The sequence below is a fragment of the Loxodonta africana genome, chromosome 3 (assembly GCF_030014295.1).
Source record: "Loxodonta africana isolate mLoxAfr1 chromosome 3, mLoxAfr1.hap2, whole genome shotgun sequence".
Lineage (NCBI taxonomy): Eukaryota > Metazoa > Chordata > Mammalia > Proboscidea > Elephantidae > Loxodonta > Loxodonta africana.
Genome location: NC_087344.1, coordinates 98,467,378 through 99,620,810, shown reverse-complemented (window position 1 = coordinate 99,620,810; position 1,153,433 = coordinate 98,467,378). Strand labels below are relative to the sequence as shown.

The 1,153,433-nt window shown below is 40.4% G+C and overlaps 7 protein-coding genes across 23 annotated transcripts; 5 read left to right on the top strand and 2 right to left on the bottom strand.

The window, feature by feature from the left end:
* The first annotated feature begins 21,815 nt into the window (after positions 1-21,815).
* LOC100658115 (cytochrome P450 2J2-like) lies at positions 21,816-63,678 on the top strand. The gene is made up of 9 exons (XM_003411152.4): positions 21,816-22,087; positions 28,425-28,587; positions 33,494-33,643; positions 34,013-34,173; positions 41,166-41,342; positions 43,781-43,922; positions 45,397-45,584; positions 50,140-50,278; positions 63,177-63,678. The coding sequence occupies exons 1-9, from the start codon at positions 21,878-21,880 to the stop codon at positions 63,353-63,355; spliced, it is 1,509 nt and encodes a 502-aa protein (XP_003411200.2). The 5' UTR covers positions 21,816-21,877; the 3' UTR covers positions 63,356-63,678.
* Positions 63,679-99,178: 35,500 nt separating this feature from the next.
* On the top strand, positions 99,179-142,374 carry LOC100658399 (cytochrome P450 2J2-like). Its single transcript, XM_003411153.4, has 9 exons — positions 99,179-99,452; positions 104,763-104,925; positions 123,375-123,524; positions 123,944-124,104; positions 127,855-128,031; positions 130,413-130,554; positions 132,045-132,232; positions 137,115-137,253; positions 141,820-142,374. The coding sequence occupies exons 1-9, from the start codon at positions 99,240-99,242 to the stop codon at positions 141,996-141,998; spliced, it is 1,512 nt and encodes a 503-aa protein (XP_003411201.2). The 5' UTR covers positions 99,179-99,239; the 3' UTR covers positions 141,999-142,374.
* Positions 142,375-191,586: 49,212 nt separating this feature from the next.
* Positions 191,587-233,456, top strand: LOC135230734 (cytochrome P450 2J2-like). The gene is made up of 9 exons (XM_064282050.1): positions 191,587-191,860; positions 198,220-198,382; positions 203,284-203,433; positions 203,803-203,963; positions 210,944-211,120; positions 213,559-213,700; positions 215,175-215,362; positions 219,918-220,056; positions 232,955-233,456. Exons 1-9 carry the CDS (start codon positions 191,651-191,653, stop codon positions 233,131-233,133), a joined length of 1,509 nt encoding a protein of 502 aa, XP_064138120.1. The 5' UTR covers positions 191,587-191,650; the 3' UTR covers positions 233,134-233,456.
* A 35,560-nt stretch (positions 233,457-269,016) lies between these two features.
* LOC135230735 (cytochrome P450 2J2-like) lies at positions 269,017-312,178 on the top strand. Of its 2 annotated transcripts, XM_064282051.1 has the most exons (9): positions 269,017-269,301; positions 274,613-274,775; positions 293,220-293,369; positions 293,789-293,949; positions 297,701-297,877; positions 300,263-300,404; positions 301,895-302,082; positions 306,967-307,105; positions 311,660-312,178. In XM_064282051.1, exons 1-9 carry the CDS (start codon positions 269,089-269,091, stop codon positions 311,836-311,838), a joined length of 1,512 nt encoding a protein of 503 aa, XP_064138121.1. In that variant the 5' UTR covers positions 269,017-269,088; the 3' UTR covers positions 311,839-312,178. The 2 variants fall into 2 exon arrangements, with proteins under 2 accessions (XP_064138121.1, XP_064138122.1); XM_064282052.1 differs by lacking the exon at positions 306,967-307,105.
* Positions 312,179-359,654: 47,476 nt separating this feature from the next.
* LOC100670142 (cytochrome P450 2J2-like) lies at positions 359,655-428,500 on the top strand. Of its 3 annotated transcripts, none has more exons than XM_064282048.1 (9): positions 359,655-359,941; positions 366,037-366,199; positions 370,035-370,184; positions 370,532-370,692; positions 380,239-380,415; positions 382,868-383,009; positions 384,430-384,617; positions 389,428-389,566; positions 425,440-428,500. In XM_064282048.1, exons 1-9 carry the CDS (start codon positions 359,732-359,734, stop codon positions 425,493-425,495), a joined length of 1,386 nt encoding a protein of 461 aa, XP_064138118.1. In that variant the 5' UTR covers positions 359,655-359,731; the 3' UTR covers positions 425,496-428,500. The 3 variants fall into 3 exon arrangements, with proteins under 3 accessions (XP_064138118.1, XP_003411099.1, XP_010589528.1); XM_003411051.4 differs by lacking the exon at positions 425,440-428,500 and adding an exon at positions 398,188-402,863; XM_010591226.3 differs by lacking the exons at positions 389,428-389,566; positions 425,440-428,500 and adding an exon at positions 398,188-402,872.
* On the bottom strand, positions 415,241-496,350 carry HOOK1 (hook microtubule tethering protein 1). 3 transcript variants are annotated; one of them, XM_064282047.1, is made up of 23 exons: positions 496,161-496,337; positions 487,208-487,404; positions 477,569-477,654; positions 471,281-471,353; positions 468,176-468,226; positions 466,468-466,600; positions 462,666-462,733; positions 461,263-461,325; positions 459,107-459,190; positions 456,702-456,868; positions 448,403-448,543; positions 447,093-447,294; positions 446,100-446,210; positions 443,186-443,273; positions 443,037-443,097; positions 436,893-437,033; positions 433,729-433,822; positions 431,960-431,994; positions 431,350-431,432; positions 430,621-430,721; positions 427,047-427,148; positions 424,415-424,483; positions 415,241-422,688 (listed from the first exon to the last, which is right to left on the bottom strand). In XM_064282047.1, exons 3-23 carry the CDS (start codon positions 477,589-477,591, stop codon positions 422,518-422,520), a joined length of 2,061 nt encoding a protein of 686 aa, XP_064138117.1. In that variant the 5' UTR covers positions 477,592-477,654; positions 487,208-487,404; positions 496,161-496,337; the 3' UTR covers positions 415,241-422,517. The 3 variants fall into 3 exon arrangements, with proteins under 3 accessions (XP_064138117.1, XP_010589529.2, XP_023405302.1); XM_010591227.3 differs by lacking the exon at positions 487,208-487,404 and having other exon boundaries at positions 496,161-496,350; XM_023549534.2 differs by lacking the exons at positions 477,569-477,654; positions 487,208-487,404 and having other exon boundaries at positions 496,161-496,335.
* A 53,422-nt stretch (positions 496,351-549,772) lies between these two features.
* On the bottom strand, positions 549,773-1,116,089 carry FGGY (FGGY carbohydrate kinase domain containing). Of its 12 annotated transcripts, XM_010591228.3 has the most exons (17): positions 1,115,983-1,116,083; positions 1,114,954-1,115,060; positions 1,091,402-1,091,616; positions 1,069,978-1,070,089; positions 1,032,365-1,032,516; positions 996,242-996,330; positions 890,764-890,879; positions 825,168-825,296; positions 788,011-788,114; positions 730,354-730,461; positions 714,975-715,036; positions 695,437-695,584; positions 675,058-675,132; positions 668,213-668,333; positions 660,174-660,268; positions 564,231-564,292; positions 549,803-558,290 (listed from the first exon to the last, which is right to left on the bottom strand). In XM_010591228.3, exons 3-17 carry the CDS (start codon positions 1,091,600-1,091,602, stop codon positions 558,209-558,211), a joined length of 1,656 nt encoding a protein of 551 aa, XP_010589530.1. In that variant the 5' UTR covers positions 1,091,603-1,091,616; positions 1,114,954-1,115,060; positions 1,115,983-1,116,083; the 3' UTR covers positions 549,803-558,208. The 12 variants fall into 12 exon arrangements, with proteins under 12 accessions (XP_023405308.1, XP_064138116.1, XP_023405304.1 ...); XM_023549536.2 differs by lacking the exon at positions 1,091,402-1,091,616 and having other exon boundaries at positions 549,797-558,290; XM_064282042.1 differs by lacking the exon at positions 825,168-825,296 and having other exon boundaries at positions 549,798-558,290.
* Positions 1,116,090-1,153,433: the final 37,344 nt, after the last annotated feature.

Genomic DNA, 1,153,433 nt, shown 5'->3' with positions numbered 1-1,153,433 from the left:
GAGAACGGGAACCAGACAAGGATGCCCTTTATCCCCGCTCTTATTCAACATCATGTTGGAAGTCTTAGCCAGGGCAATTACGCTAGACAAAGAAATAAAAGGTATCCGGATTGGCAAGGAAGAAGTAAAGTTATCACTATTTGCAGATGACATGATTATATACACAGAAAACCCTAAGGAATCCTCCAGAAAACTACTGAAACTAATAGAAGAGTTCGGCAGAGTCTCAGGTTATAAAATAAACATACACTTGGATTCCTCTACATCAACAAAAAGAACACCGAAGAGGAAATAACCAACTCAATACGATTCACAGTAGCCCCCAAGAAGATAAGATACTTAGGAATAAATCTTACCAAGGATGTAAAAGACCTATACAAAGAAAACTACAAAGCTCTACTACAAGAAATTCAAAAGGACATACTTAAGTGGAAAAACATACCTTGCTCATGGATAGGAAGACTTAACATAGTAAAAATGTCTATCCTACCAAAAGCCATCTATACATTTAACGCACTTCCGATCCAAATTCCAATGTCATATTTTAAGGGGATAGAGAAACAAATCACCAATTTCATATGGAGGGGAAAGAAGCCCCGGATAAGCAAAGCACTACTGAAAAAGAAGAAGAAAGTGGGAGGCCTCACCTTACCTGACTTCAGAACCTATTATACAGCCACAGTAGTCAAAACAGCCTGGTATTGGTACAACAACAGACACACAGACCAATGGAACAGAACTGAGAACCCAGACGTAGATCCATCCACGTATGAGCAGCTGATATTTGACAAAGGACCAGTGTCAATTAACTGGGGAAAAGATAGCCTTTTTAACAAATGGTGCTGGCATAACTGGATATCCATTTGCAAAAAAATGAAACAGGACCCATACCTCACACCATGCACAAAAACTAACTCCAAGTGGATCAAAGACCTAAACATAAAGACTAAAACGATAAAAATCATGGAAGAAAAAATTGAGACAACCCTAGGAGCCCTAATACAAGGTATAAACAGAATACAAAACATTACCAAAAATGATGAAGAGAAACCAGATAACTGGGAGCTCCTAAAAATCAAACACCTATGCTCATCTAAAGACTTCACCAAAAGAGTAAAAAGACCACCTAGAGATTGGGAAAGAATTTTCAGCTATGACATCTCCGACCAGCGCCTGATCTCTAAAATCTACATGATTCTGTCAAAACTCAACCACAAAAAGACAAACAACCCAATCAAGAAGTGGGCAAAGGAGATGAACACACATTTCTCTAAAGAAGATATTCAGGCAGCCAACAGATACATGAGAAAATGCTCTCGATCATTAGCCATTAGAGAAATGGAAATTAAAACTACGATGAGATTCCATCTCACACCAGCAAGGCTGGCATTACCAAAAAACACAAAATAATAAATGTTGGAGAGGCTGCAGAGAGATTGGAACTCTCGTACACTGCTGGTGGGAATGTAAAATGGTACAACCACTTTGGAAATCTATCTGGCGTTATCTTAAACAGTTAGAAATAGAACTACCATACAACCCAGAAATCCCACTCCTCGGAATATACCCTAGAGATACAAGAGCCTTCATACAAACAGATATATGCACACCCATGTTTATTGCAGCTCTGTTTACAATAGCAAAAAGTTGGAAGCAACGAAGGTGCCCATCAACGGATGAATGGGTAAATAAATTGTGGTATATTCACACAATGGAATACTACGCATCGACAAAGAACAGTGACGAATCTCTGAAACATTTCATAACATGGAGGAACCTGGAAGGCATTATGCTGAGCGAAATGAGTCAGAGGCAAAAGGACAAATATTGTATAAGACCACTATTATAAGATCTTGAGAAATAGTAAACCTGAGAAGAACGCATACTTTTGTGGTTACGAGGCGGGGAGGGAGGGAGGGTGGGAGAGGGTTTTTTATTGATTAATCAGTAGATAAGAACTGCTTTAGGTGAAGGGAAAGACAACACTCAATACATGGAAGGTCAGCTCAATTGGACTGGACCAAAAGCAAAGAAGTTTCCGGGATAAAATGAATGCTTCAAAGCTCAGCGGAGCAAGCGCGGGGGTCTGGGGAACATGGTTTGCGGGGACTTCTAAGTCAATTGGCAAAATAATTCTATTATGAAATCATTCTGCATCCCACTTTGAAATGTGGCGTCTGGGGTCTTAAATGCTAACAAGCGGCCATCTAAGATGCAACAATTGGTCTCAACCCACCTGGAGCAAAGGAAAATGAAGAACACCAAGCCCACACGACAACTAAGAGCCCAAGAGACAGAAAGGGCCACATGAACCAGAGACCTACATCATCCTGAGACCAGAAGAACTAGGTGGTGCCCGGCCACAATCGATGACTGCCCTGACAGGGAGCACAGCAGAGGACCCCTGAGGGAGCAGGGGATCAGTGGGATGCAGACCCCAAATTCTCATAAAAAGACCAAACTTAATGGTCTGACTGAGACTGGAGGAATCCCGGCGGCCATGCTCTCCAGACCTTCTGTTGACACAGGACAGGAACCATCCCCGAAGACAACTCATCAGAAATGAAAGGGACTGGTTAGCGGGTGGGAGAGAGACGCTGATGAAGAGTGAGCTAATTATATCAGGTGGACACTTGAGATTGTGTTGGCAACTCTTGTCTGGAGGGGGGATGGGAGGATAGAGAGAGAGGGAAGCCGGCAAAATTGTCAAGAAAGGAGAGACTGAAAGGGCTGACTCAAGACGGGGAGAGTAAGTGGGAGTAGGGAGTGAGATGTATGTAAACTTATATGTGACAGACTGATTGGATTTGTAAACGTTCACTTGAAGCTTAATAAAAGTTATTAAAAAAAAAAAATTCTAGCCAATAGAATCCAACAACACATCAAAAAAATAATTCACCCTGATCAAGTGGGATTTATACCAGGTATGCAAGGCTGGTTTAATATCAGAAAAACCATTAATGTAATCCATCACATAAATAAAACAAAAGATAAAAACCACACGATCTTATCAATAGATGCAGAAAAGGCATTTGACAAAGTTCAACACCCATTTATGATAAAAACTCTTACCAAAATAGGAATAGAAGGAAAATTCCTCAACATAATAAAGGGCATCTATGCAAAGCCAACAGCCAATATCACTCTAAATGGAGAGAACCTGAAAGCATTTCCCTTGAGAACGGGAACCAGACAAGGATGCCCTTTATCACCGCTCTTATTCAACATCATACTTGAAGTCCTAGCCAGGGCAATTAGGCTAGACAAAGAAATAAAGGGTATCCAGATTGGTAAGGAGGAAGTAAAGCTATCACTAATTGCAGATGACATGATCGTATACATGGAAAACCCTAAGGAATCCTCCAGAAAACTACTGAAACTAATAGAAGAGTTTGGAAATGTCTCAGGATATAAAATAAACATACAAAAATCACTTGGATTCCTCTACATCAACAAAAAGAACACCGAAGAGGAAATAACCAAATCAATACCATTCACAGTAGCCCCCAAGAAGATAAGATACTTAGGAATAAATCTTACCAAGGATGTAAAAGACCTATACAAAGAAAACTATAAAACTCTGCTACAAGAAATTCAAAAGGACATACTTAAGTGGAAGAACACACCCTGCTTATGGATAGGAAGACTTAACATAGTAAAAATGTCTATTCTACCAAAAGCCTTCCACGCACTTCCAATCCAAATACCAATGTCATACTTTAAGGGGATAGAGAAACAAATCACTAATTTCATATGGAAGGGAAAGAACCCCCGGATAAGCAAAGCATTACTGAAAAAGAAGAAGAAAGTGGGAGGTCTCACTCTACCTGATTTCAGAACCTATTATACAGCTACAGTAGTCAAAACAGCCTGGTACTGGTACAACAACAGGCACATAGACCAATGGAACAGAATTGAGAACCCAGATATAAATTCATCCACGTATGAGCAGCTGATATTTGACAAAGGACCAGTGTCAGTCAATTGGGGAAATGATAGTCTTTTTAACAAATGGTGCTGGCATAACTGGATATCCATTTGCAAAAGAATGAAACAGGACCCATACCTCACACCATGCACAAAAACTAACTCCAAGTGGATCAAAGACCTAAACATAAAGGCTAAAACGATAAAGATCATGGAAGAAAAAATAGGATCAACCCTAGGAGCCCTAATACAGGGCATAAACAGAATACAAAACATTACCAAAAATGATGAAGAGAAACCAGATAACTGGGAGCTCCTAAAAATCAAACACCTATGCTCATCTAAAGACTTCACCAAAAGAGTAAAAAGACCACCTGCAGACTGGGAAAGAATATTCAGCTATGACATCTCCGACCAGCGCCTGATCTCTAAAATCAACATGATTCTGTCAAAACTCAACCACAAAAAGACAAACAACCCAACCAAGAAGTGGGCAAAGGAGATGAACACACATTTCACTAAAGAAGATATTCAGGCAGCCAACAGATACATGAGAAAATGCTCCCAATCATTAGCCATTAGAGAAATGCAAATTAAAACTACGATGAGATTCCATCTCACACCAACTAGACTGGCATTAATCCAAAAAACACAAAATAATAAATGTTGGAGAGGCTGCGGAGAGATTGGAACTCTCATACACTGCTGGTGGGAATGGAAAATGGTACAACCACTTTGGAAATCCATCTGACATTATCTTAAACAGTTAGAAATAGAACTACCATACAACCCAGAAATCCCACTCCTAGGAATATACCCTAGAGATACAAGAGCCTTCACACAAACAGATATATGCACACCCATGTTTATTGCAGCTCTGTTTACAATAGCAAAAAGCTGGAAGCAAACAAGATGTCCGTCAACAGATGAATGGGTAAATAAATTGTGGTATATTCACACAATGGAATACTACGCATCGATAAAGAACAGTGACGAATCTCTGAAACATTTCATAACATGGAGGAATCTGGAAGGCATTATGCTGAGCGAAATGAGTCAGTTGCAAAAGGACAAATATTGTATAAGACCACTATTATAAGATCTTGAGAAATAGAAAAAACGGAGAAGAACACATACTTTTGTGGTTACAAAGGGGGGAGGGAGGGAGGGAGGGAGAGGGCTTTTTATTGATCAATCTGTAGATAAGAACTGCTTTGGGTGAAGGGAAAGACAACACTCAATACCAGGAAGGTCAGCCTAATTGGACTGGACTAAAAGCAAAGAGGTTTCCAGGATAAAACGAAAGCTTCAAAGGTCAGTGGAGCAGGGGCTGGGGTCTGGGGAACTTGGTTTGAGGGGACTTCTAAGTCAATGGGCAAAATAATTCTATTATGAAAACATTCTGCATCCCACTTTGAATTGTGGCGCCTGGGGTCCTAAATGCCAACAAGCGGCCATCTAAGATACATCAATTGGTCTCAACCCACCTGGAGCAAAGGCAAAGGAAGAACACCAAGGTCACACGACAACTACGAACCCAAGAGACTGAAAGGGCCACATGAACCAGAGACCTACATTATCCTGAGACCAGAAGAACTAGCTGCTGCCCGGCCACAATCTATGTCTGCCCTGTCAGGGAACACAACAGACAACTCCTGAGGGAGCAGGAGACCAATGGGATATAGACCCCAAATTCTCATGAAAAGAACATACCTAATGGTATGATTGAGACTAGAGGAATCCCAGAGACAATGCTCCCCAGAACGTCTGATGACACAGGACAGGAACCATCCCCGAAGACAAATCATCAGGCATGAAAAGGACTGGTCAGTGAGGGGAAGAGAGATGCCGATGAAGAGAGAGCTAATTAAATCAGGTGGACACTGGAGAGTGTGTTGGCAACTCTTGACGGGAGGGGGGATGGAAAGATAGAGAGAGAGGGAAGATGGCAAAATTGGCACGAAACGAGAGACTGTAAGGGCTGACTCAATAGGGGGAGAGCAAGTGGGAGAAGGGAGTAAGATGTATGTAAACCTACACGTGACAGACTGATTGGAATGGTAAATGTTCACTTGAAGCTTAATAAAAATTAATTAAAAAAAAAAAAAAAAAAACCTAAGGGGAAGGACACTCTCAGCATGTCTCAACCTGAAAGAACTGAAGGAAAAATTCAAGCCTCAAGTTGCACTTTTGAAGGATTCAACTGGGAAAATATTAAAGTAGGAAGCATCAAAAGAAGATGGAAGGAATACAGTCATTGTACCAAAAAGAATTGGCCGATGTTGAACTGTTTCAGGAGGTAGTATATAATCCAGAACCAATAGTATTAAATGAAGAAATCCAAGCTGCACTGAAGACCCTAGTGAAAACAAGGTTCTAGGAATTGATGGAATACCAATTGAGATGTTTCAAAATTCAGATACAGTACTGGGGGTGCTCACTCATCTATGTTAAGAAATTTGGAAGACAGCTACCTGGCCGACTGACTGGAATAGGTCCATATTTGTGGCCATTTCAAAGAAAGGTGATACAACAGAATCTGGAAATTGTTGAACAATATCATTATTATCGCATACAAGTAAAATTTTGCTGAAGATCATTAAAAAGTGGTTGAAGCAGTACATCCACAGGAAACTACCAGAAATTCAAGCTGGATTCAGAAATGGACATGGAACAAGGGATATCATAGCTGATATCAGATGGATCCTGGCTTAAAGCAGAGAATACCATAAAGATGTTTATTTGTGTTTTATAGACTATGCAAAGGCATTTGACTGTGTGGATCATAACAAATTATGGATAACATTGCAAAGAATGAGAATTTCAAACACTTAACTGCTCACGTAGAACCTGTACATAGATCAAGAGGCAGTCATTTAAACAAAACAAGGCAATACTGTGTGGTTTAAAATCAGGAAAATTGTACGTCAGGGTTGTATCCCTTCACCATACTTATTCAATCTGTACGCTAAGCAAATAACCCTAGATGCTGAACTATACAAAGAAGACGGCATCAGAATCAGAAGAAGCCTCATTAATAACCTTCCATATGCAGACTGCAAAACCCTGCTTGCTGAAAGCAAAGATGACTTGAAGCACTTACTGATGAAGAAAAAAACTATATATAGCCTTTGGTATGAATTTCACCTCAACATAAAGAAAACAAAAATTCTCACAATTGGAACAGTAAGCAACATCATGATAATTCATAAAGGGAAGGCAAATCCATATCCAGAGTTAAGTGTCTATTCCAGTAAGAACAAAACACAGCCCTTTCCATGATGGAAGTGTTCCAATGTAACTAATCTGCTACCAGGTTACTGGCTGATCACCTTGAAGAATGGTGCCATTATCGGGGGGTCTCAGACTTGGTCTCTACTGCTGGCAGATTGGGCACTCAGCAGTGGCTGTAGCCAAGTCAGCCTTGGTGAGTGTGGAAATCCATGTTGCTAAGCCCATGCATAACCTCTATCCCTGCCACCAGGGCCACTTTGTTCATGAGCCCATTGCGCTATGATGGGAGTGGCTATGGAAAGAGGATGACAGTTGCCAAAAGACGTGTTATCCTATCCACTTGACTGTTAATTCCTCCTTTGCCAAGGTCAGCTCTTGGTGAGCATTCACATGAGGCACAAATATCTTCACTTCTTTGGCCCATTCGGAGAGATATGTCTACATACTTCTTCCTCATAGCTCCTTGTCACTAATTTTCTAATTATGCTCCTTCCAAGTCCCTAATCATCCAGCCAAACAATTGGCCACAGCCTATCAATCAGTATCCAGTCACACATCTGGCCATTTCTCCTTCCAAGCAAAGTGAGAAAGTAGGTGTGCTGCGTGAAGTTCTGCCCACTGGAAGAATTTCCCTTCACCGCTGTCCTTCAGAGAGGTCCCAGAAAGGGGTTGTAGTGCTGTCACTGTTCACTTTTGAGTGGTGCCTACATATTGGGCAGAACAATTAGTAAACCAGGCACAATTTTTCTTTTTCTCAGTTAACCGACCATAAGAAACTCTCCATGAGACCACAGGTGCATATTGGGAGAGGGTGGGTAATGTGACAGCAGTGCAGATCATGGGCATTTGGGCCACTTCCTAATGCAAATTACTTTTACCTTCAGGTCTTGTTCGGGCCTGATCTTGAATATGCCACTTCCATTAATGATGGAGTGCTACTGTGCACATCTAACTTTATGACTCTGTGGGCCAGACAACCCTCAGTTCATGTAGTTCATGTTGGGCAGCTCAGGCTACATGGTGATTCATCGGCTCATGGTTAAGTGTTCAGTCTCTACTAAGGCCCAATAACAAGCCAAAAACTGTTTCTTAAAAGGAGAGTAATAATCTGCAGAAAACAGGGCTTTGCTCCAAAATTCTAAGGTTCGGTGCTGTGATTCACCAGTAGGCAACTGCCAAAGTCTCCAAACAGCATCTCTATCTGCCACTGATACACCAACCACCATTGGATCAGATGGGTCACATGGCCCAAATGGCAGAGTGGCTTGAACAGCAGCCTGAACCTGTTGCAAAGCCTTCTCTTGTTCTGGGCACCACTGAAAACTAGCAGCTTTTCAAGTCACTTGGAAAATAATGAAGGATATACTGCCTCCAGAATCCAAAGAGGCTCACCAGGCATTGGGCCTCCTTTCTAGTAGCAGGAAGGGCCAGATGCAACAACTTATCCTTCAATTTAGAAGAAATATCTCGGCATGCCCTATACCACTGGGGCCCTCGAAATTTCACTGAGGCGAAAGGCACCTGAATTTTTGTTGGGTTAATTTCCCTCCCTTTAGTACTTAAATGTCTCACCAATAAGTCTAGAGTCATTGACATTCTTCCTTACTAGGTCCAATAAGCATAATATCATGAATATAATGGACCGGCATGACATTTTGTGGAAGGGAAAAGTGATCAAGATCCCTTCTGACTAAAGCATGACACAGGGCAAGGGAGTTGACATATTTCTGTGATAGAACAATGAAGGTATATTGCTGGACTTGCCAGCTGAAGGAAAGCTACTTCTGGTGGTACTTTCAAACAAGTATGGAGAAAAAGGCATTAGCTAGATCAGTAACTGCACACCAGGTACCAGGAGATGTATTAGTTTGTTTAAGCAATGAAACCACACCTGGAACACCAGCTGCAATTAGAGTCACCACCTGGTTAAGTTTTCAATAATCCACTGTCATTCTCCAAGATCCATCTATTTTTTACATAGGCCAAATAGACGAGTTGAATTGGGATATGGTGGGAATTACCACCCCTGCATACTTCAAGGCCTTGATGGTGCCAGTAATCTCTGCAATCCCTTCGGGAATGTAGTATTGCTTTTGGTTTACTATTTTCCTAGGTAGGGGCAGTTCTAATGCCTTCCACTTAGCCTTTTCTACCACAAGAGCCTTTAACACATGTGTCAGAGACCCAGTGTGGGGGTTCTGCCGGTTGCCTAGCATGTCTATTTCAGTTATGCATTATGGAGCCAGAGAAATTACTACACATTAGGTTTGGCAACCCACTGTGATGTACATGACCTAAAACTCCATTAATATCCTTACCTCCATATGCCCCCACCCTGATTGGTGGGTTACTGTGACATTTTGGTTCTTCTGGAGTGGCGTCAGTTCAGAGGCAATAACCAGTAGTCCCCAAATAGTCTGATTATTTCCTTTTCCCCAATGAACAGTCACTCTCGTAAAAGACTGTAGACCCCTTTGGGGAAGGCTGGGAGAAAGAGTAAGAATATAAACTTTTGAAAATGCAGTATTTTACTTCCTCAAAGGAATCCAGCCTCCTTCAAGAAGTTGTGGTTCTGTAAGTGGCTCAAGTCTTGGAATTGATTGAGGGGCCATGACTCTATATTCTGGCAATTTGAGTTAGACTGCTGTTCACTTGACCTGGAATTCTTCCACTTGTACAGGTAAAGTAAATATTTAGTAGATTTTTCATTTATTTCACTGCTAAGGACACCATGATTCAGTAGCAAATGGGTCAGACTATTCCAATTACTGCTTTGACTCTGTTGTCCGTTATAGTAACCATGCCCACCTTGTCTTTGTTGAGTGAGTTCCACCACTTGGCCTGTACCACCACAGGGTCCAATCAGCCCCATTGTAGTCAGGTGTCTTAACTCAGTAAGGGTAGTTCCCACTGTGAAATCTGACTTACATGAAATAACAGTCACAGCAGCCTTTAAGGATGGTGGGCCTCCCTCCTCAAATTTGTTCCTTACTGTTGTGGTAAAAGATATGTCCTCTGGACACTCCATGTGTGCATCTATGGGTCTAACCTGATGAATGAATTCTAACATACCAATTTACCTAAGCCTTCGGGTGCCTTCTTTTATAGTATGACAAGGCGGGTCAGGTACTTCGACTTAATTTAGTAGAGATGTTTGTCTTAGTCATCTAGTGCTGCTATAAATAGCACAAGTGGATGGCTTTAACAAAGAGAAATTTATTTTCTCACAGTCTAGTATGCTAGGAGTTCAAATTCAGGCCATCAGCTCCAGGGGAAGGCTTTCTCTCTCTTTTGGCTCTGGAGGAAGGTCCTTCTCGTCAGTCTTCCCCTGGGTGAGAAGCTCCTCAGGCACAGAAACCCAGGTCCAAAGGACACTCTCTGCTCTCAGTGCTGCTTTCTTGGTGATATGAAGTCCCCATGTCTCTCTGCTAGCTTCTTTCTTTTATACCTCAAAAGAGAATGGCTTAAGACACTAATCCTGTAGATCTCATCAATATAACTGCCGCTAATCCATCTCATTACATCCTAGCAATAGGATTTTCAACACATAGGAAAATCATATCAGATGACAAAAAGGTAGATGATCATACAATACTTGAAATCATGACCTGGTCAGGTTGGCAGATATTTTGGGGGGACACAATTCAATCTGTGACATTCCACCCTTTGGCCCCCCAAAATTCATGTCCTTGCTACATGTAAAACATATTCACCCCATCAGATCATAGCAAAAGTTTTAAATCAACTCCAAGTCCAAAATCCAAAAATTTCTCTTCATCTGTGAAATCTAGAATGCGGGTTATCTGCTTTCAAAGTACAGTGGTGCAACAGCCACAACGTAAATAGCTCCATTACAATGGGAGAAATTGGAGGGAAAGAAGGTATAACAGGCACCAAGCAAGTCAGCAGAACACATTATATTAGCCCTCAAGGCTTTGCAAATAATCCTCTGTTCTCTGAGAGAATTTACACAATGGTCCTGCCCTCCAGACTCTAGGTATTGGCCACACCTCCGGCTTCTGAGTGGAAGTCCCTTGGCCCTGGGCTTCAGCTCTGCCTTCCAGGCCCACTGGGATGGCAACTCTGCTCCCTCGGCTTTAGACACACCCTTCTCCTAATCCATCTTCTAATCCACTCTGCCAGGAGGCCTCCTGCATCAAGGCATTCAACTCTCTCAATCCGTGGGTGGACTCCAGTGGCCTGGCGCTGGTCTCCTGAGTCTGCTGCTACCGGTTTTCTGCTGTGAGTCCTCTGCTGCTACTTCTCACCATCTGCACTGTCTCCAGTGTTAACAGTTCTGCTCATTTCCTTCTGAGTCCTCTATCTATCCGCAGTTTCAAAACCACTTCCATATTTTAGGTATCTATTAGAGAAGCACCCCACTGCCAGTACCAAAATCTGTCCTGGTTATCTAGTGCTGCTATAGCATTAATACCACAAGTGGATAGCTTTAACAAAGGGAAATTTATTCTCTCACAGTCTGGTGGCTAGAAGGTCAAATTCAGGGCATCAGCTCCAGGAGAAGGCTCTCTCTCTCTGTTGGCTCTGGAGAAAGGTCCTTGTCATCAGTCTTCCCCTGGTCAAGGAGCTCCTCAGGCACAGGTCTGAAGGACACGCTCTGCTCTCAGTGCTACTTTCTTGGTGATATAAGGTCCTTATGTCTCTCTGCTCACTTCTATCTTCTATATCTCAAAAGAGATTGGCTTAAGACACTGTCTAATCTTGTATCTCATCAATATAACTTGCACTAATCCATCTCATTACTTCGTAGTGATACGATTTACAACACACAGGGAAATCATATCAGATGATAAAATGGTAGACAATCATACAATACTGAGAATCATGACCCAGCCATGTTGACAGATATTTTGGAGGGACACAATTCAATCCATGACAACCACCACGTAATCCATGCTTCAGTGAACCAACCAAATAAACTATTAGATCCTTTCTTAACCTCTCGAACTGAAACACTGAATGAAGAATCTGTGCTTAGTTGTCCCATATCGATAAACTCCAACTGATGCAATTTTATTTTCCTTGCACCATTACCCTACACCCTTAATAGCCATTCTCACACACATTCACCAGGTTTCTGTTTGTACATATTGGAAAAGTCAAGCAATTCTTTTGGAGTGTAGGCTATCTCCTCCTTGTTCACACTTTTTACTTCACCTTTTGAGTCTCGTTGGGACTTATCCCTATTTTATAGGTATAGAAGCAAAAATGGGTGGTGGGGATGGGTTCTGAGAACATTCAACAATGTCGTTTAAGGCATCTGCCTCAGACAATGTCCCAGGCAATGATTCAGACGCCTCTTCAGGGGATGACTCAGACAAATGTTCTTCAGGCACAGCTGGGTTATTCTAATAATATGGGAGTAGAGGGGCTCTTCAGATGGCAGTGAGAGGGCTGGTTCTGTTGGCAGGAGCGATTCAACAAAATTATCAGCTCATTGTCTCCAGCTTCCTGATTATCTGCCCATATGTCCCCATACCAAGTTTCTGTATCCCATTTCTTCCCAATCAATGTCCTCACTTTAAATTCAGACCATTGAAGGTTGGAAATTCAATTAGCCTCGTAATTCAGCCACTCTTACAGTAAGACTCTGGGTTTGGTTTTCAGCAACATCAGCTCCGTTACTAGAAGAAATAAGGCTTTCTTTCACAGCACAAGTGGCAAATTTGAGCTCATTTATGTAGCAGCACTTGAGCTTTGACTCTGAAGCCTTGAGCTTATCTCTTTCTTTTATCACTTTGTCTAGAGAAAGTAGGACCAACCAAACAGCTTCCTTGTACTTCTTTTTTGGAGGGTGATGGCTAAGGTTGTGTTTCAACTTTGCTGGACCATGATTCTCAGTGGTTTGGGAGTCGTATGTTGTTGTCATCACTCCTATGATGAGATTTAATATAACATGATCACCTCCATAATGGGATTTGCTATGAGTAGCCAATCAGTTGAAAGGGAGTTTCCTTGGTCCTGTGGCCTGCATCGAATGTAAGTGAACATTCTGGCAAGGCTGAGTGATTTTGCTCATTCTGGATCCTGTAGCTGGCTCCTGTTCATCTGACCTCTAGTTCTGAGGACTTCAGCTAGCAGCTTACTTGTGGTTTTGCCTGCTGATCTTGGGATTCATTGATCTTTGCAGCCTATGAGCAAGAGCCCTGCTCTCTGACCTGCCAATCTATTGGGTTTGCCAGCCCCTGAAGCTACACAAATCAGGAGAAGCCTCTATCTCAACCCACGGACTTTGGACATTCCAGCCTCTACAACTGTGTGAGCCATTTCCTTGATATAAATCTCTATATACATACTTATATGCTTTACTGGTTTTGCTTCTCTAGAGAACCCAGCCTAAGACACTGATAAATTGCAGAAAAGTATCAAACATGCAATCACCCAGAGCCTCACCTCTCACCAATATTTGAACTATTGGTTGTGATATTTTGAATATTTCTATTGCCACATCACACCATGGATTAGCAGTGCCCTCTTTGCTACTGGAAGCAGAGTTACCAATATCTTTAAGACTAATCAAACTTGATAACCATAACCAATTCAGAAAACTTATCCTTACAATTGTGTTTCTCTAGAACCACTCTCTACTAAATGTCTTAGGCTGGGTTCTTTAGAGAAGCAAAACCAGAGAGAGCAAGAGAGAAATTTATGTATACAATTCACTGCTTCCCCAGTATTGTGTAGTGTCTTGCCTTTCACCAAAGCTTCCACTTACCCATTGTCTATTAAGTGTTTTCCCATCCCCACCTCTCCCCCTCCCCGTCATAACCATCAAAGATTGTTTCTTTTTTTATGTAAACCTTTTCATGAGTTTTTACAATAGTGGCCTCATACAATATTTGTACTTTCTGATTGACTTATTTCACTCATCATAGTGCTCTCCAGATTCACCCATGTTAGGAGATGATTCACAGATTCATCCTTGTTCTTTATTGTTGCATAATACTCCATTGTGTGTATGTACCACAGTTTGTTTATCCATTCATCTGTTGATGGGCATCCAGGTTGTTTCCATATTTTTGCTGTTGTGAACAATGCTGCAATGAACATGGCTGTGCATATGTCTATTCTTGTGATGACTCTTATTTCTCTAGGATATCTTCCTAGGAGTGGGATTGGTGGAGCATATGGTATTTCCATTTCTAGCTTCCTAAGGAAGTGCCATATCACATTCCAAAATGTTTGTATCATTTTGCATTCCTACCAGCAGTGAATAAGAGTTCTGATCTCCTCACAGCCTCTCCAACATCTGTTATTTCCTGTTTTATTGACTCGTGCCACTAATGCCGAGGTGAGATGGTATCTCATTGTGGTTTTAACTTGCATTTCTCTAATGGCTAGAGATCGTGAGCATTTCCTCATGTGTCTGTTGGCCACTTGAATATCTTCTTTGGTGAAGTGTCTGTTCATTTCCTTCGCCCATTTTTAATTGGATTATTTGTCTTTTTGCTGTAGAGGTGTTCGATTTTCTTGTAGATTTTAGAGATTAGACCTTTGTCTGATTTGTAATAGCCAAATTTTTTTCCCAGTCTGTAGGTTCTCTTTTTACTCTTTTGGTGAAATCTTTTGATGAGCGTGTTTAATTTTTAGGAGATCCCAGTTATCTAGCTTATCCTGTGGAGGTTGTGTGTTGTTTGTTGTGGTTTATATCCTGTTAATGCCGTGTATTAGGGCCTCTAACACTGATCCTATTTTTTCTTCTATGAACTTCATAGTTTTTGGCTTTATATTTAGGTCCTTGATCCAGTTTGAGTTCGCTTTTGTATATAGTGTGAGGTATGGGCCCTGTTTCATTTTTTTGCAGATGGACATCCAGTTTTGTCAGCTGCATTTGTTAAAAAGATTGTCTTTTCCCCTGTTGGACTTTGGGCCCTTGTCAAAGATCAGGTGACCATAGGTGGATGGATTTACATCTGGGTTTTCAATTCCGTTGCATTGGTCAATGCATCTGTCATAGTACAAGTACCAAGCTGTTTTGACTACTGTAGCTGTATAGTAGGTTCTGCGGTTAGGTAGTGAGAGTCTTCCTATCTTCAATAGTGCTTTACTTATCAGGGCTTCTTCCCTTTGCATATAAAGTTAGTGATAAATTTTTCTATCTCTTTAAAGAATGTTGTTGGTATTTAGAATGGGATTACATGGTATTTGTAAATTGCTTTGGGTAGACTCACAATGTTGAGTCTACCTATCCATGATCATGGCATGTTTTTCCATTTATGTAGATCTCTTCTGGTTTCTTGCAGTAGTGTTTTGTAGTTTTCTTTGTATATGTCTTTTAAATCCCTATTTAGAGTTATTCCCAAGGATTTTACTTTTTTAGGGGCTATTATAAATGGTATTGTGTTCCTGATTTTCTTTTCATCATTCTGTTTATTGTTGTATAGGAATCCAACTGATTTTTGTATGTTTATCTTGTATTCTGCTAATCTGCTGAATCTTTCTATTAGTTCCAGTAGTTTCCTTGTGGAGTCTTTCAGGTTTTCTATGTATAGTATCATATCATCCATAAATAGGGAGAATTTGACTTCTTCATTACCAATTTGGATGTCCTTTATTTCTGTTTCTTGCGTTATTGCTCTTGCTAGGACTTCCAACACAATGTTAAAGAGGACTGGTGATAAAGAGCATCCTTGTCTTGTTCCTGTTCTCAAGGGGAATGTTTTCAGCCTTTCTCCATTAAGAATGATGTTGGCTGTTGGCTTTGGATATATGTCCTCTATTATGTTGAGGAATTTTCCTTCTATTCTTATTTTATTGAAAGTTTTCTTCAGGAATGGGTGTTGGACTTTGTTGAATACCTTTTCTGCATTGATTGAGATGGTCACATGATTCTTTTCTTTCCTTTTATTTATGTGCTGGATTACATTGATTGATTTTCTAATGTTGAACTATCCTTCCATACCTAGTATGAATCCTACTTGGTTGTGGTGGATTATTTTTTTTTATATGATTCTGAATACTATTGGCTATAATTCTGTCGAGAATTTTTGCGTCTATATTCATAAGAGACATTGGTCTGTAATTTTCTTTTTTGTGGTGTCTAAATTTTTTTTTTTTGCCTGGTTTCAGTATCAGGATTATGCTGGCTTCATAGAATGAATTGGAAGTATCCCTTCCTTTTCTACATTCTGAAATAGTTTGAGTAGTACTGGTGTAAGCTTTTCTCTAAATGTTTGGTAGAACTCTCCAGTAAATCCATCTGAAACAGGGCTTTTTTTGTTGTTGTTGGGAGTTTTTTTTTTTTTTTTTAATATTTTATTACCTTTACAACCTCTTCCCTTGTTACGGGTCTGTTAAGATTTTCAACATCTTTTTGTTTTAATTTGGGTAGGGAGTGTGTTTGTAGAAATTTGTCCATTTCCTCTACAGAAAACATCCAACTTTTCATTAGCAACCAAGCACAGTAACTGTTTTCACCACCCACAGACTACATTTTCTCTAGACATAAAATCACAGCACCTTTCTTGGCAAATGAATTTCCTTTCCAGCAATCTTATCTAATTTCTCTTTGAATTCCTCTAGCGACAAAAAGTATTAGTGTCCATTGCTGTTTTTATCTATCTCCTTCTATGTTATATTAGAAATGAAAAAAACATAAACAAAAAACACATCCTTGAATCAAAAGACTTGTATTCTGATTTTTGACTGAGACAATTATTCTGCCTTTGTGGGCTTTGGCATGACACTTCATCCCTCTGAATGTAATGGGCCATCTGTAAAATAGGAATTACAATATCACCTCACAGAGAGGGTTGTGAAAACTAAACCGAATTCAGGTAAAAGTTTTAAAACCTCTGGCACTTACTAGGTTTTCAGTAAATGGGGAAATTTTAATCATTCTGATCAGTATCTTGGACACATTCCTGTTGATGTTTTTAACTACAATTATTTGAACACCTACTATGTGAAAGATATTACAGGTATTTTCTCTAATTCACAGAACAACACTTTCAGATAAGCGTAAGTAACTCTAAGTCGTAGAGGAGAAAATTTTGCACAGCATATATTAGAACTGCCCAAGTTATCAAAGCTAGTAAGTGGTGCATCTAGGGTTAATTTACAAGTTTTCTGATTCTAAATTCCACACTTGTTTCATGCATTTATGTACTTATCCATTCTTTCAAAATACATGCAGCAAGGATCTATTTTGTGACATATACTGTGACAACTAAAGAGGATAAATAGAAATAAAATATTTATTTTCTGAAGAGAAAGAGTAGATGAGTAAATAGATTACTGCTATTAACTTCTGGTCAACATGAAGAGAGACTTCTTTTTTTCCTGGTCTAAACACAGAGATTCTGGATAAAATATAATGATAAGTGTTTTAGTACGTAACAGAGTGTGAAAACAAAGAAGGTAAAACTCAAGTACCAAAAGAGAAAACTCAAAGTCACAGTGGCAAGCAGTGAATAAAGATGGAGGTATAAAAACAAAACGTTCACCAGTCAGATTGGAATTTTAGTTCCCGTGCATGGGATGACTGGAATGAGGCCAGAGACCCTGTGTGTTAGGGAAGCTGGAATTAAACAAAGCAGATTTGGGAAAGGCTGTTCCAGGCTTCAAATAGGAAATAGAAAATTATGCCTTCTGTCTTGGAAAACAACACTGTGAAGGGGATATTTTTCTTAGGTCATAGGTGAATGGAAATAAGGAAGAAAGGAAGAGGGAGAGAAGGAGAGACAGGAGGGAGGGAGGAAGGAAGGCAGGGTGGGAGTGAAGAAGAAAAAAATGAGAAAACAGAATCCCATATCCATACAACCTGTTATTATGAAGGTGTGTATTTGCATTAAACCAGATGTTCCCAGAAATCTAAGCTGAGACATTGACATAAAATTGGTTTGTCACACATGAAAACAAAAGGCCCCAGAAGAGTCCAGTTCAAACAGTTCCATATTCACAGCTAGAACACACAGAATTGCCAGAGAAAACAACTGCTAAAGGTGAGTTTGCAAAAAAAATTAAAAAAAAAAAAAAAGACTCCTAGAACTAATAAGTAAGTTTAGCAAAGTCACAGGGTATGTGCTCAATATTTAAAAAATCAATCATGTTTCTATATACTAGCAATGAGCAATTGGAAATTGAAATGAAAAACCAACAATTTAAAAATGAGTGAAACTTCTGCTTTATCCGGAACTATTTTTTTAAAGGCTATATACAATATGATTCTATTTATGGGACATTCTACAAAAGGAAGAATTATAATAACAGAAATCAGATAAGTGTTTTCTATGGTTTGGGTATGAAGCAGTCAACTAATAGGTTTTTGTCAAGCAGACTAAAAAATTGAAGTCAGCTCAGCCAGACACAGGGTGGAAGAATAGAAGAGTTTGTTCACAGTTTGCAAACTGGGAGTGAGGCAGGATCTCATGACCTAAGGCTGCCAGCTCTATGAATCAGGGCAGATTTCCTCCTTTATATAAAAAATAATAATAATAATAAAAATTAAAAATTTATTTTATTTTTTTTTATAGACAGTGACATATATATCCACGAACATTGAGGGGAGGATCTTCAGTCTTGTGATGCGTGTGCAGTCTGCATAATTTTAGTGAATGAGTTTTTGGACATGGTTCCAAGAATATCGTGCACAGCCTTAAAAAAAAATGGCGACTGCTCACTATCGCCACCCCAGGAAAGTCCTATAGCAGATAGATTCAGAGTCAGTGCACCTGCGTCTTAGCCGTCTGTCAGGAGAAGAGAAGAAACCTGGGGATTTGACTAATCATCATGAAGTGCTGTAATTTGTAACAAAATGTAGCAAGAGAAAACAGAGTAGACTTTTCTGAAATACAACTATTATGGAATGGTTAATAACCCTTAATAACGCTTTTATGACTGCCTGTTTTAGGTAGGTGCAGGAGATTGAATACAAAGGGTATGAAGGAACTTTGGGGATGTTAGAAAATATTTTATATCCTTATTTTGATAGTGATTAGACAAAGATATATGTTTGTCAGAGTTCTTAAAACTATATTCCTATAATGAGTGAATTATACTGTATGAAATTTATATATCAATTAACTCAACCTAAAAAAACAGAAAACAAACTGGGAAGAGTATTTGCAATTCGTATCACAAAGAACTTCTCTGATATCTAAAGTGGTCTTAGAAATGTATAAGGAAAAGATCAACAGTTTAATAAAAATGGAAATATAATAATAGAAAATTATTAAATACCTCTTTGTTCCAGGCAATTATTATATATGTGTACACACACACACAAGGTTGTTGTGAGAAGTGAATTAAAAAAAAAAAAAACTGATGGGTCAAGCAGAGGAAAAACTAGGAAGCATTCAGCAGACATGAATGGCAAAAAGAGAACTGCATTCAACAAATAGGGGGTAAAATTTATTGTTAAGGGCATACGAATATTTACAAAAAAATAACTGCATATAACTGAACAAAATACTTGAATCCAAAATACGTAAAAAACTCCCACAGACCAATATGAAAAATGTAAATGGAATCCTATAGAATGTATTATTTTGTTTTGTTTCTTTTATTCAATGTTATTTTTGTAAGCTTCATCTATGTTACTACAGGTACTCTTGTTTATTCATTTTTATAGCTTTATAGCATATTGTGACTCTACAACAACTGATTTATCCTTTCACCTCCTGATGGAAATTTGGATTGCTTTCACTTTGGGGCAATACAAAAAAATGCCCAGTGAACATTCTTGAGCACATATGTTGGTGTACAGATGTTAGGAGTAGAACTGCTGGGTAATAAATTGTATTTTCAAAATTGTATAAAATACCACATAACCTTTAGCAATAACTCCCATCTCCCCTCCTCCCCAACATCCATTCTAATCCTAGGCAATCACTAATGTAATTTCTATATTGGCAGATTTGCTTATTCCACATATTTCATATCAATGGAATCACACAATGTACAGCTTTTTGTTTCTGGCTTTTCACTTAGCATAATATCTTCAAGGTTCACCCATGTCGTGGGATTTATCAGTCTATCATTTCATTTTATTGGTACGCATTCATCGCACAAATGTTAACCACCTGCTGTAGACTAGGGTCAACACTGGAAGCTTTGACGTAATGCTTTTTAATCTTCAAAATGCTTTTCAGATACAGGAACTCGTTTAACCTGTAACAACCCGTGAGGTGTCTCAGACTGGTGGATTCATTTATTCCCCACTTATTGAGCCCTGGTGGCACAGTGGGTAAAGCGTTCGACTGCTAACCAAAAGGTCCATGGTTTGAAACCACCAGCACCTCCTCTGGAGAAAGATGTTGCAGTCTGCTTTGGTGAAGATTTACAGCCTTAGAAACCCTTTGAGGTCGCAGTGAGTCAGAATCAACTCGATGGCATAGGGTTTTTGGTTTTACTGATGTACTTAACCCTCACAACTGGAATAAGCAACACCATGACACAGGGAAAATGCTGAAGTTGTCAAGGATTTCATTTTACTTGGGTCCACAATCAATGTCCATGGAAATAGCAGTCAAGAAATCAAACGATGTATAGCAATGGACAGATCTGCTTCAAAGGGCCTGTTTAAAGTGTCAAAAAGCAAAGATGTCACTTTGAGGACTAATGTGCGCCTGACCCAAGCCATGGTATTTTCAGTCGCCTTATATGCACTCAAAAGCTGGACAATGAAATATAGGAAGATCAAAGAAGAATCAACACCTTTGGCAAAGAATATCGAATATATTGTGCACTGCCAGGAGAACGAACAAATCTGTCTTGGAAGAAGTACAGCCAGAATGCCAGTTAGAAGGCAGAATGGCAAGATTTCTTCTTATGTACTTTGGACATGTTATAGAAGGGACCAGTCCAGGGAGAAGGACATCATGATTGGTAAAGTAGAGAGTCATCCAAAAAGAGGAAGACCCTCAATGAGATGGATGGACCCAGTGGCTGCAACGATGGGCTCAAACATAGCAAAGATTGTGAGAATGGCACAGGGTTGGGCAGTGTTTCAGTTCTGTTGTGCATAAGGTCGCTATGAGTCAGAACGGTCCCCACATCATCTAAGAACGTTTTCTGTGTCTCAGTTTCCTCAGCTGCAAAACTAGGCTAACGAGATCATCCCCCGCGTCATTTTGTCAGGCTGAGGTAACATATAAAGAGGCAAGTATGGTGCCTAGCATTCCTAAGAGCTCAAGCAATTTTAGACGCTGCTGTTATTATTACTGTTGAACCAGCACAATTCCAATCATTGGATGAACTGATGACAAATAAGGAGCTGAAGTGCCTGTGGCGCTCCCTGAGATGTGTTAAAACCGTAAACCCAAGAGTCCCAAAGATTTCAGAGAAAGGTGAGCTTTCTAAATAGAAAGAAAAGGAAAATGCTCATAGCCTGGCCTTGTCCAAGGTCGTCTCCAAGGACTAGGTGCCAGTTTTTAGGGGAATCCAGCGCCTAGCCACTGCCCTGCTCCGTCCGCAACTTGCGTCTAGGAGGATGTAAGGCTGGGAGGGGGCGGGGCAGAATGAGGGCCGAGGCGGGGTTGGCCACAGGGAGGGGCGGGGGCGGGGCGGTGAGGGTGCGGGTGCGGGGCAGGGGGCAGGATGCGGGGCGGGGGCGGGGGCGGTAGGGGCGGTAGGGGCGGGGGCGGGGGCGGAGCGTGGCGGTGCTGGGAGGGGGCGTGGCGGTGCTGGGAGCCGGGAGTCTGAGCGGGGTCTGTCGCCTGCTCAGACTGCAGAAGAGCAGAGGGGCGACTGAGCCATGCTCGCGCTGTTGGGCTCCCTGGCGAGCGCCCTCTGGGCAGGGTTCCATCTCCGGCCTCTCCTGCTGGGTGTCGTCGTCTTTCTGTTCTTTGTTGGTTTCCTCAAAAGGAGGCGCCCAAAAAATTACCCGCCGAGACCCCGGAGCCTGCCTTTCTTGGGCAACTTCTTTCTACTGGGCTTTGAAAAGCCGCACCTGGTGCTTCAGAAGGTAGGAGCGGGAGAGGGGTCCTGGTCCCTACCCTGACCCGAAGGGCAAGGGGCACTCCGGGAAGTGGAGGGAGCGGGGGTTTGGATGACTCTGCCGCTAATTCTGGTAATTTGAGTTATACCGCCTTTGAGCCTTGTTTTCCTCACCAGTCAGCTGGCATTATTCTACCTGCCCTTTATAAAATGAGTGGAAAAAAAAAAAAAAACCGACCCGTTGCCATGGATTCGATTGCGACTCATAGCGACCCCATAGGACAGAGAAGGACTGCCCCATAGAGTTTCGAAGGAACACCTGGTGGATTTGAATTGCCGACCTTTTGATTAGCAGCTGTCATTAAATGTTTCATGTATAATTAGTGTATCATTAAATGTGTGCTATGAGTTGGAATCGACTCGACGGCACTGGATTTGGTTTTTGGTTTTGGTAGGCATGTTATGTTCCTTAACTCATTTAAATGTGTATTATCTTGTTAAATATTGCAACACCCTATTTATAATATGCTTGTCTTGTCACCTTTAATATTATTATACTTGAAAAGTACTGTCCTTTCCTTCTTGAAGGCTCCATTTCCTGTATGTAAAATGGTGATACTACTGATAATCCTCACTGCTTTTCAGCTGGACCACTGTTACCACCACATGAATTGAGCCCCTCTTCTTCAGCCTCCTTCCCCAGCAATCCCTCTTACTAAAGTAATAATCTAAAAATATCATTCCCTTAAGTTTTTTCACCTTCCCAGAGTTCAAACTCCTTATCAAGGCACTCAGGTCCCTTCTTGATCCATCCTTATTCCACCTCCTTATTCTCACCTTCCAAGGGGGCTGTCTAACTCTGAATTCCTCAACATTCCCTCAAACAAAGAACACTCTATCAAGAATCCTCAGCTGGTATGTCCTCAGCATAGTTACCTGGCTGAGAGACACTATGATAAAAAAAATAAAAACCAAAAAAACCCAGTGCCGTCAAGTCGATTCCGACTTATAATGACCCTATAGGACAGGTTAGAACTGCCCCATAGAGTTTCCAAGGAGCACCTGGCAGATTCGAACTGCTGACCCTTTGGTTAGCAGCCGTAGCACTTAACCACTACACCACCAGGGTTTCCATGATAGGTGGTTATAAACAATAAATAAGACAATTAATGACCTACATTAACATCACCTATAGTACGTAGTCAGGTGTTAGTTTCCCTTTCCCTAGAAATGCATGGAGTCCTGTAAACATATGTCTTATCACTCAAGCACACATGTACCCTTGTTTTAGAAGGGTGTTGTTTCGTTTCCAAGGGTTTGGAAATTTTCCTGTTATCTTTCTGTTAATGATTTCCAGTGTGAGAACTATGTGGTGTCCACAACAAATTAGTCTCTTGTAGACAGCATATGGTTGGATTATCTTTTTAAATTCATTCTGCCAATCTCTGACTTTTAATTGGTATATTTAGACCATTTATATGTAACATAATATTAATATGGTAGGATTTAAGTCCCCCATTCTATTATTCTTTTATTATTTGTGTTCTTCTGTTACTCTTTTCCTGACACCCTAAGGGTTATTTGCACATTTGTTTCTTAAGAATTCCATTTTGATTTGCCTTTACTGTTTTCGAGTGTATTTCTTTGTATAGTATTTTTAGTGGTTGCGTAACAGATTACAATATACATGTGTAGTGTATTGTACTTCGCTAGTGTCAACATTTTACCACTTCAAGCGGAATATTTATCCTTTACTCCTTTCCTTTACGGTATAGAGCCCTGGTGGCACAGTGGTTAAGAGCTTGGTGGCTAACCAAGAGGTTGGCAGTTCAAATCCATCAGCTGTTCCTTGGAAACCATATGCGGCAATTCTACTCTGTCCTATAGGGTCACTACGAGTCGGAATGAACTCAACAGCAAGAGGTTTTGTTGTTGTTGTTGTTGTTTTTATGAAACAATTGGTTTAAATATTCTGCATACATTGAAAACCACATCAGACACTATTATAATTTTTGCTTCTGAGGTAGTTGTTCAGACAGAACAAGGGGATAGTGAGTGGTTTAAAATTAGGAAAGGTGTGCATCAGGGTTGAATCCTTTCACCACACCTATTCAGTCTGTGTGCTGAGCAAATAATCCGACAATCTGGACTATATGAAGAGGAATGGAGCATTAGGATTGGAGAAAGACTCACAACATACATTATGCAGATGACACAACCTTGCTTGCTGAAAGTGAAGAACACTTGAAGCACTTACTGATGAAGATCAGAGACCACAGCCTTCAGTACGGATTGCACCTCAACTTAAAAAAAACAAAAATCCTCACAACTGGACCGATAAGCCACAGCATGATAAACAGAGAAAAGATTGAAGTTGTCAAGGATTTCATTTTACTTGGATCCACAATCAAAGCCCATGGAAGCGGTGGTCAAAAAAACAAAAGATGCATTGCATTGGGCAAATCTGCTACAAAGGACCTCTTTCAAGTGTTGAAAAGCAAGGATGTCACCTTGAGGACTAAGGTGCCCCTAACCCAAGCCGTGGTATTTTCAATCGCATCATATGCATGTGAAAGCCGGTCAATGAATAAGGAAGACTGAAGAATAGACGCCTTTGGAATGTGGTGTTGGCGAAGAATAATGAATATACCATGGACTGTCAAAAGAATGAACAGATCTGTCTTGGAAGAAGTACAACCAGAAGCCTCTTTAGAAGCAAGGATGATGAGACTGCGTCTTACATACTTTGGACATGTTGTCAGGAGGGAGCAGTCCCTGGAGAAGAACGTCATGCTTGGTAAAGGACAAGGTCAGTGGAAAAGAGGAAGACCCTCAACGAGATGGATTGACTCAGTGGCCGCAACAGTGGGCTCAAGCATAACAAGGATTATAAGGATGTTGCAGGACCAGGCAGTGTTTCGTCCTGTGGTACGTAGGGTGTCTATGAGTTGAAACCAACTTGAAGGCATCTAAAAACAACAACTGACAAACATAATTTTGAAAAGTCAAGTGGAGAAGAATATCCTATTGTGTATACCTATTTCTTTACCTTTTCTGTTGTTCTTTCTTCATTCCTGATGTTCCAAGTTTTCTGCCATTATAATCTCCTTTCTCTATGAAGAGCTTTCTTGGTTTTTTTTAGAATAGGTTTTCTGGCAAAAAATCCTTTTAGATTTCCATCCTCTGAAATACATTTTTTTTCCCCTTCAAATATAGGATTCAGGGCTGACAGCTACGTTTTTTCAATACTTAAAAATGTTGTATCACTTCTTTCTGGCCTCCATGTTTTCTGATGAGAAATTTTTTGTCATTCAAATTGTTCTCCTTAGGCAATGAGCTGTTTCTCTCTGGATGCTTTTAATTTGACTTTAGTTTTCAAAAGTTTGGTTATGATGTTTCTTGGTGTGTATATCTTTACATTTATACAGTTTTGAGTAGATTCCTTTGAATTTATCCTGTTTGGTTTTACTTACGTGGTTCTGAATGTGTAAGTGTAGGTCTTTAGACAAACTTGGGGATTTTTCAACCATTATTTCTTCAAATATTTTTCCACCCCAGATTTTCTTCCCTTTCCTTCTTGGATTTTTGGACTCTGATGGCACTAATGTTACAAGATAGTGTATGACGAAATAGCAGGTGTAAACCAGTAATCAAATGAGATATCAGGAGATAAGATCACTACCAGTGGAAAACCCTGGAGATAACCTCTAGTAGAATGTGAGAATTAGTCGGGCTGAACTTTAAAGAAGTGTTTGGCATGTGGCAAAGTGGACTGATCTGAGTAGGAGATTTTAAATGAGGGAAGAATGGCATGAGCTAAAACATAGTGAGAGGACAATGAAGAAACTGGCCTATTTGTATGGGATCTTTTCTTTTATTGCAGCTTCAAAAACTTTCTCTAAGGTGGCTATATGACATTGTAATTGCATATATTTGAGAGAATGAACGTATCAAACTAAAGTGGAAGAAGGACAGATAAGTTGGATAAATGATCAGTTAGGATGTATATCCAGCTGCTGTAGCAAAGGAACCCCAAAATACAGTTGCATAATTAACACTGAAATTTATTTCTCTCTCACAAAAGAGTTCAGAAGTAGGTGGGCAGTTCAAAATAGGGAGGCTGCTCTGTATTATAAGATCATCCAAAAACGTGGGTTCCTTCTATGTATTACTCTGTTCCTCCATCAACACCATCATGTCTGACCCCTTTATGTACTTAACTTTCTCCCATCAAATAATTCTTTGTACAGAATAGTAATAAAAACTGGGTATTTATCTGTATCCTCCATTAGATTGTGAGCTTCTTGAAGTTAAAGACTTGTCGCATTTCCAACACCCGGCCTTGACCTACCACATAGTTGGGGTTCCTTAACTAATCTTAGCTCATTTGTCCCTGAAGTTTTTAGCTGTTCTATAAACACTCTTATTGAATGTTCTAAATTAGTAAAGAAATCCTTTTGCAAGGCCCAAGAAGTTGATCCAGGCATCCAGCAAGATGAACTCAAAAGCCTGCTTGATTTATATCTTGTATATCACTGCCATTTCTAAGGAGCAAAGGCATGTACTTTGGAGGCAGACCAACTTGTGATTGAATTTTGGCACTGTCCCTACTAGCAAGATAGGGTGTGCAATGCTAAAGATGAATGAGGATTGTTAGAGGAAGCTGGGTCAAAGGAGCAATAGAAGAATTGAATCCTGGCTTCGTCTTTAATGTGGAAGCGGGATGGTAGGATGAGACCTATTTCATTGTATTTGCCCTGATGGGGATGGTATAGGTCCAGGGCTCTAAGGATGACATGGGGAAGTGTAAGTGTATGAGGACTGGGGAGGAAGGACCAGAGCTACCTGGAGGGAATGGAGCCTTTCTGTTTGAAACCCCTACCTGCAGCTAGACACACCCAGGCAGACAAGAAGCAGAGGCTCTCTCTGCTTGGATAGAGTCATGTCTTACATAGACAGAATTTAGAAAGTCTTTGATTAATGACTATTCGCTGTCACTCAGCCCACACTTGCACACACCTGTATACTTGTGCATACTTAGGAACACACCCAAACACTCTTCCATTCACTCTCACTTTCTCCCCATTGCTCTCTCCCTCTTTCACTCTCACTAAACTCTAAGGTTCTGGAGCCATATCAGGCTCATTTCTTTGCCCCCGTATCTTAAATAATGCATGGCCAATTCCCTCCACTACTCATTAGCTTTGTCACCTTGGCTAAGCTGTCTCATTATTCCTTTTCTGAAAGATGAGAAAACCATTACTACAGTAGGGTGCTTGCGAGCTTAAGTCAGAGAAAAGTTGAAAGGTACTTCAATAGGATGGATAGTATGTGGCTATCTTTGAGCCTGAGGAGTGCCTTCCTCGCACACATCCCTGTGCTCTCCTCCTCTCTCTTGCGACACTTGTGCATCCACATCCACTGCACACAGAGCCCATTCAGTCCTCAGAGACTTGCCGAGTGGTGGGGTGACGGGCGCCAGAAAACAAAGTGCATTTCTTATTGCTACTCTCAGTTTTCCTCACAGAATCTTTGAAGGATGAATAGTTCCCCCCTCCTTTATACTTGGAGAGCTGAGGCTCAAAAAGGTGAAGCAACTTGCCCAACAATCCACAGCTAGAGAACTGCAGGGCCAGATTCCCATATAACTCCGGAGCTGGAATGCTTTTCTCCATACCTGGTCCCAGCCCTTGAGACTGGGCCTTATAACGCAGTTTATGATAGCCCTTAACTTTCCGTTATCTAGTACATGTCAAGGAACAGGACATTGTCTTCTGGTGAAACAGACATTCTGATTTACTAAAAATTCATGCTCACCACACCAGACTTAGGATAACCATAACTCAGCCTTCTTTTATGGGGTCAGTGTGCTGGAGCCTTGTTTATTTATTCACAGTTATACCCTCAGGGCCTTGTTCTAGGAACACGTAGTGAGTGCTCACTCAGATCAAGCTTGTTGAATATATTACTAAATGTTTCTGAAAGAACTTCCCAATCATTTAGTGAACTGAATTTCAGTCTAGTTGAGAGGAGAAGGAGAAAAAGAGACAGAGAGCAATACTCCCATCAGACCACCAGTCAAAGTAGAAGTGGTCGTAGTGATCAATCTTTGAAGTCCACATTTTCTGGAGGGTGAACCTAAGGCACATAGAGGTAAAAGGATTTGCTGCATAGCAACAGAAAATCTGTGGCACACTGCAGAATGAATATTTCTACTCTGTCTGAGTCACTTGGCCCCACATGCACACCCACACCCACACACACAAACCTACCTTCAGTGCACGATCTTGTAACTACATACCCACTCCCTTCATTCCTACATACACAGACATGTGCATATTCAACTGTGACTAGCTATTTTTCAGTTTGTGAAGAAATATGGGAACCTGTTAAGCCTGGAGTTTGGGGACATACATGCTGTTATTGTATCCGGATTGCCCTTAATCAAAGAAGTCCTTGCCAACCAGGACCAAAACTTTGTGAGCCGGCCCAAGACTCCTATCCGAGAGCGTGTCTTTAAGAATCATGGTAAGTTTCTTGACTAATGTAAGATATGTGTATTTGATGTTGTTATAGGCTGTCAAAGGTGTCTTCGTGAGTATAATTCTTTGACATTCCCAGAGATCAGGCCCAGTATAAAATTCCTGCCGTGAAAGGAAGCGGGATGTCCTTGTTCCTCAATTTAAAGCACCCACTCTGAGCATTTGGCAGTCTTAATGTCAGGGATTTGGGAGAAGCTGCACCTCCTACAGAAACTCACCCTGGATGTTTTGGTAATCAAGTAAGCACATCGCTCCATGAAAGCACAGGAAGAGGCCACACGTTCTCTGGTTCTGCTTCCGTTCCAAACTTCTTCCCTTCGGAAAACGGGTGTGGATCTGCTGCTGCCTTCTGCTGCTCATCTGCTTCCTTCTTCTTGCCTCTACTTCCTTAGGCTTCATCATTAAGGTGGTGACAGGGTGTCTCAAGTCTTCTAGTCTATCATAAGCCAAGACACGTTAGAACAGGTTGGCATGAATATTTTAAATTATTATTAAATAAATTTAAACATTTAAAAATTAAAATGAAAAGCTCAAATCTATTAGTTTTTCAAAGCACCGTTTTTTTTTTTCAGGTGCCTCCCAATCCCTCCTTGAAATATTTCATCCATTCACTCTACATCCATTCAGTGTATTTATTAATTACCTGCCATGTGAAGCGCTATGCTAGGCACAAGGGATATTACAGTGAATAAAAAAAAAAATAGACAAAATCCCTGTTCTTATGTAATTTACATTCTACTCAGGGAGAGACACAGTACCAATTAGTTCTAATTTAAAGCTTAAAGTGTTGTGAAGATAAGGGCAGAGTGTACTTATCTAATCTAGTACAGGGATTCAGGGTAAGCTAACCTATGGAAATGACAATTTAATAAGGTGAAGAGAGAGGAGAAGAAATCAGCAGAGGGAATAGCCTATGAAAAGCCCTGAGGTGGGGAGAAGGACAGTGAACTTCAGGAATTGAAAGGTGGCCAATGTGGTGAGAGCACAGAGATTAGTTGGAGATAATGTCATAAAATGAAGCTGTTGAGCTTGCCCAGGAATCTTTCATGGAAGTTCTTGTTAAGGATTTCGGTTTTTATTCTGATAAAAATGGAAGCTTTTGAATGATTTTTAGTAGAGAAGGGAATTATCATGTATACACTGTATTTGTGTGTGTGTGTGTGTGTGTGTGTGTGTGCTTTAAGTGAAAGATCACAGTTCAAGTTAGTTTTTCATAAAAAAATATTATACACACATTGTTATGTGACCCTAATTGCTCTCCCTATCACCTGACAGCACACTCCTTTCCCCCCTGTATTTCTTGTGGCCATTCAACCAGCTCATGTCCCTTTTTGCCTTCTCATCTCACCTCCAGACAGGAGCTACCCATCTAGTCTCATGTATCTACTTGAGCTAAGCATGCTCTTCATAAGTATCATTTTATGTCTTACAGGCCGTTCTGATCTTTCTGGCTTAGGAAATAATTTTAGTTTGGGGCTAATAGAGAACCAAAAGGTCAGCAGTTCAAATCCGCCAGGCGCTCCTTGGAAACTCTATGGGCCAGTTCTACTCTGTCCTATAGGGTCGCTATGAGTCAGAATCGACTCGACGGCACTGGTTTTTTTTTTTTTTTTTAGAGAGTCCAGGGGCCATGTATTCTGGGACCCTCCAGTCTCAGTCAGACCATTAAGTCTGATGTTTTTACTAGAATTTGAGTTCTGCACCACACTTTTTTCCTGCTCCATCAGGGACTCTCTGTTGTGTTCTCTGTCAGGGCAGTCATTGGTGGTAGCTGGGCACTATCTAGTTCTTCTGGTCGCAGGCTGATGGAGTCTCTGGTTTATGTGACCCTTTCTGCCTCTTGGGCTCATATTTTCCTTGTGTCTTTGGTGTTCTTCATTCTCCTTTGCTCCAATTGGGTTGAGATCAATTGACACATTTTAGATGGCCACTTGCTAGCTTTTAAGACCCCAGACACCACTCACCAAAGTGGAATGCAGAACGTTTTCTTAACACACTTTGTTATGCCAGTTGACCTAGATGTCTGCTGAAACCATGGTCCCCAGACCCTGCCTTTGCCATGGTCCCCAGACCCTGGAAATGTTTGCTTGTATTCAGGAAACTTCTTAGCTTCTGGTTTAGTACAATTGTGCTGACTTTCCCTGTATTGTGTGTTGTCCTTCCCTTCACCTAAGATAATTCTTTTCTACTATCTAGTTAGTGAATACCCCTTTCTCTCCCTCCCCACCCTCGTAATACAGTGCATATTTTTAATGGTCATTTAAGCATCAGAGTAGAGAAATGAATGAAAGTAACAAGAGTAGATGGAGGGAGATGCATTTAAGAATTTATTGTAGCATTCTAGGTTAGAGGCAGTGCTACCTTGGACTAAGAAAGTGGCAAGAAATGACAGTAGGTCAGACCAGAATGGTGGCAGTGAATGTGGATGTGTTCAAGACATTGAGGAGGTAAATCCAATAAGATATGATGACCTAAATATTGAGAGTTTGAAGGGAAAAGGTGTTGAGGTGAATGCCCAACTGGGTAGGTGATGGAAAAAGGGAAGTCTTGGAGGAAGACAAGGTATTTGATTTGGTTTGGATTGGTGAGAGATTGTTAGAGAAAAATCATGAATTCTGTCTTAGATATGCTGATTTAAAATGCCTTTAAGTTGGCAAAGTCAAGCAGGCAGTTGTATTTATGAGTCTGGAGCCCAGGGACAGAAATAGGTGGTCACTGTCTAATTATGTTATTTAGAATTTTAGGAGTTGGTGAGATTTCCCAGAAATGGAATGTAAACTGAGAAGAGGTTTTAGACCTTATCTTAAAGAGCTCCATCACTTCAAAATTTGTTAAAAGATGAGCTAGCAAAAGATAACGGAAGTTACTGTCAGAGAATTAAGAGGAAAATGTGGAGAGTGTTGTGTCCGAAGAACCATTGGAAGAGAATTTCAGAAAGAAGTGTTTAATGCTGTTGAAAGATCAATGAAGATAAAGTTGAAAATATCATTGGATTTGACAACAGAGCAGGGCCATTTCGTTGGATGAAGAAGATGGCAGAAGCCAAAGCCAGATGTTAAAAGGAGTTGAGGAGTGCTCTCGAAGTGAAAAAATGGAAAGGAAAGTAGCATTCCTTGTCTGTGATACAAAACAAATGGCAATCTGTTGAAAACACTGCCTTAGCCATTTAGTGCTGCTATAACAGAAATATCACTAGTGGATGGCTTTAACAAAGAGAAATTAATTCTCTCACAGTCTAGAAGGCTGTAAGTCCAAATTCAGGGCATCAGCTCCAGGTGAAGGCTTTCTCTCTCTGTCAGCTCTGGAGGACTGTCATTAATCTTCCTCTGGATGAGGAGCTTCTCACCACTGGGATCCCAGGACCAAAGGATATGCTGTTCTCCTGGCTCTTGTTTCTTGGTGTTATGAGGCCCACCTGTCTCTCCGCTCACTTCTGTTTTATATATCTCAAAAGAGATTAGCTTAAAACACAATCTAATCTTGTGATTTCCTCACTGACATTACTGCGCTAATCCCACCTCATCAGCATCGTGCTGTTGTTGTTACCTGCCACCGAGTTGGTTCTGACTCATAGCGACCCTGTGCACAACAGAACGAAACACTGCCTGGTGCTGCACCATCCTTACAGTCTTTGTTATGCTTGAGCTCATTGTTGCAGCCACTGTATCAATCCACCTCATTGAGGGTCTTCCTTTTTTCCACTGACCCTGTACTTTGCCAAGCGTGATGTCCTTCTCCAGGGACTGATCCCTCCTGACAACATGTCCAAAGTATGTAAGACGCAGTCTCACCATCCTTGCTTCTAAGGAGCATTCCGGTTGTATTTCTTCCAAGACAGAGTTGTTCATTCTTTTGGCAGTCCACGGTATATCCAATATTCTTTGCCAACACCACAATTCATAGGCATCAGTTCTTCTTTGGTCTTCGTTATTCATTGTCCAGCTTTCACATGTGTAAGACGTGTTTGAAAATACCATGGCTTGGTCCAGGCACACCTTAGTCTTCAAGGTAACATCTTTGCTTTTCAACACTTTCAAGAGCTCCTTTGGAGCAGATTTAGCCAATGCAAATCCATCTTTCAATTTCTTGACTGCTGCTTCCATGAGTGTAAATTGTGGATCCAAGCAAAATGAAACCCTTGATGACTTCAGTCATCAACATCATGAAGAATTTACAATACACAGGAAAATCACATCGGATGACAAAATGGTGGAGAATCACAATACTGGGAATCATGACCTAGCCATATTGACAGATATTTTGGGGGGACAAATTTCAGTCCATAACAAACACAGATTTCTTTTCCCCCTTTGCTTGTGCTGTTCTTTCTGCATGGAATGCTTCTACTTACTTTCTGGAGTCATTCCTTCATCCTTTAAGGCCTAGCTTCGATAGAACCTCTCCTATAAAACCTTTCTTGCCTCCTTAAAAATATGAACTTTGTCTTATTCATGAGTGGATTCCTAGTATTTAACAAAACATAAGCTTTTAAATATACTGATGTGACTAATAATCAAAGCATGGAGCTTTTAGTCAGGTAAAACTGAATGTGAATGACTGTTCAGCTGCTTAGTAACTGTGTGACCTGGCAAAGTTTACTTTATCCTCAGGTTTTTCATTAGTAAACTGGTGATAATAATTATTCCTACTCCATACAGTTTCTATGTGTACTAAGTTACTTAATGCATGAGAAAACACTTTGTAAAGTGCCTGGTATAGCAAGTGTTCAGTAAATGTTAGCCATTAGATCCATTGCTTTGGGATTATTTCTGTGGATAGGTTTCAAGTGCTTAATGCCCTTTTCCTTCCCTCCATCTCACATCCCCATATCATTTGCTAGATGTGCACATTATAGAATCAGAATAGCATAATATTGGTTTTCTTTTTCCCAGGATTGATCATGTCCAATGGCCAGGAATGGAAGGAGCAAAGAAGGTTTGCTCTGATGACACTAAGGAATTTTGGCTTAGGAAAGAAAAGATTAGAAGAACGCATTCAGGAGGAAGCCCACCACCTCGTCGAGGCAATAGAAGAGGAGAAAGGTGAGGGTTTCACAGGACAGGTGCAGGAGACTGTGGCTCATTCATTCATTGAACAGATATTTATTAAGTGCCTAGGTTTCTCTCCTGTGGCACTAAAAGCTGTAACAGTGAACAACTAACCGTGGACCCTATGCCCATAGAATTCATTACAAGAAGCCGGGCATTAAAGACATAACTGAATTTAAACCCTGGGCATAATTTTGACTCCGCAAGCATTGCCTGAGTGCTTGCTATGTGTCATATCCTGTGCAGGGTGCTGTGGCCAGAGTTTCATATGTGATATGTCATATGTCCTATAGAGTAGACTTTCCTTAGAAAGCGGAAACAAATCAATCAAAAGGATCCATCTCTTCCTTCCTCTGCCTCTAGGACAGCCTTTTGACCCTCACTTCAAGATCAACAATGCAGTTTCCAATATCATTTGCTCCATTACCTTTGGCGAACGTTTTGAGTACCAGGATGGTCAGTTTCAGGAGCTGCTGAAGTTGCTGGATGAAGTCACATATCTGGAAACTACAAAGTGTTGCCAGGTAAGCTGTTCTCTTTCCACATCTTGGTTAAGAATATTGGGCTGGTGTCAGACACACATGGGTTCTTCCTTTTTTATTTATTTATTTTTTAGTTAAAATATAACCTTTTTAATTGACTTCAACAAAAATTTATTTGAAATCAATCTGTCAACTTTATTGTTTTTAATAATATTAAACATTTATACAAACACCACTTCTACCATTGCTGTAATGTACAAAATTTCATAATGCGTGTACCTATGCACCTACATTATTCTTTTTAAAGAGAACAACACTATTGCATTGCCTTTGTGTCCCTGTTCTCTATGTCCCTCTTTATCCCATCCATCCTCCTTCCTCCTCAGAGGTGTCTGGCTTCTTGCTCAGCAGACAGTTTTCTGATCAATCTGTGTTGATTGCTCTTTTTTAATCGATTTACATTCCATTGTATGAATACGTCACTGTTTGTTAATCTATTTTCTATTAATAAACCTTTGAATCGTTTCCAGTCTTTGCATGCTGTGAAGAAAGCTACCATGAACATTCTTGAGCAAGTTTTTTTGTGGATATATCCACACATTTTTTCTTTGCGGACATACCCACTCATTTCCTTTGCATATGTCCCTGGAAGTAAAAGATGTCTAAAGGTTTCCAGTGGAGCCGTACATAGTATTTACACACCCACCAACACTTGCTGTCATGGTCTTTTAATTTCTTTCGGTGTTGCCCTTTGGGGTCCAAACCTAATACGCTTCCTTGGTGGACCCTAAACTCTGGTTTTTGCCCCTCTAGGCCTGTGTGTCTATCAAAAACTCTGCTCAGTTTCTTGGTTTCTCAGCAACTTCTGTGCATTTGGAAGACAATTCTGGGGCGGGGAGAGGGGTGGAATTGATCACAAATGTTGAGCCTCTCTGGCTTTTCTTCTCCCTAGACTTTATCCTTGAAATTCCTCACTACTTTGGGGTATGTGAGTGTTTGAATCTTATCTTGGTGTTCTCAGTAGGAGGGTTAGCCTAAATTAGCCAGTCTGCCATTACCAAAATTGAAATAACCTCATTAAAAAAAAAAAAAACTTTTTGAAAATTACAAACATATATGAAAGTAGAGAGAATACTGAATCACTATATACCCATCAGTGAGCTCCAACAATTATCAACACATGGCAAATATCATTTATCTGCACCCACATCCTACTCTTGTGCCCCACTCCTGGATTATTTTGGAACAAATTACAGACCTCAGTTATTCAATCCATAAATATTTCAGTACATTTTTCTGAAAGGACCTATTTTAATTAAAAAAAATTACTACACCTGAAAAATATTAACAATACTTTAATGTCATCAAATATCTAGCCAGTGTCCAGATTTCTCCACATCTTCTAAAATTTTTTTAACTTTTTTTTTTTTGTATTGTGCTTTAGGTGAAAGTTTACCGTTTAAGTTAATTTTGCATACAAAACTTTTTACACATATTATTATGTGGCCCTAGTTGCAATCCCTGCAATGTGACAGCACTCCCCTTTTCACTCCAGGTTTCCCATATCCATTCAACCAGCTCCTATCCCTTTCTGCCTTCTCATCCCACCTCTGGATAGGAGCTACCCATTTAGTCTCATGTATCTATCTACTTGATTTATGAAGCACACTCTTCACGAGTATTATTCTATGTTTTATAGTCCAGTCTAATCTTTGTCTGAAGAATTGGCTTCAGAAACGGTTTTAGTTCTGGGTTAACAGAAAATCGGGGGCCATGTCTTCTGGGTTACTCTAGTCTCAGTTAGACCATTGAGTCTGGTCTTTTTACATGAATTTGAGTTCTGCATCACACTTTTCTCCTACTCCAGCAGGGACTCTCTGTTGTGTTCCCTGTCAGTGTGTTCATTGGTGGTAGCCCGGCACCATGTAGTTCCTCTGTTCTCGGGCTAATGTAGTCTCTTGTTGATGTGGCCCTTTTCCCTCTTGGGCTAATATTTTCCTTGTGTCTTTGGTGTTCTTCATTCTCCTTTGCTCCAGGTGGGTTGAGACCAATTGATGCATGTTAGATGGCCGCTCCCTAGCTTTAAGACCCCAGGCGCCACTCACCAAAGTAGGATGCAAAACATTTTCTTAATAAACTTTGTTATGCCAGTTGACCTACATGTCCCCTCAAACCATGGTCCCAGACCTGCTGCTCCCCTGGTACTCTGTCCCTTTAGGTGTTTGGTGGTGTTCAGAGAAACTTCTTAGCTTTTGGTTTAGTTCAGGTGTGCTGACTTAGCCTATATTTTGTGTTGTCCTTCCCTTCATCTAAGATAATTCTTGTCTATTATCTTGTTGTTGTTGTTAAGTGACATTGAGTCTGTTCTGACTCCTAACGACCCTACGCACAACGGAACAAAACACTGCCCCGTCCTGCACCATTCTTACAATCTAGTTAGTGAATTTCCCTCTTCCTCCCTCCTCACCCTGGTAACCATCAAAGAATGTTTTCTTCTGTGTTTAACCTTTTCTTAATTCTTATAATAGTGGTTTCATACAATATTTGTCCTTTTGCGACTGACTAATTTCACTCAGCATTATGCCTTCCAGATTCATCCAGGTTGTGAGATGTTTTGCAGATTCATCATTGTTCTTTATTGTTGTGTAGCATTCCATTGTGTGAATATACCATAATTTGTTTATCCATTTGTCCGTTGATGGGCATCTGTGTTGTTTACATCTTTTTGCTATTGTAAATACTGCTGCAGTGAACATGGGTTTGCATATATCTATTCGTGTGACAGCCCTTGTTTCTCTACAATACATTCCAAGTAGTTGGATTGCAGAGTTGTATGGTACTTCTATTTCTAGCTTTTTAAGGAAGGGCCAAATTGATTTCCAAAGTGGTTGTACCATTTTACATGCCCACCAGCAGTGTATAAGTGTTCCAGTCTCTCCACAATCTCTCCAGCATTTATTATTTTGTGTTTTTTGGAATAATGCCAGCCTTGTTGGGGTGAGATGGTATGTCAATGTAGTTTTGATTTGCATTTCTCTAATGGTTACTGATGATGGGTATTTCTTCCTGTATGTGTTAGCTGCCTAAGTGTCTTCTTTGGTGAAGTACCTCTTCATATCCTTTGCCCATTTTTTAATTGAATTATTTCTGTTTTTGTTGCTGAAGTTTTGCCGTATCTTGTAGATTTTAGAGATTAGATCCTGATGGAATACGTCGTAACCAAAAATTTTTTCCCAGACTGTACGTTGCCTTTTTACTCTTTTGGTGAAGTTTTTTGATGAGCATAAGTGTTTGATTTTTAGGAGCTCCCAGTTACCTAGTTTCTTTTCTGGTATTTGTGCATTGTTAGTAATGTTTTGTATTCTGTTTATGCCATGTATAAGTGCTCCTAGCACTGTCTCTTTTTTTTTTCTTCCATGATCTTTATCGTTTTAGATTTTATATTTGGGTCTTTGACCCATTTTGAGTTAGTTTTTGTGCATGGTGTGAGGTATGGGTCTTGTTTCATTTTTTTTGCAGATGGATATCCAGTTATGTCAGCACCATTTGTTAAAGAAACTGTCTTTTTGCCATTTTATGGACTTTGGGCCTTTGTCAAATATCAGCTTCTCATAGGTGAATGAATTTACATCTGGAGTCTCAGTTCTTTTCCATTGATCTATATATCTGTTGTTGTACCAGTACTATGGTGTTTTGACTACCGTGGCAGTATAATAGGTTCTGAAATTAGGTGGCATGAAAAAAGAGCTGCATATCTGGTATGAATCCCACTTGGCCATGGTGAACTATTTTTTGATATCTTGTTGAATTCTGTTGGCTCAAATTTTTTTTGAGGACTATTGCATCTGTGTTCATGAGGGATATTGGTCTGTAGTTTTCTTTTTTGTGGTGTCTTTACCTGGTTTTGGTATCAGGTTTATACTCACTTCACAGAATGAGTTCAGGAGTTTTCCATCCTTTTCTATGTTTTGAAATGGCTTTAGTATTACTGGTGTTTTCTTCCCTGAAAGTTTGGTAGGGTTCTCCAGTGAAGCCGACAGGGCCAGGGTATTTTGTGTTGGGGGTGTTTTAATTACGTCTTCAATGTCTTCTATTTGTATAGGTCTATTTAATTGTTCTACTTCTGTTTCTGTTAGTTTAGGTAGGTAGTGTGTTTCTAGAAATTTGTCTATTTCATCTAGGTTTTCAAATTTGTTCAAGTACAGTTTTTCATAGTATTCTGTTATGATTCTTTTAATTTCAGTTGGATCTGTTGTGATATCACCCATCTCGTTTCTTATTTGCTGTATTTGCCTCCTCTCCCATTTTTCTTTTGTCACCGTGGCCAATGGTTTATTGATTTTGTTGCTCTTTTCAAAGAATCAGCTTTTGGTTTTGTTAACTCTTTCAATTGTTTTTCTATTCTCTATTTCATTTATTTCTGCTCTAATTTTGTTTTTTCCTTTCTTCTGGTTCCCATGGGCTTCTTTTGCTGCTCTCTTTCAATTTTTTGAGTTGTAGGGTTAATGTATTGATTTTAGCCCTTTCTTCTTTTTGGAAAAATGTGTCCATTTATTGCTATAAATTGACCTCTAAGCACGGCTTTTGCTGTGCCACAAAGGTTCTAGTGTGTTTTCATTCTCACTTAATTCTGTGAATTTCCTTATTCCGTCCTTAATTTATTCTATAACCCAGGAGTTGTTGATCAAGGCATTGTTCAGTTTCCTTCTATTTTGAATTTTTTTTTTTTCTTGCTTTTCTGTTATTGATTTCTGCTTTCATGCCTTTATGGTCAGAAAAGATGCTTTGTGATATTTTGATGTTTTGGATTCTGGTAAGGCTTTCTTTGTGGCCTAATATGTGGTCTATTCTGGAGAATACTCTACGTGTACTGAGAAAGAAAGCATACTTGGCTGCTGTTTGGTGGAGTGTTCTGTATATGTCCATGAGATCAGGTTGGTTGATTGTGGCATTTAGGTCTTCCATGTCTTTATTGAGCTTCTTTCTGGATGTTCTGTTCTTTACTGAAAGTGGTGTGTTGAAGTCTCTTACTATTATTGTGGAGCTAGCTGTCTGTGTCCCTTTTCCATGCTGTTAGAGTTTGTTTTATGTATTTTGGAGCCCTAGTGTTGGGTGGGTAAATATTTATTATGGGTTATATCCTTGTGGTATATTGACCATTTAATCATTGTATAGTGTCCTTCCTTATCCTTTGTGGTGGATTTTGCTTTAAAGTCTGTTTTGTCTGAGATTTATATTGGCACTCCTGCTCTTTTTTGATTGTTGTATGTTTGATACATTTTTTCTATCCTTTGAGTTTTAGTTTGTGTCTTTGAGTCTAAGGTGTGTCTCTTGTAGGTGGCATATAGATAGATCATGTTTTTTTATCCATTCTGCCACACTCTGTCTCTTTATAGGTGCATTTAGTTCATTTACATTCAGCGTAATTGTTGATAGGTTTGAGCTTAGTGCTGTCATTTTGATGTATTTTTTTTTGTGTGTGTGTGTGTGTGTCATTGACAGTTTCTTAGTTCCACTTAATTTTCTGTGCTAAGTCTTTTGATCTTTTCATTGTTGTTGACCCTGGTGGCGTAGTGGTTAAGCACTACAGCTGTTAACCAAAGGGTCGGCAGTTCGAATCTGCCAGGCACTCCTTGGAAACTCTATGGGGCAGTTTTACTCTGTCCTATAGGGTCACTATGAGTCGGAATCAACTCGATGGCACTGGGTTTGGTTTTGGTAAGTCTATGTTTTACTTGTTTTTTCTTTATTTTGATGTCTAGGATTGTTAGTTCTTTGTGGTTACCTTAATATTGGCCCCAAATTTCCTAAGTTTAAACCAATCTTTTATTTTTGATATTGCCTTGACTTCCTCTCCATATGAAAGTTCTATGACTACATTATTTAATCCCTCTTTTTTGTTTTAATGTTGTTGTATTTTACATATTGATGTCTGTTTCCCTATTGTCAGTGTTCTAGCTTTGATTTATTTTTGTAACTTCCCTTTCTGGGTTGATATCTGATCATTCTGTCCTGTGTGCTAGTCTTGGGTTGTTATCTGATATTGTTGATTTTCTAACTGGAGGACTCCCTTTAGTATTTCTTGTAATTTGGGTGTGATTTTTAAAAATTCCCTAACTTCTGTTTATCTGGAAATGCCCTAATTTTGCCATCATATTTGAGAGACAGTTTTGCTGGATATATAATTCTTGGTTGGCAATTATTTTCATTCAGGGCTTTATATATGTCATCCCATTGCCTTCTTTCCTTCGTGGTTTCTGCTGCATAGTCAGAGCTTAGTCTTATTGACTCCCCTCTGTAGATGACTTTTTATTTATCTCAAGCTGCTCTTAAAATTCTCTCTTTATCTTTGATTTTGGAAAGTTTGATTGTAATATATCTTGGTGACTTTATTTTGGGACTACCCTGTGTCAGGTTTGGTGAGCTTCTTGGATAAATACCTTTTCATCTTTCATGATATCAGGGAGGCTTTCTGCCAAAAAATCTTCAACAATTCTCTCTGTACTTTCTGTTATCCCCTCTATTCGGATACTCCAATCACATGTAGGCTATTCCTCTTGATAGAGTCCCATTTAATATGGCACTTAATATGTTCTTCTGTCTCTGTGTTTTATATACTTTCATAATTAATTGTAGAGAATTGACCAGAATCGGGTTTGCTTTTAGAAAGACTACCTTTTTAGGAGGTACATAATGGGAAATAGACTGAGACTGGGGCTAATGGTAGAATCAGGAAAACTGCTGGAGGCTATCAGAGCATACGAGTGAGATATGATTGTGGTCTGCACTAGGTGGATTGGACTGTGGCAGCCATTGGGGTGATGAAATGTGGTCTGAGGCTGGATGTATTTTGGAAAAAGAACTGAAATACCTTTCTAGAAGGGTGAAAGAGAAAGAAGATTCAAGGATGACTCCAAAGTTTAAGTGTAAGCAAATAAAAGAGAGAGAGATGAAAAGAGAAGATTGATTCTGTGGTCTTAAAATGTGGAAAAGTAGTATGTTGTCTCCATGATTGTTTTGTTTTTATCAATTAGCTCTACAATATCTTTCCCTGTGTAATGAAATTCCTTCCTGGCCTTCACCAAACACTCTTTAGCGACTGGGAGAAATTGAAAATATTTGTTTCTAGTATGATTGAAAAACACAAGAGAGATTGGAATCCTGACAAACCGAGAGACTTTATTGATGCTTACCTCAAGGAGATGACAAAGGTGAGACAATCAAAGCTGTTTTCTATGTTTTGTTCTTTAAGAGCAAAAAAAAAAAAACAACAAGTGGGGTGTATTCTCTTCCTATATTTTCTGTAATAAATTATGTGTTGTAATACATTATCATAAATTACGTGACTTAAATCAACATAAATATATTCTCTTACAGCTCTGGAGGTCAGAAGTTTAAAATCAGTTTAACTGGGAAGAAGTTCGGGCATCAATTGTGCTGGCTCCTGTATGCTCTCAAGAGTTTTGTTTCCTTGCCTTTTCTAGCTTTTAGAGGCTGCCTGCATTCCTTGCATCATTTTCCTTCTTCCATCTTCAAAGCCAGCAGCACAACATCTTCCCTCTTCTCTGACCGCTGCTTCATTCTGTCCTTGTATATTCTCTTTGACCTTCTTGCCTCACTCTTATAATGCCCTTCATGAAAACATGGGATCCATCTGGATAATCTAGTATAATACCCTCATCTCAAAATCCTGAACTTAACCACATCTGCAAAGTCTTTTTTCTATAAACCAAAACCTGTTGCCTTCAAGTTGATTCCAACTCAGAATAATACTGCCCTGTAGGGGTTCCAAGGTTGTAAATCTTTACGGAAGCAGACTGCCCCATCTCTCTCCTGTGGAGTTACTAGTGGGTTTGAACCGAACTTTGAACTAAACTTGGTTAGCAGCCAAGTACTTAACACCATTGTTCCCCCAGGGCTCCTTCCCTTTCCTATATATAAGGCATCATGTTCACAAGTTCTAGGGTTTAGGACAAGAACATCTTTGAAAGTCACTACTCGGCCTACCATAGAGGGAAAAAATGGGTGCTCTTTCAGAGTGTAGAAGTAGCATTAACTCAGGATTGATGAGACAATTGGAAATAAGGATGGGGGTTTAATGGCATTTGGCTTGAGGTCCTGGGAATACCCACATACTGCCTTCTTATCCCCCATGCCTACCCTTTACCCTTATCTGAAGGAGCTGTACCCAAATGGGAAAATAGAAATTGATCACAAAAGCACCGTTTTGGTATTAGATAGGTCTGTGCCCAGTTACCTGAGGAGCCTTGGTGGCACAGTGGTTAAGTGCTCAGCTGCTAACCAAAAGGCCAGCCGTTAGACCCCAGCAGCTGCTCATTGGAGAAAGATGTGGCAATCAGATTCTGTAAATATTATACCCTTGGAAACCCTATGGGGCGGTTCTACCCTGTCCTGTTGGGTCACTATGAGTTGGAATTGACTGGATGACAATGGTTTTATTTTTGGCTTAGAGCCCTGTTGGTATAGTGATTAAGAGCTTGTCTGCTGACCAAAGAAAGGGTCGGCACTTTGAAACCACCACATACTGTTTATAAACCCTGTAAGGCAATTCTATTCTGTCCTATAGGGCCACTATCAGTAAGAATGGATAGCAAGAGATGTGGTTTTATGGGGCCCAGTTATCTACTCCTATCTTCAGCCCCCATATCAGAGCACAAATCAAGCTGATTTGGATGTCAGAGTTTAGCCTCAGGGCCTAGGCGGGGCTTTGTCTTCCAACCACACCTATGTCATCTACTTTCCAACATTATAGAAAAGAAGCAGGAAGAAAGCCAGATTGAATGTGTGGCCTTTGACACAGTGACCCCTCCACTTAATATACATCACTGAATCAGTGCCTTGACTTTTGACTCTTCAGATTAATGGTTCTTCCTCCTGGAGTAGGCAGATTGGTGGATTTCTTTCCACCTCCTCCCTTATTTCACCTTGTTGGCATAGCATTAATAGAAGCATTGTTTTCTCCTCAAAGGAAAAGACTGTACTTGTTATGTGGTGTTCTGGTATGGGACCATACATTAAGAGAAAAGCTGACAAATTGAAGGATCCAGAGGAAGATGATAATGTCAGAGGAACAGGTGATGGAATTAGGGAGGTTAATCTGGAAAGGAAAAGGGGCATGGGGAGATATGAGAATTGTTGCATGAAAGAGGAATGGAGTTTATTTTTTCTGATAACAGTAAAACACTTGTTGATTATTTGCTGTGTGCCTGTTGTAATTCAGGCAGCTCATCATGTGATCTTAAGAGGCTATTTCACAGTGCAGGAAGCCAAAGCACAGAGAGATTAAGTAACTCACCGTAAGTCATACAGCTAGTGAGTATGTGGCTGATATTGGAACTCAAGTCTGTCTTTTTCACAGTGCATTCTCTTTTCTTCTTCCCAAATTATAGGTGTAAGAAAAATGATTGTTTTGATTTTCATCTGCTCAAGTGCTAGAAGCCCTAGGTAGCCTCCAGCACTTGGGGCAGGATGATGCTAATGATATTGCTATAATACCCTATGCCTTCTGAGGAAACCAAAGGGAAAGTTATTTCTCCTAGGGACCTTTCTTTCCAAATTCCTTCCCTAGGCTGATGCACCTGTGTTTTGTGGCAACTATGAGCAAATTAATAAACATTTTTCTTTCTAGCACACAGACAATGCTATTTCGAGTTTCCATGAAGAAAACCTTGTCTGCAGCACACTGGACCTCTTCTTTGCTGGAACAGAGACAACTTCCACAACTCTGCGCTGGGCTCTGCTTTACCTGGCCATCTACCCAGAAATCCAAGGTGAACATTCATGTGCCTGGACCAGGACACAAGAATGCCTCCTGAAACATGCTTCCCTAGGGTTGGGACCAGAAGATAGCATGGTAGGAGAAGATAGGTGGAACAGTCAGGAGCTTGACTCAGGATCTAGCGTGATCTTTTTTTTTTTTTTTCCTGTCAGGAACTGTGGTGGGTCCTGGTAATGCAAATATAGCGGTCCCTTTGCTGGAGAAACTGAGGATCTAGTGGGGAAAACAGTGGAGTCAGTTGACACTGTGTTAAATTTCACAAAAGAGTGACATTCTTGTATGAATATCTGGTCTTTTAAGTAATAACCTGCCATCGCCCTCTGAATAATGTCTAGACTCCCGAGAAAGACGGGGAATTCTATGGCCAGATAAATTTAGGGAATGTCTTAAAATCTTCTCAGAGTTTCTACTGCCAGCTTTAACCCCACACACTCTGCATGCTGGCCTCAGTAAATCACTTGTCAGTTGTCCATTGCCCTGTTGTTATTATGTCTCTGTTCATTCACATGTGTTGTTCTCTATACCAAGAATGCACTTCCCCAGTTTTCCTAAATGGCAAACCTCAAACTCTTCTTGAAGAATTTGATCAGCTACTACGTCCCTTATGATGTGTTCCTACTCTTTGATGAAATTACTAGCATTTTCTTTCTTTAGAGACAAAGGGAACACACAGTTCTTCTTTTAAGGCCATGTTTGAAGTGTTTAACATCACTTCTACACACATTCTCTTGACCAGAACTTAGCCACACACATGATCACAAAGCTGCAAGGGAGTCTGGGAAATGTAGTCGTTAGCTGAGCAGCCAGGTAAAATCTTTATTAATATAGAAAAAGAGGAGAACAGATATTGGGGGACAGCTGGCAGTTTCTGTCATTTATTGGGCTCTCACCTAAATCAGTTCATGCAATTCTCAAAATATCCTTAGGATGAATGTAGATTTATCCCCACTAATTTATCCCCTCAGATGAGGAAACTGAGGCTCAGAGAGTTTTATTAACTTGCAGCATTAATTTAGTAGAGCAAGAGTATGATCCAGGGCCTAGTTTCCACTCTTACATATCTCCTTGAGAAACTACAGTCTATGGAGCCTACGTTATTCTTAATAGCCACAACAATGAACTCAAACATACCAACAATCATGAAGATGACTCAAGACTTGGCAATGTTTCCTTCTTTTGTACATAAAGTTCCCATGAGTCAGAGACAACTCAGTGGCAACGGATAACAATAACAACAACACTATAATTTTACCCATTTTGACCCTGGTTATTCCATTCCTAAGCCTAAGGTGAAAAAATTATGGAGTTGAAATTTTTCTTAAATATACCCTTTCAAGGATTAAGAACCACTTGTTTATAACTTGATCACTAATTGAAATACAACAGGAGAGACCTTGGAGGCCACCCATGCATCTCTGGAAGAAGGCATAAAAGTTTAAAAAATAATAGAACCTTCTGTTTTCCAGAGAAAGTACAAGCTGAGACTGACAGAGTAATTGGCCAGTCACGGCAGCCCAGCTTGAATGACCGAGAGCACATGCCCTACACCAATGCCGTCATCCATGAGGTGCAGAGAATGGGCAACATCCTCCCCGTGAACGTGCCCAGGGAAGTGACATTTGATACCACTATGGCTGGATACCAGCTGCCAAAGGTAACCAGGGACTTTCAGCCTCAGGTCTTCAAGTCCGTCTTTTTAGACAGTAGGAATCTGAATTTGAAAACTGACACATATTCCTGTCCTAAGCAATCACTCAAATAGGGAGAGAGATATATCATACCTGATATAATACTATTTGTTTTCCTCCAAGTATGGGCTTAAGAACATTTGTACCCCTAGGTTAATAGGTATTGGGGGAAAGATGGGGAATTCTATGACCAAATAAATTTAGGGAAAGACTTAAAAACTTCTCAGAGTTTTTACCATACTAATTTGCATTGGTGGGCTGTGTTGGCTCAGTGGTAAAATTCTCACCTTCCATGCGGGAGACCCGGGTTCAATTTCTGGCCAGCACACCTCAGTGCAGTTCAAAACCACCAGTGGATCCTTGGAGAAAGATGTGGCAGTCTGCTTCCATGAAGATTTACAGCCTTGGAAACCCTATGGCATCACTATGAGTCAGAATGGACTGGATGGCAGTAGGTTTGTGGGCACCTCATCACAGTCACTCCCTGTCTGGCAGTGGAGGTTTAAGTGTTGCTATGATGCTATACAGCTTCCAGCAGAGCTTCCAGACTAGGATGATGTACTAGGAAGAAAGGCCTGGTGATCTACTTCTGAAAATTAGCCAGTGAAAACCCTATGGATCACAACAGTGTGATCCTGTTGTTTGTGGGTCGCCATGAGTTGGAGGCAACTTGTTGGCAGCTAAGAACAACAGCGTGCATTGTGAATATTGGTGAGGATACAGCAGGCAGCAGTTCTGTCATACATTGTCACAGAAGCTTTTTCTTTCTCTTGGTACGACATCTCGAAGAACTAGACACTTGCCCCATGTAATCCTGGGGCTATAGAATGTTAAAATGTGAAGGTGCCCCTGGAGGCGTAGTGGTTAAGACCTATGGCTTCTAACCAAAAGGTTCGCAGTTCAAATCCACCAGGCGCTCCTTGGAAATGCTATGGGGCAGTTCTACTCTGTCCTATAGGGTCGCTATGAGTTGCAATCGACTTGATGGCAACAGATTTGGGTTTGTTTGTTTCTTTGTTTGTCTTTGAGTCAATATCATATTAATGCTGGTGTTTCTAACATAATATCCCCACAAGTATTTCTCCAGTTTTCACTCACAGCTCCAGTGATAAGGAACTTCCTGTCACAAAAGCGAAACCAACCAGGTGTGTGCAACATTAATTATTAGGTTGAGAAAGGAGCCAGCATTTATAAAGCAGTGATTGTGTGCTGTGGGCTTTCGAGGTTCTTTCAAAATGTCTCACTCAGTCCTCAGAATAACTCTTTTTTTATATCCATCTTTGAGGAGCCCTGGTGGCACCGTGGTTAAGACCTTACCTGCTGACCAAAAAGTCGACAGTTGAAATCTACCAGCCGCTGCTTGGAAACCCTATGGAGCAGTTCTACTCTGTCTTATAGGGTAACTATCAGTCGGAATAGGCTTGACAGCAACAGGTTTTGGTACACCCATCTTTTAGACTGGGAGATTGAGGCTCAGAGAAAGTCAGTACCCTGCCTAAAATCTCTCAGCTGCTAAGTGACAAAGTTGGGACCCAGAATCAGATCTATTCTGCTTCCAAGGCTTCTCATGTTTTTTGTGCTGCACCACGTTCCCTCCACAAGGGTTGCTTTATTTTGACTTTAAAATTAGAGTCTCCCTGTAATTTTTTTCAATCATTGCCGTTGTTAGTTGCCTTAGAGTCAGCCCTAGACTCATGGCTGCGCCATGCACAACAGAACAAAAAGCTGCTCAGTCCTTGCACCCTCGTGGTTAGTTGCAGAATGGATTGTTGTGATCCACAGAGTTTTCAATGGCTGATTTTTGGAAGTAGCATCCTATTAAATTCCCCAGTCCTCACAAAGGAATTCTGATCCCACTCTCCCCATCACTCAAGATCTCTGCAGACAGCTCTCCTGTACCCTATAACATCCTCTCTAGAGAGTGTACATTCTTGCATCTCTTCCCCTGTTTTCTTACTACCTGGGTCAGCCTCTGGGGATCCATTCCAGTTTGTCTACATTCCTGTGAGTATGTTGTACCCAGGAACAATCTCAAGAGGCACAAACAGAGGAGCTTTGCTTACCCTTGGTCACACCTTGGTCACCTCTTGGTTATTCCTTGGTTACCTCTTGGACACTGTCACTGCAGAGCCAGGAAAAGCAACTGTGCATGCACTGAGTTCCTTATTGATTGGTCGTCTTGTGGTGAAGGTTGAAGTCTAAATTCTAAGTGCTGCTTGCATTTTTCTAGCAAACTTATCAAATGCCAAGGAACCAACCCAGCTCAACAGACCCTTTCTACTACTGATTTGTAAAGTCAACTTCAGTAACCAGCCTGGGAACTAGGAGACCTAACTGACTGTCTAATATGGAGACTGAGAGCCAGGGCATCAGACAGACTTAGTTCAAATCACAGCTCTGCCTTCTCTTACTGTGCAACCATGGGCACGTTATTTACCCTGTTAGAGCTTTAATTCTTCACCTGTGAAGTGCATGTAAAACCTCTCTGGCACGATCCATCTAGAGGGAAACTGAGGTCATTTATGTAGAGCACTTTACCTACTGTTTGTTTTAGAAAGTGCCCAAAATAGTAATTATTCTTTATTAACTCCACAAATATTCATTAAGCACCTAATGTGCTCAGGTCTGAAGAAACACCCCTGAGCAAGAAAACAATCATACAAATGATTAGGCTAGATAATTCCAAACCCTGAATAAAGTACATTGTGCTATAAAATGCAGGTTAGCTTCATCTTGGATTATGAGTGGGAGTGGTCAGAGAAGGCTTCCAAAAGGAAGCGATGTTTGGACCAAGGATTAAAGAATGCTTAAGGGTAGCTTGGTGACAAAGTGGGGCAAAAGAGCATTCCAGGCAGTGGGGGAAAAAAGCCTTGAAATGAGGGAAAACATTGCATGTTTGAGAATCTGGAAGAAGACCTCTATAGTGGGAATGAGGCAGGAGGAGGAAGGTGGCCCAGACAAGGTCAGATGATGGGTCTGTCTTAGGCTGGATTCTCTAGAGAAGCAAAACCAGTAATGCATAAAAATATATACAGAGAGATTTATATCAAGGAAGCAGATCACAGGATTGTAGGGGCTGGAACATCCCAACTTCTTGGATCCGGATAGAGTCCTTTCCCAGTTCACAGAGGCACAGAAGCTGCTGAACTCAAGATGACCAGGTTGGAAAGCAGGATTCCCGCTCACAGGCTATGATGGTCAAGGAATCCCCAAGGTTAGCAGGCAAGACTACAGATTATATCATGGGGGTGATTGCATATCAAATTTCTACAGGGAAGTAATCACAACATCACATAACTTCCAAAACACTGAGAATCATGGCCCCGCCAAGTTGACATACAATCTTAACCATCACAGGGTCTTTAACGTAAGAGTACTGGGAAGTTACTGAAGGGTTTCAGGTTCAGGGTAGCAGTGGGTGGGTGAGTGTGGTTTGGTTTAATCATTTTCAATGCTCACTCTGCTTTCAGGATGCAGAGTAGATTAAAAGGGGCAAGAGAGGGAATGGAACATCCTTGTTAGCTGCTGTAGAGTCGGCCCTCAACTCATGGAGACTCCATGTGCTATAGGATAGGACTGTCATGATCCATAGGGTTTTCATTGACTGATTTTTGGAAGTAGATCACCAGGCCTTTGTTCATAGTTTGTCTTAGTCTGGAAGCTCTGCTAAAACCTGTTTAGCATCATAACAACACGTAAATTACCACTGACAGGTGGCTGTGCTTGAGGTGAATTGGCCGGGAATCAAACCTGGTCTCCTGCATGGAAGGTGAGAATTCTACCTCCGAACCACAACTGCCCTCAGGATATAGATAGAAGGCTATTATAGGAGTATAAGCAAGCAAAGTGGTAGCCTGGGGAGTGAACATGGAGTCAAGGTGATAGAACGAAAGAAATTCAGGAAGTAAAATCAGCAATTCTTGCTGATGGATTGGATGAAGGCAGAGTGAGGGGAAAGGATGCATGAAGGACATCTGGGTTTCTTGCTTGTGTAACTGGATGAAGATGGGTGCCTTTCAACTGGGCTCCCTGATTCTAGTGTTAAACCTACTGGGAGAGTGGGTGCCGTGTGGTAGACATTGGAAGGAAGAAAATGGGAGAAACAGAAGGCTGAGACATCCTTTACCTTTGTGGAGCTGCCACAGTTATCCCCTCACTGAGCAGCTGGATTGATTTTGGTACAATGCTGTCTGACCAGCTGCTGCATTATTTTCTTCCTGCTGTATACATACACCCTCTGAAATCCAACACTGACCTGTCCCTTTAGAGAAGATACATTCCACAGTGAATAGTAGCCAAACTTCCCTGGTAAAATTCCCAGCAGGCAGTTCCAATCCATCACTGTGAAGTGTCCCATGGCAAAGGACAGAGTTCTGGAGGGTTGGGCTCAGGAGATTGTGGGCTTGGGAGGGTAGGGGAGTTCAGGGTGTAGTCAAGGTGTAGAAGCCTGAGGACTAACACCATCTGTGTAGGTGTGTTGTGTGACTGAAGCCTTGCCTGAGTCTTTGCTGCCTTCTCTAGGGGACCATGATCCTGACTAATCTGACTGCACTGCACAGGGACCCTGCAGAATGGGCCACCCCCGAAACATTCAATCCGGAGCATTTTCTGGAGAATGGACAGTTTAAGAAAAGGGAAGACTTTCTGCCTTTCTCAATAGGTGAGTTGTAATAAATAATGTGAAGATCCAAAGTCCCCTTTCAGTCTTCCCCGGTCTCCTCCCACTAGTCTTTTGCTTTAGCTGCAATGTCTCCAGATGGCCTTGCCCAGTGTGATTCCATCCTGCCCTTGGTTACAGCCCCAGGATTCCAGGGCTGGGCATTGCTTTAAACTGCCCCTTACCTGCAGAGTCTTCCTTTGCCTCTGATGGAGATTTCAATCTCACTTTGTTCTGCTCCCTCGAGTACTAGGGATAGAGAAACCTAGACCCTGCTTCTTGCTCAAAAAGAAAGTTGGACATCTGCCATCTTTACAGAGTTTTAAAATGTCCCAAGTTCTTTTTAAGGACTGCCAGCTACATGCAGAAATAGAGTTGATTTATAATGAGGAAAAGGGGAGGGGGCAAAGGCAGGGGTCTACTTACCATCAGAGGTGTCAGGCAGTGACTATGAATGTCATGGACTTAACTAAATCAGGATCTACTCCGTAGACACTCCCTGAAGAGGTTCTTTTGCCTTTTTAAATTTTAATTACCTTTTTGAAATCAAGTGAATACATGCACATGGTACACACACTGAAAGGTACAAAAGAGGTTGCAGTGAAAACCGTCATATTTCCAGGCCAGTTCTGAAAGGGTTTTTTTTTTATTATTATTTCTTTTTTGCTTAACTCATAACAATGTAAAATGAACAACAAAAATTCTTAGCATATTCCAGGTATTGAGATAGATATGTCAGGTGCATTATTTCAAGTAATTCCCCAGTGCCTTAGTTCTGTAAGTGCTTGCTGGGAATCTATTATGTGTCAAGCATTCAGCCCTGAGGCTGTAACAGTGAAAAATACAGAAAAAATAAGCCTGCTGCCATAGAACATATAGTCTAGTATAGCCTTATGAAATTCAAATCGCTATCTCCACAAACTGAGGCTTAAAGGGATTAAGGATGGCAACTAAAGTCATAAAATTCACACTTGGCAGTGCCAGGACTTGATGCCAACCATGTTTGTGGAACACCAGAACCTGTGCTGTTTATAGCATATCTCCTAACAATCACCAAATTCCACACAGAATTCATACTAGAGACGGCATGATAGTTTGCTTATCCTTAACAGAAAATAAAATAGACACTGATTTTCTGAAACAGCATTATTTTGCTGATGGCACTAAAGCTCGAAGAGAAAGGTAAGAGCTGGAATTTCAACCCGAGTTGATGGGATTCCAAAGCTCAAGCTTTCCCACTGCGCTGCATTGCCTTAAGTGTATCTGGGCTAATTGTAATTACATCCTCTTTGTCTTTCTTCATCTGCTTCTCTGTCACCTTTGTTCACATTGGACCAGTCACTTCCTAATTATGAAAGCTAATGCTTAGGAATATCTTCCAGTCGTCCTGTCAGCAATAGCTTCAGGTTTTATGTTATGTACAAACTTTCAGCCGTATACTTCAATTATTATAATTATTCTTGTTCCTTGGATCTTGTACCAGATCCATCTGGTGCTGAAATACTAGAAATGTGGCCCTCTGTGTATTCCACAAAAATGCCTTCGCCTAATGCTTGCTGTAACGTTGACTTAAGAGATGTTCATGGCTTTAAGAGGAAGAGGGATTCTTCTAGGCTTACTCTCCTTCATATGGCAGAAGCTTTTCCTTGCAGTTGTTTCATATCTCCTCTGCTAAAAAAATTCTCCCATCTTCCTTAGCTGGATCATTAAAAGCTTGACACACACTGTGTTGCTGGGACTTTGCTGCTGAGAATTGTATCATACCCTCGTAATTATGGATTTCATTTACAAGGAAATTATCTCATTTAATCCTTTCAGTAACCCAGTTATTAATAATTAGAAAGGAAGTGGATTGATATCTCTTTTCCTAATATAAGGAAATTGAGAATAAGAGAGCTTTTTTTTTTTTTAAGATCCTATGACCATTGAATTGGCAGAATAGACCTAAGAATCAAGTTCTTATACTTTGAATTTAATGCTGTCTCCAGTACAGCTGGAATGTAATTCACCTTTCCACTTAAAGGCTCCTCTATTTTAAATTTGTAAAGTTCATACCATATGTTTTAGTATGTATATTGCTGCATAACAAAGGGGCCAAAACTCAGTGGCTTCAAACAACAAGCATTCATTATTGCATGCAAGTCTACGGGTCAACTGTGAGGCTCTGCTGATCTTGGTTGGGCTGTCTTACTGGTTTTGGAGCTCACCTGGCTGAAGACTGATCTAGGATGACCTCAGCTGGGACAACGGGGTTCTTTTCCATGTTCTCTCTCATTCTCCAGCAAGCTAGCCTAGATATGTTCACACTGGGGCAGTAAGATCTCCACGTAGAGAATGGAAGCACACAAGGCCTTTTGAGGTCTAGGCTTGAAACTGGCATATTGCACTGCATTCTGTTGGCCTATGCAAGTCATAAGGCCAGCCTCAACTCAAGGCAAGGTGTCTTAGTTTCTTAGTGCTGCTGTAACATAAATACCAATACAGAAATTTATTTTCTCACAATTCTGGGGGCTAGAAGTGTGATTGCAGGGCACTGGCTGTAGGGGAAGTTCTTGCTTTGTCAGCTCTGAGGGAAGATCCTTGGCTAAACTTTGTCTCTGAGATTTCTTGTTTCCTTGGTGATCTTCACTTTAGCATCTGTCATCCCCTGTTTATGCTTGGTTGTTTCTATGTCCACGGTGCTCCTTATAACTCAGAAGTGATTAGGTTTAGGACACACCCTACACTAATACGGCCTCATTAGCATAACAAAGAAAACCCTATTCCCAAAGGGTGTTATATCCACAGGTATTAAAAAAAAACCCAACCCATTGCCATCCAGTCACTTCCAACTCATGGACATTCCACATGTTTCAGAGTAAGACTGCACTCCATAGGCTTTCAATGGCTGTAATCTTACAGAAGTAGATTCTAGGACTTTCTTCTGCAGTGCCACTGGGTGGACTGCAACTGCCAACCTCTCAGATAGTAGCAGAATGCAAACTGTTTGTACCACCCAGGGACCATCTCTACAGGCATGAGGGTTATGATTTCAATACACATTTTAATGGGACACAGTGCAGTCTGTAATGAGGGGGAAATGACTACAGTTTTTGATGAGAGGAGCTACGAAGTCACAGTACAAAGGACGTGGGTACAGGGGTGGGCAAAATTGGAGTCTTTTTTTTACAATTAATTGGTTTCACCAATGTATGACTGAGAAGAATGAAATTCAGAGAAGGCAAATGATTGTCCTGAGGACTCCCATAAAAAAGTATAACAGAATGACGACCAGGTAAGTGAAACAGGAAATAGAAAACTGAAAAATCCAGTGGATTAACAAAATGTCAACACAACTGGCTATAATTTCCAGTGCACTTCCAACATTGGCAGACAGTTGCTTTTCCTCACTCTTGTTCTAGCTTTTTCTAAAGACAGCTTCCCTGCAGGCATGAGGCATTGACAGCTGCTGTTTTGGGTCCCTTCTCTTGGAAAAGATGACCGGGTGTGGGATTACCACATGTGCATAATCAGGGCAGATTACAGAGCTGTTATCACAAATTCAGATTTTCTTTTCCTCATGTAAGTCCTCCCCATTTGATCCAACAAAACCTCAGGCAGCTTCATGAGAGGCAAGATCTGGTTTCTCATTTCTCAAATAAAATTATTAGTTCATAAGAGGAAGGTTAGAAAGATCTTTGCTAAAAACTGAGGTCAGCTCTCTCGTTTTACTAATGAGGTAACTGACTTTGTTGGGTAGTGATAGCCAGTTAGTGGAAGCACCAGGGAGAAGGTCCAAGGTTCCTTGAATCTATACCAAAGGTTTGTAATCAAATAATCCTCATGTTCATGCTTAAAAAAAAAAAAAAAATCAGACCTGCTGTCTCATTGAGATCCTTGCTGAGCTACATAAAATAGAAGAGAGACTATTTCACTTACTTGACGAGCGGTGAAAGTGTAGTGCCCTGAGAATGAATAGTTTACTCATATTCACAGTTGGTTACTGATGGAACCAGTATTTTAATATGTGTTTTGTCACAATATGTGGATTCTTCTAGGTTCTCTTTTGTCACAATATGTGGATTCTTCTAGAAGAATCTTGAGCATTTACAATACATTGATTCAGCACCATTTTAACAAATTTGCTAATCATTCTTTTTGTGATGGGTAAAGAGATAAAGATGATGGGAACAGAGATGAGTTGGATACACACTTGGGAGAAATAAAAAAAGAGTGTAATGATGACATAATTTTGAGCACATTTACAAATAGTTTTGCATATATCATCTAATTTTATTTCCTCAACAGGCCTTTATAGCAGAGGACAAAATAGAGACATACAATAAAGTCGTTCCAAGAATATTTAATTACACAGGAAAATAGAGTAGCAAAAGCAGTGTATAGAATTAACTAAACCCAAACCAAATCCATTGCTGTCGAGTTGGTTCTGACCCATAGTGACCCTACAGGAGAGCAGAACTGTCCCAAAGTGTTTCAAAGGCTGTAATCTTTAGGGGAACAGACTGCCAGGTCTTTCTCTCATGGAGCCTCTGGCTGGTAGTAACAGCCGACCTTTCAGTTAGCAGCCGAGCAATTAACCACTGCACCACCAGGGCTCCTCATAGAAGTAACTACAGAGCATAAAACTAGTTTTGTAAGTGAGACCAGTTTTCTGTAGGCAAAACCTTATAAGGACTATGAGGAAATATTGTCAAAATGTTAACAAAAGTTTTGTCTGGATTATGGGATTACAAACGTCTTTTACAACACCTTTTATTTTCTTCTTTATACTTGTCTTTTTCCGCCTTTTTTTTTTTTATATATAACAGTGAATATGTATTACTAAGAGAGGAAATAAGCTATTAAAAACATCTACCAGAGAGGTGGTGGTAGTGGCTGTCAGGGACTGTTGTAGCACAGGTGGGGTGAGGAGGGAATTCACACAGGGAGGGGCAGTAGGAGTTTAGAGCAGGTGTCGGAGCCTGGGCAAGATGAGGAGGGTCTGCACAGGGTGACCATGGCAGTGATGGGAGATTAGCTATATACTGGGGAGACTGACTTTCTAAGCAAATATGTTAAGTTATGTTAAGTGTAATGGGAGGGAGATGTGGATATGGAAGGGGAGAAAATAGAATGAACTCTGTTGTGTTGGATTGGAATCAGAGGTTACTGATGTGACTCAGGTTTTATATAGATAGATGATGATGATGGTGATGATGGATGGATGGATGAATGGATCATGGATGGATTGATGGATGTAGCTATGGTTGTTCATACATATATTTGTATGTGTGCTCACATTATAAAAAAAATATGCATACATATATATATTCCCCATTTGTGTCCATTGAGACGACCTGGGCATAATAAGACCCTGATATCAGTGAGCACACCTAAAGTCCAGATCTTAGTTTTTAGTTATCGTTATCCACTGGAAGGAACCAGGGCTTTGGAAAAATGACTGCTTACAGAGACTAGGAAAGGAAAATGTAAGATGAGCCTAGAACATTTTATTGTGGGGAAAAATAAGGAAACGACTGGCTTGAATTGGCATCCAGTGACCAAACCTGGAGTATCCTGAGCATCAAAATAAATAGTGATACTATTGAAGAAGAAAAATAAAGTAGGAGGATTCACACCACCTGACCTCAGAACCTACTATACAGCTATGGTAGTCACAACAGCCTGGTACTGGTACAATGACAGATACATTGACCAATGGAACAGAACAGAGAACCCAGATGTAAATCCAGCCACTTATGGTCACTTGATCTTGAACAAGGGCCCAAATCCATCAAATTGGGAAAAGACAGTGTTTTTAAATAAATGGTGCTGGCAAAACCGGATGTCCATCTGCAAAAAAATGAAACGGGACCCATACCTCAAATCATATACAAAAAGTAACTCAAAGTGGATCACAGACCTAAATATAAAGCCAAAAACCATGAAGTTCATAGAAGAAAAAACAGGATCAACACTAGAGGCCCTAATACACAGCATTAACAGGATACAAATCACAATCAACAACACACAAGCTCCAGAGGATAAGCTAGATAACTGGGATCTTCTAAAAATTAAACACTTATGCTCATCAAAGGACTTCACCAAAAGAGTAAAAACACCTACAGACTGGGAAAAAGATATTGGCTATCTTATTACAAATCAGACAAAGGACTAATCTCTAAAATCTACAAGAAAATCCAACACCTCTACAACAAAAAGACAAACAATCCAATTAAAAAATAGGCAAAAGAAATGAACGGACACTTCACTTCACCAAAGAACAGACAAATGAGGAAATACTCACGATCTCTAGCCATCAGAGCAGTGCAGATCAAAACCACAATGAGATACCATCTCACTCCGGCATTACTGGCATGAATCAATAAAACAGAAAATAACAGATGTTGGAGAGGATGCGGGGTGATCCGAACTTTTATGCACTCCTGGTGGGAATGCAAAATGATACAACCTTTTTGGAAAACAATATGGTGCTCCCTTAGAAAGCCAGAAATAGAAATACCATTTGATCCAGCAATCCCACTCCTAGGAATATATCCTAGAGAAATAAGAGTCATCACATAAATAGATATATGTACACCTATGTTCATTGCAACATAGTTCACAATAGCAAAAAGATGGAAACAACCTAGATGCCTATCAACAGATGAATGGATAAACTGTGGTACATACACACAATGGGGTATTATGCAATGCTAAAGAAAAACGAATCTGTGAATATCTAATCACATGGATGCTTCTGGAGGAGATTATGCTGAACGAATAAGTCAGTCACAAAAGGACAAATATTGTATGAGACCACTATTGTAAAAACTCATGAAAATGTTTACATACAAAAAGAAAAAATATTTGATGGTTATGAGGGAAGGTAAGGGTGGGAATGGAAAAACACTTCATAGACAAGTGGTAATTTTGGTGAAGGGTAAGACAGTACACAATACTGGGGAAGCCAGCACAACCTGTACAAGGCAAGGCCACAGTAGCTTCATAGACACATGGACCTGAGGGACCAAATTGCTGGGCTGAGGGCTGTGGGGACCATGGTCTCAGGGAACCTCTAGCTCAATTGGCATACAGGGTTTATAGAGTATGTTCTACATTCTACTTTGGTGAGTAGTGTCTGGGGTCTTAAAAGCCTGTGAGTGACCATCTAGAATATTCCACTGGTCTCAACCCTTCGGGAGCGAGGAAGAATGAAGAAAACCAGACATAAGGGAAAGAATAGTCCAGATAACTAATGGACCACATCTACCGTGGCCTCCACCAGACTGAGTCCAGTAAAACTAGATGGTACCTGGCTACCACCACTGACTGCTCTGACAGGGATCACAACAGAGAGTCCTAGACAGAGCCGGGGAATAATGTAGAACAAAATTCCAACTCAAAAAGAAAGACCAGACTTGCTGGCCTGACAGAGACTGGAGAAACCCTGAGAGTATGACCCCCGGACACCCTCTCAGCTCAGTAATGAGGCCACTCCTGAGGTTCACCCTTCAGCCAAAGATTGAACTGTCCCATGGAAAAAAACAAGACTAAAAGAGGCATGCCAGCCCTGGGGAAGGGACTGGAAGGTAGGAGGGAATAGGACAGGTAGTAATAGGGAACCCAGGGTTGAGAAGGGAGAGTGTTGACATGTCGTGGGGTTGTTAACCAATATCATACAACAATCTGTGCACTATTTGATGAGAAACTAGTTTGTTCTGTAAACCTTCATCTAAAGTTCAATAAGAAAAAAATAAATAGTGATAGTAACAGATTATAACTCTTTGACTAAAAATAAGAATCTTTGAATCCATGCTCTTATAAATAAATAAATACGAATGAGATCAAGGGTTTCCTTATACTAGAATGGCAACTAATAAATGCGGAAGGAATGATGGAATTAGAAAACCACCATCTGGCAACCATCACAGTAATAAGTAATTGGGCCAGAAAACACAAATGGATGCTAAAAATAGTGGAGGAAAGTTCTAGTGAGTAATGTTTTATTTGCAGAGTCTCAAAATATGTATTAATTACAAAAGGGAAAAGAATAATCTTATAAGGGAGAACCTGTGATCAAAGTTATCACCACCTGATAAAATGCAACAAACGGTAAGAACATAACATCACTTTGGTGATATTCCTACCAAAAATACATAACCAACAACCTGAATCTAATCATGAGGAAACGTGAGAGACATTTTACAACATGTCTGTAAAAAGGTGACTATTCAAAGGCATTCAAATATGTGGATCATAATAAAAAATTTTGGATAACATTGCGAAGAATGGGAATTCCAGAACACTTAACTGTGCTCATGGGAAACCTGTAAATAGATCAAGAGGTAGTTATTAGGACAGAACAAGAGGATACTGAGTGGTTTAAAGTCAGGAAAGGTTTGCATCAGGGTTGTATCCTTTCAACGATACCTATTCAGTCTCTATGCTGAGCAAATTGTCCGAGAAGCTGGACTATATAAAGAGGAATGGGGCTTCAGGATTGGAGGAAGGCTAGCAATCTGTTTTGTACAAATGACACAGAGTTGCTTGCTGAAAATGAAGAGGACTTGAAGCACTTAACAATGAAGATCAAAGACCACAGCCTTCAGTATGCATTACACCTCAATATAAACAAAAATCCTCCCTAGACCAATTAGCTACATGATGATAAATGGAGAAAAGATTGAAGTTTTCAAGGATTTCATTTTATTTGGATCCACAATCAACACCCATGGAAGCAGCAGTCAAAAAATCAAAAGACGCATTGCATTGGGCAAATCTGCTGCAAAGGACCTCTTTAAAGCGTTGAAAAGCAAAGATGTCACCTTGAAGACTACGGTGCACCTGACCTAAGCCATGGTATTTTCAATGTCATCATATGTATGTGAAAGCTGGACAATGAACAAGGAAGACCAAAGAAGAATTGATGTCTTTAAATTGTGATCTTGGCAAAGAATATTGAATATACCACAGACTTTTTTTCCAAAAGAACGAACAAATCTGTCTTGGAAGAAGTACAACCAGAATGCACCTTAAAAGCAAGGATGGTGAGACTGAGTCTTACATACTTCGGACATATTGTCAGGAGGGATCAGTCCCTGGAGAAGGACATTGTGCTTAATAAAGTACAGGATCAGCGGAAAAGAGGAAGATCCCCAAGGAGATGGATTGACACAGTGGCTGCAACAATGGGCTCAAGCGTAACAAGGATTGTGAAGATGGAGCAGGACCGGGCAGTGTTTTGTTCTGTGGTACACAGGCTTGCTATGAGTCAGAACTAACTCGACGGCACCTAACAACAACAATAACAACTGTAAAAGGGAACTCTGGTGGCGCAATGGATAAGCACTTTGCTGCTAACCCAAAGGTTGGCGGTTCAAATCCACCCAGCCACTCCACAGGAGAAAAACATGGAGATCTGCTCCCATAAAGATTACAGCCACGAAAACCCCATGAGGGAGTTCTACTCTGTCACCTGAAGTTACTATGAATCGGAATCAACTTGATGGTACCCAACAACAATCTTCAAAAATGTATAAGTCCCAAAAAACACAAAATAATAAATGTTGGAGAGGCTACAGAGAGATTGGAACTCTTATACACTGCTGGTGGGAATGTAAAATGGTACAACCACTTTGGAAATCTATCTGGCGTTTTCTTAAAAAGTTAGAAATAGAACTACCATACAACCCAGAAATCCCGCTCCTCGGAGTATGCCCTAGAGAAATAAGAGCCTTTACACGAACAGATATATGCACACCCATGTTTATTGCAGCTCTGTTTACAATAGCAAAAAGATGGAAGCAACCAAGGTGTCCATCAACGGATGAATGGTTAAATAAATTATGGTATATTCGCACAATGGAATACTACGCATCGATAAAGAACAGTGACGAATCAGTGAAACATTTCATAACATGGAGGAACCTGGAAGGCATTATGCTGAGTGAAATTAGTCAGAGGCAAAAGGTCAAATATTGTATAAGACCACTATTATAAGATCTTGAGAAATAGTATAAACTGAGAAGAACACATTCTTTTGTGGTTACAAGAGGGGGGAGGGAGGGAGGGTGGGAGAGGGTTATTTATTGATTAGTTAGTAGATAAGAACTACTTTAGGTGAAGGGAAGGACAATACTCAATACAGGGAAGGTCAGCTCAACTGGGCTGGACCAAAAGCAAAGAAGTTTCTGGGATAAAATGAATGCTTCGAAGGTCAGCGGAGCAAGGGCAGGGGGTTTGGGGACTATGGCTTAAGGGGACTTCTAAGTCAACTGGCAAAATAAATTCTATTATGAAAACATTCTGCATCCCACTTTGAAGTGTGGCGTCTGGGGTCTTAAATGCTAACAAGCGGCCATCTAAGATGCATCAATTGGTCTCAACCCACCTGGATCAAAGGAGAATGAAGAACACCAAGGTCACATGGTAACTATGAGCCCAAGAGACAGAAAGGGCCACATAACCAAGAGACTTATCTCATCCTGAGACCAGAAGAACTAGATGGTGCCCAGCCACAACTGATGACTGCCCTGACAGGGAGCACAACAGAGAACCCCTGAGGGAGCAGGAGAACAGTGGGATGCAGACCCCAAATTCTCATAAAAAGACAAGACTTAATGGTCTGACTGAGACTAGAAGAATCCCGGCGGTCACGGTCCCCAAACCTTCTGTTGGCCCAGGACAGGAACCACTCCTGAAGACAACTCATCAGACATGGAAGGGACTGGACAATGGGTTGGAGAGAAATGCTGATGAAGAGTGAGCTACTTGTATCAGGTGGACACTTGAGACTGTGTTGGCATCTCCTGTCTGGAGGGGAGATGGGAGGGTAGAGAGGGTTAGAAACTGGCAAAAGGGTCACGAAAGGAGAGACTGGAAGGAGGGAGCGGGCTGACTCATTGGAGAGTAAATGGGAGTATGTTGTAAGGTGTATATAAGCTTATATGTGACAGACTGACTTGATTTGTAAACTTTCACTTAAAGCACAATAAAAATTATTTTTAAAAAATGTGTAAGTCATGAAAGTTAAGGGGAAACTGAAGAATTATTCTAGACTGAAGAAGATTAAAGAGACATAACAGCTAAATGCAATGTGTGATTCTGAACTGGATCCTTCTGTAATAAAGGATTGTTATTAGGACAGATGGCAAATCTTGCATGGGATCTGAGGAAAAGATGGTGGTAATGCATCAATATTAATTTTCTGACTTCGATGGCATGTTGTGGTTATGTTAGAGAATGCCTTGTTTGTAGGAAATGCACACTAAATATTTCACAGATGACGTAGTCAACTTAATTTCAGATAATTCAGCGGAAACAAGTCCTTTGTATTGTTCTTGCAAATTTTCTGTACATTTGAGAGTATTTCAAAATAAAAGGCACATTATGGAAAGTAAAGAATTGTAATGTACAGGAAGCCATTTAGGTGATGCTACCACCTAAAAAGTTTTATTTAAAAGTAATCTTTTAAATTGCATTCTTCTCTGCATTGAAAATTAAATATACTTTTGATGGAACTATGAGAAACAAGTCAGTCATACTGACTTTCTAGATCAAATTAATGATAAGCTATTTTACACTTAGAATATTTATTATTACCAAAGTGTCATTTTAAAGTAAATATTTTGCTCTATAAATAAGTAAATGATCTGGTCTATTTGGATTCAGCTTCCAGTCTATACAATCTGTAAAATAAAGTTCTCATTGTAAGCACACACACACACACACATTTTCTCTAAATGCCTAGAGAGATTACTTAATTTACCCCAAATCATATGGCTAGGAAGTGGGAGGAGTGGACTTGCATCCCCACCCTTCTGCTTCCAGTTTTCTACTCTTGTATCAGGAAGTGGGAGGTGGACAGGGTGGTGCCACCTGTGAACTATGGAGAGAAGGATCAACTCCACATTAGAAGCAGAGGCCCTTATTTGGGAAGGACCTCTGAGTGTGAGGACTGCTGTGAGAGTCAGGGAGGCTGTTCCGGTGGAGAGGACCATCCATATCAATAAGGTCCCCAGTAATTAAGAAGAAAACTGTGATATAGGGGAAAGATGCTGTATTCATTTTTTAGGACTGATTTGACAAAGTATCATAAACATAAAAAGTGTGGCACAAAACAAAAAAAAAATTTTCTCACATTTCTGGAAGCCAGAAGTCCGAACTCAGGGTTTAGGCAAGGTTATTTCATTCTGGAGGGCTCTGAGGGAGAGTCTGTTCCATGCTTCTCTCCCAGCTTGTGTTAATTTTCTGTGATCCTTGGCACTTCACTGTCTGTCTCCATCGTCACGTGGCGTTTTTCCTTGTGTGTTTGTCTTATAAGGACACCAGTCATGTTGGATTGAGGGCCCACTTTACTCCAGTATGACCTCATCTTAACTAATTACGTCTGCAATGACCATATTAAAAAAAGAGCTCACATTCTGAGTTTCTGGGGAGGGCATAAATATGGGGGACACTATCCTACCGAGTAGGGATGCTTCACACTTTGGAACTGCTGCTCTGATGGTCACTTGTTTGTATCTTTAAGCGTTTCCTTCAGGGACTGAAAATTTTAATGCAGAATTTTTTATTGTTTTTTGTCTGCTTTTGTTATTGTTGTTAATCTTCGAAAGGCTTTAGGCTAGACATCCACTTTCTAGATCAACCCAGGCCTCCTTGTTCAACACCCTGCACCTTCACTCCTGTGCTTCACCTACCTGATCCTTGAAGGCATTTGAGTTTATGACCTGGACTGACTTTCTGTGCCTCAGCTTACCCAGTGGTTGTCAGACTTAAATGAGTCGCTGTAAATAAAGCCTTGTGATCTAGCAGGTCCTCCTTCTGCTCAGGTTTGAGAGGATGGGGAGAGGATTTCAGCCCCTGCCTGGTACCTCCTCCACCAGGGAAGAGAATTCAATTTTATGTCTTTGCCTTTCAGGAAAGCGGGTTTGCATTGGAGAACAGTTGGCCAGGTCTGAGCTGTTTATTTTCATCACTTCCCTTGTACAAAAATTTACCTTCAGGCCCCCAGCCAACGAAAAGTTGAGCCTGAAGTTCAGAATCGGGATCACCATTTCCCCTGTCAGCCACCGCCTCTGTGCTGTTCCCCGAGTGTGATGCTGCTGGGAAAGGAGCAGGAGAAAAAGCCAGAAGAAACATGGAATGTGTTCTGAAGACCCTAGTGCCTGCTCAGAAGTGAGAGAACAGAGCAGAAGTGGCTCTGAGGAAAGATTGCAGGAATTGGACTCAGAGGAAACTGAATCCAGATCCAGCTCTGCCATCCCCTCTGATGTCGCCTCAGGCAGATCATCTACATTCTGAAGGATTTGCCTTTTCACCCAGAAAATGAAAAGGGGATAATGACTCCTCCCCTAAAAAGAGTTGCTGTAAGCATCAAAGGAAGTGATGGATGTAAATAAAGTGGTTTGTAAACCACAAAAGTATGTCAGAAAAGTTATAGCTGTGGTCTGCTTCTCTCTTCCTTAGACATGTGTTAGCTTCTGGCTTGTTGATAAAGCTCAGTTCATTGAGAAGAGTTAGAAGTTGGACCCTGGGCTGACCAAAATGGGTAGCCATAAAGGCTCTACATTCAGTAGCCCTCTATGGCATACACTTTTACCCTCATACACGGAGTCACCATGAGTTGGAATCGACTTAGCAACGGGTTTTGGTTTTTACTGATGTGTGCTTTATCTCATGTAGTCCTCAGAATGACCCTTGGGGAAGCCAGCAATACTTCTTATTCCTGATTTACAGTCAGGGTAAGCACATGTTGCTGACTCAGTTTTTATGGTTTACGTAAGGAAATGCTCCCTTGGCCTTGAACTCAGGCCAAGTAGGGTATGACTACAGTTAACCCAACCTGGGGAACAGGTTTGGGGACTAATTGTGCGTATAGTTCCTGTCTTTAACTCATTGTCATAGTGTCGATTCCAGCTTATAGAAGCCCCATAGGACTAAGTAGAACTGTCCCATAGGGTTTCCGAGGAGCCCTGGTGGCTCAGTGGTTAAAGCACATAGCTGCCAACCAAAAGGTCTGAACCCATCAACCACCTGCAGGAGAAAGACCTGGCAATCTGCTTCTGTAAAGATTAAAAAATCCTGTGGAGCAGTTCTACTCTGTCTTTTTGGGTTGTTATGAGTCGGAATTGACTCAATGGCAATGGGTATAGTATGGTAATCTTTACAGAAGCAGATTGCAACATCTCTTCCCTGTGGAGCTGGTCAGTTCAAAATGCTGACCTTTGAGTTATCAGCCACAAGCTTAACCACTGCACCACCAGGGATCCTTCTGTCTTTCAGGGTAGCTGAAATCACTCAACCTTGTTCCCTTAAGCCTTCCATCAGGTATTTGTTGTCATGCCATTTCATACTGTGATTTAACTATGGAGTGGGTGTGCATCTTTTCTTGAAACTAGATTGTAAGCTTTGGATAGCAAGTATTACCAGCTTAAACTTACCTAAAGGAGCCCCGGTAGTGCAGTGGTTAAAGCACATGGGTGCTACCCAAAAGGCCAGTGGTTTGAATCTACCCACCCCTCCAGGGGAGAAAACTATGGTAGTCTGCCTCCATAAAGATTTACAGCCTTGGAATCCCTATTGGGAGTTTCTCCTCTGTCCTGTAGGGTTGCTATGGATCAGAAATGACTCGATGGCAACGGGTTTGGTTTTTTGGTTTTAGCCCCTAGTTGAGTGTATCATAGCAGGGAACCAGAAGTTCCAGAATCCCATTCAACCCCTCTGTGTGTGGTCACTGAAGTGAGACAATGGCTATAAGATAGAAGGCCAGGGAGCCCTAATATTCCATGGAGTTTTGACCTTAACCCAAATGCAAACAAACAAACACAAATGAACAGAAAAACCTGGTAAACTGGACTAACCATACACTCAGATGACATATGAGAATGTATTTTTTTCCATGATGATTAGACCTGAGTGATTTAAATAGATCAGGACAACAACAACAACAACAAAAAAGAAAAACCCACATGGCCATGGGACTTCCCTGTTGTTTGCAATTCAGAGAAAAGCCACTTCACCTGACACCATGAGAAATGGACACAGAGAAAAGGAATGACAGCATGTTTAAAGAACAGAAATTTATGGCTTCACAATCCTAGAAGCCAGAAGTCCAAATCAGGGTCTCAGCTGTGCTGATTCCTTGTGGGGACTTTGGGACAGGAACAGTCCCCTGGCACTCCGCTAGCATCTGGTGGCTGCCGGAAATCCTTGGTGTACTTCTGCTTGTAGATGTACCTTCACATGTCATCTGTCTTTCCCCTGTGTGTGAGACTCTGTTTCAGTGTCTGTCCTTCTCTTACAAAATGTCACTCAGAAGGGATTAGGACTAGGACTCACCCTACTCCTGTATGACTTCTTTATGATTTCGACATCGGCAAGGAAAAACCCTATTTCCCCAGACAAGGTCACATTCACAGCACAAATGCAGTGGTTAGGACCTAAACATATCTCTTTGGGAGACACAAGTCAATCCACAATAGTCTACCAATGTGTGGAAGGGGGCTTTGGTCCTTCTTGCCTGGCAGAAGAAAGAATGGGAGGTGAGAGCCTCACCCATGTGTACTTATTCAGCCGCTGGAAAGTTGCACCTCTAGACAACAGCCCAAAGGAGACCCTAGAATAAAACCAGTCAAATCAGGCCTTGAACTTCCTCAACATCTGGGACCTGGACTTCCGTTTCTTTTTTATTCTCAATCAGATCACCCAAGTAGAAGAAAAATTTGCCACCTCTGACTCACTGGGACATTGTTCAAAATAATTTATGTGCTTCACTTTGCTCATCTGTAAAAAGGACTTTATTGAAGTCATCTCTGAGTTCAATTCCTGCTATAAATTTTCTATGATTCTAGACGCCCAGGAACTTGTCCACTACCTGTGGGATAAGTGTAAAACCACTGGGACTTATCTAATGGGTGGAACTGGACCCAGGGTCATGTAGGGTGTGACCACAATTAACCAGAGTCCTGGGGAACAGATGATTGTGAGTAACTGCATTTTCAGGTTGCATAAGATGCCTCTTTTGTCAAAGCACATTTGAAGAGGCTCTTAAAATATGAGCTATTTTCTTGTCCAAGCACTACACAAAGATTTTGTTGGACACACTTTTGTATCTCTCTTGTTCCCCCCATCTATTTTGGAAGCCCCAGGTCCCTTACTCCTTCTTTTTTATCTTCCATCGTATAGTGCCTGGCACATAGTGTACAAGCTCGACATCTTCTGTGGCACCCTAGGGCAGCAGAGATTTTATAGAAAGGCATGCCAAGGTGTGAATCTTCTCTCCACAACCGTCCTGCAGACACAGGTGCACGCACAGCCAAGGGTACGTGTAAAATAAGGTTGGAAGTCAGGGGCCTTACAAGAAGAAAAATTGTAGGGAGTGCACGATGCCCTGGATTCTTCTGGAAGTATGCTTCCCTGGGGCATAAAATTTACAAGACAGGGAAGCAAAGGCTGGCCAGATGACTAAGTAATGAGAACTGCTTCCTGGCTGAGGAGTGAGAAACACATTGCTCTGCCTCTGGTGTCAAGTTGTTCTTCCTTTGAGCTGACTCAAGCCTGCTGAGCAAGCATTTTAAGTTTCCAAAGTGGAGTGGGGTGGGGTGAAGTGTCCGGGGACATCCCAGGTTTGTCTCCCCTCAACCTCTTTCTGTGATCTCAAGGAAGACATTTCAATCTGCAAGCCCCTGTTTTCCTTTTCTAAAGCATGAGCATCAGAGTAGAAATCTTGCTGTGTGGTGGTGAGGATAAACCCAAAACACGAACTACTACCCTCTGTGTGTAACAGTTGATCACAGGGGACTCTGAAGGGTGCAAGCTGAAAGTAGCCTTATCCTTCCTCCTCCTCCAAACACACTGTGGGCTTCTTGCATGCCTGCCTTCCTCCCTCCCTCTTTCCCTTCCCCTTCCTCCCTCTCTCTTTCCCTTCCCCTTCCTTCCTTCCTCCTTCCCTCCCTATCTCCCTATCTCCCTCCCTCCCTCTCTCACTTCCTTCCTCCCTCCCTCTTTCCATTCTCTCCTCCTTCCTCCCTCCCTCCTTCCCTCCCTCTTTCCCTCCCTCCCTTTCTTCCTCCTTTCCTTCACCCCTGAATTAAATTTTGAGCAGGGCCCATCACTCTTCTGGCCACTCTTAGATAACAAACGTTCCTCTTACTACATTCAGCCCCAGGAAGAGTCATTTTGGTCAGTAGAGTTTGCAGCTCAGTAAGAATACTATCTACCTAACTCCATACTCAGGTGATTTAGCTCTTCCTGCTTAGTTCAGCTTTAAAACTGGAAGCTTGCCTGGCTGGGTGGGTGGGGGAGGGGCACAGCCTCCTCTTCTTTCCACACCATGTGTCCCACTGTCATCTCCTTCCACACACACTCAAGGTTCCTCTTGGCTTGCATGGAAGGAGGGCAGAAAGTGTGCCATCAATGGGGTCCAGTCCCAGGCCTGATCCTTGCTCTCCTAAGGCCTCTTTCACCAGGGCCCTCCATCGGCAGCACCCATGACAGGTACAGAGCTTGCCCTTTAGCTCAGCTCCCATCTGCCAGCTCAGATCCTCTTTAGGCCACATTATCCCTCCAGGCAGTCCTCTTGTTGGAATTTGGGATCACCCCAAGCTCACTGATTTTACAGGCACCACATAGAGTCCCACATCATGCGTGGCAGTTCAGTTCCTTCCCCAGAAAGCCGTCTCTTCTAGGCCTCCACAATTGTCCCTGCACAGCCTCTCGGCTATAGGAGGTTCCAAGCCTCATTTTTACACTCATTCTTGGTACTCCAGAAACTCTTCAAGGCACAGGGAAAACTCTCTTGGCTTGAAGCCTCTCACCTGGTGAGTGGAAACCATGTTCTTCCCCTTCTTCATGTTCGTGGGGCTGGGTGAGTGGGTGGGAGGTAAGGAGGACCCTCCTCACCACAATCTCCCCTAACAACACTTTTAACAACTCACCACAGAAGTCCCCTCTCTCCCTTTACCCTTAATCCTCACATCTTACACCCTCCAGAGAAGTAATGGGTTATAAAACCCATACCAAACTCATAGCCATCGAGTCGGTTCCAACTCATAGTGACCCTACAGGACAGAGCAGACCTGCCCCATAGGGTTTCCATGGCTGTAAATCTTTACTAGAGCAGACCGCCACGTTTTTCTCCTATGGAGTGGCTAGTGCATTCAAATCACCAATCTTTCAGTTAGCAGCTGAGTGCTTAACCACTGCATCAACAGGGCTCCTCAATGGGTTATAAGGGTCCCCAAAATACCTTTCAGATGCCCCCTTGGCAAGTCCCACATAGGATTTCAAATATTTTACTTTAGAACTATGGCGTCAACCAGCGTTTGACATGTATTATCTGACTTGTAGATATTGGGACTCCAGCTGAAACTGAAAGAAACCAATTTTCACATTTTTATTATTTACTATTATAAATACCCAGCGCACGGTAAGACCCTAATAAATGTTATTTTTATGTGATGAAAGAAGGAAAGTTAATGACCCATAGGACACTTGAGGACCTTGTTGTGTGCCACTGTGAAGAGACAGGACAGGACTGTAAATGTAGCAGACCTGGGCTAAAGCTTGACTGAGCTGTGGCATATCTTATGAAGGATTCTTTGCCTTGTTTTGATTTTTACTCTGTCCCGTATGAGCTTGTTTTTCTGTCATTAAGTCCCTGAAAGAAGAATTCAAAATGTATTTGTATTATTCTGATTAGCTTTGGCTGTATGGTAGCATCACATTGTATGGCTAATATGTTAATATTGTCTTATTTGGTAAAATTGCATTGCCTGCTCCAATACCCGCATACTCTTTTGGTGTCTTCAAAAATGTGAAAACCAACCAAACAAACAAACAAAAAACCTTAGGTGTAGTTTCTCCTACTTGGAAAGAATAAATGGTGTGCTTTGGAACCAAGCCTCACGTTAATAGTATTTTCAAGTCAATTCAACAAATATGTACTGAATGTGTACCATATGCCAGATATACAATAATTAATAAGGAGAGGTATGAGGCCATCCTGTCCTAGAGCATATGGTCTAGTGATGATGGAAGTGGGGAATTATAAACATAGAAATAAACGCATGTACAACAGTGGTCCCCACTAGGGAATGGACACGAAAATCCAAAGCAAATTTCCTCAAGTATATACAACAACATAACATTTTTAATCACTGCATTAACAATCTTCAGAAGAGGGATATGTGTTGATATCCCTCCAGGTTGACTCCACACCCGGCCTCATCACTGTCTAGAATCAGTGCAATGCATTATGCCCTGAATTCTTTCCATGTTTCCTTCTTTTGGGGGGGGAGGGGAGAGGAAGGGGTGGAAAGAGTCTTAGAATGTCTTTATTTTTGAAGAATAATTTCACCAGGTGTAGAATTATAGATAAATAAGTTTTTATTTATTTATTTTTAGCACTCTGATGATACTATTGTATCTTTTTCTGGTTTATGTTTTTCTGAGTCCACAATAATTCATGTTTTTGTTCCCCTATTCATTATGAGTGTTTTTTTCCTCTGGCTGTTTGTAAGATTTTTTTTTAATCGTTAATTTTCAGAAATTTGATTATAATGTGCCTGGGTATAGGCTTCTGTTTCTTGGATCTGTGGGTTTAATTTGGAAAAATTTTGGCCATTATTTCTTCAAATATTTTTATTGAGCCTGCCCCAACCTCCATATTTCTGGGATTTCAATCAATATGTTAGACCACCTGATATTGACCCACTGGTCACTGAGGTTCTGCTATTTTTTTTTTAGCCTTTTCCACTTTTTTCTTCAGTTTGTATAGTTTCTATCAACTTGTCTTCAGGCTCACTTTTTTTTTTCTTCTGCTACACCATCTAATCTGCCATTAAGCCTGTCCATTTTTATTACATGCATTGTATTTTTCCATTCTAGAAGTACCAATTTTTAAACTTTTTTAAAGTTTATCTTTCTCTTATTTTCATGTTTTCCTTTAAATCCTTAGATATATTTATAATATCCATTTTAAAGGTCTTATCTAATAATTCATCATTTCTGCATCTTTTTCTATTGCCTGATTTTTCTCCTGATTATGGGTCACATAGTCCTACTTTTTTACATGTCTAGTATTGTGGATTGACTATGTAAATTTTATATCATTGAGTGTCTGCATTGTTGTCTTCCTTTAAAGCCTGTTTTTATTGCTAAAATACACACAACATAAAAACATGTTCACACTCACGATGTTGTGCAACCATCACCACTATTTGTTTCCAAAACTCTTTCATCACTCTAACTGAAAATTTTCTACCCATTCAGCATTAACTGCAGTTTCCCTGCCCCCAGCCTATGGTAATCACCAACCTACTTTCTGTCTTTGTGCATTTGCCTATTTTAGATATTTTATATAAGGGGAATCATGTAACATTTTGCCCTCTTCTGTCTGGCTCATTTCATTTAGCATAAGGTTTTCAAGGCTCATCCATGCTGAAGCGTGTGTTAGAACTTCATTCCTTTTTATGGCAGAATAATATACCATTGTATGTCTATATCATGTTTTGTTTATCCATTCATCTGTTAGATTGTTTCCACTTTTGAGTATTGCAAATAATGCTACAATGGACATTGGGGTACAGTATCTGTCAGAGTTCCTGCTTCTTAACTATTTTCGGTATATACCCAAGAGTGGAATTGCTGGGTCATGTGATAATTTTAGTTTAACTTTTTGAGGAACTGTCAAACTGTATTTCACAGCAGCTGTATCATTTTGCATTCCCACCAGCAATGAATAAGGGTTCCAGTTTCTCCCCATCTTCACCAACACTTGTTATTTTCCATATTTTTTTATAATAACCATCCTAATGGGTATAAAGTGGTATCTCATTGTGGTTTTGATTTGCATTTCCCTAATGATTAATTATTTGAGCATCTTTTCATATGCTCATTGGCCATTTGTATATCTTCTTTGGAGAAATATCCAAATTCTTTGCCTATTTTTGCCTGGGGTTGTCATTTTATGTTGAGTTGTAGGAGCTCTTAATGTATTTAGATATTAAACCCTTATCAGATATATTATTTCCAAATATTTTCTACCACTCTGTACGTTATCTTTTCGCTTTTTGGATGATGTCTTTTGATGCAGAAAAGCTTTTTTTTAATGAAGTCCAATTTATCTGTTTTATTTTTAGTAGCTCATTGCTTTTGAAGCTCCAGTTGTATTTAAAACTTCATTCTCAAATACAAAGTCCTAAAAATTTACTGCTGTGTTTTCTTCTAAGAGTTTTATAGTTTTAGTTGTTATATTTAGGTAATTAGTCCATTTCGAGTTAATGTTTTGTGTATGGTATGAGGTGGGGTTGAGTTTTATGTTGACAGGCAGTTAATTTACCTATAGAACAGTTTGATTCTTTTAAGACCTGTTTTAAAGCTTTGGTGGGGTAGATCTACAGTATCTTTTATTTTAGGTCTTTCAGGAGTCACCTTTCTGGAATCTCTACTGGTCACCTGAAGTGTTTGGCATGGTCTCTCCACTCTGGTTGGTCAGAACTCAAATATTTCCAAATCTATGCAAGTTATGGTAGTTGTTAACCCTGATAGTTGCTTTAGCCCTGGTAGTTCTTCTTTTTCAGCCTCATGTTACCGCATGCTACACATTAACAGGTTAGTATTTAGCTGATCTCTCTGAAGATTTATGGGGCTGTTTCTTGATGTAGCTTTCTCTTTTCTGTTCTTTGCACTGAAAATTCAACCCACCTTAATATCCATAAACTCCAATCTCTATTTTCCCAACACACCAAGCTACCATATTGTGCTTGATACCCCCTTCCTGTTTGGGGGCCCAGTAAATGACTCCAGGCACAAAGCCAGAGATAACTGCAGTGCTCACCTCATTTGTTCCTTTCTCTTTGTGCTCAAAAGACTGATTCTACACTGACAGTTTTCCAATATTTGGCCACTTATGTTTATTTACTTTTTCCACTATTCTGATTGTTTATGCTGGAACGACTAGTAAAGTACTAGTTAATCTGTCATAGCATGAAACAGAAGTCTTATCACCCCGTTGTATTTTTTATGGAACATTATCTGAATGTCTAGGTGGTACAAATGTGCTTGGCTGCTAACCCAAAGATTGGAAGTTTGAGTCTTCCCAGAGGCTCCTCAGAATAAAGGCCTGCTAATCTACTTCCAAAAAAACAGCCACTGAAAATCCTCTGGAGTACTGCTCTACTGTGATACACATGGGGTTCTCATGAGTTGAAGTTGACAGCGAATTGTTAAAACTATCTGAAATGACTTTCTTTTCTAGTGCATATGGAACATCCTCTAGAATAGACCACATATTAGGTCATAAAGCAAGCCTTAGCAGAATACAAAATGTTGAAATATTATAAAGCAACTTCTCTGACCATAAGGCCATAAATGTAGAAAACAATGACAGAAAAAGCATGGAAAGGAAATCAAATACTTGGAAACTGAACATATACCCTGCTCAAAAAAAAAAAAAAAAAAAAAAAAAAAACTGGGTTATAGAAGACTCTAAGGATAGAACAAAGAAATTCATAGAATCCAATGAGAATGACAACAATTCCTATCAGAGCCTTTGAGACACAGCAAAAGCAGTGCTCAGAGGTCAATTTATATCAATAAATGCAAAGATACAAAAAGAAGAAAGGGCCAAAATCAAAGAACTATCCCTACAACTTGAATAAATAGAAAGAGAGCAACAAAAGAAACCCTCAGGCACCAGAAGAATACAAATAATAAAAATTAGAGCAGAAGTAAATGAATTAGAGAACAGAAAAACAATTGAAAAAGTAAACAAGACCAAAAGCTGATTCTTTGAAAAAATTAACAAAACCGATAAACCATTGGCCAAACTAACAAAAGAAAAACAAGAGAGGAAGCAAGCAACCCAAATAAGAAATGCGATGGGCGATATCACAACAGACCCAACTGAAATTAAGAGAATCATATTAGATTGCTATGAAAAATTGTACTCTAACTGATTTGACAACCTAGAAGAAACAGATGAATTCCTAGAAACATATTACTACCTACACTAACACAGAGGTAGAACAACTAAATAGGCCCACAACAAAAGGAGAGATTGAAAAGGTACTCAAAAAACTCCCAATAAAAAAATAATAATAACAAAAAGCCCGGGTCCTTATGGCTTCACTGCACCAAACTTTCAGAGAAGAGTTAACACCAATACTACTAATGGTAGTTCAGAGCATAGAAAAGGAGGGAATACTCCCAAACTTGTTCTATGAAAACAGCATATCCCTGATACCAAAACCAGGTAAAGACACCACAAAAAAAGAAAATGACAGACCTATATCCCTCATGAAATTAGATGCAAAAATCCTCAACAAAATTCTAGCCAATAGAATTCAACAACATATCAAAAAAATAATTCACCTTGACCAAGTGGGATTTATACAAGGTATGCAGGGATGGTTCAACATTAGAAAAACAATTAATGGAATCCAGCATATAAATAAAACAAAAGACAATAACCACATGATTTTATCAATTGATGCAGAAAATGCATTTGACAAAGTTCAACACCCATTCATGATAAAAATTCTCAGCAAAATAGGAATAGAAGAAAAATCCCTCAGTTTAATAAAGGGCATTTATACAAAGCCAACAGCCAACATCATCCTTAAATAGAGTCTGAAAGTATTCCGTTTGAGAACAGGAACCAGACAAGGATGCCCTTTATCACTACTCTTATTCAACATTGTGCTGGAGGTCCTAGCCAGAGCAATTAGGCTAGATAAAGAAATAAAGGTGATCCAGATTGGTAAGGAAGAAGTAAAAGTATTTCTGTTTACAGATGAAATGATCTTATACACAGAAAACCCTAAGGAATCCTCAAGGAAGCTACTGAAACTAATAGAAGATTTCAGCAGAGTATCAGGATACAAGATAACATACAAAAATTGGTTGGATTCTTCTACACCAACAAAAAGAACATCAAGGAGGAAATCACCAAATCAATACCATTTAATCAGTACCAACAAGATAAAATACTTAGGAATAAATCTTACCAGAGATGTAAAAGACCTATACAAAGAAAACTACAAGACACTACTGCCAGAAACAAAAAAAGACCTACATAAGTGGAAAAACATATCTTGCTCATGGATAGGAAGACTTAACATTGTAAAAATGTCTATTCCACCAAAACCCATCTATAGACACAAGGCAATTCCAATCCAAATTCTGACGACATTTTGTAATGAGATGGAAAAACAAATCACTAACTTCACATGGAAGGGAAAGAGGTCCCGGGTAAGAAAAACAAGGTGGGAGGCCTCACTCTACCTAATTTTAGAACCTATATACTGCCACAGTATTCAAAACAGCCTGGTACTGGTACAACAACAGATACATAGACCAATGGAACACAATTGAGAATCCAGACATAAATCCATCCATATATGAGCAGCTGATATTTGACAAAGGCTGTTAAATGGGGAAAATGATATTTGACAAAGGCTGTTTTATAAATGGTGCTGGCGTAACTGTATATCCATCTACAAAAAAAATGAAACAAGACCCATACCTCACTCCATGCACTAAAGCGAACTGAAAATGGATCAAAGACCGAAATGTAAAATTGAAAACGATAAAGATCATGGAAGAAAAAATAGGGACAATGCTAGGGACCCTAATACATAGTATACAAACCATAACTAACAATGCACAAACACCAGAAGAGAAACTAGATAACTGGGAGCTCCTGAAAATCAAACACTTATGCTCATCAAAAGACTTCACCAAAAGAGTAAAAAAAGAACTTGCAGACTGGGAAAAAAAACTGGCTATGATATATGCAACAAAGGTCTAATCTCTAAAATCTGTAGGAAAATCCAATAGCTCTACAACAAAAAGACAAATAACTCACTTAAAAAATGAGCGAAGGATATTGTCTTAGTCATCTAGGACAATCTGCTATAACAGAAATACCACAAGTGGATGGCTTTAACAAAGAGAAGTTTATTCTCTCACAGTTTAGGAGTTTAGAAGTCCAAATTCACAGTGCCAGCTCCAGGGGAAAGCTTTTTCTCTGTTGGCTCTGGGGGAAGGTCCTTGTCATCAATCTTCCCCTGTCCTAGGAGCTTCGCAGTGCAGGGGCCCCAGTGCGGTCCCGTCCTGGTTCTGCAGCCTTGGTGGTATGAGGTCCCCATGTTTCTCTGCTGGCTTCTCTCTTTTATATCTCAAAAGAGATTGGCTTAAGACACAACTTAATATTGTAGATTGAGTCCTGCCTCATTAACATAACTACCTCTGATCCTGTCTCATTTACCTCACCGAGGTAGGATTTACAATGCATAGGAAAATTACATCAGATGACAAAATGGGAAACAAACATACAGCACGGAGAACCATAGCCCAGCCAAGTTGACAGACATTTTTTGGAGGTATAATTCAATTCGCAACAGATACAAATAGGCACTTCACCGAAGAAAACATTCAGGCGGCTAACAGACACATGAGGGAATGCTCACCATCACTACCATTAGAGAAATGCAAATCAAAGCTCAGTGAGATACCATCTCACTGCGACATTACAGGCACGATTCAAAAAAACAGAAAATAACAAATGTTGGAGAGCTTGTGGGGAGACTGAAAATATTATGCACTGCTGGTGGGAATGTAAAATGGTACAACCATTTTGGAAAACAATATGGCACTTCCTTAAAAAGCTAGAAATAAAAATACCATACCATCCAGCAATAACACTCCTAGGAATATATCCTAGAGAAATATGAGCTGTCACACGGATAGACGTATGCACATTCATGTTCATTGCAGCACTATTCACAATAGCAAAAAGGTGGAAATAACCCAAGTACTCATCAACAGATGAATGTATAAACAAATTATGGTACATATACGCAATGTAATAAAACCCACTGCCGTCGAGTTGATTCCAACTCACAGCTACCCTATAGGACAGAGTAGAACTGCCCCACTGAGTTTCCAAGGAGCGCCTGGCAGATTTGAACTGCTGACCTCTTGGTTAGCAGCTGTAGCACTTAACCACTACGCCACCAGGGTTTCCACACAATGTAATACCATGCAAAAATAAAGAACAATGATGAATCTGTGAAACATTTCACAATGTGGATGAATCTGGAGGGCATTATGCTGAGTGAAATATGTCAATCATAAAAGGACAACTATTGTATAAGATCACTATTATAAGAACTCAAGAAAAAGTTTACACATAGAAAAAAGCATTCTTTGATGTTTTTGAGGGTGGGCAGGGAGGGGAAGAAGAAATCACTAACTAGATAGTAGACAAGCGTCAACTTCAGTGAAGAGAAGGACACAGGCACTATAGGGGAAGTCAGCTCAACTGGACCAAAGCAAATGCATAGAATTTTCCTAGACACACCCAAACACTTTGAGGGACTGATTAGCTGGGTGTGAGGCCTGGGGACCACAGTCTCGGAAGACATCTAGGTCAATGTGGATAACAAAGTTTATAAAGAAAATGTTCTACATCACACTTGGGTGAGTTGTGTCTGGAGTCTTAAAAGCCTGGGAGCAGCCATCAATGATACATCTATTGGTCCCATCCCACCTGGAGCAAAGAAGAATGAAGAAAACCAAAGACATAAGGAAAATATTAGCCCAAAGGACTAAAGAACCACATTAACCAAAGACTCCATCAGCCTGAGACCAGAAGAACTAAATGGTGCCTGGCTAACGCAACCAACTGCCTTGACAGGGTTCACAACAGAGAGTCCAGACAGAGCAGGAGAAAAATGTAGAACAGAATTCAAAATCAAGTAACAACACCAGATTTACTGGTCTAACAGACACTGGAAGAACCCCTGAAACTATGGCCCCCAGACGCTCTGCTAATCCAGACCTGAAACCATTCCCGAAGGCCACTTTTCAGGCAGAGATTAGAAAGGCCTATAAAACAAAAAAGAACACATATGAGGAACGTGCTTCTTAGTTCAATCAAATATGTGAGACCAAATGGATAGCTCCTGTCCAAAAGCAGTTTGAGAAGGCAGGAAGGGACAGGAACTGGACAAATAAACATAGGAAACCAAGATGGAAAAGGGGAATGTGCTGTCACATCGTGGAGATTACAACCAATGTCACAAAACAACGTGTGTATCAATTTCTGAATGAGAAAATAGCTTGAACTGTAAACTTTCACCTAAAGCACAATTGAAAAAAAAAAAGGTTGGAGTGATGTAGAGTTTAGTATCTGGCCTAAGGGTAAATAAACATGGGAAAGTTCCTTCTGAGGTTCAAGTTTAGCAAGAGAAGTGGACAGTCCAAACAAATCCAGAAAAATATGTTCTAAGGCTCAATTTATCAAGGAACAGATAGCTTTAACAAGTCCAGGGAAATATATTCCATGATTTTCAGATTTAATTGAGATGCGAGACCAAGAGCTTGTAAAAGAGTTGCAGAAGGGGTTTTAAGTCTCTTCTGTGCCTTGTGAGTATCATATAAGTATTATATGAGAATGAGGTTGTGATTCCAGAATCTCCTTTTTCTCATCTAAGCATCCTGAGGACTTAAAATCTCTTTTGTATTGCAAAAGAAATTGGGTTTAAGACACAACTTAATCTTGTAGAGCTGCCCCATAGAGTTTCTAAGGAGCAGTTGGTGAATTCTAACTGCCAACCTTTTGGTTACCAGTCAAGTTCTTAACCACTGCACCACCAGGGCTCCATGACCAACGTAAGTGCCCATAAAACTTTTGCTAACCACTGGAGCAAAAGGCCAGGCACACTTTCAGACTCTCCCTCCTGCTCACAGTTGTGAAAGTCTTTCTCTGTCTTTTTCCACTTTGCTGATCTTTATTTTAGGACTCTCGTTGACTCCTGCTCTATTCAGCTTCTAAGTGTTGGAACCTCCAAGACTCTCTTCTGGGACCTCTTCACTCCTCTTCACATATTTTGCTAGGTGACATCCTCCAGTTCTATGACTTTAAATTTTTCTTCCCAAACACCAGACATGAACATTCAGTTGTCTACTTGACAAGTTCACTTGGATATCCAATAAGAATATCAGATTTATCATGGCCAAAATAGAGTTCATTATTTTCACACCCAAACCTGTTCTTCCTTCATTTATCCCAGATGCAAGAAATAGCATCACTACCCAAAATCTAAACATTAACCTGGATTTCCTTAGTTGTAAATGTTAGGCATTTTAATCTTTCTATGACTCAGTTTCTTTATCTGTAAAATGAGATTCAGGCTAGTACCTTCTTCATAGCGTGGTTATGAGGCTTAAGTGAGCCACATGGTGCCCAGCGCACACCAAATGCTAAGAACATATCATTATCCTCACTATTCCTGATGACCTTTCCATCAACAAGCAAGTCCTAATTAATTCTACCTCCAAACCACATCCTGAATCCCATCTGCTTCTCTTCATCTCCTCTGCTATCACCAAGTCTAAACAATTATCATCTACAAGCCTGTTTACTATTGTTAAAAATAATCAAAAGTCAACAAATTTGAGCATAAGGTTTATACTGAGAAATTATTCTATATGCATATAGGAAGATCATTCTGATTTCAGAAAAAGCAAATGGCTGGAAGAAGCTAGGTACAATGTGACTTATAAAGAGAAGAGGAGGGAGCCTTACACAAGATAAACTGTTGGCTAATTTTAACACGATAGACTGAACCTTGCCCTCCCCTCTTTATGGATATCAGGTCACAAGATGAACTCTAGCTCTCCACCCAACCATATCTTTTGAAATTCAAATTTAGTAAGCCTGGTTTTGATCAGGAAAGAAAAGATTAACAATTTTGAGTGAAAGAAAAACTAATGGCAGGATTAATTTTTTGTCAGGAATTTCTTTGCAGTAAATATTTGGTTTTGTAAGAAACATTAAAATCAAAATAAGATGTCAGTTATTAATTTTTCTCTTTGACACTATAATAACCCTTTAACTAGTCTCCCAACTTCATTTCTTACCCTTACAATTCATTGTCTTCAAGGAAGACAGACTAATATGAAAATTGAAAATCGAATCATGTCACTCCTTGACTGAAGAAATCCTGAGGCTTCTAATCAAACTTATAATAAAGTTGAAATTCTTTATCTTGTCTTACGAACTAGTGCCTCACATTATCTCTATCCTCCTCTCTCTCAAACATTTCCTGCCCCTCTATCTCCTTCACTCACTCTGCTTTATCCATCTGACCTTCTCTTTGTGCCATGAATAGGCCAAGACTCTTCTCATCTTCGGGGCTTTACACTGTCTCGTCTGTCTACATGGAATTCTTCCCCACCCTCCACCCCACTCCCTAACCAGACTAACATTTCTGGCTCTTATCTCATTAGATATCAGCTTGTATGTTCCCTACTCAGAGAGATCTTCCTAGACCATCTAACCTTACGAAGCCACCAGTCACTTTCTTTCACATCACACTATTTGATTTCTCTGAATTTTGTTCCTTATTTTTTATTTGTTGATTTATTCTCAGCTACCTCCAACCCGAACATAAATTCCATGAGAGCTGGGGGCTCATCTCTTTGTCTTTTTTCCCGCTGTATCTCCAGCACCTGCAATAGAGCTTGGCCCATCGTAGGTACTTAATTATTGGTTGTTGGACAACAAATAAATAAAATTCCTTATCAGCTACAGTGTATGCACATGTTATCTCACCAATTATATTGAGTTAGGCAGGTCCAAAGGGCCTTAGAATATGTCCAGCGCTTATGGGTTATAACAAGACTTTGATCAGCAGCCATTTCATCAGGTTTAACCTTTAAGCCTAACTACTAAGCTTTTTCTGGATCAACATAAGGGCAAGCAGACATATCTAACACTGGTACTGATCCTCTAATTACACATACCTACGTGCTTGTTTTTCTACATTATCACTAGTCAAAAAAACAGAAAATACCAAATGTTGGAGAGTTGTGGGGAGATTGGAACTCTTAAGCACTGCTGGCGGGAATGTAAAATGGTACAGCCACTATGAAAAAAACGATATGTCACCTGGTTAAAAAGCTAGAAATAGAAATACCATGTAATCCAGCAATCTCACTCCTAGGAATATATCTTAGAGAAATAAGAGCTATCACACTAATATACATATGCACATCCATGTTCATTGCAGCATTATTCACAAAAGGAAAAACATGGAAACGACCTAAGTGTCCATTAACAGATGAATGAATAAACAAATTATGGCACATACACACAACGGAATACCATGCAACGATAAAATAACAATGATGAATCCCCCAAACATCTCACAACATGAATGAAGCTGGAGGATATTATGCTGAGTGAAATAAGTCTGTCACAAAAGGACAAATATTGTATGAGACCACTATTATAAAAAGCCAAGAAAAGGTTTACACACAGAAAAAAATCAATGCTTACAAGGAAGGGAAATTGATAACTAGAGAGTAGACAACTGTTAACTTTGGTGAAGGGAAAGACAACACTCAATACAGGGAATGTCAGTACAACCTGACCAAGGCAAAGTCATAGACGCTTCCTAGATATATGCAAACACCTTAAGGGACCTAGTTACTGGGGCCGAGGGCTGGAAATGATGATCTCAGGGGACATTCAGGTCAATTGGCATAACACGGTTCATAAAGAAAATGCTCTACATCCTACTTTGATGAGTAGCATCTGGGAATTAAAAGCTCGCAAGTGGCCATCTAAGGTACATATATTGGTCCCATACCATATGGAAAAAGGAGAGCAAAGAAAACCAAAGACACGAGGAAAATATTAGTCTAAAGGACTGATGGATGAAATGAACCACAACCTCTACCTGCTCTGACAGGGATCACAATAGAGGGTCCTGGACAGAATGGGAGAAAAATCTAGAACAATATTCAAATTCACAAAAAGACACCAGACTTGCTGCTCTGACAGGGACTAGAGGAACACCCAAGACTATGGCCCCTGGATACTTTGCTAACTCAGACCTGAAGCCACTGCCAAAGTCCACCTATCAGCCAAAGACTAGACAGGCCTGTGAAACAAACAATAACACATGTGAGGAATATGCTTCTTAGCTCAGTCAAGGATAGGAGATCAAATGTGCAACACCTGCCTAAAAGCAAAGCCAAGAAGGCAGGAAGAAACAGAAAAACTGGACGAATGGACACAGGTACTTGAGGTGGAAGGGTAATGGTGCTGACACATTATGGGGATTGCTACCAATGTCCCAAAACAATTTGTGTATAAATTTTTGAATGAGAAACTGATTTGCACTGTAAACTTTCATCTAAAGCACGATAAAATTAAAAAGTATATATATTTACTAACTGATACGGCTCTGGCACTGACAAATTAGAAAGGCCATCATCCATAGGGGTCCTGGAGGTCCCTCTCTTGCCAAATTATGCCACATTAGTTAATGGATCTAGGGAAGATTCAGAGAATTATTGAAGTATTTTAACAATTGGTTTTGTCCCCAGTGCATACCATTTGAACACCACTCTGTTGGTTTTGAAGGACAGCCATGTGACATAAATGATAGCAACAGAATCCCATTAACTGGACAAATATATCAAATGATTCCTTCAATTTTCAGCCTTCAGTACTATCACCTTCATACCCTTGAAGATACTATCAGTATATCAGTGGCTGTGTAAAAAGAGGATTGATCAGTTTGAACATCAAGCTCTCAGGCATTCCTGTTTGCTTTATAGGACTGAAGTCATCTAAGGAAAACAATCTACCACTGGTCTGTCAGTTTGTCATACTGTGGTGGATTGCATGTTACTGTGATGCCAGAAGCTATGTCATTGGTATTTCAAATACCAGCAGGGTCACCCATGGTGGAGAGGTTTCAGTGGAGCTTCCAGACTAAGACAGACTAGGAAGAAGGACCTGGCAGCCTATTCTTGAAAAAATTGGCCAGTGAAAACCTTATGAGTAGCAGCAGAACATTGTCTGATATAGTGCTGGAAGACAAACCTCCTAGGTTGGAAGGCATTCAAAGATGACTGGGGAAGAGCTGCCTCCTCAAAGTAGAGTCCCACTTGATAACGTGGATGGGGCAAAGCTTTGGGGACCTTCATTTTCTGATGTGGAATGACTCAAAATGAGAAGAAACAGCTGCAAATGTCCATTAACAATCAGAACATGAAATAAACGAGGTATGAATCTAAGAAAACTGGAAGTCATCAGAAATGAAATGGAAGGCATAAAGATTGATATCCTAGGTATCAGTGAGCTGAAATGGACTGGGATTGGCCATTTTGAATCAGACAATTATACAGTTGGCTATACCAGGAATGATAACTTGAAGAGGAATGGAGTTGCAGTCATCGTCAAAAAGAGCATTTTCAGATCTATCCTGAGGTACAACTCTATCAATGATAGGATAATATCCATATAATTACAAGGAAGACCAGATAATATGACTATTATTCAAATTTATACACCAACCACGAATGCCAAAGATGAAGAAATTGAAGAATTTAACCAACTTCTGCAGTCTGAAACTGATCAAACATGCAATTAAGATGCATTGAAAATTATTGGTGATTAAAACTGGTAAGTTGGAAACAAAGAAACAGAACTGGTAGTTGAAAAATATGGCCTTGGTGATAGAAACGACACTGGAGATCACATGATAGAATTTTGCAAGACCAATGACTTCTTAATTGCAAATACCTTCTTTCAACAACATAAACAGTGACCACACACCTGGACCTCACCAGATGAAATACACAGAAATCAAATTGACTACATCTGTGGAAAGAGACATGGGGAGACCCAATCTCATCTATCAGAACAAGGCCAAGGTCTGACTGTGGAACAGACTATCAATTGGTCATATGCAACTTCAATTTGAAGCTGAAGAAAATTAAAACATGTCCAAGAGCCAAAATACAACCTTGAGTATATCCCACCTGAATTTAGAGACCATCTAAAGAAAAGATTTGACATGTTTGAACACTAAAGACAGAAGTTCAGACAAGTTGTGAAATGACAGCAAGGACATCATACATGAAGACAGCAAAAGGTCATTAAAAAGACGGAAAAGAAAGAAAAGACCAAAATGGATGTCAGAAGAGGTTCTGAAATTTGCTCTTGAAAGTAAAGCAGCTAAAATGAATTGAAAAACTGATGAAGTAAAGAGCTGAACAGATTATTTCAATGCGCAGCATGGGAAAACATAGTAAAGTATTAAAATGGAATGTGCAAAGACGTGGAGTTAGAACACCAAAGGGGAAGAACACTCTCAGCGTGTCTCAACCTGAACTGAAAAAAAAAGCCAAGCCTCAAGTTGCAATATTGAAGGATTCTATGGGGAATCAACCTTGGTTGCTGAAAATGAAGAGGACTTGAAGCACTCACTAATGAAGGTCAAAGACCACAGCCTTCAGTATGGATTGCACCTCAACATAAAGAAAACAAAAATCCTCACAACTGGACCAATGAGCAACATCATGATAAACGGAGAAAAGATTGAAGTTGTCAAGGATTTCATTTTACTTGGATCCACAATCAACAGCCATGGAAGCAGCAGCCAAGAAATCAAATGACCCATTGCATTGGGTAAAGCTGCTGCAAAGGACCTCTTCAAAGTGCTGAAAAGCAAAGATGTCACCTTGAAGACTAAGGTGCACCTGACCCAAGCCATGGTATTTTCAATCACGTCATATGCATGTGAAAGCTGGACAATGAATAAGGAAGACGGAAGAAGAATTCATGCCTTTGAAATGTGGTGTTGGTGAAGAATATTGTTAATACACCATGGACTGCCAAAAAAATGAACAAATCTGTCTTGGAAGAAGTACAACTAGAATGCTCCTTAGAAGCAAGGATGGTGAGACTGCGTCTTACATACTTTGGACATGTTGTCAGGAGGGATCAGTCCCTGGAGAAGGACATCATGCTTGGAAAAGTTCAGGGTCAGCAGAAGACGAAGATCCTCAATGAGGTGGATTGACACAGTAGCTGCAACAATGAGCTCAAGCATAACAAGGACTGTAAGGATGGTGCAGGACCGGGCAGTGTTTTGTTCTGTTGTGCATAGGGTTGCTATGAGTCAGAACCGACTTGACAGCACCTAACAACAACAAGAACATGGGGAAAATATTGAAGAAAGCAGGAAGCATCAAAAGAAGATAGAAGGCATTTAGTCATTGTACCAAAAGAATTGGTTGATGTTCTACCGTTTCAGGAGGTAGTATATAATCAAGAACAGATGATATAGAAGGAAGAAGTCCAAGCTGCACTGAAGGCACTAGTGAAAACAAGGCTCTAGGAACTGATGGAATACCAGTTGCAATGTTTCAAAATACGGATGCAGCACTGGTGGTGCTCACTCATCAATGTCAAGAAATTTCGAAGACAGCTACCTGGCCAACTGACTGGAAGAGATCTTTATTTGTAACCATTTCAAAGAAAGGTGATACAACAGAATCCAAAAATTGTCGAACAATATCATTAATATTACACACAAGTAAAATTTTGCTGAGGATCATTCAAAAGCGGTTGCATCAGTACATCCACAGGAAACTGCCAGAAATTCAAGCTGGATTCAGAAGAGGACATGGAACAAAGGATATCATTGCTGACGTCAGATGGATCTTGGCTGAAAGCAGAGAATACCATAAAGAGGTTTATCTGTGTTTTATTGACTATGCCAAGCGATTTGACTGTGTGTATCATACCAAATTATGGATAACATTGCAAAGACTAGGAATTCCGGAACACTTAACTGTGCTCACATAGAACCTGTACATAGATCAAGAGCCAGTCTTTCAAACAAAACGAGAGAATACTGTGTGGTTTAAAATCAGGAGAAGTGTGTGTCACGGTTCTATCCTTTCACCATACTTATTCAATCAGTATGCTGAGAAAATTACCCTAGATGCTGGGCTATACGAAGAAAAGCATGGCATCAGAACTGGACGAAGACTCATTAACAACCTTGCATGTGCAGATGACATAACCTTGCTTGCTGAAAGCAAAGAGGACTTGAAACACTTACTGATGAAGAACAAAGACTACAGCGTTCTGTATGAATTTCACCTCAACATAAAGAAAACAAAAATTCTTAAGATTGGAACAACGAGCAACATCATGATAATTCATATAGCCCAGCATCTATGATTATTTGCTCAGTGTACAGATTTAATAAGTATGGTGAAAGAATACAACCCTGAAAACACCTTTCCTAATTTTAAACCACACAGTATTCCCTTGTTCTGTTTGAACGACTGCCTCATGATCTATGTATTCTGTGGATCCAAGTAAAAAATATTGACGTTGTCAAGGATTTTCTTCTACTTGGCTCCACAATCAATGCCCATAGAAACAGTAGTCAAGAAATCAAAGTACATATTATATTGGGCAAATCATCTGCAAAAGATCTCTTTAAAATGTTAAAAAGCAAGGATGTCACTTCAAAGAGTTAGGTAAATCTGATCCAAGCCATGGTATTTTCAATCACCTCATACGCATGTCAAAGTTGGACAATGAATAAGGAAGGCTAAAGAAGAATTGATGCCTTTGAATGATACTGTTGGCCAAGAAAGTTGAATATAGTATGGACTGCCAGAAGAATGAACAAATCTATCTTAGAAGAAGTATAGCCAGAATGCTCTTTAGAAGGGAGGAGGATGAGACTTTGTCTCAAGTACTTTGGACATATCAGGAGGGACCAGTCCCTGGAGAAAGACATCATGCTTGGCAGAAAGTCAGCTAAAAAGAGGAAGACCCTCAATGAGACAGATTGACACAGTGGCTGCAACAATGGTCTCAAACATAGCAATGATTGTGAGGATAGTGCAGGACCAGACAGTGTTCCCTACTGTTGTACATAGGGTCTCTAAGTCACAACTGACTCCATGGCACCTAACAACAACAACAACAACAACAAAGGAAAGCAATGGGCTCCCTTATACTTCTTAAAAACTGAAGTTCCCGCTTCTCCCACTCACATTTCTCAGAAGTCACTTAGGCGTTCATCTGCTTGGCAGCAAAGAAGCTGCCCTCTTTTATTTACCAATGCCCCCCTTCCTGCCACAATAGTCTTCCCCAGATGGGGCATTCCGGAAGAACAGAACTCTCCAGAAATGGGGGGAAGGTTCCACAGAAAAGGCCCTGGCAGTGCTAAGTCAGATGAATTCATCACTTGGATAGGGACCAGCTACTGAAACATAGGAGATTAGGAGAAGCTGTGTACTGAATAGTTCACCAAACCAAAAAAAATTTTAAATTTTCAAGCAGTGGAGAAGAATGCTAGTTGAAAGAATAAAACCAATCGTTAATTATGTATACATCCGTAACTGGCAAGTCAACTCCACCAAAGTAATCCAAGTTATAAAACTTTACCTGCTTGGGAAAAAAAAGGAAAATGTCTGCTAATCAGAGCTTGGTTTTCATTTCTCTAAGTGGTCTTTTAGTGAAAGTACAAGGGTAACTACTAAAGATCCTTTGGAAGACTGCTTTCATGAATGAGAAACATTTTTAATGACTTTGAAATGTTATATCCAGTTGCTTTAAGCATGCTTAAAAATAGATGGTTATCACTAAAAAAACTAGGGAAGATATTTTTTGTAAATGATTTTTCTACACCGATGTGCTTCTGCACCAACATAGTAATAAAATTTCCATCAGAAAATAATGACGACATAACAAACAGCATTGCGGCATGATTGGCACTAATGAGAAAAATGACAAATCCAGGCTGAACTTCTGTTTGTGAGAAGTTGACAGCTGGGGCTGTCTCAGGGCAAGAGTGAGGTGGATATATATGCTGCAGTGGGTGTCAGCAGGAATGAATATACAAAGACTAACACTGAATGGTCCATGGGTAGTGTAAATCGTTTTTACTAACCAAAAACTTGTCAGTTCAAACCCACCCAGAGGCACCTCACAAGAAAGGCTTGGTAATCTTTTTCCAAAATGTCATACCCAAGATTGCTGGCTGGGGACCATGGTCTCGGGGGAAATCCAGCTCAACTGGCATAACATAGTTTATAAAGAAAATGTTCTACATCGTAATTTGGTGAGTAGCGTCTGGGATCCTAAAAGCTTGTGAGCAGCCATCTAAGATACTCCACTGTTCACACCCTGTCTGGAGAAAAGGAGAATGAAAAAAACCAAAGACACAAGGGAAAGATTAGTCCAAAGGACTAATGGACCACAACAACCACAACCTCCACCAGACTGAGTCCAGCACAACTGGATGGTGCCCAGCCACCAACACCAACCACTCTGACAAGGATCGTAGTAGAAAGTCCCAGACAGAGCTAGAGCAAAATGTAAAACAAAATTCTAACTCACAAAAAAAAGACCAAACTTACTGGACTGATGGAGACTGGAAAGACCTTGAGAGTATGGTCCCCGGACACCTTTTTAACTCACTACTGAAGTGACTCCTGAGTTTTACTCTTCAGCCAAAGATTAGACAAGCCCATGAAACAAACAATAATACAGGTAGTTCGACCACGTGTATGAGATTAAATGGGCACACTAGCCCAGGGGCAAGGATGAAAAGACAGGAGGGTACAGGAAACCTAGATGAATGGAAATGGGGAAACTGTTGACACTTTGCATGGTTGGCAACTAATGTCGCAAAACAGTATGTGTATTAATTATTTAATGAGAAAATAATTTGCTCTATAAACCTTCATTTAAAGCATAATTTAAAAAAAAAAAGTCACAGCCATGGGAATCCAATGAAGTGCAGTTTTACCCTGCAACAGATGGGATCGTTACGAGTCAGAATTGACTGAACAGCAACAGCAGCTGGAACTGGCACCGGCACTATAATCCTAGATGGGGCACGCCCATTCTTTTGGGCACAGAACCTAGACTGTGAGCTCCATGAGGACAGGGACTGATCTTTTTTGCTCACTGTTGTGTCTCCTTTGCTGGCACAGTGCCTGCCACACTGGAGGCATACAATATCTGATGATTGAACCTCTACTATAGCAGCCAGCTAACCAAATATTCATGAAGGTTAGATACCTCTCTGTTCACTCATGTGCCTCATTGCAAATAAGTTACAAAGCTCTGCTCCCTCTGTGCCTTCCTGAAGGGGCCCAGTATTCACCGGTTTTCAAAGAGTGGATGATACAGAGGAAGGCAATATAAGGGTGACTTAGTGAGTAAGGTCAAAGAAGTACCACCCATGTTTACAAACGCTTGCCCTAATTAGTACAAAATAATCCACCTCTGTTTTACCTTCCTGATAGTAAGCCACACCCTACCTCCCCACCAGTATACTTTGCATATATTGAAATGTTAAATTAAAAAATCAAAGACAGTGTAGGAATTATTTAACTTCAAAAGAAGACAAGAAGGTAACATTTTTAAAAATAAAGCAATGTGTCTCCAGGAAGGAAAAAGAACATGGAAGCAGGGCTTCAAACCCATTCAGTTCAATCCCCTGTTGATAGTTTGCATCAGACACACTGAATCAGAATCTACATTTTAACAAGATATAGATTCTAATTCAGTATACCTGGGGTGGAAATGCAAATCTTAGCAGGGGTCTAACCAAATGCCCTGGATTGAATTATGTCCCCCAAAAATATGTGTATCAATTTGGCTAGGCCATGATTCCCAGTATTGTGTGATTGCCCACCATTTTTTCATCTGATGTGATTTTCCTATGTGCTATAAATCCTGCCTCTATGATGTTTTTTTTTTTCTATGATGTTAATGAGGGGAGATACGCAGCAATTATGTTAATAAGGTAGGACTCAATCTACAAGATTGGATTATGTCTTGAGCCATTTTCTTTTGGGATATAAAAGAGAGAAGAGAGCAGGGAAACAGGGGGACCTTGCACCACCAAGAAAGCAGCCCTGGGAGAACAGTGAGTTCTTTAGACATGAGGTTCCTGCACAGAGAAGCTCCTATTCCAGGGAAAGATTGATAACAAGGACCTTCCTCCAGAGCCAACATAGAGAGAAAGGCCAAGTTGCATTCTTAATTCTAGTTCAATTGAATCAATTTTTGTCTCCTGATGGGAGCATTCCTCCCTTTGCAACTAAGATCTCTAGACCCACAGGATAGGGTTGTGGGGACAGGAAGCAAAAATCTTGCTAGTGGGTCAACAGAGGTAATAGTGAGTTGTGCCATTCCCATTTCCACCCCTTGATTCCTGGCCCCGTGAATCCTGGCTATGGGAGAAAAAGCACCATGTATTTGATGATGGTTTAGTGCACATAAAGCCTCCTGGAGAAGATTGCCACCTGCTGCATGTTACTGCCACCTAGCTGGCACCATAATTGTGTCTTTAGAAGGCCAATCCATCATTCTATTAAGCCAGCTGCTTCAGGATGATGGGGAACATGGTAAGACCAGTGAATTCCATGAGCATGAGCTAATTGCCATACTTCATTTGCTCTGAAGTGAGTCCCTTGATCTGAGGTAATGCTGAGTGAGATACCGTGATGGCAGATAAGGCATTCTGTGAGTCCACAGAGGGTAGTTTTTGCAGAAGTATTGCATGCAGGGAAGGCAAATCCATATCCAGAGTAAGTGTCTATTCCAATGAGAACAAAACACTGCCCTTTCTGTGACGGAAGTGGTCCTGTGTAATTAACCTGCTACCAGGTTACTGGCTGATCACATTGAGGAATAGTGCCATGTTGGGGTCTCAGACTTGGTCTCTGCTGCTGGCAGATTGAACACTCAGCAGTGGCTGTAGCCAAGTCAGCCTTGGTGAGTGTGGAAGTCCATGCTGCTGAACTCATGCATACCCTCCACTCCTGCCACTAGGGCCACTTTGTTCATGAGCCCATTGGGCAATGATGGGAGTGGCTATGGAAAGAGAATGACGGTTTCCACAAAATGTGTTATTAGCCCATTCACTTTATTGTTAAAATCCTCCTTTGCTGAGGTCACCATTTTGTGAGCACTCACATGAGACATAAATATCTTCACTTCTTTGGCCCATTCAGAGGTATGTCCACATACCTCTTCCCATTCCCCCTTGTCACCAATTATCCAATTATGTTCCTTCCAAGTCCCTGACTATCCAGCCAAACAATTGGCCACAGCCTATGAATCAGTATACAGTCATACATCTAGCCATTCCTCCTTCCAACCAAAGTGAGAAACTAGGTGCACTGGTTGAAATTCTGCCCATTGAGAGAATTTCTCTTCCCCACTGTTCTTCAGGGAGGTTCCAGAAAGGCGTTGTAGTGCTGTCACTGTCCACTTTTGAGTGGTGCCTGCATTTTGCACAGAACCATTAGTAAACCAGGCAGAATTTTTCTTTCTCAGTCAACTAACCATAGGAAACTCTCCACGAGACCATAGGTTCAGCCTGGGAGAGGGCGGATAACGTGACAAGAGTGCAGATCCTGGGGATTTGGGCCACTTCCTCATACAACTTACTGTACCTTCAGGTCCTGCTCAGGCCTGATCTTGAATATACCACTTCCATTTAATGGTGGAGTCCTACTGTGCACGTCTAAATTTATGACTCTGTCGGCCAGACAACACTTAGTTCATGATGGGGAGCTCAGGCTACATAATGACTTTTTGACCCATGGTTAACCATTCAGTTTCCACGAAGGCCCAGGAACAAGCCAAAAGCTGTTTCTCAAAAGGTGAGTAGTTATCTGCAGAGGACAGGGCTTTGCTCCAAAAATCTAAGGGTGAGTGCTGTGATTCACCAATAGGCGACTGCCAAAGTCTCCAAACATTATCTCTATCTGCCACTGATATGACAAGCACCATTGGATCATATAGCCCAAGTGGCAGAGCAGCTTGAACAATAGCCTGAACCTGTTGCAAAGCCTTCTCTTATTCTGGCTCCCACTCAAAACTAGCAGCTTTTTAAGTCACTTGGTAAATAATGAGGGATATGCTACCTCCAGAAGCCAAAGTGGCTCACCAGTAATTGTGCCTTCTCTTTAGAAGTAGGAGGGGCCAGATGCAACAGCTGATTCTTCACTTTAGAAAAAGCATCTTGACATGCCCTACACCATTGGGGCCCTAGAAATTTCGCTGAGGTGGAAGGCACCTGAATTTTTGTCAGATTAATTTTGCTCCATTTGGCACTCAAATATCTCACCAATAGGTTTAGAGACAATGACATTCTTCCTTACTTAGTCCAATCAGCGTAATATCATCAATGTAATGGACCAGGATGAAAACTTGTGGAAGGGAAAAGTGATCAAGATCCTTTCTGACTAAATTGTGACATAGGGCAAGAGAAATGACATATCCTTGTGGAAGCACAATGAAGGTATATTGTTGGCTTTGCCAGCTGAAGGAAAGCTGCTTCTAGTGGTCCTTTGAAACAAGTATGGAGAAAACAGAATTAGCCAGATCAGTAAATGCATACCAGGTACCAGGAGATTTATGAATTTGTTCAAACAATGAAATCACATCTGGAACAGAAGCTGCAATTGGAGTCACCACCTGGTTAAGTTTTCAAGAATCCATTGTCATTCTCCAAGATCCATCTATTTTTTTACAGAGGTCAAATAGGCAATTTGAATGGGGATGTGGTGGGAATCACCACTCCTGCATCCTTCAAAGCCTTGATGGTGGCAGCAATTTCTGCAGCCCCTCCAGGAATTCAATATTGCCTTTGGTTTACTATTTTCCTAGGTAGAGACAGTGCTAATGGCTCGCACTTAGCCTTTTCTAAGGTAAGAGCCCTTAATCCATGTGTCAGGGACCCTATGTGGGGGTTTTGCTGTTGCCAAGTATGTCTATTCCAATTATGCATTATGGAACTGGAGAAATCACTACAGATTAGGTTGGGGGACCCACTGTAATGGACATGAGCTAATACTCCATTAATAGTCTTACCTCTCTATGCCCCCTCTCTGATTGCTAGGCTAAAGTGACATTTGTGTCTCCTGGAGTTAGTGTCAGTTCTGAGCCAATATCTAGTAATCCCCCAAAATTCTGATTATTTTCTTTTCCCCAACAAACTGTCACTCTCATAAAAGACTGTAGAACCATTTGGGGAAGGCTGGGAGAAAGAGTATAAATTTTTGCAAGTGCAGTAGAGTAGTTTCTCAAAGGAGCCCAGCCTCCCATTCATTCAAGAAGTTGTGGTTCTGTAAAGTGGCTCAAATCTTGGAATTCATTGAGGGGCCATGACTCTATATTCTGGCCATTTGAGCTAGACTGCTGTTCACTTGACTTAGAATTCTTCCACTTGTACAGGTAAAGTAAATATTGTAGATTTTCCATTTATTTCACTCCTAAGGACACCATGATTCAGTAGTCAATGAGTCAGAGTATTCTGATTACTGCTTTGATTCTGTTGTCCATTACAGTAACCATGCTCACCTTGTCTTTGTTGATTGTGTGCCACCACCACAGGGTCCAAACAGCCTCATTGTAGTTAGTTGTCTTAATTCAGTTAGGGCAGATCCCACTGTGAAATCTGACTTACATGAAATAACAGTCACAGTAGTCTTTAAGGATACTGAGGCTCCCTTCACAAATTTGTTCCTCACTGTTGTGGTAAAAGGTGTGTCCTCTGGGCACTCCATGTGTGGGTCTTTGGGTCTAACCTGATAAATTAATTCTAACATACCAATTTCCCTAAGCCTTTGGATACCTTCTTCTATAGTATAACAAGGCGGGTCTGGTACTTCAAGTCGATTTAGTGTACATGACTGTCTTACTCATCTAGCACTGCTGTTACAGAAATACCACAAGTTGCTTGCTTTAACAAAGAGAAATTAATTTTCTCACAGCCTAATAGGCTAGAATTTCAAATTCAGGGAGTCAGCTCCAAGCGAAGGCTTTCTCTCTCTGTCAGCTCTGGAGGAAGGTCAGTCTTATCTGCCTTCCCCTGGACGAGAAGCTCCTCAGGTGCAAAGACCCCAGGTCCGAAGGACGCACTCTACTGAAACAAGAAAGTGCTGCTTTCTTGTTGATACGAGGTCGCCATGTCTCTATGCTCACTTCTCTCTTTTATATGTCTAAAGAGATTGGCTTGAGACACTCTCTAATCTTGTAGATAGCATCAATATAACTGATACTAATCCATTTCATTACATCCTAGTGATAGAATTTACAACACATAGGGAAAATCACATCAGTGACAAAATGGTAGACAATCATACAATATTGGAAATCAGGATCTAGCCAGGTTGGTAGATATTTTGGGGGGGGGGACACAATTCAATCCATGACATTCTACCCTTTGGCCACCCAAAATTCATGTCCTTGCCACATGTAAAACATATTCAACCCATCACGTCATGGCAAAAACTTTAAATCAAATCCAAGCCCAAATCCAAAAATTCCTCTTGATCTGTGAAATCTAGGTTATCTGCTTCCAAAATACAATGGTGCAACAGCCACAAGGTAAATATTTCCATTACAAACGAGAGGAATTGAAGGGAAAGAAGTCATAGCAAGCACAAAGCAACTTAGCAGAACACATTACATTAGCACTCAAGGCTTTGCAAATAATCCTCTGTTCTCTGAGAGAATTTACCCAATGGCCCAACCCTCCAGACTCTAGGTATTGGCCACACTGTCCGGATTCTGAGTGGAGGGCCCTTGGTCCTGTGCTTCAGCTCTAGCTTCTAGGCCCACTTGGACAGCAACTCTGCTCCCTCAGCTTTAGACACACCATTCTTCTGGTCCATCTGAGTGGTGACGCCACCCTTAAAAACTCCAGAGGCCATGGCTCCACCCTTTGAAATCCCAGAGGCAGTGGCCATACGTTTTGACACTGAGGCAGCTCAGCTTCCTCTGTTCCTTGTCTCTTCAACTTCCGCTTCTTGGATTCCTGGCATCTCAGCTCCTCTGGCCTCACGCCTGCATCTGCCCTGCTGGGGCAACTGTTTCAAAGCTCTGTAGCTCAACTAATAAATGCTTGGAGGCACCCCACTCTGCCAGAAATCCTCCTGCCCCAAGGCATTCAGTGTTCTCAACCAGTGGGTCGGCTCTAACACAGTCTGGCACTGGTCTTCAGGTTTTGCTGCTCCCAGTCCTCTGCTGCTGATTCTCACCATCTGCACCATCTTCAGTGTTAACAGTTCTCCTCACTTCCTTCTGAGTCTTCTATCCATTCACAGTTTCAAAACTACTTCCATATTTTACATATCTGTTAGAGCAGCACACCACTCCCAGTACCAAATTCTGTCTTGGTTATCTAGTGCTGCTATAGCATAAATACCACAAGTGGATGCCTTTAACAAAGGGAAATGTATTCTCTCACAGTCTTGTAGGCTAGAAGTTCAAATTCATGGCATCAGCTCCAAGGGAAGGCTTTCTCGCTCTGTTGGTTCTGAAAGAGAGTCCTTGTCATCAGTCTTCCCCCAGTTGAGGAGCTCCTCAGGCACAGAATATCTGGGCCTAAAAGACATGCTTTGCTCTTGGTGCTGCTTTCTTGGTGATATGAGGTCCCCACGTTTCCCTGCTTGCTTCTTTTATATCTCAAAAGAGGTTGGCTTAAGAAGAAATTGGCTTAAGACACTATCTAATCTTGTAGATCTCATCAATATAACTGCCACTAATCCATCTCATTACATGATAGTGATACAATTTACAAGACATAGGGCAATCACATCAGCTGATAAAATGGTAGACGTACTATACTGGGAATCATGACCTAGCCAAGTTGACAGATATTTTGGGGGGACACAATTCAGTCCCTGACAACCACCATGTAATCCATGCTTCAGTGAACCAACCAAATAAAATATTAGACCCTTTCTTAACCTCTCAAGCTGAAATATTGAATGAAGAATATCTGCTTAGAGGGCCATAGCAATAAACTCAGACTGATGCCATTTTATGTTTCTTGCACCTTTATCCCACACCCTTAATAGCCATTCTCACACACATTCCTCAGGTTTCTGTTTGTAAATATTGGAAAAGTCAAGCAGTTCTTTTGGAGTGTAGTGTACCTCCTCCTGGTTGACACTTCGTACTTCACGTTTTGGGTTTCGTTGAGACTTAATTCTAGTTATAGGTCTAGGAGCAAAAATGGGTGGTGGGTATGTGTTCTGAAAATGTTCAGCAATGCCTTGTAAGGCGTCTGCCTCAGGCAACGCCTCAGGCAGTGACTCAGACACCTCCTCAGGGGATTACTCAGACAAGTGTTCTTCAGACATAGCTGGGTTAATTTTATAAGATGGGATTGGAGGAGCTCTTCAGATGGCAGCGAGAGGGCTGGTTCTGTTGACAGGAGCAAGTCAACAAAATTAGGTGCCCACTGTCCCCAGCTTCATGATTATTTGCCCATAAGTCCCCATACCAAGTTTCTGGTTCCCATTTCTTCCAAATCAATGCTCTCACTTTAACTTCAAATACCATTCAAGGTTTCAAATTCAATTAGCATCGTCATTCAGCCACTCTTACAATAAGACTCTGGGTTTGGTTTTCAGCAATATCAGCTCTGTTACTACAGGATTTAAGGCTTTCTTTCAGAGCTCCAGCAGCTATTTTGAGGTCCTTTATGTGGCACTTGAGCTGTGACTCTGAAGCCTTGAGCTCATCTCCTTCTTTCATCATTTCGTCTAGAGAAAGTAGGACCAACCAACCAGCTTCCGTATATTTCTCATTCTGACGTGATTGTTATGGTTGTGTGTCAGCTTGGCTGGGCCATGATTCTTGGTGCTTTGGAAGTCATATGATGTTGTGATCACTTCTATGGTGACATTTGATATAACGTGTTCATGTCCATGACGGGATCTGCTATGAGTAACCAATCAGTTGAAAGGGAGTTTCCTTGGTCATGTGGCCTACATCCAATATAAGGGAACATTCTGGCAAGGCTCAGGGCTTTTGCTCGTTCTGGATCCTGCAGTTGGCTCCTGTTCATCTGACCTCCAGTTCTTGGAACTTGAGCTAGCATCTTACTTGTGGTTTTGCCTGCCCATCTTAGGATTCATTGGTATCAGAAATCAGATCAGTGTTTTCTATGGCTGATACAAATTGCAAATACTATTCCCAGTTGATTTTTTGCCTCTTTTATGTCAAGTTAATTGAAGTATAATTTTCATACAGCAAAATTCACTCGTTATAGGAATACAGTTTTAAGAAGTCTGACAGCATATATCTTTGTCTAATCTCTATCAAAACACAAATATAGACTACTTTCTGATCCTCCAAAGTTCCTTTCTGCTCTTTGTAATCAATCTCCTGCACCTACCCAGGCCATAGAAAACACTGATCTGATTTCTGTTATTATAATTCTTCCTTTTGTAGGATGTCCCATAAATAGAATCATATTGTACATAGCCTTTAAAAAATAGTTGTTGATAAAGCAGAAGCTTCACTCTTTCATTTTTAAATTGATTGGTTTTCATTTCAATTTCCAATTGCTCGTTGCTCGTGTATAGAAATACAATTGATTTTTAAAATATTGGGCACATATCCTGTGACTTTGCTAAACTTATTAGTTCTAGCAGTCTTTTTATTTATTTAATTTTTATTGCAATGAACTTCCTTCCCTGATATCTAAAGTGGTCCTAGAAATGTATAAGGAAAAAAACAACAGTTTAACAAAAAAAGGAAAAAAAAATAATAAATTCTTACATAGCTCTTACTATGTTCCAAGCAATTATATACATGTGTTGTTGCAAGGTTGATGTAAGAAGTGAATAAAAAAAAAAGATAGATAAAGCAGAGGAAAAATTAGGAAGTAGTCAGAAGACATGAATGGCAAAAAGAAAGAACTCTGCATTCAACAAAAAGGGGGTAAAATTTATTGTTAAGGACATCTGAACTATTTACAAAAAAATGACTGCATATAACTGAACAAAATACTTGAGGCCAAAATATATAAAGAAATCCCACAGATCAATATGAAAAATGTAAATGGAATCCTATAGAATGTGTTATTTTGTCTTGTTTCTTTTATTCAATGTTATTTTTATAAGATTCATCCATGTTACTACATGTAGATCTTGTTTATTCATTTTTATGGCTTCATGGCATATTGTGACTTCACAAAAACTAATTTATCCATTCTAGTGTTGATGGAAATTTGGGTTGCTTTCATTTTGGGGCTGTACAAAAAACATTGCCCAGTGAACATTCTTGAACATGTATGTTGGTGCACATATGCTCAAAGTTATATTAGGAGTAGAACTGCTGGGTAATAAATTGTGAGTATTTTCAAAATTTTATAAAATACCACATAACCTTTAGCAATAACTCCCATTCCCATCCCTCACTCCACCCCCAACATTTACTCTAACCCTAGGCAATCACTGAACTAATTTCTGTATCTACAGGTTTGCTTATTCAGGACATTTCATATCAACAGAATCATATGATACATGTTTTTTTTCTTTCTTTTTTGGTCGTTTCTGGCTTGTCACTTAGCATAATATCTTCAAGGTTCATCCATGTTGTGGGATTTATCAGTCCATCATTTCATTTTATTGTTATACATTCCTTCAACAAATGTTAAGGACCTATTGTAGACTAGGGTCAACACTAGAAACTTTGATATAATGCTTTTTAATCTTTAAAACACTTTTCAGTTACAGGACCTCACTTAACCTGTAACAACCCTGTGAGGTGTCTCAGACTGGTAGATTGATTTATTCCCCACTTATTGAGCCCTGGCGGCACAGTGGTTAAAGAGTTCAACTGCTAACCAAAAGATCAGCGATTTGAAACCATCGGCATCTCCTCTGGAGAAAGATGTTGCACTCTGCTTCCGTGAAGATTTACAGCCTTAGAAACCTTGTGACGTCACTATGAGTCAGAATCAACGGGATGGCAGTGGGTTTTTGGTTTTACTGAGTACTTAATCCTCAGAAGTGGAACAATAGAACTGGAACAATAAGCAATACCATGACACGGGGAAAATACTGAAGTTGTCAAGGATTTCATTTTACTTGGATCCACAAACAACGCCTGTTGAAGCAGCAGGCAAGAGATCTAACGATGTATTTCAATTGACAGATCTGCTGTAAAAGGCCTGTTCAAAAGTGTTAAAAAAGCAAAGATGTCACTTTGAGGACTAATGTGCACCTGACCCAAGCCATGGTATTTCCAATTGTCTCTTATGCACTCAAAAGCTGGACAATGAAATATAGGAAGATCAAAGAAGAATCAACACCTTCGAATTATGGTGTTGGTGAACAGTATTGAACGAGTATGGACGACCAGAAGAACGAGAAAATCTGTCTTGGAAGAAGTACAGCCAGACAGCCACTTATAAAGGAGAATGGCAAGATTTCTTCTTATTTATTTTGGACATGTTATAGGAGGGACCAGTCCCTGGAGAAGGACATCATGATTGGTAAAGTATAAGGTTATCCAAAAGGAGGAAGATCCTCAATGAGATAGTTTGGCACAGTGGCTGCAAAATTAGGCTCAGATATAGCACAGATTGTGAGCATGGCACAGGACTGGGCAGTGTTTCAGCCTGTTGTACATAGGGTCGCTGTGAGTCAGAACGGACTCCATGCCACCCAACAAAAACTTTTTCTGTGTCTCAGCTCCATCACCTGCAAAACTAGGCTAACAAGATCATCTCCAGCATCACTTTGTCAGGCTGAGGTAACTTAAGTAAAGAGGCGAATTTGGTGCCTGGCATATATTAAGAGCTCAAGCACTGTTAGGTACTTCTGTTATTATTACTGTTGAACTGGCAGGATTCCAATCATTGGGTGAACAATGATTGATAAACAAGGAGCTGAAGTGCCTGTGGCACTCCCTGAGATGTGTTAAAACCGTAAACCCAAGAGTCCCAAAGAGTTCAGAGAAAGGTTAGCTTTCTAAATAGAGAGAAAAGGAAAATGCTCATAGCCTGGCCTTTTCTGAGGTTGTCTCCCAAGACTACTTACGTGGCAGTTCTTCAGGAAATCCAGCGCCTGGCCCCTGCCCTGCTCCGCCCGCTAAGTGGCATCTAGGGGGCGGTACGACCGGGAGGGGCGGGGCGCGGCGGAAAGGAGTCGGGGGTTGGTGGGACGATTGGGGGGGCGGGACGGTGCTGGGAGGGGGCGGGGCAGAATGAGGGCCGAGGCGGGGTTGGCCACAGGGCGGGGCGGTGCTGGGAGCCCGGAATCTGAGCGGGGTCTGTCTACTGCTCAGACTGCAGAAGAGCAGAGGGGCGACTGAGCCATGCTCCTGGCGTTGGGCTCCCTGGCGAACGCCCTCTGGGCAGGGTTCCATCTCCGGCCTCTCCTGCTGGGTGTCGTCGTCTTTCTGTTCTTCGTTAATTTCTTCAAAAGGAGGCGCCCAAAAAATTACCCGCCGGGACCCTGGAGCCTGCCTTTCTTGGGAAACTTCTTTGTACTGGGCTTTGAAAAGCCTCCTCACGTGGTGCTTCAGAAGGTAGGAGCGGGAGAGGGGTCTTGGTCCTGGTCCTAGTCCTGCCCCGAAGGGCAAGGGGCATTCCGGGAACTAGGGGGAGCCGGGGCTTGGGTGGCTCTGCCGCTAATTCTGGTAATTTGAGTTATCCCCGCTTTGAGCCCCGTTTTCCTCACCAGTCAACTGGCATTATTCTACCGGCCCTTTATAAAATGAGTGAGAAAAAACCCAACCCATTGCCATAGAGCCATTTGCGACTCATAGCGACCCCACAGGACAGAGGAAAACTGCCCCATAGAGTTTCCAGGGAACACCTGGTGGATTTGAACTGCTGGCCTTTTGATTAGCAGCTGTCATTAAATGTTTCATGTATAATTAGTGTATCATTAAACGTGTGCTAGGCATGTTATGTGCCTTAACTCATTTAAATGTGTGTTATCTTGTTAAATATTGCAACACCCTTTTTTATAATATGGTTTCTTTTCACCATTAATATTATTATCCTTGAAAAATGCTGTACTTCTTGAAGGCTCCATTTCCTGTATGTAAAATGGTGATACTACTGATAATCCTCACTGCTTTTCAGCTGGACCACTGTTACCACTACATGAATTGAGCCCCTCTTCTTCAGCCTCCTTACCCACTAATCCCTCTTACTAAAATAATAATCTAAAAATATCACTCCCTTGCTTAAGTTTTTTCTGCTTCCCAGAGTTCAAACTCCTTATCAAGGCACTCAGGTCCCTTCTTGACCCATCCTTATTCCACCTCCTTATTCTCACCTCCCAAGGGGGCTATGTAACTCTGAATTCCTCAACGTTCCCTAAAACGTAGAGCACTCTGTCAAGAATCCTCAGCTGGTATGTCCTCAGCATAGTTACCTGGCTGAGAGACACTATGACAGGTGTTTATGAAGATTAAATAATGACCGACATTAACATGACCTGTAGTAGGTGCTCAAGTATTAGCTTCCCTTTCTCTAGAAAAGACTGGAGTCCCATAAACACAGGTCTTACTACTCAAGTACACATATACCCTTGCTTTAGAGGTATGTTGTTTCATTTCCAAGGGTTTGGAAATTTTCCTTTTATCTTTCTATTAATGATTTCCAGTGGTTAGTGTGAGAACTATGTGCTGTCCACAAGAAATTAGTTTCTTGTAGACAGCGTATAGTTGGATTATCTTTTTAAATTCATTCTGCCAATCTGTGTCTTTTAATTGGTATATTTAGGTGATTTATACACAATGTAATATTAATATGGTAGGATTTAAGTCTCCCTTTCTATTATTCTTTTATTTATGTTCCTCTTTTACTCTTTTCATGGCAACCTAAGGTTTATGTTGTGGAGCCCTGGCAGCACAGTGGTTAAGACCTTGTCCACTAACCAAGAGACTGGCAGTTCGAATCCATCAGCTGCTCCTTGGAAACCCTATGAGGCAGTTCTACTCTGTCCTATAGGGTCACTATGAGTCAGAATCAACTCAGTGACAAGTTTTGTTGTTGTTTTTTTAATGATACAATTGTCCTAAATATTACTTCTGCATACATTGAAAACCACATCAGACACTGTTATAATTTTAGTTTCTGAGGCAGTTGTTTGGACAGAATAAGGGGATAGTGAGTGTTTCAAAATCAGGAAAAGTGTGCATCAGGGTTGAATCCTTTCACCATACCTATTCAGTCTGTATGCTGAGCAAATACTCCAACAGGCTGGACTATATGAAGAGGAATGGAGCATCAGGATTGGAGAAAGACTCACTAACAAATTGCATTATGCAGATGACACAACTTTGCTAGCTGAAAGTGAAGAAGACTTGAAGCACTCACTGATGAAGATCAAAGGCCACAGCCTTCAGTATGGATTACACCTCAATATAAGGAAAACAAAAATCCTCACAACTGGACCAATAAGCCACATCATGATAAACAGAGAAAAGATTGAAGTTGTCAAGAATTTCATTTTACTTGGATCCACAATCAACACTCATGGAAGCAGCAGTCAAGAAATCAAAAGATGCATTGCATTGGGCAAATCTGCTGCAAAGGACCTCTTTAAAGTGTAGAAAAGCAAGGATGTCACTTTGAGGACTAAGGTGCTCCTGACCCAAGCCATGGTATTTCAATTGCATCATATGCATGTGAAAGCTGCTCAGTGAATAAGGAAGACTGAAGAAGAATTGATGCCTTTGAATTGTGGTGTTGGCAAAGAACAATGAATATATCATGGACTGCCAAAAGAATGAACAAATCTGTCTTGGAAGAAGTACAACCAGAACGCTCTTTAGAAGCAAAGATGGCAAGACTGCATCTTACCTACTTTGGACATGTTGTCAGGAGGGATCAGTCCCTGGAGAAGGACATCATGCTTGGTAAAGTAGAATCAGTGGAAAAGAGGAAGACCGTCAACGAGATGGATTGACACAGTGGCTGCAACAACGGGGTCAAGCATGACAAGGACTATAAGGGTGGTGCAGGACTGGGCAAGTTTTCGTCCTGTGATACGTAGGGTCGCTATGAGTCAGAACCAACTCGAAGACACCTAACAACAACAACACCTGTCAAGCATAATTTTAAAAACTCAGGAGAAGAAGAATTGCCTTTTGGTTTACCTATTTCTTTACCTTTTCTGTTGTTCTTTCTTCATTCCTGATGTCCCAAGCTTTATGCCATTATGATCTCCTTTCTCTATGAAGAGCTTTCTTGAGATTTTTTTTTTTTTTTTTTAAGAATAGGCTTTCTGACAACAAATTCTTTTAGGTTTCCATCATCTGAAATATATTCTTTTCACCTTCATTTCTGAAATATGTTTTCACTAAATATAGGGTTCTGGGCTGACAACTCCGTTTTTCAACACTTGAAAATGTTGTACCACTTTCATCTGGCCTCCATGTTTTCTGATGAGAAATTTTTTCCCATTCGAATTGTTCTCCTTAGGTAACGAGCTGTTTCTCTCTGTATGCTTTCAAGAACTTTAATTTGTCTTTAGTTTTCAAAAGTTTGGTTATGATGTTTCTTGGTGTGTGTGTCTTTACATTTATCCTGTTTTGAATAGATTTCTTTGGATTTATCCTGTTTGTGTTCACTTACGTAGTTCTGAATGTGTAGATTTAGGTCTTTAGCCAAATCTGGGGACTTTTCAACCATTATTTCTTCAAATATTTTTCCACCCCAGATTTTTTTCCCTTTTCTTCTTGTGTTCTTGGATTCTGGTGGCACTAATGTTACAAGATAGTATATGATGAAATATTTGGTGTAAACTCTTAGTAATCAAATGAGATATCAGGAGATAATATCACTACCAATGGAAAACCCTGGAGATAACCTCTAGTAGAAAGTGAGACTAAGTCGGGCTGAAGTTTAAAGAAATGTTTGGCATATGGCAAAGTGGACTGATGGGAACAGAAGATTTTAAATGAGGGAAGAATGGCATGAGCTAAAACATAGTGAGAGGACAATGAAGAAACTGGCCTATCTGTATGGGATCTTTTCTTTTTTTCCTGCTTCAAAAATTTTGTCTAAGGTGGCTATCAAAAAAGCCGTATGACATTAAAATTGCATGTATTTGAGACAACGATCATATCAAACTAAAGTGGAAGAAGGACAGATAAGTTGGATAAATGATCAGTTAGGATGTATATCCAGTTGCTGTTGTAAAGTAGCCCCAATATACAGTTGCATAATTAACACCGAAATTTATTTTTCCTTCACAAAAGAGTTCAGAAGTAGGTGGGCAGTTCAAAATAGGGAGGCTGCTCTGTATCATAAGATCATCCAAAAACTTGGGTTCCTTCTCTCTGTTACTTTTTTCTCCCATTGACACCATCATATCTTATCCCTTTATGTACTTAACTTTCTTCCATCAAATAATTTTTTGTACAGAATAGTAATAGGAACTGGGTATTTATCTGTACTTTCCGTTAGATTGCGAGCTTCTTCAAGTTAAAGACTTGTCGCATTTCCAGCACCTGATCTTGACCTACCACATAGTTGGGGCACCTTATCTAATCTTAGCTCATTTGTCCCTGAAGTTTTTTGCTGTTCTGTAAACACTCTTATTGAATGTTCTAAATTAGTAAAGAAATCCTTTTTGCAAGGCCTCAGAAGTTCATCCAGGCATCCAGCAAGATGAACTCCAAAGTCTGCTTAATGTATACCTTATATATCAGTGCCATTTCTTAGGAGCAAAGGCATGTACTTTGGAGGCAGACCAACTTGTGATTGAAACTTGGCACTACCCCTACTAGCAAGATAGGGCGTGCTATGCTAGAGATGAATGAAGATTGATAGGGGAAGCTGGGCCAAAGGAGGGATGGAAGAATTGAATCCTGGCTTGGCCCTTAATGTGGGAGCAGGGTGGTACTATGAGACTGATTTCATTGTATTTGCCCTGATGGGTATGGCATAGGTCCAGGGCTCTAAGGATGACATGGGGAAGCATATGAGGATTAGGGAGGAAGGACCAGAGCTACCTGGAGGGAATGGAGCCCTTCTGTTTGAAACCCCTACCTGCAGCTAGACACACCCAGGCAGACAAGAAGCAGAGGCTGTCTCTACTCGGATAGTCATCTTTAGAAAGACCATTTGCTGATTTAGAATGATCATTAGCTATTACCTAGCCCACACTTGCACACACCTGTACACTTGTGCGTACTTAAGAACACACTTAAACACTCTTCCATTCACTCTCACTTTCTCTCTCCTGCTCTCTCATTCTTTCACTGTCACTAAACTCTAAGATTCTGGAGCCACCTCAGGTTTATTTCTTTGTCCCCATATCTTATATAATGCATGGCCAAACCCCTCCTCCATAACTCAGCCTTCTTTTATGGAGTCAGTGTGCTGAAACCTTGTTTATTTATTCATAGTTTCACCCACAGTGCCTTGTTCTGGGAACATGTAGTGAGTGCTCACTCAGTTCATGCTTATTGAATATATTACTAGATGTTTCTGAAAGAACTTCTCAATCAAGCAGTGAGTTGAATTTCAGTCTAGTTGAGAGGAAAAGGAAAAAAGGAGACAGACAGTAACTCTTGCATCAGACCACAAGTCAAGGTAGAACTGGTCACAGTAATCAATCTTTGAAGTCCACATTTTCTGGAGTGTGAAGCTAAGGCACACAAAGGTAAAAGGGTTTGCTGCATGGCAACAGAAATCTGTGGCACACTGGAGAATGAGTATTCCTGCTCTGTCTGAGTCACTTGGCCCCGCACGCACACACACACACACACACACACACAAACCTGCCCTCAGTGCAAGCCCTTGGAACTACACACCCATTCCCTTCATCCTTACATACACAGACATATGCATATTCAACTGTGACTACTTTTCAGCTTGTGAAGAAATATGGGAACCTGTTAAGCCTGGAGTTTGGGACCTTGCATACTGTTACTGTATCTGGATTGCCCTTAATCAAAGAAGTCCTTGCCAACCAGGACCAAAACTTTCTGGGCCGCCCCAAGAGTGCTATCCGAGAGCGTGTCTTTAAGAAACATGGTAAGTTTCTTGACTAATGTAAGATGTGTGTGTTTGATGTTGTTATAGGCTGTCAAAGGTGTGTGTCTTCGTGAGTATAATTCTTTGACATTCCCAGAGATCAGGCCCAGTATAAAATTCCTGCCATGAAAGGAAGCTGGATGTCCTTGTTCCTCAATTTAAAGCACCCACTCTGAGCATTTGGCAGTCTTAATGTCAGGGATTTGGGAGAAGCTGCACCTCCTACAGAAACTCACCCTGGATGTTTTGATAATCAAGTAAGCACACCGCTCCGTGAAAGCACGGGAAGAGGCCACACGTTCTCTGGTTCTGCTTCCGTTCCAAACTTCTTCCCTTCGGAAAACGGGTGTGGATCTGCTGCTGCCTTCTGCTGCTCATCTGCGTCCTTCTTCTTGCCTCTACTTCCTTAGGCTTCATCATTAAGGTGGTGACAGACAGGGAATCTCAGTTTTCTAATCTATATCAACCCAAGACTCGTTAAGACAGGCTGGCATGAATATTTTAAATTATTATTAAATAAACGTAAACATTTAAAAATTAAAATGAGAAACTCAAATCTATTGCTTTATCAAAGCACCATTTTTTTCAGGTGCTTCCCAATCCCTCTTTGAACTATTTCATCCTTTCACTCTACATGATTCAGTGTATTTATTAATTACCTGCCATGTGAAGCACTCTGCTAGGCACAAGGGCTATAACAGTGAGTAGAACAGACAAAATCCCTGTCCTTATGTAATTTACGTTCTACTCAGGGAGAAACACAGTACCAATTAGTTCTAATTTAAAGCTTAAAGTGTTGTAAAGATAAGGGCAGAGCGCACGTTTTAGGAGTATCTAATCAGGGTAAGCTAACCTAAGGAAATGACAATTTAATAAGGTGGAGAGGGGAGAAGAAATCAGGCAGAGGGAATAGCCTATGAAAAGCCCTGAGGTGGGGAGAAGGACAGTGAACTTCAGGAATTGAAAGGTGGCCAGTGTGGTGAGAGCACAGAGATTAGATGGAGATAATGGCATACAATGAAGCTGCTGAGCTTGAGCAGGAATTGTCCAGGCGAGTTCTTGTTAAGAATTGTAGTTTGTATTCTAATAACAGTGGAAGCTATTAAAATGACCTTTAGTAGAGAAAGGAATCACAATGTATACACTGTATTTGTGTGTGTGTGCTTTTAGTGAAAGTTCACAGTTCAAGTTAGTTTTTCATATAAAAATATTATACACACATTGTTATGTGACCGTAATTGCTCTCCCTATCATGTGACAGCATACTCCTCCTTGTCCCCCTGTGTTTCTTGTGTCCATTCAATCAGCTCCTGTCCCTTTCTGCCATTTCATCTCACCTCCGGACAGGATCTACCCATTTAGTCTCATGTATCTACTTGGAAACCCTGGCTGCTAACCAAATGGTCAACAGTTCAAGTCCGCCAGGTGCTCTTTGGAAACCCTGTGGGGCATTGCATAGGGTCGCTATGAGTCGAAAACGACTCGATAGCAGTTTTTTGTTTTTTTTTTTTAATCTACTTGAGCTAAGAAGTATGCTCTTCACAAGTATCATTTGATATCTTACAGGCCAGCCTAATCTTTGTCTAAAGAGCTGAATTCGGAAATGATTTTAGTTTTGGGCTAATAGAAAGTCCGGGGGCTGTTTCTTCTGTGGACCCTCCAGTCTCAGTCAGACCATTAAGTCTGGTGTTTTTACTAGAATTTGAGTTCTGTACCACCTTTTCTTTTGCTCCGTCGGGGACTCTCTGTTGTGTTCCCCATCAGGGAGGTCATTGGTGGTAGCCAGGCACCATCTAGTTCTTTTGGCCTCAGGCCAATGGAGTCTCTGATTTATGTAGCCCTTATTGCCTCTTAGGCTCATATTTTCCTTTCTGTTCTTCATTCTCCTTTGTTCCAGGTGGGTTGGGATCAATTGACGCATCTTAGACAGCCACTTGCTAGTTTTTAAGACCCTAGACACCACTCAACAAAGTGGGACACAGAATGTTTTCTTTTTTAATTAAACATTTGTTTTTTCAGATAATTGTAAATTCACGTGTAGTTGAAAGAAATAATACAGAGAGATTCCCACATATCCTTTACCCAGTTTCCCCCAATGGTAACATCTGGCAAAACTATAGTACGCTATCACAACCAGGACATTGACATTGATATAATGAAGACACAAGAACATTTCCATCACCATAAGGATTTTTCATGTTGCGTTTACCCCTATTTTCCTAAATTTAAACCTAAGATTTATTTCTTTGTATTGCCGTATCTTCCTCTCCGTATGGAAGGTCCATGATTACATTTCTTAGTCCCTCTTTATTATTTTAATGTTGTCTTCTTTTATATAATAACATTGCAATTACCCTGTATTGAGCTTTTTTTAAAGTAATTTTTATTGTGCTTTAAGTGAAAGTTTACAAATCAAGTCAGTCTCTCACACAAAAACCCATGTACACCTTCCTACACACTCCCAATTACTCTCGCCCTAATGAGACAGCCCGCTGTCTCCCTCCACCCTCTCTTTTCGTGTCCATTACGCCAGCTTCTAACCCCCTCCACCCTCTCATCTCCCCTCCAGGCAGGAGATGCCAACATAGTCTCAAGTGTCCACCTGATCCAAGAAGCCCACTCCTCACCAGGATCTCTTTCCAACCCATTGTCTACTCCAATCCCTGTCTGAAGAGTTGGCTTCAGGAATGATTCCTGTCCTGAGGCAACAGAAGGTCTGGGGGCCATGACCACAGGGGTTCTTCTAGTCTCAGTCAGACCATTAAGTGTTGTCTTTTTATGAGAATTTGGGGTCTGCATCCCACTGCTCTCCTGCTCCCTCAAGGGTTCTCTGTTGTGCTCCCTGTCAGGGCAGTCATCGGTTGTAGCTGGGCACCATCTAGTTCTTCTGGTCTCAGGATGATGTAGTCTCTGGTTCATGTGGCCCTTTCTGTCTCTTGGGCTCCTAATCACCTTGTGTCCTTGTTGTTCTTCATTCTCCTTTGATCCAGGTGGATTGAGACCAGTTGATGCATCTTAGATGGCTGCTGGCTGACGTTTAAGACCCCAGACGCCACTCTTCAAAGTGGAATGCAGAGTGTTTTCTCAATAGATTTTATTATGCCAATTGACTTAGATGTCCCCTGAAACCATGGTCCCCAGACCCCTGCCCCTGTTACGCGGGCCTTCGAAGCTTTCATTTCATTCAGGAAACTTCTTTGCTTTTGGTTTAGTCCAATTGTGCTGACCTCCCCTGTGTTGTGTGCTGTCTTTCCCTTCATCCAAAGTAGTTCTTATCTACTACGTAATTAGTGAATGCCTCTCTCCCACCCTATCTCCCTCCCCCCTCTTGTAACCACAAGAGAATGTTTTCTTCTCAGTTTAAAGTGTTTCTCAAGCTCTTATAATGGTGGTCTTATACGATATTTGTCCTTTTGCAACTGACTAATTTCACTAAGCATAATGCCTTCCAGGTTCCTCCATGTTATGAAATGTTTCACAGATTCCTCACTGTTCATTGATGCGTAGTATTCCATTGTGTGAATATACCATAATTTATTTATCCATTCATCCATTGATGGGCACCTTGGTTGCTTCCAGCTTTTTGCTATTGTAAACAGTACTGCAATAAACGTGGGAGTGCATATATCTGTTGGTGTAAGGCTCTTATTTCTCTAGGATGTATTCCAAGGAGTGGGATTGCTGGATTGTATGGTAGTTCTATTTCTAGCTTTTTAAGGAAGCGCCACACTGATTTCCAAAGTGGTAGTACCATTTGACATTCCCACCAGCAGTGTGTAAGTGTTCCAGTCTCTCCACAGCCTCTCCAGCATTTATTATTTTGTGTGTTTTGGATTAATGCTAGCCTTGTTGGAGTGAGATGAAATCTCATTGTAGTTTCGATCTGCATTTCTCTAATGGCTACTGATCGTGAACATTTCCTCATATATCTGTTAGCTACCTGAATGTCTCCTTTCGTGAAGTGTCTATTCATATCTTTTGCCCATTTTTTAATTGGGTTATTTACCTTTTTGCAGTTGAGTTTTTGCAGTATCATGTAGATTTTAGAGATCAGATGCTGATCAGAAATGGCATAGCTAAAAACTTCTTCCCTGTCTGTAGGTAGTCTTTTTACTCTTTTGGTGAAGTCTTTGGATGAGCATAGGTGTTTGATTTTTAGGAGCTCCCAGTTATCTAGTTTTTCTTCTACATTCTTTATAATGATTTGTATATAGTTTATGTCGTGTATTAGGGCTCCTAACATTGTCCCTATTTTTTCTTCCATGATCTTTATCATTTTAGATTTTATATTTAGGTCTTTGATCCATTTTGAGTTAGTTTTTGTGCATGGAGTGAGGTATGACTCTTGTTTCATTTTTTGCAGATGGATATCCAGTTATCCCAGCACCATTTGTTAAAAAGACTTTTTCCCGCATTTAACTGTTTTGGGGTCTTTGTCAAATATCAACTGCTCATATGTGGATGGATTTGTGTCTGGATTCTCGATTCTGTTCCACTGGTCTATGTATCTGTTGTTGTACCAGTACCCGGCTGTTTTGACTACTGTGGCAGTATAATAGGTTCTAAAATCAGGCAAAGTAAGGCCTCCCACTTTGTTCTTCTTTTTCAGTAATGCCTTATTTATCCAGGGCCTCTTTCCCTTCCATATGAAGTTGGTGATTTGTGTCTCCATCTCCTTAAAGAATGTCGTTGCGATTTGGATCAGAATTACATTAAATGTATAGATTGCTTTTGGTAGAATAGACATTTTTATAATGTTAAGTCTTCCTATCCACGAGCAAGGTATGGTCTTCCACTTATGTAAGTCTCTTTTGGTTTCTTGCACAAGTGTACTGTAGTTTTCTTTGTATAAGTCTTTTACATCTCTGGTAAGATTTTTTCCTAAGTATTTTATCTTCTTGGGGGCTACAGTAAATGGCATTGATTTGGTAATTTCTTCTTCGATGTTCTTTTTGTTGGTGTAGAGGAATCCAACTGATTTTTCTCTGTTTTTCTTATATCCCTATACTCTGCTGAACTCTTCTATTAGTTTCAGTAGTTTTCTGGAGGATTCCTTAGGGTTTTCTGTGTAGAAGATCATGTCATCTGCAAATAGAGATACTTTGACTTCTTCCTTGCCAGTCTGGATCCCCTTTGTTTCTTTATCTAGCCTAATTGCTTTGGCTAGGACTTTCAGCACAATGTTGAATAAGAGTGGTGATAAAGGGCATCCTTGTCTGGTTCCCCATCTCAGTGGGAATGTTTTCAGGCTCTCTCCATTTAGGGTGATGTTGGCTGTTGACTTTGTATAAATGCCCTTTATTATGTTGAGGAATTTTCCTTCTATTTCTATTTTGCTGAGAGTTTTTATCATGAATGAGCGTTGAACTTTGTCAAATGCCTTTTCTGCATCATTTGATAAAATCATGTGATTCTTCTCTTTTGATTTATTTATGTGGTGGATTACATTAATTGTTTTTCTAATGTTGAACCATGCCTCCATAAAAACCACGGTGATACCTGGTATGAATCCCACTTGGTCATGGTGAATCATTTTTTTGATATGCTGTTGAATTCTATTGGCTAGAATTTTGTTGAGGATTTTTGCATCTACATTTATGAGGGATATAGGTCTATAATTTTCTTTTCTTGTGGTGTCTTTACCTGGTTTTGGTATCAGGGATATGGTGGCTTCATAGAATGAGTTTGGTAGTATTCCGTCCATTTCTATGCTCTGAAATACCTTTAGTAGTAGTGGTGTTAACGCTTCTCTGAAAGTTTGGTAGAACTCTGCAGTGAAGCCGTCTAGACCAGGGCTTTTTTTTCTTGGGAGTTTTTTGATTCCCTTTTCAATCTCTTCTTTTGTTATGGGTCTACTTAGTTGTTCTACCTCTGTTTCTGTTAGTTTAGGTAGGTAGTGTGTTTCTACGAATTCATCCATTTCTTCTAGGTTTTAAGATTTGTTAGAGTATAATTTTTCATAGTAGTCTGATATGCTTCTTTTAATTGCAGTTGAGTCTGTTGTAATATTGCCCTTCTTATTTCTTATTCAGGTTATTTGCTTCCTCTCCTGTTTTTCTGTTGCCAGTTCGGCCAGTGGTTTATCAATTTTGTTGATTTCTTCAAAAAAACAGCTTTTGGTCTTGTTAATTCTTTCAATTGTTTTTCTGTTTTCTATTTCATTTAGTTCTGCTGTAATTTTTATTATTCATTTTCTTCTGGTGCCTGTGGGTTTCTTTTTTTGCTCTCTTTCTGTTTGTTCAAGTTGTAGGGATCATTCTTTGATTTTGGCCCTTTCTTCTTTTTGGATGTGTGCATTTATTCATATAAATTGGCCTCTGAGCACCACTTTTACTGTGTCCCAAAGGTTTTGATAGGAACTGTTTTCGTTCTCATTGGATTCTCTGAATTTCTTTATTCCATCCTCAATGTCTTCTATAATCCAGTCTTTTTTGAGCAGGGTATTGTTCAGTTTCCAAGTGTTTGATTTCTTTTCTCTGCTTTTCCTGTTATTGATTTGCACTTTTATGGCCTTACGATCAGAGAAGATGCTTTGTAATATTTCAATGTTTTGAATTCTGCTAAGGCTTGCTTTATGACCTAATATGTGACCTATTCTAGAGAATGTTCCATGTGCACTAGAAAAGAAAATAGAGTTGGTTGCTGTTGGGTGGAGTGTTCTGTATATGTCTACAAGGTCAAGTTGGTTGATTGTGACATTTAGATCTTCTGTGTCTTTATTGAGCTTCTTTCTGGATGTCCTGTCCTTCACTGAAAGTGGTGTGTTGAAGTCTCCTACTATTATCGTGGAGCTATCTATCTCACTTTTCAATGTTGATAGAGTTTGTTTTATGTATCTTGCAGACCTGTCATTGGGTGCATAAATATTTAATATGGTTATATCTTCTTGGTGTATTGTCCCTTTAATCATTATATAGTGTCCTTCCTTATCATTTCTGATGGATTTAACTTTAAAGGCTATTTTGTCAGAAATTAATACTGCCACTCCTGCTCTTTTTTGATTGTTGTTTGCTTGATATATTTCTTTCCATCCTTTGAGTTTTAGTTTGTTTGTGTCTCTAAGTCTAAGGTGTGTCTCCTGTAGGCAGCATATAGACAGATCTTGTTTTTTAATCCATTCTGCCCCTCTCTGTCTCTTTATTGGTGCATTTAGTCCATTTACAGTCAGGGTTATTATGGACAGGTATGAATTTAGTGCTATCATTTTGATGTATTTTTGTGTGTGTTGACAGTTTCTTTTTCCCACTTGATTTTATGTGCTAAGTAGATTTTCTTTATATATTGCCCTTTCCTCATATTTGTTGTTGATTTTGTTTCTGCTGAGTCTGTATTTTTCCCTTGTATTTTATTTTGATGAGTAGGATAGTTCGTCTCCTTTGTGGTCACATTATTATTTACCCCTATTGTTCTAAATTTAACAGTAACTTTTATTTCTTTGTATCGCTGTATCTTCCTCTCCACATGGAAGGTGTATAATTACATTTCTTATTCCCTCTTTATTATTTTTATGTTGTCTTCTCTTATATGATAACATCGCTGTTACCCTCTTTTGGGCTTTTTATATATATATATAATCTTGCTTTGTTTTGCGGGGGATTTCCCTGTCTGGGTTGACTTCTGGTTGCTCTGCCCAGTGTTCTTGTCTTGGGTTGATACCTAATATTATTGATTTTCGAACCAAAGAACTCCCTTTAGTATTTCTTGCAGTTTTGGTTTGGTTTTTACAAAATCCCTCAACTTGTGCTTATCTGGAAATGTCTTAATTTCACCTTCATATTTAAGAGACACTTTTGATGGATATATGATTCTTGGCAGGCCATTTTTTTCCTTCACTTTTTTAAATATGTCATCGCATTGCCTTCTTGCCTGCATGGTTTCTGCCAAGTAGTCCGAACTTATTCTTATTGGCTATCCTTTGTAGGTGACTTTTCCTTTATCCCTCGCTGCTCTTATAATTCTCTCTTTGTCTTTGGTTTTGGCAAGTTAGTTTATAACATGTCTTGGTGACTTTCTTTTAACATCTAGCTTATGTGGAGTTTGATGAGCATCTTGCATACATATCTTCTCATCTTTCACCACATTAGGGAATTTTTCTGCAAACAAATCTTCAGCAATTTTCTCTGTATTTTCTGTTATCCCTCCCTGTTCTGGTATTGCAATCACTCATAGATTATTTCTCTTGATAGAGTCCCACATGATTCTTAAGGTTTCTTCAATTTTTTAAATTCTTTTATCTGATTTTTCTTCAAATATATTAGTGCCAAATGATTTATCTTTGAGTTCAGAAATTCTAGCTTCTGCTTGCTCAGTTCTGTTCCTCTGACTTTCTATTATTTAATTCTGTAATTTTATTGTTAATCTTCTGAATTTCTGATTGCTGTCTGTCTATGGATTTTTCCACCTTATTAAACTTTTCATTATGTTCCTGAATAATCTTTCTAATTTCTTCAGTTGCTTTATCTGTGTGTTCCTTGGCTTGTTCTGCATATTGCTTCATTTCCTTCCTGATGTCTTGAAGGGTTCTGTGTATTATACTTTTGTATTCTGCATCTGGTAATTCCAGGAATGCACTTTCATCTAGAAGATCCCTGGATTCTTTGTTTTGAGAGTCTGTTGAGGTGATAATGGTCTGTTTCTTTATGTGACTTGATATTGACTGTTGTCTCCGAGCCATCTATAAGTTATTCTATTATTGTCTTAGTTTATGTTTATTTACTGTATCATAGCTTCTTGCTTTGTTTTCTTTTGGTATGTCAAAATGGATTGCTTGAGTGAGCTAGCTTGATTATTTTTGCCTTTGGAGCTCTGACGTCCTGTCCCCAGATAGCTAGAGCTATTATCAGGTATATCAGTCTAGAAGTCCATTCATTTTTCTTGTAGGAATTCAGCTCAGGTATCCACCTCTCCACCGCACAGCTGAAATGTGTGGAGTCTGCCAACAAGGGCCTGTTCTCCTGAAATAGAACCACACAGGTCCATGCAGAGGGGAAAGGTAGCTGATCATTAAGGGTGTGGTACAGGCCCTCTCCTACACTCTTAGAGGGACAGGGGTGATTGGTGTAGGTACTGGTATCTGGCTGCAGCAGGGGGTCACAGTCTGAACAAGGCAGGGGGCTGAGAACTGACCCCCGAGTGTCTCTGAGGAAAGCATGTCCCTGTTCCCTAGAGTGTACAGGTGGGTGGGTTCTACAGATGGACCATGGGCACCCAGTGTCTTTGGTTATAAGGTCTGGGAGGTACCAGTTATCCTTGGATCCCTTTCGCTGGTGGCTAGGTGACCTGAGTGGAGCTACCAGTCCTTAGGCCCCTGATGTGGGTAGGTGAGGACCCTGTTTAATAGGCAAAACAATGTCAAACATCAAACACCCACCTCTCCACCACACAGCTGAAATGGTTGGAGTGTGCCAGCAAGGGCCTATTCTCCTGCAATAGGCCCACACAGGTCCATGCAGAGGGGAAAGGTACTCAAAGTCCATGGACCGTTTATGCCTGGACAGAAGCCGCTTCTGTCCTGAGCTCCCCCCGTTAGTGGAGCTGGCAAATTATCTTTTTCCCCAAATGCAAATTTTTTCCTTCTCCAAGGCCGGAAGGATGGCTCTAGGTGCTCAAGAGTGCTATCTCAGGCCCAGGGAATTCAGCCGCTGAAGCCAGCTTGAGGGTGGGAGGGCGCAGTAAAATATACACAAGTACTTAACTTTTGCTGAAAGTGCCGTTCTTCTGTGGTTCTGGAGTTGTGAATAGGCTGTGTGGCTGGCTGCTTCTCCCTGAGGAAACTGCAGCCAAATGCTAGTACCAGCCCACCGCTGCCCCTCTGGGAAAGGTGCCTGTGGGTTCCCTGCGATTCAGGTCTGGTAACTCCTCTCTGCTTCTGAACCATCTCTTCCTCCCCCTGCCCCTCTGTTCATTTTCTAAGCTTGCCTTTGATGCTCAGGGCTCCTAGCTTGTCATAAATATACTAGTTTCACTTGTTTTTTTGGGTCTCTGTTGTAAAGAGGGCTGGCCGGAAGCATCTGTCTATTTCACCATCTTGGCTCCACCTCCCAGAATGTTTTAATACACTTTGTTATGCCAGTTGACCTAGGTGTCCCCTGAAACCATGGTCCCTAGAACCCTGCCTCTGCTACTCTGTCCCTTGAGGTGTTTGGGTATATTCAGGAAACTTCTTTGCTTTTGGTTTAGTCCAGTTGTGCTGACTTCCCCAGTATTGTGTGTTGTCCTTACCTTCACCTAAGATAATTCTTTTTTACTATCTAGTTAGTGAATACCCCTCTTCCTCCCTCCCCACCTCGAAATACGCTGTATATTTTTATTGCTCATCTAGGCAGCAGAGTAGAGAATGGAATAAAAGGAGCAAGAGTACATGCAGGAAGATACATTTAAGAGTTTATTGTTGCAAGAGGAGAAGCCAAGATGGATGAATAGATAGATGATTCTGGCAAGCCCTCTTTACAACTAAGACCCCCCAAAAATAAGTGAAACAAGTATATTTATGACAAGCTAGGAGCCCTGAACATCAAAGGCAAGCTTAGAAAATGCACTCAGGGGCAGGGGGAGGAAGAGATAGTTCAGAAGCGGAGAGGAATTACTGGACCTGAATCAGCGGAGCCCTCAGGCACCATTCCCAGGAGTGGCGGCGTCAGGCTGGTACTAGTGTTCGGCCACAGTTTCCTCAGGGAGAAGCAACCAGACACATAGCCTACTCACACCTCCGGAACCAGAGAAGAATGGTGTTCTCAGCAATCCCTAAGTACTTGTGTATATATTACCGTGCACTGCTCCCCGCCCCCACTCCCAAGCTGGCTCCAGGGGCTGACTTCCCTGGACCTGAGATAGGCACTGTTCAGCATCTAGAGCCATCCTCCCAGTCTTGGAGAAGAAATAAATTTGCAATTAAGGGAAAATATTATTTGACAGCTCCGCTAACCAGGGGAGCTCAGGACAAAAGCAACTTCTGTCCAGGCATAAATGGTCCGTGGACTTTGAGTACCTTTCCCCTCTGCATGGACCTGTGTGGGCCTATTGCAGGAGAATAGGCCCTTGTTGGCCGACTCCAACTGTTTCAACTATGTGTGCAGAGAGGTGGGTGTTTGATGTTTGACATTGCTTTGCCTATAAAACAGGGTCCTCACCTACCCACATCAGGAGCCTAAGGACTGGTAGCTCCACTCAGGTCACCCAGTCACCTGTGACAGGGGTCCAAGGATAACTGTTATGTTAAAGAAGACAACATAAAAATAATAAAGAGGGATGAAGGGATGTAGTCATAGAGCTTTCATATGGAGAGGAAGATACGGCAATACAAAGAAATAAAAGTTAGTTTAAATTTATAAAAGTAGGGGTAAAAAATAATCTAACCAGAAAGGAGAAAAACTATCCTAAATATCAAAATAAAGTACAAGAAAAAAAAATAGAGACTCAGCAGAAAGAAAATCAAGAACAACGAACATAAGGAAAGAACGATATACGAAGATAATCTACTCAGCACATAAAATCAAGTGGGAAAAAGAAACTGTCAACAACACACAAAAAAAGACATCAAAATGATAGCACTAAATTCATACCTATCCATAATTATGCTGAATGTAAATGGACCAAATGGACCAATAAAGAGACAGAGAGTGGCAGAATGGATTAAAAAACAAGATCTGTCTGTATGCTGCCTACAGGAGACACACCTTAGACTTAGAGACACAAATGAACTAACACTCAAAGGATGGAAAAATATATATCAAGCAAACAACAATCAAAAAAGAGCAGGAGTGGCAATATTAATTTCTGACAAAATAGACTTTAAGGTTAAATCCATCAGAAAGGATAAGGAAGGACACTATATAATGATTAAAGGGACAATACACCAAGAAGATATAACCATATTAAATATTTATGCACCCAATGACAGGTCTGCAAGATACATAAAACAAACTCTATCAACATTGAAAAGTGAGATAGATAGCTCCACAATAATAGTAGGAGACTTCAACACACCACTTTCAGTGAAGGACAGGACATCCAGAAAGAAGCTCAATAAAAACACGGAAGATCTAAATGTCACAATCAACCAACTTGACCTCGTACATATATACAGAACACTCCACCCAACAGCAACCAACTCTACTTTCTTTTCTAGTGCACATGGAACATTCTCTAGAATAGGTCACATATTAGGTCATAAAGCAAGCCTTAGCAGAATTCAAAACATTGAAATATTACAAAGCATCTTCTCTGATCGTAAGGCCATAAAAGTGCAAATCAATAACAGGAAAAGCAGAGAAAAGAAATCAAACACTTGGAAACTGAACAATACCCTGCTCAAAAAAGACTGGATTATAGAAGACATTGAGGATGGAATAAAGAAATTCAGAGAATCCAATGAGAACGAAAACAGTTCCTATCAAAACCTTTGGGACACAGTAAAAGTGGTGCTCAGAGGCCAATTTTATATCAATAAATGCACACATCCAAAAAGAAGAAAGGGCCAAAATCAAAGAATCATCCCTACAACTTGAACAAACAGAGAGCAACAAAAGAAACCCTCAGGCACCAGAAGAATACAAATAATAAAAATTACAGCAGAACCAAATGAAATAGAAAACAGAAAAACAATTGAAAGAATTAACAAAACCAAAAGCTCGTTCTTTGAAAAAATCAACAAAATGGATAAACCATTGTCCAAACTGATAGAAGAAAAACAGGAGAGGAAGTAAATAACACAAATAAGAAATGAGATGGGCAATATTACAACAGACCCAATTGAAATTAAGAGTCGTATCAGATTACTATGAAAAATTATACTCTAACAAATCTTAAAACCTAGAAGAAATGGATGAATTCCTAGAAACACACTACCTACCTAACACAAACAGAGGTAGAAAAACTAAATAAACCCATAACAAAAGAAGAGATTGAAAAGGTAATCAAAAAACTCCCGAAAACAAAAAAGCACTGGCCCAGAGTGCTTCACTGCAGAGTTCTACCAAACTTCAGAGAGGAATAAACACCACTACTACTACTAATGGTATTTCAGAGCATAGAAAAGGAGGGAATACTCCCAAATTCATTCTGTGAAGCCAGCATATCCCAGATACCAAAACCAGGCAAAGACACTACAATAAAAGAAAATGACAGATCTATATCCCTCCTGAACTTAGATGCAAAAATCCTCAACAAAATTCTAGCCAACAGAATTCAACAACATATCAAAAAAATAATTCACCATGACCGAATGGGATTCATAACAGATATGCAGGGATGCTTCAACATTAGAAAAACAATTAATGTAATCCATCGTATAAATAAAACAAAAGACAATGATCACATGATTTTATCAATTGATGCAGAAAAGGCATTTGACAAAGTTCAACACCTATTCATGATATAACCTGTCAGCAAAATAGGAATAGAAGAAAAATTCCTCAACATAATAAAGGGCATTTATACAAAGCCAATAGCCAACATCATCCTAAATGGAGAGAGCCTGAAAGCATTCCCCTTGAGACCGGGGACCAGACAAGGATGTGCTTTATCACCACTCCTATTCAACATTGTGCTGGAGGTCCTAGCCAGAGCAATTAGGCTAGATAAAGAAATAAAGGGGATCCAGACTGGCAAGGAAGAAGTCAAAGGATCTCTATTTCCAGACGGCATGACCTTATACACAGAAAACCCTAAGGAATCCTCCAGAAAACTACTGAAACTAATAGAAGAGTTCAGCAGAGAATCAGGATACAAGATAAACGTACAAAAATCAGTTGGATTCCTCTATACCAACAAAAAGAACATCAAAGAGGAAATCACCAAATCAGTACCATTTGCAATAGCACCCAAGAAGATAAATTACTTAGGAATAAATCTTACCAGAGATGTGAAAGACTTATACAAAGAAAGCTACAAAATACTTCTGCAGGAAACCAAAGAAGACCGACATGATTGGAAACACATACCTTGCTCATGGATAGGAAGACTTAACATTATAAAAATGTCTATTCTACCAAAAGCGATCTGTACATTTAATGCAATTTGGATCCAAATTCCAATGACACTTTTTAATGAGATGGAGAAACAAATCACCAACTTCATATGGAAGGGAAAGAGGCCCCAGATAAGTAAAGCATTACCGAGAAAGAAGAACAAAGTGGAAGGCCTTACTCTAACTGATTTTAGAACCTATTATACCGCCACAGTGGTCAAAACAGCCCCCGGTACTGGTACAACAGCAGATACATAGACCAATACAACAGAATTGAGAATCCCGACATAAATCCATCCACATATGAGCAGCTGATATTTGACAAAGGCTCCAAAGCAGTTAATAGGGAAAAGACAGTCTTTTCAACAAATGGTGCTGGCATAACTGGATATCCATCTGCAAAAAAATGAAACAAGACCCATCCCTCACTCCATGCACAAAAATGAGCTCAAAATGGATCAAAGACCTAAATATAAAATCTAAAGCGATAAAGATCATGGAACAAAATGTAGGGACAACGTTAGGAGCCCTTGTACATGGCATAAACAGTATACAAAACGTTACTAACAATGCACAAGAAAAACTAGATAACTGGGAGCTCCTAAAAGTCAAACACTTATGCTCATCCAAAGACTTCACCAAAACAGTAAAAAGATTACCTACAGACTGGGAAAAAGTTTTTAGCTGTGACATTTCCGATCAGCACCTGATCTCTAAAATCTACATGGTACTGCAAAAACTCAACTACAAAAAGACAAATAACCCAATTAAAAAATGGGCAAAATATATGAACAGACACTTCACTAAAGAACACATTCAGGGAGCTAACAGATACATGAGGAAATGCTCACCATCATTAGCCATTAGAGAAATGCAAATCAAAAGTACAATGAGATTTCATCTCACTCCAGCAAGACTGGCGTTAATGCAAAAAACACAAAATAATAAACGTTGGAGAGGCTGTGGAGAGATTGGAACACTTCTACACCGCTGGTGGGAATGTCAAATTGGTACAACCACTTTGGAAATCAATTTGGCGCTTCCTTAAAAAGCTAGAAATAGGACTACCGTACGATCCAGAAATCCTACCCCTTGGAATATATCCTAGAGAAATAAGAGCCTTTACACGAACAGATATATGCACACACATGTTCACTGCAGCACTGTTTAGAATAGCAAAAAGATGGAAGCAACCAAGGTGCCCGTCAATGGATGAATGGATAAATAAATTATGGTATATTCACACAATGGAATACTACACATCGGTAAAGAATAGAGATGAATCAGTGAAACGTTTCATAACCTGGAGGAATCCGGAAGGCATTATGCTGAGTGAAATTAGTCAGTTGTAAAAGGACAAATGTTGTATAATACCTCTATTATAAGAACTGGAAAAATAGTTTAAACGGAGAAGAAAATATTCTTTGATGGTTACGAGAAGGTGGAGGGAGGGAGGTTGGGAGAGGGGTACTCACTAATTAAATAGTAGATGAGAACAACATTTTATTTTTAATTAAAGTTAAAAATAAAATGTTGTTCTCATTTAGGTGACAGGAGAGAAAACACACAATACAGGCCAGGTCAGCACAACTGGACTAAAACAAAAGCAAAGAAGTTTCCTGAATTAACTGAATACTTCAAAGCCCAGCATAGCAGGGGCCGGGGTTCTGGACCAGGGTTTCAGGGGACATCTAAGTCAACTGGCATAATAAATTCTATTAAGAAAACATTCTGCATCCCACTTTGGCAAGTGGCATCTGGGGTCTTAAACACTAGCAAGCGGCCATCTAAGATGCATCAATTTGTCTCAATCCACCTGGATCAAAGGGGAATGAAGAACACCGAGGATACAAGGTAATTACAAGCCCAAGAGACAGAAAGGGCCACATAAACCAGAGGCTGCATCAGCCTGAGACCAGAACTAGATGGTGACTGGCTACAACTGATGACTGCCCTGACAGGGAACACAACAGAGAACCCCTGAGGGAGCAGTAGAGCAATGGGATGCAGGCCCCAAATTCTCATAAAAAGGTCTGACTGAGATTAGAAGGACCCTGGGGATCATGGCCCCCAGATCTTCTGTTGGCCCAGGACAGGAACCATTCATGAAGCCAACTCTTCAGACAGGGATTGGACTGGACAATGGGTTGGAGAGGGATGCTGGTGAGGAGTGAGCTTCTTGGATCAGGTGGACACTTGAGACTATGTTGGCATCTCCTGCCTGGAGGGGAGATGAGAGGGTAGAGGGGGATAGAAGCTGGCAAAATGGACATGAAAAGAGAGAGTGGAGAGAGGGAGAGGGTTGTCTCATTAGGGGAAGAGCAATTGGGAGTATGTAGCAAGATGTATGTAAGTTTTTATGTGAAAGACTGACTTGATTTGTAAACTTTCACTTAAAGAACAATATAATTAAAAAAAAAAAAGAGTTTATTGTTGCATTCTAGGTTAGAGACAGTGCTACCTTGGACTAGGGAAGTGGCAAGAAATGACAGTGGGTCAGACCAGACTGGTGGCAATGAATGTGGACAAGTTCAAGATATTCAGGAGGGAAATCCAATAAGATATGTTGAGAGGTTGAAGGGAAAAAGAGGTGTTGAGGTAGATGCCCAATTGGGTAGGTGATGGAAAAAGGGAAGTCTTAGAGGAGGACAAGGTACTCCATTTGGTTTAGATTGGTGAGAGGTTGTACAGAGAAAATCATGAATTCAGTCTTAGATATGCTGATGTAAATATGCCTTTAAGATGCCAAGGAAACCCTGGTGGCATAGTGGTTAAGTTCTACGGCTGCAAACCAAAGGGTCGCCAGTTTTGAATCCACCAGGTGCTCCTTGGAAACTCTATGGGGCAGTTCTACTCTGTCCTATAGGGTCACTATGAGTCAGAATCGGCTTGATGGCACTGGGTTTTAAGATGGCAAAGTCAAGTAGGCAGTTCTATTTATGACTCTGGAGCCCAGGGACAGAAATAGGTGGTCACTGTCTAATTACTTTCTTTAGAATTTTAGGAGTTGATGAGATTTCCCAGAAATGGAATGTAGAGTGAGAAGAGAAGAGGTTTTAGACCTTTTCTTAAAGAACTCCATCACTTCAAAATTTGTTAAAAGATGAGGCAGCAAAAGATAAGGGAAATTACTGTCAGAGAATTAAGAGGAAAATCTGGAGAGTGTTGTGTCTGAAGAACCACTGGAAGAGAGTTTAAGAAAGAAGTTTCTAATGCTGCTGAAAGATCAAGGAAGATGAAGTTGAAAGTATCATTGGATTTGACAACAGAGGAGGGCCACTTCATTGGATGAAGAAGATGGCAGAGGCCAAAGCCAGATATTAGAAGGAGTTGAGGAGTGCTCTGGAAGTGAAGAAATGGAAAGGAGTGTAGTACTCATTGCTTGTGATACAAAACAAATGGCCATCTGTTGAAAACACTGTCTTAGACATCTAGTGCTGCTATAACAAAAATACCACTAGTGGATGGCTTTAACAAAGAGAAATTTGTCCCCTCACTGTCTAGTGGGCTATAAGTCCTAAATCAGGGTATCAGCTCCAGGGGAAGGCTTTCTCTCTCTGTCAGCTCTGACAGAACCAAAGGAGGCGGTATTCTCCTGACTCTTGATTCTTGGTGGTATGAGGCCCCCCGTCTCTCTTCGCACTTCTGTGTTCCGTATCTCAAAAGAAATTAGCTTAAAGCACAGTCTGATCTTGTGATTGCCTCATTGACGTAACAGTGCTAATTGCACCCCACCAAACTCATAGAGAGTTTACAACACATAGAAAAATCACATCAGATGACAAAATAGTGGACAATCACACAATACTGGGGACCATGGCCTAGCCAAATGGACAGATTTTTTGGGGACACACATATCAGTCCATAACAAACACAGATCTTTTTCCCCTTTGCTTATGCTGTTCTTTTTTCTGCATGGAATGCTTCTACTTGCTTTCTTGAGTCATCCCTTCATCCTTTAAGGCCTAGCTTCGATAGAAGCTCTGCTATAAAACCTTTCTGCCTCCTTACGAATATGAACTTTCTCTTATTCATGAGTGGATTCCCAGTAGTGAACAAAACATAAGTTTTTAAATATACTGATGTGACTAATAATCAAAGCATGGATTTTTTAATCAGGTAAACCTGAATGTGAATGCCTGTTCAGCTGCTTCATAACTGTGTGACCTGGCAAAGTTTACCTTATTCTCGGTGCCTCAGTTTTCTCGTCAGTAAAATGGAGATAATAATTATTCCTACTCCATACAGTTTCTATGTGTACTAAGTTATTTAATTCATGAAAAAACACTTAGTGGGGTGCCTGGTATAGCAAGCATTCAGTAAATGTTAGCCATTAGATCCATTGCTTTGGGATTATTTCTGTGAATAGCTTTCAAGTGCTTTAATGCCCTTTTCCTTCCCTCCATCTCACATCCCCATATCATTTGCCAGATGTGCACATTATAGAATCAGAATAGCATAATATTGGTTTTCTTTTTCCCAGGACTGTTCATGTCCAATGGCCAGGAGTGGAAGGAGCAAAGAAGGTTTGCTCTGAGGACACTAAGGGATTTGGGTTTAGGAAAGACAAGATTAGAAGAACGCATTCAGGAGGAAGCCCACCACCTCATCGAGGCAATAGAAGAGGAGAAAGGTAAGAGTTTCATAGGACAGGTACAGAAGTCTGGCTCATTCATTCATTGAGAAGATACTTATTAAGTGCCTAGGTTTCTTTCCTGTGCCTAGCACCGTGCCAGACACTAAAGTGAACAACTGATCATGAACCCTGCCCTCATGGAATTCATTACAAGAAGCCGGGCATTAAACACATAAGTGAATTTAAACCCTGGCCACAATTTTAACTCCACAAGCATTGCCTGATTACTTGCTATGCGTCACACCCTTGCAGGGTGCTGTGGCCAGAGTTTCATATGTGATATGTCATACAGAGTAGACTTTCCTTAGAGCGGTGGCCAGAGTTTCATATGTGGTATGTCACATAGAGTAGACTTTCCTTAGAAAGCAGAAACAAATCAACCGAAAGGATCCATCTCTTCCTTCCTCTGCCTCTAGGACAGCCTTTTGACCCTCACTTCAAGATCAACAAAGCAGCTTCCAATATCATTTGCTCCATTACCTTTGGCGAACGTTTTGAGTACCAGGATGGTGAGTTTCAGGAGCTGCTGAAGTTGCTGGATGAAGTCCCATCTCTGGAAACTTCGAAGTGGAGCCTGGTAAGCTGTGTCTTGTTTTCTTTGTAGAGGTTTTTTACTTCTCTGGTAAGATTTATTCCTAAGTATTTTATATTCTTGGGGGCTATTGTAAATGGTATTGATTTAATGATTTCCTCTTCGTTGTTCTGTTTGTTGGTGTAGAGGAATCTAACTGATTTTTGTATGTTTATCTTGTATCCTGATATTTTGCTGAAATCTTCTATTAGTTCCAGTAGATTTCTTGTAGATTTTTTGGGGTGTTCTGTGTATAACATCATATCATCTGCAAATGGAGATATTTTACTTCTTCTTTACTAATGTGGATGTCCTTTATTTCTTTTTCTAGCCTAAATGCTCTGGCTAGGACCTCCAGCACAATGTTGAATAAGAGTGGTGATAAAGGGCATCTTTGTCCGGTTCCCATTCTCAAGGGGAATGCCTTCAGACTCCCTCCATTTAGGATGCTGTTGGCTGTTGGCTTTGTGTAAATGCCCTTTATTATGTTGCAGAATTTCCCTTCTATTCCTATTTTGTAGAGAGTTTTTATCATGAATGGGAGTTGGACTATGTCAAATTCCTTTTCTCATCAATTGAAAAGATCATGTGTTTCTTATGTTTTGTTTTTTTTTTAATGTGATAGATTACATTGATTGTTTTTCTAACGTTGAACCATCCCTGCATACCTGGTATGAATCCCACTTGGTCATGGTGAATTATTTTTTGATATGTTGTTGAATTCTGTTGGCTAGAATTTCGTTGAGGATTATTTCATCTGTTTTCAGGAGGGATTGGTCTGTAGTATTCTTTTTTGTGGTGTCTTTACCTGGTTTTGGTATTAGGATTATACTGGCTTTATAGAATGAGTTCAGGAGTATCCATCCTTTTCTATGTTCTGAAATGCCTTTAGTAGTACTGGTGTTTTCTTCTCTGAAAGTTTGGTAGAACTGTGCAGTGAAGCCGACAGGGTCAGGGCATTTTTGTGTTGAGAGTTTTTTAATTACACTTTCAGTCTCTTTTTTTTTAATAGGTCTATTTAATTGTTCTACCTCTGTTTGAGTTAGTTTAGGCAGGTAGTATGTTTCAATAAATTTGTCTATTTCCTGTAAGTTCTCAAATTTGTAGGAGTACAGTTTTTCATAGTATTCTGTTATGATTCTTTAATTTCAGTTGGATCTGTTGTGATATCACCCATCACATTTCTTACTTGCTTCTTCTCCCATTTTTCTTTTTTCTGTTTGGCCGATGGTTTGTTGATTTTGTTGATCTTTTCAAGGAACCAGCTTTTGGTCTTGCTCTTTGAAGTGTTTTTCTGAATTTCATCTATTTCTGCTCTAATTTTGTTATTTTCTTTCTTCTGATTCCCGTGGACTTCTTTTGTTGCCTTCTTTCTATTTGAATTGTAGACTTAATGTATTGATTTTGGCACTTTTTTTTTTTGGATGTGTGCATTTATTGGTGTAAATTGACCTCTGAGCACTGCTTTTGCTGTGTCACAAAGGTTCTGGTAGGATATGTTTTCATTCTCATTTGATTTTGTGAATTTCTTCATTCCATCCTTAATTTCTTCTATAACCCAGCAGTTGTTGGGCAAAGTATTGCTCAGTGTCCTTGTATTTGATTTTTTTCCTTGCTTTTCTGTTATTGATTTCTACTTTTATGGCTTTATGGTCAAAAAAGATGCTTTGTGATATTTCGATATTTTGGATTCTTTTAAGGCTTGTTTTGTGGCCTAATATGTGGTCTCTTCTGAGAATGTTCCACGTGCATCAGAAAAGAAAGTATACTTGGCTGCTGTTGGGTGGAGTGTTCTGTATATCTCCATGAGATCAAGTTGTTTGATTGTGGCATTTAAACCTTCCATGTCCTTATTGAGCTTCTTTCTGGATGTTCCGTCCTTTATTGAAAGTGGTGTGTTGAAGTCTCCTGCTATTATTGTGGAGCTGTCTGTGTCTCTTTTCCATGCTGTTAGAGTTTGTTTTATGTATTTTGGAGCCCTGGTGTTGGGTGGGTAGATATTTATTATGGTTATGTCCGCCTGGTATATGGACTCTTTCATCATTATATAGTGTCTTTCCATACCCTTTGTGGTGGATTTTGCTTTAAAGTCTATTTTGTCAGACATTTAAATTGCCACTCCTGCTCTTTTTTGATTGTTGTTTGCTTGATATTTTTTACATCCTTTGAGTTTTACTTTGTTTGTGACTTTGAGTCTAAGGTGTTTCTCTTGTACACAGCATATAGATAGATCGTGTTTTTTTATCCATTCTGTCACACTCTGTCTCTTTATGGGTGCATTTAATTCATTTACATTCAGCATTATTATTGATAGGTATAAGTTTAGTGCCGACATTTTGATGTGTTTTTTTGAGTGTCGTTCACAGTTTGTTCAACTTAATTTTCTGTGCTAAGTCATTTTTCTTATGTATTTTCTTGTCATCGTTGTTGATTTTGTACTTGCTCAGTCTACTTTTTTTTTTATTTTAATGTGTAGGATTGTTCGTTCTTTATGGTTACCTTAATATTTACCCCTAATTTTCTAAGTTTAAGCGAATATTTTATTTCTTGACATCGAATTGACTTTCTCTCCATATGAAAGTTCTATGAATACATTATTTAGTCCCTCTTTTTTTGTTTTAATGTTGTCATTTTTTACATATGGACTTCTCTGTTTCCCTATAGTTGGTGTTTTAGTTTTGATTTATTTTCGCAACTTCCCTTTCTGGGTTGATATCTGATCATTCTATCCTGTGTTCTAGACTTGGGTTGTTATCTGATATTATTGATTTTCTAACTGGAGGACTCCGTTTAGTTTCTCTTCTAGTTTTGGTTTAGTTTTTAAAAATTCTCTTAACTTCTGTTTATTTGGAAATTCCCTAATTTCACCATCATATTTGAGAGACAGTTTTGCTGGATATATAACTCTTTGTTGGCAATTATTTTCATTCAAGGCTTTATATATGTCATCCCATTACCTTCTTTCCTGCATTGTTTCTGCTAAATAGTTGGACCTTAGTCTTATTGACTCTCCTTTACAGATGACTTTTCGTTTATCCCTAGACACTCATAAAATTCTCTCTTTATCTTTGGTTTTGGCAAGTTTGATTGTAATATATCTTGGTGACTTTCTTTGGAGACCAGCCTGTGTCAGGTTTTGGTGAGCTTCTTGGATAAATATTTTCTCATCTTTCGTGATATCAGGGAAGTTTTCTGCCAAAAAATCTTCAACAATTCTCTCTGTATTTTTTGTTATCCCCCCCGTTCTGGTACTCCAATCACTTGTAAGTTATTCCTCTAGATAAAGTCCCATTTAACATGGCATTTAATACATTCTTCTATCTCTGTGTTTCATATACTTTCGTAATTAATCATAGAGAATTGATCAGAATCAGTTTTGCTTTTAGAAAGACTACCTTTTTAGGAGGTACATAATGGGAAATAGACTGAGTCTGGGGATAATGGTGGAATCAGGAAACCGCTGGAGGCTATCAGAGCATCCAGGTGAGATATGTTGGTGGTCTTCACTAGGTGGTTTGGACTGTGGCAGCCATTGTGGTGGTGAAAAGTGATCTAAGGCTGGATGTATTTTGGAAAAAGAACTGAAATTCCTTTCTAGAAGGGTGGGAGAGAAAGAAGAGTCAAGGATGACTCTGAAGTTTCAGTGTAAGCAAATAAAAGAGAGAAAGAGAGATGAAAAGAGGAATTGATTCCGTGATCTTAAAATGTGGAAAAGTAGTATGTTGTCTCCATGATTGTTTTGTTTTTATAAATTAGCTCTGCGTTACCTTTCCTTGGATAATGAAATTCCTTCCTGGACTTCACCAAACACTCTTTAGCGACTGGGAGAAATTGAAAATATTTGTTTCCCGTATGATTGAAAACCACAAAAGAGATTGGAATCCTGACAAACCAAGAGACTTTATTGATGCTTACCTCAAGGAAATGACAAAGGTGAGACAATCAAAGCTGTTTCTTATGTTTTGTTCTTTAAGAGCAAATGGGCTGTATTATCTTCCTATATTTTCTGTAATAAATTATGTGATGTAATACTTTCTCATGAACTTAGTGGCTTTAAACAACATAAATATATTCTCTTAAAGCTTTAGGTGTCAGAAGTTTCAAATGAGTTTAACTGGGAAAAAGTCCAGGCATCAGTAATGCTGGCTTCTGTAGGCTCTGAGGAGTTTTGTTTCCTTCCTTTTTCCAGCTTTTAGAGGCTGCCTGCATTCCTTGGCTCATTTGCCTTCTTCCACCTTCAAAGCCAGCAGCATAGCATCTTCTCTCTTCTCTGACCACTGCTTCTTTCTGTCCTTGTATATTCTCTTTGACCTTCTTTCCTCACTCTTATGATGCCCTTCATGATAACATTGGACCTATCTGTATAATCTAGTGTAACACCCTCATCTCAAGATCCTGAACGTAATCACATCTGCAAAGTGTTTTTTCCATAAACCAAAACCTGTTGCCTTCAACATGATTCCAACTCGGAGTAAAACTGCCCCACAGGGGTTCCAAGGTTGTAAATCTTTATGGAAGCAGACTGCCACATCTTTCTTCTGTGGATCCACTGCTGGGTTTGAGCCAGTCTTTCAGTTAGCAGCTCAGTACTTAAAACCATTGTTTCCCCAGGGCTTTTTCCCTTTCCTGTATAAGGCATCGTATTCACAAGTTCTAGGGTTTAGGGTGAGGACATCTTTGAACGTCATTACTTGGCCTACTAATGAGGGAAAAAGTGGGTGCTGTTTCGGAGTGCAGAAGTAACATTAACTCAGGACTGATGAGACAGAAATAAAGAGAGGAGTTTAATGCTATTTGGCTTGAGGCCCTGGAAATACCCAAATACTGTCTTCTCATCCCCCATGCCTACAATCGGCTCTTATCTAAGGAGCTGTACAGAAAAGGGAAAATAGAAATTGAGCACAAAAGCACTGTTTTAGTATTAGATAGGTCTGTGCCCAGTTACCCCAAGAGCTCTGGTGGCACAGCTGCTAACCAAAAGGCCAGTGGTTCGAACCCAGCAGCCGCTCCTTGGGAGAAAGATGTGGCAATCTGGTTCTGTAAAGATTGCACCCTTGGATACCCTATGGGGCAGTTCAACTCTGTCCTATGAGGTCACTATGAGTTGGAATTGACTCAAAGGCAAGGGTTTTTTTTGTTTGTTTAGAGCCCTGGTGGCATAGTCATTAAGACCTTAGCTACTAACCAAAGACTCGGCAACTTGAAACCACCAACTGCTCTTTGGAAACCCCATGAGGCAACTCTATTCTGTCCTATAGGGTCACAATCAGTTGGCATGGACAGCAAGACATATGGTTTTATGGGGCCCAGTTATCTACCCCTATCCTCAGCCTCCATGTCAGAGCACAAGTCAAGCTGAATTGGATGTCAGAGTTTAGCCTCAGGGCCTAGGTGGGGCTTTTTCTTCCACCCCCCTCATGTCATCTACTTTCCAACATTATAGAAAAGAAGCAGGAAGAAAGCCAGATTGAATGTTTGACCTTCAACACAGTGATCCCTCCACTTAACATACGTCACTGAATCAGTGTCTTGACTTTAGACTCTTCAGATTAATGGTTCTTCCTCCTGGAGTAGGCAGATGGGTGGATTTGTTTCCACCTCCTCCCTTATTTCACCTTGTCGGCATAGCATTAGTAGAAGCATTGTTTTCTCCTCAAAGGGAGAGACTGTTCTTGCTCTTTGGCATTCCAGTATGGGACCATGCATTAAGAGGAATGTAGACAAATTGAAGGATCCAGAGGAAGATGATAATGTCAGAGGAACAGGTGATGGAATTAGGGAGGTTGATCTGGAAAGGAAAAGGGGCATGGGGAGATATGAGAATTGTTGCATGAAAGGGGAATTGAGTGTATTTTTTCTGTAACAGTAAAACACTTGCTGATTATTTGCTGTGTGCCTGTTGCATCTCAGGCAGCTCATCATGTGATCTTAAGAGGCTATTTTACAGTACAGAAAACTGAAGCACAGAGAGATTAAGTAATTTGCCCCAGGTCATACACCTAGCGAGGATGCGGCTGATATTGGAACTCAAGTCTTTTTCACAGTGTATTCCCTTTCCTTTTTCCCTAGGTATAGGTGTAAGAAAATGATTGTTTTGATTTTCATCTTCTTAAGTGTTCGAATCCCTAGATACCCTCCAGCACTTGGGTCTGGATGATGCTAATGATATTGCTATAGTATCTTATGCTTTCTGAGGAAGCCAAAGGGAAAGTCATTTCTCCTAGGGACCTTTCTTTCCAGAGTCCTTCCCTAGGATGATAACCCCGTGTTTAGTGTCAGCTATGAACAAAGTAATAAACATTTTTTCTTTCTAGCATACAGGCAATGCTACTTCGAGTTTCCAGGAAGAAAACCTTATCTACAGCACGCTGGACCTCTTGTTTGCTGGAACAGATACAACTTCCACAACTCTGCGCTGGGCTTTGCTTTACCTGACCATCTACCCAGAAATCCAAGGTGAACATTTGTGTGCCTGGACGAGGCCAGAAGAATGCCTCCTGGAACATACTGCCCCAGGGTTGGGACCAGAAGATAGCATGGTATAATGAAAAGATAGGTGGAACAGTCATGAACTAGACTCAAGACCTAGCACATTCTTTTTCTGTCAGAGATAGTGATGGGTCTTGGTAATGCAAATATAACAGGGTCCCTTTGCTCGAGAAGTTGAGGATCTGTGGGGAAAACAGTGAAGTCAATTGACACTGGGTTAAATTTCATAAAAGAGTGACATTCGTGTGTGAAAATCTGGTCTTTCAGGTAATGACTTGCCATTGCCCTCTGAATAATGTCCACACTCTTCAGAAAGATAGAGAATTCTATCGCCAAATAAATTTAAAATTTAGGGAAAGGCTTAAAAACTTCTCAGAGTTTTTACTGCCAGCATCAGCCCCACCCACTCTGCGTGTTGCCCTCACTAAATCACATGTCAGTTGTCCATTGTGCTGTTCTTATTATGCCTCTGTTTATTCACACGTGCTGTTCTCTCTACCAAGAATGCACTTCTCCAATTTCCCTAAATGGTAAATTTCAAGCTCTTCTTGAAGAATCTGATCAGACACTACCTCCTCTATGATGTGTTCCTACTCTTTGATGAAATTACTAGCATTTTCTTTCTTTAGAGACAAAGGGAACACACACCTCTTTCTTTAAGGGCATGTTTGAAGTGTTAAACATCACTTCTATACACATTCTTTGGACCAGAACTTAGTCACATGATCACAGACTTGCAAGGAAGTCTGGGAAAGGTAGTCTTTAGCTGAGAAACCCAGTAAAATCTTTATTAGTATAGAAAAAGAGGAGAACAAATATTTGGGGACAGCTAGCAGTTTCTGTCATTTATTGTGTTCTCACCTAACTCAGTTCATGCAATCCTCAAAATATCCTTAAGATGAATGTAGATTTATCTCCACTAATTTATCCCCCCAGATGAGGAAACTGAAGCTCAGAGAGTTTAATTAACTTGCAGCATTAATTTAGTAGAGCAAGAGTTTGATCCAGATTTGTCTTACACCAGGGCCTAGTTTCCACTCTTACATATCTCCTTGAAAAACTACAGTCTCTGGAGCCTACGTTATTCTTAATAGCCACAACAATGAACTCAAACATACCAACAATCATGAAGATCATTCAGAACCTGGCAATGTTTTCTTCTTTTACATGTAAAGTTCCCACGAGTCAGAGCCAACTCAATGACACTAATAACAAAAACAACTACACTATAATCTTAACCATTTTGACCCTGGTTATTCCATTCCTTACCCTAACTAGACACAAAAAAATTATGGAGTTGAAATTTTCCTAAATAAGCACTTTCAAGGATTAATAACCATTTGTTTATAACCTGATCACTAATTGAAATACAACAGGTAAGACCTTGGAGGCCACCCCTGCATCTCTGGAAGAAAGCATAGAAGTTTAAAAAAATAATAGAACCTTCTGTTTTCCAGAGAAAGTACAAGCTGAGATCGACAGAGTAGTTGGCCAGTCACGGCAGCCCAGCCTGAACGACCGAGAGCACATGCCCTATACCAATGCCGTCATCCATGAGGTGCAGAGAATGGGCAACATCCTCCCCTTGAATGTGCCCAGGGAAGTGACATTTGATACCACTTTGGCTGGATACCACCTGCCAAAGGTAACCAGGGCCTCTCAACCTCAGGCCTTCAAATCTGTCTTTTTAGACAGTAGGAATCTGAATTTGAAAACTGACATGTATTCGTATCGTAATCAGTCACTCAAATGGGGAGAGAGATATATTAAACCTGATATAATCCAAGTATGGGCTTTAGAACATTAGTACGCCTAGGTTAATAGGTATTGGGGGAAAGACGGGGAATTCTATGATCATATAAATTTAGGGAAAGACTTAAAAAACTCAGAGTTTTTACTATACTAATTTGCATAGGAGGGCAGTGTTGGTTCAGTGGTAAAATTCTCACCTCCCATGCAGAAGACCTGGGTTCAATTTCTGGCCAGTACATCGAAACCACCAGTGGCTCCTTGAAGAAAGATGTGGCAGTCTGCTTCCATAAAGATTCACAGCCTTGGAAACCCTATGGGATCGCTATGAGTCAGGATGGACTCGATGGCAGTAGGTTTGTGGGCACCTCATCGCAGCCACTCCGTGCCTGGCAGTGGAGGTTTAAGTGTTGCTATGATGCTATACAGCTTCCAGCAGAGCTTCCAGGCTAGGAAGATGGACTACAGAGAAAGGCCTGGTGATCTGCTTCTGAAAATCAGCCAGTGAAAACACTATGGATCACAACAGTCTGATCCCGTTGTCTGTGGGTCGCCATGAGTTGGGGCAACTCGATGGCAGCTGACAACAGCATGCATTATGAATATTGGTGAGGATACAGCAGGCAGCAGTTCTGTCATACATTGTCACAGAACCTTTTCCTCTTTCTTAGTAGAACATATTGAAGGACTAGGCACTTGCCGCATGTAATCCTGGGGCTACAAAATGTGAAAATGTGAAGGGACCCCTGGAGGCGTAGTGGTTAAGAGCTATGGCTGCTAACCAAATGGTTGACAGTTCGAACCCACCGGGCACTCCTTAAAAACCCTATGGGGCAGTTCTACTCTATCCTGTAGGGTTGCCATGAATTGGAATTGACTTGATGTCAACAGGTTTGGTGTTGGGTTTTTTTTTTTTTCTGAGTGAACATCACATTAACGCTGGTGTTTCTAACATACTGTCCCCACAAGCATTTCTCCAGCTTTCACTTACACCCCCAGTGATAAGGAACTTACTTTCACAAAAGGGAAACCAACCCAGCTATGTGCAACATTAATTACTGGAGTAAGAAAGGAGCCAGCATTTATCAAGCAGTGATTGATTGTGTGCGTGGGCTTTAGAGGTTCTTTCAAAATGTCTCACTCAGCCCTCAGAATAACTCTTTTTTATATCCATCTTTGAGGAGCCCTGGTGGCACAGTGGTTAAGATCTCGCCTGCTGACCAAAAGGTTGACAGTTCAAATCCACCAGTCACTACTTGGAAACCCTATGGGGCAGTTGTACTCTGTCCTACAGGGTCACTATCAGTCGGAATGGACTTGACGGCAACGGGTTTTGGAATACCCCTCTTTTAGACTGGGAGATTGAGGCTCAGAGGAATGAAGTACCCTGCCTAAAGTGTCTCAGCTGCTAAACGACAAAGTTGGGATCCAGAATCAGATCTGTTCTGCTTCCGAGGCTTTTCGTCTTTTTTGTGCTGTTCCATGTTGCCTTCACAAGAGTTGCTTTACTTTGAGTTTAAAATTAGAATCTCCCTGTAATTTTCCTCAATTGTTGCTCATGGCACAACTAGACTAATGGTGATGCCATGCATAAGAGAACAAAACGCTGCCCAGTTTTACACATCCTCACGATTAGTTGCAGATCTGACTGTTGTGACCCATAGGATTTTCAGTGGCTGATTTTTGGAAGTATTTTCCTGTTAAATGCCCCAGTCCTCACAAAGGAACCCTGATCCCACTCTCCCCACCACTCAAGATCTCTGCAGACAGCCCTCCTGTAACCTATAACATCCTCTCTAGAGACTGTACATTCTCACATCTCTTCCCTTGTTTCCTCACCACCTGGGTCAGCCTCTGGGGATCCATTCTAGTTTGTCTACATTTCTCTGAGTATGTCGTACCCAGGAACAATCTCAAGAGGCAGAAACAGAGGTGCTTTTCTTACCCTTGGTCAGCTCTTGGCTGTTCTTGGTCATACCTTGGACACTGTCACTACAGAGCCAGGAAATGCAACTGTGCATGCACTGAGTTCCTTATCGATTAGTTGTCTTGTGGTGAAGGTTGAAGTCTAAATTCTAAGTGCTGCTTGCATTTTTCTAGCAAACTCATCGAACACCAAGCAACCAGCCCAGCTAGACAAACCCCTTCTGCTACTGATTATTAAAGTCAACTTCAGTAAGCAGCCTGGGAACTAGGAGATCTAGTTGACTGTCTAATGTAGAGACTGAGAGCCAGGGCATCAGATGGACTTGGTTCAAATCACAGCTCTGCCTTTTCTAACTCTGCAACCATGGGCACATTATTTAACCTCTTGGAGTTTTAATTTCTTTGTCTGTAAAGTGCATATAAAACCTCTCTGACAGGATCCAGTACAGCATTTTGCCTGCTGTTTGTTGTAGACAGTTCCCAAAATAGTACTTGTTCTTTATTGACTCAACAAATATTCATTAATCACTGAATGTGCTTAGGTCTGGAAGAACATCCCTGAGCAAGAAAACAACCATACAAATGATAAGGTTAGATAATTCCAAACCCTGAATAAAGTACAGGGTGCTATAAAATGCAAATTAGCTGGATCACAGAGTATGAGCAGGAGTGGTCAGAGAAGGCTTCCAAAAGGAAGTGATGTTTGGACCGAGGATTAAAGAATGATTAAGGGTAGCTTGGTGACAAAGTGGGGCAAAAGAGCGTCCCAGGAAGTGGGGGAAAAAAGCCTTGTAATGAGGGGAAACATGGCATAGTTTGAGAATCTGAAAGAAGACCTCTGTAGCGGGAATGAGGCAGGAGGAGGAGGGTGGCCCAGACAACGTCAGATGATGGATCTGCCTTAGGCTGAGCTCTCTAGAGAAGCAAAACCAGATCACGTGATTGTAGGGTTTTGGAACGTTCCGGTTCCTTGGATCAGATAGAGTCTTTTCCCAATTCATGGAGCCACAGGACTGCTGAACCCAAGATGAGCAGGTCAGAGAGCAGGGCTTCTGGTCCCAGGCTGTGACAGTTGAGGAATCTCCAAGGTCGGCAGGGAAGACTGCAAGGTTTTTACTAAGTCCTTTAGCTGCAGGGGCTGGTGAACCCAAGACAGGCAGGTCAGGGAACAGGATTCTTGCTTGCAGGCCATGAAGATCAGCGAATTCCAAATGGACAGGTAAGCTGCTAGCTCAGGACCCAAGAACCAGAGGTCAGACAAGAGACAGCTGCTGGATCCAGAATAAGCCAACAACTTTTGCAAGGCGAGCAGGAAGGAAGTAGGTGGTGGAAGACGGAGAGATGAAGGCTGAGGAGGTGGTGAGCTGCCACAGGCCCCAAGCCCACCAGTACCACTGAGCAGATTCCACCATGGGGTGATCACGTATAAGATTTGACAGGGAAGTGATCACAACCTTATACAACTGCCAAAACACTGAGAATCATGGCCCAGCAAAGTTGACATACAATCTTAACCATCACAGGGCCTTTGAACCTAAGAGTGATAGGAAGTTCCTGAAGGGTTTCAGGTTCTGGGTAGCAGTGGGTGGGTGGGTGTGGTTTGCTTTAATCATTTTCAATAGTCACTCTGCTTTCAGGATGCAGAGTAGATTAAAAAGAGCAAGAAAGGGCATGGGACATACTTGTTAGCTGCCTTAGAGTCGGCCTTCAACTCATGGAGACTCCATGCACTATAGGATAGGATTGTTGTGATCCATAGGGTTTTCACTGGCTGATTTTTGGAAGTAGATCACCAGACATTTGTTCATAGTCTGTCCCAGTCTGAAAGCTCTGCTAAAACCTGTTTAGCATCACAAACCCCCAAAAAACCAAACCCAGTGCCATCAAGTCGATTCCGACTCATAGCGACCCTATAGGACAGAGTTGGACTGCCCGGTAGAGTTTCCAAGGAGTGCCTGGTGGATTTGAACTGCCAACCCTTTGGTCAGCAGCCCTAGCATTTAACCACTATGCCACCGGGGTAAATCACCACTGACAGGTGGCTGTGCTTGAGGTGCATTGGCCAGGAATCAAAACCCTGGTCTCCTGCATGGAAGGTGAGAATTCTACCTCTGAACCACCACTGCCATCGGGAAATAGTTAGGAGGCTATTACAGGAGTGTAAGAAGCAAAGTGGTAGCCTGCGGAGTGAACATGGAATCAAGGTGAGAGAATGAAGAGAAATTCAGGAAGTAAAATCAGTGATTCTTGCTGATGGATTGGATGAAGGCAGAGTGAGGGGAAAGGATGCATTAAAGACAACACTTGGGTTTCTTGCTTGTGTAACTGGATGAAGATGGGTGCCTTTTACAAGGCTACCTGATTCTAGTATTAAACCTACTGGGAGAGGAGGTGCCATGTACTAGACATTGGAGGGAAGAAAATGGGAGAAACAGAGATGGCTGAGACATCCTTTACCTTTGTGGAGCTGCCACAGTTATCCCCTCACTGAGCAGCTGGATTGATTTTCGTACAGTGCTGTCTGGCCAGCTGCTCCATTATTTTCTTCCTCCTGTATACACATCCCTTCCCAAGTCCTACACTGGCCTGTCCCTTTAGAGAAGATACATTCCACAGTGAATAGCAGCCAAACTTCCCTGGTAAAATTCCCAGTAGGCAGTTCCGATCCATTGCTGTGAAGCGTCCCATGGCAAACAGCAGAGTCCTGGGGGGTTGGACTCAGGAGATGATGGGCTTGGGAGGATAGGGGAGTTCAGGGTGTAGTCAAGGTATAGGAGCCTGAGGACTAACACCCTCTGTGTAGGTGTGTTGTGTGAGTGAAGCCTTGCTTGAGTCTTTGCTGCCTTCTCTAGGGAACCATGATCCTGACCAATGTGACCGGGCTTCACAGGGACCCTGCAGAGTGGGCCACCCCTGAAACATTCAATCCGGAGCATTTTCTGGAGAATGGACGGTTTAAGAAAAGGGAAGCCTTTCTGCCTTTCTCAATGGGTGAGTTGTAATAAATAGTGTGAAGATCCAAAGTCCCTCTTTCAGCCTTCCCCAGTCTTCTCCCACCAGTCTTTTCCTTCAGCTGGAATGTCTCCACATGGCCCTGCCCAGTGTGGTTCCATCTTGCCCTTGGTTACAGCCCCAGGATTCCGGGGCTGGGCATTGCTTTAAGCTGCCCCTTACCTGCTAAGCCCTCCGTTGCCTCTGATGGAGATTTCTGCCTCACTTTGTTCTCCTTCCTAGAGTACCAGGGATAGTGAAACCTAGACCCTACCTCTTGCTCAAAAAGAAAGTTGGAAATCTGCCATCTTTACAGAGTTTTAAATCGTCCCAAATTCTTTTTAAGGACTGCCCCCTTATGCAGAAATAGAGCTGGTTTATAATGAGGAGATGGGGAGGGGTAAAGGCAGGGATCAGGCAGTGACTGTGAATGTCGTGGACTTAACTAAATCAGGATCTACTCTGTAAACACTCCCTGAAGAGGTTCTTTTGCTTTTTTAAATTTTAGTTACCTTTTTGAAATCAAGTGACTATATGTGCATGGTACACACACTGAAAGGTACAAAAGAGGTTGCAGTGAAAACCATCATATTTCCAGGTCAGCTCTGAAAGGGTTTTTTGTTTCTTTTTTTTTTGCTTAACTCATAACAATGTAAAATGAACAACAAAAATTCTTAGCATATTCCAGGCATTGAGTTAGATATGTCACATGCATTATTTCAAGTAATTTCCCAGTGCCTTAGTTCTGTAAGTGCTTACTGAGAATCTATTATGTGTCAAGCATTCAGCCCTGAGGCTACAACAGTGAATAATACAGAAAAAATAAGCCTGCTGCCATAGAACATATGGTCTAATATAGCCTTATGAAGTTCTAATTGCTATCTCTGCTATAGAGATAAGGAAATTGAGGCTTACAAGGTTTAAGTATGGCAACTAAAGTCATAAAACTTACACTTGGCAGTGCCAGGACTTGATGCCAACCAGATCTGTGGAACGCCAAAGCCTGTGGTCTTTATAGCATATCTCCTAACAATCACCAAATTCCACACAGAATTCATACTAGAGACGGCATAATAGTTTGCTTATCCTTAACTGAAAATAAAATAGACACTGATTTTCTGAAACTGCAATATTTTGCCGATGGCACTAAAGCTTGAAGAGAAAGGTAAGGGCCGGAATTAGAACCTGAGTTGACGGGACTCCAAAGCTCAAGCTTCCCCGCTGTGCTGCATTGCCTTAAGTGTGTCCGGGCTAATTGTAATTACATCCTGTTTGTCTTTCTTCATCTGGTTGTCTGTCACCTTTGTTCACATTGGACAAGTCACTTCCTTTTAATGAAAGCTAATACTTAGGAATATTTTCCAGTCATCCTGTCAGCAACATCTCCCCATTTTGTGTTACAGCACAGACTTCCAGCCATATAATTCAATTATTATAATTATTCTTGTTCCTTGGATCTTGCACCAGATCCATGTGGTGCTGAAATACTAGAAATGTGGCCCTCTGTGTATCCCACAAAAACGCCTTCACCTAATGCTTGTTGTAACTTTGATGAGAGAAGACTTAATAGATGTTCATGGCTTTAAGAGGAAGAAGGGTCCGTTTAGGCTGAGCAATGGCTGGGTAATTTTCCTTCATGTGGCAGAAGCTTTTCCTTGCAGTTGTGTCATACCTCCTCTGCTAAAAAATTCTCCCATCTTCGTTAGCCGGATCTTTAAAAGCTCGGCACACACTGCCTTGCTAGCACTTTGTTGTCAAGAATTGTATCATACCCTCTTAATTATGGGTTTCATTTACAAGGACATTATCTCATTTAATCCTTCCAGTAATCCTGTTATTAATAACTAGAAAGGAAGTGGATTGATATCTTTTTTTAATATGAGAAAATTGAGAATAAGAGAATTGTTTTTTTATCTGAGATCATGTGCCCAAGGCATTGGCAGAACAGACCTAAGAACCAAGTTCTTATACTTCTAATTTAATGCTGTCTCCAGTACAGCTAGAATGTAATTCACCTTTCAACTTAAAGTCTCCTCTGCTGTAAGTTCATTAAGATGATGCCATATGTTTCAGTAAGTATATTGCTGCATAACAAACAGCCCAAAACTCAGTGGCTTAAAACAAGAAACATGCGTTATTGCTCACAAGTCTACAGGTCAACTGTGAAGCTGTGCTGATTTTGACTGGGCAAGACTGTGTCTTACATATTTTGGACACATCATTAGGAGGGATCAGTCGCTGGAGAAGGACATCATGCTTGGTAAAGTAGCGAGTCAGCGGAAAAGAGGAAGACCCTCAAGGAGATGGATTGACACAGTGGCTACAACGATGGGCTTAAGCATAACAAGGATTGTTAAGGGTGAGGCAGACTGGGCAGTGTCTCATTCTGTAGTATGCAGGGTCGCTATGAGTCAGAACCGACTCAACAGCACCTAACAACAACAACTGTAAAAGGGAGCTCTGGTGGCGCAATGGCTAAGCACTCAGCTGCTAACCCAAAGATTGGCAGTTCAAATCCATCCAGCTACTCCACAGGAGAAAGACATGGAGATCTGCTCCCATAAAGATTACAGCCAAGAAAACCCCATGAGGCAGTTCTACTCTATCACATGAGGTTACTATGAATTGGAATCAAGTTGATGGCACCCAACAACAATCTTCAAAAATGTATACATCATGAAAGTTAAGGAGAGCCTGAAGAATTATTCTAGACTGAAGGAGATTAAGGAAGCATAACAGCTAAATGCAACATGTGATTCTGAACAGGATCCTTCTATAATAAAGGATTATTATTAGGACAGAATGGCAAATCTTGAATGGGATCTGAGGATAAGATGGTGGTAATGCATCGATATTAATTTTCTGACTTCGATGGCGTATTGTGGTTATGTTAGAGAATGCCTCGTTTGTAGGAAACACACACTAAAGATTTCACAGATGATGTAGTCAACTTTCAGATAATTAGGAGAAAAAGTTCTTTATATTGTTCTTGCAAGTTTTCTGTACATTTGCAAGTATTCCAAAATAAAAGGCACATTACGGAAAGTAAAGAATTGTAATGTACAGGAAGCCATTTTGGTGATGCTACCACCCAAAAAGTTTTATTTAAAAGTAATCTTTTAAATTGCATTCTTCTCTGTTTTGAAAATTAAGTATTCTTTTGATGGAACTATGAGAAACAAGTCAGTCATACTGATTTTCCAGATCAATTTAATGATAACCTATTTTACACTTAGAATGTTTATTATTATGAAAGTGACATTTTAAAATAACTAATTTGTTCTATGAATTAGTAAATGACCTGGTCTGTTTAGATTCCACTTGCAGTCTACACGACCTATAATATAAATTTCTCATTGTAAGTGTACATTCCCTAAATGCCTAGAGAGATCATTTAATCTACCCCAAATCGTATGGCTAGGAAGTGGGAGGAGTTGACTTGCATTTCCACCCTTCTGCTTCCAGTTTTCTACTCTTGTATGAAAAAGTGGGAGGTGGCCAGGGCAGTGCCACCTGTGAACTGTGGAGAGAAGGATCAACTCCACATTAGAAGCAGAGGCCCTTGTTTGGGAAGGACCTCTGCGTGTAAGGAGGACCACTGTGAGAGTTAGGGAGGCTATCCCAATGGAGAGGACCATCCACGTCAATGAGGTCCCCAGAAATTAAGGAGAAAGCTGTGATACGGGGAAAAGATTCTGTATTCATTTTCTAGGACTGATTTGACAAAGTATCGCAAACAGTGTGGCATAAAACAACAAAAATTTGTTCTCTCACATTTCTGGAAGCTGGAAATCCAAAAACAAGGTGTAGGCAACGTTACTTCCTTCTGGAGGGCTCTGAGGGAGAGTCTGTTCTATGCTTCTCTCCCAGCTTGCGGTAATTTTCTGCGATCCTTGGCACTTAAGTGTCTGTCTGCATCATCAAGTGGCATTTTTCCTTATGTGTGTGTCTTCTAAGGACACCAGTCCTGTTGGATTGAGGGCCCCCCTACTCCAATATGACCTCATCTTAACTAATTACATCTGCAATGACCCTATTAATAAAAGAGCTCACAATCTGAGTTTCTGGGGAGGGCATAAATATGCGGGGACACTATCCTACCCAGTAGAGATGCTTCACACTTTGGAACTGCTACTCTGACATTCACTTGTTTGTATCTTTGACAGTTTCCTTCAGGGACAGAAAATTTTAGTGCAGAGTTTTTTATTGTTTTGTTGTCTCTTTTTGTTTTATTGTTGTTAATTTTGGGTGCCTTTTTTTTTTTAGGCTAGATATCCACTTTCTAGATCAAACCAGGCCTCCTTATTCAACACTGCACCTTCACTCCTGTGCTTCCCCTACCTGACCCTTGAAGGCATTTGAGTTTATGATCTGGACTGAATTTATGTGCCTCAGTTTACCCAGGTGGTTGTCAGACTTAAATGAGCTGCTGTAAATAAAGCCTTGGGGACTCTAGCAGGTCCTCCCTCTGCTCAGGTTTGGCAGGATGGGGGAGAGGATTTCAGTCCCTGCCAGGCACCTCCTCCACCAGGGAAGAAAATTCAACTTTATGTCTTTGCCTTTCAGGAAAGCGGGCTTGCATTGGAGAACCGTTGGCCAGGTCCGAGCTGTTTATTTTCATCACTTCCCTTGTACAAAAATTTACCTTCAGGCCCCCAGCCAACGAAAAGTTGAGCCTAAAGTTCAGAATGGGCGTCACCATTTCCCCTGTCAGCCACCGCCTCTGTGCTGTTCCCCGAGCGTGATGCTGCTGGGAAAGGAGCAGGAGAAAAAGCCAGAAGAAACATGGAATGTGTTCTGAAGACCCTAGTGCCTGCTCAGAAGTGAGAGAACAGAACAGAAGTGGCTCTGAGGAAAGATTGCAGGAATTGGACTCAGAGGAAACTGAATCCAGATCCCGCTCTGCCGTCCCCTCTGATGTCGCCTCAGGCAGATCGTCTACATTCTGAAGGATTTGCCTTTTCACCCAGAAAATGAAAGGGGGATAATGACTCCTCCCCTAAAAAGAGTTGCTCTAAGCATCAAAGGAAGTAATGGATGTAAATAAAGTGGTTTGTAAACCATAAAAGTATGTCAGAAAAGTTATAGCTGTGGTCTGCTTCCCTCTTCCTTAGACATGTGTTAGCTTCTGGCTTGTTGATAAAACTCAGTTCATTGAGAAGAGTTAGAAGTTGGACCCTGGGACAACCAAAGAGGGTAGCCATAAAGGCTCCATATTCAGTAGTCTTGTGTGTGCTTTGAGTCCCTGGGTAGCGCAAATGGTTAACACACTCAGCTACTCACCAAAAGGTTAGAGGTTCAAGACATAAGTCCAGCCAGGAGCACCTTGGAAGTAAAGCCCTAGTGATCTATTTCCAAAAAAAAAAAATCAGCCATTGAAAGCCCTATGGAGCACACTTCTATGCCACACAAATGGAATCGCTATGAGTTAGAATCAACTTGGCAACTGGTTTTCAAAGTGGAGTGGGGTAGGGTGAAGTGTCCAGGGACATCCAGCTTTGTCTCCCCTCAACCTCTTACTGTGATCTCAAGGAAGACATTTAAATCTGCAAGCCCCCGTTTTCCTTTTCTAAGGCATGACCATGACAGCAGAAATCTTGCTGTGTGGTGGTGAGGATGAAACCCAAAACATGAACTACTACCCTCTGTGTAACAGTTGGATTGATGGCATGGGACTCAGAAGGGTGCAAGCTGAAAGTAGCTTTATCCCTCCTCCTCCTCCAAACACACTCTGTGGCCTCCTTCCCTCCCTGCCTCTCTCCCTCTCTCTCTCCCTCCCTCCCTTCCTCCCTTCCTTCACTCCTAAATTAAATTTTGAGCAGGGCTCATCACTCTTCTGGCCATTCTTAAATAAAAAACATTCCTCGTACTACATTCAGTCCTAAGAAGATACATTTTGGTCAGTAGAGTTTGCAGCTCATAAGTGTACTATCTACCTAACACCATACTCAGGTGATTTAGCTCTTCCTGCTCAGTGGTTAAATGCTACAGCTGCTAACCAAGAGGTTGGCAGTTCAAATCCGCCAGGCGCTCCTTGGAAACTCTGTGGGGCAGTTCTACGCTGTCCTATAGGGTCGCTATGAGTCGGAATCAACTCGACTGCACTGGGTTTGGCTCAGTTCAGCTTTAAAACTGGAAGGTTGCCTGGCAGGGTAGGTGGGGGAGGGGCACAGCCGCCTCTTCTTTCCAAGCATGTGTCTCCCTGTCATCTCCTTCCACACACACTCAAGGTTCCTCTTGGCTTGCAAGGAAGGAGGGCAGAAAGTCTGCCATCAATGGGGTCCAGTCCCAGGCCTGACCCTTGCTCTCCTAAGGCCTCTTTCACCAGGGCCCTCCATCTGCAGCACCCATGACAGGTATAGAGTTTGCCCTTTAGCTCAGCTCCCATCTGCCAACTCAGATCCTCTTTAGGCGACATTATCCCTCCAGGCAGTCCTCTTGTTGGAATTAGGGATCACCACAAGCTATCTGCTTCCATGGCCCCACATAGAGACCCACATTATGCATAGCAGTTTGGTTCCTTCACAGTTGTCCCTAAACAGCCTCTCGGCTATAGAAGGTTCCAAGCCTCAGTGTTACACTCATTCTTGGTACTCCAGAAACTCTTCAAGGCACAGGGAAACACCTCTTGGCTTGAAGCCTCTCACCTGGTGAGGGGAAGCCATGCTCTTCCCCTTGTTCATGTTCATGGGGCTGGGTGGGTGGGTGGGTGGGAGGAAAGAGGGCCCTCACCACAATCTCCCCTACACAACACTTTAACAACTCACCACAGAAGTCTCCTTTCTCCCTTTTCCCTTAATCCACCACCTATTATATCCTCTAGAGAAGTAATGGGTTATAAAACCCATACCAAACCCATTGCTGTTGAGACAATTCCAATTCATAGCAACCCTAAAGGACAGAGTAGAACTGCCCCATAGTGTTTCTATGGCTATAAATCTTTATGGAAGCAGACTGCCACACTTTTCTCCCACCAAGTGGCTAGTGGGTTTGAACCACCGACCTTTCAATTAGCAGCTGAACGCTTAAACACTGCATCACCAGGGATCCTTAATGGGTTATAAGGGCCCCCAAAATAGCTTTCAGATGCCCCTGTGGCAAGTCCTAAGTAGGATTTCAAGTATATTACTTTCGAACTGTGGGGTTAACCAGCACTTGATATGGATTATTTGACTTACAGAAATTGAGACTTCAGCTGAAACTAAAAGGAAGAAATCGATTTTCATATCCTGTTACAAATACCCAGCACACAATAAGACCCTAATAAATGTTATCTTTATGTGATGAAAGAAGGAATACTTAATGACCATAGGACACTTGAGGACCTTGCTGTGTGCCATCGTGAAGAGACAGGACAAGATTGTAGCAGAAATTGGCCTAAAGCTTGACTGAGCTGTGACATACCTTATGAACGATTCTTTGCCTTGTTTTGATTTTTACTCTATCACATATGACCTTGTTTTTCTATCACTAAGTCTCTGAAAGAAGAGTTCAAAATATATTTGTCAAGAGGATACTCCTCTGTTTTATTCTGATTAGCTTTGGATGTGTGGTAGCATCACACTGTACGGCTAATATGTTAATATTTTCTTATTTGGTAAAATTGCATTGTCTCCTCCAATACCCATGTACTATGGTGATGTCTTCCAAAATGTGGAAAACAAACAAACAAACAAACAAACAAACCCTTAGGAATAGTTTCTTCTACTTAGAAAGAATAGATGGTGTGCTTTGGAACCAAACCACGTGTTAATAGTGTTTTCAAGTCAATTTAACAAATAGGTACTGAATGCATACCATATGCCGGATATACAATAATTTATAAGGAGAGGTATGAGGCCAACCCTTCCTAGAACTTATGGTCTAGTGATGATGGAAGTGGGGAATTATAAACACATAAATAAGCACGTGTACAACAGTGGTCCCGACTAGGGAACGGACACCAAAATCCAAAGCGAATGTCTTCAAACATATACAGCGTCATAGCATTTTTCATCATTTTCATCACTGCACCAACAATCTTAAGCAGAGGGATATGTGTTGATATCCCTACAGGTTAACACCACACCCCACCACATCACTGTCAAGAATTAGTGCAGTACATTATACCCTGAATTCTTTCCATGTTTTCTTCTTTTTGGGGGGAAGAGGGGTGGAAGGAGTCTCAGAACGACTTTATTTTTGAAGAATAATTTCAACAGATATAAAATTTTATACTAATAGGCTTTTTTTTTTTTTAGCACTTTGATGATACTATTCCATCTTTTTCTGGTTTATATTGTATTCTGGTTAAAAAGTCCGCAATGATTCATTTTTTTGTTCCCCTATTCATTTTGAGTCTTTTTTCCCTCTGGCTGCTTTTAAGATTGTTTTATCACTAATTTTCTGGAATTTGATTATAATGTGCCTGGGTATAGTCTTCTGTTTCTTGGACCTGTGGGCTTAATTTGGAAAAATTTTGGCCGTTATTTCTTCAAATATTTTTACTGAACTACTCCCCTCCCCCACCAAACCTCCATATTTCTGGGATTTCAATCAATGTGTTAGAGCACTTGATACTGACCCACTGATCACTGAAGTTCTGCTAATTTTTTTAAGGCTTTTTCCTCTGTTTTCTGCAGTTTGTATAGTTTTTATTAACTTGTCTTCAGGTTCACTTTTTCTTTTTCTACATTATCTAATCTGCCATTAAGCTCATCCATTTTTTTTTTATTACATGTATTTTTCTACTCTAATTGCACCAACTAGTTCGTTTTTAAAGTTCATATTTCTCTTATTTTCATGTTTTCCTTTAAATTCTTAGATATGTTTATAACACCCAATTTAAAGATCTTGTATGATAATTCATCATTTCTACATCTTTTTCTATTGCCTGATTTTTCTTCTGATGATGGGTCACATAGTCCTACTTCTTTACAGGTCTATGAATTCTGGATTGACTATATAAATTTTACATTGTTGAGTGTCTACATTGTTGTCTTCCTTTAAAGCCTATTTTTATTGATAAAAATATACACAACATAAAAGCATTTTCACACCCACAATGTTATGCAACCATCACCACCATTTGTTTCCAAAACTCTTTCATCATCCTCAATGAAAACTTTGTACCCATTAAGCATTAACTGCATTTTCCCTGCCCCCAGCCTGTAGTAATCACCAATCTACTTTCTGTCTTTATGCATTTGCCTATTTTATATATTTTATGTAATTGGAATCATATAACATTTTGCCCTCTTGTGTCAGGTTCATTTCATTTAGCATAAGGTTTTCAAGGCTCATCCATGTTGAAGCATGTGTTAGAACTTCATTCCTTTTTATGGCAGAATAATATACCATTGTACATGTATACCACATTTTGTTTATCCATTCATCTGTTGATAGATACTTGGATTGTTTCCACCTTTTGGCTATTGCAAATAATGTTAAAATGGACATTGGTGTACAAGTATCTGTTAGAGTCCCTGCTTTTGAGTCTTTTGGGTATGTATATACCCAGGAGTGGAATTGCTGGGTCATGTGATAACTCTATGTTTAACTTTTTGATGAACTGCCAAACTGTTTTTTATAGCAGCTGTACTATTTTACATTCTCACCAGCAATGAACAACGGTTGGAGTTTCTTCCAATCTTCACCAACACTTGTGGTTTTCCATATTTTTGATAATAACCATCCTAGTGGGTTTGAAGTGGTATCTCATTGTGGTTTTGATTTGCATTTCCCTAATGACTAATTATGTTGAGCATCTTTTCATATGCTTACTGGCCATTTGTATGTCTTCTCTGGAGAAATATCCAAATTCTTTGCCCAACTTTTCATGGGGTTGTCACTTTGTTGTTGAGTTGCAGGAGTTCTTAATATATTTAGATATTAAATCCTTATCAGATATATTATTTCCAAATATTTTCTACCACTCTGTAGGTTATCTTTTCACTTTCTTATGTCTTTTGATGCACAAAAGTTTTTTTTTTAATCCAATTTATCTGTTCTGTTTTTTGTAGCTCCTGCTTTTTGTGTTGTATCTAAAACTTCATTGTCAAACACAAAACCAAAAACCAAACCCAGTGCCGTCAAGTCGATTCCGACTCATAGTGACCCTATAGGACAGGGTAGAACTTCCCCCTAGAATTTCCAAGGAGCTCCTGGCAGATTTGAACTGCCGACCCTTTGGTTAGCAGCCATAGCAGTTAACCACTACGCCACAAAGGTGTCAAATACAAGATCCTGAAAATTTACCCCTATGTTTTCTTCTAAGATTTTATAGTTTTAGCTGTTATATTTGGGTCATTGATCCATTTTGAGCTAATGTTTTGTACACAGTATGAGGTGGGGTTGAGTTTTATGTGGACAGGCAGTTGATTTACCTACAGAACAATTTGATTCTTTTGAGGCCTGTTTTAAAGCTTTGGTAGGGTAGATCTACAGTATCTTTTTTCAGTCCTTCCAGAGTCAACCTTCTGGAGTCTCTACTGATCACCTGAACTGTTCGGGGTGGTCTCTCTTCTGTGGTTGGTCAGAACTCGAATATTTCCAAAACTATGTAAACTATGGTAGCTGTTAATCCTGAAAGTTGCTTTAGCCCTGGTAGCTCTTCTTCTCTCAGCCTTGAGTTATCACACACTACATATTAACAGCTTAGTATTTAGCGGATCTCTCTGAAGATATGGAACTGTTTCTTTATATAGCTTTCCCTTTTCTGTTTCTTTGCACTGAAAATTCTACCCACCTTAGTCTCCCTAAACTCCAGTCTCTATTTTCCCAACACACCAAAGCTATAATGTTGTGCTTGGTACCTCCTTCTTTTTATGGAGTACAGTAAATGCCTCCAGGCATAAAGCCAGAGATATTGCAGAACTCACCTCATTTGTTCCTTTCTCTTGGACTGATCCTGCACTGATAGTTTTCCAATATTTGACAAGTTATGTTTATTTACTTTTTCCACTATTCTGATTGTTTATAGTGGAAGGACTAGTAAAGTACTAGTTAATCTGTCATAGCATGAAACAGAAGCCTTATCACCCCATTGTATTTTTTTATGGAACTTAAGGCTATCTGAATGTCTAGGTGGTAAAAACGTGCTTGGCTGCTAACCAAAAGACTGGAAGATTGAGTCCTGCCAGAGGCTCCTCAGAAGAAAGGCCTGCTGATCTAGTTCCAAAAACTCAGGAATTGAAACCCCTAGGGAGCACTGCTCTACACGGGGTTTTCATGAGTTGGAGTCGACAGCAAATTGTTAAAACTAACTGAAGTAGTAGCTAAAAATGGCCACAGCTATCCCCTTCCCTGTTCCACATCCATTTTAGTGTGAATTTACAGCTCCACCCATCAAGAGATGGAATCATTTTACCTTTCCCTTTCATTTGGACTGGTAACCTATTTTGACCAATAAAATGTGGAGGAAGTGGCTTTGCTAAACTACAAGAGACTTTGTATGCTTCTTTTTGGGAACTTTGCTACCACCATGCAAACACACATGTGCTAACCTGCTGGATGATGAGAGACACATGGCTTGGTCACTCTGTCGTGTTGCCCTTTCAGCTAGCCATTCACAGAGCTGGGCACAAGGCCATCTGAGAACAGCTGGACCCAAGTGTATAGAGAAGCTCAGTGCAGATGCATGAGTGAGCCCAGGTGAGACAAGAACTGCCCAGCTGAGCCCAGCCAAAATCACTAACCTGTAGAGTTGTTAGTTAAATGGTCATTGTTTTAAATCACTAAGTTTTAAGCCCAATGTTACACAGCAATAGTTAACTAACACAGTCCTTGAAGGCAGGAACAGTATCTGTCTTATTCACTACTGCATCCACAGTATCAAGAACAGTGCCTGGAATATTGCAGGGCTCAAAAAATAGTGAGTTAATGAACAAAATAAAATAGAATCAATGTGAGCTGATGCTAGATTGGACTTGTTACCAGAAATCAGATCTCTGCTACTACTACTCTGTCTTAGTCACCTCACCCCAATGATCTATTTCCTAGTCCTGATGTTGATGTCTACTTTAATTCTTTAGGAACATACCAAACTCAAACCAAACCCATTGCCATCGAGTTGATTCCAACTTGTAGCTACCATACAGGACAGAGTAGAACTGCCCCATAGGGTTTCTAAGGAGCAGCTGGTGGATTCTAACTGCCAAACTTTTAGTTAGCAGTTGTAGTTCTTAACTACTGTGCCACCAGGGCTCCTTAGGAACATAGTGGAGGAGTGTAGGATTGTTGTTAGCACACTGCTTCATTTCCAGTTCCCAGCTGACTAACTGGAATGGGGCACCCCTCCCATTTCCCTATATTTCTTTCTCAGGAATAGGGTGATGTCCCTGGAAGGCTGTTTTGTACTTTCTGCACCACACCGTGTTTTGTGCATTCACCATTAGCTATTTGTTCTGCTCTGAGAAGCTAAGATCTTCTCCTTCTTTGGAAACAGCAAAGAATTTAAAGTAAGCAAGAAGAAAGGGTCAACTGCAAAGGGTTATTTGCGAGGGGTGGCACAGAATCGTTGATGATGCCAGCTTCAAAAATCAGGATGAGAACAGTGGTTTCTCTCTGCCCAAATACATCAAGGGTCCACAGATATCACAGGGCTCTGATGCATACGGAACTACACTAAAAGATCCAGCGGGTGGGGTGGGGAGTTAGATGAACAGGAGACCAGGGCTTTGTGCTTGTTGGTAAAGCTCAGTTCTTTGAGAAGAGTTAGAAGTTGGACCCTGGGACAACCAAAGAGGGTAGCCATACAGGCTCTACATTCAGTAGCCCTGTGTGTGCTTTGAGTCCCTGGGTGGTGCAAATGGTTAACACACTCAGCTACTCACCAAAAGGTTAGAGATTCAAGACATGAGTCCAGCCAGGAGCACCTTGGAAGTAAAGCCCTAGTGATCTATTTCCAAAAAAAAATCAGCCATTGAAAGCCCTATGGAGCATACTTCTACTCTCACACACACGGAGCCGCCATGAGTTAGAATCAACTTGGCAACTGGTTTTCAAAGTGCAGTGGGGTAGGGTGAAGTGTCCAGGGACATCCAGCTTTGTCTCCCCTCAACCTTTTACTGTGATCTCAAGGAAGACATTTAAATCTGCAAGCCCCTGTTTTCCTTTTCTAAAGCAAGAGCATGACAGTAGAAATTTTCCTGTGTGGTGGTGAGGATGAAACCCAAAACATAAACTACTACCCTCCATGTAACAGTTGGATTGATGGCATGGGACTCAGAAGAGTGCAAGCTAAAAGTGGCTTTATCCCTCCTCCTCCTCCAAACACGCTCTGTGGCCTCCCTCCCTCCCTCCCTCCCTCCCTGCCTCCTTTTCTCCCTTCACCTTCCTCCCTGTCTCCCTCCCTCCCTCCCTCCTTTCTTCCTTCCCTCTTTCTTTTCCCTTCCCTCCCTCCCTTCCTTCCTACTTTCACCCCTAAATTAAATTTTGAGCAGGGCCCATCACTGTTCTGGCCACTCTTAGATAACAAATATTCCTCATACTACATTCAGTCCTAAGAAGATACATTTTGGTCAGTAGAGTTTGCAACTCATAAGTATACTATCTACCTAACTCCATACTAGGGTTATTTAGCTCCTCCTGCTCAGTTCAGGAAACCCTGGTGTTGTAGTGGTTAAGTGCTACAGCTGCTTAACAAAGGGTAAGCAGTTCAAATCTGCCAGGTGCTCCTTGGAAACCCTGTGGGGCAGTTCTACTCTGTCGTATAGGGTCTCTATGAGTCGGAATTGACTCGATGGCACTGGGTTTGGTTTTCAGTTTTGCTCAGTTCAGTTTAAAACTGGAAGGTTGCCTGGGAAGGTGGGTGGGGGAGGAGCACAGCCACCTCTTCTGTCCAAACTACATGCCCCCTGTCATCTCCTTCCACACACACTCAAGGTTCCTCTTGGCTTGCAAGGAAGGAGGGCAGAAAGTCTGCCAATAATGGGGTCCAGTCCCAGGCCTGATCCTTGCTCTCCTAAGGCCTGTTTCACCAGGGCCCTCTGTCTGCAGCACCCATGACAGGTACAGAGCTTGCCCTTTAGCTCAGCTCCCATCTGCCAGCTCAAATCCTCTTTAGGTGACATTATCCCTCCAGGCAGTCCTCTTGTTGGAATTTGAGATCACCCCAAGCTGGCTGATTCTACTGAGCCCACATAGAGTCCCACATCACGCATGGCAGTTCAATTCCTTCCACAGAAAGCTATCTCTTCTAGGCCTCCACAGTTGACCCCACACAGCCTCTAGGCTATAGGAGGCTCCAAGCCTCAGTGTTACACTCTTCCTTGGTACTCCAGGAACTCTTCAAGGCGTAGGGAAACACAACACTTTAACAACTCACCACAGAAGTCCCCTCTCTCCCTTTTCCCTTAATCCTCACCTATTATACCCTCTAGAGAAGTAATGGGTTATAAAACCCATACCAAAGCCATTGCTGTTGAGTTGATTCCAATTCATGGCAGCCCTAAAGGACAGAGTAGAACTGTCCCATAGGGTTTCCATGGCTGTAAGTCTTTATGGAAGCAGGCTGTCAGGTTTTTCTCCCGCCAAGTGGCTAGTAGGTTTGAACCAGTAACCTTTCAATTAGCAGCTGAGTGCTTAACTACTGCATCACCAGGACTCCTCAATGGGTTACAAGGGTCCCCAAAATAGCTTTCCTATGCTCCTGTGGCAAGTCCTACACAGGATTTCAAGTATCTTCCTTTGGAACTATGGGGTTAGCCAGCACTTGATATGGTTTATTTGACTTGCAGAAATTGGGACTTTTAACCTGAAACTGAAGGGAAGAAACCAATTTTCACATCATGTGATACCCAACACACAATAAGACCCTAATAAATGTTATTTTTATGTCATGAAAGAAGGAATAGTTAATGACCATAGGACACTTGAGGACCTTGCTGTGTGCCACTGTGCAAAGACATGACAGGATTGTACATTTAACAGACACTGGGCTAAAGCTTGACTGAATTGTGACATACTATATAAAGGATCCTTTACCTTGTTTTGATTTTTACTCTGTCACATATGAGCTTGTTTTTCTGTCATTACATTTCTGAAAGAAGAGTTCGGAATGTATTTGTCAAGAAGATACTCCTCTGTTTCATTCTGATTAGCTTTGGATGTATGGCAGCATCACACTGTATTGCTAAAATGTTAAAATTTTCTTGTTTGGTAAAATTGCTTTCTCTCCTCAACTACCCACATACTCTTGTTGTGTCTTCCAAAATATGGAAAAAACAAAGAAACAAACTAAACCCCTTAGGAATAGTTTCTTCTACTTAGAAAGAATAGATGGTGTGTGCTTTAGAACCAAACCTCATGTTAATATTATTTTCAAGTCAATTCAACAAATATGTATTGAATGCATACCATAGGCTAGATATACAATAATTAATAAGGAGAGGTATGAGGCCATCCCTTCCTGGAACTTATGGTCTAGTGATGATGGAAGTGTGGCATTATAAACATATAAATAAGCACATGTACCACGGTGGTCCCCACTAGGGAATGGACACCAAAATCCAAAGCAATTTTGCTCAAGCATATACAGTGTCATAACATTTTTCATCACTTTCTTCACTGCATTAACAATCTCCAGAGGAGGGATATGTGTTGACAAAGTCCCCCAGGTTGACCCCACACCCCACCTCATCACCATCAAGAATCAGTGCAGTACATTATGCCCCGAATTCTCTCCATGTTTTCTTTTTCGTCTTTTTTTTGGGGGGGGGGGCAGTGGGGGAGGTTGCAAAAAGTCTCAGAATGTCTTTATTTTGCCTTTATTTTTGAAGTATAGTTTCACCAGGTATATAATTCTATAGAGTTGTTTTTTTTTTTTAGCACTTTGATCATGATATTCCATCTTTTTCTGATTTACATTGTTTCTGAATAAAAGTCTGCAAAAATTCATGTTTGTGTTCCCCTATTCATTATGAGTCTTTTTTCCCCCTGGTTGTTTGTAAGATTGTTTTATCATTAATTTTCAGAAAGTTGATTATAGCTGGGTGTAGCCTTCTGTTTCTTGGATCTGTGGGCTTAATTTTGGGAAAATTTTGGCCATTATTTCTTCAAATATTTTTACTGAGCCAACATCCCCCCCCCCCCAACTTCCATATTTCTGGGATTTCAATCAATACGTTAAACCACTTGATATTTACCCACTGGTCACATTGGTTCTGCTAGTTTTTTTTAACCTTTTTCCTCTCTTTTCTTCAGTTTGTATAGTTTGTATTAACTTGTCTTCAGGTTCACTTTTTTTCTTCTTTGACAGTATCTAATCTGCCATTAAGCTCATCCATTTTTTTTTATTGCATGTATTGTACTTTTCCGGGAAACCCTGGTGGCATAGTGGTTAAGTGCTACTGCTGCTAACCAAAGGGTCGGCAGTTCGAATTCGCCAGGTGCCCCTTGGAAACTCTATGGGGCAGTTCTACTCTGTCCTGTAGGGTCGCTATGAGTCAACTCAACAGCACTGGGTTTGGTTTGGGTTGGATTGTACTTTTCCACTCTAGGAGTACCAGCTAGTTCTTATTTAAAGTTTATATTTCTCTTATTTTCATGTTTTCCTTTAAATCCTTAGATAGGTTTATAATATCCATTTTAAAGTCTTATCTGATAATTCATCATTTTTGTCATTCTGCATCTTTTTCTATTGCCTGATTTTTCTCCTGATTATGAGTCACATAGTCCTACTTCTTTACATGTCTATAAATTATGGATTGACTATGTAAATTTTACATTGTTGACTGTCTGCATTGCTGTCCTCCTTTGAAGCCTGTTTTTATGATAAAAACATTTTCACGTTCACAATGTTGTGCAACCATCACCATTACTTGTTTCCAAAACTCTTTCATCACCCTAAATGAAAATTTTATACCCATTAAGCATTAACTGCATTTTCCCTGCCCCCAGCCTATGGTAATCACCAATCTACTGTCTCTCTTTATGCATTTGTCTATTTTAGATATTTTATATAAGTGGAACCATATAATAGTTTGCCCTCTTGTGTCAGGCTCATTTCATTTAGCATAAAGTTTTCAAGGGTTATCCATGTTGAAGCAGGTGTTAGAACTTCATGCCTTTTTATGACAGAATAACATACCATTGTACATCTATACCACATTTTGTTTATCCATTCATCTGTTGATAGATACTTGGATTATTTCTACCTTTTGCCTATTGCAAATAATGCTGCAGTGAACATTGTTGTACAAGTATCTGTTAGAGTCCCTCCTTTCAAGTCTTTTGGGTATATATATACCCAGGAGGGGAATTGCTGGATCATATTTTTGTTTTATGATAATTCTATGTTTCACTTTTTGAGGAACTGCCAAGCTGTTTTTCACAGCAGCTGTACTGTTTTACATTCCCACCAGCAATGAACAATGGTCCCAGTGTGTCCACATTTCACCAACACTTGTTATTTTCCATTTTTTTTTGATAATAACCATCCTGCTAGGTATGATGTGGTATCTCATTGTGGCTTTGATTTGCATTTCCCTAATGACTTTTTTTTTTTAATGACTAGTTATGTTCAGCATCTTTTCATACACTCACTGGCCATTTGTATATCTTCTTTGGAGAAATATCCAAATTCCTTGCCCAGTTTTTCATGGGGTTCTCATTTTTTTGTTGAGTTGTAGGATTTCTTAATATATTTAGATATTAAACCCTTATTAGATGCATTATTTCCAAATATTTTCTACCACTCTGTAGGTTATTTTTTCACTTTTTTCCTGATGTCTTTTGATGCACACTTTTTTTTTTTTTAGTGAAGTTAAATCTGCCTGTCTTGGTTTTTGTAGTTCATGTTTTGGTGTTTCATCTAAAACTTCATTGTCAAACACAAGGTCCTGAAAATTTACCCCTATGTTTTCTTCTAAGATTTAGTAGTTTTAGCTGTTATATATAAGTCATTGATCCATTTTGAGTTAATATTTTATATACAGTGTGAGATGCGGTTGAGTTTTATGTTGACAGGCAGTTAATTTACCTATAGAAGAGTTTGATTATTTTAAGGCTTGTCTTAAAGCTTTGGTTGAGTGGGTCTAGAGTATCTTTTATTTCAGGTCTTTCAAGAGTCACCTTTCTGGAGTCTACTAGTCACCTGAATTGTTTGGCATGGTCTCTCCAGTCTGGTTGGTCAGAACGCAAATATTTCCAAGTCTATGCAAGCTATGGTAGCTGTTAACCCTGATAGTTGCTTTAGCCCTGGTAGTTGCTCTTTTCTCAGCCTCTTGTTATCATATGCTGCACATGAAAACCTTACTATTTAGTTGATCTCTCTGAATTTTTATGGAGCTGTTTCTTCATATAGCTTTCTCTCTTCTGTTCCTTTGCACTGAAAATTTTATCCACCTTAGTCTCCCTAAACTGCAGTCTCTATTTTCCCAACACATCAAAGCCACGGTGTTGTGCTTGGTACCTCTTTCTTGTTATGGAGTCCAGTAAATGCCTCCAGGCAGAAAGCCAGAGATATTGCAGAACTCACCTCATTTGTTCCTTTCTCTTTGTACTCACAGGACTGTGATCCTGCAGTGATAGTTTTCCAGTATTTGAAAACTTATGTTTATTTACTTTTTCCACTATTCTGATTCTTTATGCTGGAAGGAGTAGTTAAGGACTAGTTAATCTGTCACAGCATGAAACAGAAGTCTTATCACCCAGTTGTATTTTTTATGGGACTTATTTGAATCTCTAAGTGGTACAAATGTGCTTGGCTGCTGACGCAAAGATCTGAAGTTTGAGTCTTCCCAGAGGGTTCTCAGAAGAAAGGCTGGCTGATATACTTCCGAAAAATCAGCCATTGAAAACTCTATGGAGGATTGCTCTACTCTGACACACATGGGGTTGTCATGTGTTGGAGTCAGCAGAAATTGTTAAAATTATCTGAAATAGTGGTCAAAAATGGACACAATTATCGGCTTCTCTGTGCCACACCCATTCTAATGTGAATTTACAACTCCACCCATCAAGAGATGGAATCTATTTACCTTTCCCTTTAATTTGGCCTGGTTACCTGTTTTGACCAATAGAATGTGGAGGAAGTGACTTTGCTAAATCTCAAGGGATTTCGTATGCTTCTTCTTCTCTTTGGGAACTTTGCTACTACCATGTAAACATGCACATGCTAACCTGCTGGATGATGAGAAATATCTTGCTTAGTAACTCTTTCACATTGCCCTATCAGCTAGCCATTCACAGAGCTGTTCACAAGGCCATCTGAGAACAGCTTCACCCAAATGTACAGAGCAACTCAGTGCAGATGCATGAGTGAGCGCAGCTGAGTCGAGAAGACCTGCCCAGCTGAGCCCAGCCAAATTCACTAAACTGTAGAGTTGTTAAGTGGTCATTGTTTTTAAACCACTAAGTTAAGTTAAGGCCAATGTTACACAGCAATAGTTAACTAATGCAGTAGTTAACTAATAATTAACTTGAGGGCAGGAACAGTACCTGTCTTATTCACTACTGCATTCATAGTATCAAGAACAGTGCCTGGAATATTGTAGGGCTCAAAAAATAGTTAATGAACAAAATAAAGTAGAATCAATGTGAGCTGATGCTAGATTGGACTTGTCACCAGAAATCAGATCTCTGCTACTACTACACTGTCCTAGTCACCTCATCCCAATGATCTATTTCCTAGTCCTGATGTCAATGTCTATTTTAGGAACATACCAAACCCAAACCAAATCCATTACCGTCGAGTCGATACGACTCATAGCAACCCTATAGGACAGAGTAGAACCGACCTGTAGGATTTCCAAGGAATGGCTGGTGGATCCTAACTGCCTAACTTTTTGTTAGTAGCTGTAGCTCTTAACCACTGTGCCACCAGGGCTCCTTAGGAACATAGTGGAGGACTGAAGGATTGTTCTTAGCATGCTGCTTCATTTCCAGTTCCCAGCTGACTTTCTGGATTGGGGCCGCCCCTCCCATTTCCCTATGTTTGTTTCTCAGGAATAGGCTGATGTCCCTTGAAGGCTGTTTTGTACTTTCTGCACCACACTGTGTTTTTGAACAAATACAGAAGTATTTTGTTCTGCTCTGAAAATATAAGAGTATTCTGTCTTCTTTGGAAACAGCAGAATATTTAAACTAAGGAAGAATAAAGGATCCACTGCAAAGGGTTATTTGCAAGGGCTGGCGCTGAATCGTTGAGGATGCTATCCCTAACAATCAGGGTCAGAACACTGGCTTCTCTTTGCCCAAATACATCAAGGGTCCACAGATATCACAGGGCTCTGATGCATACAGAACTACACTAAAAGATCCAGGGGATAGGGTGTGGAGTTAGATGAACTGGAGGCCAGGGCTTTGGTGCTAGGCTGGCATGAATTGAATTCCTGGCTTTACCATTTATTAAGTTTTGCTTATGAGTAGATTATATGATTGGACAAAAGATCCACTATCATTTCCTGGGGTACTTTTCTTTGTGGTGCTCCTCTCTGTGGGAGGCTTATACATCACCTTGTTGATGCAGGAATGGCCATGTGATTTTCTTTGGCTAATAAAATAAGAGTTACAGTTCCATGAGCACTAAAGAACCTAATTAGTGGTTCAGCATTTTTTCTATTACCCTCTGACATGAGATTAGCAATGTATCAAAAAAGGGCCTTCCAGTCTGCCCATGTCTTGGGTTACAAACATATGAAACAGAGCCATAGCAAAACGTTGGCGGTACGAATCCACCAGCATCTCCTTGTAAACCTTATGGGGCTGCTTTACTCTGTCCTAAAATGTCACTATGAGTCAGAATCAACTTGACAGCAAGAGGTTTCATTTGTTTTGGAGACTGATCATGAGAAAGTAGTGATGGAGAAACAGGAGTAGAATGTTGGTGAGGCCAAACATTGCCCGTCACTGCAACCAAGAACTGTGCCTGCTCCAAGTACCCCCATGCAGCTCTGCCAGCCTAGGACTATTGTGGAGAGCCTGCACCACCCACTCAGTGACCAACAACCCAGACATATGTATGTGTCCTGAATAACCACACCCCTGCAAGAACAGTGAACAGACTCCTGGGCGCACACACGTAGTAGCTGCTCTGACCACCTGAAACAGGACATGAGAGCTTCAATGATACCAACAACCAAAGTAGGTCACATGCCCAATTGACTTGGGCATATCAAAACAAAATGAAAATACAGGATCCAGTAAACAAAAATACAATAAGTATAATAATGTTTTGAAGCCTCAGAGGCAACGGTCAATATCAAATAATGCAAAGAAGCAGGACAAGATAGCTTCAGCAAGTGACCAAAATAAAGAACCAGAAAACATTCCAGAAGAATATGAGGCAATGAAACTACCTGAGAAAGAATTTAAAAGACTAATATACAAAACTCTCCAGAAGATCAGGCAAAACTCAGACCAAGCCAAGGAACACACAGACAAAGCAATGGAGGAATTCAGGAAAACAGTACAAGAAAAAAACATAAGAATAAACAGGCTGGTAGAAACCCTACAGAGACAGCAACCAGAAAGGTTAACAATAAAAATTCACAACTAGACAACTCAGTAGAAGGTCTTAGGAGCAAAATTGAGAAAACAGAAGTCAGAATTAGTGAGATTGAAGATAAATCCCTTGACAACAGTTTGTTTGAGGAAAAATTAGAAAAAAAATGAATAAAGCCTAAAAATTATATGGGATACTATCTAGAGGAAAAACCTACACATGACGGGACTATGAGAACAGGGGGATAACAGAAAATGCAAAGAGAGTTGTTGAAGATTTACTGACAGAAAACTTCCCTAATACCGTGAAAGACGAGAATATATCTGTCCAAGATGCTCAGTGAACTCTCTGAAGAGTAGACCCCAAAAGAAAGTCACCAAGATGTATGATAATCAAACTTGCCCAAATCAAAGACGAGGAAAGAATCTTGAGGTCAGCTAGGGATAAACAAAATGCCATCTACAAAGGAGAACCAATAAGACTAAACTCTACTATTTAGCAGAAATTATGCAGGCAAGAAGGCAATGGGATGACATATATATATATATAACCTTGAAGGAATTGTATATCCAAAAAAATTGTCTCCCAAATGTAATAGTGAAATTAGGTCATTTCCAGGTAAACAGAAATTAAGGGAATTTGTGAAAACCAGACCAAAATTACAATAAATATTAAACAGAGCCCTCTGGTTAGAGAACCAACAATATCAGGCAACAATCCAAGACTAGGACAAAGGACAGATGAAAGAGTTATCAATCCAGGTAGGGAATTCACAAAAACAAATCAAAAACTAAAAGACTGAAAGTAGGGAACCAGAGACTTCAATATGTAAACAATGACAATCTCAATACAAAAAAGAGGGAATAAACAGTGTAAACACAGAACTTTCATATGGAGAGGAAGTTAAGGTGATATCAAGAAATAAAAGACTGGTTTAAACTTAGAAAAATAAAGATGAATTTCAAAATAACTACAAAAGAAGCTAACAAACCTACACATCAAAATAAAAAAGAAAAAATCATAAAGACTCAGCAAACACAAAATCAGCAATAATGAAAGAGATGAAAAGAAAATACGTGAACAAAAAGAACTCAGCACAGAAAATTAAGTGGAACAAAGAAATTATAAACACCACAAAATAAAAAATACATCAAAATGAAAGCAGTAAACTCATATCTATCAATAATTACACTGAATGTAAATGGCCTAAATGCAACACTAAAAAGACAGAGAGTGACAGAATGGATAGAAAAACATGATCCATCCATATGCTGTCTACAAGAGACACACCTTAGATACAAAGACATAAACAAACTAAAACTCAATGGATGGGAAAAATATAGCAAGCAAACAACAACCAAAAAAGATCAGAAGTGGCAATATTAATCTCTGAAAAAACAGACTTTAATGCAAAAATCCACTATAAAGGATAAAGAAGGACACTATATAATGATTAAAGGGTCAATAAACCAGGAAGACAATTATAATAAATATATGTGCACCCAATGACACGGCTTCAAAATACATGAAACAAACTCTAACAGCATTGAAAAGAAAAATAGACAACTCCAAAATAGTAGTAGGAGACTTTGACACATCAGATTCAGTGAAGGACAGAACATCTAGAAAGAAACTCAGTAAAGATATGGAAGATCTTAATGCCACAATCAACCAACTTCACCTCATAGACATATACAGAACACTCCACCAAACAGCAGCCAAGTATACATTCTTTTCCAGCACACATGGAACACTCTCCAGAATAGACCACATATTAGGCCACAAACCAACTCTCAACAAAATCCCAAACATTGAGATAATACAAAGCATCTTCTGTAATCATAACGCTATAAAAGTAAAAATCTATCAGAAACAGAAACAAACAAATCTAATACATGTAAACTGAACAAAACCTTGCTTAAAAACAACTGGGTTATAGAAGAAATCAAGAACGGAATAAAGAAATACATAAAATCAAATGAGAATGAAAACATATCTTACCAAAACCTTTGGAACACAGCAAAAGCAGTGCTTAGAGGTCACTTTAAAACAATAAATGCACACATCAATAAAAAAGAAAGGATCAAAATCAAAACATTACCCCTGCAACTCAACTAGAAAGAGAGCAGCAAAAGAAGCCCTTGGGCACCTGAAGAAAGGAAATGATAAAGATTAGAGCAGGAATAGATGAAATAAAGAAAACAAAAACAATTGAAAGACTCAACAAGACCAAAAGTCATTTTTTGGAAAAGATCAACGAAATCAACAAACCATTGGCTACACAGACAAAAGAAAAACAGGAGAGGAAGCAAATAACCCAAATAAGAAATGAGATGGGTGACATTACAACAGGCTCAGCTGAAATAAAAAGGATCATAACAGAATACTATGAAAAATTCTACTCCAACAAATTTGAAAACCTAGAGGAAATGGGCAAATTCCTAGAAACATACCACCCACCTAAACTAACACAAACCAAGGTAGAAAAAGTAAACAAATTCATAACGAAGAAGAGTTTGAAGAAGTAATAAAAAAAAAAAAAAAAAAAAAACCCAGAAAGGCCATGGCCTGGAAGTTTTCACTGGGGAATTCTATCAAACTTTCAGAGGAGAGCTAACACCAGTTCTACTAAAGCTGTTTCAGAGCATAGAAAAAGAAGAAATACTCCTGAACTCATTCTAGGAAGCCAGCATAACCCTGAAACCAAAACCAGGCAAAGACACCACAAAAAGGGAAAACTCCAGGCAAATATCTCTCATAAACATAGATGCAAAAATCCTTAACAAAATCCTAGCCAATAGAATTCAACAGCATATCAAAAAAAAAAAATACACCATGAGCAAGTGGGACTCAAATCAGGTATGCAAGGGTGGCTCAACATTAGAAAATCAGCCAATGCAATCTATCACATAAAAAAAAAAAAAAAATGACCTTTTCAATTGATGCAGAAAAGGCGTTTTACAAATCCACCACCCATTCCTGATAAAAAACTCTCAGCAAAATAGGAATAGAAGAGAAATTCCTAGACATAACAAAGGACATTTATACAAAGCCAAAAGCCAGGATCGGTCTAAATGGAGAGAGACTGAAAGCATTCTGCATGAGAATGATAACCAGACAAGGATGCCCTTTATCACCACTCTTATTCAACATTGTGCAGGAGGTCCTAGCCGGAGCAAAAAGGCAAGAAAAAGAAACAAACTGCATCAAAATTGGTAAGGAAGAGGTAGAATTACCACTATTCACCAATGATATGATCTTGTACAAAGAAAACCCCAAAGAATCCACAAGAAAACTGTGGAACTAACAGAAGATTTCAGCGAAGTATCAGGATATAAGATACACATACAAAAATCAGTAGGATTGCTCTACACCAACAAAGAGAACTTCAAAAAGGAAATCACCAAATCAATACCCCCAAGAAGATAAAGTACTTAGGAATAAATCTAACCAGGGACATAAAAGACCTATACAAAGAAAACTACAAAACACTGACACAAGAAAACAAAAGAGACCAACATAAGTGGAAAAACCTACCATGCTCATGGATAGGAAGCCTCAGCATTGTGAGAATATCAGTTCTACCCAAAACAATCTACAAATACAATACAATCCTGATTCAAATTCCAATAGCAGTTTTTTTAACAAGATGGAGAAAAAATCACCAACTTTATATGGAACAGGAAGAGGCCCAGGGTAAGTAAAGATTACTGAAGAAAAAGAACAAAGTGGGAAACCACACACTACCTGATTTTAGAACCTATTATACTGCCACAGTAGTCAAAAGAGCCTGGTACTGATACAACAACAGACACAAATCAATGGAACAGAATTGAGGACCCAGATGTATATCCGTCCACCTGTGAGCAGCTGATATTTGGCAAAGGCCTGAAGTTCATTAAAGGGGGAAAAGACATTCTCTTTAACAAATGATGCAGGCATAACTGCATGTCTATCCATAAAAATAAAATGAAATAAGTCCCATACCTCACATCATACAAAAAAACTAACTGAAAATGGATCAAAGATCTAAATATAACATCTAAAAAAATAAAGATCATGGAAGAAAAAATCGGACAATGCTAGGGGCCCTAATATATGGCATAAATAGTATATAAACCATAACTAATGATGCATAAACACCAGAAGAGAAACTAGATAACTGGGAGCTCCTAAAAATTAAACACTTATGCTCATCAAAAGACTTCACCAAAAGAGTAAAAAAAGAACTTACAGACTGGGAAAAAAAACTGGCTATGATATATGCAACAAAGGTCTAATCTTTAAAATCTGTAGGAAAATCCAATAGCTCTACAACAAAAAGACAAATAACTCACTTAAAAAATGAGCAAAGGATATTGTCTTAGTCATCTAGGACAATCTGCTATAACAGAAATACCACAAGTGGATGGCTTTAACAAAGAGAAATTTATTCTCTCACAGTTTAGAAGTCTAGAAGTCCAAATTCACAGTGCCAGCTCCAGGGGAAAGCTTTTTCTCTGTTGGCTCAGGGTGAAGTTTCTTGTCATCAATCTTTCCCCATCCTAGGAGCTTCTCTGCAGGGCCCTCCCCTCGGCGTTCCCCTCCTGGTTCTGCATCCTTGTTAGTATGAGGTCCCCATGTGTCTCTGCTGGCTTCTCTCTTTTATATCTCAAAAGAGATTGGCTTAAAACACAACTTAATCTTGTGGATTGAGTCCTGCCTCATTAACATAACGACCTCTAATCCCGGCTCATTAACATCATAGAGGTAGGATTTACAACACATGGAAATATCACATCAGGTGACAAAATGACAATCGTCACACAGCACTGAGAACCACGGCTTAGCCAAGTTGACAGACAGTTTTTAGAGATACAATGCAAACCACAACAGATATGAACAGACACTTCATGGAAGAAGACATTCAGGCAGCTAACAGACACATGAGGAAATGCTCACCATCACTAGCCATTAGAGAAATGCAAGTCAAGACTACAATGAGATACCATCTCACTGCAACATTACTGGCAGGAATAAAAAAAATACAGGAAATAACAAATGTCGGAGAGTTTGTGGGGAGATTGAAAATATTACGCACTTCTGGTGGGAATGTAAAATGGTACAACCAGTTTGAAAAACAATAAGCACTTCCTTAAAAAGCAAGAAATAGAAATACCATAGCATCCAGCAACCCCACCCCTAGGAATATATCCTAGAGAATTAAGAGCTGTCACACGAACAGACATATGCACATCTATGTCCATTGTAGCACTATTTGCAATAGCAAAAAGGTGGAAACAACCTAAATGCCTATCAACAGATGAATGGATAAACAAATCATGGTACGTACACACAATGGAATACTATGCAACAATAAAGAACAATGATGAATCGGTGAAATGTTACACAACATGGATGAATTTGGAAGGCATTATGCTGAGTGAAATAAGTCAATCACAAGGGGACAAACATTGTATGAGATTACTATTACAAGAACTCAAGAAAAGGTTTACACATAGAAAAAAGCACTCTTTGATGGTTACAGGAGTGGGCAGGAAGGGGGAGAGGAAATCACTAACTAGACAGTAGACAAGTGTCAATGTCAGTGAAAGTAAGGACACACACACAGTAGGGGAAGTCAGCTCAACTGGACCAAAGCAAAAGCATAGAAGTTTCCTAGATACATCCAAACACTTTGAGGGGCCAAGTAGCTGGGGCTGAGGCCTAGTGACCACAGTCTCAGGGGACCTCTAGGTCAATTTGGATAACAAAGTTTATAAAGAAAATGTTCTACATCCCACTTTGGTGAGTAGTGTCTGGGCTCTTAAAAGCCTGGGAGTAGCCATCTAAGAAATATCTGTTGGTCTCATCCCACCCAGAGCAAGGGATAATGAAGAAAAAGACAGACACAGGAAAATATATTAGCCCAAAGGACTAAAGGACCACATTAACCAGAGACTCCATCAGTCTGAGACCAGAAGAACTAGATGGTGCCTGGCTACCACCACCCACCACCCTGACAGGGCTCACAACAGACAGTCTGGACAGACCAGAAGAAAAATGTACAGAAGAAATCAAATTCATGTAAAAAGACCAGACTTACTGGTCTGACAGGGATAGGAGGAACCCCCAAAACTGTGGTCCCCAGGTGCTCTGCCAATCCAGAACTGAAACTATTCATGAAAGCTGCTTTTCAGACAAAGATTAGACAGGCCTATAAAACAAAAAATAACACGTGTGAGCAATGTGTTTCTTAGTTCAATCAAACATATGAGACCAAATGGGCAGCTCCTGTCCAAAAGCAAGACAAGAAGGCAGGAATGGACAGGAACTGGACAAATGGACACAGGGAACCCAGGATGAAAAGGGGGAGTGTGTTGTCACATTGTAGGGATTGCAACCTATGTCACAAAACAATATGTATAGATTTTTGCATGAGAAATTAACTTTCACCTAAGGCACAATTAAAAAAAAGAAAAAGGAAAAAAAAAAAGGTTGGAGTGAGGCAGAGATTAGTAGCTGGCCTAAGGGTAAATAAATCTGGGAGAGTACCTTCTGAGGCTCAAGTTTAGCAAGAGAAGCACACAGTCCAGACAAATCCAGGAAAATGTGTTCTAAGACTCAATTTATCAAGGAACCGATATAGCTTTAACAAGTCCAGGGGAATATATTCTGTGATTTTCAGGTTTAATTGAGAAGTGAGACCAAGAGCTTGCAACAGAGTGCAGAAGAGATTTTAAGTCTCTTCTATGCCTTGTGAGTGTCATATTAAGTATCATATGTGTATCAGTTTCTGATTTCAAAATCTCCTTTTCTCCATCTACCATCGTGAGGATTTCAAATCTCTTTTATATCTCGAAAAAAATTGGCTTAAGACACAACTTAATCTTGTAGAACTGCCCCAAAGGGTTTCCAAGGAGCAGTTGGTGAATTCCAACTGCCACCCTTTTGGTTAGCAGTCAAGTTCTTAACCACTGCACCACCAGGGCTCCGTGACCAACCTAAGTGCCCATAAAACCTCTGCTAACCACCAAAGGAAAGGTCCAGGCATACTTTCAGACTCTCCCTCCTGCTCACAGTTATAAAAGGCGTTCTCTGTCTTTCTCCACTTTGCTGATCTTTATTTTAGGACTCTTGTTGACTCCTGCTCTATTCAGCTTCTAAGTGTTGGAATCCCCAACACTCTCTCCTGGGACCTCTTCACTCCTCTTCACATATCTTCCTAGGTGACATCCTCTAGTTCTGTGACTTTAAATTCTTCTTCCCAAACACCAGACATGAACATTCAGTTGTCTACTTGACAAGGCCACTTGGGCATCCAATTTAATATGGCCAAAATAGAATTATTTTCACACCCAAACCTGTTCTTCCTTTATTTATCCCAGACTCAGGAAATAGCATCACTACCCAAAATCTAAACATTAACCTAGGTTTACTCAGTTGTAAATATTAGACACCTTATCTTTTATGACTCAGTTTCTTTATTTGTAAAATGAGATTCAGGCTAATACCTACTTCCTAATGTGGTTATGAGGCTTAAGTGAGCCACATGGTGCCCAGCACACAGCAAATGCCAAGAACATATTATCATTATCCTCTCTATTCCTGATGAACTTTCCATCAACAAGCAAGTCCTATTTGATTCTACCTCCAAAAACACATCCTGAATCCCATCTGCTTCTCTTCGTCTCCTCCACTATCACCAAGTATAAACAATTATCACCTACAAGCCTGTTTACTATTGTTAAAAATAATCAAAACTCAATCAAATTTGAACATAAGGTTTATACTGAGCAGTTATTCTATATGCATATAGGGAGATCATTCTCATTCCAGAAGAAGCAAATAGCTCAAAGAAGCTAGGTACACTGAGGGTTCTAAAGAGAGGAGGAGGGAGCAATATAGAAGATGAAACATTGGCTAATTTTAACAAGATCAATTCAACCCTACCCTCCCCCTTTATTGATATCAGGTCACAAGATGGCCTCTGGCTCTCTGCCTAGCCATATCTTTTGAAATTCAAATTTGATTAGTTTGTTTTTGAACAGGAAAGAAAAGATTAACAACTTTGGGTGAAGGAAAAACTGATGGCAGGATTAATTTTTTGTCAGGAATTTCTCTACAGTAAATATTTGGTTTCATGGGTAAGAAAACATTAAAATCAAAGTAAGGCGTCTGTTATTAATTTTTCTATTTGATACTATAACGACCCTTTAACCAGTCTCCCTACTTCATCTCTTACCCCTACAATTCATTATCTTTAAGGAAGAAACAGACTAATATTAAAACTGAAAATCAAATCATGTCACTCCTCGAGTAAAGAAATCCAATGGCTTCTAATCAAACTTATAAATAAGTCGAAATTCTTTACCTTGTCTTACAAACTAGTGCCTCACATGAGCTCTCTCCTCCTCTGTCTCAAACATTACGTGCCCTTCTCTCTCCTTCACCCACTCTGCTTTATCCACCTGACTTTCTCTTTGTGCTTTGAATAGGCCAAGATTCTTCTCATCTTAGAGCCTTTACAATGTCTCGTCTGACTACATGGAGTTCCTCCCCACCCTCCACCCCACTCCCTAACCATACTAACATTTCTGACACCTTCTTAGCATTCAGATATCAGCTTGTATGTTCCCTGCTCAGAGAGACTTTCATAGACCATCAAATATTAAGAAGCAACAAGTCACTTTCACATCACTCTATTTCTCTGAATTTTATTTTATTTTTTTAAATTTGTTTGTTTATTATCAGCTACCTCCAACCTGAACATAAGTTCCAAGCAAGCTGGGGCCTCAACTGTCTGTCTCTTTTCCCCCTGTATCTTCAGCGCCTGTAATAGAGCTTTGTCCATCATAGGTGCTCAGTTATTGGTTGTTGAACAACAAATAAGTAAAGCTCCTAATCAGCTGCAGTGTATGCACATGTTATCTCACCAATTACGTTGAGTTAGGCAGGTCCAAAGGGCTTTAGAACATGTCCAGCGCTTATGGGTTATAACAAGACTTTGATCACCAGCCACTTCATCAGGCTTAACCTTTAAATCTAACTACTACCATTTTTCTGGATCAACGTAAGGGCAAACAGACATATCTAACACTGATACTGATGCTGTAATTACACGTACCTACATGCTTGTTTTTCTATATTATCACTAGTCAAAAAAACAGAAAATACCAAATGTTGGAGAGGTTTCTGAGAGACTGGAACTCTTATGCACTGCTGGCTGGAATATAAACTGGTACAGCCACTATGAAAAATTATATGTCACCTCCTTAAAAAGCTAGAAATAGAAATATCATATAATGCAGCAATCCCACTCCTAGGAATATATCTTCGAGAAATAAGAGCCATCACACTAATAGACATATGTACATCCATGTTCATTGCAGCATTATTCACAATAGCAAAAAATGGAAGCAACCTAAGTACCCATTAACAGATAAATGAATAAACAAATTACGGCACATACACACAAGGAAATACCATGCAACAATAAAGAACAATGATGAATCCCCCAAACATCTCACAACATGAATGAATCTGGAGGACATTATGCTGAGTGAAATAAGTCCGTCACAAAAGGACAAATATTATATGAGACCACTGTGTATTACAAACAGAAAATTAAAAAATTGATGGTTACAAGGGAGGAAAAGTTTGGGGAGGGAAAATTGATAACTATAGAGTAGAAAGGTGTTAACTTTGGTGAAAGGAAAGGCACCACACGATGTAGGGAAAGTCAGCAAAACCTGACCACGACAAAGTCATAGAAGCCTCCTAGACATGCCCAAACACCTTGAGGGACCAGTCACTGGGGCTGAGGGCTGGAAACCATGACCCTGGGGGACATCTAGGTCAATCGGCATAACCTGGGTCATAAAGAAAATGTTCTACATGTTCTACATCCTACTTTGATGAGTAGCATCTGGGGTATGAAAAGCTTGGAAGTGGCCATCTAAGATACATCTATTGGTCCCATCCTGTATGGAACAAAGGAGAACAAAGAAAACCAAAGACATGAGGAAAATATTAGTCCAGAGGGATAAAGAACAACATGAACCACAACCTCTACCAGCCTGAGCCCAGAAGAACTAGAGGGTGCCTGGCTATCACCACTGACTGCTCTGACAGGGATCACAATAGAGAGTCCCGGACAGAGTGGGAGAAAAATGTACAACAAAATTCAAGTTCTCAAAAAGACACCAGACTTACTGTTCTGACAGGGACTAGAGGGACCCCGGAGACTATGGCCCCTGGATACTTTGCTAACTCAGACCTGAAGCCACTCCCAAAGTCCACCTTTCAGACAAAGATTAGACAGGCCTATAAAACAAACAATAACACACGTGAGGAACATGCTTCTTAGTTCACTCAAGCATACAAGATCGAATGGGCAATGCTTGCCCAAAAGCAAACCCAAGAAGGCAGGGAGAAACAGAAAAAATGGACAAATGGACACAGGGTACTTGAGGTGGAAGGGTAATCGTGCTGACACATTGTGGGGATTGCTACCAATGTCCCAAAACAATCTGTATAAATTTTTGAACGAGAAACTATAAACTTTCATCTAAAGCACGATAAAACTAAAAAGTACATATATTTACTAACAGATATGGCTCTGGCACTGAAAAATTGGAAAGGTTGTCATCCATAAGGGTCCTGGAGGTGCCTCTCTTGCCAAATTGTACCACATTAGTTAATGGATCCAGGGAAGAATCAGAATTATTGAAGTATTTTAAGAATTGGTTTCATCCCCAGTGCATACCATTTGAACACCACTCTGCTGATTTGGAAGGTCAGCCATGTAACATAAATGATAGCAACAGAGTCCCATAAACTGGACAAATACATCAAATGACTCATTGAATTTTTAGCACTCAGTACTATCACCTTCATACCCTTGAAGATACTATCAGTGTATCAGAGGCTGTGTAAAAAGAGGATTGATCAGTTTAAACATCAAGCTTTCAGGCATCCCTCTTTGCTTTATAGGATTGAATTCATCTAAGGAAAGCAATCTACCATTCGTCTGTCAGTTTGTCATACTGTGGTGGATTGCATGTCACTATGATGCCAGAAGCTATGCCATCGGTATTTCAAATGCCAGTAAGGTCACCCATGGTGGACAGGTTTCAGAGGAGTTTCCCAAACAAGACAGACTAGGAAGAAGGACTGGCAGTCTATTTTTGAAAAAAACTGGCCAGTGAAAACCTTATGAGTAGCAGCAGAGCATTGTCTGACATAGTGCTAGAAGATGAGCCTCTCAGGTTGGAAGGCATTCAAAGATGACTGGGGAAGAGCTATCTCCTCAAAGGAGAGTCAAACTTGATAATGCGGATGGGGCAAAGCTTTGGGGACCTTCATTTGCTTATGTGGAATGACTTAAAATGAGAAGAAACAGCTGCAAACATCCATTAATAATCAGAACAAGAAATGTATGAAGTGTGAATCTAGGAGATTGGAACTCGTCAGAAATGAAATGGAAGGCGTAAAGATTGATATCCTAGGTATTAGTGAGCTGAAATGAACTGGGATTGGCTGTTTTGAACCAGACAATCATATAGTTGGCTATACCAGAATGACAACTTGAAGAGGAATGGAGTTGCATTCATTGTCAAAAACAGCATTTTAAGATGTATCCGAAGTACAACACTATCAGTGATAGGATAATATCCATATAATTACAAGGAAAACCAGATAATATAACTATTATTCAAATTTATCCAACGACTAATGCCAATGATGACAAAATTAAAGAATTTTACCAATTTCTGCAGTCTGAAATTGATCAAACATGCAATCAAGCTGCAATGATAATTACTGGTGATTGCAAGCCAAAAGTTGGAAATAAACAAGAAGGATTGGTAGTTGAAAAATATGGCCTTGGTGATAGAAACGATGCTGGAGATCACATGATAGAATTTTTCAAGACTAATGACTTCCTCATTGCAAAAACCTTCTTTCAACAACATAAATGGTGACTGTACATGCGGACCTCACTGGATGGAATACACAGGAATCAAATTGACTACATTTGTGGAAAGAGACATGGAAAGACCCATTATCATCTTTCAGAACAAGGCCAATGGCTGACTGTGGAACAGACTATCAATTGCTCATATGTAAGTTCAAGAGAACCAAAATACAACCTTGAGTATATCCTACCTGAATTTAGAGACCATCTCAAAAATAGATTTGACATATTTGAACATTAATGACTGAAGACCAGAGGAGTTTTGAAATTACATCAAGGACATCACACATGAAGAAAGCAAAAGCTCATTAAAAAGACAGGAAAGAAAGAAAAGACCAAAATAGATGTCAGAAGAGACTCTGAAATTTGCTCTTGAATGTAGAGCATCTAAAACAAATTGAAGAAACGATGAAGTAAAAGAGCCGAACAGACTATTTCAGTGGAAAGCTTGGGAAGACATAGTAAAGTATTATAATGGAATGTGCAAAGACCTGGAGTTAGAAAACCTAAGGGGGCACCGGAGAGAGAAGACCCCGAGAGGAAATGACTGGTCTCCGAGCAGGGAAAGCAGTGTCCTAGCCGGGAAGCCGTCCCGCCCGGACTTTGGCGGACGGGGGCGGAGTGTGAACGCGGCGTTCAGCTCTATATTCTGTGGTGCTACACTCCCAGCTCTCTGATCCCTCCCCCACCCTCCCCAAGCGGCTCCATTAACATCCGAATACCCGGAGCCAGAGGGAGAATTCAGATAGGGATCTGACGGCATTTTTTTTTTTAGCTGATTACCTGGAAAATCTAGTTTCCCAGTGATGGCTCGGAGACAGCAGTCCATATCAAACCACATAAAGAAACAGACCATGACAGCTTCTACAACACCCCAAACAAAAGAATCAAAATCCTTCCCAAATGAAGATACAATCCTGGAATTATCAGATACAGAATATAAAAAATTAATTTACAGAATGCTTAAAGATATCACAAATGAAATTAGGATAAATGCAGAAAAAGCCAAGGAACACACTGATAAAACTGTTGAAGAACTCAAAAAGATTATTCAAGAACATAGTGGAAAAATTAATAAGTTGCAAGAATCCATAGAGAGACAGCATGTAGAAATCCAAAAGATTAACAATAAAATTACAGAATTTGACAATGCAATAGAAAGTCAGAGGAGCAGACTCAAGCAATTAGAATGTAGACTGGGACTACTGGAGGACCAGGGAATCAACACCAACATAGCTGAAAAAAAATCAGATAAAAGAATTAAAAAAAATGAAGAAACCCTAAGAATCATGTGGGACTCTATCAAGAAGGATAACTTGCGAGTGATTGGAGTCCCAGAACAGGGTGGGGGGACAGAAAACACAGAGAAAATAGTTGAACAACTCCTGACAGAAAACTTCCCTGACATCATGAAAGACGAAAGGATATCTATCCAAGATGATCATCGAACCCCATTTAAGATTGATCCAAAAAGAAAAACACCAAGGCATATTATCATCAAACTTCCCAAAACCAAAGACAAACAGAAAATTTTAAAAGCAGCCAGGGAGAAAAGAAAGGTATCCTTCAAGGGAGAATCAATAAGAATAAGTTCAGACTACTCAGCAGAAACCATGCAGGCAAGAAGGGAATGGGACGACGTATACAGAGCACTGAAGGAGAAAAACTGCCAACCAAGGATCGTATATCCAGCAAAACTCTCTCTGAAATATGAAGGAGAAATTAAGATATTTACAGATAAACACAAGTTTAGAGAATTTGCAAAAACTAAACCAAGACTGCAAGAAGTGCTAAAGGAGATTGTTTGGCCTGATGACCAATAATATCAGGTACCAGCACAATACAAGGTCACAAAACAGAACGTCCTGATATCAACGCAACTCAAATAGGGAAAGCACAAAAACAAACAAATTAAGACTAATTCTAAAAAATAAATAAATAAACAAAATGATACACATAACAGGAAATCATGGAAATCAATAGATAAACGATCACAATAATCAAAAAGAGGGACTAAATATAGGAGGCATTGAACTGCCAGATGGAGAGGGATACAGGGCGATATAGAAGGATACAAGTTAGGTTTTTACTTAGAAAAATAGGGATAAATAATAAGGTAACCACAAAAAGGAATATCAATTCCATAACTCAAGAAAAAAGCCAAGAAAAACGTAACGACTCAACAAACACAAAGTTAAACATTATAAAAATGAGGATCTCACAAGCTACTAAGAAAAACATCTCAGCACAAAAAAGCATGTGGAAAAATGAAATGGCCAACAACACACATGAAAAGGCATCAAAATGACAGCACTAAAAACTTATTTATCTATAATTACACTGAATGTAAATGGACTAAATGCACCAATAAAGAGACAGAGAGTCACAGACTGGATAAAGAAACACGATCCATATATATGCTGCCTACAAGAGACACACCTTAGACTTAGAGACACAAACAAACTAAAACTCAAAGGATGGAAAAAAATATATCAAGCAAACAATAAGCAAAAAAGAAGAGGAGTAGCAATATTAATTTCTGACAAAATAGACTTTAAACTTAAATCCGCCACAAAAGATAAAGAAGGACACTATATAATGATAAAAGAGACAATTGATCAGAAGACATAACCATATTAAATATTTATGCACCCAACGACAGGGCTGCAAGATACATAAATCAAATTTTAACAGAATTGAAAAGCGAGATAGACACCTCCACATTTATAGTAGGAGATTTCAACACACCACTTTCGGAGAAGGACAGGACATCCAGTAAGAAGCTCAATAGAGACATGGAAGACCTACTTACAACAATCAACCAACTTGACCTCATTGACTTATACAGAACTCTCCACCCAACTGCTCCAAAATATACTTTTTTTTTCTAGTGCACATGGAACATTCTCTAGAATAGACCACATATTAGGTCATAAAACAAATCTTTGCAGAATCCAAAACATCGAAATATTACAAAGCATCTTCTCAGACCACAAGGCAATGAAGCTAGAAATCAATAACAGAAAAACTAGGGAAAAGAAAACAAATACTTGGAAAATGAACAATACCCTCCTGAAAAAAGACTGGGTTATTGGAGACATCAAGGAGGGAATAAGGAAATTCTTAGAAAGCAACGAGAATGAAAATACTTCCTATCAAAACCTCTGGGACACAGCAAAAGCAGTGCTCAGAGGCCAATTTATATCGATAAATGCACACATACAAAAAGAAGAAAGAGCCAAAATCAGAGAACTGTTCCTACAACTTGAACAAATAGAAAGTGAGCAACAAAAGAATCCATCAGGCACCAGAAGAAAACAAATAATAAAAATTAGAGCTGAACTAAATGAATTAGAGAACAGAAAAACAATTGAAAGAATTAACAAAGCCAAAACCTGGTTCTTTGAAAAAATTAACAAAATTGATAAACCATTGGCTAGACTGACTAAAGAAAAACAGGAAAGGAAACAAATAACCCGAATAAGAAACGAGAAGGACCACATCACAACAGAACCAAATGAAATTAAAAGAATCATTTCAGATTACTATGTAAAATTGTACTCTAACAAATTTGAAAACCTAGAAGAAATGGATAAATTCTTGGAACAATACTACCTACCTAAACTAACACATTCAGAAGTAGAACAACTAAATAGACCCATAACAAAAAAAAGAGATTGAAACGGTAATCAAAAAACTTCCAACAAAAAAAAGTCCTGGCCCAGACGGCTACACTGCAGAGTTCTACCAAACCTTCAGAGAAGACTGAACACCATTACTATTGAAGGTATTTCAAAGCATAGAAAAAGACGGAATACTACCCAATTCATTCTATGAAGCTACCATCTCCCTGATACCAAAACCAGGTAAAGACATTACAAAAAAAGAAAATTTTAGACATATATCCCTCATGAACATAGATGCAAAATCCTCAACAAAATTCTAGCCAATAGAATCCAACAACACATCAAAAAAATAATTCACCCTGATCAAGTGGGATTTATACCAGGTATGCAAGGCTGGTTTAATATCAGAAAAACCATTAATGTAATCCATCACATAAATAAAACAAAAGATAAAAACCACACGATCTTATCAATAGATGCAGACAAGGCATTTGACAAAGTTCAACACCCATTTATGATAAAAAAACTCTTACCAAAATAGGAATAGAAGGAAAATTCCTCAACATAATAAAGGGCATCTATGCAAAGCCAACAGCCAATATCACTCTAAATGGAGAGAACCTGAAAGCATTTCCCTTGAGAACGGGAACCAGACAAGGATGCCCTTTATCACCGCTCTTATTCAACATCATACTTGAAGTCCTAGCCAGGGCAATTAGGCTAGACAAAGAAATAAAGGGTATCCAGATTGGTAAGGAGGAAGTAAAGCTATCACTAATTGCAGATGACATGATCGTATACATGGAAAACCCTAAGGAATCCTCCAGAAAACTACTGAAACTAATAGAAGAGTTTGGAAATGTCTCAGGATATAAAATAAACGTACAAAAATCACTTGGATTCCTCTACATCAACAAAAAGAATACCGAAGAGGAAATAACCAAATCAATACCATTCACAATAGCCCCCAAGAAGATAAAATACTTAGGAATAAATCTTACCAAGGATGTAAAAGACCTATACAAAGAAAACTATAAAACTCTGCTACAAGAAATTGAAAAGGACATACTTAAGTGGAAGAACATACCCTGCTCATGGATAGGAAGACTTAACATAGTAAAAATGTCTATTCTACCAAAAGCCATCTATACATATAACGCACTGCCAATCCAAATACCAAAGTCATACTTTAAGGGGATAGAGAAACAAATCACCAATTTCATATGGAAGGGAAAGAACCCCCGGATAAGCAAAGCATTACTGAAAAAGAAGAAGAAAGTGGGAGGCCTCACTCTACCTGATTTCAGAACCTATTATACAGCTACAGTAGTCAAAACAGCCTGGTACTGGTACAACAACAGGCACATAGACCAATGGAACAGAATTGAGAACCCAGATATAAATCCATCCACGTATGAGCAGCTGATATTTGACAAAGGACCAGTGTCAGTCAATTGGGGAAATGATAGCCTTTTTAACAAATGGTGCTGGCATACCTGGATATCCATTCGCAAAAGAATGAAACAGGACCCATACTTCACACCATGCACAAAAACTAACTCCAAGTGGATCAAAGACCTAAACATAAAGGCTAAAATGATAAAGATCATGGAAGAAAAAATAGGATCAACCCTAGGAGCCCTAATACAGGGCATAAACAGAATACAAAACATTACCAAAAGTGATGAAGAGAAACCAGATAACTGGGAGCTCCTAAAAATCAAACACCTATGCTCATCTAAAGACTTCACCAAAAGAGTAAAAAGACCACCTGCAGACTGGGAAAGAATATTCAGCTATGACATCTCAGACCAGCGCCTGATCTCTAAAATCTACATGATTCTGTCAAAACTCAACTACAAAAAGACAAACAACCCAATCAAGAAGTGGGCAAAGGAGATGAACACACATTTCACTAAAGAAGATATTCAGGCAGCTAACAGATACATGAGAAAATGCTCCCGATCATTAGCCATTAGAGAAATGCAAATTAAAACTACGATGAGATTCCATCTCACACCAACTAGACTGGCATTAATCCAAAAAACACAAAATAATAAATGTTGGAGAGGCTGCGGAGAGATTGGAACTCTCATACACTGCTGGTGGGATTGTAAAATGGTACAACCACTTTGGAAATCCATCTGGCGTTATCTTAAACAGTTAGAAATAGAACTACCATACAACCCAGAAATCCCACTCCTTGGAATATACCCTAGAGATACAAGAGCCTTCACACAAACAGATATATGCACACCCATGTTTATTGCAGCTCTGTTTACAATAGCAAAACGCTGGAAGCAACCAAGATGTCCGTCAACGGATGAATGGGTAAATAAATTGTGGTATATTCACACAATGGAATACTATGCATCGATAAAGAACAGGGACGAATCTCTGAAACATTTCATAACATGGAGGAATCTGGAAGGCATTATGCTGAGCGAAATGAGTCAGTTGCAAAAGGACAAATATTGTATAAGACCACTATTATAAGATCTTGAGAAATAGAAAAAACGGCGAAGAACACATACTTTTGTGGTTACAAAGAGGGGAGGGAGGGAGGGAGGGAGAGGGCTTTTTATTGATCAAGCTGTAGATAAGAACTGCTTTGGGTGAAGGGAAAGACAATACTCAATACCAGGAAGGTCAGCCTAATTGGACTGGACTAAAAGCAAAGAGGTTTCCAGGATAAAATGAAAGCTTCAAAGGTCAGTGGAGCAGGGGCTGGGGTCTGGGGAACTTGGTTTGAGGGGACTTCTAAGTCAATGGGCAAAATAATTTTATTATGAAAACATTCTGCATCCCACTTTGAATTGTGGCACCTGGGGTCCTAAATGCCAACAAGCGGCCATCTAAGATACATCAATTGGTCTCAACCCACCTGGAGCAAAGGCAAAGGAAGAACACCAAGGTCACACGACAACTAAGAACCCAAGAGACAGAAAGGGCCACATGAACCAGAGACCTACATTATCCTGAGACCAGAGGAACTAGTTGGTGCCCGGCCACAATCGATGTCTGCCCTGTCAGGGAACACAACAGACAACTCCTGAGGGAGCAGGAGACCAATTGGATATAGACCCCAAATTCTCATGAAAAGAACATACCTAATGGTATGATGGAGACTAGAGGAATCCCAGAGACAATGCTCCCCAGAACTTCTGATGACACAGGACAGGAGCCATCCCCGAAGACAAATCATCAGGCATGAAAAGGACTGGTCAGTGGGGGGGAGAGAGATGCCGATGAAGAGAGAGCTAATTAAATCAGGTGGACACTGGAGAGTGTGTTGGCAACTCTTGACTGGAGCGGGGATGGAAAGATAGAGAGAGAGGGAAGATGGCAAAATTGGCACGAAACGAGAGACTGTAAGGGCTGACTCAATAGGGGGAGAGCAAGTGGGAGAAGGGAGTAAGATGTATGTAAACCTACACGTGACAGACTGATTAGAATGGTAAATGTTCACTTGAAGCTTAATAAAAATTAATTAAAAAAAAACCTAAGGGGAAGGATACTCTCAGCATGTCTCAACCTGAAAGAACTGAAGGAAAAATTCAAGCCTCAAGTTGCACTTTTGAAGGATTCAACTGGGAAAATATTAAAGTAGGAAGCATCAAAAGAAGATGGAAGGAATACAGTCATTGTACCAAAAAGAATTGGCCGATGTTGAACTGTTTCAGGAGGTAGTATATAATCCAGAACCAATAGTATTAAATGAAGAAATCCAAGCTGCACTGAAGACCCTAGTGAAAACAAGGTTCTAGGAATTGATGGAATACAAACTGAGATGTTTCAAAATTCAGATACAGTACTGGGGGTGCTCACTCATCTATGTTAAGAAATTTGGAAGACAGCTACCTGGTCGACTGACTGGAATAGGTCCATATTTGTGGCCATTTCAAAGAAAGGTGATACAACAGAATCTGGAAATTGTTGAACAATATCATTATTATCGCACACAAGTAAAATTTTGCTGAAGATCATTAAAAAGTGGTTGAAGCAGTACATCCACAGGAAACTACCAGAAATTCAAGCTGGATTCAGAAATGGACATGGAACAAGGGATATCATAGCTGATATCAGATGGATCCTGGCTTAAAGCAGAGAATACCATAAAGATGTTTATTTGTGTTTTATAGACTATGCAAAGGCATTTGACTGTGTGGATCATAACAAATTATGGATAACATTGCAAAGAATGAGAATTTCAAACATTTAACTGCTCACGTAGAACCTGTACACAGATCAAGAGGCAGTCATTTAAACAAAACAAGGCAATACTGTGTGGTTTAAAATCAGGAAAATTGTACGTCAGGGTTGTATCCCTTCACCATACTTATTCACTCTGTACGCTAAGCAAATAACCCTAGATGCTGAACTATACGAAGAAGACGGCATCAGAATCAGAAGAAGCCTCATTAATAACCTTCCATATGCAGACTGCAAAACCCTGCTTGCTGAAAGCAAAGATGACTTGAAGCACTTACTGATGAAGAAAAAAACTATATATAGCCTTTGGTATGAATTTCACCTCAACATAAAGAAAACAAAAATTCTCACAATTGGAACAGTAAGCAACATCATGATAATTCATAAAGGGAAGGCAAATCCATATCCAGAGTTAAGTGTCTATTCCAGTAAGAACGAAACACAGCCCTTTCCATGACAGAAGTGTTCGAACGTAACTAATCTGCTACCAGGTTACTGGCTGATCACCTTGAAGAATGGTGCCATTATCGGGGGGTCTCAGACTTGGTCTCTACTGCTGGCAGATTGGGCACTCAGCAGTGGCTGTAGCCAAGTCAGCCTTGGTGAGTGTGGAAATCCATGTTGCTAAGCCCATGCATAACCTCCATCCCTGCCACCAGGGCCACTTTGTTCATGAGCCCATTGCACTATGATGGGAGTGGCTATGGAAAGAGGATGACAGTTGCCAAAAGACGTGTTATCCTATCCATTTGACTGTTAATTCCTCCTTTGCCAAGGTCAGCTCTTGGTGAGCATTCACACGAGGCACAAATATCTTCACTTCTTTGGCCCATTCGAGGAGATATGTCCACATACTTCTTCCTCATAGCTCCTTGTCACTAATTTTCTAATTATGCTCCTTCCAAGTCCCTAATCATCCAGCCAAACAATTGGCCACAGCCTATCAATCAGTATCCAGTCACACATCTGGCCATTTCTCCTTCCAAGCAAAGTGAGAAAGTAGGTGCGCTGCTTGAAGTTCTGCCCACTGGAAGAATTTCCCTTCACCGCTGTCCTTCAGAGAGCTCCCAGAAAGGGGTTGTAGTGCTGTCACTGTTCACTTTTGAGTGGTGCCTGCATATTGGGCAGAACAATTAGTAAACCAGGCACAATTTTTCTTTTTCTCAGTTAACCGACCATAAGAAACTCTCCATGAGACCACAGGTGCAGATTGGGAGAGGGTGGGTAATGTGACAGCAGTGCAGATCATGGGCATTTGGGCCACTTCCTAATGCAAATTACTTTTACCTTCAGGTCTTGTTCAGCCCTGATCTTGAATATGCCACTTCCATTAATGATGGAGTGCTACTGTGCACATCTAACTTTATGACTCTGTGGGCCAGACAACCCTCAGTTCATGTAGTTCATGTTGGGCAGCTCAGGCTACATGGTGATTCATCGGCTCATGGTTAAGTGTTCAGTCTCTACTAAGGCCCAATAACAAGCCAAAAGCTGTTTCTTAAAAGGAGAGTAATAATCTGCAGAGAACAGGGCTTTGCTCCAAAATTCTATTGCTGTGATTCACCAATAAGCAACTGCCAAAGTCTCCAAACAGCATCTCTATCTGTCACTGATACACCAACTACCATTGGATCAGATGGGTCACATGGCCCAAATGGCAGAGTGGCTTGAACAGCAGCCTGAACCTGTTGCAAAGCCTTCTCTTGTTCTGGGCACCACTGAAAACTAGCAGCTTTTCAAGTCACATGGAAAATAATGAAGGATATACTGCCTCCAGAATCCAAAGAGGCTCACCAGGCATTGGGCCTCCTTTCTAGTATAGCAGGAAGGGCCAGATGCAACAACTTATCCTTCAATTTAGAAGAAATATCTCGGCATGCCCTATACCACTGGGGGCCTCGAAATTTCACTGAGGCGAAAGGCACTTGAATTTTTGTTGGGTTAATTTCCCTCCCTTTGGTACTTAAATGTCTCACCAATAAGTCTAGAGTCATTGACATTCTTCCTTACTAGGTCCAATAAGCATAATATCATGAATATAATGGACCGGCGTGACATCTTGTGGAAGAGAAAAGTGATCAAGATCCCTTCTGACTAAAGCATGACACAGGGCAAGGGAGTTGACATATTTCTGTGACAGAACAATGAAGGTATATTGCTGGACTTGCCAGCTGAAGGAAAGCTACTTCTGGTGGTACTTTGAAACAAGTATGGAGAAAAAGGCATTAGCTAGATCAGTAACTGCACACCAGGTACCAGGAGATGTATTAGTTTGTTCAAGCAAAGAAACCACATCTGGGACACCAGCTGCAATTAGAGTCACCACCTGGTTAAGTTTTCAATAATCCACTGTCATTCTCTGAGATCCATCTATTTTTTACATAGGCCAAATAGACGAGTTGAATTGGGATATGGTGGGAATTACCACCCCTGCATCCTTCAAGGCCTTGATGGTGCCAGTAATCTCTGCAATCCCTTCGGGAATGTAGTATTGCTTTTGGTTTACTATTTTCCTAGGTAGGGGCAGTTCTAATGCCTTCCACTTAGCCTTTTCTACCACAAGAGCCTTTAACACATGTGTCAGAGACCCAGTGTGGGGGTTCTGCCGGTTGCCTAGCATGTCTATTTCAGTTATGCACTGTCTCCAGTGTTAACAGTTCTGCTCATTTCCTTCTGAGTCCTCTATCCATCCGCAGTTTCAAAACCACTTCCATATTTTAGGTATCTGTTAGAGAAGCACCCCACTGCCAGTACCAAAATCTGTCTTGGTTATCTAGTGCTGCTATAGCATTAATACCACAAGTGGATAGCTTTAACAAAGGGAAATTTATTCTCTCACAGTCTGGTGGCTAGAAGGTCAAATTCAGGGCACCAACTGCAGGAGAAATCTCTCTCTCTTTTGGCTCTGGAGAAAGGTCCTTGTCATCAGTCTTCCCCTGGTCAAGGAGCTCCTCAGGCACAGGTCTGAAAGAATGCTCTGCTCTCAGTGCTACTTTCTTGGTGATACAGGTCCTTATGTCTCTCTGCTCACTTTTATCTTCCATATCTCAAAAGAGATTGGCTTAAGACACTATCTAATCTTGTATCTCACCAATATAACTGGCACTAATCCATCTCATTACATCGTAGTGATACGATTTACAACACACAGGGAAATCATATCAGATGATAAAATGGTAGACAATCATACAATACTGGGAATCATGACCCAGCCATGTTGACAGATATTTTGGAGGGACACAATTCAATCCATGACAACCACCATGTAATCCATGCTTCAGTGAACCAACCAAATAAACTATTAGATCCTTTCTTAACCTCTCGAGCTGAAACACTGAATGAAGAATCTGTGCTTAGTTGTCGCATATCGATAAACTCCAACTGATGCAATTTTATTTTCCTTGCACCATTACCCTACACCCTTAATAGCCATTCTCACACACATTCACCAGGTTTCTGTTTGTACATATTGGAAAAGTCAAGCAATTATTTTGGAGTGTAGGCTATTTTCTCCTGGTTCACACTTTTTACTTCACCTTTTGGGTCTCGTTGGGACTTATCCCTAGCTATAGGTCTTTTTTTTTTTTTTTTTTTATAGGTCTAGAAGCAAAAATGGGTGGTGGGGATGGGTTTTGAGAACATTCAACAATGTCGTTTAAGGCATCTGCCTCAGACAATGTCCCAGGCAATGACTCAGATGCCTCTTCAGGGGATGACTCAGACAAATGTTCTTCAGACACAGCTGGGTTATTCTAATAATATGGGAGTAGAGGGGCTCTTCAGATGGCAGTGAGAGGGCTGGTTCTGTTGGCAGGAGCGATTCAACAAAATTATCAGCTCATTGTCTCCAGCTTCCTGATTATCTGCCCATATGTCCCCATACCAAGTTTCTGTATCCCATTTCTTCCCAATCAATGCTCTCACTTTAAATTCAGACACCATTGAAGGTTGGAAATTCAATTAGCCTCGTAATTCAGCCACTCTTACAGTAAGACTCTGGGTTTGGTTTTCAGCGACATCAGCTCCGTTACTAGAAGAAATAAGGCTTTCTTTCACAGCACAAGTGGCAAATTTGAGCTCACTTATGTAGCAGCACTTGAGCTTTGACTCTGAAGCCTTGAGCTTATCTCTTTCTTTTATCACTTTGTCTAGAGAAAGTAGGACCAACCAAACAGCTTCTTTGTACTTCTTTTTTGGAGGGTGATGGCTAAGGTTGTGTTTCAACTTTGCTGGACCATGATTCTCAGTGGTTTGGGAGTTGTATGTTGTTGTCACCACTCCTATGATGAGATTTAATATAACATGATCACCTCCATAATGGGATTTGCTATGAGTAGCCAATCAGTTGAAAGGGAGTTTCCTTGGTCCTGTGGCCTGCATCGAATGTAAGTGAACATTCTGGCAAGGCTGAGTGATTTTGCTCATTCTGGATCCTGTAGCTGGCTCCTGTTCATCCAACCTCTAGTTCTGAGGACTTCAGCTAGCAGCTTACCTGTGGTTTTGCCTGCTGATCTTGGGATTCATTGATCATTGCAGCCTATGAGCAAGAGCCCTGCTCTCTGACCTGCCAATCTATTGGGTTTGCCAGCCCCTGAAGCTACACAAATCAGGAGAAGCCTCTATCCCAACCCACGGACTTTGGACATTCCAGCCTCTACAACTGTGTGAGCCATTTCCTTGATATAAATCTCTATATACATACTTATATGCTTTACTGGTTTTGCTTCTCTAGAGAACCCAGCCTAAGACACTGATAAATTGCAGAAAAGTATCAAACATGCAATCACCCAGAGCCTCACCTCTCACCAATATTTGAACTATTGGTGGTGATATTTTGAATATTTCTGTTGCCACATCACACCATGGATTAGCAGTGCCCTCTTTGCTACTGGAAGCAGAGTTACCAATATCTTTAAGACTAATCAAACTTGATAACCATAACCAATTCAGAAAACTTATCCTTACAATTGTGTTTCTCTAGAACCACTCTCAGTACTAAATGTCTTAGGCTGGGTTCTTTAGAGAAGCAAAACCTGAGAGAGCAAGAGAGAAATTTATGTATACAATTCACTGGCTTCCCCAGTATTGTGTAGTGTCTTGCCTTTCGCCAAAGCTTCCACTTTTTCCATTGTCTATTAAGTGTTTTCCCATCCCCACCTCTCCCCCTCCCCGTCATAACCATCAAAGATTGTTTCTTTTTTTATGTAAACCTTTTCATGAGTTTTTACAATAGTGGCCTCATGCAATATTTGTCCTTTCTGATTGACTTATTTCACTCATCATAATGCTCTCCAGATTCACCCATGTTAGGAGATGATTCACAGATTCATCCTTGTTCTTTATCGTTGCATAATACTGCATTGTGTGTATGTACCACAGTTTGTTTATCCATTCATCTGTTGATGGGCATCCAGGTTGTTTCCATATTTTTGCTGTTGTGAACAATGCTGCAATGAACATGGCTGTGCATATGTCTATTCTTGTGATGACTCTTATTTCTCTAGGATATATTCCTAGGAGTGGGATTGCTGGATCATATGGTATTTCCATTTCTAGCTTCCTAAGGAAGTGCCATATCACATTCCAAAATGTTTGTATCATTTTGCATTCCTACCAGCAGTGAATAAGAGTTCTGATTTCCTCACGGCCTCTCCAACATCTGTTATTTCCTGTTCTGTTGATTCGTGCCACTAATGCCGAGGTGAGATGGTATCTCATTGTGGTTTTAACTTGCATTTCTCTAATGGCTAGAGATCGTGAGCATTTCCTCATGTGTCTGTTGGCCACTTGAATATCTTCTTTGGTGAAGTGTCTGTTCATTTCCTTTGCCCATTTTTAATTGGATTATTTGTCTTTTTGCTGTAGAGGAGTTCGATTTTCTTGTAGATTTTAGAGATTAGACCTTTGTCTGATCTGTAATAGCCAAAATTTTTTTCCCAGTCTGTAGGTTCTCTTTTTACTCTTTTGGTGAAATCTTTTGATGAGCGTGTTTAATTTTTAGGAGATCCCAGTTATCTAGCTTATCCTGTGGAGGTTGTGTGTTGTTTGTTGTGGTTTATATCCTGTTAATGCCGTGTATTAGGGCCTCTAACACTGATCCTATTTTTTCTTCTATGAACTTCATAGTTTTTGGCTTTATATTTAGGTCCTTGATCCAGTTTGAGTTAGCTTTTGTATATAGTGTGAGATATGGGCCCTGTTTTATTTTTTTGCAGATGGACATCCAGTTTTGTCAGCTGCATTTGTTAAAAAGATTGTCTTTTCCCCATTTGTTGGACTTTGGACCCTTGCAAAGATCAGGTGACCATAGGTGGATGGATTTACATCTGGGTTTTCAATTCCGTTGCATTGGTCAGTGCCTCTGTCATAGTACAAGTACCAAGCTGTTTTGACTACTATAGCTGTATAGTAGGTTCTGAGGTTAGGTAGTGAGAGTCTTCCTATCTTCAATAGTGCTTTACTTATCAGGGCTTCTTCCCTTTGCATATAAAGTTAGTGATAAATTTTTCTATCTCTTTAAAGAATGTTGTTGGTATTTAGAATGGGATTACATGGTATTTGTAAATTGCTTTGGGTAGACTCACAATGTTGAGTCTACCTATCCATGATCATGGCATGTTTTTCCATTTATGTAGATCTCTTCTGGTTTCTTGCAGTAGTGTTTTGTAGTTTTCTTTGTATATGTCTTTTAAATCTCTATTTAGAGTTAGTCCCAAGGATTTTACTTTTTTAGGGGCTATTATAAATGGTATTGTGTTCCTGATTTTCTTTTCATCATTCTGTTTATTGTTGTATAGGAATCCAACTGATTTTTGTATGTTTATCTTGTATTCTGCTATTCTGCTGAATCTTTCTATTAGTTCCAGTAGTTTCCTTGTGGAGTCTTTCGGGTTTTCTATGTATAGTATCATATCATCCATAAATAGGGAGAATTTGACTTCTTCATTACCAATTTGGATGTCCTTTATTTCTGTTTCTTGTGTTATTGCTCTTGCTAGGACTTCCAACACAATGTTAAAGAGGACTGGTGATAAAGAGCATCCTTGTCTTGTTCCTGTTCTCAAGGGGAATGTTTTCAGCCTTTCTCCATTGAGAATGATGTTGGCTGTTGGCTTTGGATATATGTCCTCTATTATGTTGAGGAATTTTCTTCTATTCTTATTTTATTGAAAGTTTTCATCGGGAATGGGTGTTGGACTTTGTTGAATACCTTTTCTGCATTGATTGAGATGGTCACATGATTCTTTTCTTTCCTTTTATTTATGTGCTGGATTACATTGTTTGATTTTCTAATGTTGAACTATCCTTGCATACCTGGTATGAATCCTACTTGGTTGTGGTGGATTATTTTTTTTATATGATTCTGAATACTATTGGCTATAGTTCTGTTGAGAATTTTTGCATCTATATTCATAAGAGATATTGGTCTGTAATTTTCTTTTTTGTGGTATCTAAATTTTTTTTTTTTTTTTTTGGCCTGGATTCAGTATCAGGATTATGCTGGCTTCACAGAATGAATTTGGAAGTATCCCTTCCTTTTCTACATTCTGAAATACTTTGAGTAGTACTGGTGTAAGCTTTTCTCTAAATGTTTGGTAGAACTCTCCAGTAAATCCATCTGAAACAGGGCTTTTTTTGTTGTTGTTGGGATTTTTTTTTTTTTTAATATTTTATTACCTTTACAACCTCTTCCCTTGTTATGGGTCTGTTAAGATTTTCGACATCTTTTTGTTTTAATTTGGGTAGGGAGTGTGTTTGTAGAAATTTGTCCATTTCCTCTACAGAAAACATCCAACTTTTCATTAGCAACCAAGCACAGTAACTGTTTTCACCACCCACAGAATATATTTTCTCTAGACATAAAATTATAGCACCTTTCTTGACAAATGAATTTCCTTTCCAGCAATCTTATCTAATTTCTCTTTGAATTCCTCTAGCGACAAAAAGTGTTAGTGTCCATTGTTGTTTTTATCTATCTCCTTTTTTTTTCTATGTTATATTAGAAATGAAAAAACATAAACAAAAAACAGATCCTTGAATCAAAAGACTTGTATTCTGATTTTTGACTGAGACAATTATTCTGCCTTTGTGGGCTTTGGCATGACACTTCATCCCTCTGAATGTAATGGGCCATCTGTAAAATAGGAATTACAATACCACCTCACAGAGAGGGTTGTGAAAACTAAACCGAATTCAGGTAAAAGTTTTGAAACCTCTGGCACTTACTAGGTTTTCAGTAAATGTGTGAAATTTTAATCATTCTGATCAATATCTTGGACACTTTCCTGTTGATGTTTTTAACTACAATTATTTGAACACCTACTATGTGAAAGATATTACAGGTATTTTCTCTAATTCACAGAACAACACTTTCAGATAAGCGTAAGTATCTCTAAGTCGTAGAGGAGAAAATTTTGCACAGCATATATTAGAACTGCCCAAGTTATCAAAGCTAGTAAGTGGTGCATCTAGGGTTAATTTACAAGTTTTCTGATTCTAAATTCCACACTTGTTTCACGCATTTATTTACTTATCCATTCTTTCAAAATACATGCAGCAAGAATCTATTTTGTGACATATACTGTGACAACTAAAGAGGATAAATAGAAATAAAATATTTATTTTCTGAAGAGGAAGAGTAGATGAGTAAATAGATTACTGCTATTAACTTCTGGTCAACATGAAGAGAGCCTTCTTTTTTTCCTGGTCTAAACACAGAGATTCTGGATAAAATATAATGATAAGTGTTGTAGTACGTAACAGAGTGTGAAAACAAAGAAGGAAAAACTCAAGCACCAAAAGAGAAAACTCAAAGTCACAGTGGCAAGCAGTAAATAGAGATGGAGGTATAAAAACAAAACGTTCACCAGTCAGATTGGAATTTTAGTTCCCATGCATGGGATGACTGGAATGAGGCCAGAGACCCTGTGTGTTAGGGAAGCTGGAATTAAACAAAGCAGATTTGGGAAAGGCTGTTCCACGCTTCAAATAGGGAATAGAAAATTATGCCTTCTGTCTTGGAAAACAACACTGTGAAGGGGATATTTTTCTTAGGTCATAGGTGAATGGAAATAAGGAAGAAAGGAAGAGGGAGAGACAGGAGAGACAGGAGGGAGGGAGGAAGGAAGGCAGGGTGGGAGTGAAGAAGAAAAAAATGAGAAAACAGAATCCCATATCCATTCAACCTGTTATTATGAAGGTGTGTATTTGCATTAAACCAGATGTTCCCAGAAATCTAAGCTGAGACATTGACATAAAATTGGTTTGTCACACATGAAAACAAAAGGCCCCAGAAGAGTCCAGTTCAAACAGTTCCATATTCACAGCTAGAACACACAGAATTGCCAGAGAAAACAACCGCTAAAGGTGAGTTTGCAATAAAAATTAAAAAAAAAAAAAAAATAGACTCCTAGAACTAATAAGTAAGTTTAGCAAAGTCACAGGGTATGTGCTCAATATTTAAAAAATCAGTCATGTTTCTATATACTAGCAATGAGCAATTGGAAATTGAAATGAAAAACCAACAATTTAAAAATGAGTGAAACTTCTGCTTTATCCAGAACGATTTTTTTTAAAGGCTATATACAATATGATTCTATTTATGGGACATTCTACAAAAGGAAGAATTATAATAACAGAAATCAGATAAGTGTTTTCTATGGTTTGGGTATGAAGCAGTCAACTAATAGTTTTTTGTCAAGCAGGCTAAAAAATTGAAGTCAGCTCAGCCAGACACAGGGTGGAAGAATAGAAGAGTTTGTTCACAGTTTGTAAACTGGGAGTGAGGCAGGATCTCATGACCTAAGGCTGACAGCTCTATGAATCAGGGCAGATTTCCTCCTTTTATATGAAAAATAATAATAAAAATTAAAAATTTATTTTATTTTTTTTTATAGACAGTGACATATATATCCATGAACATTGAGGGGAGGATCTTCAGTCTTGTGATGCGTGTGCAGTCTGCATAATTTTAGTGAATGAGTTTTTGGACATGGTTCCAGTAATATCGTGCACAGCCTTAAAAAAAAAATGGCGACTGCTCACTATCGCCACCCCAGCAAAGTCCTATAGCAGATAGATTCAGAGTCAGTGCACCTGCGTCTAAGCCTTCTGTCAGGAGAAGAGAAGAAACCTGGGGATTTGACCAATCATCATGAAGTGCTGTAATTTGTAACAAAATGTAGCAAGAGAAAACAGAGTAGACTTTTCTGAAATACAACTATTATGGGGTGGTTAATAACCCTTAATAACGCTTTTATGACTGCCTGTTTTAGGTAGGTGCAGGAGATTGAATACAAAGGGTGTGAAGGAACTTTGGGGAGGTTAGAAAATATTTTATATCCTTATTTTGATAGTGATTAGACAAAGATATATGTTTGTCCGAGTTCTTAAAACTATATTCCTATAATGAGTGAATTATACTGTATGAAATTTATATATCAATTAACTCCACCTAAAAAAACAAAAAACAAACTGGGAAGAGTATTTGCAATTCGTATCACAAAGAACTTCTCTGATATCTAAAGTGGTCTTAGAAATGTATAAGGAAAAGATCAACAATTTAATAAAAATGGAAAATATAATAATAGAAAATTATTAAATACCTCTTTGTTCCAGGCAATTATTATATATGTGTACACACACACACAAGGTTGTTGTGAGAAGTGAATTTAAAAAAAAAAAAACTGATGGGTCAAGCAGAGGAAAAACTAGGAAGCATTCAGCAGACATGAATGGCAAAAAGAGAACTGCATTCAACAAATAGGGGGTAAAATTTATTGTTAAGGACATACGAATATTTACAAAAAAATAACTGCATATAACTGAACAAAATACTTGAATCCAAAATACGTAAAAAACTCCCACAGACCAATATGAAAAACGTAAATGGAATCCTATAGAATGTATTATTTTGTTTTGTTTCCTTTATTCAATGTTATTTTTGTAAGCTTCATCTATGTTACTACAGGTACTCTTGTTTATTCATTTTTATAGCTTTATAGCATATTGTGACTCTACAACAACTGATTTATCCATTCACCTCCTGATGGAAATTTGGATTGCTTTCACTTTGGGGCAATACAAAAAAATGCCCAGTGAACATTCTTGAGCACATACGTTGGTGTACAGATGTTAGGAGTAGAACTGCTGGGTAATAAATTGTATTTTCAAAATTGTATAAAATACCACATAACCTTTAGCAATAACTCCCATCTCCCCTCCTCCCCAACATCCATTCTAATCCTAGGCAATCACTAATGTAATTTCTATATTGGCAGATTTGCTTATTCCACATATTTCATATCAATGGAATCACACAATGTACAGCTTTTTGTTTCTGGCTTTTCACTTAGCATAATATCTTCAAGGTTCATCCATGTCGTGGGATTTATCAGTCTATCATTTCATTTTATTGGTATGCATTCATCGCACAAATGTTAACCACCGGCTGTAGACTAGGGTCAACACTGGAAGCTTTGACGTAATGCTTTTTAATCTTCAAAATGCTTTTCAGATACAGGAACTCGTTTAACCTGTAACAACCCGTGAGGTGTCTCAGACTGGTGGATTCATTTATTCCCCACTTATTGAGCCCTGGTGGCACAGTGGGTAAAGCGTTCGACTGCTAACCAAAAGGTCCATGGTTTGAAACCACCAGCATCTCCTCTGGAGAAAGATGTTGCAGTCTGCTTCGGTGAAGATTTACAGCCTTAGAAACCCTTTGAGGTCGCAGTGAGTCAGAATCAACTCGATGGCATAGGGTTTTTGGTTTTACTGATGTACTTAACCCTCACAACTGGAATAAGCAGCACCATGACACAGGGAAAATGCTGAAGTTGTCAAGGATTTCATTTTACTTGGGTCCACAATCAATGCCCATGGAAATAGCAGTCAAGAAATCAAACGATGTATAGCAATGGACAGATCTGCTTCAAAGGACCTGTTTAAAGTGTCAAAAAGCAAAGATGTCACTTTGAGGACTAATGTGCGCCTGACCCAAGCCATGGTATTTTCAGTCGCCTTATATGCACTCAAAAGCTGGACAATGAAATATAGGAAGATCAAAGAAGAATCAACACCTTTGGCAAAGAATATCGAATATATTGTGGACTGCCAGGAGAACGAACAAGTCTGTCTTGGAAGAAGTACAGCCAGAATGCCAGTTAGAAGGCAGAATGGCAAGATTTCTTCTTATGTACTTTGGACATGTTATAGAAGGGACCAGTCCAGGGAGAAGGACATCATGATTGGTAAAGTAGAGAGTCATCCAAAAAGAGGAAGACCCTCAATGAGATGGATGGACCCAGTGGCTGCAACGACGGGCTCAAACATAGCAAAGATTGTGAGAATGGCACAGGGTTGGGCAGTGTTTCAGTTCTGTTGTGCATAAGGTCGCTATGAGTCAGAACGGTCCCCACATCATCTAAGAACGTTTTCTGTGTCTCAGTTTCCTCAGCTGCAAAACTAGGCTAACGAGATCATCCCCCGCGTCATTTTGTCAGGCTGAGGTAACATATAAAGAGGCAAGTATGGTGCCTAGCATTCCTAAGAGCTCAAGCAATTTTAGACGCTGCTGTTATTATTACTGTTGAACCAGCACAATTCCAATCATTGGATGAACTGATGACAAATAAGGAGCTGAAGTGCCTGTGGCGCTCCCTGAGATGTGTTAAAACCGTAAACCCAAGAGTCCCAAAGTGTTCAGAGAAAGGTGAGCTTTCTAAATAGAAAGAAAAGGAAAATGCTCATAGCCTGGCCTTGTCCAAGGTCGTCTCCAAGGACTAGGTGCCAGTTTTTAGGGGAATCCAGCGCCTAGCCACTGCCCTGCTCCGTCCGCAACTTGCGTCTAGGAGGATGTAAGGCTGGGAGGGGCGGGGTGCGACGGAAAGGGGTTGGTGGGACGATTGGGGGGCGGGACGGTGCTGGGAGGGGGCGGGGCAGAATGAGGGCCGAGGCGGGGTTGGCCACAGGGAGGGGCGGGGGCGGGGCGGTGAGGGTGCGGGTGCGGGGCAGGGGGCAGGATGCGGGGCGAGGGCGGGGGCGGTAGGGGCGGTAGGGGCGGGAGCGGGGGCGGAGCGTGGCGGTGCTGGGAGGGGGCGTGGCGGTGCTGGGAGCCGGGAGTCTGAGCGGGGTCTGTCGCCTGCTCAGACTGCAGAAGAGCAGAGGGGCGACTGAGCCATGCTCGCGCTGTTGGGCTCCCTGGCGAGCGCCCTCTGGGCAGGGTTCCATCTCCGGCCTCTCCTGCTGGGTGTCGTCGTCTTTCTGTTCTTTGTTGGTTTCCTCAAAAGGAGGCGCCCAAAAAATTACCCGCCGAGACCCCGGAGCCTGCCTTTCTTGGGCAACTTCTTTCTACTGGGCTTTGAAAAGCCGCACCTGGTGCTTCAGAAGGTAGGAGCGGGAGAGGGGTCCTGGTCCCTACCCTGACCCGAAGGGCAAGGGGCACTCCGGGAAGTGGAGGGAGCGGGGGTTTGGATGACTCTGCCGCTAATTCTGGTAATTTGAGTTATCCCGCCTTTGAGCCTTGTTTTCCTCACCAGTCAGCTGGCATTATTCTACCTGCCCTTTATAAAATGAGTGGAAAAAAAAAAAAAAACCGACCCGTTGCCATGGATTCGATTGCGACTCATAGCGACCCCATAGGACAGAGAAGGACTGCCCCATAGAGTTTCGAAGGAACACCTGGTGGATTTGAATTGCCGACCTTTTGATTAGCAGCTGTCATTAAATGTTTCATGTATAATTAGTGTATCATTAAATGTGTGCTATGAGTTGGAATCGACTCGACGGCACTGGATTTGGTTTTTGGTTTTGGTAGGCATGTTATGTTCCTTAACTCATTTAAATGTGTATTATCTTGTTAAATATTGCAACACCCTATTTATAATATGCTTGTCTTGTCACCTTTAATATTATTATACTTGAAAAGTACTGTCCTTTCCTTCTTGAAGGCTCCATTTCCTGTATGTAAAATGGTGATACTACTGATAATCCTCACTGCTTTTCAGCTGGACCACTGTTACCACCACATGAATTGAGCCCCTCTTCTTCAGCCTCCTTCCCCAGCAATCCCTCTTACTAAAGTAATAATCTAAAAATATCATTCCCTTAAGTTTTTTCACCTTCCCAGAGTTCAAACTCCTTATCAAGGCACTCAGGTCCCTTCTTGACCCATCCTTATTCCACCTCCTTATTCTCACCTTCCAAGGGGGCTGTCTAACTCTGAATTCCTCAACATTCCCTCAAACAAAGAACACTCTATCAAGAATCCTCAGCTGGTATGTCCTCAGCATAGTTACCTGGCTGAGAGACACTATGATAAAAAAAATAAAAACCAAAAAAACCCAGTGCCGTCAAGTCGATTCCGACTTATAATGACCCTATAGGACAGGTTAGAACTGCCCCATAGAGTTTCCAAGGAGCACCTGGCAGATGCGAACTGCTGACCCTTTGGTTAGCAGCCGTAGCACTTAACCACTACACCACCAGGGTTTCCATGATAGGTGGTTATAAACAATAAATAAGACAATTAATGACCTACATTAACATCACCTATAGTACGTAGTCAGGTGTTAGTTTCCCTTTCCCTAGAAATGCATGGAGTCCTGTAAACATATGTCTTATCACTCAAGCACACATGTACCCTTGTTTTAGAAGGGTGTTGTTTCGTTTCCAAGGGTTTGGAAATTTTCCTGTTATCTTTCTGTTAATGATTTCCAGTGTGAGAACTATGTGGTGTCCACAACAAATTAGTCTCTTGTAGACAGCATATGGTTGGATTATCTTTTTAAATTCATTCTGCCAATCTCTGACTTTTAATTGGTATATTTAGACCATTTATATGTAACATAATATTAATATGGTAGGATTTAAGTCCCCCATTCTATTATTCTTTTATTATTTGTGTTCTTCTGTTACTCTTTTCCTGACACCCTAAGGGTTATTTGCACATTTGTTTCTTAAGAATTCCATTTTGATTTGCCTTTACTGTTTTCAAGTGTATTTCTTTGTATAGTATTTTTAGTGGTTGCGTAACAGATTACAATATACATGTGTAGTGTATTGTACTTCGCTAGTGTCAACATTTTACCACTTCAAGCGGAATATTTATCCTTTACTCCTTTCCTTTACGGTATAGAGCCCTGGTGGCACAGTGGTTAAGAGCTTGGTGGCTAACCAAGAGGTTGGCAGTTCAAATCCATCAGCTGTTCCTTGGAAACCATATGCGGCAATTCTACTCTGTCCTATAGGGTCACTACGAGTCGGAATGAACTCAACAGCAAGAGGTTTTGTTGTTGTTGTTGTTGTTTTTATGAAACAATTGGTTTAAATATTCTGCATACATTGAAAACCACATCAGACACTATTATAATTTTTGCTTCTGAGGTAGTTGTTCAGACAGAACAAGGGGATAGTGAGTGGTTTAAAATTAGGAAAGGTGTGCATCAGGGTTGAATCCTTTCACCACACCTATTCAGTCTGTGTGCTGAGCAAATAATCCGACAATCTGGACTATATGAAGAGGAATGGAGCATTAGGATTGGAGAAAGACTCACAACATACATTATGCAGATGACACAACCTTGCTTGCTGAAAGTGAAGAACACTTGAAGCACTTACTGATGAAGATCAGAGACCACAGCCTTCAGTACGGATTGCACCTCAACTTAAAAAAAACAAAAATCCTCACAACTGGACCGATAAGCCACAGCATGATAAACAGAGAAAAGATTGAAGTTGTCAAGGATTTCATTTTACTTGGATCCACAATCAAAGCCCATGGAAGCGGTGGTCAAAAAAACAGAAGATGCCTTGCATTGGGCAAATCTGCTACAAAGGACCTCTTTCAAGTGTTGAAAAGCAAGGATGTCACCTTGAGGACTAAGGTGCCCCTAACCCAAGCCATGGTATTTTCAATCGCATCATATGCATGTGAAAGCCGGTCAATGAATAAGGAAGACTGAAGAATAGACGCCTTTGGAATGTGGTGTTGGCGAAGAATAATGAATATACCATGGACTGTCAAAAGAATGAACAGATCTGTCTTGGAAGAAGTACAACCAGAAGCCTCTTTAGAAGCAAGGATGATGAGACTGCGTCTTACATACTTTGGACATGTTGTCAGGAGGGAGCAGTCCCTGGAGAAGAACGTCATGCTTGGTAAAGGACAAGGTCAGTGGAAAAGAGGAAGACCCTCAACGAGATGGATTGACTCAGTGGCCGCAACAGTGGGCTCAAGCATAACAAGGATTATAAGGATGTTGCAGGACCAGGCAGTGTTTCGTCCTGTGGTACGTAGGGTGTCTATGAGTTGAAACCAACTTGAAGGCATCTAAAAACAACAACTGACAAACATAATTTTGAAAAGTCAAGTGGAGAAGAATATCATATTGTGTATACCTATTTCTTTACCTTTTCTGTTGTTCTTTCTTCATTCCTGATGTTCCAAGTTTTCTGCCATTATAATCTCCTTTCTCTATGAAGAGCTTTCTTGGTTTTTTTTAGAATAGGTTTTCTGGCAAAAAATCCTTTTAGATTTCCATCCTCTGAAATACATTTTTTTTCCCCTTCATTTCTGAAATATGTTTTCACTAAATATAGGATTCAGGGCTGACAGCTACGTTTTTTCAATACTTAAAAATGTTGTATCACTTCTTTCTGGCCTCCATGTTTTCTGATGAGAAATTTTTTGTCATTCAAATTGTTCTCCTTAGGCAATGAGCTGTTTCTCTCTGGATGCTTTTAATTTGACTTTAGTTTTCAAAAGTTTGGTTATGATGTTTCTTGGTGTGTATATCTTTACATTTATACAGTTTTGAGTAGATTCCTTTGAATTTATCCTGTTTGGTTTTACTTACGTGGTTCTGAATGTGTAAGTGTAGGTCTTTAGACAAACTTGGGGATTTTTCAACCATTATTTCTTCAAATATTTTTCCACCCCAGATTTTCTTCCCTTTCCTTCTTGGATTTTTGGACTCTGGTGGCACTAATGTTACAAGATAGTGTATGACGAAATAGCAGGTGTAAACCAGTAATCAAATGAGATATCAGGAGATAAGATCACTACCAGTGGAAAACCCTGGAGATAACCTCTAGTAGAATGTGAGAATTAGTCGGGCTGAACTTTAAAGAAGTGTTTGGCATGTGGCAAAGTGGACTGATCTGAGTAGGAGATTTTAAATGAGGGAAGAATGGCATGAGCTAAAACATAGTGAGAGGACAATGAAGAAACTGGCCTATTTGTATGGGATCTTTTCTTTTATTGCAGCTTCAAAAACTTTCTCTAAGGTGGCTATATGACATTGTAATTGCATATATTTGAGAGAATGAACGTATCAAACTAAAGTGGAAGAAGGACAGATAAGTTGGATAAATGATCAGTTAGGATGTATATCCAGCTGCTGTAGCAAAGGAACCCCAAAATACAGTTGCATAATTAACACTGAAATTTATTTCTCTCTCACAAAAGAGTTCAGAAGTAGGTGGGCAGTTCAAAATAGGGAGGCTGCTCTGTATTATAAGATCATCCAAAAACGTGGGTTCCTTCTATGTATTACTCTGTTCCTCCATCAACACCATCATGTCTGACCCCTTTATGTACTTAACTTTCTCCCATCAAATAATTCTTTGTGCAGAATAGTAATAAAAACTGGGTATTTATCTGTATCCTCCATTAGATTGTGAGCTTCTTGAAGTTAAAGACTTGTCGCATTTCCAACACCCGGCCTTGACCTACCACATAGTTGGGGTTCCTTAACTAATCTTAGCTCATTTGTCCCTGAAGTTTTTAGCTGTTCTATAAACACTCTTATTGAATGTTCTAAATTAGTAAAGAAATCCTTTTGCAAGGCCCAAGAAGTTGATCCAGGCATCCAGCAAGATGAACTCAAAAGCCTGCTTGATTTATATCTTATATATCACTGCCATTTCTAAGGAGCAGAGGCATGTACTTTGGAGGCAGACCAACTTGTGATTGAATTTTGGCACTGTCCCTACTAGCAAGATAGGGTGTGCAATGCTAAAGATGAATGAGGATTGTTAGAGGAAGCTGGGTCAAAGGAGCAATAGAAGAATTGAATCCTGGCTTCGTCTTTAATGTGGAAGCGGGATGGTAGGATGAGACCTATTTCATTGTATTTGCCCTGATGGGGATGGTATAGGTCCAGGGCTCTAAGGATGACATGGGGAAGTGTAAGTGTATGAGGACTGGGGAGGAAGGACCAGAGCTACCTGGAGGGAATGGAGCCTTTCTGTTTGAAACCCCTACCTGCAGCTAGACACACCCAGGCAGACAAGAAGCAGAGGCTCTCTCTACTTGGATAGAGTCATGTCTTACATAGACAGAATTTAGAAAGTCTTTGATTAATGACTATTCGCTGTCACTCAGCCCACACTTGCACACACCTGTATACTTGTGCATACTTAGGAACACACCCAAACACTCTTCCATTCACTCTCACTTTCTCCCCATTGCCCTCTCCCTCTTTCACTCTCACTAAACTCTAAGGTTCTGGAGCCATATCAGGCTCATTTCTTTGCCCCCGTATCTTAAATAATGCATGGCCAATTCCCTCCACTACTCATTAGCTTTGTCACCTTGGCTAAGCTGTCTCATTATTCCTTTTCTGAAAGATGAGAAAACCATTACTACAGTAGGGTGCTTGCGAGCTTAAGTCAGAGAAAAGTTGAAAGGTACTTCAATAGGATGGATAGTGTGTGGCTATCTTTGAGCCTGAGGAGTGCCTTCCTCGCACACATCCCTGTGCTCTCCTCCTCTCTCTTGCGACACTTGTGCATCCACATCCACTGCACACAGAGCCCATTCAGTCCTCAGAGACTTGCCGAGTGGTGGGGTGACGGGCGCCAGAAAACAAAGTGCATTTCTTATTGCTACTCTCAGTTTTCCTCACAGAATCTTTGAAGGATGAATAGTTCCCCCCTCCTTTATACTTGGAGAGCTGAGGCTCAAAAAGGTGAAGCAACTTGCCCAACAATCCACAGCTAGAGAACTGCAGGGCCAGATTCCCATATAACTCCGGAGCTGGAATGCTTTTCTCCATACCTGGTCCCAGCCCTTGAGACTGGGCCTTATGACGCAGTTTATGATAGCCCTTAACTTTCCGTTATCTAGTACATGTCAAGGAACAGGACATTGTCTTCTGGTGAAACAGACATTCTGATTTACTAAAAATTCATGCTCACCACACCAGACTTAGGATAACCATAACTCAGCCTTCTTTTATGGGGTCAGTGTGCTGGAGCCTTGTTTATTTATTCACAGTTATACCCTCAGGGCCTTGTTCTAGGAACACGTAGTGAGTGCTCACTCAGATCAAGCTTGTTGAATATATTACTAAATGTTTCTGAAAGAACTTCCCAATCATTTAGTGAACTGAATTTCAGTCTAGTTGAGAGGAGAAGGAGAAAAAGAGACAGAGAGCAATACTCCCATCAGACCACCAGTCAAAGTAGAAGTGGTCGTAGTGATCAATCTTTGAAGTCCACATTTTCTGGAGGGTGAACCTAAGGCACATAGAGGTAAAAGGATTTGCTGCATAGCAACAGAAAATCTGTGGCACACTGCAGAATGAATATTTCTACTCTGTCTGAGTCACTTGGCCCCACATGCACACCCACACCCACACACACAAACCTACCTTCAGTGCACGATCTTGTAACTACATACCCACTCCCTTCATTCCTACATACACAGACATGTGCATATTCAACTGTGACTAGCTATTTTTCAGTTTGTGAAGAAATATGGGAACCTGTTAAGCCTGGAGTTTGGGGACATACATGCTGTTATTGTATCCGGATTGCCCTTAATCAAAGAAGTCCTTGCCAACCAGGACCAAAACTTTGTGAGCCGGCCCAAGACTCCTATCCGAGAGCGTGTCTTTAAGAATCATGGTAAGTTTCTTGACTAATGTAAGATATGTGTATTTGATGTTGTTATAGGCTGTCAAAGGTGTCTTCGTGAGTATAATTCTTTGACATTCCCAGAGATCAGGCCCAGTATAAAATTCCTGCCATGAAAGGAAGCGGGATGTCCTTGTTCCTCAATTTAAAGCACCCACTCTGAGCATTTGGCAGTCTTAATGTCAGGGATTTGGGAGAAGCTGCACCTCCTACAGAAACTCACCCTGGATGTTTTGGTAATCAAGTAAGCACATCGCTCCATGAAAGCACAGGAAGAGGCCACACGTTCTCTGGTTCTGCTTCCGTTCCAAACTTCTTCCCTTCGGAAAACGGGTGTGGATCTGCTGCTGCCTTCTGCTGCTCATCTGCTTCCTTCTTCTTGCCTCTACTTCCTTAGGCTTCATCATTAAGGTGGTGACAGGGTGTCTCAAGTCTTCTAGTCTATCATAAGCCAAGACACGTTAGAACAGGTTGGCATGAATATTTTAAATTATTATTAAATAAATTTAAACATTTAAAAATTAAAATGAAAAGCTCAAATCTATTAGTTTTTCAAAGCACCGTTTTTTTTTTTCAGGTGCCTCCCAATCCCTCCTTGAAATATTTCATCCATTCACTCTACATCCATTCAGTGTATTTATTAATTACCTGCCATGTGAAGCGCTGTGCTAGGCACAAGGGATATTACAGTGAATAAAAAAAAAAAAATAGACAAAATCCCTGTTCTTATGTAATTTACATTCTACTCAGGGAGAGACACAGTACCAATTAGTTCTAATTTAAAGCTTAAAGTGTTGTGAAGATAAGGGCAGAGTGTACTTATCTAATCTAGTACAGGGATTCAGGGTAAGCTAACCTATGGAAATGACAATTTAATAAGGTGAAGAGAGAGGAGAAGAAATCAGCAGAGGGAATAGCTTATGAAAAGCCCTGAGGTGGGGAGAAGGACAGTGAACTTCAGGAATTGAAAGGTGGCCAATGTGGTGAGAGCACAGAGATTAGTTGGAGATAATGTCATAAAATGAAGCTGTTGAGCTTGCCCAGGAATCTTTCATGGAAGCTCTTGTTAAGGATTTTGGTTTTTATTCTGATAAAAATGGAAGCTTTTGAATGATTTTTAGTAGAGAAGGGAATTATCATGTATACACTGTATTTGTGTGTGTGTGTGTGTGTGTGCTTTAAGTGAAAGATCACAGTTCAAGTTAGTTTTTCATAAAAAAATATTATACACACATTGTTATGTGACCCTAATTGCTCTCCCTATCACCTGACAGCACACTCCTTTCCCCCCTGTATTTCTTGTGGCCATTCAACCAGCTCATGTCCCTTTTTGCCTTCTCATCTCACCTCCAGACAGGAGCTACCCATCTAGTCTCATGTATCTACTTGAGCTAAGCATGCTCTTCATAAGTATCATTTTATGTCTTACAGGCCGTTCTGATCTTTCTGGCTTAGGAAATAATTTTAGTTTTGGGCTAATAGAGAACCAAAAGGTCAGCAGTTCAAATCCGCCAGGCGCTCCTTGGAAACTCTATGGGCCAGTTCTACTCTGTCCTATAGGGTCGCTATGAGTCAGAATCGACTCGACGGCACTGGTTTTTTTTTTTTTTTTTTAGAGAGTCCGGGGGCCATGTATTCTGGGACCCTCCAGTCTCAGTCAGACCATTAAATCTGATGTTTTTACTAGAATTTGAGTTCTGCACCACACTTTTTTCCTGCTCCATCAGGGACTCTGTGTTGTGTTCTCTGTCAGGGCAGTCATTGGTGGTAGCTGGGCACTATCTAGTTCTTCTGGTCGCAGGCTGATGGAGTCTCTGGTTTATGTGACCCTTTCTGCCTCTTGGGCTCATATTTTCCTTGTGTCTTTGGTGTTCTTCATTCTCCTTTGCTCCAATTGGGTTGAGATCAATTGACACATTTTAGATGGCCACTTGCTAGCTTTTAAGACCCCAGACACCACTCACCAAAGTGGAATGCAGAACGTTTTCTTAACACACTTTGTTATGCCAGTTGACCTAGATGTCTGCTGAAACCATGGTCCCCAGACCCTGCCTTTGCCATGGTCCCCAGACCCTGGAAATGTTTGCTTGTATTCAGGAAACTTCTTAGCTTCTGGTTTAGTACAATTGTGCTGACTTTCCCTGTATTGTGTGTTGTCCTTCCCTTCACCTAAGATAATTCTTTTCTACTATCTAGTTAGTGAATACCCCTTTCTCTCCCTCCCCACCCTCGTAATACAGTGCATATTTTTAATGGTCATTTAAGCATCAGAGTAGAGAAATGAATGAAAGTAACAAGAGTAGATGGAGGGAGATGCATTTAAGAATTTATTGTAGCATTCTAGGTTAGAGGCAGTGCTACCTTGGACTAAGAAAGTGGCAAGAAATGACAGTAGGTCAGACCAGAATGGTGGCAGTGAATGTGGATGTGTTCAAGACATTGAGGAGGTAAATCCAATAAGATATGATGACCTAAATATTGAGAGTTTGAAGGGAAAAGGTGTTGAGGTGAATGCCCAACTGGGTAGGTGATGGAAAAAGGGAAGTCTTGGAGGGGGACAAGGTATTTGATTTGGTTTGGATTGGTGAGAGATTGTTAGAGAAAAATCATGAATTCTGTCTTAGATATGCTGATTTAAAATGCCTTTAAGTTGGCAAAGTCAAGCAGGTAGTTGTATTTATGAGTCTGGAGCCCAGGGACAGAAATAGGTGGTCACTGTCTAATTATGTTATTTAGAATTTTAGGAGTTGGTGAGATTTCCCAGAAATGGAATGTAGAGTGAGAAGAGGTTTTAGACCTTATCTTAAAGAGCTCCATCACTTCAAAATTTGTTAAAAGATGAGCTAGCAAAAGATAACGGAAGTTACTGTCAGAGAATTAAGAGGAAAATGTGGAGAGTGTTGTGTCCGAAGAACCATTGGAAGAGAATTTCAGAAAGAAGTGTTTAATGCTGTTGAAAGATCAATGAAGATAAAGTTGAAAATATCATTGGATTTGACAACAGAGCAGGGCCATTTCGTTGGATGAAGAAGATGGCAGAAGCCAAAGCCAGATGTTAAAAGGAGTTGAGGAGTGCTCTCGAAGTGAAAAAATGGAAAGGAAAGTAGCATTCCTTGTCTGTGATACAAAACAAATGGCAATCTGTTGAAAACACTGCCTTAGCCATTTAGTGCTGCTATAACAGAAATATCACTAGTGGATGGCTTTAACAAAGAGAAATTAATTCTCTCACAGTCTAGAAGGCTATAAGTCCAAATTCAGGGCATCAGCTCCAGGTGAAGGCTTTCTCTCTCTGTCAGCTCTGGAGGACTGTCATTAATCTTCCTCTGGATGAGGAGCTTCTCACCACTGGGATCCCAGGACCAAAGGATATGCTTTTCTCCTGGCTCTTGTTTCTTGGTGTTATGAGGCCCACCTGTCTCTCCGCTCACTTCTGTTTTATATATCTCAAAAGAGATTAGCTTAAAACACAATCTAATCTTGTGATTTCCTCACTGACATTACTGCGCTAATCCCACCTCATCAGCATCGTGCTGTTGTTGTTACCTGCCACCGAGTTGGTTCTGACTCATAGCGACCCTGTGCACAACAGAACGAAACACTGCCTGGTGCTGCACCATCCTTACAGTCTTTGTTATGCTTGAGCTCATTGTTGCAGCCACTGTATCAATCCACCTCATTGAGGGTCTTCCTTTTTTCCACTGACCCTGTACTTTGCCAAGCGTGATGTCCTTCTCCAGGGACTGATCCCTCCTGACAACATGTCCAAAGTATGTAAGACGCAGTCTCACCATCCTTGCTTCTAAGGAGCATTCCGGTTGTATTTCTTCCAAGACAGAGTTGTTCATTCTTTTGGCAGTCCACGGTATATCCAATATTCTTTGCCAATACCACAATTCATAGGCATCAGTTCTTCTTTGGTCTTCGTTATTCATTGTCCAGCTTTCACATGTGTAAGACGTGTTTGAAAATACCATGGCTTGGGCCAGGCACACCTTAGTCTTCAAGGTGACATCTTTGCTTTTCAACACTTTCAAGAGCTCCTTTGGAGCAGATTTAGCCAATGCAAATCCATCTTTCAATTTCTTGACTGCTGCTTCCATGAGTGTAAATTGTGGATCCAAGCAAAATGAAACCCTTGATGACTTCAGTCATCAACATCATGAAGAATTTACAATACACAGGAAAATCACATCGGATGACAAAATGGTGGAGAATCACAATACTGGGAATCATGACCTAGCCATATTGACAGATATTTTGGGGGGACAAATTTCAGTCCATAACAAACACAGATTTCTTTTCCCCCTTTGCTTGTGCTGTTCTTTCTGCATGGAATGCTTCTACTTACTTTCTGGAGTCATTCCTTCATCCTTTAAGGCCTAGCTTCGATAGAACCTCTCCTATAAAACCTTTCTTGCCTCCTTAAAAATATGAACTTTGTCTTATTCATGAGTGGATTCCTAGTATTTAACAAAACATAAGCTTTTAAATATACTGATGTGACTAATAATCAAAGCATGGAGCTTTTAGTCAGGTAAAACTGAATGTGAATGACTGTTCAGCTGCTTAGTAACTGTGTGACCTGGCAAAGTTTACTTTATCCTCAGGTTTTTCATTAGTAAACTGGTGATAATAATTATTCCTACTCCATACAGTTTCTATGTGTACTAAGTTACTTAATGCATGAGAAAACACTTTGTAAAGTGCCTGGTATAGCAAGTGTTCAGTAAATGTTAGCCATTAGATCCATTGCTTTGGGATTATTTCTGTGGATAGGTTTCAAGTGCTTAATGCCCTTTTCCTTCCCTCCATCTCACATCCCCATATCATTTGCTAGATGTGCACATTATAGAATCAGAATAGCATAATATTGGTTTTCTTTTTCCCAGGATTGATCATGTCCAATGGCCAGGAATGGAAGGAGCAAAGAAGGTTTGCTCTGATGACACTAAGGAATTTTGGCTTAGGAAAGAAAAGATTAGAAGAACGCATTCAGGAGGAAGCCCACCACCTCGTCGAGGCAATAGAAGAGGAGAAAGGTGAGGGTTTCACAGGACAGGTGCAGGAGACTGTGGCTCATTCATTCATTGAACAGATACTTATTAAGTGCCTAGGTTTCTCTCCTGTGGCACTAAAAGCTGTAACAGTGAACAACTAACCGTGGACCCTATGCCCATAGAATTCATTACAAGAAGCCGGGCATTAAAGACATAACTGAATTTAAACCCTGGGCATAATTTTGACTCCGCAAGCATTGCCTGAGTGCTTGCTATGTGTCATATCCTGTGCAGGGTGCTGTGGCCAGAGTTTCATATGTGATATGTCATATGTCCTATAGAGTAGACTTTCCTTAGAAAGCGGAAACAAATCAATCAAAAGGATCCATCTCTTCCTTCCTCTGCCTCTAGGACAGCCTTTTGACCCTCACTTCAAGATCAACAATGCAGTTTCCAATATCATTTGCTCCATTACCTTTGGCGAACGTTTTGAGTACCAGGATGGTCAGTTTCAGGAGCTGCTGAAGTTGCTGGATGAAGTCACATATCTGGAAACTACAAAGTGTTGCCAGGTAAGCTGTTCTCTTTCCACATCTTGGTTAAGAATATTGGGCTGGTGTCAGACACACATGGGTTCTTCCTTTTTTATTTATTTATTTTTTAGTTAAAATATAACCTTTTTAATTGACTTCAACAAAAATTTATTTGAAATCAATCTGTCAACTTTATTGTTTTTAATAATATTAAACATTTATACAAACACCACTTCTACCATTGCTGTAATGTACAAAATTTCATACTGCGTGTACCTATGCACCTACATTATTCTTTTTAAAGAGAACAACACTATTGCATTGCCTTTGTGTCCCTGTTCTCTATGTCCCTCTTTATCCCATCCATCCTCCTTCCTCCTCAGAGGTGTCTGGCTTCTTGCTCAGCAGACAGTTTTCTGATCAATCTGTGTTGATTGCTCTTTTTTAATCGATTTACATTCCATTGTATGAATACGTCACTGTTTGTTAATCTATTTTCTATTAATAAACCTTTGAATCGTTTCCAGTCTTTGCATGCTGTGAAGAAAGCTACCATGAACATTCTTGAGCAAGTTTTTTTGTGGATATATCCACACATTTTTTCTTTGCGGACATACCCACTCATTTCCTTTGCATATGTCCCTGGAAGTAAAAGATGTCTAAAGGTTTCCAGTGGAGCCGTACATAGTATTTACACACCCACCAACACTTGCTGTCATGGTCTTTTAATTTCTTTCGGTGTTGCCCTTTGGGGTCCAAACCTAATACCCTTCCTTGGTGGACCCTAAACTCTGGTTTTTGCCCCTCTAGGCCTGTGTGTCTATCAAAAACTCTGCTCAGTTTCTTGGTTTCTCAGCAACTTCTGTGCATTTGGAAGACAATTCTGGGGCGGGGAGAGGGGTGGAATTGATCACAAATGTTGAGCCTCTCTGGCTTTTCTTCTCCCTAGACTTTATCCTTGAAATTCCTCACTACTTTGGGGTATGTGAGTGTTTGAATCTTATCTTGGTGTTCTCAGTAGGAGGGTTAGCCTAAATTAGCCAGTCTGCCATTACCAAAATTGAAAAATAACCTCATTAAAAAAAAAAAAAACTTTTTGAAAATTACAAACATATATGAAAGTAGAGAGAATACTGAATCACTATATACCCATCAGTGAGCTCCAACAATTATCAACACATGGCAAATATCATTTATCTGCACCCACATCCTACTCTTGTGCCCCACTCCTGGATTATTTTGGAACAAATTACAGACCTCAGTTATTCAATCCATAAATATTTCAGTACATTTTTCTGAAAGGACCTATTTTAATTAAAAAAAATTACTACACCTGAAAAATATTAACAATACTTTAATGTCATCAAATATCTAGCCAGTGTCCAGATTTCTCCACATCTTCTAAAATTTTTTTAACTTTTTTTTTTTTGTATTGTGCTTTAGGTGAAAGTTTACCGTTTAAGTTAGTTTTGCATACAAAACTTCTTACACATATTATTATGTGACCCTAGTTGCAATCCCTGCAATGTGACAGCACTCCCCTTTTCACTCCAGGTTTCCCATATCCATTAAACCAGCTCCTATCCCTTTCTGCCTTCTCATCGCACCTCTGGATAGGAGCTACCCATTTAGTCTCATGTATCTATCTACTTGATTTATGAAGCACACTCTTCACGAGTATTATTCTGTGTTTTATAGTCCAGTCTAATCTTTGTCTGAAGAATTGGCTTCAGAAACGGTTTTAGTTCTGGGTTAACAGAAAATCGGGGGCCATGTCTTCTGGGTTACTCTAGTCTCAGTTAGACCATTGAGTCTGGTCTTTTTACATGAATTTGAGTTCTGCATCACACTTTTCTCCTACTCCAGCAGGGACTCTCTGTTGTGTTCCCTGTCAGTGTGTTCATTGGTGGTAGCCCGGCACCATGTAGTTCCTCTGTTCTCGGGCTAATGTAGTCTCTTGTTGATGTGGCCCTTTTCCCTCTTGGGCTAATATTTTCCTTGTGTCTTTGGTGTTCTTCATTCTCCTTTGCTCCAGGTGGGTTGAGACCAATTGATGCATCTTAGATGGCCGCTCCCTAGCTTTAAGACCCCAGGCGCCACTCACCAAAGTAGGATGCAAAACATTTTCTTAATAAACTTTGTTATGCCAGTTGACCTACATGTCCCCTCAAACCATGGTCCCAGACCTGCTGCTCCCCTGGTACTCTGTCCCTTTAGGTGTTTGGTGGTGTTCAGAGAAACTTCTTAGCTTTTGGTTTAGTTCAGGTGTGCTGACTTAGCCTATATTTTGTGTTGTCCTTCCCTTCATCTAAGATAATTCTTGTCTATTATCTTGTTGTTGTTGTTAAGTGACATTGAGTCTGTTCTGACTCCTAACGACCCTACGCACAACGGAACAAAACACTGCCCCGTCCTGCACCATTCTTACAATCTAGTTAGTGAATTTCCCTCTTCCTCCCTCCTCACCCTGGTAACCATCAAAGAATGTTTTCTTCTGTGTTTAACCTTTTCTTAATTCTTATAATAGTGGTTTCATACAATATTTGTCCTTTTGCGACTGACTAATTTCACTCAGCATTATGCCTTCCAGATTCATCCAGGTTGTGAGATGTTTTGCAGATTCATCATTGTTCTTTATTGTTGTGTAGCATTCCATTGTGTGAATATACCATAATTTGTTTATCCATTTGTCCGTTGATGGGCATCTGTGTTGTTTACATCTTTTTGCTATTGTAAATACTGCTGCAGTGAACATGGGTTTGCATATATCTATTCGTGTGACAGCCCTTGTTTCTCTACAATACATTCCAAGGAGTTGTATGGTACTTCTATTTCTAGCTTTTTAAGGAAGGGCCAAATTGATTTCCAAAGTGGTTGTACCATTTTACATGCCCACCAGCAGTGTATAAGTGTTCCAGTCTCTCCACAATCTCTCCAGCATTTATTATTTTGTGTTTTTTGGAATAATGCCAGCCTTGTTGGGGTGAGATGGTATGTCAATGTAGTTTTGATTTGCATTTCTCTAATGGTTACTGATGATGGGTATTTCTTCCTGTATGTGTTAGCTGCCTAAATGTCTTCTTTGGTGAAGTACCTCTTCATATCCTTTGCCCATTTTTTAATTGAATTATTTCTGTTTTTGTTGCTGAAGTTTTGCCGTATCTTGTAGATTTTAGAGATTAGATCCTGATGGAATACGTCGTAACCAAAAATTTTTTCCCAGACTGTACGTTGCCTTTTTACTCTTTTGGTGAAGTTTTTTGATGAGCATAAGTGTTTGATTTTTAGGAGCTCCCAGTTACCTAGTTTCTTTTCTGGTATTTGTGCATTGTTTGTAATGTTTTGTATTCTGTTTATGCCATGTATAAGTGCTCCTAGCACTGTCTCTTTTTTTTTTCTTCCATGATCTTTATCGTTTTAGATTTTATATTTGGGTCTTTGACCCATTTTGAGTTAGTTTTTGTGCATGGTGTGAGGTATGGGTCTTGTTTCATTTTTTTTGCAGATGGATATCCAGTTATGTCAGCACCATTTGTTAAAGAAACTGTCTTTTTGCCATTTTATGGACTTTGGGCCTTTGTCAAATATCAGCTTCTCATAGGTGAATGAATTTACATCTGGAGTCTCAGTTCTTTTCCATTGATCTATATATCTGTTGTTGTACCAGTACTATGGTGTTTTGACTACCGTGGCAGTATAATAGGTTCTGAAATTAGGTGGCATGAAAAAAGAGCTGCATATCTGGTATGAATCCCACTTGGCCATGGTGAACTATTTTTTGATATCTTGTTGAATTCTGTTGGCTCAAATTTTTTTTGAGGACTATTGCATCTGTGTTCATGAGGGATATTGGTCTGTAGTTTTCTTTTTTGTGGTGTCTTTACCTGGTTTTGGTATCAGGTTTATACTCACTTCACAGAATGAGTTCAGGAGTTTTCCATCCTTTTCTATGTTTTGAAATGGCTTTAGTATTACTGGTGTTTTCTTCCCTGAAAGTTTGGTAGGGTTCTCCAGTGAAGCCGACAGGGCCAGGGTATTTTGTGTTGGGGGTGTTTTAATTACGTCTTCAATGTCTTCTATTTGTATAGGTCTATTTAATTGTTCTACTTCTGTTTCTGTTAGTTTAGGTAGGTAGTGTGTTTCTAGAAATTTGTCTATTTCATCTAGGTTTTCAAATTTGTTCAAGTACAGTTTTTCATAGTATTCTGTTATGATTCTTTTAATTTCAGTTGGATCTGTTGTGATATCACCCATCTCGTTTCTTATTTGCTGTATTTGCCTCCTCTCCCATTTTTCTTTTGTCACCGTGGCCAATGGTTTATTGATTTTGTTGCTCTTTTCAAAGAATCAGCTTTTGGTTTTGTTAACTCTTTCAATTGTTTTTCTATTCTCTATTTCATTTATTTCTGCTCTAATTTTGTTTTTTCCTTTCTTCTGGTTCCCATGGGCTTCTTTTGCTGCTCTCTTTCAATTTTTTGAGTTGTAGGGTTAATGTATTGATTTTAGCCCTTTCTTCTTTTTGGAAAAATGTGTCCATTTATTGCTATAAATTGACCTCTAAGCACGGCTTTTGCTGTGCCACAAAGGTTCTAGTGTGTTTTCATTCTCACTTAATTCTGTGAATTTCCTTATTCCGTCCTTAATTTATTCTATAACCCAGGAGTTGTTGATCAAGGCATTGTTCAGTTTCCTTCTATTTTGAATTTTTTTTTTTTCTTGCTTTTCTGTTATTGATTTCTGCTTTCATGCCTTTATGGTCAGAAAAGATGCTTTGTGATATTTTGATGTTTTGGATTCTGGTAAGGCTTTCTTTGTGGCCTAATATGTGGTCTATTCTGGAGAATACTCTACGTGTATTGAGAAAGAAAGCATACTTGGCTGCTGTTTGCTGGAGTGTTCTGTATATGTCCATGAGATCAGGTTGGTTGATTGTGGCATTTAGGTCTTCCATGTCTTTATTGAGCTTCTTTCTGGATGTTCTGTTCTTTACTGAAAGTGGTGTGTTGAAGTCTCTTACTATTATTGTGGAGCTAGCTGTCTGTGTCCCTTTTCCATGCTGTTAGAGTTTGTTTTATGTATTTTGGAGCCCTAGTGTTGGGTGGGTAAATATTTATTATGGGTTATATCCTTGTGGTATATTGACCATTTAATCATTGTATAGTGTCCTTCCTTATCCTTTGTGGTGGATTTTGCTTTAAAGTCTGTTTTGTCTGAGATTTATATTGGCACTCCTGCTCTTTTTTGATTGTTGTATGTTTGATACATTTTTTCTATCCTTTGAGTTTTAGTTTGTGTCTTTGAGTCTAAGGTGTGTCTCTTGTAGGTGGCATATAGATAGATCATGTTTTTTTATCCATTCTGCCACACTCTGTCTCTTTATAGGTGCATTTAGTTCATTTACATTCAGCGTAATTGTTGATAGGTTTGAGCTTAGTGCTGTCATTTTGATGTATTTTTTTTTGTGTGTGTGTGTGTGTGTCATTGACAGTTTCTTAGTTCCACTTAATTTTCTGTGCTAAGTCTTTTGATCTTTTCATTGTTGTTGACCCTGGTGGCATAGTGGTTAAGCACTACAGCTGTTAACCAAAGGGTCGGCAGTTCGAATCTGCCAGGCACTCCTTGGAAACTCTATGGGGCAGTTTTACTCTGTCCTATAGGGTCACTATGAGTCGGAATCAACTCGATGGCACTGGGTTTGGTTTTGGTAAGTCTATGTTTTACTTGTTTTTTCTTTATTTTGATGTCTAGGATTGTTAGTTCTTTGTGGTTACCTTAATATTGGCCCCAAATTTCCTAAGTTTAAACCAATCTTTTATTTTTGATATTGCCTTGACTTCCTCTCCATATGAAAGTTCTATGACTACATTATTTAATCCCTCTTTTTTGTTTTAATGTTGTTGTATTTTACATATTGATGTCTGTTTCCCTATTGTCAGTGTTCTAGCTTTGATTTATTTTTGTAACTTCCCTTTCTGGGTTGATATCTGATCATTCTGTCCTGTGTGCTAGTCTTGGGTTGTTATCTGATATTGTTGATTTTCTAACTGGAGGACTCCCTTTAGTATTTCTTGTAATTTGGGTGTGATTTTTAAAAATTCCCTAACTTCTGTTTATCTGGAAATGCCCTAATTTTGCCATCATATTTGAGAGACAGTTTTGCTGGATATATAATTCTTGGTTGGCAATTATTTTCATTCAGGGCTTTATATATGTCATCCCATTGCCTTCTTTCCTTCGTGGTTTCTGCTGCATAGTCAGAGCTTAGTCTTATTGACTCCCCTCTGTAGATGACTTTTTATTTATCTCAAGCTGCTCTTAAAATTCTCTCTTTATCTTTGATTTTGGAAAGTTTGATTGTAATATATCTTGGTGACTTTATTTTGGGACTACCCTGTGTCAGGTTTGGTGAGCTTCTTGGATAAATACCTTTTCATCTTTCATGATATCAGGGAGGCTTTCTGCCAAAAATCTTCAACAATTCTCTCTGTACTTTCTGTTATCCCCTCTATTCGGATACTCCAATCACATGTAGGCTATTCCTCTTGATAGAGTCCCATTTAATATGGCACTTAATATGTTCTTCTGTCTCTGTGTTTTATATACTTTCATAATTAATTGTAGAGAATTGACCAGAATCGGGTTTGCTTTTAGAAAGACTACCTTTTTAGGAGGTACATAATGGGAAATAGACTGAGACTGGGGCTAATGGTAGAATCAGGAAAACTGCTGGAGGCTATCAGAGCATACGAGTGAGATATGATTGTGGTCTGCACTAGGTGGATTGGACTGTGGCAGCCATTGGGGTGATGAAATGTGGTCTGAGGCTGGATGTATTTTGGAAAAAGAACTGAAATACCTTTCTAGAAGGGTGAAAGAGAAAGAAGATTCAAGGATGACTCCAAAGTTTAAGTGTAAGCAAATAAAAGAGAGAGAGATGAAAAGAGAAGATTGATTCTGTGGTCTTAAAATGTGGAAAAGTAGTATGTTGTCTCCATGATTGTTTTGTTTTTATCAATTAGCTCTACAATATCTTTCCCTGTGTAATGAAATTCCTTCCTGGCCTTCACCAAACACTCTTTAGCGACTGGGAGAAATTGAAAATATTTGTTTCTAGTATGATTGAAAAACACAAGAGAGATTGGAATCCTGACAAACCGAGAGACTTTATTGATGCTTACCTCAAGGAGATGACAAAGGTGAGACAATCAAAGCTGTTTTCTATGTTTTGTTCTTTAAGAGCAAAAAAAAAAAAACAACAAGTGGGGTGTATTCTCTTCCTATATTTTCTGTAATAAATTATGTGTTGTAATACATTATCATAAATTACGTGACTTAAATCAACATAAATATATTCTCTTACAGCTCTGGAGGTCAGAAGTTTAAAATCAGTTTAACTGGGAAGAAGTTCGGGCATCAATTGTGCTGGCTCCTGTATGCTCTCAAGAGTTTTGTTTCCTTGCCTTTTCTAGCTTTTAGAGGCTGCCTGCATTCCTTGCATCATTTTCCTTCTTCCATCTTCAAAGCCAGCAGCACAACATCTTCCCTCTTCTCTGACCGCTGCTTCATTCTGTCCTTGTATATTCTCTTTGACCTTCTTGCCTCACTCTTATAATGCCCTTCATGAAAACATGGGATCCATCTGGATAATCTAGTATAATACCCTCATCTCAAAATCCTGAACTTAACCACATCTGCAAAGTCTTTTTTCTATAAACCAAAACCTGTTGCCTTCAAGTTGATTCCAACTCAGAATAATACTGCCCTGTAGGGGTTCCAAGGTTGTAAATCTTTACGGAAGCAGACTGCCCCATCTCTCTCCTGTGGAGTTACTAGTGGGTTTGAACCGAACTTTGAACTAAACTTGGTTAGCAGCCAAGTACTTAACACCATTGTTCCCCCAGGGCTCCTTCCCTTTCCTATATATAAGGCATCATGTTCACAAGTTCTAGGGTTTAGGACAAGAACATCTTTGAAAGTCACTACTCGGCCTACCATAGAGGGAAAAAATGGGTGCTCTTTCAGAGTGTAGAAGTAGCATTAACTCAGGATTGATGAGACAATTGGAAATAAGGATGGGGGTTTAATGGCATTTGGCTTGAGGTCCTGGGAATACCCACATACTGCCTTCTTATCCCCCATGCCTACCCTTTACCCTTATCTGAAGGAGCTGTACCCAAATGGGAAAATAGAAATTGATCACAAAAGCACCGTTTTGGTATTAGATAGGTCTGTGCCCAGTTACCTGAGGAGCCTTGGTGGCACAGTGGTTAAGTGCTCAGCTGCTAACCAAAAGGCCAGCCGTTAGACCCCAGCAGCTGCTCATTGGAGAAAGATGTGGCAATCAGATTCTGTAAATATTATACCCTTGGAAACCCTATGGGGCGGTTCTACCCTGTCCTGTTGGGTCACTATGAGTTGGAATTGACTGGATGACAATGGTTTTATTTTTGGCTTAGAGCCCTGTTGGTATAGTGATTAAGAGCTTGTCTGCTGACCAAAGAAAGGGTCGGCACTTTGAAACCACCACATACTGTTTATAAACCCTGTAAGGCAATTCTATTCTGTCCTATAGGGCCACTATCAGTAAGAATGGATAGCAAGAGATGTGGTTTTATGGGGCCCAGTTATCTACTCCTATCTTCAGCCCCCATATCAGAGCACAAATCAAGCTGATTTGGATGTCAGAGTTTAGCCTCAGGGCCTAGGCGGGGCTTTGTCTTCCAACCACACCTATGTCATCTACTTTCCAACATTATAGAAAAGAAGCAGGAAGAAAGCCAGATTGAATGTGTGGCCTTTGACACAGTGACCCCTCCACTTAATATACATCACTGAATCAGTGCCTTGACTTTTGACTCTTCAGATTAATGGTTCTTCCTCCTGGAGTAGGCAGATTGGTGGATTTCTTTCCACCTCCTCCCTTATTTCACCTTGTTGGCATAGCATTAATAGAAGCATTGTTTTCTCCTCAAAGGAGAAGACTGTACTTGTTATGTGGTGTTCTGGTATGGGACCATACATTAAGAGAAAAGCTGACAAATTGAAGGATCCAGAGGAAGATGATAATGTCAGAGGAACAGGTGATGGAATTAGGGAGGTTAATCTGGAAAGGAAAAGGGGCATGGGGAGATATGAGAATTGTTGCATGAAAGAGGAATGGAGTTTATTTTTTCTGATAACAGTAAAACACTTGTTGATTATTTGCTGTGTGCCTGTTGTAATTCAGGCAGCTCATCATGTGATCTTAAGAGGCTATTTCACAGTGCAGGAAGCCAAAGCACAGAGAGATTAAGTAACTCACCGTAAGTCATACAGCTAGTGAGTATGTGGCTGATATTGGAACTCAAGTCTGTCTTTTTCACAGTGCATTCTCTTTTCTTCTTCCCAAATTATAGGTGTAAGAAAAATGATTGTTTTGATTTTCATCTGCTCAAGTGCTAGAAGCCCTAGGTAGCCTCCAGCACTTGGGGCAGGATGATGCTAATGATATTGCTATAATACCCTATGCCTTCTGAGGAAACCAAAGGGAAAGTTATTTCTCCTAGGGACCTTTCTTTCCAAATTCCTTCCCTAGGCTGATGCACCTGTGTTTTGTGGCAACTATGAGCAAATTAATAAACATTTTTCTTTCTAGCACACAGACAATGCTATTTCGAGTTTCCATGAAGAAAACCTTGTCTGCAGCACACTGGACCTCTTCTTTGCTGGAACAGAGACAACTTCCACAACTCTGCGCTGGGCTCTGCTTTACCTGGCCATCTACCCAGAAATCCAAGGTGAACATTCATGTGCCTGGACCAGGACACAAGAATGCCTCCTGGAACATGCTTCCCTAGGGTTGGGACCAGAAGATAGCATGGTAGGAGAAGATAGGTGGAACAGTCAGGAGCTTGACTCAGGATCTAGCGTGATCTTTTTTTTTTTTTTTCCTGTCAGGAACTGTGGTGGGTCCTGGTAATGCAAATATAGCGGTCCCTTTGCTGGAGAAACTGAGGATCTAGTGGGGAAAACAGTGGAGTCAGTTGACACTGTGTTAAATTTCACAAAAGAGTGACATTCTTGTATGAATATCTGGTCTTTTAAGTAATAACCTGCCATCGCCCTCTGAATAATGTCTAGACTCCCGAGAAAGACGGGGAATTCTATGGCCAGATAAATTTAGGGAATGTCTTAAAATCTTCTCAGAGTTTCTACTGCCAGCTTTAACCCCACACACTCTGCATGCTGGCCTCAGTAAATCACTTGTCAGTTGTCCATTGCCCTGTTGTTATTATGTCTCTGTTCATTCACATGAGTTGTTCTCTATACCAAGAATGCACTTCCCCAGTTTTCCTAAATGGCAAACCTCAAACTCTTCTTGAAGAATTTGATCAGCTACTACGTCCCTTATGATGTGTTCCTACTCTTTGATGAAATTACTAGCATTTTCTTTCTTTAGAGACAAAGGGAACACACAGTTCTTCTTTTAAGGCCATGTTTGAAGTGTTTAACATCACTTCTACACACATTCTCTTGACCAGAACTTAGCCACACACATGATCACAAAGCTGCAAGGGAGTCTGGGAAATGTAGTCGTTAGCTGAGCAGCCAGGTAAAATCTTTATTAATATAGAAAAAGAGGAGAACAGATATTGGGGGACAGCTGGCAGTTTCTGTCATTTATTGGGCTCTCACCTAAATCAGTTCATGCAATTCTCAAAATATCCTTAGGATGAATGTAGATTTATCCCCACTAATTTATCCCCTCAGATGAGGAAACTGAGGCTCAGAGAGTTTTATTAACTTGCAGCATTAATTTAGTAGAGCAAGAGTATGATCCAGGGCCTAGTTTCCACTCTTACATATCTCCTTGAGAAACTACAGTCTATGGAGCCTACGTTATTCTTAATAGCCACAACAATGAACTCAAACATACCAACAATCATGAAGATGACTCAAGACTTGGCAATGTTTCCTTCTTTTGTACATAAAGTTCCCATGAGTCAGAGACAACTCAGTGGCAACGGATAACAATAACAACAACACTATAATTTTACCCATTTTGACCCTGGTTATTCCATTCCTAAGCCTAAGGTGAAAAAATTATGGAGTTGAAATTTTTCTTAAATATACCCTTTCAAGGATTAAGAACCACTTGTTTATAACTTGATCACTAATTGAAATACAACAGGAGAGACCTTGGAGGCCACCCATGCATCTCTGGAAGAAGGCATAAAAGTTTAAAAAATAATAGAACCTTCTGTTTTCCAGAGAAAGTACAAGCTGAGACTGACAGAGTAATTGGCCAGTCACGGCAGCCCAGCTTGAATGACCGAGAGCACATGCCCTACACCAATGCCGTCATCCATGAGGTGCAGAGAATGGGCAACATCCTCCCCGTGAACGTGCCCAGGGAAGTGACATTTGATACCACTATGGCTGGATACCAGCTGCCAAAGGTAACCAGGGACTTTCAGCCTCAGGTCTTCAAGTCCGTCTTTTTAGACAGTAGGAATCTGAATTTGAAAACTGACACATATTCCTGTCCTAAGCAATCACTCAAATAGGGAGAGAGATATATCATACCTGATATAATACTATTTGTTTTCCTCCAAGTATGGGCTTAAGAACATTTGTACCCCTAGGTTAATAGGTATTGGGGGAAAGATGGGGAATTCTATGACCAAATAAATTTAGGGAAAGACTTAAAAACTTCTCAGAGTTTTTACCATACTAATTTGCATTGGTGGGCTGTGTTGGCTCAGTGGTAAAATTCTCACCTTCCATGCGGGAGACCCGGGTTCAATTTCTGGCCAGCACACCTCAGTGCAGTTCAAAACCACCAGTGGATCCTTGGAGAAAGATGTGGCAGTCTGGTTCCATGAAGATTTACAGCCTTGGAAACCCTATGACATCACTATGAGTCAGAATGGACTGGATGGCAGTAGGTTTGTGGGCACCTCATCACAGTCACTCCCTGTCTGGCAGTGGAGGTTTAAGTGTTGCTATGATGCTATACAGCTTCCAGCAGAGCTTCCAGACTAGGATGATGTACTAGGAAGAAAGGCCTGGTGATCTACTTCTGAAAATTAGCCAGTGAAAACCCTATGGATCACAACAGTGTGATCCTGTTGTTTGTGGGTCGCCATGAGTTGGAGGCAACTTGTTGGCAGCTAAGAACAACAGCGTGCATTGTGAATATTGGTGAGGATACAGCAGGCAGCAGTTCTGTCATACATTGTCACAGAAGCTTTTTCTTTCTCTTGGTACGACATCTCGAAGAACTAGACACTTGCCCCATGTAATCCTGGGGCTATAGAATGTTAAAATGTGAAGGTGCCCCTGGAGGCGTAGTGGTTAAGACCTATGGCTTCTAACCAAAAGGTTCGCAGTTCAAATCCACCAGGCGCTCCTTGGAAATGCTATGGGGCAGTTCTACTCTGTCCTATAGGGTCGCTATGAGTTGCAATCGACTTGATGGCAACAGATTTGGGTTTGTTTGTTTCTTTGTTTGTCTTTGAGTCAATATCATATTAATGCTGGTGTTTCTAACATAATATCCCCACAAGTATTTCTCCAGTTTTCACTCACAGCTCCAGTGATAAGGAACTTCCTGTCACAAAAGCGAAACCAACCAGGTGTGTGCAACATTAATTATTAGGTTGAGAAAGGAGCCAGCATTTATAAAGCAGTGATTGTGTGCTGTGGGCTTTCGAGGTTCTTTCAAAATGTCTCACTCAGTCCTCAGAATAACTCTTTTTTTATATCCATCTTTGAGGAGCCCTGGTGGCACCGTGGTTAAGACCTTACCTGCTGACCAAAAAGTCGACAGTTGAAATCTACCAGCCGCTGCTTGGAAACCCTATGGAGCAGTTCTACTCTGTCTTATAGGGTAACTATCAGTCGGAATAGGCTTGACAGCAACAGGTTTTGGTACACCCATCTTTTAGACTGGGAGATTGAGGCTCAGAGAAAGTCAGTACCCTGCCTAAAATCTCTCAGCTGCTAAGTGACAAAGTTGGGACCCAGAATCAGATCTATTCTGCTTCCAAGGCTTCTCATGTTTTTTGTGCTGCACCACGTTCCCTCCACAAGGGTTGCTTTATTTTGACTTTAAAATTAGAGTCTCCCTGTAATTTTTTTCAATCATTGCCGTTGTTAGTTGCCTTAGAGTCAGCCCTAGACTCATGGCTGCGCCATGCACAACAGAACAAAAAGCTGCTCAGTCCTTGCACCCTCGTGGTTAGTTGCAGAATGGATTGTTGTGATCCACAGAGTTTTCAATGGCTGATTTTTGGAAGTAGCATCCTATTAAATTCCCCAGTCCTCACAAAGGAATTCTGATCCCACTCTCCCCATCACTCAAGATCTCTGCAGACAGCTCTCCTGTACCCTATAACATCCTCTCTAGAGAGTGTACATTCTTGCATCTCTTCCCCTGTTTTCTTACTACCTGGGTCAGCCTCTGGGGATCCATTCCAGTTTGTCTACATTCCTGTGAGTATGTTGTACCCAGGAACAATCTCAAGAGGCACAAACAGAGGAGCTTTGCTTACCCTTGGTCACACCTTGGTCACCTCTTGGTTATTCCTTGGTTACCTCTTGGACACTGTCACTGCAGAGCCAGGAAAAGCAACTGTGCATGCACTGAGTTCCTTATTGATTGGTCGTCTTGTGGTGAAGGTTGAAGTCTAAATTCTAAGTGCTGCTTGCATTTTTCTAGCAAACTTATCAAATGCCAAGGAACCAACCCAGCTCAACAGACCCTTTCTACTACTGATTTGTAAAGTCAACTTCAGTAACCAGCCTGGGAACTAGGAGACCTAACTGACTGTCTAATATAGAGACTGAGAGCCAGGGCATCAGACAGACTTAGTTCAAATCACAGCTCTGCCTTCTCTTACTGTGCAACCATGGGCACGTTATTTACCCTGTTAGAGCTTTAATTCTTCACCTGTGAAGTGCATGTAAAACCTCTCTGGCACGATCCATCTAGAGGGAAACTGAGGTCATTTATGTAGAGCACTTTACCTACTGTTTGTTTTAGAAAGTGCCCAAAATAGTAATTATTCTTTATTAACTCCACAAATATTCATTAAGCACCTAATGTGCTCAGGTCTGAAGAAACACCCCTGAGCAAGAAAACAATCATACAAATGATTAGGCTAGATAATTCCAAACCCTGAATAAAGTACATTGTGCTATAAAATGCAGGTTAGCTTCATCTTGGAGTATGAGTGGGAGTGGTCAGAGAAGGCTTCCAAAAGGAAGCGATGTTTGGACCAAGGATTAAAGAATGCTTAAGGGTAGCTTGGTGACAAAGTGGGGCAAAAGAGCATTCCAGGCAGTGGGGGAAAAAAGCCTTGAAATGAGGGAAAACATTGCATGTTTGAGAATCTGGAAGAAGACCTCTATAGTGGGAATGAGGCAGGAGGAGGAAGGTGGCCCAGACAAGGTCAGATGATGGGTCTGTCTTAGGCTGGATTCTCTAGAGAAGCAAAACCAGTAATGCATAAAAATATATACAGAGAGATTTATATCAAGGAAGCAGATCACAGGATTGTAGGGGCTGGAACATCCCAACTTCTTGGATCCGGATAGAGTCCTTTCCCAGTTCACAGAGGCACAGAAGCTGCTGAACTCAAGATGACCAGGTTGGAAAGCAGGATTCCCGCTCACAGGCTATGATGGTCAAGGAATCCCCAAGGTTAGCAGGCAAGACTACAGATTATATCATGGGGGTGATTGCATATCAAATTTCTACAGGGAAGTAATCACAACATCACATAACTTCCAAAACACTGAGAATCATGGCCCCGCCAAGTTGACATACAATCTTAACCATCACAGGGTCTTTAACGTAAGAGTACTGGGAAGTTACTGAAGGGTTTCAGGTTCAGGGTAGCAGTGGGTGGGTGAGTGTGGTTTGGTTTAATCATTTTCAATGCTCACTCTGCTTTCAGGATGCAGAGTAGATTAAAAGGGGCAAGAGAGGGAATGGAACATCCTTGTTAGCTGCTGTAGAGTCGGCCCTCAACTCATGGAGACTCCATGTGCTATAGGATAGGACTGTCATGATCCATAGGGTTTTCATTGACTGATTTTTGGAAGTAGATCACCAGGCCTTTGTTCATAGTTTGTCTTAGTCTGGAAGCTCTGCTAAAACCTGTTTAGCATCATAACAACACGTAAATTACCACTGACAGGTGGCTGTGCTTGAGGTGAATTGGCCGGGAATCAAACCTGGTCTCCTGCATGGAAGGTGAGAATTCTACCTCCGAACCACAACTGCCCTCAGGATATAGATAGAAGGCTATTATAGGAGTATAAGCAAGCAAAGTGGTAGCCTGGGGAGTGAACATGGAGTCAAGGTGATAGAACGAAAGAAATTCAGGAAGTAAAATCAGCAATTCTTGCTGATGGATTGGATGAAGGCAGAGTGAGGGGAAAGGATGCATGAAGGACATCTGGGTTTCTTGCTTGTGTAACTGGATGAAGATGGGTGCCTTTCAACTGGGCTCCCTGATTCTAGTGTTAAACCTACTGGGAGAGTGGGTGCCGTGTGGTAGACATTGGAAGGAAGAAAATGGGAGAAACAGAAGGCTGAGACATCCTTTACCTTTGTGGAGCTGCCACAGTTATCCCCTCACTGAGCAGCTGGATTGATTTTGGTACAATGCTGTCTGACCAGCTGCTGCATTATTTTCTTCCTGCTGTATACATACACCCTCTGAAATCCAACACTGACCTGTCCCTTTAGAGAAGATACATTCCACAGTGAATAGTAGCCAAACTTCCCTGGTAAAATTCCCAGCAGGCAGTTCCAATCCATCACTGTGAAGTGTCCCATGGCAAAGGACAGAGTTCTGGAGGGTTGGGCTCAGGAGATTGTGGGCTTGGGAGGGTAGGGGAGTTCAGGGTGTAGTCAAGGTGTAGAAGCCTGAGGACTAACACCATCTGTGTAGGTGTGTTGTGTGACTGAAGCCTTGCCTGAGTCTTTGCTGCCTTCTCTAGGGGACCATGATCCTGACTAATCTGACTGCACTGCACAGGGACCCTGCAGAATGGGCCACCCCCGAAACATTCAATCCGGAGCATTTTCTGGAGAATGGACAGTTTAAGAAAAGGGAAGACTTTCTGCCTTTCTCAATAGGTGAGTTGTAATAAATAATGTGAAGATCCAAAGTCCCCTTTCAGTCTTCCCCGGTCTCCTCCCACTAGTCTTTTGCTTTAGCTGCAATGTCTCCAGATGGCCTTGCCCAGTGTGATTCCATCCTGCCCTTGGTTACAGCCCCAGGATTCCAGGGCTGGGCATTGCTTTAAACTGCCCCTTACCTGCAGAGTCTTCCTTTGCCTCTGATGGAGATTTCAATCTCACTTTGTTCTGCTCCCTCGAGTACTAGGGATAGAGAAACCTAGACCCTGCTTCTTGCTCAAAAAGAAAGTTGGACATCTGCCATCTTTACAGAGTTTTAAAATGTCCCAAGTTCTTTTTAAGGACTGCCAGCTACATGCAGAAATAGAGTTGATTTATAATGAGGAAAAGGGGAGGGGGCAAAGGCAGGGGTCTACTTACCATCAGAGGTGTCAGGCAGTGACTATGAATGTCATGGACTTAACTAAATCAGGATCTACTCCGTAGACACTCCCTGAAGAGGTTCTTTTGCCTTTTTAAATTTTAATTACCTTTTTGAAATCAAGTGAATACATGCACATGGTACACACACTGAAAGGTACAAAAGAGGTTGCAGTGAAAACCGTCATATTTCCAGGCCAGTTCTGAAAGGGTTTTTTTTTATTATTATTTCTTTTTTGCTTAACTCATAACAATGTAAAATGAACAACAAAAATTCTTAGCATATTCCAGGTATTGAGATAGATATGTCAGGTGCATTATTTCAAGTAATTCCCCAGTGCCTTAGTTCTGTAAGTGCTTGCTGGGAATCTATTATGTGTCAAGCATTCAGCCCTGAGGCTGTAACAGTGAAAAATACAGAAAAAATAAGCCTGCTGCCATAGAACATATAGTCTAGTATAGCCTTATGAAATTCAAATTGCTATCTCCACAAACTGAGGCTTAAAGGGATTAAGGATGGCAACTAAAGTCATAAAATTCACACTTGGCAGTGCCAGGACTTGATGCCAACCATGTTTGTGGAACACCAGAACCTGTGCTGTTTATAGCATATCTCCTAACAATCACCAAATTCCACACAGAATTCATACTAGAGACGGCATGATAGTTTGCTTATCCTTAACTGAAAATAAAATAGACACTGATTTTCTGAAACAGCATTATTTTGCTGATGGCACTAAAGCTCGAAGAGAAAGGTAAGAGCTGGAATTTCAACCCGAGTTGATGGGATTCCAAAGCTCAAGCTTTCCCACTGCGCTGCATTGCCTTAAGTGTATCTGGGCTAATTGTAATTACATCCTCTTTGTCTTTCTTCATCTGCTTCTCTGTCACCTTTGTTCACATTGGACCAGTCACTTCCTAATTATGAAAGCTAATGCTTAGGAATATCTTCCAGTCGTCCTGTCAGCAATAGCTTCAGGTTTTATGTTATGTACAAACTTTCAGCCGTATACTTCAATTATTATAATTATTCTTGTTCCTTGGATCTTGTACCAGATCCATCTGGTGCTGAAATACTAGAAATGTGGCCCTCTGTGTATTCCACAAAAATGCCTTCGCCTAATGCTTGCTGTAACGTTGACTTAAGAGATGTTCATGGCTTTAAGAGGAAGAGGGATTCTTCTAGGCTTACTCTCCTTCATATGGCAGAAGCTTTTCCTTGCAGTTGTTTCATATCTCCTCTGCTAAAAAAATTCTCCCATCTTCCTTAGCTGGATCATTAAAAGCTTGACACACACTGTGTTGCTGGGACTTTGCTGCTGAGAATTGTATCATACCCTCGTAATTATGGATTTCATTTACAAGGAAATTATCTCATTTAATCCTTTCAGTAACCCAGTTATTAATAATTAGAAAGGAAGTGGATTGATATCTCTTTTCCTAATATAAGGAAATTGAGAATAAGAGAGCTTTTTTTTTTTTAAGATCCTATGACCATTGAATTGGCAGAATAGACCTAAGAATCAAGTTCTTATACTTTGAATTTAATGCTGTCTCCAGTACAGCTGGAATGTAATTCACCTTTCCACTTAAAGGCTCCTCTATTTTAAATTTGTAAAGTTCATACCATATGTTTTAGTATGTATATTGCTGCATAACAAAGGGGCCAAAACTCAGTGGCTTCAAACAACAAGCATTCATTATTGCATGCAAGTCTACGGGTCAACTGTGAGGCTCTGCTGATCTTGGTTGGGCTGTCTTACTGGTTTTGGAGCTCACCTGGCTGAAGACTGATCTAGGATGACCTCAGCTGGGACAACGGGGTTCTTTTCCATGTTCTCTCTCATTCTCCAGCAAGCTAGCCTAGATATGTTCACACTGGGGCAGTAAGATCTCCACGTAGAGAATGGAAGCACACAAGGCCTTTTGAGGTCTAGGCTTGAAACTGGCATATTGCACTGCATTCTGTTGGCCTATGCAAGTCATAAGGCCAGCCTCAACTCAAGGCAAGGTGTCTTAGTTTCTTAGTGCTGCTGTAACATAAATACCAATACAGAAATTTATTTTCTCACAATTCTGGGGGCTAGAAGTGTGATTGCAGGGCACTGGCTGTAGGGGAAGTTCTTGCTTTGTCAGCTCTGAGGGAAGATCCTTGGCTAAACTTTGTCTCTGAGATTTCTTGTTTCCTTGGTGATCTTCACTTTAGCATCTGTCATCCCCTGTTTATGCTTGGTTGTTTCTATGTCCACGGTGCTCCTTATAACTCAGAAGTGATTAGGTTTAGGACACACCCTACACTAATACGGCCTCATTAGCATAACAAAGAAAACCCTATTCCCAAAGGGTGTTATATCCACAGGTATTAAAAAAAAACCCAACCCATTGCCATCCAGTCACTTCCAACTCATGGACATTCCACATGTTTCAGAGTAAGACTGCACTCCATAGGCTTTCAATGGCTGTAATCTTACAGAAGTAGATTCTAGGACTTTCTTCTGCAGTGCCACTGGGTGGACTGCAACTGCCAACCTCTCAGATAGTAGCAGAATGCAAACTGTTTGTACCACCCAGGGACCATCTCTACAGGCATGAGGGTTATGATTTCAATACACATTTTAATGGGACACAGTGCAGTCTGTAATGAGGGGGAAATGACTACAGTTTTTGATGAGAGGAGCTACGAAGTCACAGTACAAAGGACGTGGGTACAGGGGTGGGCAAAATTGGAGTCTTTTTTTTACAATTAATTGGTTTCACCAATGTATGACTGAGAAGAATGAAATTCAGAGAAGGCAAATGATTGTCCTGAGGACTCCCATAAAAAAGTATAACAGAATGACGACCAGGTAAGTGAAACAGGAAATAGAAAACTGAAAAATCCAGTGGATTAACAAAATGTCAACACAACTGGCTATAATTTCCAGTGCACTTCCAACATTGGCAGACAGTTGCTTTTCCTCACTCTTGTTCTAGCTTTTTCTAAAGACAGCTTCCCTGCAGGCATGAGGCATTGACAGCTGCTGTTTTGGGTCCCTTCTCTTGGAAAAGATGACCGGGTGTGGGATTACCACATGTGCATAATCAGGGCAGATTACAGAGCTGTTATCACAAATTCAGATTTTCTTTTCCTCATGTAAGTCCTCCCCATTTGATCCAACAAAACCTCAGGCAGCTTCATGAGAGGCAAGATCTGGTTTCTCATTTCTCAAATAAAATTATTAGTTCATAAGAGGAAGGTTAGAAAGATCTTTGCTAAAAACTGAGGTCAGCTCTCTCGTTTTACTAATGAGGTAACTGACTTTGTTGGGTAGTGATAGCCAGTTAGTGGAAGCACCAGGGAGAAGGTCCAAGGTTCCTTGAATCTATACCAAAGGTTTGTAATCAAATAATCCTCATGTTCATGCTTAAAAAAAAAAAAAAAATCAGACCTGCTGTCTCATTGAGATCCTTGCTGAGCTACATAAAATAGAAGAGAGACTATTTCACTTACTTGACGAGCGGTGAAAGTGTAGTGCCCTGAGAATGAATAGTTTACTCATATTCACAGTTGGTTACTGATGGAACCAGTATTTTAATATGTGTTTTGTCACAATATGTGGATTCTTCTAGGTTCTCTTTTGTCACAATATGTGGATTCTTCTAGAAGAATCTTGAGCATTTACAATACATTGATTCAGCACCATTTTAACAAATTTGCTAATCATTCTTTTTGTGATGGGTAAAGAGATAAAGATGATGGGAACAGAGATGAGTTGGATACACACTTGGGAGAAATAAAAAAAGAGTGTAATGATGACATAATTTTGAGCACATTTACAAATAGTTTTGCATATATCATCTAATTTTATTTCCTCAACAGGCCTTTATAGCAGAGGACAAAATAGAGACATACAATAAAGTCGTTCCAAGAATATTTAATTACACAGGAAAATAGAGTAGCAAAAGCAGTGTATAGAATTAACTAAACCCAAACCAAATCCATTGCTGTCGAGTTGGTTCTGACCCATAGTGACCCTACAGGAGAGCAGAACTGTCCCAAAGTGTTTCAAAGGCTGTAATCTTTAGGGGAACAGACTGCCAGGTCTTTCTCTCATGGAGCCTCTGGCTGGTAGTAACAGCCGACCTTTCAGTTAGCAGCCGAGCAATTAACCACTGCACCACCAGGGCTCCTCATAGAAGTAACTACAGAGCATAAAACTAGTTTTGTAAGTGAGACCAGTTTTCTGTAGGCAAAACCTTATAAGGACTATGAGGAAATATTGTCAAAATGTTAACAAAAGTTTTGTCTGGATTATGGGATTACAAACGTCTTTTACAACACCTTTTATTTTCTTCTTTATACTTGTCTTTTTCCGCCTTTTTTTTTTTTATATATAACAGTGAATATGTATTACTAAGAGAGGAAATAAGCTATTAAAAACATCTACCAGAGAGGTGGTGGTAGTGGCTGTCAGGGACTGTTGTAGCACAGGTGGGGTGAGGAGGGAATTCACACAGGGAGGGGCAGTAGGAGTTTAGAGCAGGTGTCGGAGCCTGGGCAAGATGAGGAGGGTCTGCACAGGGTGACCATGGCAGTGATGGGAGATTAGCTATATACTGGGGAGACTGACTTTCTAAGCAAATATGTTAAGTTATGTTAAGTGTAATGGGAGGGAGATGTGGATATGGAAGGGGAGAAAATAGAATGAACTCTGTTGTGTTGGATTGGAATCAGAGGTTACTGATGTGACTCAGGTTTTATATAGATAGATGATGATGATGGTGATGATGGATGGATGGATGAATGGATCATGGATGGATTGATGGATGTAGCTATGGTTGTTCATACATATATTTGTATGTGTGCTCACATTATAAAAAAAATATGCATACATATATATATTCCCCATTTGTGTCCATTGAGACGACCTGGGCATAATAAGACCCTGATATCAGTGAGCACACCTAAAGTCCAGATCTTAGTTTTTAGTTATCGTTATCCACTGGAAGGAACCAGGGCTTTGGAAAAATGACTGCTTACAGAGACTAGGAAAGGAAAATGTAAGATGAGCCTAGAACATTTTATTGTGGGGAAAAATAAGGAAACGACTGGCTTGAATTGGCATCCAGTGACCAAACCTGGAGTATCCTGAGCATCAAAATAAATAGTGATACTATTGAAGAAGAAAAATAAAGTAGGAGGATTCACACCACCTGACCTCAGAACCTACTATACAGCTATGGTAGTCACAACAGCCTGGTACTGGTACAATGACAGATACATTGACCAATGGAACAGAACAGAGAACCCAGATGTAAATCCAGCCACTTATGGTCACTTGATCTTGAACAAGGGCCCAAATCCATCAAATTGGGAAAAGACAGTGTTTTTAAATAAATGGTGCTGGCAAAACCGGATGTCCATCTGCAAAAAAATGAAACGGGACCCATACCTCAAATCATATACAAAAAGTAACTCAAAGTGGATCACAGACCTAAATATAAAGCCAAAAACCATGAAGTTCATAGAAGAAAAAACAGGATCAACACTAGAGGCCCTAATACACAGCATTAACAGGATACAAATCACAATCAACAACACACAAGCTCCAGAGGATAAGCTAGATAACTGGGATCTTCTAAAAATTAAACACTTATGCTCATCAAAGGACTTCACCAAAAGAGTAAAAACACCTACAGACTGGGAAAAAGATATTGGCTATCTTATTACAAATCAGACAAAGGACTAATCTCTAAAATCTACAAGAAAATCCAACACCTCTACAACAAAAAGACAAACAATCCAATTAAAAAATAGGCAAAAGAAATGAACGGACACTTCACTTCACCAAAGAACAGACAAATGAGGAAATACTCACGATCTCTAGCCATCAGAGCAGTGCAGATCAAAACCACAATGAGATACCATCTCACTCCGGCATTACTGGCATGAATCAATAAAACAGAAAATAACAGATGTTGGAGAGGATGCGGGGTGATCCGAACTTTTATGCACTCCTGGTGGGAATGCAAAATGATACAACCTTTTTGGAAAACAATATGGTGCTCCCTTAGAAAGCCAGAAATAGAAATACCATTTGATCCAGCAATCCCACTCCTAGGAATATATCCTAGAGAAATAAGAGTCATCACATAAATAGATATATGTACACCTATGTTCATTGCAACATAGTTCACAATAGCAAAAAGATGGAAACAACCTAGATGCCTATCAACAGATGAATGGATAAACTGTGGTACATACACACAATGGGGTATTATGCAATGCTAAAGAAAAACGAATCTGTGAATATCTAATCACATGGATGCTTCTGGAGGAGATTATGCTGAACGAATAAGTCAGTCACAAAAGGACAAATATTGTATGAGACCACTATTGTAAAAACTCATGAAAATGTTTACATACAAAAAGAAAAAATATTTGATGGTTATGAGGGAAGGTAAGGGTGGGAATGGAAAAACACTTCATAGACAAGTGGTAATTTTGGTGAAGGGTAAGACAGTACACAATACTGGGGAAGCCAGCACAACCTGTACAAGGCAAGGCCACAGTAGCTTCATAGACACATGGACCTGAGGGACCAAATTGCTGGGCTGAGGGCTGTGGGGACCATGGTCTCAGGGAACCTCTAGCTCAATTGGCATACAGGGTTTATAGAGTATGTTCTACATTCTACTTTGGTGAGTAGTGTCTGGGGTCTTAAAAGCCTGTGAGTGACCATCTAGAATATTCCACTGGTCTCAACCCTTCGGGAGCGAGGAAGAATGAAGAAAACCAGACATAAGGGAAAGAATAGTCCAGATAACTAATGGACCACATCTACCGTGGCCTCCACCAGACTGAGTCCAGTAAAACTAGATGGTACCTGGCTACCACCACTGACTGCTCTGACAGGGATCACAACAGAGAGTCCTAGACAGAGCCGGGGAATAATGTAGAACAAAATTCCAACTCAAAAAGAAAGACCAGACTTGCTGGCCTGACAGAGACTGGAGAAACCCTGAGAGTATGACCCCCGGACACCCTCTCAGCTCAGTAATGAGGCCACTCCTGAGGTTCACCCTTCAGCCAAAGATTGAACTGTCCCATGGAAAAAAACAAGACTAAAAGAGGCATGCCAGCCCTGGGGAAGGGACTGGAAGGTAGGAGGGAATAGGACAGGTAGTAATAGGGAACCCAGGGTTGAGAAGGGAGAGTGTTGACATGTCGTGGGGTTGTTAACCAATATCATACAACAATCTGTGCACTATTTGATGAGAAACTAGTTTGTTCTGTAAACCTTCATCTAAAGTTCAATAAGAAAAAAATAAATAGTGATAGTAACAGATTATAACTCTTTGACTAAAAATAAGAATCTTTGAATCCATGCTCTTATAAATAAATAAATACGAATGAGATCAAGGGTTTCCTTATACTAGAATGGCAACTAATAAATGCGGAAGGAATGATGGAATTAGAAAACCACCATCTGGCAACCATCACAGTAATAAGTAATTGGGCCAGAAAACACAAATGGATGCTAAAAATAGTGGAGGAAAGTTCTAGTGAGTAATGTTTTATTTGCAGAGTCTCAAAATATGTATTAATTACAAAAGGGAAAAGAATAATCTTATAAGGGAGAACCTGTGATCAAAGTTATCACCACCTGATAAAATGCAACAAACGGTAAGAACATAACATCACTTTGGTGATATTCCTACCAAAAATACATAACCAACAACCTGAATCTAATCATGAGGAAACGTGAGAGACATTTTACAACATGTCTGTAAAAAGGTGACTATTCAAAGGCATTCAAATATGTGGATCATAATAAAAAATTTTGGATAACATTGCGAAGAATGGGAATTCCAGAACACTTAACTGTGCTCATGGGAAACCTGTAAATAGATCAAGAGGTAGTTATTAGGACAGAACAAGAGGATACTGAGTGGTTTAAAGTCAGGAAAGGTTTGCATCAGGGTTGTATCCTTTCAACGATACCTATTCAGTCTCTATGCTGAGCAAATTGTCCGAGAAGCTGGACTATATAAAGAGGAATGGGGCTTCAGGATTGGAGGAAGGCTAGCAATCTGTTTTGTACAAATGACACAGAGTTGCTTGCTGAAAATGAAGAGGACTTGAAGCACTTAACAATGAAGATCAAAGACCACAGCCTTCAGTATGCATTACACCTCAATATAAACAAAAATCCTCCCTAGACCAATTAGCTACATGATGATAAATGGAGAAAAGATTGAAGTTTTCAAGGATTTCATTTTATTTGGATCCACAATCAACACCCATGGAAGCAGCAGTCAAAAAATCAAAAGACGCATTGCATTGGGCAAATCTGCTGCAAAGGACCTCTTTAAAGCGTTGAAAAGCAAAGATGTCACCTTGAAGACTACGGTGCACCTGACCTAAGCCATGGTATTTTCAATGTCATCATATGTATGTGAAAGCTGGACAATGAACAAGGAAGACCAAAGAAGAATTGATGTCTTTAAATTGTGATCTTGGCAAAGAATATTGAATATACCACAGACTTTTTTTCCAAAAGAACGAACAAATCTGTCTTGGAAGAAGTACAACCAGAATGCACCTTAAAAGCAAGGATGGTGAGACTGAGTCTTACATACTTCGGACATATTGTCAGGAGGGATCAGTCCCTGGAGAAGGACATTGTGCTTAATAAAGTACAGGATCAGCGGAAAAGAGGAAGATCCCCAAGGAGATGGATTGACACAGTGGCTGCAACAATGGGCTCAAGCGTAACAAGGATTGTGAAGATGGAGCAGGACCGGGCAGTGTTTTGTTCTGTGGTACACAGGCTTGCTATGAGTCAGAACTAACTCGACGGCACCTAACAACAACAATAACAACTGTAAAAGGGAACTCTGGTGGCGCAATGGATAAGCACTTTGCTGCTAACCCAAAGGTTGGCGGTTCAAATCCACCCAGCCACTCCACAGGAGAAAAACATGGAGATCTGCTCCCATAAAGATTACAGCCACGAAAACCCCATGAGGGAGTTCTACTCTGTCACCTGAAGTTACTATGAATCGGAATCAACTTGATGGTACCCAACAACAATCTTCAAAAATGTATAAGTCCCAAAAAACACAAAATAATAAATGTTGGAGAGGCTACAGAGAGATTGGAACTCTTATACACTGCTGGTGGGAATGTAAAATGGTACAACCACTTTGGAAATCTATCTGGCGTTTTCTTAAAAAGTTAGAAATAGAACTACCATACAACCCAGAAATCCCGCTCCTCGGAGTATGCCCTAGAGAAATAAGAGCCTTTACACGAACAGATATATGCACACCCATGTTTATTGCAGCTCTGTTTACAATAGCAAAAAGATGGAAGCAACCAAGGTGTCCATCAACGGATGAATGGTTAAATAAATTATGGTATATTCGCACAATGGAATACTACGCATCGATAAAGAACAGTGACGAATCAGTGAAACATTTCATAACATGGAGGAACCTGGAAGGCATTATGCTGAGTGAAATTAGTCAGAGGCAAAAGGTCAAATATTGTATAAGACCACTATTATAAGATCTTGAGAAATAGTATAAACTGAGAAGAACACATTCTTTTGTGGTTACAAGAGGGGGGAGGGAGGGAGGGTGGGAGAGGGTTATTTATTGATTAGTTAGTAGATAAGAACTACTTTAGGTGAAGGGAAGGACAATACTCAATACAGGGAAGGTCAGCTCAACTGGGCTGGACCAAAAGCAAAGAAGTTTCTGGGATAAAATGAATGCTTCGAAGGTCAGCGGAGCAAGGGCAGGGGGTTTGGGGACTATGGCTTAAGGGGACTTCTAAGTCAACTGGCAAAATAAATTCTATTATGAAAACATTCTGCATCCCACTTTGAAGTGTGGCGTCTGGGGTCTTAAATGCTAACAAGCGGCCATCTAAGATGCATCAATTGGTCTCAACCCACCTGGATCAAAGGAGAATGAAGAACACCAAGGTCACATGGTAACTATGAGCCCAAGAGACAGAAAGGGCCACATAACCAAGAGACTTATCTCATCCTGAGACCAGAAGAACTAGATGGTGCCCAGCCACAACTGATGACTGCCCTGACAGGGAGCACAACAGAGAACCCCTGAGGGAGCAGGAGAACAGTGGGATGCAGACCCCAAATTCTCATAAAAAGACAAGACTTAATGGTCTGACTGAGACTAGAAGAATCCCGGCGGTCACGGTCCCCAAACCTTCTGTTGGCCCAGGACAGGAACCACTCCTGAAGACAACTCATCAGACATGGAAGGGACTGGACAATGGGTTGGAGAGAAATGCTGATGAAGAGTGAGCTACTTGTATCAGGTGGACACTTGAGACTGTGTTGGCATCTCCTGTCTGGAGGGGAGATGGGAGGGTAGAGAGGGTTAGAAACTGGCAAAAGGGTCACGAAAGGAGAGACTGGAAGGAGGGAGCGGGCTGACTCATTGGAGAGTAAATGGGAGTATGTTGTAAGGTGTATATAAGCTTATATGTGACAGACTGACTTGATTTGTAAACTTTCACTTAAAGCACAATAAAAATTATTTTTAAAAAATGTGTAAGTCATGAAAGTTAAGGGGAAACTGAAGAATTATTCTAGACTGAAGAAGATTAAAGAGACATAACAGCTAAATGCAATGTGTGATTCTGAACTGGATCCTTCTGTAATAAAGGATTGTTATTAGGACAGATGGCAAATCTTGCATGGGATCTGAGGAAAAGATGGTGGTAATGCATCAATATTAATTTTCTGACTTCGATGGCATGTTGTGGTTATGTTAGAGAATGCCTTGTTTGTAGGAAATGCACACTAAATATTTCACAGATGACGTAGTCAACTTAATTTCAGATAATTCAGCGGAAACAAGTCCTTTGTATTGTTCTTGCAAATTTTCTGTACATTTGAGAGTATTTCAAAATAAAAGGCACATTATGGAAAGTAAAGAATTGTAATGTACAGGAAGCCATTTAGGTGATGCTACCACCTAAAAAGTTTTATTTAAAAGTAATCTTTTAAATTGCATTCTTCTCTGCATTGAAAATTAAATATACTTTTGATGGAACTATGAGAAACAAGTCAGTCATACTGACTTTCTAGATCAAATTAATGATAAGCTATTTTACACTTAGAATATTTATTATTACCAAAGTGTCATTTTAAAGTAAATATTTTGCTCTATAAATAAGTAAATGATCTGGTCTATTTGGATTCAGCTTCCAGTCTATACAATCTGTAAAATAAAGTTCTCATTGTAAGCACACACACACACACACACATTTTCTCTAAATGCCTAGAGAGATTACTTAATTTACCCCAAATCATATGGCTAGGAAGTGGGAGGAGTGGACTTGCATCCCCACCCTTCTGCTTCCAGTTTTCTACTCTTGTATCAGGAAGTGGGAGGTGGACAGGGTGGTGCCACCTGTGAACTATGGAGAGAAGGATCAACTCCACATTAGAAGCAGAGGCCCTTATTTGGGAAGGACCTCTGAGTGTGAGGACTGCTGTGAGAGTCAGGGAGGCTGTTCCGGTGGAGAGGACCATCCATATCAATAAGGTCCCCAGTAATTAAGAAGAAAACTGTGATATAGGGGAAAGATGCTGTATTCATTTTTTAGGACTGATTTGACAAAGTATCATAAACATAAAAAGTGTGGCACAAAACAAAAAAAAAATTTTCTCACATTTCTGGAAGCCAGAAGTCCGAACTCAGGGTTTAGGCAAGGTTATTTCATTCTGGAGGGCTCTGAGGGAGAGTCTGTTCCATGCTTCTCTCCCAGCTTGTGTTAATTTTCTGTGATCCTTGGCACTTCACTGTCTGTCTCCATCGTCACGTGGCGTTTTTCCTTGTGTGTTTGTCTTATAAGGACACCAGTCATGTTGGATTGAGGGCCCACTTTACTCCAGTATGACCTCATCTTAACTAATTACGTCTGCAATGACCATATTAAAAAAAGAGCTCACATTCTGAGTTTCTGGGGAGGGCATAAATATGGGGGACACTATCCTACCGAGTAGGGATGCTTCACACTTTGGAACTGCTGCTCTGATGGTCACTTGTTTGTATCTTTAAGCGTTTCCTTCAGGGACTGAAAATTTTAATGCAGAATTTTTTATTGTTTTTTGTCTGCTTTTGTTATTGTTGTTAATCTTCGAAAGGCTTTAGGCTAGACATCCACTTTCTAGATCAACCCAGGCCTCCTTGTTCAACACCCTGCACCTTCACTCCTGTGCTTCACCTACCTGATCCTTGAAGGCATTTGAGTTTATGACCTGGACTGACTTTCTGTGCCTCAGCTTACCCAGTGGTTGTCAGACTTAAATGAGTCGCTGTAAATAAAGCCTTGTGATCTAGCAGGTCCTCCTTCTGCTCAGGTTTGAGAGGATGGGGAGAGGATTTCAGCCCCTGCCTGGTACCTCCTCCACCAGGGAAGAGAATTCAATTTTATGTCTTTGCCTTTCAGGAAAGCGGGTTTGCATTGGAGAACAGTTGGCCAGGTCTGAGCTGTTTATTTTCATCACTTCACTTGTACAAAAATTTACCTTCAGGCCCCCAGCCAACGAAAAGTTGAGCCTGAAGTTCAGAATCGGGATCACCATTTCCCCTGTCAGCCACCGCCTCTGTGCTGTTCCCCGAGTGTGATGCTGCTGGGAAAGGAGCAGGAGAAAAAGCCAGAAGAAACATGGAATGTGTTCTGAAGACCCTAGTGCCTGCTCAGAAGTGAGAGAACAGAGCAGAAGTGGCTCTGAGGAAAGATTGCAGGAATTGGACTCAGAGGAAACTGAATCCAGATCCAGCTCTGCCATCCCCTCTGATGTCGCCTCAGGCAGATCATCTACATTCTGAAGGATTTGCCTTTTCACCCAGAAAATGAAAAGGGGATAATGACTCCTCCCCTAAAAAGAGTTGCTGTAAGCATCAAAGGAAGTGATGGATGTAAATAAAGTGGTTTGTAAACCACAAAAGTATGTCAGAAAAGTTATAGCTGTGGTCTGCTTCTCTCTTCCTTAGACATGTGTTAGCTTCTGGCTTGTTGATAAAGCTCAGTTCATTGAGAAGAGTTAGAAGTTGGACCCTGGGCTGACCAAAATGGGTAGCCATAAAGGCTCTACATTCAGTAGCCCTCTATGGCATACACTTTTACCCTCATACACGGAGTCACCATGAGTTGGAATCGACTTAGCAACGGGTTTTGGTTTTTACTGATGTGTGCTTTATCTCATGTAGTCCTCAGAATGACCCTTGGGGAAGCCAGCAATACTTCTTATTCCTGATTTACAGTCAGGGTAAGCACATGTTGCTGACTCAGTTTTTATGGTTTACGTAAGGAAATGCTCCCTTGGCCTTGAACTCAGGCCAAGTAGGGTATGACTACAGTTAACCCAACCTGGGGAACAGGTTTGGGGACTAATTGTGCGTATAGTTCCTGTCTTTAACTCATTGTCATAGTGTCGATTCCAGCTTATAGAAGCCCCATAGGACTAAGTAGAACTGTCCCATAGGGTTTCCGAGGAGCCCTGGTGGCTCAGTGGTTAAAGCACATAGCTGCCAACCAAAAGGTCTGAACCCATCAACCACCTGCAGGAGAAAGACCTGGCAATCTGCTTCTGTAAAGATTAAAAAATCCTGTGGAGCAGTTCTACTCTGTCTTTTTGGGTTGTTATGAGTCGGAATTGACTCAATGGCAATGGGTATAGTATGGTAATCTTTACAGAAGCAGATTGCAACATCTCTTCCCTGTGGAGCTGGTCAGTTCAAAATGCTGACCTTTGAGTTATCAGCCACAAGCTTAACCACTGCACCACCAGGGATCCTTCTGTCTTTCAGGGTAGCTGAAATCACTCAACCTTGTTCCCTTAAGCCTTCCATCAGGTATTTGTTGTCATGCCATTTCATACTGTGATTTAACTATGGAGTGGGTGTGCATCTTTTCTTGAAACTAGATTGTAAGCTTTGGATAGCAAGTATTACCAGCTTAAACTTACCTAAAGGAGCCCCGGTAGTGCAGTGGTTAAAGCACATGGGTGCTACCCAAAAGGCCAGTGGTTTGAATCTACCCACCCCTCCAGGGGAGAAAACTATGGTAGTCTGCCTCCATAAAGATTTACAGCCTTGGAATCCCTATTGGGAGTTTCTCCTCTGTCCTGTAGGGTTGCTATGGATCAGAAATGACTCGATGGCAACGGGTTTGGTTTTTTGGTTTTAGCCCCTAGTTGAGTGTATCATAGCAGGGAACCAGAAGTTCCAGAATCCCATTCAACCCCTCTGTGTGTGGTCACTGAAGTGAGACAATGGCTATAAGATAGAAGGCCAGGGAGCCCTAATATTCCATGGAGTTTTGACCTTAACCCAAATGCAAACAAACAAACACAAATGAACAGAAAAACCTGGTAAACTGGACTAACCATACACTCAGATGACATATGAGAATGTATTTTTTTCCATGATGATTAGACCTGAGTGATTTAAATAGATCAGGACAACAACAACAACAACAAAAAAGAAAAACCCACATGGCCATGGGACTTCCCTGTTGTTTGCAATTCAGAGAAAAGCCACTTCACCTGACACCATGAGAAATGGACACAGAGAAAAGGAATGACAGCATGTTTAAAGAACAGAAATTTATGGCTTCACAATCCTAGAAGCCAGAAGTCCAAATCAGGGTCTCAGCTGTGCTGATTCCTTGTGGGGACTTTGGGACAGGAACAGTCCCCTGGCACTCCGCTAGCATCTGGTGGCTGCCGGAAATCCTTGGTGTACTTCTGCTTGTAGATGTACCTTCACATGTCATCTGTCTTTCCCCTGTGTGTGAGACTCTGTTTCAGTGTCTGTCCTTCTCTTACAAAATGTCACTCAGAAGGGATTAGGACTAGGACTCACCCTACTCCTGTATGACTTCTTTATGATTTCGACATCGGCAAGGAAAAACCCTATTTCCCCAGACAAGGTCACATTCACAGCACAAATGCAGTGGTTAGGACCTAAACATATCTCTTTGGGAGACACAAGTCAATCCACAATAGTCTACCAATGTGTGGAAGGGGGCTTTGGTCCTTCTTGCCTGGCAGAAGAAAGAATGGGAGGTGAGAGCCTCACCCATGTGTACTTATTCAGCCGCTGGAAAGTTGCACCTCTAGACAACAGCCCAAAGGAGACCCTAGAATAAAACCAGTCAAATCAGGCCTTGAACTTCCTCAACATCTGGGACCTGGACTTCCGTTTCTTTTTTATTCTCAATCAGATCACCCAAGTAGAAGAAAAATTTGCCACCTCTGACTCACTGGGACATTGTTCAAAATAATTTATGTGCTTCACTTTGCTCATCTGTAAAAAGGACTTTATTGAAGTCATCTCTGAGTTCAATTCCTGCTATAAATTTTCTATGATTCTAGACGCCCAGGAACTTGTCCACTACCTGTGGGATAAGTGTAAAACCACTGGGACTTATCTAATGGGTGGAACTGGACCCAGGGTCATGTAGGGTGTGACCACAATTAACCAGAGTCCTGGGGAACAGATGATTGTGAGTAACTGCATTTTCAGGTTGCATAAGATGCCTCTTTTGTCAAAGCACATTTGAAGAGGCTCTTAAAATATGAGCTATTTTCTTGTCCAAGCACTACACAAAGATTTTGTTGGACACACTTTTGTATCTCTCTTGTTCCCCCCATCTATTTTGGAAGCCCCAGGTCCCTTACTCCTTCTTTTTTATCTTCCATCGTATAGTGCCTGGCACATAGTGTACAAGCTCGACATCTTCTGTGGCACCCTAGGGCAGCAGAGATTTTCTAGAAAGGCATGCCAAGGTGTGAATCTTCTCTCCACAACCGTCCTGCAGACACAGGTGCACGCACAGCCAAGGGTACGTGTAAAATAAGGTTGGAAGTCAGGGGCCTTACAAGAAGAAAAATTGTAGGGAGTGCACGATGCCCTGGATTCTTCTGGAAGTATGCTTCCCTGGGGCATAAAATTTACAAGACAGGGAAGCAAAGGCTGGCCAGATGACTAAGTAATGAGAACTGCTTCCTGGCTGAGGAGTGAGAAACACATTGCTCTGCCTCTGGTGTCAAGTTGTTCTTCCTTTGAGCTGACTCAAGCCTGCTGAGCAAGCATTTTAAGTTTCCAAAGTGGAGTGGGGTGGGGTGAAGTGTCCGGGGACATCCCAGGTTTGTCTCCCCTCAACCTCTTTCTGTGATCTCAAGGAAGACATTTCAATCTGCAAGCCCCTGTTTTCCTTTTCTAAAGCATGAGCATCAGAGTAGAAATCTTGCTGTGTGGTGGTGAGGATAAACCCAAAACACGAACTACTACCCTCTGTGTGTAACAGTTGATCACAGGGGACTCTGAAGGGTGCAAGCTGAAAGTAGCCTTATCCTTCCTCCTCCTCCAAACACACTGTGGGCTTCTTGCATGCCTGCCTTCCTCCCTCCCTCTTTCCCTTCCCCTTCCTCCCTCTCTCTTTCCCTTCCCCTTCCTTCCTTCCTCCTTCCCTCCCTATCTCCCTATCTCCCTCCCTCCCTCTCTCACTTCCTTCCTCCCTCCCTCTTTCCATTCTCTCCTCCTTCCTCCCTCCCTCCTTCCCTCCCTCTTTCCCTCCCTCCCTTTCTTCCTCCTTTCCTTCACCCCTGAATTAAATTTTGAGCAGGGCCCATCACTCTTCTGGCCACTCTTAGATAACAAATGTTCCTCTTACTACATTCAGCCCCAGGAAGAGTCATTTTGGTCAGTAGAGTTTGCAGCTCAGTAAGAATACTATCTACCTAACTCCATACTCAGGTGATTTAGCTCTTCCTGCTTAGTTCAGCTTTAAAACTGGAAGCTTGCCTGGCTGGGTGGGTGGGGGAGGGGCACAGCCTCCTCTTCTTTCCACACCATGTGTCCCACTGTCATCTCCTTCCACACACACTCAAGGTTCCTCTTGGCTTGCATGGAAGGAGGGCAGAAAGTGTGCCATCAATGGGGTCCAGTCCCAGGCCTGATCCTTGCTCTCCTAAGGCCTCTTTCACCAGGGCCCTCCATCGGCAGCACCCATGACAGGTACAGAGCTTGCCCTTTAGCTCAGCTCCCATCTGCCAGCTCAGATCCTCTTTAGGCCACATTATCCCTCCAGGCAGTCCTCTTGTTGGAATTTGGGATCACCCCAAGCTCACTGATTTTACAGGCACCACATAGAGTCCCACATCATGCGTGGCAGTTCAGTTCCTTCCCCAGAAAGCCGTCTCTTCTAGGCCTCCACAATTGTCCCTGCACAGCCTCTCGGCTATAGGAGGTTCCAAGCCTCATTTTTACACTCATTCTTGGTACTCCAGAAACTCTTCAAGGCACAGGGAAAACTCTCTTGCCTTGAAGCCTCTCACCTGGTGAGTGGAAACCATGTTCTTCCCCTTCTTCATGTTCGTGGGGCTGGGTGAGTGGGTGGGAGGTAAGGAGGACCCTCCTCACCACAATCTCCCCTAACAACACTTTTAACAACTCACCACAGAAGTCCCCTCTCTCCCTTTACCCTTAATCCTCACATCTTACACCCTCCAGAGAAGTAATGGGTTATAAAACCCATACCAAACTCATAGCCATCGAGTCGGTTCCAACTCATAGTGACCCTACAGGACAGAGCAGACCTGCCCCATAGGGTTTCCATGGCTGTAAATCTTTACTAGAGCAGACCGCCACGTTTTTCTCCTATGGAGTGGCTAGTGCATTCAAATCACCAATCTTTCAGTTAGCAGCTGAGTGCTTAACCACTGCATCAACAGGGCTCCTCAATGGGTTATAAGGGTCCCCAAAATACCTTTCAGATGCCCCCTTGGCAAGTCCCACATAGGATTTCAAATATTTTACTTTAGAACTATGGCGTCAACCAGCGTTTGACATGTATTATCTGACTTGTAGATATTGGGACTCCAGCTGAAACTGAAAGAAACCAATTTTCACATTTTTATTATTTACTATTATAAATACCCAGCGCACGGTAAGACCCTAATAAATGTTATTTTTATGTGATGAAAGAAGGAAAGTTAATGACCCATAGGACACTTGAGGACCTTGTTGTGTGCCACTGTGAAGAGACAGGACAGGACTGTAAATGTAGCAGACCTGGGCTAAAGCTTGACTGAGCTGTGGCATATCTTATGAAGGATTCTTTGCCTTGTTTTGATTTTTACTCTGTCCCGTATGAGCTTGTTTTTCTGTCATTAAGTCCCTGAAAGAAGAATTCAAAATGTATTTGTATTATTCTGATTAGCTTTGGCTGTATGGTAGCATCACATTGTATGGCTAATATGTTAATATTGTCTTATTTGGTAAAATTGCATTGCCTGCTCCAATACCCGCATACTCTTTTGGTGTCTTCAAAAATGTGAAAACCAACCAAACAAACAAACAAAAAACCTTAGGTGTAGTTTCTCCTACTTGGAAAGAATAAATGGTGTGCTTTGGAACCAAGCCTCACGTTAATAGTATTTTCAAGTCAATTCAACAAATATGTACTGAATGTGTACCATATGCCAGATATACAATAATTAATAAGGAGAGGTATGAGGCCATCCTGTCCTAGAGCATATGGTCTAGTGATGATGGAAGTGGGGAATTATAAACATAGAAATAAACGCATGTACAACAGTGGTCCCCACTAGGGAATGGACACGAAAATCCAAAGCAAATTTCCTCAAGTATATACAACAACATAACATTTTTAATCACTGCATTAACAATCTTCAGAAGAGGGATATGTGTTGATATCCCTCCAGGTTGACTCCACACCCGGCCTCATCATTGTCTAGAATCAGTGCAATGCATTATGCCCTGAATTCTTTCCATGTTTCCTTCTTTTGGGGGGGGAGGGGAGAGGAAGGGGTGGAAAGAGTCTTAGAATGTCTTTATTTTTGAAGAATAATTTCACCAGGTATAGAATTATAGATAAATAAGTTTTTATTTATTTATTTTTAGCACTCTGATGATACTATTGTATCTTTTTCTGGTTTATGTTTTTCTGAGTCCACAATAATTCATGTTTTTGTTCCCCTATTCATTATGAGTGTTTTTTTCCTCTGGCTGTTTGTAAGATTTTTTTTTAATCGTTAATTTTCAGAAATTTGATTATAATGTGCCTGGGTATAGGCTTCTGTTTCTTGGATCTGTGGGTTTAATTTGGAAAAATTTTGGCCATTATTTCTTCAAATATTTTTATTGAGCCTGCCCCAACCTCCATATTTCTGGGATTTCAATCAATATGTTAGACCACCTGATATTGACCCACTGGTCACTGAGGTTCTGCTATTTTTTTTTTAGCCTTTTCCACTTTTTTCTTCAGTTTGTATAGTTTCTATCAACTTGTCTTCAGGCTCACTTTTTTTTTTCTTCTGCTACACCATCTAATCTGCCATTAAGCCTGTCCATTTTTATTACATGCATTGTATTTTTCCATTCTAGAAGTACCAATTTTTAAACTTTTTTAAAGTTTATCTTTCTCTTATTTTCATGTTTTCCTTTAAATCCTTAGATATATTTATAATATCCATTTTAAAGGTCTTATCTAATAATTCATCATTTCTGCATCTTTTTCTATTGCCTGATTTTTCTCCTGATTATGGGTCACATAGTCCTACTTTTTTACATGTCTAGTATTGTGGATTGACTATGTAAATTTTATATCATTGAGTGTCTGCATTGTTGTCTTCCTTTAAAGCCTGTTTTTATTGCTAAAATACACACAACATAAAAACATGTTCACACTCACGATGTTGTGCAACCATCACCACTATTTGTTTCCAAAACTCTTTCATCACTCTAACTGAAAATTTTCTACCCATTCAGCATTAACTGCAGTTTCCCTGCCCCCAGCCTATGGTAATCACCAACCTACTTTCTGTCTTTGTGCATTTGCCTATTTTAGATATTTTATATAAGGGGAATCATGTAACATTTTGCCCTCTTCTGTCTGGCTCATTTCATTTAGCATAAGGTTTTCAAGGCTCATCCATGCTGAAGCGTGTGTTAGAACTTCATTCCTTTTTATGGCAGAATAATATACCATTGTATGTCTATATCATGTTTTGTTTATCCATTCATCTGTTGGATTGTTTCCACTTTTGAGTATTGCAAATAATGCTACAATGGACATTGGGGTACAGTATCTGTCAGAGTTCCTGCTTCTTAACTATTTTCGGTATATACCCAAGAGTGGAATTGCTGGGTCATGTGATAATTTTAGTTTAACTTTTTGAGGAACTGTCAAACTGTATTTCACAGCAGCTGTATCATTTTGCATTCCCACCAGCAATGAATAAGGGTTCCAGTTTCTCCCCATCTTCACCAACACTTGTTATTTTCCATATTTTTTTATAATAACCATCCTAATGGGTATAAAGTGGTATCTCATTGTGGTTTTGATTTGCATTTCCCTAATGATTAATTATTTGAGCATCTTTTCATATGCTCATTGGCCATTTGTATATCTTCTTTGGAGAAATATCCAAATTCTTTGCCTATTTTTGCCTGGGGTTGTCATTTTATGTTGAGTTGTAGGAGCTCTTAATGTATTTAGATATTAAACCCTTATCAGATATATTATTTCCAAATATTTTCTACCACTCTGTACGTTATCTTTTCGCTTTTTGGATGATGTCTTTTGATGCAGAAAAGCTTTTTTTTAATGAAGTCCAATTTATCTGTTTTATTTTTAGTAGCTCATTGCTTTTGAAGCTCCAGTTGTATTTAAAACTTCATTCTCAAATACAAAGTCCTAAAAATTTACTGCTGTGTTTTCTTCTAAGAGTTTTATAGTTTTAGTTGTTATATTTAGGTAATTAGTCCATTTCGAGTTAATGTTTTGTGTATGGTATGAGGTGGGGTTGAGTTTTATGTTGACAGGCAGTTAATTTACCTATAGAACAGTTTGATTCTTTTAAGACCTGTTTTAAAGCTTTGGTGGGGTAGATCTACAGTATCTTTTATTTTAGGTCTTTCAGGAGTCACCTTTCTGGAATCTCTACTGGTCACCTGAAGTGTTTGGCATGGTCTCTCCACTCTGGTTGGTCAGAACTCAAATATTTCCAAATCTATGCAAGTTATGGTAGTTGTTAACCCTGATAGTTGCTTTAGCCCTGGTAGTTCTTCTTTTTCAGCCTCATGTTACCGCATGCTACACATTAACAGGTTAGTATTTAGCTGATCTCTCTGAAGATTTATGGGGCTGTTTCTTGATGTAGCTTTCTCTTTTCTGTTCTTTGCACTGAAAATTCAACCCACCTTAATATCCATAAACTCCAATCTCTATTTTCCCAACACACCAAGCTACCATATTGTGCTTGATACCCCCTTCCTGTTTGGGGGCCCAGTAAATGACTCCAGGCACAAAGCCAGAGATAACTGCAGTGCTCACCTCATTTGTTCCTTTCTCTTTGTGCTCAAAAGACTGATTCTACACTGACAGTTTTCCAATATTTGGCCACTTATGTTTATTTACTTTTTCCACTATTCTGATTGTTTATGCTGGAACGACTAGTAAAGTACTAGTTAATCTGTCATAGCATGAAACAGAAGTCTTATCACCCCGTTGTATTTTTTATGGAACATTATCTGAATGTCTAGGTGGTACAAATGTGCTTGGCTGCTAACCCAAAGATTGGAAGTTTCAGACTTCCCAGAGGCTCCTCAGAATAAAGGCCTGCTAATCTACTTCCAAAAAAACAGCCACTGAAAATCCTCTGGAGTACTGCTCTACTGTGATACACATGGGGTTCTCATGAGTTGAAGTTGACAGCGAATTGTTAAAACTATCTGAAATGACTTTCTTTTCTAGTGCATATGGAACATCCTCTAGAATAGACCACATATTAGGTCATAAAGCAAGCCTTAGCAGAATACAAAATGTTGAAATATTATAAAGCAACTTCTCTGACCATAAGGCCATAAATGTAGAAAACAATGACAGAAAAAGCATGGAAAGGAAATCAAATACTTGGAAACTGAACATATACCCTGCTCAAAAAAAAAAAAAAAAAAAAAAAAAAACTGGGTTATAGAAGACTCTAAGGATAGAACAAAGAAATTCATAGAATCCAATGAGAATGACAACAATTCCTATCAGAGCCTTTGAGACACAGCAAAAGCAGTGCTCAGAGGTCAATTTATATCAATAAATGCAAAGATACAAAAAGAAGAAAGGGCCAAAATCAAAGAACTATCCCTACAACTTGAATAAATAGAAAGAGAGCAACAAAAGAAACCCTCAGGCACCAGAAGAATACAAATAATAAAAATTAGAGCAGAAGTAAATGAATTAGAGAACAGAAAAACAATTGAAAAAGTAAACAAGACCAAAAGCTGATTCTTTGAAAAAATTAACAAAACCGATAAACCATTGGCCAAACTAACAAAAGAAAAACAAGAGAGGAAGCAAGCAACCCAAATAAGAAATGCGATGGGCGATATCACAACAGACCCAACTGAAATTAAGAGAATCATATTAGATTGCTATGAAAAATTGTACTCTAACTGATTTGACAACCTAGAAGAAACAGATGAATTCCTAGAAACATATTACTACCTACACTAACACAGAGGTAGAACAACTAAATAGGCCCACAACAAAAGGAGAGATTGAAAAGGTACTCAAAAAACTCCCAATAAAAAAATAATAATAACAAAAAGCCCGGGTCCTTATGGCTTCACTGCACCAAACTTTCAGAGAAGAGTTAACACCAATACTACTAATGGTATTTCAGAGCATAGAAAAGGAGGGAATACTCCCAAACTTGTTCTATGAAAACAGCATATCCCTGATACCAAAACCAGGTAAAGACACCACAAAAAAAGAAAATGACAGACCTATATCCCTCATGAAATTAGATGCAAAAATCCTCAACAAAATTCTAGCCAATAGAATTCAACAACATATCAAAAAAATAATTCACCTTGACCAAGTGGGATTTATACAAGGTATGCAGGGATGGTTCAACATTAGAAAAACAATTAATGGAATCCAGCATATAAATAAAACAAAAGACAATAACCACATGATTTTATCAATTGATGCAGAAAATGCATTTGACAAAGTTCAACACCCATTCATGATAAAAATTCTCAGCAAAATAGGAATAGAAGAAAAATCCCTCAGTTTAATAAAGGGCATTTATACAAAGCCAACAGCCAACATCATCCTTAAATAGAGTCTGAAAGTATTCCGTTTGAGAACAGGAACCAGACAAGGATGCCCTTTATCACTACTCTTATTCAACATTGTGCTGGAGGTCCTAGCCAGAGCAATTAGGCTAGATAAAGAAATAAAGGTGATCCAGATTGGTAAGGAAGAAGTAAAAGTATTTCTGTTTACAGATGAAATGATCTTATACACAGAAAACCCTAAGGAATCCTCAAGGAAGCTACTGAAACTAATAGAAGATTTCAGCAGAGTATCAGGATACAAGATAACATACAAAAATTGGTTGGATTCTTCTACACCAACAAAAAGAACATCAAGGAGGAAATCACCAAATCAATACCATTTAATCAGTACCAACAAGATAAAATACTTAGGAATAAATCTTACCAGAGATGTAAAAGACCTATACAAAGAAAACTACAAGACACTACTGCCAGAAACAAAAAAAGACCTACATAAGTGGAAAAACATATCTTGCTCATGGATAGGAAGACTTAACATTGTAAAAATGTCTATTCCACCAAAACCCATCTATAGACACAAGGCAATTCCAATCCAAATTCTGACGACATTTTGTAATGAGATGGAAAAACAAATCACTAACTTCACATGGAAGGGAAAGAGGTCCCGGGTAAGAAAAACAAGGTGGGAGGCCTCACTCTACCTAATTTTAGAACCTATATACTGCCACAGTATTCAAAACAGCCTGGTACTGGTACAACAACAGATACATAGACCAATGGAACACAATTGAGAATCCAGACATAAATCCATCCATATATGAGCAGCTGATATTTGACAAAGGCTGTTAAATGGGGAAAATGATATTTGACAAAGGCTGTTTTATAAATGGTGCTGGCGTAACTGTATATCCATCTACAAAAAAAATGAAACAAGACCCATACCTCACTCCATGCACTAAAGCGAACTGAAAATGGATCAAAGACCGAAATGTAAAATTGAAAACGATAAAGATCATGGAAGAAAAAATAGGGACAATGCTAGGGACCCTAATACATAGTATACAAACCATAACTAACAATGCACAAACACCAGAAGAGAAACTAGATAACTGGGAGCTCCTGAAACTCAAACACTTATGCTCATCAAAAGACTTCACCAAAAGAGTAAAAAAAGAACTTGCAGACTGGGAAAAAAAACTGGCTATGATATATGCAACAAAGGTCTAATCTCTAAAATCTGTAGGAAAATCCAATAGCTCTACAACAAAAAGACAAATAACTCACTTAAAAAATGAGCGAAGGATATTGTCTTAGTCATCTAGGACAATCTGCTATAACAGAAATACCACAAGTGGATGGCTTTAACAAAGAGAAGTTTATTCTCTCACAGTTTAGGAGTTTAGAAGTCCAAATTCACAGTGCCAGCTCCAGGGGAAAGCTTTTTCTCTGTTGGCTCTGGGGGAAGGTCCTTGTCATCAATCTTCCCCTGTCCTAGGAGCTTCGCAGTGCAGGGGCCCCAGTGCGGTCCCGTCCTGGTTCTGCAGCCTTGGTGGTATGAGGTCCCCATGTTTCTCTGCTGGCTTCTCTCTTTTATATCTCAAAAGAGATTGGCTTAAGACACAACTTAATATTGTAGATTGAGTCCTGCCTCATTAACATAACTACCTCTGATCCTGTCTCATTTACCTCACCGAGGTAGGATTTACAATGCATAGGAAAATTACATCAGATGACAAAATGGGAAACAAACATACAGCACGGAGAACCATAGCCCAGCCAAGTTGACAGACATTTTTTGAAGGTATAATTCAATTCGCAACAGATACAAATAGGCACTTCACCGAAGAAAACATTCAGGCGGCTAACAGACACATGAGGGAATGCTCACCATCACTACCATTAGAGAAATGCAAATCAAAGCTCAGTGAGATACCATCTCACTGCGACATTACAGGCACGATTCAAAAAAACAGAAAATAACAAATGTTGGAGAGCTTGTGGGGAGACTGAAAATATTATGCACTGCTGGTGGGAATGTAAAATGGTACAACCATTTTGGAAAACAATATGGCACTTCCTTAAAAAGCTAGAAATAAAAATACCATACCATCCAGCAATAACACTCCTAGGAATATATCCTAGAGAAATATGAGCTGTCACACGGATAGACGTATGCACATTCATGTTCATTGCAGCACTATTCACAATAGCAAAAAGGTGGAAATAACCCAAGTACTCATCAACAGATGAATGTATAAACAAATTATGGTACATATACGCAATGTAATAAAACCCACTGCCGTCGAGTTGATTCCAACTCACAGCTACCCTATAGGACAGAGTAGAACTGCCCCACTGAGTTTCCAAGGAGCGCCTGGCAGATTTGAACTGCTGACCTCTTGGTTAGCAGCTGTAGCACTTAACCACTACGCCACCAGGGTTTCCACACAATGTAATACCATGCAAAAATAAAGAACAATGATGAATCTGTGAAACATTTCACAATGTGGATGAATCTGGAGGGCATTATGCTGAGTGAAATATGTCAATCATAAAAGGACAACTATTGTATAAGATCACTATTATAAGAACTCAAGAAAAAGTTTACACATAGAAAAAAGCATTCTTTGATGTTTTTGAGGGTGGGCAGGGAGGGGAAGAAGAAATCACTAACTAGATAGTAGACAAGCGTCAACTTCAGTGAAGAGAAGGACACAGGCACTATAGGGGAAGTCAGCTCAACTGGACCAAAGCAAATGCATAGAATTTTCCTAGACACACCCAAACACTTTGAGGGACTGATTAGCTGGGTGTGAGGCCTGGGGACCACAGTCTCGGAAGACATCTAGGTCAATGTGGATAACAAAGTTTATAAAGAAAATGTTCTACATCACACTTGGGTGAGTTGTGTCTGGAGTCTTAAAAGCCTGGGAGCAGCCATCAATGATACATCTATTGGTCCCATCCCACCTGGAGCAAAGAAGAATGAAGAAAACCAAAGACATAAGGAAAATATTAGCCCAAAGGACTAAAGAACCACATTAACCAAAGACTCCATCAGCCTGAGACCAGAAGAACTAAATGGTGCCTGGCTAACGCAACCAACTGCCTTGACAGGGTTCACAACAGAGAGTCCAGACAGAGCAGGAGAAAAATGTAGAACAGAATTCAAAATCAAGTAACAACACCAGATTTACTGGTCTAACAGACACTGGAAGAACCCCTGAAACTATGGCCCCCAGACGCTCTGCTAATCCAGACCTGAAACCATTCCCGAAGGCCACTTTTCAGGCAGAGATTAGAAAGGCCTATAAAACAAAAAAGAACACATATGAGGAACGTGCTTCTTAGTTCAATCAAATATGTGAGACCAAATGCATAGCTCCTGTCCAAAAGCAGTTTGAGAAGGCAGGAAGGGACAGGAACTGGACAAATAAACATAGGAAACCAAGATGGAAAAGGGGAATGTGCTGTCACATCGTGGAGATTACAACCAATGTCACAAAACAACGTGTGTATCAATTTCTGAATGAGAAAATAGCTTGAACTGTAAACTTTCACCTAAAGCACAATTGAAAAAAAAAAAGGTTGGAGTGATGTAGAGTTTAGTATCTGGCCTAAGGGTAAATAAACATGGGAAAGTTCCTTCTGAGGTTCAAGTTTAGCAAGAGAAGTGGACAGTCCAAACAAATCCAGAAAAATATGTTCTAAGGCTCAATTTATCAAGGAACAGATAGCTTTAACAAGTCCAGGGAAATATATTCCATGATTTTCAGATTTAATTGAGATGCGAGACCAAGAGCTTGTAAAAGAGTTGCAGAAGGGGTTTTAAGTCTCTTCTGTGCCTTGTGAGTATCATATAAGTATTATATGAGAATGAGGTTGTGATTCCAGAATCTCCTTTTTCTCATCTAAGCATCCTGAGGACTTAAAATCTCTTTTGTATTGCAAAAGAAATTGGGTTTAAGACACAACTTAATCTTGTAGAGCTGCCCCATAGAGTTTCTAAGGAGCAGTTGGTGAATTCTAACTGCCAACCTTTTGGTTACCAGTCAAGTTCTTAACCACTGCACCACCAGGGCTCCATGACCAACGTAAGTGCCCATAAAACTTTTGCTAACCACTGGAGCAAAAGGCCAGGCACACTTTCAGACTCTCCCTCCTGCTCACAGTTGTGAAAGTCTTTCTCTGTCTTTTTCCACTTTGCTGATCTTTATTTTAGGACTCTCGTTGACTCCTGCTCTATTCAGCTTCTAAGTGTTGGAACCTCCAAGACTCTCTTCTGGGACCTCTTCACTCCTCTTCACATATTTTGCTAGGTGACATCCTCCAGTTCTATGACTTTAAATTTTTCTTCCCAAACACCAGACATGAACATTCAGTTGTCTACTTGACAAGTTCACTTGGATATCCAATAAGAATATCAGATTTATCATGGCCAAAATAGAGTTCATTATTTTCACACCCAAACCTGTTCTTCCTTCATTTATCCCAGATGCAAGAAATAGCATCACTACCCAAAATCTAAACATTAACCTGGATTTCCTTAGTTGTAAATGTTAGGCATTTTAATCTTTCTATGACTCAGTTTCTTTATCTGTAAAATGAGATTCAGGCTAGTACCTTCTTCATAGCGTGGTTATGAGGCTTAAGTGAGCCACATGGTGCCCAGCGCACACCAAATGCTAAGAACATATCATTATCCTCACTATTCCTGATGACCTTTCCATCAACAAGCAAGTCCTAATTAATTCTACCTCCAAACCACATCCTGAATCCCATCTGCTTCTCTTCATCTCCTCTGCTATCACCAAGTCTAAACAATTATCATCTACAAGCCTGTTTACTATTGTTAAAAATAATCAAAAGTCAACAAATTTGAGCATAAGGTTTATACTGAGAAATTATTCTATATGCATATAGGAAGATCATTCTGATTTCAGAAAAAGCAAATGGCTGGAAGAAGCTAGGTACAATGTGACTTATAAAGAGAAGAGGAGGGAGCCTTACACAAGATAAACTGTTGGCTAATTTTAACACGATAGACTGAACCTTGCCCTCCCCTCTTTATGGATATCAGGTCACAAGATGAACTCTAGCTCTCCACCCAACCATATCTTTTGAAATTCAAATTTAGTAAGCCTGGTTTTGATCAGGAAAGAAAAGATTAACAATTTTGAGTGAAAGAAAAACTAATGGCAGGATTAATTTTTTGTCAGGAATTTCTTTGCAGTAAATATTTGGTTTTGTAAGAAACATTAAAATCAAAATAAGATGTCAGTTATTAATTTTTCTCTTTGACACTATAATAACCCTTTAACTAGTCTCCCAACTTCATTTCTTACCCTTACAATTCATTGTCTTCAAGGAAGACAGACTAATATGAAAATTGAAAATCGAATCATGTCACTCCTTGACTGAAGAAATCCTGAGGCTTCTAATCAAACTTATAATAAAGTTGAAATTCTTTATCTTGTCTTACGAACTAGTGCCTCACATTATCTCTATCCTCCTCTCTCTCAAACATTTCCTGCCCCTCTATCTCCTTCACTCACTCTGCTTTATCCATCTGACCTTCTCTTTGTGCCATGAATAGGCCAAGACTCTTCTCATCTTCGGGGCTTTACACTGTCTCGTCTGTCTACATGGAATTCTTCCCCACCCTCCACCCCACTCCCTAACCAGACTAACATTTCTGGCTCTTATCTCATTAGATATCAGCTTGTATGTTCCCTACTCAGAGAGATCTTCCTAGACCATCTAACCTTACGAAGCCACCAGTCACTTTCTTTCACATCACACTATTTGATTTCTCTGAATTTTGTTCCTTATTTTTTATTTGTTGATTTATTCTCAGCTACCTCCAACCCGAACATAAATTCCATGAGAGCTGGGGGCTCATCTCTTTGTCTTTTTTCCCGCTGTATCTCCAGCACCTGCAATAGAGCTTGGCCCATCGTAGGTACTTAATTATTGGTTGTTGGACAACAAATAAATAAAATTCCTTATCAGCTACAGTGTATGCACATGTTATCTCACCAATTATATTGAGTTAGGCAGGTCCAAAGGGCCTTAGAATATGTCCAGCGCTTATGGGTTATAACAAGACTTTGATCAGCAGCCATTTCATCAGGTTTAACCTTTAAGCCTAACTACTAAGCTTTTTCTGGATCAACATAAGGGCAAGCAGACATATCTAACACTGGTACTGATCCTCTAATTACACATACCTACGTGCTTGTTTTTCTACATTATCACTAGTCAAAAAAACAGAAAATACCAAATGTTGGAGAGTTGTGGGGAGATTGGAACTCTTAAGCACTGCTGGCGGGAATGTAAAATGGTACAGCCACTATGAAAAAAACGATATGTCACCTGGTTAAAAAGCTAGAAATAGAAATACCATGTAATCCAGCAATCTCACTCCTAGGAATATATCTTAGAGAAATAAGAGCTATCACACTAATATACATATGCACATCCATGTTCATTGCAGCATTATTCACAAAAGGAAAAACATGGAAACGACCTAAGTGTCCATTAACAGATGAATGAATAAACAAATTATGGCACATACACACAACGGAATACCATGCAACGATAAAATAACAATGATGAATCCCCCAAACATCTCACAACATGAATGAAGCTGGAGGATATTATGCTGAGTGAAATAAGTCTGTCACAAAAGGACAAATATTGTATGAGACCACTATTATAAAAAGCCAAGAAAAGGTTTACACACAGAAAAAAATCAATGCTTACAAGGAAGGGAAATTGATAACTAGAGAGTAGACAACTGTTAACTTTGGTGAAGGGAAAGACAACACTCAATACAGGGAATGTCAGTACAACCTGACCAAGGCAAAGTCATAGACGCTTCCTAGATATATGCAAACACCTTAAGGGACCTAGTTACTGGGGCCGAGGGCTGGAAATGATGATCTCAGGGGACATTCAGGTCAATTGGCATAACACGGTTCATAAAGAAAATGCTCTACATCCTACTTTGATGAGTAGCATCTGGGAATTAAAAGCTCGCAAGTGGCCATCTAAGGTACATATATTGGTCCCATACCATATGGAAAAAGGAGAGCAAAGAAAACCAAAGACACGAGGAAAATATTAGTCTAAAGGACTGATGGATGAAATGAACCACAACCTCTACCTGCTCTGACAGGGATCACAATAGAGGGTCCTGGACAGAATGGGAGAAAAATCTAGAACAATATTCAAATTCACAAAAAGACACCAGACTTGCTGCTCTGACAGGGACTAGAGGAACACCCAAGACTATGGCCCCTGGATACTTTGCTAACTCAGACCTGAAGCCACTGCCAAAGTCCACCTATCAGCCAAAGACTAGACAGGCCTGTGAAACAAACAATAACACATGTGAGGAATATGCTTCTTAGCTCAGTCAAGGATAGGAGATCAAATGTGCAACACCTGCCTAAAAGCAAAGCCAAGAAGGCAGGAAGAAACAGAAAAACTGGACGAATGGACACAGGTACTTGAGGTGGAAGGGTAATGGTGCTGACACATTATGGGGATTGCTACCAATGTCCCAAAACAATTTGTGTATAAATTTTTGAATGAGAAACTGATTTGCACTGTAAACTTTCATCTAAAGCACGATAAAATTAAAAAGTATATATATTTACTAACTGATACGGCTCTGGCACTGACAAATTAGAAAGGCCATCATCCATAGGGGTCCTGGAGGTCCCTCTCTTGCCAAATTATGCCACATTAGTTAATGGATCTAGGGAAGATTCAGAGAATTATTGAAGTATTTTAAGAATTGGTTTTGTCCCCAGTGCATACCATTTGAACACCACTCTGTTGGTTTTGAAGGACAGCCATGTGACATAAATGATAGCAACAGAATCCCATTAACTGGACAAATATATCAAATGATTCCTTCAATTTTCAGCCTTCAGTACTATCACCTTCATACCCTTGAAGATACTATCAGTATATCAGTGGCTGTGTAAAAAGAGGATTGATCAGTTTGAACATCAAGCTCTCAGGCATTCCTGTTTGCTTTATAGGACTGAAGTCATCTAAGGAAAACAATCTACCACTGGTCTGTCAGTTTGTCATACTGTGGTGGATTGCATGTTACTGTGATGCCAGAAGCTATGTCATTGGTATTTCAAATACCAGCAGGGTCACCCATGGTGGAGAGGTTTCAGTGGAGCTTCCAGACTAAGACAGACTAGGAAGAAGGACCTGGCAGCCTATTCTTGAAAAAATTGGCCAGTGAAAACCTTATGAGTAGCAGCAGAACATTGTCTGATATAGTGCTGGAAGACAAACCTCCTAGGTTGGAAGGCATTCAAAGATGACTGGGGAAGAGCTGCCTCCTCAAAGTAGAGTCCCACTTGATAACGTGGATGGGGCAAAGCTTTGGGGACCTTCATTTTCTGATGTGGAATGACTCAAAATGAGAAGAAACAGCTGCAAATGTCCATTAACAATCAGAACATGAAATAAACGAGGTATGAATCTAAGAAAACTGGAAGTCATCAGAAATGAAATGGAAGGCATAAAGATTGATATCCTAGGTATCAGTGAGCTGAAATGGACTGGGATTGGCCATTTTGAATCAGACAATTATACAGTTGGCTATACCAGGAATGATAACTTGAAGAGGAATGGAGTTGCAGTCATCGTCAAAAAGAGCATTTTCAGATCTATCCTGAGGTACAACTCTATCAATGATAGGATAATATCCATATAATTACAAGGAAGACCAGATAATATGACTATTATTCAAATTTATACACCAACCACGAATGCCAAAGATGAAGAAATTGAAGAATTTAACCAACTTCTGCAGTCTGAAACTGATCAAACATGCAATTAAGATGCATTGAAAATTATTGGTGATTAAAACTGGTAAGTTGGAAACAAAGAAACAGAACTGGTAGTTGAAAAATATGGCCTTGGTGATAGAAACGACACTGGAGATCACATGATAGAATTTTGCAAGACCAATGACTTCTTAATTGCAAATACCTTCTTTCAACAACATAAACAGTGACCACACACCTGGACCTCACCAGATGAAATACACAGAAATCAAATTGACTACATCTGTGGAAAGAGACATGGGGAGACCCAATCTCATCTATCAGAACAAGGCCAAGGTCTGACTGTGGAACAGACTATCAATTGGTCATATGCAACTTCAATTTGAAGCTGAAGAAAATTAAAACATGTCCAAGAGCCAAAATACAACCTTGAGTATATCCCACCTGAATTTAGAGACCATCTAAAGAAAAGATTTGACATGTTTGAACACTAAAGACAGAAGTTCAGACAAGTTGTGAAATGACAGCAAGGACATCATACATGAAGACAGCAAAAGGTCATTAAAAAGACGGAAAAGAAAGAAAAGACCAAAATGGATGTCAGAAGAGGTTCTGAAATTTGCTCTTGAAAGTAAAGCAGCTAAAATGAATTGAAAAACTGATGAAGTAAAGAGCTGAACAGATTATTTCAATGCGCAGCATGGGAAAACATAGTAAAGTATTAAAATGGAATGTGCAAAGACGTGGAGTTAGAACACCAAAGGGGAAGAACACTCTCAGCGTGTCTCAACCTGAACTGAAAAAAAAAGCCAAGCCTCAAGTTGCAATATTGAAGGATTCTATGGGGAATCAACCTTGGTTGCTGAAAATGAAGAGGACTTGAAGCACTCACTAATGAAGGTCAAAGACCACAGCCTTCAGTATGGATTGCACCTCAACATAAAGAAAACAAAAATCCTCACAACTGGACCAATGAGCAACATCATGATAAACGGAGAAAAGATTGAAGTTGTCAAGGATTTCATTTTACTTGGATCCACAATCAACAGCCATGGAAGCAGCAGCCAAGAAATCAAATGACCCATTGCATTGGGTAAAGCTGCTGCAAAGGACCTCTTCAAAGTGCTGAAAAGCAAAGATGTCACCTTGAAGACTAAGGTGCACCTGACCCAAGCCATGGTATTTTCAATCACGTCATATGCATGTGAAAGCTGGACAATGAATAAGGAAGACGGAAGAAGAATTCATGCCTTTGAAATGTGGTGTTGGTGAAGAATATTGTTAATACACCATGGACTGCCAAAAAAATGAACAAATCTGTCTTGGAAGAAGTACAACTAGAATGCTCCTTAGAAGCAAGGATGGTGAGACTGCGTCTTACATACTTTGGACATGTTGTCAGGAGGGATCAGTCCCTGGAGAAGGACATCATGCTTGGAAAAGTTCAGGGTCAGCAGAAGACGAAGATCCTCAATGAGGTGGATTGACACAGTAGCTGCAACAATGAGCTCAAGCATAACAAGGACTGTAAGGATGGTGCAGGACCGGGCAGTGTTTTGTTCTGTTGTGCATAGGGTTGCTATGAGTCAGAACCGACTTGACAGCACCTAACAACAACAAGAACATGGGGAAAATATTGAAGAAAGCAGGAAGCATCAAAAGAAGATAGAAGGCATTTAGTCATTGTACCAAAAGAATTGGTTGATGTTCTACCGTTTCAGGAGGTAGTATATAATCAAGAACAGATGATATAGAAGGAAGAAGTCCAAGCTGCACTGAAGGCACTAGTGAAAACAAGGCTCTAGGAACTGATGGAATACCAGTTGCAATGTTTCAAAATACGGATGCAGCACTGGTGGTGCTCACTCATCAATGTCAAGAAATTTCGAAGACAGCTACCTGGCCAACTGACTGGAAGAGATCTTTATTTGTAACCATTTCAAAGAAAGGTGATACAACAGAATCCAAAAATTGTCGAACAATATCATTAATATTACACACAAGTAAAATTTTGCTGAGGATCATTCAAAAGCGGTTGCATCAGTACATCCACAGGAAACTGCCAGAAATTCAAGCTGGATTCAGAAGAGGACATGGAACAAAGGATATCATTGCTGACGTCAGATGGATCTTGGCTGAAAGCAGAGAATACCATAAAGAGGTTTATCTGTGTTTTATTGACTATGCCAAGCGATTTGACTGTGTGTATCATACCAAATTATGGATAACATTGCAAAGACTAGGAATTCCGGAACACTTAACTGTGCTCACATAGAACCTGTACATAGATCAAGAGCCAGTCTTTCAAACAAAACGAGAGAATACTGTGTGGTTTAAAATCAGGAGAAGTGTGTGTCACGGTTCTATCCTTTCACCATACTTATTCAATCAGTATGCTGAGAAAATTACCCTAGATGCTGGGCTATACGAAGAAAAGCATGGCATCAGAACTGGACGAAGACTCATTAACAACCTTGCATGTGCAGATGACATAACCTTGCTTGCTGAAAGCAAAGAGGACTTGAAACACTTACTGATGAAGAACAAAGACTACAGCGTTCTGTATGAATTTCACCTCAACATAAAGAAAACAAAAATTCTTAAGATTGGAACAACGAGCAACATCATGATAATTCATATAGCCCAGCATCTATGATTATTTGCTCAGTGTACAGATTTAATAAGTATGGTGAAAGAATACAACCCTGAAAACACCTTTCCTAATTTTAAACCACACAGTATTCCCTTGTTCTGTTTGAACGACTGCCTCATGATCTATGTATTCTGTGGATCCAAGTAAAAAATATTGACGTTGTCAAGGATTTTCTTCTACTTGGCTCCACAATCAATGCCCATAGAAACAGTAGTCAAGAAATCAAAGTACATATTATATTGGGCAAATCATCTGCAAAAGATCTCTTTAAAATGTTAAAAAGCAAGGATGTCACTTCAAAGAGTTAGGTAAATCTGATCCAAGCCATGGTATTTTCAATCACCTCATACGCATGTCAAAGTTGGACAATGAATAAGGAAGGCTAAAGAAGAATTGATGCCTTTGAATGATACTGTTGGCCAAGAAAGTTGAATATAGTATGGACTGCCAGAAGAATGAACAAATCTATCTTAGAAGAAGTATAGCCAGAATGCTCTTTAGAAGGGAGGAGGATGAGACTTTGTCTCAAGTACTTTGGACATATCAGGAGGGACCAGTCCCTGGAGAAAGACATCATGCTTGGCAGAAAGTCAGCTAAAAAGAGGAAGACCCTCAATGAGACAGATTGACACAGTGGCTGCAACAATGGTCTCAAACATAGCAATGATTGTGAGGATAGTGCAGGACCAGACAGTGTTCCCTACTGTTGTACATAGGGTCTCTAAGTCACAACTGACTCCATGGCACCTAACAACAACAACAACAACAACAAAGGAAAGCAATGGGCTCCCTTATACTTCTTAAAAACTGAAGTTCCCGCTTCTCCCACTCACATTTCTCAGAAGTCACTTAGGCGTTCATCTGCTTGGCAGCAAAGAAGCTGCCCTCTTTTATTTACCAATGCCCCCCTTCCTGCCACAATAGTCTTCCCCAGATGGGGCATTCCGGAAGAACAGAACTCTCCAGAAATGGGGGGAAGGTTCCACAGAAAAGGCCCTGGCAGTGCTAAGTCAGATGAATTCATCACTTGGATAGGGACCAGCTACTGAAACATAGGAGATTAGGAGAAGCTGTGTACTGAATAGTTCACCAAACCAAAAAAAATTTTAAATTTTCAAGCAGTGGAGAAGAATGCTAGTTGAAAGAATAAAACCAATCGTTAATTATGTATACATCCGTAACTGGCAAGTCAACTCCACCAAAGTAATCCAAGTTATAAAACTTTACCTGCTTGGGAAAAAAAAGGAAAATGTCTGCTAATCAGAGCTTGGTTTTCATTTCTCTAAGTGGTCTTTTAGTGAAAGTACAAGGGTAACTACTAAAGATCCTTTGGAAGACTGCTTTCATGAATGAGAAACATTTTTAATGACTTTGAAATGTTATATCCAGTTGCTTTAAGCATGCTTAAAAATAGATGGTTATCACTAAAAAAACTAGGGAAGATATTTTTTGTAAATGATTTTTCTACACAGATGTGCTTCTGCACCAACATAGTAATAAAATTTCCATCAGAAAATAATGACGACATAACAAACAGCATTGCGGCATGATTGGCACTAATGAGAAAAATGACAAATCCAGGCTGAACTTCTGTTTGTGAGAAGTTGACAGCTGGGGCTGTCTCAGGGCAAGAGTGAGGTGGATATATATGCTGCAGTGGGTGTCAGCAGGAATGAATATACAAAGACTAACACTGAATGGTCCATGGGTAGTGTAAATCGTTTTTACTAACCAAAAACTTGTCAGTTCAAACCCACCCAGAGGCACCTCACAAGAAAGGCTTGGTAATCTTTTTCCAAAATGTCATACCCAAGATTGCTGGCTGGGGACCATGGTCTCGGGGGAAATCTAGCTCAACTGGCATAACATAGTTTATAAAGAAAATGTTCTACATCGTAATTTGGTGAGTAGCGTCTGGGATCCTAAAAGCTTGTGAGCAGCCATCTAAGATACTCCACTGTTCACACCCTGTCTGGAGAAAAGGAGAATGAAAAAAACCAAAGACACAAGGGAAAGATTAGTCCAAAGGACTAATGGACCACAACAACCACAACCTCCACCAGACTGAGTCCAGCACAACTGGATGGTGCCCAGCCACCAACACCAACCACTCTGACAAGGATCGTAGTAGAAAGTCCCAGACAGAGCTAGAGCAAAATGTAAAACAAAATTCTAACTCACAAAAAAAAGACCAAACTTACTGGACTGATGGAGACTGGAAAGACCTTGAGAGTATGGTCCCCGGACACCTTTTTAACTCACTACTGAAGTGACTCCTGAGTTTTACTCTTCAGCCAAAGATTAGACAAGCCCATGAAACAAACAATAATACAGGTAGTTCGACCACGTGTATGAGATTAAATGGGCACACTAGCCCAGGGGCAAGGATGAAAAGACAGGAGGGTACAGGAAACCTAGATGAATGGAAATGGGGAAACTGTTGACACTTTGCATGGTTGGCAACTAATGTCGCAAAACAGTATGTGTATTAATTATTTAATGAGAAAATAATTTGCTCTATAAACCTTCATTTAAAGCATAATTTAAAAAAAAAAAGTCACAGCCATGGGAATCCAATGAAGTGCAGTTTTACCCTGCAACAGATGGGATCGTTACGAGTCAGAATTGACTGAACAGCAACAGCAGCTGGAACTGGCACCGGCACTATAATCCTAGATGGGGCACGCCCATTCTTTTGGGCACAGAACCTAGACTGTGAGCTCCATGAGGACAGGGACTGATCTTTTTTGCTCACTGTTGTGTCTCCTTTGCTGGCACAGTGCCTGCCACACTGGAGGCATACAATATCTGATGATTGAACCTCTACTATAGCAGCCAGCTAACCAAATATTCATGAAGGTTAGATACCTCTCTGTTCACTCATGTGCCTCATTGCAAATAAGTTACAAAGCTCTGCTCCCTCTGTGCCTTCCTGAAGGGGCCCAGTATTCACCGGTTTTCAAAGAGTGGATGATACAGAGGAAGGCAATATAAGGGTGACTTAGTGAGTAAGGTCAAAGAAGTACCACCCATGTTTACAAACGCTTGCCCTAATTAGTACAAAATAATCCACCTCTGTTTTACCTTCCTGATAGTAAGCCACACCCTACCTCCCCACCAGTATACTTTGCATATATTGAAATGTTAAATTAAAAAATCAAAGACAGTGTAGGAATTATTTAACTTCAAAAGAAGACAAGAAGGTAACATTTTTAAAAATAAAGCAATGTGTCTCCAGGAAGGAAAAAGAACATGGAAGCAGGGCTTCAAACCCATTCAGTTCAATCCCCTGTTGATAGTTTGCATCAGACACACTGAATCAGAATCTACATTTTAACAAGATATAGATTCTAATTCAGTATACCTGGGGTGGAAATGCAAATCTTAGCAGGGGTCTAACCAAATGCCCTGGATTGAATTATGTCCCCCAAAAATATGTGTATCAATTTGGCTAGGCCATGATTCCCAGTATTGTGTGATTGCCCACCATTTTTTCATCTGATGTGATTTTCCTATGTGCTATAAATCCTGCCTCTATGATGTTTTTTTTTTTTCTATGATGTTAATGAGGGGAGATACGCAGCAATTATGTTAATAAGGTAGGACTCAATCTACAAGATTGGATTATGTCTTGAGCCATTTTCTTTTGGGATATAAAAGAGAGAAGAGAGCAGGGAAACAGGGGGACCTTGCACCACCAAGAAAGCAGCCCTGGGAGAACAGTGAGTTCTTTAGACATGAGGTTCCTGCACAGAGAAGCTCCTATTCCAGGGAAAGATTGATAACAAGGACCTTCCTCCAGAGCCAACATAGAGAGAAAGGCCAAGTTGCATTCTTAATTCTAGTTCAATTGAATCAATTTTTGTCTCCTGATGGGAGCATTCCTCCCTTTGCAACTAAGATCTCTAGACCCACAGGATAGGGTTGTGGGGACAGGAAGCAAAAATCTTGCTAGTGGGTCAACAGAGGTAATAGTGAGTTGTGCCATTCCCATTTCCACCCCTTGATTCCTGGCCCCGTGAATCCTGGCTATGGGAGAAAAAGCACCATGTATTTGATGATGGTTTAGTGCACATAAAGCCTCCTGGAGAAGATTGCCACCTGCTGCATGTTACTGCCACCTAGCTGGCACCATAATTGTGTCTTTAGAAGGCCAATCCATCATTCTATTAAGCCAGCTGCTTCAGGATGATGGGGAACATGGTAAGACCAGTGAATTCCATGAGCATGAGCTAATTGCCATACTTCATTTGCTCTGAAGTGAGTCCCTTGATCTGAGGTAATGCTGAGTGAGATACCGTGATGGCAGATAAGGCATTCTGTGAGTCCACAGAGGGTAGTTTTTGCAGAAGTATTGCATGCAGGGAAGGCAAATCCATATCCAGAGTAAGTGTCTATTCCAATGAGAACAAAACACTGCCCTTTCTGTGACGGAAGTGGTCCTGTGTAATTAACCTGCTACCAGGTTACTGGCTGATCACATTGAGGAATAGTGCCATGTTGGGGTCTCAGACTTGGTCTCTGCTGCTGGCAGATTGAACACTCAGCAGTGGCTGTAGCCAAGTCAGCCTTGGTGAGTGTGGAAGTCCATGCTGCTGAACTCATGCATACCCTCCACTCCTGCCACTAGGGCCACTTTGTTCATGAGCCCATTGGGCAATGATGGGAGTGGCTATGGAAAGAGAATGACGGTTTCCACAAAATGTGTTATTAGCCCATTCACTTTATTGTTAAAATCCTCCTTTGCTGAGGTCACCATTTTGTGAGCACTCACATGAGACATAAATATCTTCACTTCTTTGGCCCATTCAGAGGTATGTCCACATACCTCTTCCCATTCCCCCTTGTCACCAATTATCCAATTATGTTCCTTCCAAGTCCCTGACTATCCAGCCAAACAATTGGCCACAGCCTATGAATCAGTATACAGTCATACATCTAGCCATTCCTCCTTCCAACCAAAGTGAGAAACTAGGTGCACTGGTTGAAATTCTGCCCATTGAGAGAATTTCTCTTCCCCACTGTTCTTCAGGGAGGTTCCAGAAAGGCGTTGTAGTGCTGTCACTGTCCACTTTTGAGTGGTGCCTGCATTTTGCACAGAACCATTAGTAAACCAGGCAGAATTTTTCTTTCTCAGTCAACTAACCATAGGAAACTCTCCACGAGACCATAGGTTCAGCCTGGGAGAGGGCGGATAACGTGACAAGAGTGCAGATCCTGGGGATTTGGGCCACTTCCTCATACAACTTACTGTACCTTCAGGTCCTGCTCAGGCCTGATCTTGAATATACCACTTCCATTTAATGGTGGAGTCCTACTGTGCACGTCTAAATTTATGACTCTGTCGGCCAGACAACACTTAGTTCATGATGGGGAGCTCAGGCTACATAATGACTTTTTGACCCATGGTTAACCATTCAGTTTCCACGAAGGCCCAGGAACAAGCCAAAAGCTGTTTCTCAAAAGGTGAGTAGTTATCTGCAGAGGACAGGGCTTTGCTCCAAAAATCTAAGGGTGAGTGCTGTGATTCACCAATAGGCGACTGCCAAAGTCTCCAAACATTATCTCTATCTGCCACTGATATGACAAGCACCATTGGATCATATAGCCCAAGTGGCAGAGCAGCTTGAACAACAGCCTGAACCTGTTGCAAAGCCTTCTCTTATTCTGGCTCCCACTCAAAACTAGCAGCTTTTTAAGTCACTTGGTAAATAATGAGGGATATGCTACCTCCAGAAGCCAAAGTGGCTCACCAGTAATTGTGCCTTCTCTTTAGAAGTAGGAGGGGCCAGATGCAACAGCTGATTCTTCACTTTAGAAAAAGCATCTTGACATGCCCTACACCATTGGGGCCCTAGAAATTTCGCTGAGGTGGAAGGCACCTGAATTTTTGTCAGATTAATTTTGCTCCATTTGGCACTCAAATATCTCACCAATAGGTTTAGAGACAATGACATTCTTCCTTACTTAGTCCAATCAGCGTAATATCATCAATGTAATGGACCAGGATGAAAACTTGTGGAAGGGAAAAGTGATCAAGATCCTTTCTGACTAAATTGTGACATAGGGCAAGAGAAATGACATATCCTTGTGGAAGCACAATGAAGGTATATTGTTGGCTTTGCCAGCTGAAGGAAAGCTGCTTCTAGTGGTCCTTTGAAACAAGTATGGAGAAAACAGAATTAGCCAGATCAGTAAATGCGTACCAGGTACCAGGAGATTTATGAATTTGTTCAAACAATGAAATCACATCTGGAACAGAAGCTGCAATTGGAGTCACCACCTGGTTAAGTTTTCAAGAATCCATTGTCATTCTCCAAGATCCATCTATTTTTTTACAGAGGTCAAATAGGCAATTTGAATGGGGATGTGGTGGGAATCACCACTCCTGCATCCTTCAAAGCCTTGATGGTGGCAGCAATTTCTGCAGCCCCTCCAGGAATTCAATATTGCCTTTGGTTTACTATTTTCCTAGGTAGAGACAGTGCTAATGGCTCGCACTTAGCCTTTTCTAAGGTAAGAGCCCTTAATCCATGTGTCAGGGACCCTATGTGGGGGTTTTGCTGTTGCCAAGTATGTCTATTCCAATTATGCATTATGGAACTGGAGAAATCACTACAGATTAGGTTGGGGGACCCACTGTAATGGACATGAGCTAATACTCCATTAATAGTCTTACCTCTCTATGCCCCCTCTCTGATTGCTAGGCTAAAGTGACATTTGTGTCTCCTGGAGTTAGTGTCAGTTCTGAGCCAATATCTAGTAATCCCCCAAAATTCTGATTATTTTCTTTTCCCCAACAAACTGTCACTCTCATAAAAGACTGTAGAACCATTTGGGGAAGGCTGGGAGAAAGAGTATAAATTTTTGCAAGTGCAGTAGAGTAGTTTCTCAAAGGAGCCCAGCCTCCCATTCATTCAAGAAGTTGTGGTTCTGTAAAGTGGCTCAAATCTTGGAATTCATTGAGGGGCCATGACTCTATATTCTGGCCATTTGAGCTAGACTGCTGTTCACTTGACTTAGAATTCTTCCACTTGTACAGGTAAACTAAATATTGTAGATTTTCCATTTATTTCACTCCTAAGGACACCATGATTCAGTAGTCAATGAGTCAGAGTATTCTGATTACTGCTTTGATTCTGTTCTCCATTACAGTAACCATGCTCACCTTGTCTTTGTTGATTGTGTGCCACCACCACAGGGTCCAAACAGCCTCATTGTAGTTAGTGGTCTTAATTCAGTTAGGGCAGATCCCACTGTGAAATCTGACTTACATGAAATAACAGTCACAGTAGTCTTTAAGGATACTGAGGCTCCCTTCACAAATTTGTTCCTCACTGTTGTGGTAAAAGGTGTGTCCTCTGGGCACTCCATGTGTGGGTCTTTGGGTCTAACCTGATAAATTAATTCTAACATACCAATTTCCCTAAGCCTTTGGATACCTTCTTCTATAGTATAACAAGGCGGGTCTGGTACTTCAAGTCGATTTAGTGTACATGACTGTCTTACTCATCTAGCACTGCTGTTACAGAAATACCACAAGTTGCTTGCTTTAACAAAGAGAAATTAATTTTCTCACAGCCTAATAGGCTAGAATTTCAAATTCAGGGAGTCAGCTCCAAGCGAAGGCTTTCTCTCTCTGTCAGCTCTGGAGGAAGGTCAGTCTTATCTGCCTTCCCCTGGACGAGAAGCTCCTCAGGTGCAAAGACCCCAGGTCCGAAGGACGCACTCTACTGAAACAAGAAAGTGCTGCTTTCTTGTTGATACGAGGTCGCCATGTCTCTATGCTCACTTCTCTCTTTTATATGTCTAAAGAGATTGGCTTGAGACACTCTCTAATCTTGTAGATAGCATCAATATAACTGATACTAATCCATTTCATTACATCCTAGTGATAGAATTTACAACACATAGGGAAAATCACATCAGTGACAAAATGGTAGACAATCATACAATATTGGAAATCAGGATCTAGCCAGGTTGGTAGATATTTTGGGGGGGGGGACACAATTCAATCCATGACATTCTACCCTTTGGCCACCCAAAATTCATGTCCTTGCCACATGTAAAACATATTCAACCCATCACGTCATGGCAAAAACTTTAAATCAAATCCAAGCCCAAATCCAAAAATTCCTCTTGATCTGTGAAATCTAGGTTATCTGCTTCCAAAATACAATGGTGCAACAGCCACAAGGTAAATATTTCCATTACAAACGAGAGGAATTGAAGGGAAAGAAGTCATAGCAAGCACAAAGCAACTTAGCAGAACACATTACATTAGCACTCAAGGCTTTGCAAATAATCCTCTGTTCTCTGAGAGAATTTACCCAATGGCCCAACCCTCCAGACTCTAGGTATTGGCCACACTGTCCGGATTCTGAGTGGAGGGCCCTTGGTCCTGTGCTTCAGGTCTAGCTTCTAGGCCCACTTGGACAGCAACTCTGCTCCCTCAGCTTTAGACACACCATTCTTCTGGTCCATCTGAGTGGTGACGCCACCCTTAAAAACTCCAGAGGCCATGGCTCCACCCTTTGAAATCCCAGAGGCAGTGGCCATACGTTTTGACACTGAGGCAGCTCAGCTTCCTCTGTTCCTTGTCTCTTCAACTTCCGCTTCTTGGATTCCTGGCATCTCAGCTCCTCTGGCCTCACGCCTGCATCTGCCCTGCTGGGGCAACTGTTTCAAAGCTCTGTAGCTCAACTAATAAATGCTTGGAGGCACCCCACTCTGCCAGAAATCCTCCTGCCCCAAGGCATTCAGTGTTCTCAACCAGTGGGTCGGCTCTAACACAGTCTGGCACTGGTCTTCAGGTTTTGCTGCTCCCAGTCCTCTGCTGCTGATTCTCACCATCTGCACCATCTTCAGTGTTAACAGTTCTCCTCACTTCCTTCTGAGTCTTCTATCCATTCACAGTTTCAAAACTACTTCCATATTTTACATATCTGTTAGAGCAGCACACCACTCCCAGTACCAAATTCTGTCTTGGTTATCTAGTGCTGCTATAGCATAAATACCACAAGTGGATGCCTTTAACAAAGGGAAATGTATTCTCTCACAGTCTTGTAGGCTAGAAGTTCAAATTCATGGCATCAGCTCCAAGGGAAGGCTTTCTCGCTCTGTTGGTTCTGAAAGAGAGTCCTTGTCATCAGTCTTCCCCCAGTTGAGGAGCTCCTCAGGCACAGAATATCTGGGCCTAAAAGACATGCTTTGCTCTTGGTGCTGCTTTCTTGGTGATATGAGGTCCCCACGTTTCCCTGCTTGCTTCTTTTATATCTCAAAAGAGGTTGGCTTAAGAAGAAATTGGCTTAAGACACTATCTAATCTTGTAGATCTCATCAATATAACTGCCACTAATCCATCTCATTACATGATAGTGATACAATTTACAAGACATAGGGCAATCACATCAGCTGATAAAATGGTAGACGTACTATACTGGGAATCATGACCTAGCCAAGTTGACAGATATTTTGGGGGGACACAATTCAGTCCCTGACAACCACCATGTAATCCATGCTTCAGTGAACCAACCAAATAAAATATTAGACCCTTTCTTAACCTCTCAAGCTGAAATATTGAATGAAGAATATCTGCTTAGAGGGCCATAGCAATAAACTCAGACTGATGCCATTTTATGTTTCTTGCACCTTTATCCCACACCCTTAATAGCCATTCTCACACACATTCCTCAGGTTTCTGTTTGTAAATATTGGAAAAGTCAAGCAGTTCTTTTGGAGTGTAGTGTACCTCCTCCTGGTTGACACTTCGTACTTCACGTTTTGGGTTTCGTTGAGACTTAATTCTAGTTATAGGTCTAGGAGCAAAAATGGGTGGTGGGTATGTGTTCTGAAAATGTTCAGCAATGCCTTGTAAGGCGTCTGCCTCAGGCAACGCCTCAGGCAGTGACTCAGACACCTCCTCAGGGGATTACTCAGACAAGTGTTCTTCAGACATAGCTGGGTTAATTTTATAAGATGGGATTGGAGGAGCTCTTCAGATGGCAGCGAGAGGGCTGGTTCTGTTGACAGGAGCAAGTCAACAAAATTAGGTGCCCACTGTCCCCAGCTTCATGATTATTTGCCCATAAGTCCCCATACCAAGTTTCTGGTTCCCATTTCTTCCAAATCAATGCTCTCACTTTAACTTCAAATACCATTCAAGGTTTCAAATTCAATTAGCATCGTCATTCAGCCACTCTTACAATAAGACTCTGGGTTTGGTTTTCAGCAATATCAGCTCTGTTACTACAGGATTTAAGGCTTTCTTTCAGAGCTCCAGCAGCTATTTTGAGGTCCTTTATGTGGCACTTGAGCTGTGACTCTGAAGCCTTGAGCTCATCTCCTTCTTTCATCATTTCGTCTAGAGAAAGTAGGACCAACCAACCAGCTTCCGTATATTTCTCATTCTGACGTGATTGTTATGGTTGTGTGTCAGCTTGGCTGGGCCATGATTCTTGGTGCTTTGGAAGTCATATGATGTTGTGATCACTTCTATGGTGACATTTGATATAACGTGTTCATGTCCATGACGGGATCTGCTATGAGTAACCAATCAGTTGAAAGGGAGTTTCCTTGGTCATGTGGCCTACATCCAATATAAGGGAACATTCTGGCAAGGCTCAGGGCTTTTGCTCGTTCTGGATCCTGCAGTTGGCTCCTGTTCATCTGACCTCCAGTTCTTGGAACTTGAGCTAGCATCTTACTTGTGGTTTTGCCTGCCCATCTTAGGATTCATTGGTATCAGAAATCAGATCAGTGTTTTCTATGGCTGATACAAATTGCAAATACTATTCCCAGTTGATTTTTTGCCTCTTTTATGTCAAGTTAATTGAAGTATAATTTTCATACAGCAAAATTCACTCGTTATAGGAATACAGTTTTAAGAAGTCTGACAGCATATATCTTTGTCTAATCTCTATCAAAACACAAATATAGACTACTTTCTGATCCTCCAAAGTTCCTTTCTGCTCTTTGTAATCAATCTCCTGCACCTACCCAGGCCATAGAAAACACTGATCTGATTTCTGTTATTATAATTCTTCCTTTTGTAGGATGTCCCATAAATAGAATCATATTGTACATAGCCTTTAAAAAATAGTTGTTGATAAAGCAGAAGCTTCACTCTTTCATTTTTAAATTGATTGGTTTTCATTTCAATTTCCAATTGCTCGTTGCTCGTGTATAGAAATACAATTGATTTTTAAAATATTGGGCACATATCCTGTGACTTTGCTAAACTTATTAGTTCTAGCAGTCTTTTTATTTATTTAATTTTTATTGCAATGAACTTCCTTCCCTGATATCTAAAGTGGTCCTAGAAATGTATAAGGAAAAAAACAACAGTTTAACAAAAAAAGGAAAAAAAAATAATAAATTCTTACATAGCTCTTACTATGTTCCAAGCAATTATATACATGTGTTGTTGCAAGGTTGATGTAAGAAGTGAATAAAAAAAAAAGATAGATAAAGCAGAGGAAAAATTAGGAAGTAGTCAGAAGACATGAATGGCAAAAAGAAAGAACTCTGCATTCAACAAAAAGGGGGTAAAATTTATTGTTAAGGACATCTGAACTATTTACAAAAAAATGACTGCATATAACTGAACAAAATACTTGAGGCCAAAATATATAAAGAAATCCCACAGATCAATATGAAAAATGTAAATGGAATCCTATAGAATGTGTTATTTTGTCTTGTTTCTTTTATTCAATGTTATTTTTATAAGATTCATCCATGTTACTACATGTAGATCTTGTTTATTCATTTTTATGGCTTCATGGCATATTGTGACTTCACAAAAACTAATTTATCCATTCTAGTGTTGATGGAAATTTGGGTTGCTTTCATTTTGGGGCTGTACAAAAAACATTGCCCAGTGAACATTCTTGAACATGTATGTTGGTGCACATATGCTCAAAGTTATATTAGGAGTAGAACTGCTGGGTAATAAATTGTGAGTATTTTCAAAATTTTATAAAATACCACATAACCTTTAGCAATAACTCCCATTCCCATCCCTCACTCCACCCCCAACATTTACTCTAACCCTAGGCAATCACTGAACTAATTTCTGTATCTACAGGTTTGCTTATTCAGGACATTTCATATCAACAGAATCATATGATACATGTTTTTTTTCTTTCTTTTTTGGTCGTTTCTGGCTTGTCACTTAGCATAATATCTTCAAGGTTCATCCATGTTGTGGGATTTATCAGTCCATCATTTCATTTTATTGTTATACATTCCTTCAACAAATGTTAAGGACCTATTGTAGACTAGGGTCAACACTAGAAACTTTGATATAATGCTTTTTAATCTTTAAAACACTTTTCAGTTACAGGACCTCACTTAACCTGTAACAACCCTGTGAGGTGTCTCAGACTGGTAGATTGATTTATTCCCCACTTATTGAGCCCTGGCGGCACAGTGGTTAAAGAGTTCAACTGCTAACCAAAAGATCAGCGATTTGAAACCATCGGCATCTCCTCTGGAGAAAGATGTTGCACTCTGCTTCCGTGAAGATTTACAGCCTTAGAAACCTTGTGACGTCACTATGAGTCAGAATCAACGGGATGGCAGTGGGTTTTTGGTTTTACTGAGTACTTAATCCTCAGAAGTGGAACAATAGAACTGGAACAATAAGCAATACCATGACACGGGGAAAATACTGAAGTTGTCAAGGATTTCATTTTACTTGGATCCACAAACAACGCCTGTTGAAGCAGCAGGCAAGAGATCTAACGATGTATTTCAATTGACAGATCTGCTGTAAAAGGCCTGTTCAAAAGTGTTAAAAAAGCAAAGATGTCACTTTGAGGACTAATGTGCACCTGACCCAAGCCATGGTATTTCCAATTGTCTCTTATGCACTCAAAAGCTGGACAATGAAATATAGGAAGATCAAAGAAGAATCAACACCTTCGAATTATGGTGTTGGTGAACAGTATTGAACGAGTATGGACGACCAGAAGAACGAGAAAATCTGTCTTGGAAGAAGTACAGCCAGACAGCCACTTATAAAGGAGAATGGCAAGATTTCTTCTTATTTATTTTGGACATGTTATAGGAGGGACCAGTCCCTGGAGAAGGACATCATGATTGGTAAAGTATAAGGTTATCCAAAAGGAGGAAGATCCTCAATGAGATAGTTTGGCACAGTGGCTGCAAAATTAGGCTCAGATATAGCACAGATTGTGAGCATGGCACAGGACTGGGCAGTGTTTCAGCCTGTTGTACATAGGGTCGCTGTGAGTCAGAACGGACTCCATGCCACCCAACAAAAACTTTTTCTGTGTCTCAGCTCCATCACCTGCAAAACTAGGCTAACAAGATCATCTCCAGCATCACTTTGTCAGGCTGAGGTAACTTAAGTAAAGAGGCGAATTTGGTGCCTGGCATATATTAAGAGCTCAAGCACTGTTAGGTACTTCTGTTATTATTACTGTTGAACTGGCAGGATTCCAATCATTGGGTGAACAATGATTGATAAACAAGGAGCTGAAGTGCCTGTGGCACTCCCTGAGATGTGTTAAAACCGTAAACCCAAGAGTCCCAAAGAGTTCAGAGAAAGGTTAGCTTTCTAAATAGAGAGAAAAGGAAAATGCTCATAGCCTGGCCTTTTCTGAGGTTGTCTCCCAAGACTACTTACGTGGCAGTTCTTCAGGAAATCCAGCGCCTGGCCCCTGCCCTGCTCCGCCCGCTAAGTGGCATCTAGGGGGCGGTACGACCGGGAGGGGCGGGGCGCGGCGGAAAGGAGTCGGGGGTTGGTGGGACGATTGGGGGGGCGGGACGGTGCTGGGAGGGGGCGGGGCAGAATGAGGGCCGAGGCGGGGTTGGCCACAGGGCGGAGCGGGGGCGGGGCGGTGCTGGGACGGGGCGGGGCAGAATGAGGGCCGAGGCGGGGTTGGCCACAGGGCGGGGCGGTGCTGGGAGCCCGGAATCTGAGCGGGGCCTGTCTACTGCTCAGACTGCAGAAGAGCAGAGGGGCGACTGAGCCATGCTCCTGGCGTTGGGCTCCCTGGCGAACGCCCTCTGGGCAGGGTTCCATCTCCGGCCTCTCCTGCTGGGTGTCGTCGTCTTTCTGTTCTTCGTTAATTTCTTCAAAAGGAGGCGCCCAAAAAATTACCCGCCGGGACCCTGGAGCCTGCCTTTCTTGGGAAACTTCTTTGTACTGGGCTTTGAAAAGCCTCCTCACGTGGTGCTTCAGAAGGTAGGAGCGGGAGAGGGGTCTTGGTCCTGGTCCTAGTCCTGCCCCGAAGGGCAAGGGGCATTCCGGGAACTAGGGGGAGCCGGGGCTTGGGTGGCTCTGCCGCTAATTCTGGTAATTTGAGTTATCCCCGCTTTGAGCCCCGTTTTCCTCACCAGTCAACTGGCATTATTCTACCGGCCCTTTATAAAATGAGTGAGAAAAAACCCAACCCATTGCCATAGAGCCATTTGCGACTCATAGCGACCCCACAGGACAGAGGAAAACTGCCCCATAGAGTTTCCAGGGAACACCTGGTGGATTTGAACTGCTGGCCTTTTGATTAGCAGCTGTCATTAAATGTTTCATGTATAATTAGTGTATCATTAAACGTGTGCTAGGCATGTTATGTGCCTTAACTCATTTAAATGTGTGTTATCTTGTTAAATATTGCAACACCCTTTTTTATAATATGGTTTCTTTTCACCATTAATATTATTATCCTTGAAAAATGCTGTACTTCTTGAAGGCTCCATTTCCTGTATGTAAAATGGTGATACTACTGATAATCCTCACTGCTTTTCAGCTGGACCACTGTTACCACTACATGAATTGAGCCCCTCTTCTTCAGCCTCCTTACCCACTAATCCCTCTTACTAAAATAATAATCTAAAAATATCACTCCCTTGCTTAAGTTTTTTCTGCTTCCCAGAGTTCAAACTCCTTATCAAGGCACTCAGGTCCCTTCTTGACCCATCCTTATTCCACCTCCTTATTCTCACCTCCCAAGGGGGCTATGTAACTCTGAATTCCTCAACGTTCCCTAAAACGTAGAGCACTCTGTCAAGAATCCTCAGCTGGTATGTCCTCAGCATAGTTACCTGGCTGAGAGACACTATGACAGGTGTTTATGAAGATTAAATAATGACCGACATTAACATGACCTGTAGTAGGTGCTCAAGTATTAGCTTCCCTTTCTCTAGAAAAGACTGGAGTCCCATAAACACAGGTCTTACTACTCAAGTACACATATACCCTTGCTTTAGAGGTATGTTGTTTCATTTCCAAGGGTTTGGAAATTTTCCTTTTATCTTTCTATTAATGATTTCCAGTGGTTAGTGTGAGAACTATGTGCTGTCCACAAGAAATTAGTTTCTTGTAGACAGCGTATAGTTGGATTATCTTTTTAAATTCATTCTGCCAATCTGTGTCTTTTAATTGGTATATTTAGGTGATTTATACACAACGTAATATTAATATGGTAGGATTTAAGTCTCCCTTTCTATTATTCTTTTATTTATGTTCCTCTTTTACTCTTTTCATGGCAACCTAAGGTTTATGTTGTGGAGCCCTGGCAGCACAGTGGTTAAGACCTTGTCCACTAACCAAGAGACTGGCAGTTCGAATCCATCAGCTGCTCCTTGGAAACCCTATGAGGCAGTTCTACTCTGTCCTATAGGGTCACTATGAGTCAGAATCAACTCAGTGACAAGTTTTGTTGTTGTTTTTTTAATGATACAATTGTCCTAAATATTACTTCTGCATACATTGAAAACCACATCAGACACTGTTATAATTTTAGTTTCTGAGGCAGTTGTTTGGACAGAATAAGGGGATAGTGAGTGTTTCAAAATCAGGAAAAGTGTGCATCAGGGTTGAATCCTTTCACCATACCTATTCAGTCTGTATGCTGAGCAAATACTCCAACAGGCTGGACTATATGAAGAGGAATGGAGCATCAGGATTGGAGAAAGACTCACTAACAAATTGCATTATGCAGATGACACAACTTTGCTAGCTGAAAGTGAAGAAGACTTGAAGCACTCACTGATGAAGATCAAAGGCCACAGCCTTCAGTATGGATTACACCTCAATATAAGGAAAACAAAAATCCTCACAACTGGACCAATAAGCCACATCATGATAAATAGAGAAAAGATTGAAGTTGTCAAGAATTTCATTTTACTTGGATCCACAATCAACACTCATGGAAGCAGCAGTCAAGAAATCAAAAGATGCATTGCATTGGGCAAATCTGCTGCAAAGGACCTCTTTAAAGTGTAGAAAAGCAAGGATGTCACTTTGAGGACTAAGGTGCTCCTGACCCAAGCCATGGTATTTCAATTGCATCATATGCATGTGAAAGCTGCTCAGTGAATAAGGAAGACTGAAGAAGAATTGATGCCTTTGAATTGTGGTGTTGGCAAAGAACAATGAATATATCATGGACTGCCAAAAGAATGAACAAATCTGTCTTGGAAGAAGTACAACCAGAACGCTCTTTAGAAGCAAAGATGGCAAGACTGCATCTTACCTACTTTGGACATGTTGTCAGGAGGGATCAGTCCCTGGAGAAGGACATCATGCTTGGTAAAGTAGAATCAGTGGAAAAGAGGAAGACCGTCAACGAGATGGATTGACACAGTGGCTGCAACAACGGGGTCAAGCATGACAAGGACTATAAGGGTGGTGCAGGACTGGGCAAGTTTTCGTCCTGTGATACGTAGGGTCGCTATGAGTCAGAACCAACTCGAAGACACCTAACAACAACAACACCTGTCAAGCATAATTTTAAAAACTCAGGAGAAGAAGAATTGCCTTTTGGTTTACCTATTTCTTTACCTTTTCTGTTGTTCTTTCTTCATTCCTGATGTCCCAAGCTTTATGCCATTATGATCTCCTTTCTCTATGAAGAGCTTTCTTGAGATTTTTTTTTTTTTTTTTTTAAGAATAGGCTTTCTGACAACAAATTCTTTTAGGTTTCCATCATCTGAAATATATTCTTTTCACCTTCATTTCTGAAATATGTTTTCACTAAATATAGGGTTCTGGGCTGACAACTCCGTTTTTCAACACTTGAAAATGTTGTACCACTTTCATCTGGCCTCCATGTTTTCTGATGAGAAATTTTTTCCCATTCGAATTGTTCTCCTTAGGTAACGAGCTGTTTCTCTCTGTATGCTTTCAAGAACTTTAATTTGTCTTTAGTTTTCAAAAGTTTGGTTATGATGTTTCTTGGTGTGTGTGTCTTTACATTTATCCTGTTTTGAATAGATTTCTTTGGATTTATCCTGTTTGTGTTCACTTACGTAGTTCTGAATGTGTAGATTTAGGTCTTTAGCCAAATCTGGGGACTTTTCAACCATTATTTCTTCAAATATTTTTCCACCCCAGATTTTTTTCCCTTTTCTTCTTGTGTTCTTGGATTCTGGTGGCACTAATGTTACAAGATAGTATATGATGAAATATTTGGTGTAAACTCTTAGTAATCAAATGAGATATCAGGAGATAATATCACTACCAATGGAAAACCCTGGAGATAACCTCTAGTAGAAAGTGAGACTAAGTCGGGCTGAAGTTTAAAGAAATGTTTGGCATATGGCAAAGTGGACTGATGGGAACAGAAGATTTTAAATGAGGGAAGAATGGCATGAGCTAAAACATAGTGAGAGGACAATGAAGAAACTGGCCTATCTGTATGGGATCTTTTCTTTTTTTCCTGCTTCAAAAATTTTGTCTAAGGTGGCTATCAAAAAAGCCGTATGACATTAAAATTGCATGTATTTGAGACAACGATCATATCAAACTAAAGTGGAAGAAGGACAGATAAGTTGGATAAATGATCAGTTAGGATGTATATCCAGTTGCTGTTGTAAAGTAGCCCCAATATACAGTTGCATAATTAACACCGAAATTTATTTTTCCTTCACAAAAGAGTTCAGAAGTAGGTGGGCAGTTCAAAATAGGGAGGCTGCTCTGTATCATAAGATCATCCAAAAACTTGGGTTCCTTCTCTCTGTTACTTTTTTCTCCCATTGACACCATCATATCTTATCCCTTTATGTACTTAACTTTCTTCCATCAAATAATTTTTTGTACAGAATAGTAATAGGAACTGGGTATTTATCTGTACTTTCCGTTAGATTGCGAGCTTCTTCAAGTTAAAGACTTGTCGCATTTCCAGCACCTGATCTTGACCTACCACATAGTTGGGGCACCTTATCTAATCTTAGCTCATTTGTCCCTGAAGTTTTTTGCTGTTCTGTAAACACTCTTATTGAATGTTCTAAATTAGTAAAGAAATCCTTTTTGCAAGGCCTCAGAAGTTCATCCAGGCATCCAGCAAGATGAACTCCAAAGTCTGCTTAATGTATACCTTATATATCAGTGCCATTTCTTAGGAGCAAAGGCATGTACTTTGGAGGCAGACCAACTTGTGATTGAAACTTGGCACTACCCCTACTAGCAAGATAGGGCGTGCTATGCTAGAGATGAATGAAGATTGATAGGGGAAGCTGGGCCAAAGGAGGGATGGAAGAATTGAATCCTGGCTTGGCCCTTAATGTGGGAGCAGGGTGGTACTATGAGACTGATTTCATTGTATTTGCCCTGATGGGGATGGTATAGGTCCAGGGCTCTAAGGATGACATGGGGAAGCATATGAGGATTAGGGAGGAAGGACCAGAGCTACCTGGAGGGAATGGAGCCCTTCTGTTTGAAACCCCTACCTGCAGCTAGACACACCCAGGCAGACAAGAAGCAGAGGCTGTCTCTACTCGGATAGTCATCTTTAGAAAGACCATTTGCTGATTTAGAATGATCATTAGCTATTACCTAGCCCACACTTGCACACACCTGTACACTTGTGCGTACTTAAGAACACACTTAAACACTCTTTCATTCACTCTCACTTTCTCTCTCCTGCTCTCTCATTCTTTCACTGTCACTAAACTCTAAGATTCTGGAGCCACCTCAGGTTTATTTCTTTGTCCCCATATCTTATATAATGCATGGCCAAACCCCTCCTCCATAACTCAGCCTTCTTTTATGGAGTCAGTGTGCTGAAACCTTGTTTATTTATTCATAGTTTCACCCACAGTGCCTTGTTCTGGGAACATGTAGTGAGTGCTCACTCAGTTCATGCTTATTGAATATATTACTAGATGTTTCTGAAAGAACTTCTCAATCAAGCAGTGAGTTGAATTTCAGTCTAGTTGAGAGGAAAAGGAAAAAAGGAGACAGACAGTAACTCTTGCATCAGACCACAAGTCAAGGTAGAACTGGTCACAGTAATCAATCTTTGAAGTCCACATTTTCTGGAGTGTGAAGCTAAGGCACACAAAGGTAAAAGGGTTTGCTGCATGGCAACAGAAATCTGTGGCACACTGGAGAATGAGTATTCCTGCTCTGTCTGAGTCACTTGGCCCCGCACGCACACACACACACACACACACACACAAACCTGCCCTCAGTGCAAGCCCTTGGAACTACACACCCATTCCCTTCATCCTTACATACACAGACATATGCATATTCAACTGTGACTACTTTTCAGCTTGTGAAGAAATATGGGAACCTGTTAAGCCTGGAGTTTGGGACCTTGCATACTGTTACTGTATCTGGATTGCCCTTAATCAAAGAAGTCCTTGCCAACCAGGACCAAAACTTTCTGGGCCGCCCCAAGAGTGCTATCCGAGAGCGTGTCTTTAAGAAACATGGTAAGTTTCTTGACTAATGTAAGATGTGTGTGTTTGATGTTGTTATAGGCTGTCAAAGGTGTGTGTCTTCGTGAGTATAATTCTTTGACATTCCCAGAGATCAGGCCCAGTATAAAATTCCTGCCATGAAAGGAAGCTGGATGTCCTTGTTCCTCAATTTAAAGCACCCACTCTGAGCATTTGGCAGTCTTAATGTCAGGGATTTGGGAGAAGCTGCACCTCCTACAGAAACTCACCCTGGATGTTTTGATAATCAAGTAAGCACACCGCTCCGTGAAAGCACGGGAAGAGGCCACACGTTCTCTGGTTCTGCTTCCGTTCCAAACTTCTTCCCTTCGGAAAACGGGTGTGGATCTGCTGCTGCCTTCTGCTGCTCATCTGCGTCCTTCTTCTTGCCTCTACTTCCTTAGGCTTCATCATTAAGGTGGTGACAGACAGGGAATCTCAGTTTTCTAATCTATATCAACCCAAGACTCGTTAAGACAGGCTGGCATGAATATTTTAAATTATTATTAAATAAACGTAAACATTTAAAAATTAAAATGAGAAACTCAAATCTATTGCTTTATCAAAGCACCATTTTTTTCAGGTGCTTCCCAATCCCTCTTTGAACTATTTCATCCTTTCACTCTACATGATTCAGTGTATTTATTAATTACCTGCCATGTGAAGCACTCTGCTAGGCACAAGGGCTATAACAGTGAGTAGAACAGACAAAATCCCTGTCCTTATGTAATTTACGTTCTACTCAGGGAGAAACACAGTACCAATTAGTTCTAATTTAAAGCTTAAAGTGTTGTAAAGATAAGGGCAGAGCGCACGTTTTAGGAGTATCTAATCAGGGTAAGCTAACCTAAGGAAATGACAATTTAATAAGGTGGAGAGGGGAGAAGAAATCAGGCAGAGGGAATAGCCTATGAAAAGCCCTGAGGTGGGGAGAAGGACAGTGAACTTCAGGAATTGAAAGGTGGCCAGTGTGGTGAGAGCACAGAGATTAGATGGAGATAATGGCATACAATGAAGCTGCTGAGCTTGAGCAGGAATTGTCCAGGCGAGTTCTTGTTAAGAATTGTAGTTTGTATTCTAATAACAGTGGAAGCTATTAAAATGACCTTTAGTAGAGAAAGGAATCACAATGTATACACTGTATTTGTGTGTGTGTGCTTTTAGTGAAAGTTCACAGTTCAAGTTAGTTTTTCATATAAAAATATTATACACACATTGTTATGTGACCGTAATTGCTCTCCCTATCATGTGACAGCATACTCCTCCTTGTCCCCCTGTGTTTCTTGTGTCCATTCAATCAGCTCCTGTCCCTTTCTGCCATTTCATCTCACCTCCGGACAGGATCTACCCATTTAGTCTCATGTATCTACTTGGAAACCCTGGCTGCTAACCAAATGGTCAACAGTTCAAGTCCGCCAGGTGCTCTTTGGAAACCCTGTGGGGCATTGCATAGGGTCGCTATGAGTCGAAAACGACTCGATAGCAGTTTTTTGTTTTTTTTTTTAATCTACTTGAGCTAAGAAGTATGCTCTTCACAAGTATCATTTGATATCTTACAGGCCAGCCTAATCTTTGTCTAAAGAGCTGAATTCGGAAATGATTTTAGTTTTGGGCTAATAGAAAGTCCGGGGGCTGTTTCTTCTGTGGACCCTCCAGTCTCAGTCAGACCATTAAGTCTGGTGTTTTTACTAGAATTTGAGTTCTGTACCACCTTTTCTTTTGCTCCGTCGGGGACTCTCTGTTGTGTTCCCCATCAGGGAGGTCATTGGTGGTAGCCAGGCACCATCTAGTTCTTTTGGCCTCAGGCCAATGGAGTCTCTGATTTATGTAGCCCTTATTGCCTCTTAGGCTCATATTTTCCTTTCTGTTCTTCATTCTCCTTTGTTCCAGGTGGGTTGGGATCAATTGACGCATCTTAGACAGCCACTTGCTAGTTTTTAAGACCCTAGACACCACTCAACAAAGTGGGACACAGAATGTTTTCTTTTTTAATTAAACATTTGTTTTTTCAGATAATTGTAAATTCACGTGTAGTTGAAAGAAATAATACAGAGAGATTCCCACATATCCTTTACCCAGTTTCCCCCAATGGTAACATCTGGCAAAACTATAGTACGCTATCACAACCGGGACATTGACATTGATATAATGAAGACACAAGAACATTTCCATCACCATAAGGATTTTTCATGTTGCGTTTACCCCTATTTTCCTAAATTTAAACCTAAGATTTATTTCTTTGTATTGCCGTATCTTCCTCTCCGTATGGAAGGTCCATGATTACATTTCTTAGTCCCTCTTTATTATTTTAATGTTGTCTTCTTTTATATAACATTGCAATTACCCTGTTTTGAGCTTTTTTTAAAGTAATTTTTATTGTGCTTTAAGTGAAAGTTTACAAATCAAGTCAGTCTCTCACACAAAAACCCATGTACACCTTCCTACACACTCCCAATTACTCTCGCCCTAATGAGACAGCCCGCTGTCTCCCTCCACCCTCTCTTTTCGTGTCCATTACGCCAGCTTCTAACCCCCTCCACCCTCTCATCTCCCCTCCAGGCAGGAGATGCCAACATAGTCTCAAGTGTCCACCTGATCCAAGAAGCCCACTCCTCACCAGGATCTCTTTCCAACCCATTGTCTACTCCAATCCCTGTCTGAAGAGTTGGCTTCAGGAATGGTTCCTGTCCTGGGGCAACAGAAGGTCTGGGGGCCATGACCACAGGGGTTCTTCTAGTCTCAGTCAGACCATTAAGTGTTGTCTTTTTATGAGAATTTGGGGTCTGCATCCCACTGCTCTCCTGCTCCCTCAAGGGTTCTCTGTTGTGCTCCCTGTCAGGGCAGTCATCGGTTGTAGCTGGGCACCATCTAGTTCTTCTGGTCTCAGGATGATGTAGTCTCTGGTTCATGTGGCCCTTTCTGTCTCTTGGGCTCCTAATCACCTTGTGTCCTTGTTGTTCTTCATTCTCCTTTGATCCAGGTGGATTGAGACCAGTTGATGCATCTTAGATGGCTGCTGGCTGACGTTTAAGACCCCAGACGCCACTCTTCAAAGTGGAATGCAGAGTGTTTTCTCAATAGATTTTATTATGCCAATTGACTTAGATGTCCCCTGAAACCATGGTCCCCAGACCCCTGCCCCTGTTACGCGGGCCTTCGAAGCTTTCATTTCATTCAGGAAACTTCTTTGCTTTTGGTTTAGTCCAATTGTGCTGACCTCCCCTGTGTTGTGTGCTGTCTTTCCCTTCATCCAAAGTAGTTCTTATCTACTACGTAATTAGTGAATGCCTCTCTCCCACCCTATCTCCCTCCCCCCTCTTGTAACCACAAGAGAATGTTTTCTTCTCAGTTTAAAGTGTTTCTCAAGCTCTTATAATGGTGGTCTTATACGATATTTGTCCTTTTGCAACTGACTAATTTCACTAAGCATAATGCCTTCCAGGTTCCTCCATGTTATGAAATGTTTCACAGATTCCTCACTGTTCATTGATGCGTAGTATTCCATTGTGTGAATATACCATAATTTATTTATCCATTCATCCATTGATGGGCACCTTGGTTGCTTCCAGCTTTTTGCTATTGTAAACAGTACTGCAATAAACGTGGGAGTGCATATATCTGTTGGTGTAAGGCTCTTATTTCTCTAGGATGTATTCCAAGGAGTGGGATTGCTGGATTGTATGGTAGTTCTATTTCTAGCTTTTTAAGGAAGCGCCACACTGATTTCCAAAGTGGTAGTACCATTTGACATTCCCACCAGCAGTGTGTAAGTGTTCCAGTCTCTCCACAGCCTCTCCAGCATTTATTATTTTGTGTGTTTTGGATTAATGCTAGCCTTGTTGGAGTGAGATGAAATCTCATTGTAGTTTCGATCTGCATTTCTCTAATGGCTACTGATCGTGAACATTTCCTCATATATCTGTTAGCTACCTGAATGTCTCCTTTCGTGAAGTGTCTATTCATATCTTTTGCCCATTTTTTAATTGGGTTATTTACCTTTTTGCAGTTGAGTTTTTGCAGTATCATGTAGATTTTAGAGATCAGATGCTGATCAGAAATGGCATAGCTAAAAACTTCTTCCCTGTCTGTAGGTAGTCTTTTTACTCTTTTGGTGAAGTCTTTGGATGAGCATAGGTGTTTGATTTTTAGGAGCTCCCAGTTATCTAGTTTTTCTTCTACATTCTTTATAATGATTTGTATATAGTTTATGTCGTGTATTAGGGCTCCTAACATTGTCCCTATTTTTTCTTCCATGATCTTTATCATTTTAGATTTTATATTTAGGTCTTTGATCCATTTTGAGTTAGTTTTTGTGCATGGAGTGAGGTATGACTCTTGTTTCATTTTTTGCAGATGGATATCCAGTTATCCCAGCACCATTTGTTAAAAAGACTTTTTCCCGCATTTAACTGTTTTGGGGTCTTTGTCAAATATCAACTGCTCATATGTGGATGGATTTGTGTCTGGATTCTCGATTCTGTTCCACTGGTCTATGTATCTGTTGTTGTACCAGTACCCGGCTGTTTTGACTACTGTGGCAGTATAATAGGTTCTAAAATCAGGCAAAGTAAGGCCTCCCACTTTGTTCTTCTTTTTCAGTAATGCCTTATTTATCCAGGGCCTCTTTCCCTTCCATATGAAGTTGGTGATTTGTGTCTCCATCTCCTTAAAGAATGTCGTTGCGATTTGGATCAGAATTACATTAAATGTATAGATTGCTTTTGGTAGAATAGACATTTTTATAATGTTAAGTCTTCCTATCCACGAGCAAGGTATGGTCTTCCACTTATGTAAGTCTCTTTTGGTTTCTTGCACAAGTGTACTGTAGTTTTCTTTGTATAAGTCTTTTACATCTCTGGTAAGATTTTTTCCTAAGTATTTTATCTTCTTGGGGGCTACAGTAAATGGCATTGATTTGGTAATTTCTTCTTCGATGTTCTTTTTGTTGGTGTAGAGGAATCCAACTGATTTTTCTCTGTTTTTCTTATATCCCTATACTCTGCTGAACTCTTCTATTAGTTTCAGTAGTTTTCTGGAGGATTCCTTAGGGTTTTCTGTGTAGAAGATCATGTCATCTGCAAATAGAGATACTTTGACTTCTTCCTTGCCAGTCTGGATCCCCTTTGTTTCTTTATCTAGCCTAATTGCTTTGGCTAGGACTTTCAGCACAATGTTGAATAAGAGTGGTGATAAAGGGCATCCTTGTCTGGTTCCCCATCTCAGTGGGAATGTTTTCAGGCTCTCTCCATTTAGGGTGATGTTGGCTGTTGACTTTGTATAAATGCCCTTTATTATGTTGAGGAATTTTCCTTCTATTTCTATTTTGCTGAGAGTTTTTATCATGAATGAGCGTTGAACTTTGTCAAATGCCTTTTCTGCATCATTTGATAAAATCATGTGATTCTTCTCTTTTGATTTATTTATGTGGTGGATTACATTAATTGTTTTTCTAATGTTGAACCATGCCTCCATAAAAACCACGGTGATACCTGGTATGAATCCCACTTGGTCATGGTGAATCATTTTTTTGATATGCTGTTGAATTCTATTGGCTAGAATTTTGTTGAGGATTTTAGCATCTACATTTATGAGGGATATAGGTCTATAATTTTCTTTTCTTGTGGTGTCTTTACCTGGTTTTGGTATCAGGGATATGGTGGCTTCATAGAATGAGTTTGGTAGTATTCCGTCCATTTCTATGCTCTGAAATACCTTTAGTAGTAGTGGTGTTAACGCTTCTCTGAAAGTTTGGTAGAACTCTGCAGTGAAGCCGTCTAGACCAGGGCTTTTTTTTCTTGGGAGTTTTTTGATTCCCTTTTCAATCTCTTCTTTTGTTATGGGTCTACTTAGTTGTTCTACCTCTGTTTCTGTTAGTTTAGGTAGGTAGTGTGTTTCTACGAATTCATCCATTTCTTCTAGGTTTTAAGATTTGTTAGAGTATAATTTTTCATAGTAGTCTGATATGCTTCTTTTAATTGCAGTTGAGTCTGTTGTAATATTGCCCTTCTTATTTCTTATTCAGGTTATTTGCTTCCTCTCCTGTTTTTCTGTTGCCAGTTCGGCCAGTGGTTTATCAATTTTGTTGATTTCTTCAAAAAAACAGCTTTTGGTCTTGTTAATTCTTTCAATTGTTTTTCTGTTTTCTATTTCATTTAGTTCTGCTGTAATTTTTATTATTCATTTTCTTCTGGTGCCTGTGGGTTTCTTTTTTTGCTCTCTTTCTGTTTGTTCAAGTTGTAGGGATCATTCTTTGATTTTGGCCCTTTCTTCTTTTTGGATGTGTGCATTTATTCATATAAATTGGCCTCTGAGCACCACTTTTACTGTGTCCCAAAGGTTTTGATAGGAACTGTTTTCGTTCTCATTGGATTCTCTGAATTTCTTTATTCCATCCTCAATGTCTTCTATAATCCAGTCTTTTTTGAGCAGGGTATTGTTCAGTTTCCAAGTGTTTGATTTCTTTTCTCTGCTTTTCCTGTTATTGATTTGCACTTTTATGGCCTTACGATCAGAGAAGATGCTTTGTAATATTTCAATGTTTTGAATTCTGCTAAGGCTTGCTTTATGACCTAATATGTGACCTATTCTAGAGAATGTTCCATGTGCACTAGAAAAGAAAATAGAGTTGGTTGCTGTTGGGTGGAGTGTTCTGTATATGTCTACAAGGTCAAGTTGGTTGATTGTGACATTTAGATCTTCTGTGTCTTTATTGAGCTTCTTTCTGGATGTCCTGTCCTTCACTGAAAGTGGTGTGTTGAAGTCTCCTACTATTATCGTGGAGCTATCTATCTCACTTTTCAATGTTGATAGAGTTTGTTTTATGTATCTTGCAGACCTGTCATTGGGTGCATAAATATTTAATATGGTTATATCTTCTTGGTGTATTGTCCCTTTAATCATTATATAGTGTCCTTCCTTATCATTTCTGATGGATTTAACTTTAAAGGCTATTTTGTCAGAAATTAATACTGCCACTCCTGCTCTTTTTTGATTGTTGTTTGCTTGATATATTTCTTTCCATCCTTTGAGTTTTAGTTTGTTTGTGTCTCTAAGTCTAAGGTGTGTCTCCTGTAGGCAGCATATAGACAGATCTTGTTTTTTAATCCATTCTGCCCCTCTCTGTCTCTTTATTGGTGCATTTAGTCCATTTACAGTCAGGGTTATTATGGACAGGTATGAATTTAGTGCTATCATTTTGATGTATTTTTGTGTGTGTTGACAGTTTCTTTTTCCCACTTGATTTTATGTGCTAAGTAGATTTTCTTTATATATTGCCCTTTCCTCATATTTGTTGTTGATTTTGTTTCTGCTGAGTCTGTATTTTTCCCTTGTATTTTATTTTGATGAGTAGGATAGTTCGTCTCCTTTGTGGTCACATTATTATTTACCCCTATTGTTCTAAATTTAACAGTAACTTTTATTTCTTTGTATCGCTGTATCTTCCTCTCCACATGGAAGGTGTATAATTACATTTCTTATTCCCTCTTTATTATTTTTATGTTGTCTTCTCTTATATGATAACATCGCTGTTACCCTCTTTTGGGCTTTTTATATATATATATAATCTTGCTTTGTTTTGCGGGGGATTTCCCTGTCTGGGTTGACTTCTGGTTGCTCTGCCCAGTGTTCTTGTCTTGGGTTGATACCTAATATTATTGATTTTCGAACCAAAGAACTCCCTTTAGTATTTCTTGCAGTTTTGGTTTGGTTTTTACAAAATCCCTCAACTTGTGCTTATCTGGAAATGTCTTAATTTCACCTTCATATTTAAGAGACACTTTTGATGGATATATGATTCTTGGCAGGCCATTTTTTTCCTTCACTTTTTTAAATATGTCATCGCATTGCCTTCTTGCCTGCATGGTTTCTGCCAAGTAGTCCGAACTTATTCTTATTGGCTATCCTTTGTAGGTGACTTTTCCTTTATCCCTCGCTGCTCTTATAATTCTCTCTTTGTCTTTGGTTTTGGCAAGTTAGTTTATAACATGTCTTGGTGACTTTCTTTTAACATCTAGCTTATGTGGAGTTTGATGAGCATCTTGCATACATATCTTCTCATCTTTCACCACATTAGGGAATTTTTCTGCAAACAAATCTTCAACAATTTTCTCTGTATTTTCTGTTATCCCTCCCTGTTCTGGTATTGCAATCACTCATAGATTATTTCTCTTGATAGAGTCCCACATGATTCTTAAGGTTTCTTCAATTTTTTAAATTCTTTTATCTGATTTTTCTTCAAATATATTAGTGCCAAATGATTTATCTTTGAGTTCAGAAATTCTAGCTTCTGCTTGCTCAGTTCTGTTCCTCTGACTTTCTATTATTTAATTCTGTAATTTTATTGTTAATCTTCTGAATTTCTGATTGCTGTCTGTCTATGGATTTTTCCACCTTATTAAACTTTTCATTATGTTCCTGAATAATCTTTCTAATTTCTTCAGTTGCTTTATCTGTGTGTTCCTTGGCTTGTTCTGCATATTGCTTCATTTCCTTCCTGATGTCTTGAAGGGTTCTGTGTATTATACTTTTGTATTCTGCATCTGGTAATTCCAGGAATGCACTTTCATCTAGAAGATCCCTGGATTCTTTGTTTTGAGAGTCTGTTGAGGTGATAATGGTCTGTTTCTTTATGTGACTTGATATTGACTGTTGTCTCCGAGCCATCTATAAGTTATTCTATTATTGTCTTAGTTTATGTTTATTTACTGTATCATAGCTTCTTGCTTTGTTTTCTTTTGGTATGTCAAAATGGATTGCTTGAGTGAGCTAGCTTGATTATTTTTGCCTTTGGAGCTCTGACGTCCTGTCCCCAGATAGCTAGAGCTATTATCAGGTATATCAGTCTAGAAGTCCATTCATTTTTCTTGTAGGAATTCAGCTCAGGTATCCACCTCTCCACCGCACAGCTGAAATGTGTGGAGTCTGCCAACAAGGGCCTGTTCTCCTGAAATAGAACCACACAGGTCCATGCAGAGGGGAAAGGTAGCTGATCATTAAGGGTGTGGTACAGGCCCTCTCCTACACTCTTAGAGGGACAGGGGTGATTGGTGTAGGTACTGGTATCTGGCTGCAGCAGGGGGTCACAGTCTGAACAAGGCAGGGGGCTGAGAACTGACCCCCGAGTGTCTCTGAGGAAAGCATGTCCCTGTTCCCTAGAGTGTACAGGTGGGTGGGTTCTACAGATGGACCATGGGCACCCAGTGTCTTTGGTTATAAGGTCTGGGAGGTACCAGTTATCCTTGGACCCCTTTCGCTGGTGGCTAGGTGACCTGAGTGGAGCTACCAGTCCTTAGGCCCCTGATGTGGGTAGGTGAGGACCCTGTTTAATAGGCAAAACAATGTCAAACATCAAACACCCACCTCTCCACCACACAGCTGAAATGGTTGGAGTGTGCCAGCAAGGGCCTATTCTCCTGCAATAGGCCCACACAGGTCCATGCAGAGGGGAAAGGTACTGAAAGTCCATGGACCGTTTATGCCTGGACAGAAGCCGCTTCTGTCCTGAGCTCCCCCCGTTAGTGGAGCTGGCAAATTATCTTTTTCCCCAAATGCAAATTTTTTCCTTCTCCAAGGCCGGAAGGATGGCTCTAGGTGCTCAAGAGTGCTATCTCAGGCCCCGGGAATTCAGCCGCTGAAGCCAGCTTGAGGGTGGGAGGGCGCAGTAAAATATACACAAGTACTTAACTTTTGCTGAAAGTGCCGTTCTTCTGTGGTTCTGGAGTTGTGAATAGGCTGTGTGGCTGGCTGCTTCTCCCTGAGGAAACTGCAGCCAAATGCTAGTACCAGCCCACCGCTGCCCCTCTGGGAAAGGTGCCTGTGGGTTCCCTGCGATTCAGGTCTGGTAACTCCTCTCTGCTTCTGAACCATCTCTTCCTCCCCCTGCCCCTCTGTTCATTTTCTAAGCTTGCCTTTGATGCTCAGGGCTCCTAGCTTGTCATAAATATACTAGTTTCACTTGTTTTTTGGGGTCTCTGTTGTAAAGAGGGCTGGCCGGAAGCATCTGTCTATTTCACCATCTTGGCTCCACCTCCCAGAATGTTTTAATACACTTTGTTATGCCAGTTGACCTAGGTGTCCCCTGAAACCATGGTCCCTAGAACCCTGCCTCTGCTACTCTGTCCCTTGAGGTGTTTGGGTATATTCAGGAAACTTCTTTGCTTTTGGTTTAGTCCAGTTGTGCTGACTTCCCCAGTATTGTGTGTTGTCCTTACCTTCACCTAAGATAATTCTTTTTTACTATCTAGTTAGTGAATACCCCTCTTCCTCCCTCCCCACCTCGAAATACGCTGTATATTTTTATTGCTCATCTAGGCAGCAGAGTAGAGAATGGAATAAAAGGAGCAAGAGTACATGCAGGAAGATACATTTAAGAGTTTATTGTTGCAAGAGGAGAAGCCAAGATGGATGAATAGATAGATGATTCTGGCAAGCCCTCTTTACAACTAAGACCCCCCAAAAATAAGTGAAACAAGTATATTTATGACAAGCTAGGAGCCCTGAACATCAAAGGCAAGCTTAGAAAATGCACTCAGGGGCAGGGGGAGGAAGAGATAGTTCAGAAGCGGAGAGGAATTACTGGACCTGAATCAGCGGAGCCCTCAGGCACCATTCCCAGGAGTGGCGGCGTCAGGCTGGTACTAGTGTTCGGCCACAGTTTCCTCAGGGAGAAGCAACCAGACACATAGCCTACTCACACCTCCGGAACCAGAGAAGAACGGTGTTCTCAGCAATCCCTAAGTACTTGTGTATATATTACCGTGCACTGCTCCCCGCCCCCACTCCCAAGCTGGCTCCAGGGGCTGACTTCCCTGGACCTGAGATAGGCACTGTTCAGCATCTAGAGCCATCCTCCCAGTCTTGGAGAAGAAATAAATTTGCAATTAAGGGAAAATATTATTTGACAGCTCCACTAACCAGGGGAGCTCAGGACAAAAGCAACTTCTGTCCAGGCATAAATGGTCCGTGGACTTTGAGTACCTTTCCCCTCTGCATGGACCTGTGTGGGCCTATTGCAGGAGAATAGGCCCTTGTTGGCCGACTCCAACTGTTTCAACTATGTGTGCAGAGAGGTGGGTGTTTGATGTTTGACATTGCTTTGCCTATAAAACAGGGTCCTCACCTACCCACATCAGGAGCCTAAGGACTGGTAGCTCCACTCAGGTCACCCAGTCACCTGTGACAGGGGTCCAAGGATAACTGTTATGTTAAAGAAGACAACATAAAAATAATAAAGAGGGATGAAGGGATGTAGTCATAGAGCTTTCATATGGAGAGGAAGATACGGCAATACAAAGAAATAAAAGTTAGTTTAAATTTATAAAAGTAGGGGTAAAAAATAATCTAACCAGAAAGGAGAAAAACTATCCTAAATATCAAAATAAAGTACAAGAAAAAAAAATAGAGACTCAGCAGAAAGAAAATCAAGAACAACGAACATAAGGAAAGAACGATATACGAAGATAATCTACTCAGCACATAAAATCAAGTGGGAAAAAGAAACTGTCAACAACACACAAAAAAAGACATCAAAATGATAGCACTAAATTCATACCTATCCATAATTATGCTGAATGTAAATGGACCAAATGGACCAATAAAGAGACAGAGAGTGGCAGAATGGATTAAAAAACAAGATCTGTCTGTATGCTGCCTACAGGAGACACACCTTAGACTTAGAGACACAAATGAACTAACACTCAAAGGATGGAAAAATATATATCAAGCAAACAACAATCAAAAAAGAGCAGGAGTGGCAATATTAATTTCTGACAAAATAGACTTTAAGGTTAAATCCATCAGAAAGGATAAGGAAGGACACTATATAATGATTAAAGGGACAATACACCAAGAAGATATAACCATATTAAATATTTATGCACCCAATGACAGGTCTGCAAGATACATAAAACAAACTCTATCAACATTGAAAAGTGAGATAGATAGCTCCACAATAATAGTAGGAGACTTCAACACACCACTTTCAGTGAAGGACAGGACATCCAGAAAGAAGCTCAATAAAAACACGGAAGATCTAAATGTCACAATCAACCAACTTGACCTCGTACATATATACAGAACACTCCACCCAACAGCAACCAACTCTACTTTCTTTTCTAGTGCACATGGAACATTCTCTAGAATAGGTCACATATTAGGTCATAAAGCAAGCCTTAGCAGAATTCAAAACATTGAAATATTACAAAGCATCTTCTCTGATTGTAAGGCCATAAAAGTGCAAATCAATAACAGGAAAAGCAGAGAAAAGAAATCAAACACTTGCAAACTGAACAATACCCTGCTCGAAAAAGACTGGATTATAGAAGACATTGAGGATGGAATAAAGAAATTCAGAGAATCCAATGAGAACGAAAACAGTTCCTATCAAAACCTTTGGGACACAGTAAAAGTGGTGCTCAGAGGCCAATTTATATGAATAAATGCACACATCCAAAAAGAAGAAAGGGCCAAAATCAAAGAATCATCCCTACAACTTGAACAAACAGAGAGCAACAAAAGAAACCCTCAGGCACCAGAAGAATACAAATAATAAAAATTACAGCAGAACCAAATGAAATAGAAAACAGAAAAACAATTGAAAGAATTAACAAAACCAAAAGCTCGTTCTTTGAAAAAATCAACAAAATGGATAAACCATTGTCCAAACTGATAGAAGAAAAACAGGAGAGGAAGTAAATAACACAAATAAGAAATGAGATGGGCAATATTACAACAGACCCAATTGAAATTAAGAGTCGTATCAGATTACTATGAAAAATTATACTCTAACAAATCTTAAAACCTAGAAGAAATGGATGAATTCCTAGAAACACACTACCTACCTAACACAAACAGAGGTAGAAAAACTAAATAAACCCATAACAAAAGAATAGATTGAAAAGGTAATCAAAAAACTCCCGAAAACAAAAAAGCACTGGCCCAGAGTGCTTCACTGCAGAGTTCTACCAAACTTCAGAGAGGAATAAACACCACTACTACTACTAATGGTATTTCAGAGCATAGAAAAGGAGGGAATACTCCCAAACTCATTCTGTGAAGCCAGCATATCCCAGATACCAAAACCAGGCAAAGACACTACAATAAAAGAAAATGACAGATCTATATCCCTCCTGAACTTAGATGCAAAAATCCTCAACAAAATTCTAGCCAACAGAATTCAACAACATATCAAAAAAATAATTCACCATGACCGAATGGGATTCATAACAGATATGCAGGGATGCTTCAACATTAGAAAAACAATTAATGTAATCCATCGTATAAATAAAACAAAAGACAATGATCACATGATTTTATCAATTGATGCAGAAAAGGCATTTGACAAAGTTCAACACCTATTCATGATATAACCTGTCAGCAAAATAGGAATAGAAGAAAAATTCCTCAACATAATAAAGGGCATTTATACAAAGCCAATAGCCAACATCATCCTAAATGCAGAGAGCCTGAAAGCATTCCCCTTGAGACCAGGGACCAGACAAGGATGTGCTTTATCACCACTCCTATTCAACATTGTGCTGGAGGTCCTAGCCAGAGCAATTAGGCTAGATAAAGAAATAAAGGGGATCCAGACTGGCAAGGAAGAAGTCAAAGGATCTCTATTTCCAGACGGCATGACCTTATACACAGAAAACCCTAAGGAATCCTCAAGAAAACTACTGAAACTAATAGAAGAGTTCAGCAGAGAATCAGGATACAAGATAAACATACAAAAATCAGTTGGATTCCTCTATACCAACAAAAAGAACATCAAAGAGGAAATCACCAAATCAGTACCATTTGCAATAGCACCCAAGAAGATAAATTACTTAGGAATAAATCTTACCAGAGATGTGAAAGACTTATACAAAGAAAGCTACAAAATACTTCTGCAGGAAACCAAAGAAGACCGACATGATTGGAAACACATACCTTGCTCATGGATAGGAAGACTTAACATTATAAAAATGTCTATTCTACCAAAAGCGATCTGTACATTTAATGCAATTTGGATCCAAATTCCAATGACACTTTTTAATGAGATGGAGAAACAAATCACCAACTTCATATGGAAGGGAAAGAGGCCCCAGATAAGTAAAGCATTACCGAGAAAGAAGAACAAAGTGGAAGGCCTTACTCTAACTGATTTTAGAACCTATTATACCGCCACAGTGGTCAAAACAGCCCCCGGTACTGGTACAACAGCAGATACATAGACCAATACAACAGAATTGAGAATCCCGACATAAATCCATCCACATATGAGCAGCTGATATTTGACAAAGGCTCCAAAGCAGTTAATAGGGAAAAGACAGTCTTTTCAACAAATGGTGCTGGCATAACTGGATATCCATCTGCAAAAAAATGAAACAAGACCCATCCCTCACTCCATGCACAAAAATGAGCTCAAAATGGATCAAAGACCTAAATATAAAATCTAAAGCGATGAAGATCATGGAACAAAATGTAGGGACAACGTTAGGAGCCCTTGTACATGGCATAAACAGTATACAAAACGTTACTAACAATGCACAAGAAAAACTAGATAACTGGGAGCTCCTAAAAGTCAAACACTTATGCTCATCCAAAGACTTCACCAAAACAGTAAAAAGATTACCTACAGACTGGGAAAAAGTTTTTAGCTGTGACATTTCCGATCAGCACCTGATCTCTAAAATCTACATGGTACTGCAAAAACTCAACTACAAAAAGACAAATAACCCAATTAAAAAATGGGCAAAATATATGAACAGACACTTCACTAAAGAACACATTCAGGGAGCTAACAGATACATGAGGAAATGCTCACCATCATTAGCCATTAGAGAAATGCAAATCAAAAGTACAATGAGATTTCATCTCACTCCAGCAAGACTGGCGTTAATGCAAAAAACACAAAATAATAAACGTTGGAGAGGCTGTGGAGAGATTGGAACACTTCTACACCGCTGGTGGGAATGTCAAATTGGTACAACCACTTTGGAAATCAATTTGGCGCTTCCTTAAAAAGCTAGAAATAGGACTACCGTACGATCCAGAAATCCTACCCCTTGGAATATATCCTAGAGAAATAAGAGCCTTTACACGAACAGATATATGCACACACATGTTCACTGCAGCACTGTTTAGAATAGCAAAAAGATGGAAGCAACCAAGGTGCCCGTCAATGGATGAATGGATAAATAAATTATGGTATATTCACACAATGGAATACTACACATCGGTAAAGAATAGAGATGAATCAGTGAAACGTTTCATAACCTGGAGGAATCCGGAAGGCATTATGCTGAGTGAAATTAGTCAGTTGTAAAAGGACAAATGTTGTATAATACCTCTATTATAAGAACTGGAAAAATAGTTTAAACGGAGAAGAAAATATTCTTTGATGGTTACGAGAAGGTGGAGGGAGGGAGGTTGGGAGAGGGGTACTCACTAATTAAATAGTAGATGAGAACAACATTTTATTTTTAATTAAAGTTAAAAATAAAATGTTGTTCTCATTTAGGTGACAGGAGAGAAAACACACAATACAGGCCAGGTCAGCACAACTGGACTAAAACAAAAGCAAAGAAGTTTCCTGAATTAACTGAATACTTCAAAGCCCAGCATAGCAGGGGCCGGGGTTCTGGACCAGGGTTTCAGGGGACATCTAAGTCAACTGGCATAATAAATTCTATTAAGAAAACATTCTGCATCCCACTTTGGCAAGTGGCATCTGGGGTCTTAAACACTAGCAAGCGGCCATCTAAGATGCATCAATTTGTCTCAATCCACCTGGATCAAAGGGGAATGAAGAACACCGAGGATACAAGGTAATTACAAGCCCAAGAGACAGAAAGGGCCACATAAACCAGAGGCTGCATCAGCCTGAGACCAGAACTAGATGGTGACTGGCTACAACTGATGACTGCCCTGACAGGGAACACAACAGAGAACCCCTGAGGGAGCAGTAGAGCAATGGGATGCAGGCCCCAAATTCTCATAAAAAGGTCTGACTGAGATTAGAAGGACCCCGGGGATCATGGCCCCCAGATCTTCTGTTGGCCCAGGACAGGAACCATTCATGAAGCCAACTCTTCAGACAGGGATTGGACTGGACAATGGGTTGGAGAGGGATGCTGGTGAGGAGTGAGCTTCTTGGATCAGGTGGACACTTGAGACTATGTTGGCATCTCCTGCCTGGAGGGGAGATGAGAGGGTAGAGGGGGATAGAAGCTGGCAAAATGGACATGAAAAGAGAGAGTGGAGAGAGGGAGAGGGTTGTCTCATTAGGGGAAGAGCAATTGGGAGTATGTAGCAAGATGTATGTAAGTTTTTATGTGAAAGACTGACTTGATTTGTAAACTTTCACTTAAAGAACAATATAATTAAAAAAAAAAAAGAGTTTATTGTTGCATTCTAGGTTAGAGACAGTGCTACCTTGGACTAGGGAAGTGGCAAGAAATGACAGTGGGTCAGACCAGACTGGTGGCAATGAATGTGGACAAGTTCAAGATATTCAGGAGGGAAATCCAATAAGATATGTTGAGAGGTTGAAGGGAAAAAGAGGTGTTGAGGTAGATGCCCAATTGGGTAGGTGATGGAAAAAGGGAAGTCTTAGAGGAGGACAAGGTACTCCATTTGGTTTAGATTGGTGAGAGGTTGTACAGAGAAAATCATGAATTCAGTCTTAGATATGCTGATGTAAATATGCCTTTAAGATGCCAAGGAAACCCTGGTGGCATAGTGGTTAAGTTCTACGGCTGCAAACCAAAGGGTCGCCAGTTTTGAATCCACCAGGTGCTCCTTGGAAACTCTATGGGGCAGTTCTACTCTGTCCTATAGGGTCACTATGAGTCAGAATCGGCTTGATGGCACTGGGTTTTAAGATGGCAAAGTCAAGTAGGCAGTTCTATTTATGACTCTGGAGCCCAGGGACAGAAATAGGTGGTCACTGTCTAATTACTTTCTTTAGAATTTTAGGAGTTGATGAGATTTCCCAGAAATGGAATGTAGAGTGAGAAGAGAAGAGGTTTTAGACCTTTTCTTAAAGAACTCCATCACTTCAAAATTTGTTAAAAGATGAGGCAGCAAAAGATAAGGGAAATTACTGTCAGAGAATTAAGAGGAAAATCTGGAGAGTGTTGTGTCTGAAGAACCACTGGAAGAGAGTTTAAGAAAGAAGTTTCTAATGCTGCTGAAAGATCAAGGAAGATGAAGTTGAAAGTATCATTGGATTTGACAACAGAGGAGGGCCACTTCATTGGATGAAGAAGATGGCAGAGGCCAAAGCCAGATATTAGAAGGAGTTGAGGAGTGCTCTGGAAGTGAAGAAATGGAAAGGAGTGTAGTACTCATTGCTTGTGATACAAAACAAATGGCCATCTGTTGAAAACACTGTCTTAGACATCTAGTGCTGCTATAACAAAAATACCACTAGTGGATGGCTTTAACAAAGAGAAATTTGTCCCCTCACTGTCTAGTGGGCTATAAGTCCTAAATCAGGGTATCAGCTCCAGGGGAAGGCTTTCTCTCTCTGTCAGCTCTGACAGAACCAAAGGAGGCGGTATTCTCCTGACTCTTGATTCTTGGTGGTATGAGGCCCCCCGTCTCTCTTCGCACTTCTGTGTTCCGTATCTCAAAAGAAATTAGCTTAAAGCACAGTCTGATCTTGTGATTGCCTCATTGACGTAACAGTGCTAATTGCACCCCACCAAACTCATAGAGAGTTTACAACACATAGAAAAATCACATCAGATGACAAAATAGTGGACAATCACACAATACTGGGGACCATGGCCTAGCCAAATGGACAGATTTTTTGGGGACACACATATCAGTCCATAACAAACACAGATCTTTTTCCCCTTTGCTTATGCTGTTCTTTTTTCTGCATGGAATGCTTCTACTTGCTTTCTTGAGTCATCCCTTCATCCTTTAAGGCCTAGCTTCGATAGAAGCTCTGCTATAAAACCTTTCTGCCTCCTTACGAATATGAACTTTCTCTTATTCATGAGTGGATTCCCAGTAGTGAACAAAACATAAGTTTTTAAATATACTGATGTGACTAATAATCAAAGCATGGATTTTTTAATCAGGTAAACCTGAATGTGAATGCCTGTTCAGCTGCTTCATAACTGTGTGACCTGGCAAAGTTTACCTTATTCTCGGTGCCTCAGTTTTCTCGTCAGTAAAATGGAGATAATAATTATTCCTACTCCATACAGTTTCTATGTGTACTAAGTTATTTAATTCATGAAAAAACACTTAGTGAGGTGCCTGGTATAGCAAGCATTCAGTAAATGTTAGCCATTAGATCCATTGCTTTGGGATTATTTCTGTGAATAGCTTTCAAGTGCTTTAATGCCCTTTTCCTTCCCTCCATCTCACATCCCCATATCATTTGCCAGATGTGCACATTATAGAATCAGAATAGCATAATATTGGTTTTCTTTTTCCCAGGACTGTTCATGTCCAATGGCCAGGAGTGGAAGGAGCAAAGAAGGTTTGCTCTGAGGACACTAAGGGATTTGGGTTTAGGAAAGACAAGATTAGAAGAACGCATTCAGGAGGAAGCCCACCACCTCATCGAGGCAATAGAAGAGGAGAAAGGTAAGAGTTTCATAGGACAGGTACAGAAGTCTGGCTCATTCATTCATTGAGAAGATACTTATTAAGTGCCTAGGTTTCTTTCCTGTGCCTAGCACCGTGCCAGACACTAAAGTGAACAACTGATCATGAACCCTGCCCTCATGGAATTCATTACAAGAAGCCGGGCATTAAACACATAAGTGAATTTAAACCCTGGCCACAATTTTAACTCCACAAGCATTGCCTGATTACTTGCTATGCGTCACACCCTTGCAGGGTGCTGTGGCCAGAGTTTCATATGTGATATGTCATACAGAGTAGACTTTCCTTAGAGCGGTGGCCAGAGTTTCATATGTGGTATGTCACATAGAGTAGACTTTCCTTAGAAAGCAGAAACAAATCAACCGAAAGGATCCATCTCTTCCTTCCTCTGCCTCTAGGACAGCCTTTTGACCCTCACTTCAAGATCAACAAAGCAGCTTCCAATATCATTTGCTCCATTACCTTTGGCGAACGTTTTGAGTACCAGGATGGTGAGTTTCAGGAGCTGCTGAAGTTGCTGGATGAAGTCCCATCTCTGGAAACTTCGAAGTGGAGCCTGGTAAGCTGTGTCTTGTTTTCTTTGTAGAGGTTTTTTACTTCTCTGGTAAGATTTATTCCTAAGTATTTTATATTCTTGGGGGCTATTGTAAATGGTATTGATTTAATGATTTCCTCTTCGTTGTTCTGTTTGTTGGTGTAGAGGAATCTAACTGATTTTTGTATGTTTATCTTGTATCCTGATATTTTGCTGAAATCTTCTATTAGTTCCAGTAGATTTCTTGTAGATTTTTTGGGGTGTTCTGTGTATAACATCATATCATCTGCAAATGGAGATATTTTACTTCTTCTTTACTAATGTGGATGTCCTTTATTTCTTTTTCTAGCCTAAATGCTCTGGCTAGGACCTCCAGCACAATGTTGAATAAGAGTGGTGATAAAGGGCATCTTTGTCCGGTTCCCATTCTCAAGGGGAATGCCTTCAGACTCCCTCCATTTAGGATGCTGTTGGCTGTTGGCTTTGTGTAAATGCCCTTTATTATGTTGCAGAATTTCCCTTCTATTCCTATTTTGTAGAGAGTTTTTATCATGAATGGGAGTTGGACTATGTCAAATTCCTTTTCTCATCAATTGAAAAGATCATGTGTTTCTTATGTTTTGTTTTTTTTTTTAATGTGATAGATTACATTGATTGTTTTTCTAACGTTGAACCATCCCTGCATACCTGGTATGAATCCCACTTGGTCATGGTGAATTATTTTTTGATATGTTGTTGAATTCTGTTGGCTAGAATTTCGTTGAGGATTATTTCATCTGTTTTCAGGAGGGATTGGTCTGTAGTATTCTTTTTTGTGGTGTCTTTACCTGGTTTTGGTATTAGGATTATACTGGCTTTATAGAATGAGTTCAGGAGTATCCATCCTTTTCTATGTTCTGAAATGCCTTTAGTAGTACTGGTGTTTTCTTCTCTGAAAGTTTGGTAGAACTGTGCAGTGAAGCCGACAGGGTCAGGGCATTTTTGTGTTGAGAGTTTTTTAATTACACTTTCAGTCTCTCTTTTTTTAATAGGTCTATTTAATTGTTCTACCTCTGTTTGAGTTAGTTTAGGCAGGTAGTATGTTTCAATAAATTTGTCTATTTCCTGTAAGTTCTCAAATTTGTAGGAGTACAGTTTTTCATAGTATTCTGTTATGATTCTTTAATTTCAGTTGGATCTGTTGTGATATCACCCATCACATTTCTTACTTGCTTCTTCTCCCATTTTTCTTTTTTCTGTTTGGCCGATGGTTTGTTGATTTTGTTGATCTTTTCAAGGAACCAGCTTTTGGTCTTGCTCTTTCAAGTGTTTTTCTGAATTTCATCTATTTCTGCTCTAATTTTGTTGTTTTCTTTCTTCTGATTCCCGTGGACTTCTTTTGTTGCCTTCTTTCTATTTGAATTGTAGACTTAATGTATTGATTTTGGCACTTTTTTTTTTTGGATGTGTGCATTTATTGGTGTAAATTGACCTCTGAGCACTGCTTTTGCTGTGTCACAAAGGTTCTGGTAGGATATGTTTTCATTCTCATTTGATTTTGTGAATTTCTTCATTCCATCCTTAGTTTCTTCTATAACCCAGCAGTTGTTAGGCAAAGTATTGCTCAGTGTCCTTGTATTTGATTTTTTTCCTTGCTTTTCTGTTATTGATTTCTACTTTTATGGCTTTATGGTCAAAAAAGATGCTTTGTGATATTTCGATATTTTGGATTCTTTTAAGGCTTGCTTTGTGGCCTAATATGTGGTCTCTTCTGAGAATGTTCCACGTGCATCAGAAAAGAAAGTATACTTGGCTGCTGTTGGGTGGAGTGTTCTGTATATCTCCATAAGATCAAGTTGTTTGATTGTGGCATTTAAACCTTCCATGTCCTTATTGAGCTTCTTTCTGGATGTTCCGTCCTTTATTGAAAGTGGTGTGTTGAAGTCTCCTGCTATTATTGTGGAGCTGTCTGTGTCTCTTTTCCATGCTGTTAGAGTTTGTTTTATGTATTTTGGAGCCCTGGTGTTGGGTGGGTAGATATTTATTATGGTTATGTCCGCCTGGTATATGGACTCTTTCATCATTATATAGTGTCTTTCCATACCCTTTGTGGTGGATTTTGCTTTAAAGTCTATTTTGTCAGACATTTAAATTGCCACTCCTGCTCTTTTTTGATTGTTGTTTGCTTGATATTTTTTACATCCTTTGAGTTTTACTTTGTTTGTGACTTTGAGTCTAAGGTGTTTCTCTTGTACACAGCATATAGATAGATCGTGTTTTTTTATCCATTCTGTCACACTCTGTCTCTTTATGGGTGCATTTAATTCATTTACATTCAGCATTATTATTGATAGGTATAAGTTTAGTGCCAACATTTTGATGTGTTTTTTTGAGTGTCGTTCACAGTTTGTTCAACTTAATTTTCTGTGCTAAGTCATTTTTCTTATGTATTTTCTTGTCATCGTTGTTGATTTTGTACTTGCTCAGTCTACTTTTTTTTTTATTTTAATGTGTAGGATTGTTCGTTCTTTATGGTTACCTTAATATTTACCCCTAATTTTCTAAGTTTAAGCGAATATTTTATTTCTTGACATCGAATTGACTTTCTCTCCATATGAAAGTTCTATGAATACATTATTTAGTCCCTCTTTTTTTGTTTTAATGTTGTCATTTTTTACATATGGACTTCTCTGTTTCCCTATAGTCGGTGTTTTAGTTTTGATTTATTTTCGCAACTTCCCTTTCTGGGTTGATATCTGATCATTCTATCCTGTGTTCTAGACTTGGGTTGTTATCTGATATTATTGATTTTCTAACTGGAGGACTCCGTTTAGTTTCTCTTCTAGTTTGGGTTTAGTTTTTAAAAATTCCCTTAACTTCTGTTTATTTGGAAATTCCCTAATTTCACCATCATATTTGAGAGACAGTTTTGCTGGATATATAACTCTTTGTTGGCAATTATTTTCATTCAAGGCTTTATATATGTCATCCCATTACCTTCTTTCCTGCATTGTTTCTGCTAAATAGTTGGACCTTAGTCTTATTGACTCTCCTTTACAGATGACTTTTCGTTTATCCCTAGACACTCTTAAAATTCTCTCTTTATCTTTGATTTTGGCAAGTTTGATTGTAATATATCTTGGTGACTTTCTTTGGGGACCAGCCTGTGTCAGGTTTTGGTGAGCTTCTTGGATAAATATTTTCTCATCTTTTGTGATATCAGGGAAGTTTTCTGCCAAAAAATCTTCAACAATTCTCTCTGTATTTTTTGTTATCCCCCCCGTTCTGGTACTCCAATCACTTGTAAGTTATTCCTCTAGATAAAGTCCCATTTAACATGGCATTTAATACATTCTTCTATCTCTGTGTTTCATATACTTTCATAATTAATCATAGAGAATTGATCAGAATCAGTTTTGCTTTTAGAAAGACTACCTTTTTAGGAGGTACATAATGGGAAATAGACTGAGTCTGGGGATAATGGTGGAATCAGGAAACCGCTGGAGGCTATCAGAGCATCCAGGTGAGATATGTTGGTGGTCTTCACTAGGTGGTTTGGACTGTGGCAGCCATTGTGGTGGTGAAAAGTGATCTAAGGCTGGATGTATTTTGGAAAAAGAACTGAAATTCCTTTCTAGAAGGGTGGGAGAGAAAGAAGAGTCAGGGATGACTCTGAAGTTTCAGTGTAAGCAAATAAAAGAGAGAAAGAGAGATGAAAAGAGGAATTGATTCCGCGGTCTTAAAATGTGGAAAAGTAGTATGTTGTCTCCATGATTGTTTTGTTTTTATAAATTAGCTCTGCGTTACCTTTCCTTGGATAATGAAATTCCTTCCTGGACTTCACCAAACACTCTTTAGCGACTGGGAGAAATTGAAAATATTTGTTTCCCGTATGATTGAAAACCACAAAAGAGATTGGAATCCTGACAAACCAAGAGACTTTATTGATGCTTACCTCAAGGAAATGACAAAGGTGAGACAATCAAAGCTGTTTCTTATGTTTTGTTCTTTAAGAGCAAATGGGCTGTATTATCTTCCTATATTTTCTGTAATAAATTATGTGATGTAATACTTTCTCATGAACTTAGTGGCTTTAAACAACATAAATATATTCTCTTAAAGCTTTAGATGTCAGAAGTTTCAAATGAGTTTAACTGGGAAAAAGTCCAGGCATCAGTAATGCTGGCTTCTGTAGGCTCTGAGGAGTTTTGTTTCCTTGCTTTTTCCAGCTTTTAGAGGCTGCCTGCATTCCTTGGCTCATTTGCCTTCTTCTACCTTCAAAGCCAGCAGCATAGCATCTTCTCTCTTCTCTGACCACTGCTTCTTTCTGTCCTTGTATATTCTCTTTGACCTTCTTTCCTCACTCTTATGATGCCCTTCATGATAACATTGGACCTATCTGGATAATCTAGTGTAATACCCTCATCTCAAGATCCTGAACGTAATCACATCTGCAGAGTGTTTTTTCTATAAACCAAAACCTGTTGCCTTCAACATGATTCCAACTCGGAGTAAAACTGCCCCACAGGGGTTCCAAGGTTGTAAATCTTTATGGAAGCAGACTGCCACATCTTTCTTCTGTGGATCCACTGCTGGGTTTGAGCCAGTCTTTCAGTTAGCAGCTCAGTACTTAAAACCATTGTTTCCCCAGGGCTTTTTCCCTTTCCTGTATAAGGCATCGTATTCACAAGTTCTAGGGTTTAGGGTGAGGACATCTTTGACCGTCATTACTTGGCCTACTAATGAGGGAAAAAGTGGGTGCTGTTTCGGAGTGCAGAAGTAACATTAACTCAGGACTGATGAGACAGTTAGAAATAAAGAGAGGAGTTTAATGCTATTTGGCTTGAGGCCCTGGAAATACCCAAATACTGTCTTCTCATCCCCCATGCCTACCATCGGCTCTTATCTAAGGAGCTGTACAGAAAAGGGAAAATAGAAATTGAGCACAAAAGCACTGTTTTAGTATTAGATAGGTCTGTGCCCAGTTACCCCAAGAGCTCTGGTGGCACAGCTGCTAACCAAAAGGCCAGTGGTTCGAACCCAGCAGCCGTTCCTTGGGAGAAAGATGTGGCAATCTGGTTCTGTAAAGATTGCACCCTTGGATACCCTATGGGGCAGTTCAACTCTGTCCTATGAGGTCACTATGAGTTGGAATTGACTCAAAGGCAAGGGTTTTTTTTGTTTGTTTAGAGCCCTGGTGGCATAGTCATTAAGACCTTAGCTACTAACCAAAGACTCGGCAATTTGAAACCACCAACTGCTCTTTGGAAACCCCATGAGGCAACTCTATTCTGTCCTATAGGGTCACAATCAGTTGGCATGGACAGCAAGACATATGGTTTTATGGGGCCCAGTTATCTACCCCTATCCTCAGCCTCCATGTCAGAGCACAAGTCAAGCTGAATTGGATGTCAGAGTTTAGCCTCAGGGCCTAGGTGGGGCTTTTTCTTCCACCCCCCCCATGTCATCTACTTTCCAACATTATAGAAAAGAAGCAGGAAGAAAGCCAGACTGAATGTTTGACCTTCAACACAGTGATCCCTCCACTTAACATACGTCACTGAATCAGTGTCTTGACTTTAGACTCTTCAGATTAATGGTTCTTCCTCCTGGAGTAGGCAGATGGGTGGATTTGTTTCCACCTCCTCCCTTATTTCACCTTGTCGGCATAGCATTAGTAGAAGCATTGTTTTCTCCTCAAAGGGAGAGACTGTTCTTGCTCTTTGGCATTCCAGTATGGGACCATGCATTAAGAGGAATGTAGACAAATTGAAGGATCCAGAGGAAGATGATAATGTCAGAGGAACAGGTGATGGAATTAGGGAGGTTGATCTGGAAAGGAAAAGGGGCATGGGGAGATATGAGAATTGTTGCATGAAAGGGGAACTGAGTGTATTTTTTCTGTAACAGTAAAACACTTGCTGACTATTTACTGTGTGCCTGTTGCATCTCAGGCAGCTCATCATGTGATCTTAAGAGGCTATTTTACAGTACAGAAAACTGAAGCACAGAGAGATTAAGTAATTTGCCCCAGGTCATACACCTAGCGAGGATGTGGCTGATATTGGAACTCAAGTCTTTTTCACAGTGTATTCCCTTTCCTTTTTCCCTAGGTATAGGTGTAAGAAAACGATTGTTTTGATTTTCATCTTCTTAAGTGTTCAAATCCCTAGATACCCTCCAGCACTTGGGTCTGGATGATGCTAATGATATTGCTATAGTATCTTATGCTTTCTGAGGAAGCCAAAGGGAAAGTCATTTCTCCTAGGGACCTTTCTTTCCAGAGTCCTTCCCTAGGATGATAACCCCGTGTTTAGTGTCAGCTATGAACAAATTAATAAACATTTTTTCTTTCTAGCATACAGGCAATGCTACTTCGAGTTTCCAGGAAGAAAACCTTATCTACAGCACGCTGGACCTCTTGTTTGCTGGAACAGATACAACTTCCACAACTCTGCGCTGGGCTTTGCTTTACCTGACCATCTACCCAGAAATCCAAGGTGAACATTTGTGTGCCTGGACGAGGCCAGAAGAATGCCTCCTGGAACATACTGCCCCAGGGTTGGGACCAGAAGATAGCATGGTATAATGAAAAGATAGGTGGAACAGTCATGAACTAGACTCAAGACCTAGCACATTCTTTGTCTGTCAGGGATAGTGATGGGTCTTGGTAATGCAAATATAACAGGGTCCCTTTGCTCGAGAAGTTGAGGATCTGTGGGGAAAACAGTGAAGTCAATTGACACTGGGTTAAATTTCATAAAAGAGTGACATTCGTGTGTGAAAATCTGGTCTTTTAGGTAATGACTTGCCATTGCCCTCTGAATAATGTCCACACTCTTCAGAAAGATAGAGAATTCTATCGCCAAATAAATTTAAAATTTAGGGAAAGGCTTAAAAACTTCTCAGAGTTTTTACTGCCAGCATCAGCCCCACTCACTCTGCGTGTTGCCCTCACTAAATCACATGTCAGTTGTCCATTGCGCTGTTCTTATTATGCCTCTGTTTATTCACACGTGCTGTTCTCTCTACCAAGAATGCACTTCTCCAATTTCCCTAAATGGTAAATTTCAAGCTCTTCTTGAAGAATCTGATCAGACACTACCTCCTCTATGATGTGTTCCTACTCTTTGATGAAATTACTAGCATTTTCTTTCTTTAGAGACAAAGGGAACACACACCTCTTTCTTTAAGGGCATGTTTGAAGTGTTAAACATCACTTCTATACACATTCTTTGGACCAGAACTTAGTCACATGATCACAGACTTGCAAGGAAGTCTGGGAAAGGTAGTCTTTAGCTGAGAAACCCAGTAAAATCTTTATTAGTATAGAAAAAGAGGAGAACAAATATTTGGGGACAGCTAGCAGTTTCTGTCATTTATTGTGTTCTCACCTAACTCAGTTCATGCAATCCTCAAAATATCCTTAAGATGAATGTAGATTTATCTCCACTAATTTATCCCCCCAGATGAGGAAACTGAAGCTCAGAGAGTTTAATTAACTTGCAGCATTAATTTAGTAGAGCAAGAGTTTGATCCAGGTTTGTCTTACACCAGGGCCTAGTTTCCACTCTTACATATCTCCTTGAAAAACTACAGTCTCTGGAGCCTACGTTATTCTTAATAGCCACAACAATGAACTCAAACATACCAACAATCATGAAGATCATTCAGAACCTGGCAATGTTTTCTTCTTTTACATGTAAAGTTCCCACGAGTCAGAGCCAACTCAATGACACTAATAACAAAAACAACTACACTATAATCTTAACCATTTTGACCCTGGTTATTCCATTCCTTACCCTAACTAGACACAAAAAAATTATGGAGTTGAAATTTTCCTAAATAAGCCCTTTCAAGGATTAATAACCATTTGTTTATAACCTGATCACTAATTGAAATACAACAGGTAAGACCTTGGAGGCCACCCCTGCATCTCTGGAAGAAAGCATAGAAGTTTAAAAAAATAACAGAACCTTCTGTTTTCCAGAGAAAGTACAAGCTGAGATCGACAGAGTAGTTGGCCAGTCACGGCAGCCCAGCCTGAACGACCGAGAGCACATGCCCTACACCAATGCCGTCATCCATGAGGTGCAGAGAATGGGCAACATCCTCCCCTTGAATGTGCCCAGGGAAGTGACATTTGATACCACTTTGGCTGGATACCACCTGCCAAAGGTAACCAGGACCTCTCAGCCTCAGGCCTTCAAATCTGTCTTTTTAGACAGTAGGAATCTGAATTTGAAAACTGACATGTATTCGTATCGTAATCAGTCACTCAAATGGGGAGAGAGATATATTAAACCTGATATAATCCAAGTATGGGCTTTAGAACATTAGTACGCCTAGGTTAATAGGTATTGGGGGAAAGACGGGGAATTCTATGATCATATAAATTTAGGGAAAGACTTAAAAAACTCAGAGTTTTTACTATACTAATTTGCATAGGAGGGCAGTGTTGGTTCAGTGGTAAAATTCTCACCTCCCATGCAGAAGACCCGGGTTCAATTTCTGGCCAGTACATCGAAACCACCAGTGGCTCCTTGAAGAAAGATGTGGCAGTCTGCTTCCATAAAGATTCACAGCCTTGGAAACCCTATGGGATCGCTATGAGTCAGGATGGACTCGATGGCAGTAGGTTTGTAGGCACCTCATCGCAGCCACTCCGTGCCTGGCAGTGGAGGTTTAAGTGTTGCTATGATGCTATACAGCTTCCAGCAGAGCTTCCAGGCTAGGAAGATGGACTACAGAGAAAGGCCTGGTGATCTGCTTCTGAAAATCAGCCAGTGAAAACACTATGGATCACAACAGTCTGATCCCGTTGTCTGTGGGTCGCCATGAGTTGGGGCAACTCGATGGCAGCTGACAACAGCATGCATTATGAATATTGGTGAGGATACAGCAGGCAGCAGTTCTGTCATACATTGTCACAGAATCTTTTCCTCTTTCTTAGTAGAACATATTGAAGGACTAGGCACTTGGCGCATGTAATCCTGGGGCTACAAAATGTGAAAATGTGAAGGGACCCCTGGAGGCGTAGTGGTTAAGAGCTATGGCTGCTAACCAAATGGTTGACAGTTCGAACCCACCAGGCACTCCTTAAAAACCCTATGGGGCAGTTCTACTCTATCCTGTAGGGTTGCCCTGAATTGGAATTGACTTGATGTCAACAGGTTTGGTGTTGGGGTTTTTTTTTTTTTTCTGAGTGAACATCACATTAACGCTGGTGTTTCTAACATACTGTCCCCACAAGCATTTCTCCAGCTTTCACTTACACCCCCAGTGATAAGGAACTTACTTTCACAAAAGGGAAACCAACCCAGCTATGTGCAACATTAATTACTGGAGTAAGAAAGGAGCCAGCATTTATCAAGCAGTGATTGATTGTGTGCGTGGGCTTTAGAGGTTCTTTCAAAATGTCTCACTCAGCCCTCAGAATAACTCTTTTTTATATCCATCTTTGAGGAGCCCTGGTGGCACAGTGGTTAAGATCTCGCCTGCTGACCAAAAGGTTGACAGTTCAAATCCACCAGTCACTACTTGGAAACCCTATGGGGCAGTTGTACTCTGTCCTATAGGGTCACTATCAGTCGGAATGGACTTGACGGCAACGGGTTTTGGAATACCCCTCTTTTAGACTGGGAGATTGAGGCTCAGAGGAATGAAGTACCCTGCCTAAAGTGTCTCAGCTGCTAAACGACAAAGTTGGGATCCAGAATCAGATCTGTTCTGCTTCCGAGGCTTTTCGTCTTTTTTGTGCTGTTCCCTGTTGCCTTCACAAGAGTTGCTTTACTTTGAGTTTAAAATTAGAATCTCCCTGTAATTTTCCTCAATTGTTGCTCATGGCACAACTAGACTAATGGTGATGCCATGCATAAGAGAACAAAACGCTGCCCAGTTTTACACATCCTCACGATTAGTTGCAGATCTGACTGTTGTGACCCATAGGATTTTCAGTGGCTGATTTTTGGAAGTATTTTCCTGTTAAATGCCCCAGTCCTCACAAAGGAACCCTGATCCCACTCTCCCCACCACTCAAGATCTCTGCAGACAGCCCTCCTGTAACCTATAACATCCTCTCTAGAGACTGTACATTCTCACATCTCTTCCCTTGTTTCCTCACCACCTGGGTCAGCCTCTGGGGATCCATTCTAGTTTGTCTACATTTCTCTGAGTATGTCGTACCCAGGAACAATCTCAAGAGGCAGAAACAGAGGTGCTTTTCTTACCCTTGGTCAGCTCTTGGCTGTTCTTGGTCATACCTTGGGCACTGTCACTACAGAGCCAGGAAATGCAACTGTGCATGCACTGAGTTCCTTATCGATTAGTTGTCTTGTGGTGAAGGTTGAAGTCTAAATTCTAAGTGCTGCTTGCATTTTTCTAGCAAACTCATCGAACACCAAGCAACCAACCCAGCTAGACAAACCCCTTCTGCTACTGATTATTAAAGTCAACTTCAGTAAGCAGCCTGGGAACTAGGAGATCTAGTTGACTGTCTAATGTAGAGACTGAGAGCCAGGGCATCAGATGGACTTGGTTCAAATCACAGCTCTGCCTTTTCTAACTCTGCAACCATGGGCACATTATTTAACCTCTTGGAGTTTTAATTTCTTTGTCTGTAAAGTGCATATAAAACCTCTCTGACAGGATCCAGTACAGCATTTTGCCTGCTGTTTGTTGTAGACAGTTCCCAAAATAGTACTTGTTCTTTATTGACTCAACAAATATTCATTAATCACTGAATGTGCTTAGGTCAGGAAGAACACCCCTGAGCAAGAAAACAACCATACAAATGATAAGGTTAGATAATTCCAAACCCTGAATAAAGTACAGGGTGCTATAAAATGCAAATTAGCTGGATCACAGAGTATGAGCAGGAGTGGTCAGAGAAGGCTTCCAAAAGGAAGTGATATTTGGACCGAGGATTAAAGAATGATTAAGGGTAGCTTGGTGACAAAGTGGGGCAAAAGAGCGTCCCAGGAAGTGGGGGAAAAAAGCCTTGTAATGAGGGGAAACATGGCATAGTTTGAGAATCTGAAAGAAGACCTCTGTAGCGGGAATGAGGCAGGAGGAGGAGGGTGGCCCAGACAACGTCAGATGATGGATCTGCCTTAGGCTGAGCTCTCTAGAGAAGCAAAACCAGATCACGTGATTGTAGGGTTTTGGAACGTTCCAGTTCCTTGGATCAGATAGAGTCTTTTCCCAATTCATGGAGCCACAGGACTGCTGAACCCAAGATGAGCAGGTCAGAGAGCAGGGCTTCTGGTCCCAGGCTGTGACAGTTGAGGAATCTCCAAGGTCGGCAGGGAAGACTGCAAGGTTTTTACTAAGTCCCTTAGCTGCAGGGGCTGGTGAACCCAAGACAGGCAGGTCAGGGAACAGGACTCTTGCTTGCAGGCCATGAAGATCAGCGAATTCCAAATGGACAGGTAAGCTGCTAGCTCAGGACCCAAGAACCAGAGGTCAGACAAGAGACAGCTGCTGGATCCAGAATAAGCCAACAACTTTTGCAAGGCGAGCAGGAAGGAAGTAGGTGGTGGAAGACGGAGAGATGAAGGCTGAGGAGGTGGTGAGCTGCCACAGGCCCCAAGCCCACCAGTACCACTGAGCAGATTCCACCATGGGGTGATCACATATAAGATTTGACAGGGAAGTGATCACAACCTTATACAACTGCCAAAACACTGAGAATCATGGCCCAGCAAAGTTGACATACAATCTTAACCATCACAGGGCCTTTGAACCTAAGAGTGATAGGAAGTTCCTGAAGGGTTTCAGGTTCTGGGTAGCAGTGGATGGGTGGGTGTGGTTTGCTTTAATCATTTTCAATAGTCACTCTGCTTTCAGGATGCAGAGTAGATTAAAAAGAGCAAGAGAGGGCATGGGACATACTTGTTAGCTGCCTTAGAGTCGGCCTTCAACTCATGGAGACTCCATGCACTATAGGATAGGATTGTTGTGATCCATAGGGTTTTCACTGGCTGATTTTTGGAAGTAGATCACCAGACATTTGCTCATAGTCTGTCCCAGTCTGAAAGCTCTGCTAAAACCTGTTTAGCATCACAAACCCCCAAAAAACCAAACCCAGTGCCATCAAGTCGATTCCAACTCATAGCGACCCTATAGGACAGAGTTGGACTGCCCGGTAGAGTTTCCAAGGAGTGCCTGGTGGATTTGAACTGCCAACCCTTTGGTCAGCAGCCCTAGCACTTAACCACTATGCCACCGGGGTAAATCACCACTGACAGGTGGCTGTGCTTGAGGTGCATTGGCCAGGAATCAAAACCCTGGTCTCCTGCATGGAAGGTGAGAATTCTACCTCTGAACCACCACTGCCATCGGGAAATAGTTAGGAGGCTATTACAGGAGTGTAAGAAGCAAAGTGGTAGCCTGTGGAGTGAACATGGAATCAAGGTGAGAGAATGAAGAGAAATTCAGGAAGTAAAATCAGTGATTCTTGCTGATGGATTGGATGAAGGCAGAGTGAGGGGAAAGGATGCATTAAAGACAACACTTGGGTTTCTTGCTTGTGTAACTGGATGAAGATGGGTGCCTTTTACAGGGCTACCTGATTCTAGTATTAAACCTACTGGGAGAGGAGGTGCCATGTACTAGACATTGGAGGGAAGAAAATGGGAGAAACAGAGATGGCTGAGACATCCTTTACCTTTGTGGAGCTGCCACAGTTATCCCCTCACTGAGCAGCTGGATTGATTTTCGTACAGTGCTGTCTGGCCAGCTGCTCCATTATTTTCTTCCTCCTGTATACACATCCCTTCCCAAGTCCTACACTGGCCTGTCCCTTTAGAGAAGATACATTCCACAGTGAATAGCAGCCAAACTTCCCTGGTAAAATTCCCAGTAGGCAGTTCCGATCCATTGCTGTGAAGCGTCCCATGGCAAACAGCAGAGTCCTGGGGGGTTGGACTCAGGAGATGATGGGCTTGGGAGGATAGGGGAGTTCAGGGTGTAGTCAAGGTATAGGAGCCTAAGGACTAACACCCTCTGTGTAGGTGTGTTGTGTGAGTGAAGCCTTGCTTGAGTCTTTGCTGCCTTCTCTAGGGAACCATGATCCTGACCAATGTGACCGGGCTTCACAGGGACCCTGCAGAGTGGGCCACCCCTGAAACATTCAATCCGGAGCATTTTCTGGAGAATGGACAGTTTAAGAAAAGGGAAGCCTTTCTGCCTTTCTCAATGGGTGAGTTGTAATAAATAGTGTGAAGATCCAAAGTCCCTCTTTCAGCCTTCCCCAGTCTTCTCCCACCAGTCTTTTCCTTCAGCTGGAATGTCTCCACATGGCCCTGCCCAGTGTGGTTCCATCTTGCCCTTGGTTACAGCCCCAGGATTCCGGGGCTGGGCATTGCTTTAAGCTGCCCCTTACCTGCTAAGCCCTCCGTTGTCTCTGATGGGGATTTCTGCCTCACTTTGTTCTCCTTCCTAGAGTACCAGGGATAGTGAAACCTAGACCCTACCTCTTGCTCAAAAAGAAAGTTGGAAATCTGCCATCTTTACAGAGTTTTAAATCGTCCCAAATTCTTTTTAAGGACTGCCCCCTTATGCAGAAATAGAGCTGGTTTATAATGAGATGGGGAGGGGTAAAGGCAGGGATCAGGCAGTGACTGTGAATGTCGTGGACTTAACTAAATCAGGATCTACTCTGTAAACACTCCCTGAAGAGGTTCTTTTGCTTTTTTAAATTTTAGTTACCTTTTTGAAATCAAGTGACTATATGTGCATGGTACACTCACTGAAAGGTACAAAAGAGGTTGCAGTGAAAACCATCATATTTCCAGGTCAGCTCTGCAAGGGTTTTTTGTTTCTTTTTTTTTTGCTTAACTCATAACAATGTAAAATGAACAACAAAAATTCTTAGCATATTCCAGGCATTGAGTTAGATATGTCACATGCATTATTTCAAGTAATTTCCCAGTGCCTTAGTTCTGTAAGTGCTTACTGAGAATCTATTATGTGTCAAGCATTCAGCCCTGAGGCTACAACAGTGAATAATACAGAAAAAAATAAGCCTGCTGCCAAAGAACATATGTTCTAATATAGCCTTATGAAGTTCTAATTGCTATCTCTGCTATAGAGATAAGGAAATTGAGGCTTACAAGGTTTAAGTATGGCAACTAAAGTCATAAAACTTACACTTGGCAGTGCCAGGACTTGATGCCAACCAGATCTGTGGAACGCCAAAGCCTGTGGTCTTTATAGCATATCTCCTAACAATCACCAAATTCCACACAGAATTCATACTAGAGATGGCATAATAGTTTGCTTATCCTTAACTGAAAATAAAATAGACACTGATTTTCTGAAACTGCAATATTTTGCCGATGGCACTAAAGCTTGAAGAGAAAGGTAAGGGCCGGAATTAGAACCTGAGTTGACGGGACTCCAAAGCTCAAGCTTCCCGCTGTGCTGCATTGCCTCAAGTGTGTCCGGGCTAATTGTAATTACATCCTCTTTGTCTTTCTTCATCTGGTTGTCTGTCACCTTTGTTCACATTGGACAAGTCACTTCCTTTTAATGAAAGCTAATACTTAGGAATATTTTCCAGTCATCCTGTCAGCAACATCTCCCCATTTTGTGTTACAGCACAGACTTCCAGCCGTATAATTCAATTATTATAATTATTCTTGTTCCTTGGATCTTGCACCAGATCCATGTGGTGTTGAAATACTAGAAATGTGGCCCTCTGTGTATCCCACAAAAACGCCTTCACCTAATGCTTGTTGTAACTTTGATGAGAGAAGACTTAATAGATGTTCATGGCTTTAAGAGGAAGAAGGGTCCGTTTAGGCTGAGCAATGGCTGGGTAACTTTCCTTCATGTGGCAGAAGCTTTTCCTTGCAGTTGTTTCATACCTCCTCTGCTAAAAAATTCTCCCATCTTCGTTAGCCGGATCTTTAAAAGCTCGGCACACACTACCTTGCTAGCACTTTGTTGTCAAGAATTGTATCATACCCTCTTAATTATGGGTTTCATTTACAAGGACATTATCTCATTTAATCCTTCCAGTAATCCTGTTATTAATAACTAGAAAGGAAGTGGATTGATATCTTTTTTTAATATGAGGAAATTGAGAATAAGAGAATTGTTTTTTTATCTGAGATCATGTGCCCAAGGCATTGGCAGAACAGACCTAAGAACCAAGTTCTTATACTTCTAATTTAATGCTGTCTCCAGTACAGCTAGAATGTAATTCACCTTTCAACTTAAAGTCTCCTCTGCTGTAAGTTCATTAAGATGATGCCATATGTTTCAGTAAGTATATTGCTGCATAACAAACAACCCAAAACTCAGTGGCTTAAAACAAGAAACATGCGTTATTGCTCACAAGTCTACAGGTCAACTGTGAAGCTGTGCTGATTTTGACTGGGCAAGACTGTGTCTTACATATTTTGGACACGTCATTAGGAGGGATCAGTCCCTGGAGAAGGACGTCATGCTTGGTAAAGTAGCGGGTCAGCGGAAAAGAAGAAGACCCTCAAGGAGATGGATTGACACAGTGGCTGCAACGATGGGCTTAAGCATAACAAGGATTGTTAAGGGTGAGGCAGACTGGGCAGTGTCTCATTCTGTGGTATGCAGGGTCGCTATGAGTCAGAACCGACTCAACAGCACCTAACAACAACAACTGTAAAAGGGAGCTCTGGTGGCGCAATGGCTAAGCACTCAGCTGCTAACCCAAAGATTGGCAGTTCAAATCCATCCAGCTACTCCACAGGAGAAAGACATGGAGATCTGCTCCCATAAAGATTACAGCCAAGAAAACCCCATGAGGCAGTTCTACTCTATCACATGAGGTTACTATGAATTGGAATCAAGTTGATGGCACCCAACAACAATCTTCAAAAATGTATACATCATGAAAGTTAAGGAGAGCCTGAAGAATTATTCTAGACTGAAGGAGATTAAGGAAGCGTAACAGCTAAATGCAACATGTGATTCTGAACAGGATCCTTCTATAATAAAGGATTATTATTAGGACAGATGGCAAATCTTGAATGGGATCTGAGGATAAGATGGTGGTAATGCATCGATATTAATTTTCTGACTTCGATGGCGTATTGTTGTTACGTTAGAGAATGCCTTGTTTGTAGGAAACACACACTAAAGATTTCACAGATGATGTAGTCAACTTTCAGATAATTAGGAGAAAAAGTTCTTTGTATTGTTCTTGCAAGTTTTCTGTACATTTGCAAGTATTCCAAAATAAAAGGCACATTACGGAAAGTAAAGAATTGTAATGTACAGGAAGCCATTTTGGTGATGCTACCACCCAAAAAGTTTTATTTAAAAGTAATCTTTTAAATTGCATTCTTCTCTGTTTTGAAAATTAAGTATTCTTTTGATGGAACTATGAGAAACAAGTCAGTCATACTGATTTTCCAGATCAATTTAATGATAACCTATTTTACACTTAGAATGTTTATTATTATGAAAGTGACATTTTAAAATAACTAATTTGTTCTATGAATTAGTAAATGACCTGGTCTGTTTAGATTCCACTTGCAGTCTACACAACCTATAATATAAATTTCTCATTGTAAGTGTACATTCCCTAAATGCCTAGAGAGATTATTTAATCTACCCCAAATCGTATGGCTAGGAAGTGGGAGGAGTTGACTTGCATTTCCACCCTTCTGCTTCCAGTTTTCTACTCTTGTATGAAAAAGTGGGAGGTGGCCAGGGCAGTGCCACCTGTGAACTGTGGAGAGAAGGATCAACTCCACAGTAGAAGCAGAGGCCCTTGTTTGGGAAGGACCTCTGCGTTTAAGGAGGACCACTGTGAGAGTCAGAGAGGCTATCCCAATGGAGAGGACCATCCACGTCAATGAGGTCCCCAGAAATTAAGGAGAAAGCTGTGATACGGGGAAAAGATTCTGTATTCATTTTCTAGGACTGATTTGACAAAGTATCGCAAACAGTGTGGCATAAAACAACAAAAATTTGTTCTCTCACATTCCTGGAAGCTGGAAATCCAAAAACAAGGTGTAGGCAAGGTTACTTCGTTCTGGAGGGCTCTGAGGGAGAGTCTGTTCTATGCTTCTCTCCCAGCTTGCGGTAATTTTCTGCGATCCTTGGCACTTAAGTGTCTGCATCATCAAGTGGCATTTTTCCTTATGTGTGTGTCTTCTAAGGACACCAGTCCTGTTGGATTGAGGGCCCCCCTACTCCAATATGACCTCATCTTAACTAATTACATCTGCAATGACCCTATTAATAAAAGAGCTCACAATCTGAGTTTCTGGGGAGGGCATAAATATGGGGGGACACTATCCTACCCAGTAGAGATGCTTCACACTTTGGAACTGCTACTCTGACATTCACTTGTTTGTATCTTTGACAGTTTCCTTCAGGGACAGAAAATTTTAGTGCAGAGTTTTTTATTGTTTTGTTGTCTCTTTTTGTTTTATTGTTGTTAATTTTGGGTGCCTTTTTTTTTAGGCTAGATATCCACTTTCTAGATCAAACCAGGCCTCCTTATTCAACACTGCACCTTCACTCCTGTGCTTCCCCTACCTGACCCTTGAAGGCATTTGAGTTTATGATCTGGACTGAATTTCTGTGCCTCAGTTTACCCAGGTTGTTGTCAGACTTAAATGAGCTGCTGTAAATAAAGCCCTGGGGACTAGCAGGTCCTCCCTCTGCTCAGGTTTGGCAGGATGGGGGAGAGGATTTCAGTCCCTGCCAGACACCTCCTCCACCAGGGAAGAAAATTCAATTTCATGTCTTTGCCTTTCAGGAAAGCGGGCTTGCATTGGAGAACCGTTGGCCAGGTCTGAGCTGTTTATTTTCCTCACTTCCCTTGTACAAAAATTTACCTTCAGGCCCCCAGCCAACGAAAAGTTGAGCCTAAAGTTCAGAATGGGCGTCACCATTTCCCCTGTCAGCCACCGCCTCTGTGCTGTTCCCCGAGCGTGATGCTGCTGGGAAAGGAGCAGGAGAAAAAGCCAGAAGAAACATGGAATGTGTTCTGAAGACCCTAGTGCCTGCTCAGAAGTGAGAGAACAGAGCAGAAGTGGCTCTGAGGAAAGATTGCAGGAATTGGACTCAGAGGAAACTGAGTCCAGATCCAGCTCTGCCATCCCCTCTGATGTCGCCTCAGGCAGATCATCTACATTCTGAAGGATTTGCCTTTTCACCCAGAAAATGAAAAGGGGATAATGACTCCTCCCCTAAAAAGAGTTGCTGTAAGCATCAAAGGAAGTGATGGATGTAAATAAAGTGGTTTGTAAACCATAAAAGTATGTCAGAAAAGTGATAGCTGTGGTCTGCTTCTCTCTTCCTTAGACATGTGTTAGCTTCTGGCTTGTTGATAAAGCTCAGTTTATTGAGAAGAGTTAGAAGTTGGACCCTGGGACAACCAAAGAGGCTAGCCATAAAGGCACTATGTTCGGCAGCCTTCTGTGGAATACACTTTAACTCTCACAGACATGGAGTCGCCATGAGTTGGAATCGACTTGGGAACCGGTTTTGGTTTTTGCTGGTTTGTGCTTTATCTCATGTGTCTCAGAATGACCTTTGGGGAAGTCAGCAAAGCTGATAGTTGTCATTCCTGATTTATAGTCAGGGAAAGCACATGTTGTTGACGCAGTTGTTATTGCATAAGGAAATGCTACCTTGGCCTTGAACTCAGGCCAAGTAGGGTGTGACTACAATTAACCAAACCTGGGGAACAGGTTTGGGGAACAATGATGCAAATAGTTCCCTTCTTTAACCCATTGCCGAGTTGATCCCACTCATAAGGACCCCGTAGAACAGAGTACAACTGCCCCACATGGTTTCCAAGAAGCCCTGGTGGCACAATGGTTAAAGCACATGGCTGCTAACCGAAAGGTCTGAACCCACCAACCAGCTGCAGGAGAAAGCCCTGGCAATCTGCTTCTGTAAAGATTACAGCCTTGGAAATCCTGTGGAGCAGTTCTACTCTGTCTTTTTAGGTTGTTATGAGTCAGAATTGACTCAATGGCAATGGGTACAGTACGGTAATCTTTACAGAAGCAGACTGCAACATCTCTTCCCAGTGGAACTGGTGAGTTCAAAATGCTGACCTTTGAGTTATCGGCCACGAGCTTAACCACTGCACCACCAGGGATCCTTCTGTCTTTTAGGGTAGCTGAAATCACTCAACCTTGTTCCCTTAAGCCTTCCATCAAGTATTTGTTCTCATGCCGTTTCATGTTATGATTTACCTATGGAATGGATGTGCATCTTTTCTTGAAACTAGATGGTAAGCTTTGGATGGCAAGTATTACCAGCCTAAACTTACCTAAAGGAGCCCTGATACCACAGTAGTTAAAGCATATGGATGCTAACCAAAAGGCCGGCAGTTTGAATCCACCAGCCCCTCCATGGGAGAAAAATGTGTTAGCCTGCTTCTGTAAAGATTTATAGCCTTGGAAACCCTACCGGGAGCTCTACTGTGTCCCGTAGGGTCGCTATGGATCAGAATTGACTCGATGGCAACGGGTTTGGTTTTTTTGTTTTGTGCCCTGTTTGAGTATATCATAGCAGGGAACCAGAAGTGCCAGAATCCCATTCAACCCCTCTGTGTTTGGTCACTGAAGTGAGACAATGGCCATAAAATAGAAGGCCAGAGAACCCTGATATTCCATGGAGTTTTGACCCTAACCCCAATGCAAACAAACAAACACAAATAAACAGAAAAACCTGGTAAACTGGACTAAACCGTGTAAACTCAGATGACACATGAAAATATGTTGGTTTTTTTTTTTTCCGATGGTGATTAGACCTGAGTGATTTAAATAACTCAGAACAACAAACCATATGGCCGTGGGACTTCCTTTTGTCTGGGATTCACAGAAAAGCCACTTCAACTGACACCATGAGAAATGGGAACAGAGAAAAGGAATGAGAGGGTGTTTGGCCCTATTTAGTTTAAAACTAGACTGGGAGAGCCAAGAGGAGTGTGTCTGGGAGAAATGGTTGAATTTCCGTCTTAGTTTCCTCAAGGTGCAATAACAAATAACCACAAAGTGGGTGGCTTTAAAGAACAGAAATTTATTAGCTCACAATACTGGAAGCTAGAAGACCAAATCAAGGTCTCAGCTGTGTTGATTCCTTGTGGGGACTATGGGACAGGAACAGTCCCCTGGCACTCTGCTACCATCTGGTGGCTGCCGGCAATCCTTGGTATACCTTTGCTTGTAGATGTATCTGCACATGTCATCTGTCTCTCCCCTCTGTGTGTGAGACCTGTTTCAGTGTCTGTCCTTCTCTTACAAAATGTCACTCAGAAGGGATTAGGACTAGGACTCACCCTACTCCTGTATGACTTTGTTAATTTAACTGAAAACATCTGCAAAGAAAAACCCTATTTCCCCAGACAAGGTCACATTCACAGCACAGATGCAGTGGTTAGGACCTAAACATATCTCTTGGGGGGACACAAGTCACTTCACAACAGTCTCCTAATATGTGGGAGGAGGCTTTGGTCCTTCTTCCCTGGCAGAAGAAAGAATGGGAGGTGAGAGCCCCACCCATGTGTACTTAGTTTGTCAGCTGCTGGAAAGTTGCACCTCTAGACAACAGCCCAAAGGAGACCCTAGAATAAAACCAATCAAATCAGGCCTTGAACTTCCCCAACACCTGGGACCTTGTCTTCCATTTCTTTTTTATTCCCAATCAGATCACTCAAGTAGAAGAAAAAGGGGCCACCACTGACTGACTAGGACATTGATCAAAATAATTTATGGGCTTCACTTTGCTCATCTGTAAAAAGAAGGACTTTATTGAAGTCATCTCTGAGTTCAATTCCTGCTATAAATTTTCTATGATTCTAGATGCACAGGAGCTTATCCACTACCTGTGGGATAAATGTAAACCACTGGGACTCATCTTATGTAATGGGTGGAACTGGACCCAGGGTCATGTAGGGTGTGACCACAATTAACCGGAATCCTGGGGAACAGATGATTGTAACTGCATTTTCTGGTTGCATAAGATACCTCTTTTTTCAAAGCATGTTGAAGAGACTTAAAATATCAGCTATTTTCCTGTCCAAGTGTGATACGAAGGTTTTGTTACACACACTTTTGTATCTCTCTTATTCCCGCATCTATTTTGGAAGCTCCAGGGTCTCTTACCCTCTTCTTTTTTATCTTCTATCACGCAGCCCCTGGCACACGGTGTACAAATATAACATCTTATGGAAAGGCATGCCAAGGTGTGAATCTTCTCTCCACCACCATCCTGCAGAGACACAGGTGCACACACAGCCAAGTGTATGTGTAAAGTAAGGTCGGAGGTCAGGGGCCTTACAAGAAGAGAAGTAGCAGGTAGCACACAATGCTCTGAATTCTTCTGGAAGTTTGCTTCCCTGGGGCATAAGATTTACAAGACTGGGAAGCAACGGCTGGCGAGATGACTAAGTAAGGAGAACCACTTCCTGGTTGAGGAGTGAGAAACATGGAGCTCTGCCTCTGCTGTCAAGTTGTTCTTCCTTCGAGTGGACTCAAACCTGCTGAGCCAGCTTTTTGTTAAGTTTCCAAAGTGGAGTGGGGTGGGGTGAAGTGTCCAGGGACATCCCAGGTTGGTCTCCCCTCAACCTCTTTCTGTGATCTCAAGGAAGACATTTCAATCTGCAAGCCCCTGTTTTCCTTTTCTAAAGCATGAGCATCAGAGTAGAAATCTTCCTGTGTGGTGGTGAGGATAAACCCAACTACCCTCCATAACAGTTGGGTTGATGGCATGGGCCTCAGAAGGATGGCAGCTGAAAGTAGCTTTATCCCTCCTCTTTCTCCAAACACACTCTGTGACCTCCCTGCATGCCTTCCTCCCTCCTTCCCTCCTTTCCTTCAACTTCCTCCCTGCCTCCTTCCCTCCCTCTTTCTTCTTTCTTCCTTCCTTCCTCCCTTCTTTCCTACCTCCCTCCCTCTTTCCCTTCTACTTCCATCCATCCTTCTTTCCTTCCTTCCTTCCTCCCTCTCACCCTTCACCTTCCTCCCTGCCTTCCTCCCTCCCTCCTTCTTTCTTTTCCCCTTCCTTCCTCCTTCTTTACTTTCCCCTTCCTCCCTCCTTCTTTCCTTTTGGCTTCTTCCCTCCCTCCCTCCCTCTCTCCCTTCTTTCTTCCTCCCTCCCTTCCTTCTTTGCTTCACCACTGAATTAAATTTTGAGCAAGGCCCATCACTCTTCTGGTGACTCTTAGATAACAAACATTCCTCTTCCTACATTCAGTCGTAAGAAGAGTCATTTTGGCCAGTACAGTTTCCAGCTCAGTATGTATACTATCTACCTAACTCCATACTCATGTGATTTAGTCCCTCCTGCTCAGTTGAGCTTTAAAATTGGAAGCTTGCCTGGCAGGGTGGCTGCGGGGAGAGGCACAGCCACCTCTTCTTGCCACACCATTTGTCCCCTCATCATCTCCTTCCACACACAGACAAGGATCTTCGTGGCTTGCAAAGAAGGAGGGCAGAAAGTCTGCCATAGATGAGGTCAAGTCCCAGGCCTGATCCTTGCTCCCCTAAGGCCTCTTTCACCAGGGCCCTCCATCTGCAGCACCCATGACAGGTACGGAGCTTGCCCTTTAGCTAAGCTCCCATCTGCCAGCTCAGATCCTCTTCAGGCCACATTATCCCTCTAGGCAGTCCTCTTGTTGGAATTTGATATCACTCCAAGCTGGCTGCTTCCATGGACCCACATAGAGCCCCACATCACGCGTGGCAGTTCAGTTCCTTCCCCAGAAAGCTGTCTCTCCTAGGCCTCTACAGTTGGCCCTACAGAGCCCCTCGGCTATAGGAGGTTCCAAGCTTCGGTGTTACACTCATTCTTGGAGCTCCAGAAACTCTTCAAGGCACAGGGAAACCCCCCTTGGCTTGAAGTCTCTCACCTGGTGAGGGGAAACCATGGTCTTCCCCCTTGTTCATGTTCATAGTGCTGGGTAAGTGGGTGGGAGGAAACGAGGGCCCTCCTCACCACAATCTCCCCTACACAACACTCATCACAGAAGTCCCCTCTCTCCCTTTTCCCTTAATTCTCACCTATTATACCCTCCAGAGACATAATAGGTTATAAAACCCATACCAAATCCATTGCTGTCGAGATGATTCTAATTCATAGCAACCCTAAAGGAGAGAGTAGAACTGCCCCATACAGTCTCCATGGCTGTAAATCTTCATGGAAGCAGACTGCCACGTTTTTCTCCCACAGAGTGGCTAGTGAGTTTGAACCCACTTTCAATTAGCAGCTGAGTGCTTAACCACTGCATCAACAGGGCTCCTCAATGGATTATAAGGGTCCCCAAAATAGCTTTCAGATGCCCCTGTGACAAGTCCTACATAGGATTTCAAGTATCTTACTTTACAACTATGGGGTTAACCAGCACTGGGTATGTGTCATTTGATTTGCAGAAATTGGGACTTCAGCTGAAACTAAAAGGAAGAAACCGATTTTCACATCCTGTTACAAATACCCAGCACACAATAAGACCCTAATAAATATTATTTTTATGTGATGAAAGAAGGAATAGTTCGTGACCACAGGACACTTGAGGACCTTGCTGTGTGCCACTGTGAAGAGACAGGACAGGACTGTACATGTAGCAAACACTGGGTTAAAGCTTGACTGAGCGGTGGCATACCTTATGAAGGACTCTTTGCCTTGTTTTGATTTTTACTCTATCATGTATGAGCTTGTTTTTCTGCATTAAGTCTCTGAAAGAAGAGTTCAAAATACATTTGTAAAGAGGATACTCCTCTGTTTTATTTTGATTAGCTTTGGATGTATGACAGCATCACTCTGTATGGCTAATATGTTAATATTTTCTTATCTGGTAAAATTGCCTTGTCTGCTCCAATACCCACATATTCTTGTGGTGTCTTCCAAAATCTGGAAAAAAACAAAGAAACAAAAAAAGTCTTAGTAATAGTTTCTCCTACTTAGAAGGAATAGATGGTGTGCTTTGTAATTAAACCTCACTTTAATAGTATTTTCAACCCAATTCAGCAAATATGTACTGAGTGCATACCATATGCCAGATATACAATAATTAATAAGGGCAGAAATGAGGCCATCCCTTCCTAGAGCATATGGTCTAGTGATGATAAAAAAAAGTGGGGAATTATAAACATAGAAATAAACGCATGCACAACAGCGGTCCCCACTAGGGAACGGACACCAAAATCCAAAGCAAATTTCTTCAAACACATACAGTGTCATAGCATTTTTCATCATTTTCATCACTGCATTAACAGTCTTCAGAGGAGGGACATGTGTTGCCATCTCTCCAGGTTAACCCCACACCCCACCGCATCACTGTTGAGAATCAGTGTAGTACATGATGCCTCGAATTCTTTCCGCGTTTTCTAATTTTCTTTTTGGGGGGGTGGAAACCGTCTTAGAATGATTTTATTTTGCTTTTATTTTTGAGGAATAATTTCACCAGACATAGAATTCTATATTAATAGGTTTTTTTGTTGTTGTTGTTGTTTTTTAGCACTTTAATGATGCTATTCCATCTTTTTCTGGTTTACATTGATTCTGATTAAAGTCCATAATGATTCATGGTTTTGTTCCTGTGTTCATTATGAGTCTTTTTCTGCTCTGTCTGTAAGATTGTTGTATCATTAATTTTCAAAAATTTGATTATAATGTACCTAGGTGTGGCTTTCTGTTTCTTGGATCTGTGGGCTTAGTTTGGAAAAATTTTAGCCACTATTTCTTCAAATATTTTTACTGAGCTCCCTTTCCCCCCACAAATTGCCATATTTCTGGGATTTTGTTCAATATGTTAAGCCACTCAATATTGACCCACTGGTCACTAAGATTCTGCTGTTTTTCTTTCTTTTTTTTTTTTTTTTGGCCTTTTTCGTCTGTTTTCTTCAGTTTGTGTAGTTTCTATTAACTTGTCTTCAGGTTCACTTTTTTTCTTCTTCTACAGTATCCAATCTGCCATGAAGCCCATCCATTTTATATTTTATTACATGTATTTTTCCACTTTAGATGTACTAATTGATTCTTTTTTAAAGTTCATATTTCTCTTATTTACATAGTTTCCTTTAAAACCTTAGCTATATTTATAATATCCGTTTTAACGACTCTGATAATTCATCATTTCTGCATCTTTTCCTATTGCCTGATTTTTCTCCTGATGATGGGTCACATAGTCCTACTTATTTACATGTCTATAAATTCTGGATTGACTATATAAATTTTACATTGCTGAGTGTCTGCATTGTTGTCTTCCTTTGAAGCCTGTTTTTATTGATAAAATCTACACAACATAAAAACATTTTCACACTCACAGTGTTGTGCAACCCTCACCACTATTTGTTTCCAAAACTCCTTCATCACCCTAAATGAAAATTTTGTACCCATTAAGCATTAACCGCATTTTCCCTGCCCCAGCCTATGGTAATCACCAATCTACTTTCTGTCTTTAAGCATTTGCCTATCTTAGATATTTTTATATAATTGGAATCATATAACATTTTGCCCTCTTGCGTCTGGCTCATTTCACTTAGCATAATGTTGTCAAGGCTCATCCATGTTAAAGTATGTGTTAGAACTTCATTCCTTTTTATGGCAGAATAATATACCATTGTATGTCTATATCACGTTTTGTTTATCCATTCATCTGTTGATAGATACTTGGATTGTTTCCACTTTTGGCTATTGCAAATAGTGCTACAGTGTACATTGGGGTACAAGTATCTGTTAGAGTCCCTGCTTTCAAGTCTTTTGGGTATATACCCAGGAGTGGGAACACTGGGTCACTTGATAAGTCCAGTTTAACATTTTGAGGAACTGCCAAACTGTTTATCACAGCAGCTGTACCATTTTACATTCCCACCAGCAGTGAACAACGGTCACAGTTTCTCCCCATATTCACCAACACTTGTTATTTTCCATATTTTTGATAATAACCATCCTAGTGGGTGTGAAGTTGTATATGATTGTGGTTTTGATTTGCATTTCTCTAATGACTAATTATGTTGAGCATCTTTTCATATGCTCATTGGTCATTTGTATGTTGTCTTTGGGGAAATATCCAAATTCTTTGCCCATTTTTTCATGGGGTTGTCATTTTGTTGTTGAATTATAGGAGTTCTTAAAATATTTAGATATTAAGTCCTTATCAGGTACGTTATTTCCAAATATTTTCTACCACTCTTTAGGTTATCTTTTCACTTTTTTGATGATGGCTTTTGATGCACAAAAGTTTTTTTTTTTTTTTAATGAAGTCCAATTTATCTGTTTTGTTTTTTGTAGCTCATGCTTTTCATGCTGTATCTAAAACTTCATTATCAAATACAAGGCTCTGAAAATTTACTCCTATGTTTTCTTCTAAGATTTTAGAATTTTAGCTGTTATATTTAGGTCATTGATCCATTTTGAGTTAGTTTTGTATACGGGGTTGAGTTTTATGTTGATAGGCCGTTAATTTACCTATAGAACAGTATGAAAATTTTAAGGCTTGTTTTAAAGCTTTGGTTGAGTGGATCTACAGTATTTTTTATTTTAGGTCTTTCAAGAGTCACTCTTGTGGAGTCTACTGGTCACCTGAAGTGTTTGGTATGGTCTCTCCACTCTGGTTGGTCGGAACTCAAATATTTCCAAATCTATGCAAGGTATGGTAGATGCTAATTCTGACAAATGCTTTAGTCCTGGTAGTTGTTCTTTTCTCAGCCTCCTGTTATCACATGCTACACATGAACAGCTTCGTATTTAGCTGATCTCTCTGAAGATTTATGGAGTTGTTTCTTGATATAGTGTTCTCTTTTCTATTCTTTGCAGTGAAAATTCCACCCAACTTCAAAACACAAACACTCCAATCTCTATTTTCCCAACACACCAAAGCTACCATGTTGTGCTTGTTACCTCCTTCTTGTTAAGGAGTCCAATAAATGCCTCCACGCAGAAAGCAGGGATATTGCAGAGCTCGCCTCATTTGTTACTTTCTCTTGGTACTCACAGGACTGTAATCCTGTATTGACAGCTTTCCAATATTTGAAAACTTATGCTTATTTACTGTCTACTATTCTGATTGTTTATGGTGGAAGGAGTAGTAAAGTACTAGTTAATTTGTCATAGCATGAAACAGAAATCTTATCACCCTGTTGTATTTTTTAATGGAACTTAAGACTATCTGAATCTCGAGGTGTTACCAACGTGCTTGGCTGCAAACCAAAACATTGGGAGTTTGAATTTTCCCAGAGACTCTTCAGAAGAAATGCCTGCTGATCTACTTCCAAAAAATCAGCCATTGAAACCCCTATGGAGCATTGCTCTACTCTAACACACATGGGGTTGTCAAGAGTTAAGGTCGACAGAAAATTGTTAAAACTATTTGAGATAGTGACAAAAAATGGACACAATTATCCCCCACCCTATCCCACACCCATTCTAATGTGAATTTACCACTTCACACATCGAGAGATGGAACCTATTTACCTTCCCTTTAATTTGGCCTTGTGACCTGTTTTGACAAATTGAATGTGGAGGAAGTGACTTTGCTAAATCTCAAGACACTTTGCTTCTGCTTCTGCTTCTCTTTGGAAACTTTGTTACCACCATGTAAACACACACGTGCTAACCTGCTTCATGATGAGAAACACATGGTTTAGTCGCACTGTCACATTGCCCTATCGGCTAGCCATTCACAGAGCTTTTCACAAGGCCATCTGAGAACAGTTGGCCCCAAGTGTATAGAGCAGCTCAGTGCAGATGCGTGAGTGAACCCAGCTGAGACGAGAAGAACTGCCCAGCCAAAATCACTAACCTATAGATTTGTTAGTTAAATGGTCATTGTTTTAAACCACTAAGTTTTAAGGCCAATGTTACACAGCAGTGGTTAACTAATGTGGTCCTTGAGGGCAGAACAATAACTCTTTTATTCACTACTGCATCCACAGTATCAAGAACAGTGCCTGGAATATTGTAGGGCACAAAAAATACTGAGTTAATGAACCAAATGAAGTAGAATCAATGTGAGCTGGTGCTAGATTGGACTTGTCACCAGAAATCAGATCTCTGCTACTACTTCTCTGTCCTAATCACCTCACCCCATTGATCTATTTCCTAGTCCTGATGTTGATGTCTATTTGAATCCTTTAAGAACATGCCAAACCCAAACCAAATCCATTACTCTCGAGTCAGTTCTGACTCATAGCAGCCCTATAGGACAGAGTAGAACTGCCCCATGGGGTTTCAAGGTGCGGCTGGTAGATTTGAACTACAGAAGTTTTGGTTAGCAGCTGTAGCTCTTAACCACTGTGACACCAGGTCTTCTTAGGAACACAGTGGAGGAGTGAAAGATTGTTCTTAGTATGCTGCTTCATTTCCAGTTCCCAGCTGACTTTCTGGGTTGGGGCCACCCCTCCCATTTCCCTATGTTTGTCTCTCAAGAATAGCCTGATATCCCAGGAAGGCTTTTTTGTACATTCTGGTCCACTCTGTGTTTTTGTGCTTTCACCACGAGCTATTTGTTCTGCTCCGAAAAGCTAAGATCTTTCCCGTTTTCTTTGGAAACAGCAGAAAATGTAAACTAAGCAGGAATAAAGAGTCAACTGCAAACGGTTATTTGCAGGGATTGGCACTGAATCGGTGATGATGCCATCCTAACAATCAGGGTCAGAACACTGGCTTCTCTTTGCCCAAATACATTAAGGGTCCACAGATATCACTGGGCTCTGGTGCACACAGAACTACACTAAAAGATCCAGGGGGTCGGGTGTGGAGTTCAATGAACTGGAGGCCAAGTCTTCCATGCTAGGCTGGCTTGAATTGAACCCCTATATTTATCGTTTATTAAGTTTTGCTTATGAATAGTTTACTTACTTTCCTGAACTCATTTCCTAATCAACAAAACAAACAAAAAAACCTGCTGTAATAGATCATACGATTGGACAAAAGATCCACCCTCATTCCCTGGGGTGCTTTCCATTGTGGTGCTCATCCGTGTGGGAGGATTATATATCACCACCATGCTGGTGCAGGAAATGGCCGTGTGATTTTCTTTGGCTAATAAAATGAGAGTTACAGTTCCATGAGCACTAAAGAGTCTGATTAGTGGTTCAACATTTTCCTTTCACCTTCTGCCAGGATGTCAGCAATGTACGAGAAGGGCTTTCCTGTCTGCCCATGTCTTGGGTGACAAACACATGAACCAGAGCCATAGCAAAGGGTTGGCGGTTCGAATTCACTAGCTGCTTCTCGGAAACCTTATGGGGCAGCTCTACTCTGTCCTAAAAGGTCATTATGAATCAGAATCTGCTTGACAGCAAAAGGTTTGGTTTGGTTTGGTTTGGAGGTTGTTCATGAGAAAAAAATGATAGAGAAACAGGAACAGAGTGTTGGGGAGGTCAAACATTGCCCCCCACTGCAACTAAGACCTGTTCCTACTCTGAACACCCCATGCAGCTCTGCCAGCCTAGGATTGTAAGGAAGAGTCTGCACTACACACTCGGTGACCAACAACCCAGACACCTGTATGTGCCCTGAATAACTGCACCCCACAAGAACAGTGAACACACTGCTGGGCTCACACACCTAGTAGCTGCTCTGACCACGTGAGACAGGACATGACAGCTTCAATGATACCAACAACCAAAATAGGTCATGCGCCTAGTTGACTTGGGCATATCAAAACAAAATAAAAATAAAGGATACAGTAAACAAAAATATAATAAATAAATATAATAACGTTTTGGTGCCTCAGAGACAACAACCAATAACAAATCACATAAAGAAGCAGAACAAGATGGCTTCAGCAAGTGACCAAAATAAAGAACCAGAAAACCTTCCAGAAGAAGATGAGGCAATGGAATTACCTGAGAAACAATTTAAAAGACTAATATACAAAACTCTCCAAAAGATCAAGAAGGAGGTCAAGCAAAACTCAGACCAAGCCAAGGAACACACAAAGAAATACAGGAATGCAGGAAAACAATACAAGAACAAAATGTAAGATTAAACAGGCTGTTAGAAACCTTACAGGGACAACAACTAGAAACCTAGAAGATTTACAATAAAAATTCAGAATTAGACATCTCAATAGAGGGTCATAGGAGCAAAATTGAGAAAACGGAACTCAGAACTAGTGAAATTGAAGACAATTCCCTTGATAACAATTTGTTTGAGGGAAAATTAGAAAAAAAGATTAAAAAAAAAAAACAAGAAAGCCTAACAATTAAGTGGGATACTATCATAAGGAAAAACCTACACATGATCAGAATATCAAAACAGGGGTATAACAGAAAACACAAAGAGAATTGATGCTGAGAGAAAATTTGCCTAATATTATGAAAGATGAGAATATATCTATCCAAGAAGCTCAAAGAATTCTCTAAGGGTAGACTCCCAAAGAAAGCCACCAGGATATATCGTAATCAAATGTGCCAGAATCAAAGACAAGGAAAGAATCTTGAGAGCAGCTACAGCTAAACGAAACGTCACCTACAAAGGAGAACCAATAAGTTCTGACTACTCAGCATAAATTATGCAGGCAAGAAGGAAATGGGATGACATATACATAAAACCTTGGAGGAATTATATATCCAACAAAATTGTCTCTCAAATATGATGGTGAAATTAGTCTGTTTCCAGATAAACAGAAATTAAGGGAATTTGTGAAAAAAAAAAAAGATCAAAAATACAAGAAATATTAAATAGAGTCCTCTGGTTAGAGAGCCAACAACATCAGGCAACAACCCAAGACTAGGACAAAGGACAGATCAAGGAGTTATCAACCCAGATAGAGAATTCACAAAAACAAATCAAAACTAAAAGACTGAAAATAGGGAACAAGAGACATCAATATGTAAACAATGACAACCTCAATACAAAAAAGAAAATAAATAGTGTAATCACAGAACTTCCATATGGAGAGGAAGTTAAGGTGATATGAAGAAATAAAAGACCAGTTTAAACTTTAAAAATAAAGGCAAATTTCAAGGTAACCACAAGGGAAGCTAACAAACCTACACATCAAAATAAAAAAGAAGAAAATCATAAAGACTCAGCAAACACAAAATCAGCAATAACGAAAGGGATGAAAAAAATAACATAAACAAAAAGAACTCAGCATAGAAAATTAAGTGGAACAAAGGAACTGTAAACACCACAAAATAAAAAATACATCAAAATGAGAGCAGTAAACTCATATCTGTCAATAATTACACTGAATATAAATGGCCTAAATGCACCATTAAAGAAACAAAGAGTGACAGATTGGATTGAAAAACATGATCCATCCATATGCTTCCTACAAGCAACACACCTTAGATACAAAGACATAAACTAAAACTCAATGGATGGAAAAAAATACAGCAAGCAAACAACAACCAAAAATAGCGGGAGTGGCAATATTAATCTCTGATAAAAAAGACTTTAAAGCAAAATCCACCACAGAGGATAAAGAAGGACACTATATAATGATTAAAGGGCCAATAAACCAGGAAGACACAATGATAATAAATATATATGCACCCAATGACAGGGCTACAAAATACATAAAACAAACTCTAACAACATTGAAAAAAAAAAATGGACAGCTCCACAGTAGTGGTAGGAGACTTCAACACATCACTTTTGGTGAAGGACAGAACATCTGGAAAGAAACTCAGTAAAGATACAGAAGATCTTAGTGCCATAATCAGCCAAATTTACCTCATAGACATACATGGAACACTCCATGAAACAGCAGCTAAGTACATATTCTTTTCCAATGCACATGGAACACTGTCCAGAATAGACCACATCTTAGCACTAAGCAACTCTCAAGAAAATCCCAAACACTGAGATAAAACAAAGCAACTTCTCTAATCATAATGCCATAAAAGTAGAAATCAATAATAGAAGCAGAAAACAAAAATCAGATACACGGAAACTGAATAAAACCTTGCTTAAAAACAACTGGGTTATAGAAGAAATCAAGAATGGAATAAAGACATACATAAAATTAAATGAGAATGAAAACATATCTTACCAAAACCTTTGGAACACAGCAAAAGCAGTGTTTAGAGGTCAGTTTATAGCAATAAATGCACACATCAACAAGGAAGAAAGTGTTAAAATCAAAACATTAACCCTGCAACTCAAGTAGAAAGAGAGTAGCAAAAGAAGCCCTCGGGCACCTGAAAAAAGGAAATAATTAAGATTAGAGCAGGAGTAGGTGAAATAAAGAATACAAAAACAATTGAAAGAAACATCAAGACCAAAAGTCATTTTTTTTTAAAGAGATGGGTGACATCACAACACACTCAACTGAAATAAAAAGGATCATAATAGAATGCAATGAGAAATTCTACTCCAACAAATTTGAAAACCTAGAGGAAATGGGCAAATTTCTAGAAACACACTACCCACCTAAACTAACACAAACTGTGGTAGAAAAAGTAAGCAAACTCGTAACAAAAGAAGAGATTGAAGAAGTTATTAAAAGAAAAGCCATGGCCTGGATGTTTTCACGAAGGAGTCTACCAAATTTGCAGAGAGGAGCTAACAGAAATACTACTAAAGCTATTTCAGAGCATAGAAAGGGAAGGAATATTCCCAAACATATTCTATGAAGGCAGCATAATGCTGATACCAAGCCAGAAAACGACACCACAAAAAAGAAAACTACAGACCAATATCCCTCACAAACATAGACACAAAAATCCACAACAAAATTCTAGCCAATAGAATCCAAAAACATAAAAAAAAAAAAAAAATTGTGACCAAGTGGAATTCATACCAGGAATGTAGGGATGGCTCAACATTAGAAAATCAACCAATGCAATCCACCACATAAATAAAACAAAAGAAAAAAACCACATGACCTTTTGAATTGATGCAGAAAGGGCATTTGACAAATTCAACACCCATTCCTGAGAAAAACTCTCTGTAAAATAGGAATAGAAAAGAAATTCCTTGCATAATAAAGGACTTTTATACAAAGCCAAAAGCCAATTCTATCTAAATGGAGAGAGACTGGAAGCACTCTTCTTGAGAATGGGAACCAGACAAGAATGCCCTTTATCACCACTCTTACTCTACATTGTGCTGGAGGTCCTAGGCAGAGCAATAAGGCAAGAAAAAGAAGCAAAGTGCATCCAAATTGGTAAGGAAGAGGTAAAATTATCCCTATTCACAGATGATATGATCTTATACAATGAAAACCCCAAGGAATCCACAAGAAAACTATTGGAACTAATAGAAGATTTCAGCAAAGTATTAGGATACAAGCTAAATATACAAAAAATTAGTAGGATTTCTCTACACTAACAAAGAGAACTTCAAAAAGGAAATCACCAAATTAATACCATTTACAATACCCCAAAAAAGATAAAATACTTAGGAATAAATCTAACCAGGGACATAAAAGACCTATACAAAGAAAACTACAAAACACTACTGCAAGAAACCAAAAGAGACCTACATAAGTGGAAAAACATATACCATGCTCATGAATAGGAAGACTCAATATTGTGAGCATATCAGTTGTACCCAAAACGATCTACAAATACAATACAATCCTGATTCAAATTTCAATAGCATTTTTTAACAAGGTGGAGAAACTTCATATGGAGAGAGAAGAGGCCCAGGATAAGTAAAGATTACTGAAGAACAAGAATAAAGTGGGAGGCCACACACTATCTGATTTTAGAAACTATTATACTATCACAGTAGTCAAAACAGCCTGGTACTGATACAACAGACACATAGACCAATGGAACAGAATTGAGAATCCATAAATCCATCCACGTATGAGCAGCTGATATTTGACAAAGCCCAAAGTTCGTTAAATGGGGTAAAGACATTCTCTTTAACAAATGATGCAGGTATAACTGCATGCCTATCTGTTAAAATAAAAAAAAATGAAATAGGGCCCATACCTCACATCATACAAAAAAAATAACTGAAAATGGATCAAAGATATAAATATAAAATCTAAAGCAATAGAGAACATGAAAGAAAAAATGGGGACAAGGCTAGGGGCCCTAATACATGGCATAAATAGTATACAAACACCAGAAGAGAAACTAGATAACGGGGAACCCGGAAAATCAAACACTTGGGCTCATCAAAAGACTTCACCAAAAGAGTAAAAAGAGAACCTAGAGACTGGGGGGAAAAGAAATTGGTTATGACGTATCTGACAAAGGTCTAATCCCTAAAATCTATAGAAAATTCAATAGCTCTACAACAACGACAACAAAATAACTCAATTAAAAAATGGGCAAAGGATATTGTCTTAGTTATCTAGTGCTGCTGTAACAGAAATACCACAAGTGGATGGCTTTAACAAAAAGAAATTTATTCTCTCACAGTTTAGGAGTCTAGAAGTCCAAATTCACAGCGCCAACTCCAGGGGAAAGCTTTTTCTCTGTTGGCTCTGGGAGAAGTTCCTTGTCATCAGTCTTCCCTCTCCTAGGAGCTTCTCAGTGCAGGGACCTCAGCGCACCCCACTCCTGAGTTCTGCATCGTTGGTATGAGGTCCCCATGTCTCTCTGCTGGCTTCTCTCTTTTATATCTCAAAAGAGATTGGTTTAAGATACAACTTAATCTTGCAGATTGAGTCCTGCCTCCTTAACATAACTGCCTCTTATCCTGCCTCATTAACACCATAGAGGTAGGATTTAGAACACATAGGAAAATCATATCAGATGACAGAATGGCAAACAATCACACAACACTGAGAACAATGGCACAGCCAATTTGACAGACATTTTTTGGAGGTACAATTCAATTCAAAACATATATGAACAGACACTTCACTGAAGAAGAATACTCAGGCAGCTAACAGACATATGAGGAAATTCTTGCCATCTCCAGCCATTAGAGAAATGCAAATCAAAACTCAGTGAGATATCAACTCACTCCAACATTACTGGCAAGAATCAAAAAAACAGAAAACAACAAATTTTAGAGAGGTTGTGGGGAGACTGAAAATATGCACTGCTGGTGGGAATGTAAAGTGGTAAAACCACTTTGGAAAACAATATGGCACCTCCTTAAAAAGCTACAAATAGAAATACCATACCATCCAGCAATCCCACCCCTAGGAATATATCCTAGAGAAATAAGAGCTGTCACACGAATAGACATATGCACACCCATGTTCATTGCAGCACTATTCTCAATAGCAAAAAGATGGAAACAATCTAAATGCCCATCAACAGATGAATGGATAAACGAATCATGGTACATACACAAATGGAATACTATGCAACAATAAAGAACATTCACAACATGGATGCACCTGGAGGGCATTATGCTGAGTGAAATAAGTCAATCACAAAAGGACAAATATTGTATGAGACCACTGTTATAAAAACCCAAGAAAAGGATTAAACAGAGAAAAAGGCAATCTTTGATGGTTATGAGGTTGGGCAGAGAGGGGTAGAGGAAATCACTAACTAGATAGTAACCAAGTGTCAACTTCAGTGAAGAGAAGGACACAGGCACTATAGGGGAAGTCAGCTCAACTGGACCAAAGCAAATGCATAGAATTTTCCTAGACACATCCAAACACTTTGAGGGACTGATTAGCTGGGTGTGAGGCCTGGGGACCACAGTCTCAGAGGACTTCTAGGTCAATGTGGATAACAAAGTTTATAAAGAATATGTTCTACATCCACTTTGGTGAGTAGCATCTGGGGTCTTAAAAGCCTGAAAGTAGCCATCGAAGATACATCTATTGGTTCCATCCCATCTGAAGCTAAGGAGAAAAAAGAAAACCAAAGACACAAGGAAAATCTTAGCCCAAAGGACTAAAGTCACACATTAACCTGAGGCTCCATCAGCCTGAGACCAGAAGAATTAGATGGTGACTGGCTACCACCACCATCCGCCCTGACAGGATTCACAACAGAGAGTCCAGACAGAGCAGGAGAAAAATATGGAACAGAATTCAAATTCATGTAAAAAGATCAGATTTACTTTTCTGACAGAGACTGAAGGAACCCCTGAAACTATGGCCCTGAGACGCTCTGCTAATCCAGAACTGAAACCATTCCTGAAGGCCACTTTTCAGACAAAGATTAGACAGGCCTATAAAACAAAAGATAACACATTTGAGGAACATGCTTCTTAGTTCAATTAAATGTACGAGACCAAATAAATGGGCAGCTCCTGTCCAAAAGCAGGAGAGGAAGGGACAGGAACTGGACAAATAGACACGAGAAACCCGGGACGAAAAGGGGAGTGCGCATTCGCATTGAGGGAATTGAAACCAATGTCACAAAACGACATGTGTATAAATTTTTCAAAGAAAAATTAACTTGAGCTGTAAACTTTCACCTAAAGCACAACTTAAAAAAAAAAAGAAGGTTGGAGAGAGGCAGAGATTAGTAGCCGGCCTAAGGGTAAATAAATCTGGGAATGTAACTTCTGAGGTTCAAGTTTTGCAAAAGAAGCAGACACTCCAAACAAATCCAGGAAAATATATTCTAAGACTCCATTTATCAAGGAACAGATAGCTTTAACAAGTCCAGGGAAATATATTCCATGATTTTCAGATTTAATCAAGACGTGAGACCAAGAGCTTGCAAAAGAGTTGTAGAAGAGCTTGTAAGTCTCTACTACACCTTGTGAGTATCATATAAGTATCATATGAGAATGAGTTTGTGATTCCAGAATCTCCTTTTTTCCATCTGTGCATCGTGAGGACTTAAAATCTCTTTTACATCTCAAAAGAGATTGGCTTAAGACACAACTTAACCTTGTACAACTGCCCCAAAGGTTTTCCAAGGAGCAGTTGGTGGATTCCAACTGCCACCCTTTTGGTCAGCAGTCAAGTTCTTAACCACTGCACCACCAGGGCTCCGTGACCAACCTAAGTTCCCATAAAACCTCTGCTAACCACCAAAGGAAAGGGCCAGGCATACTTTCAGACTCTCCCTCCTGCTCACAGTTATGAAAGTCTTTCTCCGTCTTTCCCCACTTTGCTGATCTTTATTTTAGGACTCTTGTTGACTCCTGCTCTATTCAACTTCAAAGACTTGGAATCCCCAAGACTCTCTCCTGGGACCTCTTCACTCCTCTTCACATATCTTCCTAGGTGACATCCTCTAGTTCCATGACTTTAAATTCTTCTTGCCAAACACCAGACCTGAACATTCAATTGTCTACTTGAAAAGTTTGCTTGGGTATCCAATAACTACATCAAATTTAATATGGCTAAAATAGAATTCTTTATTTTCACACCCAAACCCCTTCTTCTTTCACTTATCCCAGACTCAAGAAGTAGCATCACTACCCAAAATCTAAACATTAACCTAGGTTTACTGAGTTGTAAATTTTAGACACTTTATCTTTCAATAACTCAGTTTCTTTATTTGTAAAATGAGATTCAGGCTAATACCTACTTTGTAGTGTGGTTCTGAGGCTTAAATGAGCCACATGGTACCCAGCACATAGCAAATGCTAAGAACGTATTATCATTATCATCACTATTCTTGATGACCTTTCTATCAACAAGCAAGCCCTATTTAATTCTACCTCCAAAAACACATCTTGAATCCCATCTTCTCCTCTACGTCTCCTCTACTGTCACCAGTCTAAACAACGAATATCTATAAGCCTGCTTACTATTGTTAAAAATGACCAAAACTCAACAAAATTTGAACATAAGGTTTATACTGAGCAGTTATTCTATATGCATATATGGAGGTCATTCTGATTCCAGAAAAAGCAAATGGCTGGAAGAAGCTAGGTAAAATGTGGCTTATAAAGAGAAGAGGCGGGAGCAATACCAAGATGAACCATTGGCTAATTTTAACAGGATCGACTGAACCCTATCCTACCCCTTTATTGCTATCAGGTCACAAGATGGCCTCTGGTCTCCACTCAGCCATATCTTTTGAAATTCAAATTCAGTAAGCCTGAAATTCAAATTCATTTAAGCCTGGTTTTGAACAAGAAAGAAAAGATTAACAACCTTTCATGAAAGAAAAACCAATGGCAGGATTAATTTCTTCTAAAGAATTTCTTTACAGTAAATATTTGGTTTCATGGGTAAGAAAACATTAAAATCAAAGTAAGATGTCTATTATTAATTTTTCTCTTTGACACTATAATGACCCTTTAACCAGTCTCCCTACTTCATTTCTTATGCTTACAATTCATTATCTTTAAGGAAGACAGACTAATATTAAAATTGAAAATCGAATCATGTCACTCCTTGACTAAAGAAATCCAGAGGCTTCTAATCAAACTTATAATAAAGTTGAAATTCTTTATCTTGTCTTACAAACTAGTGCCTCACATGATCTCTATCCTTCTCTCTCTCGAACATTTCCTGCCCCTCTATCTCCTTCATCCACTCTGCTTTATCCACCTGACCTTCTCTTTGTGCCATGAATAGGCCAAGATTCTTCTCATCTTCGGGGCTTTACACTGTCTCATCTATCTACATGGAATTCTTCCCTACCCTCTACCCCACTCCCTAACCATACTAACATTGCTGGCTCCTATCTCATTAGATATTAGCTTGTATGTTTTCTACTCAGAGAGACCTTCCTGGACCATCTAACCTTAGGAAGCTACCAGTCACTTTCTTTCACATCGCACTATTTTATTTCTCTGAATTTTGTTGCTTATTTTTTATTTGTTGATTTATTATCAAGAAAAAAAAAAAAAAACCTCCAACCTGAACATAAATTCCATGAGAGCTGGGGGCTCATCTCTGTCTTTTTTCCCATGGTATCTCCAGCACCAGCAAAAGAGCTTGACCCATTGTAGGTACTTAATTATTGGTTGTTGGACAACAAATAAATAAAATTCCTTATCAGCTACAGTATATGCACATGTTATCTCACCAATTATATTGCGTTAAAAAAAAAGCGTTAGGCAGGTCCAAAAGGCCTTAGAATATGTCCAGCACTTACGGGTTATAACAAGACTTTGATCAGCAGCCATTTCGTCAGGCTTAACCTTTAAGCCTAACTACTAAGCTTTTTCTGGATCAACATAAGGGAAAACAGACATATCTAACACTGATACTGATCCTGTAATTACACATACCTACGTGCTTGTTTTTCTACATTATCACTAGTCAAAAAAACAGAAAATACCAAATGTTGGAGAGTTGCGGGGAGATTGGAACTCTTAAGCACTGCTGACGGGAATGTAAAATGGTACAGCCACTATGAAAAATGATATGTCATCTCATTAAAAAGCTAGAAATAGAAATACCATATAATCCAGCAATCTCAATACCTAGGAATATGTCTCAGAGAAGTAAGAGCCATCACACTAATAGACATATGCACATCCATGTTCATTGCATCATTATTCACAAAAGGAAAAACATGGAAATGACCTAAGCGTCCATTAACAGATGAATGAATAAACAACTTATGGCACATACACACAACGGAATACCATGCAATGATAAAAAAACAATGATGAATCCCCCAAACATCTCACGACATGAATGATGCTGGGGGATATTATGCTGAGTGAAATAAGTCTGTCACAAAAGGACAAATATTGTATGAGGCTACTATTATAAAAAGCCAAGAAAAGGTTTACATGCAGAAAAAAAATGATGGTTACCAGGAAGGAAAAGATTGGGGAGGGGAAATTGATAACTAGAGAGTAGACAAGTGTTAACTTTGATGAAGGGAAAGGCAACCCTCAATACAGGGAATGTCAGTACAACTTGACCAAGGCAAAGTCATAGACACTTTCTAGATATATCCAAACACCTTAAGGGACCTAGTTACTGGGGCTGAGAGCTGAAAATGATGATGAGTAGCATCTGGGAAATTAAAAGCTTGCAAGTGGCCATCTAAGATACATATATTGGTCCCATCCCATATGGAAAAAGGAGAACAAAGAAAACCAAAGACATGGGGAAAATATTGGTCTAAAGGACTAATGGATGAAATGAACCACAACCTCTACCAGCCTGAGCCCAGAAGAACCAGATGGTGCCTGGCTACCACTATCCACTGCTCTGACAGGGATAACAATAGAGGGTCTCGGACAGAGTGGGAGAAAAATGTACAACAAAATTCAAATTCACAAAAAGACACCAGACTTACTGCTCTTACAGGGACTAGAGGAACCCCCGAGACTATGGCCCCTGGATACTTTGCTAACTCAGACCTGAAGCCACTCTCAAAGTCTACCTTTCAGACAAAGGTTAGACAGGCGTATAAAACAAACAGTAACACAGGTCAGGAACATGCTTCATAGTTCAATCAAGCATACAAGATCAAATGGGCAATACCTGCCCAAAAGCAAAGCCAAGAAGGCAGGGAGAAACAGAAAATCTGGGCAAATGGACACAGAGTACTTGAGGTAGAAGGAGAATGGTGCTGACACATTGTGGGGATTGCTACCAATGTCACAAAACAATTTGTGTATAAATTTCTGAACAGGAAACTAATTTGCACAGTAAACTTTCATCTCAAGCATGATAAAATTAAAAAGTATGTATATTTACTAACTGATACAGCTCTGGCACTGAAAAATTAGAAAGGTCATCATCCATAGGGGTCCTGGAGGTCCCTCTCTTGCCTAATTACACCACATTAGTTAATGGATCTAGGGAAGATTCAGAGGATTGTTGAAGTATTTAACAATTGGCTTAATCCCCAGTGCATACACTTTGAACAGCACTCTGTTGGTTTGGAAGGACAGCCATGTACCATAAATGGTAGCAACAGAGTCCCATAAACTGGACAAATATATCAAATGACGCATTGAATTTTCAGTGCTCAGTACTATCACCTTTATACCCTTGAAGATACTATCAGTGTGTCAGAGGCTGTGTAAAAAGAGGATTGATCAGTTTGAACATCAAGCTCTCAGGCATCCCTCTTTGCTTTATAGGATTGAAGTCATCTAAGGAAAGCAATCTACCACTTGTCTGTCAGTTTGTCATACCCTACATTCTGGGCTATACAAAGAAGAACACGGCATCAGAATTGGAGGAAGACTCATTAATAACTTTCCATATGCAGATGACATAACCTTGCTTGCTGAAAGCAAAGAGGACTTGAAGCACTTACTGATGAAGAGCAAAGACTACAGCGTTTGATGTGAATATCAGTTCAACATAAAGAAAACAAAAAATCTCACAATTGGAACAACAAGCAACATCATGATAATTCATATAGCCCAGCATCTAGGGTTATTTGCTCAGCATACAGATTGAATAAGTATGGTGAAAGGATATAACCCTGACAAACACTTTTCCTAATTTTAAACCACACAGTATTCCCTTGTTCTGTTTTAATGACTGCCTCTTGACCCATGTATTATGGATCCAAGTAGAAAATATTGACATTGTCAAGGATTTTATTCTACCTGGATCTGTAATCAATACCCATAGAAGCAGCAGTCAAGAAATCAAACTACATATTGCATTGGGCAAATCTTCTGCAAACGATCTCTTTAAAATGTTAAAAAGCAAGGATGTCACTTCAAGGAGTAAGGTGAACCTGACCCAAGCCATAGTATTTTCTATCACCTCATATGCATGCGAAAGCTGGACAATGAGTAAGGAAGGCTACAGAAGAACTGATGCCTTTGAATTATAGTGTTGGCCAAGAAAGTTGACTATAGTATGGACTGCCAGAAGAATCAGAAAATCTGTCTTAGAAGAACTACAGCCAGAGTGCTCGTTGGAAGGGAGGAGGATGAGACTTGGTCTCAAGTGCTTTGAACATATTATCAGGAGAGACCAGTCCCTGCAGAAGGACATCATACTTGGTAGAGAGTCAGCTAAAAAAGAGGAAGACCCTCAACGAGACACATTGACACAGTGGCTGTAACAATGGACTCAAACATAGCAATGATTGTGAGGATGGTGCAGGGCCAGACAGTGTTCCCTACTGTTGTACATAAGGTCCCTGAGTCACAACCGACTCGATGGCACCTAACAATAACAACAACAAAGGAAAGCAAAGAGCTCACGTACGCTTCTTAAAAACTGCACATCCCACTTCTCTCGCTCACATTTCTCAGATGTCACTTAGGCATTCATCTGCTTGACAGCAAAGAATCTGTCCTATCTTATTTACCACTGTCCGCCTTCCTGCCGAGATAATCTTTCCCAGATAAGGGCATTCCGGAAGAACAGAACTCTCCCGAAATGGGTGGAAAGTCCCACAGAAAAGGCCCTGGCAGTGCTAAGTCAAATGAATTCATCATTTGGATAGGGCCCAGCAATTGACACAGATAGGAGATTAGGAGATTAGGAGATGATGTGTACTGGGTAGTTCACCAAACTAAAAAAAAATTTTAAATTTTCAGGTGGTGGAGAAGAATGCTAGTTGAAAGAATAAAAACAATCATTAATTTTCCACACAAAGAATCTGTTAACAGTAATTGGCAAGTCAACTCCACCAAAATAATCAACATTATAAAACTTCACTTGCTTGGCAGAAAAAAAAAAAAAAAAACAGGAAAATGCCTGCCAATCCCAGCTTGGTTTTTATTTCTCTAAATGGTCTTTTAGTGAATGTACAAGGGTAACTACTAAGGATCCTTCGGAAAACTGCTATCGTGAATGAATGAGAAACATTTTTAATGACTTTGAAATGTTATATCCAGTTGCTTTAAGCATGCTTAAAAAATAGATGGTTATCACTGAAAAAAAACTAGGTAAGATTTTTTTTGTTGATGATTTTCTACGCAGATGTATGTCTGTACCACCGTAGTATTAAAATTTCCATCAGAAAATAGTGACAATAGAACAAACAGCATTGCAGCATAATTGGCACTAATGAGGATAATGGCAAATCCAGACTGAACTTCCACTAGTGAGAAGTTGACAGCTGGAGCTATCTCAGGGCAAGAGTTAGGAGGATATATACACTGCAGTGGGTGTCAACAGGAATGAATATGCAAAGACTAATACTGAATGGTCCCTGGGTAGTGTAAATGGTTAAGTACACAGCTACTAACCAAAAACTTGTCAGTTCAAACCTACCCAGAGGCACCTCAGAAGAAAGGCTTGGCAATCTGCTTCCAAAATGTTGCACCCGAGACTGATGGCTGGGGACCATGATCTCAGGGGACATCTAGCTCAAATGGCATAACATAATTTATAAAGAAGATGTTCTACATCGTAATTTGGTGAGTAACGTCTGGGATCTTAAAAGCTTGTGAGAAGGAATCTAAGACACTCCACTGGTCACACCCCATCTGGAGCAAGGGAGAGTGAAGAAAACCAAACAAACAAGGGAAAGATTAGTCCAAATGGACCACGACTATCACAACCTCCACCAGACTGAGTCCAACACAACTAGTCCAGCTACCACTGTGACAAGGATCACAGTAGAGGGTCCCAGACAGAGCTGGAGAAAAATGTAAAACAAAATTCTAACTCACAAGAAAAAAGACCAAACTTAATGGACTGATGGAGACTGGGGAAACCCTAAGAGTAACACCCTGGGACACCCTTTTAACTCATACTGAAGTCACTCCTGAGGTTTACCTTTCAGCCAAAGATTATACAAGCCCACAAAACAAACAATAGTACACATAGTTCAACCATGTATAAGAGACTAAATGGACACACCAGCCCAGGGGTATGAGAAGACAGGACGGGACAGGAAAACTAGATGAATGGAAATGGGGAACCCAAGGTTGAGAAGGGGAGAGTGTTGACACATTGCGTGGTTGGCAACCAATGTCAGAAAACAACATGTGTGTTAATTAATTAACGAGAAACTAATTTCCTCTGTAAGCCTTCAAATAAAGCACAACTTAAAAAAAGTCACAGCCATGAAAACCCAGTGAAGTGCAGTTTTACTCTGCAACACGTGGGATCATTATGAGTCAGAATTGACTAAACCGCAACTGGCACTGGCACTGGCACTGGCACTGTAATCCCAGATGGGGCACTCGAGGTCTTTTGGGCACAGAGCCTAGACTGTGAGCTCCACGAGGACAGGGACTGATCTTTTTTGCTCACTGTTGTGTCTCCTTTGCTAGCACAGTTCTAGTGTTGGAGGCATACGGTATCTGTTGATTGAACCTCTGCTATAGCAGCCAGCTAACCAAATATTCATGAAGGTGAGATACCTCTCTGTATCATTCATGTGCCTCATTGCAAGTAAGCTACAAAGCTCTGCTCCCTCTTTGGCTTCCTGAAGAGGCCCAGTACTCATTGGCTTTCCAAAAGTGGACAGTACAGAGGAAGGCAATGTAAGGCTGACTGAGTGAGTAACGTCAAAGAAGTACCACCCATGTTTACAAACCCTTGCCCCGATTAGGGAAAAAAAAAAACGCACCTGCCATTTACCTTCCCGATAGTAAGCTACGCCCTATCTCTCTACCAGTATACTTTGCATATATTGACGTGTTAAATCAAAAAATCAAAGACAGTGTAGGAATTATTTACTCTCAAAAGAAGACAAGAAGGTAACACTTTTGAAAATAAAGCAATGTGTCTCCAGGAAGGAAAAAGAACATGGAAGCAGGACTTCAAACCCGTTCTGTTCAATCCCCTGTTGAGAATTTGCATTTCCACATCAGCTATACTGAATCGGAATCTACATTTTAACAAGATACAGATTCTGATCCAGTATATCTCGGGCAGAAGTGCAGATCTCAGCAGGGGGTCTAACCGAATGTTATGGATTGAATTGTGTCCCCCCAAAATATGTATATCAATTTGGTTAGGCCATGATTCCCAATATTTTGTGAATATCCACCACTTTGTCATCTGATGTGATTTTCCTATGTGCTATAAATCCTGCCTCTATGATGTTTATGAGGGGAGATAGGTGGCAATTATGTTAAAAAAGTAGGACTCAACCTACAAGATTGGATTATGTCCTGAGCCATTTTCTTTGGGCTATAAAAGAGAGAAGCCAACAGGGAGACAGGGGAACCTCATACCACCAAGAGAGCAGTCCTCAGAGCAGAGTGCTCTCTTTGGACCTGAGGTTCCTCCGTGGAGAAGCTTTTAGTCCAGGGGAAGATTGATAACAAGGACCTTCCTCCAGAGCCAACACAGAGAAAAAGGCTAAGTAGCATTCTTAATTCCAGTTCAATGGAATCAGTGTTGTGTTTCCAGGTGGGAGCATTCCTCCCTTTGCAACTAAGATCTCTAGACCCACAGAGCACAGGGTCAAGGGGACAGGAAGCAAAAATTTTGCTAGTGGGTCAATAGAGGTACTAGTGAGTGGTGCCATTCCCATTTCCAACCCTTGATTCCTGGAGCCATGAATCTGGCTATGGGAGAAACAGCACCATATATTCGATGATGGATTAGTGCACATACAGCCTCCTGGAGAAGATTGCCACCTTCTGCAAGTCATTGCCACCCAACTGGCACCATAATTGTGTCTTTAGAAGGCCATTCCATCGTTCTAATAAGCCAGCTGTTTCAGGATGATGGGGAACATGGTAAGGCCAGTGAATTCCATGAGCATGAGCTAATTGCCATACTTCATTTGCTGTGAAGTCGGTCCTTGATCTGAGCTAATGGTGTGTGAGATACTATGACGGCAGATAAGGCATTCTGTGAGTCCACAGAGGGTAGTTTTGACAGAAGCATTGCATGCAGGGAAAGGAAATCCATATCCAGAGCATCTATTCCAGTGAGAACAAAACACTGTCCTTTCCATGATAGAAGTGGCCCAGTGTAATTAACCTACTACCAGGTTACTGGCTGATCACCTTGAGGAATGGTGCCATGTTGGGGTCTCCGACTTGGTCTCTGCTGCTGGCAGATTGGGTACTCAGCAGTGGCTGTAGCAAAGTCAGCCTTCATGAGTGTGGAAGTCCATAATGCTAAGCCCATGCATACCCTCCACCCCTGCTACTAGGGCCACTTTGTTCATGAGCCCATTGGGCAATGATGGGAGTGGCTATGGAAAAAGAATGACAGTTTCCAAAACATGTGTTACCCTATCCACTTGATTGTTAAAATCTTCCTCTGCCAAAATCACCCTTTGGTGGGCATTCACATGAGACATAAATATCTTCACTTCTTTGGCCCGTTCAGAGGTATGTCCACACACCTCTTCCCATACCCACTTGTCACCAATTTTCCAATTATATTTCTTCCAAGTCCCTGACTATCCAGCCAAACAATTGGCCACAGCCTACGAATCAGTATACAGTCACACCTGTAGCCATTTCTTCTTCCAAGCAAAGTGAAAAACTAGGTTCACTGCTTGAATTCTGCCCACTGGGAGAGTTTCCCTTCACCACTGTCCTTCAGGGAGGTCCCAGAAAGGGGTTGTAGTGCTGTCACTGTCCACTTTTGAGTGGTGCCTGCGTATTGCACAATTTTCTCTTTCTCAGTCAACTGACCATAGGAAACTCTCCAGGAGACCATAGGTTCAGACTGGGAGAGGGTGGGTAATGTGACAGAAGTGCAAATCATGGGCATTTGGGCCACTTCCTCATACAATTTACTGTACCTTCAGGTCCTGCGCAGGCCTGATCTTGAATATACCAATTCCATTTAATGATGGAGTGCTACCGTGCACATCTAACTTTATGAGTCCATGGGCCAGACAACACTCAGTTCATGATGGGTAGCTCAAGCTACATGGTAACTTCTTGGCCCATGGTTAAACATTCACTCTCTACTAAGGCCCAGTAACAAGCCAAAAGCTGTTTCCCAAAAGGAGAGTAATTATGGGCAGAGGACAGGGCTTCGCTCCAAAATCCTAAGAGACAGCCTGTGATTCACCAATAGGGGACTGCCAAAGTCTCCAAACAGCATCTCTATATGCCACTGATACATCAAGCACCATTGAATCAGATGGATCATATGGCCCAAATGGAAGAGCGGCTTGAACAGCAGCCTGAAGCTGTTGCAAAGCTTTCTCTTGTTTTGGGTCCCACTCAAAACAAGCAGCTTTTCAAGTCACTTGATAAATAATGAGGAATATGCTGCCTGCAGAATCCAAAGAGGCTCAGCAGGCATTGGGCCTCCTTTTTAGTAGCAGGAAGTGCCAGATGTAACAACATATCCTTCGCTTTAGAAGAAATGTCTCGCCATGCCCTACAGCACTGGAGAAATCTCATTGAGGTGAAAGGTACCTGAATTTTTGTTGGGTTAATTTCCCTCTGTTTAGCGCTACAATGTCTCACTAATAAGTTTAGAGTCATTGACATTCATACTTTCTAGGTCCAATCAGCATAGTATCATCAATATAATGGACCAGCGTGACAACTTGTGGAAGGGAAAAGTGATCAAGATACCTTCTGACTAAATTATGACATAGGGCAAGAGAGTTGATATATCCTTGTGGTAGAAAAATGAAGGTATATTGTTGGTTTTGCCAGCTGAAGGAAAGCTGCTTCTAGTGGTCCTTTGAAACAAATACGGAGAAAACAGCATTAGCCAGATCAATGCATACCAGGCACCAGGAGATTTATTAATTTGTTGCAACAATGAAACCACATCTAGAACAGTAGCTGCAATTGGATCCACCACCTGGTTGTTTTCAATAATCCATTGTCATTCTCCAAGATCCATCTATTTTTTTACAGAGGCCAAATAGGCAAGTTGAATGGGGATGTGGTGGCAATTACCACTCCTGCATCCTTCAGTGCCTTGATGGTGGTGGTAATTTCTGCAGTCCCACCAAGAATGCAGTATTGCTTTTGTTTTACTGTTTTCCTAGGTAGGGGCAGTTCTAATGCCTTCCACTTAGCCTTTTCTACAGTAAGAGCCCTTAATCCATGAGGCAGGGACTCAGTGTGAGGGTTCTCCCAGTAGCCAATCATGTCTATTCCAATTATACATTATGGAACTGGAGATATCACTACAGGTTGGATTTGGGGACCCACTGAGACAGACATGAGCTAAGGCTCCATTATAACCTTACCTCCATATGCCCCCACTCTGACTATAGGCTATAGTGATATTTTGGGTCTCCTGGAGTTAATGTCAATTCTTAGCCAATATCTAGTAATCCGTAAAAATTCTGATTATTTCCTTTTCCCCAGTAAACAGTTACTCTTGTAAAAGACTGTAGACCCCTTTGGGGAAGACTAGAAGAGAGAATAAGAGTATAAGTTTTTGGAAATGCAGTGGACTACTTCCTCAATGGAACTCAGCCTCCTGTTCATTCAAGAAGTTGTGGTTCTGTAAAGTGGTTCAAGTCTTGGAATTGATTGAGGGGCTGTGACTCTCTATTCTGGCAACTTGCGTTAGACTGATGTTCTCTTGATCTAGAACTCTTCCACTCATACAGATAAAGTAAATACTTAGTAGATTTTCCATTTATTTTACCCCTAAGGACACTATGATTCAGTAGTTAATGAGTCAAAGTATTCTGATTACTGCTTTGATCCGTTACAGTAACCATGCTCACCTTGTCTTTGTTGATTGTGTGGCACCACTGGGTCCCTACCACCACAGGGTCCAAACAGCCCTATTGTAGTTGTCTTAACTCAGTTAGGGCAGATCCCACTGTCAAATCTGACTTACATGAAATAATAGTCACAGTAGTCTTTAAGAATACTGGGGCTCCCTTCACAAATTTGTTCTTCACTATTGTGGTAAAAGGTGTGTTCTCTGGGCACTCCACCTGTGGGCCTTTGGGTCAAACCTCATAAATCAATTCTAACACACCAATTTTCCTAAGCCTTTGGATATCTTCTTCTATAGTATAACAAGGCAGGCCTGATACTTCAGCTTAATTTAGTGTAGCTGTCTTAGTCATCTAGCACTGCTGTAACAGAAATACCACAAGTTGCTGGCTTTAACAAAGAGATATTTACTTTCTCACAGTCTAGTAGGCTAGAAGTTCAAATTCAGGAATCAGCTCCAGAGGAAGGCTTTCTCTCTCAGTTGGTTCTGGAGGAAGGTCCTTGTCATCAGTCTTCACCCAGCCAAGAAGCTCCTCAGGCACAGGAAACGTGGGCCAAAGGAACATGCTGTGCTCTTGGTGCTGCTTTCTTAGTGATATGAGGTTCCCATGTTTCTCTGCTCACTTCTCTCTTTTATATCCCAAAAGAGATTGACTTAAGAAGAAATTGACTTAAGATACTATCTAATCTTGTAGATCTTATCAATATAACTGCCACTAATCCATCTCATTACATCATAGTGATATGATTTACAACCTAAAGGGAAATCACGTCAGATGATAAAATGGTAGACAATCATACAATACTGGGAATCATGACCTAGCCAAGTTGACAGATATTTTGGGGGGACACAATTCAATCCATGACAACCACCACGTAATCCGTGCTTCAGTGAACCAACCAAATAAACAATTAGATCCTTTCTTAACCTCTCGAGCTGAAATATTGAATGAAGAATTTCTGCTTAGAGGGCCATATCTATAAACTCAGACTGATGCCATTTTATGTTCCTTGCACCATTATCCCTCACCTTTAATAGCCATTCTCACACACATTCCCCAGGTTTCTGTTTGTACATATTGGAAAAGTCAAGCAATGTTTTTGGAGTGTAGCATACCTCCTTCTGGTTCACACTTTGTACTTCACCTTTTGGGCCTCGCTGGAACTTAACTCTAGTTATATGTCTAGAAGCAAAAATGGGCGGTGGGGATGTGTTCTGAGAATATTCAACAATATCTTGTAAGGCATCTGCCTCAGGCAATGACTCAGATGCCTCCTCAGGGGATGACTCAGACAAAGGTTCTTCAGACACAGCTGGGTTTACCTCATAAGATGGAAGTGGAGGGGCTCTTCAGATGGCACTGAGAGCGGTGGTTCTGTTAACAGGAGCGATTCAACAAAATTAGGTGCTCATTGTCCCCAGCTTCCTGATAATCTGCCCATATGTCCCCATACCAAGTTTCTGCTTCCCGTTTCTTCCCAATCAATGCTCTCACTTTAACTTCAGACACCATTCAAGGCTGCAAATTCAATTAGCATCGTCATTCAGCCACTCTTACAGTAAGATCCTGAGTTCAGTTTTCAGCAATATCAGCTCTGTTACTACAAGAAATAAGGTCTTTCTTTCCAAGCACAAGTGGCAATTTCAAGGTCATTTATGCGACACTTGAGCTGTGACTCTGAAGCCTTGAGCTCATCTCTTTCTTTCACCACTTTGTGTAGAGAAAGTAGGACCAAACATCCAGCTTCCTTATACTTCTCATTCTGACTGTGATGGTTATGGTTGTGTGTCAGCTTGGCTGGTTCATGATTCTCAGTGGTTTGGCAGTCGTGTGACGTTGTGATCACTTCTACGATGAGATTTGATGTAACGTGGTCACCTCCATGATGGGATCTGCTGTGACTAGCCAATCAGTTGAAAGGGAGTTTCCTTGGTCCTGTGGCCTGCATCCAATATAAGTGAACATTCTGGCAAGACTCATGGTTTTTGCTCATTCTGGATCCTGCAGTTGGTTCCTGTTCATCTGAACTCCAGTTCTTGGGACTTGGGACTTGAGCTAACAGCTTATCTGTGGTTTTGTCTGATCATCTTAGGATTCATCTATCTCTGCAGCTTGTGAGCAAGAGCCAATCTTTGGGTGTCAGCCCCTACAACTACATGAATCAGGAGAAGCCTCTATCCCCACCCAAGGACTTGGGACATTCCCGCCCCTACAACTGCGTGAGCCATTTCCTTGATATAAATCTCTCTCCATATATATAATTGTATGCTTTACTGGTTTTGCTTCTCCAGAGAACCCAGCCCAAGACACTGACAAAATTGTAGAAGAGTATCAAACATACAATCACCCAGAGCCTCGCCTGTCACCAATATTTGAACTACTGGTGGTGATATTTTGCATATTTCTGTTGCCACCTCACACCATTAATTAGCAGTGCCCTCTTTACCAATGGAAGCAGAGTCATCAATATCTTCAAGTCTAACCAAACTTGATAACCATAACCAATTTAGAGAATTCATCCTTACAATTGTGTTTCTCTAGAACTACTCTCAGTAGTAAATTTCTTAGGGTGGGTTTTCTAGAGAAGCAAAACCAGTGAATTGTATACATAAATCTCCCTCTCTGTCTCCTGTCTCTCTCTGAGAAAGAGAGAGAGAGATTTATCTCAGAGAAATGGCTCACACAGTTGTAAAGGCTGGCAAGTCCCTAATCCATGGACCGGGCATGAGACTGGGGGTTCTTCTGACTCACATATCTGCAGGAGCTGAGGAACCAAATATCAGCAGATCAGACTGCAGGCTTCTGGCTCACAGGCTTCAGAGGTCAACAAACCCCAAGGTCAGCAGGTAAGCTGCTTGCTGAATTCCCACAACCAGAGGTTAGATGATGATGAGCTGCATGCAGGATCCAGAGTGAGAGCCTTGCTGGATTATCCATTTATATACTGGAGGCAGGGTACATTCTGAAAGAAACTCTCTTTCAACTGATTGGCTCCTTACAACAGATCTCATCATAGAGTTGATTGTATCATTACAAAATGGCCAAATTTCATTGTTACCCCCAAATTACTGAGAATCATGGCCTAGCCAAGCTGACATACAACCTAAGCCATCACACCAGGTCTTTTTTCCAAAGTGCCTCTGAGTGGACTCAAACCTCCAACTTTTTTTTTTTTTTTTTAATAATTTTTATTGTGCTTTAAGTGAAAGTTTACAAATCAAGTCAGTCTCTCACACAAAAACCCATATACACCTTGCTACACACTCCCAATTACTCTCTCCCTAATGAGACAGCCGCTCTCTCCCTCCACTCTCTCTTTTCATGTCATTTTCACCAGCTTCTAACCTCCTCCACCCTCTCATCTCCCCTCCAGGCAGGAGATGCCAACATCGTCTCAAGTGTCCACCTGATCCAAGAAGCTCACTCCTCACCAGTATCCCTCTCCAACCCATTGTCCAGTCCAATCCATGTCTGAAAATTTGGCTTCAGGAATGGTTTCTGTCCTGGGCCAACAGAAGGTCTGGGGGCCATGACCCCAGGGTCCTTCTAGTCTCAGCCAGACCATTAAGTCTGGTCTTTTTATGAGAATTTGGGGTCTGCATCCCACTGCTCTCCTGCTCCCTCAGGGATTCTCTGTTGTGTTCCCTGTCAGGGCAGTCATCAGTTGTAGCCAGGCACCATCTAGTTCTGGTCTCAGGATGATGTAGTTGCTGGTTTATGTGGCCCTTTCTGTCTCTTGGGCTAGTAATCGCCTTGTGTCCTTGATGTTCTTCACTCTCCTTTGATCCAGGTGGGTTGAGACCAATTGATGCATCATAGATAGCTGCTTGCTAGCATTTAAGACCCCAGACGCCACTCTTCAAAGTGGAATGCAGAATGTTTTCTTAATAGATTTTATTATGCCAATTGACTTAGATGTCCCCTGAAACCATGGTCCCCAGACCCCTGCCCCTGCTATGCTGGCCTTTGAAGCTTTCAGTTTATCCAGGAAACTTCTTTGCTTTTGGTTTAGTCCAATTGTGCTGACCTCCCCTGTGTTGTGTGCTGTCTTTCCTTTTATCCAAAGTAGTTCTTATCTACTACCTAATTAGTGAATGCCTCTCTCCCACCCTCCCTCCCTCCCTCCCCCCCTCGTAACCACAAAAGAATGTTTTCTTCTCTGTTTAAACTATTTCTTAAGTTCTTATAATAGTGGTCTTATACAATATTTGTCCTTTTGCAACTGACTAATTTCACTCAGCATAATGCCTTCCAGGTTCCTCCATGTTATGAAATGTTTCACAGATTCCTCACTGTTCTTTACCGATGCATAGTATTCCATTGTGTGAATATACCATAATTTATTTATCCATTCATCCATTGATGGGCACCTTGGTTGCTTCCAGCTTTTTGCTATTGCAAACAGTGCTGCAGTTAACATGGGTGTGCATATATCTGTTCGTGTAAAGGCTCTTATTTCTCTAGGATATATTCTAAGGAGTGGGATTGCTAGATCCTATGGTAGCTCTATTTCTAGCTTTTTAAGGAAAAGCCAAATCGATTTCCAAAGTGATTGTACCATTTTACATTCCCACCACCAGTGTATAAGAGTTCCAATTTCTCCGCAGCCTCTCCAACATTTATTATTTTGTGTTTTTTGGATTAATGCCAGCCTTGTTGGAGACGAAATCTCATTGTAGTTTTGACGTGCATTTCTCTAATGGCTAATGATCGTGAGCATTTCCTCATATATCTGTTAGCTACCTGAATGTCTTCTTTAGTGAAGTGTCTATTCATATCTTTTGCCCATTTTTTAATTGGGTTATTTGTCTTTTTGCAGTTGAGTTTTTGCAGTATCATGTAGATTTTAGAGATCAGATGCTGATCAGAAATGGCATAGCTAAAAGCTTTTTCCCAGTCTGTAAACAGTCTTTTTACTCTTTTGGTGAAGTCTTTGGATGAGCATAGGTGTTTGATTTTTAGGAGCTCCCAGTTATCTAGTTTTTCTTCTACATTCTTTATGCCATGTATTAGGGCTTCTCACGTTGCCCCTATTTGTTCTTCCATGATCTTTATCGTTTTAGGTTTTATATTTAGGTCTTTGATCCATTTTGACTTAGTTTTTGTGCATGGAGTGAGGTATGGGTCTTGTTTCATTTTTTTTGCGGATGGATATCCAGTTATGCCAGCACCATTTGTTAAAAAGACTGTCTTTTCCCCATTTAACTGTTTTGGGGCCTTTGTCAAATATCAACTGCTCATATGTGAATGGATTTATGTCTCTATTCTCAGTTCTATTCCATTGGTCTATGAATCTGTTGTTGTACCTGTACCAGGCTGTTTTGACTATTGTGGCGGTATAACAAGTTCTAAAATCAGGTAAAGTAAGGCCTCCCACTTTGTTCTTCTTTTTCAGTAATGCCTTATTTATCTGTGGCCTCTTTCCCTTCCATATGAAATTGGTGATTTATTTCTCCATCTCATTAAAAAATGTCCTTGGGATTTTGATCGGAATTGCATTAAATGTATAGATTGATTTTGATAGAATAGACATTTTTATAATGTTAAGTCTTCCTATCCACGAGCAAGGTATGTTCTTCCACTTATGTAAGTCTCTTTTGGTTTCTTGCACAAGTGTACCGTAGTTTTCTTTGTATAAGTGTTTTACATCTCTGGTAAGATTTATTCCTAAGTATTTTATCTTCTTGGGGGCTACAGCAAATGGCATTGATTTGGTGATATCCTCTTCGATGTTCTTTTTGTTGGTGTAGAGGAATCCAACTCATTTTTGTATGTTTATCTTGTATCCCGATACTCTGCTGAACTCTTCTATTAGTTTCAGTAGTTTTCTGGAGGATTCCTTAGGATTTTCTGTGTACAAGATCATGTCATCTGCAAATAGAGATACTTTGACTTCTTCTTTGACAATCTGGATGCCCTTTGTTTCTTTATCTAGCCTAATTGCTCTGGCTAGGACTTTCAGCACAATGTTGAATAAGAGTGGTGATAAAGGGCATCCTTGTCTGGTTCCCCATCTCAGTGGGAATGTTTTCAGGCTCTCTCCATTTAGGGTGATGTTGGCTGTTGACTTTGTATAAATGCCCTTTATTATGTTGAGGAATATTCCTTCTATTCCTACTTTGCTGAGAGTTTTTATCATGAATGAGTGTTAAACTTTGTCAGATGCCTTTTCTGCATCAATTGATAAAATCATGTGATTCTTGTCTTTTGTTTTATTTATGTGGTGGATTACATTAATTGTTTTTCTAATGTTGAACCATCCCTGCATACATGGTATGAATCTCACTTGGTTATGGTGAACTATTTTTCTGATATGTTGTTGAATTCTATTGGCTAGAATTTTGTTGAGGATTTTTGCATCTACATTCACGAGGGATATAGGTCTATAATTTTCTTTTCTTGTGGTGTCTTTACCTGGTTTTGGTATCAGGGATATGGTGGCTTCATGGAATGACTTTGGTAGTTTCCATCCTTTTCTATCCACTGAAATACCTTCAGTAGCAGTGGTGGTAACTCTTCTCTGAAAGTTTGGTAGAACTCTGCAGTGAAGCCATCTAGACCAGGACTTTTTTTTGTTGGGAGTGTTTTGATTACCTTTTCAATCCCTTCTTTTGTTATGGGTCTATTTAGTTGTTCTACCTCTGTTTGTGTTAGTTTAGGTAGGTAGTGTGTTTTCCAGGAATTCATCCATTTCTTCTAGGTTTTCAAATTTGTTTGAGGATAATTTTTCATAGTAATGTGATATTATTCTTTTAATTTCAGTTGGGTCTGTTGTAATATCACCCATCTCATTTCTTGTTCGGGGTATTTGCTTCCTCTCCTGTTTTTCTTTTGTCAGTTTGACCAGTGGTTTATCAATTTTGTTGATTTTTTCAAAAAAACAGCTTTTGGTCTTGTTAATTCTTTCAATTGTTTTTCTGTTTTCTATTTCATTTAGCTCTGCTGTAATTTTTATTATTTGTATTCTTCTGGTGCCTGTGGGTTTCTTTTGTTGCTCTCTTTCTATTTGTTCAAGTTGTAGGGATCATTCTTTGATTTTGGCCCTTTCTTCTTTTTTGGATGTGTGCATTTATTGATGTAAATTGGCCTCTGAGCACCGCTTTTGCTGTGTCCCAAAGGTTCTGATAGGAAGTGTTTTCATTCTCATTGGATTCTCTGAATTTCTTTATTCCATCCTTAATGTCTTCTATAATCCAGTCTTTTTTGAGCAGGGTATTGTTCAGTTTCCAAGTGTTTGATTTCTTTTCTCTGCTTTTCCTGTTATTGATTTGCACTTTTATGGCCTTACGGTCAGAGAAGATGTTTTGTAATATTTCAATGTTTTGAATTCTGCTTAGGCTTGCTTTATGACCTAATATGTGACCTATTCTAGAGAATGTTCCATGTGCACTAGAAAAGAAAGTATAGTTGGTTGCTGTTGGGTGGAGTGTTCTGTGTATGTGTATGAGGTCAAGTTGGTAGATTGTGGCATTTAGATCTTCCGTGTCTTTATTGAGCTTCTTTCTGGATGTCCTGTCCTTCACTGAAAGTGGTGTGTTGAAGTCTCCTACTATTATTGTGGAGCTGTCTAGCTCACTTTTTAATGTTGATAGAGTTTGTTTTATGTATCTTGCAGCCCTGTTATTGGGTGCATAAATATTTAATATGTTTATACCTTCTTGGTGTATTGTCCCTTTAATCATTATCCTTTCTGATGGATTTAACTTTAAAGTCTATTTTGTCAGAAAGTAATATTGCCACTCCTGCTCTTTTTTGAGTGTTGTTTGCTTGATATATTTTTTCAGTTTTAGTTTGTTTGTATCCCTAAATCTAAGGTGTGTCTCTTGTAGGCAGCATATAGATGGATCTTGTTTTTTAACCCATTCTGCCACTCTGTCTCTCTTTATTGGTGCATTTAGTCCATTTACATTCAGTGTAATTATGGAGAGGTATGAATTTTTTTTTTGTAATTAATTTAGTGCTATCATTTTGATGTCTTTTTTGTGTGTTGACAGTTTCTTTTCCCCACTTGATTTTATGTGCTGAGTAGATTTTCCTTATATATTGTCCTTTCCTCATATTTGTTGCTGTTGATTTTGTTTCTGCTGAGTCTGTATTTTTCCCTTGTATTTTATTTTGATGAGTAGGATAGTTTGTCTCCTTTGTGGTTGCCTTTTTATTTACCCCTATTTTTCTAAATTTAAAACTAACTTTTATTTCTTTTTATGACTGTATCGTCCTCTCCATATGGAAGGTATATGATTGCATTTCTTAGTCCCTCTCTATTATTATTATGTTGCCTTCTTTTATATAATAACATCGCTGTTACCCTGTGTTGGGCTTTTTTTTTTTTTTTAATTTTGCTTCGTGTTTTGGGATTTCCCTGTCTGGGTTGACTTCTGGTTGCTCTGCCCAGTGTTCTTGTCTTGGGTAGATGTCGGATATTATTGATTTTCTAACCAAAGAACTCCCTTTAGGATTTCTTGCAGTTTTGGTTTGGTTTTTACAAAATCCTTCAACTTGTGCTTATCTGGAAATGTCTTAATTTCACCTTCATATTTAAGAGACAGTTTTGATGGATATATGATTCTTGGCAGGCCATTTTTTTCCTTCACTTTTTTAAATATGTCATCCCATTGCCTTCTTGCCTGCATAGTTTCTGCCCAGTAGTCTGAGCTTATTCTTATTGGCTCTCCTTTGTAGGTGACTTTTCCTTTATCCCTCGCTGCTCTTATAATTCTCTCTTTATCTTTGGTTCTGGCAAGTTTGATTATAATATGTCTTGGTGACTTTCTTTTAAGATCTACCTTATGTGGAGTTTGATGAGCATCTTGGATAGATATTTTCTCATCTTTCGCAATATCAGGGAAGTTTTCTGCCAACAAATCTTCAACAATTTTCTCTGTATTTTCTGTTATCCCTCCCTTTTCTGGTACTCCAATCACTCGGGTTATTTCTCTTGGTAGAGTCCCACATGATTCTTAAGGTTTCTTCAATTCTTTAAATTCTTTTATCTGATTTTCCTTCAAATATATTAGTGCCAAATGATTTATCTTTGAGTTCAGAAATTCTAGCTTCTACTTGCTCAATTCTGCTCCTCTGGCTTTCTATTATCTAATACTGTAATTTTATTATTAATCTTCTGAATTTCTGATTGCTGTCTGCCTATGCATTTTTCCAGCTTATTAAACTTTTCATTATGTTCCTGAATAATCTTTCTAATTTCTTCAGTTGCTTTATCCGTGTGTTCCTTGGCTTGTTTTGCATATTGCCTCATTTCCTTCCTGATGTCTTGAAGGCTTCCGTACATTAAACTTTTGTACTCTGCATCTGGTAATTCCAGGGATGCACTTTCATCTAAAAGATCCCTGGATTCTTTGTTTTGAGAGTCTGTTGAGGTGATCATGGCCTGTTTCTTTATGTGACTTGATATTGACTGTTTTCTCCGAGCCATCTATAAGTTATTGTATTAGTTTATGCTTGCTTACTGTGTCATAGCTTCTTTGTTTTGTTTTGGTATACCCCTATGGGTTGCTTGAGTGAGCCAGCTTGATTATTTTTGCCTTTGGAGCTCTGGTGTCCTGTCCCTAGCTAGCTACAGCTGTTATCAGGTATATCAGTCTAAGATCCATTCAGTTTTCTTGTATGAACTCAGCTTAGGTTTCTAGGTAGCTGATATCAAGTGTGTGGTACAGGCTCTGTCCTACAGTCTTAGAGGGGCAGGGGTGATTGGCATATATACTGGTATCTGACTGTAGCAGGGGGCCACACTCTGAACAAGGCAGGGGGCTTAGAACCGACCCCCAAGTGTCTCTGAGGAAAATGCGTCTCTGTTCCCTAGAGCGTGCTGGTGGGTGGGTTCTGCAGAGGGACCATGGGCACCCAACGTTTTTGGTTGTAAGGACTGGGAGGTACCAGTTATCTTTGGACCCCTGTCATGGGTGGCTGGGTGACCTGAGTGGAGCTACCAGTCCTTAGGTCCCTGTTGTGGGTAGGTGAGGACCTTGTTTAATAGGCAAAGCAATGTCAAACATCAAACCCCCACCTCTGCCCCATACAGCTGAAATGGTTGGAGTTTGCCAACACAGGCCTATGCTCCCAAAATAGGCCCACACAGGTCCATGCAGAAGGGAAAGGTGCACAAGGTCCACAGACCATTTATGCCTGGACAGGAGCTGCTTCTGTCCTAAGCTCCGCCGGTCAATGGAGCTAGCAAATTATCTTTTCCCCCCGGTTGCAAATTTTTTCCTTCCCCAAGGCGAGGAGGATGGCTCTAGCTGCTCACCAGGGTCTATCTCAGGCCCAGGGATTCAGCCACTGAAGCTGGCTTGGGGTGGGGGGGTAAGGTAAATTATAGACAAGTACTTAGCTTTTGCTGAGAACACCGTTCTCCTCAGGTTCCAGAGGTGTGAGTAGGCTCTGTGGCTGGCTGCTTCTCCCTGAGGACACTGCGGCCGAAGGCTAGGACCAGCCCGCTGCTGCTGGTGCAGCCGCTCCAGGAATGGTGCCTGAGGGCGCCCTGTGATTCAGGTCCGGTAACTGCTTTCCGCTTCTGAATGGCCTCTTCCTCCCCCTGCCCCTCAGTTCCTTGTGTAAGCTTGCCTTTGATGCTCAGGGCTCCCAGCTTGTCACAAATATAGTCGTTTCACTTGTTTTTTTGGGTCTTTGTTGTAAAGAGGGCTCGTTGGAAGCATTCGTCTATACCGCCATCTTGGCTCCTCCTCCTTTTTTTTTTTAATTGTAGTTTAGATGAAGGTTTACAGAACGTACTAACGTACTAACTTCTCATCAAACAGTTAGTACTCACATTGTTCTGTTACATTGGATAACAACCACACGGCATGTCCACACTCTCCCTTCTCAACCCTTGTTTCCCTATTACCAGCTTTCATGTTCCCTCCTGCCTTGATGTTCCTGCCCCAGGGCTAGTGAGCCCCTTTAGCCCTTTTTTTTTTTTTCCTATTGCTGTGTTCAATTTTTGGTTGAAGGATGAACCTCAGGAGTGTCCTCATTACTGAGCTGAAAGGATGTCCGGCGGCCATACTCTCAGGGTTTCTCCAGTCTCTGTCAGGCCAGCAAGCCTGGTCTTTCTTTCTGTGTTAGAATTTTATTCTATATTTTTCTCCAGCTCTCTCCAAGACCCTCTATTATGATCCCTGTCAGAGCAGTCAGTGGTGGTAGCTGGGCTTCATCTAGTTGCTCTGGACTCAGTCTGATGGAGGCCTTGGTAGATGTGGTCCATTAGTCCTTTGGACTACTCTTTCCCTTGTATCTTTAGTTTTCTTCATTCTTCCTTGCTCCCAAAGGGTGAGCTCAGTGTAGTATTCTAGATGGCTGCTCACAGGCTTTGAATATCCCAGACACCACTCACCAAAATAGAATGTAGAACATATTATTTAGAAACTCTGTTATGCCAATTCAGCGTCTCTCCATTAAGAAGGATGTTGGCTGTTGGTTTTGTGTATGTGCCCTTTATTATGTTGAGAAATTTTCCTTCTATACCTCTTTTATTCAGAGTTTTTATCAGGAACGGGTGTTGGACTTTGTCAGATGCCTTTTCTGCATCAATTGAGATGATCATATGATTCTTTTCTTTCCTTTTATTTATGTGGTGGATTATGTTGATTGATTTTCAAATGTTGAACCATCTTTGCACACCTGGTGTGAATCCTACTTGGTCTTGATTTTTTTTTTTTTTTAACATGATTCTGAGTACTATTGTGTAGAATTTGTTGAGAATTTTTACATCTATATTCAGACAGATATTAGTCTGTAATTTTCTTTTTTGTGGTGTCTTTGCCTGGTTTTGGTATCAGGGTTATGTGGGCTTCATAGAATGAGTTCGAAAGTATGGCTTCCTTTTCTGTGTTCTAAAATAGTTTGAGTAGTACTGGTGTAAGCTCTTCTCTGAATGGTTGCTAGAATTTTCCAGTAAGTCTATCTGGACCAGGGTTTTTTTGGGGGAGGGGTCTTTTTTTTATTACCTTTTCAATCTCTTGTTATGGGTCTGTTCAGATTTTCAACATCATTTTGTGTTAATTTGGGTAGGAAGTGTGTTTCTAGAAATTTGTCCATTTCCTCTAGGTAAAATCTTCAAGTTTTCAGTTAGGAGCCAAGCATATTAACTGTCTGCACCACCCACAGACTACATTTTCTCTAGAGGCCCCCCAAAATCATAGAATCTCTGGGTTAAAGAAATGTATAGTGCTTCTATTCCAGCATATCTCTTGATGCATGAATTTCCTCTCCAGCAATCTTATTCTAACTTCTCTTTGAATGCCGCTAGTGACAAAGAGTTTTTAGTATTGTAGTCCATTGCTGTTATAAACTATCTCCTTCTAAGTTATACTAGAAATGAAAAAACAAAAGCAAAAAAACAGACCCTTGAATCAAAAGACTTGGGTTCTGATTTTGACTGTGACAATTGTTTTGTCTTTGTGGGCTTTGGTAGGAAACTTCGCCCCTCTGAATGTAATAGGTGAATAGGAATGAAGATACCAAAAAAAAAAAAAAAAAAAACCCAGTGCCGTTGTGTCGATTCCAACTCATAACAACCCTATAGGACAGAGCAGAACTGCCCCATAGAGTTTCCAAGGAGCACCTGGTAGATTTGAACTGCCGGCCCTTTGGTTAGCAGCTGTGGCACTTAACCACTATGCCACCAGGGTATCCAGGAATGTAAAATAGGAATTACAATATCATCTCACAGAGAGGATTATGGGAATTAAATCAAATTCAGGCAAAAGTTTTGAAACCCCTGGAATCTACCAGGTTTTCAGTAGAAGTGTGAAATCTTAATCATTCTGATTAGTATCTTGGACACATTGCAGTTGACGTTTTTAACTACAATTATTTGAACACCTGCTGTGGGAAAGATATATTACAGGCATTTTCTCTAATTCTCAGAACAACCCTTTCAGATAAGCATGATTATCTCCAAGTCATAGAGGAGAAAATTATTGCACAGGATATATTAGAACTGCCCAAGTTATCAAAGCTAGTAAGTTGTGAATCCAGGTTAATTTTAGGGTTTTCTAATTCTAAATCCTGTGCTTATTTCATGTATTTATGTGTTTATCCATTCTTTCAAAATACATGCAACAAGGATCTATTTTGTGACAGATACTCTGACAATTAAGGAGGATAAATAGAAATAAAATATTTATTTTCTAAGGAGGAGGAATAGATGAGTAAATAGATAACTGCTATCAACTTCTGGTCAACATGAAGAGAGACTTCCTTTTTTCCTGGTCTAACAACAGAGATTCTGGATAAAATATAATGAAAAATGTTTTTGTACATAAAAGAGTGAAACTAAAGTACCAAAAGAGAAAAGTGAAGTCAGGGTGACAAGCGGTAACTAAAGATGGAGCTATAAAAACAAAATGTTCACGGGTCAGACTGGAATTTTGGTTCCCCTGCGTGGGATGACTGGAATGAGGCCGGAGACCTGGTGTGTTAAGGAAGCTGGAATTACACAAAGCAAAGAGTTGGGAAAGGCTGTTCCAGCTGTCAAATAGGAACTAGACAATTGTGTCCACTGTGTTGGAAAACAGTGAAGGGGATAGTTTCCTTAGGCCATCCCACCCGGTGCCGTCAAGTCGATTCCGACTCATAGCCACCTTATAAGACAGAGGAAAGTGCCCCACACAGGTTCCAAGGAGCGCCTGGCAGATTTGAACTGCCGGCCCTTTGGTTAGCAGCCTTAGCACTTAACCACTACACGACCAGGGTTTCCTCTTAGGTCATCCAAAAAAAAAAAAACAAAAAACAAAAAAACCCCAAACCCACTGCCCTCAAGGCGATTCTGACTCATAGCGAGCCTATAGGACAGGTTAGAACTGCCCGATAGAGTTTCCAAGGAGCGCCTGGCTGATTTGAACTGCCGACTATGCCGCCAGGGTTTCCATAGGTGAATGGAAATAAGAAACAAAGGAAGAGAGAAAGAGAGGAGAGAAAGGAGTGAGGGAGGAAGGAAGGGAGAGAGGGAGAAAGTTAGGGAGGGAGTGTAGAAGAAAAAAAAAAAAAGTGAGAAAACAGAATCCCAAGTCCATACATCATGTTATCATGAAGCTATATATTTGCTTTAAGCAAATGTTCCCAGAAGTCTAAGCTGAGACATGAACATAAACTTGGTTTGTCGCATATGAAAACAAAAGGCCCCAGAAAAGCCCATTTCAAACAGTTCCATATTCACAACTAAAACAGACAGAATTGCCAGAGAAAACAACTGCTGAAGGTGAGTTTAGGAAACCCTGGTGATGTAGCGGTTAAGTGCTATGGGTGCTAACCAAGAGGTCAGCAGTTCAAATCCGCCAGGCGCTCCTTAGAAACTCCATGGGGCAGTTCTACTCTGTTCTATAGGGTCGCTAGGATTCGGAATGGATTCGACGGCAGTGGGCTCCGGTTTCTTTTCCTTTTTTTTTTTTTTTTGGTTAAAGGTGAGTTTGCAATAAAAATTAAATAAATAAGAAGACTACTAGAACTAATAAGTAAGTTTAACAAAGTCACAGAATATGTGCTTAATATTTAAAAAATCAATTATATTTCTATACACGAGCAATTGGAAATTGAAGTGAAAACCAAACAACTTAAAAATGAAAGACTGAGGCTTCTGCTTTATCTGGAACTATTTTTTAAAGGCTATGCAGGATATGATTCTATTTATGGGACATCCTACAAAAGGAAGACTTATAATAACAGAAATCAGATCAGTGTTTTCTATGGACTGGGTAGGTGCAGAAGATTGAACACAAGGTAGAAAATAGTCCATATTCGTGTTTTCCTAGAGATTAGACAAAGATACATGTTTGTCAGAATTCTTAAAAATATATTCCTATAATGAGTGAATTTTACTATATGAAAATTACACCTCAATTAACTTGACATAAAAGAGGCAAAAAACAAACTGGGAATAGTATTTGCAATTCGTATCACAATGAACTTCCTTCCCTGATGTCTAAAGTGGTCCTAGAAATATACAAGGAAAAAAGCAACAATTTAATAACAGTGGAAAAAACAATAAAATTCTTATATAGTTCTTACTATGTTCCAAGCAATTATATATTATATATATGTGTATACCCACATACAAGGTTGTTGTGAGAAGTGAATGAAAAAAAGAAAAAAACTGATAGATCAAGCAGAGGAAAAATTAGGAAGTATTCAGAAGACATGAATGGCAAGAAGAAAGAACTGCATTCAACAAATAGGGGTAAAATTTATTGTTAAGGACATATGAACTATTTATGAAAAATGACTGCATATAACTGAACACAATACTTGAATCCAAAATAAAGAACTCCCACAGATCAATATGAAAAATGTAAATGGAATCCTGTAGAATGTAATATTTTGTCTTGTTCTTTTTATTCAATGTTATTTTCAGAAGATTCATCCACTTCACTTAACGAAGCTCTTGTTTATTCACTTTTACAGCTTTATAGCATATTATGACTCTGCAGCAACTGATCTGTCTCTTCCACTGCTGAAGGAAATCTGGGTTGCTTTCACTTCGGGGCTGTACAAAAAAATGCCCAGTGAACATTCTTGAACATGTATGTGGGTGCACATATGCTCAAAGTGATGTAGGAGTAGAACTGCTGGGTAATAAATTGTATTCTCAAAATTTTATAAAATACCACATAATGGTTAGCAATAACTCCCATTCCCACCCCTCCCCCCACCCCCAACATTTACTCTAACCCTAGGCGATCACTGATCTAATTTCTGTATCTATAGATTTGCTTATTCAGGACATTTCATATCAACGGAATCATACAATGTATGTTTTGTTTTGTTTTTTGTCGTTGTTTCTGGCTTGTCACTTAGCATAATGTCTTTAAGGGTCATCCATGTTGTGGGATTTATCACTCTGTCATTTCATTTTATTGTTACACATTCCTTCAACAAATGTTAACCACCTACTGTAGACTAGGGTCAATACTGGAAATTTTGATATAATGCTTTTTAATCTTTAAAACACTTTTCAGTTACAAGATCTCACTTAACCTGTAACAACCCTGTGAGGTGTCTCAGACTGGTGGATTCATTTATTCCCCACTTATTGAGCCCTGGCGGCACAATAAAGAGTTAAACTGGTTAAAGAGTTCAACTGCTAACCAAAAGATCAGTGATTTGAAACCATCAGCCTCTCCTCTGGAGAAAGATGTTGCACTCTGCTTCCGTGAAGATTTACAGCCTTAGAAACCCTATGAGGTTGCTATGAATCAGAGCTGACTGGATAGCAGAGGGTTTTTGGTTGTCCTGAGTGCTTAATTCTCAGGAAGCAACACCATGACAAACCGAGGAAATGTTGACTTGTCAAGGATTTCATTTTACCTGGATCCACAATCAACACCCATGGAAGCAGCAGTCAAGAAATCAAACGAAGTATTTCAATGGACAAATACGATGCAAAAGGCCTGTTTAAAGTGTTAAAAAGCAAAGACGTCACTGAGGCCTAATATGCACCTGACCCAAGCCATGGTATTTTTAATCTCCTCATATGCACATGAAAGCTGAACAATGAACATAGGAAGATCAGAGAAGAATCAACACCTTCGAATTACCGCGTTGGTGAAGATTATTGAATATACCACGGACTGCCAGAAGAAGTAACAAATCTGTTTTGGAAAAAGTACAGCCAGACTGCCAGTTAGAAGGGAGAATGGCAAGACTTCTTATGTACTTTGGACATGTTATCAGGAGGGACCAGTCCCTGGAGAAGGGACATCATGCTTGGTAAAGTAGAGGGGCAGTAAAAAAGAGGAAGACCCTCAATGATATGCATTGACACAATGGGCTCAAACATAGTAAAGATTTTGAGCATGGCACAGGACTGGGCAGTGTTTCAGTCTGTTGTGCATAGAGTCTCTATGAGTCAGAACGACTCCATGCCCCCTAACAACTTTTTCTTTGTCTCAATTTCCTCAACTGCAAAACTAGGCTAACAAGATCATCTCCAGCATCACTTTGTCAGGCTGAGGTAACTTATGTAAAGAGGCGAGTGTGGTGCCTGGCGAATATTAAGAGCGCAGGCACTGTTAGGCGCTTCTGTTATTATTACTGTTGAACTGGCAGGATTCCAATCACTGGGTGAACAATGATTGATAAACAAGGAGCTGAAGTGCCTGTGGCGCTCCCTGAGATGTGTTAAAACCGTAAACCCAAGAGTTCCAAAGAGTTCAGAGAAAGGTGAGCTTTCTAAATAGGGAGAAAAGGAAAATGCTCATAGCCTGGCCTTTTCCAAGACCGTCTCCAGGGGCTAGGTGCCAGTTCTTAGTGGCCACTGCCCTGCTCCGCCCGCAAATGGCATCTAGGGGGCGGTACGGCTGGGAGGGCCGGGGCGGGGCGGAAAGGGCCTGGGGGTGGTGGGACGATTGGGGGGCGGGACGGTGCTGGGAGGGGGCGGGGCAGAATGAGGGCCGAGGCGGGGTTGGCCACAGGGAGGGGCGGGGGGCGGGGCGGTAGGGGCGGGGGGCGGTAGGGGCGGTGCTGGGAGGGGGCGGGGCGGTGCTGGGAGCCGGGCGTCTGAGCGGGGTCTGTCGCCTGCTCAGAGTGCAGAAGAGCAGAGGGGCGACTGAGCCATGCTCGCGCTGTTGGGCTCCCTGGCGAGCGCCCTCTGGGTAGAGTTCCATCTCCGGTCTCTTCTGCTTGGTGTCGTCGTCTTTCTGTTCTTTGTTGACTTCCGCAAAAGGAGGCGTCCAAAAAATTACCCGCCGGGACCCTGGAGCCTGCCTTTTCTCGGAAACTTCTTTGTACTGGGCTTTGAAGAGTCGCACCTGGTGCTTCAGAAGGTAGGAGCGGGAGAGGGGTCCTTGTCCCTGTCTTGACCCGCAGGGCAAGAGGCATTCCTTGGGGGGAGCGGGGGTTTGGATGACTCTGCCGCTAATTCTGGTAATTTGAGTTATCCCGCCTTTGAGCCTTGTTTTCCTCACCAGTCACCTGGCATTATATTACTTGCCGTTTATAAAATGAGTGAGAAAAAAATGACCCTTTGCCATCGAGTCAATTGCAACTCATAGAGACCCTATATAGGACAGAGTAGAACTGCCCCATAGAGTTTCGAAGGAACACCTGGTGGATTTGAACAGCTGGCCTTTTGGTTAGTAGCTGTCATTAAATGCTTCATATATAATTAGTGTATCATTAAATGTGTGCTAGGCATATATATATATATATTTAGACATATTATGTGCCTCAAATCATTTAAATGTGGGTTGTCTTGTTAAATATTGCAACACCCTTTTTATAATATGGTTGTCTTTTCACCATCAATATTATTATCTTTGAAAAATGTACTTTCCTTCTTGAAGGCTCCACTTCCTATATGTAAAATGGTGATACTACTGATAATCCTCACTGCTTTTCAGCTGGACCACTGTTAACACTACATGAATTGAGCCCCTCTTCTTCAGCCTCCTTACCTAGCAATCCCTCTTACTAAAGTAATAATCTAAAAATATCATCCCCTTGCTTAAGTTTTTTCAGCTTCACAGAGTTCAGACTCTTTATCAAGGCAGTCAGGTCCCTCCTAAACCCATCCTTATCCCACCTCCCAATGGGGCTATCTAACTGGCCACTCTGAATTCCTCAATATTCCCTCAAACGTAGAACGCTCTATCTAGAATCTTCAGCTGGTATGTCCTCAGCATAGTTACCCGGCTGAGAAACACTATGATAGGTGGTTATTAAGATTATATAAGACAGGTAATGACCGATATTAACATGACCTGTAGTAGGTGCTCAAGTATTAGTTTCCCTTTCCCTAGAAATGCCTGGAGTCCTGTAAACATATGTCTTATTACTCAAGTACACAGGTACCCTTGTTTTAGAAGTATGTTGTTTCATTTCCAAGGGTTTGGAAATTTTCCTGTTATTTTTCTGGTAGTGATTTCCAGTGTGAGAACTATGTACTGTCCACAAGAAATTAGTTTATTGCAGATGGCATATAGTTGGATTAGCTTTTTAAATTTGTTCTGCCAATCTCTGTCTCTTCTTGGTATATTTAGACCATTTATATGTAACATAATATTAATATGGTAAGATTTAAGTCTCCCATTCTATTCTTTCATTATTTGTGTTCCTCTGTTACTCTTTTCCTGACAACCTAAGGGTTATTTGTAGACTTTTTTCTTAAGAATTCCATTTTGATTTATCTTTAGTGTTTTTGAGGGTTTCCTTTGTATAGTATTTTGAGTGGTTGCGTATGTAGCTTATTGTACTTTGCCAGTGTCAACATTTTACCACTTCGAGTGGAATATTCATCTTTCCTTTATAGTATGGAGCCCTGGTGGCACAGTCGCTAAGAGCTTGGCTACTAACAAAATGGTTGGCAGTTCAAATCCATCAGCTGTTCCATGGAAACCTTATGGGGCAGTTCTACTCTGTCCTATAGGGTCACTATGAGTTGGAATCAACTCAATTACAACAGATTTTTTTTTTGTTTTTTTTTTTATAATGATACAATTATCTTAAATATTACTTCTGCCTACATTAAAAACCACATGAGACACTATTATAATTTTTGTTTCTGAGGCAGTTGTTCAGACAGAACAAGACAATAGTGAGTGGTTTAAAATCAGGAAAGGTGTGCATCAGGTTTGAATCCTTTCACCATACATACTCAGTCTGTATGCTGAGCAAATAATCCGACAAGCTGGACTATATGAAGAGGAACGGAGCATCAGGATTGGAGAAAGGCTCACTAACAAATTGCATTATGCAGATGACACAACCTCTCTCGGTGAAAGTGAAGTAGACCTGAAACACCTACTGATGAAGATCAAAGACCATAGCCTTCAGTATGGATTACACCTCAACATAAAGAGAACAAAAATCCTCACAACTGGACCAATAAGCCACATCATGATAAACAGAGAAAAGATTGAAGTTGTCAAGGATTTCATTTTACTTGGACTCTCAATCAACACCCATGGAAGCAGCAGCCAAAAAATGAAAAGACACATTGCATTGGGCAAATCTGCTGCAAAGGACTTCTTTAAAGTGTTGAGAAGCAAAGATGTCACCTGGAGGAATAAGGTGCGCCTGACCCAAGCCATGGTATTTTCAATTGCATCATATGCATGTGAAAGCTGGATAGTGAATAAGGAAGACCAAAGAATTGACACCTTTGAATTGTGGTGTTGGCGAAGAATAATAGACATACCATGGACTGCCAAAGGAATGAACAAATCTGTCTTGGAAGAAGGCTCTTTAGAAGTAAAGATGGCGAGACTGCATCTTACATACTTTGGACATGTTGTCAGGAGGGATCAGTCCCTGGAGAAGGACATCATGCTTGGTAAAGTACAGGGTCAGCGGAAAACAGGAAGACCCTCAATGAGATGGCTTGACACAGTGGCTGCAACTATTGGCTCAGGCATAACAAGGACTATAAGGATGGTGCAGGAGAGGCAGTGTTTCGTCCTGTGGTACCTAGGGTGGCTATGCGTGAGAGCCAGCTCAAAGGCATCTAACAACAATAACTGTCAGACATAATTAAAAAAAAAACTCAAGAGCAAAGGAATAGTCTATTGTATTTCCCTATTTCTTTACCTTTTCTGTTCTTCATTCCTGATGTTCCAAGCTTTCTGACATTATAATCTCCTTTCTCTATGAAGAGCTTTCTTGAGTTTTTTTTTTTTTTTTTTTAAGTTTTCTGGCAACAAGTTCTTTTAGGTTTCCATCATCTGAAATATACTTTTTTCACCTTCATTTCTGAAATATGTTTTCACTAAATATAGGATTCAGGGCTGACAGCTCCATTTTTCAACACATAAAAATGTACCACTTCCCTCTGGCCTCCATGTTTTCTGATGAGAAAATTTTTCTCATTCAAAATTGTTGTTCTCCATAGGTAACGAGCTGTTTCTCTCTGGATGCTTTCAAGAATTTTAATTTGTCGTTAGTTTTCAAAAGTTTGGTTATTATGTTTCTTGGTGTGTAATCTTTACATTTATCCTGTTTTGAATAGATTTCTTTGGATTTATCCCATTTGGGTTCGCTTACATAGTTCTCAATGTGTAGATTTAGGTCTTTAGCCAAATGTGGGAACTTTTCAACCATTATTTCTTAAAATATTTTTCTACCCCAGATTTTTTTCCTTTCCTTCTTGTGTTCTTGGACTCTGGTGGCACTAATGTTACAAGATAGTGAATGACAAAATATCTGGTGTAAATGCCTAGTAATCAAATGAGATATCAGGAGATAAGATCACTACCAATGGAAAACCCCGGAGATAAGCTCTAGTAGAATATGAAAATAAGTCGGGCTGAAGTTTAAAGAAACGTTTGGCATGTGCCAAAGTGGACTGATGGGAACAGGAGATTCTAAATGAGGGAAGAATGGCATGAGCTAAAACATAGTGAGAGGACAATAAAGAAATTGGCCTATTTGTATGGGATCTTTTCTTTTTTTCCTGCTTCAAAAACTTTCTCTAAGGTGGCTATATGACATTATAATTGCATGTATTTGAGAGAATGATCTTATCAAACTAAAGTGGAAGAAGGACAGATAAGTTGGATAAATGATCAGTTAGGATGTATATCCAGTTGCTGTAGCAAAGGGACCCCCAAACAGTTGCATAATTAACATTGAAATTTATTTCTCTCTCACAAATGAGTTCAGAACTAGGTGGGCAGTTCAGGATAGGGAGGCTGCTCTGTGGCATAAGATCGTCCAAAAACATGGGTTCCTTTTATTACTCTGTTCCACCATCAACACCATCATGTTTGATCCCTTTATGTACTTAACTTTCTCCCATCAAATAATTCTTTGTACAGAATGGTAATAAGAACTGGCTATTTATCCGTACCCTCCACTGGATTGTAAGCTTCTTGAAGTTAAAGACTTGTCGCATTTCCAGTACCTGGTCTTTACCTACCGCAAAGTTCTGGTTCCTTAACTAATCTTAGCTCATTTGTCCCTGATGTTTTTAGCTGTTCTATGAACACTCTTATTGAATGTTCTAAATTAGTAAAGAAATCCTTTTTGCAAAGCCTAAGAAGTTCATCCAGGCATCCAGCCAAATGAACTCAAAAATCTGCTTGATGTATACCTTATATATCAGTGCCATTTCTTAGGAGCAAAGGCATGTACTTTGGAGGCAGACCAACTTGTGACTGAATCTTGGCACTGTCCCTACTAGCAAGATAGGGCGTACTATGCTCGAGATGAATGAAGATTGATATAGGAAGCTGGGCCAAAGGAGCGATGGAAGAATTGAATCCTGGCTTGGCCCTTAATGTGGGAGCAGGATGGTAGCTCGTAACCGATTTCATTGTATTTGCTCTTCTGTGAATGATATAGGTCCAGGGCTTCAAGGATGACGTGGTGAGGTGTAAGTATATGAGGGTTAGGGAGGAAGGACCAGAGCTACCTGGAGGGAATGGAGCCCTTCTGTTTGAAACCCCTACCTGCAGCTAGACACACCCAGGCAGACAAGAAGCAGAGGCTGTCTCTACTTGAATAGAGTCATGTCTTACATAGATTTAGAAAGACTTTGATTAATGACCATTCGCTGTTACGTAGCCCACACTTGCACACACCTGTACACTTGTGCATACTTAGGAACACACCCAAACACTCTTCCATTCACTCTCACTTTCTCTCTCGCTCTTTCACTGTCACTAAACTCTAAGGTTCTGGAGGCATCTCAGGTGCATTTCCTTGTCCCCATATCTTATATAATGCATGGCCAATTCCCTCTATCACTCATAGCTTTGTTGCCTTGGCTAAGCTGCCTCATTATTTCTTTCCTGAAAAATGTGAAAACAATTACTACCGTAGGGTAGTTGCAAGATTAAATGAGAGAAAAGGTGAAAGGTGCTTTAATACAGTGGGCAGTATGTGGCTATCTTTGAGCCTGAGGAGTGCCTTCCTCGCACACATCCCTGTGCTCTCCTCCTGTCTCTTGCAATGAGTCTGCATCCACATCCACTGCACACAGAGCCCGTTCAGTCCTCAGAGACTTGCCGAGTGGTGGGGTGACAGATACCAGAAAACAAAGTGCATTTCTTATTGCTACTCTCAGTTTTCCTCACAGAATCTTTGAAGGATGAATAGTTCCCCCCTCCTTTATAGTCAGAGAGCTGAGGCTTAAAAAGGTGAAGCAACTTGCCCAACAGCCCACAGCTAGTGAACCACAGAGTCAGATTCCCATATAACTCTGGAGCTAGAATGTTTTTCTCCATACCTGGCCCCAGCCCTTAAGACTGGGCCTTATGACGGCCTTTAAGATAGCCCTTAACTTTCCGTTATCTAGTACATGTCAAGGAATGGGACATTGTCTTCTGGTGAAACAGACATTCTGATTTACTAAAAATTCATGTTCACTACACCAGACAGAGTAAAAAAATAACTCAGCCTTCTTTTATGGGGTCAGTGTGCTGGAGCCTTGTTTATTTATTCACAGTTATACCCTCAGGGCCTTGTTCTAGGAACACGTAGTGAGTGCTCACTCAGATCAAGCTTGTTGAATATATTACTAAATGTTTCTGAAAGAACTTCCCAATCATTTAGTGGACTGAATTTCAGTCTAGTTGAGAGGAGAAGGAGAAAAAGAGACAGAGAGCAATACTCCCATCAGACCACCAGTCAAAGTAGAAGTGGTCGTAGTAATCAATCTTTGAAGTCCACATTTTCTGGAGTGTGAAGCTAAGGCACAGAGAGGTAAAAGGGTTTGCTGCATAGCAACAGAAAATCTGTGGCACACTGCAGAACGAGTATTTCTGCTCTGTATGAATCACTTGGACCCACACTTGTGCGCACACACACACATGCACACACACACACAAACCTACCTTCAGTGCAATCCTTTGTAATTACACACCCACTTCCTTCATTCCTACATACACAGACATGCGTGTATTCAACTGTGACTGTTTTTCAGTTTGTGAAGAAATATGGGAACCTGTTAAGCCTGGAGTTTGGGGACTTGCATGCTGTTACTGTATCCGGATTGCCCTTAATCAAAGAAGTCCTTGCCAACCAAGACCAAAACTTTGTGAACCGCCCCAAGACTCCTATCCGAGAGCGTGTCTTTAAGAATCATGGTAAGTTTCTTGACTAGTGTAAGATATGTGTGTTTGATGTTACAGGCTGTTAAAGGTGTCTTTGTGAGTATAATTCTTTGTCATTCCCAGAGACCAGGCCCAGTATAAAATTCCTGCATGAAAGGAGGCTGGATGTCCATGTTCCTCAATTTATAGTACCCACTCTGAGGATTTGGCACTGTCAGTGTTAATGTCAGGGATTTGAGAGAAGCTGCACCTCCTGCAGAAACTCACTCTGGGTGTTTTTTTTTTTTTTTTTTTTTAATTGTGCTTTAAGTGAAATTTTATGAATCAAGTCAGTCTCTCATAGAAAAATTTATATACACCTTGCTATATGCTTCTAATTGTTCTCCCTCTAAGAAGAGAACACACTCCTTCCCTCCACTCTCTCTTTCATGTGCATTCCACCAGCTTCTGAACCCCTCTGCCCCCTCATCTCCCCTCCAGTTAGGAGATGCCAACATAGTCTCATGTGTCTACTTGATCCAAGAAGCTCATTCTTCACCAGCATCATTTTCTATTCCATTGTCCAGTCTAATCCCTGTCTGAAAAGTTGGCTTTGGGAATGGTTCCTCTCTTGGGCTAACAGAAGGCCTGGGGACCATGACCACCGGGGCCCTTCTAGTCTCAGTCAGACCATTAAGTCTGGTCTTTTTACGAGAATTTGGGCTCTGCATCCCACTGTTCTCCTGCTCCCGCAGGGGTTCTTTGTTCTGTTCTCTGTCAGGGCAGTCATTGGTTGTAGCCTGGCACCATCTAGTTCTTCTGGTCTCAGGCTGATGTAATCTCTGGTTTATGTGGCCTTGTCTGCCTACTAGGCTCCTATTTTCCTTGTGTCTTTGGTGATCTTCATTCTCCTTTGCTCCACATGGGCTGGGATCAATTGATGCACCTTAGATGGCCACTTACTAGCTTTTAAGACCCCAGATACAACTCACCAAAGTGGGATGCAGAATGTTTTCTTAATACACTTTGTTATGCCAGTTGACCTAGATGGCCCCTGAAACCATGGTCCCTACACCCGCACCTCTGCTATTCTGTCCCTCAAAGTGGTTGCATTCAGGAAACTTCTTAGCTTTTGATTTATTCCAGTTGTGCTGACTTCCCCTGTATTGTGTGTTGTCCTTCCCTTCACCTAATTCTTGTCTACTATCTAGTTAGTGAATACCCTTCTCCCTCCCTCCCTACCCTCGTGTATTTTTAATGATCATTTAAGCAGCAGAGTAGAGAATGGAACGAAAGTATCAAGAGTAGATGCAGGGAAATTCATTTAAGAGTTTATTGTAGCATTCTAGGTTAGAGACAGTGCTACCTTGGACTAGGGAAGTAGCAAGAAATGACAGGAGGTCAGACCAGAATGGTGGCACTGATTGTGGGTGAGTTTAAGGTATTGAAGAGGTAAGTCCAATAAGATATGATGAGCTAAATGTTGAGAGGTTGAAGGGAAAGGGAGGTGTTGAGGTAGATGCCCAACTGCATAGGTGATGGAAAAAGGGAAGTCCTGGAGGAGGACAAGGTATTTGGTTTGGTTTGGATGGGTGAGAGGTTGTATAGAGAAAATCATGAATTCAGTCTTAGATATGCTGATTTAAAAAAAATGCCTTTAAGTTGGCAAACTCAAGGAGGCAGTTGTATTCATGAGTCTGGAGACCAGAGACAGAAATAGGTGATCACTGTCTAATTATGTTCTTTAGAATTTTAGGAGCTGATGAGATTTCCCAGAAATGGAATGTAGAGTGAGAAGAGAAGAGGTTTTAGACTTTATCTTAAAAAACTCATCACTTCAAAATTTGTTAAAAGATCAGCCAGCAAAAGATAATGGAAGTTACTGTCAGAGAATTAAGAGGAAAATCTGGAGAGTGTCATTTCCTAAGAACCACTGGAAGAGAATTTAAGAAACAAGTGTGTAATGTTGCTGAAAGAACAAGGAAGACGAAGTTGACATTATCATTGGATTTGACAACAGAGGAGGGCCACTTCATTGAATGAAGAAGATGGCAGAGGCCAAAGCCAGATATTAAAAGGAGTTGAGGAGTGCTCTGGAAGTGAAGAAATGGAAAGGCGTGTAGCATTCATTGCTTGTGATACAAAACAAATGGCAATCTGTTGAAAACACTGTCTTAGTCATCTAGTGCTGCTATAACAGAAATACTACTAGTGGGTGGCTTTAACAAAGAGAAATTTATTCTCTCACAGTCTAATAGGCTATAAGTCCTATTTCAGGGCATTGGATCCAGGGGAAGGCTTTCTCTCTCTTTTAGCTCTGGAGGACTGTCATCTATCTTCCTCTGGTTGAGGAGCTTCTCAGCACAGGGACACCAGGGCCAAAGGATGAGTTATTCTCCTGGCTCTTGTTTCTTGGTGGTATGAGGCTCACCAATCTCTTTGCTCACTTCTGCCTTTTTTATGTCAAAAGAAATTAGCTTAAAACACAATCTAGTCTTGTGATTGCCTCATTGACATAATTGTGCTAATCCCATCTCATCAACGTCACGCTGTTGTTGTTGTAGTTGTTAAGTGCTGTCGAGTTGGTTCCGACTCATAGCAACCCTATGCGCAACAGAACAAAACATTGCCCGGTCCTGCGCCATCCTTACAATCCTTGTTATGCTTGAGCTCATTGTTGCAGCCACTGTGTCAATCTACCTCATTGAGGGTCTTCCTCTTTTCCCCTGACCCTGTATTTTGCCAAGCGTGATGTCCTTCTCCAGGGATTGATCCCTCCTGAAAACATGTCCAAAGTATATAAGAAGCAGTCTCACCATCCTTGCTTCTAAGGAGCATTCTGGTTCTTCTTCCAAGACAGATTTGTTCATTCTTTCGGCAGTCCATGGTATATTCAGTATTCTTTGCCAACACCACAGTTCAAAAGCATCAATTTTCGTCTTCCTTATTCATTGTCCAGCTTTCAGGTGCATGTGATGCGATTGAAAATACCATGGATTGGGTCAGGCGTGCCTTAGCCTTCAAGGTGACATCTTTGCTTTTCAACACTTTGAAGAGGTCCTTTGCAGCAAATTTACCCAGTGCAATGCGCCTTTTGATTTCTTGACTGCTGCTTCTCTGGGTGTTGATTGTGGATCCAAGTAAAATGAAATCGTTAACAACTTCAATTATCAACATCACAGAGATAGAATTTACAACACACAGAAAAATCACATCAGATGACAAAATGGTGGACAATCACACAATACTGGAAATCATGGTTTAGAGAAATTTGCAGATATTTTGGGGGGACACATTTCAATCCATAACAAATAGATTCCTTTTCCCCCTTTGCTTGTGCTGTTCTTCTTTTTGCATGGAATGCTTCTACTTGCTTTCTTGAGTCATTCCTTCATCCTTTAAGATCTAGCTTAGATAGAACCTCTCCGATAAAACCTTTCTTGCCTCCTTAAAAATATGAACTTTGTCTTTTTCATGAGTGGTTTCCTAGTATTTAACAAAACATAAGCTCTTAAATATACTGATGTGCCTAATAATCAAAGCATGAAGCTTTTAATCAGATAATCCTCAATGTGAATGCCTGTTCAGCTGCTTAGTAGCTGTGTGACCTGACAAAGTTTACTTTATCCTCTGTGCCTCAGTTTTCTCATCAGTAAAATGGAGATGATAATTTTTCCTATGCCATACAGTTTCTATGCGTAAAGTGACTGGTACATCAAGCATTCAGTAAATGTTAGCCATTAGATCCATTGCTTTGGGATTATTTCTGTGAATAGCTTTCAAGTGCTTAATATCTTTTTCCTTCCCTCCATCTCACATCCCCATATTATTTGCCAGGTGTGCACATTATAGAATCAGACTAGCATAATATTGGCTTTCTTTTTCCCAGGATTGATCATGTCCAATGGCCAGGAGTGGAAGGAGCAAAGAAGGTTTGCCTTGACGACACTAAGGAATTTTGGCTTAGGAAAGAAAAGATTAGAAGAACGCATTCAGGAGGAAGCCCACCACCTCATCGAAGCAATAGAAGAGGAGAAAGGTGAGGGTTTCACAGGACAGGTGCAGGAGTCTGTGGCTCACTCATTCATTGAGCAGATACTTATTAAGTGCCTAGGTTTCTCTCCTGTGGCACTAAAAGCTGTAACAGTGAACAACTGAGCATGGACCCTATGCTCATGGAATTCGTTACAAGAAGACAGGCATTAAACACATTACTGAATTTAAACCCTGGCCATAATTTTGACTCCACAAGCATTGATTGTCAGATCCTGTGCAGGGTGCTGGGGGCAGAGTTTCATATGTGGTATGTCCTATAGAGTAGACTTTCCTTAGAAAGCAGAAACAAATCAATCAAAAGGATCCATCTCTTCCTTCCTCTGCCTCTAGGACAGCCTTTTGACCCTCACTTCAAGATCAACAATGCAGTTTCCAATATTATTTGCTCCATTACCTTTGGCGAACGTTTTGAGTACCAGGATGGTCAGTTTCAGGAGCTGCTGAAGTTGCTGGATGAAGTCACATGTCTGGAAACTACAAAGTGGTGCCAAGTAAGCTGTTCTTTGTCCACATCTTGGTTAAGAATACTGGGCTGGTGTCAGACACACATGGGTTCTTCCTTTTTTATTTATTTATTTTTTAGTTAAACTATAACATTTTTAATTGACTTCAACAAAAATTTATTTGAAATCAATCTGTCAACTTTACTGTTTTTAATAATATTAAAAATTTGTACAAAGACCATTTCTTACATTGATGTAAGGTATGAAATTAAATAATGTGTGTGCCTATGTACCTATGTTATTCTTTTTAAAGAGAACAACACTATTGCATTGCCTTTCAGTCCCTCTTCTCTATGTCCCGCTTTAATCCCATCCATTCTCCTTCTTCCTCAGAAGTACTCTTCTGGGTCTGGCTTCTTGCTCAGCAGACAGTTTTCTGATCTATCTGTGTAGATTGCTCTTTTTTAATGTTGATTTACATCCCATTGTATGAATATGTCACTGTTTCTTAATCTATGTTCTATTAATAAACCTTTGAATTGTTTCCAGTCTTTGCACGCTATGAAGATAGCTACCATGAACATTCTTGAACAAGAGTTTTTGTGGACATAGTCACTCATTTCTTTTGCATATGTCCCTAGAAGTAAAAGATGTCAAAAGTTTCTAGAGTGGCTGTACATACTATTTACACACCTACCAACACTTGCTCTCATCAGTCTTTTAATTTCATAAGCTGTTGCCCTTTGGGGTTCAAACCTCATACCCTTCCTTGGTAGGCCCTAAACTTTGATTTTTGTCCCTCTAGGTCTGTGTGTCTATCAAAAACTCTGCTCAGTTTTTTGGTTTCTCAGCAACTTATAGGATTTGGAAGACACTGCTGGGGGAGAATTGATCACAAATGTTGAGTCTCTCAGGGTTTTCTTCTTCGCCTAGACTTTATGCCTGAAATTCCTCACTACGTTAGGGTGTGTATGTGTTTGAATCTTATCTTGGTGTTCTCAGTAGGAGGGTTAGCCTAAATTACCCAGTCTTCCATTACCAAAATTTAAAAATTGCCTCAATAAATAAAAAAAGAAAACTTTTTGAAAATTCCAAAGATATATGAAAGTAGATAGAATAATGAATCACTATATACCCACCAGTCAGCTCCGACAATTATTAACACGTGGAAAATATCGCTTATCTGTACCCACATCTTACTATTGTGCCCCACTCCTGGATTATTTTGGAACTAGTTACAGACCTCGATTATTCAGTACATTTTCCTGAAAAGACCTATTTGAATAATAAAAAAAATTAATACCCCTGAAAAATATTAACAATTCTTTAATGTCATCAGGTATCTAGGCAGTGTCCAGATTTCCTCACATGTCTTATAAATATTTTTTTTAACTTTTTTTTTTTTAATTGGGCTTTAGGTGAAAGTTTACAGTTCAAGTGCATCCTGTTATGTGACCTTAGTTGCAATCCCTGTAATGTGACAGCATACCCCCCCATTTTCACCCTGGGTTTCCTGTGTCCATTCAAGCAGCTCCTATCCCTTTCTGCCTTCTCATCCCACCTCTGGACAGGAGCTGCCCATTTGGTCTCATGTATCTACTTGACTTAAGAAGCACACTCTTCTCAAGTATTATTCTATGTCTTATAGTCCAGTCTAATATTTGTCTGAAGAGTTGGCTTCAGGAACGGTTTTAGTTCTGGGTTAACAGAAAGTCGGGGGGCCATGTCTTCTGGGTTCCTCTAGTCTCAGTCAGACCATTGATTCTGGTCTTTTTACATGAATTTGAGTTCTGCAACACACTTTTCTCCTGCTCCTTCAGAGACGCTCCGTTGTGTTCCCTGTCAGGGTGGTCATTGATGGTAGCCGGGCAACATCTAGTTCTTCTGGTCTCAGGCTAATGTAGTCTCTGGTTGATGTGGCCCTTTTGCCTCTTGGGCTACTATTTTCCTTTTGTCTTTGGTGTTCTTCATTCTCCTTTGCTCCAGGTGGGTTGAGACCAATTGATGCATCTTAGATGGCCGCTCACTAGCTTTAAGGCCCCAGATGCCGCTCACCAAAGTAGGATGCAGAACATTTTCTTAATAAACTTTGTTATGCCAGTTGACCTAGATGTCCCCTCAACCCATGGTCCTGAGACTGACTCCCCTGGTACTCTGTCCCTTGAAGTGTTTGGTGGTGTTCAGGAAACTTCTTAGCTTTTGGTTTAGTCCAGTTGTGCTGACTTCCCTGTATTGTGTGTTGTCCTTCCCTTCACCTAGGATAATTCTTGTGTACAATCGTGTTCTTGTTGTTAGGTGCCGTCAAGTCAGTTCCGAATCATAGCAACCCTATGCACAACAGAAGGAAAAACTACCTGGTCCTGCACCATCCTTACAATCTAGTTAGTGAATTTCCCTCTCCCTCCCTCTCCACCCTCATAACCATCAAAAAATGTTTTCTTCTGAGTTTAAACCTTTTCTTAAGTTCTTATAATAGTGGTCTTATACAGTATTTGTTCTTTTGTGACTAATTTCACTCAGCATTATGCCTTCCAGATTCATCCAAGTTGTGAGATGTTTCACAGATTCATCGTTGTTCTTTATCATTGCATAGCATTCCATTGTGTGAATAGACCATAATTTGTTTATCCATTCGTCTCTTGATGGGCACCTGGGCTTTTTTAATCTTTTTGCTATTGTAAATAGTGCTGCAGTGAACATGGGTTTGCATACATCTATTTGTGTGACAGCTCTTGTTTCTCTACGATATATTCCAAGGAGTCAGATTGAAGGATCATAAGGTACTTCTATTTCTAGCTTTTTAAGGAAGGGCCAAATCGATTTCCAAAGTGGTTGTACCATTTTACATTCCCACCAGCAGTGTATAAGTGTTCCAGTCTCTCCACAACCTCTTCAACATTTATTATTTTGTGTTTTTTGGATTAATGTCAGCGGGGTATCTCATTGTAGTTTTGATTTGCATTTCTCTAATAGCTACTGATAGTGAGCATTTTCTCACTTATCTGTTAGCTGCCTAAATGTCTTCTTTGGTGAAGTGCACGTTCATATCCTTTGCCCATTTTTTAATTATTTGTCTTTTTGTTGCTGAAGTTTTGCAGTGTCTTGTGGATTTTAGAGATTTGATCCTGACTGAATATGTCGTAGCCAAAAAGTTTCTTCCAGACCGTACATTGTCCTTTTATTCTTGTGGTGAAGTTTCTCGATGAGCATAGGGTTTCATTTTTAGGAGCTCCCAGTTATCTAGTTTCTCTTCTGGTGTTTGTGCATTGTTAATAATGTTTCATATTCTGTTTATGCCATGTATAAGGGCTCCTAGCATTGTCCCTTTTTTTTTTTTCTTCCGTGATCTTTATCTTTTTAGATTTTATATTTGGGTCTTTGATCCATTTTGAGTTAGTTTCTGTGCATGGTGTGAGGTATGGGTCTTGTTTCATTTTTTTGCTGATGGATATCCAGTTATGCCAGCACCATTTGTTAAAGAAACTCTCTTTTCCCCATTTAATGGACTTTGGACCTTTTTCAAATACGAGCTTTTCGTAGGTGAATGAATTTACATCTGGATTCTCAGTTCTTTTCCATTGGTCTGTGTATCTGTTGTTGTATAGATTCTAAAATCAGGTAGCATGAGGCCTCCCAATTTGCTCTTCTTCAGTAATGCTTTACTTATCCAGGCCTCATCCCTTTCCATGTGAAGTTGGTGATTTGTTTCTCCATCTCATTAAAAAATGCCATTGGAATTTGGATTGGGATTGCATTGTATCTGTAGATCACTTTGAGTAGAATTGACATTTTCACAATGTTGAGTCTTCCTGTCCATGAGCAAGGTGTGCTTTTCCATTTATGTAGGTCTTTTTTGGTTTTTTGCAGTAGTGTCTTGTAGTTTTCTTTGTATAGATCTTTTACGTCTCTGGTAAGATTTATTCCTAAGTATTTTATATTCTTGGGGGCTATTGTAAATTGTATTGATTTGGTGATTTCCTCTTTGACATTTTCTTTGTTGGTGTAAAGGAATTCAACTGATTTTTGTATGTTTATCTTGTATCCTGATATTTTGCTGAAATCTTCTATTAGTCCCAGTAGTTTTTTTTTTTTTGTAGATTCTTTGAGGTTTTCTGTGTATAAAATCATATTATCTGAAAACACAGATACTTTTACTTCTTCCTTACCAATGTGGATACCCTTTATTTGTTTTTCTAGCCTAATTGCTCTGGCTAGGACCTCCAGCACAATGTTGAATCAAAGTGGTGATAAAGGGCATCCTTGTCTGGCTCCTGTTCTCAATGGCAATGCTTTCAGACGCCTTCCATTTAGGATGATGTTGGCTCTTGGCATTGTATAAATGCCCTTTATTATGTTGAGGAATTTCCCTTCTACTCCTATTTTGTAGAGAGTTTTTATCATGCATGGGTGTTGGACTATGTTAAATGCCTTTTCAGCATCAATTGAAAAGATCTTGTGTTTCTTTCTTTTTTTTTTTAATGTGATAGATTATATTGATTGTTTTTCTAATGTTGAACCATCCTTGCATACCTGGTATGAATCCCACTTGGTCATGGTGAATTATTTTTCGATATCTTGTTGAATTCTGTTTTTGTGGATTATTGTGTCTGTGTTCATGGGATATTGGTCTGTAGTTTTCTTTTTTGTGGTGTGTTGAGGATTATATTTGATACGTTGTTGAGGATTATGCATCTGTGTTCATGAGGGATATTGGTCTGTGGTTTTCTTTTTTGTGGTGTCTTTACCTGGTTTTGGTATCAGGGTTATGCTGGCTTCATAGAATGAGTTCAGGAATATTCCATCCTTTTCTATGTTCTGAAATGCCTTTAGTAGTACTGGTGTTTTCTTCTCTGGAAGTTTGGTAGAATTCTCCAGTGAAGCCAACAGGGCCAGGGCATTTTTGTGTTGGGAGTTTTTTTAATTACGTCTTCTTTTTGTATGGGTCTATTTACTTGTTCTACCTCTGTTTTTGTTAGTTTAGGTGGGTAATGTGTTTCTAGAAATTTGTCCATTTCCTCTAGGTTTTGAAATTTGTTGGCGTACAGTTTTTCATAATATTCGGCTATGATTCTTTTAATTTCAGTTGGATCTTTTGTGATATTACCCATCTCATTTCTTATTTGTTTTATTTGCTTCCTCTCCCATTTTTCTTTTGTCAGTTTGGCCAGTGGTTTATTGATTTTGTTGATCATTTCGTGAACATCAGCTTTTGGTTTTGTTAACTCTTTCAACTGTTTTTCTATTCTCTGTTTCATTTATTTCTGCTCTAATTTTGTTATTTCCTTTCTTCTGGTTCCCATGGGCTTCTTTTGCTGCTCTCTTTTTATTTGTTTGAGTGGTAGGGTTAATGTATTGATTTTAGCTCTTTCTTCTTTTTGGATGTGTACATTTATTGCTCTAAATTGACCTCTGAGCACTGCTTTTGCTGTGTCACAAAGGTTCTGGTAGGATGTGTTTTCATTCTCATTTGATTCTGTGTATTTCTTTATTCTGTCCTTAATTTTTTCTATAACCCAGTAGTTGTTGAGCAAGTTGTTGTTCAGTTTCCTTGTATTTGATTTTTTTTTCCTTCCTTTTCTTTTATTGATTTCTACTTTTACGGCTTTATGGTCAGAAAAGATGCTTTGTGATATTTCAATGTTTTGGATTCTGTTAAGGCTTGCTTTGTGGCCTAATATGTGGTCTATTCTGGAGAACGTTCCATGTGCATTGGAAAAGAAAGTATACTTGGCTGCTGTTTGGTGGAATGTTCTGTGTATGTCCATGAGATCAAGTTGGTTGATTGTGGCATTTAGATCTTCCATGACTTTATTGAGCAACTTTATGGATATTCTGTCCTTCACGGAAAGTGGTGTGTTGAAATCTCCTTCTATTATTGCAGAGCTGTCTGTGTCTCTTTTCCATGCTGTTAGAGTTTGTGTTATGTACTGTGGAACCCTGGTGTTGGGTGGGTAAATATTTATTACGGTTATGTCTTCCTGGTATATTGATCCTTTAATCATTATATAGTGTCCTTCCTTATCCTTTGTGGTAGATTTTACTTTAAAGTCTATTTTGTCAGAGATTAATATTGCCACTCCTGATCTTTTTTTTTCATAATTTTTATTGTGCTTTAAGTGAAAGTTTACAAATCAAGTCAGTCTCTCACATATACACTTATATACACCTTACTACATACTCCCACTTACTCTCTCCCTAATGAGTCAGCCCACTCCCTCCTTCCAGTCTCTCCTTTCATGACCATTTTGCCAGTTTCTAACCCCCCTACTCTCCCATCTCCCCTCCAGACAGGAGATGCCAACACAGTCTCAAGTGTCCACCTGAATCAAGTACCTGACTACTCATCAGCATCTCTCTCCAACCTATTGTCCAGTCCAATCCATGTCTTTTGAATTGGCTTTGGGAATGGTTCCTGTCCTGGGCCAACAGGAGGTTTGGGAACCATGACCACCAGGATTCTTCTAGTCTTAGTCAGACCATTAAGTCTGGTCTTTTTATGAGAATTTGGGGTCTGCATCCCACTGTTCTCCTGCTCCCTCAGGGGTTCTCTGTTGTGCTCCCTGTCAGGGCAGTCATCGGTTGTGGTCAGACACCATCTGGTTCTTCGGGTCTTAGGATGATATAGTCTCTAGTTCATGTGGCCCTTTCTGTCCCTTGGGCTAATAATTACCTTGTGACCTTGGTGTTCTTCATTCTGCTTTGATCCGGGTGGGTTGAGACTCAATGATGCTTCTTAGATGGCTGCTTGCTATTGTTTATGACCCCAGACGGTACACTTCAAAGTGGGATACAGAATGTTTTCTTAATAGAATTTATTTTGCCAGTTGACTTAGATGTCCCCTGAAGCCATAGTCCCCAGCACTCCTGATCTTTTTTGATTGTTGTTTGCTTGATATATTTTTGTCCATTCTTTGAGTTTTAGTTTGTGTCTTCGAGTCTAAGGTGTGTCTATTGTAGGCAGCATATAGATAGATGGTGTTTTTCTTTACCCATTCTGCCACACTCTGTCTCTTTATTGGTGCATTTAGTTCATTTACATTCAGCGTTATTATTGATAGGTATGAGTTTACTGCTGTCATTTTGATGTATTTTTTTGTGTGTCGCTGAGTTTCTTTGTTCACTTAATTTTCTGTGCTAAGTCATTTTTCTTATGTATATTCTTAACATCTTTTTTTTTTTAATTTTTATTAAGCTTCAAGTGAACATTTACCATTCCAATCAGTCTGTCACATGTAGGTTTACATACATCTTACTCCCTTCTCCCACTTGCTCTCCCCCTATTGAGTCAGCCCTTATAGTCTCTCGTTTCGTGCCAATTTTGCCATCTTCCCTCTCTCTCTATCTTCCCATCCCCCCTCCAGTCAAGAGTTGCCAACACACTCTCCAGTGTCCACCTGATTTAATTAGCTCACTCTTCATCAGCATCTCTCTCCCCCCCACTGACCAGTCCTTTTCATGCCTGATGATTTGTCTTCGGGGATGGTTCCTGTCCTGTGCCATCAGAAGTTCTGGGGAGCATTGTCTGTGGGATTCCTCTAGTCGCAGTCATACCATTAGGTATGGTCTTTTCATGAGAATTTGGGGTCTGTATCCCATTGGTCTCCTGCTCCCTCAGGAGTAGTCTGTTGTGCTCCCTGACAGGGCAGACATCGATTGTGGCTGGGCACCAACTAGTTCTTCTGGTCTCAGGATAATGTAGGTCTCTGATTCATGTGGCCCTTTCTGTCTCTTGGGTTCTTGGTTGTCGTGTGACCTTGGTGTTCTTCCTTTGCCTTTGCTCCAGGTGGGTTGAGACCAATTGATGTATCTTAGATGGCCGCTTGTTGGCATTTAGGACCCCAGGCGCCACAATTCAAAGTGGGATGCAGAGTGTTTTCATAATAGAATTATTTTGCCCATTGACTTAGAAGTCCCCTCAAACCAAGTTCCCCAGACCCCAGCCCCTGCTCTGCTGACCTTTGAAGCTTTCATTTTATCCTGGAAACCTCTTTGCTTTTAATCCAGTCCAATTAGGCTGACCTTCCTTGTATTGAGTGTTGTCTTTCCCTTCACCCAAAGCAGTTCTTATCTACAGATTGATCAATAAAAAGCCCTCTCCCTCCCTCCCTCCCTTCCTCCCCCCTTTGTAACCACATAAGTATGTGTTCCTCTCCGTTTTTTCTATTTCTCAAGATCTTATAATAGTGGTCTTATACAATATTTGTCCTTTTGCAACTGACTCATTTCGCTCAGCATAATGCCTTCCAGATTCCTCCACTTAACATCTTTTTTATTGTTGCTGATTTTGTATTTGCTGAGTCTGTGTTTTTCTTTTGTTTTTATTTTGATGTTTAGGATTGTCACTTCTTTGTCGTTACCGTAATATTTACCTCTAATTTTCTACGTTTAAACCAATCTTTTATTTCTTGATGTTGACTTGACTTCCTCTCTATATGGAAGTTCTATGACTACACTACTTAGTCCCTCTTTTTTGTTTTAACGTTGTCATCTTTTACATATTGGCATCTCTCTTTCCCTATTGTCAATGTCTTAGGTTTGATTTGTTTTTATGACTTCCTTTCTGGGTTGATATCTGATCATTCTGTGCTGTGTTCTAGTCTTGAGTTGTCATCTGATATTGATTTTCTAACTGGAGGACTCCCTTTAGTATTTCTTGTAATTTTGGTTTGCTTTTTAAAAATTCCCTTAACTTATGTTTATCTGGAAATGCCCTAATTATGCCATCGTATTTGAGGGACAGTTTTGGTGGGTATATAATCTTGGTTGGCAATTTTTTTCATTCAAGCCCTTATATATATATCATCCGATTGCCTTCTTGCCTGCATAGTTTCTGCTCAATAGTCAGAGTTTTGCCTTATTGACTCTCCTTTGTAGATGACTTTTTATCTCTAGCCGCTCTTAAAATTCTCTCTTTAACTTTGATTTGGCAAGGTTGATTGTAAGATGTCTTGGTGACTTTCTTTTGGGACTACCCTGTTTCAGGTTCGGAGAGCTTCTTGAATAAATAGCTTTTCATCTTTCACAATATTAGGGAAGTTTTCTGCCAACAAATCTTTAACAATTCTCTCTTATCCCCCCCTTTTCTGGTACTCCAATCACTTGTAGGTTATTCCTCTTGACAGAGTACCATTTAATATGGCATTTAATATGTTCTTCTATTTCTGTGTTTTATATACTTTCTTAATTAATTGAAGAGAATTGATCAGAATCAGGTTTGCTTTTAGAAAGAGTACCTATTTAGGAGGTACCTAATGGGAAATAGACTGAGACAGGGACTAATGGTGGAATCAGGAAAACTGCTGGAAGCTGTCAGAGCATCCAGGTGAGATATGTTGGTGGTCTGCACTAGGTGGTTTGGACTGTAGCAGCCATTGTGGTGGTGAAAAGTGGTGTAAGGCTGGACGTATTTTGGAAAAAGAGCTGAAATGCCTTTCTAGAAGGTTGAGAGAGAAAGCAGAGTCAAGGATGACTCTGAGGTATAAGTGTAAGCAAATAAAAGAGAGAGAGAGATGAAAAGAGAAGACTGATTCTGTGGTCTTAAAATGTGGAAAAGTAGTATGTTATCTCCATGATTGTCTTGTTTTTATCAATTAGCTCTACGATGTCTTTCCCTGGATAATGAAATTCCTTCCTGGACTTCACCAAAAACTCTTCAGCGACTGGGAGAAATTGAAAATATTTGTTTCTCGTATGATTGAAAAACACAAGAGAGATTGGAATCCTGATGAACCGAGAGACTTTATTGATTCTTACCTCAGGGAAATGACAAAGGTGAGGAGATAAAGCTGTTTCCTATATTTTGTTTTTTAAGAGAAAATGGGGTGTATTATCTTCCTATATTTTCTGTAATAAATTATGTGCTGCAATATGTTATCATAAATTTAGTGGCTTAAAACAATATAAATATATTCCCTTAAACCTCTGGAAGTCAGAAGTTTAAAATCAGTTTAACTGGAAAAAAGTCCAGGCATCAGTAGTGCTGGCTTCTTCTGTAGGCTCTGAGGAATTTTGTTTCCTTGCCTCTTCCAGGTTTTAGAGGCTGCCTGCATTCCTTGGCTCATTTACCTTCTTCCATCTTCAAAGCCAGCAGCATAGCATCTTCTCTCTTCTGTGAGCACTGCTTCTCTCTGTCCTTGTATATTCTCTCTGACCTCCTTGCCTTGCTCTTACAATGCCCTTCATGATAACATTGGACCCGTCTGGATAATCTAGTATAATACCCTCATCTCAAGATCCTGAACTTAATCACATCTGTAAAGTTCTTTATCTATAAACCAAAACCTGTTGCCTTCAAGTCGATTCCAACTCAGAATAAAACTGCCCTGTAGGGGTTCCAGGGTTGTAAATCTTTACAGAAGCAGACTGCCCCATCTTTCTCCTGTGGAGCGGCTGGTGGGTTTGAATTAAACTTTCAGTTACCAGCCGAGTACTTAACACCACTGTTACCCTGGGGTTCCTTCCCTTTCCTATATAAAGCATCATATTCACAAGTTCTAGGGTTTAGGGCAAAGACATCTTTGAGTCATTACTCGGCCTACCATAAAGGGAAGAGATGGGTGCTATTTCAGAGTGCAGAAGTAGCGTTAACTCAGGATTGATGAGACAATTGGAAATAAAGATGGGGGTTTAATGGCATTTGGCTTGAGGCCCTGGGAATACCCACATACTGCCTTCTCATCCCCAATGCCTACCCTCTACCCTTATCTGAAGGAGCTGTACCCAAAAGGGAAAACAGAAATTGGGCACAAAAGCACTGTTTTAGTATTAGATAGGTCTGTATTGGGTCGCTATGAGTCAGAATCGACTTGATGGCAGTGGGTTTGGTTTGGTGGCCAGTTACCTGAGGAGCCGTGGTGGGCACAGTGGTTAAGCATTCAGCTGCTAACCAAAAGGCCAGTGGTTCAAAATCAGCAGCCGCTTCTTGGCAGAAAGATGTAGCAATCTGATTCTGTAAAGATTACACCCTTGGAAACTCTATGGGGCAGTTCTACACTGTCCTATGGGGTCACTATAAGTGAGAATCGACTCAATGGCAACGGCTTTGCTTTTGGTTTATGCCCTGGTGGCATAGTCATTAAGAGCTTGGCTGTTTAACCAAAGGGTAGGGAATTTGAAACCACCAGCCTCTTTTTGGAAACCCTGTGAGGCAATTCTATTCTGTCCTATAGGGTCACTGTCAGTTGGCATGGACAGCAAGACATATGGTTTTATGGGACCCAGTTATCTACTCCTATTCTGAGCCCCCATGTCAGAGCACAAGTCAAGCTGAATTGGATGTCAGAGTTTAGCCTCAGGGCCTAGGTGGGGCTTTTTCTTCCACCCACCCCCTATGTCATCTACTTTCCAACATTATAGAAAAGAAGCAGGAAGAAAGCCAGATTGAATGTGTGGCCTTCGACACAGTGACCCCTCCACTTAATATACATCACTGAATCAGTGTCTTGACTTTTGACTCTTCAGATTAATGGTTCTTCCTCCTGGAGTAGGCAGATTGGTGGATTTCTTTCTACCTCCTCCCTTATTTTACCTTGTTGGCATAGCATTAATAGAAGCATTGTTTTCTCCTCAAAGGAAGAGACTACTTGCTATGTGGTGTTCTGGTATGGGACCACGCATTAAGAGAAATGTTTACAAATTGAAGAATCCAGAGGACGATGATAATGTCAGAGGAACAGGTGAAGGAATTAGAGAGGTTAATCTGGAAAGGAAAAGGGGCATGGGGAGATATGAGAATTGTTGCACGAAAGGGGAATTGAGTTTATTTTTCTTACAACAGTAAAACACTTGTTGATTATTTGCTGTGTGCCTGTTGTAATTCAGGCAGCTCATCATGTGATCTTAAGAGGTTATTCTACAGTACAGGAAACTGAAGTACAGAGAGATTAAGTAACTCACCCGAGGTCATACACCTAGCTAGGATGTGGCTGATATTGGAACTCAAGTCTTTTTCACACTCTGTTCTCTTTCCTTCTTCCCCAGTTACTGGTGTTAGAAAATGATTGTTTTGTTTTTCATCTCTCAAGTGCTCGAATCCTTAGGTAGCCTGCAGCCCTTGGGGCAGGATGATGCTAACGATATTGCTATGATACCTTGTGCCTTCTGAGGAAGCCAAAGGGAAAGTCATTTCTCCTAGGGGCCTTTCTTTCCAAATTCCTTCTCTAGGATAATAACCCCATGTTTAGTGTCAACTATGAACAAATTAATAAGCATTTCTTCTTTCTAGCATACAGGCAATGCTACTTCGAGTTTCCATGAAGAAAATCTTGTCTGCAGCACGCTGGACCTTTTCTTTGCTGGAACAGAGACAACTTCCACAACGCTGCGCTGGGCTCTGCTTTACCTGGCCATCTACCCAGAAATCCAAGGTGAACATTTGTGTGCCTGGACCAGACAGACAAATGCCTCCTCGAACATACTGCCCCAGGGTTGGGACCAGAAGATAGCATGGTAGAATGAAAAGACAGGTGGAATAGTCATGAGCTTGACTCAAGACCTTGCACATTCTTTAATTTTTCTGTCAAGGATTTTGATGGGTCCTGGCAACACAAATATTACAGGGTCCCTTTGCTCGAGAAGCTGAGAACCTTGTGGGGAAAACAGTAAGTCAATTGACACTGTGTTAAATTTCACAAAAGAGTGACATTCTTTTAAGTAATGACTTGCCATTGCCCTCTGAATAATGTCCAGACTCCTCAGAAAGATGGGGAATTCTATGGCCAAAGAAATATAGGGAAAGTCTTAAAAACGTCTCAGAGTTTTTACTGCCAGCATCAGCCCCACCAGCTCTGCATTCTGGCTTCACTAAATCACGTGTCAGTTGTCCATTGCACTGTTCTTATTATGCCTGTGTTCATTCACCTGTACTGTTCTCTCTTAAGAATGCACTTCCCCAATTTCCCTAAATGGCAAACTTCAAGCTCTTCTTGAAGAATCTGATCAGATACTACGTCCCTTATGATGTGTTCCTACTCTTTCAAGAAATTACTAGCATTTTCTTTCTTTAGAGACAAAGGGAACACACACCTCTTCCTTTAAGGACATGTTTAAAGTGTTAAACATCACTTCTACACACATTCCCTTGACCAGTAGTTAGGCATATGATCACAGAGTTGCAAGGGAGTTTTTAGCTGAGTAACCAGGTAGAATCTTTATTACTATAGAAAAAGAGAAGAACGGATATTGGGGGCAGCTGGCAGTTTCTGTCGTTTATTGGGTTCTCACTTAAATCAGTTCATGCAAAGCTGAAAACATCCTTAAGATGAATGTAGACTTACCCACACTAATTTATCCCATCAGATGATTAAACTGAGGCTCAGAGAGTTTAAAAGTTTGATCCAGATTTGTCTTACACCAGGGCCCAGTTTCCACTCTTATATATCTCCTTGAGAAACTACAGTCTATGGCGCCTACATTAATCTTAATAGCCACAACAATGAACTCAAACATAACAGCAATTGTGAAGATGACTCAGGACCTGGCAATGTTCCCTGCTTTTATACATAAAGTTCCCATGAGTTAGAGCCAACTCAATGGCAACTAATAACAATAACAACAACACTATAATCTTAGCCATTTTGACCCTGGTTGTTCCATTCCTTAGCCTAACTAGGCTCAAAAAATTATGGAGTTGAAATTTTTCTAAATAAGCCCTTTAAAGGATTAAGAACCATTTGTTTATAACCTGATCACTAATTGAAATACAATAGGTGAGACCTTGGAGGCCACCCTACATCTCTGGAAGAAAGCATAAAAGTTTAAAAAAGAATAGAACCTTCTGTTTTCCAGAGAAAGTACAAGCTGAGATCGACAGAGTAGTTGGCCAGTCACGGCAGCCCAGCCTGAACGACCGAGAGCACATGCCCTACACCAATGCCGTCATCCATGAGGTGCAGAGAATGGGCAACATCATCCCCTTGAACGTGCCCAGGGAAGTGATGTTTGATACCACTGTGGCTGGATACCAGCTGCCAAAGGTAACCAGGGACTCTTAGCCTCAGGTCTTCACGTCCCTCTTTTTAGACAGTAAGAATCTGAATTTGAAAACTGATGCGTATTCATATCCTAAGCAATCACTCAAATGGGGAGAGAGATATACCTGATATAATACTATTTTTTTCCTCCAAGTATGGGCTTTAGAACATTAGGTTAATAGACATTGGAGCAGAGATGGGGATTTCTATGGCCAGATAAATTCAGGGAAAGACTTAAAAACTTCTCAGAGTTTTTACTATACTAATTTGCATTGGAGGACAGTGTTGGTTCAGTGGTAAAATTCTCACCTCCCATGCAGGAGACCCGGGTTGAATTTCTAGCTAGTGCACCTCAGTGCAGTTCGAAACCACCAGTGGCTCCTTGAAGAAAAATGTGGCAGTCTGCTTCCATGAAGATTTACAGCCTTGGAAACCCTATGGGATTGCTATGAGTCAGGATGGACTCGATGGCAGTAGGTTTGGGGGCACCTCATCGCAGCCACTCTGTGCCTGGCAATGGAGGTTTAAGTGTTGCTATGATGCTATACAGCTTCCAGCAGAGCTTCCAGACTAGGAAGATGGACTAGGAAGAAAGGCCTGGTAATCTAGTTTTGAAAATCAGGCAGTAAAAATGCTACAGATCACAACAGTCTAATCCCAGTGTCTGTGGGTCGCCATGAGTTGGGGGCAACTCAGTGGCAGCTAACAAAAACAGCGCGCATTGTGAATATTCGTGGGGATACATCACGCAGCAGTTCTGCCATACGTTGCCACATAAACTTTTTGTTTCTCTTGGTAGAACATCTCAAAAGTAGGCCCTTGCCACATGTAATCCTGGGGCTATGGAATGTAAAGATGTGAAGGGACACTTGGAGGCGTAGTGGTTCAGGGCTATATCTGCTAACCAAAAGTTGGCAGTTCAAATCCACCAGGCACTCCTTGGAAACTCTGTGGGGCAGTTCTACTCTGTCCTATAGGGTCACTATGAGTTGAAGTCACCTTGATGGCAAGAGGTTTGGGTTTTTTTTTGTGTGTGTGTGTTAACATTACATTAATGCTGGTGTTTCTAACAGAATCCCCACAAGCATTTCTTGAGCTTTCACTGACAACCCCAGTGATAAGGAACTTACTGTCACAAAAGGGAAGCTAACACAGGTGTGTGTTATTAGAGTGAGAAAGGAGCCAGCATTTATCAAGCAGTGATTGATTGTGTGCTGTGGGCTTTGAGGTTCTTTCAAAATGTCTTACTCAGTCCTCAGAATAACTCTTTTTTATATCCATCTTTGAGGAGCCCTGGTTGTGCATTGGTTAAGACCTCGCCTGCTGACCAAAAGGCTGACAGTTCAAATCCACCAGTCACTGCTTGGAAACCCTATGGGGCAGTTCTGCTCTGTCCTATAGAGTCGCTATCAGTTGGAATGGACTTGACGGCAATGGGTTTTGGAATACCCATCTTTTAGATTGGGAGATTGAGGCTCAGAGGAATGAAGTACCCTGTCTAAAGTGTCTTAGCTGCTAAACGACAAAGTTGGGATCCAGATCTGTTCTGCTTCCAAGGCTTGTCGTGTTTTTTGTGCTGCACCACGTTCCCTCCACAAGAGTTGCTTTATCTTGGCTTTAAAAACACAGTCTCCCTATAATTTTCCTCCATCGTTGCTGTTGTTAGTTGCCTTTGAGTCAGCCCTAGATTCATGGCGATGGCATGCACAAGAGAACAAAACTTTGCCCAGTTTTTTGCACCCTCATGATTAGTTGCAGATTGGACTGTTGTGATCCACAGAGTTTTCATTGGCTGATTTTTGGAAGTAGATTCCTGTGAAATTCCCCAGTCTTCACAAAGGAATTCTGATCCCACTCTCCCCACCACTCAAGATCTCTGCAGACAGCCCTCCTGTAACCTATAACATCCTCTCTAGAGACTGTACATTCTTGCATCTCTTCCCTTGTTTCCTCACCACCTGTGTCAGCCTCTGGAGAGTCATTCCAGTTTGTCTACATTTCTCTGAGTATGTCGTACCCAGGAACAATCTCAAGAGGCACAAACAGAGGAGCTTTGCTTACCCTTGGCCACACCCTGTCACCTCGTGGTTGTTCCTTGGTCACACCTTGGACACTGTCACTGCAGAACCAGAAAAAGCAGCTGTGCATGCACTGAGTTCCTTATTGATTGGTCGTCTTGTGGTGAAGGTTGAAGTCTAAATTCTAAGTGCTGTTTGCATTTTTCTAGCAAACTCACTGATCTCCAAAAAGCCAACCCAGCTCAACAGACCCCTACCACTACTGATTCTTAAAGTCAACTGCAGGAACCAGCCTGGGAACTAGGAGATCTAGCTGACTGTATAATATAGAGACTGAGAGCCAGGGCATCAGATGGACTTGGTTCAAATCACAGCTCTGCCTTCTCTTACTTTACCGCCCTGGGCACGTTATTTAACCTCTTGGAGCTTTAATTTCTTTATCTGTAAAGTGCATATAAAACCTCTCTGGCAGGATCCATCTAGAGGTAAACTGAGGTCATTCATGTGGAACACTTTACCTATTGTTTGTTGTAGAGAGTGCCCAAAATAGTAATTATTCTTTATTAACTCAACAAATATTCACTAATCACTGAATGTGCTTAGGTCTGGAGGAACACCCCTGAGCAAGAAAACAATCATACAAATGGTTAGGCTAGATAATTCCAAACCCTGAATAAAGAACAGGGTGGTATAAACTGCAAATTAGCTGGAGCATGTAGTGTGAGTGGGCGTGGTCAGAAAAGGGTTCCAAAAGGAAGCAATGTTTGGACCAAGGATTAAAGAATGATTAAGGGTAGCTTGGTGACAAAGTGGGGCAAAAGAGCATTCCAGGCAGTGGGAGAAAAAAGCCTTGAAATGAGGGGAAACATGGCATATTTGAGAATCTGAAAGAAGACCTCTGTAGTGGGAGCGAGGCAGGAGGAGGAGGGTAGCCCAGACAAGGTTAGATGATGGGTCTGTCTTAGGCAGGGTTCTCCAGAGGAGCAAAAACAGTAATGCGTATAAATATATAGAGAGAGATTTATATCAAGGAAAAGCTCATGCGAATCTAGGGGTTGGTATATCCCAAGTCCTTGGATCAGGATAGAGTCCTTTCCCAATTCACAGAGCCACAGAAGCTGGTGAACCCAAGATGAGCAGATCGGATAGCAGGGTTCCCGCTCACAGGCTGTGACGGTCGAGGAATCCCCAAGGTCGGCAGGGAAGACTGCAAGGTTTTTCCTGAGTCCCTTAGCTGTAGGGGCTGGTGAACCCAAGACAGGCAGGTCAGGGAGCAGGACTCTTGCTTGAAGGCCATGAACATCAGTGAATATCAAGTTGGACAGCTAAGCTGCTAGCTCAGGTCCCAAGAACCAGAGGTCAGACAAGAGACAGCTGCTGGATCCAGAGTAAGCCAACAACCTTTGCAAGGCGAGCAGGAAGGAAGTAGGTGGGGGGGACAGAGAGACGAAGGCTGAGGAGGTGGTGAGCTGCCACAGGCCCACGCCCGCTGGTACCACTCAGCAGATTCCATCACGGAGGTGATCACATATCACATATCAACAGGGAAGTGATCACAACATTATACGACTGCCAAAACACTGAGAATCATGTCCTAGCCAAGTTGACATACAATCTTAACCATCACAGGGTCTTTAACCTAAGAGTGATGGGAAGGTACTGAAGTGTTTCAGGTTCTGGGTGGCAGTGGGTGGGTGGGTGTGGTTTGGTTTAATCATTTTCAGTGCTCCCTCTGCTTTCAGGATGCAGAGTAGATTAAATGGGGCAAGACAGGGTGTGGGACATACTTCTTAGCTGCCTTAGAGTTGGCACTCGACTCATGAAGACTCTGTGTGCTATAGGATAGGACTGTTGTGATCCATAGGGTTTCTATTGGCTGATTTTTGGAAGTAGATCACCAGGCCTTTGTTCATAGTCTGTCTTAGTCTGAAAGCTCTGCTAAAACCTGTTTAGCATCATAACAACACGTAAATCACCACTGACAGGTGGCTGTGCTTGAGGTGCATTGGCCAGGAATCAAACCCCGGTCTCCTGCATGGAAGGTGAGAACTCTGCCTCCGAACCACCACTGCCCTCAGGACACAGTTAGGAGGCTATTATAGGAGTGTAAGAAGCAAAGTGGTAGCCTGGGCAGTGAACGTGGAATCAAGGTGAGAGAATGAAGAGAAATTCAGGAAGTAAAATGAGTGATTCTTGCTCATGGATTAGATGAAGGCAGAGTGAGGGGAAAGGATGCACTAAGGACAACTCTTGGTTTCTTGCTTGTGTAACTGGATGAAGATGGGTGCTTTTTACAGGGCTACCTGATTCTAGTATTAAACCTACTGGGAGAGGGGGTGCCATGTACTAGACATTGGAGGGAAGAAAATGGGAGAAACAGAGATGGCTGAGACATCCTTTACCTTCGTGGAGCTGCCACAGTTTTCCCCTCACTGAGCAGCTGGATTGATTTTGGTACAGCGCTGTCTGGCCAGCTGCTCCATTATTTTTTTCCTGCTATATACACGTCCCTCCCAAGTCCTACACTGATGTATCCCTTGAGAAAAGATACATTCCACAGTCAATATTAGCCAAACTTCCCTGGTAAAATTCCCAGTAGGCGGTTCCGATCCATCACTGTGAAGTATCCCATGGCAAACAGCAGGGTCCTGGGGGGTTGGACTCAGGAGATGGTGAGCTTGGGATGATAGGGAGTTCAGGGTGTAGTCAAGGTGTAGGAGCCTGAGGACTAACACCATCTGTGTAGGTGTGTTGTGTGAGTGAAGCCTTGCCTGAGTCTTTGCTGCCTTCTCTAGGGAACCATGATCCTGACTAATCTGACTGCACTACACAGGGACCCTGCAGAGTGGGCCACCCCTGAAACATTCAATCCGGAGCATTTTCTGGAGAATGGACAGTTTAAGAAAAGGGAAGCCTTTCTGCCTTTCTCGATAGGTGAGTTGTAATAAATAGTGTGAAGATCCAAAGTCCCTCTTTCAGCCTTCCCCAGTCCCCTCCCACTAGTCTTTTGCTTTAGCTGGAATGTCTCCACATGGCCCTGCCCAGTGTGATTCCATCTTGTCCTTGGTTGCAGCCCCAAGATTCCAGGGCTGGGCATTGCTTTAAGCTGCCCCTTACCTGCTGAGCCCTCTCTTGCCTCTGATGGAGATTTCAGCCTCACTTTTTTCTGCTCCCTAGAGTACTAGGGATAGACAAACCTAGACCCTGCCTCTTGCTCGAAAAGAAAGCTAGACATGTGCCATCTTTACAGAATTTTAAAATGTCCTAAGTTCTTTTAAAGGACTGCCCCCTAATGCAGACATAGAGCTGGTTTATAATGAGGAGATGAGGAGGAGTAAAGGCAGGGATCTACTTACCATCAGAGGTATCAGGCAGTGACTGTGAATGTCATGGACTTAACTAAATCAGGATCTACTCTGTAAACACTCCCTGAAGCGGTTCTTTTGCCTTTTAAATTTGAATTACCTTTTTAAAATCAAGTGAATACATGTGCATGGTACATACACTGAAAGGTACAAACCGTCATATTTCCAGGCCAGTTCTGAAAGGGTTTTTTGTTTGTCTGTTTTTTATTTTTTGCTTAACTCATAACAATGTAAAATGAACAGCAGAATTTCTTAGCATATTCCAGGTATTGAGATAGCTATATCAGGTGCATTATTTCAAGTGATTTCCCAGTGCCTTAGTTCCATAAGTGCTTACTGAGAATCTATTATGTGTCAAGCATTCAGCCCTGAGGCTACAACAGTGAATAATACAGGAAAAAATAAGCCTGCTGCCATAGAACATATGAAGTTCAAATTGCTATCTCTACTATACAGATAAGGAAACTGAGGTTTACAGGGATTAAGTATGGCAACTAAAGCCATAAAACACAGTTGGCGGCACCAGGACCTGTCGCCAACCAGATTTGTCAAACTCAAAAACTTCTGCTTTTTATAGCGTATCTCCTAACAATCACCAGATTCCACACAAAATTCATACTAGAGACTGCATGACAGTTTGCTGATCCTTAAAATAAAATAGACTCTGATTTTCTGAAACTGCAATATTTTGCTGATGGACTAAAGCTCGAAGAGAAAGGTAAGAGCTGGAATTAGAACCCGAGTTGGTGGGACTCCAAAGCTCAAGAGTTCCCACTGTGCTGCATTGCCTTAAGTGTATCTGGGCTAACTGTAATTACATCCTCTTTGTCTTTCTTCATCTGGTTCTCTGTCACCTTTGTTCACATTGGACAAGTCACTTCCTGATAATGAAAGCTGATGCTTATGAATATCTTCCATTCATCCTGTCAGCAACATCTTCCTGTTTTGTGTTACAGCACAGACTTCCAGCCGTATAATTCAATTATTATAATTATTCTTGTTCCTTGGATCTTGTACCAGATCCATGTGGTGCTGAAATACTAGAAATGTGCCCTCTGTGTATCCCACAAAAATGCCTTCACCCAATGCTTGCTGTAACTTTGATGAGAGAAGACTTAATAGATGTTCATGGCTTTAAGAGGAAGAAGGATCCGTCTAGGCTGAGCAATGGCTCGATAACTTTCCTTCATGTGGCAGAAGCTTTTCCTTGCAGTTGTTTCATATCTCCTCTGCTAAAAAATTCTCCCATCTTCATTAGCTGGATCATTAAAAGCTCGACACACACTGCCTTGCTAAAACTTTGCTGTTGAGAATTTTACCCTCTTAAATTATGGATTTCATTTACAAGGAAGTTACCTCATTTAATCCTTCCAGGAACCCAGGTATTAATAATTAGAAAGAAAGTGGATTGGTAGCTCTTTTCTTCATACAAGGAAATAAAGAATAAGAGAGTTGTTTTTTTTTTTTTGTCCAAGATCATGTCCCCAAGGGATTGGCAGAACAGGACCTAAGACTCAAGTTCTTACACTTCTAATTTAATGCTGTCTCCAGTACAGCTAGAATGTAATTCACCTTTCCGCTTAAAGGTCCCTCTACTTTAAGCTCATTAAGTTCATACTATATGTTTTAGTAAGTACATTGCTTCATAACAAACACCCCAAAACTCAGCGACTTACAACAAGCAGCATGCATTATTGCTTGCAACTCTACAGGTCAACTGTGAAGCTCTGCTGATCTTGGTTGGGCTGTCTTACATGTTTGGGAGGTCAGCTGGCTGAAGACTGATCTAGGATGGCCTCAGCTGGGACAGGGGGGTTCTTTGCCATGCTCTCTGTCATCCCCCAGCAAGCTAGCCTAGACTTGTTCACACTGGGGCAATAAGATCCCAAGATAGAGAATGGAACCACACAAGGCCTCTTAGGGTCTAGGCTTGAAACTGGCACACCATCACTTGCACTGCATGCTGCTGGTCTATGCAAGTCTTAAGGCCAACCCCAACTCAAGGCGAGGTGCCTTAGTTTCCTAGTGCTGCTGTAACATAAATACCAAAACAGAAATTTATTTCCTCACAGTTCTGGAGGCTAGAAGTCTGAATGCAGGGCACTGGCTTTAGGGGAAGTTCTTGCTCTGTCAACTTTGAGGGAAGATCCTTGTCTCAACTTTGTCTCTGACATTCCTTGGTTCCTTGGTGATCTTTACTTTAGCATCTGTCTCCCCCTGTTTATGCTTGCTTGTTTCTGTGTCCATGCTGCTCCTTATAACTCAGAAGTGATTAGGTTTAGGACATATCCTCCACTAATATAGCATCATTTTTAGCATAACAAAGAAAACTGTATTCCTAATGGGTGTTATATCCATAAAAAAGTATTAAAAAAAACCCCAACCCATTGCCATCCAGTCAGTTCCAACTCATGGCTATCCCACATGTTTCAGAGTAGAGCTGTACTCCATAGGTTTTCAATGGCTGTAATCCTACAGAAGTAGATTGCCAGGCCTTTCTTCTGCAGTGCCACTGGGCAGATTCCAACTGCCAACCTTTCAGATAGTAGCAGAATGCAAACTGTTTTACCACCCAGGGACCATCTCCACAGGCATGAGGATTATGATTCCAATACGTATTTTAATGGGACACACTTCAATCTATAAAAAGAGGGGAAAATGAGTACAATTTTTGATGGGAAGAGCTATGAAGTCACACTACAAAGGACATGGGTACAGGTGGAGAAACTTGGAGTCTTTTTTTTTTTCAATTAATTGGTCTCATCAATGTCTGACTGAGATGAATGAAATTCAGAGAAGGCAAATGATTGTCCTGAGGACTGCCATAAAAAGTATAGCAGAATGACAACCAGGAAATAGAAACCTGAAAAATCTAGTCAGTGAACAAAATGTCAACACAACTGGCTATTTTTTTTCCAGCACACTTCCAGCATTGGCAGACGGTTGCTTTGACTCACCCTTGTTCTAGCTTTTTCTAAAGACAGCCTCCCTGAAGGCATGAGGCATTGACAGTTCCTGCCCTTCTCTTGGAAAAGATGACCAGGTGTGGAATTACCATACGTGCATAATCAGGGCGAATTACAGAGCTGATACTACAAATTCAGATTTTCATTTCCCCATGAAAGCCCTCCCTATTTGATCCAATAAAACCTCAGCAGCTTCATGAAAGCCAAGATCTGGTTTCTCATTTCTCAAATAAAAAGAGATAAGGTTGGAAAGATCTTTGCCAAAAACCTAGGTCAGCTCTGTTTTACTAATGAGGTAAATGACCTGGTTGGGTAGTGATAGCCAGTTAGTGGAAGCACCAGGGAGAAGGTCCAAGGTTCCTTGAATCTAAGCCAAAGCTTTGAAATCAAATAATCCTCATGTTCATGCTTAAAAAAAAAAAAAAAGTACCTGCTGTTTCATTGAGATCCTTGCTGAGCTACGTAAAATAGTTAGGAGGGAGATTATTTCACTCGTTTGACAAGTGCTAAAGTGTAGCACCATGGGAATGCACGGTTACTGACGTCTACACAGCTGGTTACTGATGGAACCGGTACTCTAACCCTAGTTCCTGACTCTCTAGGCTCAGTTTTGTCACAACATGTGGATTCTTCTAGACACATCTCAACATTTACAATACATTGATTCAGCACCATTTTAACAAATTTGCTAATCATTCTATTTGTGATGGGTAAAGAGATAAAGGTGAGGGGAACAGAGATGAATTAGGTACACACTTGGGAGAAACAAAAACAAAAGAATATGTTAATGACATAATTGTGAGCACATTTACGAATACTTTTGCATATATTCTTTAATTTTATTTCCTCAACAGGGCTTTATAGCCGAGAACAAAATGGAGACATACAGTAAAGTTGTTCCAAGAATAATTACACAGGAAAATACAGAGTAGCAAAAGCAGTGTATAGAACTAACTAAACCCAAACCAAACCCATTGCTGTTGAGTTGATTTTGACCCATAGCGACCCTATAGGAAGAGTAGAACTGTCCCAAAGGGTTTCCAAGGCTGTAATCTTTACGGGAGCAGACTGCCACGTCTTTCTCTCGTGGAGCCTCTGGTTGGTTCAAACAGCCAACCTTTCGGTTAGCAGCCAAGTGCTTAACCACTGCGCCACCGGGGCTCCTCATAGAATTAACTACAGAGCATAAAACTAGTTTTGTAAGCAAAACCAGTTTGGTGCAGTTGAAACCCTCCAGGGAATATGAGGAAATATGTCAAAATATTAACAAAAATTTTGTCTGAATTATGGGATTACAAACGTCTTATACGTTTCATTTTCTTCTTTAACAGTAGTTTTTTTTTATGTATTACCAAGAGAGGAAATAAGCTATTAAAAACATATAAGAGAGGTGGTGGTAGTGCTGGCAGGGACTGTCATACCACAGGCGGGGTGAGGAGGGAATTCACACAGGGAAGAGGCAGCAGGAGTTCAGAGCAGGTGTCAGAGCCCGAGTGAGATGAGGAGGGATCTGCACAGGGTGACCATGGCAGTGATGGGAGACTAGATATATACAGTGGAGATTGACCCAATACGTAAATATGTTGAGAATAATGGGAGGGAGATACAGATATGGAAGGGCAGAAAATAGAATGAACTCTGTTGTGTTGGATTGGAATCAGAAGTTACTGATAGGACTTGGATTTTATACAGATGGATGATGATGATGATGGATGGATATAGATGCGGGTGTTCATACAAATATTTGTATGTGTGTTCACATTATATGTGTATGTATATATATTCCCCGTTTGTGTCCACTGAGACAACCTGGGCACAATAAGACCCTGATATCAGTGAGCACGCCTAATGTCCAGATCTTAGTTTCTAGTTCTCATTATCCACTAGAAGGAACCAGAGCTTTTGGAAAAATGACTGATTCCAGGGACGAGGAAAGGAAAATGTAAGATTGAGCCTAGAACATTTTGTTGTGGCAGAAAGTAAGGAAACAACTGGCTTGAATTGGCATGGGGTGACGAACCTGGAATAAAGGATATGAGGAATGAGGATAAAAACAAAGTGATAATAACAGATTATAACCCTTTGACTAAAAATAGGAATCTGTGAATCCCTGCTGAAATAAAAACGATGAGATCAAGCATTTCCTTATATTAGCATGCCAACTAATAAATGTGGAAGGGATGATGCAATTAGAAAATCACCATCTGGCAACCATCAGAGTAATAAGTAATTCAGTCAGGAAAAACAAATGGATGCTAAAACTAGTGGCTGAAAGGTCAATGAGTAATGTTTTATTTACACAGTCTCAAAATAGGTATTAATTACAAAAGGAAAAAGAAGAATTTTATAAGGGAGAACCTGTGATCAAAGTTGACATCACCGAAAATGGAACAAATCTAAATCATTACCACCTGATAAGATGCAACGATAAGAACAGAACATCACTTGGTCATATTCCTACCAAAAATGCATAACCAACAACCTGAATCTAATCATGAGAAAATGTGAGAGATGTTTTTACAACATGTCTGTAAAAAGGAGCTCTGGTGGCGCAACGGCCAAGTGCTCGGCTGCTAACAGAAGGGGTGGCAGTTCAAATTTACCCAGCCACTCCACAGGAAAAAGACATGGCAATCTGCTCCCATAAAGATTACAGCTAAGAAAACCCCACGAGGCAGTTCTACTCTGTCACATGAGGTCACTATGAGTCGGAATTAACTAGACAGCACTCAACAACAATCTTCAAAAGTGTAAATGTCATGAAAGTTAAGGGGACTGAAGAATTATTCTATACTGAAGGAGAATTAAGAAGACATAACAGGTAAATGCAACATGTGATTCTAAACTGGATCCTTCTATAATAAAGGATTGTTTTTAGGACAGATGGCAAATCTTGAATGGGATCTGAGGATAAGGTGGTGGTAATGCATCAATATTAATTTTCTCACTTTGATGGCATAATATTGTGGTTATGTTAGAGAATCCCTTGTTTGTAGGAAATGCATACTAAAGATTTCACAGATATGTAGTCAACTTGTTGTTGTTGGGTGCTATCGAGTCAGTTCCGACTCATAGCGACCCTATGCACAACAGAACAAAACACTGCCCGGTCCTGCACCATCCTTACAATTGTTGTTATGCTTGAGCTCATTGTTGCAGCCACTGGGTCAATCCACCTCGTTGAGGGCCTTCCTCTTTTCCGCTGACCCTGTACTCTGCCAAGCATGATGTCCTTCCCCAGGGACTGATCCCTCCTGACAACATGTCCAAAGTTTGTAAGACACAGTCTCGCCATCCTTGCCCCTAAGGAGCACTCTGGCCGCACTTCTTCCAAAACAGATTTGTTCATTCTTTTGGCAGTCCATGGTATATTCAATATTCTTCGCCAACACCACAATTCAAAGGTGTCAGCTTACTTTCAGATAATTCAGGAGAAACAAGTTCTTTGTGTTGTTCTTGCAAGTTTTCTGTACATTTGAAATTATTTCAAAATAAAAGGCACATTATGGAAAGTAAAGAATTGTAATGTACAGGAAGCCATTTAGGTGCTGCTACCACCCAAAAAGTTTTACTTAAAAGCAGACTTTTAAATCGCATTCTTCTCTGTTTTGAAAATTAAATGTACTTCTGATGGGACTATGAAAAACAAATCAGTCATACTAATTTTCCAAATCAATATAATGATAAGCTATTTTACAGTTAGAATGTTTATTATTATCAAAGTGATATTTTAAAATATTTATTTTGCTGTATAAATTAATGAGTGATCTGGTCTATTTGGATTCAGTTTGCAGTCTACACAGTATGTAAAATAAAGTTCTTATTGTAAGTGCACACACAGACACACACATTTTCCCTAAATGCCTAGAGAGATTACTTACCCCCCCCCCAAAAAAAACCAAACCCACTGCCTTTGAGTTGATTCTGACTCACAGCGACCCTATAGAACAGAGTAGAACTGCCCCATAGAGTTTCCAAGGAGTGCCTGGTGGATCCGAACTGCCGACCTCTTGGTTAGCAGCTGTAGCACTTAACCACTATGCCACCAGGGTTTCCAAGAAATTACTTAATGTACCCCAAATCATATGACTGGGAAGTGGGAGGAGCTGAATTGGATCGTCATCCTTCTGCTTCCAGTTTTCTACTCTTGTATTAGGAAGTGGGAGGTGGCCAGGGTGGTGCCAGGTGTGAACAGTGGAGAGAAGGATCAGCCTTGGGATCCACATTAGAAGCAAAGGCCCTTATTTGGGAAGAACCTCTGTGTGTAAGGAGAACTGCTGTGAGAGTCAGGGAGGCTGTTCCAGTGGAGAGGACCATCCATGTCAATGAGGTCCCCAGTAATTAAGCAGGAAACTGTGATCTAGGGGAAAGATGCTGTATTCATTTTCTAGGACTGATTTGACAAAGTATCATAAAACAACAAAAATTTATTCTCTCACATTTCTGGAAGATAGAAGTCCGAAATCAAGGTGTAGGCAAGGTTATTTCCTTCTGGAGGGCTCTGAGGGAGAGTCTGGTCCATGCTTCTCTCCCAGCTTGTGGTAATTTTCTGCTATCCTTGGCACTTAAGTGTCTGTCTCCATCATCACATGGCATTTTTCCTTGTGCGTGTGTATCTTATAAGGATACCAGTCATGTCGGATTGAGTGCCCGCTTTACTCCAGTATGACCTCATCTTAACTAATTACGTCTGCAATGACCATATTAAAAAAAGAGCTCACATTCTGAGTTTCTAGGGAGGGCAAAAATATGGGGGACACTATCCTACCCAGTAGAGATGCGTCACACTTTAGGACTACTGCTCTGACGGTCACTTGTTTGAATCTTTGACAGTTTCCTTCAGGGACTGAAAATTTTAACGCAGAGTTTTTTATTGTTTCGTTGTCTGCTTTTGTTAGTGTTGTTAATTTTTGAACGCCTTTAGGCTAGATATCCACTTTCTAGATCAACCCAGGCCTCCTTGTTCTACACCCTGCACCTTCACTCCTGTGCTTCCCTTACCTGACCCTTGAGGGCATTCGAGTTTATGATCTGGACTGAATTTCTGTGCCTCAGTTTACCCAGGTGGTTGTCAGACTTAAATGAGCCACTGTAAATAAAGCCCTGGGGACTAGCAGGTCCTCCCTCTGCTCAGGTTTGGTAGGATGGGGGAGAAGATTTCAGTCCCTGCCTGGCATCTCCTTCACCAGGGAAGAGAATTCAACTTTATGTCTTTGCCTTTCAGGAAAGCGGGTTTGCCTTGGAGAACAGTTGGCCAGGTCTGAGCTGTTTATTTTCATCACTTCCCTTGTACAAAAATTTACCTTCAGGCCCCCAGCCAACGAAAAGTTGAGCCTGAAGTTCAGAATGGGCCTCACCATTTCCCCTGTCAGCCACCGCCTCTGTGCTGTTCCCCGAGCGTGATGCTGCTGGGAAAGGAGCAGGAGAAAAAGCCAGAAGAAACATGGAATGTGTTCTGAAGACCCTAGTGCCTGCTCAGAAGTGAGAGAACAGAGCAGAAGTGGCTCTGAGGAAAGATTGCGGGAATTGGACTCAGAGGAAACTGAGTCCAGATCCCGCTCTGCCGTCCCCTCTGATGTCGCCTCAGGCAGATCGTCTACATTCTGAAGGATTTGCCTTTTCACCCAGAAAATGAAAGGGGGATAATGACTCCTCCCCTAAAAAGAGTTGCTCTAAGCATGAAAGGAAGTAATGGATGTAAATAAAGTGGTTTGTAAACCACAAAAGTATGTCAGAAAAGTTATAGCTGTGGTCTGCTTCCCTCTTCCTTAGACATATGTTAGCTTCTGGCTTGTTGATAAAGCTCAGTTTGTTGAGAAGAGTTAGAAGTTGGACCCTGGGACAACCAAAGAGGCTAGCAATAAAGGCACTATGTTCGGCAGCCTTCTGTGGAATACACTTTAACTCTCACAGACATGGAGTCGCCATGAGTTGGAATCGACTTGGGAACCGGTTTTGGTTTTTACTGGTTTGTGCTTTATCTCATGTGTCTCAGAATGACCTTTGGGGAAGTCAGCAAAGCTGATAGTTGTCATTCCTGATTTATAGTCAGGGAAAGCACATGTTGTTGATGCAGTTGTTACTGCATAAGGAAATGCTACCTTGGCCTTGAACTCAAGCAAAGTAGGGTATGACTACAGTTAACCCAACCTGGGGAACAGGTTTGGGGAACAATGGTGCACATAGTTCCCGTCTTTAACCCATTGTCTAGAGTTGATTCCAACTTACAGTGACCCAAAGGACAGAGCAGAAGTATAGGGTTTCCAAGGAGCCCTAGTGGCGGGATGGTCAAAGCACACGGCTGCTAACCGAAAGGTCCAAATCCACCAACCAGCTGCAGGAGAAAGACCTGGCAATCTGCTTCTGTAAAGATTACAGCCTTGGAAATCCTGTGGAGCAGTTCTACTCTGTCTTTTTGGGTTGTTATGAGTCAGAATTGACTCAATGGCAATGGATATAGTACGGTAATCTTTACAGAAGCAGACTGCAACATCTCTTCCCTGTGGAACTGGTGAGTTCAAAATGCTGACCTTTGAGTTATCAGCCACAAGCTTAACCACTGCACCACCAGGGATCCTTCTGTCTTTCAGGGTAGCTGAAATCACTCAACCTTGTTCCCTTAAGCCTTCCATCAGGTATTTGTTCTCATGCCATTTCATGTTGTGATTTAACTATGGAATGGATGTGCATCTTTTCTTGAAACTAGATGGTAAGCTTGGGATGGCAAGTGTTACCAGCCTAAACTTACCTAAAGGAGCCCTGGTACCGCAGTAGTCAAAGCATATGGATGCTAACCAAAAGGCAGGCAGTTAGAATCCACCAGCCCCTCCCTGGGAGAAAAATGTGTTAGCCTGCTTCTGTAAAGATTTATAGCCCTGGAAACCCTACTGGGAGCTCTACTGTGTCCCGTAGTTGCTATGGATCAGAATTGACTCAATGGCCACGGGTTTGGTTTTTTGCCCTAGTTAAGTATATCCTAGCAGAGAACCAGAAGTGCCAGAATCCCATTCAACCCCTCTGTGTGTGGTCACTGAAGTGAGACAATGGCCATAAAATAGAAGGCCAGAGAACCCTGATAATCCGTGGACTTTTGACCTTAACCCCAATGCAAAAACAAACACAAATGAACAGAAAAACCTGGTAAACTGGACTAAACCATACAAACTCAGATGACATATGAGAATATGCTTTTTTCCCATGGTAATTAGATCTGAGTGATTTAATTAGCTCAGAATGAAAAAAAACAAAAAACACAGGGCTATGGGACCTCCTGTTTGTTGGGATTCAGAGAAAAGCCACTTCAACTGACACAATGAGAAATGGAAACAGAGGAAAGGAATGAGTGCGTGTTTAAAGAACAGAAATTTATTGTCTCACAATTCTGGAAGCTAGAAGTCCAAATCAGGGTCTCAAATGTGTTGATTCCTTGTGGGGACTTTGTGACAGGAACAGTCCCCTGGCACTCCCCTAGCATCTGCTGGCTGCAGGCAATCCTTGGTATACTTTGCATGTAGGTGTATCTTCACATGTCATCTGCCTTTCGCCTGTGTGTGAGACTCTGTTTCACTGTCTGTCCTTCTCTTACAAAATGTCACTCAGAAGGGATTAGGACTAGGACTCACCCTACTCCTGTATGACTTCGTTAATATAACTAATGACATTTGCAAAGAAAAACACTATTTCCCCAAACAAGGTCACATTCACAGCACAAATGCAGTGGTTAGGACCTAAACATATCTGTTGGGGGACACAAGTCCATCCACAGCAGTCTCCTAAAGACTGTTGTGTGGGAAAGGCTTTGGTCCTTCTCGCCTGGCAGAAGAAAGAATGGGAGGTGAGAGATGTAACCATGTGTACTTAGTTTGTCAGCCGCTGGAAAGTTGCACTTCTAGACAACAGCCCAAAGGAGATCCTAGAATAAAACCGATCAAATTAGGCCTCAAACTTCCCCAACACCTGGGACCTGGTCTTCCATTTCTTTTTTATTCCCAATCAGATCACCCAAGTAGAAGAAAAAGTTGCCACCTCTGACTCACTGTGACATTGATGAAAATAATTTGTGTTTCAGTTTATCTGTAAAATGAAGGACTTTATTGAAGTCATCTCTGAGTTCCATTCCTGCTATAAACTTTCTGTGATTCTAGACAGGCAGGAACTTGTCCACTACCTGTAGGATAAATGTAAAACCACTGGGCCTCATCTAATGGTGGAACTGGAGCCAGGGTCACGTAGGGTGTGACCACAATTAACCAGAATCCTGGGGAACAGATGATTGTAACTGCATTTTCTGGTTGCATAAGATGCCTCTTTTGTCAAAGCACGTTGAAGAGGCTCTTAAAATACGAGCTGTTTTCCTGGCCAAGCATTATACGAAGGTTTTGTTACACACACTTTTGTCTCTCTCTTATTCCTCCATCTATTTTGGAAGCCCCAGGTCCCTTACTCCTTCTTTTTTATCTTCCATCGCACAGTGTACAAACATGACATCTGTGGCACCCTAGAGGAGCAGAGATTTTCTGAAAACCCATGCCAAGGTGTGAATCTTCTCTCCCCCACCGTCCTGCAGACACAGGTGCACGCACAGCCAAGTGTACGTGTAGAATAAGGTCGGAGGTCAGGGGCTTTACAAGAAAAGTAGCAGGGAGCACACAATGCCCTGAGCTCCTCTGGACACATGCTTCTGTGGTACATAAGATTTACAAGGCAGGGAAGCAAGGGCTGGCAAGAAGACTAAGTAAGGAGAACTGCTCCCTGGATAAGGAGTGAGAAACACCGAGCTCTGCCTCTGCTGTCAAGTTGTTCTTCCTTCGAGTGGACTCAAACCTGCTGAGCCAGCTTTTTGTTAAGTTTCCAAAGTGGAGTGGGGTGGGGTGAATTGTCCAGGGACATCCCAGGTTTGTCTCCCCTCAACCTCTTTCTGTGATCTCAAGGAAGTCGTTTAAATCTGCAAGCCCCTGTTTTCCTTTTCTAAAGCATGAGCATCAGAGTAGAAATCTTCCTGTGTGGTGGTGAGGATAAACCCGAAACACGAACTACTACCCTGTGTCTAACAGTTGGATTGATGGCATGGGACTCAAAAAGATGCAAGCTGGAAGTAGGTTTATCCCTCCTCCTCCAAACGTACTCTGTGGCCTACCTGCCTGCCTGCCTTTTTCCTCCCTCCCCTCCTTCCATCCTCTCTTCCTCTCTCCTTTCCTTCCTTCACCCCTGAATTAAATTTTGAGCAGGGCCCATCACTCTTCTGGCCACCTTTAGATAACAAACATTCCTCTTACTACATTCAGTCCCAAGAAGAGTCATTTTGGTAAGTACAGTTTGCAGCTCAATATGTATACCATCTACCTAACTCCATACTCGTGATTTAGCTCTTCCTGCTCAGTTCAGCTTTAAAATTGGAAGCTTGCTTGGCAGGGTGGGTCAGGCAGAGGCACAGCCACCTCTTCTTTCCATACCATGTGTCCCCCTGTCATCTCCTTCCACACACACACACAAGGTTCCTCTTGGCTTGCAAGGAAGGAGGGCAGAAAGTCTGCCATCTATGGGGTCCAGTCCCAGGCCTGATCCTTGCTCTCCTAAGGCCTCTGTCACCAGGGCCCTATGTCTGCAGCACCCATGACAGGTACAGAGCTTGCCCTTTAGCTGCCAGCTCAGATCCTCTTTAGGCCACATTATCCCTCCGGGCAGTCCTCTTGTTGGAATTTGATATCATCCCAAGCTGGCGGCTTCCATGGTCCCACATGGAGTCCCACATCATGCATGGCAGCTCAGTTCCTTCTCCAGAAAGCCATCTCTTCTAGGCTTCCACAGTTGTCCCTACACAGCCTCTGGGCTAAGGGAGCTCCAAGCCTCAGTGTGACACTCATTCTTCGCACCCCAGAAACTCTTCAAGGCACAGGGAAACCCCTCTTGGCTTGCAGCCTCTCACCTGGTGAGAGGAAACCATGGTCTTCCCCTTGCTCATGTTCATGGGGCTGGGTGGGTGGGTGGGACGAAAGGAGGGCCCTCCTCCCCACAATCTCCCGTACGCAACACTTTAACAACTCACCACAGAAGTCCCTTCTCTCCCTTTTCCCTTAATTCTCACATATTATACTCTCTAGAGAAGTAATGGGTTATATAACCCGTACCAAATCCATTGCCATGGAGTCGATTCCAATTCATAGTGACCCTAGAAGACAGAGCAGAACTGCCCCATAGGGTTTCCGTGGCTGTAAATCTTTATGGAAGCAGACTGCCACGTTTTTCTCCTTTGGAGTGGCTAGTGGGTTCGAATCACTGATCTTTCAGTTAGCAGCTGAGCATTTAACCACTGTATCATCAGGGCTCAATAGGTTATAAAAGGTCCCCAAAATAGCTTTTAGATGCCCCTATGAAAAGTCTTACATAGGATATCAAGTATCTTACTTTCAAACTATGGGGTCAACTAGCATATGACATGTATTATTTGACTTGGAGAAATTGGGACTCCAGCTGAAACTGAAAGGAAGAAACCGATTTTCACATCCCATTACAAATACGCAGCACACAATAAGACCCTAATAAATGTTATTTTTATGTCATGAAAGAAGGAATAGTTAATGACCATAGGACACTTCAGGACCCTGCTTTGTGCCACTGTGAAGAGTGAGATCGGACAGGACTGTACACGTAGCAGACACTGGGCTAAAGTTTGACTGACCTGTGACATACTTCATGAAGGATTCTTTGCCTTGTTTTGATTTTAACTCTATCACATGAGCTTGTTTTTCTGCCATTAAGTCTCTGAAAGAAGAGTTCAAAACATATTTGTAAAGAGGATACTCCTCTGTTTTATTCTGATTAGCTCTGGATGTATGACAGCATCACTCTGTATGGCTAATATGTTAATATTTTCTTATTTGGTAAAATCGCCTTGTCTGCTGCAATACCTGACATAGTCCTGTGGTGTCTTCCAAAATGTGAAAAAAACAAAGAAAGAAAGAAACAAAAAAAGCCTTAGGAATATTTTCTCCTACTTGGAAAGACTAGATGGTGTGCTTTGGAACCAAACCTCATGTAAATAGTATTTTCAACCCAATTCAACAAATATGTACTGAGTGCATACCATATGCCAGATATTCAATAATTAATAAGGAGAGGTATGAGGCCATCCCTTCCTAGAGCTTATGGTCTAGTGATGATGGAAGCGGGGAATTGTAAACACATAAATAAACACATGTACAACAGTGGTCCCCACTAGGGAATGGACACGAAAATCCCAAGTAAATTTGCTCAAGCATATACAGTGTCATAACATTTTTCATCACTTTCATCACTGCATTAACAATCTTCAGAGGAGGGCTATGTGTTGATAAAGTCCCCCAGGTTGACCCCACACCCCACTTCATCACTGTCGAGAATCAGTGCAGTACGTTATGCTCTGAATTCTTTCCATGTTGTCTTTTGGGGGCGGGGGTGGAAAGAGTCTCAGAATGTCTTTATTTTGCCTTTATTTTTGACGAATAATTTCACCAGATGCAGAAGTCTAGATTAATAGGTTTTTATTTATTTATTTATTTATTTATTTTAGCACTTTCATGATGCTATTCCATCTTTTTCTGGTTAAATTGTTTCTGATTAAAAGTCCACAATAATTCATGTTTTTATTACCCTATTCATTATAAGTCTTTTTTTTCCTCTGGTTTAAGATTTTTTATTTTCAGAAATTTGCTTATAATGTCCCTGGGTATAGCTTCATGTTTATTGGATCTGTGGGCTTAATTTGGAAAAACTTTGGCCATTATTTTTTCAAATATTTTTAGTGAGCCACCTCCCGCCCCAAACCTCCATATTTCTGGGATTTCAATCAATATGTTCGGCCACTTGATATTGACCAACTGGTTGTTGAGGTTCTGCTAATTTTTTTTTAGCCTTTTTCCTCTCTTCTGTTTGTATAATAAAAAAAAAAAAAAAAATTTTTTTTTTTTTTTGTATAGTTTCTAATAATTTGTCTTCAGGTTCACTTTTTCTTCTTCTGTAGTATCTAATCTGCCATTAAGCCCATCCTTTTTTTAAAAATTAATATTACATGATTTGTCCACTCTAGATGTACCGGTTGGTTCTTTTTTAAAGTTGATATTTCTCTTATTTTCATGTTTTCCTTTAAATTCTTAGATATGTTTATCATATCCATTTTAAAGGTCTTATCTGATAATTCATCATTTCTGTCATTTCTGCATCTTTTTGTATCACCTGATTTTTCTCCTGATGATGGGTCACATTGTCTTACTTCTTTACATGTCTAATAATTATGGATTGACTATGTAAATTTTACATTGTTGAATGTCTGCACTGCTGTCTTCAAGACTGTTTTCTGTCAATAAAATACACACAACATAAAAATATTTTCACACTCACAATGTGCAGCCATCACCACTACTTGTTTCCAAAACTCTTTCATCACTGTAAATGAAAATTTTGTACCCATTAAGCATTAACTGCATTTTCCCTGCCCCCAGCCTATGGTAATCACCAACCTACTTTCTGCTTTATGCATTTGCCTATTTTAGATATTTTATATAAGTGGAATCATGTAACATTTTGCCCTCTTGTGTCTGGCTCATTTCATTTAGCATAATTGTGTTAGAACTTCATTCCTTTTTATGGCAGAATAATATACCATTGTACATGTATACCACATTTTGTTTATCCATTCATCTGTTGATAGATACTTGTTCCACCTTTTGGCTATTGCAAATAATGCTACAGCGGACACCGGTGTACAAGTATCTGTTAGAGTCCCTGCTTTTAAGTCTTTTAGGTTTATACCCAGGAGTGGAATTGCTGGGTCACATGATAATTCTATGTTTAACTTTTTGAGGAACTGCCAAACTTTTTCATAGCAGCTGTGTATCATTTTACATTCCCACCAGCAATGAACAAGGGTTCCAGAGTCTCCCCATCTTCACCAACACTTGTTATTTTTCCTTTTTTTGATAATAACCATCCTTGTGGGTGTGAAGTGCTATCTTATTGTAGTTTTGATTTGCGTTTCCCTAAGGACTAATTATGTTGAGCATCTCTTCATATGTTCATTGGCCATTTGTACAACTTCTTTGGAGAAATATCCAAATTCTTTGCCCATTTTTTCATGGGGTTGTCATTTTGTTGTTGAGTTGTTGGAGTTCTTAATATATTTAGATATTAAACCCTTATCAGATATATTATTTCCAAATACTGTCTACCACCCTGTATGTTATCTTTTCACTTTTTTGATGATATCTTTTGGTGAATAAATTTTTTTTTTAATGAAGTCCAATTTATCTGTTTTGTTTGTATCTAAAACTTCACTGTCAAATACAAGGTCCTGAAAATCTACCCCTATGTTTTCTTCTAAGTGTTGTATAGTTTTAGCTATTATATTTAGGTCATTGGTCCATTTCAAGTTATGGTTTTGAATATGGTGTAAAGTGGGTTGAATTTTATGTTGACAGGCAGCTGATTTATCTATAGAACAGTTCGATTCTTTTAAGGCTTGTTTTAAAGCTTTGATAAGGTAAATCTACAGATATTCCATATTAGGTCTTTCAAGAGTCACATTTCTGGCATCTCTACTGGTCGCCTGAAGTGTTTGGCATGGTCTCTCCACTCTGGTTGTTCAGAACTCAAATATTTCCAAATCTATGCAAGCTATGGTAGGTGTTAATTCTGACAGTTGCTTTAGCCCTGGTAGTTCTTTTCTTAGCCTCATATTATCACATGCTACACACGAACGGTTTAGTATTTAGCTGATCTCTCTGAAGATTTATGGAGCTGTTTCTGGATATAGCTTTCTCTTTTCTGTTTCTCTGCACTGAAAATTCAACCCACGTTAATATCCATAAACTCAAGTCTCTATTTTCCCAACACACCAAGCTACCATGTTGTGCTTGGTACCTCCTTCTTATTACGGAGTCCAGCAAATGCCTCCAGGCAGAAAGCCAGAGATATTGCAAAGCTCACCTCATTTGCTCCTCTCTCTTGGTACTCACAGGATTGTGATCCTGCACTGAGTTTTCCAATATTTGACAACTTATGTTTATTTTTCCCACTATTCTGATTGTTTATGGTGGAACGACTAGTAAAGTGCTAGTTCATAGCATGAAACAGAAGTCTTATCACCCCGTTGTATTTTTTATGGAACTTAAGACTAACTGAATCTCTAGGTGGTACAAATGTGCTTGGCAGCTAACCAAAAGATTGGAAGTTTGAGTCCTCCCAGAGGCTCCTCTGAAGAGAAGCCTGCTGATCTACTTCCAAAAAACCAGCCATTGAAAACCCTATGGAGCACTGCTTTACTCTGACATGCATGGGGTTGTCGTCAGTTGGAGTTGACAGCAAATTGTTAAAACTATCTGAAATAGCAGCCAAAAATGGACACAATTATCACCCTCCCTGTTCCACACTTGTTCTAATGTGAATTTACAGCTCTATATCCATCAAGAGATGGAATCTACTTACCTTTCCCTTTAATTTGGCCTGGTGACCTGTTTTGACAAATTGAATGTGGAGGAAGTGACTTTGCTAAATCTCAGGAGACCTTGTATGCTTCTGCTTCTCTTTGGGAGCTTTGCTACCACCATGTAAACACACACATGCTAACCTGCTCGACGATGAGAAACCCATGGCTTAGTCACTCTGTCACATTGCCCTATCAGCTAGCCATTCACAGAGCTGTGCACAAGACCATTTGAGAATAGCTGGACCCACGTGTATAGAGCAGCTCAATGTAGATGCATGAGTAAGCCCAGTTGAGACAAGAAGAGCTGCCCCACTGAGCCCAGCCAAAATCACTAACCTGTAGATTTGTTAAATGATCATTGTTTTAAACTACTAAGTTTTAAGGCCAATGTTACGCAGCAATAGTTAACTAATGCAGTCCTTGAAGGCAGGAACTGTATCTCTCTTATTCACTACTGCATCCACAGTATCAAGAACAGTGCTGGGAATATTGTAGGGCTCAAAAAATAGTGAGTTAATGAACAAAATAAAATAGAATCAATGTGAGCTGATGCTAGATTGGACTTGTCACCAGGAATCAGATCTCTGCTACTACTCCTCTGCTGTAGTCACCTCACCTCAGTAATGTATTTCCTGGTCCTGATGTTGATGTCTATTTTAATCCTTTAGGAACATACCAAACCCACTGCCATCAAGTTGATTCCAACTCACAGCAAAACTACAGAACAGAGTAGAATTGCCTCATAGGGTTTCCAAGGAGCATCTGGTGGATTTGAACTGCAGAACTTTTGGTTAGCAGTTGTAGCTCTTAACCACTGTGCCACCAGGGCTCCTTAGAAACATAGTGGAGGAGTGAAGGATTGTTCTTAGCATGCTGCTTCATTTCCAGTTCCCAGCTGACTTTCTGGGTTGGGGCCACCCCTCCCATTTTCCTGTTTGTTTCTCAAGTATAGGCTGATGTCCCTGGAAGGCTGTTTTGTACTTTCTGGACCACATTTTGTTTTTGTGCATTCACCATGAGCTGTTTGTTCTGCTCTGAAAAGCTAAGACCTTTCCCATCGTCTTTGGAAACAGCTAAGAATTTAAACTAAGCAAGAATAAAGGGTCGACTGTAAAGGGTTATTTGCGGCGGATGGCACTGAATCGTTGATCATGCCAGCTCTAACAATCAGGGTCAGAACAGTGGCTTCTCTTTGCCTAAACACATTGAGGGTCCACAGATATCACAGGGCTCTGATGCACACAGACCTACATTAAATGATCCAGGGGGTAGGGTGGGGAGTTAGATGAACTGGTAGCCAGGGCTTTGGCACTAGGCTGGCCTGAATTGAATCCCTGGCTATACCATTTATTAAGTTTTGCTTATGAATAGGTTACTTTACTTTCCCAAACCCATTTTCTAATCAACAAAACAGAAAAATAAAATACCTGCTGTGACAGACTGTATGGTTGGACAGAAGATCTGCTATCATTCCCTGGGGTACTTTTCCTTGTGGTGCTCCTCCCTTTGGGAGGATTATACATCACCACCTTGTTGATGCAGCAATGGCCATGTGATTTTCTTTGGCTAATGAAATGAGAATTACAGTTCCATGGGCACTTAAGAGCCTGATTAGTGGTTCAACATTTTCCTTCTACCCTCTGCCATGAGATCAGCAATGTACCAGATAAGGGCCTTCCTGTCAGCCCATGTCTGGGGTGACAAACACATGAAACAGAGCGATAGCTGTCTCAAGATGGACGTATGATGTGAGAAATAAGCCTGTTTTGTTGTTAGCCACTAAGATTTTTGGGTTGTTACTGCTGCATAACTTAGCCTAAGCTGTCTAATACACCAACATTATAGGTTGTTGTTGTGAGGATCAAATAAATACAAAATCAATATATAAAAACATACATAAATATACATGAGGTAAATTAACATATTACCTGAAGTACAACTAATTCTAATAAACTGCAGTAGTAATTGGTGTTATGATCATTAAAGTTATTTTGGTCAAAGTTGCCAGTTAACGCTGTTATGCCTTTGAAGAACTTATTTCTATACCTTTTTTTCCAGGCAATTTGATCGTTTTCTCACTGGGTTCACAGAATCATATATTCTTCTCCTTGTTGACTACAGAATGATCACAAATTCTTTAGCAGAGCCATCACACTGTCAAACCCCAGGAATGACCATGGACCATGTGGAGCCAGCACAGCTAGCTGGGGTAGTTGTGCTCCTCAGCTGGGCATATGATAATTTCTGTGATCTGAAACCTGCTAATCTCTTTAATCACAACTCTTAGCGCTTTTGCCAAACTACTAAACTCCTATCAGCTTCCTGGACATGGCAGGTCCTTTATCACATCATGTCTTTGTATAAGCTATGTCCCCTGCCAGAAATGTCTATCTGGCAGACTCTTATCTTGTAAGACCCAGCTTAAATAACTTCCTTATGATGTTTTCCTTGACTCTCTCAGTTCCTCCCTTCTTCATTCCCTGAGAATGTTACTCAAAAGTTTTAATGGCCTACTTCCATGTAATCTTCCAATTATACTGAACTTTTCAGAGATGACTGTGCCTTGCTAACATAGGGTTAGTCCTAACAATATTTGAGGCACTGGAGATGTTCAGCAAACATTTACTGAAAAAGCAGCCAAGTGATTCAGGCAGAGCAGAAATATTCATTCTGCAGGGTGCCACAGACTTTCTGTTGCTATGGAGCAAGCCCTTTTACCACTATATGCCTTAATTTCAAACCCTGGAAAATAGGGACTTTGTACATTGATTACTAGGGTTACTGCTACTTTCAAAAATCTCATTTGTGGAGAGAAGCACTTCAGAAATGGCAGATCTCCAAATATCTCCTCCGTAAAAGTATTAAAAACACTGAAAAAATTTGTCAAGATCAACTTTTCCAGAATTCTAGAAATTAATGAAAGGATGGCAACAATCTGAGCATTTATTTAACAAAAAAAATACAAATAAATAAATAGCAACATCAAAAAAATCAGCAGCTGAATTTCAAAAAGAACGAAAGAACTTTGTGGCATTTTAACTTGCCCTATTCCTGTCCTTTTATCCCCAAGTCTTCAATATCCTTGAAAAGCAATATCCTCACAACTACTGGTAGCTGTGAAAACCAATAGGCAAGCAGCACTGAAATGGGTAGCATAGGTTTACCAATAACCAAACCCATTGCCATCGATTCTGACTCACAGTGACCCAGTAGAACAAAGTAGAACTGTGCCATACAGTTTCTAAGGAGCAGCTGGTGGATTTCAACTGTAGTGGTCAGAGGTGGCAGTATCAGTACTAACAAGAATATGAAAAGGAAAAACTGAGGAAGGACTAGAGCTTTGAAATCCTGGGTATCTAGAAGTCCACACCCATGAGAGGGCTGTGCTTATGCCCAGGAAAAATCTGAGAAGCCTCTAATCTCTCACCTCTGATTGACCTTGAGGCTCTGTGCAAACAGGAAGTGATTGGTAAGTTAGAGTTGTAAACTACCTGCTGAAGTGTTAAAGGTGTGCCCCAAGACATACACAGAGCCCTTTGGCAACGGTTAGGAGACTTATTGGTTCAAAGCATTTAAGAAAACCTTTGTCCAGTCATTAGTTGGACACTATGCCAATGGATAACTGAATGGCTGCACATGATACAAAATACTGATTTTACAGAATTAGTGAAAGAAATTCACTAAAAGAGAATAAGCACAACAATCAGTAACAATAACAAACCATGGTTGTTGATGGTGGGGGGGGGGATTTGATTTTCAGAGTTGCCATATTATATTATTTAAAGTATCCATTTTTCAAGAAAAAATTACGGATCATGCAAAGAAACAGGACAGTATGGCCTATACAGGGGAAAAAAGCAGTCAACAGAAACTGTCATGAGAGGACCCAGTTGATGGCCACACTGGATAAGAACTTTTAATCAACATTCATAAACACATTTCAAGAAATAACAATAAAAAAAAGTCTAAAGACTTAATGTAATGGTAAGTATGAGAACGATTTCTCATCAAATATAAAATTATAAAAAATCATCGATTAGATATTCTGGAGTTGAAAAGTACAATAACTGAAATAAAAAATTCACTTGAGTGCCTCAGCACCAGATTTGAGCTGGCAGAAGAAGGAATCAGTGAACTTGAAGTTAAGTCAACTGAGATGATCTAGCCTGAGGGAAAACAGGAAAGGAAAAGTACAGAGCCTCAGAGACCTGTGCAACACCCTTAGACATAACAATAGATGCATAATGGGAGTGCCAGAGGAGAGGATAGAGAGAAAGGAGAATATTTGAAGAAAAATGGCCAAAAACTTCCCACATTTGATTAAAAAAAATTAATCTACAAATATGAGAAGCTCAACAAACTCAAAGTACGATCAATTTGAAGAGATCCAATTAACTGAGAAAAAGATACATCATAGTCAAACTGTCAAAAGCCAAAGCCAATGAGAGAATCATGAAAGCAGCAAGAGAAAAATCATTCATCATGCACAAGGAATCATCAATAAAATCATCAGCTGACTACTCACCTGACACCAAAGATTCCAGAAGGAAGTGGAACAACACATTCAAAGTACTAAGAGACTGTGAACAGCAAAGCTATCCTACAAAAGCAAAGAATAAGTTAAGAAATTACCAGATAAACCAAGCTGAGGGTTTTTCTTTCTTTTTTTTTTTCTGTAGCTTATCTGCCCTATAAAAAACAAAAAACAACTGAAGGGTGTACTTCAGGCTGAAATGAAAGGACACTAGATACTAAACAAGATACTCCCAAATAACCAATGGGTCAAAGAAGAAATCACAAGGGAAATTAGAAAATATATTGAGATAAATGAAAACAAAAACACAATATATCAAAACTTAGGGGATGCAGCAAAAGCAGTGTTTAGAGAGAAATTTGTGCCTGTAAATGCCTGTATTAAAGAAGGAAGATCTCAAATCAATGCCCTAATCTGCTACATTTAGAAAATAGAAAAAAGAAGTGCTAATTAACCCAAAGTAAGCAGAAGTAAAAGAATAATAAAGATTAGAGTGGAAGTAAATACAATAGAGAATAGAAAAACAGAAAATCAACAAAACCAAAAGTTGCTTCTTTAAGAAAACAGAAAACTACTCTAAACATAGAGAGAGGAAGGGTGCAAATTACTGAAATTAGGATTAAAAGAGGAAGCATCACTGCTGATCTTTTGAAATAAAAAGAATTATAAGAGAATATTATGAATAATGATAAACCAATATGCTAGGTAACCTAGATGAAATAGACAAATTCCTAAAAGAATTACAAACTACTGACACTGACTCGAAAAGAAATAGAAAACCTCAATACACCTATAATAACTAAAGAGATTGAATTAATATTCAAAACTTCCCAGAAGGAAAAGCTAGGCCAAGATGACTTAACTGATGAATTCTACCAAATTAATAATTCTTCATAAATTCTTCCAAAAAACAGGAGGGAACACTTCCCAACTCTTTCTATGAGGCCAGTATTACCCTGATGCAATAATCAAAGATACCACAAGAAACAAAATCCCTTATGAATACAGAAAAAATCCCTCAGTAAAATACTAGCAAATCAAATACAGCGGCATTGAAAAAGGATTATATACTATGTCCAAGTGGAATTTATCCTATGACTGCTAAGTTGGTTTAAAATCCAAAAATCAATGTAAATACCCCATATTAATAGTATAAAGGAAGAACATCACACAACTATCTCAATAGATGCAGAAAAAGCATTTGACAAAACAAACACTCAAAGACTAGGAAAAGAAGTAAAATTCCTAATAAAGGGCATCTATGAAAAACCCACAGCTAAAATCATACTTAACGGTTAAAAATAATTGAAAGCTTCCCCTCTAAGATCAGGGACAAGATGTCCACTCTCACTATTTCTATTCCACATTATACTGGAGGTTTTATTGAGGGCAATTAGACAAGATAAAGAAATAAAAGGCATTCATATTTGAAAGGAAGAAATAAAACTGTGTATTTGCAGATGATGAAATCTTAAGGAATCCACTAAAATACTATAAGAATAAACAAGTTTAGCAATGTTGCAGGATACAAGATCAACATACAAAAATTAATTTCTGTATACCGGACAATTAATTTTATGATAGAATCAAAAAGAGAAATATACTTAGGAATACATTAAACAAGAGTTCTCACAACTGGACCAATAAGCAACGTGATGATAAATTGAGAAAAGGTAGAAATTGTCAAGGTTTTAATTTTACTTGGATCCACAATCAACAGCCATGGAAGCAGCAGTCAAAAAATCAAAAGACACTGCATCGGGCAAATCTGCTGCAAAGGACCTCTTTAAAGTGTTGAAAATCAAAGATGTCACCTTGAAGACTAAGGTGCACCTGATTCAAGCCATGATATTTCAATCACATCATATGCATGCGAAAACTGGACAATGAAAAAGGAAGACCTAAGAAGAATTGACTCATTTGAATTGTGGTGTTGGCAAAGAATACTGGATATACCATGGACTGCCAAAAGGACAAATAAATCTGTCTTGGAAGAAGTACAACTGGAATGCTCCTTAGAAGCAAGGATGGTGAGACTGTGTCTTACATAACTTTGGACATGTTTTCAGGGGGGATCAGTCCCTGGAGGAGGACATCGTGCTTGGTAAAGTACAGGGTCAGCAGAATAGAGGAAGGCCCTCAACAAGATGGATTGACACAGTGGCTGCAACAATGGGCTCAAGCATAATGATGACTGTGAGCATGGTGCAGGACCAGGCAGTGTTTTGTTCTGTGGTACACAGGGTCGCTATGCGTTGGAACCAACTCGACAACACCTAACAACGACAACCCATTAAACAAAAGAACTATAAGCCTTGTACACGGAAAATTACAAAACATCGTTGAAAGAAATTAAAGACCTAAAGAAATGGAAAGGTATCTGTGATGATTAAGGTAGTGTGTCAACTAGGCTAGGCTATGATTCTCAGTGGTTTGGCAGTTACAATGTAGTTTGGCAGCTATGTAATGATGTAATCACCTCCATGATGAGATCTGATATAATGTAATCACCTCCACGATGAGATCTGCTATGAGTAGTCGGTCAGTTGAAAGGGAGTTTCCATGGGGGTGTGGCCTGCATCGAATATATGTGGACTTTCTGGCAAAGCTTGCTTGCTTTTGCTCATTCTGGATCTTGCAGGGAAACCCTGGTGGCGTAGTAGATAAGAGCTACAGCTGCTAACCAAAAGGCCAGCAGTTTGAATCCGCCAGGTGCTCCTTGGAACACTATAGGGCAGTTCTACTCTGCCCTATAGGGTTGCTATGAGTCGGAATCGACTCGACAGAGATTTGACTCAATGGCAATGGGTTTGGTTTTTTTTTTTTTTTTTTTGGATCTTGCAGCTAGCTCCTCTTTCTGTCCTCTGTTTCTTGGGACTTGAGCTAGCAGCTTACCTGCTGATCTTGGGATTCATCAGCCTCTGCAGCCTGGGAGCCAGCAGCCTGCCGTCTTACCTGAAGATTGGCCTCCACAGTTGTGAACCAGAGGCCCGTTGTCTGACCTGCTGATTTTGGATTTGCCAGCCCCTGCAGCTACATGAGTCAGAAGCCTCCAGCCTGACCCAAGGACTTGGGACTCTGCAGCCCCTAAAACCACATGAGCCATTTCCTTGATATAAATCTCTCTATGAGTTTCTAACCCAGCCTAAGACACCATCCTATGTTCATCAATCAGAAGATCTCAAAAGACCATTATTCTATGAATAGAACTTTTTGAATGACTTTTTGTACAATAAATGGTATTAAGATGGTAATGATCTCAAAACTGATCTGCAGATCAATTTTGATAGATAAAACACCAGTTAGCTTTTTGCAGAAATTGTCAAGCTGGTCCTAGAATTCGCTTGCAAATGCAAGGGATCCTAGAACACCTGAAACAATCTAGAAAAAGAACAAACTTGGAGGATTTTTGGTGAATTCACACTGCCCAATTAAAAAACTTCTATAAAGCTACAGTAATCAAGAGGATGTGGTACTGGTATAAGGACAGACATACAGATCAATGGAATAGAATTGAGAGTTCAGAAATAAATTCTAACATTTATGGTCAGGTGATTTTCAACAAGGGCCAAGACCATTCAATAGGGAAAGAATAGTCTTTTCAACAAATTGTACTGGGATAACTGGATATGCATGTGTAATAGAATGTAGTTGAACCCCTACCTCACATCTTATACAACAATTTACTCAAGATAGACCACAGATTAAGTGTAAGTGCTAAAATTATATAACTCCTAGAATAAAACATAGTGAAGATTCCTGATTTGAAAGAAAAAACTGATAAATGGTAGTTCATCAAAATTAAAAATTTTTATGCTGTAAATAACGCCATCAAGAAAATGAGAACGGAGTCTGCACGATGGGAGAAAATTATTTGCAAACCATTTATCTGACAGGGGACTTGTATTCATGATCTATAAAGAACTCTTACAATTCAACAATACAAAGTCAGATACCTCAATTTAAAAATAGGCCATTTATTTGAATAGACATTTCTTCAAAGAAGATATATGAATGGCCAATAAGCATGAAAAGATGGTCGACCTCATTAATCATTACCAAAAAACCAAACACACTGTCACTGATTCCAACTCCTGCGACCCTGTAGAGTATATCTGCCCCATAGGGTTTCCAAAACTGTAAATCTTTACAGAAGCAGACTGCCACATCTTTCTCCCATGAAGTGGCCAGTGGGTTCGAACTGCTGACCTTTCGGTCAGCAGCCGAGTGCTTTAACCACTGCACCACCAGAGCTCTTTATCATTAATTAGGGAAATAAAAGTTAAATCCACAAAGAGACATCACTTCACACCCACTAGGATAAGTAAAAGGAGCCCTGGAGGTGCAAAGGTTACGTGCTAGGCAAAGACCTGGCGTTCTGCTCTCATAAAGATCACAGCCTGAGAAAGCCTATGGGGCGGTTCTGACTCATACAGTTGCTGTCAGAATCGACTCGATGGCATACAACAACAACAGGATAGGTAAAATAATAAAGACAGAAGATAACAAGTGTTGAGGAAGTGGAAAAACTGGAACTTTTACACATTGCTGGTAGACTGTGAAATGTTGCTGCTGCTTTGCAAGACAGTTTGGCAGTTCCTCAAAATGTTAAACATAGAGTTATAACATGCCCCAGGAATTTCACTTGTAGGTAATTATCCAAGAGAATCGAAAACATGTCTGTATGAAAACTTGTACGTGAATGCTCATAGCAGCATTATTCATAACAGCCAAAAAATGGAAAAACCCCAAATGTCCATCACCTGATGAATACAAAAGATGTGGTATATCCATAAAATGGAATATTATTTTATAACAAGAAATGAAGTACTGATATATGCTACAACTTGGATGAACCTTAAAAACATCATGCTAAGAAGGCAGTCACAAAAGATCACCTATTGTGTAACTCCATATATATGAAATGTCCAGAATAAGCAGATTTATAGATACATAACACAGACTAGTGGTTGCCAAGGGTCGGTCAGCAGGGGTGGGGAGATGGTGGTGGGGAAGAGAGAACAGGGAGTAACTGCTAATGGGTACTGGTAATGCAATAGTTACACAATTCTGAATATACTGAACATCTCTGAATTGTACACTCTAAAAAGGATGAATTGTATGGCACATGAGTATCTCAAAAAACTGTCATAAAAATAATCTGATTTGTAGTAAAGCTGAAAAAGATACTTAGGGATATATCCAGGTGAGCTGTGGGCCTGACATGAAAACCCAGCTCTAATTCCTTGCCTATTCAGATGTTCTTTCTACTATCCACCACTGCTCCCTCCCCTCCAAAAAAAAAAAAAGCTCTTCAGAATAACTCCAGACTGGATTTCTAAAGAAAACTTTCTGTCCATTATCACCAAACCTACTCCAATGCAGCATGTAGCTGCTGACTGTGTAAAAGTGCTATGCAAGAAACAGATGAACCAGATATCGCCTCTGACCTCAAGAAACTCAGTCTTTGGGGCAGACACAAACAAGGTAGACCACATTAATTACACTAAGACAAAGGTTTGAAAAGTTTTAGAAAATTGGACCTCTGGTCTTGAGAAATCATAAAAGGGCTTTACTGGAACAGGGGGATGTTTCTGGTAAGGAAAAGGGCAAGAGGTCTACACTGCAGATTTTACTACTTGAGTAGCAAGTTGCTGCAGTTTGAGAAGACAAGGATGGAGCTGCTTCACCTTCAAAGCCAGAACCAGCCTCAGAGTCCAAATGCAGCCCTATCCCTGTGTTCCAGTGTGATGTCTGAAAGCTTAATTCTGCTACATTTCTGTGATCCCAAATCCCCTGGAACTTCAGAGAGAGATGAGAAATGCGTACATTCAACTTAGATATCTAGAACAGAGCTGCCCAATAGAATTTTCTGTGTTGATAGAAATGTTCTATGTCTGCATTGTCCAATATTGTAGCCCTTAAGGACATATGACTTTTGAGCATCTGAAATGTGGCCAGTGTGACAGAAGAACATTTAAACTTATTAAAATTTATATTTCCATTTCCAATGTGGCTAGTGGCTACCGTACTGGTCACTTACTACAGGTTTAGAACCCTGATCATTCTTCATGAATCTGTCACAAAATAGTGTGCTGTTAGTTGGGCCAGCATTTATTGTACACAAAGTCACTCAAAAAGTTATATTCATAGAATCATGGTCTTTTGGGATCATGGAGACCTGCCTAAAGTGAAACAGGACTTTACTTTTGTCTCCATCATTGCAGACATGGTACATTGACTTTATCCATTCATGTGATTATTAAACAAATGTGAACCATCCATTAACAGCAACAGAATTAAGAACTTTTCTAAGACAGTATAGGACATAGTACATACCTACACTTTTCTATAGATCGATTTCACAACTCATTTTTGACAAACTTGTAAAATTGAGAAATAAGGATGTTGGAACAAAGAAACCCCCAAATACAGTAGTTTTTAAAAAGGGCAGCTTAAACAAGAGCCATCTGGGCAGGACGTCCACAGCTGATATGGCTAAATGATAGTTTCAGAAACTCAAGTTCCTTCTACCTTGTTGTTCCACTGTGCTTCAGGGTGTGACCCCTCAGCCACACGGTTGAGCGGTTGAAGACATCCTCTGGACCAGCTCTAGAGCTGCAGGGAGGGGACACAGACTATGGAAAGCATGCCTAGTCTTTTAATATGCACCCATCACTATCACAAATCTTGCTTGCCAGAACTCAGTCAAATGGCCGCATGTATTTAAAGAGTCTAGGGAGAAGTTTTTTTGTTTTGTTTTAATTCCCCCTATCTCTTTCTTTCTATTTTCTGGATGGTTATGTAACACACTAAAATTTGGGGTTCTATTATTAAATGAACAGGAGAATGGATATTGAGGGTAAGTATCTATCTCTGCCAGAGAAAAATGTTCTGGGTTCCATGTTAATGCAGGATGTCTCCCTTATAGTGGTGAAACTGGAGGACATGAAAAAAAATCACTTTTACACATATTTTCATTGACCAAAAGTTTTAAAAGGACAAACAAAATTAGAAGAATAAAATTAATGCAATGTACCTTTTCTTTAACAATTCAAATATTTAAGTCCTTTATTTAAAGCAGTAAATAATGTACATTTGTATGCAATAAAACCCCATCATAACCCTCAGACCACAGAAGCAGAAAGTTTATTTACTTAAGACATGTAACAACTATTATATTATCAATCATTTATTTAAAATAATATCCTAAGTACTTACAAAAATAAATCAAGTATTGCTTCAATTTTTCAAGTGTGAAAGTCTTTACCATAGAAAATAGAAAGTACCTTTTATAAACTAACCATTACATTTAAACTCAAGTTTAATAACACATACTATTTTTTTATGATTGTGCTTTCTGAATTTCCAAACTGCTTTTCAATGTACAGTTTCACAATAGGAATGTATGCATACAATCATATACACACATTTTTTACATAGGAATGTTTCTCATTAAATACACATATAGAGAACCTAACACAGTACTGTGGCCCGAATGCCATCCCGTAGGACAGATGTGCCTCTAAACAGAAATAGGCGTAAATGTGAAAGTATTATCTAGCATTCAAATTAGCACTCATTATCAAAAATGATGCCATCTTAATGAGGGATACTCAGTTTAATGTTTCTAGACACAAGTCATAAATTCTTAATCTACACCAAATCATTAGTTTGACAACCTTATTCACTGGAAAAATAGAATCAACTTCAAATATTTCTCAATACATTTAATGAATCACAGAATAAATATCACTGTTATATGTATACACACTTTTTATGTTAAAAAGAGAGAAATGAATATAAATCTTAGCGCTAATGCTCAAAACTAAAGATAATTTCCAAATTGGTCTATGGTAATTTATTTTATAATCACTGAGTCACTCAATTCCTTATCAGATAGGTAAATGCTGACTTTTTCTTCCACAGTATATGCACTCGAGCCTCCCTTACAACACAGACGTGTATAAATCACAGTTCATGATGAAATATTCATAATGCTTCACCACCCACAGGGCGTCAATCTCACTACACTAACCAGATGTGGAAAAGAATCTCACTTCTGATCAGTTCCTGAATTTCTGTATGATTCATTACAATAATATAGAACTTTGAATTACATTAGTCTTGTATAAATACTTATATATGAAACATTTTAAATTCTACTTATCAACTAGAAAAATGAAAAATCAGAAAATTTGTCTTACCTCTACTAAGCAAGAGGAATCTAGCCTCAGGTTCTTATTCAGAATTTGCATGAATTATTTAGAAATTCCAAGTATAATAATCAAAAATTTATTATAAGCAATTGAACTGTGAAAATATTAATTTATTGAAATTGATGTTTTACAATAAATTCCATTAAAAGTGAGCTTGAAGAGTTGTAAAATCTCTAGTATAAGCAAGTAGTAAACACCAAACAGGCAGATTTTTTGTTGACAAAAATACACTGAAATACCATTAATATTTAGAAAATTGTAAATAGCATGCTAAAATGTTTTCAAATGCTTATTTCATGTCACTAAAAGTCACAGGCAACCAGAGACTATAAGAGCATATGAAAATGCAAACCAACATATAACTGCACTGATAAAATACATCAAAATCTAAGAGGTAGTCAACAGAAGTAACCCTGATAAAACAAAATATCCTGTCAGATGCTACCTAGTATCAGAAATTCTTGTATTTTCAGTGATTAAAAATCATTGAGAGAGAATCCAGAATCTTGCTATCTAAATAAATAATACTGTGAATGGAACAAGACTCATGTTTTAAAAGAATGGCTAAAAATAAACATCTACACCAGGGGTCTATGGCCAACAGGCCAAATCTGGCCTGCCATCTGTTTTTGTTGTTGTTTTTAAAAAATAAAGTTTTATTGGAATACAGCTATACTCATTTGTTTACATACTGTCTGTATCTGCTGTCACACTATAATGGCAGAGCTGATCTGAGACAGAGATCGTATGGCCCACAAAGCCTAAAATATTTACTATCTGACCCTTTATAGACAGCCTACCAACCCCGAGTCTAGACACAGTCCTGATAGGTAAGTAGTTGCTGAACAGCCCTGAAAATATCTGACTATGGACATCACAACATAAGATATCCAACTGCAGGGAATGTAGGATGCTAGTTATATCACAACTACTTTTTATATCTGCAATAGTTCTAATATTTTTCTTCTTTTTATTTTTGTGTTCTAACACCAAAGAACATTTTTCTAAGTTATTATAAGATTTAGAGCAGCACTGTCCAAAAGAACTTTTTGCAATGATAGAAATGTTCTGTATCTGCACTGCCAAATACAGCAGTCACTAAGTACATGTAGCTATTTTGAAATGTGACTACTGAGAATTTGAACTGTGGTTTCTTTACCAAGGAAATGAATTTTTTAATTTTAATTGAAATTGCTTCAGGTGGTTTACAGCTATCATTTTGAAAAGCACAGATTTAGCACAACTAAGTTAAAATTCCAAAGTGGTGACTTTTAAAAATGATGACCAAAATAAATTAGAGAGTAATACCTTGCAAACAAGAGCTTTTGGTAGAGCAAACTCAGCTCAAGATAGATTCCTTAGTTAGTAAACAAAATCAAACTGATTTCAAGTTGTTTCATCACTGCATTCTCTTTAATGAAGAGACAAATCATTACGCAATGTTTGTCTTTCCTTTTAGCAGAATCCCTGAAAATCTGCAATGCTGAAAAGTAATCATTGAAACTGTTCACTAATACATTAAAAGTATGTGGACATTTCACACAAAGTGTATTTTTTAGCTTGATGTCTCTCAGAAATCACCTTTTGAAAAGGTCAGTTTGTTTCTTCTATATCCTTAACATTTCAACCAAGCTGTAGATAAGCCCTTGTTTATAGTAGGTACATATAAGAACCGTGACCTCTTCTGAATCTGCAAAATTTCCAATTACAGTACTCACTTTTACTATGGTAAAGTCATTTCAAAAGTCAAATCTTCCAAAAGTTCTATCATCAACCCGTTGCTGTCAAGTTGCTTCCAGTTCATAGCAACCTTACAGAGACCCTACCACCAACAACATGATGCAATATACTTATTCAATGACAGCATTAGAAGGATAGAAGTAAAAACTTGCATATGTCAAGTCAAACAAATCACCCTTGTATAGCTCTCTATGTGCCTACCTCAAGACTATTTATATATGGACCAAAAAAGTAATAATAATAAAAACATGTTTTTATTAAGTTATGTATCCCTGATTATATATTGCAAATTAACCAACTTAATGGAACAACAGAAAACGTTAAACTAAAATATACAAAATCTATTTGAAAGTATAATATTCTCAAAAGAAAAATGTGTTTAAGGTCTGTGTCTAATTACATTTTGTAATTATTCAAATGTGCTCCCCAAGAGAGAGAACTAATTCTACAGTTTGTTTTCAAAGTCAGCTGGCAAAATTAATTTCATGCATTTTGATTTTAAAACACCTGATATTCAGCATTATAAATTTTCTTTTCAACCTGGTAGTTAGCTGAAAGGTATAAAATATTTTAAGGGCACTTCTGTTTGTTTTCCTTTGTAGTTTAATCAGATGTTGTGGCGGGAACTTTAACAGAGAGATTTCTTCTGGTGTTGGTAATGTGTCGCTGCTGTGCTAAGAAAGACCGTGCAGGGGTACAGGGACCAGAGTCTTTGCAAGCACCACTGCCACTCACAAGTCTAGATTCCATTCCCAGTTTCTGGAATGCTAGACTCTGGGGGGGAAAAAAAAATAACATGACTAAAGATTCACATAGCCTTTACAGAGTTTGCAAAGCGCTTTTCATATATACAGTCACTTAATCATCAAAACAATACTGTAACGCTGGTAGTTTCCACATTTTTATAGAAAAAAAATAAGGGCTGAAAAGCAAATTAATCTGTATACAGTAATGCTAAGGAGAAAACAAAGGAATAAAACCTAGTTTCTCTATTTTAATCCACTAAACCTGAAATCATTAAAAAAGAGTAGCTTAAAATAACGTGCTAGGATTAAGCTTAGTTTTAAGAACAGGAAAGCTTCCAAAGCAAATTGTTCTGTTTGTGCCATCACTCCACCAGCTCCGACAAGACCCAACACAACAGAAAAGCCTAGGTTAGGGGCTCTCGATGCGTGGTCCCTGATTTAATATCAGCATCACTGGGAATTTGTTAAAAATACAAATTCTTGGACTCTACTGAATCGGAAGCTCTACAGGTGAAGTCCAGCAATATGTGTTTTAACTAGCCTTCTGATGCATCCTAAAGTTTGAGAACCACTGGCAATGTCCAAATTTACATATTGATACATGACAAATTACTGTGGTTGCAGCTATTGAGCTTCTTAAAGGGAAGTCCTTACTTCTCTCTCACTAGATCACATAATAACACAATTTTACTGAACTTAGTATCATTAGAACTAGTTCAGTGCATGGAAAACAGTAGATGCTCAACAAATACATGTTGAAAAAATGAATAAATACATTATTTGACTCATTCACTGATTTATGTATCAATAGGCCATAAAGGAACAAAGAAAATAATATACATTTCCTGATCTTAGATTTGAATGACTAACTCAAGGGAAGGTTCTGGAAACATCTCACACAGAGGAATTTCCTTCTAGGTCCTGCTAAATTAAACCCAGATTTTAACAAACAGAGATAGGAGGAAAAATATGGGGAGAACGGCACAGACAAAAAGCGTGGTGGCATGAAAGAACAAGACATGTTTGAGGAAGGGCAACTAGTTCTATGAAAGTAAACCATAGGGTTCATGTGGGGAGTCTGGAAAATGATAATCCCTCATTAAATAAGCAGCAGCTGAAAGAGGTAGCTGATTAGAATAACCCTAAAGAATCACATACATTATGAAATGCTACTCTTGAAAACATCTCACTGATATAAAAGATGACAAAAAAAATGCATTTCGAATTATTTTGTACTATTTTTTCCTTGGTAGGTAGGACAGATAGACAATAAAAAAAAATAGCGAAGTGTACTTCCTGGATAAAAAAGAATACAGACATAGTAAAGGACACACTGAGGGGCTTTAGAAGATATTAAAATAAATTCTGAGTATCAGAAGCACTTGATTGTGCATTACACAGCACCCACATTTCTTCAGAAACCTTTTATGGAGCACAAATTAAATGTTTCAGTTCAAATAAGCATATGAATTGTTATACCTTACATTTCACGACCATCAGCTAAAGACGGTAACACATTAATAAGCTGTAAAATTTAGTAGATTATGATCAACATTTAAAAAAGATAGGAAGATACAACAGAAAATATCTGCATGCAGTATACACAGTCAGGGTAACTTTTGTCTGTTATATACATAAACATGTATGTGTACTTATTAATGATATAAAATGTATTTCTTTTTCTGCGATTCTTGGTCAAAAACATTTGATAAAACTGTTCTAGACATCTAATCATTGGCTGAATTTCAACTCACCTTATTATACCACGCAGACACAATGAGTTTTTCTTCATAATCACGGAATTTTGCTACTTTACATTCACTCTAGAAAAAGAAATGAGGACTGTTAAAAATTGCAGAAATCATCCCAAACTATTACAATCTGAATCATTTCTTCAACATGCTCGTTACTGACAGAATCTGAAGAATGAATTTGTGAGACACAATAATAGTCAAAATGTCAACTGAATCATGCAGAAATGCACGCAGCAAGACCTTTAGGGAAGAAAAGGATTTGTGACTGGCAGAACAAAGTCATTTTCAAAATAAAATGAGTGATTCTTCTGCTATAGTCCCTTATGTCTAGAGATAAAGATAACACCTAGCTCAGGTAACAGACAGTGCAGCTGCATCTATGGAGAGCTCAAGGCTTAGGAGAAAGGCGACACCGTAAAAAATAACCAGGAAAATCCTTTAAAATCCCTCATAAAAGTTGGCACAAATTTTCATCTCTCAAGTCATGGTGGTAACCCTATTTATCTGTCACCATAGAGTCTGACATCTATTTCTTGACTACTTTAATACAGATAATTTTCTAACTTGGTTGATCACCAGATACAGACGGTTTATATTAAAAAATATATTGTCTTGAAACATGAATTTTTCACGCAGGGCAAGATGTTCATGATACGAAAAGCATACAGGATCCAAGCCCAGATGAGGGAGGTCAGAGCCCTTCTCCTAGCTCACACCCACTCCAGACACAGACTCCCCAGAGAGGGATGGCAGACAAAATGACCTCTGCTATGGACATTATTTTTCTCCTTTTTTCTTTGTGCAAGTGTGTAGAGATGAATTCACATAACCGAAAGCCCACATGCTGTGACTTAACTGAGGTTTTTTCCTCAGAGCCCTATAGTTAATGCACCATTTGGTTGACATACTTGCACTGCAAACATCAACGAGAGTGTGTATTCTCATGATGGCTTTCACTGGGAAGTAAACGATCAGAGAAATTTAGATTTCAGAGATTATCCAGTCTAAGTCACATTATTTTACAGGTAAGAAGACTGAAGTACAAGAGGAAGAACTGAAGAAGTTACCAACAAAACTGTAACCCTGGCCTCCTGATGTATGTAATACTTAACGCTGGATATATAGACATAGGAAACCCTGGTAGCGTAGTGGTTAAATGGTATGGCTGCTAACCAAAGGGTCGGCCATTCAAATCCACCAGGTGCTGCCCTGAAACTCTATTTGGCAGTTCTACTCTGTCCTGTAGGGTTGCTATCAGTCATAATCGACTGGACAGCAATGGGTTTGGTTTGGTTTTTGGTTTATACAGAGGCAGATAAGACAAACCTTTGCCCTCAAGACACTCTGCCAAGTGCCAACAAGAAAAACAAGGCTATTCTGGGATAAATTAATGAGTTCAAAGTACATGAAATCACATGGACAGATAACGAAGTCTGCCTAAGGAATGCAGGGAAAGTTTTAGAGGAAGTGATGTTTGAGTTGGATCTTGAAGAACTAATAGTATTTCTTCAGAGAGATTTCCCTATCTGATGCTTTTTATAATATATGACATGGCTTGGACAAGCACAAGTTTTTATAGCAAGTACACATCAGGTTGGTATGTACTCTGGATATAGGGAAGAGAGGGTGTTCAACTTTTTAAACAAAAATATTTCTACCACAGTTCCTATCTACTGGCTCAGAAATTATGTGTATGTGTATGTGTGTGTGTGCGTGCACAATTTCTATATATAAACAACAGTAAGAGAATATAATGTGTTTCTCTGAAATATAAAATTCCTAGTTAATCTAAAATGAAAACAACTATAAATTATAAGAATTTCAAGGCCGGTATTTAGAATTCAACATGGCTCTGCAATCATGTATATGCTATTATGAAGAAGTTTATACTGTCTTTAAAAATAACATAAAATATCACCACAGTATTAAAAACAGTAATTTTATGAAATATTTTATAAATTAAATGATTATAAATTAAACTAGAATATTCCCAATTATAAAATCTAAAAAATATACAATTATACAATTCCATATTGACATACTTGGTTGTTGCTGATGTAACTAGCATAAAAATAACTTTAAAAATTAAAGGTTCAGCTAATTAATGAGAGCATGCCATTACTACCACAACTTTGCAAGACTAATAATCAAGATTACCTGTTTAGTTCAAGGGCTTACTAGGATCTAGAAAGTACTTCCTCTACCAGTAATTCCAACTGATAAGCTTGTTTAAAGATCAGGTCAGGAAGAAGGAGAAGATGAAGCTGGTTAACTGAGTGAACACAGTACCATTTTTAAAAGGTTAGATCAGCTTCTTTCTTTTTTAAATTCCTGAATGAAAATCACATCGACCGAATTTTAAAAGGAGCATTTGGGCAGCGATCTACTAAAAAGTCAGGTATATGCATATGCTGGGCTGTTATAGGGGACAGCCATACAATGCAGCATATAAACAGGGTAAATAAACTGTATAGAGACCAACATTGAGAGCTAGTGAGATTCTTTGTAATAAACATACGAAGTGCTAAAACCTATTTCTAACTTCTTGTGAAACCTGATAATTAATGGCAAATACAAGATATTACAAGATAACAGTTAATTACCAGGAGATGTGTAAATATGGAAATTTTACCTCCAGGATCTCAATTCTTCTTTCTTTCTCTGACAACTGTTTTCTAAGTAGCATTATTTCAGCTGATGCTGGATTTAATTTGGGATCTAAAGTTTTTATTACCTGTTTAAAGAAAAAAGGAAACAATATTTTATGTTCACTTTATCTTATCAAGTATTAAAATATAACAATATATTCTATAAAGTCTGTGTAAGTAAAACGGAATTTGTCCGGAAAGCGATCTAGGAGCTAACTATAGCTTGCTGTACAATCTGATTTGAATAACAAAAATAACTTACTCTATAGATGAAAAAGCAAAAATTCAGTACAAAATAGAAAGGTCCTTATCTCAAAATCAAGTTTCCCTTCCTCAAGGCTCAGTACTAAGGGATAGTTTTTTAGCCTTTTCAAACTTTCTGAGCACTGAGGTCTTGAAATAATTTCTTTCCACATTTATTTGACTTGAGTGTTTAAAAAAAATAAAGTGAATTTAGTAACAACAGGGGACTTGCTGATTTTACAAAATAAAGGTAAGGAACAAAAATGAAATTCTTTACAATCTTTCTCAATATCACTTGTTAAATGTGTAATTTATTAGGTAAGAACAATACAATAGGTGATAAAATCAACATAATAGATGGTAGATGTTGGTGATTTGTCTGTAAACCCTAAGGTCCTCAATCACATTTATGTAAATCACTAAAAGTTGGGTAAAACAGATGTTTGATCAGAACACAGTTAAGAAACTCAACCTAACTATGAAGTCAGCAGTCTGTTCGGAAACCAACTTGGAAATGTCAGGTACAAATTACAAGCAAAAACTACAAACTGTCCTGCCTGTGAGAGGCCATCTAAGATGCTCCACTGGTTCCACGCCGTCTGGAGCAAGGGAAAATAAAGAAAACCAAAGACACAAGGGTAAGATTAGTCCAAAGGACTAACGGACCACAACTACCACAGCTTCCACCAGACTTAGTCCAATACAACTAGATGGTGTCTAGCTACCACCACTCGCTGCCCTGGCAGGGATCACAATAGAGGGAACTGGACAGAGCTGGAAAAAAATGTAGAACAAAACTCTAACTCACACACACACAAAAAAAAAACAGAGTTACTGGCCTGACAGAGACTGGAGAAACCCTGAGAGTATGGCCCCCCAGCACCCTTTTAGTTCAGTAGTGAAGTCACTCCTGAGGTGCACACTTCAGCCAACAATTAGACAGGCCCATAAAACAAAATGAGATTAAAGGGGCACACCAGCCCAGGGGCAAGGACTAGAAGGCAGGAGGGGGCAGGAAAGCTGGCAGTAGGGGACCCAAGGTCAAGACGGGAGAGTGCTGACATGTGGTAGGGTTGTTAACCAGTGTCATAAACCGATATGTGTACTAACTGTTCATTGAGAAGAAAGTTTGTTCTGTAAACCTTCATCTAAGGTACAACGAAAAAAAAAAAAAAAAAACTACACTGTCCTAAAATAGACACCGTGATAATAATTATATGTCTACTAAAAAAGGTTTAAAATTATTTAATGAGATATAAAAATGTCATCTATATTTGTATAGGTAATGGAAAAAGTCTAAAAGACAATATACTTAAATATTACTGTGGCTTATTTATTCATTCAAAAACAATTTACTGAGTACCTATATGTGGCAGATACCACCAAGATGGAGCACAATGGGAATGCAGCAGTTTGCCAGAGACAATGTGCCAGCCCTCACAGGGCTCACATTATAAAAGAACACATTAAAGAGCTTCAACCATAATTAAATTACAATGTTTTCACCTCTAAGTAATGACTGTATGGTTATGATTTTTTATATTATGTGAATTTTCGGCTATGGATGTACATTACTACTTTAACCAGTCTTTCCTCCCTCACCCCTCAAATAACACTCAGGGGTAAAAAAGACGTCACGCTTACCAAAACAAGTAACTTTTTTAAATGATACTACTCATTGATGACAAAAGTATGGTATTCATTGTCCCTGCTTTGTCTGGATAGTTACAATCCTTTAGAATGTAATTTAGAAATACCTATCAAGAATCTCATTAAAGTATTCTTATCCTTTGACTCAATAATTTCATTTCTAGGATATAAGGTTAAGATAATAAACCAAAATAAGAGGAAAACTTTCTGTATAAATATGTTGCCTATTGCTTTATTTCTAGTAGCAAATAAAAGAAAAATAAACAAAAACAATTTCCAACAATAGAATGATGATTAAATAAACCATGGTATATCCCACACAATGAAATATTATGTAGCCATTACTTTACTTTTGCAAAGTAGGTTCCATAGGGTAGTATATATCTTGTTCACTGCTGTTTCCACTAACACAACAGGACTCAACAAATATTAATTAAATTACATTTATATGACAGAAGGAAATGCTTAATATTTTAAGCTAAAAAATAGAAATGTTATCAACAACGATGTGAAAAATACGCATTAAAAAAATGCAGTTACAAAAATATACCAAAATGTTAACACAGTTGTCTCTGGGAACTTTTCTATATTTTCTTCTATAAACATTTATACTTTTGTAACTGAGAGAAACTAAATTGCAGCAAAGACTGCCTGGATGTTTGCCAAGCCTACTTCCCTTTCCTTCAAGAAGCATAGCTAGCTAGTGTATGTAGCTGCCTCTCTGGAGCTGGGTATGGCCATGTGCCTGAGTTCTAACCACTGAAATGAGAGTGATTTACAATATTTTCAGGCCTAAAGCATTACACACAACTCATACAATCTACGCTGTCTTCCCTCACACACTAGTTGGACAACGTCAAGAACATGGAAACCCTGTGTTGAAGAAGGCAGAGCCTCTGTCAGCTTGGGGCTCTGACTGCATGGAGCAGAAACTCCTTTCCACCAATCATTGAACTTCATGTGATAGAGAAGTAAGCTTATATTTTGTTAAGCCTTAAGAGCCTGGGGTTTATCTGTTGCTGCAAATACTGTTTATACCTTAATTGATATATATATAGAGAGAGAACTTAAATATAAGAAAGGAAGATAGATAAATTAACAATATTTTAAAATTTCCACATAAAATTTCTTTGTTGTATTCAGTAAATAGAAAATAGTACATTAACATTCTCTGAAATAGAATACTAATAATTAGGAAAATATATATAGTAATTTATGGAAATTATTTTATCAGAATAGTATTTATAGGAATTTAAAATAAAAGTACAAAATAAAAAGGATTTGGTCTGGTGAATATTAGAATAAATTGTGTTTAACTGTCTAATCTAGATTAAAATTAAACAAACTAAATTGTCACAAAAGGCAAAATGTTCACTTTAACAGCTAAAGATTCCATACATTATAGTAGTGATTTTTCTCTAAAGAAGTCATTACAGTCAACATGTAAACTGTCCCTATGGGCCACATGTCTACCTGGCACTGATCAGTGAGACTGAGAAAGTATGAGCTGAGGTAGACACACACCAGGAATCTGACAGGCAAGGAGAGGCAGTCAGAAGTAAAGCCACTTGATGTAGACACAGGAAAAGCAATACAACCAGGAGCACAAGGTTCAATTAGAACATGGGCCACAAAGACTTGAGTTCTGAAAGCTAAACTACTCACATTTCTTGCTTTCTCCAAGTACATTTTATATCTTTCCTCCATTGCTTTCATATCTTCATCTTTCTTCTGAAGAGCAGCTTCAAGTTCACTGATCTTTTGTACTGTTAATGAAAATTAAACATAAGTAATTACTTCCTATCTAAAACAGTTCATCATCACACAAAAAATTATATTTATCATATTTACTTTTCTAAAGACTGGCAAGGGAACTTAAGAAATTTTCCATTTCTTCTTTTCAGTGAACTCTCATCTAAAACTTGTACAACCTTGATCATTTCTTATTAATTTGTTACTCACAAAAATGCCTACAATTTGCTTGATCTAGCCATTTTTCTCCTTTCTATTAAGTATTCCGATGAGCAAATACACCTTACAATATGGGCATAATCACAATAAGGGTAAATAAAGCATTACTTCTATATAATGCTTTGAACTTCACTGTTATCTAATTTTAAATCATTGCTTTATTTACATTTCATTTTATTAATCCTACTATGTTTTATAATGTTTGATACTCCTATATATCAATTAGTTCATTTCACCAATTTACACTTTTTGTTTCAAGATTATATCATTTATTAATGACTTCACTAGAAATCTCATTGTCTTTATTTTCAATATATATACATACCTATGCATTGTCCAAAAATTCATATAAAGTTCTTGCATCCTTCAACTAAACAGCAAATCCTTACATATCACCTGATTCAGATTTTTACAAATACCTACCATTCTGGTTTACATCTGGCTGAAGATCTTCAATGAGCTCTTGTTTCTTCTGTAATTCTTCATGGACCTCTGTTAGTTTTTCCCTAAGTAGTAGAAACAATGTGGAGCTTTGGAGTCAAACACATCCCAGAATGAAAACTGGTCTCTATCACATAACACTTGTGGACTGTGGGCAAGGCACTTTCCCACCCTTAGCTTCCTCATCTGTGAAATGGGAATGATACCTGTCTAACTCCAGGCATTGTTGCGAGGATGTAAACTGCCTGGCACATGGTGGGTGCTAAAAACGTTAAATTCTTTCCCCCTTGCGGCTCTCACTTCCAAAAATGTAAAAGGAAATATTTTACAGGTTTAGCATCTAATATTTTTACATAATAGAGCTGTCATAGTTGTCTGCTTACTAAACTCTTCAAATGGCAATACTAAAAGAATAGTTTGGGATTGTTGGAAGCAGTCTAAATCTTTTATCATGTTTTTCTTTTTATTCATTGATGGCAGTGGAGAACATCAGGGTATTTGCTTGTACAAACAAAATCAGAAAAGGATATTAACTCTACAAGTGTTTACACTTTCCCTTTCATATTTGAAATGAAATATCAGCTTTACTTACATATGAGCTTCCAACTTCTGCTTTAGTTTGCTGGACTATAAAATTAAAAAAAGTTGCTTTAAAAGTTTATCTTGACAAAGTTTTCCAGACAGCAAAAAAAATTTTACCTCCTTTTGAAGGTGTCGTGTTTAACAATATAAATGTTTTAAAAAGTCTGTACTTCTAATAACATACTTATGAAAATGTGACATTTTAGGTATATTTTACTTCAAAGCAAAAAGGAAAAAGAATAGGAAATGAAATAGGGAAGAGAAATGAATAACAGGAAAAAAATGCTTTGTATTTCTAAATTTAAAAAAATGAAATTTGTACTTGAAGAAGAACAGCAAGTACAAGCTTAATATGATATATTGAAGAGTATCAAACATTTAGATATCTAAAGAATTATTCATTTAAAATACATATTTTAAGGTTTTAGGCCTTTAACAAAGAACAGACTTAAAGAATTGAAATAATTAAACATTGATATCATTAAAATGAAAACATTTTAATATTAACACCAAAGTTATATCCTTATAAAAGCAACACTTTACTGTTAATGAGGCAATTGGATTTTGTTAAAAAACAAAAATTTAGAAAATATAAGTTCCTCTTCAAAAAAATTTAAATTATAATAGTAGTTCTGAATCTACTGAATAGCTGAAAGGTTTAAAATGTGCAATCTGAAATACGATTTGGGCACCAATAAATTATAAAAAAAAAAGATCAAGAAGTTTAAACCCTTTATAATACTTTCATCCAAAATTTAGTCCCCAAAATAGATTCCATTTTAAAAGTATTCTCTAATATGGCTTAAAAAAAACTTGTACAATACTGTATATATGCACATATGAGATGCCACCATGCATGAGACCATTTCCATTTTCCAAGCCCCCAGGGAAAAACGAGAAAATCATATAAAGGATACAAAAGACAGAAGGGAAATGCTAGTCTTTCAATCTTCCTTTTCATTTCTTTACTTAGTCTGCATAGTTTCCTCCCCCATCAATATGGGAATACTTACTAACATTCTCTCTAATCTCAATCATTATCTATCTAACACACATCTAGCCCTATCATTTTTGTTGTTGTTTTGAATGAAATACACACCTTCCTCAATCATTGCTTCTTTTCTTCTACATATACCAAGATCAAGCTATAAAGAAACTACTAAGTATATTCAGAGTTGGGCTAAGTTTGATCTCTTTTAAGTCCCCTTATCTCTGCCCCCTCACAATATCAGCCATCAAAAGCCATTAGACGATGGCAAGACCTTGAGTTGGTATGGAAGGAGGGAGGAAATGGGGGCGGCAGGGGTGAAGTCTCTAAGATTGTACTAAGGTTTCTGTCCTGCGGTGGCCAGTATAACCCATGTTTTGAATGCTCTTTTGGTAGAAATCAGTTTGTCTTTTCTAATTTCCTATTAGAAATTTTCTTCAATTGTGACTGTTGACAATGCTCATTTGGGTTTTTTCTCAGTCCAGCCCTGTTAGAATCTAAGCAGAACTGCAAAGACCTCAATTGTAGCATGTTCTCAATCAGGAATTACCATGAACTTAGATGTAGCTGTTGAAGTAAGGCAGACAGAAATCCCCTTATGGTATATATGATCAACTTATAGACTGCAAGGTGGCAAAATCACTGCATCTATTCTGTGGATATATACGGTATTTAATGGTACCCTCAGTGATAAGGGTGGTACACTCAAATACTAGATTAATTTGGGCATCAGGACCTGCTATTACAGCATCTATACACAGTAAAGTTATTATAATTTCTAAGTTACTTACACTTTCACCTTCAGGCTTGGAGCCTTGTTCCTGTAAAGATTTCTGGAGGTCTTCAATCTGCTGCTGCAATTCTCGGATTCGTTCTTGGCTCAGCCTATTGTAAGATGAGTCATATGTATTCATTTTTATTAAAAGTCAAAATAGTCGCTGTTGTTAGTTGTTTTCAAGTTGGTTTCGACTCATAGCAACCCTATGTACAACAAAACGAAACACTGCCTGGTCCTGTGCCATCTTCACAATTGTTGCTTTGTTTAAGCCCATTATTGCAGCCACTGTGTCAATGAATAAGAAGACCAAAGAAGAATTGATGCCTTTGAATTATGGTGTTGGAGAAGAATACTGAACATATCACGGACTGCCAGAAGAACGAACAAGTCTGTCTTGGAAGCAGTACAGCCAGAGTGCTCCTTGGATGTGAGGATGGTGAGACTTCGTCTAATGTACTTTGGATATGTAATAAGGAGGGACGAGTCCCTAGAGAAGGACATCATGCTTGATAAAGAAGGGGGTCAATGAAAGAGGAAGACCCTCAATGTGCTGGACTGACACAGTGGCTACAACAAAGTAGTTAAGGATCTACAATTTAAAGGTACATTCATGAAATTTAATTCATAAAACAGACATTTAATAGCAATAAGAAATGTTGAATAATTATCTGTAGTTAGGTGCAATATCTAGTATAATAAGTTACTTCCAAGGAAATACTTAAAAAAAAAAAATTTTTATCCTTAAAACATATATACCCAAATTAAAAAATTTAGGTACTTAATGTATCAGGGGCAAAACCGTAAAATTTTCTGCACTGTACTCCCTGATTAAAAAAAAAAATTAGAAATCTAGCTTAATTTTCCTAGAGTTCTATAATAAATAAGAACAAGTTTTCCTTTTTCTGTTTCAGATTTCAACATGTATTAGGAGAAGGGGAAGGTCACCATTTTCCCAACACTTCCTTGTGACCTTTTTTTTTTTTTTAAAGAGATTGACACTAGCAACTAGTGCAGATTTTAACTTGGCAAAATTGCATTCTTTAAAATCCTGCTTAAAAGTTGTCTCCACTGGAAGTTACCAGCAAGAGTTAGTATCTCTCACATCCAAATTCCCTGAGGGATCGAACTGCTGGGCTGAGGGCTGTGGGGAACATGTCTCGGGAAACATCTAGCTCGACTGGCATAACATCCTTTATAAAGAATATGTTCTACATTCTACTTTGTTGAGTAGCGTTTGGGGTCTTAAAAGCCTGTGAGCGGCCATCTAAGATACTCCACTGGTCTCACCCCCTCAGTAGCAAGGAAGAATGAAGAAAACTAAACATACAAGGTAAAGGTTAGCTCAAAGGACTGATGGACCACATCTTCTACCACGACCTCCACCAGACTGAGTCCAGTACAGCTAGATGGTGCCTGGCTACGACTACCTTACTGTTCTGACAGGGATCACAATACAGGGCCCTGGACAGAGCTGGAAAAATGTAGAACAAAATTGTAACTCACAAAAAAAGACCAGAATTACAGGCCTGACAGAGACTGGAGAAACCCTGAGAGTATGGCCCCTGGACACCCTTTTAGTTAAGTAATGAAGTCACTCCCGAGGTTCACCCCTCAGCCAAAAATTAGACAGGCCCATACAAAAAGAGACTAAAGGGGCACAAGAGCCCAGGGGCAAGGACTAGAAGGCAGGAAGGGATAGGAAAGCTGGTAATAGGGAACCCAAGGTCAAGAAGGGAGAATGTTGACATGTCATGGGGTCGTTAACCAATGTCATAAACCAATATGTATACTAACTGTTTAATGAGAAAATAGTTTTTTTCTGTAAACCTTCATCTAAAGTACAATAAAAAAAGTATGTCTGTCTCTATGTAAGACACATATATCTGCCCATCATAATATTCCTATTGTAGTCGTCACATATGTAATAATTATGTATTCACATGTCTGTCTTCCTATTATTAATTCCCTAAAAATTGAAACTTAGTATCTCCAGTGCTAGCAATTGGTATAAAATTGTATTGGATTGTAATATTTAATGATCTCATCAGAAAGTTACAATGTTATTCTTCTTTTAACTGTAGCTGATTTAACAGGATGTATACAAGTCTGGAAACCCTGGTGTCATAGTAGTTAAGTGCTACAGTTGCTAATCAGAAGGTCGGCAGTTTGAATCCACCGGGTGCTCCTTGGAAACTCTATGGGGCAGTTCTACTCTGTCTTTAGGGTCACTGTGAGTAGGAATCAACTTGATAGCAATGGGTTTGGTTTTTTTTTTTTTTTAATGTAAGTTTGAGAGAGAAAAGGTTCAAGTGTCTCAGACTTCTGAGGTCTCTAAGGCTCAACAAAGGCTGGACAAAGCAATCCAAATATACTTGGTAACAAGAGCGCTATTTATAAGAGGCAGGTTAACATAATGGTTAACAGCAGAGACTCAGGAGCCAGGCTGACAGTGTTCAAATGTAGGATCTATGATTGACTAGCTCTGTAACCTTGGTAAGTTACTTAACCTCTGCTTCCTTACACTTAAAGAGAAAATACAAATAATACATAAAAAAGTGGCTAGAAAAGTGCCTGGCATATAAGGCTACATAAATTTTGTCTATTTTTATTATTATTACAGTTTTGAGTCCCTCATTGGTACTAGATAAGTACCAGCTGCTTTAAGCAGAAGTTCTATAATCTTCATAACAACTTGCAAATAAATATCACTCCCAATTTATAGGTGAGAATACCAAGTGTGAACGGGTTTAAGTAACTTGCCCAGGACAAAACTATTAATAAGCTAAAGTAGAGGCAGAATTCAAATTTGACTTCAAAATCTACATCCCGTTGATTTTAGCCTATTGCATCAGACCACCGTAAAGAGCCAGACTGTCATTTATGCATATGTTAAGTTTTCTGTCAACTGCGAAGACATCTATATGAACAGCTTGGATGACCAAGCCTGCTAAAATTAATGGGTTGCCCATGAGTCCATTAGTTTTATAATGAAATGGATGAGTCACTTGACTTGTTTTATGGGTGAAGTTTATAGTAGTAAGACTACAAACAAAAAATTCAGAATTCTAGAAAACCCCAACTAATTTAACTACAATACTATTTTCCACTTCTGTGAACCAAGATTTATAGTTAGTTAATAAAATTATCATGGTATTATATTATAAAGAAGCATATCACCTTTGATCGGTTTCCAGTTCATTCATTTTACGGTGCTTCTGCTCCAGCTGCTCCTGAAGTTCTTCAATACGTTCATTCTCAGTCCCTTCCTGTTGTAAGCGAAGCATCTTATTTTCATGCTGCAGTCGAATAAATACTTCCCTGATGTTGAAAAGCAAAATTTGTGTTTTAATTTTTAAAAAGTAATAGTCTTCACATTCTTAGTTTTTTTAAAGAGGAAATTCTTGTCCACTCAAGCTGCAATTTTAAAATACTACCAAAGTTCTCGAAAATTATTGTTTTTGAAAAATGTACATTGCAAGACTGCCTCAAAAAACAAGTAGTAAACTTTTTGAGGTACAGGTATATACAGGATTGCATTTCATTAAATATTTATTATGCAAATTCCAAAGGGATAATGTGAATTACTTTACTTCCATAATTTAGAAACTATCCACCAAAGGCAACATAAAGCATATTCTTAGAAAACATAAAATAAAAATCAATAGATTTAAGAAGATTATAGTTTGTCTAAAACTTTTAATACACTTTTATGATGGTAAGAAGACAGCACCTAAATTTTTACTTTTGGGGAAAAATTATTAAAGGTTTACATGCATACTTTTTTTTTTAAATGTAAATAGGAATGATATTAAATAAGAAGTAATACTCTTCAGCCTGCTGCCCTTGCAAATTCCATTCCTCAAAGCCAACTGATTTCAATTTATGCCAGTTTTTGTTCATCTGAATCCTAGCGCCATTAACTCTAAAATACAGGCTCATATTTTTTACATTATCACTCTTAAAATGATGATTGACTTCCCTGTTAAGAAAAGTAACTAATCTCTTTACACAATACCATGTTTATTAGTTATATCGCTTTTCACCTTCTAATACTTTCATAATATATTTAAACCTTTTTTTTTTTTAAAAAAAAACCTAACCTGTTGCCATTGAGTCAGTTCCGACTTACAGCGACCCTATCAGACAGAGTAGAACTGCCCCATAGGGTTTCCAGGGAGCAGCTGATAGATTCAAACTGCCAACTTTTTGGTTAGCAGCCTGAGCCTTTAACCACTGTGCCACCAGGGCCTCATAATTATAGCTAAAGCATCTTTGCATAAACCTCAGAAGTTTTTTTTTTTTTTTTTTTTTCCTATCCTGTAGTACATGACTTCACCTCCTAGCAAAAAAGTGACAAGGTTACTTACAGGTACATGTAAAATAGACTGGAAGGACTTTCCAAAACAACTAGATATTAATAACTAAAAAATGCATGTCCAGGAACCTTAGGGTCAAATATTTAATTCTGGTGATGATCCAGTTTCTCCAAAATTAATTTAGTTAAAAAATATTAGAAAATAAAATATAGAATTCAATTTTGAAAACTGATGTATAAAGAGTAAACGACTTTTTACTAAATGGTGCTGGAACAACAAGATTTCCACATGCACAACAGTGAAGCTGAACCCTATGTCACACCATATATAAAAATTAACTCATAATGGATCACAGACTAAATATAAGAGCTATGAAACTCCTAAATCTTTGTGACCTTAAGTTAGGCAATGGTTTCCATAGAAAAGACACCAAAAGCACAAGCAACAAAAGAAAAACTCAGGTAACTTCGGCTTCATAAAAGCAAAAAACTATTGTATTACAAGTAATACCATTAAGAAAGTGAAAAGACAACCTACAGAATTGGGAGAAAATATCTACAAATCACGTATCTGACAAGAGACTTATATCCAGGATATATAAAGGATTCTTAAAACTCAATAATAAAAAGACAAATGACATAAATAAAAAATGAGTAAAATATTTGAATAGACATTTCTCCAAAGAAAATACACAAATGGTCATTAAGCACATAAAGATAGTCAACATCACTGTCGTTAGAGAAATGTAAATCAAAGCCACAATGAAATACCACTTCACACTCACTATGACAAAATACAGCTACATAAAAAAAGAACAGATATTAACAAGTACTGGCAAGAACATGAAAAAACTGGAATCCTCAAACATTGCTGGTAAGAATGAAAAATTGTTTAATTTCTTTAGAAAAGAGTATGGCAGTTCTTCAAAATATCAAATACAGTTACCATATAACCCAGTACCTCTACTCGTAGGTATAAACTGAAGAGCTGTATCTGCAGAAAAATTTGTACATGAACACACATAGCAGCACTATTCATAACAAAAAGGTGGGAACAACCCAAATATCAATCAACTAATGAATGAAAAAACAAGATAAGACATTATTCATACGTTTGTTGTTGGTATTAGGTGCAGCTGAATCAGCTCTGACTCATATCAACCCTAAGTACTACACAACAAAATAATGCCCGGTCCCGTGCCATCCTCACAACCGTTGCCATGTTTGAGTCCATCGCTGCAGTGACTATGTTAATGATCTCACTGAGAGCCTCCCTGTTTTTTCACTGACCTTCTATTTTACCAAGCATGATGTCCCTCTCCAGAGACTGGTCCCTCCTGATAACATGTCCAAAGTATGTGCCATGAAGTCTCACAATCCTCGCTTCTAATGTACTTCTAAGATTTGTTTGTGCTTCTGGCAGTCCATTGTATATTCAATACCCTTCGTTAACACTATAATTCAAATGCATGAAGTCTTCGGTCTACCTTATTTATTGTCCAGTTTCCACATACATATATGACGATTGAAAATACCCCAGTCTGGGTCAGGTGCACCTTAGTCCTCAAAGTGACATCTGTGTCAATGCAATGCATCCTTTGATTTCTTGACTGTTGCTTCCATGGGTGTTGATTGTGAATCCAAGTAAAACGAAACCCTTGACAACTTCAATCTTTTCTCCACTTATCATGATGTTGTTTATTGGTCCAGTTATGAGGGTTTTTGTTTTATGTTGAGGTATAATCCCTACTGAAGGCTACAGTCTTTGATCTTCGTAAGTAAGCACTTCAAGTTCTCTGTGCTTTCAGCAAGCCAGGTTGTGTCATTTGCATATCACATGTTGTTAATGAGTCTTCCACCAATCCTGATGCAACATTCCTCTTCGTATAGTCTGGCTTCTTGGAGAACTTGTTCAGCATACAGACCAATTAAGTATGGTGAAAGGATATGATCCTGACACATACTTCTCCTGATTTTAAACCACACAGTATCCCCTTTGTTCTGTTCAAACGACTGCCTCTTGATCTATATACAGGTTTCACATGAGCACAATTAAGTGTTCTGGAATTCTCATTTTTCATAATGTTATCCATAATCTATTACGATCCACAAAGTCAAATACCTTTGCATAGTAAAACATCTTTATGGTATTCTCTGCTTTAAGCCAAGATCCATGACATCAACGATGATATCCCTCATTCCTCACTGTCTTCTGAATCTGGCAGTTCCCTGTTGATATAGTTAGTGTTGCAACCATTTTTTAGTCATCTTCAACAAAATTTTATTCACGTGTGATAACGACACTGTTTGATAATTCTGTTAGATCACCTTTCTTTGGAATGGGCACAAATATGGATCTCTTCCAGTCAGTTAGTCTTCCAAATTTCTTGGCATAGATGAGTGAGCACTTACAGCATTGTATTCATTTGTTGAAACATCTCAACAGGTATTCCATCAATTCCTGTAGTCTTGTTTTTCACCAATGCTTTTAGTGCAACCTGGACTTCTTTTAATACCATCAGATTATATGCTACCTCCTGAAACGCATGAACACCAACCAATTCTTTTTGGCACAGTAACCCTGTATATTCCTTCCATCTTCTAATGCTTCCTGAGTCATTCAATATTTTCCATGTAGAATCCTTCAGTATTAGAACTCCAGGATTGAATTTTTTGTTCAGTTCTTTCAGCTTGAGAAGTGCTGAGTGTGTTCTTCCTTCCTGGTTTTCTAACTCCAGGTCTTCCACATGTCCTTCTAATACTTTGTCTTCCTGAGCTGCCCTTTGGAATCTCCTATTCAGCTCTTATACTTCATTGTTCTTTCCACTCACTTTAGCTACTCTACATTCAAGTGCAACTTTCAGAGTATCTTCTGACATCCATTTTGGTCTCTTTTTTCTTTCCTGTCTGTCTAATAACCTTTTGCTTTCTTCAAGTATGATGTCCTTGGTATCATCCCACAACTCATCTGGTCTTTGGTCATTAGTGTTCAGTGTGTCAAATCTATTCTTGAGATGGTCTCTAAATTCAGATGGGATATACTCAAGGTTGTACTGTGGCTCTCAAGGACTTACTTTAATTTTATTCAGCTTCAACTTGAACTTGCATTTAAGCAATTGATGGTCTGTTCCTCAGTTGGCCCTTGGCCTTGTTCTATTATTGAGCTTCTCCATCATCTCTTTCCACAGATGTAGTTGATTTGATTTCTGTATATTCCATCCAGCAAGGTCCATGTGTATAGTCGCTATTTATGTTACTGAAAAAAGATATTTCCAATGAATAGGTTGCTGGTCTTGAAAATTCTATCACGTGATCTCTAGCATCATTTCTATCACCACGGCCATGCTTTCCAACTACCCATCCTTCTTCGTTTCCAACTTTCACATTCAAATCACCAGCAATTATCAATGCATCTTGTTTCCATGTTTGATCAATTTCAGACTGCAAAAATTGGTAGAAATCAATTTCTTCATCTTTGGTTTTAATGGTTTTTTGGGTGAATTTGAATAATAGTCATGTGAACTGGTCTTCCTGTAGGCGTATGGATATTATTCTATCACTGACAGAGTTGTACTTCAGGATAGATCTTGAAATGTTCTTTTTGACAATGAACATGATGCCAATTTTGCTTTAATTTGTCATTCCTGGCATAGGACAACATGACTGTCAGATTCAATATGGCCAATACCAGTCCATTTCAGCTCACTAATGCCTGGGTTATCAATGTTTATGCGTCCCATATCATTTTTGACAACTTCGATTTTCCCAGGTTCATACTCTGTGCATTCCATGTTCCGATTATTAATGGATGTTTGCAGCTGTTTCTTCTCATTTTCAATCGTGCCACATCAGCTAATGGAGGTTCTGAAAGCTTTACCCCATCCACGTCACTTAAGTAGACTCTACTGGGCAGCTCTTCCCCAGTCCTCTTTTGAGTGCCTTCCAACCTGAGGGGCTCATCTTCTGGCACTACATCAGACAGCGTACTACTGCTATTCATAAGGTTTTCACTGGCCAATTTTTTTAAGAAGTAGATCGCCAGGTCCTTGTTCCAAATTAAAAAAAAAACCACTGCCGTCGAGTCAATTCTGACTCATAGCGACCACACACAAATTACATACAGAATATAATTCAGCAATTAAAAAGAATTAAGTACACATTATGGTTAAATCTTGAAAAAAACACGCCAAATGAAAAGAATCCAGTCACAAAAGACCACATAATGTATGATTTCATTTTTATGAAATGTCCAGAACAGGGAAATCTATAGAGACAGAAAGATTATTGGTTGCTTGATGCTGATGTGAGGTAAAGGTAGGATTGGGAAATGACTGCTAATGGGTATGAGGTTTCTTTTTGGGGTGATGAAAATGTTCTAAAATTAGATAGTAGCAATAGTTGCACAATTCTGTGAATATACTAAAACTCACTGAATTGTGTGTTTTAAATGAGTGAATCATACTGTACACGAATTATGTCTCAATGAAGCTGTTTGAACAAAGAGTGAATAAAATTTTAATTTAAATAAGTGAACGTGCCTCCCCAAAATGAAAAGAAAACCATAAAAATGCAAGGTTGGTCAAATGGCTAGAAGTAAACACAGCAATGAAAGACCAAGATAAAACCGGGGTCAAGAGAAACCTCTAAAATTTTTATTTTATTTAATTTCTGTTTAATTCTCCTCCCATTATTGACAGTATCTTTCACCCATGTGGATTTGAATGCTGCGTACTGAAAGGGCTTTCCATAGAGTTCAAAAATAGGAAAATAAATAATTTCAACACAATGAAGGTCATGCTATGAAAACCAGGATATGTTATTCAGATAGTTTGTAGAATTTTCACATCAGATAAATTTTAAAATTGTTGAGGCAGCAACAACAATCTGACATAGGAAGTATAAGACAATTTTTATAATTCATAAAGTTTTAAAAGTTCAGAAATGTATAAAAAATCACATCTGTAATATTTCAAAATACAGATTATCAATTAATAAAAAAAAATTACCTATATTCCACAGGCATAATTTCAGCAGCAAGAGTCTCATAATTTTTTGTGGCAGATGTATCTAAACAAGAAAAACCAGATTAGTATTTCATTTCATTTCTACTATTAAGAAAATTAAAAAAAAAGACTTCTAATCTAACAGAATTCACCTGTTTGGTTTAGGTGATCCTGTTGCACTTTTGAACATCGGAGCTCCTCATTTGTTTCTTTTAGAGTATCACGCTGTTCTATTAGTCTCTAAAAAAGAATTGCGGATGTCAGCAAAATATTTAATTCTGCCCATAAGTAATATACTTTATACTTACAGTAATTTATCATAAGATATTTTATAATTGTGGTTTAATTTAAAATGGAAATGTTTTTGTTTTAGTGCTAAGAGGCCAATTTTCTCTTGCATAAGTCACATAAATAACCTTTATACAACACATGACAGGCAATTTCTCTGTTAGATAGTTTAACTTTGAGCCAAATGAATACAATTATGTAACCAAAAAAAAACAAGCCCATGGCTACTGAGTTGATTTTGACTCACAGAGCACAAATTTGCAATTGTAGGGTAATGAAATCAGCATGGACTTTGGAGGCAAACTGGACTCTGGTTTAAATTAGTTTCACCACTCCCTAGGCACATTATCTGAGCTATATTATCTGGGCAAGTTACTTAACTCTTTGGCTTTGTATTCACATCTTCAAAATGGAATGCTGTTGTTAGGTTGAGTTGGTTCCAACTCATAACGACCCTATGTACAACAGAACAAAACACCACGGTCTGTGCCATTCTCACTTCTAAGGAGCATTCTGGGTGTACTTCTTCCAAAATAGATTTGTTCGTTCCTCTGGCAGTCCATGGTATATTCAATACTCTTCACCAACACCATAATTCAAAGGCATCAATTCTTTTTCAGTCTTCCTTATTCACTGTCCAGCTATTGCATGCATGAGGCAATTGAAAATACCCTGGTTTGGGTCTGGCATACCTTTGTCCTCAAAGTGACATCTTTGCTTTTTAACATTTTAAAGAGGTCTTTTGCAGCCAATATGCCCAATGCAACGCATCATTTGATTTCTTGACTGCGGCTTCCATGGGACTTGATTGTGGACCCAAGTAAAATGAAATTCTTGACAACTTCAGTATTTTCTCCATTTATCATGATGTTGCTAAACCTTACCTCGTACCATACACAAAAAGTAAAAATGGATCACAGACTAAATGTAAGAACTAAAACTATAATACTTTGAGAAGAAAACATATGAGTATGTCTTGGTGACCCTGGGTTAGACAATGGTTTCTCAGAAATGTCACCAAAAGCATAGGCAACAAAATTATAAAAGAAAAAAAAAATAGGTAACTTGGATTTAGTCAAAATGAAAAACTTTTGTGCCACAAATAATACCAGCAAGAAAATGAGAAGACAACCCACAAAACGGGAGAAAATATTTCCAAGTCATATATCTGACAAGAGATTTGTATCCACAATATATAAAGACAACTCAATAATTAAAAGACAAATAACTAATTAAAAAAATGGGCAGAGTTTAAATAGACATTTCTCCAAAGAAGATTTACAAATGGCCAAAACACGTAAGATGATGCTCAGCATCAGTCATTAGGGAAATATAAATTAAAAAAACAAAAAAACAATGAGGGTACACTTCACATCCACTAAAAAAAACAAAAAACAAAACCGATTGCTGTCACGTCAATTCCGACTCACAGCGACCCTATAGGACAGAGTGGAACTGCCCCACAGGGTTTCCAAGGAGCGCCTGGTGGATTCGAACTGCCAACCTTTTGGTTAGCAGCCGTAGCACTTAACCACTATGCCACAAGGGTTTCCTCACATCCACTAGACAGCTAAAAAAACAAACAAATAGCTAAAAAAAGAGAAAAAACCTAAACAAACAACAACAGAAAATAAGCGTTGGCAGGAAGACGGAGAAATTAGAACCCTCAGAAATTGCTGAAGAAGGTGAAAGATGGCTCATCTCCTTTTAGAAAACAGTCTGGCAGTTAATTAAAAGGTTAAACATAGTTACCACACGACCTGGCAATATAAAAAAAAAAAAAAAAGCCAGTTGCCAATGAGTCAATTCCAGTGTTTGGTGACCCCATGTGTTTCAGGGTAGAACTGCACTTCATACGGCTTTCAGTGGCTGTGATCTTTTGGAAGTAGATTGCCAAGTCTTTCTGCCAAGATGCCTCTGAGTGGGTATGAATTGCCAACCTTTTGGTGAGTAGCCAAGTGTTTACACCCAGGAACTCCCTGGCAATACAACTCCCAGGTATATACTGAAGGGAAATAAAAACTTATGTTCACACAGAAGTGTGTACATGAATGTTCCTAACACCCTTATTGATAATAGTCAAAAAGTGAAAACATCCCAAATGTCCATGAACTGACGAATGGATAACAAAGTGTGCTATATCCATAAAGCAGAATTTTCAACAATAAAAAAAGAATTGAGTAACGACATGTTACAACATAGATGAACCTTAAAAACACTACACTATGTGAAAGAAGACAGTCACAAAAAACACAAAGTGTATGATTACATATTCTGGACAAAAATGGGCACATCTATAGCAACAGAAAGTAGACTAATAATTGCTACAGTTGGTGGGGATGACAGTGGCTGCTAATGCATATGGGGTTTCTTACTGGAGTGATGAGAGTGTTCTAACATTACTGTGGTGATGACGTACACTTTGTGAATATACTAAACACTACTGAACTGAATACTTTAAATGGGTGAAATTTATGGTAGTAAATTATATCTTAATTAAGCTGTATGGCCCTTGCTCTCAAAAAACTGAGAGGCTCTTCGTTAGGAAAACATGCGCCAAGACATATGACCTTGGATCTGGGTCTTCATCTTCCCTTGTGAAGGAAGCTGGCAAAACTGTATGAAGAAATGATAGTCACTTTTATAAGACTTTATTTTACACCAACAATTCAATTTAGGGAAAGACAGAGGGAGTGACTGATATCACTTCCATTCAAAGAATACCAAAAGCAGTTTAAAAGAAGAAAGATATTCCTTAACAATTATATTCATGTTTACCTCTTTTTCCTTAATTAAAGCTTCATGTTTTTCTTCAAGTCGCTTCATTTCAAATGCTAGCGTGTCTGCCCTTTTGGATTCCGAGGAAAGTTTAGTGTGAAGATCCTGAACCTTTTGTCAGAAATAAGAGTAAAATTCGGCAAAATAACAGTATAACAGTATACACAGGTAGTCCCTGACTTACGCAGGGGTTCCATTCTAACACACCTTAGTAAGTCGGTTCTGATGCAAGTTAAATGCCTCCTTTTTTTAGTTTTCGTTATTACCGCCTGTTATTATTATTATCTTTATAAATCTGATCTTTGTCTTTGGTGGTTGGAAATATTACATATAAACTTATAGATAAAATTGTATGTAGTACATATTACTAATGATAATAAGATAAAAAAATAAACAGACTTTCATAAATATGGTTTGTCATAACTTGAATACATCCATAAGCCGGGACTACCTGCAATATTCATATCTAACTTTTCAGAGTTGAATAAATGAGAAAACTAAGTTGGAAATAAGATATTTATGCTAAGATTATAGTTAAATTCTAAATATTTGTGGAAAGTAGCATATAAATAAGAAAAATTAGCATAAATTTTAAAGTACTCAAATGATACTTTAGTAAAAAATATCAGCTTTCTACTCTAAAATTTCTCTAGGTTGTTTGCTAAATAGCAAAACAACATTTTAGTGTACGGCTCTATTTTTTATGCATTTACCACTGGTTACCAGAAATGCTAATAAACAACACGGTGTCCAAAAAAAACAAAAAACAAAACACACACACACAAGCTCAGAATGCAATAAAAAGCTAAAAGACTGACATAATTCAAACTCAATTATTAACCTATGAATTAAAATTACAAATAAATTTTTAATAACATTAAGTTCACAGCTGTCTATATATAATGCTTTTACAGCTCTGTATCATCCTTAAAAGATCAAATAGGATAACGAAGTTGAGATCTTTCAATTTTATCGATTAAAATTTTTTCTTACCTGCCTCTTATATGTTTCTAATTGTGTACGTGCTGCATTTGCCTTCTTTAATTCTTCTTCTAAGCTGACTGTATTATGCATATACATCATGTTTGTTTCTTGTAAAGTTTTCACCTGCTTGCGAAGGTCATTCAGATCTTGTAGTTTCTGACGATATATTTCAACTGTTGACTCCAGTTTATTTGCTTTATCAGAGGTAGCCCTATAATAATGAAAACCAAACATTACTATGTAACAACTAATAAACAGACCTAACAATTTATTCAGGCTGTAAAATGAGTCTTCCAAATAAACTATCAACTGGCTATAGCAAAAGAAAGAAAGAAAGAGACAGAGAACCGGAAGCTCCAAACTGAGTAAAAACTTTGGAAAATGACTCAGGCCTAAAAACAGTCTAAAGTTCAATCTTTTTGCTGTAAAGACATCAAAAAAAAAAAAAAAAAAAAAAGCTCCAAATTTGACATGCTAAATTATTAAACTGTTTTATTTACTAGTATATTGTGTAAGAAAAGAATGGACAACTGAAATGTGTCTGAATTCCCCCGTAGCTTATGGGCCCAACCTTGCTTTGTGCATGTCATTTAGTGTAGCTTTATTCTAGGTATTTGATATACTTAGGAAGTTGACTCAACTTATAAATATGATTGTCTAGAAAAATACTTCCCTTAAGAGTTGCGGTTATCCTACCAATGGAGCTGGGGTGGGCGGGGTGGGGGGGGGGAACCCAAACAAAGAAACAAACCAAATCACATGCAGGTACAAATGGTTAGAAAGATTTTCTTCCCCAAATGGCATTGAAACTGCAAACAAAACCTACTAATTAATAAAAATTAATAGAAAATGTGAAGATCATGTGGATAATCTGTTTGCTTGAGTGACATTTCACAGAATTGACAATTCTCCCTGAAATAAATATTAGGATTCCTATCTACAGTTATCTATATTTTGTCAAATGCCAAAATATGAATTGTAAGAACACATTTTACATAATACTTTCACAAAATATACTAATGACTACAGTGATGTCAAGGTAAATATATCTAAAAGTAACTCAGTTACAAAAGTGTAAGAAAAAGGTATTTGGGTTTGTGGGTTCTAATAAGAAAATGTCTAAAGAATAGAATCTTATCATTAAACTTCAATTACTATAAGCAAGCATAAAAGAAGTAAAAACTAGGAGTTCAGATCAAAACTGATCAAGCTTGATACACCAGTGATAACTCTAAGAATCTCTAATTAAAAATATGGAATACCCAAATTTACTAAGTAATAACTTAGAAGTGATATAATTATATTTAGACATGCCATACCTAAGAACATCTATTTCATCTTTCAGGGCTCGTGTTTCTTCAGCAAGACAAGTCAATTCATCATTCCTGTGTTGAAATTCAATTAGTTGCTTTTCAAGCTCTTCACAGTGAACACGGTAATCATCTTTTGCAGCTTCAAGCCTTACATAAAGAAACCAAACAAGTATTTACAACGTAATTTACATCATTTTTTCCCCATCTGAAACATGCGTTTACTAAATAACACACACTTTTAAAATGTTACTTAAAATTCTACATTCAAAAGAGGAAAGACTAAAGAAATAGGCTTTTGGGTTTTTGGTTCTGAAATAGACTTGAGAAGTAAACTTAATGTTCTGAATTTTCATCTTCTGGAACACTGTGCTTAGTTTTATCTCAACTTCTAACACATCTTAATTTCCAGTTATGAAGATAAAATGCATAAGCTATATAATGAAAACTACTCAAACATATACACAGCATGTAAAATGGTGAAATGTTAATGCTAAGTAGACTGTGATAAATTAAGAATGAATACTTCAAACCCTATAGCAACAAAAAAAATTAATAAAATCAAATATTAAAAAGGTATTTGATTAACCCAAAAGAAAGGAGGAAAAGAAGAACAAAGGAACACATGAGCCAAATGAAAAACAGCAAAATAAACCTAAATACAACCATAACAATAATTACATAAAATGAAAACTGACTAAAGATTGCAATAGGCAGATATTATAAGACTGTATAAAAAGCAAAGCTCAAATATACAGATACTTCAATTTATAAAAGTCTCAATTCATCAAAAAGACATATCATAAATGTGTATACACATAGTAACAGTTTCAAAATATATGAAGCAAAAATTGATAGAACCAAAGGAAGAAATATATAAATTCTAATCACTGTTAAGATTTTAATACCAGTCTCTCAATACTGATGGAACTAAGGAGCAATGGGAACCCTGGTGGTGTAGGAGTTAAGTGTTTCAGCTATTAACCCAAAGGTGGGCAGTTCGAATTCACCAGGTGCTCCTTGGAAACCCTATGGGGGCAGTTCTATAGGGTCACTGTGATTCGGAATCTACTCAACAGCAATGGGTTTGGTATTTTTTGTTTTTAAGGAGCAATTGTTCATGCTCGGCTGCTAACCAAAAGGTTGGCAGTTTGGACCCACCCAGCAGCTCCATGGGAGAAAGACCTGATTACAGCTCAGATTACAGCCCAGAAAACCCTACGGGTCAGTTCTGCTCTGCCACATGGGGTTGCTATGAGTAAAAAACAATTCGAAGGCAACTAAATACAACAGCAAAATAGAAAAGAGATATGAACAACACTATTAACTAACTGGATACAATTGATATTTATAAACACTTCAGCCAACAATTATAAAATACGCATTCTTTACAGGTGCACATGGAACATTCGTCATAATAAAATACATGATGAGTAATAAAATAAGGATGCTTTGAAAAAGATTGATAAAAATAATAAACCTCTAGGAAGAGTGGAGCCCTGGTGACGTAGTGGTCAAGATCTCGGCTGCTAATCAAAAGGTCAGCAGTTCAAATCCAATAGCCACTCCTTAGAAGCCCTTCGGGGCAGTTCTACTCTGTCCTATTGGTGTCACTATGAGTCGGAATCAACTCGACGGCAACAGGTTTTGGTTTCTAGGAAGAGTAACCACCACGTGCCTGTGAATTTGTTATACTATGGTGGCTTCTGTGTTGCTATGATACTGGAAAACAAGTCCATAAGAGCCAAAACGTGACCTTCAGTACATCTCATCCGGAAGCCCTGATGGCGTAGTCGTTAAGAGCTATGGCTGCTAACCAAAAGCTTGGCAGCTCAAATCCACTAGGCACCCCTTGGAAACTCTCTGGGGCACTTCTACTCTGTCCTATATGGTCGCGATGAGCCGGAATCAACTCGACAGCAATGGAATATCCCACCAGAATTTTAAGACCGTCTCAAGAATAGCTTCAACGTATTGAACATTAATGACTACGACCAGACAAGTCATGGGAAGACATCAAGGACACTATATTTGAAGAATGCAAAAGGTCATTAAAAACGACAGGAAAGAAAGAAAAGACCTAACTGGATGTCAGCAGAGACTCTGTAACTTGCTCTTCAACATAAGAGTAGCTAAAGCAAATGGAAGAAATGATGAAGCAAAAGAGCTAAACAAAAGATTTCAAAGGGCAGCTTGAGAAGTAAAATATTATAATGAATGTGTACAGACCTGGAATTAGAAAACCAAAAAGGAAAAACATGCTCAGCACTTCTCAAGCTGAAAGAACTGAAGAAAAAATTCAAGCTTCAAGTTGCAATTTTGGATTCTACAGGCAAAATTTTGAATGACGCAGGAAGCACCAAAAGCAGACGGAAGGAATACACAGAGTCACTGTACCAAAAAGAACTGGTGAACGTTCAATTACTTCAGGGGCATGCATATGACCAAGAACCAATGGTACTGAAGAAAGAAGTCCAGCTGCACTGGAGGCACTGATGAAAAACAAGGCTCCAGGAACTGACGTAACACCAATCGAGATGTTTCAACAAATGGATGCAGCACTGGATGTGCTCACCTGTCTATGCCAAGAAATTTGGAAGGCAGCTACCTGGCCAACTGACTGGAAGAGATCCATATCTGTGCCCATTCCAAAGAAAGGTGATACAATAGAATGTGGACGTTATCAAATGATATTATTATCATGCCAAGTAAAATTTTGTTGAAGATCATTCCAAAGCAGTTGCAGCAGTATATCAACAGGAAACTGCCAGAAATTGAAGCTGGATTCAGAAGAAGATGTGGAACAAGGGGTATCGTTGATATCAGATGGATCTTGGCTGAAAACAGAGAATACGAGAAGGATCTTTACCTGTGCTTTACTGGCTATGCAAAGGCATTTGACCATATGGATCAGAAAAAATGATGGATAACATTGAGAATGAGAATTCCAGAACACTTAATTGTACTCATGTGGAACTGTGCACAGACCAAGAGGCAGTCATTCAAACAGAGCATGGGGATACTGCATGGTTTAATATCAAGAAAAGTATGCATCAGGATTGTATTCTTTCATCATACTTATTCAATCTGTATGCTGAGCAAATAATCAGAGAAGCTGGACTATGTGAAGAAGAATATGGCATCAGGACTGGTGGAATACTCATTAATAACCTGTAATCTGCAGATGATACAACTTTGCATCCTGAAAGTGAAGAGGGACTTGAAGCACTTACCAATCAAGATCAAAGACTCCAACCTTCAGTATGGGTTACACCTCAACATAAAGAAAACAAAAATTCTCACAACTGGAACAATAAGTAACATCATGATAAATGGAAAAAATACTGACGTTGTCAAGGATATCATTTTACTTGGATCCACAATCAACGCCCACGGAAGCAGCAGTCAGGAAATCAAACGATGTATTGCATAGGCAAATCTGCTGCAAAAGACCTCTTTAAAGTGTTAAAAAGTAAAGATGCCACTTTGAGGACTAACGTGTGCCTGACACAAGCCATGATGTTTTCATTGCCTCATATGCATACGAAAGCTGGACAATGAATAAGGAAGACTGAAGAAGAACTGACACTTTTGAATTGTGGTGTTGGTGAAGAATATTGAATACACCATGGACTGCCAGAAGAACAAACAAGTCTCTCTTGGAAGAAGTACAGATACAGTGCTCCTTGGAAGCGAGGATGGTGAGACTTTGTCTCATGTACTTTGGACATGCTATCAGGAGGGACCAGTCCCTGAAGACAGGCATCATGCTTGGTAAAGTAGAGAGTCAGTGAAAAAGAGGAGGACCCTCGATGAGATGGACTGACAGTAGCTGCAACAATGGGCTCAAACACAGCAAAGATTGTGAGGATGGCAAAGGACCTGGCAGTGTTTTGTTCTGTTGTACACAGGGTCACTATGAGTTGGAACTGAATGGCACCAACCAACAATGACAACAAAGAAGAGTAATCAATAAAAATGATAGAAACATAAATTACCAATATCAGAAATGAAAGAGGGGATATCACTGCAGTTCCTACCGTAATTAAAAGGATGATAAAAGACTATTATGGACAATCTTATGTGAATAAATTAAACAACTTAGATGAAATGGACATACATCTTAAAAACTCTACTTATCAAACAGACACAAGATGAAAAACAGAAATTGAAATGTCCTATGGCTACTAAAGAAATTAAACTTGTTGTCAAAGCCCTTTCACAAAGAAAACTATAGGTTCAGATTGTTTTATTGATAAATACTATTAAGCATTTAAGAAACAATATTCTTATACAAACTTTATCAGGAAACAAAGGAAGAGGAAATGCTCCACAATTTATTCTACGAGACTAGCATAACCCTAACAAAACCTGAAAAGGAAAAAAAATACCAACGATTATCTATTATGAAAAACAGTCATAAAAATACTTTCGATATATTACCAAACCAAATCCAGCCATGTATAAATGGGATAATAAAATATGGCCAAAGGCGGTTTATCCCCAGTATATATGGTTGTTTAATATTAAAAAATAAACCAATCATATGAAAACAAAAATGAAAATCACATGGTCATTTCAGAACCCAGACAAATCATTTGACAAAAATCAACACCAATTCATCACAAAAACTCTTAACATATAAGAAGTGAAGGTGAACTTACTGTATCTGATAAAGAGTACACACATAAAAAAACCTATAGCTGGCATCATATTTTACGGTACTTAATAGAACATTTTTCCCCTAAGACTGAGAACAAAGCAAGGATGTCTGCTCTTGCAAGAAGGCAAGAAAAATAAAAGGTGGAAATAATAAATGAATTAAAACTCTTTTATTAGATGAGTTAGATTATATTAGATTATAGATTTCATAGCATTTTCTAGGCAAACAAACAGAATAAGTGAATTAAGAAATTTTGCAAGATTTAAGTTTGAGGATGCAAGATGCAAGACACAAGTTTCAATATACAAAAATAAACTGTGTATCTGTATTTTAGCAGCAAACCTTTGGATAATAGTTTAATCATATAAAACATTAACCAATGACACACAAGAAGAATTCTACCCTGAAACAATACACCGCTGAGAGAAATTAAAGACTTAAGCAAATGAGAAGACCATACTCATAGACAGGAAAACTCGGTAACTTTAAGACATCAATTACGCAAAATCCAAATAATACCAATAGTTATATTTACAGAAATTAATTAGCTTCCTCTCATTTTTATGTGGGAACTCAAAGGATTTAGAATAGCCAGAACAAATTTTGAAAAGAACACAGTTGGAATACCTGATTTCGAAAGACTTATATTAAAGCTATAGTAATCAAGATAGTGTCTTACTTCCATGAAGACAGACAAGTTGATCAATGGAACAGAATTGAGAGTCCAGAAAGAGACCCAGATTCTATGGTCATATTGTTTGTGACAAAGGCATCAAACCAATTCAAGGGGAGCAAAATAAAGACTTTTCAATAGGTGGTGTTAAATGCCTAGACACTTATTCAAAAAAAAAAAATAATAATAATGCTTGACTCTCACAACTCACACCACTTTAAGTTAATCTGAGGTAGGCTGCAGACCTAAATGTAAAAAATAAAACTATGAAGGTTCTAGAAGAAAATATGAGTAAGTATCTCCACGACCTATGAGTAGGTAAAGATTTCCTGGACAGTACACAAAAAGCACTAACCTTAAAAACGCTAATAAATTAGACTTCATCTAAATTAAAAACTTTTACTCTTAGAAAAACACCTTTAGAAATGAAAATACAAGACACACAAAGGGAGAAATATTTACTGTACATACACCTGACAAAGGACTTATATTCAGAATATACATATTTAAGTATTCCTACAACTCAGTAATAAAAAGACAAACAACCCAATTCAACAGTGTAAAGAGCCACTTCACAAATTAAGACATATAAATGGCCAATAAGCACATGAAGAGGAGCTCAACACATCATTAATCATCAGAAAAATGCAAATTAAAGGTATAATTACCCAAAACCCATTAAATATCAACTAGAATGGCTAAAATTAAAAAGACTGATAAGAACAAATTCTGGTATGGAGGCAGAGTAAGTAGAACCCTCAAACACTGGGGGATGTAAAATGGGAATGTAAAATGGTATGACCACTTTGAAAAATGGTTTCTCAGTATCTTTTAAAGTTAAACATAGACCTACTGTACACAATACCAGCATATGTATTTGACCAGAAGAAATGAAAAAATATATTCAGAAATATTTCAATGTTCATTCCAGCTTTATTTATATTAGCCCAAAAACATAAACCCAAATGCCCATCTAAAGGAAAATGTATAAACAAAATGTAGTATAATATGGAATAACTCCATATGATGAAATACTACTCAGCAATAAAAAAGAATGAGTTATTGATACTTTTTAACAATATGGATGAATCTCACAAACATGCTCAGCAAAGTCAGTCACCAAAGAGTTCATTCTGCACAACTGAATTTATATCAAGTTTTAGATCAAACTAATTTACGGTGAAAATATATCAAAGAGTAATTAGCCTCTAAATGGAAGAGACTGACTGGGAAGGAGCATGTGGGAATTTGCTATATGATGGATATGATCTATACTGATAAGTGTGTAAGTTACACAGATGTATGTATTGGTCAAAACTCGACAAATTATACTCAGTATTTATGCAGTTCACTATATGTAAATGTTACCTTGTAAAAAAAATGGTAAACATACTGAACTCTAGTAAAACTATAGTTTAACGGGTTAATAGCAATAATGGGTTAGCAATTCTGAAACTACTTTCAGTGTGTTTTGGGCTTGAGCAAAAGAGTAAATATACTGAGGGAAATGAGTGCCAGGTTCTCACTGCTGGAGAAGGGAGTTACAATATGGAAATGGAGAAGAGGATTAAACCCTGAGGTGCTGAACTAAAATTTAAAGGGTCCATGTAAACTCATTATTCATATTCATAATTAAATACAAAAATAATTATAGATATATGCACATGAGTTTGTGAATATGGGCAAGTGTGAACATGTGCGGGTATGAACCTGTGCAAGTTTATTTCCTAGCTCTGTCCTCCAAAGTGGTCTAGAAGCAATGATACAAAAAGTTCAGCTGCAAGCACAAATCTTTGTTTCCACATAATATCCTCCACTAAAAGGAACCAGGCAATCTTGGAGAAATACCTGATTTCAGAGCTGGAAAAGGATGAGATGAGTTTGGAACATTTCTTTGTGCCAAAAAGTAAAAAGAGCACTCAAAAAACGACAGCAACATGTTGAAGTGACACAGCGACCAATTAGAAGGCCTCCACTGGCCAAATCTGGGATAATTTGAGCATCGAAACAAATAAATAGTAACAAATTTATATTCTATTAATAAGAATCCATTACCAAATGCAACGTAAGTTCCTGGACTGGACCATAAACCAGGAAAAAAATGTATAAAGGACACTGAGACAATTGATGGAATTTAAATATAGTCTGTGGATTAGATAATTATCAACGATCAATTCCCTAATTTTGATCACTATACTGTGGTATGTAAGAGAAGGTCCTTACTAGGAAAAACACAATAAAGTATAGAGGGGTAAAGGTGCATGTCTCCAAATTAGCCTCAAATCGTTCAGAAAAAAGATAGGCATAACCTAATATGAATATATACATAAAGTGAATGATAAAGCAAATGGGGAAAACATAAAGTAACTGTTAAAAAAAAAAAATCTGTGAAAAGGGTATAAAGGAGTTCCTTGCACAATTCTTACAACTTTTTTTCGAAGTCTGAAACCGTATAAACAGAAAGAAACAAAAAAATACATAAAGTGCAATTAGAGTGCCTGTCCTCAAACACTTCATGCAAGGATCAGTGGTAAGCACACAAGGGACAATCAATGTTAAGAACGGCACATTATTTTCAAAGAATATTAAAAAGTGAAAAGCATCTCTTTCACTTAGCATTGATATTTTTCCATTTATTTTCCGGTTCCCTCTCCTATATAAGAAACTCCCCATCCTCCCCAAGCTTCAGCAATCACTCCCTTTTTATGAATGCCGGCTGTACTTGCTTATAATCCTTGGGCTGTATCACATGCTATCTTGAATTGTTTTGTTTTTACATATGTGTTACATTCACCTAACTGAATTATAAGCTTTGTGAGGGCAAGAACCATTTCGTATACCATTTGGCATCTTTGGTAGCTTAATCACATGCTTAACAATGCTCAATAATTACTTGTTGATCTTATTATGATTTTTTAGCTACCTCTTTAATAGACAGAACTCTATAGAATGACTTCTACTGAAAATGCTACCTGAAGTTTTCTTCCTGTAACTGTTCTAGTTGTAGCTGTGCATGAAAATACTTTTTTGCAACCATTGTATTTGGGTCATCAAAAGATCCATCCAACTGGTCAAGTTTTTCATTCATCATCTCATTCTCAGATACTAGCGAATTCTTTTCATCCTGAAGTGCAGTCACCTAAAGAACAAATAAGTATCAATAGCAAAAAAGCTCTTAAGAGTCTAATTCTCACTAAGTCATTAAACAGCTTGGTCAATCAGACTTGATGATTTCTAAAGATACTGCTAATTCTGGAATTCTGAGTCTGCAGGGTTTGTATCAAACAAAAATAAAATCAATACATATAAGAACAAAACAGAGTAAGAACATCTTCAAAATGTTAGGTCTGTCTTGGTTTTAGGAAGAAAGTATTTCTAAGCTTCTTATATTTGAATACCAATGAACTTCAAAGATTTCATTTTTTGCCCTTTTATGTATAAACTTCCTAATTTTCAGGATGTTGTCCTATAGCAGGAGCCCTGGTGGCGCAGTGGTTAAGAGCTTGGCTGCTAACCAAAAGGCTGGCAGTTTGAATTCACCAGCTGCTCCCTGAAAACCCTTCGCAGCAGATCTTCTCTGTCCCATAGGGTCGCTATGAGTCAGAATTGACTCAACGGCAATGGGTTTGGTTATATAATCCCACAGGGTTTCAAAAGAGCACCTGGTGAATTCAAATTGTCAACCTTTCGGTTAGCAGCCTAACACTTAGCCACTATGCCACCAGGACTCCTTGCAAAACATGCACACATATACCTAAAGTTATCATTTCAGGTTCATAGTAGAAAATTAACAGTCATACACACATATTCAGGGAACAATCCCATTTGGTGAATTAATAACAAAAAGCTATACTGTATTCATTTGCACACTGAGTCCGTTTGCTTATTATTTTAAAATGGGCAGAAATGTGTAACTTTAGAGCCATATCAAATGTCAATACCTGACAGATTTCTTTTACTTACACTTTTAAAACAAGCATGATTCCCTTGGCTCTGTTTCTCTTCCATTTAAAAGTATCCTTAAAATTTTACAGCTAAGGCTGTGACCTTTCATGATACCAGAAATTTACATATGATTTTAACATGAATTAGCCTGATTAAAAAAGATCATTACATTTGATACATTACTGGAAAAGTTTGCTATTTATATTTTCAACAGGTGTAATTAGGTCATTCCAGTTAAGAAATACATATTGACAAAGTGAGCTAATAGCAGGAAATTAAAATCAAGTGACTGCCTTAATTAAACTACATTCAAGTTACAAACACTGCCCTCAAAGTGAGGAATACAAAGGCTGGGGATCCTGGCCCTAAGTAGATGGGAGGAAACAACTTTCTGTTCCTAAATTCAAGGCTTACGTCATTCTCCTCACACAAGCAGGTTAGTGACTACTACCTGCCATGTACAATCCTAAGTGTACAATCCTTGCGTTTTAGAAGCACTGACTACTCAGCCGTATTATTCTAGATATTTACATTTACATCATCCAGCAAGAACACTGCTACCACAATCCTAGTTCCTTGTCCTCATACTTTCAGAAAGTCAACTATTTATTTAGTTCATTATTTGAAAAAAAGCAATTTACATACAGCATATAATGAAGGTACATTTAACCTCTTTTATACTTTTTTCAAGGTTTATTGTATAACTTTATATTTGTATTTCCATGTAACATAACAACAATAGATGCAAACCCATTCACAACGCTTTGCTATATATTAACTCATGCAATCCTCACAACCACTCAGAGAGACGTATGCTATCATCACTCCATTTCTCAAAACAAAAAACTGAAGTAAATTTACTGAAGAAAATTTTCCTGAGAGCATACAGCCAGCTGGTAACAAGGCCTGGTTCTTAATATAGGTACCCTGGTCAACAGTCCATCATTTAACCACTAACTGCAGTCTCTTGTGCCAAGTTTGTTTGCTTCTATGTGTATATGAACAGGTATGAATATATAATGTAATGTAACATAATATACATACACACAGAATGCACGTACATTTATTGGGTGTCAGGCACTTCTAAATGCTTTCATAAATTACCTCATTTAATATTCACAAACACCCTAAGAAGTAATTTCCCCATTTTACAAAAGAGAAAATTTCATCTAGTAGTTGACATTCTACAATTAGAATGATTTTCTCATTTTTTTTTTTGAGGGGCAGGAAATAGGCTTGCAATTTTCAACTCTCGGAAAAAAATAATTATGAAACTCATGCTTGAATATTCAAGCCTGTAACAAATCTTTTTAATGGTCCCTTCATGGAATGAAACCAGCTTCTAAAACACTACATCAAGTAGTTAATTCAAATAAAAAACTTTTGTAAATGTAAAAACATGTTTCATTCAGACTAGGTTTCTTTTCCATACCTGCATATCTAGTTCTTGGCATCTTTGCCTTAGCTCTTCTTTTTCTGCTACTGCTTCCTGAAGTTCTTCCAAGGCCCTTTTAAGCTGAAATATAAAATGTCCCAATTCTTAGTAAATCATGTTTTGACACAAATAGAAAAATATACTTTTCTCACAACACATATATACACTGATACTGAAAATGAATTTTAAGTTTATCTATTAACAAATAGACTTAATTTGTTGTCTTTGTGTTACACAGCTTCATCAACATTTATGGGTAAGGTACCACAGAAAAAAATTTATGTAAATCCTTGTGAAATATTTAATCAAAAAAGTTGTAGAGGTAGCATTGTTTAGCTTCATCAGAGAAAAAAAAATGAGAAAGAACACAGCATGTTTTAACTTAATTTTTTTTTCTATTTTGTGGTGGTTGTTGAGGATATACACAATAAAATATATACCAATTCAGCTGTTTCTACCTGAACAATTCAGTGACATTGATTACACTCTTTGCGGCATGTAACCATTTTCACCCTCCTTTTCTGAGAAAAAAAAAAAAAATCCCCCACTAACAAAAACTTACTGCCCCCTAAGGTTCATATCTGATCTTTCAAGTTGCTGTTGTCATTTTGATACCATGTAGACAGTTCTTAAAAGAGCACTGTGCTCAAGGCAGACATTCTTTACTAATTAAGCTAAATTATTGTTTGGTTTTAAGAAAACTTCAAGGGATATTTTTGGTTTAAGTTTAAAGATTATCTCAGGGCAACAGTTTCAGGGGTTCATCCATCCTCCATGGCTTCAGAAAGTCTAGAGTCTACGAGAATTTGAAATTCTATTCTACATTTTCCCCCTTTTGATCAGGATTCTTCTGGAAAATCTTTGATCAAAATGTTCAGTTATGGTAGCCAGGTACCATTCAGTTTCTTCTGGTCCCATGTTAAAAAAGGTAGTTGTTCATGGAGGCACTTAGCCACACATTCCACATCCTCCTCCTATTCCTGACTCTTCTCCTTCCTTTGTTGTTCCAGGAAAATACAGACCAATTATCGTGCCTTGGATGGCCACGTGCAAGCTTTTAAGACCCCCGGCACTAAGGAAAAAACTACGAGGCAGAAAAAAAGCACCAAACATGTTATTAGGCCAATTAACTGGGATGTTCTATTAAACCATGACCCTAAACCTCTAAACCAAGGAACCAAATCCCATGAGGCATTTGGTTGTACATAAGCAGCCTCAGCAACTACTTTTGTTGTTGTTGTTGTAAATATATCTATCACACAATTTTTGCCAATTCAACTTTTTACAGGTATAGCTATTTACAGCAATTACAATAATCGGCTACGCAACCCTACCCTTAATTAAAGCAATTTTTTTTAACTTGAAATGTTTTTTTAGATAACTGGTGACACTCCTGGAGAAACAGGTGTCCCAAAATATTTATAATAGGTAAAGTACTTGAGGCATTTACCTCTCCTCTTACCCTTTCTCCTACACCCCAGGGTGAGTTATACAAAAAGAATGCTTTTTCCCCCATGTAAAACAATAACATAATATAACCAAGGAAGGAGTCTTGAATACAGGGTCTTCGAGCTGTTTCTTCAACATCAAGAGAAATGATAGCTATGGTGACAAAAATTATATTATCTTCCTGGATAAACTAAAATTTAACTTAAGTTTTTGTTTCTTTTTTTAATTGTCAACTTTTTAATTACATAATCACATGTTGTTGTTCACAGATGCCATCGAGTCAGTTCCGACTCATAGCGACCCTATGTACAACAGAACAAAACACTACCGGGTCCTGTGCCATCCGCACAATCGTCGCTACGTTTGAGCTCAGTGTTGCAGCTAATGTGTCAATCCATCTCATTGAGGGTCTTCCTCTTTGTTGCTGACCACATACAGGCCAAATACGTATTACAAGTGATAGAAGGTTCAATCACACTCAGCTCTTCCACCATGAACACAAAATCTCTGGGGACCAATACCACTTGCATTTCATGAAGGAAGGCATTATAATATTCAACTTGGATGACAGAACAGAATAAACAATTTAAATTTCATGGAAGAAAATGTTTCTTCATGATCATCTATGTAAACCCTATGATAATAATTGGCAAAGGAAATATATTACTGTTTTCAACATTTTCTTGACATAATGAAATATTCACCTGTTGCTCTAATTCCCCAACAGCATCATTTGTAGAAGAGCTCAATATTTCTTTACTCATCAACTAGGAAAATAAAAGAGTAAAATTAAATATAAATAATGTAATTTTTATGCAATAAACATATATTTACTTGAATGGGCTATGAAATCATCTATATTTAGTTTTTCCATGCTTTAACTTGATAAGTCTTAGAACACAATTCAAATAAATATTTTATCAGAAGTTTGTTAAATAAATAATACAATGTTCAAACTTTGTATTGGTGAAGACGTTATAAGTAAAGAATGCTTTAAATATGTAAATTAGAAATACTTTTTGTACTGAAAATTATAATCCAAGTTCTAAAAAATAAATTACTAAACAAAACTGAATGCTTCAAATTAAAAAAAGTGACTGTCTCACACAACACGTAAATTAATACTTTTAAATCACAGCCTTAAAATGACTGACATGACAAAATTCCTAGTTTGAGAAGTCACTTTAAAAGTAGGAGTTATAATTACATGGTTAAAAAAAAAAAAGATCCTGTTAAATAATCTTTTTTTTTTACATACGAACTGAACCAGAAACCAAACCCCTTGCCTTTGAGTCTATTCCAACTCACAGCAACCCTACAGGACAGAGTGGAACTGCTCCACAGGGTTTACAAGGAGCGCCTGGTGGATTCAAACTATCTTTTGGTTAGTAGGCGAGCTCTTAACTGCTGTGCCACCAGGCCTCCATTTTTTTGCATATGAAAGGCTGATTTATTTATGTGTGATACTTTCAATCCAAACCAACAATGCAAACTGAAAACATACAGGCTGCTGAAGTCCTGTTTGTCTCCCTCTAAGCCATAAGCCCCTTCCAAACTGTTTCTCATTAATCCTTCACAAAACTTCAGCTCAGCCTTTTAGCCTGATTTTAAGAATCAACCCTCTGAATCACAAACTCTAAATTCTTCTCACTTAACTAGGAAAAGTAGATTGGCTTCAATCCAGGTTACCTGGCTCTAAAACCTAAAAACCCCTGTATCTGCTCACAGGTCTAACATCCTGAAAATGCATTTGATATACATAAGCTTTGAAATCTCAGAAAAGGTTGCTCTAACTGAAAGAAAAACAAGAAGAAATGTAACCTTCCATCTGAGCAGAGGCTGTTTATCCTGCTTAGTTGAAGTTACTTTAAGAAACTTAACAATATTAGTTTATCCACTCGCTTTTAAAATGTAAAGATATTAAAACTGAGTTTGAAGGGGTTTTAAGATATTTTGAGAAAACACCCTTGCTAAAGGTAAGTGAACCTGCTGCAAAGGGCAAGTTTATACAAACAGAAAAAAAATACACATTCATTTAAAATCTGTGAAAAGTTTTTTATAAATTGGTTTAGACTTTTCATGCATATATGAACATGATATAACTTACCTCTTGGATAGCGGTCATGACCACATGCTGAACAGACTCTTCCAATGTCATTATATTTTTAATATGTTCTATGATTAAAAAAAAATAAGATATGAAAAAAATCTACTCATTACCCATAGTACCTTTGCCATCCAATTAACAGAATTTAAAAATTCATCTACCCCAGATAATCCTTTATGCAAATACATTATTTTTCCACTAACACAAAAATATCTACTTAAATAAGCAGTGTACAAAATACTCATATAAACATTTAAAATTTTTTTTTTTTTTTAAAGAACCTCTAATTTTCTTACAAGGAAGGAGAAATAGCAATTAATCTTAAAACAGTTATGAATTTCTTCCCTTTTGTTAAATATTCAATATTACTGGGTGAATTCACAAGTATTAAAGTGAACTCCTAAAGTCTTAGGCCCAGAAAGTTACATTTTACCACTTACTTCTAGAAAGTTCAAAGAAGGGAATTACATGGCCTCCTGTAAACATCTGTTCAACATTTACTAAGTCTCACTGCAAGGAGATCCTTCCAGCATACCACAAACACGTATGCATTAAGTTACAGTGACTCAGTCCCAAGAAGAAATGAGGAATCAAGAGAAAGAGTCCTTCATAGATTTGAATTTAAATCCACGTCATCTGTTTGTTTTCTAGATAAACAAATTTCCAAAAATCTTAAGGGCTTATCATTTTCCAATACTTTATTATTTTAATGATTCTTCTACGAAACTTGTAAAAGCTCTCTAAGTCCTCCGTTTAGCTGTGAAGCCAAGAACTGAAGAAAGATTCTGATAGATTCTGGTGTGCACCTGACGACTAGGTGCCATGAAAAAGAACAAAGAACTAGACAAAAAAAAAACCAAACCAAACCCAGTGCCATCGAGTCGATTCCGACTCATAGCGACCCTATAGGACAGAGTAGAACCTCCCCATGGAGTTTCCAAGGAGCACCTGGCGGATCTGAACTGCTGACCCTTTGGTTCGCAGCCGTAGCACTTAACCACTACGCCACCAGGGTTTCCAGACCTAGACAAGACACTGGCAATTAAATCGTTTAACTATTTTCTGGGTAATAAAACAGTTTCAAGTCTGCTGAAACCTTCCTAAAAATAATCATTTTCCCCACCAAGATAAACAGAGTACTGTTAACCAAACCAGTTCATTCTTTCAAGACTGAAATTGTTGTACTTTGATTCATTTTGAAAAATCAAGTATTACTTAAAAATACAAAGGTGTGAAAGCTCTATTATATCCTGGACTTGTTTTGTTTTTAAATTTTAACTCGATAAATTAAATTTAAAATAATTTATTTTCATTTATCTGCTCTCTCCTAAAAATTAAGAGGCTACACAATACCTCCAAAAATAAACCCAATCATATAACCTTGTTTTTTTTAATAATATAAGTGAAAGTTCCCTATATTTACTACTTGTTAAACTTTTACTTATATATCCAGAAACTGAATTTCCTTTTAAAAAATATGACAACAAAATTGATAATATTTAAAATTGAATTATAAAGATATTACATATCTAAACTTGTAGGATGCAACAAAAGCATCACTTTAAGGGAAAATTACAATTTAAAATGTCACAGTAGAAAAAAAGAAAGGCTAAACATTAATGAAGTGTATGTCCAAATTAAGATGATAGAATAAGAACTCATTAATTCACAAGAAATAGAAAGAATGAGGTAAAGAGTTGAAACAGATATTAAATACTGGGGAGAAAAAAAAAAAGACTCAAACTCAAAAGATGGTCCTATGAAAAATACCCACCACGTTTCTATCAGTTTGTAGTACTGTGGTGGCTTGTGTGTTACTATGATACTGGAAGCTCTGCCTCCAGTATTTCAAATACCAACAGGGTCACCCTTGGTGACAGACTTCAGTGGAGCTTCCAGACTAAGACAGGCTAGGAAGAAGAACCTGTCAGTCCACTTCTGGAAAAACTGGCTAGTAAAAACCTTATGTACAGCCGCGGAATATTGTATGATACGGTGCTAGCAGATGAGCCCCTCAGGTTGGAAGACACTCAAAATACAGCTGGGTAAAAGCTTCCTCTTTAAAGGAGAGTCGACTAAATGATGTGGCTGGAGTCAAGCTTTTGGGACCTTTATTTGCTGATGTGGCACAACTCAAAAGAGAAGAAACAGCTGCAAATATCCATTAATAATCAGAACATGGAATGTACGAAGCATGAATTTAGGCAAATTTGCAGACATCAAAAATGAAATGGAATGCATAAACATGAATATCCTAGGCATTAGTGAGCTAAAATGCACTGGTATCGCCCATTTTGAATCAGATAATCATATGGTCTACTATGCCAGGAATGACCAATTAAAGAGGAATGGCATCGTGTTCACCGTCAAAAAGAACATTTCAAGATCTATCCTGAAGTACGATGCCGTCAGTGATAGGATAATATCCATACACCTACAAGGAAGACCAGTTAATATGATTATTATTCAAATTTACCCACTAACCATGAAGGCCAAAGACGAAGAAACTGAAGATTTTTACCAACTTCTGCAGTCTGCAATTGATCAAACATGCAATCAAGATACACTGATATTTATTGGAGATTGGAATTTGACACTTGGAAAATACCACTTTAAGGTATGCCTGACCCAAGTCAGGGTGTTTTCAATCACCTCGTATGCATGTGAAAGCTGGACAATGAATAAGGAAGACTGAAGAAGGATTGATGCCTTTGAATTATAGTGTTGGCAAAGAATATTTAAGATACCATGGACTGCCAGAAGAAGAACAAATCTGTCTTAGAAGTACAGCCAGAATGCTCATTAGAAGCAAGGATGGCGAAAGTTAGTCTCATATTTTTTGGACATGTTATCAGAAGGGACCAGTCCCTGGAGAAGGACATCACTCTTGGGAAAGTAGGGGTCATCAAAAAAGAGGAAGACTGTCAGCAAGATGGACTGACACAGTGGCTGCAACAATGGGCTTAAACTTATCCTGCAAAATAATAATGATAGAAATCGACTTATAGCAGATATTCTAATACCCAGCCCTTTTCTTTTTAATTGATAAACTACAACCGATTTCAAATATTTTATTTTTTCCTCTCTGAATCTGTTCTTACTGAATTTACCCTGTTTCATATACATTAATTAGATAATGTTGAACGTGTTTTTTAAGGTGCTAAATAAAACTAATTTTGCAAATTTAAGCACCAAACATTCTGTTATAAAGGTGACATATTAAGACCAAGTTTGGATAAATCATGAATCTAACAGCACCACCCAGACTGATGTAAACCCCTGAGGGAAGCAGATGGAGGTCTGTTCAGTTCATTATTTCTTTATATATAACCAAAATAATCTTTTTGTACCTAGCAAGGTATGTTTGGCTGGACCAATATAATGAAACAATTCCATCTGTATCATTAGTCTGGTTATCTGGAGGACAAATCTGACATTCTTCTGAAAAAAGTAGAGTATCATCTGAAGAAACCTGGGTTATAATTTAGAAGCTGCATATTTATTTTTGAAAAACTGAAAAAATTGAAGACTCTACCTCAAAAGTAAAATAATTAAATCAGTGAGTAAAATACACTGAGCATCCACTATGTCCCAAGCACTAAATATATTAAAGTGAGTTATAAAGTAAAATGCATGTAAATTAGCCACTGAACAAGAAACTTAGAATCTAGATACAAATGGGACACTGAAGATATGAGGTGTTTTTAAGGGCAGAGCCAGGCTAGAATTCAGCTGTAATAGAAAATTTTTTCTTCTTGTATAAGGTTGTTTCTAGAATCTCAAATGACTGAAAGCCACTTACCTTGCTTCTTTTCACAGTTGACTGCACAACCTAAAATAAGCTGGAGCAATCTCCCAAGTTCTACAGAATCTGAACATTCAGTTATCTGGTTTAAATCAGGGATAAGTTCTTCAGAAATATGCTGCCCCAAAAACTGCAATATCAAACAATAAAGAAGGATCACTCGTTTATGTAGGTCACAAAGAAATAATTACAGTCCTGCGTCACTTAACGTCTGTGAAATAGGACATTACGTGATGTGGATGTTCTGCAAACACCATATCACACACAGGCGGTCCCTGAGTTATGACCATTTGACTTACACACAACCTGTAGTTATGAATTAACCCCCATAAAGCCTATTACATATTAAAAATTCAAGGTACATACAATGGTTCCTAATAACAAACGGGTGCCGCATTGCAATGCGCATCAAAACATTATCATTACTATATTAAAGATGTTTTAGTGTATCTGTGTTTCTGCAGTATTTCTTATGCTTAGAAAGGTAAACTATATATAACTTTACGGGGACCTCAGACGTATATGCGCTTGGATGCTGCCCAAATGGATGTTATACGGCAAATGACTGTACACTGAATTATCATGAGGGAAATAAACTATAAACAGGTTCAAGAAAAAGACTCAAATAAACTAACAAATGATAAATCCATGATTACTGATTAAAACCAGTTAGCAATCTTCTGTAAACCTCCCAAAATTTTGAGTAAACAAGTAAAACAGTTTTAAACCAAACATTGTTTGATGCCACTGTCAAAGAGAATTATTTAATTGAAGGAAGCAGCTTCTTGAGTCTGATCCACTAGGACAAACTTTAAGATTATTCATTGAATAAAGTTTTATGTTAAGTCAAAGGACAGATACAGTATCTTGAAATATTATCAACTACTACAGCACTACAATATAATTTGTCACACTTTTACAAATGAAAAATCTAATGCATTAATCCTTCTTGGTCTCATATTCTTATTTTTAACTTCTTAAAAAGTTTTGTTGGCATTTAAAAAAGCTTCAAAATGCATTTTATACATTAATGAATTAAAAATTTTCAGAGTTCCCTAAAAATTTTTTGGAATAAATTACAGGGTTATTCTGTCACAACTTCAAAAAATAGAAATAAGAAGTATTTAACAGAAAAACCAAACCAGAAAGGTTTCAATCATTAGGCAATAAGCTGCCTGATAGTTTTCTTGTATCAAATAACTCTTCTGGACTACTTTTCATGTTGCCGAATAAGAAAAAACAAACTACCTGAGTAATGTACTATCTAATGTGACTTTAAATACTACTTTCATTTAGCTTTTTAAACTCACTTGCACAAGCAAAATCTCACAATATATCTTTTCTGCCGTTTACATGGGAAACATATCAAAATAAGAGAATGATTTAAATAAAAAATTGCTTCAATTTAACTATAAAGTCTACTTCATAGTATTATATAAAATAAAATCATATAAAAATGAAGATAAATCCTATTTGAGAAAATAATTTTAAGAATATGTGTGTATATATAAACTTACATATATATATGCAATGTTAGTTTACAAATCAATATATTTAAAAAACTTGAGTATTCTAAAAATGGCAACAATACATTCAAATTATGATGTTGTAAAATGTTATAAACAAAAAGCCAAGTCAATTTTCAGTGCCAGTATAATTACTATAAAACATTCTGTATTTAGACAAAGTCATATGCTTTTCATACCTCATGATAATAACTCATAATTCCTTGAAGGACCTTCTTTAAATTACTGGCCTAATGGGAAAAAAAGAATAAAAACCAAATCCTTATTTGCTATTAATAATGAAAGAAAATTTATGCCAAAGTAAAATATAATAAACAAATTTCCCTGATAAAAAACGAAATAAAAACTTGATATTAGAATTTTACAAATACAAGTACATGATATTTTTTAAACATCAGAGATTTAATCAGAGATGGACTAAAAAGAAAAAAGTCTTCACGCTTACATATTTTAACTAGGGTGCTTCTATTTAAAGTGAAACCCACTACCCACTGCCGTCGAGTTGATTCTGACTCATAGCGACCCTACAGGACAGAGTAGAACTGCCCCATAGTTTCCAAGGAGCACCTGGCGGATTCGAACTGCTGACCTCTTGGGTAGCAGCCGTAGCACTTAACCACTAAGCCACCAGGGTTTCCTATTTAAAGTGAATCACGATGAATTCAAGTGTCCACTTTAAAGATTTAGTTATGAAAATGTCTATCTCCAGTCATGGGCAACTAATATGGTCTAGACTCATTCTCCTGTCATAACTAACTAGAAAAGAGAACAAAATACAAGAAACAACTGTTTTCAAACTTCAGTCAACAAGAAATATAGAATTCTACTTTCAGAGAAAGGGGAAAAAAAAAAAAAAAGACAGGCCCTATGCTAGTCCCAGCTTTCTGTTTGGAGGCAGTTTTCAGACTGTGGAATAGGGAGGTTGAAACTAAGCAAAGCCTGATGTTCTTGTTGAGGACACAGATATCAAAAGCTTAGGGAGGCCAAGGAAGCTAGAATTTTCAGGAGAGACATGTGAGGAGATGAGAGCTGCAGAGAGAAAGAATTCAAGGTATCTGCATAAGGGTTCTTTTGACTCTTTGGCTAAATATCAATTTGCATGCACATGGGCTAAACTCAAGATTGAACAAAAAAATAATTTACAAGGAAAGAAAATTCCTGAGAACTGTAAGCTGAACAATTCTTAAAGATTACACAGGGTCAGGAACTGCTGACATTCCCACCAGGCAGAATGAAGAGACTATGATGTCTACACAAAGCATTCACTAGAGACTCCAGAAAGGTCACAAAGTAGTGGTGGGTCTCGTCTACTGTTAGAGGAAAGAGTACTCTAGATTTGCTTCAAAAAAGCTTAAAACAAGGTTTGAAATATCGGACTGATTCACAAGTATCTTAACCACCTACAAGAACAAAGTCCACGCTCTTTAAAGAAATATAAAAAATCTAGCACTCAACAACAAAATTCACAATGTCTAGAATCCAATAAAAATAACTACACATATGGAAAATGTAGATCATACGAGGAGAAAAATTAGTCGATAGAAACAGGCCCAGAAATGAGATTTAAGAACTGGAAGATGACGATGTTAAAAATGCTAGTTTAAAATTGTTAAAGGGCTTAAAGGAAAATATTAACATAAAGACAATTGCATTAAAAAAAAAAAAAAAAGCCAAATAAAAGTTCTAGAGGTAAAAATACAATATCTGAAATAAAAATTTCACTAGATGGGACTAACAGCAGATAACACACTGCAGAAGGGTTAAAAAAAAAAAAAAAAAGCCTAAATTAAAGACGTAGCAACAAAAACTACACAAAATCAAGCAAGGACATGGAAGAAACCAAAAAAATTACCATGTGACACCAGCTCTGGGAGAAAAGGGGATGGGGACCAAAAAGTATTCGAAGACAAATCCAAAAATGTATCAAATTTGACAAAAACTATAAACTCACAATATCAATAAACTCAACAAACAAGTAGAATAATCATGACAAAACCCATACAAAAGCACTTAATAAAGTGCTGAAAATAGGCAATAAAGTGAAAATATTAAAAATAGAGGGAAAAAAGCATCTTATATAAAAGGGAACAAACATAAGAACTATTACAGACTTCTCATTAGAAATTCTGCAAACCAGAATACAATGGAATGACATCTTTAAAGAACTGAAAGATAAAAATTATCAACCTAGAATTCTATATCCAGCGTGCATACCTTTAAAAAATGAAGGCAAAATAAACACTTTCTGCAGAGAAAAAAAAAAAAAAAAAAAGCTGACAATATTCATTGCCAGCAAATGTGCACTATAGAAAATGTTAAAGAAAGTTCTTCAGGCAGAAGGAAGGTGATGCCAGATGGAAATCTGGATCAACACAAAGGAATGAGCAGCTCAGACAATGTCACATATGTGGATAAATATAAGACATTTTTAATCTCTTGAAAAGAGTACTCATGGCTTAAATTTAAGAATATATCACGAGGGTTATAAAACACATAGAAGTAAAATTTATACCAAGTATTGTCTGGGTTATAGTACAAGTAACAGCAGAAAAAAAGAAGAATTCCATTGTAAGTTATTACATTATATATGCAGTGATATATTTTTAAAAGTTGACTGGGATAAGCTATAAAGATGCATACAGTAACCCCCTAAAACAACCACTAAATAATAAAACAAAGGGAAGCTAATAAGCCAATCAATAGTATTTTATTATAAAAAACTATTTATAAAATAAAATACTAAATATATTAAATCCAAAAGAAGGCAGGAAAAAAGGAACAAAGAAGAGAGGTGACAAAATAATTGCAGGATAGTTGATTTAAACCTACCACACTGACTAGATATGCCTAAACATTATAGAGACTGTCACACTGAATAAGAAAACAAGACCCAACTATTAGATATCTACATAAAACACTTTCAATATAAAGGCACAGATGGATTAAAATAGAAAAGATACACTATGCAAACAATAGTCATAATAAAGCTGGAAAAGCTATATTAATATCAGACAAAGTAGGCTTCAGAAAAAGGAATATTAGCAGGGATAAAGAGGCATTTTATAATGGACTCACTTATCTAGAAGACATAAAAAATCTGGCGTGTATAAACCTAATAATAGAGACTCAAAATACACAAGGTAAAAATTAACAGAATTGAAAGGGGGAAATCAAGAAATTCACAATCAGCTGTAGATATTTAAGGACATCACTTTCCATAACTGATAGAAAATCAATAGATATAAAAGATCGAAGCAAGTGCTTCTCCCACTCATTCTGCATACCTTTATTCTCCAGTTGTCACCAACATCCTCTTTAATTCGGCTTAACCAAGATTCATTGAACCAAGCTACATCACTAAAACAAAAACACAAATGCTAAACATTAAAATGTTTTTATTCTACAAAAACATTTAAAAATACCCAGTGAATAAACAAAGAAAGTTAGTTTATGCCTTAAAGTCTGCCCTTAAATTAATAAGTAAATATTATTTAAATGAACCTACTGTTTTTTGTAATTCTTAAAGATTTCTTTTGTAATTTCTCATATTAAATTAAGTCATTAACATCTTCAATTTAACATATTTACTAGATATCCCCTGCTAGTCACTCTGCTAGCAGGAAGATGTCAAAGTCTCAACCCTGAAGGGAAAATAAAAGAGAAAAGCAAGCAGGAAGATGCCAAAGTCCCAACCCTGAAGGGAAAATAAAAAAGAAAAGCAATATCTTACTAAGTGTCTACCATTCATCAAGCACTGTGCTTGACATTTTTTCAGAATACTTCATTTAAATCTCACAGTAACTTGGCAAAGGACCTACCATTATCCCCAGTCTTACTCTTCAGGAAACTGAGAATGAAAGGGGTTAAGTAATTTGTTCCAAGAGACACTTAAAAAGAAAAAAAAAAACAAAAAACCCTGTTGCCTTCTAGCCAATTCCAAGTCAGAGCGACCCCCTACAGCACAAAGTAGAACTGCCCCATAAGTCTTCCAAAGAGTGGCTTGTAGATTCAAACCACCAACTTTTTGGTTAGCAGGCGAGCTCTTAACCACTGCACCACCAGAGGTCCCAAGTGACGCTAGTACATGGCAAAGCACAAAATAAATCTTTTGATTGTAATCGAATAAAATGAGTTTAACTGAAAAATCTGTAAGTACGAGTTTACCTTTAATGAGAAATAAGCTTCTATATTATTGTTGAAAGCTAAGACAAAGAATTGCTATATCAGATTTTTGTATATTTAATAAGTTTTTGAAAAACATTAAGTTTTAAAACATTATTTGACTATATACAGTGGACCCAAGCCATGGTGTTTTCAATCACCTTATACACATGTGAAAGCTGGACAATGAATAAGGAAGACCAAAGAATCGATGCCTTTGAATTGTGGTGTTGGCAACAATATTGAAGATATGATGGTCTGCCAAAAGAACAAACAAATCCGTCTTGGAAGAAGTACAGTCAGAATGCTCCTCAGAAACAAGGACGGTGAGACTTCCTCTCACATACTTTAGGCATGTTATCAGGAGGGACCAGTCCCTGGAAATGGACATGTTTGGGAAAGTAGAGGGTCAGCAAAAAAGAGGAAGACCCTCAACGAGATGAACTGACACAGTGGCTGCAACACTGGGTTCAAACACAGCAATCAGTGATTGTAAGGATGGTGCAGGACCAGGCAGTGTTTCAATCTGTTGTGCATTGGGTCTCTATGAGTCACAACTGACTCAACGCACCTAACAATATATTAATAAAATTATATTCTTTAAACAAACATTTGGATTTTTGCTAAGTAAAGAATTAAGGAAGATTAATATAAAGATGAATAATTTACCACTCTGAATCAAGAAGATTAATATAAAGATGAGTAATTTACTACTCTGACTATAAGAAAAAGAGCTTTTATAAAGGGGAAAAGTCAGGAGCACAAATAAACACACTCAAAGGAGAAGGTAATAAACGTTCTAAGGTTTAAACAAGTTTTCTACAAAATAGGGCTTGGAAGAGGTTGGAAAGGTCTCGCCTGAATTCTTACTTTATAGGTAAACCAATTAAAGTGAGGGAAAAAATTTAAAGTAATTATTTTCTTTAAAGTTGTATCTTGAATTTAAAAATGCAAAGCTGAAATAAGGACACAATGCCTAGTCTCATGAGCTTTTCAGAAATCATTTGGCCTCAGATACTCCTAACACAGAAGACAGTACTGCTGGCTGAAGACATCAAAAATGGCTTCAACATGTTCATCTACTTAAAATTTGTGACTACTTTCTTTTGAGCATACTAATATTAATTTTGCTCAACTTTTCACAGATGCTAAGGTTGTAATTACAAAAACAATTTAGCTAAGTGTATAAATGATGCATTGCTAACCAGATATTTACCTGAAACAAAAAACCAAGTCACTAAATTAGTGAGTAAAAAGTGTCAAAGTAAATTTACTTTCTGTTTATATCACAGTAAGTAATAAAAAGTCTAAGACAAAGGAGGTATGTCTTCTAATGGACACTAAAACGTAGAACTATACTATTCTTAGCTATAATGAATTAAGTATATGATTCTAAGCTATATTTAGAAAATGGACCTGCAGATAACCTACTTTGTCCAAGATAATTCCTCCTTTTGTCTTCCATTCCTCCTTGTCTTCCTTTCCATCCCAAATCAACTTTAGCCCTGAGAAATACTTCCTAAGACTTCTCCATAAAAACATAATTCCTGCTTTCTTTCTTATAAAGTAATTAACTTTCCCTCAACAATTACAATGGCAACCAATATATCCCACTGTTAAACTTGATATTCAACCTCAGAATTCTTTGGACATATTATTTTCCTTTATGCACTGCCATATCAGTACACCTTAACTAGACTCTTAACTTGAAACAATTATCTCCCTTTGCTTATATTTCCCAGAACCTTAATGAAACTCTAGGGCATCAAATAAGAACGGGACATGGAACTAATGAAGCAAAATACGGTCCAATTATTTCCTAATAAAGCTAAGTAAGAATCACTACATGGTTTTTTTTTTTTTTAAAATCCACCTATGGCATTTGTCTTCTGCCATTTTACCAACAAAATTCCATTAGTAATTAATACCTACTAGTTCTTTTTTTAGTTACTATAGGGAGCCCTGGTGGTGCAGTGGTTAAGCACTCAGCTACTAATTGAAAGACAGGTGGTTCAAACCACCAGTCACTCTTCAGGAGAAAGATGTGTGGCAGACTATTTCTGTAAAGATTTACAGCCTTGGAAACCTTATGGGGGCAGTTCTAATCTGTCCTATAGGGTCACTGTAAGTCGGAATCATCTCAGCAGCAATCAGTTTAGATTTTTTGGTTTTGGTTACTATAGGGTCACTATAAGTCAAAATCAACTCAAAAACAATGGGTTTGCGTTTTGGTGGTTACTATAAACAGAGCTGTGTTGCTTCAATGGGCACCCTGAGACTATTCTTCTTGAACAATCGAAAGGTCTTCTGTGCTCAACACAAACTATGCTCTATACTTTGGATATGCATATCTGCCCTTTCAATTTTATTAAAAATCCAAAATGATAACCTATCAGGAGAGGTTCAAGACACTAGATTTCAGTTACTATAGCTGATTGGGAACACTGACTTTAGAGTCAGGCTAAACTGGTTCAAATCCTCTCTTCGCTATTTACTCAGTATTTGACTTCCCAAAAGCCATTTCACCTCTCTAACCCTCAGTTTCTTCATCTATAAATTGAGGAGAAAAATATTATCTACCTCAAAAAGTAATAAATACTAAATGAAATAACGTATATATGGGACATACAACAATGTCTTGTATTTAGTAAGTGCTCAAATATTGGCTATTTATTATTTTAAATGGCCAAACATCTGCTGAACCAACACACAAACTAATGAACGAATAAACGCACAATGCATAGGGTGTCTCTTAATATTCTACATTTTCTGTCTTCTTCCTCTTGTGAAAACATCTAGTAAGAATAATAAACAGAGAGGTTATCTGGTGCTAAAAGTAAACAAAACTACCCGTTTCCTTTGGGGGGACATATATTATTTATAATTGTAGTTATAGTTTTTCCCCTTAGATTAAAATAATAACAAATGCTAATAAACAAGGTTTAAAGCCTGCATTTTCCTCAACAAAAAGAAAAATAGTTTTTAAAAATAAAGATATTTCTCTTCCCAAACTGTTTTCCAAAATCAATAATGATCTTATCCAGAAGTCTTAGTAGAGTACTCAACTTTCAAATCACCAATTCCCAACCTTTGAGTATGAAGACCCTCTCAAGCTTCAAAATAACATTTGATTCTACATAATAATTACATTTTCAGAACCCAACGATTAAGAAAACAATGACAAAAAGCTACTACAAATTCAAGCACAGTTTAAAAATGGTTTTTAAGTAACAACTATATACATTGGAAGAACAGAAGTACATAGTATGTATTCAGGCCCTGTAAAACCCTAACAATAATTCCATGATTCCCCATGTCAGAGACATGGAGTTTGGGAATTCCTTTAAAGCATATCTGCCTCAAGTAAATGAGGAAAGATTTAAACTTTACTACTTTCTTAAAAAGGAAAATTTCCCTTCTTTCTTTCAATAACAACTTAGATATGGTTTGATATGAGTCACGATAGCCACCAATGCAATATGTAATAAATTGTAACACATGCTAAAGTGCTTTGAAATAGTCAAAAGAATATGGTAAAATATGCCATTTTAACAGGAATGTAATACACTGACCCAACTAGGGTAATGTATATACTGTAAATCTCACTTTCCAGGACCCAGACCTTCTGAAAAACTTTCCAGAACTGGAAGGGATTTAAAAAAGGAAGAAGCAAAAAAAAAAAAAAAAGTGGTTCTTGAACAATAAGGAGGCTTAGATATCTAAGGACATGCAAAAACAGACAAATGAAGCAAAAAAAAGGAAATTTAGGAATAATTTTAGGTGATTGGTCATTTGTTTTAGAAAAAAAGAGAACTTCGCGATTGGATGGCTACCTTATTTTTCCTGAAGGAAAGCTATCAGAAGACAATGTTGAAACAGACTGTGGAAAAATGAGTTGATGATAAAAGACACATAAAATTTACTTGACCTTACTCTAAACATCAGACACAGTGCTTTAGTATAGCAGATCAAAGAGCAATTACGCACCACATCATGGTAACAACAGGGTTCTTCTACTATGTTGTGGCATAAAGCTACTAACGCCCACCACGATGCATACAAATGACATCTTTGGATGGCATTGTTAGAATGAGTGAATGCATACCACCCTTACATCCAGACTAACCACAATGCAGTTATATCCACACCAATACCTACAACATATCACAGTGAGAAAAAGACAGGTGTATATTCTGAAGACAAAAAACAGTGACGACTTTCCCAGATCATCAAGACAGAACCACGTTCATAATGCTTGGCTGTGATCAATTAAGTACTTTTGAAACCAATCAGGGTATAAAGAAATATTTAAGAAAACAGGACAATAAGACATACTTTAGAATGATTACCAAAAAAAGGTAGCATTTAAGTTGGTCTCTTGAAGTGTTAATTTTGAGTTAACCATAAAATGTCTATTCAAATTAGATCATTTTAAAGATTCCAAGTAATTAAGATTTGATATTTTATATTATTTTTCTAAGAGTGGTAATGAATTTTTGCTAACCCATCTACATGGTTTTCACTGTGAATCACATCAAGCTTTTACAGGATGACAGCCACAGTTAAATAAACAATCTCTGACTACAGAACTGTGAAGCAGAGATAGGATTATGTTCTCCTTGCAAATATATTATCAGGAAAGTAAGCTAATATAAAATTATGACTATTAAGTAATAAATTATGACACAGAACTGGTCCAGGTTTTCCCTTTAAGGACAAAGAACACAGCTCAATATTGTAGATTTAAAATCCTAATCCTTGCACAATATTTGGCAAATATTAGAAAATAATGGATTTAGGAACATTTGACATTATATAAAACAGATCTAGCCCAAGAGAATCATTTATTAGGTAAGGTTCCTCAGCATCTGTGACTTTAAATTTCACTCATGCCTCATTTCATTATTGGTGAACTCATATAATTATTACTACTAATTAAGAAATAAGTTTTAAAATGTAACTCTAATATTTTTTCCAAATCCAGTATTTTATGAGTTTATGCTTCAATAACCTCTAATATAACAATCTCCATGCACTGATACCTTGAAATGACAATAGTATAACTGATGGAAATATTATAAGCAATTATATCAATCTTTTAATCTATTTCTTTTTACAGTTTCCATATATTATAAACCAGACTAGAACATGTTTAACATAAAATCACAAATAAATGTGAATTCTGACTGCTCGTTTAAGTAAGATGTAGCTCTATAAGCAGGAAAGGAATAATGATGTGGTAAACTTTTTTGTTCTTGACATCCAAGAATGCCTTGATACATATGCCTGCCATCACTGAGACAGGATAAAGTTTCAACAACCTTTAGAATACAAGTCTATGTTTTCCTCCTTCTAGACTTTGATATTGGGCCTTACAGTTCTTTTCAGAAAGCATGAGGACCACTACTCACATCTGATGAAGAACTTGTGCCATGGCAACTCCATTAGTCAGTTGTTTGACATCTTGACAAGGTGCAGTGGTATTGAACGTCTGCAGCTGAAATGACACAAAGCAAATGACCTCACTGCTACTTTATATCTAAGGGGTCCAGGTACCATTAGTCCCTACCCAGAATACTGAAAGGGAAAAAACAGCTAAAAATTGCCAACTTTGTTTAAATGCAGACCCTGTCAAACAAATGAAACTACAGCAGTGCTTTTCTGTGGGTATGTAATATTTTTTAAATAAACATAACATTTCACAAAATCTTGCCTAAGATATTATTTAGATAGATGCACAGGTAAGAAGTAATTTATAATCTCTGAACAATACAAAGCCCCATGCAGAACTCATAAGAGAGTAGTAGTCCACACTTTGCCTATTTTTAGGAGAATAACATCAGAAAAAGAACTTTAAGGTAACCCAATATTTGCAAGTTAAAATTTCATTCATATCACTGTATAGGAAACCAAAGGTTAGAAAAGTCAAGACTAAAAACTATTTACAGTTTATTGATAAGCTATGAAATAAGAGGACTTCTGCCTGCTATCCAACAGTGATCCTCAGGAAATGAACAATCAAGGGCCCACCATGTAAAACAGCTTCTATCCAGTTTAGCTTAAGGTATTACTGATGACTTTTAAAACTCTGTTAGGCATTCATGCACATATTAAAAAGGGAAGCGGGACAGTGATCTCTCATAAGTAAAAATGCAAGAACAAGACAGAAAAGAAAGTTTAAAGTGATTTACAAGAGAACTAAAGTAGTACGCTTTTTACAAATCTAAAATTGATCCATCAGGGTCTTAAACTAAATAAACTATGATTCGCTTTTCCTACATATGCTCATTTTCAGTATTTAGTTATAAATCCTTTAGTTAGCACTTAATCAACTGCCTTAATCTGATAAAATCTCTCCCACCTTAATTCCCCCTTAATGCTTGTGTGCATGTTGAGATTTTAAAATCTGGCTTCCACTGTCCTAATACAACATGGAAGAATAACACAGACAAGCTAAAAGTAGCCACGGTTACCTTCAAAGTACACACAGATACTTTACTGAGCTCCTACTCTACAGACACTGTGATATAGGATGAGATTACAAAGGAAAATTACCAGGTTTCTACCCTCAAGGAACTTTGACTAAGGGTTAAAGAGAGGAGAAAAAAACACGAATCATTTCTAGACAGTAGTAAGTTCAATGATTACACTATGTACAAAATGTTCTGAAAAATAGGATCGTCGGCTAATCTAATTAGGGCTTTGTTTTTAGGAAAGACTTCTTGGAGATGATTTCTGAATGGAAGATCTTGAGGGATGAATAGTTTATTTTTCTAAATGAAGAACAGGAAGGAAGTTTCAGGAAGTAGGAACATGATAAAGGCACCGATCCTGAAAAGAGATGGCATTTTTAGGGAACATGTAGTTTGGTATTAAAAGATTTGCAGTGCAAAGAGGGACAGGGAAGGAATGGTAGGCCAGGTGATTGAAAAGACAGGCAGAAGTAAGGACTCTGAAGGGCCATTACAAGAAGCTTGGACTAATTTTATACTTAATGGAATCATCTACATAATGGGAAACAGAATAGTTTCTACCCCACAGGACGGTCATGAGAATTAAATTAGCAATCATAACGTACTTAGAACAGTGCCTGGTATGTGGGATGAGCTCAAAAACCGTTAGCACATTATTTAGGAGCAAGAGTCTAGGAACAATATGTCTCATAATCTCCAGACATTAAGTCAGAAAATCTCAGATGATTCTTATGCACATCAATTTTTGAGAGCCATTGCTATGGGTGATGAAGACTCACCGAAGGGTAATAAGGAGAAGAGTGACATCTTCGGTATATTTTGGATGGCAGCAATAGCAATGCAGAGACTGGTAGTTTTACACTCAAGTCAGAAAGACCAGTTAGAAGGGCTCCTGCAATGGTCCTATTGATAAAAATGGACAGCTGAGAGGGATGACAGCTGAACTAGGGTAATACTGACTGAGAAGACAGGATGATTTCACGGAATATTTAAAATCCATCAAATAAGAATGATTTTGCAATTGGAAGAATGTACAGGGAAAAGAATCCCTAGGTTTTAGGGCATCTTTAAAAGAAAGTTATTATATACTTTAAGGTAAACTGTTACTTCAGCTTTTCAACCTTATCTACTTGTATTTTATATTATTAACATTTTAAAAAATTAATATGGTTGACGATTTAAAGAGGACAACTTCAGAGAGGGAGGATATTATGCAAAATAGTAAAAAAAAATGTAAAAGCAAGATATATGCTAAGTAGTTGCCCTGCTGTCCACCATGCTCAGATTAAGATCGATTTCTCTTCCTTTCAGCCACAGAAACTGAAGTGTCTCTTGGCAGTTCTTAAACTAGTCGCAAAATAAATTAGATAAGAGACAAAACAATTTCATTTGGCTAATGTCAAAGGCTTCATAGCCCAAAATAGGGAATAAATGAAAAAGCTCAGTAGGGGTCAGTGAAGCGCAAGCAGAGGGACAAAAGAAAATGTATTACTTCACACTACTCTCCACAGAGGTGGCAAAAGCCTTCTTAGTGAATGACCCAAAAAAGACAGACGGGGCTCCTAAAGGTGCCCATTACTAAATACAATGTCCCAGCAGACAATCATCTTACCTTCTTCTCTTTTTTCAGTAAATAATCAGAAATGAGGAAACGCATTCCCGAGCTGCTTCAATATAAAAATCACAGGAGTGATATCCAACAAAAAATTCAACAATGGGTCAACTCTGTTCCCGTACTCTCACCCTCTAGCTCCGTATTTCAGAGAGGAAGCCATGGTTTTGAGTTTAAAGGTCTTCATAAAAAAGATTCAGCCTTTAATATTTTCATTAATTTGGCCATGTGTTTGGTATTAGTCTTTCCTTCACCCACCTAGAACCAAAGGAATCATTAAAAATAATCTGGTCCAACTCTCTAATTTTACTGAGGGAAATAAACTCCAAAGGTATTAAATAAATTTCCAAATGTCACAGAGTCAAGAGGCAGAATGTAATTTATCTGCCACAAATACTTCTTCAAGCTCTCATCCTCTTCCTCTACTACATAAATGATGTCCAAATTTATCAGTCAGCCCTGCATTTTCCCCTAAGCAGCAGTACACCATTTCTAAGAACTAATTATTGTAAGAATAAACCAAAAACCAAACCCGTTGCCTTGAAGTTGAATCGATTCCAAGTCATAGTGATCCTATAGGACAGAGTAGAACTGCCCCATAGGGTTTTCAAGGGTGGTGGATTCAAACCGCTGACCTTTTAGATAGCAGCCAAATGGCTTAACCACTGGTGCCGCCAGGGCTCCATTTTAAGAATATGAGTTTTAAATATTAAAATACAACCTTTTTAAAAACTGAATTTATTTTCTTTCTCCCAAAGAGGCATCACTTTACCTAACCAGTATTTCTTGCTGACTTCTCTAATTTGGTTAATGGTGATGCCATTCTCTACCTACTGCTGAAAGAACAGTTACTCTCAACTGCTTTCTCACCTCTATGATTTGTCCGGTATCATTTCAAAACCAAACCCATTGCTATTGAGTTGATTCCAACTCATAGCAACCCTACAGATACTACAGGACAGAGTAGAACTACTCCAATAGGGTTTCCGAGGCTATAATCTTCACGGAAGCAAATTGTCACATCTTTCTTCGATGGAGTGACTGGTAGGTTCAAACAACCAACCTGTCGGTTAGCAGCTAAGAGCTGTAACCACTGTGTCACCAGGGCTCCTTTCAACATCATTACTCATTAGCAAAATGCAAAGTAAGAACCACAATGAGATACCACTACTCAACCAGCAGAAAAGCTAAAATTAAAAAGACTGACCAGGACTTTCTTGAAGATCCTCTCATCGTCCCACAGGATCACCAAGGAAAACCACCAGAAATTGGTAGACTACTTTAACTCTGAAAAGAGTAGGAAGGTTGCAGCAGCTAAGTGAATCAAGAAAAAAGTGACTTTTAAACAGTAGGAAAACTTTAGTTTTCTACTGCCTGCATCCTTCCCCCTCCCATCATGGTGGCTTGGCCATCTTAAGGCAGCGGTGGACTATGCTCTCAGTGAGGGGATCAGATCTCTTGCTCTGGAGCACCCAGTGCAGAATGTAACAGCAGATTAGTGTGTGTGTGTGTACGTGTGTGCGCGTGCGGGTGCGGGTGTGCACGCACACCCACCCTCCCGTGTTCTGATCTGTCTGGGGGGCTGCCTGAAGTACTGAAGTGAGGTGCTCCTCTTGGTTTGGCCTGCCCTCGAGCTCATGCAGGCTTGGGTGGGAGGACAGTGCTAGAAGGGTGTGATCACTCATAGCCACCTGGAGCAAACAGTGCCATTGGAGTATACAACTGACACCTAATGGCTGGAGAAGGAGTTGAAATCAGAGTTTCCTTCAAAGAAATTAGGGCTTTCAAAAGCACCATGTATAGCAGGAAATGAGAAAATCACATGTGTGTTCAAACAAAATGCAAGCATAGAATATATCTAAGAAGACCCTGTTCTTTCACCTCAGGCTGATCCCTAAGCAAAACCTGCCGGCATAAGTGATGAACGAGGACCCAGGCACAGAGCCAACCGACAAATACCAGGTGTTTTTGCTTTTCTTTTCTCCCTGGAGTACAACAAAATCTCTTCCAAAACACTAGCTGGCCATGGACTGGGGAGTAGAGCCCTCCGTGAACATGCATGAACACAAGGGAAGTCTTTGGAAAAATAGCTGGCCGGGGGGGCGGGGGGGACACTGAGCAGACAGATCACTACAGCCTTCAGCAATTAAAAAAAAAAATTCAACCTCTGGGGAAGGGGAAGAATCCCAGCTTCGGAGCTAAAATTATAATTCACAAGTTCCAGATTCAATAAAAATCACAAGTCAAACAAAGAAACATGAAATGGCCACGTACAGTGGATCTTCAGTAAGAGTAAGCACTCATTTCTCCTCAAGAACTACGGTGGCCGGAAGGCAGTGGGATGACAAACTTACAGTGCTTAAAGAAAAGAACTGTTAATGAGGAATTCTATATCCAACAAAACTGTCCTTCAAAAGTAGTGGTCAGTTTAGCTTAACTAGGAAAACAGTCTGCCTTGAGCATTATACTCTTTTAAGGACTATCTATATGGAATCAAATTGACAACAGCAACTTGAAAAATTAGATAAGAACCTTAGAGGGCACTGAATTTATGTTAATGGGTGAGGACAACTCAGAAAAGAAAGGTGAGAAAGGTTGCACAACTCAAAGAATGTAATCAATGTCATGTACACGTAGAAACTGTTGAACTGGTGTTATGTTTTGCTGTGTATATTCTCAACAACAACAAAATAAATAAATTTTTAAAAAAGGAAAAAAAAGATGAAGGTAAAACCAAGATAATCCCAGATAAATAAAAGCTGAGGAAGTTGTTATGACTAGGTCTGCCTGATCAGTAATGCTAAAGGGACTTCTTCAGACTGAAATGAATGCACACTAGACAGTAACTCAGTCATATGAAGAAAAACAGCTCTCCAGCAAAGGTAACTACATGGACAGATATCAGGGCAGTACTACAGTGTTTTGGTTTGTAACTCTAATTGTTACGTCCTACATGATTTAAAATGGCAAGCACACAAAAAATAATTTATGAGATAAACAATAAAAAAAGGGGCAAGGAATGCTATAGGAATAGAGTCGTATGTTACTGAAGTTAAGTTGGTATCAATTCAAACTAGGCTGTCATAAATTTAGGATGTTAAATGTAATTCTACATAGAAAATATCTAAAAAAAATAGACAAAAGTAAAGGAGAAGGGACTCAAAAGGGCTCACTACAAAAAATAACACAAAAGAGGGCAGTATTGGAAGAAACGAGGGACAAAAAGTATAAGACACACAAAAAACAGCAAAATGACATAAGTGCTTTCTTATGGGTAATTACTTTAAATAAAAATGGATTAAACTGTCCAAAAGGCAGAGGTTGACGGAATGGATAAAAATAAACATTATCCACCTATATGCCATCTACAAGAGATATATCTTATACTCAAAGTAGTAGAAAGTGAAAGGATGGGGGAAAAAAATCTATGCAAATAGCAGTGGCTATATTGTTGTTCTTGTTCTCGTTAGGTGCCCTCAAGTCGGTTCCGACTCATAATGACACTATGCACAAGAGAACACTGCCCGGTCCTGCGCCATCCTTACAATCGCTGTTATGCTTGAGACCATTGTTACAGACACTGTGTCAATCCACCTCGTTGAGGGTCTTCCTCTTTTCCGCTGACCCTGTACTTTGCCAAGCATGATGTCCTTCTCCAGGGACTGATCCCTCCTGACAACGTGTACAAAGTATGTAAGACGCAGTCTCGTCATCCTTGCCTCTAAGGAGCATTATGGCCACACTTTTTCAAAGATAGATTTGTTCATTCTTTTGGCAGCCCATTGTATACTCAATATTCTTCGCCAACACCACAATTCAAAGGCGTCAACTCTTCTTCAGTCCTCCTTATTCACTGTCCAGTTTTCAAACACACATGATGCGACTGAAAATACCATGGCTTGGGTCAGGTGCACCTTAGTCTTCAGGGTGACATCTTTACTCTTCTATACTTTGAAGAGGTCCTTTGCAGCAGATTTACCCAATGCAATGCGTCTTTTGATTTCTTGACTGCTACTTCCATGGCTGTTGATTGTGGATCCAAGTAAAATGAAATCCTTGACAACTCCAATCTTTTCTCCGTTTATCATGATGTTGCTTATTGGTCCAGTTGTGAGGATTTCTGTTTTCTTTATGCTCAGCTGCAATCCATACTGAAGGCTGTGGTCTTTGATCTTCATTAGTAAATGCTTCAAGTCCTCTTCACTTTGAGCAAGGAAGGTTGTGTCATCTGCATAACGCAGGTTGTTAATGACTCTTCCTCCAATCCTAATGCCCCGTTCTTCTTCATATAGTCCAGCTTCTACGATTATTTGTTCAGCATACAGATGAAATAGGTAAGGTGAAAGAATACAACCCTGACACACACCTTTCCTGACTTTAAACCAATCAGTATCCCCTTGTTCTGTCCAAACAACTGCTTCTTGATTTGTGTAAAGTTCCTCATGAGTACAATTAAGTGTTCTGGAATTCCCATTCTTCCCAACGTTATCCATAGTTAGTTATGATCCACACAGTCAAATGCCTTTGCATAGTCAATAAAACAAAGGTAAACATCCTTCTGGTATTCTCTGCTTTCAGCCAGGATCCATCTGACATCAGCAATATATCCCTGGTTCCACATCCTCTTCTGAAACCGGCCTGAATTTCTGGCAGCTCCCTGTCGATATCCTGGGGCAGCCGTTTTTAAATAATCTTCAGCAAAATTTTGCTTGTATGTGATATTAATGATATTGTTCTATAATTTCGACATTCGGTTGGGTCACCTTTCTTGGGAATAGGCATAAATATGGACCTCTTCCAGTCAGTTGGCCAGGAAGCTGTCCTCCATATTTCTTGGCATAGACGAGTTAGCACCTCCAGCGCTGCATCTGTTTGTTGAAACATCTCAATTGATACTCCATCAATTCCTGGAGCCTTGTTTTTTGCCAATGCCTTCAGATCAGCTTGGACTTCTTCCTTCAGTACCATCGGTTCCTGATCATATGCCACCTCTTGAAATGGCTGAATATCAACTAATTCTTTTTGGTATAATGAGTCTGTGTATTCCTTTCATCTTCTTTTGATGCTTCCTGCGTATTTAATATTTTCCCCATGGAATCCTTCACTACTGCAACTTGAGGCTTGAATTTTTTCTTCAGTTCTTTCAGCTTGAGAAACGCCGAGCATGTTCTTCCCTTTTGGTTTTTGATCTCCAGCTCTTTGCACATGTCATTATAATACTTTACTTTGTCTTCTCGAGAGGCCCTTTGAAATCTTCTGTTCAGTTCTTTTACTTCTTCAATTCTTCCTTTTGCTTTAACTGCTCGACGATCAAGAGCAAGTTTCAGAGTCTCCTCTGACATCCACCTTGGTCTTTTCCTTTCCTGTCTTTTCAGTGACCACTTCCTTTCTTCATGTATGATGTCCTCAACGTCATCCCACAACTCATCTGGTCTTCAATCACCAGTGTTCAATGCGTCAAATCTATTCTTGAGATGGTCTCTAAATTCAGGTGGGATATACTCAAGGTCATATTTTGGCTCTCGTGGACTTGCTCTGATTTTCTTCGGTTTCAGCTTGAATTTGCATATGAGCAATCAATGATCTGTTCCACAGCCGGCCCCTGGCCTTGTTCTGACTGATGATATTGAGCTTTTCCATTGTCTCCTTCCACAGATGTAGTCAATTTGATTTCTGTGTGTTCCATCTGGCGAGGTCCATGTGTATAGTCACCGTTTGTTGGTGAAAGAAGGTATTTGCAATGAAGAAGTCGTTGGTCTTGCAAAATTCTATCATTCGATCTCCGGCATTGTTTCTATTACCAAGGGCATATTTTCCTACTACCGATCCTTCTTCGTTTCCAACTTTCGCATTCCAATCGCCAGTAATTATCAATGCATCCTGACTGCATGTTCGATCAATTTCAGACTATATTAGTATCAGACAAAACAGATGTTAAGTCAAAAGAGAGATACAGTGGCTCTGTTAATATCAAACAAGACTTTAAGTTAAAATCTGTTACAAGAGACAAAGAAGGGCATAATATAATGATAAAAGGGGCAATTCACCTAAAAGTTATAACAATTTTATATATACGTATATACACACACACATACATGTTGTTGTTATTGTTGTTGTTAGGGGCCATCAAGTCGGTTCCAACTCAGTGACCCCATGTCATGCTGTTGTACACAGGGCCACTATGAGTTCAAACCGATTTGACTGCATCTAAAAAAAAATACTTATATATATTTGGTCCCCAAAATATATGAAGCAAACACTGACAGAATTAAAAGGAAAAATAGACAGTTCTACAATAATAGTTGAAGACTTCAATACACCACTTTCAAAAATGGATAGCACATCTAGACCGAAGATCAATCAGGACACAGGATTTGAAAAACACTGTAAACTAACTAGATCTAACAGACATATACAGAATACTCCATTTTACAACATCACAATACAAAATCATCTCTAGTGCACAGGGATCATTCTCCAGGATAGACCATAAGCTAGATTACAAAACAAGTCCCAACAAATTTAAAGAGACTGAAATCATACAAAGTATATTCTATGACCATAATAGAATAAAACTAGAAATCAATAACCAAAGTAAAATTGGAAATTACACAAATATGTGGAAATTAAACAACACACTATTAAATGACCAATAGGTCAAAGAAGATATCAAATCCATTTCAGAAAACTGGCAGTATTTACTAAAGCTAAACATACATAGAACAATCCAATGACTTAATAATATGCTTAGGTTGATAACACCAAGATAAACAAATGCATATGACCCACAAAGACATGTACAAGAACGTTCACAGAAGCTTCAATCATAGCAGCCAAAAGCTATCAATAATATAGTAGCCCGATAAAATTAACTAATATAATAGCCAAACATCTACCAATAGAAAAATGGATAAATTGTGGTATTTTCATACAACGGAGATGAAGGGAAATACTGAAGGTTGTACTTTGGCTCTTGTGGACTTGTTTTAATTTCCTTCAGCTTCAACTTGAACTTGCATATGAGCAATTGATGGTCTGTTTCACAGTTGGCCCCTGGTCTTATTCTGACTGACGATATCGAGCTTCTCCATCATCTCCACAGATGTAGTCGCTTTGATTCCTGTGTTTTCTATTCGGCGAGGTCCACATGTACAGTTGTCATCTGTTCATTAAAAAACAAGTATTCCCAATAAATAAATCATTGGTCTTGCAAAATTCTATAAAGTGATCACCAGTGTTATTTCATCGGCAAGGTTGTAGTTTCCAATTACTGATCCTTCTTCTTTGTTTCCAACTTTTTGTATTCTAATCACCAGTAACTATCGGTGCCTCTTGATAGCATTTTGATCAATTTCAGACTGCAGAAGTTGGTAAATATCTTCAACTTGTTTATGTTTGTCACTAGTGGTTGCTGTATAAATTAGAATAAAATTTGCAGGTGAATGGATATTACTCTATCACTGAAAACACTGTACTTCAGAACAGACCTTGAAGTGCTCTTTTTGACAATGAATGTAACACGGTTTCTCTTAAATCTGTTATTCAGGGCATAGCAGACCATGTGACCATCAGGTTTAAAATGGCCAATACCAGTCCATTTCATCTCACTAATGCCTAAGATATCAGATCTTCAGATAGATGACACAACCTTGCTTGCTGAAAGTAAAGAGGACTTGAAGCACTTACTGATGAAGATCAAACACGACAGCCTTCAGTATGGATTACACCTTAACGTAAAGAAAACAAAAATCCTTGCAACTGGAAGAAATACAAGAATGTTCCTTAAAAGCCAGGATGGCAAGACTTCATCTTACCTACTTTGGACATGTTATCAGGAGGGACCAGTCCCTGGAGAAAGACATCATGCTTGGTAAAGCAGAGGGTCAGTGAAAAAGAGGAAGGCCCTCAATGAGATGGACTGCCATAGCGGCTGCACCAATGGGCTCAAACATAGCAACAACTGTGAGGATGGCACAGGATTGGGCAGTGTTTCATTCTGTTGTACAGAGGGTCGCTATGAGTCAGAACCAAGTCGACGGCACCTAACAACAACAAACACATACAATGGAATAATACTACACAGCAGTTAAAAAAAAGAATGAACAAACTACTGATATACTCAAAAACACAGATAAATCTCACACACATGCTGAGTAAAATACCTAAGCTACACACAGGTGTACATGGCTTCATTTATGGGAATTTCAAGAAGAAGCTGAATTAATCGCTGGTGATAGAAGTCAGAATAGTTGTCACATCATAATAGGAAGGAGCTTAAAGGAATGCTAGAAATGCTCCATCTGATCTGGGTGGAGGTTACGTGAGCATAAACATACTAAAAAGTCACTGAGCTGTACATTTAAGATTAGGACATGTTATATATTTACTGTTTGTATGTTACATTTCATTAAAAAAAAAAGAAAACAAAAGAACCTCTAAGCTTTTTCTATGTATTCCTCCATGCATGTATTAGTCAATCTTTATTGTGTATCTAATGCAAGTTACATCCTGTAAGAGGTACTAAGGCTACAAAGATGAAGAGACAATTTAAAATTTAATTGGAAAGCAGAAGTGCAAACAGAACAGAAAAAATACAGTGGAACATAGGGAAGATGATGACTCACTCTGCCTAGGGAAGTAAGGCAAGGCTCCACAATCAAGGAATCACATGGACAGAGGATGTGTAGGAGTTTGTTAGTCAAATGGGCAGATGGCATTCCAGATGTCTGGGAACAGCATGTGTGATGGTATACAGGTGTTAACGCATCTGATCATATTCCTGGAACTACAGAAGGGTTAATGTTGACCTGGTATAAAAACCAGTGAATAAGTGTGAGAGTTTATAAGCTTATGCTTATTAATGAGGGTAGGGTGTCACTGGAGAAACAGAAGATGTAAATGAGGCAGGAGTTAAAATCATGGAAAAACATTTGGAAAACCACCAAATATTTGCACATACGGGGAGTAACATGATTGGATTTTCATTTTACTAAGATCGTCATGGCTGCAGTGTGAAGAATACATTAACATGAGTGAAGAACAGAGCTAGGGAGTCCAGTAAGGCTACTGTATCTACTGCAACAGTCCATGAAAGTGATTAAGAAGGCCTGAAGTAGGTCAACAGCAACGAGAAGAGAGAAGCAGGGACCAATATGAGAGAGGTTTAAGAGGTACAATCAATAAGAGTAATTTACTATACATAAAGTGCAAACAGGAAAAACTGAACTAAGAATATGAACAGAATTCACCAAAAAGGAAATACAATCATTCTACTAAAGGTTCATGCATATGGTAAATACTTATTGATTTTCTCCTCAAACCTGCTCCTCTTCCAAGATTTCCAAACTCAGTACCTTATGCTGTAAATCTAGGCATCGTCCAAGATACATTCCTCTCACCTCACCTTCAGTCAATCACCAAGTCCTTCAGACTTTATCTCTAAGTATCTCTTTAATTCATCTTCTTTTACCATTTCCAGTAACACCAAATCTAATCAATTCTCATTGGACTACTGCCACAGCCTCCTAACCTCTTGGTTTCTACCTTTGCCCTCTTCCACCTATTCTTCACATTACAGAGTGATCTTTAAAAACATACTTGTATTACTATGCGATTTTCTTTCAAAAGGAAGTTAAAAACTCTTTGATGGATTCCCAATTCTATTGTAATTATGTTCAAAGTACTTAAAATGGTTTGCAAGGTCCTTCAGTATACAGCTGCTTCCAACCTCAACTGTCTTATCTTGCAATGTATTCCCTCCTTGCTCAATATACTTCTGCCAGACAGGCCTGCCTTTAGTTCCTCAAACTCCCTAAACTCCTTTTCCACCTCTTGTATTCACACATATTATTCTCTCAATGTGGAACACTGTAACCTTTAACCTTTTTGTTCAAAAAACGGCTTTATTGAGATATAATTCATATACCATGTAATTCACTCATTGAAAGTGTACAATTAAATGGTTTCTAGTATATTCACAGGCATGTTTAACCATCATCAGTCAATTTTAGAACATTTCAGTCATCAAAACAAATTAAAAAAAAAAAAAATCCATACACTTTAGCTATCATCCATCTATTCTCCATTCTCCTCACCTCATCCTAATTTCATATGAGTGGAATCATATAATATGTAGTCTTTTGTGACTGGCTTCTTTCACTTAGCATAATGCTTTTGAGGTACATTCATGTTGCATCAGGTATCAGTACTGCATTCCTTTTTATGACAGAATAATATTCCATTGTTTGGATATGGCATGTTTTGTTTATTCATTCATCAGCTGGTGGACATTTGGGTTATTTCTACCTGTTGGCTATTAAAATGCTGTTGCAATTAACATTTGTATGGACATATGTTTTCATATTTATTGGGTATATATCCAGGAGTGGAATTGCTAGGAAATACGGTAACTTTTCATTTATTCCTTGCCTAAAAAAAAAAATTAGTTTTTTGTCATACTCATTTTTCAGGTCCAGCAAGTGTTATTTCAGGTCTACCTATCATAGCTTCTCTTGTTGCTGTCAGGAGCCATCAAGGAATTTTCACTTCATAGTGACCCAATGTGACAGGGTAGAACTGCCCCCATAAGGTCTTCTCGGCTGTAATTTTTATGGAAGCAGATTGCTATGTGGCTGGGTGAGTTTGAATCACCAACCTTTCAGATAACTGTGTGCGTTACCAGGGCTCCATATAGCTTCTCTTAGCACCCTGTAATTTTCCTGGACCAATGATACTAACATAGAAGTCCAAGATGCACTAAAGGCATTGGCAAAAAACAAAGCTCCAGGAATTGATGGAATGCCAATTGAGATGTCTGAACAAATGGATGCAACCCTGGAACCACTCACTCAACTATGCCAAGAAATTTGGAAGACAGCTATTTGTCCGACCAACTGGAAGAGATCCATATTCGTGTCTATCCCAAAGAAAGGTGATCCAACAGAATGTAGAAATTGTCAAACAGTATCATTAATATCACATGCAAGTAAAACTATCCTGAAGGTAATTCAAAAATGGTTGCAGTAGTATATGGGCAGGAACTGCCAGAAATTCAAGCTAGATTCAGAAGAAGATGTGGAATGAGGGATATCATTGCTGATGTCAGATGGATCTTGGCTGAAAGCAGAGAATACCAGAAAGAGGTTACCTGTGTTTTATTAACTATGCAAAAGCATTCAACTGTGTGGATCATAACAAATTATGGGCAACACTGTGAATTCTGCTCATGCAGAACCTGTACATACAGCAAGAGGCAGCTGTTTGAACAAGGGGATGCTGCATAGTTTAAAATCAGGAAAGATGCATGTCAGAGTTGTGTCCTCTCACCATATTTACTCAATCTGCTGAGCAAATAATTTCAGGAGATGGACTATATGAAGAAGAAAGGGGCATCAGGATTGGAGGAAGACTCATTAACAACCTTCATTATGCAGATGACACAATCCTGCTTGTTGAAAGTGAAGAGGACTTAAACTACTTACTGATAAAGATCAAAGACTATAGCCCTCATTATGCAATACACCATAACATAAAGAAAACAAAAATCCCCACAACTGGACCAATAAGCAACATCAAGATGAAGGCAGAAAGACTGAAATTGTCACGGATTTCATTCTATTTGGATCCACAGTCAATGCATATGGAAGCAGAGGTCAAGGAATCAAACTATGTATTGCACTGGGCAAATCTGCTGCAAAAGAACCTCTTTGAAGTGTTAAAAAGCAAAGATGTCACCTTGAGGACTAAGGTGTGCCATACTTTGGACATGTTATCAGGAGGGATCAGTCCCTGGAGAAGGACTTCATGCTTGGTAAAGTAGAGGAACAGTGAAAAAGAGGAAGACCCTTAACGAAATGGATTGACACAGTGGCTGTAACAATGGACTCAAAGCATAAAAAAGATTGTGAGGATGGTGCAGGACTGGGCAGTGTTTCACTCTGTTGTACACAGGGTCGCTAACAACAATAACAAAGATATACAAGAAACTATTACAAAGACTGACTCATGAAAGTGGAACTGGATTGGGGGCCCATTTTCACTGTTTAATTTATAAATGTCTGACTATTCAAATTCCAAATGTATGAGCAAAGATGACTCCAGGTTGCTGAGAAGATGGTGTCAGTCAGTAAAATAGTAAAAACAGGAAGGGGCATTCAATTTTTTTAAAGGGAGGATGGGAGGGGAGAATGATGAATTTTGTTTTGAAAATGTTGAATTTGTGATGTCTATGGGAATTTTTTTTTTTTTTTAGTGCTAATGATTAATATGCCAGTAAGTAGTTCTATATCTTAAGAAGATATTTAGAGCTAGAAATATATGTTAGAAAGCTGTAAATCATAAGCCTAGACAGAATGAGAATCTGTAGAAAAGCGGGCCAATTCATTAATTTATGTATTCATTCATTCACTCAAGTATTTATCAAGCACCTACTATGTGCCAGACACAGCTTTTATTTTTGGGGATAGAAGCGAAAGCAAGTCAGACAAGGGTTCTGACCAGGGAGCAAATATGAATTCAGAAAGTGTTAACTGTTATAGAGGAAACAGAAAGAGATTAATATGTTAGACTGGGATAAGGGTAGGGGATACTACTTCAGTAATGGCAGTCATAGAAAGTACCACCGAAATATGACATGTGACCCAAGACCTGAGTAGTGAGAAGGAGCCAGTCACCGGAAGAACTAGAAGGAGAATCTTTTAGGTAATAGAAATAAAAATTTTTAAAAAAGGTCCTGATGTATTTAAAAAAAAAAAAAAACTGGCTTCCTGAAAAAAAATAGAAAGTCCATGCAGTATACTGGGGATGAGGGAGTGCGGTTTGAGGTGAGTTTGGAGAAGTGAGGGAACATTAATAATGCAGTGGCTGGCAAAGGCCAAAAAAAAAGGCAAAGCTGACTAACAATCAACCAGCAAGGTAAACAAAAGCCACAAGACAGGTGCCCAAGAAACGAAGGCAGACCATTTCAAGAAGGTACCATAAAGACAATATTGTGCTTATCAGACTTGGGAAACTGGTAACTGAGTGAAAGCCTTAGAGAAAAAAGATCAACTGCAGTGGGTTGAGGAGTGAATGGCAGTTAAGGAAGTATAAAAGGAGAGCACACAAACACACACACAAAAAAATGTCAAGAAATTCGTGAAAGAGGAAATAAACGGTGGTTTTAATAGGGACTTCTGGCTCTTTGTTCTTTCATTTAAGATGGGTAAGATTTGAGCATGTTTATATATTGTTGTTGTTAAGAGGTAGCCCTGGTGGTACAGTGGTTAAGTGCTCAGCTACTAACTGTAAGGTAAGTGGTTCAAAACCATCAACCCTTTGGTCTGCTTCCATAAAGACTTACAGCCTAGGAGACCCTATTTGGCAGTTTTACTCTACAGGGTTGCTATGAGTTGGAATCGACTTGATGGCAATGGGTTTGGTTTTCTGGGGGGTTGTAGTTAGTTGTCATCGAACTGATTCCAACTCATGGTAACCTCACATGTGCACAGTAGATGCTCAATCAGATTTTCAAGGCTGTGACCTTTTGGAAGCAGACTGCCAGGCCTGCCTTCCAAGGCACCTCTGGATAGGTTCCAACCACTTAGTAGTCAAGCTCTTAACCCTCTGCACCAGCCAGGGACCCCAAACATTTATTTGTAGAGAGGAGGAACAACTTGTAAATACAGAAAGGGGATAAATGATGGAGCAAAGTTCTAAAGGGCGTGAAGGGGATGGGGTCTAAAGTCAGAGCCAGAAATGAGGAGGAGGAGGTGGTCATTTGCCTAAAGGGGAAATGAGCTGAGGTCTCAAAGATAGTACTAATAGAGGTGTGCTAAGAGAAGCCCAAGCCCAGTGCTGTCAAGAAGAACTGTCCAGGTATCTTAATCACAGAGGTGTGCAAAGCGATAACAATGGGATTTGGCTGTAGCAGCACCTGCAGAAGCAACAGTCTTAATGGTCATTCAATTTTCTCCACAGTGCTCAGCGGCCTGAGAGAGGACTAGGGAGCAAACAACCAGGTGTATTCTGTCACCTATGATTCCTTATCATTTGGTTTATGAAATTTTTGTCAATTTTTAATGAATTCTGCTTTCATTGTAATTATACATTTTTCCACCTTCCATTCTGATTAAAACAGAAAGCCCTATGATTCTTATACATCTTTGTCTTCCTCAGTGCCTAGCACAAAGTAGACTCAATAAACCTTAGTTTAAAGAAAAAAGTTACATAATATTTTAAAACATTGCAATATAATTCAAGAAAATCATGTGCTTCTCCATTAGTTCCCATGTAAGCCTATGACATCATAAAGTTTACTACTTCAGTCAGATGAAGCTTAGAGCAACAATGTAACAGATTAGATACACCCTTTAATTAGTCATTAATTTTAACAAAACAGATCCTTAAAAGTAATGTTGCCTTGTTTCATGACAGTCTTAAATACAGCATCTAAACTCCAATACTAATTTTAAATGAGAATACAAATAACAGCTATTTGTTTTTAACTCAGAAAACTTAGATGTTTATGTTCCACTTAAAACAAAGCTATTTACCACCAAAGTGTAAGCACTGCTTTAAATTACTATTATTTTCAAGAGACTTCACACACTTCCATGAACTGTCTCAATTTCTCATTCTTCTGAATTACACACACTAGGAGATGATCAGCAAATCTCATTAGCTAATTACCAACTCCTGATCCAGTCTGTTTACATTCTATTTTGCACACACTCCCCTACACACAACTAAACAACTGGTCTGGGGATGGGCACCACCAGTACCCTGTGGGCCATGGAGCACCATCCTTGCCCAACATGGGTTAGGAACCACACCTGAATGCCAGCTCTCTGATTCCTATGTGGGAAACTCGAAGAGGTGAGACATCATTTTGCTTACTGCTAATACTGAAGAATCTGGGGACACGTTCTGCCTGTCTAAACCCAATACAAATTAATAGAAATCCTGAAATGTAAACGAAAATGCCAATTCCTTTCCTTTAAAGAAAATGCTGTCCGTTTAGAGCGGGAGGCTAACCAGACAGAAAAAAGGGAAAACGAGTCCCCACTCCCAATACATCTTTTTCTCCACGAAGGAAATACATGGAAATGTATCTTCTAAGTGGTTTCTACAAGATCGGACATCCAGGGGTACTGGAGGAGCACCGATCTGCAACCTAAAAAACCAGCTACCCTCCTGACCACCTGTGCCCAAGCAGACCAAGGAGTTTGGAGGTTGGGGGGCGGAGGGCGGCCGTTTGGGGTAGGGTCTTCACTCCCAAGAGACACAAAAGCCCCTTATAGGATGGCTATTCAGCAGATGGAAGGCAAGAGAGTCGATGAACCTGAAAGTCTCGGATTTGGGCGCGGGTTAACAACAACAACAAAAATCCGCTGCCGTCGAGTTGATTCCGATTCCGACTCATACCGACCCTATAGGACCGGGCGGGACTGCCCCATGGGGTTTCCAAGGCTGCACTCTTTACGGAAGCAGATTGCCACATCTTTCTCCTGCGGGGCGGCTAGTGGGTTCGAACCGCCGACCTTCCGTAAGTAGCTGAGCGCTTACCCGCTGTGCCACAGGTAGGGGCAGAAATGAGGCTCTGGAAGGAAAGGGAATGAGCGACTGGCTCCTGCCACAGCTGTCAGGGGCATGATCCAGTTCGGATGCTCTGGTTAAGACCCACGCCTCCTCCGCCATCCCCCTCTCCTGCCCCGGGGCTTCCTTTACATCCACCCTCCCAAAACCGCTCCCCCCCACAGACCCTGCCCGGCGACCCGCAGGTGTCACCCTCGCGGTCAAGGACGACAAACGGCGCGGAGGTCAGGGCGGCTGGCGCCCAGCGCAGGGGGACCCTGCGACTCCTCTGTCTCACCTGGGGAGAACGAGGCGCCCCGGGCCGCCCGCCCCGGGCCTCGTGTCTCCGCGCCTCCTCACACTCACCCAGATCATGAGGCTGTCGCAGAGTGGCAGCCCGGGCTGCGGAAGCGGCTGCGTCTCTTCCATGGCCAGGGCCGCCGTCGACTACGCTGCTGACGCCGATACCTTCCACTTCCCCGCGCTCCGCTAGGAGCCGGCGTCGACGACCTGCTCAACCGCCCGGGAAGCTGGCGAGCGAGGCCCAGCGCCGGCGCCGCTCACGCGCAAAACCTCGCGCTGCCGACGTCGCGGCGTAGCCCCCTCCTCGCCACCGCCCCCACCTCCTCGGCCTTCGCCCCTTCCCCCGCCCGCCGCGCCGTGCCGCACCTGAGCCCCGCCCCCGTCCCACCCCTTCCCCAGCCCCGCCCACCGCGCCCGGCCGCACTGAGTGACCAGTACGCCTACCAGTCACAAAGAAGGTAGCCGGGAGTGGCGGGACGGGGCGGCCAGGGGGAGGGGAGAGCGGGACTAGGTTGCGCAGGACGGATTGTTGATTGGACGCGCCCTGGGGCTCCGACCAATGAACGTGAGACAAGCCTGAGACTCCGGGATGGAGCGGGACCTGGTGGGAAGAGGTTTGTGACCTGGCAGGTGCCGTAAGGGCTGGGGAAGAAGGTTGAGCTCGGGGAGTGGAGCGCGCGTGCGCGGCGGGGCGATTGGCGCGGTTAAAGCTTGCGTAGGTACCTGCGCAGCTCCTGGAGGCAGAAGGAGCAGAAGGAGCAGCGTGGCCGCCAGCGGACGCGGGCTACCGGCAGGGTGCAGGCATCTTCCCGCTTCATGCTTCTTCCCTAGCCCTTGCAGTTCCTCCCGGCTGCGCCTGTGGAGATCCGCACTCTGCTGCCTGTAGGGTCTTCAGAAACAGCACGTGTACGTGAATAAAAACCACTCGTTGGACATTATCCACGTGTACTTACCGCGAAGTCTGACGAGAAAAGGGAAGCTGATTTTCTCCTGGGCTCTCATTGAAAAAGGGATATTTTACATTTTCAGAGGTGGCCAAGAAATGTTTCCTAAGATTAAAAAAAAAAAAATTCTGTTTACATCATACAGATGCGCATGGGATCACAGAATCATGGGCATCTTTAAAAATGAGGTAAAAGGGAAGCCCGTTTTCAGGTACAAAATTAAAAAATGAAATGGTCTTTCAGTTTTTGAAAATCATGGAAGATATCGATATATTCACAATGCTTCCCATTTTCCTTTGGGAGTTGAAAACCTATCTTTCCTGAGAATATGGGGGGGGGAGGGGCTGGTGATAGAAATTTGGAAGCTCTCCAAGGTACTGATAGATGGCGAGGTTATTGAAATGGGCTAGAATTATTATTCTTGCTTTTGATGTCCATTACTTCACTTATTCATAAACTCGTTAATTCATGCTCTATCTAAGAATGCACGCTTATAACTGATGTTTGACTGAAATTAAAAGCCCCCAAATATAAACCAGGCTCTTTCTAAAAATAAGGTACGTCTGTTTGCTACCAGCTCCCTTAACACTAGTCCATAACTTTTTTACTTTATGGGGATTCACTTTATATTTCTGGACACTGAGAGTGTTGGTAATGTGACTGAATGAAAAGTACAGGATTTAAGAATTGAAAATCAGGTCTGAATATTGGCTTTATTCCCCACTAGCAGTTGACCTCAGCTCTCTCTTATACCTAAAAAAAAACGAAAAAAAACACACCCCTAAAATAATGCTAATGGAACTGCTTGACTTGTCTGCCTCACAGGGGCGGTAATGATAATGGATGCTGAAAGGTTTTATGAATTGTAAACTCCTTTACAAATATGAGCTACTGTAATCATATATACTTAGAAGCATATGAAAACAACTTTTATCACCAAAAGCCACAGGTGATTAAACTCTAAGTAATGCCTAAGAGAATATTTGATAACAGGAAAGTGGTCACAATGTGTAACATTAAATACAAATTTAGATATAAAAATACAAGCCATATGACCTCAACACTGTAAAAATTATTTTATGTATTTTAATATATGTACATCAAGAAGACTGAAAACAATATCCATCAAACTTCTGTGGTTATTTCAATATATGGATTATGAGTGATTGTTATTTTCTATAAGCTTTTTTTGTATTTGTATTTTTTCTGCAATTAGCTTATATTACTTTATAATCAATATAAATATTGGATACATCATGAGCTATCATTTTCTACCTATTAAATTGGCATTAATTTTTAAAAGTGGGCATTCATGAATCCTTGGGTGGTGCAGACAGTTAAGTGCTAGATTACTAGCCAAAAGGTCGGTAGTTCAAACCTACCCAGAATTGCCTCGGAAGAAAAGCCTAAGGATCTGCTTCTGAAAAGTCACAGCCTTGAAAACCCTATGGAGCAGTTCTGCACACATGGGCTGTCCATGAGTCAGAATTAACTGCATGGCAACCATTAAGGACAACATCATGTTTGGGGAGTTGAATGAAACTGAACTTTCAAATACTAGTGGTAATTTTATAAATTGGCATAATCTTTTGGAAATTTATTTGGCAATATATATCAAGAGCCTTTAAAATATTCAAAGCCTTTAAGCCAATAATTCCCTTCCAGAATCTATTTTAAGAAAATAAATCAAATGCCAACAAAGTTATTGATTACACTGCTATTTATCAAGCCGGGGCAGGGGCGGGGGGGGGGGAGAAAGACATGGCCATTAAATGTCTAAAAGAGGAATAATTAAATACATTATGATATACCCATACAATTAAATATAACCATTAAAATATTTTCAGAGAAGTTTAAAGACTCAGGAAAAGGCTTACAAAAGACCAAAGAAAAAATAAGGATACAAATCTGTGCATACAGTATGGATCTCTACATATATAATAGTATATGTGTGTGTGTATATATAAATATGTATTTATGTATTGATTCCTATTTCTGTGTGCATATATGTGTGGTTAATATATATACATGCACTGAGGAGAGAGATTGAAGGAAATAAATGTTAACAGTGGTTGATAATGTCTAGATATTGGGATATTAGGTGAGTTTGACCTTCTTTATACTTTACAGTAATTGTGAAACTTTCTACAGTCATTTTATTATCAGAAAAAACCAAAGACTGAAAATTCTTTTAATTGTGAATACAGTAGAATCTCAACTGTGGAAGAATATATATAAATATACACACACACACATATCTATGATAAACAGAGATCGAAAAGAGAATTGGGGATAATTAAGCACAAACTTCAGTGTTACAGAGACTTGCTACGACTTATTGCCTGGGTGGTGGGCAAGTCACTTAACGTTATTAAGCCTCAGTTTCAGTCTCAGTAAACTAAGATAATGCTAGTATATTTCTGTATTGGAAGCCCTGGTGACATAGTGGTTAAGTGGTACAGCTGTATTGGTTAGAGGTCCCTGGGTGGTGCAAGTAATTTATGCTTAACTAACTACTAACCTAAAAAGGTTGGTAGTTCAAACCCATCCAGCACCACCACAGAAGAAAGACCTGGTGATCTGCTTCTGTAAACATTACAGCCAGGAAAACCCAATGGAGCAGTGGGGTCAGCATGAGTTGGAATCGACTCAAAGGCAACAAGTTTGTTTTTGTTTGTTTGGTTATATATAGTGGTGATAAGTAGGAGAAACCAAACTTGGATAACTTAATAATAAAAAAAAATGTTGTTGGAAAAATATAGGAAAACTCACAGATCGAGAAGGAAGGCTGAGGAACCAGGCGTATGAAAAGGCAGGACCCAGAGCAGCATTTTGGCTCAAGATCACAATAACTGTGGGGCACCTTCTCAGGGCATAAACACCTAGAGAAGTATGGTAAAATGGTTGCTCAGTCTTTGGGAGTCATTCTGTCTTGGGATATGTGTCCAACCCTTTGCCAGAAGAGGATAGCGCACCTAGACTGGCTGGCCCACAGTGACTGCAGACCCAAGAGGAAATCATGAATGAGGTGGTTATCAGTAGAAGGGAAGGGGAATGAGTGCCTGCAGACAAAAATACAAACTGTTCCCCCCACATGACCTCATAGGATTGTTGTGAGGATCAAATGCATGTAAGATGCACGTAAATCCTAGCTCATAAAATAATTTTTTTTTTAACAGTAGGCACTAAATAACTTTTGGCTGTTACATACTCTGAACGAGTATGTCTTGGGGTGTGAGCGTATGCACTCTAAAAGGAGGTGAAAGAAAATGCGCTAGTTATTAGTAAAGGTCACTTAAATGGTGATTATTTTTAATTTTTAGAAGTTTTCCAATTTCACCAAAATGGTCAAATACTACCTTTTTAATTAAAACAAACCCAAATTTATTTTCAAAAAGAAAGATGCAATCAGGATGAGATTTTTACATTCTGAGTTGGGCTGTAAGAAGATGGATAGATAAAAGGAGAGAATCCCTGATTGCAAAAACCAAACCAAACCTACTGTCATCAAGTCAGTTCCAACTTAGAGTAACCTATAAGACAGAGTAGAACTACCCCCATAGGATTTCCAAGGCAGTAAATCTTTACAGAATCAGACTGCCACATCTTTCTCCTGTGGAGCAACTGGTGGGTTCGCACCACCAACCTTTCAGTTAGCTGCCGACTGCTTTAACCACTGTGCCATCTGGGCTCCGATCCCTTATTAGCCCCCAAAATCACTGCGGTGAAGTTGGTTCCAACTCATAGCGACCCCATAGAGTTTCCAAAGCTGTGATCTCTACAGTAGCGGACTGTCACATCTTTCGCCTGCAGAACCACGGTGGTTTCGAACCGCCAAGTTTCAGTTAGCAGTCCATCGCTTTAACCACTGTACCACCAGGGCTCCAATCCCTGATTAAAACCAAATCAAACCCATTGCCATTGAGTTGATTCCAACTCACAGCGACCCTACAGGACAGAGTAGACTGCCCTTAGAGTTTCCAAGGAGTGGCTGGTAGATTTGAACTGCCGACCTTTCGGTTAGCAGACAAACTCTATTAGGCACCTTAAATAGAACTGAAGTAGGCTGTACTTGTAAAGAGAAAATCTGTGCCTTGCACACACAGTTGAAGGAATGAAGAAATGGAGGATTCTAAGACTTTCCCTGCAGATTTCTAGATGCCCTTGGATGCTGAGAGTACATACCAGCTAGAAGTGTATGTACAGAAGATACACAGAGAGAGCAGCCATACTAACGGAGCGACCCTACCAGCAACAAACAGTACAAAGCATTCACTCCTGGAGCAAGCTTTATTAGACACACCTAGAGAATCCTGACAGCATTGCTTAGGCAGAGCTGTACCTTCCACAGTCCCCAAAACAGAATTCTTCTGGCTGTTTTAGGAATGAAGGAAGGAAGAAGGGACAAGGAAAGGAAGAGAGAGGAAGAAGTGCAACATAGGTTAGATTTCAGCAACAGAGAGAGGGAGGAAGCCATAGGGGTTAACTTGGTTCTCTAGACTGCAGTCCATAATATCCAAAGAACTATGGCAAACTCAGGCTACATTTGAGCCAGCATCAATGTCCACAGGTGGTTGAATGCAGTAGCCGACATTTCTAGACTGTGACAATTTTCAGAATCTGGGAGATACTTTGGAATACTAATGCCCCAGTCCTGGGGAAGAAAATTTAAAGCTCTAGGTAGTAGAGTCCTGGGAAAAAAAGTGGTGACAAAAACTGACACTTTACGTCTTCTAGGGGCCTGTAATCACAGTGAGCCCAAGTTTCCGGAGCTCACTTGAGCTCCATCAAATACCAAGTTTAGGGAAGCAAAACCAACCCCAGACACAACCCATGGGTGAGCTTTAGCTTCTGTTAGAGACAATCTTGGACAGAAATTCCTGGGAACTAAGTGGCTCTAAACTCTCAGTTGAGGAGGCTGGGAAGCAGGGACTAACTTCACTCCCACAGATGATTTCAGCTGGGGTGGCTAGTGATTGGAGAAAGAGGATCCAGAATGTGGACTACTTCCCACTGTGGATAAAAGGAGATATTCATCCCTACTTCACAATGAACAGTAACTGACGCATTATGAAACTCATGCTCATTTAGAGACTTCCCTGACACTGGGAATTTTGCTCTTCCAGCTTTTATAGACTCACGTTTCAGAGATACCGCTTACAGAAGCTACCTCTTAATGCATTTTAGTTCAACATTTGCAAGAAGATGTTAGCACCTACCTGTTGAGCTGCCCTAAGAGAGGTAATTCTAAGATTTCAATGGAGAAGTTCAGGCCAAATTAGGAGTGAAGGCATCTCTGCCACTGGAGACTGTAAATCTAAAGAGCAAGGGATTTTAAAATTCTACCACAAGTGGAGAAAAAAATCATTACTTCACAGATTTTTGTTGTAGTAGCAAGTCACAAGGTGGGTTTCCCAGGAAGCAAACTCTGAGACTGAGATTAGCACGCAGAAGTGCTCTTGAGAATAACAGCTGTGGAAGGGAAATAAGGGAAAGAAGCAGAAGTGGACAAAAGGAGCAAGCAGGTGTAATGCAGTCCTAGTGAAAGTCTCAACTATCCCCTGGGGAGCTCTGAAGCTGGAGTGGTCCTTCTGGTTGTCTTGAGATGGGATGAAAGGGGTCTGGACTTTATACTTCTGTGTTGACCAGTCATTAGAAACAGGCAGCCCTGAAAGCGTGACAGTTGAGGCAATTCACGATTATAGCTGGTGCACAAGGGCTGTCTGCTGGCCACACCCCAGATGCCGGGGATCCAGGCATCATATCACAGTATCTTCTACACAGCAGTAGCAGCCATAGTCATTTGAGTGATGCTTGGGGTCCCATCACTTAGAAAAGTGAACCACAGTGTCAGAAGGAGCATGAGCAGGTAACCACAAAATTAACCATAAATTCAAGATTTGACAACTTCCAGTCTTGAAGTTCTAAATAGTAAAATGTCATAACAGCAAAGTTATATGGTGATAGAGGAAGAATGTTGGTATCTGTGATTTTTGGATTGAGAAGGCTTGAAAGTGTGATGGACTTTAGTCACAGTTATAATGTCACGTAAAGGCTAATTAGGAGCTCTGGTAGCAGAAGGGAGTCCTGGTGGCTCAGTGGTTAAGAGCTCAGCTGCCAACCAAAAGGTGAACAGTTTGATACCAGCCACTCCGTGGAAGAGCTACAGGGAAGTTCTGCTTTGTCCTATAGTTGGAATAGAATCAACAGCAACAGGTTGGGTTTTTTTTTTTTTTTTTTTTGGTAGCACAAGGCTAAGCACTCAACTGCTAACCGAAAGGCTGGCAGTTTGAACCTACTCAGCAGCTCCGCAGGAGAAAGACCAGGCAATCTGCTTCCATAAAGATTGTAGCTTACAAAACCCTATGGGACAGTTCTACTCTGTCCCATAGGGTCTCTATGAATGAAAATCGACTCAACAGCACCTACAACAGCAACAAAAGATAGATATCAAATAATTAAATGAATGTCGCCATGGAAGATTTAAGACTAGAATGCCTGGAGAAACAAAAGTTATAAAAAGATAAATTACTGCACAGGGTAATATTATCAATTATATTTTAAATGAGGGGAAAGGGTACTTAGTTTGCCATTTATTGAATGAAAATAAATTTCTTAAGCATATTTAATTTCACCCCAAATCTCTAAACCAAATATAATTGGACTTAATTATTTTATCTTGTCATAAATAACTCATGAGAAATAAAATTTTATATGACAAGGTATAGATACCATTTTTTAAAAAACTTGAAAACAATAGGGAACAAAAATAGACATTTGGCAAAAGGTACTGACAATGTGACAAATCTAAGAATACCATTTAAACACATAAATTCTATAGTTTATCTCAGTTTATCTAAGTAAATATAAGACATGTCATCATTTTACACTCTAGTAGAAAAGATGATCCATGCCTCCCATTCAGTTGTGACCTATTTTATATGTACAAAAATCCTTCTAACCCGTGTAAGCAGGTTTTAAAAATAAAGGCTGAACAGTGACACATAGTGGCTAATCATTTAATCTACAGATGTTTGTCTCTAAAAGAAAAAAAAAATCTAATTTTACAGCATAATTACCCAGGGTACCTTTCATTGTTTACAGGGGTGTATTTTGTATTTTCAAAAGCAAAGTTCCTTAATTTACATTACGTATATGGATAAAACCACATTCACTTTCTAATGAGGATGGGGATCATTGTGTTAAAAATACTGCTTGTATTTTATTATAGCTTGAGAAAACCGTATCTGAAACTATTGTGGCTAAATATGGTGCCTTGACACCTCCACATGCGTAACAGTTGAAAATACATTAAAATGATATTGCATAAGCAGATCCAACATCTAGCTCACTTTTCTCCATAGGTTAGATATTATGACTTATATCAAACATACATTAAAATACCAAGAGGATAGAGGAAAGGGATTTTTCAGATCATTTATGTCGGACAGTAAGGACAGAAGAAGAGGGTGGCTACTTAACCATGAGCAATAACAAATTGGGCTGTACGAACAAAGGTTGTTAGCTGCCATTGAATACAATGGAACAAAATGTTGTCAGGTCCTTTGCCATCTTCGCAATCGTTAGTATGCTTGAGTGCACTGTTGCAGCCACTGTGCATTTTGAGTGCCTTCCAACGTAGGGGGCTCATCTTATAGCACTATATCAGAGAATATTTTGTTGTGATTCGTAGGGTTATCATCGACTAATTTTCGAAAGTAGATCGCCAGGTCTTTCATCCTGGTCTGTCTTAGTCTAGAAACTCTGCTGAAACCTATCAACCATGGGCGACCCTGCTTGCGTTTGAAATACCAATAGCATAGCTTCCAGCATCATAGTAACATGTGGGCCACCACAGTAGAACAGACTGACAGGTGGGTGGTAGAAGAACAACGGAGGAGTGTAGAAATGCCAGGAAAGATGTATGAAGGGTATATTAATACGAGCAGTTGTGGGAAACACCTTAAAATCCAGTATAGTTAATGAAAGTTTTGAAATTAGTTAGCCAGATAAACAAATGCTTCCTGATGTTATTTGGAAATATTTCTCAGAGGTCCTAAAAACAAAACAATAAAGAAAAACAAAACAAAACTGATCAGGGTTTAACCTTATACAGAAAAGAGAGAAGCTACATGTTTCTTTCAAGTAGGGGACTTGACATTAGAAAAATGTTTTGTATGAATGTGATTGGTGGCCAAGACGATATCCAATCTTGAAGCTATAAGCAAGAATGACCATAATAGCTAAAATATCTGAAGTACCTACTAGGTGCCATGTACTACTCTCGGTGCTTTCCATGTGTTAATTCATTTTCCTCAATAACCTGATGAGGTCTGTAATATTTTTAATCATTATTGTACAGATGGGGAAACTGATACACAAAGAAGTACGCAAGTTCATAGAACTAACAAGTAGCTTACTTCAAAGAACACTCTTCCAGATGTGAGGAGGAGACTCTGCCTAGGGGAGCTCAGAGCTGATTTTGTTTATTTATTTATTTTATTGTGCTTTAAGTGAAAGTTTACAAACCAAGTCAGTCTCTCGTACAAAAACTTATATACACCTTGCTATATACTCCTAGCTGCTCTCCCTCTAATGAGACAGCACACTCCTTCCCTCCACTGTCTGTTTTTGTGCCCATTTGACCAGCTTCTGACCCCCTCTGCCCTCTCATCTCCCCTCCAGGGAGGAGATGCCAACATAGTCTCATGTGTCTACTTGATCCAAGATGCTCACTCACCAGTATCATTTTCTATCCCATAGTCCACTCCAATCCCTATCTGAAGAGTTGGCTTTAGGAATGGTTCCTGTCTTGGAGTAACAGAAGTTCTGGGGACCATGACCTCTGGGGTCCTTCTAGTCTCAGTCAGACCATTAAGTCTGGTGTTTTTATAAGAATTCGGGGTCTGTATCCCACCACTCTCCTGCTCCCTCACGGGTTCTCTGTCGTGTTGCCTGTGAGGACAGTCATTGGTTGTAGCTGGGCACCATCTAGCTCTTCTGGTCTCAGGCTGATGTAGTCTCCGGTTTATGTGGCCCTTTCTGTCTCTTGGGCTTGTAATTACCTTGTATCTTTGGTATTCTTCATTCTCCTTTGCTCCAGGTGGGTTGAGACCAATTGTTTCATCTTAGATGGCCACTTGCTAGCGTTTAAGATCCCAGATGCCACTCTCCGAAGTGGGATGCAGAATGTTTTCTTAATAGATTTTAGTATGCCAATTGACTTAGATGTTCCCTGAAACCATGGTCCCCACCTCCCCCCACCCCCAGTTACGCTGATCTTTGAGGGATTAAGTTTATTCCAGAAGCTTCATTGCTTTTGGTTTAGTCCAGTTGTGCTGACCTCTCCTGTATTGTATGTTGTCTTTCCCTTTACCTAAAATAGTTTTATCTACTATCTAATTAGTGAAAACCCCTCTCCCTCCCTCCCTCCCTGCTCTCTTAACCATCAAAGAATATTTTCTTCTCTGTTTAAACTATTTTCCAAGTTCTTTTAATAGTGGTCTCATACAGTATTTGTCCTTTTGCAACTTACTAATTTCACTCAGCATAATGCCTTCCAGATTCCTCCATGCTATGAAGTGTTTCACGGATTCATCATGGTTCTTTATCGATGCGTAGTATTCCATTGTGTGAATATACCATAATTTATTTATTCATTCATCCGTTGATGGGCACCTTGGTTGGTTCCATCTTTTTTCTATTGTAGACAGTGCTGCAGTGAACATGAGTGTGCATATATCTCTTCGTGTAAAGGCTCAGAGCTGATTTTTAAAGATAATCATTGCAAAATAAAATATAGCATATGCAATCCTTCTTCAGTCATTCTGATCTGTATTTCAACTTGTTACTGAAATATTTCTTCAGGCAATCAGCATTCTTTTTGTCCAACAGTGTGAGGTAAGCAAAACCATCATGTCTAAGTGAATGAAATTAATTACTACCTATTAGAGAATCTGCTGACTGAAGGTTTCTGGCTACAGTAGATGACTCAGGGACCTTGAAGGTATTAAACTTCTGACATTTTTTTTCTGAAGATGAGCTTGAACTAATACTTCTGTCCAATTTTTCTTATAAACATGATCTTCCTGAAGAATAATTTTTTTAAAAAAAACCACACCCCTTGCCACTGAATTGATCCCAACTTATGAAGAATAATTACATAGGATTAAATAACTGGCCTACTTTTGGGGCTGTATTTCTTTCTTACGTACAAAGTTCTTTATTTTTATGTTACTGTTGCCTGATTCATATTCTCTAGCTCATTCATGCTCTCTCTGTATATGTATCAAGAATAACAAAAATCATAACCCTTGAACCTTAAATACTTCAGCACACATTTTCTAAGTATAAGGAAATTTTCCAACTTAACCCCATAGGAGTATCCCTGGAAATTTAACATTGATGCAATATTATTTAATATCCTTATTTAAATCCTCAATTGTCCCCAATTATTATTTTCTATTTCTTTTACAGGATCCAAAATCTAATGTCAAAATCTAGGCCTGCTTTAATGTAGTCACTTCCTTAGCCTGTGTGTATATGTGTGTGTGTGTGTGTGTGATCTTTCATGACAGTGACATTTTTGAAGAGTCCAGGTGTTTTACAGACTGTCTCTCAATTTGGATTTGTCTGTTTGTTCATGACTGGATCTGGGTTAACCATTTTTGGCAGGAAAACTGCAGACATGATACTGTAAGCTCAGTGCATCACATCAGTGGGAACGCGGTACTGTTTGTCCAGTTATTGGGGATGTTAAATTTTATCATTTCCTCAGGATGGGGCCTGCCAGATTTCGCCATTGTTAAAGGTGTTTTTTTCCATCTCAGTTACTAAGGAACATGACACTGTGTGAAAATGCTGTTCCCCAAAAGCTTTTCACTGTCAACTTTTAACATCCATTGGTAATTATTGCCTGAATCAATTATTACTATAAAAAAAAAAACAAAACACAAACCTGTTGCTGGCAAGTCGATTCTGACTTATAGTGACCCTGCAGAACAGAATGGAACTGCCACATAGGCTGTGATGTTTAAGATTGTGTGTCAACTTGCCTGGGCCATCATTCTCAGGGTTTATATGTGATCACTCCCATGATAGGATCTGCTGTGAGTAGCCAAACAGCTGAAAGGGAGTTTCCTTGGGGGTGTGGCCTCCATCCAAATATAAGCAGACATTCTGGCATTTTGCTTGCTCTGGATCTTGCCTCTACCTCCTGTTTTGTCTGACCTTCGGTTCTTGGGACTTGAGCTATCAGCTTATCTGCTGATCCTGGAATTAGTTGATCTTCACAGCCTGTGAGTGGAGCCCTGCTCTCTGACGTGCTGATCTTGGGTTTGCCAGCCCCTGCGGCTATGGGATAAGACTCTATCCTACTCCACGAATTTAGGACGTTCCAGCTTATACAATTATGTGAGCTGTTTCTTTGATATAAATCTCTCTATATATTTATATGCTTTGCTGGTTTTGCTTCTCTAGAGTACCCAGCCTAAGACATGGGGTTTCCAAGGAGTGACTGGCAGATTCAAATTGCTGACCTTTTGGTTAGCAGCGGAGATCTTAACTACTGTGCCACCAGAGCTCCAAATTAAATTACTGTAGTGGTTATAAAATGATAACTTTCTATTTTTATTATTCCTTTCACATCTATTAGGTAGCATTATTTTGGAAAAAATAGTTTTTCCTCTTTTCTCCACAGCCACCTTTAAAATTTTTAAATGTAGCTATGGACTCAAAAATTTTATTTTTATTTACTGTATTTGTCTTAGTCATCTAGTGCTGCCATAACAGGAATGCCACAAGTAGATGGCTTTAACAAAGAGAAATTTATTTTCTCACAGTCTAGTAGGTTACAAGTCTAAATTCAGGGTGTAGGCTCCAGGGGAAGGCTTTCTTTCTCTGTCAGCTCTGGAGAAAGGTACTTGTCCTCAATCTTCCCCTGGTCGAGGAGCTTCTCAGGAGCAGGGATCCCAGGTCCAAAGGATGTGCTGTGCTCCTAGTGCTGCTTTCTTGGTGGTATGAGGTCCCCACTCTCTGCTTGCTTCCTTTTCCTTTTATCTCTTGAGAGATAAAAGGTGGTGTAGGCCACATCCCAGGGAAGCTCCCTTTAGGTTGGATCAGGGAGGTGACCTGGGTAAGGGTGGTGTAACAATCCCACCCTAATCCTCTTAACATAAAATTACAATCACAAAATGGAGGACAACATAGAATACTGGGAATCATGGCCTAACCTAGTTGATACACACATTTTTGGGAGGAAACAGTTCAATCCATGACAGTATTATCATCCATTCCTGTCACTGTTCATTTTAATCATCAAAATTGTTCCAAATTTGGCTAGTAGGAGCCACTTCAGTTTGGCTTCTATGTCCTTTTGACATGCCCCCACCATTTTTTTTTTTTTTTAGCTTTTCTATCCTTTCTGGCATAACAAGATATTCCAGACTCACTCTGTACTTTCCCTACCCCTATCCTGGTATCAGCCATTTCTCTAAGGAGCCCTGGTTCCACGTTGTGGGAAATGGTGTTTAGTAAGTCTGGACTTCTGTGAGCAAAGACTCCATTTTATAGTCTCATTCCTTGCATGTTAGATTTTACTTCCTCATTAAAATAGAAACATCCCGATAAAAACTAAAGCATTGAACCTGATAGTCATTTACACTTTAGAGTGAAAATATCAGCCCATTTCTTGAATAAGAGATAAGAAGGTGAAATAATGAGGACATTGAACACCTGGGGAAGCAGAGCAGTGAGACATAGCCAATGAAGGAAATAGGAAAGCTAACATCAATGTTCTCTCTTCCACATTTTTTTTTACATGATTTAAATAAATCCTCACAGCAACCCACATTTTTCAGATGAACAGGTCACTTGTTCAGAATGTACAGTTTATATGGCAGTGATTCAGAACAAAACCTCCTATTTATCTAACTTCTAAATCCTCATCTGTGCCTTCTATTACCCCTTAGCTGTTCTCAAGTCAAGTAAGTAGGTCTGCTGGCCGCAGAAGACAAGTTCCACCTGCTTCCAGTTTTGAGCAGGGCAAACTCTTGCCATTCCCTCTTTTACTTGAAGTTGCTAATTGAGAATTGTGTACACAGCTGCCCTCATAAGCACTGTCTTTTGGTTGAGAATAAGGTCCAAATTCATTCTCTCTACTGCTCAGGAAGTCTGTGAGAAACAATTTCTTATTTCATTTACTTTCGGTATTGACTTAGAACAGATAAGCATCTCAAACTAAGTGTTGTCTTCGATTATTCATTGCAAGTACTGCCTGTTGACAAAAGTTAGTACTAGTGTGGGAAAGTTTGTTTCAGGCTTTTAAGAGGTAACTGAAGCAAGCTGCCTGAGAAACAATGTTGGGTACAAAGCCCAGCAGAACAAGGTTTTTTGCTCTCTTTGTTGTTGATTTTGTTCAACGTCCTGAACTCCCTTGATTCTCAGTATTTTCACTGTAAATGGAGATAAAATAGTTTGCCTGCTTGAAGAAAGTAGACCGGACATCTATTATGCCATCAATATTGCTTTAAGCAACTTCTGTATAGGTAGAACGAGCACCTGGTGGATTCAAACTGCCAGCTTTGGTTTGTATAGTTAGGGGAGCACTTGTGGTGGAGTGGGTAAGAGTTTGGCTGGCAACCAAAAGGTCAACACTTCCTACCAGCTGCTCCTTAGAAACCCTATGGGACGGTTCTACTCTGTCCTATAGGGTCACTATGAGTCAGAATTGACTTGATGGCAACGGATTTGATTTGATTTTTTTATATATATATATAGGTAAAGGAGCCCTGGTGGCACAGTGGTTAAGAGTGGTTAAGAGCTTGGCTGCTAAACAAAAGGTTGGCAGTTTGAATCCACCAGCTGCTTGTTGGAAGCCTTATGGGGCAGTTCTACTCTGTCCTGTAGGATTGCTATGAGTCAGAATTGGCTCGATAGCAACAGGTTGGGTTGTTGTCATTGTTGTTTTATAGGCAGAATGAGGGCTGTGGTGGTTATCAGTAGAATTCTTGTCTTCCACGTAGGAGACCCAGGTTTGATGCCCAGCCAGTGACCCTCCCGCACAGCCACCACTCATTTGTCCGTGAAGACTTGCATGTTGCTGTGAGGCTGAATATGTTTCAGAGAACCTTCCAGACTAATACAGACTAGGAAGAGAGATGATCTACTTGTGAAAATTAACCGATGAAACCCTTTGGATCACAATGGTCCAATCCCACTGTGCATAGGGTGGCTGTGAGTCAGGGGCAGACTGAAGAGCAGCTAACAGCAACAACAACAACAACATATACATAGATTATTTCCTTTGATAATAGACATGTAGAGAAATATAAGGTATAGCCACCTAACCCCCATTATGCTTACTACCTACTTGAGGATGCAGGACTTGAATGTAAAAAGGGAAAAAATAATAATACAAGGATGTATGTGCAAAGCACCATGGAAGCATCAAAGGCAAGAGAACAGATAGATCACCAAGGACAATATAAGCTTCCCAATTTAAAATAATAATAAAATATATTTTTTTTCTTTTTCCTACCAATGTTCTGAGAAAGAAAAGAAAGAAAAAGGAAGGAGGAGGGTGAAAAGGGAGGGAAGAAATGCAGAGAGAAGATAAAGGTAACTATATAGGTAAATATAAAAGTATTAATGTGTTTTTGGTTTGTAACTCCTTTTTTTCTCATATTATTTAAAATGCATCTGCGTAAAACAGTAATTATAAGTTTATGTTGGTGGGCACACAGTTTATAAAGATGTAATTTGTGACAATAAAAAATATCAAGGGGAGATGGAACTATATAAGAGCAAAGTTTCTGTATACTATCAAAACTAGAGTTGGTATTAATTCAAACTAGATTGGCATAAATGGATGATGTTAATTTTAATCCTCAGGGAAACCACCAGGGAAATAACAAATATATATATATTTAAAGAAATGAAGAAAGAATCAAAATAGAACACTAGAAAATATATATTCAACACACAAAAAAAGGCAGTAACGAAGAAACTGCGGAAGAAAAATTACATAGGCCTGTGATGGTTAATTTTATGTGTCAGCTTGGCTAGGCTGTGGTGCCCAGTTGTTTGGTTAAACACTGGTCTAGATGTTTTTATGAGGTATTTACATGTGATTAAATCAGTTATCCTTAAGTAAATCAGAGTACCCCCCCATAATATGGGTGGGCCTCAGCCAATCAGTTGAAGGCCTTAGCAGCAAAAAAGGAAGTTTCTTGAGGGAGTATTCTGCCTCCTGACTATGAGTAGATATCTTACCAGAGTTTCCTCTCTCCCTTTTCTCCTGGCCTACCAATTCTGGAACACAAGACTGCCTAAATTTTTCAGTCTGTTGCCTGACCTATACATTTTGGACTTGCTAGCCCCACAATCATGTGAGCCAATCTCTTACAGGGAGGGAGAGAGATCTTACTGGTTATGTTTTTCTAGGGAATCCTGACTAAGACAAGCCTATATATAAAACAAATGGAAAAATGGGGGAAGAAAATCCTTCCTTAGCAGCAATTAAATTAAATGTAAATGAGCTGAAAACTCTGATCAAAAGACTGAGATTGACAGAACAAATAAAAAAAAATGATTCAAATATATGCTGTCTGAGGAGCCCTGGTGGCACGACGGTTAAGCACTTGGCTCTAACAGAAAGGTTGGTGGTTCAAACCACCCATCAGCTATGTGGGAGAAAGACCTGGAGATCTGCTTCCATAAAGATTACAGCATAGAAAATCCTACAGGGAAGTTTTACTCTGTCACATGGGGTTGCTGTGAGTTGAAATCAATTTGATGACACCTAACAACAATATGTTGTCTACAAGATACTCACTTTAGATCCAAAGACACAAAGAGGTTGAGAATGAACAGATGGGAAAAAAATATTTTATGCAAACAGTATAATTAAAAGAGAGCTGAAGCTGACGACAAAATAGACTTTAAGGCAAAAGTTGTTACAAGAGACAGAGAAGGAAATTATATTTGATAAAAGGGTCAATCCTTAAGAAATACAATAATTATAAATATGTATGAACCTAAAAACAGAGCCCCAAAATATATGAAGTAAAAACTGACAGAATTGAAGAAAGAAATACTTCAGTAATAATAGCTGGGGGCTTTAACATCCTACTTTCAATAATGGATATGACAACTAGAGAGAGGATTGATAAGGAAATGGAAGATTTCAACAATATTATGCACTAATTGACCTAAAAGACATATATATATAGCCTCCACCAAACAAAAGCAGAACTCATTATTTTTAAGTGCACATGCAACATTCTCCAGGATAGACCAACAGTTATGCCACAAAATAAGCCTCAATAAAATTTTAAATGACCAAAGTTATACAAAACATCTTTTCTGACTACAATGGAATGACATAAGAAATCAATAACAGGAGGAAATCTGGAAAATTCACAAACCTGTGGAAGTTAAACTACACATTCTTAAACAACTAGTAAGTCAAGAAATAAAAAGAAAATTAGAAAATATTTTGAGATGACTAAAAATAAAAACAAAACATATGAGACACAGTGATGTCAGTGTTCAGTGGGAACAATATAGTTGTAAATATCTATATTTAAAAAAAGATCTCAAATCAATAACCTACCCTTCCACTTTAAGGAATTAGGAAAAAAAGAAAAAAGAGCAAACTAAACCCAAAGTAAGCGGAAGGAAGTTTTTTTTTAATGTAGGGATAAATAAAACTGAATATAAAAACAGTTTCCATTGCCTTCAAGTCGATTCTGACTCTTAGTGACCCTTATTAAAACGATAGCATCAGCAAAATGAAAAGTTGGTCCTTTGAAAAGATCAACAAAATTGCCAAATCTTTAGCTAAAATGACAAAGAAATAAAGTGAGAGAACTCAAATTACTAAAATCAGGAATGAAAGTGGGGCCATTATTAATAACCTTCCGGAAATAAAGAAGATTTTAAGAAATCTATATATATGTATAAAAAGTCAACACGTTAGATAAACTAGATGCAATGGACAAGTTCCTAGAAACACACTACCAAAACTGACTCAAGAAGAAATAGAAAACCCAAATAGACTTATAACAAACAAAGAGATCAAATCCATAATCAGAAAGCCTCCAACAAAGAAAAGCTGAGGACCAAATACCTGCACTGGTGACTTCTACTAAACCTTTAAAGAAGAATGGTTATCCTAAGGTTAAGTAATACCAAAGCCAGACAAAGAAATAACAAGAAAAGGAAAACACAGATCAATATCCTTTATAAATACAGATGCACAAATTCTCAAAATAATACTAAGAAACTGAACCCAGTAGCATATAAAAAAATATATACACTGTGACCGAGTGGAATATATCACAGGAATGCAAGGGTGGTTCAACATATGAAAATCAATCCATGAATCCATCTTATTAATAGATAGAGGGAAAACCCTACATGTTCACAATTGATGCAGAAAAAGCCTTTGACAAAATCTAACACCTTTTCATGATGAAAACACTCAACAAACTAGGAATCGAAAAGAACTTCTTTAATCCAGTATAGGTCATCTATGAAAAACCCATAGCTAACATCTTACCTAGTCATGAAATATTGAAAGCTTTCCCGCTAAGATCAGGAATAAGACAAAGACAGATGTATGTCCTTACCATTTATTTTCAACATTGTACAGGAAGTTCTATCCAGGGCAATTAGGAAGGAAAAAAAAAAAACAAAAAAGACAAGCATGCAAATTGGAAAAGCAGAAGTAACATTATCTCCATTAACAGATGACATGATCTTATATAAACCGAAAAACCAAACCCACTGCCGTCAAGTCAATTCCAACTCATAGCGACCCTATAGGACAGAGTAGAACTGCCTGATAGAGTTTCCAATGAGCGCCTGGTGGATTCGAACTGCCAACCTCTTGGTTAGCAGCCATAGCACTTAACCACTACACCACCAGGGTTTCCATGACCTTATATATAAAGCAAAAAAGCCAAACCTGTTCCTGTTGAGTGGATTCGGACTCATAGAGACCCTATAGGACAGACTAAAACTGCCCCATAGGGTTTGCAAGGAGCAACTGGTGGATTCGAACTGCTGATCTTTTGATTAGCAGCCATAGCTCACTGTACCTCTTAACCACTGTGCCACCAGGGCTCCAATCTTACATATAGAAAACCATAAAAAATCTACACCCCACAAAAGATGATTAGCATTAATAAACGAGTTTAGCAAAGTTGTGGGACAGAATATCAGTAAACAAAAAGCAGCTATATTTCTATTAACTACCAATTAGCAATCCAAAAATGAAATAAAGAAAACAATTGTATTTGCAATTGAATGAAAAAGAATAAAATTCTTAGAAATAAATTTAACCAAGCAGGCATAAGACTTGTGCACTGAAAACTACAAAACATTGTTGAAAGAAATTAAAGAAGACCTTAATAAATTTAAATTCATCACATGTCCATTGATTGAAAGACTTGATATTGTTAAAATGGCAATACTCTCCAAGTGATCTAGAAATTCAATGCAATCCTTATGAAATCTCTAATTGCCTTTTTTGCAGTAATGAAGAATTTATCCTAAAATTTATATGTAATTGCAAGGAACTCAAATAGCTGAAACAAAAGAACAAATTTAGAGGACTCACACTTTCTGATTATAAAAGCTACAGTAATCAAAACAGTGTGGTACTGGCATACAGTGGAACATATAGCCCCGTGGAATAAAATTGAAGGAAATAAACCCATGCATCTATGGTCAATTCATTTTTGACAAGGAGGCCAAGATCATTCAATGGGGATGGAATAGTCTTTTCAACTAATTTAATTATTGCTGGGACAATTGGATCTCCATATGCAAAAGAATGAATTTGGGCCCCTACCTCAAATTATATACAAAAATTAATTCAAAATGGACCAAAGACCTTAATGTAAGGGCTAAAACTATAAAACTCTTAGAAGAAAAGGAGATTAACAGACACTTCATCAAAGAGGACATTCAAGCAGCCAACAAACACATGAAAAGGTGCTTGCAATCATGAGCCGTTAAACCCATTGCCGTCGAGTTGATTTCGACTCATAGCAACCCTATAGGACAGAGTAGAACTGCCCTGTAGAGTTTCCAAGGAGTGCTTGGTAGATCTGAACTGCTGACCCTTTGGTTAGCAGCCATAGCACTTAACCACTATGCCACCAGGGTTTCCCATGAGCCATTAGAAAGATGCAAATCAAAGCTACAATGAGATACCATTTCAACCCTGCAAAAATGGCACGGATAAAAAAGGAAAACAACAAATGTTGGTGAGGTTGCAGGGAAATTGGAACGCTTATCCACTGTTGGCAGAATTGTAAAATGGTACAATCACTATGGAAAATGATATGATACTTCAATTCCACTTCTAGGTATACCCCTAGAGATCTAATAGCAGTGACATGAATAGACATATGCACACCTGTGTTCATTGCAGCATTATTCACAATAGCAAAAAGATGGAAACAACCTAAATGCTCATCGACAGATGAATGGATAAACAAAATGTGGTACATACATACAATGGAATACTATGCAGCCATAAAGAATAATGACGAGTCCCCAGAATGAAATGTCTAGAGGACATTTTGCTGAAAGAAATGTCAATCACAAAAGGACAAATATTGTATGATCACACTTTTTTAATGTGACAAGAATAGATATATAAACAGAGATCATTGGTGGTTACTATAGTCTTGTGGGAAAATTCAGTTAATTGGCACAATATAGTTCATGAAGTGTATGTTCTACATCTCAATGTGGTGAGTAGTGTCTGGAGTCTTAAAAGCTTGCACGTGGCATCCAAGATACAACTGCTGATCTCTATTCATCTGGAACGAAAGAGAAAAAAGGAAACCAAAAATTCAGGAAAGAAAATAATCTACAGGACTCATAGCTGACAGGCCTCATCTACCCTGAGACCAGAAGATCCAGATGAAGCCCAGCTACCACCACTAACTGTTTGATCAGGGCCACATTAGACGGATACTTATAGAATGAGAGAAAAATGTGGAACAGAACTCAAATTCTTAAAAAGTCCAGACTTACTGGACCAGTTGAGACTGGAGGACTCCCCGAGACTATTGCCCTTAGATAAGCTTCCAACCTTAAACCATAATTATTCCTTGAGGTCACCTGTTATCTAAATAACAGATTGGATCATGAAATAAAGAACATCACCCAAGGGTAATGAGCTTCTTCTAAAAAAAAAGTATAGGAGATCAAATGGTAAAAATTACTCCAAAGCAAAGATAAGAAGGTAGTGGGGCAGGGAAACTAGAGTACTGGAAATGGTACAACCAAAATGGAATGAAGGAGAATAATGACACATTATGAAAAGTGTAACCAATATCACTGAATAACTTTTGTAGAAATTGTTAAATGGTAACCTAATTTGCTGTGTAAACTCTCACCTTAAACACAATAAAATATCTAAAAAATAAATAAATAAAACTCTTAGAAGAAAATATACATAAAAAAAAAAAACATTGCCGTTGAGTCGATTCCCACTCATAGTGACCCTATAGGACAGAGTAGAACTGCCCCATAGGGTTTCCAAGGAGCAAGCTGGTGGATTCGAACTGCCAACTTTTTGATTAGCACCTGGGCTCTTAACCACTGTGCCACCCAGGCTCCACTCCATTGTACAGACATACTAAAAACATAGGGGTAAATAATCATGACCTTGGAGTAAGCAATGGTTTCTTAAATATGATATCAAAAGTATGAGCAGCAAAAGAAAAAAATAGATAAGTTGGATTTTATCAAAATTAAAAACTTTTTTTTTTGGCAACAAAAGACACTATCAAGAAAGTGAGAAGATGACCCACAGAATGGGAAAAAATATTTACAAAGCATAGAAATGATAGGGGCCTAGTATTTAGAACCTATAAAGAACACTTACAACTCAATAACAAAAAAAGACAACCCAATTAAAAAATGTGCAAAGGACTTGAATAGACATTTCTCCAGAGAAGATATACAAATGGCCAATGAACATATGCAAAGATGCTCAATATCATTAGTCATTTGAGAAATGTAAATCAAAACCACAATGATATACTATTTTGCACCCACTAGGTGGTTGTAATAAAGAAAAATAAGTGTACATGAGATGTTGGAAAAATGGAACCCTCATCTACTGCTGGTTGGAATGTAAAATGGTGTAGGTACTTTGAAAGATAGTTTGGTAATTCCTCAAAAATTTCAACATAGAATTACCGTGTATCTTACTTAGTCATCTAGTGCTGCTATCACAGAAACACCACAAGTGGATAGCTTTAACAAAGAGAAATTTATTCTCTCACAGTCTAGTAGGCTACAAGTCCAAATTCAGGGCATCAGCTCCAGGGGAGAGCTTTCTCTCTCTCTCGGCTTTGGAGGAAGGTCCTTGTCCTCAATCTTCCTCTGGTCAAGGAGCATCCCCGCACAGGGATCCCAGGTTCAAAGGACGTGCTCTACTCCCAGCATTGCTTTCTTGGTGGTATGAGGTCCCCCTGTCTCTCTGGTTGCTTCTCTCTCTTTTATCTCAAGAGAGTGCCTCAAGACACAATCCAATCTTGTAGACTGAGTCCTGCCTCACTAACACAACTGCCACCCATCCTCCCTCATTAACATCATAGAGGCAGGATTTACAACACTTAGAAAAATCACACAATACCGGAAACATGGCCCAGCCACACTGATACACACATTTTTGTGGGGACATAATTCAATCCATGACACCATGTGATTTAGAAAACCACTTTTAGGTATATACTCAGGAGAATTGAAAACATACGTTTAAACAAACACTTGTACACAAATGTTCATAGCAGCATTATTCATAATAGCTAAAAATGCCCATCAACTAATAAATGGTAAACAAAACATGGTATATACATATAATGGAATATTATTCAGCCATGAAAAGGGATGACGTACTGAGGCATGCTGCAATATGACTGATCATTGAAAACATTATACTAAACAAAAGAACCCAGGCACAAAAGAGCACATATTATATGATTCCATTTATATGAAATGTCTAGAACAGGCAAATCCACAGAGACAGAAAGCAGATTTGGGATTGCCAGGGACTACGGGGTGGCAGGAGAGTTTGGAGTGACTGCTTAATGGGTAAGAGATTTCTTTGTACGGTGATGAAAATATTCTGGAATTAGTTAGATGTAAAGATGGATGTACAACACTATGAATATACTAAAAGCCACTGCATTGTATGCTTTAAAATGGTTAAAAGGTTGAATTTTATGTTATGTGAATTTTGCCTCAATTAAAAAAATATATATATATTTATATATGGGAAGGGAAGGGAAGGGAAGCATTTAATGATTCTTATTTTAGGCCCATAATTATACTGGGCATTTTCCTTCTGTTATTGAACCAGGTGGACATTTGTCCACAAACAGGTCATAATTTAATTGAAGAGAATTTCCAACCTGGAATTAAGACTGAATTTTTTCCTCTCTGAAGCCTTCCCTGAACTTGCCCAGACAGAACAGCTACCTTTTCCACAGTGATTCTGTACTTTTTCCAGGCTTCTGTTATTGTATGTATTATGCTTTGTGTTGTTTCATTCCATTTCCTTTCATTTTACATTGTGACATTTTTGATGTCTTTCTCTCATTAACTTATGAGCTCCTCAAGACAGGGACTTGCATTGTGTTTGCATTTCTGGAGCCTGATATATCACTCAGCACATAGTATGTGCTCAGTAAACGTGTTCACCGGCCAGCTGGAATGACATACTTGGTTCCTGTATGTATACTACATTAATAGCTCCTAAAATCACCATGTCTTTTTGACTTGCCTGTGCAATGCTAAGCACTGTATTCATTATCCACAATGAAACTAGGTCACATCTGGAACACACAGGAAACGTTATAAGAAAAGTTCTGTCTGAAATACAAAACCCTTAAGTTTATATCACATATAATCAAGCTGATCCTGCCAAAAAAAAATTGTGACTAAAACTTCATTATTTCATTTTTGGTCTTTGTTCTTTTACTTCACTTAAGTTTAGAGCAATGGAACAATTTACACAAGTTGAAAAATCAAAGCAGGATGACAATGGCAAAAAAAGAAACAAAACAGCTTATTTTAGGAGTCTTTTCCTTTTTGAATTTTCCCCTAGGCTGTGGTTATCTTATACAAGGCTTGTCTGTTTGGTTATAGGAACAACTTATACAGATAGAAAGGATCTAAGACATCTCTTCTGTCCTATAAAAACTTGGAGGAAAAAAATGTCTCTCATAAAGGGGATTTGAGGGAGAGGGCCTCTCCTGACAGCAGTAACAGCTAGAATAATAGAGAAGCATATGAAATTATCTGACTTTGGTAGTTTCTAGGACCGACAACAGAATTTGTTGGATACCCAGGAACCTTTGGTTCTGGCCTGTGGTAGGTAGTATAAATAACACACTTCGTGGCCACTAGCTACTTTATGTTTGTTTGTTTGTTTAAGTCGTTCTTTTTTTTGTTTGTTTTTTAATTGTGGTGAAAATATACATAACAAAATACATGCCAACTCAACAATTTCTACATGTACAGTTTAGTGACATTGATTATATTCTTCAAGTTGTACAAACATTCTCACTTCCCTTTACCAAATCATTCTACCACTACTATTAAAACCTAAATAACATTTTCCATATCACATAAATTGTTTTTTTTCTTTTTTGTTTGTTTTTTTCTGTTCGGGATAAACCAGCTCATTAAACCGAATTCTCTCTCTGTCTCCTGTTAGTATTGAATATTGGATAAAGGGGTTCTTTTGAAAAGGATATGAGTCTGGTGTCTTCATCTCCTTGTGAAATCTGTTCCCTTTTACCCTGTCTCGTACCCCTTTCTTCAGGTTTACCAGTATTTATTGAATATTTACAATAAAAGTTCCTGGTCTGTGCTTGGCCTGTACTTGTTGTTAGGTGTCATCGAGTTGGCTTCAGCTCATAGTGACCTATATATAACAGAACAAAATATTGTCTGGTCCTGCACCACCCTCACAATTATTGCTATGTTTGAGGCTGTAGCAGGGGCTCAAAAAAGGAGCTCTATCCCCTCCTCTTTCCATCTAGTTAAAAATACATATTGTGTCAGTCAGGACCCTGACCAGAAACGGAATGCACACGCATATTGTATTTTGATGAGGATTTAATGACAGGACTGCTTAATAAAGTATGAATGACATTAGGGAAAGCAACAAGTGATGGGGAGGAGTCCAGGGATAGTAACATCTAGAAGCCGTCACTACCCTTAGGCCTAAAGCATCATGGGGATGCAACAGTGTTCTTGGAACTTGTTGAACATTGGAGCCAGGGAAGACAGCTGCCTATCAGGAGCTGAAGTCAGAAAGTGAGCAGCTATTGTCAGACCCTTGGCATCAAGGGAGGAGGGGAAGGGTACGTTTTGTTAGCTGAACCCAACTCAAAGCCAGAGGACAAAGGGATCCTGGGTGGTAGAATGTACAGGGTCTGCCTCCCAGGGAATGGAGTAGGGCATAGAAGTGAGGAGAATGGATCTAGGTAGCCAAAGAGAAAATAAACAGCACACTCACATCATCACTAAGTTCCAGAAAATTCAGGAAGCAGAATTATTATCCACGTTTTACAAATAAAGACATTGCGGTAGTGAAAGGTTAAGGAACTTGTCGAAAGTCATGTGGCTAGTAAATGGCAGGCTTAGGATTTAAATTCTTGTCTTTGAGGTCTAGTTCTATTCTTTTATACCAAAATGTCTGTCTTACATCTTAACTATATGATCTTCCTTACATTTTAGACAGTGTGAATCGAGTATGTGGTTATGCCTTCTGTTTTTGTCTATTAAGAAGCTCAGAGTCAAATGTTAAACCGCTTTTGTTAAGTGTACAGGATTTTATGGCCTGCATTTCTTAATATTTGATCTTTTTCTAACCTCTTTAAATGATTAATTTTTTTAAATTGACAATTCAACTTTATCGTCCATTATAAATGTGAACAGGTTCAAGGAGGTATAGTTTACCTCAAACTGCATTTCTTGCAAAACTAGTTTCATATGAATTTTGCTTTTTTTTAAAATTGTGACTTAGGTGAAAGTTTACAAAGCAAATTATTTTCTCATTAAACAATTAATACACAAATTGTTTGGTGACACTGGTTGCCAATCCCATGATGTGTCAACACTCTCCACTTCTCCACCCCAGGCTCCCTGTTTCCATTTGGTCTTTTCTATTGCCCTAATTTCTTTGTCTTTATATGTATTTTTTCCTCATGCCTATTTTGAAAAGGTGAAGGATAAACAATTGAATAAATGAGTAACTGCTTAATCTTTGACTTGCGTTCAATAGCCTTTTCCCTAACACAGAGCTGTGACTGTCAAACACACAGCCTAGGGGCTGCTCCCTTCCCCTAATTCCCAAACACACACATCCCTGATCTTTGCTTCAGAGCTGGCTTTGCCATCACAGTCTTTTTCAAAAGAGTAACCCAGCAGCCACTACCAATCAATTAGCACTAGCAGGGGAACTGAAACCTATTTGCTATCCTTGGTGTAATATGGCTAGTAAATTAACTGATGATACCACAGGATCTTTAATATGGAAATGCCCTACGGAGAGAGCAGCTTCCACTTTTAATAGAGGACATCCTAAAAGCCTTTTACTCAGGCACATTGTGTGTGATGAGCATCATTATACTCTAACTGCTTCCCCATATCTCAAGTACTTTAGTAAAAGGCAAAATGAGCAATATCTGAAAGCACTCTCTTTCTGAACAATTAATCATTCTTCACCAGATTCAAACTTTTGGCATTATTCCAGTGATGTCTCCATGGTTGTTAAGAAAGAATGTGCTGTGCTGTTTGGTTTTATCATACTAGATAAAGGCCTATTTGGCCTTGTTAATACAGTCAGCTCACAAAGAGAGAGCCATAGAATCTCAATTCCATTACCTAACATCTTGAAGCAGCACTAAACACTGTTCAGGATAGTGGAATTCATTTAAGCAAGCCAGACTTGGATTTGATTCAAGACCATTTAGTGAAAGCTCCCAAAGGACTGCTGTCAGAAAGCCTTGCCCATAAGACTATATGATGGCATGATTACTGTAATAGTCAAAATATTACCCATAACAGCAGTTTCTTATAGTTCCATAATTATTTGCAGAGTGTAATATGTTTTTTAATATGTTTTTACATATATTATCTCATAACCCCAAAATAAAGCTTTAACAAGTCTTTTAAGTATGTGTATCTTCCAATGTGTGTATCAGTATATACTTAAAACAAGAGTTTGATTCCGTGGAGGGGATATTCTAAACCGGCTGGTTGGCATCAGGATGTTTTATAACCAAATTGTTCACCTTCTACTCTGCTGTGTAATGCTCAGATTCATTGGCCTGCGAGCCCTGACAATGGAGAATGACTGTTTTTTCCTCAAGCTGACAGTCTGGGACCTTTTCTTTCTCCCCCAAGTCAAATTCGTCAGACTCTGACACTGACCTAGATATGGCTATGTGTAGTGGATTGAATTTTGTCCCCCCAAAATATGAGTCAACTTGGCTAGGCTGTGATTCCCAGTATTGTGTGGTCGTCCTCCATTTTTTGTGATCTGATGTAATTATCCTCCATTTTGTGATGTGCTGTAAATCCTAACCTCTATGTTAATGAGGCAGGATCAGTGTGGGGTATATGTTGAGTTACAGCCTTATAAGAGGGTATGTCTCTAGTAACACCCTTAATCAAGTCATACTGTTACTAAAGTCATAGCCTTACTTAAGTCAAACACGCTTGCTTGAGTTACACCTTTTATCTTACGAGATAAAAGGAAAGAGAAGCAAGCAGAGTATGGAGGGACCTCACTACCACCAAGACAGAAGAGTCAGGAGTAGATCATGTCCTTTGGACCCGGTATCCTTGTGCTGAGAACCTCCTAGGACCAGGAGAAGATTGATGCTAAGACACATGGCCCACAGATGTTGAAAGGAGACAAGGACATTCTCCTAGAGCCAGCAGAGGGAGAAAGCCTTCCCCTAGAATTGGCCCCCGGAATTCGGACTTCTAGCCTCCTAAACTGTGAGGGAATAAATTTCTGTTTGTTAAAGCCATCCACGTGTGGTATTTCTGTTATAGCAGCACTACATAACTAAGATGCCATGTCTCCTACAGACACATTCTATTCTTTGACACTTTTGAGAATTAAAACTAAGGAGAGTTACTATGCTTAGAATTCTGACCCCTTCCAATCTAGAGTCTTCCTTGCTGTTGTTTTTTTCCATGTCCTTTGCATTCCAATTGCTTCAAAGATTAACTGAACATTCCGAAGATGTTTTATATTAAAAAAAAATTGCTTTTCCATATATCAACACATTATATTTCCACATCATCCTGTATAGTAGATATCATGATTCATATATTACCATGAAGATATTAATGTTCCTGGCTCTCAGAACTAGACAGGCTCTTGAGATGAGCTGATGCAGTGGTGCCATTGTCATTGAAGTCCATCATTTATTGTTGATTTAAAATATCATTTAGTGGATTATTGTTCATCTATGTGTGTGCAACCCTATACCAGACATTGTAAGCAATACAACAATACACAGAATACCTCAGTACTTGTCTTCTCTACTCCAGCAATGACTTAAAGACACCCTACTCTTTCCAACCTCCAGGACTTTGAGTTGCTGTTTTCTCTGCCTAAAAGACTCTTCCTCACTTTGCTAAATTCTTCCTCACTTCTCTAAACTCCGTGAAGGTACGACCAGGCCTGTACTCACTACTGTATTCCTTATCACTAGCACATTGTATGTACACAGTAAATGCTCACTATCTATTGAATGATTGAACTTAGCATATTATCTTATCCTCTCTTGCTGCTCTTTATTACAGCTCACATTTCTCTTGCACTTGGCGTTCTTACTGCTGCTTCTGCTTCTAAGTCTGAAATAAACTCCTGCAAAATAGGTAATACAGAAGATCTCAAAAGGTTTTCTTTATCACAATGGACTGAAACCGCCTGGGCTCCCTGTTAGTCGACAATAGGAAGAGTCAGTCAGAGACAATACTGGGGACTAAATATAAACCTTGCTAGAGTTCACCAATTAAAAAACAACCACTTCCTGACTTTTATAAGTAGAAAGAGTAGAATCAGAAATTATATCCTGTTTGCAAGTCCAGAGTTTCAGCTATATTATTTATCATTAACATTCAGCATGTAACATCTACAACAGTGTTATGATTAAATTATTGCCTACAAAATGAATAAAACATCAAGATAGAGATTTCATAAGAGGAAATACTATAGTTCCATTATACTCTGATGTTATATAAAAATAGCACATGAAGGAAAACATTTGTACATTTTTAAACCTATAAAATACTGTAATCATCATTTTCTATTCAGCATTTATCTGTTCATTTCTAGCATGAGCACAGTTCCTGACACATTGTGTATAATCAAATATTTTGAAATTAATGAAAACATATGCTATGACTGATATTGGTAAAAACTTTAAGGTTTATAAAGCGAACGGTTTTCTAGCCGCTATTTCATTTGAAGCTCATGACAACCCATTGAGCTGGGCAGAGGGGAGATTACCAACTGTACCTTATAAATGAATAAAGAGTGACCCAGAGGGTTCAGTTGATTTGTCCAAATTTGCACTCAGCTAGCATGTGGCAGAGCTGCCATTCGAACCCCAGTCTTTTGCCTCCAAGTTCTGCTGTCTTCACTTTAAAACTTAAATTTCTGCATAGTGTAAAGACTGAGGATTCCTTAACATTTTAATGACACTCAAAACATTTGTAAAATATCGAAATGAAATTGTCTAACTTTTAAAGCTAGAGAATCCCAAACCTAAATAGACATAGATACCATTAAAACAAATTTAGAATCTGAAAATAATTGAATTAGTCTTAGGTTTAAAATGAGAGGAAACCACAGGGTGTGTAAAACACAAACAAACATGCTGTTAGCAAACTGCCAGCATCTCTCCGTACGAATGAGTGAATAATTAACACATGAGGAAAGGAGAAATAAACTATAATTAAGCCATGGGTGTAATAGTGTTCCTCCAGGGATAATTATTTGTCTTCATTCCCTTCTAAGAGTACTACTCTACAGATGATATAGTACCTTCTCTTCATTTTTTAAGAAGCCCTGCTGGCACAACGGTTTAGCGCTTAGCTGCTAATCAAAAAGTCTGCTGTTTGAACCCACCTAGCTGCTTAACCCTGGTGGCGTAATAGTTAAGTGCTACGGCTGCTAACCAAAAGGTCGTCAGTTTGAATCCACCAGGAGCTCCTTGGAAACTCTATGGGGCAGTTCTACTCTGTCCTATAGGGTCCCTATGAGTTGGAGTCAACTCCACAGCAGTGGGTTTGGTTTTGGTTTTTTGGTAGCTGCTCCATGGGAGAAAAGACTTGGTGATCTGCTCCTGTAAAGATTACAGCCTAGGAAACCCTACGGGGCAGTTTTGCTCTGTCATCTAGGGTCGCTATGAGTCAGAATCGACTCAACAGCACCCAATAACAATAACATTTTCATTCCTGTAGTTATATTTGATCCACGCTTTTGTTTAATTCATGCTTTCAATGAACAAATTGTTTTTATAATGTGTTTTACACTTAGCGAAACTTTTGATTTTTGCATTGCCTCATTATTGAACACAAACAATTGACCATTGTTTATTCATTTGGTGCAACAACCAATAAAAAAGCTCTGTAGTAATTAGAGCCCTTCAGAAAACAGAACCCCCTCAGGAGCTCCATGTCATTGGAATCCCCTAGGCTGAGGCTGTTAGTGGTGCTGAAGAGTGTCCTGCAGCGGGTGGTATGGTGGACTTCTTTCTTTCTTGTTGATTTAAAAAAAAAAAAAAAAAGTCGTACTTGTCCTAATTTCAAAAATAGTCTTGAATTGGCTTACGTTAAAAGCATGGTATAATAAAATAATCATAGCATACTCTAAAGCCAAGTAAGGAGTAAAGGGAAAAGAGAGAACTATTATATCAAGAATTTACAACTGAGAAAAACAGTCGTGTGGAAACAAAATGTGGTCCTGAGCATCTTATCAACTGAAGAAAACAGGGAAACATCATTCCTAACATTTACTAGAGACTGGAGCACTACGAGGTATTGCATATGAGGCTATTCTGGAGAAGACTTTGAGTGAAATAAGTCATTTATGAATAATGTAAATGATAGCAAGCTTTACAGTCAAAGTATAGAAGTATTCCTCGTATAACTGCATTTTATAGATTTGGTCTTGGTGAAATCCAAGGGCCAGAAAGATAAGACTGTGGTGTGGCCCAGATGATGTGGTCAAGTGTATAGCTTTCTGAGGATTGTGCCAGCTGAAAAAGCTTATAGGCGGTGGGGTGGGGGAGATGAGGAAATTGGGAGATTCCCACTTGACGGCCCTGCATTCCTATGTGAAGTAGGATGTACCCCCTTCCTTCATTTAGAATGCTTCCATGGTATCCCATTGTGCTCATGACAAAATCCAAAATACTTACCATGGCCTTTAAGGCCCTGCATAATCTCCCTCTACCCACTTTTCCAGAGCCCTTGTGGCACAGTGGTTTAAGAGGTCAGGCTGCTAACCAAAAGGTTGGAAGTTCAAATCCACCAGTTACTTCGTGGAAACCCTATGGAGCCGTTCTACTCTGTCCTATAGGGATGCTATGAATTGGAATTGACTTGACTGCAACAGGTTTGCTTTTTTCTTTTTTTTTGCCCACTTCTCCAGCCTTATCTGCAGTCACAGTTTTCCTGCATCACTCTGCTCTAGTCACAATGGACCTATCCCAATCCCTCAAATGCACCAAGTTCTTCCTACTCAGTGCTTCTTCAGATGCTGCTCTTTCTAACTGAAATGCTCTCTCCTTTCCCTTTCACCTGGCTAACTACTATTCACTTAATAGATTTCAGCCTAAGTACTCCTTCTGCTGAGAAGACCACTACGACCACCACCTCACCCTGTTATTTATATTAAACCACACCTGTAATTCTTTTAGATAGAATCTTTCTTCTTCAAAGCATTTATAGCAATCTAGCAGAGCTTTTATTTATTTAAAATCTTTTTATGTGACTATACATAGTTAGTATACATACATACATTTCCTAACTCTGTCCGTCGAGAGTGTTTAAAAAGCACTTACAGCTTGCCGATCCTGGTTTCTTATGCCATTCTCCAATACAAGGAATCAGGACTTCTTGGAGAAACGGTTGATTCTAGGGCTAGGGAGGAAATATACAAGGTGAGCCTGAAGTATATCATAGTGCCAGAAAGAAAGGAAATGCTAAAAAAAAAAAAAAAGAAGCGCACACTAGTCAGCCTGAAAGCAGCAGTCAGGAAATCAAACTATGGATTGCATTGGGAAAATCTGCTGCAAAAGACCCCTTTAAAGTGTTAAAAAACAAAGATGTCACCTTAAGGACTAAGGTGCACCTGACCCAAGCCATGATGTTTTCAATGGCCTCATATGCGTGTGAAAACTGGATGATGAATAAGGAAGAACAAAGAACTGACACCTTTGTATTGTGGCATTGGTGAAGAAAATTGAATACACAATGGACTGCCAGAAGGATGAACAAATTTGTCTTAGAAGTACAACCCGAATGCTCTTTAGAAGCAAGGATGCAAGACTTCGTCTCATGTACTTTAGACGTATTAGCAGGAGGGAATCAGTCCTTGGAGAACATCATGTGTGGTAAAGTAGAGGGTGGGCAAAAAAGAGGAAGACCCTCAACGAGATGGATTGACACAGTGGCCGTAACAATGGGCTCAAGCTTAACAACAATTGTGAGGATGCCGCAGGACCAGGCAGTATTTTTTCTGTTATACATGAGGCGATTATGAGTCGGAATCTACTCAATGGCACCTAACAACAGTCAACCTGAAAGAGCTCCCAAAGGCCAAAGCTGGAGTAATTTAAGCAACAAAATAAATAACAATATTAGATTATTACCCAAAGAATAAAATAAACACTCATGAATCCATACTATTATACATAAATGATTGAAAAATAAATGGAGGAAAAGGGACAAATGTTTATCATAGAAAATTTTTAAAAGATAAATGTAGTCACTCCCCCTCTCCAGGAGGTACAGCTTAATATCAAATGCAAGTAAAATTTTTCTGAAGATCATTCAAAAGTGGCTGCAGCAGTACATCGATAGTGAACTGCCAAAAATTCAAGCCAGATTCAGAAGAGGACGTGGAATGACGGATATCATTGTTGATGTCAGGCGGATCTTGGCTGAAAGCAGAGAACACCAGAAGGATGTTTACCTGTGTTTTATTGACTACACAAAGGCATTGAACTGTGTGAATCATAACAAATTATGGATAACATTTGGAAGAATGGAAATTCCAGAAGACTTGATTGTACTCATGAGGAACCTGTACATAGATCAAGAGGCAGTTGTTCAAACAGAACAAGGGGATACTGCATGGTTTAAAGTCAGGAAATGTGTGCATCAGGGTTGTATCCTTTGACTATACCTTTCGATTTGTATGCTGAGCAAATAATATGAGAAGCTGGACTATGTGAAGAAGAACGGGGCATCGGGATTGGAGGAAGACTCATTAACAGTCTACCTTATGCAGATGACACAACCTTGCTTGCTGAAAGTGAAGAGGAGTTAAAACACTTACTGATGAAGATCAAAGACCACAGCCTTCACTATGGATTACACTTGAAGGTAAAGAAAACAAAAGTCCTCACAACTGGACCAGTAAGCAACATCATGAAAAATGGAGAAAAGATTGAAGTTGTCCAAGATTTCATTTTACTTGGATCCACAATCAACACCCATGGAAGCAGCAGTCAAGAAATCAAAGGATGTATTACATTGGGTAAATCTGCTACAAAAGACCTCTTTAAAGTGTTCAAAAGCAAAGATGGCACCTTGAAGACTAAGGTGTGCCTAACCCAAGCCATGGTGTTTTCAATCGTCTCACATACATGTGAAAGCTGGATGATGAATAACAAAGATCTAAGAAGAACTGGTGTCCTTGAATTGTGGTGTTGACCAAGAATACTGAATATACCATGGACTGACAAAAGAACAAACAAATCTGTTTTGGAATAAGTACAATCAGAAGGCTTCTTAGAAGCAAAGACGGGGAGGCTGTGTCTCACATACTTTGGTCATATTATCAGGAAGGATCAGTCCCTGGAGAAAGACATCATGCTTGGTAAAGTAGAGGGTGGGCAAGAAAGAAAAAGAGCCTCAATGAGATGGATTGACAGTGGCTGCAACAGTGGGCTCAAGCATAACAATGATTGTGGGGATGGCGCAGGACAAGGCAGTGTTTCGTTCTCTTGTACATAGGGTAGCTATGAGTTGGAATTGACTTGCTGGCACCTAAAAACAACAACAAGGAGACATGATGACTAAATGCAATGTGGTATACTCATCCTGGATTTGATCCTGGCACAGAAAAACATTAGCGGAGAAACTGGTGAAATTCTATTAATATCCGTAGTTCAGTTAATAGTATTGTGCCAATATTAATTTCTTTTTTTAACTTTTTATTCTTTTTGTTGTGATGAATGTGTGTATATATATATATATATATATATATATATATACATTAAAACATCTGCCATCTCAACATATTTGCCAATATTAATTTTTTAGTATTGATTGATACTCTGTGGTTCTGTCAGGTGTTATATTAGGTGAAGCAAGGTGAGCAATTTGAAGGGCATATGGGAACTCTTTACACTGTTTACAATTCTTCTATAAAACTAAAATTGTTTCAAAATGAAAAGTTAAAAATATCCCACTAAGCCAAAAATCCATTAGAAGGATCACCTCTGTGGTGGTCAGTATTGTATGTTCATTCCTAGAATAGTGATGTATATGGCTAAGACTTTGGATTCTGGATCCTAATTGCATGTTTGATTTCTGGTTCTGCGCTTATAAGCTACGTTACTAGAAATTTTCTTAAGCATTCCATGTCTCAGTCATCTTATCTAAAAAAAAAAAGGGGGGGGGCATAAAGTTGTTTAAGAATCAGAAGTGTTAATATGTGTAAAACAGACCAGTGCAGGGTTAGTTATTACTGGTACAATTCCCACTTTATGTATCAGTGTTGAATGAGTGAATGAATGATGCAAGATTTTTTGCAATGAGTGAGTTAGGATTCAATTAAAGTCAGAAAGAGAGTATTTGGAGAAGAAGTTCACAGTACAGAGTAGTATGTTTACTATGGGATGGGGACTCCATAAGGCAGTAGATGGATTGCTATAAGGATAGCAGAAGTATAAGGATAAATTGTGAGGGATGAAGCAAGGAGCAATACTGTAATGGAAGTATGTATAAGAGCCTTGTATTTTGGCTAGTACTGAAGGTTGACAAAGAGGAGCTGTTAGTCATTCCAGGGCATATTACCTTCAGATCCATTCTTCACCTTTTCCTGCTCGGCTCTGTATTTGCAGGGGGCTGAACCCTGCAGCCTACACCTCAACCTCCCGCTTCAGCTGGTTTCCGGTGGGAGGCATTGACAGAAGATTGGAGGGTAGTAGGCAGGGAGAAGCCAAAGCATTTCTTCCCTTCCTCTCTGTATTGGGCAGTGACTCCAGCAACAGCTATATCCCCTCCATGAACAGTCCTGCCAGGGCCCCAGATTTGCCCAGAGGTCAGTAATGCCACTTCTTCCTCTGTCCCTCTAGACTAAGGTCTTAATGGTTTCCTTCTGTTATTATTCTCTGGGTTACCTCACTGTCCCGTTTGGTTCTCAGTCTCTCCATTACCTATGTAACCTATTCTCAGTGTTGAAATTCCCGTGTTGTGAATACTCAGGTGGCTACTGTTTCCTTGTTAGATTCTGGGAGAAACAAAAGGCATGATGGAATTCCCTATTTTCCATACTGATTGGAACTCTTGGGGAAAGGTTTTCCAGTGCTACCACAGACAGAGACACTGGCTGTTTTCCTGAGTGTCATATGGTAAATATGCCATAAACTTTCCTGGGCTTCTGGGTATTGCAAAGGTTAGAAGGAGTAGGTGGTAGTGCGAGTCTGTTTAGGTTTATATCATGCATCACTGCCTTCTAGAGAGTTCCAGATAGATCTGAAACTGGTGGGACAGAAACATGTAATGGGAAGAGGAGGTTTCAGAATCTCAGTGACACAACAGCCAGACCCAATGTTGGGCCCACCAGGGGCTATGTGGGCCAAAGAGCACCTCCTGCCTCAGAAGTATACCAGAGTATTGGGCCCACAACAGGGGTATCCATGCTACTCTAGTCCCTTTAAACAAACTTGGCTCATTTATATTAGGACCTGATGCAAAAAGATGCTACTATCATCACTGTTTTTTCTCTGCCATTTATTTAGATCACCGCTCACTTGAGTCCTTGCACTCTGCCTTCCTCACTTGAGCTCTGCTATAGATTCAATTATATCCCCTAAAAATGACTGTTGTAAATCCTAACCTCTATGCTTGTGGTTATAATCACATTTAGGAATGGGTTGTCTTTTTTATGTTAATGAGGCAGGATTAGTGTAGGATGTATCTTGAATCAATTTATTTTGAGGTAGAAAAGAGGCTAAACAAGTGAGCAGAACAGAGATGGAGGAAGAGAGAGGCTAAGCCACTTAAAGATCCTCCAGGAGCAGAAGCTCAAAGAGACAAGGAACTTCCTTCAGAGCCGACGGAGAGAGAAAGCCTTCTCTTAAAGCCAGCACCCTGAATTCAGACTTCTAGCCTCTTAGACAGTGAGAAAATAAATTTCTGTTTGTTAAAGCCACCCATTTGTGGTATTTCTGTTATAGCAGCACTGGATAACTAAGACAAAATTTGGTACTCAGATGTGGGAGTGCTGCTCTAACAAATGCCTACAGTGTGGAACTGGTTTGGGAATTGGGTAATGGGTGAAGTTAGAAGAGTTTTAAGGGACCTAATAATAAATTGGAGCCCTGGTGGCATAGTGGTTAAGAGTGCAGCTAACCAAAAGGTCAGCTGTTCAATTCTACAAGCTGTTCCTTGGAAACCTTATGGGGCAGTTCTACTCTGTCCTATAGGGTTGCTATGAGTCAGAACTAAACTGACGGCACCGAATAACAACAGTAAATTGGATAATGAGTAAAGTTGGAAGAGTTTAAAGGGACCTAAAAGTAAAAGCCGAGATTGCCTTGAAGAGATTGTTAGTAGAATTTTGGACATTAAAGGCAATTCTGATGAGGGCTCAGAAGAAAGTTAGGAGAGCTCTAGAGAAAGCCTTGATTGTTTTAGAGAATACATATGGTGCCAGCAAAAGACTGTTGCTAGAAATGTGGACATTAAATGTGCTGCTGGTGAGGCTTTAAAAGAAAATGATGAACACGTGATTGGACAATGGAAGAAGGGTGATGTTTTTTATGCAGTGGCAAAGAACTTGTCTGAATTATGTTAAAATGTTTGGAGGAAGCTAAAACTTTTATGTGATGCTTATCTGGCCTGGCTATCTAGCTGATTAGATTTCTAAGAAAGATCTTAAAGGGGCTTCTTAGTTCAATCGAGTATGTAAGACCTAATGGGCAACACCTGTCCAAAAGCAAAGACAGGAAGGCAGGAAGGGACAGAAAAACTGGATGAATGGACATTGAGAACCCAGGGTGGAGAGTGAAAGAGGGAGAGTGCTGACACATTGCAGGGATTGCAACTAATGTCATAAAACAATTTGTGTATAAAATTTTGATTGAAAAACTAATTTGTGCTGTAAACTTTCACCTAACACACACACACACACACAAAATTTACTGTGCAAAATGAAAACAGAACTTAAAGATATGGAAAATTCTATTGTACAAACTGACGTGTATCCTAGCATGTTTACCAAGGACATGGCTACACAATCTTTTGTTAAAGAGATTAAGTCTGTGACTGATGTGTCTAATTAACTACCACAGCAGAAAACCCATCAGCTTAGTCTGAATGCAACAGAGAAAAAATGAAAGGAAAGAACAGTGTCTGTCTTTTGGAATTGTACAGGCAGAAAACAGGTGAAAGGAGCTACATCTGTTGTCCTCCAAGAGAAGATAAAAACATCCCTGGAGCAGCTTGGAAATAAGCAGAACTGTTGGAAGGAGCACAGGAAGCAGGGCCTTTTCGGTTTCAATGGGTGGGGCCAGGGTCTACTGGATCTCAAAGGGTGGGGCCACAGCCTCCTAGGTTTCAAAGAGTCAGATCTTTGCCAAATCAGTTCTGGAGTGTGGGGCTGCCATCAAGGTGTGCCGGGGAGTGGGGCTACCATGCCCAAGGAACAGAAGAACAGGGCCTGCCAGGGCCAAGGGGCTGGGTTTGCCACTCAGATAGACCAGGAGAATGGGATCACTCAAAGCTGATGGAACAAAGTTGCCATTATTCCAGTGGGCCTGGAAGGCAGAGCTGAAGCCCAGGGCCAAGGGGCCTCCACCAGAATCTAGAGAGTATGGCCAACACCCAGAGTCTGGAGAGCAGGGCTATTGCTCAGATGGCTCAGAGAAGAGATGATTATTTTCAAGCCTTTAGAGCTCCTGTAAATTGTTCCACTGGGCTTTGGACTTGCTTGGTGTGTGTTATTCCTTCTTTCCCTCTAATTCCTCCCATTTGTAAAGGAAATGTCTACCTTATGTCTGTTCTACCATTGTTCTTTGGAAGCAGATAACTTGTATTCTAGATTTCACAGGTTCACAGATGAAGAGGAATTTTTCCCCAGGATGGAATATACTTGAAGTCTCATCTACATTTGATTTAGATGCTTCATAAGATGAGATTTTGGACTTGGAGTTGATTTAAGACTATTGGAATGATGCGATAGGGTAAATGTATTTTGCATGTGGCAAGGACATGAATTTTGGGGAGTCAAAGGGTGGAATGTTATGAGTTGAATTATTTCTCCCAAAAATATGTGTTGTAAATTCTAACCTCTATGCTTGTGGTTGTGGTTATAATCGCATTTAGGAATGGGCCGACTTTGTTATGTTAATGAGGTAGGATTAGCATAGGGTGTATCTTAAGTCAATCTCTTTTGACATACAGATAGTCCCCAGGTTATAAACTTTTTTTTTTTTTAATTTTTATTAAGCTTCAAGTGAACATTTACCATTCCAATCAGTTTGTCACATGTAGGTTTACATACATCTTACTCCCCTCTCCCACTTGCTCTCCCGCTATTGAGTCAGCCCTTACAGTCTCTCGTTTCGTGCCAATTTTGCCATCTTCCCTCTCTCTCTATCTTCCCATCCCCCCTCCAGTCAAGAGTTGCCTACACACTCTCCCGTGTCCACCTGATTTAATTAGCTCACTCTTCATCAGCATCTCTCTCCCCCCCACTGACCAGTCCTTTTCATGCCTGATGATTTGTCTTTGGGGATGGTTCCTGTCCTGTGCCATCAGAAGTTCTGGGGAGCATTGTCTCTGGGATTCCTCTAGTCGCAATCATACCATTAGGTATGGTCTTTTAGTGAGAATTTGGGGTCTGTATCCCATTGGTCTCCTGCTCCCTCAGGAGTTGTCTGTTGTGCTCCCTGACAGGACAGACATCGATTGTGGCCGGGCACCAACTAGTTCTTCTGGTCTCAGGATAATGTAGGTCTCTGGTTCATGTGGCCCTTTCTGTCTCTTGGGTTCTTAGTTGTCGTGTGACCTTGGTGTTCTTCCTTTGCCTTTAAAACTTTTGATTTATGTACAATTCTTAGTTTTGAACCAAGCCCAGTAAAGTCTATTACCTTAAAAATTTGAGGTAAACACAATGGTTCATAATAACAGACGGGTGCTACTTTGCGATGCACATCAAAACATTGTTATTATTACATTAATAGGTTAAAGATGTTTTGGTGTATCTGGAAGTGTTTCTTTAATGGTTTTATGCATAGAAAAGCACACTATATACTGAGACAAACATTTGACTAACTGACATTAGATACAAACCATACCTAACTTTTCCAATTTATGTACAAATTCAACCTGAAGACAGATTTAGGAACAGAACTCATTTGCAATCCAGGGACTGCCTGTATAAAAGAGATTAAACAAATGAGCAGAAGCAGAGATGAAGGAAGAGAGATGCCAAGCCACAGGAAGATCTCCCAGGAGCAGAAGCTCAAAGAGACAGGGACCTGCCTCCAGAGTCATCAGTGAGAGAAAGCCTTTCCCTACAGCTGGCACCCTGAATTCAGACTTTTAGCCTCCTAAACTCTGACAGAATAAATTTCTGTTTGTGAAAGCCACCCATTTGTGGTATTTATGTTATAGCACTACTAGATAACTAAGACAGGCTTGATACCTCACAAACATTGCTCACTGGCCCCTCGGAATACCAACCTGTCTTGTCCTGCTGCTCTGCCCTTGGCCTTGGCATTGCTTCCAGGACATTATTCTTGCATTTGTCTTTCAGCTTCTCACAACTCCACACAGTGATGAGGGTCTCCATTCCCATATTCTCACTTAAGACTTAGCAAGTGCCCTCCATTTATCTTATTTTGCCCTCACAAGCAGGAGACCAACATGAAAGATGGAGTGGGAGTGTTGATGAGATGGGCAACAATAGTCGTGCTAGATCAAGGAAAGAGGGACCAGATGCATAAAGGATAGCCAGAAAGCTGTTAGATATGATTAGAACCTAGACTCAGAGTGGAAGGATAATCCAAGAGACTTCTTTTAAAAGGAGATAGCAATAGTAATAACATGTAATTATAAAGACACACATTATAGTTTACGGAGTACCTAATTCATTCCTTTCATCTCCGTTCAGATGGTTACATAAGCACTTTTGCCAGCGTGAGGAACAGCTGTAGCAACAAGGAATGTTTTTTTGTTTTGTTTCTCTTTTTGTGACGGGGGAAGGAAGAGGTTTCCACCACATTCTTGGACCTGAACAGTTGAAATTTTCTCATTCTTATGTGAAGGACTTTGCAAAAGCAGTTTTAGGACAAGTCAGCTGGTTCTTCCTTTCTGTCATATTGAATCTGCCGAGCAATTTCTATATAAAGCCTAGATTCTCTACTGCTGAAAGAAGTATTTTATGGCAATCAAACACAGAAGAAAGGCCAGCGATCTGCTTCCGAAAATCAGCCATTGAAAATTCTCTGGAGTATAGTTCTACTTACGGGGTCGACATGAGTTGGAATCAACTTGATAACAATTGGTTTTTTTGTTTTTATTTTTTATGGCTAGCAAATATTGCTCACTGCTCTTAAAATGTATACCTTATTTTAAAATGCTAAGAATTAAATAATGATTCTGAACAACCCACTTTCCTATGAAACACTCTCAAGTAAGTCACAATCATCTTTGCTTTTTTAAACTCGCCTGCAAAAATAAATCTGGGATTGTTCGCTTCCCCAGATGTACTACTTTGATGAAGAGTATTGAAAATATTCGTCACCACAGGCTGTTACTAAGCAGTTATCTGCTCAACCTAGACAGCAGCTTATTTTTAGCTAAGAACCAGGGGAAGAAAATGTATCCAAAGTGTGACATAGCAAGCAATCTGGGTTTTGCATTCATACGGACCTAGTTTGAACCTGAATTCACTATTTGCTGGCTCTGTAAATGGTGATTTAACTTCTTTGTGCTTTTGCTTATTCATCTATTAAAATGAGAATAATAGTATCTCCCTTATAGTGTTTTTAGTGGATTAAATAAGTAATTTATCAGACTTGTCTGGCATTTAGTGTTTTGTGATTGTTGGTGATGGTATGGTATTTTTAGGTGTATTTCTAGAAGAATAGTCTCTCCTTGGTCAGTTCCTCTCATTGCTGCTCCACAGTGTCCCCTCTCAAAGACAGCATGAGGCTAGAGCCATAGTTGGAGTCACTGGGTGGCGCAAACTGTTAAGTGCTAGACTATTAACCAAAAGGTTGGCAGATTGAACCCATCCAAAGATACCTTAGAAGAAAGGCCTAGTGATCTGCTTCCAAACAGTCACAGCCGTGAAATCCCTATGAAGCACAGTTCTACTCTGCAATATGTGAGGTCACCATGAATTGAAATCAACTTGACAGCAACTGGTTTGGGTTTTTTCTTTTTTGGCTTTGGAGCCTGTCTTAGTTATCTAGTGCTGCTGTAACAGAAATACCACAAATAGGCTTTAACAAATAAACATTTATTCTCTCACAGTCCAGTAGACTAGATGTCTGGATGCAGGTTGCCAGCTCCAGGGGAAGCCTTTCTTTCTCTGTCAGCTCTAGTGGAAGGTCCTTGTCATCAATTTTCCCTTGTGTAGGATCTTCTGAGCACAGGGACCCCAGGTCCAAAGGATGCACTCTGCTCCTTGCACTACTTTCTTGGTGGTATGAGGTCCCCAGGTCTCTCTGCTTGCCTGTCTCTTTTATATCTCAAAAGAGATTGGCTTAAGACATAATCCAGTCTTGTAGCTTGAGTCCTGCCTCATTAACATAAGTGCCCCTAACCCTGCCTCATTAACATCATAGAAGTAAAATTTATAACACATAGGAAAATCACATCAGATGACAAAATGGTGGACAATCACACAATACTGGGAATCATGGCCTAGCCAAGTTGACACACATTTTGGGGACACAGTTCAATCCATATTCTACCCTTTGGCCTCCCCTGCCCAAATTCAGGTCCTTGCTACATGTAAAACACACCCCAACATATCATAGCAAAAGTTTTAAATCAACTCGACGTCCAAAATCCAAAAATTTCTCTTCATCTGAAATCAAGAAAGTACGAGTTATCTGCTTCCAAAGTAGAATGGTGGAACAGGCAAAAACTAGACATTTCCATCACTATTGGGAGAAATTGGACGGAAAGAAGGGCCTTCCATGCCCAGCAGAAACTCTGCTCCCTTGGATTTGGGCAGCCCCATTCTCCTAGTCCATTTGAGTGGCAACTCTACCCCCTCAGCCCTGGCAGACCCCATTTTTCTGCCCCTTGGACATGGCAGCCCTGCCCCCTCAGCTTTGGGCAGCAGATGTGGCCCCATCCTACTGGCACTCATGGAAGGCAGCCCACACTCCAGAAGCAAGTTGGTGAAGATGTGACTCTTTGAAACCTAGAAGGCCATGGCTCCACCTTTTCAGACTCCAGAGGTTGTGGCCCTACCCTTTCAGACTGAGGAAGCTCTGTTTCCTGTGTTCCTTGTCTCTTCAGCTCCTGCTTCCTGGTTCCTTGGCCTTTTGTCTTCTCAGGCCTCGCCGCCCTCATCTGCCCTCCTAGGGCAAGTGTTCCAAAGCTCTTTAGCGCCACCAATAAGTGCCTAGAGGTACCCCACTCTGCTAGTAAATTTCAGTCGGAAGGCACTTAGCTCTCTTGCTCCATACATAGGTCAGTAAACCTAACCCCACCAATACATACCCAGAAGCCCCCCACTCTGCCAGGAAGCCTCCTGTGCAAAGAACTCGGCTCTCTCGCTCCGTGGGTCAGCACCAGTGCTGTCTCTGCTCTTTCTCTGCTGCTCCTTCTCATCATCTGCACTGTCTCATGTTATACCTCTCCTCACTTCCTTCTGACCCCTCACCAGAATTGTGCTTGATGTCCATAATTCCACCCACAGCCTCTTCAAGGCAATCTAGGCTTTTGCTATTATGTACTTTAAAACTCTTCCAGCTTATACCCATTCACAGTTTCAAAACAGCTTCCACATTTTAAGCATCTGTTAGAGCAGCACTCCACTCTCCTGGTACCAAATTTGGTCTTAGTTATTTAGTGTTCTACAACAGAAATACCAGAAGTGGATAGCTTTAACAAAGAGAAGTATGTTCTCTCACAGCCTATTAGGCTAGAAGTCCAAATTCAGGGTGCCAGCTTCAGGGGAAGACTTTCTTTCTCTGTCAGCTCTGGAGGAAGGTCCTTGTCATCAATCTTCCCCCGGTCTAGGAGCTTCTCAGTGCAGGGGCCCCGAGTTCAAAAGATATGCTCCTCTCCTCTTTCTTCGTTCTTGGTTGCATGAGGTCTCCTTGTCTCTCTGCTCACTTCTCTCTTTTATATCTTAAAAGAGATTGACTCAAGATACAACCTAATCTTGTAGATTGAGTCCTGCCTCATTAACATAACTGCCCCTAATCCTGCCTCATTAACATCATAGAGGCAGGATTTATAACACATAGGAAAATCATGTCAGATGACAATACTGTCTGTCACATTTTGGGTGACACAATTCAATCCATAACAGAGCAATAATTAGATTGCAATGGTTCTTAATGACAGCTACACATTATAATTGCCTGGAGAGAGTTCCAAACATGCCATAATGCCAGCCCATATACCTGAAAAACTCAATCAGAATCTCTGGAGGTAGAGCCCAAGCTTAGGTAGTTGGAAAAACTCACCAGGTGATTCTAATGTGCAGCTAGGGTTGAGAATCACTGGGTTAGAGAGTCTATGGATCTGACCTTAGACGGCAACTTTTACAACCCTACAGTTCCTCCAAGTTTAAGGAGACTTCTTTTTATTCTTTCTTCCTGTTAAGGAACAAAAATATTCATTTCTCTAAAAGAGTAAATTATATTATGTTGTTGCCCCAGATTCAGGCCCAGGGTAAGAGGATTTGGCTGAATACATTTTCAGAAATATGATTTGACCAGTACATTGCAGTGTAATCTAGTTGGTAAATCAAATGTTGCTCTCATTAAGTGTAAGGTAATAGTTATTCTTATTATTGCTCTTATTGAGTGTAAGGTATTGGCTAAGACCTGTCTGTCAGTTTGTGGTGGCTTGTGTATTGCTATGATGCTGGAAGCTATGTCACTGGTATTGTATTGAACATAATGTCACCATGAGTTAGGGCTGACTGACTGGCAACTAACAACAAGGGTTAAGAACTTAAGCAGGCATCCTACTTTGGAGAGTGGCATCTGGGGTCTTAAATGCTAGCAAGCAGCCATTTAAGATGCATCAATTGGTCTCAACCCACCTGGAGAATGAAGAATACCAAGGACACAAGGTAATTATGAGCCAAAGAGAAAGAAAGGGCCACATAAACCAGAGACTACATCAGCCTGAGACCAGAAGAGCTAGATGGTGCCTGGCTACAACCAATGACTGCCCTGACAGGGAACACAACAGAGAACCCCTGTGAGAGCAGGAGAGCAGTGGGATGCAGACCCCAAATTCTCATAAAAAGGCCAGACTTAATGGTCTGACTGAGACTAGAAGGACCCCGTTAGTCATGGCCCCCAGACCTTCTTTTGGCCCAGGACAGGAACCATGCCCAAAGCCAACTCTTCAGACAGGGATTGGACTGGACAATGGATTGGAGAGGGATGCTGGTGAGGAGTGAGCTTCTTGGATCAGGTGGACACTTGAGACTATGTTGGCATCTCCTCCCTGGAGGGGAGATGAGAGGGTAGAGGGGGTTAGAAGCTGGCAAAATGGACATGAAAAGAGAGAGTGGAGGGAGGGAGCGGGCTGTTTCATTAAAAAAAAAAGGGGGGGGGGAGAGTAATTGGGAGTATGTAGCAAGGTGTATATAAGTTTTTGTATGAGAGACTGACTTGATTTGTAAACTTTCACTTAAAGCACAATGAAAATTAAAAAAAAAAAAAAAGACCTTAAGCAGGGTTCTTGTGTGATCCTTGCTTCATTTTTCTCACCTATAAAATTGTTGCTGTTGCTGTGTGTCATCACACTGATTTTGACCTATAAAATAGAGATGTTAATTGTTCTGACCACTTAAGGTCGCTGTGAAAATTAAGGAGGATGTGTACTTACCTACTATTATAAGCACTTATTCTTATTGATACATGGACTGTCATTCTTGAAAATGAGAGTTGTGACTAAGTTATGGTATGAGAAACAATAATTTTTAACACACTGAGTTAAATTTTCTTACAAGTGCAAAAGGATTATGGGAGCCCGAAATAATAAGGAAAGATTTAGAAGTGCAACACATTGTTATCTCATTCTATAATTACAGTCATACAGGTCTTTTTAACCACTTCCTGTCCAACTCAATCACCTTTAAAACAAAGTCAACATTGTATTTATTTCCTGTAGATTTTATTTGCTTCCAGAAATTTCCTTGTAAGTCCCTATACCAAAAAGAGCAGGTGATATCAAGGCCAAATACGTGTTCCTGGTATAAATAGTAGGAAGTCTATGAAGTGTTTGTTGTAAGAAGAGTAGGATTAAAACATATGCTGGAATACATATAAGCACAATATGTTCTCCAGCTCTATATAACTAACACCTGTGTAGGACAGCTAAGCCATATGTTTTAGAAATTATACTTTAACAAAACTGCTATGTAGATGTAAAAAATATGAAAGTACACAGTTGCACAAAAAAATAAAAACACTCTTGTTGTTACCATGAACTCAATTTTATGGATGGTTTCTTCAAGTCTTTTTTAAATTAGAACAAGTTTTCATCTTACAGAATATGCTGAAACTTCTTCCAAGTCCATTAAAGTATAATAAGCTAAAAATCTTAGAAGTATATTGTCAATGGAAATACTAAATTCAAAAAGATCACAAAGAAATGCAAGACTGTATTATTAGTTGCTATTCCTTTCATAGTTTGACCTATGTGCTGCCAGAATTACAATTTAATTTAACTGAAAGGACATTTTGATTTAATTGAACGACTTCTAACAAGGTATTTCTATTTTAGTTAATATTTAATGATTAGTTTAGAGATAATTAGCAACATCTATGTGTGAGATAATAACTGATATAGTAAAGTATTAAAAAAAAAACATTTTGTTCTCATGTTGGTGCAATGGTTAAGCTCTGGGCTGCTAACCAAATGGTTTGAACTCATCCAGTGGCCCCAGGGTAGAAAGACCTGGTGATTTGCTCCTGCAAAGATTACAGCCTAGAAAACGCCGTGGGACAGTTTTACTACGCCCCATGGTTTCTCTATGAGTCAAAATCAACTCAATGGCACCTAACACCAACAAATTTGGTAAAACAATCAAATTTAATCTATAATAGCCATTAAGTTGCTGAATACAGCCCAAATTCACAGATAACTTGAAAGAAAACATCTATACAATTCATGCCAACACATCACAAATTCCCAATTAGGGCCCAAATTACTATGGTGGTTTTATACAAGTCCAATAAAATGTTCTGAACAAAATGTTTTCTGGTGGAATAAGTTTGGAAAATGCTTCAAAACTTATCTTTCTCTAGGAGATTCACAATGCATATAAGCATTTTAAAAGACTATCCTAAGATATTGCACAGTAACAAAACCTGTTTAACTCAGTGTTTCTCAAATGTGCTTGAACACAGACCTTTTTTCAATTAAAACTTATTATTCTGTAAGACACTGTTGGATGCCTACACAACAGCCATTCTGTCCTTTTGTTACATAGCCAAGATTTCATTGGAACAGCAATATACCCAGTCCTAGGGAATGTACCATGAGTTCTCTAAGCCAGTCTTAGCAACCCAATTCTCATTTGTCAGGGATTGGCCCAGTGGCAGACCTGTGAGGCAGAATCTGGCCAATAAGACATAAGGAGAAGTCTGCTGGGAGGCTATTCCTTGATAAAAAAACAAAACAAAACCTGCTGCCGTCCAGTCGATTCCAGCTAATAGCGACCTACAGGGCAGAGTAGAACTGCCCCCATAGTTTCCAAGGGGCACCTGATAGATTTGAACTGCTGATGTTGGTTGGCAGATGTAGCTCTTAACCACTATATTTTTGGATGCTGTTACGTGAAAGTAAGATTTCTGTAGAGGTGGTAGCCACCGTATAATCAGAAAATGACAAATCAGAGATCCAAAGCCAACAGACTGAGGCTAGGGGAATGGAAAGATGAAAAGGGCTTCGATCTTTAATACAATTCTTGAATCCACAGTTCAAGTCGATAACTACCTATCTTTGTTACAGAAATAACAAATATCATTCAAGTCACCGTTAGACGGATTACAATTACCCAAAAACCCAGTGCCGTCGGCAGTTTGAATCCACCAGGCGCGCCTTGGAAACTCTACGGGGCAGTTCTACTCTGTCCTATAGGGTCGCTATGAGTCGGATTACAATTACTTGCGGCTGAACACCATCCTGGAGCCCTGGTGGCGTGCTGGTTAAGACCTTGGCTGCTAACCAAAACAGGTTGGCAGCTCCTCCTTGGAAACTCTGTGAGGCACTATTCTGTCCTATAGGGTTGCCGTAAGTCGGAATCAACTCGATGGTAACAGGTTTTTTTTAAACACCATTCCATTTGATAAACATACTTTTAGGAGACGCTTGCCTCAAGAAAGACTGAGCCAGTTGTTCCGATCATGGCAGACTTAGCCTCAATATGGATCAGTGTGGGTCTAATAGTATTTTATGAGGCATATCAGCTAGAAAGTATAAATTATGCTGAGGTGAGAAACAACCTTAAAATCTCCATGTTTTCAACAACAAAGGTTTCTCATTCATGCTATGTTCACTGTTGGTGGGTTGGAGGCTCTGCTCTGAGTCTTTTCATTCTGGAGCCCAGGCTGCGGGAGAACTATCTGGAACAAGGGTGGTTGATGTGTAGGAGAAAAGAAAGCTCGAGTGAGTCTTGCACCGACAATCAAAGACTTGGTCCAGTAACAACACACATCATTTCTCACAGCTCATTAGACTGCACTGGTCACAAGACCCCACTTAACCACATGGGGCAGGAAATGAAATATCATGTGCAATAGAACAGGAAATACTCAGAGAATATCCTCAATAGTTACTGAAGACAGTATAGCAAAAGAAGTTTCTAGTCAGAAAGATGCTGGAAGTCCTGCGGATTCTCTCTGAGAGGCCCATCTGGGCTAAAGCAGGTCCAGGTTGGGGACTGCAGAATTGCAGGGAACTGCATTTGCCCCCTGCAGGAGAGAGCTGATTAGAGCTATATATAATGTATACCTAAAATTCAAGGCGGGACTCTGGCCCCAGCAGGGAAACTGAAGGACCAATCAGACACTCCCTCCCAGTTTCTGTTTGCTAAGTGTAGGTAGATAAACCTTCCCTATGTTTTAACTTAAGGAGCCCATAGTTAAGCGCTCAGCTGCTAACCAAAAAGTCAGCAGTACGAACCTACCAGATGCTCCGCAGCGAGCTGCTCTGGTTCAAGGCTACAGTCTAGGAATTCCTATGGGGCAGTTCTACTCTATCCTATAGGGGTCACTATGAATCAGAATCAACTTGATGGCACACAACAGCAAAAACATGGTTTAACTTGAGATATGGGTTGCTGAGCGTAGGTAGAGTGGAAGAGATATGTAAGCCAGAGTAGCTGGAAGAAAAATTTAACCTATGGTTGAAGGACAGCCAGGTTCTACCCAGGGAAAAAAAGTCATATTTGAATGCAGTTGTGAGGCCAGAAATGAAAGAATAAGTAAATGAGGCCTGAGCCCAAAAGGATCACAAGTAGAAAGAAATGTGTTTATGTATGTATATAATGTGTAAACGTGTATGTTATGAAATCTGTATGTAATTTGACAAATGGCTTAGGGCTAATGCAGTGAACCCTGTGAGAAGACTCAAAATTTTTCTTTATTTGTGCTTAGCATAAGGATAGTGTAACCAGACTAGATAAACATGTTTGTATTTTAAGGGAAAAGCCTGTGGTTTTTTGAGGCTCACTCCTGGCATCCTGAAAACTTGGTTAAGGGCCAAAAAGACCAAACCAAACCTGTTTCCATCGAGTCAATTCAGATTCATAGTGACCCTATAGGACATAGTAGAACTGCCCCATAGAGTTTCCAAGGAGTGCCTGGTGGATTTAAACTGCTGACCTTTTGGTTAGTAGCCATAACTCTTAACCACTGTTCCTGATTAAGGGCAGAAAGACTAATTCCAGATGCCCTGGCTGGAGAAGGGTTGGGGCTGGTCTGAATTCAAGTGTACTGCCTACCTTACTTAGCCTTTGGTACCCGCAGCCTAGCAGAGCTGAGAAAGGCAAGTCCCCTAATTTGAAAAGAGCCTCCCCAGACAGACCTAGGTGGCTGGCATCCTTTGACCACTTGCAGCACCCATCAACAGGGGAGCTCACCGGGCACCTAGAGCTAGGTTTGGTGGTTGTTAGTTCTTTTTCTATGTACAGGCCCTGTCTCCTCAACCTGATGCTGGCCCCTTTATGCATCCACAGGGCTACTTCTGAAAAATTAGCCTTTGAAAACCCTACGGAGCACGGTTTTACTTGACATGGTAGATGTGTAATACTAGTTGATTATTGTTGGTGGAACATAATATAAACTGGATATAAAGTCATCGAACTTGATTGGAAGCAATTGCCCAGAAATTCTATATGTAATATTGCACAGTATGGAATCACTTTACTAAAAAAAAAAAGCAATTTGGCCTTTGGTGCTGGTTCCAAAGCCCCACCCAGCAACTGATGAGACTGGCTGGGAGGGCTCCACCCTGTAGTTGACCTTTACAAAGATTGGCTGCCTGCCCCCTCCTGAGTGATTGACAAAAGCCCTAAGCACAGAGGCTCAGATGGGGCTCCTTGATTGAGGAGAGCCAGGAGAGGAGTGTCCTGGGTCCTACGGGGGCCTGTGCTATGACTCTCCCAGACTGAGTAAACCTGTGACAGTGATTGAGGCAGCAGCTGTGGTGGTATCAGAAGAAGCAGAGACAACAAGCAGACCCAGAGGGTGGTGGCAGAGTGTAAAGGCCTGGGAAGCTGAGAGGAGTGACCAATAGCCGAGCCTGCCAAGTGACAGTGACATCGTTGAGTTTCCCATGTGAAGTTTTCCGATGGGTGAGAATAAACATTGGTTTTTGGGAAGGGTAAGTGGCTTCCCTTTGGAGACGTAAGTGTGTCTCCTTTAGACATTGATCCTGTGCTGGCACCACTCCCAAACCTTGCCCTTTGCATATCTCCGTTTCTGTTTATATCCTCCTCTGTTATTGAAGTTGTTATTGCAGTTATATTGTTTCCATGAGTTCCCTATAACTATTCCAATGAATTATGGCACCCAGTAGAGAAAGAGTGCTGTGGGGAGAACAGCTGCTGTCAGGGTTGACATTTCAGTTGGTGCCCAAAAAAGTTCTCCCATTTACAAATACATATAAAGTAGTGACCCTATAGGACAGAATAGAACTGCCCCATAGAGTTTCCAAGGAGTGCCTGGCAGATTTGAACTGCCAACCTCTTGGTTAGCAGCCATAAAACTTAACTACTGTGCCACCAGGGTTTCTGCATATAAAGTACATTATATAATATAAATATGGGTTGGTTGCAGAGGATTGATACCTGTTGCACTTCTGTTTTGTGCTGGGCACGGTGCCAAGTACTTCACACATCATCCCATTTAATCATTACATCAGCCTTGAGGTGTAGATTTTCTTACTCCCACGTTATAAATAAGAAATGAAGACTAGGAGGTTAACTGACTTGTGTGAGTGTTCACACAGCACATAGATTAGTAGGTACTGAAGCTGTGATTTGAAAACAGGACTCAGTAACTACATGGCCCAGGGCTGTCTCACTTTACCACTCGGCTTGACAACAGAAATAACGCAGTATTTGGATCAACTAATGAGCATCAGTAGAGGTCTCCTAGATATTTATATTGTTGTTGTTGTTAGGTGCTGTGCAGTAGGTTCTGACTCATAGCGACTCTGTGTACAACAGAACGAAACACTGCCCAATCCTGAGCTATCCTCACAATCATTGTTATGCTTGAGCCCATTGTTACAGCCACTGTGTCAATCCATCTCACTGAGGGTCTTCCTCTTCTTTGTTGACCCTCTACTTTACCAAGCATGATGTCCTTCTCCAAAGACTGAGCCCTCCTGGTAACATGTCCAAAGTTTATGAGATGTAGTCTCGCCATCCTGGCTTCTAAGGATCATTCTGGCATGTTATACTATATCATGTTAAAGAGGAGAACCATGGAGGAGAGAGCAATTGCCAAAGTAATGAATCATCCTCTGTTTTATAAATAAGCTAAATGAATTTATTTAGGAAGAGGCAGCGGAGCCATTCTGCCTCCACATTCCAGCTGCTTGATCTTACACCAATCATTTAAACTCTTGAAGCTGTGGTTTTTGTTTTTGTAAAATGGGATCCCACTGCTTATCAGGCCTACCTTGCCAATTTATTGTGTGGATTAGCTGAGATAATGTATGTGCAATCGGTATGTAAAGAAATATTTAAATGTAAGGCATCTTTACTGATTTTGCCTAAATACCAGACATTAATAAATAAAATGTTTCGCATTTCAAACATGAATTAAAATTGTACAGTAGGGAGCCAAGTTTACCCTAGATTTTAATATGGAAACACTTGTAATCAAGGCTTGAGGCATGACTTAAGCAAATAAAAACTAGGTCTTTACACAATTTTTGCTACATATGGTTTTAAAGATTCCCAAACCCGAAAAATCAAACCCATTTCTGTTGAGTTGATTCTGACTCACAGCAACCTTATAGGACACAGTAGAACTGCCCCATGGGATTTCTAAGGAGCTGCTGGTGCATCCGAACTGCCAATGTATTGGTTAGCAGCCAAGCTCTTAACCACTGTGCCACCCTTTACCCCCACCCAAAAAAAAAAAAAAAAAACACCAAACCCATTGCCATCAAGTTGATTCCAACTCTATAGGAACTACCCCAGAGAGTTTCCAAGGAGCAGCTGGTGGATTTGAACTGCTGACCTTTTGGTTAGCAGCCATAACTCTTAACCACTATGCCACCAGGATTTCCCTTAACCACTGTGCCACCAGAGCTCCTTAAATGTCCCCAGGTGGCACAAATGGTTTGCTCTCAACTACTAACCTAATGGTTGGCAGTTCAAACCCACCCAGCAGTGCCCCAGAAGAAAGGCCTAGCAATCTGCTTCTGTAAAGATTACAGCCAAGAAAACCCTATGGGGCAGTTTTACTCTTTAAATGTGGGGTTGCCATGAGTTGGAATGGACTTGATGATGACAAGTTTGGTTTTTTTGTTTGTTTATATAATTTTAAATTATTTTCTATGCATAATGGAAATTGACTATAAAATTAATGGATAAGTTAATGTTAAATTAAGAAGTCTGATTTTTAGTAGAAGTTTTTGCTTTTATTTTTGTATTACAAATTTGATGCAATTGTCAAATATTCAGAAGTACAGGAGAAATATCCTTTTTTAAAATGTTCTTTTTCTTTTTAAGTTTTCCCTCTAGAAATCAGAAAAGAAGAAAAAAACTTTTTATATTCAAGGCCTCCTCTTATTACTGTCAACAGCAGTTAAATGTATTTATGGAAACATAAGACAGAATGAACAAATCCGTCTTGGAAGAAGTACAACCAGAATGCTCCTTAGAAGCAAGGATGGCAAGACTGTGCCTTACATACTTTGGACATGTTGTCAGGAGGGATCAGTCCCTGGAGAAGGACATCATGCTTGGCAAAGTACAGGGTCAGTGGAAAGGAGGAAGACCCTCAACAAGGTAGATTGACACAGTGTCTGCAACAATGAGCTCAAGCATAACAATGATCTTAAGGATGGCAAAGGACTGGGCAGTGTTTTGTTCTGTTGTGCATAGGGTCGCTATGAGTCAGAAGTGACTTGACGGCACCTAACAAGACAGCATGAAGATTTTTCTGTAATTCATCAGAAGTCCCATCTTACATCACACACCTCCGCTGTCATTAGTTTCTTGTTGAGTGACAATGTCCTTCATTTTAAATCCTTTGATGGTAAGTATCTGTATGCCTTTGAAATCTGAATGCATGTGTACAGCAGCCCTGGTGAACAATGGCATTTCTGGAGTATGAGGCGACTGGTTTCCCATAAGATATCATGCAGGAAATGGTCTGTAAAAACACTTGAAAAATTGCAAAAGGTTTCTGAGCTTGAGCTACAACCCAAAATGAAAGTGTGTGGGTATGTGTGTGTGTGCAGTAAAAAACTGAAAGTTGTTGAGTACAGGCATGATTCTTTTAACCTTTTATGACCAAGGCACATTTTTTAAAGTTTTTGATACTCTCTTAAATTAAAGCAGAGTTCCTGGGTGCTGTAAATGGTTAACGTGCTAGGCTGCAAACTGAAAGGTTGAAGGTTCGAGTCCAACCAGACGTGCCTTAGAAGAAAAGACTGGCCATCTGCTTCCAAAAGGTCACAGCCTTAAAACCCTGGAGAGTGGTTCTACTCTGACACATGTAGGGTTGCCATGAGTCAGAACTGACTTGATGGCAACTGGTTTTGGCTTAAATTAAGGCACGTTAACACACATCATAGGTTATTTGACCTGGAAGTGAGAGGCCTTTGAGTTATTTTTAGTTCAACCAGTCTTCTTTTTGCAGAAAAATGTCATGTGTTCCTGGATCCATTCATTTACTCACTTACTGAACAACCTTTATGTGCCAGGGACTGTTTAGGTACAAACACAAGGCCCTAGAACAGTCTGTGCCCTCCAAGAGCTCACAGGTAAATAACCCTTAACAACTGATTATCCCTTGCACCAATGTTAAAACCCACACATTCTAGTTCATTACCCTCACCTGCTGATTTGGTACCTCCAAACCTGGGATTTTCCAGGGCCATCTTACAGCATTTTTACTGCTTGCTCAGAATTTCTGCTCCCTTATTCTTCAACTCCCCAGTTCAACTGGCAACAATGTCTGGATATAAAGACCAATTGCCCGGTCTGGGCCTCCCTTCTCGATGCCTCATCCAGACCCCAGCACACTCTAGCATGTGGTTTACTGTTGCTCTACACTGTGTCATGCCACTCACATTTGTCTTCTCCACCTCCTTCCCCTGGCTTTTGTTCTCTTTGGCTTTTTGAAAGCCAGATTTATGTTCTTCACATATGGAAAATATTTTTGGTCACAATTAAAATTCTGTAATGTGCATCTTGGCAAAATGATTTGCTAAGTGAGACTGCCCTCTTTTCAACACTTTAAAGTGTTGAAAAGCAAAGATGTCACCTTGAAGACTAAGGTGAGCCTGACCCAAGCCATGGTATTTTTAATCGTATCATCTGTATGCGAAAGCTGAACCATGAATAAGGAAACTGAATAAGAACTGATGCCTTTGAATTGCAGTACTGGTGAAGAATATTGAATATACCACGGACTGCTTAAAGAACGAACAAATCTGTCTTGGAAGAAGTACAACCAGGACGCTCCTTAGAAGCAAGGATGGCAAGACTGAGTCTTACATACGTTGGACATGTTGTCAGGAGGGATCGGTCCCTGGAGAAGGACATCATGCTTGGTACAGCAGAGGGTCAGTGAAAAAGAGGAAGACCCTCAATGAGGTGGGTTGACACAGCAGCTGCAACAATGGGCTCAAGCACAACAACCGTTTTGAGTACCGCGCAGGACCCGGCAGTGTTTTGTTCTATAGTATATAAGGTCACTTTGAGTTGGAACCTACTCAACGGCACCTAACAACAACAACAACAAGTGAGGCTGGCTTCAACTTGAAAAAAAAAAACCCTTCAGTAGGCAGAAAAGACAAAACAAAAATCCCACAAACCACTCTGCTCATACCGAACTTCTCATTCAGAAAAACTAAATATACTTACACTTTACACGTGTGCATTAAATGAAAACCCCTTTCTCATGTAAGAAGGACTGTATTAGTCATTGCAATTTTTATTATCAAGCTACACATGGTTACAGAAATCCACATAGACATTTATATTCCCTTGAAACACTGACTTTATAGTAGGAACCAGAATCATTTTCTTAGGAATTAACACTCTAGCCATGTAGTACTAAGAGAACATTGTAGAAATATTTGTGGGGTGCCTACTACCTACAAGGCATTGTGCTAGGGGCTTTACATAGACAGTTCTTCCATTGAATCTTTACAACCAAAGCTAGGAGGTAGGTAGCAGGTGAACCCACTGACAGAGGGGCAGCCTGAGGCTTAGAAGTTAGGCATCTTGCCCAAGATCTCCCAGTCCTTCCCATTCTATCAGGCTGCTTCTCACTGTTGAGCGGGATGTCAAAGGAATCCTAGGGTTCCCCATTCCTTGCCTCACCTGTGGGTGGTTTCCTTTTTCTATAAAGCTGTAAGAAACCATGATCAGGTTTGGCTTGGATATGAGTTGCTGAGGGGATGACCAGCACCCAGGGCTGGTCGCCCACAGCATTTTTTTTTTTTGTCTCGCCAAGACCTTTTAATTTCTTTATGAAAAATAAGATGACATCAAAGAACAAACTGTGGAAATGACAAAGTAGAAGTATGAACCGATTTCAGCTTTCTCAGAGAGCGCAGGGTGCTGAGAATAGTTTTAATTTTCCACCTGCCTCCTTGGGACCCAGCTAGCCTGAATGGGTATGAAATGGCACTTTCTCCTTGGCTCAGCCTGGCTGGGGGGCAACCCTAGGTGCCCAGCTCCTCACCATTGCTGCCGCCTTCTCAGTTCTACATCTCGTTCTGCCGAAGCCCCTGGTTCTCAGTCCGGAGCCTCTCCACTTCAGCAGCTTGCTCCACCACCTGGCAAAATGGCTGCTGCTGGTTGGTGTACCGTTGCATCTGCTGTAACCTCTGTGTCTCCTCTCTGTTGCAACAACAGCTGCCTCTGCCGATCCAGATAGTCTTGTACCAGCTCCTGCTTGCTACGGCCCTGCAGGGTCTCAGTGTGGTAGCGCTCATAGGCCTTGGAGAAGTCCCTCTGCAGGAACTCACTGTGAGCCTGGCCTGGTCCATCGCTGTTGCCTGCCTCACTTTCCCTGCTGCAGCCTGGGTGTAATGAAAGAGCAGGTGATGGGGATGGTATTCCTCTCCAGCTGTTACAGGGGGACAGCACCCAAAACTTTGCACGCAGACAGATCTGAACTTGAATCCTGTTTCTATCACTACCTGAGTGACTCTGGGTGAGCTGTTTTATCTTTTCTGAGCCTCAGCTTTCTCAGCTGAAATGTGAGCTAATGCTGCCTAGTTCACAGTGCTGTAGTAAGGATTGGAGAGAGCATACAGGAAGGACCTGGCAAATAGTTGGTAACTATTCTTTCTCCTACCTCTGCCTTTCCTAGTCATGCAAAGCTATTGGATTCATGACTGCTTTGCACAAGCAGGCTGAAACCTGTCTTAGTTTCTGAATAAGTACTGATCAGTGTTAACAGCAAATGCCTGGTTAATCTTGGTCTTGATATCCTGCTGTACTGACTCCTGCTCTGGAGTGCTGACTCCAACTCCCCAAACCTCTCTCATCCCCAGCCAGTCCCTGGCTGGGGTCTAGTTATGAATGACCCGGGCTTCCTCCTGCTGCGAGGCCTGCTGGATTGGACATCCACATCCACCTTCACCTTGGACCCCACTCAAGAGCTCCATATCATTTGAATACTGTAGAATACTGTTGTAGAGCTGGCCTTTGTAATGAGGAGCTGTCATTCTGCTCAGTAGTTACCATTGTTTTTATCTGAGCATCCGCTAGGTGTTAGGCAAGACAGGTATGTGTGGTCCAGGCAAATGAGCAAAGTACTTTACATGTATTATCTCATTTAATCCTCATTATAATCCTGAAGATATACTATTAATATCTTCATTTAAAAAATGAAGGCTTAGGGAGGTTAAGGACCCTTCTCCAAGTCACACAGATAATAAAAGGTAAAGCCAGGCCTAGAGCCAAGCCTGAGCTCATATCCATCACACCGTACTGCTTTTCAGCCCAAATGTCAACTCTCTACCCCTCCTTCCTTTTCTGATAGGTATACTGCATGACGGCAGATGCTGTCCTTTTTTGCAGCACTTCTTACAATGTACTGTGAGAGATTTATCATCTTCATTCTCCATTAGACTGTGAGCTCCCTGAGGGCAGGGGCCATGTTTTATTTATTGCTATACCCCAGTGCTTAGTATAATTCCTAGCACTGAATTAAATACTCCAAAAGATGTCTGTTGACTGAATTGTATTGGCTTTTTTACTTTTCTACTTGCTGACTTGAAATGTTCTTTTTGAAGATGAATGCAACACCATTCTTCTTCAAGGCGTCATTCCCAGCATAGTAGACCATAAGATTGTCCAGTTCAAAATGGCTAAGACCAGTCCATTTCAGCTCACTAATGCCTAGGATATCTATGTTTATCCATTCCCTTTCATTTTTCATGATTTCCAATTTTCCTAGATTCAAACTTCATACATCCCAGGTTCCTATTATTAATGGATGTTTGCAGCTGTTTCTTCTCATTTCGAGTTGTGCCACATCAACAGATGAGGGTCTCAAAAGCTTTACTCCATCCATGCCATTAAGGCTGACTCTACTTTGAGGAGGGAGCTCTTCCCCAGTCATATTTTGAGTGCCTTCCAACCTGAGGGGCTCATCTTCCACACTGTATCAGGCAATGTTCCACTGCTATTCACAAAGTTTTCACTGGTAAATTCTTTTCAGAAGTAAGCCACCAGGTCCTTCTTTCTGGTCTGCCTTAGTCTGGAAGCTTAGTTAAAACCTCTCCACCATGGGTGACCCTGCTGGTATTTGAATACTGGTGGCATAGCTTCCAGTATCACAGCAACATGCAAGCCCCCACAGTATGACAAATTGACAGACGTGTGAGGGAGCGAATATTTATCTCAGGAATATATAAAAGATTCTGTCTTAATTTGCTAGCTTTAAGTATTAAGAAAAAGTAACCTTTAACAATTTGACAAACAAAAAAGAGTATCTCATTTTAGTTTAATTTTCATCTTTGCTTAGTAAGAAGGTTACATCTTTTCCAATGAGTTCATTTTTCCATTTGTATTTCCCCTTTTGTGAATTTCTTCTTTTTTCAACAACCGAAATGGCAACTATATACGTGAACCTCTCTGGAAGGAATACACAGGAATGAAATCGACTACATCTGTGGAAAGAGACAATGGAAAAATTCAATATCTTCAGTCAGAACAAGGCCAGAGGTCAAACGCGGAACAGACCATCAATTTCTCATATGTAAGTTCAAGTTGAAGCTGAAGAAAATTAGAACAAGTCTACAAGAGCCAAATCCCACCTAAATTTAGAGACCATCTCAAGAATAGATTTGACGCACTGGATACTAATGACCGAAGACCAGATGAGTTGTGGAATGGTATCAAGGACATCATAGAGAAAGCAAGAGGTCATTAAAAAGGCAGGAAAGGAAGAAAAGACCCAAATGGATGTCAGAGAGACTCTGAAACTTGCACTTGAACATTGAGTAGCTAAAGCAAATGGGAGAAATGATGAAGTAAAAGAACTGAACAGAAGACTTCAAAGGGCAGATTGAGAAGACAAAGTAAAGTGTTATAATGACATGTGCAAAGACCTAGAGTTAGAAAACCAAAAGGGAAGAATGCACTTGACATTTCTCAAGCTGAAAGAACTGAAGAAAAAATTCAAGCCTTGAGTTGTAATACTGAAGGATTCTATGAGGAAACTATTAAATGACACAGGAGGTATCAAAAGAAGATGGAAAGAGTCACTATACCAAGAAGAATTGGTCAGTGTTTAACCATTTCAGGAGGTAGCATATGATCAGGAAGTGATGGTTCTGAAGGAAGAGGTCCAAGCTGCACTGAAAGTACTGGTGAAAAACAAGGCTCCAGGAATTGACAGGATACCAATTGAGATATTTCAACAAATGGATGCAGTAGTGGAAGTGCTCACTAGTCTATGTCCAGAAATATGGAAGGGAGCTACTTGGCCAACCAACTGGAAGAGATCCATATTAATGCCTATTTCCAAGAAAGGTGATCCAAGTGAATGTGGAAATTATTAAACAAGATCACTAATATCACATGCTAGCAAAATTTTGCTGAAGATCATTCAAAAACAGCTGCAGCAGTACATCCACAGGGAACTGCCAGAAATTCAATCCGGATTCCAGAGGATGTAGAACCAGGGATATCATTGCTGATGTCTGATGAATCTTGGCTGAAAGCAGAGAATACCAGAAAGATGTTTACCTGTATTTTATTGACTATGCAAAGGCATTCGACTGTGTGGATATCATAACAAATTATGATAAACATTGAGAAGAATTGGAATTCCAGAACACTTAATTGTGCTCATGACGAACCTGTACATGGATCAAGAGGCAGTCGTTTGAATAGATCAAGGGGTTTACTTCATGGTGTAAAGTCAGGAAAGGTGTACATCAGGGTTATATCCTTTCATCATACTTACTCAATCTGTATGTTGTGCAAATAATCCAAGAAGCTGGACTATATGAAGAAGAACAGGGCATTAGGATTGGAGGAAGGCTCATTAAGAACCTGCGTTACGCAGATGACACAACCTTGCTTGCTGAATGTGAAGAGGACTTGAAACACTGAGGAAGATCAAAGGTCACAGCCTTGAGTACGGATTACACCTCAACATAAAGAAAACAAAAATCCTCACAACTTGACCAGTAAGCAACATCATGATAATGAAGAAAAGACTGAAGTTGTCCAAGATTTCATTTTACTTGGATTCACAGTCAACACTCATGGAAGCCACAGTCAAGAAATCTAATGATGTGTTGCATTGGGCAAATCTGCTGCAACAGATCTCTTTAAAGTGTTAAAAAGCAAAGATGTCACCTTGAAGACTAAGGTGTGCCTGACCCAAGCCATGGTGTTTTCAATTGCCTCATATGCATGCAACAGCTGGACAATGAATAAGGAAGACCGAAGAAGAATCGATGCCTTCAAATTACGGTGTTGGTGAAGAATGTTGAATGTACCATGGACTGCCAAAAGAATGAACAAATATGTCTTGGAAGAAATACAGCCAGAATGCCCCTTAGAAACAGGGATGGGGAGACTACGTCTCACATACTTTGCATATATTATCAGTTTCTGGAGAAGGACATCATACTTGGTAAAGTAAGAAAGTCAGCAAAAAAGAGGAAGATCCTTAACGAGATGGACTGACACAGTGGCTGCAACAATGGGCTCAAGCATAATGACTGTGAGGAAGGTGCAGGACCGAATAGTGTTTCATTCTGTCGTAAGCAGGGTTGCTATAAGCTGGAACCAACTCGATGGGACCTATCAACAACAAGTTGCTGACTTATGCTGCAAAGTCCTAGCATGCCTCTATACAAACTTGTCTGAGCTATGACCGCTCTAAAATCAACATTAGCAGCTACTGCTGGGTCTAAAATTGTGGATGAATGTGTGGGTGTGGGTGTGGTATCAACTAATGCAATTATAGTTTTTCAAACCACTTGTCTGCATCAAAAGCTTTTAGCCATCATGTTTCTTTAGTTTCCTTTAATCTGGAAACTTTCTGCAGTCTTTCTTGTCTATAGGACACAGACATTTTTGAAGAATATAGGCTATTAAAAAACAGCATGCTCCCCATTTTGGATTTGTCTGATGTTTCCTTATTAGATTCTGGTTATTCATTCCCAGTCAGAATCCTACATGTGATGCTATGCCCTTCCCAGACTGTAACATCTAGTAGAGGCACTATATGTCCATCTAGCCATGTCCATCTGCCCATATGAAGTTAATTTTGGTCACCAAATCAAGATGTTGTCCTATTTCTTCCCTGTATAGTTAACATTTTTGTCCTCTTGTAACCAATAAGCAATCTGTGGGGGGGATACCTTTAGGCCATGCTTATATCCTGTTCCTCATCTAAATTCTCCTTGGATCCACTGATGATTTCTGCCTGTGCCTATCTTTCATATGATGGCTGCAAGAAGATGATTCTGCGCTGCACACGACACCTGATCTTGGACTGGATCTTGTACTGGAGGGAAAAACTGCCATAAAGGACTGAGTTAATTGACAAAATTGGAATATGAATGGCAGACTACAGTGCCATATAAAAGTTAAATCTACTGAAACTTACTCTCAAATGGCTCAGAAGAAATTTGTGTGTGTGTGCATGTGTGTGTGTCGAGAGAGAGAATATACAAATGAAAAAGCAAATGGGGTAAAATGTTAAAAGGTCATACATGGGTAAAAGGTGGGTACATGGGTGCTCTCTGTGTTATTCCTATTCTTGTTACTTTTCTGTTGACATTATTTTCAAATGAAATGCTAATAATAAGTGTTTAGCCATCTATAGAATAAACATTAGATGTTCTACCTAAAGCAATGTAAGTCATTTTATGGCTGACATTGAATCAATTAACAAGTTTCTCCTGGATTGGATGATCCTTGAGGTCTAGTCCCAAATGAGATCCTGTGACTCTGTGTGAAACTTCTGACCATATGATGCTGCCTGTGTGGAAGCTGCTAAGTGTGTAACAGTGGTATTTTCAAACGGAAGACTGTAGTTCTGGCTGGACATGTCTCAATTTCTTTATTTAAAGACAATGCAGAATAGATGAAATGAGACCTAAAAAGTCTTGTATATAGGATGAAATGATCCAGGTCCCTGATGCAATGATGCAGAACCTGCTGGCATCGGTACCCATGGGCCCTGTTCAGTTTCCCTTCATGATTGCTGCATACTCCTTCTGGTGCTCAACTAACTTCAGGAACACTTGATACTTCTTGTCGTAATATCTGTGGGAGAAAAAGTGAACATGTTGAATGATGTCAAGGCAAAACTGTTATGTGGCTTCCCCTAACATTTAGAAGGACAGGAGTATGTGTTGTGTGTTTGCTAACACCTCCTCTGTTGTGAATGCTTAGAACATCCTAAGCAACAGATCAGCATGCTTTCTCCCATTATCTCTCACCTACATGAGGTATTGTTATCTTCATTTTAGAGGTAAGGCCATTTGCTCAGAGAGTCATATTTAATACAGTACAACTAAAATAGGTAGAGTCAGAATTCAAACTCTGGTCTGTCTGGCTTTGAAGACTCCACTGTAATATACCGAAAGGCCCTGGCTTAAGTCAGCCCCTTTCACATTCCGGCTTCAAGAAATATTTCAAACATAACTAGCCCCAGGTTTGATGACTGGTGTAAAACCACAGCCTGATTATAGATGAGGCTGAATAGTTTAATCACCTTTTTGCCACTGCTACACCTAGGTTTCCTTTGTAGATTACTTAGCCCAGGAGCAAAAGCCCATGAAAATGTGACTAAGTGCAGCTGTGCCTGCACTTCAGGCCTCTCATAACGGACCTTGCTTTCCCTGTACGCCCAAGCTGACTCTTCAGGTGAGCCTGCCAGAACTGGTGTTGGCCTTGCTTTCCCTGTACGCCCAAGCTGACTCTTCAGGTGAGCCTGCCAGAACTGGTGTTGGCCTTGCTTTCCCTGTACGCCCAAGCTGACTCTTCAGGTTTAGAAGGGATGAAAGCAGTTAAGACAACTCACAGTTGAAGACTTGCAACCTTGTCTTTATACCTTTTGGCTGGGGGGAGCTGACAAGGGGTGAAAGCTGATGAAGCCAGTTTAGCATTTCTTGATAGATTCTGAGGTGCTCTAAAGAAGTCCTCATGGGGGAGCTTTTGTGTAAGTTTGTGAATTGGGGGAGGGGCTGGAAGAACAATCCTGGATACACATGGGGGTTTCTACTTGTAATATGCAGAGCTAATGAGATTAGTAGGAGGATCCCAACGTTTCTAACTTAAGCATTCTGATAACTTGAGATGATGGGGTAAACATAGGGATAAGATATAGACTCTGAAGCCTCGGTTTGAAACTCGGTTTTGCTAACTACTAGCTGTGTGACCTTGGGTATGTTTGACTTTATCTGTGCCTAAATTCCCTCATCTTTAAACTGAGATAATAACAGGATCTACCCATATGAACCACCACCCACATGTCAGTTTTTTGTACTGTGGTGGCTTGCATGTTGCCATGATTTTGGAAGCTATGCTACCAGTATGGGTAAGCAGGGTCACCCATGGTGAACAGGTTTCAGCAGAGCTTCCAGACTAAGACTAGGAAGAAAGGCCTGGCAATCTACTTCCCAAAATTAGCCAATGAAAACCTTATGGATCACATCAGAACACTGTCTGACTTGCTCGCTTGGGACATGTCACCAGGAAGGATCAATCTCTAGAGAAGGACATCATGTTTGCTGAAGTAGTGGGCTAATGAAGGTGTGGGAAACCCTCAGTGAGATGGATTGGCACAGTAGCCACAAAGGTGGATGCAAACATGCTGATTTTTGTGAGGCTGATATAGGATTGGGCAACGTTTTGTTTTGTTACACATAAGGTCACCATTCCAAACCAAACCCGTTGCCATTGATTCGATTCCTGTGCACTGGTTGAGCTTGGCTGCTAACCAAAAGGTCGGCAGTTCAAATCCACCAGCCACCCCTTGGAAACCCTATGGGGCAGTTCTACTCTGTCTCATAGGGTTGCTGTGAATCGGAAGGTCACCAATAGTCAGAGTCAACTCAATGGCAACTAACAACAATAACCTCAGTGGAGCTGTTGTGTGAATTAAATGATATGAATGCCAATTACTACTTTTGTAATAATTCATGTTCCAAAACTTTCAGAAATCTAACTACATGTGTTGTTAGGAGCTGTTGAGTTGGTTCGGACTCATAGTGACCCTACGTACAACAGAATGAAACACTGCCTGGTCCTGTGCCATCCTCACAATTGTTGCTATTTGAACCCATTGTTGTAGCCACTGTGCCAATCCAGCTCACTGAGGGGCTTCCTCTTTTTTGCTGGCCCTCTACTTGCCCAACCATGATATCCTTCTGCAGTGACTGTTCCCTCATGGTAACATGTCCAAAGTACGTGAGACAAAGTCTCGCCATCCTCGGTTTCAAGGAGCACTCTGGCTGTACTTCTGCCAAGACAGACTTGTTCGTTCTTCTGGCAGTCCATGGTACACTAGATATTCTTCACCAACACCATAAATTCAAAGGCATCAATTCTTCTTCAGTCTTCCTTATTCATTGCCCAGCTTTCACATGCATGCATATGAGGCGACTGAAAATACCATGGCTTGGGTCAGGCACACCGCAGTCCTCAGAGTGATATCTTTGCTTTTCAGCACTTTAAAGAGGTCTTTTGCAGCAGATTTGCCCAATGCAATACGTCATTTGATTTCTCGACTGCTGCTTCCATGAGTGTTGACTGTGGATCCAAGTAAAATAAAATCCTTGGCAACTTCAGTGTTTTCTGTTTATCATGATATTGCTTATTGGTCCAGCTGTGAGGATTTTTGTTTTCTTTATATTAAGATGTAATCCATACGTGAGGGCTGTCGTCTTTGATCTTCATCTGTAAGTGCTTTAAGTCCTCTTAGCTTCCAGCAAGCAAGGCTGTATTATCTACGTATCCCAAGTTGTTAATGACTCTTTCTCCAATCCTGATGCTACATTCTTCTTCAGTGTTCAGCTTCTCTGATGATATGCTCAGCACGAGCCTCCAAATTTATCAATCATAGAATGATTTTAGGGACAGAATTTTCTACTTCTAATAACACTCTGGAAATCCTGGTGGCGTAGTGGTTAAGTGCTACGGCTGCTAACCAAGAGGTTGGCAGTTCAAATCCTCCAGGCGCTCCTTGGAAACTCTATGGGGCAGTTCTACTCTGTCCTATAGGGTTGCTATGAGTCAGAATCTCGACTCGATGGCAGTGGGTTTGGTTTTGGTTTTGGAATAACCCTCTATGACCCTGTAATGTTAAGCAGTTCTTTCATTATATGCAATGGGTCTCCTCATTTTGGAATCTCAAAACTGCCAAAAGAAAGCTAGGCTCAGTCTCCCTTCTTCTAGACTTAAAGACTTCCAATTTTAATACTGACAATGTTGCAGCAAGTTTGTTCACTGATCTTATTCTTGGTATAGTGGGAAAACCATTGGCTTTGCAGGCAGAGAGACCAAGGTGACTTTTGGCAACTTGTTTAGATGGTCTCAGCCTCAGTTTCCTTGTCGTTAGAGGATTATAACAGAATCGTTGTCATAGAGTGCTGGGAATTTTTGACAAGAAAATGAACATGACATACTCCGTGAGCTGTCAAGTGCTTACAAATGTGCACTAATGTACCCTTGTATTCCCCTGGAGTGCCAAGAGATGAGTGGACTATGTTTTTCCTTTTTTTACACACAGGGATCTGAGAGCAAAGGTAGTTTTAACTGACTGCTCTAAGGTCACGTATTAATTCAGTCCGGACATGGGGATGACACCTAGGGTTCTCCTAGAAGCTTATTCAAGCACAATCACTAGATTATGTTCTCTGTGATACTGGCTTTTTAAATCCTCGGAATCCCTTCTCTTCTAAATTCCCCCTGCACTTAGTAAGTCGCTTCTGTCTGGCAACAGGAAAAAAACAGTTGCTGTCCAGGCAATTCCAACTCATGGCGACCCCATGTGTGACAGAGCAGAACTGTGCTCTAGGGGATTTCAGTGGCTGATTTTTTGGAAGTAGATCACCCGGGCTTTCTTCCTAGGAACTCTGAGTGGACTTGACCTTCCAACCTTTTGGTTAGCAGCAAACCTAAGGAAATATCCCATACAGGTAATAATGCAATTTGAGGCAATGAGGAGATGTGAGAACTGCTTGGAAGACTGGCTCCTGCTCTACTTGCAGATCTTCGAGCCAGTCTGCAGATGGTGCTAGAGCACCGTGTGTGCCTACTCCTCGGAAAGGACCACTCCCATCCTACAGCACGAATCCAAGGATTGTTTTCAAAAGGAACCCTTGGTGTTTATTGCAAGAACTTAAATACAGACTTCCCTCAAAAGTCTTGGGAGGCGCAGGTCAGAGATGGAAAAGCATAAGCTGTTTTTAATTTCAAGAAACGAGAGATACTTCAGATGCCCTTGGGAACGGAAAGGGGCAGCAGCCCACAGCTCCCGCTGCCATCCCTTCGGAATATTAGTCTCTCAATGCTCCACAAAAGGGCCTGCACTTCTGACCTCAGCGGGCGAATGGCCTAACTCTATCTAGAGATAAAGAAGAAAATGAAAAGAAATTGGATTTCTTTCTCTGTGGGCATTTCCAGCATTGTCAAATACTCATCTGAAGCAGTACTGACCATGCTTTGGTGAGATGTGCCCTGTTGAAACCTCCCACTCATGTGAGTCTGTTTCTAGGCACCTTTGGCCAGTCTATTCCATGAGATGGATTTTCCTATTTTGGAACTCAATGGGCACTTGAAGAGTTTGAGATGAGGCAGTTGCTCCTGGTTGGAAGTTCTTACTGGGAACATTAGGAAGGTGTGGACGGAGCAGTGTTCGTCTCTCTAATCCAGGGCCTGACACAGTGTCAGACACATAATAGATACTTCAACTGGGGGCTCGACTGACCTAGCTCTTCAGACAGCTTTTGTTAAGTATGGGGGACATACAAACTTCACTGTCTTTAATTCTAGCAACGACAGATGGATGCTGATGGTTCCTTGTGTTTCCTAAGTGTGAAAGCAAAACCACAGTGGTTCTTTTTGAAAAAAGTTTTCTTGGAATTTGGATTTATGTCTTAATCTCAAAAACTTTCCTAAAATTATAAAAGCACTTGCACAACTGCCCCTTCACCTTCAAACTTACTAGCAGTTAGGCCTTTTTTTAATCCAACCTGGATTATTATACAAAGCCTTCTATCTGGTCTCTCTACTGACACAAGGGTCTTACTAACAGCTGTGTTCGACCAAGTCTCACCACGGCTTCAAATCCAGTATCTTTGTTTTGCTGGTAAGATGATGTTCAATATCTTTAGCATGGTCTCAAAGTCCTTTATGAAGGGCCCACCTCCCTCCAACCTTCCCAGTTGTACTTCTTGCCACTTTTCATCTCATCCTTTGTGTTTCAAAATTATGAGTTGCTTATAGTTACCTTAACATACCACACTGTTTCCCACCTTTATGACTTTGCATATGTTATTCCCTCTGCCTAGAATGTCTTTCCCACCTTGGCCTGCCTGGAAATTTCTTTTAAGCATTTAAAGTCAGCTTAGACTTAACCTCCTCTCAAAAGCTTTCCCTTACCTCTACATCCTGTTCTTCTCTGTGCCATTTTGTCACCTGGTACATAGTTCTAGTAGAACTTACCCCTTTGTTCTGAAATGATCTACGTGCACAAATAAGACTACCTTATTACCCTCTAAATCCTGCCTAGAGCCGAGCATATGACTCGAACACAGTAAGAGCTCCATAAGTTAATGTTTTGTTGAGTTGGGGTTTAAACACTGATCAAGGTCAAGTTGTAGCCCTCAATGCCAAGTGATACAAAGGGTATATGACTGGACAAATACTACTGTGTAATTTGATGGAAGAGATCCCCATTTTAGAACAGACTAGATTTACTGCTAATGACCTAGTGAAAATAACACTGGTCAGAGAGTTCAGAAGCTTGTGTTTGACTCCCCCTGCCCCCTCCCCACTCTGGCCCCACCTAGATTTGTAAATCTGTTAATCCTGGACAAGTGACTTTGCCTCTCTGGGACTTAGTTTTCTCAACTATTAAATGAAAGGCTTGGATTAGACGACCTCCAAGGTTTATTCCAGTTCTACAGGTACATGTGTTTGTATGTTCTCGTTCCTTAGCACTGTTCATGCTAAAAAAAAAAAAAAAGGTAAACTTACCTTTTATCCTCATGCCTGGGGAACACAACTTTCCCAACTTTGCTCATTCTTGCCATTGCCTCCTTTAAGGAGCAAACAGAACACAGAGAGTTGAGATGGAAGGCCAAAACCATACTGAAGCTAGCCACAAGCAAGAACATTCCAATTAGAATTCACTTCCCCATAACACATGGTCCATACTTTTTTCAAGTTATTTTCTCTGGTAATAAGGATGAAACCCAATGAACACTTGAGGTTACATTTATGACCACACAGCCTGGGCTTAATTAGTAGTTGTGTATTGAGGCCTCCAGGGTATAAACAACTCAGAAGGCAAAGCACTTCTGTGATGTCCCACAGGAGGAGTGGGAGGGAACTATTTCCCCTCCTCACTGCTAGGACGTGAGGGCATAGGAAGGCAACATAATCAGCCACTGAGCTCATTGTCTACTAACCCACCTAAAGCTTAAGATAAAATAATTGAGTGGAACCCACACTGTACTTGTACTTCAGGATAAAATATTTAAGACCACTTCATTTCACATTCAGCTGTTTTCTCAGCAGTCTCTGAAGCTGGAAGTCCAGACATGAGACCTCTGGGCTGAATCTAATTTACTTGAGTTCTGGAATGTGACTTCAGGACATTCTTGTCTTTATAACAGGGCTCTTGGACAGATGAAACGTAGCAGTGTCTACGTGGACATGGTCTGGTGTGTACAGCATCAAGATCAGCCATGGATTGCGTTGTTCCCATTATATGAATGGAAGGGTTAGGTTTCCTTAGACAATCTCCTGGGGCTGTTAAAGCCATGAGAAAGTTAGGGTGAATGGAGTGAACCCAAACTTTGGGGTCTGAAAGACGTGACTAGGGAGGATTACAAGCAATAGCATGAGAGAGCTCCTCAGAATAGGCCCTGTTTTAGAAACAGTTATTGAATTCTTATTGTTGAGGACAGAATCATTCTGGGGTCGTTTTATGTACAACTTCTTATTCCACACATTTACTAATCACTCACTATGTACTAGACATTTTGCTAGGGATACAGATTTGCATGAGAAACACTCTTTGTCTTGGAGCAATTCACATAACAGATGGGGGAAAAAAACGTAATAGCTGACCACCACATAGAATGTGATAAGCATATGTGTATCTTCAAAAGATATCCCTGTCGTCCTGGCTAGCCTTGCCACTTTACTGTGCTTTATATATATTTTTTGCATTAATTTTCACTAATTACATTCTGATACACCACACATCTTTTGGTTTATATGCTCATTATCAGCCCTCTCCACCCTCTAACCAACCAGAATGTAAGCTACATGCGGGCAAGAACTTTGTCTATATACTGTTGAGTCTTACATCTAGAATATTCATAAAACATATTGAGCACCTTTGAGGTATCAAGCACAGCACTCAGTATATATACATATTACAGAGATGAAGAATGCTCCTTTCATTATGGAGCTCACAACAGAGTGGAAGTGATGTGGACCATTATCAACATATGTTGTTGCTGTTAGTTATGAGTCAGTTATGGTTCTGACTCATGACGACCCCATGTACAACAGAACAAAATGTTGCCTGGTCCTGCACCATCTTCATGATAGTTGATATGCTCAAGTCCATTGTTACAGTCACTGTGTATTTCGAGTGCCTTCCAACCTAGTGGGCTCATCTTCCAATACTATATCAGACAGTATTCTGCTATGATCCAAAGGGTTTTCACTGACTGAGTTTTGGAAGTAGACCGCCAAGCCTTTTTTCCTAGTCTGTCTTAGTGTTAGAGGACTCTGGAAGCTGAAGACACCTAATTAATTAGTACTCCACCAGGTATCAGTCTACTCCCAGTCACCTCCCCACCATGTCACTCACTTCCTCTAAGTTGTTTTTCAGACCCTCTGGAGAGCCCTGGAAGAGTCCAGATCTAACTGGTTCAGAGTAGCCCGACATGCACAGAGCAGACCATGATGACCGACAAATGACCCTGGGCTGCCACACATGCTCAATAACACAAGAGAAACATGTCTGGGAACCAAAAGACTCATGCCAAAGAACCAAAATCACTGGAAATGTATCATCGACAATAGTTGAGCCCATTTCAGAAGTGTTTGGCCCATCGGCTACTTCTGTGCCAAGTCTTAGCCCTGCCTTGTAATAAATACTCAGTAGAGACTATGAATAGGTAAAACCTCTGATCCTGCCTACCTTTTCCCTCCACCCCTAAATGAATAAGTATAAATTGTACATTGCTTGTGCAGATCAGAGAACTCAATCTGAGGCCAATACCTCTGAGTTCTTGCTTGCTAGCCTGCAAAATAAACTCTTTCTTCCTCTCAAAACCAGTGTCTGAGAGTTTGGCTTCTTGCCCGCCAGGCATGGACCCATTGGTCCAGTTTCATTAGTTTAGAAGTCCCACTGAAACTTGTCTACCATGAGTGACCCCGATGGTATCTCAAATACCAGTGGTGTAGCTTCCAGAATTGCAACAACATGCAAACCACCACGGTATGACAAACTGGCAGATGAGTGGTGGCATCAAAATATAGTGTGATAAATACTATGTTAGAGGCAAACATAAACTTCTTTTCAATAGTTATTCACAGGTTAGGAAACTGGATAGTTTTTTCATCTGCTAATCAGTTATGCAAATTTTTACTCCTGTTAGGCTGCTCTACTGACTCTTCCCCGAAAGATGGCGTGGACGTTTTGAATGGGTTATATGGTTTCCTGGCCCTCAATGGATTTGAAAGTGCTGACTGAAAGATTAGAGATGCTGAGAGTTGCAAACACACTGACTGAAGAAAGAAATGGCAGCTTTACGTAGGGAGGAGATTTAAAAAACAATGAAAAAAAATCAAAATAAAAGGAAACTATGGAGAAAAGACAGGAACTCAAAAAGGGCAGTCTGGGGCCATTTTGTGAAGGGGCCAACAGCAAAACACATCTTAGGTTGCTGCTGTTTGACTTAACAGGAAGATTTTAAGAGTTCTGCTCCCCACCACAGGTGTGGCACATTTTCTTCACAGACTAAGTTCTGATTCCCTTAAAGCAAGCCTGTGTCTTGCTGAGATGGTCTCAGCAATTCCAACACCAACTCTGATACTTATTCTCTTGTTTGGTTCTTGCCTCGTCCTTCAGTCAGCCTGCTTGGCTATGCTTCTAGCAAGGACCTTGCCTCTAGCATGTCATTCTGTCTGTGAATCTTTACAATGCCATCAGGGAATACCCCTCCTGGTTATGCTTAGGCCCAAGATGTGGGAGAACATTCCAGGATGGCTGTCACGGGTGGGATCCAGGCAAGGGCGGATTACCCAATAAGCAGGGTAAGCACGTGCTTATGGCATCAACAAAACAGGAGCATCAATTGTCCAAAGCAAAGACCCAAAACAAAGATGTCAAGTAGACAGGACACAAGGGAAAGTGAGCGCCACAGGGGAAGGGAACTGGCAGAGAGTACTAAACGAAGCTGACACCAGCTCCAGTGTGTGAGCCTGTGCCAGCTGGTCACGAGGGCACCCACTCACGAGGCTGTTTAAGCTATGAGGCCCCTACCACTTCAATACCTTTACTGGCATCTGTCCCCTATGATCCTCTCCCATGTAGTTGAAATTCCTTATCTCAGTGAGTTTTTTGGGAGTACGCTATTTCTGTCTAATGAACAAGAGGAGGGAGTGGACTGTCCAGTCTAATTCTTGCTACATTCACCCAATATGCCACTGGATCCAACATGAGTGGTTTCTGTGCAAGGACGGATTACATTAATAGATAACAGATCTTTGATCCATTTTGAGACAACCGTCTTATACATTCATGTCCGCTGATGCAGCAACTCCAACCAGGAAGGCCAGCAATGTTCTTTGTCATGATACAAACACAAAGGTAAGCTCTTGTGCATGTCCTGGTAAACAACCAATTGCAGTCCCAGATGATGTGCAAAAGCGAGGGAATTCGAATAAGTCAATCAATGCAATGAATTCAATTACCTTACTTTTTAACTGTACAGCATTTACGTACAGAGTTATGGCCTAAGTTTTGTAAACAATAATATTTATAGCTTCAATTTTAAAATATGTTTGGCACACACATGGACCCAATCTAGCATACATTTAATATAATAATAACATGGGTAATAATTTAATATAATACTAACATAGCAAATATCCAAAAATACCAGAAATATTTATATTTATCTAACACAAAAAGTTTTAACTGATGTATCAAGTGAGCTTTGTTTTTTATTGTCTGTTGTATGGGACTCAGTGCTTGATAGTACTCTATATATGCTAATAAATGAGGTATTAGACACATTAAGAGGATGTAAAATTCAATATTTATTGTGTAAACTATGTTTCTGTTTTGCGATAATGAGTATGCTTCTAAATTCCTCTTCCAAAAAAAGCAACAGAGGACATTTATCAGAACATTACATTTATATTTTATCAGAATCTTTACATACCTCTTTGTAAGGAAATTGAACAATTCCTCAAGGAAATGGATGTTTAGATAATAAAAATTATATAAATGTATTTTATTTTTCATTTCCCTTAAGACTTTAAGAAATTGATTGATATTGTCATGACTCGAAAAACAAACTTGTTTGTCAAGAAGTGGTGCTATTGTTACATCAGCATCTCTGAAATATGGGAGTTGAACAATTCCACAAAAAAAGAAAATGTACACTTTATAAATTTTGTGTACGATAACAACTATATTTTCCTTTTCATTTTGGACTGATCAGGTATAACTTCACGTTCAGTGCTCTTTTGTCAACCACATAAGAGCATGTCCGTGACACCATAATCACGTGACTTGTGACATATCTGGTCCTGCCCTGCGCAAAGCGAATCAAAACGCATATTCGGACTGAGCATACCCTTGTATTTGTACCGTGCTCTCTGTGACTGCTGTCGCCCCCAGTGGGTATCAGCAATAGCCCAAAGAACTGTGGAGATGCAATATCAAAGTATGGAAAGTGAGTGCAGAAGTTTTTAACTATTATTTCAAGACAAAAAATACTTGTGGAGATCTGCAAAGGGCCTGTCAACAAACATCGTACGACAAACAAATGAAATTATTTCTGACACCTTATAAGTACTATTTCTTTTGAGTATCTCAGACTTGAAGAACAAAATTACATGTTCCAAATCAATTTTTTACTTACTAATGTTCAAATATGAATTTTTGCGTTAATGTCCAAATTCAAATGTAAATTTTATTTTATAAAATTTACTTGTTTAGAAATTGTATTTATTTTGAATTATTCAAATTTATTTGCTATGTTCCAAATTCTGCATCCATTCCTTGCTGTAGTAAAAAAAATTAATAAAGGTATAGAAAGTGAAATTATTTTAGAACCTGAAATTGTTGCATTTGCGGCCCCCATAAATAACAGAAATACAGATCCTGCTTTGTGGAATAATTTTTCTTCTAAAGATGTAATTTATTGGGTCAAAAAAAGGCCAAGTGATTGTCAACATGACATGGGACCATTTGAAAAATTTGTGTCGAAAATTTCTGAGTGGTAAACAAGGTTCTGTAGCAAGAGTCTATTTCTAGGGCGCAGAGCTAATTATAAGGTGAAAATTATAAGATGGAATGGCTACTGTATTCACCATCAGTCAGCCCTGTATATTGTTTTGTTGGCAAACTATTCAGTCGAAAATCATTTAATTCTTGATTTTCTATGAATAGATCTAGTGACTGGAGCAACTTGAATATGACTGATAAACATGAAAACAGTCCAATTCACAGGTACTGTATGTTGTCATATTTAAACTGAAGACACGGTCTTGGCTTAGCTCATAAACTGGAAACACAAATTAATGAAGAACATAAGTATTGGAAAGCTGTTTTGCAACACATTGTTGCTGTCATTATTAACAACCACGGAATGTGGACTATCTTTTTGAGGAAGAAATGAAGTGTTTGGGTGCCCCCAAAATGGAAATTTTTTGTGTTTACTTGAACTTATTGCTCAGTTTGATCCATTTTTAGCAGGTCACATCTCAAAACATGGTAATACAGGAAAGGGCAACTCATCATATACGTCTCAAACAACATGTGAAGAATTAATAAACTTAGTAAGTGATAAAGTTTGATCAACTATTTTCAGTGAAATAAGCATAGCTTGATATTTCAGTTCATCTGCAGATTGGCCTCCTGATCTTTCTCATAGAGATCAACTAAGTAATTGTTTTAAGATACGGATCTCCAACAGATGGAAAACTTGTCGAGTGGTTTATCACATTTATTAGCTTAAAAAGTCATACCAGTGAAGAAATTGCAAATGAACTACTTCACTATTTATAGGAAGTTTCCAAAATTGATTTTTCTTAGTGCAGAGACCAATCCTATGACGATGCTGGCAACATGTCAGAGTGTTATAAAGGCATGCAACAGAAAATTTTAGAACATAATGAATATGCCATTTTCAAACCATATGCTACAGCACATTGACTTAATCTAGTAGGATGTATTGCAGTATCACAGTAGGCTGTTGTCCAGAAGCAGCTGATTTTTTTCTACTGCTCAGTTACTGTACACATTTTTTGTCATCTCTACTCACCGATGGGCAGTTTTTAAAATAGATTTAGGCAATGATTATTAAAATGTCTTTCTAATACACATTGGGAAGCACATGCTGTAGCAACGAGTGCAATCCTAGAATTGTACACTCAAATTCTAGATGCCTTAGAAAATATTGCTAAAGACCAGACACAAAAAGGAGATACCAAAGAAGAAGCTGAAAACATCATCAACAAAATACAAACACTAGCATCTGTATTTATGTTGGTTATGTGGAATAATATATTTCAGCATTTCATTGGATGAGTCAAACCCTCCTAGATTCAGAAGTAAATTTAAGACATGCACAGATCTCTATCAGTCATTAACAGAGTATGTACATACTTTAAGAGAAAATTTTGAAAAATTTGAAAACACAACAAAACAAATACTGCCAAATACTGATTATCAAGCAGTTCACTACTGCAGAACCATTAGAAAGAAACAAGTAAGTGATGGAAGTGGTCTGTAAGTATTGAGTGCCAGAGATCAATTTTGTGTAACCACATACTACACCATCGACACACACTTAAATCTTGCATGAAAAGAGGGGCAAAAGTGTATGAAGTTCTTTCAAATAGATTTTCCTTCTTAAACAATGTGGATACACCTCATGAAGAAAGCATGAAGGCATCCAAAAAATCAGTGCAGGCTTATCCCAGTGATTTAAATACAAACCTTTACAGAGAAGTATGACAATTTCATTCTTACGTGAGAAATAGGTTTACAAATTCAGGAGAGACAAATTTACTCATGCAGGCATGTATGATTCCATAATAGAAGATAAAATACAATGAGTATTTCCCAATTGTTTATGAATATTCCTAACTTTAATGATCACAAATTGCACAACAGAACACTCATTTTCATCCCTAAAGAGACTCTAAAACCCTTAGCGTACAACAGTGATTCAAGAAAGACTTGATTCATTATCCTTATTGTGTATGGAAGTTTCGGCAGCTTAATTGTGATGAAATCACTGAAAAATTTGTAAGAGCAAGGAATGGAAAGAAATGTTTTTAATTACAACATGTTAGAGATTAAAGATCTATTAAAAAACACAGCAATTTGTTTTCTGATCATTTAAATTTTCTTTTGACATATCTCATTTGTTCACTTATAAATACAGTATTTATTGCAAGACAAGCATCAAAATTGAAGTACGCGTTGCTTAAAGCAAAATTAGTGAAAGTCAATTTTTCTTTGTGAGAGATCCACAGAATATTACATTGATTGTTGAAACAACTCAGTTCACTGACTCATTTTCTTTGTTGTAGAATATTCTTCTTGTAAAAAATGTGGTATATAGTAAAACTCTTAGTATCCTGAATCTACTAAAAATTTTATAATCCATTTCATGTCATTCTGCTAAAATGAGATGCCACTTTTTCATTCAATTGCTAATATTATAGTCATATTTAAAAAGAAGTTACAGCATGGATAGCTTAAGACACACGCATACACGCACACACATATATACATATATACACATATATATTGTTGTTGTTGTTGTTGTTAGGTGCCGTCGAGTTGGTTATGACTCATAGCAACCCTATGTACAACAGAATGAAACATTGTCCACTCCTGCCCCATGCTCACAATTGTTAAATTTGAGCCCATTGTTGCAGCTACTGTGTCAGCCCATCTCATTGAGGGTCTTCTGTCTTTTTCGCCGACCCCGTATTTTACCAAGCATGATGTCCTTCTCCAGGGACTGATCCCTCCTGACAACATGTCCAAAGTATGTAAGACACAGTCTTGCCATCCTTGCTTCCAAGGAGCCTTCTGATTTGACTTCTTCCAAGATAGATTTTTACATTCTTTTGGCAGTCCACAGTATAGTCAATATTCTCGCCAACGCCACAATTCAAAGTCATCAATTCTTCTTCTGTCTTCCTTATTCATTGCCCAGTTTTCACATGCATATGATGTGAATAAAAATACCATGGCTTGGGTTAGGTGCACCTTAGTCTTCAAGGTGATGATATCTTTGCTCTTTAACACTTTAAAGAGGTCTTTTGTAGCAGATTTTCCCAAGGCAATGCATCTTTTCATTTCTTGACTGCTGCTTCCATGGCTCTTGATTGTGGATCCAAGTAAAATGAAATCCTTGACAACTTCAATCTTTTCTCCATTTATCATGATGTTGCTTATTGGTCCAGCTGTGAGGATTTTTGTTTTCTTTATGTTGAGCTGTAATCCATACTGAAGTCTCTGGTCTTTGATCTTCATCAGTGAGTGTTTCAAGTTCTCTTCACTTTCAGCAAGCAAGGTTGTGTCATCTGCATATCATAGGCTGTTAATGAGTCTTCCTCAAATCCTGATGCCCTTTTTTCTTCGTATAGTCCAGCTTCTTATTTGCTCAGCATACAGATTGATTGGTATGGCGAAAGGATACAACCCTGAAGCATACCTTTCCTGACTTTAAACCGTGCAGTATCCCTTGTTCTGTTTGAACAACTGCCTCTTGATCTATGTACAGATTCCTCATAAGCACAATTAAGTGTTTGGGAATTCCCATTCTTTGCAATGTTATCAATAATTTGTTATGATCCTTTGCATAGTCAATAAAACACAGGTAAACGTCTTTCTGGTATTCTCTGCTTTCAGCCAGGATCCGTCTGACATCAGCAATGATATCCCTGGTTCCATGTTCTCTTCTGAATCCAGCCTGAATTTCTGGCAGTTCCCTTTTGATATGCTGCTGCAGCTGTTTTTGAATGATCTCAGCAAAATTTTGCTTGTGTGTGATATTAATGATATTGTTCGATAACTTCTGCATTTGGTTGGATCACCTTTCTTGGGAATAGGCATAAATATGGATCTCTCTCAATCGTTTGGCCAGGTAGCTGTCTTCCAAATTGTCTGAAATTGATCAAACAGGCAATCAGGATGCATTGATAATTACAGGTGATTGGAATGCAAAAGGTGGAAATAAAGACAAAGGATCGGTAGTTGGAATATATAGCCTTGGTGATAGAAACGATGCTGGAGATCGCATGATAGAATTTTGCAAGACCAACAACTTCTTCATTGCAAATATCTTTTTTCACCAACATAAATGGCAACTATACATATGGACCTCGCCAGATGGAATACACAGGGATCAAATTGACTACATCTGTGGAAAGAGATGATGGAAAAAGCCCAATACCATCAGTCAGAACAAGGCCAGCGGCCGACTGTGGAACAGACCATCAACTGCTCATGTGCAAGTTCGAGTTGAAACTGAAGACAATTAGAACAAGTCCGCGAGAGCCAAAGTATGACCTTGAGTATGTCCCACCTGAATTTAGAGACCATCTCCAGAATAGATTTGATTCACTGAACACATATGCATATAACTCACATATCCCATTCGAATGCATGATTAAGTAGAGTGGGGGCACCACGGATTATCAATGCTTAGGGCCCTCACATGCCTTAATCTGGCCCGGGATCCAGGACACTTGTATTAGAGAAGGTGTTCCATAAATGCTACTTCCCTTCCCACCTTAACAGATAGATGTGGACAAAAGGCAGAGATCAGGGAGTTATTTCTTCCATTCTTCACATTACCTTGGGCATGTTTTTACAATAAATTATTGAGAAACAAACACAAGCCATAGAGATTTCAAAGGCTTAAGAAGAAGCTATTTTGTTTCTTACAAACTACAGACAAAGTTAAACTTAAGTATCAATTTTTCTGACTCATCCCCACTGCCTGCCTCCTACCTAGAGTGAGTTATCTGCTCCCACAGCAACTTGTTCTTCCATCTATCATAGCATTTATGACGTGGCACTGCAATTTTTGTTAACACATCAGCCTCCCCAACTAGACTGTGAGCTCCTTAAGGCAGGAATTGTTGTAATTATTTCCACTGCCAAACTCAGCATCTGGTATATCGCATGCGCTCAGGAAATGTCTACTGAATGAATGAATTTAAGGATAATGCATGTGACAGAATTTTAAAATGCAAGTTTTGGCTGAGATCTAAAGATGACAGATATAAGATACCAACGTGATCCAAAAGCAGACCACTCTGAAGAATTTGTAAAAAACAAAACAAAAAAAGGTGGTTGAAGATCAATTAATCAACTCTTAAACCTTTCATCCACATCTAAGGGATGGATTTTAGAAGAGAGCTGTTGATTTATTGTATACCATGCCTCTCATCCCAGGGGAAGGGGTGAGGGGAGAGGGAGGTTCCCCCTTCACAAGCCAACAGAATAGGGCTTGACTGAGACCAACAGAGAGCTGGATGCATGTCCCTGAGGTTGTGGGACACAGTGGTCTGTGTGTGACTCCTGTCTGGAAGAGACAGGCTAGCTGGCAGCTTCAGTGTAAAAGGGAAGGAAAGGCTACATTGTCAGGACTCTGTTAGGCTCCAAAGGTATTCCTTCCCTCTGGACAGTATGTGGTCCACATGGGTTGTATAAGATTCTGTCCAAAACTGCTGCCTAATGAGGCAGAGGGAGTCTGCATAAAGAAGCTGAAGGTGAGCTACTGGATTTCTAAGGAATTAATGGAAGAGTGCTGGACTGCTAGCTGAAAGGTTGGCAGTTTGAATCCACCCAGAAGTGCCTTGGAAAACCCTATGGAGCAGCTCTACTCTGCACACATGGGGTTTCCATGATTCAGAATTGACTTGATGGCAACTAACAACAACAACAAGCAATCTACTAGAATAGAGAGAACTATTAACAAGGACAAGGATATCAGGGGTGGATTAACCAGTAAGCAAGATATGCATGGGCTAATTGTGTTTACTTAGTAATCTGTAGTGCACAATTTCAGATAGGTTTTGCACAAAAACAGATAAAATGACATACTGCAGATTAGTAAGTAAGCACAAGTAGCCCGTGTGTACCTTGCTTAATTGGGTAATTCGTCCCTTCAGGATATGCAGGTGGGGGGTTTCGGGGGGGGGGTCCCTGAAAAATCACTGGTGGATCCTCATAAGACCAAGACCTAGCTATAAATTCCTATTCACCTGATAAGGCATGATGCTCGTTTATGACAGTGCTGACCCCTTCTCCTTCCAATCACCCTAGAGGAGGGAAAAGAAAAAGCTAAAAAGTTGAAGAGGCTGTGAAGGAGAAGAAAGAAGAATCTGATCATAGCCACATCTTCTCATTTTTGGTAGGCCCCAGCTGGAGGGTAGGGGAGAAGTCTCACCTTTGGGTGAAAACTGACAAGTGATGATTATTATGGATTCCTTAATATTCTAATGCCTGCATTTTGGCTGTGTTTCCTAACTTAATGGCACCATAAAACTTGTATTATCAAAGAGACTTTGTCCTTAGCTAAGAAAAGAATGGACCTACCTAAATTTTTTACTAGGGCAGGGGAAAACTAGCTCCACTGCACAAATGTAAAAAAGAGCTGAGAGTACAAATAAAGTTGTTTTTTGTTCTACCCCAAGAATTGTCAACGAGTTGACTCTGATGCATGGTGACCCCATGTGTGTCAGAGTAGAACTGTGCTCCACAGGGTTTTCAGTGGCTGATTTTTTCTTCTTTTTCCTGGAGTAGATCATCAGGCCAAACTTCTGGTCAGCAACCAAGCACTTAACCATTTGCACCAGCCAGGGATGCTGTGTTTGTTCTAAGCACCAGTCAAGTATGCATGATAAAGAGTGGATGGAAATTCCATTGAAATGGTAACAGGTAAGAATGTGGGAAAGAATTGTTCCTCTTGTCATTTTTTTTTTTTGTATTTTCTAAATTTTGTGCAGTGGCATATATTAATTTTATATACTTGTAAAGAAAATAAAAATGTACTGTATTCTTAAAGAAAAAAAAGTCACAGTCAAAATGCTATGTGCCCACTCTCCTGTCCCCTAGAAGGCAGGGCTCCTGGTGACACATGTGAAGAATGCCCAGAGAGCTGTGCTATCATCAGAAATAGCACTGCTGTGTTTCCCAATTTCTCCAAATAATTAGCACCAAACTGAAACCTCATGAATCCAATGACTGCAGTAAATCTGGAAATTACTGCAGCCAAACAATATGAATTAATTATGGAAATGCTGACACGTGCTAAATATAGTCATCCCACAATATATTTCTGTTCAAAAGGGTGTATTTGAAATTGGTCTCCAAAACTCATACTTTTTGTCAGCAGGCAGGAGCCGGACAATCTTAGTTTGCAGCACGCTACCCTCTTTGTTTGCTAGTCTAGACAGTACAATGAATAGAGTGACTTTTCTTTTTCCTTTTTGCCCACACAATGAAAGCTTTTTTAAAACAAAATATTTTGTAAAATAGCATTTTAATCACTTCTTTTCTTTCTCTCTATAAGGCAGAGCTATAAATAAACCATGAAAGTTCACATTTGATCATCACTTCTGAAAGTAAGTGAAGGGTCCAGCAGGAAAAAATAGGGGCCCTGTGCCATGGCTGTGAAAGGCGTCATTCATGGGGTCTGACCCCTCACTGCCGTGTCACGGCTGAGATACTAGTCAGCACACTGCTGACCACTTCTCTCTAGCAGCCTTGGCAATTGCCCGGCCTGTGTGGGCAGGGGAAACACCCAGTTCTCATGTGCTATGGCCTGGCTTGGGAGCTTTGTACAAAAGGGCTTTAGGCTACACTGGGGTGTGTTACCCAGAGAAATTAGGTTAAAGAAAGAAAGGGGCCTCTTCAGGCTGTCATGGAGAAAATCTGAATTCTGTGAGTGGCAGACACACTGATGTTGGCAATTTGGGGAGCGGGGCACCTGGTACCTATCCCCTACACCGATGAAAAGGAACTATGGCCTTAAGACTTTGCAGGGAAGGCTGCCAGGTGGTCTGAGGAAGGGCTGGTTTAATTCTGCCTCAGAATACTCGCCTTCCGTGAGGGAGACGTGGGTTCGATTCCTGTCTAAGGCACCTCATGTGTAGTCACCACCCATCTGTCAGTGAAGGCTTGCTGTGGCTATGATACCAAACAGGTTTCAGCAGAGCTTCCAGGCTAAGATGGACTAGGAAGAAAGGCCTAGTGATCTAGTTATGAAAAACAGCCAAAGAAAATCCCACGGATCACAATGGTCCGATCTGCAACTGATCATAGAGATGGTGCAGGATCGGTCAGCATTTCACTTTGTTGTGCATAAGGTTACCATGAGTTGAGGGCCGACTCGATGGCAGCTAACAACAACAAGAGCCAGGAAGTCTAGAACTCGGCAGCAAAGGACACCCACTGCAAACTTGGCAGTGTCTAGAGTCATGATCTACAGGAGAAAAAAATCCAGGCCTGGTGTAGTGAACTCCTGGGAGGCAGAAACCACATCACATTAGGTATAATGCCCGGCATAGTCCTAGCACGTAGTAGGTGTCTGGGTAATGTTTGCTGAGTTACTAAATGAAAAAGTGGTGCCTTTCATAACAGAGGCAAAGTAAGATCATCTAAGCCAGTGTTTCTCAAGTGGCATATACACACTTCAGGAACCCCTCGAAATGAATCATTGAGATTCTGGAAGAAAGCATCGGAAGTGCCAATTATATAATTTTTAGTCTAAACAAATTAAGCTTTACCAGCATTTAAAATGCAGGTTATCACTACAGCCTCAGTGGGTCTACCTGTCACGAGAGGAGCAGGGGAAGTCTACAACACCGAGGGGATGGCAGCAAAGGACTGGCTTATATGTCCCCAGCTTCCAGGGATTTGATGCCTGCTGTCATTTACATGACCCAGGTTAGTGGATATATAGATTTAGATAATTTTATTTAAACTAACCCTCACAAAAAAGGCAAGCTAAAAAAAACAAAAATAAAAAAAAAAACTACTTTCGTCAAGTCAGTTCCAAATCATAGTGTCCATATAGGACAGAGTAGAACTGACCCACAGGATTTCCAAGGTAATCTGCCATTGGCGTAGTGGTTAAGTGCTACAGCTGCTAACCAAGAGGTTGGCAGTTCAAATCCACCAGGCGCTCCTTGGAAACTCTATGGGGCAGTTCTACTCTGTCCTGTAGGGTTGCTATGAGTTGGAATCGACTCGATGGCATTGGGGTTTAATCTTTACAGAAGCAGACTGCCACATCTTTCTCCTGCAGAGTGGTTAGTGGGTTCAAGCCACCGACCTTTCGGTTAGCAGCCAAGTGCTTTAATCACTGTGCCACCAGGGCTCCCTACAAAATAGTCAAGGGGCTTAAAAAGATTAAATCAGTGGATTAAAGGTAACGGTGATAATTCAGATTCGAGTAAACAAGAAAATGGCGACATTTTACTCAGTACTACCTCTTCATATTACGAGGTCAAAACAAGGAAGACCTAGTCAGATAAGACAAGAGTTAGGGGAAAATCAAAACCATGAAGACTGTTTGATATGGATATAAGGGCACACACAAAATCATTAGAAATATCACCAAAAATCATTTAAAAATTTTTTATCAAGAATGCACCCAGCCAGGGATGTATATTGTGCAATGTCAGTGTGAAGCCATCATTATAGGCAGACACATTTTAAATATTTTTTTTTCAGCTGTATTTCACCTGTTTTTGGTGCTGGTTGCCATCGAGTTGATTCCAACTCATGGCGACTCCATGTGTGCAGAGTAGAATTGCTCCACAGGGTTTTCAAGGCTGTGACCTTTCAAAAGCAGGTTGCCAGGACTGTTTCCCAATATACCTCTGCGTTGGAACCTTTTGGACAGTAGTCAGGTGCTTAACCCTTTGTGCCACCCAGGGACTCCTGTTTTATAACGTACACATCTCTTAGCAAAAAAGAACATGTCTATGCTTTCTCATAAGTAAATCCCATACATTGAGGATGCCTGCTCCAAAGTTTTTTACTGACGGAGTATAAAATAAAAAACACCCGTTGCTGTCAGGTCGATTCTGATGCATAGCAACCCTATAGGACAGAGTAGAACTGCCCCATGGGGTTTCCAAGGAGCGCCTGGTGAATTCGAACTGCTGACCTTTTGCTTAGCAGCCATAGCTCTTAAACACTATGCCACCAGGGTTTCCTGATGGAGTGTAGGAACCAAAAAATGTGTTCACCAATTTATAGCTGACTATCATTGACACTAGGAGCGCTGGTGGCGAAGCGGTTAAGAGCTCAGCTACTAACCAAAAGGTCGGCAGTTTGAATCCACCAGCCACTCCTTGGAAACCCCATGGGGCAGTTCTACTCTGTCCTATAGGGTCGCTATGAGTCGGAATCAACTCGACAACAATGGGTTTGGTTTTTAGGGTTTTTTTAAATCATTGATACTACTATTACTGGTTTAAACCAACATTTACCAGGTATTCACTGTGCCATACCTTGTGCTAGTTGCTTTACGTACACTACCTTTTTCATTCTCAAAATGACTTACTGACACAGATGTTATCACATATCCCCATTTTAGGAATAAAGGAACTGAACACAGAGAGCATAAGTAAAGCCAGTGAGTAGTAAAGCCAGAATACAACCACCCCAGTTCTGACTCCAGGCCAGTGTTCAGCTCTCCACTCACACCAGATGGTTCCGTCCTCCCTGTAATGCAAACAGCCTGATCCTCGAGTTTCCTAGGCTTGAGTTCAAATCCTACTTTTGTTGCCTACTAGCTATGTGATCTTGACTGTGTATGTGTGTGTGTATGCGGGTGTGTGTGAGACACAACAGTACACTACACTGTACCTTTTTTCAGAGATGCTGACACATTGCTCTGCAATAAATGAATCTCCCTTCTTGAGGAACTGTGACTCCTTTTACTGGAACAACAAGTTCACATCCTAACGTGTGGGCTGAGGCACATGACCTCTCCAAGGAAAAACAGAAAATATATCAATGTGATTTTCTTGGAATTAGCAAAGACATGGCTAGTTGTTCTGTTATTTATTTATTTTTCTTTTTGGCACAGTCATCTTTTGCCTGCACCTGGTATTCTGTGTAACCCTGGTGCCTTGGAGACAATAATGCTCACAGAGAAGAGGGAAGGGATGTAAGAAAGGAAAGGGTCGGAGAAGTCTTCATCCTTAATCATGACAGGAGGACTGGCACTGCCTTTGTAACTTTAGATACAGTGTATGTATATCTTTGTTTAGGGTGTTGATTCCGTGGTTTTACACATTTACCCAGACCCATGGAACTCTACACTTAAGATCAGAGTATTTCGGTTTATGTACCACAATTAAAAATATATATATATATAAGCAAAAGAAAACATATATGTGTATCTGTATGCATCGGCATATATATATTTAATTTTAAACTATAAAAACACCTGCTAAATGGAAATGAAAATTTCTAGATGCCCAGCTTTTCAATGTAAAATTCTAAAATACATCTCAAATTGGTCTCTTGGTCACAAACAGGGAGGTGGAGTCTCTCTCATTCTGTAGGAATTAGAGACTTTAGTAGAAAGATATTGGGCTTTAGAGTTAAATAGGCTTGGGGTGTCATCTGAGCTCTGCTACTTAGCAGATGTGTGTACTACGTCCCAGTTTCTCATCTATCAAGTGGGAGTAATACTATCTCCCAATGGTGTTGTGGAAAACTCCTGTAGCCCTCTCTCAGACCACCTTCTCCTAACTGGTCTTCTGACTTTCACTTTGGTTCCCCTAGGAGCAGTCACTGTAATTTTTAGAAAGAGAGAAAATACAGTGTTATGATTACGATGGTAACATTTTGGAACCAGACTCCCTGACTTTGAAGTTGGGCTTCATTACTTAGTAGCTGTGTGACTACTGATTTCACTTCTTATTGAACTTCTTAAGGGCTGTCTCCTTGTCTGTAAAATGGTGACAGTAGTAGTATGCCTTCATAGGATTGCTGTGAAGAACAAGTGACTTAATTCCTATCAAGCACTTAGAATAGTGATAGCACATAGTCAGTGCTCAGTAATCCTTACAGATTTATTATCCCACTACAGTGCAAGCTCCCAGTAGCTAGGAGTTTTTCTCTGATTCATTCACTGTACTACGAACTGTGCCTGGCCAGAATAGACAATCCATAAATATTTTTGAATGAATCAATCAATGAATAAGGCAAATTCGATTATGTCTATTTCCCGCTCCAAAACTGCAATGGATTCCCACTGCCTCTTGAATGAAATCCGTGTTTTATCAACAAAATTAAACCAAACCGTCTAGTTGATTCCGACTCATAACGACCCTATACGACAGAGTAGAACTGCCCCATAGGGTTCCAAGGCTGTAAATATTTATGGAAGCAGACTGCCACATCTTCCTCCTGTGAAGCAGATGGTGCGTTCGAGCCACTGGCCTTTGGTTTAGCAGCTGAGAATTTAATCACTGTACCACCAGGGCTCCTTTCCCCATATTTTATAGGATGGCCTATAACTTCAAGATTAAACTTGTGGCTAATCACCAGCCTGGTCTTATACACTGCTGACTGTGCTCATCCTGCTTGAAGCTCACTGGCCCATCTTGCATGTCAAGCTTGCTTCCGCCCAGGGACTTGCTGCCTCTCTCAGGAATGCTCTTTTCCTGGATCTTTGTGTTTCTGGCTTCTTCATATTATCTAGGTCCTTTATTCAAACATACTCTCCAGGAAGTCCTTGGCTCTTTTTGCTGAAGCACTCCACTTCTCCCAAACACTGTGTATCACATCATCTCATTTTCTTGTCTTCATAACCCTTCATAGCACTTAGTGTTTTCGTTGTTGTGTGCTGTGGAGTCAATTTCTATATGACAAAGCAGAACTGCCCCATAGGGTTTCCTAGGCTGTAATCTTTATGGGAACAGATTGCCAGATCTTTCCTCCCGCAGAGTGACTGGTGGGTTCAAACTGCAAACCTTTCAGTTAGCAGGTTGAGCACCAGCAGACTCCTACAGCACTTAGTATCATCTGAAATTATATTGTTAATTTATTTGCATTCTTATTTATTGACTATCTCCTCTTTCGTCACCTTCAACTCTGCCTCTGCCCACTAGCAATCGAAGCTCCATGAGAGCAAGATACTCAACTGCCTTATTCATTGACATATTCCCAGCTTCTAGCAGAGCACTAGTAAACGTTAGCTGAAAGTGTAAACTTACTGAATGCGCGATCACAGCCTCGAAAACCCTATGCAGCAGTGCTACTCTGCACACGTGGGGTCACTATGAGTCGTAACTGACTCGATGGCAACTAAAAACAACAACTACAACATATATATTGTATATATGTATATATATAAATGTATGTATGTATACATATAGAGAGAGATGTGTGTTTCAGGTTGGTGGAGTGGTTGGGCTAAGGAAAATGTTTGATGCCAATATTCTCATGGTAACCCATTACTATTTCCAGACAAATCTTTATCTGCATGTAAAAAAATCCCTGCTTATCTGAGGTTTATACCATCTAGTGATATAGACACAATCATACACATCTCCACTTCTGTTACCCAGCAGCCTCTTGTTCAATTCCCTATGTTAAATGAGACTAAGGCTCTTAGATGATAGTCTTCCTTCCCACCTAAAGATTTGTCATTAGCATGGGAGACTTCAGTGTCTGTTTATAAGACCCATCCAATGCTTCAACCTTATGGTTTCAAAATGTTTCTAAGTCTAGGGATCCTCAACTCCACTTTAATACTTACTCCCAAAGCCACACTCTAAAACTTATCATTCACTGAGACTGCTATACTTATGTCTACTCCAACATTCTAACAGACACTTTCTGACCTCAACTGCCCATCTAGTCTAATTCTCTCACTCTATCACTCCCACCAAATATCTTCCTCCATTCATGGAAACTTCTAGAACTTCAATTCCTTCTTTCTGTTTCAATCCATATACGTCTTCTGGATCTGCTTTCTCCCATGTCTAGCTTAGAGTCTACCATGTATTAAATGAAACATTTTGACAAAAAGAATCATTACCAATACTCTCTTAGATGTCAAATTCAATGGGCACCTCCAATCTGCAGAAACCATTCAGGCAGCGGATGCTTCATTTTTGGCTATAAGGGAGAAACTGTACTTAGGATGGAGCAGGCCAATGGGAGATCCTGACTAGAGAAACGAGAATATCCTTAAAGCTCCAAATATATGTCCATACCAGGAGGACCCTTTGGCCAACAGATCAGGAACAATAATCAGTGGCACAGAACCAAAAACTTTAAATAGCATTAACATGCTCTTGTTGTTGTTGTTAGGTGCCGTCGAGTCGGTTCCGACTCATAGCGAACCTATGCACGACAGAACGAAACACTGCCCAGTCCTGAGCCATCCTTACAATTGTTATGCTTGAGCCCATTGTTGCAGCCACTGTATCAATCCACCTTGTTGAGAGTCTTCCTCTTTTCCGCTGACCCTGTACTCTGCCAAGCATGATGTCCTTCTCCAGGGACTGATCCCTCCTGACAACGTGTACAAAGTATGTAAGATGCAGTCTCGCCATCCTTGCCTCTAAGGAGCATTCTGGCCACACTTCTTCTAAGACTGATTTGTTCATCCTTTTGGCAGTCCATGGTATATTCAATGTTTTTCGCCAATACCACAATTCAAAGGCGTCAACTCTTCTTCGGTCTTTCTTATTCATTGTCCAGCTTTCACATGCATAAGATGTGATTGAAAATACCATGGCTTGGGTCAGGTGCGCCCTAGTCTTCAGGGTGACATCTTTGCTCTTCAACACTTCGAAGAGGCCCGTTGCAGCAGATTTACCCAACGCAACGTGTCTTTTGATTTCTTGACTGCCGCTTCCGTGGCTGTTGATTGTGGATCCAAGTAAAATGAAATCCTTGACGAATTCAACCTTTTCTCCATTTATCACGATGTTGCTCATTGGTCCAGTTGTGAGGATTTTTGTTTTCTTCATGTTGAGGTGCAGTCCGTACTGAAGGCTTTGTCTTTGATTTTCATTAGTAAGTGCTTCAAGTCCTCTTCACTTTCAGCAAGCAAGGTTGTGTCATCTGCATAATGCAGATTGTTAATGAGTCTTCCTCCAATCTGATGCCCCATTCTTCTTCATATAGTCCAGCTTCTCGTATTATTTGTTCAGCATACAGATTAAATAGGTATAGCGAAAGAATACAACCCTGACGCACACCTTTCCTTACTTTAAACCGATCAGTATCCCCTTGTTCTGTCCAAACAACTGCCTCTTGATCTATGTAAAGGGTTCCTCATGAGCACAATTAAGCGTTCTGGAATTCCCATTCTTCGCAATGTTATCCATAGTTTGTTATGATCCATACAGTTGAATGCCCTTGCATAGTCCATAAAACACAGGTAAACATCCTTCTGGTATTCTCTGCTTTTAGCCAGGATCCATCTGACATCAGCCATGATATCCCTGGTTCCACGTCCTCTTCTGAACCGGCCTGAGTTTCTGGCAGTTTCCTGTTGACATACTGCTGCAGCCGTTTTTGAATGATCTTCAGCAAAATTTTGCTTATATGTGATATTAACGATATTGTTCTACAATTTCCACATTTGGTTGGGTCATCTTTCTCGGGAATAGGCATAAATATGGATCTCTTCCAGTCAGTTGGCCAGGAAGCTGTCTTCCATATTTCTTGGCACAGACGAGTGAGCACCTCCAGTGCTGCATCTGTTTGTTGAAATAGCTCAAATGATATTCCATCAATTCCTGGAGCCTTGTTTTTCACCAATGCCTTCAGAGAAGCTTGGACTTCTTTCTTCAGTACTATCGGTTCCTGATCATATGCCACCTCCTGAAATGGTTGAGCATCAACTAATTCTTTTTGGTATAATGACTCCGTGTATTCCTTCCATCTTCTTTTGATGCTTCCTGCGTCGTTTAATATTTTCGCCACGGAATCCTTCACTATTGCAACTCGAGGCTTGAATTTTTTCTTCAGTTCTTTCAGCTTGAGAAACACTGAGCATGTTCTTCCCTTTCGGTTTTCCATCTCCAGCTCTTTGTACATGTCATTATAATACTTTACTTTGTCTTCTCGAGAGGCCCTTTGAAATCTTCTATTCAGGTCTTTTACTTCATCAGTTCTTCCTTTTGCTTTAGCTGCTCGATGCTCAAGAGCAAGTTTCAGAGTCTCCTCTGACATCCATCTTGGTCTTTTCTTTCTTTCCTGTCTTTTCAGTGACCTCTTGCTTTCTTCATGGATGATGTCTTTGATGTCACTCCACAACTCATCTGGTCTTCGGTCACTAGTGTTCAATGCGTCAAATCTGTTCTTGAGATGGTCTCTAAATTCAGGTGGTATATACTCAAGGTCATATTTTGGCTCTCATGGACTTGCTCTGATTTTCTTCAGTTTCAGCTTGAATTTGCATATGAGCAACTGATGGTCTGTTCCACAGTTGGCCCCTGGCTTTGTTCTGACTGATGATATTGATCTTTTCCATCACCTCTTTCTACAGATGTAGTCAATTTGACTTCTGTGTGTTCCATCTGGCGAGGTCCATGTGTACAGTCACCATTTATGTTGGTGAAAGAAGGTATTTGCAATGAAGAAGTCGTTGGTCTTGCAAAATTCTGTCATTCGATCTCTGGCATTGTTTCTATCACCAAGGCCATATTTTCCAACTTCTGATCCTTCTTTGTTTCCAACTTTCGCATTCCAATTGCCAGTAATTATCAATGCATCTTGATTCCATGTTCGATCAATTTCAGACTGCAGGAGCTGATAAAAATCTTCTATTTCTTCATCCTTGGCCCTAGTGGTTGGTGCATAAATTTGAATAATAGTCATATTAACTGGTCTTCCTTGTAGCCGTATGGATATTATCCTGTTACTGACAGTATTGTACTTCAGGATAGATCTTGAAATGTTCTTTTTGACGATGAATGCAACACCATTCCTCTTTGAGTTGTCATTCCCAGCATAGTAGACTATATGATTCAAAATGGCCAATACCAGTCCATTTCAGCTCACTAATGCCTAGGATATCAATGTTTATGCATTCCATTTCATTTTTGACGATTTCCAATTTTCCTAGATTCATACTTTGTACATTCCAGGTTTCGATTATTAATGGATGTTTGCAGCTATGTCTTCTCATTTTGAGTTGTGCCACATCAGCAAATGAAGGTCCCGAAAGCTTGACTCCATCCACATCATTAAGGTGAACTCTACTTTGAGGAGGCAGCTCTTCCCCAGTCATCTTTTGAGTGCCTTCCAACCTGGGGGCCTCATCTTCCAGCACTATGTCAAACAGTGTTTTACGGCTATTCATGAGGTTTTCACTGGCTGATGCTTTTCAGAAGTAGACTGTAGGGTCCTTCTTCCTAGTCTGTCTTAGTCTGGAAGCTCAGCTGAAACCTGTCCTCCATGGGTGACCCGGCTGGTATCTGAATACCGGTGGCATAGCTTCCAGCATCACAGCAACATGCAAGCCCCCACAATACGACAAACTGACAGACACGTGGGGGACCATTAACATAGTGAACAATTATTGAGCTGCAAAGTATGTTAGTCACTGGGTCAATTTTTCTGCATTTAGGCAGGTGAACAGCCAAACTACCTGAGACACAGGATATCTATCCCCCCATAGATCCATTCACACTCTCCTAGGTCAGAACCATGTTGGAAGTGGGGCTTAGACACACTGGTCTAGCCTGTTGCAGCTGCCTGAGACTAGTTTATATTACTGAAGTTCCCCTGGGTAAGCCAGAAGTCAATCCAACCCAACTTCAGGAAGGAAAAGACAAGCAGAGAGCTTGAATGTGAAGCCAGCAGTTGGGGAGGCCAAGGGTGGCACCAAAGCAACAAAGTAAGAGAAGGCCTGGAAAGAAACTAGGAGGGCAGTATAGTAGGAAAGAAACAGAGGTCAGACAGTGAGAGGTAAAGGTGTGGAATGGAAGTCCAGGATAAATCACTGTGGGGTCCTTTTAAATTGTTTTATAATCTTCCCTGTGTTTCCAAAGGACCCAGTTCCCATGTACCTTGGCACTTAGCACACAGTATGGTAAATGCTGATTTACTTATCTGTCTCCCCCACTAGATTGTGAGGTCTAAGAGGGGAGAGTCCATTAATATTTGCCTGCATTCCTAGAAGTGATATAATGCGACTCCTCAATAAATGCATGATGAGAAAATGAATGAATGCATACATGGGTTAATGAGTTAATGAATGCATCTGGGTGGGATACAGGATATAGTCAGTCTTCCCCTTAGAATGGGGCTCCATTCCAATGACTCCATCGTAAGTTGGTTCTAACATAAGTTGAATACCTCATTTTTTTTTTTTTTAGTTTTCATTATTATGGCCTTTTATTACCAGTATCTTTATAAATCCAATCTTTATTTGTCTTTGGAGTTGGCATGAGAAAGATAACATCAGCAAATTACACACTGCAACATTGTATGTAGCACATACTACTAATAGTAAGATGTACAAAGGAACCCAAATGCAGGTTAAGTGTGGTTTGTTGTGACTCAAATACATTATAAGTCGGAAACAACCTGTATATATAAAGGGCAACTTCAGCATTTTCCTCAGTTATACTTCTTGGTATATCCTAAACATTCAGTGAACATATTCTTCATTTTCAGATGTGGAGCAATTCACGTCACAGACTCTGGGTGTAGACTGCCTAGATTGGGACCTAGGCTCTTCCACTGGTTAACTGAATAGTTTGCCAATTAACTAACCTCTTTGTGCCTCAGTTTATTCATCTGTAAAATACAGATGGTAGAAGTGATTCCTCATAAAGTTATTACGATAAAAGAGAAAATGCATGTAAACCACTTAAATTAGTGCCTGGAACATAGGAATAGCTCAAAAAATGTTTTATTTTTATAATAATTATTATATGCACCTCCAATCCAGCACTACCCAGGATCTTCTAATGTTCTCTTAAGTGAGCCTATTTAAAGACGGCACTTCCTAATCTCCTGCTACATGTGACATGCTGCCTGGGCTGTGTTTGTTGTTTGTTGCTGTCCGGTTGCTCTGACTCATGTGATCTTGTTTAATAGAACAAAATATTGCCTGGTCCTGTGCCATCCTCACGATCATTGGTATGTATGAGCCCTTGTTGAATCACAACAGAATATTGCTGCCTAGAAGGATGATAAACAGCATGGTAGGAAGGGGCCATTCAACACTGAATACCAGGTGATGCCTCTGGTTAATGAGGGGAAAGAAGATGGACAATGAACAGAATGGGGGTTTAGAAATAGAGACTTTGTTTTTGGACTTCCAGGACTTTTACATAAAACAAACTGAGAAAACAACAACTATATCAGCTATATTTATGAATATGAGCCTGCTCTGGCTTTCACAAGACATAGGAGATTCAGTCTCCTTCCCTCTGTTACTATATTATAGACAGGCACAGGACGCACTATGAACAGGACTGATATGGAAATCAGGAGGCCCCAGTCCTGTGTTCATCTTAGTTGAGCTCTGTGACTCTGAATAAATTGCTTCCCTTCTTAGGATCCCAGTTTCCTCAAAATGGGAAGTATGAGCCAGATAATGTTGGCTTTATTGTTCAATAAATGTGTGTCCGGCATTGTTCTAGACATCATGGATACGTTAGTGACTAAGACAGCTCCGATCCTGGCCCTCATGGAACTTAGAGGCTATTGGAGAAATACAGGTGCTATCTATGGGACAGCGTAAGAGGAAGACCAAAACTTAGGGGGAGAGGTGCTTAGGTAACAACCTAAAGGCTGACAAGGAGTTGGCCAGATAAATAAATTTGATGAAGAGGGTGCCAGACTAAAGTAAATGCATATTTGAAGGTTCCAAATTAAAACAATATGGCACATTCAAAGCACTAAAAGAAGTCCAAGGTGGCTGAAATAGATAGAATGAAAAGAAAGAGTTATAAGAGATGAAGCTACAAATGAAGGGAGGAGTCAGATTTTGGACAGCTTTGTAAATCATGTTAAAGCTTTGGACATTATGCCAAAGACAAAGGAAAGCCATTGGGGAGTTTTAAGCAAGAGTGTTATGTGGTCATATTTATACTTGCAAATGGTCACTTTGGCTGATGTGTACAGAATGAATAAGAGAATGGTAAAAGTGGAGGCAAGGAACCATCGAAAAACCACTTGTAGCAGTCTAGGTGAGAAATGATAGTGGCTGGGACAAAGGTAGTGACTGGAATTGAAGCAGAGTAGAAGAATTCAAGAGACAAGAATTATAATTTAGAAAGATATTATAAGAGAATGATGTAGAGGTGAAAGAGAGGGTGGTGCAGAATGGCCTTGAAGTTCTGGCAGGAGTGATTGAGTAGATGACGGTGCCAGTTAACAGACAGTGCCATGTAGTGAGATGATGCCAGCTTTGCAGACAAGAGTGGAGATGATGAGTTAAGATTTTAAAATTTCTGAACTGAGATCCATAGGAGACCTCTAAGTGGAGATGTTATATAGACAGTTGTACAGCTGTTGGCATATTCATAGCAAATAAATACTTGGAAGTGAATTAGATGGACAGAATCCTCTGGAAGATCAACAAATAATGTTGGATAGAGGAAAGAGGAAAGGAACTGGAAAGAAGCACTCAAAGCAGTGAGAGAAAAATCAAAAAAGTATGGTGTCAATGGAAGAGAATTTCAGTGAAGGGAATGCCCCACATTGCCAAATGTAACCAAGAGTAAAGCCCTCTATGCTCAGCAATGACCTGAGTTAGCATGAATGACCGAGCCTAGCATGGTTTTGGTGGAATTTTGGGGGTGGAAGGCAGATCAGTTCAGTTAAGGAGTGAGTGTGTGTGGGAGGAGGGTGAGAAAATCATGACAGATGCCTTTTAAAATATTTTTGACTGCGAGAGGGGATAACCGAAGGGGGTGATAGTGTAGAAAAAAGGTTTTATTTTAAAGATGAGAGAGTTTTATAGCAGCACTGTCCAAGAGAAATCATGTGAATAACATGGGTAATTTATAATTTTCTAGTACCCACTTTAAAAAAGTAAAAACTCTCCAGTGACTTCAATCTTTTATCTTTTTTTTAATCCATCATACTCAAATATCATCATTTTAACAAGTAATCAAACCAAAAATTAATACCTCCCAGACATAAACAAATACTTTGCAGGAGTGGTTTACTGGGCTTGAAGGTTTAGGACTATGTTCTTGTGGAACATCTTGCTCAAGTGGCACAACATGGCATATTAAGCTTATGTTCTATATCCTAGTTTGGTAAGTAGTGTCTGAGATCTTAAAAGCCTGCGAGTGGCCATTTAACTATCGGTCTCTGCTTCTCTGGAGCAAATGAGAAATAAGAAAACCAAAAACTTGAAGAAGCAACCAGCCTGTAGGACCAATCACCTACATGAACCACAGCCTCGCCAATCCAGAGACCAGAAGAACTAAATGGCACCTGGCCACCGCTACTGACTGTTCTGACTAGGGCCATGATAGATAGTCCCCGATAGAATGGGAGAAAAATATAGAATGAAACTCAAAATCTTTTTTAAAAAGTCCAGACCTACTGGACCAGCAGAGACCTGGGGAACCCCCAGGACCATCACTCTGAGATACCCTTTAAAAATGGAACTGAAACTACTCCCAGAGGTCACCTTTCAACTAGATAACAGATTGGCTCATAAAATAAACAGTAGCACCCATGAGTATTGTGTTTCTTTTGATGATTATTTTATATAAAACTTTAATATAAAATAATCATCTATTTGAGAGCAAGACAAAGATGAGAAGGCTGGTGGGGGCAGGGAGGTGTATGACAGGAAAGCAAGAATAATGGAAACGGTACAACCAGAACAGAAATAAAGAGAATGTGGACACAATGTGGAAAATGTAACCAATGTCCCTGAATAATATGTGTGGGATTGGGGCTTGGGAAGATAAGAACAATGAGAAAAACAATAACATGGTCGTAGCCAATCTTCACTGCTATGCAGAAAGAAGATAAAATGATAGGTCACAAGAGAAAAAACAGCGGAGAAAAAAAAAAACAGTGTTTTAATACACTTTGCCATTTAATGTTCTCTTTTTTTTTTATAGCCCTTGAAGATAGTTGTTAATCCCATTTTAGAATTAAGAAATCTGAAACTCAAAGCAGTAATGTAGCTTGTCCAAGATAGCAAGTTTAGTGAGTGGTAGAGGAGACAGGTCTCTCTCTCTCAGAAATATTTTCTATCCTACCATCATTCCACCTTCAAGCAAATCAATGATTTGATTGAAGCAGGGGTGAGGGCATATTTTAATGTTTAGACAAGCTTTTAGCTAGAACTTAAGCATTATTGGAATTTTCTAGCTCAAATATATAAACTCATACATGCTTTTGGGCATTTTTATTATGGATGTTTGTCTCAAACGTACAGGTAAGATGTGAATAAGGAAAGTGAAAGGGTATGTCTTGTGAAATAAAAGAGGAGCCAAGTTCCTCAGGCACCATCATGGATTGAATTGTGTCCCCCAAAAATATATGTATTAATTTGGCTAGACCACGATTCTCAGTATTGTGTGGCTGTCCTCCACTTTGTGATTGATGTGATTTTCCTTTGTGTTATAAATCCTACTCTATGATGTTAATGAGATGGGATAGGTGGCAGTTATGTTAATGAGGCAGGACTCAAGCTACAAGACTGGATTGTGTCTTAGGACAATCTCTTTTGAAATATAAAAGAGAAAAGCAAGCAGAGAGATAGGGACCTCATACCGCCAAGGAAGCAGCGCTGGGAGCAGAGCGCATCATTTGAGCTGGAGGCTCCTGCACTGAGAAGCTGCCAGACCAAGGGGAAGATTGATGGCAAGACCTTCCTCCAGAGCTGACAGAGAAAGACTTCCCCTGGAGCTGATGCATTAAATTTGGACTTGTAGCCTACTAGACTGGGAGAAAATTAATTTTTCTTTGTTAAAAGCACCCACAGCAGCATTAGATGACTAAGACCGGCACTGTTACTGATTGAATTGTGTCCCCCAAAACACCTGTGGTTATAATTCCATTTGAGAATGGGTTTTCTTTGTTATGTTAATGAGGCAGTATTAGTGTAGGATGTGTTTTAAGTCAATCTCTTCTGAGATATAAAAGAGATTAAGCAAGCAAGCAAGTAAGCACAAATGGAAGGGAAGATACGCGCCACGTGATTGCCAAGAAACCCAGGAATAAAAACTAAAAAGGGACAAGGATAATCCCTCAAAACACACAGAAAGAGCCTTCCCCTAGAGCCAGTGCTCTGAATTTGGACTTCCAGACTCCTAAACTATGAGAAAATATATTTCTGTACGTTAAAACCATCCACTTGTCATGTTTCTGTTACAACAACACTAGGTAACTAGGACATGTTCTGTTCCCCCTTCCATGGCTGTTCTGGTCTCCCCTCAAGGCAGTACCTAAGCCATGTCACCTTCTTAATTAGGTCTAGTAAGTTGGGCAGGAAGGGAAGAGAGGGTGCTATACCACTTCCCTGTGTATCTGATACATAGGTACAACCGTGGGTATTCCCTGGAATTTGGCACATGCTGAAGGTCCCTGGTGGTGCAAGTGGTTTGCAAATGCCCGCCAACCTAAAGGTCAGCTGTTGAACTACTCAGTGGCACTGCAGAAGAAAGGCCTGAAAATCTGCCTCCATAAAGATTACAGCCAAGGAAACATCACACAGTTCTACTCTGTGATAGTTCTATTCTGTAACACATGGGGTCACCATGAGCTGGAATTGACTTGATGGCAATGGTTTTTTTGGCACATGGTGAATGCTCAGGATTATGGGGTGAAGTGGATCTCTGCAGGACTGTCTTCTGTGTAAAATATTACCTGGTCTGAAAATGGGATAAAAGCTTGGAAATCACAGCTATTGCTGTAAAGCTAGGCACTGGAAATAGGTTGGGATTTCTCTGGCGTGGCCTTGGGGCATAATCTCTCTTGACCCATTTATGAAATTTCCTCATTTATAACTTGGTCAATACCCAGTGGGTAGTTGTGAGAATTAAATGAGACAAAGGATGTAAGACTCCTGGCACACGGCTGGTGCTCAGCAAAAGTCCATTTCTCCACTTCCCTTTTCCTCTCTGGTCTACTTTAACTATGTCTTTCATTTCCCAGAATTACTACTTTCTTCTCATTTTTTATCTACAGAAAATAGGAGTGGTTTTCCTACAGCAGCTTCCCAATCATGATTACTGCAGATTACTTTTTTTTTTTCTTCCCCTTTTTGGTCACTTTTGGGCTTTGGTTTGGGCCTTGGTGACCCCAGGTGGCCATCCTGGGGAAACCACGACATTTTGGATTATGGCTTTTTCCCTGTCTTTGAATAAAGATGGAAACCTTTCTTTACCTTTCGTTCCAACTCTTGTTTGCCATCTGGTGCATGGTTTGGCTACATCTGTGTTTACTTAATGACTTTAGGTGAAGGCTGAGTTTACACACGGGAAGGAGAAGGCTTTGCTGATTTCTTCCATATGTTCATTTATTCATATATTATGAGTTTTGTAATCTCACCAGCATAGATCCCCTCAGACAATCCTCACACTGTTCCTTGAAGACCCGCTCCATTGTGTTTTCAGCTGCGAGTTTCTATGAGAATATTTTTTCAATGCTTATTACCTCTAGCGTGGCTTTTTGATGGGTACAAAATTAATGTTCTGTAAGGTTCTTCTTTTTGAACAGAGGGGGCCTGTTTGATATGGGTGATACTGTCGAAAGAGTCAGGAGACCTGGGTTCTCAGTCGACCTCTCTGTTTGTAAATGGAATTAGACAACTTCTGTAAACACTCTGGTCCTCAGTTTTCTCTTTGCAAATCAAAAGGTTGAATTAGGTATGCTCTGGCATTCTAAGAGTCTAATAGTACCAAGCTTTTCTTCTGGTACTGAGTTTTTGGTCTTTATGGTTTAGTACATGAAGTCTCTATTTCCAGCTGAGCAGAGATGTGCATAGGAAAAAAAAAAAATCCAAGAGGGAACTCCGTCTTCAGCATAATGATGAAAGATGAGCCCTATTTCTTGCTTTTAAAAAAAGTCACCTTGATTTCTTTTCCTACAGTGGACTTGGGACTCAGCTTTGTGCCATATCATGAGCTCTGGAGACGGACAGACCTGAATTTGAAACCTGCTAAATGAATAATTTCTTTCATTAGAATCAGGACAAAGCTGCTTCCTATGAGGCTGAGTTTTAAGATGTCCCCAACGTCCAACTTTTCCAAACTGCTGTCCCACTCCATCATCTCTAACATCAACTACTCCTCTTCTTATCAGTACTCTCCCTCCAGTCTTTGGGTTCAGTTTGCTGTAACATCTCACAGAACTGGACTATATGTCCTACAGTGTCGCTATGAGTCAGAATCGACTCGATGGCACTGGGTATATGAATAAGAATGGGGCATCAGGATTGGAGGCAGACTTATTAACAACTTGCGTTATGCAGATGACACAACCTTTCTCGCTGAAAGTGAAGAGGAAACACTGGTGAAGATCAAAGACCACAGCCTTCAGTATGGACTACGTGTCAACATAAGGAAAACAAAAATCCTCACAACTGGACCAATAAGCAACATCATGATAAATGGAGAAAAGATTGAAGTTGTCAAGGATTTCATTTTACTTGGATCCATAATCAACAGCCATGGAAGCAGCAGTCAAGAAATCGAAAGATGCATTGCATTGGGCAAATCTGTTACATAGGACCTCTTTTGAAGTGTTGAAAAGCAAAGATATTACCTTGAAGACTAAGGTGCACCTGACCCAATCCATGGTATTTTCAATCACATCATATGCATGTGAAAGATGGACAATGAATAAGGAAGACCAAAGAAGAATGGACGCCTTTGAATTGTGGTGAAAAATATTGAATATACCATAGACTGCCAAAAGAACGAACAAATCTGTCTCAGAAGAAGTACAACTAGAATGCTCCTTAGAAGCATGGATGGTGACACTGTGTCTCACATACTTTGGACGTGTTGTCAGGAGGGATTAGTCCTTGGAGAAGGACATCATACTTGGTAAAGTACAGGGTCAGCGAAAAAGAGGAAGACCCTCAATGAGATGGACTGACACAGTGGCAACAACAATGGGCTCTAAGGATGGTGCATGTCCAGGCGGTGTTTCGTTCTGTGGTACATAGGGTCACTATGAGTCAGAACCAACACAATGGCACCTAATAACAACAACAACAGGGTACAATTCAGGATCAGGAATGACTCAGAAGTGACAGGAACAACTCAGGATACAGTTCCTGATCAGGACAGCTTCCTCAAGCCCTGTGCCGCTGGGTGCTGCTCTGGGCCTTGTAGGGCAAGTGTTACAGCTCTTAGCTCTGTGAATTGGCAAGCCCCACTGCAGCTGTCTCACTTTAGCCTCCTGGTTCCTTCCATCTCACACCACTGTTGCTGTGCCACTGTCTCTCTCGCTGTCTTTCATGTTATGGCTCCTCCCTCTCTCTCTCTCCCTTTAAGCCTAGTGCGATGGCAGAACTGACCAATCCCCTTGTTAGGGTTCTATATACTTTATTTGCATGGTCCCACCCCCAAAAGGCTTCCATGCAACTTATCTGCATTAGCAGAAAGCTGTCCAATCCCCTTGGTGGGCCACAAGCACCTTATTTGCATAGTCCCACCCAATTATAGTGTGGGAATCACAAAGACTATGGCTAGAAGGGCCATGTTAAGTAATTCACTGCACCACACCTTCCTCTTATCTTACTGACCTTTGATGCTGTTCAGGTTTCTTAATTTTGCTAAGTTTTGTCTTCCTTATCTGCAAAACAGGAGTAATATCTGCCATGTAGGGGTGTGAAAGAGAAGTAATAATTAATTCCTAGCATGATATTTTTCATGAAGTAAATATTCCCAAATGCTAGTTATCCTTTCTCTTTTCCCCTCTTGGGGGTAGGAGAATAGCCCCCCCCCCTTTTTTTTTGTGTGTGTTAGGCACTATGCACAGTGGGTTCGGCAGTGAGAATGTCAGGGTGCCGAGAATACCTCAGATGAGGAAACTGACAAGGTCCAGAGATCACAAAACCACCTGACGTCAAAGCTAGGGCCACACCTTGTGACTCCTGACTCTTAGGTGGTAGATCTTACCCATGAGCTGAAGAGGGGTCAGGAAAAAGTGGAGGGGTGGGTGGCATCTGGGTGATGTAAACAGCTAATGTGCTAACTGAAAGGTTGATGGTTTGAGTTCACCCAGAGGCATCTTGGACGAAAGCCCTGATCGTCTGCTTCTGAAAAATCAGCCACTGAAAACCCTATCTGGAACACATGGGGTCGCCATGGGTCAGAATCTGCTAGATGGCAACTGACTTTTTGGGTGGGATTCACTGGGACCAGATGTTGGCTAAGAGAGGAAGGTGGTCTAAACCTTACCCTGTTGTTCTTAGCTGCTGTCAAGTCAGCCCTCAACTCATGGTGATTCCACGTCAATGGAACAAAATGCAGACTAGTCTCTTGCCATCCCCATAATCAGTTGAGAATCAAACTGTTGTAATCCACAGGTTTTTCATTGGCTGATTTTCAGAAGTAGATCACCAGCCTTTCTTCCTAGTCCGTAATTAGTCTTACCGTATTTTTACACAAAAATAACGCACGTCTTCTAAGTTTGTTTGCTAACCATGCCCTCCCCTATGAGGTATTTTTGTAAGTGCCACTATGCCAATTTTTTTTTACATGTTGCTGTAAAAAAATTAGCATAGCGTGGTTACAAAAATACCCCATGGGAGGGTGTGATTGGCAAACAAATGTAAAAAACACACATTATTTGCATAAAAATGGAGTACTTTAAAAGCAATATCACAGTGCTTGCTGCTCAGACATTTCCACTGAAGATTCTTCCAGTTTCCATACGGTGGCAAGGAGAAGATAAAGGGAACGCTGTACATATTTATGTATATACACACACCCTCTCTTCACTTATTGACATGGTTAGGTTTCAAAGGCCATATTGATGTGTGGAAATCAGCACTACGTGAAAATGGAGGATGACTACATCATTATAATACTGCAAATTACATCATTACATAACTGCCAAACCTCTGAGAATCATGGCCCAGCCAAGCTGACACATACCAAAGAGTGCCTAGTAGATTTGAACTCCTGACCTTTTTGGTTAGCAGCTGTAGCTCTCAACCACAACGCATGACACCACCAGGGTGTGTGAAAAAATATATATATATATGTATATATATACATACATAAACACATACGTGTGTGTGTATATATATATATATAAAATATATATATACATATATATAAAACTAAACCTTTGCCATTGAGTCGATTCTGACTCATAGTGACCCTATAGGACAGAGTAGAACTGCCCCATAAGGTTTTAAGGTGCGGCTGGTGAATTCAAACTGCTGACCTTTTGATTATAAGCCAAGGTCTTAATCACTGCACCACCAGAGCTCCATATATATGCCTTTACAGGTGAAATTGTGCACTACAGATTGGTGAATAAGCATGAGTAAGCCCGTGAGTACCCTGCTTATTGGGTTATCTATCCCTGATGATCCACGGTAACCCCATGCACAATGGAGCAAAATGCTGCCCAGTCCTGTGCCATCCATCCCCATGATCGGTTGCAGGTGATCCATAGGGTTTTCACTGGCTGATTTTTAGAAGTAGATAAGTAACTATCAACTCCTAGCATGGTATTTTGCATAAAGTAAGTGCTTGCAAATGGTTACTCTTTCTCCTTTCCCTCTCTTGGTCTCATTCATTGGTTGAGCTCCTTTTCTGTGCCAGACACTGTGTATACTGAAAGTGCACATAACATACTTGAGGAGTGAAAAGGCCAGTGTGGATGGAGTGGAGACAGTGGAGGGACATGTGGAATGAGACAGAGCTGAGTGGCAGGCAGGGCTGTACCATACGTGACCTTTTAGTCTTCTTTTCCCCAGCACCGGGAAGCTAGAGGTGCCACCGCCTCGTTGCTCTGCCGCGTGGACATAGGGCAAGGGCAAGAACGCAGAGGTCCAGGGGAAGATACTGTGGTGCTGGCAGACAAGGGAGACGTGGGCAGATATGAGAGGTGCTCAGGAGGCTGATGATGGATGGGCTTTGGTGATGGACTGGATGTGGGTGTTAGGGAGAATGAGCTGTCAGAAATAACTACGTAACTCTTAGATTTCTGGGCTTAGGCATCTGCTCCACTTAGAAAGAGGCAGAGTGAGGATTCCTAGTTGGGGCTGTTTGCACAGAGCCCTCTTCTTAGGTCTGAAAAGGCTTAATTCAGGTCATCGGTAACCGAGCTGGCAGAACCTCAGCCTTCCCTCCTCCTGTTCAGAGGACAATAGCAACAAGAGAACATCAAGAGAAATAATGTTGCAAAAGCTCCTCACAGACCAGGCCAAAGCTTACATCAAGGAGTCATGTGGGCTTTAAGCGCCATTATTCAGTAAGAAATGGATTTGTCCTTGTAAGTGCTACAAGATCTGGCACTTAACACCTGAGATGTGAAGGCACTTTTTTTTTTTTTTCTCCTTCTTTTTAAAGTGGCAGAAGCTCTGGACAACCTGGGAATTTAAACGCAATCTCATATACCTCAAACAGCCAATGTCATAGTACCTGAGGATCAGACTTTCCCACTAAGGAGTCTCCCAGTCTCCCAGTTTCCTTAGGGTGGCAAGAAGATGGGGAGAGCATGCATGTGTGTGCGCGTGCGTGCGTGTGTGTGTGTGTATGAAACTAGTTGCTACTGAGTTGATTCTGACTCATGGTGACCCCATGTGTGTGAGAACAGAACCATACCCCATAGGATTTTCAGTGGCTAATTTTTTGGAAACAGATCACCAGGCCTTTCTTCTGAGGTGCCTCTGGGCAGACTCAAACCTCTAAACTTTTGGTTAGCAGCCAAATGCATTAACTGTTTGTACCACCCAGGGACTCCATATTTGTCTGTGCTTGTTTTCAGTTAATAGTCACAATAGGATAGCAGCACTCATGTAGTACTTGCCATGTACCAGGTACTATTCTAAGTACTTTCTGTGTTCCAGCTCACTAAGTACTTAGAACAACCCATCATCTCTATGTAACTGATAAGGAAAATGAAGCACAGAAAGGCTGAGTAACTTGCCCAATATCACTCAGCTAGTAAATGGAAGATACAAAATTCAAACTCAGGCAGTATGGTTCCAGAATCCATTCACCAAACTCAGTGGTATACCAAGGGCGGGGTGGTGGGAGCCACTCACCTAGGGTGTGGGCAATAAGGGTTACACTGTCTGTGGAGAATTAAAAAATAATAATACAAGCAAATGAAAAAGCAGTCTGGTTTTTATTATCACACGCATTGGCAATATGTTAGTGACAAAATACTTTCCTCCAGGGCAAACCTTTCCCACCCACTGTATCTCCTATCCCTCCTTCGCTTGGGTGGCTTAACTGTCATGTTAGTCTGCCTTTCCCACACTAGAAGGTGTTGTCGTTAGGTGCCATCAAGTCGATTTCAACTCATAGCAACCCCATGTGACATAGGAGAACTGCCCTATAGGGTTTGGCAGGTCTTTCTACTATGGAATCGTTGAGTGGGTTATAACTGCCAACTTTTCAGCTAGCAGCTGAGCACTCAACCAGGACCCCTGTGCTAGAAGCGTATATAAACCTCTTTTCAATAGTTATTAAACCCAGTGGGACAGAGCTGTAGTAATCATGGGGGTGGGGAGTGGGCATTCAGGGACTCAAGGACCCTGTGATGGGTTCTGGAACGCTTCCTCAATTCACAATGGAAACCCACTGCATGAGTTTTAGGAGATGAGATTTGCATTTCATGTGCCCTTTCTAGCTCCAATGGGAGAAGAGCCCAGAGCAGGAGACCAGTGGGCAGAACACTGTAATAGTCTAGGTGGGTGTTTCAATGACTTACACAAAACAACCAACTAAATAACTAACCAACTTTGTAAACATCTTAATTCCTTCCCTCCCTTCACTTCCCCTCTTTCCCTCTCTGGCCATTGCTCTCTCCGTTCTCTTTTTTTTCATGAGAAGAGGGAGGATCTGTGACAGGAACTCCCTCAGTTTGCGGGGCAGGGGCCAGACTCTTGTACTCCTTGATGGCCCAGGCGCCTCCCTGCCTCCCCCTCTCAGGATCATCCTTTTCTGTCTCTGAATTTGGAGAGAGATCAGCTGTTGGTTTCCAGAACAACTCCCAGCTGTTCTCCCAACTTTTCTCAAGTGTTTCTTTAGTGTCAATGCCTCTAATTAGTTAAAATAGGAAGGGGGTGGTAAACAGAGGAGCAAAAGAAAAGCCTAATTTTAGCTGTAGCCAAAAGGACTTTCCCCTAAATACACTGTGATCTCAAAATACTTAGCTAAGCGCATATGTACACCGCAGGGAGATTTAAAGAGCCACAGAAGTAAAATTCAAAGGCCGAATGGGGCAGCCCCTGCCTGCTTACAAGTAAATTGAAGAGGAAAGGAATGAAAGTATACTGAATCCCTCCTCTGTGCCAGGTGCTTCGCGTGCAGACACTCAGCCATTAATTAAATCCTCACAGCAACATGAAGATGTAGGAACTAGTATAACTCTTGTTTTACAGATGAGAAAAATGGGGCTCAGTGAAGTCGAAGTTATTTTGTCCAGGATGCACAGCTAACTGGACAGCCAGGATTTAAACTTGGGTCTCTCTGACTTCAGCAAGAAGAAAAGGTCCCTGAGTGGCACAGTTTGTGTTCAACTACTAACGTAAAGGTTGGCAGTGGTTCCATGGGAGAAAGACCTGGGAATCTGAAAGATTACACCCAAGAAAACCCTATGGAGTGGTTCTACTCTGTAACACATGGGGTTGCCCTGAGTCGCAATTGACTTGACAGCAGTGGGTTTGGTTTGGTTTAGCAAGAGGAAAATGGGGTCTTAACCCTAAGAAAGATGGAGTATTGGGTAAACAGCTTAAGCAAAGCTTGAGGCCGGGGGATCAGAGCAAAAACCCAGAGGATCCTGGCTCTCAAAACGCTAGAGGCATCATTGTAAGAACTGGCCCAAATCACTCAGTGCCTCTTCTTTTCTGAAATCCCTCCCAGCCCTCACAAGATGTGCTGGAGGGAAGGCCAGCCTGTCACTAACAATTTACAGGTAGATAAATCATTTAGCAAATGCCTCACCCCTCGCCCCAGCAAGACAGACACTGCTTTCTGCAATCAAATAAGATGCACTATTTGGCAGAGGAATCTGAACTGGTTAATCCCCCTGCCCCCAGCCTTTGCAAGAATATGGTTGAATCTGGGCTCCTTCAGAAAATGGGCCACCTGGTAGGACTCATCACGTCAACTTCCTTCATCTCAACTCCAGCTTAAAAGGCCTCTTCACCGGGAAGCTTCCCAGTGAGGTTTTCCAAGCACATCTGGAGACTTTCCACAATAGGCCTTTGAAGCGGCCTGAAGTATTCCGGGAAAGTTGGCCTCGCTGGGCTGAGGTTTCAAGAGCAGAAGCCCACATTTATTTTTCTTTCCCGCCTTCTTTGACAAAACTCCTACCAGTGGTTTGTGGGCATTTGCAAAGCAGCCCTGATTTTTAGTTCACTACTTCTAGGGTTGGAGTCTTAAAAAAAAAAACCAATAAGAGCAAATTCAAAAGGAGCATTGGTATTGTAAAGATCCGTTTATGTGTGTGTTCAGCTCCCCCACCAGACTCTGAGCAGCGCCTTAGTCATCTTGGTAGCAAAAGGAAAATGAACTTTGGACTCAAACAGATCTGCTCCATCACTCACCATTGGTGGCATTTTGTCAAGTCACTTGAACTTTCTGGAGCTTTGGTTTCTTGAACTGTGAAATGCATTAACAGTGCCTGCTTTGTAGAGAGTAACAGGTGTTTGAGTGGTGCAAATGTTTTGTGCCTGACTACTAACCTGAAGGTTAGAGGTTCAAACCCACCCAGTTGCACCCCAGAAGAAAGGCCTGGTGACCTGCCTCCATAAAGATAATCGCCAAGAAAACTCTATGGAGCAGTTCTATATATAACACACGGGGTTTCCATCAGTCAGAATCAACTTGACAGCAACTTTTTTTTTTTTTTGTAGGGAATAGTAAACATTACATGAGGTTAAGTAGTGACTTTGCACATTTTCTGACATGGGCTTATCAGGTCTAGGTGCCTTTAATAGGGCTCTCCCCTCTGGCAGGATCAGTCTCCCTGATATAGGCTAATGGCTACTCATTCTTTATAGCTGAACTCAAGAAATGGTTTTCTCCTCTAGCAATGCTTTGCCTCCCTCCTGCTCAGGCCAGTTTAGGTATGTGTTCTCTATGCTTCACCACCTCCTTATCCCTTTATCCATAATTTATTGTTATTTCCATTTGAAGTGTGTATCTATCATGCCCCACCCACCACTGCAACAACTATAGACATACGGTGTCTTTATCATTGTTGTATCTCCAGACCAGGCACAGTGCCTAATATATCAATAAGCTCAAAAATATCTACTGATTATTTATCAAATATTTATTGAACACCTACTGAAGAGACAGCATTGAGTAAATCTGACACAGAACCTACCTTCATGAGGTTTACATCCTCATAGGAGAAACAGAAAATACATTTTAGAAAACAGAAATACTTCTAGTTTCAACTCTAACATGTAACAATCTTGGGAGTCATTATTCCCATACTTATAACAAGAAAAAGCTGAACAAAGTGCAAATTAGCAGCCTTTCTTGGATCTATCAGAGAATTGAGGTTACAGGGCAAACTGTCACCTGAAATCTAGAGAGACTGGCAAATCCAGAGAGTCACAACTGAGATCTCTTTACCAGGAACAGAGGCTGCTGGACGTATAAGCTGGTAAGCACACTTAAATGGGAATTTTGACACTAAAATGTTTAAAGTGCTGGCAGCTGTGCATGACTAGTGTGAAAGTGAGAAACTTCTGGGGGTACAGTCATAGGGAGCCCCCACAATTTTATGAGTTTTAACTCCAGTAACCCCACCACATTCTCTCATGAAGAGCCAAGAAAGATCTAATGGCTCTGGTAGAGGGAAGGGAAGGGTACACTGTGAAACATGCCAGAGAGTTCCCTATAACAAAGACCTACTCTTAAGGGGAAAAATCTTTATTAGAGCTTTATGCCACCTGGGAAAGGGCGTGTCTGACTGTAGCCCCTTCTAGTCTTCCTGTCTTAACTCATCTGGGTGGGGGGAGGTGGCATGTAAAAAGCTAAGAAATACTTGTGAAAGTCACAGCCCAGAGAAAACCACTAAAATACTGAGATTTAATCATAATATTACAGAATGCTTCCCGTTTCCCACATCTTACAACAACACCAACAGGGCTCCAGTATAATAATAGTGGGTTACAGCTGAAAGAGCTGCAAGATGCAGATTTCTATCTGATGAGGAGTTTATAGGGAAACCCACAGACAACAGGGAAGACAAAAAAAAGGACCCTAAAAGAATTTGAAGCCACTGGCACCCACAGCTAGAGCAAACATTAAACACAGCCTATTTCTTAACATAATATCTGACACTAAATGCCTATTTACCTCAGTTCCTATAACATGATATGCCCAGGTTTCAAAAAAAAAATTATAAGGCATGCTAAAAGACAAGCAAAAACATAGTTTGACAAGAGAAAGCAAGCAACAAACCCAGAACCACATGTGGAAGAGGTTTTGGAATTATCAGATCAGGAATTTGCGCAGTAGTTAAGAGCCAATGAGAAGGGCAGTTCACATCCACCAGCCGCTCCTTGGAAGCTTATGGGGTAGTTATACTGTATCCTTTAGGGTTGCCATGAGTCAGAATTGACTCTACAGCAAAGGGTTTGGTGTGGTTTCTATGGTTAATATGTGAGCCCTGGTAATGCAGTGGTTAAGGGCTCGGTTGCTAACCAAAAGGACGGCAGTTCAAATCCACCAGCCGCTTCTTGGAAACCCTATGGGGCAGTTCTCCTCTGTCCTATAGGGTCACTAGGAGTTGGAATAGACTTGAAGGCAACGGGTTTGGTTTTTTGGGTTTTTTTTTTTGGATGGTTAGTATGAACCCTGGTGGCACAGTGACTTATCTCTTGACTGCTAACTGAAAGATTGGCAGTTTGAATCCACCATCTGCTCAGTGGGAGAAGATGTGGCAGTCAGCTTCCATAAAGATTACAGTCTTGGAAACCCTAAAGGGCAATTCCTCTCTGTCCTATAAGGTTGCTATAAGTCAGAGAATTGACTTGACAGCAATAGGTTTGGTTTGGTATGGTTGACATGCTAAGCACTCTGATGGAAAAAGCAAATGACAGCAACAACAGATGGGTATAAGCAAAGAGATATAAACTCTAAAAAAGAATCAAAGGGAAATGCTAGAAAGAAAAAATATGCTTAACAGAAAAATGAAAGGAAGAGCTTCAGAGAAGGAATGAATGAAGGTAAGTTAAAATCTTTATCTTATATTGATCTGTAAGATTTTTTTGTTTGTTTAAAGTAATAATACAATGTATTGGGTGAATACAGCATATGGATAAGTGAAATTAATGATAGCAGTGTGATAAGTGATAGAAGGGAAGAATTGAGAGTATTCCGTTATAAGGTACCTATACAACACATAAGTGATAGTGTTATCTGAAGTTGTACTTAGATTAAAAACGTATCCTGCAAATTCTAGGACAATCACTAAAAAAAATTTTAAAAGATGTATAATTGATATGCTAAGAAAGGTGTTAAAATGGGGTCATATAAAATGCTTAGTGAAAACCAGAGAAGACAGAGGGAGGAAAGAAAAGAAAAAGTATAACAAATAGAAAACAGTTATAAACTTGGTATATATTAATATACTGTAACAATGATCACTTTGAATGTGAATGCTCCAGATATACCAATTAAAAGACAGAGATTATCATATGTAATATATACCCCTTGCCATCGAGTCAATTCCAACTCATAGCGACCCTATAGGACACAGTAGAACTGCCCCGTAGGGTTTCCAAGTAGTGGCTGGTAGATTTGAACTGCCAATCTTTTGGTTAGCAGCCGAGCTCAGACCCAATTATATATTGTCTACAAGAAGAATGCTTTAAATATAAAGACTCAGATAGGATAAATGTAAAGGGACAAAGAAACATATACCATGCTAACTTTAAATGAAAGAAAGCTGTGGTAGCTTTAAGTTGGAGAACTCACACTACCTGATTTCAAAACCTACTATAAAGCTATGATAATTAAAACAGTGTGGTATTGGTGAAAGAATATACAAAGAGATCAATGGAATGGATGAGAGATCCCAGAAGTACATACAGACACAAATATTGTCGACTGGTCTTTGACAAAAGAGCAAAGGCAATTCAATAGAGAAAGAAGAGTCCCTTCAATAAACTGTGGTGGGACATACGGCTGTCCTTCCACAAAAAATTGAATCTAGGCATAGACCTTATACTTTTCACAAAAATTAACTCAAAATGGATCATATACCTAAATATAAAATGCTATAACTATCAAATTTCTGGAAGAAAAATGAAGAGAAAGTCTAGGTAACCTCGGGTTTGGCAATAAGATTTTAGATATAACAATAAAATCATGATCTGTGACAATAAATTGGAAAGTTGGACTTTATTAAAATTAATGAAGTTGTGGTCTGCAAAAGACAGTGCTAAGAGAATCAAAAACGAGGCACGGAATGAGAGAAAATATTTGTAAACAACATATCTGGTAAAGGACTTGTGTCTAAAGTATATAAAAAAGACACCCTCTTAAAATACAACAATAAGAAAACAAGCAACCCAATTAAAAATGGGCAAAAATATGAACAGGAATTGACTAAGGAAGTTATAGAGATGGCAAATAAGCATGTGAAAAGATACCCAATATCATTTGTCATTAGGGAATTGCAAGTTAAGGCAACAATGAGATATCACTACATACCTATTAGAATGGCTCACATCCAGGAAAAAAAAAAAAAATTAAAAGGAAAAATGACAATGCCAAAGGGTGATGAGGATGTGGAGCGACATGGACTTTCATGCTTTGCTGGTGAAAATGCAAAATTGTACAGCCACTTTGGAAAACAGTTTGGCCGTTCCTCAGCAAGCTAAATATAGTCTTAACATACAGTCAGCAGTTGTACCCCTAGGTATATACCCAACTTAATTTGGAAACTATGTCTACACAAAAACCTGCACATGAATGTTTCTATCATCTTTATTCATAATTGCCCCAAATTGGAAGCAACCAAGATGTATTTCAATATAAAAATGGGTAAACAAACTTTGGTACAGCTATGCAATGAAACAGTATTTAGCAATAAAAAGAAGTAAGTTATCAGGTCACAAAAAGGCATGGATATATCTTAAATGACTATTACTAAGTGAAATAAGAAAGTGTGAAAAGGCTATATACTATATGGTTCCATTTATGAGACATTTTGGAAGAGGCACAACTATAAAGGGAATAAAAAGATCAGTGGTTACCAGGGGCTCAAGGAAAGAGGAGGGAGGGTTGAACAGGCTTAGAACACAGGGCGGTGAAACCATTTTGTATGAAACTGTGTTATTGTTGTGTGCCATCGAGTCAATTCAACTGCCCCATAGTTTCCTAGGCTGTAATCTTTACGGGAGCAGATATCAGGTCTTTTCTCTCGTGGAGCTGCTGGTGGGTTTAAACCACAGACCTTTTTCAGTTAGAAGCCAAGAGCTTTAACCATTGCACCACCAGGGCTCTTATAGTTATGGATACAGTATATATTTGTCAAAATCCATTGAAGTTTACAGCACAAAGAATAAGCCTTAATATACACAAATAAAAAAAATCATGTAGGAGGGCGGTAAAGGAATCCAGGATGGCATGCAGAGTGTGACAAAACAATCTAAATATATTACAAATGTATGAAACAACCTTACTGAAGGTGATGGCAAAAGAGGTACTACTGACCTAGGTAGCTTTGGAAATGAGTGGAGTCTGTAAAAATAAAGGCAAAAGAAACTGTTCATAAGAACTGCACCCTAGTTGATAAACCTGTATCCCATGGGATATGAATTAGCTATTATCATAATTATCATTTGAATACTGCTATACAAGTATATTGGAATCGAACAATTAAGAAAATGAATGGCAGATGGTGAGAGTTAGGTTTCTCACTATTGGAGTGGGTGTTTTCAGAAAAGGAAGGGAAGGAGGTTAGAATGATCCATATGGCAATAGATTACCATTGAAGACCTAAGTATAAATTAATGTTTAGCTTAATATAGACACAGATGGCTATATGTAAAAATATTTATAGATATATGTCATGCATAGCTTAGTATACACATAAATTTCCTTGCTCTGTCAGCAGAGAGGACCTAGAAACAATGACAACCCAGTAGCAATCAGCACATCTAGTGCTCAAATCTTGGTTTCTAATTCCATTCAGTAAAAAAAACCAGCATGTCTTGGACAAATGGCTAATTCTAGGACTGGGGCAGGAAATATACAAGATGAGCCTGGAAGGACAAAACAAAACAATTACGGGGTTATGCCAAAGGAACACAGGAGCCAACTGAGGAAGCTCCCGTGGACTAAAACTGGAACAAGTAAGCACCAAAATAGAGAAAGTAGTATTGTATTATAACACAAAGTATAATATAGATATCAATGAGTTCATACTTTTATAAATAAATGATTGAATAAAGAAATGGACAAAAGGAGAGAATTCTCTCATGCAGAAGAGTTCCAGACAAATTATGTAGATATTCTGCTCTCAAAAAGGTAGAGCGTAACTTTCTATTCCTTAAGTTTGGGCTGCACATACTGACTCCAAAGAATATAGTATGGAAATGGTTACAGTAGAGAAACCTGGAAAATACTATCTCACCCAGGTGATTAAGGTCAACACCAACAGTAGTAAGTCATGTGACAGTATCCCTGATATGACACGATGAGAATTGATACTTTATCTCTGTGGCCTTCTTCCCCCAAACTCATAACTGCAGTCTAATAATGAGAAAAAATCAGACAAACCCTAACTGAAGAATACTTTCCAAAATACCTTACAAGTGCTTCTCAGAACTGTCAAGGTTATCAAAAACCAGAGGAGCCTAATGATAACTAAAAGTAATGTGGTCTCTGGGATGGCATCTTAGACCAGAAAAAAGTCATTAGGTAAAAATTAAGGAAATCTGAGTAGTATATGGACTTCAGTTAGTAACAATGTATCAATAACCAGCTCAGTTGCCCTGGAGTTAATTACAACTCATGGCGACCCCACCTGTGTCAGAGTAGAACTGTGCTCCCTGGGGTTTTCAATGGCTGATTTTTCAGAAGCAGATTGCCAGGCCTTTCTTCCAAGGTGCCTCTGGGTGGACTGGAACTTCCAACCTTTCAGTTAGGAGCCAAGTGTGTTAACCGTTTATACCACTCAGGGACTCCATTTTAACAAATGTATGATACTAATATAAGATGTCAACAATAGGGGAAACTGGATGTGGGGTTTATGAGAACACTGTACTATTTTCACAATTTTTTCTATAAATCTAAGACTGTCCTAAAAAATAAAGTTTATTAAAATAATATGTACATATATACACATATATTATGTCAACTGGTGATAAGTACTAGGGAAAAAATGATTAAATAGGATAAGGTGGATGGAGATTGATAGAACTAAAGCAGGAAGTTTGTATGGGGTGGCCAGGAATGACATCTCTCTAATAAAATGATATGAGCAGAGATCTGAAGGAAATGGAAGGAGAAAACCATAGAAATATCAGTGAGGAGAGTGCTCCATGCAGAGGGAACTGCAAGTGTAAAAGCCCTGAGATGGGAACATGCCTAGTATGTGGAAAGACAGCAAAGAGGTCACGGCAGCTGGAACAGCCTGGGCAAGGTGGAGAAGGGCGAGAGATGAAGTCACGAAGGGAGTGGGTGCCAGGCCAGACAGGCCTTGAAGGCTGCAATAAACAAAAAAGCCCCAAACCTGTTGCCTTTAAGTTGATTCTGACTCATAGCGACCCTGTAGGACAGAGCAGAACTGCCCTGTAGTGTTTCCAAGGAACAGCTGGTGCATTCAAACTGCCAACCTTTTGGTTAGCAGCTGTAGTTCGCCATAGCTCTTAACCACTGCATCACCAGGGCTCCAATAAGGACTAAGTAAATGAATGAATATATAAAATAAATAGAACTTCTTCATCTTGAAGTTTTTCTAGGTACTCCAGACTTTTTTTTTTTTTTAAGGTGAAGAGTCATTCTTCATAATACACCATCCTCTTTCAACCATGTGGAAATCTCCTATCGTGACAACAACAAGATCTCTTAGATTGCAATTGTTCCAGCAGGACCCTCGTGACCTGTGGAAACAGTCAAGGCATGTCTTCTCCTTTCTGAAACAAAATTTGAGACTGTTTCTAGACAGGCAAAGTGAAACGAAGGCTTGAGGCCAATTTTTCACATAATTCAATTAAAAAAAAAAAAAAAACCTTACATATGTCTGAAATCTTTAGATAATGGAAAGAAAAGTAGATTTTCCTCTCTTCATTATTAAAGTAATGGGCTCAAGTTTTCATTTCATTTTGTACATGTAGGCACAACCCAGAGTCTGTAATTAGTTTTAAACCACCAAAGTAGAAACAGAATAAAACCTCAACTAGCTGAAGGACTTTTTTTTTTTTTCCTTGACATACTTGGCCTTTGATGGCTAGAGGCATAAGGCATGAATCCAAAAGCAAGCTCATGACTGGGTCTTGTGTAAAAGACAAAACAGCTTGTACTGTATGCTTTGGGTGAGTCCAGTATCAGCCCCCTTCCTGTCTTTTTCTCCATCTCTATTCCAGCCCCACCTAATGAGAGAAGGCAGATGGCTAAATCCCCAGGTGTCAAAGAAGAGCCTACCAGGCTTATCACTTACATGCCAAGATAGGCACAAGAACTCTGACTTCTTACAGAGATTTGTACCAACAAGGATGAAGTCAAAACAACATTCCTGTGGACTTCCCTTTACAAAAAGTTACACGAACAAAGACATTCTACTGCATAAGTATGAGAGTCAAATGTGGGTTTTTCAACAGTGGGGACTTCAAGTCAGAATACCTGGTGTTGCACTCTTTGGTCCTGTCCTTGGGGAGCTGGTTATAGTTAACCTCTCTAAGTCTCGGATTCCTCACCTGTGAAATGGTAATATCTGCCTGCAAGGCCTTTGACAAGATTAGATAAAATGCTAGAACAGTGGCTGGCCTAAAGTAAGTGATTAAGAGGCACTTGGTTCTTCTATAACCATACTTACACCTCCCATCCCCACGTGTCTGTCAGTTTGTCCTACTGTGGTGGATTATATGCTGCTGTGATGCTGGAAGCTATGCCACTGGTATTGCAAATACCAGCAGGGTCACCTATGGTGGACAGGTTTCAGCTATGAGTCAGAACCAACTCAACGGCACTAAAAACAACCAAACATACATGCCATATTTGCACCTGGCATGGATCTTGCCTGTAGCAGCCTCTCAATACATGTTTGTTGAACAAATAACTTTCTGAATTTCAGAATTCAGAAAGTTATTTATTCAACAAACATGTATTGAAAGGCTATTATGGTAAGAGTATGAATGATATTAAATATCATGATATTTAATATGATGCTGGTAATAACTATCATCTGTTGAGCACTTACCATACACGAGGTAGTGTGACATATACTCCACATACATCATATCATTGAATTCTCACAACTACCTAGTGAGGCAGTTGCTTCATATTGCAAATGAGGAACCAAAATTGAGAGAGTTTAAGAAAATTGCCCAGATGACAATGCTAGCAAGTGTCAGAACTGGATTTTGAACCTACATCCTCTGATTCCAGAGGCCATGCTCTTAACTGCTGTTATACAGTGTTTAAAAGCATGTGGGCGGGGGCGGGGGGAAGCCCTTTGACTTGTTTTGTTAAGAAAGACTAAACTTGAGTGAAAAGGTCTTCTTGCTGCTCCTAGAATAGCATCATCCAGTCGGACTGGCAACTGCCAGGCCAGGAACAGGTGGGACCAGTAGAGATGCCAGGGACACACCCTTGAGAAGATGGTCAAACAAGCTGTCCAGTCCTGTCCTGAGAAGCCAGTACAAATCTAATGGGGATGCCACTCAAGTAGACTGACAGGAGTAGAGGATCCTGGGGCTGAGCTAGGGTATCACCTTGAGTAGAAGAGGTAAAAGTGTCCCAGCGGCAAAATTAAATTGTTCAGAGAACAGAATCCAGAGAGTGGTACTGGGTACCAGTTCTATGTGGGCAGGAGGCCAGAGCCGGGGCACTGTATGAGCCAGGGAGCCAGGCCAGGGGATGAGGGTTACGCGAGGAGGTATGCAGTGAAAAACCCCGGCTATGCAAGGAGCCTTCTAATGGCTGGTCCCTGGACCTCTGGAATAGAGGTGGGAGTGTCAATGTACAGGTAAAGGGGTGGGATTGGAAAATTTAAAATCCAGAATACTCTACCCGGGTAAACTCAAAGAACGGGCAGGTGACACACTTACAAAGATAAGATCATCTTATCAACATCTCTAGAGTTGGCAGAGGGCAAATAGCTAAAAAGTGGGCATGCTGGCTGTACCACTGTGGTAGTGAACTGGCCCCACATGCTTCTATCTGGAGCAAGTTATGTTCAACCAATGCTTACTGAGTGCCACCCCCACCCCATGCCAGGCCCTGTGGCAACTGCAGGGAGCAGAGGTGGGGAACTGGTTGGTTTCTCTCTTGGAGGAGGTCACAGTCTAGAGGCAGGACTAGACTTTACTACTACATCTATGAGCCTGGCCGATCTACTCCCTTCATTTTACTAGAGAATCAGAGAAGCCTCAAATTAGCAATAATGATGTGCTTTAGTAAAGGAGTTATATAAAAGTTATAAAGGGGTTTATGGTTGTAAAATGCTTTCGCACCAAAAACAGGCTGAATGATCTGGTAGAGAGAGTACCAGGTTCAGATTCAGAAAGACCTGGCTTCTGATGCCAGCATGGTAATTTACTCAGCAGTCTGACAGTGAGTCAGGTTCCTTATCCTTTTAGAGCCTCACTGTCATCATCAGTAACACTAGGCTCATAATATCTACACTGTCTTCCTCTGTGAGCCAGCATGCACAGTGGTGAGGAACATGGACTCAGGGGCCAGACTGGGTTCAAAGCTTTATTTCTCTGTTGACCAGCTGTGTAACCACAGCCATGTTACTTAACCTCTCTGTGCCTCAGTCTCCCCATCTATACAAAGGGGATTATAATACCATCTCTCTCATGGTGTTTCTATGAAGATTAAATAAGTTAATATACATGTAAAGTAATTAGAACAGAATATAGAAAGTGCTGGCACATAGGACTATTTAAGTATGACCTATGGTTCTTATTAGTACCACTCCCAGAGCTGGTGGGAAGATACAATGAGATGCCCTATAACTCATCCAGCTTCCCAGCAAGTAATTCGTCCTTTTCCCCTTCCTCTTCATATAGTACATTTTTAGCAGTGGAATCGGGACATGAGCCTACATCTTCAGACTCCAAAATCTATGTCCACCAACCATGGCTGTCTACATAGGAAGATCTAGGCAGTGCTGGTCATGGCTCTCTGACTCCATATACATGTGCCTTCTCTTCTTAGCATGGAACTGTCATCTCAAACCCATGCTTCAGCTGCTCATCCCAAGATTGCCTCATGGCCACATATTGCACTTTTGGTTTCATATTTCTTCCTCCTTCCTTTCTTTTCCAGCTCCCATCCAGGCTGACTTTGTTGGCAGAATAGTTTTTTTCACTATGGTATCCTCTGCTCAAAAGCACTCCATAGCTCCCTACTACTTGTGGTGGGAGACTGATTCACGTGGTGGAGAGCCTAGAATTCATGGTGCTCCCCACCACAGTGTATGAGCAATTTATAACAAATAATGGCACTAGAACAAGCAGGCACAGTTTTACGGGCAGAACCTATAATTATATTATATGGGCACAGTATAAAACCCCGAGCACAAGCACATGTATCCATAGAAGAAAAGTAACAATAGATAGCCCTGAACTGCTTAACTAAGCATTGTGGAATAGTTCTGTTTTTCCCATTAATATATGATTGCCATTCTCTAAGCCTCGATTTTCTTAACTGTAAAATGGGATAAAACCTACATCATAGAGCAGTTGGGAGGGTTAAAGGAAAGGAGAGGGCACACGTAAAGGGTCTGGGCCAGCAATCCTGCACCTAGTTAAAACCCACCGAGTTAGGTGTTATAATAATCAGCACAGTAATTATTCTAAAACTCAGACACCTCTTCCTGGCCTTCGGTGTCCTGCACAATCTGTCCCAGTCCTATTTACCCATTCTGATTTCCCACCATTCCCAGGGATTTGCTGGCCTGTTCCTCTGAGAACTCCCACTTCCATTTCAGGGCTCCTGCTCTGGGGTTCCTGTCCACACTCTTCCTGTGACCAATTCCGAGCTTCTCCTTTATGAATTCTGCCCCAGGTTAAAGGCCCAGTTCACATCTGACTGCCCCCAGGAGATCTTCCACGGCCTCCACGTCTACTCTCTTGTCCCAGCTCTCTGCACTCACACCCACTTACAGTCTGTACAAAGCAGCTTAACTTTAAATACCTGCTGTTGTTGTTCCAGTATTTTGGTTTTTTTCTCCCCAATTAGATTGTAAGCCTTTCTAGAGTGACCACTGAACTTTTTTTATGTTAGTTTTCAGTATAAAATACCTGTTTAAAAAGGCCCTTGTAATGTTACTTCTGAGGGTCCTCAAACAGATTTCTGGGATCCCAGAGGTCAGGAGTAGTTTCTTCATCTTTAAAATGAAGATATTAATACCTATCTCATAGAGCTGTTTGATGGACAGAGATAATGGATATAAAATTGCCCAGCAATCTGCTGAATTGCTAATATAATCTGGCACAAGGGAATGAAAAGGTGATTGGAGTGGATAGGAGCCTGGTAAAGGAGGCAGAAGGAATATACTAAACCTCTTGCCATGGAGTTGATTCTGACTCATAGTGACCCTGTAGGACAGAGTAGAACTGCCCCATACAGTATCGAGGGGGCGCCTGGTGGATTCGAACTGCTGACCTTTTGGTTAGCAGCTGTAGCTCTTAACCACTATGCCACCAGGGTTGCCAGAAGGAATGTGGGGGAATGTAAGTGACTGCTGATGGTACCGATTTACAAGTGTCTCCTGTGTGCCAGATATGGTGTTAGGCATATCATGTAGATTATATATAGGATACTGGTGAAGAGGATACGTTCTGGAGCCAGGCTACTGAGTTCAAATTCTGGCCCTACCAGTTATCAGATGTGTGACCTCAGATAAGTTACTTAAAATGACTATGGCTTATTTTCTTCATTTTTAAATTGGGATAATATAAAGCAGGGTGTGGGGAACTTTTTCCGTAACAAGCTAGATAGTAAACAGTTTAGGCTTTGTAGTCCATACAGTGTCTGTTACAACTATTCACCTCTGCGGTTGTAGCACAAAAGCAGCCATAGACAATACATAAGCAAATAAGTGTATCTGTGTTCCAGTAAAACGTTATTTACAAAAACAGGGGGTGGGCCATATTTGGCCCAAAGGTAATAGATTGCCAACCCCTAATATAGAGTCTACTTTATAAGGTCAATAGAGGACTGAAGAGTTAATATATTTGATGCCCCTAGAACTGTGCCCTGCACACAGTAATTTCTCAACAAATGTTAGCTGCTGTTATTAAAAGAAATCCATGGACAAGGTGTTAGCTTGCTGTTTTACAGAGAAGAAAGCTAAAGTTCAGAGACAAGTGAATGAGTTCTCCAAGGTCTTACATCTTCTAAAAGTGGCAGAGTCAGATTTGCAGCACAGGGTTGTCTGACTCCAAAGTGCACGGTTTTTCCACTACAATTTTTGTCAACATCAACATTCTCATTAGAACCAAAGACCTTAGTTCATGGACCTAAGGGGAACCTTGCTCTGATTCTATATCACCAAGTATTTTGAGACTTAACTCAAACACTGGCTACACATCAAATGATTAAATGAGGCTGGGTATCCAAACAAGCATTGTGGGAAAGCCTCATCACTGTTTCCTTTGAACTCCAGTTCCAATCAGTGGGGAACAGGTGCAGAAGCCACGTTAGCCACCCTCCTGGAGCGCTCACACAGTCGCAGCCTCCCTTGGCCTCAGCATCGGTCTCCTCTGACACCGGTGGATCAGCTGCCTTTGGGGAGCCCTAATTAACTGCACAAATAGGGCAGTCTTCCCAAATCCCACATTAGTTCTGCTGTGGAATGCCAGAACTTTTCTACCATGGAAAAATGCTTCATGCCCTGACTCTTAACAAGCCCAGCCAGTTCAAATGCATTTCTGGGGGGAACAAGAATCCCAAGCTGTTATGTGAGAAGGCAAGGAAAGAAAGGGCTTTTCTTGAAAGGGGGAAACAAAGGGCATCCAGAAATGTCACCAAAATGCCCTGCAAAGTCTCAAGCTTGCCCCAAGTTGTTCTTTGTTCTGAAGGCCTTGAGAGTGTGATTTATGTAACTCTTTCTTCAGGTCAACAACAGGGTTCTAAACCCGAGAATCTGAAGCTGGCATCAGCAAAGATTTCTTTCCATATATCAAAAGCATACAACAGGAAAAGATTCCATAAGAAATGTTGCAGATTTTGTTTGAAAGCTGCCCACCTATCTGATTTGTTGATTTTCTCTCTTCCCCCCTCCTTGTCTCCTCTTACCCCAAAGTCCAGTCTAAAAACAGTCCATTCCAGGGAAAAGCTCTGATTTTGTAGCTGAGAAGACATGTAATAGTTGGTTTTGTGCATGTGGATTTAACGGTAATCAGCTGTCTGTTTTATGTTTAATTCCGTATCTGCTAGGGTAAAACCATTTAGGCTACAATCCACACAAGGCACCACATGTCTATATATTCCCAGAGTTCAGTGGACCATTGTGTTGATGTATGTTCCCTCATCAAAGGATAGAAACTGGCTTGGCCTTCAACTTGATGCTCCCACAAGACAACACAATGGTGGAAACCATGGGCTGGGAGCAACAGAGATATACCCACCCCTGGGTCTTTGAAGCTTAGGATTTAGAGTGGATTCTACGGGCTCCAGGCTGACACCAACCCAGTCCTCTGGCAAGAAAGACACAATACTTCGGTTAGCCACAATGGACTTCCTGCCCAGGAAAACAACAGCCTGGGTGGGGCTTGCTGCCTCAGGAGAATGAACAGGCTTTTAACTAGGGTGACCATATAGTTTATTAGGAGTTCCTAGATGGTGGGAACAGTTAATACACTTGGCTGCTAACCAAAAACTTGGTGGTTTGAGTCTACCTAGAGGTGCCTCAGAAGAAAGGTGTGGCAATCTACTTCCAAAAAATAAGCCATTGAGAACCCTGTGGAACACAGTTCTACTCTGACACATGTGGGATACCTATGAGTTGGAATCAACTCAACGACAAGTGGACTTTTTTATAGTTTATTATCTATATAAACTCATCTTTGAGTCTTACGTATTTTTAAGAAGGAAATTACACTAGACAACAGACATAAGCTGGACTATCCTAGATGCACTGTTACCCTTCCACTAATCCACTTTGCTTCCAAAGAAATGTCAATAGTTGGGAAATTTTGGAGAAATGACTGTCATCAGCTCCTGATCTCCATAGGATGGTAGGAAACTCTGGAATTTTAGGCTCTGAATTTTTATTGTGATGCCCTTTTTCTATGTTGCTTCTCCAGACAGACTTTACCAGACCCTTTAGACTTCCCAAAAGCAGCAATGTACCTGGCAAGTACTGAAGGTCACAACAATTACTAGCTGCATGCAGGCTGGAAGCCTTTCTGATGCTGATGGCTGGAGAGGAGGCTCCATCCCCAAAAGTAGGAAGGGAGGCCATCTTCTTGGAAGGCCTAGCTCAGCTGTTCCCAAACTTTGGATCAATAAAATGTCCAAAAAAATTTGAGGACTGGCAAAGAGTTGTCAGCTTTTTATTTTGCTGTATCAGGACTTTTAAGAAAACAATTTGTTGGGTGCCCTCAAGTCATTTCCAACTCAGAGTGACCTCATGTGACAAAGTAGAACTGCCTCATAGGGTTTCTAGGCTGTAATCTTTACAGGAGCAGATCGCCAGGTCTTTCTCCCAAGGAGATGCTGGCTGAGTTTGAACCATTAAACTTTGGGTTAGCAGCTGTCTTATTTATCTAGTGCTGCTATATCAGAAATACCACAAGTTGATGCCTTTAACAAAGAGAAATTTATTCTCTCACAGTCTAGGAAATTAGAAGTCAAAATTCAGGGCACCAGGTCCAGGGGAGGGCTCTCTCTCTTTGTTGGCTCTGGGGGAAGGTTCTTGTCTCCATCTTCCCCTGGTCTAGGAGGTTCTCAGCATAGGGACTCTGGGTCCAAAGGATACACTATGCTCCCAGGCTTCTTTCTTGGTGGTATGAGATCCCCCTGTCTCTCTGCTCACTTCTCTCTTTTATATCTCAAAAGAGATTGACTTAAGACATAACCTAATCTTGTAGATGGATTCCTGCCTCATTAACACAACTGCAGATAATCCTGCCTCATTAACGTCATAGAGGTAGGATTTACAACACATAGGAAAATCATATCAGAAGACAAAATGGTGGACAATCACACAATACTGGGAATCACAGCCTAGTCAAATTGACACATATTTTTGGAGTATGCAATTCAATCCATAACAGCAGCCAAGCACTTAATCATTGCACCACCAGGGTTCCTTAAGAAAACAACTACCCATCATTTATTCTGACCATTATTTCAAAACAGAAAGATTTTAACACCAAACAAACAAAAAGTGCCTAGGACATGATCTCAGATTAAAAGGAAATCATTTAAATAGTCTACATTTAGCTTTGTAAAAACTCAGTGCGCTGTTCTTATCTTATCCCATGAAATGAAAAAAAAAAAAAAACTAGTGAAAACTTTGTTAAGGAACTGCAGTTAGGACTTGCTTCATGGAAAGGACCGAAGCATAGGGTTTAATGCTCTACAGTTGCTTTCCTGAAATTCTTAATAATTTTATCTTTGAATTTGTGTTTGTACGTGAAGACTGATGGGACAATAGTGCATGTGCCTGGGGCCTCCCGCTGCCTCTCTAGGACTGGTCTTGGCTGTCTGCTTCCTGCCTCCGGGACTTCACTGTTAACCATGCACCCTGGGAGTGATGATGGAGTTACATGGAGGGTCAGGACATTTTGCCCTTCCCCCGCCCCTGACAGGGGTGAGTACAGCTGCAGGGAGGGTCAAGCCAGGGAATAAGCCCATGGTATCTCTGGGTGGGGCAAGGCAACAGCACCCCCCTCTACCTTCTCACAGTGACACCGAGTGTTGGGTGGGTAATTGTTGGGTAGTCTCCATGTGGAAGTTGCAAACTCTTGGGGGCTGCCCTCAGCTCAGAGTTGGGGTGGTCGGCCTATGGGAGGGGAGACTTCCAGGGACCCACATTTTCATTTTGCACTGGGTCCTGTAGCCAGTCCTGACTGCAGTGTACCTTTGGTGACTTTTGAGAACTACTGGCCTAGCTGATAGGTCTGCCCCTAAATATCTACAATCCTCTCATATTTAAGTCAATTCTATGAGTAATGGCTATGATTCCCAGACAGCACTGGTCTGTGGGGCGCCATTTTATCTTGGCCTAGACTGGCTGGCTAGATGCCACCCTTATCATTCCTTCACTTGTGGGTAGCCCGTCACCATTTAGAAAGCATTTTTCCACTGCATGTGTGTGTGTCTCTGTGTGTGCACATATATATTAATCTCACTTTCTCTATTTGGTGAACCTGAAAGAGTTTACCTTTTGGATTATCACACAAATCAAGGTTCAATTTTCAACTCTCTCAGTTGGTAGCTGTGAGGCCTTGGACAAATGATTTATGTTCCAGATTTCTAATTTCTCATTTGTAAAATAAGGATAATAATATCTACCTACCTCATATAAGCTAATATAAAGATTTAGTGTGGTGATATATCCAAATTTATTCATCCACACTCATTGATATATACACATTATTGATCAGGTGATCAATAAATAGTTATCCCTTTCCTTTTTGTCACCTGCATCATAGAGATGAGGAACAATGCTTGGGTACTAGGCAATGATTTATCTGAAGAAGTACATGCAATGGGGGCTGAGCCAGGCATACTCCTGGTCTAGGATCCTTTCCATTGTTCAAGAGTCAGCATTGCTGCAGTAGGAAAAAACCCTGGAATAGGTGACCAACAGTAACTCTGGAAATCAGAGAATCTGCTTCTCAAGGAATGAGAATTGAGGACACAGGACTGGTTAGTTTTGATAGGTAAAAAAACATGAAGTGGGGCAAAAAATGTAAAGGGGAAAGGTAGAAAACATCAAGGACAAACACGACCTCCTTCATATTTCTAATACATTCCAGTGCTGCTCTTTAGAGAGGTTAACAGACTTTTTATCAATGCATTGGACATGTTCGGGGGCAGAATTAAGACATATTTTGACTACCAACCAGGAGGCCTGGATTCCAGTCTCAGATTTCTCTATAAAACCTTGGAAAAATCACCTCCCACTCAAGAACCAAATCTTTTTATGGAACCATCTTTTAATGAATTAGACTGGAGAACTTGTTAAAGTCCCTTCCAAATTTGGTAACTTTTTTTTTTTTAATTAATTAGAGAAAGTATAACCATAAAAATATATTCTGTAGCAAGCTGGGACACATCTATTCAACTAGCATGGGGCCCTTCAAAGCAGAGGCTTTAAAAAGCCATGCCCTTCCTCCAGTGATGCCGACACCTTGGGCAAGACCAGCTGTTGAGATCCCACCACAGCTGATCATTTGATGGTTCCTGCATATCTATTCAAACCCAAGGCATCGCATTTGGATGGGCTATGACTGGACTTCATGAACAGTCAGAGATTCACCCATTTTCATACGGAGTGTTTAAACATTCATCCCCAAACAGAAGGAGCACAGTACGCTGTTGTGACGGGAATTCTGTGGGGTACTATTTATGGCTGTGTTTTGGTTTACCCTCAGTACACAGGGTACGGTGAAAATGACCTCAGCTGAAAATACGCTCTTGTCTTTCAGGGCAAAATTTCTAAATTTTTACATGAAGTCTGTCAGCCCCAGGCCCATTGCCCCTGTCTTTGCCTCCTCTAGTCTCCCAGAGAAACACATTCGTCCATCCCTCCCCCTCCCCCTCCAGCCTGGCCTCTGAGTCATTCCAAGCAGAGACAGGATATATATCATTAGCATAGTATTAGGGATTTGGAGTCATACAGAACTGGGCTTAAATCCCAGTTCTTCCACTTCTTAGTTCTGTGACCCTGGACAAGTCACTTTAACCTTTCTGACTCTCAGCTACTCTTTATTAAAAATGGAAAATAATAATACCTACCAACAGAACTGTTTTAAGAATTAAAATGAGATAAATGGCTGCGGATAAATTCTGATGGAAAGCCTTAATTGTGGCTTTTCCCTCTGCATGTATTATTTTGGCTTGATCCATAGAAACCAGGCTTCTGCCTCAGTTTCCCTTCCTTAGCCTCAATCTTTCCTATCTTGTGCTCCAGACCCACCTGAATGGGTTGGGCTGGGGGCTCTGGTTGTGCTGCCATTCCTTTTGCCCAGGCCTTGAGCCTTCCACCGGACCCTAACTGCAGACAAGTGTCTTCCTACGGAAGGAAAGGAGATATGGGTAATAATAAAAATGATAGCTATTTTTATTAAGCACTTACTATACAACCAACTTATTATCATTTCCTTTTAAGAACAAGCCTAGTGGTAGCACCATTATCAATCCAATTTTAAAGATCAGGAAGCTGAATATTAGAGAGTTTAGGACTAAGATCACAGGGCTAGGAGTGGAGGCTGAATTCTAACCCAATATGTTTGACTCCAGAGCCTTCTCTTTGAATCACCAACGTCCTTGCTTTTGAAAATTTCTTGCATTTTCATTCCTGTCTTTTTTGACAATTGTCAGCACAGTAGCCACACTTTACTATAACCACTTGCATACATTATTTCATTGGACTTCCACAGTAATGCTCTGAAGTGTATATTTTCATACCCATTTTACAAATGAGAGGGCTGAGCTCAAAAAAACTTGCTATCCAAAGTCAATCGGTTGGGAAGGGAGCCAGAATTCAAATACTGTATATGATTTCTTGGTAGTCCCTTGAATTTGCATATATACTTGCATATATGCCATGTACTTTATAAACATTAAGCCATGTAACAACTCTGTGAGGTAGGTGATATTAGTATCCTCATTTTATAGGCAGGGAAACTGAGGCGGAGAGAAATTAAGAAGTTTTCTCCAGTCAACTAAAGAGTGGCAGGGCTGGGTTGTATGCCCAGGCAGTCTGGCTTGAAACTCTGGGTGCTCAACCACTAGCACTGTGCTGCTTTAAGAAGTGAAAGATGCCAGTCGAGGTGTGGGGAAGAGCAGATGATTTCAAAGGCAGGAGGAAATATCACTGTATAGAAAGGAGGTTCGGAAAGTCCAGGAACTACAAAAGCTCTGGAAGAGGGTTCTCTACACCCACGTGGATGGGAGCAGTCCCCCAGAGTCCTGGCCTCTCTCCTTCAAAAGACCACCCTGGAGATTTTTCCAGCATTGAGCAAGGGTGTAGGTGTTTTGTTTCTTTTAAGCCCAACTGAGACGTATCATTAGGAAATTGTCTCAGACTCTTGAGCAAGCTCTCCCTCCACTTTTTGGCTACAGAATTCTCAGAAGAGATAAAAGTCAACGGTTTAAAATGGCCAATTGCATATAAATGGCCAGAGAAAAGAGGCTTTTTATCAGGGAAGGCAGGAAACAAATATGTATTGAGTAGCTACCATGTGCCAAAACATGGGAGATGTTAAACCTCACAATCACAATCACAATTTTGAAGTTGTGATTAGGCCCATTTTACAGAGAAATATAAACTAAGACTTAGAGCCGCAAATTGATGTCAAGGTCAAGTGGCAAGTAAAGGACCCTGGATATGATCCAAAGCCCACATGACTTGCAGCCTCATGCTCTTACCTAGCTCCCTGCTGCCTCTCATTTGCCTGTGACTGATCCAGATAAATTTTTAGAATTTTCCCATAATTAACGGTGAACTTGCACAAACACAGACAGCATTCTGCCAGCCTGGGATGTTTTGGTCTAAGCTTTGCCCCTGGAGTAAGACACTTCACCTTCCTGGTCCTTATTTTACTCTTGCATATATAAAGATCTGAAATGTTTTTTAGTCTGAAACACAGCTTCAAGAGGAAAAACAGTTTACAGGGACAGTTTCTAAGATATTTTGAAGTCATGTAGAAGAAATTCAATGGATCGGATTATATGAAAATTTAAAACTTCTGTATAAGGCATCATAAGCTAAGGTAGATGACAAGGACCATATTGTAATATAAGTAAATCTTCAGTCTGTATGACAAAGGATTAATATTCGAGTATATAAAGAACTCCTCCAAACCAGTGGAGAAAAGATGAACACCAGTAGGAACATTAAAACAGGATATCAATACGCCATTAATAGAAGACAGAGAGCAAGTAGCCAGTGGCTATAAAGAAAATGTTTTCTCTTACTAGTAACGGTAAGGGCAAAGGAAAAGAACAATGAGCAGTCATTTTCTGCCCAACAAATTGATAAAAATGCTAAAAGATTGACAATATCCACTGTTGGCACAGACACAGGGACACCATTGGCAGGAATACAAATTGTGACAATCTTTTTTTTTTTTTAATTAATTTTTATTAAGCTTCAAGTGAACATTTACCATTCCAATCAGTCTGTCACATGTAGGTTTACATACATCTTACTCCCTTCTCCCACTTGATCTCCCCCTATTAAGTCAGCCCTTTCAGTCTCTCGTTTCGTGCCAATTTTGCCATCTTCCCTCTCTCTCTATCTTCCCATCCCCCCTCCAGTCAAGAGTTGCCAACACACTCTCCAGTGCCCACCTAATTTAATTGGCTCACTCTTCATCAGCATCTCTCTCCCCACCGCTGACCAGTCCTTTTCCAAATTGTGACAATCTTGATGGACATTTTGACCACAGCTAACAGAATTTTAAAGTGCACAAATTCTTCCACTAGAAATTCTACTTTTCTGTATCTCTCCAAGAGAAAACATCATACTTGCATATAAAGAAACATACCAAGGATGATCCTTGACCATTTTTTTATAATAGCTAAACACTAGATATTACCTAAAAGTTTATCATTAAAACCAAAAAACCAAACCCATTGCCGTCCAGTCAATTTCGACTCACAGCGACCATATAGGACAGGGTAGAATTGCCCCATAGGGTTTCCAAGGAGTAGCTGGTGGATTCAAACTGCCAGTCTTTTGGTTAGCAGCTGAGCTATTAACCGCTGTGCCATCAGGGCTCCAGATATCTATCAATAGGACATGGTTTAAATGATTTTTATATGTGCAGGCACTGGAATTACTATCAGAATGTGCAGACATGGAGCTGTTTCAAAATATCTTGTTAAATGACCAAAAAAAAAAAAAAGTTGCAGAAGAATATATACACTACGATCTCACATGTTCCTGAGAAATGAGGATGGAGAGACATTGGCTTCCTTATTTCGGATATAACATCAGGAAATAAATACCAATCTCTAAAAAAGGACATCATGTTTGGTAAAGTGGAGAGGGTAAGCAAAAACGAGGGAAACCCTCAATGAGATGGGTTGACACAATAGCCAAAAAATGGACTCAAACATACCAACTATCCTGCCAGTGGCACAGGATCGGGCAAGGTTTCATTCTGTTACACACAAGGTTGCCATGAGTCAGAGCTGACTCAACCGCAACTAACAGAACAATAACAACATGCGTTAAAAAGGTTAGAAGAAGAAGATACAGAAAATGTGTAAGAGCGATTACCTCTGGGGTCAGGAGAGGTTTGTACCTTTTACTCTATTCCTCTATATTGCTTAAGATGATACAACCTAAGTGTATTCCTATCCTTTTTCGATTATCTACAGAGGAGCAAGTCTGCCATAGAGACAGAGCCACAGGCCTTGTGCTCTGGGTTATTCACTGTTCACCTAGCATTGAGAAATACCCTGACCTCAGGCCAAGGCTCCCTCTTCTGCTGATGGGAATGGTAAGTGGTTTGCCTGGAAGCCGTTTTTACCTCATTCTCTGTCCTCTCCACAGGTGCTCACATATCTGGACTTGCACACACGTACGCACATTCCTGTGTCATGTACATACTCAGAGTAATTACTGTGTGGGCTAGTTGATGGCCCGAGAACTTTTGAATTGCGGACCAAAGCAATTCTTGTCATCTTGATAAAACACGTAGACGATCACAACTCAAGACAACTACAACAAAAATAACAAATGCCACGCCCCATAAGCACAAGCCTTGATTTAAATCATGGGGTTCAATGGGCACACACTGGATGTGAAGCTCCTTAAATAATGGCTCTGCTAGCCTAAAACATATCAGATGTTCTTTTAGCCTTAGCTCGCCCAAGACATAAACTATGTGTTCAGGGGAAAGCAAAGTCAAATGACTCATGACAGAGTTTGTTTTTAGTATGAATTATTTTTTCTGGCTCCTTGCTTTTAAAGACGGATCCTTTTCAGATGGGCTGAAGCAAGGGCTGCTGGGAGCTGGGATCATGAGGCTCACCTTCCCCCTCTTTCTGAAAGCCTGAAGCAGATGCCCTGGGAGGGAGAGTTCATTTCCCATTATGATCTCTCCCATCATGCACTGCTGCTTCTCTTATTTATTTTTTTTCCTTTCAAAGCAGCATAATTACAGCCTTGTGGTAGCTGTGTGAAGTGGTGGACAGAGCACTGGATTTGGAGCCTAAAAGACCTGAGTTCCAATTTCAACAGTCATTTACTAATTGTGTGATTCTGGGAATGCCACTTGACTTCACTGGGCTGCAGTTTCCTTGAGTGTGAAATGAGAATAATAATAAGCATCACACTGGCCTGTGGTGGGGATTCAGTGAGCTGTCACAGAGAAAGCACTCGGTCAATGGCACTGGACTGAACTTCCTCAGGATGGAGATGGTGGCCTATTCATCTCTGTATCCTTAGTGCTTGCCTGATAGTGGGGCAGAAAATATTTGAGGAAGGAAGGCAGCAATGGAGGGTGTCAGGAATAATCATGACAAACAATAACAAACATTCTTTGTATTTACCATACGCACCAGGCACTGTTCTAATTGCTTTATGTGGATTATCTCATTACTCATCACAAATAACCCTCTGAAGGAGAAACAAATGTTGTCTACATTTTACAGTTGAAGAAACTGAGGCACAGAGAGGTTAAGAAACCTGCCCAAGGCCATATGGATGGGTCATGAAGTGGCTGGGATTTGAATGCACGTGGTATGGCTTTAGAATAGGAGGAGGAGAAGGAACACTGGCAAACCGCATGCTCCCTATGTGGAACCTAAAGAAAGGCTACATCAGGAAGAGCCAATCTACTGAATTACAGACACCAGGAGAAGGATAAGGACATCAGAAGTGTGGTCATCCCTGGCCCTGCGGTGAGACAGGTGGAGGACAACCAGAACCCGCCCAGGAGTATGGTGGATTAGGACAGTTATTTAGGGTGCTTTGGGCTCAGAGAGTGGGCTCAGAGAGGCTCCATGAATCTGAAGGGGTATCCCCAGGACAGGGCTGCTGGCCTGGGAGGACAAGGGAGCTGCTCAGCTGGTATGCATATACATTTGATACTTCTCCCTCCTCAGCAGGTAGAACTAAAATGAACCCAGGATTCCAGAGCTGGCAGGGGCCTTGGAAACTGCCAGGCACCATTCTGCTTTACAGGTTAGAGGACAGTAACTTCCTTGATGCCATACCACAAGTTAGTGGCAGAGCAAAGACTAGAATCTAGGTCCTGCTTCCTAAACTAGCTCTCTGCCTCTAGCTTCTAGACCACACTAACAGCCCCTCTCTCTTCCATGTACAGCATTAAGGTTATGATTTCTTTTTTCATTCATTCATTCACCACATAGTTCCCATCCAATCAACATTCAGGAAAGATAAGAATGCTGGCCATTGGGTTTGGGGTATGTCCAGTCCTGTCGGTAAAGCCATCCCTAGAGTAAGGACTTAGCTTGATCTCCCATTAAGTAACAGAATAATCTACTTAGCAAGCAACTTTGATGATAATGGAGCTCCCCATAAGTCTGCCTCCAGACAAATGAAGAGCAGAGCTTGGAACAGCGATTTCTCTGGATGAATTAACAATATGTCTTTTGGCTTACTACCTCCATCTCATGAGCTGCCTTTGCAACACGTGTGTGAACAAAATTGTTAATTCACTTATTCATTCATTCATCATTTATTCACATTTCTTCATCAAAAACACAACTGAATTCTCCTCTGGGCTCATGAATCCTTTGTTCCCCAGATCTAAAACTCTTCCCCCATCTCAGCTCCTCAATACACCACATACACACACACTTTAGAAAGTTTCTTCTGACTCCCCAAGTCTAGGTGAGGTGCCTCACCTACCACAGCACTTAGCATACTCTGTTCTAACTGTATGTTTACTGTACTTCTCTTCTGCAATATTGTGAGAAAGTTGAGAACAAGGACTGAGTCTTGTTTAGAGTTGTCTCTGTGGACAAGGAGATAGACTAGCTTAAGTGGCTGGCACATAGATGGCACTCAAGAAATATTTGCTGAGTATATGAATGCCAGAAAGGAAAGTGATTGTAGCATGATAACCACATAGGCTCTGCTCTTAATGAGCTTCCGATCTAGCGCAGAGGCAGACGCACAAAGGAGGGTCATGATACATGGAGAAGTACTATATCCCAGGTCTGTCCTGTGCTATGGGGGCACTGAAGAATTAATGACAAACTGTGCTCAGAGGGCTGGGATTTCAATGCTGCCTTAGGTTCATCTTAATCTGACTTGATCAGGATCGAAATATGTGGGAATGTGGGTATGTATGCAAAATACACAGGATGTAACCTTTCTCAGGCCAGTTCTCCCACTGGATGACACCTGAGGATCTCTGCAGTTCCAAACTGTTCCTCTGAATTCAGTGAGACCAGGGTCTGAGACAGAGAGCAGCATCTGAAGAAATCCACATCAGAGAATTCCTCTTACTCAACATACTCCAGCCTCCCTATTTATGTATTCTTTTTTTTTTTTTTTGCTTTTCCTTAGACACATTCAGTTCACTTAGTTCAATTACACCTCAGGGCCTTTGCTTTTGATGTCCTCTCTGTCATGTGGGCCTCATCTTAAATATTATTATTATGATTAAATGAGTTAATTAATAAAAAGGGATTAGAAAAGTACTTTGCATACAGAAAGCATCAATAAATGTTGCCTATCAACACCTATTCTAAAAATGATAAGAAAGCCCTATGGATTACAAAGGTCTGATCCCATTGTACATAGGGTTGTCATGAGTAGAGGTGGAGTCGACGGCAACTAACAACAGCAACATCACTGTCATTTGGTCCCTAGGTAGTGCAAAAAGTTTGTGATCCACTGCTAACCAAAAGGTTGGTGGTTTGAACTCACCCAGTGGTGCCTCAAAAGAAAGCCCTGGCAATCTGCTTCCCTAAAGATTACAGACAAAAAAACCCTATGGAGCAGTTCCACCCTGTAACACATGAGGTCGCCCTATGCTGGAATCAACTCCACGGCAAACGGTTTTTTTGTTTGTTTTTGTTAAACTTCATCATCATCATCGTAGTCATTGTCATCATCACCATCATTACAAAGAGAGATGACAGGAAGGTAGTGCCTGTCTGTAAGGATTACATGCATTGCTGTGTACTATATTAACTCATTCTTTTGGCGTAGTGGTTAAGAGCTACAGTTGCTAACCAAAAGGTCCGCCGTTCAAATCCACCAGGCACTCCTTGGAAACTCCATGGGGCAGTTCTACTTTGTCCTGTAGGGTCGCTATAAGTTGGAATTGACTCGACGGCAATGGGTTTGGTCTTTGTTTTTTTTTTTTAAATGAAGCTTAGAATTGCTACAATGTACAAAGTCAAACGTGTCCCCTATTTTGAATTTAATATAGTACAAAAACCGTTTTATAAGAATTGCTTATCAGTGTTTATATAATCAAAGAACTTAAATGTATTTTTAATTTAAAAATTCATGGTTATTTTAATCAAGAATTTAAAAGTTTTAGGACACGTAAACATGAAGAACCACGTAAGAGCTCCAAGAAAATGGAAGAAATGCTGATGACATTAGTGGAGAGAATAAATAGGCTAAAAGTCTGGGGGGTAAAAACCTTATAAAGACTAATATGGAGAGAGAACACTGAAGAAAGAAAACAGAACAGCTGAAGATGTGAGAAGAAATTACCACACTGCAGCAAATCGAAGCGCCACATGCAATAATCATTTAGCGGCAATCAAGAAATGCCTATCACGAAGGTGAGAATACCAACCAAACTGCTGCAAGTAAGAGCAATAGTCAGACACACTTGAGAAATACAATGATGTTTTATTAATAACTATTTAACCAATGTCATAGAACAAAGTGTGTACTGTTTGATAAGAAACTAGTTTGTTCTGTAAACCTTCACGTAGAACAAAGTGTGTACTGTTTGATAAGAAACTAGTTTGTTCTGTAAACCTTCACGTAAAGTACAATAAAAAAAGGAAAAAGATAACTAAGTCTGCTAGAACAGTGTACCAAAACCAAACCAAAACCATGGCCATCGACTCGATTCTGATTCATAGCAACCCTATAAGACAGAGTAGAACTGCCCCAGAGGGTTTTGAAGGAGCGGCTGATGGATTCCAACTGTTGACCTTTTGGCTAGAACAGTGTATGGTACTGTAAATTCGGCTAGTTCTTTATACAAGACTCCTTTGAACTGACTCCTTCTCACTTTTTTGTCTCCAGATCAGAAGCCGGCTGGACAAACTGGCAACCTATCTCACCCCGGCTGCCACGTGCCTTCTCTCTCCTTCAATCCCAGTAACCCAGGAGCACGTTGTCATTCCATCTCAAAGAGCAGAGGGATTGATTTCAAAAAAGATAAGAGAATCAATCCCACCTCAGGACATTTTAGCAGCCTATGCAATGTTCCGTGCAGCCCCTAAGTGTCACTATTGCAAAACTAACAGACGCTTGAACCGCCAAAAAAAAAAAAAAAAAGAAGAAATAATCAGTACAGTACATTTAGTGCAAAACAGTAAAAGCAATAGTAGCTGAAAAGCCAGACACCATTTATTACAGAAGCTACAAACAAGTTCGTATCTCTAAGACCATTATTAATTTCCTCTTTAATTCAAGGGCTCACCCCAAGAAAGAGAGACATCCCATTTTTCAGCCAGAAAAAAATCTCAGGGTTGTTTTCTCTCTGAAACATTTATATTTAGGGGCTCAGCTGAAACTCACATGATGATAAAAGTTTGTGGTAGAAATTGTTTTATAATCAAGATTGGCTTGATAGCACAAAAGAACTTGTTTTCAGAGTAAATATGAGACAGTGAATGAAGGCTGGCTGGGAAAAAATGTAACTATGTTAGTTTGATACTCAACCAAAAGCTATAATCTTACTAAATATATTTAAATATGGTTTTCATTTAGATTTGGCAGCTTGATTAATGGGGATATATTAAATAATACCTGGCTGCTAAGAGTATATTTAGGAATCAGTGCCACACAAAACATACAGCACGTACAATTCAGTTTCATTATTATTTAAGGCTTCTCTGTTCTCTTGGCTGTGGGCACACACATATTAAAAATTAAGTACACACACTCAGTGTATGCTCAGCCCTTTTAAAAGGCTTTCTCTTTAAACAGAAACATGTAATGGAAAATGAACTCAACTCTGGAGAAAGGTAATGGATTCATTCCTTTGGGGGCAGCTGTCCTGTTTATCAAAAGAAAGGAGAGAGGAGGGTCAGAAGCAGGGGGAAAAAAAAAATTCCCAAGCGGTGAGCAAAGAGAGATGCCCAACTTTAGAGAGGAGTGGAAATCAGCCTGTACACCCAGGCTTAGCTCTTTGCCAGAGCTGAGAGGTCTAATGAATGGTACCTTTTACCAGGAGGCCATGGGGGTGTCAGGAGGGGGAAGAGAATATCTTAAGATATGTGGGAATGCAGGAATGGATTAGTGGCCAAACAACTGCAGACAGATGCTAACTGTTTCCCACACATTAAAGAAACACTTTGTTTTCTTTTTCTTTTGAGCACCTATAGTTTTCTGGGCATAATGCTATATGAAACTGGGGGCTCAGAGTAGCTGGGGAGATAAATGATGATGTCACCAATGAATCGATTATGACTCACGGCGACCCCACATGCGCGGAGTAGAACTGCTCCGTAGAGTTTTCAAAGCTGTGACCTTTCGGAAACAGATCGCCAAGCCTCTCTTCTGAGCCACCTCTGGGTGGGTTTGAACCACCAACCTTTCAATTAATAGTCCAGCACTTAACTGTACCACCCAAGGGCTTCATCAGATAATGATGATGCAATGAGCCAAGTGCCATCATAGAGTTCTACTCAATGTTCCTGATGAAAAAATCACATATCTGGTCTCATTTTCCTCCTAAACCAACTATCTTCCTGTAGGAAGGGAGAAATATTTTACTCAGAAATTTTACTTTTCAAAAGGGACTTTAAAGCACCTTTCTGTACTTTTATGCTATGGTAACAGAGGAGCAGCTGGAATTTGACTACCAATGTGGCAGGATCATTGCTCACTGGACAGAAGGAGAAATCTTGTTTTCACTTCATCATTATTCCTGTCTCTCCCTCCAGCTGATCTCTCACACCCTACATAGATGGTATCTGGTCAGGGCTGCTTCCTATTCAATTCTTCAAGAGAGGAGAGGTTTGAGGGCTTCCTCCTTTCAAATCTATGACATTTGTCCACTCTGAGGTGTCTTGTTCTTTCTGCCTGAGGATTAATAAGGAGCCTCATTGGTACTGGAGAGGACTGAAAGCTCGTTTATCGAGCAGCTTCTGCATGTCAGGGCTAGCGCAGGTCCTTTTCACATGACATTACATCATTGAATGACCCAGTAAGGTAGGTAATGTAGTAAATATATGTATTTTTGAATTTGAGAAACTTAGTTTAAATTCAGAAAAGTATAGAAAATAATTTCTCACCATGAGAAGAAAAAAAAAAACTGACCTTTTTTTTATTATAGGTATTATTCTATCCATTTAAAGACGACAGAACTAAGGCTCAGAGAATCTAATTACATCTATAATCAAATATTTAGCACTGTATTTTTATGCAAATAATTTGTATATTATGTATTTTTTTTTTTACCAACCTTTCAAAACCCCTCCCCCTATTTTCGTGAGCACCCTATGCTGTGTGTTATATGGGTGGATGCATTATTTGTGAAAATATGGTAAGTTACAGAGGTAAGGCTATATTTCAAGGTTGCTTGACTTGAAAACCCACTTTTTAAACCTCCAACTCCATTGTTCCTATGGCTGACTGAAGACTTGGAGTGAGGGCAATAAAGGATATTGGGGGTGGGTGGTGGGCACAGCATTGATTATATTTATCTTCTATGTCACTTACTTCAAAACACTGGAAGAAGAGGATCTGACTTCTACCAGACTCAGATACTGCTTCGCATTGGTGCTGTCATCCACAACTGGGCTATCCATTTTCCCCACTAAAGCATTAAGCACGCCAGTTTTCACGGAGATGATGGTTACAATCAGAGGATCCAGGGAACAGGCAATGTTGTATTAGGACACAACAAGGAAAGCCTCCAATGGTCATTTATAATGCTCTCTTGCCTGACACAGTATATAAAGTATGACCTGCAACACTTTTAGATTTGTGGAAGTGAAAGTCCTTTTGTGGTACATCCCTGCTATTTTTCTGGAAAGCAGGAAGTCTGAAGGAAACAATTTTTTTTCTTTTTTTAAAGTAAAATTTTACATCTGTATGTTTTATATAAATTTTCATCCTGCTTTGGCCAGCAATGAGCTCTCTGGCCATGAAATTCTTCTGGCCACTTCCCCTCTCTGGGTCTCGACTTCCTCATCTGTAAAAAGAGGGATTGGAGAGGATGGTCTCTGAGGGCCCTTTCAGTTTTCAGATTCTGATTCCTGTTTTTCAAAACACAATGCTGATACTGTCTACTCTATTGGGTAGGCATCGTTCATTACTGACACTCATCAGATCATTTTTGTAAGCCACTAGTCAGCTCTGAATCCCTATACTCGCTACACTTTTCCCAAGGGATAGATGAAGGAAGGAAGGGTGCAGTGTGAGATAGGCAAACGGGCAGTTCCATGTCCTGAAAACAGTACTGAACTGGGAGTCTGAAGCTATAACGTTTTCTCCTGGTGAATCAGGAAGAAAGGAAGCATTTAATGAGGACTTCTATGTATCAAGAGTCCCTGGGTGGTACAAATTATTAATACACACGGCTGCTGACTGAAAGGTTGGAAGTTTGAGTCCACCCACACAGAAGTAGCTTGGAGGCAAGGCCTGGTAATCTACTTCTGAAAAATCACCCATTGAAAATCCTACAGAGCACAGCTCTACTCTGCCATACGCGAGGTCACCATGAGTCAACTTGATGGCAACTGGTTCCATGTACCGAGCACTTTCATATGTATTATTATTTCACAAATTTTAGTAATTCATATAGCATCTTTGCAAGTGTTTCCATACCCAAGTACTACCTACAGTATTTAATATTTATGAAATTTTTTTCTACATTGATTCTGAGTTAACTCCTTTTTCTTTCCTTTTTTAAAAATAGTCTTGTTCAGGCTGGCATTAATCCAAAAAACACAAAATAATAAATGTTGGAGAGGCTGTGGAGAGATTGGAACTCTTATACACTGCTGGTGGGAATGTAAAATGGTACAACCACTTTGGAAATCTATCTGGCTTGTCTTAAACAGTTACAAATAGAACTACCATACAACCCAGAAATCCTACTCCTCGGAATGTATCCTAGAGAAACAAGAGCCTTCACACAAACAGAGATATGCACACCCATGTTTACTGCAGCTCTGTTTACAATAGCAAAAAGCTGGAAGCAACCAAGGTGTCCATCAACGGATGAATGGGTAAATAAATTGTGGTATATTCACACAATGGAATACTACGCATCGATAAGGAACAGTGACGAATCTGTGAAATATTTCATAACATGGAGGAACCTGGAAGGCATTACGCTGAGTGAAATTAGTCAGAGGCAAAAGGACAAATATTGTATAAGACCACTATTATAAGATCTTGAGAAATAGTATAAACTGAGAAGAACACATACTTTTGTGGTTACGAGGCGGGGGAAGGAGGGAGGGTGGGAGATGGTTTTTTACTGATTGATTAGTAGATAAGAACTGCTTTAGGTGAAGGGAAGGACAATACTCAATACATGGAGGGTCAGCTGAACTGGACTGGACCAAAAGCAAAGAAGTTTCCGGGATAAACTGAATGCCTCAAAGGTCAGCGGAGCAATGGAGGGGGTTTGGGGACCATGGTTTAAGGGGACTTCTAAGTCGATTGGCAAAATAATTCTATTATGAAAACATTCTGCATCCCACTTGGAAATGTGGCGTCTGGGGTCTTAAATGCTAACAAGCGGCCAACTAAGATGCATCAATTGGTCTCAACCCACCTGGAGCAAAGGAAAATGAAGAACACCAAGGTCACACGATAACTAAGAGCCCAAGAGACAGAAAGGGCCACATGAACCAGAGACCTACATCATCCTGAGACCAGAAGAACTAGTTGGTGCCCGGCCACAATCGATGACTGCCCTGACAGGGAGCACAACAGAGAAACCCTGAGGGAGCAGGAGATCAGTGGGATGCACACCTCAAATTCTCATAAAAAGACCAGACTTAATGGTCTGACTGAGACTAGAGGAATCCCGGCGGTCATGGTCCCCGAACCTTCTGTTGGCACAGGACAGGAACCATTCCCAAAGGCAACTCATCAGACATGGAAGGGACTGGACAGTGGGTAGGAGAGAGATGCTGATGAAGAGTGAGCTAATTATATCAGGTGGACACTTGAGACTGTGTTGGCATCTCCTGTCTGGAGGGGGGATGGGAGGATAGAGAGAGTTGGAAGCTGGCAAAATTGTCACGGAAGGAGAGATTGGAAGGGCTGACTCATTAGGGGTAGAGCAAGTGAGAGTACGGAGTAAGGTGTATATAAACTTATATGTGACAGTCTGACTTGATCTGTAAACGTTCACTTGAAGCTCAATAGAAGTTAATAAAAAAAACAAAACAAAACAAGACTAAAGTGGCACACCAGCCCAGGGGCAAGGACTAGAAGGCAGGAGGGAACAGGAAAGCTGGTAGAAGGGAAGCCAAGGTTGAGAAGGGAGAGTGTTGACATGTCATGGGGTGGTTAACCAATGCCATAAAACAATATGTACTAACTGTTTAATGAGAAACTAGTTTGTTCTGTAAATATTTAAAGTACAAGTAAAAAAATGTTAAAAAAAAATAGTTTTGTTCTAAGCAAAAATGTCTTTAAAAACCCAGGTTTGTTCACATATTTTTTCTAGTACACAGTAAGCAAATATGTAACTAATAGAAAAGGTCTGTCCACATACCAGCTAAAATCGTCCTGGGTACCACTGGTGGTATATGTGTGTATTTTGCAAGGTGCCGTATTATCTCTCTTTATCTCCATTTACAGCCGCTAGACACTGGAGCCCGTGGTGGTTAGTAACTCATCCAAGTTCACATTAAGGACCAGCAGACCCCAAAGTAATGTACTGGTTTATATTCCTGATTTCTTTGGAAGCCTTATTCCTCTAGTTTTTTTAGATAGGATAAGGTCTACAAAGTTGTGTAAGCAGCATTCCCAAGATTTTTGCATGTCATGGACGGTAACACTTCAAAAATTATTTTGGAGACTAACATACGACTAGTAAGTTTTTATTTTGCCAAAAAAGAACTCAAAATAAAAGTTTCCTCTTTTAAGATAATAATGATAATACTAAAATGCGCATTTTACACCAAACAATTTGAAAGGATACTTCTCAGACAGCGTAATTTAAAAGGAAACAAATTAGTGTTTGGAAGAATTCACAACATTCTGCTTACTTTTTTATATTTCTCAGTCCTTGAAAACTCTGTCATGGACCAGCTCCTACCCAGGCTAAGCATTTGTGGACCACAGTATAATGGGAGATGATTTTGGAATCAGACAGATCTGAGTTGAAATACTGGTTTTGCACTAGGTACATGCGTGGCTTTGGGAAAGCCACTTAACTTCTCTGAGCTTCAGTTTCTGATCTGTTAACTGAGTATACAATGCATGTTCTGAAGATTAAGTGCAGTAAGTGTGTAAAATGCCTAGTACAGCACCTGACCTATAGTAGGAGCTCATTAAATGGTAGTGGCACAGTGGTTAAGAACTCAGCTGCTAACCAAAAGATCGGCAGTTTGAATCCACCAGCCACTCCTTGGAAATCCTATGGGGCAGTTCTACTCTGTCCAGTAGGGTTGCTATGAGTCAGAATGGGCTCGACGGCAATAGGTTACCTGTAATTTTTACCACTCTCTGTTGTATCTACCTAGGAAGGTTGCTATGAGGATGCAACAGCAATGCATGGGAAAGTGCATTATCAACTCCAATGTGTTACACACATGAAACTCTTGCTTTGGTTCTCACCCTAGGAAACTCTCCTTGCCTCACCAATTTGGGTGAGAAGCGCCTGTCCCCACTACCATAGCATCCCATGCTCTTTCTCCTTTACACCTGTCACATTGTACTGAAATTGCCAATCACTCCTCCTTTCCCTAACAGCCCCACACGACCTCCCTAAAGGTGGCAAATGTACCATTCTTACTTGTCACTGCTCCTCTACCATCTGAAACATACCCAAAAAAAACCAAACCCAGTGCCATCGAGTCGATTCCAACTCATAGCGACTCTACATAGTTGCTGCCAAATACAGAACCAGTGCCCTTTTAGTATTTTAAATGGGCACAAGAATTTATGGGGGGATTAGTGGGAGTTTTCAAACCTATACTTGTGGTCTTATGCTTGATGGTCTCGACCATGGGTTTATTGCAGCATTTCCCAATGTTTGGTCCTAAAAACTTAAGCAAAATAAGATGCTCTATGAAAAACTAATTCTTTGGTCAAGGACATTTGGGAAACACTTTATATTCTGCATGCACCCTCACCCCAGGGGAGCTTCATAATGCATATATTTACATATTAAAGTCTTAAGAGAAGTCTTGCTATAAAAATTATCATTTTCCAAACTAATTCTTTCTAGGAATACCTTTTAATACGTCAGGGAATACTCTGGGAAATTCTGGACTATAGAAAAACTTGTACTCTGAGCAAATTTTTCTCATGGTTTATGTCCATTTATCTTTCCTGGTTCTCCTTCCCCCTCTTAAACCACATAAGCCAGAACAGGAGAGACATACAGACTGGGTTTGACAAAAAGGCAGAATCTGCAACATAGATAATAGAACATTTGAGAAAACTGATAGACAGTTAAGTTAGAATATGAATACGCTGACCAGTTCAGGGGCTGACCACAGTGTTTTGACAGTGACTGCGAACATATGAACATACTCACCTGTATCACACCTCACAGCTTTAGCATTTCAATTGCTCTTCCTTCTCTCCCCATCCCACTCCCCTCCTCCTCTCACTCCTCCTCTTCTTCTTCTTCTCTTTACCATCATCATCATCACCACCACCACCACCACCACAGTTAATATTTATAGCACATTGTATGTGTCAGGCATTGTTCTAAATGTTTTTCCTGTGTTAACTCATTTAATCTCCAACACAGCTTCAAGAAGGAGGTGCTAGTATCATCTCCATTTTACAGGGGGTGGGGGTGGGGGTGGGAGTTGAAGTGCAGAGAGGTTAAGCAATTGGCCCAAGTTTCGTAAGAGGGGTAGAACATTTTACAGATTATACATTGAGAAATTTTACTGTTTAAGAAATTGAGGCCCTGAGGGTTTCTTTGCCCTCTTCAGATGAAGCAGTCGGATTCTAATGTACGCTCGTTACACCACATTAGGTTGCCTACTGGTGTCCATAATATTTTCTATTGGTGAGTTATTTTACAGTTTACTGAGAACTTTCACATCCTTTATTCTATTTAAGTCTAGTATTACTAGTAATGGAGTCCTGGTGGCCTAGTGGTTAAGAGCCTGGCTGCTAACCAACGGGTCAGCAGTTTGAATCTACCAGGTGCTCCTCGGAAACCATATGGGGCAGTTCTACTCTGTCCAATAGGCTTGCTATGAGTCAGAATCGATCTGATGGCAATGGTTTTTTTTTTTTTATTACTATTATTACTAGTAAAAACAATAATGATATGCGACACTGATGATCCAGTGGTAGAATTCTTGCCTTCTGTTTTTTTATGTGGGAGACTTAAGGTTTGATTCCCCACCAATGCACCTAACACAAGGAGCCCTGGTGGCACTCGGCTGCTAACTGAAAGGTTGGTGGCTCGAACCCACCTTGCAGCTCTGCAAGAGGAAGACCTAGCAATATGCTCCCATAAAGATTACAGCCTAGAAGACCCTATGTAGCAGTTTTACTGTCATATGGGATTGTTATTAGTTGAAAATTGACTAAACAGCACCTAACAACAACAGTATCTCACACGCAGCCACCACCCATCCATCAGTGGAGGCTTGCATATTGCTATATGCTGAACAAGTTTCAGTAGAACTTCCCGACAAAGATGGACTAGGAAGAAAGGCCTGGTGATCTACATCTGAAAATCAACCAATGAAAACCTTATGGATCACAATGGTCTAATCTGTAAAGGATCAGGGGGATGTCACAGGACAGGCAGTCTTTTATTCTTTTGTGCATGGGGTTGCCATGAGTTGGGCCTGACTGACTGGATGGCAGCTTACAATAATAATAATGATGATGAAATTAACAATAACTATTTCCCATGTTTGATGAACTGACTTGCTAAAGGCCACAGAGCTTAGGAAGGTGAGATTTGGGCTCATACTCAAGTCTCCTGATGCCAAGTCCAGGGTGAGTTCTACCTTCAAAAGATGGGTCTCTCCAACATGACCGTAGCATGATTAGCCCAACTGTGGCAGAGAACAGAGGTTTTACAGCACCAGTCCAACAGCCAACTGGGCGTAGCTTTTAAAGTGACTCAACATCTGCCATTAATTATAGTTCCTGTTGCCATGGTGATGGTTTATTATTTCTAGGCTGATAAGATGGCCAACTCAAGAATACTATCTTTTTTCTTTTCCCTCCTACTCTCCAGCAAAGCTTTTTCTCTTTTTCTCCTCTCACCCAGCAGTGTCAATCTTTTGCCACATGGTATGATGCAGTGTTTCTCAAACTGGAGCCCCTTTTGGGCCCCGGCTGTTAATCTTTGGAGTTCATGAGAATTTCTTTTCCTTTTGTTCAGAGCAGAGGTTCTGACTCAGACCAACCTAGGATCAAATTTCATCTCTGACATTTACCAGCTCTGTGATCATGAACAAGTTAATTTTCTTCCCTCATTTTTTTTTTTTTTCCATCTGGAATAAGGAATAAGGATGTCTAAATGACGGTTATTTTGAGAATTTGATATAACAAATGTGAAGACGCTAGCACAAACCTTGGAATATAGTAGGTACTCAAGAAATGGTAGAAATTGTGGTAATTAAAATAATAGTAATGATTATTATTACCAAGAGATGAGATGAGACAGACATTGAAGGTTTGGAGTTGTAGATATTTTACTTTCATTCGTTCATCAACCATTCTAATTTGTTCTTCCATTAAATCTGTTCTACTCCTTTATAGCACTTAACCCAGTACATATCATATAAATATTTGTATTTATTCATTAACTGTCTCTTTTACTCAGTTATAACCATGATAAGGGTTGGGATCATGGTTATTTTGTTTATCACTGTATATATGGGGATACTTGTTGAGTGAATAAACAAATATTTACCAAGCATCTACTACGTGTCAGGCTCTGTGTTAGACACTGCTGTTGTTAGCTGACACTGAGTCAACTCTGAACTCATGGTGACCCCATGGACTATCCTCATCATCAGCTGTGGCTTGAACTGTTGTGATCTATAGGATTTTCACTGACTGATTTTGGAAGTAAATTGCCAAGCTTTTCTTCTTGGTCCATCTTAGTCTGGAAGCTCCATTGAAGCCTGTTTAGCATCATAACAATATTCACGCCTCCAGTGACGGACAGGCGGTGGCTGCATAGGAGATACACCAGCTGGGAATTGAACCTGGATCTCCCACATGGAAGGTGAGAATTCTACCACTGAACTAGAGATATGGAATAACTAAAGCAAGATTCCTATTCTTAAGGCGCTCACATAAGTGATCTGTGAAAATTAACAAAAATATAAAGGAAACGGGGCATTCAACTTTGACCCTGAAAGTTTTTTTTTTTTTTTTAATAATAAATCCTATTAATATAATAGAACAAAATCTTCACTCATCTTCTAGCACACAGGACTGGTGTGGGTGGTGGTGTGGATGTCTCAAAGCTCTAAGTGCCAAGTAGGACTCAAAATGGTGGTGTTAAGCCCCAAAAGTAACCAGAAATTCCTTCTGAAACATACAGTTAAAAAAGAAAAAAAAAAGAAACAAGGAAGACAAAGGAAGGAAAAGCCTTTCAGAGAGCTCTCTCATTGCCTCCTCTGGTAACAGTCTGATCCTCTGTGCTAGCGAAGCAAGAGGTTAGATTCCCCAGACAGAAAATCAGTCTCTAAGAGTCTGTGGATAGAGTTTCTCCATCACCAGTGCCACGACACACAGGCTGTCTTTAGCCAAGGAGGATGAGGCCTAGAGGCTTTAACTTCCCATCCCACTGTACGTTATCAAGCCAAGGTGCCACCACCTCCTGTCCACCACAGTCTAACACAGTCTAACAGTCACACAGGGCCAGAGGTCCCATGGTAAATGCCCTCTAACCTGCCTTTCTCATAGGCTAGGATCTCCCCACTGTGAAGTTATTTTATTATTGTATTATTATTATTAGTTTAATATCATTTTGGATTATCTCCTCTGAAACAATCTAGTCCAGTGCTTCTTCATTATGTTCAGCAGAGACCCTCGACGGCTGCCATGCAGTACAGAAAGGGAGGGTGTGGCAGGCTAAGAGAAGACTCAGTTCACCTTCCATTTATCCTATACTTTGGGGTCCCGAAGTTTTCACTGCTTTAAATTTTTTGAAAATTGTTGTGCCTGATCCTTTCAGTTTAAAGCTGAGGACGCCAAAGGGGTTCAAAGAGGTAAGCCTCTTGCCCTGGGTCCCATGCTGAGTTATTCAATAATGGGACAGATTCTAAAGATGGGGAAGCTTATATTTGAAAAATCAGAGCAACTGAGACTCATAGGAGCAGTTTGCAGCCAGTGCTAGCATGAACGGGAAAGTCATTTCTGGAGACATTGATAATAACTAGGTGATACTAGGTCAGATTTTACCAGCTAAAGACTCCAAACCCATTCATAGTAGCACCACTGCTTTAGGTGGCTGGCTCTCTATGTAACTAGAAGTGGATACCTTCCTAGCCAGCTCCAAGGAGATTACAAATTATCTGTAAAATTTCATTTCCTGTTTGGTACAGCACATTCATCCAGCACCTACTAGGCTAGGCTCTGGCTATATAAGATGGTAGGACTTGGACCCTTACCTGAAAGTTCGCACTCTACGGGGGAAAGCCAATATTGACACATTTAAGGGCAGTGCTGGAGATAAGCATAGAGGGGGTGGGCCTTACCAAGAGGAGTTTCCCAAGAAACTTTACAGAGATGGTTTTCAATATTATCACAGTGAGTAGACTATTGTTGTTAGGTACCTTCGAGTCAATTCTGACTCATGGTGACCCCATGTGTTAAAGAGTAGAACTGCTCCATAAGGTTTTTCTTGGCTATAATCTTAATAGAAGCAGATTACCAGGACTTTTCTCCAGGGTACCACTGGGTGGATTTGAACTGCCCACCTTCAGGTTAGCAGTTGAGCAGAAACACTTTGCACCCCCTAGAGACCTCAGTGAGCAGATTATAGAGTCAGAATGACTGAGTTCATAGTTTAGCTTCACTTCTTACTAGCTATGTTATCTTGACAAAGTACTTCACCTCTTTTGTGATTCAGGTTCCTAGTCTACAAAGTGGAACCAACATCGGCACCTCATGGGACTGCTATGAGGATGAAGGGCACTAATACACAAAATGCACTTAAACGGTGGCTGGTGTGTGCTAAATGAATCCTCTCCCTTATCACTTTTAGAAGCCCCTTTAGGGGTGCCAGCTTCCCACCACACCACAATGCATTGGAAACTCACTAAAGCCTGCTTTTCCCTAGTAGCACTTGCTCGAATCTCCATTTTAGGATTGTCTATAAATTCTCCTCTAGCATCTGCAGTGGTTAGTCAGCTTACTGAGATGAAGACAACTGCTGTAGTCCAATTATTCAAACCAGTCTGGTCTGTCAAGATCCCTCCTCATCAGAGATGCTGACAGGTGAAACTGACACGGCCAACTTGGTAGGAATTTCATTCCCATCAACTTCATCCAACACACAGGGTCCTCTGCCAAGATGTCAACCGACAGGGTGGGTGGGGGAAGGGTTTGGGAGGGGGGAGTGTGTAGCTTTTGAGCTGGTTTCAGATGGGTTGCTTCCTTCCCATGTCTTAGTGACACTGTCTCAGAAGGTGCCTTCTCCATCCTGAAATTCTCAAACATGATATTTTACACCTTATACACAAATGTCCTCTTGTGAAACAGGATAGCTTTCTAGAGGCATTTAAAGAGTGTTCCTTTTCCACCTCAGGGACTCTTCAAAATGGTGAGAGATGAGTAATAAATCTTTGTTATTATTCCCAGGCTGAATTAATTTACATGGTATTTTTCTTACCCAAAAACAGTATCATCATGTATGAAGAACTTAATGCTTTTTTTTTAACGAAACTATCAACCTATGCCTGTATATATGTGTGTATGTGTGTGTGTGTATATGTATAAACAATAGAGTCAAGGGATGCTACACAAAAGGATGTTCCCAAGACGCCCAAATTCCTAATCCATTTGCTTGTCGTTAACAATCCCTACCCCCAATCAACTGCGACCTTACATATCCAACTGTCTTTTTTGCTGTACCTGAACTGTGATCCTTCCCATCTGTTCTTCGCTCTCACTAGCATCTCCGTCCAAGAAGCCCTCTTCCTGCTACGTCTCTGTCTGTCCTAACTTCACATCTCCACTCGAGCCCATTTCCAGTCCCACTTCTTACACAAAGCCACACTTCTCTTTCCTGCTTGTAGCCATTATTGGAGCCTAGATTATATAATGACATTCTCTGGTTTCAGGTCGCTTCGCTTCAATCCTCCAACCGAACTGTCAGCTCTTTGAAGGTGGGGAACCTGGCCTTGCTTTTTCTCATTTTTTTTTTTTTTTTTGATTTCTAGAAACACTTGACCCTACACTATAACCCAGTACTTGGATATCACCTGTAGAAAGTGCATGTGCTTGGGGGCTTGAAAATAAATGTCCACTGTGACCTTGGGTAAGTTGTTTGAATTTTCTGAGTTTGTTTGCTCATTTGTAAAAACAAAAACAGTAAGCTTTCCACAAAAACCTGTTGTGAGAACTAGATGAGAAAGGTAAGTGCCTGATACTGAATACTATTTCTGTACAGAAATTTCTAAAAGAAGACCAGTGCAATATGAGTTATGTATACAGTTTTTTTTTACTCTATGCTTTGAAACTGTAAGAAAGCTTGGAAAACTTTGAGAAGCAGCTATAAGCCAGTAATAAACATGTGTTCTGAGACAGGACACTCTGAGTTAGACTTAAGTTAAACTCTTACCATCACCACTTCATAGCTGTGTGACATGCCTTCTCTGAGCCTGCATTTCCTCATTTGGGGAATAAGAGTAATCACACACCTACAACAGTGACTCTTCTAGAATAGTGAATGGCCCACAGCACAAGCTCAAGAAAGAGGAGTTCCTGTTCCTCGTGACTATACATTACCTTATGGTATATCTGGCTGTGACTTGTAATTAAGCCTTGTCTCCACAGAGAGGTAGTAAGCTGCTTGAGGCTCTTGGCCTCAATGCCTAAGTCGGAGTTAAGTACCAAAGCAGGATTCATTAAAGATACCCAGGTCAGTTTCTTTTCTTTTGGGCTTCACTTAGTCAAAGTGAACTGCTCTCTGTGATAACCAGCTACCCTTTCTCCAGTTGGCCTAGCCCATTCCACTAGAGAGAGAGGAGGGGAAGTGGTAAGGCTGACTTCTCATTTAATATTTAAAAGCAACTATATAAGTCACAGTCCAGTCAGAGTCCTAGAAACTACTCTAGATCTTTCAAAAAAAAAGAATTTAAAACAAGAAATGGGTTGACATAGGTATCATAAAGGAGGCTATGTCATAGGTATCATCTGTCATAGATATAGATAGAATAAACTAAGAAGCCAAACAGATAATGTTGAGGTGGCCCAGAGATTAGCAACAGCAGAAAGTTGCTCCCTTTCTTAGGGCTTCAGAGACAATGGGAGGCAGTGGTGTGACCAGAGCCAGGGGCCAGGGATATCAGGCTGAGGTTAAAGTCAAAAGGGCTGAGCGGCCAGAGTTGGGACCTGAAAGAGAGGCTGGAAGCTAGAACCATACACAAGATACAGCAGCTGCTGTCATGAAATGGACAACTGATCTGACTTCTCTTCCTCCAGTTTTCTATCAGTATCTCCCACTGGTCAAACCTGCCCACAAGCCAGCTACAAGGGAGCCTAGGAAATATAAACAGAACAGAGCAGAGGAGGGATGAACAAGGTATCTGATGGCAAACAGGCAAATGACTAGCCCAGCGATCTTTCAATAATATATGTAAAGCTCTAGTATACTCTGTGATTTATAGATTGGCTAAGAATATTGACATTGTTCTTGTTAGCTGCCTTCGAGTTTGCTCTGACTCATGGTGACCCTATGTACAACATAATGAAATGTTGCCTGTTTCTGTGCATCTTTGTGATTGTTGGCATGTGTGAGCCCATTGTGGTTACTGTGTAGTGTCTTCCAACCCAGGTGGCTCATCTTGCAGCACTATATCTGGAAATATTCTGTTGTGATCCAAAAAGTTTTCACTGGCTAATTTTTGGAAGTAGATTGCTGAGCCTTTCTACCTAGTCTGGCTTAGTCTGGGAACTCCAGTGAAAATTGTTCACCATGGGTGACCCTGCTGGTACTTGAAATACTGATGGCATATCTTCCAGCATCATAACAACACACAAGCCACCACAGTGTGACAAAATGGCAGACAGGTGGTAGAATAATGATGCTAGTTATCATTGTAAATATGACTAAGTTTGTATACGTTCCACTGAAAGCTGATTAATATCAGTAACTACGCTAATTACTTTATGCATATTTTCTCATTTAATCTTCACAAAAATTTTATGAGATAGGTACTCTTAATAGTTTTATTTTTTAAAATTATAAACCAGGCTGGGAGAGGTGAAGGGATTGTCCTAATGTACTTCTAGAGAATTTGAACTCAGGATTTGAACTTAAATTTGTGTGCTATCAGAGCCTGTGCTCTTAGCTACGGCCCTATAATAGGTTTATTAGTTATAATATGAATCATATTGCTAATAGTAACAGGAAGGGTGCTGGAGAAGCTGAACGTGAAACTCCTCATAATCACTGGGAGAATATTTTGAAGACCAGCATTTCCAGGGCTAAAAGCCTAGAACACTCTGTGAGCACTGAATTTGCCCTTAACAAAAGTAGAGATTAAAAAAAAAAAAAAAGAGTATAGCATACCATCTATAAGTGAAAATATTTCACAGGGAGCAGGTTGTCCAAATGGGGTTGTGGGGGGCCTACAACACTTAATGCAGTTTATAAAAGTCCACAGTGTTCTCTCTTGAAGGCAGCAGGGTATTTTTGCTAAGAGGATGCCAACTTCAGTGGCCTCTGTGGGCTTGCTGTTTACTGATATTTGATATGCTTCAACAGCTGCTGCCCTTCTTGATTGATGGGTGCTTCATTTTAGCACTTCCTTGACGCCAGGCTGGTAAAAACTTCAGTGCTGAGGTCCTCTAAGACGCTCCTAGGTCAGTAATGCAGTTTTGTTTGCCAAGTGGGCTGAGGGAAGGAATATGCAGGGAAGAGAGGGTAAGGGACATGCTATTCATCCACCAAACTGGGAATTCTCAGTTCTACCCCTGGATCCTGCTACATCTCCAGAACCTGGCCTATGCTTAACCTGAAGTCTACTTTCAATGTCATGCCCTGGGCTCTCAACAAGGTGAGATGAGCATTGTTCTGTCTGCCTCCTCTGAAAAGTACTGTAGAAGGATTTCTAGGTTAGTTTTCTAAGGAATGACAATTTTGGAATTTAGTACTAGGAAAAATGTGGTCTCTTGAAGAACTGGTATGATTTCTTTGCTCTGTGGATACTATATGTCTTGACCTATTTCCCAGTTTTGTCCTGGCTGCCTGGAAACTCAGTCAAAGCACAGTAATTCCCTTAGTCCAGACCAGAGGCCCATAGGCCAAAACTGTTCCATCAATTTGTTTTGGCTTGGCACTCACCAGGGATTAAAAAAAAAAAAACACTCTTTAATTTCAGTGTCTTTAGTCAGAGTATACATTCTCCAACCTGGTACAGAATCAAATCATTCAGCTCGTCCTTTGCTGGTATCTTCCCATGCTTACATGGCCTGTCTGGCTCCTGAAGGCATTTGAGTTTGAGGACCCCTGGTCGAAGTCGTTGGTATATTCTTCTCTTTCTACGTAGTTTCTGACTTCTGAGTTTTATTTTGGTAGCCTGCTTAGTCATTCATCATAAGCTTCCTGAAATCCTTTATGGAAGTAGAATATGAGTAATAAACAAACAGTTTTTTTCCCTTAGCAAAACTGCCAAGTCAGCGTCAGCAGCTACATTTCCACTGCTCCCAAGGGCTAATGAATCCTGGTGAGTCACTCGCCTACCCCACCTGTCTGGCTGTTAAATGGTTTCCAAGGCCACAGGCTTAGCCCTATCCTCCCTCAAGCAAGAGAAAGAACTTCTTCCTCAGTAGTGAGTGAGGACCTGGACATCATCAAGTGGCTTTTGCCCATTTCTAGCATGTGACATGTAAATCTAGCTCCTGGTGTCCTCCTAAGCACTGGGCCAGGGGGATACACAGAGGGTGGATCTGGAGTCAGGCTGTCTGAGTTTAAACCCCCACCCCTACACTTAACCATCCATGTGACCTTAGGCAAGCTTATCAATGTCTCAGGTGCCTCAATTTACTGCTTTATAAAATGGGACAATACCACCTAACTTCTAAGGGTTGTTGTCAGCATTATTAACTTGCACAAAAGGGAATGCAAGTAGTAGTTTCCCATGTGCCAGACATTGTGCTAAGTGTGCTTTCATTTACTGAATCTTTGCAGCAACTCAGTGGGGTCAATTAATATAGAAACTGAGGCTCAGAGAAATTAAGTAACTTGCCCAGGTGCATTTACATAGCAAGCAAGCCAAGGAGATGGTATTGCTCTGGGGTGTGGCAAGATGATTTAGAGGGGTACTTTCTCTATTCAAGGAGCCCCTTCTTCTGCCCCATTCCATTTGTCCTGACCCTGCCCACAAAGGACTCAGCTCACTCCCTTTTCTATCCCCACACACTTGGCAGGCAGTTTGCACTAGTACATGGCCGAGGCTCTGGCAGTTATGACAATATTTACTATGTTGAGCTGGAAATGGGGAGAGATGTGTGCAGGGGTATGGCACATGTCCCTTTCTCTGCTTTCAGGGGAGGCACTCTACTGCAAAGATTAAGAGCACAGGCCTGGGGTCACATGGACCCCTGAATTCTAGCTCCAACAAGAACTAAACCTCCAAGGCCCAGCTCAAACATTGCTTCCTCGGAAAAACTTCCCAAACTTCAAGAGAGTGGAAGGCACTCCTTCCTTGGTGTTCCATTAACCCATTGTATAGTAATTGTAATTAAAAAAACAAAACAAAAAACCCCAAAATACCCATAGTTAATTCTGACTCATAGTGACACTATAGGACTGAGTAGAAGTGCCCCGTGAAGTTTCGAAGGAGCAGCTGGTAGATTCAAACTGCTGACTTTTTGGTTGGCGGCTAAGCTCTTAAGCGCTGTGTCACTAGGGCTCCAAAAAAAATAAAAATAAGAGCCAACATAAATAAACATTAGTTTGCTTTTTGTGTACTAACATGTTTACTCTTCATAACATGAGTTGTGAGATTATATGTCTATAATGTAGATACTATTATCTTTTACAGATGAGGGCCCTGAGGCACACTGAAACTAAGTCACCAAGGGCACTTAGTTGGTAAGCGGCAGAGCCAAGACTTGAATGCAAGCAGGATCCCATGCGCTTTGCCATTATACTTTAGTACTACTATTTCATAACTGTATTTTTCTGTGTCTACCTTCCCCCACTAGACTGGAAACTCCTTGAGTGCTAAGTCTGTGTCTAATTCTTCTTTGTCCTGCCACCATCCAGGACCGTCCCTGGTAAATGGTAGGCTCCTGGTAATGAGCCCTGGCTGAATGAATGAAACAGGGAGACTCATCACCTACTTTGAATCAAGGTCCACACACATGCCTCCTCCAGACCTAGCGCACTGTCATCTGTCAGCCCAGCAATCACAGCCCACACTATCTCCAGCAATGGAGGGGAAAGAAAACGCATCCTGGCGTCACAGGAAGGACCTGAATAAAAGGTGCATTAATGGGGGCAAAACAAGCCAGTGGAGTGATTAATTTGGCTTCCCCTTCAATATTATGTTTACACAAGTTGATTATATAGCACTTAATTACTAATTTGCCCTACTTAAAAACAAGAGTGCTTTCAATTTTTAATGAGATCAGGGAAGAAGATGCCTTTACTCAGTAAGGAACAGCTATTTTATTTCCTTCTCTTGTTTTGCCCAGCCAATTAATAACGTTTCTAAGGAAATGCATCCTTCTCATGAATTCTTTCTCCCCCCTTCTTCCCGACCTCCCAGGTTTAAAAAGAGATGGAAATAGACAAGAGCCACTTAGAAACAAACAAACATACTGACCTGGCTGGCCGCTCTGGGAAAGGCATTAAAGTGGAGGAACAAGGGTCTTATAAGTGGTGCCATCCGAGTTTTTGGAGTAGGGGTGTGTCTGTTCTTGGGTGTCATGACTGGGATGTTACCCAAACAAAGACCACAGCCATGGGACTCCAAATAAGGCAACTCTCCCCTACAACCCCTTTTGTTTCCTGGTGTTAATGTCAGATGATTTTAAGCATGGTCTTGGAGCAGCCTAGAGACATAGGAAGAACATGAACTTTGGAGTCAGATAGATCTAGGTTTGGGGGCTGACTGTGCCACTTGCTAGCTGTTAGACCATGGGCATGTTGCTTAAACTCTCTGAGCCTCAGTTTCCCATCTGTTAAGGTGAGGTTTATAACCTAACTAACAGGAATTAAATAGCATTTGGAGTTCCACAGCACAGTGCCTAGCTCAGGGTAAAAACAAACAAACAAAAAAAAAGCTCAGAGTAGGTGTGAAAACATATTTCCTTCTCTTTAGCAGAAGGTATGGCAAGAATATGAAAGCAGGGATAAAGGAGTCCCTTTTGGGGGACCACAAGTATGCTTATGATTATCTGTAGAGCTATGGAGTCTAGATCAGGGTGACTAAGAAGGCCCCTCTGTGTCTGTAATGAGATAAGGAGCTTGCACCAGAATGTAAAACAGCACATCGATTCCTTCATTGAGAACATCTTGCTATGAAGAGAATGTCAACTGAACAAAACAGTACACCAGTGGCACAGTTGATTTACATTCTAGTACAAGTTCCTTTTCTCATTGCAGACCTGTAACAAACCACCCACAGACTGGCTGCTGGTCCAGAGACTGGCTGCCGGTCCACAGACCTAGATGATTCGCCAGCCTAGGCGTCTTCCATCTATTCCTAAATATCCACTCCCCGCTCTTCTCTGTACCTAGCAAGGCTGGCTTATATGGACTACATCAATAAGCTTTCCTGCCTCTGACTTTGAGTCCAACAGGGAGCTCATCAAGAGATGAGAGTGAGGAAGAAGAATGGGTCAATTACCCAGTTCTTGCCTTACAGGGTCACTGGCAAGCCACTTGCCTCAGAGGTTCTCACACAGCTCTCTCTTCTCGGTTCCAGTAACTACACCCTCCTCTCACCTCTTCAGGTCTAGAGGTGGTGATTATGCCCAGCTGGTACGTACCCCAGTGTACTACACTCATCCTGCTGATTTCTCTATGCCCTGCTCACAATTTTGTAAATAGTCCTTTTGTTAAATTCTCCTAAAATTATCCTAATTTGAGGGTGCTCTCTGTTTACCTGTGCTTCAGGGTCCTCGTCTATAGAACAGAGACTAACACCTACTGGGTTGCTGCAAAAATTCTATGAATGACAACAGATGGCTAGTGACAGACCCTGTTCCTAGATAACCCCATAAGGAACAGGAGAGTCAAATCTTATAGTGAAAGAATATCCTAAAGGTATAGTTGTAATTTTGAACTAATGTTTTGAAATGTACATTCATGGGGCCATTCTGCAGACTGGATGGAAACAAGGTTTAAAATTAATCAGAACAGGAATTTGGGAGTTTTTTATTTTGGAATTGGGGCAGTTCTTAAAAAAATAAGAATGTACTGTTAACCAGGTGTGACAATAAGTATAATGAATGTTAGGGCCAACACCACATTCTTAATTTAATCCTTCTTTAAACTATTAATTACCATTCCAAGGTTTTCTGTTGACTTTCTATGAGGCATTGAAATATGGGACAGGATACTCAGAAAATTCAATCAGAAATCCAAATCTATTTAATTAGAAACCAGAATCTTATACCTCCAGAAACACATGCCTGAGCAAAAAAGGGCAAGAGGCTACCACAAAAAGTTGGTAATATCAGGACCATATGTGAAATGAATAGTATTATAAGATGCCTGGGGATAAAAGATAAACAGAACTAAAATTCACAGAAAGAGAGATTTTAAGAAGACTCCTTGTACACAAGAAATGTGAACTTTGAATTTTCATACACTGTCAGTGAAGTATAAATTGTTGGCATGTATCAAAAGTTTTAAAGTTGAGCAAACCTTTTGAACCAACAATTATACCTCTTTGATTGATTTTATGGAAATTAAGTGGTGTGTGAAAATTCAGCTACAGACATTTTAACTGCAGCATTTTTTAAAACAATATAGACATTCTAAAATACTCAACGCCCATGTGCCTGTCAGTTTGTCGTACTGTGGGGGCTTGCATGTTGCTGTGATGCTGGAAGCTATGCCGCCGGTATTCAGATACCAGCAGGGTCACCCGTGGAGGACAGGTTTCAGCTGAGCTTCCAGGCTAAGACAGGCTAGGAAGAAGGACCCAGCAGTCTACTTCTGAAAAGCATCAGCCAGTGAAAACCTCATGAATAGCAGCGGAACACTGTCTGATACAGTGCTGCAAGATGAGCCCCCCAGGTTGGAAGGCACTCAAAAGATGACTGGGGAAAAGCTGCCTCCTCAAAGTAGAGTCCACCTTAACGATGTGGATGGAGTCAAGCTTTCGGGACCTTCATTTGCTGATGTGGCACGACTCAAAATGAGAAGAAATAGCTGCAAACATCCATTAATAATCAGAACCTGGCATGTACGAAGTATGAATCTAGGAAAATTGGAAATCGTCAAAAATGAAATGGAATGCATAAACATCGATATCCTAGGCGTTAGTGAGCTGAAATGGACCGATATTGGCCGTTTTGAATCAGACAATCATATACTCTACTATGCTGGGAATGACAACTCAAAGAGGAATGGTGTTGCGTTCATCCTAAAAAAGAACGTTTCAAGATCTATTCTGAAGTACAACGCTGTCAGTGATAGGATAGTATCCATTCGCCTACAAGGAAGACCAGTTAATATGACTATTATTCAAATTTATTCACCAACCACTAAGGCCAAATATGAAGAAATAGAAGATTTTTATCAGCTGCTGCAGTGTGAAATTGATAGAACATGCAATCAATATGCATTGTTAATCACTGGCAACTGGAATGCGAAAGTTGGAAACAAAGAAGAAGGATCAGTAGTTGGAACATATGGTCTTGGTGACAGAAACAATGCCTGAGATTGAATGATAGAATTTTGCAAGACCAATGACTTCTTCATTGCAAATACCTTCTTTCACCAACATAAATGGTGACTATACACATGGACCTCGCCAGATGGAACACACAGAAATCAAATTGACTATATCTGTGGAAAGAGACGATGGAAAAGTTCAATATCATCAGTCAGAACAAGGCCCGGGGCCGACTATGGAACAGGCCATCAATTGCTCATATGCAATTTCAAGCCGAAACTGAAGAAAATCAGAGCAAGTCCACGAGAGCCAAAATATGACCTTGAGTATATCCCACCTGAATTTAGAGACCATCTTAAGGATAGATTTCATGCACTGAACCCTAGTGACCGAAGACCAGATGAGTTGTGGAGTGACATCAAAGACATCATCCATGAAGAAAGCAAGAGGGCACTGAAAGGACAGGAAAGAAAGACCAAGATGGATGTTAGAGGGGACTCTGAAACTTGCTCACAAATGTTGAGAAGCTAAAAGCAAAAGGAAGAAATGATGAAGTAAAAGAACTGAACAGAAGGTTTCAAGGGCGGCTCGAGAAGACAAAGTAAAGTATTATAATGACATGTGCAAAGAGCTGGAGATAGAAAACCAAAAGAGAAGCACACGCTTGGCGTTTCTCAAGCTGAAAGAACTGAAGAAAAAATTCAAGCCTTGAGTTGCAATAGTGAAGGATTCTATGGGGAAAATATTAAACAACGCAGGAAGCATCAAAAGAAGATTGAAGGAATACACAGAGTCATTATACCAAAAAGAATTAGCCAATGTTCAACCATTTCAAGAGGTAGCATATGATTGGGAACCGATGGTAGTGAAGGAAGAAGTCCAAGCTGCACTGAAGGCACTGGTGAAAAACAAGGCTCCAGAAAATGACAGAATATCAAGTGAGATGTTTCAACAAATGGATGCAGCACTGGAGGTGCTCACTAGTCTATGCCAAGAAATATGGAAGACAGCTTCCTGGCCAACTGACTGAAGATCATTCAAAAACAGCTGCAGCAGTGTATCGACAGGGAACTGCCAGAAATTCAGGCTGGTTTCAGAAGAGGACGTGGAACCAGGGATATCATTGCTGATGTCAGATGGATCCTGGCTGAAAGCAGAGAATACCAGAAGGATGTTTACCTGTGTTGTATTGACTATGCAAAGGCATTTGACTGTGTGGATCATAACAAATTATGGCTAACATTGTGAAGAATGGAAATTCCAGAATACTTAATTGTGCTCATGAGGAACCTTTACATAGATCAAGAGGCAGTTGTTCGGACAGAACAAGGGGATACTGCATGGTTAAAAGTCAAGAAAGATGTAGGTCAGCGTTGTATCCTTTCACCATACCTATCCAATCTGTATGCTGAGCAAATAATCTGAGAAGCTGGACTATATGAAGAAGAACAGGGCATCAGGGTTGGAGTAAGGCTCATTAACAACCTGCATTATGCAGATGACATAACCTTGCTTGCTGAAAGTGAAGAGGACTTGAAGCACTTACTAATGTAGATCAAAGACCACAGCCTTCAGTACGGACTGCACCTCAACATAAAGAAAACAAAAATCCTCACAACTGGACCAATGAGCAATATCACAATAAATGGAGAAAAGATTGAAGTTGTCAAGGATTTCATTTTACTTGGGTCCACAATCCACAGTCATGGAAGCAGCAGCCAAGAAATCAAATGACACATTCTATTGAGTAAATCTGCTGCAAAGAACCTCTTTAAAGTGTTGAAAAGCAAAGGTGTCACACTGAAGACTAAGGTGTGCCTAACCCAAGTCATGGTATCTTCAATCACATCATATGCATGTGAAAGCTGGATAACAAATAAGGAAGACTGAAGAAGAACTGACGCCTTTAAAACTGTGATGTTTTCAAAGAATAATGAATATACCGTGGACTGCCCAAAGAATGAACAAATGTCTTGGAGGAAGCACAACCAGAATGTTCCTTAGAAGCAAGGATGGCGAGACTGTGTCTTACATACTTTGGACATGTTGTCAGGAGAGTTCAGTCCCTGGAGAAGAACATCATGCTTGGCAAAGTACCAGGTCAGTGGAAAAGAGGAAGATCCTCAGTGAGGTGGATTGACACAGTGGCTTTAACGATAAGCCCAAGCATAACAACGAGTGTAAGGATGGAGCAGGACCAGGCAGTGTCCGTTCTGTTGTGCATAACATCACTACAAGTTGGAACTGACTTGATGGCACCTGACAACAACAACAACAAAATATTCAAGATTAGGGGACTTATGAAATAAGTCATCGAGTACTCTGTTGTCGTTAGTTGCTGTCAAATGGATTCCAACTCATGACAACTCCTTATGAGCTGCGTGGAACTGCTACATAGGGTTTTCAAGGCTGCTATCTTTCAGAAGCAGGTTGCCAGGCCTGTCTTCTGAGGTGCCTCTGGGTGGGTTCAAACTGCCGACCTTTGGGCTAGTAGTTGAAAGCTTAACCATTTGCACCTTCTAGAAACTCCTATGGAGTGCTCTATAGTGTAGAAAATTATGCAGCATGCAAAAATAAGTAAGGATATTTAATACAGATTTTTGGGTGGGAAAACAGTAAACATCGTATAAATTCGTTTTTAATTTTAAACGTATAAAATAATTTTAAAATACAGAAAAAAAGACTAAAAGTATAGAAACCAGAATATTAAACAGTAGTATTTTAGGGTAGTAAGATTAGTGTTTTCATATTCTTTTAGCTTAACTGCATTTCCTTATGTTTTTACAATGACCGTGAATTATTAACTGTATTCCAGAAAAAGAAAAAAATAAATAAATAAAAAGAGAAATTAAGATTGAGTGTCCCGAGAAACAGAATGGGTTTCCTATTTCTGAACATCCGTTATATATTCAGTCTTTCCAAACCTCCAAAAATTAAAGTCATGATAACCAGCTTTACTTTGCAAATTGTAAAACTGGTATTTATGGTGACAGAATGCAAAATCAAACGAAAAATCATAGAATGTTGGCTCTTATGAAATAAAATGGGAAACATACTTCATTTTATACCAAATCTCAGGCTTTGAAGCTTATAGTAGGTGATGAATATAACTGGTTCTAAATGAAGCACATTCTGTAAAAAAAAAGAAAATAGGAAGCAAGGTTTGGGCTAAGCATGAGGATGTCTGCAAGGACCGACCTGAGGGTAGCCCACTGCAGTCAGCATGGATGGTTTATCTTGTGGGCACACATTACCCACGGGTGAGTAATCATGTCTTTCAACTGGCCACTTACATTTATTGCTCTGAAAGACACAGGTATCTGTCTGGAACTTGACAAGGAGAGTTGTTGGGGGAGCCAACAAAGTCAGCAGTTAACAGGGGCAACAATGCTCACACAGTGGGAAGAAGAAAGGTTTTTGATTAATTGGTTGATTCCAAGGCCTTGTTTTCTTTACACTGGCATTCCCCTTAAAACGATTGTGGAATTCATTTTGATCTCTTGTCAGTGCCTCTTTTTGCTGGTTTTTGCTTCTGATGCCTTGCCCACTTTCTTGGTGGCGGGGGTGGGGCAAGATCGATAGCAGTGTTAAAATTAAAACTTGTTTTTTATAAAGAGTCCAGAAAAAAAAATAAATAAAACTGCCTCTTAAGAAATGACAGAAAGCTAATGGCATCGGCATGGGGCCTGAGGAAGCAGAAATTGGAAAGCTTTTTTGTATTTCCACCACTTTGTTGTTTGATTTTCTCTTATAATGTCTTGAGGCTGGTTTCTTGTTTTAATTCTCCTTCACATTTCTTAAAGCCTCTCTACTGTCTGTGCTTAGAAAACATAGTAAAAACCAACTGCTGTGGAGTCAATTCTGACTCATGGTGACCCCATGTGTGTCAGAGCAGAACTGCTCCATAGGATTTTCAGTGGTTGATATTTTTGTAAGTAGATTGCCAGAACTTTCTTTTGAGGCTCTTCTGGGTAGACTCAAACCTCCAACCTTTCAGTTAGCAGCTGAGTACAAAAACCACTTGTACCACGCAGGGATTCCTAAAAGACATAAGCAGGTTGCTATTTCTTTGTTCTTCCCCCCGTTTGATAACTTTGCAGGGCCCAGAAGTTTACAAAAAATTTTAGAGGATGTTCCCAACTTCTAGTTATAATTATTTGCTTTCCTGGATACTCAAGAGAGAATCATTTTGGAGTTTACTGACAACCAAGGGGTGATGCGAGGGCTGTCCAGGAATGGGGGAGTGGTCAGTAGAAAGGTCACTGAGGCCAAGCCTACATGGAGTCCACCAACTTACAAATAAAAGGAGGTAGAAAGACTCCTTTCCTTCCCCAAATGCATCCCCTCCCATCTACTCAATAGATAAACTTTTACCTTGAGAGCAGCATCTCTATGGTTTAATTCCATTTTATTCATCAAACATTATTTGGGCCCTACAACGTATTACAGATATAAAGACGATTATGATGTGGTAATTGTCCTCAAGGTGCTCATACTGTAGAGGAGACAGTTTTGAAAACTACGAAAATGAGAATACTCTATCTGGAGAGGGATAACTCTAAGCTATCATCAGTCATTATATCCTTTAGTGTAGATAGCTGTATAAGTACCCTGGATGAGATCCTAGTTTGAAAAGGGAATAGGAAGAAGGCTTTAGAAGTCTAAAGGAAGGGAGGGGAGGAGAAAAAAGGTGGAGAGATGGACAGAGGGAGAGTATGAAGTAAGGCTATAAATGGATAAAAGAGGACGTAGCAGCTAGGGTTTGCCAGCATGTTTCAAAATTTGAAATAGCAATGGCCGTTATACTCAGCTGATCTCTCCCATTAGTTGTTGGTGTTCTTAGCTGGTGTGGAGTCAGCCTCCTACTCATGTCGACCCCATGCACACTGGAAAGAAACACTGTCCAGTCCTGGGCCATTAATGTCTACCAGGAGACTGCATCAACTGTCCTGTCCTACACTTAAAAAAATTACAAGTTTGTAAATGCAATCCACAGCTGTAAGTACTTCTGATTCGGTTGTGTCATCAAAGAAAGTTACAGGATTCTACCCCTGGCTGAAGTCTTCCACTCATGGGTCTAGGAAGTTGGGAAGCCCTGTCTCCAGAGGACTGCGAATCTCTTTGTTAGGTCTGCAGCTGGGGTCCATGGATAGCCATGCCTCCTCTGGACTCTCCTGGCCTCTCCTTCATCTGAGGAGATGACTTGGCTGGGTCTGCCAAAGTCTGCCCACCTAGATAAGAAGTGAAATCCTTCACCCAACCACCAGATGTAAGGTCTGTGAGAAGACAAAGCATCTGGCCTGCTGGAATCATTGAGGTACTAGCAGGAATTGGACAGCTTTCTTAAAGGAAGGAGTGGCAGTCACTGTGCAGACCAGCCTAGGATCTTTGAAGTTCAAAGAAAAAGCTGTGTGTTGAAGTTCAGGTTGAAATATGTGAATCACAGGGAGGAAGCAATTCTGCCTCATCTCAATCTGCCAGAAGAGCTGGTCCCCAGACCTGGGGCACACAGGTTGGCTCCCCTTCTTTGGAGAGGGGACAATGGGGCCTAACCTCACACATTTTATTTCCAAAGCAGTTCCAAACATAATCCTAAGGATGTTGATATACCAGGGTCTTATGGAGGTCAATGAAGTTTTCAAAGGCTCTTCATTTCAACAGTGCCGTGAGTGGCTATTATTCTAATTAAAAAAAAAAAAAAAAAACCTAAAGAAACAAAACAGACTGAAACAAGCAGCGGAGAGGGAAGGTGGCATTCTCTGAGGATACAGACAAGCACTCAGAGAGGTCATGACTACCTGGATTCCCTCAGGCAAAGGATGACAGATAAGACCTCAGGCCTCTCTCAGCCTGCGGTTCTCTTTATTAGATTACCAAATGAAACCAGTTGCCATTCAGTCAATCCAAATAATGGCAGCCCCACGCACGCAGAGTACAGCTGTGCATAGGGTTTTCAAGGGTGTCACCTTTCGGAAGCAGATCACCAGGCCTGTCTTCTGAGGAGTCTCTGGGTGGGTTAGAACTGCCAATCTTTCTGTTAGTAGTTGAGTGCTTAACCATTTGCACCACCCAGAGACTCCTACCAGATTATACTGTCTCCTAAAAACAATCAGAAAAGACATATCCTTCCTTAGGTTGAAGAGGAGGCATGAGTTTGTCTTTAAGATGCTGTGAACCTTGATTCTGCTCAAATCTCCAATTCCAGCATCTGATCTACCAAATCTTAGATTCCATTCCAGAAGATTAATTGAAAATCTCATGTAGCAATGATGTCAGTGTGGACTTAAGCCCAGTTTCCATTAAGAGAGGATGTGAGTGGAATCTCCTTGGAGGTAGAAAGCCAGCTTTGTAAGATATCAATGAAGTGCTATAAATCATGATATGGTTGTCCTACAACTGTCTGTTTCACTGCAAACCATTACCTGATTTGTGACTGATGGCATTTCCTTTCAGAAAATATACCTTTGGACATTTAAGAAGCCAAAAAATATTTTTAGAGAGAGGGGAAGGAAAAAAAAAAATCAAATGAATTAAAAAAATTAATGAGACTCAGCATAGGATACGGCCCAGAGAGACTTCCATTTCAATTCTAGCTCTGCTACTTACTATGTAAAAAAAAAAAATTTTTTTTTTTTTTACTATGTAGCCCTTGGCAAATTACTTAAACATCTCTGAACCTTGGTTTTCTTGTATATAATATGAAGATAAAAATATCTATCCCACAGGGAGATTGTCAAGATTAAATGAGGTAGCATATTCAGGGTCTCAGTAAGCATCCCTGCTGTTTTATTTTAGCTATTCTAATTCATCCCAGGAAGGGCCAGACTTCTAGTTGCCAGAACATTGTTGCAAGTTGAGATATTGAAATAGTAATTGATAGTCATTGACATTTCAACAATAAAGGAACATCTCCATGTGATGTTTCTAAGAGTACTAGAATGTCCAGAAAGAGCTGAGAATTCATCTATACCATCTACATGTAAAACTTCAGTTAAAAGCCATAGCATTCATGAGTAAATTCGATTCCTTGGAAGAGATATTTCACATGCATCAGTTCTAGAGGCAGTTCGAATCTGCCAGGTGCTCCTTGGAAACTCTACAGGGCAGTTCTACTCTGTCCTATAGGGTTGCTATGAGTCGGAATCGACTCGACGGCAGTGGGTTTGGTTTTTTTGGTTTTAGGCAGCATGGTCTGGTGCAAAAAAGCACAGATTTTAGAATCAGATTTTTTTCATCTGGCCATTTCCAGCAGTGTACCCTTAAGTTTTTTAGTCTTTCTGAATCTCTGTAACCAATGTCTGTTGCCCACGCAAGGTTGTTACAAGTATCAGGAAGATTATATGGAAAGCACCTAACACAGTGCCTGGTTCACACCAAACCAAACCCCTTGGCGTCAAGTTGATTCTGACTCATGGTGACTCCATGTGTTATAGCGTAGAACTGCTCCACATGGTTTCCTTGGCTGTAATCTTTACAAAAGCAGATTGCCAGGTCTTTCTTCTGTGGTAGAGCTGGGTGAGTTCTAACCGCCAACCTTTAAGTTAGTAGTCAAGTGCAAACCATTTGTACCACTCAGGGACCTTTCCTGGTATTTAATAAGGGGGTCACAATAAATAAAACTCTAATCCCTGGGCTGGTGGTAGAAAACCTGGCTTCTAGTCCTAACATTGAGGCCTTGGGCAAGTCATTTAACCTCTCTGAATCTCAGCTGAACAAACATCACTCGAGCTCTCAGTTGAGACTTAGGAGCCAGACTTCTTGGTTCTGGCATTTATTAGCTGTTTCAACTTAGACCAAGGTATTAACTTCTTTGTACCCTGGGTTCCTCAATTATAAAATGCGGATAATAGAACTGTTGCTGGGAGTAAACGTGCCCCTAATCCATAGAAAGAACTCATTATGTGTTTACCTCCATTAAAGAAATGAAGGCACAAGCAATGTGGTAGGTCACAGAGCTAGCAAGTAAGTAGTCAAGCTAGGATTTGAACCAAGCCAGTCTGACTCCAGAGCCTGTGCTGTGAGCTTCTACACCATGTTGCTTCTCTACTCTTCCATAAATCTGTTGTTAATACTATTATTTTACTACTCAAAGCCTCTTCACAAAGCCACTTGTATGAAATGTCTTTTGCAATTTGGTGGCCGGAAAAGCTTTGTCTCCCGCAATAAACAAAAAAAGCTAGTATGTTTCCTCTTTTTGAAAATAAGAATTATGCAATTTATCATGTGTTTTTTTTGTCTTGGCTGCCAGGAAGCTCAGGGCCAGATTATACGTTCAATCACAGCCGCTAAATTATTTCCTTCTTCCTATATCTTTGTTCCTTATTTTCCCTTTTAATTCCTCTTTTTTTTTTTAAAAAAAACTAACATTTTCATTTATGTCTCTTGTTGATAGAGGACTCAAAGGTATTTGCAAAAGGGTGGGGTTGAAATAAGCATATAAAAATCTGAAATACATGTAAAAAACTTTAGTTTTGTGCCTTACCTGTTTCACTTGCTAAAAGAAAAATGATCAAGCGGAAACTTAATGAAAATAATTTAAGAACTATTTTAAAGGGGAGGGGGAACCAACAGAAAAACAGAACCACCAACACCAACAGAGGCCAAGTCAAATGAAAACTGCAATAAATATGTCTGAGGCTAGAAGCATTTGTGCTTTCCCTGGCTGGAACCTATCATTTCTTAATTATATCCTGTGTGTGCTTTGTAAGATGTAAGCTGCTGTCAAGAGGGAGGAGTGCATCAGACAGAGGAGGGGCCACGGCCCACCCCTTGGTCCTCACATACCTGTACAGAAGTGAAATCCCCCGAGGCACAGGCACCCAGAATAGCAGCGCCCACAAGAACAGACTCCACCTCTTGGGACAGGACCACGGGCATGCCTGTGCAGGACAAGGCCACACCTCAGTTAGGGAGCAGTGCCAGGCATGGCGTGGGGAGCCAGCCCCAGCAACAAAAACAGCTGATGTCAAAGGTAGCAGCAGACACCCCCTCCCGCCCCCTGTAGCTCCCTGTTCCTTGGCATTACCTGGTTCTAAAGAATTCCACTGCATATGCCTGCTGGTGCAGTAGCCAAAAGTCTTAATGGGAGCCAACAGCATATGTATCAACTCATGAAACGTCCTTACCCAGGGTTTCCAGGCTCCTGTTGGTGGCTACCTGTCACTTAGTTCAAGTTCAGTTCAACATTTATTAAGTGCAAACATTGATTCTCTGGGCCCAGAGAATACACAGATGAACAGACTCCATCCTGCTCTTCAGTTCACAAAGGGGAGATGGAGGATAAAGAGATAAGGGCCATGCAGAGGGCTGGTTCTCTAACTAAGATGTACTAAGAATAGGGAAGTAGTAAGAGCGGGTATGATTAATCCCTTCAGTGACTTCCCATCTCTGTCCAAATACAAGCCAATGCTTCTACAATGGCTAACAAGGCTGTATAGGATCTGACCCCAATTTCCTTCTCCTCCTCTCCTCCTAGCCACATTGCCCTGGTCTGCTTGCTATTACTTGACTATGCTTCAAGGCCTTTGCCCTTGCTATTCCCTTGTCTGGAAGACTTCCTCCCAGATGTCCACATGGCAGCTTCCTCATCTTCCTTCAAGTCTTTGCTCAAATGTCACCTTTCCACTGAGTCTTCCCAGACATCCAATTTAAAATGACAGCTTGCCCCCCAAACTCTGTATGCCCCTTCTCTGTTTCCTCATTACCATCTAACATTGTATTTTACTAATTTATCCTGTGTATTATCTCTCCTAGAAACCCTGGTGGCATAGTGGTTAAGTGCTACTGCTGCCAGCCAAAGGGTCAGCAGTTCAAACCTGCCAGGCGCTCCTTGAAAACTCTATGGGGCAGTTCTACACTGTCCTATAGGGTCGCTATGAGTCGGAATCGACTCGATGGCACTGGGCTTGGTGTTTTGGTTTGGTATTATCTCTCCTGCTGAACATCAGCTCCATGAAAGGTAGGGATTTTGTTTTGTCCATTTCTCTGTCTCTGGCATTTAGAACAGTACCTACGGCATGGTAAGTGCTTATAAAGTATCTGATGAAAGAATGTATTTCCGGGGTGGGTATGGAGGGTGGTCATCCCACTGTGATACAGTGGAAATGAGGCTTAAGCAGGGGTCTGAAGGACAAGTAGGGGCCCAACAGGCAGAGAGGAACATTCCACGCACAAATTCAGGGGCTGAGGGATCTGGATGAATAAAAGTAATTCAGGGCTTAGTCTTTATATAAGGATCCCTGGTGGTACAGTGGTTAAGTGCTCGACTGCTAACTGAAAGGTCGGCAGTTTGAACCCCACAGCAGCTCCTCAGGAGAAAAGACCTGGTGATCTGCTTCGATAAAGATCACAGACTAGGAAATCTTACAGGGCAGCTCTACTCTGTCACATGGGATTGCTATGAGTTGGAATTGCCTTGACAGCACACAACAATAGTCTTTATAGAGGAGGTCCTTGGGTGGTGCAAATGGTTAAGTGCTTAACTGCTAGCCAAAATGTTGGCGGTTCAAACCCACCCAGAGATGCCTCAAAAGACAAGCCTGGTAAGCTACTTCTGAAAGGTCACAGGCTAGAAAATCCTATGAAGCAGTTCTACTCTGCATACATGGGGTCGCCATGAGTAGGAACAGACTTGACAGCAACTAACAGGAAGTATTTATATCTATATAACTATTGCTGTTGTTAGCTGCCATTGAATCAGCCCCTAATTCATAGTGACCCCATGCACATCGGAATGAAATGCTACCTGGTCCTGCACCATCCCCATGATTGGCTGTGGACTGGACCATTGCGATCCACAGGATTTTCATTGGCTGATTTTTGGAAGTAGATTGCCAGGACTTTCTTCCTAGCTCATCTCAGGAAGCTCCGCTGAAACCTGTTCAGTTTCGTAGCAGCACACAAGACTTCACTGACAGACGGCAACTGGTTGAAATGTGTATATAATATACACACATAAATATACATATATACATACACACACATACATACATATCTGCTAGTCAGAAGATGGCAACAAACTCCACAGAGGTAAGTTCTGTAGGCAGAACTGTAAAATCTTCATCTACTTAAGACATAAAAATTATTTTTTCCAAAGATTTGATTTTTCTTCCAGTCTTCTCTGGGCAGACGTCCCTGATGCACCCTCCCCTGCACCCTCACTACCTCCTACCCCCTCCTTCTACTCCAGGGCTGGGTCAGCTGCCCCAGCCACCCTGGACAAAGAAGATGGGGAACAGAAACCCCACACAAACCCCAGGGGACTTATGGGCCCTAGTCCCCATACTGCAGGGCTGGTGCTTGAGACTTTGCTGACAGGGAGCTGTAGGTATCAAGTGGGGTAGGCTCTCTGAGAAAAGCTCTGACCTGGCTTTGTTTTCTGGTTCTACTAGCTCTGTAACCTTCAGCAAGTCAAACTCTTTTAGCCTCAGTTTCCCCATCTGTAAAATAGGGATGATGATACTAAGACTTACCTCACAGGTTTGTTGTGAGGATAAATGAGAAAATGCATATACAGTACTCAGCACATTTCCTGGCCTATAGTAAGCCCACAAGATGGTGGCTGCTTGTTAGAATTAATACTGATGGTGAGTGAAGCCTCCCAACACACACTTCTCCTGGGCCAGAAACTGGATTGGTGCTATGGAGGACATGGGGAAGGGACAGGGCAGACCACACCGGTGGGCTGTAGGCCTCTGCAGAATTCCGGGGATTGTGCCGATGCCAGTGTGACTGTAATCACCCAGCTCCCACGTGGGCACCAACGCTTCCATGTGGACCTGGAGCCTTTTAGAAGATTAAATAAATAAATAAATACCCAAATCTGTTGCTGTCAATTCAATACAGGACAGAGTAGAACTTAGAACTGCTTTGGAGTGGCTGGTAGATTTGAACTGCTGACCTTTTGGTTAACAGCTGAGTTCTTAACCACTGCATCACCGGGATAACACCTCTAAATGCCATTCACCTCCCAGGTCCTCCTTACCCTGTCATCAGCTTCACTAGTTCTAAGCCAAGGAAGGGCTACTGACAGGCCCCGCTCCTTGGAAACCAGAGTGCCAGGTGAAGCTGGTGAATCCCCCATCAGCTCTTAAATTGCACCCCAAAGTTTTCTGGAGCCAGACTGCCAGGTTTGAATTCTGGCTGCCTCACTGACTTAGCTGTGTGATCCTCGGCAAGTTACCTAACCTCTCTCTATGCCTTAGTTTCCTTGTCTGCAAAATGGGATTGCTGTGAGTTTTAAAAGCGCTATATAAGTAAGGCACTTATATCAATTAATAGAAGTAAGGCACTTAGAACAGTGCTTGGCTCAGAGAAGGTCCCAAATTAGCATTAGCTGTTATTATTCTTGAAGTTTACCTTGTCTTTGAAGACTTTCCATACCTCTCTTACCCTCAGTGGCAACTCTGGTGGTGTAGTAGTCAAGAGCTATGGCTGCTAACCAAAAGGTGGGCAGTATGAATCCACTAGGCACTCCTTGGAAACTCTATAGGACAGTTCTACTCTCTCCTATAGGGTTGCTATGAGTCGGAGTCAACTTGATGGCCACGGGTTTGGTTTGAGTTTTTTTGGTATCACCCTCCGTAGAACTAACCCACTGCTGGATGTCTGCCATTACCTCCTCAGGTCCACTCCCTGCCTCTGTCCTGTTCTGGGCCTTGGGAGATGGGCCAGTGTGGACCATATCTGAAGCCCCCTTGCCCTCTGGCTGCATTCTTGACTTAGCTCCTGTAGGGAGGCCGTCTTCATATTGTACCCTCAGTCTCGGGCACATTTCTGTTCTCTGCCCTCACCCTTACAGACCTAGGGGTGGTAATACTGCTAGTAGCTCCAGGGTACTTCCTGGTCACTTGTACACCCTGCCCACCCAGCTACCAATTGCTGTTGAGTCAACTCTAACTCATGGAGCACCCATGTGTGTCAGAGTAGAACTATGCTCCATAGGGTTTTCAGTGGCTGATTTTTGGAAGTAGATCTCTAGGCCTTTGTTCCGAGGTGCCTCTGAGTGTACTCGAACTCCCCACCTTTTGGTTAGCAGCTAAGCATGTTAACTGTTCATACTACCCAAGGATTTCACACCCTGCCCACATCTCTGTAAATGGACCCTTACTCCACTTTTCTTCCAGCTATCCCAGTTTGAGCGTGCCATCTGCTCCCTGCCTGGCCCTGACTGACACGGACCCTTCCCTCCTCTGGGTCCCCATTATACTCTTGCTAGACATCAGTCCTAGCACCTAGAGAGCATTTTTTTGTGTTTTGTAATGAACTCTTGGCAGAACATTATTGTTGTTCTTTGCATTCCCATACTAAGCTCAGTGAATAAATGAATGAACAAATGATTAAAATAATGAATAAGACAGGAAGAGGTAAACCCCCACTCTAATTGCCAGCACTAAAAAAACATTTACAAGAAGGAACATTTAGTTCCAAGTCAGTGGGGAAACCCAATTGTGTACAATTACTTAGTACACACCAAGTATTTCTTGAAACCACAGTAAACTAAATGGCTGCAGCACACAGAGGCCCTTCCTCCTCACACAGAGGACATTTCTCAAGTTGGCAAAGCCCCACTTGCCCTGCTTGCACGGAGCAAGCTGTTCTCAAAATGGCAAAGATTCACTTACAACATATTAAACTGCCTTTTTCTCAAACACATCTCCTCCTCTTTGGCAGGCTGCCTGGAGGGAAGATGCGAACAAACATTTACTGAACACCTCCTTTGAGCCAGGCAGAGAGCGTGGTGCTCACAAACTGGCCAGCATTTATTCCTGAGCTCGATCCATATGAACGTGATAATATCGTCTCAATTTTACAGAAGAGGGAACTGAGGCTCAGAGAGGTAAAGCAACTTGTCCAATGTCACAGAGGTGGACTTCTGCTCTTTCCTCTACCCCACACTATCTCCAAAAACTTCTCCAAACTCTGCTGTATTTTTCACATGTATTCCTGAGAATCATGAGTGGATCTACGGTCCTCGTTCAGTTTTTCTTTGCAAGAAAACTAGAGCCACTACAGGGTTTAAAGGCACCAAAGATATTCTCTGCTGCCATGTACATGCGTTTTTTCAGGGACAAATGCAAATGTGTTCTCTCTGAGTGCTGGGTGAAGGAGAGGAGGAGGGCGGTTTTGCCTGGAATGTGAACTATTTTATCTGATTCATTAATGAATTTAGCAGAACCCAAAGCATTTAAAGGCAGATGCACTTTGCCATCGCTTGTCAGTCACAGGCTTCCAAAGGAAGAGGAATTCCAGGCCTAAGAAAAGGTCCCTTTGTCCGGAACTGTAACTGGTCCATCGTTAGAGACAAAGGGTCCAGTTTTAATTGGAATCCAAATAACGATTAACAGCCTTTTCATTCAAAGACTTGGCAGAGAACAGTCTCCAAGGCAGATCTTTATGTGAAGCTGCTGCACACCCGTCCTCCTCCCCTAGCTTCTGAGTCAGCTCAGGGGTGTTAAGGCCTGGCCGATGACCTGATTTCACAAAGGAGGCCGGAACCACAGTGTCGACTCAGTGCCCTGGGTCACTCATGGCCACCCTGCTCTTGAGGTCCCTGTTTCCCACTCCTCGGGGAATATGCTCCCCAAGGCTGATTTTCATCTTCCCTCCTGCATTCAGGTAGGAAATCTTTTTGGCAATTGTTGTTGTTAGGAGCCATTAAGTTGATTTTTGACTCATAGCGACCCCAAGTGGCAGAGTAGAAGTGTCCCATAGGGTTTCCTAGGCTGAAATCTTTATGGGAGCCGGGTCTTTGTCCTGTGGAGTGACTAAGTGGGTTCAAACCTTCAACCTTTTAGTTAGTAGCCGAGTGCTTAACTGTTGCGTTACTAGGCCTCCTATTTGAAGTCTGGAAAGTGGAAAGTCACAAATCAGATTTTATGTCTGAATCTTATTTGAATTAGCCAACTGATTTTTAGATAAAATGTTGTAATGTTTTTTTCTCCTCATGAAAATTCTAAGGAATCCAGGCCCCCCTTTTTTTTTTTTTAATCAATTTCCTCTCTCTGCCTCAGAAAAGGTGTACTTCCATATGTACTGGATGCCTCAGGAAAGAGAGGTCATCATCAGATGGTTACAAACTTGGCAGAAATGTCAAGAAACCTGGGCCACAGGTAGGGGAGAGAGCAGAGATATTGGGCCTGGATATCCATGGGTCACAATGCTGGCCCTGACATTACTGGCTGTTTGACTTTGGTTAAAGAAAACCAAACCAACCAAACCTGTGCCGTTGAGTCAATTCCAACTCATAGTGACCCCACAGGACAGAGGAGAACTGCTCCACTGGATTTCCAAGGAGAGGCTAGTGGAGTAAAACTGCTGACCCTTTAGTTAGCAGCCAAGCTCTTAACCACTGTGCCACTAGAGCTCCTTGACTCTGGATAAAAATTCATCTCCCTGATCCTCAGTTTCCTTGTCTGTAAGGTGGGGGCACCAATTCTACCTTTTAGTGTTGTGTAAGGATTAAATGCATATAAAGGGAGCGACACTGACATATGGTGGGAGCTTGGTTAATGATATAGTAATTTCTATACCTAACTTCCTGAGATATTCATCCTTAGACTGTGTGCTTTTCTATACTGTTGTCTACCTTGTGCCTCTGTCTACCTATCTTTAAGATGGGGATAATTAACTTATTTAGTTTCATCTCAATATGCAGTGGTGAACTATGTCTACCACATTTGGTAAAGCTTTTGTCTACAGCAAGTAGCCAAGGATACAGCCTGGATGGAGAAGAAGAGAGGATAACACAAAGGGAGGGGCCGATACTTTGACCCACCCAGCTGTCAGAGGTAAGGAGCCCAGCGGATGGAAGACAGAATGGTAGCCCAGAGTAAGGTGACTCATATCAGGCTAGAGTTGGGGCTAAGGGCCGGGTCCAATTCTTCCCCCTCTTCTCCCCTTGCACCACCCTGGTACCTGGCCACTCACTCTGGGATGAGTCCTGAGAAGGAATACTAGTCCTCAGGAGACACTGGGGCAGAAAAGAACAAGAGGGGTGAGAGTACCCAATTCAGAGGGACAGAAATCCAGGCCAGCTTTTGCAACACCAGCAAGCCTCCTGCCACTGGGGCCTCTTCCTTGGGGCTCAGGGAGCTCTACTGAGTATCCTGTCTCCTGTTGTTTGCCCCTATCATGAAGGGCTCAGGTGATTACTGTGGATTCCCTCATCTGTACTATGATCCCTGATTCTGATGAACTGAGAAGGAATCACAGGGTCTTAGGGCTCAAATTCTCAGTCTGCAGCCAGACCCACAGTTCCCACAGCAGCTGGGCTCAGCATTCTTTCTTCAGGATGGCTCTGATATCACTTCCTCCCAACCACTTGCCCTGCACCTTCATAGGTCCAAGGCTATGTCTACCATGTCTCCATAACCCCGTACTTGGCTCACTGACAGCTCCTGCCACTTTATATTTAATATGTCTGTTTGCTGTTTGCCTCTCTCAATAGACTGTGAGCTCCTGGGGGCAGCAATCACGCCTTCCTCATCTCTTTATCTTCAATCCTCCCCACAATGCCTCTGTCAGAAGAGGCACCTAAAAGTGTTGAGTAAATGCTTGTATTGGCCCTAGCCCCTGCTGACTTCTCTCATCTCATTTCTCACTAGCACTTAATAGTTGGATACACATAGGAATCACTTTTCCCATCATGACTACAAAGACTTCATAGTTATCTTAAGGAAAAAACAAAAACAAACTTTTTAACATAAAAATCCAATATAATTTGGCATACCACCTAGATGCTATTCCTAACCCTGCCCAAAGCTTAGCCATGCCCATTTACTGGCAAGCCTATAATGGCCTTCTTTCTTCCCCCCGAGACTTACCAGTAATATCCGCATGCATTTGCACAAAAAGGGGATTCTTGCTCAGGCCCCCACACAGGAAAAGAGTGCTGAGAGAGTGCCCTGCTGCCACCATGGCCTCTATAATGTGGCGGGTTCCAAACTTAAAGACAAAAGCACAAGAAGGCATCATTAGTATGGTAAAAATAGTAAATGACATTGAACATGTGCTAAGTGTTTACCTAGTGTCCGGCACTACACTGAGAGGTTTACATACACTATCTCAGAAAGCTGAGACCCAGAGAGATTATGTTGCCTAGTGTTACACAGTTAATTAAGTTGCAGGATGGGAATTCCAACATGAACATGCTTGACTCCAAGCCCTCTTAATTACAACAGCCTTTGCTTCTATCAGTAGTAACACAGCCTGGACAAAAAAAATTGACAATGTTGACAGAGTTAATATTAACACCGTTCATTCAAACAAATATTCGATGAGGTTGGTGGTGGCCCAGACCCTCCGTTAGGTACTTGGAATAAAATGATTTGCAACAGTTTTCTGGAATTAATAGATTCAGTAACTCCTAGCCCATCTTCCTTTACTGAATTGAAATTAAAGATGTTTGTTCCTTGGAAAGGTCACCAACAAATCCAGCAGCAGAAACATGCAAAGAGGGTTCTAACTGGGTAAAGAAGGTAAGATACAAGGATTCAGGGTGCAAAGAGATAGAACTACCATTGTTATCACCTGCAACTAGGTAGTAGTTCTCTAATAATGAGGCTTCTGGAGCCAGAATCCATTCCCACTCAGTCCTTAATGACCTGAGATGATGGAAAATCACATGGTCTGGTTGGCTCAGGGTGTCCCCATATTTTCATTTCCATCCTTGTGCCTTATTAGCTTCCTAAAATGCATTATCCTTATACTTGTCTTGCTTAGTATACTAAACTCAATAAAATCTTTTGATGCTTGAGAACAGGGCACTGCCTTAGGTTATCAAGGAGAATTTTACCATACAATTCTTTAGATTTATCTAGGACGTCTGAATAGCTAAAAATCATAATTTGTTTGGAAGTTCAAGAACTGGAAGCTCAAAAATCATGATTAATTTGGCATAAGGATTACAAACAAAGAGATGAACTGTGATGATGACCTTAAGGAGGCAGCTGCATGGTGATGTTTGAGAAAGTGGCTCCAGAGAGAAACGGGGAAGAAGTTTCGTCCCCTAGGGATGTGAATTTTGGGAGAGTAGATAGCCCTTGAATTGTTTAGAAGTTGAACAGTTGGGGGGGGGGGGCGGTGACAAAGTCCCAGCTGTGGACATGAGAGTGAGTTGCTAAAGAGGAGGGAGGAGAAGGTCGGTGGAGACAAGAAGGTCAAGAGCCTAACAGGCCGAAGTGTCTCCATAGATGGTACAGTCACCAAGAAGACAGGGCTTGGGCTAGAAAGAGGATGTAAGCAATATCCAAGTTTTTAGTGAAAGTGTGACAGTGTTGTTGGGAAGTTGATATCCAAGCGCACAGAGAGAAAATAGTTTCGCTTGAGGGCGTGAAGGATCAGAAGTTTTATCAAGGTAAAGGAAGGGGACTTGGGAGGAGACCAGATGTTTGCCTGACCCAGGCCCAGAGGGAGTGGGATGTAAGGCACTAGAAGCTGTCTGGAGAGCTGTCTGCCCTGGGCCTGGGGGTGTTTCAGGGGAGGGAGTGATTAGAGGGTGATCTGTGGACCACAGAACATGAAATCCTGATCACTGTGGAGTAAATGATGAGGGACCCATTCAGGAGCAAAAGACACAGCAGTTCCAGTCCAGAGGTCTTTAGGGTTCACTGAAGCTATGTGTGAATCTGGTAAGAATATGAATTAGATGAAATTTGGGCTGCCCAAAATAATACACAGATGTAATGTGTTTAAAAAATTAAAACACGTACTGTATAAGGCCAGATCCTGCTTATTGAATACAGCTGATTAGCCCCAGATGTTCTTGCTTAAGCTTTTTGGGGGTCATGAACCCCCTTGAGAATAGGACAAAACCCATTGACCTCCCTAGAAAAAACAGTTCGCATTCAAAAATACAAATAATTTCAGGAGGTCTACAATGCCCTTGAGTCCACCATGGATCGCTTGGTGTCTGTGGATTCCAGGTAACCTTAGCCTACTCTAAGGCATGAGCCTGTAATAGCTAAGAGCATGGGTTTTGAATTAAAAAAAAAAAAAGAGCTAGGATGGCACTCAGGCATTTCACTTATTTCCTGTATTAACCTTGTACCTAGCCTTTCTAAGACTCAATCTTCATTTTAAAATGGGAATAATAATACCATATTAACTCAGTCGGAGATGATACGGATTGTCAGAAACGTTAACATGCCAAAAAAAAAAAAAAAAAAGTAGTCTTAGACTTGATGAAATACAGTAATATATTCCTTAAGCAGCTGCTGATGTAGACAGCATATGTAAAACTGGTAGCCCAGAGTTCAGCCCACGGAAGGTTCTTACAAATGAAAGCTACTCTGAGTATTAGCTGTATGCTAGGTACCCTGCAGAGTCCCTGGGCAGTACAAACTATTAATACCCTTGGCTGCTAACCAAGAAGTTAGAGCTTCTACCCACAGCCATAAAAAAAAAAAAAAAAAAAAAAAATTTTTTTTTTACCTTAGAAGTCTACCCATAGGCACCTTAAAAGAAATGCCTGGAAAGTCACTGAAAACTCTATGGAGCATATTTCTGTTCTGACACACATGGGGCTGCCATGAGTTGGAATCAACTCAGTGACAACTGGTACTGGGAGGTACCCTGCTATGCACTTTAATGTTATCTCTAATCTTAAGACAAACTTGAAAACTGTGTGTTGTTATTCCCACTTTAGAGAGCTGGGAACTGAAATTCAGTGGAGTTACATTATATACCTTAGGCAATACAGTCCTTGTGTGTGTGTGTGTGTGTGTGTGTGTGTGTGTGTGTTGGGGGGTGTTAGCTGTCTCTCAATTTGCATGGAAATGCCATGCAAAACGGATATTCTGATATTTCTAAGACCAGGGACGTGGGCCCACTTGATGAGCAGGCCTGAGACAAGGGTAAGCCACAGCACATTCTCTGGGAAAAGGAAAGAAGTGTTATGAATAAGAGGCACTCCCTTGAGAGGGACTGTGACAGCCATCTCTGGCCCACACTGCATTGTCCACTGAAATTTCCCACCCCAGCAAGCCTTTACAGGCCATTCCCTTTCGGTATCCCAGACTCCAGGCTGTGACTCGCCCCTCCCTCCTTAAATGCCCTGCCAAAGGGCTTTGTGCTAAAATGATTTTGTGCTCACCTTTCTGGAAAAAATGTTTTCACAGAGAATTTAAATTAAAATTAGGCTATTCCACTGGGAATATGCACAACAAAATGCAAATTGAGAGACTTCAAATGCAAATAGTATGCTCTAAAGGTCTTTTCTGAAAAGAAAACTATAGATGAACAGGCTATGGATAAAACTGGTTGTTTGACAGGTCTTTCAATTAAGCTTGATCAAGAGAGAATTTTACTTCATGGAGAATTTGCACAGTCCCAAGTTAACTTCATTAGGATCTCTCTTTAACTTTATTCCATTCCTACAAAATACCAACCATAGATATTACTATACGGAGGAATTCGTTTAAGTTATGAACAACCAATAAGTGTGAGTTCAACGTTCCAGGCCAATGAAATTCTTTTTCAAATGAAACATCCTAGGAAAATACCTGTTATCAGAATGATTCATTAAAATGCACACTATTGCCTAAAAGGTCAGCACATCCAGATACCTCTGCAAAGCAGACGGAGCTCCTCACAGTTCAACCGACTCTATAATTAAGTCTTATCTGAAAATGCCTTCCCTTTGTGGTATTATAAAGATCATTAAGACAATGGCGAGAATAAATATTATAGCTTTTAATACACGATTGATTTTCCAATTGTGTGGTAGCTGGGAAAATGTAGCTAGCTTCTCTCTCCCTCCTGCCTGCATTAAGCTGAACCTCATTTATGCATTCCTGGACTTCTGATGCAGTGTTCTTACCAGGAAGGGGACCTCTGTGAGACGATCCCCAGCCAAATTAATGTTTTCCAAGATGTAGCAAGTAATAACTGTTCTTGAGAATGCCTGAAAGCTCATTTCCACCATGTAGCTTTTACAGGTCAAATAAAACACAGTATGGCGAAATGGATAGAGCAGGAGTCCGAGTGTAAGACAGATGTTGTTGTGTGCCACCAAGTTGATTTCGACTCATAGCGGCCCTCTAGGACAGTAGTACTGCCCCACAGGGTTTCTATGGCTGGAATCTTTATGGAAGCAGATTGCCACATCTTTCTCCCACAGGAGGCTGGTGGGTTTGAATCAACCTTTTGGTTAGCAGCTGTGTCACCAGGGCTTGTTGTGAGACAGGCAGAGGTTCAAATTGCCACTCTACCAGTACCTGGGGGTAGTGGTGGTTCAGTAGTAGAATTCTTGCCACCCTTGAGGGAGATCCAGCTTTGATTCCTGGCCAGTGCATTTAATATGTAGCCACTACCCATCTGTCAATGGAGGTGTGTGTGTTGCTATGATAGTAAGCAAGGATTAGTGGAGCTCCCAAACCAAGACAGTCTAGGAAGAGAGGCCTACTTCTGTAAATCAGCCAACGAAAACCCTATAGATCACAACAGTCTAATCTACAAGTGATAATGGGGATGGCGCAGGACTGGACAGTCTTTCATTTTCCTGTGAGTGGGGCTGCCATGAGTCAGGCTGACTTGAGGGCAGCTAACAATAACCACCACCACCACCACTCACTAGCTGTCTGACTTTAGTCCAAAGGTCTTCCCTCTGTAAAATGAGGATAATCCCACCTACTCTGCCTTAAACCACAGGTAGGTGAGGCACTCTGCGTGGTACCTGGCACAGAGTCAATGCCCAGTGAAAGGTGACAGTCATTACAATTATGTGATGGTGCCCCTTGGCCCATACTGTTTGGCCTTATCCTGCATGTCCACCTCTTAGCAGGTACTCAGGAGGGGAAACATCACAGCTTTGATTTTCCAGGATTATTCATTTCAATGGAGGTGATATATTCTATATAAAACCCTTCATACAACAACATTAAGAAATCAAAAAACAAATACTCAATACTTCACATATCCAGTTTTATTTTCAAAAGTTGTAAGTTCAAATTCCAGCTCTGCTACTTACTAACTGTATGACTTTGAGCAAGTTAATTAACTGGACTGAGGTTTAGTGTTTCTAATCTGTGGAATGGGGATTATAATACCTACCTCATAAAGTTAAACTAGATAATGTGTGTAAAGTGTTTAGCACAGTGCCCAACACATAATCAACCACTCCTAAAGCTGTGTTATTTATTAAAAAAAGAAAAAAAAAATCTTTCTTTTTTACCACTGTTATAATCATTATTGTAAAACAGGATCACCAAATAATTGTCGTTACTACTGATGCATCCTTTTGTTCTCCATTTTCATCTCACTCTGCACTCCCTCCATTTTGATAAATGTCAGAATTGTCCATTTTTTGACCAATTTTCCATGCATAAAGCAATTTGATTGATTTTACTGAACTGGCCAAACCATTAAATCAATAAGATAGATAGCTGCTTCAGGAAGACACAGTCAACTGGTCCATAAGCTAAAAAGGACTGTTTAATCTAATTAAGTGGGCCAATTCCATACTCCTTTGTAGTTGCATTAAAGACGGTATGTTTCTTTAGTAGTAGGGAAGTTCTGCTCTCGTGTTGCACATGGCACCCTGGATAAATCTGAGCGTGTGAAAAGCACGTTTGTCGGTGACATGGATAAATACGCACGCAGTTTTACTATTTTGAACTAACAAGGTTATGAAAGTGATTGGAGAAACAGGATAATTAAGTAGTATATAAATAGAAATCCATATAACATTAACAAACTGGAAAAGTCTGTATAAATAGATATGCTTCTGAAAAATCAAGTTTGAATCAAAATTTAGTAAACTGATTTTCCTTTGGTTGGTTCCTATTTTCTTTCTAGAAGTGGCTAAGCCTCCCTGGATTAATTATTGCCAACCAAAAGGAGTTTCCAGCCGCTCCTTGGAAACCCTATGAGGCAGCTCTACTCTGTCCTATAGGGTCACTGTGAGTTGGAATTGACTCGACAGCAACGGGTTTCATTTTTTCTTTTTTTTATTTGGTTACCTGCTCTGAGACCTAGAAAGCCATGACCCACTCTTCCAAAATGTACCCTCTAACATCTGCACACAGCTGGGCTTTCATGTGTGATTTTGGGACTTTAGAGCCCTGTTGTAGCCCACCCACAGACCACCTCTAAAGAATAAGATTTCCTGGACCGTGATCTTTGAGCTTCTAGGATTCTGTTTTCATTTTTGATTAATCTTCAGTTTAGGAGTTCCTAACATTTTAGATTTAAATTGCCCCACTTCCCTAGCCTTCTAAACCTCTCATTTAAGCAGCTAATTAGCTAAAAACAAACACTTTCATGTTCTAAGGAAGATTATTATTTAAAGGGACACCATAATGAATCCTTTTGTAAAGTAAACAATATGCATTTTAGAAATTTGGACATTCTTAACAGCAGCTTTTCTTAATGTAAACATACCTGGCATCTGGCTGCTGTAAATGCATTTGGAGGAAAAATTAGACAAATGGCAAGTATGATGTTCAAAGACTAACACGTTTCAGCTTTCAGCTATGTGAGATTATTAGTAAAGTGAGTGAGGGCCTTCAGCAACATTTCCTTCCCGACAGAAAAGTGTCTCTTCTTGGCAACCCCCCTTTTAATTATGAATCTCTGTCACCAAAACATATGATGTATCTTGGGGAACATGTGGCCTAAAGTTTACGGATAGCCTTAAATCTTCTTAAAAATGGCATTAAAAGTGTCTTACAGCAATGGCTTGAACTGTGGCCAGGTACAGAATGGCAAGATCATCGAGGTCCTGGGACAGTTTCAATCCGGTGACCTGCAGGGATGAAGAAAAGAAAAGAAGGAGATGGCCAAACGAAGCTGCCACGGAGAGAGACAGTTCCCATGAAACATGTTCAGATGTGTTTTCTTGCTGAAACAAGTTCATATGCAAATCCCCTTTTTGTGAGCTGAACGTGAAACGCCTACTAAATTGTTGAGTCTCCAGACCTGGGAAAAACTATCCCATCCTCCCCAAAAGAATGTGTCTTACCCTTGGATTAAACAAAACAAAACAAACACTATAGGAAGATTCCATGGAATTAAGTACATTTTTCCCTTTTTCAAAAGGGGTCTCTTCTTATATATACAGAAATCAACGTGTAACAGTGGCATTCTAGGAAAAGACCATCTTACTCTGTGTTCTGCTACTGTCACAATTCCCCGTAACAGCATCCGGGGGGTATTCAGGGTAAAATAATATGTCTCCTAGAAATGTTTTACCTACTGGGGGATACTTTAGAATCTGTGGCTTGCAAGGGAATCCCATTAAAGTCAATCGGAACCATATGCTTATAGGGATATGTCCATGTCTGAGAGATCCCAGAACTGAACAGAATGCTAGATTTGGATGCTGTCAAGATTTGTTCACCCTCCCACCTTCCTGTTTTCCCTTCATCAGGTGTCCTCTCTCTCAGGGTATTTCTAGAGGACGAAGACTGCTGGTTTCTTTAATCCTAGCCCGAAGCCTGTGGGCTCCAATACCGGAATTCACTTTAGGTTTTCACATTACAGAACAAATTCATATAATATACATTTACTCAGGAAAAACCAGTTGCTAGAAAAGGACACCACGTTTGGCAGAGGGTCAGTGAAAGTGAGGAAAACTCTCAAGGAGACAGACTGACACAATAGTCTCAACAGTGGGCTCAAAAACATTGAAGATCATGGAGATGGTGAAGGACCAGGCAACCTCTCATTCTGTTACACATAAGGTCACATGAGTTGGAGTCCACTCAATGGCAACTGACAACAACGAGATTGTGTATGGAGTCCCTGGGCAGTGCAAATGGTTAATGCACTTGGCTGCTAAACAAAAGTTGGAAGTTCAAGTCCATCCAGAGGCATCTTGGAAGAAAGGCCTGGAAACCTACTTCTGAAAAATCAGCCATTGAAAACTCTGTGGAGTACAGTTCTACTCTGACACACATGCGGTTGCTATGAGAGTCGACCTGACGGCAATTGGTTTTTAAGTGTTTATGGTCCTGAGTTTAACAAAGTAGTAGTACGTACTTGGAGTTAAACCAGGGGAGTTGAATGGTCTACACAGGTCCCTGTCCTTCATTTCCCCACCCTCATTCAATCGCTCTCTCCAGATTCTACTCCCAGCCCAGATTTAAGGACCTGTCCTGGCCTGTTGTAGGGCATAAGCACCATTCAATTGCTCAAATAGAAATCTGGGAGCCCTCTTCCTTGACTTTTCCCTCCCTTGCCATATTTGACCAGTCTCCAAGTTCTGTATATTGGATTGCCCGAATCTTTTTGAATCCATCCTCAATCATCACTTCCTTAATTCAGGCCACCATTATGTCCTTCCTGATTGCTGGGAAAGCCTCCAAGCAAATCTCCATTTCTAATTATGGTCCTTTCTAATATCCAGCCAGTGATCGTTCTCAAATGCAAATCTCACCATGTTGTTCCCCCATTAAAAATCCTCCTGCTGCCCTCAGTTCACAGTAGACATGCCTTCATGTGTCTCATGTGCCTCTTCTGGAGCATGTACTTGCTTACCTCCCCACTGTCTCTTACCCGTCCTCACCTGATACCCTAGGCTCTAGCTATTTTGGGTGAGATAGCTTTTCCTGATAAATAAAACACATTTGGCCTCCAATGGAATCAAGAGCATTCCTGGGAAAAAATTCTAGAAGGAATTTATTACATAGATTGTACAGAAGGTACTTAGTATCAAAAGGGAAGGAGCAAGACCAGTCCTCCCATAGTCATCTGCAATATCCCCTCACTGTTGATACCAGGGTCATGCTGCAGAAATGTGCCTCAGTGAAGGACATTTCTCTCTGATATGTGAAATTATTATGGTCTGGGGTCCCTGCTTCCTTGACACCTCACCTGATACACAGATGGAGACACCAGAAAGACAAATGATTATCAAGTCTATTTGATTCTCTCCCAAATACCTGCAGCTTCAGCCCTGCCTTGGCAAAAGTCAAACAGCAGTCAGCTTAAGACTGTACCTTCTAAGGAGTGCCTGCCTAGTGAACTGCTCAGCTGCTTACAGAGGGACCTTGAGGAGCAGTCTTGGTAGGCTCTGGTGACAGAGCCTTGAGAATGCCAGGGATGTTCTAGGGGAGGTGCAGCTTTGTAACAGATGAGAAGGCTAGGAGAGGCCAGATGAGCTGATACACTGGCTAAAGTCTGACTTGTTCCATCAATAAGAGGAAATGGGGTGGGGGAGGAGCAAAAGTGGAAGGAGTGTGTGTGTGTGTGCGCGCGCGCGTGCCTATTCTGAATGTTTAGGTGACACGATTGAATGTGGGGGGAAGCCCCATGGGGAGAGTTGCAGTGGTAAGCACATTTTATTTATTTTGGCCATTGTATAATGAGAACTGTAAGAGACAGAACTTGTAATTAATAGTTAGAGATGTCTGACAGCTGCACATGATGGCCAAAAATACGCAAACAACTGCAACAGATATTTCAACATCCTAGATTACGGATATAAAACGCTTATGTAAATATTAGGATTTTTGATCTTAGAAGAGAAGCTTAGATGAATGGAAAAAAGATGAACTTTTGAGCCAGACACCTAGGTTTAGATCCTGACGTTCCCTTTAACTGGCTGCATGACATTGTGCGACTTTTGTAACCTCTCTGAGGTTATTCACCAATTCAGCCTTAATTTTTCATCTATAAAATAAGGATAATAATATCCCAAAGCATCGATGTAAGGATTAAATGAGATGTTGTTTGAAAAGTGCCTCACTTTTTCAGTAAGATGTACTTAGTCTACAAGAGCTAAGACAATTCTGTAGCTCTTGTAGTGCCAACTATATGAACATAAACCCCATTGCCGTTGAGTCATTACTGACTCATAGCAATCCTGTAGGACAGAGTAGAACTGCCCTACAGGGTTTCCAAGGCCATAATTGGAAGCAGACTACCACCTCTTTCTCTCATGGAGTGGCTGGTGAGTTTGAACTGCCGACCTTTTGCTTAACGGCTGAGCATTTAGCCACAGCACTAGCAGGGTTCCTTTTGTGCACATAGGTGGCGCTTAATAAATGTTTATTTCCTTTCTCTTAATAAATGTTCATTCTCTTTCTCTTGAATTGAACAAAGGGCTCAATCCGATTCATTAGCTGGTATAAAGCAATAAGATATCTCTTCCAACATGCTTTGGGCACCACCAGGATATTACTGAGGGGTGCTGAAGACCAGTGGCTGTACAGTGTGGAAAATCTTGCTCAGGAATAATACAGTGAGAGACTCACTTGCAAGGTGTCCTTGGGGATATCTTAGTCCTAGACTTCAGTTTACATCTTGCTGCTACTTAGTAGCTGTAGGAACCTGGGCACATTTCTTAACTCTTAATGCTTTCCTGCAATCATAGCCAAATGCACATTTGCTGAGATCTCACTTGGATTTACTAAGCCTTTGATGTGAGCCCAGCAGTTTGCATTTTTAGCTAGCTCCTGATGCACAATATATCGTGGGAACCATTGCCTCAATCCTTAGTATTGTGAAGTATAGCCCCTAAGATTGTTGAGATTATTAACAAATGCAAATTACTAATACAAATGGAAACCCTGGTGGCATAGTGGTTAAGTACTACGGCTGCTAACCAAAGGGTTGGCAGTTCGAATCCGCCAGGTGCTCCTTGGAAACTCTATGGGGCAGTTCTACTCTGTCCTATAGGGTCGCTATGAGTCAGAATCGACTCGACGGCACTGGGTTTGGTTTTAATTTAGTTAGGTTTTTTTTTTTTTTTCCCCTTCCTAGTTTTTTGAAATGATTATATATGTTAGCAAGAAAAAAGCACTCAAAGAGATTCCCAAGAGGCCTCTGATGTTTACAAAAAACAAAAAATGTGATTCCCAGTATTGGGATTTTCTAGGGTCATCAGAGCTTGACTGGGTATCCAAGGCTCAAGAGAATTTGTTGAAAGCTTTTCAGAACACAATAGAGCAGCAAAAATGCTATTTGCTCAGTCAATAATGAAGGCAGTGCTGATGGACAGCAAAGCAATGAGGAGGATCAGAGAGAGGTCTATAGAAAACCTCTAGAGTGGGGGAGAGCTTAGAGGACAGGTCTGAGATAATCAGAAGTTTGGAATAGAAAGGTGGACAACTCTCCCCAAGGATGTTTGGAGGTTTCAGTAAGTGTCAGGAATCTAGGCTGACACTTAAAAAAAAATGTGGCACTGCTTAAAACCCACCAAGATGTGGCAAATGTAGGTGAATGTGCTAATAGACGTGGTAGAAAGAATCCTAAAGATGTCCCCTCAAGATTCCCATTCCCTGTTTATTCAAACGCTAATGCAGGTACTGGCCTAAAAAGACTGCAGATGGACTCAAGTTGCTAACCAGCTGATCCTAAAATAGAGAAAGTCTCCTGGATTATCCAGGTGGGGCCAACGTAATCACTCAAGCCCTTAAAAGCAGAAGAGGCATACAGCAGAGTCAGTGAGAAAGATGTAGCAAAAGAGGAAGTCAGAGTCAAAGCATGAGAAGAACTTGACCCACTCCACTGTTGCTGGCTTTGAAAGTGGAGGAAGACAGCCATGAGCCAAGAAATGTGGGGGCCTCTAGCAGCTGAGGAGGACCCTTGTGTGACAGCTATCCAGGAAACATGACCCTCAGCCTGCCAAGTGCATAGAACTGTATATAGCCAACAACCTGAGTGACACTGGAGGCAGATTTTTCCCAGAGACTCCCAGTAAGAGCTCTTGGTTTTGGCCTGGTGAAATCTGGAGCAGAGAAACCAGCAGAGCCAACCTGGACTTCTGACCTACTGAACCATGAGATAAAGTTTGCATTGTTTTAAGCTGGTAAGTGTATGACAGTGAGTTTGTTCCTTAGAAGCCTGGAATGTTCCTCAAAAGTGAGGATGTGAAACTCTGGCTTGTTTACTTTGGACATGTCATCAGTAAAGACCAATCCCTAGAAAAGGACATCATGTTTGCTAAAGTAGAAGGTCAGCAAAAATGAGGGAAATCCTCCATAAGATAGACTCACACAATAGCCACAACAATGGGCTCAGAAATACCAGTGATCAGGAAGATGGCCCAGGACTGAGTAACACTTCCTTCTGTTATACATAAGGTGGCAATGAGTTGGAGTCAACTCAATGGCAACTAACAACAACAACAAATGTATCATAATTTATTACAGCAGCAATAGAAAATTCATACACACACTGTGACTAGGTGACAGACTGACATTCTCCCTCATTCTATCCCATTCTATTGTTGAACTCTAAACTACACCACACTAGTCCACCTGGTGTTTTCCAAATGCACCAGACACTTCACACCTCTTCTGTTTCCTACTCGGCTTCTGATGCTCTAAGTCTAAGCTGTTTTGATAAGCTCATGCATCAGTAGCTCAAAGCTGTTCTGTACAGCTCGGTTGGCCTGATTGCTGTTCTCTAACCTTATCGTGAGTCTGCATGCCATCCACGGATCCCATCGTTGGCCCGTTGGTCTTTTTCCTTCACGTTATTTACCTCTTGGGTCTTCCTAGCAGATTTATACCTAATTGACTCCTCAGCCTTTGACCACTGTACACTACCATGGGAAGGACTTCTGTCCATAGTCGAACCCCCTGGTTTTACTTGTTGTTTGGTATATAAAGGAAAGATGAAAAAAAACTAAGAAAGAAAAGTCTGGTTTTGTGATAGAATTTAAAAGTCACTAAAATAAGTGAGATAATGGCAAGCGTATTGAAAACAGAGCAGAAGTGAGAAAAGATCTAGGGTCCGTCCCCCCCACCCCCCCACAAAAGAAAGTCAATGACCGAGTCTTGAACTGACTGGGCTCTAATCCCACTTGTACTCTTTTCTCCTCTGGGCAAATTACTTAAACTCTCTTAACTTCGGTTTCTCCATTCTTCTAAGTAGGGAAACAACATTCTCCTGCAGGGTTCTTGTGAGAGTTGGTAATGATGCATGTGAAGCATGTAGCAGGTGCCTGGCACATCATGGCCCCTTAAAAAATGGTAGCTTGTATTAATCACCCTACCAGCTGGTAAATGAGTCAAAATTACTAAGAAAAAAAAAAAAATTATCCGACAAGTTAAATGACACTGAGAAGATGAAGCTTTGTTACAGGATTCACTTTTTCATGGGCAAAAACAATATGTAAAAAATGGCTGACTAAAACAGCATTAAATAACAAAAGCATCAACAAACTCATGTCAAAGAGGCCGTGTGTTTCAAAAGCTTACAAATATATCCTCAAAAGCTGTTGCAATTAGCTCCTGAGTTTCCAGCTCCATCATCCATCTGCCCCATCACAGGAAGCCACAGGGATCCAACCTCTGGCCTCTATTGAGTTCTTGCAAATACTCCTCTGAGTTGCTGATTCCATGCTCACGCATAGCTGAATCTGTTTAGCAATGCCCATCTCTAGCTGGGGTTTGGTACTCTGGGAACTGGTTAAAATCTCCTAATACTTCTCTCCCAACTCTCTCCCAGTTGTGCACATGCATACTCGCTCTGCGCTTGCTTTGAAGAACCCTCTGGGCAGTGCTCAACCTCTCCAGCAGTTTGAGCAGCATATGGCCTGATGTTAGAAATCACAACACTTCAAAGAATGAGAAAATAGCTTTCTGTCTGGGTACTGTTGTACCTGCAAAACGAATCAGAGAAAGCATATTTCAACCCGTGGCGAATGTGGTACGTTTTCACGGCCTGACAGGTCTCTCCAAGTAATTTACTTATTTGAGTGGTTGTTTTAGGGTGAAAAAACAAAACAAAGAGGCCATATGAATTTGCAAATAGAAACTGGAAATAGACAGAAGGAGGCAAAGGCTCTTTCCCAATTCCTACAACGCTAGCTAGTTTGTAAGGTGCACCAAATTTGAGTTTCCTGCCATGTTGATGAGGAAACCAAAGGCCAAGGCCTCAAATAACCAGGAGGCCAAAAAAGACTGATCTCCAGACTTCTATGAAACCCATTCACCGTGATGGACCAAGTAGTTGTTCGTGGCTAGTGACCCACATGGCTGGTAAGCCCAAGCTGGATGTCCAGGGCTGGCGCCCCATATTTAGAGCCCTGCTGGCCAGCTAGTAAGTAAGGGCCATGAATTGGGAGCTACGGATTCAACACATTTGTTGTTGTTGTCCACTGTGTGCCAGTCACTGGGCCAGCATCCCCCATTTGATCTGACAATAATTCTGCAAATAAGCCTGCATTGTTCCTGCCTTTGAGGAGCAGGTTGACGCTCAGAGTTAACCTGTCAAAGGTCACACAACTGGTACATTTTCAAGCCAAGATGCAAACACGGGTCTGGCTTAAAACCGTGGGCTCTATTTCCAGACTTACTGGTCTGAAAAGGACTGGAGAAACCCTGAGGGCATGGGCCCTGGACACCCTCTTAGCTCAATAATGAAGTTACTCCTGAGGTTCACCCTTCAGCCAAAGATTAGATGGGCCTATAAAACAAAACAAAACTAAATGCGTACACCAGCCCAGGGGCAAGAACTAGAAGGCAAGAGGGGGCAGGAAAGCTGGTAATAGGGAACCCAAGGTCGAGAAGGGGAAAGTGTTGACATGTCATAGGGTTGTTAACCAATGTCACAAAATAATGTGTGTACTAATTGTTTAATGAGAAGCTAGTTTGTTCTGTAAACCTTCATCTAAATTACAATAGTTAAAAAAAAAAAAGGAAAACAAACAAACAAACCTGGGATCTCTTCATTTCTTCACAAGAGTAAAAGCCATCTAACCCACCATTAAAAATAAACAAAAATACCTAAAACACGCAGCCTTTCCTGATAGTAGTTATGTAGCTTCATCTGTCTTTATGTGTGACCACGTCTTGTTTCTTTACTTTAAAGGTAACCAATGTTGTTTTGTTTTCTTTTGTTTGAAGAATCTAGAATCGCCCGTGTTAAATATTTTGATACCGACTGCTATTACTCAAACTTCTGCCTCTTTAAATAAGCTTATGTGCAGCCCTCACCTCTCTGAGCCTCATTTATCAAGTGGAAAGGAGAAATATTTACATGCGATTACTTGGACCAGGCATACTATGAAGTTGCCACTCCCGAACCTCTACCACCTCTTTCTTTTTAGCCCATTGCATTACCAATGCAAAAACACGGCAGGGAGAGCTGTTAACCAGAACGAAAGAAAAATGATTTCATCAAGCACAATGGAAACATCCCTGGGTTATGTGCTGTTCCTCCTTATGAGGGTACACACATAATGTGGAAGGGCTGAGGTGGGACGAAAACTGAAACCATTACTGAAAAGAGATAGGGTCAGAGCTTAAATCCAAAAACCAGGGTAAGGGTAAAATGGGAGGACAAGTGACCAGGTGGCTAGCCAGAAGGAAAACAGAGGAACAAGGGCTAGGCTGAGGAGCACAGTTCAGTATTAAGTCACATACGACGAATCTGCTGGGACTCCCTTCTTATTATAGTCCTCAGGGAATTTTGTATCCTACTATGCCACCTTGCCTAGGTTTGGGGTCATTTTAAGAACGACCATGCTTCTTCAACATTTAAAGTGTCTAATTGTCTATTTCTATAGGGTCGCTATGATCAGAATTGACTCGAAGGCACTGGCTTTGGTTTGGTTTGAGTAATTGTCTATGTGGTTGGCTTCAGATAAATTTCTCTCTAATGAAGACACTCACTTTGTACCCACTTGAAACGTGTACTCCCTGTAAACTCTGTTTGCCTCCAGAGATTTGTATATCTGAAAGTGTGGCTTTCTGGCTGCAGCCTGTTGCCACATGGTCTTCTCAGGACATTCCTCTTCTGCCTCCACAGGCCAAATAAGGAGGCCAGCCTCCTCAAGTGCTGTGTAGGCACACTTCATAGACTCCAGACAGACTCAACTTTTGCTATGTCCCATTTTGTTTTCTTTTATTAGCAAACCTTGATTATATCAACGAGGTAGTGAAAATAAAGTTCAGTTCTTCCTGCTGGTATCATAAAAATATTTAAACAATCTCAGTAAAAATAACCATAAACCATAGTCCTTTCAGTTTTACAGTTCTGGAAACTAGCAGGCCTACTCCACTGTCACACAGCTACCACGCATAAATAAACCTTGTATTGTTCACAGCCACCATCCTGAACATCCCCCGCCTTAATTGACCAAGCACTCTCCTTGACTTGTTGACCATTTTCTTATTTGTGGCCTCTCCTGGCCCCCGGGACCTGAAGCTTAGCTCTGCTTCTCTAGCTTTCACCTACTTTATCCATCCTCAACCAGGACTGAGCCTTTCTAGGTGGCTATACTGCTATTGTGGCAGATGTGGTTCAGTGGTAGAAGTCTCATCTTCCGTGCGGGAGACCCGGGTTCGATTCTGGTCGATGCGCCACGTGCACAGCTACCACCCGTCTGTCAGTGGGGCTTTACATGTTGCTGTAATTGCTGAACAGGTTTTAGTGTAGCTTCCAGACTAAGACAGACTAGGAAGAAAGGTCTCGTGATCTACTTCTAAAAATCAGCCAGTAAAAACCCTGTGGATCACAACAGTCCAATTTCATTGCGCACGGGGTCACCATGAGTCAGGGGCCAACTTGACAGCAGCTAAAAACAACATACTGCTATCAGTCACCTGGTGGCACTTGGCCTCCAAGATGTTATACCTCAGTTTAGGCAGTTGTGAGCTCCCCAATCAAGTTCATCTTGGCCTTTCTGGGAAGGCTCAGAATCTCAGCACTGGAAGGGGCTCCAACAGTCACTAAAAGCTGAATTCATCTTCAATATATTACTAATCATATACACTTTTATTTTTTTAATGATTTTTTAAAAAAAAATTGTGCTTTAAGTGAAAGTTTACAAATCAAGTCAGTCTCACATACAAAAACTTATATACACCTCACTTATGTACTCCTAGCTGCTTTCCCTCTAGTGAGACATCACACTCCTCCTCTCCACCCTGTATTCCCCATGTCCATTCAACCAGCTCCTGTCCCCCTCTGCCTTCTCATCTTGCCTCCAGACAGAAGCTGCCCACATAGTCTCATGTGTCTACTTGAGCCAAGAAGCTCACTCCTCAGCAGTATCATTTTCTGTCTTATAGTCCAGTCCAATCAATCCCTGTCTGAAGAGTTGGCTTTGGGAATGGTTCCAGTCTTGGGCTAACAGAAGGTCCGGGGACCATGACCTCCAGGGTCCCTCTAGCCTCAGTCAGACCGTTAAGTGTGGTCTTTTTACTAGCCTTTGAGGTCTGCATCTCACTGTACTCCTGCTCCATCAGGGATTCTCTGTTGTGTTTCATGTCATTGCAGTCATGGGTTGTACCAGGCACCATCTAGTTCTTCTGGTCTCAGGCTGATATAGTCTTTGGTTTACGTGGCCCTTTCTGTCTCTTGGACTCATATTTACTTTGTGTCTTTGGTGTTCTTTGTTCTCCTTTGTTCCAGGTGGGCTGAGACCAATTTATGTATCTTAGATGGCCTCTTCCTAGTTTTTAAGACCCCAGATGGCACTCACCAAAGTCGGTTGCTGAATATTTTGTATTCAACAATTTTATGAAAGTTGTATTATTGACCTAAAGCTTCCTGGGTGGTGCAAAAAGTTAAGCATTTGACTACTAGCTGAAATGTTGATGGTTCAAACCCACCCACAGGTATCTTGGAAGACAGTCCTAGTGATCTGTTTCCGAAAGGTCACAGTCATGAAAATCCTTTAGAACACTTCGGCTTTCCACACATGGAGTCATCATGAGTTGTAACTGAGTCAACAACATTGTTGACCCAAGGACTTTTGAGCCCCCCTGTGCCACATGTCCTCAGCCTCTGATTTGAGCTGTAGCTGTGGTGGACACTCCACTGACCCTGTCAGTGCCCCATGCAAGGAGTCTTGTTTCTGCCTTTCTCTCTCTTTGCAACAAAATTGTGGGAGAAGAGGAGTTAATGCTCTGAGGGCAACTCTCCACCACTGGAGGTCAGGAGTCAGTGCTGCAGCTTCCTGTCCTTCAGAGGGTCCATTCTAAGGTGCTTCCTACAGTTTTTTAGAGGGACCATGGCTGGACTGAGCTCCACATCAGTAACTATCTCAACATGAAACTTAAAAAAAAATTTTTTATTGTGCTTTAAGTGAAAGTTTACAAATCAAGTCAGTCTCTCATACAAAATTTTATACACACCTTGCTATATACTCCTAATTGCTCTCCTCCTAATGAGACAGCACACTCCTTCCCCTGACTCTCTATTTTCCTGTCCATTCAGCCAGCTTCTGACGCCCTCCGCTCTCTCATCTCCCCTCCAGACAGGAGATGCCAACATAGTCTCATGTGTCTACTTGAGCCAAGAAGCTCCTTCTTCACCAGTACCATTTTCTATCCCATAGTCCAGTCTATTCCCTGTCTGAACAGTTGGCTTTGGGAATGGCTCCTGCCTTGCGCTAACAGAAGGTCTGGGGACTATAACCTCCTGGGTCCTTCTAGTCTCAGTCAGACCATTAAGTCTGGTCTTTTTACGAGAATTTGGTGTCTGCTCCCTCAGGGGCTCTCCGTTGAGCTCTCTGTCAGGGTAGTCATTGGTTGTAGCCGGGGACCATCTAGCTCTTCTGGTCTTGGGCTGATGCAGTCTCTGGTTTATGTAGTCCTTTCTGTCTCTTGGGCTCATAATTACCTTGTGTCTTTGGTATTCTTCATTCTCCTTTGCTCCAGGTGGGTTGAGACACACTGATGCATCTTACGTAGATGGCTGTATGCTAGCCTTCAAGATCCCAGAAGCCACCCTCCAAAGTGGGATGCAGAATGTTTTAACAGATTTCATTATGCCAATTGACTTAGATGTCACTTGAAACCATGGTCCCCAAATCCCGACCCCTGCTACACTGGCCTTTGAAGCGTTCAGTTTATTCAGGAAACTTCTTTGCTTTTAGTTTAGTCCAGTTGTGCTGACCTCGCCTGTATTGTGTGTTGTCTTTCCTTCACCCAAAATAATTCCTATACAATATCCACTATCTAACCAGTGAAAATCCCTCTCCCTTCCTCCCTCCCCCCTCTCTTGTAACCATCAAAGAATATTTTCTTCTCGGTTTTTTAAACTATTTCTCCAGTTATTATAATAGTGGTCTTATACAATATTAATCCTTTTGCAACTAATTTCAGTCAGCATAATGCTTTCCAGATCCTTTCATGTTATGAAATTTTTCATGGATTCATCATTGTTCTTTATTGATGTATAGTATTCTATTGTGTGAATATACCATAATTTATTTAACCATTCATCTGTTGATGGGCACCTTGGTTGCTTCCATCTTTTTGCTATTGTAAACAGTGCTGCAGTGAACATGGGTGTGCATGTATCTGTTCGTGCAAAGGCTCTTAATTCTCTAGGAGTGGGATTGCTGGGTCTTATGCTTATTCTATTTCTAGCTTTTTAAGGAAGCACCAAATAGATTTCCAAAGTGGCTGTACCATTTTACATTCCCACCAGCAATGTATAAGTGTTCCAGTCTCTCCACAACCTCTCCAATATTTATTATTTTGGGTTTTTTGTATTAATGCCAGCCTCGTTGGAGTGAGACGGAAGAATCTCATCGTGGTTTTCATTTGCATTGCTCTAATGGCTAATGATCCTGAGCATTTCCTCATGTATCTGTTAGCTACCTGAATGTCTTCTTTAGTGAAGTGTCTGTTCATATCTTTTGCCCATTTTTTAAAAAATAATTTTTATTTTGCTTTTTTTTTAAGTGAAAGTTTACAAATCAAGTCAGTCTCTCACATATAAACTTATATACACCTTACTACATACTCCCACTTACTCTCCCCCAATGAGTCAGCCCGCTCCCTCCTTCCAGTCTCTCCTTTTGTGACCGTTTTGCCAGTTTCTAACCCCCCTACCCTCCCATCTCCCCTCCAGACAGATGCCAACATAGTTTCAAGTGTCCACCTGACGCAAATAGCTCACTCCTCATCAGCATCTCTCTCCAACCCATTGTCCAGTCCAATCCATGTCTGCTGAGTTGGCTTCAGAAATGGTTCCTGTTCTGGGCCAACAGAAGGTTTGGGGACCATGACCGCCGGGATTCCTCTAGTCTCAGTCAGACCATTAAGTCTGGTCTTTTTATGAGAATTTGGGGTCTGCATCATCGGTTGTGGTCGGGCACCCTCTAGTTCTCCTGGTCTCAGGATGATGTAGTCTCTAGTTCATATGGCCCTTTCTGTCTCTTGGGCTCATAATTACCTTGTGACCTTGGTGTTCTTCATTTGCCTTTGATCTAGGTGGGTTGAGACCAACTGATGCATCTTAGATGGCTGCTTGTTAGCGTTTAAGACCCCAGACTCCACACTTCAAAGTGGGATGCAGAATGTTTTCTTAATAGAATTTATTTTGCCAGTTGACTTAGATGTCCCCTGAAGCCATAGTCCCCAACCCCCCCGCCCTTGCTCCACTGACCTTCGAAGCATTCAGTTTATTCAGGAAACTTCTTTGTTTTTGGTCCAGTCCAGTTGTGCTGACCCCCGTATTGAGTGTTGTCCTTCCCTTCACCTAAAGTAGTTCTTATCTACTATCTATTCAGTAAATAACCCTCTCCCACCCTCCCTCCCTCTCCCCTCTCGTAACCACAAAAGAATGTGTTCTTCTCAGTTTAAACTATTTCTCAAGATCTTATAATAGTGGTCTTATACAATATTTGTCCTTTTGCGTCTGACTAATTTCACTCAGCATAATGCCTTCCAGGTTCCTCCATGTTATGAAATGTTTCACAGATTCATCATTATTCTTTATCGATGCATAGTATTCCATTGTGTGGATATACCACAATTTATTTATCCATTCATCTGTTGATGGACACCTTGGTTGCTTCCAGCTTTTTGCTATTGTAAACAGAGCTGCAATAAACATGGGTGTGCATATATCTGCTCATGTAAAGGCTCTTATTTCTCTAGGATATATTCTGAGGAGTGGGATTGCTGGGTCGTATGGTAGTTCTATTTCTAGCTTTTTAAGGAAACATCAGATAGATTTCCAAAGCGGTTATACCATTTTACATTCCCACCAGCAGTGTATAAGTGTTCCAATCTCTCCGCAGCCTCTCCAACATTTATTGTGTTTTTTGGATCAATGCCAGCCTTGTTGGAGTGAGATGGACTCTCATTGTAGTTTTAATTTGCATTTCTCTAATGGCTAATGATGGAGAGCATTTCCTTATGTATCTGTTAGCCGCCTGAATATCTTCTTTAGTGAAGTGCATGTTCATATCCTTTACTCAGTTTTTAATTGGGTTGTTTGTCTTTTTGTGTTTGAGTTTTAACAGAATCATATAGATTTTAGAGATCAGGTGCGGGTCGGAGATGTTATAGCTGAAAATTTTTTCCCAGTCTGTAGGTGGTCTTTTTACTCTTTTGGTGAAGTCTTTAGATGAGCATAGGTGTTTGATTTTTAGGAGCTCCCAGTTATCTGGTTTCTCTTCGTCATTTTTAGTAATGTTTTGTATTCTGTTTATGTCTTGTATTAGTTTTGCTCATTTTTTAATTAGGTTATTTGTCTTTTTGTAGTTGAGTTTTCGCAGTACCATGTAGATTTTAGAGATCAGATGCTGATCAGAAATGTCAGAGCTAAAAACTTTTTCCCAGTCTGTAGGTAATCTTTTTACTCTTTTGGTGAAGTCTTGGGATGAGCATAGGTGTTTGATTTTTAGGAGCTCCCAATTATCTGGTTTCTCTTCTGCATTGTTAGTAATGTTTTGTATACTGTTTATGCCATGTATTAGGGCTCCTAGCATTATCCCTCTTTTTTCTTCCATGATCTTTATCGTTTTTAGATTTTATATTTAGGGCTTTGATCCATTTTGAGTTCGTTTTTTGTACATGATGTGAGGTATGGGTCTTGTTTCATTTTTTTGCAGATGGAGATACAGTTATGCCAGCACCATTTCTTAAACAGACAATCTTTTCCCCATTTAACTGACTTTGGGCCTTTGTCAAATATCAACTGCCCATATGTGGATGGATTTATGTCTGGATTCTCAATTCTGTTCCATCGGTCTATGTATCTGTTGTTGTACCAGTACTAGGCTGTTTTGACTACTGTGGCGGTATAATAGGTTCTAAAATCAGGTAGAGTGAGGCCTCCCACTTTGTTCTTCTTTTTCAGTAATGCTTTACTTATCTGGGGCCTCTTTCCCTTCCATATGAAGTTGATTTGTTTCTCTGTCTCCTTAAAGAATGTCATTGGAATTTGGATGGGAATTGCAGTGTATCTATAGATCGGTTTTGGTAGAATAGACATTTTTACATTGTTAAGTCTTCCTATCCATGAGCAAGTTGTTTTTCCATTTATGTGGGTCCCTTTTGGTTTCTTGCAGTAGTGTCTTGTAGTTTTCTTTGTATAGGTCTTCCACATCTCTGGTAAGATTCATTCCTAAGTGTTTCATCTGCTTGGGGGCTACTGTAAATGGTATTGATTTGGTGATTTCCTCCTTGACATTCTTTTTGTTGGTGTAGAGGAATCCAAGTGATTTTTCTATGTTTATTTTGTATCCTGATACTCTGCTGAACTCTTCTATTAGTTTCATTAGTGTTCTTGAGGATTCTTTAGGGTTTTCTGTGTATAAGATCATGTCATCTGCAAATAGAGATACTTTTACTTCTTCCTTGCCAATCTGGATGCCCTTTATTTCTTTATCTAGCCTAATTGCTCTGGCTAGGACCTCCAGCACAGTGTTGAATAAGAGTGGTGATAAAGGGCATCCTTGTCTGGTTCCAGATCGCAAGGGAAATGCTTTCAGACTCTCTCCATTTAGGATGATGTTGGCTGTTGGCTTTGTATAAATGTTCTTTATTATTTTGAGGAATTTTCCTTCTATTCCTATTTTGCTGAGAGTTTTTATCATGAATCAGTGCTGAACATTGTAAAATGCCTTTTCTACATCAATTGATAAAACCATGTGGTTTTTGTCCTTTTTTTTTTTTTTTTTTTAATGTCTTCTATAACCCAGTCGTCTTTGAGCAGGGTACTGTTCAGTTTCCAAGTCTTTGATTTCTTTTCCCATCATTTGTTTCCAATTTTATGGCCTTATGGTCAGTGAAGATGCTTTGTAATATTTCAATGTTTTGGATTCTGCTAAGGCTTGCTTTTATGACCTAATACGTGGTCTATTCTAGAGAATGTTCCATGTGCACTAGAAAAGAAAATTTACTTGGATGCTGTTGATTGGAGTATTCAGTATATGTCTATTGGGTCAAGTTGGTTGATTGTGGCATTTAGATCTTCCGTGTCTTATTAAGTTTCTTTCTGGATGTCCTGTCCTTCACTGAAAGTGGTGTGTTGAAGTCTCCTATTATTATTGTGGAGCTGTGTGTCTCACTTTCCAATGCTGTTAGATTTTGTTTTAAGTATCTTGCAGCCCTGTCGTTGGGTGCATAAATATTTAATATGGTTATATCCTCCTGGTATATTGTCTCTTTAATCATTATAATGTGTCCCTCCTTGTCCTTTGTGGTGGATTTAACTTTAAAGCCTATTTTATTGGAAATTAATATTGCCATTCCTGTTCTTTTTTGATTGTTGTTTGCTTGATATATATATTTTTTCCATCCTTCGAGTTTTTGTTTGTGTCTCTAAGTTTAAGGTGTGTCTCTTGTAGGCAGCATATAGACGGATCATGTTCGTTTATCCATTCTGCCACTCTCTGTCTCTTCATTGGTGCATTTAGTCCATTTATATTCAGCGTAAGTATAGATAGGTATGAATTTAGTGGCGTCATTTTGATTCTCTTTTTGTGTGTTGTTGAGTTTCTTTTTCCCACTTTATTTTTTGTGCTGAGTGGTTTATCTTTATATATTGTCTTTTCTTATTCCTTATTGTTGATTTTGTATCTGAGTCTCTACTTTTTTTCTTGTATTTTATTTTAATGAATAGGATAGTTAGTCTTCTTTGTGGTTACCTTAATATTTACCCCTATTTTTCTCAGTTTAAACGTTTTATTTCTTTATATTGCCTTGTCTTCCTCTCCATATGAAAGATCTATCACATTTCTTAGTCTCTCTTTATTGTTTTAATGTTGTCTTCTTTTACATAATAACATCACTGTTCCCCTGTTTCGAGCATTTTTTTTTTAATCTTGATTTATTTTTGTGATTTCCCTTTCTGAGTTGACCACTGATTGCTCTGTCCAGTGTTCTAGTCTTGGGTTGATACCTGATATTTTTGATCTTCTAGCTAAAGAACTCCCTTTAGTATTTCTTATAGTTTTGGTTTGGTTTTTACGAATTCCCTAAGCTTCTGTTTATCTGGAAATGTCCTAATTTCACCTTCATATTTGAGAGTCAGTTTTACTGGCTATCTGATTCTTGGCTGGCAGTTTTTTTCTTTCAGTGCTTTATATAAGTCATCCCACTGCCTTCTTCCCTGCATGGTTTCTGCCGAGTAGTCCGAGCTAATTCTTATTGACTTTCCTTTGTAGGTGAGTTTTCATTTATCCCTAGCTGCTCTTAAAATTCCCTCTTTATATTTGGTTTTGGCAAGTTTGATTATAACATGTCCTGGTGACATTCTTTTAAAATCTACCTTATGTGGAGTTTGATAAGCATCTTGGATAGGTATCTTCTCATCTTTCATGATATCAGGGACGTTTTCTGCCAACAAATCTTCAAGAATTCTCTCTGTATTTTCTGTTAGCCCTCCTTATTCTGGAACTCCAATCACTCGTAGGTTATTTCTCTTGATAGAGTCCCACAAGGTTTTTTCATCTTTTTAAATTCTTTTATCTGATTTTTCTTCAAATATATTGGTGCCAAGTGCTTTAACATCAAGCTCACTAATTTTGCCTTCCACTTGCTCAATTCTACTCCTCTGACTTTCTACCAAGTTGTCTAATTCTGTAATTTTATTGCTAATCTTCTGAATTGCTGTCTCTCTATGGATTCTTGCAGCTTATTAAATTTTTCATTATGTTCATGAATAACCTTTTAAATTTCTTCAACTACTTTATCTGTGTGTTCCTTGGCTTGTTCTGCATATTGCCTGATCTCCTTCCTAATTTTTTTCCTGGTATCTTCAAGAGTTCTGTATATTAGTCTTTTGAATTCTGCATCTGGTAATTCCAGGAAGGCACCTTCATCCAGATGATCTGTTGATTCTTTGTTTTGAAAGTTTGTTGAGGCGATCATGGTCTTTTTCTTTATGTGACTTGATATTGACTGTTGTCTCCGAGCCATCTATAAGTTATTGTATTAATTTATTTTATGTTTGCGTACTGTATCTTAGATTATTGCTTTTTTTGTTTTGATATGCCCAAATGGGTTGCTTGAGTGAAGGAGCTTGATTATTTTCACCTTTGAAGCTCTGACGTCCTGTCATCAGAAGGCTAGAGCTTTTATCAGGTATATCAGTCTAGAAGTCCATTCACTTTTCTTGTATGAATTCAGCTCAGGTGTCCAGGTAGCTGATTATCAAGTGTGTGGTACAGGCTCTGTCCTACAGTCTTAGAGGGGCGGGGTGATTGGTATAGGTAACAGTATCTGGTTGCAGCTGGGGGTCACGCTCTGAACAAGACAGGGGGCTCAGAACTGTCCCCTGAGTGTCTGTGAGGAAAGTGTCCCTGTGCCCTACAGCGTATAGGTGGGCGGGTTCTGCAGACAGACCATGGGCACCCAATGCTTTTGGTTGTAAGGACTGGGAGGTATGAGTTATCCTTGGACCCCTGTTGCGGGTTGGTGGGTGACCTGAGTGGAGCCACCAGTCCTTAGGCTCCTGATGTGGGTAGGTTAGGACCCTGTTTAACAGGCAAAGTGGTGTCAAATATCAAACACCCACCTCTTCACGGCACAATTGAAATGGTTGCAGTCTGCCAACAAGGGCCTATTCTCCTGAAATAGGCCCACACAAGTCCATGCAGAGGGGAAAGGTACTCAAAGTCCACAGACCGTTTATGCCTGGACAGGAGTTGCTTCTGTCCTGAGCTCCCCCGGTTAGTGGAGCTTGGAAATTATCTTTTCCCCCAACTGTGAATTTATTCCTATTCCAAGTCTGGGAGGATGGCTCCAGGCCCTCAAGAGGGCCTATCTCAGGCCCAGGAAATCAACAGCCTCTGGAGCTGGCTTGGGGGCGTGGGGCGCGGCAAAATACATGCAAGTACTTAGGTTTTGCTGAGAGCGTTATTATTCTCTGGTTCTGGAGGTGTGAGTAGGCTGTGCAGCTTGCTGCTTCTGCCTGAGGAAACTGTGGTCAAACGCTACTACCAGTCTGCTGCAGCAGCTCCCAGGAATGGTGCCTGAGGGATCCCAGTGATTTAGGTCCAGCAACTCCTCTCTGCTTCTGTACCATCTCTCCCTCCCCTGCCACTCAGTCCATTTTCTAACTTTGCCTTTGATGTTCAGGGCTCCTGGCTTGTCATAAATATAATTGTTTCACTTGTTCTTTTGGGTCTTTGTTGTAAGAGGGATCACAGGAAGCATCTGGCTATTCTGCCATCTTGGCCCTGCCTCCATCATATATACTTTTAAAAAAGTTTAATGGAAGTCCCCATAATGTGAGCTTGGACTCTCTGAACAACCCTGACATTCAGGCAGAGGTGCACCTGTGCCAAATAAGGCCACGTCATTTTTGTTGTGTGCTGTCAAGTTGATTGTAAGTCATAGTGACCCTACGGGACAGAGTACAATTGCCCCATAGGGTTTCCTAGACTGTAATCTTTATGGAAGCAGATCCTCAGGTTCTTCTCTCCCTTAGAGTGGCTGATGGGTTTGAACCACTGACCTTTTGATTATCAGCTGAGCACTTAACCATTGCATCACCAGGGCTCCCTAGTAAAACCATGGGTGGTAATATTTACCACTTTTATACCACGCGGTCTGGAGGTGAAGATGGAAAACACCACTTTACAGACTTATGTAAATGCAGAACTTACAGAGGCCAGGCTCACAACTTCAACCACTCAATGAGACAAAGAGGCAGCAGTAGCAGAATGTAAGAAATATTGCTTTTAACGCTCTCAAGGTTGTCTCAGAAACAATGAGAACTTTTAGCAGATCATCCCGAGAGCACCAACAACCCTCACAACAGCAAGGTACCTGCAAGAAACTTGTGAAATGCTGGCCTGTTTTGTTCTTTCCTTTATTCCTTTCTCCTCACTTTGCTTCTTCCAAACTTTGTGGCCCTTTGCCCTGCCTTTACCTTCATGCAAGGACTGGCTGTTACTTACCATGCCCTTTAGTGTCAGATCTGCTAAGGGAGACCGGTTGCCGTGGAAATCTGGCCAAACATGTAAATCAACAGTGAGGAAACCCACAGGCTGAGCCTTCTTAATCTGATCCAGGTGACTGTTCAAATATGCATATATGCTCTGGCATCTGGAAGAGAAGTAGGTTTTGTTTTTAAAAGGGGTAAGGCTGGGGAGCAAATTTTTCTGCAAAAAGAAACCATTTGTACTTCCATATCAGCTCCAGGAAAGAAAACAGGGTCTCAAAAGCTTTGGCAAAGAAACGACCCCAAACCAAGAGAAACTAGCATGTTCCACTCTAAAATCACATTGTGCCATCACCAAGAAAAGGTGCGATGTCCCAGTGGAAAGACCTGGATTCCAGGAATGGCTTTACCCCTGCTAGATTTGTGACTATAAGAGAGGTGTTTAAACTTTCTGAACCACTCTCTTCTCATCTGTAAAAACAGATATCATAATCCCTATTCAACTTACCTCATAGGGTTATTGTGAAGATCAAAGAAGATATGCTATTTTGTAAACTGTATAATACTATACATATGTAAAGGATTTTTAAAATATGTAGTCATAATTGTAATAATAATGATGATAATGACAAAGGGAGACAAATGTTAAGTTCCTAGACTCAGGATAGGAGTTTGTTAAGGGAAATGATTGAATGGAGTGAATACTGCTAGGAATGGGAGTTAGGAGGCCTGATCTTGGTTCTACCCTGGTTCTATTCTAGCTGGGTAAAATGAGCTAGTAACGTAACCTCGCTGAACTGCAGTTTTCCCAACCATAAAATGGGTATAATAATACCTACCGCACTGGGTTAAAAATCAATGAATGGTGCAAAGATTAAAGTTGGCTACCTTTCCCCTCTTTAAAGGTGCTTTCTTCTCAACCAATGATTGGAGAAGAAAGCAGGTGTATCAGAGTTTGGCATCTGTGCCACTTCCCACCGATGTCCCTGGAAACACAGCTTTAACGGTTAAAATCGTGGTTTGAATAATGGCAGGGAAGAAGTACAGAAAATCAATGGACAAGAAATATAACTAAGACAATATTTATTATTCAAGGTTTTTAAATATTTCAGAAGTGAGGCCCAGCGATTTCTAATTCTGATTTTGTAACAATGTAAGTGTCCTCGGAGATCCTGTGAAGTTCCTGAAATTTTTCTAAACAAAGCTTAGGTAAACTAACAAAAAAGCCAATGTTGTAGAGTAGCGGTTTTGAAACTCTTTTTCTCCCTCTATCAGTAGAACTCTTATTAAATAATAATTTTATGTGTATTCCCTATATAAAATATAGAAAAGCAAAGCTTCTCTGTGCAAGTCCATGAGTGTGTGTAAGTGTGAGAAGGTGTGTGTGTATGCACATATGTGGTACATGTGCTGGGGTGGAGGCAAGGGCAGAACTACCCACTAGGCGATCTCTTTGCTTCTTGCCGTGAGTCCTTATTCCCATCTGCAAAAATCTCTGCCTTGGAATAAAGAGGAATGAGATATTACTGGGAAAAGGCTCAGCAACAATAGCACCATCAGTTGCCTTTTCCTTAGTATGCCACGCCTTCCTCCACAGCCCACTGAGGGAGGTATCATTAACATCCCTTTACAGAGGGCAAAGATGGTTCAGTGGTAGAATTCTTGCCTTCCATGCAGGAGACCTGGATTTGATTCCTAGTCCATGCACCTCAGGTGCAGCCACCCACCACCTCATGTGCAGCCACCACCCTTCTGTCATTGGAGCTTTGCATGTGGCTGCGATACTGAACAGGTTTCAGTGGAGCTTCCAGACTAAGACGGACTTGGAGGAAACACTTGGTGATCTACCTCTGACAATCAGCCAGTGAAAACCCTATGGATCACATTGGTCCTATCCACAACTCGGCATGCAGTTGCCCTGAGCTGGGGGCCAACTCAAGGGCAGTTAACAACAACAGAGAGGAAGTTCAAGAAAGTGAAGAGATGTGATGGGGTCCAAATTTGACCCCTTCTCTGTGTGATTTTGAAGCCGTGTGTTTTCTGTACCACAAGTCAGAAATTATTTGTCCAAGCTCTACATTCAAATCCTGTTTTAGAATGATTCTACTATTATTTAAGGAAAGGATCCTCTAATACCTCCACGGATCATAGGCCCAGAACAGTATGCCTGGGTGGAATAAGATCACATTTTGGTTTTCTATCTTCCAGCTCTACCTGCTCCTGGTCCAACAGGAATCAGATTTACAAACAAACAAAAAAACGAGAACACAAGCACATCCTTTGCTGCCAAAAGTCAAGTCTGCATTAATTCTAGCAACACTCCACTTCAGAATGGCATCACTGCTCTTAAAGGATTTTCCCCCCTTTTTTTTAAAAAAAGAAGTGTATGCCTATAAATCTTTTCATTCTGCCTCTTAAGGAATCTCAGAGCAGGGCATTTAGTTTCAGACATCTGGGTCAATAAGAACCTTTAGGCCTAATTACTATTGATTCGTCATTGTCTCATTTACTGTGGGTCTTTGCAAACGGTGAGATTCATTTAGCCTCTACATGTATGGTCACTCCTGCACTAATGAGATCCCTGGGGGCTGGGGCATAGGCTTACCCCTTTGACTCCTAACAGCTGTATGTTTATTCTTTTGAATTCAGCCATTCTCCTACATGTTTTTTCAATTATACCTTACCATGTGTGCTATCTGAGTATATCATTCAAAATGAAATGCACTTGGAAGACATTAAAATAACTAATGCACATCATGATCCACATAATTTTAACCTTGCATGATGCATTTTTCTGATTCTGACTTTGTTTCACTTTGTATGCTTTTCAATTCCTTCTCAAATGGCTGCCTGCCCTCTTCGAGCCTGGCAATCAAATATTAACTGGTCCAAATGGATCGTTTCCCCTCCTCATGAGCTCCAGGCTCATATATTCTCTTCTCAGCACGAGAAATTCTTATTGTTCAAGTCCCACTGGGTATGGTGAAGAGAGCATCAGTTCAAAAATCACAAAGTGACTTCACCGTGTACTAGCTGGGTGATCAGTGACACTGAACCTTTTGGAGCCCAGTTCACTTTTGTTGTAAGTGGGGCGAATACTCTCTACCTTATAAAAAAACAAACTAAACGCATTGCCATTGAGTTGATTCTGACTGAAGTGATCTTATAGGACAGTAGAACTGCCCCATACGATTTCCAAGGAGCGACTCATGGAGTTGAACTGCTGACGTTTTGGTTAGCAGTCATAGCTCTTAACCACTGCACCACTAGGGTTTCCTATAGGCTGTTAGTTTTTTTTGTTGTTGTTAGGAAGGTTAAATATACAGCCTTGAGTATTATAAAATGATAACCAAAACCCATTGTCGCCAAGTCAATTCCAACTCATAGCAACCCTATAAGACAGAGTAGAACTGTCCCATAGAGTTTCCAAGGAGCGCCTGGTGGATCTGAACTGCTGACCTTTTGGTTAGTAGCCATGGCACTTAACCATTATACCACCAGGGTTTCCATTAAATGATAAGCAATCAATACATAGTTCCCTCTCCTTTTCTAGCACAGGAGACTCATTTCCAACTTAAAAAAAAAAATCTAAGAGTCAAGGAAGTTTTTTTTCAGACTTGATTGCTTATAATCTTAAATGAAGACAGCACTCCTGGAATCTCTACTAGCCACTCCCTCTCCATAAATCATCTTTGAATTCAGTTCAATTCTTTGGATTCAGATGCTGCCCAGAAGTATGGTGACCATACTTTCAAACAAAAAATCAGAATATGTGGTCTAAAAAAAGACATTATGCCCTTTCAAGGGGTAAGAGAAAGTCTTGGAAAAGAAGCTATCCAAACCATCTGTCTCCAGTTCCTCACTTCTTAACCCCCTGGAATATACATTCTGCCTGCCCCTCCCACTGAAACTGCTCCCCACAAGGTGAACAACACCCTCTTTGTTGCTAACTCCAATGGAGAGTTTTCTGCTTTTATTTTACTTGAATTCTCTTTTGTATTTTATACTCCTTGACCACTTCCTCCTTATTTGTTCTCTTCCCTTTGTTTCCAGGGCACCATATGCTCTTGGCTTTTCTATCTCCTCCCTCTCTGGCTGTTCCTCTTCCTCTGTTTCTCCCTTAAATGTTTGAATTTTCCAGAGATCTGACCTTGGCCCTTTTCCTACTCTTTATGTGCCCTTGGGTGACTCCATCTTCCTCTCATAACTCCAGTTACCATCTAGTGCTGAACACTTCCAAATACATATCTTACCTCTTACCCACTTCTACCTCATGAGTTCCAGATCAAATATGCAACCACTCATCAAGTATCTCCTCTTGGCTGTCCAAAGGCACTTCAACTAAAAATGGCTAATATCGCACATTAAAATCTTTCCAATACATTTGCTCTTTCTCCTGTTTTACTTGGTATAATCAAAGCCATTATCATTGAACTGGTTGCCCAAGTAACCATTTGTGGCGGAGGGGGTGCACAGTAACCCAACCTCTCTGAACTTTAGTTTCCCATCCATAAAATGGGTAAATTGATACCTATCTCACTGAGTTAATTCTTAATGCATGGAAGAAAGGTTAAAGTTAGCTACCTTTCCCTTCTTTAAAGGTACTTCTTTCTCAAAGTTCTGAACCAATGATTCTAGAAGAAAGTAGGTATACCAGAGTTTGGTATCAGAGTGGGAATCATTTTGACTCATCTCCCTCCCTCAGCTCCCCAATTTAATTTTTACCAAAAATAAAAAACCCAAAACAAGAACAAACAAAAAATAAACCAAACCCAACTCATTGCTGTTGAGTATATTCTGACTCAGTGACCCTATAGGGCAGAGTAGAACTGCCCCACAGGGTTTCCAAGGCACAGCTAGTGGATTCGAACTGCCAACTTTTTGGTTAGCAGCTGAGTTCTTAACCACTGCGCCACCAGGGCTCCAATTAATTTCCATCAGGACCTGTCAATTCCTTCTTTTAAATATCCCTCTAATTAGCAAACTTTTCTCCAGCTCAGATGCTACTACTATATTCAGGCCACCTTCGTATCATGCCTGGATTTGCATTTTGGCTTTCTAATTTATCACCCTGCCTGAAGTCTTGCAACATCCAACTAGGTATTCTGCATTCTTTCATGAGTGACTCTTCTAAAATGCAGTTCTGATTGTAACTCCCACCCTGTCCTAAGACCCTTCAGTGGCTCCCCTCACTGTCCTCAGGATAAAGCAACAAATGTTCTTGCCTGAGAAAAGATGTTCTTCATTATCTAGCTCCTCCGTACACTGACTGTATTATATACATATCTTCCATTCATCCTCTTTCCTCACCTCTGCCCACACCATACTCCAACCACACTAAACTACTTATAATTTTCATAGTATGCACATCTTCACTTAACCTCTGACTGCCTATTCTGCTCCTTCTTGTCTAGAATTCTTTTTCTTGGTTTCTTTACCTGGCATGTTTCAATCATCATGCCAGACTTATCTTTGCTATCATCTCTTAGAGACCTTTCTAGAAACCCATGCTTCGTTCATTGTCCGCATTCCCATGGCAACCTATGCTGAAAACAACTATCTCAGCTCCCTTCCTCACATCCAACTCCAGCCTGATAAGAGGAAAGGAGGAGTGATCCTGGCATCTGCAAGCACCCTCAGAATGGAATGCCAGCTGCCTTCATCACCTATGATGGGGGTTTGACAGTAACTTTCCCATTCTCTGGTTTGGGAATAACAAGATTTTCTCTAGGAACATGCATAAAACTGATCACATTATTTCCCTGCTTAGAACCCTTCCCTGGCTAACCACTGTCCTTTGGATAAAAACAGTTTCTTATCTTGGTTTATGGGGCCCTGGATGATCTAGACATTGCCCTCCTCTCTAATCACACCTTGTTCACCTTGGTCTGCGCCCCAATATTAACACCCTAGCCTTTTCTTCAAGGCTTTCACGTATGCCAATCCCTCTGCCCAGAGTGTTCTTCTCTTCTGCTCTTCACATGGTTCATTCCTTTTTATCCTTCAGATCTTAACTGTACCTCCATCAGCCAGGGCTTCTCTGACCACCTCGACTATATGGGGTTTTCCCTTAGATTCTATCACTGAACTCTGTTAGTTTATTTCTTACCATGCTTGGCAACTGTAGACATTTTTGTGTTCATCTACTTGTTAACTGCCTGTGGCCTCCTATGGACTTTAAACTTCATGAAAGTGGACTATCACCAGTATATAGTCAGGGTTTAGCAGAGAACCTGGCACACAGCACCACTCAAAAATACTTGTCCAATGAATAGCACTTTCTCCATTGTATGATAATTGCCTCTTTATTGCATCTCTATCCATTTCTGGAGTTGGAACTCACAGGCAAGAGTTATTATTCAACCTACCAGGGGCTCAACATATAGCTATTAGTGTACAATGAACAAATATATATCCTACATAATTAGAATATTAAAATTGGAATTTCTGGAACATTCTAATGATTTAAGAGGAAAAATAGAATATTGGATGAGCCTGGAAAAGTGGCTACAAAATATCATTATATTCAGGTTACCTCTTAACTGATGAAATTTTGTAGATTCCCAGACATCTAAAGTGTCACAGAAACCTGTTTACCTCGTCGTAGTACCGCGCAGCTGAAGGAGGAAATCTCTGGAACATATGGACATAGCCTTCCAGGCATGCTGGTGTATACTGCAAAAGGGGAAATGGAGAAGGACCAGGCACCTTGGGACTCCCTTGCCCACAATATGCCAAGCACTGTGCTCGGCTACAGGTAACCTGCTGAGAGTTAAAAATGGAGGATTTATTTTTAGTTAGTGCAGCCTGTGGGCTTCTTAAAAAGACCCTAATCCCTCAGGAAGAGGAAAGGTGTTAGTATCATCGCTCTGGTCCTATGACTGCCCTAGCTCAGGGGAGCATAAATAAATACTTGCTGATGGACTGATGGCCCCAGTTGTCAGAGTAAGGGACCAAAGGTAAAAAAGTGCATAAGGCCAAGGGAGGAATCTGAGAGTGCAAGGGCAGAAGGGAAAGGGAGAACAATCCTTAGGAGAGTCTGAGAGTTCCGTGTAATCCTCAGTTTCTTCCTCTAGTGTTAAATGAGATAGTGCATGTGAAATTGCCACTAAACACAGCGCCAGGCACACTGCAAATTCCCCCCTACCTCCAGGTGATTCTTTTTGCTCATTCAAAATTTTCTACACAAATTATTTTGTGACATTGGTTGCAATCCTCACAATGTGTCGGCACTCTCCCCTTTTCCATTCTGGGTTGCCTGGGTCCATTCATCTACAGTTTTCCTATGCTTTCCTGCCTTCTTGTCTTTGCTTTTGAGCAGGTGTTGCCCATTTGGTCTCGTATACTTGACTGAACTAAGAAGCATATTGTTCATGTGTGTTATTATTTGTTTTATAGGCCTGTCTAATCTTTGGCTGAAAGGTGGACTCTGGGAGTGGCTTCAATTCTGAGTTAGCGGGGTGTCCGACTCTGAGGCCATAGTCTCTGGAGTTCCTTCAGTCTCTGTCAGACCAATAAGTCTGGTCTTTTTTTGTGAATTTGAATTTTGCTCTACACTTTTCTCCCATTCTGTCTGGGACCCTCTATTGTGATCACCGTCAAAGCCATTGGTGGCAGTGGCTAAACACCATCTAGTTCTTCTGGGCTCAGGCCAGTGGAGGCTATGGTTCATGTGGTCCATTAGCCCTTTGGACTAATATTTTCCTTGTGTCTTTGGTTTTCTTCATTCTTCTTTGCTCCAAACATGATGGGACCAATAGATGTACCTTAGATGGCTGCTCACAAGCTTTTAAGACCATGGACGCCACTCACCAAAGTAGGATATAGAAATTTTCTTTATAAACTATGTTATCGCAATTGACCTATATGTCCCCTGACTATGGTTCCCAGCCCTCAGCCCCAGTAACTTGGTCCCTCAGGGTGTTTGGACGTATCTAGGAAGCTTCTATGGCTTTGCTTTGGTCAAGCTGTGTTGACTTTCTCTACATTGTATGTTGCCTTTCCCTTCATCAAAGTTAACACTTATCTACTCTCTAGTTAGTGATTTCTTCCCTCCACTCCTCCCCTCCCTCATAACCATCAAAGTTTTTTTTTTGCCTGCATGTAAAACTTTTCTTGAGTTTTTATAATAGTGGTCTCATACAAATTTGTCCTTTTGTGATTGACTTATTTCACTCAGCGTAACGCCGTCCAGATGCATTCATGCTGAGATGTTTCTCAGATTCATCATTGTTCTTTATCATTACATAGTATTATTCCATTGTGTGTATGTACCATAGTTTATCCATTTATCTATCCATGGGCACTTAGGTTGTTTCCACCTTTTTGCTATTGTGAATAATGCTGCAGTGAACCTGGCTGTGCATATGTCTATTTGTGTGATGGCTCTTATTTCTCTAGGATATATTCTTTGGAGCAGACTTGCTGGTTTTATGATATTTCTATTTCTAGCTTTTCAAGGAACCATCATATTGTTTTCCAAAGTGGGTGTACCATTTTACATTCCTACCAGCAGTACAAAAGTGTTGCAATCTCCCCAAAACTTCTCCAACATTTGTTTTTTTCTTTTTTTTGATTCGTGCCAGTATTGTTGGGAGTGAGATGGTATCTCATTTAGTTTTGATTTGCATTTCTCTAATGGCTAATGATTGTGAACCTTATTTGTCTGTTAGCTGCCTGAATATCTTCTTTGGTGAATTGTCTGTTCTTTTTTTTTTTTTTAATCCTTTGCCCACTTTTTAATTGGATTATTTGTCTTTTTGTTGTTGAGGTATTGACACATTCTATACATTTTAGACATTAGACCCTCGTTGGGTATGTCTGTCATAGCCATAAAATTTTTCTCAGTCTATAGGTTCTCTTTTTACTCTTTTGGTGAAGTCTTTTGATGAGTATATGTGTTTAATTTTTAGGAGCTCCCAGTTATCTAGTTTATCTTCCGGTGTTTGTGTATTGTTAGTTATGGTTTGTATTGTATTTACACCATGAATTAGGGCCCCTAACATCGTCCCTATTTTTTTCTTCCATGATCTTTATTATTTTAGGTATTATATTTAGGTCTTTGATCCATTTTGGCAAATTCTTAATAAATGTTCTTGTCCTTACTTTTTCCTTCCCTTGCTTGAGGATTGCATAGTCTTTAACGGAAAGCTTCAAGTAGAGATTCAATATATAGGAAACCAGTGCATTTTAAGAAATGGATACCCAGTGGGGTTATGAGAATTGCAGGCAAGGGCCCAGGTAAGAGAAGTTTGAGAAATAAGTGAGATCAAGAAAACCTGATTGTCCTCAGTAGGACTCCAGGGAGAAGTGGAAGAAATGGAGAGGTTGAGAGGGAAAATGTGAATTAGCAGAATGAAGAAGATTCACTCTGAAACCAATAGAATCACAAGGAAAGAAGACCACTGCTAACAGTCGATTTTAGACAAAAAAACTTGGAAAAGACCAGGCTCTTGTGTTCACAGGTCTTCCTCCCCCAGTAGACTGTGAGCAGCCAGAGATCATGGACCATATCCTCCCTGTCTCCATGCTTCCACTCTGTCCTCCCCCTCCTCACCCCATGGTCTGATTTATTCTCCACAGAGCAGTCAAACTAAAAAAGCAAATCTGATTGTGTTTCTCCCCTGTCCAAAAACCAAAGCCTTCAATAAAATCTAGTGTCCTTATAGTTATCTATCATGACATACACGGTTTGGCCCCTGGCTAACTTTCAGCTCTCATCTCCTTCCTCTTCCCTCCCACCATAATCCAGCCACAGTGGCCTTTACAACTGTTATGGACTGAATTATGTCCCCCCAAAATGTGCATATCAACTTCATTAGGCCAGGATTCCCAGTATTGTATGGTTGTCCTCCATTTTGTGATTATAATTTTATGTTGAGAGGATTAGGGTGGGGTTGTAACACCATCCTCACTCAGGTCACCTCCCTGATTCAAGGTAAAAGGAGTTTCCCTGGGGTGTGGCCTGTACAACCTTTTATCTCTCAAGAGATAAAAGGAAAAGGAGGCAAGCAGAGAGTTGGGGACCTCATACCACCAAGAAAGCAGCACCAGGAGCAGAGCATGTCCTTTGGACACGGGGTCTCTGCACCTGAGAAGCTCCTTGACCAGGGGAAGTTTGAGGACAAGGACCTTCCTTCAGAGCTGAGAGAGAGAGAAAGCCTTCCCCTGGTGCCGAGGCCCTGAATTTGGACTTGTAACTTACTAGACTGAGAGAAAATAATTTCTCTTTGTTAATGCCATCCCCTTGTGGTATTTGTGTTATGGCAGCACTAGATGACTAAGACAACAATGTTTCCCAAGCCTGCCCAGCTGGCTGTTGTACCAGGCCTTGGGATTTAATGTTTCTTCTGTCTGGAGGGATCTTCCCCATATGCCCATGGCCTGCTCCCTGCCTTCAGTCAGTGCAGGTGTCACCTCATCAAGCATATCTTCTCCATCTGAAATAGTTCCCATTCATCACCCCAAAACCCCTTCTTCTGTACCTCCTGACTCATCTTTTTCTTTAGAGCACTTATCAGTTCCTGGCATTATATCATATATAATTGGTCCCTCGGTGGTGCAAACAGTTTATACTTGACTACAAGCCTAAAGGTTGGTAACTTGAACCCACCCGCTGGTACCACAGATGAAAGGCCTGGCTATCTGCTTCTGTAAAGATTACAGCCAAGAAAACCTTATGGAGCAGTTCTACTCCGTAATACATGAAGTCGGAATTGACTCGATGGCAGTGGATTTGGTTTTACAGATACAGCTATGATGCAGCTATACAGATATACATGTAAATTACAACTTCCATGAAGGTGGGAATTTTTCTGTTCTGTCGTTCTTGTTTAATAAATGCTAAGCACAAAGTAGGTTTTAAATACGTATTTATTGTATCTATCTCCAATGTTTAACATAGGTTCTGGCACGTGGTAAATGAGCAGTAAATGCTGAACTATTCCCCTGCTATTGCCCTCAACCTATTAGATTATAATTTAGTGATTTATTTCTCTTTGAGCTGGTCTGTGAGCTCCGTGAGGACAGGCATTCTGTCTTATTCTTCTCTACATGTGGAGAGAGCTGAGGACAGAGAGAGGCTTCACCAGAATTGTCCAATTGATTTATCCACCAGGAATAAGGAAAGGATGCTTTATCTTGGAAGAGCAATCTTTATGTATTTGCCAGAGGGAGGCAGCCTGCCAGAAGACACTTGAAGACACAGTCATCAGACAGTCAGGGGACCTAGATTTAACCTTGGTTCTGCACCCAACGTTGAACCTCGTAGCTCTTGTGGATTATGCCAATGTCTTCCCACCAAGAACTGCCATCACCACAACTTCCTTCCAAGACACTGGTAGTTTAGGTTCCACATGAGAACTAAGACAATAACAGGCAGTTAGGAGGAAAAGAACTGAAGTTATGATCAGTGTGAGGTGCTCTCTGGCTAAGGAGTGAAATATCTAGATATTGGACCCCACATCGAGAGACTCTAGTTGCCAGTTACATGCAGTGGCACATCTAGTTTACTGAATTTATAAACTCAGAAACATTTCTCTTCAGGGCTTATGGTAAATCAACAGTATGGCTTGTCCCTGGGTGGCACAAATGGTTAAGCACTTGACTAGTAGCTAAAAGACTTGGTGATCTGCTTCCAAAGGGTCACAACCTTGAAAACCCCATGGAGCAGTTCTACTCTGTGCACACAGGGTCACCATGGTCAAAGGAGACTTGAAGACAACTAAAAACAAAAATAACAAACCAACAGTATAAAATACTCAATATGTTTATCAGCATTTGTTTCCATGGTTTCAAGTAGGATTTGTGGATGTTAAGCTCTGAGATAGTGGTAACCTCCATTGCTGTTTTTAGAAAGTCTCAAGTTACACCAAAAGAGTCATATAGTATCTGATTCTAAGAGATTTTCATCTTTTCCAAACAACTAGCCCCACTTTAATAACAGGTATGCTTATTTTTTTCTAAGACCTGAAACATAATGGACGCTATGTTGTTGTTGTTGTGTGCCGTTGAGCTAATTCTGACTCATAGCGACCCTATGAGTGGAACTGCCCCACAGAGTTTACAGGGAGTGGCTGGTGGATTCAAACTGTTGACCTTTTGGTTAGCAGCCTGAACTCTTAACTACCTTTCCACCAGGGCTCCATGGGTGCTACAGTCTTGTAATATTCTATTCACAGCAGAGACATAGTGAGGGAGGGCAGAAGGGTGCACTTCCCCTGGCGCAAGTTCAAGGGGGCACCAGACAAGGTGTGGAATGACATTCTGAGGTGCCACAATATGAAAGATGCCTGAAGCAGGCAGACAGGAGGGGGGAAGATGTCTCTGCTGATATGTCACCAATATTAAAATCCACTCATCTCGAAATTGGGGGGGAGTGTAAATTAGAGATTGCCTCTGGGAATTCGAATTGGGGGGGCACAATTTAGAGATTGCCCCTGGCAGCTCAAATTGAGGGGGCAACTTAGAGATTGTCCCTGAACAGTCTTTACCCTCAGTAGGCCCCTGATTCACAGATCTTATAGCGTTTACAGATTCATTTTCCTTTGCAATACAATAGCAGAAAAGTGGAGGAAAAAGAACTAACATTTCTTTTATACCTACTGAATATCTGAGCTAGAGATAAAATGTGAGTCACCAAAACACAGACAGAAATGAAGCCAAGAACGTAGATGGGATCACCTTGAAAGAGACTACAAAAAGAGAAGGCCTGGAGCCTAGCTGTGATTAACTTTGATGGCAATGGTCAAGAAAAGGACCATGAATCTGAAAATGAGATTAAGATGGAGGAGTGAGAGATACAGGAGCAAAACCAGGAGAGAGTGGCATTCTGAAAAGTTGAGAAGAAAGTGTTAAAAACAGAGGAAGACGAATCATTGCACGTGCTGCTGAGCACTCAAGAAAGGGGACTGAAAAACATTTTACAGATTTAACAGAACAAACACCAGTGTTAACCTTAGCAACAAATGTTTCAGGAGGCCAATGGTGACAGAATTCAGATTGAAGTGGGTAAGGAAGGAGCAGCAAGTGAGATAGAGACCATGAGTATAGGCAATGATTTTGAGAAGCTTCGCTCTAAGGAGGAGAAATACAGGCAGGTAGTTGGAAGAAAATACTTCCATAATCAAGCAGCGTCTGAAAAGAGCTGAGATTAAATCCAGGTCTGACTCCAAGACTGAATTCTACAAAAGGCTGCTTCTGGACTAACCTAGGCTCCTGCTTCTCTGAGTCCATGTGTCCATCCACAAATCTTTCTTTCCTATATTCAATAAAAAACTACTCAAATGAGGTTCATCTATAGAAGAAAGCTCTGGAAATTTTAAGTATTTCATTGCAAAGACTAAATATCCCTTAGGTTTGTGTTCGGCTTTAAAATCTTCACAGATTATCATTCCCATGATCTATTTTTATCCTGCAACATCTGTAAAATGAGTTAAGCAGGGCAGTAATTATTATTATTTTATGGGTGAGAAAACTGAGTCACCGAGATATTCCTAAGAGAACTGGTGCAAGAACCCAAGGCTTCTAATTTTCAGTCAAGTTCCTTGATACTGTATCATACTTTCCACAAGAAAGTGGGCAGGTATAGATGACTGACCTCTGCTGCTTAACCCTATGGACAGCCACCGCCACAATTCTTCCTCCTCTCTTATAATCACTACTACTACTAGTCATTGTTAAAGTACAGTTGACAAAATCTGTGAAGTACACTATCTTGCTAAACTCAAAATCAACCCTCATAGTTATCGAGGGCTGCCTCTCTAATACTCTCCTATGCTATGATGAGGAAACTGAGGTTCACACAATGATGCACGTTGGAGCTGGGATTTAAATCTAGATCTCTGAACGCCAAATTGAATGCTTTTGCTTTGGGTTAATGGTTTATAGATGCTGGATCCCTTTGAGAGTCTGATGAATGCCATGACCCCTGTTCACAGAAATCTATGCTTGAAGTATACAATCAATACAAATTTGTACACAGCTTTGAGGGTTTGACTGCTGATTTGAAGTTAGAAATCCCTGCTCTAGGTTATGCAGCTTCTAAGACAACCTAAAGTACTAGCTCATGAGGTAAACGGTGTAATCCCTATCAGTGGTAATAACATTATAATAAGAGACTTGTGAAGCCTTTCTCAGTCTCCTTCTCTACACCCTGACAACAAATTATTGTATTCTAGGATGACATGTATTTTATTCATCTCTGTGCAGGTCTGCCTCCCCTATTGGTATGTAAACCTCTTTATGGAAGGGAAGGGTATAATACCAATAACTACAACAACCATAACAATAACTTCTATCACTACCATTGCCATTTATTGAGCACCTATTTACAACTTGACACTTCATCACTATGTGCCAGGCACTATTCCAACTTGTTTAATTTTTTCAACAACCCTATGAGGTGGTTACTAGTATTATTTCCTTTTATAATGAGGTACTAAGGCACAAAGATTTTAGGTAATTGCCCACGGTCACACAGCTATTTAGTAGTAAAGCAGAGACACAGGCAATTTGGATTCAAAGTCTACATTAGCTATCACCTTAGAGCATCTCTCTTTCATCATGTACTGACTACCTAGGGTTTCTCTCTTAACCTTATCAAATGCCTTAATTTTCTTTAAAAGTCTAATAATTAAGCATTATCATAGAATTTTATTTTAAATCTTTTTATTTTGAAATAATTTAAGATTTATAGGAAAGTTGCAAAAATAATAGACAGATTTCCCTTATACTCTTCACCTAAGAAATTAATATAGATACAATACTATTAACTAATCTACATACTTATTTGAATGTTCCTAGTTTTTCCCTACTAATGTCTTTTTCTGGTTCAGGTTCCAATCCATTATCCTACATAGTTTTTAGTTGTAACACCTTCTAATATCCTCCAATCTGGGGCAGCTCTTCAGTACTTCTTTGAGTTTCATAACCTTTTTTTAAAAAATTTTTATTGTGCTTTAAGTGAAAGTTTACAAATCAAGTCAGTCTCTCATATAAAAACTTATGTACACCTTACTACATACTCCCAATTGCTCTCCCCCTAATGAAACAGCCCGCTCCCTCCCTCCACTCTCTCTTTTCCTGTCCATTTCGCCAGCTTCTAACCACCTCTACCCTCTCATCTCCCCTCCAGGTGGGAGATGCCAACATAGTCTCAAGTGTCCACCTGACCTAAGAAGCTCACTCCTCACCAGCATCCCTCTCCAATCCATTGTCCAGTCCAATCCCTGTCTGAAGAGTTGGCTTCAGGAATGGTTCCTGTCCTGGGTCAACAGAAGGCCTGGGGACCATGACCACCGGGGTCCTTCTAGTCTCAGTCAGACCATTAAGTCTGGTCTTTTTATGAGAATTTGGGGTCTGCATCCCACTGCTCTCCTGCTCCCTCCGAGGTTCTTTGTTGTGTTCCCTGTCAGGGCAGTCATCGGTTGTAGCCTCATAACCTTTTTTTTTAATTAACTTTTATTGAGCTTCAAGTGAACTTTTACAAATCAAGTCAGACTGTCACATATAAGTTTATACACACCTTACTCCATACTCCCACTTGCTCTCCCCCTAATGAGTCATTCCTTCCAGTCTCTCCTTTCGTGACAATTTTGCCAGCTTCCAACTCTCTCTATCCTCCCATCCCCACTCCAGACAGGAGATGCCAACACAGTCTCAAGTGTCCACCTGATATCATTTGCTCACTCTTCATCAGCATCTCTCTCCTACCCACTGTCCAGTCCCTTTCATGTCTGATGAGTTGTCTTTGGGAATGGTTCCTGTCCTGGGCCAACAGAAGGTTTGGGGACCATGACCGCCGGGATTCCTCTAGTCTCAGACCATTAAGTATGGTCTTTTTGTGAGAATTTGGGGTCTGCATCCCACTGATCTTCTGCTCCCTCAGGGGTTCTCTGTTGTGCTCCCTGTCAGGGCAGTCATCGATTGTGGCCGGGCACCAACTAGTTCTTCTGGTCTCAGGATGATGTAAGTCTCTGGTTCATGTGGCCCTTTCTGTCTCTTGGGCTCTTAGTTATCGTGTGACCTTGGTGTTCTTCATTCTCCTTTGCTCCAGGTGGGTTGAGACCAATTGATGCATCTTAGTTGGCTGCTTGTTAGCATTTAAGACCCCAGACGCCACATTTCAAAGTGGGATACAGAAAGTTTTCATAATAGAATTATTTTGCCAATCGACTTAGAAGTCCCCTTAAACCATGGTCCCCAAACCCCCGCCCTTGCTCCGCTGACCTTTGAAGCATTCATTTTATCCTGGAAACTTCTTTGCTTTTGGTCCAGTCCAGTTGAGCTGACCTTTCATGTATTGAGTATTGTCCTTCCCTTCACCTAAACCAGTTCTTATCTACTAATTAATCGGTAAAAAACCCTCTCCCACCCTCCCTCCCTCCCCCTCTCGTAACCACAAAAGTATGTGTTCTTCTCAGTTTATACTATTTCTCAAGATCTTATAATAGTGGTCTTATACAATATTTGTCCTTTTGCCTCTGACTAATTTCGCTCAGCGTAATGCCTTCCAGGTTCCTCCATGTTATGAAATGTTTCAGAGATTCGTCACTGTTCTTTATCGATGCGTAGTATTCCATTGTGTGAATATACCACAATTTATTTACCCATTCATCCATTGATGGACACCTTGGTTGCCTCCATCTTTTTGCTATTGTAAACAGAGCTGCAATAAACATGGGTGTGCATATATCTGTTTGTGTGAAGGCTCTTATTTCTCTAGGGCTCATAACCTTTTTTGAAGCATGCTAGTAATAATTTTGTAGACTGTCCCTCATTTGTAGAATATGCCTCAAAATTCTGGGTTTTTCTGATGTTTTCATTGAGGTTTTGCATTTTTGGTAGGGATACCACATAGTTGATGTTGTCGTCTTCGCAGGGCCCCATATAAGGAGATGCATGTTGTTGATACGTCTCACTTACTGGCATCGTGAACTTTGATCGTTTGAGTGGGTAAAGCGGTGGCTGCCAGATTTAGCCACCGTAACGTTGCTATTTTCCCTTCAGTAATTAATAAGTATCTTGTGGAGAGGTAATTTGGGACTCTACAAATATCCTGCTTCTCATCAAGCTTTCACCCACTAATTTAAGCATACATCGAAGATTCCTGCCTGCAACAATTATTACTGTGGTGTTTGTCTCAGGGCGATTGCCTAATTCCATCATTTCTTCTACATTTATTAATTGCAAGTCCACCATGGTCTGTGCTTTCTTTCCATTTATTTATTTCTTCAATTATTTATTTAAATCAGTATGGATGCATGGATGGTTATTTTATGCTATCTTTATGTATTTTTTTTTCTCAAATTATCTCAGATTAGGCCACTGGGAGCTCCTTCAAGTTAGTTCCTGTGTCTTTTGCCAACTCCTTTTTGTCCAAGTTCTTACTTTTGGGCACCATAAGATGTTCGTGTGTTTTCCCTGCCTCAGGCCTGGAATTGATCATTTTTCCAAAAATCCTGGTTCTTTTTATTGGAGAAGCAGGAGAATGATATTTAGAATCCAAGACCTGGGTGCTTATGTGTGTCACTGCTAGTAGGGTGTCATTGCTTCTAGGCCATCTCAGCAGAGAAAGCGAGGAAATATACGTATGTATAATTATAAGCATACACAAATGGAGGAGAACTGCCCCATAGGGTTTCTAAGGAGTGGCTAGCGGATTCGAACTGCCTACCTTCTGGTTAGCAGCCAAGCTCTTAAGCCAAGTTCTTAACCACTGTACTACCAGGGCCTCATGTATACTCACTCACACACAAACACACACATCTGTCTTGAGTTCTACTTATATCTATCTGCATAAATATTAAAAATCACAAGCTCAGACGGACAACTCTGATTTTCACTTACTGGTTCTAGGGCTCTTCCTAGTATTCCTCTTTCCTTATTGGAAACTGACAGTGAGAAACCTGGCTCTCATTGTCCACAATACATTTATTTATTTGCTCAATTGTAGTAAAGCCCACTGCCGTCGAGTCGATTCCAACTCATAGCGACCCTATAGGACAGAGTAGAGCCGCCCCGTAGAGTTTCCAAGGAGCGCCTGGTGGGTTTGAACTGCCAACCTCTTGGTTGGCAGCCATAGTACTTAACCACTATGCCACCAGGGTTTCCTCAATTGTAGTACACACATAAAATACTTTCAGAATGCCAAACACATACTTCCATAAAAAATTTACAAATTAGAATACAATATGTATCTAAAGTTATTTTTATCTTTAGCCATACAGCATATTGTCAAAATATTCTTTTCCGAAGTTACTTAGCCTAGTTCTTTTCTTTCTTGCCTTCTTTAGTATGGTTACATTATTCATTTGTAATACAGTTATGTTTATAATTTACTGTTTGTATTTCATTTTGCATGCCCCTCATCACATCATGGTATCTATGTACCTACCTACCTACCTATCATCTATCAATCAACTAAATATTACCACAGAAGAGCAGAGTTTTACAAAAAGATATACTCACAAAAGCCTTGCTCTCTCCTACTACCCTATTTCCTTACTCAATCCTTCTGTCTCATTCCTACCCACTCCCTATACATAACCAATCTTATTCATTTCTGGGTTCCCCTTCCTGTATTTATTTTGCATAAGTGAGCAGATAGACATATATATTCTTCTATCTCCTCCTTTGATCCATGAAAAGAAGCATATTATTGATACTCCTTTGCACTCAATTTTTTCACTTAACAATACATTCTGGAAATCAATCCATATCAGTTATTATCCTTTGAAGATACAAACTCTAAAATGTTGAATAATTTACCTAAGGTCACATACCTAACCAAACCAAAACCAAACCCGTTGCCTTCGAGTCAATTCTGACTCATAACGATCCTTTAAGACAAAGTAGAACTACCCCATAAAGTTTCCAAGGCTGTAATCTTTACGGAAAGAGCCCTGGCGGCTAAGTGGTTAAGAGCTCGGCTGCTAACCAAAAAGTTGGTGGTTTGCACTCACTAGCCACTCCACAGAACAAAGGTGTAGCAATCTCCTTCCATAAAGACTACCGCCTTGGAAACCCTATGCAGCAGTTTTACCCTGTCCTATAGGGTCACTATGAGTCAGAATCTAGATGGGTTTGGTTTTGTTTTTAATCTTTATGGAAGCAGACTGGCTACATCTTTTTCCTGTGGAGTGGCTGGTGGACTTCAACTGCCTCCCATTTGGTTAGCAGCGGAGTGCTTAACCACTGAGTCACCAGGGCTCCTGTCACATACCTAAAACCAAAAAAAAATCTAGACCCATTGCTGTAGAGTCACAGGAATCTAAGAAGTTTTGACTCCAAAATTCATAACACTTCTATGTCAGAGTTTCTCATCAATGGTCCCTGGGTATATTCTGGGGGAATCTATAGGTTCTTTATGTTTTATTCAATAATTTTAAAAGTTAATACATATATGTTCAGGATCATCTGGTCGACTATTTTATAACCAAGTACTGCCAGGCATTTTCATTGCCATAGGATCTGAAAATCACAGAGCTGCCCAAAGTGAATGTCCTCAATGCAGTCACCTGAGAAGGTTGTAGGGGGAACAGAGAGGGTAGTTACCTAGCAGCAGCCTTGGCTTGTAGTTGAGGGAAGGCAGCATGGCCCTGCACCATGTGCTCTATCTGAAAAACAAAGGAGACAGGTCAATTTTATAGCTTCTCAGATCTATGTTTACGCCAAAAAAAGACATACAAGTATTAAAAAGGTCTAAAAGAGATTAAGTGACTGTCCGAGTGCACAGAGGAGTAAGTGGCAGATCTAGGTCTTTCACTGAGGTGTCTCTGTATCTGAAGTCCTTGTTGTTAATGACTCTCCCACATTGTTTACTAAACCTCCAGGTATAAGTTGCTGAATTCCATTTATGCCATTCTGCAGGAGTATTTCAAAATAATACAAAAATAACTGGTCATTTCAATGGGGTAGTTTTGCAAGTTTTGAATATTTACTGACTAGGAGCCCTGGTGGCCCAACAGTTAAGCGCTCGGCTGCTAACAGAAAGGTTGGCAGTTTGAAATCTGCCAGTGGATATTTGTTCGCTTAAAGATTACAGGCTAGAAAATCCTATGAGGGAGCTCCACTTTGTCACATTGGGTTGCTACGAGTCGAAAATTGACTCAATTGCACCTAGCAACAACAAGGTTCAATCTTGGGTTTCAGTAGTGACAAGGCATATTCTGGATCTTCATAGAGTTTATAACTCAGTGGGATCATTGAAATGAACTCGGGGGATCAGTAATGGATAATTAAACTCACTACTTGACTTGATGCTAATTTCTATGGGAAGTGCTTTAGGGGTTAAATGAAGGAGGGTTTAAAAGAGCTTGTTGAATCACAACAGGATTCCAGAAGGAAGCACAAGACACAGCATGTGTGCATACATGAATGCAGTTATTCAGTATTTACTGAATGCCTAATATGCCAGGTACTGTCCTAGTCTCAGGGAATCCAGTGGAAAATAAGAAATACATAGTAGCAGAAAATAAGGGTCAATAATTTGGCAGTCATTATTTAGCTGCAGGAAGACAGGCTTCAGCTGAGAGGCCAAGAACAGGCAGAGTTTGAAGGAGTAAAGGGCTGGAGGAAAGTCAAGCCAGAAAGGAAGCCATGTTGAATAGACCCATGAAGATGAAAATACATACGTGGTGTGAGCAGTAGGGGAATTGGTCTAGCTCCTTGCCTGGCATATCATACCAGTGACCAGCTGCTGAGTTGATTTCTGACTCATAGCAACTCCACGAGTGTCAGAGTACAACTGTACTCCATATAGTTTTCAGCGGCTAATTTTCTGTAAGTAGATTACTAGGACTTTCTTCCAAGGGCCTCTGGGTAGACTTAAACCTTTAACCTTTCAGTCACCAGACAAGTATATTAAACATGTGCACCACTCAGGGACTCAGAGATCACATGTGCTCAATAAATACTTGTTGAATAAATGTTGAATGAGCGAGCTATAACGGGGGTCCACCATGTGATCTAATAGCACAATGTATTCTTCCATGGTAGCACTTACCATGCTTTACATTTGTACCTATTGGTACAATTTCCTGAATGATGTCTACCAACAAACTATAAATTCTACAAAAAGCAGGAACCATTTATGTTAACTGTATGTTAAATTAGAGAATAAATGAAGCTGTGGAAATATGGATCAATAAGGAGAGTGGGGTTAGAAACAGTGGGTCTTGAAAGTCAGGTAAGTGTTTATACTTTTACTAGATTGGGGGCCATAGATGATTATTTTCATTTAAGGAGCAAAATGATGAAAAGTTAAGGCAAGTTACTCTGGCAGGAAGATAGCCCAGGCAGAGAATGCAGACAAGGATCAATGGCTGGCAGTTGGAATATAAGGTACAAATATTTCCTGTCCTCACTCTGTTGTATCACGTATCAAGTGCTTTTACGATCATTAGTTTATATGTCTATCTCCTCCCCTTGAGTTCGTTTAAACCAAGAGCCCCGTTATCCCCCACTTCTCAGTGCCTAGAACAATGCTTGGCATCTTAAATGAATGAATAAGGCACATTTTAAAGAAAATAAAACAGACTTACTGACTGTCCAGTGATAGAATATAAAGAAATCAGAGTCAAGGCTGGCTTTAATCTTTGGGTCTTACTAAGAGAGAAGTGTGGCTTAGTGGAAAGAACATGGGTTTTAGAAACAGACTTGAATTCAAATCTGTCGTGTGTGCTTATATGCTATGCTGCCTTTACTGTTACTTAACCTCTCTCAGAGCCTCAGTTTCCACAACTGTAAATGTGGACAATAACATCTGCTTTGCAGGGAAGGTTGTGAGTGCCTGCTACATAGTGGGCTTTCAGTTTTAGCCCTGGTGGCACAGTGGTTAAGAGCTTGGCTGCTAACCAAAAGGTCAGCAGTCTGAGTCCACTAGCCGCTCCTTGGAAATCCTATGGGGCAGTCCTACTCTGTCCTGTAGGGTTGCTGAGTCAGCACAGACTCGATGGTAACTTTTTTTTTTTAATTAAAGATGAGGGGATACCACCAAAAGAAAGTTGGGTGACCATGATTCCAAGGGGTTAGCTGAACTTTGTTTTTTTCACAGCATTTGCTGGTAGAGGTTCACCCTGCTTAATTAACAAAGAACAGGCCAATTTGTCAAATAACTGAGCACTTATTTCAGTCTTCTGGAGCGCCTGTTCCTAGGGTTGGCCTCTGCTTATGTTCTATTCGCTAATGAATTTAGCACAGTATATAGAAGAACATTGTGTCCACTTAGTGGTCATTTGCTTCCCAGTGCAATAACCAGTTCTACCATAATTACTGTCCTTGCTAAGCAGCTGCCTGTAACTATGTTCTTGTTTCTTACATCTTCTCCGATTTCAGCTGTAAGAGCAGGCTCTAAGAGCAGGCAGAAAAGCCGGAAAACGATGTGACCAGGTAAGAAGCTGGAACTGGATGCAGCCAGGTCTCATTCAGGACGGCTTTCAGGTCCAGGTCAAGAGGGAAAGGCCATACTGAAATACATAACTAAGGTTGGGTTTTTTAAAAACCCAAAACCTACCGCTGTCGAGTTGATTCTGACTCCTAGTGACCCGATAGGACAGAGGAGAACTTCACCACAGGGTTTCCAAGGCTGTAAATCTTCAAAGAAGATTTAGGATTTTTAGGCCCTTTCTTAAAAAGGTGGAACTGTATTTGGAACATTTCCATTTGCAATGGAAATGCACTATAATACAGAGATCATAAATGGGTAGTATGAGGTGGCATCTGGCTCACAGATGTATTTTATTTGGGCTGTATAATTTTTTTTATGAGTAGTATTGTTAAATTTTTTTGTTGAGAATATATGCAGCAAAACATTCAACAATTCAACAGTTTCTACATGTAAAATTTAATATATTGATTACATTCTTCAAGTTGTGCAGCCATTCTCACCTTCCCTTTCTGAGTTGTTCCTCTCTCATTAACATAAACTCACAGCCCTCTAAGCTTCCTAATCTTTCAAGCTGCTGTCATCACTTTGATCCCATACAGATACTTCTTAAAACAGCACCATGCCCAAGACAGAACTTTTTTATTAGTTAAAATAAACTGCTGTTTGATTTTAAGAAGACTTTAGGGAATATTTTTAGTTTAAGGCTTAAAGATTATCTCAGAGTAGTTGTTTCAGGGGTTCATTCACCCTCTATAGCTTTATAAAGTCTGGAGTCCATGAAAATTTGAAATTCTGTTCTGCATTTCCCCCTTTTGATCAGGATCCTAATATAGAATGTTTGATGAAAACGTTCCGTACTGGTAGCTGGGCACCATCCAGTTCTTCTGGTCTCCTGGCAAAGAAGGCAGTTCTTCATGGAGGCAATTAGACACATCCCATATCCTCCTCCTATTCCTGACTCTCCTTCTTTCTCTGTTGTTCTAGGTGAATAGAGACCAATTGTTGTGCCCTGGATAGTTGCTTGCAAGCTTTTAAGACCCCAGGCACTACGCATCAAACTAGGAGGTAGAACAGAAGCACTAAATATATTATTAGGGATTAATTAACTGGAATGTCCCATGAAACCATGACTCTAAACCTTCACACCAAGGAACCAAATCCCACGAGGTGTTCGATTGTACATAAGCAGCTTCAGCAGCTACTCTTTTTCTTTTTTTGTCATTGATGTAAATATACCTACATGTAACTTTTGCCAATTCAGCTTTTTACAGGTGTACAACTTATTGACAGCAACCCTCTGCAACTCTATCTTTAATCAATAAGATCTTTCCATCACAGTCAACCCCCACTTTCCCCCTCCCTCCTGCCCCGGTAACCACTAATAAATCCTGGTCTCTATAGATTTTCCTTTTCTTGTCTTTTTATATAAGTGAGTTAACACAACATTTTTCCTTTTGTAATTGGCTTATTTCACTCAGCATAACGTCTTCAAGCTCCATCCATACTGTAGCATGTATCAAGACTTCATTTCCCTTACTGGCTGAGTAGTATTCCATTATATGTATGTACACATTTGTTTATCTACTCATCTGTTGATGGGCATTTAGGTTGTTTCCACCCTTTGACTATTGCGAACAGTGCTGCAATGAACATTGGTGTACAAGTCTCTGTTTGAGTCTCTGCTTTCAAGTCTCCTAGGAATGGAATTGCTGGGTCACAGGGTAGTTCTGTTTTTAGTTTTTTGAGGAACCATGACACTGTTTTCCACAATGGCTGTACCATTTTGCATTCCCTCCCAGCAGTGGATAAGGGTTCCAATTTCCCCACATCCTTGCCAACATTTATTAATTTCTGTTTTTCTTATATTAGCCATCCTAGTGGGAGTGAAATAGTATCTCACTGTACTTCTGATGTGCTATTTGATGGTTAATGATGCTGAGCATCTTTACATGCTTTTAGTGGCCATTTGAATGTCCTTCTCAGTGAAACGTCTATTCAATTCCTTTGCCCATTTTGGGACTGGGTTCTTTGTCTTTTTGTTGTTTTCAAATTTTTATATATATTTTGTTTATTAGATTTTTGTCGGATATGTGGTTTCTGACAATATTCTCCAAGTTGGTAGCTTGTCTTTTCACTTTTTTGGTAAAGATTTTGGATGAACAAAAGTTTTTAATTTTTATGAGGCTGTATAATATTTTTTAAAAATGAGTCAATATTTGAAAATTTGGAGATTTCACTTAAAACTCAGATTCTGGCTTCTCTTGAAGAATTGAAGAATGTAAAACACTGGACCACCCATATTCCTCCACAGCAATAGTCAGGTGGAGCTGAGCGATGACCAGTCCCTTCATCAGGCATGCACCCTGCACGTAGTGAGAGAACCCACTACTCCCTATCATTCCCCAACAACAGACACCAGGTTTTATCAATTTATCATCATGATTGCACTGACGCTTTACTTGTAGTAGAGATACATTTCTCTATGTCCATCTCTCTGTCAAAGGAGGAAATACAGAATTCAGCCCCAGAATATTGTGAACTTCAAGAAAAACTTCTTTGTGGAAGAAAAGTGTGTTTCTTTGCTTAGTCTGTTTATATATTTAAGCTATTTGCCTGATAACTTTAGACATTTGAGCTTTTAGGCCTTGATTTGGCAGAGTAAACAAAAGACAAGGATCTTGAGACCTGAGTTCGGTTTTGGTCCAGGGTCTGACCCTGGATGAGACCCTTCCCTCTTCTGCACCTCCATAAAATGTGGAAGTAAAACAAGACCATCTACAATTCCACTTCTAAAACATCTAATAAATTAATATCACGAATAGCCAAAATGTTTGTAAAATGACACAGAGAACTGTATTGTCTGAGGTATCAAAAGCATTGGTTATAACAGGCAAGAAAAACACATAACAAAAGCAAACATAGAACTACTTTAAGAATTTTAGGTTCTGTAATAATTTTCCTAAGATAAAGATACCTCATTACATGATAGGCATTTTCTCTTAAAATCAATTTTATGTATTACTCTTGAGACACTCTTTTACTTCACCTAACAGAGAGAATAAAGAGCCACGAGGCTCAGAGAAATGCGCATCACTTATCACAACTGCCTTCTTTCCATTTACATTTACTTGTATCATCCCTTTCTTCATCTGCTTTTTTTGTTGTTAGGTGCCCTCAAGTCAGTTTCAACTCATAGTGACCCTATGTATAACAGAGCGAACACTGCCCGGTCCTGTGTCATCCTCACAATTGTTGCTAGGTTTGAGCCCATCGTTGACTCACTGTGTCAATCCATCTTGTTGAGGGTCTTCCTCTTTTTCACTGACCTGCCCCTTGTCCTTCTCCAGAGACTGGTCCCTCCTGATAACCTGTCCAAAGTACATGAGATGAAGTCTTGCTATCCTCGCTTCTAAGGAGCATTCTGGCTGTACTTCTTCCAAGACAGGTTTGTTCATTCTTCTGGCAGTCCATGGTAAATTCAGTATTCTTCTCCAGCACCATAATTCAAAGGCATTAATTCTTCTTGGTCTTCCTTATTCATTGTTCAGCTTTCACATGCATATGAGACTACTGAAAATACCATGGCTTGGGTCAGGAGCACTTTAGTCCTCAAAGTGATATCTTTGCTTTTTAACACTTTAAAAAGGTCTTTTGCAGCACATTTGCCCAATGCAATGCATCTTTTGATTTCCTGAGTACTGTATCCATGGGCATTGATTGTAGATCCAAGTAAAATGAAATTCTTGACAATTTCAATCTTTTCTTCACTTATCATGACGTTACTTATTGATCCAGTTGTGAAGATTTTTCTTTACGTCAAGGTGTAGTCCATACTGAAGGCTGTAGTCTTTGATCTTCATCAGTTAAGTGCTTCAAGTCCTCCTTGCTTTCAGCAAGCAAGGTTGTGCCATCTGCGTATCACAGGTTGTTAATGAGTCTTCTTCCAATACTGATGCCATATTCTTCTTCATAGAGTCCAGCTCCTCGGATTATTTGCTCAGCATACACTTCTTCGTCTAAACAATTTAAACTCTTTACTTACTTATTTTTCTGCTCTCAAACCTAAAATGCTTTGCCTGATTTTTCTCAGCCTTGAAATTCTAGTGAAGGAAGAAAGCCCAACCTAGACAATTTCTTTCACGTTGTTGAAAAGGATTGTAGGTTTCAACACTGAACAGTACTTAAGATAAACAAATACTCCCAAATGGGAATATAAACAATGGCTTTCTCAAACTTTAATATTAGGTTTACATAGAACAACTCCATTTACAAGTAGATAAATTCTAATTTAATGCATGGTTAAACAGTTTCATTCATCATCAGAACTTCGTAGCTTTGTGCATATTTATAATTTCTTAATTAGTTAATTTATTCACACAAGTAATGTGATACATGGCTACCTTGTGCTGGGCATCATTCTAATAACTTGAGATTCACAAATAAATAAAACAGTCAGGAATTGACAGGAGCCGAGTGAGACTACCATGAAGTGAGGAAGAAAAAGTGTAAAATGAGGATAGAGAGGTAAGAAGTAAGGCAAAGCAGACCATGTTAAAGGCTTTAAATTTTATTACAAGTATAATTGGAAGACACAAAAGGCTTTCAATCAGGGGAGTAAAATAATACTATTTACTTAAAAAAACAATAAGGCAAGGGTTCCTATAATGGTTGAGGATCTCATATCATACCAACTCTCTTACAGATAACAATTTTCAATGCTAATCAAAATATACCAATCAATAATCTGAAGACACTGGAAACTGATCAAAACCAGGTAGAAATTGGAGTAGAGTAGACAGGCGGGAAAAAAAATAGGGGTGTTTTCTGATTTTATGGATTTTTGCCTAAGGGTAGGCCCCATTCAGTGCCATGCAGGATGGTTAATACTCAAATAGAAATATCCAGTCTTACTGGCCAAGAAATGAGAGACCAGAGTTCAATGCAATCAGAGCTGTTAGAAAACATGGGAGGTGGGTAGAGATCTCAGAAATGGCAGGGCCAAGAAAGAGATCCCCTAATTGTACATATAAATGCTACCCTAATAGCTGGATGATCTCTGAAATACATGTACATGGGAAATACTACAAGTAGCGTAAAAATCTGTTGCCATTGAGTCGATTCTGACTCATAGTAACCCTACAGGACAGAGTAGAACTGTTCCATAGGGTATCCAAGGAGCAGAGAGTAGATTTGAACTGCTAACCTTTTGGTTAGCAGCCGAGCTCTTAACCACTGAGCCACCAGGGCTCCTACAAGTAGCCCAGCTAGGGCTAAAATAACAGAGATTTCAGTGAGTGGCCACCATGAGAGAAACAAAATTTGGAGTTTTATTTCGGCCAAGTAAACTACTTGCTAAAAAAAGCAAACAAACAAAAATACAGTTGAGAGGAACATAAAATAATCCAGAGTCTGTACAATATATCAATCACAATGTCCAAGGTATGATCCAAAATTACTAGACATATGAAATAACAGGGAAATGTTATCCATACTTAAGAGAAAAGCCAACTCCTGGACACTGAACACGAGGTGACACAGATGTTAGAATTAGAAGACAAGAAGACAAGGATTTAAAGTGGGAAGCTTAATGCTCAAGAAAGTAAAGAAAAATATTTTCATAATTAATAAACAGAAAACTTCAGCAAAGAAACAAAAACTATAATAATAGTATCGATAAAGAATATCTGAAATAAATATACAGTGGATTGGAGATAACAGACAAGAGTCAGTGAACTTGAAAATAGAGTAATACAGAGTATCAGAGAAAGAGGTATCTAAAAAAAGTTAACAAAGCCCCACAAGGACCCGTGGGACAATAGCCAAATGTGTGTAATTGGAGTTATAGGAGGAGGGAAGAGAGCAAATGGGGCAGAAAAATTATTTTCAAAAGTAAGTGCTGAAAATTTCCTAAACTTTGTGAAAGGTATCAGTTTATAAATTCAAGAAGTTCAGCATACCCAAGAAGGATAAAGTCAAAGAAAACCACACTCTATCACACCATAATAAAAATAAAAAATTAAGAGAAAATCTTGAAAGCAGCCAGCGAAAAACAACACATTGCATACAGGTGAAGAATGATACAAATGATGGCTGACTTCTCATAAGAAACAATGATTCCGGAATACAGTATACTGGCATTCTTAGGTGCTGAATTAAAAAAACAAAAACTGTCACAGTTAATAATTCTATATTGAGCAAAAATATTTTTCAAAATAGTAAAATAAATACATTTTCAAATAAAAACTAAGGAAATTTTTTGCCTACACTGTAAGAAACGCTAAAGAAAATTCTTTAAGGTAAAGGAAAAAGATACAAGATAGAAGCTTAAGTTTTCAGAAAGAAATAGAAACCAATGGATATGGTAATATGTAGATAAATACAAAAAGATTATGTTTTATTTCTCATAATTTCTTTAAAAAATATGACTTTAAAGAAAAATATAGTAATTTATTGTATTGTTTGGCTTATTACATATGTAGATATCACACATACAACTACCACATAAGAGCTATAACCCAAGCAACCAGGTGCTGTCAAGTTGATTCCAGCTCATACTTCTGTGACCTCACGTTTTGCAGAGCAGAACTGTCCTCTATAGGGTTTTCACGGCTCTGATTTTTTGGAAGCAGGTCACTAGGCCTTCATCTGGGGCACCTCTGGGTAGGTTTGAACCACTTACCTTTAGGTTAGTAGCTGAGTGTTTAACCATTTGTACCAAATGTAGATATCACACATATAATAACTGTAGCACAAAGAACTATGGGTGGGGGGAGGAGCTGGTAAATGAAACTGTATCATTCAACACTTTTTATATTTTACATGAAGTGATACATACTTACTCTAAGTAGACTGAAAAGTTAAAGATGTTTGCTGTTAAAACAGCCATTAAAAAACAGTGCAAAAAAGATACCTAAAAAGCCAATAAAGAAATTAAAATGAATTTTTAAAAATTGAAAAATATTCAATTATTCCAAAAGAAGGCTGGATAGTACGGACAGAGAAAGACAGAAAATAACAACAAAAGCAACCACAGAAAATAATTAGCAAAATGGAATCTCTAAATCCAACCCTTTCACCTTTACATTAAATGTAAATAGTTTAAACACTATAAATAAAAGGAAGCTATTGTAACACTGGAAACCCTGGTGGTGGAGTGGTTAAGAGCTACAGACTAACCAAAAGGTTGGCAGCTCAAATCTACCAGCCGCTCCTTGAAAACCCTATGCAGCAGCTCTGCTATCTTTAGGGTCGCTATGGGTCAGAATCAACTCAATGACAGCAGGTTTTTTTCTTTTTTTTTTAATTGTAAGACTGAATAGAAAAGCAAGACCCAACTATACGTTGTATGCAAGAGATTCAGTTTATAGAGATCAAGGTAAAGACAATGGTGGTTTGGTCAGCGGTACTGGGAGTAGAGAGAAACAAAAATAGATGGGCTGGTGATATATCTTGGATGTGGAATGAAAAGGACACAGTAGAGCTCCTGGAAGGCATTGGTAGTTCGGTGGTAGAATTCTTGTCTTTCATGTGGGAGATGTGGGTTTGATTCCCAGCCAATGCACCTCAAGTACAGCCACCGTTCGTCTGTCAGTGGAGGCCTGCATGTTGCTTTGATGCTAAATAGGTACCAGTGGAGCTTCCAGACTAAGATAGACTAGGAAGAAAGGACCGGCAATCTGCTTCTGAATATCAGCCAGTAAAGTCCTCTGGATCACAAAGGTGGGTCTGATCCACAACCAATAATGGGGATGGCCCAGGACCAGGCAGCATTTCATTCTGTTGTACTTGGGGTCTCCAACAGTCAGGCGCCAACTTGGCAGAAGCTGACAACAACAGAGCTCTTGCAGGCAGGATGGCCACGGTCCAACTGGGAACAAGATCTAGCACGTGGATACAGTGTCTGCACTGGGATTGGTGTTGTGTGGAAAAAGTCTAGGCAAAAAGCAATGTTTTTTGCACAATTTTTCTGGAAAAAGTGTCGATAAGCACGAGGCAATCCTGGATGGTTGCTTAGTGATGCAACTGAAATTAATCCTCTATGGGGAGGGGTCATGTGCCTTTCTAGGAAGAAAAAAATACCAGCAGCACAAGTTTGAAATAAGTGAAAATGAGTCCAAATCTCAGTCAAAGGAAACTGCATGGGCTCCTGAGCCATGAAATAGCCAATGTCATTTTTTTCTTCTTCCTGAAGTTAACCAGATGGAGACTTTTTTTTAAAGTACCAATCTACTCACATACTTGGAATGATTTGCTTTGCAATGGAATATCTGTATTTACTTGTCAAAATGAGACATCTTTCATTTTTCCAACGTAGAGTTTACATTTTTTTCTTTTCTTTTCTCACCTTTACTTCCTTTTCCCTCTCCTTTTGCATTTTCCCTCTCTTCTGCTATAGAGGGTATATTTATGTCTGTGTGTTTAGTGGATACTAGGGACAATGTAGGAGCCCTGGTGGCACAATGGTTAAGCTTTTGGTTGCTAACCCAAAGGTTAGCAGTCTGAACCCACCCAGCAGCTCAGAGGGCAAAAGACGTGGTAATCTGCTCCCATTAAGATTTTCAAAATCCACTGCCGTTGAGTAGATTCCGACTCACCGCAACCCTATAAAACAGAGTAGAACTGCCCCAGAGGGTTTCCAAGGCTATAATCTTTATGGAAGCAGACTGTCATATCTTTCTTCCTTGCAGCGGCTGGTAGGTTCAAATTGCCAACCTTTTGGTTAGCAGACAGGCATCCTAACTACTGTGCCACCAGCGCTCCTTCCTGTTAAAATTACAGCCTAGAAAACCCTATGGGGCAGTTCTACTCTGTCACGTGGTGTCGCTATGAGTCAAAATAGACTTGATGGCACCTAAAAACAAGAGGAGCAATGTATTACTGAGGCAGACCCTCTCAAGTGTGGTATATTAGAGACATATGTACATACGAAACAAAGAACAAAAACGATGAATTTCTTCTTATGGTACCCTATACAACAACAACCTATTGTTAAACCAGAAATTCAAATTCACAAGAGAAAAATCCAGAATAAGTTAATGTTAAGGAAAGGTAAGTAGGAACGATGTGTAGAAAAAGGCCCTTATTGTATGCCAGCATCTCAGGGACTCTCTCCAGGCTGTGCTTGCTGCCCTATCCCTCACAGAGTTTCAGCTCTCCGTCTGTAAAATGCAGACAGCGTATCTATCTCCTAGGAGTTTTGAGAGGATTAAGTGAGGTACTACACGAAAAACTTTTGGAATTAAGACTGGAGAATATGCCTTCAAATGAATGTCAGGCATTTTGATTATTAGGAATATCATTCAAGGATTAACAAGATTATATATTTAAATCTTTAGTACAAACTTAAAAAAAAAAAAAATGCCATCAAGTTGATTCCGACTCATAGCGACCCTATAGGAAAGAGTAGAACTGCCCCATAGGGTTTCCAAGGAGCGGCCAGTGGATTCGAACTGCCGACCTTTTGGTTAGCAGCCCAACATCTAACCACTGTGCTACCATGGCTCCAATCTTTAGCACAGTGACTAATTATTATTATTGCTATCAGTATTGCTATTCGTATTTCATTCCTTTATTTTACAGTTGATTTCTGTCTCTCTGCTTGGCATCTTTGGACTGCGGCTATTTTGGACAGTCTCTTTTGCTTTTGATTTAGGTTTTGCCCCATTATCTAACTTTTGGGTTTCCTAAGACTATCCTCTCTGTAACTCATGGATTAATCATGCCCCATCCCTGTGTCCAGTGCAACTGCCCATGTCCAGTGAAACTATATGTGTGGAATTGTCCAAAGTGGAGCTCCAAATGTGTTCTGATTTGTTGATGGTGCAAAGCCAACTAAATAGATAAAGGCCAACAATTCCTAGGACTCCTGTCAAAAACCATAGTGGACTACTATGAAGATTTTTAGTAATGGCAGAAAAGAGGCCACATTTTTAATTTAAATTCAGGATCAGGAAACAGGCGTAACCAATGCTACTTCACAAAGGTACATCATAATGTTTGGACAAAGATGGCTTATGTCCATAGTAACAGATTAAACTTTGACCCAAACGCTGGAAAAGTATTTCCACACTGATACTACGTCCAAGTTGCATACTATGTTTCTGAAAACTTGGTGATGGACAGGTTCGTGGACAACACATCCTGCACAAAGAGCTGGTTAACAGGATCTTTATCCTTGTTCAGAAATGCCTCTGGTTGGTGTCCTGTATGAGTTCTGGATCAGCTGAGGGTGCTTATACTATGATGGGGGTTGAAAAGGGTCGAAAGTAATGTATTTTCAATGTGTCACAGACAGGGAAAGGGTATTTAACTTCAAATTTGTGTAAATACACAGACTAGTTTAAAGAGGAGAGTGGAACGCACCACTGTACCTCAGACCTACGTCGATTCTTCCTTGTCAACATTTTAGCACTGGTTTTTAAGACCACTCAAATGTTATTTATTTCATACTTATTGAGCTTTCCTACCAGACTATATGATCCTTAAAACCAGTAACTGACTGGGTCTGACTGATTTGATTCATCTCTGTAGCCTGGTCCAAGAGCACGTGTTCTTTGGATCCATCCATCAAAACATGCTTCCATCTACTTTGAAAGAGAATTTGAGACAGCTAAATATAGATAAGTCCCTGGTTAGTACAAATGGCTAATATTCTCGGCTGCTAACCAAAAGGTTGAAGGTTCAAGTCTACCCAGCGACATCTTGGAAGAAAGGCCTGGAGATCCACTTCTGAAAAATCAGCCACTGAATACCTTAAGAAGCACTGTTTTACTTGGACACACACAGGGTCTCTGTGAGTTAGAATCTACTTGATGGCAACTGCTATTGTATGAAATAGCAATATAATAAGAAATGGAACTAACAGTTGCATTCATATCCATCTTTAGATCAGATAACTTTTTGTTTGCAGAACATTTGGAAGAGTTGGTAGGCGAATCAGATCATAAATGGATAGTTCTAATATATAAAAGTTGTTAAGTTGGGCAACTGAACCTAGGTCTCATTTTCTCTTGCCTTCCATATTAAATCCCTCGGAAGCCCTGCTGATCTCTTGACCTTAATTTTCAGTCATCGTCACCACTGTCTTCATTCAAACTCTCATCACTTTCTGTCGGGATTAATGGACTAACTTACTAAAATTGGTCTCCTTGCCTCTAACATGTGCCCTCAGACCTTCTTCCTCACTGCTGCTTGTGAGAGTTTTCAATAGCTGAGCTCTAGACCAAGTTAGTCCACTATTCCAATTCACTGGTTCCCCTTGGTCTACTAGACAAAGTCCAGTTACTCAGCATGTTTTACAAGAACCTGTTATGACATGGTCCCTGCTCAGCTCTTTAACCTTCACTGTAAGCCATCCTGTAAGAACTGCTTATGCTACAGTTGAAATCTGGGGCTATTTGCAGTTATCTTCAAATATGCCTTGATATTTTCCATTCTCATGTCTTTGAACATGCCAGTTCTTCTCCCTAGAAGAGAATCCTCACTCTTATTTGTATCACTTGTGCCTTTTTATCATTTAAGACTCAGCACGAATGCGTTCTCCCTGTAGAGTTTCTTGACCTAGCTTTGTGCCAACCCTGTACCTTGTACTCATCACTTTTATGGATCTTCTGTCTCCTCTATTAGACAACCCCATTCATTCAATGAATTTTTACCAAGCACCTTCTATGAACCAGGCACTGAGTTAGGTGCATTTAAAGAGAAGTATTAAATGCCCTTGCCTTTAAAGAGCTCACAGTTTTCTGGGGAAAAAATATTTGTAAACTAATATGAGTAATAGATTGTGATAAGAGTTACCAAGGTAGCGAAGAACTCCCTAGGTGGTGAAGCATATACAAAGACTCAGAGTAGTTAAATAACATGACCCGAAATGAAGCACTTAGGAGAACAATGTAGCTTTAGTGGCAGGTCTCAGTGTGGGACTGGAGGGGATAGCCCACAAAGGGTATAATGTACAAAGAAAACTAGTTTGAATTATGTCCCAAGGACTACAGGGAACTTTTGAAGGATCTGCACTAGGGAACAACATGGTCATTTTCACAAAGTAGAATATCATTCTAACTGCCGTGTGAGCTATGGGTTGGTGTGGGGACAAATCACAGGTGCAAAGAAGGGTTACTCATCACTGGCTGGGTCAACATTTATTTCTTTAGCAAACCCTGCTGCGCATGCACCATGTGCAGGCCCTACACAAAGAGAATGTTACTGGGTGGTGCTATCGGTTAAGAGCCTGACTACTAGCTGAAAGATTAGTGGTTTGAGCCCACCCAGAGGTTCCTAGGAAGACAGCCCTGGTGATGCGCTTCTGAAATGTCACAGCCTTGAAAACCCTATGGAGCCGTTCTATTCCGCACACATATGGTTGCCATGAGTCAGAAGTAATCCACTTGATGGCAACTAACAACAACAATGCCAAGACAGAATTAATTCTTCTAATTCAGGAGTCTGCACATTCACCAGACAGTGAGTACAAGGATAGTGTGACCAAACAGGCTAATCAAGAGTGCAAAAATGTTCAGGACTATACTGCAGGAAGTGTCAACTTACCAATTTTCCAGTAACACTCTGACCGCCTTCATTCAGCCACAACCCAGGGACCATGGCCGAGAAATAAGGGCCCCAGACACCTGGTACAAAAATTGGGTCTTTGCTGATCTGGAAAAAAAGGAGCAAAGTATGTGAAAACACTGATCCTCAGAGGTAGAGGGAGTCTTATGCTCCCACCTGTTGTTTCCATGACAATGGCATTCAGCTTCTTATTCAATACTTTCTGTGGTGGGAAAGTGACTCCCTCCCAAGGAAAGCTATGGCTGTATCTTTTTGGAAACCTTTCTGATAAATTCATTTAGATATCAGGGAAGCAAAAGTGACTGCAGTGGAAAGATACTAATTGACTTTTCCTTGATGACTGTCTCCTGTGGCAGACTGATTGAACAAATGGTCTCTGTTCTCCACCCCTCCCTGTATCCACACCCTCTGCAATGTAGCTTTGTGGCTACATCCAGCTACTTCTTGAATCTGGGCCAGAGTCCCTGGGTGGTACAAACGGTTATTGCTCTCATCTGCTAACCACAAAGTTAGACGTTCAAGTCCACCTGATGATCTACTTCTGAAAAACCAGCCATTGAAAACCCTACGGAGCACAGTTCTACTCTGACATACACGCCATGGGCTGGAGTCAACTGGACCGCAAATGGTTGAATCTCAGCCAGGCTTGTGACTTGTTTTGGCCAATAGAATGAGATGGCAGTTTTCAATACCGAGGCCTTAAGAGGGCTGTGTGCTTCCACTCTTCTTCCTCCTCTGCTTTTGCCAAGAGAACATGAGCAGGCTAACCTGTTGCATGAAGAGACATGTGGAACAGAACTGGGTCAGCCCTGCTGTCTCAGGTGATGCCTCAGATATATGACAGCACCCAGGCAAGCTCAAAAAGGCCTCCTAGTTGACCAGCAGCTGACCAGCCCCGCTCACCAAAATCACCCAGCCAACTGACAGTGTGGTAACCAAAAATAAATGTCTATCTTCGTAGGTCATGAAGGTTTTGTGTTTGCTTCCTACTAAGCATTTTTGTGGCAAATGGGTAACTGATATATACCCTTCCTTCTGCAAACATTTACTAGCCACCTCATAGTATGTTCTCTCCCTCTACTGGGTGCTAGAGGCACAGAGATGAATCAGACATAGTTCTTGTCTTTAAGAAGCTCCCGGTTTATGGGAGAGCTAGACAAATAAGTACACAACTAGAACACAGTATGGTCTACGAGATGGTAAAGACAAAGATAGAATGTTGTGGATGGACACTATAGCCAGAAGAGGGGGTGAGGGGTGAGATGGGCCAAGGAGACTTTTTATAGGATGGGGCATAAAGCTAGTTTTAAAAGATTAGTAGGATTTAAGCCATAAGAGGTGAAGTAGGCACTATAGTCTGAGGGAACAGCTTGAGCAAAGGCCTGGAGGTGAGAGAGAGAGAGAGGTGCACTCAGTATTCAAGGTACTGCTGTGGTTTTTTTGCAGCAAGACTAGGAGGGTTCCTTATAGGTATAGGGAAATGTATCAAAAGAAGAGATAGGACAGCAGGACTGGATCATACAAGTAGACACTGAGGTCAAAATTACGGTTGTGGATGGGAAATTAGAGGATGGGGAGGAGAAGGGAGTAAGGCACACAAGGTTCTACTTCCTCACGTCTTGAGACCAGAGAGAGAATTAATTCATTTATTTAACAAATATTTATTCAGCCCTTACTATATGCCTGGCACTGTGGGGTTACAAGAAATGAACTGAATAGCCATAATTCTTCCTTCAGGGAGTTTACAGTCTAGCATTTTAGCACAAGGACAGACCTTTGATTGACTTGACCCCCAACTCTTCTAGTTCCCTTTCATTAAACTAGTGATTCCTCAAATCAGGATTTCTTATCCCCAAATGGGATGGAGGCGAGGGAAGGCAAGGGAACCACACAGCATTGTTAACTTCACTTTTGCACATAATGGAAACTTACAAAATCTATTATCACCATCCTCTCAAAAAGATATATTTAGCATTTTTTTTGTATAGGAAGAACAATCTCTTTGGGCGGTTCAACAGTTAAGTGCTCTATTACTAGCCAAAAGGTTGGCAGTTCAAACTCACCCAGAAGCGCTTCAGAAAACAAGCTTGGTGATCTGCTTCTGAAAGGTCATAGCCTCGAAAACCCTATGGAGCAGTTCTACTCTGCACACATAAGTCAGAATAAACTCTATGCCAACTAATAACAACAACATCCAAGAAAAGACAGCTCAGTCTACACTGACATAGTCATTCATTCTTTTATTGGTTCAACAGGTGTTTTCTGGGTGCCTGTTGTGATCCTGGTCTGTTCCAGGCACTGGAGATAAAACAGTAAGCAAAGGAGCACAGTTCTGCCCGCATGCAGCTTACCATTTTAAGAGGGAGACAGACTACGGTGACCAATTGTCCAGGTTTGGCCAGGAATCTCTCAGTTTTAGCACTCCAAGTCCTATGTCAGAAAATCCCTTGATTCCAGGCAAACTGGGACGGTTGGTTTCCTAAGGTAAGCATTAATCAAATTATCACAAAAATGAATTATTACCCACTGTGTGAAGAAAAGTCAAAAGGTACTATAAGACCATAGAAGTGAGGTGCCTAATCTTGTCTAGGGTTTAGGGAAGGCTTCTTTGAGGAAGCAGTTTTTGAATTAAGATGTAAAACATACATAGAAATTATTCAGGTGAAAGGTATGTATGTACGCGTGCGTGCGCACGCACGTGAGACAGAGAGAGAAAGATATGGAGAGTGATCTAGCCAGAAGGAGCACACATTAAATGGTCTTCATTTTCATCACTCTGCCTTTGCCCAGTGAAAATTCTATCACATGCCAACACAAGAAAACACTGCCCTAAACTGCATCCCAGAGTTTCTTTGAGGTAAATAAGATAGTCCATGCTTACAACTGTTTAGGACCTGGGGTGTGGACAGATAGATGAATGCCTAACAAAACCAAATTATCTCTTTTAATGCCTTGAACCCACTCTCTTCCAGAACTCTTAGCCTCATCTGATAAATTAGTCTCAGAGAAGTTGCAAACTACAGGTAGTAAATCACTTTATCCTTACAATAACCCTCATAGAAGACACATACACAGAGGCCCAAACCCAAACTCACTGCCATAGAGTCGATTCTGACTCACAGTAACACTATAGGACAGGGTAGAACTGACCCATAGGGTTTCCAAAGCTGTAAATCTTTATGGAAGCAGAATGTCACATCTTTCTCCCACGTAGCAGCTGGTGGGTTCAAACCACCAACCTTTTGGTTAATGCCAAGTGCTTAGCCACTGTGCCTCCAGGGATCCTACACTGACGCAGAGATAATTAAATAACATGCCTGAGTCTACAACAACAGAAAGCAGTCTAGGTGTATTGGCACCACACTCTACACGTTCTCATATTTGTCTTTGCCAAAGTATGGTCTTGCTTTTAGACTATTGTTTCTTCTTTGAATCCTTCATCTCCTCTTCAAGGGCAGAAAATAATAACTAGAGCCAACATGTTGTTGTTGTTAGTTTTGTTAGGTGCTGCCAAGTCAGTTTCAACTCATAGCGACCCTGTGTACAACAGAACAAAATACCGCCTTGTCCTACGCCATCCTCATGATCACTGTTATGCTTACACCCATTTTTTGCAGTCACTGTGTCAGTATGTCTTGGGGCCAATACATACTCACTCATATTGAACAAACCAGTGCTCTTGCGGGCAAATAGGTTAGGTAATGTTTATTTCCAAAAGGCTTTCAGTAAGTTTTTCCCTGATGCATTTGTGAAAAGTAGAGGACAGAACTTGGGTTGGGATGAAGACCCATCTTGATTCTACTCTGACTCTGCAGGTGATTTCAGACAAGGTAAACTTTCCGGGCATTATTTCTTCAATTCTAAAATGTGAGAAATGATACCTATTGTGGAGGACTTCTGTGAAGATTAAGTATTCTGGCTTGCTAACTGTAAGGTTGAAGGTTTGAGTCTACCCAAAGGTGCCTTGGGAGAAAGGTCTGGTGACCTACTTCTAGAAAATCAGCCATTGAAAACCCTGTGGAGCACAAACCTGCTCTGACACACAGTCAGAGTTAACTCAATGGCAACTTTTTTTTGGTTTTGGTTTATATGTTAAATACTAAATATTAGTTCTCCTCGAAATGCAGTTTGTATGAAGGAATAATTGGGTGACTGGTTGAACAATCACACTCAGAATTATTTGTTTTTTAGGAGGTATCTAGATTTGTCCTTTATCTTGTTTTAACCAATATTCTTAATAATCAAGTAGATAATGATGTAGAAGTCAAGTTTACCATATTTTCAGATATTATAAATTTGGGAAGATTGGTTATTGTGGGGCATGTCTATATCAAGTTTCAAAATTACCTCAAAGAGGTAGAACGCTAAGCAAAAATAAGCAAAAAATTAGTCGACATTTACTTAAGTTAAAATTTTATACTTAAAATGTGCTTTAATAATACTTAAAACTTATTCTTTTTCATAAGTTGGGTGATAGGAACATGGCTGCTCATTTTATTACTGTTGTTTAAAATGTATACTGTAGACATGCTGTATATGCTTTAAATTATGTGTGATATGAGTGAAGTTATAAAACCTAAAAAAACATTTGGTTGCTCACTGTATGCCATGCATTGAGCTCAAAAACAGGCCATAAAAATAATAAGGCATGGTCCCTTCCCTCCAGGAGTCCCTGGTCTGGCAATGCCCATAGAGATAGTAATAAATAAATTACAACATAACATGCTGTGTGCTACAATAAGGTAAGAGAGGAGAATGGTAAGAGCCCAAAGGAAGGAATAGCTAACTCTGCCAGGGAGAAGAGCAAGCACTTCACAAGGGAAAAGAGTAAGCGCTTCACAGAGGTGGCGGCATGGGAGCTAGGCCTTGAAGGAGGAGTAAGTGTTTGCCTAGAAAGGAAGGGCATTCCAGGCAGAACAAAACATTTTGATTTTTACTAGGGTTCAGTTTAAAGTTCTGCATTTTACTTTAAATAAAAGAGAATACAGTTTGAAATGTGGGTGCATTTTTGTGTCAACATATCCTACTGCTTATCAAAAATTCAAATTTTTAAAACTTATGGCTCAGAAAAAGCACCATTAAAGCAGGTCATAATAATAATATAAGTAATAATAAAATAGTAACTGCTAACAGTTATTGTGGGTTTACTATGTACCACAAACTCTTCTATGCTATATACAGACTTTTAATACTCGTAACAACCCAATGAGATAGGCCCTATTATTATACTTACTTCACTCACAAATGAGGAAATCTAATCTGAAGAAGGTCAAATAGCTGGTAAGAGAAGAGGGGTATTTCAGGACACAAACAGGATCCAAGCTATGAACTACCAAGTTATTTCCTTCTCTAGACCTCATTCTCCTCATCTGTAAAATAAGCGGGTTGGTCTAGAGGATGAGGATGTTTGATATTTGTCTTTGAGATCCTCCAAGATCTCATGAAGCTGAGTCATTCTAGCTCAGCTGGTTAGTCGGAACTCTCTAGCAAGCTACTTCAAAGCAGGCTCTGCCCTCACATGGCCTTCGGCTCATAAGACTGCTTAGCTCTACCATCCTTCTGACCTGTGGCTAAGATCTGGGGCAGGGAGCATTCTTGACTGTTAACTCTGTGCATTATATTTAATGGCTAAACCAAAACCAAACCAGTTATCTTCAAACTGATTCCAATTCATGGCAACCCCATGTGTCGCAGGGTAACACTGTGCTCCATAGGGTTTTCAAGGCGGTGACCTGTCAGATGCTAATCGCCAAGCCTTTCTTCTGAGGTGCCTCTGGAAGGGTTTGAACCACCAACCTTTTGGTTAGCAGTCTAGTACTTAATGATTTGCACCACCCACAGACTCCTCATTTAATGGTTACTATTTTTTTTTTTTATCTGATGGGTTTTATCTATAATAGGAAACCTTGGTGGCGTAGTGGTTAAGAGATACAGCTGCTAACCAAAAGGTCGGCAGTTCGAATCTACCAGGTGCTCCTTGGAAACCCTATGGGGCAGTTCTACTCTGTCCTACAGGGTCGCTATGAGTTGGAATTGACTCCACTGCAACAGGTTTTTTTTTTTTTTTAATCTATAATAGGGCCTTGAGTGGTGTGAATGGTTTGTGCTTGGCTACTAACCAAAAATTTGTGGTTCGAATCCATCCAGTAGCACCGTGGAAGAAAGGCTGGACAATCTATTTCTGTAAGATTTCAGTCATTGAAAACCCTATGGAGCACTGTTCTACTCTGACACACGTGGGGGTCACCATGAGTCAGAATCTACTTGATGGCAATGTGTTTGGTATGGATCTATAATTTCTCACATTAGCTGAGTAAATATTTAGCAAATATTTATTAAACACATACTGAATGCAAAGTTCTATTTTAAATCAGAAACGGGATAGAAAGACGAACATCAGAGCACGTAGATAACGTAGCCCTTGTTCTTCGGAAATTCACAGTCTAGTGGGAGTTGGCATGCATGATGGGTTGGGGGATAACTTGGGTATCAATGGACTTGTGAACGTGTTTTTGCACTGAGCACCTTATACGAGATAACTGACAGTATGCAGAGTCCAACGTACTCAGCTACGGTGGTGAGCCATACAGGTGGAGACATGGGCACAAAGAGGGTAAGCAAAGTGCCCAGGATCATAAAGAACAGAAATGGTAGAACTGGATTAAAGCCTCTCTCCATGTACTCCTGCCTCCCTCCACATCTGTGCCCAACCCGGCTCCATTAGTGGATGCCATTGGCTGAGTTTCATCTAACTCTAGGCTCCCATCAGCTGAGTTTCCCTGCAGTGACAAAGCCCAGATGCCTGCTCACACCTCTTTCTGGGAGATCTGACTGAGCTCAGAGCAGGGAGCTGGTCCAGTTTGTCAGCTCTACCGTCCCCCACCCCATCATCCCCAGGCTGGCCTAAGCCTCTGGCAGGTGCAGGAGGCAGGCTCCAGGCGCCAGCAGTCCTGGGAGGGAACAGGAGGTTTTGTTTTGAGTGCCTCCAGCCAGGTTGGGAATTTTAGAGGGTAGCCGCAGGCATGTGTGGGGACCGGGTATTTCCGTGGTGGCTCATCTCTCCATCCAAATGGACTGTGCTATCGTTTTACTAGAGAAAAACCATTTATACACATTCCAGCCAACTGCCAGCTCACTACATAGTACGAAAAAGAGCACACAGAATTCTGTTTATGAATGTGGGCTCTTAGCATTTGCCTCTATTTTAGCACTTCTTAGGCTGTATCATAATGAGCTGTTTACACATCTGCCTCTCTACGGAACAGTGAGGAATCTCATCTTGAAGACAGTGAACATGGTTTAGTAATATGGGCATAGACTTTGGAGTCAAACAAACCTGGGTTTCAATTCTGGTTAAGTCATTTACTAGTCATGTGACTTTGGACAACTGAGACTCAGGTTCTTCATCTATAAATGAATCTGATCTGCCACAGAATGTTGTATGAGTACTAAATGGTATAATATGTGTAAAGACCCTGTTGTTGTTCTGTGCCATCATTTAGATTCTGACTCATAGTGACCCTATATGACAGAGTAGAACCGCCCCATAAGGTTTCCTAGGCTATCATCTTTACAGGAGTAGATCAATAGGTCTTTTCTCCAGCAGAACAGCTGGTAGGTTCCAACCAATGACCTTTCAGTTAGCAACTGAGTGCTTAGCCATTGCATCACGAGGGCTCCTTTGTAAAGATCCTAGAGCATAGTATTCTCTCAAGAAATGTTAAACAATAGATGGCTTAATTCTACCTTTTTTTTTGGTGGAGGGGGCGGGGTGGTGGTGGAAAGATTGAGAGTCCCATGACCTGGGCTCAGGTCCAGCCTTTACCCCTTATTAGCTCCATCTCTTTGGGAGGTTCTTCTTCTCTCCCTCCTGGATTCTCCCCTCTTTGTCTCACTCCCTACATTTCCTGGGGTCAGCTTGTCCACTCCCATGTCTCTAATGACAATTTCTATGATGATGAGTCCTAAATCTTTTTCCTAAACTCAATCCTTGTTCCCACATCCTACACTGAGCTTTTTACCCGAACTTCTAATCAACATGTCCAAAATGGAACCTGCTATCTTTCCTCCCGGGGCTACTCTTGTTCTGAGGAGCCCTGTCTCAATACATGGTACCCTTTTACCCAGACACCAGGGTACCATTCTTGACCTCTTGATGTGTTTATCTCTCTCATCTCTTACACAGTAGGTTACCATCCTCTGTCAATTCTATTTCTCAAACACAAGCCTTCCATTTTTCCCCATTGCTGTGACCCTAGTCCAGTCCTTCATCATCACTTCCTTAGATTACTGCAACAGCCACCATAAAAGTTTCCCTGCCTCAGATATCATCCTCCACCCTGCACCTCTCCAACCCCTGCTCAGAGACTCTAACTCCCATACTTCCAGCAGAGTAATCACTCTCAAACACAAACCTAATTATACACTTTATATTAGGTACATACTTTAGAAGCTCCCCATGACATATGACACCCTTTCTGATCTGGCTTTTATCTCCTTCTTTGGAATAATTGCACGTTATCATTTCCTATTCCTTTGCCCCATCACTGTTTTTTTACTGAAACAAACTCATCATGGCCTAGGTCCCAGACTTACCGAACAACCTGAAATTTCCTGAGTGTGCCATTTTCTTCCTCATCTTTGAACATTCATAAACTGACCTCTTTCTGCCTAGCTGGTACTCCCTCTCCCTTTCCCCTGGCTAACACTTACATGTCCTTTTAAGGCTCAGCTCAACATTATCTCCTCTAGAAAGCCTTCTTTAAACTCTGGCTACTTCCCCAAAACTAGGTTAAGTGCTCCTCCATGCATCTTCCCATAATCCTCTGTGATTCCCATATTGTAGGTTGTTGTGACACACGTTGTACGTGTGTACATATCTATGTTGTTGTTGTTGTTGTTAGGTGCTGTCGAGTCGGTTCTGACTCATAGCGACCCTATGCACAAGAGAACGAAACACTGCCCGGTCCTGAGCCATCCTTACAATCGTTATTATGCTTGAGCTCATTGTTGCAGCCACTGTGTCAGTCTACCTCGTTAAGGGTCTTCCTCTTTTCCACTGACTGTACTCTGCCAAGCATGATGTCCTTCTCCAGGGACTGATCCCTCCTGACAACATGTCCAAAGTATGTAAGATGCAGTCTCGCCGTCCTTGCTTCTAAGGAGCATTCTGGCTGTATTTCTTCTAAGACAGATTTGTTCGTTCTTTTGGCAGTCTGTGGTATATTCAATATTCTTCACCAACACCACAATTCAAAGGCATCAATTCTTCTTCGGTCTTCCTTATTCATTGTCTAGCTTTCACATGCATATGACGCTATTGAAAATACCATGGTTTGGGTCAGGCGCACCTTAGTCTTCAGGGTGACATCTTTGCTCTTCAACACTTTAAAGACGTCCTTTGCATCTTTAGATGTATATGTAATATGTATTTAATTGTGCTCATGAGGAGCCCTTACATAGATCAAGAGGCAGTTGTTCAGACAGAACAAGGGGATACTGATTGGTTTAAAGTCAAGAAAGGTGTGCATCAGGGTTGTATTCTTTCACCATACCTATTCAATCTGTATGCTGAGCAAATAATACAAGAAGCTGGATTATATGAAGAAGAACAGGGCATCGGGATTGGAGGAAGACTCGTTAACAACATGCGTTATGCAGATGACACAACCTTGCTTGCTGAAAGTGAAGAGGACTTGAAGCACTTACTAATGAAGATCAAAGACCACAGCCTTCAGCATGGACTGCACCTCAACATAAAGAAAACAAAAATCCTCACAACCGGACCAATGAGCAACATCATGATAAACGGAGAAAAGATTGAAGTTGTCAAGGATTTCATTTCACTTGGATCCACAATCAATAGCCATGGAAGCAGCAGTCAAGAAATCAAAAGATGCACTGCATTGGGTAAATCTGCTGCAAAGGACCTCTTTAAAGTGTTAAAGAGCAAAGATGTCACCCTGAAGACTAGGGTGCACCTGACCCAAGCCATGGTATTTTCAATCACGTCATACGCATGTGAAAGCTGGACAATGAGTAAGGAAGACCGAAGAAGAATTGACGCCTTTGAACTGTGGTGTTAGCGAAGAATATTGAATATACCACGGACTGCCAAAAGAATGAACAAATCTGTCTTAGAAGAAGTACAGCCAGAATGCTCCTTAGAAGCAAGGACGGCGAGACTGCATCTTACATACTTTGGACATGTTGTCAGGAGGGATCAGTCCCTGGAGAAGGACATCACGCTTGGCAGAGTACAGTCAGTGGAAAAGAGGAAGACCCTTAACGAGGTAGGCTGACACAGTGGCTGCAACAATGAGCTCAAGCATAACAGCGATTGTAAGGATGGCTCAGGACCGGGCAGTGTTTCGTTCTCTTGTGCATAGGGTCGCTATGAGTCGGAACCGACTCAACGGCACCTAACAACAACAACACGTAAGTAATCAAAAAAAGATGTAGGTAATCAAGAGAAGGTGGAAGGAATACACAGAGTCATTACACCAAAAAGAATCAGTCGATGTTCAACCATTTCAAGAGCCAGCATACGATCAGGAACCGATGGTACTAAAGGAAGAAGTTCAAGCTGCTCTGAAGGCATTGGCGAAAGACAAGGCTCCAGGAATTGATGGAATAACAATTGAGATGTTTCAACAAATGGATGCAGCATTGGAGGTGCTCACTCGTCTATGCCAAGAAATATGGAAGACAGCTTCCTGGCCAACTGACTGGAAGAGATCCATGTTTATGCTTATTCCCAAAAAAAGGTGATCCAACCAAATGTGGAAATCATAGAACTAAGACAGGGAGCAAAGGCCCTGAGATCGGAGGGTGCCTGTTTGAGAAATAGCAAAGAGACTGGTATGGTTAGAGGAGAAGCAAGTAAAAGAGCAATAGGCTATACTATAAGGGAGGTAATAGGGGGTTGAGTGTGGAACCTAGAGACTTAGTAAGACAGAGAACAGAGGTGCCCCAAAATCTGCAAACAAAGTAACAAGAAATGAGCCAGGGCACAGAAACAAAGCCATTCCCCAGAACAATGGGGCAGGGTGTACAAAAATAGCCAGCAAACTTCTTTAAAGTTGCCTTTTAGAAACAGCTAGGGAAAACCGGGCCCAGGGACATGCACAGAACATCCACCTATGACCGCTGTGTGACCTTTCACCAGAGGCAGTGAGGGGCTACAGCCCCAGCTGGGGAATTGAACCTGGGGAGCCAGAGACTGCGCAGGTATGACACCCCATAATAAGTCCTGCTACGAATCCCAGAGGCCTCCAGGACAGGAGCCATCTTGGAAAGCTGCTGCCTGCGCACCTTAGTTAACATACCCTGACCTGTGTCCATGAATAAACATGAATCTTTTCCTGCCCAAGAACTTTTAAAAACTCAGGCCATCTTTTGTTCTGTGAGATGAGGGTAAACATTGCTCTAGGCCCTCCTCGTCTCCTCTTGCAAGCCTCTTCAATAAAGCTTTGCTCTTGGCACCTAACAACAACAACATGTAGGTAATATGCTTTGTAAAGAAATCACTACACAAATGCAGGACATGGCTACCATTATTATTAACAATGAGATTAAGAGCAATGATATAAAACATGTCTCATAACCTGTAAGTGGCACACGGTTCATAAAGCTCAGGCTTGACAAATTTTCCTCTCTTCTATTTGGAGATTTCTGAAAGGTTAAGAGTCCTCCATTAAAGGGTTTTCCCTTCCTAGAAACTCAATCCATTTATTTCAGTTTGAGCAAAACAAGAACACATGAAACTTGTCCACAGATATCTCCCGGGGCTTAGCAGTTGAGCAGGCAGGGAGAGCACTGAGCAGATCTGTTACCCAACCAAATGGTCCCCAAATTTGGTATGGCGAGAGGCAGCCAAATGCTGTCTACAATGCCCTGAATTATTTACAGAGTATTTTGGACTCCTTAAACCCTGAATTCCTCATTCTTCATCATTTTGAAACCCATATGTGATCACAATAGAAATTTAATCCATATGTTTCTCATTCACTTATACTTAACACAACCAAAGTTGCTTTGTAAGAGAGACTGAATAGCCAAGAAAACTTTGAGGCCTTTCTAAAGTTTCCCCAAGTTTTCCCTGCAGACAGGAAGCCATACTTGTCCTCTTATATACACATGCATGACTGGCTCCAATGAGCTCAGACTAGCTTTCTGAAGCTCCATGACTCCAAAGATATAAAATTACCTCTTGCTTTTGTTTCACAACCCAAACAGTAAGTGCTGGTAAACAATTATTGGTCTCTTCTGTGGGTAAGGGAGGCAGGACAGTTGGGGTGTGGACGGGCGGAGAAGGGAGCAAATGAGGAAGAAAGGTGCTCCGGTGGTGCAGTGTTCATCAGTCGAGTCTTAGTTCTGTTGCTCTGATAGTGAGTTGGATCCACAGAGATAGGACCATATCTTCCATTTCTGTCAAATCTCCCAGAAGTGCGCATAGTACTACTAAGTGGCTCTCAAATCTGGCCCGACCAATGTTCTTTTTTGTTTCTAAACTGGCTACTAGGAAAACAGCTTCTTCCTACAGAATGTAAAAAACCAAACCAGTTGCCACCAAGTTGTTTTCAACTCATGGCGTGTCAGAGTAGAACTCTGCTCCATAGGGTTTTCAAAAGCTGTTTTCTTTTTTCCGGACGTAGATCACCAGGTCTTTCTTTCGGGGCACCTTAGGGTAGACTTGAACCTCCAACCTTCTGGTTAGCAGGTGAGTGAGTTAACGGTGTACACCACTCAGAGACTCTCTACAGACTTTATGGTTTAGTAAAAAGGACGCCTGAGAGCAATCTCAGAGCCAAGGGCTGGTCAGCAGGTGTCGACATGGAAGACGCAGTCTTCTTCCTTGCAACATGCTAATGGCGCCTGATAAAACAGTGCCTCCTCTGGAGCCACTGGGGCTGGATGAGCCCTGAAACTATTGATAAGAGATAATCTTTAAACCTTAAACCAAAAATATCCTCCTGAAGTCTTCTTTAAACCAAGTACAAGTACAGTTTAGCTTAATTAGTGAAGAATGTCTGCCTTGAGCCTTGTGCTGTTCTAAAGAACTACCTATATGGGATTGAATTGACAACAGCAACTAGAAAGGTTAGATAGGCAGCTTAGGGGCCTGTGAGTTTATTATGCCAGTGGGGGAGGGGCAATTCAGAAAAGGAGAGTGAGAATGGTTGAACAACTTGAAGCATGTAATCAATGCCACTGAATTGTACATGTAGAAATTACTGAATTAGTGTATATTTTCCTGTATGTATTTTCAACAACAATAAAAAACAAACAAAAAACAGTGCCTCTGTTGGCCTGCTCAGTCACGGGTCCTTTCTCTTCCTGCCCTGCTTCTCAGTAGTTCCTGTGTTTCCCTCATTCTGATATTTTGCTTCGACACCAGTTCGGGGTCCCAGTGCTCATCTAGCTCTTAGATCTGACCACAGAGTTGGATTTTCTGGTTTGACACTCAACATTCTCTCCTAGCTTGCTGTGTTACATTGGTTACAACTTCACCTCCCCGAGCCTTGGGTTCCTTATCTGTAAAATGGGGCAAATAAAACGTGTTTTATGGATTTGTAAAGATTAAACGTGGTGTAGTCTATTACAGGACTTGGTAGGATGCCTGGTACATTCAGTGACCCAGGGAAATGTAGCATGTATTAATATTGTCACCTCCATACTAGCCAAGGCAAATTTCTTATTTGCAGATTGGAGTACACATAAAGGTTTAATTTTAAAAAGTAAGACCTCATAACATCTTGACTCGAATTCCAAAGTAGAGTATAGAGGTTGTACCAGCTCTGGAGAAGAGAGAGAAAGATAAGAATAAGGCTATTACTCAGATGAGTTACTTGCTATTTGCAACATCTGTTACTGGAAATAAGTGTAATTGAGGTTTTAGACTGTTAATTGCATATTGTGTAAAGGCAAAAAAAGCCTTGGCTGATTTTTATCACAGCCTCTTTTAATAAGAGTCAGAATTTCTGTGCACATGCATCGATCAATGCCTTTTGGAAATGCTCCCCAAAGAACCCCCGCCTTGCTTCTCAGGTTTAGCTTAGGGGTACTTGGGACATGTCTATCAAAGTCTAGACCTAAAGAATCCTGATCTTCAGAACCTCTTCTCCATTGTTTGACTAATACAAAATGAGAAGGGTACTGACAGGCCAAAGAGAATTAAAAGCTATTATTAGTTTTAGAAATGAGAGCATTTGAACTTCAGGGAACAACACTTAGGGAAGGCTTAGGTGTACCTATCCTCTCACTGACACTAGGGTAGCTCCCCTACTGGGTGATGGCAAAAGTACTATAAACTGAGAAACCAAACCAAAACGAAAACAAACCAGTTGCCTCAAGTCGATTCTGACTCATGGCTACCCCATGTGTGTCAGTGTAGAACTGGGATCCAGAGGGTTTTTAATGGCTGATGTTTTAGAACGGGATTACCAGGCTTTTCTTCTGAGGTGCCTCTGGGTGGACTTGAGTCATTAACCTCTGGGTTAGCAGCCGAGCATGTTAACTGTTGGCACCACCCAGAGACTCCATAAATTGAGAGGACTTTTTTTTTTTTTTTTATCAACTATCAGTAGAGGTGATTAGGGTAAAGGAGTTTACCTGTCATATCTTTGCTATAACAGCAACAAAAATAAAAAACAAAAAAAACTGAAGACAGTACTAAAAATAGTGATGGTTGGATGGAGAGCAGGCCAGGAGAAGAGAGCTTGGGAGAGAAGCTATGAGACCAACTTTCTATGGCCTCCTAACATGTTACCAGGGGCAGCCCATAAATGACACATGTGCTACCATGCCCATGGAAAACATAATGGGCCACGGCCCCCCTTCTTGCCAAATCTTGACAAGGCCTCTGAATCCTTCACAGCCCAGGGCACCAGGGAGCCACTGAGACCAGCTAAAGTGACATGGACCATGGATTCATTCTGTCACATTCGCGCCGGGCACTTCCACATACATTCCCCCATCTAAGATGCTAGGCATGTCTGTATCGGCCCCAGTTTTTACAGAAAAGGAAACTGAGCTTCAGAGAAGTTAACTCAAGTTCCTGGGCTTACAAATAGGGCAGAATGAGGATGGAGACGCAAATCTTACTCGAGAGTCCATATCCATCCTGAGACACTTTTTAGAGAAAAAAGGTGTAAAAAGGAACGAAGGGCAAGGACACAGCAGGCAAATAGCACCTCCTTCAACATTTGGTCTGGAGCCAGCCCAGCTCCTCCCCTGCCCTGAGGGCAACATGTCCCTTGGCCAATTCAACTGAGTTGGTGGGACTTTCCCATGTCAGGGAAAGAAAAAAATTCACACATTCCACTGGTATCTTTTCCTTCTCTATATTCAATAGCAGCTCTTTGAGAATGTTAAATGAACCTCATGTTAAAGAAAAAAAAAACACACTTAAAAATTGTTTTTCTATGTAAATGAGTTCTTTTTAAAAGAAATGGTTTGTAACACAGAGGCAAAGGGGACTCAAAGGAAAAAGGGCCGTGTTGTAAGGAAAGCTGATCCAGGGGGTTTAACCTCGGCTTGTACTCTATAAAAGATCATGCTAAGATGTAAGATATGTAAACACTGCAGGACAATCAGAAACAAATGAAATGATGGCTTCAGAGTAACAGTATTCAGCTGTGGGCAATGGCCAAGAGGCAGCTTTTGTTTTGAGTAGATCATCTGGATGGGAAGCAGGCCTCCTTTAACCCTTGATTGAGGCTATCTAGAGTATGAGAACATAACAGCGGCCTACCTGGCTGGCCTTACTTAGGAAAAAGAGGGGAAAAAAAGGGAAGAAAAGCACTTATCTATAAAATATATAACATGATGTGTATTTTACATACAGTTATATCTGTAAATATATAACTGTAATAGAGTTACAGTCCTGAAACAGTTTATAGTTTGTACATTATTAATCTGTAATGTATTTACCTTGCAAAGTAACCAATGACAATTATAATCGGAGGGAAGACAAGTAACATTTGTCTGGCATCTACTATGTGCTAATTGTTTTATATACATTCTCATGTATAATCTTTATGATAATTCTGCCATTTCTTTCATTTAACAGAAGGAGAAACTGAGACTTAACAAAAGTTCAGAGGCTGGCTCACTGTCCCATGGCACCAAGTGGCAGAAATGGGGATTTGGTCTCAGGTCTGGCCATGCTTTTCCTACTATATCCTTGGCTGCCTTCCTCTAGGCTATTTGGGAGCCATAGAAGTCAACGTAAAAGTCAGTGAAACCAGCACTTGCATTCTCAGACATTTCAGTTCTTGCTGTGGTGTGCAGGGAAGGGCCTGAGGCCCCCAGCAAGGGTAAGAGTAATCTCGGTAAGTAAACCCAGCAGGCGCTGGAAGCCCACTGCCCTGGGCATGGTCTCTGGAGATCAGTGTGCTTCTCTATGGTCTCTCTACCACACACAACACAGGGTACTACCTCTTCCCTGTCTCTACTCATCATGACAGCAATTAGAAGCAAGAGAAAATGAAATTGGCTACCAGGTCAATCTGGTTTCCAGGAAGTGTAAGTTCCGGCAGAATCCTCTGTGTGTTGATATGCTCTGTGTGTGGTGTGGGCTTATGTGCCGCTGGGCTGGCAATCTGAGAATTTGGCTCTCACCTGTGGGGTAGATGTCAGCATTAAGAGTAGGAGCTATTTTTCCAATTTACTGGTCTGCTCTTGCAGGGTGGTGACTGGGCACTGAGTCTCGGCAAGAGGACACATTCCCCATACCTCCCTCTGGGGGGCTCAGAGGGTGCTGTTTAATGAGGCCTGGGGCTACCGAGACTGTTTCCCCAGGGCAGACTGGTGCCATGAAAAGAAGAGATGGGGTTCAGACAGATCAGGGTTGGAATCGAAGCTCCAGGCAGCAAGTTCTGTGACCCTTCCAGATCTTGGTTTCGTCAAAGGTAAAAGACAGAGAGAAATATTAGGAAGTTTAGGAGGATAAGAGGGACAATGTAGAGAAAACCCTGACACAGTGCCTGCACACAGTAAATGATCAACAAGTGACGGCTGATTATTTAACTTTCTGTACTCTTATTTTTTAAGCTAGGAAATGTTTAATCTAGGTTTTTCTGAGTTCAGAGTACAGAATGGTCTGATTAATCCCGGTAAGATGCAAACAACAGAGGTGCCAGGAGAGGGGAGGGAATGGCTGGAGAGGCAGCAGGTTTTGGGTAGAAGAAATCTGGGTCTCATCTCTCGTGCCTGACCAAGAGGATTGCTCAGCTCTCAGTTTGTGTCCCCAGTGAGTTGATGGTAAAATGACATCTGATGTTTACACATCGGGCGTTTCTCTTAATTGAGGCTCTGCACTTATCTGTCAAGTTTTTACATAACAGCTGCCTCCTAGGGTGGTGGTGCAGTGTGGTTAAGCACTCAGTTACTAACTGAAAAGTCAAATTCACCAGTCACTCCATGGGAGAGAGATGTGGCCGTTCATTTCCATAAAGATTACAGCCTTGGAAACCCTATGGGGCAGTTCTACTCTGTCCTATAGGGTCGTTATGAGTCAGAATTGACTCGATAGCACACAACAACAACAACAAGGGTTGTAGGGCTATTAAATGAGATCACGCAAAGCAACTGGTGTGGTTTCTGACACAGAGAATATGCCTAATATGTCGTAGGAGACTAGGGGCCAGGAAGTATTCCAGGGTTGGTTGAGAATCAAAGTTCTCAAGAGCAGGGACACTTCACAAATGCTGTCAAGCAAACATTTAATTGAACAGCTACTGTGTGTCATCTCTGGGGATACAGAGATGAATAAGATACTGTCTTTGTCCTAGTTTTCAATGGAGCTGGGTTATCTGACCGCTCGTCTACCAACTGTAAGATACTCTGATAAGCACCTCAATAAAGATATATGCTCTTGGTATAATGACAGCTTTAAGAAAGTGTGTGGTTTGGCTACAATGTAAAATATACAATGATAAGAACAAAGATCATATAGATGTTGAATTGGCACATACTATGAGCAAAAGACTGTGTTAGGGGGCTTTATTTGCATTATCTCATTAATAATTATTACAAGCCTGCAAGAGAGATATCTTTATCCTCATTTTTCATAAGAAGGAATTGAGGCTTAGAGGGGTTATATTACTTGCAGAAGGTCAGGCAGTCACTGAGCAGCAGATGTGAAAATAAAACTGAAAATCGAGATTCTGAAATTAGTGGGAGGACAGGCAGATAACGCACGGTCTTTCATGACATGCTAAGGAGTCCGAATTTATTTCTTGAAAGAAATAGATAAATAATATCAATTTCTGTTTTGGTTGCTTTGTAGCTAGAAGTCCACAGAAACACACTCAACACTGAGCCCCTGAAGCAGAGACCAAACTTGAACAGAGACCGAACTTAAACAGTGGTTCCTTTCGGTTTGTATTGATTCACAACTGAATGCGTAATGGATGATAATTGTCTGTTATGTTGCCCAACAGTTCTCTTGGTCTCAGGCTACGTGAGTGTTCCACAAAGAACCAGGATCTCCCTGGCTCTCCGGAGCCTTTGAGTTCCAGATCAGCCTTGCGGTGAATAAGGACGTCTGGTTTCTTCTACTAGGCCAAACTGACAATTCCAGGCAGAGGAAAAAAAGGCTTTGTCTCAAATACATCTCTCCGAAAAGTCCTTAACTCATTCCATCATTCCACTCCTTCCCAAGCTGCCCTCTCTACCATTTTCTGTCCCTCTATACTTGAAATGTTCCAAACCTGCTAATGTGACCCCGGACCTTTAAACTACCTGTCCAGCCCAGGTCAAAAAAAATCATAAATAGTGAGCCTGGGCCACTTCAAAGGGGAAGGTTGCAATTCTCAGCTGCTCCAGGGCTGCTTCTGCCCTGATTGTTAACATAGGGCTTGAGACCCTCGACTCTGTCTTGCATCCAGGTTATGCCTTGTCTTGATTTTAGTCTTCCAGCTCCAGACTCTCATTGAATACAATGACTTAAATGTACTCTTCTAGCTCTTCTTGCTCTGGACATTTTGATGAGGCTAACTACTCAAATCAGGGCACCAGCCTGGCACCTGGGATTCTTATCTATATTGTCTAATACCCTGCTTGTTGTTGTTAGTTGCTGTTGTATTGGCTCCAACTTATGTTGACCCTATGGGAAAGAGAATAAAACATTGCCCAGTCCTGTGCCATCTTCATGATCATTGGTATACTCAAGGCTATTTTTGCAGCCACTGTGTATTTTGAGTGCCTTCCAACCTAGGGGGCTTATCTTCTAGCACTCTCTGGGACAATATTTTGTTGTGATCCATAGGGTTTCCACTGGCTAATTTTCAGAAGTAGATAGCCAGGCCATTCTTCATGGTCTGTCTTTGGAAGCTCCACTGAAACCTGTCCACCATGGGTGACCCTGCTGGTATTGAAATACCAATGGCATGGCTTCCAGCATGATAGCAACATGCAAGCCAACACAGTATGATAAACTGACAGATCAGTGGTAGTAATATCCTACAGAGGCACCCCCACCCACTGCTAAAGTCAAATTCCACTGAGGAAATGCCTTCCATTAAGTGTGCTTCAATGCCTATAAGGAAGGTTCCATGCTATTAAGAAACGTTTATGATTACTAGTTCAATTAATACTTGAGATATCTCCAGAAAGTAGGGAAGAGAAGATCCTCACTTCTTAGATGAAGAGATGGAGGCTACAAAAAGTCAAATGAATCATTCATGTTTACTTACATAGAAAGTGTCAGTGTCAAAAATAAGATCCCTCCTTTTATTTCTAAAGCCATGAGTTTTCTGTTGGGATAATATCAAGAAGGGATATACATGATTTCAGAGAGGTCAGAAATGCCCTTATATTCCACCAAAAACCATCATCCTACTGATCTCCTGTAGGACAATGTACCAGAGAAAGCCTTGCTCACTTAGGTTAAATCTTTGATTCTGTTAAGAAGACAGATATTACATAGGGGTGCTTCCTGTAGTCAGTTATACCATAGTATAAAAAAAGACCTGAAGGGATTTTGTTTTTCTTAGTGAGGCTGCAAAACAGGTATCATGGGATCATTAGCATAGGGTGAGGAGGCTCTCCTGAATATAGCATTTCAGGCCTTCAGGAAACTTTGGATTTCTATAGAAGTTCTTGGTACAGCTCAAGAATGAGAGACACCTGTAAATAGTTGCAGTACTAATAAACAGTAGGCTCTTTTGGAGGTCCCTTCTTGGTGCAAGGAGTTTGCATTTGACTATTGACCTAAAGCTTGGCGGTTCAAACTCATGTAGCAGCACCATGGAAGAAAGACCTGGTGATTTGCTTCCATAAAGATTACAGCTAAGAAAACCCTATGGAGCAGTTCTACCCTATAACAAATAGGGTTGTCATGAGTCGGAATCAATTTGATGGCAAGAGGTTTGGTTTGCTTTGGAGTCTCAAGACTGGGAGCACTTCAGAAACACCTTTAAGATATCGTAGAGGTAAGCATCCCAAACCACCACATTTCCAATGCTTGTCCAACAATAGACCTGAGTCCAGGTGAGTGATTGCCTCATTCAGAATTCACTGAATGCCAACTTTGTGCCAGGACCTGTACTAGGCACTAGTGATACAGATAAGGCTGGGCTGTGATACTTGCCCTTGAGGAATTCACAGCCATGTGAGCAAGGAAGACATAAACCTGGATAACTAACAACTAATACAGATGGATGTGTGCTACAATCGACATATACATCATGGGAGCAGTGAGAAACAGAGCCTAATCTAGTCTGAAAGCTTCCAGGAAGGGAGGCCTGAGCTGAGATTTGAAGACTAAGTAGGTATTAGACAGGAGAAGGGTTGGAGAAAAGGGTATTTCAAGGAGAAGGAGAGGAATTAGAGAGTATGCCAAAACCCATTGCTGTCGAGTTGATGATTCTAACTCATAGTGACCCTACAGGACAGACCAGAACTGCTCCACAGGGTTTCCAAGGACCACCTGGTAGATTTGAACTGCCGACCTTTCAGTTTGGAGCCATAGCTATATCATGACTGGAGGGGAGAGAATGTAAAAAAGAATAGTGCAATATAGTGTTAGACAGGTCAACATGAGCCACAATGTGCAGGGGATCAATGGCCTTGTTAAGGATTTGGGAGTAATTATTGTAAAAGCAATGGAGAGAACATATGATGTGATCTGGTAGGAGTCTAGAGATACTAGCTAAGACCGTTTCCTCTCTGGGACTCAGTTGTGTCATCTGTAAATGAAAGTAATGAATTGGATGATCTCTAAGGTTTGACTGTTCACTAATAATTATAGAAATAATTTTAGTGCTGTAATAGAATCGGTAGCTGAAGAGCTTTATTATAAAACTCCACTATAAAAAGATGTCTGAACATTCAGGTAGCTAACAGATATATGAGGTATGTTCAGGATCATTAGTCATTAAAGAAATGCAAATCAAAACTACAATGAGATTTCATCTCACTCCAACAAGGCTGGCATTAATCCAAAAAACACAAAATAATAAATGTTGGAGAGGTTGTGGAGAGACTGGAACACTTCTACACTGCTGGTGGGAATGTAAAATGGTACAACCACTTTGGAAATCGATTTGGCACTTCCTTAAAAAGCTAGAAATAGAACTACCATATGGTCCAGCAATCCCACTCCTTGGACTATATCCTAGAGCCTTTACACGAACAGCTATATGCACACCCATGTTTACTTCAGCACTGTTTACAATAGCAAAAAGCTGGAAACAACCAAGGTGCCCATCAATGGATGAATTGATAAATTATGGTATATTCACAGAGTGGAATACTATGCATCAATAAAGAACAGTGAGAAATCTGTGAAACATTTCATAACATGGAGGAACCCGGAAGGCATGATGCTCAGTGAAATCAGTCAGCTGCAAAAGGACAAATATTGTATAAGACCACTATTATAAGAACTTAAGAAATAGTTTAAACTGAGAAGAAAACATTCTTTCGTGGTTACGAGAGGGGGGAGGGAGGGGGAGTGGGAAACGGGCATCCACTCATTAGATAGTAGATAAGGACTACTTTAGGTGAAGAGAAAGACAGCACACGATACAGGGGACATCAGCGCAATTGGACTAAACCAAAAGCAAAGAAGTTTCCTGAATAATCTGAATGCTTCGAAGGCCAGCGTAGCAGGGGCAGGGGTCTGGGGACCATGGTTTCAGGGGACATCTAAGTCAACTGGCATAATAAAATCTATTAAGAAAACATCCTGCATTCCACTTTGAAGAGTGGCATCTGGGGTCTTAAACGCTAGCAAGCAGCCATCTAAGATGCATCAATTGGTCTCAACCCACCTGGATCAAAGGAGAATGAAGAATATCAAGGACACAAGGCGATCACGAGCCCAAGAGACAGAAAGGGCCACATGAGCCAGCGACTACATCATCCTGAGACCAGAAGAACTAGATGGTGCCCGGCTACAACCGATGACTGCCCTGACAGGGAACACAACAGAGAACCCCTGAGGGAGCAGAAGAGCAGTGGGATGCAGACCCCAAATTCTCATAAGACCAGACTTAATGGTCTGACTGAGACTAAAAGGACCCTAGTGGTCATGGCCCCCAGATCTTCTGTTGCCCCAGGACAGGAACCATTCCTGAAGCCAACTCTTCAGACAGGGATTGGACTGGATAATGGGTTGGAGAGGGATGCTGGTGAGGAGTGAGCTTCTTGCATCAGGTAGACACTTGAGACTATGTTGGCATCTCCTGCCTGGAGGGGAAATGAGAGGTTGGAGGGGTTTAGAAGCTGGCGAAAGGGACACGAAAAGAGAGAGCGGAGGGAGAGAGCAGGCTGTCTCATTAGGGGGAGAGCAATTGGGAGTGTGTAGGAAGGTGTACATGGGTTTTTGTGTGAGAGACTGACTTGATTTGTAAACTTTCACCTAAAGCACAATAAAAATTATTAAAAAAAAAAAAAAGGTGTCTGAAAAAAGCATTAAGATTTAACAAAGGAGAAAGAATACAGAATTTGGTTTCAAGTGACCTGAGTTCAAAGACAGGTCTGCTACTTAATGAACTATATGATTGCCTGAATCAGTTAAGCTCTTTCTCATCTGTAACACAGGGAAAACAACATTCTTTAGAATCACTGTAAGGACTAAAGAACACCAAATACTTCAAAATACCTGGCACATAGCAGTTACTCAACAAAGGTCTATTGACTCTATTAATTAATTGGGCCAACGAGAGGAGATGAGAATATGAGTCTGGGAAACTGTGGCTCCATAAATTCATTCAACTTTTATTGTATGTACATTACACACCAGCCTTAGGTACACACAGATGAATGAGCCACAATCTCAGCCTTAGGAGCTCAAGGTCTAGTGACACAGAAACAGATTTAATACATTTGTATAAAATAAAATGCCGTGAGCGCAACAAGGGATAAAGAAATAGTTAAGGTTTCACAAAGGAAGGTGTGACTACTTTTGCCTGGGGTCATGGGAAGAAGCTTAGACAAAGGCATAAAGAAAAGGTGTTATTTAAACTGGTGACCAAAGGTATAAAGATATTATCTATATAGAAGTTGTGAGATCATCTGACCTCCAAATCTAATTTTGTCCAATAAAGAGGTTCCCAACTAGAGGTTCTAATGAAATTCTTCCTCCGGAAAAGGTTCTCAAGAAATAAGAATAGGGAAGAGTTGAAAAAAAGCATTAAGATTTCTAGCTTTTCCAATTTTTTTTCTTCATGAAATAACACCTTCTTCTTGGCACTGGGGATCTTATCAGACAGCTGCAGAGCTAAGATGACTGATCTCTTTCATCTACCAAACTATTCCAGGGAAGCTATGAAGTGACTGCACATGCTCAACAGCCCAATGCCATTCCCCACCTCCACGTATAAAGTAGATACAAAGTTTATCCAACTCACTACGAGTGCCATCATTCAGCTTTATAATGTAAAAGGAGGGGGAATTTCAGCTATTAAATAGGCCAAGTGAGAGAGTGCTCAGTTTCTGAAGCCATACGAAAGGCTGCCCAGTGGAAGAAATGGACTTTTTCCTTAACATAAATGAGATAAGCTTGAAGAAAATGACTGACATATAGTATGTGCTTGCATTTTTTTTTTTTTTAATGATGGTGAAGGAGTTAAAAAAAAAACGAGGAGAAAGAAAAGAAGGGAAAATATATGTGGTGGGACTGAGTGAAAATTTCAGAGTTAGGATTTATCTGTTGTATGGAGTTCAAAGACAGCTATATTACAACTTTACGTTAAAAGGCCCTGTGGTTACAGAGTTAATCATCTCCCAAACCTAAAAATCAAAAAAGAACAGGGTCTGAGAAGCAGGACAATGTACTGGTTAAGAGCATAGACTGGGTGAAGGTGGAATATAACTGGAAGCTGTGAGTTCTGGGGAAAGAGCAATTAAATGTGACAAAGGTAGCATCACAAAGGAGGTGGTATGGAAATGGAGTCTCAAAGGACGCACAAAATTTTAACTGGCTTAGTCTGGCCTGGTGTGAAAGAAAGGGGGATAAAAAGGCTTTCCTGTCTGAGCGAACCGCATGTAGAAAGGCTAGAGCAGGTTAGGGAGCTTTCATTCATTCCTTGAGGAATTATTCGTGACTACTTTTTTTTCCACCTACTGTATTCCAGGAGCAGTGGTGGTTCAGTGACAGAATTCTTGCCTCCATGTCAAGACGCAAGTTCGATTCTGGCTAATGCGCCTCATGTGCAGACACCACCTGTTTGTCAGTGCAGGCTTGCATTTTGCTATGGTGATGAACAGGTTTCAGCGGAGCTTCCTGGCTAACACAGACTAGAAAGAAAGGCCTGGATATCTACCTCTAAAAAAGCAGCCAATGGAAACCTTGTGGATCACAATGGTCCAATCAGCAGCTGATTATGAGGATGGTACAGGACCAAGCAGTGTTTTATTCTGTTGTGCATGGGGTCACCATGAATTGAGGGCCAACTTGACAGCAACTAACAGTAACAACTGTATTCAAGACACTCTTCAATGGGCTGGAGATATGGCCATAAAAAAAAGAAAGTACCCTTTCATGGAACTTATAGTCTGGTGGGGAGTACGGTGATAAGACACAAACATTCAAATATATTATATGTCAGCAGATGACAGTGCTATGTAGAAAAATAAAGGATTGGGAGGTAAGTGTTATGGTGAGAGCAGGTGTTGTTATTTTAATACAGAGTGTTTGGGGTGGACCTTATTGATGAGATTTACATTCGAGCAAACACTGAAAGGGTGTGAGGGAGTAAGCATGCAGCTGGGAGTGATGCAAACAGAGGTAAGAATAAGCGCAAAGGTCCTGTGGCAGGGTGTGTTTGCTATTTTATATGAACAGCAAAAAATTAGTGTAGCTAGAGTGGGATGAACAAGGAGAAAAGTGATAGAAGATGAGGGCAGATAGGTAAGAAGTCCAATCTTACAGAAACTTCTTGGCCCTTTTTAAAGATGTTGGCTTGAACTCTAAATGAAATGGGATTTGAGCAGAGGAATGACATAAACTGACTTAAGTTTTAAAGCAGCTACTCAGACTGCTGTGATGAGAATAGGCTGCAGGAGATGAGGGTGGAAACAGGGAGACCAGTTAGAAAGCTACTCTGTTAAACCAGGAGAGAGATCACAGTTGCTCAGACCAGGGTGGACATAAGTGACTGGATTCTAAGCATATTTTGTTGGTAGAGCTGACAGTATTTATGGATCGGAGTGGGATGTAGAAAAGGAAAAGAGTCAAAAATGTTATTATGGATTGAATCATATCCCCCCAAAAATGTGTTGCAGTCCTAACCCCTGTATGTGTAAATAGGGTTTTCTTTGTTGTGTAAATAGGGTTTTCTTTGTTATGTTAATGAGTTCATACCAGAGTAGGTTGGATCCTAAACTTAATCACTTCTTAGTTATAAAACAAGCAAAACAGACACAAAGACACATATAGGGGGAAGTCAGACACCAAAGAACACCAAAGAACACCAAAGAATTCCTGGGGCTACTGACAAGGAAGGTGCCTCCCCTAAAGCTAATACCCTTGAGTTGGACTTCTAGTCTCCAAAACTGTTAAAAAATAAATTCCTGATCTTAAAGCCATCTACTTGAAGTATTTTTCATTATGGCAGCACAAGATAACTAGAGCAAATGTTCAAGTATTTTGACCGAGGCAACTGCAACAACAGAATTGCTTTTACTGCTCTAGGAAAGGTTGTAGAAGGTGTAGATTTCAAGGTGGGTGAAGAGAATTAGGGCTTTGGTTGTTGACATCTTAAATTTCAGGTGTCTAAAAAAAAAAATCTTTTTTTTTTTTTATTAGGAGCCCTGGTGGCGTAGTGGTTAAGTGCTACGGCTGCTAACCACAGGGTTGGCAGTTTGAATCTGCCAGGCGCTCCTTGGAAACTCTATGGGGCAGTTCTACTCTGTCCTATAGGGTCGCTATGAGTTGGAATCGACTCGACGGCACTGGGTTTGGGTTTGGTTTTGGTATTAGGAGCCCTGGTGGTACACTGGTTAAGCACTCAACTGCTATCCAAAAGGTTGGCAGTTTGAACCCAGCAGTTGCTTTGCAGAAGAAAGATGTGGCTATCTGCTCTAGGGTCTCTCTGAGTCAGAATTGACTCAATGGCAACAGGTTTTTTTGTTGTTGTTGTCATTAGAAAACCAAGAAGATATGTTAAATAAATAATTAGATACATTAATCAGAATATCAGGGGAAAAGTTAGGCTGGAGATACATATTTGGGGGTCATAGTCTTTAAATAGTTTTCAAAAGCTATGAGTTTTTAGACCACTGAAGAAATGAGGATAGATAGAGAGGCAAACAGGCCTTGGACAGAGACTTAAGGCATTTCAAAATTTAGACATTGTGGCAATGCTGACAATGCCCTTTCAGTCCTGGCCTTAAGCTGGTCTACCCCTCTATTGGTTGGAGTCCCTCTTAAGGTATCCCCATCTGTCTCCCTTGTGGCAGACCCACATACACCTTTGCCTTGTGTTTAGTAGTCATGCAGCCTATCACCGAAGTAGCCCTCACTTTTTTGCTCTACTATCTCAGATCTAACAGTCAACCACTTCCTCTCTCCTTTTAGACACAGATCACAGACTAGTTCCTGAATAGCTCCCTTGGGGGTCCATTTGCTTACCCGGCTTAAGGAAATGAGGGATGAACCCTTTATCCATCTACCCCAGAATACATGCCTACCTACAACTTTCTCCAAAATCCTCCTCACCTCTGACTTCTTCCTCTATTTTATATCACTGAGGTGGCTTATGATGCTAATTCTGTAATTTTTCAGCAAGCTTTGCATAGGTGGTCTGGTCTCTGGGGCCTCTACCAAAACTCTACAGTAGGAAGCCTCCTATTATAAGTAGCTGGATCAGAGAGTGTATAAGGCAGAAATGGAGGTGGACAAAGCTGGCTAGGGCTAAATAAATGAGCTTTTACTCTCTAAGCAATGGGAAGCCATCAAAGGTTTTTGAGCAGAGAGTCTCAAGTCAGGAAAAAGGGAGTCAATTTTTGGATGCTGGACATTCTAATATTTTGATGTTATTTTAAGTAACTAACTTATTAAATGAAATCCCTTTTGAAATGGGAACTACATATAGGATTAGAGTCAGAAAACAGTATTTAAAACCACTAAGATATTCTTCTTGGAAGAAAGAGAGCCAGAAAGCTCCTTGGAAGTGAGAATAGTGAAACTTTGGCTCACTTACTTTGGACATGTCATCAGGAGGGACCAGTCTCTGGGGAAGGACATCATGGTTAGTAAAGCAGAGGGTTAGTGAAAACGAGGAAGACCCTCAATGGTATGGATTGACACACTGGCTGCAACAATGGGCTCAAACATAGCAGTGAGTCTAAGACTGGGCAGTGTTTTGTTCTACTGTACCTAGGGTGACTATGAGTCGGAACTGACTTGATGGCACCTAGCAACAACAACAAAGATATTGTTACCTAATTGCTTATTTTATTATAACCAACCTCCCTTAGTTATTCACTAATAATAGAACTCCATATACATTGTTACCCAGGCATTTAAACTTTAAGCTTGCCACTATACCCAATACCTTTCCAGTTTAACACTGGAATTCTGACCTTGGAGTCATACATTTACATAATCCTTTTGGGGCAAAGTCTAATAGCCAGCAACAGAATGTTCTATGACTGACCTTTTCATTCATTCCTTCATGTGTTAAATGACTAGCAGTCAATGCTAAGTTCTGGAATGAGCTGAGAATGGAGGCACAGTAAGCTCAACTCATTGTATGAGGGGCACGGAAAGTAGCCAGATTTTTGGCTCACTTTAAAAAAGGATGCTAACTTTAGTTCATTCATTCAACAAATATTTATCAAATACCTCCCATTCATTTATTCAATAACTACTGAGTACCTAACTAAACCCCAGGCACAGCGCTAGGCCAGGTAGTAAGTTAGCATTCCCTGCCCTGGGAAAGTTCACAGTGTAGTGATGGAGTTGTGTGACACAGAATGGGGCTGCCATATAAAATAATGACTAAAGAATGTTCAAGGAGCCCTGATGGTACAACAGTTAAGTGCTCAGCTGCTAACTGAAAGGTTGGCAGTTTGAACCTACCTAGTGGCTTTGGTGGAGAAAGGTCTGGCAATCTGCTTTCATAAGGATTATAGCCAAGAAAACTTTATGGGGCAGTTCTACTCTGCCACACGGGTCACTCTGAGTTGAAACTGACTTGATGCACAACAACATACAATGTTCAAGTACAGGCTATTGACCATCTGTCCTGAATGCTACAGAATATTTCCTCAACTTCATAAAGGATATATATATAAAAGCTCCAGCAAATATACTCAGTGGACACACATTAGATACATTCCCTTGAAGATCAGGAAAAAAGATAAGGATGCTTTTAACCACTATCATTGTTCAATACAATACTTGAAGTCCTGGCCAACACAATACGATACACCCATACACAAAAGGCACACAAAAGTGAAGCCAGAGACAAAATTTGCAGATGATCTGATCTCCTATAGATAGCTCACACTGTCACTTCTGCTTGAACCACTCTTTTTTCTATTCAAGCTCCCACACTTACCCCAGACTTAGTTGTTGCTTAGTTGTCATTAGCTGTTGTCAAGTCCCTCCTCAGCTCCTGATGAGTCTATGCACAATGGAACAATATACTGCCTGGTCCTGCACCATCCCATAATCAGTTGTGGATAGGACTGTTGTGATCTATAGGATTTTCAGAAGTAGACTGCCAAGCCCTTCTACCTAGTCTGTCTCAGTCTAAAAGTTCCACTGAAACCTGTTCAGCATTGTAGCAACACACAAACCTCCGCTGACAGTTGAGTGGTGGCTACGCAGGAGGAGCACTGGCTGGAAATCAAACAGAACTCCTGCATGGAAGGCAAAAATTCTACCACTGAACCAAGAATACTGGAGTTCAAACACCACTCCCTTATAGAAGACTTCCCTGATTATCCAAACCAAATTAAGTCGCATAGTTCTCTTACCTTATAGTTCCCTATTCCTTTCTTTCATAGCAGTTAAAAAATTATTATGAAATATATCATACATACAGAGAATATATAAAACATATATGTACATTTTAAAACTTTATGAAAAGATATAAGTAACAGTCTCTTCTAGTCCGGATCAAAGAGGAGGGAAAAACACTAAAGACCCAAGGGAGCAATTAGTACAAAGGACTAATGAACGACATGAACCACAGCCTACATGACCCCGAGACCAGAAGAACTAGATGATGCCTGGCTACCACTATTGACAGTTCTGACTGGGATTACAATAGTGGGTCTTGGACAGAGCAGGAGAAAAATGTAAAGCAAATGATCAAATTCACAAAAAAGACCAGACTTACTGATCTAACAGAGACTGGAGGAATCCATAAGACTACTTCCCCCAGGCACCCTTCTAACTCAGACTTGAAGCCATTCCCAAAGTCCATCTTTCAGCCAAAGATTAGGCAGGCCTATAAGACAAAAGGAAACCCTGGTGGCATAGTGGTTAAGTGCTACGGCTGTTAACCAAGGGGTCAGCAGTTCGAATCCATCAGGTGCTCCTTGGAAACTCTACGTGGCAGTTCTATTCTGTCCTATAGGGTCGCTATGAGTCGGAATCTACTCAACGGCAGTGAGTTTGGTTTTATAAGACAAAAAATAACACATGTGAAGAACATGCTTCTTAGGTCAATCAAGTATAAGAGATCAAAAGGGCAACACCTGCCCAGGAACAAAGATGAGGTGAACCTGGGGTGGAAAAGGAAAGGGGGAGAGTGCTGACAAAATGTGGGATTACAGCCAATGCAATGATACAATTTGTGTATAAGTTTTTGAATAAGAAACTAATTTGCTCTGTAAACTTTCACTTAAATCACAACTAAAAAAAATGAAATCTTAAAAAAAAAAAACCTTAATGACAAAAGAGTTTAACAAAGTTACCAGATACAAGATCAATTTTTAAAAATCAAATATATTTTTTCTATCTAGGAATAACGAAATAGAAAATTAGACACAATTTAAAACAGAAATTCAAAATTGCTATAAAGGAATTTGATTCCCTTGGTTTATCTGTGCTACATCACTACGCACAAATTAGTAAGTAAAAGTACGTTTCCAAATAAACTAATGTATTTTATTTTTACTGAAAAAATGTATTTATATGTCATGTTTCACAAAGAATGTGGCAGGCTGAAAAACTGTCCCCCAAAAGATCCATATCCTGATCTCTGGAACATGTGCTTATTACCTTATATGGTGAAAAAAGAAGAGAAAAAGGATGGGCAGATTATCCTGGATTATTTGGATGAGATGTAAATGCAATCACATGCATACTTATAAGGGGGAGGCAGAGGGAAATCTGATGACACATAAAGAGGCAATGTGACCCTGGAGGCAGAGCCTGGGGTGATGTGGCCACAAGTCAAGGAATGCCCAGAACCACCAGACGCTGGAAGAGGCAAAGACTGAATTTTCTTCTTGGATCGCCGGTGGGAGCACAGACCTGCTGAAACCTCGATTTCAATCCAGTGAAACTGATTTCAGACTTCTGGCTCCCAGAAATCTAAGAGAATAAATGTGTATTGTTTTAAACCGCCAAGTTTATGGTAGTTTGTTACAGCAAACTTCGTGAAATGAATATAAAAGATTTAAGGTATTTTTAGACTTCTCACACAAGATACACAACAGATTGTGTAGTAAACATAAACCGAAGCTGCAATGGAAGGTTAATGAAAATATCCCAAACAGAAGGCTCAGCCTTTTAAGGGAGTGTCAAATTCCAACTCAGCTTCCTGGCCTTCCATGGCAAGAAGAAAAATAATAATCAGTTGTGTAGTTTTCAATAGTAGAAAATAACAATTTTCCAGGCACTGACTTCTAAAAGAAATTCCCAAGTGGGACTTTATATGGGGCACAATGAGTGGCATATTAGCTGTTCTTACCACCATCGTTATAGCAAATATAGGTGTGAACTTGACATGGCTACTTCTTAGGGAGACCTCTGATAAGACTCAAAGGCAAAACGTTTAAGTTTTTCATAAAAACAGAGCTAGCAAGATATATAAGTGATATGTATAAGCTCAATAGAGGATTGGCTCATAAGATAAAGAATATCACCCATGAGGAATGAGCTCCATAAAAAAATCATGTATATGAGAGCAAATGGTCAAAAATTACTGTAAAGCAAAGACGAGAAGGTAAGGGAGCAGGGAAACTAGAGTACTGGAAATGGTACAACCAGAAGGGAATGAATGAGAATGATGACACATTGTAAAAAAAATGTAACCAATGTCACTGAATAATTTGTGCAGAAATTGTTAAAAAGGAACCTAATTTGCTGTGTAAACTTTCACCTTAAACACAATAAAGTATTGTTAAAAAAAAGACACATAAGTGGCCAACAAGCATTTTAAAAGATGCTCAACATTGTTAGTCATTAGGGAAATGCAAATAAAAACCACAATGAAATATCACTTCACACCCACTAGGATGGTTATAATAATAAAAACAAAACAAAACAAACAAACAAAAACCCAAAACAGAAAGTAAGTGTTGGTAAAGATGTGGAGAAATTGGAACCCAAATACATTGCTGGTGGGAATATGAGTGGTACAGCTGCTGTGGAAACAGCCTGGCAACTCCTAAAAAAGCTATCACATTACCCAGCAATTCTACTCCTAGGTATATACCCAAAAGAATTGAAGACAGCTATTCAAACAAGTATGTGTACACAAATGTTCACAGCAGTGCCTGACACATGGCACTACACCCAACAGTGAGAAAGTGGAAGCAAATAAAAGGTTAACCAATGGAAGAATGGAGAAACAAAATCTGGTATACCCAAACAATGGAATATTATTCAGCCATAAAAAGGAATGAAGTCTTGATATATACTACAACATGGACAAACCTTGAAAACGTTACGCTATGTGCAAGAGGTCAGACACAAAAGGCCACATACTGTAGGGTTCCATTTATATAAAACGGAATAGTAAATGCATAGAGACAGAAAGCAGGGCCTTGGGTGGAGTAGGGAAAATGGGAAGTGACTGTTAAATGGGTTTGGGGTCTCCTTAGAAGGCGATAAAATATTTTCAAACTAGACAGAGTTGATGACTGCACAACACTTTGAATGTACTAAATGCCATTCCATTGTCTGCTTTAAAGTGGTTAATTTTACTTTATGCGAATTTCATCTCAGTTAAAAAAATCAAACAAATGAACCAAAAAGCATAGCCACTACTGTTAACCAAAAATGTTCCTCCGTAAATCATGTCTGTCCAAGGAGGCTCTGCCGCTCTCTATCCAGGTATCTTCACTCGGTCGGCAGTTACTAATCACAGCAGGTGGGTGAGACACCTAGGAAGTGTCTAATGCATCCGCCCTGCAACACCAGCCTTTTTTCACCGCCCATGCCCAAAAAGCCTTATTGATTTTATCGTCTAAACATCTTTCAAATACATCCACCTTTCTCTATCTGCTCTAGCATAATCCAAAACAAGCTACCACGATATCCTTTCTCACCTGGGCTCCAGCATCACCTTCTATCTGGTCTCCTAGCATCCACTCTGGTCCCTTTCCAATATGTTCTCCAGACTGCAATTGTTTCAATCCAATTGTGTTACCCACTGTCCTTAAAACCTTTCAGTTTCTCTTAGGATAAAAGACAAACTCCTTAACAAGGTTTATAAGCCCAGCATGTACTGCCCTTTTTGCTTCTCTAGCCTTAACTTTTGACTCTGCGGCACTGGCTTGGGTGGTTGGGGTGGCCTTAACTTGTGTCACTGCTCCCTTCTGCACTACACCGTATCTGCCAATTTCTCACTATGCTATCGTACTCTCTTCCTGGACCACATTTCTCTCGACCACCACCATGCACAACCCTCCTCCCTCCCAACCAGACTCTACTTAGTTACCCAATCAAAATATCTCAGCCCAAACGTGACTGCCTCACAGAAGCCTTCCCAACCACCCAAACAATATCAGGTCACTCAGCTTTATGCTCTTAATGGTTGTTTCTCTGCTTTATATATGGCACTTCCATGTCACACACACTGATAACAAATACTCATGCATCCTGCACTAGTAAATGCCAGTTTCCCAAAGTTCCCCACATGTCCCTCCTGATGCTATCTTTCTTCCCCAACAACCAGCAGCCCCGAACCATATAACCAGTATCCTGATATGGGTGGCAATTATTCCCTTGTCTTTCTATGTAGACATTCCTAAAACATATTGTTTCTTTTGCCTCTTCGTGAATTTTATATGAATGAAATAATTCTGATTGTACTTTTATGCTTTCTTTATTTCACTAAACATTGTTTCATTCGTTCATGTTATGTGTAGCTGTAGTTCCTCCATCTTAATAGCTGTATTGTATGCCACTGTGTGAATATATCACAGTTAAGTTACTCATTCTATTATTGACGAAAGTTTGGATTGATTTCAATTTGGGGCTATTACGAAAGGTAATGCTATGAATGCTTTTGTACGCTTCTGAGTACACATCTCCAGGTATTTACCTAGGAATGGAATTTGTAGATTAGTAAGACATGCTCATGTTCAAATATATCCAACAATGCTTCACAGTTCTCCAAAGTGGTTGCACCAATTTATTTTCCCACCAGCAGGGTATGAAAGTAAAGCATTTATCAGGTTTTGTAGTTACCTATTTTTATGATTGTTTGAACAATGTCCATCTCTTCCGCTAGACTGGAAGGTCTGTGTTTACTTTTGCTCACCATTTTCACTCCAGTGCCTGGCACATAGCTGGTGCTCAATAATGATTCACTAAATAGAAAAAGGCACTCTGAAAAAGCAAGTTTAAGTAATTTGGGTATGAACACAGACTCATCTGACTTCCAAACCTGTGTCTTTTCTACCACACTCTTGTTGCTGTTGTTAGTTGCCATCCAGCCGGCGCCGACCTATGGTGGCCTTATATATGACAGTAAGAAACATACCGCACTACATTTTCCTTATCTCGCAATGGTGATGATAATCTGTGTCCTACTTATTACCTCCCGACGTAATGGTAGTAATCAAATGAGATTAGAGATGTCAATTCAACAAATGCTTATGGAGTACTTATTAAGTGTCCGCCAATGTTCCGCTATTATGCACCTGGACCCAAAGGCCCACAGATGGGGATATGGGAGACTGCTGTCAATGGTGACTGCTTTATGAATGTATGTGGATTAAGATTACTTTGTGGAGGAAGATGAGGGTTTTGAATATCACTGTAGGGAAAACCAGAGAGACCAATTAATGCTTTCAATTCTAAACTGCACCTGTGTCCCAAATTATTCACCAGCACAAACAAAAGAAGCATGCTCCAAGTGCTGATCAGAACAAACATTTTAAAATGCTTTTACCCAGGTGGCATCATCTTTCATCTCTGCCAGGGCTCAAGGAAGGGCTGGGCAGAGAGCTGGATTACATACTGCACTTCGGCTCCTTACTGTGGGTTCAAAAGTAAACTCTGACTTCCTATTTACACTGAAAGATCTTAGACTTTTGTGGTTTCCTGTTGTGCCCTGGTGTGCCTGTGCTTTGGTTTCTGGGTTTGTCTGCACAAAGCAACAAATGGGTCTCTCGCTGTTTGACTTCATCCTGTTTTCCATGAGAAAATAAGAAATCCACAATCTCTAATTGTCGGCAGGTTCTACCAGGCACTTGGTCCAAGTCACCACTTCTCAGTTCTGTACTTAAACTTACAATAAGATACCTTCTTTAAACGGATGCAGATTCAACGGCTCTCCTGCTGTTGTTGTTAGCTGCCCTGGAATAGGCCCCTGTGGTTCATGGTAGCCTCATGTACAACAGAACAAGACGCTGCCTGGCCCTGCGCCATTGCCAGGACAGGGCTTTCACTGGCTGATTTTTCTAAAGAAGATCACCAGGCCTTTCTTCCAACAAATCTTCTAGTGTGCCCCAAACCAGAGAGGGATGGGTTGGCTATCCACCTTGATTTACATTTACACTACTTTTACAATCATTTACTTCACGTATATTCATCAAGTGTAAATTTAGAGTGCCTTCTAAGCAGAGGGTCAGCGAAAAAGAGGAAGACCCTCAACGAGATGGACTGACATAGTGGCCAAAACAATGGGCTCAAGCATAACAACGATTGTCAGGATGGCACAGGACCAGGCAGTGTTGTGTTCTGTTGTACACAGGGTCACTATGAGTTGGAACCAACTATGTATAAGGAGCCCTGGTGGCTCAGTGTTTAAGCATTTGGCTGCTGACCAAAAGGTCAGAAGTTCGAATCCACTAGCCACTCCGTGGAAACCCTGTCAGGCAGTTCTACTCTGTCCTATAGGGTCACTATGAGTCAGAATTGACTTGATGGCAACAGGTTTTTTTTTTTCCCCCCTATTGTATAAGGTGCTCTGCTAGGCATTGAGGAAGCAAGGATGAAATAAAGTAATTACTACTACTATAAAGGCACTTAAAGCAGTGATTCTGAGTTTTGTTTCCAAAGAAGTCCTACAGCGGAATCAACTGCACACATATTAGAATTACAAATGTTTATATATCCTTTCCTAGGAAGACTTACTGAATCAGAACCTGTGCCAAGTGGGACCTGTACAACTGCATGCTTTATGGAATTTCCCAGGTACTTTTAATGCACATCTGAGAACTGCTGGCTTGCAGTACAAAGGTGAGTTTATAATCACAATGGAGATCAGTGACAGGCTGGTCACTGAGCCCTTCCTGGGATGAATCAGCTGTCATATCCTTCCATTTGAGTAAATGAAGATGAATTGACTACGGATACAGGCACAACTGCTCAGGGGTTTGCTAAGATACATGTCTGAATCTTGGCCCTATCACTTACTAGCCGTGGGACATTGGACGAATCGCTTAGTTTCTTTGAGTCTCATTGCAAAAACAGAACACAACACCTACTTTGACTTAGCTATTCTGAAGTTATTCGAAAGTGCCGAGGAAAAGTTAGTTATTAATGACCACATAAACTTTCAGAAATTAGAAAGGAAGTCAACCCCTAAGTTTCTCTTAGGCAATCAGAACTACCCCAACTCTCTGAAGCATCTGAAATATTGTTTGCAGGCCCACTTTTTCTTAAACATTATAGCTGCACACTATGCGGTTCCTTCCAGGTTCCAGAAGCATTTTTCAAAAGCAAAGCTCAAAACTGGAGAGGATAGAGGGATGCCCTTTTGGTGCCATGTTAACTTTTTCAAGAAGTGAATATAAAAGAGTGGGGCCCAGCCAGACCTGGCTTCTCCTGCCAGTCACCAGCTCTACATCTCTGACCTCAATTCCATCATCTCTTGGATGAGGAAATGCATTATACCAACCCATTTTATGTTACTCTTCTTTATTGAAGTTTAACTTTTATTTCATCCCAATACATTAACATTACCCTTGGTTTTGATCTAAAACATGGCTACTACATCTTTCTTTCTTATAAAGCTGTGATTTCTTTCTATTCAGCCATTCTAAAATTAATTTTACGTATTAGTTGTGAGGATTAGAAACTCTGTATACAAATTACCCAGCAGAGAAATGGGCACATAGTAAGCATTTAGTGGAGCATTGGTAGTGCGGTGGTTAAGAGCTCAGCTGCTAACCAAAAGGTCAGCAGTTGGAATCTACCAGTTGTTCCTCTGAAACCCTATGGGGCAGTTCTACTCTGTTCCTATAGGGTTGCTGTGAGTCAGAATCAACTCGACGGCAATGGGTTTGGTTTTGGTTTTGGTTTTTAAGCATTTGGTAAATACTAGCTAGCATTACACTTAAGTATAAACATCATAATTCCTTGCTCATTCTTGAACTGTTGTCAACAAATTTTTCTTCTTTTCATAATGTGCATAAACTTGAGTAGCCTTTTCCTTTTCAAATATTTTTTTTTAGATCCAAGTTTTACATTATTGAACACGGGATTTGGTATTTACTATGTATTTCACTGGGGATATAAATAATTTGCTATGTATTACCATCTCTTCAGGTTAACTTGATTATAACCTATGTATTGAATACTGACTATGTGGCCTAGAAATAAAGCTTTGAAGTAGATTCTTTCCCCAGCTGCTCTAGTAGCTCAGGATTGTGGGGGAAGACAGAGAATGATAAATAATCTGGGAATAAAGAGATATGATGGCAACAGGAGGCATATGTAACTAGACATGGTGGAGGAAAGGAAGAGCTTCTTGGAGGTGACACCTGAATTGGAACTTCAGGGATGGACACACTAAGGATAGTATACCCACTCAACCCACTGCCGTTAAGTCACCTCTGACTCATAGCGACTCCATAGGTTTTCAAGGCTGTAAATCTCTCACAGAAGCGGACTGTCACATCTCTCTCCCACAGAGTGGCTGGTGGTCCCGAACTGCCAACCTTTTGGTTAGCAGTCGATCACTAGTAAATGCTCAATAACTGTGAGTTATAATGATGATTCTGGTGATCATGATACTCACCAGGTGGAAGGGAGATGTGGACATTCGAGGCAGAGAGAACAACATACAAAAAGGCCAGAGGAATGAGAAGTATAGGTGCCTACTTCTTCAAGCCAAAGCACTCAGAACAAAAAAACTTTCATGACTCAGATGATGGCAACATCTGATCTGAACTGATCAAACTATTTACAGCCTACTTATTCATGAGTTTTACTATATAAATATTAGTACGTGTGATTATGGGTGCTACCCCAGACCTCACTGGCTGTGTTATATAATATACTATATATGCATAGTATTAACACTCTAAAATCCGATCACTCTCTAGTCTCAAACATAACTGGACCCATACATTCAGATAAGGGTGTGTAGACGGACTTGCTGGAATTTAGGATAAAGAGTGAGGGATGGTAGGGGATGAGGGCAGAGGCAGGCAGGGGCCAGATCACATGAGCTCTCCTATGCCCAGCTGGGATTCAGGAGACTCACTGAGACATTTTAATTAGGAGAGTTAAATCATCAGGCTTGGTTTTCAGGAGCATCTTCATTGTGACTCTACTGGAGTAGCAATGCCTTTCAGACCACAGAAGAACAAATACACATATAAATATAACTGACCATTTTCTCCACAAGCTCCCCCTTCTTTTTCACAAGCCATTTCTCCAGAGAATAATTGCAGAGAACCCTAGCCTTGTCTTCCAAGATCATAGCCAATCTCTCAGCCTGGGGTTACATGGAAACCCAAGGCACATTCAGTTCATTTTATCATGTGGGCAGATGACAGGAGCATAAATCCCGGAGGCCCCATGACCGGTCTATGTCAAGCAACACCCGGGCATGTGATCTGTCATTCAAAAGCAAAACGCCCTCCAGTTAAAGGTCCCCTCGGCCAACATTGTTATGGTTCAGGCTTTGCCTGGCTTTACACAAGGCTAAAGCCATTGCAGAAAAAGCCCAAACACAAATCTGGCAATTGGATGAAGCTGATAAGTTTAAATCAGTTCTATATTTTTGCTGTCAGCCTACTTCAAGGTATAATTCGGTAAACAACTCAGTTTTTGGCCAGATGGATTTTGTGACCGAGTTGACCAATGCTGCTGTGTCATGTGGGAACGTTCAGTTGATCAAGGAAAGAATCTAAAAGCTTTACAGAAGACAGGACAGTTTACATGCTGGCTCTCGCTGTTATTGCACATCCTGCTACGTCATCAAAAACTGAAATCAAACTGGTCTGGCATGCTTTGTTCTTCAACAAACTTTGATGGTTGCTCCCTGGTATTTTTGTGTCTGTCCTTTCACCCATCTATCCACCCAGCATTGACAAAATGCCTATCATGTGCCAGGTACTATATTAAGTGCAAATAAATGGGAATTTATTGTTTTGTGATATCTTCCTTTTACTTCCCTGATAAGGACCACATGCTGGAGTCATTCCATAGTCTAAGCTAAAAGATGAGCACTGAATCTTCCTCTTTCTCAGATATCACTAAACTCATTCTCTAGGAGGTCTTAACATACATATAGGGAATGAATTTTATGACACGTAAATTCTCTTTATAAAAAAATAAAAAAATGCATGACAGGTAGTAACTTCCACTTCCTTAGTGCTTAAGACTTACATTCTTTTAGAACTGAATGTGTATATCCCAAATTTGTAAGAACATGCCTAAGGAGACCACCCAATTTTCCCAGTTTGAACATTTTATATTTTCTCATTGGCAGTTGGGAATCACTGACTGCTCATTTGGAAGGGACTTCCAACCTCAATCCTTCAGTGTTGATTGTTAAGAAACCTTCTGTTGGTTCTTCTGGGATCTTTCGTCTCTTAGGTGTTATTTCTCCTGGGGCTCTAACTACTGGTTAACTGGGAGAGTAAAACTATTCCAAACTTTTGAAGGGCTTGGGGCAGCAAAAAATATGAAAATTTAATTAAAATAAGAAAAAGAGGCATTTGGAGCACACGAAGAGAGCGAGAAGAAAGGATGAAAACAAGGGGAAAGCAACAAGGCAGAAATACTAAAACCTCTGAACTAAGTATATGCAGAACTAAGTGAGCTAACACATTCTGAGGCCCTTGGCACAGCCCCTGATACTTAGTGAGGGCACTTCAGTGGCTGTCACCATCACGCCTTCATCCACCCATACTCAACCACTGGAGAAGCACAGATGCTTCCATCACCGCTAGTAGCCTCTGCAGCCACAGTATCAAAGACACCCGCACAGCAGATGAGTAGTAAATAGGAAAAGGAAAAAAAAAAAAAAAAATCAATGTGGTTTTCATTTCATGCTCTGCCAAACGAACACAGAAACATCTTCATGAGTTGCAAAGTCAGCTGCTTGTTTGCAAATTGCCAAATTCAGTACTTGACCACAGAGCAGCAGAGAAATGAGGAAGATTAAATAAGGTGCCTCAGTGCTACTGATTTACTGTCCTCCCAGGAGACCATGGTGACGAGTGATGTCGTTTATTTTTATCATTAGATGGTGGCCTCTTGAAATGAGGTGATTTGAACGACTTGGAAGGAGAGATAATGAGAACGCTGTGGTCTAGCTGCGGCACAGCCCTGACTTTGCAGTTCTCATCAGCCTTTGAAAAAGAAATGCCTTTTTAATCACGCTACTCCTATCCCCACAATACACACATGTGCATGGCCAACCCACCCCTTGCCTTAGTCTCTTCATTCTGCTAAGAGCTGAAGTATGAGTTGGACTCAGACAATCTGAATTGGAAACTTATTTCTAGGGCTTAACTAGTTCTGTGATCTTGGGTAAGTACTTCATCTCTCTGAGCTTCAGTTTCAGTTCCTGTAAAATGGCAGGATAATTCGGATAGCTACATAACCTTATGCAGAGTTAGATAAACTTATGAGGGCTAGATAAAATAATGTATTCAAATTTATTAGCACATGCTAAAAAAAAAAAATTTAAAAATCTGTTGCTTTCAAGTCAAATCTGACTCATGGTGACCCCATGTGTGTCAGGGTAGAACTGTGCTCCATAGAGTTTTCAATGGCTGATTTTTTAGAAGTAGATCACCAGGCCTTTGTTCTGAGTTATCTCTGGTTGGACTGGAACCTCCAACCTTTTGGTTAACTGAGCTTGTTAACTGTTTACACTACCCAGGGATTATTAAAAAAAAAAAAAAAACCATGTTAATTATGTGATAAATAGTCACTGTTACTGTTATCACTATTAATTTGATCTTTTTTCCTTTACTAATTCTCCCATTTTTCCAGGTGAACAGCAGTCTTTTGTGGAAAGCTGGGTTCAGGCTAGTTGAGAGGTAGACTCTCTCCAGAAGCTTTTGTCTCTGACATCCTGAGAGGTCTGGTTTCAGCTGCCTTTGCTGTGTTCTTGGTAGATTTCCAGAAACAAGGGACCAGACAGCCCTGCCTGGCTTTTACAGGAGTGGAATGGCTGGATCACACAGTAGATGTACATTAACTTTTTAAGAAGTGGATAAACTATTTTCCAAAATGGTTGCAGCATTTTACGTTCCCACCAGTCTCCCACCTCCTGGCCACAACTTTAGCCATTCTAATAAGTGTGTAGTGTATCTCATAGCATTTTTTTCCTTAATAACTAAAGAGATTGAGATTGAGCATCTTTTGCTTCTCTAACAGACCCTGTCTAGCATCATAAGGCTGGATGAAATACAGCTGCCCCAAACCCAGGCTACATGCTTTGCTTTGGGGAGAACTTTCTCCTCAGGTGGTCTGAGGAACCATTATAGTCCCACTGTAGTCATTGCCAAAAGAATGCAGCTCCAACAAAGTGGCAAGATTCAAGGCTTTTCTCTGGTTAGAGCCAGAAACTCTGAGGACACAGGCTCCCTAACTCTCTCCTCCCAAGAGAACAGGATCAGGCTACAGCAAAGCACAGAGCCGGTATGTCTGCAGCACTCACTGGAGCTGTGCCACAGGGAGGAAGGGCTCATGTTGTCCTTCCAAGGGCAGAGTGGCAGGGTGGGAGTCTTGTGGGTAGGAATGGAAAGCTTGGGAGAACTGCCTTGGTGGAGGAAAGAAGAAAGAACAGGCTGTGACTGGTTTGTGTCTTTAGGTCCCACTGAAGTAAAACTCTTGTGGTGGAAATCTTACTCCCTGGAGGGAGGCCAAATGAACAACTGGATTTCCCTGGTGAGGTGGAGGTGGGAAAGAGATAGTGTCTGGGTGGGGAAAGAAAAACAGAAAATTTCCTTGTCTACTGAAGACTTGAGCTGACCCCATCTCCAAATTTCCTCCACACCCCAGTCATGCATTTACTATAGGAATTACCATTTTCTATTGTGGTTATTGCTTTCTCTGTCTTTCCCAATGTATTTGAGCTCCTGAAAGCAGGCGTGGCACTTTATCTTATTTATCTTAATAGCCTTACCACTTAGCCTGACAAATACAAGAAAATGTTTCCTTAACAAATGAATGATTTAATGAATGACTTTCAAAAATAAACTTTTAATTTTGTAATAGTTTTAGACTTATGGCAAAATTGTGAAGACAGTACAGAGAGTTCCATGTACCTCATACCCAGTGTCCCTTATCATTAATATCTTACATTAGTATGGTACATTTGTCACAATTAATGAATCAATATTATTATATTATTATTAACTAAAGTTCGTACTTTACTCACATTTCCTTAGTTTTTACCTAATATTCTTTCTCTGTCCCAAGATTCCACCCAGGATACCACATTGCATTTAGTTGTCATGGTTCCTTCAGCACTTATCGGCTGTAATAGTTTCTCAGACTTTCCTTGTTTTTGACGATCTTGACAGTCTTGAGGAATACTAATTAGGTATTTTATAGAATGTCCCTCAAATGGAATTTGATTTTTTTTTTTTTATAATTAGACTGAGGTTATGTGTTTTTTAAGTGTTTTTGAGAGGAAGACTAAAAAACAGAGGTAAAATGCCATTTTCATCACCTCATATCAATGTTACATACTATCAACATGACTTACTACTGTTGATGGTGATCACCTGTATTAAGTAGTATTTGTCAAATTTCTCCACTGTAAAATTACTTTTCCTCCACTTTCCTATACTAGACTCCTTGGAAAGAAGTCACAATGCACAGCCCACACTTCAGAAGTGGAATGTTATGTTCCACCTCCTACAGGGTGGAATATTTACATAAATTATTCAGAATTCTTCCCCAAGAGAGAATTTTCTCTTCTAATTCAATTATTTATTTATTCAGTAATTTATTAATATCAATATGGACTCATGGATATTTATGTTACACCTTGGTTATAATCTAATACTACTTTATTTATTTTGTTGCTCACATCATTCCAGCTTTGGCCATTAGGAGCTCCCTCAGTTGGCTCCTGTGTCCTCTGAAATACCCACATCATTATGGGGTTATTAATTTGTTTGTTTTTGAGCACTTCTTTAATTTCTTATACTACAAAATGCTTCAGGCTCATCTTGCATATGTCTTGCTCCAGTCCTGGAATCAAACATTTCTCCAAGGAGCCTTAGTGCTTTTTATTGGAGATTGGGACACTAGGTGTGCTTGTAGCTACTACATACTAGGGTGTCTTTGCTTCTAGGCACTCTCAGCTGACAGAGTTACAAAATATATGTTGTATACATATCTAAAAATATTTCTATATGTATCCACCTGTATCTATATTAAGCTAAACCTGAGTTCACACTGGTGTTTCCAGTTGTAACCCATTACCACACAGATCATTCTAGTCTTAGTAAAAGATTTTTAATAACAACATATCTAAGTGTTTTGTTCCAGGCACAGTTAATCCTCAAAACCTTACAAGTAATGTTGGTTCTTTGAAAAGATCAACAAAATCAACAAGCAAAAGAATAACAAACTATTGGCCAGTCTGACAAATAAAAAACAGAAGAGGAAGCAAATAACCCCAAAAAGAAATGAGACAGATGATATCACAACAGATCCAACTGAAAAAAAAAAGATCATAATAGAATACTATGAAAAATTGTACTCCAACAAATTTGAGAACCTAGAGGAAATGGACAAATTTCTAGAAACGCACTATGTACCTAAACTAATACAAAATGAGGTAGAAAAACTAAAACGAACCATAACAAAAGAAGAGATTGAAGAGGCAATTAAAAAAAAAAAAAAAAAAAACTCCCAAGAGAAAAAGCCCTGGTCTGGACAGCTTCACTGGGGATTTCTACCAGGTTTTCAGAGAAGAGCTAACACCAATACTACTCAAGTCATTTCAGAGCGCAGGAAAGGAAGGAATACTCTTGAACTCATTCTATGAAGCCAGTATAACCCTGATACTAAAGCCAGGCAAAAAAACCAAAACCAAACCCATTGCTGTCGAGTTAATTTTAACTCATAGTGACCCTATAGGACAGAGCAGAACTGCCCCATAGAGTTTCCAAAGAGCAGGTGGTGGATTCGAACTGCTGACCTTTTCGGTTAGCAGCCGTAGTTTTTAACCACTACGCCACCAGAGCTCCCAGGCAAAGACACCACAAAAAAAAGAAAACTACAGACCAAAATCCCTCACAAACATAGACACAAAAATTTTCAACAAAATTCAGCCAGTAGAATTCAACAGCATATCAAAAAAATAATACACCATGATCAAGTGGGTTCATACCAGGTATGCAGGGATGGTTCGACGTTAGAAAACCAGTCAACATAGTCTACCACATAAATAAAACAAACAAAAAAATTACATGATCATATCAATCAATACAGAAAAAGCATCTGACAAAGTCCAACATTCATTCCTGATAAAAACTCCTAGCAAAACAGGAATAGAAGGGAATTTTTTTGACATAATAAAGGACATTTATACAAAATCAACTGCAAACATAATTCTAAATGGAAAGAGACTGAAAGCATTTCCCCTTGAGGACAGGAACGAGATAAGGATGCTCTTTACTGCCACCCTTATTCGACATCATGCTGGAAGTCCTAGCTAAAGCGATAAGGCTAAAATAAATAAATAAAATTAAATTAAAATATAAATAATATCCAAATTGGTAAGGAAGGGGCAAAACTACCCTATCTGCAGATGATATGATCTCATACATAGAAAACCCCGAAGAATCCATAAGAAAGGTATTTCAACTAGTAGAAGATTTCAGCAAAGTAGCAGGATACAAGAGTAACATACAGAAATCAGTTGGATTCCTCTACACCAACAAAGAGAACTTCAAAAAGGAAATCACCAAATGAACATCCCCAAGAAGACAAAGTACCTAGGAATAAATCTCACCAGGGGCATAAAAGACCTACACAAAGAAAACTACAAAAGACTACTGCAAGAAACAAAAAGAGATGTACATAGGTGGAAAAACATACCATGCTCATGGATAGGAAGACTCAACATTGTGAAAATGTCAATTTTACACAAAGTGATCTACAAATAAAATGCAATCCTGATCCAAATTTCAATGTCATTCTTTAAAGAGACAGAGAAACAAATCACCAATTTTACATGAAAGGGGAAGAGGCCCCAGGTAAGGAAAGCATTACTGAAGAAGAAGAAAGTAGAAGGCCAGACGCTACCTAATTTTAGAACCTATTATAAAGTCATGGTAGTCAAAACAGCCTGGTGCTAGTACAACAAAGACATATAGACCAAGGGAACAGAATTGAGAACTAAGATGTAAATCCATCCGTCTATGAACAGTTGATATTTGACAAAGGGCCAAAGTCTGTTAAATGGGGAAAAGACAGTCTCTTTAACACATGGTGCTGGCATAACTGGATGTTCACCTGTAAAAAAAATGAAACAAGATGCATACCTCACACCATACACAAAAACTAACTAAAAATGGATAAAGGCCCAAACATAAAATATAAAATGATCAAGATCATGGAAGAAAAACAAGGATAACACTAGGGGCCCTAATACATGGCACAAAAATATACAAACCATATTAACAATGCACAAACGCTAGAAGAAAAACGAGATAACTGGGAGAGCCTAAAAATTAAACATTTACGTTCATCAAAAGACTTTGCCAAAAGAGTAAAAACAGAGCCTACAGTCTGGGGGGGGGGGGGAATTTGGCTACGACATATCCAAAAAGACTCTAATCTCTAAAGTCTACAAAATACTTCAACACCTCAATAACAAAAAGACAACCCAATTAAAAAACGGGCAAAGGATATGAACAAACACTTTTTCAAAGAAGACATTTGGGCCACCAACAGACACGTGAGGAAATGCTCAAGATCATTAGCCATTAGAGAAATGCAAATCAAAACTCCATCTCACCCCAACAATACTGGCACTAATTAAAAAAAAAAACACAACATAACAAACGTTGGAGAGGTTGCAGAGGGATTGGAACTCTTATGCACTGCTGGTGGGAACGTAAAATGGTTGAACCACTACGGAAAATGATATGGTACTTCCTTAAGCTAGAAATAGAAATACCATATGATCCAGCAATCCAACTCCTAAGAATACACCCTCAAGAAATAAGAGCAGTCACATGAGTAGACATATGCACACCCATGTTCACTGCAGCACTATTCAGAATAGCAAAAAGATGGAAACAACCTAAATGCCCGTCAACAGATAAATGGATTAACAAACTATGGTACATACACACACTGAGGTACTATGCAACAATAAAGAACAACGATGAGTCTGTGAGAACACCTCAGGACATGGATGAATCTGGTGGGTATTATGCTGAGTGAAATAAGTCAGTCACAAAAGGACAAATGTTGTATGAGACTATTATTATAAGAACTCAAAAAAGGTTTATACACAGAAAAAAAAAAATCATTCGATGGTTAAGAGGGTGAGGAGGGAGGCGGAGAGGAAACCACTAACTAGATAGTAGACAAGTGTCAACTTTGGTGACAGGAAAGACAGCACACAATATACGGGAAGTCAGTTCAACTGGACCAAAGCAAAAGCATAGAAATCTCCTAGACACATCCAAACACTTTGAGAGACTGAGTAGTTAGGACCAGGGGCTAGGGACCATAGTCTCGGGGGACATCTAGGTCAACTGGCATAACATAATTCATAAAGAAAATGGTGAGTAGCGTCTGGGGTCTTAAAAGCTTGTGAGTAGCCAATTAAGATCCATTTATTGCCCCCATCCAATTTGTAGTAAAGAAGAATGAAGAAAACCAAAGACACAAGAAAAATGTTAGCCCAAAGGACTAAAAAGGACCACATGAGCCAGAGACTCCACCAGCCTGAATCCAGAAGAACTAGATAGTGCCTGACTACCACCACCAACCCACTCTGACAGGGATCATGACAGAGAGTGTCCTGGACAGAACGGGAGAAGAATATAGAACAGAATTCAAACTCAGGAAAAAAAAAACCAGACTTACTGGTCTGAGACTGGAGAAACCCTTGATTATGGCCCCCGACACTCTGCTAACCCAGAACTGAAACCACTCCTGAAGGCCACTTTTCAGACAAAGATTAGACAGACCTATAAAACAAAAAATAACACACGTGAGGAATGCGCTACTTAGTTCAATCAAAAATACGAGACCAAACAGGCAACTCCTGCCCAAAAGTAAGGCAAGGGGGCAGGAAAGGACAGGAACTGGAAGAATAGACAAAGGGAACCCAGGGTAGAAGGAAGGAGCATGCAGCCATATTGTTGGGATTGCAACCAATGTCACAAAACAATACCGTATAAATTTTTGAATGAGAAATTAACTTGAGCTGTACACTTTCACCTAAAGCACAATTAAACAACAACAACAACAAAAAAAACTTTATAGGTAAATACTATTGCCTCCATTTAACAGATGAAGAAACTGAGGTACAGAAAGATGAAGTATCTTACTTAAATTTCACACAGTAATTCAGGTAAGTAGTAGGGCCATCATATGAGCCTATATCTTCAAGGCTTCATGTTCACTAAGTGATGCAGAGTCACTATCCCTAAATTCATACAAGCCTTTCAGAAAACTTCAGTTCCAGACAATTTAAGATGCAGATATAATTCCAAGCTCTCATCAACTATTGTTCTGTTCAAACCTTACCTCTTCAATACTTCCCTTACCAAGGCTTTCTCCCCATGTGACATGTTAACTGGAAGAGAAGCTGCCAAGTTACAACCTGGCTTGACAGCTCAAGAAAAGGGGTGCTGGAGAGACGGCAAGGATCAGCTCCATGCTGACGCCATGACTTTTTAACCTCTGGCTAACCCCTAATGTGTATTATCTCGGGTTTTGGAGACTTGGTAGTAATTAACTCTGAATAAGCAGCTTTGCTTTCATGGAGTTAAAAAAAGAACAGTTTGTTTTTTTTTTTTTTTCTTGTTAATTAAATCATCCACAAGGAAGATAAATGCGCAGCCCACACTTGTATCTTCTGAAATACCAAAGGCCTGATTAATAAGTCTTATGTTGAGCCTCAGGCTTTTTCCCCAGATTCCTGGAAGTAATAGGAATCTGGAGGTAGGGAGCTTCTAAGTATTTACCAATCAATACTCACCTAAGTGGTCATTCATTCATTTTGGGTAACCTAGAAAGAAGCAACCTGGATCAAGCACAAAATGCTCCTGGGAATTTTGTCTCACTCACCCCACTGAATTGGAAACATCAGAATTGAACAGACAGGAAGAAAGAGAATCCTTCAGATCATGTTGAAAACCACTTTTTGAAAAACCCACAGTCCCCTTTGGTCCCTGTGTTCTGTTTGGAGAATGTTTCCTGACAGTTGGTGGTTTAATTTGCCAGAACCACAACAAAGGGGGTCCTTGAGTTTCCCTGGGAGTGTTTCCTCAGGCCTGCACCTCTCTGAGGCCTCACAAAGGTGTCATTGTTGCTGGCTTACTGGGCTCCCAGCACCTGAGGGAGATCAAAGGCGCTTTGTGATGCCAACATGACCACAGTCTCGCCCTCACGACATAACATTAAAGCTGATGATTAATCCCCTTGGCCCAGGAGAACCCTTCCCGCTCCCAAGTACAAAGGGGGTGGGGGGTGGGAACTTTATTTCAAGCACAACATGACCATAATAAACTAGCATTTTATGGTCCTCATTCATTGCAACCAACTGCAGCTGCCCATCAAACTCTTTAAGCGCAAACAGTTGCTTCATGAGAGTCTTTTATATGACCCACCATTTTGAGTGCCTACTACATGCTGGGAGCCCTGGTGGTGCACTGGTTAAGTGTTTGGCTGCTAACCAAAAACTTGGCAGTTTCCTATACAAAGAAAACTACAAGACACTACTGCAGGAAACCAAAAGAGACCTACATAGGTAGAAAAACATACCTCGCTCATGGATAGGAAGGCTCAACATTGTAAAAATGTCTATTCTACCAAAAGCGATCTATAGATACAATGCAATTCCAATCCAAATTCCAACAACATTTTTTAATGAGATGGAGAAGCAAATCACCAACTTCATATGGAAGGGAAAGGGGCCCCAGATAAGTAAAGCATTAGCAAAAAAGAACAAAGTGGGAGGCCTCACACTACCTGATTTTAGAACCTATTATACCGCCACAGTAGTCAGAACAGCCTGGTACCAGTACAACAACAAATCATAGACAAATGGAACAGAATAGAGAATCCAGACATAAATCCATCCATACGTGAGCAGTTGATATTTGACAAAGGCCCCAAATCAGTTAAATGGGAGAAAAGACAGTCTTTTTAACAAATGGTGCTGGCATAACTGGATATCCATCTGCAAAAAAATGAAACAAGACCCATACCTCACACCATGCATAACAACTAACTCAAAATGGATCAAAGACCTAAATATAAAATTTAAAGTGACAAAGGTCATGGAAGAAAAAATCGGGACAACACTAGGAGCCCTAACACATGGCATAAAAAGTATACAAAACATTACTAACAATGCACAAATACCAGAAGAGAAACTAGATAACTGCGAGCTCCTAAAAATAAAACACCTATGCTCATCCAAATACTTCACTGAAAGAGTAAAAAGATTACCTGCAGACTGGGAAAAAGTTTTTAGCTATGATATTCCCAATCAGGGTCTGATCTCTAAAATCTACATGATACTATAAAACCTCAACAATAAAGAGACAAATAACCCAATTAAAAAATGGGCAAAGGATATGAACAGGCACTTCACTAAAGAAGACATTCAAGTAGCTAACAGATACATGAGGAAATGCTCATGATCATTAGCCATTAAAAAACCAAATCAAACCCAGTGCCGCTGAGTCGATTCCGACTCATAGTGACTCCACAGGACAGAGTAGAACTGGCCCACGGAGTTTCTAAGGAGTGCCTGGTGGATTTGAACTGCTGATCTTTTGGTTAGCTGCCATAACTCTTAACCACTATGCCACCAGGGTTTCCGTTTGCCATTAGAGAACACAAAGCAAAACTACAGTGAGATTCCATCTTACTCCAGCAAGGCTGGCATTAATCCAAAAAACACGAAATAATATATGTTGGAGAGGTTGTGGAGAGACTGGAACACTTATACACTGCTGGTGGGAATGTAAAATGGTACAACCACTTTGGAAATCAATTTGGTGCTTCCTTAAAAAGCTAGGAATAGAACTACCATTGTTGTTGTTGTTAGGTGCTGTTGAGTCTATTCCGACTCATAGCAACCCTATGCACAACAAAGGAAACACTGCCTGGTCCTGCGCCATCCTTACAATCGTTATGCTTGAGCTTATTGTTGTAGCGACTGTGTCAATCCACCTCATTGAGGGTCTTCCTCTTTTCCGCTGACCCTGTACTCTGCCAAGCATGATGTCCTTCTCCAGAGACTGATCCCTCCTGACAACACGTCCAAAGTATATAAGATGCAGTCTCGCCAACCTTGCCTCTAAGGAGCATTCTGGCCGCACTTCTTCTAAGACTGATTTGTTCGTTCTTTTGGCAGTCCATGGTCTATCCAATATTCTTCGCCAACACCACAATTCAAAGGCGTCAACTCTTCTTCGGTCTTCCTTATTCATTGTCCAGGTTTCACATGCATATGATCTGATTGAAAATACCATGGTTTGGGTCAGGCGCACCTTAGTCTTCAGGGTGACATCCTTGCTCTTCAACACTTCGAAGAGGTCGTTTGCAGCAGATTTGCCCAATGCAATGCATCTTTTGATTTCTTGACTGCTGCTCCCATGGCTGTTGATTGTGGATCCAAGTTTGCTGACGTGGCATGACTCAAAATGAGAAGAAACAGTTGCAAACATCCATTAATAATCAGAACCTGGAATGTACAAAGTATGAATCTAGGAAAATTGGAAATCGTCAAAAATGAAATGGAACACATAAACATCGATATCTGAGGCATTAGTGAGCTGAAATGGACTGGTATTGGCCATTTTGAATCGGACAATCACATAGTCTACTATGCTGGGAATGACAACTCGAAGAGGAATGGTGTTGCATTCATCGTCAAAAAGAGTGTTTCAAGATCTATCCTGAAGTACAACGCTGTCAGTAACAGGATAATATCCATACAGCTACAAGGAAGACCAGTTAATACGACTATTGTTCAAATTTACACACCAACCACTAGGGCCAAAGATGAAGAAATAGAAGGTTTTTATCAGCTGCTGCAGCCTGAAATTGATCGAACATGCAATCAAGATGCATTGATAATTACTGGTGATTGGAATGTGAAAGTTGAAAACAAAGACGAAGGATCAGTAGTTGGAAAATATGGCCTTGGTGACAGAAACAATGCCAGAGATCGAATGATAGAATTTTGCAAGACCAACGACTTCTTCACTGCAAATACCTTCTTTCACCAACATAAACGGCGACTGTACACATGGACCTCGCCAGACTGAGCACACAGAAATCAAATACACTACATCTGTGGAAAGAAAGAGACCATGGAAAAGCTCAATATCATCAGTCACAACAAGGCCAGGGGCCGACTGTGGCACAGACCATCAATTGCTCATATGCAAGTTCAAGTTGAAACTGAAGAAAATCAGAGCAAGTTCACGAGAGCCAAAATATGACCTTGAGCATATCCCACCTGAATTTAGAGACCATCTCAAGAATAGATTTGACGCATTGAACATTAGTGACCAAAGACCAGATGAGTTGTAGAATGACATCAAGGATATCATCCATGAAGAAAGCAAGAGGTCACTGAAAAGACAGGAAAGAAAGAAAAGACCAAGATGGATGTCAGAGGAGACTCTGAAACTTGCTCTTGAGTGTCAAGCAGTTAAAGCAAAAGGAAGAATTGATGAAGTAAAAGAACTGAACAGAAGATTTCAAAGGGCCTCGCAAGAAGACAAAGTAAAGTATTATAATGACATGTGCAAAGAGCTGGAGATGGAAAGCCAAAAGGGAAGAACACGCTCGGCGTTTCTCAAGCTGAAAGAACTGAAGAAAAAATTCAAGCCTCGAGTTGCAATAGTGAAGGATTCCATGGGGAAAATATTAAACGATGCAGGAAGCATCAAAAGAAGATGGAAAGAATACACAGAGTCATTACACCAAAAAGAATTAGTCGATGTTCAAACATTTCAAGAGGTAGCATATGATCAGGAACCGATGGTACTGGAAAAAGAAGTCCAAGCTGCTCTGAAGGCATTGGCAAAAAACAAGGCTCCAGGAATTGATGGGATATCAGCTGAGATATTTCAACAAACAGATGCAGCGCTGGAGGTGTTCACTCGTCTATGCCAGGAAATATGGAAGACAGCTTCCTGGCCAACTGACTGGAAGACATCCATATTTATGCCTATTCCCAAGAAAGGTGATCCAACCAAATGTGGAAATTATAGAACAATATCATTACTATCACACACAAGCAAAATTTTGCTGAAGATCATCCAAAAACGGCTGTAGCAGTATATCGACAGGGAACTGCCAGAAATTCAGGCCGGTTTCAGAAAAGGACGTGGAACCAGGGATATCATGGCTGATGTCAGATGGATCCTGGCTGAAAGCAGAGAATACCAGAAGGAGGTTTACCTGTGTTTTATTGACTATGCAAAGGCATTCGACTGTGTGGATGGTAACAAATTATACATAATGTTGAGAAGAATGGGAATTCCAGAACACTTACTTGTGCTCATGAGGAACCTTTACATAGATCAAGAGGCAGTTGTTCGGACAGAACAAGGGGATACTGATTGGTTTAAAGTCAGGAAAGGTGTGGGTCAGGGTTGTATTCTTTCACCATACCTATTTAATCTGTATGCTGAACAAATAATCTGAGAAGCTGGATTATATGAAGAAAAACAGGGCATCAGGATTGGAGGAAGACTCATTCACAACCTGCGTTATGCAGATGACACAACCTTACTTGCTGAAAGTGAAGAGGACTTGAAGCACTTACTAATGAAGATCAGAGACCACAGCCTTCAGTATGGATTACACCTCAATATAAAGAAAACAAAAATCCTCACAACTGGACCAATGAGCAACATCATGATAAACGGAGAAAAGAACTACCATACGATCCAGCAATCCCACTCCCTGGAATATATCCTATAGAAATGAGAGCCTTTACACGAACAGATATATGCACATCCGTGTTCACTGCAGCATTGTTTACAATAGCAAAAAGATGGAAGCAACCAAGGTGCCAATCAGTGGATGAATGGATAAATAAGTTATGGTATATTGACACAATGCAGTACTATGCATCTATAAAGAACAATGATGAATCCGTGAAACCTTCCATAACATGGAGGAATCTGGAAGGCACTACGCTGAGTGAAATTAGTCGGTTGCAAAAGGACAAATATTGTATGAGACCACTATTGTAAGACCTCAAGAAATAGTTTAGAGAAAAAATATTCTTTGATGGTTACAAGAGTGGGAAGGAAGGAAGAAGAGGGCTATTAGCTAATTAGATAGTAGACAAGAACTATTTTAGGTGAAGGGAAAGACAATACACAACACAGGGGACGTCAGCACAACCGGACTAAATCAAAAGCAGTTTCCTGAATAAACTGAATGCTTTGAGGGCCAGCATAGCAGGACGGGGGTTTGGGGACCCATGGTTTCAAGGAACATTTAGGTCAATTGGCATAATAAAACACATTAAGAAAAAATTCTGCATCCCACTTTGAAGAGTGGCATCTGGGGTCTTAAATGCTAGCAAGGGGCCATCTAAGATGCACCAATCGGTCTCAACCTACCTGAATCAAAGGAGAATGAAGAACACCAAAGACACAAGGTAATTATGAGCCCAAGAGACAGGAAGGGCCACATAAACCAGAGACTACATCAGCCTGAGATCAAAAGAACTAGATGGTGCCCAGCTGTAACCTATGACTGTCCTGACAGGGAACACAACAGAGTATCCCTGATGGAGGAGGAGAACAGTGGGATGCAGGCCTTAAATTCTCATAAAAAGAGCAGATTTAATGGTCTGAATGAGACTAGAAGGACCCCAGCGGTCATGGTCCTCAGGCCTTCTGTTAGCTCAAGAGTGGAACCACTCCCAAAGCCAACTTTTTAGACAGGGATTGGACTGGACTATAAAATAGAAAATGATACTGGTGAAGAGTGAGCTTCTTGGCTTAAGTAGACACATGAGACTATGTGGGCAGCTCCTGTCTGGAAGGGAAATGAGAAGGCAGAGGGGGAAAGAAGCTAGCTGAATGGACATGGGAATACAGGGTGGAGGAAAGGAGTGTGCTGTCTCATTAGGGGGGGAGCAACTAGTAGTACATAAATTTTTGTGTGAGAGACTGACTTGATTTGTAAACTTTCACTTAAAGCACAATATAAATAAATAAATTAGAACTAGGTAAAAAAAAAAAGGTGGCAGTTCAAATCCACCAGCAGCTCCTTGGAAACCCTATGGGGCAGTTTTATTCTGTCCTATAGGGTCGCTATGAGTTGGAATGGGCTCGATGGCAGTGAGATTTTTTTTTTTTTTGGACTATGTGCTGAATGCGCCAGATCTCATCTGATCTCACAACCTAAGCAGGTTAGGCCTGGTTAGTACTTGGAGGAGAGACTGCCTGGGAATATCAGGTGTTGTAGAGCTCAGCTGCTAACCAAAAGGTCAGCAGTTTGAATCCACCAGCTGCACCCTAGAAACCTTATGGCATAGTTCTACTTCATTCTATAGGGTTGCTATGAGTTGGAATCGGCTTGCAAACAATGGGTTTAGTTTGGTACCATGTGCTAGGTACCTACATACATAATGCATGTTCTCTATACAACAACATGTGAGACTGGCATCATCACCTCCAATTTGATGGATGAGGAAACTGAGGTTCAGAAAGGTTAGGCAACTTGCCTCAGGTCACAGAGCCAAGAAGTCACCCAGGTGTGGATGACTTGAAAGCCCAGGGTCCTCTATTCTCTATGGAAACAGTATAAACATGTACAATACAGTAAGGCATTGAAGAGCATTGGAATCAGCAGAGCTCGATTTGAGTTCAGAACTGCAGCACTTACTACCTATGCAGCTTTGAGAAATTTACTGGACTTTTTGGCGCCTTAGTTTCCTCAGATTATAAATGTACACTATAGGAAAATTCAGTATCATCCCATAAACAAGGGGACTGAGAAGCAGGATGTTACACAGTGAAGGAAACGGGCACTCCCATTCATTTAGATTTGCTTCTGGTCACAAACCTGAAGAGAGAGGAGCAAAAATGCTTGAAATTCAGACTTTCCTGGAGCCCCTGGGAACCAGATTAGACGTGACCTCGTGAAAATGGGACATGATTTAACAGGTTTAAATCAATGTTCCATGAAGACAAGCTCACAAATACAGAGCCTATGTCAGGGGAAATAAAGGTTGGCGGCCCTGCTGGGCACCTGACGGAGGTGACGTTAGGCCTCAGTAGACCTCTCCCTTCAATGACAGCTACCCCTTACTATCAGGCAGCTGCAGTGGAAGAAATATGCTGGAGTTTTAAATTTAGTTAAAGAAGTTCCATTTAAGACTTTGCCCAGAGCCCCGGAGAAATAAATAAAAGGCAGCCATTTGTTTGTTTTAGGTAAACTATTTCCTTAAATTCAAGCACAAATGTCACCCCAGAAAGAAATCTTCTCTCTCCCTGGCCCCCTCCCAGGCAGAGTTGGTTACTGTACATTTTCTGCTCAAGAACAACAGTACTAGAAATAAATAGCTAACCCTTGTGGTGTGCTCATTGTGTGTGAGGCACTCTTTGAAGCACCTTATATACACAGTACAGTGAAACATGTGAGTGCCAGAACTCAAAGGGACTGCCTTGTTTTTCCTGTGTCTCTTGCAAGTTTTCAGCCTTTGAAAAGGTGCAGTCTTACCCCTTCTGTATTGCTCCTGTTAGTGGTAAATATTTGAGTTTTCCTTCTCTGACATGCTTCCGCCGTACGCAGGCTCCGGCTTTTGCAGGCTTTACTGTACCTCATCTAATCCTTACACCACAGGTACTATAAACTGTCCACATTTTACATATAAAGGATCTGAGGCCCAGAGAACTTAAGTAACTTGCCCAAGGGCCCACACTTCGTAAGTGGAGGATCTGGGATTGGAAACCAATTGGATTGGCTCCACTGTCTTTATTAAGTGGGATGTTGTATGTGAGAACACCTCACATGGTGCCTGGCATGTAATAGGTGCTTAGCATCCTGAGTTCTTTGGCCAATAAAAAGAAGGGAAACCCTCAGTGAGATGAGCTGACACAACAGCTGCAACAATAGGTTGAAATACGTTAACAGTCAGGAAGACGGTGCAGGAGTGGGGGGGGTGATGTGTCTTTCTGTTACACATAAGGTCGCCGTGAGTAGGAGCCAACATGATGGCAACTAACAACAGCAGCAATCTCCAGTTCCATCTGAATCTGCATTTTCGATCCCCATATCTCGTAATATCTGTTATAATTCCGTCTTGTCATTGGAGGGCCCTATCACAGCCTATGTCCCAGGGCTTCGCACAGCACCTGACACAGGAGCAGGGGTTCAGTAAAGAAGTTTTTTTTATCAGTATTTACTCAACCAAAGTATGTAATGGTAAAAAAGTCTCAGCGGTCCCTAAGGTAACTAAACACAGTTTCACACTGCACGTGAGTGCCTCCAGGGCTGCAGTGATACCGCCCTGGACTGACTGTACTCACTCTCACTCTGACCCCTGCTCGTCTGCATCCTCTCCACCAAACCCCCCTCCCCACCCACAGGTAATTTCTTCCTCCTCCCCACTCTCCTCTCTGTTTCACTCATCTGGGAAAAATCCAAGGAGCCGTCCATCTAAGCTTAAGAGTAATGACTTTTAAATAAAAATATGGTAGAAATGGGTACTTATCGAAATGGAATGCTTTCAGACTCATGCATTTAAAGAAGATATAAATTTTAGGGCTGGCACTAAATTTTAACTGCAATCTTGGAGAAAGCTTTTCCACTAATTCATGGAAAAAAATTAACAAAGTGAAAATTGCTTATCAGTGTTCTTTTAAAGTCATGATATGCAGCCTAATTCTATAGATCATCAGGACGCTCCCAGGGAGAAAGATTTATATTGATTGGGAGAGAGTTCAGAGGCCAAGGAAACAGACACCCCTTTGCAGAGAAGACTGAGCTACCCATTAGGGACAGATCAGTCCTGGGAGCTCAGCTTTGCCATCTCTGGATTTGATCTCACCCCTCATGGCCGGGCTCTCTGGCCAGGGTAACGTCAAAGGCAGACACAACTTTTCCACACATTTTAAAAATCTGGCGCTTGGGAAAAGATCTGGCAAATCTAGGCAAGGCTGTTGGAGAAAGGGCTGGCTTCTAGCGAGACAAAGCACAAGGAGGCAGGAAGGGAAGAAAGAGACAGAGCTGAGGGGGGAAGGAGCCAGCACCTCAGGGTCTTCTCTCAGGCTGCCCTCCATACTATGCAGTGGCTCTGCCTTTGTGCCCCTCGGACTCACCCCCATGTGACAAGAAGATGTTCCACAGATGACAGCCAGCCGTGACGTCATGGGCTGTCCCTCACAGGCCAGGCCGCGCCCCCTCACATCTGCTCCTATCACTCCTGCAAGAAAGCAAAACAAAACAAAATCCTCTTAAAAAAAAAAAAAGAAAGAAAATTGAAAACAAGTATAAAATACTTTTTTTTTTTAATAGTCAAACAACCTTGAGAAAGAGTCCCATGCATAGGCCAGGCTCAAATAGAAACCAAAAGAGCGTATTTGTCTGCCATAGGAAAACTAGGAGACCTGTTCTGTTTTTGCGTTACTTTTCTCCATGTACCGCATCCAACCTTGTAATAATAATAGTAGTTGTAACTGTAATAACCAAAGCAAAGCTACCAGTTATTTTGTGCTCATTAAACACTAGACATTCTGCTAAATATTTACATGTATAGTCTCATTTTAGATTAACCCTGTCAAGTAAAAAAAAAAAAAATCAAGTAGATAGTATTAATGCTCCAGGTATATCAGTGGAGAAACTAAGGTAATGTAGAGGTTGAATGACTTGTCCAAGGTCACACCACTAGTAATGAGAGCTGAGTCTTGAACCCAGAGCACTCCAACTTTTATGACTGATGCTGTGAGCCTTGAGGGTCACTACCTACAACTTAGTCGCAGTTGAAGGTAATCTCTTAAGTGAACTGTAGGATTGCTATTTTTGAAATATCCACTGCACCAAGGACCAATTTTTAAAACAATGGAATCTGGAATAACACATTACATTTTGATCTCAAAGCCAATATAATTTTTTGTTGATTCAATTTTTTTAGCATTTCTAGATCACCATTTGGCCACCTGAGTGGCACAAACAGTTAAGTGCCTCAGAAGACAGGCCTGGTGATCTGCTTCCAAAACCCAATGGAGCAGTTGTGCTCTGTACTTGTGGGGTCACCATGAATCGGAATCAACAGGTCATCATTCTTACTACAACTTACTACAGGACCTCTAAATATAAAGCAAAGGGTGACTGATAGTATGTTCCTATAAAAATGAATGCCAGATAGCAGGGAGTTTCCTATAAACTCAGGCTGCAGATTGCATTCCTTGATATTTGCTGGGCAAGTGAAATTATAAGTGTCACAAGACAGTTAGAAAGACTGCTTAAAAAAAAAAAAATCAAAACCTGTTGCCACTGAGTTGATTCCAACTCATAGTGACCGTACAGGACAGAGTAGAACTGCCCCATAGAGTTTCCAAGGAGCACCTGCTGGATTTGAACTGCCAACCTTTTGGTTAGCAGATGCAGCTCTTAAATGCTACACCAACTGCTTAGAGCCTAGAATTGTCCTTCATTTATCTGAACAGGCACTGAATACCTTCTATGCACAAAACTATATACTAGGTGGGATGTGAGCCGCAGAAGATGTCAGCTCCTCTTGTCCTCGCCAGCTCCAACCAGTGCTACTTTATCTCTCAATCTCTAATACTCAGTGCTCTTTTCTACCTCATAACATTTGCATTTGCTATTCCCTCTGCTTCAAATGCTACTCCCTAACCTGTTGGTCAGGCTGCTACTATTAGCTGCCGTCAAGTCGGCCCGCGACTCATGGGGACCCCATGGACAATGGAATAAAATGCTGCCTGGTTCTGAGCCATCCCTATTAGTTGCGTATCAGTCCATTGCAGTCCATAGGGTTTCCACTAGGTAATTTTCAGAAGTAGATTGCCAAGCCTTTCTTCCTAGTCTTTATTATTCTGGAAATGCCACTGAAACCTGTTCAGCATCATAGCAACATGCAAGCTCCCACTGACAGATAGATGGTGACTGCACACGAGGTGCATTAGCCAAAATCAAACCCAGGCCTTTCATGTGGAAGGCGAGATTCTGCCACTGAACCAATAATGCCCTCTTTACCCAGGCTAACTCCTATTTATTCCTAACTCAAATGTTACTTCCTCAAAAATGGCTTTCCTGATCCTCTAAGAAAGATTGAGTCTCCCCGTTAAATGTTCTCATGTATCCTTGGACTTTCCTAGTAAAGAGACACTGTAATTTTAAAAAGTCATGCACTATCTGCCTCCCCTCTTATACTAGGAGCTGCAGGAATCTAGCACCACATCACTCAGGTCCTTGGCAGTCCAGCAAGGAGCCCACCAGCTGTTCCATGGGAGAAAGATGTGGCAGTCTGCTTCTGTAAAGATTTACAGCTTTGGAAACCCTATGGGGCAATTCTACTCTGTCCTACAGGGTCTCTATGAGTTGGAATCGACTTGATGGCACCGGGGTTTTTGTTTTGGCAGCCCAGCACCTACTGCACTTGCTAGCACAGGGCAAGGAGTGAAAGTACAAAATGCTTGGGGAGCAACAATAAAGAAGATAACGCCCTGTCCTCAGAGAGCTCCCAGTCTGGTAGGAGGGGAAGAGAACACTAAAGGGAACATTTCAATGCAGGGGGATCACTATACATAGGAAAAACCACAGGGGCCATGGCGGCAGTGGGGGTGCAAGGGGACACTACCTATATGAGCTCAGGGAAGGTTTCCCAAGGAGGTGGTCTATACTTAGTTTTGCAGGCGTTAGCCAGGTGAAGGAGAAGTGGGGTATCTGCTCAGACCACAAATGCCCAGATATTGAGGGCACTGGCTGGTCAGTAAGTAGGCCTTTCCACAAAGCAGGATCCAGGGAGCCACAGACAGACCTCTCATAGACAATGGAATAAAATGCTGCCTGGTTCTGAGCCACCCCAGTGATTAGTTGCAGATCAGACCATTGTGATCCAAAGGGTTTTCACAGGTTAATTTTCAGAAGTAGGTCATCAGGCCTTTCTTCCTAGTCTTTCTTCGTCTGGAACTTCCACTAAAACCTGTTTAGCATCATATCCAAAACCATCATAGCAACACCCAAATCCCCACTGACAGACAGATGGTGTCTTCCCCTCATTGAGATGAACATTCCAACAACTTTCTAGGTTGTTCCAATGCTCTTTTCTAAATTCTACCTTCTCAGGCACAGTAACTTACGAACTTCTGCTGTTGTACAGAGGCCCAGTAGCAGGGGAAGTAAGGCTCTTTCAAGCTTTCTGTGGTTGGTTATCACACTAATTAAAGCTGAGCAATCAGACAATTGAGGTCTGAGACCTGGGCCTGGAAGAGTCCTGGGCCTATCTGTTTTCACATCAAGTCGTGTGCTCTGCTCAGTATTGAGGCGTTACCTCTGCAGACTGTGGTTTCCAGACTCCAAGCATGCCGAGGATGGCCCTGCCAGCAGAGCTAAGGGCTGAAGGAAGGAGGAAGCCAGAGGCCGTCTCTCCCTCTTCCCCGTCTGAGGCAGTGTCCCCAACAGTGGCTGTGTGTCCTCTATGACTTCAGCTCTGCTGATACGGCTACCGTGGCTCTCGCATCTCCTGCTGTCCACTGCCCCCAGGCTCTGGAACACCACCTCCTTCTTTTGTCCCTCCAGCCTGGTGGTAGTAGACTTTTCTGTTTTGCTGATCTCTAGTTTGCTTCCGTGCTCCCTGTACCCTTTGCAGTTCTTTCATCATCTGAGTCACCATTTTATGCATTAAATTCCCTCTTTTTTAAATACTTAGAGTGGTTTATGTTTTTCTGGATGAACTCTTGAGTGAAACAGCTCTCCATCTAGAGCACAAAGGCTTGTATACAGGAAGGAAACCTAGCTGTGAGCTAATTTTAATCTTTTGATAACGTAAATGAGAAAATTAAGGTCAATAGAAAGGATGTGACCTGCCCAGCATCCTATGGTTAGTTTAAGGTAGAGCTAGGAGTAGAGGTGGGTGTTCCTGCCTTCCTCATTGACATGCTTCCCATTAGGTCACAGCTCTGATTCGAAGTTTCACTTAGTTTTCTAAAGAAGCATTTTAATAAGGCCAGTCCAGACCTCAGGTAAATTATCAGCCCTTTTTGGTTGCCGGAATCGTGGGTAGTTTTCCATTCTCAGCTTTTCACTTTAAAGATGAAATAATAATAATAATGCAACAGTTGCCATCGAGTCAATTCTGACTCATGGTGACCCCCATGTGTGTCAGAGAAGAACTGTGCTCCATAGGGTTCTCAATTGTTGATTTTTCGGAAGTAGGCTACCAAACCTTTCTTCCAAGTTGCCTCTGGGTGGACCTGAACCACCAACATAGCTAATATTAATAGAGCTCTTATTACATGTTCTTTCTCTGTAAAACCGAAAACCAAACCTGTTGCTGTTGAGTTGATTCCGATTCATAGCGACCCTATAGGACAGAGTAGAACTGCCCCATACGGTTTCCAAGGAGCGCCTGGTGGATTCGAACTGCCGAACTTTTGGTTAGCAGCCGTAGCTCTCAACCACTACGCTGCCAGGGTTTCCATCTTTCTCTATACATGTCTCATTTTATTCTCCCAATACCCTTATGTGACCCACAGTTTACAAATGGGAAAACTGAAGCTTACAAATGAGAAGTAACTTGACCAGGGCAACAAGGTTGGCAAACAGCAGAGCCAGGACTCACAGTCAGGCAATCTGATTCCAAAGCGCTGGGTCTTAACCACTCAGATTCACAAGCATTCCTCCAAGACAAAAACCCAACAGCCAGGTGGTCATTGGATTTTTTTTTTTTACTTATCTGTACATTTTAAAATATTGAGGTCTCAAATAAATTGATCCTGAGGTCCTTGACAGAAAACGGGTTGCCCACTGCTTGTTCATGGCATTATAAATAAGTTCAAGGAATTCCTGATGATGACCCATATTTATTGGTCCCACATAAAGTACATGCAATGCTAACGTTACAGAGTCAGTCAAGTCTGAAAGGAGGTTAAAAATGAGAAAAAAGACATCAATAGGAAATATTGTCTCATTTTTCTTTTGGTCAGAAGATTTACTGTCGATATGTGTAGGTTTAGAATAGCATTGCATAATGAGAAAAAAATGGAATTTGGAGACAGAGATTTACAAAATGAGGAAACTAACACCATGTGGTAGCAACTAATATTGAGGAAATGTTTAAAAGTATATGTTGTGGTTAACGGTAGCTACGTTAGCACCATCACCGTCATCGGAACTATCTCACAGGAGACAGTTGTTTTTTTCCTTTCTAGCAAATGTATCCGACATCTAATATAGGCTGAGTCCTGTGCTAAGCTCTTTAAATATTAGCTAATTTAATCTTTACAATATCCATAGAAGACAAGATTCTTTCTTCCTTTTAGCAGACAAGGAAGTGAAGGATCAAGGCAGTCAAGTAATTTGCCCATGGGCACACAGATGTAAGAAGCAGCACCAGGACTGACACCGTGTTCTGTCTAACTACAAAGCCCATGTCCTCTCTGTACTCCTCTCGTTATGCTGTGATAACTGCCTTAAAACCCAACCCAGTGCCGTATATAAAGCAAATATACTTGGAAATATCAGTTCACCAAGGAGCATTACTAAGACCCATGGGCTAAGAGTTACACAATTTGAGTTTCTGCCCCAGTTCTGACACAAACCACCTGAAGGCTTGACCTTGTTTCCTTATATCCACAGTAAGAGAAATGGGCTAGAGGATGGACTTCTGATAGGGCTCAGGCTAGGGTTTTCAGTCTCCTAGTCTAACATTTTTCCCGCTTGAAAGAAAAAAAAAAAAAAATGATTCCAACTCAAGATGACCCCATATATGTCTCTGAACTTAGAACTGTGCTCTATATGGTTTTCAATGGCTGTGATGTTTTGGAAGTAGATCACCAGGCCTTTCTTCATAGGTGCCTCTGGGTGGATTCAAACCATCAATTTTTCAGTCAGTAGCCGAGCACTTAACCATTTGCACCACTCAAGGACTCATGCACAGCACTTCTAAAATACCAAAGTGCCTCCTGGCCTAGAAACGAGGTGGCAAAAAAAGTTCCTTCCAACCTCCTACATTCCCAAGTCCTCAGAAGACTTAGATAACCGCAGGCTGGCTCGTACAGTACCTGCAAGAGGTCTCACTCAACGCCCCTCGAGAGAGATTCTCTACGTTCTCCTGATGCTTGGTCTCATGTCCACCCCTGATTCCAGATACACGGCTAAAGCCTGCCATGAGGCCACATAAATCCAAGGGGTGACATATCTCATTTCCTGGTGTGGCCACATACATCCTGGAGGGCTATCCCTGAGAAAGGAGGCCCAAAGACAAGCAGAGAACGTGATAAAAGGCAGGAGGAGCTTTCTCCTTTCTGAATAAACAGATTACACAAGCCACAGAGGAATCACGGGCTGCACGTGTACATCAGGAAACAATTCACAAGATGAGATTTCGACGAGCGCACCCCTCAGCACTGCTGGGGCCCTTCACGTTACTGTACAAGTGTCAGTTTATTCTGCATTCCTCAGAAAGTTTAAGGGGCAAATTAGCAGCTGAAGAAATAGGCATCAAAAAAAGGTGACATTCAACTGTGTTTTCCCTGAGTCTTGCACAATACCCAGCTGACGGCAGTTGCTCAATATAATTTTTGTTAAATGAATAAATAAGCAGCAAAATAACAAGTTAACTGAGTCAATGAATCAATTCAGGACCTCTAATTTACTGACTTCCACCCTTCAGCATACAGAACAACAGAGTTCACAGCAATAAGTTTAAATGCAGAATTTAAAACAAAAAAATTTTAAACTTCATGAACAGCTCTCTTATTTACCTATGTGTGCTGTCTTTCCTAGAACCCCTAGTGGCACAGTGGTTAAACCCTTGGTGGCTAACCAAAAGGTCAGTGGTTCGAACCCATCAGCCACTCCTTGAGAGAAAGCTGTGGCAGTCTGCTTCCCTAAAGATTACAGCCTTGGACTGGGGATCATGGTCTGAGGAGACATCTAGCTCAACCGGCATAACATAGTTTATAAAGAAAAAGTTCTACATACTACTTTGGTGAGTAGTGGCACCTGAGGCCTTAAAAGTTTGTAAAATAAGATTCTAAGATATTCCACTGGTCCTACCCCATCTAGAGCAAGGAAGAATGAAGAAAACTAAAGACACAACGGAAAGATTAGTTCAGAGGACTAATGGACCACAACTATCACAGCCTCCACTAGACTGGGTCCAGCACAACTAGATAGTATCTGGATACTACAACTGACTGCTCTGACAGGGATCACAGAAGAGGGCCCCAGACAGACCTGGATAAAAATATAGAACAAAATTCAAATTCACAAAAAAAGGCAAGACTTACAGGTCTGACAGAGACTGGAGAAACCCCAAGTATGGCCCCGGGACACCCTTTTAACTCAGTACTGAAGTTACTCCTGAGGTTTACCCTTCAGCCAAACCTTAGACAAGCCCAGAAAACAAACAATAATACATGCAGCTTAACCACGTACACAAGCCTAAATGGGCACACCAGCCCAGGGGCAAGGACAAGAAGGCAAGAGGGAACAAGAAAGCTGGATGAATGGAAATGGGGAGCCCAAGGTCAAGAAGGTGAGAGTGTTGATAAGTTGCAGGGTTAGCAACCAACATCTTGAAACAGTACGTGTATGAATTGTTTAATGAGAAACTAATTTGCTCTGTAAACCTTCATCTAAAGCACAATTAAAAAAAAAAAAGATTACAGCCTTGGAAACCCTATAGGGCAGTTTTACCCTGTCCTATTGGGTCACTATGAGTCAGAATCAACTTGATGAAAATATATATATATATATATTTTTTTGCTATCTCCCTCTCTCCTATCCATCCAACCACCCATTCTTCCATTCAAACTTTTATTGCGTACCTATTATATTTATGTAAAAGAAAAAAGAGACTTTGCAAATGTTATGATGAAGAGTAGGTTATCTTCTAATTTATCAAGCCACAGCTGCTTTGGAAATTTTAAAGGGTTGTAGAGAAGAAAAACATCCAAGGTTCCAGCATTTGTGTTGTAATTATCTCCTACTTTATAGCTTTATTAAGTACTTTATAGCTTGCAAACCATCTTCAAACACTGTACCCTTCATTTAGGCTTTAGAAAACACCATAAAATGTATATTTTATTTCCAGCTCACAGTTAAGGAAACAGAATTTCACAGAGATGAAGTAAGTTAGTCAAGTTTTAACCTACTTATTATAGGCAGATGTAGGGCTCAGACTAGTGTTTCCAGTCTCCTAAAGTTTTTTTTTTTTTTTTTCCTCTCCCTATGGTTAGAAAAAAAAAAAAAAGTTGGGGGGGTTCTGCTATGAGTGTGTTGGCATCTTGAAAAAATTCTCTTGAAATAACATCAGACATCTTCTGTGGGGGAAAAAAGGATGGAAAGAGTTTTGAACTTAAGGCTATCAACTTGATATTCTTGATTCGGCCATTTGGATGAATGGTCTGATAAATTCTATCAAATAAGTTCCTCTCCCTGAGAAGTTTATAAGGTCCCTGGGGAAGAGGCTTGCTGGAGACTACCAGCCTGATGTACGCAAAATCTGCCCCAATCGTAAGCTCCTGAAAGGGTCAGTATTGTACAGAAGACATTTTTTCTGCAGAGGACCTAACACTAGGTTAATACAAGCAGACACTCAATTCTGTTCTTTTGACTAATACTCATTTCCATTATATATGATATATTGGGTTCACAGTGTAGTGTAGTACTCCCTCATTGTGTGACCTCAGTTGTTTCTTATATTCTTTATGACTCTACTTTCACATTTGCCCAATTTGAGTTACAATAGTAATTTCCTTATAGGATTGTTACAAGGATTAGACATGTTAATATATGCAGAGTTTTTTTTTTTTAGGCCAGAATAGAAATTTCTACATCTATGCTGTCTAATACAGTAGTCACTAGCCACATGCGGCAACTGAGAACCTGACACAGTGCAAGTGAGGAACTGAATTTTGTACTTTATTCAATTTTAATTACTTTAAATAGTCACATGTGGCTTATTGGGTACAGTACTGTACTGGAACAGGCAGATTAGAGCCTTCCTGGTACTATGTTTGCTCTTATTATTATTGTTGCTATCTTTATTATTATTATTCACATTATTTTGTTTTATCTATATCCTCAGACTTAGGTTTGAATCTACATGCATGCCTTTGGGCAAATAGCTTGATCTTTTAAAACCTCAATTTCCACATGTGAAGAATTTGGACAATAATACTTACCTTACAGAACTGTTGAGGGGATTACATGAGATGTATGGCATCACCATGAGTCAGTGAGTCAGAATCTACTTGATGGCAACTGGTTTGGTTTGGTTGTGTAGAACACACCAGGTACTAAAGAAATGGGAGCTATTGCATCCAAATTTTTAGAAATGCTTGGCACAAGGAAGGCTCCATGTAGAGCATTTTCTATTTTCAATTCTTGATGGTGCCTTGCTCATCCATGCCACTGAGCATTTGCTTAAGCTCTTCCCTCTGTCTGGAATACCCTATCCACCAATATATCCCAACTCCTGACAACTGACCTGGAGAATACAGACTCCAATTTGAAGACTCAGCTCAAACTCCAGAAGCCTTTCCTGACCATGTCCTCACCTATCCCCAGAAGCATCCCAGCCAGACAGAACTGACAGAGCCACTGTGATGCTCTGTATAAAATCTATCACTGTACTTGTAATTGGTTCATTTATATAGCAGTCTCCCTCTACTTGACTATGTGCACACTGAGGGCAGGGCAGATCTGGACACTGCAGTGACTTACTAATTGTTGGTGGTAGTATTGTTTAATGAATGAATGAATATACTAATACTCTAATATGACATATGCTAATAAAGTACAATTGTCAGGAGAACAGTCCCTGGAGAAGGACATCATGCTTGGTAAAGTACAGGGTCAGCAGAAAAGAGGAAGGCCCTCAACGAGGTGGAGTGACACAGTGGCTACAACAATGGGCTCAAGCACAACGACGACTGTAAGGATGGTGCAGGGCCGGGCAGTGTTTTGTTCTGTGGTCCGCAGGGTCATTATGAGTTGGAACTGACTCAATGGCACCTAACAACAATAACAACAATAAAGAACAAGGAATTTTCTAGATAAAGATAGTATATTTAATCATGGACAAATGTTCCATGTTTCAAACATGGTTAAAGATGAAAGATACTGAAGAGTTTTGCATAACTATTCACAGGTTTTGTAAAATTAATACTGGAACCTCACAACAAACCTTGTTTAAAACACATTGCAGTTGAGTTCGATTCTGACTCATGGCAACACCATTTGTTACAGAGTAGAACTGTGCTCTATAGGAGTTTCTTGGCTACAATCATTACAGAAACAGATCAGCAGGGCTTTCTCCCATGGCGCTGCTGGGTAGGTTTGAACTTGCCAGCTTTTAGGTTAGTAGTTGAGTATAAACTGTTCAGGTCAACTGTGGACCTTTAAACCTTTTTTAAACTTGTCAAAATCATTGGTAAAGAGTAAAGGTCATAAGGCCCTTATGATTACTTAAAGGGTGCTCTGTGTCTGACACTTGGCAAGTATTATCAGTTTCCAATTCTCTGTATAAGTTTGTGAGACAGATATTATCACACTGTTTTATGAATAAGGAAAATGAGACTAATGTCAAGTAACTTGTCCAAGGCCCCTCAATGGTCGAGATGGGGTGATTGTCACACCCGGATCTACTTGAACCTAAATCCATGCTCATTCTACTACCCTACATTTTCTCACAGATGCTACAGAAACAAATTCTGTTCTTTTCAACTACTTATAAGAATTCTAAGTATTCACAGACAGCAGCCATGTAGCTGATCTCAGAGCTCTTTTAGGATTTAATATTATAATGCCACTAAAGCAACACCAAAGAGTTAAAGTGAATCCCAGCAACTGAAGGGGAGCTAAACAGCTGAAAAGATTTCTGTGAGCCTAGTATTTGATGAAGCATGCTTTGGCATTGAAAGAAATGTGGTTTTGAATTCACCCAATCTAAATCCTAAAGTAGGTTGGCCTTTAAAAAAAAAAAAAAAAAAAAGAAGAAATCCTATGCTCTAAGTCTATAAAGAATTTTTACACACCCTGACACTGCCATCATCCCCCTCCCACACACTCGCACTGCCCACAGATCCTGAAAGATAATAGGGAAGGTCTTTGTCTAAGTGCGATGTGGACAGTCATAGATATTTAACTAGGTGTTTGAACTAGTTAGGGGATAACGGTTAAGAGCAAGGGCTCTGGACCTAGACTGCCTGGTTTTAAGTCTGGCAAGGTGTTCAAATTACTTAACTTCCCTGTGCCTCAGTATCCCAATCTGTAAAACTGGAATGATGATAGCATGTTGCTAAAAGTTGTGAGGGTTACGTGAGTAGAAACAGTGCCTCAAACACAATTTACTCAATATGTTTTCACATTACTGTTGTTACTATTGACAACTCTCAGTCTTCTGCATTAATACGGGGCTGGGCGGGACAGTTCATGTACTTGTTTTCAGTATGGTGTACGCTTTGTCAGTTATTTGGGTTTATTAAGATGAACTGAAACATTTGTTTTCTGTCCTTGAGTATACAACTGATGACAGAATAACAAGGGGCAGGAGAGGGGTGTTAGGGGGAAAAAGGAAGATGAGATACCAAGTTGTAGGAAAAATCCAGGGTAACATTTTAAACACTGTTGAGAATAAACCAAAACCTGTTTACATCCCTAAAAGCCATGATAACTTACAGCACCTTTCATACTGTGATTCAAATTTCAGTGGCTTTTGTCATTTCTGTTGAAATGCCACAGTCATCTATGACTTGCACCAATCAAGAATCAATAAAAGAGCCTTGAGTGGGCCAGAGAACAAGAATAGACCCTCAGGTAACTGGGTCTCTTCCTCTATCCTTCCTTTCTAGCCAGGGAGACTGAATTTCAAAGGTAGGCCGATATGTAATAGCTTGAAAATCTGAGACTTAGAGATCACTAGCAAAATCCATAGCAAAGACAAAGCAAAAATTTGATTCCATAAACTCCTTACTTTCTTCAATGCAGCCTTGAGATTATTTGGCCATTCTCGTCTATGATCTCATAAAAGACAATTTTTCACTCACAGGTATTAGACATAGTAAAGGGTCAGGTTGAAATTCAATGCAAACAGCCAAGTTAACTCATAAAAATTACTTCTTTCTAAAATTAAGAAACCACAATTGAGAGAACTGCCCCAAGAACCACAAATTAATTTTATGGAATAAACTTTTAAACAGACCTGAATCTGTAACTCTAAACCACATGGTTGCCTTCTGATACTTTATTAATTAATTAATTAACTCAACAACTATGTATTTAACCCCAATTATAGGCCAGCCACTATATTACGAACTAGGAATCTAAAGTTAAAAGTTATATCCGTTTATTTTATTAGTTCCCAGTCTAGTAAAAGTGGAAAGATATACAGGCAGACACTTGAAAAACAGTATGGAGCATTCAAGATACGAACAAGTCTAACAGGTGTAGGAAGCCTAGGCCCCCTGATCTGGCTTGGATGATCAGGGAGCGCCTTCTGAAGGAGGGGAAGCAGGAGTTATGTCAGTCAGGGGAGGGGAGAAGCATAGGGGAGGGAAAGGCAATTCAGGCTGACATTGAGACAAAGGAGACAGTAAAACAAAGACACAAGAGAGAAAAATAGCCAGATGATGCAAGGCTGTTGAGCTACACAGTCTGAAGCAGTTGAAACCTTGTTTCCTGAAGAACCTGGTTGGTGTGAAGCTCTTGGTTTGAAGTCAGACAAATCTATATTTTATTTCTACCTGCATGGCAAGGTTACTGTGCAACCTTTGATAAGCTAACTTGCCTCTCTGAGCCTCAGTTTCCTCAGCTGTAAGGTGGGGATAGTGGCATCTACTTTGTAGGATTGTTGCTCTTGCTTTTAGTAATGACAGCCCCATGTCCCAGGAGCCTCCCTCATCCTGGCAAACCAAAAGAATTGGCCATCCTATGTGTAAGGCAGAAAGCCTGGTAGCATAGTGGTTAAGAGCTATGGCTACTAACCAAAAGGTCTGCAGTTCAAATCTGTCAGGCACTCTTTGGAAACTCTATTGGGCAGTTCTACTCTGTCTTACAGGGTTCCCATGAGTTGGAATTGACTCAACAGCAACGGGTTTGGTTTTTGGTTTATGTATAAGGCAAGTAACCTTGTGCTTAGGAGATATATACATACATATATCTCATACCAGTTGCCACTGAGTCGATTCTGACTCATGGAGACTTCATGTGTGTCACAGTAGAACTGTGGTTCACAGGATGAGTTTTTGGAAGTAGACCGTCAGGCTTTTCTTTGGAGGTACTTCTGGGTGAACCTGAACCTCCAACCTCTCCTTTAGCAGCTGAACACGTCAACCATTTGCACCAGCACCATATAGTAACTGCAAAATATTATTAGTGTCTAATTTCTTCTGAAGGAGCCCTGGTGGCACAGTGGTTAAGTGCATGGCTGCTAACTGAAAGGTTGTTGGTTCAAACCCACCAGCCACTCTGCTTAAGAAAGATGCAGCAGTCTGGAAACCCTATGGGGTGGTTCTACTCTGTACTATATGATTGCTATGAGCTGGAATTGACTCAGCAGCACACAACAATAAAAATTTCTTCTGGGAGAAGGCAACCATCTCTTGTTCCCGGACAAACGGTCTCATTTATAAAATTATCCAAAGGCTCTTGAAGGCAGAAGAAGGAACTAGTAGCCCAGACAGTCTCTCGAAGGCAAAGAGCAGACCTGACGCTTCAGGAAAACACTAAGAGAGCAACAAGAAGAGCTTGGAGAGACTCTATGAGAACACTGAACTAAGGAAAGAGGCCTGGAACTTCAGAGAAAAAGACCTTAATTAGCAGACTAGCTCTCCCCTGTCCCCAGTCTCTGTCGCCAAGCTCAGCACCTCCTGCCTGGGTATGAGTTTCAGTTCCATCAAAACCTTCCAGAGGTTTGGCTGGGGTTAGTTGAACATTGACAGATTCTTCAAAGCTTGGAATTTGCTCTGAGAGCCAAGACCAGGCCAAGTTTCTATGAGACTAGGATTTCCCCTGGAGAGGGTCACAGGGTCTTACCACACCTAGACTGATTAATCTAACCTGGCCCCAAGCTTCAGACAATCAGTAGACACAAAAGAAAAATAAATTTGGATGCTGGGTCCTGATTCTACTCCCCCACCAGCAATTCCAGGCAGAGTGGGGGTGGGGAGTGTAAGCCGACCCCACCACCCACAGGATAAGAGTCAGCCAGAGAGCTCAGGGAATTAAGTGATATGCAGAGCAGCTGGAGGGAAAAAAACTAAAAACCTGAGCTGGATAAAGGGCCCAGGGTTGTAACACAATGAATGACATGTGGCTGAAATAGCTTCAAAGCCAAGAAAAGCTTAGGTAAATAAATAGTGTGGAAGATGAGAGCAAAAATGAATTACAGAAAAACCCACGAGGGATACACTGACATTTTTCAAAAATTGTGGTTGAAACTACATCTCTGCTTCATCAGACATCAAGGTTCAGCCTGCCCCTTCACCTATACACCTGCTCTCGATGCCATCTTCTCAGGACAGTGGCCTTGGCCAGCCTTTGCCCTCCAGCTCTCACCACCCACCCTAGGTCCCATGGGGTAATGGGTGGGAGCTAGAAAGGGAACTGGCTTTGAAGGCAGACACTTCTAGACACCACCACTTACTTCCAGTATGACCGCAACCAAATAAGTTAGTTCCTTGAGCCTTTGATACTTCATCTGTAAAAGGGAAACGATGACTTAAAAATAAAAGTGCAAAAGAAAAATCTTGTTTTAAAAGAAGAGTCTGCCACATGGTAGGCTCTGAATAATATTCCTTCCCTCCTCCATTCAGTAGGATTTGAACTGAATTCAACTCAATAAACATTCACTGAGCACGAATCTATGTCAGGCACTGTGCTCAGCATTGCAGAGGAAATAATACTTGGAAAAAAAAAAAAAAAATCACTGTCCTCAAAGAGCATATAATCTCCTGAGGAGCCAAGGACTTTCATACATGGCAGACTGACCCAGGCTGCAATCGAAGCCCACAAAGCCATATGGTAGGAGGAACTCAGTTCCCATGTGTGGGCCCAAGAAACTTCTTTATGGAGGCCCCTCCTTCCTCTCTGACCTGAGCTCTTCTCCCAGTCCTGTGGCAGCTTACCTCAGAAGCCTCTCAGCTCTTCTTTACATCGTCATAATACTCCTTTTATAGTATCTATTTTTTTAATGTATGCCAGGCACTGTTCTAAGTACTTTACATAAATTAACTCACAACTACTACATATTATGACACCCATCCTGCAGATGAAAATTTCAGAACCAGGGAGATGGAGTAATTGACCAGCGATCACACAGAGTAGATGATGGTAATGATGAACTCAGGTAATCTGACTCCAAAAAGCGTGCTTTTTTTCAGCCATTATACTGTATATCCATATTATTTTTCACCCTTCCTCTGCTCCTAAATTCATTTCAAAAGGACTAATTTTAAAAACTGCACTCAAGCCACTATCTCAAAGCACCTCCAGGCAAATGGAATGTTTGCAAGTCATTCCTGTTTCCTTGTGAGTTCAGGGAGACAGCTTCCCAGGCCTCCTTCAGCATGGGCCTGAGGCAACAATCAGATAAGATGTAGCAGCTACCACCTACCCAGCCTTCCAGCTCCATGTGAGCCCAGCAGGATTTGCTACACTGTCTGCAGACACATCCCCCAAAGTTCGTTGGTCCTTCTCATTGTCCATCCTGCCATCTGCCTGTCGACCTGCACCTAAATTCTGGCAGGCCAGCAGGTTTCTTTTGCTTCCTCTCCTTCTTTCCACCCCCTTCCCGTGGGGCTGGGTGGCCCAAAGGTAGAGACAGGGAGGTCCCTGGTTATATATACAAGAGACTACCTGTGTTAACATTCTTAGAAGACAGCGATAACTGATTACTTAATTCCAGTAGAGGAGGCTGAAATTCCACTTAACTCGCTATTTAAGGGAAGCTTACTGTGCAAACATCAAAAAACAATAATAACAGCAACGAAACATCGCCACTTCTATCACTGTCTAATAATGTACTTTGAGGCATTGGTGTTTCAGTGATAGAACTCATTTTCCCGCATTAAATGACCAATATCTCAGTTCATCAGCCTCCTTCTATTTTTAAATCTTTCCCTCTTTTTTCCATCCCCACCGGAACTGCCTCGCTTCTAGCCTCCAACATCTCTTAGTCTGGCACTGTCTTCCCCTGATTCATTAACCTCACTGCCTCCAAAGTATCTGCTAAAAAGCTATTACCTTTAGAACTTAACAACAAAAAGGTAAACAACCCAATCCAAGAACAGACCAAAGCTTGAACAGACATTTCACCAAAGAGGATATTCAAATAGCTAGCAAGCACATGAAAAGATGCTCAAAGTCATTAGCCATTGTTGCTGTGTACCATCCAGTTGATTCTCACTCACAGTGACCTTACAGGGCAGAGGAGAGCTGCCCCATAGGGCCTTCATAGCCTGTAGTCTTTATGAACAAACCTGTCTTGGAAGAAGTACAGCGAGAATGCTCCTTAGAAGTGAAGATGTCAAGACTTTGTCTCATGTACTTTGGACATGTTATCAAGAGGGACCTGTCGCTGAAGAAGGACATCGTGCTTGGTAAGGTAGAGGGCTGGTGAAAAAGAGGAAGACCCTCAGCAAGATGGACTGACACAGTGGCTGCAACAATGGGCTCAAACAGAGCAACAACTGCGAGGATGGACTGCATAGTGTTTTGTGCTGTTGTACATAGGGTCGCTATGATTTGGAACCAACTCAAAGGCACCTAACAGCAACAATTAACAAAGCTTTACAGAAGCAGATTGCCAGGCTTTTTCTCACGTGGAGCTGCTGGTGGGTTCAACTCACTGACCTTTCAGTTGGCAGCCACATTTCCATTCCAACAGTCATACACAGTACCACAACTATACTGAAATACTCAGTGTTCTGTAACCAAAACAGGCTCGCTCATGCTCCTGGACCTGAGCACACGCAACCTCGCTCTCCCTCCCCCTCCCCACCCTCCACCCGCCGGTATACCCACCTTATCCATCTGGCAAATTCCTATTTTTCTCTTCTATTGAGCTTTCAGGAAACCCTGGTGGCATAGTGGTTAAGTGTGATGGCTGCTAACTAGAAGGTCAATAGTTCAAATCTACCAGGCACTCCTTGGAAACTCTATGGGGCAGTTCTACTCTATCCTATAGGGTCGCCATGAGTTGGTGTTGATTCAATGGCAGTGGGTTTGGTTTTTTGGTTTATTGAGCTTTCAAGTGTCAAATCAATATTACTTTTTACAGGAAATATTACTGATCTACTCAGGCAAAATGTGTTTTAATGTGTTTAGACTTTCATAATACCTGTACATGCTTTTATCAGAGCTCTTACCACACCGTATTATGACAGTTTACTTGCCTAGTGCTGAAATTAAGATGTAAGCTTCTTGAGGGTAGGGATTTTGATTTGTTGACAGTTATAGCTCTCATACTTGGCACTTGGATGAGAATATGTTTTCTGCACGTTGAAGGTAGGAGAAAGCAACGTTTTTCCATAGTCAGCTATTAATTTTTATAAAAATTTGCCATATTTTACTCATAATGCTAAGTCAGTGGTACTGAGTGACAGCCTCAGAATGGCCATTAAACCTTCCTATAGTGTGCAGAATCTGGGACAAGTGCTTCCTCAACTCTTGGGGGTCTTTAGTTTTGTTTATTTAACTTGAGGATTCATAGCTCCGCTTGAAATGGCTGCAGTTGCTATTTTCAATAACGACAGGTTCTAGTGACCGCCCTGCTTAGAGACTGGACGAATTACTTTGAACTACCCTAAAGGTAGCAAGTTATTTACCATCTCCCACCAAATATGAGAGAAAATCTATTTCAAATGAAAGGAAAGGACACTCTGGTACATTTAATTTAGTAATAAAAAAGAAATATAAACAGCATTGAAAAATTTAAACATCTCTTGCCTAAACAATGCTTTAAAAAGAGGACAAAAAACTCAAATTCTCTGTCTTCCTTTGAAGCCCCACTGCCACCACCCTATTTCAGATCACCCATTCTACTTCAGTCTTTCCTCTCCCCAAACAGTGTATTACGTGAAAATCAGTCACTGCCGAACTGATTCCAACTCCTGGTGACCCCGTGTGTGTCAGAGTAGAGCTGTGCTCCACAGGTTTTTCAAAGGCTAATTTTTCAGAAGTAGATCAGCAGGCCCTTCTTCCAAGGTGCCTCTGGGTAAAATTGAACCTCCAACCTTTCAGTTAACAGCTGACCACATTAACTCTTTGCACCACCCAAACCCCAACCCAGTGCCGTCGAGTCGATTCTGACTCATAGCGACCCTATAGGGCAGAGTAGAACTGCCCCATAGAGTTTCCAAGGAGCGCCTGGCGGTTTCGAACTGCCAACCCTTTGGTTAGCAGCCGTAGCACTTAACCACTATGCCACCAGGGTTTCCATGCACCACCCATGGACTCCATATTATGTATGGAATTACAAAAAGACCTTTTTGGAATGAGTCACTTTCTTACAACCACATTCAATGGCTAATGCCTGGGAATGAGTCACTTTCTTACAACCACATTCAATGGCTAATGCCTGGGGGCAAGAGTGGGGAAGCAAGTGCTTCTCAGCGTGGTACCTAAATTCTTCCAATCTGTCCCCACCTATTTTATCTTTATATATGTAATCTCGTCTTCCAAGAAAACCCTTATAGGTACCACATGCTCCAGCCAAACTGAAATGCTTACCATTTCCCAAAGCCCTTTCAGTGCTTAAAAACCAAAAGAAAAACAAACCCAGTGCCATTGAATCAATTGCGACTCATAGCAACCCTATAGGACAGAGCAGAGCTGCCCTATAGGGTTTCCAAGGAGTGCCTGGCGGATTCGAACTGCCGACCCTTTGGTTAGTAGCCATAGCACTTAACTGCTACGCCACCAGGGTTTCTTTTCAATGCCTAAGCATATGTTATTCTCTCTATCCAGAATACTTCATGTACTCCAGTGGAGAATATACCTATTATCCTACATTTAGTTCAAAGGCTACCCCCTCCCACTCCCTTGAAGTACCATGGTAGAGTGGCAGCTGTCATTCTAGGGGTTCTCATAACCAGTTCTATGACCTTGGGCAAGATGTACAAGGTGATGTAAAGATTATATACACAGATTATTTGGCACATTTCTGGCACTCAAGAAATATTAGTATCTTTACCTTCCCCTTGCCTTACTGTTTTAACTGAAAATGACTTTTCGCTCCTTCAAATTCCCATAGAACTTAGTCCAGATGTGCTATCTCTAGTTCTCTGTATTACTGTATTTGCTGCAGTAACTAGTACAGTGCTTAAAATATTGTTTAAGCAAACCCATTCACTCATGAATATATTCATTCTTTTGCTGAGCTAAGGGCTAGGGGTCTGAAGTTACAGAAATGAATAAGACCAGACTCCATTGCCCACCAGAAGTTCACAGCCTAAGTAGGAAGACAGTAATGTACTCATCCATTTAGGGGTTTAAATGTCATTGTCTATGTGTTCCATTTAATGATAGAGATAAGCACAAGGGAGAGGAATTATTAGGCCATATGCATTAGACTGGGCAACACTTTCACACCACAGTCAAGCAGGCGATGTGTGAACTCCTTTGAAAAAAAAGTCACATTATTCAGATGTATTTAATATATTTCACAGAATTGAATTATGTGGATTTTTCTTTTCAACCTTCCGCTGTGAGAAGCCTGGATATAGTATGGGTATGAAGTCTTCAGTCATATTACTGATCCTGGTGGGAGATTCCCCCTTAGAGTTTCATGGTGGTGAGTCAGAAGGCTGATACACTTTTAATTCTCTGGCCTAAAGTCAGCCCAGGAACCTATAACAATACAGATCAACAACCTAACACATTCTCTTGCAACAAAATATAAGAACCTTAGCTTTCCCTAGGCCTGAGCATTTGATTCAAAGACTCTTCATGTTTTCTTTTCTGGAGAAAACAAACAAACAGCTGCCATCGAGTTGATTCCAACTTATGGTGACCCCACACGTGACTACACTCCATAGGGTTTTCGATGGCTGTGACTTTTTGGAAGTAAGTCACCAGGCCTTTCTTCCAAGGTGCCTCTGTGTGAATTGCAACCTTTCGGTTCCTGAACATTTTTAAAAATTGTGTACAGCTAATTCAGTTAACACTAGCTTGGGGACGCTATATAATGTTATTAATTTTTTTTTTTTTTTGACCCAAAGTCAGACAAACAAACGTTCTCTTCTCAGTTTGACCATAGCAGCTGCCAGAGTCTAAAATGGTCTCATTCTTATCCTTAAATGAGGTGGTAAGAATGTACATACTTATAAGCTTGTTGTGTACATTCAATAGGAGAGTCTAAGTAAACACAAAGAGTCAAGCCTAGCACATGGTAAGTATACCAGATCTAAATCATTATGATTTTGAAACAAAAATTTAAAAATGTAGTCTTTCAGTGAGCCTAGATCCAATTTTACCTTTTCTGGATTATATACAGTCAGCTTTTGAGTATGCACAACTTGAGTTTAGCGTGCCTCTCCCACTGTCATCTAAGGTATCAGTGGTAAAGCCAATCAGAGTCATTCAAGGGCCATGTACAAGGCAAATATTTTGGTCAGACTCCAACTTACTGTGATGGTGGTGACTGTGGGGACCCAGTGATCTGTATTTTAACTAGTTCCTCTGGTGACCAGGCACACTCAAGCTTGACAAACACTAAAATAAGTAAATAAGGATAGAAATCAGATGTAAGAAGACCCTCTTGGTTATTCTAGAGTCAAGTAAAAATATATACACATTTTTTGATTATTTGTAATGTGAATTCAATTTACATTGAATAATTGGAAATAACCTGGATAATCTATGTTCTTATGCTGTCTCTCTATATTTTCCATTCTTGGTCTCCAATAAACAGTAATTTCTAACTAAAATGGGAACAGAAGGAAATCATGTGGGAAAGTTTGTCACCGCCCCAACAAAGTGGAGACTGGCACATTTGGAAGGATGAGTATAGATATTCTAAAGGGCTCTAGAACAATATTCACCAGCCTAGACTACAGTGAACGTGAGCAAACTTTCCACATCCTCTGTTTGGATTTGAAGAACAGAAATGAGGTAACGGGGTAGGGAGAGACAGCAGAGATAAAACCCCTCTCACAAAAGGCAGTAGCAGAGACACTGAATTGTACACTTAAAAATGTTTAAAATGGGAAATTTTATGTTTTATGTATTTTATTTCAATTAAAAAAAAATACCAGTGGCAGAGACACCATGGGTATGAGGCAGTGAAAATTAGCATTGCCCACCCTCAAATCTGGTGGATGAGAAATAGTAACCTTGAGATACAGAAGTCAGAGATGGGGGAATACCCAGCTTCCCCTCCCGCCATGATTCAGCAGGGTGGGTCAGTGCAGATGCAAAGGCAAGGTGTTAAGCACTGGCAGGAAGTGGGTCATCTCTGCACCCCCAGTGCCTGGCAAAATACACATCTGCTTAGTTCCATTTAAGTGAGCTTTTGCCCGAAACTTAAAATAAAGTGGTATCTTTTTGACTGCTCTAACTGTTCCCTTGGAATATCACCCACTGGTATTAAAACTCAGAGCTGTACCTCCAGAGGCAAATGCTTGACGTAGGATACTACATATTCTCACATCAAAATCAGTAGTAAGAAAGTTATTTGAATAGATAGGGTTGATCCAACTTAATTTTAGCAGCCAAACTCCTTGGTCTTAGAATCGAAGACCTTTTACTATTGAGCTTCCATCCTGTAATAGTTAACACTTATTGAGTGCTCACCATGTGTCAAGAGAAGATACCTATAAAATAACCTAGGAGGCAGGTACTATTACCATCTCCATTTATAAAAGAGCAATCTGAGGTACAGAGGATTTAAGCAACTAATAAAGGCAAAGCTGGGATTTGAACCCCAGGAATCTGGCCCCTGAGCCCACTCTGTGCTATTCAGCCTCTGTCTTCCTGGCCTTCTCTCACTGCTCCCCTCACACACTTGAAGGGCAAGTGTGCCACACTGAAATGCTCCTGGATTGAACCTGGCCTTTTCCCATCTCTGGGCCTTTGCGCACTCCTGTTCCTGCTTCCTGAAATACTTATTCCAATTTTCACCTTCGACGAGATGCTCCCCTTGCTTGTCCTGGCACAGCCGGCTTGGTCACTCTCTGTGCTCTTGTGACACTTTCCTTACATCTTGGAAAAGCAGTGTGCAGGATGTACTGGGGTTTTTTAACTACAGGTCTGCCTCCTCCATTAGCTGCTGAGCAACTCTAAAGAAGGGGCCAGGCCATCTTCTTGCTGGTACGCCCAGTACCCAGCACAGTGTCTGAAGCAAAGTATGGACCCAACAAATACTGGCTGACTAAATTACTCTCTGTCTTGCTTCCTTACACCATGAAATGTTTCCTCACTTCACTCTCAAATGCCAGGACTCTGGGCTGACCTTCCCTGACCTCTATATGCCAGTAGCATCTCATAGCACTCACCATCCCTTTACACAGACCTGCTCTTTACAACACGTAGCAGTGCCTGAAACACACACATGTGTGCATGTGCACACCATACATATACACACATACACATATGCACACAAACACATGCAGATGCACATACATTCAAGCACACATATACATACATAATATATAAACCGACATACATACAAACATGCATATATATATACATACGCATGCATACACATAAACAGTCAGACATATATACACAAACATATGCAAACATATAGACAAACATGTACACATGCACACACGCACATATATGTACAGACACGACATACTGACACAACATGCAAATATAACACAATACATACACAGATATACATGTGTTCTACACAAAAACCTAAACAATACACATAAAAACATACATGCACACACATGACTGCACACACAACACATGCATACACACACTGCAACACAATTCACATACATGTATATGGGCACGTACACATGTTTATGCATACACATAAACTTAACTCATTCATACACCACACATGTATATATGCATGGAAGACATACGTGTACATGATATACCTATAAATATGCCTGTGCATGAATGCATACATATACATACAGGAATATGCACAACAACCACATACATAAACACACATGCACACACATAAATACACACATACATGCAAACAGTAGGACAGAAGCTCTATGAGAGAGTAGGAACTTTGCTTTGTTCACCACTATATCCAGCACATTTATAACAATACCTGACCTGTAAAAGGCACATAATACATATTTGCTAAATTTAAATTCTCTTGTCAACTGCAATCATTCAAAACATAAATCTATTGAGATCACAATTAAAAAAAAAAAAAAAACCCACTGCCCTCAAGTCACTTCTGACTCACAGCGACCCTACAGGATAGACTAGAACTGCCCCACAGAGTTTCTAAGACTATACATATTTATGGAAGCAGACTGCCACACCTCTCTCACATGGAGCAGCTGGTGGATTTGAACTGCCAACCTTTCAGTTAGCAGCCGACTGCTTTAACCACTGTGCCACCAGGGCTCTTTAGAGAACACAGTAATCATGGCCAAACATATATAGCATTGCCAGGTATTGGTCTAAGTGCTTTACAGATATTAGCTTATTTAATCTTCAAATAAAACTATAAGAGTAGTACCTACACTATTATTATTCCTATTTCACAGACAGGGACACAGAAACACAGAGAGTGAAAGTCAGGTGACTTCCCCGAAGTCGCACAGACAGCAGATGGAGCCAGGATTTGAACCAGTTATGTGGTCTTAGACCAGCTGCCACTGAGTGGATGCCAGCTCACGGCAACCCCATGGTGTCCAAGCAGAACTGTGTTCCATAGGGTTTTCAATGGTTGATTTTTCAGAAATAGATCACCAGGCCTTTCTTCCAAGGTACTCTTGGGTAGACTCAAATGACTAAATTTCAGTTAGCCGCCAAGGATGTTAACTGTCTGCATCACCAGGGACACTCGAGGTCACCATGATTTGGATTAGGTTAGACAACAACTGGTTACGTTTTCCTAACTACTGTGCTATGTTACCTTCTGAGTCTTCACCTTCAGTGTCTTCAGAGAGCCAAATTATTGCATCGGAGTCATAGTACAGAGCATTGATAAGGATTAGAGTTATAGAAAGGCAGGGTGGAGGAAGTATTGCTGAATGATATAACTAGAGACCAGTGCAGTTTTTCTATATTCCAAGAAGTGTTCCTTTAATTTCTCCAAACATTGGCATTGGCTGCAGGGTGCCATGATACAATCCCCAAGACCTCCTGTGTGGAGAAATTTAAAAAAAAAAAAAGCTACTTCTTTTTGCTTTTTAAAATGACTTGTATGAATACATGGTTAAAAGAAAGGGAAAGAAAAAGGAAATTAATCAGGCCAATGGTGAGACAGTTAGGAAGCAGCCAGCAGTTGAGACGTGAGGCCGCTGCAGCAGGGAGATAACTGGAGAAGTGCACTTTCCCACCGGCAGCTGCTGATGTGCAAGCCCCAAAGTAAACATCAGTGATCAGGGATATTATATGGATTTAAAACGCCATGTGTTGAGTTTCTGTGCCATGGAAAACAGTGGACCTTTGGAGTGAGCCTGGTTCTACTCTCTCAGCTAGTGATACTAGGGCAATATTAGACTCTGGGACTCCAAACAAACACTTTTCCAGCAGTCTTCTACCTTTTGAACTTGGAGTAGGATGTCCTCCTAACAGGTGGCTGGCAGTGTCAGAACCCAGGCTAGGTTATTTTCTATGTGTTTTTGTTTTAGCTCCCAAGTTCAGCAAAGAGAAATAGCAGCTCATCTTCTCAGTCATATCTTAATAAATGCAAAAGTGAGTGGAACTTTGTGGTAACTTTGGTGAAGGGTAGGACAGCCAATACTGGGGAAGTCAGTACAACTTGACCAGGGCAAAGTCATAGAAGATTCACAGACACATCGAAATGCCCTGAGAGACTAAGCTACTGGGCTGAGGGCTGGGGACCATGGTCTTGGGGGACATCTAGCTCAACTGGCATAACATAGTCTATAAAGAAAATGTTTTATATACGACTATGGCAAGTAGCGACTGCGGTATTAAAAGCCTGTGAGTGCCCATCAAAGGTACATCTACTGGTCCCATACTGGCCGGAGTAAAGGAGAACGAAGAAGACCAAAGATGCAAAGGAAAGCTTAGTCCAAAGGACTAATGGACCACAACTACCACAACCTCCTCCAGACTGAGCCCAGAGTAAATAGATGGTGCCCAGTTACCACCACCCACTGGTCTGGCAGGGATCACAATAGAGGGTCCCAGACAGAGCTAGAGAAAAATGTAGAACAAAATTCAAATTCACAAAAGAGGACCAGTCTGACAGAGGCTGGAGAAGCCCCAAGAGTATGGCCTTGGGAAACCTTTTTAACTCAGTACTGAAGTCACTCCTGAGGTTTACCCTTCAGCCAAAGATTAGACAGGTCTATAGGGCCAACAATAGCACACCTGAGGGATGTGCTTCAGAGTTCAATCATGTATTCAAGACTAATGGGCAAACCAGCTCAAAAGCAAAGATGAGAAGGCAGGAAGGTACAGGGAAACTGAAGGTTGGAAACAGAGAACCTGCAGTGAAGAAGGGGAGAGTGTTGATGCATTGTGGTGTTGGCAACCAATGTCACAAACAATTTGTGTATTAACTGTTTAATGAGAAACCAATTTGTTCTGTAAGCTTTCACTTAAATCACACAAAAAAAATTCACTCACACACACACACAATTCCCTCTCAATACTGGATCTGGAGCTGATGAGTTGGTGAGAGATTTGCTTGAAATCTGGGGCTCTAGGTACAGGAACTCACATTGGGTCAAGAGATTCTGTTTCACTTACTAGGTAGCACTCGCTTCATTGCTTGATGCAAAAGTTGCATCAAGCCAGATGTGAAGAAACAGGGAGAGGCAGACAGATCAGGGTTTGAGTCTTAGATCCAGCTCTTCCTGGTCCTGTTGTTGTTAGTTGCTGTCAAGTCAATTCTGACTCATGGGAACTCATGTGTTTCCAGGTAGAACTGATCCATAGGGTTTTCTTGACTGTAATCTTAACAGAAGCAGACTGCCACGCCTTTCTTCCATGATACCACAGAGCAGGTTCAAATAGCCAACCTTTAGGTTTAGCAGTCGAGCACAAACCGTTTATGCCATCTAGGGACCTCGTAATCCTAGGCTAATCTCTCCACCTCCTGGACTGTCAGTTTTCCCAACGTTAAAAGAGGGTAAAAATACCTTCTCTGATCCTGGGGTAGTTATTCGAAGACAGTAAGGCATTACAAAAATGAGAGAAACTAGCAACTGCAACATTACTGATCTTTCTACCATAAAGCCCAAAATAGCTATGCATCCAACTGATCGAATGGTGAAAAACTTTATTTCCCACCAAGGGAGCCCAGACATCTGTGCTGTTTTGCATGTTCTTTGTTAAGTCACTTCTTCACTTTTGCCATCAACTTTCTCACCCATAAAATGGAACCAGAAACATACCTACCTGGGAGAATGTTAACTAGAACATCTATCTTCTGTTACAAATACAGGTATGTGTAGGGACAGAGAAGTCCGAATGGGACAGTAGTTAAGAGTTCAGCTGCTAACCAAAAGGTTGGCAGTTTGAATCTACCAGCTGCTCCTTGGAAACCCTATTTGGCAGTTCTACTCTGTCCTGTAGGATTGCTATGAACCAGAATCAACACGATGGCAATGGGTTTTTGGTTTTCGTTTGGTGACATAGCGGTTAAGCATTCAGCTGCTTATTGAAAGGTTGGCAGTTTGAACCCACCAGCTACTCCATGGCAGAAAGATGTGGAAATCTGCTTCCATAAAGATTACAGCCTTAGAACCCTATGGGGCAGTTCTACGCTGCCCTATAGAGTTGCTATGAGTTGGAATCAACTTGACGGCAGTAGGTTTTGGCTTGGTAGATATAAGTATGAAGTCCCTGGGTAGTACAAAGGGATAACGTGCTTGGCTGCTAACTGAAAGGTTAGTTCAAGTCCACCCAGAAGCACATCAGAAGAAAGGCCTGGTGATCTGCTTCTAAAAAATTAGCCACTAAAAATCCCATGGTGATCTGCTTCTAAAAAATTAGCCACAGTTCTACTCTGACACACATGAGGTCACTGTGAGTCAGTATTAACTCCATGGCGACTGGTCTACTGGTTAGGTGTAAGTATAGGCTAAGGTAGGCAAAGGTGCAGACATACCCAGACACACCCAGCACTAGCAAGGGACAGCACATAGGTGCTGGAATCAGAAAGACTTGGACTCAGAACCCAACTTCATCATTCATTAAAATGTCACCCCGAGCAAGTTACTTAACCTTGATTTCCTTGTGTGGAAAATAATGGTATTTCATAGTGTGGTTGTGAGTTGATGATAGTGAGTAATAAAGTTTGCTTGGCTCATCAACTGGCAGGGAAAATGACTACTGCTTTGAGCTCTTCAAAAGGAACTTGAATACCAGGTGGTTTTATTATTACCAGCTTTTGAGGGAGACTCTTTGGAGCTTAGTGCAGATTGTAAAGAGAAAACAAAGAGGCATCCCATGGGTGGCTTAGGCTAACTATTTACCTATTTAACAGCTACCCTTGACATTGACTGTAGTGATTAAGTGAGACATAAGGTGATGAATGGACTAACACATCAGGAATCACTTCATTTTTCTAATTTGGAGATAGTGTAGCATATTAGGAGTCAAGAATGCAAAAAAATACAAGAAAACATTTCATGCACTCAGCTGCTAACTGAAAGGTTGGAGGTCCAAGTCCTTCCAGAGGTGCCTCAGAAGAAAGGCCTGACAATCTGCTTCTGAAAAAAACAGCTATTGAAAACCCTATGGAGCACAGTTCTACTCTAACACACATGGGGTTACTGTGAGTCAAAACTGACCTGAAGGCAACTGGTTTCTTGTTTTGTTTTGGGTGGCATATTAGGGGGAGAAAACCGCTGGGTTTTGATGAATTAGAAGGCCCAGGTTCTAACTTCAACTCTGACATTACTTTGCTGGGGTGACCTCCAATGAGTCCCTGTTTTTCTGGGCCTCAGTTTTCTCATCTGCAAACTGAGGAAACTGGTATAGGAAATCTTTGAGCAACCTTTCAGTTCTAAAGTCTACGATTACTCATTATCCAAATAGGAGTATGTATATCAAACTAAAAATGCCATGATTTCATGGCAAATTCACAGCTGTATACGCTGAATTGCATGGCAGGATATTTAGAAACGGGTGGGAAGGGGGGAGTGGGAGGGAGCTGGCTGTACCCAAGGTCCTGCATTCCTCCCCCACTTTCTGTCCACAGGGGGCAAGACTGCTCTCCCAGCTAAAGCCAGTCTTCACAGTCCAGAGACGGACAGCGCTCCAAGAAAGTCTCAGGGCCTGGGAACAGGAAACCCAAAGTTATCCATCCTCATGTCTCCTCTCTGCCCCTCCGCCACGTGGGCCGCCGCCTCAGCTCACACAGCTGCCGAGGTCTCAGGCAGCAGCGGTTCTCATTAAGCCAAACCTCAACTTAAAACAATAAACTTGAAATCACATTAACAAATTCCTGCCCCCTCTTCTGATCTGCATCCAGGAACTCCCGGAGTTGTCAGTGATCTATCTGCTCAGCACTGACACAACTTTTCTCCTTCCAGATACTCTGGCATGGCTTTATCTTCTCTCCTAATCCCTTCTGCATTTCTTGCAGACCATTGGCCTCTGTGCATCCACCTTCTCGTTCTTTCTGAATAAGCTCCCTCCTGCCCCCAGCTCTCAGCCCACGCCTGGGCTTGGCTTCTTCTCAGCACAGTCCTGGTTTGGTGCGATTTGCCTCTGTGGCATTTGCTCATCACAACTGCTTCTGACCTGGGCCAACTTGTCTCCCCCAGGCTGTCTCTTCTGGGTACCTGGTGATACCTTGCAGACTTACAACCAGATTCCTGGGCCCTACCCCAGACATTCAGACTCAGAATCGTTGGCAAAGTGGGGCAAAGGAATCAATACATATTTTTTTCTTGTTATTTCATTTATTTATTTTCATCTTCTTCTCCTTTCAAATTTTGCTAATTATAATCTTTGAGTAATAAGTATCCTAAAATATTAACCATTTAGTACATCAGCAGGAAAAGGTTAGCAAATGGTAGCATGGCTTGAAGAATATGACCAATGTCATTGAATTGTAAATGTAGAAATCATGGAAATGGTATATCTTTGGCTCTGTATATTTTCACCAAAATGAAAAAAATAAAAAAAGAAGTTAGGTGAAAATAGGCTCCTATGTTTTTTAAAGGCTCCCTCACCCAGATTCTGCAATCCTGGCTTTTGATTTTTGGCAATCCTTTCACAGCTATTATCTTAATTAATCCACAGATTTACTGCAGACTGACCATGTGGGGTCTATCCTGGGTGATGGGCATACAAACGTGAATATGATTTGGTGGGAAAACTGAAAAAAATTGAGCTATGTGCAAAGTGTTGCAGAAACTGGAGTAGGGAGTGATTCCTTTTTTCTAGGAGTGAGATTAAGTTCAGAGAAGTCTCCCCAGTGGAAGTAACATTTAAACGGAGTGCTGAAGGATGAGTGCGATTGTCGGGCAGGAGAGCGGAGGGGAGGCCTCCTCACCCAGAGCCAGCAGCCAGCACCCAGGCAAGGAGGTGGAATATACACAGCGTGTTGAAAGAAGGACAAGCGGTGCAGTGTAGCTGGACTCTCAGGAAGACGGATGGGGTGGGAATCATCTTGTCCTCCCTACTCCTCAGTCTTCACTTCCATGTTCTTATCTCACAACTACTTTTCTGACCTAATTTCATGGAAGAGTTAATTTTGCAAAACATTTTTGACAAAGCATTTGATACACTGTATTAGCAATGTCCTGATTGTGGACTGCTTTTTGGTTTCTACAGAAATGAGTGAATACCAATAAACTGACAATGAAGGGAAACAGCACCAGAGGTGTTTCAGTAAAGAGCAGGCTTTCTCAACCTTGGCGATGCTGACGTTTTGGGTTGGAGAACTCTTTTTATGGGGGCTGCCCTGTGCACTGTAGAATATTAAGAAGGATCCCTGGCCTCTACGCAGTAGATGCCAGTAGCACTCATCCCCAGTTGTAACAATCAAAAACGTCTCCAGTGATTGCCAAAATGTCCTCTGGGGAATAAAATCACCCATGACTGAGAAGCACTGGTAAAAGGAAAATGAACATGAGCTTTGGAGTCTGACCCAGGTTCAAATCCTAACTACAACACTTGTTATATGACTGTGGAGAAGTTACTTACCCTCTTTGTCTTCAATTCTCTCACACACAGAATGGGAAATAACTTCTGCCTTGCAGGATTATTGTGAGGAACAAGAGGTAGGGCATGCGAAGTGTCAGGCAGAGTACTAGGCACATAGTAGGCAAGTAAGAAATGGTCATTGTCTTGGTTATCTACTGCTGCTGTAACAGAAATACCACAAATGGATGGCTTTAACAAACAGAAGCTTAGTTTCTCACAGTCTTGTAGACTAGAAGTCCAAATTCAGGGCGTCAGCTCCAGGAAAAGGCTTTCTTTTTCTGTTGGCTCGGGAGGAAGGTCCTTGCCATCAATCTTCACCTCATCGAGGAGCTTCTCTGTGCAGAGGCTCAGGGTTCAGAGCAAATGCTGTGCTCCTGGTACTTCTTTCTTGGTGGTATGAGATCTCCATTCTCTGCTTGCTTCCCTCTCCTTTTATCTCTTGTAAGATAAAAAGTGGTGCACCCCAGGGAAACTTCCCTTACACTGGATCAGGGATTCAACCTGAACAAGTGTGTTACATCCCACCCTAATCCTCCTTAACATAATCTAATTTTGCCTCATTAACCAGAGGCGGAGATTAGGATTTACAACACATAGGAAAATCACATCAGGTGACAAAATGGTGGACAGTCACATAATACTGGGAATCATGGCCTAGCCAAATTAATACACATATTTTTGGGGGACACACTTCAATCTATGGCAGTCATTATAGTAGTAGTACCAATAAGAGTAGTGTTTCTAATAGTTTTTGTTATTTATGATCTTGGTATTACTATTATTATTGCTATCATTATTATTATCAAAGCCTACTTGAAATTTAAAAGTTGCAATGAGTAAACAAATTCCACTTTACCAAGAATTACTAATAGGGCAAGAAACATTTTGATTCCATTGCCAGAGATCAATTTCTTTAGGGATCTTTTCTGATCCTTCGAGCCTCAGTTTTGGGCCCTTTCTATGTTTTTTCCAAAGCCCCTCATACTTGGCACATGTAATATAATTGCTATTTACTTGTCTATTTTCTCTACTAGACTGAATTCTCTGAAGTAAATCCTCTCTCTTAGTCACCTTATATTCTCATGAACTACTAAAGTGGGTCATCAATAAATATTTACTGTAAGGCTTTCTTCTTTATTCCTTGCTTGAAATAATATTTCAGGGGTCAAATTCAAGAGCAGACTGAATCACATTTTAAAAGATAGGCCGTTCCACATAGTACAGTGATTGGAAGTATGGGCTCTGGAATTAGATGGCTTCAGTTTAAATCATGCATCTACCACTTACTAACTATGTGACTCTGGGCAAGTTACTTGGCTTTTGTGAGCCTCAGTCGTGTTATCTGAACTTGGATAAAGTAACAGTATGTATAAAGGTGTTTTGAGAATTAAGTGTGAGAAAACAGATTACAATCTATTCCTGGTTCTGTAATTAACTGACTGAAACTCATTGTTCCCTGTGCAACGTGAGGGCACACATATCTGCCCTAGCTTCACAACAAGGTTGCTATGAGAAAATTCTATAGTAAACACAGATGTGCTTCCTAAGTCTACAGTTTATAAACGCGAAGGGCTATTGCTAATAAATGTGTCTCTTGGTCAAACATGTTGCATTTAGTATACGTAATACTAATAAATACTCCCCCAAACTGGTATTATCCAAAGTTACTGCCAGTCCACTCACTCTTCAAGAACACTGATAATGGTGAGATAAGAAGTTGACATGTTTTATTGCTTACTGGAACCAACTATATTTTGCTCTAGGAGGGCATGGACCAGAAGCTCTTTTTGTGAGACTCACTAAATCAATTCTTTGGCCATAAAATAAAATAAATTCCAAATCCTCATTCGGATTTGCTTCTGCAACTCAGCTTAGCAATTTAAGCCAATTCAACCTCTGGCTCAGATGAGCAATTTAAACCAATTCAACATCTGGCCCAGATGAGCAATTTAAGCCAATTCAACATCTGGCAAATAATCTAGTATCTGAAACCAAAGACTCATGCTAAAACCTAGGCATTGAGTTCACACTTTTCCGTAACCTGCTAATGGAATGAGAGCACAAAGAACACAGATTTCCAGTAATCTAAGAGTTGATCGGGGAGTGCTCAAACTCTTTCTTCGTGGAAAATTGAGCCAGGTATACCTACTATAAAAGGACAATTGCTTCTGAAACAAAGAGGTTACTACATCTCTCAGTTGTAATATCCACCGTTCATGAAGGGAATGCCATCCATTCACTCACTCATTCACAAAATATATGTGTGTAAGGGTCCCCCATTTCAAAGCACTGTGCTACCTGCTGGGAATATAGGATGAAACGGCACAATGCTTTCTCCTGAAGAGTTTATAAACTAGTAGATGAGACTAAATGAAATGAAACTAAAATTGTGCATACAAAATTGAATGATATGTGCAGTAATGGAGGCAAGTACAAACAGTGGGAACATAGAAGGATGAGTGCTTAAATGAGCTTGGGGGAATCAGGGAAGGCTTCCCATAGGCGATGGCCTCAGATTCAAGATCTGATGGATAATCAGGAGTTTGCCAAAGATATAGCAGCAGCTGGGAGGAGGGCAGCCTGAGTTGTTATTGCCTTTCAGGACAGTTGGGGTGCTGGAGCCAAGAACAGACTTGGAACAAAGTTAATACTATTAATACTATTTTTATAAGCTAGAAAAATATCAGCAGCAGGAGCCCTGGCCAGAACCACCCCCACAAAGTGCAAACAATGCTACTCCTATCTTCTGGCTGTCTGCTGGAGGACTTACTAACCAGCACCTTAAGAACAAAATGTTCTTTTATCTTTGATTTTTATTCCCACGGAGTCCTTCCTCCTCTTTTTCCAGAGCTGGAATGAGTATGGGTTGAGTTTACTTGCTTCTTTGATCTTATCCTTCAGTAAAAGGCTTTCCTTAGGAATGAGAGTCCGGGATAGTTCTGCAAAGCAGGGTGGTGGACCCCTTCTCCTAATCAGAATGTAGGGTCCAAGGCAGGTCATGCCAGGGCAGCCCTCGAAGGGCCCGCCACTGTCATGGCTTGTTTGTGAGAGGCCTGGACGGGATTCAATTGTGACCTTCAAAGCAGAGTTCTTAACCTCACATCCAGGCATCTCTTGGCACCGAGTTCATCTAACCATTTCTTGAAGCTGTTTCTGACCTCAACATACACAGAACCTTACAGTAGTGAATTCTGCATTCTGTTACAGAGAGCTGGGGAAAGAAAATTAGGGCAGATTTTGGGGAAGGCAGGTGGAGTACAGAGGTCTTGGGTTCTTCTCCAACAATCTACCCAAAGGAAAGATAGTTCTCCTGGTAGACATTTCTTACCAGGGTAGTAATTCAGTGAGCTTACATTTATAAAGCTCCTACTTTGTGTCAGGCATGGTGGCTGAGAAAAGTAGAGAAAGATACATCATTGTGTGTGCCTAATATGTGCCAAACACTGTGTCAGCTGCTCTGTTACATCACTAGTTCTCATAACGACCTTGACAGGAAGGCATTAGTGTCTCTTACTGCAAGAGAGAAAGCAAGTGAGAAAGGTATAATATTTGGCCCAAGATACACAGTTAAACAGAAAACAACAAACAAAACAAAACTCGTTGTCATCAACTCAATTCTGACTCATAGCAACCTTATAGGACAGGGTATAACTACTCCATAGGGTTTCCAAGGAGCTGCCGGTGGATTTGAACAGCTGACCTTTTGGTTAGTGGACTAGCACTTAGCCATTGTACCAACCAAGGCTCCTAGTTAAGCAGAGTAGGTATTTAAATCCAGATGTTTGGACTCCATGTTCAGAGCTCTTATCACAGCATTACAATCTCTCTCAGTAGGTCAGTTGTCCCATATCGATACGATTAAGTTACAAAGACGTAAGCTAGGAGAGGACAACCAGGATTTTCTCTCCAAAAGGGGCAGGGCTTTGTCTGGTGTGTGAATTGCTGATTGCCCCAGTTCCTAGATCAGTGACTAACAGGTTTGCAAAGACTCAATACACATCTTTAATAAATACATGGTTGGGAAAGTAGATGATCTGTTCAGTCCTCTGTTCTCTTCCATATCTTGACTGGGGCCTAGGCAACGCGGAAAACGAGAAGGAACATTTACTCCCAGAAATTCTAATCCTGAAATGGGCATAAGGTGAAGGGAAGAAGAAGAGTATAAAAGATAAAATCAGGTTAAAGTTGCTAAGTAGGTCTTTAAAAAGAAAAAAAAAAGTTGTTGTCGAGTCAATTCCAACTCATGGCGACCCCATGTGTGTCAGAGTAGAACTGTGGTCCATAGGGTTTTCAATGGCTGATTTTTTGGAAGTAGATCGCCAGGCCTTTCTTCCAAGCTGCCTCTGGATGGACTTGAACCTCCACCCTTTTGGTTGGTTAGCAGCTGAGCACATTAACCGTTTGTACCACCCAGGGACTCCACTATTCTGTGGTCCCTGAGAATCCTGTTCCTGAGCCCTCCCCAGCCAATGCTACAGCTAAGCTCAGCCCTTTTAGGAATTGAAAGTCCTTATTCTGTCTTACTTTTGGAAAACACTGGAGATACTCACTAACTTAAAGAGCATTTGCAGTTTGCCAGGGAACAAAAAGCCTAAGCCAAAATGTCTAAAGGGTAAAATTACTGCCATTGAATATCTCTGATACAGGAAAAGAAGTGTGGGGCAGGGGCAGGTGATGGGCTGGATTCCTCCCAGTACAATTCAACAAACACTCTCTGAGTGCATACAAGTGTTAGGTGCCATATAGGAAGCAGACTCCCCCCTGAAAGGCACAGTGAGTCTTGGGCATAAGTGAAGGAGTGTGCTTGGGCATGTCTCTTGGTGAGGACTGGAAGAAGGCCAGAGAGCCTGAGGCTCCCCAAGGTACAGTGTGTGCTTGTCACCCGGGTGGGGTGGGTGATTGAAACTGTCACTCCAGGGATAATTAAAAAAGCATGATGGAGAAAGCTTCCACGGCCTCAAACATGATGTGGAATGTCAGGATTGCTAGTGGACAGGCACACTCCATGTCTGTCTAGACCACAAATTCTCACTGTGCTTGTACTTAAAAACCAAAATCATGCTGTTTCAATCAAAAGCACACACTGCTCATATTGAAAAGTGCTTACAGAGAAATGATCTTGCCTGCAATTAGAATTATATACCAGTCAATTAACCCAGATGTATTAGTGGTTGTTTACTATTTCTCAGGCAGGGTGATAGATCCTGAAGAAATTAAGATGCTAAGCACAGACGTGTTCATGGATTAATGAGAGTTATCCTTCTCCTAAAAGTCTATGGACTATGCAGAAGAACATGATAATGTTTAATAATCTGCCAAATAAGGAAATAAATTAACCTTCACTCTACATGTTAAGGCCATTCCACCTTATTCTTGCCCTAATATGACTGTATTTATTTAATTAATTTAACAAGTACCTATAGGTACCAGGCACAGGGCTCAGCACAGGAGAGACAAGGTGAGTAATATAATGTCCCTGGCTTACAGAGGAGCCCTGTTGGTGCAGTGGTTAAGAGCTTGGCTGTGAACCAAAAGGTCGGCAGTTCAAATCCACCAGCTGCTCCTTGGAAATCCTATTGGGAAGTCCTACTCTGCCCTACAGGGGAACTCAATGGCAATGGGATGGGTGGGTGTAATCCCACGTGGCAATAGGGTTTTCTTTGTTACATTCATGAGGCCATATCAGTGTAGTGTGTGTCTTAAGCCAATCACATTTAATATATAAAAAGAACAGACAGAGACATAGATAAGAAAGCTCAAATCAGGGGAAGATAGATGGATGACGTGGAGATCGCCAAGGAACCAGGGAATGCCCGGGCTACAAGAACTGAAGAGATCTCCCCCAAGAGAGGGCAGAGAGAAAGGCAGTCTTCCTCTAGAACTGTTGCCCTGAATTCAGACTTCTAGCCTCCTAAACTGTGAGAAGATAAGCTTCTATTCTTTAAAGCCATCCACTTGCAGTATTTCTGTTATAGCAGCACTAGGTAACTAAGACACATGTGGATATACAGAAAATGAGGGAAGCATAAACTGCACAAAACAGTGCTAACCCCTTCTGCGTGAGATACACTCATGTTTTCTACTCTGTTCTGGTCTATTCCATTTCATTCTACTCTGAAATTCAATGGTCATGACCTACAAAACCGATCTCATGAATTATAAAACACTGTTAGAAAGACTAAAAAAGAAAGATGTGGCTACGGTTGAAGTGAAAGATAATCAGAATCAGAAAAAAATACTGCAATAGGGATGAGCAAGAGGATAGAGTCATAACACTTTTTTGTAATCCCTTTTTCATTGTCTGCGTTCTGATTAAAATTTCTATTTGAGAGTTATTTAGGAGATGAAATCAAGACTAAAAAAAAAAATTTTCTTTGCCATCCAGTTGATTCTGACACATAGTGACCCTACAGGACAGAGGAGAACTTCCCTATAGGGTTTCCAAGACCGTAACCTTTACAGAAGCCAACTGCCATATCTTTCTCCAGCAGAGCGGCTAGTGGGTTTGAACAGCTGACCTTTCTGTTAGTTGGCAAGTGCTTAACCACTGTGCTGCAAGAGCTCCTTGAAATCAAGACTACAACCAACGAACTGGATACAGAATGAAAATGAAATACATTATGAAAATAAATCTGTTTGGAGTACCTTTGGCAAAAACAGTACAGGTGAGTACACTACCGTCATCCATGCTAACCGGAAGATAATGTACCTTTTATGTATTTCCAGTAAACAAAACAAAACAAAAAAACAATCAAATATGTATTCAGATCTGTTTTCCTACTATTCTTTATCGATAAAGTTATCAAAATCATACATAATTTCTACTTTTGATGAAAAGTTCTATAATTCTGTTCAAATGCCTAACTGTAAAAAAGGCTTTTTGTTATACTATCTTAAATAGCCAGGCCTTGACCTGTGCTTTGTAAAAAAGAAAAGCAGTGTCTTAGATTCCAGGGGATTTTACTCTGAACACAGCGCTGGCTGCGGGCACGGGGTCAGAGATTACCTAGTCCTCCTGCATGAGCGTCAATGAGTGAGGATGCCACCGCAATCCCAACGGGAAGTCCAAGGTCTTTAGCTGCCTCTGGTGTGAGCCCATTTCCAAGAGAAACTCCAGGAGGCAGCACTTGGTTTCCTGAGTAGACATGAGGAAAAACAAACACCTGTCAGTTTGAAAAACACAAAAGCAAACAGAGTTCTCTTAAGAGAGCCTCTGTGCTCCCTCCCTCCTCCTCTGCATTTTCTCAACTTCACAAAGAGAAATCATGAAGTCACAGAGTCCCTGTGCTCACTTGGTGATTTAGGTATATGTTCTTGGGACCTATGGGTCATGCTCTGGGGTCTTTTACAAAGCCAGGAGCTCTAGGACATTATTCAAACTGGAGGAAAATTTCATTCATGGGAAACTGTGAGAGGAATTCAAACACAGTGGCCTCCTGAGGACAAGGTTAAGATGCTCAAACTATTTGAAATGAACTTCCTGACACGGCAGCTCTACCAGCATACCTCACACATACATACACACATAAACACACACACACATGTTCACGCATCCACACACACTCCCTGCTGAACGTATATTCTAAGGAAGTTGAGAAAATTTACTCTTGGTGTTGCTTCCTATCAGGGGATAAAGGAATCAGTTCATTGAAATAAAGAACTTTTTAAAAGCTTTTCTCAGCTGGCAAAGGGAGCTCCAGCTAAATCTTGCCAACTTCACAGGGCTGCTATTTGCACAACCACAGAACACAATTTGAATGATGTTCTTTGGAGTTGTGCAATGCAGCGACCCTGATATTTCAAATGACCTTGAATTCCTGCAGTCAGTCAGGCCTTTCAGTTAAGAATTTATTGATGGTCTTGCTTTGTGTGGGAGCTGTAGGGTTGTAAAAGGCAGTCCTTGCCCCCAACCTAGTTAGGGAGACGAGATTAGGACACAGAGAACTATGTGAGATAGAAGAGAATGAAATGATCCATCTGCACCCAGGTGTTGAATAGAGGACGAGTTCCTCCCTGCCTTCCTGCCTAGGAATTATATGATAAGTATTTCTGCATTGCAGGGAGGAGGTGAGGTTGACTCATATGTATGCTCAGTCCTTTGAGCCCCGGGATTCTAGGATTCTGAATGTGTGGTCAGCAATTTGCTCAGTTACTTTGGAAAATCAGTCAGTGAAAACCCTATGGATCACAATAGTCTGATCCCATTGCACATGCGTCTCCATGAGTCAAGGGCTGACTCGATGGCAACTAACAACAACGACAGGGCAGTAGTTGTTAACGGGTCCGTAAAACACCAAGGCAGGGCAGTGGTGCTTCGGGACTTCAGGAGATGGAGTAAGGGTGAAGGTTAGAGGGAGGTAGAAGGTGATGGTTCACCCAACCTCCTCCAACTACAACCAAAGCAAACCCACAACACCATTTTTATCCATTTTAAGCAATGGGCTTCTATAGAACATTGGATTTGAAAAGAGCTTAGCAAAGAAGAGGAAAAATATTGAGAATCACTACAGTGGCTTCTGAAGCTGTGAAGTCCAGTATGACAGCCACTAGTTATATGTGGATTGAGCACTTGAAATGTGGCTACAGTGACTGATGAACTAAATTTTTATTCATTTATTTTAATTAATTTAAATTTCAATTAAAAATCTGATAATTCGGTTATTGAAAAACTTTTAAGTGTTTTTGGAACAAAACATATGCAAATCTACCTTTTCAACATTTAGATTTTATGAAATCTATATCAAGTATTTCCAATGAAAATTTAGTGTCTGATTTGAGTGGTGCAAGTGATTTGTACTCAACCACTAACCTAAAGGTTGGTGGTTCAGATTTACCCAGGGATGCCACAGAAGAAAGGCCTGGCAATCTACTTCCATAAGATCACAGCATGTCAGGGATTGAATTGTGTCTCCCAAGAATATCCATCAATTTGGCTGGGCCATGATTTCTGGTATTATGTGGTTGTCCTCCATTTTGTGATTGACGTAATTTTCCCATGTGCTGTAAATTCTAATCTCTACCTGTGGTTAATGAGGTAAGACTAGATATGTTAAAGAGGATTAGGGTGGGATGTAACACCCTTGCTCAGGTCGCAGCCCTGATCCAATGTAAAGGGAGTTTCCCTAGGATGTGGCCTGCACCACCTTTTATCTTACAAGAGATAAAAGGAGAGGAAAGCAACCAGAGAGTGGGGACCCTATACCACCAAGAAAGCAGCACCAGGAGCAGAGCGCATCCTTTGGACCCAGGGTCCCTGTGCAGAGGAGCTCCTAGTGCAGGGGAAGACTGATGATAAGGACATTCCTCCAGAGCCAACAGAGAGAGAAAACCTTCCCTTGGAGCTGATATCCTGAATTTGGACTTTTAGCCTACTTTACTGTGAGGAAAAAATTTCTCTTTGTTAAAGCCATCCACTTGTGGTATTTCTGTTATAGCAGCACTAGATGACTAAGACAACAGCCACTGAAAACCCCAGGGAGTGTAGTTCTACTCAAGAACACATGTGATCATTATGAGTCAGAATCAACCCGACAACAACTGGTTTTTGTTTATTTGTTTTCTTGATTTTTTAACAGTAAGTGGAAATACACACCATATGTCAAATATTTGGTATAGAAACCATGAATGCAAAATGTCTCATTAATAAGTTTTATATGAGTTATATGTTAAAATGATATATTGGATTAAATAAGATATATTAAAACGAATTTCACCTATTTTATTTTACCTTTTTAATGTCGCTACTGGAGAATTTTATATCATGTATGTGGCTCAGATTCTATTTCTGTTGGTTAGTGCTCCTCTAGAGCACAAGGGTAAGATGTCAAACTTCAGGATGGACAGCAAGGAGAACTTCTGCTCCATTTTGAATGTTCAGGCCAGAAGAAGCCTGGAGGAGTACAATGCCCTTGGCTCTGGATAGTTTGGCTCTGAACAACATCTTAATTATCTCACCTCATCTAGTATCTAGCAAATAATAGACATCACTCCCATTCAGTGCCAGTGTCCACATAACAAAACAAAACAGAACAAAAACTTGTTGCCATCAAGTCAATTCTAACTCACAGCAACTCTGCAGGACAGAGTACAGGTACCCCATGGGGTTTCCAAGGAGCGGCTGGTAGGTTCGAACTGCCGACCTTTTGTTTAGCAGCCGTAGCTCTTAACCACTGCACCACCAGGGGTTCCGTTCACATAACACTATATCTCAATTCAGACACTAAGGCTATATAGTGCATTTTCTCATTTAATCCTGACAATAACCCAAGGGTTTTATTACTGTCCCCACTGCACAGATGGATGGGGAAATTGGGTTGGAAAAGTAAATTCCTCACAGTCACACAGCTTTAGTGTTGGAGTACAGGCCATACCAAAACCAGCGCTCTTATCTTTTGGACCAGATATTAAAAAAAAAAATTCCAGTGAATTAACGGATTAAGAAAAGTATCTCTACATAAGAAGGATGTGACATCAGGACTGGGGACTCATTCACAACCTGTGATATGCAGATGACACAACCTTGTCTACTAAAAGCCAAGAGAACTTGAAACACTTACAGATGAAGGTCAAAGACTATAGCCTTCAGTATGGATTACACCTCAACATAAAGAAAACACAAATCTTCACAACTGGACCAGTAAGCAACATAAGGATAAATGGAGAAAATACTTAAATTGTCAAGGATTTTATTTCACTTGGATCCACAATCAACACCCATGAAAGCATAGCAGTCAAGAAATTAAACAACATATTCCAGTGGGCAAATCTGCTACAAAAGATCTCTTTCAAATACTAAAAAGCAAAGACATCACTTTGAGGACTAAGGTGCTCCTGACCAAAGCCATGGTATTTTCAATCGCCTCATATGCATGTGAAAGCTGAACAATGAAGACCAAAGAAGAATTGATGCATTTGAATTACGGTGTTGGCCAAGAATACTGAACATACCACGGACTCTGTCATGGAAGAAGTACAGCCAGAATGCTACATAGAAGCGAGGATGGTGAGACTTCATCTCACGTACCTTGGACATGTTATCAGGAGGGACCAGTCCCTGGAGAAGGACATCAGGCTTGGTACAGGGTCAGCAAAAGAGAGGAAGACCCTCAGTGAGATGGACTGACACAGTGGCTGCAACAAGGGGCTCAAACATAGCAACAATTATGAGGATGGTGCAGGATTGGGCAGTGTTTCATTCTGTTGTACATAGAGTCACTATGAGTTGGAATCAACACAACAGTACTTAACAACAACAATATGGAAATCTTGACCACTAAATACAGATTTTTTTAAAAAGGGAAGGTCAAATGGGAACTGTCTTCCACTTTCATCCCACTCTCTATAAACATAAAAAAAGGTGTAATTTTCATTAAAAAGTTGAAGACACAAGGAGAATTAGCAGGGTGGGGTACCAGTTCCAAGTTTTCTGTACAGTAATTCAAAAAGAAACCTCAGCTGGTAAATGCAGCTTAATTTGATTATATGTTCTTTAGGCCCCTAGCATCAGACAGCAGACCATTATGAGGCATAGAGAGAGACCTGGGCTTGCAGCCAGGAGATCTGGGTTCAGATCATATGCTGAAAGACAACAGGTAGGTTTCTCAGCAGAGGAAACATCTTGAGCAAAGACCAAGAAGGAAGGGAGAAGGGGCCACTGAGGGAAATGCTCAAAGCTGAGTAAGCTGCAACCTAAGCAGGGGTGGGGTGGGCAGAGTTGGGGGCTGATAGAAAAGGCCAGAGAGGGAGGCAGGGGCAGAGCATGAAGGGCCTTGCAATCCATACAAAGGTGTTTGAACTTAATCACAAGGTCCACTGTAAGCCACTAAAGAAGCACTGAGTTGGGGAGTGAGGTGATTAGATTTGTGTTTTTTAAAAGATCTCTCTGGCAGCATGTAGTAGAGATGGGTGGTAGGGGAAACAGTTGTACAGCCATTTTGGTAGCCCAGGAAAGAAAAGATGAAAGCCTTTATTAAGGCACCAGGGTCCCTGGGTGGCACAAACAACTTTAAGTGCTCAACTTTTACCAAAAGGTTGGTGGTTCAAACCAACCCAGAGGTGCCTTGGAAGAAAGGCCAGACAATCCGCTTCTGAAAGGTTACAGCATTGAAAACCAATGGGGCACAGTTCTACTCTGCACAAACTCATCTTTTATTAAGGTATAGGCAATGGGGGTATAGAAACAGAGGCAGATTTGGGACATTTTGTGGAGCGAGAAATGACAGGTCCTGGTGGTTGTTCAGATATGGGGAGCATGGTAGATATGGAGATGCCACTGGCGGGATCCCCCGCTGAGGGAAGGGCTTGGTGCCCAGCTGTGAGGAGTGCGGTCAGCAGGGAGCCTCCAGCTGTCAGCTCCTTCAGGGCCTGTCTGGGGTGCAGAGAGCCCCCTTGCCAAAGCGATGCTCTTCCCAGGGCAGGGTACACCCAGTGACTGACTGAAGCAGGGAGAGACAGGCTCTGACAGAATTCACTTCACAGTACCCTGCTAGGCTGGTTAAGGTTGTGTGGAGACTGCATCACAATTCGACTTCCCCTTTTGCCCCATCATGCTTTCATCTCCTTCTTTCCCAAATGACAATCCGTAGTAAATATCTTATACCCTAAAATCTGGGGGGCAATGGTGGCTCAGTGGAAGAATTCTTGCCTTCCATGCAGAAGACCTGGGCTCAATTCCCAGCCTTTGTACCCCATGCACAGCCACCACCCATCTGTGAGTGGAAGTCTGCATGTTGCTAGGATGCTGACCAGGTTGCAGCAAGCTTCCAGACTAAAATACACCAGGAAGAAAGACATGGTAATCTACTTCTGAAAACCAGCCAGTGGCAACCCTCTGGATCACAATGCTCCGATCCACGATGGATCATGAGGATGGCACAGGACTAGGTGGCAATTCATTCCCTTATGCATGAGGTCGAGTCAAGGGCTGACTCGACACCAACTAACGACAACAACCCTAAAATCTGTTTCAACATCTGCTTCCAAAGAACCCAACCTAGGGCAGTTAGCCAGGTCTTCTCCTCAGTCTACTGGTCTAGGAATGAAAATAAATATACACAAAGATTAACATCCCTCTTTTGATTTGGAACCACAGCCTTCAAAAATAGTTTATCTGGACCCCAAGCAGGAAGGAGCTTTGTTTATCTAGAGACCAAAGCCAACAGCTTGACATAATGGACAAAGATAGAAATAGGTGGGAATCCCTGCAAAATCACCTCTTCAAATCCCACTCTCCAGAAGTGTGCTGAGGGAACTAGAGGAGCTGTCAGAGGCAATGTTAGTGCCCCCTGACAGCGTTCCCAGCATAATCTTTGTTTTACCCTTCCTTCATCATAAAACTAAATTAATCATAGCATCAGTTTCCCCAGAGTTAGTCAAGACTTCATTGCCGCAGCTTTGCCCTCTCTTCTAGTCTTCATTCAACAATTCTTTCACACATTTTAACACAAGATCCATTTGAATAATGAGAGTAGTAATGGCAGCTCACATTTATTGCTGTCTAAAAAAAAAAAAAAAAAATTTTTTTTTTTACCCTGTGCCAAGATCTAGGAGCTGGGGTAAAAGTGAAGGGGCACCTCTGCCCTCCAAAGGCTCACGCTGTGGTCTGGGATACTCAGGACCAATGTTCAATGCTATAAAAGTGGGAAGTATGCAGTGTTACTGGAGTACAAAAGAGGACCGGCTAGGCTGGACCAAGGAGCCCAGGAAATCTCTCAGCGAAGGTGACATTTGAGCCTGATTGGAAAGAAAAATGTGTATGCGGTGGGGGGTGGAGGGTGGGAGGGGATGCTGGTTTCAGTGCTATAATGCTCTGGGGGAATGGATGCCATTAGAGCAGAGAACTGGCATCAGGGAGCCTTGAGGAGCTCTAAGCGTTTGAGTGTTTGAGGTGTGCAATATGTCTGCAAAAGGGAAATGAGGGTGGAATGGAGAAGAGTTGGCAGATGGGTGAGAGAGGTAGCAAGGTACTTCAGGCACAGTAAGGAGCTCCAACTACAGCAATGAGGACCTGCCAGCCAATGGCTTTGTGCCCTCAGATTTGTTTTTTAAGAAGATCTGCAGCATGGAGAATGGCTAGAATGGGAAGGGTTTAACTTTTAAAAAATCAAGCCAATTAAAAAATACAGGCTACAAAACATGTAGAGGGTGATTTCATTTTAAGAACAATAGCAAAGAATGTAGATCAATGATTATTTGTAAAAATACATTCCTGGAGGCAGGCAAAGAATAGGTTTTCTCTGGGGGGAGATATTATAGATGATTTTTGTTTCATACTAATCTATAATCTCTAATTGCTCTATCTCGAACATACATTTCTTGCATAACTTCTTAAAGCTGTTTTTCCCCTTAGTCAGGGTAAATAAATTAAAGGATATCTATCGAATAAAAAATTTTTTTTTTCTTTTTTTATTCGATAGAATCCCACATAGCCATTAAAATGAATGCGGCAGAATTGTATGCATGTATTTGGAAGGAAGTTCAAAATAAACTAAGCAGAAAAGGCAAGACATAGAACAGTATTCAGGGTATGATCCTATTTGTGACTTTTTAAAGGACACAAAAATATACCAATACTTCAGAAAAATCCAGAGACTATTGATTGTGACAGCTGGGCTTAAGATCCAGGATAGGGCACTCTTCTTTACTATTTGTGCTTCTTTTATGCCACGGCCTGGCATTTCTTTTGTGATTAAAACAAAGTAGCTTAAGTTAAAATAAAAACAAAATTAAATTAAGGAGAACACTGTGCACCTTTTCCGAATTCTGCTCCTCAGTCTGAAGACAGAAAGAGGCCCGTAGGCAATTCACTTGTTTTCTTCATCTTGCTGCCTCTGTCCCTGTGAACACACCCTCACCTTGGGTGTAAAAAAGCAGCCATCTTGAGGGCTCTTGGGCTCCTGCCCACTTTATTCCCATTCAGATGGGCAGATTCAGTCTGCACAGTCAAAAACTGGAGCCTACAATTATCTGGTGGTTGCAGCTTCTCCACGCAGGCGGGGGCTACTATTACACCAAATCTTCCCCTACCAGTTTTTCAATTATCTATGACTAATGAGCACTTTGGGAACAGTTTCAGACACACACATAATCCTCTTTCCTGACGTCAGCAGCAGAAATTAATGACTGTGTGGATTGCTGGGAGACAGAAAATGCATTATAATGGTCAACAGAACTGTTATCCTCCCCAGCAAGGGGGTGGCGGGAGCAGGGTGTTGTATTAACTGGAAGGTTCAGAGTTGCTTTGTATTTCTACAAACAGCGAGATGAAACCCAGGGGAGGAGTTGGCTCGAAGCCCACGGAAATGTCAGAGAGAGGTTTGGGTGTGGGTGGCATGCGACCCTGGTTCCTCCCTGCTTGGCACTTGGGCTCTGGTCCTTGCCTAGTTTTGCCAAGGTCAACAGTGAAACCAGATTGCCCAGGACAGTGCTAAGTGACGGACCCATCAGAAGAGAAGACTCCCGAGTCCTTTCAGACAGCCTCCAAGTTCAATCTGGTTTAGGAGTGGTGAAACAAAAACAAGAATGTACAACTCCCAAATGATAGGCTGAAGTTGTTTTTAAAAGTACTAAGTGGTTGCTGCTACGAGTTTAGTTTTTCATGCAGGCTTACTATGTACTGGGGTGGTTGCAAAGACTATTAAGAACTGGTCAGATTCTCATGGGGCTCCAAAGTTTTGTGAAGTATGAACCCTCACCAAACAAAATGTAATACTATTCATGTGCTCATGACTGTCAGTAGACAGGGCTACTGAGGCTTCATTTTAAAGGAAGTGATAGAATTATAGTCTTGGCCCATACCCAGCCCCTAAATTCCTCTAGAGATTTCAGTTCATTTTGGAAGGTTAGCACAGGGAGTGTTCTAGACCTGGAGCCATAACTGATACAAGATTCTGGTTGAAAAACGTTCAGTAATTCTTGTTCCTAAATAGGAGTTACACTTGTCCAGAATAGTTCACTCAATCAAAGAACTTAATGAGAAATCTAAACGTGGCATGTTCTGTCATTTGTTGAAAGAAATCTTCTAAAACGTTAATTTGGCCATTTCCTTTGATTTGCTTCCTAAAGATAATTTCATTTTAACTTGGGATTAAATTCTATTTTAAATCACCTATTAAATGCAAAACTTTCTGATAATAATCTCATCATTCATTACTCATTCAAAACATGTTTAAAGAGTCCCTGTCATGTGCCAGGCACCGCTATAATGCTGAAAATACATTAAGGAACAAGAGAGATAAGGTCCCTGCTCTCATGGAGCTTGCTTTCTAGTCGATACTATTCCCATCCAACACCACTTCTGAATTGAATGTATCCTGTAAACTCCTCTGTGGTGTGGACTGTGTTTTATATATTCTTATATCCTGGCCTTGCAGTCTGACTTACAGTAAGTGTTTCATAAATAAACACACCATATATTTTCAATCCAATGTTAAATGACCCTTATGTTGTGTTTTAATTTGTATTTTTCCCCTATGTTTGTCTCAATCCCTCTCCCCCACTAGATAGAGAATAGTTCAAAAACTGTATTTATTTATCTGTGTATTTATGCCCTCTCCCCCAGTACCCAGTGGTGTCCAGAACATAAAAAGTTTTCAGTAATGTTCACTCAACTGAATTTATAGATTTTTAAATAAAGAGAAAAAGAGAAGGTCATAAAACACAGATCAATCAACTTAAACAAAATGATTAAACACATTCACAGACACACACATACACACTCACTTCATTGCTCAATATCAGCTGGACAGAAAGGAAAAGAGACTAAATTAAGTTTAACTCTTGAATGCCACTAGGCCAAGGAACATGTTTCCACATAGAATCCCACCAGTAACATATTCTCATCTCTCTAAATCAGAGACAACAGAATGCATCAAAAACAAAGGAGCTAGTCTAGGCATATATCTGAAAAAGGCTAACCTGGAAGACTCAAGCCTCTCACCAGGCACGGCAGATACTATGGTAGTGAGCCATTTTAGATATCAGCTTCTGTTGGAATACAAACTCTCAAATCCTCCTTGGTTGGCCAAGTCTAGTTCAAAAAGTGGGTGGCAGTAAACTTCTAGGTGAAAAGGCCCAGGCCATAAAGCTGAGTAAGTCTGGGGGAAAGCAGAGTGGACACAAGGCTAAGAGGTTTGGACTTGTTCTAACAAGCAACTGGTAACTACCGTAGGTCAGTAAGCAGATGAGTGGCATACACAACTTGTATTTTAGCAAGATCAACAGTCTAATAGTAATAAAAAAATATATATATATATATATATATATAGCAATCATTTATTGAAACTTACTGGCTTACACGGCATCAAGATTGGAGGAAGATTCATTAACCACCTACGATACGCAGATGACACAACCTTGCTTGCTGAGAGTGAAGAGGACTTGAAGCACTTACTGGTGAAGAACAAAGACCACAGCCTTCAGTATGGATTGCACCTCAACTTAAAGGAAACAAAAATCCTCATGACTGGACCAATAAGAAACATTACATTAAATGAAGAAAAGGTTGAAGTTGTCAAGGATTTCGTTTTACTTGGATCCATGATCAACGCCCCTGCAAGCAGCAGTCAAGAAATCAAAGGACATGTTACATTGGGTATATCTGCTGCAAAAGACCTCTTTCAAGAATCGAAAAGCAAAGATGCCACTATGAGGACTAAGGTGCACCTGACCCAAGCCGTGGTATTTTAAATAGCCGTATAAGCATGCAAAATACGGACAATGAACAAGGAAGACCAAAGAATTGATGCACATGAATTATGGTGTTGGCAAAGAATACTGAATATATCATGGACTGCGAGAAGAACAAACGAATCTGTCTTGGAAGAACTACTGCCAGAATGATCTTTAGAAGCAAGAATGGTGAGATTTTGTCTCAGGTCCTTTGGACACATTATCAGGAGGGACCAGTCCCTGGAAGAGGACACCGTGCTTGGTAAAGTGTCACTGAAAAAGAGGAAGACCCTCAACGAGATAGACTGACAGAATGGTTGCAACAATGGGCTCAAACACAGCAACAATTGTGAGGATGGTTCTGTTGCACACAGGGCCGCTATGAGTCAGACCGCCTTGACAGAACCTAGCAACAAGTCATTTTTTGTCAAAATTATCATCTTCAGTCCTCACAACAAACCTAAGAGGCTGTATTAGAATCACTCTTCCACAGTTGTAGAGACAAAAGCACAGAAAGGTTATATAATTTGTTCAAACTCATGTATCTGCTAAAGGGCATAGTTAGGATTTCAACCCAGGATTCTTTGACTTCAAAGTCTCAGATCTTCCCGCTATACCATGTAGATTAGAGGTGGGAGATACTGGAACCAGGGAGAGTGATCTCAAGACAGTGTGGTCTATCATGGACAGAAAAGGAAGGCAGCTTCATTTGTGGGAGGATCCTCTGGTGGTCATGTCCAGGAACAAAGCTACATGACCCATGAAATCCCGGCATGCTGAATCTTTATAGCTCCTTCCTCTTCTCTCAGGAGGTTCCAAACACAGAGACACTGGACTTTGAACGTCCCTCAGAGGCCATCAACTTCAGCGTACTCCTTTTGCAGTGGGGAAAACCGAACAGAGAAGGAAGCGGCTTCCCTGGGGTCAGACCCTAGGGCTCTTGACTGAAGGCTGCCTTCCTCCATTTCTCCACAGTCCTTGTTGTGGCATTGCGGTTCTGCACCCTCCCCAAGTTGAGCAGGAAGCTCACCTAAGCCAGTGCTACAGATCACAGGGAGATTGGGAGAGCTGGCAAAACGCCAATGAACTCCACAGATGTAGGTGGCTGATTCTCAACTATTCAGAGTATAAAGTGCAGTTTAAAATCATCTACTTTGACACCCAGAGTGACCTCATCCTCTAGATAACTGCAATGCCATATTTTGGCTCTCACCTAGCCTAAGGCCACCTCCAAGAAGCCTTTCCTCTGTAGATCAAAATTAATCACTCTTTCCTCTAAAATCCCAAGGCCTTTTTTCTTGGAATTACATCATTCTGTTCTACCTAAGGGTCTTTTCCCCTGTGCCTCTCTCCTCTAATTGAGAATATAACCACCTTGAGGGCACAGCTCTTTTCTGGGAATGTGATCCCTATGAGTCAGCATTGACTGAATAACAACGGGGTTTTCTTTTTTTTTTTTTTATTCTTAGGAGGTAGACAGTTTAGCATAGCAGTGAGAAGTTGGATTTTGGAATGGGAACAGGTTTGGGGAACACTGGCTCTGCCATTCACAGGGCTTGTGATGTTAGGCTACTCACATAATGTCCTTGCTACTCTCTCCTCACCTGCAAAAAGGCAAAAATACTGCTACTTTTCTCCCAGAGTGGTTATGGGAATCAAATGAGCTAATGCAAGTGAAGCACTTAGCATGTGTGTGGCACGTGGCAAATGCTTGATAATGAGGGATGGTATCACGGTGATTATGGCTTCATATTCCTGGTATACTGGGCACTGCCTGGCACGCAGTGGTTATATCGTTCATTCCGGCTGAGTTTATAAAGCTTGAGGAGAGATCCTTGATGTTACAGCAGGTGGAGATATATGCTTTTGAGGTCATGAGTCCAAACCACAGAAACTGTGAAAGCTGTTAAAATATTCACAGTGATGGAATCCAGTCTTCCAGCACAGAAAGTGTCTCCCTGTGGTCATGTCTCTGCAGCATGTCTCCAAAGTGAAATGTTTTAAAAGTGCAGAAGGTGTTCTCTTCAGAGTTATTTTAAGGACTGAATTGCTTGTTTCAATAGGAAGAATTATGATTTTGTCAGTAAAGCACTAGACTCTTAAGATGACCAATGCTTTCAAGGCCCAATGCAAATAGCAATGCCCTGAGTTTCCCCTCTTCCTGCGAGGGAACATCATATTTGGAAAATATATAAAAATATTTAGCTGTCATTGTGCTGAAGATTTTGCAAGGTTTAAAGTAGTGGTGTCCAGACTTTAAATGTTTTTTTCCTTTTTTTTTTCACAGTCCAGTAAAAAAAATTACATTAAAAAACAAAAAACTGGGGGCTGAGTTGGCTTCTGAATTTATTTTGTCACATTGATTCATTAAAAACAAAACCCTATCTATTATTAGCATCATTTGACAGAACATTTTAATGCTAAAAGATGGGAAAATAGTGATCTCAAAATAAAGGGCATTCTTTTAAATTAAGTACATTTACTTTTATGACCTTATTTCCTCATTCCATCATAACACCAGTGAACACTTTGTCAGGAGCCAATGCTAGTCTCTAGTCTGGACTAATGTTTGCAACTGCTGGTTTACAAAATGATAACAGTCTCCTAACAATGGATGAATCGTCCACAGGATGTCAAACTGAGAAGAAAGTCTGGTGGCCCGGTGGTAACCATACAAAGCCAAACATCTGGTTATTTGAAGGCATCTGAGGCTCTTCTATCATGTAGACCAAACATGATTCAGGTAATTGACCAAATTTTTCACTTCCCAAACGATGTCTTACTTTCATATAAATGAAGCCAATTTTATACTTTCATGTGCAAATAAGCCTCACATAAGTTCAACCCTAAAGGGCAGAATTAATTGCTTATTTTCAATGAAAACGAAGTTACATATTATTTCATTCTTTTTTTCTTTATCCAACAATTTTATCTTGAAAAAATTTTCCATACTTGCTTGGAAAAGCATACATTTCATCTTAGAAATGTTCTGTCTCTTTAAATGTTTACTCCTCTTTATTTATTTACAGATAGGCAGTGTGGTATTATAAAAAGTGTGTGGTCTTAGGAGTCATAATGACCTAGGTTCTAATTCTGCATACACTCACCTCCCGCTAACTTTTAAGGGCCTTGGGAAAGCTACTTAAATTCTCTGAATTCCATTTCTTTGCAGATACAAACCATAAAGCTCATACATAAGGGGCACAATGAGGATTTGATGTGAATATCTGAGCTCATTCATTCCTACAAAATGTGCCTAAAACTGTGCCTGGTACTGAGAGACAACGGAGAACGACAGTGCCTGTCTTCCAGGGCTTCTGTCAAGAGTACGAGGCAGGAGCTCAGGAGGGGTGAATATAAAAGTCATACTTACTATGCTAGAATGACAAACACACTTCCAACAAAGTTAATGTCTTTATGCAGTATTTTTAATAAAATTTTGATCTACTCCAACCGTAGCAAATGTTGAAAGGGAGTATTCAGTTTGGAAAACGAAAGACCTGCCTAAAACCTTTCCACTTCTATCCTGCTTTCAACCGTACACTGGAATTTGCTCTGATCACGTCTTGTTTAAAGACTTCATGTGGTTATCAATGACCCTCCACCTTCTATGCCGTCGTCCTGACAACCAACCATTTGCTAGTCAGAATGTTGGAAGCAGACAACAATGTGTCTCTTCAGTCAGGTTTCGTAGGCAAAACTCAACAGTACAAAGATGATATTCAGGGTCTTTATATTTGAGGTCCTTTGGGTGAATTTTTTTTTTTAATAGAAAAACAAAAATAAATAAAGGAGAAGAGATTGTATAGAGAATTCACTGGACAAGCAGAGGCTACTATGCATAACTCACAGGTTAATAGCAGTTGTGTTTCAATAACCACTCTACAAACAAATCTTGCTCATAAAGGCAAAAGGGCTGTTTGTTGTTAATTATTCTAATAAGACACTAAGGAGCCCTGGTGGGCTCACTGGTTAAGTAGCCAAGTACTTAACCAAAAGGTTGGTGGTTCAAACCCACTAGCTGCTCCGCGGAAGAAACACGTGGCAGTCTGCTTCCATAATGATTAGAGCCTTGGAAACCCTGTGGGGCATTCCTACTCTGTTATATAAGGTTGCTATGAGTCGAAATTGACTCAATGGCAACAGGTTTTTAATAAGATGGTAGGTTCTTTTTCTATCTTCTTTTTCACCAAAAACCAGAAACATCCCAAATATATGAAGAAATGAGATGTGGCTATGGTTTCTAAACTTTTTTCCAAGACCAGAATTCTTTTTCCAAATGGAATCTTTTACAAAACCCTAGGAGGTAAATCTTCTCCAGTTCAAACATAGAAGGAGCGAACTACCTAAAAGCAACGTATGCCCGAGTCTCAACATCCAAGAGATATCCAGATTTGGGGGGCTGAGGAACATAGGCTTGAATCTGGAACTTAACGGATAACGAGAGAACTCTAATCTAAATACATTAAAGAGGGTACAGAGAGAGATTTGGAATGTAAAATGGAGCCCCTTTCTCTTAAGCTTCTACCATAGTACAAAAGCTGAAGCAGTACGACGTATCCATTCTTTAATCACAAGAACAATGGCCTCACTCCAGGTGAAGGAGGACACTGGCACTACAGGATCCAAGGGGCAGGGTGGAATTTACCAGGCTGGCATTTAGCCAAAATGTCAGAGTAAAATCCCTGAAACCCTTACCCATGTTCAATGGAAATTTAGCAGGGGAAGATTCCAAAAATGATGCCACAACTTAATGACATTTAAAGTTCCCATCTAGGTCACCAGGGAAGAACGGGTTTCATACAGATTTTGGCAGAAATGCTCAAATGATAAGAAGATGGGAGCTTCAAGCTTTGTAAATGAAGCAAAACCTAATTTCTTCATTTTTATAGTCTCATTCTTTAGACACAGGATCTGGGAGACCAAACAGATCTTAAGTAGAATGAAAAGGAAAGCTGGCTTAAAGTCTGGAAGTGTCACCAGCCATCCTATCCTCGTACACTGGCCACAGGAATGGTTCCCGGAGGGGGCAAGGAAGGCAGAGGTATTGTTATTAGCAGCCATCAAGTCAGCCCCCAGCTCGTAGTGATACCATGCACAGTGGAAGAAAATGCTGCCCATCCTGTGCCATCCCTATGATCAATTGCAAATAAGACTATTGTGGTCCATAGGATGTTCACTGGCTGATTTCCAGAAGTAGATCATCAGAACATTCTTCCTAGTCCATCTTAGTCTGGAAGCTCCAATGAAACCTGTTCAGCATCATAACAACACACAAGCCTCCAATGACAGATGACAGGTGGCTGCATATGAAGTCCATTTGCTAGAAATCGAACCCAGGTATCCTGCATGGAAGGTGAGAATTTTACCACTGAACCACTATTGCCTCTGAAAGCAGAGAGTGATGGTCCCAATCTCCATCAGGCTTCTGTGCCTTTAGCTGGGAGAAGAAAGAGAAGAAGTATACTGGGGACTGAGTTTTGGGACTATATAGTGTCTGGGAGGAGATCAAAGGTGTCAGGCCTGTCTACCAGGCCCTACCTTATAAGATCAGAAATAACTTTAAAAAATAAAGCTATTACATACTGTGGTTCTTTTCTTCAGTATACAAAGATAATACAACTTCATTACATACAATTTAAACAATACAGAAAAGTAGAAAAAAAAAAGCATTCCCTTTGTTTCCCTCCTTCCAAAACATTGGGATATACACGTATTTAGTTTTATGCAAAAGGGATAACACAATTATCCTATTTTGCAGTTTGTCTTTTCAACTCAGTGGTATGTCACAGACATGTTTGCACATCGAGAAGTACAATTCATTCTTTTTGAAAATGTATCCTATTCTATAATTTGGATATGCCATGTTATTTAAGCAGTTCCTTATTATTGATCATTTAGTTTATTTCTAAATGTTTACCATTATAAACAGTACTGTAAAGAACATCTTTGAGCATGTACCTTTGCCCACATGGTGCCATGGTTTATTTGAAAAGCTTAGGAATGCTACTCCTGTTTTCCCACACTTAACAGTGGAAGACATAAATAGGTGTCCAACTTCCACCCCCCAACATGTCTGTCAGTTTGTCATACTGTGAGGGCTTGCATGTTGCTGTGATGCTGGAAGCTATGCCACTGGTATTCAGATACCAGCAGGGTCACCCATGGAGAACAGGTTTCAGCTGAGCTTCCAGGCAAAGACAGACTAGGAAGAAGGACCTAGCAGTCTACTTCTGAAAAGCATCGGTCAGTGAAAACCTTATGAATAGCAGCAGAACATTGTCTGATATAGTGCAGGAAGGTGAGCCCCCAAGTTGAAAGGCACTCAAAAGACGACTGGGGAAGAGTTGCCTCCTCAAAGTAGAGTCGAGCTTAACGCCGTGGATGGAATAAAGCTTTTGGGACCTTCATTTGCTAATGTGGCATGACTCAAAATGAGAAGAAACAGCTGAAACATCCAATAATAATTGAGACCTGGAATGTACAAAGTATGAATCTAGGAAAACTGGAAATTGTCAAAAATGAAATGGAATGCATAAACATCGATATCCCAGGCATTAGTGATCTGAAATGGACTGGTATTGGCCATTTTGAATCCGACAATCATATAGTCTACTATGCTGGGAATGACAACTCAAAGAGGAACAGTGTTGCATTCATTGTCAAAAAGAACATTTCAAGATCTATCCTCAAGTACAATGCTGTCAGTGATAGGATAATATCCATATGCCTACAAGGAAGACCAGTTAATACGACTATTATTCAAATATACGCACCAACCACTAGGGCCAAAGATGAAGAAATAGATGCTTTTTGTCAGCTGCTGCAATCTGAAATTGATCAAACATGCAATCAAGATGCATTGATAATTACTGGTGATTTTAATGTGAAAGTTGGAAACGAAGAAGGATCAGTAGTTGGAAAACATGGCCTTGGTGATAGAAACAATGCTGGAGATCAAATGATAGAATTTTGCAAGACCAATGACTTCTTCACTGCAAATATGTTCTTTCACCAACATAAACGGTGACTGTACACATGGATCTCGCCAGATGGAGCACACAGAAATCAAATACACTACATCTGTGGAAAGAGACAATGGAAAAGCTCAATATCATCAGTCAGAACAAGGCCGGGGCCAACTGTGGCACAGACCATCAATTGCTCATATGCACGTTCAAGCTGAAACTGAAGAAAATCAGAGCAAGCCAGGGAGAGCCAAAATATGACCTTGAGTATATCCCACCTGAATTTAGAGACCGTCTCAAGAATAGATTTGACGCATTGAACACCAGTGACCGAAGACCAGAGGAATTGTGGAATGACATCAAAGACATCATACATGAAGAAAGCAAGAGGTCATTGAAAAGACAGGAAAGAAAGAAAAGACCAAGATGGATGTCGGAGACTCTGAAACCTGCTCTTGAGTGTCGAGCAGCTAAAGCAAAAGGAAGAATTGATGAAGTAAAAGAACTGAACAGAAGATTTCAAAGGGCATCTCAAGAAGACAAAGTATTATAATGACATGTGCAAAGAGCTGGAAATGGAAAACGAAAGGGAAGAACACACTTGGTGTTTCTCAAGCTGAAAGAACTGAAGAAAAAATTCAAGCCTCAAGTTGCAATAGTGAAGGATTCTATGGGGGAAAATATTAAATGACACAGGAAGCATCAACCGAAGATGGAAGGAATACACAGAGTCATTATACCAAAAAGAATTAGTCGATGTTCAACCATTTCAAGAGGCAGCATATGATCAGGAACCGATGGTACTGAAGGAAGAAGACCAAGCTGCTCTGAAGGCATTGGCAAAAAACAAGGGTCCAGGAATTAATGGAATATCATTTGAGATGTTTCAACAAACGGATGCAGCGCTGGAGGTGCTCACTCATCTATGCCAAGAAATATGGAAGACAGCTTCCTGGCCAACTGACTGGAAGAGATCCATATTTACGCCTATTTCTAAGAAAGGTGATCCAACCAAATGTGGAAATTATAGAACATTATCATTAATATCACATGCAAGCAAAATTTTGCTGAAGATCATTCAAAAATAGCTGCAGCAGTATATCGACAGGGAACTGCCAGAAATTCAGGCCGGTTTCAGAAGAGGACATGGAACCAGGGATATCATTGCTGATGTCAGATGGATCCTGGCTGGAAGCAGAGAATACTAGAAGGAGGTTTACCTGAGTTTTACTGACTATGCAAAGGCATTCGACTGTGTGGATCATAACAAATTATGGGTAATGTTGGGAAGAATGGGAATTCCAGAACACTTAATTGTGCTCATGAGAAACCTTTACAGAGATCAAGAGGCAGTTGTTTGGACAGAACAATGGGATACTGATTGGTTTAAAGACAGGAAAGGTGTGGGTGAGGGTTGTATTCTTTCACCATACCTATTTAATCTGTATGCTGAGCAAATAATATGAGAAGCTGGACTATATGAAGAATTGGAGGAAGACTCATTAACAACCTGCATTATGCAGGTGACAACCTTGCTTGCTGAAAGTGAAGAGGACTTGAAGCACTTACTAATGAAGATCAAAGACCACAGTCTTCAGTATGGATTGCAGCTCAACATAAAGAAAACAAAAATCCTCACAACTGGACCAATGAGCAACATCATGATAAACAGAGAAAAGACTGAAGTTGTCAAGGATCTCATTTTACTTGGATCCACAATCAACAGCCATGGAAGCAGCAGTCACGAAATCAAAAGATGCATTGCATTGGGTAAATCTGCTCCAAAAGACCTCCTTAAAGTGTTGAAAAGGAAAGATGTCACCTTGAAGACTAAGGTGCGGCTGACCCAAGCCATGGTATTTTCAGTCTCATTATATGAATGTAAAAGCTGGACAATGAATAAGGAAGACCGAAGAAGAATTGATGCCTTTGAATTGTGGTGTTGGCAACGCATGTTGAATATACCACCGAACGCCAGAAGAACAAATAAATCTGTCTTGGAGGAACTGCATCCAGAATACTCCTTAGAAGCAAGGATGGCAAGACTGTGTCTTACATACTTTGGAGATGTTGTCAGGAGGGATCAGTCTCTGGAGAAGGACATCATACTTGGCAAAGTACACAGTCAGCGGAAAAGAGGAAGACCTTCAACGAGGTAGGTTGACACAGTGACTGCAACTATGGGCTCAAGCATAACAAGGATTGTAAGGATGGCGCAGGACTGGGCAGTGTTTTGTTCTGTTGTGCATAGGGTCGCTATGAGTCGGAGCCCACTCGATGGCACCTAACAACAACAACTTCCTTCAGCCCAGAATTCCACATTCGCAAGGAATTAGGAAAACAAGTGAAGAGTAGGAACACTTTTCTCTAGCTAGAAAAAATCAAGCCTAAAACAACCTGATTCTCCCTATCTTGGATGGATGGTCTCTGGGCTCTTTGCTTAGGCAGTGAGATAGAGCGGAAGGAGCCCAAGTGTTGAATTTAGGTATTCCAGAGTTCAAATGGAGCGCTTGTGGCATAGGAGCTAAGAGCTCAGCTGCTAACCAAAAGGTCATCAGTTCGGATGTATCAGCAGCTCCTTGGAAACCCTATGGGGCAGTTCTATCAGTCCTATAGGGTCACTTTGAGTCGTCACTGGCTCAATGGCAATGAGTTTGGTCTTTTTGATTGGGTTCAAATACACTTTAGCATTCAGCAGCTGATAAGAGTTTAGGTTATGCTTTTAACATTTCTCTGTCTCCTTGTCAGGAACCCTGGTGGCACAGTGGTTAAACGCTTGGTTGCTAACCAAAAGGTTGGCAATTTGAATCCACCAGCCACTCCTTGGAAACCCTATGGGACAGTGCTACTCTGTCCTATAGGGTCACCATGAGTCTGGATCGACTCGATGGCAATGTTTTTTTTTTTTTTAGTAACCTGTAACCTCACTCTCCAAAAGAAGGCTGGTGTTGCCTTCCCTAGACCTGGAGTCAGTGCCCCAGGCCACCAACCCGTGACTCTTAAGCAGCAGCTCTAAGATTCGACTCTTTCTCCAGCTGGCATTCCCTCCTGGGAACAGCGAAGGAGTGGGCAGGTGGGGAGGCCAGGGTGCTACCGGCTACCATGGGCTGAAATCCTTCACCACAGGAACTCACACTACAGCTAACTTCTGAAGTCAGGACCAAAAGTAAGGCCCCTGGATTTTCCATGATTCTTTCCCTCAGGTGAAATGGAAAGGAAGAGAAAAAATGGAGCCCCATTTATCAGCTGCCTGGGAGGCAGCAATGCATCCCCACTCTTCACCTGAGAAAGCTGAAGCTCAGAGCCTTGGTGAGGGGCGAAGCTGGGGTTTGTTACCGGATCTCTGACCCTAAATCTCACTTTAACATACTTCCTTTCTTATTTCTTAATTAAAATATTTAGGCAGAGACAAATAAAAAACTTCCAGGGCTTTTTTTTTTTTTTTTCTAAGCATTAGCCTTCTGTTTCCTACTGCAAACTCTCCTGTTCTCATTACTTTACTCTGTTTCCTCATTTTTCATTTATTACCCATAACCCATTGCCGTGGAGTTGATTCTGGCTCCTAGGAACCCTATAGAATGGAGTAGAACTGCCCTATAGGGTTTCCAAGGAGTGGCTGGTGGATTCAAACTGCCGACCTTTTGGGCTTCGCCTATTGTGTTAGACAGTATTATCAAAGTGGGTTCCCCAGCCAGCAGCATGAACATCCCCTAGGATCATGTTACAAACGCACGTTCTCAGGCTCCACCGCAGACACACTGAAGCAGAAACTCTGGAGTCGGGCCTAGAGATCGGTTTTAATAAGCCCTCTAGGTGGTGCAGTGGTTAAGAGCTTGGCTGCTAACCAAAAGGTCGGCAGCTTGAATCTACCAGTGGCTCCTTGGAAACCCTATGGGGGGCAGTTCTACTCTGTCCTATAAGGACTCTATGAGTCAGAATCAACTAGAAGGCAACAGGTTTGGTGTTTTGTTCTGTTTTTTTTCTAGGTGCTTCAAGTTTTAGAACCACTGCATTGGAGGCATCTAGAAAACTTTTGGAAAATAGCAATCCCAGGGCCCCATTCCTGAGTTTCTAGTCAATGGTTGTGAATGGGGCCCGTATTCTTTAAAAGCTCTCAAGTGATCCTGATGTCATGTGCAAGCAGATATGAGCACAGAATCCCCAGTAAACAAATGTGTATGATAATAGTATTTAATGGCATCGTGCACTTGATGTGTTAACAACTGCCACCTAGGTTTAAATCATGACCTCTTTTCTGACATATATCTGAGTGACTTTGGGCAAGTTACTCTTCAGCATCCTCCCCTTCATTTGTAAAATAGAGTTAATAACACACACTTTAGGGTTGTCAGGATTAAACGATAATATAAAATGCTTGGTACAGTGTCTGGTATATAATAAGTGCTAAATAAAGGGAAGCTATTCTTATTATATCACCTGTTAATGATGATTTTTTTTTAATGATGAAGAAAAAATAGCCTCTGCAAAGAATCCCTATAACAAGTGGAGGGGTCGGGGTGCACAGGAGGGAGAACCTCCTGCATCTGTGAACTTTTCTCATTCCCTGGTGTCCTGCTGTGCAGGAGAATATGCTCCTGCAGGGAAATGTGGCATCCTCTAATTATGCTGCCTTGCAAAAATCGGCTGTAAAAATGGGCCTGGATGAATTTGGGGAGGGGAAGAGAAAGCAGTGGTGAGAAATTATTCAGAAACAATGCGAAGACAGAAATAGCAGCGCCGAGAGGGCTGTAGGTACTAACAGGAAATCCACGCTTCCAGGAAGGCTGAGCCCGCTGACACAGGGAAGAATCATGCACAGCAAGGGGCTTCTGTCTGGCCTTTCACAGAATGTGCAGACAGAGAGAAAGAGGAAGGTGTAGAAAGGCATGAGAGCTAGATGGACAGGCTAGGGCAACAGGGAACAGGGGCCAACTGCACAACAGAATCGGCAGTGCATATTAAAAACTCATTTAGGAGAATGGCATTCAGGTCTGTCTCTACTTTTTTAAAACACTTATTTCCATTCAGTTGCAAGACAGGCTTGAAAAATTCTCTTTTCCTCTTCTTGCTTGAAACTTGTAAATGCATTTTGCAAGGATGATGAAGCAGGCTGTTTGGACCTCCATGTCTGTGCTCAGGCTATTCCTTATCTCGAGCATATTTTACCCTGCTTCTTCACATGGCTAACCTTTATTCATCCCTCAGGAGGCAACTCAGGGGTCACCTCCTCCAGGAGGGCTACCCTGAAAGCCTACCCCCTCCACATCCCTGAGTTGTGTTAGGTCCCCCCTCAGTATACCCATAGCCTGGCGTATACCTTGATTGCTGTATTTCCTTAATTCAGTGTTTCCCAGGATATGTTTCAGACAATGTGTGTTAAAAAGATGTCAAAGGCTGTTATTTGAAGGCAGCTCTTCGTGTCAATTACTTTTAGGAAATGGCAAGCTGAACTACATTACGCAAGCTCCTACACTGCGACAATTCTCAGAGATTTTCATATGCTGGTGTGCAATGACACTCCTAAGGAAATATATAAAATATGATTCCCCAAACTGATCTGATCGTGGAATTTCTTTTTTCCTAAAACTCATCTCAAGTTCCAGAGTGCACAATGTGGGATATGCTGCTGTAATTTACTGGCACAGTCTGCTCTGTCTTCCTCATCACACTATACTGTCCTTGTGGGCAACAGTGTCTGTTCAGTATTGCATTTCTGGTATCTACCTAGCACCTGCTATGTGGTAGATACTCGATGGTTAAAAAGCTCAATCATCACATCATTTCCCTCCTGAAAACCCTCCAGTAGCCTTCTATTACACCCAGGAAAACTTTAAATGCCTTACTTCAAGGCCCATCAGGCTCTGCATTTTAAGTATCAACTGATATTACGATATTCATACAGTATACATACGTACACACATATTATGATGGGGACAATAAGAACACAAATAAAATAAATAAATAATACATATTACCAAGATGATGGGGAACAGTGGTGGAAGCGAATCTGGTAGCTGGCCTAAAACAACTGAGAGTTAAATTATTATACCTTTATCGTCCTAACTGCGTTCATCCATTCTCTTACAGAGTTCCAGAGCTAAGAGGATGAGACCCCAGGAAATGACACAGCCCGATCCCTTGCCTCCAACCGGGACAACACGAAAGTGTGCATTAAGGCTTTACAAGACTGAAACTAGATAGAGAAAAATTTTGACGTTTTCGGAGGTAGACCTGTGGCCCCATATGAAAGAGTAAATCAGGAAATTCAATTCTTCGTGTTTTACCTGAGTGTATTTCCTGTCTTTTTTTTTTTTGCATCACAGTAACTTCCTTTAAAATATGTTTCTATATATGTGTCAAGAACATTTAAATGTTATTATCCTTTAAAGGATACAATTCACAGAAAAAATAAACATGAATAATAAACATGAGAAAAAGTCAACCTCACTGTCAAAGAAATACAAATTAAAATAAAATAAATTACAATCTTACTGTTGAAAATGCAAATTGGTATAATCTTTTTCTGTAATTTGACGATATATATCAAAAGCCTTAAAAATGCTTATACCTTTTTTGACTTAGTAAATTCTTTACTGTAATTTATCCCAACAAATAACATAAATGCTGACAAAGATATGTGTGCAAACACAAAAATCCTTAATTCTTACAGAAATAATCATGAATTAACTAAAACAGCATTTTTAAATAGAAAAATAGAAATCAGAAAATATTAAGTAGGTACAAGAAGAATGTTGTTAATTAAATCACTGTATTACACAGCAAGTTAAAAATATATTTTGAAGATATTCTAATGATATTATTTATTATTTCAATATATAAAATAATCATATGGTATTAGTATATAGGCATTATGAATATCATTGTATTTTCTATATTACCTATTATATACATATATTATACATATGTGCGCACATATATACATGCATTCACACACACATACATATATGTAAACACATATACTTTATATATGTACATTAAAAAACAAAAGAAAGTATATCAAAAGATGCTATCTCTCAAAGATGAGAGTTGGCTGAAATTTTTAATTTTCAAGTCTTTTTCACCAAATATGCTTTGGTTATAATCTTTAATTAAAAAAATATTTTAAAGTCTATATCCTTTTACCGAGTAATTTAAAATCTAGCAACCTTTAAGAAGCAAAATATAAATAAAAATAAATTAAGAGGTTCTTTACAATGTTTTTAATGAGCACTTATATAGTATTTATATTGTATTGAAAACATCTAAGTGCCCAGCTTTGATAGAAATGATCATCTTAAGATCATTTGATGGCATCGTTTGTTGTTTACGAAAAGAATGCTTATAAAGAGCATAATGAAAAAATGTAAATATGAATATGCAATAATGTCACTTTAAAATGGCAGGCTAGGAACTAGCATATACAGTAGGGTTTCAGTTGTGTTGAATTTGCACCGAAAAAAATCGCAAAGTGAACTAAAATTGTATCAGGGTATTAGAGTGGTAAGATTAATTTTTTTCTGCTTTAATTTACGTTTAAAATTGTCCTTAATTATTATTTTTACTTTTAGACTCTTTTTGAGATAAAAGAAAAAAATTAAAAGGAGAAGATGCTACTGTTACAGGTTAGCCTTTTCAGAATCCAGCTTTGATGTATGTTGTAGATCATTTTTCTAAGATGTTTACTTTTTTGAGAGAGCCTCAGTCAAAGCCAGGCCGAGGGGAAGCCTTAGGGGCTGGGGGTGGAGGGGACTGGTGAGAAGGGCATTTAGAGTTAGGGGAGCTCAATGAGGTGATAATGAGCCGAGGTGGTCCCCAGCTCTTTCGGCCTTTGGGTATATATCAAGTCTCCGGATAATGATCCGTTTCAGGGGTTTCTGTGTCATCAGAGCAGCACTAGCCCAGGCAAGTTTTACTCCCCCGCCCCCCCCACCCCCGCATTGGCTTAATTAGTGCCTGTGCACCTACAGGACTCTATGCTGAGTAACCGAGAAAGAAGTTTAGAGGATCTTCCCAATGGCGGGCTAGTGGAAAGCTTCATCAGTGTCTGAATGTGGACTTTCTCAGACAAACTGTGTGCCAGGTATTGTGCTGGTGCCAGTGCTGGGGCACCGATGGACACGGTCCTTACCCTCACTGAATGTATATAAATCTAGCAGGAACATTAAACCAGTAATTACAAATGATCAGGAAAAATTCAAATATGATGAATGTTACAAAAGGAAGTGCAGAAGAATGGTGGTTTTGTATAGATAAAAAAAAAAATGACACACAAATTCATTTGTATGTGGCATTCAGGATACAAATAAAAGAGAAGCAGAGAGAAATTAAACAATATAAATAATGCAAGTGATTTATTTCACCATCCTACTCAATGAGCCCAGCCCTGGAATGGATATAAATCAGTTCTTCCCTGGGTTGCCTTCAGTTTCTATGTATGTCTCCCAGCATGACTATCTCCTTTTGCTGCACACGACTCTAACAGGACCACTGCGTACATAGTTCAGTGTGCACTGAACAACTCAGGGGGCACCATGCACATCACAGTCTATGCACTGACACTCCTTGGAGTGCACAACTTGCTGGGCTGTATGCGACCTGAACTCTAAAATTTAAAAATGAGGGTTTTTTTTCATACGACCTAGACCCTAAAAGAGGCCAACTATCTCAAACAAAGGAAACAGAAATACTGGAATGATTGCCTGGGCTGGATTTACTGAAAGACTGTCAGTTTTCATTGTGGAGGCAGCTTCTGTCATGGACTGAATTGTGTTCCCCCAAAATAAATGTCAACTTGGTTAGGCCATGATTCCCAGTATTGTGTGGTCATCCTCCATTTTGTGATTGTAATTTTATGTTAAAGAGGATTAGGGTGAGATTATAACACCCTAAGGTCACCCCCCCCATCCAATGTGAAGGGAGTTTCCCTGGGGTGTGGCCTGCACCTCCTTTTATCTTACAAGAGATAAAAGGAAAAGGACGTGAGCAGAGAGGGGGACCTCATACCACCAAGAAAGCAGTGCCAGGGGCACAGCACATCCTTTGGATCCCGGGTCCCTGAGTGGAGAAGTTCTTAGTCCGGGGAAAGATTGACGAGAAGGCAGCAGAGAAAAAGAATGCTTTCCCCTGGAGCTGATGCCCTCAATTTGGACTTTTAGACTACTTTACTGTGGAAAAAAATTAATTTCTCTTTGTTAAAGCCATCCACTTGAGGTGTTTCTGTTATAGTAGCACTAGATGACTAAGACAGCTTCCTAAGATATTTCAAAGATAATTCTGGCTGATGAAATTTTCATAGTATGCACTGACTTCAGAACCAAATCCTCCATGTTTGGTGGGATTCCAGCATACAGGGTGGGTATGTAAGTGAGATCTGGTCTACTGATGAGAGCTCCCTGTAGAGTGTTCTTTAACCTGAGACTAGCAGGATGAGCAGCTAGGAAGAGAGTCTGGCAAAGTATGACAGGCAGAGGGAGTAGTATTTGTGTAGGTATTAAGGGAGGAGAGCATGGAGTATGTTCAAGGAACTAAACCTGGGACAGAGAGAGAGCAAGAGGGAGAGAGCGGTCTAACTTACCCCCACCTACACAAATCCTATCAAATCTGTGAGGACCCTTTGTTTCCTGATTCAACCAACATTAACTGAACACTTACTAAGTCTCCTTCAACCCTCTGACCCCAAGGTCTCCCCTCCTTTTTATTCACAACACTTATTTCTGCCTGCCTCACACAGCACTTAATTGTGCACTGGTACTTCAGTTCCAGAAAAACTCACTGGCTGCCTGCCACATACCAAGCACAGGGAATTCTCAGGACTGATTAGTGTTACTGTACTGTATTCCTCTTACTGTTCCTCATTTTTTCAAGTGTTCAGGCCTTGTCTCCTTGACCAACTTGTGAGCTCCTTTTGGGCAGGGCTGTCACTCACGTATCTGTGTACCTGGCATAGTACCTGGCTCGGACTGGATGCTCAGTAAGCCAGGGGAGGTATTATCATACCTCCACAGGGGGTTAAGTGACATGCCAAAGGTCACTCAGGTAATTAGTGACTAAGTTAGGTCTAGGGGATAGGTCTCCTATATGGGAAAAAGCTGGGGTTTGACTCCAGCTTTTGCTTGGTTTTTAAATGACATCAAGTCACTTTCCCATAGTGACTTAGAGAAAGCTCTAGATTTAGACTGACTGGTTTCAATTCCTAACTTGGCTGTGTAACAGGACCTAGATGATCATGCCAGCTGCAAAGGAGGCTGGGAAACACAGGCTTTAACTAACAAGCCATATGCAAGCTCAAAGTCTGGGTTTCATTAATAAAAAGAAAAAGGAAACACAGATTAGGTGGCAATTTAGCATTCTCTTTATACTACTGGTCATATACCAACCAAACCAAAACCCGTTGCCATTGAGTCGATTCTGACAGCCAGTGATTAAGCTGGGAAGTGGATCTCAGCTCTGTCCCATTTCATCAAAGATTTGGGGTTCATAAGAAATCAAAGGATATTTTCCAAGCACAGTAGCTCAAGATCTATAAAGCTGCCTCTCTAATTATGTTGAAAGCATAGCCCCCTTAAGGGAAATGTAACTATATGGGTCTGATTCACTCAAAAATATCGAAAAATTGATTTTTTTTAAAAAGGTGTTTGCTAGCCAAGATTTTGAACCATTTAAATGAACTTGAAAAATCAAACTACTCTCTTTCTTTAAAAGAGTAGAATCCTGTTTTTGGCAGAACAGAAGAAAAAAATAAATAAAACTGAACCCCTCAGGTTAAGTGTTTACATATCCCTTAGTGATTTTTTTAGTGATAGTTAACCTATCTTCTACAGGTCTGAGTGACTTAAAAAAAAGTGTTTTTAAAAGCCTATATCACTATCATGGTGAATTTTAATTGAAAACATATATTATTTACTTCACATTAATGATGGATTACCAATAATTTGAGTGCTTTTTATTACCAAATCTTTTAAAATAATGCAGGTGATAGGGACTCTTCACAGAGTCATTACTTACTGATGCATTTTCCAATCACAAGGATATAGAATGAGGCTAATAAAAAAGTCAGAGCTGTGATTTAAAGGCTCTTTCAAATAAACATTATAGTCTTGAACAAATGCACTTTTACTCCCTGGCAAGCTTACCAGACTTCTACTGTATCACAGAGATGGTCCACAAGAAGGTATTCCTTTAAGTAACATTGGGCAATAGAAAGGAAGAGAATGATGGAGAAGGTAGACACACTAGAAAAGAGGGCAGGAAAAAAAGTAGATACAAGCCTGAGTGCAGAAGATACATCAGATCTGGCCAGTTCGGTGAGATGAGTCACAAAACCAGTAAACCAAATGAGTCAGCACCATCCCTATGAAAAATGCATGAACTGAAATGACTGGGGGTATACTTTACTGGTAAAAAGCATCAGTTTTTGGAGTCAGAAAGCTCTGGTTTTGAGTTCCTGCCTCTCTATCAAAGAACCCTGAGACTTTGGGTCAGTTTCTCAATCTCTGTGAGCCTCAATTTTTATGTCTGTGAAAGGGAGATAATAATAGTACCTACTGCATTGGTTGTTTGAAAGTTTACCTGAGATAAGTCATGGAAACGCTTGGCAAAAGACTCTGGCATATAATACACACTCAACAAATGATAACTGTCATCCCTACTCTATTTCTTTTCCTTCTGTTTTTATACTAGACATCCTCCCTTCAAGAAACCTGCACCCTTCAGCTTTTATTCTTAAAAAGGCCAAAATGCTGGGGGTAAAGGCTGGAGATGACGATTTGAATTCATTTCCCTAGGTCTCCTAATTTCATTGAATAATTGTGAGGAAATTGCTTTAGACAAGGGCTTCTGCTCTTGCTGTTGATTTCAACTGTCACTACCTGCTAAAAATGAAAATGCAAATTTCAAACAAAACGAAGGTTTCATCTAGGACATGAAGGCAATGTTTAGGTTGGCAGGAATTAAATGAAAATACCACTTACTGAACTGGCACAATAAAGAAATACCTCAAAAAGAAAAGAACAAAAATCAAACTAGATGCAGAGAATAAGCAATTTATGACTTTAAGACCACAGCAAAAAAACAAAAACCTGTTAAGGTAACGTTTGAAGTTATAAATATAAATTCCAGAGAAGAGGTTCTTATTCTCTTAGTCCCTTCTATTCCCGCTTTACTGGTAAGTATTTTTTTTTTTTAACAGTCCGTTTCTCCATACATTAAGGGCATACAGGTCTGCCTTAATCTCCTGTATCTTTAAGGCTGGTATGGTAGCACAATTACTTGGCTCAATACTTGGCATATGCTATGCTCAATAAATATTTGTGCAACAACAACTGAATGATTGAATGACTACATGAAGGAGTGATTGTCATCAGACTGTTCTTCCATTTATGTTTAGAATTTTCTTAAACAACTATCCACCTTGGACAAAGTAGTTGGGCTATCACTACATCAAATACTAGTATTTCTGATCACCCAACAAAGCAGGACACTAATGAAGCTAGTTAGGTTGATGACCTCCCCCACCTCCCACCCCTCCTGCTGGAAGGAATTTCAGAGATGATCTGGTCTATGAGGTCTCAAAGTATGGCTGAGGAACATGACTTGGGAACTTGTTGGAAATGCCAGCCTCAGGACCTACAAAAATCTTCTGAATCACAAACTCCGAAGGTACAGCCCAGCAATCAGTGTTTTAGCAAGCCCTCCAGATGGTTCTAATACCCATTGCAGTTTGAGAACCACTGATACAGTTCAGTCTCCTCAGTTTATAAAAGAGAAAATAGAGGCCCAGAGAGGGGAAGTCAGTTCACTTGCTTCTCCCAAAATCAACTTTTGTAATAACTTGTTATTGTTGTTCTCAGGTGCTGTCGAGTTGCTTCCGACTTACTGCAACCAAATGACTGGAATGAAAACACTGCCTGGTCCTGTGCCATTCCCCAAATCATTGCTATGTTTGAGCCTATTGTTGCAGTTACTATGTCAATCCATCTCATTGAGGGTCTTCTTTTTCACTGGCCCTCTACTTTACCAAGCATGATGTCCTAATCCATAGACTAGTCTCCCCTGATAAAGAGTCTGAAGTACATAAGACAAAGTCTCGCCATCGTCCCTTCTGAGGAACATTCTGGCTGTACTTCTTCCAAGACAGATTCTTCTGGTAGTCCATGGTATATTCAATATTCTTCACCAACATCGTAATTCAAATAAGTCAATTCTTTGGTCTTTTTTATTCATTGTCCAGCTTTCACATGCCGTTGTCATCATTAGGTGCCATCAAGTCAGTTCCGACTCATAGCAATCCTATAAACAACAGAACAAAATACTGCCTGGTCCTGTGCCATCCTCACAATCGTTATTGTTAAGTCCATTGTTGGAGTCACTGTGTCAGTACAACTCATTGAGGATCTTCCTCCTTATTGCTTACCCTCTACTTTACCAGGCATGATATCCTTCTCCAGGGACTGATACCTCCTGACTATACATCCAAAGTATGTGACACATAGTCTCAGCACCCTTGCTTCTAAGGAGCATCTGGCTGCACTTGTCCAAGACAGATTTGTTCTTTCTTTTGGCAGTCCATGGTATATTTAATATTCTTCTCCAACACCACAATTACAAGGTGTCAATACTTCTTCAGTCTTTTTTTATTCATCTTCCAGCTTTAACATGCATAGGAGGCGAATGAAAACACCATGGCTTGGGTCAGGCGCACCCTTAGTCTTCAAGGTGACATCTTTGCTTTTCGACACTTTAAAGAGGTCTTTTAAAGCAGATTTGCCCAATGCACTGCGTCTTTTGATTTCTTGACTGCTGCTTCCATGGTGTTGATGGTGGATCCAGGTAAAATGAAATCCTTAACTACTTCAATCTTTTCCCCATTTATCATGGTGTGGCTTACTGGTCCAGTTGTGAGGATTTTGTTTTCTTTATGTTGAGGTGTAATCTATGCTGAAGGCTGTGGTCTTTGATCTTCATCAGTAAGTGCTTCAAGTCCTCTGCACTTTCGGCAAGCAAGGTTGTGCCATCCGCACAATGCAGGTTATTAATGAGTCTTCCTCCAATCCTGTTGCTCAATTCTTCTTCACATAGTCCAGCTTCTTGGATTATTTTCTCAGCATATGTATTGAATAGGTATGGAGAAAGGATACAACCCTGACGCACACCCTTCCTGACTCCAAATCATGTAGTATCCCCTTGTTCTGTTCAAATGACTGCCTCTTGATCTGTGTACAAGTTCCTCATGAGCACAATTAAGTGTTCCAGAATTCCCATTCCTCACAATCTTATCCATATTTTGTTATGATCCACGCAGTCGAATGCCTCTGCATAGTCAATAAAATCCAGGTAAACATCTTTCTGGTATTCTCTGCTTTCAGCCAGGATCCAATTGACACCAGCAATGATAGCCCTGATTCTGTGTCCTCTTCTGAATCCAGTTTGAACTTCTGGCAGTTCCCTGTTGATATACTGCTGCAACCACTTTTGAATGATGTTCAGCAAAATTTTACTTGCATGTGATATTAATGATATTGTTCTATAATTTCCACATTCAGTTGTATCACCTATCTTGGGAATAGGCATAAATATAGATCTTTTCCAGTCAATTGGCCAGGGAGCTGTCTTCCGAATTTCTTGGCATAGATGAGTGAGTGCTTCCACCACTGCATCTCTTTTGTGAAACATCTCAATTGGTATTGCATCAATTCCTAGACTCTTGTTTTTTGCCAGTGCCTTCAGTGCAGCTTGGACTTCTTCCTTTAGAACCATTGGTTCCTGCTCATATGGTACCTCCTGAAATGGCTGAAAGCCAACCAATTCTTTTTGGTACAGTGACTCTGTATTCCTTCCATCTTCTTTTGATGTTTTGTAAATCATTTAATGTTTTCCCCACAGAATCCTTCAATACTGCAACTCGAGGGTTGAATTTTTTCTTCAGTTCTTTCAGCTTGAGAAATGCAGAGCGTGTTCTTCTCTTTTGGTTTTCCATCTCCAGGTCTTTGCACATATCACTATAATACTTTGTCTTCTCAAGCTGCCCTTTAAAATGTTCTGTTCAACTCTTTTGCTTCATCATTTCTTCCTTTCACTTTAGCTACTAGATGTTCAAAAACAAGTTTCAGAGTCTCTTCTGATATCCATTTTGGTCTTTTTTTTTTCCCTCCTGTTTTTTTAATGACCTCTTGCTTTCTTCATGTATGATGTCTTTGATGCCATTCCACAACTCGTCTGGTCTTTGGTCATTAGTGTTCAATGCGTCAAATCTATTCTCGAGATGGCCTCTAAATTCAGGTGGGATATACTCAAGTTCTTACTTTGCCTCTCATGGACTTGTTCTAATTTTCTTCAATTTCAACTTGAACTTGCATATGAGTAATTTATGGTCTGTTCCGCAGTTGATCCCTGGCCTTGTTCTGACTGATGATATTGAGCTTTTCCATTGTCTTTTTCTACAGATGTAGTTGATTTGATTCCTGTGCATTCCATCTGGCAAGGTACACGTGTATAGTCACCGTTTATGTGGTGAAAAGAGGTATTTGCAATGAAGAAGTCCATGGTCTTACAAAATCCTATCATGTGATCTCTGGCATCATTTCTATCACCAAGGCTATATTTTCCAACTACCGATACTTCTTTCTTTCCAACTTTCCCGTTCCAATCTCCAGTAATTATTAATGCATCCTGACAGCATGTTTGATCAATTTCGGACTGCAGAAGTTGGTAAAAGTCTTCGGTTTCTTCATCTTTGGCTTCAGTAGTTGGTGCGTAAATTTGAATAATGGTCGTATCAACTGGTCTTCCTTGTAGGTATATGGATATTCTATCACTGACAGCGTTGTGCTTCAGGATAGATCACGAAATGTTCTTTTTGATGATGAATCCAATACCATTTCTCTTCAAGCTGTCATTCCCAGCATAGTAGACCACATGATTGTCCAATTCAAAATGGCTAATACCAGTCCATTTCAGCTCACTAATGCCTAGGATATTGAACTTTATGCTTTCCATTTCATTTTTGACAACATCCAATTTTCCTGGATTCATACTTAATACATTCCACATTTTGATTTTTAATGGACGTTTGCAGCTGTTTCTTCTCATTTAGACTCATGCCACATAAGCAAATGAAGGTCTCAAAAGTTTGACTCCATTCACATCATTAAGGTCAACTCTACTTTGAGCAGGCAGCTCTTCCCCAGTTGTCTTTTGAGTGCCTTCCAACCTGAGGGGCTCATCTTCCAGCATTATACCAAACAAAGCTCAGCTGCTATTCATAAGGTTTTCACTGGCTATATCTTCTCAGAAGTAGACTGCCAGGTCCTTCTTCCTAGTCTGTCTTAGTCTGGAAGTTCAGCTGAAACCTGTCTGCCATGGGTGACCCTGCTGGTATTTGAATACCAGTGGCATAGCTTCCAGCATCACAGCAACACATAATCCCCCAGAGTACGACAAACTGACAGACACATGGGGGTTCACATGCACACCAGGCAATTAAAAATACCATGGCTTGGGTCAGATGCACCTTAGTCCTCAAAGTGACATCTTTGCTTTTTAACACTTCAAAGAAGTCTTTTGCAGCAGAGTTGCCCAATGCTATGTGTCATTTGCTTTCTTGACTGCTGCTCCTATCGGCATTGGTTGCGGATCCAAGCAAAATAAAATCCTTGACAACTTTAATCTTTTTTCCATTTATCATGATGTTGCTTATTAGTCCAGTTGTGAGGAGTTTTTTTTTTTTTTTTTCATTTATATTGAGGCATAATCCATACTGAAGTGCTTCAAATCCTATTTACTTTCAGCAAGCAAGGTCACATCATCTGCATAACAGGCTGTTAATTAGTCTTCCTCTGTGATGGTTAAGGTTGTGTGTCAACTCGGCTGGGCCATGATTTTCAGTGTTTTGGCAGTTGTATAATGTTGTGATCACTTTCCTGTTGATGGAATCTGCTGAGTGGTGCCGGCAGTGGTGGGGCCTGTGGTGGCTCACACCCCACTCAGCCTTCATCTCTCCGCCTTCTGCCGACTACTTCCTTTTCCTGCTTGCCTTGCAAAGGTTGTTGGCTTGTTCTGGATGCAACAGCTGTCTCTCGCCTGATCTCTGGTTCTTGGGACTTAAGCTAGCAGCCTACCTGTCCATTTTGGGGTTCGCCGAACTTCATGGCCTGCGAGCAAGAGTCCTGCTCCCCGACCTGCCTATCTTGGGTTTCCCAGCCCCTGCAGCTGACTCAGGAGAAACCTTGCGGGCTTGCCTGCAGACCTCAGGGATTCCTCAACCTTCACAACCTGTGAGAGGGATCCCTGCTCTCCAAACTGCTCATCTTGGATTCACCAGCACCTGCGGATCTGTGAATAGGGAAAGGCCTCTATCCTGACCCAAGGACTTGAGACATTCCAACCCCTACTATCACATGAGCTGTTTCCTTAATATATATCTCTCTATTTTTTTATATATATTTATAAGCATTACTGGTTTTGTTTCTCTAGAGAACCCAGTCTAAGACATCCTCCAATCCTGATGCTGTGTTCTTCTTCATAACTAAAAACTCATTGCTGTTGAGTTGATTCCGACTCATAGTGACCCTGTAGGACAGAGTAGAACCGTCCTATAAGGTTTCCAGTGAGCGGCTGGTGGATTCAAACTGCTGACCTTTTGGTAACAGCGGAGATCTTTACCACTGCACCACCAGGGCTCCTCTTCATAACTAATTAAAATTTGCCATATATACCACTTTTTGGCTTGTGACATTATTTTACCTCTCTGAGTCTGAATTTTCTTTCCTGTAAAACAGAAGGAATAATACTATTTCATGGCTGTGATAATAATTACAGAGTTCTGGTGGCACAGTGGTTAAAAGCTCAGCTGCTAACCAAAATGTCAGCAGTTCAAATCCACCAGTTGCTCCTTGGAAACCCTATGGGGCAGTTCTACTTTGTCCTATAGGGTCACTATGAGTTGGAATTGACTCGACAGCAACAGGTTTTTGTTGTTGTTGTTTTGTTTTTGTATGTGAAAACCATAGAAGATAGTAGATATTCGACAAAGTTTAGTTCTTATAGTGCCCTGTTTAAGTATGATTTAGGTAGATTTAAAGATAATTTCACAGGATTTGACTCATTTCTGGTAAAGATAGAAAAAAGATGTTGGAAAACTCACACTGAACTTGATCAGCATGGCTGACAGTTGGCTACCCAATATACATTCTCTCCTTCTACAGTAGAAAGGCATTTCAACTGGGCACACTGCGACTTGCTAAAAATGCATTTCCCAGTAGCTCTTGCAGCTAGTTCTGGCCTTGTGACTAGGTTCTGATCAATAGAATGGAGTAAGAGATGTGCATAACTTCTTGTTCATGACCTTAAATGTAAGGAGCGTGTGTTCCTTTCCAACGGCTGAAATGGTTCTTCCTTTAAGCATGAGGCAAAAACTCCATGCATGGCAGAACAACAGTTAAAGAACCGAGATCCTTGAATCCATTTAGGTGGAGTACCAGCCCTGCACCCAGAGAAATAAAATTCTCTCTTGTTTAAGCCACTGTAATTTGAGATTTTGTTAAAGCAGCAGCTTGTATTTTTAGTAGCAAAAGTCAAGAACTCTAGTTTTATGTATGGTTATTAACAAGTGGCCATAAAATTACTTAGTATATAATGGATTCCAAATCTTCTTTCTTATTGTGCCCATAAGGCATTAGAACATCCTAGAAATGCTGATATTTCAATGTCCAAACTACATCTTGAAGACTATGCCGGATTGTCAAATAAAGCAAAACTGCTATAAACACACACACACAACTATATTTCTCTTAATATAATCAAAATTCTTTCCGGTACTGTCTGCTTTCAGCCAGGATCCATCTGACATCAGCATTGATATTGAGGTCCACGTCCTCTTCTGAATCCAGCTTTGATTTTCTGGCAGTTCCTTGTTGATGTGCTGCTGCAGCCTCCTCCTTGGAATGGCCTTCAGCAAAATTTTACTTCTGTGTGATATTAATGAGTGTTCAATAATTTCCACATTCTGTTGGATCACCTTTCTTTGAATATGCACAAATAAGGTAGCTGTCTTTCTTTGGCATAGATAACTGAGCACTTCCAGGGCTGCACCCATTTGTTAAGACATCTCAGTTGGTATTCTCTCAGTTCCTAAAGCCTTGTTTTTCACCAATGCCTTCAGTGCAGCTTGGACCTCTTCCTTCAGCATCATTGGTTTCTGATTATATGCTACCTTCTGAAATGGCTGAACATCTACCAATTCTATCTTCTTTTGATGTTTCCTTTGTCACTTAATATTTTCCCAGGAGGGTTCTTCGATATTGCAACTAGAGGGTTGAATTTTTTCTTCATTTCTTTCAGCTTGAGACATCTTGAGCCTGTCCTTTCCTTTTGGTTTTCTAACTCCAGGTCTATGCACATGTCATTATAATACTTGAATTTGTCTTCTTGAGCCGCCCTTGGAAATCTTCTGTTTGGCCTTTTTACTTCATTTCTTCCTTTTGCTTTAGCTACTCGATGTTCAAGAACGAGTTTCAGAGTCTCTTCTGACATTGTATGTTTTATTGACTACCAAAAGGTATTTGACTGTGTGGATCATAACAAATTATGGATAACATTGTGAAGAATGGGAATTCCAGAACACTTAATTTTGCTCATGAGGAACCTGAACATAGATCAAGAGGCAGTCATTCAAACAGAACAAGGTGTGTGTCAGGGTTGTATCCTTTCACCATACCTATTCAATCTGTATGCTGAGCAAATAACACAAGAAGCTGGACTATATGAAGAAGAACAGAATTGGAGGAAGACTCACAGACAACCTTCATTATGCAGAAGACACAACCTTGCTTGTTGAAAGTGAAGAGGACTTGAATCACTTACTGATGAGGATCAAAGACCACAGCCTTCAGTATGGATTGCACCTCAACTTAAAGAAAATAAAAATCCTCACAACTGGACCAATGAGCAATATCATGATAAATGGAGAAAAGATTGAAGTTGTCAAGGATTCCATTTTACTTGGATCCACAATCAACACCCATGGAAGCAGCAGTCAGGAGATCAAAAGATGCATTGTATTGGGCAAATCTACTGCAAAAGACCTTCTTAAAGTGTTGAAAAACAAAGATGTCACTTTGAAGACTAAGGTGCACCTGACCCAAGCCATGGTGTTTTCAATCACCTCATATGGAAAAAGAGGATGACCCTCAATGAGATAGACTGTAACAATAACAATGGACTTAAGCATAACAATGATTGTGAGGATGGCACAGGACCAGGCAGCGCTTCGTTCTGTTGTACACAGGGTCACTAGGAGTCGCAACTGACTTGACGGCGCCTAATAGTAACAATCAAGATTTTACATCCAAATACGTTTCTTTATAGATAACTAACCTCTCACCTTTAAATAAATGATCATTTTTGTAGGGCCAAGGACTAGATAAAGTGTGAAAACATTTGTCCATGATTCACATAATTGTACTTGAGGTTGGAGGTTGTCACCATGAAGACTACAGGCTTCACTTTAGCTTTGTGTCTGGCAAGCCCAGAGGTGGTCCTAAAGTCAGGCTGGTTTTTGAAAAAAATTTCAGGGTGATCTAAGCCACTAAAAGAAGACTCATCTGGTAATAAAAGGATCTTGGTAAACATGATCATCAACTTGACAAACACATTCATTGGAGACACCTAACCCTTGGTCTGTTCCCCTATAAACTGAATTCTCTGCATAGTTTAGTATGCCCAGGAGAGTACAGATTTTGTTTATCATCTGGCTATCGGAGAGCCCCTATTGTTCCAGAGTCTGCACGCCTGGGCTAACGATGGCATGGGGAGAATAAATCAGTTACACTGGCCAAAAAGTAGTTAGCAAAGTCCAGAACTAGTATTCACAGCATCAGGAAATAGGATTCTATAAATCAGATTTTTCTCCTATCAGCTTTTACAAGATACTCTCTGTGAAATGTATCCAAAGGCATATACATTCCCCAGGGGAAACACGTTTCTTTATAATCACAGTGCTGAGATGAAGTGGGACAGTGTACTCCTTGGAAAGTCTCTTGTCTTACTGTAATGGATTGAATTGTGTCCCCCCAAAAAATGTGTGTATCAATTTGGCTGGGCCATGATTCCCAGTATTGTGTGGTTGCCCTCTATTTTGTGATTGTAATGTTACATTAAAGAGGATTTGGGTGGAATTGTAACACCCTTACTAAGGTCAGAGCCCTCATCCAATGTAAAGGGAGTTTCCCTATGGTGTGGCCTGCACCACCTTTTATATTAAAAAAAAAAAAAAAAAGAAGCAACAGGGAGTTGGGGACTTTATACCACCAAGAAAGCAGCACCAGGAGCAGAGTGCATCCATTGGACCTGAGGTTCCTGTGCTGAGATGCTCCCAGACCAAGGGAAGACTGAAGACAGGGACCTTCCTCCAGAGCTGACAGAGAGAGAAAGCCTTCCCCTGGAGCCTATGCCCTGAATTCAGACTTCAAGCCTACTGGACTGTGAGAGAATAAACTTTTCTTTGTTAAAGCCATCCACTTATGGTATTTCCATTACAGCAGCACTAGATGACTAAGACACTTAGCAAATCAGTGCAGTGAAAACTGCTCAGTTCACTCTCTTACATAGACTGTTAGCTTTGCAACTACAGTGTCAAAAAGTCTTTCAAATAGACTGTCTAATCTGAACTTTCTGATGGTTTTGACATCACGAAAACAGAGTCTTGAAGGAATCTGTGCCTAGAAACTTCCAGGTTAACAGCTGAACACTCAATAGAATACTAAGTCTAAACTAATGACTCATTTCTAAAAAGTTCTATTTTCTTGGTTTTAATGCTTATTAGAAAACAACTCCCTTCTTGACTCTAACAGTCCGTGGTCCTAATAAACCCCCAAATCAAACCCAAACCCAGTTGGCATCAAGTTGATTCCAACTCATAGCGACCCGATAGGACAGAACAGAACTGCCCCATAGAGTTTCCAAGGAGCGCCTGGAGGATATGAACTGTCAACCCTTTGGTTAGCAGCCATAGCATTTAACCACTATGCCAGCCGGGTTTCTAACAAGGTGATTAATTGCTGAAGAATGAGGATGAACATTCAGGAAGAAAGGAAGCATTTTGCAGGGAAAACACACAGAGAATCAAGAGAAAAGACCTGTTTGAGCCTCAGCTCTGCCACAAACTAATTACGAGATTTCCTCTAATCACTTAACCTTCCTGGGCTTCAGTTAACTCACGTGCAAAATGGAGTACGTGTCCCCTATTTTTTTTTTTTTCAAAGTACTGTTGTCCTTATGTTGTTAGGTTCCATCAAGTTGGTTCCAACTTATAGAGACCCTTTATGTTACAGAATAAACATCTGCTCAGTCCTGTGCCATCCTCACAATAGTAGGTATGCTTGAGCCCACTGCTGTAGCCACCGTGTCAGTCCATCTTGTTGAGGGCTTTCCTATTTTTCGTTGATCCTCTCTTTTACCAAACATGATATCCTTCTTCAGGGACTGGTTTATCCTGATAACATGTCCAAAGTATTCATTTAGCCATCCTCACTTCTAAGGAGCATTCTGGCTATATTTCTTCCAAGACAGATTTGTTCATCCTTATGGCAATCTATTTAGTATTCTTCCCCAACATCCTAATTCGAAAGCATCGGTTCTTCTTTGGTCTTCCTTTTTCACTGTCCAGCTTTCACATGCATATCAGGTGATTGAAAAGACCATGGCTTGGGTTAGGTTTACCTTAGTATCAAAGTGACATCTTTGCTTTTTAAGATTTTAAAGAGATCTTTTGCAGCAGATGTGCCCAGTGCAATACATCATTTGATTTCTTGACTGCTGCTTCCATGGGCATTGATTGGGGATCCAAGTAAAATGAAATCCTGGACAAATTCAGTGTTTTCTCTGCTTATCATGATGTTGCTTACTGATCCACTTGTGATAATTTTTGTTTTCTCTATGTTGAGGTGTAATTCCAAGTACTAACATTGTAAAAATATTTTTATAAATTTTATAAATAATTTTTTTTTAATTTAAAGAACTCTGTATTCTAAAAGGAAAAAAAAACGCAAATTTAACCATGACATTTCCTCTTTAAAATTGTTCAATACTTTCCTGATGCCTAATGTAATGGTTTCTAAATATTTTAATTGTACAGGTCATTAATCAAAAATAGTCTTTACAATGGATTTCTAATATATGTATATTTATTACTTACAAATTCTATACATATACTGCTTAATCGATGCATTACATATATGTATATATATTGAAACATATGGATCCCTGGTGGCATGAATTTAAAAATGAATGAAATAAAAATAAATAGAAATTCTACACTTTCTTTCCATAACCAACAGACCATCTTGTTTGACTGACATCCCCTGAGATACAAAAACCCATTGAAGAACATTAACATATGGGATAAAATTTATGCTTCACAGCATGGCATGTTGTTTGCTGTTGTTACGTGCCACTGAGTTGGTTCCGACTCATGGCGACCCTATGTACAAAAGAACAAAACACTGCCAGGTCCCACGCCATCCTCATTGTTGTTATGTTTGAGCCCATTGTTGCAGCAACTGTGTCAATCCATCTCATTGACAGGCTTCCTCTTTTTTGCTGACCCTCTACTTTACCAAGCACAATGTTCTTCTCCAGTGACTTATACCTCTCAATAACGTGTCCTAAGTATGTGAGACAACAGCTCATCAGTCTCGCCTCCAAAGAGCATTTTGATTGTACTTCTACTTTTTGGCAATCCATAGTATACTCAATATTCTTGCCAACACCACAATTCAAAGGCATCAATTCTTCTGTTTTCCTTATTCACTGCCCAGCTTTCTCATGCATATGAGGCAACTAAAAACACCATAGCTTGGGTCAGTTTCCCCTTAGTCCTTAAAGTGACATCTTTGCTTTTTAACACTTTAAAGAGGTCTTCCGAATCAATTTGCCAATGCATTGATTTCTTGACTGCTGCTTCCATGGATGTTGATTGTAGCTCCAAGCAAAATAAAATCCTTGACAAATTCAATGTTTCCTCCATTTATCATGATGTTGCTTATTGGTCCGGTTGTAAGGATAAAGTCATAGAAGGATCTTTATGATTTGCTCCTTGACTACTTCTCTAGCCTCATCTCTATCCTTTCCTTGCTTCTAACTCAATGTTCAGCAACTTCTTCCCTGTATACACAATATTGCTCAGATCTGAACCTTTATTCATGTTATCACTTCTATAAACAGTTCCCTTCACCAACTAACTCTTCACCCTGAAAACACCTACCCATCTATGGCAGAGACTGCATTGTCTATCTAATATCCATCCTCCCCTTCTTTCTTAACAATACAACCCTGATTTTTTTGGAAGTTGTAATATGAGCAGCGAAAATTTTATCTTTTTCCAGCTTCTTTTACAGATAGTGGCATCCATGTAATATAATTCTGGCCAATGAGATGTAAGCAGAAGTTGCTGGGTGAAGTGACATCCTGATAGCAAAGACCCAGTTAATAGCATGTTCTTTGCCTTTTGTGCTTGTCTTTCTTCTGCATGGAACATGGACTTGATACTAGAGGAAAGACAATTAGACTTTAAGAACAAGTCCTGTGGTGAGAACAAGGGTGCTATGTGCAGAGAACTGAAAGAAGAGCAGTTGACCAGAGTACAGAGATCATGGGGTAGAATGGTGCCAGAAGGGAGAGGCCATGCTGGGGCTTTTGTTTTTTTTGCCCTAAGAGCATTGGAAACACTTGGAAAGGTTAATGTGGGGTGAGTGATGGAGTGGGAGTGACAGGATTAAATTTGCATCATAAGGCATTCATGCTGGCTGCAGTGTACACAATGGATGGGAGAGGGAAGTTTCTATTCAGTGAAAAGTGTTAGAAGCCTGTTGAATAGTTCCCGTGGAAGATTATGAGAACATAGGCTTGGTAGCATTTAAGGTGGAGAGAAGTAGATGGATTATACAGATATGTGGAGCATCAAACTAATAGGACTTGGTAATTGATTAGATACCGGGTATAAAGAAGAGGGTGTCAAGGCCTTGCAGAAATGGATGGATGGTGCTACTATTCACGGAGATTAACAAAACAAATGAACAGTCCCTTCCCCTGTGCTTGCAACCTGAATGCTAATAGGGCAGATTAATAATAAATTCCTCACCACTCCTCAGTAGGGCTCTCAATACTATTTAACAATTCCTGAGTTTTCTCTAATCCCTCAGCTCCCTAATTTGCTGTACCTCTATTTCAAACCTTTCCCCTCTTTTCACACTTCTGACTCCCCACCTCTCCACCACAGCCTCAGTTGACCATCTCATCTCCTACTTCACATAGAAAACGGAAGACATGTGAAAGGAACCCCCTAAGTGGGAAGTTTTCCTCCCACTTCCCCCCAGATCTGCACTCATCTTCTTCTTAATGTCACTTAAAATTGTTTTTTGTTGTCGTTAGCTGAACTCCAGTTGCCCTCGACTCATGGCGACCCCACGCACAACGGAATGAAATGCTGCCCAGTCCTGCACCATACCCATGATCAGTTCCAGATCAGACCATTGTAATCCATAGAGTTTACATTGGCTGATTTTCAGAAGTAGATCACCAGGTTTTTCTTTCTAGTCCGTCTTAGCCTGGAAGCTCTGAAGCCTGTTCAGCATCATGGCAACATGCAAGCCTTCATTGACCGATGGGTGGTACGTGCACATGTGCTGCACTGTCATGGAATCAGACCTAAGTCTCCTGCATGGAAGGCAAGAATTCTCCCACAAAATCACCATTCCCCCATCTATCAAAATACAAACCTACAGCATTGATTCTCCCTTCTCTCTGTGACCAATCCCTCCTGTTTTCTCTGGAAACCTACAGCATTGATTCTCCCTTCTCTCTGTGGTACTGTCAACTCGCCATTGGGACCTTCCCATCAGAAATTTAACACACTCACATCAAATCTCTTCCATCTTCAAACACCCAAGCAAACAATAGAAAACCTCATCTACTTTCAACTGTTTACCTTCCTCTAACGATTGCTCCACTTTCTTTCCTCCCCAACCAGAATTTTTTTTTTTTAATTGAACTTTCAATGAAGGTTTACAGAACAAACTAGTTTCTCATCAAACAGTACACACATTGTTATATGACCCTGGTTAACAACCCCATGACATGTCAACACTCTTCCTTCTCAACCCTGGGTCCCCTATTACCGGCTGTCCTGTTCCCTCCTACCTTCCAGTCCCTGCTCCAGGGCTGGTACTCTGCTTTAGTCTTGTTTTGTTCCATAGGATAGTTCAATCATTACTGAGCTGAAAGGGTGTCTGGGGGCCATACTGTCAGAGTTTCTTCAGTCTCTGTCAGTCCAGCAAGTCTGGTCTTTCTTTTTGAGTTAGAATTTTGTTCTACATTTTTCTCCAGCTCTTTCTGGGATCCTCCGTTGTGATCCCTGTCAGAGCAGTCAGTGGTGGTAGCTGGGCACCATCTACTTGTACTGGAAGCAACCAAATTTCTTAAGAGTTGTCTAAACTTACTGGCTTTGTTTTCTCACCTACGATTCTGAGCTCTGGAACCTGAGACTGTCTTGGCTTGAATCCTGATTCAGTCACTTGCCAGCTATGTGACCTTGGGTAATCAACTTCTTTATGTCTCATTTTCTCCTCTGGTGGTGGAGGGGAATAAGAGTGTTACATATTTTATGAGCCAAGATAATGCATATCGAACAGTCACCACTGTGTCTAAAAAAAAAAAAAAAAAAAAACACTAGTAAATGCTTAGTAAATGTTAGTTGTAGCTGTTGTTGTGGCAATCATTATTTACTCCTCGACCCGTATTTTCTCCTCCATTATTGCAATAAAATGGCTTTCATTAAGGTCACCAAGTCACTATAGCAAGTGGGTGGCTTTCAGTCCTCAGTCCACTTCCTTCCTCAGCATCCATGGAGAATGTCCCCTCCATTCTCAGCTCTCCTGGTCTTATAATCTCCTTGCCCATTATTTCTTAGCCTCTTTGAAGGCACATCCTCTTCTACCTAGTTTTTAAGTGTTGAATTCCTTAAAGCTTTCTCCTAGGCCTATTTTTATTTTCCCTCTAGTCTCTCTCAGGAGTCCTGGTGGTGCAGTGGTTAAGGGCTTGGCTGCTAACCTAAAGGTAGGTGGTTCAAACCCACCAGCCACTCCATAGGAAGAAGATGTGACAATCTGCTTCTGTAAAGATTACAGACTTAGAAACCCTATAGGAGAGTTCAACTCTGTACTATAGGGTCGTTATGAGTCAGAATTGACTGGACAGCAATAGGTTTTGGAGAGTCTCTTGCATGTATCTGTAACTTCAAATATCATCTGCAACAATGACTTCCAAATCTCTAGCCTTACTTCTCTTCTAAGCAGTAGACCCAAATGCCTATTCCAAATTTTCATTTGGATATCTCAAAGGTACAAATTCATGATCTTCAGCCTCTTCTATTTGTTTTACCTCTCCTCTGAAGCATTTGTTTGTTTGCATTTATACTCTCTAATACTTAATTATTCACTCATTTACCAACTATCTATTGAGTCAAGGTGCCCCAGTGAAACAGAAACAAAAGGATATATATACACAAAAAGAGATTATATACAGAGAGACAGAGGGAGAGACAGAAGTTGACTAGGAGATTTATTTTAAGAAATCATACCATGCGATAGTGGGGACGGTTGTTGTTGTCAGGCGCAGGTGAGTTAGCTTTGACGAGTTGGTTCTGACTCATAACAACCCTATGTACAAAAGAACGAAACACTACCTGGTCCTGAGCCATCCTCACAATCATTGGTATGTTTGGGCCCATTGTTGCTGCCACTGTGTCAACCCGTCTAATTGAGGGTGTTCCTCTTTTTCACTGGCCTTCTACTTTATCAAACATGATGTCCTTCTCTGAAGACTGGTTCCTCGTGATAACATGTGCAAAGTATATGAGATGAAGTGTTATTATCCTTGCTTGAAATGAGCATTCTGGATCTTCTTCTTCTAAGACAGATTTGTTCATTCTTCTAGCAGTCCATGGTATATTCAATATTCTTTGCCAACACCATAATTCAAAGGCATCAATTCTTCTTTGGTCTTCCGTATTCACTGCCCAGTTTTCACATGCATCTGAGGCAAATGAACACACTATTGCTTGGGTTCAGGCTCATCTTAGTCCTTACAGTGACATATTTGCTTTTCAACCCTTTAAAGAGGTCTTTTGCAGCCGATTTGCCCAATGCAATACATCCTTTGATTGCATCACTGCTGGTTCCATGGGTGTTGATTGTGGATCCAAGTAAAATGAAATATTGACAAATTCAATATTTTCTCTGTTTATCATGATATTGCTCATTGGTCCAATTGTGAAGATTTTCATTTTCGTTATGTTGAGGTGCAATCCATACTGAAGGCTGTGGTCTTTGATCTTCATCAGTGAATGCTTCAAGTCCTCTTCACTTTCAGCAAGCAAGATTGTGTCATCTGCTTAATGCAGGTTGTTAATGAGTCTTCCTCCAATCCTGATGCCCCATTCATCTTCATACAGTCCAGCTTTCAGATTATTTGCTCAGCATATAGATTGAATAGGTATGGTGAAAGGATACAACTCTGACACACACCTTCCCTGATTTTAAACGATGCAGTATCCCCTTGTTCTGTTCAAATGACTGCCCCTTGGTCCAAATATAATTTCCTCATGAGCAAAATTAAGTGTTCCGGAATTCCTATCCTTCATGATGTTATCCAAAATTTGTTATGATTCACACTGCTGAATGCCTTTGCATAGTCAACAAAATACAGGTAAACTTTTTTTTAGTATTCTCTGCTTTCAGTCAGGATCCATCTGACATCAGCAATGATATCCCTGGTTATACATCCTCTTCTCATCCAGCTTGAATTGCTGTTAGTTCCTTGTCGATGTACTGCTGCAATTGCTTTTGAATAATTTTCAGCAAAATTTTCCTTGTGTGTAATATTAATGATATTGTTCTAGAATTTCCACATTCTGTTGGATCACCTTTCTTTGAAATGGGTACAAATACAGAACACTTCCAGTCAGATGGCCAGGCAGCTGTCTTCCAATTTCTTGATATAGATGAGTGAGCACCTCCAATGCTGCATCTGTTTGTTGAAACACCTCAGTTGGTATTCCGTTAATTCCTGAAGCCTTGTTTTTCGCCCATGCCTTCAGTGCAGCTTGGACCTCTTGCTTCAGTACCATTGGTTCTTGGTCATATGGTACCCCCTGAATTGCTGAATGTCAGACAATTCTTTTCTATACAGTGACTCTGTGAATTCTTTCCACTTTCTTTTGATGTTTTCTGAGTCGTTTAGTATTTTCCCTGTAGAGCCCTTCAATATTGCAACTCGAGGCTTGGATTTTTTTGTCAGTTCTTTCTGCTTGACAAATGCTGACTGTGTTCTTCCCTTTTGGTTTTCTATCTCCAGGTCTTCGCACATTTCATTATAGTACTTTGTCATCTTGAGCTACCTTTGAAATCTTCTGTTCAGCTCTTTTACCTTATCATTTCTTCTATTCACTTTAGCTACTCTGTGTTCAAAAGCAACTTTCAGAGACTCTTCTGACATCCATTTTGGTCTCTTCTTTCTTTCTTGTCTTTTTAATGACCTTGTGCTTGTTTCATGTATGATGTCCTGGATGTCCTCCCACAACTTGTCTGATCTTGAGTCATTAGTGTTCAATGCATCAAATCTATTCTTGAGATTGTCTCTAAATTCAGGTAGAATGTACTCAAGGTCATACTTTGGCTCTCATGGACTTGTTCTAATTTTCTTCAACTTCAAGTTGAACTTGCATATGAGCAATTGATGGTCTGTTCTACAGTCAGCCCCTGGCCTTGTCCTGACTGATATTGAGCTTTTCCATAGAGTCTTTCCACAGATGTAGTAGATTTGCTTCCTATGTACTCCATCTGCCAAAGCCCACGTGTACAGTTACCATTTATGTTGCTGAAAAAAAAGGTATTTCCAATGAATAAGTCCTGCAAAATTCTATCATGCAATCTCTGGCATCATTTCCATCACCAATTCCTTATTTTGTAACTACCAATCCTTCTTCATTTCCAATTTTCTCGTTCCAGTCACCAGTAATTATCGATGAATCTTGATTACATGTTTATCAAATTTAGACTGCAGAAGTTGGTAAATATCTTCCATTTCTTCATCTTTGGCCTTAGTGGTTGGTCCATAAATTTGAATAATAGTCGTGTTGATTGGTCTTCCTTGTAGGCATATGGATATTATCCTATCACTAACAGCCGTTGTACTTCAGGATAGATCTTGAAATGTTCTTTTTGACAATGAATATGATCCCATTCCTCTTTGTCATTCCCATCATAGCAGACCATAACATTGTCTGATTCAAAATGGCCAATACCAGTCCATTTCAGCTCACTAATGCCTAGGATATTGAACTTTATGCATTCCATTTCATTTTTGACAACTTACAATTTTCCTAGATTCATACTTCATATATTCTACATTCTGAATTTCTTTGCATGGATGAGTAAGCATCTCCAGTGCTGCATCTGTTTGTTGAAACATTTCAACTGGTATTCTGTCAATTCCTGGAGGCTTGTTTTTCATCAGTGCCTTCAGTGATGCTTGGATCTGGAGCTTGTGGGGACTGGCAAGTCTGAAATCGGTAGGACAGGCCAGCAGAATGGACAGTCAGGCAGAGCTGGTTTCTATGCTACAGCCTTGAGGCAGAATTCCTTCTCCTTGAAACTTCAATTTTTGCTTTTAAGGCCTTCAAATGATTGGATGAGGCCCACCCACATTACCAAGAGTAATCTCCTTTACTTAACATCAATTGAATATGAATGTTAATCATATCTACAAAAAACCTTAACAGCAATGTCTAGTGTTTGACAAAACAACTGAGTACCATAGCCTAGCCAAACTGGCACATAAAAATAACCATCACAAGTACCTACCATATTCCAGACTTTTTTTTCTACACATTACCTTGTCCTAGAAAATATTTCAGCAGCTTATAGAGAGTAGGGGAAAGGTAAAATAAATGGGATAAAAGAAGATAAAAACCAAAGAGAGGAACATAAATTGAGACTAAAAATTATTTACCAACAGCTTACAAATTCACTACACATGAGCTTCAAATTTGCTTTAAATCCTCAAACAGTCAAAGGAGGGGAGAGGAACTCTGCTGGTTACTCAACATGATACTCATGAAAGAAAATAAAACTAATTATTCAGAAAAATTAGGAGAAACTAAAAACTATTTTGGGGTACTAAAATCACAACATTTTTCCTGTGAGGTTTGCACTGAAAGGTCTTTGTGTGAAGAACGTAGGTTGCTGGGTGACACAAATGGTTTGAACTTGACTACTAACCAAAAGGTTGCTGGTTTTAATACACCCAGGGATGCCACAGAAGAAAGGCCTGGTGACCTATTTCTAAAAGATTATAGCCATTGAAAACCTTATGGAACAAAGTCATACTCTTTCTCTCTTTTTTAAATAACACTTTATTGTGTTTTTGGTGAAAGTTTATACAGTTAATTATCATTGGACAATTTCTTTACAAATTGGTCAGTGCAATTAGTTACATTTTTCATAATGTGTCAACATTCTCTTTAATTGCATTCTGGTTGTTCTGTTCCTAGTACTTTAGTTTCCCTGTCCCTTATCTTCTCATCTTTGCTTTAAAGTAACTGTTGAGCTTTTGGTCTCACACAGATTTTTTTTTTTTTTAGTAGAGCACTGTATTTATGGGTAATACTTTATTTTATATGCTTCTCTGTTATTTCACTGAAAGGTGATCTCAGGGGATAATTTTGGTTCAAGGTTTGAAGAGTATCTCAGAGTGATAGTCTCAGGGAATCCTCTAGTCTCAATTAGTCCAATAAGCCTGGTCTTTTTAAGAATTTGAGTTCTGCTCCATGTGTTTCTCCCCTTTTTATCAGGGTTCATCTATTGTGGCCCTGATCAGGACATGTGGTAGTGGTAGCTGGGCACCATCTAGTTCTTCTGGTCTCAGGGTAGAAGAGGTCATGGCTCATGTAGGCTATTGGCCCTGTAGACTAGTTTCTTCTCTAAGGTTCAGTTATACTCTGAAACATGTGGATCGTCATGAGTTAGAATCAACTTGATGGCAATGTTTTATTTATTTTTGGTTTGGTTCGAGGTCATACTAATTAGCAGATAGAGGCGTTACTTTCCCAGTGTGGCAGGTGAGCAAACTGAGGCCCTCAGTGGCTAAGTAACTTGCTTGATACTAGTCCAAAGCTACTAAGTAGCAGGATCAGAGTTCAAACTCATGTCTGTATAGCTCTAAAACCCACATTTTTTGTTTGTTTGCTTGTTTTGTTCTTCCATTACACCAAAGTGAATTTTGAAAATAAATACCTCTCCTAGCAGCTCTGAGATAACAACAGGCTGCTACATACAATGTCTATAACAGGACAATATAATACTGTATGAGCTCTGGATCATAAAGATCCCCTGGCAGCTGCTGCACTCTCGATTTACAGACAAGTGCACAGTCCTTGGTAGAAGAGAGTGGCGGGGAGGGGGGGAGCTCAACATGAAGTATTAATAAATATCATAATATCATTACCTGGTCCCTTAAGTAGCCTCTGAAGCAAGGGCAGTGGGGAAAAAAAAATAGGAGGTTTTTTTTTTTTTTCCCCTCCTAATAGATTGTACATTTCAACAGCTAAAAGGGTATGAAAATTTAACGGAATTTTTAATGTCTTTCTAGGTTTTACGATACCACAAAGAGATCATCTTTGTTCTCCTCACCACAAGAACAGATGGGTGGCAAGGGTGGTGGGGCTGTGACTCACCACCTCCTTACGCCCGCAGAGGCTGTTGAGAAGCAGGCAAATTTCTGGGATCAATAGGGTTCACGGCAATGCAGCATCTGCCAGCAAACCTGGGATAGGACCATTAGTCAAACAGTGACCTGCCAACCTGACCACCACAGCCCTGTGATGTGACTTCTCAGAAAGGTCAGCCCATGCCAGGAAACTGAAAAGGTCACGGGCATCTCACCAGTCAAAGACCCACAGAACGCGGTGAAGGGCACTACAGGGGAGCTCTGGAGTCAGAGGTAAGGGCTGCCTCGGTGGCCAAGGCCACTGCCTCCCAGCTAAGTGACCAAGAGAAGCTAGTGGAAGAGGCAGCTGCTATGAATTGCCACATGCAATGTAGAAGGCCACACAATGGGAATGGCTGCCTTTTAAGAACACAGAATTAAATGACCTCTAAAAAAAAAAACCTAGCTGCCACTGAACTGACGCCAGCTCACGGTGACCCCATATGTGTCCAAGCAGACACACAATGGCTGATTTTTCAGAAGGAAATCACCAGGCCTTTCTTCTGAAGCACCTCTGGGTGGACTCAAACCTTCAGCCTTTTAGTTAGCAGCCCAGCTTGTTAACCATTTGTATCATCCAGGGATTAAACGACTTCTAAATGGATGAAAATAATGTCCATCAGGGATCTAGAAGCAATTTCCGAATTAAAAGCTTTCAGAAAAACAAACAAAAATCCAAAACTCAATTGCGAGTTTTAACATGATTAAAACACATGTGGCTTTGGAAGGTGTCATGTTGTTGGCTCCTTCCATTCCCAGAACCCCAGGAGAGCTGAAGTGGTTCTAGTCCTCTGAGAGTCACATCCTCAGGCCTCTTTCCCAATGTTGTTCCAGCTATAGGGAGGCAGAAACCTCTGAGGCACTACGTATCTTTTATGGTCTTCCCAATAACCTTGAAAGGTATGGAGTACTCTCCTTATATCAGCAACAAGAGGGGCTTTGGTGTCAGACAGATCTGAATTAGAACCTGCTCCATAATTTACTAATATTTTGACTTTGGGTACAGGATTTCATCAGGTTAGACAATATCAGACTGTTCAATTGTTTCTTACGTCCACTTGAGCTACATTATCCTGTTTGTCCTGGTCACTCTCCTGTAGATGTACTAATTTCTGTAAACGGCCTTTACAAATGTGAGGCCCAGGATGGAACACAGGACTTCAGATATAACCTGACTAGGACTGGGGCTCTCGCTGATCTTCATCTGAACACTGCAGCTGTATTAATGCAGCCTGGGCCCAAGGGGCTGTGCAGCTTGTGGTCAGAGGTGCAGGCTCTCAAGCAGACCTATTTCTGGTTCCATTACTTACTATGTGACCTTGAGCAACTTGCTCAACCTCTCTGTACCTCAGTGTCCTCATCAGTAAAATGAGTGAAATAGTATAGTAGCTATTTATCAAAGACTTGTTAAAAGGATTAAATAAGTTAATATTCATAAAGCTTTTAGATACGACTTGCACATAATAATTACTTAACAAATATTTGTTTGGATTATTGACTCATGGAGTTCTGGTGGCCCAGCGATTAAGCATTCAGCTGCTAACCAAAAGGTCAGCAGTCCAAATCTACCAGCTGCTTCTTGGAAGTCCTATGGGGTTGTTCTACCCTGTCCTATAGGGTCGCTGTTAGAATCGACTCGATGGCAACATGTTTTTGATTGTCTCATAGCAACTCAGCATTCTCTAGGAAATCTAGGTTACTAATGAATTTGATATACACTATTGAGAAGCTACATTTTTTCCTTCCTTATATTTTTTTAATGAAAAGACAAGACTATAAATTTATTCCTGGTAAACATTCACCTTATTGATTTTAGCCCATCATTCTAGCCTGCTGATTTAAAAAAAAAAAAAACTATCTGGAGTTTTGTTATTCAATGTCTTAAGTATGCCTCTCTGCTTTCACAGTCTACAAATTTGTTTAACATGTCTTCTATGTCTTCACTAAGTTGGTGACTGAAAATATTGATAAGGACAAGAAAAAATACTATGCCATGTGTCACACAACTACAGACCTACAATGGCTTGAGATTAGGTCTTTTATGAACGTTCTTTATAGATAGTTGCTTAGCCTTTCAGGAATTCATATGAACACATTACCATTTGTTCCAAATTTCTCTATTTTACTGTGAAGAAACTGTAAGAAACTTTCTCAAAAATGTGTGATGGTCAGGATAAATTTCTTGTGTCATCTTATCAATCTATCAATAGTGCTCTCAAAATTCTAATTAATTATTCTAATTAATAATAAATTATGCTAACTCATCACTTATTTATTCAACAATATTTAATGAGCAGCTGTTCTGTCAGTAAGCAGATAGCTAAATACAAGAATAAAGTAATTTCAGATAATGACAAGTGACAAGAAGAAAATACAACAGGGAAATGGAACAATGCTGGGGTGGGGAGGGGTACATTAGCTCCAGTGGTCAGGGAAGGCTTTTCTCTGATGACATTCGAGCTGAGCTATGAACAAAGAGAAAGAGATGGCCATGTGAATATTTTGAGAAGGGCCATGCCAGCAAGAGGACAGAGCGAGTTAAAAGGCTGTATGAACTGGAAAAATTTGAGGGACAGGAAGAAGGTCACTGTGGCTGGACAGTGAATAAGCAGGGGCTTAAGTGATAAAGGTCAGAGCAAGAGATCCCATAAGACGTTGTAGGATACGGAAAGGAATTTGGATTCCTCCCCCCTCCCCCCCGGCCATTTCATGGGGAGCCACTGGAGGAATTTAAGTAGTTGAGTAACATGATCTGATATACACTTTTAAACTATTACTCTGGCTGTTGTGTGAGGAATGGATTATTGGAGGGAAGGCCGGAAATAAGGAGACCAATTAGGAAGCTGTTACAGCAACTCAGGCAAGAGATGAAAGTACTTTCCACTAGGGCAGCAGCAATGGAGAGGAGCAGGAATGGTCAAATCCAGAGTCCATTTTGGAGAAATGCTGACAGGACTTGCTGATGAATTGAATGTAAGGTGTAAGGGAAAGAGAAGCATCAAAAATACCTTCTAGGTTTGGGTCCTGACCAACTGGGAGAATGCTGGTAGTTTTTACTGAAATGGAGAAGTCCAAAGAAGAAGTATACTGGGTGGTTGGGCTGTGTGGACAAATCAGAATTCTGCTTTGGATACTAATCTCAACCATCCAATATTTATTTAATGGTGATGCCAGGCAGAGGAAACAAACAAAAAAAAAACCCATTGCCAGTCAAGTTGATTCTGACTCAGAGAGGAAACAAAGAGCCCTAAAAAACTGACAGCTTAGTTGGGTATACACGAGTAAACAGACAAGATGTAAGCACCAGTTGCTGCTGGAGGCTGCACTATGCAAAAACAACCCAGACAGGGAGAGTGTTACTGAGGGAAGTCAAGAAAAGGCAACACTTGAGGTCAGGGTAGCAGGACTTACTCATATCGAACCTGGGCTAGTTCCTGATGACATCCCTGTTCATAATTATATGCTTAATAATCCAAGCTTTGTTGTTGTTAGGTGCTGTTGTGACATTAAGGACATAGGTCAATAGTTTGTAGGGACCAAATTTTTCGGAAACTAGGATAATGTATGACATTTTCTATCTTCTGGGCAGCGATTTAATTTTACTCTTAGAGGCTCCAAAATCACGTCTGCAACTTATTTTCTTAGTTGGGGATGTCCAGGTGAGCATGAATGGATAAAATTGACTAACATGGTCAAAATACTCTCTTAGGTTTCCATGTTCTCTCAACCACATTTGGTCTGTATGAGGCTAGTTCTCTGTGATAATGACTTCACCATTGCCTCACCCTGTTCCCTTTCAACTTTCTCAGCTCCAGCCATACTGGCCTTCTTTTACCATGTTCCCTCCTGCCAAGGAGTCATTGCAAATGCTGTTCTCTGTCTGAAACATTTTTCCCATCCCTCTTTGTTTTTTCTCTTTGTATAGCTAATGCACATCGATGTGGTGTGAGCATCACTTCCTCAAGCATTTCCTGATTTCCCTGACAAGGTCATATCCCCTTACTGTACACTCTTTAAGCCCCCTTTACTTGCTCTTTGTAGCATTTCTCTCAGATGGCATTTTTGTGATTGACTTGATTAATGCTCACTCCACTAGACCGAAACTCTAGGAAGGCAAGAGTTTTGTTTGTTTGGGTTCACTGTTGTCTTCCAGCACGTAGTACAACATCTAGTATTAAGTTAATGAAAGAGAGGGATAAAGGGAAATAAGACTTGAATGCTTCCTTTCTCTCTTATTGAAGCATTAACCTGATCTTGTCTTTGCACACCACAAGCCCACCCTTCTTAGCTTTCCCTCCTTTGAATATAATTATCAAAAGTCCTTTTTAGTTGCTTATGGGATTTGGCATTTAGGGGAGCCTAGCTCCATTTGTCACTATAATATTGTACACAGTATTGGATCTTCTAGTATTGATTAATTTCGTTACCTTTTACCAGAACGCAAACACTTTATATAAACCAATGAATTCGATCATCGTAAGGATCATGCAAGTTAGGTGTTACTACAGCTATTTCATAGATGAAGAAACCAAGTCTCAGAGAGTTTTGACTTGCCCAAGGTTATACAGCCAATAAGTAGTGAATCTGGGATTTGATCTCAGGTTTTTCTAACTGCAAAGCTGGTACCTTCTAGTTTCCCTAAATGTAAAACTGAAATAAAACCTACTTCACAAGTCTGATAGGAGACATAACTATCATAGTACATGAAAAGAATACTCTTTTAAAGTTGTAAAGCACTACAGGGATGCTAGTCACTGATTTTTCTAATAAATTATTACCAACACATCCTGTATGGATATGTGCTCTTCTGTTTGTGGTGAAAGCTAACGACTGACAGTAATGTGGAACTGAAAAATTTAGGAAAACCAATCATTCTAATCGAGGTGACCTCTGAAGAAGGTAAGACTGAAATATGACTATGATTGAGAAGCAGGGATCTGAACAGTCTTATTATAGTCAGTTTGGAAAAAGGCTATATGAACTCAAGAGTAAAATTCATAAAAAGGCACTCCCCATTTTCAAGGGCATGGATGGTTATAATGGTACCAAGAACTAACATTTTCTGAGGACTTACTGTGTGCCAGCCAAGGTGCTAAGAACTTTACCTGTATTAGTTCCTTTAATTCTCATATTATACCTATAAAGCCTCATAATATACCAATTAAGGCTCAAAAGATCAAGTGCCTGGCCCAGAATCACATATGGCAGAGCTAGCATGGCTTGCATATGGCACAGCCAGAACTGAACTCTGTCCTCTCTAATTCTGATACCCAAATTCTAACCACTAAAAGAGGCAGCCACTAATATATTGCTTAATTATTCTAATTCATTATATAAGTCTCTTAAGGGTATATTCCTACAACCGAAGATCCAATTACTCCCGGTTGCTTGGGTACAGTCCAGTTCCTAGATTTCCAAGCATGAAGATTGGACAATGGGTTAGGTGAATTCACCTAGGTGAAGTTTCCCCTTGGTGACATCCTCCTAGCGGTTAGTCCCTTTCCAATGAGAGTACCCAAACTGGCTAATGATCAAAAAAAAAAAAAAAAAAAAAGTGATCAAAAGTTACAGAAAAAGCTTAAATAGGTGAGGCACTATGGAGTAGAGGAATCATCAAAGAACTGGGGGTCAGAACTTCTGATTTCTGGTCTGAGCTTGTCAGTAAAATGATACAAGAGTCAGGAAATTCACTTCATCTCCCTGTTCATCAGTTCTTCAGCTATAAAATGAAGGAGTTAGAGCAAAATGCCTTTCAACTTTGAGATTCACTGATTCTCCAGAAGGGGGAAGAGAAGTTGGGGGTTCAGCTCATTTTCTCAGGGCTTCCAATCATCTTCTACATGCCATACTGAAAAAAGGGAGCAGTTCCATGAAGCCTTATAGATAGCAAAACATCTGCAAACCATTACCTTGCAGCATGATGTGGTTGGTCATCACTGCTCCCTTGCCCTTTGGACTCTGCAGGGCTATTCATGGAATGGTCAGCAGCTGAAACAGTGCTTCTGGTAATCTCAGGGTGGCAAGAAGGGGCCCAGAGGATAGTTATTTCTTTCAGCAACAAACAACAGGCAAGGGACAAAGTATTTAGGAAGCAAAGATTGCTGTCCTCCAGGTGCCAAGTTGTCACTTAAAAAAATGATAACATACAAGGCAAGGTCATCGAAGCTCCCATATACACATCCAAACTCCCTGAGGAACCGAATTGCTGGGCTGAGGGCTGTGGGGACCATGGACTTGGGGAACATCAAGCTCAACTGGCGTAACAGAGTTTATAAAGAAAATGTTCTACATTCTACTTTGGCAAGTAGCGTTTGGGGTCTTAAAAGCCTGTGAGCGGCCATCTAGGATACTCCACTAGTCTCACCCCTTTGGGAACAAGGAAGAATGAAGAAAACTAATGACAGAAGGGAAAGATTAGTCCAAAAGACTAACGGACAACATCTACCACAGCCTCCACGAGACTGAGTCCAGTATAACTAGACGGTACCCAGCTACCACCACTGCTCTGACAGGGATCACAATAGAGGGTCCCAGACAGAGCTGGAGAAAAATGTAGAACAAAATTCTAACTCAAAAAGACCAGACTTCGGGCCTGACAGAGACTGGAGAAACCCTGAGAGTATGGTCCCTGGACACCTCTTCAGCTCAGTAATGAAATCACTCCTGAGGTTTATCCTTCAGCCAAAGATTCAACAGGCCCATAAAACAAAATGAGACTAAAGGGGCACACCAACCCAGGGGTAAGGACTAGAAGGCAGGAGGGGACAGGAAAGCTGGTAATAGGGAACTCAAGGTTGAGAAGGCAGAGTGTTGACATGTTGTGGGTGTTTAACCAATGTCATAAAACAATATGTGTACTGTTTAATGAGAAACTAGTTGATTCTGTAAACCTGTATCTAAAACACAATACAATAAATAAATAAATGCTTACAGCTAACATTTCTATAGGAGTCATAAACCACACAATCCTGTGACATCTAATATCTCCTTTCAACTTCACAACAAACCTTTACAGAACACAGGGTACGTGATGGGTGCTGTATGTATTAGGAAAAAGAAACGGGTTTGCAATACACACACACACACATACTCATCTTCACAGAAGCTACATGACTTCTAAAATGGCCCCTGTTGCCCTCAATTTTATTTACAGAACTGACAGAGGTAATTAGAACCATCTCTTGAGGGAAATGGAGCAAATCTTATTACTCTGAGTCTCTTATCAGTGTTTCCATCCTCAAGGAAGGAGAGAAGTCCCATTAGAAATTAAACTCAGTCCCCTCTCCTATTTCACCCTCTACCACTCGTCCCCACCCCAGCCAATGTTCACTATGTCCCAAACACACCATTCAATTCACCTATACCCCACACACTTCCATGACTTCATGCCTTTGCTGGTGTTAATTCTTCCTCCTCAGAAGCCATTTTCCCTCTCTGTCTGGTAAACTACTACTCATATTTTAAGAAACATCTCAAATGTCACCTCCACAAGAAGCCTTCCTTGATACCATCACCAGTGTTAGTCACTTCCTGCTCTGTTTCCCCACAATACTTTGAGTATCTCTAGATTTATAGTACATTACTAAGATTATTTTTTCATTTATTCCCGCCCCCCCCCCATAGTAGTTCCCCAAGAGGATGAGCAACAATGAATTCATTTCTTTATCCCCAGGACTTGGCACAGTAAGTAGCTGGCTGACTGGATGGATCACTAACTGACATCGGGGCCTCCTAGTCATTCTCCATCAGGCAGAAGTTTGATGCTAATGGTAAGACAACATGACACTCAGAAGAAATGTACTTGCCTCAAAAACTGGAAACACCTTGAACAGGAATGGGAAGGGGAGAAGGGAAGAGGGTGATAAGAGGATGGGGCGAAGATCAAGGGCTCAGGGTTAAGGGCAAAGACATACCCCCTCCAGAGCACTCATAGGGATGGCCTCCCTCAGGATGTAGGAGATGATGGTAGAACAGGCCCTGTATAGACTAGAAAAGGCTGCGATTACCTGTAGTCAAAGACTTTTCCAGAACTCTGAATAAAAAGTTATTAAAAATAGCAGCACCTACCTCATACGATGCCAAGATGAGCTACATTTTAACAAAACTTTCCATGCAGCCCTTGAAGGACAGAAACGGTTGCTGTGAATTACACCAAAACAGAAAACAAGTCTCCCATTCAAAAGAATGAATGGATGAATCCTTCTTAATATGACCGGACTACTTCTACGGTAGTATGTGGGCAAATTCAGAACATTTGGCATCAGTAGCTTAAAAAGGATTTCCTAATACCCACCACTTTTATCGATGGCATCACTGGATTCAAGCTCCACATATTGGTCTTGATGCAGATTCTTGGTAGAAACCCGTTAAGCAAGTTTTCACAAGGGAATTTCCTCTGCTGTCCCCCAGGATGGGGCAGTATTGATGAGTACACTCCCATCTCCTATTTTTGTATTACCACTTATGCCACCCATGGGAGTAGGGATCATTTGGCTGATTGGTGAGACTTGAAAGAGCCCAACACCCATGTGGCCATGTTAGCCAGGAAGTGGGACAACTGCAGTGAAATGGGGTCAGTACAGGTTGGCACGTGTCTCTCTTCTTGAACAACCTGTGCTCAGGCCAGTGTACTCTGCGTTCATAAAGAAAGCAGATCAAATGGAGCTTGGTTCAAGCGAGCCCAGCTAGGTCCCTTCTCTCTTTGCTCCAGCTTTTTGGACTGCCAGTAAGTGGTGAAGTCAGTGCTAAGGAGGTCCCCAGATCCAGCCAGATTCAAGAGAGAGGTAGGAACCCTCCATGCCCTGTAATTCAGCCTGACTTCTGTCGATACTGCACTTCGCCTCAGGTGACTCTTTAAATTGTTTGTTCTCAACTGGTCAAATCTAAGGACAGTGGGGAGTACTGGCATATTTATGTCCCTAACACACAAACAAAAACAACATTTTCCATTATGTCGATTTCAACTCATGGTGACCCCATGTGCGTCAGAGTAGAATTGTGCTCCACAGGGCTTTTGGTGGCTCATTTTTCAGAAGTAGATCACCAGCCCTTTCTTCTAAGGCGCCTATGGGTGGGCTCAAACCTCCAAACTTCAATTAGCAGCCAAGTGCATTAACTGTACCACCCAGGGACTCCCCCCAATACATACTTGCCATTAATCAAGATTCTTTACCTAAAATTTTAAACCTACAGGACGAAATTATCTTAAGTGCAGCTTTAGTTACTCCAGGGCTTATTTTACTCTCTGAAAAAGTAAAATTCCTACCTTTGCTATTTTTTTTTCCCCCCGTGAAGAAGTCTGTAGCATTTCCTGTCACAGAAAAGTCTCTGAGAGATTCACTACAGAAATGAGATTACATCGGAGCTATCATTCAGGCTGGAGTATGTCTTCCACAGTGGTCCCTTATTAACCAGCAAATGCGTTATTGAAAAAGGGCTATGGACTCTGAACGTATGAAATAAAACCATTGTCTCCTGTCACCTAGTAGTGTCATTTAATTAAATGAATTTATGGAGAGTCCACTAAGTGGTAGGGACATTTGAAGCCAAAAAGAAACTTGTTTATCAAATCCTTCATTCAAACATACATTCACTCATTCAGCCAATCCTTCCTCAGGGCCTATTACGTGCCAGGGACTGTGCCCACAATGCCAGATGTCTGAACTACAGCCTCTCGGGAGAGAGAAAAGCAGTCATAAAAAGCAGCCCTCCTGCCTTCAAGGAACTGTCTTCTCTCACATACGCTTTCTCTTCCTTTCCGCTTCTCCCTTAAAAAGCTTCTCCCTTAACAGTTAGTAATTCCTTCTACTTGGGCTTCACATTTGTTCCTTTGCCTGGCTTCCCTGTCCCAAATACTGCATGATCTATAAGCTAACATGCTGAGTCCTTTTCTATAACAAACCTCTTTCTGTAATACAAGTAATCGCTCCATAACTCAGCCATGTTGTAAACATGAATTTTCATTGAGTGGCCTACCCCAATAACACAATGAAGCACCTTTCCCAGGAAGTAAAAAGGCAACTGGGACACGCTGACAGAGAGCCTGGATAACAGACTGAAATAGGCAAGGTGCTGCTTATCTCCCTAAGGGTCTCTCCTCCCTGCTGAGCTCTTCTTTTCTGCTGGCTTTTGATATACGTTTAGGATTAGATAGGTAACCTGGGAATGATTCGCATGAAACTGAAGGTCAAAATTTATTGACACAGATCATTTTACTGGACTATGAGTACATAAACAAACAAACAAACAACCACACACACACACACATACACACAAACTGGGTTTGGGCTTTCTCCCACCAGTTCCAAACATTAGCTAGTAGAGTTTCAATTATAAAGAAATTTCTACTATATTCTTTTGATTCACAAACTGTCTTTTTCCTTAAACTTTGCATAATGTTCCCAAACCATTCAAATACCTCCCTGAAAAAAATCATTGGGTGGTAGCATTTAAGCTTTGAAACTTGCATGTAGTTACTTAAAACACTGTAAATTCCCCCCCGTCCTTGAAATGCACCGTATAAATATTACATTTGACCCTTAACTTACACTTCATAAATAATTTATTTCAAAAATATTCCTCCATAAGACCATCAGTTGCTGAGGTGTTCAGTTTTTCGGGAAAAGCATTTATTTACTGCATGAGCCCATGAAGGCTGGTAAAGACTTGGCTAAAAGCTCCACATGGAGCAAATTATGGTAATTGTATTAATGCTCAAATCCATGGTGCTCAGTGCTCAAACCTGCTAAAAGGTTTTGCTGCCATAGTGCCCACATCTTGATGGGCAATGAGTCCACTGGAAACATTTAACACTTCATAGGAGGCTTCTGAGATTCATTTTTCATAGTTCCCAGAACTACTAAAGAATGTCTGGAGGTAGCTTCCAAAGGATTTTCTGACAGTCACAATTGAGAGTTAATATCCTCTCAAATACCTTCTAATTTTGGTTCAGAATGAAACTACAAGTTCAGGTCACCAGAAATAAAAATCAAAGGAAACATCATACAATATAATTTTGATGAATGGGTAAGTTTTAATTCATGTACAGCAAGATTCTAGTTAATGGTACGTCTCCCTAGGATATCCATTAAAAATCCATTAACTTAACAAGCAAAATCTAATAAAGTTACTCTGGAAATTTTCTGCTAGATTAACATTACGGACTTTTAATGAATATTTCCTGTAGGTATTGCTCTATTAGTGGAGCTAATATTCTAATTAAACATGAGTCGTGGCGGGGGGGGTGGTGAGGGAAAGAGCACAAAAACATTAAAATAATCAGAAAATCTGAGTTAAAGTTGGCCCCAAGACACCAAAGATGCTGCTAAAATCAGTAAATGTCATGATAGCTTTCATCAAGAGAAAGAGCCGACATCCTGTACTGACCGTCTAATCATTAATTCATTCACTTTCTAATCAAATAGTAATTTAGTTATTAAAATATGCCATGCCCTAAGCTAATACTGGGGATACAAAGGTAAGCAAGTGAAAATCCTGATGTAGGGAGCTCACAGTCTACTGTGGTGCCAAAACGCATAAACAGGTAATCAACATGTATTATATAACAAAGCTGAATTCAACATATCATGGGAATACTTAGAAGGAACAACTAACTTTTGGGGGGGGCATATGAACTCTAAAAATCACTGAAGATTTAGTAATTGAAGTTAAAATTTGTGTTCCAGCAAAAGCTTTGTTTGTTCTAAGCTCTCCCACTGGGAGGGTTTCGATCCTGGTTTACCATTCATTGGCTTTGTGTGGTTAGACAAGATTACTTATCTCTCTGATTCTACTCTGTAAACAGGGTAACATGACTTTTGGCATGGTTGTGAGAATTACATGAAACGAGGTATGTGAAAGCACATAGATGTATGCTTGGAACATAGAAGGGGAAGGAGGATTAGTATTTATTCACTGACTACCATAGGTACACACACAAAAAAAATGAGGATTACTTAGAAGTCAGTATAGGAAAGTGGTTACAGAGCTCTGGTGGCACAGGGCTAAAATGCTCAGTTGCTAATGGAAAGGTCAGTGGTTTGAACCCACTAGCCACTCAGCAGGAGACAGATGTGGCAGTTTGCTTCTGTAAAGATTACAGCCTTGGAAACCCTATAGGGCAGTTCTACTCCGTCCTATAGGGTCGTCAGGAGTTGGAATCAACTCAACAGCAATGGTTTGGGTTTACAGTCAAATGGTTAGAGTAGGACTTGCAGTCATCCAAACATGGGTTTGAATTCTGCTCCTACCACGTGAAAACTGTGCAGCCATCAGTTAGGCACACCTCATCTTTCTGAACCTTGGTTTCTTCCACCGTAGACTAGGACAAACAAAAATAAGTCTGTTACATAATTATAAAAATTTAAAAAGATAATGGTTATAATACAAAAGTAAAATGTCCAGGAAGCGGTAAACTATTAGTATTAATTGCTACCATTAGTTGTATCTTTCACAGGTAAGACTATGGAGATACCGAAAGGTTATAAGACTTATGAGTTCATACCATTACTTCTAGAAGTAGTACTGCCCTAGCTCCTAGTTCCGTGTGTTAGACCCGACTTGCCTGCACTCCCTCAGTTACAGAACCAGAGGCCTCCATCAGCACTCAGTCCTGACAGATCTTCATCAAGACATAGAGTTCACTGGGAGTCTAGGTAACACCAGTGGGGGACTCAAGACTTAGTTGCCCTGCTTAAGCTGTAAAGGCCAGTGAACTAGTATCCTGGGATATTTCTTTGCTTCAGCTTTCTCTTTAACTCTTGCCAATTTGTCTCAGTTCAAACAACTGTGCACATTCAGGGAGCAGATATTTGTCAACATCTTCTATGCCAAGATACTCAAGGATAAGACAGATGAGGTCTCTGCCCTCCAGGAGCTTTCAGCTTAGTATTACTTTTCTGTTTTGCTACCTAGATCCCCTGTTGGACCTGAAGCATTGTCTAAAACCCCACCCTGCTTGGTAGGAGTCCTACCATCCCATACTCTGCCAGCAACCCCAACTCCCAGAAAGGTAAAAGTTTGACTGTATTTCCCAGTTGCTGGCTCCAAATAGTCTGAACACCCAGAATTTAAAAACTCACCACTACATGATTTAAAGTATGAATAGTTCTTTATACACCATAAAGCTGTATCTGCCTCATCAATATACCCCCATCCCTATCCACAATACTAAATACTGGACTGCTGGAATACCCCACCAGAGGACAGATGTATAGTCAGGTCAGCTCTCTCAGTCTACTGTATCGCAAGAAGGCAGTCTGCTTTGGTAGCAAAGTATGGAGTTAGAGACCTGAGTTTGAATACTGGCTCTACAACTTAATAGTGGGCAAGGAACTGAATCTCAGTGTTTCTATATATAAAATGAGAAGAGCAATCCATATAGGTTTGTGATGATCAAATGAGATAATGTACGTGGGATGTAGCTGATGACCACTGACTACTGCTTTGTTAAACATCCTCTCTTCCCTTGATCCCAAGTTCCTCTTCTCCACCAGTTTAGATCCTGAGATGGATTCATATGAGCCACAGAAATTCTAGTATGGCTCTTTCTGAATTCTACCCTGGTTTGGTTCTTTCCCTAAAATCTACCTATTCATAGTTGAACAGGCCATAAATGACTGAGGTATTAGCATTAACAGTATTGATGCTAACTTGGATCATTCATGTTTCTACCCTTATATTCTTGAATTTTTACACACTAGTTACGAGAATTCCACCAGAGAAAGGTTCAACTGAAATTCCCTACTATGAGACTCAGTTATCAAGGGAGGTCAGGAGTTACAGCAGACACTACTAGTTGTCTACCAATATTTAATAGCATATTTCTCGAGTTTTAGCTGGTCACATGGATGAACACATGGCCATCTAGCCAGTGACTAAATTTCCCAGCCATCTCTGCAACTTAATGGGGCCCTAGGGAAAGTGCTGGTCAATGGAATGTGATCAGACATGACATGGCCCACTTCCAGGTTATGCTCTCTCCAAAAGAATGTGTATGGGCTCCTCTGGTTCTGTTCCTTCTTCCCACTCACTGGCTGAGGAATTATGAAACTGGGAGTAGCTAACTTGGACTCAAAGTTGGATGTCATGGCTTGAGAATGCAAACTTCCCTAACAGTCACTTGCCTCTGTTCTGTTACATGATATATATCTTGTTTAAGCGACTGTATAATTTTATTATTACAGCATCTTAGCTTGCACACTAAACAATCAAAAAACAAAAACAAACCCACTGCCACTCGACTCAATTCTGACTCATAGCGACCCTATAGGATAGGATAGAACTGCCCCCTAGGGTTTCCAAGGCTGTCACCTTTAGGCAAGCAGCCTGCCATATCTTTCTCTCACATAGCAACTGGTAGGTTTGAACCACCGACCTTTTGGTTAGCAGCCAAGCGCTTTAACCACTGTGTCACTAGGGCTCCTTAAACAATACAGAATTATCTGTACTTATCAGGTATCATTGCTTTAACTGACAGCAGGTTACTAGAATTGTGAGCAGTGACTAGAGGTAACAAACACTTTCCTGCGAAACGCCCATGCACATCTTAAACTTTAAAATGTCAGCCAACATTATATGTAATTAGTATCTGAGTTATTTTACCGGGTAAACCCCTATTAGCACTTACACCTTTACTACCCAGTCAATGCCACATAAAACTGACATTTGGCACCCTACTGCCATAGTCAGGAACCACTGGCTCATGGTCTAGTCTCTGTCTTGTTCCTGATTCTCCTAACTTTGATTGTTTTCAATTATTTTCTGTTCATGACCTTGCCTTGCACCTTTAATCTAATTTATGGAACTATCTTTCTAGTACTAACTGAAAACAATTCATACATATACCCTTGATCATGCTATTCCCAGCTGCTCCATGTAAATATCTTCCCAAGTCAAACCCAACTTCTAGGACTCTATATTTCAAAGCATATTTTCATAATACTTATCTCCACTATGTTCATATAAGCCCCAGGACAAGGGCTTGCTAAGGCACATGGCTTCCTCAATACAATTTGGTCTTTTCCCTTAGAAAAACTGGGCTGCCTTCCTTTATTTTAGTTCATATAAAAGCAAAACACACACACATACACATATACGTATATGTATACATATACATACAAACATAACCATTGACCAGATTTTTAATCCTTTTACCTATTTTGTTGTAATTGTCTGCAACAAAGTCTTCCAGACCGATAATCTTCCAGAAGCTGTCATCCCAGCCTTTCTCTGCTGAGTATGTCCATTTGCACACCAGGGAGCAGAGAGACCTGAGAAGATGGGAGAAAGGTGGAACCAGTAATATGGTCTATGCTTCCTTTATATTTTGCCAATAATTTCCCAGAGATGCGCAGTAGTGTTGAGGAAGAAGAATGAACCAAAGTAGGTCACTGTACATCTCTGTTTAGATTAAAAGTTCCCATTTAGACCTGTTAATGATTGATAGTACCTTCTTTCACTTTCAAAAGAGTTCCAGCCCTTTATTTGGATGCTGATCAAACAAATGGTGTATAAGAATATTTGTATTTGTATCTGTATTTATATTTATATGATATTGAGAGACAATTAGAAATTATAATACTGACTAGCTATTTGATGATATTCAATATTATCATTAATTTTTAGGTGCAATGTTGATCATTGTGGTTACTTTTTAAAAAGGCTCCTTATCATTCAGAGATATGTACCAAAATATTTATGTATCGAATTATATGATATTTGGGATTTGCTTTGAAATTACATGGGATGGGAAAGTGAATAGGGTTGTAGGTAGGGCAGGATTGGCCATGGATTGGTGGTTGTTGGTACTGGGTGATGGGTTAATTTGAGTTCATTACTACTACTCTACTTTTGTATATTTTCAAAATTCTCTATGATAAATATGTATAAAAAAAAGTGCCTGGCATAGATAATTATATGGTCAATCCAGTCTAAAATAATGTTTAATAGGAGGAAGAGTTGAGTGCTGGAAGGCATTTTCCTCTCCAGCTTCATTGCTTATCAATTTACTCTCAGTATTCTACACTCCAGCAATAAAAATCATTTGCAGTTCTCTGAAAAAATGCCATGTTCTTTCACACCTCTGTGCTTTTACCCTACTCCATTCTGTTTGGAAAGTTCTTCCCACTTCTTCAACCTGAAAACTCAAACTTTTCCTTAGCCCAGCTGAGACCCCAGTTCAGTTGGGTACTCCTCCTCTAGGCTCCCAGAGCCTGGAGTATATCTTCTTTCACAGCTCCTAACACATTGTGTAATTAATCATTTCTTTATATATTTCTCCATAGTCCTACTACTTTCCAATCTGTTCTCTATATTGTGTCCAGAACAAACTTTATAAAATAAAATCTGATTATGTTAATCGCTGATGAAAGGCTTTCAATTGCTCCTTACTACCTTCAGGATAAAATTCCATCCTTAGCAGAGCTTAAACGGCCCTTCGTGATATGACCTATGTTCACCTCCAGTTTCCTCTCTTGCCACTCCCACTCTTGCTTTTTCTATTCTTCACTGAATGATTTTAAGTTTTCCATACTGGGTCTTGATTTCTCACTCCCAGTGCTTTTGGCCCTTTGCTGCATTCTGCTTAGAGTGTTCTCCCCCATTACTCATCTAACTCCTAATCGGCCTTCATGACTCAATTCAGACAATTCCTTTTCAGGAAGCCTCAATGGAGTTCAGGTTGAACCCACAGATTCTTTTCCAACTTACAATCCGGACATGCATCTATCTTAACACTTAGAATAGTAATTGTCTTTGTCTGTTCAGGTATCTTCCTCTCCCTTCAAACCAGAAACTCCTAGGAATATACCCAAGAGAAATAACAGCTGTCACATGAACAGACATATACACACCCATGTTTACTGCAGCATTATTCACAATAGCAAAAAGATGGAAACAACCTAAGTGCCCATCAACAGATGAACAGATCAACAGATTATGGTACACATACAAAATGAAATACTACTCAAAGATAAAAAATAATGATGAATCTGCAAAATATCTCAAAACATGGATGAATCTGGAGGGCATTATGCTAAGTGAAATAAGTCAATCACAAAAGGACAAAAATTGTAAAAGATCACCATTGTAAGAACTCAAAAAAAGGTTCACACACAGAAAAAAACAATCTTTGATGGTTATGAGAGCAGGGAGGTATGGGAAGTGCAAATCACTAACTAGAGAGTAGACAAGTGTTAACTTTGGTAAAAAGAAAGACAACACACAATATAGGGGAACTCAGCACAACTTGACCAAGGCAAAGCCATAGAAGCTTCCTAGGTACATCCAAACACCTTGAAGGACCAAGAGTTACTGGGGCTGAGGGATGGAGCCCATGGTCTAGGGGAATATCCAGGTCAGCTGGCATAACACAGTTCATAAATAAAATGTTCAACATTTTACTTTGGCGAGTAGTGTCTAGGGTCTTAAACACTTGCTAGCAGCCATCTAAAATACATCTATTGGTCCCATGATGTTTGGACCAAAGGAGAATGAAGAAAACCAAAGACACAAAGAAAACATCAGTTCAAAGGACTAATGGACCACATGAACTACAACCTCTACCAGCCTGAGCCCATAAGAAACAGATGGTGCCTGGTTACCACAACTGACTACTGTGACAGGGATCACAGTAGAGGGTTCTGGACAGAGAGGGAGAAAAACACAGAACAAAATTCAAAAATCACACACACACACACAAAAAAAGACCAGACTTACTGGTCTGACAGAGACTGGAGGGACCTCTGAGACAATGGCCCCTGGACACCCTGCCAACTCAGAACCGAAGTCACTCCCGAAATTGACCTTACAGCCAAAGATTAGACAGACCTATAAAACAAACAATAACACACGTGAGGAATGTACTTAGCTCAATCAAATATAGGAGACAAATGGGAAACACCTGCCCCAAAACAAAGACGCGTAGGCAGGAAGGAAAAGGAAACCTAGGCAAATGGACACGGGGAACCTGGAGTGTAAAGGGAAAGAAGGGGGAGTGCTGACACATTGAAGGGATTGCAAACAATGTCACAAAACAATTTGGGAATAAATTTTGAGTGAGAAAATAATTTGCACTGTACGCTTTCACCTAAAAAAACAGAGAGAGAGAGAGAGAACAGATATTTATTGTCTCAGAGTTCTGGAGGCTACAAGTCCAAATAAGAGCACCAGTAATGCCAATTACTTCTGCGGGCTCCAAATGAGGAACTATTCCAAGCCTCTCTCCTGTCTTCTAGTGGCTCCCAGCAATCCTTGGTATTCCTTGGATTAGAGATGCATCTTCACATGGCAGTCTTTCCTCTGTCTCCCTGTCTTTGTGTATCTTCTCCTCTTTTATAAAGACACCAGTCATACAGGATTAGGACTCTCCCTACAGTAGTATGACCTCATGTTAGCCTGATTGATAACATCCTCAAAGACCCTATTTCCAAATAGGGTCAGATTCTCAGGTACAACAGTTAGGACTTCAATACATCTTTTGGGGGAGGCACAATTCAATCTGTAACAGAGGACTAGTTCACATGACAGAAGATCACGAAGAACATTTATAAAAAATGGGTCCACTGAAGTAGAAATGATAAGCAAACTGGAAGAGAACATTAATAATGAAAACAATGAGAAACCAGAAGTCTAATGCATACACACACACACACACACACACACACACACACACACACACTCTCTTTCTGGGACTAAAAACACTGATTTCAGGCAGACTTTACATTTCAAATTTCAGCAGAAGAACTAAAAAACAAACAAAATCTGGCCACACTGAAAATCAAATTAATAGTCTAGAAGACAAAGTAAAATAAATATCTTACTACAAGTAGCAAATCCACAATGAGATAGACATAATGAGGGAAGAGATAAGAGGCTTGGAGGGCAAATCCAGCAGCCTAACATGAGAATACCAAGAATTCCAGAAGGGATTTAAAAACAGATAAAAGAAAAAAGAACAAAAGAACAGATGAGGGAGATGCTAAAATTAAACGAATACAGTACTAGATTGTTATTACACTGAGCTGAAGCAAGACTTAAGCCTGCAGATTAAAAGTCTCATTAAATCCAAGAAGTGAATCCAGGAGACACTTGAATTTCAAGAGTAAACAGAAAATTATACAAGCTTCCAGCAGAAGGAAGTTACAGACAAAGGCAAGGGTTTCTGACTAAGGGATCCTCATCCATAAACCTGGGATATAGAAGACAGTGGAATGATGTAAAGACTGTTAAGAAAAACTGATCCAAGAATCCCATACCAAGACAAAATACTATTTAGCTCTCAGGGAAAAAGAAAAACATTTTCAACATGCAAGGATTCAGAAAGTAAACCAATCATTTGTGCTCACTGAAGACAATACTTGTGAAAGAACACAACCAAATAACAATTGATTCAGAGCAGCTACCTCAATATGGAGAAGCCAAAGTTAAGAGGAGCTGTGGAGATGAACACTGACATTCATTCATTCATTTATTCATTATCTCTCTCTCTACCTTTCTTCTCTTCTCTTCCTCCCTCCCTCTCTTCTCTCTTTTTCTACACACACGCATACATAAATACACAATATTTAAATCTAAAATGGTTGACGATAATGTAAACACTAAATTATAATATTAAATAATATTACGTTTTCTTGACACACTAGATGCATGCTATATTATAAGGAAAAACCTGATAATAGCCGGGAACTGAAAATATTAAGCTAAGTAATTGGAAATTACTCAAAGTCAGAAATTGGAGAAGAGGTATATAAGAATCTTGGAATGCCTATGTATGTTTGAGAAGAACATAAATTTAATGTTGGTCATAAAGAAGGAGAAGTTTATCACTAAAAGAAACAAATAGCTCAGCAGAACTCTCAAAGTAACAAGGGATAAAAAAAGGAATAAACAGAAAATTAATCAGCCAGTAAAACAAAACAGGAAGAAAAAGATAAGGGGGGGGGGGTGATGCAACCTAAACAGAAAATAAAATTAAAATAGAAGAAATAAAATCAATTATCTCAGTTATTACATCAAGTCTGAATGGGCTAAATTCCACAATTGGTTAAAAGAAAAAAATCACATTGGGGTTAAAATTAAACTATGTTGTATTTACAATACAGACTTTGTTAAAATATGATAAAGAACTATTTTTAAAAAGCTGGACAAAAATTACAAATATAAAAAATATTATAAATAAATAAATAACACACGAAATAGACACAAAATCAAAAAATCTTAAACAAGACAAAGAGGAATATTCCATAATCACAGAACGCTCAATCCAAGAAAAATGTTGCTATTCATACAACTTTATGAACCAAACAACATAGTGCCAAATACATAAAACAAGAGCTGCTAAAAATAATAAAAAAAAAAAACACTTAAAAAAAGACACAATCCTATTTAAGAAGTTTATCATACTTTCAAATTTGAAGTAACATGTAAACTAGAATAATAATAATAAATGCTATGATTATTACTCGGAAACCCTGGTGGCATAATGGCTAAGTGCTACAGCTACTAACCAAAGGGCCGGCGGTTCAAATCCACAGGCGCTCCTTGGAAACTCTATGAGGCAGTTCTACTCTGTCCTATAGGGTCACTATGAGTCAGAATGAACTGGACAGCAAAGGGTTTGGTTTTGGTTTTTATCATTATTACTGAGAAATTAAAGAACTCAAATACAACAACAACCAAAAATTCAATCCTATATACCCACATAAGGGAAGAGAGGAGGAATAAAAAGTATTTGATGAAGTTAAACACCACATCAAAATAAAAACTCTTACTGAAGTAGGAATGGAGGCTTCCGCTTCTGACCACAATGAAGTAACAAAGACTGGATTTTCTTCTTCCTTTAACAACTAGAAAACTGGAGAGAAGAAAATACACATATGAAACAACCGTTTCCAGGCTTTGAACAACAGGCAGCATAGGACTAAGATCCCTGAGAGAAGGAAACAAATGAAGTGAGCCCTAAGATCACTCTGGCTTTTTGCCTGGAGGTGCGTGACAGACCACAAAGCAGGGAGAGGGATTCCAAGGAAAGCACAGCAGCCTGTGTAGTTGAGGAGACAAAGACCAGAACTCAGGGAGTTTGAGGTGGCTGGAAGCTGTGGTAGCACACACTTCCAAATAGGAGGCAGCAATGCAGACAAAGGAGATATAAAAATCTGCACAGGGGTCCCCTTAAATCTTTGTTGAATATTAAGATGCACACGTTGTTGTTGTTGTTAGGTGCCCTCACGTTGGTTCCGACTCATAGCAACCCCATGCACAACAAAATGAAAACACTGTGGGGCCCTGCACCATCCTCACAATCGTTGTTATGCCTGAGCCTATTGTTGCAGCCACTGTGTCAGTCCATCTCATTGAGTGTCTTCCTCTTTTTTGCTGACCCTCTATTTAGCATGATGTCCTTCTCCAAGGACTGATCCCTCCTGATAACATGTCCAAAGTATATGGGACGAAGTCTCACCATCCTTGTTTCTAACGAGCATCCTGGCTGTACTTCTTCCAAAACAGATTAGTTCGTTCTCTGGCAGTCCACAGCATATTCAATATTCTTCACCAACACCATAATTCAAAGGCATCAATTCTTCTTCGGCCTTCTTTATTCATTGTCCAGCTTTCACATCCATATGAGGAGACTGAAAACAACATGGCTTGGGTCAGGCACATATCAGTCTTCCAGGTGCCATCTTTGCTCTTTAACACTTTGAAGAGGTCTTTTGCAGCAGAATTGCCCAATGCAATACTTTATTTGAGTGCTGGACTGCTGCTTCCATGGGTGTTGATTATGAATCTAAGTAAAATGAAATCCTTGACAACTTCAATCTTTTCTCCAGTTGTGAGGGTTTTTGCTTATTTTATGTTGAGGTGTAATCCATACTGAAGGCTGGAGTCTTTAATCTTCATCAGTCAAGTCCTCTTTGCTTTCCACAAGCAAGGTTGTATCATCTGCACAACGCAGGTTGTCACAGAGTCTTCTTCCAATTCTGCTCCATGTTCTTCTTCATAAGACACACATATATACAGTAAAACTCCATGAGGTCTGGTAAAGAGTTACTGGAACGCTGTGAGCTGAACAGTTCTCAGAGTTCACAAAGGGCTGAGAATCATTTGAGTTATCAAGAATCAGAGTGGAAAGTCCTCACTGATCATTTAAAGCATCCAGTCAAGACTCCAGGAGACATATTACTTACGAGTATGGCTAAACTTCCCTATGTAAAGGCTACTCTAAGCCTGCTCTAACAAAGTTTAAAAGCTTTTAGCTTTGAAGATTTTAACAAAGTTTAAAAAGAAGCCTCAAAGGATAAAACTGAACCAAAGTAACTTAACAGCTTACCAAGAAAAATTGTTCAACACTCCTTACAGAAAGACAACAAAATGTGGACACTCAACAATATAACATTCAGTATCTCAGCATCCAATCAAAAATAATGGCCAAATCAAGAAATAATGGCCAAAACTTTTCTGAATTTGATAAAATCTATAAATCTACATAGCCACAAAGCTCAATGAAATCAAAGTAAGATAAACACAAAGAAAACTACATCAAGATACATTATAATCAAATGCTTTTTAAAAAAGTGAAAAAAGAAATTGTTAAAAGCAGCCAGAGAAAAAGACACATTACATAAGAATAAGAACAAAAGTTTCCAGATTTTTCACTAGAAACATGGTAAGCTAGAAGAAAGTGGAATAGCATCGTTAAACTACGGAAAAAAAATTAAAAAAAAAAAAAACTTAAAATTCTATATCCAACATCTCATAACATGGATGCATCTGGAGGACATTATACTGAGTGAAATAAATCAATCACAAAAGGACAAATATTGTATGAGACCACTACTGTAAAAACTCATGAAAAGGTTTACATACAAAAAGAAACACTATTTGATGATTCCAAGGGTGTGGGGTAGGGATGGAAAAATACTTAATAGACAAGTGGTAACTTCGGTAAACGGTAAGACAGTACACAATACCGGGGAAGCCAGCACGACCTGTACAAGGCAAGGCCATGGTAGCTCCATAGACACATACAAACTCCCTGAGGGACAGAATTGCTGGACTAAAGGCTGTGGGGACCACGGTCTCAGGGAACATCTAGCTCCATTGGCATAACATAGTTTATAAAGAAAATGTTCTACATTCTACTTTGGCAAGTAGCGTCTGGGGTCTTAAAAGCCTGTAAGCAGCCATCTAGGATACTCCACTGGTCTCACCCCTTCAGAGCAAGGAAGAATGAAGAAAACTAAAGACACAAGGGAAATATTAGTCCAAACAACTAAAGGACCACATCTACCACGGCCTCCACTAGAAAGCGCCTGGCTACCACCACTGACTGCTCTGACAGGCATCACAATAGAGGGTCCCAGACAGAGCTGGAGAAAAATGTAGAACAAAATTCTAACTCAAAAAGAAAGACCAGACTTGCTGACCTGATAGAGACTGGAGAAACCCTGAGAGAATGGCCCCGGGACACCCTTTCAGCTCAGTAATGAGGTCACTCCTGAGGTTCACCCTTTAGCCAAAGATTGAATAGTCCCATGGAATAAGACTAAAGAGGCGCACCAGCCCTGGGGCAAGGACTGGAAGGCAGGAGGGAACAGGAAAGCTGGTAATAGGGAACCCAAGGTGGAGAAGGGAGAGTGCTGACATGTCGTGGGGTTGTTAACCAATGTCATACAATAATGTGTATAGTAACTGATGAGAAACTAGTTTGTTCTGTAAACCTTCATCTAAAGTTCAATAAAAAAAATTCTATATCCAGTAAAAATATCTTTGAAAAATTCAAGTAAAATATAAACTTTCAGAGAAACAAAAATTGAGAGAATTCATTACCAGGAAATCTAAACTGCAAGAAATGTTAAAAGAAATTCTTCAGGCAAGAGGAAAACAATGCTAATTGGGAATGTGCATCTATACGAAGGAAAGAAGAGTATCTGAAAGGGTAAACAGGTGAATAAGTATAAAAGACCTATTTTTTTTTTTCATTTTTAATTTCTTTAAGATAATTGTTTATAGTAAAAAATGACTTGTGGTATTCATAACATATGTACAATCAAAACACATGACAATAATAGCACAAATAATAGAAAGAAAGTATATGTGAGGAGGTATAAAATTATTTTAAGGTAAACTATAATAACAACATGATAAAGATGCATGTTATAAATCCTAGAGTGACCAGTAAAAAAAGTTTATAACTAATAAACTAATTTTGGAGAGAAGATGAAATACAGGCAGACTCCTTCTTACAAATGTCCAACTTATGTATAACCCGTAAGTTACAAATGAACTCCTGTAAAGGCTACTATATTGAAAATTTGAGATACACACAATGGCTTGTAATAAAAACAGGCACTACTTTGTAACACACATCAAAATATTATTATTAATATTACCGTATTACGTTAAAGATATTTTAATGCATCTGGAAGTTTTAATGTTTTTTTAAGCATAGAAAGGTACACTACATACTATACACTAACACTTGCCTAGCTGATATTAGATACGAACTGTACGTACTTGTTCTAAGTACAAATCTGACTTAAAGACAGACTTAGAAATGGAACTTGCTCATAATCCAGGGACTACCTATACTACATATTCAAGTAATCCAGAAGAAGGCAGGAAAAGAGGGGAACATTACATGGAACAGATGAAACAAAGGAAAAACAGACAGCAAAATGGTAGATTAAATTCCAACCATTAAATGTAACTAGCCTAAAAACTCCAATTTAAAGCCAGAGATCATAAGGCTGGATAAAAATAAAAAACAGAATTCAACTATACGCTGTACTGAAGAAATTTATTTTAAAAATAAATCAAAAGATAGACTAAAGAGTAAAAGGATAAAAAATATATGCCATGAAAATACTAGTCATAAAAAAGCTGAAGTGGCTATATTATTATCAGACGAAGCAGGCTTCAGAACAAGAAATATTTCCAGGGATAATGAGGGACATTACATAATGATAAAATGGTCAATTGACCAAGAAGGCTTATGGGTAAAAGAAGGAATCATAATTTGCAAGAACGGTAACTTGAATTCAGCTAAGAATAATTTCATCTTTTTGCTCAAAACTAGCAAACAAGCAGTGCTAAAACTATCCATGAAATCAAGAATTCATGATGGTATAATTGGATATGGCCACCTAGGGTCAACCTTGTTCTTTACATAGGTTTCCCTGAAGTTCACGAGTCTAAGCAGCCCTTGTGGTCTGACAGATTGGAGGAGTTTAGAACTATAGGCTTGCTGCATTTCATACTATTTTAAACAAGTATATGTCTGAGAGGGAAGGCCAGGTCAGCACTTAAGGGCTCACCTCATTATTATTAAAAAAAAGTTATTTTTTATTTTGTTTAATTTCCTGATGCTCCATCTGGCCTTCTAGGAATTCTAGTGTATTACGCACGGTCCTGATCTCCCACAGCAAGGACCATATCTGCCTTATTCATGTAATTCCTCGTGTTATTTCTAGTTATTCCTAATGTAGTGCCTCTCTAGAAAACTTTGGGGGCTTAATGCATGTTTTTTGAGTGAATAAATGAGAATCTCAGGATCTAACTTATTAGAAGAAGGCTTTCAGTCCCTAATCAATTTTATTCTTTGTATTATAAAGTCCAGATCTTCATATATTGCTCTTTGCAGGCCAGAGAAGAGACACTGGTTAATTCCTGGAGTGCTGAGGGGCAGCAGCAGAACACTGGGTTCTCTCATAGGCCATTATCTCAACAGAACAAGGCGAGTGTTTTGAAAATGCATTTGCCTACCTCATTTTTGCTCCATTATCTACTTCCCCAGACACAAAAGCATAGATTTTATTTCAGTACCAAATCTCTAATAGATCTTCTTTCCTTTTTCAGAAAATGCAAAAACAGAAGCTTCCAGTTAAAGAAGCCAGACTGACTACACATGCTGACCTCTGCTTCCTTTCAGAGCCCCAGTAGATAGCGGTAAAAGAATATTCAAAAAGGCAGAAACATACAGTGACAAAGAGAACAGAATAGAAGATGACAGCAACAAAAATTTGAAAGCCAGGAAATGGATAAGTAGTAACTCTACTGGCAGGCTTGAGAAAACTAAAACCTAAAGAGCAATAAGAAAAACCCAGAAGCAAATTAATTAACCTGCAGGGATGTAGAAAGGTTCAGGAAATGGTGGCACCAGGTACCTCTGAAAGTGAGGATAAAAGTGGGGCTAAAATCAGCACGGTTTGAAAATCTGTTCACAAAAAAATAGTTAGACCCTAACATGACTTTACTATGGACAACCAGAGTACTACCACTCCCATACGCTGTTGTTGTTGTTGTTGTTGTTGTTGTTAGATGCTGTTGAGTCAGTTCCAACTCATGGCGACCCCATGCACAACAGAACGAAACACTGCCTGGTCCTGCACCATCCTTAAAGTTGTTGTTATGCTTGAGCCCATTGTTTTTATGAAAACCCATATACTGGCAGAAGACTAAGGTTTACCTTAAAAAAAAAAAAGTAGGATACAAGGCTTAGCTAAGGGCAGGGACACTTTGACAAAAAGAGATTAAGTTTAGGGTCCTTTCCCAGACTCAGCTCCCACAACTCTGGGTGCTAGGTTTATACCCTGAAGATTCTTTTCTGGGGAATCTGACCAGACCAAAGAAAAGATCTAAGGCTAATTAGTAGGGCAGAGGGTACAGAAAGAATAGTTCAGCCAGATCACTTTAGTTCTATCAGTAAACCAGTTGGAATCAAGTTGAAACTGACTCCTGACAACCCAATGTGTGTCAGAGTACAACAGTGCTCCGCTGGGTTTTCAATAGCTGATTTTTCAGAAGTAAATTGCCAGGCCTTTCTTCTGAGGCATTTCTGGGTAGACTCAAACTGCCAACCTTTCAGTTAGCAGGCTGAATGTACTAACCATGTGCACCACCCAGGTGCTCCACTCTAACCCTAAACAACCAAAAAAAAACCTAGGGAAGACTAAAATAAGAGAATATAAGTAAAGCTCATTCTTGATGATCAAAAACTGGTAACTGCTAGAACTATCATCATCATTAGTACATAATGTTCATTTTAACACACACATACATTCATTCAGAAAATATTTACTGAGGATTCACTATTTACATATCAGAGTTTTCTAGTGAGGTAGGTGCCTCCAAACTCAGTGAATCAAAGGCAAGGGGTCAACAAGATCCCGGCCAAACTCCTGAGATCATGAAGCAACTTCAGCAAGAACGAGGAGAACTTTTGACTTTCCTGCTTTACTAGAGCAAGGCACACATCAAAAGCACATGCCTGCTGAGTTCCAGGGGCCTGATCATTATCATGCATTTCTCCAACAAGATTTTATAAAAACCAAGCCAGCTCTGCTGCATCATTTATATGCAGTTCACTGTACTGACATTGCCAGGCCCCCACTTTCCAGGGAAACCTTTTGTTCTTTGCTTTCGGAAGGCAGAACCTGGAGAGTCTCAATCGAACAAGCTAGGGAATAACAGAATAATTAGAGCTAAGAGTGGGGAAAAATTACCAAGATATTCCTGGCTGCAGCCTTCAGTACATCACAAGCCTACGATGGCTTTGTTTTTCCAAGCCATACAACAGACTGAATTACCAGCGCTAAAGATACAGCTTATGCGGGGATAGAATGACTTGAACTGAATTGCTAATTGTGTTAACAAAGGGACCAAGAGGGCCTTATTTCTGAAGAAATACCACTGTACCCACTGGAGTTGCTTCTGTGAAGGAACTGTCAGATTTCTGGTTTGTTACTATTGGCTCTGTACTTCATCAAGACTTGCTGACAGGCCCATGACAGACCAAAATAATATATGCTATGAAGCAACGCAGGGCAATATTAAATTGTCATTTCGGTTAGACTTGCAGATAACATGGTTCAAACGTGGCCATGGCAATATGGGGAGAGGGAAAGAAATGAATAAATAATCAGGTTCAGGGAGTTTTGTAATACCCCCAAAAGAAAAAGATCTAAGAGACAGAAAACAAAAGATCCCAAAGTCACCACTAAATCATTCAAGATCTTGGTGAAGCCACTGGACTCGTGGATTTAGAGTTTTCCCCTAAAATACAAGGATAATATCAATTAGAGGCAATATGAGGGAAGGGGCAGAGGTATTGGAAAGGGAAGGAAACAAACTGTGGCTTAAGGAGTTCCGGTTTTACACCCTGGACACAGTACTTTTGTGTGGATCACTTTAATTGTTCCTCACAATTACATTCGATAGGTAAAGACACTGAGGCTCAGCAAGGTGGGGTAGCTTGCTTAAGGCCATGCCACTAAGAAGACTGCTGAATTCAGTCTATGCTACATTAAACTCATTGCCGTCAAGTCAATTCCAACTCATAGCGATCCTATAGACAGAGTAGAGCTGCCCCGTAGGGTTTCCAAGGCTGTACATCTTTACAGAGGTAGGCTGCCACATCTTTCTCTAGCTGCTGCCATATAGCAGCTGATAGTTTTGAACCAATGACCCTCAAATAGCAACTGATCACTTAACTGGGGCTCCTCTACACTATATTAACTACATGCTTATTCAAGTCCATTTGCACATCATTGTAAAGCATGTCAATTAAGCCATGTGAAAAGGTGCAACGATTTTGCTATACTTGATTGCTCTGTGTTTATCTTGCCTGTTAACTCCTTTTCTTAATAATAAAGGAAAATGAATACAAAAATAAAAACATATGAAGAGCTCAAGGAACACAAAGCTCAAGGGAGCAAAGAAACAGCTGCTTTCCTAAAGGTTTTCTGTGAGGATGTTGTTGTTGTTAGGTGCCGCCAAGTCAGTTCGAACTCATAGTGACCCTACATACAATAGAACAAAACATTGTCCAGTCCTGTGCCACCTTCACAATCGTTGCTATGTTTCAGCCCATTATGGCAGCCACCCTGTCAATCCATCTCATTGAAGGTCTTCTTCTTTTTTGCTGATGATCTAATTCACCAAGCATAATGTCTTTGTCCAGGGACTGGTCCCTTCTGATAACATGTCCAAAGTACCCAAGATGAAGCCTCAACGATCTCCCTTCTAAGGAGCATTCTAGCTGTACTTCTTCCAAGATAGATTTGTTCATTCTTCTGGTATTACATAATGTACTCAATATCAGTCTTCTTTGGTCTTCCTCATACACTGTCCAGCTTTCCCATGCATATGAGACTACTGAAAACACCATGGATTCAGTTAGGTGCACCTTACTACATCTTTACTTTTTAACACTTTAAAGAGGTCTTTTGCAGCAGATTTGCCCAATGCAATACATCTTTTGATTTCTTGGGCATTGATTGTGGATCCAAGTAAAATGAAATCCTTGATAATTTCAACATTTTCTCCATTTATCATGATATTGGATATTGGTCCAGTTGTGAGGATTTCTGTTTTCTTTATGTTGAGGTGTAATCTATACTGAAGGCTGTAGTCTTTGATCTTCATCAATAAGTGATTCAAGTCTTCTTTGCTTTCCACAAGCAAGGTTATGTCATCTGGTTGCTAACAAGACTGCCTCCAATCCTGTTGCCTCCTTCTTCCTCATATAGTCCAGCTTCTTGGATTATTTGCTCAGCATACAGATTGAATAAGCATGGTGAAGGATACAACCCTGAAATACACCTTTCCTGACTGTAAACTATGCAGTATCCCCTTGTTCTGTTCATACGACTGCCTCCTGGTCTATGTGAAGATTCCTCATGAGCACAATTAAGTGTTCTGGAATTCCCATTCTTTGAAATGTTCTCCATAATTTGCTAGGATCCACCAGTCCAATGCCTTTGCACAGCCAATAAAACATAGGTAAACATATTTCTGATATTCTCTGTTCTCAGCCAAGATCCTTGTGACATCAGCATTGATATCCTTCATTTCACAGGCTCTTCTGAATTTGGCTTAAATTTCTGGCAACTCCCTTTCGATGTACTGTTGCAACTGTTTTTGAATTATCTTCAGAAAATTTTATTTCTGTGTGGCGTTAATGATAAATTTGATAATATCTGCATTCTGTAGGATAATCTTTCTTTGGAAAGGGCAAGTGTATATGGATCTCTTCTAGTTTGTTAGTCAGGTAGCTGTCTTCCAAATTTCTTGGCATAGATGAATGAGGACTTCCATACTTGCGTCCATTTGTTGAAACATCTCAATTGGTATTTTGTCAGTTCCTGGAGCTTTGATTTCTGCCTGTGCCTTCAGTGAAGCTTGGATTTCTTCCTTCAGTACCATCAGTTCTTGATCATATGCTACCTTCTAAAATGCCTGAATGTCAACCATTTCTACTTTGTACAGTGACTCTGTGTTTCCTTTCATCTTTGTGTGTGTGTGTGTGTGTGTGTGCTTTAAGTCCTTCCATCTTTTGAGGCTTCCTGTGTCATTCAATTTATTTTGCCCATAGAATCCTTCAAAGTTGTATCTTGAGGCTTAATTTTTTTCTTCAGTTCCTTCCCCTTGAGAAATGCCAAGCATGTTTTTCCCTTTTGGTTTTCTAACTCCAGGTCTTTGCATATTTCATTTTAATACTTTACTTTCTCTTCTTGAGCTGCCCTTTGAAATCTTATATTCAGCTTTTTCACTTCATTTCCTTCTGTTCACTTTAGCTTCTCGACATTCAAGATCAAGCTTCAGAGTCTCTTCTGACATCCAATTTGACCTTTTCTTTCTTTCCTGTCTTTTTAATGACCTTTTGCTTTCTTCATGTATGATGTCCTTGATGTCATCCCACAACTCGTTTGATCTTTAGTCATTAGTGTTCAATGCTTCAAATCTATTCTTGAGACAGTCTCTAAAGTCAGGTGTGGCACAGTGGTTAAAGAGCTTGGCTGCTAACCAAAAGGTCGGTAGTTCAAATCCACCAGCCACTCCTTGGAAACCCTATGGGGCAGTTCTACTCTGTCCGGTAGGGTTACTATGAGTCGGAATCGACCCGATGGCAATGGAAAGAAGGAAGGAAGATACTCAAGGTTATATTTTGGCTCTCATGGAGTTGTTTTAATTTTCTTCAGCTTCCACTTGAAATTGCATAGGAGCAATTGATGCTCTGTTCTGAAGTTGGCCCCTTGCCTTGTTCTGACTGATAATACTGAGCTTCTCCACCATCTCTTTCCATAGATGTAGTCAATTTGATTCTTGTGTAGTCCATTCAGTGAAGTCCACATGTATAGCTGCTATATATGCTGTTAAAAAAAGGTATTGGCAATAAATAGGTCATTGGTCTTGCAAAATTCTATCATGCAATCTCTGGCATCGCTCCTATAACTAAGGCCATATTTTCCAAATACTGATCTTTCTTCTTTGTTTCAACTTTCACATTTCAATCACCAGTAATTACCAATACGTCTTGACTGCATGTTTGATTGGAAGTTAGTAAAATTCTTCAATTTTCTCATCTTTGGCATTAGTAGTTGGTGCATAAATTTGAATAAGAATAGTATTAACTGGTCTTCCCTGTTGGCAAGTGGTATTATTCTACCACTGACAGCAGGATAGATATTGAAATGTTCTCTTTGACAAGGAACGCGATGCTCTTCCTTTTCAATCTTTGCCATTCCTGTCATAGTAAACCATACGATTGTTTGATTCAAAATGGTCAATACCAGTCCAATTCACTTCACTAATGCCTAGAATATCTATCTTCAAGAATTCTATTTCATTTTTGACAAATTCTGATATTCCTAGATTTGTACTTAGTACATTACACATTCCAATTATTAATGGATGTTTGCAGCTGTTTCTTGTCATTTTGAGTTATGCCACATCAGCAAATGAAGGCCCCAAAAGCTTGACTCCATCTGTGTCATTACGTTTGACTCTACTTTGAGGAGGCAGCTCTTCCCCAGTTGTATTTTGAGTGCCTTCCAACTTGAGGGGTTCATCTTCCGGCACTATAGCAGACAATGTTCCCCTGCTATTCATGAGGCTTTCACTAACCCACCCAGTGCCGTCGAGTTTTCACCGGCCAATTTTTTTAGAATTAGATCTCCAGGTCCTCTTCCTAATCTCTTTTAGTCTGGAAGCTCCACTGAATCCAGGCCAGTATGGGTGACCTTGCTGGTATTTGTAATATTGGTGGCATAGCTTCTAGCATCCCAGCAACACACAAGCCACCACAGTACAACAAACTGACAGATGAGTGGTGGTCTTTCAGTGAGAATGTCCCGGTAAAACTTTAGGTATTTAAGAGTTGCACACCATATGCAAGGACACAGGGGCAAAAATGAGATGCTCCCTCAAGGTCTGAAATTTAAGATTACTTTTGAGAGTTCAGCTGTAAAATCAACCCATAATGCATAAGAATAAAAACATACAAAATTATAAAAAGACAAAATGGCTTCCAGGACAGCCAGAGTTGACTGGAACCAGATTGAAGGCATTAACATTGCTAAACAAAGAATGTGTCAGGCAGATGGACGATTGGTCTGCATGGGAGAAGAAGAAGGAGAAGCAGAGGCAAGTGTCAGTGAAAAAAGAAAGGAATGTTCCAGGTGGAAAGAACTGCGTGTGTAAAGGGCCGGAAGTGAGTGACATGGTGTTGCATGGTGCAACACTCATTTCAGTGAGCACCTCTCAATGAAAACCTCAACAGCAGAGGGCTTTGCCCAATGAGGAAAAGACAAACTAGAGCTACCCGCTCCTTCCTGTCTTCCTCCTTTCTACCTCTCTCCCTCAATCATTCTCTCTCTCATTTTCTCCCTCCCTCCCTCCCTCTCTCCTTCCTTCTCTCAATCATTCCCTCCCTCATCCTCTCATTCATTCCCTCACTCTTTCCCTCTCTCCCTCACTCAACAAATATTTATTAAAGCTTTTATTACATACCGGGTATAGATATCTTTTCCCTTTTATAGTCTATTGGAAGAGAGAGAAATTCATGAATGGCTCACTCAAATATCTAATAAATATTATGAAGGGTAAGTATAATGAAGAGAAATTACAGGGTGTTCTGAGAGCTTATGGCTTCAAAAGCCATGTAAGAATTTATACCCTGCCTCAGGTTCCTCGACTAAGGAAGTCAGAGCTAGAGGGCCAAGGGTTTTCACTGAGCACGTCTCCACTCCTTCAGTTTTCAACAGCAGACCCTTTGCTTGGAGGCTGTTAAAACGGAGCTGCACTCGATGCTAACATCCTTAGACCCTCTTGAGTTTGCCTCTGCCTTTTCCCTCGCTCTTTCTCCATTCTGACACGGACCTATTTCAGGCCTACTTTGGTTTCTTGTGCATAAAGACTGCCCTCCACCTTTTGGCTCTGGCCATCAGAAGACTCATTATTGGCCCACCATCTGGCTCTTCCACTTTAGGGTGCCATACCTTGGTGTTGGCTTTCTCTGAAAGGCCCACTCTAGTATGTACATAAGGTTACTGATACCAAGACCCATTCCCTATCACACCTGTGTCCCAGTATAACTTAGAAGAGGTCAAGGACACATACACATACCCCATGCTTACTCAGAAAGGCGGCTTCTCCCAAACATTTTACAAGCTTCAGTATCTTCTAGCGTCAGCCCATTTTAGCCTGTCCTATTAGAGGACAACACATTATGTATCAACAAGTTAAGACAGTGCTGTCTATACAATCCTAATCTTCTGACATTCTTCAGTCCTAATGGCATCCACAACTTGCCATTGTCAAGTTGAAAACTGAGCTGTTGCAAAGTTATCTAAAGTGTACATGTCAGGAAGCCTGGGATCTAATGCTACAGACAAGAAGTATGTGAAAAATATCAAAGTTATTCTAAAGCAATTAGTTGGGGATGGGGGGAAGCAAGGAAAAGAAAGTTATATTAATATCCAGCCATTCAAGGCTGCTCAGCCTTAAAGAGATAATGCAAGATTCCTGGCAGAGGATGAAAAGGGGGACAGATTCAAATAGCTGCTGCCAATTGTTCCAGTGCATTCCAATTCTGTTTGGCTATTAACCCACTTTACGATTAATATCTGGCCTCTGCAGCATCCAAAAAACATCATCTTAACTTGAGAATACTCTTCGATATAAATAAATGCATGAACAAATTATAAAACAATTTTTTTTGATAACCTAGAATTATCTCTACAAATTCTTTTAGTAAAAACAGCAATTATACTATGCTATAGTTTTTTTTTTTTTTTTTTTTTTATAGTTTAGCACAGAAACCCTGGTGGCGTAGTGTTAAGTGGTACGGCTGCTAATCAAAAGGTCCGTGGTTCAAATTCGCCAGGGCTCCTTGGGAACTCTATGGGGCAGTTCTGCTTTGTCCTATAGGGTTGCTATGAATTGGAATTGACTCGACAGCAATGGGTTTGGGACTTTTTTTTTTTTTAATAGTTTAGCATGAGATATTGGTTGTTCAGTGGTAGAATTCCTGCCTTTTGTGAAGACGACTCAGGTTTGATTCCTGAGTAGATGGCCTCATGCACAGCCATCAACCAACCATCTGTCAGTCGAGGCTTGTGTGTTGCTATGATGCTGAACAGGTTTCAGTGGAGCTTCCAGACTAAGATGGACTTAGAAGAAAGGCCTGGTGATCTACTTCTAAAAACAGTCAGTGAAAACTCTATGAATCATAACAGTGTAATCTGCAAGTAATCATGGGGATGGCGCAGGACTAAGCAGCATTTCATTCCATTGTGCATGAGGTCGTCACGAGTCAGGGGTTGCCATGAATTGGGGGCCAACTCAACAGCAGTTAACAACACCAACATAATTTAGCATAGTACTTAGTATAGAACTCAACAAATACTCTTTCCCTTTATCTTTTATGAGACATTGACAACCCTAAGAAGTATTGAAAGGTATAGTGATTTCCATCACACTAAATGTCCCTGATTGCTACACTTGATTTTGCTCAGTGATTACATCTTCGGACATTTGATACTCATAACAGCTGAAAATATTTAGCAGACCTGACAGTCCTAGCCCTGTTACTCTACCAATTTTGGCTTAGGTTCTACAAATGGTGCCACTCTTCTCCCATAGTGCAAAATGCAAAAGTACTGGAAGTATTCTTTTCCTCACTCTATTTGCTTTGTCAAGGACTCACTGTGCTCCTGTTGACTGAGGGTGTCATTATGACTACTGTGTGTGATGATAAGTGGGGGTCACCATGGCGACTTGAGTGCCCTTCTCAGTTACAATGCTAATTCTCCCAGCATCCGAAGACATATCTACTTATTTACCTCTCAGAGCTGAAAAATTTAACATAGAGCAAATCTCTATGGCATAAAGGGGAAGAGAGCCAGATTAGAGTTTTCAAACAAGGCAAGGAGGTGAAGACACGAAAAGAGTTAATGAACTAAAAATACATACCTAAAGTTTTCATAGCTTTCAAATTCTCTTGCCTCTAACAAAGAAGGGAAATGAAAGGAAAAGCAACAAGTGGAAAACCAGCCTTCAAACTAGGTTCTCAATATCCATCATGGATCAAGAGCTAGGAACAGTATCCATTTAAGCCATACATAGCCTCTATCATCTATCTTTCTGGGGCTAACAGTCTAACAGGTAAGAAGAGTGCCCTAAGATCACCCAGTTAATAAGGGGTAGAGCTAGGATTTGAACCCAAAGAGTTTGGCTCCAGAGTCCATGTTCTTTACCCACTATTCAAACTGCCTCTAAAAAATATACTCTCTGTGAGAGAGGTGAATTGCCTGGGTGAACACCAAAAACCAAACCCACTGCCACTGAGTCAATTCCAACTCACAGCAACCCTGTAGGACAGAACAGAACTGCCCCCATAGGGTTTTCAAGGCTGTAAGTGTTTATAGAAGCAGACTGCCACATCTTTCTCCTGCAGAGTGGCTGGTGGGTTCAAATCGCCAACCTTTCGGTTAGAAGCCAAGCACTTAACCACTGTGCCACCAGGGCTCCTTATGGGTGAAATATAAAGTATTTAAGAGGTACAAAAGAGGGAGAGGGCAAGTCTACCTGATAAGATAAAGGAGGAGTGGGTTGAACTGTGTCTTAAAATACGATTAGGAGTTCACCAGGTGGACAAATGTGGTGAATATGTTCCAGGTAGTGTTTCAATGTATTCAGTTCAAGTGTGATCCTTCCTCAAGATAGGAGATGAAATAACTGACCTCCTAGGAAATCTTTCAGTCTTTCGATTTTACTGCTGCTATGAGGAAGGCAATACTGAGCATGTGCAGAGTACAGGTTTTACATCGAACAGACATACTGCTGCCATCCCTTACTAAACCAGTTGTTGTCGAGTCAATTACGACTCATGGCAGCCTCATGTGTTTCAGAATAGAACTATACTCCATAGGGTTTTCAATGGCTGTGATCTTCCAGAAGTAGATTGCCAGGCCTATCTTCTGAAGTGCCACTGGGCTGGTTGTAACTGCCAGCCTCTCGGTTAGTAGCTGAGAGCTTAACCATTTGTGCCACCCAGGACTCTAACACTGACACACAGTAGATGCTTCATACACATTTGTTAACTACTGTTTGCTGAATCAATGCCTATCACTGACGTCTGCTTCAACCCACTGCTATGCACATACTCACTTTATTCTTCCACAGAAAATCTGCTTTGAGTGTTGAATTGCAACTCAGGACATATTTTGAGTTTTTTAAATGAGTTCCTATTAAAAATAAAAAGGACTGAAAATAATTGAAAACAAGTACTCAAACAAAGGCATATATACATGCACGTATATAGCAGCGTTATTCGCAATAGCCAAATGGTGGAAACAGTCCAAACGTCCACCAACAGATGAATAGATAAACACATTGTGGCATACACATGCAATGGGATATGTTATTCGTCCATAAAAAGGAATGAAGCACCGATACATGCTGCAACATGGATGAACCTTGAAAACATTAGGCTACGTCAAAGAAGTGAGACACAAAAGCTCATAGATTGTATGATTCCATTAAATGAAATATCCAGAGTAGGTAAAGCCATAACGACAGAAAGTAGGTTGGTAGTGTCCAGGGGTAAGGACAAAGGGAGATGGGGAGTGACTGCTTATGGGCATAGGGTTTTATTTCAGGGTGATAAAACTGTTTTGGAATTAGAGGTGGTGGTTGCACAACATTGTGCATGTACTAAATGGCACTAAATTGTTCCCACTAAAATGATTAATGTTATGTTTTATGAATTTCAGCTCATTTAAAAAATAAATAAAAGGGCTCAGATGCCTCTGCTCAAGTGTAAATCAATATCCCTCCTAGACTAAACGAGGAAAGAAAAGCTGCCCACTTGCTATCTTCTTTAATAACTAGCATGAAGAAGCTTGGGGGGTTCCTTAAATTGAGAAGCCTTATAAACAGACAGAAGTGCGCTGAGAGTGCACCACGTTCCTTTTTCCTCCTTTAGAATTAACATGTGTTTTTCTAATTGAGAGCATTCTTAAAGTTTATTTATAAAACATATCTGGGAAAAAAAAGAAAAAGATACATAGCCTAAATTCATTCTATTTCCCCCGTGTATAATTTCTGTTTCTTTTGAACCTTGCAGAGCAGTTTATAACAAATAAATCATGTCTTATAAATTAAGCAACTGGAGAAACTGAGATGGGAATGGTTGATGGCAGGCTTAAAAAGATACCACCATATATCACTTGGGGGTCACAGGATTCCAGTTACCCACCAGCCTGCCAGACTGGCTGATTTGAATGGTGGGAGACATATTTCTAGGCACACCTGCAATCAACGATCACTTACTAATCATTCCTAGCTGGAGTTTTTTTAGGCAAAAGACCAACAAGTTGAGAAAGTAGCATTAAATGGTCTGGAAATGGAGAACAAAAATGAAAGAAAGATGGAAGGGAGAATTATGCCTGGGGAAGAAAAGAACATAGAATGATGGAATAACCATCTTTAGGAAGAGAATTATTTTCAGTTGAAAGCAGCTGTTTTTCATTTCTCTGAAGGCAATGAACATAAATTTCAATAACGGAGGGTTTAGATTAACTGAGGGAAACTAACTTGCAGGGCCAGAAGACACGCGGACTTGCTATGAGAGAAGATGACAGTCTTCTTTCACCGAAAGGTCAGCGATTCGACCCATCAGCTGCTCCGTGGGAGAGAGATGTGACAATCTGCTTCCATAAAGATTTACGGACTTGGCAACCCTATGGGACAGTTCTGCTCTGTCCGTAGGGTCACTATGAGTTGAAATCAACTCAGCAACAATGGGTTTTAAGAAAAGGAGAGCCTCACAAATTTAAGGTGGCTGGGGAACTATCTGGCCTGGAGAGCAGGGGATGGTTTACACAGATGATTTCTAGTGTTGTTATCGTTCTGGTTCAAAGATTCTGTGATTCATTTCATTTACTGTAAAGCCAACACACTTCGGTCTCAAGAAAGAAATAATACTTAAGAATAACTTTTTTGAGAATTTGCAAATTCATGAATGGTGTAGCTAATTTATTAAAAAAAAATTTTATAGTCTTACTTAAATAAAATCACACTCACTTCTTTTTAAAATTCAATTTAACAAAATATATTGGGTGGCTATGAAGTACAAATTCTATGTAAGGTGCTGGAAGTATGGAGATATGACAAGGTCCCAGTCCTCAGAGATAAAAGGAGCTCTTTAGTTACTGTGATATAAGTGACATATACTAAGTACTACTAAAGAGATACAACTACCATGTGGTAATAAAGACCAAAAGGGTAATATCCAGTTGGGCCGTCAAATGCTGGGAAGAGTCTTGGGGAAGAAGCAGACAGTAAGGTGCGTATTAAAAAAATTTAAGATGGTAAATGTTAGAGATGGGGGTTGAGGGAACAGCACAAACAAAAGCACAGAATTTGAATCATGCTTAACCACTGTGCCCCCAGGACTCCTCTTTTTACTGGCACCGATATAAAAACTCTAAACTAGAAATATTTTAAGTTAAATGTCTTTCCCCATACCAGCCAATTAGAACACTCACCCACATATGCATATATGTACTCAGCCATAGTCTCCAGAGTGAGCTGCATATTAACACATTTATAACACCACTGTCAACACGTATTATGTATTTCCCTAACTTTTCCCCCAAAGCAATCACTAGATCCATCCCTTTGGAAGCCGGACACAGAGCAAACATGGTCTCAGCCTCTATGATTAATGGGTACATGAGATTTTATTATTCTCTTCTATTTACTCTTGTGTATGCTCAAAATAACCCACAATAAAAAGTAAAAATCAACAAACAAAAAGTACTAAGTTTAGTGACGAGGAGGTCACTAAATGTTGATCATAGTAACAGCCCATCTGAATGGTTATTCTGTGCCAGTTTCGGGAGAAAATAAGCTAGACATGGAATCTACTCTGCTGAGCTCAGGATGAAGCAGGAGAGATGAGTATTTAAGACACAATTACATAAATAACTACACTTGTCCTAAGTGGGAAAAGTGTAGGGAACACGAAGTTCCCATGAAGACCAAAACCCTTTGCCATCGAGTCGATTCCAACTCTTGACAACCCTGTAGGAAAGGACAGAACTGCCCCATAGTGTTTCCAAGGCTTCCAAAAGCAGATTGCCACATCTTTCTCCCATGGAGTGGCTGGTGAAGGGCCAAATTTTCTTTGAAGGAAGTGACATCTAATTGGAGGCCTAAGGAATAAACAAGAGTTGTCCTAGGGAAGAATAAGAGAGGAAGAAGGAGAGGGCAGTGTGCTCCCCAGGGGACAGCCATTATGATCAAAGGAACCAAGAGTGCCATCTCAGTCTTAAGTGTAGACTGTGTGTCTAGCACAATGCCTGGCCCGTGGCAAGAGCTCCATTAGTAGGAGGGTGGTGGTATTGTTATTAGGGCAAAAGCAGGTTTATTTCTGCCCCCCTCCTTTTCCCTTCTGGTGGAATCTCTGTATATAGAACTGACTCCCAACTATCAAGATTAAGAATGTCCTATCTAGTGGTCATGGCAAACATCTTCAAACATAGACAAATTAAAACACAGGGCTCCTTAGGAGCAGCAGAACTCTGGCCAACTCCTGCCCCCAACAGCTATGAGGAAGAAGAGACACTATTAAGGAAATAGTTCATAAGGACCTGAGGGCAGTGGTGGTTCTGTGGTAGAATTCTTGCCTTCCACAAAAGATGACCTGGGTTTGACTCCCCACCAATGCACCTCACACACAGCTACCACCCATTGGTCAGTGGAGGCTTATACGTTGCTATGCTGCTGAACAGGCTTCAGCAGAGCTTCCAGACTAAGAAGGACTAGGAAGAAAGGCAGTGATCTACTTCCAAAAACCAGTCAATGAAAATCCTATGGATCAAAATGATCCAATCCTGTTGTGCACGGGGTCACCGTGAGTCTGGGCCTAACCTGATGGCAGCTAACAACAACAACAACAAATCATAAGGACTTGGTAAGAGTCTGGACATGGAGAATAAGGGAAAGGAAAGATTTCAGGAAGATACCCTACATTCTGGATTCTTCTTTAGAGACAAAAACCAATGTCTGAAGTTCCTTGCTTGACCTTTTCAGCTCTAATTAACGACGGGTCAGGGAAATGACAGTCTGTGCTATGGTGTCATGGGATAGTTTGGACAGAACTTGTAAACACTCGTCTCCTGTCCAGTTCTCCTGACCTTTCTCCCAGGACTGTACCCTTAGGCAATGGTTAAAAAAAAAAAAAAAATCACCCTCAAAGGGCTAATTTTAGTCCTATTTATAACAGTAAAAAGCCAAAGTTTTTCCCCTTCCTGTGTTGTGACAAGACAAACACAAGGCTCCATGCACCCCTGTGGCTCAACTTCTCCCAGTTACAGGGTAAAGGCAGACATCTACAAAGGGCTTGAGCTTGCCTATGCCAGGGATGCCTTATCCTGGTGAAGTTTTCCAGAAGAAAGGTGGGATAAAAGCTGATTTAGGAACACTTCATTCACTACCTCACTCACTCACTCATTTATCCATTAATTCATTTATTTCCTTGACAATGTTTATTAGCACTTTCTATCTCACAACCCCAGTGTTAGATCCTGGGTATGTAGAGATGACTATGACGAACATGCTGCTGTTCTTGTAGGCATGAGGAGGAAGCGCCAGAACTCAGACAGTAAATCGAAATATAACTAATGATAATTGTGATAAATGCTATGATGGCTACTTGAGGGGGAATCTAATCTAGTTCAAGAGGTCATGGGAAGATTCCCTGAGGAAATAATATTTAATGAGAAACGCGAAGGATAACAAATAGGTAATCATGTGTGTTCCTTGGTGGTACAAATGGTTAACATGCTCAGCTGCTAACCAAACGGTTGAAGGCTCAAGTCCACCAAAATGTACCTCAGGAGAAAGGCCTGACACTCTACTTCTGAAAAAAAAAATCACCCATTGATAACCCTATGGAGCACAGTTCTACACTGATACACATGAGATCGCCGTGAGTCTGAGTCGAATGTAGCTATGTGAAACAGGAGGGCAGAGGGTTTTAGCTGTGGGCAGAGAACATGAGAAAGTGTTGGGGTCAGACAGAAGGTGGCATGACTGAGGGGCAGTGCAGTAAGTATAGCTAAGAAGCAGCAGGGAAGGGCATGCAGAGAATTATGGGAGATGAGGTGGGAGGTACCGCAGGGGCCAGAGATGCAAAGTTTACAGCCCATGGTATATGTGTGGGAGTCTAAACTAAGCACAGGTGCTGACAGAATTGATTCAAATTCCAATTGTGCCACTTTTACCTGAGTAATGTTGGATGATTCACAATCTCTGTGACTCTGAAACTTCCATGTGAGTCAGGTCCTTCTACATGCCACCACATCCAGTCAACATATATGTCTGTATGGCACTTCTACGTTGTGGCAGCCACTATACCAGGCAATGGGATGCTGCAGTAAACAAGATAAAGCCCCTGTGCAACTGGGGCTCACATTCTAGTGCGGGTCTGACGACAAACAAGCAAACAAATAAACACACGTGGTAGGGGGAAATAGGCAGGGCGGCAAGGAAGAGAGTAATCTGGGAGGCCAGCTTTGGGCAGAGTGGGCAGAGAAAAGCTTTGAGGAGATGATATTGGACCTGAGGCCTGAAGAAGTGGAAAGGCCTTGCCTAATGAATCCCTGGGTGGTGCGAACAGTTAATGCGCTTAGCTGCTACCCCAGAGGTGCCTTGGAAGAAAGGGCTTGTGACCTGAAAAAATCAGGCACTGAAAACCCTGTGGGGAACTGTTCTCCTCTGACACACATGGGGTCACTATGAGTCGAAGTTAACTCGGCAGCAAATGGTTTTAAGGAGAGATGTGGGCAAAAGAGGACAGTGACTCCAAAAGTCTGGAGGTGGCAGAGAGCATGTCCATATGAGCAACAGAGAGGCAAATGTGGCTGGAACACAGAGCACAGGGGTTGGGAGACAGGGGAGGGAGGCTGGGGGAGGCAGCGGCCAGATCTCATGGGCATCCTTAGAGTGTGGATGTTATTGGACAAACAAGGGGGAGACTGGTGGTGACATGATCTGAGTTACATTTTCAGATCACTCAGGCCGCCGAATGGAGAAAGGACATGAGGGATACAAGAACAGAAGAAGGGAAATCAAAGAGGGGCTCCTATAGTTTCCTCCCTGGGTACAATATGTGACATTTTATTATGAGCCAGCCACTGGCTTAGTAACCTTGGGCAAGTTGCTCAACCACTTTGTGTCTTACTGTCCTTATCTATAAAAGAGGTGTACTCATATCCCCTGTCTCACACTGGGCTGTCGTGAGGATTAAATACAAGTTAGCACTTGTAAAGGACATAGAACAGTGCTTGGCTGACCTCTCAATGCCATTTTAGCTATTCTCATTTTCTTGATATTCATTTCCTATCCACCTCTGCCACAGGATGCCGGGCACCTCGTTTTTGTATCCCCAGCACCTGCCCAGTGATTATCCTAGGCACTCAGTAAATCAGGAGTCACAAATTGTTGACCGAAGACTTAAGTTGGCCCAAAGACAGACTTCGTTTGGCTATTGTGGAGACTTCAAAACACGTGACTATGAATGATTTAGGCTAGGCATGCCAAAAAAACCAAACCTGTTGCCATCGAGTCGATTTCATCTCAGAGCAACCCTATAGGACAGAGTAGAACTGCCCCATAGGGTTTCCAACAAGCAGCTGGTGTATCTGAACTGCTGATCTTTTGGTTAGCAGCTAAGCTCTTAACCACTGCACCACCGGGGCTCCTCCCTTTATTCTGGTCTTCTTATTCATTGTCCAGCTCTCTCATGCATACGAGGCGATTGAAAATACCATGGCTTGGGTCAGGTGCACCTTAGTTTTCAAAGTGACAGCTTTACTTTTTAACACTGTAAAGAGGTCTTTTGCAGCAGATTTGCCCAGTGCACTGAGATGGATTGACACAGTGGCTCCAACAATGGGCTCAAACATAGCAATCGTTGTGAGGATGGCAAAGGATCAGGCAATGTTTTGTTCTTTTGTACACAGGGTCGCTATAAGTTGGAACTGACTTGATGGTACCTAACAACAACAACATACCCTTCGTAGTTTACCAAGTCCCTATCCCCCACCCTGTCTTATACCTGATAGAGTCATAGCTGTGGGTTGCCTCTGCAGGCACTTGAGTTTGTGACTGCTACTAAACATCTGATGAACCAAATGCTATTTCTTAGAATGCCTATCCCAAATTGAAATGACACTTAAGTCACACTATTAATAACCCTCTACTCTCCAGCCCCCCCTGGGGCACAGGACCACAGGGTCTGACCTTCCAACTTTCTTTCACACAGTCATTCACCATACATTTATTGAGTATCTTCTGTTGTTGTTGCTTTTCAACACTTTAAAGAGGTCTTTTGAAGCTGATTTGCCCAATGCAATGTATCTTTTGATTTCTTGACTGCTGCTTCCATGGGTGTTGATTGTGGATCCAAGTAAAATGAAATCCTTGACAACTTCAGTCTTTTCTCCAGTTATTACGACGCTGCTTAATGGTCCAGTTGTGAGGATTTTTGTTTTCTTTATGTTGGGGTGTAATCCATACTGAAGGCTGTGGTCTTTGATCCTCATCAGTAAGTGCTTCAAGTCCTCTTCACTTTCAGCAAGCAAAGTTTGGTCATCTGCATAACGCAGGTTATTAATGAGTCTTCCTCAAATCCTGATGCCCAGTTCTTCTTCATATAGTCCAGCTTCTTGGATTATTTGCTAGGTCCTAGGTATTTTAAAAAAAAAAAAAAAAAAAAAGGTATGAGGAGAAAAAAACAAGACACAGAGTCCACCTTAGCTGAACTTCTAATCCATTGCCCATGAATGACGGCACGGCAGAGTTTTCTTAGAAAAAACAAGTGTATATCATACTTGGGGGAAACCCTGGTGCTGTAGAGGTTAAGTGCTATGGCTGCTAACCAAGAGGTCGGCAGTTCAAATCCACCAGGCGCTCCTTGGAAACTCTATGGGGCAGTTCTACTCTGTTCTATAGGGTCGCTATGAGTTGGAATCGACTCAATGGCAGTGGGTTTTGGGTATCATACTTGGGAGCCTTTGCACAGATTATCTTTTTCTATTTCTCTAATAACCTGTGAGGATAAAGAGTACAGGTTATTGTTAGCTGCCATCAAGTCGGCTTCAATTCCTGGCAACCTTATGTATAACAGAACAAAATGCTGGCCAGTCCTGGGCCATCTTCACAATCATTGGTATGTTTCAGTCCATTGTTTTAGCTATTATGTCAGTCCATCTCATTGAGGGTTTCCCTTGTTTTCACTGACAGGTTGTTTTTCTTGTTAGGTGCCATCAAGGTAGTTCCGACTCATATCAACCCTATGTACAACAGAACGAAACACTACCCGGTCCTCTGCCATCTTCACAATTATTGTTATGCTTGAGCCCATTGCTGCAGCCACTGTGTCCATCCATTTCACTGAGGGTCTTCCCTTTAACACTGACCCTCTACTTTGCCAAGCATGGTGTCCTTCTCCTGATAACCTATCCCTCCTGATAACCTGTCCAAAATATGTGAGACTTAGTCTCGCCATACTTGTCTCTAAGAAGCATTCTGGTTGTACTTCTTCCAAGACAGATTTGTTTGTTCTTTTGGAAGTCCTCGGTATACTCAGTATTCTTTGCCAACACCACAATTTGAAGGTGTGAATTCTTATTCAATCTTACTTATTCATCGTCCAGCTTTCACATGCATATGATGAGACTGAAAACACTATGGCTTGGGTCAGGAGCACCTTGGTCTTCAAGGTGACATCTTTGCTTTGTAACACTTTAAAGAGATCTTTTGCAGATTTGCCCAATGAAATGCATGCTTTCATTTTTTTTTTCTCACTGCTGTCCTTTAGGTGAATATTTATAAAACAAACTAGCTTCTCATTAAAAAGTAGCTCACATATCGTTTTGTGACATTGGTTACCAACCCCACAAAATGTCAACATTCTCCCTTCTTCATCTTGGGTTCCCTATTACCAGCTTTCCTGCCCCCTCCTGCCTTCTAGTCCTTGACCCTGGGCTGGTGTGCCCCTCTAGTCTCATTTTGTTTTATGGGCCTGTCTAATCTAGTCTCATTTTGTTTTATGGGCCTGTCTAATCTTTGGCTGAAGGGTGAACCTCAGGAGTAACTTCATTACTGAGTTAAAAGGGTGTCTGGGGGCCATTCTCTCAGGGGTTCTCCAGCCTCTGTCAGGCCAGTAAGTCTGGTTTTTTGTGTGTCAGTTAGAACTTTGTTCTACATTTTTCTCCAGCTCTGTCCAGGACCCTCTATTGTGATCCATGTCAGAGCAGTAATTGGTGGTACCTGGGCACCATCTGGAAACCCTGTGGCATAGTGGTTAAGTGCTGTGGCTGCTAACCAAAGGGTCGGCAGTTCGAATCCGCCAGGCACTCTTTAGAAACTGTATAGGGGCAGTTCTACTCTGTCCTATGGGTCGCTATGAGTCAGAATTGACTCAATGGCACTGGGTTTGATTTTGGTTTGGGGCACCATCTAGTCATGCTGGACAAAGTCTGGGGGAGGCTGTGGTAGTTGTGGTCCTTTAGTCCTTTGGACTAATCTTTCCCTCATGTCTTAGGTTTTTTTGTTTGTTTGTTTGTTTCTTGTAGTAGTGTTTTGTAGTTTTCTTTGTATAGCTCCTATACATCCCTGGTTAGATTTATTCCTAAGTATTTTATTTTTTTAGGGGTTACTATAAATGGTATCATATTCCTAATTTCCTTTTCTTCATTCTCTATACTAATAGTGTATAGGTATCCAGCTGATTTTTGTACATTTATCTTGTGTCCTGCTACTCTGCTTAATCTTTCCATTAATGCCAGTAGCTTTCTTGTGGAGCCTTTTGGGTTTTGTATGTATAGAAATGTATCATCCACAAGTAGGGACGGTTTTACTCCTGCCTCTATAGGGTTGCTACGAGTTGGAATTGGCTCGATGGCATTGGGTTTGGTTTTTTTGGTTTTGGTTACCAATTTGGATGCCCTTTCTTTTTGTTGCCTTCTTGTTCTAGTTACGACTTCTAGTACACTGTTAAAAAGGAATGGTGATAAATGGCACCCTTGTCTTGTTACTGTTCTCAAGGGGGAATGTTTTCAGCCTCTCTCCATTAAGAATGATGTTGGCTGTTAGTTTTGGATAGATGCCTTTATTATGTTGAGGAAATTCCCTTTTATACCTATTTTATTGAGGGTTTTTTTTTATCAGGAACGGGTGTTGGACTTTGTCAAAAGCCTCTTCTGCATCAATTGAGATGATCATATGATTCTTTTCTTTCTTTTTATTTATGTGGTGGATTACCTTGATTGATTTTTCTAATGTTGAACCATCCTTGCACACCTGGTTTGAATTTTGCTTGGTCATCCTATACTATTTTTTAGATATGACACTGAATTCTATTGGCTAGAATTTTTTTTTTAGCATTTTTGCATCTATGCTCCTGAAAGATATTGGTCTGTAATTTTCTTTTTTTGTGGTGTCTTTGCCTGGTTTTTGTATCAGGGTTATGATGGCTTTATAGAATGAATTCAGAAGTATCCCTTCCTTTTCTATGTTCTGAAATAGTTTGAGTAGTACTTGTGTAAGTTCTTCTATGAATGTTTGGTAGAATTCTCCAGTGTAGCCATCTGGGTCAGGGTTTTTTTTGTTGTTGGAATTTTTTTTTTTTTTTAATTACCTTTTCAAACTCTTCCTGTGTTAAGGGTCTGTTCAGATTTCCAACATCATTTTGTATTAGTTTGGGTAGGTAGTGTGTTTCTAGAAATTTGTCCATTTCCTCTAGGTTTTCAACTTCGTTGGAGTATTTTTCCGCATTTTGTCTGCTTTTTCCTTCAACTCTTGGATAGCTCTGAATATTAGAGATTTGAATTCCCTATCAGATAGTTCCAGTGCCTTTTCTTCTGCTGGAAGGTCATCTGGTGTTTTATTTTTGACACTTACTAGAACAATCCTGTCCTGTTTTTTAATATGTTTTGATATTGTCTGATGTCTTCGGGACATTCAGTAGGTATTTTCTTCATTTACTGACTACAGGTTTGTTTGTTTCCTCCTGCTTCTTTATTTTATTTGGTTTTGTCTGAGCAGGCAGGCTGGGCATTCTTTATTGTTTGCTCATCTGTGGAAAAACTATTTCTCATAACCTGTCCAATGGGCAGGGCCAGCCGTTCAACTATGGTGCAGCAGGGCAGGTCCAGCAGAAAAGGAACAGCTGGGATGAGTAGTTTGTGGCACGTGCTGGGGCCGAACTGCAGGGCCAGGGGTCAGTGGAGGGCAGGTTCCAGTAGACTGTGCCTGTGCTGCTCGGGGGTGCAATGTTCAGTGCATGGTGCAGATAGTTAGGAGGGGAAGGGGAAGTTGTGATGTGTAGAGCTAAGTGAATGTGGGAAGAAGAGAGAAACAGGAGTCAAAAAAAAAAAAAAAAAGCGCTGAGGGTGCCTGCCATTGGAGTGGCACAGACCCAGGGAAGCCATGTGCCAGTGGCTTTCTAGCCAGGTGGTGAGGCACAGCCCATTAAGGGACAGGTATGGCACATGCAGATAGATGGGTAGGAGAAAGGAAAGGAAGGAAGAGAGAAGGAGATAAGAAACTAGATTTAAAAAAGAGAGAGAAGGGCACACGGGAGAAAGAAAGGGAAGGAATGTAAAGAGAGAAAAGAAATCAAGGAAAAAAAAAAGACGCCACGTGGTTGGGAGGAAGGAAACGAAGGAAGGTAGAGAAATCAAGAAAAAAAAAAAGATGAAAGGAGAAAGAAAAAAAATGCCCCAAGTGAGCCCACTGAAGCGGGTTCCCAGCTGAGCAGTGCTGTACAGCTCATCCAGAAGGTGCAGATATGGCACATGTCACCAGATATTCAGGAGAAAAGAAGGAAAGGACGGTAGAGACAAGAAATCGAGCAAAGGAAAAAAAAAAAACCCCACGGGAGCTCACTGGTGTGGTTCACGGCCTGTCGAGAAGCAAAGATGACACACAGAGCCAGATGTTCAAGAGAATGGAAGAGAAAAGAGAGAGAAGAAACCAAAAGAAGCTGAAAAAAACAAAAGCAACAAGAAAATGGTACTGAAGGAGCTGGCTGGTGTGGGCAGGGCAAACCCAAGCAGCACGGAGCCAGCAGCTCCCTGGCTGAGTGACTACAGCCTACTGGGACGCAGCAGAGGCCAAGCAGTGGGAAGAAGTGTAGGGGTTTGGAATGCGTGTATCGCTGGTTACCAGGTGCTCTGTCTTCTGCTGGGAGTTTTGTGAAGCTGCCTTCCCGTACTCCCTGTCTGCCAATCTTGGTGGCTGAGAAGTCCAAGATGGCAAATCTGTGCCACGTTAGCAGATAGGGAATCTCCACTCTATATCTCTCTTCATTCTCTGTTCTCTGTCAGTTTCTTATTCCGCTCAGTGCATGGTGGAGTTATTTATCTCTTCATTCATGCTTAGGGTTCCAGGATTGATGTTTGTCTCTGTTTTACTTAGTTTTTCAGGTCTTTGCTGTGGAGGGACAGCATGGTGTTTGTCTACAGCATCATGTTGGCTCTCTGCCTCTGCATTGTTTAATTTTTTGATCGCTGCTTCCATGAGTGTTGAATGTGGATCCAAGTGAAATGAAATCCTTGACAACTTCAATCTTTTCTCCATTTATCATGATGTGGTGTATTGATTCAGTTGTGAGGTATTTTGTTTTCTTTATGTTGAGGTGCAATCCATACTGAAGGCTGTGGTCTTCGATTTTCATCAGTAAGTGATTCAAGTCCTCTTCACTTTCAACAAGCAAGGTCATGTCTTCTGCATAACGAAGGTTGTCCATGAGTCTTCCTCCAACTCTGATGCCCAGTTCTTCTTCATATAGTCCAGCTTCTTGTATTATTTGCTCAGCATACAGACTGAATAGGTATGGTGAAAGGATACAATGCTGACACATACCTTTCCTGACTTTACACCAATCAGTATCCCCTTGTTCTCTTCAAATGATGGCCTCTTGATCTATGTATGGGTTCCTCACGAGCACAATTAAGTGTTCTGGAATTCCCATTCTTTGCAATGTTATCCATAAGTTGTTATGATCCACACAGTTGAATGCCTTTGCATAGTTAGTAAAACACAGGTAAACATCTTTCTGGTATTTTCTGCTTTCAGCCAGGATCCATCTGACATCAGCAATGACATCCCTGGTTCCATGTCCTCTTCTGAATCCAGCTTGAATTTCTGGCAGTTCCCAGTTGATATATCGCTTTAGCTGCTTTTGAATGATCTTCAGCAAAATTTTACTTGTGTGTGATATTTGGAATAGGCATAAATATGGACCTCTTCCAGTCGGTTGTCCGGGTAGCTCTCTTCCAAATTTCTTGGCATAGATGAGCTAGCACTTCCAGCTCTGCATCTGTTTGCATCTCAGTTGGTATTCTGTCAATTCCTGGAGCCTTGTTTTTTGCCAATGCCTTCAGTGCAGTTTGGGGTTCTTCCTTCGATACCATCTGTTCCTGATCATAAGCTACCTCCTGAAATGGCCGAATGTCGACCAATTCTTTTTGGTATAGTGACTCTGTATTCTTTCCATCTTCTTTTGATACTTCCTGTGTTGTTTAATATTTTCCCTGTAGAGTCCTTTACTATTGCAACTCAAGAGCTGAATTTTTAGTTCAGTTCTTTCATCTTGAGAAATGCCGAGTATGTCCTCCCCTTTTGGTTTTCTATCTCCAGGTCTTTGCACGTGTCATTATAATACTTCACTGACAGGTAGGGTTGCTCTCTTTTGCAGACAAACAGCTCAAGTCTCAAAGAAGCGAAGTACACTGCATACAGTGACACAGCTAATAAATGGTGGGTCTTAAATTCATGTGTCTTGTCACCAATAAAGGCACACCATTCGTGAAATACCCATAAAGTTCTCTCATCCTAACATGCTACAGGTCCTAGAATAATCAAGGTAAAAGTGATATCCGGGCACTGACCAGCATGTGAGTGACATAATCTAAACTGGCTTATATGTGGGTAACACATCACTGGGACTGGACAAGAAGAAGAGAAGTGAGTTTCCAACATATTTCTTACTGGGGTCTATGTGTCACCAGTGACACATTTGGAAATAGAAAAGAGAAACCAGGGAACAGAACTCAGAGCCTGCTTTTCCAGAGACTACCAAAACAGATTTTTGGTTAAAGCAATGAGATTTTGCCACATGGTAGCAGGCCAGGCAGCCAGTCTATATGGAACCATGACAGCTGCCTCCAGAGGGCCCCTCTCTGGTATTCCCTGTGAAGATTTGGCACAGTAAATGAGATCATCGCAGCCTCCACCACATTCACTGTGTTCTGGACACAACAAGGTCTGCAAAATACAACATTATCCCTGAGAAATCCAGCAGCCTAACCATTCAAGGCAGTCCTAAAAATGCCCTCTTTGATGTGAACACTGCTCAGGGCTCCTGGCCATTCACTTAATTTAGATCAGTGGTTCTCAACCAGGAGTGACTTTTCTTACCAGTGGACAGTTGGCAATGTGTAGAGATATTTTTAGTTGTTCAACTGGGGTGGAGTGGGGTGGGTGCTACTGGCATGTAGTGACTACAGGCCAGGCAGGGACGGTGCTAAATATCCTGCTATATACCTGGTAGCTCCCACCCCCAACCCCAGACAACAAAGAATTATCTGGCCCAAAATTGCCAATAGTGCTGAGGTTAAGAAACCCTGAATCAGATGTCTAAAATATTTACTGAGTACCAACTATAGGTCCAGCTTCTACTAGGCTCTACAGATACAAAGGTTAATAGGATAAGCCCTTTTTCTCAAGGAGTTCAGAATCTAATGGGAGAGACGTAAAGAAACCATTGCCATTCAGTGTGATCAGAGTGAAAGCCACCACAGCTTAGTGGTAGACTCTGAACTCAGAGAGCTCTTGGCTCAAATACTGGCCTTGCCATTTACTTATTAGCGATGCGACCATACGTACATACATACATACCCATTGCCGTCAAGTTGGTTCTGACTCATGGTGACCCTACAGGAAAGAGTAGACCTGCCCCAGAGAGTTTCCGAGGAGGGCCTGGTGGATTCAAACTGCTGACCTTTTGGTTAGCAGCCGTAGCTCTTAACCACTATGCCAACAGGGTTTCTGTGTAACCACATGCTTGTTATATAACCCTTCAGTTTCATCCAAAATTGGGAATGGAAAATTATACAAATAAAAACAAACAAACAAAAAACATTGCCATGGAGTCTATTCCAACTGATGGCAACCCCATGTGTTACAGAGTAAGTAGAAGTGCTCCATAGGGTTTTCATAGCAGTAATCCTTACAGAAACAGATTGCTAGGACTTTCTTCCATGACGGCACTGAATGGGTTTGAACTGCCAACCTTTAGGTTAGTATCTGAGAGTAAACCACTTACACCACCTAGGGACCTACAAGTATGTGATTAGGGAATGATAAACATTATTTAACTCATATGATAATTGAGAAGTTAATATAAAGCATGCAAAAGACTGCACAGTGAGTACTTTTTAATATAAGCTGGTGATTCTACCATTACTACTTCCCTTATTTTTTTTTTTAGAGATGCACTACCACTACCACTGCTACCACCACAACCACCACCACTACCACCACTACTACTACTAGCACCACTACCACCACCACTACTGTCACCACCACTGTTACCACTAATGCTACTACAGCACTACTGCTGCTACCACTACCACAACCACTACTACCATTACTATCACTACTGTCCCTACTACCCCACTACAACTACTACCACTACCACCATCACCATCACCACCACCACCACTACTACCACCACTAACACTACTACCATTACACTACTATCACCACTACCACTAGTACCATCACTACCACCACTACCACTACTACTACTACTACTATCACTATTACCATGACCATTACTACCACAACTACTACTACTACTACTGCTACTGCTACTGAGGTAGAGTGCCAGATAGGTGGGAAGCACAAAGGATTAGGAAGTAGAGATATTTTCAAGTCTGGAATGTGCCCTTAGAGGGAAAAGTTTGGGTCCTTCACCCATCTCCATCCTGCTGCTTGGAAGGATCTGTGGTTGTGACTTACTGTAAGGCACCTTGGATCATGCAGGCAAGGAAGGGCAGAGCTTCAGGGATGGTAGAGCCACAATGCTGAAGAAGTCCGAGCTTGTATCTCTGCACTGTAATGCTACTGTGAAAAAGAAGCTATCTTATTTAAGTCAAGCTATTACTATAACCTATTTTTTTTTTTTTAATAACACAGAGGTGTAGGAGTTGACTGGGAAGGCCAATTAAGGGCATTATGGGCAGAGGAAATAGCATATGCAAAAACAAAAGAAGTTGAAAGAATAAATTACTGCAAGACTCCAAGCTGTTTAATCCCTGTTACCAGGAGAGTGACAGAGTATGAGACTGCAGGGTTAGAAAGCAGCTAGACCACAGGAACCCTAATCTGCCACACTAGGGAGTTAGGACTTGATCCTCTAGGTAGTAGGATGCTACTGAAATAGTTAATATCAGGCTCATATTTAAAATATGACACCTGAGGTGGTATGGTGTATACATTTGGTGTGTTTAGGTGAGTAAAGAGGTGGTTAGGTGGGCTGGGGTAGGAGCTGAGGAAAGGCAGAAAGGATGACTAGAGCCAAGGAAAGCAGTTATGAGGGTAATGGCTCCCAAAGATATTTAAGAGGTAACATTATAAAATTTGAAGATCATTTAGATAATAGTAATGGATACAGAAGGTGTGACATCAAGGTTTTTGGTCTGAGTAACTAGCCGATGGCACCTTCACCATGATAGAAAACACAGGAGGAAACCAAATTTACTGCAGGGAAAATTAGTTGAGACTGAGTTGTCTGTGACAATACCTACTTGTAAGTTTGCTGTTCACTATGGAGTTCAGGGCAGACGTTCAAGACAGATACCCATATTCTTAAATCACCAGTGAAAGGACAGTGTTTGGAAACATGGGAATGCAGTATATCTTGTTGCACCATGATAGGACTGAAGTATATAACCAACTACATTCAGACATCTCCAATAATGAAGGAAAAAGTCTACCATCTCCTTTCCACGTTTATCGTGGGCCAGAAGACTTCAAAAAAAGCCCACATGCAGAAGAACAGAGGCAAATGGGCGAGTCTGACAATATAAAAAATATCTAGATGACAATGAGATCTTACCAGAAACGATTCTCCTCTCAGACCACAGATAGTTCCTGAAGAAATCCTGATCTGGCCCCAACCTCTTAAGTTTGCATACAGGGCTCATGAACATAACTGACACCTGCAAAAGCCACTCATGTCTTCAAATATGATATAAAATGTCACAGCACCCTATGATTCTGCACCAGAAAGACATGAAAATAATCCCCTTTAACACACACATTCAGGGTGATCTGCACAAAAATGCACGACAGAGACCATTCAGATAGTACTTCCAGGGCCCCTGAAGCTATTTCATAAAATGAAGCTATACTTGGTTTTAAATAGAAGTGGGCGTGAACGGTGCTGGGAAAGATCCGCTCTGCAGGAAGCTCTAGTTATCACAGGGTAGAAAAAGTCAGGTAATTATTTTCTTCCCAATTATGGCTAATTTACTACAAGTTAGTTCTTGACTTTCCAAAAATGGGGCCAGAAAACTAGCTTTTCAAATGCAAGACTGAGAATACTGGGCCCAGCAGTTTCTGGCCTGGGGTTATTTCTTATTACCTTTTCAGGAGCGGTGAGGGGGCAGGAAGTGGGGTTTTGACTTAAAGCAACATTTAGCCGCATGGAGGAAAAAATCTCCCTTCAGCTCTGAAACAGGATCATGCAGCTATAAAATTTATCGGACACAACTCAGGCAAGGGTGTTGGGAGAAAAGAATCAAAGAAAAAACTAAGGGCTGAGTTGGGGGCGGGGGGGTTGTAATGAAATCCGCACCTGTTGTCACTCACTTATTACCCCAGATCTCCCAGGCAGATCAGATTTAAACCAGACAGGCCTGGGGCCTAGCCTAGCTGGTTTGGGCCTACTTACCTATTAGCACACAGTCAAAAATGTGAGTGAGGGTGTGTGCATGTGCACATGTGTGTGTGCATGGGCATGTGCATGTGATCATGTGTGTACACGTGTGTGTGTGCCCGCATGGGTGTGTGCCTATATGAGCTGGAAACAAACTAGGAGGACAGACGGATGGAGGAGAATGAGACGTGGAATTGTAGGGCCAAGGTGGGGGTAAGACAACACACTTTGCCAGCAAATTACTTCAACCCTGAAAATGTAAATTCCAGATTGCCTACTATTTGCAATTTGAGGGTTGTATTTTCAAGTTCATTTTGATTAAATCCCCAGTATTAATAGCTTTCATAAAAACAAAGTAATAGCACCGAATGAATTGAGTTGATTGAGAAAACATAAACTTACCCCAGGAAAAAAGTCAAGTGCATAAACTGTTGACGTACAAAGGAACATTCAAATTAGCCTCTGAAGGTCCCTATTTTTACCTACATTTTATATCTCCACATGTATATTTAGTGGCGACTCTGGGTGGGTTTGAAATGCCAACCTTTTGGCTAATAGTCAAGTGCTTAACCATTTGTGCCACCCAGGGATACACTGAACCATAAAATAACAGGGATAGAAACTACCTTCAAATTTATGGTCAAATAATACCTGGAACACATGTCACTATCCCCAATCCATACACTTTGCAAACATCAATATACCCACTCCTCACTTATCAACATGGTTAGGTTCAAAAGACCAGGTCGTTATGCGAAAATCGATGTTAGGCAAAAATGGAAGATGACCACATCAAATCACAAAATGCTGGATGACGACATCATTACATAACTACCAAATTACATCATTACATACCTGCTAGGCCGCTGAGAATCATGGTCCAGCCAAAGTGACACACAACCTTAGCCATCATAGCCAGCATTCCTCTCACCTCATACACCTCATACCTCTGCATTCATAACTACCAGATGTACATCGTTAATGTGCAAAATAGTCAGTTTATTTTTTACTATTGTCATAAATGCAAAATGTCAAATAATAAGATACTAGATAAGTGCAGAGTAAGTGTAATTGATTGCCTTTGCTCACTTAGCTGAGATTCAGCTTTCCAAGCACTCCCACACTGTGTTCCAGACAGCAACTTCCAATCAATCAGAATTGTCGTGAGAAGTAATCTACTTGCCATCTCCAATCCAGTTCCATCATCCCATGTTAGAGATGAGAAAGCAGAAGGCTACTGAGGTTAAGTGGCTTGCCAAGGGTCTCACATCTAATGAGTGACAATCCTGGGCTGAAAACATAGGCCACCTAAGCCTTCATGCAGAATTACTTCCACCCACCCCCTATGCCTCTCCCAGTTGCCCAACAGATGCTCAGGAAAATGATGGAAGGTACTTTGACAACCTCATCATCTTCTACCTCAGGGCTGCATAGAGGGTATGCACTTAGCAAATTACTTATAATCTAATTCCAACAAGCCCCTTCTGTGGCAGGTGAAGCAGGGGAAAAATGAAGTATCCCTTTCAAATGCTTTGATTAAAGATATGGGCATTTACAGATGTTCCTGGCCAAGTCTGGCTCTCAGGAGTATGAGTAAAAGAAATTCTCCCAGTCCAGGGAATCTGAACTGAAACTGAAGCTACAACTAAGTGAGTCATTTCTACTGAAGAGGTGAATGCAAGGTAAGGACCTCTCACCTCCCCCATCTCCAGTCTCACTCTGTCTTGAGTAAAGCAGAGGCTATGCAATTGGTGCCATGAACAGATCAGTGGCAGCCTGAGGCCATCTGTCTGTCTGGCAAGCAGGATCCCAGCATGCACTGGTTCCAACTGGATGTTTGTGGGGAAGGAAGCAGAAAGGGCCCCAGCTGCTGTCATCAGACAAGGAGGCGCCTCCTCTCACCTCTTCCCTGGTTGCCCTCCACGAACCTGAGTTCCCAGCTGTCCTTGTGGCTAGAGTCTCTCCTTGCCTGACTCAGAATACTAAATGTACTGTCCCTCAAAAAGGAGAACAAAACAAAAAAAAATTTTTTTTTTCTTGTTTATTCATGTCTGTGATGGGGCAGAACAGTGGGATAGAAAATCAGAATTATTCCCTTTTGCAGGTAATACTATCCGCTACAAGATTTTCACTTCCCTCAAGTCCACGACATGCCTAGGCCCCTAAAGACATTGTGGGGAAAAAAAAAAAAAAACAGTAATCATGATGACAATAACTAAGGTTGTATAAGCATTGCCTGACCTGGCTGGCTTACAGAATTGTAGGCAAACACACCTTTTGTTTGTTTGTTTGTTTGTAATGTTAGTCTTGTCCCAAGCAACTTGGATTGCCACAACTATCCCCCTTCATTTATTTAACAAATATTTTTTGAGAACCAACTGTGTTCCAGACACAGTTCTAAGCACTGGGGAGCAAGCAGACATATCCCTGTCTTCATGGAGCTTAGGCTGTGCTTGAGGGAGTCAAACAAAGAAGTAAACAATATACCTCCAGAGAGTACTAAGTGCTACGAAGACATAAAACAGTTAATGTAAGGTAGGCCCATTTCAGACAGGGGGTTAGTTCTGAGGTGAGCTAAATTGGATGAGGATTGTGAATACTACACAGTTTTGGATTAAAGCATATATTTTAGTCCTGAATTACTGGCATTTTTACTGGTGGGATAATGTTATTAAAGACATCAGTTAGCAACTTCATTCATCCTTTCTGACTCTTCTCAGTCTAGCTTCTCCCTCCTTCCCCTCTTCTTCCTCCTCTCCCCATCCTGGTTGCCCTAATAACAAACCCTCCAGGCCCCTCTTTGCCACTCAGCAGTCATGGCTCTTTTGCCTTTGCCCATCTTCCCCCAGGAAAAGGGAGGAATTAAATCCCCAGCAGGGCCATCTGTCTTAACTGGGAAGTGCTGACTAAGGCAGAGGGACTGCCCAGAGGTAGCAGTCCTAAAAGCTCAAGTAGAGTGGGGGTGGAAGGTAGGGGAGTTAAACACTCTTAATACAAGAGACAGTAGCTCAAGGGGCAATCCAGGACAGAGGGAACTATCTCAAAAGAAGTAGTATCGCCAGTGGCACCCAGAGGAAAGTTTGGTAACATGATCCTAAATTTTTATATTTGACATATATTAAATACTTAATTTTACTTGTTTAAAAAATATATAATTGTGAACACTCTTAAATTATTATTTCTTGGTATTAAAAACAAATATTAAAATACCAGTTCTGTTTTTCTGCTCCGATAACACCAGAGGAGAAGGAGCAGGCTGATTTCTGAAACAGGAGACGAGCCCAAGGAAAAGCATTCTGCGGATGTAATATTGTTATTTCAGACATTAGTCAGCAACTGGGAATGGTACATTCAAAGAAACCTGCGGAGGGAAGGAACTTGGCTCAGGGAAACTTGAAAGTAACAGAAGCAAGTGTGGCTGGGGAGCAGTGAGAGAGGGAGAGGTGGCATAAGATGAGATGGAAGAATGAGGTAGAAGCCAGATGATGACCATGGTGAGAACTCACCAATCTGCAGGCTGAGTAAACTCAACTGTCTATTGTCACAAACTGACCAAAAAAATTTCTCCAGGAAAAAAAAAAAAAAATGTCAGCGAAACACACACACAGACATGGAAGAAGGAAAGCCAGGTGTATTAGTTTGTCAGAGGAGTACCCCTAATTTTTCTGCCTAAACACAAAGCTCATTCCAACCCCTCCTCCTCTACTCACTATGTTCCCCACTGCCAGAAAAACCCTCCCTCAAAAGTATAGTGTTAGTGTGGAGGGTCTGTGTACTAAGGAAATAGGTTGAGGGCACAAAGAAGATTATAGAAATATGAGCAAAACTTCCATAGTACATGTAAACACCCACAAAACTCTGAAATCTAAGTTATAATTCTGATTGTTCTGTGGTGATATAATAATTGTGTAGTTTTAAAACAAGTTTAACTACCTCATCCAAATACCCCATGTTTCCCAGGCATTTTAGTAACACTACATGCTGTCCTATAGGGTTCCTGGAGCCCTGGTGACTCAGTGGTTAAGAGCTATGGCTGCTAACCAAAAGGTGAGCAGTTCGAAAACACCAGCTGCTCCTTGGAAACCCTATGGGGCAGTTTTACTCTGTCCTGTGGGGTTGCTATGAGTCAGAATCGACTTAAGGGCAACGGCCACTAAGGGGTATAGGGTATAGGGTTGCTGTGAGTCAGAATCAACTCAACAGCAACAGGTATATGTATATATAAGATACATATAAATAAATTCTCTGGGTGGCACAAATGGTTAAGCACTGGGCTACTAATAGCAAGGCTGGTGGATTGAACCCACGCAGAGGTACTCTGGAAGAAAGGCACTCTGCGTCTGAAAATCAGTGCAAGCCAGTGAAAATCCTATGGATCACAACTGTCTAATCCACAATCAATCATGTGAATGGTGCAGGACTGGGCAACGTTTCATTTCATTATGTATGGCAGGAGCTGAATAGATTGCAGCTAACAACAACAAATCTACATAAGCTTTTGTTGTCATTGTGGTGTGCCATGGAGTCACTCCTACTCACAGCGACCCTAGGGAACACGGTACAGCTGCCCCATAGGGTTTTGTTATGGATTAAAATATGTCCCCCTAAAATATGTAACCTTAAACATAGCCATAAATCCTAACCTCTATGCCTAACCTCTACAATCCCATTTGGGAATAGGCTGTCTTTGTTATGTTAATGAGGCAGATTAGGGTATATTATGAGTCAATCTCTTTTGAGGTATAAAAAGAGATTAAACAATTGAGCAGAGAGAGAGATGGGGTAAAACAGATGCCAAGATACATGATGATCTCCAACGAACCAAAAAGCAGAAGCTGAAGGGACAAGGACCTTTCTCTAGAGCCGACAAAGAAAGAAAGCTTTCCCCTTGAGCTGGAGCTCTGAATTCGGATTTCTAGCCTCCTAAACTGTGAGAAAATTAATTTCTGTTAGTTAAAGCCACCCACTTGTGGTATTAACAGCACTAGATAACTAAGACAGGTGTCCTAGGCTATAATCTTTGCAGGAGCCAATAGCCAGATCTTTTCTCCCTCAGATCCTCTGGTGAGTTCAAACCACTCACCTTTCACAGTTAGTAACTGAGCACTTAAACCATTACGCCACTGGGGCTCCTTATATAAGCTTTTACTTAACATTTATCAAGGGCCTAATATGTTAATATGTGACAGGCACATCATGCTACATGCTTTCCATATATCTCTTTTACTCCTCAGTAGAATATTCTGAAGAGAGTAATATTAACTTCATTTTATGGATGAGGAAACAAACTCAGAGGTTTTAAGGTCATATAGCTGATAAGTGAAATAGTTCCAATTTGAATCTAGATCTCTTTGGTTCTAAAATTCACACTCCTTCCAACATACCAAGCACCTACCTAAAAATCTGACTCCCTTCAAGCCCACATCCAATTTGTATGTTCATCCTTCAAAATATAAAACCTTCACCAGCTTAGGAAGTCCTTCCTGACCACTTTAGCCTACACAATTATGCCTTAAACAGCACTGAATAGTGCCTACCACTCATTCATTCATTCACTGAGTTATGAATTGAATACCTATTACTACTGGATATTGTTCCATGTGTGAGGATACAATAGTAAATAAGATAAAGTCCCTGCCTTCAAGGAGGTTACATTATAGTAGAGGAGAGGACAATGAACAAATGGGAAAATCCAATACTGTCAGGCACCACACAAGTTATAACTGAATTATAGACTTTCTTAGGGTTCTTTTTCATTCTTTATGTATATTAATTTTATTTTCTAAAATGGGTTATAAGGCTGTCAAGGATAAGGACTTTGGCTGCTCCTACATTTTCTATGGCATTTAGCATGGTACTAATCCATGCATCTGTCAGTCCCCCACACGTCTGTCAGTTTGACGTACTGTGGCAGCTTGTGTGTTGCTGTGATGCTGGAAGCTATGTACCCTACTCAAATATCAGCAGGGTGATCCATGGTGGACACATTTCAGCTGAGCTTCCAGACTAAGACAGACTAGGAAGAAGGACCTGGCAGTCTACTTCTGAAAAGAATTAGCCAGTGAAAACCTTAGGAATAGCAGCAGAACTTTGTCTGATATAGTGCTGGAAGATGAGCCCCTCAAGTTGGAAGGCACTCAAAATACGACTCCTCAAAGTAGAGTCAACCTTAATGACGTGGATGGAGTCAAGCTTTTGGGACCTTCATTTGCTGATGTGGCACAGCTCAAAATGAGAACTGAAAACACACTTTAAAAATCAGAACATGAAATGTATGAAGCATGAATCTAGAAAAGTTGGAAACGGTCAAAAATGAAATGGAACACATAAACATTGATATCCTAGACATTAGCGAGCTGAAATGGACTGGTATTGGCCATTCTGAATCAGACAATCGTATAGTCTACTATGCCAGGAAGAGGAATGGTGTTACATTCATTGTCAAAAAGAACATTTCACCCAAAATCTATTCTGAAGTACAACGCTGTCAGTGATAGGATAATATCCATACACCTACAAGGAAAACCAGTTATTCAAATTTATGCACCAACCTCTAAGGCCAAAGATGAAGAAATTGGAGATTTTTTTTACCAACTTCTGCAGTCTGAAATTGATCGAACACACAATCAGGATGCATTGATAATTACCAGTGATTCGAACCTAAAAGTTGGAAACAAAGAAGAAGGACTGGTAGTTAGAAAGTATGGCCTTGGGGAGAGAAACGATGCTGGAGATTGCGTGATACAATTTTGTAAGACCAAGGACTTCTTCATTGCAAATACCTTTTTTCAAAAACAAAAACAGCAATTATACACGTGTACCTTGCCAGATGGAATGCACAGGAATCAAATTGACTACATCTGTGGAAAGAAATGATAAAAAAGCTCAATATCATCAGTTAGAACAAGGCCAGGAGCCAACTGATGGACAAACTATCAATTGCTCATATGCAAGTTCAAGCTGAAGCTGAAGAATATTAGAACAAGTTCACAAGAGCCAAAGAATGACCTTGAATATATATCACCTGAATTTGGAGACCATTTCAAAAATAGATTTGATGCGTTGAACACTAATGACCAAGGACCAGATGAAGACCGAAGAAGAACTGACACCTTTGAGATACGGTGTTGGCAAAGAATATTGAATATACCATGGACTGCTAAAAGTATGAACAAAATTGTCTTTGGAAGAAGTACAACCAGAGTGGTCCTTAGAAGCAGTGATGGTGAGACTACGTCTCACATACTTTGGACAGGTTATCAGGGGGACCAGTCCCTGGAGAAGGACATCATGCTTGGCAGAAGGTCAGCAAAAAAGAGAAAGACCCTCAATGAGATGAATTGACATGGTGGCTCCAACAATGGGGTCAAGCGTAACAAAGATTGTGATGATGGTACAGGACTAGGCAGTGTTTTATTCAGTTGCACATAAGGTCGCTATGAGTTAGAACCAACTCAATGGCATCTAACAACAATGACAACACATAAAAGGTCCTCAAAAATCCTTTTGCACTGATTGATAAGCATATAGGCTTAATTATTTTTAAGTCTTGGCCTATCATGGTAACCATCATTATTTGTCTTTTCATTCAAGCCTTTTTTCAGTTATTAAATACTGACTGTGAGTTGAGGGAGAAGGAGAGAGAGAGAGAAACAGCCTGTGAAAAAAAGGGACAATAGCTGAGTTGGGGAAGAGGGTGTGTAAAAGAAGCTAAGGAGACCAAATCAAGTATCTTTAAGAACTCAAGACTTTCAGAGATTCCAACTGTTTATTTTTAAAAACTTCTTAGTACAGTAAATTTCAGACATATTCAAAAAAGAATAGCTTAGTGAACCCCACGTACCTCTCATCCAGCTTCAAAGAATTTCAATTCATGGCCATCTTGTTTCATCTACAGCCTACCGTGAATTCTTGCAAAACAAATTCCAGGCTTTGTATTATTTTTCTGTAAATATTTCAGTGTGTATCTCTAAAATGCGAGATGTCTTTTAAAAAATAATTGCAATACCATTATCATAATTAAAAACAATAATTCTTTAATAACATCAAATATCCATTCTGTGTTCAATTACCTCCTAATGTTTTGCTTTTCTTCTTTTAACATTGTTTTTTGAATGAGGATTCAAATGAGGGCCATACATTAGGAGTGGGTGATATGTCTCTAAGATTCTTTTAATTATGGGTTACCCCTCCATCTCTCTTTTCATTTTTTCTCCTTCTTGTGATATGTTTGTCAAAGAAACTGGGTCACTTAAGTGGCTTTTATGCCAGAGTTTATTTATTCTTTGTCGGAAAGAGATTTTCCTGTTCTAAGAAAAGACTTCATTAAGAAATCTTGTGAAGCTTCAATAAAAAATAATAATAATGATTTTCTGGACAACACTGGGTTCTTCAAAAGTAGCTTTTCCCATCAGGTAAGTTTAAGTAAATGATAAACATGCACTAGAATAGTGGTTGACACAAAAAAATTAAAAAAAAAAAAAAATACTTGTGCCCAAAGCTTCTTAGCAGCCAGACATTTGGGGATGACTTTGGACCTCTTTTCAGTCACTGAGATCACCCATTTCTGTTAGCCTTGTCAAAGAGCAAAAATAGGCAAAAGAGTTCCAAAAGATTTTTCAGGACTTCACAAATGTTGGAAACACAATATTTTGATCATTTCAGGGTAGATGAATCAAACATAAGAAGTACATGTCCCTTAACTGACACCAGTGTTTGGAGAAACATATTTGGGGAAGTTCTGGACCCTACAAGCTTGAGAAATAATTCGACAAATTCAGTGAACTCCAAATGCCCTGGATTCAGTCAGTGCCTTCTGTTCCAGTGTGCTGGACTCAAAAATGCATGAGGTTTCCTCACTCCTCTCTTCGTACCTTCCAAAAAACAACGTTAAAGACTGATACTGAATGAAAGCCACAGCCTCTGCCCAAGGAGCATGCCTGTCACAGCGGTGGAGCCTTGTCTTCACAAGAGGCCTGTGCAAGCATAACCCCCACCCACCCACTGTGGGGAATACTGACTTCACTAAAGCTGCTTGTGTCAAAGGGTCATTCTCTTCTGATATTATCACCTCTGTCTGTCCCACCCTTGGAAATACTCATGATCCCAGTGGACTTAGGCCCAGCCACGCGAATCAGATTCAGGGAACATTTTCTGGAGCTCTGCAGCATTTGGAGTCAGGATGGCCAGAGGGAAAAAAGCTATGTGTGTGAACTGTTCATTTTCATTCCTGGTGTTGTGTATAATTCTGCCTTGTGAAGGATTCAAAATTGTTTCTTATGAAAATTTTCTATTTCATATTTTTAAGTATTTGTGAGAATTTAACTAGTGAACAAGCCACGGTTCTTTCTTGAAGAATGAAGTATGGTCAGAGAATGAAGATAGTCAGAAATCACTAAACTTTCTTTCACTTCAAATTGAACTTCAGAGAATTCTGAACTCATATGCTTATAAATAGGAAAACCAATTCATCAAAGGCTTAGCAGCAGGTACTACCTTTTCATGTAGAGTGCATGTTACTGAGTGCAAAACTGAAAATACACTGTGTACTCACAGGCTCAGGCTACCATATTGAAAACATTCCACTGGTACATAACATGGATTTGCAATTTTCTAAACCCACACTGATAATTCATCTTCACTGATGGCAGGCAGTCCCAAGAAAGCTTCCTTATTGTACTTAAATCTGGACCAAACTTCATAAATTAGGAGTTCATCAAGGTTCTCTTTTCCCCTCTAAGGGCATTTCAGAACTGAGCGTCAGAGAGTGAGCTCATCTCTCAGTTGAGAAGTTAACTCTTTCAAGTCTACAGTGAGCCTCCCCACAAAACTCCAGTCTTATAACTTTCCATGGGTCTCAGATGTTCTCAGATTAATACTCAGCACCAATTCTCCGGGTTTCCAAAGTGAATCCCCTGGGACATGAAAAGAGCATGTCCAAGTCCCACTCTTTAAAACCTCACTTAAATCATATTGCCTCTTACCCTCCCACAGTGAGATGATTAGTCAGGAGAAGAATTATCGGTGCAGTTGGATATGTCCATATTGATGCAGTAAGTATGATAATTGTTGTTGTTGTTAGGTGCCGTGGAGTCGGTTCCGACTCATAGCGACCCTATGTACAACAGAACGAAACACTGCCCGGTCCTGCGCCATCCTTACAATCGTTATGCTTGACCCCACTGCTGCAGCCACTGTACCAGTTCACCTCGTTGAGGGTCTTCCTCTTTTCCACTGACCCTGTACTTTGCCAAGCATGATGTCCTGCTCTAGAGATTGATCCCTCCTGACAACATGTATGATAATTACCAGATGTTTATTTTACTCTAAGATACAGACATAATTTGGGTCACAGTCATATGGTAAACAGCCTATTACCTGGCACAATAGGGAGACATATATGCTTATTAACAGAACTGGTTTATAAAAGAGCTTTTGTTCAGACTCTGCAACAGGTTTTTGACTAGTCTTTTTACCTATTATCATCACTTCCTCCAATCCACCTTTCACAATGTACCTGAAGAATTTTCTTTGAAAAAAAAAAAAAAGATCATATAATTTCCTACTTAAAAATCTTCAATGGTTTCTTTTCACCCCACAGGATTTAAAAAACAACAAAACAAAGCAACCTTGACATGCGTTGATAACCCTTTCAATCTGGTTCCAGCCTTTCTTCCCAGCCTCCTCGGTAGCCATTATCCCTAAAACCATTCCAAACATCTTACCATTCCCTTTATTTCAGCATACCAGGTTCCTTTTAAGCTTCCATATCTTTCTACATGTTGTTCATAACAATCTATGGTCCATTGGCTAAATCCAGCCCATCATCAGTGTTGGGCCACAGCCACATCATTCATTCATGAACTGTCTCTAGGCACTGTTTCACTACAACGGTAAAGTTGAATAGTTGTGACAGATACCAGATGGCCTGTAAAGCTGAAAATACTTATTATCTGTCCCTTTACTGAAAAAGACCGCTGGTCTGTAATTTTTTCTTCCTTCCATCTCCTGCCCCAGTTTGTCCCTTGGTAAACTTCTATGCATCTTTAGGAGACACATGCTGAATGAATATACATATCCATCTCTTCTGGGACCAGAACACCCTACTATCTCTAGAGCATGTTCTATAATTATCTTCCATATCCATTCCCTCATCCTTCCTTCACTTATGAAAGCCCTGATTTTATTTAGAGCAACCATGTGCCCAGCCCTAAGTGACCAATCATGACAATCTAAGCCAATGATAACCAACAGAACTTTCTGTGATGATGGAAATGCTTTATATCTATACTGTCCAATAACCTAGCCACTATCTACATGGGGCAATTGAGCATTTGAAATGTGACTAGTGAGACTCAGGAACTGAATTTGAAAATTTATTTAATTGTAATTAACTTAAATTTTAAGTCACTACATTTCAACAATAAAAAGACAAATAACCCATTAAAAAATGGGAAAGGAGCTGAATAGACATTCCTCTAGACAAGATGCACAAATGGCCAGTAAGCACATGAAAAGATGCTCATCATCATTAGTTATTAGGAAAATGCAAATCAAAACCATAATAAGACACCACTTCTTACCCATGATGTCTAAAATTAAAAAAAAAAAAGGAAACTAAGTATTGGCGAGGAGGCAGAGAAATCGGAACCTTCATACACTGCCCCTGGGAATATAAAATGGCCCAGCTGCTATGGAAAGAAGTTTGGTGGTTCCTCAAAGAGTTAAACATAGTTGCCAGGTAACCCAGCAATTCTACTCCTGGGTATGTACCTAAGAGAATTAAAAGAGAAATGAAAACATGTTCACATAAAAATCTGTACAAGAATTTTCATAGCAGCATTATTCATAATAGCCAAGAAGTAGAAACAACCTAAATGTCCATTAGCTGAAAAATGGAAAAACAAAATATGGTATATTGATACAGTGGAACCTTATTTAGCCATAGACAAAGGAACGAAGTATGGATGCATGCTACAACTTAGATGAATCTCGAAAACAAAATGTTAAGTGAAGAAGCCAGACACCAAAGGTCACATATTGTATGATTCTATTTATAAGAACTGTCCAGAATAGGCAAATTCATAGAATAGATTAGTGGTTTCCAGGGACAGGGAGGGAGGTGGGAATGGGAACTGACTCCTAACCAGCATGGTGTTTCTTTTTTGGTGTGATGAAAATGTTTTAGAATTAGATAGAACTGATGGTTGCACAGTCTCGAGAATATACTAAAAACCACCGAACTGAATAAAACAGTGAATTTTATGGTGCAGTCATGTATGCATGACATCAGTTCAATGTCTGACCGTATATACATAGGTGGTCCCATAAGGGTTTCTTCTTTTAAAAGGGAAAGCAGCTCTCCTTTTGTTTATTATTTTCCCCTAATGGTTTTAAAGACTCCGAGCCCCCAGAGTGAACTAGCAGCAGGGTTCCAGGGTGCTTCCCAATCCCTGCAGTGCCTCCTCCTCTTCCTCCCTCTCCTCCTGGTTTCATTCGCCTGCCTAACTGCCTAACAGCTGTGCAGCCATTCGCTCCCAGTATAGGGCTGTGCCTGCACGGCTCCTCCACTCCTGCAGAGGGCGCTCATGGGCTCTGGGCGGCAGCGGCAGCTGCACATGATAGTGAAGCAGCAACACAAACAGGACAGTGGCAGCCAGGGCCACTGCCAGCCGCACTCCGGGCAAGGCTGTCCTCCTGTATCCAGGGAATACCGTTCTCAGGCTTTCCGGCAAGCTTCCGTAAGGTTTTAATATGCTTTACCGGGAGTTGGTTTTATAACTACAGATTGTATGGGAACCGCCTGTATATAATATGGTGTTTGTACAACATCCAAGTAGCATAATGTCCTATTTCACTGAGCATATCATGGACGTTAAGTGATGCATTACTATATATTAATTACATCTCAATTTAAAAAAAATTAAACACTCACATATGGCTATCTATACCCAGCTGCCCTGTCAGAAATTCAGGCTGGTTTTAGAAGAAAACGTGGAACCAGGGATATCATTGCTGATGTCAGACGGATCCTGGCTGAAAGCAGAGAATACCAGAAGGATGTTTACCTGTGTTTTATTGACTATGCAAAGGCATTCAACTGTGTGGATCATAACAAATTATGGACAACACTTCAAAGAATCGGAACTCCAGAACACTTAATTGTGCTCATGAGGAACCTTTACATAGATCAAGAGGCAGTTGTTCAGACAGAATAAGGGGATACTGATTGGTTTAAAGTCAGGAAAGGTGTGCATCAGGATTGTATTCTTTCACCATACCTATTCAATCTGTACACTGAGCAAATAATCCGAGAAGCTGGACTATATGAAAAATGGGACATCAGGATTGGAGGAAGACTCATTAACAACCTGCGTTATGCAGATGACACAACCTTGCTTGCTGAAAGTGAAAAGGACTTGAAGCACTTACTAATGAACATCAAAGACCACAGCCTTCAGTATGGATTGCACCTCAACATAAAGAAAACAAAAATCCTCACAACTGGACCAATGAGCACCATCATGATAAACAGAGAAAAGACTGAAGTTGTCAAGGATTTCATTTTCCTTGAATCCACGATCAACAGCCATGGAAGCAGCAGTCAAGAAATCAAAAGACACATTGCATTGGGTAAATCTGCTGCAAAGGACCTCTTTAAAGTATTGAAAAGCAAAGATGTCACTTCAAGACTAAGGTGCGCCTGATTCAAGCCATGGTATTTTCAACCACATCGTATGCATGTGAAAGCTGGACAATGAATAAGGAAGACCAAAGAAGAATTGATACCTTTGAATTGTGGTGTTGGCAAAGAATATTGAATATACCGTGGACTGCCAAAAGACGAACAAATCGGTCTTAGAAGAAGTACAACCAGAACGCTCCTTAGAAGCAAGGATGGCAATACTGCATCTTACATACTTTCGACATGTTGTCAGGAAGGATCAGTTCCTGGAGAAGGACATCATGCTTGGCAAAGTACAGGGTCAGCGGAAAAGAGGAAGACGCTCAAAGAGGTGGATTGACATGGTGGCTGCAACAATGAGCTCAAGCATAACAACGACTGTAAGGATGCCACAGGACCGGGCAGTGTTTCGTTCTGTTGTGCATAGGGTTGCTATGAGTTGGAACTGACTTGACGGCACTTAACAACAACAACACCCGGTTGCCATCAAGTCGAACTGTTCCATAGGGTTTTCTTGGCTGTAATCTATCTATAGAAGCAGATCACCAAGCATTTCTTCCACAGCCGCTGGGGGGTTTGAACCACCAACATTTAGCTTGGTAGTTGGGCACAAACTATTTGTGCCACCCAGAGACCTTTTCACATGTTACCATAACGGATGCAGGTCTAAGCAAACCATGACAATCTCATTCTCCACTTTCCCTGCCTGCCCTTGTGGCTAAAAGTGGCCATGCAAACTAATTACAACTAATGCAAACTATCAAGAAGTTCAGTAGGAAGGTTCCTGGAAAAGCTTTTTCTCTTCTCATATAAAAAAAAAAAAAAAGAGAGAGAGAGATCAAGCAAGAAGAGAGGGATCTCCAATTCTTCCCCATTCTTCCAGCATTAAAGATGGATGTCATGTCTAGAGCTATAGCAATTATCTTAAGCCATGAGGCAATTAGCATGAGGGAAAATCCAAAAAAAGTTAAAGATATGCTGGCCTTGACATGCTAAAATTACCTCTGGACTCATTATATAGAGGAGTGAGGTCAGGAAATCAAACCTATCTTTTAAGCTGCTGGAACATAGGTATATTTTTAAGGCACTCGAAACAGTTCATGGCACATGTTAAGTAGTATATAAGTGTTAGATATTATTATTGTCATTATAACTCAGTGTTTCTCAACCTTTTTTATGATAATCACCTCTGCTAATTTAAAATATTCTTCTCCTTGTTCCCCTTCCACCTCCCCCTAAAATTTTAATACCAAAAAATAGACATATTTGTTTATGCTGTCAGGTAAGGAGGAATTCTGGAAAGTCACAAACCACTGTAATATCTAAATTTTTTTTCACCCCCCAAAACCAATCTTCTCTCCCTTTTTAGGAATGAATGCATTCCTAATACATGCTCCTGCCCTACTCCAACCAATTGATTTAAAAAAGAGCTTCTTAGCGATATCACTGCAGATGGATACATTCCTAATTGATTCATGCTCTTTCCCCAATGCAACCCACTGATTTAAATGAGAGCTGTCATAATTGTATAGACTCCCATCCTATTGGCCACCACAGATTCCTCTGGGAATGGGCACTTGACCAAAGCTGAGGCATTTATAACATACCACTTCCACAGGTAAGCTGATTAAACCAGAGATGTGGACCTGATCCAAATTAAACTGATCAGGATTCTTATCCAGGAGTTCAGAACTTAGGAGAGAGAAGACACAGTTGGTTGCTTTCTGGTATACAAGTTACAGTATGTGATCCTAAGAACTCCCTGTGGCCATGTAGAGGAAGCTGGGCAACAAGAATGAAGGCAGAATTTACAAAGACAATGAGACATGATCATGTTGGTGATGGGAAAACGAATAAAACATAATTCTGGACCTAAAGGAGTCACAGTCTAGTAGACATAATGACAATACGATGTGATAAGAGCTGGGAGAAGCCTGGGAGCTGGAATTGCTCAATGGAGAAGAAGATTAAAGGAGGGATACCTGAGGAGCCACCCAAGGAATCCTGAGGAGGGAGCACTAGAACTGCTGAGTCTACGGCCATATCACAAGAACTGACAAACAGGTCACTGTGGTCTGCCCAGGTCAAACCGGCTCTGCTATAGCTGCTAATTCAAACATCTCAGTAACCTGTTGCTGTTGTTGTTAGGTGCCGTCCAGTCGGTTCCAACTCATAGCGACCCCATGCACAACAGAGCGAAATACTGCCCGGTCCTGTGCCATCCTTACAATCGTTGTTATGCTTGAGCCCAATGTTTCAGCCACTGTGTCAATCCATCTCATGGAGGGTCTTCCTCTTTTCCGCTGACCCTGTACTTTACCAAGCATGATGTCCTTCTCCAGGGGGCACAATATTAACCAACAATAATTTGGGGGACAATACTAGCGTATTTATGAATAGCACTTGTAGATGTCCTTGTTTTTCTGATAGTAGGAAATCTGTTGTTGTTAGTTTTTGTTAGGTGTTGAGGAGTCAGTTCCAACTCATAGTGAACCTATGTGCAAAGGAAGGAAACACTGCCTGTCCTGCGCCAACCTCACGATTGTTGTTATGTTTGAGCCCATTGTCGCAGCCACTGTGTCAGCCCATCTTGTTGAGGATCTTTCTCTTTATCATTGACCCTCTACTTTACCAAGCATGATGTCCTTCTCTAGGGACAGATCCCTACTGATAACATGTCCAAAGTACATCAGACAAAGTCTCACCATCCTCACTTCTATGGAGCATTCTGGCTGTATATCTTCCAAGACAGACTCATTCAGTCTTCTGGCAGTGCATGGTATATTCAATATTTTTCACCAACACCACCATTCAAAGGCATTAATTTTTCTTTAGTCTTCCTTATTCATTGTTTTTTGTGTGCATATGAGGCGACTGAAAACACCATGGCATGGGTCAGGCACACCTTAGTCCTTAAAATGACATCTTTGCTTTTCAACACTTTAAAGAGGCCTTTTGCAGCAGATTTGTCCAATGCAATGCATCATTTGATTTCTTGACTGCTGCTTCCATGGGTTTTGATTGTGGATTCAAGTAAAATCAAGTCCTTGACAATTTCAATCTTTTCTCCATTTATCATGATGTTGCTTATTGGTCCAGTTGTGAGGATTTTTGTTTTCCTTATGTTGGGGTGTAATCTATACTGAAGGCTGTGGTCTTTGATCTTCATCAACAAATGCTTCAAGTCCTCTTCATTTCAGCAAGAAAGGTTATGTCATCTGCATAAAGCAGGTTGTTAATGAGTCTTCCTCCAATTCTGATGCCCCGTTCTTCATCATATAGTCCAGCTTCTCAGTTTATTTACTCAGCATACAAATTGAATAGGTATGGTGAAAGGATACAACCCTGATGCACACATTTCCTGACTTTAAACCACGAACCATCCCCTTGTTCTGTTAGAATGACTAGAATACAGAAAAATTTAATGCAGGAAAAATTCAGCCATAATCTCACAAAACAAACACTGCTCACATTTTTAAAAACAACTTTATTGAGGTATACTACTCATCTTTTAATATAGCTTTATCCAGTCTTTTCTAAGACTGTCATTAACACTTAAATATTTTCTTTTTTGATCCTCCCATAAACCTTTTGAGATAGATATTACTCTTCCCTCTATTATATAATGGGGAAATAGGGGTTTGATGAACTTAAAGAGCTGAGCATTCCTCATTCATCAAGTGGAGCAGATGTGATTAGGTACGACTCTCTGATTCCAAAGCACACTCTTCCACACTACATTCCTGCTCCACAAACATTTGACCACAGGAACCAACCAATCAAAAAGAATGCCCAAATGTCCCAGACATCTTCCATTTGCCTCTTCAGATTCACTCTCTACCCCTTTCTCCCCTTCTCCATCCTGCTTTCTGACCCAAGATGCTGAACGATATGGACCACATCAAAAGACTTTCTACCGTCTGGTTTCCATCTGGGTTCAGTCATATCATAGGGCAAGAAGAAAGTGTGGACTGGCTGTAATTCACCACCAAAGGTCACACAGGTGACTCTCTCCATACAATAATTAATGTGTTAACCAGGGTCATACCTATGGGTCATATCTGGGGTGCTCAGATCCCCCATACTTGTTCATGTAATCTTATTTGGAAATAGGGTCTTTGCAGGTGTAATCAAATTAAGATGAAGTCACACTGGGTTAGAATGGGCCCTGAATCTAAGGACAAGCATTAAAGCAATCATGTTAGAAGAAAAATTCAACACATTTTGATAGAGTTATCCTCATAATTTCCTACTTTACAATGGATTTTTGTAAGGGATATGTACTAAAAATCAGGGAACTCCTTTTCATTCCCGGAGGAAGAAAAACACCAGAATCGACAGCACTCCCACCTCTTACCCTTTAGGCCCAGAGGTGGCACCAGCTTCACTTTTGGGTAGCCCATAGCTCTTAATTTATGTGTTGTGGTTTCCCTACACCTCCCACTCTTTATAAATAGTGCCTTTATTAACCTCCTTTCAAACTATCCCATTTGAGTGTGCCATCTGTCTCTTGCTAGGACCCTAGCTGATACACTGACAAAACAGAATGGTCACAGATGTCCCAATGGGCCATGCTAGCCCTGGGCTACAAATGTGAATTCCACTGGTATCCTCCACCACTTTCACACCCTTTTCTTATAATAGCGGTTTCCAGGGAGGAAAGACAAAAAATGACTATTATGTGGAGATGGAGATTGTAGCAGGTTGAATTGTATCCCCCAAGAGTTATGTCCATGTCCTACTCCCTCATACCTGTGAATGTGATCTTATTTGGAAATAGGGTCTTTGCGAAGATAATCAAGATAAGATATCTTGAGATCATACTGGGTTAGAGTGTATCCTAAATCCAATGACTGGAGCCTTTATAAGATAAAGGAAAGGGAGGTTTAGACACACAAGGGAGACACACAGGGAAGAATGCCATGTGAAGATGTAGGCAGAGATTGGCGTGATACAGCTACAAACCAAGGAATGTCAAAGATTACAGGCAACCACCAGAAGCTAGGAGCAAGCAAAGCATGGAACAGATTCTTCCTTAGGGCCTTCAGATGGAACAACCCTGCTGATATCTTGATTTCAGACTCCTGGCCTTCGGAATTGTGAGAGAACAGGCATATGTTGGCTGTTGTTTTATGTCTTGAGTTTGTGGTAATTTGTTATGGTGGCCCTAGGAAGCTAATATAGAGTTTAAGTGCACTTACTGTCCCATTACTCGGAATCCTGCCTGATCTGTACAGCCCGAATGGACACAAGATGTTTCCAGATAACAAGAACCTAAGTAAATCAGTATTTGTGGTAAAGATTTAAGAGTTCAATAAGCTTTATTTTTAGAAAACACACTAAATGGAGTAGTATGCCAAATCACTAGGAATCAACCTTTCCTTTTCATGGCCATGCCCAGCCCCTTCCTGGCCCTTCAGAGCTGAATTTCCTGCACCAATAGAAATAACCAAACAAAAAACCAAGCCCGTTGCTATTGAGTTGATTCTGACTCATATTAATCTGAGCATGAGGAAGCGTGACTCCTTTGTTCCTTCTGTTCCAACTAAGCTGCCCCTTCCCTCACTGCCCCACTTAGAGATGTCCCAAATCACCCTCTACAGCAGGGGTCACAAACCCAAATGAATTCAAGGGTCAGGACAGTAACACAAATGAGTTAAGCAGGGTGGGGAGTTAAAGAGCACAAGCTCACTCTAAAAGTAGCCTCCACCTCTGAGCACCTCTCAGCTCCAAGCACACTGTCCATGCAGGAGATTGGGCCCGTACTGCCAAATCTGGGAAGCTAAAGGATTGCATTTTTATGTTCTGTACCAAAGTTAATTGAAAAAAATACAGTGGCTGAAGTAATATATACCTATGGGTAAAACTTGCCAGCTGCTGTTTGCTATTTATGCTCTGAGGATGTCAACGGCATTCCTCACAGTACACTGTAAGCGTTTACATGTCTGTCCTTCTCACAAGTGTGACAACATCTGAAGATCTTAAGGTCAGGTCACTGTGTCATTTCTACACTGTTTCGTTCATTTATTTATTTTAAATTCCTGTATCTTTTTTCTTCTTTCTCTGATCTACTCATCCATTCAGACTTCCAACCAACTTACAAACTGATTTTGAGTCTGAAGACAGCAGACACAGGCTCCCTGTCAGAGAAGGGGTCAGTTTTGTTTATTTTCTGAGACACAGGCTCCCTTATATGGGCATATTTGTAAATGATATTAAAATGTTTTCAATATAAACATAGCTAATCCATAATTTGTACTTGTGAATTAGGTACTTTGTTAAGACTACAAAAGTGGATAGACATTGCCCCTGCCCTCAAGATGCTCCTAGTCCAGTGAGGGGAGACATAAACAATTAGAATACACTCAAGCGAATATTATAAATCAGTGCACAAAGCGCAGCACACAGATAACAGAACAAGCACTCAAATCTCCCTGGAGGAGTCAGGCTGGCTGCAGATGAGGTCTGAGCTAAGTAGAAATCTGCCAGTTCGATAAGTGAAGGAGAGCATTCCAGGTCATTGGAACAATCTGTTCAAAAGTGTGGAGGCTGGAAGAGAGAGGGCACATTTGAGGAACCACAATAATTCAGTATTAGTGCGAAACAGAGTGAAAAGGGGTGAATTTCACAGTACACTTAAGTATGCAGTGTTTAGTGTAATCCCTGCCATACAGAAGAAACTCAAAAAAAATATGTTTAATTAATTAATTCAAAATTGGGCAGGAAGGACTGCTGACCAAGCATGGCTTAAGAGTAGTTGGAACAGAGATTAAAGTTCCTTCAACGTGAGAGCTTTGCTGGGAGAATATATAATTGGAGTTTAGTGAAGAACGGTTACACGAGTTAAGACAATAATAAAATAATTACTGCAACAATTACGGTAACAGTAACATTTCACTGAATGCATATGATGTGCCGAACACCTGACTAAGGGTTTTACATGCATTATTTTATTTAATCCTCACAATGATCCTTCTTGTTGTTAGTAGTTGTTGAGTCGGCTCTAACTTAGAGGGACCCTTATGCATAACAGAATGAAATGGTCCTCGGCCTTGGGCCATCTTCATGGTCGTTGGTATGTTGAAGCCCAATAGCAATCCTATGAAGTTAGTATTTTTTATTTTCATTTTACAGGTTAAAAACAGGTTCAGAGAGGTGAGTGGGGGCTCTAACTCAGTAATGTCTGAAAACAAAGTCTAAGCTCTGAAGCATCATTGTTACATTTTTTGGTGGCAAAGTCCCCAAGGATTTCTTGCAAAGCTTTTTCGTTGTGTTTGAACTCAAAGCATCTTCGTATCAAGGAATAAACTTACTATCTTGTAGATAACTAAAATTTGTCTTTCCAAAATAAAAGCTACCCTCCGAAGCAAGCAGAATGCACGACCACCAAGTGGGTACTGCCACATTGTCACAATGCAGTTGCCAGAGGCTTTCCATTTAAAAAAAACCCAACTCTGGGAAGTACCATAGAGGGGAAACAGGTGAAATCTCCCTCGTGGAGCAGTCTGCAGGGGACACTGGGTGAGGGCTGCCAGAAAGAGCAGATGACCTCCAGAGAGCCCATCAAAATCGAGACTCAAAGGCAGTAGGCACAGGCTGTCAGAGAAGGGGTCAGTTTTGTTAATTTTCTGAGACACAGCCTCTCTTACGTGGCCGTATTCGTAAATGATATTAAAATGTTTTCACCGTAAACACCGCAAGTTCACAATTTGTATTGAGCTTCTCTCAGATTCAGCTGCCCTCATAGGTGAAGCAAATGTATCTAAAACAAGGGAAGAGTTAAAAGGTTGTAAGTGAAAAATGTGAAAAGTTGTGTTCTCAAATATGCTCTGAGCACTCAACAAGCTCCATTTTATAACTAGATGATACTTTAAGTGAAAAGAGGTTGTTTTTTTTTTATATATCAGCTCACTAGAAGAAGTCTAAAATGGGTTATACTAGCTAGTTACGTCCACTTCTCCTTATAAACTTATGTATCTATAATATAGATGACCAACTTATTATTTTGTACTGATGAAGAGTACAGACTGCAACATCGCCTGGGTTCAAATTGCCATTCTGCCACCTGCTACTGAGTGACTGTATACCTAAGTTTTCTCCAAGTCTCAGTTTCCTCATCTTATGCATACTTATATATAATAATGGGGACTTAGCTACATTGCCTCCAAAGCTAGCTGAATGACTAAATTTAGGATGTAGTAAAAAGGGAAAGAAAGGGGCACATTTGAAAAATATTTATAAATAACACGATTATAAGTAACACAAGATTTATAGACTGATATCTGAATATGCAGTTTGTGAGCAAGGCAGGCATCAAGGAGAAAGTCAGGTTTCAGCCCGGACCCCTGAGAGGACATGGTGAATCACTAAGATGGAACAGGGCAGGAGCAAGTAGGTAAAGAGTTTAAATCTGGGACATGATAGTAGAAGACAACTGTGGAAAAACCACATTATAATGTCCAGTGGTTGAGGCATTGGTGGTTCAGCGGTAGAATTCTCACCTTCTATGCAGGAGACCTGCGTTCAAGTCCTGGCCACTGCACCTAATATGCAGCCACCACCCACCTGTCAGTGAAGACTGTGTGTAGTTATGATGTTGAAAAGGTTTCAGTGGAGCTTCCAGACTAAGATGGACTAGGAAGAAAGGCCTGGTGATCTACTTCCAAAAATTAATCAATAAAAACCCTACGGATCACAACAGTCCAATTCGCAGCTGATCATGGGGAAGGAACAGGACTGGGCAGCATTTTGTTCGCTGTGCATAGGGTTACCACAAGTTGGAAGTTGACTTGATGGCAGCTAACAATAACGACACCTAGTGGTTAGTCAGATTTTGAAGGGCAGATTTTGAAGAGGGCTGGAAATGCAGATTTGGAAGTCATTTGCCCCCAAATTAGAACCCAACCATGTACACCAAGTTAACCCAGAAAGATTTCAGCAGAGGTTGTGAACCAGTGGCCTAAGGACCACATCTGGAATACAGATGTGTTTTGTTTGGCTCCAACAGAGTTCTAAAAAAAGTTTGATCAAGTATATAAAAATCTTAAGATTATGAATTTTAAAAAAAAAAAACTAGATTTCCAGCTTGTCTTGAAGAATCAGAAGGCCTTGCAATACTGGACCAGCATTCCCCCTTGGCAATATGATCAGCTAGAGCTCAGTGGGAGAAGTCCCCTTAAGACAGGGCACATGCTGCGAAGTTCACTGTGACTGCTACCTCTTAGACAGTGTTTGTGTGTGTGCTTCTCTCTGCCTGTGCCTCCCATTAGTACTTTCTTGGGTCCTATAGTAATGCGAATTTATGATTTCTGTTGTACAAACTCTGATAGAATGAGAACAGCAAAGAATTCAGGTCAGAAGCCTAACAAAAATTAACATATAAAGTCTCTAGAAGAGAAATCCAGGAATGAGACCCAGAAGGAAGCATCAGAAAGGTATAAGAGTATGTGGTATCATGAAAGTCAAGGAAATAGAGGGGTCATGGATTCATCCTTGATTATTGTTTTCTTTACCTAACACACCCCACATCCCCTTCCTGGCCCACATCAGTGAGTCTTGTCAGCATCAGTTTCAAAATATATCCTAAATCTAAACACTTCTCATCACCTTCACTACTGTGGTCCAAACTACCATCATTTACCACCTAGATTACTGCAATCACCCTTTACCTGGAATCCCTGTTTCCATTCTTACATCCCCAAAAGCCATTCCTAAACAGCAGCAAGAGACAGCTCATTAAAATATAAATCATTCATGTCCATGAGAGACAAAGAGAGGGAAAATGTGAAAGAGCAATCAGTAGACAGGGAAGATAGAGTGAGAAGGTCTAATGAATGTCTAATTGGAGTTTCTGAAAAGATTAGAAAGCATGGGGAGAAGCACCCTATGAAGAGGTAAATAATGACTAAGAATTTTTCAAAAATGATAAAAGGCATGGATCCTCAGAGACACAGGGAGGTTTCTTAAAGAAAACAAAGATACAAAACATAAAATATTGATATATTAAATTACATTAAACTTAAAAGTTTGTTTATAAAAAGAAAATACAAGAGAGGCAGAGCCAACATGGTGCTACACACAGAAGCACCACACAGCAAAGACTCAAAAAACTAGGTAAAACAGAGGCAAACATCAATCCTGGAACCCTAATGTCAGAAGAGCACCAAATAGAATAAGAAACTGACAGAAAGCAGAGAATGAGGAGAGATACATGTGGAGGTCCCCTATCAGTTAATGCAGCATGAATTAACATTCTTGAGCTCCTGTTGGAGATCGGCAGACAGGGAATATGGGAAAGAAGCTTCACAGAGCTTCCAGCAGGAGACAGGGCACCAGGAAACCAGCAATATATGCTTTCCCACCCCCCATCGTTTTGCCCTCTACTGCTTGGCCTCCACTGCTTCCTAGCTGGCTGCAGTCACTTGGCTGGCCAGGAAGAGCAGGATCCATGCTGCTTGGATTCACCCTGCCCACATCGGAGATCAGCAGACAGGAAGTACAGGAAACCATCTTCACAGAGCTCCCAGCAGGAGAGAGAACACCTGCTCCACACATCACAACCTCCCCTCTCCTTCCTGCCTACCTGCACCATGCGCTGAACATCACACCCACAAGCAGCACAGGCATGGCCTACTGGAACCAGCCCTGCACTGATGCCTGGCTCACCCTGTTGGCCTTAGTATGTGCCACAAACAACCCATCCCAGCCCCTCCCCTTCAGTTGGACCTGCCCTACTGCACCACAGCTAAGTGAGTGGCCTTGCCCAATAGAAAAGGAGGTGAAAAGTATCATGCCCACAGACAAGCAAACAACCATGAACTCACAGACCACCTGCTCAGATATAACCAAATAAAACAAAAAAGCAGGACAAAACAAATCTACAATCAATAAATGAAGAAAATAACTACTGAATGTCCCCAAGACAGCAGACAATATCAAAACATACAAAAAACAGGACAGGATGGTTCCAGTAGGCATCCGAAATAAACACCAGATGACTTTCCAGGAAAAGAAAAGTCACTAGAACTACCTGATAGGAAATTCAAATCTGTAATATTCAGACCTACCCAAAATTTGATGCAAAAAGCAGACAAAAATGATGAAAAAATAGACAAATTCACGGAAAAGGCAAACAAATTCATGGGAAATACAGACAAAAAAAAATGCAAGAATTCAGGAAAATAATACAGGAACAAAATGCCAAAATAAATTCACAATTAGAAATCATACAAAAACAACAATTAGAAATCCAAAAGATAAACAACAAGATTTCAGAAATGGACAGTGTCATAGAAGGGCTGAGGAGCAGGTCTGAAATGATGGAAGACATCATCAGTGAAATTGAAGACAAACACTTGGATACAGCTTTGTTTGAGGAAAAATCTGAAAAAAGAACAAAGAAAAATGAAGAAGCCCTAAAAATTATGTGGGATACAATCAAAAGCAAAAATTTGCAAGTGATCAGAGTTCCAGAACAGAAGGAGAAAGTGGAAAACACAGAAAGGATCACTGAAGAATTACTGAAAGGAAACTTTCCTTATATCACGAAAAATGAAAAGCTGACCAACCAAGACGCTCAACGAACCCTGTATAAGATAGACCCCAAAAGAAAATCACCAAGGCATATCATAATCACACTCACTAAACCAAAGACAAAGACAGACTCATGAGAGCTGTTTGAGAAAAACAAAAAGTCACATACAGAAGAGAAACAATAAGACTAATCTCTGATTATTTGGCATAAACCACGCAGGCAAGAAGGCAATGGGATGACATACATAAAGCATTGAAAGAAAAAAATAATTGCCAACCAAAAATAATATGTCCTGCAAAACTCACATTCAAGTATGATGGTGAAATTAGGACATTTCCAGATAAACAGAAATTAAGAGAATATGCAAAAACCAAGCCAAACGTACAAGAATTACTAAAGGGAGTCCTTCAGTTTGAGAACAAACAACATCAGATGACAGCCTGAATCTAGGACACGAGATCATACCACCCAGATACCAGCCTAGGAAATGAACCCTCAAAGACTATCCAAAACCAAAAAATAGGCAAAGAAAATTAACAGACACTTCACCAAAGAAGATATTAAGTGGCCAACAGACACATTAGGAAATGCTCATGATCACTAGCCATCAGAGAAATGCAAATCAAAACCACAATGAGATACCATCTCACCCCAGCATTACTGGCAAGAATCAAAAAAACAGTAAATAACAAATGTTGGAGTGCCTGCAGAACTCTTATGCACTACTGGTGGGAATGCAAAATAATATAACCATTTTGGAAAACAATGTGGTGCTTCCTTAGAAAGCCAGAAATAGAAATACTATATGATTTAGCAATCCTACTCCTAGAAATGTATCCTAGAGAAATAAGAGCCGTCACATGAATAGACATATGCACACCAATGTTCATTGCAGCATTGTTCACAATAGCAAAAAGATAGAAACAAACTGATGCCCATTAACAGATAAATGGATAAACAAACTATGGTACATACACACAATGGAGTAGTATGCAACTATAAAGAACAATGATGAATCTGTGACGTATCTCATAACATGAATGAATCTGGAGAGCACTATGCTGAGTGAAATAAGTCAATCACAAAAGGACAAACATTGTATGACAGCACTACTGTAAAAACTCATGAAAAGGTTTACACACAAAAAGTAACAATATTTGATGGTTACAAGGGAGGGGAGGAGTGGCAATGGAAAAACACTAAATGGACAATAGATAAGTAGTAACTTTGGTCAAGGGTAAAACAGCACACAATACTGGGGTAGCCAACACAACTTCTACAAGGCAAGGTCATGGAGGCTCCATAGACACATCCAAACTCCCTGAGGAACCAAACTGCTTGGCCAAGGGCTGTAGGGACCACAGTCTTGGGGAACATCTAGCTCGACTGGCATAACATCATTTATAAAGAGAATATTCTATATTCTACTTTGGTGAGTAGTGTCTGCAGTCCTAAAAGCCTGTGAGTGGCCATCTAAGATAATCCACTGGTCTCGCCCCTTTGGGAGCAAGGAAGAATGAAGAAAACTAAACATACAAGGAAAAGATTAGTCCAAAGGACTGATGGACCACACTGACCACAGCCTCCACCAGTCTGAGTCCAGTACAGCTAGATGGTGCCAGCTACCACCACCAACTGCTCTGACAGAGATCACAATAGAGGGTCCTGGGCAGACCTGGAGAAAAATGTAGAACAAAATTCTAACTCACACAAAAATACCAGACTTACTGCTCTGACAGAGACTACAGACACCCTGAGAGTATGGCCCCCGGACATACTTTTAGCTTGGTAATGAAGTCACTCCAGAAGTTCAGCCCTCAGCCAAAAATTAGACAGGCCCATACAACAAAATGAGACTAAAGGGGCTCAACAGCCCAGGGGCAAGGACTAGAAGGTAGGAGGGGACAGGAAAGCTGGTAATAGGCAACCCAAGGTCGAGAAAGAAGAGTACTGACATGCCGTGGGGTTGTTAACCAATGTCATAAAACAATATATGCACTAACTGTTTAATGAGAAATTTGTCTGTAAACCTTCATCTGAAGTACAATAAAAAAAGAAAAAAAGATCAAAGTATTAAAAAAAAAAATGTAAGCCACAATCTGGAAGCCCTGCATATGACCACAAATAACTGAATGTATAAATAAATTGTAGTATATTCATATAATGGGATCTATCACAATCTGGCAAAAGTGAATTATCTTGCACAGCAGGCATCAACATGGATGACTACAAAATAATATTGAGGGAAAGAAAAAGTCACAGAAGATTTATATCATATTATATCATATTATATCATATTAATTGTATCATATTAATTGTATCATATTAATTGTATCATATTAATTGTATCATATTTATTATATTAATTATATTATACTATATTATACTATACTATATGATACTAATTATACTATATGATACTAATTATACTATATGATACTAATTATACTATATGATACTAATTATACTATATGATACTAATTATACTATATGATACTAATTATACTATATGATACTAATTATACTATATGATACTAATTATACTATATGATACTAATTATACTATATGATACTAATTATACTATATGATACTAATTATACTATATGATACTAATTATACTATATGATACTAATTATACTATATGATACTAATTATACTATATGATACTAATTATACTATATGATAGATATTATATTATACTATACTATATTATACTATACTATACTATATTATATTATATTATATATCTCAAGTTCAAAAACATGAAAAAGTAAGCAATATACATACGCCTTAGGAAAATATACATGTGAGGAAGGCTATAAAAATGGAAATCATAAACATGAAATTCAGGATAGTTATAACCTGGGAGAGAGATGTGGAAGATATGATGAGAAAAGACACAAAGCAGGATGCAAAGCAGTTCCCAATAGCACTTGAAATGCCCTAATTTTTCAGTGGATGATGGCTACATGGATGTTCATTATATTATTCTTTATATATCATATGTATATTACTTTGTATGTATGACCTTGTCATAACAATTTTTTAAATTAGAGAAAATTAAAAAATACTCTGAAAGCAAAACTAATGTCATTAAGTTCTAGATCCTACCACCTTTGCAAGCCTAAAAGCCTGAGCCCTATTCTCTCTAGGTTAAGAAAAAAAAAAAAAGGATCAAATATTAGAAAGTTAGGAAAGGCATACCAGCACCTAAATAAGACTTTCTTCTTGATGTAGCCAGATGGTTTGTAAGACAACTGAAAAAGCAGTTATTTTTACCGAAATCAATGTTCTTCAGCACCCTGTCCACATGCTACCATAAATCATCTTGTCTAACACTTAGGGCCCTCTCAAGTGTCCCCAGTGATACACGCCCTGCACTCTGAGTGGAAGAAGGTATACTTTTGGTGTAAGAAGGCTTGGGTTGCAGTCCCCACTCCTCCTCTTAGTAGTCATGTGACTTAGGACAGGCAAATGACTCAATCTTCCTGAGTATGTTTTCACATCTGTAAATTAGAGAAAAAAATCACAGGGTTGTCACAAGGTTGATCAGAAAGAACATGCGTAAAGACCAAGTACCATGCCCGGTACAGACAGACATCCACATATGGTAGCTATACCCATCATCACTGTTGTTATTAGCTTTGTTACCAAGGCAAATGAAAGCAAGTAAGCCTACCTCTGCCTTAAGTCCCAACAAATGAACTGAGAATTGTTAATACAACAGTGCATGAAACAATACCTTTGCACTAATTGCCACATATTTACCATTTCTATTACAAGTGGCCTCACATCAACAGGTCTCCTCTTTCTGTAGACAGATGGTGTAACGGAAGTGGCAAAAGTTCTGGATTCAGACTTGGGTTCAAATCCTGGAGTTACCACCTCTGTCCTGCATGACGGGCAAATTATATGTAACCCTTCTTAGCCTCATGGATTTCCTCTCCAAAATGGGGATAACAGCAGCCTCTCACAGGGTTCTAATAAGAACTAAATGGAATAATAAATGTGCCTGGCATAAAACAGCGCCTGACACATAATAAACCAAAATAAATCAGTAGCCAAGCTGATTCCGACTCATGGCAACCTCATGTGTACAGAGTACAACTGCACTCCACAGAATTTTCAAGGCTGTCATCTTGCAGAAGCAGATCACCTTTCTTCCAAGGCACCTCTCATTGAGTTCAAACCGCCAGCCTTTCAGTTAGTACCCAAGCACTTAACCACTTGTGCCACATACATATGACACATTATAATAGATACTCAATAAATCTTTTTCCTGCCTTTGGCTAAGATATTACAAGAAGGAAATCTCTGAAGAAGGTCCATGAAAACTGAAGGGGAAAGTAAGGCTGGTGAAAGAGGAAGACAATCTAAACACTGGCTAATCAAGACTCAATGTAATCCTGGTTATACCTTAAATTACCTTAACTTCTAGGCTGCAATTTCCTCATCTGTAAAAGAGAAATACCGCTGTCTTTTTGCAGGGTTGCTATGAGGATTAATCGAGGTAGGTAGGTATTTTCCACAGTAAAAAAAAAAAAAAAAAAAACCTGGGACATATTTGGAGCTTAATACACACAAGTACAGGGTCAGCAGAAAAGAAGAAGACCCTGAACGAGATGAATTGACACAGTAGCTCCAACAATGGGCTCAAGCACAACGACTGTAAGGATAGAACAAGATCGGGCACTGTTTTGTTCTGTTGTGCACAGGCTCATTGTGAGCAGGAACTGGCTCAGCAGCACCTAGCAACAACAACACACAAATTGGGGCTAAGGAAAATTGCATGGAAACTCCCTACACCTCCTTATGCCTCTTGCTGCCTTTCTGGAGAGCCTGAATGATGGCGGAGTGTTCAAGGCTCTGGTCTGGAAGCAGTTATCCCTTCAAGTCTTTCCTGTCTAAACCTCCACACGCTTGCTCCTGGGCCTCTCAGTGAGGAAACAGAAGTCCATATGAAGGACAAGTGAAACTGTCCCCATACTACTTAAAACCTACACTCCCACTCCCAGGCCATAAAACTTTTGTCAAAATTTCTTGTATTCTACATTCTAAAACCTTTGTTTAATATTCCTCAGCAACCTAGGGGAAAAAGAAAAAAAAAAATTCTATGTGTGTTCGAGATTTTAGACACTTTCTGAAAGATAGATTTAAATGTCATACCCCGACTTTGGAGGAAAATCTAAGGACAAAAGAAGGATTAGGAATTATGGGATGGGGGAGGATAGAGACTTGAAAAAGAAACCAGGTTAAGGTTACAAGGGTAAAAGTTAAATAAGAAAACAAAAGCTCAGTCAAGGCTACCTTGATTAAACTTCACTGATCTCTAGTTCGAGAACCCGGGACTGCTCTGTGGCAGCTTTCATGGGCTTGAACAACAGGCTAATTTTCAAGCAGGAATCAAAGTGGTTGGGCCCCATGAAAAATAGCTTGAAAGTCCAAGCATAATCCTGGTCTCAGAGAGTTAAAAGGAATGCAGACTGCCCCCAAACACACCAGCCGTTTGTTTTTTCTGCCACCTTTCCAAGGGTCATGTCTGGAGTGAGGATAAACAGTTCTGGAGGGAAAAAAAATGATGTGAAGTACAGACTTTAAGAAAATAAAACATTACAAGAACATTTCTGAAAGAGATATACCTGTGCCTATATATACATAAATACACGTGTATACCCACACACAAAGACAGGGTATGTGGGTATGTGTGCATGTGCGTCAAAACTGTCCAAACTTTGGTGTATTTTTCAGGTGTGAATAATGAGAGCTGAAACAAGCCTTTGAGATGTAATTTTTTTAGCAAGATCAAAATCTCTTATAAAGGCATTCCAGAAACAGTGAAGGGTGTTTAAGCAACGTTTCAGTTTTATTTAATAAGCGAAGCTTAAACTGAGGGCTTTTGGTTAACATTACTATTAATAAATAGCACATTCCAGTATGTATTTGGAAAGTCCCAAATACAAGATCTAGGAGAAAGGGAGGAGTGAAAACAGAACTTCCTTTTATGGCAGCCCCATAATCTGCCAAGAATTGTGCTAAGTGCTCTGAATGTGCTGTCCCCTGTTACGTGCACAACAAACTTAGGTGGTAAACACCAGCTTGTCAAGCCCACACAGCTGGCATGTGGCAGAACCCATTATACTTGCCCTGGCATCTGAGTTTTTTTCCATCATCACACCAGGATGCCTCCCAACTAAATGCTGAGAGTCAGGGCAATCTTTCCTAGAATTCCTATGGAGACCCCAAAATTCCCCTATTCCTGTGACAGGAAAATCTCACAGCAAGGTAAAAAGCAGCTTTCCTGTGATCTCCACCGTAGCAGAAAACAGGAAGCCTTTAGGTCTAAAAGTTAAAGCAAAAAGATGAACACTTTACATGTACCAGGTGATAAATATTTAATGCCCCTTAGTACAGTGGTTCTTCAAAAATGTCTTCCAGGTCTGAAGGCCTGTTAATCCACACTTCAGGAAGTGCAGCCAAGGCTCGGAGAAAATGCATTTTTAATAAGGACTATGCCACCACAAGAAGCTCAGAACGGAGTATAGTGTTTCAGTTTTTAGAGCCCATGAGGGATTTCACATTCTTGGGAGAGAGGGTCCTAATGTGAAAAAATGTGAAGAGGAGAATAAAAAGAGACCAGGAGGAAAAAAGAAAAAAAAAATTATATATATTTATTTTCTGTGGAATGAGGCCATGTTAGAGTCCCGTCAGAATAATTATAAGAATGGATTTTTTTTTTCTCCCTCACTAGATGAGCTAGTGAGGTTAGAGGAATCATATTGCAGACAAACAAGCTCAGGATGAAAAGTGCTGGCAGCTTTCCAAATGTCTACAGCATCTTAGCTGCTTACCCTACACACAAGGAGCTCCAGCCTGCACTCACATGTATGGCTGGGGTGCAGAACCCCTCCTCGCCACTCTTCCTCATTCTGAGTCTCTTTGCCTCGTCAGATCTGCCAGACCTTTGCTACCATCCTCTCCATTTGTTGTCTTGCCTAGGCTTTTGAATCTGAGGCTTTACTCAAGTGACAAGGAAGAAACTTAGAGATTAGCAATAGCAGGAAGCTGCTCCTACCCTTGGCTGGGATGACAGAGAAGGTATGCTTGCTGCAGCTCAAGGGCCAGGGTCGCCCAGCAGAAGCTGGAGCCACAGAAAGCCTGCCCAGGAGGCCTGGGAGCCATGGTGGAGACTTAGCCACTGCCAGACATGTTGCCCAAGGCAGTAAGAAAGAGGACAGACACTCTGGCTTCCTCTTTCTCCTACCCTCCCATCACTCACTGGTGTCAAAATGTCAGATGGCAGAGGTCAGCCCCCTGTAATGCAGAACAGAGCACAGCAAGGGCAACAAATGGGTAAGTGCAAATAGGCCAAAGGCCAACACAAGTTGCATATATAATTTAAGCAAATACATACGTACACATACACACACAGCTTGAGGGACGAAAAGATCAAGAGCAAGTGAAAAAAGTAGGAGGATATATACCAAGATTTTTTTTTTAAAGGTTGTCCCTGGATAGCAGGAGATGCAACAGTTTTTGTTTTATTATATATTTTTTTCTTTTTTTTATAACTGTTGTCCATTTTTCTGCATTAAGATGGTAATTAAAGGGGAGAATTCATTGTTTAGCTAGCACTGAGTTTATGGGAATGGAAAGTATGGCAATGGATGTTAGAGAAGGTTGTACAACATGATTGATGTAATTGGTTTCATTGAATTGGACAAGCAAAAAATGTTGAATTGGAAAATGCTGTGTCACCTATATTTTTACAACAATTTAAAAAATCAATATGAAAAACTTTAATTTAAAAAATAAGTTCAAGATTTCCAAAGGGAAAGAAAAACTAGGGACAAAACAAAGAAATCACTTAGCCTTGTAAGAGATCATTTTGAATATACACCCAGAGCATAGCTGGACACCCTCATTTTGTGTGATACGAGGGGCAGTCTCCCCACTTTAATTTTCTACGGCTCCTCTAGCCACAGCCTAAGGGGGCAGACTGCAAGAAAAGCTAAGGGTGGGAGGAACACCTGAGCTCACTTCATAAAATAGCAAACATTTCCATGGAACAACTTAACCTGGATTCATAGACTCACACCTTCTCCACCAATCTCTAACAAAATCTTTTTTTAAGCTCACTTGATGTTTAGTAATGAGATGCTTATGAACCTCTTTCAGTTCAGTTCAACAAATATGATTTGAGCTCTACAGTGTACAAAATGCTGTACTAGGTGCTAGAATGAATAAAACACCATTTCATCATAAGTCATGATTTATCTAACATATTTTCTGATTAATCAGAGGGCTTGGATTCCTAATTCTCCAGTTGTCATCAAGTCAATTCTGACTCATGGCGACCCCATGTGTGTCACAGTAGAACTGTGCTCCACAGGATTTTCAGTGGCTGCTCTGTCAGAAGTAGACCAACAAGCTTTTCTTCCAAGCCATTTCTGAGTGGATTCAAACAACAAATATTTTGCTTAACAGCCAAGGGTTAACCTGGATCCCTAATTATGCCACCTTGTATTTGTAAAGCACTTTACATTTATAAAATTCATATCTATCTATCTCATGGCTCTGTCTGTGTTAAAACTTTGAGTTTCCTCTGGTACTTTATGTATACCTCTTCTACCGCATATTATATTGATTTATTTTCCCCCTAGTCTTTGCGCTAGCTTTTTGAGGACAGGTGCTATTCTAGCAGGCTGTCAAGAACCCTGGTGAAATTGTTGGATTTAATTAAATCCTCACAACAAGACTGAAATAAGAGTCTTGAATAATTTTTCTAGGTGAGTAAAGCAGATCAGAGAGGTAAAGTGATTTGTCCAAGGTCAGGCAGTTATGAAGAGGTGTTGACTCCATGGACACTGTTCAGTCCCCTTTACCAGAGCTGCCTACACTGAAGCATCTCCAGAACCTCTGGTTATTCCAGGAATAAGTTATAAAAATAACACGAGTCCAGCTGAGTTCTGGAAGTACAGTTGTATAAATAGCAAATGGTACGTCTACCCGTTTTTTTTTTTTTTCTTAACCATATATTAAGAGACCAAACCTGTTGCTGTTGAGTTGATTCCAACTCATAGCGACCATATAGGATAGAGTAGGCTACCCGATAGGGTTTCCAAGGCTGTAATCTTTATGGAAGCAGACTGCCACACAGGAATGGATTAACCATAAGTAACGGTATGCGCTGGCTTACGGTAAGCAATTTCTGCAGGGGCTTAATTGTGCTTACTTACTAATCTGTAGTGCACAATTTCACCTGTTTTTTCACTACATCAAAGATGTGGTGAAATCCATGAGAAACTGTGCACTACAGATTAGTAAATAAGCACAATCAAGCCTGTGCACACCTTGCTTATTGGGCAATCTGTCCCTGCGTGCCACATCTTTCTCCCGTGGAGGGACTAGTGGGTTCAAGCCTCGGTTAGCAGTAGAGCGCTTGAACCACTGAATCACCATGGCTCCTCTCATTAAGCAAGGGAGAAAGAAAAGACTGTCCCTTGGTACTACTTTCTGTAATAGTAAGCGCCCAAAAATATTTTACTAATGGTAAGGGATCCTTTTCTGAGTTTAGGATGAAGATTCAAATAAAAAGTGTCTGTTGAATTTGGTTTAGATATACAAACTTACTCTGATAACTGAAACAAAAGTAAAAAGCTAATTTTTTAGATTCTTTGACAGCAAACCAGGAATAAAACTAAGTTGAAGAATTGAAAAAGCCTCAGAATAGCACAAAAGTGTAGCAATTTAGCTCTCTGTTCATTCCTTACGCCATTAACGAGCAACTTTTAATCTTTAATCCTCCTCACTAAGCTGCTTTTACTGTCCCATCTGCTCCTCTTACTCATGCCTGCAGGATCTTATAATTAAATGCTAATTAAAGTTTAAGGCATGTAATAAAGAAAACACTTGTGGAATGCCTTTGATTTAAGAGGCCAAAATAACATTTCAGCAGTTTGAAAAATGAATTATATCCCTTTGCTTAACGAGCATCTTTAAAATGGAATTAAAATGGGAAATTCCAATCTTCCGTGATTTCAGCAGCCACACATTATGTAAATATGTGCATTTAAGTCAGCTTGAACACATCATGAGGAGAACGCTGCCTGGTGCACACAGGGTGGATGTGAACTCAGTGGGAATACAGGAAGCAAAACTGTCAGAACCACCACCATGGTCCTATTACCTTGACATATGGGACACACTGGTCCTGGACATCAGCATCTATCTAGCACAACTCCTGAATAATGAGAGAAGAGGGTTTTTCACCTCCTCATCTAATCTCTCACCAAACTCGATCAAATCTACCTTTCAGCCATCTTGGAGATCTATCCTCACTTAAGCTATGTTAGCTCAGTCCTCCAACAACCCTTGGAATATTGCAATACTTTCCACCTCTAGTCTTAGTCCCCTCCTCCGATTCACACTCCACACAGCTGACATTTACTTTGCCTATCTTAAGATCGATCTTGATCAGGTTGCTCCACCATGACTGTAGGTTAAAAATTAATTATTTTTATTAGTAGTAATTATAATAACCATTAATAATTGCATATTTGTAATTATGTAAAGAAAATTATAATAACGTGCCAGACACCGTTCGATGTATTTTAAGTTATTACTCAAATTCTCACAACCACTCTGTGAGACAGGCCCTATTATTATATCAGACAAGGAAACTGAAGGACCAGAAGGTTAAGGCACTTGCCCAGGATCAGAGTGGTGGGGCCAGGGATGATAGCCAAGCATTCTGATTCCAGAGCCCATTCCATAAACACTGCTAAAGTCCCAAAGCCTGAGTAAAGCACGTAAGGACTTCCTGCTCTCCTCGAGTGTTCCCAGATTAAACCTATAGTCTGGTTATATTAACATGCTGGTGACTTCGTGAATGCACTGTCATCTTTCTTTCACACTTCTGTATATTTGTAGATACTGCTTTTTTTGCCAGGTCACCCCCCTTATCTACCTGGCACATTCTTGCTCACCCTTCAAATTCTAGCTTCATCATCTCCTGTCATGATCAAGCTTTCCTGATTCCCTGGATAGACCCAATTGCTCCCCTTTGGTGCTACTGCAGAATCTAGGACCTACCAAACTTCAGTTATGGTTCTAATTACATCTCAATGTGCCTGGCTATTGACAGTTCTGAATCCTACTGGAGACTGGAGGAGCCCTGCTGATGGAGATGGTGATTTCATCTCAATGTCCACTAAAGGCAGGATACACAGAAGGACTTTGATAAATGTGTGAAGAAGGAAAAAATGCATGGGCACTCTAAATTTGTGCACTGGTCATATACAGAGCACGGTTCAGTTCTGTAAAAGTCAGTATGGAGAAAAATGGTACCTTCTCTAGTAACATTTATAAAGAGAAAGGAAATAAAAAGGTAGCATACTTCATAAACCCAAGGAGCACTTAAAATCCTCCAGAAGCATCCAGCTCACTGATAACTAACACTTTGTATTACTTTTACTTTTTGACTATCAAAATGCATTGGCTCCATTCTTTCATATCCTACAAACTTTAAGACAAGCCTCTCTCCAGACCATAGCAGGGGCAAAACAGTTGACTTAGGCTCAGCCACACGCGGCAGAGTGGGCTTGATTGTACTGTCTTCATCCTGGCATGGAGTCCAGGGCCTCAGGAATCCAGGGCCCCCAGGCTTCCTGAACCATGCCCTATCTGGAAGTGCAATCTAAACAACTAAGCATCCCCACCTTGTTACCAGACTTCCACTCCAGGGCTCCACTGAAACTAAGGATTTCTCTTGCCTGGGACCCTATGACCCTTCCTTCCTTCGGCCAAATAATCCCCTTCCCAGGGGATCTGACTTCCAGCCACTAGCTTGGTTCTGTTTCAGGTGGACCAGGCAGTCTGAACCACAGAGCTGTTACCTTGTCTAAATGCTCAGTGCTACTTATGTCTAGAAACCCCTAAGCCTTGTCTCCTTCCCAGTGAATAAGTATGCAGCACTGGACTAAATCTTTTACACAGCTGTGTTATGAGTATTATGAGCTGGAATCAACTGGATGGCAATGGGTTTTTTTTTTTTTTTTAATCTCAAATTCCTCAAAATCTTCCTTCAAAAAGTATAATTATATTAATCAATATATCCAAGAATCTTTACTGAATGCCTACTATATGACAGGCAGAACAGTAAGGCTAGATGACATGCCTACTGTCACACAGCTGATGAGGAGCAGAAACAGGATACGAAAACAGATCTTTTAACTCTCATGCTATTTTCTAGCTCTTCATTCTTTGTCTTTGTCCTCAAAGAGATGAAAATGTATTAGGAAAGGTATTATTAAAAAATCTAATCATATCACTCTTTATCATGGTGTGTATGTACACATGGCTAACTGGCCCTTCACAGACCCTTGTCTACACTTCCATGCTCTGTCTACTCTAGATTAGCCACCACTTCCTGAACACACAATGTATTTTCACACCTTCAGGCCTTCATTCATGTTCATATCCTTACAGATAATATCCTCTACTTGTATTCACTCCTGCAGATTTAGCTTATTCACTCATCACTCAATATTTATTATATAACTATTAGGTAACAGTACCTGCACTAAGCGATGAAGACAAAGGTTTAGTCCCTGCCCTTAGAGAGCTTACAGTCCACTGGGAGGCAAGTACAAGTAAATAAATCCACACTACACTGAATGTTATGTCCTATGACAGAGGGAGTACAGGCTGCCTTGGTAACTCAAAAGAAAGGTCTGGAAGCCCGTCTCTGTGTCCCTTCTCTGGGACGTTGCTGATCCTTCTCAACACAACTAAATGCTTCTCATGTGTTTCTTTACTGTACTCTTCATTCTGGAGTTGTGACATTCTTCACACTGAATCATAATTTATGATTTGAGTATTTGTCTCCATCACTAGAATCAATTCCTTGAGGGGAAGCGATTTGTTTAAATGTCAAATACTTATTGAATGGTTTACAGGATTGTAGTAGTTAAAAGCATAAGTTTTACTGTTTAAATCCTGGAAGCTACCGTGGTGTAATGGATTGCTTTTGTATGGCCTTTCTCTCCATGGTCTTATAATTCCCACCCAGGCAATTGCATGGAACTGACAGATAGGGTAATTGTAGCCCACCAAGGGGACTGGCCAGTTTTGCCATCTCACTTGACTTGAAATAAGCCACCCCAGAAGTAGGAAAGAGAGGACCCCACACCCAGGAAGACCAGCCAGGAGCCAGCACATCCTTTGGACCTACGATTCCTGCCCTGAGATGCTCCTGGACCCAGGAGACAGAATGCGGGGTGTAACCTTGAAGACGGCAAGACCTAGCAGCAGAGACCTGACAGCAAAGACCCGGCAGCAGGGGACTGTGTGGTGGGCTTCCCGGGCCACAGAGAGAGAAAGTTGAGTGCCTCTGGGCAGAGACCGAGGGCCAGGGAGAGGAGTGCCTGCAAGCACAGCTGGCAAAAGGCTGTCCTGATGGAAGAGCTGTATCCCTGAGTGTTCCTAAGCCTGAGTTGTAACTGTTACTTACCTACTAAACCCCATAATTTTCAGTATTTTTTGTGAGTTCTGTGTGGCCACTGCAATGGGTTATTGAACCCAACAGAGAAGTAGAGTGCCGTGGGAGGGGCAGTTGGTGTCAAGAGTTGGTAAAGATGGTAGAGAGAGAAGGCATGGCCAACTTCCGTCTCGTAGGAATCAGCCTTGAGCTGTTGATCTTGATTCTCCTTTCCCCTAGTGAATTTAGAGGTCAGACACTGCCCCCACACCATTTTTGGCAAGTACTTACTAGCCATGTGACCTTGGACTGGTTACTTAACTTTGAAGCCTCTCAGCATTTTCTGCATCTCTAAAATTGGAATCAATTAGAAGTGTACTGAAGTTTAGTATGGCCAGAGCACTCACCCAAATCACTACCAGTTTAAACTTTGGCCTCAGTCTTTGGCATCACCTACTTCAACATCATTTCTGCCATTACTCAATCTGTGTGTGTTCAACGATGATGTGATATTGAGAGTCGCCTCATATCTAAAGAGTATAAGGATGTCACTATTACAAAGAAGTTTAGGATTTATTGTTAATATCATCATATTCACTCCCAAATACAAGAAAGCAGTTTAGATCTAAAACTAGGTGAAAAATCTCTTTATGAGCGTTATATGTTGAAAATGTATGAACTAGTTGAAATATAAATGTATATATTTATAATATATGTAACACAACTTTTTAATATATATTATACCCGACATGTCTGTCACTTTGTCTTACTGCAGTGGCTTGCGTGTTACTGTGATACTAGAAGCTATGTCACCAGTATTTAAAACACCAGCAGAGTCCCCATGGTGGACAAGTTTCAGTGGAGCTTCCAAAATAAGACAATCTAAGAAGGACCTGGCAGTCTACTTCTGAAAAACTGGCCACTAAAAACCTTATGAATGCAGCTGAATATTGTCTGATACAGTGCTGGAAGATGATCCCCACACTAGGCCACTCTAAGCTACCTACTCTAAGTAGAGTTGACCTTAATGACACGGATGGAGTCAAGCTCTTGGGGCCTTCATTTGCTGATGTGCCATGACTCAAAATGAGAAGAAACAGCTGAAAACATGCATTAATAGTTGGAAAATGGAATGTACAAAGTACGAATCTTGGAAAACTCGAAGTTGTCAAACGTAAAATGGAAAGCATAAAGATCCATATCCTAGGCATTAGTGAGCTGAAATGGGCTGATATAGGCCATTTTGAACCAGACAATCATACGGTCTACTATACTGGGTATGACAAATTGAAGACAAATGGCATCATATTCATTGTCAAAAAGAATATTTCAAGATCTATCCTAAACCACAACACTGTCAGTGATAGGGTAATATCCACATACCCACAAGGAGGACCAGTTAATACAATTCCTATTTAAATTTATGCACCAATCATTAATGCCAAAGATCAGGAAATTGAAGATTTTTACCAATTTCTGCAGTCTGAAATTGATCAAACATGCAATCATAACACATTGATAATTACTGGCGATTGGAATGCAAAAGTTGGAAACAAAGAAGGAGGACTGGCAATTGTATGATAGAATTTTTTAAGACCAATGACTTACTCATTGCAGATGCCTTTTTTCAACAATATAAACGGTGACTACACACAGGGACCTCACTGAATGTAAAAAACAGGAATCAAATAAACTACATCTACAGAAAGAGACCATGGAAAAGCTCAATATCACCAGTGAGAACAAGGCCAGGGGCTAACTGTGGAAGAGACCATCAATTGCTCATATGCAAGTTCAAGGTGAAGCTGAATAAAATTAAAACAAGCCCATGACAACCTAAATTTCACCTCGAGCATATCCCACCTGAATTCAGAGACCATCTCAAGAATAGATTTGACACACTGAACACTAATGACCGAAGACCAAACAAGTTGTGGGATGACACCAAGGACATCATACATGAAGAAAGCAAAAGGTCATTAAAAAGACAAGAAAGAAATAAAAGATCAAAACAGATGTCAGAAGAAACTCTGAAACTTGCTCTTGACTGTAGTGTAAAGTGATTGGAGGACATGATGAAGTAAAATGCCTGAACGAATATTTCAAAGGGCAACTTGAGAAAATAAAGCAAAGCATTATAATGGAATGTACAAAGACCTGGAGTTAGAAAATCAAAATGAAAAAAACTGAAGAAAAAATTCAAGCCTTGAGTTGCAATTCTGATGGATTCTATGGGCAAAATATTGAATGGAGCAGGAAGCATCAAAAGAAGATGGAAGGAATGCACAGAGTGACTACACCAATAGACCAAAAGGCAGTTATTTGAACAGAACTAGGGGATACTATGTGGTTTAAAATCAGGAAGTGTGTGCATCAGGGTTTTATCCTTTCACCATACTTACTCAATCTGTACAGTGAGCAAATAATCTCAGAAGCTAACTAAATGAAGAAGAGTGCAGCATCAGGATTGGTGAAAGACTCATTAACAACCTGTGATATATAGATGCCACAACCTTGCTTGCTGAAAGCAAAGAGAACTAGAAGCACTTATTGATGAAGACCAAAGATGACAGCCTTCATTATGGATTGTACCTCAACATAAAGAAAACAAAAATCCTTACAACTGGACCAATAAGCAACATCATGATAAATGGAGAAAATACGGAAGTTGTCAAGGATTCCACTTTACCTGGATATATAATCAATGCCCATGGAAGCAGTAGTCACGAAATCAAATGACGTATTGCACTGGACAAATCTGCTACAAAAGACTTCTTTATAGGGTTGGAAAGCAAAGATGATACTTTGAGGATTAAGGTGTGCCTGACCCAAACCATTATATTTTCTATCGCCTTATTTGCATGTGAAAGCTGGACAATGTATAAGGAAGATGGAAGAAGAATTGATGCCTCTGAATTACAGTATTGTACAAGAATATTGTATGTACCATGAACTGCCAGAAGAACAAACAAGTTCATCTTAGAAGGTACAGCCAGAGTGCTCCTTGGAAGTTAGAATGGCAAGACTTCATCTCAAGTACTTTGGAAATGTTATCAGGAGGGACCAGCCCCTGGAGAGGGACAACATACTTGGAAAGGTATAGGATCAGCAAAAAAGAGGAAGACCCTCAATGAGATGGATTGGCAGAGTGGCTGCAACAGTGGGCTCCAACACAGCAATGACTGTGATTATGGAGAAGGATGGCACAGTGTTTCATCCTGTTGTACACAGGGTTGCTGTGAATCGGATTTGACTCAATGGCATCTAACAAAAACAATATTATATATTAGTACTAGTAGAATACTATAACCAGTTAACACAATTAATATACATAAATTACTAATAAATTAAAATAATGAATTAATGTAAGCTAATTAATTCTCTTTCCCGCTGCCATCGAGTCAATTCCGACTAATAGCGGCCCTATAGGACAGGCTAGAACTGCCCCATAGGGTTTCCAAGGAGTGGCTGGTAGGCTCAAACTGCTGACCTTTTGGTTAACAGCTGAGCTCTTAACTACTGTGCCACCAGTGCACCATAAATTAATAAGTAGTAGTATATAATGTTCCCCCAGGCATCCATCAGTTTATCATACTAGGGAGGCTTGCTCACTGCTGTGATGCTGGAAACGATGACACTGGTATTAAAATACCAGCAGGGTCACCCATGGCAGACAGGTTTCAGCTAAGCTTCCAGACTAAGATTAGGAAGAAGGGCCTGCAGACTACTTCTGAAAAGAATTAGCCAGTGAAAATCTTAGGAATAGCGGTGGAACATTGACTGATATAGTGCCGGAAGATAGGCCCCTCAGGTTGGAAGGTACTCAAAATACAACTTGGGAAGAGCTGCCTCCTCAAACTAGAGTTGACCTTAACGACTTGGATTGAGTCAAGCTTTCAGGACCTTCATTCACTGATGTGGCATGACTCAAAATTAGAAGAAACTGCTGCAAACATTCAGAAATAACTGGAATATGTAATGTACGAAGTATGAAATGGAACACATAATCACTGATATCCTAGGTATTATGGAGCTGAAATGGCCACTTTCAATCGGACAATCATGTGGTCTACTATGCCAGGAATGACAGCTTGAAGAGAAAGTGCATTGCATTTGTCATCAAAAAGAACATTTCAAGATCTGTCCTGAAGAACAATGCTGTCAGTTACAGGGTAATACCCACATGCCTACAAGGGTGACCAGTTCATACAACTATTATTCAAATTTATTCACCCACCACGAAGGCCAAAGATGAAGAAACTGAAGATTTTTACCAACTTCTGCAGTCTGAAATTGATCAAACATGCAAAAAAGATACATTGATAATTACTGGTGATTGGAATGTGAAAGTTGGAGACAAAGAAGGATTGGTAATTGGAAAATATGGCCTTGGTGATACAAATGATGCCAGGGTTTGCATGAGAGAATTTTGCAAGACCAATGACTTCTTCATTGCAAATACCTTTTTTCAACAACATAAACCACAACTATACATGTGGATGTCGCCAGATGGAATACACAGGAATCAAATCGACTACACCTGTGGAAAGACACGATGGAAAAGCTCAACATCATCAGTCAGAACAAGGCCAGGGGCTGACTGCGGAACAGACCATCAATTGCCCATATGCAAGTTCAAGCTGAAACTGCAGAAAGTTGGAACAAGTTCACAAGAGCCAAAGTACGACCTTGAGCATATTCCACCTGAATTTAGAGACCATCCCAAGAATAGATTTGACTCATTGAATAGTAATGATTGAAGACCAGACGAGTTGTGAAATGACATCATATGTGATGAAAGCAAGAGGTCATTAAAAAGACAGGAAATAAAGAAAAGACCAAAATGGATGTCAGAAGAGACTCTGAAACTTGCTCTCAAATGTCGAGTAGCTAAAGCAAAAGGAAGAAATGATGAAGTAAGGGAGCTGAATAGAAGATTTCAAAGGTTGGCTCAAGCAGGCAAAGTATTATAATGCTATGTGCAAAGACCTGGAGGTAGAAAACCAAAAGAGACGAACATATTTGGCATTTCTCAAGTTCAAAGAACTGAAGAAAAAATTCAAGCCTCAAGTTGCAATATTGAAGGTTTTTATGGTGAAAATACTACAGACCATACAAGAAGCATTAAAAGAAGATGGAAGGAATACACAGAGTCACTATACCAAAAAGAATTGGTCAACGTGCAACCATTTCAGGAGGTAGCATATGATCAGGAACCTATGATACAGAAGGAAGAAGTCCAAGCTGCACTGAAGGCACTGGCAAAAAACAAGGCTCCAGGAATTGATGGAATACCAACTGAGATGTTTCAACAAATGGATGCAGCACTGGATATGCTCACTCATCTATGCCAAGAAATCTGGAAGACAGCTACCTGGCCAACTGACTGGAAGAGTTCCATATTTATGCCTATTCCCAAGAAAGGTGATCCAACTGAATGTGGAAACTATCGAACAATATCATTAATATCACAGGTAAGTAAAATTTTGCTGAAGATCATTCAAAAATGACTGCAGCAGTATACCAACAGGGAAACGCCAGAAATTCAAGCTGGATTCAGAAGAGGATGTGCACCCAGGGATATCAATGCTGATGTCAGATGGATCCTGGCTGAAAGCCAAGAATACCAAAAAGTTGTCTACGTATGTTTTATTGACTATGCAAAGGCATTTGGCTGTGTGTGGATCATATCAAATTATGGATAACGTTTTGAAGAATGGGAATTCTAGAACACTTAATTGTGCTCATGAGGAACCTGTATATAGATCAAGAGGCAACCATTTAAACAGAACAAACAGATACTGTGCAGCTTAAAGTCAGGAAAGGTATGTGTCAAGGTTGTATCCTTTCACCATACTTATTCAATCTGTAACACAACATTGCTTGCTGAAAGTGAAGAGGATTTGAAGTACTTACTGATGAAGATCAAAGATCACAGCCTTCAGTATGGATTATACCTCAACATGAAGAAAACAAAAATCACAACCGGACCAATAAGCAACATCACGATAAACAGAGAAGAGACTGAAGTTGTCAAGGATTTCGTTTTGCTTGGATCCACAATCAACACCCATGGACGCAGCAGTCAAGAAACCAAAAGACACAGTGCATTGGACAAATCTGCTGCAAAAGACCTCTTTAAGGTGTTAAAGAGCAAAAATGTCACTTTAACAACTAAGGTGCACCTGACCCAAGCCATGGTGTTTTCAGTTGCCTCATATGCATGCGAAAGCTGGACAATAAGAAAGACGGCAGAAGAGCTGAAGCCTTTCGGTTTGGTGTTGGTGAAGAATATCGAATATACTATGGACTGCTGAAAGAACAAACAAATTTGTCTTGGAAGTATAGCCAAAATGCTCCTTAGAAAAGAGAATAGCGAGACTTTGTCTCACATACTTTGGATATGTTATCAGGAGGGGCCAGTCCATGGAGAAGGACATCGTGCTTAGTAGAGGGTCAGCGAAAAAGGGAAAGATCCTCAAGGAGACAGATCGACACAGTGGCTGCAACAATGGGCTGAAATACAACAGTGATTGTGAGGATGGCGCAGGACTGGGCAGTATTTTGTCCTGTTGTACATAGAGTTGCTATGAATCAGAACCAACTCAATGGTACCTAACAACAACAAAAGAGTGAATGTGTAATTGAATAAATGGAGCACGTGGGTGTTGACCCTTTAAATGGAAGATCTGACTGTAAAAGAAAAGAAACAGGAGTGGCCAGTTGTCCAATTTTGTGAAGTGTTTTCACTTACTTAAGCAGGAAATATAGGCTAAAACATCATGGAACATATTACATCTGTACACACCAGTCTAAAGGATTATTGTTGGCTTCTCAGCACCAAAAATGTATGGTATAATGCCTACTCCACCTTATTCATCCAAAGATACTTGATTCCCGAATGCTCAGCTTGAACTGAGCCAGTTTCCTTAACAACTTTCAGAATCAACAAAAAAGCAAAGCTTTGAGGCCAAGAAATGTTCAAGTCCATGATTTTGAACATCTGTGAATTTCCCTACATAGCACCCAGATTTAGTATCCATATACTTCTAGACTAGATAAAAAATACACATGTACACACAGATACCCAGCATATATTGCACCAGATCACATATGTGATTCTGAAATTCTCAGAAATGTAAGGATCCATTGTTAAGAACTTTCTTTCAGTCCCTACAGATAGACATACGGCATGAGGATCAGAAAAAGGAAAATTCTATTGCATGAAAGCTCTAATAGAAAATTATAATAATGTTGTTGTTAGGTGCCCTTGAGTCAGTTCCGACTCACAGCGATCCTATGTACAACAGAACAAAACACTGCCTGGTCCTGCGCCATGCCCACAATCATTGTTATGCTTCAGCCCATTGTTGCAGCCACTTTGTCAATCCATCTCCTTGAGGGTCTTCCTTTTTTTCCTTGACCCCATACTTTACCAAGCATGATGTCCTTCTCTAGAGACTGATTTCTCCTGTTTGAAGTATGTAAGTATGTAAGATAGAGTCTTGCCATCCTTGCTTCTAAGGAGCATTCTTATTGTACTTGTTCCAAGTCAGATTTGTTTGTTTTTTTGGCAGTCCATGGTATATTCAATATTTTTTGCCAATACCACAATTCAAACAGGTCGATTCTTCTTGTCTTCCTTATTCATTGTTCAACTTTCGCATGCATATGATGAGACTAGAAATGGTCAAAAATGAAACAGAGTGCATAAACATTGATACCCTAGGCACTAGTGAGCTGAAATGGATTGGCAGCTGTGTTTATTTTTAATGTTATTGCCTAAGACCAAACAACTAATAAGTGACCAAAAAACCAAACCAAACCCATTGCTGTCATGTTGATCCTAACTCATAGAGGCCCTGTACAACAGAGTAGAACTGCCTCATAGGGTTTCCAAGGAGCAGCTGGTGGATTCGAACTGCTGATCTTTTCGTTAGCAGCCGTAGCTCTTAACTGCTACACCACCAGGGCTCCAATAAGTGACAGAGGAGGGATTTAAAGTCATATTTGCCTGATCCAAACCAATACAAACAATAAACATTTATGGAGAACTCCCTATGTGCCAGGTACCCTATTGCAATCAATCTTCACAATAATCCTACGAAATAGGTGTTACTATTATCCTCATATTATATTAAGTGATGAATAAACCGAGATACATAGATGCCCCAAAGCTAGCAGCTATTGCAAGTTTGAAGGCTTCCCCTACTCCCAATTTTAGGAACTTCTGATAATGTATGACTGCCACATCATGATCACATTCATCCTTCACAATAAATACATCTGCATTTTGAAACCACATCCAACATCTCAAATATACTTGGAAACAGAGCGGATACATCAAGGGACACTGCTTTAAGGTCTTTGAGAAGATGGGACAATATAAATGTAAGGTAATATTATTATTACTATCGTGCAAGGACACGAAAACGTTGCATCAGGAATTGTACAATTGTAATTAGGTTCTGATTGAATCAAATTGGACTTTTCTCTACCTTTTGAAACCGCTTGAAAAACTCCAAAGAGTATTCTCAGAAGGCCTGGTGAACTCACTCTCACAGCCAAAAATCTCACAAATGGACATAAGTGGATAAGTCAACATACCAAAATCCATGGAAAATGGCCTTTGGAAATTTATTTTTCTTTTTATGCTTTTATAGTTGAATGATCACGACCAACAAGAATTAGATAAAATTGACTGCAGCTGGAGAAAAATGCTGATGAAAGAGGCTAAAAAACATCATGTGCAACTTGTAATAAAAGGGTACAGGATCATAATGTAAGTTGAGGCCCCAAGAACTCAACTCTTCTACAGTCACATCTCATTAAGACTAGAAGCAGCAGCTGGTTTCTCCCAAAACAAGTTCTAGAGAAACGAAACTCAAAGGGCCACCATCTTTCAGATGTACTCTGGAAAATATCGAGTCCTTGATCTGAATGGATCTCTTCTATAGACGTTTGACAGGTCAGACCTGAGTGCATGTTATTCTAAAGGTCAAAGAACTGGCAAAATAGATATGACTGCTGTCAAACAGGAATTAGTTCCCTTTGAAGTCTGAGGCTCAGATGAGCTGATTCCAAAGGGCTCTCCGTGAATGCAGCAAAGGCAAGGATAAAGAACAAAAATGCTGCCCTGTGTAAGCTGAGACTCTTTTTAAGTAATGCAGGATATATTGCCCCTTCCTTCTATGCTGGCATGGCCCAACATTAAAATCTGGGCGAAAAGGAACTAACTTGTGAAGTGAGATGGTGTTAGCAAACAGCCACGATGTAGACTTCACTGCCTAAACCCAAACCCAAACCCAGTGCCGTCGAGTCGATTCCGACTCATAGCGACCCTATAGGACAGAGTAGAACTGCCCCATAGAGTTTCCAAGGAGCGCCTGGTGAATTTGAAGTGCTGATGCTTTGGTTAGCAGCCGTAGTATTTAACCACAACGCCAGCAGGGTTTCCCCTCACTGCCTACATCCTGCAAATCTCCACGAGAAAACCTCCCTCAAACTCCTACTGCATCAGGTTAGTTGGGTTGATAGTTGCCTTGCCTTCTATTTATTTGTGCTTACCTACTTATTTCCTCCACCACCCCCATCCCCAGTTTGTATTCTGTTTTGTGGATAATTTCTAGTCAAACTTGTTGCTATGCCACCAAATACTTGAGTTGTTTCTATGACCATTATCATTCAGGAAGTTTCCCTATGTTGTTATCTGAACCTGCTCTGACTTTCAGTTTAGTAAATCAGACTAATGTTCCACCTCATAAATCAGAAACAGAACCCCGTGTCCCTCATCCCAGCAGCCCTGGTAGCTGTGGAACGGGATACCAGTGGAATTAAGGAACGTTCTCGCAGACTCAAATAGCACAGAAACGCAATAATTTGTCTTTATTAATAGAAGGTCAAATACCATGTACCTCTGACAGTTGCATCAATATTTTTACAGTCCTGAGGTTCTGGCTTGCAGCAATGGCTCCTTTAACATAAAAAACTTAAGTCTAAATCCTGACATTGCTAAATCGCCTTTAGATATCTTTTTGAAAACAAGTAGATTTAAGGCATAAAGTATTCAACCTGGTGCCTGATTTTTCCTGGAAATGGACCTCCCAGAATTCCATTCCTTGAAATACCAGCCACTCTGGAGCACTTTAGAGACCTTGTTGCTCTGCAAAACCTACAACTCATTTCTTAGAACACTCTCTGGTGAAAATAGGGGTCAAGGCTATTTCCGGGAAGTGTGATGATCTATAAAATCTGTGTTCCCCATTCCCTGGATCTACAACCTCCCCTTTCTCTGTTATCCCTGCATCTCTGGGCTCCTACTTCACCTATCAGTTAGGCGAATCTGAGGAAAGAGGGCTTAATGGAGGAAGAGTTGTATACTTCAAGTTTTCTGACCCTGAAATCCATCTGCGCAGAGAAAAAGCTAGATAACTGGAGAAACAGGTAGACAGAAGCCACGAGGCATGTTTCCAGTTAGAATAATGACCTGACTGATGGGATTGTTCATAACTTGCAAAGTCCTCCTTGATCTATTCAGTGCAGAGTTCAGAGTCTCTCTGAATTGAATGATTTCCCTCACTAGAAAGCACTGTCAAGCTACACACCTGAAACCAAGAATCACCTGGGGATTTCATTAAACTATAGATTCTGATTCAGTATATCTAGGGTTTGATGCCGTGCCTGAAACTTTCAAAATTTATGAGAAATCTTAGCAAAAACATTCACTGAGCCTACAGCTTGGTCTCCATGTAAATGTCACAAAAATAAGGGAGATACAGAGGTGAAACAACCAAAAAGTATGACTCATTGTAAAAAGAGTCAAAATACAGGGGTAAAATTCCAGAGAAAATCATTTAGTTTAAGGCAGTAGCTCTCACACTTTAGCAAGCACCAGAATTTCCTGGAGGATTTGTTAAAACATAGATTTTGGGGGCCCACCTCCAGAGTTTCTGATTAAGTAGGTTAGGAGTGAGACTAGAGAATTTGATGCTGCTGGGCTGGGGATCACACTTTGAGAACCACTGGTTTAGAGCAGTAATTATCCTAACAAACAATCTTTTACTTTAGAAAAATAGGACTCTGTTGGATTCTTTCAATAATTAGTTAATAAACATGTACAGGGAGCCAGCCAGAGGCAATATATCATTGTGGTAAACAGTGTGGATTCAATGGCCAAGGTGCCCGGGCTCAAATCCCAACTCTGTCACTCATTAACTGTGTGACCTTGATCAAGTTCTTTGGCCTCTTCAAGCCTTTGCTTTATCTATAAAATATAAATGAGAATTATAGTACATATAACATAGGGGTACTGGAAGATTGAAGGGGTTAGTATATATAAAATGCTCACAATACTGCCTATCACATGATAGACAGCTGCCATCAAGTTGAATCTCATGGTGACTTTATGTACAACAGAACAAAATGCTGCCCAGTTCTGCACCATTCTTATCATTGTCAGCATGTTCAAGTCCATCACTGCAGCTATAGTGCCAACCCATCTCCTTAAGGGCCTCCCATGCCCTCACTGGCACTCTGCTTCACCAAACATGATGTCCTCCTCTGGTGATTGATTCCTCCTGATGACATGTCTAAAACAAGCAAGTGGGACAATGTTCTGTTGTGATCCATAAGGCTTTCATTGGGCAATTTTTGAAAGTGGACCACCGGGCCTTTCCTCCTAGTCTACCTGTCTGGAAGCCCTACTGAAACCTGTCCACCAGGGATGACCCTGACTGTATTTGAAATAGTGTTGACGTAGGTTTCAGAATCATAGCAACACACAAGCCACCACAGTACAACAAACTGGTGATGTTACCACATGTTATGTACTCTGTAAATGTAAACTACTATTAGTGCTGTAATTTCTTCTACCTCTAGAACTATACAGCTCTGTGGGCCAAACATACAAGGTCTCTGAACTCAAAAAGTTGCAGTTTTGCAAAAAGGTACAACTTAAGTATTTGTTTACAAAGCATTACCTACTTAAATCAAAAGGCTGAAAAAGCAGGGCCACCAAGAGAAAATTCTACAAAGTCATTTCAAAGGGGAGCCATCAGGCATTAAAAACATCTCTTAAATGTGAGTGTAAACCAATGGAAAAAGTACGATTCTGCCTAATCATACCAAAGAGCTTTGCTGGAATAAAACACAACTGTATGAAAATAATAGCTCTTTTCCAGTCAATCCCCCCAAATTTCTCAACACCTAATACGTGTTATACACTCTGCACCAGGGGCTACAAAGGTAAATAAACTCTGGCTTCTTCATTCAAACAGTCTCTAGGCTAGAAGAAACAAATATTTGCCAAGAAATAATTACAGTACAAGGAGGAAGGTGCTAGAAGAACTATACAAACAACAAAGAGGGAGTGTCCAGCTGTCTGGGGTAGTCTGACGGACTTCACGAATAATGTAACGGTTAGGCTGGATTACAAGTAACAGCTCACCCAGCAGAAAAGAGGGTAGATGATATTCTGGAGAGAGGGGATAGAATGTGCAAAAGTAAGAAGACATAAAAAGGCCTGTCTTGCTCAGGGACTGGGGGAAACGTCTGCTGTGGTTGGGATGTCGGTGTGTGGTGAGGAGTGGCAGGAGATCAGGCCACCTCAAGTCTCAGTTCTGTGAAAATCATCATCAGTTTTCTGAATAATAAAATTTATTTGAAGCCATTTGGATGATGGCCAAAAATGATAAGGAAATAAATGCGTAAAGTGATGATCTGTGGGTTTTTTTCATTTAAGTTTTAAGTCTTCAGTTCGTGTGTTTTTAATATAAGCCTAACATTTTTCTTGCACTATACCCCCAAGAAGGTCAATGACTGGATGGCAGACACTAGTATTAAGCTACATCGAATGGTAGGCAGTGGTAGTTCAGTACAGGAGACCTGGGTTCAATTTCTGGCTGATGCAACTCATTCGAAGTTATCACCCATCTGTCAGCAGTGGTCTACATGTTGCAATGATGCTGAATAGGTTTCAGTGAAGAACAACCAGGAAGAAAGACCTAGCCAACTACTTCTGAAAATCGGCCAATGAAAACCCTATGGATGGATCACAACAAACCATTGTCACATTCCCAACTGATCATGGGGATGGTGCAGGACCAGGGAGTATTCTGTTCTGTGGTGCAGGGGGTTGTCGTGAGTCAGGGCTGACTCAATGGCAGCTAACAACAACAACCCGCATCTTATATACCAGTAACAAATAATAATAGCAGCAGCAACTGCTAACATTTGAGTCCTTAGTATGTTGTACTATGAGCTTTATACACATTAATTCTTTCAATCCCCGTAGCAACCCTGTAAGGTACAAATGACAGAAGTGGAGCACAGAAAAGGAAAGCAACTTGCTCAAGGTCACACAATAAATTGTAGGGCTGGCATTTCACCCCAGATCCCAAACTCAACCATTCAACCTTGAGTTCACCTCCCTTTCTCCATGAAGGATGCTCTTGCCATCACTATTCAGGACAAATCCAGGTTTTGTAGGGCCTAAAGCTTATAGGTAAGAGACTCTTTTAGAAAAGGAATACAAAATTAGATGCAACCATAAATATTTATTTAGAATAAGAAAATTACAACAAAAAACTGGAGCTTTGGAGGATGTAGGGCCTGTTTTTTCTGAGATCAGAAATGCTTACATAGACATACTTTCTGATTGCACTCCCTCCCCACCTGGAGCATTCTACAACTTCTAACAACTACCAGCACACGTAACAGCCCATGCAAAGGAGGGGACCTGTAGCATAAGCTTCACTGCATTCACTTCATGGGAAGCCCATCACTTCCACTGCCTGAAACCCTCTTAAACTTTTCCAAACCATTTTAACAATGGCCAGATCTCAGGGTCAAAGGGAGCTGGTCAGTCCACCTATACGGAAATAAAGGAGGTGAGGATGAGTGCAGTTTGAGATGAACTAGGGTTTCATCTTTTCTCTCCTGCTAGAAAGCTGGACCAGAGCAAAGGGCACAGCTTTGAAGCCATATAAACTTAGGTTCAGACCCAGCCTCTGCTCCTTAGTAGCTATGTGGTCTTGAACATGTTCCTTGACCTCTGTGATTCTCAGCTTCCTCATCTATAAAAACGGCAAGTTGTAAGGATCAAGTAGGGTAGCACATATACTGCCCAGGCATGTTAGCTTCCTTCCCTCTGGACATGCCCTTCCTGTGCTTTCCCCTTCTTCTTCTCTCTCAGCCCACCCCAAGTCTAGGTGTAAAACCCTTCTCTGTACCCCCAACATAGCCTATGGTGACCTCCATCATAGCACATTATTTACTTATTAACTCAGCACACATCCCCTGGATACAAAGATGAATAAAGTCGGGTTTTTGCTTTCAAAAAGCTCATATCTAGTGGATGCAAAAGCTCAACAATGAAAAAGGAAGACAGAGGATGAACTGATGCACTCCAATTGTGGTGTTTGCAAGGAATACCGAATATGCTGTGGACTACCAGAAGAACCAACAAATCCGTCTGAGAAAAAAATATAATCAGAATGCTCCTCAGAAGTGAGGATGGCAAGACTTCAGCTCACTTACTTTGGACACGTCATCAGGAAAGACCAATCACTGGAAAAGGACATCATACTAAAGTGCAGGGTCAGCAAAAATGAGAGAAACCCTCCATGAGGTGAACTGACACAATAGTCACAACAATGGGCACAAACATACCAATGATCATGAAAATGGCACAGGACCAGGCAACACTTCATGTTATTATACACGAGGTCACCGTAAGTCAGAGTCAACTTGATGGCAACTAACAACAACAATAACTAGATACCCACACCTCATAGAGCCTTTCTCTACCACTAGCTCAGATGTTCCTCACCTGAATAAAGCAGACCCATGGCTTATTCAGTTGCAGACTCTCAGAGGCAGCAGGCAAACAGCTCACCAGGATCAGGCCTAACTGAAAATACCATGAGTCCACTTACTGCCCCCCCAACTCTCAGCAGGTCCCTACCCCAGCCTCACTCAGGTCTACTCGCCTGACTTCCCTTGATAGGCCACGGCAGCGCTGGTCTATATGTCCTTTGCATGGCTGGATTAATGAAGTTTGGTTTACAAGGCACTGGGCACATTGTTGGCACTCACCTCTAGACAAAGAAGAATACTGGCCTTTCCAAGGCAAAACAAAGGCAGACTTCTCCCCACTGGATCCCTTTTTCTTTATGGGAAATAGTAAGCAGACCCTTGCTCCTCTACTGAACTACATTTAAAATAGCTTTTGTGAAGGGCAGACACAGTGGCCATTTTTGTATACGTGTGTTCGAACAGCAATGAATTTATTGTAATACGAACAATGTGCACTTCTTCCCACTTCTGACAGAAGACATTGTGTTGTGGGCTGGGAAGGGGGAGGGGGCCGAAATAAAGAAACCCAACCTTAAGTTTTATTACATGAAATTCTGATAAAAAGCACTTTGAAGCCTCTTTCCCATCATCAAAAAACCACACTGGGCAAGATCAGAGCTTAACAGCCAACAAAAAACACATTCAATCCCTGAGATCATTTTCCTGAAATAGAAAACTACATATGTTTCTCAAATTTCACATCAAGCCACTGCAGAGGCCAGACTGCAGGGCTGAATTGGGCCAAAGTAAGTAAGTAAGAGAGAGAGAGAGGAGAGGGGGATGGGGTGGAAAAGGAGTAAACCGAAGAAAATGAGCCCATTCTTCCACATCACCACATTTCTCTAGCACAATCTAAACTTACAAACGCCCCCAGTTTCACAGAACTTGTAGTTAGGGTTGCTTATCGGGCAGCCTTTATTTTGTCAAATTAAGACACATTGCCTTGGATTAGCAAGACTCCTTAAATTCAAAATGACTTCATGGTTGGCTCAGAGTTCGGTGTCTCTAGGGCCAGCCGCCAGGAACATATCCACTCCAGAGCCTCCCTCCCTTCTCCATACTGACCTGCCTGACTTTTCCATGGAGACAGCAGAGCAAAATACTAAGCAGACAGGCTGTCAGTGTTAATTAAAAGTCCAAACACCTCTTTAGAAACTATCTTCATCTCAATATTTATACAGAATATAAGACTCCAGGCAAGGTTGGGGAAGGGAGGGAGACCGGGATGGTGGGTTGAGGGCGGAAATAGGTTTGAATGGCATTTGGAACCCATTAATTTTTAAAAGACAGGCTGCCACCCTACATAGGCCCAGAGAGGTTCAAAATGTAACAAAACTAGGAAGATGAATGAGTTGAAGATTGTTTAGAAAGCCTAGGGAGAGTACTTCAGCTTTTAAAAAGAATAATATCTGGGCAATAATGAGAGCTGACACTTTTTATTGGTGAATGTGGTTTTTGGCACATTTTAATGATACAGGTTGACAATTTTTCATATTTAACAAAAGGAAAAGCAATCTCCTAAATGAGTTGGGAACAAAGGGCTCCCTGACTGCAATTTCTTAATCACATTTAAGAATTCTCTTCAAAGGCCCATGACAATAACTTAGAGAGTGAAAGAAAGGAAAATGAAGAAAATAAGGTATTAAAAAAAAGAAAATCAAATTAAATGAATAAAGAAGAGGAGAAAAAGAAGGTAAAGTTACAGCATTTTAATGTTAAATTACATCCCAAAGGACTGAATTCAAAGGTTAGACTTTAACAATCCTTTTTCAAAGGAATGATTTTTAAGGAAGAACTCAAAAAGAGTTTTTTGGTCAACACCACTACATTTCACTGACTCTTAGAACTTTAGGTCAGGGAGGGCCTAAATGGATCTTCTAATCCAACCACCTCATTTTGTAGATGTGGAAACTGAGTGCCAAATTGTCCAAGGATACCTGGCTGGACCAAGCGTAGGTCTTCCAAGCCCCAAGCCACACCACCTCTTCTGGATCTTGGACATTGCCAAACCATCACAGCCCTGACAGTATCATGGGTTCCAAGACCGAATACTGGTAACTTTAATCAGATTAGCTGAACCTTAGAGGCTACCCAAGGACCCTGGGGGGTGCAAATGGTTAAGCACTGGACTACTAACCTAAAGGTTGGTGGACTGAACCCACCCAGTGGCATCATGGAAGAAAGGCCTAGAGATCTACTTCTGTAAAGATTACAGCCAAGAAAACCCTATAGAGAAGCCATGAGTTGGAAACAACTCAATGGCAATTTTTTTTTTTTTAAAGAGGTACCCAGAATCACACAGGCACAACATATTCAAAAGGTTCAATTATAACAGTTCACAGAAGAGTCCATTGACAGGAAATTAATTTAAGAGTCCACCAAGACTTAGATGTCCTGTCCAATCTCAGGAAGATCTTCTCAGGTCAGGGAAAGGACCCCTAACAAATGCATGAGGCGGATATGCCTTCTTTAAAATCTAACTTCTACTCTACCCACTGGCTTTGCCCTTGTAGCTTTCAGTTTTATCACCTGGAAAATGAGACCTCTCTAACTTACAGCAGCACATTTACAGTTTCCATATCATTTCCAACAGAGAATATACCATCATACCTATTGGTAAACGAGGACTTAATTTCAAAGTTCATTCCACTTTATCATATTGAGAGAGCAAATGGGATTAAATTCTAAAAAGTGATCCAAGGTCTCAGAGAAAATTGTTAGGTAGAGGAAAAGCTATATTGCTGCTTGGTTGGAAAATTACAGTCATACTGGCGATCATCTTTCAGACATACAAAATTCATGTCTAGATGTACACAAAAGAGAGCTAGAAAAAAGAAACTGATAGAAATTGAACAAATTCTCATTGATGGTTCTTAATGAAGACTGTACATCACAATCATCTGAGGTCACACATTTGTACCAACCCCTCCAAAAGGACAAACGTGGGAATCCTTAACCTTCTCCTATCCAGACTGGCTTTACTGGTGAAAAATGAAAGCAGAAACCTCAACTGTCCTCAAGTTTTGCCCCAAAGTAGCTTATTGCAGGGCAGCAGTAGGACTCAGAGTCACTTAGAACCTGTGCCTTGATTTGGTAGCTTTCGATAGGCCTGGATGAGAACCCATGGAGCTAACATCCCCTTCCCCTTCAGGCCCCCACACTGACCAGCATATTCCATTCTCCCCTGCCCTCCCTGGACTTTCAGCCTTTGAACACTGACCGGTCTGAGATTTCCCCAGCACCTATTCTTTTCTCACACCCATAAATAGCTCTGAGACCCTTGGTAACACTCTCATACTCTATGACTCACTGAACTCAGATCACATCTACTGGAAGCCAAGATAAACCCTTAAACTGAGGATATGGAGAATGGCTGTCAAACTGGTTATCTGGTTTCTAAGTGGCCCATCTCCCCAACCCTACCCACAAGCTATCTGATTGAATTTGGATTCACCTAATAATTAAAAAGTAAATAAAAATAAATACATAAACCCAGACAGGAATAATACATGGAAATAATACTTTTTACACACTAGCATGTAGCAGAAACTGGTTAGAGGTTACTCATGGTGCTTCATTTTTTCCAAAAAGCAACTCCATTTGGTTTTTGGTCTCCTTCAATTATAAGAGGGAACAGATATTGACAGGAGTTAAATGACTTGCCCAAATCCACACAGCTGATAAGCAGCAGAGCAAAAATTTGAGCTCAGGACTATTTGATTCCAGCCCTTCAGTGAGTCTGAATAGTTAAATAAATGTGTGGCTATCTACAGCAGGCTTAAAAGCCAAATCGGTTGCCGTCGAGTCGATTCTGACTCATAGCGACCCTATAGGTCAGAGTAGAACTGCCCCATAGAGTTTCCAAGGAGCGCCTGGTGGATTTGAACTGCTGACCTTATGGTTGGCAGCTGTAGCACTTAAGCACTACGCCACCAGGGTTTCCAAGTGGATATCTCATTGGTGCTATATAAATATATATTCAAAGAATGAATGAAGGAAGGAAATTGTGAGTTACAGTTGCTTCAAACTATATTCCACATTCCTCCATGACCTCTACCACCCTCATCCCCCTCCCTGTCACTACCATAGGAGTAGAAATTAGAATCTGGGCTATTGGTTAATGTAATTTACAGGGAAATTATAATTTTGTGATTGCCCTTCTGCCTGCCCAGTATCAAGTCTCCCCTGTTTCTTTTTTCAGTAAGAAAATCCCATTTTTATGCAGGTAGCAATGCATCTCAACACCCAGGCTGCATTCTAGGTGTGACCATAAGCCTAAGCGTTGGCCAATGATGTATAAACAGAGTACTATACAAATCTTCTGAGAAGGTTGTTTAAAGAAGGCTAGTCAGATGTGTGATAAATCCCTTTTATAGCCCCTCCTTCCTTCTTTTTGTAGAATTGATAACTGGGACTCTAACTGCCATCTTGGACGATGAGGTGACCTTGAGAATGGAAGTCAAGGCTGAACATGGTGAAGTAAAAATGTCAAAAGAGCCAGTGTCCTTGATGACATCAAGGGTCTAAAATATATATGAGATATATATATATCTGTTATAACTCAACCAGGACTCTGCATATCTGAATTTAATAGGGTTTTACTTGCGAGAGAGAATGAACCCTTATGTATTTAAGCCATTGCTACTTTGAGTTTTCTACTGAAAACAAACTTCTTTCCCAAAAACAAGGATAAAAGAAATCTAATATTTACAGGTCATTTCTCAGCATTATTAAATATACTAAAATATCTGCTGATGAGAGACAATAGCTACATCGTCCTTCCTAGAACCTAGAACAGCTGTTTTATGCCACTGTTCTGAGAAATCACCCTTCAACACAACCATAAAACAATGCAAATCAAAGACCTTTATCATCAAACATACAATGAATAACTGTTTTTTTTTTTTTTTTTTTTTTCCGGAACCCTTTACTTTTATGACACTAGCTGGGAAATCCTCATCAAAATATTTCAACCAAGGTCTGGCCAATAAGTGTGACTTCTAGGATGGCCTAAATTCAATCAGTTTTGCTTCCATTAAATAATTTCAAGTCTTATCTTGGAAATGCAAATGAAAAGGGGATTAGTAGGCCAGCACCGAGGAAGGGACACAGGCTGGAACCATATCTCCAAATGCAGACATTAGAATGTGGGCTCTTCCTCCTGCCCCCTACGTTGCTGCCTCAGCCACTAGGGAGGATGAGACGTCCATCCAACCTACTCCCTCCACTCAGAGCAGCACTGGCAGAAACACAACTGACTTTGTGCCCCATCCCCTAACTTAGTTTTCTCCAAGAGGCTAAGAGTGATTCATGTGATTATTCAGAGACTGGAATATATTAAGACACATTTTAAGGAGCCCAGTGTTAAAGACAAGGTGATAATTCATGCCCAGAACAACATTAAGCCCACTCCTTCATTTCCTATGCCGAGGTGCAACCAGCTTGTGTTGATCTCCTACTAAGTAAGCACATGTGAGCAGGGTCTGCATTCAAGGTGTTGACTAGGTTATTAGCTTTGGATCTGGTTGGGACATCTGGTCTTCCTGCCCACCCACACCCACATATATATATGCACATACACCTGAACATGCAGGTGCTGGTTTAGCCTCACTTTCGAGCGGCATTATCCATCCAGTATACCAGAAACCCTGTATATTACAGGTTAAAGGGTATTTTCTAAGTCAGTAAAGTAATCTCTCATTCTTCCTTTAGCTAATCTGTTTTGTCCATATTCGCTATCAGTCAGAACCCCAACGGTGAAAAAGGGTGAGTGACACTTCGAACATTTAACAACAACAATTTCGTTGTTGTTGTTGTTTTTTTTAGGTGCCATCACACGGACTCCAGCTCATAGTGACTTTATATATAACAGAACAAAAAGTTGCCTAGACCTATGCCATCTTCTTGATTGTTCATATGTTTATGAGTTTAAATAATAGCTAATGTTAATTGCCTTGAGCGTGATAATGGCACCGTGGTTAAATCGGAGCATGTTGGTATTCTTGGACAATCATGTTGCAGAATTTAGGTTCAAAAAAATAAACACATATATGCATATAAGACAGCGAGTGAGAGAGAGGAAGAGCATGTGCACACTCATGAGCAAAAGTACCAAAATGTTAATGACTGATCATCTAGGCAAAACACATGGGTGTTCAATATACCATTCTTTCAACTTTTTTATAGGTTTGAAATTTTTCAAAAATGACATCTGGGTAAAAATACAGAACAAACAATATTATAACGAGTTCTCATCAATATTTACAAAAACACTGGAATCCCAATGTGTTCAGAGTAGAAATGCTCTATAGGGTTTTCAAAGCTGTGACGTTCCTGAAGCAGATCGCTCGGCCTGTCATCTGTGGCACCTCTGGGTGGATTTGAAATGCCAACCTTTCAGCAAGTAGTCAAGCCCTTAACCATCTGCACCACCCAGGGACCTAGCTGACACAAATAGGTAATTAATAAAAAAGGTGGTAGATAAATATAAGAAAAAATTATTTATATTTAAGAATCAAAGAAATGCAAGTTAAAACAGTAAGATACCATTTTCAGCCCAACAATTTGGCAAAATTGATACAGATATACTGACGTATGATAAGACTATTACACAGGTATCAAAACCGTATTTTCAGAGAATAATTATTAATATGGAAAAACAGATATGGTATAAATTAAAAAAAAAAAAAAAACAGTTGTGCAAAGTAGATTGAAAAAAAAACAAAAAAGAGGTAGAAAAAGAGCCTAAATAATGGTACTATTCTTGAGATCCTAGAGACTGCATTTGGAACATGACCACAGATTTGAATCAATAACCCAACCATAATCTTCTCCTAACAGATTAGCAAATAACCATAAGAACAATAACAACACAATAATACCTATGATAAACCAAAACATAAGAAAAATGCAAAAAATAAAACAATTGCTATTTTAAAAGGGATTATAGTTTCTAAAAACCATAAATTCATTAATTTTATGTTAAAGATAGAATATTTACTGACAACCTACACAGAATCATACAGTGAACTGGAGGACAGATGGAAGGGAAAATAAAGAAATATAACTATATAAATAAAATAGTGAGACATATATGGGAAAATAAAGAAATGTGAGATTATTTTTATGCAGCCCTATTTTCCCTTACACCACAGAAATGTCTCAGAAATGCTAAAATGCTCCTCTGAATTGCCTCTTGTACATAAGAGACCTGGTCATCAATTTCTTTTAGACCAAAGTAGCAAAAATAAGCAAACTGCGAAGTGACGAATCTCCCATGCGGAAGAATTCAGAAGAATTTATGTAGGTACCCTGCCCTCTGGACTGGAGCATGACTCCCACTCCTTTAGTATAGACTGTGCATAGTGATACCTTCCAGGAGTATAGCCTGGAAAGGGGAAGGGGAGAGGAAGAGTAACTTTACTGTGGAGAAACCCGATGAACACTACCTCAGTCAGGTGATCAAGGTCAACAGCAGTAGTGAGTGATAAGCCATGTGGATAGTATGCATCCTCAATATGATGCAATGAGAATGGCACCTTACCTCTGAGTTCTTCCTCCCCAAAACCCATAACCCCACTTTCATCATGAGAAAAACAACAAGCAAATCCCAATTGAAGGACAATCTTCAATATATCTGACCAATACACTTCAAAATTGTCAAGGTCATCAAAAACATGGCAAGTCTAAGTAACTATCACAGCCAAGAGGAACCTAAGGAGACATCACTACTAAATGTAATGTGGCGTTCTAGATGGGAACCTGGAACAGAAAAAGGACATTAAAAGACTGATAATGTATGGGCTTTAGTTACTAATATGTATCAATATCCATTTATTGTGACGAATGTACCATGTTAATGTAAGATATAATAATAGAGAAAATCAGGTGTGGGATATATGAGAACTCTCTGTACTATCTTCATAACTTTTCCATTAATCTAAAACTATTCAAAAGTAAAATGCTTATGTAAAAAAATAAACCAAGAAGATGTACTCTTTGGTAATTTATAGAATATTGCCAACTCTTGGTTATCTAGGAGAAATTTCTCTCAGATCTCAGTGCTAGAAAGAGCTGTACTTTTCCTGAACAATTATCAGATTTTTAATCTGTTCACTCAGTTAATCATGTTCCATCTTTGATGTGGCCACTAGGAAGCTCAAAAACAAATGCGCAGCCTATAACTACCAGTAATTATGCAGAACCTTATAGCATCTATAAAACTCTTAGCTTCACCTTAGTTATTCTGCTAATATTTTTACTCCATTCTGATGCCTTTACATTTTTTATTGCTGTTTTTATCTTACATATTACCCAGTCTCCTCAAATCTCTTTAGCAGGTTTTATATAAATGAATATGCTTTAGTCTGCTTATACAAAATTTTATTAATCAAATTTATGACTTTCCATATCTCATGTTACAAAAATTCTAGACAGTTTCCCATTCAATGGCCAGAATGTGGCAAATTCTAAAGCATTCAGCTTCAATTCTTATACTTGTAAAATGGTAATAACAGCACCTTAGTGCTTTATCCAGTGGTTGTGAGGACTAAAGGATTTAACATTTATTAATATGCCTAGGACAAGGAAAGCAAAAGCACTAAGTGAATACCATTATTATCATTAACAATAAAAATATTAATATAATACAAAGAATGGAACTGAATTACAGTTCAGTCAGAGGTCAGGTAGTAATTTTCACTGTGACACAGATAAACATGAGTACTTGCCATATTTTGGAGGAAGAGAACAATAGCTTAAGGGGAGAAAGCAAAAAAAAAAAAAAAAGGTAGAGGAGGAGAAGAAAACAGAGAAGAGAAAGTAGAGGAGGAGGAAGACTTCTTACACAGTACCTCTTGTTTTGGATCACTACCAAAAACAAGTTTGAAAGCTTTAAGACAAGGTGAAATCTGATCACCTGTTAGCCTTGAATCCACTAGAATAAATAAAAACAAAAAAATAACACTCCCTAGCCTTTTTGGCACTCAGTTCTCCAAAACCTCCCAAAACAATCACACGTAAGAGCCAAATAAACACCAAATCTGAACCTCTCCTTGGCCCAGAGGATGCCAAGTTCATGTTCTATTGCCCAAACAAAGTTTTTTGGCATTGGCAAAAATTCAGACCCTTGTCTCCCTTATTCTCGAAGAGGGGACAGATAATGGGGATTTTTCATTAAAAAACCATTCATTGAGTAAATATGTACTGCATTTTATCCACAGTACCTCTAACTTTCTCACCAACACTGAGAGAGATTGCAGATGAGAAACTGAGGTGCAGGGGGGTAAATAACTTGCTTAAAAGGTTCCCAAAGACGGTATATGGTAGAGATACCTAACCCAAGTCAGTCTGACAAGGACTTCTGTCTTTCCACTGTGCTATAAAATTAACATTGACTCCCTGCTAAAATGGATAAAGGGAACTAAATAGAACAGCTAATTCTTTTTAAAAAATTTCTCAGCACAGCATTGGAGGTTTTTCCATCTGTTCTTGTTGTCAGTTGCCATTGAGTCAATTCCGACTCATGGCAACCTGTCCCCATGCGTGCAGAGTAGACCTGCTCCATAGGGTTTTCAAGGCTGTGACATTCCAGAAGCAGATCACCAGGCCTGTCTTCCAAGGCACCTCTGGGTGGATTTGAACCACCCACCTTTTTTCTAGTAATCTAGAGCTTAACCGTTTGGGCCACCCAGAGGCTCCTTCTGTTACCGCCTTCAATCCATATAAGAACCCCAAGGAGTATAGGTGTTTTCCTCATTCTCATTTTACAATCAAGAAAGCTTACAGGAGTTACTTGTTTCACCCTGACCACACAGAATTGAGAGATGGGGGAAACAACGGAAGAAAGATATAAGATGTAGGCAGGCCAGGGAAAGGGCATCCAATCACTGCAAGAGAATTCAGTGCCCCAAGATCCAAAGGCTCTGCTCTGGAAGAGAAGGTAACTGGAAAGGAAGAAAATAGCAGGAGGCCTCTGAAGGTATCAAGTATGGGGGCGGAGGGGGGGAGGGATGGGGATGTAAATATATACTAATGAAAACAGAATGAGTCACAAGTATTCCAGCCAATAATAAATGGCAGTGATGATGGGACAGCCAATAAATAATTTCTGATCATTTAACCATTCTTCTTCCGCAGAGTCTAAGACTGTCAAGGGCAGGGAATAGAAGCCCCCAAGCATGTTCTGATAGGTCAACAAGAAGCTCTTCATTTTTAAATTCACAAAACTCATAGTTGGAGTTGTTAGGTGCTATCCAGTGGATTCCAATTCACAGCAACTCCATGTGACAGAGTAAAACTATCCCATAGGGTTTCCTAGGCTGTGATCTTTACAGAAGCAGATCGCCAGGTCTCTCCTCCATGGAGCCTCTGAGTGGGTTTGAACCGCCAACCTTTCAGTTAGCAGCCAAGCATTTAAGCCTTGTGCCACCAGGGCTCCTTAAAAAACTCATTAAAACCAAACTACCAAACCCAGCGCCGTCGAGTCGATTCCAGCTCACAGCGACCCTATAGGACAGAGTAGAACTGCCCCATTGAGTTTCCAAGGAGTACCTGGAGGATTCGAACTGCCAACCCTTTGGTTAGCAGCCATAGCACTTAAACAGTACGCCACCAGGGTTTCCACAAAACTCATTAGGCCCTTTAAAAAATCCCAATCCCTCACATGTGCGGAGCACCTTAGAGTCACATACTACTTTCATGAATATTTGGTTAGGCAATGTTGTCCATGATCCTACAGGCACCTGAGGCACCTTTTAAACACACAAATTTCCAGGTCTCCCCTGGAGATTCTGATTCAGTGGGCTTAAAACCGGAAGCCCTGGGGATCTATATTTAAATAAGTCAGGTGATCCTTATAAATCAGGCTACTTTGTTTTTCCACATCTCAAAAGTTTTTCATCTTTGACAGGGTACACAGTCTTGCCACTTTTCTATTGCTTGTGTTAGTGGAAAATATTTGAGTTACCCTTATCTGACAGGTTTCCACCTTACACAGTTTCCAGCTTTCATAGGTTTTACTGTATAACTTTCATAACAATCTTGCAAGTTAGGTATCATGATTCTCATTTTGCATATAATGAGAGTGAGACTCAAACAAGTGAAGGGACATGCACAAGGTCACACAACCAGTGTGTGACAAAATCAAAGTCTACAAGTCGAGTCACGCTGTGACTATAGGGTGTATATAAATATCATTGCATTTAAATCTATCTCAGCTAGAGCTAGCTTCAAAAAGCTCATTCCTTGTATCTTAATATGGCAACAGACATCAGGAAATGAGGGGGTGGACTATCCAGAACGATCAGAAAGAACCAGGAAGGAAGTCAGAGTGCTGGGTTGAATAACACCTGGAGAAAACAGGAAGGAAAGTAAGGTCATCCTCCATTTCTAGTTCTGTTAAATGAGCTGCCTATTGGCAACTGTTAACATCACTTTGACTAATAAGTCCATTTGGCTAAAATGATCAAACCACAAATTTCTTTCACTATTACACAAAGGTAAAAAAAAAAAAAAAAAAACCTGGAGGAAAGTCCTTCCAGAAATAATTTTGAAAAATCAATGTCAGAACAAAAGAAAAATGCCCAAGATGAGACCTTTATCCACACATTGCCCCTGCCCTGTGATAACAGAGTGAAGTTCAGGCCAATCCTCCAGAGCCTTCACCCGCAGAGAGAGGTGAAGGCCATTTTCGTATGCATGTGGACTCCTTCCACCTGAGACCTTGGCTAATGATCATTTCATGGGGGCAATAATCAACATGAACGATGATGTGCTTTATGAAACACTATTTCCTTTCTGGCAGCCCCTGCTGCTGAAATATGACACTCTTATCAACTCCCTACATGTAAAGGTCCAAACCCTACAAAATGAGATAGACAGGAGGAGCACAGGAAAAAGGGTGCTCCTATCCCCAGCTTTGCCTGAGTTTAAATAAGAAAGAAAATGGGGAGAATTTAGCCCTCTCTGAATAAGCTGACTTTAAGACACAACACCTGTTCCCTTAATATATACATTTATGCAGGCTTATCTGTCATCTGGGAAAGAATCCTCTTCCTCACAGGTTTGTTCAATCCAGATTTTAAATTATTTTCAAGAAGAAAAGACTACCACACCTTGTGTATCCCCTGAAAACAGACCTGCCAAACTTTAAGATTTCACTTCCAACTTATCTATATATACCCATACACACACCCACTCTGCTAATTATTGCAGTCGCAATTTCACACTTAATGAGTATTTTCTAAGCGTCTCAGTAATGTAGCACATGCTTTATTTATAACATTTGTAATTTATTGAAAAATAGTTGTTGACTTGAACATATGAGCCTCTACAATCTGGAAAGATCCAGGTACATTTATATAACAAGCAAAATAAGTTCATAACACATCTATCCAGTTAAAATCAGCTTCTTTGAGAAACATTATCTCCCACCTTAATGCTAGGAGCCAAAACAAATTATTTCCCATTTTACACATCACATGAGCAGTGCTGTTGCAAAAACAGTCACATTTCACTCTGGACTCTTCACATCTCCTTCAAACATGCCCAATTTTAATGAATGGTCCTCACCTTGGATACCTACCTGCCAGGCCTCCTAGGGACAATGGTGTTGGGGTATGGGCAGTGGAGGTGGAAGATGGATTCAAGATGTTCCAAGTATGCAAAATCTTATGCAGATGTATAAACAGTATGTCCAGTCAAAGAGACTCAAGAAAGCAATATATATGCAGACACCTGAGAATGGATGAGTGCAAATGAAACCCAACTTGTAATTAACATACCGTGCTGTGACACCTGTTGCCTTCCACGATAAGAAGTCTGGGAGATCAAAGAAATGCCCCGCCTTAGCCCAGCAAGTCTCTCTCAAGTTCTGCCAAATGAAATACATATAAGAATCAATAATGGGTTTTTCCTGCCCCTCTTCATTTTCAATTATGTTTCATAATTTTTAAAAACAAAAGTATAACTAACAGTGCCCATTAAAGCATCTGTTCAGGGACTGGGAGGGGAGAATGATATAAAAGTGGTAACTACATAGGAAAGAAAACCCTGGGGCGTAGTGGTTAAGTGCTATAGCTGTTAACCAAGAGGTCGGCAGTTCAAACCTGCCAGGCGCTCCTTGGAAACTCTATGGGGCAGTTCTACTCTGTCCTATACGGTTGCTATGAGTCAGAATTGACTCCACGGCGGGGGGTTTATACAGGAAAGAAAAATTGGCACACAGCATTGATCCTTTCAAAAATGACTCTAATTTCCCTTTTATCCTTCTTTGCCAACCTGGAGACGGAGGAAATACACTCTAGGAGGAATATGCAATCCATCTTCCCAGTGAAGGATGAGAGGATGTGCTTCAACAAATGTAATGAGATTCCAACACTGAGCAGTTGTGGGCTGGGAAGAAAACAACTTTAAGAAAGTACTTGCTGAAACTGAAGGTGCTCTCCCATGTAAAAATTTCCACACACCAACCAGTTCTAAAAGCAATGGAAAAGATAGTTTCTGCCCTCAAAGAACTTCTAGTCTAAGCCAAAGAAAATTGCCAAATGATCAAGCCATTATTGTAAAAATTGTAAAGATCTGTTTCTTCCACATTCCAAATGGCCACATTTTTTCTTGTCCCTGGGGTTTTTTCAAGTATGCAGTTGTCTCTGTCTAGAACATTCTTTCCTCACCTACCACTTTTTCCCTCCCAGGATCCATGTCCCCTGCCCTCTTTGATTAACCTCTATATACCCTTCCTCAGGGAGGCTTTCCAGGACCTTCTACTCAAGGTTAGGTCTGGCTGTCATACAACTCATACCTCCCTTTATTTCAGCCTGAAATTATTTGTGCAATAGCTTTCTTTCCTGCTAGACTGTAATCTCTATGAAGTCAAGGATCATGTCAATCTTGTTCATATGATACCCTATGATGACTGTCTCCCTGCTTTCCCCCACCACAGGAGTGGATGCTCAGCTGCCAAGTAGGTACTACATAACTCTGGTCCCCTTACCATATTTGGGTGCTTGACTGGACCAGGGATTCACATGTGACCTAACTGAGCTAATCAGATTCCTTCTCCCAGAAATTTAGAACTGGGATCCAAGTGGAGCCACTGAAACTCTGACTATGCATGGAATTGGAGCAGAGAGAAACTTGGAAACTGTAAAGTAGCCATTTTCTGCCAAGTACCTCTACCTAGAGAAGTAGAACTTCGTAAAGAGAAGAGTAAAGCAAACAGAAGCAGCATCAAGAAAGGCTTCCTACTATCCAGGAAAATTTCCAGGTCCTGATTTCAATTACTCCTTCCTCAGAGGCTACAAGAAAAGGGAGTTATCATAAGCACAAGGGTATCTTTCGGAGCCCAAGGGCAACAATGCAGAAGTTCCAAAAAACCATGGCAAGACATATCCCAGTACCTGCTACAGAGTGACACACAATAGGCTCTCAATAAATAGTTGTTGGACAGAGAGACAAACTACAGTGTCACCTTTCAAACCCTCTCATATAAGGAGTGCTTCAGGGTTTATAAAGGATGTCCACATGTGTTATCTATCTCATTAGAGCTACACAAAATCCCTGGTTGCTATTATATCCATTTTACAAATATGGATCTTTAACCCACATTTACTCTCAAATTCTGTGAGTTCCTCCTATTTCTGATACTCCTTCCATACCACTACTACATGAACACAGATATCAGTGTGCCGGTAAACTAAGTGTTGTCTCAGGAACAGGGACCCATTAAACAATAACAACATCAAAAGGGTTCAGATGTAAAAGGCAGAGTTTTAAGCCCATATATGATTATGTTTGTTTGTTTCAAATTCCTAAGCATTTGGCTGAGAACTTATATCTAGGAAGGGACCTGTCCTACACTTCTCTTTGAAAGCCCATAATTTCTTAACATTAAACAAAGCAAAACTTAAAATTTACTACTAATACCTAACACAGCTATGAACTAGTAGTATGTTCATATATCAACAGGCCACAATCAGAAAATGGCAGCCTTTGAAACTACGTAAGACTAATAGTACATCTTTTGGATAGTTCTAAATATCTATTTCCATGTGCTTTGTGGTTTCAGTGATGTTGGTGGTCAAGGAAAAGGAAAAAAGGCAGCCTCCTTCTAAGGACTTCAGAAATCTAAGGCTGATCACCAGAAATTAACCACCAAATCCACTACAGCAACAACTAGCACTTCAAGCCAAAGCTGAATAACTTTCCTCAAATCAGAAAACAACTGCTTCTGTTAGATCTTGTATGCAATCATTAAGACCTTAAATAATGGAGGCTTTCAGCCTGTAGCCATGTAGACAGCCACTGTGGACAATGGAACCCAAGTAGAATATCTCAAAGAGAACTTCAGGCCTCTTGCCAAAAAGAAACATACCAGGAGGGTTGGGGGCTGGATAGTTGAGGGAGCTGTTGTTGTTGATAGTTGCCATACAATTGGCTCCAACATATGGAGACCTTCTATATAACAGAAAGAAACATAACCCGGTCCTGTGCCATCTTCACAATCTTTGGTATGTTCAAGCCCATTATTGCAGCTACCACTTCAATCCATCTCATGGAGGGTTTCCCTCATTTTCGCTGACCCTCTACTTTACCAAACATGATGTTCTTTTCTGGTAACTGATATTTCCTGATGACCTGTCCAAAGTAAGGAAGATGAGGTCTTGCCATTCTTGCCTCTAAGAACCATTCTGGCTGTATTTCTTCTAAGACTGATTTGTTCATTCTTCTGCCAGTCCATGGTGTATACTCAATATTGTTTGCCAATACCACAATTGAAATGTGTCGATTCTTCTTCTTTTTTTCATTATCCAGCTTTCACATGCATATGAGGCAACTGAAAAGACCATGGCTTTCTTGGATCAGGTGCACCTTAGTCATCCAAGTGGAATCAAAGTGATATGCTAGCATGTGATACCAATGATATTGTTCAATCATTTGCTCATTCCATTTGATCACCTGTAAGCTTCATTTCTTCTTGAGACCATATTGGCTTCATCAGTCAAAAGGCAGAGACCCCTAGCCTTCTATAGGATGAGGAACCAAAAACAAAATGTTGCCAGAAGTATGAGTTCTCAGAGCAGAAGATACCAGTACTCTCTGCTTTCTTCCAAAAGCAAAATCCAGAGATAAGTCAGCAAAATTAAAAAAAAAAAAAGAGAGAGGGAGGAGGGAACAGTTTGCCTGGATAAGAGGGACTGTCTCCAGCAGCCTGCTCCCTTACCACAAGATGCTGACAGACCATCTGTGAGGACCCCATGCTGGTTCTATGCTGCGTGACATAATTCACAAGTGCTTTGTCATCAGATGTCAGATTAGTCAAGAATATATTAGCCCCCAAGGATGGATTTTTAATCCAGTTGTGTGGAAAAACCTCTCTGCCCCTCCCCCTGCCCTGTTGGCACAGTCCCAAGCGAAGATCTCAATCTTTCTGAATTAATTCTATTATTGTAACAGCTGGGCCTGCATCAGAACACAGCCGTCATCTTCTTACATCCATCTAGCACTTCTTCAGCAGTTTACAATAGTACCCTCCTGTGTCTCATCTCCATTGCCCTTGAATCGATTCCCACTCACAGCAACCCTATAGGACAGAGAGGTGCAGTGGTTAAGAGATCACCTGCTAAGCAAAAGGCGAATCTACCAGCTGCTCCTTGGAAACCTTATGGGGCAGTTCTGCTCTGTCTTATAGGGTCTCTATGAGTCAGAATCAACTCAACAGCAATGAGCTTGGTTTTTTGGGTGCCTCATCTCATTTGAGGCTCAAGGCAATGCAGAGATGTGTCAGTGATATACAAAACTCCTATTTCAGGATATAGAAATGGAGGTTCAGAGCACAATGGCCCAACCCAAGGTCACCTGGGGCTTCCGAAGGGAATGGTTCTCCATCCCACTGTGCCACAGTCACCACCTAGAGGCTCCCAGGCCTGTTCAAAGCTGTGGGGTTTGGCCTTTTGGAACTGTCAGGATAGAGCTATCGCCACTCTTAAAGAAGAAAAAACTAACAAAAGCCCTTCCAAACACATATTTGCATACAACTTCAAAAAGCTCAAAGGTTTCAATTTCAATCCTGGGCAACTCACTTAACTTCTAAGTACAGAAGAATACCTTCCATGTACAAATGCTGTACAAGTTAGAGAGAACACACAGCATGCCCTTAACACATGTCAACTTCAGTTGTATATCAGTACGTGAAAGCTGAATTCAGTTCAAACTAGGAGCTCTGTGTGCTGAACGACTTAAGTATTTCTATCCTCCAGTTACCAAGCAACTAGCAAAAACTAGTCTTTTCAAGAAAAAATAAATCAGCAGTGATTTTGGGTGTATGACCTGGCACTAAAAGGCTTCTGCATTCCAATAACAATCCGTTGAGCTAAGCAATACCCCAGGCTTGAAAGCAACTAAAGAGAAGAACTTAAAAAAAAAAAAAAAAATCTATTACTTCATAAAACCACAGCATTTCTTGGGAGGAGGCTACTACTCAAAACTCACCCAGCTGTGGCTGTCAGCAGAGGGTAGAAATAGAGCAGTATATCCAAGACTCAGGGCCAGGCAGCAGCTGCCCTGCCAGTCTCAGGAGAAGGAGAAGGAGCTTTGTCCTTTCCCTCCCACTGAGGTGCCCAGGAAAGCTGTAAGGTCTCTGCTGGCTTCTAGACACCAAGGAAGCTTGCAGGGAAAATGAGGCAGATGTTGCAATGTATATCGAGAAACACCAGGGTTTATGAGCAGCAAGAGAAACTAGGAATTTCCAGTTAAAAAAAGATCGCCAAGTATTTTGTTATTAGCTGCACAGAGATTCTATCTGGGCTATCTGCTGTGTATAGTAAATAAAAGGGAGGGGGCCGAGCTCCCTAACTCCCCACTCAATAAACGATCCTGCCCAAACATTCTGAGTAATCATGATGTTGTTTTCCAGCACAACTACTCATGAAAAAGCAAAACCTTCTCCTCATTCTACATTCAAGATTCCAAATTAGGGTACAGGCTGATAGCCTATAGAGGAAAGGTGTTTCAGGAAGAAACTTAATCCTCGATGTCATTCTCAAAAGAAAAATGATGCTGGAAACATGGATGAGGTCAGAATCACCAACCAGAACTTCCCAGAATGAATGAAACAACTGTGTTTCAAATGCCCACCCACAAGAACAAGACCAAACACTGGGAATATTTCAAGTCAGATAGGCAGATAACTTGAAAGATTTGTGCTACTAGAGGCATCTTTCTAAAATCTTAAAATTTACCATTCTACTTCTATGTTTAAAATGGTTCAAGAGCCCCTCATTGCCTAGAATCACAATGACTCCTTAGGATGGTTCTCAGGACACAAAATAGTCTGGCTCCAACCTGGCCATTACCATTGTTATGATTAACTTCCAGGCCCATTTCCCATCACCTGGCACTCTCTCTCAGCCCACACCTAACTCCTTTTCCTTCCCCAAATGCATTATGCTATTCTATATTTCCATGCCTCTGTCTATGCTGGTCGCTCTACTTGGACTGGCTTCCCCATCTGCTCCCATTATCGAACATCCAGTTCAAGTGTCACCTTCTCTGTGAAGCCTTCCATCTCAAGCTATATCCTAATTATACATTCATGGGCCAAAGTCCACCTCGAAGTGACAAACTTCTGGAGGGTAAAAGCCAAGCCTAACTCATGGGAAAAAAAAAAAAAAAGACATTTCAGGAGGTTTAAAGAAATTTAAAGCCAGGCCCCTTTAAAAGAAAGTTACAATGCTGCTGGAGAAAGATCCACGCAAAGAAAAAGGTAATTAATAAGATGATGTATGGCAATAATGTAATGAGCCTGATACCAAGGACTGGTGAGTCAGCTTCATAACTTTATCATAATATTTTGTGTGTGGCTATATATCTGCCTCAAATGAGTAATCACAGACAGGGTTCAGAGCAAGGCAAGGGCTTTGGGGCTGGGGTAGCCAGAAAAGGCTTCCTGGAGGAGAGATTTGAGCTGAAGCCTAAAAGGTCAAATAGAATAAATATCTATGCTACTGCTGAGAAGATATCTGAGAAACAGAAGTCTAAACTGACAAGATAGACTACCCCCCTTAGGGAAAGATTTGTTCAACTGTGCTATTATAAAATTTATTTGTAAGATAAAATAATTCCACTGTATAATTTAAATTATTTAATGCCCAAAACTGGGTTTACATGTAATCTCCCACCTCCCCTGCAACCCCACTGCTGTACAGAAAGGTAAACTTTTACTCCTAACTAAAGGTGACTTCCCAAACATAAAAATGTTATCATTTTATTGAATACTGATCATATTCAGCAAGGCAGGCTTTGTCCAGAAGTGTAATCCCACCATACATATTAGGAAAATAAGGCCGTGGTATGTGGGGTCTAAGAACTTTGGAGTTAGCCAGACCTGTGTTTAATTATTAGTTGTGCAGTTTTAGGCAAAGTACTTAATTTCTCTAAGCCCCAGTTTCCTCAAATGCCATATTCCTGGCATCTATCTCAGGATGCAGTGAGAATCAAATAAAATAATGTACTGTGTTTGATACATCAACAAGATTCACTCTAATGACTGCTACAGTGCTTCATAGTTTTCAAAGCACTTTCACGTGCATCTCCTCTGATCTGTGTAATTCTTTAAGGCAGGGAAGGCAAGAAGTTACAAACGACACTTCGCATATTAAGAAACGGAAGCCCAAAGAGGAAGCATGATCAAGTGTCTTAGTTATCTTGTGTTGCTATAACATAAATATCACAAGTCGATGGCTTTAACAAAGAGAAATTTGTTTTCTCACAGTTTAGGAGGCTAGAAGTCCAAATTCAAGGCACCGGCTCTAGGGTAAGGCTTTCCATTTCTGTAAACTCTTGGGGAAGGTCATTGTCTCTTCAGCTTCTATTCTTTGGCTCCTTAGTAATCTTCATATGGTGTGGCATCCATCTTCCCCCACCTCTGCTTCCTTGCATGCTTGTTTAATCTCTTTTATAACTCAAAAGAAATTGACTCAAGGCATGCCCTACACTAATCCTGCCTCATTAACATAACAAAGACAACCCATTCCCAAACGGGATTATAACTACCAGCATAGAGGTTAGGATTTACAACACATATTTTTGGGGGGACACAATTCAATCCATAACATCAAGGTTATACAACAGAGAAGTGGCAGAAAAAACTAAAATCTGGATCTCTAATACTTAGTCCTGTGCTTGTCCATCTGTCTGCCTTCCTAAAGCATAATAACATGCAGAAGTGATAGGAGGAACAGGAGAGCGATGGCATGGTCACTTGTTGTTAGGCGCTGCAGAGTTGCCCCCGAATCACAACGACCTTGTATGTAACAGAATGAAATGTTGTCCAGTCCTCTGATATCTTTATGATCACTGTTACATTTGAGTTCATTCTTATAGCTACTGTGTCAGCTGTTACTTTTCATTTTGAGTTGTGTCACACCAGCAAATGAAAGTCCCAAAGGCTTTACTCCATCTGCATCATTAAAGTCAATGCTACTTTGAGGAGGCAGCTTTTCTGAGTGCCTTCCAACCTGAGGCACTCATCTTCCAGCACAATATTAGACAATATTCTGTTGTTATCCTTATGAGTAGTATTATCTATGGAAAAAAGGGAAGGAGGGAGGGAACCCTAACATGTAGAGAAGGTTTTGGATTGGGTAAGAAGATCTTGGAATTTAATTTAAACTCCGAATTAATTCATGGCTGTAACCACCTCTTCACCCCCATCTTCACTGTCCCATTTTCAGTCCATCATATTTTGTCACCTGTATTATTGCTATATCATCTACAGTATTCCATAAAAGTGGCCACAATTCTTCCCCTCTTCGTATTGATGACCTTTGCAATATGACTCTGCAGCTCCTCTAATCAAGAGGAGGAATTTATTTCTCCACCACTTGAATTGGAACTGGCCTTATAACTTGCCAGTGGAATGAAGCAGAAGCGCCACTGTGCTACTTCCAAACTGAGGCCTCAAAAGACTTTGTTTTCACATTCTTGGAGTGTAGTTCTACCCTGTGAGGAAGCTAGGGCTGGCCTGATGGAGGATGAGGGAGCACATGAAGCAGAGACAAACCATGCCAGCCAAGGCTCTAGGCATGTGAGTGAGCTGACCAAAGCCAAGATCTGAAAACTCAACCCAGCAACTCTCCAGAGACTTTTGAATGAGTTTAGCAGAGACCAAAAGTATTATTTGTCTGAGCCCTTCCCAAATTACTAACATGCGAAATTGTGATGTAAATAATTTTTAAGCCACGTTGAAGTAGTCTGTTACACAGCCTTCTAACTTCCAAGTCTTATCTCTTCAATTCCTGCCCTCTACACAGCCAATTAGAAGAGAATGTTGTTGTTGTTAGGTGCCATAGAGTCGATTCTGACTCATAGTGACCCTATGTACAACAGAAAGAAACACTGTCTGGTCCCGGGCCATCCTCACAATCGTTGTTATGCTTAATCCCATTGTTGCAGTCACTGTGTCAATCCATCTCATTGGAGGTCTTCCTCTTTTTCGCTGGATAGAATGACCTATGTAAAACACACATCTGACTATATAAATAACTCATTTATTCAGTGAGTATTAATTTGATATCCTCCATGTGTCAGGTACTGTGCTCGGTGCTAGGGAACAAGTGTAAACAACAGACACAGCCCCCACTCAAAGGGAGCTTTCAATCTAGTATGCTTTATACCCTTCAAAACCTTCTATTACCTTTGGGGTTAAAGGTCAAATTCATAAACACAGCATATATGACCCATGCCTTACTCTTCAGCTTCATCTCTGACCATTTCCTAAGACACTACATTAGAATTATACATATACATACATTGTGTTTTTCTCACCATTATATATTTACTCATACCGTATCTGGAATGTCCTCCCTTGTTCACCCGGCCAACACGTACTCATCATTTAAGACTCAACTCACGTGTTGCCCATGCCATATAATCGTCCCTGATCCCCTAAGTTAGGTGCTCCTATGTTGTGCTCCCAAAACACTCTGTCTTTCCCTATCACTGCAATTTCCATCATCTGTTTACACATCTTTCTTCCCCACTAGACAGAAGGCTCCTAAAAGGCAGGGACTGTGTTTTTTAACCTCTCTATTCCTAGGACCTAGCATTGTATATGATATATAGGTGATGTGTAATGTTAGCTGAATGAACTAATAAATGAATGAATGAGCAGAGACATAGATGGTAATAAGAGTTTGTGAAAATGAAAATAAGGAATGAATGGATAAATGGATTAGGTTGTGAATAAGAACTGTCCCAGTTTCTCTTTTTCATTCAAGTTAATGGATTTTCACAGTCTGTTTTAGGAGCAGAGATACATTCTAGCCAAGCCAGACTGCCAGGAAGATAAATTTCACTTCTCGGGGTGAGCAGGTCCTTTGGAGAAGCTTCATTTTAATTGGAAAATGGATTCATTCACTTCCTGGCTTGGACTCCTGGGTCAGTGCAGCACCCTGTTGAATGTCTGCCAAGCACCACTGGAGGGGGCTGCAGCGAGGAAGGTGCTCCATCAAATGTCAAGTGCTTTGGGACATCTGAGGACAACCTGGTGTTGGTCCAGACTAGCAGGCTCACATGAGTGACACTCCTTCTTCTTTCACCAAATGTCCTTCAACCCAAACTTCACATATCCCCAATCCATAAAGGATGGTTGTACTTTGCTGCTTCAATTATCATTTTTTATTGACTTCTTTGTTCATTTATACCACTGTTGAGGAGTTCGACTATCATTTCCTGTAGGGCACGGACAAGAGACCCAACTGAGAAAGTTCTTCACAACTCAACTAGTAGAATAAGATCAGCATTCATGAACTCCGGATCTCTTCTAGCAACATATCCTGAATCTTTTGTCAAAGGGCCCTGTAGAGGGGGCAAGAGTTGTAAGGTTTTTGGTGACTTGACTCCAAGCTTCCTCTTTAGTCTCACCTCTAAACACCTTCACCTATCAGCACCCCCAGTTTCTGACTCTGCAAACAGACTGATAAAATGGCAGTTCTCCTAATGCAATTTTTTGCTATACTCTGATGTGCCTTTGCACACTGTGTTCCCTCTACTAGAGGCAGCATAGTACAGCAGCTATGAGCACAAGATCCAGAGTCAGACTGCAAGGATGCATATCATGGCTCTCATAGTTCATTGCTGTATGGTTATGAGCAAACTACTTAACTATTCTATACTTCCATTTCCTCAATCTGTACTAATTATGGGATGGGGTAGTAGTGATTCAGTGGTAGAGTTCTCACATTCCATGCAGGAGACCCAGGTTTGGTTTCTGGCCAGTGCACCTCATGTAGAGCCACCACCCGTCTCTCAGTAGGGGCTTGGGTGCTGCTATGATGCTGAACAAGTTTCAGCAGAGCTTCCAGACTAAGATGAACTAAGAAGAAAGCCTGACAGTATACTTCAAAATTCAGCCAATGAAAACCCTATGCATCACAATGGTCTGATCTCCAATTGATGATGGGATGGAGTGCGACTGGACAGCTCTTTGCTCCTTTGTGCATGGCACTGCGATTAGTTGGAGCTGATTCAAAGGCAGCTAATAACAACAACATAATAATTATGGAGGATGATAATGGTATCTACACCATAGGGTTGTTGAGGCATCAAATGAGTCTGGTACACAGTAAGCACTTGTAAGCACTTCTTAAATGATTGTTCTTATTATGACTTAAAACACCAGTTCTCCAGAGCAGAAACTTTAGAGTCTGACACATCTGACTTCAAATCTTGGTTCTCCTACTTATTAGTTGTGTGACTTTGGACAGTACTCATATACTGTCTGTGGGTCTCATTCTTTTAATTTATAGCAATGTTTAACTCATAGTATTATTAGTAGGGTTTGATTAAGTGAGATTATACATGTTAACGTGCTCAATCTGGCACATGCCCAATAAATGTTAGTTTGCTCCACAGTTACATGGGGGCCTATTTGTCTCCCCTACTAGACTTTTAGCTCCTGGTAGGTACAGACTATAATTTACTCATCTGAATCTCTAGAGCAGGCATCAAATAACTATTTCTCAAATGAAATACTTATTGACCATGCATCAATTTATCCATCAGTCCTGGTTTGCAGCCAAGTATAAAGGTAGACCTTAGGCCACTTATCAGTTTGGTGGAGCAAAGAATCCGTGCACATGGGACACTCCAGAGAAATGTGTAAGGTACTGCAGAATAATGTCAAGTTACAAAATACCTGATTTAGAAACTAAGGATTCTGGAATGTCACAAGGGAAATACACTGCTGTGGAAAGGAGGAGGATGAAAGGCGTTACTTAAGAGGTAGTATCTGACCTGGGTTTTGAGAGAAGACAATGACTAAGGAAGATGGAAAAGAGGTAGTCTAGGCAGGGGCAACTGCTTGAGGAAAAGTGCAGGAAGAAAAATGAACTGGATCCATTAGCCATAGAAAAGGACACATGAGAAGGTCAGTCTGAGAGATGTAATAAGAGGAAAATATTTGTATTAAGACACACTGGTCAGAGGTGAACAGGAGCCACCACAAGTTGTTCAGCAGACACTGATTGGTAAGTACAGTTCTGGAAAGGATAGGACAGCAACAACAAGCTGGAAAGCCTGCATGGGAGAAGAGATAGGAGGCAGGAAGACCAGTTTCCATACACATTTCTGACTCAAAGGGTGGAGAAAGGGCAGAGAGAAAGGAAGGAAGAAAGAAAATTTGAGACAAGAGAAAATGAGCAGGGAAGAGAATTAATCAAAAAAGCATCAAGTAAAAGAGGATAAAGGAGAAAAAAATAAAGTGAAAGATGGAGAAAGGGTGAATAGGGTGAAGAGAAAGGAGTAGTTAAAAATGAGAAATGAATAAAAAGAGAAAAACAGAAAAAGGAAGATAGAAAAGGGTGATAAAAGAGAAAAAACTGTGTGGAAAACAACAGCAGGACCATGGTAATGTCCCCAACAAGAGAAAGCATGGAGAAGGAAGGGCAGAAAACAAAGCCTTGCTCTGGGTCTGCAGGCTGACTGTCCTCTGGGTGAATGAGGTCATGGCTGATGTCACTGCATCTGAGTCATACACCCACCAAAATGAGAGGTGGAAAAGGCCCTGCCTGTTATTCAGTCCCACCCTCCTGGCCAAGAGGGGTTAACTGACTGCTTTACTCTCTGGGGCTGTCTAGTCTCCAGATGACTGAAATAAGGAGAGCTTCTCCTTCTGCCCCCAGAGGACACTACTACCATGAGAAGGCTCAGAGGTCAACCCCCACTCAGCTCTCAGGCCCAGGGCCTTGAGATGGGATAGTCAGAAAAGGTGAGCCAAGTAGCTTCTGGCTTTTCTCTGATTGTGGTTACAATAAACTGGCTCCATCCCATGATGACCAACATTATGGACTGAATTGTATCCTCCAAAAAGAGATGAAGTTCTAACTGCCAGTGCTTACGAATGCAACCTTGTTTGGAAATAGGGTCTTTGAAGTGAAGCATCTACAAGCCAAGGAATGACAAGTATCACCAGCCGATACCAGAGGCTAGGAGAAAGAAATGGAATAGATTCTCTCTCAGACCCCCAGAAGGAGTCAACATGACCAACACCCTAGTTTTGGACTCCTAGCCTCCAGAGCAATGAGATGATAAATTTCTGTTCTTAGGAGCTACCCAATGTGTGGTACTTTATTACAGCAGCCCTAAGAAATGAATGTGTCCAAAAAGCATATTCTCATAACAAATAGTGTTCATTACACAAAAGGACTCAAAAGGTGCTTTGTGACTGCCTCACTAAACCACTGTCTCACTAAGTTCTAACCATACTATATCTATAGCCCCATGGAAGTCTTGTTTTCTCTGACTGCAAGACCTTTGCCTATGCTATTACATCCACCTGGACTGCCCTGTGCAAGCTACATTCACTGACTACCTCACTCCAATTCATCCATGAGCCCCTAGCCTACATATCACCTCCTTATTGACCCCTCTCTCCTGAATGGGTTATACCTCCAAAGTACCTTGAATTTCCGTTACAATTATGCTTTATCTCCTCTTCTAGAGTATGAATAGCTTGAGAACAGAGACTTTGTTTTGTTTACTGATATGTTCCCAGCATCTAACAAAGCACTTGGAATAAAATATTCAATAAATATTTGCTGAATAAATGGACGTCCTTGAAAAATCCTAACAGGAATTTTTACTGTGTTTTTTTTTTTATTATTATTATTCTGCTTCTAAAACATGCACTCATTCTTTTTTTTTTTTTTAATTTTATTGTGCTTTATGTGACAGTTAACCATTCAAGTTAATTTCTCACTTAAAAATTTAAACACGTATTGTTTTGTGACACTGGTTGCAAACCCCACAATGTGACAGCATGCTCCCCCTTCCACCCTGGGTTCCCTGTGTCTATTCATCTAGTTCCTATACCTTCCTGCCTTCTCATCTTGCTTTTGGGCAGGAGTTGCCCATTTGGTCTCATGTTTGATTGAACTAAGAAGCACGTTCCTCACTTGTGTTATTGTTTGTTTTATAGGCCTGTCCAATCTTTGTTTGAAAAGCTGGGGGAGTGGTTTCAGTTCTAGGTTAGCAGAGTGTCCAGGGGCCATAGTCTTGGGGGTTCCTCCAGTCTCCGTCAGGGCAGTAAGTCTTGTCTTTTCTTGTGAATTTGAATTTTTTTCTATATTTATCTCCCACTTTGTCCAGGGACTCCCTGTCAGAGCAGTTGGTGGTGGTAGCCAGGCATTATCTAGTTCTGAGCTCAGGCTGGCATGTACTCATTCTGACAACCATCATCTAGAGAAATGTTTATTGATGAAGATGATACCCTTTAAAGTGCAAGTGAAGCTGCTCTGGAAGCATTTGCTTGGAGCATTTCAGGATGGCCTTACTTACTCCCACCCCAACTCCCTCCTACCCTGGTCTGTGAGCTGTTGTGGAGAGAGTACAGGTTTGACTTAGATTTGAGTTAGAACCCCAGTTCTACCACTCACTAGCTGCATGAGATGAACCTCTGGCAGTTTGTTCCCACCTACTGAAATAGGAATAATGATACCTTTTCCACTGGGGTGTCTGTAAAGATTAAAGCACAATCAAAAAATAAAGGGGGTGGGCGCTACCCCTCAAACAATGTGAATTTTTTTCCCCCCTTTAAAAAAAAAATTTTTTTTTTCCCTCCTGGCTTTCTTAAAAGCATCTAGAGTTAAGTATATGAAAAATAAAACCGAAACAAACTAGTTGTCTTCAAGTTGATTCTGACCATGTGACCCCATGCGTGTCAGAGTAGAACTATGTTCCACAGGGTTTTTAATGGCTGCTTTCAATGGAAGCAAATCACCAGGTCGCTCTTCTGTGTGGGTACAAACAGCCAGCTTCTCAGTTAGTAGCCAAGTGTTTAACTGTTTGCACCACCCAGGGAATCCTATATGAAAAATAGACCTCACTAATTTTCTTTCCAAAAATTAACTTTTTCTGCCACAATCATCATTTGAAAATATACTACTATCAGCACTCTACAATCTACCAAATACTTTCTGATATATAATATTGCCATCAATATTTTTTTTTATAGACAGGAAACTCAGGCCCATAAGTAAAGTGAATTGCCCAAGATCATGCAGGCAGTAAGTAGAAAGCCTGGGGTGAAACTGGCCACTTTATCTCAAAACCCAATATTCTTTCCCTACTGTCCAGTTGCCACTTCCCAGCACAAGGGAGGTGCTCGATAAATACTTGCACAGTGATTCACTCTCCTCCTCAGGTCCATGGGCTTGTGTCTCACCCCGGCCAAAGCCAGACCACATGGCCTCACGCCAAGACAACTGCAGTAGCCTTCACTCTGGTCCTTGATTCTCTTCTCATCTATCTTAGGTTCACAGAATTCCAGGGTTAAAGGAGAACTCCAGGGGTCACATAGGCCAGCTGTCCCCAAATGCCAGACCATGGATTGGTGCTAGTCCATGACCAATAATTTTCACCAACCCATGTTGAAGTAATAAAAATAAGGATAAGGAAAATAAATATTTTATTATTAATAAAATTATGAATAATTAGTTGGTGAAAGGTGAGAGAGGTTTTATTTCCTAATTGCTTGCCCTGCTTTACTTGGGCAAGCTGTGACACTCCATATATGGAGCAGTACTGGAAGAAAATGTTTATCCATGCTACATTTCAGACCCTTTTAGCAAAGCCCTAATAAGAAACAGAGGGCAGGTAGGGCAGAGCCGCTTACTCAGGCAGCTCTCGAATTCCCTCTGAACGTTCACTGGTCTTGCATTTTTAAGCCAGAAGACACTGACCGCTAAGATTACAAAGCCAAAAAGCCAGACTGAAGTAGATTTTTGAGAGGGTGTGGGCATGGGTATTGATGGGCCTTAGAGTTGAGATCAGAATTTCTTTTATTACTAAGGTCACTCACAAGTTTTACCTAATCCACTGTCTCTCCATGCAGGGAGGATGCAGAGAGACACTGTTTTTCATGGGGATCATTCACCAGCACAGTGGTCAGACACTGCATTATTCAACCAGCAGAATGGTCAGACACTGCATCATTCAACCAGTAGAGTGGTGAGAGCTCATTGCACAGAAACAGGCCCCAAATGAAGTCATAGCAGCAGAAGAACTTCCAGGACCCCTAGGTGTGGAAGACGTAAGGCACTAGTTTGATCATTCATTCACTTATTCTTTCTAACTACTTATAACTAGGAGGAAAACAAAGAGGAGGAAAAAGTCAGTTCCATAAAAAAATTAGCTATAATGAGCTGGAGCACAGACAGGAGGAATGGGTTGGAATTTGTGTCATGAAAGCGATCTTAAGTCTCGGCCCGTTTCAAGTACGATTCTTTATCTAAACTCTGGACAACTTTGATAACTTTTTATTCTGGGATTCATATTTACCTTAAAAATTCAGGTTGGACAAATGTGTTATCAGGAATTTGTAATGTGAACTATGAGAACTGGTTCTCTCTACCTAGGTGACTCATCTGTAAAAGAGCCAGGAAGACCATGCCTAATAAAGGCTAGAATTTGGCCAGGTAAACTTCCCATCTCTTTTTAAAATCTATTTCCTAGAATTCTCAAAACTTGGATTTGCATCTCAGTGCTGCCAGAAGTAACAGCATCAGTAAGTGGTCACCTACATAATTCCTTCCATTCCCAGGTTCTTCAATGGCAGAGAAAGTAATAACATCTACCTCAAGAGTTTTCATAAGAATCAAAAGAAACAGTAGCCCTAAAAGCACATGATAACTGTTTAATAAATTCTATTTCAGGTGTCAATCACATTTGTACATAGCAATCAAACAAGGTCAACACCTTAACTAGAATCTGTTAAATATTTCAGGAAGGTCCACCTTGGAAAGGTAAAGGATTTTTAATATTTCAAACTGGCTCACAAGTGTAATGATGTCTCAACTTTACTCCAGAAAAATAAGATGGGTTGATGGATGAATAGAGAGATGAACAGATGGATACATAAATGATAAAGTAAGTACAGTAAAATGTTAGTGGTAGAATCTAGTGATTGTTATGGATTGAATTATGTTCCCCCCAAATATGTGTTGGAACCCCATTTGGGAATAGGGTTCTCTTTGTTACATTAATGAAGCCATGTCAGTGTAGAGTGTGTCCTAAACCTAATCATGACTTCAGTGCCACAGAGACAATCAAGCACAAAAGGGGGAAGACAGATATTATCTGATGACAAAGGAGACAAAAGAATCTATAAGCCCAGGAACTTCAATGATTGACTACAACTAGAAGCTGAAATAGACAAAGAACTCCCTAGAGCTACACTCTGAATTGATGTCTAGCCTCCCAAACTGTGAGAATATAAATTTCTGCTCATTAAAGCCCCCTACTTGTGGTACTTCTATTACAGCAGCACTAGGAAACTAAGACAGTGATGTTCTGAGTGTTCACTATAAAATTTTTTAGATTTTTCTGTACGTTTGAAAATTTTGATAAAAAAATATTAGGGTAAAAAATGATTTCATAGCTTCTTCTTTTTGGTCCTTGGCTGGGGAGCTCTTGAGATAAAGGATGTTCTTAACATCTTCCTTGCCTCCTCATCACCTGGCACAGTAATGTGTACATAGTAGTTATTGGACAAATGTTTGTTTCACTGATTAAATGAATATAGTCCCACAATTGTTGTTATTGTTAGGTGTCGTGCATTCAATTCCAACTCAGAACAACCCCATGTGATGGGGTAGAACTGTCCCAAAGGGTTTCCTAGGCTGTAAGATTAAAAACAAATTTTTTTTTTTTTTAATCTTTATGAGAGAAGGTGGTCAGATCTTCCTCCTATGGAGCCACTGGGGTGGGTTCGAACTACCAACCTTTTGATTACCAACCGTGCACTTAACTGTTGTGCTACAAGAGCTCATAACAGTATATATTATTTTCATTTTGAAGATAACAGGGAAAAAAAAAAAGTAAAACCACCCCAGATGTGCAAAGAAATTAGATTTGCTTAGCCCTGCAGAAGAATCCTGTACTGTGTACTTTTCCTGACTTCTGGCTGCCTCCTTCCTTGTCTCACCAACATGCATCTGGATACCCTGAGCCTCTGGCTTTCTAAGGCGGACAGTTCAGCTCGACAAGATTGAGTGTGCTAACTTACTATAACACGACATGCATTAAACGTATTGCATTTTCTAGTGGGAGTCTTCTAAAGACAATATTTTTCCTCCTAAATGTATGACCCCCATTTTAGCCACTGTGAAAATTTTTTGTTTTACATTGAATCATACTAGGTAGATGCAAAGCCAGACTAACTTAGCTATCTTTCTCTCACCTTTTTAGTTATACTGAAAACTCCTGGAAGTAGCTGATCCCCCTACAGGGCAGTCAAGAAGACTGGCCAGAAGTATATGGGATATATGGTCTTCAGTACTACACTCATAAATCCAGCTCTTGGCTGACCAGGAAACATTAATTCATTTAACAAATATTTATTGACTATGTTTCCCATGCCAAGCATTGTGTTTGGCTCTGGTGATACAACAGCAAGGTATGACTTGCTGTAAGATAGATAGACTTGGTGCCTGCCCTTATTGAGCTAAGAATTTACCAACTCAGATGAGGACAGCAAGGTAAAGAAGTAAACAAAACAAACAAACAAACAAAAAAGGCATTAGAGTCAAAAGGACCTTCACTAAAACCCAATCCTGATACCTGTTTGCAAACTAGTCATTTCAACTGTTTGAGACTTGCTGTGTTCATTCGTAAATGTGGGAAGTAGTAATATTTATTTTACAAAGTCAAGTCAGAGATCACACAGAAAAATATGTGAGAAAGCCTTCCATAGGCTATAAAGTAAAACACAAAAAATTACAATAATTAAAAAAAACAGTTGCCTTAGAGTCAATTCCAACTCATGACAACCCCATGTGTGTCAGAGCAGACTGTACCCCAGAGGGTGTTCAATGGCTGAATTTTCGAAAGTTGATCGTCAGTCCTTTCTTCCAAGGCACCTCTCCAACCTCTGGGTTAGCAGTCCAGCATGATCCTCTTGGTTAGCAGCCCAGCATGATCCGTTGGCAGCACTCAGGGACTCCATTATAATAATAGCTGATATTTATTAAATGTTACTAGGTATCAGGCCAAGTGCTTTTTTTTTTGTTTTTAGTCTACATTTTAAAATTACTTCATCAGACTATAACCCTCAAAGAATTCAGTACATATTTGTCACAAATCAAATATGCAAACACAAGAATGATAAGTAGGGGATTCACTGCGCATGTAAATGAAGGCAGGCCATCAGCCTCAACATTCGGCATATTTAGTTACAAGCCTGTTTACGGGCAGACCACCCTGGAGAGAAAATCCACAGCAGATGCCCTAACAACAGCTGACAACACTATCAACATTGCTCAAAGTCTGGGAGGAAGCTGTCTGAACATAATAGCATCCTGGTATAAACCTTCTAAAGAGAGGCATTTTGATTCAGCAGATGAGTCCTGGATTCTTGGAAGGTGAGGAATGAGCAACTTCAGGGGGTTATCCACACCGGGAGTTCAAAGATGCAAAGGAAGGGCCCGGGGGGTTACTGACTCAATTCTGAGCCTTCTCTTCACACACAAACTGTGACTCAAGGTAACAGGACTGTAGCCAACGGGTGGCTCAGGGGTGGGAAGAGGTAATCCTCCAATCCTTTCCACAAGGGGGTACAGAAAATTAACTTACATTCTACATGTGGTGGATCTTTACATTGGAACAGAACCATTGGACAGACACACCCAATAATCAAAAACAGCATGAGAGATGATTTAATAAATTCATCCATCCATCCATCCATCAAAACATTTACTGAGTTACTAATGTTAGACACTAAGCAGTGCCCTAAATACTAAACCAGTTGCCATCGAGTCTGTTCTAACTCATGGAAACCCCATGTGTGTCAGAATAGAACTGTGCTCCACAGGATTTCCAATGACTGATTTTTTTTAAGTAGATTGCCAGGTCTTTCTTCCACGGCACCTCTAGGTAGACCTGAACCTCCAACCTTTCTGTTAGTAACAGAGTCTAGGATAGAGATAAGCAGAGGATGCCACAGGGGACAGAGGGCAGAAAACTAATCAACAAAGGCTTCCTAGACAAAGTAAAGGATGAGTCTTGAAGAATTATTGTAAGTTTTCAAGGACAAGGAAGAGATAATTACAAGTTAGCCAGGCAAAAGAAGAAGACTGCGCAAAGACCCAGAGGTGTGAGAATGTGGATACAGAATCATTACAGCCACTGGCCAAGAAATTTGCCATCTGGAAAGTCTTTCCATTTTCTCCAAGTATTTTCTTACTGGGTCTCAAATTCAAATACCTAGAGGGGTAGGGCTGGAAAAGCAAATGAGTGCAGCAGGCTGGGTGGGGCCTGCTGTGAGATGAAGAACGCTTGCCCTTTCCAAAGGGGGCAGCCCCTACTTAGCTCCAGCAATTCCTTCCACATGGGAATGTGATCTCCGCATTGCCAGGTTCTTCATTTTTTCTGGAGAAGCAGAAATTCTGTATTTTTACGTGAAATCTCATTTTAAAAGTGGGAAATTCAATCTTTTTTTTTTTTTTTTTTTTAAACAGAGGGCAGTTTGACCATAATCCATCTAGGGTTCACATTCAGTCTGTGGGCTGCAGCCCTGTTACCTGGGAAGAAAAAAAGGCCCCCCTTTTTAAGGACAGGCAATGAGGAGCAACGGATAGAGCCCAGAGCTGGAGGCAGGCAGGATTGGGTAAGAACCCTGGGTCTGTTGTTATTCTTACTTGCCATGGAGTCAGCTCCAACTCTGTTATGCATAACAGAACACAATGCCCAGTCCTGTACCATCTCCATGATCATTGGTATGTTTGAACCCATTGCTATGGCTATTGTGACAATCCATCTCATTGAGGGTGTCCTTTGTTTTTGCTGACCCTCTACTTTAACCAAACATGATGTCTTTCTCTAGTGATTAGTCTTTCCTGATTATGTGTCCCAAAGTAAGCAAGACAAAGTTTCACCACTCTCACTTCTAAGGAGTTTTCTGGTGGTATTCATTCTAAGGCTAATTTGTTTGTTCTTGTCCCAGTCCACAGTATATACAATATTCTTCACCAACACCATAATTCAAATGCACCCATTCTTCGTCTGTCTTCCTTTTTCCACTCCCCAGCTTTCCCGTGAATATGAGATGATTGAAAATTCCACCGTTTTATGTCAGGTGTATCTTAGTCATCAAAGTGACATATTTGCTTTTTAAAACTTTAAAAGGGATTTTTGCAGCAGATTTGTCCAATCCAAGTTGTTTGATTTGTTGACTACTGCTGATTGTTAATCCACGTAAATGAAATTGCTGGCAATTTCAAATTTTTCTCCATGTATCATTATATTGTGTATTGGTCCGGCTGTGAGGACTTTTGTTTTCTTCATGTTCCTGATTCTACCATTTACTTATTGTATAGTTTTGGGGAAGTATTGTAAGGCCTAAAATTTCACGTGTTTCCTGGACATCTTTAAGCCCCACCGGGCCTAAAGGCCTAACCTGAATTCCCCTGCTTTCTCCAGATATTCCCCACTCAGCAAAAAATGCTCCGCCCTGGCTGGTTCCCTTATCAGCTGGACGCGCTGCACTCCACCTGGTCCTGAACCTAACAGATTTCACTTCCCTGCCAGCCCATGAACTTATTCAAACAAGCCAATCATCTTCCTGCAGGAACTAGGAGGCATTCTATCCTCTTGTTGCTAAAAAGCCTGCCTCCCACAGCCCTTTCTAGTTTACTCTGCTCCTGAGTGCAACCCTCATGTGACCGTGCATAGGATGCAGGGTCCTCCTCCCCCAGACTGTGAATATATGACCAATAAACTGCTGCCAAACTAGCCTGTCCAACAGCAGGCATCAAGTGTTCAGCCATCCCAAGAACTTTAGGGTGGGGCTCCCTCCCTCACCAATGGGGTAAAGAGGAAGTAGACAATACAGGGAAGCTACTTAAGCCCGCTGAGCCTTGGTTTCTTCATCTGCATACTGGGCTAATAATATTGTGTCACCCGTACAAGAACCCGTTGTGGTCGAGTAGATTCTGATTCATAGCAACCCTGTATGAATGAGAGTAGAACTGCCCCATAGAGTTTCCAAGGAGCACCTGGTGGATTCGAACTGCTGACCTTTTGGTTAGCAGCCATAGCACTTAACCACTACACCACCAGCATTTCCAATTTTGTCACGGGGGGCTTAAATGAAATACTGCATATGAACTCATTTTTCTTAAGAAGAAAATAATCCCTTGCTAAGGAACAAAATGTTGTCAACCAGAAAGCTTAGCTATGACAAGTTTTTTTTTTTTTTTTTAGTGGAAAATTACTAAGAAATAATAAAGGTGTAAGTGCTGTTCTATAATAGCAAGCTATGCCAAACATGGATAGCGTTCCATTACTAATTGTTATGGATTGAATTGTGTCCCCCAAAATATGTGTCAACTTGGCTAGGCCACGATTCTCAGTATTGTGTGGCTGTCCATCATTTTGTGACCTGATGTTATTATCCTATGGGCTATAAATCCTAATCTCTATGATATTAATGAGGCGGGATTAGAGGCAGTTATGCTAATGAGGCAGGACTCAATCTACAGGATTAGGTTGTATCTTAAATAAATCTCTTTTGAGACATAAAAAAGAGAATTGAGCAAGGAGACAAGAGAAGCCTCATACCACAAAGAATGAAGAACCAACAGGGGAGCATGTCCTGTGGAACTGGGATTCCTGTACTCGAGAAGCTCCTAGACCAGGGGAAGACTGATGACAAGGACCTTCCCCCAGAGCTGACAGAGAGAGAAAGCCTTCCCCTGGAGCTGGCACCCTGAATTCAGACTTCTAGCCTCCTAAACTGTGAGAGAATAAACGTCCAGTTGCGGTATTTCTGTTACAGCAGCACTAGATAACTAAGACACTAATTTTTTGTGTATACAGCATATGCAGTCAGCCTTTTTTTCCTCCCCGTTAACATTATACTGTAAACTTGATAGCTGCTATACAAATATTTATTAAAACCTACCCAGCACATATGCCAGAGCAATTTTTAAGCCATAAAACTGATCATTTCATACCCATGTTTGAAACGCATCAACTATTTCCCATTGTTCTTGGAATAAAACCCAAATCCCTGCACACAGCCTCTCCTAACCACTTCCTAGGGTGCTTGTGAGAATTAGATGAGTTAACATGGGTAAAATGCTGAGAAAAGTGCATGTAAGCACTATATACTCCTTACCTGATATTTTAGCTAACATTTTCATCTATTATCTTGTTTTGTTCTTGTTGCTCAGTTGATCAGTATCTTGTCTCTCTAATAAGACTGTAATTTCTCAAAGGCACAGACCATTTCTGGGTTCCCACAATGAATCTCACAGGCCCCCATAAGTAGAAGCTGGGGACACAGCTAGGATGTGGCTCTGGATGTGGTTTTGCCTACATGGTGTGAGACCATGAGTGAGTCATTTAACTTTTCTGAGCTTCAGTTTCCTCATCGGTAAAGAGATACAAATCTACCTCACAAGATTGGTATGAAAATCAAATCAAATAATCCCTGTAAAATAAGATATTCTAGGGCAGTAGGCACTCCTTGAATTTTAGGGGAAACAAGTAAAAAGTACTCAGTGAAGCAATCTGCTTCCCAGCTCAAAGACGGCTGCCTGTCAGTATAGGTATTATTACACACAGGATGTGGGTGATTCACATAAATGAATGACTCTGAAAATATGTTTTGTACTTTTCCTCTGTTTTCTATGATTGTCTCTGACAACTTTGCAGTAGGTTTTCGATGTTTTCCTCAGCTATTAGCCCAACAGGAAAAACATACCACTCATGAAGGCCAGTTCCATGAAGTAAGATATTCTAGGGCTCAAAATTCTCTTACTTAGTGGTAAGATGTTACTGAAATGCCCATCAACAAGACATTTTTAAACACAATGCAGGTGAAAAGTAAACTATTTGAAAATCTATTGTATAAGCCAATTTCCAAATATCTCACTAAATTCTTATAATACTTCTACAAAGATAACATTATTATACTCATTTTACAGTTAAGCACACTGAGACTCAAAGAAGTTGATTTAGCTTGTCCAAGGTCCCATAATTACTAAGCAGTAGAGAAAGATTAAAGAGGTTTAGTGGTACAGTGGTTAAATGTGGGGCGGCTAACCAAAAGGTTAGCAGCTCGAACCCACCAGCCACTCTGTGGGAGAAAGATGTGGCAGTCTGCTTCTGTATAGATTATACACTTAGGAACATGATGAGGCAGTTCTACTCTGTCCTACAGGGTCACTATGAGTCAGAATCAATTCAACAGCACCCAGAGAAAGACTGGGTACACTGGTGCTTCGGTGGTAGAATTCTCACCTTCCATGCAGGAGACCCTGGTTCAATTCCTGGCCAATATATGTCATACACAACCATCTGCTGGTACCATCTGTCAGCGGGGGCTTATGTGTTTGTTATGATGATGAGCAGTTTCCAGACTATGGCACACTAGGATGAAAGGTCTGGAGATCTACTTCCTAAAATCAATAATAATCCTATGGATCATAGTGGTCCAGTCTGCAACCCACCACAGGGATGGCGCAGAACCAGGCAGTATTTCATTATGTTGTCCATGGGGTTGCCATGAGTTTAGGGCCAACTCAAGGGCAGCTAACAAAACAACAGAGAAAGACTGAAATGCAGGTGTGTTTGGCTTCAAATACTATACTTTTGTTGTTAAAGAACTGTATTATATTCCCAAGTTCCTCAATATCTGGCATTAGCTCTATTGCTAAAACCTGATAAATATAAGTGAATAATATTAAACCTACAAATGAAATTTTAAGCCAAACAACTAACTGAGAAAAACTATAGTTTTCGCCTTGTTGCCATTAAAAAAAAAAAAAAAAAAGACAATGGTAGCACTTCAAAGAAAATAACTTTGATAAAGTCTGAAGATTAGAACAAACCTTAGGATAAGGGAATGTTGTTGTTAGGTGTCATAGAGTCCTGTCCAACTCATAACGACCCTACGTACAAGAGAACTAAACACTACCTGATCCTGCACCATCCTCACAATTGTTGTTATGCTTAAACCCATTGTTACAGCCACTGTGTCAATCCATCTCATTGAGGGTTTTCCTCTTTTTCACTGAACCTCCACTTTACCAATTATGATGTCCTTCTCCAGGGGCTGATCCCTCCTGACAACACGTCAAAAGTAGGTGAGACGTAGTCTCGCCATCCTTGCTTCTAAGGAGCATTCTGGTTGTACTTCTTCCAAGACAGATTTGTTCTTTGTTTTGGCAGTCCATGATACATTCAATATTCTTCTCCAACACCACAATTCAAAGGTCTCAATTTTTCTTCTGTCTTCCTTATTCACCATCCAGCTTTCACATGCATATGAGGTGATTGAAAATACCATGGCTTGGGTCTGGTGCACCTTAGTCCTCAAGGTGACATCTTTGCTTTTCAACACTTTAAAGAGGTCTTTTGCAGCAGATTGGCCCAATGTGATGCGTCTTTTGATTTCTTGACTGGTGCTGATTGTGGATCCAAGTAAAACGAAATCCTTGACAACTTCAATCTTTTCCCCGTTTATCCTGATGTTGCTTATTGGTCCAGTCTTGGGGATTTTTGTTTTATGTTGAGGTGTAATCCATCCTGAAGGCTGTGGTTTTTGATCTTCATCAGTAAGTGCTTCAAGTCCACTTCACTTCCAGCAAGCAAGGTTGTGTCATCTGCATATCACAGGTTGTTAATGAGTCTTCCTCCAATCCTGATGCCCTGTTCTTCTATATATAGTCCAGCTTCTCGAATTATTTGCTCAGCATACAGATTGAATGGGTACGGTGAAAGGATACAACCCTGACACACACCTTTCCTGACTTTAAACCATGCTGTATCCCCTTGTTCTGTTTAAACAACCAACCGCCTTTGATCTATGTACAGGTTCCTCATGAGCACAATTCAGTGTTCAGGAATTCCCATTCTTCGAAATGTTATCCATAATTTGTTAGGATCCACACAGTCCAATGCTTTTGCAGAGTCAAAAAAAACACAGGTAAACGTCTTTCTGGTACTCTCTGCTTTCAGCCAGGATCCATCTGACATCAGCAATGATATCCCTGGTTCCGTGTCCTCTTCTGAATCCAGCCTGAATTTCTGGCAGTTCTCTGTGGATATACTGCTACAGCCGCTTTTGAATGATCTTCAGCAAAATTTTAAAGATATTCTTCGATAATTTCTGCATTCGGTGGGATCACGTTTCTTGAGAATAGGCATAAATATAGATCTCTTCCAGTCAGTTGGCCAGGTAGCTGTCTTTCAAATTTCTTGGCAGAGACAAGCGAGTACTTCCAGTGCAGCATCTGTTTGTCGAAACATCTCAAATGGTATTCCGTCAATTCCTGGAAACTTGTTTTTAGTCAACGCCTTCAGTGCAGCTTGAACTTCTTCCTTCAGTACCATCGGTTCCTGCCCATATAGTATGTCCTGAAATGGTTGAACATCGACCAATTCTTTTTGGTATAGTGACTCTGTGTATTCCTTCCATCTCCCTTTGATGCTTTCCGCGTCGTTTAATGTTTCCTCCCATAGAATCCTTCAATAATTGTAACTCGAGACTTGAATTTTCCCTTCAGTTCTTTCAACTTCAGAAATGCAGAGCGTGTTCTTCCCACTTGGTTTTCCATCTCTAGGTCTTTGCACGTTTCATTACAATACTTTACTTTGTCTTCTTGAGCCACCCCTTAAAATCTTCTGTTCAACTCTTTTACTTCATCATTTCTTCCATTCACATCAGCTACTCGACATTCAAGAGCCAAGTTTCAGAGTCTCTTCTGATATCCATTTTGGTCTTTTCTTTCTCTCCCGTCTTTTTAATGACCTCTTGCTTTCTTTATGCATGATGTCCTTGATGCTACTCCACAACTCATCTGGTCCTCAGCTATTAGTATTCAACTTGTCAAATCTCTTCTTGAGATGGTCTCTAAATTCAGGTGGGATATACTCAAGGTCGTACTTTGGCTCTTGTTGACTTGTTCTAATTTTCTTCAGTTTCAACCTGAACTTGCATATGAGTAATTGATGGTCTATTCTGCAGGTGGCCCCTGGCCTTGTTCTGACTGATGATATTGAGCTTTTCCACAGTCTCTGCCCACAGATGTAGTAGATTTGAATTCTGTGTATTCCATCTGGTGAGGTACACATGTATAGTCATCGTTTATATTGGTGAAAAAAAGTATTTGCAATGAAGAAGTAGTTGGTCTTGCAAAATTCTGTCATGTGATCTCCAGAGTCATTTCTATCACCAAGGCCATATTTTCCAACTATGGATCCTTCTTCTTTGTCTCCAACTTCTGTTTCCAATCACCAGTAATTATCAATGCACCCTGATTGCATCTTTAATCAATTTTGGACTGCAGAAGTCAGTAATAATCTTCAATTTCTTCATCTTTGGCCTTAGGGTTGGTGTGTAAATTTGAATAATAGTCGTATTAACTGGTCTTCCTTGTAGGCATATGGATATTATCCTATCACTAATAGTGTTGTATTTCAGGATAGATCTTGAAATGTTCTTTTTGAGGATGAATGCAATGCCATTCTTCTTCAAGTTGTTGTTCCTGGCATAGTAGACCACGTGACTGTCTGATTCAAAATGGCCAGTATCAGTCCATTTCAGCTCACTAACACCTAGGATACCAATGTTTATGTGTTTCATTTCATTTTTGACAACTTCCAATTTTCCTAGATTCATACTTCATGCAATACACATTCTGATTATTAATGTATGTTTGCAGCTGTTTCTTCTCATTTTGAGTTGTGCCACATTAGCAAATGAAGGTCCCGAAAGCATGACTCCATCCACATCAATAAGTTCAACTCTACTTTGAGAAGGCACTCTTCCCCAGTCATCATTTGAGTGTCTTCCAACCTGAGGGGCTCATCTTCTGGCACTATATCAAATATGTTCCACTGCTATTCAGAAGATTTTCACTGGCTAAATCCTTTCAAAAGTAGACTGTCGGGTCCTTCTTCCTAGTCTGTCTTAGTACGGAAGCTCAGCTGAAACCTGTCCACCATGGGTGACCCTGCTGGTATTTGAATACCGGTGGCATAGCTTCCAGCATCACAGCAACATGTAAGCCCCCACAGTATGACAAACTGACAGACACATAGGGGAGGATAAGAGAACAGGTGCTATTATATCACGAAGATGAATGAAAGAATAGGGCCAGACAAGGCATTAAAAATGAACTGGGGAAAGTCTCTTACTTTTCAGAAAGGACTAGAGCCAGGCTTTCCTGACCTCTAGCAGGGGTTTCAATAGTTCCGATTGCAAAATACTCAAATAACCACCTTCCACAGCCAGCAGGAAGGGGCACCTTATGAAACCACCTCTCTTGGCATCTAAGCTCCCAAGTTCCCCAAAAACTCAGCGTATACTGGGAAACTACATTACAGCCATTCAGAGTTATCAGTTAGTCATTTTCCCAATATGCTATCAGGGTAACAGAAACAAAGGGGCATGGACTGGAGAGATGGGAGGGGCAGACATATTTTCTGAACCCATCAACAAAAGCCCGGCCTTTGGGATGAACAATGAAAATGATGAACTATAAAATGAATAGCTTTCAGCTCTGCTGACAATGGCAAAAAGAGGAAATGAGTTAAAAGATGGATTGGAATACCTCCATGCAGCCCCTGCAAGCCACGTTAATTATCTTCCATTAACAGTGAGCTGTCAGGATCGGCATCAGCCCGTTAACTTTCTTGACCGTCCTCAGTCTGTACCTTGTTATACTATAATGTTTCATGTTTATAAAGATAGGAGACTCCAGCTGTTCTAGCCTGACAGAACTTAATTTACATTTGGCCTTCATTAAGATGAGAGTCAGAATCATTGAGACCAAATGGAAAAGCCAGACTGCTGGGGGTTATGAAAAATTCAAACGGCATTTTCCCTTTTATCTGACAGTTCTTATTAAGGAGACATAAGACAACCTGAAACGCATAAACCTTAAATTTAAAGGACATGATTAAAATCCATATTACAGACTAGGACCCGAATGACTTTGCCCAAGAGCTATGGTGGTCCTAGTACGTATCTTCTAAGCCTTCCGGAAGTCTGAACTCAAAATTCTGTCCAACTCTCTCTAACATCTGATTCCAAGCTAAGGCCAATCTGCATATGAATGACAGCAATACTGAAGTGAGTGGTCAGCTCTGACTCCTCCATCTGATTCACCCCTCATAGCCAATCAGGCTCAGTGTTCTGCTGATTTTATCCCCTAAAGATTTCTGGAACCCATCTCTTCTCCATGCCACAGCACCTAATTCAGGCCTCATTAGTTCTCTCCTGGAGTCCTGCAACGGCCCCTTATTGGGTCAGCGAAATTATTCAAAGCGTATGTATTTGAGCACCTACTATGTGTCTGGCATCTGATTAGGATCAGGGACACTGCAATGAACAAAATGAAATTGGGCTTCATCCTCCTGTAGGTTGCAATGGTTAGAGGGACAAGCATTATACAAATCATCGTGCAAATTCACATATTTTATGAAAGGTACCATGAGGTAAAATAAAGACTACAATGACAAGAGACTTCTGATCTATTTGAGGGTCAAGAAAGGCTTTTTAAGGAAGCAATATTGAGGCAAAGATCTAAATGATGAGGAGGAGTCAGTGGTGAATAGAGGGAAGAATATTCTGGGCAGAAGGTATAACGTCATCAAGACCATGGATCAACAAGTTTTTCTCTAAAGGATCAGATAGTAAATATTCTCAGCTTTGCTGTCCATATAGTCTCTATTGCAACTACTCAACTCTGTCAATGTAGCACATGTGGTCTATATAGAGTGTGTGGCTATATTCTAATAAAACTGTATTGATAAACACAAAAATTTTAATTTTATCTAATTTTCACAGGTCACAAATTATTGTTCTTTGGATTTTTTTCAATCATTTGAAAATGTGAAGGCCATCCTTAGCTCACAGCCATTCAAAAGTGGGCAGCATGTCAGATTTGCTTTGCAGGTTGTAGTGTGGTCAAGACTTTGAGGTGGCAAAGAACTGGGTGTGTTTAAGGACCTTTGAGTGCATCTTTGTGAGTAGATCACAGTAAGGGTAAGGAGAGAGGGGGAAGGTAAAAATGACATCACCAGCTATTTTCTGGGCCATACTAAGAATTTAGGGATTTATCCTAACAGAAGTGCAAAGCCATCAAAGTGTTACCATCAGGGGAGTAAGAAAATTCTAGTTTTTACCCCCACATACATTTTCAGTCCTAATCCAATCACTACATGCCTGCCAAAGTTATCAGATATTCCCTCCCTTGCTTAAAAACGATAATCTCTACCAGCAAATAGGCCCTTAACAAGCTGAGCTTAGGCTACTTGTCTGGTCTCCTGTCCTACAACACTCACTTAGGCATGACAGGCTCTTGCTCTGGGGCCTACTTCACATGCCATAAATGAACCACAGCCTCTGCATAGAGTGTCCTTCTTGACTTCTCTACTAGGCTGAACCCCACTCAAGTTTTGAGGCTCATCTCTAATGTGTTCTCCAGGAAGCAAATTATTTCCTATATCACGGCACTTTGTGTATCTTCTGATGGCCCTGTTTCCATACTCGTCTCTACCTTATGCTCCCTGACCTTTATCCCCAGTGGATTCTGTGCCCCTCAAGGTTAAGACTGAATTCTCTTTGACCCATGTACCCGGGGCCTATCATAGATGCTGGTTCAGAGCTGGTTAAGATTTGACAAATAAGGAATGAATAAAGAGCAAGCAAATGACAGTCCAATGAAATCAGAACACACAATCTCATTTTCTTTTTTTTAATGTCCTTCCAAACAGCTGTATTAAAGCTGTATAACTTCCCTATGCCTCAGTCTCCCATTATGTATCATTTAAATTAAAAAAAAAAAAAAAAGCCTGTGATTATTGCTCATTCGTCACAACGGGCTGAACCTTAAGAACTGACAGCAGTCTTGTAGGTTCACAGACCAGAAGCATCAGCATCACCTGGGAGCTCGTTAGAAATGCAAATTCTCAGGCCCCACCCCAGACCTACTGAGTCAGGCTCTGCACCTGAATCACATCTCCAGCTGATTCATTTGCACATTAAGATTTGAGAAGCAGTATAAGCCGTCCTGGTTAGGCTTTAAAGAGAAGATGCTCAATCTGATTTTAGACATCTCTTTAACTTCGAATTTTCAAACATGCTGAAACCAAAGGGATTCTCAGCAAGGAGTCTTATGTATGTTTACAGAAAAAAAAAAAAAAAAACCACGGATTTCAGGCTCAACCTTTAGGTAGCTCAATACACAGAGAGGTAATGTTCAGAGTCTCATTCAGAAAATTCTGAAAGGGAATAAAAAAAAAAAAGAAACAGAAGATGATGATCTTGGGAGGTCACAATCATGGCCATTGCAATCCACAACTTAATTATTTTTCTCTGGGCTTTATTTAGTACAGTTTGATCTCAACTGCAAGATGGTAAGTATCCTGAGAGGTTCCTACTAAATGTACATTTAGATCTCCGGCGATATGCTCTCCGCTCCCGCCCAAGCTGGCCATACAGCAGGTGCTCAATAAGGTCTGATGATGCACCAGTGATCATCTGCCCCCTCCTCCTTGCTTAAGTCAGTATGACACTTCACTGTGTACTCCACTGTGCTATAGCCAATCCACTTCTCTTGCAACAAGTTTAGGCCAGCTTGAAGAACCAGTGTCTCTGTTCCTGCCTACCCCAAGGGGCACGCTCCAAGAAGAGATTTTAGTATGGTATATCATGATATAATGGGATGAGCTGGGATTTGGAACCCAGTTGTTACTGTTGTTAGCTGCCATCAAGTTAACTCTGATTCATGAAAACCTTGTATATAACAGAACAAAGTATTGCCCAGTCCTGCACCATCTTCATGATCTTTGGTATGTTTGAGCCATTGTTGTGGCTATTGTGTCAATCCATGTCACTGAGAGTTTCCCTCATTTTGCTCTACCAAATATGAGAGGGGCCCCAGTAGGGTAGTGGTTAAGTGCTCGGCGGTTTGAACACACTAGCTGCTCTGAAGGAGAAAGATGTGGCAGTAGGCTTCCTTAAAGATTACAGCCTTGGAAACCCTATGGGGCAGTTCTACTCTATCCTACAGGGTTGCTACAAGTCAAAGTTGACTCAACAGCAATAGGTTTTGTTTGAGTTTCTACCAAATACGTTTTTTTTTTGTTCCTAGAGATTGGTGTTTCCTGATGATGTATCTAAAGTAAGCAAGAAGAAGTTTCATCATCCTCATTTCTATGGAGCATTCATTCCAGTTTTATTTCTTCTAAAACTAACCCGTTTGTTCTTCTGGTAGTCTATGGAATATTTAACATTCTTTGCCAGCACCACAGTTCAGATGCATCAATTTTTCTCCTGTTTTCTTTTTTCATTGTCCAGCTTTTACTTGCATGTACCATCTGTTTGGAGGGTTATATAACCTCTCTCTCAGCCTCAGTGTACCATGCAGAGCTTGTTGGGATTAAAACAATTCATGCCTATAAAACACATAGCAGAGCGTGGGGGCAGAGTAAGCAGTTGGCTTTATATCCTGATTTGTATTTCAGTCACAGGCATATATTTGGATCACGTTTTCGAACTGATGGAAAAAGTGAGGCCCGGGATGAGAATTGCTTTGCCCACAATGTGTTGTTAACATAGTCAGAATTAGCCTCCTGAAACCAACGACTCCTACGACACTGCATGTTTTCAAACTCTTATCAACTACAGAGGCCTTTCTGCAAATTGAAAATGTACGAAACAAATCCAGTATGTAAAACAGATAATAAGCCAAACCTGCTTTATTTACTGAAGCCCACCTTGTTTACCCCCCTCTTTTGCCCCACAGTAGCGATCATGGGACAAGTCCTCTGCACCTTTAAGCTCCTCCCACCCCCATACACAATTTGAGTGACTGAAGACTCTGCCCACCTCAAACTTATAGCCAGTAAATGAATCACACCAGGTCTTGCTCGTTAGATGAATTCTCTCCTCCGGGGCTTTCAAGCCCTTGAGATTCCCAGAGGACTTGAACTTTCTCACACATCCATCTCTAATGGGAACCATTAAGCTGACATCACCACTCTCCACACTTCATAAAGGAGTCCTAACATCTGGAAATGGGAACCACCTGCAAGTCCCTCGACCAGAGAGCACCATATCATTCAGGATGTGGAAACTCAAGTTCAGGTGAGATGAGAAAGGGATACCTTAAAATGTCAAAAAGGCCAAAGACTAATAATTTGGAGCCAAAGTCTATAGAATAAGAAGGTTGTTGTCAGAAATATGGATTTAAAACCCAGCTCTACTACCTTCTAATTGGAAGGGAAATTAACCTCTCTGAACTTAAGTACAGTACAAGATATTAAGAGAAATGATTTTGGTGTCAGCCAGTCTTAGGTTCAAATTCTGACTCTGTCACTGTAAAAAATTGTACAACAGCATCAGGCCTCCTCTAACTTCATAAGGAGAAGGAGAAAGAATCAAGATCAACATCAGCCCAAAGCTGATTCCTATCAGGTGGAAGTCAGACATACCTCCTCTCTCCAAGTTTTTTACTGATTCTGACACCAACTATCCCTCCCATGGTACTCTCTACTTCTCTGATGGGTTCAATAATTCATTGCAATGGCAACACAGAACTCCCAGACCAGACTCACAGTTATGGGGTTTATTATGGAAGCAACAGGTTACAATTCAGGAGAATGACTCAGGATACAGTTCTTCAGTCAGGACCTCAGCCTGGCCATTTCCTTGCTCAGGCAAGTGTTACAACTCTTTTTTACAGCACTTAGCTCCACCGATAAGCGCCCAAAGATGCTCAGCTCTCTCACTTTGTGGGCTGGTACTCCCACTGTAGCTGCCTCTCTCCATGGGCTAGGAAGCCTACTGTACTGTCTCGTGCCAGTTTCCTGGTTCCACTGCCATTGTTTCTCTGCCACTGATTCTCACCACCTTAAACCATCTCTGGCATTAACAGCTCCCTCTCTGTCTCCTGGGTCTAGTACATTCTCAGTACAGGGACCGTGGGTCCAAAGGACACACTCCACTCCTGGCTCTTCTTGATGGTAGTGAGGTCTTCACTCCATCCACTTCTGGAATTGACTTCCTTCAAGCCTTGCAGAGTGGCGAAACTGACCAATCCCCTATTAGGGTTGATATAACTTATCTGCATAGTCCCACCCCTACAATCAGGAATGCATGGCACTGAAGGAAGAAGTCCAAGCTGCACTGAAGGCACTGGCAAAAAACAAGGATCCAGGAATTGATGCAATATAAACTGAGATGTTTTGACAAACAGATGCAGCAGAAGAAGTGCTCATTTGCTTATGCCAAGAAATTTGGAAGCTACCTGGCTGACCGACTGGAAGAGATCCATATTTGTGCCTATTCCCAAGAAAGGTAACCCCATCAAATGCAGAAATTATCAAACAGTATCAATATCACACACAAGTAAAATTTTGCTGAAGATCATTCAAAAGCAATTGCAGCAGTACATTGACAGGCAACTACCAAAAATTCAAGCTGAATTCAGAAGAGGACGTGGAACCAGCGATATCATTGCTGATGTCAGATGGATCCTGGTTGAAAGCAGAGAATACCAAAAAGATGTTTACCTGTGTTTTACTGACTACGCAAAGACATTCGACTGTGTGGATCATAACAAATTATAGACACTTAATTGTGCCCATAAGGAACCTGTACATAGATCAAGAAGCACTTATTCAGACAGAACAAGGGGATACTGTGTAGTTTAAAGTCAGAGAAGGTGTGTATCAGGGTTGTATTCTTTCATCATACTTATTCAATCTATGCGCTGAACAAATAACCCAAGAAGCTGGACTATGTGAAGAGGAACAGGGCATCAGGCTTGGAGGGAGACTCATTAACAACCTGTGATATGCAGATGACACAACCTTGCTTGCTGAAAGTGAAGAGGATTTGAAGCACTTTCTGATGAAGATCAAAGACCACAGCCTTCAGTATGGATTGCACCTCAACATAAAGAAAACAAAAATCCTCACAACTGGACCAATAAACAACATCATGATAAATGGAGAAAAGAATGAAGTTGTTAAGGATTTAATTTTACTTGGATCTATAATCAACACCCATGGAAGCAACAGTCAAGAAATCAAACAACACATTGCATTGGGCAAATCTGCAGCAAAAGACCTCTTTAAAGTGTTTAAAAGCAAAGATGTCACCTTGAAGACTAAGGTGCGCCTGACCCAACTCATGGTGTTCTAATCGCCTCATGCATGTGAAAACCGGATGATGAATAAGGGAGACCAAAGAAGAATTGATTGTGGTGTTGGCAAAGAATACTGAATATACCCTGGACTGCCAAAAGAATGAAAAAATCTGTCTTGGAACAAGTACAACCAGATTGCTCCTTAGAAGCAAGAACGGCGAGACTGTGTCTCACATACTTTGGGCATGTTATCAAGAGGCATCAGTTCCTGGAGAACAACGTCATGCTTGGTAAAGTAGACAAAAGAAAAAAAAAAAACCTACTGCCCTCAAGTCAATTCTGACTTATAGCGACCCTACAGGACAGAGTAGAACTACCCCATAGAGTTTCCAAGGAGCGCCTAGTGGATTCGAACTGCTGGCCTTTCGGTTAGCAGCTGTAGCACTTAACCACTATACCATTAGGGTTTCCTGGTAAAGTAGAGGGTCAACAAAAAAGAGGAACACCCACAACAAAATGGGCTGACACAGTGGCTGCAACAATGGGCTCACGTATAACGATTGTGAGGATGGCACAGGACCAAGTAGTGTTTTGTTCTGTTGTACTCAGGGTCACTATGAGCTGGAACCAACTCAACGGCACCTAAAACAACAACAACAACCCTGCAAGGGTTCCATGTACCTTATTTGCTTTATTAGTAGGCCGTCCAACCCCCTTGGTGAATCATAAGCACCTTATTTGCATAGTTCCACCCAATCATTTTGTGGGAATCACAAAACCATAAGTGGCTAAAAGGGCCATATTAGATAATTCACTGCACTGCAGTCAGGTATTTATTTTGTCACTTTGAGTGAGCTGGTTAATGTCTCTGAGTTTTCCTTTTCTTGTCTACAAAACCAAGACAAAAGAATCTACCTCACAGGTCGTTGTTAGATTCAATCTTGTGTGAAATACTTATCATAATGCCTGGCATTAGTTAAGCATTTAAAAACAGCAGTAATTTAACTGCAACCTAATCAATAAATCAGCACCTGAAACCATGGAGCACAGTTGTACTCTGACACACGAGTAGGAATTGACTCAACAACAACCAGTTATTCAATAAAATGGGATCAATCCTCCAAAGAAAGTAACTGAGAAAAATCAAATATAACATACTTAGCATGGTGTGAGGTATGCACAGGTCCATAATAAATGGAACCACCCACTATTGATATCAGCCTCTCCTCAATGTCATGCACTCACCTCTTTTAGCCACAGAAGCTTCGGGGCCTGCATTTCCACAGACATCACACCCCCAACGTACTGGAGGACACTGTGCTTGGTTTCATTGATCCTGTGGACCTGACTCACGGCTCGGTGATCTAGCCACATGATGATATTTCGACAGGAATCCCCTAACATAAACGAGAAAGAGATGAGGATTGACGCATTATTTTCCTTCTAAACCAAGGCAGCAGTTAAGGAGTCCTCAAAAGCAAAAAGCTGTACAGTTTCTGATATAATTTTATATCTCAAAAATGAACAAACTGAAAGGTCCACCACGAAGGCTGATAAATACATTTTACCCAAGTTTCAGATTACCAACAAGCAACCTATTCTTTGCACATAGCCCCAGGGCTAAAAATCTAAACTAAAACCAGTCAAGATCTGCCAGTTTGTTATATTAGCATTCATTCTCTCTCTCTAAACTTCTCTTCCTCTTTTTCTGTCCCTTTCTGTTCTAGAAAAACTCTTCTGGGCATACGTATTCAGAAAACGAGCCTACGAAATGAGCTTGAAATAGTACTTGGGCTTTTTAAATTTGGTTGTCTCTAATTTTTTTTTTTTTTTTTTAAAATATGGTCAGGACAAATATTTTGATGGTATGATACAACTAAAAGCTACACGATTTTTTTTTTTTTAACCTGCTATGTTCCCACTAGAAAATTTAGTTGAAATTAGTTAATGAAGGTGTTTTTTCCTCATTCGGTTACTGTAGTTTGTTTGGTGGAGTGGAGAGCTTTGGAAGCAGGCATACCTAGAGAGGAATGCTGACTCAGTTACCAAAAAAAATCAAACCTGTTGCTGTGGACTCGATTCTGACGCATAGTGACCCTACAGGACAGAGCAGAACTATCTCAGAGGGCTTCCAAGCAGCAGCTGGTGGATTCCAAGTGCCGACCTTTTGGTTAGCAGCCAAGTTCTTAAACACTGTGCCACCAAGCTCCCTTTCAGTTACAGACGGAGATATATTATCAAACTTTTCTTAGCGTCAGTGCTCTTGTCTATTAAATTGGGATAATAATATTATTGACCTAATAGCATATAAGGAGCCCTGGTGGTACAGTGGTTAAGAGCTCAGCTGTTAACCAAAAGGTCGGCAGTTGAAATCCACCAGCTATTCCTTGGAAACCCTATGGAGCAGTTCTACTCTGTCCTATAGGATTGCTATGTGTCAGAATCAACTTGATAACAACAGGTTTGGGTTTTTTTGTTGTTGTTGTTTTTTAATAGCATATAAGAATCAACTGAGTTCTTTCATTCATTGAACCTAAGTTAATGCACATATAGGCTATGGCAAGTACCTATCACACAGTAGGCCCTCAGGAGGAGTAAATCATAAGGAACAGAACTTAAAACCATTTGGAAAACAAGCATGACACTGCCCCCTCACATCTTACCTCTACCACCCTGTAGGTCCCTGAGTAACTGACTGTCCCTTCCTCAACCTCTGTTAGTTTATCATGTAATGATGGACAAGCCAGTATTCCTTTTGCATTCTCTGTTTCCTCACATGGCATAATGGGGAGAATACCAATGACTACATCTGGGAGATTATAAGGAGGAAAAGTAAAAAAGGAGCCAGCAACTATTGAGCTAGGCATTATTTTATTTGATGGAAAAATAACTGCAGTAACAATAAAACTTTGCCAGTAGCAAATGTTTACAAAGCTTTGTGTGTATGTGTATCTGTCTGTCTCCCAAACATCTTGCTAAACATTTTATGCCTATAATCTCAATTAATCCTCAAAACAATCCTATAATGTAAGTATTATTGTCATCATTTTTCAAAGACCAAGTGAGACTCAGAGGCTGAAGACAAGCCTAGTGGATCATAGTTGGGAAATGCATGAAGTGGACTTTGGAACTAGGTCTCCGTAGAGAATGGATAAATAAATTGGTAAAACAAATTAGAGCAACATATGCATATCAGCATGGATAATGACATCAGCTGGAAAAATCAAAAACACACAAAATATATATTGCTGTTTGTAATAGGTATTTACATATGCAGTGAAAGCACAAAAACAACTTGTTTGTAAGCACCAACTATAGGAGAATGGTTACCTGGAGGAAACAGAAAAGTGAGGAAAGAAGGAGTAGGGCTAAAACGTCAAGTAGTTCTTTACTGAAAAAAATGACCTGAGGCAAATATGGCAAAATTTCATCTGTTTATCCTCAGTACAGGGTGTCCCTGGGTGGTACAAATAGTCAATGCACTCACTACTAACTAAAACGTTGGAGGTTCAAGTCCACCCAGAGGTGCCTCAGATGAAAGGCCTGGTGATCTACTTCTGAAAAATCAGCCACTGAAAACCCTCCTGAGCACAGTTCTAGTCTGAAACACATGGGATCACAATGAGTCGGAAGCGACTAGACGGCAACTGGTTGGGTTTTTTGGTGTCAGTAGTAGGTACGAATGACATTGTTGTTGTTCTGTTTTGTTTTTTAATTTATTTGCTCTTCCATATATATAATAGCTTTGAAAAAACAAGCCCACCTAAGAAAATATCCAAATGAGGTCATCATCATCATAATGGGGTAAGGCACAGAGTTACTGGTCTTACCTGAAAACTGGTCTGAGATTTCAGGTCTCACAAAAGCTACTCGAACAACAGTAATATTTAGCAAATACAACAAAGTACACGAGACCTTCCACAGAGACATGAAAAAACTTATTTTTTTTTTTAACGAGATTGATCCTACTGTACAACAAAATTGCTTTAAGCTCTGGTTTTCAACCCTAGTTGCAAGTTAGAGTCACTTGAGTGGTTTTCAAAACTACTGCAGAGAATGTATCTGTAGCTGCTTCAAGACACAAACACCTGTTGGTAAACTTCCAACTTTAATAAAGACAGGCCAATCGGCTACTACTGCCTCTACATAAAGAGGCTCTCAAAAAGCAATCAGAACAACACAATGAGAACTGAACAGAATTGACTATGTTATTGTACTTATGATTAATAATATTCATTTTAGACAAAGACTGAAAAGTCAATCCTTTCTCAGTTCTCATAGAAATCACAAATAAATGACTTAACTGAATATTCATTTAGGCTTTTATTAATCATCTACTACATGCCAGGGACATGGTTGGATGCTGGGATACAGTTCCTGCCTTTATGGAGCATGTAGTTAAATGGAAAAAAAAACTGTTTAAAGTGTGTTGACTGTCCTAAAGGAAATCCTGGTGGTGTGGTGGTTAAGAGCTATGGCTGCTAACCAAAAGGTGAGCAGTTCAAATCCACCAGGCACTCCTTGGAAACCCTATGCGGCAGTTCTACTCTGTCCTGTAGGGTCGTTATGAGTTAGAACGGACTCGACGGCAACAGGGACTGTCCTAACAGAAATCCTGGACATAAGAATATAGTGGAAGAGCACAGAGAGGCCACACAGAGAGCCTTCGAGAGACAAGAGCTTTAGTTACTTCTGAGATCACTAGCCATTAATTAGCCAAGTAAAAGAAGAGTGGGGAAAGAAGTTTCTACACAATAGAGACAGCATGTGAAACAAACCGGGCACAGGTCAGAGAAGATAAGGTATTTTAAGAGAACTGGAGGCAATTCAGCAGAGCAGAATTTGGGTTATACAGTCAGCTTACTAAGGAGTCCCTGGGTGGGGCAAACAGTTAAGTGCTCAACTACTGGCCAAAAGGTTGGTAGTTCCAACCCACCCAGAGGCACCTTGGGAGACATGCATGATGATCTGCTTCTGAAAGGCCGCAGCCTTGAAAACCCTATGGAGCAGTCCTACTCTGCACTCATGGGATTGCCATGAGTTGGAATCAACTTGATGACAACGAACAACAACACAGTCAGCTTACCACTAGGTAAATTATTCATCCATTTATTTACTCATTCAATTAATATTTTGAACACCTCCTGTATTCTACGCATCGATTTTGATGGTGAGCGGGGTTACTGGCAATCTCCTGTCCAAAAAAACCAAAACCAAAACCAAACCCGTTGCCATTGAGTCAATTCTGACTCACAGCAACCCATAGAGTTTCCAAGGAGCACCTGGTGGATTCAAACTGCCGACCTCCTGGTTAGTAGCTGTAGCACTTAACCACTATGCCACCAGGGTTTACAGAGGGAAAAAGATGACTATCAATCAGCAAGAACATTTACATACCATGGTTCTGTTGCACAGAGTAGCCTAGGTAGTAAATTATCACCCTTGGTTCCTCTCCCTCCCAAGAACCCCTGTAGCTGTGATGACCGAACCAAAGTGAGGCTCTGAGCTGGAAGGAATCAGACTTGGGATGCAGAGCAACTGCACCCTTGTCCAGCCCAGGTGCTGTTCTAATCTTCGAAGCAAGAAGGACCAGACAAGAACCTATTAACCATAAGACTATTTTATCATACAGTACTGTTTTGGGGTACTGCTTAGTGTTCTTAAACTATAATACTTAATTTACTTGCATTTTTTGTTTGTTTGTTTTTCATTTTTTAGTTAACATCTAAAAATGACAAGACTTTTATCTGTTTTGCCTTTAATGGTAACTGGGGTTACCAGTAATCTCCTGACCCCACTCTTCACTCCTCATAAGTACAACATTCAATCAAGAATTTTTGCTGCCATGCTGGTAGAAATGGTCTTTAAAGAGTCTTTAAGCTACTTTAATATAATCTGTTGAAAAGCAAGAAACTAGTGAGGGGCATCTACACCTGGATGCTTTTGATGAATGGGTACATTTTAACCTTTTAGTTATTTCATCACTTATTAGGGTTGCAACCTAGCTACCCTTTTAATAGAGGGCCTGTTAACAGGAAGCAATTCAACCTACAAGGAGAAAAAATGCGACATCAGAGAGGATTCGTATTTAAGCAGGCTTAACAAGGAACACTCTCCTTCCCCTCGAAGTGTCCTTGTTCCCGATATTGTGGTTGTCTGTATGGTTGTCTGGCCAGTGATTCTCCACAAACTAGAATTACCTTGGGCACTTTTTAAATATGCCAATACCCTAGCCCCAACCAAACCAACTGAATATAAATTTTAGAAGTGTGACTCAGGAATTGTTGATTTTTAGAAGATTCTCAGTTGATTCAAATGTACAGTCAAGGTTAAAAACCATATATTTTAGCAGGGTAGAAGGTACAGAGTCTTTTAATTGTATAATAATTAATGTCTAAAGTTCCACCCAAAGTGAGAATTCCTCCTACAGCATCCCTAACATACAGATCATCATCAGCTGAACTCTATTTAATAAAGCCAATAAGGGGAGCACCGACTGACTGCTGCCCAAAGCACCAGCTCCATGGCTAGCCCCATATCCTAATTAGAGAATACCTGCCGCTACTGGGCTGAGGTCTGTTTGTTCATCACCATTCTGTGGCCTCTGCCCTCTGAAGTGACCCACATTGAAGCTGCCCTACCCTGCTGGGCCAGAACAAAGCCACCTGAGCCAGGAAGAACAAGGACAATTTCCTACTCATCTTGGAAGCTTCAGTACTAAAAAGACAGGGCTTGCCACATGGTAGGTACTTATGTACGTGGCGAGAAGAAAGGAAAATAAATATTAGCTCATATGTATTGATGTACATTTATATTTATAGCTAAGTTTACATACGTATTTTTATTTTCATATATATACACACATACATGTAAAGCTGCTTCTCATAATTACTGTTCATTCATAGTTCTAACCATTCATCCATTCGTATACTTTTTCAACACATATTTATAATAATCAGTCTTGTAGGCACTAGGTCCACTGAAATGAGTAAAATAAAAAATAATAATAATAATTTTTTAAATGAGTAAAATACATTCCCTTAAATTGAGGAATTCATAACCTAAAGTAAAAAACTTTTCTGAACATTTAGTTGTCAAACTCTCACATTCTCACAGCAAAGCTACATAAACTATTTCATTATGCCAATTCTTTCAGAGGAGAAAACAGATACGCAAGGTTAAATGATTCACCCAATGTGTCATGGCTCAGCAGTAGCAAAGCTGAGATGTGGTCCTGGTCTGACTCTAATTTCACTGTCCCTCTGTGCCCTACTACACCACACCCACCAATTAAGAAAGGTGCTCCTACATAGTTACAGGTACTTCTTAGACATATCCAAACACCTCACAGGATTAATTTTCTGGTTTCAAAGATTAGAATCATACTCTCTTAGGACATCTTGGACAACTGGCATAATATAGTTCATAGAGTTATATTCTACATCCTGGTTTGGGGTTTTAAAAGCTTGTGAGCAGCCATTTAACATACAACTATTGGTCTCTACTCAACCAAAGCATAAAAGAAAGAAGAAAAATAAAGTCTCAAGGAAGAAACTAGTGTACAGGACTAACAGCCTACAAGAACCATGTCATCATCTACCCTGAGACTAGAAGAACTAGATGGTACCCAGCTACCACTACCAACCATGCTAAACAGGGCCACAATAGATGGAACATAAGCCAATGGGAGAAAAAAGAGAAGCTCAAAATCTTAAAAAAAAAATGGTTGAGACTGGTGGACTCCCCAAAACTATTGCCCTGAGATACTCTTTAAACCTTGAACCAAAACTAACCCTTGAGGTCACCCTAAAGCTAAATAATCAATATCACCTGTAAGTACTGTGCTCATTTAAAAAATCATCTAGAGGCAGGGCCAAGATGGCAGAATACCCAAACGCTTCCTGCCATCCCATTTACAACAAGACCCGAAAACACAAGTGAAACAAGTATATTTATGACAAGCAAATACCTTCTTTCATCAACATAAACAGAGACAATACACATGGACCTCGTCAGATGGAACACACAGAAATCAAAATGACTACATCTGTGGAAAGAGATGATGGAAAAGATCAATATCATCAATCAGAACCAGGCCCAGGGCCAACTGTGGAACAGACCATCAATTGCTCATATGCAAGTTCAAGCTGAGACTGAAGAAAATCAGAGCAAGTTCACAAGAGCCAAAATATGGCCTTGAGTATATCCCACCTGAATTTAGAGACCATCTGAAGAACAGATTTGATGCACTGAACACTGGTGATAGAAGACTGGACGAGTTGTGGATTAACATCAAAGACATCATACATGAAGAAAGCAAGAGGTCACTGAAAAGACAGGAAAGAAAGAAAAGACCAAGATGGATGTTGGAGGAGACTGAAACTTGCTTTCAAACATCCAGCAGCTAAAGCAAAAGAAAGAATTAATGAAGTAAAAGAACTGAACAAGATTTCAAAGGGCATCTCAAGAAGACAAAGTAAGGTATTATGATGACATGCGCAAAGAGCTGGAAATGGAAAACCAAAGGGAAGAAAATGCTTGGTGTTTCTCAAGCTAAAAGAACTGAAGAAAAAATTAAAGCCTCAAATTGCAATAGTGAAGGATTCTAAGGGGAAAATATTAGACGATGCAGGAAGCATCAAAAGAAGATGGAAAGAATACACAGAGTCATTATACCAAAAAGAATTAGCTGATGTTCAGCCATTTCAAGAGGTAGCATATGATCAGGAACCGATGGTACTGCAGAAAGAAGTCCAAGCTGCTCTGAAGGCATTGGTGAAAAACAAGGCTCCAGGAATTGATGGAATATCAATTGAGATGTTTCAACAAACAGATGCAGCTTTGGAGGTGCTAACTCATCTATGCCAAGAAACATGGAAGACAGGTTCCTGGCCAACTGACCGGAAAAGATCCATATTTATGCCTCTTCCCAAGAAAGGCGATCCAATCAAATGTGGAAATTATAAAACAATATCATTAATATCACATGCAAGCAAAATTTTGCTGAAGATCATTCAAAAACACTTGCAGCAGTATATCGACAAGGCACTGCCAGAAATTCAGGCCAGTTTCAGAAGAGGACGTGGAACCAGGGATATCATTGCTGATGTCAGATGGATCCTGGCTGAAAACAGAGAATACCAGAAGAATCTTTACCTGTGTTTCGTTGACTATGAAAAGGCATTTGACTGTGTGGATCATAACAAATTATGGATAACATTGTGAAGAATGGGAATTCCAGAACACTTAATTGTGCTCATGAGGAACCTTTACACAGATCAAGAGGCAGTTATTCAGATGGAACAAGGGGATGCTGCATGGTTTAAAGTCAGGAAAGATGTGCCTCAGAGTTGTATTCTTTCACCATACCTGTTCAATGTGTATGCTGAGCAAATAATACAAGAAGCTGGACTATATGAAGAAGAACGGGGCATCAGGACTGGAGGAAGACTCATTAACAACCTGAGTTATGCAGATGACACAACGTTGCTTGCTCAAAGTGAAAAGGACGTGAAGCACTTACTAATGAAAATCAAAGACCACAGCCTTCAGTATGGATTGCACCTCAACATAAAAAAAAAAAAAACAACCTCACAAATGGACCAATGAGCAACATCATGATAAACAGAGAAAAGATTGAAGTTGTCAAGGATTTCATTTTACTTGGACCCATAGTCAACAGCCATGGAAGCAGCAGTCAAGAAATCAAAAGAGGCATTGCATTGGGAAAATCTGCTGCAAAAGACCTCTTTAAAGTGTTCAAGAGCAAACATGCCACCTTGAAGACTAAGTTGTGCCTGACCCAAGCCATGGTATTTTCAATCACATCATATGCATGTGAAAGCTGGACAATGAATAAGGAAGACCAAAGAACTGATGCCTTTGAATTGTGGTGCTGGCAAAGAATATTGAATATACCGCGGACTGCCAGAAGAATGAACAAATCTGTCTTGGAAGAAGTACAACCAGAATGCTCCTTAGAAGCAAGGATGGCAAAACTGCATCTTACATACTTTGGACATGTTGTCAGGAGGGATGAGTCTCTGGAGAAGGATATCATGCTTGGCAAAGTACAGGGTCAGCGGAAAAGAGGAAGACCCTCAACAAGGTGGATTGACACAGTAGCTGCAACAATGGGCTCAAGCATAACAACAATTGTAACGATGGTGCAGGACCGGGCAGTGTTTTGTTCTGTTGTGCATAGGGTCACTATGAGTCGGAACTGACTCGACAGCACCTAACAACAACATGACAAGTAAGGAGCCCTGAACTTCAAAAGCAAAGTTAGGAAACGGACTGAACAGCCAGGGGAGGGAGAGACGGTTCAGAAGAGGAGAGGAGTTGCCAGAACTGAATGGCTGGGAACCCTCAGGCACGATTTCCGGGAGCAGCTGCGGCAAGCTGGTAGTAGCATCTGGCTGCAGTTTCCTCTGGGAGAAGCAGCCAGCCGCACAGCCTACTCCCACTTCCGGAACCAAAGAAGATCTCCACTCTCGGAAAAAGCTAAGTACTAGCATATATTTTACCACGCCCCGCCCCCAATCCACCTTCAGAGGCTGCTGATTTTCCTGGGCCTGAGATAGGCCCTGCTGAGCACCCAGAGCCATCCATGCAGCCTTGGAGTGGGAATAAATTCACAACTGGGGGAAAAGATAATTTGACAGCTCTACTAACCTGGGGAGCTCAGAACAGAAGCAGCTCTGTCCAGGCATAAATGGCCCACGGACTTTGAATACCTTTCCCCCTTGCATGGGCCTGTGTGGGCCTATTTCAGCAAAATAGGCCCAGTTGACAGACTGCAAACGTTTCAGCTGTGCAGTAAAGGGGTGGGTGTTTGATACTTAACAACACTTTGCCTATTTAACAGGGTCCTCACCTACCCACATGAGGGGCCTAAGAACTGGAGGCTCCATTCAGATCACCCAGCCACACGTGACAGGGGTCCAAGGATAACTGGTACCTCCCAGTCCTTACAACCAAAAGCACTGGGTACCCCTGGTCCATCTGCAGAACCCACCTACATATATGGTCTAGAGAACATGGACATGCTGTCCTCACGGATACTTGGGGGATTCTTCCCCGCCCCCTGTCTTGTTCAGAGCATAAGCCCCTGCTGCAACCAGATACCGGTACCTACACCAATTACCCCTGCCCCTCTATGACTGTAGGACAGAACCTGTACCACACACTTGACAAATAGCTACCTGGACACATGAGCTGAATTCATATGAGAAAAGTAAATGGACTCCTAGACTGATATACCTGACGAAAGCTCTAGCCATCTGATGACAGAACAGAGCTTCAAAAGCAAAAATAATCAAGCTAGCTCACGCAAGCAACCCATTTGGGCATATCAAGACAAAACAAAACAATAAGCTAGAATTAAGCAAACATAAAATAAACTAAGACTATAACCTATAGATGGCTCAGAGACAACAGTCAATATCAAGTCACTTAAAGAAACAGACCATGATCATCTCAACAAGCTCTCAAAACAAAGAACCAACAGATCTTCTCCATGAAGATGCCTTTCTGAAGTTACCGGATGCAGAATTCAAAACACTAATATACAGAACTCATCAAGACATCAGGAACGAAACTAGGAAGGAGATCAGGCAAAATGCAGAACAAGCCAAGGAACACACAAAGTATCTGAAGACATTAAAAAGGTTATTCAAGAACATAATGAAAAATTTAATAGGCTGAAAGAATCCATAGAGGGACAGCAATCAAAAACTTAGAAGATTAACAATAAAATTTCAGAATTAGATAACTCAATGGAAAGAGAAGCAGAACTGAGCAAGTGGAAGGAAGAATTGGTGAGATTGAAGATAAAGCACTTGGCACCAATATATTTGAAGAAAAATCAGATAAAAGAATTAAAAAAATGAAGAAAACTTAAGAATCATGTAGAACTCTATCAAGAGAAATAACCTATGAGAGACTAGAGTACCAGAACAGGGAGGGACAAGAGAAAACACAGAGACAATTGTTGAAGATTTGTTGGCAGAAAACATCCCTGATATTGTGAAAGATGAGAAGATATCTATCCAAGATGCTCATCAAACTCCACATAAGGCAGATTTCAAAAGAAAGTCACCAAGACAGATTATAATCAAACTTGCCAAAACCAAAGATAAAGAGAGAATTTTAAGAGCAGCTAGGGATAAATGAAGTCACCTACAAAGAACAGTCAATAAGAATAAGCTTGGACTACTCAGCAGAAGCCATGAAGGCAAGGGGGCAATGGGATGACTTACATAAAGCATTGAAGGAAAAAATTGCCAGCCAAGATAATACATCCAGCAAAACTGTCTCTCAAATATGAAGGTGAATTTAGGACATTTCCAGATAAACACAAGTTTAGGGAATTCATAAAAACCAAACCAGGAGGAGGGGGCCAAGATGGTGGACAAGGTGGATGCTACTGCGGATCCCTCTTGCAACAAAGACTCGGAAAAACAAGTGAATCGATCACATACATAACAATCTACGAACTCTGAACAACAAACACAGATTTATAGACAGAGAACAAACAAATACGGGGAGACAGCAATTGTCTTCAGAGCCAGAAGCCAGCATACCAGTCAGGTGACCTTTGGAGCCCGATTTGGGGCAGAGCCCAGGGGGGCAGACGGCACAGACAAGGGGCCCAGCCCTAGCCCCCAAACTCATCCCGGGAGGGAGCCCAGCCAGTTTGCGCGGGCGGCGTGGCGGCGCAGCCGGTGGGAGAAGTCCCCGGGAGGCAGTGACTGGTCTTGGAGCAGGGAGAGCAGCGTCCCAGCCGGGGAGCCATCCCGCCGGGATTTTGGTGGGAAGCGGGCGTGGCGCGAGCGCAGGGAGCAGCTACACTCCCCTGAATTGACCCCGGGGGGGCCCAGCCGTTCGCGCGGGTGGTGCCCACCCAGTTCGCGCGAACGGCGCGGCGGCACAGCTGGTGGGAGAAGTCCCCGGGAGGCAGTGACTGGTCTTGGAGCGGGGAGAGCAGCGTCCCAGCTGGTGAGCCGTCCCACCGGGATTTTGGCAGGCGCGGGAGGGGCGTGAGCGCGGGGTCCAGCTCCATCCCCCTGAATTGACCCCGGGGCGGTCCCACCCAGTTCGCGCGGGTGGCGTGGCGGCACAGCCGGTGGGAGAAGTCCCCGGGAGGCAGTGGCTGGTCTTGGAGCAGGGAGAGCGGCGTCCCAGCCGGGATGCGCAGTCGCGGCGCAGGCGCGGGGAGCTGCTCCGCTCTCCTGAGCTGACCCGGGGGGGGGCATCCCACACGGTTCGCGGGGGCGGCGCGCGACGCGGCTGGCGGGACGGGGAGTCCCCGGGAGGCAGCAACTGATTTTGGAGTCGGGAGTGCACCGTCCCAGTCAGGGAGCCTTGACCTTGGGGGCTGGGCTGACAGCGGAGGATCTGACCGTGACGCCAGCGGGCCAGAGCCCCCGGGGGCAATCTCCACACAGCCAGTACATATAGGCGACGCCCCCGCGGAAATCTCAGATATAATAGTCATTCCAAGTAAGACAAGCAACTCTGGCTATATTCTGAGGTGCTACTCTCCTAGCTCTCTGATCCCTGCCCCACCCTCCCCAGGCAGCTCCATTAACATCCAAATACCCTGAGCCAGAGGGAGAACTCTGATAGGGATCTGACTGCATTTTTTTTAGTGGATTTTCTGGAAAAACTAGTTTCCCAGTGATGGCTCGGAGACAGCAGTCCATATCAAACCACATAAAGAAGCAGACCATAACAGCTTCTCCAACCCCCCAGACAAAAGAATCAAAATCTTTCCCAAATGAAGATACAATCCTGGAATTATCAGATACAGAATATAAAAAACTAATTTACAGAATATAAAAAACTAATTTACAGAATGCTTAAAGATATCACAAATGAAATAAGGCAAACTGCAGAAAAAGCCAAGGAACACACTGATAAAACTGTTGAAGGACTCAAAAAGATTATTAAAAAACATAGTGGAAAAATTAATAAGTTGCAAGAATCCATAGAGAGACAGCATGTAGAAATCCAAAAGATTAACAATAAAATTACAGAATTAGACAACGCAATAGGAAGTCAGAGGAGCAGACTCGAGCAATTAGAATGCAGACTGGGACATCTGGAGGACCAGCAAATCAACACCAACACAGCAGAAAAAAAAATTAGATAAAAGAATTTAAAAAAATGAAGAAACCCTAAGAATCATGTGGGACTCTATCAAGAAAGATAACTTGCGAGTGATTGGAGTCCCAGAACAGGGAGGGGGGACAGAAAACACAGAGAAAATAGTTGAAGAACTCCTGACACAAAACTTCCCTGACATCATGAAAGACGAAAGCATATCTATCCAAGATGCTCATCGAACCCCATTTAAGATTGATTCAAAAAGAAAAACACCAAGACATATTATCATCAAACTTGCCAAAACCAAAGATAAAGAGAAAATTTTAAAAGCAGCCAGGGAGAAAAGAAAGGTTTCCTTCAAGAGAGAATCAATAAGAATAAGTTCAGACTACTCAGCAGAAACCATGCAGGCAAGAACGGAATGGGACGACATATACAGAGCACTAAAGGAGAAAAACTGCCAACCAAGGATCATATATCCAGCAAAACTCTCTCTGAAATATGAAGGAGAAATTAAGATATTTACAGATAAACACAAGTTTAGAGAATTTGCAAAAAACAAACCAAGGCTACAAGAAATGCTAAAGGAGATTGTTTGGTCAGATGACCAATAATATCAGGTACCAGCACAATACAAGGTCACAAAACAGAACGTCCTGATATCAACTCAAATAGGGAAAGAACAAAAACAAACAAATTAAGATTAATTCTAAAAAATAAATAAATAAATAAAAGAATACACATAACAGGGACTCAAGGAAGTCAATAGGTAAAAGATCACAATAATCAAAAAGAGGGACTAAATACAGGAGGCACTGAACTGCCAGATGGAGAGTGATACAAGGCGATATAGAACGATACAAGTTAGGTTTTTACTTAGAAAAATAGGGGTAAATAATAAGGTAACCACAAAAAGGAATATCAACTCCATAACTCAAGATAAAAGCCAAGAAACACGTAACGACTCAACTAACATAAAGTCAAACATTATGAAAATGAGGATCTCACAATTTACTAAGAAAAACGCCTCAGCACAAAAAAGTATGTGGAAAAATGAAATGGCCAACAACACATATGAAAAGGCATCAAAATGACAGCACTAAAAACTCATTTATCTATAATTACGCTGAATGTGAATGGACTAAATGCACCAATAAAGAGACAGAGAGTGACGGACTGGATAAAGAAACACGATCCATCTATATGCTGCCTACAAGAGACACACCTTAGACTCAGAGACACAAACAAACTAAAACTCAAAGGATGGAAAAATATATATCAAGCAAACAATAAGCAAAAAAGAAGAGGAGTAGCAATATTAATTTCTGACAAAATAGACTTCAGACTTAAATCCACCACAAAGGATAAAGAAGGACACTATATAATGATAAAAGGGACAATTGATCAGGAAGACATAACCATATTAAATATTTATGCACCCAATGACAGGGCTGCAAGATACATAAATCAAATTTTAACAGAATTGAAAAGTGAGATAGACACCTCCACAATTATAGTAGGAGACTTCAACACACCACTTTCGGAGAAGGACAGGACATCCAGTAAGAAGCTCAATACAGACACAGAAGACCTACTTATAACAGTCAACCGACTTGACCTCATCGACTTATACAGAACTCTCCACCCAACTGCTGCAAAATATACTTTTTTTTCTAGCGCACATGGAACATTCTCTAGAATAGACCACATATTAGGTCATAAAACAAACCTTTGCAGAGTCCAAAACATCTAAATATTACAAAGCATCTTCTCAGACCACAAGGCAATAAAACTAGAAATCAATAACAGAAAAACTAGGGAAAAGAAATCAAATACTTGGAAAATGAACAACACCCTCCTGAAAAAAGACTGGTTTATAGAAGACATCAAGGAGGGAATAAGGAAATTCATAGAATGCAACGAGAATGAAAATACTTCCTATCAAAACCTCTGGGACACAGCAAAAGCAGTGCTCAGAGGCCAATTTATATCGATAAATGCACACATACAAAAAGAAGAAAGAGCCAAAATCAGAGAACTGTCCCGACAACTTGAACAAATAGAAAGTGAGCAACAAAAGAACCCATCAGGCACCAGAAGAAAACAAATAATAAAAATTAGAGCTGAACTAAATGAATTAGAGAACAGAAAAACAATTGAAAGAATTAACAAAGCCAAAAGCTGGTTCTTTGAAAAAATTAACAAAATTGATAAACCATTGGCTAGACTGACTAAAGAAAAACAGGAAAGGAAACAAATAACCCGAATAAGAAACGAGAAGGACCACATCACAACAGAACCAAATGAAATTAAAAGAATCATTTCAGATTACTACGTAAAATTGTACTCTAACAAATTTGAAAACCTAGAAGAAATGGATGAATTCTTGGAAAAACACTACCTACCTAAACTAACACATTCAGAAGTAGAACAACTAAATAGACCCATAACAAAAAAAGAGATTGAAACGGTAATCAAAAACCTTCCAACAAAAAAAAGCCCTGGCCCGGATGGCTTCACTGCAGAGTTCTACCAAACCTTCAGAGAAGACTTAACACCACTACTACTGAAGGTACTTCAAAGCATAGAAAAAGACGGAATACTACCCAACTCATTCTATGCAGCTACCATCTCCCTGATACCAAAACCAGGTAAAGACATTACAAAAAAAGAAAATTATAGACCTATATCCCTCATGAACATAGATGCAAAAATCCTCAACAAAATTCTAGCCAATAGAATCCAACAACACATCAAAAAAATAATTCACCCTGATCAAGTGGGATTTATACCAGGTATGCAAGGCTGGTTTAATATCAGAAAAACCATTAATGTAATCCATCACATAAATAAAACAAAAGATAAAAACCACATGACCTTATCAATTTATACAGAAAAGGCATTTGACAAAGTTCAACACCCATTTATGATAAAAACTCTTACCAAAATAGGAATTGAAGGAAAATTCCTCAACATAATAAAGGGCTTTTTTTTTTATGCAAAGCCAACAGCCACTATCACTCTAAATGGAGAGAACCCGAAAGCATTTCCCTTGAGAACGGGAACCAGACAAGGATGCCCTTTATCACCGCTCTTATTCAACATCGTACTTGAAGTCCTAGCCAGGGCAATTGGGCTAGACAAAGAAATAAAGGGTATCCAGATTGGCAAGGAGGAAGTAAAGCTATCACTATTTGCAGATGACATGATCATATACACAGAAAACCCTAAGGAATCCTCCAGAAAACTACTGAAACTAATAGAAGAGTTTGGAAGAGTCTCAGGTTATAAGATAAACATACAAAAATCACTTGGATTCCTCTACATCAACAAAAAGAACACTGAAGAGGAAATAACCAAATCAATACCATTCACAGTAGCCCCCAAGAAGATAAAATACTTAGGAATAAATCTTACCAAGGATGTAAAAGACCTATACAAAGAAAACTACAAAGCTCTACTACAAGAAATTCAAAAGGACATACTTAAGTGCAAAAACATACCCTGCTCATGGATAGGAAGACTTAACATAGTAAAAATGTCTATTCTACCAAAAGCCATCTATACATATAACGCACTTCTGATCCAAATTCCAATGTCATATTTTAAGGGTATAGAGAAACAAATCACCAATTTCATATGGAAGGGAAAGAACCCCCGGATAAGCAAAGCATTACTGAAAAAGAAGAAGAAAGTACGAGGCCTCACTCTACCTGATTTCAGAACCTATTATACAGCCACAGTAGTCAAAACAGCCTGGTACTGGTACAACAACAGGCACATAGACCAATGGAACAGAATTGAGAATCCAGATATAAATCCATCCATGTATAAGCAGCTGATATTTGACAAAGGACCAGTGTCAGTTAATTGGGGAAAAGATAGTCTTTTTAACAAATGGTGCTGGCATAACTGGATGTCCATTTGCAAAAAAATGAAACAGGACCCATACCTCACACCAAGCACAAAAACTAACTCCAAGTGGATCAAAGACCTAAACATAAAGACTAAAACGATAAAGATCATGGAAGAAAAAATAGGGACAACCCTAGGAGCCCTAATACAGGGCATAAACAGAATACAAAACATTACCAAAAATGATGAAGAGAAACCAGATAACTGGGAGCTCCTAAAAATCAAACACCTATGCTCATCTAAAGACTTCACCAAAAGAGTAAAAAGACCACCTACAGACTGGGAAAGAATATTCAGCTATGACATCTCAGACCAGCACCTGATCTCTAAAATCTACATGATTCTGTCAAAACTCAACCACAAAAAGATAAGCAACCCAATCAAGAAGTGGGCAAAGGATATGAACACACATTTCACTAAAGAAGATATTCAGGCAGCCAACAGATACATGAGAAAATGCTCCCGATCATTAGCCATTAGAGAAATGCAAATTAAAACTACGATGAGATTCCATCTCACACCAACTAGGCTGGCATTAATCCAAAAAACACAAATTAATAAATGTTGGAGAGGCTGCGGAGAGATTGGAACTCTCATACACTGCTGGTGGGAATGTAAAATGGTACAACCACTTTGGAAATCCATCTGGCGTTATCTTAAACAGTTAGAAATAGAACTACCATACAACCCAGAAATCCCACTCCTCGGAATATACCCTAGAGATACAAGAGCCTTCACACAAACAGATATATGCACACCCATGTTTATTGCAGCTCTGTTTACAATAGCAAAAAGCTGGAAGCAACCAAGGTGTCCGTCAACGGATGAATGGGTAAATAAATTGTGGTATATTCACACAATGGAATACTACGCATCGATAAAGAACAGTGACGAATCTCTGAAACATTTCATAACATGGAGGAATCTGGAAGGCATTATGCTGAGCGAAATGAGTCAGAGGCAAAAGGACAAATATTGTATAAGACCACTATTATAAGATCTTGAGAAATGGTAAAAACTGAGAAGAGCACATACTTTTCTGGTTATGAAGTGGGAAGGGAGGGACGGAGGGAGAGGGTTTTTTATTAATCAGTCAGTAGATAAGAACTTCTTTGGGTGAAGGGAAAGACAACACTCAACACATGGAAGGTCAGCCCAATTGGACTGGACTAAAAGCAAAGAGCTTTCCGGGATAAAATGAATGCTTCAAAGGTCAGCGGAGCAGGGGCAGGGGTCTGGGGAACATGGTTTGAGGGAACTTCTAAGTCAATTGGCAAAATAATTCTATTATGAAAACATTCTGCATCCCACTTTGAAATGTGGCATCTGGGGTCTTAAATGCTAACAAGCGGCCATCTAAGATGCATCAATTGGTCTCAACCCACCGGGAGCAAAGGAAAATGAAGAACACCATGGTCACACGACAACTAAGAACCCAAGAGACAGAAAGGGCCACATGAACCAGAGACCTACATCATCCTGAGACCAGAAGAACTAGTTGATGCCCGGCCACAATCAATGACCGCCCTGTCAGGGAGCACAACAGAGAACACCTGAGGGAGCAGGAGATCAGTGGGATGCAGACCCCAAATTCTCATAAAAAGACCATACTTAATGGTCTGACTGCGACTAGAGGAATCCCGGTGGCAATGATCCCCAGACCTTCTGTTGACACAGGACAGGAACCATCCCCGAAGACAACTCATCAGACATGAAAGGGACTGGTCAGCAGGGGGAAGAGAGATGCTGATGAAGAGTGAGCTAATTAAATCAGGTGGACACTGGAGAGTGTGTTGGCAACTCTTGACTGGAGGGGGGATGGGAAGATAGAGAGAGAGGGAAGCTGGCAAAATTGTCACGAAATGAGAGACTGAAAGGGCTGACTCAATAGGGGGAGAGCAAGTGGGAGAAGGGAGTAAGGTGTATGTAAACTTACATGTGACAGACTGATTGGATTTGTAAATGTTCACTTGAAGCTTAATAAAAGTTAATCAAAAAAAAAAAAACCAAACCAAAACTACAATAAATACTAAAGAGAGTTCTTTGGCTAGAAGAGCAATAATATCTGATATCAACCCAAGACCAGAACACTGGACAGAGCAATGACAGGTCAACCCATATAGGGAAATCGCAAAAAGAAATCAAGATAAAAAAATGCTCAAAACAGGGAAACAGAGATGTTATTATGTAAAAGAAGACAACATTAAAACAATAAAGAGAGAAATGTAGTCATAGATCTTTCATATGGAGATCAAAATGAGGAGGTGTAAAGTAATAAAAGATAGATTTAAACTTAGAGAAATAGGGGTAAATATTGAAGTAACCACAAATGAGACAAACTATCCTACTCATCAAAAAAAAAAAATACAAGAAAACAGCAGATACTAAGTCAACAATAACAAATAAGAGGAAAAGACAACAGATAAAGATAAGCCACTCGGCATAAAAAATTAAGTGGGAAAAAGAAACTGCCAACAATACACAAAGAAGACATCAAAATGACAGCACTAAACTCATACTTATCTATACTTAACGCTGAATGTAGATGGACAAAATACACCAATAAAGAGACACAGAGTGACAGAATGGATTAAAAAAACATGATCCATCTATATGCTGCCTACAAGAGACACACCTTAGACTAAGAGACGCAAACAAACTAAACCTCAAAGGATGGGAAAAAAATATGTGAAGCAAAAACAATCAAAGAACAAAATTGGCGGTATTAATTTCCAACAAAATAGACATTAAAGTTAATTCCACCACAAAGGACAAAGTTTGACACTAAATAACAATTAAAGGGACAATATACTAGGAGGATATAACCATATTAAGTATTTATGCACCCAATGACAGGGCTGCAAGATACATAAAACAAACTCTAACAGCATTGAAAAGTGAGGTAGACAGCTCCACAATTAAATAGGAGACTTTGACACACCACTTTCAGTGAAGGACGTGACATCCAGAAAGAAGCGCAATAAAGACACGGAGGATCTAAATGCCACAATCAACCAACTTGACTTCACAGACATATACAGAACACTCCACCCAACAGCAGCCAGGTATAATTCCTTTTCTAGTGCACATGGAACATTCTCTAGGATAGACCACACATTAGGTCATAAAACAAGCCTTAGCAGAATCCAAAACATCCAAATATTAAAAAGCATCTTTTCTGACCATAAGGCCATAAAGGTAGAAATCAATAACAGAAAAGAAATCAAACACTTAGAAACTGAAAAATACCCTGCTCAAAAATGACTGGGTTATAAAAAAACATTAAAGATGGAATAAAGAAACTCATAGAACCCAATGAGAATGAAAACACTTCCTACCAGAACCTTTCAGACACAGCTAAAGCAGCGCTCAGAGGTCAGTTTATATCAATAAATGCATACATACAAAGAGAAGAAAGGGCCAAAATCAAAGAATTATCTGTACAACTTGAACAAATAGAAAGAGGGCAACAAAGAAACCCTCAGATAGCAGAAAAAAGCAAATAATAAAAACTAGAGCAGAATTAAATGAAATAGAGAACAGAAAAGCAAATGAAAGAGTTAACAAAACTGAAAGCTCGTTCTTTGAAATAATAAACAAAATTCACAAACCGCTGGCCAAACTGGTAAAAGAAAAACAGGAGAGGAAGCAAATAACCCAAATAAGAAAAGAATTGGGCGATATCACATCAGAACCAAATGAAATGAAAAGAATCATACCAGATTACTACGAAAAATTGCACTCTAACAAATTTGAAAACCTAGAAGAAACGGATGAATTCCTAGAAACACGCTACCTACCTAAACTAACACAGAGGTAGAACAACTAAATAGATCCATAACAAAAGAAAAGATTGAAAAGGTAATCAAAAAACTCTCAACAACAAAAAAAGCCTTGGCCCGGATGGCTTCACTACAGAGCTCTACCAAACTTTCATAGAAGAGTTAACACCAGTACTACTAAAGGTATTTCAGAGCACAAAAAAGGATGGAATACTCCTAAACACATTCTAGGAAGCCACCATATCCCTGATACCAAAACCACGTAAGGACACCACAAAAAAAGAAAATTACAGACCTATGTCCCTCATAAACTTAGATGCAAAAATCCTCAACAAAATTCTAGCCAACAGAATTCAATAACATATCAAAAAAATAATTCACCATGACCAAGTGGGATTCCTACCAGGTATGCAGGGATGGTTCAACACTAGAAAAACAATTAATGTAAGCCATCATATAAATCAAACAAATGACAAGAACTACGTGATCTTATCAATTGATACAAAAAAGTCTTTGACAAAGTTCCACACCCATGTGTGATAAAAACTCTCAGCAAAACAGGAATAGAAGGAAAATTCCTCAACATAATAAAGGGCATTTATACAAAGCCAACAGCCAACATCATCCTAAATGGAGGGAGTCTGAAATCATTCCCCTTGAGATCGGGAACCACTCCTACTCAACATTGTGCTGGAGATCCTAGCCAGACCAATGAGGCTAAATAAATAATGGGCATCCAGATTGGTAAGGAAGAAGTAAAAGTATCTCTCTTTGCAGGTGACATGATCTTATACACAGAAAACCCTAAAGTATCCTCAAGAAAACTGGTGAAACTAATAGTTCAGCAGAGTATCAGAATATAAAGTAAACATACAGAAATCAGTTGGATTCCTCCACATCAACAAAAAGAACATCAAAGAGGAAATCACCAAATCAATACCATTTACAATAGCCCCCAAGAAGATAAAATACTTATGAATCTTACCAGAGATGTAAAAGACCTATACAAAGAAAGCTACAAGACACTACGGCAAGAAACCAAAAGAGACCTACATAAATGGAAAAACATACCTTGCTCATGGATAGGAAGACTTAACATTGTAAAAATATCTATTCTACCAAAAGTGATGTATAGATGGAATGCAATTCCGATTCAAATTCCAACAACATTTTTTAATGAGATGGTGGAACAAATCACCAACTTCATATAAAAGGGAAAAAGGCTCCGGATAAGTAAAGCATTACTGAAAAAGAAGAACAAAGTGGGAGGCCTCACGCTGCCTGGTTTTAGAACCTATTATACTGCCACAGTAGTCAAAACAGCCTGGTACTGGTACAATCACAGATACATAGACCAGTGGAACAGAACTGAGAATCCCGACATAAATCCAACCACATATCAGCAGCTGATATTTGACAAAGGCCCAAAGTCAGTTAAATGGGGAAAAGATAGCCCGTTTAACAAATGGTGCTGGCATAACTGGATATCCATCTGCAAAAAAATGAAACAAGATCCATACCTCACACCATGCACAAAAACGAAGTCAAAATGGATGAAAGACCTAAATATAAACACTAAAATGATAACCATCATGGAAGAAAAAATAGGGACAATGCTATGAGCCCTAATACATGATATAAACAGTATACAAAACATTAACAATGCAGAACAGAAACTAGATAACCGGGAGCTCCTAAAAATCAAACACCTATCCTCACCCAAAGACTTCACCAAAAGAGTAAAAAGACCACCTAAAGACTGGGAAAAAGTTTTCAGCTATGACATTTCCAATCAGCATCTGATCTCTAAAATCCACAGGATGCTGCAAACACCCAACTACAAAAAGACAACACAATTTTAAAATGGGCAAAAGGTATGAACAGGCACTTCACTAAAGAAGAGATTCACGTAGCTAACAGATACATGAGGAAATGCTCACAATCATTAACCATTAGAGAAAGGCAAATCAAAACTACAATGAGATCCCATTTCACTCCAACAAGGCTGCCATTAATCCAAAAAACACAAGATAATAAATGTTGGAGAGGTTGTGGAGAGACTGGAACACTTATACACTGCTGGTGGGAATGTAAAATGGTACAATCACTTTGGAAATCCATTTGGCACTTCCTTAAAAAGCTAGAAATAGAATTACCATATGATCCTGCAATCCTACTCCTTGAAATATATCTTGGAGAATTAAAACCATTTACACGAACAGATATATGCACACCCATGTTCACTGCAGCACTGTTTACAACAGCAAAAATATGGAAGCAACCAAGATGTCCATCAATGGATGAACGGATAAATTATGGTATATTCACGCAATGGAATAGTACACATCAATAAAAGACAATGATGAACCTGTGAAACATTACATAACATGGAGGAATCTGGAAGGCATTATGTTGAGTGAAATTAGTCAGTTGCAAAAACACAAATATTGTATAAGACCACTATTATAATAACTGGAGAAACAGTTTAAACAGAGAAGAAAATATTCATTGACGGTTACCAGAGCGGGGAGGGAGAGGGTTTCCACTCGTTAGATACTGGACAGGAATTATTTTGGGTGAAGGGAAGGACAACACACAATACAGGCAACGTCAGCACAACTGGACTAAACTAAAAGCAAAGAAGTTTCCTGAATAAACTGAATGCTTCAAAGGCCAGCATGGTAGGGGAGGGGGTTTGGGGACCATGGTTTCAGGGGACATCTCAGTCAAGTGGCATAATAAAATCTATTAAGGAAACATTCTGCATCCCACTTTGGAGAGTGGCTTCTGGGGTCTTAAAAGCTAGCAAACGGTCATCTAATATGCATCAGTGGGCCTCAACCCACCTGGAGCAAAGGAGAATGAAGAACACCAAAGACACAAGGTAATTATGAACCCAAGAGACAAAAAGGACCACATAAACCAGACACTACATCAACCTGAGACCAGAAGAGCTAGACAGTGTCTGGCTACAACCCTGACAGGGAGCGCAACGGAGAGCTCCTGAGGGAGCAGGAGAGCAGTGGGATGCAGACCCCAAATTCTCATAAAGAGACCAGACTTAACAGTCTGACTGAGACTAGAAGGACCCTGGAGGTTATGGTCCCCAGACCTTCTGTTAGCCCAAGACAGGAGCTATTCCCAAAGCCAACTCTTCAGACAGGGATTGGACTGGACTATGGGATAGAAAATGATACTGGAGAAGAATGAACTTCTTGGCTCAAGTAGACACATGAGACTATGTTGGCATCTCCTGTGTGGAAGGGAGATGAGAGAGCAGGGGGGTCAGAAGCTGTCTGAATTAACACGAAAATAGAGAGTCGAGGGAAAGAGTGTGTGCTGTCTCATTAGGGGGGCAGCAATTAGGAGTATGTAGCAAGCTAAACATAAATTTTTATATGAGAGACTGACTTGATTCGTAAACTTTGACTTAAAGCACAGTAAAAAAAATTTTTTTTAAATCATCTATATGAGACCAAATGGTCAACAATCACTTTAAAACAAAGATGAGAACGTACAGGGGCAGGGAAACTAGATTAATGGAAACGGAACAACCAGAACAGTGGAGAATGTCCATGCATTGTGAAGAATGTAACCAATTTCACTGAACAACTGTGTAGAAATTTCTGAATGAGAATCTAAACTGCTGTGTAAAACCTTCACCGAAAACAACAAAATTTTTTTTAAAAAAGGGAGGCAGGACCAAGATGGCAGACACTTCCTGTGCCCCCTCTTACAACAAAGATCCAAAAAGCAAGAGATTAATTTTATATGACAATATAGGAGCCCTGAACATCAAAGATAAAGTTGAGGAATTAAATTGAGTGGCAGAGGGAGGGAAAGACGGTTCATAAGCAGTGAGGAGTGGCCAGACCTGACCTGACTGGCACTGGTACCCTGTAGGCTGCGTTGCCTTGTACAATTGGTGCGGCAAACAGTGATGCTCAGGACGTGTCTTCCACATCAGGAGAGACCGAGTGGTGGAGAGTCTGCTCAAACCACCAGAACCAGCAAGAAACAGTGCTCAACTGGCAAAAGATAAGTACGAGCATCTAACCTGCTGTGCAGACCAGGAAAAAAAAAAAAAAAAGCACTTTTGGCAAGTACCTCTCTCCCATTTACCTTCCCTTTCCCCACTCTGCTCCAGGTCCGGATCTGCTTCATGGATTGCTTTCCTCCCTGGGCTGGAAGTAGGACACACTGTGCACCCAGAGCCATTCTCCCAGCTTTGGAGAGGGAACAAATTATCAAACCGGAAAAATAATATGCCAGCTTCCCTAAACCAGGAACTCAGGGCAGATACAACCCTTTTGCTTAGTCATGGACTTTGAATGCCTTTCACCCCTGCATAGACCTGTGAGGGCTCATTTCAGCAGCATAGGCCCTCATTAGCACAGCAAAACAGGATATATACTTGAAGCCTGTTTTCATCTGTATCTGCTATAAGGGGGAGTGGCAGACTCATGACATTTGATGCCACTCTGCCCATTAAGAATGGTCCTCACCTACTCACATAAGGGGCCTGAGAACTGGTAGCTCCACTCACTCCACCGAGCTACCCGTGACAGAGGTCCAAGAATAAGTGGTCTCACAGTCCTTACAGCCAACAGAATTGAATGCCCATAGTCTGGCTGCAAAACTCACCTATCTATGTGCTCTAGGGAATAGGGACACACTTTCTACCCAGACACTCAGGGGCAGCAGTAAGCTCCCTGCCTTGATCAATGCATGACCCCCTACTGCAGCCTACTCCAATCACCCCTGTCCATAAAGGACCGTAGGTGAGAGCCAACATCATAACTCAGTGACCAACAACCTGGACACCTGAGCTGAATCCACACAAGAAATGTAAATAAACTCCTGGGCTCACATACTTAGTAACAGCTCCAGCAACCTGGGACAGGACATGAGCGCTTCAAAGACCCCAACAATCAAACTAGCTCACATGACCAGCCTATTAGGGCATACCAAAACAAAACAAAACAAGATCCTAGGACACAGTAAGTAAATATAAAATAAATAAATATAATAACTTATTGATGGCTCAGAGGTAACAGTCAAAATCAAATCATGTAAAAAGGCACACCATGATGGCTTCTGCAAGCCACCAAAACAAAGAACCAAGAAGCCTTCCAGGGCCAGAGTAGCAGGGACGAGGTCTGGGAACTATGGTTTCAGGGGACATCTAAGTCAACTGGCATTGCAAAATGTATTAAGAAAACATTCTGCGTCCCACTTTGGTGAGTGGTGTCTGGGGTCTTAAATGCTAGCAAGCAGCCACCTAAGATGCATCAACTGGTCTCAACCTACCTAGACCAAAGGAGAAGGAAGAACACCAAAGATAGAAGGCAAATATGAGCCCAAGAGGCAGAAAGGGCCACATAAACCAGAGACTCCATCAGCCTGAGACCAGAAGAACTAGAAGGAGCCCAGCTACCACCAATAACCGTGCTGACAGGGAACACAACAGAGAATCCCTGATGGAGCAGGAGAACAGTGGAATGCAGACTTCAAACTCCCATAAAAAGACCAGACTTACTGGTCTGACTGAGATTAGAGGAACCCCAGGGGTCATAGTCCCCAGATCCTCTGTTAGCCCAAGACTGGAATCATTCCCAAAGTAAACTCTTCAGACAGGGATTAGACTGACTATGGGACTGAAAATGATATTGGTGAGGATTGAGCTTCTTGGCTTAAGTAGACACATGATACTATGTGGGCAGCTCCTGTCTGGAGGAGAGATGAGAAGGCAGAGGGGGTCAGGAGCTGACTGAATGGACACAGGTAGTACCGGGTGGACAGGAGGAGTGTGCTACCACATTAGGGGGAGACCAGCTAAGAGTACATATAGCAAGGTGTTTTTGTATGAGACGCTGACTTGATTTGTAAACTTTTACTTAAAGCACAATAAACTAAAAAATACGGTAAAATAAATAAATAAATAAAAGAAACCTTCTTGGTAAGAGAACTTCTTGGAATTACCTGGCGAAGAATTCAAAAGACTAACATACAGAACTCTTCAAGAAATCAGTAAGGAGATCAGGCAAAATACAGAACAAGCCAAGGAACACACAGACAAAGCAACAGAGGAACTTAAGAAGGTTATACAAGAGCATAATGACAAATTTAACAGGCTGCAAAAATCTATAGAGAGCAAGCAGAAATCCAAAAGATCAACAATGAAATTTAATTAGACAACTCAACAGAAAGTCACGGCAGCAGAATTGAGGCAATGGAAGTCAGAAGTAGTGAGACTGAAGATAAAACCCTTGACATCAACTTATTTAATGAAAAATCAGATAAAAGAATTTTCAAAAATTAAGAAACCCTATGAACTATGTGTGACTCTATCAAGAGGAATAACCTATGAGTGATTGGAGTACCAGCACAGAGAGGGATAACAGAAAATACAGAGAGAATTGTTGAAGATTTTTTGGCAGAAAACTTCCCTGATATCATGAAAAATGAGAAGATATCTATCCAAGAAGCTCAACGAATCTCACACAAGGTAGGTCCCAAAAGAAAGTCACCAAGACATATTATAATCAAACTTGCCAAAACCAAAGCTGAAGAGAGAATTTTAACAGCATATGGATAAATGAAAAGTCACCTACAAAGGAGAGTCAGTAAGATTAAGCTCAGACTACTCAGCAGAAGCCATGCAGGCAAGAAGGTAATGGGATGACATATATAAAGCTTTGAAGGAAAAAAAAAAAAAAAAAAAACTGCCACCTGAGAATTATATATCCAGCAAAATTTCTCTCAAATACAATGGCAAAATCAGGACATTTCCAGATAAACAGAAGTATAGGGAATTTGTAAAAAATCAAACCAAAATTAAAAGAAATACTAAAGGGAGTCCTCCAGTTAGAAAATCGGCAACTTCAGATAACAAGACTAGAACACATGACAGAGCTACCAGATATCAACCCAGATAGGGAAGTCACAAAAATAAATCAAAGCTAAAATACTGAAAATAGGGAAATACAGATATCAACACGTAAAAGATGACAATATTAAAAAAAGAAAGAGGGACTAAAAAATATATTCATAGATCTTTCATATGGAGAGGAAGTCAAGGTGATTTAAAGAAACAAAAATTGGTCGCAACTTAGAAAATAGGGGTAAATATTAAGGTTATCACAAAGTAAACCAACAATCCTATACATCAAAATAAAAAACAAAAAAAAACATACTCATCAAATACAAAATCAACAAGAAAAAGACAAAAAGAAAATACATAAAAATGACTCAGCAGAGAAAATTAAGTGAAAAAAAGAAACTGTCAACAACACACAAAAAAGACATCAATAGGACAGCACTAAACTCATACCTATCATAATTACGCTGAATGTAAATGGATTAAATGCACCAATAAAGAGACAGAGGAGTGGCAAAATGGATTAAAAAACACAATCCATCTACATGGTGCCTACAAGAGACACACCTTGGACTTAATGACACAAACTAAGCCTCAATGGATGGGGAAAAAAATGTATCAAGCAAACAAAACTCAAAAAGAGCAGAAGTGGCAATATTTATCTTTGACAAAATAGACATTAAAGCAAAATCCACCACAAAGGATAAGGAAGGACACCATTTAATGATTAAAGAATCAACACACCAGGAGGATATAATTATTTACACACCCAACGACAAGGGTCCAAAATAAGTAAAATAAACTCCAACAGCATCGAAAAGAGAAATGAACAGTTCCATGATAATAGTAGGAGACATCAACATACCACTTTTGGTAAAGGACAGAATATCCAGAAAGAAGCTCAATAAAGACACAGAAGATCCAAATGCCACAATCAACCAAACTTGATCTCATAGGCATATACAGAACACTCAACCCAACAGCAGCCAAGTATACTTTCTTTTCCAACACACATGGAACATTCTCCAGAATATAACATATGTTAGGCAACAAAGCAAGCCTTAACAGAATCCAAAGCAGCAAAATATTACAAAGCATCTTTTCTGACCTTAAAACCATAAAAGTAGAAATCAATAACAGAAAAAGCAAAGGAAGAAAATCAAAAACATGGAAACTGAACAACACCTTGCTCAAAAACTACTGAGCTGTAGAAGAAATTAAGGATAGAGGAAAGAAATTCACAGACTCAAACGAGGATGAAAACACATCCTACCAGAACCTTTGAGACACAGCAAAAGCAGTGCTCAGAGGTCAATTTATAGCAATAACAGCACACATTCAAAAAGAAGAAAGGGCCAAAATTAAAACATTAAACCCTAATACTTGAACAAGTAGAAAGAGAGCAGCAAAAGAAGCCCTCAGGTGCCAGAAGAAAGGAAATAATAAAAATTAGAGCAGAATTAAATGAAATAGAAAACTGAAAGAGGTAACAAGACCAAAAAGTTCATTCTTTGAAAAGACCAACAAAATCAATAAACCATTGGCCAAAATGACAAAAGAAAATCAGGAGAGGAAGCAAATAACCCAAAAAATAAATGAGATGGATAATACCACAACAGATCCAACTGAAATTAAAAGAATCATAACAGAATACTATGAAAAACTGTACTCTAACAAATTTGAAAACCTAGAGGAAATGGACAAATTTCTAGAAACACGCTACCTCCCTAAATTAACACAAACAGAGGTAGAACAACTAAATAAACCTATAATAAAAGAAGAGATTGAAAAGGTAATTTTAAAACTCCCAACAAAATAAAGCCCTGGCCCTGATGGCTTCACTGGAGAATTCTACCAAACTTTCAGAGAAGAGTTAACATTGCTACTACTAAATGTATTTCAGAGCACAGAAAAGGAAGGAATACTCCCAAACTCATTCTATGAAGCCAGCATAACCCTAATGCCAAAACTAGGTAAAGACACCACAAAAAAAGAAAAATTACACACCAATATCCCTTATGAACATAGATGTAAAAATCCTCAACAAAACTCTAGCCAATATAATTCAACAACATATCAAAAAAAAAAAAAATTCACCACAACCAAGGGGAATTCATACCATGTATGCAGGGATGGTTCAACACTAGTAAAACAATTAATGTAATTCATCACATAAATAAAACAAAAGACAAGAGCCACATGATCTTATCAGTTGACACAGAGAAGGCATTTGACAAAGTTCAACACCCATTCATGATAAAAAAAAAAACTCTCAGCAAAACTGGAATAGATGGGAAATTCCTCAACGTAATAAAGGGTACAAAGCCAACAGCCAACATCATCCTAAATGGACAGAACTTGAAAGCATTCCCCCTGAGAATGGGAACCAGACAAGGATGCCTTTTATCACCACACTTATTCAGCATTGTGCTGGAGGTCCTAGCCAGAGCAATTAGGCGAGATAAAGTGCATCCAGATTGGTAAGGAAGAAGTAAAAGTATCTCTGTTTTCAAATGACATGATCTTATACACAGAAAACTCTAAAGAATCCTTAAGAAAACTACTGAAACTAACAGAAGAGTTCAGCAGAGTATCAGGATACAAGATAAATATACAAAAATTATTTGGATTCCTCTACACCAACAAAGAGAACTTCGAAGACAAAATCATCATGTCAATACCATTTACAATAGCCCTGAAGAAGATAAAATACTTAGAAATAAATCTAACCAGAGATGGAAAAAACCTATACAAAGAAAACTGGAAGACACTACTGCAAGAAACCAAGAGACCTACATAAGTGGAAAAACATACCTTGCTCATGGATAGGAAGAGTCAACATTGTGAAAATGTCAGTTCTACCCAAAGCGATTGATAGATATAATGCAATCCCGATCCAAACTCCAATGGCATTTTTTAATGAGACAGAGAAACAAATCACCAACTTCATTTGTAAAGAGTCCCTAGATAAGTAAAGAATTACTGAAGAAGAAGAACAAAGTGACAGACCTCACACTATCTTCCTTTAGAAACTATTACACTGCCACAGTAGTCAAAATAGCCCGGTTCTGGTACAACAACAGATACATAGACCAGTGGAACAGAATTGAAAATCCAGACATAAACTCATCCTCCTATGACTAGCTGATATGTGATAAAGGCACAAAGTCTGTTAAATGGTGAAAAGACAGTGTCTTTAACAAATGGTGCTGGCATAACTGGATATCCATCTGCAAAAAAAAAAAAAATGAAGCAAGACCCATACCTCCACACCATGCACAAAAACAAACTCAAAATGGATCAAAGACCTAAATATAAAATCTGAAACAATAAAGATCATGGAAGAAAAAATAGGGACAACGCTAGGCGCCCTAATACATGGCATAAACAGAATACAAAACATAACTAACAATGCAGAACCACCAGAAGAGAAACTAAATACCTGGAAGCTCCTAAAAATCAAACAGTTATGCTCATCAAAAGGCTTCACCAAAAAAGTATAAAGACAACCTACCGACTGGGAAAAAAATTTTGGCTACGACATATCTGATCAGGGTCTAATCTCTAAAGTCTATAAGATACTGCAAAACCTCAACCACAAAAAGATAAATAACCCAATTAAAAAATGGAGAAAGGATATGAACAGGCATTTTCCCAAGGAAGACATTCAGGTAGCTAACAGATACATGAGGAAATGCTCACGATCATTTGCCATTAAGGAAATGAAAATCAAAACTACAATCAGATACCATCTCACCCCAACAAAGCTAGCATTAATCCAGAAAGCACAAAATAATAAATATCGGAGAGGTTGTGGAGAGACTGGAACACTTATACACTGCTGGTGGGAATGTAAAATGGTACAATCACTTTGAAAATTGATTTGGCATTTCCTTGAAAAGCTAGAACTAGAACTACCATATGATTCAGCAATCCCACTCCTTGGATGATATCCTAGAGGAATAAGAGCTGTCACGGGAATAGCTATATGCACACCCATGTTCATTGCAGCAGTGTTCCCAATAGCAAAAAGATGGGAACAACCTAGGTGCCCATCAACAGACGAATGGATATACAAATTATGGTATATTCACATAACAGAATATTATGCTACAATAAACAAAGATGACTCCGTGAAACATATCTAAACACAGATGAATCTGGAAGGCATCATGCTGAGTGAATTAGTCAACCACAAAATGACAAACATTATATGAGGCTACTATTACAAGAACTCAAGAAAAGGTTTAAACACAGAAGAAAACATTCTTTGATGGTTTTGAGGGTGGAGAGGGAGGGAGAGGGGAGTTCACTTACTAGATACTAGACAAGAATTATGTTCGGTGACAGGGAGGACAATGCACAATACAGGGGAATTCAGCACCACTGGACTGAACCAAAAGCTAAGAAGTTTCCTGAACACAACCAAACACTTAGACGGACAGTGTAGCAGGGGCGGGGGTCTGGGGACCATGGTTTCAGGTGACATCTGGTTCAACTGGCACAGCAAAGTTTATTAAGGAAATGTTCTGTGTCCCACTTTGGTGAGTAGTGTCTGGGGTCTTAAAAGCTAGCAAGCGGCCATCTGAGATACATCAATTGGTCCCAACACATCTGGAGCAAAGGAGAATGAAGAACACCAAAGACACAAGAAAAATATTAGCCCAAGAGACAAAAGGGGACCCATAAACCAGAGACTCCATCAGTCTGAGACCAGAAGAACTAGTGGTGCCTAGCTACCACCAACGACTGCCCTGACAGGGAACACATCAGAGAGTCCCTGATGGAGCAGGAGAAAAGTGGGGTGCAAAACTCAAACTCTAGTAAAAAAGACCAAACTTGATGGTCTGATTGAGACTGGAGGAACCCCAGAAGACATGTTCCCCATATACTCTGTTAGCCCAGAACGAAAACCATTTCCAGGCCAACTCTTCAGACAAAGAATAGACTGGATTATAAGACGTAAAATGATACTGGTGACAAGTGTGCTTCTTAGCTCAAGTAGATACACAAGAGTAGATGCGCAGTTCCAGTACGGAGGCAAGATGAGAAGGTAGAAGGGGATAGGAGCTGGTTGACTGTACACCAGAAATCTGGGGTGGAAAGGAGGTGTATGCAAGTGAAATCACAGGAGTGGCAGCTAGGGTCACATAACAAAGTGTGTATAAATTTTTGTATGAGAAACTAACTTCAGCTGTAAACTTTCACCTAAAGCACAATTTAAAAAAAAAAGGAAGGTGCTTCTACAGTAGTGGTCATAACTAAGGGTTCTTAAGTAGAATCTAGCCCCAGACAGGTTGTTAGTGGTTGTAGGCTCTGGGAGTTAGTTGTTGCCATGATAACTAGCAGTCTCTAATGTATTCCGCTTATTAGAAGATTAAATGTCAGTTGGAATTTGTTTTCACATATGTGCTGCTGTTTTTCTCAAAGTTGGCCTATTTCACTCATTTCTATTACCTGCTTGATTAATTCTGACTTTTATAGTAATCCATGTTGTTAGGTGCCATCAAGTCGGTTCTGTCTCATAGCGACCCTATGCACAACAGAACGAAACACTTCCCGGCCCTGCACCATCCTTACAATCGTTGTTATACTTGAGCTCATTGTCGAAGCCACTGTGTCAATCCACCTCATTGAGGGTCTTCCTCTTTTCCGCTGACCCTATACTTTGCCAAGCATGATGTCCTTCTCCAGGGATTGATCCTTCCTGACAACATGTCCAAAGTATGTAAGACTCAGTCTCACCATTCTTGCTTCTAAGGAGCATTCTGGTTGTACTTCGACAGATTTGTTCGTTCTTTTGGCAGTCCATGGTATATCCAATATTCTTCGCCAACACCATAATTCAAAGGCATCAGTTCTTCTTTGGTCTTCCTTATTCATTGTCCAGCTTTCACATGCATATGATGCGTTTGAAAATACCATGGCTTGGGTCAGGTGCACCTTAGTCTTCAAGGTGACATCTTTGCTTTTCAACACTTTAAAGAAGTCCTTTCCAACAGATTTACCCAATGCAACGCATCTTTTGATTTCTTGACTGCTGCTTCCGTGGCTATTGATTGTGGATCCAAGTAAAATGAAATTGTTGACAACTTCAATCTTTTCTCCATTTACCATGATGTTGCTCATTGGTCCAGTTGTGAGGGTTTTTGTTTTCTTTATGTTGAGGTGCAATCCATACTGAAGGCTGTGGTCTTTGATCTTCATTAGTAAGTGCTTCAAGTCCTTTTCACTTTCAGCAAGCAAGGCTGTGTCAGCTGCATAACGTAGGTTGTTAATGAGTTTTCCTCCAATCCTGGTGCCCCATTCTTCTTCATATAGTCCAGCTTCTCATATTATTTGCTCAGCATACAGATTGATTAGGTATGGCGAAAGAATACAGCCTGATGCACACCTTGTTCTGTCCGAACAACTGCCTCTTGATCTAAGTAAACGTTCCTCATGAGCACAATTAAGTGTTTTGGAATTCCCGTTCTCTGCATTAGTGAACTGAAATGGACTGGTATTGGCCATTTTGAATCAGGCAATCATACAGTCTGCTATGCTGGGAATGACAGTTTGAAGAGGAATGGTGTTGCATTCATCCTCAAAAAGAACATTTCAAGATCTATCCTGAAGTACAACGCTGTCAGTGATAGGATAATATCCATATGTCTACAAGGAAGACCAGTTAATATGACTACTAATGCATACATATACAAATATGTAATTCCAGTTTTCCAGTTGCCATCAAGTTGATTCTGACTCATGGTAACCCCATGTGTGTTCTGTCACAGTGGAATTATACTCCATATGGTTTTCAATGGCTGATTCTTCAGAAGTAGTTTGCCAGACCTTTCCTCCAATGTGACTCTGGGTGGTCTGAAACCTACAACCTTTCGGTTAGCACCCACGTGCTTTAACCATTTACACTGCTCAAGGACTCCTAGTGTTAACTTTTAGGTTTGCAAGCCCAGTGCTAGTGCTACTGGATAAAATTCCTGAAAAGGGACACACCCTCACCCATCTCAAAAAAACGCTGATGGTAGGCCTAATGGCACTTTACTTTTAAAACAGCTCATTATTGTAGTCACAAGTGTCTGTCAGAACATCACAAAATGTGAATGTCCTTTGATGTGGCTATTGAAAACAGGCCACCTACTTCCAAATTCTGTGTGAATACATGGTCCTGTCTGCCTTGCTCTGTTTCCATTAAATAAGCTTGGCTCACCCACTCAAATGTACACGGGACAGGAGCTTCATTCACAAAGCAAATACAAGCACTGACATTGTCTTTATAGAAAATGTCCAAATCACTTGTCTGTTTCAAGGCTACTCACTTCCATGTCCTTCCTTCAGGTTCTCTACTCTAGCTCTTGTACTTTGTGGAGCCAACTCTCTCCCTCACCTAGCCTCCTACTCCACCCTACTCCTACCATTTGTTCTCCAAGCTTTTAACTTCTGGGAAGTAATTTCTGGCCTCCACACCTGTGGTGAAATTAGTTCCTTCATACAGCCTTTTGCTTGGTTCTTTGAAAAGACAACTTGAGAGAGTTATCTTTGCCTTCGTTTTCTACCCCAGAGGGTTTGTTACTTTTGTCCAGGTTGATTGGTATTTCCTAAGTAAACTGTGAACAACTTGTGGTTTGATACTTTCTGTCTGGTCCTGGGCTGCAGCCTGCCCTGTGACTGGCATGCGCCTTGCAGGGATTGACCAATAGACTATACAAATGAAGTGTCTATAGCCCACTACGCAAATGAAGTGTCTATGGCCTACCAAGAGGGGACCGGTCAGTTTGTAGCCCTGGTGGGAGGGCCATGTCTTGTAACTGACAAGGAGTTTGTGTATATATGCAGCCAATTCGACAGAGGTTTTTCAGACAGAATGAAACAAGGAGAAACAGCAAGAAGAAAGAAGAAGCAAAGTGAGAGAAAGAGGAGGCAAGGAGTCTCCTAAAAAACTGCAACATGGGTCAAGGGCTGTAACACTGAAGACAGCCAGAGGCCCAGAAGGGACCCAGCAGCAGAGCCGGTAGCAACAGGCCTGGAAGGAACCCAACGGCAGATCTGGCAGTGACAGGCCCTATAAAAACTGCGTGGGAGCTGTGTCTGACCTGCTCTAACTTCACAAGGGGGAAGGAGAATCAAGATCAACAGCCCAAGGCTGATTGCTGTGAGGTGAAAGTCAGACATGCCTCCTCTCTCCACCATCTTTACCAATTCTGACACCAACTGTCCCTCCCACATCTCTCTCTACTTCTCTGCTGGGTTCGATAATTCATCGCAATTGTCACTGTAAAGGACTGAATTGTGTCCTCCAAAAATATGTGTCAATTTGGTTAGGTCATGATTCCCAGTACTGTGTGGTTGTCCTCCATTTTATGATTTTCCTATGTATTATAAATCATAATCTCTGCCTGTGGTTAAAGAGGATTAGGGTGGGACGTAACACTCTTGCTCAGGTCACAGTCCTGATCCAATGTAAAGGGAGTTTCCCTGGGTTTTCACCTGTACCACCTTTTATCTCACAAAAGATAAAAGGAAAGGGAAGCAAGCAGAGAGTGGGGACCTCATACCACCAAGAAAGAAGCACCGGGAGCAGAGCAGGTCTCTTGGACTCAGAGTTCCTACCCAGAGAAGCTCCTAGTCCAGGTGAAGACTGACGAGGAGGACTTTCCTCCAGAGCCAACAGAGAGAGAAAGCCTTTCCCTGGAGCTAACACCCTGAGTTTGGGCTTTTAGCCTACTGGAGGAAACCCCGATGGCATAGTGGTTAAGAGCTATGGTTGCTAACCAAAAGGTTGGCAGTTCAAATCCACCAGACATTCCTTGGAAACTCTATGGGGCAGTTCTACTCTGTCCTATAATTGTTATGAGTCAGAATCGACTCAGTGGCAGTGGGCTCGGGCTTGAGCCTACTAGACTGTGAGAAAATGAATTTTTCTTTGTTAAAGCCATCCACTTGCGGTATTTCTGTTATAACAGCACTAGATGACTAAGACAGTTACACAGAACTCACAGGCAATACTCACAGTTATGGGTTTATTAGGGAAATAAAAGGTTACAATGCAGGCTCAGAAAAACTCAGGATACATTTTTTCCATCAGGACAACCTCTCCCGAGCCATGCTTGTAGGCATGCGTCTCCCTGGCCCCCAACCTCTGCCCAAAGGCATTTAGCTTTTTCTCTCCTGCTTCTGGGTCTCTACTGCTGGTTCTCTATCACCACTTCTCACTGTCTTCAATTTACAGCTGTCTCTTTCTGTCTCCTGGTTCCAGGAGCTTCTCAGTGCAGGATCCCGGGTCCAAAGGACGTGTTAGCTCCAGGCTGTTCTTCCTTGGTGGTCATGGGATCTTCTCTTTTCTGCCTCTAGGGTAGCTTATTTCAAGCCCAGCGGGATGGCAAAACTGACCAATCCCTTTTGTTGTTGTTACGTGTCATTGACTCAGTTCGACTCATAGTGACACTAAGTACAACAGAATGAAACACTGCCCAGTCCTGCTCTATCCTCACAGTCTTTGTTATGTTTGAGCCCATTGTTGCAGCCACTGTGCCAGTCTGTCTTGTTGAGGGTCTTCCTCTTTTTCGATAACCCTCTACTTTACCAAGCATGATGTCCTTTTCCAGGGACTGATCCCTCCTGATAACATGTGCAAAGTATGTGGGATGAAGTCTCACCATCCTGGCTTCTAATGAGCATTCTGGCTCTACTTCTTCTAACACAGATTTGTTTGTTCTTTTGGCAGTCTTTGGTATATTCAATATTCTTCACCAACACCCTAATTCAAAGGTGATAATTCTTCAGTCTTCATTATTCATTGCCCAGATTTTACATGCATATGAGGCGACTGAAAACACCATGGGTTGGGTCAGGCGCACCTTAGTCCTTAAAGTGACATCTTTGCTTTTTAACACTTTAAAGAGGCCTTTTGTAGCAGATTTGACCAATGCAAAAATGATTCCTTGAGTGCAGCTTCCATGGCTGTTGACTGCAGATTCAAGTAAAACGAAATCTTTGACAACCTCAATCTTTTCTTCATTTATTATGAGGTTGCTTATTGGTCTAAATCTCACTATCAGTGGTAAGAAACACACACCTGACCTCATGTCCCATGTGGATCCTCTGAATTGATCATCCAAATTTGCCCTGAGCCAGTCTCGCACCACCAGGAAAAGGAATAGGAATGGTCCTACCTTCATGGTTTACTGGTAAAGGACGAAACTGCTTATCCAAAACAACCAGAGAACACGTGGCATCAAACCCAAGTCCTCGAATTTGGTTTAATTCGATTCCTTGTACAACTTTCTGTTTTAAAAACAAACAAAAATTAATTAATTAAAACACCAAACTTTTAAAAACTTGAAGACAAATTATGACTAGAAGAAAACTTGACAGGACAGAAAAAAATATTTATGACATAAAACAGATACAAGTTGAATATTACTAAAATACCAAAACCAAACCTGTTCCCCTGAAATTGATTCTGACTCATAGTGACCCTATAGGACAGAGTAGAACTGCCCCATAGGGTTTCCAAGGAGCAGCTGGTGGATTCAAACTGCTGACCTTTTGATTAGCAGCCAAACTCTTAACTACTGTGGCACCAGGGTTCCATAAAATACCAAACGGTCCTACAAATTAATCAAAAAAAAAAAAAAAGATAACCAATCTCATCAGAAATTTAGTAAAGGACATAGACAGCCATTTCATAAAATAAAAAGAAATGGTCAAGGAACATATGAAAAGATTCTCAACACCACCATAATCAAAAAAATGCAAGTAAAATATACCAATTTTGCTTTTCCTATTGGCAAAAATATAAAAGATTAACAGTATCCAGTACTGGCTAGATATGTAGAAGTGGACCTTCTCGAACATTCTGGTAAGAATCTAATTGGTGCAAATATATTTGAGAATAATCTGGCAGTATCTATTAAAATTAAAAAATATGTATAACTTCTGTCCCAGCAATCCCACTTCTAGGAATCTATCTTAATGAAATATTAGTATAAATAAGTAAAGCTATATGTAAAAGAATGTTAATTCCAACATGACCTGAAAAATATTTAAATAATGGGAAAACTATGTTTTACTAAATAAATCATGATACATTTGTAATATGGATTATGTAGCCACTAATAAAAAGGAGGTAGAGAAGCAACTTAAAGGAGTTGTGTTATAAAGAGGTCAGCAACTTCTCTTAGCAAAAGAAAGGTATAAAAACTGTACAAGTTTGTCAAAAAACCATCATTTCAGGGCTCTGGAAATCAAAGCTGTATGACAAAAAAGGGAAGCATTTACGCTTTAAAAATCAAGTTGGTACTTATAAAGTCCCCACAAAGAAAACTCCAGGCCCAGATGGCTTCGCTAGTGAATTCCATCAAACATTTAAGGAATAAACAGTACCAATCCTATACAACTCATTCAGAATATAGTGAAGGAAGAAACATTTTCCAACAAATTTTACAAGGCCAGTATTACCCTAAAACCAAAGCCAAACAAAGAAATCGTTAAGAAAACTATAAACCAATATCCCTTATGAACACAGGTGTAAAAATCCTAACAAAATATTAAAAAATCAATACTTGCAACACATAAAACATAAATTATACACCATGACTATGTAGGGTTTATCTCAAGAAAGAAAGGGTAGTTTAATATCCATAAACCAATGAATGTAATCCACATACTAATAGAACAAAGCACAAACATCCAACGACAATCTCAATGGATGCAGAAAAATAATTAAAAAAAAAAAAAAAACTCAACAACCAGTAATAGAAGATAAATTCCACAACCTGATAAAAGTCATCTGCAAAAACCTAAAGCTAACGTCATGTTTAATGGCAAAACAGATGATTTCCCCCTACAGGGAACAAAGGAAGGATGTCCACTTTAAGCGCTTCCATCCAACCTTGCACTGGAGGTTCTAGACAGTATGATAATGCAGTTTAAAAATAAATAAAAGCATACAGATTGGAAAGGAAGAAGTTAGTGTCTTTATTTGCAGATGACATGGTCTCATATGTAGATAATCCTAAAGAATCCACCAAAAGAAAGCTACTAGAACTAATAAAGGAGCTTAGCAAGATTCAAGATCAACATACAAAAATCAGTTGTATTTCTACATATTAGCAGGAAACAAATCAAAAATGAAATTAAGAAAACATGTATTCCCAATAGCAATAAAAATAAAATAAAATACTTAGAAATTCATTTATAAAAAGAAGTTTACGACCTCAATACTGTGAAAACTACAAAACATTGCTACAAAAACTACAAAATGGAGAAATATACTATATTCACGGAATGGAAAATTCAACATTGTTAAAATGACAATTCTACACAAAATCTATTAAAATCCCAGCAGACTTTTTTTGTGAAAATTGACGAGCTGATCCTAAAATTCATACAGAAATCCAAAGGATCTAAAAAACCCAGTGCCGTCGAGTCGATTCCAAAGGACCTAGAAGAGCCTAAATATTTCTTAAAAAGAATAACAATGTTGGAGAACCTACACTATCCAATTCCAAAACTTACTATAAAGCTTCTCTTACTAAGCTAGTATGTTACTGGCATAAGGATAAATTTATAGACTAAAAGAACATAACAGAGAGATAAAAACTAAACCTAAACACTTATAGCAAAGTTATATTTTTTTATAAAGATGCCAAGATAATTCAACAAGGAAAGGATAGTCTTTTCGATAATGGTGCTGGGATAAATGAATGCACATATGCAAAAATGAAACAGAACTTAAACCCTTACCTTAACTATCCATAAAAACTAATTCAGAATGGATCATCTCCCTAAATCTAAGAGCTAAAACTACAAAACATCTAGAAACAGTTAACACTGGGGAAAACTTAATGGTTTGGGGTTAGGCAGATTTTTTTTTTAATAATTTATTTTTGTTGTTATTGAGAATATACACAGCAGGAATATACACCAAGTCAACGATTTCCACATGTACAATACAGTGACATTGACTACATTCTTAGAACTGTGCAATCATTCTCACCCTCCTTTTCTGAGCTGTTTCTCCCCATTAACATAAAATCATTGCCCCTAAGTTTCCTATGTAATCTTTCGAGCTGCTGTTGTCACTTTGATCCCATATAGGTACATCTTAAAAGAGCACAATGCTCAAGGCAGATATTTTTTACTAGTTAAGCTAAACCATTATTTGGTTTTAAGAAGACTTCAGGGAATATTTCTGGTTTAACTTTCAAAAACAATCTTGAGGCAATAGTTTCAGGGGTTCATCCAGCTTCTATGGCTCCAGGAAGTCTGGAGTCCCTGAAAACTTAAAATTGTGTTCTGTATTTTCTCACTTTTGATCAGGATTCTTCTACAGAATCTTTGACCAAAATGTTCAGTAGTGGTAACTAGGCACCATCCACTTCTTCTGGTCTCATGGCAAAGGGGGCATTTATTCATGAACACAATTAGCCACACATTCCTTTCCTCCTCCTATTCCTGGCTCTTCTTCTTTCTCTGCTGCTCCAGGTGAATACCAACTAATTGTTATGCTTTGGTAGTCAGGTTTCTTAAAAAGCAAGATCCACAAAAGAGAAAAGTGATTAACTGGACTTCATCAAAATTTTTTAAATTTGCTCTGCACAAAAAAAAATAAGAAAACAAAAGGACAAACTATAAATTGGGAGGAAATACCTGTAAATTATGTGTCTAATAATAAGTTTGTATACAGAATATATAAAGAACTCTTATAACTCAATAATAAGAGGACAAACACCCCAGTTATAAAATGAGCAGATATACATGAATAGATACTTAACCGAAGAAGATATACAAATGACTAATACATTAAAAACATGTTCAACAGTATTAGTCATTAGAAAAACACAACTTAAAACCACAGTGAGATGCCATGACACACACATTAGAATGGCTATAATAAAAAATACCAACAATACCAAGTGTTAGAGAATCGTGGAGAAAGTGGAACCTTCATTCATCACTGGTGGGAACATAAAATATGGCCACTTTGAAAAAAATCTTAGACTTCTTAAACATAACTTACACACAACCCAGCACCTTCACTCCTCAGTATCTACCCAAAAGAAATGAAAATATGTGTCCAGACAAAAAGCTGTGCATGAATATTCATAGTAGCATTATTCATAATAGCCCAAAACTGAAAACAAACCAAATGTCCATCATGGTTTCACCAAATGGTTAAACAAAATATGGTATATCCATATAATGGAATACGTTCTGGATTGAATTATGTCCCCCCAAACATGTTTTGTAAATCCCAACCCCTACACTTGGTGGTATAGTGGTTAAGTGCTACGGCTGCTAACGGAGGGTTGGCAGTTCGAATCCGCCAGGCGCTCCTTGGAAACTCCACGGGGCAGTTCTACTCTGTCCTATAGGGTCGCTATGAGTCGGAATCGACTCAACGGCACTGGCTTTGGTTTTGGTATACTTATGGATGCAATCACATTTGGGAGTAGGGTTTTTTTTATGTTTATGAAGCCGTATCAGTATAGGGTGTGTCTTAAGCCAATCACTTTTGAGATATAAGAGCAGATTAGGCACAGAAGCAAGGAAGCACAATAGGGGAAAGATGGATCCTATACACATGAAGATTGCTAAGGAACTAATGAACAGAAGCTGAAAAGGGACAAGGACCTTCACCAAGAGCCAAAAGACAAAGAAAGCCTTCCCCTAGAGCTGGTGCCCTGAATTTGGACTTCTAGCCTCCTAAACTGTCAGAAAATAAAATTCTGTCCATTAAAGCCATGTACTTTTGGTATTTCTGTTACAATGGCACTAAGAAACTAACACAGAATTCTACTCAGTAAGAAAAAAGGACAAACTCCTGACATATGCAACAACATGGGTAAAAATTTATGCTAAGCAAAAGAAGCCAGACACAAAACACAACATACTGTATGATTCCAGTTATATGAAATTTCTAAAAAGAAGCAACTATAAAGACAGAAAGCAGGTAAGTAGTTCCTTGGGACTGGGACAGGGGACTGAATGTGAACAGGCACGATGGAACGTTTAGGGGTAATGGAAGTGTTCTAAAATTGATTATGGTGATGATTGCACAACTGTATAAATTCACTAAAATCACTGAGTGTATCATCTGAATTTCACAGTATATAAATTACACATCAAGAAAACTGTTAAATATTTTAAAAGTTCAAGCTATAAAAGCTGAAATGGAAAGATGTCTGTGATGGTGAAGGTTGTGTATCAACTTGGCTGGGCCATGATTCTCAGTGTTTTGGCAGTTATGATGTAGTCTGGAAGTTATGTAATGATATAATTTGGCAGTTATGTAGTCACCTTCCATTTTGTGATCTGATGTAATCACCTCCATGAAGTGATTTAATGGGCTCAGCCAATCAGTTGTAAGGGGAGTTTCCTCAGGGGTGTGGCTTGTATCCAATATATGTGGACCTTCTGGCAAAGCTCACTTCCTTTTGCTCTAGATCCTGCATCTGGCTCATCATCATCTGACCTCCAGTTCTTGGGACTTGAGCCAGCAGCCTCCTGACCATATTGCCTGTCGATCTTGCAATTTATCAGCCTCCGCAGCCTGTGAGCCAATGGCCTGTCATCTTACCTGCCAATCTTGGATTCGTCAGCCTCTGTAGGCTGTGATCCAACAGCCTGCCGTCTGACCTGTCGGTCTTGATTTTCCAGTCCCTGCAGCTACATAAGTCAGGAGGAGCCTCCAGACTGATGCCTGATGGATGCACTTGGCATTTGTCAGCCTCTATAACCGTGTGAGCCACTTCCTTGATGTAAATATATGTATATGCAGATATATATATACACACACACATATGCTTCTGTGTTTTACTGGTTTTGCGTCTCTAGAGAACCCACTCTAAGATTACATCCATGACATATTAATAAAGTAAAAAACGAAAAGAATATATGAAAACTGTTAACACTGCTTGCCTCTGAGAGTAGAAATTGCAGTTGGGGATGACAGGCAACTTTTCACTTGTTATTTTTAAAGTAATAGAATAATAGATTTATTGATTACTTCTATTTTTTATTTTTGTTTTTAGTTTCCTTTTTTTTGAAAAAAAGCATGAGTAACCATAATCATTAATGTTTCCCATTAACTTAAAACATGACAATAACCTTTAAAATCCCACAAAAGTCAACTTTAAAGTATCCTTCCATTCCCATTTAGTGAAATTTACCTTAAAATGGGTAATCCTTCTATTTTGTCTATTTGGGAATGGCAGACTTATAATTTAGGAATATACTTCTTACTATTTAACATGTTCCTCAGATAAGATCTACACACAATTATGGTAAATTTCCAACAACAAAAATTAATTTTTTTCAAATAATAGCAATATTAAAATGCTACCATATTAATATTCAGCATCAATATGAGCCACGTGCTTTACATACATCATCTTATTTAATCCTCACAAAAGACCTCTAAAAGAAACATTTACTATGTCCACTTCATAAAAAATAAATTGAGAGTTAGGAAGGGGAGGGGAGGGCAAACAGACATAGAAAGGTTAAGGAACTTGACCCTGACACACAGCCAGCAGACGGGAGAGGCAGAATTCAAAGTTAGAGGCTGTAGTCTTTCTATTTCATCATTCTGTCTGCCTCTGTCATCAGAGAATTTTCTGTTGGCCAAACCTCACCCTGTGGAAAGGGAATATGTTCTCGGGGAGAACATTTGCTAGTGACCTATCTGTGACTATTGGCAATACCTTGGCCCCCACCACCACCAGTTGAATGTGCTGTATGCCTTTATCACACTGAGCAATGTAGATGTAAAAGAGTGTGAGGACAAAACTATTTTCTCCCTGACAAGCCGCATGGTCTCATGATAATGTGTCAACCCAGATTCAAATCCTAGTCCTGCCATTGTGGCTATATGACCAAGGGAAGACAATACAATTCTAGCCATTCCAACTGCTCTCTTGCCTTGCTGGTTGTGTCTCTATAGCATTTACAGGCATAGCTTCTTCTGCCTGGAATGTCCTTCCAACTTGCCTTGGAAAGCACCGGGAAGAGGTTAAGATCCTTGGCTTTGCATGCAAGCTGCCTGAGTTTGAATCCCAGCTCTGTCATGTACTAGTTACATGACTTTGGGAAGTCATATAACAAGTTCCCTTGGTTCCCAAATATAAGAATTGAGCAACCTAAGGTGTGATTAGCTAAATATCGGTAAATGTACAATAAAAAGAAGCTGTTACTACATTAAATTAGCCACCTCAGATCTTCTTTGAACACCTGGGACAGTAATCAATTAGTCAATCAATTCACCCTGTCTTCTATCTGTCATGGCCCTCTAGGCCTACACTGCTCTATGCTGAGAGAATACACATCTTAGTTGGTCAAGCTCATCTCACACAGCATGAAGTTACTCAAGAAAGGAATTAAGTGAGAAAATTTAGATGTCTGAATAAAACTCAAAACCACAGGCAGCTTTGGGCTGGAAACCAAGAACCAGTGCCGTTGAGTCGATTCCGACTCATAGCTACCCTACAGGACAGAGCAGAACTGCCCCATACAGTTTCTAAGGAGCACCTGGCAGATTTGAACTGCTGACCCTTTGGTTAGCAGCTGTAGCACTTAACCACTATGCCACCAGGGTTTCCATTTTGAGTGGAAAAGAGGTGTCAAAGAGACCTTCTAGTCCCAATTCTACCACTTCGGGATCTGATAACCCTGCTCTAATCTCATCATCTTTCTGAGCCTGTTTTCTGATCTATAAAATGAGGATTATGAGAGTGAGTGATAACTCCAGGTGAAGATCAAAGGAGACAATGGGTTTGAAAGTGTCTTGAAACCACTAAACTTTTCAAGAAATGTAAAGAATGGGAAAAAACCACTGATGCCTATAAATTGTGGTCATGGAATATTTTTATGCATATATAGCACAGCATGCTGTGTCATGTAAGCACATATAAAAATGACTGGCAAAGGGAACAGCAATAGAGAAGACTAGATAGGCTCAAGCCTAAGAATTATGGAGGGAGTAACCTTCCTGTAAGAGTAAAGGAATCATTTCCTTCAATCTATTTTATGAATCTCCTCTGAAGACTCACGGAGTTCTATATTCTAATCATGGCCTTTCACTCACAAAGGCTCAGTGTCTATATCTCTAAAAAGAAGACCTATCACAAGAAACTGGAAGAATAGTTGTGACATGTATTTAAACCTTATTTAGCTAGGTAGCCACTATTATTTCCCCAGCCTTACAAGGAAATGCCTTAAGATCACATTTATCCACAGCTGAGTAGAACTATCTCTTCTACTCCCCCACCCCACCCCATCTAAATCATCCAAGAAAGATGGTTGCCAGGGTCATACTACCCAGAAGGCCACTGGGACTTGACCTGGTGGCCTGATGATTCTTTTTTTATACTCTCATTAATGGAAGAAGAAAGCAGCCTAGTAAATTCACCCCAACAACGTGGCATCAAGGGAATTTCTCCAGCTAGAAAGAAAGCACATTGCTCTTCTAAAGAATTTCCAGAAGAGATTTTTGCAACCTCATTTGGTAGCCTGGTCCATGTCTAACAACTGTCAACTCGTAGCTATGGGCCAGCAAACAAATATTTGGGGAAAGGATTGTGCACTGCTTTGTTCTTAATGTGGGAATCAGTTCAGTACTGCACATGTTTTAAATCAGCAGGCTCTGCCATATTGGATGGGAAGACAGTTCTCCTTACAAACCCTCCAAATTAAGAACTAGGGGGTCATATGCATACCTGATTTTATCTTGAGCTCCACTGGGAACAACGGTCAAACCTGGGGCCTCAGGGACAGAATCCAGCTCACAGTAAAGCTCTGTATAGCTGGTATTATGTTCTTTTAAATCTTCATATGAATGCCTTTGTCAGCTTAGGGGACATATGTGGGGTTATGAGATCCCCAGTACCATTAGGCCCGTCACTGCCTATTGCCTACAGAATTCAATCACTCACTCATTCAGTGGGTCCTCAGTCCCTAAGCAAATACAATCAAGCCCCTTTTAGGATTGGTTGTACGCTCTTCTAGATAGACACTTGGGAAAAAATGGAGAAAAAAATCATTAAAAAAATTCATGCTCTTTTGCAGATTATATTTTAGTGGTGATAAAAAAAAAGTAATAATAAATCAAATCAATGATATAGCATATATAATTTATATAGTATATTTATATCCTCCACATATCTGTCAGTTTGTTGTACTGTTGGGGCCTGGGTGTTGCTGTGATGCTGGAAGCTATACCATCAGTATTCAAATACCAGAAGGGTCATCCATGGTGGACAGGTTTCAGCTGAGCTTGCAGACTAAGACACACTAGGAAGAAGGTCCCAGGGGTCTACTTCAGAAAAAAAAAATTAGCCAGTGAAAACCTTATGAAGAGCAGTGGAACACTGTCTGATATAGTGCTGAAAGATGGGTCCCTCAGGTTGGAAGGCACTCAAAATACGACTGGGAAGAGCGGCCTCCTCAAAGTAGAGTAGACCTTAACGATATGGATGGAGTCAAGCTTTCAGGACCTTCATTTGCTGATGTGGCACAACTCAAAATGAGAAGAAACAGCAGCAAGCATCCATTAATAATCATAACATTGATGTATGAAGTATGAATCTAGAAAAATGGGAAATCACAAAAAAAGAAATGGAGGAGACAAAGCCAACATGGCCAATATGACACTATAGACAGAAGCACCATGCTGTCCCTCTGCAACAAAGACTCAAAAAAACTAAGTAAAAGAGATACAAATGTCAATCCTGGAACCCTAAGTACCAAATGAAAGAATAAAGAACTTGATTAAGCACTGAATGGAACAAGCAAGGATAAAACAAAACTAAAAAATTTACAATAGGGAAGCAGAGATGTCAATCTGTAAATGACAAAAACATCAGAACAATATAAAAGAGGGAATAAACAGTGTAGGTATAGAACTTTCAAATGGAGAGGAAATCACGGCATTATGAAGTATTAAAAGGCTGGTTCAAACTTACGAAGATAAGGATAAATTTCAAGGTAACCACAAAGAAATATAACAAACCTACTCAACAAAATAAAGAAGAAAAACATGAAGTCTCAGGAAAAAAGATACACAAACAAAAGGAATTCAGAACAGGACAGTTAGAGGAACAAAGAAAACATCAGCACCACAGAAAAAAAGCACTACAAAATAACAGCAATAAACCAACACCTATCAAGGACAGAGTAGAACTGCCCCGAAGAGTTTCCAAGGAGCGCCTGGAGGATTCGAACTGCTGACCCTTTGGTTAGCAGCTGCAGCACTTAACCACTATGTCACCAGGGTCTCCATCAATAATCACACTGAATGTAAAAGGCTTAAATGCACCCATAAAGAGACAGAGAGTGACAGAATGGATTAAAAAAAAAAAAGCCAGGACCCATTAATATGCTGTCTACAAGAGAAACACTTTAGAAACAGGGACATAAATTTATTAAAAATCAAAGGATGGAAAAAATATATCAAGCAAATAGCAACCAAAAAAGAGCAAGAGTGGCAATACTAATCTCAGATAAAATAGTCTTTAAAGCAAAATACACGATAAGAGACAAAGAAGGCATTACATAATGATTAAAGGAACAATTCACCATGAAGACATAACCATAAAAAAATCTACACACTCAATGACAGGGCTCCAAAATACATAAAACAATCTCTCACAGCAGTGAAAAGAGAAATTGACAGTTCCACAACAATAGCAGGAGACTTCAACACACCACTCCCGGTAAAGGACAGAACATCTAGAAAGAAACTCAACAAAGATACAAAAGATTGAAGGGCCACCATCAACCAACCTGATGTCATAGACATATACAGAACACTCCACCCAACAGCAGCAAAGTACACATTCTTTTCCAATGCACATGGAACACTCTCCAAAATAGACCACATCTTAGGCCACAAAGCAACCCTCAAAAAATCCAAAACACTGAGATAATACAAAGTATCTTCTCTGATCACAATGCCATTAAAATAGAAATTAATAACAGGAAAAGCAAGGAAAAAAATCAAATCAAGGAAACTGAATAACAATCTGCTTACAAACCACTGGGTAATAGAAAAAATCAAAGTCAGAATCAAAAAATTCCTAGAATCAAACAAGAATGAAAATACATCATACCAAAACATTTAGGATGCAGCAAAGGCAGTTCTCAGAGGTCAATTTATAGCAACAGATCCACACATCAAAAAAGAAGAAAGGGACAAAACCAAACCATTAGCTACACAACTTGAACAGAAAGAAAGAGAACAGCAAAAGAACTCCACAGTCACCAGAAGAAAGGAAATAATAAAGATCAGAGTAGAAATAAATGAAATAGAGAATAGCAAAACAAAAGAAGGAATCAACAAAACCAAAGTTGACTCTTTGAAAGGATTAACAAAATTGGTCAACAAACCATTGACCAAACTGACAAAAGAAAAACAAGACAGGATGCAAATAAGAAAGGAAATGGGAGACATTACAACAGACCCAACTGAAATAGAAAGGATCATACAGAGTACTACGAAAAACTATACTCCAATAAATTTGCAAATCTAGAAATAGACAAATTTCTAGAAACACACTACCTACCCAAATTAAAACAAACTGAAGTTGAAAATCTGAACAGACCCATAACAAGAGAAAAGATTGAAAAGGTACTGAAAAAAAAAATTCCCACCACCTAAAAAAAAAAGAAAAAAAGCCCTGGCCCAGATAGCTTCACTAGAGAATTCTACCAAACATTCTGAGAAGAGCTTACAAAAGTACTACCCAAACTACTTACGATCATAGAAATGGAAGGGATACTTCCAAATTCGTTCTATGAGGCCAGCATAACCCTGATACCAAAGCAGGGCAGAGACACCACAAAAAAAAGAAAATCGCAGACCAATATCGTTCATGACTATAGATATAAAAATTCTCAACAAAATTCTAGCCAATAGAATTCAGCATCATATAAAAAAAATAATAATACATGACAACTAAGTGGGATTCATACCAGATATGCATGGATGGTTCAATCAATGTAATCTACCACATAAGTAAAATAATCGCCTGATCCTCTCAATCAACACAGAAAAGGCATTTGACAAAGTCCAACATCCATTCTTGATAAAAAAACTCTCAATAAAATAGTGTAGAAGGGAAACTCCTCAACATAAAAGGGCATCTATACAAAACCAACAGCCACATCATTCGTAATGGAGAGAGGGTGAAATTACTCCCCTTGAGAACAGGAACATGACAAGAATTCCCTTTATCACCAATCCTATTTAACACTGTGCTAGAAGTCCTACCTGGAGTAATAAGGCAAGAAAAAGAAATAAAGGGCATCCAAATCGGTAATGAAGAAGTAAAACTATCCCTATTTAAGGATTATATGATGCTATACATAAAAAAAATCCAAAAGACTCCACAAGAGAACTACTGGAACTAATAGAAAGATTCAGCAGTGTAACAAGATACAAGATAAACCTACAAAAATCAGTTTTATTCCTATACACCAATAAACAGAACTACGAAAAGCAAATCAGGAAAACAATACTACTTAAATCGCCCCTAAAAAATTAAATACTTAGAAATAAATCTAACCAGGGATATAAAAGACCTATACAAAGAAAACTACAAAACACTATGGCAAGAAACCAAAAGAGACCTACATAAATAGAAAAACATACCATATCCATGGAAAGGTAAACTTAACACTGTGAAAATGTCAATTCTACCGAAAGCAATCGACAAATACAATGCAATCCCAATTTAAACACCAAAAGCATTCTTTAAAGAGATGGAAAAATCTAATCATTAACTTTATATGGAAAAGGAAAAAGACCCAGATAAGTAAAGCACTGTTGAAGAAGAAGAAAACACTACCTGACCTCAGAACCACCTGTACAGCTACAGTAGTCAAAACAGCCTGGTACTAGTATAACAACTGACATATTGACCAAAGAAACAGGATTGAGAATTCAGATGTAAATTCATCCACCTACGGTTGTCTGATCTTCAACAAAGGCCCAAAGTCCATCACGTGAGGAAAAGATGGTCTTTTTAACAAATGGTGCTGGCAAAACTGGACGTTCGTCTGCAAAAAAATGAAACAGGACCCATACCTAACACCATACACATAGTCATATTCAAAATGGATCAATGACCTAAATACAAAACCAAAAACTATAAAGATCATAGAAGGAAAAATAGAGTCAACTTTAGAGGCCCTAATACACGGCATTAACAGAATACAAACCATAACTAACAAGATAAAGACACCAGATGATAAGCTAGATAACTGGAATCTTCTACAAATTGAACACTTATGCTGATCAAAAGACTTCACCAAAAGAGTAAAAAGACAACCTACAGGCTGGGAAAAAAATTTGGCTATGACAAATCCAACAAAGGTCTAATCTCTAAAACCTATAGGAATATCCAACCCCTCTACAACAAAAAGGCAAATAATCCAATTAAAAAATGGGCAAAGGAAATGAACAGACACTTCACCAAAGAAGATATTCAAGCGGCCAACAGACACATGAGGAAATGCAAATCAAAACCACAATGAGATACCATCTCACCCCATAACTGGCATGAATCAAAAAAATAGAAAATAACAAATAGAGGCTGCAGAGAGATTGGAACTCTTATGAATTTTGGTCTACAATGCCAGGAATGACAACTTGAAGAGGAATGGCATTGCATTCATCGTCAAAAAAAAAAAATTTCAAGATCTATCCTGAAGTGCAATGCTGTCAGTGATAGGATAACATCCATACACCTACAAGGAAGACCAGTTAATATGACTATTAATCAAATTTACACACCTACCACTAAGGCCAAAGATGAAGACACTGAAGATTTTTACCAATTTCTGCAGTCTGAAATTGATCGAACGTGCAATGAGGGTGCATTATAATTACTGGTGATTAGAAAGTGAAAGTTGGAAACAAAGAAGGATTCGTAGTTGGAAAATACGGCCCTGGGGATAGAAATGACCGTGGAGATGCATGATAGAATTTTGCAAGACCAATGCTTTCTTCACTGCAAATACCTTTTTTGACCAACATAAGCAGCGACTATACACGTGGACCTTACCAGAGGGAATACACAGGAATCAAATCGACTACATCTGTGGAAAGAGATAATGGAAAAGCTCAATATTATCAGTCAGATCAAGGCCAGGGGCCAACTGTGGAAAAGACCCATCAATTGCTCACGTGCAAGTTCAAGTTGAAGCTGAAAAAACATTAGAACTGCACGAGAGCCAAAGTACAACCTTGAGTACATCCCACCTGACTTTAGAGACCATCTCAAAAATAGATTTGATGCACTGAACACTATTCACCTAAGAGCAGATGAGTTGTGGAATGACATCAACCACATCATTCATAAAGAAAGTAAAACATCATTCATAAAGAAAGTAAGAGATCATTAAAAAGACAGGAAAGAAAGACCAAAATGGATGTCAGAAGAGACTCTGAAACTTGCTCCTGAATACTGAGTAGCTGAAGTAAATAGAAGAAATGATGAAGGAAAAGAGCTGAACAGAAGATTTCAAAGGGCAGCTCAAGAAGAAAAAGTATTCTAATGACACATACAAAGACCTGGAGTTAGAAAACCAAAACGGAAGAACAGGCTTGGCATTTCTCCAGCTGAAAGAACTAAAGACAAAATTTAAGCCTCAAGTTGTAATAGCGAAGGATTCTACTGGGAAAATATTAAATGATGCAGGAAGCATCAAAAGAAGATCAAAGGAATACACAGAGTCACTAAACCAAAAACAGCTGGTCAAGGTTCAAGTATTTCAGAAGGTAGCATATGATCAGGAGCTGATGATGCTGAAGTAAGAGGTCCAAGATGCGCTGAAAGCATTGGCAAAAAACAAGCCTCCAAGAACTGATGGAACACCAATTGAGATGTTTCAACAAATGGATACAGAGCTGGAAGTGCTCACTCATCTATGCCAACAAATTTGGAAAACAGCTACCTGGCAAACTGACTGGAAGAGATCCATACTTACACCTATTCCAAGAAAGGCGATCCAACTGAATGTAGAAATTATCGAACAATATCATTAATGTCACATGCAAGTAAAATTCTGCTGAAGATCTTTCAAAAGTGGCTGCAGCAGTTCATCAATAGGGAACTGCCAGAAACTCAGCTTGGATTCAGAAGAGGACGTGGAACCAAGAATATCACTGCTGATGTCAGATGGATCCTGGCTGAAAGCAGAGAATACCAGAAAGACGTTTACCAGTGTTTTATTGACTATCCAAAGGCATTTGACTGTATGGATCATAACGAATTATGGATAACACTGCGAAGACTGGGAATTCCAGAATACTTAATTGTGGTCATGAGAAACCTGAAGGTAGATTAAGAGGCTGTTGTTTGAACAGAACAAGTGGATACTGTGTGGTTTAAAGCCAGGAAAGGTGTGCATCAGGGTTATATCTTTTTACTGTACTTATTCAGTCGGTATGCTAAGCAAATAATCCAAGAAACTGGACTATATGAAGAAGAACATGGCATCAGGATTAGAGAAAGACTTATTAACAACCTGTGCTATGCAGATGGCACAGCCTTGCGGCCTGTAATTGAAGAGGACTTGAAGCACGTACTGATGAAGATCAAAGACCACAGCTTCCAGTATGGATTTCACCTCAACAAAAAGAAAACAAAAATCCTCATAACTGGACCAATAAGCATTATCATGATAAACAGAGAAAAGACTAAGGTTGTCAAGAATTTCATTTTACTTGTATCCACAATCAACATCCATGGAAGCAGTAGTCAAGAAATCAAAAGATGCATTGCATTGGGCAAATCTGCTGCAAAAGACCTTTTTAAAGTGTTAAAAAGCAGAGATGTCACCTTGAAGGCCTGACCGAAACTATTGTGTTTTCAATCCCCTCATATGCATGGAAAAGCTAGACTACAAATAAGGAACACCAAAGAAGAAATGAGGCCTTTGAACTATACTGTTGGTGAAGAATATTGAACATACCATGGACTGCCAAAAGAAGGAAAAAAAATCTGTCTTGGAAGAAGTATAGCCAGAATATTCCCTAGAGCAAGGATGGCAAGACTACATCTCACGTGCTTTAGACATATTATCAAAAGGGATCAGTCCAGGGAAGGACATGATTCTTGGTAAATGGAGGGTCACTGAAAAAGGAGAAGATCCCCAACACGATGGGCTGACACAGTGGCTGCAACAATGGGCTCAAGCATAACTATCATGAGGACAGCACAGGACCAGGCAGTGGTTCCTTCTGTTATACACTGGTTCTGCTATGAGTCGGAAGTGACTCAAGGGCACCTGACAACAACATATTTATACAGCTGATATACAGAATTGTATATGTATATTTATAGTATATATATATAACTATGTAATTATAGTTTATATATTATGTATGTATACTGTAAATACACATATATAATTCTGTACAGAAGCTATATAAATATACTATACCAATTATAATAAGGAGTTTTGGTGGTACAGTGGTTAAAGCACTCAACAGCTAACTGAAAGGTCGGCATTTTGAACCCACTAGCTGTTCCACAGAAGAAAGATGTGGCAATCTGATTTCTTAAAGATTATAGCCTTGGAAATCCTATGGGGCAATTCTACTCTATACTTTGGGGTTGCTATGAGTTGGAATCAACTTGAAGGCAGAGGGGTACTATAAATATACTATATAAATTATATAGAATATACATACTATATTATATATACCCTAAATGTAATTTAAATTATGTACTATGTGATCGTTGGGGTTGTGTGTCAACTTGACTGGGACATGATTCCCAGTGGTTTGGCAGTTATGATGTAGTTTGGTAGTCGTACAATGATGTGATCACTTCCATGATGAGATTTGATATAATGTGATCACCCCCATGATAGATTCTGCTGTGACTAGCCGATCTGTTGAAGGGCAGTTTCCTTGGGGGTAGGACCTGCATTAAATACAGGTGGACTTTCTGGCAGCACCCATGGGCTTTTGCTCACTCTGGGTCCTACAGCTGGCTCCTGTTCGTCTGACCTCTGGTTCTTGGGACCTGACCTAGCAGCTTACCTTGCCTACCAATCTTGGGATTTGTAGATTTTTGCAGCATGTGACCAAGAGTCCTGCTGTCTGGCCTGACGATCTTGGGTTCACTAGTCCCTGCAGCTATGTGAATCAGAAGAGGCATCTATCTTGACCCACGGACTTGGGACATTCCAGCCTCTACAATTGTGTGAGCCATTTCCTTGATATATATGTTTCACATATGTTGGCTTTAGCCACGTAACTAAACTGTTTCATATTTACAGCAGAGAGTTTGCTGTATACCTCTCCTATATATGCTCCAGTGCTTAGCAAAGAGTACAGCAAACAGTAGGTGCTCAATAAATGTAAACTAAATGAAGGAATGACATTTGTCAAATGCCTTTTGGCTAAAAGATTCCTCCAGCTGTAACCTGACCCTATGAATGCCGATAAATTTCCGTTAGTCCTTAAACTAGCCCAAGCCAGATTTGGCCTACCCCACAAGTGCAAGAGGGCCCGCTGTGACCACTAATTGACTTCAACAGAGGACACAGCAACAGGAGGAACAAATCAGAAGGCAAATCATCATTCAGATCCTATTCAAAAGTGAGAGGTCTTATAAGGACCACATCACCTGTTTTCTGGCTGCCTTCTAGAATTTTCCCTCCCCAGTACACCTGCGCAGTCACCATCTTGCTGTCCAAAACACAAATAAGCCCTGCTTCCCTGTAGCTTGGTGAGCCAGATCTGAGGAACTTCCTCCCAGATCCTTGCTCTGTGCACTGCAATAAAGTTTCTTTCTCAAAGACCAGTATCCAGATAATTGGCAAGTCTGAGCGTGCTGGACAAGGACCCACCTTTCCAGGTTCCATAACATAGCTTATCTTCTTCTTCCTAATGGTTGGTCAGTACGAATCATATACTCACTTATAATGTTATCGCCTTGTTGGGGTGATTAAGATTTGTGGCTCCAGAAAGGGATATGAGCCTTTAATACCTGGAACTGTATATGTCCTCTAGGACTTACGTGCTTCCATAGAACCTTGCAGGTGTGCTGGGTACTGGCTCAATAAAGACCTGTCAATTTCAGGGGCAGTGGGTAGTAGGACAGAGAAAAGGATGTGGAGTCATCACACTGGGGTTCTAGTATTGTCTCTAATACTTCTTAATTTCAGAGCCTCAATTTCCTTGTGTGTCAAACGGGAAGAATGGCGGTTGTCCTTCCTAGCTCACAGTTATTGCAACGAGTAAACAAATTGAGGGGCGCCGGAGTATTATCTGTTTGTTGTTACTTCTAAGTAGCATTAATTCAATAGCCCTTTATTGAGCACCCAATTTGTGCCAGCCAATGTGTTAAATCTGGGGATAGGGATGAATCTCTCCAAGAGTTTGGCTCATGGTTTTAAAGTGACCAAACAAGCCAACAATTAAAATATAATCTGATAAGGGCTAGGTCACAGTACAGGTGATGATGGTGAGCTATGAGGCAGTAGAGAGGAGTTTTTCACCCTCTCTTTCCCCTGAGGTTGGCAAGGCAGGGCAGGGATTGCCAGAGGACACCAAGGAAGGCTTCCAGGAGGAAGTAATGCTTCAGCAACCTTATAAAGTGCCCAGGTGAAGAAAGTGAGAAAAGAGCATTCCAGACATAAAAATGACAGATACCTTTCATTCATTCATTATTCAACAAGCATTGTCTGAGCCTATTAAAGCACTTATAATTTACTATGCTAAGTACAACAATCCAGGTAAGCTCATGATTCCACACATAACGGCAAATTCAGGAACCTTCACGTAGCATAGTATAATTTCAGGCCAAGGGGCATGTAGAGGGAGATGAGGGTGGAAAGGAAGGCAAGGGGCAGAGCACGAGGTAGCAGCAGCAGCAACGGCATCCTAACTCTTCCTCTTATGAGTCATGTAATCTCAAGCTGGTTACTTAACCTCCTCAAACCTCATTTTTTCCATCACTAATATGGAGAGAACAATAAATACCTCAAAAGGTTGTTATGAGGATAAAATGAAGTGATGGGTATAAAGTGCTTAACATAGCACCCAGAACATAACTGGTGCCCAACAAACATCAGCTGCCATTAACATCATTTTATTATTATTATCATCATTATCATTATTAACTTGACTAAGGGTAAAAAAACAACTAAGGAAATGTGAATGGCTTAGGGAAAAAGAAGAAAATACAACGGCTCTCAGGCTCTCAACTTCTTGGAATGCATAGGCAAGAACAGACAGGCCAGGACATGGTCTATGTCACCTAAACCAGTGCTCCTCCAAATCTTACAGAGAAAGAACCCTAACCAGTAGGAGAGTGAGTAAATATTCCTAAGAGATGCCTCCCCAATTATAAAAGCTCTTTGACTTTTCAGTATTTTACCTTAGAAATCCATTCTCCTCCATAGCCTGCTCGTTTCCATTATCATCATTATCACCATTCAAAACACAGTGCTTACTCATTTCCAGGATTTTACATGTATTAAGTCATTTAATTCTCATAACAATCCTATGGAAGTAGGCACTATTATCTTCCCATTTCACAGATGAGGAAGCTGAGGCAAGAAGCACTAAGCAAATTGCTGGAGATCACAGGTACTATATGTTGGCACTGGGAGGTCAGTCTAGGCTGTCTGGCTCCAGAATCTGTGCTCTTAACCCCTGTGGTGTGCTACCTCTCTAATATAGGGATGCTTCCCCTTAAACCTCATACCAGCAATGATGTTTCAAGTAGATGCATCATTCTTATCCCATGGCTTCTGGCATACAGCCACATATCCATACTCCCATTTGAGGGGAACAGCCTAAGGCCCAATAGCTTTATTCAGGTTTGCTACAACGAAAGAGAATTACTTAGGACTAATGCCCACAGCACTCAGGCAGCTAGTGGGGCTCAAAAAAATGACAAGTTGGCTACCACTGGGAGATGATTAAAAATCTACCATTAAACCAAGCTGTACTTAGAGTAGATCTTTTTTTAAAGTAGCTATTCATCAGGGGATTATATTTTCTTCTTGACAATTTCCTTAATGGCAAGAAAGGCTATACGTTAGAAGAACAAAGGAGACCCAAGGGCAAAGAGTAGAAGATTCTCACCATGGCAGGAGCAGGGGAGGGAGGGGGGAGGAGAATTAAACAGGCAGAAGAGAAGATGTGCCCCCTCTTTTATTCCTGTATAATGCTCCAGTGCTGCCCACCCCCACCTCCTCTCTCTGCTGTCTTCTCCAGGGGTACTAACAGCAGCCCAGAGCTCATTAAAGTTTGAACAGCCTGATCAATAAGGACAGAATGGTGAATTGTCCATCGGCAAATTACCAAGCTCCTCATGAATATTTAAGGAACTAAACTAGGGACAGGGAGAAGAGAGAAACCAGGATTTTATTTCTCCCTCTGGAAAAAAAAAAACAAGAGTCTCTGCTATTCCTGATCACTGGGAAATAAAATAATCAAATGGTCAAATGAAACTTTAAAAATGAGTAAGTATCATCCAGCATCACCTCCTTTCCCAAGCCAGCAGACTCAATCCAATGCTCTTAGGTATCCAAACTCACTAAACAGGAATATCTGCATGTCTCCTATCAGATATTCTCCAGTCTTACCTGACTTCCTTCCTTTCTCAGAACACACCATGTTTTCATGCCTCCAGGTCTTTGCACATGCTGTTCCCTCTGCCTAAAATGATGTTTTCCTCACTTGTCCACTTGAGAAGCCAGGTAGTCCAGTGATTAAAAGTAAAGCTTTTTAGAGTCAGACTGCTTAAGTTCCAGTCCTACCTCTGCTACTTACTAACTGTATGAACTTAGGTAAGTTACCTAACCTTTCTATGCCTCTATTTCCACCTCTAAAAACCAGCATTATTGTTGTTATATCAACACACAAGCCTCCACGGACAGATGAGTGGTGGCTACCTATGAGGTGCACTGGCTCGCAATCGAACCTGGGTGTCCCTCATGGAAAGCAAGAACTCTACCACTGAACTACCACTGCTCCCTGGGAGTAAAAATAAAATCCATTTGCTGTCAACTCTGACTCACGGTGACTTCCTGTGTGTCATAGTAGATTGTGTTCCATAAGGTTTTCAATGGATATTTCAAAAGTAGATCACCAGGCCCTTCTTCTGAGGCAATAACAGTACCACCTTTATTGGGGCACTGTGAGGACTCAACTAAAAAAACCCAGTGCCATCGAATAATGCATATTAACACGTTTTACACAGCATGTGGCATGTGATAAGGCACTACAAGTGGCAGCTATGACTTCAGTGAGTTTTTCCACATTCTGTCACATCTGAGGTTCCACATCCTCTGTCATGTCTTCACTGAGCTCCCTCACAGAGTTAGCTCTTTCCTCCGTTTCAGCCACAGTTACTTTCCTCACAGCACCCATCCTATCATATCTCTGCTGTTTACTGATCTCTGCCACTAGGCCGTGAGCCCCTTAAAGGCAAAGCCTGCATCTTGCTCACCTCTGCGTCTAAAGTTTCTCAAAAGTAGTCTCTGGCACCAGGTGGGCACTCAATAAACACTCAGCAGGTGGGTGCAAGGAAGCATGCCAAGGAGAGAACCACACAGTTTTGCCCATACCTTTGTGACAACACAGCATGCAGCCCAGATGTCCTCGGAGGACTGCTCATGGTGGTTGAACCGAGGCTCCCACTCTCGAATTGGTTCATCTGCAAAAGCCACAAGGACCCCCTTCTGGTCCACCAGAGCAGCGCGGACACTGCCTGTTCCAACGTCCACACCCACATAGTAGCTCCTTGGTTCCTGATCTCCGCCAGACATTGTGGCCCTTCAACCTATGGTGATCAAGTGCAAAAACCATGTGAAGACGAGCGGGTCTGCAAAGACAGTCACAGAACATCTGGAAAGTGAAGAGAGGTGTAGCTAACTAACTGGTAGTCTTTTATTATTTATTTATCCAACAAAAACTTTTAGTGCTAACCATGTGCTAATTTAAGACACAGAGTTGGTGGGTAAACAAGACAGAATGGCCTCAGACATGGGGTTTATGTTCTTAGAACAGGGTGAATATTAAGCATTTAATTACATGATTATTTAAGCAAAGTTGTGGTGTGTATTATAAGGTAAACACAGGGTTGTCAGAGAACTTAGAAACTAAAAGCAATGAATATGAATTTATTCTCAGTGAATCTGAATCAACAAGGACAGTGGCAATGGTACTGAAAGGAACCTCACCTTCCTTTCAGTCATTCATTCAAACAATATCTGTTAAGCACCCATTATGCACCAAGCACTGTGAAAAGTGCATGTGTCCCCTCTACTCCTCACTATGACATAGGAAGGTGAGTCCATTAAATCTCAATTTTATAGCTCGTCAAGATGAGACTCCAAGACGCCATCTAAGATACAACTATTGGTCTCTATTCATCTGGAACAAAAAAGAAAGAAGGAAAGCAAAGACTCAAAGAAGAAATTAGTCTATAGGACTACTAAAAACTAGCCTACATGAATTAAGTCATCATTTATCCCGAGACCAGAAGAACTAGATGATACCTAGCTACCACTACCAACCGTTCTGATCAGCGCCACAACAGATAGACCCTAACAGAATGGGAGAAAAATGTGGAACAGAACCACAAATTCCTAAAAAAAAAAAAAACCTATTGTACTAGCTGAGACTGGAGGACTCCCTAAGACTACTGCCCTGAGATACTCTTCAAACCTTGAACTGAAACTAACTCGGAGGTCACTTCATAGCTAAACAATAAATTGGTTCAAAAAATAATGTCACTCCTTTAAAAAATCGCTTATATGAGGCCAAATAATCAAAAATTACTTTAAAACAAAAATGAGAATGTGAGGGAAAAGGGAAACTAGACTAATGGAAACGGAACAATCAGAACAGAAATAACAAGAATGTTCATGCATTGCAAAGAATATGACCAATGTTAGTGAACAACTCATGTAGAAATCGTTGAATGGGAACCTAAACTATTATGTAAGCCTTCCTGAAAACATAAAATTTTATTCAAAAAAAAAAAAATGAGACTCCAAGAGTAAGAAACTCTGCTTAATGCTAGGGCCATACCTTTATAAATATTAAGCATGTGTTATCATAATGCTGCATATTATACTGATGAAGAAATCAGGTCTCTATGAAGTTAAGACATTTACCAAGCATCACTTAGGGAATAGCCTGGACCTGAAGTCTCAGATATGTGCAACACCAAGTCTCACAGTCTTTCCTACACTCTATTCTTTCTTCAGAGATTGAGCTATAGGTTTAGAAAAGAGGCAAATATATTGCAGTCATGTCATGAAGTGACTGGGTATTGGGAAGGAGCCTGGAGGGAGACAGCATTAGGAATTTGTTAGACAATCTGTTTTCCTTACAGACCCCTCCTGAGTTATAAGGAAATCTGACCAGACAACACTCAGGAATTCCTTGACCTTCACTGCTGCTCACTGCTGCTCTAATTCCCTTTGGTCAGATTAGCCCACGTGACACCAAAATCTCACAGGGGCTTTCATTTTCCAGAATGGCCTTTAAAAGAATAAGAACAAGCCCCAAAAACAACTGTACTGTTGAACATGCTACAACTCCCAAGGTGAGCTCAGGATAATCTTAGCGCCCAGAGTCTAATTTTAACCTGAGCAGCATTGTAGGTCCTTCAAATTCAAAAAGATAATATTTCCTTAGTAAAGTCACGCTTGGGGATTCTAAAACAAAGTCAGCCAGCAGATGTTCAGTTACTGCTTCCTGGATAGTTGCCCTAGTAAAAAGCAGCTTCATTAAAAGTGATTGCTTCTGACTTTACTAAAATGATTTCCAAACCATGTTTTTCCCCCTCTCAGCTTTGGGGTTCACCAGCAAGGGAAGAAGAAAATGGGAAAGCTACAGTAATAATGGAGTCCCTGGGTGGTGCAGTTAGCACACTTGGCTGCTAACCGAATGGCTGGAGATTTAAGTCTACCCAGAGGTACCTTGGAAGAAAGGCCTAGTGATCTACTTCTAAAATATCAGCCATTGGAAACCCTATTGAGTACAATTCTACTCTGACACACATGAGTTGGGTTTTCATGAGTTGGGATCAACTCAACAACAACTGGTTAATGGTAATAATGTTTGCTACCTTCATCTGAGCTTCAGAGCACCATCTCAGGCTCCAGTTAATGTGGGTTCTCAATCTCTCTCCCTCATTTAAACCTCTTCAGAGGCTCTATGTGACCACTAGCACCAGTTTTCAAATCATCCATTCTGCATTCAGCAGCAATACCTTTTCTTCAAGCTGCTATTACTTACGGAAAATTTAAATAAAACAGATAAAAGCAGAGCTGCTCTGTTTGAAGAAAAGATTACCCTTGCTCCAATCTTCCTGAGTCCCCCTAGCAATCCCTGAGGAAGCTCTGTTGGGCCCTTCCTCAGGAATGCTGGAAATCATTGGCTTATGGCTGTGATATAACCAAGCCCCCCAACACGACATCCTAGGTCCTCTGCCTGCTATCCAGTCATGTCTAATATTGTCTGTACTGTCTATTCTCACTCTAGGCTCCAGACACCCTGAATCTCCTTGTATTCCTCAAGTGTATCATACCATTATCAAGCTCCCCCCATCACTTTGTACTTGCCCTTCCTCCCTAATCCCCTTCCTTTCTTTGTATGCCTGGTGACCATGTACTTACACTTTAAGATCCAGTTCAACCACCTCCTCTTTAGGGAAGTTCCTTGCCTTTTTACTTCCTTTGCAGACATGGAAACAGTGCCAACACTGGGTCCTTACTTTCTTTTACCACCTGCCACTCTGAATTGCAATTTTTTGTGTGTCTTCCTGGACTGAACCTGAGAAAAGGAACTTACTGATTTCTGTATCCCCAGCTTTTAGCACAGTGTCTGCCACATAATCAGTTTTCAATAAATGTTTATCAACAGAAAACAGGGAGGAATAGGTTCATGTTTTAATAGTTTGAATTTCCAAACTTGTATTTATATGCACTAGTGTTTTGCCTTGATTCTAAAAATCTCTCCATGCCCTATTCATGTAATTAACAAGTATTTGCCAAATGCTTATGACTGTATTTTACTAATCAAAGATACTCATTTTTTTCACATTTAACTTCTCTGAAATTAGAGTGGATCTTGCTACCAATGGCATCTTACAATTAATTGGTACCATATTTTTTCTTTAGCAATGGTATATAGGAGCCCTGGTGGTGCAGTGGCTAAGAACTCAGCTGCTAACCAAAGGGGCGGCACTTTGAATCACCAGCCACTCCTTGGAAACCCTATGAGGCAGTTCTACTGTCTCCTGTAGGGTCACTATGAGTCAGAATCTACTCGACTGCAATGGGTTGGTATATAAATTAGTAACGGTACATCTTTCAATCAATAACATACGCAATTCAAAGAAATGCAGAATGGCGACATGTACTAGGCTTCCTGTAAGGAGTTGAGGACACAGTGTTTGACAAAATAGGCAGGGTCCCCTGGCTGAGAGTTTCTTCAGTTTCTTTATCTGTAATAGAGATCTTGCTGTTGTTAGGTGCTGTTGAGTCAATTTTAACTTATAGCGACCCCATGTGACAGAGCAGAACTGCCCCATAGGGTTTTCTAGGCTGTAATCTTTCCAAGAGCAGATCGCCAGGTCTTTCTCCTGCAGAGCGGCTGGGTGGGTTCAAACTGCCAACCTTTTTGTTAGTAGCTGTTATGGATTGAACTGTGTCCCCCAAAAATGTGTGTCAACTTGGCTAGGCCATGATTCCCACTATTGTGTGATTGTTCACTGTTTTTTATCTGATGTGACTTTCCTATGTGTTGTAAATCCTACCTCTATGATGTTGATGAGGCAGGACAGAAGCAAGCAGAGAGACAGGGGGTCCTCATGCTACCAAGAATGAAGAGCCAGGAGGGGAGCGTGTCCTTTGGACCTGGAGTCCCTGAGCTGAGAAACTCCTAGACCGGGGGAAGACTGATAACAAGGACCTTCCCCCACAGCCGACAGAGAGAGAAAGCCTCTCTGTGGAGGTGGCACCCTGAATTCAGACTTTTAGCCTTCTACACTGCGAGATAATAAACTTACGTTTGTTAAGGCCATCCACTAGTTGTATTTCTGTTATAACAGCACTAGATAACTAAGACAGTAGCCAAGCGCTTAACTACTATACCACCAGGGTTTCTTGTAAATAGGGCTAAGGCCATTCATTTCAGAGGACTGCTGTGAGGATTAATGAAATTGTACACAAAATATGAGGCTCTGCACAAAAGACTGGCCTCAGTCTTTTTAAGAGTCTTCCCTGGCCAATAAAAGGGAATGGCCTGGGGGGAATTTGGATAATCCACTTCCAAGGTCTTCTACACTAATTACTTCTTAGGTTCTTTCCTTTATTGAAATAATACCTCCCATTTTAGTTTCTTAATGTTTCCTCTTTCCAACCCAATACCACTGTCCCTTCCCATCCTCTTTCATCAGATCCTCTGATTATTAACCACACTTGGGTGCTCACTCTCTCTGGTTTCTGTTTTTCCTCTGTACACCGGAATTATAATTCTACAGAGTAAGCGTTCAGCAAGTGGCAAGTGCTAAGGCTACAGTTTTTGTTCAAATATCAATTCTCAGGATCCTCAGCACTGAAAAACTACTTTGCCAAGAATATCTAGGAAGCACATAAAACCCTCTTCCTAAACCAAAAGGAAACAGTATGGGTTTGGACTTTTGGTTTACATACAAGGTAAAGTATATACTTTCTAATCTCAAATATACAAAATATGACCCCTCCCATGGAAGACTATAGCTTCTGGTGAACAGGCTTTCCCCCCCCAAGAGATAGAACTATTATGACTGAAGTCTCACACTTCCTGAAAAATCTGTGAATGGCTTTATTTATAAAACCCAATGTAGGGCATCCAAGTTGAGCTCTAGAAGGAGAATTCCACTGGGGGAGGGCAACTGGATCAGGCTGGGTGTTTCACCTTCCTGCTACTGACCACCCCCAACATACACACACAGACGCAACTTTTTTACTTTACCTGGGATTCCTACTCTTAGCTTCCCACCATCCCTACTATGAAGGACCCTAGGAGCAGGAGTGCTACTCCTTAACACTAATCCTAGCACGCCAACAACCCTCTGCCCTTAGCTGCAACTTTCCAAAACTATTCCAAACTTTTAGAAGAGAAACAATGAAATAAATCAGGAATAAAGAATCTATACAAATATTTTGGCTTACACACCTAGGCTGTGATCCCACCCTGGTCACCCAACATCCAAGCTTCCCTCCACCCCTGCCGGTCCCAAGGACAAGCGAGAATCCTTAGTGGCTGGCCCAGTTCCTCAAGCTTGGATTCCTCACTTTTGACTCCCTGTCTTCCTCTGCAGGGGGTGTACCATCTTAGCATCCACTACCCAGACGTCCTGATTCTTCTCCGGTAAAATCTAAAGAAGCACATTTCCACCGTGCAGGTGACCCAGGGATTACCCTAGAGAAAAATGAGTCCTGTACAGGTATAGTAACTTGCTCCAGTGTGTCATATAATTAGTAAGTAAGAACAGAGAGTGATTCCATTCCCTCTGACTCCAAAGTCCCTAACTTTTCTCAGGATGCTATACTGCATCCTGTTATTTCCCCATTTATTAAGAGCCTATTTTCCAGGGACTAATCCACCAGGTAATCCTTGGAAACCCTATGGGGCAGTTCTACTCTGTCCCTTAGGGTCGCTATGGGTCAGAATTGACTCAATAGCAACAGGTTTAGTTTTGGGGGGTTCTACTAGGTGTGCTTGCCTACTATGCCCAAGGTCAGTGTTACAGATTGAACTGTGTCTCTCCAAAATATGTGTTCGAATCCTAACCCCTATACATAATGTAATATAATCACGTTCCTTAACGTAATCTAATGTAATGTAATTACCATGCATAACACAATCTAATATAATCAGTCAATCAGTTGAGGTCATACCAGTGCAGGGTGGATCCTAAACCTAACCACTTCTGAGTTACATAAAGTGCAACATAAACAGACACACACATGAGAGAAGACAGATGCCATGTGAGGTTCATCTATCAGCCAAGGAACCAAAGAAGGCCCAAGACTACATACAAGGAAAGAATGAGCATGACTGAGACCTTGATTTGAACTTTTAGCCTCTATAACGGTGGAAAAAAAAAAAAATTCTGTTCTTTAAAGAAGAGACTCTGAAATTTGCCTTTGAATGTAGAGTAGCTAAAGTAAATGGAAGAAATGATGAAGTAAAAGCTGAAAAGAAGATTTCAAAGGGTGGCTTGAAAAGACAAAGCAGAGTATTATGATGAAATGTGCAAAGACTCGGAGTTAGAAAACCAAAAGGGAAGAACACACTCAGAATTTCTCACATTGAAAAGAACTAAAGACAAAATTCAAGCCTCGAGTTACAATACTGAAGGATTCTATGGGCAAAATAAAACCAAACCTGTTGCTGTCGAGTCGATTCTTCCAATTCATAGCAACCCTATAGTACAGAAGAGAACTGCCCCATAGGGTTTCCAAGGAGGGGCTGGTGGATTCGAACTGCTGATCTTTTGGTTAGCAGCCATAGCTCTTAACCACTACAGCACCAGGGCTCCAGAAGGACATCATGCGTGGTAAAGTAGACAGTCAGAGAAAAAGAGGAAGACACAGTGGCTGCAACAATGGTCTCAAGCATAACAAGGATTGTGAGGATGGCACAGAACCGGGAGGTAATTTCGATCTGTTGTACATAGGGTCGCTATGAGTGGGAAATAATTCGACAGCACCTAACAACAACAACATGAGCAAAATGTTGAACAATGCAGGAAGCATAAGAAGAATACGGAAGAAATACATAGAATCGCTGCACCAAAAAGAACTGGTCGACGTTCAACCATTTCAGGAGGTGGCATACGATCAAGAATTGATGGTATTGAAGGAAGAAGTCCCAGCTGCACTGAGGGAATCGGTGAAAAGCAAGGCTCCAGGAATTGACAGGATACCAACTGAGATGTTTCAACAAACTGATGCAGTGCTAGAAGTGCTTACTCGTCTACGCCAAGAAATCTGACAGACATATACGTGCCCATTGCAAAGAAAGGTGGTCCAAGGGAATGTGGAAATTATTGACCAATATCATTAATATCACACACAAGTAGATTTTGCTGAAGATCATTCAAAAGCAGCTGTAGCAGTGTATCGACAGGGAACTGCCAGAAATTTAAGCTGGATTCAGAAGAGGATGTGGAACAAGGGATATTATTGCTGATATCAGATGGATCATGGCTAAACACTAAGGATACCAGAAAGATGTTCACCTGTGTTTTACTGACTATGCAAAGGCATTTGACTGTGTGGAGCATAACAAATTACAGATAACACTGCAAAGAATAGGAATTCCAGAACACTTAATTGTGCTTATGTGGAACCTGTACACAGACAAAGAGGAAGTTATTTGAATAAAAAAAGATGATACTGTATGGTTTAAAATCAGGAAAGGTGTGTGTCAGGGTTGTAGCCTTTCACCATACTTATTCAATCTGTAATGCTGAGCAAAAAACCCAAGAAGTTGGACTACAGGAAGAAGAACATGGAATCAGGATTAGAGGAAAACCCATTAATGACTTGCAATATGAAGATGACACAATCTTGCTTGCTGAAAGCAAAGAGGACTTGAAGTGTACTGATGAAGATCAAAGACAACAGCCCTTCAGTATGGATTACAGCTCAACATAAAACAAAAATCCTCACAAATGGACCAATAAGCAACATCATGATAAATGGAGAAAATATTAAAGTTGTCAAGGATTTCATTTTACTTGGATCCACAATAAACACCCATGGAAGCAGCAGTCAAGAAATCAAAGGATGTATTGCATTGGGCAAATCTACTACGAAAGACCTTTAAAGTGTTAATAAGCCAAGATGTCACTTTGAGGAATAAGGTGCACCTGATCCAAGTCATGGCATTTTCAATCGCCTTGTATATGAAAAAGCAGGACAATAACTAAGGAAGACCGAAGAAGAATTAATGCCTTTGAGTTATGCTGTTGGCAAAGAATACTGAATATGCCATGGACTGCCAAAAGAATGAACAAATCTGTCTTGGAAGAAGTACAGCCAGAATGCTCCTTAGAAGCCAGGATGGCAAAACTTTATCTCACATACTTTGGACATGTTATCAGGAGGGATCACTTTACCAAGCATAATGTCCTTCTCCAGGGACTGATCCCTCCTGACAACATGTCCAAAGTATGTAAGACGCAGTCTCGCCATGCTTGCTTCTAAGGAGCATTCTGGTTGTACTTCTTCTAAGACAGATTTGTTCGTTCTTTCGGCAGTCCATGGTATATTCAATATTCAGCAAAAAAGAGGAAGACCCTCAACAAGATGGACTGACACAGGGGCTGCAACAATGGACTCAAACACAGCAACAACTGTGAGAACAGTGCAGGATGGGGCAGTGTTTCATTCTGTTGTACACAGGGTCGCTATGGCTCCGAACCAACTCGATGACACCTAACAAAAACAAAGCTATCCACTTATGGTATTTCTATCACAGCAGCACCAGGAAACTAAGACAGTCAACTAACTCAGAACCCAGTTCTCCATCTTCAGAGACTGACCCTTCCGCAACACCAGGTGGCATGTCTCTTGCAAACCATCAGTTTCTACACCAAAACTCCAAAGCATCATTCAGCCAGAGAGTCAAAGCTAGGAATAAGGGAATCATACCTTCCCTGCATGATTCACACACACCTCCTAGTTCATGTTTACCTAAGAAAAGGATCCTAATGAAATATTTCAGGTCTACCATTTTTCCCATTAATACAGTTTTAAGTTATCTCTTTGTAATTGTTTCCACAGCTGGGACCTGAAAGCAGGGAAGCAGGGGACGTTTAAGACCTTCAGCAGCTTCCCTGCAACTTGACCTTGTGAGTTATAAAATCTTTGCTAGGGAATTTTCTGCAACACAGATCCCTGTGATTCCTGCTCTGTGCCCTTTGTTCCTGGTTTTAAGTACTCTCTGCTATGACCTGGATCCCAAATATTGTTCAACCAGTACCTCCTAGCCTCAAAAACTTGCAAAATGGAAAACATTATTCCCTTTTCTAATTCATTTAAAAAAAAAAAAATCAGGATCCTCCTGTGTGTCAAGCACTTCCACACATGTGTGACTCTCACTTCACCTGACTCCCAATCAGGTTAGTAAACTTACCATCATTTGATAGCACGGTAAACCAGTTGATGTCAAGTCAACTTCAACTGGTAATGACCCCATGTGTGTCAGAGTAGAGCTGTGCTCCATAAGATTTTCAACGGCTAATTTTTCAGAAGTAATTTCCAGGCCATTCTTCCAAGGCACCTGATTGGACTCAAACCTCCACCCCTTCAGTTAGCAGCAGAAGGCATTAACCACTTATACCACTCAGGGACTCCTTATGCCTCAGTGGGATGGGGTAATTTGCCCAAAGTCAAAGAAACAATAAACAGCAGCACCAGGATTTGAACAGCAGTCCCTTATGGCAAGTATAGTGCTCTTTCCACAACACCAACCTAATACTATAAACCAAATCCTTTGCTAACTTCTTCAATAACAATATAAACAAACACAGCAACAACCAGTATTTATTGAGCTCTGCTCTGAAACTCACCCATTCAATTTCATGATTTCATTTATCCTTTCAATAACCCTGTGAGTTAAGCAGCGGGAGCACCATTTTCCACTTAAGGAAATGGGTTGTCAGAGATAAAGCTATTGAAATTCACACAGCACATAACCTGAGAAGCTGGGATTCAAGGCAAAGTCAGTGTGACTCCAAAGCCCACTTTATGAATGGTGACAGTCAGAACTTTGGTTTCATCTCATTCTTTGTAAGCAAAGATGACTGCTCTAAAAAGATAAACAATTATTACGGAACTAGAGAGGGTGGTCAGGCAGAGAGAAATCAGGACATGGATCATGGAAACCAAGAGAAAGGTAAATAATGGACAGAAATTCAAGCCGCGCTGCTCAAAGCCCCAAGACAAACCCAACTTCTCAGTGTTACAAGATGTCTCAAAGGGCAGAAAGAGCCTCCTTTCCAAGTCCCCAGCATGATCTGAACTGATTTTTAGCCCCGATCTATGATCAAAAGACTCCCTTGTACAATAAATATTTATATGGCTCATTAAATATTAGTCTGTATAAATATTATGAGAAATGTGGCACAAGAAACCACAGACTTTGCGGCTGATTCTTCAGCACATGTGCAAGCTGCTCAAATGCAAGGTGGAAAAAGGAACATGGAAACAGGAGGCTGTTCTCTGCAAAAATATTCCAGCAATTCTAGGAAGGGGGTAAATGCTACAAACACCAGGCTGAAAACTGATCATTTGGGGCCTGTTCCCTTTATTTTTTTACCCATTTCCCTTAAATAACTTAACAGCAATAATATTGTTTCCAATGATTATAGCTCGCCCATGGGGATGAGGTTACCTGGAATCCTAGCTCTTAAAGAGTCGCTCCTCGGGATCGATTCAGTAGCAGTATCCACAGAAACACAGGGACCTGGAAGGAATCCAATCTCCTCTTTCAACTCTGACCTTTGGACTCGGCTGGAAGTTCATGCACATGAGTCCCATGCACTTTAGAAATGTATTTATTTTGCTATGAGGGGTTTGGTAAGATTAAGAAGAAAGGCAAAGAGTAAACTTGTCCACTTCAGCCTTCTTAACATAAAGAACTAAGTACCACTTTAAACAAACTTCACACGCTTGAAGTTGGTGAGAAAGTTTGGGAGGGAAAGAGCTAATTTGGCAATAATAACTGGTTCTGTACTGGTTCTACCAACAGTACACAAAGAGAGAAAAGTACAGCTTGCTGACAGGTGCTTTTCTTCTTAAAGTGAAAGGCCATCTCCAACAGCACCACCTCCCCCCCACCCCAGCTCTTCTTCAGTCTTTCAGCTCAAGGGGGAGACATTTTTCAAAGATTTTCAGGTTGTCAATGCTGACTGACTTTGTATGTCTAATTCAAAAGAAACCCACTTCCCAGGGTTCCCAAACTTTCGGAGTTTCTAGCAACTGCAAGAAATCCCTGGGCAATGCAAATGGTTACTGCAATCAGCTGCTAACTGAAAGATTTGAGGTTTACGTCTACCCAGAGGCGCCTTGGAAGAAAGCCCTGGTGATCTACTTCTGAAAAATAAGCCCCTGAAAACCCCATGGCCACAGTCCACTCTGACACATGTGGGGTCGCCAGGAGTCAGAATCAATTCAATGACAACCATGACTGGTTAACAACAGAAGATATCTTTCATCCAGAAGCACCTACGGACTAGGGCGGACTGCACGAGGGAGTAGAAGCATACTTCCAATAGGTTGGAGACGACCAAGACATTTTGTGGCATAGGGCGGGGGGGGGGGGGGGTGCAAAGAATAAGCAGGGAAATCATTCCCTCAAAGCTACTGAGAAGCTGAACCAGGGCTTTCTCTCTGCAAATCCTAGAGGGCTGTGACCACTCCTTAGTCATCACTGGTGCCCTGGTGCCTAACAAAGGGCCTGGTATATGACAGATCAAGAGCAGGATCAAAAGAATCTGAGAAAGAAGATGAGGAGGAGGAAATGAGGAGGAAGGGAGAAGGGAAAGAGGAATTGAGAGAGGGAAAGGGAAAAGGAGGAGAAAAAGGAGAAAGGGCAGGATGACGAAGGAGAGGAGGCAACTGAATTGGGACTGGGTGGAATAACAAGAAGAGTAAGAGAATAGGAAGCTAAGAAACTCCTGAACTTATTTAAAAAAAAAAAAAAAGGCTAGGAGACAAAGAGGGAAAAAGAATGGAGAGGAAGAGTGAGGGCAGGAAGAAGGGAAAAGAGAGAAGGAAATATAGAGAAAGAGGGAAAGGGGAAGGAGAGAGGAGGGATGGGAGAAGGGGAATGAGGAGGGGAGGAAGGAGAGAGAGGGGGGAGATAGGAGGGGAAAGAGGGAGGGAGAGAGGAAGAGAGGAAGGGAAGGGGAGGGAGAGAGGGAAGGAGGAGGGAGGGAGGGATGAAAGAAGGAAGGGTCAGTCAAATTCCTTAGTCAATACATAATAACATCCACCAGGTTATCAAGGAATAGATAACAGAATTATCAATTTTCAGAGACTCATATGTAAGCCCAAGTACCAAACCAAAAAAAAAAAATCTTTCTCTACTCTGAGGTCACTCACTCACACCTGGTGTGTCTGCTGTCACCCAACAGGAGAGACCTCAAGGCCCTGAGAGCACCCAGAAGTTTGCACATAGGACCCATGATATTTAGACACCTCAAGCCAGCTTTCAGGTGTGAAGAAACCCTAGACACCACAGAACATGGGGAAACACATCCTGGGCTTGTCTCAGAGCCCAGGGCCCTCATAAAAAAAGCCCCAACAAGGAGTGCAAAAGTCATCCTACAAAGAGATACAGGGCTGCATCTTCACAGCTGAGGAAGGACAGTATCTTTAATGCATGCATACGTACACAAAAAAATAGTAAGTTTGGTGCATAGTAAGTGAATGAATGAACAAAGAGTTAGCCCACTTGGGAGGAATGAAGGCAATTCTCCCAGATGACTGAGAAGTAAATCCTCAGATGGAGATTTATTTGGTTAATTAATGTGTCAGTTGATAATTAATGTATCAGATGGTTAATTTTATGTGTCAGCTTGGGTAGGCTATGGTGTCCAGTTGTTTGGTCAAACACTAGTGTAGATGTTACTATGAAATATTTACATTCCATTAGCATTTAAATCAGTTGGCCTTAAGTAAAGCAGATGACCCTCCATACTGTGGGTGGTCTCATCCAATCAGTTGAAGGCCTTAGAGCAAAATCTGTTTTCCAGGGAGGATTCTGCTTCCAGACTATAAACAGGCATTCTGACAGAATTCTTCTCACTCCTCCATCACCTAACGTACTGAATTGGGACACAAGCCTGTCACCCGACCTATAGATTTTGGACTTGCCAACCTTCACAATCACATGAGCCAATTCCTCAGAATAATTCTCTCTCCTTCCCTCCACTCTCCCTCTGCCCCCCTGCCCCATATATATATATATATATATATATATATAGAAAGAAAAAAACACCGAACTCGTTGCCATCAAGTAGATTCCAATTCACTGCGACCCTACAGGAGAGGGCAGAGCTGTCCCATAGGGTTTCCAAAGTTGAACTCTTTACGGAAGCAGACTGTCACATCTTTCTCCTGCAGAGCAGTTGGTGGGTATGAACTGCTGACCTTTCAGTTCAGCTGAGCGCTTAACCACTTCCCCACCAGGGCTGCTTATACATACTATATATATAGACAGGGCATCATTTCATTCTGTTGTACATAGGGTAGCTATGAGTCAGAAGTGACTTGACAGCACCTAACAACATATACATACGATCTGTTTCGTTTTTTGTGGGTTTTTGGGGTTTTTGTGCTCTATTTCTCTGAGAAAACTAAGCCAAACCCATTGCCATCAGGTCCATTTCGATTCATAGTGACCCTATAGGACAGAGTAGAACTGCCCCACAGGGCTTCCAAAAAGTGGCTGGTGGATTCGAAGTGCCAACCTTTTAGCTAGCAGCCAAGCTCATAGCCACTTCACCAAGGGGCTCCTCTATTTCTCTAGCGAATCCAAAATCAGGTTTGAATCCGGTTAGATTTAAAGCCACTACCCCATTGCTGTGGAGTGGTTTCCAACTTACAGCGACCCTACAGGACAGAGTAGGACTGCTTCATAAGGCTTCCAAGGAGCGGCTGGTGAATTCGAACTGCCGACCTTTAGCTTAGCAGCCACAGCGCTTAACCACTGTGCTACCGAGGTCACTATGTGTCATAATCGACTGGAAGGCAACAGGTTAAAGCCACTAATGACTCTATTTCCAGTAGTAAAGAGGGCAATGATAGTCCCTAGCATGATTAGCAATAGAGATACACGAAATACCACTATCGGACATTCCTAATTAAATACTTCTAAGAGACAAGGCTCTGAAGAGTCATATTTGCTACCTTGGAATATTTTTGTCAACCTGAAGAATATAATGATATTACCCGGTTGCTTTTAAATTTGTTGGACAAAGTGGGGAAAGAGAACTTTGGGCTCAGGACTTTAAATTTTCAGCTCAAAAAAAAAAAAAAAAGTGCCACTCAAATGACCTAGAAATTCTGTGTGTGCCAAAGCTGAGATTTCTGTAAACCAAACCCAGATTCTCACTCTACAAGTCAATAAATTACCACATGAATTGAATTTCCAACCTCGCAAAGTATCTAATGTTAAAGTGACAGCAGTGATTGGGAAGAAATGGAATCCTGAAAATTGGGATGGGGACATATGGGCACATACCGATGAAGCTGGAGACACTGAACCCCTGAGTTGTGCTGATTCTTCTTTGCCTGCAGAAGCAACCCTGTTTGAGTAGCCTTGTTTGCTAATCTCAAATTATTCCTAGTTCATTTATATACTTCAAGCAAAACCTTATGGGGCAGTTCTACTCTGTCCTATAGGATTGCTGTGAATTGGAAGAGACAACGGCAATTTTTTTTTTTAAATGTCAGTGCCAGTTTACTGAATTCATGACCATTTCAACCATTAGATAAGAAACTCAATAGCTTTCAGGCTGATGAGGAACTTTATGCTCTGTACTGAGTCCATTGTTTTTTTTTTTTAAGACAAACATGAAGGGATTGGAGGAGAGACATGGCATTAAATCAGATTGTAAAAAGGATGGTCATCTCTTTAATTTCAAGGTTGGATTCACAAGGCAGGAAAGTCAAAACTCACCAAACCCCATACCTGCCTCACAATGTGGCAGCCACAGGATCAAAACTGAGCCAGTCCCTGAATGGCACCCCAAACCACCACCCTCAGAAAGCCCCATAGGCAGTGGCCCAACGGCAGTCACAAAGAAAATGCAAAATTCAACCACTCTGGGATTGAACGCACACTATAGCTCCTAAAAAGGAAACATGGATGAAAACTCTGACTCATCGAATGGCATCCCCCATCTCTGCCAACAAACATCCCCTTGAAGCAAGTTAAACCTCAGATCTCCCACATTCTCCTCGACAAAACTCTTCTTACCTTCCTCACTTTTTCTGGCAAAACCTTTTGTTCTAATAAAGCAACTCGTTACCTTTTATAATACCTTCTTCTGTACCTCTACCAAGCCACTCCCTGGAATGGTGAAAGGAAGAAGGGAACCTACATTTATAACACCCATCGAGGCATATACTGTTTCTCCCACTTACAGATGAGGAAGCTGAAATTCTGAGAGGATCAATAACCTGCTGATGGTCATGAAGCCAGTAGAGAGAGGACAAATTCAGGTTTGCCTTGGTCAGGGTTAAGACTCTTGCAACCAGTTGCCATTGAGTCGATTTCGATTCATGGTGACCCCACATGTGTCAGAGTAGCACTGTGATCCACAGGGTTTTTAATGGCTGATTTTTCAGAAGTAGATCACCAACAAACTTTTCTGAGGTTCCTCTGGGGGACTCGAACCTCCAGCCTCTTGGCTAGCAGCCGAACGCATTATCATTTATAACATCCAAAGATGCCTAGATTCTTGCTGCTGCTGTTACGTGCCATAGAGTCGATTCCTACTCATTTTGACCCTATTTCACAGAGTAGAACTGCTCCATATGATTTTCTAGGCTGTAATTTTTAAAGGAGCAGATTGCCAGGTCTTTCTCCCATGGAGTCACTGGATTAGCTCAAATGGCCAACCTTTCAGTTAGCAGCCAAGAGCTGAACCATTATGCTACCAGGGCTGCTTTAGATTCTTGCTACCATCCCTAAAATGACTACGTTTTGATGGTAACAAGTCACTTTCTTCCTAGGCACACTTCACAATGAACTTTCAAGTCCATTTATCGTGTGAAATCTTTCAGACCCTCAATCATTAGAAATACTTCATGCTCTGATTATAGGGACCACCTTATATTACTATAAATCCTGATGTAGAAAATATTGTACATTAACTGAACATGTTCTTCTCCTTACTTCCTTGTACCTATAGACAATACCCATAGAAAGAAGAAAGCGACATCAGGATTGGTGGAAGACTCATTAACAACCTGCAACATGCAGATGACAAAACCTTGCTTCCTGAAAGCCAAGAGGACTTGAAGCACTTACTGATGAAGATAAAAGATCACAGCCTTCAGTATGGATTACACCTCAGCAAAAAGAAAACAAAAATCCTCACAACTGGACCAATAAGCAACATCGTGATAAATGGAGAAAATACTGAAGTTGTCAAGGATTTCATTTTACTTGGATCCACAATCAATGCCCATGGAAACGGCTGTCAAGAAATCAAAAGACGCATTGCACTGGGCAAATCTGTTGCAAAAGACCTCTTTAAAGCGCTAAAAAGCAAAGACGTCACTTTGAGGACGAATGTGAGCCTGTTATTTTCGATGGTATTTTCAATGGCCTCATATGCATGCGAAAGCTGGACAATGAATAAAGAAGACAGAGAAGAATTGATGCCTTTGAATTATAGTGTTGGCAAAGAATACTGAATATACCATGGACTGCCAGAAGAGTGAACAAATCTGTTTTGGAAGAAGTACAGCCAGAATGCTTCTTAGAAGCACGGATGGTAAAACCTCGTCTCATGTACTTTGGACATGTTATCAGGAAGGACCAGTCCCTGGAGAAGGACATCTTGCTCGATAAAGTAGAGGATCAGCAAAAAAGAGGAAGACCTTCAATAAGATGGAATGACAGAGGGGTAGCAACAATGCGCTCAAACACAGCAACGATTATGAGGATGGTACAGGACCAGGTACTGTTTCATTCTGTTTTATACAGGGTCACTAAGAATCAGAACCGACTTGAGGGCTCCTCACAACAACATAGGCAAGCACAACGTAGTGTAATGCAGCAATAGGGGGAATAACTGCGTTATGGGGGAGAAGAAAAAATTGTATGGAAAAATTTTAAGACAAAAAGACTCTAAGGACTCTGTCCCTGGCAAGTTCTAGGGAGCACTATCACCAAGACTCTCTTCTGGGTGGTTAAGATCCTCAAGCTTGTGGTTGAAGCACCATCCTCCTTGCCCTGGGGCAGGCTCCACTTTGACCAAGGGCTCTACTTCCACAGGAATGCATATGGAGGGGAGAAGGAAAATGGAGAAAGAGCCCACTCAGACAAACTGACCAACAAGGCCAGTCTATCTTTTACAAACTCAATTTATACTAATTTCACTTAAAGCAAATATTTGGATTTTATGGTCTCCCATTCTCATTCAAAATGATAGAATAGGCACAAAGGACTGGGGGGCGGGGGGGCGGTGCTGACTCTAAAAAAAAAAAAAAAAGACTCTAAACACACGGTTATTGTAGTTTAATCCCTGATATGCCAAATACAAAGCTAAACCCATAACAGAAAATTACAGGCAACCTTGGTGATTTATTCTAACATGAACTCCTCTTTCAGAAATGTGGATTCCTAACCTTTCTTTGAGATCTCAATAATTTAAATATATATGTAGTTTTCCCCCTCTGTCTCTTTCTTCTCCAAAAGGCTGCTGCTGATTTGATGACATAATTAACTAGGAAATGATTTTCCATACACCTAACTAGACCTTCAATGCAATGCCATTATTATTAGCATATTGGCCAAAACCCACAGCTTGTCCCAGAAAGTCACTCCAATTAAAACAACAGAAGAACCCACCAACCTTAATGAGTGCTGTCAGATGCCAGTAAATTAGGGAAGGGCTCAGGGCAGCATTAGGTAAAGCAATAAAATCCATTCTCCACGTGATCTTATAAAACTCTTTCCTCAGAGACAACAGCAAGCCAGAGGCTGTTTGAAGTCTTCGGCCTATCCTGGCATTTACCTGTTTTGAAGCATGGCCCAGTAGCTTTAAGGTCTAAGGTGAAAGGCCTAAAAAATGAACTCTTTGAAGATTAAACATTAGACTTAGGGAACTGAACAGTCCGCTATTCCACAAACATAACCCAAAAAACCAAACCAGTAGCTGCACAGTCGATTCCGACTCAGGGCAACCCCATGTGTTACAAAGTAGAATTGCGCTCCATAGGATTTTCATGGGGTCCTGGTGGCACAGTGGTTTAAGAGCTCATTTGCTAACCAAAAGGTTGGCAGTTTGAATCCACCAGCATCTCCTTGGAAACCCTATGGGGCAGTTCTACTCTGTCCTATACAGTTGCTATAAGTTGTTCGAATCGACTTGACAGCAACGGGTTTGGTTTGGTTTTTTGGTTGACCTTTTGGAAACATATCTCCAGGCCTTTCTTCCAAGGGGCTTCTGGGTAGGTTCAAATTACAAACTTTTTGGTTAGTAGCCAGCCAAGCACTTAACTGTTTGTACCACCTACAGGCCGCACAAACAAAATTCTAAATTGCTGAGGATTAAAGCACAAGCTTCAAAACCACGAATGCATCTTCTGCCCATAATAAAGTCCAAGCTCTTTATTTGACCCACAAAGCCCTTTAGTTCCTGCTTGTCTATCTATCCTCAGTGCCCCCAGCTCAACCCCTCATACTCCAGTTCTACAAAACTACTAACAACCCCTCAAAACAAAGGTCCTTGGTGCCTTTGCTCATACTTATTCCTTTCCTGTATGAACTTGCAGTTCACAAAAAAAGGAATACATGAATACATATGAAAAATATATACATGTATCTTCAGTCCCACAAACAACATAGGAAATGAAAATGAAAACAATACTGAGATTATTTTTCTACCGAACTAATTGGCACCTACCATCATGGATTCAACTGTGTCCCCCAAAAATGTCTGTCAACATGGCAGGGTCATGATTCTCAACATTGTGTGACTGTCTACCATTTTGTCATCTGATGTGACTTCCCCATGTGTTGTAAAAGCTATCACCATGATGTAATAAGATGGATTAGTGGCAGTTATATTGATGAGATCTACTAGATAGTATCTTAAGCCACTCTCTTTTGAGATATAAAAGAGAGAAGGGAGCAGAGGCACACGGGGACCTCATACCACCAAGAAAGCAGTGCCAGGAGCAGAGCGTATCCTTCGAACCTGGGGTTGCTGCGCCTGAGAAGCTCCTTGACCAGGGGAAGACTGAGGACAAGGAACTTCCTCTAGGGCCAACAGAGAGAGAAAGCCTTCCCCTGGAGCTGATGCCCTGAATTTAGACTTGTAGCCTACTAGACTGTGAGAGAATAAATTTCTCTTATACACTTATACACTGCTGGTGGGAATGTAAAATGGCACTACCACTTTGGAAATCGATTTGATGCTTCCTTAAAAAACTAGAAATAGAACTACCATACGATCCTGCAATCCCACTCCTTGGAATATATCCTAGAGAAATAAGAGCCTTTACACAAACAGATATATGCACACCCATGTTCATTGTAGCACTGTTTACAATAGCAAAAAGATGGAAGCAACCAAGGTGCCTATCAATGGATAAATGGGTAAATAAATTATGGTATATTCACACAATGGAATATTACACATCGATAAAGAACAATGGTGAATCTGTGAAACATTTCATAACATGGAGGAATCCGGAAGGCATCATGCTGAGTGAAATTAGCCAGTTGTAAAAGGGTAAATATTGTATAAGGCCACTATTATAAGAACTTAGAAATAGTTTAAATAGAGAAGAAAATATTCTTTGGTGGTTATGAAGAGGGGGAGGGAGCGAGGGAGAGGGGTTTTCACCAATTACATAGTAGCTAAGAACTATTTTAGGTGAAGGGAAAGACAGCTTACAACACGGGAGAGGTCAGCACAACTGGACTAAACCAAAAGCAAAGAAGTTTCCTGAATAAACTAAAAACTTTGAAGGCCAGTGCAGCAGGGGCAGGGGTTTGGGAACCATGATTTCAGGCGACATCTAAGTCAACTGGCATAATAAAATCTATTAAGAAAACATTCTTCATCCCACTTTGAAGAGTGGCGTCTGGGGTCTTAAATGCTAGCAAGCGGCCATCTAAGATGCATCAATTGGTCTCAACCCACCTGCAGCAAAGAGAATGAAGAACACTAAAGACACAAGGTAATTATGAGCCCAAGAGGCAGAAAGGGCCACATAAAGCAGAGACTACATTAGCCTGAGACCAGAAGAACTAGATGGTGCCTGCCTGACAGGGAATGACTGTCCTGACAGGGAACATGATAGAGAACCCCTGAGGGAACAGGAGAGCAGTGGGATGCAGACCCCAATTTCTCGTAAAAAGACCAGACTTAATGGTCTGAGACCTGAATGACCCTGGAGGTCATGGTTCCCAGACCTTCTGTTAGCCCAAGACAGGAACCATGCCTAAAGCCAACTCTTCAGACAGGGATTGGAGTGGACTATGGGATAGCCAATGATACTGGTGAAGAATGAGCTTCTTGGCTAAAGTAGACACATGAGACCATGTCAGCATTTCCTGTCTGAAGGGGAGATGAGAAGGTAGAGGGGGTCAGAAGCTGGCTGAAAGGACACGAAAAGAGAGAATGGAGGGAAGGAGTGTGCTGTCTCATTAGGGGGACAGCAATTAGGAGTATATAGCAAGGTATTTATAAATTTTTGTATGAGTCCGACTTGATGTGTAAACTTTCACTTAAAGCACAATAAAAACTTTAAAAGAAAAAGAAAACAAGCAATCCAATTGCAAAATGGGCAAAAGATCTAAACAGACATCTAACCAAAGAAAATATACAGATGGCAAATAAGCATATGAAAAGATGCTCAACATCATATGTCATTAGGAAATTGCAAATTAAAACAATAGTGAAATACCACTAGACATTCAAATGGCTACAATCCAAAACATGGACAGCGTCAAAGGCTGGCAAGGATGTGGAGCGACAGGAACTCTTATTCATTGCTGGTGAGAATGTAAAATGGTACAGCCACTTTGGAAGACAGTCTGGCAATTTCTTACAAAGCTAAATATAGGTCTACCACATGATCCAGCAATTACGCTCCTAGGTATTTACCCAGATGAGTCGAAAACGCATATCCACGCAAAACCTGCATATGAACATTTATAGCAACTGTATTCATAATTGTCAAAAATTGGAAGCAACCAAGATGTCCTTTAAAAGGTGGAGTATTATTCAATGATAAAAGGAAATGCACTATCAAGCTACAAAAAGACTAGAGGATCCTTAAATGCATATTGCAAAATGAAAAAGGCCAGTTCAAAAAACCTTCATACTGTGTGATTCCAACTATGTGACATTTTGGAAAAAGCAAAACAATAAAGACAATAAAAAGATCGGTGGCTGCCCATCAAGGATTCAGAGGGAGAAGGGAGAGAGGAATAGGTGGAACAGAGGGCACTTTTAGGGGCAATAAAACTATTCTGTATGATACTGTGCCTGTTGCCATCATGTTGATTCTGACTCACAGTGACGCCATAGGATAAAGAACTGCTCCATAGGATTTCCAAGGAGTGGCTGGTGGATCTGAACTGCTCGCCTTTTGGTTAGCAGCTGAGCTCTTAACCACTGAGCCACCACGGCCCCGGTACGATGCTGTAATGGGTTGCATATAACTTTATACATTTGTCAAAACCCACGGGACTGTACAACACAGAGTGAACCCTTATGTAAACTACGGACTTCACTGTTCCTAGGTGCTATCGAGTAGGTTCCGATTCATTAACAATCCTCTTACAAAAGAACAACGGAACAAAACTACCCTGGAAATTCTGCCCTGTCCTGTGCCATCCTCACATGGACTTTAAAAAAAAAAAAATAGTTAATAATATATCAATATCGGTTCATCAAATGTAAAATATGTATCACACTAATGTAAGATGTTAATAATAGGAGAAACTGTGTGGCAGGGAGAGGGGTACGTGGGAACTCTCTGTTATTTCCTGCACAAAGGATAAAGCACCAGTTGCTATGATTCAGAACGGACTCCAAGGCAGTGGGTTTGGCTTTCGGTGGCTCTCACTGGGGTCTCCAGAAGAGCACCCTCGACACTACCTGGTGACTTGTTAGAAATGCAAATTCTCAGGCTCCAGCCCAGATCTACCAATTCAGAAACTCTGGAGGGGTTGGCCCCCACATCCAGGCTTTAAATGTCTTCAATGTGATTCTGATGGATGCTAAAGTTTGAAAAGTACTATATTGTAGAGAGACCTACGACAGAAGATTTCAAGAATACACAAAAACCTGCTTACTGCCGTTACATGTAGGGAATGGAATACAGTGGAGACTTGCAGGGTGATTTTGTGCCATCTGAATTTCACTACAAGCAGCTATTAATGTAATAAGAAGAAAGGTCTTCCTTGTATTGAGTTGGACTCTGCTTTATATGCCTTCCTAATTTTAGTCTTAATTTTTATCCCTAGGGAACATCCAAACAGCCTATTCCATCTTAGGGCTATTCCTTCAAATGTTTCAAGATGGCTCTCACAGCCCCCTATTGATTCTTCTTTCTTCCATGCTAAATATTTCCAGTTACTATAATTATTCTTCTGTGCTATGGCTTTTTCAAAAATAAAAAGAAAGGAAAAGGGTAAGGGGCATTTAGTGTATTTAATTAGAATGATCTTCAGATCACTGTGTAACTTTCTAGAGGCTGGGCTCTCAGTAAGTTTCTCTGGATAGAGCATATGATGGGATAAAGCAATGGCCTGTTCAGCCCAACAGTATGGGCCATAAAATGAGTGAACAAGTTAGTGAATGGAAGAAATGCTCTGGATGACCTCCTCTTATACCACCTGGGTTGATTCTATGTCCCTCCCTTACAAAATGGGTGGGAAGGGAAGAGGTTAAGTGATCTCTACAGTATATTCAAGCAAAATAATTATTTCAAATCCCCTTAGGGGGTCCTATTCTGGCTGAGAGTTTAAGGGCAAGACTCATTACCTCAAATTGTTTTAAAAACCAGCTGGTAATTGACTGTGATTTGAACTAACAGAAAGGTTAGGGAAAGGGAACCAGATTCCAGGAAAAGACAAGGCCAACAGCAAAAAATAACACAGGTTGGAAGATGGCCCGGTCTCCTCCCAGTAAACTTCTTAATTCATCCAGAAAGACACAACTGTCCACCCTCTGGGCTGTTTCCTTCTCTCAACACATGTGTTTTGACTTCCAAACCCAGCCAGGAAGGCCCCCAATCTGCCCCCCTCAAACCCAATCTCCAGGCCTGTTTCACTCCTCTGTTGTGTTCCCCCAGCCATCCTTAAGGACAGTCCTCTGAGCCTCCCACTAGGAGATCCTCCTCACCTGCTCTGAGCCCTCCTAAGAGCCAGGCAGTGGCCATCAGGTCAAGAGCCAAGCAGGAGGGCTGCATTAACAGGAGGCTCCCAGATGACCAGGAGGCAGTCAGCAGCCTGGAAGACATAGCCAGCAACTTAAAAATTAAAAAATCATAATATATACTTGCTGGATTATAGGAAAGAGGGGAAAAGCAAGCAAAACTCTACCATTTAAATAGCCACAAACTAACAGAACTGTCTTTTTTCCTGACATGCTATTCAAACGCATAATCACTCCCTGCCTCCAGATGTCAAATTTTAAAAATTAATGTAAAGATGAAACCTCTTCCATTATTTTGGTCATGACTGACCCTTTAATTTGGGAACAAAATTAGTGTTAAGGCTTAAGAAGGGCTTTAGTGGAAAACAGTCAAGATTATGGAAAGTTATTATTTTTGCATCTTGTCAACCTTAAAAGAAATTAATAAAAACAGAAAGATACCCCTAGGCCTTTCCTACCAGGACAATTGTAACCAAACAGGATGATAGCATCTAAACTAAATTTCACTTTAAATACTATCACAAGTGGCTGAAAACAGCACTGGCCTTACAATGCCTAAGGTAGCCACATCTGAATTAAAAAGTTCCGAAAAAAAAAAAAAAACTGCTTTGGAAAAGTCTTACTGTCCTAAAACATAGGGTTTGGGGAAGGAGAGAGGTACAGGACATAGTTAACTCGGAGAGGATCCCAGGTCCCAGACATCTCAAGGGCAACCCTGGGAACACAGGAAAGGCCAACCCTTTCCTAGAGTTGCCCAGAAGCCTCACTGAGGACAGAGGGGACTTAACCATGCCGGGATACCAAAGGCCCGGCTGGTGAGGGTGGCATAGGCCCGCAGAGGAGGAGGAGAAGGAAGAGGCAGCGGCAAGGGGGAGAAAGGCGCTGGCGCGGTGCGCTCTGGGGTTGGAGGACCTTCCTCCCTGACGTGCCCGCTGACAGTCTGCACGCCTGCAAAGCCCCTAATGCACACGTGGAACTGAGAGGAGGGTCACTTACTTGTCCAATCTGAAATTACATTTTAGCTAGCTGGGCTCTGCAGGCAGCTGAGCGGAACCCCGCCGCGCCTCAATAGGGCGGTCCCGGCCGGCGGCAGCAGCCCCACCCCGCGCCCGGCCCCACCCGCTGTGGCCGGCCCCTGTAAAACGCGCCCCGATTGGCCCTTGGAACCGGGCCTGGGATTGGCCAGCGCCTGTCCTCCCGCCACCTCCGGCACCGCTGGGCTCTGCTTGGTCTGCTGGTTGTGCCGAAGGCAACCTAATTTAGGCCCCGCCCTTCGCCTTGGCTTTTAAAGGAAACGAATAGGTCTGTCTTGGTTTCAGCCAGGGGTTTTCTGGTCTGTGGGCTCATTTCCCAGAACTTAACCCAGGCAAACTCTCCGCAGCCCCTAATGGGTATGATTCCTGTAATTCTACTTCTTGACCATTTATTGAGCATGAGGACTGTTATATATACTGGTGTAAAAAAATAATGTTCATTGAATGCTTGCTTTGTGCCAGGTCTTGTTCTTCATACTTGACATGAATTTACATATCTAATGCTGTGGCCAGCCCTGTGAAGTAGGCATGACATTATGTAAGCAAATCCCTGCTTTTGAGGAATCTACTGGCTGGTGGGTAATGGACACATCTATCTCATTTAAGCCTCACAGTCCTTACCTTTCCAATAACAGGATACTATTTATCCCTACTTTACAAATGCGGAGAGAAAGAAAACGACATGTAGCTAGGTTGTAACCAGAGGGAGAGCCCCAACCTAAGATCCAATCAGAGCTATATCCATTAAAAGTCACACAGAGAAAGGCAAGTTCCCAGACTGATGGAACCCTAGATTTGGAAGATAGCGTAGCAGTCATTGAATCCAAACCCATTGTTTTCCTAGAAAAAGAAAGTGAGGCCATGTAAAGGGAAGTGACTTTCTAAGGACACACCAGTTCTGAGAGGTAAGCCTTGGTGATAGCAATGGTTTTATTGAGCTGGCTTTATGTGTTAGGTGTGTGGTATTCATTGTCTGCTATTCCTCACAACAACCCCCAGAAAAAAATAGGTGTTCATATCATTATCTTACAGATGAGGGTACTGAGGCTCAGTGAGGCTGAGGCCACACTAAGAGCCCGGCAGCCTTTGTACTGCCTCTCTGCAACGGATTCCAGTTTAGGCTTATTTCTGTCATTTACATCATCATGGTTCCCCTTTCACTTACAACAAAATACCCAAAGACCTAGCAGTGGACTCACTGGAAGATATGAGGTACTCAAACCAAAACCCAAACCCATTGCCGTGGAGTTGATTCTGACTCATAGCGACCCTATAAGAGAAGGCTGAACTGCCCCCATAGGGTTTCCAAACAGCACCTGGTAGATTTGAACTGCAACTTTTTAGCTAGCAGCCAAGCTCTTAGCCACTGTGCCACCAAGGCTCCTGGTTATTTACCACCTGTGTGAATTGCAGTATAACATGGGAAAAACAATAACTGCCCATCTTACCTTTCCAGGGTACTGAAAAGAATAAATGGGGTAACAGATATGAAAATGCATTGTAAAGTGTTTACTACTTAACCCAAGACATTCCCCCCAGGTCTTCTTCGGGGTATCCCCAGGAATGGAACAGATGATACACGATACTTGCCTCATGAACTTACGGCAGATCTCATCTTGGTTAGACTTGAATTATCATTTCACTTTTATAGATGAGAAAAGGTTAGTTCATAAGGTTTTCACTGGCTAATGCTTTCAGAAGTAGACTGCCGGGTCCTTCTTCCTAGTCTGTCTTAGTGTGGAAGCTCAGCTGAAACTTGTCCTCCATGGGTGACCCTGCTGGTATCTGAACACCAGTGGCATAGCCAGTGAAAACCTTATGAATAGCAGTGGAACACTGTCTGATACAGTGCTGGAAGATGAGCCCCCCAGGTTGGAAGGCACTCAAAAGATGACTGGGGAAGAGCTGCTTCCTCAAAGTAGAGTCGACCTTAATGATGTGGATGGAGTAAAGCTTTCGGGACCTTCATATGCTGATGTGGCACAACTCAAAATGAGAAGAAACAGCTGCAAACATCCATTAATAATTGGAACCTGGAATGTAAGAAGTGTGAACCTAGGAAAATTGGAAATTGTCAAAAATGAAATGGAATGCATAAACATCGATATCCTAGGCATTAGTGAGCTGAAATGGACAGGTATTGGCCTTTTTGAATCGGACAATCATATAGTCTACTATGCTAGGAATGACAACTTGAAGAGGAATGGTGTTGCATTCATAGTCAAAAAGAACTTTTCAAGACCTATCCTTAAGTACAATGCTTTCAGTGATAGGATAATATCCATATGCCTACAAGGAAGACCAGTTAATACAACTATTATTCAAATTTATGCACCAACCACTAGGGCCAAAGATGAAGAAATAGAAGATTTTTATCAGCTGCTGCAGTCTGAAATTGATCAAACATGCAATCAAGATGCATTGATAATTACTGGTGATTGAAATGGGAAAGTTGGAAACAAAGAGGAAGGATCAGTAGTTGGAAAATATGGCTGTGGTGATGAAAACAATGCTGGAGATCGAATGATAGAATTTTGCAAGACCAAGGGCTTCTTCGTTGCAAGTACCTTCTTTCACCAACATAAACGGTGACTATACACATGGACCTCGCCAGATGGGACACACAGAAATCAAACTGACTACATCTGTGGAAAGAGACGATGGAAAAGCTCAATATCATCAGTCAGAACAAGGCCAGGGGCCAACTGTGGAACAAACCATCAATTGCTTATACACAAGTTCAAGTTGAAACTGAAGAAAATCAGAGCAAGTCCACAAGAACTGAATTGGAAGTTTGTGCAATTCCCTTCCTGCTCAGAGATGGTTACATGCAGCACTGGGAGGCAGGAAAGAGACCTGGTGACTTCACTGATGACTGCTGGAAGTCCTGTGAATTTGTAGCTGCATTCTTTGATGCCTTTCCTTTCATCAGCAACCTGTCCTCTGACCAGAAGGTATGTATTTTCACAGATTCTTAGAGCCATAGCACAGAAATAGGATCATTATTCATGAATTCATACATTCATATATTCAGTTAAAAGAGATTTATTTAGTGCCTACTCTTCATGGCACTGAGGAGAGTGCAGAGAAAGGCATTGTCCCTATCCTCATGAAACTTAAGCAGACATTAAATAAACACATATATGTATAATTAGTTCAATTCCAAGTCAGAAGAAAAATAGGACACTATGAGAGAAGGGACCCCATTTATATTGAGGTCTAACTTAGATTCGTGATTTTGAAGAACCAGGTACTTTACATACATTGTCTCTGGTCTTCAACAACAGTGTGAAGTGGCTAGTATCACACCCATTGTACAGATGGGGAAACTGAGACTTAGGGCTGCAGTGTTAGTGAATTTCAAAAAACTGTGTTCTCTCCAGTACTCCACACTGCATAATGCAAACCCGGAAGACAAGAATTTTCCTACCTCTTACTGTTGTGTAGATCATGGCTTCTGCCTGCAAAGCCTCTTCCTTATTTCATCTCTTATTGGAATCATATTCTGCCTTCAGGTTGTAGTTGAGATCCTATTTCCTCTGTAAAGTTTCCCTTTCTATTCACCTGTTGTTGCTGTTGTTGTTAGGTGCCACCAAGTCACTTCCGTCTCATAGCCTCGTAGCAACCCTGTGTACAACAGAATGAAATACTTCCCCATCCTGTGCCACCTTCACAATCCTTGCTGTGCTTGAACCCGTTGTTACAGCCACTGTGTCAGTTCATCTTGTTGAGGGTCTTCCTCTTTTCGCTGACCCTATAATTCACCAATCATGCTGTCCTTCTCCAGGGACTGATCCCTCCCAACAACGTGCCTGAAACGTATGAGACATAGTCTTTCCAGCCTTGCTTCTAAGGAGCAATCTGGTTGTACTTCTTCCAAGACAGTTGTGGTCCTTGTTTTGGAAGTAAATGGCAGATTCAATATTCTTCACCAACACCACAATTCAAAGGCATCAGTTCTTCTTTGCTCTTCCTTATTCATCATCCGACTTTCACATGCATATGAGGTGATTGAAGACACCATGGCTGGGTCAGGTGCACCCTTAGTCTTCAAAGTGACATCTTTGCTTTTTAACACTTTAATAAGAGGTCTTTTGCTGCAGATTTGCCCAATGCGATGCATCTTTTGATTTCTTGACTGCTGCTTCCATGGATGTTATTGTGTATCTAAGCAAAATGAAATCCTTGACAACTTCCATCTTTTCTCCATTTATCATGATGTTGCTTATTGGTCCAGTTGTGAGGATTTTTGTTTTCTTTATGTTGAGGCGTAATTCTTACTGAAGGTTGTAGTCTTTGATCTTCATCGGTAGGTGCTTCAAGTCTACTGCATCTTTAGAAAGCTAAGTTGTGTCATCTGCATAATGCAGGTTTTTAAAGAGTCTCCCTCCAATCCTGATGCCGTGTTCTTATTCATATAGTTCAGCTTCTCAGCATACAGACTGAATGGTGTGGTGAAAGGATACAACCCTAACATACACCTTTCCTGACTTTAAGGCACACAGTATTCCCTTCTTCTCTCCGAACGACTGCCTCTTGATCTATGTAAGGTTCCTCATGGATGCAATTAAGTATTCTGGAATTCCCATTCTTCATAGTGCTATACCCATAATTTGTTATGAGCCACACAGTCAAATGCCTTTGCATAGTCAATAAAGCACAGGTAAATATCTTTCTGGTATTCTCTGCTTTCAGCCAGGGTACATCTGATACCAGCAATGATATCCCTGGTTCCATGACCTCTTCTGAATCCGGCTTCCACTTCTGGCAGTTCCCTGTTGATATACTGCTGCAACCACTTTTGAATGATCTTCAGCAAAATTTTACTTGCATGTGGTACTAATGATATTTATTGTTCAATAATTTCTGCATTTGGCTGGATCACCTTTCTTGGGAGTAGGCATAAACATGGATCTTTTCCACTCAGCCAGGTAGCTGTCTTCCAAATTTCTTGGCATAAACAAATGAGCACTTCCAGTGCTGCACTGATTTGTTCAAACATCTCAATTGGTGTTCCATCAATTCCTGGAGCCTTGTTTTTCACCAGTGCCTTCAGTGCAGCTTGGAGCTCTTCCTTCAGTACCATCAGTTCCTGATCATGTGCTTCCACCTGAAATGGTTGAACGTCAACAAATTCTTTTTGGTATAGTGACTCTGTGTATTCCTTACATCTTCTTTTGATGCGGAAACTCTGGTGGCATAGTGGTTAAGCACTATGGCTGCTAACCAAAAGGTCGAATCCGCCAGGCGCTCCTTGGAAATTCTATGGGGCAGTTCTACTCTGTCCTACAGGGTCGCTATGAGTTGGAATTGACTCGACGACACTGGGTTTGGTTTTTTTTTTGTTTTGTTTTCTTTTGATGCTTCCTGCGTTATTTAATATTTTCCCCATAGAATTCTTCACTATTGCAACTGGAGGCTTGAATTTTTTCTTCAGTTCTTTTAGCTTGAGAAATGCCGAGTGTATTCTTCCCTTTTGGCTTTCTAACTCCAGCTCTTTGCACATATCATTGTAATACTTTGTCTTCTTGAGCCACCGTTTGAAATCTTCCATTCAGCTCTTTTACTTCATCATTTCTTCCATTGGCTTTAGCTACTCAATTTTCAAGAGCAAGTTTCAGAGTCTCTTCTGACATCCATTTCGGTCTTTTCTTTCTTTCCTGTCTTTTTAATGAGCTTTCGCTTTCTTCATGTATGATGTCCTTGACTTCATTCCACAACTCATCTGGTCTTTGGTCATTAATGTTCAATGTGTCAAATCTAGTCTTGAGATGGTCTCTAAGTTCAAGTGGAATATACTCAAGGTCATACTTTGGCTCTTGTGGATTTGTTCTAATAAATCCCTTTTCTTCTGAATTCCTGCAACACTTATCATCTACTCACTTGACACTGAACCCAGGATGCTGTATTAGTTAGCTAGTGCTGTTATAACAGAAATACCACAAGTGGATGGCTTTAACAAAGAGAAATTTATTCTCTCACAGTCTAGGAGACCTGAAGTCCAAATTCAGTGTAACAGCTCCAGGGGAAGGCTCTCTGTCTCTGTCAGCTCTGGGGAGAAGTCCTTCTCATCAATCTTCCACAGTCAAAGAGGTTCTCGGCTCAGGGACCCCATGTCCAAAGGACACACTATTTTCCTTGCTCTTATTTCTTTGTGGTATGAGTTCCCCCTGTCTCTCCGCTCACTTCTCTCTTTTATATCTCCAAAGAGGTTGGCTTAAAACAACCTAGTCTTAAAAATTGAGTTCTACCTCATTAACATAACTTCTTCCAGTCCTGCCTCCTTAACATCATAGATGTAGGATTTACAACACATAGGAAAATCACATCAGATTACAAAATGATCTGATGACAAAATGGTGGATAATCTCACAATACTGGGAATCATGGCGTAGCCGAATTCACACATATTTTGGGGGGACACAGTTCAATCCATGACAGATGCCTTGTAAGTTAATTCTCTTTGTACATGCTTGCCCTAATGCTCATAGTTCTGTGAGCAGCACAAAGGCGTTAGAACCAGACAGACTTGGGTTTTTCTCCCATTTCTACTTCTCATTTACTGAGTGGGCTAGAGAAAGTTTCTAAACCTCTCTGAGCGTCAGTTTTCTTGGACAGCAATATTTGTTTCATCACATATCTTTAAACATTTACCCCAGTGCTGAACAGATAGTAAGCATGTGCTTGATACTTGTCTTCCACCCAGTTCCATCCCCTAGACTGGAAGCCTCTGGAGGGCAAGAACCCCACCATCCGCTTTAGAATCTCAGCAACCAGCACAGAGCTCTGTAATTGTTGTTGTTGTTAGGTGCCGTAGAGTCGGTTCCAACTCATAGAGACCCTATAGAGAGAACTGCCCTGTAGTGTTTCCACGGAGCGGGTGGTGGATTTGAACTACCGATCTTTTGGTTAGCAGATGAGTTGTCAACCACTATGCCACCAGAGCTCCAGATGCCCTGTAATAGCAGTTGGTTAATAAATGCATATGATTGTGGTGGTGGCCTATTTGCAAGAAAGGTGATCCAAACAAATGCCAAAATTATTGAAAAATATCATTAATATCACATGCAAGCGAAATTTTGCTGAAGACTATTCCAAAGTGACTACAGCAGTATATCCACAGAGAACTGCCAGGAATTGAGTCCAAATTCAGAAGAGGATGTGGAAGCAGCGATATCATTGTCAGATGGATCCTGGCTGAAAGCAGAAAATACCAGAAGGATGTTTACCTGTGTTTTATTGACTATGCAAAGGCATTCGACTGTGTGGATCATAACAAATTATGGATAACATTACGAAGAATAAGAATTCCAGAACACTTAATTGTGTTCATGAGGAACCTCTACACAGATAAAGAGGCAGTCATTCGGACAGAACAAGGGAATACAGCATGCTTTAAAGTCAGGAAAGGTGTGCGCAAGCATTGTATCCTTTCACCATAGCTATTCAATCTGTATGCTGAGCAAATAATACGAGAAGCTGGACTACATCAAGAAGAATGGGGCATCAGGATTGGAGGAAGACTCATTACCAACCTGTGACATGCAGATGACACGACCTTGCTTTCTGGAAGAGAAGTGGACTTGAAGCACTTACTGATGAGGATCAAAGACTGCAGCCTTCATCATGGATTACACTTCAACATAAAGAAAACAAAAATCCTCACAACTGGACCAATAAGCAACATCACGATAGACAGAGAAAAGACTGAAGTTGTCAAGGATTTCATTTTACTTGGATCCACAATCATCACCCATGGAAGCAGCAGTCAAGAAAGCAAAAGATACATTGCATTGGGCAAATCTGCTGCAAAAGACCTCTTTAAAGTGTTGAAAAGCAAAGATGTCACATTGAAGACTGAGGGTGCACCTGACTCAGGCCATGGTATTTTCAATAGCATCATGTGCATGCAAAAGCTGGACAATGAATAACAAAGAATGAAGAATTGATGCCTTTGAATTGTGGTGTTGGTAAAGAATATTAAATATATCATGTATACCATGGACTTCAAAAACAAAGAACAAATCTGTCTTGAAAGAAGTACAACCAGAGTGCTCCTTAGGAGCAAGGATGGCGAAACTACATCATACATACTTTGGACATGTTGTCAGGAAGAATCAATCTCTGGAGGACATCATACTTGGAAAAGTACAGGGTCAGCAGAAAAAAAGAAGACACTCGACAAGATGGATTGGCACAGTGGCTGTAACAATGGGCTCAAGCATAGCAACAATGCTTGACCAGGCAGTGTTTCATTATGTGGTACATATGGTTGCTGTCACTGATTGAATTATGTCCCCCCAAAAATGTGTATATCAATTAGGCTGGGCCATGATTCCCAGTATTGTGTGGTTGTCCTCCATTTTGTGATTGTAATTTTATGTTGAAAAGATTAGGGTGGGATTGTAACACCACCCTTAGTCAGGTCACCTCCCTGATCCAAGGTATAGAGAGTTTCCCTGGGGTGTGGCCTGCACCACATTTTGTCCCTCAAGAGATAAAAGGAAAGGGAAGCAAGCAGAGTTGGGGACTTCATACCACCAAGAAAGCAGCACCAGGAGCAGAGCGGGTCCTTTGGACCTGAGGTTCCTGCACAAAGAAACTCCTAGTCTGGGGGAAGACTGATGAGAAGGCTGACAAGAGAGAGAAAGCCTTCCTCTGGAGCTGACACCCTGAATTTGGACTTTTGGCCTACTTTACTGTGAAGAAATAAACTTCTGCTTGTTAAAGCTCCCCACTTGTGATATTTCTGTTATAGCAGTACCAGATGACTAAAACAGTCGCTGTCATTTGGAACCGACTCAACGGCACCTGCCAACAACAACATGGTGGTGGCAGCCCTTGTCTGCCTACTGATTTTCTCATTTTTTTTTTTTTTTTAATCAGGCTAGTTTTCTCTTATCTTTCTTTCTCAATTTAGATTCCTTTAAATCTTACTAAACTTGGTCTTTGGGCAGGAACAGGTGTCACTGCATACACACTTTCTCTCTACCAAATCCACAGTCATATCAGGAGGAAAATAACAGAAATAGTTCACTGGAGACCACAACAGATGGTCAGTAAGGAGTAACCACTGACTAGAAAAGCCTACTGAGTTCCTCACTCTGACCATCACCCAGAGCTATATTTTATATACAAAATCATTAGTTTGCTTAACTTTTATCCCTGAAGGGTGCCGGTAGTTCATTTCCAAACATGGGAAAATGTTACAACCTGCTTTCTTTATAATTTGTCTACTATTTATTACTTGGAGCCCAGTGGTTAAGAGCTCAACTGCTAATCAAAAGGTCAAGAGCTCAAATCTACCAGCTGCTCCTTGGAAACCCTATGGGACAGTTATACTCAGTCTTTTAGGGTCACTATGAGTGAGAATCAGCTCAAAGGCAATGAGTTTTTTTGTTTGCTTGCTTTGTTTTGTTCTATTACTTACGAGGCATTGGTCGTTTAGTGGCAGAATTCTCATCTTCCCAGCAAGAGACCCAGGTTCAATTCCCAATCGAACCTCATGAGCAGTGCACCTCATGAGCAGCTACCACCTATCTGTCAGTGAAGACTTGCATGTTTCTATGATGCTGAAGAGATTTCAGCACAACTTTCAGACTAAGACTAGGAAGAAAGGCCTGGCAATCTACTTCCAAAAATTATCCGTTGAAAACTGTGTGTATCACAAGAGTCTAATCTACAACAGATCACAGGGATGTCATAGGATCAGGCAGCATTTTATACCGACGTGCATGGGATCGCCATGAGTCAGAGGTCGGTTTGACACCAGCTAACGACAACAACAACATTTATTACTAACAACAATGACAACATTTATTATTTGCCTTCTGTCTGTCTGCCTGCCTGCCTTCATCTCTTCACTCAACAAACATCTACTGAATACTGAGTGCTTTCAAGGTGCTAGGCCAAAGCTGGCAGTCATATCAAAAGCATGGGTATAATGCTATCTGTAGGTGCCCAGAGGCTGGTGGGAAGACGATGGGGTGAGGAATGCAAAGGAGAGGGAAAGTGTGCCCTAACCTTTACTGAGCACTGTGCTCTGCACCTTCACATACAATATCTCAGTTATTCCTCCAAACCACCCACGTGAGTAAAAAAAAGGTAGGGATTATTACCTAAGAAATGAAGGTTCATAAAGGTTGAGCAACTTCCCCAAGGTTGTCTATCGCAAGACACTACAAGTCAAACTGTTGAAGAGGAAGTTTCCACTGAGAACATGAGGTGGGCAGAAATGTTCACATTGGATCTGAAGGCTTCAAATGAATGTAAGAACTAATAAATTTTACTGGTTTCAACCCGAAACCCCAGTTTTCTCTTCCAAAGTTTGAACTGCTCACCCACTTCTCACTTCCAAGACTTCACTCACCATGTAAATCAATTCTATATCACCTATATCTTTCTCTTCTTAACACCACCCCTCCCAACCCTGCAGCCTCTTGCCCATGAGTCATTTTAATAAACGTGCAAATACGTGATGAGCTATGAAAACAGTGCACAACTCTAAACCCTGAGGAGCCTTTTCCCCCACAAGACAACAGGTGGGGACAAGACAGGACTCTGGCTTAGGGAAGGAGAGGTGGGAGAAGGCCTGCTGGAGGTGCATGCTCAAGGCCTCAGGGGCCGAGTCAAAGAAGGAGGCCCTGAAGCCTGTGCAGTGTGTGGATTGAGGTGGATTCTGCTGTGGACTTCTCTTATAATCATGTCCTTTGGACACCATTAGAGAGCATTGATTTTGGTAATTTCAGACTGAGTTCTTTGGGAAGTTGCCTGCAAGGCAAATGAGAGACTGGATTGACTTCCAATTCTAAACCTTCCAAAATGCCCCCTCATATCCTCTCCATCTCTCATGACCAAGATGTTCTCTGCTAAGACCTCAAATCCAATCATCACTCTGCTACCTAAGACCTGTGTCTGTGAGGCTACTTATACCCCACCAAAGAAGGCAACTTTTTCTAATTTGTACAAGTACAGGATAGTATTGTTGTTGTATGCCATTGAGTTGATTCTGACTCATAGCGACCCTATAAGACAGAGTAGAACTGCTCCATAGGTTTTCTAAGGCTGTAATCCTTAAGGAAGCAGACTGCCACATCTTTCCCCGTGGAGAAACTGGTGGGTTCAAATCGCCAACCTTTTGGTTAGCAGCCAAACCCTTAACCACTGTGACACCAGGGCTCTTTACAGAATAGGATACAGGTAGCTTTTCCCTTCCGCAATCCCTAGTCATGCACACACACACACACACACGTACACACCTATCGCCATGCAAACATACCCACAGACACACACAGGCACACACGTGTATCTACACAAACATACATGCAGACACATACACACAGAGTGCACAGACATACACAAATACACACACGTAAACCCATATTCACTTATGTATACACACAGACACACAAATAGAGCCACAAAAATACAATTATACTATAAATCGCAATATAGCACACAGAGATAAAGACACAGAGGCGCAAATATAATTACAAGGAAATCTAGACACTCAGAACTCATAGACAACACACACAAACATAAATGCACACTCACACACAGATACACATACATGCACATACACAGTCTCATATTCTTTTATACACCATACACGTATAAACAGTCACAAATACAGAGATAAACACATAGACATACAGGTATTCAGATCACACAGACACATGCATATAAACAAATGTACTTACAAACATATACACATTCACAGACACACACACACATATATCTTTAATTAGAACTACACTACTTTTATCATTTTTACATGACAGACTCTATTTGAAAAAATTCATTTGATAAATGTTCCACTGCTAAAATAGAGACAGAATGAATTTGCTCCTTTCAAAGATTCATTTTTTATTCATTTAGCAAGCAAATGTTTGATGACAATGTGCTTTGGCCTTACAAAGTCCTTAAAATCCTGTGGGAGGAGAATGAGCATATCTCCATCTTCATATTTCTTGGAAGAACTCTGGGCAAGGCTTTGACTGACCCAGATTTGGTCAAGTGCCCAGCCAAGGAATGGGTTGGCAAGAGGTCACTCTTACTTGAACCAGAATGGGTAAATGGGTTGGGGGGGAGGGGAAGGTGAGGAAATCTGATTTGCAAAGAGAATCAAGCAGGGGAAAATAATAAATTACGGCCACTGTATGTGAGGAAAGGGGCACGTGTGTTTTCTCGTCTTCCTGCCAGCAAACTTACTGCTGCACTTATGGAGCCCTCTGCGTGTTAGGCATTGTTCTGGAGGCTGGGGCAAAAGGTAAACATGTTCACATTCTTTCCCTCTAGGAACCCACAGCCTAGTGATGGAAATGATATGTAACCAAATAGTACAGCACACAGAATAACCACCAAATAAAAAGTAATAAAATAGACTTCATCAAAAGGCACTGCTAAGAACATGAACAGGCAAGCCACAGACTGAGAAAAATATGCACAAAATATTTATCTTACAAAGGATTTTAATCCAGACTATATGAAGAATGTTTACAACTTAATAATAAAAAGACAAACCACCCAATTTTAATAATGGGTAGAAGACTTGAAGAACACTTCACAAAAGAAAATACATGAATGGTCAATAAACCCGTGAAAAAGTGCTCAACATCTAAAAGAGATTTTCTTAGTATGAAGAAAATGAAAACTTGAAGTAATGAGAAAGCATTTTGTCTTAGTTTAATTTTCAATGCTTTTTCTTTCTAAGAGCTGTGTAGAATTCATAGTTCATCTAATGCATTCTTAACTTTGATAAAATATGGTAGTGAGCCCTGATGCCTCTTCCTTGGTTTCCACTTAGAGATAAAGGCAGTTATCACATGCAATCACCTTCCTCCCCTTCCCGGAACCACAAACACATGTTCTTCCTGTTTCTCTAAATTTTTCTTAGACTCTAGATAAGGTGTCATTTCTGACGGCTTTCTACGTGTAAGAACTGTGCTCAGGGCTTTACAATCATCTTCTCAACCAATCCTCATAATAACCTTATGAGAGAGACTGAAGCTCAGAAAGGAGATGTGTCTTGTCCGAGGTCACACAGCTTAAATCACTTCCTCTCTGAAGTTAGTGGGGAACCAAAAGAAGAACTTTCCCCAGCCCGGATAAACTGTCTAGAACCCAAAAACAAACGGTAATTCATCAAGCTCCTGTGACTTGGGGAGACACTGCAGAAGGTACAGGGGTTTATAATGGTCCCTCACATATACCTTGTTATGGATTGAATTGTGTCTTCCAAAATATTACATTAAAGCCCTAACCCCTGTACCTGTAATTCTGACCCTGTTTGGAAATAGATGTTTCTTTTGTCATGTTAATAATGTCATACCAGTGTAGGGTGGGCCCTAAATCAAATCCGTTCTGAGTGCTATCTCATAAAAAGCGAAAAACAGACACAGGAGGACAGACACACACACCCAAGGGGAAGACAGATGCTATACAAGGACCTATCTACAAGCAAAGGAACATCAGCTATTGCTGGCAGACAAAAGAAGCTGGGAGGGAGGCCCACAGAAAGAATTGACACAGCTGAGACCCTGCTTTGGACGTTCAGCCTACAGATTGTGAGAAAATAAATTTCTGTTCTTTAAAGCCACCAGCTTGTGGTATTTTTCTTTTTTTTTGTTACAGCAGCCCTAGGTAACTCAGACACACCTCAAGGAAGGCTGGTAGCATGCCATGGCGTAAAAATCATAAGCTTTGGAATCAGATAGTAAAAACAACAACAAAAACCAAACCCACTGCTGTCAAGTCAACTCTAACTCATAGTGACCTTACAGGGGAAATCGGACAGTACCAGATTTTAACCTCAACTCTACCACTTAGTAGTTGTGTAGTAGTTAGGGAACTACAGGCATACCTCTGAGCTACTGCAGGTTCAATTCCAGACCACCACAATATATCGAATATCTCAGTAAAGCTAGTCATGCATTTTTTGGTTTCCCAGTGCATATGAAAGTTATGTTTACACTATAGTGTAGACTGTTAAGTGTGAAATAGCATTACATCTATAAAACAATGTACATACCTTAATTTAAAAAATACTTTATTGCTAAAAAATGTTAACTATCATCTGAGCCTCAGCAATCATAATCTTTTTGGTGGTGGAGGGTCTTGCCTCAGTGATGTTGCCTTGATGCTGACTGGTCAGGATGGTGGTTGCTGAAAGATGGGATAGCTGTGGCAATTTCTTAAAATAAGACAATGAAATTTGCTGCCTTTGATTGACTCTTTCTTTCTTGAGAGATTTCTCTGTAGCATGAAACAGTGTTTGATAGCATTTTACCCACAGTAGAACTTCTTTCAAAATTGAAGTCAATCCTCTCAAACCCTGTCTTGCTTTATCGACTAAGTTTATGTAATATTCTAAATCTTTTGTTGTCATTTCAACAATGTTCACAGCGTCTTCACCAGGAATAGATACCATCTCAAGAATCCACTTTCTTTGGTCATCCATGAGAAGTAACTCCTCATTTGTCACTTTTATCATCAGATTGCAGCAATTCAGCCACATCTTCTGACTCCTTTTCTAATTCTAGTTCTCTTGCTGTTTCCACCACATCTGCAGTTACTTCTTCCACTGAAGTCTTGAACCCTCAATGTCATCCATGAGGGTTCGAATCAACTTCTTCCAAACTCCTGTTAATGTTGATATTTTGACTTCCTCCCATGAATCATGAAAGTTACTAATGGCATCTAGAATGGTGAATTCTTTCCAGAATGTTTTCAATTTACTTTGCCTAGATCTCTGAGTGGAGTTTAAGGTAGCTACAGCCTTAAAAAATGCATTTCTTAAATAATAAGACTTTAAGTTGAAATTACTTCTTGATCCATGGGCTGCAGAATGGATGTTGTGTTTGCAGGCATGAAAACAACATTAATCTCCTTGTATATCTCCATCAGAGCTCTTGGGTGACCAGGTGCAATGGTCAATGAGCAGTAATATTTTGAAGGGAATCTTTTTTCTGAGCAGTAGGTCTCAACAGTGGGCTCAAAATATTCAGTAAATTACATCGTAAACAGATCCGCTGTCATCTAGGCTTTGTTGTTCCATTTACAGAGGACAGGCAGGGTATATTTAGCATAATTCTTAAGGTTCCAAGGATTTTAGGAATGGTAAATGAGCATTGGCTTCGACTAAAGTCACCAGCTGCATTAGCCCCTAACTACAGAGTCAGCCTGTGTTTTGAAGCTTTGAAGTCAGGCATTGACTTCTCTCTAGCTATGAGAAAGTCCTAGATGGCTTCTTCTTCCAATATAGGGCTATTTATTGTTTAGTGTAGCCACCTTCATTATTTTAGCTATATCTTATGGATAACTTGCTGCAGTTTCTACAGCAGCACTTGATCCTTCACCTTGAACTTTTACATTATGGAGATGGCTTCTTTCCTTAAACCTCACAAACCAACCTCTGCTAGCTTCAGACTTTTCTTCTCCAGTTTCCCCACCTTTCTTAGCCTTCATAGAATTTAAGAGAGTTAGGGTCTTGCTCTGGATTAGGTTTTGGCTTAACAGAATGTTGTAGCTGGTTTAATCTTCTATCCAGACCACTAAAGGTTTCTCCATATGAGCAGTAACGGTGTTTGATTTTCTTATCATCTTTGTGTTCAGTGGAGTAGCACTTTTAATTTCCTTCAAGAACTTTTCCTTTGCATTCACAACTTGGCTAACTGTTTGGCACAAGAGGCCCAGCTTTTGGCCTGTATCAGCTTTGTATGTGTCTTCCTCACTAAGCTTAATCACTTCTAGCTTTTGATTTGAAGTGAGAGATGTGCAACTCTTCCTTTCACTGGAACACTTGGAGGCTGTTATAGGGCTATTAATTGGCCTAACTTCAATACTGTCATGTTTCAGGGAGTAGGGAGGACTGAGGAGAGGGAGGAAGATAGGGGAATGGGTGTCAGTGGAGCAGTCAGAACACACATAATATTTATCCACTAAGTTTGCCATCTTATATGAATGTGGTTTGTGGTGCCACAAAACAATTACAATAGCATTATCAAAGATCACTGATCACAGATCACCACAACAGATACAATAATAATGGAAAAGTTTGAAATGTTGCAAGAATTACCAAAATGTGTCACAGAGGTGTGAAGTGAGCAAATGTTGTTGGAAAAATGGTGCTGATAGACTTACTCAACATAGGGTTTTCAAACCTTCGATTTGTAGAAAACTCAATATCTAGGAAGCACAATAAAGCACAGTGCAACAAAATGAGGTATAATTGTATTTAAGTTCTTGGAGCCTCAGTTTCTTCATCTTAAAATAGGAATAATATTACCTATATCTGGAAGTTGGGTGAGGACTAAATAAGATCACGCCATCATTGATTTAATCAACAAAAGTCTACAGAATTCCTGCCTCATGCTAGGTATGTATATAAGGGAAATGAATAGCAGGCACTCTGGAGAAGATTTGTTGTTTTGTTTTATTTTTCTGTATCTATTTCCTCTTCCTAGCAGAACACTATTTTCCTTTTGGTGAATCCTCCCAGGCCCAGTCTATGGGATTGTAATCAGATGCCCTCGCCTGGCCTGGGGCTGAGCACGTGAACCAAGCTAGGCCAACCACACTCCTCTGGAGTTTGAATCCTCAGTAAAGTCACAAAGAGCCTAAAAGCGGTAGGAGTTCATGGATTGCATCCAGGGGTGGATAATCCAATAAGCAAGGTAAGCACGGTGATGAAACATATGTGAAATTTCTCACTACAGATTAGTAAGTAAGCAGAAGTAAACCCTGCTTACCTTGCTTACTGGGTCATCTGCCCCTGTCAGGGATTATAAATTTAAAAAGAAGCTTTGATTCTGTAAGAAAGTGCTGTGGGGTTGGGAGAGAGACAGATGCTAGCCATACTTAGCAGCAGAACCTTCGATGTGATGAAAAAATGTGAAATTGTTCACTACAGATTATCTGGTAAGCAAGGTAAACACTATGCTTATCTTGCCTATTGGATAATCTGCCCACCCCTGATTGCATCCTTGGTAAAACTCTCACCTAGAAGAGAACTGTTTTGATTAATTTCCAAATCAGATTCTCCATTCTTTTTTTTAATTTTTTTTCCCTTGAGGTCATGTTATCATTCCAAAAATTCCTTTTTACGTAAATTAGTGAGGAATAGTCTTTGTAATTTAAAACCAAAGAAGTCAGACAATCGGTTTAAAAAAAAAAAAAGTTAGAGTCCCTTTATTATCTAGTTGAGAGAATAGAAGAGGAACAAAAAAGAGTACAAAGAAGTTGTAAGTGCCCACTTTGGCAGCACATACACTAAATTCATAATAGTTGATGTCACATAGTCTAAATAACAATAACATTGAATTACATTTGTGGGAGAGACTTACTATGGGATAGGCATGGCATATATTATCTCTTTTAAAGCATATCAGGACCTTTGGGGGTAGGTAACATCATCATCCCTGTTGCCTAGATAAGGACATTAAAGCTTAGAGAAATTAAGTAACTTGCTTACCCATTGATACATTGCTGTTGAGTTGATTCCGATGCACAGCAACCCTATAGGACAGAGTAGATCTGCCCTATAGCATTTCCAAGGAGCGGCTGGTGGATTCAAACTGCTGACCTTTTGGTTAGCAGCTGAGCTAACCACTATACCACCAGGGCTCCAAACCCATTGCCATCGAGTCAATTCTGACTCATAGCAACGCTATAGGACAGAATGTAACTGCCCCATAGAGTTTCCAAGGAGTGCCTGGTAGATTCGAACTACCAACCTTTTGGTTAGCAGCTGTAGCTCTTAACCACTACGCCACCAGGGTTTCCAACCAGGGCTCCAGGACCAGTTATATAATTGTGGGGCCCAGTGTAAGACAAAAATGCAGGTTTCCTTGTTCAAAAATTACGAAGAATTTTGAGTAGGCAATATCAGAGGATTTAAACAAGTGCAGGGCCCTTCTAGGCAAGAGGCACCACTGTGCAACTGTACAGGTCACATACCTGTAAAACTGGCCCTGCTTGCTTAAAGTTAGTAAGTGGCAGAGCTGAGACTTAAACCCAAGTCTATTTGACCCAGAAGTCTGTGGTCTCAGCTCTTAAACAACCATGCCATGGAAAAGCCCCAGATCGGAATGAAACTGGCACCCACTCAAGTTCATTCAGATTATCTAGGAATTATTCTCATTCTCTACTCCACAGAGCAGCTGGGAATCAAATGAAAGGCTAATAATGATGAGGACTTCAGAGACTCACAGGGAGAGGACTTAATAGAGAAGGGGAGCAGTTAAAGAGCTTTGCTTTTCCCTGCCTTCCACCTGGTGTTTAGGCTTCATGCTTTGACAGGGGCCAAGACCAACTAGAGAAAATTTAGAAGAGGCTGAGCAGGATGGTGAAGGAACTGTATACAGTGCTGAAGAAATCATGAGTGCTTAGCCTGGAGACCAGAAGAGCCATGGTTGTCATCAAATCTCTTCCCTGTTAAAATATAAACTCTGTGAGAACAGCAATCTATCTTGCTCACCATGATACTCCAAGTTTCTAGGACATAGCTGATGCTCAACAGATAGTCAATTAAGCAATTAATTAAAGAAATCTCTCAATATTTGTCAAGCAGAAAAGGGATTAGATTTGGTTTGCATAGTCCCAGGGAAGAAAATCAATTCCAATGGGGTAGACAAATTTCAACTCTTAGATAAGAAAGCATTACAGTCCCAAGATGGAACAGGCTACAAGGAGTTCACCTTCACAAGAGGGGCTTGAGTATGGGGATGGTGATGAAGGTATTCCCAAAATGAATTCCTTATTATATCAGGAATGCCAACTAGATTTCTACCCCTGGGGCCATTATAATTGATTGGTAATGGCTACCTGAGGACCTCTGTTGAGAAGCTGCTCACAGAGAAGTTCATGCTGTGATCAATTACTGATATCTGCTGTGACTACATGAATATCCTTTAGGGTTCCTTCTAAGCCTGTGACTTTACATCTTAGCAAATTTTATCAAATCCAGAAATGTTGGGTAGGGTTAACTTCAACGTTCCTATGTAAATTAATTCAAACTGAATTCACCAAAGCTCGTCTGTCTGTGTGGCCAGACAATGCTCAACTCTCTTACTTCAAAGGCATTTTTGTATCCTAACTGGGACAATTGTTTAGAAATACATTGTCATTCTATTCTGATTAAACCTGAAGTATTTTATTTCGTTTTGTTTTTTTTAAGGGTTCTTTGTTTGTTTTTTTAGTTTGGGGCTTGGATACTATAAATATAATGCCCAACCCCACTGGGGCAACTGTGGATGTCAGATTCACCATGCTTACAGACATCTGGAGGAAGAGAACTCTGAATAAATCTGTCTAAATAGTAATGATGAATTACATTACTTCATCGCAATGTTAACCTTTGGAGGCAAAAGTCCAGACAGGTTGAGGAATAGAAAATGAGGACATAAGGGGAACAATTCCATTAACTCTAATGAAAGAAAAGGCTAAAAGGGGATTAAAATCTACAGCATGTCCAAAGAGGGTAGAGAATAAACCACTCCAGCCTGGAAGAGGAAAGATTAAATACTTGTCATTGTTTCCTGTTTCTTCTACCAAAGAAGCTTATTAATTTATACTTAAGACTGGGTCTGCCTCAGTTAACTGAGTTTTAACAAAGAATAATGGGCTTACTCATTTAAAACAAGGGAAAAGACAATCTGCCTATGCAAAATCTGCATTTCCTCCAACCTTTATTTTATACCTTTATTCGGATCAGGTATTTTAAACCTGGGGATCCAAGGACCCTATTTTGCATAGATTCAGAGAATCACTAAAATTTTATTCGATTTTTAAATATATACATATATATATATTTTAAATTATGAATAATATTGCAAAGAATGGGAATGCCAGGACACTTAATTGGGCTCATAGGGAACCTGTACCTGGACCAAGAAGGAGTTGTTCAAATAGAACAAGGGGATACTGCGTGGTTTAAAGTTAGGAAAAGTGTGCATCAGGGTTGTATCCTTTCCCCATACTTATTCAGTCTGTATGCTGAGCAAATAATTGAGAAGCTGGCCTGTGTGAAGAAGAAAGTGGCATCCGGATTGCAGGAAGATTCATTAACAACCTACGATAGGCAGATGACACAACTTTGCTTTCTTAAAGTGAAGAGGACTTGAAGCACTTACTGATGAGGATCAAAGACTACAGCCTTCAGCATGGATTGTACCTCAGCATAAAGAAAACAAAAATTCTCACAACCGGACCAAAAAGCAACATCACGATAAATGGAGAAAAGATTGGATTTGTCAAGGATTTCATTTTACTTGGATACACAATCAATGTCCATGGAGGCTGCAGTCAAGAAATCAAATGATGTATTGCTTTGGTCAAGTCTGCTGCAAAAGACCTCTTTAAAGTGTTGAAAAGCAAAGATGTCACTTTAAGGGCTAAGGTGCACCTGACCCACGCTAAAGTATTTTCAATCACCTCATAATGTATGTAAAAGCTGGACTACGAATAAGGAAGACTGAAGAAGAATTGACACCTTTGAATGATGGTGTTAGTGAAGAATATTAAATACACTGTGCACTGCCAGAAGAACAAACACATCTGCCTTGGAAGAAGTTCAGCTGGAATGCTCCTCGGAATCGAGAATGGTGAGACTTGGCGTCTCACGTACTTTGGAAATGTTTTCAGGAGGGACCAGTCCCTGGAGAAGGACATCACGTTTGGTAGAGGTTTGGTGAAAAAGAGGATAACCCTCAAGGAGCTAGACAAACACAGTGGCTGCAACAATGGGCTCAAGCACAACAACTATTGTGAGGATGGTGCAGGACTGGGCAATATTTTGTTCTGTTGTGCATAGAGTCACTATGAGTCAGAGCTGACTGGACAGCACCTAACAACAACGACAACATATATAACCCCTGATGAAATGATCCATAGCTATTTAAGATTGTCAAAGAGAGTGTCTGGCTACAAATAAAAAAAATTATTAAGACATCCTAAATCAACTTCTTCATTTTTAAGATCGTTCCTTGATTCAGATATTTACTGAATGACAACCTATGTATCAAGCACTGTCCTAAATATTATTACAAAATGCTTCCCCACTTAACCATCCTGTAAGGTAAATAAAATTGCCTGCCCCTCATCTTTTTTTTTTCCCCTCTGCAAAACAGAGTTCAAATAGTAGTAGTAATCGTTACCACTTACTGAACACTTCTTATGGGTTGATTGTTTTTATATCTCATTTTCTCTTACAGCAGTCCAAAGAGGTAAATGTTATTTCTTTCCCATTCGATCAATGACAAACTAAATGATCAAAAAAGTTAGGCAAGCTTAATAAAAATTAATTTAAAAAAAAAAAAGTTAGGCAATTTGCTCAAAGATACTTGGCAAGTATATGAGACATGGGTTTGAACCCAGATCTGATTCCAAATCCTGTTCTTTTGTCATGACTTGATAGCGGGTAGCACTTGTACATGCCTATGCTTACCCCTGTGTGGTGAAATAAATCATTTAGCAGGGGCTCCAATAGTAGCCACGGTTATCAGTTACACTGACTTCCTTTTCATCCATGCACATTTCCAGAAGAAGGAATACATTTCACCAAATAGGATTAACATAAAAATATCTTACAACTTCCCCCTTCCGGAAATTTTCCCAGGCCACCCAAAGTTGTGGCTACAGTTTTTCTTTGTGTGTTTCCTGTGAAGATCTCTCACAAGAGAGTTATCTTCTCCCTTATTGGGACTCAAGGGAGGTCTGTTCCTAGGATGGAGATGGGTCTTCTGGGTGGAGATCAAGAAAGATAACAACTAGGAATGTATGGAGTCAGCAGAGAGGATAACCCCTTCTTGAGGTTTGTCGTTCTTCAAGGCTCCACATAAAAACTCCTTTAAAAAGGCTTCCTGACTAGACATTTGATCTCTTCAGCAGTGCCAGTAAGAAGGTATTAAATGCTTAAGGTAATAATCTTTCAATCAATTACTCATGCAAGTATTTACTACCCATAGTGTGTCTGGCATTTCTGAGGTGAAGTAGGTGTAGTACCTCCCACCAATGATAGGGGGACCATGTATAAAGAAATAACTACAACAAATGTGTTTTAAGGGCTATAATAGAGGTGTTTTTCAAGTAATATAGGAGCATAGAAGAGGTAGCAACAAAATGTCCTGGGGGTGTTCAGGAAAACATCACAGAGAAGGTGACATTTAAGTATGGTTTTGAAAAAAAAAAAGTAGGAATTTTCCGAGGGGGAAGAAATGGTGATAAAGATATTGGAAAGAAGGGGAAAGCACAGAGGTGTAAACAGTTACCATGTGTTCAGGGAACAGGAGACTTTCAGTTTGACTAGAATGAAGGTTGTGTCAGGGGACAAGTTCGAGTTTGGTTATGAGAGTGTGAAAGGCCTCATGAGTCAGGCTCCAAGGTTTTAACTTTATCTTATCTGTACTCTAGCATTTTCTTTTCAACTATTTGAATATTTTATACCTTGTTATATTACAAATTTGAGTGGGAAATGGAAAAGGACTGATTATAGAGATACAAAGTAAATAACTGTGTAACAGTTTCCAAAGGTCGAAAACCATTAAGAATGCCGAAACCAATTATTTTTTAACTTTAATTAAAGACTTGTGGGACAAAGAGCTATGTGAATAATTAAGAGTGAAGAAAATGCTTTCTTTTCTTTAACAGTTCCTGGAGAAGAACCTCAGGAAGAAAGTCAATGATATTTATTGTCTGTTTTGTTTTGCTATTGTTGTTGCACAAAGTTAATTATAATCTTTAGTCCACAGTATACTCTCATCCTTTTTTTATAAACAATAAAATAAATATCTGTGAACCTGCCACCAAGCACTAGAACTAGAACATTGGCACTTACCCCATTTTTATGCAAATAATGTGTGCCTTCTACATTTGTTTGCCAATCACACCCACCCCCTTGAGGTACTTTTATAAGCATGCTATGCTAACTTTTTTACAGCAACATGTAAAATAAAGTCGGTATAGCCGCGCTTATGAAAACACCTTATGCAGGGAGGCACAGCTGGCAAATAAATGTAGAGGGTACATGTTATTTGTGTAAAAATATAGTACATCTACTCATATGTTCCTTTTCTTTCCCTCTTTCTGTCTCCCCATCCAAAATAACCACTCTCCTAAGTCTTGTGATGTTTAGTCCCTTCTTTTAATATATCTCAAAGAATACATATAGCATCCAGAATACATATAGTACACTACACATACATATATGTGTGTTATAGTATATATAGTATACGTGTGTGTGTGTGTGTTGTGTGTGTGTGTGTGTTGTGTATGCTGCTGTTAGGTGCTGTCAAGTCAGTTCCAACTCAGCGACCCTATGTACAACAGAATGAAACACTGCCTGGTCCTGCGCCATCCTCATGATCACTGTTATGCTGGAGCCCATTGTTGCAGCCACTGTGTCAACCCATCTTGTTGAAGGTCTTTCTCTTTTTCACTCACCCTCTACTTTATCAAGCATGATGTCCTCCTCTAAGGATCTATCCCTCCTGATAACATGTCCAACGTACGTGAAACAAAGTCTCACCATCCTCACTTCTAAAGAGCATTCTGCCTGTATTTCTTCCAAGACAGGCTTTTTTGTTCTTTTGACAGTCCATGGTATATTCAATATGCTTCACGACCACCATAATTCAAAGGCATCAATTCTTCTTCTGTCTTCTTATTCATTGTCCAGCTTTTGCATGCATATGAGGTGATTGAAAACACCATGGCTTGAGTCAGGCACACCTTAGTTCTTAAAGTGACGTCTTTGCCTTTTAACTTTTTAAAGAGGCATTTTGCAGCAGATTTGCCTGAAGCAATACGTTGTTTGATTTCTTGACTGCTGCTTCCACGGCATATATATATACATACCTGTAGAACTATACTGTAGGGTTTCCTAGGCTGTGATCTTTACAGAAGCAGATAGCCAAGTCTTTCTCCCATGGAGCTGCTGGTGTTTTCAAACAGCCAGCCTTTGGTTTAGCAGCCACGTGCGCAACCATTGTGTCACCAGGGCTCCATATATATATATATGGAAATCCTAGTGGCGTAGTGGTTAAGTGCTACAGCTGCTAACCAAGAGGTCAGCAGTTCGAATCCACCAAGCACTCCTTGGAAACTCTATGGGGCAGTTCTACTCTATCCTATAAGATCGCTATAAGTCAGAATCGACTCGACAGCACTGTGTTTGGTTTGGGTTATATATATATATATATATACACACACACACACACTACGTACATATATGTAGTTGTTGCTGTGGTTAGCTGCTGTGAAGTCAATTCCGACTCATAGCAATCCAGCATGACAGAGTAGAACTGCCCATAAGGTTTCCTATGCTGTAATCTTTACAAGAGCAGATTGCTAGGTCTTTTCTCCTGTGAAGCTGCTGGTGAGTTCAAACCGCCGATCTTTTGGCTAGCACCCCAGTCCTTAACTGTGGCACCACTATATATATATATGGAGCCCTGGTAGCACAGTGGTTAAGAGCTCAGCTCCTAACCAAAAGGTCAGCAGTTCAAATCCTCCAGCCACTCCTTGGAAACCCTATGGGGCACTTCTACTGTGTCCTATAGGGTCACTATGAATTGGAATTTACTCAGTGGCAATGGGTGTGTGTGTATATATATATGTATATGTATATATATATATAACACTATATGTAATTTTTTGTTATAGACTCGACGGCACTGGGTTTTTTTATATATAATATGTGTGTATGTAGTACTGTATAACAAAGATCCAGTCATTCTGGTGCATGTACCCAGAGTTTTTTCCTTTTCACAGCTTATTATATTATATTGAGTGAATACACCGCAATGTATTTATCCATCCTTCTGTCAGGAAGCAAGGTATCAGGGAGATAAAGTGACTCAGCTAATAAGTAGTGGGTTGGAAAAGGGACTCTAAGTCCAGGACATTTTCTGCTTTTTCATACAAATATTTTCTACTTAAATATGTCATACTATGAGAGATTTTAAGAGAGTTTGAACTCAATATTCAGGACATTCTCTCAGCATAATCTTCTTTACCATTAAGCATCTCATTATTTCAAAAGGAAAAATACCTGGTCAGCTCTCTAACCCACATAATATCTGAAAACCACAAATTTTGCTGAATGACAGCCACAACGCAGGAAGGAGGGGAGCGATGACATGATGTGGTTGGAAGGTGCTAGGACAGAATCCTCCCTTATAATCTCTTTTCCACTGCCTGTCATAGAAACTGAAGCCCTACTATTCCCCAATCTGTGCCTTGGTCATTTTCAACCTTAAAAAGACTTTTCAATCTTAAGGAGACCTTTATGAGAAGATGAGATCTAGAGTAGGTCCTACTCAGAAAAAAATATCAAAAAGTCAGAAACAGGACAAAAAAAATAGCTATATATTCTTTCAATATCATGCTGAAGTGTTGTCTAATAGGCTTACCAAAGTATTATTTAATTTTCTGTGTGAATATTTGACACACTATTTACTATCGTTTAAGGCCAAGACTGTAAAGTTACAGAATAACTTATAGAAAATTTTCTGACAGAGACATAAATAATTATTGTTTGGAAGATAACCCCAAAGACTAAGATTTTAATGTCCTGTAGGATATTAACTCATTTCATTTTTAGCCTAAATAATCTTATTCTAATAGTCCTTCTTAAAAGAAAAAATCCACTGTCTTCGAGTCAATTCTGACTTATAGCAACCCTATAGGACAGAGTAGAACTCCCCCCTAGAGTTTTCAATGATGCCTGGTGAATTTGAACAGCTAACCTGTAGCTCTTAACCACTATACCACCAGTGCATATAAATACTCTTTGTCTCAAATAGTTTTTGAATGATCTTTACTAACCTGCTGTTTTCTTCATTAATCAATATTAATTTTGGGCATGTACTCACTTTACATTTGTGTTGGAGTCATGTTTATAACTTTTTAAAAAAAAATTATACTTTGGAAGTTCAAATATTTTAGTATCTATTTGAGATTTTTTCAGTTACTATTGCTGCATAACAAATTGCCTTAAAATTAGTGGTGAAAACCACTTAATTTTTCACAATGCTGTGGGTGAGGACTTTGGTAAGGGCTTACTCGACAGTTATTGCTTGGGACCTCTCATATGGTTGCAGTCAGATATCTTCTTAGGCTGGAGTCATCTAAAGGTTTGGTTGGGTTTGATGTTGATGCAATTGATGCTGTTAGCTGGGAGCTAACCTGGGGCTATCAATAGGAGATAGCAACAGGAGACTCTGTGGCATGGTCGTCACAGAGTGTCAGACTTATTACATGGTGGTTGTCTTCTCCTAGGTCAAGCATCCCAAGAAAACCAGGTACAGCTGTATGATCTTTTCTGACCCAGTCTGGGAAGTCACATAGCATAATTTGTGCTGTACTGTCTTGGTTAAAACAGATTCAAGGGAAGGGGATATAAACCCCACCTCTTGTTAGGAGGAGTGTCAAAGAATTTTTAGACCATGTTTTAAAAACATCACACGGAGGACTACTTTGTACCTTACAATGAAAAGAAAAACTCTTGTGTAAGCTATTACCTCAGAAAAAGATAGTTGAGGGAGGAGCGGTTTTATGGAAAACAAACAAACTAACAAAACCAAATCCATGGCCATCAAGTCAATTCTGAATCATAGAGACCCTAAAGGACAGAGTAGAACTGCCCCATAAGTTTTCCAAGGAGTGCCTCGTGGATTTGAACTGCCAACCTTTTGGTTAGCAGCCGTAGCTCTTAACCACTACGCCACCAGCGTTTTCATGTTAAAGGGGGTATAAAAATGAAGACATTCTTCTGAATCTAGAGATAAGAAATTTATTCAATAAAAGCATATAGGGTGCCATCTCAGTGCCAGATTCTAGGTAGTATCCAACAAAGCCCAGGTAAGGGGAGTAAGACTTGTATAGTTATCAACATACTTGATGCTAGGAGCTAGGATTCAAATGCCAAGAAAAAAGAAAGAGAAAAGCAGAAGGCTATTTTCATGGATTGAATTGTGTCCCCCCAAAATACATGTATCAATTTGGCAGGGCCATGATTCCTAGTATTGTGTGATTGTCTACCATTTTGTCATCTGATGTGATTTTCTTATGTGTTGTATATCATATCACTATGATGTTAATGAGATAGATTAATCGCAGTTATATTGATGATATCTACAGGACTAGATTGTATCTTAAATCAATCTCTTTTGCAGTATAAAAGAGAGAAGCAAGCAGAGAGATGGAGGACATCATACTACCAAAAGAACAGTGCTGGGAGCAGAGCACATCCTTTGGACCTGAGGTTCCTGGGTGGAGAAGCTCCTAGACTAGGGGAAGATTGATGACAAAGACCTTCCTCCAGAGCCTACAGAGAGAAAAAGCCTTTTCCTGGAGCTGACACCCTGAATATGGACTTGTAGCCTAATAGACCGTGACAGAATAAATTTCTTTTTGTTAAAACCATCCACTTGGGGTATTTCTGTTATAGCAGCACTGCCTAAGACAGCTAAGAACTCACATTTAGAGCATAGGAGAGGCAGGAAAAACCATGAGCCAACAAACCAGATAGAGAAAGAACAGAGGTGTAAATGTAGTGGAGTGCATGATTAGGTGGACCCCCCTCCAATTTTTTTTTTAATAAGCTTCCATTTAAAAATGGCCTCTCTGTCTAAGACAAAGCAGAAAGCCAGTAGTCATCTGTCTCTGATCTTGGAAGAATCTCTTCACTTGATGGCCCTTCTCAGTTATGCAAACATAAGGCAAGTGGGTACCCACTGCCAGAGAGAATCTAACAAAGCGTTTTATTGGTGGTTTAAAAAGCTGCTTCCCTTGATATGTACAGACGTTCACTAGGGTGGAAGTAGGCAAATTTGCATAGAGTGTACTTAAGGAATGAGTAGCCACCAGGCATGAAGGCATTGCAGGCATTGTGATCTGGAATTCCTTTGGACGCCCAGCTTTATTACGCCTTTCCAATGACTAAAATGACCCCAACTGAAGTCTACTGGCAGAAAGGACATGAAGGATTGCTAAACAGGAACTTGCCATGAGAAAATTTCTGGACTGATGACCCAGATTCAATATCAGCATGTAAGTAGTGGCAAAGGAAGGATCAAAAGTGCTGGTGGGGCCCCCAGGCACCCTCTTAACTCAGTAATGAAGTCACTCCTGAGGTTTACCCTTCAGCCAAAGATTAGATAGGCCCATAAAACAAAACAAGACTAAAGGGGCACACCAGCCCAGGGGCAAGGACTAGAAGGCAAGAAGGGACAGGAAAGCTGGTAACAGGGAACCCAAGGTCGAGAAGGGAGAGTGTTGACATGCTGTGGGGTTGGTAACCAATGTCACAAAACAGCATGTGTACTAACTGGTTAATGAAAGGCTAGTTTGTTCTGTAAACATTCATCTAAAGTACAATAAAAAAAAAAAAAAGGTGCTGGTGGGTACACTTCAATGACAGCTGAGAGCACAGTTGTGGAAGATCCTTGGCCAATAATAACATTGGGAAAGTGGTATTGTCTTTCTTTGGAAGGGTCTAAAACAGCAAACCCTGGGTGGTGCAAATGGTTCCGTATTTGACTATTAAGCAAATGTTTGAGATTCGAGTCCACCCAAAGATGCCTTGGAAGATAGGCCTGGTAATCTGCTTAGAAAAGGTCACTGACTTGAAAACCATGGAGAACAGTTCTACTGTGGCATGTATGGATCCCCATGAGTTGGAGTTGACTTGCAGCAACTGGTATTTAAAAGAGCAAGGATGTCATTGACCTAGTCAGGGAAGGTGAGGCTTCCAGAAGCAGAAGATGAGGCTGAACCTGATTAGGTAGGACCCAACTGCAATGACGACCCTATGTGGCAGTGTCAAAATCTAGAGCTACTGAAGAAGAGCCATTCTTATATGTACCAGGCTCTCCAGTTCTCTCTCTGAGAAGTGTTAGAAATAGCACTGCTTTTGGACTGGGAAAGCAATTCAAAGGGAGGAAGAAAAAAAGGGGGAGGGGCAGGGAACCAAGCTAATCTTAATTTTAATTTTAATTACAAAAATGTGGCCTTGTTTACACCCCAGATTGGTGAAACAGGTTGTGCAGTTACAAGGATGAAAAACACCTATTTATACTAATCATACCATCATTCTTTGAACACTTTCTACACACATTGTTTTGCACTGTCCTTGATCCATAGAAAATGCTCATATGTTAACTATGATTAATAACATTATTATTAATACAATGTTGTTGCTCTGGTGGTTAAACCATTAATCTTAACTCTGGTGGCCAGAATAGTTCTGGAAGAATAATCAAGCAATGATGGCAACAGCCACCTGCCTTTTGAATCTCATTCTGTAAGTGAACTCTGAGCAGCTCAAGAAGAGCTATTGTTTGAGGTAAGGAAGGAAAGGCTGCTACAAAAGGCATCACCACAGTCCAAATGCAAGCACCTGCAATCCTTTCTGCAGCTGGGACCTTGACAGAAAAGGAAAGGTTGACCCCTCACTCCCTATTAACCAGGCCCCTGATTTGCACCAGGAGGTGGCTTTGTTTGCTTTTTTGACCCTCCTGACACAGCCCAACACTGGGGCACTCTGACAAAAAAGTTTTTACTCTGACAAGGGGGTAAAAATTACTTGTAGGTGAGGGTAATCTGGAAAAGTCTCTGGATTTGTGGTGGGGGTGGGGTGGGGTGGGAAGGGAGCCTTCATTATTATAAGAATCCCACCTCCTCCTCCTCCTCCTTTTTCTCCTCTGCCTTCTCTGTCTCTCTCTCTTCCTCCTCCTTTGTCTTTACTCTCTTTCTCGCCATCCTAAATTCAAATCCCCCATTTGCACCAATTTCCATTTCTGCATCCTAGGGAGCATTTCCTAGTGCCCCAGACATTCCATAAACAATGGCTCTGTGGTTAAGCAGCTTAGGGAAATCCAGGGTATACCCTTTTTAATCCTTCCAAGTCAAGTTTTCTTTTTCATATCTTCAGATATATTTTCTTCCATGTCACTATTTTTAATTCCTGGTTATATATTTGTGTTTTTATATGATCTGCTACTAACTAGACTATAAGTTCTATGCATGTGTTATGCTGTTTCCTCACTTGGAATACCCTGTCCTCACAACTCCACATACTCAAATCCCAACCACTCTGCAAGGTCTATCTTGAATTCTATTCTCCACCAATCTCCACAGCTGGAAAAATTTATGCCCTTCTTCTTTGATCATCTATACACATGGCATCCAGACATCCCAGTGGCTTTGTAAAGCAAACATTTAGGAATTTCTGCCAATGACCTTTGTTTTCTGGGACTTACTCTTCTTCTCTCTAACTTGATTGGCATAATTGCTGTGGGACTTCCATTACATGCAGAGTAGCTCCACCTAATGCCTCATTTCTTGGTCTGTGTGGGTGGATGGATCAAGAAATGAGGATGAACTTGGGCCATGAGGCCGTTCTTCAGGATTTCTAGTTTTGAGATTGAAAGAGTTGGACTAACCTGCCTGTCATGGATTGAATTGTGTCCCCCCAAAATATGTGTCAACATGGTTAGGCCATGATTCTCAGTATTGTGTGGTTGTCTTCCATTTTGTGATTGTATGTTAAAGAGGAGTAGGGTGGGATGTAACACTCTTACTAAGGTCACATCCCTGATCCCTGGGGTGTGGCCTGCACCACCTTTTATCTTACAAGAGATAAAAGGAAAGGGAAACAAGCAGAGAGTTGGGGACCTCTTACCCCCAAGAAAGCAGCACTGGGACCAGAGCGCATCCTTTGGACCTGGGGTGCCTGCACCTGAGAAGCTCCTTCAGAGCTGATATAGAGAGAAAGCCATTACCTGCAGCTGACACACTGAATTTGGACTTCTAGCCTACTAGACTTTCAGAAAGTAAATTTCTCTTTGTTAAAGCCATCCACTTGTGGTAGTTCTGTTATAGCAGCACTAGATGACTAAGACACTGCCTCACAGAGCTGAAGTGCTAAGCTGTAGCACTCTGGAGCTGTCAAGGACCATGATTTTGCCTGTGGAAATTTCGGACCTGCAGTAAAAGAGAAAACTGAAGCTGTACACAGAAAGAAGCAAACATGACATAGTGTCCGGTCATAATTTGAGTCCCTGGTTCCAATTGTTCCTGAGCTCCACCTATATGCAACATTTACCTTGGCTTGGAGCTGTGAAGTACCTGTTGATGTTTCCAATTAATTCCACCTTTGCCTAACCTGGATGGAGATGAGTTTCTGTTACTTGTCATCAAGAACGAAAACTAATATACATTGATCACTTCTGAGAGCTCTTTGGGAAGGCATTTCTTGCTTGAAGTAGGGACCACCAGGGTACAGAAAGTTAAAACTGCAGTAAAGCATCCCAGATTTTAACATATCAATTTGTAAAATGTTTATCTGAAGTCTCCACTTGGAAATAGTACAATGTAATGGAAAGGTTATGGACTTTGGAATCAGACTGGGGTTTGAGTCCCAGCTCTATTTTTCCTAGAAGAAATTGTGACTCTGGGCAATTTGCTGCACTATTCTGAGCCTTATCTGTGAAATGGAGATAATAATACCTTCCCTTTTTAAATTTATTACCCTTACACATTTGCCATCCACATTTCACTAACTCTAAGATGCCACCAATTATCATATGCATCATGACTTTATATACCACTGAAAAAGAGAAAGCTGATTAATCTATGACATGCCATTGATTATATGAGGCATTCTGATTTCAGAGATGTGAAGCTATGAAAAGAAGTGTGTCATCCACTCAATGAAATATAGTATATTTATTGGGAACAGATGATCTAGGCACTGATGATACAGGAGTGAATAAGATTGACATTGCCCTTCAAAGTGCATAGGATATAATAATTAATAAATTTCAGATTTCAAAAGGACACAGAATAACCTTAGATGATGAGCTCATTTGTTACAAAGATGACTAGGACCAAGTAGTAAAGCAGCAGAGGAATACTAAACTTTAATCCCCTTATATGTTATTAAATCCTATAGCAGTTATATTTTCATGCTCTGCATACAATCCAAAACAAATTGTCTGCTTACAATTAAAATCCTGTTGAGTTTCCAAGAGTCCAGCCCCCGGGGAGCTATTTGAACACCATGTCTTATCCGCAATGACGCAATTCCACTTTTAAGGGACAATTAAGGGGTTTCCTTATAAGTCAGGCCAAACTTTCTCCAAAATACATGAAGGAAGTGCCTGGAAAAGAAAACATTTGAGGTTTGTTTTCACACTGTCATTTAAGAAGAGCAATTTCCAAAAAAAGAACTGAAATTTCTTTTTATCAAATTTGGAAGACCTATACGTGAGTTGGAATTGACTCGATTGCAACGGTTTTGGTTTTTTTTTTAATATACTTTATAGGAGCCCTGGTGAAGCAGTGGTTAAGCATTTGGCTGCTAACTGAAAGGTCGGCGGTTCGAACTCACCAGTTACTCCACAGAAGAAAGATGTGGCAGACTACTTCCAGAAAGATTAATAGCAGCCTTGGAAATCCTGTGGGACAGTTCCATGCTGTCCTGTAGGGTTGCTATGAGTCAGAATTGACTTGAAGGCAACGGAGTTTTTTTTTTTTTTGGTATACTTTACAGCCTTTTGCAGCTTTTTAGTAGAACAGAACAAAGTCCCTTAGGAAACGTAATGTAACAGTAACCAACTGACCTTGTTAAGCAGCCATTTATTGGTCTATTAAATCTGATCTAAACTGTGATATTTTGTGGTAAATCTTTTCCCCAACATAAATTGTTCAACATGAGCTTCCTATGACATCTACCCCACTAGAAACAGCCCCAACATCATCCCAGAAAAGGCAAATGTGTTTGCATCTTCCTGGGCAACTCTGCCAGAAGAAAAGATCTAAAGAGAATATTTTCTTTGCCTCATTTACTTAGAAAGATTTAAAAACTATTTTAGAGATAGTTGGGTCCAATTGCATCATTTTACAGAGGCAGGAGGGAACAACAGTGATTGCATTGCTTGTTAACTGTAGTCCAGACACAGTCGTAGACACTGAGAATGCAGAGATGTAGTAGATGCTGTCCCTGGCCTCAAGGTGCTCACTGTCCAGTAGGGGAGAGAGATCAGGAAGCAGAGTGGTAAGTGCTAGGCAACTGAGGGAGCCTAAAAGTGTTACCTCTAAACCAGGACCTGAAGCTGAGGAGATGGGAGTCAAATAATCCGCATTTGTCAACTGCATTGCCAGAGTCCCTGGCAATAAGAATTCATTCAGATAGCTTAAATAAAGAGATTATAATGGACTACCTAGAGTGTGGGCATAATGAAGGGAGCAAACAAGGGATCTAGAGGCATCTGAAAATAGTAATAGTGAGACGTGATTGTCTCCCCTGAAGCCAAAGGACCAAGGGAAAGAAGTAGTGTGCTAGGGTCTTGTAAGAGGTGACACCTTGGAGAAGCAGCTTCTCAGCAGGAGTCAAGTCATAGAAGGTCACAGCTGTTGCCAGAAAAAAGGCACCAAAACAAGTAAGGAGCAAAGAAGAAATGCCCCAGCTTCTCTGAGCACCTTCTTTCATTTTTTGTTCATGCTGCCCATTGACTGAGCCCAACTGGGAGCCAGATTGTAGTTGTGATATAACCTGAGGAGATCAGCTTCCCAGAGCATAAAACAGGGCAAAGAAGGGTAGAAAATAGATCTAGGGGAGAAAGCAAATGCAAATTAACCAATGCATTTGGTATTTATAATTTTGTTTGTAATTTTTTCAAGATGCATAGATGTACACACACACAGACCTATACCATTCTTCCGTTTAGCAAATACTTATTGAGTACCTACAAGTAAATATTGTTGTTGCTGTAAGCTGCCTTTGAGTCGGCCCCCAAATCATGGTGACCTCATGCACAATGACTGGGCACTGGCTGGTCCAGTGCTATTCCCATAATTGGTTGTGCATTGGACCACTGTGACCCATAGGGTTTTCAATGGATGAGTTTTGGAAGTATACCACCAAGCCTTTCTTCCTAGTCTACCTGAGCTTGGAAGCGTCACTGAAATCTGTTCAGTACCATAAACTCACTGCTGTCGAGTGGATTCTGACTCATAGTGACCCTATAGGATGGAGTAGAACTTCCCCACAGGGTTTCCATACGGAAGCAAGCAGCTACATCTTTCTCCTGTGGAGCAGTGGGTGGGTTCAAACCGCCAACCTTTTTGGTTAGCAGCCTAGTGCTTAACCACTGTGACACCAGGGTTCCTTGTTCAGCATCTTAGCAACACACAAGCCTCTTCTGACAGATGGTATTGGCAGCTCATGAGGTGCATTGGCCAGGAGGTGAATCTGGGTCTCCTGCATTGCAGGTGCGAATTCTACCACTGAAACATCAATGTTTTTCTTTACTTATTGAGTACCTAAATGTAAATGATGGAGATAAAACCTGCTGAAGACAGTGTACTTGGATTTGGAAGTGAAAAGGTGAACAAAATAAATACGATTTCACCCTCCTGGATCTTCTAGCCTAGCGAGAAAGAGATGAATAAACAGTCCATAAAGCATAATGAGTATCATGAGACATAGAGACCTGAGGGCTATGGGACTATATTGGGTGAGGAAGTGGCTAATCAAATCTGGGGATTCAAAGAATGTTCTCCTGAGGAAGGGATATTTAAACCAAGATCTGGGGATGAATAGAAGTCAGCCAGCTGGTGGAATGAGTGGCAGAAAAAGGAGTACTCATGGTGGAGGGAACGCACGTGCTAAGTGTCAGAGGCGGGAGGGACTGTGTGTCACGTTCAAGGGCCTGAAAGTAGTTCAGCATGGTTGGAACTTGGAGCATGAAGAAGACGAGAGGAGAGATGAGGCTGGAGTGGCAGTCAGGGCCAGGTTGTTTTGAGCCATACATCTCTAGACTTTGATCCTAAGGCAGTGAGGAACCATCTAAAAACATTAATTAGGGAACTCAATTTTACAGGCTTGAAAAGTCACTCTGGATGTATTAGTCTTTCATTCATTCTCACTGGAGGGGATATGGACATAGAGATGCTCAAGATGAATCCTAAGGATGATAGAAGCCTGCCAACTGATAACAATTGAAAATGGTGTTGTAGGCAGAGGGAACATCATGTGCAAAGGTTCAGAGACAAAAGAAAGCAGAGCAGTATCCAAGAACATTAAGTAATTTATACTGACTGGAGCATAGAGAGTGAGTGGGGAGGGGACAAGGTGGTGGGAAGAGGGAGAGATGACTTTGAGTTACCACTCTCTCCACCTCATGCACCCTGCGTATCAGGCACATCAACTCTTCTACCATCACTAGAGCACGTATTTTCATTTCTCTTAGGTAAATACATGGTATTGGAATTGCTGGGCTCTGGGGTAGGCATGGAAACCCTGGTGACATAGTGGTTAAGTGCTACGGCTGCTAACCAAAGGGCCAGCAGTTCACATCCACCAGGCGCTCCTTGGAAACTCTATGTGGCAGCTCTACTCTGTCCTATAGGGTCACTATGAGTTGGAATCGACTCGACGGCAATGGGTATATACGGTAGGCATAGGTCCCTGGTTGGCACAAATGATTTGCTCTTGACTACTAAACTAACACTTGGTGGGTTGAATCACCCAGTGATGCTTCAGAAAAAAAGTCCGGTGATTTTCTTCCTAAAGAGTACCACCAAGAAAACACTATGGATCAGTTCTATTCTATAACATAGGGGGTCCCCATGAGTCAGAATTGACTGGACGGTAATAGGGTTTCTGTTTATTTTTAGGGTAGGCATATGTTTCAGCCTTAATGAAAGTGCTCCTCTGTGTCTTTGCTTGTACTCATTCCTCTTCCATCTCTATTTAAAATGGGGCTTGACACCAGTTATAGAAACTCCACATAAGGGTGCTAGGGCAAGATAAGATGATGGCCAGTGGGCAGTAACTGAAGTTGAAGTTGGAGAAGCAAGTCAGCAGAACTCAGAAGGAAGAACAGGTACCAAAGTGCTGATAGTAATTTCAAGGTGGAATCTGTAGAACAAGGCATTTACAACAGCAAGTTTCAAATCCAGCCTTCTTCAGTTGTATTGTGCTTGCATTAAAGTTGTACATCTTGGTGGCTCTTGTGTAACCAGAATGATTTGTTCTTTCTCATTAATATTCAGCAACACCTGAACATAGTTTGCTTCATTATAATTGCTGTCAGGTCTTCTCATCAACAAAGAAATTTTGTGACATGTGTCGACGGCCTTAGCAATGTTAATATTGCTTAATCCAGCATTTTCACTGATAATAATAGCTAACGCTTGACTAAAAGCTTAGAAGACACAGGCAATATTCTAAATGATTTAATTCTTATTGAACCCTATGGGATAGTGTTATGAATTAAATTGTACCCCTGCAAACAGGCGCTGGACTCCTAACCCCTATACCTGTGGATGTAATCCTGTTTGAAAATAGGGTTTTCTTTGTTACATTAATTAGATCATATGCTTTTTTTTTTTTTTATGCAAGTAGGGTTGGTTCTACATCTAATCACTTCTGACTTATAAAAGAGTAGAATGGACACCGACACTGTGGGAAGACAGATTCCACTGAGGATCATCTATAAGCGAAGGAATGCCGAAGACTAAGGGACACTGGGCCTAATGACAAGGAAGGAATCAACATGGCTGAGACACTGATTTACATATTTCTGTTCTTTAAAACTGCTCGCTTGTGGTATTTCTTTTATAGCAGCTCTAACCTATTGTCATCGAGTCAATTCTGACTCATAGCAACCATACAAGACAAAGTAGGACTTCCCATAGGGTTTCCAAAGAGAGGCTAGTGGATTCGAATTGCCAACATTTTGGTTAGCAGCTGAACTCTTAACCACTGTGCCACCTGGGCTCTATAGCATCCTTGGTCAGGTCCTGGTTCTGGTTCTAGTTCTGGTTCTGAGTGTGTATGTGTGAGTGAGATATGAGAAACCAACCTAGTGCCCCCAGATCTTCCGCTTTAGGTTGCATACTTAAAAATTGGTCTTCTGTAACATTGCCTGGCCCCAGTACCGGCTGGAATTTGCAAAAGAGAAGGAAAATGAGATGAAATCTCCTGTGTACAGATCTTTATGTCTCTCTGGCAAAACACAAACCTACAAAAACAGTGTAAACTGGTTGCAGACTATAGGGGAAGACAGAGGCAGAGATAGGAAACCCCCAGTCCTTCTGGACGCAGAGAAAGATCCATATCCCTTTAGCCCTTTACCTCCACCTGTGCCCCTCTTCCTTATCCACCTGGAGGTGCAGGACTGATTTCCAGCTTGGCACCGGCTGCTAGAGCCCCACTGGCTGCAAAATAAGCGGCCCCTGCTGCAGCCACTACCCCTTTGGCAGAACCCTCTGCCACCCCTCCAGGAAATTGCTCACCTGTCCCTCGTGAGTCAGAAACTCCTGATCCTGCCCTGTGAGTAGTCTCCCCAGCACACACCTGTAGTGAGGTGCACGTCTCCTCAGGGCAATTTCCTCTGAGACAAATGC

Excerpts from the sequence above, each read along its gene's own strand:
- LOC100658115 (XM_003411152.4), top strand. The coding sequence starts at position 21,878 with ATGCTCGCGCTGTTGGGCTCCCTGGCGAGCGCCCTCTGGGCAGGGTTC. Across the intron at positions 33,644-34,012 it reads GGCAATAGAAGAGGAGAAAG|GACAGCCTTTTGACCCTCAC; the intron begins GTGAGGGTTTCA and ends CTCTGCCTCTAG. Across the intron at positions 43,923-45,396 it reads CATCTACCCAGAAATCCAAG|AGAAAGTACAAGCTGAGACT; the intron begins GTGAACATTCAT and ends TCTGTTTTCCAG.
- LOC100658399 (XM_003411153.4), top strand. The coding sequence starts at position 99,240 with ATGCTCCTGGCGTTGGGCTCCCTGGCGAACGCCCTCTGGGCAGGGTTC. Across the intron at positions 104,926-123,374 it reads GCGTGTCTTTAAGAAACATG|GACTGTTCATGTCCAATGGC; the intron begins GTAAGTTTCTTG and ends TCTTTTTCCCAG. Across the intron at positions 124,105-127,854 it reads AAACTTCGAAGTGGAGCCTG|CTCTGCGTTACCTTTCCTTG; the intron begins GTAAGCTGTGTC and ends TTTATAAATTAG.
- LOC135230734 (XM_064282050.1), top strand. The coding sequence starts at position 191,651 with ATGCTCGCGCTGTTGGGCTCCCTGGCGAGCGCCCTCTGGGCAGGGTTC. Across the intron at positions 203,434-203,802 it reads GGCAATAGAAGAGGAGAAAG|GACAGCCTTTTGACCCTCAC; the intron begins GTGAGGGTTTCA and ends CTCTGCCTCTAG. Across the intron at positions 203,964-210,943 it reads AAACTACAAAGTGTTGCCAG|CTCTACAATATCTTTCCCTG; the intron begins GTAAGCTGTTCT and ends TTTATCAATTAG.
- LOC135230735 (XM_064282051.1), top strand. The coding sequence starts at position 269,089 with ATGCTCCTGGCGTTGGGCTCCCTGGCGAACGCCCTCTGGGCAGGGTTC. Across the intron at positions 297,878-300,262 it reads ACCTCAAGGAAATGACAAAG|CATACAGGCAATGCTACTTC; the intron begins GTGAGACAATCA and ends TTTTCTTTCTAG. Across the intron at positions 302,083-306,966 it reads CTGGATACCACCTGCCAAAG|GGAACCATGATCCTGACCAA; the intron begins GTAACCAGGACC and ends TGCCTTCTCTAG.
- LOC100670142 (XM_003411051.4), top strand. The coding sequence starts at position 359,732 with ATGCTCGCGCTGTTGGGCTCCCTGGCGAGCGCCCTCTGGGTAGAGTTC. Across the intron at positions 359,942-366,036 it reads CGCACCTGGTGCTTCAGAAG|TTTGTGAAGAAATATGGGAA; the intron begins GTAGGAGCGGGA and ends ACTGTTTTTCAG. Across the intron at positions 383,010-384,429 it reads CATCTACCCAGAAATCCAAG|AGAAAGTACAAGCTGAGATC; the intron begins GTGAACATTTGT and ends TCTGTTTTCCAG.
- HOOK1 (XM_010591227.3), bottom strand. The coding sequence starts at position 496,223 with ATGGAAGAGACGCAGCCGCTTCCGCAGCCCGGGCTGCCACTCTGCGAC. Across the intron at positions 447,295-448,402 it reads GATGAAATAGATGTTCTTAG|GGCTACCTCTGATAAAGCAA; the intron begins GTATGGCATGTC and ends TCATTATTATAG. Across the intron at positions 443,098-443,185 it reads GGATCACCTAAACCAAACAG|ATACATCTGCCACAAAAAAT; the intron begins GTGAATTCTGTT and ends TTTCTTGTTTAG.
- FGGY (XM_003411156.4), bottom strand. The coding sequence starts at position 1,091,602 with ATGTCTGGCGGAGATCAGGAACCAAGGAGCTACTATGTGGGTGTGGAC. Across the intron at positions 1,032,517-1,069,977 it reads TTTACCAGTAAACCATGAAG|GGGATTCCTGTCGAAATATC; the intron begins GTAGGACCATTC and ends CGTTTATGTTAG. Across the intron at positions 660,269-668,212 it reads AATGCATGCGGATATTACTG|GCATGCCCGTGGTCCTGTCC; the intron begins GTAAGTCTCGGG and ends TGTCCTGCACAG.